General features: G+C 37.3%; 5 protein-coding genes, 4 long non-coding RNA genes, 1 other non-coding gene and 8 pseudogenes across 31 annotated transcripts; 9 read left to right on the top strand and 9 right to left on the bottom strand.

Annotated features, from left to right (window-relative positions):
* Window positions 1-31,574: 31,574 nt before the first annotated feature.
* Window positions 31,575-32,361, bottom strand: LOC100390510 (small ribosomal subunit protein eS4, X isoform-like; annotated as a pseudogene).
* A 70,318-nt stretch (window positions 32,362-102,679) lies between these two features.
* Window positions 102,680-128,016, bottom strand: LOC103793816 (uncharacterized). Its single transcript, XR_004744703.3, has 3 exons — window positions 127,920-128,016; window positions 115,877-115,984; window positions 102,680-103,516 (listed from the first exon to the last, which is right to left on the bottom strand). It is a non-coding gene; the product is annotated as an uncharacterized LOC103793816 (long non-coding RNA).
* On the top strand, window positions 112,578-113,518 carry LOC100406596 (RNA-binding protein with multiple splicing 2 pseudogene; annotated as a pseudogene).
* LOC144576806 (small integral membrane protein 13 pseudogene) lies at window positions 120,630-122,516 on the bottom strand (annotated as a pseudogene). Its single transcript, XR_013519352.1, has one exon. The product of XR_013519352.1 is annotated as a small integral membrane protein 13 pseudogene (transcript).
* LOC100389795 (fibrous sheath-interacting protein 2-like) lies at window positions 126,946-170,470 on the top strand (annotated as a pseudogene). The gene is made up of 13 exons (XR_013519351.1): window positions 126,946-127,008; window positions 130,649-130,810; window positions 131,875-131,964; window positions 132,943-133,082; window positions 137,283-137,400; window positions 137,901-138,011; window positions 146,706-146,833; window positions 149,158-149,244; window positions 153,429-153,541; window positions 154,361-154,406; window positions 155,531-155,637; window positions 156,820-156,880; window positions 170,270-170,470. The product of XR_013519351.1 is annotated as a fibrous sheath-interacting protein 2-like (transcript).
* LOC100406227 (programmed cell death protein 7 pseudogene) lies at window positions 139,602-141,969 on the bottom strand (annotated as a pseudogene). The gene has a single exon (XR_013519350.1). The product of XR_013519350.1 is annotated as a programmed cell death protein 7 pseudogene (transcript).
* Window positions 170,471-301,023: 130,553 nt separating the features above from the next.
* Window positions 301,024-312,222, bottom strand: LOC144576668 (uncharacterized). 2 transcript variants are annotated; one of them, XR_013518962.1, is made up of 3 exons: window positions 312,097-312,222; window positions 304,397-307,967; window positions 301,024-301,446 (listed from the first exon to the last, which is right to left on the bottom strand). It is a non-coding gene; the product is annotated as an uncharacterized LOC144576668 (long non-coding RNA). The 2 variants fall into 2 exon arrangements; XR_013518963.1 differs by lacking the exon at window positions 304,397-307,967 and having other exon boundaries at window positions 311,945-312,222.
* Window positions 312,223-328,635: 16,413 nt separating this feature from the next.
* LOC144576667 (uncharacterized) lies at window positions 328,636-335,485 on the bottom strand. The gene is made up of 3 exons (XR_013518961.1): window positions 334,446-335,485; window positions 330,838-330,929; window positions 328,636-329,351 (listed from the first exon to the last, which is right to left on the bottom strand). It is a non-coding gene; the product is annotated as an uncharacterized LOC144576667 (long non-coding RNA).
* Window positions 335,486-354,466: 18,981 nt separating this feature from the next.
* On the top strand, window positions 354,467-401,352 carry HNMT (histamine N-methyltransferase). Of its 2 annotated transcripts, none has more exons than XM_002749473.7 (7): window positions 354,467-354,515; window positions 354,769-354,915; window positions 360,750-360,802; window positions 390,194-390,301; window positions 391,355-391,485; window positions 394,100-394,193; window positions 400,348-401,352. In XM_002749473.7, the coding sequence occupies exons 2-7, from the start codon at window positions 354,779-354,781 to the stop codon at window positions 400,701-400,703; spliced, it is 879 nt and encodes a 292-aa protein (XP_002749519.1). In that variant the 5' UTR covers window positions 354,467-354,515; window positions 354,769-354,778; the 3' UTR covers window positions 400,704-401,352. The 2 variants fall into 2 exon arrangements, with proteins under 2 accessions (XP_002749519.1, XP_035160906.1); XM_035305015.3 differs by having other exon boundaries at window positions 354,467-354,610.
* On the bottom strand, window positions 394,663-884,276 carry LOC144576666 (uncharacterized). Of its 10 annotated transcripts, XR_013518956.1 has the most exons (17): window positions 884,225-884,276; window positions 882,498-882,621; window positions 859,229-859,305; window positions 852,844-852,982; window positions 722,845-722,976; window positions 718,640-718,812; window positions 674,966-675,011; window positions 669,463-669,569; window positions 602,201-602,325; window positions 548,879-548,986; window positions 471,060-471,293; window positions 467,948-470,863; window positions 465,792-465,850; window positions 446,750-446,879; window positions 444,520-444,648; window positions 411,164-411,280; window positions 394,663-409,185 (listed from the first exon to the last, which is right to left on the bottom strand). XR_013518956.1 is itself a non-coding variant. In XM_078327891.1 (13 exons), exon 13 carries the CDS (start codon window positions 420,053-420,055, stop codon window positions 419,639-419,641), a length of 417 nt encoding a protein of 138 aa, XP_078184017.1. In that variant the 5' UTR covers window positions 420,056-420,089; window positions 425,825-426,049; window positions 444,520-444,648; window positions 446,750-446,879; window positions 465,792-470,863; window positions 471,060-471,293; window positions 548,879-548,986; window positions 602,201-602,325; window positions 669,463-669,569; window positions 674,966-675,011; window positions 718,640-718,812; window positions 882,498-882,621; window positions 883,190-883,405; the 3' UTR covers window positions 419,041-419,638. The 10 variants fall into 10 exon arrangements, 5 of the variants coding, with proteins under 5 accessions (XP_078184017.1, XP_078184018.1, XP_078184021.1 ...); XR_013518957.1 differs by lacking the exon at window positions 859,229-859,305; XR_013518958.1 differs by lacking the exons at window positions 722,845-722,976; window positions 852,844-852,982; window positions 859,229-859,305.
* LOC118154602 (uncharacterized) lies at window positions 621,565-642,978 on the top strand. The gene is made up of 3 exons (XR_004744701.3): window positions 621,565-621,780; window positions 621,985-622,115; window positions 642,860-642,978. It is a non-coding gene; the product is annotated as an uncharacterized LOC118154602 (long non-coding RNA).
* On the bottom strand, window positions 645,186-646,324 carry LOC100405490 (ADP/ATP translocase 2 pseudogene; annotated as a pseudogene).
* LOC118154600 (large ribosomal subunit protein eL15 pseudogene) lies at window positions 654,386-655,695 on the top strand (annotated as a pseudogene).
* On the top strand, window positions 680,802-681,484 carry LOC118154601 (isopentenyl-diphosphate Delta-isomerase 1 pseudogene; annotated as a pseudogene).
* On the top strand, window positions 877,971-950,253 carry SPOPL (speckle type BTB/POZ protein like). 8 transcript variants are annotated; one of them, XM_078327889.1, is made up of 12 exons: window positions 877,971-878,233; window positions 926,811-926,948; window positions 927,140-927,261; window positions 927,568-927,719; window positions 929,548-929,675; window positions 931,451-931,547; window positions 936,334-936,511; window positions 936,593-936,648; window positions 938,083-938,205; window positions 942,154-942,296; window positions 942,386-942,439; window positions 945,971-950,253. In XM_078327889.1, the coding sequence occupies exons 4-12, from the start codon at window positions 927,690-927,692 to the stop codon at window positions 946,113-946,115; spliced, it is 954 nt and encodes a 317-aa protein (XP_078184015.1). In that variant the 5' UTR covers window positions 877,971-878,233; window positions 926,811-926,948; window positions 927,140-927,261; window positions 927,568-927,689; the 3' UTR covers window positions 946,116-950,253. The 8 variants fall into 8 exon arrangements, with proteins under 8 accessions (XP_078184015.1, XP_078184014.1, XP_078184013.1 ...); XM_078327888.1 differs by having other exon boundaries at window positions 877,971-878,237; XM_078327887.1 differs by lacking the exon at window positions 931,451-931,547 and having other exon boundaries at window positions 877,971-878,047.
* On the top strand, window positions 879,345-898,535 carry LOC144582940 (uncharacterized). The gene is made up of 4 exons (XM_078375633.1): window positions 879,345-879,392; window positions 882,837-883,193; window positions 883,288-883,862; window positions 883,983-898,535. The coding sequence occupies exons 1-4, from the start codon at window positions 879,345-879,347 to the stop codon at window positions 884,125-884,127; spliced, it is 1,125 nt and encodes a 374-aa protein (XP_078231759.1). The 3' UTR covers window positions 884,128-898,535.
* On the top strand, window positions 918,136-918,242 carry LOC118154907 (U6 spliceosomal RNA). The gene has a single exon (XR_004745160.1). It is a non-coding gene; the product is annotated as a U6 spliceosomal RNA (small nuclear RNA).
* Window positions 950,254-1,042,738: 92,485 nt separating the features above from the next.
* NXPH2 (neurexophilin 2) lies at window positions 1,042,739-1,149,209 on the bottom strand. The gene is made up of 2 exons (XM_002749469.6): window positions 1,148,521-1,149,209; window positions 1,042,739-1,045,242 (listed from the first exon to the last, which is right to left on the bottom strand). Exons 1-2 carry the CDS (start codon window positions 1,148,569-1,148,571, stop codon window positions 1,044,499-1,044,501), a joined length of 795 nt encoding a protein of 264 aa, XP_002749515.1. The 5' UTR covers window positions 1,148,572-1,149,209; the 3' UTR covers window positions 1,042,739-1,044,498.
* Window positions 1,149,210-1,153,433: the final 4,224 nt, after the last annotated feature.

Here is a 1,153,433-nt window from a genome sequence, read left to right as displayed (position 1 = left end):
CCTGTAATTTCAGTACTTTGGGAGGCTGAGGTGGGCAGATCACCTGAGGTCAGGAGTTCAAGACCAGCCTGACAAACATGGTGAAACCTCATCTCTACTAAAAATGCAAAAATTAGCTGGGCATAGTAGTACATGCCTGTAATCTCAGCTACTCGGGAGGCTGAGGCAGGAGAATCACTTCAACCCAGGAGATGGAGGTTGCAGCGAGCTGAGATGGTGCCACTCCAGCCTGGGTAACCAGCGCTAGACTCTATCTCAAAAACAAACAAATAGAAAATTGTTAACATTAATTAGATGTTTACTGTATGCCAGGTAGTGTTCTGAGTTTTATGTTTGTTGACTTGTTGAATCCTCACACAATGCTGAGAATAGTATTTGCAAGACAGACAGTATTATCCACATTTTGTAGATGAGATCATTGAGGCCAGGAGACATTTAATGCCATGCCCAGGTCACACAGCTGTAAGTGCCCACTAGATTGAAAACAAGGCTATCCAGCTTCAGAAACCACCACTCAGCTCAAAGTAGTGTATCTATTTAGAGAAAGTCTTTGAACTTAAGTCTTTTTTTCCCTCAAAGCCCATTTTCTTAGTTACACTGTTTCAATCTTCTTTCCAATTACCTTACAAAAGGTTATTAACCCTTAGCTAGAACCCCTGAATTACTGAGGTGATTGGCTGCTTCTGCTTCTGAAGAAAGTTCATTCTATTTTAGGACAGCTCTCTTAGAAAATTCCTCCTTATACTGCACTAAAATGTTCCTCCCCATTACCTGTGTGAAGGGAGCAGGTTGACAGAAAATGTCACTAGATGTGAGGCTCCACAGGAAGGTAAAGGCTGGCGTGTGCAGTGCCTTGAGGCCATGCCAGCCTCTGAAGCTGCTGTGGAGAGTGACCCCTGAAATAAGTCCTGTGTTAGCACACATCTTCCCATGCTGCACCTGGACGGCAGGTTTCCACCTTTGGAGTGGGAATCTACTTTCATCCCTGCTGCATTTAACAGTGTCGGGTTCTGCACCTCATTCCAACGTAAACATGTTTTGTCTCCCGACTCTGACTTTCAGTATATTACCCACCTTTTTCAGCTTTCTACATTCATCAGTATTTTTATTCAAGCTACTGATAAGCTTGATATCAAGCTTGATACCAAGAAAGATGTTACTGCATGCTGCCTGAAACATAGACTTGAAATTCTCGATCACCATTAAGTCGTCGCATTCTTGCCTTGTAATACATTGCCAGAGATTTTCTTCTGTTTTCTCACCAGGCAGTGTCCAGGTGCTTCACCAACTAAGAGATAACTGGGTGAGAAATAGTAAACATCATAAAACTTGAACTTTTCTAGCCAGGGAGGATGTTTAAGGGTGTTACACAGGAAATAAAATGCTATTTATGTTTCTGCTTAATGGAGAATCAATATGTAGCCGTGACCTAATTGGAAAGTTCTTTGAATGACAAAGGGGGAAAAAAACTATGGATCATCAAAGTCTACTCACTGCCACAGCTTTGAGAAGAGCACAAAGGTGACTGGGCAGAACACGAGCAAATACACGAGGCCAAGACAGGACAAAGGTACTGACCCAAGAAAGCAGAGTGAAGTGCCTTTGTGGGCACATTCATGTCATAACCAGCGGGATGGGTGCTCGCAGGCTGCAGTAGAAAAAGAGCCTTTTCTTAGAAATACCTGGTAAGGACTTTATTAATTAATGTCTAAACTTTCAGTTGCTATGCTATAGAGAGGGAAATTTCTCTGTAATTACAACGAAGAGCATGATACCAGAAAGCAATCTTCCCAGCCACCTGAAAAGGGCCCAGAGAAGTATTCATCTCATAAGCACATTAACAAGTTCTGTTCAGAGGAAGAAATAAGACATTCTGAGCTAAAGTGAAACAAGAACATTTTTAGCTGGCCTAGATATTAGTAAAGACAGAATGAAATTTAATACAGAGTGTGCCATTTAATACCTCTTAGTTTATTATGCAGTAATTCTCACATGACTGTTTTAATAAACTGCATATAATTTTCATTTTGAAATGGTTCATATGTTTTTCGCAAAGTATTCTATTAGGAAAAATTAATAATAACTCTCCATGTACCATGTCAGAGAGATGACTAGTCTGAGCCAGCCCAAACTAAAAATCACAAGTAAGATTCACATTTATAGCTCTCTAGCCCTAGCCAAAGTGGGCAGAGCAGACAAGCAGTCTTTTTCAGAATGTTCAAAACAGCTTATTCCCAACTAGTTGTGCTCCATATTACATTTCTAGCCATAAGTAGGTATATGGCCATACAAAACTCAATTTGGGAGAGCAGAGCTTGCCTCTCTAATTGAGACACCTGATGCTTTTTCGCAAGATGTCCTTTTCAATGTTGTGTCTCATCTCAAGACTCACCCTACCCAGTCCCAGCAATTCCATGTGATACATTGTCAATAGCTGTAAGGAGAATAGTTACAATTTATGCTGCACTTAGTATCTAAAGTATGTGTCCTTGCTTAAAGTAATGACTTTGATTTACTGCTTTCTGGATTCTCATAATAATTCTTTGACATATATTTAATCATCCTGATTTTGTATTTTAAGAAATTTTAGTTCAAGATTTTAAACATCTTTTCTAAAGTCGAATAGCCAAGAGATGGGGGATGTGGTATCTGCTGTCTATGATGTAGTCATTTCCGAGCTTGGTGTGATGCTTGGGTTTTACTACCAATTCCTTTTCTAAGTTGTTTTGTTTTGTTTTCCTTGTAGGCACATCTAGCACTGGGATTCTGCTTTCATGTCCTGCCTTTTATGGACTGCCGTTCACACATACTCCAGCTTTGCAGTGCTCCTATAGCCTTGTCTATCTCAGAGGCAGGGCCACCCTGTGTTTGGCTGCTCCCAAGGAAAGGATGCAAATGTAAGACCCACATTCCATTTGTCTAAATATTTTAATTTATGAGCCAAGTTACCTAATTGTTTAATAAAATATGTTCAATCCCCCTACCTTGACAAATAAGAACAGAGGCCACATTTGAGTTCAGAATGATCTAATTCCTCAGCCAGAACCTGGTGGTGCCAGAATAGAAGGGTCCTGGAGCCTAGCAAGTCACCTGTCTCTACCTCTACCTCCATTCTGTGCTGCAAAGGGCCTCACATACTTACCACTCCAAGCTTAGGGGTGTGCATAGTGATAGTGCTATCCACCCCAGAGAGGGCAGATCTAGAGAAAAAGCCTGCAGGGGCCTTGGGGAAGGACTTAAGGGCCATGTGAAGAATTCTGGGATCTGGATACAATCTGCATCACAGACTGGGAGGAGAAGATGCTAATTTTGGGGACACATTTCTCTAGCCCCGTGGGCACATCATCCATGGCAAGGGGCCTCCAGAAATTAGTCCAGAGGGGGGTCTTAGGTGGGTCGAAAGGCAGTGCTGCTTGGGGTTTCTCCAAACTTTGGCTTCTTTCATTGAAGATCATTGAAGTAATGAAGAACCTCTGGGTCAAACTCCAGACAAGTTGCCTTGCAGCCAGGCAAGCTGGTCTGCTAGAGCTAGTGCCCTACAACCCTGTAGAATTGTTTCCTTTCAAGTATCCAGTGCTTTTCTGTAGATATGAGCCACCCATTCACAGAGGCTGTGGTGTGAACATTCATTCTCTAAAATAGGACACCTTTCCCAAGACCTCTTTTATTTTAAAAGAATCTGCAATTTAAACCAAAGGAGTAAATTTGCTAATCATGGAATTTCTAGCACACTGGAAAAATACATGGGGGCAGGAATGTTCTTGATATAAACCTATAGTAGTTTCCTAGAGCTACCATTTCAAAACACCACAAATTTGGTAGCTTAGCATGCTAAGAATTGATCATATTCACTCAAAGTCGTGGAGTACAGGATTCCGAAAGTACCACGCACCTCCAAAGGCTCTAGGGAGGAATCTGTCTGTCTCTTCGGGCCTCTGGGGGCTCAGGTGTTCCTTGGTTTGTGGCCATATCACTGCAATCTCTGCCCCGTCTTCATATGGCCAAATCCTCTCTGTCATGAATCCCCTTATGCCTTTCTAAGGACACCTGCTGTTGCATTTAGGCCCTGGATAATACAGGATAAGCTCATCTCAGGATTGTTAACTTCATTACATCTTCAAAGACGTTTTTTTTCCAAATAAGGTGACATTCACAGGTTCTGGGTAGACATATTTTGGGAGGGCTTCCATTAACTCACTATGAAATTCTCATGCATTCACAAACTAAAGGCAAATGTAGGAAGAGGCAAATGCTGAGCACTGGAGTCCCTGCTGTGACCTCCTGCCTGTGCCAAGGCCGTGAATGTCAGTGCAGCATTGCAGTAACCTCTGGAAAGTTGTCAAGGCTCCTCAAAGGAGAGGAACTTCATGTGTCAAGGAGAGATGGAGTGGGGAGCAACTGCATTTGGGAACATGATGAAAAAGTTATGGTAACACTTTGGGGGGAAGCTTTAGCAACATTGAAGCAGAGTAAAGAATAAATCATCTCTCTTACTTTCAAGACCCATTATTTCCTCACAACCATTCCTGGAGATTAGATTAGTTTAGGACCTAAAATCTAAATTCTGTTATTTTTTCCCTACCCAAAGAAGACACAGAGCTATTAATAATTGACTGCTTATTAACTCTTAAGTGTTTTAATAATATTACTCCATTTTACTTCGTTTTTCTTTTCATTATATAACGGGTGTGAAAGATAACATTCACACCCATTATATAAATGTGAACACTGAGGCCTTGAGATGTTAAGCAGTTTGCCAGGATCTCATAGCTGGGAACTACAGGAGCTGAGACACATAGTCCATGCTCTTTCTGACCCTGGAGTCAGTCTAGAGCAGTCCTGGACCTCTAAGTTGACTGCCTTAATATAACCGAATTTCCTTCTTTTCTCCTGTGATGAAACATCCTTTACCAACAGCCAGAAGCTTGGGGCTGAGGGAATAGATTTTCTTTTTGCTTACACCATACTGCCATCTAATGGATATATAATTAATTACAGATGATAGCGTTTCTGGTATCTTCATTCTTTTGGGGGGTGGTAATTGGTAATTAATTGACATTTAAATGTTGCTTTTAAAGATTGCGATTCTACATAAATCCACATCAGCTTCATGCCTTTTCTTCCATATATGTATGCACAGCCTCTCCTGTACACCTCTCCTACATAATGTGTACCCCCTTGGTCAGATTTTGTGTAGCAGAAAAGTGAGTTAGGCCTATCTTCAGTGCTCAGAATATGACTTGAAACATTTAAAAATTAAAATCATATGCTCATATGCAAACACACATGCTTGCCCTTCTCCCTCCTCATGGAACTGTGCTCTTTTGGCATGATCTAAATAAAGCTTCTCCAACCCACGGCCCACAGGTCATATGCGGCTTAGGACAGCTTTGAATGTGGCCAAATTTATAAAGATTTTTTAAAAACATTATAAGTATTTTTGAGTTTTTTTTTTTTAAGCTCATCAGTTATCATTAATGTTAGTGTATTTTATGTGTGGCCCAAGATAATTCTTCAAATGTGGCCCAAGGAAGCCAAAAGATTGGACAACCCTAGTAAATTGACAAAAATGTTAGGAATACTTTAGACAAAAGTGACCTATTGACTTGATTTTGATCATGTTTTTATATCCGAATACACAATTTTTGTTCTATCAAAGATGACATATACACTAAGCCATGGCAGAACTGCCTCTGGTACTGACTGCCCAGTGCACATGACAGAGTGAGATCACCCATTCAGGGGTGCGCTCTGTCTCTGTGTGCATGTTGAGTGGAAGGAGGTCTCACAGCCCCATTACAAAATACACGTTCTGAGGCTGCAAGACACCACCTAGTGCTAGTATTAATCTCCTACTGTGGCTGTTGTAACAAATTACCACAAATTTAGTGGCTTAAAACAACACACTTTTATTATCTTAGGGTTTTGGAGGTCAGAAATGTAAAATGGGTTTCACTGGGTGAAAACCAAGGTGTTAGCACGCTGGCGTCTTCTGGAGGCTCTAGGGGAGCATCTGTCCCCTCACCCCTTCTGGCCTCTGAAGATTGTCTGCATTCTTTGGCTTGGGGCCCCTTCTTCCGTCTTCAAAACCAGCAACATGGCTCCAGTCCTACCCATGCTGCTATCTTTCTGGTTTGTTCTCTTTTGTCTTTCTCTTCTCCACTGAAAAACACTTGCTGGTTATCTTGAGATCACTACAGTAATCCAGAATAATATCCCATCTCCCTATTTTAAGGGTAGCTGATTAACAACCTTAGTTCCATCTGTGACCTTAATTCCCGTTTGCCATGGATCATAACATATTCACAGGTCTCAGGGGTTGAGACTTGGACATCTTTGGTAGCGTGGGTGGGGCATTATTCTGCATACTCAACACACAAAAGGAGGGAAATCTGGACTGAAGTGTTTCTTGCAGGGCCATGGTAGTGTTGAGAGAGGCAGATTCCACCCAGAGATCATCCTTTCCCTTCTCGCTGCCTCTCCACCTTCACAGACAGCAGAGAGCCTTGTAAGAATGAGGGCACACCCACCCTTAGATTTTGCCTGCACTTTTTGGAAGCCACACGGAATAGTAGACAGGAGAATCAATTTAGACAGATTTCAGTTTAAATCCCAGATTCATTCCTAAATGTAAGAACTTGAGTATTAGCTCAGTTTCTTCGTTCTTAAAATGGGTATAATATCTTCCCCTTGCTATTGTTGCAAGGCTTAAATAAAAGAGTCTCCAAAGAGCACTTAGCAGAGGATGTGACAAATATTAGGATCTCATAAAGAACAGTTTCTGAAAATGAAGGTTTTTTTATTCAATCTTTAAGGGGAAATTAACTAAACACCCAACTAAACACTTTGCTGGGTGCTTGGGGAACAAGGAAAGGACAGTGTCTGTCATCACTAAGTTAACTCCAAGTGGATGAAATAAGATTTCATGTGTGAAATTCGAGACCAAGTTATAGCCTATGATACGTAGAGAACTTGCCCAATCATATACCTTTAGGTCCAGGTGCATTTGTAGAGAACGTTAAAGAGAAAGATATAGCTGTTAAAAGGAATGAAGCAATGACCTTTGCAGCAACTTGGATGGAGTCAGAGGCTATATTCTAAGTGAAGCAATTCAGCAATACAAAACTAAATACTGTATGTTCTCACTTATAATTGGGAGCTAAGCTATGAGGATGCGAAGGCATAAGGATGATATAATGGACTACTGGGTCTTGTGGGGGATGGATGGGCAGGTGTACACCGCTCGGTGACATGTGCACCCCACAATCTCAGAAATCACCACTAAAGACCTTATCCATGTAATCAAAAACCACCAGTTTCCCAAAAGCTATCGAATCAAAAAGTAAAATAAAATAATATAAATTACAAAAGGAAGAAGACAATCTTTCCTTAATTCTTTCCACTCCTCATTTTCTAGAACAAGTGTACCCTTTACCTACCTACATGATGATTTTCATACTGTATAAGAATAATACATGGAAATATGGTCATTTTGACCTGTTTCCTAATGGTAGCTGGGGACATGTATTGCTACCACACACACACACACACACACACATGTGCGTGCACACACACACACATGGGGGCACCATCAAGTTATATCAAGTCCTATTTTAGCCTTAAAAAGAAATAAACAATTGGCAATAAAATAAAAATGTCTTTTAAAGCATCTTATTGTACTAAACTTTATTGTCAAATGGAAGTTCTGAAATAATGAGTTAAAAAGTTCATCGGTTGATAGACTGGATAAAGAAAATGTGGCACATATACACCATGGAATACTATGCAGCCATAAAAAAGGATGAGTTTATGTTCTTTGCAGGGACATGGATGGAGCTAGAAACTATCATTCTCAGCAAACTAACATAGGAACAGAAAACCAAACACTGCATATTCTCACTCTTAAGTGGGGTTGAACAATGAGAATACATGGACACAGGGAGAGAAACATCACACACCAGGGCCTGTTGGGTGTCAGGGGGTAGGGAAGGGATAGCACTAGGAGAAACACCTAATATAGGTGATGGGTTGATGGGTGCAGCAAACCACCATGGCATGTGTATACCTATGTAACAAAACTGCATGTGCTGTGCATGTACCCCAGAACTTAAAGTGTAATAATAATAACAAAAAGTTCATTGGTTATGAGCTACCCAAAAACAATGTACTGATTTTTTTTTTAAATCTATTGCTTTTAGTGACTATATCTATGTGTTCCCTATAGTCTGGTTTCAATAATTTATTTATGAATATGTTCATTAGAGAAGATAATTTTTACAACTATTGAAAATTTTTTTGAATTTGTAACATCTAACAATGTGGTCTGGCTGTGTCCCCACCCAAATCTCATCTCGTGTTTCCACATGTTTTGGGTTGGACCCACTTGGAGGTAATTGAATCATGGGGACAAGACTTTCCCATGCTATTCTCATGATAGTAAATAAGTCTCATAAGATCTGACAATTTTAAAAAGAGGCATTCCCCTACAAAGGCTCGGTCATTTTCTGCCTGCTGCCATCCACACAAGATGTGACTTGCTCCTCCTTGCCTTCCACCATGATTGTGAGGCTTCCCCAGCCATCTGGAATTGTAAGTCCAATTAAACCTCTTTCTTTTGTAAATTGCTTAGTCTTGGGTACGCCTTTATCAGCAGTGTGAAAATGGACTTATACATATAATATATTTGAATGCATATTTTATTTTAGGATTTTATGTAACATTCATGGTTATAATGCATGAATTCCTTGAATATAGAAACTAAACAGTAAAATGCTATTTTGCACATTAAAAATATTAAAAAGACACTGAACCCCAAGTTTTACTTTAGCCCTCATGGTCTTTTTAATTGCCTCAATAGAATCAGAAAACAGAACCCTGTCTCTCAGGTCTATCAGAACTTCTTGGAACAAAGAGAGAACGTCTGGCCATAACCAGTTCTGCTTGGGTCTCTGCCAACTCTCACATTTACATGCGAGCATTGAGAACGGTCACTAGGTTTTTATTGTGGCCTCAGTTCTACTTCCGATCACTGAAAATCTCAGGAGATGGAGGATTAGATAAGGACTGGAAAACCTAGTATCAGCAACAAGATCACAGCTCTCTGGTTTCCATTAGCTTAAGGTTCATTACATGCCAAGGACTTTGGCATGAAGATATTAAAAGCAGATTGACAAGCCCAACCTCTGTCCTGAGTTTACATGACTGAGACTGAGACTGATTTCGTTGAGAGGTGATCATAGCTTGGGTAATGAGGCCTTCACAGACTGCATGTGCAACTGTACTTCGGAAAGAGCATTCCGAGGCATTATTTTGCATATACCCGGTACCTCCTCAGGGAAAGCCATGGAGTTTTATATTTAGGAATTGTTCAACCCTCAGCTCAATGTACATGCCAAGTCCAGCACGCTAATTCAGTGTGACAAGACTGTCAACCAATCCACTTAGGCAGTGGCTAAAGCCACATTCCGGAATAACCTGAGTGATCCCTGCCAGAGGAAGGCTTGAAAGGATACACTCAGAAACCCATCATATTTTGTTCCTCTGTGCCTCATTGGAAACTTTTTAGAAACTGCAACTGTCCCGCATTTAGTTTTTAGAAAGTAATGGCTAGTTCTTTTCAGTATTTGATAGATAAATTGGACTAGTTGGTTACATTTGTTTGGTACCTAATATATGGCAAGCACTCTACTAAGAAACATATAAGCATTATTTATGTAAAGTACTCAATCACACTATTAGGTGAGTAGAATTAGTAATTGATGAATCTGAGGCCTGAAGAAGTTAAATGACTTATCCAAGTTCGCATAGGGAATAAAGAATAGTATTGGTGTTCCCCTCACAGCTCTAACCCCTTTGAGTTCCACTGTTACTTAAGAACACAGAAGCTAAATATAGATAAACAAATAAGCAAATAAATCTTAAGCAAACTTAGCTAGCTTTCTATTTTTTATTCAACAGATTGGTTTTTCTCAGACATAGTCTTTGTTCCTCTCCCAACATTGTCACCTCCATATCCTCTATGCTAGGAGGTGCAATATTGTGACTCTGAGAGGGGTCCCATTTGAAGTGCTCATGTGATGGATTATTTTTTTTTTTTTTTTTTTTTTTTTTTCCAAGACGGAGTTTGGCTCTTGTTACCCAGGCTGGAGTGCAATGGTGCGATCTCGGCTCACCGCAACCTCCGCCTCCTGGGTTCAGGCAATTCTCCTGCCTCAGCCTCTTGAGTAGCTGGGATTACAGGCACGCGCCACCATGCCCAGCTAATTTTTTGTATTTTTAGTAGAGACGGGGTTTCACCATTTTGACCAGGATGGTCTCGATCTCTTGACCTCGTGATCCACCCGCCTTGGCCTCCCAAAGTGCTGGGATTACAGGCTTGAGCCACCGTGCCCGGCCATGATGGATTCTTATTAAGAACATTCATTTAAAAAAGAGTATCCATAAAGCATCAGGAGCTATCATTTATCCTTTGTTCTGGATTAGATCATCCAGGAGATAACAGGTTTATTAAACAAAATAATAAATGGACAGATGAGCAAATGTGGGCAACAATTGTTAAAAGGAATGAATGGAAGAGATTGGGGGTCAATAGACTCTTTTATACTATCCATGAGATCATAAAAGGGTGATGGCGTGATCAATTTTACTACATGTTATATACCAGTTCTGACCAAACCTCTTAGTTTCCTCCATCAACTCTTTGAATTAAAATTCTTTCCACTCTATGATTATTTATTTCTACAATCCACAGAAGGAATAAATGAATCTTTGTGTCAAACCTCTGAGAATAAATTCAGTAAATTAAAAAGATTGTTTTAAAGAGGATTCTTAATGATTTTTCCTTCATTGGCCTAGATTGGAGGTGAAACTCAATTGACCTATTTAGATGAACTTCTCTCTCCAATAATGAGGAGGTGATGATTAGGAGAAATACATTAACACACAACAAGATCAAATATGTACCATAAAGTATTAGCTAATGCTTTCCCTTTCCTGATGACAGAGTTTTGGAGGGTTTCTCATCTATTTAAGAAACATGCTACATTAGTCTTCAGGTCATGTGACTCAACATTTTATCATTTACATGGATTCAGTTCTAAGCTGAGGTGTTTGTTGCTGCCAAAGCTATTACTTTTTTTTGTTGACTAAAAACAAGAACTAAGGATTAACAATAATTAAATATCTCTTAGAAAAGGTCAGTGTTACAAAGGAATGGTTAATTACAGTGAGAGGATAATAAGAAGGAAGTTGAAGAAAATGTATTTTTTTTAACAACAAGCCTGAGTAAAAGCTATTCAAGCAGTGAGATTCACTGATTCATAGCTACTAAGTAGTTAATTAGAAGTCTGTAATTATCTTTTCCACTTAATTAAGAACTCTGTACAGATTTCTCAATATAACTTGTTGGAAACTCTACGTATCTTGGTTATTGGATTTCATGAGGAAACTGCTTTCAGTGTGTTAGATTGTCTCATTAAAACTTTGCTCAGTCATCCGTGGAAGCATGAGTTGGTTCCTAAGAGTCTAATAGTTGTGAGTTTGCTGGAGAAGTGTGACTGAAAGGGCACACAAATAACTTTCTAATACTCTATTACTAAGGTATATATTAACCCACTATGCACAGCTATGGCCTTATTGCTTACTTATGCTGGTATTGATTCTTATTGACTGTGAGCATCCATATTGTTTAGTGCCCAGGCTGTACTAGATCATTGTACAGCTCACCTGTTTTGCACATGGGTGACTACTTGGATGGAAAAATAGAACCCACAACAAGATACTGACTCCACTACTTTGACAATGATAAGCGAGCTCAAACTTACTTCCATCTGTAACAGCTGAAACGCATGAAGACAGGGGTCTCCAGGAAAAGTCAAAATGCAAAATGGCAGCAGAGTCATGGTGACCCTACTTCTCTGTATTTTCTTAATAGACAGATCCTGTGATTATTATGAACATTGTCAATAATCCTTCTTAGAGTGCTTGCAAATGTAGTGGCTATAGTGCTGTAAATAGATGAATAGCAAAATAGTAGAAATTCCAATGTCCTCAGGTAAGAAAGAATGAAGCTAATGGGTATGTGTAGCCACTTAATGCAATCTGGAATAAAGTACACTCTCAGTAAATGGTAAGAAATATAAGAAGAAGTATTTCTTCATGTTTTTCACACTGATTATTTCCTAATTTTTATTAATATATATTCCTTCACCAAATGAACAAATTGCAATGTTTTTAACCACCTTATTATAGTTGGACATTTAGGTTATTTAAAAATGTTTACAATTGAAAACAATAACAATCTCCTCATGGACATCTGTATGTTTCACGAACATTGTTTTTGAATATTGGATTATTCCTCATTCTATTTCAAGTGGATTGGCTGGGGCTAGTATGCCAATTTGTTAAAGAGTCCATTGCAATTGGTTCTACTCTCCTTATTTATTGTCTACTTACTGATAGTGGTGAACTACATATGGTACCTAATTAAGCTTGGAGATCTGTCATGTTTGTAATAAAAATTAATGAAATTACAAAATATTATGTCATATATGTTGGGGAAAGCAATGAAGTAGAAACTAGGGGCCACTGATTTTTAGACTTTAAGTAGAGATTGAAGCTGGAATTGAGAATTCAAGGAGTAATTTATATCATTTAATCAGAAAAAGGACAGGGACAGGATATATAACTGTGGACTCACAGACAACAAAAGATGAATTTTGCTGACACAGTTTATTCTTAGACAGAAATAATAGGGCAGCAATGGAGAATCAAGAGTAGGTAGAAGCCAGAGAGGAAAGCACTCTTGACGTAATTTAAGGCATTTTGACTTTGTTATTCAGCCAATAGGAAGAAATATAATTTCTTATTATGAGATTGACATGCAAAAAGACATTACAGGAATTTATACTTTTAAGGGTGTGAATTACAAATGGTTAAAAATAGCGAGTTTTTTTTTTTTTTTCATTTACTTGTTGGCTATTTGTATGTCTTCTCTTGAGAAAAGTTTATTCGTGTCCTTTGCCCATTTAAAAAATTGAATTACTTGTTTTCTTGAAATTGAGTTGAATTCCTTACAGATTTTGGATATGAATACCTTATATGATATATGGTTTGTGAACTTTTTTCTCTTAATCTGTAGATTGTCTCTTCACTCTGTTAACATTGCTTCCTTTGTTTTACAGAAGTTTTTTAGTGTGAAGCAATTTCATTTGTTTATTTTTTCTTTTATTGGCTAAGCTTTTGGAATCAAATCTAAAATATCATTGTCCAGACCAATAGTGTTTATGTTTCCCTTATGTTTTATTCTAGTGGTTTTACAGTGGCTTTACAGTTTCCATTATTATGTCTAGGTCTTTTATCTATTTTGAGTTTATTTGTGTATGTGGTGTAAAATAAAGTTCCAAATTTATCCTTCTGCATGAGGATATCCAGTTTTCCAAGCACCACTTATTGAATTGAAGAGACTGACCTGTTTCTATTGTGTGTTCACCACTTTTGACAAAAAGCAATTGACTGTAAATATATAGGTTTATTTTGAGCTTTCTCTCCTGTTTATTGTGTGTCTGTTTTTATGCCAATACCACACTCTTTTAATCACTATAACTTTGTAACATGTTTTAAAATTAGGTAGTTTGATGCCTCCAGCTTTGTCCTCAAAATTGCCTTGGCTATTCAGGATAATTTGCAGTTCCGTATAAATTTTAGAATTTTGTTTCTATTTCTGTGAAAAATGACTTGGAATTTTGATAGAAATTGAATTGAATCTATAGATTTTGGGGGGTGGTATAGAGATTTTGACAATATTAATTATTCCCAGCTATGAACAAAGAATTTTCTTCCATTGATTTGTGTTATCTTCAATTTGTTTCATCAAAGGTTTACAGACCTTTCACTTTCTTGGCTAAATTTAGTCCTAAGTACTTTTTTTCCCCATAGCTATTGTCAATGAAATTTTTTTTCTTGATCTCTTTTTTGGATAGTTAATTGTTATTGTATAGAAACACTACTAATTTTTGTACATTGAGTTTTGCATCATGCAACTTTGCTGAATTTATGTATTAATCCTAACAGTTTTTGGTAGAGTCTTTAGAGACTTTTTATATAGAATATCACTAATCACCAGGAAAACACAAATTAAAACCACAATGAGATATCACTTTACTCCTTTTAGAAGAGCTACTATTAAAAAGATGAAAGGTGAGTGTTAGTGAGGATGTGCAGAAAACGGAAACTCTTGTACAGTGTTGGTGGTAATATCAGTAGTTATTAGGGAAAACTAAAAGTTCTCAAGAAACTAAAAAATAGGACGACCATATGACTCAGCAATCTCATTTCTAGATATATATGCAAAGAATCTGAAATCAGTATGTCAAAGAGGTGGCTACACTTCCACATTCATTGCAGCATTATTCACAATATTGAAGATAGGGAATCAATAGATCAATGGATAAATAAAATGTGGTGTATACACACATACACATGAATAGTATTTAGCCTTTTAAAAACGTGCAAAATCGTATCATTTGCAACAACATAGATGAAACTGGAGGATTCTGTGCAAAGTAAAATAACCAGGCACAAAATGACAAATATTACATGATTTCACTTACATGTTGAAATAAAAAAGTCAGACTCAAAATGAAGTAGTCATTATCAGAGGCTGGGTGTGGGGAGAAAAGAATGGAAAGGTGTTATACAAAGTTCCAGTTAGACTGGAGTTACAAATCGATTGCATAACATGGTAATTATGCAGTTGATAACAACATATTGCATATTTCAAAACTACTAAGAAAGTAAATTTCGAATGTTCTCATTATGAAAAATGGTAAGTATGTGAGGTGATGGATATGTTCATTTAACTTGAATTAATCATTGCACATTGTATGCATACATCAAAAGATCACATTTTACCCTGTAACTATATACAATTACAATTTGTCTTTTTAAAAAATTGAAAATGTAGACAGTAAAATGCTAGCAGCCACAGATTTGTCATTAAGAATCTAAAGTGGCTTCTTGCTATATAAAAGAGACATACTTGATATAAATAAGTAGAGCTTTTATTTTATGTGTTAAGAATGTTGGATTAAACATAATACCTAAAAACTGACAGGTAATACAATTTAAAAATAGTAATAGTTAACATTTTTTACTATTTAGGACCTACTATGTGGTAGGTACAATATGAAGCATTTTACATTCCTTTTCTTATTTAAAATTCCTCCAAACCACATATGGTAGGAACTATGATTATCTTAACTTTACAAAAGAAATAATAACTTAAAAAGGAAAAGTAAGTTCTTTATTTAATGTAGATATTTATGGGCAAAGCCAGGATTTGAACTTGGTTCTACCTGGCACCAGAGTATTTGGACTATCTTCCTTCAAGCATGGATACACTCATGACAAACATGATTCATTTATTAAAATAACGTTACAGAAGTCCAGGAAAAGGGTGGCTCCAGGGCAAATGGAAAAGAGGAAAAGACACTAAGATAAATTACCAAATAGAATACAAGAGGAGAGATGAGGACCTGATAATAACTTCAACTGTTTAAACATGAGATAGAAGGAAAGCAGTAGTACCACTAAAGGAAATATTAAAAACTAGAGAATAAGGTTGTTTCCAGTAATAAAGTGTTTTGGCTCGACAATGGTAAAAACAGTATGGGTTCATTTTAGACCAAAGTCCAAGTTTTATAATTGTATCCCTTGAGTCCAGCAATTCCCAAAATAATGTCATTTAGGATGAGGTGTTTCCAGGGGGCAGCTTCACCACAGTGCCTGTCTTCTCTTCTTCCTGAGATCATCATACACAGCAATAACTTAACACACTATTTGGTGACCTAGCTCAAGTACTGTGGGCATTAATATCCTGTATCAAGGGTATTCAGTTTAAATCACATAGAATTTCCCTGACTAATGAGATTACATCTCTTTAGTTATTCCTATTATCAATCCTCCTTAATGTAAACCAAAGTCTCCCTCAAGTTTCAAATGCCTTGTTCTTAAATACGAATTTTAAAAAACAAAGAAGCTACATGTGCACAAGAAAATTAACAGTATAAATGCCAAAGAAAAAGTAAGTTATAAAATAGGAAGAAAGAAAGGAAGGAAGAAAATAAAAAGAGGAAGGAAGGAAGGAAGTGTAGGTAGGTAGGTCAGAGAAACTGGAGAGTTAAAAGAATAGAAAATAGTTTAAAATAATAAGAGAAAATATTGATTACTGTTCTCAGAGACAGTCTTGAAGATATTTAATTTATAAAACCGGTGATATGGTCCTTAGAAATCATTACATCTAATGTCTTTTGTTGATAATGTTTATCAGAAAGAAAAGTACTTGGATGAATGCTCATTGCTTAAGGGCTTTTGCTTGAAAATTGCAATATTAATTGTCAGTACTTTCATGGAAAATATTGAATGACTATATCTGTAACACAAAGATGAAGGGAATAGTGACACAAAGATAAAGGAAATAGTTTTAACTTAAAGCATTTTCTTCATCACAAATTACATATCTAGCAGAATTTCACAGCCCTTCAAATAAGGTTTGCAATTACAGGAAACTTAACTCTACAACCTTCTTGAGAAGCCCTGGATTGGATCCCATGGTTCCAGCAGGTATCTCTTAGAGGCATCACCTCTTGCAGGACCCACTAAAGCTCTTTCTAGGTAATCCATGAAATAACAGTGAACTTCATTTTTATTTTTATTTGTTTATTATACTTTAAGTTCTGGGGTACATGTGCAGATCATTTAGGTTTGTTACATAGGTATATGCGTGCCCTGGTGGTGGTTTGCTGCATCCATCGCCCCGTCATCTCATTAGGTATTTCTCCTAATGTTATTCCTCCCCAATCCTTCCACCCCCTGCTAGTCCTCCCCTAGACCCCCACCCCCCAGGCCCCAGTGTGTGATGTTCCCCTCCCTGCATCCATGTGTTCTCATTGCTCAACACCCACTTATGAGTGAGAACATGTGGCGTTTGGTTTTCTGTTCTTGTGTCAGTTTGCTGAGAATGATGGTTTCCAGTTTCATCCATGTCCTTGCAAAAGACGTGAACTCATCCTTTTTATGACTACATAGTATCCCATGGTGTATATGTGCCACATTTTCTCTATCCAATAATCCCATTACGGGGTATATACCTAAAGGATAATAAATCCTTCTATTATAAAGACACATGCACACATATATTTATTGCAGCACCATTCACAATAAGAAAGACTTGAAATAAACCCAAATGCCCATCAATGATAGACTGGATAAAGAAGTACAATAAATTTTAAGTAATATCCTCACAAAACCGTCACAGTGCACTGGAAGTCACTATTATTGGCAACTAATCTACAAAGTATAATTTTTTATGTCCTCCAAACTCTGCAGCTGTGCTACAAAAATCTAGGTATGGAATTGGGAAATGAGCATTAAAATTACAGCTGTTCACCATTTGATTTTTTGGGTTTTTTTTTTGAAAAACATTTTAAAATCTTTTATACAAGGAACATCATATACCATTTTGATTTTAAATAAGTCAAGTAACATTCTGAGTTCTGGTTTCTATGTAAACCATGAATATAGTAATACCATTGTACCATGAATTGCTAAAAGAGTAAATAAATTTAAAATGTTTAAAGTGCTATCATGATAATTAGCATATAGAAACTCTGTTATATGAAAGATCATTTGAATAAACCTATTATTTTATCCACCCCAAACAGATCTAGTTTTATTTTTAAAAAATCGATGTATACTCCAAACCCTCCCTCTTCTATTAGAGAGATAGACATTAATTTTGAGCAGATAACCCCTACTCAAACAAAAACAAATACAGAACATGAAATACATGGGTTTAATGATAAAATATGAGGTTTCAACAATATAAAAACCCAAGATTAATCCCCAGTTCTGTCATATTTGGAAGCTAATAGCTTTATCTCTTTAAATTTAAGATAGAGACATTTGAAGTGATGATTTATAAGATCTATAACACTTTGCACTTCAGCTCTAAATATTTATAATAATCATCCAACCTGGCCATAACTGAATAAAATTGGTCCAGAACGTATTTAGTTTTTTCTACATTTCTCTTTATAAATTTGTAATATTTTTATAATAGTAAATTTACCTTTTAAGAAAAATTATAATATGTCTCAATCATGTAGAGAAAATATTTTTGATCTTCATAAAACTTTCCTTCCCTTATAAACGCCATGATACTACAGAAAATGTCACCAATATGATTACAGCTAATTTTTTGTTGAATATGCTTGGCAAAGTTCCTCAAAATGTTAAACATTACAACTACTAAATAACCCAACAATTTCATCCTATACATCCTAAAGAAGTGAATATATATATTCACACAGAAACTTGTACATAAGTGGTTACAGCAGCATTATTCGTAATAGTCAAGAAGTAGAAACTGTTCAAATATCCATGAACTGATGAACAGTTAAACAACATGTGGCATATTCATACAATGAAATATCACTTTGGAATAAAAAAGAATGCAGCACTGACACATGCTACAATGTCACGAACCTTGAAAATATTAGGCTAAGTGAAAGAAGCTGGTTACAAAAGACCAGATATTGTATGATTCCACCCATATGAAATGTCCTGACTAGACAAATCTATAGAGACAGAAAGTAGATTAGCAATTATCTAGGGATGGGGGTGAAAGTGTGTGTGAGGAGGTGGGATGGATGGGGAGTGGCCGCTAATGGGTATGGCAATTTGGCAGTATCTACCCACATTTTTAAAGAGCCTATATTTTTTATCAGCAATCCAATCTCAGAATCCTGTTCCAAAGAAAAATACGATTAAATTTGTATGTAAAAGCTGTTTATTATAGTACTATTTGCAACAGTGAGAAAATGTATTAATTCTGTGGAATATTATGCAGCATTGGCAAATTATAAGAATATGTACAGGCTTTGAAAACGTCCTAGTGCATTTATAGATAGATTACACAGACAGATAAATATATACCTTTTATATGATAACTTGTATATGACATGCAATGTATGAAGACGTGCCTTTATGTTAACATATATAACATGTCATATATGTAACATGTATGCCATACAATTATACATGTAATATGATTTCATTAGTGTTAAAACAAAAATAAGATATGCACAGAATGTAAGTGGATGGATACGCACAACAGGGAATAGGCAGAGACTGAAAGAGGCCTAGTCAATTGTCAAAGTGCAGTTGTTCCTGGGACTGAAGTGGTATTGGAAGGTAATGAAGAGGGCCTTTTAGCATTCTGCACTGTATGCTTTACATCATTTGAATCTTATGAAACAATAATATATTCCTATACTACTCATGTCATTGGAAAGGGATACTTATGTTTTAAGTAACTATAGCTGCCTATTCTGAAGGATAGTTTTTAAGTAAATAGATGATCCCAGTATGCTCAAGAATCCAAGCGAGCAGACAAGCTGCCTGGTTTCTCTCAACAAATATCAGATTCCACCAAGACTGAGGAGAAAAGAGGGAGAGAGATATAGACTGAGGAGAAAAGAGGGAGAGAGATATAGACTGAGGAGAAAAGAGGGAGAGAGATATAGACTGAGGCTTGGCCAAACCATGGTCAGCCCCCCAGCTCTCAGAAGAACATGAAGGACATGTCTACTGAAGAAAGAAAGGGCGAATGAGTTGAATCTCACCTTTATGATGTGAAATGACTGGTCAGTTGGAAAACTATCATTGACTGTCATCCTGACCATTTTTATTTTAAAAGTTTTGTAGGACACAGCACATGGTAGATGATATTATAAGCCATGGTATTAGTCATGGTCCTGAATAGCAAATAAATGGCATTGTCACAGGGTAATGCAATGAGTTTAATGAAAGGACTAGTTAGAAAGCTGGAGGCAGGTTTAAGGGAACCAAGAGAAGGTGAAACACGAGGAGTAGGATGGTAGGAAGCCTGACCAATTCAAGGCCTGGGGAAAGGAGGGTAGGTGGTAAAACCTGTGAGATCTGCCCCTGTGAGAGAGCGGCCACCTCATGGGAGCTGTGGCTACTGATGAAGAATCATTGCTGCTGTTAATGATTCTTCTGCTATCCAGCCAGAGAAGCAACCCGAGGAGTACAGAACTTTCTCTCCTCTTGCACTCTACTGCCAATCAATGCCCTCTTCTAGCCAAATCTAAAGGGTACATGACACAAGAGCAGAATGAAGAAGGGCTGAGAGGAACTAATTAATCACCATGACTATTGCCTATTTTAATTACAAGATAGCTTGTGCCTTTAAAATGAACTGATATTTGGGACATCACTACATTATTCTGGCTGTGTCTTACTTTGCCATTGTCATGTAAATATCATGGGAAATAAAATGCAAAATGAGGTATACTTAACTATTCAAACATATTGGAAATGTGTTTAAAAGATGCAGGCAGAGTCTGCAAAAATGAACATATTTCAGAAGAATTCACATGTCTGCCGTAGCTCGTATAATTAGAAACCATAAAGTGATTCTCCCATCTTTGTCATCAGGCTGAAACAATTTTCAGCTGTCCCATTATTCCCTGTGATAAAGAAGATAATACGTAAAGTTTAGTGTTATTTTGCAAGGGTCTTTTTTTTGTAGTAAGACATAACCAGATTTGAAATTCAAATGATTCAAATGATCAGAATAAGCCAATTGGCACTCTTCAGGAATCCTAAATATCAACCGGGACAATCCTATATGGATGTAATTTCCTTTGGATATGAGAAAAACAAAATTTTGAAAAACAGTTTATCTTATTTAAAAAAAAAGACCCATCTCATTCTATTATAAATTCAATTATCATCCTACATGATTTTAAAAACCATGTAAAATTTAATATTAAATAATAAGAGATTCATCAAATCTTCTCTGAACTACATAGCTATACCAATATGTGTAACCAACAACCTATTGATATTTTTGTTTTTTTCTAGACTTTTTTTTACAGGTGTGCCTGTGCATTTCTACTGAGATATCTATAGTTCAAATTTGTAAAAGGAGAATTGCTGGACTTCAGGGTACACATGATAAGTACTTAGATAGTGACAGATTATCCTTCAAAAGATTGTTCCAATTTTCCATGTTTATTGTTAAAATCTTCATTGATAGTAAGAATGAATCACCTTGTTGTTATAAACCACTGTGCGAGATAAAGAAATACACACAAATCTTGAAGTAGGAAGAATAACTTTTCCAGTCATACCACATGCTTAGCCAGAAGTGAAGAAAATGACACTTTGTCATTCGTTAGCTTTCTCAGGAACAGATTTCAGTTTAGGAATTTACTAAACCTGCCCTATAATTTTCCATACAATCAGCAAAATTTTTACTTTTGAATATTAAGGGTATCAAATGCAAACAACATAACTGAATTTCTTCAATGCTTAGAGTTTGAAATAGACTTGATGTAATGTCCTTTATAGCCGAGTGTCAATATACTCAAACTTCATTAAGCTCACTGAACCGAGATGTGACTGACCTCTAATATTTTTTAGGTTTAGGGAAAATTTGAATATAGATTTTAAATACCTTTCTTTTTAATAGGTGTTACGTACCTGCAAATTTTGGGTTACTGCCTTCTTTCAGGCAAAATATTTAAAATTAATAGTACATGTCCATGTAAAGACAAAGGGAAATTACATGACCACTTTCATTGGATACTCCAATCTCCAAGGAAAATGGCAAGACATTATAATTGATGAATTCATTCTTTGGCTATATTTCTTAAATCTGAGATATTTAATTTTTGTTGAAAGTATTGTATTAAATCTTAATTATCTTAATGCCATGATGACCTTGGAGCAATAGCTAAAGAGTTGCTAGCCAATATTTCAAGATATGAGCACCTTGTAAAATTATATTGAAGGGTAGACTAAGAAGGATAAAGCATATAATAAATTATCCATTCAACCAAATAGGTTGAAGTTATATAAAATGGCAATTCAACTACAAAATCAGAAAATCATTGCAAAGTGGGAATGTTTTCCTGACTAGCCCGGCTTACATTTTCTTCTTTTTGTTTTCTCTGACAAGCTGTAAAGTGCTGTTTAACACAACCTAAAGGGTCATATCAAGTCAGCTCAAAGAGCATATTATCAACTCTACTGGCTTTACGTGAAGTTTGCTCAAATCATAATAATAGTATCAGATTCCAGCCTCTTAATATCTTTCTAACAGTATTTTTGAAAAATCTTAAAGTATTGTATATTATCAGTACTTTAAATATAACACTCTGTATATTATCTTTTTATCATTATTATCATTGTTACTATTAGACTAACTTTTATTTAATTTCTGCCAATTCAGAAATTACCCCAATTAACATAGAACAAACTGAAATAATTTTCTTGTTAATTTGGAAACTTCATATGAAGAAAAATTATGCAAAGATGATAGCTTCCTAACTTTGAATCTTACCATGTCATCAAAATAAAAAAAAAAAACAATTAACAATGAAAATAAATAAAATCTCCCAGAATGCATACCCACAGATAACTAAAAGACTGATAATATTACAAACTTTAAGTTACATCTAAGTAAGCACATAAATAGGCGAGAACATTAGAGTTATATAGAGAGTTTATGCATTTGTTGCTGATCATGTGTGGGTTGCATAGAAAAGAGGAGATACATGAGAGTCCCATGGGAAAATACGGATTACATCAACTGAGATTGACCCTTTTAAGTAAAGAGATCCACTGAGATGGGCAAAGAATATATTTAAAACAGTACTCAGTCCTCTGATATGCCAAGTTTCAAACATATTCTTTACAACACAATATGGAGAATATGTTAGAAATGTGGTATATCAGAGGACTCACTACCAGGAATAACAATAAAAAAAAAGTTTGGAATATGTGAATTACCAGAGGAGGCAGCCCTCGGAAATAACTTTTTCTGAGATTAAGTAATGAGGTAGCTGATGTCCAAATAAGGTTTCCTTAGAATCAAATGATTTTGAAATTGTAAAAAGCAGCTGGTAAATAATAAATAAATAAATAAAATCATCTGAGAAGAAAAGAAGTTACAAGGAGCTCAAAAGAAAATAGACATTACTGAAAGTTCAATAGGAGAAAAGATGATAAGAATAAAAAGAGCTAACAAAAAGGAGATAAAGAAAGAAAGAAGAAAGAAACCAAAATAAATTAAAAACATAAAAAGAGTCCATTGAAAGGGATAAATAGGCAAAGAGCCATTTCCTTTACTTCTGGCTAAGCATGTGGCATGATTGGAAAAGTTATTCTTCCTACTTTAAGATTTTTCTGTATTTATCTCATCCAGTGATTTATAACCACAAGGTCATTCTTACCATCAATGAAGATTTTAACAATAAACATAGAAAGTTGAAACAATCTTTTGGAGAACAATCTGTTGCTGTCTATCATCTATCTATCTATCTATCTATCTATCTATCTATCTATCTATCTATCATGTATACTCTGACATCCAGCAATTCTACTTTTACCAATTTGTACTAGAGATATTCAAGTAGTAATGCACAGGCATACCTGTAGAAAAATATCTAGAAAAAAACATAAATATCAATAGAATGTTTATTAAACACATACTGGTATAGATACATAATAAAACATGCAGCTTTTTGAAAGAAATAGAAAAAATAGGATAAAAAGTTTTTCAATTTGTTATGTGATTAAAACAAGTTGCAAAGGAATATATATACCGTAATATCACTTAAAATATATATATATAACTATATACACACACTTATAAGCATATAGGCACATATATGTAAGACTACATATATATGCATAAAATATATGGACTATACAAAAATTATTAGTAAAATAATAGGGGATATATTGTTTATATTTTTGTTATCAGTATATTATTATATTTTGACAGCTTAAAAAGCCTTTCTGGTTGGGGACAGGCCGCCCTCCTGGACTAGCTATTTCTTAGAGATAACAAACGGCTCAGTAAGGAGCATTTCTTTGATAAGCAAAACAACCAAACACCTCCATCTCGCCCTGTTTTTTAAGCCAAACATTCTGTGGCATTTTGTTGTAGGAGCCTGAGCTTTTCACCACCCTCATTCATTTTCTGAGCACCTACTACTTGGTGGGAACTGTGCTAGCCCTGGGAATCCAAATGTTGGTCAAAAACAGATGTAAACATGCACACACAAAGTGTATTACTCAGTTTACAATGAAGCAACAAACCAACTTCAAAACATCAATGACATACCGCAAGAAGCAGTTTCAACAATCTACTGGGAGCCAGAGTAAAAAGGCAGCAGCTGTCTGAGTTCTGCTCTACTCATGACAGATATTAGACGGGCAAGAAAAAACAGGCAGAAAGAGGCCAGGCTTCTTGAAGCCTCTGCTGCTTTTCACCTAGAATAAAAACCAAAGTCCTGCCTTTGGCTTACAGGATCCTGTATGATGTGTTCAGCTACCCACCTACATTTTTATGTGTGTATCTCCCCTTGCTCCCTTGGCTGCAGCCATGCTGGCCTTTTGCTGTTCTTCAAACACAGCAAGCATGCCCACGTTTCTATGACTCTCAAATGCCTGACTGTTTCTTCTTCTTGGGGGCATTCATTTATTATTTGCAAAGGAAACTCGAGTTGAGAGAAGATTCGATGAATCTCTTATTATTCAATATTAAGTTTTACAAAGTTTAAAAAGGGACAAAATGAGTAGTGGCAAGGCAAAAAATCATTGAAACAGAGAAGTTATAAAAAATCATAGGAAAGTACAAAAAAAGTATATTTCTTATTTGTAACACTTTTTTCTCCTATCTGATATAAAAGACAAACACAATATAAAAGTGTTTATTATAAATGTGACTGGATAGACATACAATGTGTAAGGATGCAAATCATATGACAATAATAGCACAAAGGTGAAAGAGGAAAGGTTGCTATATAGAAGCAATTTTCGTGTAGTATTGAAATTAAGTTGATATTAATCCAAACTATGATTAGAAATTAAGATGTTAATCCTCAGGGCCAGAACTAAGAAAATAAATTTTATTATTTTTATTATATTTATATTTTTTTCTGTCTTTGTAATTTGTATAAACATATGGAGTATAAGTTCAATTTTATTATATGCATAGATTGCCTAGCAGCCTAGTAGGGCTTTTAGGATATCCATCATTCTAATAATGTACACTGTACCCATTAAGTGGTTTGTCATATCTACCCCCACTGCCACGCCCCCTCACTCTTCTGAGTCTTCTCTGTCTATTGTTCCACTATCTATGTCTATATAAACACATATTTTAGCTCCTACTTGTGGGTGAGAATACAATATTTGTCTTTTTGTTTCTGACTTGTTTTACTTAAGATAATGACTCCAGCTCCATTCATATTTCTGTAAAAGATATGATTTCATTTTTCATGGCTGAATATATTCCTTGTGTATGTATACTGCATTTTCTTTATCCAATCAGCCACCAGTGGACACAGGTTGATTTGGTATCTGCTGTTGTGACCAGTGCTGTTATAAACATGAGTGCAAATATCATTTTGATATACTGATTTTTTTTTTCATTTAGGTAGATACCCAGTAGGGTAATTGCCAAATTGAATGGTAGTTCCATTTTTAGTTCTTTGAGAAACCTCCATACTGCTTGGGGTTGCATTCCCACCAATACTGTATTAGTTCTCTTTTCTCTGTATCCTTGCCAGCATCTGTTAATTTTTTACTTTTTTAATAGTAGCCATTCTGACTGGTATAAGATGATATCTCATTGTGGTTTAAATTTGCATTTATTTAATGATTAGTAATGAACATTTCTTCATATACTTGTTGACCCTTTGTATGTTTTCTTTGAAAAAATACCTATTCATATCTTTTGCTCATTTTGATGGGATTATTTTTTGTTGTTTTTGGTGTTATTGCTGCTGTTGAGTTGTTTTGAGTTCCTTGTGTATTCTGGATATAAGTCCTCTGCTGGAAGCATAGTTAGCAATTTTTTTACTCATTCTGCAGGTTGGTTGGTCACCCTACTGATTTATTTTGCTGTTCAGAAACTTTTTAATTTAATTAAGTACCATTTGTCTGTTTTTGTTTGTGTTGCCTGTGCTTTTAAGGTCTTAGTCATAAATTATTTGCTGAAAGGGATGTCCAGAAGAGTTTTTGCCAGGTTTTTTTTTTTTTTTTTTTTGAGTGCTTTTACTTTTGGGTCTTATGTTTAGGTCTTTAATCCATCTTGAGTTGATTTTTTGTATATTGTGAGAAACAGGGGTTTAATTTCATTATTCTGCATATGGCATTTCAATATTCCCAGCACCATTCATTGAGGTATCCTTTATCTGATGTATGTTCGTGTCAACTTTGCCAAAGGTGAGCTGGCTATTTCTGTCTTCTCTATTCTGTTCCATTGATCTATGTGGCCATTTTTATACCAGCACCATGCTGTTCAGCATGGTTTATCAGTTCATCAAGTGGTTACACAAATATGTATCATATGACCCAGAGCTTTCATAATTAAGTATACATTCAAGGGAAATGACAACATGTAACTACACAAAAACTTGTGCATGAATGCTCATGGCATCATTATAGCCAAAAGGTGAAAACAACCCAAATTCATCTGTCAGTTAATTAATATAATGTGATATATCCAGACAAAGCAATACTATTTTGTAATAAGAAATAATAAATCGTTGACATCTGTTATAAAATAGGTGAACCTTGAAAACATGCTAAGGGAAAGAAGCCAGTCACAAAAGACATATGATTTTGTAATACGATATGTTTAGAATAGGCAAATTTATAGAGAAAAAAAAGTACATGAAAAGTTGTGTAGTACTAGTGGGGAGGAGTAAGAGAGATGAAGTATTGTGGGATTAGGGCTAAGAAGAGCAGTGTTTCTTCTGGGGACAATGAAAATGCTCTGAGGTTTATTTTGGTGGTAGATAGTCAACTTTGTGATTATAGTAAACACCATTGAATTTTACACTTTAAATGTGTGAATTGTCTAGTATGTGAATTGTATCTCTGTATAGCAGTTAAAAGTTGAGGGAGGGAGTACTCATACACACTGCAGTGTGGATGAATCTTGAAATATTATGCTAAATGAAAGAAGTCAGATGCAAAAAAACCACACGTTGTATGATTCAATTTATATGAAATGTCCTAAATAGGCAAATCAATAGAGGCTGAAAGTAGATTAGCACTTGCAAAGGACTGGGGAAGGAAGGCATGGAGAGTGACTTTTTTTAAACTTTTAAGTTCAAGGATACATGTCCAGGTTTGTTACATGGGTAATCTTCGGTCATGGGGGTTTGTCATACAGATTATCTCATCACACAGGTATTAAGCCTACCTGAAAGTGACTGTGAATGGGCATCAAGTTTGTTTCAGGGAAGATGTAAATATTCTGAAGTTAATGATTGTTGCAGAACCCTATGATGGTTGCAGAACTAAAAAGCAGTGAATGTACATCTTTAAAAAAAATAAATAACAATCTTTTAATGAAATAAATTGTCTCTTTTCAGTTTTTACCGCTGAAGTTAATGGTAAATGTAACTATCTGACTATATTTACTTTTAGTGTCCTAAAGATATTTCAAGTTGTTTCTGAACCAATTAGGTGCTTCTTTCCAACTAAAGTGCATTAGGTTCTAAAGTAAATATTTAATGATTAACATTTATAGTTTAAAAAGTACTTTCTTAATGAAAAGAATGTAGGATTCATGTAACACTACCACTCAGTCACACTGTAATGTTTTTGCCAAAGTGTATTAGCTCCAGATTTAAATGCAGAACCTGATTGAGTCATGAATGGGCATTTATGGTGTCTGACTGAATCCAGTCAAGCCATTAGGAACTTAATCAGATAAGAGCAATTCTGTACAAAGATAAGAGCAATTCTGTACAAAGAATAATCAATTTACCTCTGTTTAGATAATAAATCTGATGACAAGATTTCAACAGCCATGATCATGATTATATTAATTTTAACTGCTATCTGGAAATGCAGATTATATTGACACACTCAGAGTTGTTTCACATAAAATCTCCTAAAGAACAATGTAGGTGAATTTAATCAAATAATCGATATATTTTCTTAATCAAGGTCATTAAAAAACGATTTGAATTTTTAATGTTTTCAGGAATTTGTTTTGACATAGTAGACAATGGACATTTACAAGCAGAATCAAAGACAGGAAGATTGATTAAAGTGGCACTTAAGAATGTTTGAAAATATAAAAAGTTCACTGAAGAAGTAATACGAGTCAAAATTGTGGAATTTCTGTTTTAGGTTCTTGGCCACAATACTGAAAAGGACAGGATTTCTTTTTCTATTGAGCTTATACTTTAGAGAGGGAGTTAAAATATAAATAAACTCAAACAAACTAATGAATGAATGAACAAATAACTGATATAGCCTAATATATTTGAGGTGAGAAACTGTATAGAAAAAATGAACATGGTAAGTAGAAAGAAATGTGCAAGAGAAGGGATGTGTATATGCTGCAGTGTGAAATAATGTGATCAGAATGGGCTTCATTTTGAGTTGGGAATTGTATGGATATTTCTCCAAAAATTAAAAATAGAACTACAGTATAATGCAGCAATCCTACTACTGGATATACAACCAAAGGAAATAAAATCAGTGTTCCTATGTTCATTGCAACATTATTCATAAAAGCCGAGATATGAAAGTTGCCTAAGTGCCATAAGTGGATAAATGAATAAAGAAAATCTGGTATATACTATATATATACAATGAATTATTGTTCATTCTTAAAAGAAGGAAATTCTATCATTTGTGACAACATGGATGAACCTAGAGGATGTTATGCTAAGTGATATAAGCCGGGCATAGAAGGACAAGTCAGTACTGCAGTATCTCACATATATGTGGAACCTAAAAATGACCAACTCATAGAAGTAGAAGGTAAATGGTGGTTACCAGGGGTTGGCAAAAAGATGGAGGGTGGGGGGATTGGGAAGTATCAGTTGGATAGAAGAACTTATTTATTAAGTTCAAAAGATCTGTTGTACAGCATGATGACTAGAGTTAGTAACAATATATTGCCCACTTGAAAATGGGTTAGAAAGTAGATTTTAAGCGTTTTCATCACAAATAAATCATAAGTACATGATGTAATGCATGTTAATTAGCTTTATTTAGTCATTCCCCAATATACACATATATAAAAATATCATAAATATATATTAGGTTAATGCAAAAGTAATCATGGTTTTTGCTAATATAATTTTTGTCAATTAAAAAAATAAATTTAAAAGACTAATGTCTATCCATGGGTGGCTAATAAACAGTTAAAATGAAAAAGCAAAGACAAAATGAAAGTTCAACAAAGTATTCAAAGTGGTAGTAGGAAAATAGTTCTGAAACAGCTACCAGCAGGAGTGAAATCCCTAGTGTGCAATGGTGTAGGGAAACTGGCTTATAACTGTTCACAAAAGCTCACTGTTAAATTATCAGGAGTTGTCTGAACTAGTTGTTAAATATGGTCATTATTAAATATTATATTATGTGTACTTAAAAATAAATAAAATACATTAGAAACGAAGGTATTCATTACTTCTTAATCATTTTACTACATTTTATTGATGATCTTGAAGTTATTTACTCCTTTCTATATTGTAAATACAATATAATGATGTACTTCTGTGCATTTCTTCCCAATTCTGTGTTCAAAGATGTCACAATTGTCATTTGAGATCTCTAAGGAAAAAAGTACTTACATCACAAATCAGGGCTTTATTTCATGTTTTTTTTAAATTTTTTAAATTTTTTTTTTTTTTTTTTTTTTTGAGACGGAGTTTCGCTCTTGCTACCCAGGTTGGAGTGCAATAGCGCGATCTCAGCTCACTGCAACCTCCGCCTCCTGGGTTCAGGCAATTCTCCTGCCTCAGCCTCCTGAGGAGCTGGGATTACAGGCACGCACCACCTTGCCCAGCTAATTTTTTGTATTTTTAGTAGAGATGGGGTTTCACCATGTTGACCAAGATGGTCTTGATCTCTTGACCTCGTGATCCACCCGCCTCGGCCTCCCAAAGTGCTGGGATTACAGGCTTGAGCCACCGCATGTTTTATTGATTATCCAGACACAAGAAAGAGATAGAATGTTTAGTAATGCATATTGAACTTAAAAATGTGTTGTATCCTATTATTTCAAGATCTTAGTCCGCTTCATATATAAAGAAAGCCATACTTCTGCATTCATTTTTCTAGGAAATTGCTGTGGTTTCTTCTTCTTTTGTATATGTGAATGTCTCAGTCAGTTTTGCATTGCTATAAAAGAATACCCAAGACTGAGTAAATTATTATATAAAAATTTTTATTTAGCTCTTCATTCTGCAGGCTGTTCAAGAAGCATGACAACAGCATCTGCTTTTGGTGAGAACTTCTGACTACTTCCAATCAGGATGAAGGCAAAGAAGAGCCAGTGTGAGCAGAGATCACATGATGAGAGAGGAAGCAAGAAAGAGAGGAGGAAGGTACCAGGCTCTTTTTAACAACTAGCTCTTGCAGAAACTAATAGAGTGAGAACTCACTCATTCCTGGAAGGGTGGCACCAAACCTTTCATGACCATGCCCTACCTCCAACATTAAAATGTCAGCATGAGCTTTGTGAGGGCCAGACATCCAAACTATAGCTGTGAGTCTCACTTGACTAAGCAGTTTTTCCTATGCACTGAAGAAAGATCAGAGAGGCTAAACGTATATAAAATGCTTAACTTTAGGATGAGAGGATGGAGCTAGAACTATAAGCTGAGTGGAATGCACATGCCAGAAAGATTAGAGTACCAACATCTATCCCATGAATCATAATTCCAAAACAGGTAATTTCATCTCTTTCAAAAAGATCCCTCCCTGTTATTTTTTCCTGGGAGTAAATGCTGCATTGCAAGCATTTGGAAAGGGGGTGTGGAGAAGAAACTGGGGTATTTGACCTAAAAGTAGACTTGCAATTAATTTCCTTGCTTTGATTTCCCTTTGATGGGTTGGGCTGTGTCCCCACCCAAATCTCATGTCGAATTATAATCTCTATAATCCCCATGCATTGAGAGAGGGATCAGGTGGGAGGTGATTGGATCATGGGGTGTTTCTCCGTGCTGTTCTTATGATATTGAATGAGTTCTCATGAGAGCTTATGATTTTATAAGGCAGTTTTCCCTGCTCTTGCTGGCTCTCTCTTTCCTGCTACCATTTGAAGTTCTTTGCTTTCCCTTGGCTTCCACCATGATTGTAAGTTTTCTGAGGCCTCCTTAGCAATGTAGAATTGTGAGTCAACCTCTATGTAAGAAAAGGTGCCCATATAAATCTACACCAAATGGTTAATAGGAGTTCTTTCTGTGCAGTAGTACTAAGTAACTTAACTTTTTTTCTTTTCTATATTTCCTAATTTTGAAAATAAACATATTTACTTACTTAATACAAAATTTTTTAAGGACATGTTACTTCTGACTTTAAGTTTGCAACTGGTAACATTACTGTTGCCTTCACCAGTTGTCTAGAACTGGTTGATTGGTTATTTTATTTATTTATTTGCTATTAATCATGCCACATTATTTTTAATTACATACAAAGATCTAACAACATGTTACCCAGGGACCATTTCACCCACTGCTCTGTTTGGCTACCAGTCTTTTGTCTCTCTCTTCAGCAACAATGAGGCAGATACCCTTTAATCGAGGAAGAGAAATTCATGTTTTTTTGCCCATGCCCAAAACAAAAATGTTGGAAAGTCGAGTGGCAAAGCTGTTGCCTTCGGCATCTTTCACATGAACCACATCAAAAGATCCTGGGTGCCTCTCTCCGTTGGTGGTCACATCAGTTCTTCTCAGGTTAGCTCCTCCAGTCACCATACACAAGTTACCAGTGTCAAACTTGATGAAATCAGTAATCTTGCCAGCTGAATGGTATCATTCATCTTGATGAGGGGATCAGGGTAGCGGATGGTGAGAACATCATGAGTCACCAGATGAGGGATTCCTTGTATGCCCACAAAGATGTTTCTCCCTTTGTACGACTTGTACTTGGCCTCCTCAGGTGTAGTACTATGTACAGCAAAGTTACCCTTGGTGTCATTGATCAGATGGAAATTCTCTCCCGTCTTGTCAATGCTGATGACATCTACAAATCCAGCAGAGTAGGTTATCTCAGTTCGGACCTTGCCATCCATCTTCATGAACCACTGAATGCAAATCTTTACTTCATCTCTGTTCCTTAGGAAAATGATGAGAGAGAGAGAGAGAGAGAGAGAGAGAGAGAGAGACACTCTCTCAACTTGTGGGGACTGGTGGATGGATGAGGAGCAAACACACCAGCCAATTTATCCAGCATCCAGTGCTTTGGAGCTGCTACCTGCTTCAGATGCTTCTTGGGACCATGAGCCATGCTGCATTAGGCAAGGAAATTGCTGATACATTATTTTTAACAATAATATTAACCAATACTGTCTCAGAAGATTAATTTGTCTTTCAGAATTGGAATAATTTTTTTTTTTTGTTCATGGTACTCCCCCTACAATCAATGAAAGGGAGTTTTTACAAAGAAAATCAGAGCATAGAAAAGCTTTCGCAGGATATACTTAATTTTTGCTTTCATTTTTTTTCTCAATGGTACCTTAAATGGCAGCATGCAGATGAATGAAGATCTGTAATGTCAGCATTGATTTTATAATCCTTCAGTACAAACTCAAATGGGATCTGATGTCTGCCATGGCTTTTTATTTTTATGGCATGAGCATGGTTTAAGAAACGATGGCTTCATTGTTCGTAAGGCAAATGTTCCCAACTTTGGGGCATTTCTTGACACTGCCTTAAGGAAGAATATATGACTTACTTTTTGCCTAAAAAATTTGTTTGCTAGATTTTTTAATGCAGGTATATATACATATCTATTTATAAATTGCATATTTCTATATAGCCCAAATAATTAAAAATAAATGGTCATATACAACATTATTCTGCAATTCCTTCTGGGGGAGATAAGAGGAGTTAGAACAGCAATCTCACTTCTTTGGAGGAGCGATAACCTGGTTATACCAATAGCTTGGCTATAGGGTGTAAGAAAGTAATGTGTTCCAAACTAGGAAATACATAACTGCCTTTGTGACATTGCAATTAGCTCTCAAGTTGGAGACATCTGATTGTGTGGGGTGTAGGAGAGAGCAGAGATGTCTTTTCTAGTTTATTCATAAAATTTTGCCTTCAGGGGTCTCAACTAACAACAATTTGTTGATGTCTATATGTATTGTTAGATAAATTTGGGTGTATGGGAGTAACTGCCTCAGTCTCAAAGTGAATCACATTAAAGCAAAATACTGAATAAATGTATTTTGAACTATCTGTATCAAATAGATAATATGTCCTCCTTAGACTTCTTCAAAAGTCATTCTTTAAATATGTATTCAGCGAAGTTGTCAGTCCCACACATTTGTGGCCAGTGAAGAGCGAGAAAAGTATAAAAAGGCTACCAGAGTCCATAGCATATCACTAACATGACAATGGAGCTGCTGCTAGGGATACAGATATTAACGGAAAATTCAAGAACCTGAGGTTGAGGGCAAAATTGCATTTGCCAAAATCATCCTTAAAACTTAAATGAGGTTACAGAGCATTGGACTGGGAGAGAGAATGCAAAGCCAAATTCCAGGTGAAAAGCATGAAGGTGTAGGGATTATAAGAAAGACTGTGTGAAAATTATTATGGTAGTGTTCTCATTTCAAGCTCAAACTGATAAGCACCATACTAGACTCCCAGATTCTAAACCAGTCACATCAACTAATCGAGCCATTGTTGAGAAGACTTAAATGAGATTACTTAGTGGAGAACTCTCTGGAGCAGTGGGCTGGCAAGGAAATATGTGTAGATATAACAGTTAATCAAACACAAAGTATTACTATTTTATGTTAAATTTGGAATCTGTATATATGATTTAAAATACTTGTAATAAAAAGAATTTGATATATTAGCTTTGTGGTTTTTAGCTGTGAGAAAATAAAATGTTTTATAAACTGAATTGGAATATTTATGGGAACTCAGTTTCTGGCTTGTATTCATTTATTTATTAGATTAATAACATTTCATATCATGTTTAAAAATATATTTATTTAACTTATAAATTTAGTTAAGTATGCTTAAGAGAATATGCTTCACTAAGTTTGTAAACAAGAACTACTGGTTAGGAAACATTAAGTGCTTAACTTGGATTAAACATTAATTTTAAATAAAATGAAATATGCTCTTTTTATTTTTATCTAAATATTACTTATAAGTTAATAAAACATAGATGAGCTAACAGGTCTAAGGAAAACTAATCTTTTAGTAAAATTGAATATTAATTTGAAACTCTCAAATATTAAAACTCATGTCAGCATGCCACAATTGATAGCATAAATTAGTATGTGATACAGTTGATAATGGCCTTCTATTCCTCATCAAGTGTCAGAGAAGTTCATAGTTCTAGGTATTTATGGAGGTGGAAAAGAGTGGACAGAGGGTTCACAGAAATGAAGTCAGGAAGGGAAACATCGAGGGTCGAGGTCTACCCATCCACAAGACCCCAAATCATCCCCATCAGTATTTAACTCAAAGTGGGAAAGAGCCACCAGGTGGTGCCAAACTACAGTCCAAACCAGTTAATGGTTTTAGCTCACACAGCCAAACCACTGGGCCTCATTCTAACAAAATGCATGGACTTGAACCAATTAATTCATTAACCTCACATTAATTGAATTGCACATTTTCATGAAATTAAATTTCTGCCCTTCAATCACAGGGTAACGTTGGGATTTTACTGTGACTATAAGTAGTCATTTTTGATTATGAAGATTTTACCTAACACATTTAAAAAATTTGCATTCATAGGCATGGTTGCCTTAGAGAAGTTAAAAATTATACAGTGCTCCCAACTGTTCTCTGTCTGAAGTTATTTGAACTCAGTACAATTTATCTGGTGTTATTAAGAATGTTAACCTGGTCTACATAATCAATTGCACCTAGACAATATTCCATAAAAGTATTTTGTAATCTAACTGTTTATAAAGTCAGTAAAATCATTTGTTAATACTTCACCCCAAATATTAAATATACTATATATTGTTACATATTTATATGAAGACAAATATGTTTAAGAAATTATGTATGATATTTACAAGTAACTAATGAAATTGAAACTCTAAGTAATATTTGGTGTCAGTCCATTTGTAGTGTAGTATGATGATGAGAGTAAATAGGCAAAAGTTTTTACAGTCTTCCTCTTCTTGGACATCAGGCATTGTCATATGTTAACGTACAGTAAATGAGTTGTCTCCTGGAAGTAAAGCTGATAAGCAAATTGTAAGAAGTTCCTTTATCTCTATATAGTTATTCAGTGTTAAGATCTGTGCATGTCTATGTACTCTAAATACACATAATCAACTTAATTTTTATGTTTTGATATTATCTTTATTTTACTAATTGATTGGTGCTAATCTATGAATTACAGAAATACACACTTTCTTATATGCCATGAAATGCCTGCAAATGTGTGTATCTGTGCTATAGCTACGAGAAAGGCTTATCACCTAGGCTAAACATGAGTTTCTCCTCTGAGTTTGTTTTCAATATCTTTTAAACAATGACCTGTCTTCAAAAGAATCTCTTGCTCTTGGAGCTGAGACTAATCTGACTGACTGAACTAAAACTTCACTATGAAGAGATTTTATCTTCTTTTCATGCTAATTGCAGTAGCTCTGTGAAAAACTACCCTGAAAATAGGTCCAACAGAAGCATGAAACTATGAAATTCATGTCACTGTATGTCAAACTGTACAATACTAGTTCATCCAACTACCCAACACTCTCAAAAAGGACCCCTTCATATATTAGAATATAGACTGGCTCACAATTAAAACTTGTCATTTCTTTTTAAAAAATAGATTTTTCAATTTTTTTGGCTTAATTTTATTTGTTAATTGACAAATAATAATGGCCATATTCATACATATTCATGGAGTTCATAGTAATGTTTGGATACCTATAATGTATAGTGATTAGATGAGGGTAATTAGCATATCTATTATCTCAAAGCTTTATCATTTATATGTGTTGGGAACATTCAATGTCCTCCTCCTAGCTATTTGAAGCTCTATGATACACTATGGTTAACTATAGTCATCCTACAGTGGCATAGATTTCATTATGATACAAATTTAGTTGGTGGCAGCCTACGAGGAACATAGGCCAGAGGGGAGATAATCCCTTAATCAATTATATGACCCAGAGAGCAGACTGTGATTATTGAAACAAATTTATACGATAAGCATAAACCTGACCTTGGAGGCCCTTGTTTGAACATATCTTTACAATCATTTCAATGGCATGCCTCCAAAAAATTCAGCAATATCCAGTTGGTTTTCTTCCCAGAAGCTAAGAGTAGTAAGCAGTTAGTATTTAAGATAACTGAGAGGATCATGAAGAAGCTTCATGGAATTTTAATAATAAAATTTGAGTTGAGGGGATGCACATTTTAAAGCACTTGTATTTCTTTCTATGCGACAGTAATTCAAACTATTGTTTTTGTAAAATTTACAAAGCTAAAGTGTTAACATATAACATCGAGTATATTAGCAAAATGAATCAAATTTTAGAGTCATGAAAGCAATATTAGCCAAGCAGAAAGTAAAAGCATTTCTACACAAGGTGTATAAATTCCTGAATTAGAAAATAGACCCTGACTTTTTTGAGGGGTGGTCCATTTGTCAAGTTATAAGTAGTCAATAACTGTGCATCTCTTGAAAACACAGAGAATAGCTAATGTCTAAATTATATCCCAAGTATCTAATATTGTCCTATGACCTTTTAAATCTTCAATAAAATCTAGTTATTGACAATGAAAATAGGTCATACTTTTCACAGACTCAGTATCAAGAGCTTTTAGTTTACTAGGTTTGTTTGGCTTCCTTCCTGTCAAGTTTGCACATAACAAAGTGGGATGAGAGAAACAGATCTCTTTTGATCTTTAAAAGTCTGATAAATAATCAATTATCAGCCACTTTCGGGATATATAAGTATGTATTTTAACAAAGTGAATGTTTTAACTAAATGGCATAACAATGAAGAAGACACAGTCCCTACCTTCAAGGCACTATAGTCCCTAGGGGAGACAGGTTCCTAGTTGGGTAACAGAGGAACAGACATCCACTTGGCCATACATAAGTTATAGAAATAAGGTAACACTTTGAAGGGCTTTGAAAGGTTAAACCTATTGTTATTTGTAGGGGGAATTGACTTAAACTGAAGGTAAATAAATTGAAAATCATTTTAATTTTTCTTATACTATATTCCACATTTCTAATGAATTGCATATTGTACATCCTTCTCGATATTTCTGGATCTATACGACTTTATTCCAATTGTCTTTCTCTCTATCCAGATTCACTGAGCAGAAAAAATGAAACTTGTTTTTTCAGAATGATGGAGTCCAACAGAAATTTACTGTAACATTGGTTAGAAAAACAATCTACCTGTATTCAAGATGGTCAGCTGATACTCTCTGAAACCCAGGTAAATCTCAATTCATGTGTTTAATTTGATCAATAGTATGCTGCAGTTTCAATAAATACATAATTTTATTCATCCTCAACAATGTGAGTAGAATCAAAGTCCTAGCTTAAACGAATCTATTGATTAATTGGAAAGTTCTCTCTGAACTCCGTGGTGGCATTCATTCATTGGCTTCTGTAATGTGCTTTTATTGAATCCTTACAATGCAACAGGCATTGTACCAGGTGGAGGGTATACAGACATCAAGCAAACAGATAAAAGTTTATCAAATGCTTTCCACTGTGAGAGGAACCACAAACATGATAAATATATGATATATACAGTATTAAGTGCTACAAACAAATAAATCAATAAAGAGCATTGGGAAAGTTTTGGTGCGAGGATGTTTGCTAAGCATTTAGACAGCTTAGCCATAGAAGGTCTCACTGAGAAAGTGATGTTTTATTAAAGACCTGGAGGGGGGAAATTATATAAACAGATAGAATAATGTCATAATCCAACCAGTATATGTGCTAGAAATATAATCAATTATAAAACCTTTTCTGTTCAGTAAAGTAAGATTATGAATTCAAATTGTTTTTCCTCTGAATTGGAAGTCTATGGGGTGTTTTTAGCAGGTAGTTACTGTGTGGCTTTTTGTTCAAAAAAGATTGAGAATCAACAGTTACGGTAGGCACTGTGGGTTTGCAAATCCAACATTTATTCTCAGTTCCTCTCTCTTTTGCTCACCTCTGCATTTAGATGCCAGAAAATCTCAATACCTTTTTGCTAGATAAAGTAGCCATACAGGACACTGGCAGTTAAAATAAAAACACATCTGATTTCCTGAAAGATAGCACGCTTCCTGTCCGGGTCCCCTGTCCTTTTGTCATTGCTTTGAATGCAGATAAGATAACTGGATGTGGGTAGATATCCTGGACCACAGGGTAGTGAGGATGAAGGAAAGGCCCAAGGAATCTCAGAGACATTATCCCTACTTTCAAGCTGTTAAACCAACACTAAAGCTGCTTTACTCAAGACTAAAAAAAAAGCTATTTGAGAAAAATACACCCAGATTCATTTGAACTTCTATAACTCAGGTTTTCATTTATTTGTGGCTAAAATCTTTTCTAACGTTTACAGGCAGAAAGAGCTAAACCCATGCACTTGTGAGATTAAGCAAAAGCCTATTCCTGTGCCTCAGACTGACCAACGCTCCATGAGTTCTTGAATTCATTTACTTCTTTGGGTTTTCTTAATTGTTGCTGTTTTGTTTCTGTTTTTTTTTTTTTTTTTGGTGTGTGTGTGTGTGTGTGTGACTTATCTCACAGATAATGAGACCTTAAAAACAAGTGTAAAAAAAGGTTCACATTGAAATGATAGACACATTTGATGTAATAAAACCTTGTTAACTTGATAAACACATCACTTTCATTATGCCTTTTATTTAGTAACTGTTTTTCATTTTAAAAAACACTCTAATTTTAGAGATAATTTTGATCTCACAAAGGAGGAAGAAACTTAGAAATTCAGGAACTTGTAACCAAATTCTGATATTAGGAGTTAGAAGACTTGCCTTGATATAAGTTGTTCTTTTAGCCACAAAAAAAGGGGTTCTATGTTTTGAGAAAGTGATACTGATCAAAGTCCAGTGACACCAAATAAATATGTCATTATAGAATAAAAATGCCATTTCCATGTGGATGTTGGTCTTTTGTTGCCAACAGGAGTGTTAATTGTCATTCAGCAGCAAAGTGAAATTTAATAGTTCACGCATAAAGAAAACAAATCATAACCATAGGATATTTGCTGACTCTTGCTGGGAAAAATAATAAGGCTTATTCTTTTGGTAAAAGTAAACCATGCATATGAACCATGTATGAGATAGTGTGACTTGCACTATGTGTCCTATGATAGGACAATTATATCAAGTATTCTCACTTTCTTTTATTATTTGTTTATGAGGGCTCAGAAGTCCTTTGTTCTCCCACCAAAACAAGTTCCACCTTCCTTCGCTACCCAGTTTTATAGGCAGAAATACAGGAGTAGATATAATTAGATAAATTTTATTTAATATTTGTTTTAATCACTGACTGATACTACTGCTCTCAAGTTTTCTAAAATTGCTTTACTTATAACACTTATGTCAATTTTATAGTCATCTGTAAATTGAAATGTACATGAAAACGTAAACTTTAAAGAATCAATGTAGCCATGGACATGTTAAAGAAGTTCTATGATTTGTTTCTCACTATTGGAATTAGTAAGTCTTTTAAAAACTGTGTGTGCGTGCGCACATGCACACATGGATTTGTATTTTATAAATTTAATAAAATTGAAGTTAACTAGAAATAACAATAATTAAGCCTTCAAAATTAAATATGAATTCTGCCTGTTGTTATTAAGCCCTATTTAAGAAAGAAAAGCTTAAATGCCTTAATTTCTGAGGTTCTAAGCAGATGTTTCCACAACAGGAGAGCAGCCTATGTAACTATATAACATTTTTAAAAATCTTATTGATGAATTATATTCATTATAGCAAAAGTTTGATGGAGAGCTCTGCATAGATGAATGCCCCAGGTCTCAGAGACTTACTTCTGCCTCTCCTGTCATTGATGAACAAAGTTTCAGGATGGTGTATATTTACTAGATATAACTCTCTCTCAAAATGAGTCAATATAACATTCTGAGACTATGAAGCCTAACGTGCTCTGATGTTTCCTGGTATTTACTTTACAGCTGTCTTTGTAGTTTATTTACAGTAAGCTCAACTGACTGGGTGAAGCCTGAAGTCCACTGGAACAGTAAAGATAGAAATCCTCAATACTTCTTCCCAGGGCTATTCATAAAAGTGTCTTTGTTTCTTACAAACATATTTGAAATTGTTCAGATCTAAAATTGGAGGGCTGTGTTTCTAACCATCATATCACTATTATTTGAGCATCAACTAAAATCGGTTTTCTATGATAATTTATCTTTCAAATATGCAAATAGAGAAAGTCCTTTCTAAATGTCTACTCCATTGTTGGAGCTGCTTGCCATTTGTGCTGTTTGTTATCACTTTATGGGATTGATTCAAAGGTAGGGAACACCTTTTCTCCCTGCCAAACCAAAAATTCCTTTCCTCTGGCTAATACTCAGCAGAGAGCTAAGGACTGAAGAGCTGGGTCTTAGTTCTAAGTCTTCCACTTACTAATTCTATGACTTTGAATAAGTCACTTGGACAAATCTCAGCCTCTTCATACTTAAAAATGAGATCAAGGCAGTAATATACATTGGCATACTATTAACATGGCATGCTTATTATAAACCGGGTTTATAACTGTTACTCTATTAAGCACTGCATAGTTGCAATGATATACATTTTAAATACTGTAAAAATATAAAATGAAAACGATTAATTTGAGGCATGGGAAAAGTTGAACATACATAAGGTTATTAGATGCAAAGTTAATCTCCAAATCTTGTATTCAAAGATGGAAACATTGACTATATACTGGAATGGACAGCTCATTTGTCCATGGTATTCCTTCCCAGTAAATTCTCTGAGGGCTGCCACCATATTTATACCAATCACTATTTCATTCTAGTAACTAGCATGGTGCCTAATATGTAGTGTGCATTAAACACATACACACCTATACTTTATATATACAATAATCAACTTGTTGGGTGACTACATGAATGAAAAAAAGAGGAATATATTTCATTTCTCTATGCAGGTAAAGGGATGAACAATGAGGTTGTGAATGAGGATATGTGTGAGAAATTAGGACAAATTGGTAGAACCAAGAGGACATTAGTAAACCTAACCTTTAAAAGAGTTGTTCAAAAAGAGAAACACCTATGTTGGTAATAGGCCTTTCTTTGTAACAAGATATGTTCAACTGAGGCCAGATTGTTCCTGGACCAAACCCGGGGTTGGGCTGCTTATTCTCCTGGCCCAATAACAAGATGCAGATGAACTGGGAAAGAAGGGAGTTTACTTCTGTAACCGAGTACAGGGATAAGGCCTGGAAATTATCCCCAGACCAACTCAAAATTACAAAGTTTTCAAGAGCTTGTGTACCTTCTAAGCTACATTTCTACATGTAAGTGTTCATTCACCTAAAGACATAAGTAATTAGCTTCTTCTAATCTATAACTAAAATCTGAATTTTGAACACCTTCCTCTGGAGCCTTCGTAAGTTTACTTGATCTAAATGGGTCCAGGTGCTGTGATGATTACCCTTATCTTGTCTTTTGCTAAATCATGGACATTTGGGGAGTTCCTTCAGACCTCTAATAAACTATCTGTAGGGTTCTGGGGAGTTTCTTCAGACTCCCAGTAAAACTTGTTTAATCCTAAATGGGTTCTGTTAAGAATTCCTTCAATATCTTGTTACACTTCGAGGCCCAGGAAAAACCTAGACGAAACTCTTGCTGGGCTTTTGTTATATTCCAGTGTTTGTATAAGGGCACTGTCTCTATCAACTTTTAATATTTAACTTAACCACTCAGTAAGTGCTGAAACAGTTGTTACGGAGGCCTGTGTTGGTGAGACCTGGCCTGTCGCAAGATGACCCCTTATACTGGATATTATAGGATTCACTACCCTGGTCTAGCGGATGTTCAAGGTAACACCTGTGATCTCTTTTAGTCAAATGTATTTCAAACCACAATAAAAACAACAAACTTCTTGGATACCAGATTACTAAGACATTTGAATAAATTAGCTGCTCAATTTAATTAATATAATTGATTCCATCATCTTGAAAACAAATCCAAGGAGTGTTTTAAGCCTCTGAGAATTTTGAATGACTTGTAATGGCATGAAGCAATGAATGAACTAATAACTGTTGAGAAAGTGTTAGTACTACGAAGATGGTTTGACTCTCTGTCACCACCCAAGTCTCACTTTGAATTGAAATAATCCCCATGTGTGGTGGGAGAACCTGGTAGGAGGTAGTTGAATCATGGGGGTGCATTTTTCTAGTGCTGTTCTCGTGATAGTGAATGAGATCTGATGGTTTTATAAAGGGAGTTTCCCCACACAAGCTCTCTTGCCTGCCACCATAAAAGACATGACTTTTCTCCTCATTCACCTCTGCCATGATTGTGAGGCTTCCCTAGCCATCTAGAACTGTGAGTCAATTAAACCTCTTTCCTTTACAAATTACCCAGTCTCGGGTATGTCTTTATAAGCAGCATGAGGACAGACTAATACAACTACCTCCCTTTTAAAAAAAGGCAGTGTAAAAGGGAGGTAGTTGTTTGATGTTTCCTTAGTGCAAATAGAGCTTTCCAAAAAGCATTTTCCTTCTTCTCAGATGGAATTTGACTAAGTTTTTTAAAAGAATTAACAGGGACAAAGGACTTTATGAATGTAACCTGTCTTGATCTTTAATATCTTGTAAAAGATCTCAAAAGATGCCCCTTGCAATTGTCTGTGTTCTGGAAGTAAAAGTGGGAGCTGGCTGGCAACGGGCACAGAGTAACAGTCATTATTTCTAAATGCCGAGTAGTGGAGCATGACATTTTTCATCAAGAGCATCAAGGAGAAATGGTCCTTAAAATATCTACACCATCAAGTACTGCAAATGGACAATTACCATGTGATAGATAAGTAAACCAGGTGCACATAGGTTGTTTGTTATTACTGCAGTTCTCTCAGAGTCCGGAGGGAATGACACTCCCTTTTTATTTAGGAACAGTTTTATACGTGAGGGTTAACTCCTCAAACAGCAGTGTAATACAGTCCTAGTGAACAGCTTCAGTTAATTGCACTGTTAAAAACCACAGTGAGGAAATCAGAGAAGTGACAAACACTTTAGAAATCAACCCTTTTTATCTCAGATTTCATGTGAGAAACTTGAAACCCAGATTAAGTGTTTTGTATAAGGTCATGTAGAAAGTTATTAATAGGTCTGCTTGTCTTTATCTCGGCAATACACCTCCAATAACTACACTGCCAATTCATTGAGAGGTTAATATGGTTAAACAGTCTAAATTAGCTAAATGACATATTTCAATATAATAGGGGAAACTGAGCTTGCACATTTAACTTCTTTCCTCACTATCTTTTCAACTCCATGAAATCAACAGCAAAATATTTATACCACATTGGAAATTGAGGATGAGTACTGGTCACTTGCCAGAAGTTTTATGGAATCTTTGCAAGATACAGTATAAGTTTGATCAGAATGAAAGGTGGGCTGACCAACAGCTAAGACATCAAGAACAGAGTCAAAGTCTGATAAATATCTGGCAGGATCCAGCACCATTGTCAAGTTCAGAAGGAAGGTGTCAGGCACAAGGAGAGTAGATGAGAAGTAAACATTAATCTTTCCAGTTCTTAGAGTAGTATTAATGTGCTAGTACACACAGTGTCATCCAGGGTACTCATTTTTAGCTTGCACTTACTGTGGGATAAAGGATTCTGTGTGTATATATTTGGTGGGAAGCAGAGGGTCAGCCACTGCTATCCAAAGTCTTACAGAAATAAAGCAGCACTCCAGCTAATCTGATTTTTAACAACCAACACAAATAATATAACTTTGGCACAGTGCATAATACTTCCCTAAATACATTTTTGCTTTTTTCTCCCCTTTCTTCCTGTTGAATGTCTATTCACACTTCAAAATGTTAGCTTCATCATCACTCACAGCTGTAACTTTTTCCTCCTCTTCCAATATATAGCTCATTATATATCATCTTACTATAGAATTTATTATGAGAGAATGTTTGGTGAAGATGACCATGATGATGATGATGACTTACATTTCTCAATGTTTCCCCTAGGAGTGTTGGACTTTTAAACTTGTTCCAGTACAAGCAGAGAAACAAAATTCACATTCGTGTGTGTGTGTGTGTGTGTGTTGCATATGTGTGCATATATACACATCTACAACACACACACATGTTGTATATGTGTATATATACATGTGTGTTGTATATGTGTGTACACATATGCTGTGTATGTGTGTATATATACATGTGTGTTGTATGTGTGTACACACATGTATGTTGTATGTGTGTACACACATGTATGTGTGTATACATATGTGTGTTGTATATGTGTGTATACACATATACAACACACACACACACATTGTTTACTTGGCATCATAACAATGTAATTGATCTAAATGTTTCCATTCTTTATTTTCTGGGATGCAAGTGTTTGAATAAAGATTGAGAACGATCTGTTAGAAACCATGTTATAACCATAAAAACAAGAAGTTTGTGTCATTCAAAATAAGAAACTTGCATTATGTATAGCTATAATCTGTTTTAGAATAATTATAAAGTCATAATTATTAGGTTAGTGGAAAAGTAATTGTGGTTTTGCCATTACTTTCGGTGGCAAAAGCACAATTACTTTTGTACCGATCTAATAAAATAAATCTAAAGAAAAGCCTGTATTTCCAGAGAAAGAACATAAATGACACAGTTGGAGCAAGTGTGAAAGCAGCCATGGCTAATGGAAGTGGAACCAAGCCTTGTAATTCAGGCCATTAGTTCTCATCAAGAATAAGACTTTGCAGTGTATCTCAAGTGTCTATTTTGTATGGGATCATAAACTTATAGCATGTTATTGATGTGACTTAAACCTTTAACATGATAAAAGAGAAAATTAAATACACAGTATTAAAAAAAGAGAACTTCAGCCAGAAGGCCTAGAACATTAAATATTCTTTCTTTTGAAGTCATTCGATACAAAACTTATGTTGTCTCTCTTAACAGAATACTGTTAAGTGTCTTTTCATCCAATTAACTAATTTTACTTGATTCTTTATTCACAATGAAACTTCTCAGTGTAGTATAGCAATGCCTGGAGGAGAAAAATAGCCCACATACATCCATGCAAGTGTTTCATTTTACATATTATTTAAAGCAATTCATTGATCCTCTGATATTCTGGGCTGGTGCAGTATGGGTACCTACACGCATTAATAGAACAAAGGAGCAATGATATTAATGTATGATGAAGAGAACTTAAGACCACACAATGAATTGGATATGAAGTTTTTCATGGACAATTGAATTGTTTGTAAACACTTAGCCATATAATAACAGCGTTGCAATACGTGAAACAAAATAAAATTTTTAGGAAATGATTTTAACATATATTCTTAAGTCATTTGCAAACAATTTAAACCAAAGGAAAACATGAATATAGCATATTTAAATAATATAATCAATAGCATTCATCTTATGAAAAATCTTATAAAAGATGTACAAATATTTTTTTCTAATGGAGCTTTGATAGAAATTGACATACTAAACCATACAGAAAACTCTGTCATAAAATTTTAGTGCCAACGTTCCCAGGCCACTTTGAAATAAACTGAGAGATAGATAACAACACATAGAAAAAAACAAATCGAAAGTATTTTAGCTCCAAAATATTTTAGTGAAATATTTTTAAAAATTTTAATGCATCAAGTAAGAAATAAGGGATGCAATGGCATATTACTCTAAAAGTTAAAATGGTCACAGAATTATTTTTCCCAAAATTTGTAAATAGCCAAATTTTACTCAGAACAATATAACTTTAAATGTCTGTTATTTGAAGAAAGTCACACAAAAAAAATCTCTCTGAGCTTCACAAGACCCAGAATGCTCTACCAAAAGTACATTTAAACATTTAAGCAACATACAATGCATAGTCCAGAATTCTAAATGTACAGCTAGATGACTTTTTACTTTCCTCTACCCGTCTGTAAACCCTAGCCAGAACTTCTCAGGAAAAAACTGTCCTGACTTCTATCATCTTAGATTGATAACTGTTTTTGAACTCTCCCTAAACGGAATTATGCATTATGAAATCTTTTGTGTCTGGCTTCCTTCTCCCTACATCATGTCTGTGAGCTTCATGCTGGGGGTCGTGCGGTCAGCAGTGTGTTGTTACAGCTGTCTAGATTTCCGTGGTGGGACTGTATCACCACTGCGTTATCCATTCCACTAGTGATGGATGGGTTGTTTTCAGGCCTTTTTTTTTTTTTTTTTTAGACGGAGTTTCGCTCTTGTTACCCAGGCTGGAGTGCAATGGTGCGATCTCCATTCACCACAACCTCTGCCTCCTGGGTTCAGGCAATTCTCCTGCCTCAGCCTCCCGAGTAGCTGGGATTACAGGCACACACCACTGTGCCCAACTAATTTTTTTTTTTTTTTTTTTGAGACGGAGTTTCACTCTTGTTACCCAGGCTTGAGTGCAATGGCGCAATCTTGGCTCACGCAACCTCCGCATCCTGGGAACAGGCAATTCTCCTGCCTCAGCCTCCTGAATAGCTGGGATTACAGGCACGCACCACCATGCCCAGCTAATTTTTTTGTATTTTTAGTAGAGACGAGGTTTCACCATGCTGACCAACATGGTCTCGATCTCTTGACCTCGTGATCCACCCGCCTCGGCCTCCCAAAGTGCTGGGATTACAGGCGTGAGCCACCTCGCCCGGCCCGTTTTCAGGCTTTGACTCTTAGGGATTAAACTACTACGAACATATTTGTACGTGTGTTTCTCACAGGCAAAGTGCATGGGAGTGGATTTGCTGGTGTCAGGAGATCACATTGAACATTGGTAATGTAGGGAAAGGCAGTCTCATATCCACCCCCCACTCACCTACAGAAGAATGGGCTTGGGCCTGGAATACTTCCTTACCAAGAGATGGAGTCCTCACAGCCTGAGCTGGGCTTGTCACCTTGTGTGGGACTGTCTTTCCCTGCTTCAGACTCAGTGTGTGCGCGCCTTTGTTCTGATTAAGTGGATGTACCCATGGTTCTCCCCAGCTATTCATATTTCAGATCCCACAGCTTGGGGAGGGAATGAGAAAGGTGGATATTGAGAAGGTCTTCTACAGCAGCATAAAATGGGATGCCTGCAGCCATACTGCCCACCTTGGCTTTTGAGTGGATCTGCTGCCTATGGGGGACTGGAATTTATATACACTCTCTCTCTCATTTTGGTGTAAGTAGATACTGTACCACTTGAGCCTGCTGGTCATGTTGTCTGCTCTGTCACCTCAAATCATGCACTAGTCTCTCCTAGTGGCGCTTCTTTGCCTGTTAACTTTAATCACATTCACGTGATAGTCTGTACTGCAGCACAGCCTGACCACCCAGTGAACACTGAAGCAAGTAGATCCTGCTAAACAATTTTCCTAAGTGTACGCAAAACTTTACACTGTGGTCAGCAGAGTATGAGGGTTCCAGTTGCTCCACTTTCTCACTTATTAAATTTTATATTGAATAGTCTTTTTAAGTTTGAGTCACTGTGTACTGGTGTCTTATTGCATTTCCCTAATAGGTAATTAGTATTAGTAATTAGGATGTTTTCATATTTGTATTGTTCTAGTCTTGTGAACATTTTACTGAGTTGCTTCTTTTTATATATTCAGAATATGAATCTTTAGTTATGTATATATAGTAATTTTCCCCTATGTGTCGCTGGGCTTTTCACTCTCTAAATGGTGTCTTTTGATAACAGAAATGGTTAATTTTATGAAAGTTTGTTTTGTCAATTATGTTTAGTTATATTTGTGTACAGTTTGAAAAATCGTTGCCTATCCCAACATTATAAAAATAATGTCCTATGTTCTAAGAGCCTGCATTATTTTACATTACTCACCAAGGTCTCAAGACCATTGATGTGATTTAGCAAATCACAAACTAGCTTTTGTATAGGATATGAGGAGGGGTCAAAATAAATTTTTCCTCATAGATATCCAATTGATCCAGCACCTTTTGTTGAAAAGGCCATTCTACACATTAAATTGCAATAGTGCTTTTGTAAAAAATCAGGTGACCATATATAGGAAGGTCTGTTTTCTGTTTTATTATTCTATTTGTCCATACTTGTTCTGATGCCTTACTGATTGATTTACTTTAGCTTTATAGTTAGTTTTGATATTTAATCATTTAAATCCTCAAACTTTGTTCTTTTTCAAAGTTATCTTGGCTATTAATTTCTTGGTACTTACAAATATAGTTTTAAAATGGTGTCAGATAATGCTTTTTCATTACTAAAGATGAGACACTCAGTACCTGAACATAATGGCAAATTATATCATCTTCTGAAACTAACCTTTGAATGTGGGAATTTGAAAGTTAGTGGATAAAATGAGTAGCTGTTTTTTCTGCTTACATCTCACTAAATCTAGTTTATTTAATAATCAGATTGAAATAACATAATAAATTCTATAGTCAGATTATATATAATTAGCTATATATTGGAAGAGGAGGAAAAAGTTACAGCTGTGAGTGCTGATGAAGCTAACATTTTACCTACATTTTGAAGTATGAATAAACATTCAACAGGAAGAAAGGGGAGAAAAAAGCAAAAATGTATTTACTTCATGGAATACGATATAAGAGATATGAAAGAAAAATATGACTAATGTAATCAGTAATGCTTTAAAAAAATAGGGAGGCCATTAATGTACTGTGGCTGTTACACTGATGTTCAAAATGAGAACTAAAGCCATATTCAACTGCAGCTTTCCACACTTCCATCATACGTTTCTTCTGTCTGTACTTTCTAACAGATCAGCACAACTAGCATTTCTAACAAATGCCGCAAAGCTTAAAGACAATTGCGTTCAGCATAAGCTAACAATTTACAGAGCATAAAAGCCTATTTTAGATAAAATATGAAAAGCATAGTGTTAAAATTCAACATATATTTTTAGAACCTACCGTATGCCAAGCTCTTTAAAAAAATGTTTTGAATACAAGGATGAGCAAAATAGGCAAAATCTCTGCCCCGGGCAGTGTCCATACGAATGAAGAAAACAGGAAGCAAGTTAAGAAGCAAATGCGTAATATAGTGTTAGCTTGTGATAAGGACTAGGTGGAAAAATAAAGCATGTTTCAATATAGAATAACACAATGTGTGTGTAGAGAGTATTGTCAGAGAGAAGGCTCAGAAGTGAAAGAAGTGGTGAAAGAACCACACCAATATCTGGGGCAAGAGGGAATAGCCAATCAGAAGCCTTAAGGCAGCAAGAGATGGGAGATTTAATAAACAGCAAGAAAAATAGTGCAAAAGTGGTATAGACTGGTAGAGGGAAAAGTTGTATGTAACAGACACGAAAGATAATCAGGGCATAGATTCCCTGTGAGCTGGGAGATAATGGTGAAGACTTACGGATTTGTTTCATGTGATGAAAATCTGTTGTAGAATCTGAGCAGGAAATGATGTGACCTGATCTACGATTTTGAAAGAATCATTCTGACTTCTTTTTGGAAAATAGCCTGGGATTGATTGGGATGGTGAAAAAAATAGTAATGGAAGTAGGGGGAGCAGTCAGAAGTGACTGCAGTAATTTAGAAGGGAGATAATGGAAGCATGGCCTGGGGTAGTAGCTACAAAAAAGGTGAGAACTTGATTTAGAATGCATTGTGAAGATAAAGCTGACAGGCTTTGCCAATGGAATGGACGTGGAGTGTGTGAGAAATAGGGAATCCAGGCTGATTTTTAAATTGAGGGCCTGAGCCGCTGGGTAGTTAGAGATGATATTTCCATTAAGATTGGAAGTGAGGGGAAGCATCATATTTGGTCAGGGAGGAATCAGAGTTTCTATTTGGAGTGGTTAAATTCAGAATGCTTCTCAGCTATCCCAGGAGAGGTGTTAATTTGTCATCAGGTATCTGAATCTGGACACAGAGGGGAGGTCAAGGCTGGATGTGTTAGTTTAGAAATAACCAGCATTTGGGTAAAATTTAAACCTATGAAACAGGATAAAATTATCTAGAGAGAGCATTTACTCAGAGAACTCTCAATATTTAAGAACACAAATCTAACCAGACTGGTTCAGGATAAATAAAGTTTTATGTAGAAGATGAATAGGTGTCCACGTAGAACCAAAGAAAAGGCACAAATAAATACAAGTCCATCCTCTCTCTTGGTTACATGAAACACATGAGGCAATAAAGGATAAGGATTAACCTCTCAAAATGTGAATGTCTTGAATTCAAATGTCAAACAGAACTGAATTTGAGTCTGTTTCTCACCAGCCAAATGAATATTTGGTGAAGATGACCACGATGATGATGATGACTTACATTTCTCGGTGTTTTCCCTATGTGTGTTGGACTTTTAAACGTGTTCCAGTACAGGCAGGGAAAGAAAATTCACATTTTTCTGTGTGTGTTATATGTGTATGTATATACACATATATATACACTCATTTATGTATGTTTACTGCACACACACACACATACACACACACATATACACACAGAGAGAGGGGAGGGGGAAATAGGGGTCCAGGCTAGTCTCAAACTCCTCAACTCCTGCCTAGGCCTCCCAAAATACTGGGATTACAGGCATGATCCACTGTGCCCTGCCCTAAATATATTTTATATATAGCAGATAATAAAACAAGAACATAAGGATTACAAATTTTAGTCACAGAGGGAAAGATTTTGTGAGAATAGCATAATTTCATATTCAGACAGCAAGTCTGGCTAATTCTTTAATTAAAGCAGTGACAAAACCATTTTGGAAAAAAAATGTTTTGTGGCACCTTTACCTGTGAAGTTTTGAAAGATCTGCACTTGGTAAATTTAGCATCATTTAATTTTTCTTTCCCCTACGTAATTACAAAGTTCTGGAGGGAGGATAAAATGTAATATTCTCCAGGAATGAGAAGGGAAGATAGTACTTTGAGCTATACTATGCATAATGATTTTTGTACATGCACTTTCAGAAGAGGTCCCATGCCGTGGACTGAAGTTGAAATGAAATACAGTAATTGTCTCTGGCATTAAATGCCCACAGGCATATTTTTACAGGAACATACATTAGTATATTCATGCTAGATACACAACAATGTGTGAGTACATTTTAAGAGAATCTTAATGTGACTAACAAATAGCAATCAAACTGTTTGCAATTTCAGGCTCAAAATTGAAAAGAAGAGGAAAATTTTTTACTAAAAAATTATGTACACAGAGACAGTGATGCAAAGTTGGGCACTAATGCAAATTAGGATGAAATGTGAGAAGTAATCAGTCCCAACCATCTACCTAGCTTCTCCCCACTTCTGCCCTTCCCTAGCAGGGCTGAGCTAAAGTTTTGCCTCCTGGGGAGGTGGGAAATGACAGAGAGTGAGAGGCCAATGAGAAAGTTGCAGGCACCTCCTTATCTAAAAGCAGGAGGCTGTGGGCGAGTAGTGCGATTTTGTTTTTCTAATTTGGTCTTGAGGTTTCTCTCTGGAAAATGGCTAAGAATTCTAACCCTCCTGTGATAGGGCTCCAGTTGTCTGGTCATGGATGTCTACAGTGACTTCTTTATCCTACTGGATGGCCTAATGTGAATGCCTAAGTGTTGCCTAATGACTAAGCATCCAACCCATGACCAGGTGTCCCACTCACCAGAAACATGCATATACCAGCAGGTACCCTTGTGGCTCTTCTCTGACCTGTGTCCAGTTTATTTCTACCAAGATATTCATTGCCTAGGAGAGTTTTCCCTTGAAAAGAAGTTAGATTCAGACGTGTCAGTCAAGTGAGATGAAGAGAAGGCAATGCAACAAAAACCATACAATAACATAAGGAGTTTATTTCTTACAGAGTAGAGAAAAGGGCAGCATGCTTTGCAGGGCCAATGAGAAGTGGGAACCATCCAGACTTACAAGCCAACCAGAATCAGAAAGTGGAGAGCAAAAGAGAGAGTGAGGGACCTGTGTGCTAAACTTTTTATTGCAGTCTAAGGTATTATCTATCTAGGTGGGTTTCCATGCGAGTTTAAAGCAAGCTGGTGCAAATTCTATGTGGCCACACTGTTACTGAGAGGTTGTCGCTGCAGTTTATCTGTGCTGTCTATGGGGGATGGAGGAGTCAGTGGGGTAAGCCAATAGGTGATATCTAGCTGTCCCAAAAGGAAGGTGATCAACAGAAAGCAATTGTATAAGGCAGATATCTGGATTGACCACATTAAAGAAGTGGAATGAAATAGAGAACTGGAAATTGTGCCAAGAGCGACTAAGCCTTGTTTCTTATATGAGAAAGTCCAACTTATATTCAAAACAAATCCCAAGGCAATATAAAATCACAGGAATTCCATACCATGCATCCCCATGCTCTTGAATTTTCAAGTCCAAACTAGCTGATAATATGGGTGTCAATTAATCTGAAAATAGGAACACTTTTACACTGTTGGTAGGAGTGTAAAATTAATTTAACAATGTGGAAGACAGTGTGGCAATTCCTTAAGGATCTAGACATAGAAATACAATTTTATCCAGCAATCCCATTACTGGTTATACACCCAAAGGATTATAAATCATTCTATTTTAAAGATACATGCACATGTATGTTTATTGCTGCACTGTTCACAATAGCAAAGACTTAGAAGCAACTCAAATGCCGATCAATGATAGACTGGATAAAGAAAATGTGGCACATACACACCATGGAATATTATGCAGCCACAAACAAGGATGTGTTCATGTCCTTTGCAGGGACATGGATGAAACTGGAAACCATCATTCTCAGCAAACTGACACAAGAACAGAAAACCAAACACTGCGTGTTCTCACTCATAAGTGGGTATTGAACAATGAGAACACATGGACACAGGGAGGGGAACATCATACACTGGGGCTTGGGAGTTGGGGGGCTAGGGGAAGCATAGTAGGGGGTATGGGGAGTGGGGAGGGATAGCATTTGGAGAAATACATAATGTAGATGACGGGGCAATGGATGCAGCAAACCATCACAATGGCACATGTACACCTATGTAACGAACCTGCACAATCTGCACATGTACCCCAGAACGTAAAATATAATAAATAAATTTTTAAAAGAAAAAAGAATATTATAATGCTGAGACTTTAATGACTACAAATCTTCACTGCAACCCATTTCATCACAAGCCAGAAGGCCTAGGAGGAAAAAAGTGTTTTTTGAGCCAGGCCCAAGGACTTGCTGCTTTGTACAATTTCAGGATTTGATCCCCTGCATTCCAGCTACTCCAGCCTTGTCTAAAGAGGCCAAAGTACAGCTTGGATCTTGGCTTCAGAGGGTGCAAGCTCCAGGTTTTGGCATCTTCCACGTGGTGTTGAGCCTACAGGTGCCTATAATTCAATAATCAAGGTTTAGGAACCTCTGCCTAGATTTCGGAGAATGTATGGAGACACTCAAAAGTCCAGACAGAAGTTTTCTGAAGGGGAAAACCTCTGCTAGGGCAATGCAGAAAAAAATGTGGGGTTGGAGCTCCCACAGAGAGTCTCCACTGGGGCACTGCCTAGTGAAGCTATGAAAAGAGGGCCACTGTTCCCCAGACCAAGAATGGTAGATCCACTGATGACAGCTTTCACTGTGTGCCTGGAAATGCCACAGAAAACGCCAGCCTATGAAAGCAGCCAGGAGGGGAGCTGTACCTTACAAAACCAAGGGGATGGAGCTGCCCAAGACCTCTTGCCTCAGCATGACCTGGATGTGAGACACAGAGTCAAGAGACTGTTTTTGAACATTAGGGTTTAGTGCCTGGCCTATTGGATTTCAGACTTGGCATGGGGCCTATACCCCATTTGTTTTAGCCAATTGCTTCCATTTGGAATGGGTTTATTTACCCAATGCCTGTACCCTCATTGTATCTATAAAGTAACTAGTTTGCTTTTGTTTTTTACAGGCTCATAGGCAGAAGGTACTTGAGTTGTCTCAGAGAAGACTTTGGACATGAACTTTTTGGTTTATGCTAGAATGAGTTAAGACTTTAGGCAACTGTTGGAAGGACATGACTGATTGTCTTTTGAAATGGGAGGACATGAGATTTGGTAGGGGCCTGGGGCAGAATAATGTGGTTTTGTCCTGTGGCCTCATTCAAATCTCAGCTTGAATTGCAGTTCCCATAATCCCCACAGGTCATGGAAGAGACCCAGTGGGAAGTAATTTAATCATGGGGGCAGTGAGTGAGTGTGTGAATTCTTACAATATCTGATGGTTTTATAAGGGGCTTTCCCTGCTTTGCTTGGCATTTCTCCTTCCTACCATCATGTGAAGAATGATTTCCCTTCCACCATGATTCTAAGTTTTTCCAGCCATTCTGTCAATTAAACCTATTTCCTTTATAAATTACCCAGTCTCAGGTATGTCTCTACTGGCAGTATGAGAATGGACTAACACAGTTGTCTGTCTCTCACATACTGAACATACAATGATGAGACAGGCACAAGAAAGCCACCGTGGACATTCTTACTCAAAGGGTGGGAACATAGATAGCACACAATGGCTATTGGTACATAGCAATTCTGAAGTTTATCCAGGCAAATTTTGGAGGCTTCTTGATTGGAATAACTGATTGGAAATGACTCTCCATGTCTTTTTCATCTGTCCACAAGTTTCTTGCTTCTATACTCCAAGTAATCTTTTCTATTTTATGAAAGGTAGCACATGTTTTCAGCTGAGTTTTTCACAGTCTGATTGCTCCTTATAAAAGTGAGAAGGCCTGAAGTCTTTTCTTTCATTTGATACTGTCTCTGTCCCTTACAATCCAAGATAGCAGTGTTTCCACTGATATAATTTTATTTAAAAATGTGAGAATCTTCTGTAAAAGTTACTATAATCCACTCTGTTGTATAAAAGGCACACACAAATATCTTGGAAATAAATTCTTTTTTTCTTTGCACTTCTGCTGATATAGCTGAGAGATGATGCCACTAATGTACCTCAAATTCCTATTGTATGATGGACAGAATCTGCTAAGAATGCCCTCAATTTCTTAACAGACCTTTTGTATGACTGAGGTTTTAATGAATAATTTTACAACCATACATTTGACTTCATCTGTAGACAGTGCTTTCTAAAAGTGCCTGCCCTAGATTGAATTTTTGCTTGGATACCATATTTTAATTCTAGTTTTACTGACCATTTTCAAAAGCTTTTAATCTTCGAAAGATGGCTTCTTTTTGTTCAGCCATCTTTCCTTTAGTGTGTCTTCATTTTCTCACATTTTCCTATGATCAGCAAGAAGAAATCACATGACCCTTTGAACACTCCAGTTGGAAATATTCTTAACTAGATCACCTACTTCATTAAGCACATTTTCCACCTTGTAAATTATTATAGGCAACTATATTTGACAAACTTTCTGTAACTATACCACATGGATCTTCTTTATTTCAATATCCATTATAATATTTCTTATTTTTCTTTAAGTCCCCACCAGCAGCTTCCTCAGAGTTCAGCCTTCTGTGAATAGCGTGTTCAAACCACGTAACATTTTAATTAACACTCTTCTTTAAATCCTTACAGCTTTTCCCAATTCCACTGATTATCTGGTTGCAAATAATCCCCACATTTTAGGTTTTTATCATGACAGCATTCTGCTTGTGGTATCAAAATATTTTTATTATTTGTTGGTGTGTAACAAATTACCTCCAAATTCAGCAAATTGAATCAACAAATATTTCTTACATCACATAACGTCTGGAGTGCAAATATCGAGGAGCAGCCTTCATGAGTTGCTCTGGCTCTTTTTCTCTCATGAGGTTGTGGTTGAGCTGTCAGCCATAAATATGCTCTCTGAAGATAAGATTGGGACTGTAGGACCCAATATAAGCACTCTCACGTGTGTCTTGGCAGGAAGTTTTTTTCCCTCACTCTGTGGGTCACCCCATAAGACTGCTCATGACCTGGCTTCTTCTAGATAAGTAGAGAGAGAAAGAAAGCCACTGGGAGGAAAGTAATATCTTTCATGATTTGATCTTATAAGTGACATATCACTACTCTGTGTTTTATGGGTCACACAGAACATCCCTGGTACAATTTGAGCAGGGGTTACACAAGGATGTGTAAGGCCAATAGGTGGAATTATTCAGGGTCATATTTGAGTGCTAACTAGCTCAGTAAAATATACGAGTTCCCATGAAGACAGAAGAGTAGATATTGTTGTGTAAAAAAGTTGTTTATCTTTTTTCTGCTCTATAAAGCAGAGTCATCAGCTGAGATTGAGAAAGACAAGACACTCATTAGAATTTTGTGGCAAGGGATGAATGTTTGTAAAGCTTCTTAGAAACTGGGAAGAAAATAAAGATGTGTGGTAGGATTGTCAAGATATGATGAATGACCACTCGTTCTTGGTCATAAATTAAAGTGCGACCAGTCACCATACTGTGTTTTTCTCCAACCGTGTTTTGTTGCTTGTTGGTAGGCTCAGTAAAAGTGAACTACTGAATTTAAACAAGACAGAGGTTTTGCAATGAAAATGCAAAGGGAAAAAAGTTTTAAGGAAACCAAGAGTATTTGCCAATAAACTATTAAATACAATCAAATAATCTGTGTCGTGGATAAATGCTAGGGAGTAGAGCTCAAAAAACAGAATAATGATCAGAGAGTGAGCTACTTGAAAGAATAGATTTGTAAGCCTCCAGGAATGTATCAGTACTTTACTCAAAGGAAGCATTGCTGATATATGGCCCATTAAAAGGTATTTGCTATTAATCATTGAGGAATTGTTTTCTTAATTAAGATAAAAATTAATTTTAATAAAACTTTAGTTTGAAACGTTATGACCAAGAAAGCTACTAGGTGCTATAATAATTTCACACAAAATTGGATTAATATATTCTTCATGCTATATATACACACCGACCACAATAGACTATATTCTACTTGTCATATAACTGATAAATCATAAACAATACAGATTTTATTATTTCAATTTAATCTACTGTTAATATGTCCATCACAAATTCAAAAGACTTACCTTACTTAATTTCCTATAAGTTTACCATTGACGTTGACAAATGTATATTAATTGGGAATGAAAAATTATGCCACACTAAGCTTATAAATTTTGGTATAATAAAATTATACTTTCATCACTTAGTAAATTAAGTAGTTTAACCAAGGTTGAGAATATCTCTGAGAAAAGATAGATTTTTATATTATCATATTTCATGTGTGAATGAGGAAGAGACTTTTTCACTTGTCTTCATAATGATAAAAATTTCTTTCCTTGACTGACTTCAACACAGAATAAGAAGCAGAATTGCTGGATTCTAGGAAATGCACATATTTAGTATTAGTAGATACTGCCAAATCATTTTGTCTTTTACTAATTTTACTAATGAATATGGAAACATTAAGTGGTACATAAAAGAAAGTCTTGAGTTCTAATCTGGATTTCCCTGCTTGCATTACGTAGCAGAGACCTAACTTCTCCTTGAATGTTTGTCTCAATCACTCCAGTTTATTTAATCACCCCTTACTTTTTGATTCAGTGACATGAGAGCCCCAAACAGCCAGAGAGCCATATACCTTCAAGTCAACCATGGTAATGTTTCCTGATAAGAGCATTCATCCCTTGCAAAATAACACTATTAATCAAGCTTCAAGAAAGAGAAGGAAATTGTTCAAGTGGTTTATAAGTGAAATAGTAAAAGGAATCACTCCCACTTTCAACCCTTGATTCCAGACCCATATATTCTGACAAGATTTATCTAGTCAGTCAAATTCTAATACTACAACCTGTAGGACAGAAGCCCAACTTTGCAGGATGCTGTCTCTGAATGGCATTATAAGTATCTTCAGTTGGCCATTCTTATGTTATGCAATGCCAGCTGCTTTTAAGTGACAGAGTATAGGGCAGGACCAGTGAACTCCATTAGCATAAGCTCATTATTTCGTGCAATTTGCTATAGAATAATAACTATGAAAAGAAGCAAAGCTGTATGAGGCAACATTGTAGTGAATAAATATTTTATAAGTTATCAAGTAGTGCTGCTGGAAGAAGCATGGTACCCAAAAAAGGCAACACCTTATCTAGGCCAAGAGTCTATTTCATTGAAATAAATAACAACTCCTTTCAAATTAAGATGATTTCAATTACATTTAAATTTTATAAGTAGAAGTAAAGTTTTGGATATAATATTCCACTGTAACAGAGCTTTTGTTATCTGCCTATGCCTTACCTTTATAAGACTGGCTACAATTTAAATACCTGACCTATTCATATTTCTTGTATACATTATTTAAGACAGTCAGAGTATGGCGATTGCTGAATGTCATGGAGGTTCCATAGGAAGTCAGTGAGTGGCAGAAGGTAATTAATTACTTATGTAGGACAGAGTGTGAAAGCTCCTGACCTCTGTAGTATCACAGAAAAAGATCTGATATCCAATGCTGCATCTTCTTAGAATCTTCCCCCATCCCTCCTCTCCTGGCTACCACAGAAATAAGGGAATGAAGTCACAAATTAATGAATCCATGGGAGTGCTAGACTTTCCAAAGGAGGTAAGGAATTATATATGAGAGGAACTAAAAATCCAGCCAAAGTGTAGCAGAAGAAGCTGGCAGAGCATGTGTGAAACTGGATCCTGAAAGTGCTGAATCAAGAATAGAACACAAAGCTCAAAAAGCCCGATAAGAGAGAGTCTATTGACGTGGAAGCACTCTTCCATGATACAAAAGTAAACACACAGAAAAGTGCTAGCACACTGCTAAGATGGATCTTGGAAGGCTGGACAAAGTGGTGGTCCACAAGTGAATTGGAAATGCCAGTCAATCATAAGAGATGGTAGAAGAATGCATGACAAGACTCAGGGAACAGGATAAACTACATAAGACTGGAAACCTGATCAGATGGTTATATTCTTCAAGATAATTAGAAATTCAAGAAAAAACTTGCTTATCAAAGTAATAAAGAATGTGTAGGTGAGCAAGTCATCAGTACTGTCAAGAAGGTCAGTGGTGCATTCTTGCGATGAGGGATGACTCTCAAAGATGCTGTTATCAGACTAGCCTACCTGAAAGCAATGGAAGGAAAAGAATCCTGAAATAATAGAAATCAGGTGGAAGTACCTAAAATTCAGAAACAAGTTGGGCATAATTACCATAATAGCACCAAAGTGTAAATGGCAACAAGGGGACCTTATTGGTACAGTGCTATGGAGACGGTTAATAGAATATAACATCTGTAGAGAAAAATCAACAGGTGTAATTTTCACTGTATACAACCAAAATCAATGCAGAATGAAAGATCAAAGGCTTCGGGTAGCCACCACAACAGAAGTCATGCTTCCTTCCCTTATTTCTGCACCTGAGCTACTTTTCAATTCCCAAAGTAGGAAGAATCTTACAAAACCATTAAAATGCGTATTTAATAAATATTTCCCCAGTCTTCCCCAAAGGGTAAATGTACTGAGAGGAAATGGTAGTATCTAAAGATCTTAAGGACTATTGGAGTCCAAGTCAACATTAATACCTAGAACACAAATTTCAGTTACAATGGAAACTTATGGTGAGCAAGTACTAAAGGTAATCCTGAGCCAGAATCAGTACAGAATGTATCCACCTGGTCTTAGGACTCACCCAGTGGACATATAATCAATTTACAAATGTGTAATTGAAATAGACGTACTTGGTGCTTGGCAGAATCTCCACATTGTTACCTGGCTTATGGGGTAAGTTCTCTCATAGTGCAGAAGACCAATCTGCAGCTTCGAAAGTGCCTGCCTGTCAAGTCGGTAAATCAAAAACAATATTACTTCCTGGTGAAAACAGCAGATATTAATGCAGCTCTTAAAGATGTAAAATGGTGCAGTGGTAATAGCCCCCATTTTCGTCCCCAATGAATTCATGAATTTCTCTTCAACGAAAGCCAGAAAGATCCTGAAGGATAACTGTGGATTATCATAAATTCATTCAAGAATCATTCTCAGTTGCAGATTCTATACAGAATTACAGATCTTGCTAGAGTCTGTAACACAACACAAATACATGGTAGCTCAAAGCTTTTAAGGATAAGGGCATGTATTACCCTGCCAGATCAGGCAAGTACCCCAGGGGAGGTGTTAGCATATGGAAGGTAGAAGTGAAAGAAGATAGTAAGTGTAGTCATGGCCCAGAAACCACATGGCAGTGACAAGGTTGTAGTCACTCCCACTAATATTATTTCTGTACATTTCTCTAAGAATGATAAAGGAGATATTTCCAGAGAGAGTGAAGATAATATACAGATCTGAGCAGCACAAAGAGGGATTGGAAATGTTTATTGCTGAGGTAGTATGCTGCTTGGTATCTTTTAGAATCAAGGCACTAATTTCCCCTGCTGCTAGAAGAATTGCTTTCCAATGGCTCCCACCTAACTGCATCCCCAAATAATTGTCCTTGCCCAAAGATTGCTGCTTTGCTCAAGGATATGCCCCTTCTGCAGAGGCATCTCTCATCCATTGGACTTGCTAATGAGTGAGTACAAACCTGGCTCCAGCTTCAGAGCTTGCTGTGAAATTGGCAGAGGGCTTTTAGGAACAGCATGGCAGTTAAACTTCTTCCTCTGCCTAATCTTACCTTCCTTACTTTCTAACAGAGGTCATTCCCTGGGGAAGTACTCAGTAAAGTCATACACACAAATTTCCATTTTGGAGTATCTTATCTCAGAAACCCACCCAGAAATAAAGTCTGAGAAAACACCACGATATTTGGCAGATGTGAGTATACGGTGACAATCAACGGAGGACTCATGTGCTTCTGCTTCCCACAAAGAAAACCAGAGTTCGTTACATTTTTCAAGTTTACCCATTAATATAGTCATAAAACTGGATGAATAAATAAGAAAATAAAATACAGGGATAGGTATTTTTTCTCTCTAGATTAGAAAATATTTCCAAATTCACAGAAATTTAAAATATCTATCATATCTACTAAGATAAAGTACTTTATTGTCTCTATTTAGAAAGCGGCAACTTTTAAAAAATCAAACTGATAAATGATGTAACTTGTAATTAATCAGTTGATCCCCAAAAGAACAGTTGTTAGAAATTTCTATAGTTAACTCAGAAACTTTATAACTGATTACTTAGCAACGCAATTACAATACAAAAAATAAATGCACTTCAGTCTATTCCATTAATATTCACATATCTTTTCTTTATAAATATGACTTACTGATCCTGAATTTGTCACTATCAAAACAATCCTATCTATATGTATTATATAAAATTGTTATTATATTGCAAAGGCAAAATACTATGTTAAGGACTAAAGTGGTTTTGAAACAGCATATAAATCACATATTTCAGTTTCATTGAGATAATCAATGTTTACAATCGAAAGACTAGAAGGAGAAAGTACAGGGTTTTTTCATCCTTAAATTACTTTATGAAAACAGATAAATTAAAATATAATATAATCCATGAGGCTTTACATCCTTTGAAGTCATTTGTCTAACAAAAAAAAAAAAAGTACATTGCTACATATTACGTTCTACTGATAGTAGAATCATCCTAAAACCTCATCATCTTTGATAACATATAAGTTAGTTCTTATTGCAAGATTTCTAGCTAAGGTGTTTTGCTTCAAGAAAAGAACAACACATTTAAGAGGACTCAGGAAAACAGTTTAACTGAAAGAACACACTCATCTGCTGCAAAACAAAGCAAAACAACTCGGAAAATTTGATACCCAGTGCACAGCAGGATCAAGGACTGCTGAATTTCCTGGCAGCTACCCTCTCTCATCTTATTTGTTCTGTTTCCACCTCTGAGTATTGTCCCTTTCTTTTTCTTTTGCAATTGGTCTGCTCTCTGCTTATTAATCAGCCAGATAGCTCATAATGCCTGTGCAAGATGCCACCACCATTGAAACGTTTCTTTGTGCTTCATAAGATTCCAAATAAATCCAATTTTCCCAAATCATGGGTGCTTAGTCAGACTAAGATTGGTCCAAACATATATAGAAAAGGTTTGGGATCATGTAGTACTAACATCTCACTAGAAGCTCTGAGTGGGAGCATTTTTCCTTAAAAGATTATAAACAAAAATATAAGTATTCTTAAGACTAGCCTTTTATATGTCCTTGCCACATTTTTCTCATTATACTTTAAGTTCTGAGGTACATGTGCAGAACATGCAGACTTGTTACATAGGTATACATGTGCCATGCTGGTTTGCTGCATCCATCATCCTATCATCTACATTTGGTATTTCTCCTAATGCTATCCCTCCCCTATCCCCTCCCCACCCCCTGCTATACTTCCCCTAGCATGATAGAATCTCAGTTTGATGTGGGTGCAGCCAAGAATACAAGGCTCTCTCACCCCCCACTGCCCAACAGGCCCCAGTGTGTGATGTTTCCCTCCTTGTGTCCATGTGTTCTCATTGTTCAACAGCCACTTATGAGTAAGAAAATGCGGTGTTTGGTTCTTTGTTCTTGTGTCAATTTGCTGAGAATGATGGTCTCCAGCTTTATGCATGTTCCTGTAAAGGACATGAACTCATCCTTGTTTATGGCTGCATAGTATTTCATGATGTAATCTTACATGTCTGTTAACTCCAGGCATTGGTAAGAGTTAAGAATGCAGGAGCCGCAGTGGCTCCTGCCAGTTGTCCTGGCACTTGAGGAGGCGAGGCTATGAGTTCAAGGCCAACCTGAGCAACATAACAAGCTCTCATTGATTAACAATAAAAAAAAAAATGTTAGTAGGAAGAAGTACTAAGTGGCAAAAAACTGTCAAAAAAGCCTAGAAAAATCAAAATTCTCAAGAGTCTAGGCAATCCAATTCCCATGATCCTATGAAGACAATTATATAAGAAATGAAGAGGGAGTCTGTTTCTGGAATGGCAATATTAAAATTTCCATGGACATATTCTCCAACAAAACAAGCATAGCCAGTGAAGACACTAATTAACTAGCTAATGTTTATGAAAATTGTCCTAAAGGCATAAAATAAACATTTTATTTAAGACAATTTAAAATTCAATAAGAACAATCAATGTCTATGGTATTTGAACTATGAGCCACTTCCTTCCTCTCCCTCTCTGATTAGCATGATCGAATCTCAATTTGAGGCGCACAAAGCCAAGAAGACAAGACTGTCTCTCCTCCAGTTCCCAGTTGAATGCCATAGTATCTTCCTGGAGGGACAGGCTGTCAGGATTTCTCATCCCCTCCTGATGGGACTTGCAGAACAAAACACCAGATGAGCATGGCCAAGCTATCAGCAGCTCTCTTATTCCACCTCGTTTCCACTCATGAGGTGGAAGTTCAATCTCAGATATGACATGACAGAAAAACTTTGATCCCAATCTAACTTCATCACAGCTCATTTATAAAGTGGAGGTTCCATACCAGCAAGCACAGGCTAAGAAGACCAGAGGCTAGAACCCAAGCCCAGTGCCCTACCCTTAAAAACAGAGGTGTCATTCAGAGACATGTAGGATACTGCCCCCCAAGTCATGGCTCAGAAATTGGCCAGAGGAGAAGCAGGCCTTAGGAACACGGTTGTGAATTTTTCCCAGTGAAATTGACTTTGTTTGAAATAGAGTGTGAGGAACTTCAAAGATAATGGTGTTCTCAAAAACAGTGAAGGTTTTTGTCTTAAGCAATTAGGTGGAAGCTAGTAGCTTCATAATTTAGCCCTAGTTTATCAGGGAAAACAAGGCATAGGACAACTTAGAAGAGCTTTCCTAGAGTCAGAGCAAACCTCAAGCACTGGCCTGAATGTAATTGGTTTAGACTATGGAGCAATTTATATCCAGGGCACTGCCAAAAGCAATAGAGCAACCAAGCAGCAATTAGTGGAATTCAACAGTGGGTTTAGTAAGGAAAAAGCCTACTAAAAGGAAAAAGCCTTACTAAAAACACTGTTGTCTCAGGGTGAAGGTGTGTTTAAAGACTGCACCTTTTGAGGAACATAAGAGGCATCACACTGCAGGGGAAATAAATGTCACTCATACAGTCCAGCCAGTCACTAACTAGACAAGCAAACAACACTAAGCCCAAGGGAGGGTGGGGCCAGAGACTCAGTATCCAGAGCTGCTGCAATATATTATCTAAAATGTCCACTTCTCAATAAACAAATTGTAGCACATACAAATAAACAGCATAGTTTGACTCAGAAAAGCACCTAAACAATTTTGAGAAAATAACAAATTTGGCAGATTTGCACTTTCCACTATCAAGACTTACTACCAAGTTATAGTTATTAGGATTGTGTGGTATTTGCATAAGGATAAACAAATCAATGGAAAAGAATTGAGATATTGGAAAAAAACTTCATATTATTGGTCACTTGGTACCAAGAAGGGTGCCAACACCATTGACTTCAAAACAATGGGCTCTGTCACAATTGCATATCCACATGCAAAAGAATGAAGATGGTCTCCTACTCCACTCCATATACAAAAACTAAATCAAAATCGATCAGAGGCTAAATTTAAGTGCAAAAACTATTTAAAAAATCATTTAAAAAAGCAGAAGATAAATTTCATAACTTTAGATTCAACAATGGTGTGTCCTTCTTAGAAACAACACAGAAAAAGACAAGCTACAAAAGAAAAAGATATGTAAACTGAACTTTTCCAAAATTAAAATGTTTTGGACTTTAAAGTATACCATCATGAAAGGGCAAAAATAACCACTAAAAGGGAGAAAGTATTTGCTCTATTAAAACTAAAGAAACTTTGTAAACATTTTTAAAAGAATGTGAAACATATAAAAAGACTGAAAGGTAACAGTTTTTTCACAGAAATACAGTATAGGTTCATTGAAAATATGGACATAAAAATGGCAAGGTTTCTATTATGTTTCAGCAGAGAGAACCTAGAAAAAGTAAGAAAAAAATTTGTAGAAGGCTTTAGTGAAAATTAGTTGCCTTAAAATTAAAACCCTGTAATCTTAACCAACTTCATTGTGACATTTTGATTTTAAGGGAATTTTTTTTAAACAGAAATTACACACATAGCAGAGTGATAGAAAGATTGACTTTAATCCATCTCAGCATAAAAAGAAAATTGAAAGCATGTCAAAGTTAAAGACATTGGAGAGCATCTAATGAGGAAAATGTTCTCTGATCCTTTTTAAGAAATCAGAAGTACTTCATATCCTTGTAGGTAGAAATGTTCTATTTCTGAAAAGCTGATATGAGTGCATAATCTCATGAAGTAGTATGAAGTATAAATTATGTCCTGAGAAAATACTATTTAAAATGACATTTTGAAAATGTAATGAATTATTAGCATATGCTATGACAGAATATTGCTAAACTACAGGTATTATCTTATATCTAGCTAAAGAACTCTGTGACTAATGCACCAAGGAGAAAATTCTGGCAAGGTAATATTTTCGAATCTTCTGTTTGCAATTTCTCCATTTAAATCTAGGCTTGATTGGATACTTGATGTTAAATTCTTTACAAATTATAAATGTTTACAAATGTTATAGCATTATCTAACCTTTGTTATTGTGTCTCTTGGTTTACAGAAAGTAGCAACAAAAATAACTCAATTTTCTACCTCCAATGTATCTATTTTGTGAAATTTCCAATGATCTTTAAAAATTCAAGTGTCTGAATTCATAAATTATAATATACTAACTGAATTAAAATCATTTATACAGGAAAATTATTCCAGATCAAGAAGACTATAGGTTGAAATATTGCAAAGGAAATAAAAAGGATAAGAATCTAAAATATTGTTTGAATACACAAAACCAAGACATTCACACTTACGATGTAACTGTATTACAATGTGAGGTCCAAAATATGCTCCAGAAATTACAGAAATACATGGAATATCATGTGGTTCCTTATAAACTCTAACTTCAATAGCAGGACTAAGATAACCAATTTACACACAGTGGAATGAGCATGAGCCTCACTTGGCTTTCTCTCTCTCTCTCTCTCTCTCTCTCTCTCTCTCTCTCTCTCTCCCTATAAAATGGCACATCTTCAAACCAGGACACCTCATCTTATAATGCTTTACTTTATTGCATTTCACAGATATTGCAGTTTTTATAAATTGGCAGATTGTAGCCACCTTGCTCAATGCATTGAGCAAGTCTGTTGCACCATTTTTCCAATAGTATGTGCTCATTTCATGTCTCTGTGTCACAATATGAAAATTCTCACAATTTTTTCATACATTTTCACTATTGTTATATGTATTATGGAGATCTGTGATAATGATATTTGACGTTACAATGGTAGTTGTTTTGGAATGCCACACAATGCTAATATAAGATAGCATAATTAATTGATTAACATTTTTTTGTGTTTTGACTGCTCCACCAGCCAGTCATTCCCATGTCTCTCTTCATCTTTTGGGCCCTCCCTATTCCCTGTGACACAACCATATTTAAATTAGGGTAATTAATTACCTTACAATATCCTCTAAGTGATCAAGTAAAAGGCAGAGTCTCACATCCTTCACTTTAAATCAAAAGCTAGAAATAGATTAAGCTTCATCATTTCTAGCTTTTGAAAGCTAGTTTTTCTAGCTCTAAAAAGGTATATCAAAGCCAAGATAGGCTGAAAGTTAGGACTTTTGTGGCAAAAAGTTAGGCAAATTGTGAAGGGAAAGGAAAATTTACTGAAGGAAAATAAAAGAGGTACTCCAGTGAACACATGAATGATAAAAAAGTAAAACAGCCGTATTGCTGATATGAAGAAAGTTTCAGTGGTATGAACAGATTATCAAACCAGCCACAATATTCGCATAAGCCAAAGCCTAATCCAGAGCAATAGGATTCTCCAATTGAAGAATTCTAAGTTTTCGATTCTATGAAGGCTGAGGAAGCTTCAGAAGAAAAGTTTGAAGCTAGCAGAGGTTGGTTCATTAGGTTTAAGTAAAGACGCTTTCTCCATAACACAAGTGTTAAGCAAAGAAGTAACTGCTGACGCAGAAGCTGCAGCAAGTTATTGAGAAGATCCAGCTAAGATCATTGATAACATTGGCTACACTCAACAACAAATTTGCCATGTAGACAAAACAGCCTTCTATTAGAAGATGCCAGTTAGGACTTTAATTGGTAGAGAGAAGTCAATGCCTGGCTTTAAAGTTTCAAAGGACAGGCTGACTCTTGTTAGGTACCAATGCAGTTGGTGATTTTAAGTTTAATCCAATGTTCATTTACTACTCCAAAAATTCTAGAGTTCGTAAGAATTATGCTAAATCCACCCAGCCTGTGCTCTACAAATGGAACTACAAAGGCTGGGGAGAGCACATCTGTTTACAGCATGGTTTAACAAATATCTTAAGTCTCTTGAGACCAACCACTCAGGAAAAAAAAAATCCTTTTAAAATATTACTACTTATTGCTCATGCACCTAGTCCCTCAAGAGCTTTGATGGAGATGTACAAGAAGATTATTGTTGTTTTTATGCTTGCTAACTCATTTATTCTGCATAGATGAAGGAGGAATTTCAAATTTCAGTCTTATTATTTAAGAATAAAATCTGTCTTGGTGTTTTCAACATGTGTCAGTTGAATAATTTTTCCTTAATATTGGCTACATTCAGAATAGAAGGAAATGGGTCAAGGGTAGAAGACAGACTAATTAAGGAGAATCTTCTACAACAGTTTGATTTGATGCCTTTAGACCAACGTGATAGCACTGGAAGTAATGAGAAGAAATTTCATTTTAGCAATATTGTGAAAGTAGAGCTAAAGGTAAATTTTTCCTATGGAGTTGAGGTATGAGAAGAAAAGAGGAGTAAAAAATGCCCAAAAATTGGGTATGAGCAACTGTCACCTGAATTGGAGAAGGATATGGGAGAAATAAGTTTGGGTGAGAGAGGATAAATATCACCAGCTTAGTGTGAAAAATGAGAAGCCATATTTGACTTTTTGATACTCAAAGATCATAAGCCACATTTAACATTCAAGGTATGAATTCTGAGCTAGCAACATAAATTTGGTTAGAATCAGCATAGATATAATCCTAAGACTGAATGAGTTCACATAGAGAGTGAAAATAGATAGAAAGACTAAATTTGAAGCAAAGCTCTGAACACTCCAGAAGTAATAGATAAGGAAGATGAAAGCAAGAATAACAAGTAAAGGAGACACAGAATAGTTGACTGAAAAAAAAAAAGTAGGAAAATTAGGTCGGTATTATCAAAGCCAAGGAAAGAATTACCAATTGTGTCAAGAGCTCCTGAAAGTTCCAGTAATAGGAGGACTGGGAATTTTCTATGGGAATTGTCAATATAGGAGCTATTGGCATCCATAACAAGAGTAATCTGATAGAGACATGCAGGTCATTTCCTAAGTGTATTCAAGAGATTAGCGAGAATGAGGAAGAAATAAAACTCTGTAATTAGGCAAAATTATTTCAAAAAATTTTTCTGTAATGGGCAAGAGGGAAATTGAACTATAATTGGAGGCAAAGTAAAGTTCTTAAGAAGGAAGAAATATCATTCCATTTATATGTTTATTGGAATGACTTGAAATAAAAGGAAACATTAATGATGTAGAAGGGAAAGAGAAGAAAATTCTTGAGGTAATGACCTTGAGTAGGCAAGACAGGATTAGATTCGATACACAAGTGGAGTGCTTCACTTTAAACTGTAGATAGGAACAGGAAAAGTTCACCTCCTGTAAGATCAGGAATACAGAGGTAATGACCTTGAGTAGACAAGACAGGATTAGATCCAGTACACAAGTGGAGTGTTTCACTTTAAATTGTAGATAGGAACAGGAAAAATTCATCTCTGGTAAGACCAGGAATACAGATGGGAGGTTTTGCTGCCAGCAGCTTATAGGAGATATTTTCTGATTCCTGCTTTTTATTTTCCTCCTCTTAATTCTCTTCCTTTTCCTCCTCCTTCTAGGTAGGAAGAATGATCATTAGCAGACAGCAAGGATGGGGGAGATAGTGTTGGAAGTTTGAGAAGGTAAAAGTGAGAAGTAGACCTCTTAAGAGAGTAGTAGAATTAATAATCTAGGAAATTATAGTCTGGTTTCCACGTAGCATTAGAAGTTCACCTGAAATTTGTGGTCATGAATTATAGAACCAGACAGGATGCCTGTGTGTTCCTTCCATGTTGAAGAAGGACAATGAATTGGGAACTATTATTTTCAAGAAATTATTGGGAGTGCCTTGGGATTTACAACAAGTACGATTTTTTAGGTGTAATTTGATGACATGAGATTTAAAGCTGAACATTTCAGGAAGATGAAAAAATGTTATGGAAGTAACAATAAAGAGCAAAGTTACCTACCATATGTGTAGACCCAGTGGCAGAAGGATTATGGGAGAAAAATATTCACCACTTGAGAGAGCTGCAGGACAAACAATGACATCATGGAGATGCTGCTTGTCAGAGAGCATATTTTTTTAAGTACTGTTCTAAAGTGATTGGTGATATAGGAGGTGTTGCTGATGACTTATCTTCAGTTTCAGATGGCAGAGTGAAAGAGAGTTAAAAACTGATCAGAAGACAGTATGGATCAGAAAAGATTATATACAAGAGCCATATGGGAATGAGTGCCTAAGTTTCAGGAGCAACTTGGGAGTTTAGTGGCAAGCTGGAGTCAGCTCATAAAAGGCTCATACTCTATCAGCTCACAAGAGCCAAGAGTGAAATTTTCCGGAATCTCATGAACCAGTTACTACATGTGGTCATTATTCAGTATTAACTTATGTAAACTTATAAATAAATAAACCATGTTAAGAAGGGAAAGAATAATCAAAATTAATCACTTTTCAAAAATTTTACTGTATTTTACTGTTATCTATGCTATTGAGGGTTATTTACATCTATTTTATCTGTATGATAGGAATATTATACAGTGGTGAGCTACTGCATACTTCTTCCCAACTCTCTGTTCAATACATACATACATATATATACACACTTTATTTCAGAGAGCTTATATATATATATATATATATATATCAGAGTTTATATATATAAATACATATATATATCAGAGTTCATAAAATTTTTACTGACAAGAAAGAGGCACAATATACAATTTAAAAATAATTATAAAAAGAACTTTTCATTTTAAGTTCACATACTCAACTGATTTTCATAGAATACTTTTGTCAATTATGCCAAATGCTTTCATACTTAGCCTCTCTATTTGAAATTCAAACATGATTTCACAAATTGAATTGCTTCCTAATTCTTTAACTCATTATTCAATGAATTTATTTTCTTTATATTTCCTATGTGATATACTGCTAAACTAATTCTTACCCTCAAAAATCTTATGTTGATTAAACTGAAAGCTCTTTCACTTCAGCACTAGATAAGACACCTATATTAAATTTTACTCCATTATTCTTATAAGTCTAGAAAATCAACAAAAAATGAATAAAGCCTTATCCATTGCATTTATCAATTTCTTGCTATTGTCTGTTTTACTCAACCAAAATGACAGTGTGCCAATTCCTCAAAGACCTAGAACCAGAAATACCATTTGACCCAGCAATCCCATTATTGGGTATTTGCCCAAGGGAATATAAATCATTCGCTTATAAAGATACATGCATGCATATGTTCATTGCAGGACTATTACAATAGCAAAGGCATGGATTCAACCCAAATGTCCATCAGTGATAGACTGGATAAAGAAAATGTGGTACATATACACCATGGAGTACTATGCAGCCATAAAAAGGCACAGGATCATGTTCATTGCAGGGACATGAATGGAGCTGGAAGCCATTATCCTCAGCAAACTAAAACAGAAACAGAAAACCAGACACTGCATGTTCTCACTTATAAGTGGGAGCTGAACCATGAGAACACATGACACAGGGAGGGGAACAATATACACTGGGCCCTGTTAGGGGTGTGAAGGGAGGAAGAGCATCAGGAAGAGCATCAGGATAAATAACTAATGCACGTGGGGCTTAATACCTAGGTAATGGGTTGATAGGTGCAGCAAACCATCATGGTACACATTTACCTATATAACAAAATTGCACATCCTTCACACGTATTCCAGAACTTAAAATAAGATAATTTTTTTAAAAAAGCAATGTATTGAAAAACATAAAAATATATTTACAAGTGTCCCATGCCAATAAAAAATACATTATAATGATAAGCATGTTTATTATGTCTTACTAAGTTGGTTAGAATGAACATTCTTATATTTACATAATTTGATATAAAATAGCAATAGGATACATATTATTAATTTTGAAATTCTAGTTTTAAAATGTATGATCTTTTTAAAGTACTACATTTTATTCTTGAAGTCTGGAATCTAATTTAGTTGATAATGTCTTTTTGAATTTTCTGAGCACCATGAGCCTACATAGCTTATTCTGCTGCCTCTAATGGAGTTGCTGTTGTTTTGAATATGGAATGAGTGCAGTGAGTGGATTTCTTCAACCATTTACTACTGTAGAACCTCTAAATATTTCTACCAAATAAATAGTAGGGAACAAAATAAAATCATAAATCAAATGTATTTTTACAGCTACTTTCACTTTTATTAGATGCAATATTTCATAGAAAGTTTATAAAAGAGCTTCATAATCCTCACATTTGTCACAACACACAGTCTAAACAGGAAATATCTGTTCACTCTAACATTACATCTAAGGAATAATGTAAAGGATATTGCAGGCATGTACACACACACACATACACACACACACACTCACATCTCACTCCAAGTTAGAGTTCACAAATAGAGGTTTACCTTTTAGGTAGTTAGAGAGAACCAGCAAAGAAGTCACACACTTTCAGCCAAATCAGTAATTAGTTCAAATCCAATAGACATGACATTTGAAATTGGACTCTTAGAAACAAGATTCTACTAAAAGATAACTTTGGAATACACCAAAAATCAACTTTTTGATTTAGAAATGTTTTTTCACTAATGATCCAGTCATTAATTACACATTGTATTTCTTAACGTCTATATCTGGGAAAACCTTTGTAGAGACAGGTAAAATTTAATGTGGAAATTGTCACTCTACCTTGGTTTAATAAATGTATTCTATTGTTTTAATGACATATAAAGTGTTGTGGTTTTTAATAGATTACACAGTCTTGACAATAGGGAATTCATGTATATACTTAGCAAAATGAGGTACAGATGATGATGATGTGAAACCAATAATTTAAAAAATTTTCAGTGGTATTGACAAAGGTTTGTGGATTCTTAGAATTTATGTCTCTAAACATAGCTTTGGGATGTGATCAACCAAAATGTAGAAAAGAACCTCATATCACCATAAGAACAAGTAAGAAGATGAGACATTAGGAATGCTGAAGAATTTAGCAGTATATAAAACCTCATCCTTTCTTTTCTCTCCCACCCTCGCCCACTTTTATTCCTTCTCTATTTGCCTTTTTCTCCCCCCGACCACCATACCCATACACACACAATGTACATTCTTTCTGTTGTCATCATCTGTTCCTCACTGGCAGTAAAATAAAGAGGACAAAATTACTAGATTCTTACAGAGAACACAGCCTTTGAAAATATCCCTTCTCAACATCTGGTTTCACTAGTTCTTCAGTCACTCAATCTATAAGTGAACACAATTTACTGAAAAGTCATCAAGAATCAAACAGAATATTTTGAGCATCTTGCAACTGGAACCACATGTATCCTGCTTAGTTTTGTATTCCCTGCCCAATGGGACACCTGCTATGAGCTCAATAAATGTTTGCTGTTTAAACAAATTATCCAGCGATTCTGAATCCTAGACATGCCTTTATAGTGGACATTGTAGATTGGTCTTCCCAGCTTCTTCACACCAATCCAACCCCTTTACCCTCATACCACCCATGGTAGGAGCAGTAATTGTAAAATATGGTCATGAATTAAGATTTAAAACCTGACTCAAACTCAACAGTCAGGACCAAAGGATTCAGGCTGGGCGCAATGGCTCACACCTGTAATCCCCACACTCTGGGAGGCCGAGGTGGGCAGATCACTTGAGATCAGGAGTTCAAAACCAGCCTGGCCAACAAGGTGAAACCCCGTGTCTACTGCAAATACAAAAATTAGCTGGGCATGGTGGTGGACTCCTGTAATCCCAGCTACTCGGCAAGCTGAGGTAAGGGAATCACCTGAACTCAGGAAGCGGAGGTTGCAATGAGCCAAGACAATGCCACTGCACTCCAGCCTGGGCAACAGAGGGAGACTCCATCTCAAAAAAAAAAAAAACTAAACTAAACTAAAGAGTAAGTCTGACTGCTTTCTTGAAATTAAAACATGTAAACCCAGAATCTGGGAAACAGAGGATGCTTACATGTAAAAGTAGAGAAGAATGAAGCTGGCTTGCAAAGACAAAAAGGGACCAAAAAGGAGACTGCCAGTGAAACTCCTATGGAGCATCTTCAGTGGGATCTGGCCACATCTCTACTGTATCTGTAAGAGAACTTTGTATGCTTAAAATAAGTTCCCTTTTTACAAGGTAGCGCAAGATAAGGTTTTTTTTATTATTATTTATAACCTAAAGAGTGTTAATTCAGTCCCACTATCATCTGTGAAGATTTTTCAAAATGAAAATGAGAGGCCACCCAAGGAGAGTCAGACTCAGTTTGAAACTCAGTATGACTGGGTAAGGATGCTGGCCTCTCTTCACCATATGTTTTAAAGCCTCATAGATCATTGAGATGGTTAACCAGGGAAGAAAACCACTGAACTATATTATGCATGTAGGAAAATACAAAGAAAACGAAGATAGTTTAGTGCTCCAGAGATTTTGGATTTCATTAATTGTATTGGACATGCATGTGTAAACAACACTTTAGTATGTTTTAAAAGAATGCATCAAATCTTTGAACAAGCTATGTTTAAAAGTATTGAATAAAGAGGGAGGAAACAGGATATTGGAATCAGAGCAAACTTTCTATTGGAAAAGTGTGTTTATCTCATTTTAAAGATATCTTTCAGCACAATATTTTAGAAAATTTTAACCTCTTAAAAACATAAAAATAATGTCCATTTAGGTTAAGTGACATAATCTAAGGTTAAATGAATGGTTCAAAACGTTTAAATCATGAAAATAAATTCTAAGTAAGTTAAGATTAGCTTCTTGAAACATTAAGATTATAAAACTGAATATGTCTTTTGATTTATTAACAGATGAATTCATCCTATGTTAATTCTGTACATCTGCTCCAGGCCATTTTTCTATGAATTATATGCTATTCATTATCCTGACATTAGTAAATGGCATAAACTTCTAATAATAAAAATAATGCATTTTAAATGTTATTGGTGATATTCTCAATATATTTCTATGTACATCAGAAGAGAGTCCTAAAAATTCTGAATATGTAAGTGATATATTAGCCAACAAACATTTGATCTCAGAGACAAAAATATTAATTATTTTTCCATTACAGTAACTTACGTATTCCTCATAACAGATCTTTCTATGAGAAAACATGAATAAAAATGTTATTGACACACCTAGAACTATAGTGTGCTCTCAACTCTAGGTCACCAATTTTCATTTATGCATGTATTTAAACATTCATCTTTATGTATTGAAAAACCTACACATTCCTTCTAGTTGATAAGAAAAAAGGCATTCTTTTGCTTTTCTTTAATTCCACTTTATAGCCCTGAATTCCTGTAATATTTGTTATGCTTTCATGACTATTCAATAATTTTTAAACTACGATCACTCAAAAACTTTCTCTTTCAAAAAGATATTATTACAGTTTATAAATTTCAATCAAGCTATAAAACCTGAATATAAACCTAATTAACTACTCTTAGTTTGGGAAACAGAAGGTAGAAGTGTACCTTCCAAATGAGGAGGAGTTACCAATTTTCAGGACTTGGTCCTCACCTTTACAGTACAGAAATTCAATGTTCATTTGCTGAGTATTTTTTTAATTTACCAGATAGATAGATTACTATTTTTCTGAACTGCCCATTCAGGTTTTTTGTTGTCTCATTTTTCTATAGCAGTGGTCACCATTTTTTATTGATGTATAATAATATTGTATCATAAATCTTCATAAAACGTGCTGCCAAAGTTTTTTCTCATTTTTCACTATTCTTGGATTTGGTATTTAATTTTTAGTTGTCAAGTTTTAATATTTATATGATCAAAGGTATCAGGTTATTAAAGTTGACTTCTTATTTAGACATACTATGAATTTTTATTTTAGGTAACATAAATATGTATCTTTTAAAAAAACAAAGCATAGCAAAGCTGGCTATATCCAGTGGCAACTGGATCAGTCACCTTTTTTAGTTCTTGACAGTGTGTACATGTACCTTCATTCATAAAGTTCTCTCTTTAGCTTCTGGGATATCTTCTGGATTTCTTCTTTCCTTTTTTGCCCCTCCTTTTCTATTTGCTTCATAGGCCCATCATAAATTACTTGCATATTTGTTGTAATCCTTCAAGATTTAGTGATAAGACCTCTTCTTCTTTTACTCTCAACCTTGGACACCTCATTCATGCTAATAAGTTTAACTGCTCTCTATGGTCCATGGGTTGCTCACATTTTTATATCCCCAACTTGTATCTCTCCTCTGATCTCCCTATATGTTCAGCTGCCTATTTGACACATGTACTTGTAATCCACCAAGTTATCTCAAACTCAATATGTGCAAAACCAAGTGCCTTATTCCCTCTTGCCCTGCATGATGCTCTTCCAACATTAACTAATACAATGATAACTATCAATATGTCATCTTTGACATCACGCTTTCCTTTATGTCTATATCCAATGCATTATGAAGTGGCACATATCAAACACAAATGGTATGATTCTACCTCTTCAGTTCACCTATTTTCCTTATTGTTGTAAATTGACAATTTACAGTTATATAAATTTATGGGGCACAAAGTGATGTCATGAGACACATAGACTGAGAAATAATTAAATCAAGCTAGTTAACAGATCCATCACTTCAAATAGTTAATATTTTCTGGGATGAGAATGTTAAAAATTTACTCTCTTAGCAATTTTGAAATGTACCATACTGTATTATTAACTGTATTCACCATGTGTGCAATAGAACTCAAGAAGAAAAATATATCTCTTCTGTCTCTGAGATTCTGTGCCCTTTGACGATTATTTCTCCATTTCTCCCATGTCCACGCTTTTGTAATCACCATTCTTCTTTCTGCTTCTATGAGTTTGTTGCAAATTCTACATATAACTGAGATTATGTGATATTTTCTTTTTGCCTGGCTTATTTCATTTACTATAATGCTCTTCAATTCTTTTCACATTGTCATGTATAAAAGAATCTTCTTTTTAAGCCTGAATAGTATTTTATTGTGTATATATACATTTTCTTTATTCATTCATCTGTTGATGGACATGTAGATTGATTCCATTTCTTGGCTATAGTGAATAATGCTACAGTGAACATAGAGTGCAGACATCTCCATCTCTTTTACAACTAATTTTAAAACTTGTGAGTAAATACCCAAAAGTAGGATTGCTGGATTATATGTCAATTCTATTTTTAGTTTTTTGAGAAACCTCCATACATAGTTCTCCATAAGACCTGCACTAATTTACATTGTCACCAAGTGTATGAGGCTTCTTTTTTCCCCACATCTTGCTAACACTTATTTTTCATCTTTTTTGTGAATAACCATTCTGAGAAATGTGAGATGCTATCTCATTGTGGTTTTAATTTGCATTTGTCTAGTGATTAGTGATGTTGAACATTTTTAATGTATCTGTTGACCATTTGTATGTCTTCTTTTGAGAAATGCCTATTTGAGTCTTTTGCAACTTTCTTCTTTTTTTTCTTGTAAATTTTTTAAAATTATACTTTAAGTCCTGGGGTATATGTGCAGATCTTTCAGGATTGTTACATAGGTATACACATGCCATGGTGGTTTGCTACCTCCATCCCCCCCGTCACCTACATTAGGTATGTCTCCCAATATTATCCCTCTCCAATCTCCCCATCCCCTGCTATCCCTCCCCTATTCTCCCCACCCCTTTGCCCCTTTCTTAAGTGGGTTTTTTTTCTTGCTTTTGAGTTCAGTTACTCACTTTTCTTTTGCACATTAACCCCTTATCATATGAATGCCTTGCATATATTTTCTCACAATCCATAAGAAATCTCTGCATGCTGTTGTTTCCTTTCTTTGCAGAAATTTTAGTTTGATATAATCCTATTTGTCTATTTATCCTTTTGTTGCCTGCATGTTTTGAGTGATATCCAAAAATAACTGCATGGCCCAAAGTTATGTGAATTTTCACCTATGTTTTCCTCTATCAGCTTTAAAATTTCTGGTCCCATGTTTAAGTGTTTAATCCATTTTGATTTTTTTATATAGTGTGAGATAAGGCTCTAACTTTATTCTTCTGCATGTGAATATTCAGTGTTCCCAGAACCATTTATTGAAGAGACTGTTTTTTTGTTTTTTTCTCTTTGCATATTCTTGGCATCTTTGTCAAAAAATTAATTGACTGTACATACATGGGTTTATTTCTGGGGTTTCTGTTTTGTTCAGTTGGTTAATATGCCTATGTTTTTTGCCAATACCATGCTGTTTTAATTATTATAGCTTTGTAATATAGTTTGAAATCAGATAGTGTAATGCCTTCAGCTTTGTTCTTTTTGCTTATAATTGCCTTCTTTATTCAGAGATTTTTAGTTCCATGTGAATTTTAGTGTTGTTTTTTCTATAGCTATGAAAAATTATGTTGGAATTGGATAAGGACTATACTGAATCTGTAGATCTCTTTGGATAGCGTGGATATTTAATTAGAATAATATGGTAGTTCTTCCAGTCCATGAACATGAGATATCTTTCTGTTTATTTGCTTCTTATTGAATATCCTTTATTGATATTTTATTGTTCAGTCTACAAATCTTTCACATTTTTGTTACATTTATTCTTAACTATTTTATTTCTTTGTAGTTATTTTATAACTGGAACTGACGATTTTTTTCAGAAAATTTGCCATTAGTTTGGAGAAACATAGCTGAATTTTGTATGTTGACTTTCTATTCTGCAACTTTACAATATTAATTTAGTTCTAATGGGTTTGAGCTAAAACCTGTAGGGTTTTCTAGGTTTTCTATACATAAGATAATGTCCTCAGCAAACTGAAAATTGTGATAGATGATTAAGCCATGTGTCTAAGCTCAGGGACTTCCTGTTGACAGAGATGATGCTCCCTGGAGCACCCTGCTCCAATCCCTCACCCTTCAACTTGTCCCAGTGTATCATATTCATCCCAGACCAAGGCAAGCCTCATTCAGGTCATCAGCCCTGCCCAGGCCAACAGCCTAGAAAAGATCCCTGTCAGCTCCCGCAAAGATCAGGATGACTCCATTCACCCACATGGTGTAGGCCAGCCACCTGCCTTGCACTCTCTCCAAACCTGGGCCAGGGTGCACACTACACAGCCAGGGCCCCGTGCTTAGAAGGGTTCCTAACACTTGCTTGAATGCTCTACTGCTTGAATCTGTTTTTTTTTTTTTCTTTTTTGAGACATAATCTCATACTGTGGCCCAGGCTGGAGTGCAGTGGTGAAATCTTGGCTCACTGCAACCTCCACCTCCTGGGTTCAAGTGATTCTCTTGCCTCAGCCTCCCAAGTAGCTGAGATTACAGGTGCCCACTACCATGCCCAGCTAACTTTTTTTAGTAGAGATGGGGTTTCACCATGTTTCCCAGGCTGGTCTTGAACTCCTGACCTCATGATCTGCCCACCTCGGCCTCTGAAAGTCCTGGGATTCCAGGCATGAACTGCCCCACTTGAATCTCAATTTTTGAAAATTATTGATTTTCATTTTGTGCTGATCCCTGTAAAAGAAGTTCCTACTTCAGAGCCACTTAATGAAGGTTCTTGGGTGGCTGGAGTAGGCTGGGGTTTAAAGTAAGGGGCTCACCAGGCACAGAGCCCCTCCAACAGGGAGACCTTTCCCTTGCTCTAAAGTAACCCTCTCAGAGCCATTTCATAACAGAGCCTGAAACAGCCTGGTGACCTGCCCTCAACTCTTTCAATCACTGGCTGTCCCCTCTTCAACAGCGGGTGCATTTCACATAAGTGCATAATTAATACTAACAAGGGGTCTGTGCCCATGGGCTGGAGTCCTGTCATGGGCATTCTGTGTTTGGAGTCCCTGGGAGGCACAGGACCCAGATCTGTCCTTACAGTATGACTATAGGTCATTCTAAAGTTCCCTCTCCTTGCAGGACAAGACCCAGCAACCCTTTTGGTCAATGCTGGAACATCTCACAGGCATGAGCAATGGTGGCATTTGCGGGATGGTTGGCAGCAGGCCAGCTGTGCCTCAGTGGCTCTGGCAGTTCAAAGCCACAACCCAGACAACTCACCCTGGGCTCCAACCAGCCTGGCTAACTGGGGACAGCTGTTCCCAGCTGCACTCAGGCATCTGAAAGACCCTTCCTTTCCTGTGAAGCCTCTTTCAGGGTTTCAGGAAGGAAATGGAAACTGTAAGGGGAAGCCACAAACCCATATAACTCTAATAGTATCACCTCCTGGTCCATGGGAGTGGGGGGAAGGTGCTTCCCATGTTGAATTTCATCCTGAAGCCAACCTGGTGGGAGTAGGATCAATGCCACTCACTCCATCTCACAAACAACATTGCATCAAACCCCCGGAGAGACAAAGCCAGGGACTGAGACTGGCTAGCAAAGCCAGGACCAGGACCGACAGGGCCTCTCTAATTTGGGAGCCTTAAAGCAGACTGTTGGTGTCTGCATATCCTGGCCTAGTGCAGCCTGTGTGATCAGCCGGGGCTGAGGTTCCTCTGCCGTCAGAGCTTTCCCTCTTAAGGACACTGGTGGGGCCGTGGGCCCGTCAGATCATCTGTCCCTGGGAACACTCTTTTCCAGGGAACTCCAATGAGGAAGAGAATGTAGAGACCACTGACTTCCATGTCTCTGAAAATAACTTTGTGAAAGTACTTAAGGACTGAACACTGTGCTTATAATCAGACAGTTCGGGACCCTCCGCTCTGAGAGCATTAACATTGGCCATCTCCTTCTCCTGTTTGAGTCTCAAACTCTGCCTCTGGAACCTTGTTTTGAAGGCTGACTTTCCAGTCAGAACAAGTGCCCACGCTCTGCTCTCCCAACCCCATGCTCCAGCCATCACCAGGAAGGCTGAGGACAGACGGGGTCTTCGCTCCCCTAATCAGAGCTGGCCGTGGTTGAAGGACCCTCAGAGACAGGCAGAGCCCTTTGCCCTTTTTTGTCACTGTGGTGACCACCTTGGGAGCTGATTATGCTCCTTAAAACTCCTGGAAACACTTAAGGCCCCCAGCACTGCAAAAAGGATTAAGTCAACTGAGACAAGACACGTTTTTCCAATTAGTTATAAACCACCCATGCTGGAGATTTTGCCAAGCTTGCCAGTTGCTTTTTCATTACCCCAAATTCCTCATTCTTTCTTTCTGCATAAATAATTTCACAAGGTTTTCAAGTAAACTTGGTACCAAAGGCCCATGAACATGGAATACACAGGACGCTCACAGTGAAATGCTAAAGCCAAAATCTCCTCTTCCATGTGCCATGCTATAAGATAGGAGATGGAAAGTAACTTCCACCTTCCAAACTTCCCGACCTCAGGCTTCTTAAAACACACATCAACAAGTGTAATGACATTTGTGTTGGGATATGCATTTTACTATATACATGCATCTTTAAAAAGATTTTTCTGGGCCGGGTGCAGTGACTCAGGCCTGTAATTCCAGCACTTTGGGAGGCTGAGGTGGGCAGATCACAAGGTCAAGAAGTCAATGCCATCCTGACCAACATGGTGAAGCCCCACCTCTACTAAAAAATACAAAAATTAGGCCAGGCGCTGTGGCTCATGCCTATAATCCCAGCACTTTGGGAGGCCGAGGCGGGTGGATCATGAGGTCAAGAGATCGAGACCATCCTGGTCAACAAGGTGAAACCTTGTTTCTACTAAAAATACAAAAATTAGCTGGGCATGGTGGCGCGTGCCTATAGTCCCAGCTACTCGGGAGGCTGAGGCAGAAGAATTGCCTGAACCCAGGAGGCGGAGGTTGCAGTGAGCCGGGATTGTGCCACTGCACTCCAGCCTGGCAACAGAGCGAGACTCCATCTCAAAAAAAAAAAAAAGATTTTTTTCCCACTGACATTTATTTCTCATGCCAAGTCGGGGCTTGCCAGCAAACCGGGGAGGCCAAGATCCCAGAGACAATGCGCTTACTCTCCTTGAAGGATGGTGACACCTGTCAGAGAGGCGGAGAATGTCGTAAAGGCAGAGAAAACACGATCTCACACTTAAGAAGATGGAAGAGGTCTTGCAATGGGCACGGCAGCCCTGAGAGCAGGTGACTCCTAATAGCAGGAATAAATATTACAGCAAGTGCATCAACACGCAAGAGGAATTTAACAAGGCTGCTTTTTCAAATTTTTTTTTTTTTTTTTTTTTTTTGTGATGGAGTCCTGCTTTGTCACCCAGGCTGAAGGGCAGTGGTGCAATCTCGGCTTACTGCAACCTCTGCCTCCTAGGTTCAAGTGATTCTCCTTCCTCAGCCTCCTAAGTAGTGGGGATTACAGGCATGCACCACCATGCCTGGCTAATTTTTTGTATTTTTAATAAAGACAGGATTTCCCCATGTTGGTCAGGCTGGTCTTGAACTCCCAACCTCAGGTAATCCACCTGCCTTGGCCTCCCAAAGCGCTGGGATTACAGTCATGGGCCACTGTGAGCAGCCAATACATTTGTTTTTTTAAGCTCCTAAATTTGTGGCAATTCATTACACAGCATCAGCTCTGATCAGAGGTCTCAAGCACCAACCCCGGCTGTCATACCTATGGAAAATGCCAAGTCCTCACATGCCTCTCCAGTCCTCCAAGAGTCCTCCTGTGGTCCCATCAAGCTCCTGAAGGCCTGTGAGGGCAGTTAGAAGAGGAGTGACTATGGAATTTGAAGCTTCTAAATCCTTGTCCCCCAGGGCCTCAGGTGTCTTAACCAGGTGTGCAATTAATGTGGTATATCACTTGGCATTAACCTTGACTGGCTGTCTGGGCAGTTTGTCAGGTTTTACTACTGTACAGTTACTCTTTTATCCCCCTCTCTATTCTGGAAGGAAGTCACTGTGCAGCTCTACTCTAGAACATCAAGGAAAAGTAAGTACCCACACATCAGTCACTCAGGTACCACTGTACTATTGTTTATGTAATAGTTTTTTTTTAAAAGGGCTCTTTTTTTTTTTTTTTTTTGAGATGGAATCTAGCTCTGTCACCCATGCTGGAGTGCAATGGCGTGATCTCAGCTCACTGCAACCTCTGCCTCCTGGGTTCAAATGACTCTCCTGCCTCAGCCTCCCAAGTAGCTGTGATTATAGGTGCACACCACCACGCCCAGCTAAATTTTGTGTTTTTAGTAGAGATTAAGTTTAACCATGTTCGTCAGGCTAGTCTCAAACACCTGACCTCAGGTGATCTGCCCGCTTTGGCTTCCCAAAATGCTGAGATTACAGGTGTGAGCCACTGCACCCAGTCACAGGGCTTTTTAAAAAGGGAACTTGACATCACTACCTTGCAACGGCCCACTATCAAGGATGGCCCTGGACATCCAAGAGGTCAAGCAGCTCTATTCCTCCACATGGTCCTTTTCCAGCCTTCCCTTCTTCTCCTCAGAAGCCTGGGGCATGCAGGGACCCCTTGGTCCTGGTCCTCTGGGTTCCAGGGTCCCCACTCAAAGAAGCCTTTACCAGTTCACAACCAGCATCATGCGCAGTTCTGACCCCTCCTGTGCCCCAGGTGTCTCTGGGCCAGAAAGCTGTAGATCTGTGGCTGCCAAACCTGGTAGATAATGAGACTCACCAGAGAGCTTTCTAGAAATTAGACTTTCTTGAGCCCCAGCATGTGGATTATAATTAACAATATGGGTAGGGACCAGGTTAAAAACAGCCCAGGTGGAGTTGATAATTAGCTACATGCAGGAGTCTTACATGCAGGACAATTAGGCTTAGCTGTGCTCTGGGAAAATTATCACCTGCAAGTAAGGCATAGCTGTCCGATGGAAGAACCCAGGGCAGGCCCTGATCCTGACTGTCTTTCTTTTATCTTGAGAGACAGAGTCTCACTCTGTACTTCCAGAAAATGAGCCAGGGGCTAGGCTGACTGCTGGAAACCACCATTCTCTCAGGAATGCATTAAAAATTCAGCAGCTGTGTGTTCTCTTTGGAGAATGGACAGAAGTGTGCTTCTCATGGAAAAGCAAGAAGAGGAAACTTTTCCCCTAAAGGAATACAGCAGAAGGACCAAATGAGAGCCATTGTATGCAGAAAAATCCCTTGTCAAGAGAAATGCACAGATGAGGAGGTAATCGGAATCTCCCTGATTTTGAATAAAAACACAGCTTCTCATCGTTGGAGGGGAGAAAAACCATAATTATTCCTGTGGTAAAAGGGCTGTGGGGGCAATGCAGGTTTTCCTGAGTCAGTGTGAACACCTGCTGAACAGTTTACCCTGGCCAGGAACCAGAGAGCCGGAATCAAAACCAACTGTTGCCAAAGAGCCAAAGGAATGACAACCAAGGAATAGGATTCTTGACATAGGACTTGCAAGGCAATAATGCAAAGAAGAACAGTGTCAAAAAGCAGATTTCCTTTTCTTCCCATCATCTGTGATTTATGAATCTATGGATTAAATAATATAAAATATATCCAGAATATTAATCACCACACTCCTGATGCTGATATCTACACAGCCCAAAAAAACACATTTTACCAATTAACAAGAGCCAATGAGACCCATTATTTCCTGAGGCAAATGTTTTTCAGGAAAGAAGATGGTTTTCCCTTGGTTCTGTGAAAGCTATCTCTGAGTAGCATTCTTCCTCCTGAAAAGTAAATGATATCCACCATAGAAAGTCCAAGAAAAGTAGCGTTGGCCAGTTGAACTCCAATGGGATGAGGAGCTCACCTTTGAGCTTGCATCCCAGATTGCCAGGTGAGAGGGAATTGCATTTGTTTTTAATCTCTTGAGGCTTTAGCATCACAAGACTAGAGAGTAGAAAACCTCAGTGATCCTCAAGGCAAAGTGGGCCAGGGGGTTCAGAACGCTTACTCACCAGGTCCGAAAAGCATGCAGACAGATCATAATGTTTTGACTCCCGATACAACCTTTTGGGGTGTTGTACTTTTACATGTCCTAAGGAATAAGAAATCTACATAGAATTTTAAATAAAACCTCTCTCTGAATTACTGAGGATTCTTAGAAAAACACTACATTGGTTAACCATGGTAACAACAAGTAAAGTGTTGCCTTGAGCTCTGCAAGCCACTCTTAACAAATTAATCAAATCCCTGCGGGGAGTCTTGGGAGCCCCAATTTGTAGCCTGTGTATCAGAAGTTCTGGCAGTTCAGTCTTATAACTGGCCTCTGAAGTGGGGGACAGTCTTATAGGACTAAGCCCTTATCCTGTGGGATCTGACACTATCTCTAGATAGCTATTGTCAGAATTGAGTTGAATTAGAGGATACCCAGCTGGCATGCACTGCAGAATCTGCAGAGAAATGGCTTGATTGCTGGGCATGTGAGGAGTAGTGTGTGGTGAGTGAGGGTAGAAGAAACACTTTGCTTTGTTTTTGCACTCTATTGTTGTATCGGACCGAGCACAGAAAGTCAACACCAAGACAAAAGTATGACAAATTTCAGGGTTTATTGCTGGCGACCACGGAGGACTCATGTCTCTCCAACCCGTGGCAGAGAAAGAAGGGTGACAAGACCTTTTTATACCCGCAAAACCACCTTGGGAGTGGGGGTGAAGAGTGGAGATAGGAATGAAAGTTGTCAATCACCTCCTAGGCTGAGATGAGGGTGAGGGGGCTCTGTACATTCCAAGGGCCAGGGGACTTTTGTCATTCCAATTGCCACTTAAGTGGTTTACAGAAGTTAAGATAAACATTAGTTTGTACATTATTTGGACAGGTGTGGGGTCCACAGATTTTTCAGTTGCTTGGTGCCAGGACTGAATTATCTGGGGGTGCTTACTCTGGTCAGTACCGGTAAACAGAGGCCAGCAATTCTGGCAGTTACAGATGAGAGAAGGTATGCAGCTTTACCTCTCTTTGCATTTTGCAAAGTAAACTTAGCAGTTTACAGAGGCCATGGCTAGCAGTCATTGTGAGGAGAATGGAAACAGTTTTGTTCTTTATAAAATGGCAGTGTACAGGTTCTAACTCTAGGCTAGCTATATCACACTATCTCCTATATCATGTAGGAGGGCATATATGTCTACCAATTCAAATCATCAGCCCCATAAAAATATTAGCCCTCTCATTGAGCTAGTTTTCCTACTTCCACCTTTTAAAGTGGTCGTGCTAAGGTACAGCACATTTGACTAGCACAGAGTTTCAGGTAAGGATTCTCCAGGCATTTCAAACACTGCACGTAAAGCTGGAAGGGGATGAAAAGTGACAGGAATCTTTCCCACTCTCTGCCTAGGTACCAACACCTCAGCTCATCTGCACCATCCACTTATTAACGTGCATTTAACATGTGTACTTGGACTCTTCCCTATTCCACAGCTGTCCTCTCTGACCACTTTCTAGATTGAAGAACGGGCTCCAAGGGATGGCCCTGCCATCTAGGGGTTTCTCAATGTTGGCAGATTGCTCCTCGCTTTCTTTCTTTCTTTCTTTTTTTTTTTTTTTTTTTGAGACAGAGTTTCACTCTTGTTACCCAGGATGGAGTACAATGGCACAATCTCAGCTCATCGCAAACTCCACCTCCTCGGTTCAGGCAATTCTCCTGCCTCAGCCTCCTGAGTAGCTGGGATTACAGGCACGCACCACCATGCCCAGCTAATTTTTTGTATTTTCAGTAGTGACGAGGTTTCACCATGTTGACCAGGATGGTCTTGATCTCTTGACCTCGTGATCCACCCGCCTCAGCCTCCCAAAGTGCTGGGATTACAGGCATGAGCCACTGCGCTCGGCCCCGCTCCTCGCTTCCTAAACTTCTGCCCCATGAAAATTTCCCAGACAGTCTATGAAAAACCTGTTTTCAGGGCCATCTCAAAACCTGTATCAGACTCTAAACCCAATCTTTTAACAAGATCTCAAAGTGACTGTTAGGGTTGAGGCCTGACCATTTTTTTTTAAAGCAGTACAGTGAAATACTAAATGAGAAACTACCAGGAAAGTGACTTGATATCTCACAGAACGTTGCAAAAATACACAAAGGAAGTCAATCTATTAATTTGTTGATTGTGATAACATATTTTCATCTCCAAAATGGCTGGAAGTCCTTCATCTTTCTAATCTGGATGTGGCTCCAGGAAAGCTAATCCAGCAGCGTGGGCACTGGATGAATTTCAATGGGGGAGGCCAGGGAAAATGAGAATTCCATCAGAGGGAAGGAGCAGAAGAGGGTGGTCAAATCGGTTATTGTCTGATTACTGGCAGTCACCACTTGTGCTTTTTGAAATGGTTCAATTATGATCATATTGAACTCAGTCATCTGTCAAGGTATAAGAACCATCAATTAGAAAAAGTGGTATGAAATTTGTGAGAACATGCATAACTCTAGGGTCTTGGCAATCTTTCTAAATTTCAAATATAAATTTGAGGCCAGGCGCAGTGACTCACACCTGTAATCCCAGCACTTTGGGAGGCTAAGGTGGGCAGATTACTTGAGGTCAAGAGTTTGAGACCAGCCTGGGCAATGTGGTGAAATGTGTCTGTAATAAAATTACAAAAAAAAATTAGCCATGCATGGTAGTGGCACCTGTAATCCCAGCTACTTGGGAGGCTGAGGCAGGAGAATTGCTTGAACCCAGGAGACAGAGGCTGCAGTGAGCCGAGATCATGCCATTGCACTGCAGCCTAGGCAATAAGAGTGAAACTCTGTCTCAAAAAAAAAACTATAATTCAAAAAATTAGCTGGGCACAGTGGCACGTGCCTGTAATCCCAGCTACTCAGGAGGCTGAGGCAGGAGAATTGCCTGAACCCAGGAGGCGGAGGTTGCGGTGAGCCGAGATCATGCCATTGCACTCTAGCCTGGGTAACAAGAGCGAAACTCCGTCTCAAAACAAACAAACAAACAGAAAAAAAAAACTATAATTACTGTAAATAACACACTGCTATCACTGGTATATGGGGAAGGAAGTCATTAAAAAACATTTTGAGTACCAAAAAAGTAATTAGAAAAAATAAATAAGACCAACTATTTCATAGCACAACAGGATGACTATAGTCAATGATAACTTAATGGTACATGTTAAACTCACTTGAGTGTGATTGGATTGTTTGTAACTCAATGGGTATATACATCCATTCTCCATGATGTGCTTATTTCACATTGCGTTCCTGAATTATAACATCTCATGTATCACCTAAATATATACATCTACTATGAACCAAAAAATTTAAATATTAATTAAACACTTTTGGCCAGGCACGGTGGCTCACACCTGTAATTCTAACACTTTGGGAGGTTGAAGTGGATGGATCACAAGGTCAGAAGTTTGAGACCATCCTGGCTAACACAGTGAAACCCCATCTCTACTAAAAGTACAAAAAATTAGCTGGGTGTGGTGGTGGGCGCCTATAATCCCAGCTAATTGGGAGGCGAAGGCAGGAGAATCACTTGAACGCAGAAGGCCTGAGGTTGCAGTGAGCTGAGATCATGCTACTGCACTCCAGCCTGGGCAACAGAGCCAGACTCCATCTAAAAAAACAACAAAAAAACCCTTTTTATTTTAAATGTATTCATAGAAATTCCAGCAAAACAAACAAACAAACAAAAACTACAATATCACTCAGCACTTTGGAAAACGCAGCACTGCAAAAGTTCCTTCTGGACACTTACTTACTTCATTGTGATCCAACACTACCTTCCTTGTTTGAAATTTAGCCCCCTTTCTGACAGGTGTCTGCATCTCAGCAGTGCTCCCGCAGTGCCCTTCAGTGAAGATGCCTTCCTAGTGATGTGTTGTCTCAATTAGCTATTGCCCTAGGCCTGACAATGGAGCAGAGACCAGAAGCATGTTACAGTGCAGATATTATTAAAATGGATTCTAAACAAGTAAACCAGAAGTATTATAAAGTAGATTTTTACACAGCCAGGAAAATCAGTGTAGAAGAACATCTGTTATTCTGGTTGCTACTGGTTAAATATCTGTATTACTGTATCATTTGCAGTGATGAAAAAGTAACATCTTTCAGGATCATTTATTTGAACATAGCAATGAATGCCATGAAAAACAACCCAATTCCTGACATACAGAGTCCAAACTTGCTCTTTATGGGGCTGTAATTTTTTTTTTTTTTTGAATGTTTTGTTTCTGGCAAAAATGAATGGGATCCTGGATTCCATTTCTGAGGAATTGAGAGCCATAAAATGTATAATACAATGAATTCATTATTGAGTTTATTTACTTTTTTTTTTTAGAGGGAAAAAGAGAAAAAGAAGGGGAAAAAAAAGAAAAAGAGGGAAAAAGGGATATTACTTCATTCCTAAAATGGGTATCAATAATGGCCGATCAATATTTTGAGTGTTTAAAGTGGTTAATGCATATTTTATGCGTTTAAAATGGAGACCTCTATTGTGTTTATTTGTTCTGGCTCTGAGTTCAAGTCCTGGATATCATTATCAATTTTTTGTCTCATTGAATATAAATCTCATTATGTGTCTTATGTATCTGGGTGTTAAGATCTCTTATTGTTACATTAATCCTTTTACCCTTGCATCCTTGTAGCTTTGAGATCTATTTTATTAAGTGTGAGAATTGCAACTCCTGCTTTTTATTTATTTATTTTTGCTCTCCATTTAGTTGGTGAGTTGTTTTCCATCCCCTTGTTTTGAGTCTTTGTATATCTTTAGATATATCGTTAGATTTTGTGGATAATGTGTATTTTGTGTGTTTAAAATGGCGAGCTCTATTGAGTTTGTTTTGGATCTTAGTTCCAGTCCCGGATATCGTTATCAATTTTCTGTCTCGTTGAATCTAAATCTCATTATGGGTCTTATGTATCTGGGTGTTAAGATCTCTTATGATTACATTAATCCTTTTACCCTTGTATCCTTGTAGCTTTGAAATCTATTTTGTCAAATATGAAAATTGCAACTCCTGCTTTTTATTTATTTATTTTTGCTCTCCATTTGGTTGGTACGTTTTTTTTTTTTCCAACCCTTTATTTTGAGTCTATGTATATCTTTGGATATACCGTTAGATTTTGTCTGTATCTTTTGATTGGGAGATTTGGTCGATTTAAATTTAGGGTTGCTGCCATTTGATATTAACTGGCTATTTTGTCCTTTCGTTGATGAAAATTCTTCTTTATGTTAATGCTCTTTACTTTTTGGTGTATTTTTAGAAAGGGTCATACTGGTTGTTCCTTTCTGTGTATAATGCTTCTTTTAGAAGTTCTTGTAAAGCAGGCCTGGTGGTAATAAAATCTCTAAGTACTTGCTTGTTCCTAAAAGATTTTATTTTTCCTTCAAATGTAAAGGTTAAATTGGCAGGATATGAAATTCTGGGCTGAAAGTTCTGTTGATTAAGTATATTGAATATTGGCCCCCACTCTCTTCTAGCTTGTAGGGTTTCCGTTGAGAGATCTGCTGTAAGCCTAATAGGCTTACCTTTATGGGTAACTTGATCTTTCTCTCTGGCTGCCCTTAATATTTTCTCCTTCATTTCGATCTTGGTGAATCTAACGATTATGTGCCTTGGGGTTGGTCTTCTTGAGGAATATCTTTGTGGTGTTCTCTGTATTGCCTGGGGTTGAATAGTGTCCTGCTTTGCTAAATTAGGAAAATTTTCCTGGATAATGTCCTGGAGAGTATTTTCCAGCTTGAATTCATTCTCTCCGTCACATTCAGGTACACCAATCAAGCGTATATTAGGTCTTTTCACATAGTCCCATATTGCTTGGAGACTTTGCTCATTCCTTTTCATCCTTTTTTCTCTATTCTTGTCTTGTCATTTTGTTTCATTAAGTTGGTCTTCGACCTCTGATATCCTTTCTTCTGTTTGATCCATTCGGCTGCTTAAGCTTGTACATATTTCACTAAACTTCTCGTGTTGTATTTTTCAACTCCATAAGTTCATTTATATTCCTCTTTATATTGTCTATTCTTTTCAACATTTCATCGAACCTTTTTTCCAAGTTCTTAGTTTCTTTACATTGGGTTAGAACAAGTTCCTTTAACTCCCAGAAGTTTCTTATCATCCACCTTTTAAAGCCAACTTCAGATAATGGAACACAGTCCTTTTCCATCAGGGCTTGTTCCGTTACTGATGAGTCCTTTTCCATCAGGGCTTGTTCGGTTGCTGATGAGTCCTTTTCCATCAGGGCTTGTCCCGTTGCAGATGGGTTCTGATTTTGAGTATACTCAGCCTTCTTAGGCTGTTTTTTTTCCTTCATTGTAGATGAACCGCCTTTCTAATTAGGTTTCTGAGTCGGCGTCCGACTTATTGATTCCCAGTGCTGGGATCCGAGCAACCCACTGTGGCGGCCTAAATAGCAGCGATAAGACTGATGGTGCTCTTCTGCCCGGGAATCTCTGGTCTGGCTTCCCTCTTGAGTCCGCAACAAGCGGCTCTGATTTCCCAGAGCTCCAAACTCCGATCAGTAGGGGAAGCAGTCCCGTTGGCTCTGCATGAAGAGCTGCTGCGCCGAGACGCCAGCAAAACTGCTGCGGCGGCCACAAGAGTCGCGCTGGTGACCCGTGGGGCTCCTCCACTGGGAATCGGCTGATTGGTGAGTGACGAAAATTCGTCTAAAGATGTGGCATCGTCTCGTTCTCTGAGCTTTCACTGGGAGCTACAATCCCGAGGGGTTAGTGGTCGGCCGTCTTGGATCCTTCCTCTATGGGGCTGTAATTTTAGGTTTCAATGAAGAGGCCTGTTTTAAAGTGGCTAATTGAATGGGGATAAATCTAGAGTAAAAATCAGCCACATCAATAGGAGAGACTTATGCTTAAACTGACTGAAAATTCCAAACATGACTGAGTTCCAAATTTGTTTTGAGAGATAAAGATGTGATAGGAGACAGACATCAATGGATGTCCTGTGCACAGCACTCATTCTGTGTCATTATTGGTTGTTACCATCTACATACAACCTGATGGATATAATAGAAACAAGTTGAAAAACAATTCAAAAGTTATTTAAATGTTAAGGAGATCTACAGAATACTTGACAGATCCATGATATCCTGATGTCATTTATGTCATTTACATAAATGTAAAGTTATGGAGTGAAATAAAAATTCTACAGGACAGAAGAAATAGAATTTCTTGTAGGCAACATATAGTTTTTAAGAGAGAGAAGAAATAAAAGAGTGGGTTAAAACTTCTTTAATGTCCAACTAGTAAAATCATTTACATGCCTTTTTTTTTTAAGACAGGGTCTTACTCTGTGATTCAGGCTGGAGTGCACTGGCACCATCATGGCTCACTACAGCCTTGACCTCCCAGGCTCAAGCTATCCTCCCATCTCAGCCTCCAAAGTAGCTGAGACCACAGGCACATGCCACCATGCCTGGATAATTTTTAAATATTTTTATAGAAATGGAGTCTCATGGCCAGGGACAGTGGCTCATGCCTATAATCCCACCATTTTGGGGGGGTGTAAGTGGGTAGATCACAAGGTCAGGAGTTCTATACCAGCCTAACCAATATGGTGAAACCCCATCTCTACTAGAACAAAAAGTAGCCAGACGTGGTGGTGGGTGCCTGTAGTTTCAGCTACTTGGGAGGCTGAAGCAAGAGAATCGCTTGAACCTGGGAGGCAGAGGTTGCAGTGAGATGAGATGGTGCCACTGCACTCCAGCCTGGGTGACAGGGCGAGATTCCGTCTCAAAAAATAAAAATAAAAATAAATGGGGTTTCACTTTGTTGCCCAGGCTGGTGTCAAACTCCTGGCCCCAAAGATCCACCCACCTCTGCCTCCAAAAGCATTGTGATTATAGACATGGCCACTATGCCCAGCCTGTGTGCTTTTGAGAATATCGCAGTCAACACTGAATTGTGTGTGATACTGAGAAAGAGGTGAAGTGTCATAACTGAAAACGCAAATGATGCAGAAATAATACCTACTGCAAACGTGTATCAATGGCAGGAGAAACCTCAATGCCATTTGATGATGACACTATGGCCCTGAGCTCCCACATGGAGCCAGTGAATTTCAGGGCTGGAACTGGACCCATGTGGCCTCACTTCCATCCCATTACTACTGCCCCTCTTGAGGTTCAAAAATATGTTTACTATACATGTGTCTGCTGTTCTAAAAAGCATCCTTCAGATAGAATAAGAAATTAAACTCAACAGCTGCAATAGATGGAGGGGTATCTGGTGTTTCTATCTCCTTTCTCCCAGAGGAGGCCCCCATGACCTGTATCTCTCCAGCTTCTCCCAGGAGAGAGGAGGAGATTAAAGGCGTGGTTGCAAGAGGGCTTCCCAGCACCACTATTCAACAGAGGAAATGCAGTCCCATGCCTAGGCTGTAACCATTCATAGCAGGCGCAACCCAGTGAAGACCAAGCAGGCAGGGTTTGGCAAAGTAGCTGGGCCATCAGGCAGAGTGCAGATCCACCCCCAGGACACAGGAGATACCCTGTCACAAGACCTCACATTCACAATAAGACAGCTAAGATTGGCCGGGTGTGGTGACTCCCACCTGTAATCCCAGCACTTTGGGAGGCCAAGGCGGGGGGATCAGGAAGTCAGAAGTTTGAGACCAGCCTGGCTAACACAGTGAAACTAATATATCCAAGTTGTTAATCACCACATTCATGGTTTGGGGTGGCTAATTTAATTGGTGAGATGGCTTTGTTTGTCCATAGAGTAGCCGTATCTATATGGACCAACAAAACATTTTCACCAATTAACAAAAGCCAATGTGGCCCATTGTTCTCTGTGGTGAGTCTCCCTTAAGAAGTGGCTTGTACCTGTACTCCTAGCTGCTTGGGAGGCTTGAGGATCCTTGAGCCCAGGAGTTCCAGGGCACAGTGAGGTATAATTTGCCACTGTGCTGCAAACTGGAGGACAAAAATCCTGACTCTACTGAAAAAAAAAAAAGAAGAAGAAAAGGAAGTTTAAGCTACTTCTGAGTGGCACTTGTCCCCCACCCCAAGAGTAAATGATTCCATGGTGAAAGACAAGAACAGAACTTCTCCAATGGGATGAGACGACCCTTGAGCTCGCATACCAACAATGCCAGGTGGCTGAGAATTGCATTCATTTCCAATCTCTTGAGGCTTCAGCATCCCAAGACTAGATGGTAGAAAACCTCAGTAGCTCTCCAGACAAAGCCTTCTGGGGAGTTCAGAGTGCTCGCCCGCTATGTCTGAAAAACATCCAGAGAGGCAGGATGATCCCTTGATCCTGTTGGCGGGACCCTGGGACCCAGGCGCCCTTTCTCCTCCGAGGATCCCCGTCCAGGAGGCTGTGCTCAGCTGCTCTGGGGTGGGGCGGGTGGGGAAGGGGGCTCTTAGCTCTGTCACTACAGGCTGGTGCTTGCACTGGGAATAGCCACTGGAGGGTCTCACGTGCCCAACGCTGCACCACGAGGCTACCAACCGCTGACAGAGGGGGCGACTGGATCAACTGGGAGACTCCGTGCTCTTATGTAGCCGCTGTTGGGAGCAGCCTGGGTTCCCTGAACCAAAGCTCGCAGGCAGCCATCCTGCCCCTGTGCACCGACCGGCCAGCGCGCAGCCTGGTGAGCGCACCTGTGTGCCTTGGGATCAACTGGGCTGCTTATTGGCACTCTGCCTGGGGGAATCGGCTGGGTGACAACAGCGCCAGAGCTTCTCTTAAGTCAAAGGGTGCTACGCTTTGAATGGGTCTCCCTAAAAACAACTCAATATGTATTAGAGGTGTAGTCTTCAGGTGGTAAGGGCTCAGCACTTGTCAATGTCTCAGTGTTCTTGTAAAAGGGCTTGAGAGAGGGATTTTGGTCTCTTGTGCGTCTGTAAGAAACACATTCCTGGGTTTTTCGTTGTTGTTTTGTTTTTTACAAATTACCCAGTCTTGGGTATTTTGTTATTACAGCACATAAAGATTGACACAAAGGGCCAGCACCATTCTGGACAAGACAGAGAGCTCCTGTCACCCTGATTGGAGGTGGACACTCTTGCAGCTGGACTTTTTTCACTTGGGGACCAGAAGACCCACAGGCATTCCCTTATCCTCTTCTTGGGATTTGTAAATGTCCTGAAATACTGTGCTATGTTTTACATCCAAATGCAAGTGACTGGAATGAGGGACCACAGCTTTTATCCAATTCAACATCTGTTACACCCCCCACTGCCCACTCCCCCCCGCAACCCGCCCCTCCAGCCCCCACCAAACCTGCAAAAATGATGGATTAAACCAGTAGTACCCAAACTTGGCTGCATATTAATCACCTAGGGAGTTTTGTTTTCTTTTTTTTTTTCAGATGGAGTCTTGCTCTGTCGCCCAGGCTGGAGTGCAGTGTCGTGATCTCTGCTCACTGCAACTCCTACCTCCCAGGTTGGAGCGATTCTCCTGCCTTAGCCTCCTGAGTAGCGGGGATTACAGGTGCACGCCACCACACCCAACTGATATTTGTATTTTTAGTAGAGACAGGGTTTTGCCGTGTTGGTCAGGCTGGTCTCCAACACTTCATGATACACTCTCCTCAGCCTCCCAAAGTGCTGGGATTTACAGGTGTGAGCCACTGTGCCTGGCCAGTCCAGGGAGTTTTTAAAAGCTGGAAGCCCCAAGTGGAAGCCCAGGTTCTTAACTCAGTGGGATGGGACCCCAGCATTAGTGTTTTGAAAGATTCACAGGTGATTCCAGTGTATAGCAAAGTGTGAGCACCACTGCCGTCACTGAACACTACATGCTTTTACACAGGCAGAGCACAGGATAGGGCATGTAACTTGCAGGCCCCTCTTTGCTGTGTCCAAAATTCTCCCTGGGCTGAAATACCACTGACCTCATGGAAATGGCTTCATGTAATGTCTGAAGCCAAGGAGGAAAATGAGTCATTACTCCCCAATGGGACATCTATCTTTTAGCCTCTCCAGAATGCACCTACCTGTGTCACCATGGCTCAGAGGTCTGGGATGGCATTTGGGCATGCACCATGAGAGTCATAACCCCTGTGGTTTCAACACCTGTGAGTCCAGCACTGGGATGAATACCTTACATTCTGAAACAGATCTGTCCTGGTGCTATCCTGGGCCATGTTCTCTTGTTGAACATGACAATGAACAATTTTCCACAACACTGTTAGACAAGACTCCTCTGTGACCAGGATGGATTTGGACCAGAATAGGACCACTCCAGCATCACATCTGAAAACAGACAAAGCATAAACATTGTTCAAGCCACAAATAGAGCAGTTGTTTTGACTGATAGAACTGGCTGCTGCTTCATTGCCAATTGCAGCTTTTATTTTGAGACAGAATCTCACTCTGTCACCCAGACTGGAGTACAGTGGCACAATGACTTCCTGCAACCTTGGCCCCCTGGGCTCAAGCAATCCCCCTTCTGAGTATCTGGGATCATAGCACATACCACAATACCTGGCTGATTTTTTAAAAACATTTTTGTGTTGGCTGGGCATGGTGGCTCACGCCTGTAATTCCAACAATTTGAGAGGCTGAGGAGGGTGGATCACAAGTTCTGGAGATCAAGATCAGCCTGTCCAACATGGTGCAACCCAGTCTCTACTTAAAATACTAAAAATTAGCTGGGCATGGTGGTGCATGCCTGTAATCCCAGCTACTCCAGAGGCTGAGGCAGGAGAATCGCTTGAATCTGGGAGGCGGAGGTTGTAGTGAGTCAAGATCGTGCCACTGCACTCCAGCCTGGGCAACAAGAGCAAAACTCCATCTTAAAATTTTTTTTTTTGTGTGTGTGATGGCTGGGTGCAGTGGCTTATGCCTGAAATCCCAGCACTTTGGGAGGCCATGCGGGGGCAGATCATGAGGTCAGGAAGTCAAGATCATCCTGGCTAACACAGTGAAACCCTGTCTCTGCTAAAAATACAAAAAATTAGCCAGGCGTGGTGGCATGCACCTGTAATCCCAGCTACTCAGAGGCCAAGGCAGCAGAATCGCTTGAACCTGAAAGGCAGAGATTGCAGTGGGACGAGATTGCACCACTGCACTCCAGCCTGGGAAACAGAGTGAGATTCCATCTCAAAAATGAAAATTTTTTTCTGGAGACAGGGTCTTGCTACATTGCCCAGGCTGGTCTCAAACTCCCGGGCTCAAGCAATTCTCCCACCTCAGCCTCCTGAAGTGCTGGGATTATAGGCATGGGGCCACCACACCCAGCCTAATTACAGCTGTAGACTTGGTATAGTCTGCTTGCCCTGTGGTAAGATTTATGAGGATATACATTCATGGAATTACCAGTTTCCTGACCTTATTCAACTCAGAAAAAAGCTCTGCTTTCTTAAACTTTTCCCAAGGAAGCTTAAAAAAACCCAAATCCTTTAAAAACATTTTCTAGCATCCTCTCACTGAGACACCCCCAGGCTTTCCCATTGTTTGCATTTTCCCTCTTTTCAATGAGAATCAAAATCAACTTTCTTAACTATAGGTGCGTTCCTAGTGGTTTCTGGCTGGAGAGCATTGACTATCTTATTCACACATCCCAACAACAGTGCAGGAAAATATTACACCCCCTTCCCACATGAGCTAACTGAGCTTCTTTTAGATTACACAGCTCACACAGGGCTGCTGGGCTTTAAGGGAAGAGCTAGGGTTCATTCTCACAGAGTTTTGTTGGAAGAAAAGCTAACATGTTGCTTACTTATATTAACTTTAGCTGCCAGACCAGCGGAGTTCCAACCCAGCACTGCCCTTTTCTGGCTGTAAGAACTTGAGGAAGTCATGTAACATTTCTCAACTTCCTTACCTAAAAAAAGTATTACTGTTGTATGTGAGCGAGTCAAGGAATCCGCCACACTCTGAGATTGAATTATGAGTCCTTTATTAGGCTGGGAACTGAGAGGTGGCTAACGCCCAAAATTCTCTCAGCCCCTAAGAAAAAGTTAGGTTGTCTTTTATACTCTAGTATTAAAAAGGAGGGGGAACCTAGCTGAAGCAAATTTTTCACAAAAGCAGAGTAAGCAAAAAGTTAAAAGGTAAACTAGCACATGAGAAACAAAACAGTGCCAGGTGCGAGGGGTAAAGCTGTCATGAAAGACATACAAAGGATTATGTTGGTTAGTTAGTATTGGCATTGGCATTGTATTCTTTTATAATGGAAGAAGATTGTAAAACTCTTGGTTTTTTTCTGTATTCTTGCAAGAACTTTATATAAATTATGTGAAGAATTACTATAGATTTATTCTGAGAATCTAGAGCAGTAGATAAATTATGTGCAGAATGAAAAGGTGGGCAGGTTCTAAGGAGACTAGCCAGGCTTCTATTTAAGATATGTAATTAGGGAGATGTTTAAGACTCTTAAAATCTCTCTAACAATACCCTGGGATTGGCAGATTAAGTGTAAATGGCATACTTTCATATGGAATGGCACTAAATACTTACTTAGATCTTATGGGTTCTGTTAATCATATATATATATGAACCAACTCAGTTTCATTCATTTTTTGTATGGATTTTGCATCTCAACCTCACCAAGTTCCTCTCTAATTTTAGTTATTTCTTTTCTTCTGCTAGCTTTGGGGCTTCTTGATGAAGGCAATTAGTTCTATAAACTCTCCTCTTAGCATGGCTTTAACTGCATCCCAGAGATTTTGGTAGGTTGTGTACCAACTCTCATTAATTTCAAATAATTTTTAAATTTCTGCCTTATTTTTGATGTTTGCTCAGAAGTTGTTCATCAGCAAGTTGTTTAATATTCATAAATGTGTGTAGTTTTGAAAGATAATCTTGATATTGGTCGCTATTTTTGCTGCACTGTTGTCCAAGAGTGTGCTTGGTACAATTTTAATTTGTATTAATTGACTGAGACTTGCTTTATGACCAAGCACATGGTCAATCTTAGAATATCTCTATGTAGAAATTTTTAAAAAGTACATTTTGTGGTTGTTGCATGGAGTGATCTGTTGATGTCTATTAGGTCTATTTGGTCAAGTGTCAAGTTTAATTCTGAAATTTAATTAGTTTTCTACCTCAGTGATCTGGCTAACACTATCAGTGAGTTGTTAAATTTTTCCACAATTATTGTGATTCTCTCAGCCTTTTTCTTAGACCTAGATGTTATTTTGTGAATATGGTGCACCAATGTTGGATGTGTATATATTTAGTATAGTTATGACCTCTTGTTGGAGTGTCCCTTTTATCATTATGTAATGTCCGTTTTTGTCCTTCTTAATTTTCAGTGACATAAAATCTGTTTTATATGGTGTAAGAACAGTGACTTCTGCTCTTCTTTGTTTCTCATTTGCATGGTAAGTCTTACTGTGTATCCCTTTACTTTGAGCCTTAGTTGTTGTTATATGCATGATGGTCTCTCGAAGACAGCAGATATTGAATACTGTTTTTCTTTTATTCAGCATGGTATTGTATGTCTTTTAAGTGGTGTGTTTAGCTTATTTACATTCTGAATTAATTTTGATATGTGAGATTTTGATCCTGACATTGTGTTGTTAGGTGGTTATTATGTAGGCTTGATTATACGATTACTTTATAGTACCTTGGGCTATGTGCTTAAGTGCGTTTTGTGGTAACAGGTGTCAATCTATCAGTTCCATGTTTAACACTCTCAAAAAACCTCTTGCAAATCTGGTCTAGTTTAAATATATTCCCACAATCTTTACTTGTCTGATAATTTTATTTCTTCTTCCCTTATGAAGCTCATATTGATGGAATATAAAATTGTTGGTTGAAATTTCTTTTCTTTTTTTAGATTATACTTTGAGTTCTGGGGTACATGTGCAGAATGTGAAGATTTGTTACATAGGTATATACACGCCATGGTGGCTTGCTGCATCCATCACCCTGTCATCTACATTAGATATTTCTCCTAATGCTATCTCTCTCCTAGCCCCTCACCCCCTGACAGGCCCCAGTGTGTGATGTTCTCCTCCCTGTGTCCATGTGTTCTCATTGTTCAACATCCACTTATGAGTGAGAACATGGGGTGTTTGGTTTTCTGTTCTTGTGTTAGTTTGCTGAGAATGGTGGTTTCCAGCTTTATCCATGTCCCTGCAAAGGATATGAACTCATCCTTTTTATATGGCTGCAATTGTATTCCATGTTGTTTATCGGATGCATTTTCTTTGTCCAGTCTATCATCGATGGGCATTTGGGTTGGTTCCAAGTCAACTGTGAACAGTGCCACAATAAGCATACATGTGTTTGTGTCTTTATAATAGAATGATTTACAATCCTTTGTGTACGTACCCGGTAATGTGATTGTTGGGTCAAATGGAATTTCTAGTTCTGGATCCCTGAAGAATCAGAATTTCTTTTCTTTAATGACACTGAAAATTTGCCCCCAATCTCTTCTGGTATATAGATTTTTGCTGAGAGGTCTCTTGTTTCCCTGATGAGATTTCTTCTGTATATGGCTTGACTCATTTCTCTAGCTGCCTTCAAGAGTTTCCTTTTGTCTTGATTCTTGATCTTCTTTAGTATGATTATTATGCGCCCTGGGGTGGTTTTGCTGTATAGTACCTCACCATGGTTTTCCCCAGAAGCAGACTTCTAGGAATATTTTCAGTATCTTCATCAACAACTGTGATGAAATGGCCACAGTAGCTGCAGAAGAGGCAGAGTAGGTGAATACTAAATTGCTGGGACTAAAAAAGAAGGGATACATTGCAGATTAGGAATGGAATTAGAGTTTGCTGTATGTCATAAGATTCCTTCTATAATTTCTTTCTCTACTCTTCAGTACAATCACAATAGCTTATGCTTTCCAAACTTTACAAAACAATCAGTTTCATAAAGACACTGTTCTCTTGGAAAAACTTTTTGAAAGTTTACCCAAATGTGTCTGTCTTCTACCTGAGAACATGAGAACATATGTAAAATCAGTCCTAAAACACTCTCCTTCCTCAAGCAATCTAAAGTTGACATGAAATCTGAATCCAGATAAACTGATTTCCCAGGTTCTTTTTCTCCTTTAGACATATCACATTCTATCTATTCCAGAGCCTTTCCTCACAGATCTGAACTGTACAATCCCCTTATATGTATTTGCAACTTTTAAAATCCATTGGTCTGCTACATTATGAGAACTTAGAAAGCCATAATATGCTTTCTACATAGACTTTTCTAGTACCGTAAAAGTTGTGCCAAATTTTAAGTGCCTCGTGATCTATTTTAGGAAATTATTCAAATTGTGTAATACTTGGTTATTATTTGATTGCTATTCATTATTCTCCACCAATCTGAAAACTTTACTCTGACATAGCAAACTTCATTAAACTAAACTTTTGAATTAAATGGTTATACATTTTCCTGTCTATAATTTTTCTTTCTTTGGCTACTTGACCATGATTTTTATTTTAGCCAGCTTTACCATTAACTTATTTTATAATTTCCTGTAAATGCAAATATCAGTACATAAGCCTGTGAATATGGTTATATAGGGAGAGTTTAATATTTGTTCAAGTTTTTTGTTTTGTTGGTTAATATATTTATCACATATAATAAAATGCACAAATCCTAGGTGTACACTGGCTGAGTTTTGATGAATAAATATTTCTAATTCAAGTCTTATCAAGATAGAGAAAATTATCATCACCTCAGACATTTCCTTAATCTCACCTCCCACTCAATTCTTATCCCCACCCCCTCAAAGGCAATAATTATTATGACTTTTGTCCCAAAAGCATTAGTTTCATTTGTTCTACAAATTCATATAAATGAAATTGTTCAAAATGCACTCTGGACAAGGCTTATTTCACGAATAAAGTGTTTTTAAATATTTGTACATGGCTATTTTGTGTATCACTAATTTGTTCATTTTCATTGCTGAGTAGGATTCCATTGTATGAATTATCACATTTGTTTAATAATTCTCCTTTTGGAGGACACCTGGGCTGTTCACTTTTTTGGCTATTATTAAATAAAGTGGCTATGAATATTTGTTGCACTTCTCTTTTGAAAATAAGTTTTCAAAGGCTGGGCGCTGTGGCTCAAGCCTGTAATCCCAGCACTTTGGAAGGCCAAGGCGGGTGGATCCCGAGGTCAAGAGATCGAGACCATCCTGGTCAACATGGTGAAACCCCGTCTCTACTAAAAATACAAAAAATTTGCTGTGCATGGTGGTGCGTGCCTGTAATCCCAGCTACTCAGGAGAATTGCCTGAACCCAGGAGGCGGAGGTTGCGGTGAGCTGAGATCGCACCATTGCGCTCCAGCCTAGGTAACAAGAGAGAAACTCCATCTCAAAAAAAAAATAAAGAAAAGAATTTTTTATTTATTTCTAATAAATGCTGAGGATGAGAAGGCTATGTCACAGATTGTATATTTTTACTTAACAAAGGGGAAAACAACTTCCAGATTTTCTTCTAAAGTGGTTTTAACACTTTATCCTCAAACATATGTGATAGGTCTGGTTATTCCATGTTTCTGTTAACATTTAAAATTGACAGGCATTTACACTGCAGCCATCCTGATGGATGTAATTTACTGTAGTAATGTAGTAGTAATTTATTGTAGTTTTGTGCTTCCCTGATGACTAATGAGGTTTAACTGTGCTGCCTAGTCTTGGCCTCAAGTTTACATGGTTTCTGAGTCAGCCAGAGATTTTAGCAGAATTTAAACATTGAATTTGCAGCTCCTCATCCCTATTTTTTAATCTAACATTTCCATTAAAATTGTGTTCATATTTTCTCTCAACTAGTATGAAATGTATTCAGGGCATTTGTCTTGTATCTGCTATAGGCGGCTATTCCATTAGTACAACTAGTCCAATAGTCCCATTCATTTCTGCAACTCTTATACCTATCAGTCAAATAAGAAATTTTAAAGGAGGATATCTGACTCTGATTGGGGGACTGAGAAAAACAGTATAGTGTGTTTCCATTTTACTAAATGTTTGTTAGAGAAATGAACTCCAAACACTGGTTCTGCCTAAGCTTACCACAGCTACTGAACCCATCCACATGGCTAGGATTAGTGAAAGCTTATATTTTCAGTGCTCAACTATGACTTAAACTAGTATAAGTAAAAAAAATTTAAAAAAATATTTACTACATGTTTAGAAAATTTTTAAATGTACACGTTAATTTAATATTTTAGATCAAAGTAAGTGGAAATTTTAATTTTAATTTTAATTTAATTTTAAAATTCAGAATTTAAATAATTCTGGACAGAGAATGGGAAACAAGATGGGTACACATAAAATAAGTACAATATGCAAAATGAAAAGATTTCAGGAGATACAATATTTTGTATTTGTACATATACAGCAACAAGAATAAACACGTCTTAAATTTTTATTCAGGTTAATATTTTATGAGTCTTTGTTTAGCCTATGATTAAAATCCATTTCAAAATCGTATTTCTTGTTTCCATTTGTATATAAAATGGGCTTTATATCTTATAAATTAATGTTGGCACAGCTAATCCAGGTTTTAGAAATAATATACATTATTTAACTTAAATAATAAATAAATGTTAAACTGTGATGATTTTACTGGTATATTGATTTTGTTATATGTGATTATTTTAAAAGTATATCATTTTGATTATATATTTTATGAAAGATTAAATGAAAAGAATACAACTATCTTTTCAACTTACTCTATGAGTATTTTAATACACTGAAAATCATATTAAACATAATACCACACTGGAAAAAGTTCTTTCTGTGTAACAAAACACAATTTTCTTTACAGTACAAACTAATTTCATAAAGCTTTTCCCATGTAGTCATCTCTTCTGATGATTTCATAGCATGTCATTCACTGAGAATTAATTATATGTCATCTTGTGATCTCAGTTTTATTTGTAGTATTATTTTCTGTTTTTCATGTAAATATGTTGTGTTCCCCTAAATAAACTTAATATTCTCAGGGAGCTTACATAGTAATTCAAACTTTTCCCACATAGAAACATACAAGAGACATACACATGTGATCTGTTGACTGCATACAAAAATGAGATCTATGTCTGTTTATAAATGTATCTATTCTAATATCATTTTTAGTTCTTAAATTTTCAGCATTTAAACTTAAATTAATCATTGAAATTAAATAAAGTTGAGTGTAAAAATTTCCATTTTTAAATTGACAAACAAAAAAATATGTTTTGTCAATATAAAAGTTGAATTGATAGTAGGCTAAAAACAAAGGTTTGGTATGAAAGCCAGCCAATGGCAGATTAGGCATGTCACAGGGAAGAGGGCCAATATGTCATATCTGGGAGAAGAGACTCAAGGAAAGCAAGAACCATATTTTAAACCCTGAGATAGATGCTAGTCCTGTTCCAAAGTATTACAGAAAGCTCAAGTCCCACTAAATATTTTCCTAAAATAGAATAGAGTATAAGGTGATTTTAAGGCATTTGCCTTTTGAATATCTTACATCCTCAATTATTACTATTATTATTTTTCAAATGGGTCTTGCCATGTTGCCAGGCTGAACTCCTGGACTCAAAGGATCCTCCTGCCTCAGCCTCCTGAGTAGTTGGGACTATAGCATGTGCCACGATGTCCAGTCGAACTCAATTTTTATTTTCTGTTTCAGTGTTTAACACAAAACTTAATGGTAATTCACAGCAAGAGGTACATAAAATTATACACAGTCATGCAACACATGATGATGTTTAGGCTGATAATAAACTACGTATATGATGGTAACCCTATAAGATTATAATGAAGCTAAAAAAATCCTATCACTTAGTGATGTTGTAGCCATCATAAGTCATATCGCAACCCAATACTCAAGTGTTTTTGGTGATGGTGGTATAAATGAACCTATTGCATTACCAGTCAAATGAAAGTATAGTATATACAATTATGTACAGTACATAATACTTGACAATGGTAATAAATAACTATGTTAGTGGTTTCTGTATTTATTATACTATAATTTTATCATTATTTAAAGTGTAATCCTTGAACTTATAAAAGAAAGGCATTAACTGCAAAACATTCTCAGACAGTTATTTCATGAGGTGTTCTAAAAGAAGTCATTATTATACTAGGAGATGACAGCTTCATGTGCATGATTGCCTTTGAAGACATTCCAGTGGGACGAGATATGGAGGTGGAAGACAGTGATATTGATGATCCTGACCCTGATCAGGCCTCGGCTAACATGTGTGTTAGTGTCTTTGTTTTCAACACAAAAGTTTTACAAGATAAAAAATAAAAATGCTACATATAGAAAAAAGCTTATAGAATAAGGGCATAAAGCAAATATTTTTATATAGCTGTACAATGTGTTTGGGTTTTGAGCTGTTATTACAAAATTCAAGAAGTCAAAAAACTAAAAATTTTATAAAGTAAAAAATTTATTGTAAGCTGAGGTTAACTTCTTATTAAAGAAAAAATATGAATTTAATATGGGCTAAGTGTATAGTGTTTATAAAGTCTATAGTAGTGTACAAAAACATCCTAGGCCTTCATATTTCCTCTCCACTTATTCAGACTCACCAAGAGCAACTTCCAATCCTGCATGCTACATTCATAGTAAGTGACCCATACAAATGTACCACATTTTATATCTTATACCGCATTTTCACTGTACCTTTTCTATGTATACATTTGCTTAGGAACACAAAGACATATCTTATGTATTATAATTGCCTTTAGTGTTTAGTGAAGTAATAGGCTATACAGATTTGTAGCTAAGGAGCAATAGGCTATACCATATAGCCTAGGTGTGTAGTAAGCTATCCTTTCTAGGTGTGTGTAAATACAGTCTATGATGTTTGTACAATGATGAAATTGTCTGATGATGTATTTTTCAGAATGTATCCCCATCAATAATGTGTATATGACTATACATTATAAACCAGGTACTACTTTTTTTGAAATATGACTATTTTGTTTAATAAAATATGATGTATGTCTAAAGAATTGCTGAATCCATAAGTCTGGTATCCATAATCTGTTCCTTCAATTAGCTGAACCTAAAAATTCAATCTTCAAAGTCTCTGAGACATTTTTATATGAAAAAAGGTCCTGTACTTAAAATATTTGACAACCAATTTTGTTTTTCTTTTTTCCAAATGACTGATTATTCTTTATGTTATTTGGTTAACGATAAAAATTTAGCACTAAAAATAAAATTTAGAGATCTTGTGGGCATCTCAGAAAATTCACCTCTAAAAGCAAAATAAAACAAAACATGATGCTTTAGATGTAAAGGCTCTATCTGCTACTAGCCTGAGGATTAAAAAAATTTGTTCTCTAAAAGTCCCTAGATCCATTTTGAGGGAAATGTTTTATTATTTTGCTATTGAACAATTTGTCTCCTAAAATCTTTTTATATCATATAACAAGGGCCACATGTAAAAATCAGGTCTCTACATCAGGTTCTATAGAAAAGTGAAAATGATGAATATAAGTGGTGAGATCTAAACATAATTTTTCAGGTGTGTAATTAGATTCCAAATATTTTCAGTGGGTATGTGTGTGTTTCTGTGTGTGGTGTGTATGTGTGTATTCTCTCAGGTTAAAGCAGCATTTTTGTTTAGAGAACATGAAAATGAGCATTTGCTTTGATCTAATTTTTTTAGAAGTGTAAAACATATTTCAAAAAATTTATTTCCTCTTAAGATAACTATTTGTTGTGTTTGCTTTACTAACTGGTTAAATTCTATAATAAAAATTTAATGCATATGTTACAAAAAACAAGATTAGCCCTTATATTTATTCCATTTCAAATTATGCCATATGTACATTCAAACATAATTATATATGTGGAGAGCTATGCTTTTCCACCCACAGTAAAATCTTGTTGATTCTCTAGAATATGTAAAAATAGCATATTAAATTCTGAATTATAAATATATTTAGTGCTAAGTATATATAGGTTGCTTGTGTTTGAAAGTGCTGAGATATTTAAATTTAGATATTATAAAATAGAAATGTGTTATAAAAACACTCACAGACGATATGGTTTATTAAAAATATTAAAATCTTTCTTTATTATTGCTCATATCTTCTCATCCTCTCAAATATGTGAGAGGAATCCCAGCATCCCTGAAGAGCTCTGTAGTCATTCTTTTCTTTATGTCAGAAATTACAATAGTAACTGCTGCAATAAAACAGGAATCTCGGCCAGACATGGTGGCTCACGCCTGTAATCCCAGCATTTTGTCAGGCCGAGGTGGGTGAATCACAAGGTCAGGAGTTCAAGGCCAGACTGGCCAACGTGGTGAACCTCATCTCTACTAAAAAATACAAAAATTATCTGGTCAGGGTGGCTCGTGCCTGTAATCCCAGCTACTTGGGAGGCTGAAGTAAGAGAATTGCTTGAACTGGGACCAGGGAGGCAGAGGTTGCAGTGAGCCGAGATAGAGTCATTGCACTCCAGCCAAGCGAGACTCCATCTCAAATAAAAAAATAAAATAAAATAAAATAAAGAAAAAAACCCAGAAATCTCTCAATGCGACAGGGATAAGAGGATCCTAAGTGGCATAGTCCACGTGGTGGCACTTAATTACTACACAAGCCAAGCATGGTTACTGTAACAGAGAGGAGATGCAAAGCTGTGATCAGAATACATTGACTCACAGAGATCTATGGTGTTGGCTAATCGACCATAGATTTCCTAGAAAAAAAAAATGTGATGGCAGTCTCTTACATTCTTTCTTGATCTGTGTGAGTAGTTCTAGATCTACTGAACAGAAATATAACTTGCCACCAAGACAGACTCATGGACCCTTAATTGTTTCCATTCTTGAGTAGTTTACGTACTAAGAATCTCTTGAATAAAGGAGAGGCTGGGTCCCCTTGAGGCTGGGTCATATTGAGGAAGGACATAATTTCTTTTTTTTTTTTGAGACGGAGTTTCGCTCTTGTTACCCAGGCTGGAGTGCAATGGCGCGATCTCAGCTCACCGCAACCTCTGCCTCCTGGGTTCAGGCAATTCTCCTGCCTCAGCCTCCTGAGTAGCTGGGATTACAGGCACGCGCCACCATGCCCAGCTAAGTTTTTGTATCTTTAGTAGAGACGGGGTTTCACCATGTTGACCAGGATGGTCTCGATCTCTTGACCTCGTGATCCACCCGCCTCGGCCTCCCAAAGTGCTGGGATTACAGGCTTGAGCCACCGCGCCTGGCTGACATAATTTCAATACATATATTTTGATTTCAATAGCTTTTGAGGTACAAGTAGGTCTTGGTTACATGGTTGAATTGTACAGTGATTAAGTCTAAGATTTTAGTGCAGTTATAGTGTAGTTTTTTCCAAAACTCCCACCCTCCCCCTTTCTAAATCTCCAATATCCATTGTACCACTCCACATGCCTTTGCATACCAAAAGCTTAGCTCCCATTTATAAGTTAGAACATATATTATTTGGTTTTCCATTTCTGAGTGACTCCGCTTAGGATAATGGCCTCTAGCTAGATACAAATTGTGCAATAGACGTTGTTTTTTTCTTTTTTTATGGTTGAGTAGTACCCCTTATTATATATGTGTACAGGTTTCTTTCTATATCAGAAAGATAATTTTTTCTTTGGGTAGATGATATAATGATGACTTTTCCTTTGGGTAGATACCTAGTAGTAGGATTGTTGAATTGAATAGTAGATCTACTTTAATTTATTGAGAAATCTTCATACTGTTTTTCATAGAGGTTGTACTACTTTACATTCCCAGCAGTGTCTAAGCAGTCCCTTTTAACCACATCCATGCCAACATCTATTGCTTTTTTTGTTTTTGACCTTTTAATCATCGCCATTTTGGCTGTATTAAGGTGATATCTCACTGTGGTTTTAAGTTGCACTGAGGAAGGACGTAATTGAGTGAAGAAGATGCTAGATCCCTCAAAGAAGGGCTAATTATTTTCACATAATTATGTCCCTGCAAAAATAATGGTTATAATGATTATCAAGGTTATGCAAAGCAGAACATGGCAAATTTAAAATGAAAGCAAATCTAAAAGATGTTTGCAACATTTAGACCTTTTGGAGAATAATAAGATCATATTTGAAATGAGGCACCTATGTAAATCAGGACACATGAAATAATTTAATTCATGAATTACAAACATTATCTGAATTTTCTCACTTAAATAAAACATATTTTTGTATCTTCAAAATCACAGTGAGAAACAATAGTTCTGATGGTCTTTTAAATTTGACTAGAATTTTGAAAAATTACTCTGTTTTCAGTATGTTCTTCCTGGGCCAAAATGAAAATACTATGCGCACCTTCTATGAGTCATTAGTTGAAAATAACTTCACTACTTTTTGTATAAAGAAATTTATTTCTTCCAAATTTATTATTTCTTCCAAAATAAATTTGGAAGAAATATTTATAAGTCAACTAAGACCCTTAACATGATTAACCAAGAGAAGGAGATACACACCTAGAGAAACTTAGTAAATATGACATAAAAGAATTACACTAAGTAACATAAAGTATTTATGTTAAGTGAAAATAGGTTAATTTATTACATTTTAAAAAAGATTTCAAAGTGGCTACAAAACAAACCCCAACAGTTTTCTGTATGTAGGAAATACATCTAAAGCAAAGTGATTGAGAAAGATTTAAAAGAGAGAAATAGAAAATAATTTGACAAACATGTGCAAATATTAATATAATAGAAGTCAGCTTTTCTGTATAGAAAGTCTCCAAAGGTCTTTATTATTCCCACCTTCATTACTTTTGAAGCTACATTAAAGATAAAGCTTTTCTCAGACTGTTCACTAATTAGCTAAAAAAAAAAAAATTCAACCAAACAACAACAAAAACCCATAACTTGATAAGCAGCTTCCTAAAGTAACACTGTGATCCCCTGAAATGTTAATATGAACAACCAGCTGGCAGAAGATGATAAGGATGCAGTAATATTTTTAATTGGTGCTTGTTCTGAACACATATTAGAATAGTTACAATACCAACTACATGAACAATTATTCCAATGTTAACAAAAAACAAATTTCTCTTAATTCATTATAACAAGGATAAAAAGTAAAGAAATTATGTAACCACAATTAGAGGCATCCTATTTAAATGAATATTTATTCTTTAAAATGGGAGAACAGTTACATTTTTTTGTGGTGATGGCACTTAATATAATAAATATGTTTGCTTATGAAAATAATTTTAATGCCAGTTTCAGTTTAATAAATAGAACAGATCCAAAGTTACATGCTTGGACAGTTAGCATGTTTTCTTAGCCTCTGTGATTTAGTGGAAAACTGATAGGAGACTTGAGTTGTAAAGTTAAATTTCCCACTAATCTAAATTATAATTTTAGAAGATAATTTCATTTTTGCAGAGCCCTTATTTTATTATTTATAAAATAAAAAATGTTCAACTAAATAATGTTCAATAGCAATGTTTGTTCTAACATTTTGAGGGGTTTTCACAATTCAGAATGTTTTATTGAAACATAATCAGTCATCTTGCATCACTTTCAGACCTTCCCTCCTTAAACTCGCAATACACACATCACAGGTCATAGATTTATATAAGCAAAGTATGTAAATTATACATCTATAACTAAAACAAATTTGCATAAATTAATATTCTTATTAAATCTGGAAGACACTATCCTGCTCATCTCTCATTTGCTTTAGTTTAAAGCATGTTACTCTTGACATCAGTTTCTCTTCTGCTGATCCTGCCCATAACCTCCTCACAAAGTATTTTTCTATTTTCTCTAATAATGTCTTTATCTAAAAAAAAAAAATTACACTTGACCCATTCAGTTAATATCACAAGTTACTAACAGTTTGAGATCCTCCATTTAACAAAATAAGTTTATCTTCATGCAGATCCATAATCCTTTTATAATAATTAATTTGTGGATACTTGCAGGTTTTATAAGCATCTGTGCATAAAGGTTGAACAATCACAAAATCTTCTTCTGTAGTTAAAGTATTTAACAAAGTTATTACTACAACTTTGTGATATACATATTATTAAGTAGATAAATAAATGGGAGAAATAGATCATAGCAAGCCTTAACATATTTTTTACTATTCCATAGCTCAGGTTCTTAATATTGAACAAGAAAGCAACAATTTAGAAGCTAAAAATATGGATGCTATCTAAAAGAGGGCAGTGTCAATTAGAAGAATCAGTGTTCAGGAATGAATGTCCTCCTTTCCCCACAAATAAAGGAAGAAAGAAAGAAAAGGAAACTGGAGATACCCTAGTGTAAACATCTTGAGAATGTCCATTTAAACAGTGACCCCCAATTAAATAAATAATGTATTTACTCATTTGCTGAGGTGGTATTCATTGAATACCTACTACTGAGTTCTTTCTACTTAATATTAATTAATGGGCACGGTTCTAGTCACTGAAGAATGCACTGAACAAGGAAGATGAAAATCTTCTCTAAAGATTTTTCATATTGTTATGATGAGCCAGGTAAAACAAGACAGAGAATTACAAGAATACACCAAATTTCATCTTCAGTTAAGAGGGGGACTGAATGTCTACCAACGATTCAAATATGCAGTATTTCACCTAAATAAAAAGAGCATTTGTTAGTCAAATAATAAAAGACTCTAAGTTTCAAAACTATTGAAATATTATATTGGTTGGGTCAGTGCTTCTGGAATCTCCAATACCACCCAGAACTCTGGTGATTCCTAGGACACATTGAACTCCATATAAAGTTGTGCTCACTTATAAGATTTATTACAGTGTAAGTATATGCAACAGGATCAGCAAAGGAAGAGTCCAGAGAAAACCATTCACAGTCCTATGATGCCCTCTCCCTCCTCTTAGAGGACCAGCTAGCATGCTCCGTTCATTGGCAGTGAAAAGTGCAGTAATGGGTCTGCCACAGCCCATTAGACACTCAGAGTCTGTGTCAGTTTGCTAGAGTTGCTATAACAAACTGCTGCACGGTGAATGGTTTGCATCAAAAATTTATTTTCTCACAATTTGGGAGGCTATAAATTTGAAATTAAGGTGTTGGTTTTCCCTATGTGTACATCTGTCCTAATTTCCCCTTGTAACACTAGTCGTATTGAATCAGAGCCCACCTTAATGACCTCATTTTAACTTTGTTGCCATTTAAAAGACCCCATCTACAAATACTGTCACATCCTGAGGTACTTTGAATTATAATTTCAACATATAAGGTTTGGGGGACATAATTCATCACATAACAGAGTCCTGGGTTTTTATGAGGGCTGATCATGTACACACCTGCTCTTAGCACATATCAAAATTCCAAACTCTTAGAAAGAAGACAGGCATTTAGCATAAACTGCATTATTTTCACAAACTGTACAGGCACAGTAAACTAGTCTTATCAGTTTGTGAATGGTTTGACTGCCGAATTCCCTGGCGCCAGCCAAGGGTGAACTTTGCAAGCAGGTTTTTCATTGTTTTTTAAAAATTACTATTATTATACTTTAATTTCTGGGATACTTGTGCAGTGTGCAGTTTTGTTACATAGGTATACATGTGCCATGGTGGTTTGTTGCATCCATCAACCTCTCATCTAGCTTTGAAGCCCCACATGTATTAGGTATTTGTCCTAATGCTCTCCCTCCCCTTGCCCCCCACCTCCTGACAGGTCCTGGTGTGTGATGTTCCCCTCCCTGTGTCCATGTGTTCTCATTGTTCAACTCCCACTTTTGAGTGAGAATGCGGTGTCTGGTTTTCTATTCCTGTGTTAGTTTGCTGAGACACATGCACATGTATGTTTATTGCAGCACTACTTACAATAGCAAAGACTTAGAACCAACCCAAATGCCCATCAGTGACAGACTGGATAAAGAAAATGTGGCACATATACACCATGGAATATTGTTCAGCCATAAAAAATGAGTTAATGTCCTTTGCAGGGACATGGATAAAGCAAGTGGGTTTTTCTAAAAAATTGCAGTATTGGGTCTACTGGGTTAAATTTTTGTGCATAGTTCAGCTGAAAAGTACAAAGCTGTATTAAATTTGTGGTATATTTTTATGCTAAATGTTGTATATAACTTATACAATGTGTACTGTAATTTTTAAACTTTGTTTTGATTTATAAAAAATACAAAAACTAAAATTTTATAGTTGAGTCCTTAAGTACCTTGGTCCATTTTACTCACTACTTTTGGTCTTTTTACTCATAATCTAAACATATTTTTTAAAATAACTGAAAATTATCTATGGGCTTTGCTTATAGTTGACAAAATACAAGTTTCTTTAATGAAAAACAGAGAGTAGTCCCACTGCTTCCCCCTCCGCACCCCCTCCCTACCTCCCGCACCCGCCAAACTTGATGTGACCCCGGCCCGACGCGGCGGCTGCCCCTCTCACCTTCCCGCGGGCCTCCCGCCACCCGCCCTGCACCCGCACCCACGAGCGCACCGCTCACTGCTCCCCTTTCCACTCTCCGCGGGGCGGGCGCGGCGCTCGCCCTAGGTTCCTTCCCGCCGCCCCCTCCCCTGCACCATGAGCAACCCCAAGCTGGACAGCGAACACGCGGAGGCACCGGCACCGGCTCCGGAGCGGGCTCCGGAGGAGCCCTGGAGGAGGAGGTCCGGACACTGTTTGTCAGCGGCCTCCCTGTGGACATTAAACCCAGAGAACTGTACTTGCTCTTCCTCCGTTCAAGGGGTATGAAGGCTCCCTGATAAAGATCACCGCGAGACAGCCTGTTGGTTTTGTGATCTTTGACAGCCGGGCAGGAGCAGAAGCAGCCGAGAACGCGTTGAACGGTATTCGCTTCGATCCTGAGAAACCACAGACACTGAGGCTAGAGTTTGCCAAAGCCAACACCAAGATGGCCAAAAGCAAGCTGATGGCGACTCCAAATCCCAGCAACATGCACCCCGCCCTAGGAGCACACTTGATTGCACAGGACCCCTATGACCTGATGGGGGCTGCTCTGATCCTTGCATCCCCAGAGGCCTGGGCCCCCTACCCTTTGTACACCACAGAGCTGACCCCAGCCATCTCCCATGCTGCGTTCACCTACCCAGCTGCCACTGCCGCCGCCGCCGCCCTCCATGCTCAGGTGCGCTGGTACCCTTCCTCTGACACCACCCAGCAAGGATGGAAGTACCGTCAGTTCTGTTAGTTCTTCAGTCTGGTCACCGGGGAGTTCGTTTTGGGAATCTATGGTGGTGCCGGAACAGGCGCCCTGAGCTCCCACCTTCCCCGGGCGGCCTGTACAGAGCTGCTGCTGCCCTCCAGAGACTGTGAATCCTAAACCTGACTCAGTGGACTGCTTCCTGTTCCCCTCCCTCCTCTTCCTCAGCCCTGTTCTGCACCCTCAAGCCTTTCTCCAATGCCTCCCAGGAGGATTTAGGGACCTTCTTGCTGGGGCATCCAGGTCCCGCTCAGAGGCCTCACAGGGACCCGGCAAGGCCTGACCTCCCGCCCAAACCTGATTCTGCAGCTCCCCCTCGAGAAAGCAAGGCGTTCGATTTTGCATGTTTTCTGGCATGAATGAAGACACTTACACTTGTGTATATGTGAATGTACAGTTTGTTCTCACACTGTCACCATAGCGACAGGTCCTGGCCCCCCGTGGTTCATCCTGTCTGGCCCCTCCTCACCCTGCCCCTGCACCCACCCCGCTTCAGGGAGGCCCCGAGCCCTGTGGCCCCATGCGCTTCCAGGCTTAGCTCCCACCTCCACCCAACAGATAGATGGGGTTTGCTTTTCGTTTCACACTGGGCTCCTCTGTTGCTGTCTTCTTGGGCCAGCCCCCTGCCCATCCTGTTCACCTCTCCACAGCGCACCCCGCCCGCCGCTACTCCGCGTTTCTTCCAAACCTCGAAACCAACCAGACCGTGAAAAGTATTTTTGTACCCTGTGTAACAAAATATTTATGCATCATAAAGGATTTTTCATGTGTGTACCATTAACTATTAAAGAGACCTCGTTCGCCCTGTCAGATAAGTTTAATGTTTAGTTTGAGGCATGAAGAAGAAAAGGGTTTTCGTTCTTCAGCAGTGAGCCTTTGTGTCAGGCATTTGTTTAAGAAAATGAAATGAAGGAAACATTGTGCAATGTTTTTTGTTTTGAGCATATAAGTGCTTTACTGTCAGCCGCAGCTGTGACTGTCTGGCTATTTCAGAGTCGGGAGCCGAGGTGGCTGTTGTCATTGCTGACCCTGTGAGAATGTGAAACTGGATAATATATGAAATGCAAAATAAAACAAAATCAAGATTAAAAAAAAAAAAAGAAAAACAGAGTAAAAATTTGGGAAAGGGGAGAGGAATCTCTGTTATCTCTGAAACAAAATAAAATTACATACAGAAAAAATCGTTTTATCCATTACCTGGAACACAATCTATGAAAAGGCTCTATCTGCTACAGAAAGAGAACACTAATTGCAGGTGCATAGCTTCTCAGATCTCCATTTTAGGGAGGATAAATTAGTGTAACTGCTTTGAGGAAAGCATGGCAATATCCCTAAGGAAAAAAGTCTGGAGAAGTGGGTATACTTTTTAATCCAGCAATCTATGAAGATGATGCTTATTGTAAAATGTTTGTAAAGTAAAACATTGAACATTCACAAAGAGAAGACTAGCTGAATAAATATGGTAGTTACAGAATTAAATATCACATCCATATGGTTAAAAACTAAAACAAATCCTAGTGTGCTTATATGAAATGATCTTCAAAATATATTACTCAGTTAAAAATGCACCAAGTGGAACTCTGAACACTTAATATTTTATAAGATATTTTTGCAAGTGTATGATAATACACAAACTACTGCTGTTTGCTTATGAGTTGACAGTGTTAGAACCTAGAATTAAAGAGTGAATTATTTTTCTATTTACTGTATAGAATTTTGCCTACACTTGTATTACTTTACCAATATAGAAGGTGACTTTTGTGGCTGGGCGCAGTGGCTCAAGCCTGTAATCCCAGCACTTTGGGAGGCTGAGGCGGGTGGATCATGAGATCAAGAGATCGAGATCATCCCGGTCAACATGATGAAACCCCGTCTCTACTAAAAATACAAAAAATTAGCTGGGCATGGTGGCGCATGCCTGTAATCCCAGTTACTCAGGAGGCTGAGGCAGGAGAATTGCCTGAACCCAGGAGGTGGAGGTTGCGGTGAGCCGAGATCGCGCCATTGCACTCCAGCCTGGGTAACAAGAGCTAAACTCCATCTCAAAAAAAAAAAAAAAAAGGTGACTTTTGTGCCCCTAAGGGCTATCAAATTGATTAAACCAACTGATAGAAGGATGAAGTTTAAGAAAAGCTATCATAGAAATAAATACATCTTGGAATTTAAAATAACAGAAAGGATCAGGTTTATCATTCAGACTCATGGACTCAGAGAACTTATCCAGTATCAAACTTTACTAACCATTTCAAGTCACTTGGAATCATGAGGCACAGGTAAGGAAAGGTGAGATCAGAATGTCTGTGTTGATTTCAGCTCACTAAGTCCAATCATACAACATCAAAGGCATTTCTGGCCCAAGTGAACAGATGAGCCTTCTATGAGGTATGCAGGTACCTCACTTTCATGAAAGAAGACAGATTATAAAACATTTATGTTTTCTGCAGAGTTACATATATAACATTTTCCAAGGAGCCATTATGCATAAATGCATATATTTCTGTTTGCTTACCATAAATAATTCCAGACAACTAAGCACATTCTGCTAAAAGCTCATCATAGGAAAAGACTCTTTTGTTAGAAAAAACACCTCTTATTGTTATTGTTGTTTTATTGGTAGATTTATCATTAGTATGTTTATAAGAGGATTAGTTCAACAAACTTGACTTCTTTATTTTCCAGGAGCATCCCCAGGAAAGGGAGAATGTATTGCAAAAATGCAACTTAACTTTTTCCTTTCCAGATGGCATAGATGAGTTTCACAGACATGCTAATCAAATATATTTACACTAGATCTTATACTAGATAAGAAATTAGTATTTAATACATAATGTAGTTGACATATTATTCTTTGTTCATCACAGATTACTAAAATAGATGAAAGTAAAGATAAATTTTGATAATAAAATGGCAAATTGAATCAGTGGATTGTTGAAGTGTATAAAATAGTTTAATGATTATATCTTTAACATGTGATATAGAATCAAGAAAACAAATTGTTATATCAGTCTTTTCATAACTTGCCTCTCACGCCTCTGCCAGGTTTTGTCAGGATCATGGTGCAGAGTATGGATGATGAAGCTCTATCCATGTGGTGGTTTTAATGTTGGTTTTCTAATTTTGTTCTAATTATATACTGGTGAAATCCAACATGAGAAGCAAACATATACATAGTTTTCAAGACTTAAGATGTAAGATATAATTTTACTTCAAAAAGTATATAAAAATGAGGAGAAAAAACAAGTGTTTGTTGGTTAGGAATAATCCCTTGTAACAGAGCCCATTTCAAAGCTTTATGATTACAGTCAAATTATTTAATTTCTTCAATCTCAGTGTTCCTCTTTGAAAAATAGAGATTATAATAACTGTCTCATAGTGTTAATGAAAGGGTTTCATACTTTGTCAGCTGACTACAGCAATGAATGATAGATTGTAACCACAGTTGTTCATTGCTATAAAATAAATTGTTTTAAAACCTAGCCACTCAAACCACAAACATTTAGCATCTCACAGTTTTTGCATCTTAGGAGTCTAGACACAGCCCAGCTGTGTGCATCTGGCTCAAAGTGAGTTACAAGACTGTGAGCAAACTGTTGGTCAGAGCTGAGGTCTCATCTGAAGGCTGAACTAAGAGACAATTTGATTCCTAGCCCCATCGAATGGGTGTAGGCAGAATTCAGTTCCTCAATGGCTACTGAATGAAACGCTCATGTTTGTCCTGGTTGTAGGCTAGAGGCCTCTCCCAGTTCCTTGCCATATGGACTTCTCCATAGATAGCTTACAACCTGGCAGCTGGCTTCATTCATAGTAAGTAAATGAGGGAGTAGAATAAGATGGGAAAGATGAAAGGGACATTTTGAAAGCCATCACTTTTACCACATAAAATTTGTTAAAAGCAAGTCACTAAGCCAAGTTCACTTTTAAGTGTTGGAGGTTACATAAGAGTATAAATATCACAAAGCAGGAATAATTTGGAACCATTATGAGGGCTGACTAACTACAATAGAATTACTGAGGAATAAGTGGGAGATACTATTATTTGTATTAACATAGTTCTACTGAAGATTGATTATATAACAGTAAATTGTTTACCCTTCACTTATATATAAAGTTAATAGACAGAAAGACTTGTTTTTATAATCTTTTTGGTAATATGACAAACTTTAAAAACAAACTACAGCCATTTGATTAATAAAACAAAAATACACATTTTGCTGGTTACTATTTTCCAGCTATTTTTCAAACCCTTTCCCCCTAAACACCCAACATTTATAACAGTGACTGGGATTGTAAGAGCAATTTACTTCAATAATTATAGTGTAAAAAGCAACAACAACAACAAAAAAAAAAAAAACCAAAAAACAGAAAATCCAGCTCCTCAATATCTTTCTGTGATTTAAAGCTGGATAACATGGTACAATGATCAAGACTACACAGAGATGGGTAGACTGATCACTATTAATCGTTGTCCCTATTGAGGCTACCCCATCAATGATACTATAAAATATGATAATTTTAGAGATGAGAAAACAAGTCATGAGTTGAAATAAATAGGATTTAAACACAGGCAATCTTACACCTGAGTCTGTACTATTAAAATTGTACCATATAATCCTAATGTCTCTTACTACCAAGAAATTTTCTCCACTTATGATATGTTATATGTCTAGCTACCTTACATTTAAAGCTTAAACTTAAAATGCATTTAACATTACTTTTTATTTTATATTTCACTTGAATTGTGTGTGTGTATGCATGCGTGTGCACGTGTGTTCACAGACAGAAAGATAGAGTATATATGAATAAGTTGGCCAACGAATATTTAATTTTGGCCCTTTATTTAAGGTCTGAACTATTCAACAAGTCAGAAGTCTGCCTTTGGTATCAGTTTTTCAATACCACTAAGATATATATATTACAAAGCAATGCAAACTATAATGCAGAGTATTTTAAAGAGTGAGATATTGGCAAAGATATATACCTATTTGTTTATCAGGCACTTTTTTAGACTTCACATTGTAATCATTACCATACATTTCTGGAAAAAAAATGCTTGAAAACCTTTGAAACTTTCTGTCATTTTAAAATGTTAATGTCAATTCCTCAAGTTTCTTAGTTTCACTCTATTACAAGTAATTCTATTACATTACAATATACTAGCTACTTTTACTAGCAATTTTAGATATGTTTTATGTGCAGACTGCCTTTTTGACTGTTAAATGAATTATGATCACTGCAATGTAATATCAAGAACATTTTATTATGTCTATTTTCTGATGAATTCATTAATATTAATGATTTTAAACTGTCAGGTTAAATTATTAAACTTTGACAATATAAGATTAAGAAGACAAGACAAGTAATTTTAAACAATTTTAAACAAAATTTTGCTTTTTATTTTTAATTTAAAAATAACTTGCTTAAAAAAAGAGATAAGGTTATTGTGAGATATCAGTCAACCAAATATTAATTAAAGGTGGCATTATTAAGAATATATGTCAAATATCAGATGAAAGCAAAAATAATCAAATTAATCGCTAAGTATTTAAGAAACTAAGAAAGTATACATAACTAATACAAATTAAAATAAATAGAATAAGAAAAGATTATGGCTAGATTGAATCCACATAAGAGTTCATTAATAAATATTGTGTTTAAAAAGTATAACTTAAATTGGAATGTTTTTTTTTAAATTAAAACCATCATTTCTATTTTTAGATTCAGAAATTAATTCAGCTTAATGGAATAGACAAAAATGGGGATCTGTGATGTTTAATACTACATATCATTGTGACTGAGATCCAGCACCCAGATATTTGGTCTAACATTCAGAATGTTTCTATGAGGGTGTTTTCTGGATGAAATTAACATTTAAAACAGTGGACACTGAGTCAAGTAGATTGCCCTCCATAATATGAGTGGGTCTTATCCAGTCAGTTGTAGGCCTTAATGAAACAAGTACCAATTTCCCCCAAGCAAGAAGAAATTCTGCCAACAGACTGCCTTTGGATTCAAACAGCAACTCTTTCTCAGCTTGCTGGGCAACTGGTATATGTAGAGACCTCTCTATATATATAGAGAGAGGAAGAGACACACACACACACACACACACACACACACACACACATCCCTTGTTGGTTCTGTTTTATTGAAAATCTTGACCAACACAGGATCCTAAAGATCTTATGTTTTGTTTCTCAATAAAATATTGAGAATAGACATAGGAGGTAGTAAAACTCAAACATTTAAATCTTTGGCTTATATACTTACATTAAGAAATAATAAACAAAAACGAAGCAAAGCTGGGAGTAAAGTGGTTATTATATATAAGCCAGGGCTTTGGGTTATAAATAATAGGAAACAATCCTGGCTAACCTAGACAGAAAAGATTTGGGAAAGCTCAGAGAATATATAAGAAGGTTTGATATCCAATTTGAGGAAAATGGAACAGAAACAAGGAGAGGAAACACAGTATCAAGCCACAGATGTAGTTGGATTAAAATGTTGTTGCTTGTGCTGTGACCAGACATGAAGCCTGACTTCATGGTCCTTAACTGTACAAGAAACTTTTAATTAATTCCTTTTCAGAATACAAAGTCACATGCCCATGACCTTGTTCCATGGTGTGACAAATGAAAATACGGTAACAAATGATATTGAACACCTATCAACATTTATATATGTGGAATTTTCTCCAAATAAAGTGATTAGCTAAAGAATTAAAAACGCTACAAGGATTATCACAAGTAAAACTGAGTTTTATTTCCTCTCAAGACAAGATAACAGGGAGAAGATATGCCCTGAAAATGTAAAAATCAAACAAAATATATGAAGCAAAAATTTTCAAGGCAGTCGGAAGAATAGATGATCTCTGTAAAACAATAAACAAAACAGGCGAGGCAGACTGATAAAACTTGAAAGAACTTTCAAACCATGGCATAGGGAGGGAGGATCCAGATGGAGCTCATCTGACTCCCTGAGTTCAGGAAACAGAACTCAGAGCCCAGAAAGGCAGATGTGGCTAGAGTATGGGAAAGAAAAGTAGAGAGAGGAGAGCTGCATAGAACATGAACTTAAGAACTCTCGAGATGTGCAGAGAATTATCTTTGAGTGTTTCCTGCCTATTTGTCAGAACTCTGAGAAAACTACCATATGCCATGGAAAAAATCACTCAAAAGGGATAGTGCTGAGCTTTCACAAACAACTGTAATCATTACATGTTCCCACCAGATAAGCTGGGAAAACTTCTGATAGATGAGTCATTGGGTGTGCAGAATAAAGCAATAATTAATCCTATACTGAGGTCTCTTCTGGTCTTCTCTAACAGATCTCAAAAGACCCCAAAGGAGCAAATTTTTTCCTAATAACTTTTTTTTTATCACAGAAAATGTTTTTTATATTTATTGAAACAGCACTTTGAGTTAAACAGATTTTTATTGTATCGATCTTGCACATATGTAAAAAAAATGTGTGAAACAAATTGGTTAAGTATTAATTATAACTTCATATTCTGAATCCAACTCTTCTGAATCACTTTTCAAACCACAGTCATTGAAGTCTCCATTTTTTCCCATAACGTCACCTGAGGCTTGTCAAGAGTACTGGTTATACAGCACTTCTTCAAAGAGTGCTCCAACACTGTCTTCTGTTTAATAGCAGCAGGGAGCTTGGGGCAAAACGATGTTTGATGCCTTAACGACAGTCCTGCTCGATGCATGAATCGGTCACACAAGCCTCTTGTGGCTCTGAATTTTGTTTCATCAATTCCCAGGGTTTTGCCAATTTCTCCTGCCTTCAATTGCATTGCTTGGTTTGCATGTGTCTCACTAATAAAATGTAGTACATCTTCGTCTACTTGTGGGTATCTACTTTTCTTAGGTCCTGTAAAACATTTTGTTGTTGCTTTGCAGGAAGATATGGAATTTCGATCATTTCTCCAATGATGAATATTTGCGTCACTGATAACAAATGTATGCCCCGCTGCTCTGTTTCCATGCTTTTCTGCATACACAATAACTTTTCATTGCTGAATCATAGTGTAATCTTTTTGAAGACATTTTAAAATGTCTATTAAATCTGACACATTTGATTCCAACAATACACATGTTGGTTAAAGGGATTACACGTTGACAAGCTGTAAATTTGCACATGTACAAGGTAGGAGAATTACATGACTATCACCTGGTTGACAGTAATGAGAAGCATCCCAATTTCTGACAAGTTAAACTGGGGAGAAAAATGAACATTTTAGGGCTAATAAAATATGGTTTTTCAAGCCTTTAATGTTTACCAGATCTGCACCAGTGTGAGAAAATAAGCCCAAAAGCCAAGGAATAAGTGTCTAAGTAGAAAGCTAGTGAAACAAAAGATTATCCTTAAGATGAAATTTATAATAGTCCAATTTGGTTTTAATTCCCTTTATTTTTATATGGCTTACATTTTATATGGCATACTTAAAATCCATTAGAAATGTTCTTCAGTCATTAGTAAATTTCAAAGTCAAGTCACTAAGAGACAGAAGCTAGCAACTGCCTTTCATCCTTCACGAGTACAGAACTATGTCTGGGGTGAGTGGCCTTCGTCAGCAGGTGCCCTCCTTTGGCGAGTAGCTCTGATTCTGTATGGAGGGGAGGAAGTGTCTTCTTCAGTTTCAGACCCTGAAGGTTCATGATCTCCCGCTTGGGATCCTGTGTCTCCCACCAGTTCCCGGAGAAACTTGAATTTTGATAAAAAAAGATGCCATACAAAATACCAACCGCACACCATCAGCAGCAGGACGATCAGCAGCGTGGCCACGAACACAAGTAGGGTCAGCCCGACGCTGTGCCACATCTTGGGGGCAGGAGGACGGTCGGCTCAAGTCGACGGGCGCGGACGGCGGTGGGCGCAAGCGGCGGTGCGTCCTGAGCTTCAGTGGAGGGCGCCGGGCGCGGCTGGGCGCCAGGGCGGCATGGGCGGCTGGCGCCCTCTCGGCAGCGCCCCCACGGGGCGGGGCGGCGCAAAGGCGGGCACCGCGGGACCGCCCGCCAGCCTGCCGGATCCCCTAACCTCCTGGCTAGCCAGAGCGCCCGAGGCAGGCGGGACGCCAGGCGCCTCTAGTCTTTCATCGCCCTGGGAAGCCGAGACCGCGGCTCCCGGAGACCCTGGCTGCGGCCGGATGCGCTTCCATGGCGGACTCTGCACGCCTGTGGGGAGAACGGAAGGTGAACTCGGGGACACACCGCGGCCTCAAGGCCCCTCGTCGCTGTCCACCCAAGGGTCCCTGAGCCTCTAGGGATGCCAGCTGTCAGCGTCTCCCAGACAGTACTGTAGCTACTTCTCGGCCCTAGGTCCCCTCCTGCTGCGGCAGCTCATCAGAGAGCTTATCTCCTCCGTGGCGCGGGGGCGGCTCTCCTAATAACGTTAGAAGGCACTGATTCCAGCTATTAGTCTTCAAGTTGGCCAGCTGAAGTTCCAAATATCATAGAACAGAGATCAACTGTCTCCTTTGTGCCTCAACTGAATCTCCAAACCCAGTGAGAAACCACTAGATACAATAAGCAATTAATGTTGTTTTAATCCTAAAGTTCTGGAGAAATTGATTTTTCACCTATAGATTATTAACCCAACTTGTTTTTTAGTTCATAGGTCTTTGAATTGGTACAGGCAGTATCCAAATAGCTGTCCATGGACATAATGGCAGAATACGAAACACCATATTTTAAGCCTAATCACATTACTGAATGAGGCTTTTGGTTCTCTTAGGAGAGGTAAGTGTGTTTTCAATATAGGAGCGTTGTAAATCATTGGAATCAGAAAGTGATCTTTGGTAGATTTTTGAGGCAATGAGCCCTATGGATGGGAGCCTTAGTGTATACATACCCTTATGTAGTTTCCTTCCACGTTAGACAATAGCAAATGTTATGCTACCAAATACTTGAGAAGCACATAAGCACATTAATATCTACTCCCTCTTGATGCTGGGAGTCTTGAGACTAAAATGTAAAACCATATTGCCTAATCTTCTGGAGAATGAACACATGTAGACGGTGGTCCTGCATCTCAATCATTCCACTGGTTTTGTTGTTGTTCTGAGAGCCCAGATGTGAGTGAGGCCATCCTAGATGACCCAGCCCTACTTAAGCAAGAGCAAACCTAAACAACACCAGGGAACCCAGAGAACTGTGAGAAATAACAAATAATTGTTTAAAGTCACTAAATTTGGGAAATGATTATGTAGACAAAGACAGTAAAGTCTCTGAAAAGACCCCAAGGTTCATAAAACCTCAGACACATATTCTTCTAACTTTTCCAAGAATATAACAAATTCTGCTTTACATATAAATATCATAGATATGTTATCTACACCATAGACTTTTTCTTTTCCATTTGCTTTCTTTATAAATAGAACTCACCTATTTGATGTGGATTTTTCTTTCTTTTTCTTTTTTAAGAATTCATTTTTCTGGCTTACCTGTTTTCTCTGGAAATTCAAGCTTGTCATCCACCATTGTCAGGTTCTCACAGCAATGATTCCCTCCAACTCTGTTCTTTTAAAAGTAGGCAAGATGAGGAAGAGCTCAAAGGTTTGAAAGTTTTCTTCTTTAACGTTTCTCAAATCCACTCTCTGCATGTCTAAAAATCATGAAGTCTCCCAGACCTTTACTTTCATTCCCACAAATCTGCCTTCCAAATTGTTGCCAGAGTGTTCTTCTAGAATAAGAATTTGCTTAAAATTTTTCAGTGGGTCCTCACTCATGTCTGACTGGGTCAGGAAACAAAATTTAACTTAGCGCTCACTAAGTGCTTGCTCAGCACTATGTTAGGTGCTGTGCATACAAGCCAACACTTGCACTAAAGGAATTTACATTCTAGTAGAGAGAGACTGACAAGTAAACAGATATTCTTACTGTAATGTGATAATGTTAAGATGGAGAGAAGCACAGAGGGAGAGAATTTGTCAAAAGCTTCTAACACTTGAATTGTTTTAAAGGCTGATTAGAATTAGCCAAGCAGTGAAGTGCAAGGGCCTGTCAGGCAGAAGGGACGGCACAAAGACACAGAATCATGCATGAATAAGCAGGCCCTATGTAGACAGCTAACCACAAACAGTTATGTGTCATTTGAGGTTCAATTCTGAAAGGCGGTATTGGGGAGTTATGTCTCAGAAACAGAAAAAGGGGCTGTGAGAAGTAGTATAATAGTATCCCAAAGACATCTATGTCCTTGTTTCCAAGACTCGTGAGTATGTGAATATCAAGGAGGAATTAAGATTGCTGATGGAATTAAGGTTGCTAATCAGCTGATCTTAAGATAGATAAATTAGCTTGGATAACCCAGATCGACCCAATGTAATCACAAAGATTCTTTAATTGTAGAAGGGAAGGAGGCAGAGGCCTGAGTCAGAGAGATTCGAAGATGCTACATTGCTAGATTTCAAGGGTGAGGAAGAGGGAACTTCTATAAACTGGAAAGGGGAAGAACATAGGTTGTGACCCAGAGCTTACAGACAGAACACAGCACTTCCCATACACTGGTTTCAGCTCAGTGAGATTCTCTTTGGACCACTAACCTCCATCACTGTTAAGATAATAGATTTGTGGTAATTTATGGTAAGTCACTACATATGTGATAATTTGTTAGCAATAAGAAACTGATTCAGAAATCAAGTAACAGAGGCTATTACACACTTTGCACTGAGGGCAGTTGGGAGTTTAAAATGAGGAAGAAAAAAAATGGTCAGTTTGCCACCCAAGGTCAAATAGATAAAAGATGGATCATTAGGGTAGATGATGGCAGGGAGATGTTATAAGCCTGTGGCAATGGTGCACACAAGCAAAATATGATTAGCTGCTTAACCAGGGGAGTAGAGTAGGAATAGGTAGAATGGGATCAATTAATTTTAGTGATAAAATTACTGGTACTTAGGGACCAACGGAACATGGGAGATAAGAGGAAAAAGAAGTATCTAGAAGCATTCCTCAGTTTCTGGCTTGGGTAGATGGTGGTATTGTCAATGAGATGGGAAATGCAAGAAGAAGCCTTTGTTTTTTCCTGTTTTGATGAAGGATGTGTGTGTTTTGAGATTTCAGTAGATTGAATTTGAGTAGATTGTGGGACATCTATATGGAAGCTGGGAATAGATTATATACCAAGCTTTCAAATTTGAAATTTAAGAGTACTAAGCACATGTGTGGAATTAAAACAGAGCTGAGTGTACTAAGAAAACAGCCGCAAAAACCACCATTTAATAGCAATTGTTATTCTTCCTCAATCTTTGAAAAATCAAGGGTAATCAGTGATAAGACTATTACAATAAATAAATATTTAAAGGGTGTTAAGCATAGTATCTGGAGGTTAGTACATTCTCAAGAAATAGTGTTATTACTAGTCGGGCCAGAAATAAAGATGAAATTTCAGCTGTGGTCCTCTCAGATCAGGCCTCTAGGACCAAGCATTCATAGAAAGAATATATGAAGTTAGTCTAAACACCAAGTGGGTCTAGTTCGCTTCTTACAGGCCGGGGCCATATTTCACTCACGGCTGTGTCCTATCCAGTGCCTAGCTCAATGACTGGCCCAAAGGGTCGAGCACTTTATGCATTTCAGCTGGAGGGTTGGAGAGACAGAGGGAAATAGGATCGAGCAGCAGGAGCAGAGAGGAGGCAGTGGGAGAGCGGTAAAGAGCGCTAGAAAGGAGAAGGAAGCCTAGGGGACAGAGGAGGCAGGAGGAAGACAATGAGCCCCTTAGGGAGCCAACCCCTCTGCCTTGTGGACCTGATGTGGGAAGAAGCTGTGGGAGCCTGGGCATGGGGTGTGGTCTCTATGAGGGAAGATGTAGAATGGGCAAAAACAGTCACTCGGGAATTTGTATAGAACGGAACAGTGCTCCTTGGAGGCCAGGAGAAATTAGCCAGCTACCGACCAAAATAGCTTATACGTTTTCGTTAGGATTGGCTGAGGGGTGATGGTTTCAGAGAGGGAAGAAGTTTCCACTGTGGTCCTCTCAGATCAGGCCTCTAGGGTCGATTTCTCCAACTCTGCGGGAGCTCTCGGGCCCAGCGCGAGCCACGCCCCTCCCCCTCAGGAGGCCACCGCCCTTCTGGAACCGCTGCCGTTAGGATTCTGGAACGCTGCGGGTAGAGGCTGCGGTCGTGAGGCCCTGGCCTTTCCTGGTCGAGTCCGGACAGAGGGGCAACCACATGCAAGGGAAGGAGAGCGGAGGGGCCCGTGCCGACCATGGAGCTGTACCTCAGCGCTGCTCCAAGCCTGACCATGTCCCGTCACCAAGACGGTCGCCAGCGTCCTGGCCGCAGACAGAGAGCAGTGCGGAGACGTGAGTGGCCTCAAGCCGGGTGGCGTCTTCCTCTGGCGGCCGCAGGCATGGTGGGGAGCGGGGCAGGGATCGCCACTCACGCAAGGGTCGCGAGGCTCCCAACTGTCCCGCTTCAGGAGGCCGCCCTCTTGGGGCGCCCGGGGGCGGTGGCGGTGACTCGGACTGTACCCGCCTCAACTGGTAAGCGCGGGACGCCTGGGGAGCTGGTGACCCGGGAAGCGGGAGGATTTCAGGAGGCCTTGAACCCTGCCTGACTGTGTGATTCCTCGGTATCTTTGGTTGGAGTGGAAGTAGATTGGTCTAAACGAGAGGAATACTGCCTAAGAGGAAATAACAAAACTCTCCAATTGTGTCTGACAGGGTGTGCACAACACCCACTTTGTTGGAGCTGCTCAGCTACTGGATCTACCGCTCGGGGTCAAGCTGCCTGTGATCCCCGGAAGCAATGCTGTGTACTATACTACAAATATCGGTGAAAAGGTGAACGAGTTTTTATCGTTTTCTTTCCTTTAGCCTTTACTACTTTCTGTTCAATTCAGAGGCTGCATCATACAACATCCATTCAAGGAATTTGCCTCAACAGTCACAGGAAAAAAAAAAAATCTGACCGAAGGTATTGTTTAGAATGCATATGAAGCATTTTCATCTAATATGATTTGGACATAATCATAGGCCAGAAAGTTTAAATTCTTAGTCCTTAATTTACAATTCATGGTACCATATTAATCTTCCTTATAATAAAACTTCATATATACTTACATAGTAAGTTTTGATGTACCTAGAAATATGTTTGGGACGTGAAAGGCTATTAGTGCTAGCTGCCATTTAATTATGTGTATTACTTTAACTGACCATCTTGGACGAAACTCTCTTCACAGGACACATTATTTTGTTTTGAGTTGAATACTGTTTTAAACAAATAAATTAAAAAAAAAAAAGAACTAAAACAGTGGGAGTTAAAATGAGTTAGTATGTTAGTACTTTAACCTCATTTCAATGAAAGAAAGGCCTGCCTCGATGAGGAAGAGACTCCATAATGTGCCCCAGCCTTTTCATCCAGTATTGTCTCCAACCAGAGGCTCAGTTCTTTAAGTGATGTCTTTTACACCTACCCATGAATACGAGGCTAATACTTCTGTATTTTGTCAACTTTGCCCCCAAACCTGGCATACTCTGTCTTCTTCTCCCCAGTCTATGAGTCTGAGATATCTTTTAAGAAACCCTGAACTGTTATAGCCACTCGCCCCCACCCAATTAATTGATCTTTGCTTAGGATTCATGTTGACCTGGATTTGTACGATCTCTTATACAAACCATGCTTAATTGTACTGGATTATAGTGTGTACGTCCCTTAAGCCTTTTCATGTTTTAGTCCTCAACTCCAAACCTACCCCCATACCTCCTCAGCCTTTGACTAAGTAGTCAATGTTGAAGGAGGTTTAGTACATTCTTATTGACTTGTTGCTTTTATCAATTTTGCAGAAAGTTATACAAGATAGAATTCTAAGTGACCCACTTACCCTTCTAATGTCTATGATGTCATCAGAAATGAGTAGAACCCCTTGGTATTTGATACTTGCCTAATGCCTTATACAGTTCAGGCTGTTATAACAATGTACCATAGATTGGTGGCTTAGAAATAACATAAACGTATTTATCATTGTTCTGGAGTTGGAAGTCCAAGACCAGGACACCAGCATGGTCAGATTCTGGTGAGGGCCCTTTGCAGTCTTTTCATTACCTCCCAGCATGGTAGAAAGAAGGCTAGAGCATTCCCTGTGGTCTTTATAGGAACATTACCCTCTTGGTGAGGACTCCACCATCATGACTTAATTATCCCCCAAGGCCCCAGCTCCTAATGCCATCACATTGAAGGTTCAGATTGCATATGAATTTTAGGGGCATACAGTCAATCTAACATACTAAATAAACATGATTTCTTAAAGCAAGTTTTCTTTCTGGAAAAAGTATAATTGCCCTTTTAAAAAACTGATCTGTTCTATTACATTAGAGCAAGTGAACTACAAATACATCATCTTCAAACAATTTGAGTCACATCCACACAAACTTTGCAAAAACATGCTTGAAACTTATTCCATTATAGGAGATATAATTCCTCTTTAGTGTATAAACTTAGAACTCCATCTTTGGTCTCCTCCCTCAAATATATTCTTTTTACTCTATTGCCATCTTCTCTGTCTACCATTAAGTCACTTGTCTACTACTTTTCAAAAAGATGTTCGATTTTTATTACATTATTTATCCCCAAATTTGTTCCGTGATAATTAGGCACCATACTAGTTTTTCTGAAGACTTTTCTCTTTCAGAGTACCCTTCTTCATGAAGTCACGCTTTATATTTACATTTTAAGAGAGACCAGATATATTAATTGGCAATAGAAAGGTTACTCTGGCTCAGATGGGTGGATCTGTTTAAAGGTGTTCTTAGTTTACAGGTCAGTAGCACTTCAGGTTTGGTATTGAGACACATATGCCTGTCACAGCTAAAAGTTAACATTTTTAAAAAGTTTACAGCTAAATGTCAATATCTGAAATAAATATTCAGTACACTTCTTGACTTACTGTTATTGATTATTTCCCTTCCAGAAAAAATCTGGGCTTCATTTGTGAACTCACTGAATTCAAGGCTTTCTCCTATGGGAGTCCTTTCTTTACCTTCTCAGGAAAGCATTGGTAATCAGGGAATCCAGCTTTCTGGTTATGCTCCTTGGCAGGGATTAAAGTTTAGTGTTACACAAGAGGTCAGAAACTTAAAGAAGCTTTTAAATGCAAAGGAAGAGCTAGTATCCTATTAACGTTTCTCTCATCTACCTTTTACCTGTATACAAAGCATCCTCCTACCTATCTTTCTGGAGTTCTTTTAAGGGTCCAACCTAGCCAGGCTCCATAGTGTTTAGGATCTGGACTGCAACTGTGGCTACAGCCAAACTGAAACAGAAAACAGAGGTCACAAATTGGTGCCTCTACACATGTCTGGATTGGTGCTTAGTGTTGCTGTGGTAGTATAAATTGAACTTTGTACCTGCAAGGGCAGGTGCTCTCTGGTTTGCCATATTACCAACATACTCCAATTATCTGTCCCCTGAGTCATTTCCTGATTTGACATTATTTTGAACTATTATAAAACATATGTTGTTCTGGCCCAGCAAACTTAAAACAGAAAGAAAGGATGTAAAAAACAACATTAGCACAGCTTCCTACTCTCATTCTCTACTTTTTCCATTTCAGAAGTCCCCCAATAAGCCATTATCAGCATCCTGCTATTGAAAAACTGAGAACTCACACCAAAAAAACTCACTTTGCTAATGTTTTAATTTGTGGTGAGATTGAATAACTCAGCTTCTTTCTCTAATGCAGCAGATATAGAAACATAACTAATAACTGATTATCTTTTCCTCCTTATATATTTCAATGACTATTGCCTAAAATTGTATTTGGTCTTCACACAAATGAATAAACTTCAGTTTTAAAATTAGTTCTTCAATATGTTGAACTGCATAATATAGACCTCAGGTATTTGTCTTATTCTAGCACTCAGAGACTGTTCATTTCATGCATTAAAAACCCCAAGTTGCAATGACTCTTTAACTCAAAATCTTTAATATCCAACTTTTACTTTTACGATTTGTTAATTTTCGTAAATTTTGATGAACATTTTCTGTTATTTTTGTTCATTTTAAGATGATTGAAATCAAATTATAATTACTATTATCCCTTTATCTTTTGAATATAATGTTCTGATTTGAGAGAGGGAGGAGGAAAAGAAAGAATCCTAGCATTGGCTTTATACCTTAATATAAACTATAATCTATTCCCTTTCTTTTCCTCTTCTTTTTTCTTATTTGACTGAGAGCCAGGGTCTGGAGATGATTAGAGGAGAAACTGATTGAGGGAAGGTGAGTCTTTGGGATAACTTATGCAGGTGAGGAAAGAGGAAAGGAAATGCAGGAAAGCACACCCAACCTCAATTTTTCTGTAGCTGTTTTTCTCCACTTCAGATTTTTGTTTCACATTATTTTCAATGAACATTCTAATTATTGTGATAGATTTTTTTAAGTAAAAATGCATTAATTTTACAATTTTTGACTCTGTGTTTGCAGCTTTTTCGCTCTTCTTATGGTTTTAACCTGACTGATCCTTACTGTCGACTTTTGGAAAACCAATATAACAGCCTCCATGATCCACATTTAAAAGCATACTATAAGCGCCCAGATATTCTGAAGAGATTAAAGGAAGATGGCTATGTCACCAGCAATAATAAAGTGGTTGAAGATTACTTCTTTTTTTAATCAATGAAACCCTTTAAAACTTGATATAAACTTGTTTCTATACCTCAGTTGGTGGGGGGGGCCTGTGTCATGAGACAATACTTAATAGGCAGTTCTATAAATTTCTCAGTATTTGGATCAAGAGAAATAAGACAACAGTTGTTGCTAAATAAAACTACTCTTCCTTCACCTTTTTTCTTTGTAATATGAAAAATTATTGACAAATAATTTGAGAATACAAAGACATATTAATTTTCCCATGTGTATTATAGCCTTCTTTGTCTTTAATGGCATTATATAGTGTATGTAATTATATAATTATACAACATATAATTGTCAAGGATTCTGTTCCACATACTTTTAAAACTTGAGATGAAATAGAAACCTACAAATTTCAGTCTGTTAGAACCTTGATAGAGTATTTTCTAATTGGAGTCTTACAATGTTATTACATTCAAAATTATAATCCAGTTACAGCTAATTTAAATTATTACTGTGATAACTCTAAATGTGTTGACTAAACTTCTTTTATGGTATTAGTCATATTAATAAAGTGATATGTATACTTTTTTTAGAGACAGGTTCTCACTTTGTTACCTACACAGGAGTGCAATGGCGTAATCATGGCTCATGGCAGCTTTGACCTCCTGGGCTCAAGCTGTGTTCCTGCCTCAGCCTCCTAAGCAGCTGGCACAGGCACATACCCTCCCAGCTGGTTTTATTTTTTATTTTTTTTAAGAGATGGGGTCTTGCTATGTTATCCAGGCTTATCTCAAACTCCTGGCCTCAAGAAATCCTCTTGCCTCAGCCTAAGTTATATTTTTGGATAGAAATTTCTTGCTGATTAACAAATGCAGAAAGATACTACTCTACAACATTGTTAGCAGTTTATTACTCTTTAGGCCAAAATGTCATTAAATTGTAGGTCACTGCTATTTTTTTTTGGAAAGTGATTTTTAAATCATTAAAATAATTTAAATATATATTTAAAATATTTATATAATGTTAATATATTTAATATTTTTTAAATATTGATGTGTTTTCCTTTTTGTTTGTAGGTTGTATGTACTTTGAGAGAATTGAATGAGTACAGGCAATACCTTATCAGTTTAAAATTAGACTTTGAAAGAAACTATAGAAGAGAACAAGTGAGTTAAACACTTAAATTTGGTTTGTTTACATAGAGTTTGGGAGAAATCCTTACTTATGTGTACAGTGTTTTTTTAATCATATTTGACCCTTAATTATTAATAAAGTAATTGCATATTTTTTCAATTGAAAATTTAGAGTAGGAATAAACATTATTTGGATGCTGCTATGTTTGGCCAAGAATGGAAAAGGGACTGGGTCATCCATCAACACATTAATAGTAGCTGGCATAATTTAGTAATTTAATCACTAGTCAGATGTGTTTTTCCCCTGAGCTAAGGCCAATAAGAAACATCTCTTGTGGCAGAAAGATTCTTAAGTGAAACCTAAAACAGTTTGAGCCATAGGAAAATAACAATAAATACCTGTAATGTTTTATGGTGATTCAAGAACATGTACATTCTGTGTTTGAACTCATACAGCTGCACCTGTATTCATCCAGTAAAAATGTTCTTAAATGTGAAGTGGAATGATTGGGTGTAGTGAGCTGTTATGGAGAGTGACTTCCTTTTGATTTTTGACTCAAAGATGTATATGTGTGTCTGTGTGTGTGTATTCAGATTTTAGGGTCAAGAGGTTTGGATCAAAATGACAAAGATGTGTGTATATGTGTGTTTGCGAAGGTATGTTCTAAAAATAGGAGGACTGAATAAAAATGAGAAGGACTTCTGTATACTTCTAAGTATTCTATATTTTCCCCACTTCTTTTGGTGCCCAGTGTTTCTTCTCTACTTTCTGCATATTTTTATTTAACTTACTTAGAATATGTTGAAAAATAAACGGAAATTTTACCTTTTATTTTTAGAGAGATGAATCTTAATTTTGTTTTACTTGTCTATGTCTTTAATGGATTCAAAGTAAATGTAAATGCAATTAAACAGAACTAAGCATTTATAAAATGTAGGAATTTATATGATTCTATTTCTGGGAAATGTAAAAAACATTATATATATGTAGTATACACATTTCTTAAATAGAAAATACTTGTGAAACAACTACATAACGTACCAGAAAACAATCAAATCCCTCAATATTCTGATGTTGCCCAAGTCCAGAACTGGTTGTTAAAGGAGGGCACTGAATCTGTCAAGGACCAGGAGCGGTTAATGAGGCATAGGTAAGATAAAACTTGATGGATATTTTATGTGTATGTTGTGGACCCAAATAAGTTGGAAAATACTAGAAAGAATTGAACAATTTATTGTAAGACCTAGACACCATTCTCCTGGATTTTTCAGAGTGCAGAAGGAAGCAAAACCAAGAGGTGGAAGAATTTACTAACAGAGGAGTTAGGGTTGCTGAAAGCCCCAGGGATAAGGCAAACTGATCATTGAAGGAAAAATTAGATCCAAAATTTTTCTATAGTAGAATAGGGAGAGAAAGAATCTTTAGCACATGCCTCAAACAATAACAGCTTTTTATGATTCATCTTTAAGGATTGACAGCATTGTTTGAGGAAGTTAGTGCAAAGTCAAAAACAGATTTGGTATAACTGATGCCAATATAAATATGTGTTGTCTATAAAAAAAGAGCATAAACTCATTTAGATATGACTCAGTCATAGTCAATTATGGCCATTCCATGAACAAGCCCATTTCTTAGGAAGTAAGGATTTTATAGTTCTTTCTCCTGCCCTAGGGATGGAGTAAGGAATTTGGCTACATTACCTGACTTCTATATACATTCCATGGTTTCATTACATGGTATTGTTGCCATAATACATATTGATGTACCAGAGATGCAGACTACAGATGGGAGGTTTGTTAAAGGACTTATAAAGTATAAGGAACCCAATGCCCACTTTTTCTTAGAGAATTCATTTTCTTTTTCCACTTTTGAAGTTACTGTTTCAGCTATTTCAGCCATATTTGCAAGCACATCTTCTTAAACCTGCTGATTTATGAATGCTTACTGTGAAATATGGTTTGAATAACTTCAGTCCACTTTTTATCATTATATTTGCCATCATATCAGATAACTGGGTATTGGGAAGACCTTATAATGAGTAAAACATGCTGAGTTGGTGGGTTAGGCCGGTTTTTTTTTGAAGTCAATAAATCTTTTATATATATATATATATATATATATATATATATATATATATATGTATGTATTTTTTATTGCACTTTAGGTTCTGGGGTACATGTGCAGAACATGCAGGATTGTTGCATAGCTACCTACATAGCAATGTGGTTTGCGCTTCCATCCCCCGTCACCTGTATCTGGCATTTCTCCCCATGTTATACCTCCCTAACCTCCCCACCCCCTGCTGTCCCTCCCCAGTCCCCCCAACACACCCCAGTTTGTGATGCTCCTTTCCCTGTGTCTATGTTTTCTCATTGTTCAACACCCACCTATGAGTGAGAACATGCGGTGTTTGATTTTCTATTCTTGTGTCAGTTTGCTGAGAATGATGGTTTCCAGATTCATCCATGTCCCCACAAAGGACATGAACTCATCGTTTTTTATGACTACATAGTATTCCATGGTATATATGTGTCACATTTTCTTTGTCCAGTCTATCATCAGTGGGCATTCGGGTTGGTACCAGGTCTTTGCTGTTGTAAACAGTACTGCAATGAACATACATATGCATGTGTCTTTACAATAGAATGAATTATAATCCTTTGGCTATATGTGCAGTAATGGGATTGCTGGGTCAAATGGAATTTCTGTTTCTAGGTCCTTGAGGAATTGCCACACTGTCTTCCACAATGGTTGAACTAATTTACACTCTCAAGAACAGTGTAAAAGTGTTCCTATTTCTCCACATCCTCTCCAGCATCTGTTGTCTCCAGTTTTTTTAATGATTGCAAAAATTTTTTCCCATTCTGTTGGTTGCCAGTTCACTCTAATGATTGTTTCTTTTGCTGCACAGAAGCTCTGGAGTTTAATTAGACTCTATTTAAAGTCTATTTTGGCTTTTGTTCCCAATGCTTTTGGTGTTTTAGTCATGGAGTCCTTGCTTTTGCCTATGTCCTGAATGGTTTTGCGTTGGTTTTCTTCTAGAGTTTTTATGGTATTAGGCCTTATGTTGGAGTCTGTAATCTATCTGGAGTTAATTTTAGTGTAAGGTGTCAGGAATGGGTCCAGTTTCTGCTTTCTGCACATAGCTAGCCAGTTTTCCCAACACCATTTATTAAACAGGGAATCCTTTTACCATTGTTTGTTTTTGTCAGCTTTGTCAAAGATCAGATGGTTATAGATGTCTGGCATTGTCTCCAAGGCCTCTGATCTGTTCCATTGGTCTATATCTCTGTTTTGGTATCAGTACTATGCTGTTTTGATTAATGTATCCTTTGTAGTATAGTATGAAGTCAGATAGTGTGATGTCTCCCACTTTGTTCTATTTGCTTAGGATTATTTTGGCTATGCGGGCTCTCTTTTGCTTCCATATGAAGTTTAAAGTGGTTTCTTTCCAGTTCTGTGAAGAGGGTCATAGTAGCTTGATGGGGATAGTGTTGAATCTATAAATTACTTTGGGCAGTATGGCCACTTTCACAATATTGATTCTTCCTAACCATGAGCATGGAATGTTTTTCCATCTGTTTGTTTCCTCTCTTATTTCCTTGAGCAGTGGTTTGTAGTTCTCCTTGAAGAGGTCCTTTACATCCTTTGTTAGTTGCATTCCTAGGTATTTTATTCTCTTTGTAGCAATTGTGAATGGCAGTTCACTCTTGATTTAGCTTTCTTTAAGTCTGTTATTGGTGTATAGAAATGCTTGTGATTTTTGTACATTGATTTTGTATCCTGAGACTTTGCTGAAGTTGCTTATCAGTTTCAGGAGATTTTGGGCTGAGATGATGGGGTCTTCTAAATATACAATCATGTTGTCTGCAAATAGAGACAATTTGACTTCCTCCTTTCCTAATTGAATACACTTTATTTCTTTTTATATTGAAAAGGAGTGGTGTTGAGGGAGGGCATCCTTATCTAGTGCCAGATTTCAAAGGGAATGCTTCCAGTTTTTGCCCATTCAGTATGTTATTGGCTGTGGGTTTGTCATATATAGCTTTTATTATTTTGAGGTACATTCCATCAATACCTCATTTATTGAGAGTTTTTAGCATAAAGTGCTGTTGAATTTTGTTGAGGCCTTCTTTGGATCGATTGAGATAATCATGTGGTTTTTGTCTTTGGTTCTGTTTATGTGGTGGGTTACCTTTATAGACTTGCATATGTTGAACCAGCCTTGCATCCCTGGGATGAAGCCTACTTGATCATGAGGGATAAGCTTTTTGATGTGCTGTTGCAATCAGTTTTCCAGTATTTTATTGAAGATTTTTGCATTGATATTCTTCATGGATATTGGCTGAAGTTTTCTTTTTTTGTTGAGTCTCTGCTGGGTTTTGGTATCAGGATGATGTTGGTCTCATAAAACGATTTTGGAAGAATTCCCTCTTTTTGGATTATTTGGAATAGTTTCAGAACCAGTGGTACCAGCTCCTCTTTGTATTTCTGGTGGAATTTCGTTGTGAATCCATCTAGACCTAGACTCTTTTTGGTTGGTAGGCTATTAATTGCTGCCTCTACTTCAGCCCTTGTTATTGGTCTATTCAGGGTTTCAACTTCTTCCTGGTTTAGGCTTGGGAGTGTGCAAGTGTCCAGGAATTTATCCATTTCTTTCAGGTTCACTGGTTTATGTGCATAGAGTTATTGGTAGTAATCTCTGATAGTAGTTTGTATTTCTGTGGAATCGGTGGTGATATCCCCTTTATTGTATTTTATTGCGTCGATTTGATTCTTCTATCTTTTCTTTTTTATTAATCTGGCCAGTGGTCTTCTATTTTGTTGATCTTTTCAAAAACCGACTCCTAGAAATATTGATTTTTTGAAGGGTTTTTTGTGCCTCTATCTCCTTCAGTTCTGCTCTGATCTTAATTATTCTGTCTTCTGCTAGCTTTGAATTTTTTTGATCTTGCTCCTCTAGCTCTTTTAATTTTGATGATAGAGTGTCAATTTTAGATATTTCCTTGCTTCTCATGTGGGAATTTATTGCTATAAATTTTCCTTTAGACACTGCTTTAAATATGTCCCAGAGATTCTGGTACATTGTGTCTTTATTCTCCTTGGTTTCAAAGAATATCTTTATTTCTGCCTTAATTTCATTGTTTATCCAGTGGACATTCAAGGCTGTTTTAAAGGTTTATAAACAGGACTGTTAGAAAAACAGTAAAATTCCTGTAGCTCAAGAAATGAAAGGTAAGCAAGGAAGTGGTTTGGAAATGGCATAACAGGTGATGCCATCATAAACGAAACAGCTAATTCACCTTCAGTAATATTTGCACTCTTATTCATATTTGGATATGATAAGTAGAAAACTAGAACAACTTGAACGCACAGCAGAAGAACGTCTATACCTGATGGATAGAGAAAAAAGACGACAGTGGGAACACACAAGAAGAAAACTTGCTCTTCATAGAAAAGGCGAAGAGGTGAGAGATAACAACTTTAAAATATTAAGAGATAAATTGTGTACCATTGTTTTACTTGTAAATAATTTTAACTGTACATTGTACTGCCTGAAGTCATTTCAGTTCAAAATAATTTGTTTCCATTAAATATTCTTCATAGCTGTAATACACAAGTTGTTACATAAAATTGTGAGGTGGATACCAGGAAGTGTGTATATGAGCCAGTTTCTACTCTAAAAGAACAGTTAGAAAGTTACCAGACACTACTGAACTCTCTTAAAGCCTTTATTGTGGAGAGGAATTTTTTTTTAATTTAGCTTTAGTAAAAAATAATCATATCTACATTCCTAATAAGAATGAAGAAGAAAAGTCTACTCTAAATGCAATGTATGACTTCTGTTTTGCTTAACCTGATTTCTATTAGGCTCTGACTTCTTTAATATACTTTTTGGTGGGACAAAATACAAAGATATTGTTATGAAGGGAACACATGCCAAGTGCAGTAACGTTGTAATTTCTAGGAAAGGAAGACAGAAGAGATATTACTTCTGACAAAGATGGCAGAAGATGTTAAAAGAGAAGAGAGGATAGAAGAACAACGGCATAAAAACAGAAAAGAGAGTATCAGAAAGGTAGGGTGAGCTTTGACCTTTAACTTGATCTGTTTGAAGAGAAGATTTTGTTTTGGTTTTTTGAAGTACAAATCACTTTGTGAGATGACTGATGATCAGTTACTCCAAATATGCATGATATAAAACTGAAAGTTAGGGACAATTTTACTACATTTTGACTATACTATAAAATGTACTATTATGTGATATAACTATTTTATGCTTTATTTTTACACCATAAACTGAACTTGTAATTACTATGAAAAAATTAAATGACTGAATTAGTTTTTTTAGAAACAGTGATTCTTGGCAGGATTTCTTATTTTTTCTTTTACCCGTTAATTAATTTTACTTAGCTTACCTGTTTTTATCTCTAATAATATATAAGATTTTGTGATTTAGAGTGTAAATTAATATAAAGAAAGAGAAAAATCCTACCACCACAACCCTATCAACTTTTTAGTTCACACATATACACATACACCCCACCAGAATGTTTCAAAAAATATTTGTTTATCCCAATTAATAATTGAATACATGATATTATACCTCACAAGCTGTGTGTAGACTGTTTTTTCATTCCATAAAATCATTATCAACTTAGCATGTTGATAAACATTGATCTAAATTTCTAAATAGCAATTTTAAATAGGTTATTAAGAAACCTAGATGTGAATGTAAGATTTAAACAATTTGATTTGTATTGACATATACTGTTATATAGCAATTTTGTAAAAATATTGGAAGTTTAAATATGTATGCTTATCTCTCGTTCTCTTTCTTACCTGTATCTTTCAGTACCATCAGACACTCACTGTTCATATTGCAGGCTCAGCTTATTCCAATTTACCATGATTATTATTTTTCTTTTTTTTTTTTGTTTTTCCTCCTCCTCCTTCTTCTTCCTCTTTCTCTTTTTCTTCCTCCTTCTTCTTTTCCTTCTCCTTCTTCTTCCTCCTCCTCTTCTTCTCTTCTTTTCTGTAGAGATGAGTTTTCACTACATTGCCCATACTGGTCTCGAACTCCTGAGCTCAAATGATTCTCCCACCTTGGCCCCCTGAAGGGCTGGGATTACAGTTGTCAGCCACCATGCCCAGCCATAATTATTATTAATATTTTTACTATTCAGTTTTTCACTATTTTTCAATGAGAAGTCTCACCAACTTGTTCTCTTCTGTTTGTTCTGAAACTACACATCTCTGAAAGTATCATTTTCCAGAAGCAATTGAATGCACTAGATTTTTCTCCATTTGCCTAATGTCAATTACTACTCAAGGAGTTATGGTCAGTTTTAGTGCAGACTAATAATGCAACTGAACAGAATCGGAGGAGTGCTCATTAGATGTGGTCACTGACTGTAAGCCTGATAACACCACAGGCTGCCTAAGCCATGCTAATGGCAGAGCCATTTGAACACTGGTATTTCCAATGAGGTTATTTTACAATTGTCTTTTGTGAATCTTGTTTTATTATGAGATTTTGAATTCCTTTGTGTTTCTTAATATTTTTTAAATAAAAAATGATTTTTATTTAGTTTTTTGAAAATATAAATAACAAAATTGGCAAAAAACCAAAGCAGAACAAAAAAAACGATGTTTATATGAGTGATCATCTCCAAGCACAACAGCATTTATTAATGAATATAAAAAATAAGTTTTATTATTTTTATTTGCTTTCCCCCCGGATTTGACTACATGGATAGTTTTAGAAGCTTCAGTTCCTAAGATAATTCCATAGCTACACTGACTCCTACAATGTGACAGAGTGAGGTTGAGATCCCACTCCCATCAGGGAAATATCCTTGGTGATTCTGAACTAGACCCTTAGAAATGTAAAAAAACAGGTGCTTTCATTAGGATCCTTCTAACATGGAAAAATACAGCCATCGTCCATTAAAACACAATCCAATTTGCGTACTCTTAAGGTTTTCTAAGTTCTCCACATGAAAATAAAACTAGGCCACTGTCTTTTCTGGCAACTCAGCCTACAGCCATTGCCATCTTCCTAAATAGCAGCCTCCCAAGCTGCACACAAACTGGGATTAACAAAACCAAAGATAACAAGTTTTTGACTTTCTTCCTAGAAGTCAAAGTGCTCTTCAGGTAGAAAAGGTCAGGAGGTTTTGCATCAAGCTTGCCTTCACATACTCACTATTGGTGGCAGGGTTGTGCAATCAACCTATCGCACACCTGTACTGAGTGTTTGAGTGTACTTACCCATCACACACAAGGAAGCTCGAGTAAATTAAGTCACTCTGGACCAAGCCCCTCAAAATAGAGGCAAATCTGGTGAACCAAAGTCATTCACTGCCTGTGGTAATAACCTCAGTTCACCTAAGTCCTTTCCTGAAGAACCACATCAATCTCCTGATTCAAGAGGCACCTCTGGCCAGCACAGAGCACAGAAGGAAAGCATAACTTCAGGGTAGGGGAACACCACATGGAATTTAGAAGTTGCAGTTTAGTCTACAGCAAAAGATGGCAGCATCACTAATATTTAGAGCTGGAAAGAGCGTTGGCTGGACCACACTTCGGGAGCATCTTTACTAATGCAGTTTAACAGCAGTTGCCCAGATGTCGTTGCTGGGGAGCGGGGGAAGGACCCATCCTTGGGGAATGAAGTTGCCTTTGGGATGATCAGATGGCACCAGGCAGTGATCCCAATCATGCCTGATCTGGATGAGCGCTGGCAGGGAGTGCTCAGCTTGGAGGTAATACTGTCGGAAAGGCTCCAAAAGATGAGCAAGTGGGAACTCGTCTGGATCCCCAAACAACTTGGACTCAATTTCACGTTTCTGAAGTAAAATTTTCGCTTTTTCTTTTGTTTCTTTTCTAATTCTCTTTTCCTCTCTTCCTCTTGTTCTCCTTCCAGCATATAACCCTGAGGGCTCTCTCTTCAGCTTCTTATAGTTAGAGCGCTTTTTAATGAGTTTTCGCAGTCGCTGAAGATGATGCTCAAAAGTTTCATCTGCTGAGGCTGGAGGACAGACCCCTTTCCTTGCTGCAGTCTCTTTCCTCAGTTTCCTCAACTTCTCCAAAGCCCGAAGAATGTCCACCATTCTTTTAGTATCTGCTTGTTTTTTCCTCACTTCAGACAGTAGGCCATCAGCAGCTGCTTTGAGTTCCTGCTCCCGCTTCTTCTCCTCTACCTCCTGCACACACTTGACCCTCCAGCGGTCAATCTCCTGCTCGCGTTCCACCGCTCCCGCGGCCTCTGCCTCCCGCTCGCCCTCGCGTTCCCAGCCCTCTAGCGAAGCCGCAGCCGGGCCTCGCCCACATAGGCAGCCTGAGTCAACAGCTGTAGCTGGTCGGCCAGTTCTGCGCGAAATGGCGCGGCCTGGGCATGCAGCAGGGCCCAGGCGGCGTCGTCTGCTTCGGCCTCGCGCAAGGCCTGGCTGAGGCCGCGCAGCCTCCGCACCAGGCGCAGAGCCCCGCGCAATCGCGCGCTCACTTCGCCAAGACTGGGCCCGGCATGCGTGCGCTGGGGAACCGGACAGCCCGCCCCGCGGGGTCCCGAACACCGCCTCCAGCCACTGCCGGTCGCGCAGGCGCTGGAGGGCCGCATCCCCAAGCATGTCGTCCGGCGGCGGCGTCTCAGGCCAGCGCGGGCTCCAGGGCGGCCCCGGGCCGGGAGGCGGCAGCCGGCATCTCGCCGGCGTCGGTCCCCGGGAAGGGCCGGCACTGGGGCGGCGGCGGAGGCAGCGGCGGTGGTGGCACCGGGTAGAAGGCGCCGCCGCCGCCGCCGCCGCCCCCTTCCGCGGAGGCTCGGAGCTGCAGAGCCCGCGGAGGCTGAAGAAAGGGGGCGGAGGCTCCGGAAAAAGGGCTGGGCCGCTGGGGGAGAGGCGGCGGGAAAGCCTGGGAGGGCAGCGGCTGTGGTGGACAGGCGGAGGGAGCCGGAGGCGGCGGCTGCGGGGGCAGTGGGCCTGGGCGACCCTGGCCGAAAAAGGGTGGCAGAGCCATGTTCGCGACGGAGATGCTTTGAGAAATGACAGGAATCTGAGTCGTGTTTCTTAATATTTTTATGTCTTATGATTTTCAGATTTGACATAATGTTTTCACTGCAAATTATGTCTTATAGTTCAGATTTTGCTCATAATGTCTTCATCAAAAGTTATTTGTATGGCCCTATTTTTGGACTCTCCTCTATTCTTTGACCTATTTGTTTGATTATTGTACCTTTAATAATTCTTTCAGTGTGTAGTGCTAGCCTTACACATTTGTTTTTCTTATTTCAGTTGTTTTAGTTAATCTCAAGTCCTTTGTATTTCCATACTAATTTTAGCATCAGCTTATTAATTTCTAACAAAATGTCTTGCTGAGATTTATTTTATCGGATTTGCATTAACTCTGTAGGTCAGTTTGGGCACAATTTACCTCTTAATAATATCGAGTCTTGCAACTCAAAAACCACGTCTCTTCATTTATTTAGGTCTACTTAATCTCTCTTAACAGTGCTATGTAGTTTGCACTGTACTGTTCTTATAGATCTTTTCATAGATTCATCCCTAGGTATTTCATACAGTTTATGCTATTGTAACATATTTTTTACATTTCAAATTTTGAATACTTAATGCTAATATATAGAAAAACATCTGATGTACGTATATCCCTCCTGTATCCTGCGTTGTTAAAATCATAGTCAGTTCTAGTAGTACTGTTTTCTACATGCCAATTAATAGTCTACATAGATGATCATTTCTGTGAATAAAGGGAGTTTTATTTCTTCCCATGTGAGTATCTTTCATTTATTTTTTCTTGCTTGATCTCACTGCCTACAACTTCAGTATAGAAGCAGACATACGAGCTGTTTTTGATTGGTGATTTGTTTGATAGTGCTCTCTTTGTTCTTGATCTCAAGAGGAAAGTATTAACTCTGTCACTATTAATTATAGGGTTAGCTGTGGGTTTTCTACAGATGTCATTCATCAGGTTGAGGAAATTTTCTTATATTTCTAGTTTGCTGAACATTTCTCTCAGAAATGAATATAAGATTTTGTCAAACATTTTCTTCTGTGGTTTTATTAAATTCACATGTAAGTTTTCTTTTGTGGCTCATTGCATAGTAAATAACATAAACTGATTTTTAAATGTTAAATGAATCCTGAACAAACGGTCATGAAACCAATACACTTGGTACGATTGTATTATCATTTTTACATATTGTTTTATTATATTTGCCAAAATTTTGTTTAGACTTTTGTACTAGAGATGTTAGTGCAAAATGTAGTTTTCTTACACTACCCTTTCCTGATTGTGGTATCAGGGCAATGCTAGGCTCATATCATATTTTAGAATTGGTACTGTTTATTTTTTATATCATCTGAATTGTGGGATTTATTGACAAAGTTGTTTATAACATTCCTTTGTTATCCTTTGAGTATCTCTAGACCCTGGTGATGTCACCCGCTCACCTTACTGATATGGTAACTTCTTTTCTCCTTGTTAGTCCCAACTAGAGTTGCTTTTTCCTTTTCTTCTTATTTATCATTTTCTGATTTTCTCAAACTGTAAGCTTTTAGTTTTAATAAATTTGTCTCTTTTCTTTCTATTTTTTCAATTTCTCTTCTGATCTTTGTTATATACTTATTTTTTGTTAAATAGCTTTCTCTCTTTAGGTGGAAGTCATTAATTGAAGACCTTTCTTCTTTCCTAGTATAGAAATTGAGTATTGTCTAAATTTTCCTAACACTAGTCTATCAAGAGTCCCCATTTTGAAATGCTATGTTTTTATACTTATTTAATTCAAAATACTTTATCTTTTAATTTTATCTTTGAATCATTGGTTATTTAGAATTGTGTCATTTAGCTTCTAAATATTTGGAATGTATCCAAGATTTTCTGCTATTGATTTCAAATTTACTTTTATTTTGGTCAAATAACACAGTTTTAGTTCCCAAATCTTTTAAAATATATTTAGATTTATTTTATCATTACGAATTACATTTTTGGGTAAATCACAAATGTATACTTGAAAAATATTTAATTTCTATTGTAGTTGGGTGAAGTATTTTATAACTGTTCTCTAGATATCAAGTTCATTGACAGAGTTGTTCAAATCTAAATCCTAGCTCAATTTCTGTCTACTTGTTCTCTCAATTATTGAGATAAAGAGTTATTGAAATCTCTGACTATATTTTTGGATTTGGCTAGTATTTCAGTTTTTGTTTTATTTATTTGAAGCTCAGTATCATGTGAAAATTATTGGAATTGTTATGTCTATTGGTGATTTGATTGTTTTTATTATTATGAAAATATTTTCTGGTATCAATTTTTGCTCTAATATTTTATGTAATATTAATATTGCCACTTCAGCTTTATTTTGATTACTGTTAGCAAGGCATATCGTTTTCTTGTGTTGTACTTTTAAGACCAAATATAGGTCTTTATTTCTCTCTATCTTTCTCTCTCTCTCTTTCTTTGTGTATGTGTGTGTGTGTGTGTGTGTGTGTGTGTGTGGTTACTACTCATATAGATAGGCTTTGTTTTCATATGAAATCCAAAAACTGCATGTAATCTAGGTGTTTGTAGCATTTACACTTAGTATGATTATTAACATGAGACTTTACTAACTGCCATCTCATTCTTTGTTTTCCATTTGTCTCATCTGTGTTCTTTTCTGCATTTTCTGCCTTTTTCTTTGGATTTTTAATGATCCTTTTGTATGTATTTTATATATTGTTTCCTTGTTTAAAATTTACCATTTGGTTTAAGGATTATAGTATAGATCTTTAACTTATTAGACTAGATTGTAAAGAGTGATTATACTATATTATACTATTTCACATATAAGAACATTGTAATATTATGCTTTATTTTTTTCCATTTGGCCTTTATGCTATTCTGGTCATTTATTTTATTTATAATCATATATGTAATAAATCCCACACTACATTGTCAAGTTTATTTAAATAATTATCTTTTATCATGATGTAAATAAATCACATATTATATTTGGCCATATACTTAAATTTTTTATGCTCTTTATTCTTTTTTTTTGTATACCCATATTTTCATCTGCTATCATTTTTTTCTTCTATCTGAAGGGCTTTCTTTAACATTGCTCCTGCTGCAACTTACTTTTTTATGTCTGCAAAAGACTTTACCCTTATTTTTGAAAACTTTTCTTTGAGTATATATTGGTTATGTCAACTAGGTATAGAATTCACCATTGACTATTTTTTTATTTTAGTACTTTAAAGATGGTGTTTCACTTTCTTCTCTACACTGGTTCCAAGGAAAATCTACTGTCTTTAAACTTTATTTTTCTCTGTGTAACATAATTTGCTTTTCTAGGAAATTTAAAAATTTTCTTTTTATTAGTAATTTTGAGAAATTTGATTGTTATGCCTTGGAGAAATTTTTCTTGTTTCCTATGCGTTGGTATTTTGGGCTTCTTCGACTTGTGTGTTTATGGTTTTCATCAAATTTAAAACATTTTAGGTCATTATTATCAAATATTAATTTTTTCTCTCTCCTCTCTTCAGGTATATATTAGGCTGCTTGAAGTTGTCCCATATTTCACTGAATTTTTTTCATTTATTCACCCTTCTGTGTTTTCTTTTGGATGGTTTCTGTTGCTGAATTCACATTATCTAATCTTTTGGAATGTCTACTCCACCATTAATACATCCATTGTATTGCTCGTCTCACATATTTGAAACTGCCTTTGGACCTTTTTATATCTTCCATATCTCTTCTTCACTTTGTTTACATACAAATTGCAATTATATTGACTGTATTGTTTCATTTGTGTCATTTTTGAGTCAATTCAGTTGATTGATCTACTTATTTTATAAGTCATATTCCCCTGTTTCTTTATGCCTAGTGTTCTTTGATTGGGTGCCAGACATAAATTTTACTTTGTTTACGGAATATTTTTATGTTCTTATAAATATTATTTAGAATTTTTGGATGTAGATAATGTATTTGGAAACAATTTGATTGTGCAGGTCTTGCCTTTTATGATTTGCTGGTGGGGCCAGAGCCATGTTTAATCTGGGGCTAGTTATTCCCTGCTACTGAGTTAAGAGCCATCTTAGTTCTCTACTCAAAGCCTTATGACTCATGACGTTTTCCCAGTGTAGCTTTACAGTGAAATATTTCTAGTGGGAATAGGCATGTTTTCTTCACCTAGGTAGGTTCCAGTGACTGTTTTCCCCAGTCCTTTAGGAAGGTCTTTACTGTAGTCTTGGGTAGTTGTCTTACATGTGCTCATCCATTTCTTGCTAAATATTGCAAGAACCCTCTGAGAATCTCTGGGGTTTTTTTTTTCTATATGCATTTGTCTTCTTTCTAGTACATTCAACAGTAGCCCAGATACTCACAAAGGGAAATCACATTTTATGTACTATATTATGTTTATGTCTGGTAGACCTGAGTGATATTTGGGTAAGCCCTCAGGAATCTTCCAATTAACGATCATTGAGAAATTACTTTAACTTACCAGGGCAGCCATGGATACGATACTGTGTCTGATCAAAAACTGGATTAGTCCTCTGATGATGTGTAGAGAGGTAAATTGCATGTGTATTAAATGTATTCTTTGTGTTTGGTCACAATGGAAATTTACCCTTTATTATTCTCTTATTTTTGTAACGTTACCAGTCAAGACAAGACTGATAATCCATTTTTAACATATTGTCACATTTCAAATAAATTGTTTTACATTTCTAATGACAAGTTAATATTAACCAATATATTTTCTTTAATATTGTAGAAACAAGAACTTCTAGAGAAAAAAAATGGCTTATCATTTACAAAAAATTCAAGATACTGATGTTAAAGAAGATATGGGGAAAAATACATTGAAGTACAAAGGCCAAGATGGAACAACACATGGTGAATGTGAGAACATTAAAAGATGATGTAGCTAAGTAGGAAATGCTTATCTACCTAAATATCCTTTTGTAATACTCTGTGTATTTACACTTGTTACTCCCTTTGTGCCAGACACTGTTCTAGGCATTTCTATATTACAGTTCAAGTTGAAAAGTAGGCATATATGTAACAATTATAACAAATTATAAAAATCTTATCAATTGGCTCAGGAGAGGCTTGTCTGTACTGTAGTTCTAACCAACCTCCCTGTATTTAAAATAACTACTGAAATGATACAAACTTGTAAGATAACTGCTCTTATATAGCAACATGGTGTTCTATTATACTGCCAACCAGTAAGAAAGGGTGAAGGTAGAGAATTAGGGAAAAAAGAATGAACAAATAAATGAAGAAAGAACCAATTAAGTAAGGAGAAATGGCTTTGCTATGCCCAGTCTCTAACAGCTTCCTTTATTTATAACATTATGAAATTAAATGGGTTTTTCTCTTCTAATATTAGCTACAATTTTATGGCCAGAATGCAGAACTGTAGACTTGATTTAACTATCTTTGATTGTGTAGTATAGGGAAAGAAACTGATTATTTTCCATGCAGCTTCATCAGAATATCCCATGAATCCCATTTTGAGGTCAGAGCTTTCCTGTGTCACTGCAGTAGATTACCAACTAGCCTCTGTTGACTTTTTTTTTACCTGCCTCAGATCCATTTTGTACTGTTGCTTGTTACACTTAAAACTCTGTTCTGATGGTTTCTTCCTCCACTGTTAAAACTATTACCTATTAAATGAAGCTCTGACTGTTTCAGCAAGCATTTATCAGCATCCAAAGTTCAGTACTTACCTAACTTTTAACTTTGTTTTACACTACATCCTTGAAGATGGCAGCTATAATCTAGTAGTGATATGAAAAGACTCCGGTGCTTGACTATAGAAGTCCAATCCTGTTTTATCATTTTTGATCAATGTAATGGCTTGGGCAAATTACTTAAACTCCCTAAGCCAGTTTCATTATCTGAAAACAAAGATAATACTCCTAAATAATTCCTATAAAGAGTGTAAAAATTCTAGCATATAGTAAGAACTTAATTTATTTTGTTATTTAGTCAAATTAGACTACTGGTCATTCGTAAAACACATGTTATCTTTCCTGCTTTTCTGCCTCTCTGTATTCAATTTTCTCAATTTAGAATGACCTGATTACTGTATCCACTTATCAAAATCCTACATTTTGTTAAGCCCTACTGTAAATTACATGCCAAAAAGTCAATTTTGATACCCTAACTGGAAAGCCCCTCTTCTATGAATCTCTGAAGTAGTATTTACCACTTTTAATTTATATATTACATACTTCCCACTGTCTTAATCATTTATAATAGTAAACTCCCACGTTTGTATTTAACAGAACACCATGAAAAGCATATACACTAAGTACATGTTTGCTAAATGGATTAACTAACTAAATCTATTTACTTCATTGAGGCAATGACAGCAATATCATGCCTCAGATATGAAACCCCTTTAGTAACTATACAATTTATTACATCTTCATTAACTTTCTCATATAGTGGGAAGAATTTAAAATAGCTTAAACACTTGTTATTTAAATACACTGTTGTTGAAGAGGTAGTATATAAATGAGTTTAGTTTATTTTATCAAAGTGACAGAATAGAAAGAATATCCATGGCATAAATTAAATTAAAATATACTACTATAGTAATGTTGTTACCTTCCAACAAATAGACAACTTTTAGTGGGACCGAGAAAGTAAAAGAAAGAAAATATCAGAAGAATCTGCTCAGTGATCTGTGAATGTGGAAACAGATCACTCTTACATTTAACATCTCTCGTAACAGCCCCCTGAACACACATGCAGTGTGTTTTTTTTGCCACTTTAATAGTTAGGAAAGCAAAATTGTAATTGTCTTTATCACAAAGAAGGGAATATACATGTGTATTTGCTCTGTCAGGCATCAAGGCATATCCAAGAATTACATTAGTCACTGTGGACTGCTGAGTTTTCAGTCCAGTCACATGTTGGTATGTACCCAGATGGAAAATGACAAGTTCCAGTTGAGCCCTGGTGCAGATTTCCCTTTCTGCCAAAGAAAAAATCTATCCCTCCAGGGGTATCTTTTAATATGAAGGGATAATATTTCAAGAATTGTCTTTCCTCCCATTTCACATCTCTCTATCTTCTCCAATTTCTCTCACAATCCCACATACAGATTAGCATATAGTTCAGCTCTTCTTGGGCATAAAAGGAAAAGTAGTCTATCTTGGGTAATTCTGTCATCATTATTAAAAATAAATGTTTTATTATATTTCTTTAAGCTTCTCCAAAGAATAAAAGGAAGACTTCTGAAGATATCATATTAGTTTATCCTGCTGGAGATGAGAATACATATGAAAAAATATCTGGTAATTTAATATTGTGACAAGAAACATGAGATACTAAACAATAATTTGGGGAAAGATAGTTTTGTAACAGCTTCTTTCACTTAAATGTAGATAAATCCTCTGTTTTCTTTTGTCAAATGACTGATTTTGAGTGACGCTTATCAACAGCTATGTGGCCTTCATTGCTTTTAGAATTTGATAAATAGATAATTGACTTATTGTTTTGAACCTGACATTATATTATTATTTTATAAAAATAAATGAAGTTTCTATTATGATTAAATATATAATGTAGCATGTCTAACAATTTGTAAAAACATATTTATGCTTAAAATAATTTCAGAAAACTCTGAAATGTGTTAGAAATTAAGTACATTAACTCCAGATTCACTGTGGCCCTTACTGAAACATCGCTTTATGATTTTAACTTATGCTGTGTCTCTTCATGCTGCTCACCCCGAAACCTAAAATGCAATGAAAAAAAGAACTCAATAAAGAACAAAAGCCCAAGTTACAATATAAAAATCCTCAAAAAAAATCATCAAAGTATGACTGTTCAAAAGTCCAACAGTATAACTTATCTCCCATTATTAAATTTCAAAGAAAAAATTAAAGTTAAATTTCTTGGCCTTATTGGTTAAAAAATAAAGGAAATACTGTTTAAAATCTTTTCTTCCCAATATGCAATTTGCTTAGTCTCATCAAGAATCAGAAATGTTGGGAGAGATAGGGTTGCCTTAGCCACGGATATCTTCCTGCCTCAGAATCACTGAGGTTCAGTTAATTTAACTCTGAAATTCATAGGTCCCATTTTTAAAGTTCAGTTTTTACGATATACCAAAAGGTTATTTATAACTGGCAAATTTATGGCAATACCAGCTCTACATCTTACACTAAATGTAGACAATAAAACTAAATTATCAATTTCTAAAGCACTTATCTCAAGAAAACTGATTCTGTAAAAATCTGGTGTTTAATGCATCCTAGTCTGATCTTCCTGTTGTCAGAATCTCAGTGACATTTTAGGAAAGGATGGTCAATGAAAAATATTATTTTTAGCTCCTCTGCGATACCAGTTTATTGTGACCCATAAATTTAATTAAGCATGGTTGGGAGAAATATCCTATTGAAAGATGAAATGTAAACTAATGTGATTCATATCAGCCTTGGCTGTGAGCAGTTATGTATAGCTACTCTCCAGTCTCAGTGAAGGGTATATGCATCATTGTGGTCTTCTTGTGAATTTCAGAAATACACAATAGTGACATCACAAGTCATAAGTTTTTAGAGGTGCCTCTCTTTCCCATGCACCATAATCAGGTCTTTCTGGTTTCCACTTCATCATAGCGTCATGAGTATGAACTCAGAACAGTGTTACATCCTCTATACTCTTATGAGAAATTTGCCCCACACAGTTTTGCAGCTGGTGATTCTCCAGGCAGCGTTCGAAGTCAATTTCCTGTTCCAGCTCCTTATCTTGTCTGTATTTTTTCATTCTCAGAAAATGTCTTAAGGCATTTATTTTGTTTTTTTAAATCATCCTAAAGCAAAATGGAATATCTTGTACAATTACATGTACGATCATATGTATAGATTTGTGTAACCTCGATCACAGTCACATGTAGAACAGTCTAACATTCCAGAAATCTCCCTCATTCTGTTTATTTGCAGTCACACCCTCCTCCCAACTAATAATCCCAAATTACCTCTGGGATTATTACTTATGTTACCTCTGGGATTATCATCAAATAGTGGTATGTTCTCATATAGTTATTTTTCTGTTGAAGAATGTTATGTAAATGGAATCATACATTATATGACTTCTTGAAAAAGGCTTCTTTTACTCAGCATAATACCCCTGAAATTCATCCAAGTTATTGCATGTGTCAATAGTTTGTTCCTTTCCCCCATCAGAGTTTATTTATTCATTCTTGAACTGAAAGAAATTTGAAATTTGGCATTGTTTCCATGTTTTGGTGATTATGTATAGAACGACCAGAAGTACAGTTGTCATTTGAACATGAAGGGCTGAGAGTTGGAGCACTGACTTCCAGCACAGTAAAAAATTTACATTTAACTTTGGCTGCCCAGAAACTTACTAACAGCTCACCTTTGACCTTACTGATAAGATAAACTGTGGAGTAACACATGTTACGTGTGTTATATATATTAAATAATCGTACAATATAGTAAACTAGAGAAAAAAATGTTATAAAATTGAAAAAGTCACAAGGAAGAGAAAATGTATTTACTATTTATTAAGTAAAAGTGGATCATCGTTAAGGTCTTCTCATTGTCTTGACGTCGTAACATCTCTGGCCAAGGGAAGCTCCTTCATTATAGCTCTAGCGGTGTTTCTGGCATGATCCTAGTGGTGTTTGATAGCACTTCTTGCTACCTGGGAAAACAGGAGGATTCTAACTTATCTTGTACAAATCTAGTTGCTTTGGCAACTTTGAAAATATAAAGTGATCACAGATTGATGCATTTATCTGTATTTATGCAAATACCTCATTTTCTTTATTATTGTGGCTTTAAAATAAGTTTCAAAATTCAGTGGTTTGAGTTATCCAAACATTTGTTGTTATGCCAGGTTGACTTCGTTATTCTAGAGCCTTTGCTTTCTATACAAATTTTAAAAACTTGTCCATTTCTACAAAATAGCTTGCTGCTATTTAGTTAGGATTCCCTTTTCATTTATTTCTCTCTGTCTAGGACCTTCAGTACAATGTTGAACAGCAGTGGTGATTGTGTACTCTTAATATTGTTCCAAAACATAAGGAAATGTGATACATATGTACTAGGATACTATATTATATTTATTATATTATTTTTAATTATATTATGATTACTATGTTATTTATGTAATTGTCAGTATATTACATATTATACATGATATTTATAATTTGTTTTGTTTATTATTCTTGCATGTTTGTTCATGGGGGAATTGAAAAGAATTTTAATTTATTATAATATCTGTAATGGTATTTTGTATCAAAGTGATTCTGATCTAAAAGTGTGAGATAGAAAATGTTCACTCTTTTTTAATTTTTTGGAAGTGTTGTGTAGAATTAGCATAATTTCTTGCTTACATATTTAGGACAATGCAGAGGCGAAGTCTCTATAGTCCGTAGCTTTTTTGTGGAAAAGTTTAAACTTCCTACTTAATTTCTTTGCTACAGGGCTCTTCATATTATCTACTTGTGATAAAATGCAGTCATTGGGATTTTTCAGGGAATTTGTTTCTTGTATATATTTTCAAATTTATTGGCAAACATTTTTCATGTATTTATTTATTATTTCATTTAGTAATTATCTGTAGCTTCTATTTTACTGATTTGTGATCTTATTTGTTTTTGACTTACTACTTACTAAACATCTTAAAGAGCCAGTTTTTTATTTCATTCTTTCTCTCTCTTTTTACTTTTAAAAAATTTTTACTTTGATCTTTATTTTTCTTCTGTTTACTAAGTATTGGCAAGGATGTGGAAGAACTGCAACCCTGATGCACTGCTCATTGATATGTAAAATGGTACAACCACATTGAAAAACTGGTTTGGCATTTTATTTTTTAAGTTAAACCTACCACGTGACCATTCATTCAGCTACTAGGTATTTACCCAATAAAAATGAAAAAAAAAATGTGTCCACATAGGACCTATACATGAAAGTTTATAGAAATTTTTATTTATAAATTTTATTTAGAGTAAAATAAAAATTATATTTATTTTTAATAAAATAATATAAACAAAATAGATAAATATTTATTTATAAAAACTGGAAACAAAATGTCCATAAATAGATATGTGTATACAAAATTATGAAATAGCCATATAATAGAATTCTTCTCAGAAATACAAAATAAAAAATATACCATTGATATATGTGACAATGTTGTGATGAGTGAAAAAAGCCAGGGAAATATGAAATTCTGGAAAGCGCAAACTAATCTTGAGTTAGAGGTGCAGATCAGCATTGTTGGATTATGAGGACAGATAGATAGATAGATTACAAAGTTGCATGAGAAAACTTCAGGGGTTAATAGAAATGTTATCTTGTATACAGTGATGATTTCACAGTTTGATTCATATTTCAAAATCAACTAAATAATTAAATAGGTACAATTTATTGTACTTTTATTGTAGATTCCTAAAGCTGTTGAAAAAAAAAATACTAGAGTTTCTCTCTGTTTTGTTTACTTTTAGGAAATACAGCAACTGCTGGTCATCAGAATCAAAATAGTTCAGAGAATTTTATTAAAAAAACCTCAACTTCTGATGTTCAGGAAAATGTGCAGTATAATGGTGTAAATCAAAAGGTACAAAATTATGCTTTAAAGTTTACTGTTGTGTTTATTAATTTATCTACTTTTATTTCCATGAGCTCTCGCCTTCAGCAGCATAGTACTGATTGGTTAGGGAAATTTTTGTTCATGAAACCTGATCCATTTTCCTGGCAGAGAAAGTAGTGAGTTAGCTTTGTGCCAAGCGCACTATGAATTTTAGCAGAAAATAATCCAAACAAACATTTGGCGGTAATAATAATAATGATAGCTTGTGTTTATTGAGCATATACTATGGACCAGGTGTTGTACTAAGCTAGAATAATGGAGAACAAGGAAATTGGGTAATATAAGATAAAAATAATAATACATAATTGCTCCTCTTAAAAACTCATTGTCCAGTGAGGCGACAGACACGGAAAAATATTGTTCCAATAAAATGATCCTGAAATGATGAATTTTACTTTGGTTCTAAACAGTGTTTTCAACAAGGATTATACTGGATTGGACTGGGTCTGAATGAATTAGATTGTATTTCTCTGAGACAAACTGAATGAGTCTAAACTTTTTAGAACTAACCATAGCATGTATGTATTACCATGCCTTTAGGCAAAATAGGGAAGACTGGAGAAGTAAGTTTATACATTGCTACATATTGATCTGAGTTTTTAACTAGTTAAATTTGAGATTATATGGAAAGGAGGGTAATAATATGTATTATACTTAAACAGTTTTTATGAGTTACAGGATAAAAGAAGAAAAACATCTGTATTCATTGGTTAATTGATAAAAAGCAGAACCTCTTTTAGAAGCACAGTTACTAATGTACTTTTTCTTTAATGTGGCACCATGTAGAGAGATGGGATGATATCTAAAAACTCAAGTATTGTCAATGATAGAGGTAAGAAAATGAACAATATTCATAATTTTTCTTTTAAGTATACAACTATAGTTATATATTTTTAGTTGTTTTATCTTATTATAAAAATATGCTTTTTTTAAAAAGGATGATATAATTTTCTATGAATATAGATATTATAATTAGCCCATATATTTGAGTGAGTGCTGGATGAATGTCCTTTCAAAATTTGCAAAGTGTGGAAAAGATAGGGTCTTGCTGTGGCTGTTTGTAGTTATAGATAAAGATGCTGACATACTAGCTCCAGCAGATTGGAACACAGAGAATTATACCCAAGATTGTTTACGTAGTTCAACAAATGGTACATTTCGTTTCCCATTTCTCTTTAAATGAAATACACATTACCCAAGATTTATGTGCCTTGTTATGTTTATGCAAGTTACTAAATATACTCACATGCATGTCTGAAATATGCGTCAGAAAATACAAGAGAGCTTCTTCCAGTAGCTAAAGATCACTTCAAATTTAATACAAAACTAAATTCATCATCAGCTTCCTGACCCTTTTATTTTCACCCAGGCACAAAACCTGAGTTGTCTTGGACTCTTCCTCCTAAGTTTTGCATCTAAAAGTTCACACTTTCTGTCTAATCTACTTTCTTGATTTATCTTGACCTTCACTCTTTTCCATTCTCATTGCTTCTACCCTTGTTTCTCTCCATTCTTCTCTATTGCAGTACCCTTCCTCTATTTTACTCACTATATATGTGTTTATGTAAACAATATTCCTAAAACATGGCTTTGTTTATTTCACTATTCAAATAGTTTTTCGTTGTCTACTTAATGAAATGCAAACATTTAGTTCTAGCAGTGGGCTGTGGTTACAGCAAAAAATTGAGCTGGCATAAAAACATTAAATAAATTAGGATTTCAGACTTGTCTTTGAAGGCAATGGGAACCATTGGAAATTTGTAGGCAGTAAACATCAAAAAGGTCATCTTATTTTTGAATATATTTCCTTGACTCAAATAAATCCCTGATTGTGGCAACTCTAGTCACTGTGGCAGCTGAGCAGGGAGAAGGTTGGGGTAATGCTGTAAACTAGTATTAACCCTTGTCCCAGCAACATCAGCTTCTCATATTTAAAGTTATCTCTTCTTTCTCTAGGAGATACTAACATTTCAGGCCAAGATTCAATTATTTCAGCTCAGGCATCACCCACAAGAAATTTATCCAGACTTTCACAGGCATTTTTGGATCCTTCAAAAGAAGAGGTATGTAAGAGTTCTTTTACTCCAAATACAAACACAATAAAAGGGATACAATCTTATGGTCATATTGATATACAAAAATGTCATTATTTATGTAATCACACAAAATAACTCTATTCTCTGAAGTTAGTCACACCATAATAACATTTTAATAGCCCTAGAACGGTCTGTTTAAATGTAAGATACAAGATGTTAGTTCATGGTATGTATCTGCAGCTTTCAGAGGAAGTATAAAGTTGAGCTTTTTTGATTGGGCTTGTACTAGAAATGATTTAGTAGTTTTTGACCAGTGATTAGTTACCTGCTGTTGAAAAGATACCACCAAAGATTCAGGGTATAACTTTTGGACATGAAATAGATTTTCTCTGTCAGCAGCTAACTTGTTACAGGAATCAAATATGCCTCGTTGGTTTCATGATTGATATAGTATTAACTAGCTCAACTGTCCTGGGGAGTTAATGTGGTTTGAAATAGATTTCAATAAACTAGAAATTTATTAAATCATTTCCAAAAGAATTCTTCATGACTAGGGTCGAAAGTGGCATTATTTTCCATGTCCTATAATGTATAATAATTGAGACAGTAAATTATGTATAACTCCTAAATGTAGTATATTTATTACAATTGCTTTTCTATAGAGCAGTTTTAGAATGAACATTTGACAAATATACATTGGGCTTAGTTCCCTGTTCTACTATTGCCACATTAAATATGCTAAGAGTCAAAAAAAGAAAATTTTAACAGCTTTCACATTTGACGTCATATTGGCCAACATATTATAAAGGCTATGTCCTCAACTTAAAAATAATCCTTTAAAAACAGTGTCTAAATTTTATTACTGACCTTTTTGGGGTAATGTGTGCAGTATCTGACATTGCCATACATATTAAATCTTAGATGTGTTAGATGGGAGTACAAATATATGCTGAATCCCAAAGTCTTAGCAAATCATCAAATGTGTAGGTAGTTTTACGTACAACTTTTGATACAACTGTGAACTTGGAATTCTATAAATAACACATGTAATGTAAACATAATAAAATGTGCATTTCTTATAAATTGACACTAATGATAAATTTTTAAAATCTTAAATTTCTGAATTTTAAATATAGAAATAATAGTTGATGTTTGAATACTAAAATTTATTTTATGGATCTATTTGTTTTGTTTTCGTGAATTATGTAGGAGACAAATACTAATCATAATGGAAAACCAACCAAGAGATCAAGCTATCTCTACAAATCAGGTAAGTATCAGCAGCAATTATTGAGTAAATCTTGCATTTTATTTATTTTTTCAACTAACATTTATTGAGTTTTTGCTTCATGCTAGATATGGTGCTAAGTTTTAAACATTCAAGGAAAAATGGCACAATTTTTACTCAGGGCTCTTGCAGAATACTGGGAGAGATAGTCATGGCCAAATATGATAAAGAGCAATCAAGGAAGTGGGTATGTATAAAAGTTGGAAAAGTTATGGGAAAGAGAATTCCTCTATCTATCTAGGGTCATCACAAAAGCCTTTACAATTTAGGAAGAGACTGCATTGAGTCAGGAAGGATGAGAAGGAATTTCCTATTCTTTTTTTGTTATTTTTATTGTTTGTACTAATGTTGACAACCAAAATTGGAAAAGCAAATTAAATTCTTTGTACACACATCCTTATTCTTACTGTTTCTTCCTTTAATATCAGCTTCTCCCCCACAACACAACTTTAGTAAGGTATAGTTGACAATTTAAAATTGTACATATTGAAGGTACAGATGGTCCCTGACTTGCAATGGTTCTATTTAGGATTTTTCAACTTCACTGTAGGTTTATTGAAGTATGAAATGCATTCTCGGCTTACAATATTTTTGACTCACAATTGGTTAATTAACATGTAACCTCATCCTAAGACAAAGAACATCGTATACAACTTGATATATGTATATACTATAAAATATTCACCACAACCAAGCTAATTAACATATTCTTAACTTCACATAACTATTTGTGTGTGGTGGGGAAAGAACACTTAAGATCTACTTTCTTAGAAGTTTTTAATGATACAATATTATTAACTATAGTCACATGGTGGTACATTAAATCTTGCAAACTTATTTATCTTATTTAACTTCCTCGCCATAACTCCTGGTAACCACCATTCTATTCTCTATTCCTATGAGCTTGACATTTTTATATTACACAAATAAATCATGCAGTTTTTGTCTTTCTGCATTTGGCTTATTCCACTTAACATGATGTTCTCCAAGTTCTTTGATGTTGTCACAAACAGCAGGATTTCCTTCATTTGAAAGGCTAAATAGTATTCTATTGTATCTCTCTGTTTGTGTACCTGTATTTACCTATACATCTACTTAGACAGATAGATCTATCTCTTGGTTTATACCAGATTTTCTGTATCCCCTCATCTGTTGGTGTACATTTGTTTCCATGTATTAGCTATTGTGAATAATGCTGCAGTAAACATGGAATGCAGATATCTCTTCAACATACTGATTTCATTTCCTTTGCATATGTACCCAAACGTCGAATTGCTAGATCATAAGGCCATTGTTGAGGAAACTTCATATTGTTTTCCATAATGTCTGTACAAATTTACATTTCTACCAACAATGTGCAAGGTTTTCCTTTTCTTCACAATCTTGTCAGCATTTGTTGTCTTCTACTTTTTTGATAGTAGGTATTCTAAGAGGTGTGAAATGGTATTTTATTGTGGTTTTGATTGTATTTCCCTGAGATTAGTCATGTTGAGCATTTTTCTATATACTTTTTTTTATTTACATGACTTTGATAAATGTATTTAGGTCTGTTCATGTATTTTGCTCATTATTTGTAATTTTTTTAACCATTGAATTGTTTCAGTTTCTTAGATACTTTGCATAACAAAACCTTATCAGACATATGGTTTATAAATATTTTACACAATTCTGTAGGTTGCTTTCTCACTCTGTTGATTGTTTTACAGCAATGCAAAAACTTTTTAATATAATCTCATTTTTCTATTTTTGCTTTTATTGCCTGTGCTTTTAGTGCCATATCCAAACATACTGCCTAGATCAACATCAAGAAGATCTGTATGTTTTCTCTTACAGTTTTATGCCTCAAGGCCTTACATTTATATCTTTAATTCATTTTTTGTTGCTTTTTTATATAAGATGTGAAGTAAGGATCTGATTTAATTCTTCTGCCTGTGGACATACTGTTTTCCCAACAACATTTAAGGAAAAAATTATCTTTCCCTATTATTTCTTTTTGTGTTATTATTAATTGGAAAATAGTTATTTTCTGTATTTATATTGTTTTATTTTATTTTTAATTGGCAAATAGTTATTTTCTTTAAGAAATTTTTATTTTATTTTAGGTTCAGTGACACATGTGCAAGTTTGTTTAACAGATAAACTTGTGTCTTGAGGGTCTGTATTTCATCACCCTGGTAGTAAGCCTAGTATTAGTACCCAATCATTATTTTTTCTGATCCTCTCCCTCCTCCTACCCTCTACCCCCAGGTAAGCCTCAGTGTTGTTGTTCCCCTCTTTGTGTCCATGGTGTTCTCATCAGTTAGCTCCCACTTATAAGTGAGAATATGAGGGTTGGGTTTTCTGTTCCTGTGTTAGTTTGCTAAGGACAATGGCCTCCAGCTCCATCCATGTTCATGCAAAGGACATGATCTAATTCTTTTCCATGGCTGCATAGTATTCCATGCATATGCATATGCACCATATTTTTAAAAACCTAGTCTACCGTTTGTGGCCATTTAGGTTGATTCCATGCCTTTGCTATTGTCAGTAATGTGCTGCAATGAACATACACATGCATGTGTCTTTATGATAGAATGATGTATGTTCCTTTGGTTATATAGTTAGTAATGGGATTGCTGGGTCAAATGGTGGTTCTGTTTTCAGCTCTTTGAGGAATCATCACATTACATTCCACAGTGGTTGATCTAATTTACACTCCCACCACAATGTATAAATGCTCCCTTTTCTCTGAGAACTTGCTAGCATCTATTATTTTTTCTTTTTAATACTAACAATCCTGACTGGTACAAGATGGTATCTCATTGTGGTTTTGATTTGAATTTATCTAACAATCAGTAATATTGGGCTTTTAAAAAATATGCTGCTAACTGCATGTTTATCTTCTTTTGACAAATGTCTGTTCATATCCTTTGCCCTCTTTTTAATGGGGTTGTTTGTGGGTTTTTTTCCTTGTAAATTTGTTTAGGTTACTTACAGATGCCGGATATTAAACTCTTGTCAGATGCATAGTTTGCAAATATTTTTCCGATTTTGTAGGTTGTCTATTTACTCTGTTACGAGTTTCTTTTGCTGTGAAGAAGCTCTTTAACTAGATCCCATTTGTTAATTTTCGCCCTTGTTACAATTGCTTTTGACATCTTCATCATGAAATCTTTGCCAGTTCCTATGTGCAGAATGTTATTATGTATGTTGTCTTCCAAGGTTTTTATAGTTTGGGTTTTACATTTAAGTTTTTAATCCATCTTGTGTTGATTTTTATATATGGTATAAGGAGGGATCCAGTTTCAGTCTTCTGCATATAGCTAGCCAGTTATTCCACAACCATTTATTGAATAGGGTATCCTTTCCCCATTGCTTGTTTTTTTGTCAAAGATCAGATGATTGTAGGCATGTGTGTCTGTTTTTATACTAGTACCATGCTATTTTGGTTACCTTAGACCTATAGTGTAGTTTGAAGTCAGGTAGCTTGATGCCTCTTGCTTTGTTCTTTTTGTTTAGGATTGCCTTGGCTATTCAGGTTCTTTTTTTTTTTTTTTTTTGGTTCCATATAAAATTTAAAATAATGTTTCCTTGTTCTGTGAAGAGTGTTGTTGGTGGTTTGATAGGAATGGCATTTTATCTATAAATTGCTCTGGGCAGCATAGTCATTTTAACAGTATTGATTCATCCTATCTATGATCATACAATCTTTTTCTATTTGTTTATGTCATCTCTGATTTCTTTAAGCAGTGTTTTGTAATTCTCACTGCACAGATCTTGCATCTCCCTGTTTAGTGGCATTTCTTAAGTATTTCATTCATTTTGTGACTGTTGTGAATGACATTGCATTCCTGATTTGGCTCCCAGCTTGACTGTTTTTGGTGTTAAGAATGCTAGTGATTTTTGTATGTTGATTTTGTATCCTAAAATTTCCTGAAGTTGTTTATTAGCATAAGTAGATTTGAGGCTGAGACTGTGGGATTTTCTAGATATAGAATCGTATCATCTGCAAACAGGAATAGTTTGACTTCCTCTTTTCCTATTTGGATGCCATTTATTTATTTATTTATTTGTTTGTTTGTTTGTTTATTTTTGATTGCTTGATTGCTCTGGCCAGGAATTCAAATACTATATTCAATAGGAGTGGTAAGAGAGGCCCAGCCTAAACCAAGAAGAATGCTTCTAGCTTTTGCCTATTCAGTATGATAATGGCTGTGGTTTATTATAAATGGCTCTTATTATTTTGATGTATAGTCCTTTGATACCTAGTTTGTTGGGAGTTTTTAACATGAAGGGATGTTGAATTTTACCAAAAGTCTTTTCTGCATCTATTGAGATGATTATGTGTTTTTTTGTCTTTAGTTCTGTTTATGTGATGAATAACGTTGATTGATTTGTATATGCTAAACCAATCTTGCGTCACAGGAATAACACCTACTTGATTGTGGGGGATTAGTTTTTTGATATGCTGCTGGATTTGGTTTACTAAAAAGTGTTATTTGCTGGCCGGATAGTGGCTCCTGCCTGTAATCCTAGCACTTGAGAGGCTAATATGGGCAGATCACTTGAAATCAAGAGTTTGAGACCAGCCTGGCCAACATGGTAAAACCCCATCTTTACTAAAAAGACAAAAAATCAGTGAGGCATGGTGGTGTACACTTGTAATCCCAGCTACTCAAAAAGCTAAGGCAGGAGAATTGCTTGAATTCAGGAGGTTACAGTGAGCCAATATCACACCACTGCACTTCAGCTTGGGTAACAGAGCAAGACTCGATCTCAAAAAAAAAGAAAGAAAGAAATTGTTACTTTCTATATTTATATGGTATAATGTAATGTTTCATTGCATGTATACATTGTGGAATGATCAAATAAGGCTAATTAGCATCTATATATCTATATCTATATCTCACCTCAAATATTTATTTATTTTTTGTAGAGAGAACATTTGAAACAATTTATTTTAAAATACCCACTGGGTTTCTTTGACATCCTTTTCAAAGATCTGTTAACCACAGATATGTAAATTTATTTCTGGGCTTTATATTCTATTTTGTGGGACTATAGGTCTGTTTTTATGTCAGTATCATACTGTTTTAGTCATTGTGGTTTTGTAGTATACAATATTTTAAATCAGAAAACGTTATGCCTAATCACATACCTTTGTTCTTGCTCATGATTGTTTTGCCTTTTCAGGATGTTTTGTGGTTCCATATAAATTTTAGGATTTAAAAAATATTTTTGTAAAGAATGTTATCAAGAATATTATAAGGATTGCAATGAATTTGTAGGTCATTCTGTGTAGCATAAAAATTTTAACAATGTAATTTTTCTAATTCATGAACCTGAGATGTTTTTTCCATTTATCTGTCTTTTAAAACTTCCGTCATCAATGTGTTCTAATTTTTGCTGTACAAGTCTTGTATCTCTTTGATTAAGTTTATTTCTAAGTATTTCATTGTTTTTGTAAGTGGGCTGATATTGCTTTCTTAGTTTTGTCTTTGAGTAGTTTGGTCACTGAAAATCAATTGATTTTTTAGTGGTGATTTTGTATCCTGCAACTTTACTAAATTCATTCATTCTGACATTTATTTTAACTGAGTATTTAGGGTTTTCTATGTATGTGATTATGTCATCTGCAAATAGAAATAATTTTACTTCTGGACACCCAAATTGACCTAATAGGCATGCACAGAACTTAGCACCTGACAGAAGAATACCACACATTCTGCTCAAACATACACGGAACACTCTGTGAAATAGATCATATGCTGGGTTACAAAACAAATCCTATAAAATTTAAGATCAAAAGCATTACATTTATATTTTCCAACCACAATGGAACTAAACTTGAAATCAATAACAGAAGAAAACCAGAAAAGTCACCAATACATGGAAACTAAACAGCACATTCTTTAGAAACCATTGGGTCAAAGAGGACACCAAAGGGAATTTTAAAATTGTCTCCAGACCAAAAAAAAAAAACCCACAACATACCCAAATCTATGGAATGCCACAAAGACAGATGTATAAGAGTAGTTTATAGCAATAAACACATAGCATTAAATAAGAAGATCTCAAGTGATCTAACTTTAAACCTCAAGGAACTAGAAAAAGAAGAAAGTAAGTCTGAAGTCATAAGAAGAAAATAAATAAATATTAAGTCATAAATAAAATAGAAAACTTAGAAAGCAATAAGAAAAATAACAAAACTAAGAATTGATTGAAAAAAAGAAAACGGGCAAACCCTTGGCTAGACTAAGAAAAAAAGATAAATCAGAAACAAAAAGGTACATATTAATGTATCTTTCAAAAATAAGAAGAATAATAAAGAACTGTTATAAACAATTATATACTAACAAATTGGATAAACTAAAAGAATTGAATGGATTACTGGAATCATGAAACCTACCAAAACTGAGTCAAGAAAGAACCTCTGAACAGTTTAATAATGAAAAAGGAGACTGAATCCGTAATCAAAACGTTTTCAACAACAACAACAACAAAAAATTTCCAAGGACCAGAGGACTTCACAAGTAAATTCTATTAAAACATTTAAAAGCATTGTGGAAGACAGTGTGGTGATTCCTCAAGGATCTAGAACCAGAAATACCATTTTACCCAGACCATTTGTAAACTATATTTTCCAAAATTGTGGAATTTTTGTGTTTTGTTTCTGTGGGTTTTTAGTAAGTTAGTTAGTTTGTTTGTTTGTTTGAGATGGAAGTCTCATTCTGTCACCTAGGCTAGAGTACAGTGGTGAGATCTCAGCTCACTGCAACCTCCTGGGCTCAAGCGATTCTCCTGCCTCAGCCTCCTGAGTAGCTGGGATTACAGGTGTGTGCCACCACACCCAGCTAATATTTGTATTTTTAGTAGAGATAGGGTTTTGCCATGTTCACCAGGTTGGTCTTGAACTCCTGACCTCAGGTGATCTGCCTGCCTCAGCCTCTCAAAGACCTGGGATTACAGGTGTGAGCCACCTAACCTTGCTGGGTTATGGTTTTATTTAAAAATTATATTGTGCTGGCTGCAGTGGTTCATGCCTGCAAACCTAGAACTTTGGGAGGCCAACACAGGTGCATTGCTTGAGCTCAGCAGTTTGAAACCAACCTGGGCAAAATGATAAAAACCCGTCTCTACCAAAAATACAAAAACTTAACCAGGCATGGTGGCACACATCCATGGTCCCAGCTGCTTGAAAGGCTGAGATGGGAAAATCACTTGAACTTGGGAGGCAGAGGTTGCAGTGAGCCATGATCAGGTCAGGGCGCTCCAGCCTGGGTGACAGAGTAAGACTCTCCCTCAAAAATTAAATAAGAAAATATAAAAAATTATTTTAAAATAATAACAGTATTCATGCTCTATATTTTACTCTGAATGTACAATTCAACACTGAACATTTTGATGTTTGTTGTCCTGCTTTTCATTGGTTTTTATGTATTTTTCACTTTCCCTCTTAAAATCCCTGTTAATGTTTTCTTCCAGGGTTTTTACGGTGTTAGGTCTTATGTTTAAATCCATCCTGGATTTAGGCATGGGCAAGGACTTCATGTGACTAAAACACCAAAAGCAATGGCAACAAAAGCCAAAATACACAAATGGGATCTAATTAAACTTAACAGCTTCTGCACAGCAAAAGAAACAATCCTTAGAGTAAACTGGCAACCAACAGAATGGGAAAAAATTTTTGCAATCTACCCATCTGACAAAGAGCCAATATCCAGAATCTACAAAGAACTTAAACAAATTTACAAGAAAAAGCCCCATCAAAAAGTGGGTGAAGGATATGAACAGACATTTCTCAAAAGAAGACATTTATGTAGCCAACAAACATATGAAAAAATGCTTATTATCTCTGGTCGTTAGAGAAATGCAAATCAAAATCACATTGAGATACCATCTCATGCCAGCTGGAATGGCCATTATTAAAAAATATGGAGACAACAGATGCTAGAATGTGGAGAAATAGGAACACTTTTACACTGTTGGTGGGAGTGTAAATTAGTTCAACTATTGTGGAAGAGAGTGTGACAATTCCTCAAGGATCTAGAACTAGAAATACCATTTGACCCAGCAATCCCATTACTGGGTATATACCCAAAAGATTATAAATCAGTCTATCATAAAGACACATGCACACGTATGTTCATTGCAGCACTGTTTACAATAGTGAAGACTTGGAACCAACCCAAATGCCCATCAGTGAGACTGGATAAAGAAAATGTGGCGCATATACACCATGGAATACTATGGATAAGTTCATGTCCTTTGCAGGGACATGGATGAAGCTGGAAACCATCATTCTCAGCAAACTGACACAGAAACAGAAAACCAAACACTGCATGTTCTCACTCATAAGTGGGTGCTGAACAATGAGAACACATGGACACCAGGAGGGGAACATCACACACTGGGGCCTACTGGGGGGACTTGGGGGTACTACGGGGAGGGACAGCAGGTGGTTGGGGGATTGGGGAAGGATAACATTAGGAGAAATACCTAACATAGGTGACAGGGGATGAATGCAGCAAACCACCATGGCATATGTATACCTATGTAACAGTCCTGCAAGATCTGCACATGTACCCCAGAACTTAAAGTATAATTTTTTAAAAAAATCCTTTCAATGTAATAGTTACATTGGTACATATTTCTTGTATTTCTAACTTTGATAACAGTTTTATTTTTAATTTATTTGAATTAGTATCAGAAAATTAAATCTCTATTCATTGATATTGTTGATTTTGATAACATTTATATTATTTATTTTTAATTTATTTGAATTAGTGTCAAAAAGCCTAGGCTTTAAATCTCTTTTCATTGATGTTGTTAAATTTTCTTTATAGCTAAGTATGTGATATGATATATGACATTTTTAAGTGTTTTATGGATATACCCAAAAAAACAGTCTATTTTCTGTCTGAGGGATTCAAGTTTTTTGTTTGTTTTTTGTTTTTTTGAGACACAGCCTCACTCTGTCACACAGGCTGGAGTGCAATGGCACGATCTCAGCTCCTCAGCTCATTGCAACCTCTGCCTTCCAGGTTGAAGCAATTCTACTACCTCAGCCTCTTGAGTAATTGGGATTACAGGCACGCACCACTATGCCCGGCTAATTATTGTATTTTTAGTAGAGACAGGTTTTCGCCATGTGGCTCAGGCTGATCTCGAACTCCTGACCTCTGGTGATCTCCCACCTCAGCCTCCCAAAGTGCAGGGATTACAGGCACTAGCCACTGTGCCCTGCCTTTCTTCTTTCTTAATGAAAAATATGTTTAAGTAATTTCTCATTTCATATGATAGGTACTGCGATCTTTTGGTAGATAATAATGTCAGGTTAAAAAAGCATCTTTCTATTTCTAACATGCAAAACTTTCTTATTAGTGATGAAAGCTGACTTTTAAAAATATATTTTATGTGTTTGTTAAGAATATGATATTTTATTGTTAAAACAACCACACACCCTTGATTAAATCAATTTTATCTATCATGTGTTTTTCTTCTTATACATGTGCAGATTAAATTTACTAGCAATTTATTTAGGATTTTAGCATCTAGGTTCTTGAGAGAGGTTGGGTTGTAATTTACGTTTCTCATAATATCTTGGTTTTTGTGCCAAGATTACACTAGCCCCATGAGTTTATTGTATTGCCTGTTTTTATTATTTTATAGTCATTTGCAAAGTTGAAATTATATATTCTTTGTTTGGTAGTAGTCACTGTTAAAATAAATAACCTAGTCTTTGTTCTTTTAGTGAGAAAAACCTAAATTATGAATTCAGTTGCTTTAGTGATTCAGAACTATTGTTTCTTTTTTTTTTTTTTTGAGTCTTTTTAGCAGGTAACTATATTACATAAATTTATTTAATTCATCTAAATTTCAAATATATTTGCATAAACTCATAATATACCCTTTTTATTTAGATGAGGTTATTGAAAGGCAATATGACATAGTTGCTAAGAGAATGTACTCAGGTAGCTAGTTTTAATCCACACTCCAGTACTCAAAATGCATGCTAGTTTGGCCAAGTTATTTAATGTCTCTGTTCTTTAGTTTTTCCAACTATAAAATAAGAATAATAGTAGAGATTCATATAGTTTTCATGGAAATTCAATGAGTTTAGTATTTTAAAGTTTTTAGAACAGTGTGTGAAACTTAGCTGGTGATATGTAACTATGAAAATTTAAAATGTATCAAAAACCTTTTCATATTTCATTTTTTTCTGAATTATGTTTAATTTTCAATTTTGTTTGTTAGTTTGTACTTATGAGTTAGTTGTTAAATTTTGTACTCCTGGGTTAGTTATTCTAATTTTTACTTCATTGTTGTTGGTGGTCATTTACAATTTAATTGCATTGTAGACTGACAGTATGATCTTTATGATACCAACTTTAAAGAAGAAGTAGACAATGCCTTATGGCTTAGCAAACATGATTAATATTTAATAGGTTCTGTATGGTTGAAAACAATGAATATTCAGTTTGGGATGTAATGTTTAAATATGTCCATTCAATCAATATGGTAAATTGTGTATTTCAAATATATAACTTATTGTATATTCAAATCCACATATATAATTATTTTTTACTCCTTGTTCAAAACATTATTGAAAATTAATGATAGTGAGTTTGAAACTCCTTAATGTAGCTCAGCCCATTTTAAAAAATATTTTTTGATCTGATGATTAGACATATTCATATTTTAGAATCATGATATCTTCCAGGTGAATTGAATATTTTATCATCATGCAGTGACCTTTACCATGTTATGTTTTTTCCTTAAATTAAATGTGTCTAATATTAATATAGATATATCAGCTTCTAATCTTAGTGTCTTTATTTGTTTAGATGACTCTTGAAGACAATGTGCAGCTGGATTTTGTTTTACTTTTATTGTCTTAGAATTTATTACTTTTAACGGAACCCAATCAATTTGTATTTATGTAAGTTACAAATCTTTGGAAGTTTTTTATTGCTTTGTGGTTTCTCTTTGTCCTACTTTTTAATATTTTTTATTTATTTATTACATTCTCTTAAGAGTGCTAAATTTAGTTTTTATCTAGTATTTTTTACTGTTTTATAAATTGCACAGTATATGTATATTTCTTTTGGCAATCACCCTAACTTTTTTGTTTAAATTTGTGTGGATACATAAAAGTCAGACATATTTCTGGGGAACATGTATTTTGATATGAACATACAATGTATAGTAATAAGTCTGGTTAATTGGGAGATCCTTCACTCAAATATTTGTTATTTCTTTGTGTTGAACATTGTAAATTTACTCTTTGAGTTATGTTGAAGTATATTTAAAATAAAAGCTAAAGTAAGATAATTTACTTCTAATCACAACTTCATATTAACTTATTATTGTTCAATAATTTATTTTTTGACATTTTAAAGTTTTTGTCAGCCAAATTACTTTCTTATTACTGTTTTATACAGATTTAATTTATATTTATCCTCTTGTTTACCAACTTATTTTGCTTTTCACTCATTCCTTCTTGTATTTAGTACTTCTTGGGATCATTGCCATTTGTCCTAAAGTACTGCATTCTTTAGGAAGATCTTTAGGGAATGTATTTTGGGAGTAAATTCTCAGATTTTATTTGAGAAAATGTTCTTCATCCTTGTATTAGAATGTCATTATGTCCAAGTGTACAAATAAAGTTTAGGGGACAGTTATTTTTTCTTGGCACTTTAAAGATATTGTTTGATTTAGACTGAGGCAGAGATTTCAGTGAGCCAAGAATGTGCCACTGCACTCCAGCCTGGGTGACAGAGTGACACTCCATCTCAGAAAAAGAAAAAAAAATTTTTTTTTAATTTTACTTTTATTCTAAGTAATTATTCCTGTGTAAGTGATTTTTCCATCCCCCAAGTCAGGCTGTTTTTAAGATGTTTTCTTTGTTTTTCTTTAGTGTTATTATAATGAGCCATTCTGTACAATCATTTTCTCTTTCTGTATTTCCTCTCTTCATTTCCATTATCTTCTTCTGGCTATTAGACTACATTTTTGTCTTATATCATTTAACAACGTATTTTCCACTTATCTCTGATAATCACAATGGTAAGTTTATTGTGATGTCAACCCCACTTTAATTCAAGAAGCATCTGTATATTTTTAGGAGCTCTTAGTTTTAATTCCCCATCTTTTGGGGGCCCAATGTCTTGTTTTAAATGCTCTGACCAGACACTACATTTCCAGATGTGGCCAATGTCCCTAGAGCAGGTATCAGCTTCAGCATTTCCTTACCACTATAGATTTGTGTTCTCATAATTGTTTTACCTTCAGAAAGTTCTACTATCTCTTTGAAAGTTTAGCTATTTTTAACAGTATGACTTTGATACTCTATACTGAATTCTAGGCAAAATGAAAGACACTTGTTTAGCATATTGCTGGAAACCATAGAAGAGCTTTTTTGTATTAAAAATAGTTTTATCTTCACATTTAACTTTCAGATATGTGCATTCTTAATCTCAGTTCATTTCTCTCTAAAATTGATGAGTTCATGTCCTTTGTAGGGACATGGATGAAACCAGAAACCATCATTCTCAGCAAACTGACACAAGAACAGAAAACCAAACGTTGCATGTTCTCACACATAAGTGGGTGTTGAACAATGAGGACACATAGACACAGGAAGAGGAACATCACACACCAGGGTCTCGGGAGTAACAAACCTGCACAATCTGCACATGTACCCCAGAACTTAAAGAAAATTTAAAAAATAAAATAAAATAAAATTGACCACACATCAATTATTTTATTTTATGTAATAATTAGGTGTACATAAGAACTAACATAATTAATGCACAGCATGATGAGTTTTATAATATAAACATGTTTAGAGTGCTTTGAGAGCATTAGGAAAGGTATTTATTCAGGTAGCTTTCAAGGAAGGCTTTCAAGAGTTGCCAAAGATGATTATATTCTTTCAAGCCTCATGCTGAATAAATGGTGCAAAAAAAAATCCAAATAGAAACTCTTTTATTACCTAAATAGTCCTATCTTATATGACGTAAAGAACCATTTGGGGTCAGTCAATGGAAAATTTACTCAAAGTAGATGAGAATTTACAGTATTTTTATGTACTTCTATCTTCTTTTGAGCATTCTGAAATAGGTGTCCACACTGAATAGAGCTGAAAGTTATGTTCCCATTTAACTCATTAGACATTTTCAAAGAGTGTTCTGCTGGGAAAAGAGAAGTGGACTTTGCATACCTGACTAAAGAAGTCTCGCAGGACAGTAGGCATAATGATGCCATGAGTGTCAGAAAGCCTGGACTCTATTCCCAGCTGGGTCACCGTTTACCCATATAAACTTAAGCAAGGTATTTGACATCAGCATCCAGAAATAAAGCTATTCTTATTGTTTACTTTGTCCACAGAAACTCCCAAGCCCAGTGTCTCCAAACAAGGATCTAAAATGCTGGCAAAAAGTCTTCAGCTATGTCAAAGATGTTTTCTCGATATGATACCAACATTTCCAGAAATTCTTCACCAACTCACCATGATGAGCACTAAAGCTTTTGTACCTGCTATAAGCATGCTTACTTCTCTTAGAAAATAAAATGATTTTTAAAGCATAGTACAGTGTCTTATAAGATGATTCCTGTACTACTGAAAATAAAAGCAAAAAGTGTAAAAGGGACCAGGTAAAAGAAAGGTTTAATGTGGGTAACCCCCCATCTAGGCACCAAGGAAGGACAGCTGAGCAGATTCCCAGCACAATTAGTGCCTGAAGAATATTTTAGTTTATAGTGTTACTACTCAGTTATTTCCTTTTGTATTATCATTGATATATAATCATATATTAGTTTATAGAATGAATGCCTGAAGAATATCTTACTACCCAATTATTTTCATATAATACATATGTGTGTGTGTGTGTGTGTGTGTATGTGTATATATATATATAATTATATCTTAGTTCATAGTCAGAGAACTGCCTAGAGTAGACACGGTACAGAGCATGAATTAAGGAATAAGCAGCTTATAGTCGGAGGAATTTCTGGATCAGACATGATGCAGAGCATGATTTAAGGGAAAAACAGTTATACCAGGACAGGAATCCATGGCCCAGGTGGCGGCGTTCAGTATTGTAAAGATACCTGCTGTATGGCAGGCTTGGGGCAAGAGCCACTCCTCCTGATAAAGGATTTGTAGTACCTTGTGTGGAGTTGTAGTACCTTGTGTCCAGTTCTTGTGGAAGGCTGCCCTCAGACTGGCAATCCCATGAGCAACCGAGGGCTTAAAACCCCTCCAGTGTACTCGTGCCTTGGTGACGGTGAACTTTAATCAGCTCTTGTCACTGTGCTAGCTCAAAAGCATCCTCCTATAGAAATCACTGGAAGCTGCCAGCAGGTAGTGGTATACCCTGTCAGCATCGTCTGATAGATATTCTTAGAAGTAGCGTGACCATAAATAAGAGATATCGCAGACTGCACCCTCTTCACTGAGCATGGCCCACCTCCTTGCCTCAGTGACCTAATAGGAGTGGATTCCTTGCTGTGCACTGCCTACCTCCTAGCCTACCTAGGTGACCTGATGGGAGTGGACCCCTTGTTTATTGCTCAGGACCCTATCACTACCGTTAAAGATGACCTCACTCACCACCCTGCCCCCTAACCTATACCCAGTAAATACAGATACTTCTGGATGTTTGGGGCCTCGCCTGTCTCCACTTATAGGTGGTGTGGCCCCCCTGGGCCCAGCAGAACTTTCTTTGTCCTTCTGTGCCCTATCTCTTTATTTCTCAGATCCTGTGCCTCAGCACAGTGATAGAGGACACCCCACAACCCTGTGGGACTGTGGCCCTACAGTTAAACAAATGCTTTGGATATGCATTTTGGTATAAGAAATGTTAATAATTAGTATTACCCACGTGCCATGAGAGTAACTGACTAAATGTATAATTAGTAAACTAGACAATGCACAATACCCATCAGGAAATGCACATTGATTTCTCCTATTAAATTTTAGAGGATGTTGTTACCAGGATAGTTATTAAATTGAAATGAAAACCAAGCTGAAAATGAAACTATGTAACTGATCAGCTTACTGTTAAAGGCATATTTAGATACTCAAATAAAATAACTTATACCAGATAAATTTTTCCCATCTGCAAGGAAAGTTTAGTTGGTGTCTCCCAGGCAAAATGATCAAACTCTAAATAAAGCACCATTTGAAAGTAAGTGATAACTGTATATAATTCCATATATGCATAAAATGGCCCCTGTGATTAAAAAAAAGATAAATCACAGCAAGTAAGGTACCTCTTGTGGATAAATATGAATCAAGAAATCATTGGTCAATAAAGTTATTAAACCATTCTCAGAAATATTAGATAGGAATAGAAATCAAGATCCATTTGTAAAACAAAAAGTAATGGGAAAAATTTAGTAAGATGGCTAGCTAGTGCAGTGATAAAAGAATTTTTTTTAATTAGCTGAACTTGCCACTTAGTGACAAAGTTCCAACTTCAGCATGTTCGCCTCTGGAATGCAAAGATGTTTTTAAAAAGATGCAACAGATGGACCAAGCAGCCAATACAGAATGTCAAATATCATAACCCAAAAAGGATGATTCATGGATTTTTAGAGAATGTGTCTTCTTTTTTATCTACACGTTCTTGACAATTGCCAGTAATAAAGCAGAAACATCTGAGAAAAATTTGTTTCAAAACACCAAATTCCCTTTAATGAAGTTGATCAGTGCAGTAATGACAGGAAATAAAAAAGTGATTACCTAGTCAAATTTTTACATTTAAATGATAGTAAATTTATTTAACTGGTGGTTTAGTCTACTTATAATAATCTCTCAAAAACAGATTAATCCCAAAAATCATACAAAATTGTCTAAATGTGGATGCAGACCTTTTAAAAAATGACGGTTGGTGTGAAATAGCTGGAAATTCAGTTCAGAATTATTTTCAAAAGAGCTGACCCTATGTTAATGTGCGTTAGTTGACAGTGTTGTTGAAAGCATTCTTACAGATATCATCATCCAAACCAATGATGTTTCCCAAACTTCGGTTTCACGTGCATTTAAGCTGTCTTTTAACATAAGATTTCACTATAAAAATTTAAAGCACTCTGAGTCACATACTTGTGGATTGAAAAATGTAATATAAATGTAAGATATTCTCTTATTTAAGAGGGTTTTTAATTGTGAAGGAAGTTTCCAGTTTTCTCTGACTCAAGTAGTGGAAGGAACATCAAGTTCAGAATTAGTTCTTGAAGTTGATAAAAGTTTAGTAAGAAATGGTTAATATTGAGAAATTTAAGCCCCAGGCAAAACCATCCAGAAATACTTTTGTATTAGATATCAAGTGTGTGAAACATTGTCTTTATTTGCAACTAAACTAATAGAGTAAATATGCTAAAAGTATCAAAGACCAAATTGAAAAAAAAATGTATGTTATTACCTGATAAAACCTATATTGGCTGAAATTTCTAAAAGTTAATATTAGTCTTCTAGCTTATGACTAATGCTAAAACAAAGAAAGCTTTGAAGATTCCTAAAGTATCAAACTTATTTCTTATGTTGTTGATTCTTTCTATGTCTTACTAAAATGGACTGGAAAACATTTTATGTGAAAGACTAGAAGGTAGATATTTGAGGTTTGTTGAGTCTCTGTCAAATATACTCCATTATGCTATTGTAGCGTAAAACCACAATATATAACACATAAACAAATAATGCAGATGTGATTAAATAAAACTTTATGGACACTGAAATTTGAATTTCATTTAATGTTACATGTCATAACAGTATTTTTCTTTTTATTTTTTCAATAATTTAAAAATATAAAAATTATTCCTTGGTTGATTAAAGACAAGTGACTGGACAGATTTAGCCTGTGCTGATTTCTGTGCCATAAAAATTGGAACCCATGAATAAGTTTCATATTATGTGAAGGGTACAGATTACTGCCTTAAAATAATACTAGTAAAGGTTCAAATTCCATTACAAAAAAATAGTTTGTATAGTTCAAATGTTGATTTCCTTATTGAATATATTGCTGAAAAGGCATATGAGCATGCTGCTAAAATATACTTTGAATCAGAAAAAGAAGAGGTAAGGCTGGCCATGGTGGCTCACGCCTATAATCCCAGCACTTTGGGAAGCCAAGAAGAGTGGATTACTTGAAGTCAGTAGTTCAAGACCAGTTTGGCCAACATGGTGAAGCCCCATTTCTACTAAAAACATTAAAAAAAAAAAAGCTGTGCATGTTGGTGGGTGCCTGTAATCCCAGCTTCTTGGGAGGCTGAGGCAGGAGAATCACTTGAACCCAGTAGGCAAAGGTTGCAGTGGGCCGAGATCATGCCACTGCCCTCTAGGCTGGGGACTTCATCTCAAAAAAAGAAAAAGAGAAAGAAGAAAAAGGAAAAGAGAAGAAAAGAAGGAAGGAAGGAAAAAGGAAAGGCTAAAGTAGACTTAGATCAAGATTTAGTTTGAAGGTAAATGTCTAGCTCAAAATTCTTTCTTACTTTGACAGTAGCCAATCAAAATGGATGCAGACATGAAATCAGAAGACTTGGTAGTCATTTTTGTAAAGAAATAAGCAAATTAAAACACCAGTTAATATTGCAGCAAAATGGTAGAGCACGCAGTTCCAAGCTCTTACTATGCAACAGAAATGTTGACAAATAAGTTTTTTAAAATGTCAGCAGCAAGTTTTTTAGAACTCTGAAAAACAGTCAGAAGTTTGCAGCAATTAGTCAAACATTGAATCCAGAAAAATAGGAAAGATTTGTGGTATATTTACTTGCCTTTGCCCAAATCCTTTTCTCAACCCAGTAGCAGTCTTGAGCAAAGGGGTCTACATTCCAGCACAGGACCTTTTCGAAAGAGCATAGCAGACCTCATTCTAAACCGACTGTGTATGTCTGCTTTATTTGCCACATGCACAGCTGAAGCAAGAGAGTTGTCTCTGTTTTATCTAACTGGGAACTCAGACCGGAAAATTAGTAGACATTGCTCAAAAACACTGCCAACCAAATAATAACCTGCAGATGCTTGAGGCAAAAAATAACCAAAGAACCAGGAAAAGAACCTGGGAAGAAAATCTTCTAAGAAATTAAGATGCCCATAGTTCCTATGTGGGGGAACTTAGAAAGCCAAGCAGATGTATAGGTGAAGACCTACATTCCAAAAATAACAAAAATAACCTAAGACATTACCTCAGGTTTTTCCTTTGGCACTGTGCAAGCCTAGCTAAGAATTGAAGGAGTTCTGAGCAAAGATCCAATAAGCATAGACTGAGAGACGTATTTTTAGTTGTATTCTTGTTTGCTTGTTTTCTTTCTGTTCTTTAACAAATTCAAGGAAATCTCTGTGAAAACTCTAACCAAATACCAGGAATGGATACTTCAGTGATCGCACAAGGAAGAGTCTTTACAAAATCATACTGTCAAATACACTGTCAAGACACCAAACAAATAGACCACTAAAGCCTTCAGCAACTGAAAAACATCTCCAGGAAAAGGGTGATAGCTGATATTCATAGTTAGCACATAATATTCTTAAGCCCAGTTTTCAGCAACTACAAAAATCACAAGGAATACAAAGAAGCAGGAAAGTATGACTCATTTAAAGAAACAAAATAAATGAATAGAAGCCATGCCTAAAAGTTTATACTTTGGATTAATTGTACAAAGACTATAAAACAACTGTTTAAAAAATAAAGAGCTAAAGGAATAAGTAGACAAATAATAAATCAAGAAAATAATATAAATATTAATAAAGAGATAAAAGTATAAAGAGAAAGTAAACATCCACTCTTGAAAAGTTTGGAGGTTTCTTAAAAAAAAATTAAACATGGAATGACCACATGATCTATTATTTCATCTTCTCAATATACACCCAAATAATCAAATGCAAGGATTTAAATGTATGACCAATGTTTAGAGCAACATTATTCACAAAGCCAAATGTGGAAGCAACCCAAATTTTTATCAGTAGATGAATGGATAAGCAAAATATGGTGCCGTGTGAGTGTGTGTGTGTGTGTGTGTCTGTGTGTGTAAAGACTCAATGGAGTCTTAAATTCAGTCTTAATGAAATTCCAATACATGCTACAACAAGGAAGAAGATGGAAAATATTATGCTAAGTGAAAAGGAGAAACAAAAGAGAAAATGTTGTTCCACTTCTGAGGGGTACATAGAGTAGACAAATTCATAGAAAAAAAGTGGAAAAAAGTAGAATGTAGAGCTAGAGAGAGGGAGGAATGGGAAGCTGTTGTATAATGAGCACAGTGTTTCCGTTTGGAATGATAAATAAGTTCTGGTAATGAATAGAAATGATAATTACAAAACAGTGTGAATGTACTTAATGCTAGGGAACTATACACTTAAAATCATTCAAATGATAAAAATGGAAAATTTTATGTAATGTATATGTTACCATAATAGTAAAAAGGAAACCACAAAGAAATTCTGAGGCTGAAAAAGATCATAACTAAAAAAATGGCTAGAGGGATTCAATAGCAGATTTTAAACACATAGAAGACATAATCAGTGAACTTGAAGCCAGAACAATTGAAGTTATTTATTCTGAGGAACAGAAAGAAAAAATAATGAAGAAAAGTAAACAGAGCCTAAAGGACCTATGAAAAACCATCAGGAGACCAAAGAATGCAATACAGAAATTTTAGAAGAGTAAGGTGAAAAAAGAATACTTGAAGAAATAATCTTAAAAACTGAAAAATTTGACGAAAGACATAAATCTATACATCCAAAAAGCTCAAAAAACTCAAAGTAGAATAAACTCAAAGATATCCACACCAAGATACCCTACAATCAAAATGTCAAAGGCCAAAGACAGGATTCCAGGAAGACCGTAGAGTAGAAAGCATAAGAAGCCTCTCACCTCACCGAGACAATTTTACTGACAGAATATGGCTGATGTAACTATTTTGGAATTCTGGCGTTGACTGAAAGTTGACAGATTTTAGTCTCAGAAAAGACCCGAGAAGAGCTTAAGTTTACATCTTAGGCAAATCCTTGGCATAGAGAAAGCCTACAACAATAAAAAATAAAAATAACTAAAAAGAGCAAACCAGGCAGGGCATAATGTGATTTCCATAAGTAGCACATTTCTTAGATTCAAATGTCCAATTCCAATGAAAACTCACAAGGCACACAAAGAAAGGGACTATTGAGAAGCAATGCAATATGAGGGACATGGGATTTCGAAGGGTCTAGGGGCAGTATAATATAGTTTGGATATTTGTCCCTGTCAGAATTTCATACTGAAACGTAATCTGCAATGATGGAGGTCGGGAGGTGTTTGGATCATGGGGATAGATATCTCATGAGTAGCTTGGACCCTCCCCTTGGTGATAAGTGAGCTCTTTCTCTGCATTCACATGATATCTGCTTGTTTAAAGTGTCTGGCACTTCTCTCTCCCTCTCTCTCTCTCTCCCCTAATTTCACCATGTAATGTACAGGTTCCCAATTCACCTTTTGCTATGGGTCAAAGATCCCTGACATCTCCTCAGAAGCCAAGTAATGTGGGCACATACAAAATCACCAATCAATTAAACCTCTTTTCTTTACAAATTACCCAGTCTCAGTTATTTATTTTTAGCAATGCAAGAATAGCCTAACACACCAGGGATAAATTTCACTTGTTCATAGTATGTAACACTTTCAATGTTCTACTGAATTTGGTTTGCTAGTATTTAATTGAGGATTTTTACATCTATGTTTATTAGAGATATTGGCCTGTAATTTCTAAGCATCTTTTCTGATCACAATGAAATAAAACTAGAATGGTAACAGTGAGAAATTGAGTAAACTCATAAACACATAGAAACTAAACAAAACAATCAATAGGGCCCAAGAGAAAGTCAAAAGGGAATTTCAAAATATCTTGAGACAAATGAAAAAAAAAAACAACCCAATATCCCACAACTAATGGAACACCGGAAAAGTATCTCTTAAACTTGGAGGGAAGTATATAAACATAAATGCCTACATTAAAAATGAAAGAAGGTCTTTTTTTCCTTAGCCTCCTCCCTATAGGAAAAGTCTTAAATAAACAACCTGACTCTATGCCTTACTCTCTAATTCCTTACACATCAAGAAATTAGAAAAAAATCAACAAACTAAACCCAATGTTAGCAGAAAGAATAAACTAATTAAGATCAGAGTAGAAATAAACCAAATAAAAAATAGAAAAACTGTAAAAGAACATTATAAAACTAAAAGAAAGTTTTTGAAAAAAATAAACACAACAAATTCTTACCTATACTAAGAAAAAAGATTCAAATAAACAAAATCAGAGATAAAACAAGCAACATTACAACAGATGCCAAAGAAACAAAAATAATCATAAGGAACTATTAGGAACACTTATATTCAAACAAATTAGATAACCTATAAAAAATGAATAAATTCCCAGAAATATACAACCTACCAAAACTGAATTAAGGTGAAATAGAAAGCCAAAACAGATAATAACAAATGAATTCTAATTATTAATTAAAAACCTCCCATCGACAACAAAAAAGAGCCCAGGACCTATGGCTTCATGGATGAATCCTGTGAAACACTCAAAGAATAATTAACAGCAATCTTTCTTCAACTCTTTTTAAACTAAAAGAAGAACAAACACATCCAAGCTCATTTTATAAGTAAGGCAGTATCACCCTGCTAGCCAAAGAGAAAGTTGTCTTTTAAAAATTGTGTCCTAATGTTTACATTGAAATATGATAATAGTGTTTAATTGTGTCAAAGTCACTAATCTCTTCAAACTTCATAGAGGACTTCTTATCATTTTAATAATTTCTGAGTCTTTACTTGCAACAAACTAAATTGGTCATATGAAGTTTTTCTACATAAAGTATAATTTTTTTTTTTTTTTTTTTTTTTTTTAAGACGGAGTTTCGCTCCTTACCCAGGCTGAAGTGCAATGGCGCAATCTCGGCTCACCGCAACCTCCGCCTCCTGGGCTCAGGCAATTCTCCTGCCTCAGCCTCCTGAGTAGCTGGGATTACCCGCACGCGCCACCATGCCCAGCTAATTTTTTGTATTTTTAGTAGAGACGGGGTTTCACCATGTTGACCAGGATGGTCTCGATCTCTTGACCTTGTGATCCACCCGCCTCGGCCTCCCAAAGTGCTGGGATTAGAGGCGTGAGCCACCACACCGGGCCCATAAATTATAAATTTGTTAATGACATGTTTCTATGCTGTTGCTTTTAGAATAATGCTAAGCAAGCCTCCAAAAGTTCAAAATTACAGTGGAATCTATTTTTTTTTTCAAAATTATAGTGAAATCTATGAGGGAGATTATTTTATGATAATATATAAGTTAACAATTGCCTTTACTTTGGTGAAATAAAATCACCACATTTGCAATTTCTAAGAGACATCTTATTTTCATAGTTTTACTGTAATTTTAAGAAAGTTATGACAGAGAGGTAATTTGGGGAGGATGTAAGAGGTACACTGATTAAATGATTTATCATATATAAACCATTTAGGAAAACCTGGTACAAAGTAATTTTAAGATTGATCAAATAAAAGTGTGATCTAAATTTCCATGCAACTTCGCATTTCTCACTTCTCCTCTGGAGAACTAAAATAACCCATAATGTCATGTTGAAAAAATACGAGCATTCCTGAGGGTTTATCTAAGACACCCAGTTGTCTTTGAATCAATAGGAGAATTAACAGATATGCAATTTTATGTTCAAAGGCACTTAATGACAGCTAAGGGAACTACTGAAGGGAAGTCTTATGATCTTTTCACGTGAGGTAAAACCCCAGATTTGGAGGCTTATAAGAGTTCTGGCGATAAAAATAAATAAATATACTTACAGAGGGGTCATATCAGTTACACTTTGTTAATCATTTATGTCAGTTTATTCTTTGCTAGAGGATTTAACCAGTTCTTTTTACTCCAGAAAATATAGAAAAGGGTTATGTTGGTGGGATGAATTACTCCTAGTGGACGCAGTGGGTAGCTTTAAGAATACTACCGATTGTACCTAGAAAGGTCAGAGATGAGAGACGAGAGGGTGGTAATGATTTATTAGTCCAGTACATAAGAACTACAGGTGCTAAAAACAAAGTTAAAAACCAGATTTGTGACGTAAAAACTAAGTAAAAAACTAAATAGAACCGCATGTAGGATTTTGGACTTATAATGTTATTTAATGTGCTGAAGGAGATTGTGACAAATATTTGCTGATCTTCTACTATGTCTCAGGCACCATGCACAGTGAGGTGATACAAGAGTAAGTAGAACACTTGTAGCCTTTGGCTCACTATAATACACAAGAAAGATACACAGACTGATAATCACAATACTTTGTAAAAAGTGATATGACTAATGTAAGCGATGCATCATAGAAAGGTACATTAAAAGCATATCTAAATATACCAAATTACATAATTTTTAAATGTAAACCAGTTCTGTAGAAATTACAATAAATCATCAGAAAATTAAAATATAAATGTTATATCTTTTATAATAAAAATAAGGCTAAATACTAATGAAAATCAGAATATAAATGACTATTATATCAACATTGTGGAAAAGAATCAGGAGGCCACATGTCAAAATATATAAAGAAACATTTATAAATATGCATGAAGTCTGAAATGAATTATGGGGAATCGAAACAGTTATGTTCGCCCTGAGTATCACATTTTTTTCTTTTGTAAAGTATTTCTAATTTTAAAATTAATAAATAAAATTAAATTTTTGGTAGAATAAAAATTATCATTCCTTATTTATCATTTATTTTCATATGATTTTTAATGTTAAATAATATCTTATGTTTTAATGCCAAAACTGTAAAACATCATTAACCACAGAAATGCTTGAAATTATGGTAAATTTACCAATTTTACTAAAAGAATTATGTCTCACTTCTCCTCTGGAGAAGTTATAATTGCTTTAGTAAAAACAATTTCTATTTCCAAGTCACGTTTCTCTCAATACAGGAAATGCATCTGGGTAGGTACATTCTGAAGCAGGAATTTCATTTGTAGTTTAGCTTCCACGGCTTAGCTTCTGCGTTGCGATACCCCTCCAACAATAGGTTACACAACTGCGTGAAGTAGGACAAATTTAGGAGCTTTCTCTATACATTTCTGGATATAAGTCAGGATTTTTAAAATACATTTTTCTAAGCGAAATAAACATCACAAAGAAAAATGAACAACAAAAAATTTAATTTTTCTGATAATTTTTTGATAATTTTTTGGATAGTCCTGGTATGCTTCATTACATTGTCACATTCTATACTGATGTGTGAATTGCTAAAGGTTATGCTTATATGCTGTGTTTTGAATAAGCTGGAAGTTAATCTTTAATTATTAAGACAGCATATTAGGTGATAAGTTCATTGCTCTGATGTTTACTATAGCACAATAATCAATATGGTTAACTCATTTACACAAACTAATTAAAATTTCATTGCATTTCGCTGAAAGTTAGATTATTAATATTTAAACTAAAAATTTTACATAAGAACAAAAAGAAAATGTTAATAATTTATCCCTTTTCAAGAATTTCATTGGTGCAAATCATGCTTCAAAACTCTCTTCTAATGAATTTTTAATAAATATGCAAAGCCAACACATTTTAAAACCCTGTGACAAGTTAGAGTCTAATAAAAAGAGAGATACATCAGAAACATATTCTCCTTCAAGTTAGTCCATAAACATTACATGAGGTAAGGACTCAATTAATAAAGGATACGTTATGTTACTGTTACCATATGATAGCTGTTACAATTTAAGTTATATCAAGCTAAAAACAGGTTAATATAAATGAAAATAGGTTGTTGTATGACTAGTAGAACATTTTACAATTAGTATTTATGAAAACTTTTTATAATACTGGATATGAAACATTAGGCAAAGATGTTAAGGAAGATTTGAAAATTTTCTGAATAATTTATTATTCAATAAGAGAGTATATACCAAATCTAGAAAAGAAGGCAGTTTTGTCTAACTTGAATAGAGCTGTGAGTGAGAGAAAGAAACATTTACCACTCCCACACTGTTTTGGAAATGTTTATAGCAAAGATGAAATAAAAGAATACAAACACAAGGCTGCCTACATCAGTTGATTTGGGGAGAATATTTTTTGGGGACAGGAATTAGTTACTACGTTATTACTCTGTGGTGATGGGAAGAAAAAAAACTCATAAAATTGGAGGTCCTTTATTTGGAACTACATTTGCCACCACATAATTCAATACACTACATAGTTCAATACATTTCATAGTTCAATAGCTCATAGTTTGAATATCATAGGCTTTCAATCCCTGAGCAGTTTGCATCCTGGTGTCAGCACAGTTAAATAGTAGTCAGATATTTAATTAAGCCCACAGACATGTTGACATAATTAGCTAGTCATATATAGAAAACACATAAATTGATACCACAAAACTTACTCTTCCATACTGAACACCAACTCTTATCTTACATAATATATAAAACTTTACTCAAAATGGATCATAGCTCTGAATGTAAAAGCTAAACCTAGACAATTTCTAGAAAAATATTAGAAATATTCTTTGTCATCTAGTGCAAAAGAAGTTTTTTTAGAAGTAGGAAAAATATTTTAACAGACACTTTGCAAATAAAAGATTGATGAGTGGCCAATAAGCATATAATAAAATGTTTAGCAGGAAAATGGGTTTCGATTTATGGTATGTCTGTGTGATGATATACAATACAATAAGTAAAAGGAAATGAATTACTATTGATAAATACAACACGGATGAATCTCTGAATCATTTTCTTGTGTGAAATGAAATAAACAAAAGTAGTGGATACTTCATGACTTCATTTACATAAAAATCCAGAAAATTTAAAAAAATCCAGAAAATTAAAATAATATATAGTGACAAAAGTCTTGTCTGCAGCCAGGAGCACATAAAGAGATAGATCGAAAAGGTGTATAAGGAATCTTTGGCATGATAGAGATGCTTGTCATAATTGTGGTAATGGTCCCATAGGTATATTAGCAATCAGATTTCATAGTATCTTATCTTGTCCATGGATTAAGTTTATTTTACATAAGTTACACCTCTAAACATTTTTTTAAATTGTACTTTAGGTTCTGGGGTACATGTGCAGATCATGCAGGATTGTTGCATAAGTACACACATGGCAATGTGGTTGCTGCCTCCATACCTCCGTCACCTACATCTGGCATTTCTCCCCATGTTATACCTCTCCTACCTCCCCAGCACCCCCGCTGCTGTCTCTCCCTTGGCCCCCACAACACACCTCAGTGTGTGATGCTCCCCTGTGTCCCTGTGTTCTCATTGTTCAACATCCACCTATGAGTGAGAACATGCAGTGTTTGATTTTTTGTTCTTGTGTCTGTTTGCTGAGAATGATAGTTTCCAGATTCATCCATGTCCCTACAAAGGACATGAACTCATTGTTTTTTATTGCTGCATAGTATTCCACAGTGTTTATGTGCCACAGTTTCCTTGTCCAGTCTATCATCACTGGGCATTTGGGTTGGTTCCAGGTCTTTGCTATTGTTAATAGTGCTGCAATGAACATATGTGTGCATGTGTCTTTACAACAGAATGATTTATAATCCTTTGGATATATACCCAGTAATGGGATTGCTGGGTCAAATGGAATTTCTATTTTTAGGTCCTTCAGGAAGCATCACACTGTCTTCCACAATGGTTGAACTAATTTACACTCCCACCAACAGTGTAAAAATGTTCCTATTTCTCCACATCCTCTCCAGCATCTGTTGTCTCCAAATTTTCTCACTCTGTTGCCAAGGCTGGAGTGCAGTGGCATGATCTTGGTTCACTGCAACCTCTGTCCCCCAGGTCCAAGAAAATCTCTTACCTCAGCCTCTCAAGTAGTAGAGATTATAAATGTAGGCCCCCACAGCCAGATAGTTATTTTTTTAAAAGATGGGGTTCCACCATGATGGCCAGGCTGGTCTTGAACTCCTGACCTCAGGTGATCCACCCATCTTGGTCTCCCAAAGTGCTAGGATTACAGGCATCAGCCACTGCACCTGGCCAAAATGTTTTTTGTCCCCTTTTTTTTTTTTTAATTTTTTGTATTTTTAGCAGAGAGGGGGTTTCACCATATTAGCCAGGCTGGTCTAGAACTCCTCACTTCAAGTGATCTACCTGCCTTGGCCTCCCATAGTGCTAGGATTACAGGCATGAGCCACTGCACCCAGCCAAATTCTATATATATTAAAATATATAACACATAGTTAACATTTTGACTTTGAACAGTTATCTTTAAAAGATATTTTTAAAATATGTATTTATTGCTATATTTAACATTTCTCATGCTCTTTATTATTTTGTGTAGATGCAAATGTCCTTTGCTATTATTTCCCTGCTGAGGACAAAATGTCCTTTGACACTTCTTGCAGTATAGGTCTGCAAACCAGCTTTTGTTTAAGAAATATTTAATTCACCTTTATTTTTCAAAAAATATTTTGATGAATCTAGAATTAATAACTATATTCTCAATAACTGTATTTTTTATTTTAAAAGTTATTTTTCTCAATAACTTTAAGATACTTTTTTTTTTTTTTTTTTTTTGAGACGGAGTTTCGCTCTTGTTACCCAGGCTGGAGTGCAATGGCGCATTCTCGGCTCACGGCAACCTCCACCTCCTGGGTTCAAATGATTCTCCTGTCTCAGCCTCCCAAGTAGCTGGGATCACAGGCATGCACCACCATGCCCGGCTAAATTATTTTGTATTTAGTAGAGACGGGGTTTCACTATGTTGTCCAGGATAGTCTCGATCTCTTGACCTCGTGATCCACACGCCTCAGCCTCCCAAAGTGCTGGGATTACAGGCATGAGCCCCCGCGCCCAGCCAAGATACATTTTTATGAATTATTTTTAACAAGAAGCCTGCTGCTCGTTTTTTTTTTTTTTTTTGTTCATAGTGTATTATTTTTCTCTGGCTCTCTTAGGGATTTTTTTACTTACGATTGGCCCAGGAATTTGATTATGATGTATCTTTTGTGATTTTTCTTTGTTTGGAATTCATTAAGGTCCTTTCTCATATTGGGAGTTTATCATTTTAAAATATATATATGAGTTTAGCTTTTTAATGACTTGGGAAGTGAGGTTTAGAAAATCACTTTTTGATGTTCCTAAATGGTTCATCACATAATCAACAACAATCATATTTTGTGTTTTCATGTTTTCTATTGCTACTAAGTTCCAGGCTTGATACAAGTATGTATACTTAAGTAAATTTTACATCAGATAATCTTTTGTAGATGACTACAAAAAAAGTTCCAAACTTGACAATCTTCAATTTTCTTTAAAAGTCTGAAATATGAGTATTTTGTTTGTCCTTAACCAAAATAACAAAAGTTTCAAAATAATATAACACAATTAGGATAATAAATCATAATCAGCATATCTTGATTTACATTATATTTTAATTTCATGAAAATTATATATTTCTAACTTGCTGACAGCCAATTTTAAACACTTGATAAACTATTTATTCTCTAATGTATTTCTCCTATGATTTATCTTTGATTGTAATATAAGAAAAAAAACCAGCGGCATTCTCCAGCTGTGAAAAAGTGTTTCAATAAATGAGACAAGCAACATCAGTAATAAAGCAATTTACTTCTTAAAAAAATGACTATCTCCATTTAAAATTAAAACTGTAGCTATTGATAGAGCCTAGCAGCTGGTATGGCTAAAGTGAAACTCCTTGGGAAATTGGGTTGCCACTGTATTAGCATATTGAGAAGGGCATACTAAATATTATATTGAGAAGGGCATACTAAAATTTCTGTGGAAAATATTTAAGAGCTTTCCTTTTGAATTCACTATTAAGAAACTATCTCATTTCACTTAGGTCACTGATACCAGGTGAGTGACAGAATGTAGTCCATTTCTGCTACTGCAGACAATTAATTTCTACTTCTCAATGTAGGCAGAGATTCCAGAGTATTCTTTAATCATAGAGAAAGAAATGTAATAAATCCATACCGTTGATACAAAAAAATGATATTGTGTATTTTGAGGTTATGTTTTTGGTAGTCAGGGGCTGTGGAAATAGATAAAGCACGTTCCAATAAGACGCTCACAACCCCCCTCACCCAAACTTCTTTTGTTGTTAACTATCACAAGTTAGACTACTACAAAAATTTTCCAAAGTGTCTTCAGAGCTAACTGAACTTTTTAGCATCCATTAAATCTATAAGATTCTATCATTAAACGTTGTTTAATGCCGTACACTGGAGAAACTAAACAATTATTCAACAGTGATATGCTGACTACAAACCTAGAATCATATTATTTCACTAATATTTTGATATTAAAAATCAAGGCATTATTTATTTATGAATTGAGGAATGTATCTTAAATTTACATATACCAATGCCTGAGTAGTATTGTGTTAGTATTTTGTTGAAATACTTATAGCTTATATTTGTGTACCATTCAACAGTTTATACTATATATAAATGTTATATTATTATACATATCACTATATTTAATAACTATGTAAGATACATAAGAAAGAAAATAGTATTCTATGAGATGTGACACCATTAATTTCAGAAGGAGAATAGTCTAATACTATATATATAATCAATTGCAGTCTTTCTGTTTGCTAGACTGTGAAAAAGGGTACATTTTACAGAATAACTGTCAGAATAAAGTCATTATCATTACCATAATACACCATATTTGGGAAGCAAGTTTACAAAAGGAGGAGGAAAAAGAATAAAAAGAAAAGCTTATAAACAGAATTAATAGAGAAAGAAGACGATTACATAGGACTTTCCAAAGAACTTACATGTTCTCATCAATATTGCATTCATTATCTTTTTATAATATAAACTAAAATTGATTTCTGTTCATTTAAACATGTTTACTATCTTATATTTGGAGAAATTCTGTATTATGGGTGTGTCAGCATTCTTGTCAACTTGTCTGAGCTGCTAAATGCTCAGCAGATACATATTTGTCACAAGTTTTATATCCCCAGAGATTTGAGACTTCAGAACAAATTAAGGAATGTTTCCAAAATTGCCAAGTGGTACAATAAATAATTGTAACAACATAAAACTTAAGCTTAATTTAAATTTAAAATAACTTATCTTAAAAGGCAACTTAAAAGACTCCTTGATTTTATAAACCCGACAAAATGTTAGTTAGGCTACAACTATGAGTCTAATGCCTGATGATCTGATTATCTGAGGTGGAACAGTTTCATCCAGAAACCATCCACCCCTATTTATCCACATCCATGAAAAAAAAAAAAAATTCTTCCATGAATTTGAAACCAATCCTTGGTGCAAAAAATGTTGGGGATCACTGAACTAAGCTATACAATATAACAACTACTTACATAGCATTTACATTGTATCATCTAGAGATGATTTAAAGCATCTGTAGATTTCTTTTTTTTTTTTTTTTTTTTTTTGAGACGGAGTTTCGCTCTTGTTACCCAAGCTGGAGTGCAATGGCGCGATCTCGGCTCACCGCTACCTCCGCCTCCTGGGCTCAGGCAATTCTCCTGCCTCAGCCTCCCAAGTAGCTGGGATTACAGGGACGCGCCACCATGCCCAGCTAATTTTTTGTATTTTTAGTAGAGACGGGGTTTCACCATGTTGACCAGGATGGTCTCGATCTGTTGACCTTGTGATCCACCCGCCTCGGCCTCCCAAAGTGCTGGGATTACAGGCTTGAGCCACCGCGCCCGGCCTAGCATCTGTAGATTTCAAAGGGGCCCTGGAACCATTCCTAGACGGATACCAAGGGATGACTGTATTAGCAATGGACATGTGAAACTGAGATTAAAAATTACCACCACTAGTTAAAAGGATAATATACCATGACCATGTAGAGTTTATCTCTGGAATAAAAGATCAGCTTAATATTCAAAATTAATTTAATTAACAAATTAACAGATTTGATTAACAATATTAATTAAATAATATTGGTATTATATATTGTTATAATAATGAAATAATAAAGAATATTAATTTAATAAACAATATTAATGAAATAAATGATAAAAATATTTGTTCATTTAGATAAATATATACATAAAATTTGAGAAAAAAGGCAACACTCATTTACAACACACACTCAACAAATTAGCAATAATAGGGACCTTCTTCCTCAACCTGATAAAAAGAATCTGAGAAACACCTACAGACTTTGCTTTTTAAGTGAGAAAAACCTGACTCATTTCCTCCTGAAATCAGGAATATGGTAATAATGCCTACTTTTACCACTTCTATTCAAAATTTTTCTGGGGTGGTGGTTGTAATTTTTATAATAAGGTACAAAATAAAGACAGAAACAGGAAAGGAAGAAGTAAACCTTTCACGGATGGCGTAATTATTTAGGTAGAAAAATTCTACTTTGGGAGGCCGAGGTGGGCGGATCATGAGGTCAAGTGATCAAGACCATCCTGGCCAACATGGCGAAACCCCGTCCCTACTAAAAATACAAAAAAATTATCTGGGCATACTGGCGTGCGCCTGTAGTCCCAGGTACTTGGGAGGCTGAGTCAGGAGAATTGCTTGAACCCGGGAGGTCGAGGTTGCAGTGAGCCGAGGTCACACCACTGCACTCCAGCCTGGCGCCTGGTGATGGACTGAGACTCTGTCTCAAAAGGAAAAAAAAGAAAAGAAAAAGAAAAATTCTATGGAATCTAAAACAAACACATAAAAAACTACTAGAACTTATAAAGGAATATGTCGAAGTCTAAGGACAGAATGTCAAATACAGAGAGTTGTATTTTTATTGGCTAGTGTCAAACTATCATAAAGTATTTAAAAGTTTATTTACCGTTTCAACACAAAATATAAAATAGGAAGAAGTCTAATAAAAAATGTATAAGATCTCTTCAATGCAAACTACAAATCATAAATGAGAGAAAAAAGATGACCTAAATGGAAAAATATAGACTATTCATGGACTAAATCACTCAATGTGTTAAAATAACCAACACAATGAACTATATAGTAAATGTAATTCTACTTATACAAATTGATTAATTGATTCCAAAAAGTGATACTAAATAAGATGAGAAAGTTGACTTATTCTGCCTTCAAGAATAAAGCTACAAAAATTAAAACTATTATTAGTGAAAAGACAGATGTGTAGATCAATGTAATAGAATGAAGCATACAGAAATAGGCCTCCTCATGTACAGTTAATTTATTTTTGACAAAGGTGCCAAAGTTATTTCATTTAATTTGTGTGGATAAAGACTGAGAGCTGGGCACAGTGACTCATGCCTGTAATCCCAGCACTTTGGGAGGCTGAGGCAAGCAGATCGATTGAGCCCAAGAGTTCAAGACTAGCCTGGGAAGCAGGGTGAAACCCTGTCTCTACAAAACATACACATATTAGCTGGGCATGATGGTGTCCACTTGTAGTCTTACCTACATGGAAGGCTGGGATGGGAGGATCACCTGAGCCTGGGAGGTTGAGGCTGCAGTAAGCCATGTGGCACCACTGAACACAAGTGAGATCCTGTCCAAAAAAAGAAAGAAAGAAAGATTGAGCATTCTCCCCATCTCACATCATGCACAAATTTAACTTTTAAAATGAAAAACTTTTAAAGAAGAAGAAAAGAAAAATTTGTGATCTTGCAAAAAAAAATTTTTACATAGGCTAAATAAAACAATAAAAGTAAAAACATAAATTATGACTCCATTAAAAAAATGCTCTTCCCAAGAAACCATTTATACAATTAAGACAAAAGGAATTTAGCTATCAGGTATTGAGGTGGTAATTGGGGCGAGCCAAACCAAAAAACACAATCAAATCTTTATTCATTTACCACGTGTATTTATTTGCTTGAGCAGTCATAGTCATAACAAAGCACCACAGACTGAGTGGCTTAAACAACAGAAATTTAATTTTTCACAGTTACCCAAGCTGTGTCTCTGAGATTAATGTGTTGGCAGGATTGTTTCTTCTGAGGGCTGCCTCCTTGGCTTGTAGATGGTCATCTTTTCCCCATGTCTTTCATGCTCCTCCCTCTATGGGTGTCTTTGCCCTAATTTCCTCTTCCTATAGAAATACCAATCATATTAGATTAGGATCCATCCAAAAGACCTCATTTATTTTTAATTACCTTTTTAAAGACCTTATCTCTAAAGACAGTCATATTCTGAGCTACTGGTGGTTAGGACTTCAACATATAAACTGGTGAGGGAGGAAACACGATTCAGCCCATAGCACTTCAACAGTGAAGGTGAGAGGCAAAGAGAAAAAAAAAAAGTGCAGGCTCCCAGTGTTCCATTATCCTCCACAAAATGGTTCTGGGCAAGGGTCAGTCAGATGCCATGCAGAGCAAGGGGAATAATCTCATGGCTGATAATCCTGAAAACAATGAAAACTTTTTATACACCCAGGTAGTGAGGAGGAAGGTGAAGGGAATGTGCCAGGAGTGGAAACTATTAAGGCAGAGTAGAGAAAACATCTTAGTCAAGGCTTCCTGATAAGGTTTCAGTGGAAGCACCTATAATATATCCATCCTTAGTTCTCTCATAATGAGGCCTCTGCATGGAGGCACCTGTGCTAGGAATGCCCAAAAAGCACATGAGCATGGCTGGCCCAGGACTGAGGGGCTGCATCTTTGACAGCACTTCCTCTATATTTAAACTATCAAACATACAATGTATAAATGAAAGTCCACATTCTTAATTCATTCTGGATGTATCATCTAAAAGTAACTAAAATTAAATTGCCAGGGTACTAATAAAGGAATTGTAGAAAGAAACAAAATCCACCTAAATGAGAACAAGCAAGGGCTATTGATTCAGAGCTTCCCATATAGCAATGGAGGGAGACACCATTCCTTGTGTTTGGCATGGACTCAAAGGCAGGCACACAAGTGGCTAAGTTTTATATGGAATAAAAGGAAGACAGCAAATATACTCTGATTGGAGGCTGATGTCATGGGAAAGCTATAGGCAGGCTAGCTACAATCAAGGGCATGCTCTGTTATTGGATACGGAAGCATATTTGACTTTCTCTCATTGGTCCTAAGTTGGAAATAGGGGCAAAAATTAGAGAAGCTGTCACTTATTGATCATGTCTTGGCTGCTTTGGGCCAATGGCTACTGGGAATGTTGTTCTACTTCTTGAACTGGTTGCTACAGGATGAGGGTCAGAGTTCTCTTTTTATATATGGTATGACTATTGTCTGTTTGTATATACAGTCTCTCAGAGAAAGTGGTAAAATACTAGCTCAGAACGTTATGACCAAATTATACTGTCAGTTTCTGAATAAATCCCAACTAATGAATGTTATTTTGCATTTTCTTCCCAGAAACTAGAGTTTATACATGCCTTATAAATTAGAATTAAAATTACACTGTAAAGTAGAAAAATGTTCAGAAAGCACAAAATTAAGTGCAATATGCATCAATACACCATACAAATACTAAAGAAGAAAAATCTGAGCCTGGAATTTCACAGAGTATAGTGAATAGCAATGCAAATTATAAATAATGAAAAATAAAAGGTTGACCGATCTGAAATCCTAATAAGTTATAATTTTTAATTAATCATGCTGCTTTCAGAAAAAAATATGTGTAATAGCAACTTTTAGCATGTTGGAGAAGGCATATATTCCAAGGTATTGATAAAATTAGCAACCAAAGAACAAACAAAACTTTCAGCTGTCTCTCAGCCAGGGTAAAAGTAAATGTAAATTGCATTGCTCTCGTTAATGCCAAAACCTCTGAGAAGAGATAGTAAAGTTTTACTTTAAACACTAAAGCACATTTCTCATGCTTTGATAGTTTGGTATGATGATTAATTAAACAGTCTCTGAAATCAGACTACCCAACGTCAAATCCTATCTTTGCCACTTAGAAGCTAGCAGTTTCTCTTTATGACATGGGATTCTTGTCATGATTATGTAACACACATCTGAGACATTTAACATGAAACCTATCACCTGGGTTGTTAATACTTCTTCAATGTTTTCTATAAATGTGTTCTTTACATGAGAAATAGGTACTGAGTGCCTAATGGTTTACAATCACAATTTAAAATGGGGATACAATAGTAAACCAAATAAACAGAGTCCTTGGTTTTATTGAGGCTGCATTCTGGAACCTGTATCTCATCTTAAATTGTAATCCCCATCATCCTCACATGTGGAGGGAGGGACCTGATGGGAGGTGATTGAATCTAGGGGGCAGATTTTTCCATGCTGCTCTCCTGATAATGAGTAGGTTCTCATGAGGGTTGATGTTTTTTAAAAAGGCTTTTTCCCCTTCACTCATTTGCTCTCTCTTGCCTGCCACCATGTAAGACCTGCCTTTTCTTCTCACCTTACACCATGATGGTAAGTTTCCTCAGGCCTCCCCAGCCATGCAGAACTGTGAGTCAATTAAACCTCTTTCCTTTATAAATTACTCTGCCTTGGATATGTCTTTATAACCATGTAAGAACAGACTGATACATCTATATCATATGTTTTCTATGCAATTTGAATAAATTAATACAGGCAAATTGCTTAGAACAGTATCTGGTATAATGACTACATAATGAATGTTGCTATTATTTTCCTGTAACATTTTATGTCTGCTTGGTCTAATAGTTTCTGAGAGAAGTGTGTTAAAATATCCAACTATTTATGTTGATGTATACATTTCTCCATGTAATTCCGTAAGTTATCACTTTGTATATTTGGGGGCATGTTTTCAGATGAATATATGATATTCAATAATCATAATTATACAACATTAAAGTTAATCAATGGCACATTAGAACAAGTGAGAAGGTTCAGCCAAATTCTTAAATCTGTGAAGAATGAATAGCATTACTCTATATGAGTAATTTACTAGAAATTATTAGTAATAGCATGCTATGCTAGTGACAGCAAATATAATGGAAAATAAGATACCATGCACAATTACAACAGTATCTAATAATCAATCTTACAAAGAAAGCAAGAGGTTTTTTACAGAGAAAAAAGTTAAGGTATATTAAATTATATAAAATGAGTTTTTTTAATGAAACTATATACAACTTTGAAGTAGGGTAAATCCATGAGTTTCACTCTTCTTTGTTGAAATTATTTTGGCTTTTCTAGGTCTTTCACATTTTTTTATTAATTTTTGAATCAGCTTGCCAACTTCTGAGGAAAGCTTCTGCTGATGTTTTGATTGGAATCTCATATTTGTAAGTTTTGCAAACAGTTGTTTACAAAATATTAATAGTGTATATAAGAAAATAGCTTTCATAGATGTTTAACCTAGGAAAATATAAATTATTCATTAGATAAAATATGGAGAAACATTTGGCCAATTGTTTTTTAATCAATAATTTTCTTCATTAAAATATATAAACCCAGCAGTAATTATTCCTAAATATAAGAAATACAGTATTGTCTAATTCCTTTTCTATATCCATCTAAAATTATATTAAAATATCTTTCTCACTAGATTACAGGTGAAAAAATGTTGGTCCAAATTAACAAGACTTACTATAATAAGCATAGCATAGATCCTTCTTAATGTTCTTAATTTTCATTAGTGATGACAAATTTTATTTACATATCATTTTCATCATAAAAGTAATAGCACTCATTCTTCTCAGATGTACAATTTAATGAGGGTGATCACACAATTCTCAAGAAAGAATAATATATGATTCTGCATGATTAAACTCTTTTAACAGTCTATAGCTGTAACAAACTAAAAAATGCACTTAATTCTTATAAACATATTTAAATTCTGCTTAAATTATAAAATGCCAATTTAAAAATATATTTTAAAATTTAATATAACTTTTTTTTAGGTTTAAGTAAACAGGGACAAATATTAAAAGTCACAATTCACTCGTTGTCTTTTTTTTTTTATTTTTTTTTGAGATGGAGTTTCGCTCTTGTTACCCAGGCTGGAGTGCAATGGCACGGTCTCGACTCACTGCAACCTGCACCTCCTGGATTCAGGCAATTCTCCTGCCTCAGCCTCCCAAGTAGCTGGGATTACAGGCACGCGCCACTGTGCCCAGCTAATTTTTTGTATTTATAGTAGAGATGAGGTTTCACCATGTTTACCAGGATGGTCTGGATCTCTTGACCTCGTGATCCACCCACCTTGGCCTCCCAAAGTGCTGGGATTACAGGCATGAGCCACTGCACCCGGCCTTGTCGTCTCTTTTCATCCACATTTATCACTACATAGCCTTAATACACGTCTTAGTCTATTTTGCTTTAGTATGAAGGAACACCTGAGGCTAGGTAATTTATAAAGAAAATAAATTTATTTGACTCATAGTTCTGCAGGCTGTATAAGAAGCATAGTGCCAGAATACACTTCTGGTGAACCTCGGGAAGTTTTCAATCATGGTGAAAAGGGAAGGGGAGTAGGCATTACATGTGGTGAGAGGAAGGAATCAAGAGAGAGTAGGGTACCAGGCTCTTTGAAACAACCAGCTCTCATGTGAATTATTAGAGTAAAATCTCACTCATTACCATGGGAAAATGCCAAACCATTCATGAGGTGTCTGCCTCTATGACCCAAACACCTCCCACCAGATGCCATCTCCAACACTGGGGACCAAATTTCAACATGAGACTTAGAAGATACAGATATACAAACTATATCTATGTATTTAATTGATGGACATTTGCACCATTGTTAGCTGGAGTAACAACAGGAAATTATGTAGAGTAGAACCTTAAAGAAATATATTTAAGTATTCTGTCTTCTGAGGAGCAAGATCTGTGAAATAGCTCAGTCTAGCACCACTCCTACTGAATGAGCTAAAAAGCACAAGCAAAAGTCCCCTGGGAATGGAAGCGTTCATTCAATGTTTACAGATATGTCAGGTTATCTTTTGGTCTTTCCAGATGGTCTGTGATATGGTTTAGCTCTGTGTCCCCAATGAAATCTCATGTCTAATTGTAATAATCCCCACATGTTGTGGGAGGTACTTGGTGGGAGGTAATGGAATCATGGGGGTGGGTTCTTCCCATGCTGTCCGCATGATAGTGAATAGGTCCCACAAGATCTGATGGTTTTATAAAGAGGAGTTTTCCTGCATACCCTCTCTTGCCTGCCACCATGTAAGACGTGTTTTTGTTCCTCCTTCACCTTCCACCATGATTGTGAGGCTTCCTCAACCATGTGGAACTGTGAGTCCAATAAACCTCTTTTTCTTCATAAATTACCCAGTCTCAGGTATGCCTTTATTAGCAGTGTGAGAACAGATGACTATAATCAGTCTGGGCTAGCTAACTGGCTAATTATCTTATGTAGTTGAAGTGTGTCTAGACTGACTCGTATATCCAAAACTGCAACCATTTCTTACTGTATCCACTACAATGGACCTTTATTGCCATCATTTCTTAGGTACATTATCATAATACATTTCTAAATGGATTTTCCTTGCATTTCTACCGTTCATTCTGTATGAAAAAAAAAAGTGAGCCTTTAAAATCACTATTCAGATCATCTCATTCTACTGTTCAAAACCATTCAATGGTTTTGAACCATCCGAATCTTAGCACTTTGGGAGGCCTAAGCGGGCAGATTATTTGAGGCCAGGCATTCAAGACCAGCCTGGCCAACATGGCGAAACCCCATCTTTACTAAAAATACAAAAATTAACCATGTGTGGTGGCTCACACCTGTTATCCCAGCTACTTAGGTGGCTGAGGCACAAGAATTGCTCGAACCCTGGAGGCAGAGGTTGCAGTGAACCAAGATTGTGCCACTGCACTTCAGCCTGGAAGACAGAGCAAGAGTCAGTCTCAAAAAAATATAATAAAATCTTCAGTGGCATTCCATATCAATCAAAGCAAATGCCAAAAGTTCTCATAATGGCCTGCGTTACTCCCTAACATCTATAATTCCTGGTAATGCTGTGTCCTTGTTTCTTCTAAGAGAGCATTAAAGGCCATAAAAATGGGCCAACACAACTATGCAGCCTGACACTTTCCTACTTCGTTCTTGAAACCTCCAACCCCTATAGGTCATACTTAAATCCTGTGAGAAATAATACCCTGCTTTCAAGGACCAGAATAAGCTGAGGTATTGCAAATAATATCAATGCATCTCAAACTAGTTCTAATAAAAAAAAATGTAGTGCTTATCAGAAAAGAATCTGAAGAGGGGACGTAAATTCAGGGCTGTTGCCTTTCCTTTTGACTTAATGCTTCTTCCTACTGTGTGAAGCTCCTTTTATGAGCTTTACACGTGAGCTTCCAACATTCAAACAGCTGAGAGGATCCAACATCATGTCCTCACAATTTTGACATTTAGAGGTTTTGGGTTTCCCCCCTTTTCCTTATTTCTTAAAATCAATAAAAGAGAGTATACATCATTGACACTGTTTAGTTTATATGCCCAATTTTTGACAGACACTGTTGAAGATGGAAAGAAAAACAATAATTTTCCTGATCTGAATCATTGTTCTGAAACTTCGAAGTCTGAGCTCTTGGAGTGCCTTACCAGGGTGGCTCAGTGTGTAAAAGTGACTCCTCAAAGGGAGAGATGCTGCAAACCACAGCCAAGTGTGGCTGAAAAGAGGAAAACTATCTGATTTTCTTGCTGTTATGTAGTATGTCTGCACTGCAGAGATAAGACACGAAAGAAAGTAACATTTGTCACCTGGAAAATTCTGCCTCTTTAACTGTAAAAAAGTTTTCATTCTGTACAAGAATGTGACATTTTCATAGAGAAGATTAGCAACAGACTCAGAATTGATGTTTTGCTCTCAAGAAGCTTGGGTAACCCATATCAATGAGAAACACAGAGGTTACTGTTGTATGTCTGGAAATATGGTAATATGATAAGCCATACATGGGTAAGGCTTCAAAAAGCTTAAATGCTATCAAAAAAGTGGATTAAAAAAACTGATGTAATATAAGTAGAAAGAGGAACATTTATTTGTTGGATCTAGGAACATGTACATTAATGCTAGTTTTCAACATAAAAAACAACCAATTATAACGTAGTAGCAAGAACTACCACAAAAATATATGAATTCACCTAACAAAAATATGTAAGTACTTTACAAATAATTTTGAAACATATTATAAAAGAATACTTATATAAATATAGCCATATATAATGTTTATAGAGTGATAAAAAAAAGCAATATTGTAAAGATGCTCCTCTCCACATAACAAACAGGTTTAAATCAAAACAAATCAAAATGTAAATTTAAATATAAAGGTCCAAAAATGTAAATAGAAAAATAGGTTCCTACAATGAGCAAAACAAATTAAAAAGAACACACATGAGAGAAGCCAAGGTAAAGTTTACTCTATCAGATTTTAGGCTATCTGAAGCCACTACAATCAAAATAATATGGAACTTGCAAAGACAAATAGACTTAATAGAGTCCAAAAATCAGTGTGAATTTATGTAGAGATATCATCAAAAATAAAAGTGAAAATAATATAATAAATGACTTCGGAAAATTGACTCATATTAAAAAATAGAGTTTTTTATCATTATCACAAACTCACATCACGTATGAAAATAAGCCCCAGATGGATTAAATATCTAGATATAAGAAGCAAAATTTCAAAGCTACAGAAGATATTATGGAAGAGAAAAAAAATTGTTATACAGATCCTCAAAAACACAAACTCTAAAATAAAATGTGCTGAATTAACTACAAAATATAATGATAAACACACCATTCATTTAGCTACTCTAACTTGTTCTAAACAATCTTCATATTCAATATAAATTTACCAGTAATTATCAAGCAATAAGTTAAAATCTAAAAAGTATTACTGAAAGTGAAAAATGTAAATAAGACAAAAATCCCTGATTTCAAGAAGTTGACATGCATGTTAAAAATAATTACAATTCCAATTAGAATATGATAACATATTTCAAATTAACTGCAAATCACTGGCCATTTTTTCCACATTTTTTTAAAGTATAACTTTCTGTATATATGTTACCTTGTCCTAATTTCAGAAAAGCATAAAAGATACATTCAATGATTTTCTGTGTTTTCATTTATGATCCTATCAAGCAAGATTGCTAATGTATTTTCAAAAATGCAATTTGTGCACATGTACCCCAGAGCCCAAAATACAATTAAAAAAAGAATAATTTAAACATTTAAAAAATGCTTTAAATCATCTATTCATTTCAAGTTAGCTTTAATCTAGATAGGAAAATGTATTAAATGTTGCTAATAGCCTGTTGACTGACAAATCTGTTGCTTTAGACATCATTGATGAAAATGTATAGGCTTTCCTCACACCATGATTATATTTTGCAAAGTTCTACATAAGCCATGTACCATATGGGTCACACCAGAGGAAATTCATTTAACATGTTACAAAAAAACTATTCTCTTTCCTTTAAGACTCAAATGCCAACAAATTAAATCACATTAATCACCACATCCTAAGTTGGCCACAAAAATTATTAACATTATTAATAATTTTTAACCTAGTAAAGATATTCACTCCTTTTATCCTTACCATTTTTATCCTAGTAAAGATATTCACTCTTTTCCCATGTCTAGTTAATGTTTAAAAGCTAATAAATTAGAATAAGATTTATAAATTTTTTTGAGACAGGGTTTTGCTCTGTCACTCAGACTGGAGTACAATTATGTGATCACAGCTCACTGCAGCCTAGACCTCCTGGGCTCAATCAGTCCTCCCATTTCAACCTCCTAAGTTGCTGGGACTACAGGTGCGCACCACCACGCCTGGCTAATTTTTGTATTGTGTATAGAAATGGGGTTTTTCCATATTGCCAAGGCTGGTCTCGAACCCCTGAGCTCAAGAAATCTACTGACCTCAGCCTCCCAAAATGCTAGAATTACATGATCATACCTGGCAAGATATATAAGTTTTATATTCACAAAAATGACATGTTTTGAATATGCACTTTAACTTATTTGGAAATAACCTAAAAATAATGTCAAGATCTAACTAGATAATATTGTTGCAGAACACACACATATGAATTACAGTAAAACAAATGCAAAATAAAACATTAAATAACAATCTGAGAAAATATAAAACATAACACAACACATAACCCTGCACAATGTATCATATTCAGTAAATGTTTTAAAATATCTGCTCATTTTCTGTTGTCCTTTCTCCTAAGACAAAGACAACATATACTCATGTGGAATATTATAATATTATCTTAATTGTAACATCTGCCACCATCTTCTCTCCTTTGAATTTTTCTAGTATAGTGTTGCTTGCTAGTCTTTCAAAAGCGCTATCAAATGATTTCTGTGTTCAAGAGTCATCAATTCTCCACTGCCTCTCAGGAAAAATGTCTATATTTATTACCTGACTTAATGTCTTCCACACTCTTGCCCAGACAGATTTGCAACTATATTTTCTATTAATATCTTACAGGCAATTTGCATTTCAAGATTAAGAACTTACTTGCTGTTATATAACAGTTGTCATTCACTCAAATTATTGAATACCTACTATGTGTCAGGTATCATTTTAGCACCTTTGTTTATCTAGTGCATTTCATATGGCATCCCCCGGTGATTCTAGTTCTTAAAAGTCTATGGTCTTTCATGTCTCAGAACAGACCCCATCTGTACCATAACATGTTTCATAGCCATCTCTACTAACACTAATAATGCATACCGTCTGAAACACCTATATAACATATTCCTTTGTGTTATGTTTTACATTTTCTCATATTATTTAATGTTTTATTTTACATTTGTTTGCTTTACTGTAATTCATAAGTGTGTGCTCTGCAACAAAAGATATTCCCTTCTGCACAAAGACAAAATATGGAAATATGAATGTTATTGTTCCTGCTTTCCAAAGCCTATAAAATCAAAATAGCAGACAATCACTCAAATACCCTCTTCTACTACATGCCTCAATAGGCATCCAGTCTATCAATCAATCTAGCTAGCTAGCATCTACTTATCTATTTATCTATCTGCATACACATAATTTATAAAGTTCTCCTTAATTTATTTACATTTTCCTCTTTCATTCACTCTCCAACTGTCTTCAACTACTTTCTTATTCTTTGTTTTCTTTTAAAACCTCTAGTGTCTTTTTTTTCCTTACTCACTCTCTGCTGATTATGTTAGTTCCTATTTCACTGATTAAAATACACACCCACACCACCACCACCTCGTCTACTAATAGACTCAGATGTGTTCCTATATACTCTGCCTTTCCTTCTTTTACGATGGTTAACCAATATGGGGTCCTATCCAAGGCCAAACACTCCACATGTGCCCTGTATCTAAGATTATTATACATTCTCAATTTTTCAAGTATAGTCCTGATTTACAGGTGTACATTTTGTGTAATTACCATAAAAATCTTTCACTAGTGTGATTATTTATGCAAAGTTCAATAAAAAAATTTCACTGTCAATATTTCTTTTCAGGCTATTATCAGCATTTGGATTTTATTTTCATGGTAATAACTAAAAATTATTTTTGTTGTATAGAGGAGAGAAACATCAAGAAATAATCTGCTCACAGGGCGCGGTGGCTCACGCCTGTAATCCTAGCACTTTGGGAGGCTGAGGTGGGTGAATCACCTGAGGTCAGGAGTTCAAGACCAGCCTAGCCATCATGGTGAAACCCCATCTTTAAAAAAAATAAAAAGAAAGAAAGAATCTGCTCTTGGTGTCAAATTCATCATACCACTGTCTTCATGTAGACAAATCCCGTGATCAATATCCTCTTTTCTATCTATCAGCATGATTGAATGTGGTCGATGTCTTCCTCCTTTTTGCACATTCTTTCCCTCAGAGCCTCATTCCTATCACCAACCTATTCTGCCCTATCACCAACCACTGCTGTTTAGTTCATTTTTCTGATGCCCTTTCCTCAATCTGACCCCTAACTGCTAAAACATTTATTTCAGATCTTATCTTCTTTATGTTAACATTGATTCCCAAAGTTATCTCAAGCAGAATCATAACTCTTATTAAGGTATAACTTTTAAAATGTTAAATTTATGACTGAATACATTATTAAAATAGACAAACTTCTAGTCAGACTGATCAGGGAGGAAAGGGACTAGACACAAATAACAATGTTATCAATACAAAGAATAGTTAATAGAATCTTACTATAGATACTTACAGAAATTAAAAAATAATTAAATATTATGAAGAAATGATGCCAGTAAATTTAATAATGTAAATGAAATGGACAGATTACTTAAAATATACAAACTATCGAAGGTCTGGGAAGGAATGGAATACTTCGTACTTGCCCCAGGTAGCTCCTCTTGTATTCCAGCACTAAGCACTGAGCAAGGCTCTCTTTTAAGAGCCTTCAATGATAATACTGAAAAGAATGTGCCAAGTGATTATGAACTTCTCCTGTGTCTGGAGCCCTAGTCATTCTAAAATACTAACCCACACATAACATTCAAAAATCTGTTAAAATTACAAACTCAAGACTGAACTCTGACTTTTTTGTTTTTCTCTTGCCCAAATTCCTATCTCAGGGGCCTGGGAGTCACACCCTACAAATCATAAAATCTCATTAGACAGATTTCCATTAACCTTATACGATGTGTCTTATTTTCCAGCCTCACTCTCATATATTATCACATGACAGATAGCAGACCCTAAAGGAAATAAAAATAATTTCCCCCCAAAATATTTTTGACTTATTTTTAAATGGCTGCCGCGGGGCCTACATATTGAAATGGTCCTGCAAAGCTCTCTTTTGTTGGGGGAATTTGCAGCTGTAGTAGCCAGGTCTTTTCTCTTCCAGGCCTTTCCTGGATCTAGGAGGGATTAACTGAGAGCCTCATACCTTCAAAGTGTTAAAAGAAACATTTACCACCTCTTCTTTCTGAGGGCTGCGACCTATGAAGTCTCATCTACATAACAAGAACTTTGATCTCCAAAATTCCCTTATTTTAACTCAGGCAATTTTTCTTTTCTTTCCTTTTTTTTGAGACAGGGTCTTGCTCTGTTGCCCAGGCTGGAGTCCAGTAGCATAATCATGGCTAACTGCAGCTTCAACCTCTCAGGCCCAAGTAATTCTCCCAAGTAGCTAGAACCACAGGCATGTACCACCATGCCTAATTTTTTTTTAATTTTCTGTAGCAATAGGGTCTCTCTATGTTGCCCAGGCTGGTCTCAAACTCTTGGGCTCAAGTGGTCCTCCCACCTTGGCCTCCCAAAGTGCTGGGATTACAGGCATGTAACACCATGTCCAGCCTCAGGCATTTTTTTCTACTGATTTCTTCTCTAGACAGTAACATAACTCTCAACCAACTGTCAACTAAAGAATTCCCAAAACCCACATTTGACTTGTAAACCCCCACTTCGAGTTGTCCCACCTTTTCAGACCAAACCAATGTATACTTTTCATGTATTGATTTATGATTTTACTTTCAATTCCTATTTCCATGAAATGTATAAAACCAAACTATAACACATACACCTCAGACACACTTTCTAAGGACCTCTTGAGATTATGTAAGCCAGGACTCAGTGAGTCATATTGATTCATAATAAACCTCTTTAAATATATTTTGACATAATTTGGTTTTGCCATCATCAAAAGAATTTTTCTTACCTGTTTTTATGACAGCCCAGTCTTTTTCACCTGTTCTAACAAAGTTGAAATAATAGGTTTGTCTTGTCTTTCTTTGAAGGGGCCTGCTATTCTACGATTACCTAGTGACATCAGATCTGTGATGGTTTTTATAAACAAAACAGAAACAGGGTCTCACTCTGTCACTCAGGTTGGAGTGCAGTGGTATGATCACAACTCACTGCAGCCTCAACCTTCCAGGCCCAAGGGATGGTCACCTCAGCCTCCTAAGCAGCCGGGACTGTAGATGTGTGCCACCATACCCGACTATTTTTTTGTTTGTTTGTGTTTTGTAGAAATGGGGTTTAACAGTATAATTTTTTACATTGTCTAGATTTTTTTTCTCTTTGTTTAGAATGACAATGATGTTCTCTCACAGTTTTCTGTTATTGGAGCTCAGAGGCTGATACCCCAAAATAGGGTGTTTTAACATACTGAACTGCAGAAGCCTCAAGGTCCTCCTGAAGTTCTCTCACCCAAGTCTTTCCCAAAGCGTAGGTTAAAGTTCTCAGAAGTTATTTTATATGCCTAAAATACAGAGTCACCAAGAAAAACATTTTTTTTCTTCCCCTTTCTGTTAACTCATTATCTTTTTCAGAAAAAAAAAAAAAAAAAGAATGTAACCACACCTTAACAGACCCTCTTACAAGATAATGCCTGTCTCTCATATTCACTCAAATTCCAAAATAATTATTTCTCAGTTAATCTCTGTTCCCCGACTCAGTCATTCTTCCAAGTAATCATTTATTGCCACCAACAGAATTCCTCTTCTGCCCCTTTCCATAACCTATTAGCCAGGATGGCATATGAGCTTCTGAACCCCTTTGTGGAAGTCAGTAATCATTCTGTGATTCTTCCCCTGTGAGCACATTAAATAAATTAGCATGCCTTTTCTCCTATTAACCAATCTGCCTCCTGTCAGTGATTTTCAAACCTTCTGGGAACTAAGTGTCTTGGTCCCTACACTACTTAAGCTCAAGTCAAAATCCTTCCAGAGACTTTTTAAAATTCTATAAATTTTTTAAATGCTTGAATTGCTCAACATTTACATTTGCTGTTGTTTTTAAATTTTATTCTTTTTTCTTAAAGAATTTTCAAATAACAATAGCAATATAAATTTGGTAGTCTCAAGTCATTTCACTCTCTTGCATAAAACCTTTAAAATACAAACTTCTCAACGTATGTGCTGTCCATGCACTTCCTATTGCTCTGTTGTTTCCCTCAAGACTCAGTAGATGCTGTTTCCTATACCTAAGTTAATTTTTTAAATTCTTTTTTTCCTTTTCAACTTTTATTTTAGATTGCCAAGGCACATTTTCAGGATCGTTACAGAGGTATGTCGAATGATCCTGAGGTTTGGACTACAATTAAATGCACCACCCAGGAAGTGAGCATAGTACCCAATACGTAGTTTTCAACCCTTCATCCCCTCCCTCATGCCCACTTCTTGTACTCCCCAGCATCCATGTTCCACATGTTCATGTGTACTCAATGTTTAGCTCCCATTTATAAGTAAAAACACACCATATCTGATTTTCTGTTTCTTTGTTAGTTCACTTAGGATAATGGCCTCCAGCTGCAACAATGTTGCTGCAAATGACATGATTTCATTCTTTTTTATGGTTGTATAGTATTCCATGGTGTATATAGACCACACTTTCTTTACCCAGTCCAGCATTGGTGGACACCTGGGTTGATTCTGTGTCTTTGCTATTGTGAATAGTAATTCAACGAACACATGTGTAATTTTGGCAGAATAATTTATTTCCTTTTTGGTATATACCCAGTAATGGGATTGGTGGGTTAAACAGTAGTTCGACTTTTAGTTCTTTGAGAACTTCGAACTGCTCTCCATGGTGGCAGAACTAATTTACCTTCCTACCAATAGCGTGGAAACATTCTCTTTTCTCTGCAGCTCTCCCAATGTCTGTTACTTTTTGACTTTCTAACTACATCCATTCTGACTCATGTGAGATGGTATCTAATTGCTGTTTTGATCTGCATTTCTCTGAGGATTAGTAATGATGAGCATTTTTTTTTTTTCATGTTTGTTGACTACTTGCATGGCTTCTTGTGAGAAGTATCTATTCATGTCCTTTGCCCACTTTTTAATAGGGTTATTTGATTTTTGCTTGTTGATTTGTTTAAGTCTTTTATAGATTTCTGGGTATTAGGCCTTTCATAGATACATAGTTTGCAAGCATACCTCAGATTAATTCTAATTAATTTAGGGTGCTTTCTCTGGCTATACCATCAAAATTATCACCCTACTCCCATTTCTGCTACTCATTCTCTAAATATCTCCACTCTTTGATAAAAGCACCTATATAATTTTCTTCTCCCTGAAGAATTTCTTTTATTGTATATACCAGTGATGGATTCCTTCAGTTTTTGTTTATTTAAGAAATTCTTTATTTTACCTTTCCCTCTGAACAATTATTTCATTCAACATGGAATCCTAGACAGGCATAATTTTTTCTTGTAACACTTTGTTTCACTTTCTTCATGTTTGCATGGTTTCTGATGAGAAATCTGCTGTAATGCTTACCCTTATTCTTCTGTATATAAGGCATTCTTTTACAAAAAGATTAATTTTTAATTTTTGTGGGTACATAGTAGGTATATATATTTATGAAATATATGGGGTATTTTGAAATAGGCATAAAATGTGTAATGATCACATCAGGGTAAATGAGGTATCTATTACTTCAAGCATTTATCTTTTGTGTTATAAACAATACTGGGCTTCTTTGAAAAGCTTGTCTTGTGTTTTCCACATTATGAGTATGCTCTACCTAGGTACAGAATTTCTGGTATTTATTCTGCTTAATTTACTTTGGGCTTCATGGACCTGTGCTTTGTCATAAGTTCTGGAAAATTTTCAGCCATTATTATTTCAAAGTTTCTTCTTCTCTATTGGCTCTTTCTCCTTTTGCTATTTCCATAATACATATATTATACCTTTTGTTATTTTCCACAGTTCTCAGAAGTTCTGGCTTTTGTTTATTTTCATTCTTTTTTTTTTTTTCTTTTTACTTATCAGTTCAGGAAGTTTCTGTTGACCTATACTCAAGATAACTGACTCTTTTCTCATCCATGTTTAGTCTAATAATGAGTTTGTTAAAGGCATTTTTAAATTTCTGCTACACTGTTCTTGAGTTCCAGCATTGTCTTTTTCTTTTCTTACAATTTTCACCTCACCTCTTACAATAATGATGTTTTCTACTTTTCCCATTTTAGCCTTTAACATATTAAATATAGTTATTTTAAAGTCCATGTCTACTAATTCCAACATCTGTGTCATAGCTGAACTCAGTTCTTACATCTACTTTATATTTTCACATTATATTTTTTCTTGCCTTTAATGTGCCTCACAAATTTTTAGTCACGATACATTTGAGCAATAGCAAGTACAGTAACACATGTTTAGTATGAGATTTTCTGTTGATCTGCGAGTTTGGCTTTGTTTAATGTTTGCTATAGTTATAATTTCAACTTCCTCTACTGTGCTTGATTTTGTTTTCTTCCTTGACTTTGGGCTTCCCTAAGTATTTCTCTGAGACAGCCTGTGTTGCATCTCTTTCAGCTGAAATCCAATGTTGTATGTAATACTGGAGCTCCGTTGGTGTGGTAGCAAGGTATGTGGGAGGAGATGTGTTCCATAACCTTATAAATAACTTTCAATTTTTTAGTGGGTCCTTGAATCTAATTTGTGCATCCCCCCCACCGAAATGTTTGTTACCTTCTCCACTTTGTGGCAATGGGAAGGCTATAAAGGGCTGAGTGGGAGAAATGCCCGGTAAGAAAAGACCCTCGTAAGATCTCTATCCCGGTGAGTAGGTATTTGCTATGGAGAATGCTCCAGGCACATTTCTCAGTTGTTAATCTTCCCTAACCTCTGTAAGAGTCGAGGAGAAATCTTTCCTGACTCTTGGGTGTAAAAATCTAGTGCAGTAGGAGAAGCCACACAAAAGTGTGGATCACCCTGGAGACTATGGCTTCCAGGAGCTTCTCATTTTCACAGTAATTCACACTAAGTAATTCACACTAAGACTCTAGAAGTTTGTCAAAATTACCACTTAAATGTTCCTACCAACTTATGGCTCCAGCAGCTTCTTCCCCAGGTAAGGAGATCTCACTTGCGACTCACTAGATTTGCCCAAGTCTCCAGATTATGGGGTGGCAGTTCACCATGAAATTTCAGTTCTCTCAGGGGCCTTAGAAAAGCATTGGTATTCAGTTTGTTTGTCTTGTTTCTTGTTATAAGGATAAGAGTAACAACTTCCAAACTTTTTACATGTTAGAGTTGAAACCATTAGTCCTTATTATTTATTTCTGCATTTATCATTTCTATATTTTCCCCTCCCCAAATTATAAATTTTGTGGCCACAAATATTATTTGTCTTCATATTGATCCTAAGTACTAGCACAGTTTCTGAAATATGGTAGATAATTAATATTTTTTAATTAATAAAAATTTACTTTTGTATTTTAAAAAAAGCAGTTCAGGAAGATAGTATTTTCTCTATTGTTATTATAACTTTGTAAAAAAATTAATATTTGGTCAAAATGGCACATTGATTTTTTAAAAACCCTAATTTCTTTCGCTACTGCCACAGTCTTTCTTTATATGTGTGTGCAGTCAACAACCTTGTAATTTGGTATTATAAAGTAAAATTTAAAACGTTAGAAAAAGACATTATCTTATAAAAGTATCAATATTTGAAAATTGACAATTAATATCCAAGGAAGTTAAAAATTAAATTGTTAATCTGCTCCTTCAAAACTCGGAGTAAGCAACTATTATGGAAAAAACTCTCATATTCTTTAATTGTCTCTCATAGGATATTAAATGAAACAATTAAAAAGGCTTTATTATAATATAAATTATAAATGATTTCAAAATGAACCAAAACTGAAAGTTACAGGATTTTCCATATAAATCAAGGTCTTTTTATTTCTGGAATAAATGGCTGGATGCACTCTAAATTTCAAACTATGTTTAATTCTACTTCATAAAATTACTACCTGCTTTTGAGAGAAAGTAAACCTCTACTTGTGGAATAAATTTTTAAGTGTACATTCTAATTTCTTACCTGATGTTCTCTTCAGTTTATTGATTTACACAGATATTCTAATGTCTTGAAGCTAAATTTTCTGAGTACAGTGAAATAAAATTCTACCCATCATTAATGCCTTATAAGCACTGCACTTCTGCATTTTGTTTTCAATGGAAAAAGATATTAAAGGGTTTATGTTTATGACACAAATGCAAAGAAAAATAAAGTACTATAAACTTAAATTACAAAATCAATTTTAAAATAAATCTCCCTTTTAAAAAAGTTAAATACACATATGTACCTTAATATTTTGAAAATTCATGGTTGTGATATAAGCCATCTAAGTAAAGTCTATAGTCCTCGACAATTCTCTCATATCTCTGAAGAGTGCTGCTGGCAAGTATGCTATGTGGGAGCCAATAATGCCTTAGTAGATATTATAATAGGTTATCTGAATATGATCTCAGTCATAATGCTGACTCCAGTGTACCATTCTTTAGTACTTCAGTAAGGTACGGCACTAAAGGTATCAGCATAGCCTATGAACTTGTTAGAAAGGTAAATGCTCTAGCCCCACTAAGACTTACTGAGTTAAAAATTCTTGTATGTGTTTTAATAAGTAAGCCCTCCATGCCTGTAATTCCAGCACTTTGGAAGGCCAAGGCGGGCAGATTGCCCACGCCCAGGTGTTTGAGACCAACCTGGAAACACGGTAAAACCTCATCTCTACAAAAAATATAAAATTTCGCTGGGCATGGTAACACACATCTGTAGTCCCAGCTACTTGAGAGGCTGAAGTGGGAAGATCTCTTGAGCCTGGGTGGAGTTGAGGCTGCAGTGAGCTGTGCTCATGCCTCTGCACTTCCAGACTGGGTGACAGAGTGAATAAATAAAATAAAATAGAACAAAATAAAATAAAAATAAGCAAGCCCTCCATGTATGTCTGAAAAATGCTAACCTATGAGAACCACTACTCTAGACATCTGGCTTTTCCCATTAGCTGATTACCTCACCTAAAAGGATGAGAATCCTCTACCTTCAAAGCCAGCAACAGCAGGCCCCATCTTCTCATGCTTTAAGTCTGCCCTCTTCCCTCTCTCTGTTCTGTCTCTAGCCATACCCTGAAAAGATTTTTCACTTCAGAAGACTCATGTGATCAGATGAGTCCTACCTAAATACTCCAGAATGATCTCCCCATCTCAAGATCTTTAACCTTAAGCCTATCTACAAGATGTCTTTAGTCGTGTGAGGTAACATAGTCACAGGTTCTAGGGATCAGAAGGTGAACATCTTTGGGTACAGAGGGCATTATTCTGCCTATCACAGCTCTGAACCCTATATCTCAAGAATCAGGATAGTTTTTTCAAGAGGACTGTATAATCATAGGCTTCATAAAGTCAAATTTTTAAATAACTGAAGTTTCCAATTATGCCCTGGTAACAAGGAATATAGATTCTTACTGAACCTTTGCAAATAATTACAAGGTAGGACATGAGAATAAGAAAAGACAGCTTTCAAAATCTAGAGAAGCCAAGCAGAGAAAATAAGATATATTAAAATATTTTATTTCTTTTTACAAAAGCACAGAGCATTAGTGTTATGAGTTATAAATATCTTGAGGAAAAATGTATTCCCTGTACATGCAAAAAATAGAACATTCAAACCTCAGCAATATTCCAAATATAAAAACCAAAGTCATCCCTCATCAGCTCATTTATTTTATGTAATGAATTCTTTTTTGGCTCTATTTTTAATTCAGTGGTCTCAGGAACCCATCTACTTCTTGGCTAGAATTCTGGAATTTGTGACTCAGTTTAAATGTAGAGTCTCAGATTTATTTAAGTGATACTATCAGAAGCTGGTGCCCCAAAATACCTGACATAGTCCTTTTCCACTAAACTCTGAGACAGTCCTTTGTTTAAGATGAAGCACCATAGCCTGTAGCTGATGGCAACTGCTTTCAGGGAAACAGAGTAAAACAAAAGCTACTGGTAGATTACAAAAGACAAAATGGCTGTTGTTAATTTATAACTAAAAGTTTCAAAAGTGAAATAACTGATAAGAGTTCACATGAAGAATAGTGCGACTTAAAATCTGATTGTTCCTATTGCAGCAAAAAAGATACTAAAATCAATCCCAAAGTATTTTATTCAAAATTTTACATTGTTTATATATCTATAAAATAATGATAAATGCATTTTTAAAGAAAAGTATATATTACATCTAATTTATAAAAATGGATGAACATAATTATTATAGAGAAACATTTTCAGATATAAGACATAATATTCCTGAGACATAATATGCCATGAATATACCACACATATAGTTAGAATATACCAAGAACACATCAAGTATGTCAGTTAACAAGGTTCAGTAAATCTGGAGTAAGTGGTAAATATCTATATATGAATAAACCTAAAAAGGTAAGTGGCATAAATTGGAGAATTGTGGAACACTGACCAATAAGATACAAAATTCAAATTAAGACGTAAAGTAGCATCTACATTAACATTAAAATAAACAACTAAAAGCTGTCCAGGATATTTAGGCACTGTTCATATAGAAATATTTGAATAGTGCCTAATATTTAGACACTATTCATATAGAAATTTTTAGAAATATTCATATAGAAATATTTTGGCACTATTCATATAGAAAACAGTTTCTAAAATATTTATATTAGCAACATTATACCCATATAAATTTAACATAAAGGATGTTAACCATGTCCTTTGAGGTGATACTTCTTTCTTTGCAACTCTTCAATAGTAACATATCAAATACACTTAATTATTTTCAGCACCTCCTTTTTTGTAAGATGAAAGCATACATATTTGTGATCTCTGGGGCATCTCAAAGATAGTTTTTTGTGTAAACTGTATTCTGAAAGTTGTATATCATTTTGCATTTAGGATTTAATTTCAGAAAGAAAGGTGGATGCAGGAAGAAATAGTCATATGCCTAGGGAGAAAATCATATTACATGATTGAAATTTATTTTATTTTAGTTAACATTTAGAAAGAAACTGATTTTCACAGTTAAAGAGAAATTTCAAATCTTTATATTTACTTTCTCTGTCTTCTGACATATTCTGATTAGAAAAAACATTAAAAAACAAAATGGAACAAAACACTATAAATGCTCAAAAACCATAAGCACTTTGTGCCCACTTAAAAGGTAAATAAGAAAATGAATTAGGAATCATAAGTTTGATCTCCACGTATAATTGAGTCACATGAGGAAAGTAAGATGGCAACCAGGAAATAAACTCTTTGGGGGAATAATCATATGTAGTCCAGGAATAAAAATTATGATGATTATTCAAGTGAAAAAACTCAATTATGATTATTATTTTATAAATGTTTTATAAAATTATAATATTGTATTTAAAAACTCAATTATGATGATGATTCAAGTGAAAAAATACTCAGAAATTGCATTTTGGCTGACAAATTTGTCTGTAGCACTATATTTCCAGTACTTAACATGGCTGCACTGTTTTTTATTGGCAAATATGGGGTTAATGAGGAGACCAGGTGCATACCATTTCCTTCTTGACATAGTTAAGGATTCGGAAACACTGAAGAAGAGTTAAAAGCAGTATACATTGAGACCTATGGGACTTTTTTGGTCCCAATTTCCAACAAATGTGAAGATGCTGGCAGTGCTGTTCAAACATAAAAGGGTCCAGCCAGTATTAACATTAGGTCTTTAATAATTCACATTTCCATCCCAGCAGGAAGGTGGAAGTTGAGAATCTATGAGTTTATTGCTTTCATTTAAGGGTGTATTAGTCTGTTTCACACTGCTGATGAAGACATACCCGAGACTGCACAGTCTACAAAAGAAAAAGGCTTAATGGAGAACTCACAGTTCCACATGGCTGGAAAGGCCCCACAATCATGGCAGAAGGCAAGAAGGAAAAAGTCATGTCTTATATAGATGGCAACAGGCAAAGAGAGAGAGAGGGCCTGTTCAAGAAAACTTCCCTTATTAAAACCATCAGATCTCATGAGACCCATTTACTATCTAGAGAACAGCTAGGGAAAGATCTGCCTCCATTATTCAGTTATCTCCCACCAGGTTCCTCCTACAACACGTGGGAATTACAGGAGCCACAAGATGAAATTTGGGTGAGGACATAGAGCCAAACCGTATCAAAGAGAATGTGAAACTCAGTGTTGGGAAGTCATGCTTTCACTTAGGAGCAAGAAATAGAGCCCACAGGTATTCTGAGAGCAATTGTCACCTCCTGCTATCCTGTCTCAAAACCACTGTCTTCATGGATATATACTGAATACATATCAGCTTGAAAATAACAAACATCATGTAATGGGGGTAGAGGGGAGCTGTGTGGAGAGAGAGAGCTTAAAGTTGGAAAATTTGCAGTTTTAGACAAATAATAGATATAAATTTAGTACTCTCAGGAAACAATGTGGGCTTCTAGAAAGCTACTACAGTCATTTTCAAAAATCTTGATTTTTACAAAAAAAAGGTAGAATTATATTTTTGATAGTTTGGGAGAAAAGCAGAAAATTTAAAAGACATTTGTCTGAATTATTTTACAACAGTTTCAAAGGGATTTAAATATTACTAAAGGATTTAAACATGTAAAGTAGAAAACTACACAATTACTATTTTAGAATTTGTCAGTTAAACTCTCTATTTTACAATGAGGGAACGTAAATTCAGAGTTTCAGTAAAATACCCAAAGTTATATAGACTGGAACAAAGTCAAACAGAAATGTAACCTCAGTTCTCATATCCCTAAGAAAGATTTCTTTCAGTCTACATTACCACACTTTGAATTTCATTCAATGAATTTAATTTTGTTTCAATTATTCATCATAAAACTGATAACATTTTTAAGCATCTACCAACCACTAGGTTAAATACAAATAGTGAAGATCAAAATCGATGTGTCTCCTGCCTCGTGACCCTTGTATTTTAGTGTGATCAGAAAGGAGTAATAGTTGAGCACACGTTAGGTCCTGTAGTGCTTACAATAAACTTTGGAGGTGAGAACTGATGATTAAATGCTAATGGTTAGTGCATATTAAAAAGGATACTCAGTAGGAGTCATAATTCTTTAAGACAGTATCACAGATAGTCTTTATATTTTATACTTAACAAGAATGGAGAAAGCATTTCTGGCTAAAATGGTAACATGAACAAAGAAAAGAGCAACTGGGTGAAAAATATCTTACATTGCTTTATGCTTAAAATATTTCACATACCCACATAATTGAGTTTCTAGAAATCTCTGTAATTTAGTTCTTATTTTTCAATTTTCTATCTAGGATAGGTAATATATAAAAAGGTAACCGATGTTTTCAAGTTGAGTTAAGCTAAAAAGTGCCTGAACTAGGACTAAACTATACGTTTTTATTTTTAGTCCAGTGCTTTTATGCCATAATGTATAAATTACCACTCAGTTACCATTTTATGTAGCAAATAATCACAGTGGATGCTATGCATAGTGTGTACAACATAAATAAGATTTGGTAATAAGAATAGCAATTCACAATTTTTCAAAATGCATGCTAAATTAGTTTAGAAAATTGGTTGATTGCTTTTTTCCCCAAATTTTCCACAATATTGTACTTTTACCTCTTTACATTGACCATTTGCTGTAATAAACATTTTGAAAATTTTCAACATATTTGTTATTATTATTTTCTTTTTACTTAAAAAAAATAGAGATGAGGCCTCTCTATGTTGCCCTGTCTCATCTCGAACTCCTGGGCTCAAGTGATCTTCCTGTCTCAGTCTGGGATTTCAGGCATAGGTCATGATGCCAAGCCTCAAACTATGTAGCTCGGCATAATATGAGAAATCATGATTATTTTTCATAATTATTATGAGAAATAATCATAATATAGAGGATAAAAATTAGACTGTTATTATATTGATTACCCTACACTGTTTAGTTTCTGTATTTAAGAGAAAAAGGAACAGATCATATCATCTAATAAAAAATAAATGTATAAATAGGCAATATGGACACAAATGCTAGTGCTATAAAATGAATTATAGAATTAATCCATTTTCCCTTTTCATACTTATATGTATATACATTTAAGTATCCATATTTCTATTTACAGACTATCCATACTTAAGACATACCAGTACTTAAAAGCAAAAAAACAGTCACTCTTTTCCTCTACTGAAAAATGTGTAATGTTTTAATATATACCAGTGGCTAGTGAGTAGATTATCAAAAAGAGAGAGAGGTGGAAGCAAGAAAGGAAGGGAGGAAGGGAGGGAGGTGGGTGGGCAAACATCATCACAATTAATTATCTTTAATTGTGAATTGGCCTTGTAGCCTTTTAAGTTTGAACTCTTTGATATAAAGTTATTAAGTTCTCAGAATGTGCAAATGCAGAAAGCAGCAGAAATATAGGGTTATTATTACATAATTAACATTCAGAATCTTATATTTTTCAAGTTCTTATGTAAAGAGCATTTGTATGTAATTAGTGCATGTACAAAGCAAGAAATAGTTGCTAATTTTTGTCCGTTTTTATTATCAAGCTAATGGAGTACTTTATTGAAGTATTATTGAAGCAAAACTAACATTTTTACTGCTGTATACTTATAATGTAATATTAGAACTTATAATTTATGTTTCTAGAGTACATTTTTATCATATGGACAGGTCGACTAGAAGATAAACATTTACAGTTCTGTTTTATAGATGAAATGAAGGTTTCAGTGGTTAAATGATTTTCCAAAGACCTCTCAACTAATAAATGGTAAAGTCTAGATTTAACCATGTCTTATGAATGTAAAGGCTAAGAACTTTGTGTTGCTAAATAATCCCTCTTGTAATGAGTTTTCATTATCTAGTGGTCATAATCCAGGCACATGCTCATTAACTGTTAACTTCATGAATAGAAGTCAGAGCAGCCAGATGACCATTGAATTAGCTCCTTTTTCTTTTGTGCTAAAGATAATAACTTGAACATGCTTCGAAATTTTTAAACTTTCATCTTATTCTAGATGTTAAAACACCACCTACAAGATAAATAGCTCTGCCTCTGTAAAATTTTGCTTCTCATATCAATTAGAATTCAAATTTGGTGCTATGGTGCATAAGGAGTTTATGTCCCCTGATAATTTATGTGTTGAAATTCTTAACTCCAAAGTTACATGTAAGAAGGTGGAGCCTTTATAAAGTGATTATGTCATGGGGGCATTTGTCTCCTGAAGAGGATTAGTGCCCTTATAAAAGACATCCAAGAGGATCTCCTGTTCCTTTCTGCCATGTGAGGTGGCAGTTAAAAGAGGGTGATTTATGAAGAAGCAGGTCCTCAACAGATAACAAATCTATTGATGCCTTTATCTCTGACTTCAAATCTTCCAGAACTGTGAGGAATAAATTTCTGGTTTTATAAGCTACCCAGTCTATAGCATTTTGTTATAGCATCTCAAACAGACTAAAATACCTAATGAAGAGAAGAAGCACTTGCCATTTATATTTCTCATTGAAAATTTCTATTTTTCCCAAAGAGGTAAAACCCTAAGTGGAATGTTCCCTGAAATGACCCTTAGATTCCAATGAGACGTGATGTACCACAGATGCCTGGCAAAGGTCTCAGACCCATTTGTTTTCACAAAGTGTGCCTTCTAATCTTAAGTCTGTACTACTTCATCACAAATTATGTCCCACTCCTGGTAGAATGAGTTTCCTTCCAGGTGTCCTAAATCCCTAACCCACTCTTGAAAATAATTACTTTTTCTCCAAGTGCTAAATAAATATCTCACATGAATATAAAATACTTTTGGCCCAAATAAATAAAATATAAGCCTCTTACTGAGGTCCTCAAGTCCTCTTCCGCATGTACCCACTGGGCCATCAATTTCCCAATGATCTAAACCACTTTGTAATTCAAATTGTTACATTTTCACCCTTCCCCAAGCATTCTCAGGTATCTAAGTCTCAGAGGCTTGTGGATATTTGTTACAGAAAGCTTACAGGAGTTAACTAAAGTAATTTCCTCTAGGCCATACCTTGACCTATCACAACTGTGAGAAAAATATTTCCAAGTTTAAACATTTATTTATCTTTATAGCCAACATGTCAAAAGAAGCCTTGAAAAATTATTATGTCAGACATAGACATTGGCATCAGTTTATGGATCATTTTTTTCTTATTAATTTGATCTTTTATTGACTATGTAAAATATGCTAAATAAGATACTGCGAATATAATGCTGTGAAAAATAAAACATGGCTCATTTATTCATGAATTTTAAGGTCTAGTGTGATTGACAGACAACCAATTACACAAATAAAAATAACCAAGCATTATAATTGCTATGAAATAGTGATCTAAGAAAAGACTAGCCCATAAAACAGGAGAACTCCCAAAGGAATTTTCCTTAAGGATGTGATATTGAGTTGACTTTTGAAGAATAAGATTAAAAGAATGATAAAAATGCTCTGGGCAGAGAAAACAATATAGACAGGGGCCCTCTGACCAAAAAATATGATACATTCAAAAGAATTTTTAAAAGTCAGCCAGACGTGGTGGCTCACACCTGTAATCCCAGCACTTTGGGAGGCCGAGGCGGGTGGATCACAAGGTCAGGAGTTCAAGACCAGCCTGGCCAAGATGTTGAAATCCTGTCTCTACTAAAAATACAAAAAAATTAGCTGGGTGCAATGGCACGCGCCTGTAATCCCAGCTACTCAGGAGGCTGAGGCAGGAGAATCACTTGAACCTGGGAGGTGGAGGTTGCAGTGAGCCAAGATCGCACCATTGCATTCCAGCCTGGGTGACAGAGTGAGACTCCATCTCAAAAAAAAAAAAAAAAAAAGAATTAAAAAAATTCTGCATGACTGGCACAGAACGGGAGATCGTGATGTATGTTCCGATAAACTTTTGACAGTTCTTCTCAGTTCAGTTTCTCTGTCGCCTATCATCTGCATTTTGTGGCTTTTCTTTTTTATATTTTTAAATTTTCTTTCTCCTTTTCTGCTATCCCAGTCCTTTTTGTCTCATTATTTTCTATACAAAATAGTTAATGCTTATAACCCATCATCAGATAATAGGTAAATTTACTAGACTTTCAAGAAATGTAATAGCAAGTAAAAACTATATCTACTTTTTTAATGTACACTATACCTCAGGAAATTTGATTTTTAAAACTGAATACAACCCAAATGCCCATTAATAAATTAATACGTAAAACATTTAAAATATGGCCTGGCACATTTGCTCACACCTGTAATCCCAGCCCTTTGAGTGGCTGAGGGAAGATTACTTGAGGCCAGGAATTCAAGACCAGCCTGGACAATATGGAAAACCCCATCTCTACTAAAAATACAAAAGCTAGTCAATCGAGGCGGTGTGTGCCTATAGTCCCAGCTACTCAGGAGGCTGAGGCAGAAGAATCACCTGAGCCCAGGAGGAGGCGGAGGTTACAGTGAGCTGAGACAGCCCACTGTCCTCCAACCTGGGCACCAGAGTGAGACTCTGTTTCAGAAACAGACAAACAAAAACAAAGAAAACAAAATTGAAGTATATTCATATAACATAATATGTACTGGATATAAAAATAAATAAATAAACCATTGATCCAAGTGACAACCTGGATAAATCTGAAAAGCACTGTGTTAAGTAAAATTAGAACACATACTATATAAATACATTTGCATGAATTTCTAAAAACAGCAAAACTAAGCTAAGCTGCTAAAAGTCAGAATCCTGATGGCTTTGGATGAGGTCGAGGGATTGAGTGGAAAGAAAAACAACAAGGATTTCTGAGATGATGGGAATGTGACAGCTCACAAAATGTACAATTAAAATTATGTTAATTTTCTTGGATGTTACTTATACCTCAATAATTAAAGATCATATAGATATATATATGGGTGTACGTCTTTGAAAAAAATTCTGTGACTATTTCATTTTTTAAATATGTTCTAATATTTGAGATAGTATTAAATGCCTAACATATGGAATAAAATATGAAAAAATCAAACTATGTTTTTGCTAGTCCCAGTATGTAACTACTAGGTACACTAACTGATATCTCAAAAATGAATTTCACATTCTCTGAAAATAAATCCAAAATTGGAGCAAGCAAAGAGGAAAATCCTGTTACTCAGAAAAAAAAAGAGTCATGATTCTAATTTGGGGATGGAAGTATAGAAATAATTTAAAAATAAAACACCACCTTTCCTCATGATAACTGCATATACTGGTTTACAATTCTAGGAAAATAAAAACAAAGAAATATCAATGCACAGTATTTGCTCAATGTTTTCAGAGTCTTCTTCAAAAAGACAACCTCCAGTCCTATATATCAAGATCTAATCATGCAGCTCAGTGGCCTGCATCTACACCTTCACTGCTTGAGAGTGAATTTTGCTCACAACTGTAACCAAAGGCCAACTTGGAGCACAAGTCAATCCATCATCTGTTTAAATCTTTTTCACTCATGATGACATAAATATTACTAGGTAGATAATGTCTAACTCCTCTAAGACACCTATATTAATTCCCCTTCATCCTAATCAAACATTTTTCTGATTTCTCTAAATTTTATATTATGTTCACATTTTAGGGAGAAAGGCAGAAATAGACTTCAATATAAATCGGAAAAATGTTGCTTGTCTCCCAAAAAGTGTGCACTAAACCAAGTCTGGATATGAGTCCTGTCTCTCCTTTGTGTTCCTCATCAATTATGTTACACAATTTTAGACTCTTAGTTTTTACCCAGTCTCCTTTCAATACTCTAGTTTGTTCCAGCACCCACTCCAGTGTTCATGTAATCTAACTAACATCCAGAAACTTAACAATGTCTATTTGTAGTTGCAACACCAAGACATAATTCACTAAATCTGTGATTCTTAATAATTTTTAGGCTCACAAATGCCTTTGAAAATATAATAAAAGTATGAATAGACTCTCCTGAGGAAGTGCACACACATGTATATTTATATGTATGTTACATAGAAGCATATTTGCAAATTATCACATATGTATGTATGTGATATACACATATATGTGTGTACATATGTACAAGTAGAGGGACCTTCAGTGGATCATATGTGTTTTTCTGGACACTAGATTGAGAGATCTTTCTACAAGCAGACCTCCACATTTGATTTTACCTACTTTGAATGCTAGTGTTTTCCCAGGTTCAGATATTGCCATATATCATAACCTGAAATAGACTTCTGTGCAAATTTTATAAGATTGGCAGGATTTTAAAATTTATTTTAATTAGACACAATAATTGTACATATTTGTGAGGTACAATGTAATTCTTAAAAATCTGAATACAATTTGTAATAATCAAACGAGAGTAATTAGCATAGCTATTACTTTAGACAGCTGTTATTTTTTGTAGTAAGAAGAGTCAAAATCATTTTTTCCAATTATTTTGAAATGTACAGCACAGTATTGTTAACTATGGTCAACCTGCCGTGCAATGGAACACTGGAACTTATCCTATCTAACTATAACTCTGTAACTTTGTATACTTTGACCACCTTTGTACTTCTCCCCTTCCTCCCTAACCTTCCCAGCCTCTGGTAACTGTCATTTTTCTCTCTGTTTATATCATATCAACTTTTTAAGATTTCATATATGAGTGAGAACATGCAATATTTGTCTTTCTGTTCCCGGCTTATTTAACTTGATATGGTGTCCTCTGGGGCCATCCATGTGACTGCCAATGATAGAATTTTATTCCTTTTTATGGACAAACAATATTCTGTTGTGTAAATATACCATATTTTTTTCTCCATTCACCCATTGGTGGATACTTAGTTTGACTCCATATCGTGGTTATTGCAAATAATGCTGCAATAAACACAGAAGTGCAGATATCTATATGAAATACTGATTTTATTTCCTTTGGATATATACTCCGTAATGAAATTCCTGAATTGTATTGTGGTTCTATTTTTAATTTGTTTAATTATACTTTTAAGTTCAGGGGTACAGTGCAGAACGTGGAGGTTTGTTACACAGGTATACACGTGCCATGCTGGTTTGCTGCATTTATCACCTTATCATCTACATTACGTATTTCTCCAAATGCTATCCCTCCCCTACCCCCGCTACCCTCTGCTATCCCTCCCCTAGCCCTCCTATGCCCCAACAGGCCTCCGTGTGTTATGTTTCTCTCCCAGTGTCCATGTGTTCTCATTGTTCAACACCCACTTACAAGTGAGAACATGCGGTGTTTGGTTTTCTGTTCTTGTGTCAGTTTGCTAAGAATGATGGTTTCCAGCTTTGTCCATGTCCTTGCAAAGGACATGAACTTAGGAACTTACACAGTTTTTGATAGTGGCTGTACTCACTTGTATCCCAACAAACAGTGTATAAGAGTAAACCTGTCTCCACATCTTCAAAAGTTTCTATTATTTTTTGCCTTTTATACAATAGCCATTCCAATTAGGGTTTGATAATATCTCAGTGTGGTTTTGATTTGCATTTCCCTGATTAGTGATGTTGAGCATTTTTTTTAATTGGATTTTAGGTTTTGGGGTACATGAGCAGAGCATGCAAGACAGTTGCGTAGGTACACGCATGGCAGTGTGCTTTGCTTCCCTTCTCCCCTTCACCCACATTTGGCATTTCTCCCCAGGCTATCCCTCCCCACCTCCCCCTCCCACTGGCCCTCCCCTTTTCCCCCCAATAGACCCCAGTGTTTAGTACTCCCCTTTCTGTGTCCATGTGTTCTCGTTTTTCATCACCCGCCTATGAGTGAGAATATTCGGTGTTTCATTTTCTGTTCTTGTGTCAGTTTGCTGAGGATGATGTTCTCCAGATTCATCCATGTCCCTACAAACGACACAAACTCATCATTTCTGATTGCTGCATAATATTCCATGGTGTATATGTGCCACATTTTTCCAATCCAGTCTATTATCAATGGGCATTTGGGTTGATTCCAGGTCTTTGCTATTGTAAACAGTGCTGCAATGAACATTCGTGTACATGTGTCCTTATAGTAGAATGATTTAGTCTTTTGGATATATACCCAGTAATGGGATTGCTGGGTCAAATGGAATTTCTATTTCTAAGGCCTTGAGGAATTGCCACACTGTCTTCCACAATGGTTGAACTAATTTACACTCCCACCAACAGTGTAAAAGTGTTCCTTTTTCTCCACATCCTCTCCAGCATCTGTTGTCTCCAGATTTTTTAATGATCGCCACTCTAACTGGCGTGAGATGGTATCTCAATGTGGTTTTGATTTGCATCTCCCTGATGACCAGTGATGATGAGCATTTTTTCATATGATTGTGGGCCTCATATATGTTTTCTTTCGTAAAGTGTCTGTTCATATCCTTTGCCCACTTTTGAATGGGCTTGTTTGTTTTTTTCCTGTAAATCTGTTTGAGTTCTTTGTAAATTCTGGATATCAGCCCTTTGTCAGATGGGTAGACTGCAAAAATTTTTTCCCATTCTGTTGGTTGCCGATCCACTCTAGTGACTGTTTCTTTAGCCGTGCAGAAGCTGTGGAGTTTCATTAGGTCCCATTTGTCTATTTTGGCTTTTGTTGCCAATGCTTTTGGTGTTTTGTTCATGAAGTCTTTGCCTACTCCTATGTCCTGGATAGCTTTGCCTAGATTTCCTTCTAGGGTTTTTATGGTGCCAGGTCTTATGTTTAAGTCTTTAATCCATCTGGAGTTAATTTTAGTGTAAGGTGTCAGGAAGGGGTCCAGTTTCTGCTTTCTGCACATGGCTAGCCAGTTTTCCCAACACCATTTGTTAAACAGGGAATCCTTTCCCCATTGCTTGTTTTTGTCAGGTTTATCAAAGATTATATAGTTATAGATATGTTGTGTTGCCTCCGGTGCCTCTGTTTTGTTCCATTGGTCTATATCTCTGTTTTGGTACCAGTACCATGCTGTTTTGATTACTGTAGCCTTGTAGTATAGTTTGAAATCCGGTAGTGTGATGCCCCTGCTGTGTTCTTTTTGCTTAGAATTGACTTGGCTATGTGGGCTCTCTTTTGGTTCCATATGAAGTTCATGGTGGTTTTTTCCAGTTCTGTGAAGAAAGTCAATGGTAGCTTGATGGGGATAGTGTTGATTCTGTAAATTACTTTAGGCAGTATAGCCATTTTCACGATATCAATTCTTCCTAATCATGAACATGGAATGTTTCTCCAACTGTTTGTGTCCTCTCTGGTTTCGTTGAGCAGTGGTTTGTAGTTCTCCTTGAAGAGGTCCCTTACGTTCCTTGTGAGTTGTATTCCAAGGTATTTTATTCTTTTTGTAGCAACTGTGAATGGCAGTTCGTTCTCTATTTGGCTTTCTTTAAGTCTGTTATTGGTGTAGACGAATGCTTCTAATTTTTGCATATTGATTTTATATCCTGAGACTTTGCTGAAGTTGCTTATCAGTTTCAGGAGTTTTTGGGCTGAGGCGATGGGGTCTTCTAGGTATACTATCATGTCGTCTGCAAATAGAGACAATTTGGCTTCCACCTTTCCTATTTGAATACCCTTTATTTCTTTTTCTTGCCTGATTGCTCTGGCTAGAACTTCCAGTACTATATTGAATAGGAGTGGTGAAAGAGGGCATCCTTGTCTAGTGCCAGATTTCAAAGGGAATGCTTCCAGTTTTTGCCCATTCAGTATGATATTGGCTGTTGGTTTGTCATAAATAGCTTTTATTACTTTGAGATATGTTCCATCGATACCGAGTTTATTGAGGGTTTTTAGCATAAAGGGCTGTTGAATTTTGTCAAATGCCTTCTCTGCGTCAATTGAGATAATCATGTGGTTTTTGTTTTTGGTTCTGTTTATGTGGTGAATTACATTGATAGACTTGCGTATGTTGAACCAGCCTTGCATCCCCGGGATGAATCCTACTTGATCATGATGAATAAGTTTTTTGATTTGCTGTTGCAGTCGGCTTGCCAATATTTTATTGAAGATTTTTGCATCTATGTTCATCATGGATATTGGCCTGAAGTTTTCTTTTCTCGTTGGGTCTCTGCCAGGTTTTGGTATAAGGATGATGTTGGTCTCGTAAAATGATAGGGGAAGGATTCCCTGTTTTTGGATTGTTTGGAATAGTTTTAGAAGGAATGGTACCAGCTCCTCTTTGTGTGTCTGGTAGAATTCGGCTGTGAACCCGTCTGGACCTGGGGTTTTTTGTGTGGTAGGCTCTTAATTGCTGCCTCGACTTCTGACCTTGTTATTAGTGTATTCATAGTTTCAGCTTCCTCCTGGTTTAGGCTTGGGAGGACACAGGAGTCCAGGAATTTATCCATTTCTTCCAGGTTTACTAGTTTATGTGCATAGAGTTGTTTGTAATATTCTCTGATGATGGTTTGAATTTCTGTGGAATCTGTGGTGATTTCCCCTTTATTATTTTTTATTGCATCTATTTGGTTGTTCTCTCTTTTATTTTTAATCAATATGGCTAGTGGTCTGTCTATTTTGTTGATCTTTTCAAACAACCAGCTCTTGGATTTATTGATTTTTTGAAGGGTTTTTCATGTCTCAATCTCCTTCAGTTCAGCTCTGATCTTAGTTATTTCTTGTCTTCTGCTGGGTTTTGAGTTTTGTTGATCTTGCTCCTCTAGCTCTTTCAATTTTGACGATAGGGTGTCATTTTTGGATCTCTCCATTCTCCTCATATGGGCACTTATTGCTATATACTTTCCTCTAGAGACTGCTTTATAAGTGTCCCAGAGGTTCTGGCATGTTGTGTTTTTGTTCTCATTGGTTTCGAAGAACTTCTTTATTTCTGTCTTCATTTCATTGTTTACCCAGTCAACATTCAAGAGCCAGTTGTTCAGTTTCCATGAAGCTGTGCGGTTCTGGGTTGGTTTCTGTATTCTGAGTTCTAACTTGATTGCACTATGGTCAGAGAGGCTGTTTGTTATGATTTCAGTTGTTTTGCATTTGTTGAGCGGTGCTTTACTTCCAACTATGTGGTCAATTTTAGAGTAGCTGTGATGTGGTGCTGAGAAAAATATGTATTCTGTGGATTTGGGGTGGAGAGTTCTGTAAATGTCTGTCAGGTTTGCTTGCTCCAGGTCTGAGTTCAAGCCCTGGATATCCTTGTTGATTTTCTGTCTGGTTGATTTGTCTAATATTGACAGTGGAGTGTTAAAGTCTCCCACTATTATTGTGTGGGAGTCTAAGTCTCTTTGTAAGTCATTAAGAACTTGCCTTATGCATCTGGGTGCTCCTGCATTGGGTCCATATATGTTCAGGATCGTTAGCTCTTCTTGTTGTATCGATCCTTTTACCATTATGTAATGGCCTTCTTTGTCTCTTTTGATCTTTGTTGCTTTAAAGTCTATTTTATCAGAGATAAGAATTGCAACTCCTGCTTTTTTTTGCTCTCCATTTGCTTGGTAAATCTTCCTCCATCCCTTTCTTTTGAGCCTTTGTGTATCCTTGCATGTGAGATGGGTTTCCTGGATATAGCACACTAATGGGTTTTGGATTTTTATCCAATTTGCCAGTCTGTGTCTTTTGATTGGTGCATTTAGTCCATTTATATTTAGGGTTAATATTGTTATGTGTGAATTTGATACTGCCATTTTGATGCTAAGTGGCTGTTTTGCCTGTTAGTTGTTGTTGATTCTTCATTATGTTGATGCTCTTTAGCATTTAGTGTGATTTTGGAATGGCTGGTACTGGTTGTTCCTTTCTACGTGTAGTTCCTCTTTCAGGAGCTCTTGTAAAGCAGGCCTAGTGGTGACAAAATCTCTGAGTACTTGCTTGTTCGCAAAGGATTTTATTTTTCCTTCACTTCTGAAGCTCAGTTTGGCTGGATATGAAATTCTGGGTTGAAAGTTTTTTTCTTTAAGAATGTTGAATATTTGCCCCCACTCTCTTCTGGCTTGTAGTGTTTCTGCTGAGAGATCTGCTGTGAGTCTGATGGGCTTTCCTTTGTGGGTGACCCGACCTTTCTCTCTGGCTGCCCTTAGTATTTTCTCCTTTATTTCAACCTTGTTGAATCTGACGATTATGTGCCTTGGGGTTGCTCTTCTTTCGGAATATCTTTGTGGTGGTCTCTGTATTTCCTGCATTTGAGTGTTGGCCTGTTTTGCTAGGTGGGGGAAATTTTTGTGGATGATGTCCTGAAGAGTATTTTCCAGCTTGGATTCATTCTCTTCATCCCCTTCTGGTACACCTATCAAACGTAGGTTAGGTCTTTTCACATAGTCCCACATTTCTTGGAGACTTTGTTCATTCCTTTTTGTACTTTTTTCTCTAATCTTGGTTTCTTGTTTTATTTCATTGAGTTGGTCTTCGACTTCAGATATTCTTTCTTCTGCTTGGTCAATTTGGCTATTGAAACTTGTGCATGCTTCGCGAAGTTCTCGTATTGTGTTTTTCAGCTTCTTTAATTCATTCATATTCCTCTCTAAGTTATCCATTCTTGTTATCATTTTCTCAAATCTTTTTTCATATCTTTTTTCAAGTTCCTTAGTTTCTTTGCATTGATTTAATACATGTTCTTTTAGCTCACAAAAGTTTCTTATTATCCACCTTCTGAAGTCTAATTCCGTCATTTCGTCACACTCATTCTCCGTCCAGCTTTGTTCCCTTGCTGGTGAGGAGTTTTGGTCCTTTCTAGGAGGTGAGGTGTTCTGGTTTCGGGTGTTTTCCTCCTTTTTGCACTGGTGTCTTCCCATCTTTGTGGATTTATCCACTTGTCGTCTTTGTAGTTGCTGACTTTTCGATTGCGTCTCTGAGTGGACACCCAGATTGTTGATGATGAAGTATTTCTGTTACTTGGTTTTCCTTCTACCAGTCTAGCCCCTTCGCTGTATGACTGCTGAGGTCCACTCCAGGCCCTGCTTGTCTGGGGTGCACCTATAGCAGCTGTGGCACAGTGAGGGATGCTACCAGTTTCTTTTTCTGCTATCTTTGTCCCAGGATGATGCCTGCCAAATGCCAGTCTTTTGGATATAGAGGGGTCAGGGAGCTGCTTGAGGAGACAGTCTGTACTTTATAGGAGCTCAATTGCTGAGCTGTGAGCTCTGTTGTTCATTCAGGGCTGTTAGGCTGCTATGTTTGATTAAGCTGCAACAGAGCTCATTAAAAAACCCTTTTTTTCTCAAATGCTCTGTGTTGGGGTGTTTGGGCTTTATTTTTGGATGTCCGTTGAGGTGTCCTGCCCAGCTAGGAGGCAGACTAGCCACTGTTTGCCTGCCGAGGCTCAGCCCTGCTGTTGTGTGGTTCGTCCTGTTGCTGCAGGCTCTGCTGTTCTGCTGCAGTCTCCGCCACCTGCTACGCCCTGCGGCGGAGTCTCTCTGTTGTAGCGGGTTGCCTCGGCAATGGCAGGCTGCATCAGCAGTGGCCGTGTATCTCAGTAGGGATGGGTTGCCTCGGCAATGGCTGGCTGCGTCAGCAGTGGGCGTGTATCTCAGTTGGGGTGGGTTGCCTCGGTAATGTTGGACGCCCCTCCCCCACAGAGCATCTCAGACTGTCTGCATGGGGAGCGTTTGAAATCACGGTTTTGTTCGTCCCACTGGGCTACCCCAAATGCTCTGTCCCTGCAATCCCCTGGGCGGGCCCACTGTCCAAGTCTCGTTCAGTCTCCAGTCCAGCCCTCTCAAGTCTCAGGTTGCTGGTTCAACAGGGCACCCGGACAAGCGCGCCCTGTGGGGAGCGCTGGTTAGGGCCGGCCGCCACCACCCCGGCTGCCGGCTTCGCCAGGCAGAGGTACTGCCTGGCATCCCATGTCTCCTTTATACTTGGGAATTTCCCCGTTCTGTAGGCAACAAAGATCAGTCTGGAAATGCAGCTCCAACTCACCTCTCCACGGATTCAACAAGAGCTCCAATCCTGGGTTGTTCTCACAGCACCATCTTGAGTCCTCCCCGAGCATTTTTATATACCTGTTTGCTATTTGCATGTCTTCTTTTAAAAAGTGTCTATTCAGACCTTTTGTCAATTTTTAATCAAATTATTTGTGGGTTTTTTTTTTTTTTTTTGCTATTGAGTTGTTTGAGTTCATCACATATTGTAGATATTAACTCCTTGTCAGATGCATAGTTTGAAAATATTTTCGGCCATTATGTAGATTGTATTTTCACTCTGTTTATTATTTTCTTTGCTGTGGATAAGCTTTTTAGTTTGATATAATCTCATTATCTATTTTTGCTTTTTTTACTTGTACTTTTAAGGACTTATTAAAAGAAAATCCTTACCCAAACCTACATTATGATGCATTTCCCCTAAATTTTCTTCTAGTACTTTCATAGTTTTGGGTCTTAATTTTAACTCTTAAATACATTTCCAGTTAATTTTTTAAGTAGTAAAGGGCAGGAGTCTAGTCTCATTTTTATGTATATGGTTATCAAGTTTTTCCAGTACCACTTGTTTCCTTTACTGATACATAATATTCTTATGTATTTATAGGGTACATACAAGTACTTTTTATATGAATAGAATATATAATGATCAAGTCAGGGTATTTGGGGCATACACTGCCTTGAGTATTTAGCAATTCTACATTGGTAGCATTTTAAGTTATTCTTCTTACCACATTGAGGTATACAATACATTGTCACTAACTATAGTCACTTCATTTTACTAGTGAACATGAGAGCTTATTTCCAGATTACTGTAAGTTTATGCTGATTTCCCAACCTCTCTTCATCTCCCCTCCCATCTGCACGCTCTTCCCAGTCTCTAGTATCTATCATTCTATTCACTACCTCCCTGGGACCAAGGTTTTTAGCTCTCAAATATGAGTGAAAACATGCAGAATTTTTTTCTGTGCCTGGATTATTTCACCTAAAATAGTAATCTCCAGTTGCATACATTTTGTTGCAAATGACATGATTTCATTATTGTCATTGTCAAATACTATTATTTTATATACATATACACCACATTTTCTCAACCATTTATTTCTTGGTGGACACTTAGGCTGATTCCATACCTTTGCTATTGTGAATAGTACTGTGATAGATGTGTGAGTGCAAGTATTCTTTGATATACTGATTTCTTTTCCTTTGGATAGACACCTAGGAGTGTAATAGCTAGACCATATGGAAGTTCTATTTTTACTCTGTTTTGGAAATCTCCATGCTATTTTCATTTCTATTTCCATTTCCCATATTGGTTATATTGACTTACATTTCCATAGGCAATGTATTTATGCAACTCTCAACATTTATCAACTTGAATTTCAGGAACTATATGGACCAGTGACTCACTTGAGCTTCCTAGTTTTAGGGTTTTTAATAAAAGTGTCTACAGTGGATATCCTCTGTCTATCCCACCATTGTATGGCAGGTGTGTGGCAGGGGAACAGACAGTTTATATCTTCAGTTTCACAGGTCAAAACAAATTGTGTTCAAATAGTTGTACTTAAGATATTACACCTGAGAAGGCTTATCAACACCTGGATCTCATTTAAAGAATAAGATTCTGGAATTTGTCCTGATGTTATAGTAAAATGAGACTTTGAGTGGTCTTGGAAGTGAGAGAGTATATCTCACATGTAACAGGGATGTGAATCATTGGGGGTCAAAGAAGAAACTGCAGAAGGTAACCTCTGAGATGAGCCCCAATCATCTCTACTCTTGATATCCCGGCCTGTATATAATCCCATTGTCTTGTGTGTGGGCTGGATTCAGTGACTCATTTCCAATAAAAACAGGAAGTATTAATGAAGATGTAAGGCAATTGTAATTCATTAGACATTATTAGTTGTACTGTAAACTAACTTAGATAACATAGAAAATGGTATAGAAGCTTTCGGAAAAAATTAAAAATAGAACTACCTTATGATCCAAAAATCCACTTCTGATTGTATATATATGAAATAATTGAAATCAAGATCTTGGAGAGCTATCTGCATCCCCATGTTAACTGCAGCATCATTCGCAATAGCCAACATATGGAACCAATTCAAATGTTCATTGAAAAACGAAGAAAGAGAATGCTGTATATACATGCAATGGAATGTTATTCAGCCTTAAAAAATTAAATTCTGCTATTTGGGACAACATGAACGAACCTAGATGATATAACACCAAGTTAAATAAGCAAGTCACAGAAAGGCAAACACTGCATAATCCCACTTATATGAGGTATCTAAGGTAGTCAAATTCATATAAGCAGAAAATAGAATAGTGGTTCTTAGCAGACGGGGAGGAAAAACTGGAAAATTGTTGCTAAATGGGCATAAAGTTTCAGTTATGCAAGACAAATAAGTTATAGAAATATGTTGTATGACATGGCAACTATAATTAACAATACAGTATTGTGTACTTTAAAATATGTTAGGGGATAGATCTCATGTTAAAGTGTTCTTACACACACACACATATATATATGCACACACACAGACATACACAAGAAAACACAACAGAACACAAAGAAATTTCTGAAAGTAATTGGTATGTTTAATACCTTGACTGTGGTGATAATATCATGGGTGTATACGTATGCTGAAACTCATCAAAATGTATACGTTAAATATTTGTAAATTTTATATGTCATTTCAATAAAGTGTTCTTAAGAAATATATCAGAAGTAATATTACTTCTGAGATTAGGTTTATATGTCTTAGGTGTACTCTTCCTCAATCTGTCTTGGGGCATTTTCTCTGGGTAAAGCCAGCTACCATCTTGTGAGGTGTCTTACAGAAAGGTCTATGGAGCCAACTGCCAACAGTGAGTTGACATCCTCAGTCCAACAGCCCACACAAAACTGATGTCTGCCAAAAATTTCGCAAGTGACTTTGAAAGCAAATTTTCCCCTAACCAAGCCTTTAAGGAGAATTCAGGCCCAGCTCATAGCTTCACTGCACAGTTTCGAGCCCTTCAGCCAATACCAGCCATCTAAGCTACTCCCAAACTTTTGATCTACAGGATTTCTAAGACAATGAATGTCTGCAGTTTTAAGCTGCTAAATATTGGAGTAATTTGTAACATAATGCATAACTTAGTACTTCTAAAATGAATAAACAAAATTATAAGAGATACACACTATGTTTCTGATGACAGTATCCCAAATTTCCTTAGAAAGCAACTGAAAACTTCAGTAGACTTTCCATATAAATGGGTTTTGTATCCATGGATTTAAACAACCATATATTAATAATATTTAAAATTGTGTTTATACTGACCACATGCAAACTTCTTTCCTATTGCCTAAAAATCACAACTATTTACACAGCATTTACATTGTATTAGGTATTATAAGTAATCTAGAGATCGTTTAAAGTATATGGGAGGATGTGTATAGGTTACATGCAAACACCCAAACATTTTATATTAGGAACTTGAGCATCCATGAACTTAGACATCTGTAGGAGGTCCTGAAATTACTTCCCCGCAGATACCAAGATTTGCTACTACAAGTCTAGCAAACTTTTCAAGGGATGGGTATATTTTCTGGGCTGGTTTCCATTTCTTTCTTTTTTTTTTTATTTTTAGAAAACTTCTTTATTCTTTTATTCAGCAAATATTTATTAAGCTGTTATTCCACTGAGGGCACTGTGTTTTTTTTCCTTGGTATGTAGCAATCCATCTCCTTCCATTTCATACCTTTTTCATTATTGCAGATTCTATTTTGAGGCTCCAACATTCCTTTATTTCTTTGTATTCTAGATACTAGAATTCGACTTCATTGTTTCAAAGTCTTTACTATGAAGTTCTTAGCCTTTGTGTATCCAATGCTGTCAGTACATCTTAACCATTGAATAAAGATTCAATTCAGGATCTTTTTCAATTCAGGATCTTCTAAAATGTTCTACAAAGTGCCAGCTCTCTGCTTAGTTGTGGCCCTTGAGAATGTTTATGTGTTTATTTGGCTCTACTGGTCCTTTTGTAACTAATCAGGCTGCCTTGAATTCTTATTTTTCAGTTACATGTCACCTCTGCATACTGAGTCAAATGTGTGGGTGTTTATTTTAAAATTCTTACTCTTATTACAAGGAGTGGTAGAAGGTATTCAGTCATATAGAGATATGGACTAGTTCTTTTACCAAAAATGTATTTGTGGTGAGTCTACCTCCAAGTTATTGTTCCAATTTATACCTGCTGTCTAAACATAATGTTAGCACGTTTTTTCACTCTGGGAAGTATTCAAAGATAAATATTACAGTTTTGACAATTCTATTTATAACCAAAATTGTCCAATCAGGAGAAACTGTATTGAAGTGAAATAAAGAATGTGGCCTTTGTGAAACTGGGATTGAAATCCTATCACTACCTTATTCAACTTTTTGTTCTTGGTCAACTTACCTGATCTTTACCTTTAAAATAGATGAGAAAAAATAATAAGAATTCATAGGCTTGTTATGAGTATTCAATAAATTAGTCTACATAAAGTCCTGAGAAAAGTTCCTGTCATACAGTGATCACTCAATATATAGGAATATTGCAATGGGTACTTTTATAAGTAAACTGGACTGACCATGAAGCACCTAGATATTTGTTCAAACATTATTCTGGGTATTTTTTGTGGGTGTGTTTTTGGATAGCATTACCATTTAAATTGGCATACTGAATAAAACACATTGTCCTTCCCAATATAAGTGAGTCTCATCCAATCAGTTGAAGGCCTGAATAGTGCAAAAAGGCTGATGTGTGTATATATATGTATATATACATATATATGTGCATATATGTATATGCATGTATACATATCGGCCTTTTTGCACTATTCACATATATGTGTATATATGCATGTGTGTGTGTGTGTGTGTTAACCACTATTCTATTTTCTGCTTATAGATATATATTATCAGATAGGTTATACATATATCTGATTAATATATATAATCTATCTGATAAAAGTGAAGCTTTCTCCAAATTGCCAACATTCTTGCTTAGGCCTGATGGACAAGAACTATCATAAGACCATCCCTAATTTTAAGGGAACCTGATAATCACATCCAGTTGGTGCCATCACTGTCCCAACAAAACTGTTTCTGCTATTAAGAAAAAGCTGATTGAAATTAGATAGTTTATCAATCTCTATTTCATTAACCATTTATGGATTTTTTTTGTAAATTGACTTTTTATTTTTTGGTCCATTTTTCTGTTCACCTGCTCTATTTTTTTCTCTTTACATTATTATAGTTTGGTACAACAATATGCTGGTAAATGTTTAACAACTAGCTATCATCACAAAATTAAATAGCCTAATTTGTAGCATTTTTAATATTTATGGCAAAAATGCTCTTACTGTTGCCAATCTCAAACTCCCAAAGTAATGTCATTAAATGTGGAGTTAGAAAGAGATTAGCGGTAATACACCAGTATCTAGTAATTCCACCCCAAAGATACAATAAACATAAGTTTGAAAGCATAGATAATAGTAAAACACAATAAACTAATTAGAAAGTTATGTTTTTTCCATTTTTATTACCTTCATTTTAAAATTATTTATTTAATTTTATGTTTATATAATTTTTGTAATAATGACTGTATTTAACAACTGACACAAAAGTAACAGAACAGTTGGCTTTTACAAGCTATGAGCCGGCTCCAGCACAGAAGTGGTTTGACATGCATGTCTCTGTCTGTATGTAAGAGAGCATGTTTATGCTTTAACAGTCTTATTAATTATATTTTATGCTTATATACTGATAATTTATATTTATGTTTTTAATTTTGCCAGAGGCATGTTAAAATCTCTTCATTGCTATTTTATTTCTGTATAATTCTGGTATTACATTATAATTAAAGGAAATTTTCTCTTGCATCATCAATGAGCATTAGATTTTCTTGTAACTTTTTAATTTGTTTATTTATTTACAAACTTCACAAGCTAAGTGTAGTTTTAGGTACTGGAAATACAGAAGTGATGTCTTTGCAAGTATGTGCTCTGAAAAAGTGGGTTTGTGTTGGGATATGGGAAGTGTCTGGCGTAGGAGGAAAAGGGTTAGTAGCTGCCTACAGCTTATCATGATTCCCATGAGGACACACTTGCAGTCAGAAAAAGAAAAATGTTCAGGTCAAGTCATCTTAACAACATGTTATTAGACCTTCTGATGGTATTTGCCAGAAGGAAATGGAGTCTTTATCTATGGGATGCTTTTTTCAGGACCTGCTTATACAATAGAAATCTGGAATTGATGGATTTATGGAGCAAAGTATGCTAGAAAATATTATATATCATGTAATAATTGGGTATAAAATGGATATGTTTTATGACCAATAGTTACTTTTATATAAATAATGCTTCACATGCCTTGCTTTAGACTTTGTATGTTAAATCCCAATCCAAGGTACCCAATAAAAGAAGACATAGGAAGATAGGCTGATGGTTTTATGCTGTTTTAGACGTGCTCTTCCTTGGTCATGCGTTTGCCAGGATCCATTGAATTTCTAGTTACCTTTCTTATTGGTCAGATCTCTGTGATCTTAGTGAGTCTGACCTGGTTTCTGTTTTTTTTTTTTTATTTTGTTTTTAATTTGAGGGACAGTAAATAATAATAACAACAGTAAATAAAATACCTGATAATAACTACTATGCAGATAATTAAAATGCTTTGAGTTTGAAGAAATTTAAAATGTGACTGATTTAGCTCTTGTGGTCAGAGAAAGACTATTTGAGAAGACAATGTTTTTAATATTGAACTGAAAGGTGAGTGATGCAACACTCCAGAAGAGCATTCCAGGCAGAGACTTGGCAAAAGAGCCAAAGATGAAAATGAGTTACATTTATGTAGAAAAAGTGAAGAGATTCTAGGCATCAAAGATGTCATGAGATTGAATGGGAAAGGCAGAACGTAAGTCCCGAAAGATGAAGAGATATCAAGTAATTCAAGCCTCATGGCCATAGGTGAAAAGTTTAACACTATTTTAAGTCCCCAGTGAAGCCACTGAAAAGTAACAAAATATATTTATATTACTGCTGTGGGAAGAATGAATCGTAAAAAGCCATGATTGGAAACAAAGAGAAATTACTATAATGGTACACACAAGAGAAGACAATGACTTTGAGCAGGGAGTTAGGAATGGAATGGAAAAGAAGGGGAAGGATTCAAAATAAAGAGGCAGGGTCTAATGCAGTCATCTCAAATTGGTTTATTTTGTGCCCAGAGAACATCTGGCAATTTATGGAGACATTTTCTATTGTCACAACTGGGGATGGAAGTGGGCACAACTGACATCTAAATGATAGATGCCAGGAGTGATATTAGGCATCCTACAAAGTACAAGACAACCCCTGATACAAAGAATTATTCAGCCCAAAATTCCGGTAATGCTGCAGTTGAGAAACCCTGGTTTTAACCAAATTGTCACTAGATTAGGTATGTAGGTGGGACAGAAAGGGGTGCCAAAGGTTGACTTCTAGATTTTTAAGTCTGAGACATTATTGATGTTCTTTTCCTTGTATACATTTTTTCATTGATTTAATTTTCTTAAATGTTAATAATTTAATATTTATTTGTTTTGTGTGACTTGCTTGTTTTTTGTTTGTTTTGTTTGTTTGTTTGTTTGTTTGTTTGTTTGTTTGTTTGTGATGGAGTCTGGCTCTGTCATCAGGCCGGAGTACAGTGGTGCAATCTTGGCTCACTGCAGCCTCTGCCTCCTGGGTTCAAGCAATTCCCGTGCTTCAGCTTCCCAAGTAGCTGGGATTACAGGCACATACCACCACACCAAGCCAATTTTTGTATTTTTAGTATAGACGGTGTTTCACCACATTGCCCAGGCTGGTCTCCAACTCCTGACCTTGTGATCTGCCTGCCTCAGCCTCCCAAAGTGCTAGAATTACAGGCATGAGCCACCACACCTGGCCTGTTTTGTGTACGTTTTATAAATTTTTGTGTACTCTTACATTTGACTCATTGGAACTTTTAATTTCTAACTTAATTGTATTATGGTTGTAAAACATGGTCTAAATTAAAACATTAAGTCTTTACAATTTATTGAAATTTTCTTTGTGAAATGCATCCTCACATACTCCTTGCCCATATACCCCCTGCTCAATGATGTTTAATTGAAATGTTTAAATATCTGGAAAACAAAGAGAAGATAAAATAATCTTCTTTTGATTTTTTGCAAAATAATAATTAAAAACATAGAAAATACTTATTGTTTATAAGTATGTATAAAAAAGTGTTCCAATAAGTTCACTGTATTTAAATTTCCATGGTTTAATTATAAGCAAATTTTCATTTCTTTTTTAATTTTTTGAAGTATAAGAAATAGAGAAATCATATGTACATGATTTGATGACTGCTTACCAGTTAAATTCCCCCATGTAATCACCACCTAGATCAGAAAGCAGAACACTGACAGCACTCCGGAAGTCCCTTTAATGCACTCTTTTATTCATTGCTGCCTGAAGGGTAATCACTATTCTACTTTTAATGCCATATACTCAATTAGATTTTTAAAAAACATTTTATCCTCAGAACCATACAAATAAAGATTGGATCTTATTGATTCAACTGTATGTTTTGAGACACATTCATAATGTTGTTTGTCATTGTAGTTCATTCACTTTCATTGCTCTACAGTATTCTAATTGATAAACAGTTGAAAATTTATTCCGACATTTTACCTATGGTAGTTGCCAGTATTTTGCCTTTATTACTGAGGCTCTTGCTTATATTCCTGTTTATGTCATTTGAACATGTATATGCATTTCTGTTAGGCATATACTGAGAAGTTAAATGGCTGGTTATGGATATGCTCTCCTCTAGTAAACACTGCCAAATGACAGCATAAATTACCATACAACCAGCAGTGTGTGGATTTTTAGTTGCTCCATATGTCTGCCTTTTTTCCTTTTCTCTTTTTTGCATTTTAACAATTGTGAGTATGCAGCAGAATTGTAATGTGATTTGAATTTGCACTTACTTGATAAATAATAAAGTTGATTATCTTTTCTTATGTTTATTGCCTATTTTGATATTCCCTTGTAAAGGCCTTTTAAAGTGTCTTATCTAAACATACGTATTTTTCAGTTTGTTTGTTTATAGTTCAGAGGTCTTTTATTTATTTATTTATTTTACACCTATTATTCCATGATTCATAGAAATCAGGCTCCAGCAGCTCAGGCTTTGCACTGGTTCTCAAAAAGTATAGTTCTTAAGGGTGGAGTAGGCTAGTACTTCAGTTGAACTCACATGCCTTTCACTTTTGCTTCCTTCTTTTTCTGATCATTTTCCTTCCTGCATTTGAAGAAGTTATCTAGGCTGCTGGAGTGCTTCATATGCTCGATATGCACATTAATTATCTTGGCAATATTCTTGCTCTTAACCTGTTTGTTTATAACAATGCCAATAGCATGCTGGGTAACACTGTAGACTATTGCAATTTTGCCATGGTGACATTTATGGGCGTTCCTTTTTGAACAGTATGCGTTCCTTTCATGACTGCAGCATCACCATTTTTACAGGTTCACATGTATATGGCCAAAGGAACGCCTCCATGTTTTCTAAAAACCCTAGAGAACCTATATTGAATACTTCTCCTCCTCTTTCCCTTTGTGTTTATCACTTTGGTGGATTACTGGAAGAAGGTTCTAGCTGAAAGGCTAAATTTATAGTTTTAAATATTACACAGTATTTTGTAACACATTTCTTCAGCAATAATTTCTGCCATATGTTCTTGTGTATTCTTTCAGTGATAACCTATGCAAATATAAAGTTTTTCACAATTTTATATTTATATAAATATAGTTTTATATCAATATAGAGTTATAACAAAAGGAAAGTTTTTTATAACTTTATATGGATGCATATCAATGTACTATGTATGTAAAACATATTTAAAAAGCAAATGGGAGGACTTGCACTTCTGGAGGATAGAGCAGAAGTACTTGTTTCTGTTCCTCTCATTAAGTACAACTAAACCCTTTGGGCATTATATAGAAAATAAATGTGGGGATATTTGGAGAAATAGAGAGAAGAAGGCAAATTACATAGGTAACTTGAGTCACAAGCAATGACATGGAGGAAATTTTACTGGGGTTTCTTTTTGTCTCATATGCTCTAGACTGGGTACTGTAGAAACCAGGAAAAAGCAGAAATGCCAACAGAAGCAGACAAAAATGTCCCCAAGAAAAGCCTACGCTCTCTAGTTAGAGAACCTAGAATGGAGCAATTTTGCAAGATAGAAAACTTTTAGACAAGCACTGTACTCCAGCTAAACAGTGCAGAAAAATACATGTACCCAACAACTTAAAGTATAATAAATAAATAAATAGAACAGCAGTGCTTACTAGCCAACAAAATCCACAGCATATCAGGATAACCCACTATAATCAAGTGGGTTTCATACAAGGGAGGAGGGAATGGTTTAACACATACAGGTCAAAAAACGTCATACACCACATAAACACAATTTTTAAATCTCATAATCATCTCAATAGATGCAGGAAGAGCATTTGACAAAATATATCATCTCTTTACAATTAAAACCTTTAGCAAATTGGCATATAAGTGACATACCTTAAAGTAATAAAAGTCGTCTATGACAAGCCCGCAGCCAACATTTACTGAATTGGGAATGGTTGAACGCATTCCCCCTGAGAACTGGCACAAGACAGCGATGACCACTTTCACCACTTCTATGCAACACAGCACTGGAAGTCCTAGTCAAAGCAATCAGACATGAGAAAGAATAAAGGGCATTCAAATTAGTAAAGGGGAAGTCAAACTGTCGCTGTTTGTTGGTAATATGATTATGCACCTAGAAAACCCTAAAAACTCATCCAGAAAGCTCCAAGAACTGGTAAATGAATTCTGCAAAGTTTCAAGATACAAAATTAAGGAGGTGAAAGACTGCTACAACCAAAACTATAAAACACTGCTGCAAGAAATCCTAGGTGACATAAACAAATGGAGACTCATCCCATGCTCATGAATGAGTAGAATTAACATTGTGAAAATGACCGTACTGCAAAAGCAATCTATAAATTCAATGCAGTTTCCATCAAAATACCACCATCATTCTTCATATAACTAGAAAAAAACAGTCCTAAAATTCATATGTAATCAAAAGAGAGCCTGCATAGTCAAAGACTAAGCAAAAAGAACAAATGTTGAAGCATCACATTATCTGACTTCAAATTACACTTCAAGGCCACAGTCAAGGAAACAGAATGGTATTGTTATAAAATAATTTCAAATAAGTTCTACTAGAGTCTTATAATATAATATATAACCAGTCCTGGATTTAATAGAAAAGTATTCATTATGCTAAGAACCAAAAAATCTAAAATCAACTGGGAAAATATGATAAAAAACATCAACATTAAGATGGCACAAATATTAGAAATATGTGATAAGGATTTTATAGCAATCATCATAAAAATGTTTTAATCAATAAATAAAAAACAAATACAAAATAGAAAGCCACAGCAAAAAAAAAAAAAACCCAGAAAATATAAAAAATACCAAATGGAAATTTTGAAACTAAAAATGTTATAACCAAAATAAAATATAAGTGGTTCAATAACAGAATGGAAAGCACAGAGAATGAAATGATGAACTTGGAGACAGAACAGTAGAAATTGCCCATTATGAACAGCAGAGAAAAAGTAAATGGGGGAAAAAAAAACCCAGAGCCTCGGGAATATGTAGTACTATAATATAACAAAATATTAAGAATTGGGGTAATCAGTGTCTAAAAGGGAAAGAAAAAAGACTGAGGTTAAAAATTTTTGAAGAAATAATGGCAGAATATTTTCCAAATCTCACAAAACACACAGAGAGAGAGAGAGAGAGAGAGAGACTCACAATTTCAAGAATCTGATAGAATCTTAAATAAGATAAACTGAAAGAAATCCATGACAAAACACATCATAGTTAATGATCTGAAACTTAAAAACAAAGAATATTTTAGAAAGCAGAGAAATTGATGCATTACCTTTAAGGGAAAAATGATTCCAATGACAGTACATTTCTCATGAGAAATCAAAGAAGGTTGAAAGGAAATGACACAGCCTAATTCAAGTACTGAAAAATAATCTACCAACCTAGAATTTTATAGGCAGAAAAAATATCATTGAGAACTGAAAGGGAAATCAAAACATTTTAAGATGAATAAAAATCAAGATAATTTGATGTCAGTAGACTTACCCTAAAAGAATCAAGGGAGTTAATTAAACAGAAATTGGATGATGCTAGGAGAAAATATAAAACAACAGAAAATTTTTTAAATAGCAAAAGAAAATTGTGGAAAATAAAATAGATTTTCTCTTCTTGATTTATGTTTGATGATTAAAGCAAAACATATAACACTAAGATGGTTCTCAATATACATAGAGGAAATATTTTAGATAACTATATTATAAGTTTAGAAGGAATGTAATGGACAGTAGGGATTCTATACTTCAACAGGAAAAATGTCAATACCAGTAGATTTTAATTAGTTATCTATGTATATATTATTATACCTAGAGCAACCACTAAAGATTCTATACAAAAATACATGCTCAAAAACACTATAGATCAATCAAAATAAAACTCTACAAAATGTTCATGTAACAGGAAGGCAAGAAAAAAGTAAAACACAGGAACAAACAACAGCGAGAGTGAACAACAGTGAGAAAACAAAAAATAAAGCTACAGACTTAGGCAGAATTGCATGCATACATACATACTTAATTACATTAAGTATTAATGGTACAAATACAATTAAATGACAGATTGGAAGACTGAACAAAAACCAGCCAATCAACCAAAATAAATATAACCCAACAATATGTTGTCAAAAGGAAACTACTTTGAACATAATGATATAGTTAGGTTGAAAGTAAAAGGATGAAAAAAGACACACCATGTGTGTTAAACCATTCTTGCATTGCTCCAAAGAAATACCAGAGATTGGGTAATTTATCATGAAAAAGGTTTAATTGACTTCCAGTTCTATAGTCTATACAGGAAGCACAGTTCTGACATCAGCTTCTGGGAAGGCTTCAGGAAGATTAAAATTATAGTGGAAGGCAAGGGGGAGCAAGCACAGCATATGGTGAAAGCAGAAGCAAAAAAGAGTTGTAGGAAAGGTGTCACACAGCCTTAAACAACCAGATCTCATGAGAACTCATTCATTATTTCAAGGAAAGCACCATGGTGGTGATGTTGAACTATTTATGAGAAATCCACCCCCATGATTCAATCATCTCCCACCAGGCCACACCTCCAACATTGGGAATTACAATTTACATGAGATTTGGGCAGGGACAAACATCTAAAATGATTCACTCTGCCCCACCCCACCCAGTTCTCATGACCTTATATTGTAAAATACAATCATCCTTTCTCAATTGTCCCCACAAAGTCTTAACTCATTCCAGCATTATCTCAGAAGTCTTAAGTCTCACATCCAAATTCTTATCTGAAAATGAGTTTCCTCCACCTATTGAAGTGACTTTGTTGTCTGAGGAAATACCCAAAGTTCATCATCTTGCACCAAGAAGATTAAGGAAACAGACGCGCATGGGTGGGTTAAGGAGCAGAAAGTTTAATAGGCAGAAAAGAAGAGAGCAGCTCCCCCTTGCAGAGGGAGGAAGAGTTCAAATGCATTTCCCTGTTCATGGCAGGATATGGTTGGTTATACAAAGGTGCTTCAGAAGGCAGTGTAAGGAAGTGTCTGATTTTCATAGGGCCCACAGGATTGGTTTGACCAGGTGTGTCACTTACATAGCCCACAAAGAAATTGAACATCCCACTTAATTTTTTATTATGCAGATGGGATTCTTTTTTTTTTTTTTTTTTTTTTTGAGACGGATTTTTGCTCTCATTACCCAGGCTGGAGTGCAATGGCATAATCTCGGCTCACCACAATCTCTGCCTCCTGGATTCAGGCAATTCTCCTGCCTCAGCCTCCCCAGTAGCTGGGATTACAGGCAAGCACCACCATGTCCAGCTAATTTTTTGTATTTTTAGTAGAGATGGGGTTTCACCATGTTGACCAGGATGGTCTCGATCTGACCTCGTGATCCACCCGCCTCGGCCGCCCAAAGTGCTGGGATTACAGGTGTGAGCCACCGCGCCTGGCCGCAGATGGGGTTCTTTACCTGGTTTGCACCATGACATTTGCACATGTGGCTCCAAAGAGAAGGGAGAGGAGAACTGCCATGTTGGATGCACCTGGCTTTTTGGTACAGCTGTCAGCATTTATGCAAGCTTCCAGCTTGCTTATCTGCGCTTGCAGCCTGACTTGTCAGGCTGCTTTCTTCTAGAAAAGAAGCGGTTCTGGGGCTGCTTTTTCTTAAAAGAAAAGCCTTACCAAAGACTCCGGTACTCTTGCTATCTGCCTAAATAATTACTTTTTGGCTCCTGTATCCCCCTTTAGGAGCTGTAACTCCAAATGCTGTTAGGGGGTCTTGGACAACGACTCTTTCTGGATACTTCCTGCTGAAAAGCAGTGTTGAGTGAAGTGAAGCAATTAGAGTTCCTCCTGGGGTTGTTCTAAGAGTCCTCGAAAGAATGGTGTGTCCATGCGTGGTTCTATTTGTAGCACCATTTGGAGTTTGATTGCTTATAGACAAGAAGAAACAATTCAAGTTATAGCATTAAGAATACAAGGTTCAAACATTAATATAAGACCTATAAGCAAGAAGAGGCTTCATACAGGGGTTAATCAATTCTATAAAGAAGAATAGATGTGGAGAAATAGGAACGCTTTTACACTGTTGGTGTGAGTGTAAATTAATTCAACCATTGTGGAAGACAGTGTGGCAACTCCTCAAAGATCTAGAAATAGAAATACCATTTGATCCAGCAATCTCATTACTGGGTATATACCCAAAGGATTCTAAATCATTCTACTATAAAGACACATGCACATATATGTTTATTGTGACACTGTTCACGATAGCAAAGACTTGGAACCAACCCAAATGTCCATCAATGATAGACTGGATAAAGAAAATGTGGCACACATACACCATGGAATACTATTCAGACATAAAAAAAGGATGAGTTCATGTTCTTTGCAGGGACATGGATGAAACTGGAAACTATCATTCTCAGCAAACTGACACAAGAACAGAAAACAAACCACTTGTTCTCACTCATAAGTGGGTGTTGAACAATGAGAACACACAGAAACAGGGAGGGGAACATCACACACTGGGGTCTGGGGGTGGCTGGGGCTAGGGGATGGATAGCATGGGGTAGAGGGATTGGGGAGGGATAGCATTAGGATAAATACCTAATATAGATGATGGGGCAATGGATGCAGCAATCCACCACCATGGCACATGTATACCTATGTAACAAACTTGCACATTCTTCACATGTACACCAGAACTTAAAGTATAATAAATAAAAAAATAATAATTTTTTTAAAGACTGGAATTTATTAAAGAGAGAGTGTAGCCACCTGGGGCTTGAGCCCATATTTTTTCTTAACATGTCAATGATTTTAATCTAATCTTTAAGTACCTGTAGGTTTTCTTCTACTTGACTAGAAGTGTTGATCCAGAATCATAGCATGTTTCATTTAAAAGTTCATAGGTACTCCCGACTTCTGCTGTAAGGACATCTAAGGCCTGTCTATTTTGTGCCACTATTAAAGCTCAAGAGTTTATAGAATGTTGTGCTTCTGTGGCTTTTACTGTTGCTTTCCAACCTCATTGCATCATAATAGAAAAACTAAGTGCTGATCTTATGAGGAAATGGATACCAGCAAACAAGAATAGACCTCTGGCAAAGAAGCCCCCACCCATGGTTTTTCTAAGATGAGATTGTCATGTGAATGCCCTCCCCACACTTCCCTTTCAGTTAAAACTCCATATGAGAGCATGAAAATGATAGATCTTTTTTTGCATATCCAAGATAGTGCAGTTTTTAGAGAGGAGCCCGAATTAGGTACGCCCTCATATGAAGAGCTGCCTTGCCAGTGGAATTTAAAAATAATCGGTCAGGAACCACTGCTACTGCAGTACAAGTTCTCTTCCAATGTCTAGGGAGGATTAAGTGTAACCAGGAGCCACAAAGGAAATATAGCCCTGTTCCAGATTTTTTTTTCGTATCTTAAAAGTTTTTCCCTCTTACATATAATGGAAGCATCATTGGGATACAGATATCTGTATTTGGGATAGTCATTTATGATGCCATTTGCAATTTTACATGCTAAGTGAGAAGGGTCTACCTGACAAAGTTATGAAAAATTAGGGACACAATATGTCCTGACCAACATACTAGATAATCCTCATGACCAGGGCTGTCAGTCCTGACGTCCCCAGTTTGTCCACAAATTTGCAGGCCATCACTATTGGTGGGCCTCATTTAGGGGTCTGGAATTCCATGAGGGGGCATGTTTGAAAAGGCCCACGTGTTATTTTTCACATTGTGTCAAAGGCGCTACCTGGAACCTGCCATTCCCATTGGGACTTTCAACCAGGAGAGGGCAGACTTTGAAAGCCTCCCACAGGGCTTCTAATTTTCTTACATCCTCTTTAGTGCATTTTTTCCTCCAAATATCTGAGTCTTCAGTGATTACAAGTGTGGTGTTATAATATTTGAGATCTCTCAGGTATGGTCCCTTTCTCCTGCTTATAAAGCAAGGAGAGGCATTTGCTATTACCCAGTCAACTTTCCCAGCCTGAGAATTGTGAATCTTATCTTCAGGGAAGATGTCTTCTGGCACCTTCTGGCACTGCAAGAGAAAGTGTTTTCCTGTGAGGAGTTAGTTACCCACTTGAAAGTGCTCCCATACCATGTCCCATTTGTGCCTGATGAGTCTCCAATGGTTAAAGGTAAGGCCAAAAAAGGGAATTCTAAGACAGTAAGTACCAGGTCATGGAGAGGTTGCTTAGTGTTGGTGAACTGAGCAAACCACTCAGGACAGGCCCAGAAATTAGTCTTGTTGTACAACTGGGCCATGACTGATACTGCAGTAACTAAAGAGTGTGATGTATTACCAAATCCAATAAAAAGTCCTAGCAGACTTAGTGAGAGTAAAACACATTCATTTTTACTTCCTGTCAGTAACTCTTATCTCTGCTCTAAGAATAATATTTAAGCAAAATACTACAGTAATTGAGACTCTCACCCTTGAGGTGTTACAGTATACAGTCCTACTGCAAATAGTAGAGTGAGTATAACAATTCCTGCAGGGTAAGGTAGTAGATAATTTCCATCTAAAATTGTTATTCACCAAGATAAAGAATTTCTCCTTGGGGGTCCATGAAGTTTCAAATATAATTCCATGAATAATTAAAAATCTCCTTGCCTGACGTGGTGGCTCATGCCTGTCATCCCAGTACTTTGGGAGGCAGAGGGGGAGCAGATCACAAGGTCTGGAGTTCGAGATCATCCTGGCCAACATGGTGAAACCTCCTCTCTATTGAAAATAAAACAAAATTAGCTGGGTGTGGTCACGGTCAAGTTGGGAGGCTGAGGCAGGAGAATCCCTTGAACCTGGGATGTGGAGGTTGCACTGAGCCGAGATCTCACCACTGTACTTCAGCTTGAGTGACAGAGCAACATTCTGTCTCAAAAACAAACAAACAAAAAAACTTCTTCCAAATGTGTGTCAAAAAGACGTTTTATTATCTGGAGGCAAATTTCAAGAGGAAAGGTAGAAATGACAAAAAGTATTTGGTGACCTAGGGGTGGAACTTTCAGGCATGAAGTGCAGGTTCCCCAGTGCAGCTGAGGGTTGAGCAATGTGTCGGGTTAGAGTTCTTCCTGAGATGCCCCTTATGGCCGTGCTATGGGAAGAGGGAAGGCCTTAATTAGAGGGGAGAAGCAAGAGACTGGCTCCAGTGTCCAGAAGAAGCTCTACATTCCTCCCTTCAATTTCCAGAATTACCCAGGGCTCCTGTGCTGTAACGGCAGTTTGAGCCACTGGTGCTGAAGGTTTGAGCCCTGGGACCCATCAGTTTTGTTGGACCATCTGTAAGACTGGTTTTGAACCCAGTGACCTCTGTCTCCACGGGCAGTCTACAGGCTAGACAGGGTCCAGGTGGCTTCCTCTTGCTTTTTCTGCTCTCCTGCTTAAAGTGCCCTGACTTGCCACATCGTTAGCAGCCAGCAGATGCACCTCAGGGATTTTGGACTTTGCAAGCTTGCAGCGTGGCTACTAGAGCATCTTTCCTTGTTTTCCTCTCTTTCTCTTGGGATACCTCCTGGCCCCTATTATAAAAATTGAAGAGGCTACTTTCAGGAAGTTCTCTAAGGTGCTATCTGGCCCTGTAGCTTACTTCTGTAGTTTTCTTCCAAAATCAGGAGCTGCCTGTGAAATAAATTTGTCCTTTAGGATGAGGTGTCCCTTGACTGAATGAAGGGTTATGGAGGTGTTTTTGTTGTTGTTGTTGTTGTTGTTTAAAGACAGGGTTTCACCATGGTGGCCAGGCTGGTCTTGAACTCTTGACTTCAGGTGATCTGCCTGCCTCAGCCTCCCAAAGTGCTGAGATTACAGGCATGAGCCACCACGCCTAGCCAAGGAGGTGTGTTTTATTAGTGCCTCTCTCAGCCTTTCCACAAAAGTTGTGACTTTTGGTCCATCATAGGCATAGTAATTAAGCAGTTTGGCCCTACTTCTTCATAGGCCTTATAATATGCACACTAAAAAGTGTTTCCTTTTCCATTCAAATTCTCTCCTCTCTCCTTTTATCCTCTTTGTTCTACTATAGGAGATACATTGCTCATCTTTGTATTTCCCTACTGCCTGCAGAGCTTCCTGCTTTTTGGCTACAGTGAGGGTCTGGCTTAGGAGCAGCATAACATTCCTTCATGTGAGTTCAAACACCTGAGTTAAATTTTAGAAAGCTTCTATATACTTATCAAAGTCATCAGAAAATTGGCATAATTCTACCTTTATTTGCTTAAGCTCCTTTAATGGGAAGGTAAAATAAACCCTAATGGATCCACTTCTATCAGGTATTTCCTGCAGGGGAAGAGTGAAGCAGAGGAAGTGGGTGGTTTTGGAGATGGTGGGGCTGGAGGAGCTGATGGTATGGTTGGAGGTGGCTCTAGATAAGGGAGACTGGTAGGCTTGATACATTCAATAGCTGTCTCAGATCGTTGCCTTGGAATCTGCTTTAGCTTTGGGTCATAATTTCCTATAGGCTTGCCTGACATGGCTGCTAAAAGAAATGGGTCAACTGAGGAGCTTTTTTTTCAAAGTCTCAAGGTCAAAGGATTACCAGTGCTCCAGAATGCACTCAGGAAGAGTGCAGACTGAATGAAGATGGTCTGTTACCCATCTAGAAAGAGAAGGTGAGAGAAAAGGCATCCTGTTAGTCTTCTTCCTTTCAGTATGACTCAGGGTGGAAAGGAAGACAGTGAGAGTGTCCCCCTTACCATTTTCCCTCCTTAGTTCCTGGATCCCAGCACCTTGTTAAATATGCAGCCATGGAACCAGAGAAACTAGATAATGGGATTAGTCATGTGTACCCATGCAGTGCTAGTTCTCTACTTGTGAGTTCTCCTTTGACTTCCTAGACTTGTTTGATCTGTGTGCCTCCCTGATAAATGGATCTTGGGAAAGACTATATAATAGTTGCCTTTGGCTAAGGCTCCCTTAATGAAGGGAATGTGCTAGACTGAACTCTGTGTCCTTCTATTATGGGTCATGCTAAAGCATTTACCCTTTGAAAATGGTTCTGGTCAACTTCTGGATTTAAAATCCTCTTACAAATAAAGCACTGTTTTAACTGGAAACAGAATAGGTGTCTTAAAGGAATGTAGGGACCTAATGGCAATTTCCCTGCTGATGGGACAGTATTGGAAGTAAAATTTGGCTCCGGAGGACATTTTACTCATAATTGTTGAAGGCAGACCTTCCCTGTTCACAGATGGGGCTCAGAGCCTGATTTCTAGTATAATGTGAGAAAAGGGGGAATTGGGAAGCTACAGTGTTACTTACGGTAAAGGACCAAAAATGTGCCTCATTGAGAGGAATTGTCCACTAGGTGGCGCTGTTTATCTAAAAATACCAAGTGCTCACCAGAAACAGGGTAGAGAAAGACGCATGTTTCTTGGGCATGTTCTTGCTCATCTTTCCTAACGGAACTGTTTCCCTGCACTGTAAAAATTCCCACACATTCCATACACAGAGAGAATAGCAGGCATGGTAACTGCGGATAGGAAAGCAGGAACTTTTGCAACAGGATAGCGTGAGATCATTTTTGCCAACACTTAGTCAAGCAGTTGGAGGCTGGGATTAGCCCCAAAGCCTTTGGATAACACCAGGGTTTTGCCCTGACCAGAAAACCTCAGTTGCTCCCAGTCCCATGTGATGGCTAGGTCCTTCGTGAAATGAAACACGTTCAAATAATGGCCAACACGCCCAATGTCCTGTGGATATTGGGGGGTTGTTCATGTTCTTCCAAGCAAGCTTCACATCCAAGTCTTAATGTACAGCAGCCATGCAAATTGTATTTAAATGGCTGAAGGATGCCCATTATTGGTTTGGTCTGAATTTTAAATGGAGGCTGAGAACCTCGAAATTAAAGGACAAATTTGAAGTTTGCTCCCATACTCACTTCTCTGATGATTTATATCTTCCTTTTAGGTTCCAATCTCAGACCAGCCCTCACATGAAGTGGATACATTAACTGGGGAAATACCTGAGGTTCGTCATCTCACATCAAGAAGATTAAGGACACACACACATGTGGGTGGGTCAAGGGGCAAAAAAGTTTAATAGGCAGAAAATAAGAGAATAGTTCCCCAGTGAAGAGGGAGGAGGTCTCCGAATGGATTTTTTATTTTGTGGTAGGGAGTGATTGGGTATATAGAAGGGTTTGAAGAGGTGGTATCTGATTTACATGGGGCTTATGGGACTAGTTTGACAAGGTATGCCACTTATATAGCCTGCAAAGAAACTGGTCACCCCATCTTAATCTTTTATTATGCAGATGAGGTTCTTTACCTGGCTTGGACCATGACACTTGCACACATGGCAAAAGGAGAAGGGAGAGGAGAGCTGCCATGTTCGATGCACCTGGCTTTTAGGTGCAGATGCCAGCATGTGTGCAAGCTTCCAGCTTGCTTATCTGTGCTTGCAGCCTGTCTGCTAGAAAAGAAATGGTTCTGAGGCTACTTTTTATTAAAATAAAAGCCTTAGGCCTCCTGTTTCCTCACTATCTGCTTAAATAATTACTTTTTAACTCCTATGTTAATTACTATGAGTCTATAAAATCAAAACAAATTGTTTACTTCCAAGACACAATAGGCATTGGGTAAACATTCCCATTCCAGAAAGGAGAAATTAGCCAACAGAAAAAGGCAAAATGCTTCATGCAAGTTCAAAACACAGGGAGCAGTCATTAAATCTTAAAGCTACAAAATAATCTCCTTTGACTCCATGTCCCATATCCTGTGCACACTGCTAAAATGGCACTGGACAGCTCTGCCCCTGTGGCTTTGCAGAGTGTAGCCTCCATGGCTGCTCTCATGGTTGGAGTCAAGTGCTTGTGGCTTCCCCAAGAACAGATGTAACTTGCTAATGGTTATACCACCCACAGGTCTACAGGATGGTGGCCCCCTTCTCACAGCTCCAATAGGAAGTGTCCTAGTGGGAACTCTGGGTGGGGGCTCCCACCTGACTTTCCCTTTAGTATTGCCATAAGAGGTGCTTTGTAAGGGCTCTGCCTATGCAGCACACCTCTGCCTATGCAGGAGTCCTCCACCTGGAAACCCAGGTTTTTCCACACATGCTGTGAAATACAGGACCTGGAAACCCAGGTTTTTCCACACATGCTGTGAAATATAGGTGGAGACTTCTAAGCCTTCTTCACTTTTGTATTCTGTGCACCTACAGGCTTGACACCACACAAAGCTGCCAAGGCTTACCGCTTGCACCATACGAAACATCAGCCCGAGCTGCATCTGGGCCCCTCTGAGCTGAGACTGAAGCTGGAGCAGGTGGGATCCAGGGAGCAGTGTCTTGTGGCTACTCAGGGAAATTTTTCAAAACCGTTGAATTGGTCTTTTAGAAGTTTCCAGCATTCCCTCGGCTTCCTGTCTTCAAAGCCCTCCAAACTCTCCTAACCTCTGCCCATTACCCAATTTCAAAGCTGCTTCCACATTTTCAGACATCTTCATAGCCATGTCCCACTCTTCAGTACCAATTTTCTGTATCAAGCCATTCTTGCATTGCTATGAAGATACATCTGAGACTGGGTAATTTATAAGAGAAGAGGTGTGCAGGCTGTGCAAGAAGCATAGCTCTGGCATCAGGTTCTGGAAAGGACTCAGGAAGCTTACAATTATCATGGAAGGCACGTCACATGGTGAAAGCAAGAGCAAAAGAGAGTGGCAGGGGAGGGCCCACACACTTTAAACAACAAGATCTCACAAGAACTCACTCACTATGGCAAGGACAGAACCAAGGAAATGGTGCTAAACTATTCATGGGAAATTCATCCCCATGATTCAAAGACCTCCCACCAGGCCCAATTGTAATTGGGGATTACAATTCAACATGTGATATGGTTGGGGACAAATATCCAAAGTATATCAGCAAGCAAACATTAATCAAAATAAGTCAGAAATAGCTTCATTAATATCAGATAAAGTAGGCTTCAGAGAAAAGAACATTCTCAGAAAAAAGTGACCATTTACCACAATAAAAAGGCCAATCTAACACAGATATGAAAATCCTAAATGTGTATGTAACAAATAACAGAGCTGCAAAATACGGGAATCGAAATCTGGTAGATCTGAAGGGAGAAATAGACAAATGGACAGTTATAACTGGAGAATTTATCTTAACACCCTTTTCTCAACAGTTGAAAGAACAAATAGAAAATCAGCAAGGATACAGAAAAACTCAACACTGAAGCAACAGTATCTAATCAATATTCATACCCCTAACAACAGAATATACACTTCCCCCTATTCTAGCATAAGCCTGAATTCTTTTTATAGAATTTAGCAATGTGAAAAATAACTGTACATGATTAGCAAAGAGTATTTATTTCCAGGTATGCAAGACTGATTCAGTATTCAAAAATCAATGTAATCCACTATATGAACAAACGAAAAAATAAATCATATGGTCATCTCAATCATGTAGGAAAAGGTTTTGGCATGGTTCACCTTCATTCATAAAAAAATCTTTCAGAAACTAGAAGTGGAGGAAAAGTTCGTCTACTTGAGAAAGAAAATCTACAAAAATCTATAGTCTAAATTATATTAAAAGGTGAAATATTGAATGCTTATCGCCTAAGATTAGAAACAACGTAAGAATGCCAATCCTCGCGACTACTAGTCCACACAATACTAACATTTCTAGCCAGCATAGTAGGACAATAAAATGAGATTTAAAAACAGCATACAGCTTGGAGTGAATTAATTAAAACTGCTTCTATTTTAAGATGACATGATGTTCCACAAAGAAAATCACAAAGAACCTGAAATGAATAAGAGGGCTCAACAAGGTGGCTATCCATAGATAACACATGAAATTATATTTCTGTATACTAGCAATGAAAACTTAAAAACAAATTTAAAAAAGACGTTTATATACATTCACAAATAATCAAATGGAAGGGTTTTAATCTAATAAAAAATGCTGTACACTGTAAAACTCTGTTGAAAAAATCAAATAAATTCTAAATAAGTGGAGAAATATTCTGTATTCATGGATTGGAAGATTCAACATAGCAAGAATGTCAATTTTCTCTAAAATACCATATATTTGATATTGAAAGGCAAAGGAACTAAAATAGCTAAAACAATTCTGCGGGGTGGGGGGAAGCAGTAGGAACCATCTTACCTGACCTCATCACCATAGTAATCAAGACTCTAAGGTATTGACAAGGGGAGAGAAAATACATCAATAAAATAGAATAGAGAATTCAGAAATAGTGCCACACAAGTACAGCCAACAGATTTGTGACAAACCTACAAAATCGATTTAAAAGATAGAAACTGGCCCAATTGTCCCATAGGACTGATGTTTATAATTTCTTATGAATAAACATAGAAATAGACCCTCCCAGTCTAAAAAACTGAAAAAGTTAAATTTGTCTTAGCTGAGTTCCTTTCTCAGAAGAATCAACCATCAGGACTTCCATCTAGGAGTGTCAAGGAACTGAAACTTACATATTTCTTTCCAGATCACTGGATCTGGACCATAAGATGCCAGAGTCCTCACCTATCATGATTGCCTAACCAGCCACCTGCTTCCTGTTGACCAGCTCTTCTCCTTACCCCTCTCTAATTTATGTTTCCCACTCATGGTTACATTTCTTCCCTGCTATTTAATAAGCCAATCTTACTCAGTCAGGTAGATGGATTTGAGACTGGACTCTCATCTTCTCAGCTGCAGCATTGTCTTGGGAGTAGGCTTCTGTCAGACAGTCAGTAGGATCTAGATCAAACCCCTAATTTTTTGGTAACAGAATCAAGGATAGTCTTTTCAACAAATGGTGCTGGAGCAATTGAATAGTGATAGGCAACAAAACAAAACTAACTAACAAAAAAATCCAAATCTTGATTTAGTTCTCACACTTTGTACAAATATAGACTCAAAACAGATCATAGTCTTAAATGTAAAACAAAACTAAAACAATGTTATAAGATGACATAAAAAATCTTTGAGACATAGGGCTTGGGGAGGAGTGCTCTAAAACAATATTAAAGCAGGGCTGGGCACGGTGGCTCACACCTGCAATCCCAGCACTTTGGGAGAGTGGGGTGGGTGGATCTGAGGTCAAGAGTTTGATCTCAGCCTGGCCAATATGGTGAAACCCTGTCTCTACCAAAAATACAAAAATTACCTGGGAGTGGTGACAGGCACCTGTAGTCCCAGCTACTCGGGAGGCTGAGGCAAGAGAATCCCTTGAACCAGGAGGTAGAGGTTGCAGTGAGCCAAGATCGTGCCACTGACTCTAGCCTGGGTGACAGAGAGCAAGACTCCATCTCAATAATAATAATAACAATAATAATAATAATATCAAAGTACAATTCTTTAAAAATATTGCAAAATTGAACTTAATTGATATTAAAACTTTTGCTTCATGAAAAACCTTGTTAAAAGACAACCAACAGATTTGGAGCAAGTATTTTTAAAACTATATATCTAACAAAAAATTCATACAAGAACATATAAATAATTCTCAAAACTCAACTGTAAAACCAAGCTATTTAATTCTAAAATGTGTAAAGGATATAAAAAGACATTTCAGAAGTGAATATGTAGATTGAAAACAAGCATAAGAAAAGATGTTCAACATTACTAGCCATTAAGACGAGAATGAAATATCACTACATACTTTCTAGAACAGCTAAAATGAAAGTGATGTTTAAATATTATAAATATAGTACTTTAATTCAAATATATTTAATAAATTTATTTTATTAAATTATAGTAACTATAAAAATAGTAATAACCAAAGGATGCTAAGAATGGGTCCCTCACACATTGCTAGGTGTTTTTTACATTGCTAGAAATGTAAAACGGTACAGCCTCTGTGAAAAACTACTTTGGTAATTTCTTCTAAAAAAAACTAAACACACTTATCTGTATACAACACCTTGGGCATTCATGGCAGAGAAATGAAAATGTGTGCCATCATAAAAATATTCCCATAATTTCTTATAGCAGTTTTGGGGAAACTTTTCTTTGGAAATTGTAGCCTAGAATGGAAATAATGAAAATGTCCCTTAATGAATGAATGGTTAAACAAATTGCAGTACATTCACATTGTAAAATACAACTCAATAATACAAAGAGACTTGGTACATTCAGCACCTTGGATATATCTCCGGTATGACTGCTGAGTTAAAAAACAACAAAAAAAGTTAATCTCAGAAAGTCACATACAGTATGATTTTAAGTCACTCTTGAAATGTCAATATTATAGAATTAGAAAACATGTGATTGGTTTTCAGGGGTTAGGTACAGTGGGAAGGGGTGTGACTGTAAAGGTGTAGCATGATGGAGATCATTTGGGTGATAAAGTGATTTTCTCTGTATGACTGTGATGGTTACAAAAGTCTACCTATGTGAAAGAATGGCATAGAACTATATATATACAGTGTACCAGTGTCAAGTTCCTGGTTTTGATATTATTATACTATAGTTATGTAGGATATAACCATTATGGAAGACTCAGTGAAGAATACGTGGGGCCTTTCTCTGTACTATCTTTGCATCATTTTTGTGTCTATAATTTTATTAAAATTAAAATATTTATTAAAAATAAAATGGTAGCATAATGTATACATTTATTTTCACCTGGAAAAAATTAACAATTTGTCCTGGGGATTACCATACAACTGTTTCTTTTTATGGCTGTGTATTATATCGATTTTTATTTGGTCCAGAATCCTTTGGTATTTTTGTTTTTTTTCCGACTTTTTGGTATAACAAACATTGTTGCAATAAATATAGTTTACAGAACGGATATTGGCAAGTGCTTATCACAGTACATTCATAATAGGTGGCTACAGTGGTCATCTATTCCAAAAGATTGGGCATACAATTTGATGAATCAGTTCCATTACAGTACTGGCTAGAAAGGTTGTATATGTTGTACTTTTCTGTATGATAAATTTCTAAGAGTGAAATTACTGGATAAATCTATTTTTATTATAGAAAACTTTAAATTAGTTTTAATACTTAATATAAATAGTATTTCATTATTTTATTTTTATAAAATTTCTTAGGAGTATTCATTATTTTAATGTAAATTTTAGAGTAAATTTTGCTAACTATAAGTTCACATGACATATTAGATATATGTTAAAATTATAGATTAAAATAGGGATAAAGAGTATCTGATATCGAGCTATCTCAAGATCACACTGTGAGTATAATTATTTAGGTCTTCTTAGTTACTTCTTAATTTTTCATATGGATTTAAAACATTTCTAGTTAAATTATTTTTATTTTTGAGGCTTTTGTAAACTGGATTGGTTTTTCAAACACATTCACTAATTGTACTAAAATTTTTAAATAAGAAATGTATTACTTGTGTATTTTTAAAGTTCTCTGCAGAACATGGCTTGATTTACTATGTTTCTACAAATTTTTTGGTTTTCTTGAATATACAAAAAACACCACTCAGGCACAGTGACGTGTGTGTGTGTGTGTGTGCATGTGTGTGTGTGTGTGTGTGTGTGTACATTCTTTCTCTTCCAGCCCAGTGTGGAGACTCTAACAAAGGACTCTAAATCCAAAGGGTTAGCAGAGCCCAATTGTGGGCAGAAACTTCATCCCTAAACCATCATTGGAAAGGCCATAAGGAAAGGTCAACTGTCAACATCAGTGCTTAACGTAGAAGAGAAATACTAGCCATGGTGATTTTTCTTAAAGGAGTCAATTTGTCTTGACTAAAATTTTTATTAAGTAGAAATGGGTTTTCCAAAGTTATTATCACTTCATTTATAAATAATAAAAGTTCTAATTCCTTTACTTATAGTTATTAGTCTTCCTTGTTACTTAACTGTATTAGTTAGTACATCACAAATATCTGGAGGTGACAGAGGGCATCTCCCAGTCCTGTACGTACTTTTGATTACAATTATTTTAATGTTAGCTGTAAGCATCATTCTAGCTTTTCACCATATATATATATATATATATACACACACACACACACACACACATTCTAGCTTTTGGTCATATATATACACACACTGTTCCTATTTTATATTAAAAGGAGAGTGAATTTTGCCAAATTTCTTTTCAACATGCACAGATTACTGATAACAAAGCAAATTATACTAATAGTGTGTGAATATGGAATCATTCTTTCATTCCTGGTACATATCCAACTTGTTATGATATATCAATATGTGATATGCTAATTGATTAAATTCACAAATTTTTAAAAAATTTTTGTGATGAGACATTACTTTTTAATGTGTAATTAGTCAGTTATGTTCCCAAATTAAACTGTATTTTTGAGGCTTTGATATGAATAATATAGGCTTCATAAAATAAATTTGGAAGCTTCATTTACTCTATAGTCTTGTATTGGTAAAGGTCCTTCAGAGAAACAGAACCAACAGAACACGTGTGTGTTTTTGTGTGTGTTTGTGTATATGTGTGTGTGTGTATATACACATATATGAGATTTATTATATGCAAATGGTTTACAGGATTGTGAAGGCTCAGAAGTCCCATGGTATACGCCTGCATGCAAGCTGGAGACCCAGGAAAGCCAGTGGTATAATTTCAGTCTAAGTCCTAAGGACTGAGAACCAAGGTAACCAATAGTGTAAAACCCAGTTCAAAGGTAGAAGTGTGATATTCCAGCTCAGCTATGCAGGCAGGAAGCAAAAAGAAGTTAGTTCCTCCTTCTACATTTTGGTTCTGTTCAAACTTTCCATAGATTGGATGATTGATTTCCCACCCTCATTGGGAAGGGCAGTCTAATTCATTGAACCCACCAATTCAACTGTTAATTTCATTTGAGCACATTCCATCAGAGGCAACCAGAGATAATGTTTATATACACATTCCATAGAGTGGTAAAATTAACACAAAAAAATTACTGTAGTTCTGGGGAGTACAAATGGCAATGAATAATTTGTATCCTGCAGGTATTGTGAATCCTCCCTAATTTTATCTGAGCTAACACTTTAAAAGAGATAAGTTATTTACAAACTTCTTACCTTTTTACTAATATTAAGCATGTATAATTTTTTATATATTGAAGTGTTTAGAAATTCAAATTTCATAAAAATATCAACATATCCAATTTTTAAACTAACATTTTTGAAAGTTATTAGTTATAACGTTTTAAATGCTTGAGGAGAATTTAGAGACACAGAGAGAAATTCACTAATTTCAAGACACTTATTTATTCATTAATAAAGAAAATGTGTCCTGTATTCTGTTTTGATGACTCAATAATACATCAAAAATGAGTAATAATTTATTTTAAAACAGATTTCAGTATAAAAACCAAACAAGTTCAGCGTGAGAACTTCTGGTTACTATTTACCCAGTTTATCCATGATATCAACTGAACTTATCAATTATTCTTGGATGAAAGCAGATATAAATTATTTTCTTTTCCCTAGATCCAACAAAGATATAAAAGAAAAGTTCAATAGGTAATTTCACAAATTACTTATGTTTCAAGTTAACCAACCCTAGATTTCAGGTATTTTTTAAAATAATCTTCAAGGTGATACAAAATTTGAATATTGATATGGTTTGGCTCAGAATCCCCAATCAACTCTCATATCAAATTGTAATTCCCAATATTGGGGGAGGAGCCTGGTGAGAAGTGATTGCATCATGGGGGTGAGTTTCCACCCTTACTATTGTGATAGTGAGTGATTTCTCATGAGATCTCTTTGTTTAAAAGTATGTAGCTCTTCCCTATTTGCTCCATTTTCCTCCTGCTTCAGTCACATAGGACATGCTGGCTTCCCCTTTACCTTCTGCCACAGTTGTACATTTCATGAGGTCTCCCCCAGCCACACTTCCTGTACAGCCCGTGGAACTATAAGCCAATTAAACCTCTTTTCTTTATAAATTACCCAGTCTCAAGGAGTTCTTAAAAGCAATGTGAGAATGAACTAATACTGACAATTGGTGCCAGAAGAGTGGGGCATTGCTATAAGGATTCCTCAAAATGTAAAAGAAGGTTTGGAATTGGGTAATGGGCAGAGGTTGGAACAGTTTGGAGGGCTCAGAGGAAGACAGGAAGATTACCACTAGTTTGAAACATCCTAGATACTTATAGGATAGTTGTAGCCAAAATGCTGATAGTGATATTGTCAGTGAAGTCCAGGCTGAGTTGGTCTCAGATGGAGATGAAGAACTTACTGAAAACTGGAGTAAAAGTTACTCTTGCTGTGCTTCAGCAAAGAGGTTGGTGGCATTGTGCCCTTGCTCTAGAGATTTACGGAACTTTGAACTTCAGAGAAATTATTTAGGGTATCTGGTTGTGGAAAAAATTTCTAAGCAGCAAAGCATTTAAGATGCCAGCCTTGCTGCTTCTAACAGCATAGGCTCATATGCTGGTACCAATTGTCCATATTAGTTCATTCTCACAATTGCTTTTAAGACTTCAAAAATAAATGGTCTGAAATTGGAACTTATATTTTAAAAGTAATCAGAGCATAGAAGTTTGCTAAATTTGCAGGCCAACCTTATGGTAGAAAAGAAAACCCCATTTTTTCTGGTAAGAAATTCAAGGCTGCAGAAATTTTGCATAAATAAAGAAAAGCCACATGTTAATCACCAAGACTATAGGGAAAAATGCCCCCAAGGCATTTCAGAGACTTCATGGCAGCCCCTCTCAACACGGGCCTGGAGGGCCTGGGGGAAATCTGGTTCTGTGGGACAGGCTGAGGGTCCTGCTGCTCTGCACAGCTTTGGGACATGGCACTCTGCATCCCAGCTGCTCCAGCTCCAACCATGGATAGAAAGGCCTCAGATACGTCTCACCAGAGGCTTCAGGTCATAAGAAGCCTTGATGTCTTCCATGTGGTTTTAAGTATGTGGGTGCACAGAGAGCAAGAGTTGAGGCTTGGGAGCCTCCACCCAGATTTCAGAGGATGTATGGAAATACCTGGCTGTCCAGGCAGAAGTCTGCTGCATGGGTGAAGCCCTAATGGAGAACCTCTACTAAGGCAGTGCAAAGGGGAAATGTGAGGTTGAAACCCCTTCCAGAGTCCCCAGTGGGGGACTGCCTAGTAGAACTTTGAGAAGAGGAACAACTACCAGACCCCAGAATGGTAGATCCACTGGCAGCTGGCACCCTAACCTGAAAAACCCATAGGCACTCCAGCCAACATGTGAATGAAGCTGAGGGGGCTGTAGCCATCAGAGTCACAGGGGCAGAAAAAGCCCAAGCTCTTGGGAGCCCACCCCTTGCATCAGTGTGACTTGGATATGAGACATGGAGTCTGAGGAGATTATTTTTTTTGGAGATTTAAGATTGAATAGCTGTCCCACTCGATTTCAGATTTGCATGCCTGTGGACCCTTTGTTTTGGCCAATTTCTCCCATTTGAAATAAAAGCATTTACTCAATGTCTATATTCCTATGTTATCTTGAAAGTAACTAACTTGTTTTTGATTTTTCCTCATTGGTGGAAGGGACTTATCTTTTCTCCAATGAGACTTTGAACTTGGACTTCTGAGTTAATGCTGGAATGAGTTAAGACTTTGGGGGAATGTTGGAAAGGCATATTTGCGTTTTGAAATGTGAGAATGACATAAAAATTTGGCAGGGGCTGGGGAAAAATGATATGGTTTTGTTCTGTGTCCTCATTAAAATCTTATCCCAAATGGTAATTACCAAAGTTGGAGGAGGGTTCTGATGGGAGGTGACTGGATCATGGTGGTAGATTTCTCCTTTTCTGTTTTGTGATTTTGAGTGAGTTCTTATGAGGCCTGTTTGTTTAAATGTGTGTAGTATTTCCCCCTTCATATTCTCTCTCTCCTCCCCCTACATGAAGATGCCCTTGCTTCTCCTTTGCCCTTCTTCCATAATTATAAGTTTTCTAAGACCTCCCCACCCATGCTTCCTCTATAGAATGTGGAACTGTGAGTGAATAAAACCTCTTTTCTTTATAAATTACCCAGTCTCAGGTAGTTCTTTATAACAGTGTGATAATGAACTAATATAAATATATACTTCTAATACCTCTAGGCATAATTCTAAGTAAAACTGTTTTGAAAACTTTGTAAAAAATGTTTTCAGTTTTTCTTTTCTATTGGAACTGGTGATGTCAAAATTTACTACATTTCTAGGAAATATTACATATCATTTAAATTATTCTCTAATTTGAAACATTTAAGAATTGTGAAAAAGGTGAGAAAATTACTCTTCTGAAAGGTAGACATTTCTGACACTTCTCAAATCATTTAAGAAACTGACTTAGATAAGATTGGTTCTAAAGAAATGAAAGAAATGCTATACTGGATTTATTATTTAAGGTATTTAGAGCCCTGTGAACTTGAAAACATCAAAACATACGTAAAAATAATCGTAGGTTATATTAGTGACCCTAATTGTTTATTCAAAGAAAGAAGTTACTAGAAAATGTGTTTTGAACATTAGAGTAGTTCTGCCATACCTAAACTTTTACTTTGGTCTCAATTATAAGAAGTGTATAGGAGTCAATTATTTATTAAATTATTGCAGTTTTCATATATCCTATTATATGTATAGTTATACAAATATTTCTGTTTCAAACTAAGTTCTAGAATTTTTGAAAAGTCTCTTGAGTACATACATTTTCTCATGACCTCCCTCGATTATTACAGATTTTATATTGACTTTTAAAATTGTGACAATTAGGGCTGAGAGAAGTGTAAAAAACATAGCTAGTATTTAAAATTATAATCTCCTGTGTCATGAACTGAAACTCTTTTAATATAAGTGTGCCAAACATTCCTCTGTGTGTTTGTGTGTACAACAATTTTACTATCCTTCAATTGCTATGGGCTGCAAAAATATATTTTTACAAATATCAAAAGACTTAAACATTTACCTATGTTGTTTTTCATTTGAATTCAGAAGATTGTCAATATTTTAAATAAAATTATACATATGGTTTCAGAGACATCCAAAATTAAATTTTAAAACACATACAATATACAAAAAAGCACCATGGCTGAATGTGATAATGTGATTGTTAAAATTATGTATCAATTTGACTAAACTAAGGGATGCCCAGATAGCTGGTGTATTTTCCATTCCAACACTGCTATAAAGAACTAATTGAGACTGGGCAATTTATGAAGAAAAGTGGTTTAATTGACTAACAGTTCCACAGGCTTTACAGAAAGTATGTCTGGAAGGCCTCAGACAACTTCCTATCATGGCAGAAGATGAAGGGAAAGCAAGCACATCTTACTGAGGTGAACCAGGAGAGAGAGAGACAAGGGAGAAGTCCTACATACTTTCAAACAACCAGATCTCATGAGAACTCCATTGTGAGCACAAGTGGAAGTCTATCCTCATGATTCATCATTTCCACTAGGCCCTCCTTCAACACTTGGGGATTACAATACAATATCATCAGATTTGGGGGTGAACACAGAGCCAAACCATATCAGCTGGTAAAACATAAAACACCATTTCTGAGTGTATCCATGGGGGTGATTTTAGAAATTATTAACATTTGAATCAATAGATTGAATAAAAAAGATTGCCTTGATTAGTCTGAACAGGCATCAATCTGTTGAAGGCATAAAATAGAATAAAATGGTGGAAGAAGGGTGAATTGACTTTCTCTATTTGAGTAAGGGCATCCATCTTCTCCAGCCCAGACTTGAACTAGGACATACACCATTGGCTTCTTTGATTCTCAAGCCTTTGAACTTTAACTGGAATTATATCACTGACTTCTCTGGGCCTCCAGGTTATAGATAACAGATGAAGGGACTTCTTGGCCTCCAGCATTGATTGGGAGCAAAGTGTATAATTGGTGTTAAATAATCTTTCCTTTTCTGTTTTTCATTTGTCTTAAAATATGTGGGTTTTGCTTTTCAAAGTATTTAGAAGTATTAACTGATTCATAAGAAATATTTGTAACATTTTATTAGTTTAATACTTTAAAGTCCTTGTTTGGAGTTAATGTAATTATTTAGTTTTGTGTGTGTGTGTGTGTCTGAGAGAAAGAGAAAAGACAAATACAAAAAGAAAGAGAGATTCTATGTGCCTCTAACTTTGTTTTTAGTTTTCTTTTGCTATATTCTAGCTTTGTTATGTTATAGTCATAGAATAGTGTCTATGCTGTCTATGATTTATCATAATTTTGGAGTGTCTAAAAATCAGATAATTTTTAAAGTGTCTTACTCACATAAGTTCAAAGAAAGGAAAACACAGAAGTTATAGAGAATGTTATAAAAACGGGATACAACTAAACCACTGCAGAAAAAATTGTTTTCAATATTTTCATTTCTAAAAACAAAACATGAACACAAAATAATTACATATTTAATTCAAGAAAATAGTTAAAAAAAAACAACAAAATGAGCCTAAGAAAATTTGATGAAAGTAATTAATAAAGAGACATACATAAAAATTAGTAAATAAAAGAGTATACAAATAATAAATAAAACCAATTGTTGACTGTTGGCAATAAAAATAAACCATAAGATTTAAAAAAGAAATTTGTTTAATCAAAAAAACACAAAAAGTAAAAATATGATGCAAAATGAAAGGAAGCAACATTTTAAATTGATAGGAAAAGAACATTCTTAAATGTACTCATCTTTCAGGGTGAAGATGAGATGACAGTCTACTGAAAAGAAACACAATATTCTGTAATTATCCAGAATACTAAATAACCATAAGGTATCGTCTAAAACTCAGTCACATCAGATGTCTCACATGTTCTGCAATGCTTATTTGTATTCATGGCTTAAGGCAATATATAAAGTTTAGACCACAGAGAGAGTCCTGGGAAATATAATATGGTGTGGGTCACAGAATGCTAAAGTAAAACAGTATTAATTTTCCTAAATGTGTAAGAGTCAACTGGGCTATATCAAGGAAACAATGAACTTAATTATAGGCAGCACTAATCTCCTCACACTTTATCTAGATAAGCTCAGTCCTGGAAGCTCTCTGATGTCTTGAATTTATAATTGCCACGAATAGGCAAAAATAGATTCATTTAATTAAAAAAAAATAAAAGGTGGGAAAACGCCACTCTATGACTAAGAATAGGGCTTAGACTGATCTTAACCTGTGTTCCAGAAACTTCCTACTTTCGGAAGTGAAGTGTTGGGGTGTTGTCAGTGCTTCTGTGAATACGACATTGCTGTGAATACTATGGCATTAAATACTCCAAACCAGTTGCTCAAGCCATCTAGAAGTCAATATAAGGTGAACAAATTTAGATTGATACTAAGATATTGTTCTTTACACTGTGTCTATGATGAAGAGACCACAAATTCCATTTTGTTGAGTCCCTCCCATGAGGCTGAGGCCATGTCAGCAAATATCTGGACTTAAAAATAACATTAAAAATAGGTAAACGCTGAGAAAAACTGATAAAAAATTATAATGCTGACAAAAAATAGCATTAAATGCTTATTTTTTAAAAATAATTTAATGCTGATAAATTAAATACTGATTAAAAATGATAATTGCTTATCAGCAAAGAATGACTGCCCTCCAGTCAACACAGAACTGTGCTAGACACATACACACCCACACACCGAGCTAATTAAGAGTAACAGCTTTCAGAACGTTTTAGCTGTTGTTCTATTAAATACAGGATACAGCCAAGCATGAGTGCAGAGCATCTCTTACTTCTGTAGTTGTGTAATCACCTGATGGGTTCTTCCTACTCACTGCACAGAAAAAAATCAATCCACTGAGACCACAGCATTGCAGTAAAAAAGGGGTTTAATTGATGTGAGGCTGGCCCACATGACAGAACAACTGAAGTTATCATTCATGTCATAGCTAGGGAATGGGTGCTGTGGACTAACTGAGGATGAAATCATAGGGGTGTGGAAAATGGTACTCATATGCTGAGTCCATTTCTGGGTGGGGCTACAGGATCAGTTGAGTCATGAGTCATGAGTCATGAGTCTGGGTGGGAACAGCCTGAAAAGTATCTCAAAAAACCATTCCTAAGTTCTACAATAGTGATGTTATCTATAGGAGTAATTGGCCAAGTCACAAATCTTGTGACCTCAAGCCACATAACTCCTGAGCAGTAAAGGATTATAGACACTATGCCTACATCTTAGTAGAGTTCAGCCTCCTCCCATAATCCTATTCTTTTGACTTTTCATTAGTTTCACAAGGGTGGTTTTGGGTCTCTGGGCCAGGAGAAGGATAGTTTTAAGGAGGGATTATTATTGTTGTTGTTTTCAAGTTAAACTGTACTAAATTCATCCCAAACTTAGCTTCTTGGCCTGTTTCCAAAAATGACCAAGAACATAATGGGGGTCAGAAGCAAGATGGAGTCAACTATGTCAGATATCTCTCAGTAGTAAGTTACCAAAGCAAGTTCACTGGAGTGTGAACCTAGGAGAAATATTCCACATGTTGCAAAAATTTCACATGTGGAGAAATATTCTGGATGTTCTCCTGCCACACCTACTTCCACCCTCGGCTGCACACCCAGTTACAGGACAGGTTGCAAAAGAAGTGTTTCAAGTCAAAGCTGAGATAAATAGTCAAAGAAATAAGTTTATGAAGTTACCTAGATGAAGTCATGAAGCAGAATCAATATAGGCACCCAAAAAAAAAAAAACCAGGTAATACAAAACCTGGAAGAATACCACCAAGGAACTTCCGCCGAGGTGCTTCTGGTAATATTCGTATGTTCGAGGTGCTAATGTGTTTATGTTGTTTGACTATTTTCAGTAAGCTGCAGCTAAAGAAATTATTTCTACTCTTGATGGCATGTTGGATCTTTAAAAAAAATATTAGTACTGGGTATGAAATCAACACTTTCTGATTTAACTTATCTCCTTGTAGCCTGAGAATCACATTTTTAAAATTGATTTTTTAAAAGTTTCCCAGAGATTTCTAACATGCAGCAAATGTTGAAATTCACTGAGTAAGGAAAGCACACTTAGAATAAACATACATTCCTTCTCATTCCATCCCCCAAGGAATACAGCTTCTCATCTGTTGCTATACCAAACCAAGTAATAGGATGATAAAAATGGGATTCCTTTTTTCATTTTAATTATGCTCTAGAAAAGAGATTGGCCTACCTGGATTTGTAAATAAAAATTTTATTGGAACATAACTATGGTATTAATGTTTTTACCTACTGTACTTCTATGTTGAAGTTGACTAACTACAGCAAAGACTATATGTCGGCAAAACTGATTGGTGCTTTATAGAAAGTTTGCTGAACACTGACTGGTGAGAGTAACTGGGCCACTCTTGCTCCTTGCCTATTTTTTATTTATTAACTTCTCAGTAAGCTACAGGAGGGGTAAGAAAAGTAAGATGTCCAGAGAAAGCACATGCTACAATTTTGAAGGAATTTCATGATTTTTAAGTTTTATACTTGAATGGACATAAAAATTACTAAACTGAGATTGTTTGAGATTAAAGAGGAATAAAACTTTTTATTTACCGATGGTTATAAACTGATTGTTTGTGTCTCTACAAATTCATATGTTGAAGCTGTACCCCTCAATGTGGTTGAATTTGGAGATATTGCCTGTAAGAAAGTAATTAAGGTTAAATGAAGTCATAGGAGTATGGCCTTAATCTGATAGGATTAGTGTTTTTATAAGAAAAGACACCAGAGAAAGCATTCCTTTTCTGTTTTAAAAATCTTTCTCTTTCACTGCCACACCTACTTCCACCTTCAGCTACACACCCACTTGTTACAGCACTGCCAATTTTCTATGCCCAATGTACAGCAACAGACCAATACACTGACAGCAGGGTTGCAACAGAGAAAGGGTTTAGTAATCACAAGTCACCCAAAGAGGAAATGGGAAGAATGCTTAAGCCTCAAATCCATTTTGTCAAGGGACTCTAGGCAAAGATTTTCAAGGGGATTTGTTGAAAGTGAGGGGCTGGAAAATTGGAGGTCATTGATTGGTCAGGATAAGGGATATGAAATCATCAGAATGTGGGAAGTGTAATTGTATTCCTTCATGAGTCAGCTTCTTTCTGGGCCCTTCAGACCAGGGGCATCTGTAGTTTTCTTAGTATAAAGAACTTAAGGAAGAAGCTCCAATAGAAAGCTTATCATCTCATAATGTCTTAAACTTTATAGAATAGAAAATGAACAGTCTTGGGACAAGGACCACATTACCAGGGGTAGTGACTCTACAATAAGTGAGCCAAAAGGCAAGTTGGCATAATGACTGCTACTGTGATTAGCTGGATTATTTTTCCTAATCCATTTTATAAAATCCTGAAGTATGGTGATTTCATACTGAGATCAGAACATGTGAGGATAAATGAGAAGAAAGCCAACCATAAGCCAAGAAATGAGCCCTCTCCAGAAACCAAATTGATTTGATCTTGGACTTTCAGCCTCCCAAACTGTGGAAAAATACAATTTCTGTTGTTTACACCACTCAGTCTTTGTTATTTTGTTATGGAAAACTGAGTAGACAAAGACACAAGTGAAAAGTTATGAGATAAGCTACAGGCTTCTCAAATTTAAACCCAGAGAAAAAGGAAAAATTAGCCTCTGCACCGTTTTGAAAGGCCAATTTTGGTGGAGGTAGAATAAAGTGGTTTTCTAGTTGGAAATCATCATGGATTATATTTTGGATATTTGTACAAAGCATTCTCATCAGTGTGACAGAATTTAAAAGTAATTTTGAACACAAGATAAATGTTTCCTCTGATGATTACCTGGTTTTGTTTCTTCTGCCCTTTTTTTCTTTTAGTTTTTGATGTCATTGTACTTTGCTTCTATACTTGGGAAAAATGCCTTAATTTACTTCTCACTGTAAGTTTGTGACTTGTGTATAAACATGTTGTAAAATTTACTACTGATTCACATTATCTTTGTTCAGTGTTATAATAAAAACTTACTCCTCTTATGAAAGACTTCTCTTTTCTCTAATTCCCCTACCCCATCCACATCACAAATCATTAGTGGTATCTTACAGAAATAGTAGAACAAAATATAACACACACACACACACACACACATATGTATATATATAATTCTGAAAAGAAATTGCCAAAGTTAATCTTCCCTAAAATTATTATTCAAAGTTATATGCCTTGAAAAAATTAAAACAACATGACAAGAAAAAATTTTCTTTATTATATTTGACTTCCAACTAAGAGAAAGTCTTGATTTTTTTTTAACAAATATACTTGCTTATGGGAGATGCTTCTTTTCACCCTTATTATTCTCTTGACTCTAATTAAAAGAAAATTTTACTTTAGCCCTTTGGGAAGTCTGGCTAGCTACATTAAGAAACTCACATCTACTTATAAATGACTTCTGTCATTTTTTTACTTTTTAAAATTCAAATATGTTACATATATTTTATCATGGAAATATTTTAAGTAGTTTGGAAATGAACTGTCACATGGAATCCAAAACAAAGAAGCTTCTGTTGCCTTTTTTTTTTTAAGTACTGTAACCACATGTTCTCCGAGTACCATTTTTTTTTTCTGTTCGCCAACAGACCAGTATGAGAAATTGTGGTACCAACATCCTTGGTCCCTCCAGAACGAAAGGTAAGCATGCTTACTGGCCGCTATGAAAGATTCAGGTTTCCTAAGCTCAGAGTGCTCATGTGACACAACTAGTGTTTGCATAGGCATTACTTGGTACACTCCACAGGGAGATTGGAGTTCAGGAAGTCAATAGAAGAAGATGATATTCTAGCTACTGCTAGTTCTGTAAAAAATAAAATTCTTTATCTCTGACCTAGAAGTCATGTCTCTGCTTTCAGCAACCATGAAATTGTGGCAAATGTACTTACTAGATTTCAAGTAAGATAAAATTTCAGACCTTACACAATTTTTCACAATTTTTACCCTCTAATAAACTAGATTAACTGTGACAGACAGACTCTTAATGTGGCCTGCATTACTGCTACCTCCTTTTGTTCATGCCCTTGTGGAATACCTCCCCATTCCATTCAGTATGGGTTGGACTTGTGACTTGCTTTAAACTGATAGAATATGGCAAAAGTACATGATTACATATATAATACATAACATAAAATTGCAATAGTCATCTTTTGAGTCTCTTCTTGGCTGGCTATAAAGTAACAAACAGCCAGATTAAGGAGCCAAGAAAACAAGAAATGGCAGTCACCTTCTGAGAGTGAAGCACTGAATTTCTCCAACAACCTGAATGAGCCTTGAAGAACATCTTTACCCAATCAAACCTCAGATGAGGCTGCAGCCCTAGCCAACCTTTTGATTGCAGTCTTGTGAGATTCTAATCAGAGAACTGAGCTAAGCTGGGCCTGGACTCCTGAATCTCAAAAACTGATAAAACGAATGTGTGTTGCTTTACGCTGCTAAGCTTGTGTTACTATTGCCATGTAGCAATAGATAAATAATATACTATCTTACCTACAGCATGGCCTCAAGGAGACATTCCAAGGGCTTGAAAGTGATGAAAGCTGCATAATCTCTTAAGGTCTGGACTCGGAAATCAAATAACTTCCTGCAATTGGTCAAAGCAAGTCAGAATGCCAGCTTATATGCAAGGAGTGAGGAAATAAATTTCAGCTCTTAATGAAAGAAACAGAAAATTACAGCTCAGAGGACAGTGGGAGGAACCATTTTAAACATCTTTAAAAACTAACTACCACAGTCTTCTCTGTGATCTCAATAATTCATATCCTTATGACATGCAAAATAAACTAATTCTCCCCGCTCAAGACAAGTCTTGCCAGAAATGGCTTCAGGCTCGAAGTTCATCCTTGAGACTCCTCAAATACTATCATTTAAAAAAAGGTTAAAACTAGGAATTCTGTTTTGTTTTATTCCACTTCTGTAGTTAAAAAAAAAAATAGTGCAAAAGGAAATGTTCCCTGTTGATATAACTAGTTAAATACAATCTAAATGACAAAACATAGATGAGAGCCCACCCCTAAGTGTGGAAAAACATTATCTTCTATTTAATCTTTATTCTTTCCCCTTATTCTCCAAAACTCTCAATTGCAATTTACTGTGTCTTAAACTTTTCTTCTCCCTGTATAAGGGACTTTCATTTCAATGTATAACCCGTTCACTCTCTACTTGTCCTTTAGCCAATGAGTGTTTAATCCATCTTTCTTCAAAGTGGCAGCAGTGACGTTAGCAGCAAGAAAATGTAACAGGAGCATATTAGAGCAGAAAGGGATTATATGTCATCATTCTCATTTGGGAGTATTAACTAACAAAGCATAGATGATTGAAGTCTTTGTTGATATTGTTTTTCTTTGTTTCTTTCTCCTTTTCTTTAAGTGATATAACTAACATTTTAGGCAGTGGAATTTGAACATGTTTTAAATAATGGGCAGGCCTTCCTTATTAAGGTATGCCTCCTTTCCACTTGCCAGCTCCCGTTTGCACCCACTGATTTTTCCTGTTGGGAAGAAAGGAAAAAATTGAAGATTAAGGTTAAATAAGTCTGTTAAGTTACTCTAAAGCAGGGGTTGGCAAACTTTTTCTGTAAAGAGCCAGACAGTAAATAGTTTAGACTTCGTGGGCCAAATGTTGTCCACTGCAATTACATAACTCTACCACTGCAGCATGAAAGCAGCTATGAATGATATGGTAACAAATGGTAGGTTGTTTTATAGAAATCATACGCAGGCTGGAATTGATCTGCACACTGTAGTTTACAGACCCCTGACTTAGAGCAACACTGTCCCCTACAAGTATAATGTGAACCTGCATATCTAACTTTATATTTTATAGTGGCCTTATTTAAAAACTAAACAAAAATAGGTAAAATTAATTTTGAGGCTATTTTTTTAACTCACTATATCTAAAATATTAACTTTTCAACATGAAATCAATTTATAAAATTGTTATTTTATTTTATAGTAATTTTCCTATAAGGGAAAGCATCTTTTACATGCTTTAAAAATATTTTAAACAGTATCTTTGAAAAAAGCTTTACATTTGTTTTTCTTTCTTTTGTACTAATTCAAAACTTAGTAGTAATTTTATACTTACAGTACATCTCAATTTGGATCAGCCATACTTTACATACTTAATTACCACATGTGTCTGCTGGCTGTCTTGTCGAACGGAACAACCTTAGGATATTAATTAAATGAAAAAAGGTGAAATATAACACAAAACCTATGTCATCTTCTTTTGCCAGTTTAATTTCTTCTATGCCTAAATTAGAAGGTTAAAGTAAACACTTCGACATTCAACAATAACATGGTTTTTTTCAAAAGCATCATCACTGATCTACAAGGTCACATATAGAGAGAATATATTAGTTAAATGAGTGTCTCAACTTACTGGTTGGGTATTTTAATCAGATATCCAAGTTATATGGTCACAAACCATAATCTGGATTTCTTGTTGAACATGTAGATTTTTTTCTAGAGATTATACTAATAGAACTAAATTTTGGCCTAAAATTTTATAATGAATAAGTATTTCATGGTGTTTCCGGAACCTAGACTAGTTTATACAAAGTTGTCTACTGAAGATAATATGGATATGTATATAAACTAATTTATGTAATAACTCGGAAACAAAAACTATTAACATTAACACAAACAAAAATGAATAAGGAAAAAGCAGTCCCTGGGAATAGAAGATTTTAGAAATTTCCATCATTTCTCACTCAACAAGCAATTCTCATTTATTTTCCATTTTATCTAATTTATTTTCTCATTTATTTTTTCTTGGTTTAATTTTTCCTTTCATTTTTCCATTATTTCTTACAAGCTGAACTCTTTTCTTTATATGACCTCACCATCCTCAGGATTTTATTCTCAACTTTTACTCCCACCATATCTTAGTAATAGATTCAGTCTCTCTCTTTTATCCTTACTCTTATTTCCACACATGGTTCTTGTTCTCTTAGTGCCACTGTATTCCTTATAACATCCCTCCATTTATCCCTAACAATGTCCATGACATAAACCATCACTTCAATAGCCACTTTCAGTTTATCCAGTTCAAAATTCTTCAATAAGACTGACTGAAAAAGACCATGAGATCTCATCAATTTGCCATAAGCTATTAAAAATGAAACAGACCTTAAAAATATTTCCTGCCCTTACAGATCCCTGATACAGCACAAATAATTTTTCACTTAGGTGATACATTCCAGAATGTTTCCCGCGGATGGGTGACTTGCTGTTTTTTATGTCACTCTTCAGCTGTTTTAGTGATTTGGTGCAATATAAAGCCAAGTGACAAATGTGAAACACCATGGACATTTTAATTGAAAAGCAGAAAGGGATAGCAGTAGAGAAAGAAAGAGAGAAAAGTAAAGATACAGAGACAAGACCTGTGAGAGGCAAAGAGGAACAGAGACATGAACAAAGAAGCAGATAAAGGAAAATGAGAGAAAAGATACTCAGGTAAAGAAAAAGAGAAAAAATACTGAGAGGAAATACATTAAAATAATATGGTTATCTTTGGATGACATGAATATAGGATAATTTCATATTCTGGTTTTTATGTTTTGTGTTTTCTACGAATAAGTCTCCACTACTTTTACAACTAGTTTAGATACAGTTCTGTAGGCAATTTTGCGCTATAATCAGAAAAATCATATGTAATTTAAAATATAATTTAATATTAATACAAAATAATTTTACCATTCTTATATAAAAATATGACATTTATTGACATTCTTGGTCTGAATATATAGGTTTTGGAATCAAGTGTTTCAATACAAATACGAGTTTTAATCTCAAACCTACTTCAATGAAGTCATAATTAAGCTTTTGCAATTGAATCTGGGCTCTCAAATTTCTAAATGGTCTTATTTTCTAAAAATGTTACTTTTCATATCATGTCTCTAATAAGTGAAGTTATAAGAGGCTCTAGGTGGCTTATGCCTGTAGCCTGTAATCCTAGCATTTAGGGAGGCCAAGGCAGGCGGATCACGAGATCAGGTGATCAAGACCATTCTAGCCAACATGGTAAAACTCCCTCTATGCTAAAAATACAAAAATTAGCTGGGTGTGGTGGCATGCACCTGTAGTCCCAGCTACCAGGGAGGCTGAGGCAGGAGAATCGCGTGAACCCAGGAGGCAGAGGTTGCAGTGAGCCCAGATAAGGCCACTGCACTCTAGCCTGGGGACAGAGTGAGACTCTGTCTCGAAAAAAAAGAGGCTCTAAATCTTGCAAGTGATGATCAAAATCAAACTTTAAATCTATTCTTCTGGAAAACTTTTAATTATTATTAAAATAAAAACAAACTAGAAATTCTTGAAGCGAATTAACAGAATCAGAAGGTTAACACTGAACTGCGTGAGGAATATATGAACTCTCAATGTTGTATCAGTCACATTTTACTTCCAACATGCTCCCGCTGGCTTTCCTGACTTCTCAGGCAGTCTTTTTCAGGGCTGTCTTCTTCTAAACAATTGAATTTCCTACATCAACCATTTGCCGTGAAGACTAATCTAGAACATTTGGTTTTCTGAGCTAAAATGATTTTTCTAATGAGAAGAAAAGAACAGTAAAAGTATGCAATCAATTCCTCTGCCCCACATCCCATAGGAAGAAAGAAAGACTAAACAGAAATAATTTGTGTTTGACATTAGCTGCTTAATGCAATCAGCAATATCAAGTTTTAGAAAACAGTGTTTGATTACAAACAAGTACAATATAGTGTTGTTTTATTACCAAGAGGTATGTTCCTATGTTGCATTATAAAATCATTGCCCATTGGTTAAACGAGTGTTTAAATGAGAGTCTTTGGAACTACCTACTTAGGTTCAAATCCTAGTTCTGACATTTATAGCTGGGCATAAATATTGAGAAACCCTGCCCTGGATCTGTAAGCCTGTATTCTCAGTTACCTGAGATAATATTTTGCCATTATATAAGATAAATCACCAATTTTTCAGTTTTTATTTTACCAAATAAACAACTGTCACATCAAGGATTTTGTTAGTGCTGCACTTAGTTTTGGAACCAATTTCTGTTTGCTTTACATTTTTTATTTCCATAGGTTTTTGGTGAACAGGTGGTATTTGGTTAGTAGTGATTTGTGAGATTTTGATGCACCCATCACCCAAGCAGTGATACACTGAACCCAATTTATAGTCTTCTATCCCTCACCTCCTTCACACCCCTTCCTTCTGAGTCCTCAAAGTTCATCGTATCATTCTTACGCCTTTGTATCCCCATAGCTTAGCACCCATTATGAGCTTGTTAGTACTAGCATATATTTAAATAATGAGGAGCCATAAAATAATTTTTAAAAGTTTGTTTTCCAGTCTATTACATGTCCATTTTAATATGGATAGGAGACACTCCTCCTCAACACAGGACAAACCTACTAAATGATCATGATGACAGGAAGGAAAAAGAAAGCTGAAGGTCTTACACCAGCTGTATAATACTGCAATCCAAAGCTACCTTCTTCTACAGTTTTTGACAAGAACTAACCCTGTGGTGGCCACAAAACTATGAGAAGAGAAAGGAACCATAACTATGCAATGTTTCTGGAAGTAAATAATAATCATATAGGATTGAACATACATCATTTTTTAGTTTTAACAATATTTTTTCTATAATTGTATATAATATTTTACCTATTTCACAATATTATCACAGTCTTCATAATCAGTGTTTTTAGTATCATAATATTCGATGGAATAGACTAACACCACCTTAAAAGCTATTCTCTAGTTGAGGTGTTTAGATTTTTTTCTGTTTTCAGTTGACTTACATGTTGCTTACATCAGCAAGAATCAGTGTTATACTTCAGTAACAATATCCTAATGTCAGTAACTTAAGGTAACAAAAATATATTTTTTTTTCATATCGTGTACATTATCAACATGGTTAGGCTGTGGACTCTGCTCCACATCCCTCTCCCTCTGGGATTCAGGCCAATTGAGAAAATCTGACTGCAACGTTGATGACTGACATGGAAAAATGAGAGGTAAAAGAAACTCTGAAAGATTTAATGCTAGTACTACGGCCGTACCACCCTGAACATGCTTGATGTTGTCTGAAAGATTTAATGCCAGTAATGAAAATCTCAAAACAATAAATGACATAACATACATCATTTATGTTTATAACTCATTGGTCAGATTTAATTACTTGATACTATGCAAACAAAAGAGGACTGGAATACAGTCTTACTATGAACTTAGAATATTACAATGCTTTTTGATGTGCTGTTGGATTCAGTTTGTCATTATTTTATTGAAAATTTTTGCATCAATGTTCATTATGGATATTGGCCTGAAATTCTTTTTTTTATTTTTTTAGTTACAACTCTGCCAGGTTTTGGTATCAGGATGATGTTGGACTCATAAAATGAGTTAGGGAGGATTCCCTCTTTTTGTATTGTTTGGAATAGTTTCAGAAGTAATGGTACCAGCTCTTCTTTGTACTTCTGGTAGAATTTGGCTGTGAACCCATCTGGTCCTGGACTTTTTGTTGGTTGGTAGGCTATTAATTGCTTCCTCACCTTCAGACCTTGTTATTGGTCTATTCAGGAATTCAACTTCTTCCTGATTTAGTCTTGGGAGGGTGTAAGTGTCCAGGAATGTATTCATTTCTTTTAGATTTACTGGTTTATTTGCAGAGAGGTGTTTGTCATAATCTCTGATGGTAGTCTGTATTTCTGTGGGATCTGTGGTGATATCCCCTTTATCATTTTTTATTGCATCTATTTGAATCTTCTCTCTTTTCTATTAGTCTGGCTAGCAGTCTATTTTGTTGATCTTTTCAAAAATCCAGCTCTTGGATTCATTGATATTTTGAAGGATTTTTTGTATCTCCATCTCCTTCATTTCTGCTTTAATCTTAGTTATTTCTTGCCTTCTGCTAGCCTTTGAATTTGTTTGATCTTGTTCCTCTAGTTCTTTTTACTGTGATGCTAGGCTGTCGATTTTATATCTTTCCTTGCTTTTCTTGTGGGCATTTAGTGCTATCAATTTCCCTCTAGACACTGTTTTGTCTCTTTTGATCTTTGTTGGTTTAAAGTCTGTTTTATCAGGGACAAGGATTGCAAACCCTGCTTTTTTTTAATCTCTCCATTTGCCTGGTAAATCTTCCTCCATCCCTTTATTTTGAGCCTATGTGTGTCTTTGCATGTGAGACAGATCTCCTGAATACAGCACACTGATGAGTCTTGACTTTTTATCCAATTTGCCAGTCCATGTCTTTTGATTGGAGCATTAGCCAATTTATATTTAAGATTAATATTGCTATGTGTAAATTTGATCCTGCCATTTTGATACTAGCTAGTTGTTTTGCCTGTTAGTTGATGCAGTTTTTTCATAGTATCACAGTCTTCACAGTTTGGTATATTTTGGCAGTGGCTTGTACTCGTTCCTCCTTTCCATGTTTAGTGCTTTCTTCAGGAGCTCTTAATAGGGCAAGCCTGGTGGTGATGAAATCGCTCACCAGTTGCTTGTCCATAAAGGACTTTATTTCTCCTTTACTTATGAAGCTTTGTTTGGGTGGATATGACATTCTGGGTTGAAAATTTTTTTCTTTTACGATGTTGAATATTGCTCCCCACTCTCTTCTGGCATGTAGGGTTTCTGCCAAGAGATACACTATGAGTCTGATGGGCTTCCCTTTGTGGAATAGAACCTTTCTCTCTGGCTGCCCTTAGGATTCTTTTCTTCATTTCAACCCTAGTGAATCTGATGATTATATGCCTTAGGCTTGCTCTTGAAGAATACCTTTGTGGTGTTCTATGCATTTCCTATATTGGAATGTTGGCCTGCCTTGCTAGGTTGAAAAAAGTTCTCCTGGATAATATCCTGAAGTGTGTTTTCCAGCTTGGTTTTGTTCTCCCTGTCACGTTCAGGTACACCAATTAAATGTAACCATCACAATCAGCTCAGCTTCCTCCCAGCTTCAATATCTGCAAATCTATGAATGTAATCCATCACATAAACAGAACCAAATACAAACACCACATGATTATTTCAATAGATGCAGAGAAGGCCTTTGACAAAATTCAACAACCTTTATGCTAAAAGCTCTCAATAAACTAGGTATCAATGGAACATATCCCAAAATAATAAGAGCTATTTACGACAAACCCACAGCCAATATCATACTGAATGGGCAAAAACTGGAAGCATTCCCTTTGAAAACTGGGACAAGACAAGGATGCCCTCTCTCACCACTCCTATTTAAGATAGTATGAAAATTCTTGCCAGGGCCATTAGGCAAGAGAAACAAATAAAGGGTATTCAAATAGGAAGAGAGGACATCAAATTGTCTCTGCTTGTGGATGACATGATTCTATATTTAGAAGACCCCATGGTCTCAGCCCAAAATCTCCTTAAGCTGATAAGCAATTTCAGCAAAGTTTCAGGATACAAAATCAATTTGCAAAAATCATAAGCATTCCTATACACCAATAACAGACAAACAGTCAAAATTATGAGTGAACTTCCATTCACAATTCCTACAAACAGAATACGATACCTAGGAATATAACTAACACAGGGTGTGAAGGACCTCTTTACAGAGAACTACAAACCACTGCTCAAGGAAACAAGAGAGGACACAAACAGAGGGAAAAACATTCCATGCTCATGGTTAGGAAGAATCAATATTGTGAAAATGGCCATACTGCCCAAAGTAATTTGTAGATACAGTGCTATCTCCATCAAGCTACCAATGACTTTCTTTACAGAATTGGAAAAAAACACCTTTAACTTCAAAGAGCCCGCATAGTCAGGACAATCCTAAGCAAAAAAAAAAAACAAACAAACAAAAAAACTGGAGACGTCATGCTACCTGACTTCAAACTATATTACAAGGATACTGTACTCAAAACAGCATGGTATTGGTACCAAAACAGAGATATATACCAAAGGAACAGAACAGAGGCCTCAGAAAGAATGCCACGCAACTACAATCATCTGATCTTTGACAAACCAGGTAAGAACAAGCAATGGGGAAAGGATTCCCTACTTAATAAATGGTGTTGGAAAAACTGACTAGCCATATGCAGAAAGATGAAATCCAATCCCTTCCTTATACCTTATACAAAAATTAACTCTAGATGGATTAAATATTTAAACAAGAGGCCTAACACCATAAAAACTCTGGAAGAAAACCTAGGCAATACCACTCAGGACATAGGCATGGGCAACAATTCATGACTAAAACATGAAAAGCAATGGCAACAAGAGCCAAAATAGACAAATGGGATCTAATCAAACTTAAAAGCTTCTGCACAGCAAAAGAAACTATCAATAGAGTGAACTGGCAACCAACAGAATGGGAGAAAATTTTTGCAGTCTACCCATCTAACAAAGGGCTAATATCCAGACTCTACAGAGAACATAAACAAATTTACAAGAAAAAAACAACCCCATCAAAAAGTGGGCCGAGGATAAGAACAGACACTTTTCAAAAGAAGACATTTATGCAACCAACAAATATATGAAAAAAAGCTCATTATTACTGTCATTAGAGAAATGCAAATCAAAACCACATTGAGATACCATCTCATGCCAGTTAGAATGGTGATCATTAAAAAATCAGGAGACATTGCTTCTTGGCCTTTTGGCTAAGATCAAGTGTAGTAAAAAATCAGGAGACAACAGATACTGGAGAGATGTGGAGAAATTCCTGCTGCTAATTGGAAGTCCCAACCCATTTCATTCAAAGTAATCTGTCTTTGGGTCCAAAGTCAGCATTTTATGACACGTAGGTGCTCTCATCAAAAGTGCATATATGAAATGGCTTAAGGAGAAAATAGACACAAAACAGCCTGCCTTCACCCTATAGATCTCTCCGGTAGGTCCAGCTGAACCTGGGGCTTAGAGTGATTTCAGATACTCTGATGCCTCTGGTTCCCAAACTGCTGTGAGCTTGCTGGTGGACAAAAACATGCCTTGATATCCTTACTGTGAATTATACATATGATTGGCTAACTGAATGCAAAACCAAACTAGAACATGACTGCAGACAGGTATATATTCTCCAGGAGGTCTGTGTTTCGATGGGGCAAACACATATCACCAGGTGAACGGCCTCAATAGCTGCAGGCAGCACGAATTCTAGACTCTTGGATACTTGGATAATTCCTTAGGAAGAACAACAGACAGAATTGAAGCTAGTCTTTAAGAATATTCCCTACAAGCCAGCACAGACAAAAATCTTTCAGGTATAAAATTCTCTTTTTTCTTACTGTAATGTGTGTTTGGCAACAGGGGTACACAGATCAGGGAAAACTTAAGAATGTAAGTTACATCTTAGTAGCTCCATTTGCTTCCAGGGGTAAGGTGGAAAATATATGTGTCCAGAGAGCTTTTTTAATTGGACGTGGGACGTGGGCTTACCCTGATCTACTTTTGTCCAGATTCCTTTTTACTAAGGTTTTTTTTTTTTTTTTTTTGAGACCGAGTTTCACTCTTGTTACCCAGGCTGGAGTGCAATGGCACGATCTCGGCTCACCACAACCTCCGCCTCCTGCGTTCAGGCAATTCTCCTGCCTCAGCCTCCTGAGTAGCTGGGATTACAGGCACGCGCCACCATGCCCAGCTAATTTTTTGTATCTTTAGTAGAGACGGGGTTTCACCATGTTGATCAGGATGGTCTCAATCTCTTGACCTCATGATCCACCCGCCTCGGCCTCCCAAAGTGCTGGGATTACAGGCTTGAGCCACTGCGCCCGGCCTTTACTAAGCTTTTCATTGTTGCAGCATAGCCTCTAAATATAATTCACTTATGATGATAATTAATCAACATTACTGAAGAATGCTATAAATATAAGGTAATAATATAAAATATTTGTATGTCATATATTACATAGTAAATAAAATGCATACTAAATCAAAAATAATATAATAAAATAAAAATAAGTATTGTAGGCTAAAATATATATGTACACATAAACCTTTGGTGTAAATGTTTACATAAAAGAAGAAAAAGGAAATACATCAAAATGATAATACTGTAGATAGGTAGGGGAATTGTGGTGGTTTAAATTTTCACATATTCCAAAATCTTCAATTACTATTTTATAACTTACATAAACTGTAGATTAACTTCTCTCATTTAGTAACAGCATAGAGGGGAGTAAAACTGGCAGAAGTGGCTATGTTTGATCAATGCTGATCCTTCAAACTACAGTGATGTATTTCTGAGGACGAGGAGCTCAAATTTAATGAGGGAGTAAGACAGGCTCTTAGAGAGCGTGAGATTCAGCTTCTCCTGTCATGAAGCGGGGTCAGGCTCTGGGCCAAGAAAGCAATGGCCAGCTTTGGAAGCCATATCTCAGGTCATATTCAAAAGCAAACATTTCCAAGTCTTTCCCCAGTGCTGCTTTTGTCACATTAGAATGAAATTTGTCCTCTGAGTTGAAATGTTCTATAAAAAACACAATCTTGCTCAAGTTAAAATTTAAAGTTAGCTTCTCTGACAGCTGGGTTGTGAAGAGACAGTGAAAAGATTCCGACTTTTGGCATTGTCAGCAGTTTCCCGAGAGTGCAGCCCTGTCTTCCTGCAGCCTGCAGCTCTGCTCCCGGGCTGTGACTGAGCCAGCAGGATCGTTGGCCAGGAGAGGGCGGCCTCACCCAGTGAGACATAAATCCAGAAGTGCCCTAAGAAGGCACTAGGAAGGCGAAACGCAATTATCACCCACGCTTGCTCTGCTTTCTGCGGTTTCAGCATTCCACCTGAGAGCATGTCAGGCTTAACTTTGGAGATAAGTTAAATTTCCACGTGTCCATGACACACTACAAGTACCATTTCAGCAGCCTGGAGAAATCCCAAACACAAATCAGGAAGTTACCTATCTCTGTCAGAGGCTTGCTGCTTCACCCCTGCATGGGTCTCAGAGAAAGCTTCCTTTCTGTAAAACACATTTCAGTCATCACACTGGGGCTGAAAGGCCAAATTTAGGAATGACATTTGTCCAGATATAGCAAAGCCAATGTTGGTTTGCCTGGGCAATTTAATAAATGATGAGTGTGTGCAGGTGTTGGCTTAATATATCGTAGACTACATATTAAGATAACTTATGAGGTCTGCTGGAGAGAATGAGAAAGTGGAAATGTGTGGATGTTTGGCATAGCTTGGGGTTGTGGCTATGAGAACCTGAGTCTAGGATTTGTCATGGAATATTCTGTGAGCAAAAAAGACATCTACTTCCCAGTTACAATTCTTATTAGGATTTTTATAACTGTTTTTTAAAGCTGTGAAATCCACAGCTGCATAACTCAAAAAAATCAATTAGCCTGTCTGAACCTAGGTTTCCTCAAATATATTCAGTCTTCACTCCCAAAACCTCACTTTAAGAGATACCTGTATTTCTTGGGCACAAGCATTTGGATGGGTGTTATTTCCTTCCTGCACACCTGCTGTGCTCCAAAGAGAGAACTTAGGTAACCTTTTCCCTCAAGTATCCCTGCTTTGAAATCTATACATTTCTACCTTTCTCTGCCCCTTTCTGATTTCTTTTATTATTGTTTTCAGCTTAATCGATTCCTTCAAACTACTTTCCACCCACTAAATATTTCTAATGAGCTCTGTAAATTTTTCTGTACCACTGTGAAGAAATAATTGTTAAGAACAAAATAATTTTTGTTTTTAACAAAGGATTGCCACACCCATCCAGCATTAAAAGGAAAAGGAAAAAGGTGACACATTAAAAACAATAAGCATTGATTTCTCTGCTCTACCTACAGACCTGTTCCTGTGAGGCCTTTCATCCATCTTCACTGCTGATTCTCTTGCATTGTCTTTAAAGTTTCAGGGGACTCCCACAAGCAGGGTCTTACTCAGGGCCTCCTGCTGCTGCTCTGCAGCATTGTTGAGCCCTTGGGGCTGGTTCCTGTGGCTCCTCATGGCCAGTCATCCACTGCAGGGGCTACTCATCCAAGAAATACCTCTGCTGGGCACTTCCCTCCCACACAATGGCATCCTGCTTCCAGGACATGGTGAGTTCTACCTCAAGGCATTCATGGTCTTCCCTCAATGTTCCAGAGTAATATTGTTTTATCTAAAACATTCCTGTGTTGAAGCTCAGTGACTGTCAGCACAAGTGGGCAGAAGTGTATTGCTTTGGGTAGTGAACTCTCTCCATGCTCTCCCCGGATCCCTTCCTATCCACTTCACCAGTGATGTTCATGCATCCTGCAGCTTCTCTGTGCTTTTTCCAGATGGCCTGCTCCTGCAGCCTTCTTCAGACGCTGACCTTGGGCCAGTCCAACCCAGAAAGACCCTGGAAAGCCTGGTAGCTTAGAACTGTTTAGGGAAGCCAATAGCCAAAAACTGTGCAAGATTCTGAAAGCCTGACTCCCTTTCCTCAAAATGGGGCAAATTCTGACATAATTTATGATCTAGACCTCCCCAAAAGATCAGGCTAAGGTCAGGGAGTTGCCTAAAATTGTGCCTTTCTCTGTTCTTCATTACCTTTTCTCTTGAATTCTTCTCCTGGCCCTTAATAAATACCTGGTTCATGATCTGTATCTCAGAGTCGGCTTCTGGAAGTCCAGCCTTGGATATTTGGTCAGGTGTGCAGAGGTGATTTTTGGAGGCAGATTCTGAGGATAGGATTCTAGAGTTGCCAACAGCTAACTGGCAAGAAATACCCCATCACAGGGGATGTATGGAGCCCAGAGGGCCCCTGACACACTAGAGCATTGCAATTGCTAACACTTTCACCTGGAGTGAATTAAGATAACGTTATGGGTTGAATTATGCAACCCCAAAATATGTTGAAGTTCACCCCAGTACCTGAGAATGTGATATTACTTGGAAATAAGATATTTGCAGATGATCAAATTAAAATGAGATCACTAGAGTGGGCCCTAATCTAGTATCACTGTCGCCCTTATAAAAGAGTGAAGTTTGAACGCAGAGACACACATGCTTAGAGGAAAGATGGTGTGAAGACACAGGGCATCTACAAGAACAATCAAGGCCAACAGGGAGGTCATGGAACAGATTCTTCCCTACGGTCATCAGAACCAACCTTCCAACACCTTGATTTTAGACTTCTCAGCTCCAGAACTGCAGGACAAAAAATTCCTAGTGTTCTATGTCACCCAATTTACTGTATTTTATTATAGAAGCTCTAGGAAACTAATACAGATGGGATTCTGACAGGAGGAGTGTGCTAGATCATGCAGTTTCATTTGGTTTTTGAAGGTATAAGGTAAATGTTCATTACAAAGGCTGTGGATGGGTTCCACGATAAATGGAAAGGGGAAAAGGACAGACTCCAGTTAGATAGCATAAGGCAAAGTGAGAAAGTCAGAAAGCCCCTTGGCAGCTCTTAAACAAACCCTCTTTTTCTACAGCCAAGGGAGACCATGCTGAAAACCAGGCCAGGGCCAACGATAAGAAAAGTGAGCCTTAAGGGAAACCCCGTTTATGCCCTCAGCAGTCTTCCATGCCACAGCCGGGACCTTGCTAAGGAAGAAATGGCATCTTGAAACTTGGAATCAGAAAACATGAATAGATGCCATTGAGAAATGTGAACCTGCAGGTGTCCCTGCATCCTCTGGGTCTGAAGAGGGGCCCACATCTTCCTTCTAGAGGGCAGAGCTCTCTTGCTTGAAGATTGCAAACAAGTGTACGAATATAAGCAGAGAAGCCTAACAAGAGATTAATTTTATGGCTTATATCCTTTATTAGGCCTTAGGTCCAATATGTTTATTAGAACTTACAGTTCCATCTTTGAGAGGAAAGAGGGATATGTTAAAGTCCTCACTTTACAAGATTTGTAACTATAGGCAACCTACTTAATGGATTTGAGTCTCAATGTTCTTGTCTGACAAAAAGTGGTTAATGACACCATAATGAAAGCAATGTAAAATGACTTCTCAAAGAGGGTGCTTGGCAATTATAATCTATTAAATTCTTCCTGGCTTCAAATGTCCCTGATTCTAATAATGGATAATATGTCTACTACCTAGTAAAGAGCCCTGCTGAAAGGTAGCCAGGCAGGGGATATGGAGGGGAGCTTTTCTTTTTATCTTTTTCTTTTTATCCATTGAGAGGGAGATGAAGTCAACAGCTGTTGAAACAAACAAGCTCACTTAGTGAGTTGAATAATGTCAAACTATCGCTCAAATGAAAAGAGCAGCTGGCTTTTTACCAAGGCAACATTGTCAAACACACCCTCACGTCTGAGATCATTAGAAATTTACATGGGGTGAATAGCCTTGGAAAACTATATTTACTTTTTCATAAATCACCAGAAAAATGCTAGCATACTTTCAGTGAGATAAGAGATGAAAAAAGAAACACACACACACACACACGCACACACACATGCACAGTAGCAGCGGTGGCAGCAGATGTGTATTTTTCGTGTGAATGTGAAGAAAACTGCTGGAGATACATTTAAGCTTTCCTAAGACAAAGAAGTGGCAGACATTCAAAGGAAGATAGATGCTTGAAGGAAAATGGAGAAGTGAAGCAGAGAAAAATGTCATCTATTTAAAGGCATAAATTAGTTCTAATATTTTAGATAGAACTAATTATTCCTAGGCCTGCTAAGAAGTATGACCTCGGGATGTTAGCATTTCAGACCTAAGAGTATCTAAATGTTTGCCTTCAAATTGTACTAAGTTTACTTTTGCCTGATTGTAAAAATTCAGTACAGAATGCACATAGGATACAAATAACAAGAAAAATTCATAATCTAGTGAAAATTAAATGACAGTTATAAGTGTAATAATTCATTTTTGTATTTTCTATACATTTTGATATAGTGTTTATCAAATAGTACATTAATTTTTAAACCCTGCCTTTGTTATTTGATATCTTATGAGGTTTTCAGTGTCATACAAAACAATTCATAGATGTTATTTTTAATGACTGCACCATGTCCCCTGGCAGGAATGTTCACAGTCACTAAATTCCCTAAAATTGGACATTTTGTTTTAAGGGTACAGTATTATAAGCGTAAAGTTTTGTAGTAACCAAAATTTAATTTACTTTTTTTTTTTTTTTTTTTGAGATGGAGTTTCACACGCACCACCATGCCCAGCCAATTTTTTGTATTTTTTTTAGTAGATACAGGGTTTCACCAGGATGGTCTCGATCTCTTGACCTCGTGATCCACCCACCTCAGCCTCCCAAAGTGCTGGGATTACAGGCGTGAGCCACCAATTTAATTTACTTTTTTAGATTATAAAACTAATATATATTATGGAAAATTTGGAGAATAAAGAAAATTATAGTAAATCAAAAAAAATTTATCTCCATTTCTTAACTTCCTAAGTTAATCACTTGTAACACTTTAGTTTATCTTTTCCAGGTTCCAGAAATCTTTCTGCCATCATTGGCTCTTTGCAGATCTGTCTTCCCCGTGCTTCATTGCCTCAGTTCTCCTAGACAAAACTGCATCTGAAATTCAATAAATTTCTATAATTATATTTCAGGCTTTGCATAAAACCTGTAAAGGATATACTTGATGGCACTGTGTTCCAAATTTATACATAAAACAGATTTCTGCGATTGCATTCCAAATTCAAAAGTAAAACAGATTTCTAACTTCTTTCACCTGTTGGGCTGGTCCCATGTCACATACTCAATATGCAGTACTCACTTCTGTGGACCTCAGTAACGTGTGAGTAGAAATGGGATCATTGTCATAAATCTACTTGCATTAATTTATGTTCCTTGTCTCATAACAGCCATTTCTCCCCGACCTTACTTGAATATTTCTTATGGGTAACTAAAGAACATTGGATTGCTGTTGGTTTGAGATGAAATCTGTGCAGAGTCTGTGCCATGAAGGGCTCTGCCTATATTTTGGTTACAAAAGTTATCTTATTTTGGCAGGGTGCAGTGGCTCATGCTTGTAATCCCAGCACTTTGAGAGGCAGAGGTGGGAGGATTGCTTTAGCCGAAGAGTTTGAGACCAGCCTGGGTAACATATTGAGATCCCATCTCTACAAAAAAAAAAAAGAATAATTTTTAAAATTTTATTGTGAAGCTCTTTGTTTTGTGTCATGTTCTTCTCAAGAAGCCCCTGAGATTGTCTTGTGTCATGTTCTCCTCAAGAAGCCCCCAAGATGAGGAGTCATATGGGGGTAATTTATTGAGAAGGTGATCTCAAAGGAAGACAGAGGAGGAGAGGGGAAAGAAAGATATGGAATAGAGAGAAGCCAAGAAAGTATGTGATTTTGTCAAAGTCCAGCCTCAGCCTCATCCAACTTGAGGCCAGGGAGTCAGACTTTCAGACACTTGCACCAATGAGTCATTGCCTAAGAACCGCTCAGAGGGTTTAAACTCCCCATTCTCCCAGCTCCCTGAAGACATCCTCAAAGACAGTCCCAGTTGCAGGCCTTTGGAAGCAAAGCACAAAGCAGCTCGAAAAGGCTTACAGAAAGAGCAAAAGGGATGCAGGGTATCTGTGTGTGGTGTCAACAGTGCTCACTATTGCTGTGAACAGAACGTCTGTGTCCTCCCAAAATTCATTTTACTGAAGGCTAACCCCCAAAGTGATGATATTTGGAGGTGGGGCCTTGGGAAGGTGATTAGGTCATGAGTGTGGAGCCCTCATAGATGGGATCCTGCCCTTATAACAAAAGATCTTTCTCTTTCTCTCCATCATCTGAAGATACAAGAAGACAGCTGTCTGTACACCAGGAATCAGGTCTTCACCAGTCACAGAGTCTGCTGACACCCTGACCCTGTACTTCCTAGGCTCCAGAACTCCAGAAATAAAAATCTGTTGTTCGAATCATTCAGTCTATGGTATCTTGTTAGACCAGCCCAAATTGACTTAGACAATTATCTGTAAAAATCCTTTCTAATCTGTGGATCTGATTAGATCCTTGTGATTTTGCATGTCTCACAGCCAGCAGAGGATTTTATTATTAATGGTAATGCATGTCGAATTTAATACTATAAGAATTCAGAAATGCCAGATATAGGTGATGGGGAGGAAGGCAGCAAACCACATTGCCATGTATGTACCTATGCAACAATCCTGCAGGTCTCCACGTGTACCCCAAAATCTAAAATGCAATAAAATATTTATATTTTAAAAATAAATTTTTCGTTAAATCAATTTGTTTTTAACCATTTGACTATCAAACTAGTTGTGATTTGAAATCCAAGACAATTAAATTTTTGTTAAACTTGAGTCTTTTTGTAAGATGACTTTAACCACAGAGAAAATGTAATATTTTAAAAAGTGTAAATAAGACATGTTGTTAGCACCGAGATTAGTACATGAGGTCTTATGTCATCCATGTGTAAGATAATTATCAGTGTTAAATTTCATTAGAAAGATAGCTTTTAGAAAACAACTAGCCAGCATCACAATGGCGGCAATTCTATAGTTTGTTGAGATTTTGGAATAGCAGTGAGCTACATATCTTTTCTTTTATGTTCTAACATGTAGAAAACAAACTAAGTCTTCGTATATTGCTAACTCAGCAGAATAGTTGGTGGGAGATTATACTGATCTTGAATACACAGTGTACATATATTGGACATTGATGTATAATTTGGGTCTAATTTCTTCTCATGTCTAAATATCTGTAAACATTAGAATGGTTTAAATATTCAGGCTCAGAGTTACTTTAATAGGCACTTTAAAATTTATACTTATTCATTTAAATAAGTGCTGCCCCTCCAAAGAAACCCATGGCATTGTTGTTTGTAATATTATGTTTCTTGCTGATCCCTCAGAATTTTCTTTAGAGCCTGAGACAGGCCTACTTGTTGGTTCTCTATCTTAAGATAGTCTGGAGGAGAAGAATAAAAGTCCCTCAACTCAAGCTCTAGCTTATCTAACTCACAGCCAATCAGCAATAAAAGTCCCAGGAAGCTGTTTAGTACAAATTTCTATTTCAGGGGCCTAGAGGCTTACCCAGAGTCCTACATGCACAGTCAGATTTAAATTCCAACCTAAAGTTGCCTTTTCCTCATTTTAATATTAATGTTCATGCCCAGGGTTGGAGATTTCAAATGCTAATGCTACCTGCAATGCATGAAGAAACATGTTGAGCCATTATGCAGGTGCTAGCAAAACTCCCCCTTTACATGTCATGATGTAACCCTTCCCTGTGGAAAGACCCTACACCGAACCGAACTACACACTATCCTTGGGGAGCAGCCCACTCCTTTTTCCTCTTTCAGGGCTGGCTACCTGAGAGGTAATAAACCCTCCTTCATTGCTGCATCTGGTGATCTCTCTTGATTTCTATCCTGAGAGATCATCAGATCCCAGGGCACTGGTAACAAGCTTTTCACAGATTCTTTGAATTTCTTCAATGGTTCCGAAACAAGAGTTCCCTTGACCTCTCTGCGGGACTTGGAAAGTGGGTGGCTTGTTTGTTTGGTCACCATGCTCAATCCCTTATAGAAGAAAGCACATGAGTGGATGGGTGTGGGAACCAGAGCAAATAAATGCTGGAACTGACCAGTTGCTCCTCTTTGGCTGGAGCAGACTTTGGGTGGGTTCTGCAGCAGTGTCAAAGTGAGTTACAATGCCCTTTCAGCTCTGCTGTCTGGGAGGGGCTGTCTGTGACCCCCAGAGCCCCAGAGGGCATGTGTTGCAATCAGTGCTCCTCTAACATTTGTTGTCTGTGGCTGGCTAAGTGTTAACCAGCTCAGTGGAGAGTCAGGGTGACAGCCTTTTACACTCTGCCCTCTTAGTACCTGAGTTCTTGTCCAGCATCCAGAAAGAATCGGGTCACATAAATGATTTGAAGGGTGGTGAATGTAGAGCACTTTACTGAGTGGTAAAAGTGGCCCTCAGTGGGAAGGGGAGTGAAAAAGGGGAGGAGTGGGAAGATAATCTTCCCCTGGAGCCCAAATGTCTCCAGCTGAACTCCTTTCTGACCACAGTCCCCGACATCCAGCTGCTTTTTCTCATCTCAACATCCAGACACTTCTCTCTTCCGTGTGTGTGCCCACCAAGTCCGGGGCTTGGGGTTAAGGGCACAGGATAGGGAGTGGGGGAGGGTGGATCAAAAGACAACATTGAGGCAGGAAAACAGGGGCAGTTCTCACTTTGGGCCTTGGGTCCAGGCTTGAGGGTGGAACCCTTGCCAGAGACCCCACCCTCTTCTTTCTACCCAGTATTTCTCTGCCTTCTGTTCGTATCAGTTCAAGATAGTTTGCGCGATTTGGAAGCAGCCAAATCTAAACAGTAAAATCTGGATAGTCAGGCAGAATAAGGTTGGGGAAAAAATACATAGTTACATAGAATAAAGCTGAAAAAATTCCCTGAGTAGTACTCTGTGTGTGAACTTACACGCACATATAACAAAGTGAAAAATTCTACTTCCTTAGGTGTCTCAAAATGTATCTTGAACATATGACAATATTTAATGTTTTCTGGGTGACTACATTGAAGCCCATCACTCACTTGGGACACAAATGTCATCTTTTGATGTGTAATTATACTTGCTATCTTATGGTCACAACTTTTAAATACTGCATGGAAGCATTAATATTTTATTTTTTCTTTTAGATCCTTCACTGAAATCTACCCAATCTGCTCAAAAATTCGCCAAGGGTATTGCCATCTCCAATTTTAGGATACGTTTTCCATCACCAACACCCAGGTCAATGGACACTCCTCAACCCTTTGTCAGTCCTTGTGCAGCATTGCCTTTGACACTAAACTCTGGACGGCCCTTCCATGTTCTTTCTCTTTTCTGTACAAAGGAGACTTTTCACCTCTGACAGCACTTGCCTCAGAGATAGCAAAGTTAAATGTTGTGTTTCATCACAATCAGTCCTAACTATCGAAAAGTAATTAAACACTAGAGATTTTGAGTAACCCACCTACCCTCACGAGACCCTTTCTGGATCTAACTGAAGATGTTCATGATCAGGAAACAAAAGGCTGTTCCAGTTGTCATGTGCAAATCTCAGCCGTGTATGAAAGCTAGTTCAGTGCTTAATTAGCACCAGCAGCATGGCCCTTCACTTCCCAGCATTTAAAACCTTGAGTTTTGCCCTTAGGCCCACATTTGCCATTGTTCCCTAATAAGCTCAGCTCAGCTCCCGGCCACCCCTGGCTCTGCTGTCTATGGTTTTGGTACTATTCTTTGTCATCTCTAATTAGCCTCTTCTGCCTCACTACTTAATCATTTATCCTTTGCAGAACTTCTGGAGTGTATTATACTATATTTTAGTTTTAAAATATGTTGCCAGTGTTCTTAGTTTTTCACTTGCATGACGTTTTCTGTGATAAAGTACATCCCTAATACAAAGCCTTAAGTAATCTAATTAGGGACAGATTGCTGATATCTAATTTCTTTTCCCATTCCTAGATGCAGTGGTCTTCTAAGTGTGGCCTCCAGACAGCAAAATTAATATGATTTGGGATTCTGCTAAAAATGCAAATTCTCAAGCCCCAGCTCAAACTCAATGAATCAGAAAGTCTGGGTGTGGAGTCCAGCAGTCCTGGTGTTTCTGACCACATATTCAAATTTGACAATCAATTATTCAGGGTATTTCCCTGGTAGTGTCCTAATAAACACCTGTTAGGTTGACCCTGATAATCCTTTCTCTCAAGCTGTCTTAAAAAGAAGGGATCTAAAAATTCCAGAAAGAAATGGGGGGAAAAGTTACAAAGAATGAAGTAGAGATTTTAGGTTTATGAGCAATTAGAGGGAACTGAGTCTTCACAAAGACTCAGTTGATTTTCTATCTCATGCTTGATTTTCCTACATTGTCTCACCTCAGCTGTGTGATTCCATGTATCTCGCTAACCCTCCTGGTTGCCTTCTGCAGGGTTACATGTGGATTCTGAGAATTTTTTTTTCAGCTTTCTATCTTATTCCCTTTTCAGTCTGTGTCTTCACAGAAAATTGTCACTGTAAAGCTGAGCAGTTTCTGGAGAATCTTGGCTTATTCTCAGAATTCTTCAGCAAGGCCTGGTTCCCTTTGCATATCTTCACTAAACTTGGAGTTTTTTGATGACTCTCATTTTCTATTACCACCATAGTCTTCAGATGTCCAGTGGAGAAGGGAACCATCGGGTTCCCTGCACAGGTTGCTTGGGGCAAAGATGGGAGTTGGTGGTAGGAAAAGTGTGAAGTTGGAACTGGATGCTGGATGCTGAAGCAGGAGAGTGTTCAATGTCTCTATGGTTTTCTTTGTGCTGGGCCTTCCCAGATCTTGTGAGCACCTGATAAATGTTCGTTTGATTTTGTTGGGTTCTTTGGAGCAGTGGCTCTCAACCTTGATTAGGATGTCAGAATGCTTTGGAAGAATTTTTTAAAAATCTATGAGCATGGAAACCAGCCATCAGTATTTTTTTAAATTTTCCAGGTGATTTCAATGAGTAGCTAAGGTTGAGAACCATGGTTTTGGATTTCCTAATTGAAGACTGTAAACCATGACATCCCTTTGCCTGTTTTTCTAAATATTCCTCTTTCTACAGAAAGTCAACTTTCAAAAGTCAAACTACAACTAGATCGAAGGATTGCACAAGAAAAGGGAAACTGAGCCATCCTTCAGTAACTCCAGGAAAAAACTGAGGTACCAACAATGATGAGGTAGTAAATGCTAATATTACTTAATATTTAATATTATTAATGCATCTATCTCTTTCCCTTGTATTATCCCTGTTTTTTTTCTTCCCCTTTCCACTCTGGCTTCCTATTCTGCAACTGTGGCAAAATATCCACTATCCTTGAAGAAAGCTAACCAGAAACCTGCTAATATTAAGGCTCGGTGACCCAAAAGATAACTACACTTTGATGGACATTTGCATTTCCGAAGAAATTATCTGAAGACAAAAATGTCTAACTCAATGGGCCAAAATGCAAATTGATATATTTCAGGATAGAAAGATATTTAACCCAATGAACTCCTTTATGCTCTGTGAGACAGTGTGCTCCTTCATGGAAAGCTGTTGTAGATGTCCAACTCAACGTTGCAAAAAGGGGGATCGAAGCATTGGCTTGGAATTGAGAAATAGTATTAGGTTGGTGCAAAAGTAATTGCAGTTTTGCCATTGAAAGTGATGGTTAAAACTGCAGCGACTTTTGTATCAACCTATAGATTAGTAACTGATACACAGAGACATGACACATGAGAATACCAAGTGCACTGCTTGGCACATAGTAGACGTTCAACAAATGCTTCTCACTGACAGCTTTTGCTTCCCTTCTCAATCATCCACTTTTTAGAATCCTTGAAAATATTTTACAAATTTTTCAATATTAAGGAAACTTAAAATTAACATTTGATTTAGAGAAGAAATATTGACTGTAGCCAATTTTTAGACCTATACATTATTTAAATTATTTGATAGAAGTCTCTTCATTTTTTAGAGCAACATGGATGCATATCAATTACAAATCTTACTACATCATCCTTTCTATCTCTGAGGCAGTAAAATTTATTATCCCAGCTGGTTTGAGGATATACTTAACTCAGAAATACCATCAGCAAGTATAGATTGAGACATTTGTATCTAAACTTAGACAATTTAAATGAAATATTAAATAATCCAAAAATTGTTCAATGCTTTTCAAAATTGTTCAAAAATGTTCACACATTAATATTTGATTATCAACTTTCTTTTAAAGAATAAGTAAGTAGAAAAGAGTAAAAGAGGCCTTTCTTTCACAGTTTGTCAAGACATACATCACTTACTTAAAATCAAACAAAACGCTGTTTGAAAACAAGAAGGAAGGTAAGAGTGAAGTTCCTTCATGCAAGATACCTCTGACTACTCTCTAAAGTTGGGTATCATGGCATGGTCATAGAATTACTGCAGGAAAAATCTGTCCACTGAGGCTGCTTCCTCTAGTGGTGAGGTCCAAATTATGTTAACTTGTTGTGGGTCAACAGCTCAAAAAGAGGTGTTTGGCTGACAATTTAAGTGTAAAATTAGATTTCCAGCATAATCAGTCATCTGATAGCACATACAAATGTATTCTGCATTTGCACATTTAATTAGTTATGTCTTAATTGAAAACATTTTGCTCATAATGATCAGTTCTAATTTTATTTCAAATTAAATTAGTAGGGAAGAAATTTAGTTTGAGAATTCATTTATTTATATACATTAAAGAAAAAGTAAAACCAATGGATTTATTTTCTTCTTAAAAGAAAATGTCTTTCTGCTCATTTAAGGCTGCAAAGAAAAACATTTAAAACATTCCAGATAAATAAATTGCACTTCACCAGAATGAACATCTAACTTAGGAGATGGCAAGAACATTCTTTTGTATTGTTGTAGATATGCCTATTATAATATTGGTATAATTACTTTTTCAGCTACAACTCAGATTCCTGGGTCAGTGCAAAAGACCTTGTTTATTTAGAAGAAGTGAGTCTCTGAGAAAGTGGCTCATTAGTCTTAGAAGCTAGGAATACACAGTCTGGTCTACAAATTAAAATAGCTATTTAAATTCCCTTTATGAAAATTGTGCCTGAAAGGGCACTTTCACATGCAGTGAGTTTTGTATCTGCACATCAAGAGTGTCCAGGAAATCAGAGAAGGTGGGTTTTGTGTCTTTAGATATGTTACAGTTGATAAATCCTAAGATTCAGATATTAACTATTAGATAAACTCTTGCATTTCCCATAACTAGCTTTGAAGCCTTCCATTACCTTAATACTAAGGAAAGAATGTCAGAAAATCCAGAGAGAGAAAATTCTTAGTTATGATTTTCGGACATAATGGGAAAGAAGTCAGATTTGGCTTTTACAATTAATGCCACATAATGTCGCACAAAGTATTTTCCACAGTATGCTCAAAGAGGTCAATTTGTGATTTACTTGAGAGTCATAGTCCTAAAATTACTGACTTGTGTGTGTAACAATTTAACTTTAACTTGGATATTTAATTTAGTATTCATCATAGCTCCTCTTCCATACTGATCCTTGCCCTGAAAAAGATATCATTTCATAAACCCAATTAAACATGGTACTTACTGTGGTTTAAATACCAAGACAGATTAAATGTGTTGTCCAATTTCACAGATCAGCAATGCTTTTCTTCCTGTATCACTAGCCCATGATAGTAACATAAGGGACCAGTCTGTGCCAGTAGACAAGCCAGAACTAAAAGAGGATATATATTGCTATCCTCCCTAAAAGATAACTGGGCACCCAAGATGTCAGAGTTGTCTGATATACTGTGAAATGAATGCCCCACATATATAAATTTCAGCCTTTTTCAAATATGGCAGAATTGTTTCTGAAAAATTAAAAACTCTTCTTTCCATATTATTGAATTAAAATTTTTAGTCAATAAATAAATCACTGATATTTTCATCAATATTGGAGTTGTTTTTTCAAGATTATGCATTTTCTCAATTAGAAATAAAGTCTAATTTGTTTAAATAGTGAGACGTCAACATTGAACTGTTTCTACTCAATAGCAACAATTTCTAATTTCTTTTTTACAATGATCATAGATACTTTTTTTTTTTTGAGACAGTGTTTTGCTCTTGTCACCCAGGCTGGAGTGTAATGGCATGATCTCGGCTCACCGCAACCTCCGCCTCCTGGGTTCCGGCAATTCTCCTGCCTCAGCCTCCTGAGTAGCTGGGATTACAGGCACGCTCCACAATGCCCAGCTCATTTTTTGTATCTTTAGTAGAGACGAAGTTTCACCATTTTGACCCGGATGGTCTCGATCATTTGACCTCGTGATTCACCTGCCTCGGCCTCCCAAAGTGCTGGGTTTACAGGCTTGAGCCACCGCGCCCGGCCCCATAGATTCTTTCTGTTTGTATCGTTGCAACAAGTTCACAGAACATGGATTCTTCTCCCAATCTGAGAAGATGAGCCATGATTGGACTAGGCCACAAATATTGTGGTAGATTGTATTGTATGTTCATAATTCTTCGTTCCCTGGCCAGGTGCAGTGTCTCACGCCTCTAATCCTAGCACTTCAGGAGACTGAGGCGGGCAAATTGCCTCAGCACAGGAGTTCAAGACCAGCCTGGGCAACATGGTGAAATCCCTCTCTACTAAAAATACAAAAAATTAGCTGGATGTGGTGGTGCACACCTGTAATTCCAGTCGCTTGGGAGGCTGAGGCATGAGAATCGCTTGAACTCAGAAGATGAAGGATACAGTGAGCCGAGATCGTGCTACTGCACTCCAGCCTGGATCTGGGTGATAGAGTGAGACCCTGTCTCAGAAAAGGAAAAAAATTTTAAAAAGATAATTCTTGCTCCCTCCCCATCCTTACCATGCTTTAATGAGGAAAAAGAATATTTCTCTGTATTATTGACGTTGGGCTTGGTCATATGATTGCTTTACCCAGAATGTGAGTAGGGCAATAGTAATAGAAGGAACTAAGCAGAACTATAAAGAAGCTTCTCCTCTTCAACTCTTGCTCAGCATTATAAAAATCAAATGCCCTAAGTAGTCTCCATCCTTCAACATGGGTCCAGGAATGAGAGACTCCTCGAGCACACCTGAATCTCTTCTGTAGTCTAATGCAGAACTGCTGCAACTAATTCACAGAACCCATGAGTAAGGAGTAAATGCTTGCTGTCATAGGTCATTAACTTCTTGTCATGTTTCTTAAGCATTATTGGAGCAAAAGCTAACTAATACAAACATTAATGTAATTCCCTTTGCTTACGATTGATTTAGGGATGAACATTTGTCCTGTTTCCAGATAATAGAATGTACTTAGGAAGAATGCCAAAGGAGGGAGTTTATTTAGGATTTTGACCTCTAATGAAAATGATGTCCAAATATATGAGCTTTTTTCTTTATTTGGTTTTATTGTTTAAAGACATAATTATTTAAGTTGTGTTAGTTGTGTGTGATCTTATAACTGTGAGGAATTATATTGAGTGAAAATGGAGTGTTTTGAGGTAGCAGAACAGAAAGAAGTTGGGTGATTGATGCTGTTGAGCTGCTGCAGGAAACCTGGTAGTTTCCATTTCCAGAGGTCTTGTTATGTAGAAAAATTAAATAATTTTATTGCTTAAGTCACAGTAAGAATGTCTTCTGTTACTTGCAACCCAATGCATCCAACTACTAGAATGTATCTAGAAGTATGTTTCTAGAAATACACTTGCCTGCACTCTTTTTAAGACACACAGATCACATACACACAGAGATATTTTTAAAGGCTTCATATTATATAAATTGCACTATTGGAATAATATAATATTTTTTACATTATAGCACCTGTATATTACAAAACTGAAATCTGTCTTATTTTTTTAAAGTAACTGCCTAGTACTCTGTGCATGAATATTCTATGCCTTCAAATTAAATTAGTAATCCAGAAGATCCACCTTAGTTAGATATTTTCATAAAATAAATTTAAAAATATATAAAAAGATAAAAAATGTGAGGGAAACATTGAGATGGAACTTGAATCCATAAGTTATGATATCCACCTAAAAAGTCACCAAGAGATAAAACATAAAAAGAAGAAAAATAAATACAAAAGCAATAGAAGAAAACATTAAAAGGTAGAATAAAGAATCACATGTTATAATTTCACTACCCACTTAGTGCTAAGTTAAATGAATTTGTAGAGAAGACTCTGAAAGCAGGTATAAATTTTGAGTCTGTGTGTGCACATGTGTGTGTGTATGTGTGCACCACTATATAAAATGTTTTAAAAAAGCACTTTTATTGAAATATTTCATATGCACATCTAAGAACAAATTTTAAGCTTGATGAATTTTTACATTGTTAATGCAGCTATTTAACTACCAGCCAAGACAGGAAATAAAATATAACCAGCAACTCTGACTTTGTTTCATGTTCACTATCAATCCTTACTCTTTTTATTTATTTGAGACAGAGTCTCACTCTGTGCTCAGGCTGGAGTGCAGTGGTATGATCATAGCTCACTGTAACCTCCAAACCTTGGATTCAAGCAATTCTCATGCCTCAGCCTCCCAAGTAGCTAGGATTACAGGCACCTACCACCATCACCAGCTAATTTTTGTAATTTTAGTAGAGACAGGCTTTTGCCATGTTGGCCAGGCTGGTCTCGAACTCCTGGCCTCAAGTAAGCCACCTGCCTCAGCCTCCTAAAGTGCTGGGATTATAGGCATGAGTTACCATGCCTAGCCCATTGCTCTTTTTTTTAATATCCCAAAGGCAACTAATATTCTAATTTCTCACACAAGAGATTGGTTTTGCCTGGATGTTGAACTTTATATAAAGGAACGATCACTACATTATTTGCCATATTGATCTATGTTGTTTTATGTAATAATAATGCACATTTATTCATTTTTCCATAATATTCCATATACAAATAGATCACAGTTTATTTGTCATTTCTTCTCCTAATGGATATATTTGGGTTGGTTTCAGTTATTGTTACTATAAATATGATGCTTTAAATATTCTTGGTTTTATTTAAGTAAAAATATGTGCCGATTTATAGCTGGACAGAAATAGTTCTGTCTCTTAACCTGGATATCTGAATTTTTTAGTCTAAGTGACGATAACTGCAACGAGATTTATAATGTACGATTTAAAGTCAAGATGCCTCCTGGTGACCTGCAGGGTCAGTTTTTTACAATGGGTTACAACTGGCCTATTGGTTTGACCAACCTAGCTTGATTACATGGTCATGGAGACACAAAAGGTTTGCTGAGAATTTTTCCTCCAGGTCCTTCTGACAGCAAGATTCCCAGGACAGAATCTTGGTGGTTCAAGCTGGAGACAGAATGCACATTCTGTGTCTGTGAATACTTGAAGCCCCGGGTAGCTTTCAACATGGGATGTCTTTCAGACCCCCAGTCTTTGCCTGCACTCTCTTTCACTTGCTGCACCATATCCTTTACTTTAAATAAAAGCCCCATGTAAATATATTCTGTGGTGGTTTGTTTCAAATATCCATACAGGAAACTTTTCAGTATGTGTACATTTCTACTGAGAATATACCTAAGAATGAATTTGCTGGTTCATAAAAATGTATGTATTTATATATTGAGCTTTAGACAAAACTTGCAAGTAAAATACAAAAAAAAAAATTCTTGAGCCATTAGAGAATAAGTTACTGACCTGATTCCCAATTACCACCAAATATTTTGGGGTTTATTCCTTATAAACGGGATTTCTTCTACATGTTCACCCTTCTAGATGCCACCCCGGACTCTGATCTACTCCCTAGATTACCACCCATTTCACATAGATACTCTTCTCATCCTTCCTGGGCTAACCCCACATGGGTGCTCACCCTACTCTGCTCAGTCAGGCTCTGACACTCCAGCCACGCTACATCACTGTGGTGATGCCCTTTTCACCTTGCTTGGGTTCTGCCACCACTTCTGCATGGACTCCTTCTCCTGTTCTTTGGCTTCGATACCTGGCATCTTGGAATCCTCTTATACAAATGCCCCTTTCATTCCACTTAGACAAGAAAATCCCACAATAACCTGCCTCTTCTACATGCAAATCCTTTTTATTCTATTCGGTACCACTGCCTTACATGAGTGTTCTCTTCCCACTAGCCTGTTGGGTTTAGACACTAGTTAATGAATACTATTTTATCTCGATGCTCCCTCACCTCTCACCTTGTTTTGATTCTGATAACCCATGTGGGTCACCTACATGCATTGAAGCCCTTACTCAGTTGTGGCTTCAATCCACATGAGATAGTCTTCCTCTTTATACAGGAATTAACCATTTTTCCTTTTCTAAAAATTAATCATTTCCCCAAAGAGCATGAGTTTCCTTCATGGAGCAATAGTGTTTGGATACAAAGGTCCAGAGGCTAGGTATTCTACTGGGTGTCATTGCTTCTGGGTTCTCTCACTTCACAAAGCTAAGAAATACATATGCTGGTGGCTCATGCCTGTAATCCAAGCACTTTGGAGACCAAGGCGGGTGGATCACCTGAGGTCAGGAGTTCAAGAAATACATATGCATACACCAACCAATTCATACCACAACGGTAAAATGATAACTTTTTTGAGTTTGGAGGTTGCTGTCTCTCTTTTTTTTGAAACATTGCTAGGTCCAAATAACAGGTTTACCCTTTTAATTTTGCAATGGAAGAATGGGGGCTTTCTGTCCATTGGAATTGTAAACAAATACCTCCAAAACTTACTTGGGAGTTTTTCACAAGGAGACTATCTTAGGTTGCAGCCTTTTGTCTCTTGAGGAGAGGAGAAGTTATTCTTTCTTCGGCTTTGCTAAAAAATTAGTGAAAATCTGTCTCGACCTTTTAGTCACTTTTGTGGTATTTATGTGCATAAAAACATGACCATGTTCACATTGTAATAAACTGTGTTCTCTTTTCTGTTGTTTTAGAGTGTCTTTGTTTGTGGTGTTATTTTGTTTCCAACAAACACACATCCTATATTTCTGTTTAATTACTTTCTAGAGATGGATAACTTCGGATGGTCAAACATTAATGGAAAGGCACTAGTGAAAACTAATTCAGAAAAAAAAAGATTTGGTAGCAGGAAATGAAATATTTCATGTTGAGCTGCAATTATCTCTGAAAAGTAGAAGGGAAGTTATTAGTTTAGAGTATACATGGAATTAGATGTGGAAGCTTTGAGAAAAGTAGAGGTTTATAAAATTAAAATAGTTGTTGTCAATAACGTGAAATAGAACTGATTAAAGAACAAAGCAGACATGATTGCCGAGGAGTCTCTCAGATGAGTTCACATTAATCCCTGTAGTCTGTTGTTTCATAATAACTCATTCTAAAGCAATCTGCATATTGGATTCACATGGGGTCCTTTAAGACACATCAAGTCCTGGGTCCCACCTGCAGAGATTCTGTTGTAATCACTCAGGAGTCTGACATCAGCATCCAGATTTCAAAAGTTACCCAAGTGGTTCTCAAGTATCCTGAAACTCAAGAACTATCAACCAAGATAGAATGTTCATCACCTTTATTGTGTTCCACAAAAACTTACCCATGTAAAGCATTTGTGAGGATAGAAAAGTTTATTGAAAATTAAAAATTGAGACTTGAATCGGCAAACAAATTGAGTCAAATTAAATTCTGAGTTTTAAAACTTTCCTATGGCCACCCCAAGGGCTTGGAACTTTCCCTTGGCCTTTACCCCATTGTCTCCAAACTCAAATAATTTCACTAACTCCTCTCCACCTCTGCAGTCTATGCTTTCTGCATGTCTCTTCCTAGTCTACCTGACTCTGGGAACTATAGGTTGCTGCAAAAGTAATTGCAGTTTTTGCCATTAAAAGTGATGTCAAGAACTGCAAATTACATTTGCACCAACCTGATAAAGCTTCTGAATCCATTACACAGAGTGATTCTACTCTCACTAACAACCTGGTGTTCCATCTTCCTTCAGCATGTATTATAGCTATTCATCATTTTTGGGAATTTTTAAGAGGCAACATTCTCGCATATAATCTGGTTTATAGAACCAGGATAAAAGGTCAGTGCTGACTCCAAAGTTTCCCAGGCCCAGGAGCTCCTCAGAAATATGTGGCAGATACAGACTTGCAGGATAAAGACAAGATATTTATTCTTTTCTCATTCACTCCAAAGATAGCTAGTAAAGACCTACCATCTCTTAGTCCGATTAAGGAAAAAAGATGAACAACAAACAGATACAATAGAGTGTAGTCCATATAATGGCTTAGGATACATAGGAATTACACAAGTACAATAACATCTGGACAAACTTGAGGAGGTGAGAAGAAGGGAATTGAGAGAGACAGCATTACAAGAAGTGAAGAACCCAGGGTTTGAGCTAGCCTCCTGAATCCACATGTATAGAGTTGTAGAATTGGAGTACTGCAATTGGATGTTAGAGATCATCCAATCTAAGCACGCTTTTTTACAGATTAGAAAATAGAAGTCTCATAGTCTAGGAGTTTAACTGAACTGCGGAAAGTCTCATAACAAGTCAGGTGCAGTGCCAGGATTAAATTGGAATCTGGGTTAATTGATGACTGACCCAGTGATACTCCCTCCACAGGTGAGCTTCTAAGGTTCTATGAGCACTGCTGCAGGAGGAAGTAGGCCAGCAATAGGGTCACTGTGGCAGCAGAGGCCTGAACCTTCATGGCTTACCTCTCTGTCTGCAAAGTGACTGACTCATTTCAGCCCTATCTGTGTACTCTGCAGTGCCTCTGCTCAGAGGGTACCAATGGGGGAAAAGCTAAATAGATAATTTGGCTTGAACATGGAGTATAAAGGAAGGGCACATACTGAAAATAGGAAGGAGAATGAGAAACCTGAAACAGGAACCAGCCTAACAAATATTGAATGATAAAGCAGGTGTATTGTATGGCTTTAGAAAATTATAAGATAACAAAGAAGAGCAAATAAGACTAGAAAACAATGACTTTGGGACCTTGTGTCTGAAATAAGTGGAGAGACACTTTGGGGAGTGGCAGGCAACGAAAACACATCTACCATCAGAGGAGGTGACTCAGAGAAATTCAAAACGCCATTAAAAAAAAAGTCTACCTCAAATACATTCAAGTGGGGAAGGGTAGATCATTCACTCTCATTAAAAGCTGGCTGAATTGTATGAAAACAGTTTTGAATGGGGCAGCTCTACTGACAGCTATTCTCTCTTTTCCTTTTTACTTACCCAGTACTATACACTACCATAGTGACATTCTCCACATTCAATTAGTTAGTTTTACAATTCCCAGTTTCCACATTTGTAATTATAATCGTGGAAACTTCTTTGTTTGGAGAAAGATGTCCTTATATGAAAACAAAACGTTTCCCAAGCATCCACTAGTTCATCCAGTAAGCAATTTCTTCATTATACACCAGAGGTCAGTATTGGATTATTAATTCACACAAGCTATTAATTTTTATTTTTCTAGTAAAAAAATGAGGAACAAAATACCACAGATTGTTATTATGTTAGAACTTTGGTGTTAGTTCCTTAAGCAACTATCATCTGTGCGGATATGCATAGATCATGAGTGACTTAACAAAAATGCAAAAGGAAAAGAAAAAAGCATCACAATAAGGTAGGCTTTGTTCTTCAGAAGACATTCAAAACTCAGTCCAGGCAACTTAATTACACAACGTTTACATAAAAGTTACTCTTATATGTGAGAAATGTTCACAATAGCAATATTAACGGACATGCTGGCAGTGAATTGAGAAGATAATGATACGTTTTTAAAGCTTCATTCAAACCTGCATATCTACAATAGCATATCAATTTGGGGTGGCCAAAGTTAAAGATAATTTTGACAAAAAAAAAAGAGGGGCCCAGCAGTAAAATAATGACTGTATTTCCCGAGGCTTTAAGATTCAATGGAAAGAAGAAAAGCCTAAAGGCAGATCATACTATCATGCTGACTACAGACATATTAAAGCCTTTCCACAGAAAGAGAAGAGATTAGTCTTGTTTTACTCTAGTCAACAAAGGGCAGAATTATAGAAATGGAGATTGCAGCTGCATATAAGATAGAATTTTAAGGCTCATAGCTATTCCAGCATCTTTGCTTAGGGTGCCCTAGAGAGTGCCAACATCGAGTATCAGAACAAACTAGACGAATGCCAAAATCTCTTATATTCTAAGGTTATATGAGAAGGTGATTATGATACCAAAGAGCAAATATTCCACAAATTCCAAGCATCTTTCCAGGAATATATATTCAGGTGCCATCTGCTTTAAGAAGTCTCCCTTAATCTGCCAGAACACAGTTTGCTCGTGCTTCTAGCACTTTGGCTATATACTGTCTTTTGTCATCTTTTGAGCCATATTGTACATTTATATATTATTTAGCTTTGTGTTATTATGTCTTCTCTAAAACCAAGATTCTTCTTTTAGGAATACATGTTATTTTATCCTCTGTGACACCTAGCACAGTACAATGGAGTTAGTAGATACTCAGATAATATTTGTAGTCTGAACCTATTTTCTTATCTAAAAAGTAATGAATAAAAACATCCACTTTACCTGCCTCACTGAGCTGTTTTGAAGATCGAATGAAATAATATGCCTGAAAGCACTTTGAAAAGTATAAAGTGTTTACAAATGTAAGGCATTATTATTTCAGAGGGGGGTTCTCTCAGTTTTAACCTTCATGTCATAAAGGAATATTTTTTAAAACTTAACCTGAAAAAAAACCCTGTCCCTTCTGGGCACAAATTATAAAACTCCCCCCCAAAATGTGTATATTTTTGTTTGTTTGTTTCTAAATAGTATAATGAGCTGTGGTCTTTCAGGGAAAATGCTGCTCTGATAGAAGTAATCCACAATGTAGAAAATTGCCCTTGTGTACTTTCAGGAAAGAATTGCAAACAAATGAGCTATTTTGTCTTCTCAAGCAAAGGGACTTCCCAAGCATGGGTGGCAGCTGTTCACGTCCATCTGGTCAAGAATTCAGTAAGATCATAATGTTAAAGTTGCTCAAATGCAGACTTGCACGACAGCCTGCAAATGTTCCTTTAGAGACAAAATGGTTTCTCAGGCCAATAATCTGCATATTTAAAAGTCTCTAAATACAGGTTTATAGAATAATTCATAACAGCTTTAAGGAACTATCATGGTACACTGGGAAAGTCATCCATATTGCAGGATAGATTTCCTTTGTTGGCTAGAGAGCATTTGTGTATAATCTCCCTTAACTGTACAACGATTTTATAAGTAGTTCTTTTATTTTTTTAAAGCAACATTTTGGGGCAAAATATTGTGAACAAATAAGGAGGAGGACTATATCTTTGAAATCCCTTGTTAACTTCCAAGTGAAATTTTAAACATTGACTAAGACATGTATGTTCATAAATGAGGGAAAAGAAATAATTAACTCAATATTCATTAGAGCGTCTCAGAAAATAAGAAAGAGAAAAGTGATAGAACTATAATCTACAATCTACCCTAATCGTATATTTCCATCGCTTCTTAAAATTTGTTTAGTATTTTAATGTGCTGTTTCTTATTATATGTGAAGAATGCTGTGAGGTAACATGTCTATGTTTTGCAGATGAATAAACTGATGTTAAAAGAGGTTAAGTGACTGATTTTTGTGCTTCCATTAACTCAAAAGCACAACTAAAACTGCACTTAGGATTGCCACTCCTGTCTGGGGCCATGACCTCAGTCCTATTTTCTGCACGTCTCTGGCTGACCTCTGTCCACCCAGGGCCTCTGAGTGCTCCCCTCACCTTGGCCTTCCTCCCTTGTTTTAGTCTAACACCTGTCACCTCTCTTCAGAATCCTCATGAAACTTCAGGAAAATTGACTGGGTATGACTTGTTTCAGAATTATCCTCCATTGTGCTAGGGCTGATTTAGAATTCAGAGAAAGAAGCAAAAGTACTTGTCAAAGTGTTTATTCTAGAGGTAAGCTTAGAGGCACCATGGCAATCCACACATTTCCCTAGGATGTCTTTAGAAGTACCTGATACTGCTATCTCAGGCCCAGATATTAACCATCAGCTGAAGGCAATGGGCAGCCTTCACATCTCAGAGTAAAGACTGTTTTAGAAGTCCGTGGGCAATCACTAGTCATGCAGGGAGTTCCAGGGACCTGCCAGTTGTTCATTTCATGAGTTAGGAGGCAGTACGGACATCACGGTGATCTTTTCCACTGGAACCACAAATTTAAGTCCACTCTGCTACTCAGCAATTAATGCTGACTTTTGAAAATTATAAAGTGTTTATCATCATGGTCTCCTTCCAGGTCTATCAGTGCAGTCAGCTCAGAACACTTTCATTCCTTCAGTATATCCAGCTCCAGCTAATCAGGAAGGGAACAAAGAAAACAGGTCAACATTTGATTCAGAGGTTTTGGAAAGAAAGTAGACCTAGCAACAAAGTGACCTAATGTCATCAGGGTCCAGGGTAGACCATCTGGGGCTACAGGGGAGAGAAGCCAGTTTCAGAAGCTGTCTATTATAAGCAGCTCCAATTAACATCTTAGGACCACAAGACAAATTATTATTGGTATTTGGAGGCAAAAGGTCTTATATGCTCTGGGCCTGGGTGAATGTCTGGGTCTAAATCACAGTTCTCAGAAAGGCCCTCTGGGTCCATTCCCAATGTATTAACAAAATGCCTGAAACACAGTGGGGTTTGAACAAATGAGAGTTGAATGAATGTTTATGGAAGGACAATTGTCTCCTCTTCTACTATATCCTATTGAGAAAGGTTCTCGGAATTCCTGGTTAAAGTATTGCACAGGTTGAGCATTCCTAATCCAAAAATCTGAAATTCACATTTTTTGAATGCTGACATGATGCTCAAAGGTCATGCTCTAAAGGAAATGCTCATTAAAGCTTTTCAGATTTCAGATTTTTGAATTTGGAATGTCAACCAGTAAGTTTAATGCAAATGTAAATTTTTTTTAAAATCCAAAGTCCAAAACACATCTCATCCCAAGAATTTTGGATAAGGGATACTCAAGCTTGTTTGTTCTGTCATCAAAAATGAGCCAGGTGTGGTGGCTCATGCCTGTAATCCCAGCACTTTGGGAGGCTGAGGCAGGTGGATCACTTGAGGTCAGGAGTTGGAGAGCTGCCTGGCCAACATGAAAAAACTCTGTCACTACTAAAAATAAAAATTAAAAAAGTAGTCTGGCATGGTGGCGGGCTAATTTTGTAATCCAAGCTACTCAGGAGACTGAGGCAGGAGAATAGCTTGAGCCCAGGTGGCAGAAATTGCAGTGAGCTGAGATTATGTCACTGCACTCCAGCCTGGGTGAGAGAGTGAGACTCTGAAAAAAAAAAAAAAAAAAGAATGAGCTTCTTCAAGAGAGAATTAATTGTACCTTGTTCATGTCCATCACTCCCATGGATAATATGAAAACTCAGCCCTTATGAAACTCCAAAACTGAGTAAGGACTCAGTTTTTTTAGAATGAATAGACCAAGTAAGACCAATTACTTATTGCCCTGTAGCTCAGGTGAGAAAGGGCTGGAATTTGAGAAAAGGCCTTATTACTGAATAGGATCTGGGTGGATGGATTCCATCACAGATGTAAAGCAAGACTACAGTAGCCTCTCCACCAGGATTAAGTAACAGCAAGTTGTAGTGCAGGTAAGTGTATATCTACAAAGAGTTGCAAATGAAGTGTTGGCCTATCCAAACAGATGGATGCAATATGAGACTATTCATCCTTTTAAGAAGGATAGCAAATCGCAATTAGGAATATCAAAGAAGGGTCCAAGACAATGGTCCAGGATCCAGGACTGGCATACTCCTTCCTGAGGACGATGACAGGTAACAAAAAAGGATCAAGCTGAAGCTCAGGAATAAGACTTGGGTGCCTGGAGAGCAGGAGACTAAGGAACAGACAGAGATCCACTTACCAGAACCAGGGTATTGCCTCTACATGAGTTCAGAGACAAAGAAAAAATGATGAAACCACAGAATGTAGACATGTAGCCATGTTAATCTGCTTAGCATAATTTCGGGATTCATGCTGAAAGTCAGGGCAATGGTAAGGCTGCAGGAGGGCTTTAGGTGACCACAGCTCAGGAAGGAAGGGCCCTTCAGAGACTAGAAACTAGGCCTGAGCTAAAACATTTGCAATCTTGGATTCACTTGGGGATGTTCATTCTACTAACAAACAAATACCAATTTAATTTCCTGATGTTTACTTCAGAAGGTTTACAAGAACTAATTTCCTGGGAAGTTATTTTTTTAAACACCCATTATAGAAAATTACTTTTCTCACTTGTGAACACCTCTAAAAAAGGAGTATTATTTATAAAAGTTGGTACCTGTTGAACTATTAGAGAGTTGCGGGGAAAAGCCTTCACAGGGTTCACAAGAAAAAGCCTTCTCCAACTATGCCTTACAGATGCATTCCTAAAATAATGACTTGACATATTTATATGTACATCTTTAGTTTAATATCTTACCTAATTGTCCAACAAACTAATTCAATGTTGTTTGCAATGCATTAAATGAACAAAAGATAAACCGGGTAATAGAGAATCCAGAGAGCCTAGTGGCCCATGAAATCACTGGATTTGCAAAGTGGTTTTCTCTTCAGCGCTGTGCACTATCTGAGAACAAAATCTGTTGGCAAAGCACTTTAGTGGCAACCAATGGATTAGTATATAGAGACATTAGGAATGCCACATGGGGTCCAACCAATGTTCCATCCAGGCCAGCCTAGTGCAAAGGCAACCTGAGAGGATTTTGGAGAGTGAGGTTGTCTGATGTGACAATCGGTTTATAATGTTGGAATTGTTTAACATATCTTCCCGAAATCACTTTGTGAACATGTAACTCTGATCTATCATTTTGTACAAATCCCTTGGCCTTTTCCCTCAGCTCTCCCTCTTTGTGTTAGAATACCATAAATGTAATGCCCAGTATGTGAAGAGAAAATTAACATTCCCCTTTTTTTACTTGCAGACTTCCAAACATTTCCAACATTTCCTGAAACCTTAAACTCTTACTGATTCTTTAAACTATTCCCATTCCACTTCTCTCTGCAGCAAGTAGCTCTCAATGTGTAGTCCTCAGGTGGGCAGCATCAGCTGGAAAAGTGCTAGAAATACACATTCTCAGGCCTCACCCAAGACCTGCTGAATCAGAAGCTCTGAGGTGGTACCTCACAACCTGCATTTTAACAAGCCCTCCAGATGACTGTGAAGCATGCTCAAGACTGAGAACTACTGCTTTATGCTCCATTTACCCACCCACCCTCTGGCAAAAATAACGACTAATTGCATTTACCTTTTAGTTTGATGACTACTTATCTTAGTATCTTTTAATTCACCTGATGTTTCCATTGGTAACAAAGCCAACAAAAAGTTGTACATTTAGTACACTGGAATACAAAATAAGAGTGAAGGAGAGAACATTGGTAGTGAAATCAACAACTATAAAGCAGTTTGGGGCAATTCAGTTTAGGGATAGGCATTATACATCACAAACCCAATGAGCATCCCATCATAAAAGCATAGCTCCAAAGCTGATAATGTCAAGTGAAGACCCTTAAGTCACAAAAAGAGGATTAGTTCACATTTATTATTTCCAAATTTCCCTTACCAAAGCACAGATTATTAAGGCATTTTGAGACATTTCTAACAAAATAAAAATAAGTGTGTTTCACAAAGAGTGGAGCAAACTGAAATATATGAAATATTTGCTTGTTTGAATATCTGAAGATACTAGAAATGTGTTTTTAATTTACTCTATTTGTCTTATATGAAATGTGAAACAATACTATAGATTAGCTTTTAAACATGTTCCAACTGATGCATGTTGCGACTGCTCTAGCCCCGTTGCATAGGACAAGTCTGAAGAAGCTTGTGATTTTCAATCAAATTTTATAAGGACACAATTTAATGTATTTAATCATCATGGTGGCCACTCTTTATAAATGACTTTTTAACAACTTAAATGCAAACTTCACAACCTTTGCCTCATAGCGAATTGTACCTCACTACCAGTAGAAGTCTGATTTTCTGTTTGATGAGTGCTGAAAGAGAATATGTGTGCCTGTGTTCTGCTGGGCATTGCTGATCCTAGGTTACCTGTGTCGCAGGCTGGCACGATGGCAGAATGAATATCTCTGAGAATTTACATCCTGGCAGAGGCAAATTTTTCAGTCAACTAAGGAGTAAAACATTGTTAGATTCAATTTGAAAAAAGTTAAAATGTTCTCAAATTCTTTGTCATCTAATATTTGATATGTTTTTATCCATTCAGTCACTCTTCTCTGGTTTCAAATAGAATTTTTAATAATAAATATGTACCCATTCTTTCATCAAGCTGTTTATGTTCTTTACATTTCTGTTCTTGATAATTATATGCTAGTCTTTGAATATGAAGATAATGCTTCTGACCCAAGATTCACAATGCATGTGCCTCAAGTTGTATTTTACAAGAGAAATAAGTTTATATTGATCCAATGCATTCTCTTTCCCAGTCCTCATGTGACCAGTAGCACCAACTGCAAGACTGCCTGTCATCTGAGTGTGGCTTTCAACCAAGCACATGTGGGAATTCAGTGATGGCCCCTGCCGTGGCCTCATTATCAACAGGAACCAGCCAAAGACAGTGGTCACTCTTTATCCATGTAAACAGACATTGTAATTTATTTTCAAAAACTCCAAAGGACAGCATTTAAAACCATCATTAATTCCAGAAATCTGTGCTGTGGGATGATGACAGCTGATAAACCTGGGAGGTTTACAATGGTTAGATTGTCAGAAGGGATTAAATGCATGTTCTAATAATAAAAGAACAAGAAAAAAGAATGCCTTGGTGATGGGTGAATTTAAAATACAGTGGTACATGTTAGGAAAAACAAGAATCAATCTGTGAACTCTGAAACAAAGGGGGATATGGTTCTGAGAGAACTAGAGGAACTGGACTTGAGACCCAAGTTTAAAATTTACTCAATTTATTTTTGTATAGCTACTTTAAGTATGGAAAATTTAATTTTATTGTTATAGATAGTAAGGCATAATACAGAATATAAAGTCCCTTAAATTAAGGTGAGCATCGATCCTAGTTTTCTTGGCACTCTTATATCATGCTAAAAGTTCCTGTGTGAATATTAACATTTCTCCCTTCATTTTATAATTTTATAAATGTCTTGCAGTGTGTGTAGCTTTTGTTTCTATCCTTGTTTGTTTTACAAAAATGAAATGATAGCAAACATGTGATCCTGAAATTTTTTTCACTGAATGTGTATATTAGAATCTTAATTTTTCTTATTATTGAAAATAATTTATTTTTTAACCTACTTCCTACTTCTCATTAAATATAGTTATTTAATCATCTATTAAAACCATTTGCATTGTTTTAAATTTTGTGCTACCTCAAGTAATTTCACCACATTCTTTTAACCTGTAACCGCACATATATTTTAGTATTTCTGTAGGTTAAATTTTTGGAAACGGTATCAGACCAAAAAAATTAACATTAAAATTATAATCAACATTCCTCAATATAGACACGTTTTTGAATCTTCAGTTTAATCACTATCATAAAATTTCAACTTTCCTTAATAATACTTCTAATTTAAACTAAGGGCCGTGAAGATTTCAATATGAGGGAGGACAAAGTGTGAAATATTTTGTTTTGTAATTTATTTGTTGCAAAAACATCACTGCTGTTTGGAAATTGAGAGATTGTCCTAACAAGATCACCATGGACAACAAATGTCATGAACGGCCTGCCCACACTGAAGTTTGAGAGCCTTGGGAGACTTGAGACATCTTCTAAGACAGTTAAAGGAAGTTTATTTGTCTTTTTTTTTTTTTTTTGAGATGGAGTTTCGTTCTTGTATGGAGGGCAATGGCGCGATCTCGGCTCACCGCAACCTCCGCCCCTGGGTTCAGGCAATTCTCCTGCCTCAGCTTCCTGAGTAGCTGGGATTACAGGCATGCGCCACCGTGCCCAGCTAATTTTTTGTATTTTCAGTAGAGACGGGGTTTCACCATGTTGACCAGGATGGTCTCGATCTCTTGACCTCATGATCCACCCACCTCGGCCTCCCAAAGTGCTGGGATTACAGGCGTGAGCTACCGCGCCCAGCCCTATTTGTCTTTTTATACAATGTAGCAAAGCAATATGTTAAATTACATAAGAACACCAAGTTTTCTTACATATAAAACTAGAATAACCTATGGAACAAAGCTGTTCCATGTAACTAAGAATTCATTAATCTTGAGCTTCCAGGACTTTATGAAATCGGTGAAACAGCAGGTTATACTCTCTCATGTGCAACTAGGGCTGCTGATGAAAAAAAAATACAATATTTCAGATTCACCAGCAATGTGGCTTCACTGCTGGGTGTGAGAAACACACCAGCTCTGACTCAGAGATGCCTTCTCTTGCTTGTCTTCTTGTTGTTCTGGTGCTGAAGCCTGTGTCCACCCATAGCTACCTATGACAGAGGGCGTGGGCACAAACGCCTTCCCTTTCTCCCTTTATTCATCCCTCTATCCTTCTTCCTCCACTCCCCCCACAACCCCAGCTCTTTCCATATCACCCACAAATGGCAAGTACAGGCCCTGAGGAAGATACAGATGACTAAGACGGAGCTTCTGCCTTTGACAAGCCCATGATCTATTCTGGGAGACTGATATATAATCAGAGGATCAGACAGCCTGATGAGCACCATGATTCTTTATTCTTAGAATAAAGAAAATGTGGCAACTCATGTGTTGCTAGGAGGAATCAGGACAGCTTGCAGAGCACCCGGCATTTGTGATGTGTCTGGAAGTTCATTGTCTTTGAGTGTAGGAGAACACTCTTGGGGCGCTTAGACTGGACCCAGGAACCCCGGACCCTGCATCAAAAATAGGCTGCTGAATGGAAGGCAGGTGACATTGTCGCTGCCCTCAGTCACAGCCCTGGCTTGCCCAGAAAGCAAGAAATTATTGCTATGGGTGGTGTGTACTTGTACCTAAAGATGTCACTGCTAGCTGAAGGAAATAAGCTCCTGAAAATTCTAAATAAATCCTGTGAAACTATCCTTTATAATACTGTAATGGGAAATACATGACATAATGCATTTAGCAAAGCCTGTAGAACCATGCAACACAGGGACTAAACCCTAATATAAACTCCGGATGTTAGTTAATAATAATGCATAAATATTGGTTCATCAATTGTAACAAATGTACCACACCAACACAGAATGTTAATAGGAAAAGTGCATAGGCTAGTGGGGGGAGAGTATACAGGAACCCCATATATTTTGCTCACATTTTCTGTAAACCTAAAACTGGTCTAAAAATAAAAATATATTAATTTTTTTAAACACCCTGAAACAGTATGTCTACCTTCTCTTAGCTTCCTGCCTTTGTGAAAATAAGAGCAGGATTTTGGTTTTCCTTCTTTAGGACAATAATATTAAAAAAAAAAAAACTCCTCCATTACTGTTTATATATCTAATTATTTATTTAATAACTGGATCTATTAATGAAGGTAGAGCGGATATCCTGGCAAATTGGAAGTAAGAATGAGAGAGAGAGAGAGAAACAGAAGCATAAAGGATGCTGCTGAAGTTTTGGCTTGAGCAAGAAGAAGCAGGGCTGGTACTAGGATGAGCCAAGTGAAATGCTGAGAGGATAAAATTTAAGGAGGCCCTTGAAGAGCCATGCAAAAGCAAGGTCAGCCCTTTCTTGATACTCTGAATGCCTTAAATGTTGTGTCCAAGTGGCTGGCTTGCTTCACACTTGTCCTAGTTCTGATTGAAACAATGGGGTCACCATCCTTTGAGTTAGGGCAGGCTGAGCAGAATCATGTTTGGGGAAGTTGGATTGAATACAGAAGTCTGGTTCTGGACATGTTGGGTTTGAGATGGATGTTGAATGTTCAAGTGGAGACATCAGGTAGTCAGCTGGATCTCTGAGTCTATGTCTCAGGAAAGAGGCTGAGTCTAAAGTTATATATTTAGAAGTTACCACAAGACTAGAAGAATTCATGAAGAAAGGGAGTGTGGATGGATGGATGAATGGATAGATGATAGATAGATAGATAGATAGATAGATAGATAGATAGATAGATAGATAGATAGTCAAGGGAAGAGTTTCAAGGACTGAACCATGAAATACTGCTATTTGTCAGAAAGGAAAAGAGGAACCAGCAAGGAATCTCAAAAAAGAGCAGAAAGTAAGAGAAGGAACACTGGCAGTGTAGATTCCTGGAAGACAAGACAATGCTGCAAGGAGCAGAGAGTACTAAATCGTGTTTCATGCTGCTATAGTTGAGTTAGACAAAGCTTGAGACTAGAACTTCAGTGTTAGTAGCATTGAGGTCATTGACAATATTGACTAAAACATTTTAAGTGAATGGATGACATCAAAAGCTGAACAAAGTTCACTGAAGACAGAAGAAGAGAGGAGAGAAATTTGATTCTGCAAATACATAAAATTCTTTCAAAGGCTTGTTCTAGAAAGAGGAAGGGAGATAGAAAAGAGAGACAGAGTGAGAGAGATGAGAGAAGAGCCAGAGGGGGAAGAGAGGTCCAGAATTTAGTACTTTCCCAGTTTCTCCTACTTGCATCCCAACCCCTTATCTCTGGGTTTAGCAATGGGTACTTTGAGATTCTAGTATTTCTCTCCTCAGAAGGTGAGATGCAAAAGGGGATAACAACAACTTTGTTCTGATGGGTGGGAAAGATTCTATATGAGAGTTGTTGTTGTTGTTGTTGTTGTTGTTGTTGTTGTTGTTGTTTTTGAGATGGAGTTTCGCTCTTGTATCCAGGCTGGAGTGCAATGGCGCAATCTCGGCTCACCGCAACTTCCGCCTCCTGGGTTCAGGCAATTCTCTTGTCTCAGCCTCCTGAGTAGCTGGGATTGCAGGCACCTGCCACCGTGCCCAGCTAATTTTTTGTATTTTTAGTAGAGATGGGGTTTCACCATGTTGACCAGGATGGTCTCAATCTCTTGACCTTGTGATCCACCCGCCTCGGCCTCCCAAAGTGCTGGGATTACAGGTGTGAGCCACCGTGCCCGGCCCAAGAGTTTTTACCAAGACATATGTGAAAGGAAGTGGCAACATGTGGCAATTCATCTAAGATCAGCAACTTTTTTCTCTGTTTGAATTTGTTGATTTGGAAATTATTTGTCTGGCTCTGCAACTGAATCATCATTTGCTCTACCAGTTTTTTTTAAAATTTCACATGCTGATGCTAGTTAAGAAAGAATACATTTTAGTCTGTCAACTTTTGCTTACCAATGAGGATCTAAAAGTGTGTTCAAAGGTAATTTGAGCAGACTCTTTCAAGATAGTGCATCTTTTAGTAGATCCGCAGAACAGTAAATATAACTTAATAATCATGCCAAACATTTCTTTGCATTGTAAAATTGAATTGGCAGCTTTGCATAATAAAGGGCTAAAATTATGAACCACACAAGATTTGCCTGAAACTTGATTGTTCAGGCTCAAAATTCTCTACTGAATACTCTTGTGCTTGCTTTTGTATTTATCCATTTTCATGTAACTGCTTACAGCAGACATTTCTTTTTTTAACCTTTTTTCATAAAAATAAATTTTAATAAATATGCCAAAGCCACTCCAACAGCATCCATCACATCATATGTATTATATAAGTGCATATTTTACCATTATAATTGACAAATCAGCATTTATGAACTTGGTTCTTTATGGATGCATTAGGAGCAGTGTTTCTTCATAGAACATAATATTTCATAATTTCTTATTCTTTATTGCTTTCTGTGCTTCACAAACGTTTATAAAATGGGTTGCTTTTGAGGTGTGAAATGAATAATCATCAGAGGAAGTGTATTACAGACAAGAAAGTGGAGTGAGGATAATGAAGCATTTGCATTTTTTTCTCAAGGTAGTGGGTAAATTTCAGCTCCATGGAAAATCTTAAGAAAGAATCCAGCAAGAATGAGATCATGAAATGTTAGCTTTCCCAAGTAGAAATTCCATAATAGAACTATTAAATTGCTGCTTACAAATTTTATCTTCCAATTTCTACTTGAAATTAGGAAATTGAAAGGGCCAGAAGGACCTTGGAATTCATCTAGTCTGAACTCATTGGGCATAAGGAAAGGTAGGCTGAGCCATTCTGCAAGGCATGCTAATATGACAAAGAAAATAGTAGAACCTAAGGTTCTGCATTACTGTTTCAGGTGTTCATCTGCTACAACAAATGTTCATCAAGCACCTCGTAGGCATAAGAGATCATTTAAACCCACTCCAAAGGGTACATGGTTGAGGAAAACACTCTTTGCCTTTGCAGAAATCACAATCTAATATCAAAGGATATGCTAGAAATTTCAGTACCTAAAACACAAGATCTAATTTGTTGAGTATCATGAGAATGATATAAGAGTTTACGAATGGAGAGATACAATGAAGTTTGAGCAAGCCAGTATACTTCTTGAAGGAATAGCACTTAATTTGTGATGCACAGGTAAAATCTCAGTAAAGAAAAATGAGGAAGAAGATGGTAAGCCTGGCAGAAGGAATATATTAGCAAGTGCAGGAAAATATGCTCCAATAAAAAAGAGCAAGTAGCCTAAGCAAGTAGCCTAAGGATTCCAATTTAACTTTATATGTTTCTATCATGTTATTCCATGACCATAAATTATGGCAATAGTCTAAACGAACTTGAATATCACACCAAATTGCCTTGTCTTATGTATTAATTCACTCAAGTCTCTAAGAAGAAAATAACCTGACCCCATTCTCTGAGATTTGAGGGGGAAAAAAAAGTTGTGTATCCTTCGCTAAAGTTTTTTATGGATTTTGGAAGGAAAGAGGAAAAGAGGACGAATGTGTCCTCACCGTGTGTGTTAATTGCTCTGAAAGCCATACCCTGCCCCTTTTCCTGCTCTGCTCTGAATATTAGTCTCACAATTAGGTTTAGCTAAGTGAAGGTAGAGGAGCAGGCATCCAAAGGGTGGAAGTGAAGGAGAAGTCAGACGATTTCTTCTCACTCTCTGCACTTGGGGTCGCATCTCTTCTCTGGTTTTGGTTTCTGTTGCGCAATCTTTGCCATGGTTCCAGCTTAGCAGCCTCGGCATTTCCTAAGAAGTTCCTTCTCCATGATTCCAGGTCCTACTGAGGCCCCGACTCAGAGAATTCCATAGTGCTGCCGCCTCCCTTTGAACTCCCTTTCTGGTATCATAGAGACGTTCTACTGTTGCTAACCTCTGGGTGCTTCACATTTCCTCATTAACCCTTTCAAGTATTCCAATATAGGATATTAAAGAATCATATTACTGAAATGTTAAAAAACATAACTGCCTTAAGATGCAATTAAACAAAGGGACCTAAACAAAGTCACCATGGATCTGCCCCTTTGTCCCCATTCCTGGACTCTTTTATGCTCTTTTTGGATTGTCTTTGCTCTCAGACCAGTTCTTTCTATATAGTTGGAAAGATGACTGTTGTTTAGCCCAAGTCTACATCCTTATGGCTCATAATCCAGGTGAAAAAGAGATTATCTGTTTTCCAGAAACCGTGTATTAAATCTCAAAGTTGAATTTGATTGATTTGCTAGAAGGTAGGGTGGTGAAGTTCTCTGGTCCGGGTCATTGTTGGGGGAATGAACTGAAATAACATGTCATTTCAGTCTAATTCAAGTTTTATGGAGGGAGGCATCGTGTTTACTCAAAAGAGGGATACTGGGCAAACAACAACTATCTAATACAGAAAGATGCTGAAAATTCTCCATTTGATCCTCCATTTGATCCACTCTTCACCCTTTTCTAACATGATTTTGTGCAAAGAAAGCTCACCTCCTTGGCCACTGTTTTCTTTTGCCCTCTAACTTTATGTCAGGTGCAGCCAATGGAGCACACTGCCATGGGACTGGAATCCCCTCGTTAACATTTGCAACTTCATGGCTGACTCCAGTTTGCTTTTTGATAATGTACACACTCCATTTCTTATAGTCTGTGAGTAATTGGGCCCTTCATAAGCCAATCCAAAGGGTAACTTAAAATTTTCATTCTGTTACCTCTCCTTGTACTTTTATTAAAGTGAATTGCTAGTTAATGACTGAGAGAGTAAAATTCCTGATCCAATTTTTTAACAAAATATATAGTTTTATGTGGAGGCAAATAGGAGTCTAGAGGGTACTTGGTCTCAATGAACTTTACTCCTCTGGGAAAGGTTAGCAATGGGGATAGGACTCAACAGAGGTACCCTCATTAGTCACCAGCTCAGATTGTAAACAGTGGGATAACCAGTTATAATTCTTTACCATAGAACTTTCTTTGGCACCAGATTCATGTAAGGATAATTCAGAAATGTAAATGGATAATAGCTTATTATCCAAGTCTCCCAGGGACCAAAAAAGAAGATGCAAAAATAAATGCTTAAAAGTAGCCAAGTAACTCTGATCTGGAGTGCTGAAGTTTATTCCCTTTCTACATCACTTCCATAATATCTCCATGCCCAAATGATATCCCAAAATACACTAGGAATTAGGAAGTCTAAGAAGTTAAATGGAAAATAATCAGAGGGATAAAGCACAATTAATCCTATAGACAGGAAAGGCAAATACACTGATTTAGCTGAGATTTGACACAACGTGGCAAAGCAAGAAGGGACATTGGAAAAGCTATACCTTGCTAAGAGAGAAAGTAGCTTTCTGCTCTGAAGAATCTATATATGTGCAGTCATAGAAGGCCCAATCCACAAGAGAAATGAACAGTGCAGTTCATGGGAAGAATCTAATGCAAGAAAGCATTTAATGCAGCTAAAGCACTGATCCTGAGGGGTGAAGGAAGAGAGATCTCTTATTTAATGGCAAGGTAACAAAAACAGAAATAATACTTTTTAAATTATTTTTAAAATCTTACTTGTGATGCATACTAATGTCCCAGAGTTGTATAGGCTTTTCTCCAGAAGTACCAATTCACAAAGGGTTATTATTATTACTTTTTATCATACTTTAAGTTGTGCAAAACATGTACAGAACCTGCTGGTTTGTTACATAGGTATACACATATACATGTGCCATCATGGTTTGCTGCACCCATCAATCCACCATCTACATTAGGCATTTCTCCTAATGTTTTCCCTCCCCTAGCCCTGCGCCCACCAGCAGACCCCGGTGTGTGATGTTCCCCTCCCTGTATCCATGTGCTCTCATGTTCAACTCCCACTTATGAGTGAGAACATGCGGTGTTTGGTTTTCTGTTCCTGTGTTAGTTTGCTGAGAATGACGGTTTCCAGTTTCATCCATGGTTATTTGAGAAAAGCTTAGAGTAAAATGAAGGAGAGACAAAAGCCCTCTGTGTTCAGTTTGTGTTTTGAGAGGGGTCCCTTTCTCCATGGTGCAAGGCAGTCACAGTGACGCATAGACAAAATAGCCATAATCTCCTTGTGTTCCTCAACAAAGTTCCAATTACTCCCAGCATCTTCACAACGAGAGAGAATGGACCTCTGCTAAGTGCAACATGCTTCATGGTTTGTGTTTATTTGCTTTTTTTTGCTGCAAGGTTGCAGCTTCCTTTATGGTCTACAAACACTTTGAGAACAGGGATGGTATTTACTCATCATTGTTCTCATTCCTTAGCTCAAGGCCTGTACACATAGCAGGTATTTAATAAAATGAGTTCTGTTAACCTAATATTTAAATGTTAATTTTTTTTCCCAGAAGAAAGACTTATTTAGGTCACACACATACACACACACACATACACCACATACATTCACACTCCAGAAACCTAAATCCAACACCACATGGACACACACACAAAGAACAATTGATGTAAAAATAACAATGGTAAATTGAAGGCAATAAAATGTTTATTTTTATACTGAAATTAAAAAATAAGTTATAAAGAAAGAAAAGTAGAGAAGATTGACATATGCAGAAGCTACAGGAAAATAGACCCACAAAGCATTATTTCATCTCTCCATGTACTGACTTTTTTTTCTAACATGGAGAATGAGGTAGGATTTATATTGTCCCCACTTTCTGATGGCTGCCGATGGCTACTTTTTCTGAGAATCTCACATATTGACCATAGATGTTGTTGTCACTAAATAAGCCACATTAATCAAACAAGAATTAGTGAAAAGAGGAAAAAGGTATAGTGGGTTGAATAACTGTCCCCTAACTTTATGTGCATCTGTGTCTTAGTTCATTTGAGCTGCTATAACAAAAGTGCCATAGACTAGGTAATTTATAAACAAAAAAAACTTAATCGCTCATAATTCTGGAGGCTGAGAAGTGCAAGATCAAGATGACTTTCTATTCAGTGTTTGCGGGGGTTTACTCACTGCTTCATACATGGTGCCTTCTTGCTGTGTCCTCACATGCAGAAAGTTGACCGAGGTCCCTGAAGCCTCTTTTACAAGGCATTAGTCCCATTCATGAGGAATCTGTCCTCAGGATTTCCATCCTTCCAAAAAAGCTGCATCTCTTAATACTTTCATATTGGGGATTAAGTTTGAACATATGGGCCAGGTATGTTGGCTTATGCCTGTAATCCCAGCACTTTGGGAGGCTGAGGCAGGCAGATCACCTGAGGTCAGGAGTTTGAGACCAGCCTGGACAACATGACAAAACCCCATCTCTACGAAAAATACAAAAATTAGCTGGGCATGGTGGCATGCACCTGTAATCCCAGCTGCTATGTAGGCTGATGCAGGAGAACCAATGGAACCTGAGAGACAGAGGTTTCAGTGAGCCAAGATCATGCCACTGCACTCCAGCCTGAGTAACAAAGCAGGACTCTGTCTCAAAAAAAAAAAAAAAAAAGAAGTTTGAACTTACGAATTTTGGGGTACACAAGCATTCAGACCATTGCAACCTGGAGCATCAGAATGTGACCTTATTTGCAAATAGAATCTTTGAGATATATTTGGGATATAAAAAGGATTCTGGTTTAAAATCACCCTGGATTTTCAGTGCATATGACTGCTGTCTGTATGAGAAGAGGGAAAAATACAGAGACACAGGGAATAAGGTCATTTGTAAACTCAAGCAGAGATTGGAGTTATGCTGCCACAGACCAAGAAATGCAAGGACCCACCAGAAGCTGAAAAAGGCAAGAAAGGCTTGCAGCCTTCCAAGGAAGGGTGTCCCGGCTAACACCTTGATTTTGAACTTCTGAGCTTCACAACAGTGGCAAAATACATTCTTGTTGTTTAAGACACCCAGTTTGTGGTACTTTGTTATGGTGGCCTCAGGAAATTAATACAGGAAGTTTTTTTGTTTAGCATTTTACAGGATATTGACTTGAGTAGGAACTCAGATTCCACAGACAGCTAGTTGGATGAGGTCTATGTATTAACACCACATTGAATATAAACTCTGTAAGTGGGAAGTCATTGTTCCCAGGAAGAGCAAATACTAATTCCAACTGTATTTATGGTGGTTGAGTTAGGGCCCTCTTAGGCTATGAAATTCCTGTGAAAACTACCTTATCAGCAGCTGTCTGACTGAGAGCAAGAATAACCTTTCGTCTCTTTTATGTACAGATTTTATGTAGTTAATTAAATGTTAATTTCAATTTTAAAAATCATACTAAAGCCATTTCTAAAAATATTTTTATTAGCCAGTTTTTTTAGGTCTTCAATAGAATAATGAAATCCATGAAAAATTCTCAGGTCTTCAGGATTTCATCTTGATATCTTATTTTTTTGTCAACCTGTAGGCTGAGGGAGAAACATTCTGCAGTTTCCCTTAGAAGAACTGCTTTGGATCCACCTTTCCACAGAGGCATTTTTGAGGATTTCTGTGTCTAGATTTCTCCCTGGGAAAACCAGGGATAAAACCATCAGTCACATTAATTGCAGCCCAGAGAATGTTCAGCTGGCATACATGACTAGACCAGTGGTAGAAGGCATACAGGACTTAGGATCTTACACTTCTTTACATTTGACCTTTACATTTCTTGTTACAGACTTGGTTTACTAATGTCATCATTTTACACAGGAAACAAAATGAAAATCAGGATAGTTAAGTGAATTGCTGAAGATTACACAGCTAGTAAATGGCAGACTGAAGTCCTGAGCCCAGAATAGCCCCCCTAGGGCTACAGGCCATGTTGCTTTTTTCAAAATGTGCTTAAGCCTATTTGCTTGATCACTCTCCTTCTTGAGCTCTAGAAGGGCAAACACCATCTGTCTGTTGAAAACAAAATGAGAGTGCCTATTTTTTGCCAGACACTGTGAGAGTAAACAGTGGTTTATAATCCAAGCTCAAACAGTGTACTGGGTGCCTAAAATTTAATAATTCTTTTTTTTTTTTTTTTTTTTTTGAGACGGAATTTTGCTCTTGTTGCCCAGGCTGGAGTGCAAGGGCGTCATCTCGGCTCACTGCAATCTCCTCCTCCCAGGTTCAAGCAATTCTCCTGCCTTAGCCTCCCAGGTAGCTAGGATTATAGTCATGAGCCACCAAGCCTGGTTAATCAGTAAAGACAGGGTTTCTCCATATCGGCCAGGCTCGTCTCAAACTCCCGACCTCAGGTGATCTACCTGTTTTGGCCTCTCAAAGTGCTGGGATGATAGGCATAAATTTAATAATTCTTTTACTTCATTTAGGTGGTCTGGTTGGATGAATGACAGTAATTTGCATATGTTTTTCACTCTTTTGAGAAACCGGCTAGCCCTGGGAGATGGGATGGAGTGAGAAGGAAGAACAGGCAGCATAGATTTTATAAATATTATCAAGGTCTTTTGGACATACCTTTGCAATAGCTTCCCTGGAAGTGATTTAAGTGTTCTGTGTTTCCACATGCCCGTGTTTTAGTAATTTTTCCATGGGAAAACAAACCCATGACTCAATAAAATTTGACAATGTGAATCACCTTAAATGTCACAACAAACCTCCCCTCAAATGGTGGTGGGAAGCCACGGTCAGAAATAAATTTGGCTTACTATTTTTCAACTAATTTTTAAAACTGGTAAAATACACATAACTTAAAATTTACCATCTTAGCCATTTTTAAGTGTGCAGTTCAATAGTGTTGAATGTATTTACATTATTGTGTAATCAATGTCCAGAACTTTTCCATCTATCACAACAGAAACTCAATCTCCATAAAACGACTCCTCATTTTCCCCTCTCTTCAGTTCCTGACAACCATAATTCTACTTTCCATTTCAATAAATTTTATTACTTTAGGCACTTTATATAAGTGGACTCATAGTATTTGTCTATTTGTGATTTGTTTATTTCACTTAGCGTGTCTGCAAGATATATCCATGTTGTAGTCTTGTGTCAGAGTTTCATTCCCATTTAAGGCTGAATAATATTCCATTTATATATATACAAATTTTCTTTTTTCATTCATCCATAGATGAACACTTGGGTAGTTTCTGATCTTGACTATTGTAAGTAATGCTGCCGCAAACATAGGTGTACACTCTGCCTACTACTTTAATCACAATTTAAGCCCTTCCATTCTGAGAAAAGTTCAGATTAACAGAATATGTTTTATTTAGAAATTTAATCATCTTTTTTTTTCTCGGATATAATGAGAACAACGCAAAGAAATCATTTTTTCTTTGAAGTACACAAAGTGCCATTGCATCATTTATTTTGACATAAAAATACTTTCTGGCTTGAGCAAGGTGGCTCATACTTATAGTCTCAACACTTGGGGAGGCTGAGGTGGGAAGATCACTTGAGGCCAAGAATCCAAAACTAACCCCAGAAAGATAGTGAGACCCTGTCTCTGCAAAAGCTTTAAAAAATTAACTAGGCATGGTGGTGCATGTCTGTAGACCCAGCTATTCAGGAGATAGAGGCGCAAGCATAGTTTGAAACCAGGAGTTCAAGGATGCAGTGAGTTATAATCATGCCACTGCACTCCACAGCCTGGGCAACAGAATAAGACCCTGTCTCAAGAAGAAGAAAAAAAGAAGGAAGGAAGGAAAGAAGGAAGGAAGGAAGGAAGGAAGGAAGGAAGGAAGGAAGGAAGGAAGGAAGGAAGGAAGGAGGGAAGGAGGGAGGGAGGGAGGGAGGGAGGGAGGGAGGGAGGGGGGGAAGGAGGGAGGGAGGAGAGGAGCGGGAGCGAGGAGAGAAGGAGGAGAAAGGGAGGGGAAAGGAGGGAGGGTGGGGGAGGGGGAAGAGGGAGGGAGGGAAGGAAGAGAGAGAAAGAAAAAGAGAAGAAAGAAGTGAAAGAGAAAGAAAGAAAGAAAAGGAGAGTGTTCGATGAAATTACAGAGTACATTGCTGCTTTGAATTGAGTTGTGCATTGGAAGCATCAGTCTCCCAGGGAGGGGCAGACAGCTAATAAGGTAGCATGCATTCTCCCAAATCTGTCCTACCCAGAGAATAACGTTCTGGATTTTTCTGACATGCTTCTGGAGAGTGATAATGCTAAAAGTCCCCCAGGGAATCATTTCCCATTACTAAATTTACCTACTTTATTACATCTTAGGAATGAAATTTTTCAATTAAGTCTTCTCCTTATTTTTGTTGGGTTGTAACTACTTTAGGATGACTGCCCTACTTAGGGATGGTCTCTTAGTCCATTTGGGCTGTTACAAAAATGCTATAAACTGGGTAGCTTATAAATAACAGGTATTTATTTATCACAGTACTAGAGGCTTGGAAAGCTGGACTTAAGTCACTAACAGCATTGGGATCTGGTGAAGATCAGTTTCCTGGTTCACAAACAACAGCTGTCTTCTCGCTGTGTCCTCTCTTGCAATGGATTTCTCTTGCAATGGATCTCTCTTGCATCTCTTCAATAAGAGCACTAATCTCATTCACTGATTCACAAATCACTGATCACTTGAAAGGTCACATCTCCTAATACCATCATATTGGGAATTAAAATTTCAACATGGTAATTTTGGGGGAATATTAGTCTATCATTTGATAGTTTGACAATCTAATTCTCATGGTGGTTTTAACCCATGCTCCTTTGTTTGTTTGTTTTCTGAGATGAAGTTTTGCTCTTCTTGCCCAGGCTGGAGTGGAGTGGTACAATCTTGGCTCACTGCAACCTCCGCCTCCAGGTTCAAATGATTCTCCTGCCTCAGCCTCTGAATAGGTGGGATTACAGGAGCTTGCCACCACACCCAGCTAATTTTTGTATTTTTAGTAGAGATGGGGTTTCACCATTTTGGCCAGGTTGGTCTCAAACTCCTGACCTTGTGATTCACCTGCCTTGGCCTCCCAAAGTGCTAGGATTACAGGTGTGAGCCACTGTGCTTGGCCTCATGCTCCCTTTTAATAAACATAAAATTTTGCAAAATTATGTATTTTTTCTGATAGAGAGCTTCCTCCCCCATACTTTAACCTCTTTAAAATCACTGATATACTTAGAAGGTAGTTTATTTTCCAAACATTTCTGCAAACTGGTTGAGCTTTTATTTTTCTTTGGCCAAATATATTTATTTTGAAATATATGCATTCCACTTTAATTCTCCTAATTCTGATCCTCCCTCCACTATCCCTCAAAAACCTTTTAAGGATCATGTCATTTTAATTAGGAAGTTCTTTGGCCACATTCAAAATATGATTTTTCCTTATAAATATTGGACTAATAACTTCAATTTTTGCAGACCACATCTGAAAAATGTTACAAACATGTGTGAACTCTGCAAGCCTTCCAGCCCAGCTTTTATTTCTTCATTTTCATCTCTCCCAATTCAGTCTTGTGTTGGAAGCTTCTTGTGTTGATCTTCATGTTCATATGGGGACCTAAATATTGATATGGTGTTTATGTACTTTTTTTTCTTTGAGACGGAGTTTCGCTCGTTACCCAGGCTGGAGTGCAATGGCAGGATTTCGGCTCCACAACCTCCGCCTCCTGGGTTCAAGCAATTCTCCTGCTTCAGCCTCCCGTGTAGCTGGGACTACAGGCACGCGCCACCATGCCCAGCTAATTTTTTGTATTTTTAGTAGAGATGGGGTTTCATCTCGTTGACCAGGATGGTCTCGATCTCTTGACCTCGTGATCCACCCTCCTCAGCCTCCCAAAGTGCTGGGATTATAGGCGTGAGCCACCATGCCCAGCCATTTGTGTACTTTAAAATATTCACACATATGTTAACCTTGTGGTGATTCTCTGAGGTTTGACAGATACTGTTTTCCTTGTTTCATAGAAGAGGAAACTTGAATTATGGAGCGGTAAAGTGATGGCCCTGAAGGCTTCCTCAGCCAGCAAGTTCAGGATAGGCTGAACTGACGCCGGTTACCTGGCTTCCAGTCTGGTATTCTCCCTGCTATTCCATGTTGTGTTCTCTTATTGAAAAATAATAAGTCTTTGATATTTCTCAGCTTGGTCAACTTTGTTTAAAGATCACTTTTGTCTGAGTCCATATGAACCAAGTGATCCTTTAATCTGGCTTACTGAGTAAATGCACCCTTCCTGAAATAAGCGAGTGCCCTAGGGAGTTAGGTGCCAAGCTGAGCTGCAGTCCTGGGTTATTTATGGACAATGTGACATCACCAACACTCCCTTCTAAGGGTTTCCCTGTCTTTCAGAGAAGTTGGGAGCTATATTTACAGAATGCCCTTCCCCATATGCTTACAGGTTGGTTTACCCAGAAGTCCCTCGCTGAAGATTTAGAAGGCTGAAAGGAATGGCAGGCTATCGTTTGCCTAGAGGTGATTATAGGCAAAAGTCTGGACATCCATGAGATTCTAAGAGGCTCTACTGGAGAGCCACTCTCTTCATCAGTGCAGACTGCGATAGATGAAGAGAAAGTCTAGAAGTTCAAGGATAATGGACAATGAACAGGGAACTGTTCTGTTGGGAGCTGAGGCTGAGGTTGTCCACTGTGACTTCATTGGCCTCAGCTTCTTCCAGTCTTCCAATGGTTGTGTAGGCTTCTTGACATCTGCATTAAACCTTTTTAATTTGGATTATCTATAGCAAAAAATTTTTCTTGACCAAACCCTGGCTGATATAATCATTCCTATGTGAAGTGTTAACATTTTTATTATAACTTTTATTCCTATTGCTAAAGTATAATTTCAAAGTATATAATTAGGATACTGATGCAAATATAATATGAATCCATGTCAAAGATTTTGTTCAACTCATTAATTAGGTAGGGAAACAATTAGATATTTAGACCAGTTCAAAGAATATTTGAGGAGCTAGGTATTTATAGACCATTTAATTTTTAAATGTTAGGATAAGATATTTGGGTTATATATAAAACTTGTTAATATCTTATAGAGTGATACATAATAACTTTTGGGGTTATATTTTCCACCAAATTATATGCCTTTCCATGGGACAAAAATCAACATGTTAAAATAAGATTTCTGGGACCTTTATTTAATAGATATTTTTTAAGTTAGCATCGCCATCATATCAACATGCTATACACTTGATAGGTTATAGACACTACAGTAATCTGTTCTCAAACATGTAACTGTCCTTTCAACAATTCTGTGAGTTAGATTTTGTCACCTTCATTTTAGAGATTTGGAAACTGAGCCCAGTGAACCTACCTGACCTCCTCAAGGTCATGGGCTGAGTTAGAGCTAGGATTTAAATCCAGATTTGTCTCACCCTGAGACCTGTGATTTTTCCTAGTTCAGTATCACTCATTTAATTCAAACACTCCTGACCCTCTCTGCATTAATTAATAAAAACAGCTTGGAGTAAAACAAAGTTGAAAACTAAGCAAAAGAACATAACTGAATACAAAATGTCATTTTAAAAGATTAGCTGTATTGAAAAGTAAAAGCGGTATAAACTAAGCCATGTAAACCTTAGGGGGATAAGAGTTTTAGATTATTCAAAAGATAAATATATTTGGAAAAATTTTATCAACTGGGATTAACAATTCAAAATTGCCAATAACTTCACCAGATTATTTTTTCATGGTCTGTGATGTGCCAAGTATAAAGCTTAGGAGTAGCATAAATGCAGGCTCATGCCTGTGAGCAGGCCCCAACCAAGCAGAGTCTCTCAAACTTGAATAGAGCATGGAACTTACTTAACAGAGAGAGTGAGGGAGAGAGATGTCTTAGACTCTGAGTCCATGCCCTCTCAGCTCAAGGTCTAAAGAGCACAGTTTGAGAGATTCGTGGTCAAAATAGGCCTGATCATTTCTGGTGCTAGAATAAGATAAATTGTGTCTTTCAATTAACATTTTTCTATTTGCAAAATTCTTACCTCATCCTCAGCCAGTGTAAAATCAAAGTCGTATTGTAGGTGAAAGAAAATAAATGAAAACATGGACAAAAAAGATAAATGAATTAATATAGGTAGTGGTTAAGAGCAAAGACTCTGCAGTCAGAATGTCTGTGTTCAAATCTTGACTCTACCATGTCCTGTGAAACTTTGGGTTGCTGACTCAGCCCCTCTGTGCCTCTGTTGTAAACACCCAAAAGGTTTACCTTGCCCACTGCTTAGACAGAGCCAATTAATCAAGACAGGGGAATTGCAATAGAGAAAGAGTAAATTCACACAGAGCCAGCTGTGCAGGAGACTGGAGTCTTATTATGACTCAAATCCATCTCCCAGAGCATTTAGAGTTTTCAAGGATAGTTTGGTGGGTTGAGGAAGGCCAGGGAGTCTGGAGTGCTGAATTTTAGGTCAGGGAATCATAGGGAATTGAAGCTGTCCTCTTTCACTGAGTCAGTTCCTGGGTGGGGGCCACAAGATCAGATGAGCCAGTTGATCGATCTGACTGTTCCGATAAACTGGGTGCCAGCTGATCCATCAAGTGCAGAGTCTGCAAAATATCTCAAGCACTGATCCTAGGAGCAGTTTAGGGAGGGTCAGGATCTTGTAGTCTCCAGCCTCATGACTCCTAAACTCTAATTTCTAGTCTTGTGACTAATCTGTTAGTCTTAAAAAGGCAGTCTAGTCCCCAGGCAAGAAGGAGGTTTGTTTTGGGAAAGGGGTGTTAACATCTTCATTTTACACTATAAAGTAAGTTCCTCCCAAAGTTAGTTCACCCTACACCCAGGAATGAACAAGGACAGCTTGGAGGTTAGAAGCAAGATGAAGTTGGTTAGGTCAGATCTCTTTCTCAGTTATAATCTTGCAATAGCTGTTTCAGTGTCTTCATCTATAAAACAGGTATAACAAGATGGATGAAGCTGGAAACCATCATTCTCAGCAAACTGACACAAGAACAGAAAGCCAAACACTGCATGTTCTCACTTACAAGTGGGTGTTGAACAATGAGAACACATGGACACAGGGAGGGGAACATCACACTTTGGGGCCTGCCAAGGAGTGGGGGTGGGGCTAAGGGAGGGATAGCAGCGGGTAGGGGCTAAGGAAGGGATAGCATTAGGAGAAATACCTAATGTAGATGATGGGTTGATGGGTGCAGCAAACCACCATGGCAAGTGCATACCTGTGTAACAACCTGAACATTCTGCACATGTACCCCAGAACTTAAAGTATAGTAATAATAATGATAACGAAGAATTCTACCTCATAGATTTCTATGAGAATGAAATGAGCTAAGAGTCATAAAATGTTTGAAAAATTAGCTGGCTTAAATAAATACTCATTTTTAAAGTATCGGTTAATGAAGTGTTAGTTAGCTTTTTTCTTTCTTTCTTTTTGTTTTTGGTAGTAATCTTGGATGTTGACCCTAAGGAATCTTTTGCACTAAGGTGAAGTTTGCATAAAAAATCAAGCCTGTACATTTTGAGAAAAGGGATATCACACTCTTGATTAGCTCTGTGCGGTCTTTGTATTAGAAATGTAAACACAAGCTGTTGTAAGTGATAAAGCCTGACATCTCAGTGGCTTAACAAAAAAGACGTTTATTTTACATCATGTAAAATTCAATCTGCCGCAAGGGTTGGGGCAAGAGTGGGATCTATGATTGTATTAGTCTGCTCAGGCTGCCATAACAAAATACCACAGACTGTTTGGCTTAAATAACAAAACATTTTAAAATCACAGTCCTGGAGGCTAGAAATCCAAGATTGAGATGCTGTCAGGGTAGGTGTCTAGTGAGGGCTCCTTTCTTCACTCAAAGATGGCCTCCTTCTCATTATGTTCTCACATCTTCTTTCCTCTGTGTTCTCAATGATGAGCAGCGGGAGAGAGAGCATGCTCTGGTCTCTCTTCTACTTATAAGAAGAAGAGGAGGGAAGGGTCTACACAGTCTTTCAGAGATCCAGGCTGAAAGAGGATCTACCATCTTCAGCATGGAGCTTCTGGGATCTCCCTAAGTGTCAATATGCAGCAGCAAGTGAAGAGAAAGAATTATACACAGGAGGGTAAATGGCCAAGGTCAGTAATCACATCTTCCAAAGTCCCACTGGCTGAATGCAGTTGCATGCCACCTACCTGCAAGGGAGATTGGGAAACACTGTCTCTAGTATGGAAGGAAATAAGTTTCGTGAATAACTAGCTATTGAATAGTCCTACTGAATCGTTCTCACAGTCCTTGGACCGCCTAGACATAAGGGGAAAAGAAGTGTACCTTTTCTTGGCTCTTCCAGAGTGTTCTCTAGTTCATGCTACTTTCATATTTGCCTGTGGGGTTATGTGACTAGGGAAGTTCATAAGCAATGTGTTCCTGTAAAGAAGGAGTGTAGGGCCACCTACAGCTTATGTTTAGCTCAAGAGGATGAGGGAAGAGCCAATGTGTATCAGTTTGAGGATGGATGTACAGTGAGTAGTGAAGGGACTTTTCCACCTTGAATGCAGGAGAGCTCTTGAGGCTTTCCCACTGCATATTCAGAGTCACCAGATTTGTGCATGATATCTCTGCATATACAAGGAAAGGGTTCCTGTGATTGCTTCCTATTTCTGTCATGGTAAGAATGAAGAGCAAGAGAGCTAGGATAAGGCCCTAGAAAAAGGCAATGACAAAGCAGATATGTGCCTTTCATCCCTGCCACTATCTTTCCAGAAAACCCCACGTAAACCTTGAGCACACTGAAAAGTAGCGGGTTGGACAGGTTTCTCTCTCCAGCAAGAAAGCCCCATGCCACTCTGCCAGTTCACTGGGGCCCTCGCAGGCACCATTCTCAGTATGAGCTATTGGTTGGGTCAGTATGTAGGAGACCTGCCAGTGCCACTGAAGTCATGTGACAATTATGGGCTTCTGGCCAGGAAGCAGCCCATCTAGCTTGGGGACAGGGCAGGCAGGATGTGCCATTGATTCCTTTGTGAGAAATTCCTAAGAACCTAATCTTCATCTGTAGTTCATTCTCCCAGGAGAATTAAGGAATTTTTTTTTTTTTTGCTCTTTCCACTAAAGGGAATAAACGAAAGCCCAATTATTTTTCCAGCAATCTGAGTTTAAGAGTCTACAAATTATAATTTTTTGTTTGCTGGAAACAGTACAATTCCACTGCCATTTGTTTTCTTCGATTACAGTCCCCTTACTGCACTTTCAAAGTAGGCTTTTCTCATAGCCCTGAAAAGCCTTCTTCTTTAGGTTGTCAGTAAAAACAAGTTGGCCTTTTTGACTCAGCTTGTTGAGATATGAGTGCACTGAAATGTGTCCAACAGGTCATTGCCAAAGTTGTGGTTTCAATTTATGTTGAGATGAAAGAGTCCAAGGAGAATTCCACTTGTGTAGGCTGGTTAAGAGCTGACAAACAAAGCTGAACTGGATAAGAGTATAAAGAAAATAAGAGAAGCAAATGTGTGATGGAGGCCACAGATACTGCCGTCGAGAGCGAGATGGTGACAAGGTGAAAAGGGGCTGCAAATTTATTAACTGGCTCAGTCCTCACCGAGAGCTCTGCACCATATCTCCTCTACACAGGTGCAGATTTTGCTTTTAGTTTTACAAAGATTACAGCAAGAAAGAAGCTGCTTTTGAAACAAGAAAAAAAATCAGTTTCACTGCACCGTCTTGTATAATATTATACCCTATTGTACTGTGTCGTGGTTTAGGTATCACCATATTTTCTCATCGTGTCATGTATATATTAAGAGCTAAATAAATTTCTGTTTCATTGAATAGTTCAGCTCTGCTCTCACCTCTCCTAATTAAACCAACACCACATGCCACTTGCCAACTCCTGAACAATTATTATTTTTGTGTTTCTTCATTTCTCCAACAAACAGCTCCAAAGGTGTAACATTCAGCTCTAACATTAACCCTGTTGCTTCTAGAGGCTCTGCACCCATCCCCCTGTTATGCCACACTGACATTTAGACCTACAAGAAGACAACTCTTTTTCCTTTATGTCTCCTTACAGATCCTAATAAGAGTCCCTAAAGACAAAAGGCACATTGCATACCCAACATAAATTACATTTATCTTCCTTCATACACAAAGCATCATATGTTTCCACATTCAAGAAACAAAGAAACTCATGAGTCATCATGGGAAGACCATGACTTTTGCATTCAGACTGATCTATATTCAAATGTGGAACTGATTCCACATTACATGTCTAGCTGTAAAATTGGGAGTAAAATATATGACCTTTATGGATCAGGGTTTTTTTCATAGATATAACAGCAATACTTACCTTGCAGGTTTGTTCTAGGAATTCAGTGAGATGACACACGTGCAGTGTGGTTGCATATGAACTCATGTTAGAGTCAAATGTAGGAAAAACAGGGCCTTTTACTGTTCTCTATGTAGACTAGTCTTTGTAAACTTGCACCCCCATTAATAGTGGAGGCAACTGTGTGATGTTGGTCTGATCTAGTAATTGACATGTCATTCAGTTAACACAATCTGCTTTAGATGCTTTTCAGACTTTCACATTCTCTCTCCTACCCCTGAACTTCCCTGGAATGACACCAAGGTGTATGAGGGGTTTTCTCTGTCCTTGTGATAATGGGGAGAAAAACCTTCAGATGATGCGGAGTCCTCAGATGCCCTCTATGCCCAGCTGTGGACAGGCTGGTCCACCTCTTCTTGTCTGAGGATTGCTGGGCTATGGCTAGCTCTGCCTATCCTTTTGGAAAGAAGCTTTGGCTTCCTGGAGTCCGAGGTTTCAGGCATTTGTGTGTATTTAAGTCCACCATCACTTTATCCTATCCACTCTGACCCCAAGCCTCTGACAGGCTGCTCACTCCTTTCTATACACTTCCACATCCCTTCTGGAGCATTTCATATCCCTTCTGGAGCATTTGGGAAATCTTAGATCTCTGTCATAACAAGTGCAGACAATGGAGAGCCAGAGCTTCATTGTGGACTCATCACCTGAACCCATTCTGCATCTTCCCTCAGAATTGCTGTGGAGCCACAGCGGATCTGACTTCCAGCTGAAGGCATGAGTTGTTCTAGGGGCCTGCAGCCTCTGCCTTGGAAAATAATCTACTCCTTTTATATTTGTGTACTGCCCCATACTTAACTTCCATGTTCCTGAAAGACTTTTGCATTTGATGCTTGATTCTTAGGTGGGACACTGGAAATAAGAACCTTTTCACTCTGCTTTCTTTTCTTTTTTCTGCCTCCATTATCTGTCAGGATGGGAAAGGGTAAGCTTTTCTTTTACTTTTCCTTCCTGCCTGAATGCAACTGTCCTATAACATTTGCTCCTCATTCCTTTAATATTTTAGTCTCAAAATTCAGCCCAAATGATGAAATTGGCTCTATCTTAGTTTATCCAGGCTACTACAACAAAATAGCATAGACTGGGTAGCTTATACAAAAACAGAAATTTATTTCTCACAGTTCTCACATCTGAGAATTCCAAGATCAAGGCACCAGCAAATTCCATGTCTGCTGAGGGACTGTTTCCTGGTTCACAGATGATGCCTTCTTACTGTGCTCTCATGCGGCAGAAGAGGCGAGGGCTTTCTCCTGAGTGTCTTATAAGGGCCCTAATCCCATTCATGCAGATCTGCCGCCATGACCTAGTCACCTCCCTAAGTCTTCACCTTCTGATACCATCACCTTAGGATTTAAAATTTCAACATACAAATTCTGAGGAGGAAGAAACATTCAGACCCTAGCAGGATGCAAGGAACAAAATCAGTCCAACCATAAGAAAACTTAGTGAGAAAATACCTCTAAAACTTTATCCCTGTTGAAGATGGAAAACACTTAGTGCAGAGCCTGGAATCTCCTATGAACTTGGATAGGTGAATAACACTGTACTACACAGTGATTTCTGTGAAAGATCCACGTGTTACACTTAGAACTGACATATTCAAAACATTTTACAAGACAAGCATCGGGCTCATTCTGTCTATTCCACAGTCTATAGGCTGAACCCTGCTAAACCCGTCTGATTGAATAAAGACACCTGTAAAAGTCTCTATGATGGTCACACAACAAAGCTCTTTAAGTAACCAACCCCAGTGTTGGCCAGCAATGAGTCTTGAAGGAAGTTCTTCACATTGACCTGGATTCCAAATACCTAATGAAAAATAGCAAGTGTCGAACTCAGAGTGTGTGCATCTCTCTTCCTGTTTATTTGTGAGTGGCTTTTAGTGATTAGGAAAAGAATCAAAACCATAAATGCAGCTTGTCAACCACAACAATGTGCCTTTTCAACTTTTGGCTGATCAAGGCATGAAAAGGTTATAATTTCACTACTCTTTATATAAACATAACTGCATATTTTCACAGCTTTGCTATAAGACTTAAGCTCCTCCAGCTGATAGTAAATTGCCAGGAAATGTCTGCCCAGTCTATCACAGTGTCTTAATTAAGCAAAGGCATAGAAATTATATGGGGGCCTCGGCCCATGGGGCTCACCAGGTGTAATGAATTCCGAAGAAGCGGTAGTCTGTAGATTTCCGACGGTGTGCTAACAATAAATACTAGTTGAAGGAAAATAGAAATAAAAAAGTTTTTTTCTCCTTTCTACCAACTTTTTCCTTTTAAGAAAGATAGCAACTATGAGATCTTTAAGCCTCAATTTTGATGTCATTTCTTTCCAGAGAATGTCTTGGTTTCTCCTTGCCACACTCCATTATACGCTGTGCTAAGGGACCCTCCTCTGCACTCCTATTGGTAAACAACATTAGTATTGCACTATTTAAACCTGCTATAACTGTTTTGTTATATGTTTGTCTCCCCCAATAAGTCTGTGGCCTTGTTTGCAGATGTTTTATTCATCAAAATATCACTGGAATTATAGAAACCGTGTGATCCTTGGTTATTTCTCAAAAAAAAAAAAAAACTGGTCAAATAAAACATACAAAAATTACCTTTTTATGCTCCCAGAGCACTTTAGTAACCATAGAAGCAGAGAAGTTCCTTATTTTTTATTTTCACTTTTGGCTATGAAGGAGTCTTCAGTGAGTAAACCTTCAGTTAGTTCACTATCTGTTTGCACCAAACTGGGAACTAAAACATTTACATTGTATTCTCTGTGGATGCTTGTGTTTCCAGTAATTCACTCCTCAGAGGGCTTTCCCAGGGGGTTGGGGGTGGAGAGGGGCCCACTGATAAACAGCAGATGCCCAGCAGGCCTGAGGCATGTCTGACACATGGTTGACGAAGGAGATGGGAAAAAAGGAGCAGCAGCTCCTGGGATGACATATTTAAGAGCCTGAGGAGGTGCATTGCTTTAAAATTACTGATCATAAGAAATAGTTCCTGCAAATGGTGTGGGGGTGTGGGGTCTGCACCCTTCTGTCCATGCCAATTCAGTTGGTAAACACACAGAAACAGAATTCTCCTTGGATACTTGAAGCTCATAGAAATGTCAAAAGTAAAAGGAATGGTGCAGTTGGAATTCCTGTGCAATCTGAAGCTCTCACTTGAAAATGAGAGAGGAGCAAGGAGCCAGGAGTGAACAGACCAGGGCATCAAGCAGAAATAATATATGGTTCAATACTTGTCTAAAGTTAAGAGAGATGAAATATTCACTGCCTTAGAAAAAGTAAAGTGCTCACCTTTCTAAGGTCATGGCCTTCCAAGAAGAGATATTTTAGTTGCAATAAATGAGTTCTTTCTACACAAGGCTGAGGGTTCAGCTTCCTTAATCCTGAAAAAAAAAAAAAAAAAAAAAAAAAAAAAAAGAAAAGAAAAAGAGAGAGAGAGAGAAATAAAATGCACCCACTAATGTTCAAAGAGAAAAGTGCAAAAGGCTGAACTTGCCATATCAATGACTAACTACAGAGTTATTCATTGGAATAAGATACATGGGATTTGCATCCCAAGAGAGGGCACTCACCCTGTTTGAAAAAGATCATTTGGTTAAGAATTAATTTCCTTCCTTTTAAAATCTGTAACAACAAAACCTATTAAGCAAAAAGTGATAAGGGAGCACAAGATGCAAAAGACTTTCTCTGTCCCAAAGGACCTTATAGACCTTTTGAGAAGATTGTGTGAATAGGTAAAAGTCACCAAATAATGGCATATGTGCTTGGCATAGAGTGGGCAATTGGTTAATATCTGTATAGATTGCTGCTTAGCTAGTGAAGTCTGTGGTGTATTTACTAGCCTTTAGTACATAATGTTGACTAAACTATGCTTGGCCAGACAGACAATGAGGGCTGCTCTTGGCCTATACAATGAGTCCCTGAGCTTGCTGTCCTCAGGAGCCACTGCCCTTTGGTCTCATGAGGCCTTTCAGACCACAATGCTTCTGCCCTAACCTTCTCACTTAATTGTTGCAATTTTAGTTTATTTGCCAAAGGAAACTAACCTGTGTGATTGTGAAAGTAAGAAATAATATGAAGTAATACAAACAAATGGGATAAAGTATGATGATTTTGTATTTAGATGAGAAGTTGATCAGCTCAAACACAGAGGGAAGGAGTCAGAAGTATAAATTGGTGATCCAGGTCTGCCTCTTCTAAGTGTGCACCCTCGGGCAACTCACCAATGCACAAAACCCACATTTCCTCATGTTTGCCGAGAGGGGATCTCAACAGTAGCACAGGTTCTGTTGGGTCAGTTGGGGGATCCCAGCTGGAGTGGACAGCCTTGAGTCCATTTTGCATGAACAATGGCTTGTTTGAATAGAAATGCCTGTAGATTCTTCACTGGTGGTGGGAGAGGGCAATAACAAGTAGAATGTAGGTTATAGTCAATCGATTATTTCAACTCATTGGTGACAGTCATTTGAAAATGCTGGTTACGTACAACAGGGAGGTATTGCAATTTTCCTTGTAAGGTTATTATGAGGATTAACCACCAACCACAGTATCCAACAGGGGCTAATGATTTTGCCTGTACATTATTTGAATCTTCTATTTTGCAAATAAAATTAAGGAAAACTTTTGTTTTTTGTTCTACTTCTTTTTTCTTTCTGCCTCCATTATCTGTCAGGATGGGAAGAAGTGAGCTTTTCTTTTACTTTCCCATCCTGTCCGAATGCAACTGTTGTATATCATTTGCTCCTCATTTCTTTAAGATTTCAGTCTCAAAGTTCAGTTAAAATGATGAAATTGGTTGTATCTTATTAAGAAACATATGTATATTATTAAAGAAAAACTTTTGTTTTTCCTTAATAATTTTAGTTGCAAAATAGTAAAAATACAAGGCTTAGAGGGAAGCAAAATACAAGACTTAGAGGGAAGTAAAAATACAAGTAAAAGTAGTAAAATATAAGGGTTAGAGGGAAGAGAAGTAATTTGGAGTTTGTATTCTTAATTCCATAACGGTGGCTGGACATGCTACATTCCTCTAGAGGTCACCCTAGCTGCTAGCTTCCAGCACCTTGAGGCATAGACTCCATCCTATTTATCTATATGTACTCCACAGAATCTAATAATGTGGCTTATTGCAGTAGAAACTCAATATGGATATGCCAAATGAAAAATGAACGAAATTATAATTGGAAGTACGTACCAGAAAGGAGCAGCAGTACTGTGTTCACTGAGGTCTTATTTAGTAGCTCACAGTTTGGAAATGCTATGCTCATGGGGTGCAACATTAATTAATGAGCAGCCATGTGCTGAGTTCAGGAACAGCAGAAGACAATTATACCTCTGATGCTGGTGCAGCACCTCTTTCATTGATGTGTGAGCCCAGCATAAAGCCTTGGAAATTTCCATTCTAATAAAAACAAACTGGAGGATCATAGGAGGCAGGAGACTCTGCTCTTTATCCTTGACAGAGTGGTTGTCTCCTAAAATTAGGTTTTGCTAGCCTGATGCAAAATCCTTGTTGCAAGTTTTGTCTGCATTTACGGGCTACTTCCTAGTGCTCAGTAAACGAGATCAGACAAGAGGTTGGGATATTAAACTCCCACCAAGCCTCCTTTCATGCTGATCTGAGTATAATTTGATTTTAGTCTTAGGTCAGAGGAAAATGGGTAATTGGGGCAAATTGGTATTGATCTAGGCACTTTGTTATATGACTTAGATTCTGAAAGCCGATGAACTTGACCTTGCCCGAAGATTCCCTGCCTCTTCCAGATGTCTCATATCCCTCCTGTTGTCTCCCCCATTACTAACAGCTCTGAGCACTCAGAAGACCAGTCTGGGATCCCTTAGTCATTACTTACTTCTTGATAAATCCACTTAGCCTTTTCCCTTTAAACAACTCGCTGAAGATCCCAATTTTCAGCAGTTTTTGCATCCCTTTGCAAATCTCAAAGAAAGGATCCTTACTTAATAATTATTTGTGGATTGGCAGGAACTGAACTCCAGTACTATAGTCTTTGTGACTGACATCAAGGATTTAGCCAGAGATGAGCTGGCTAATTGATAACATTTTTTGTTGTTATTATTTAAAATCTGCACAAAAAGTTGAATCAAGATAATTAAGATTCATGTGTTAAAAAGTCACAGATGTGCATTGAGGCCCAAGGGGGGCAGGGTGGGAGGAAGACATAGTACAGACCCTCTTTGCCCATATAATAATGTCAAAGAAGCTCCTGGGGGTTGGGGAGTGTAAATGTTCTTGTCAATGCTGTTTTTATTAGAGGCTAACGGTGGGGCAACTCCCACCCTACGGATAACCAGAGTCTGAGATAACTCAATGACACTCTGGCATCCAGAGAATCAGGAGCCAGCAAGGAGTTATGACTGGTTTAACTACAGTGAGCAGAGGTGACTGGGTGCAGAACAGAGACTATGGGAAGGACAGACTCCTGGGAATCAGGGATTAAGGAAGAAGGATGCAGGACTAGAGTAAATGTCCTGAAACCACCACTGAAGGTGATAAGTGACAAATGCAATATAGTCCTTTTTAGTTTTCTGTGGCTGCTCTAATAAATTACTAGAAACTTAGGAATGTAAAACAACCTAACTTTATAATCTCACAGTTCTAGGATCAGAAGTCTAAAACGCACCTCATTAGGCTAACATCAAGGTGTTGGCAGGGCTACGTTTCTTTCTGGAAGCTCTAGAAGAGAATCTATTTTCTGATTCTAAATCCATCTTCTGCTTTTTTTTTTTTTTTTAATTTTGGCTTTTGTTGGGGGGCTGTATTTTTAAGAGATATCTTTAATTTTTTCTCCTAACCCTTTTACTGAATCTATTTTGGCTATTGTGTTTTATATTTGCTTTTTCATAGCACTCTTGTCCTCCAGATATCAACCTTTTCTTACCAATTTGAGGTTGCTCTCGGTAGTGTTATTTTGCTTTTCAGTCTTTACTTCTTGGACTGCCTCTGTTTCCTCCATGTTCTGAATACTTAACCTCAGGCTTCTTGGACATCCTCTTTTAGCTTGTGTCTAGAACATGCACAGGTGGTCGGGAGCCAAATCCCTGGTAAAGATGGAGGCGTTCTCTGTAGAGAAAAGGAAGAGCCCCAGAAACTATGCCTACATGCTGTCAGTGAATGGATTTTCAACAGAAGAGCCAAGCCCTTTGTTATCCTTCATGATGAAACTGAGTTGTTAGGTTTCTGAGCTTTACCACCACCTATGTTTTCTGAGCCCTAAGAAACTGATTAAAAGTTCAGGGTTCATGAATGTTACAAGTATGCAAACTCTTACAGAAACTCTGCATTCACCTCCCACCCCTCATAAGATCATATGTTTTCAAGGCCTGTCACATGCTTATTCAATTTCTCCCTAGAACGGTCATCCTGGAGGGTGGAAGAGAGGGATTGTCTGTTCTAGTAACCATCAACAAAAAGAGTATCTGGAATACAGATTTGAAAGACACAGTGTTTGATCCTATGAAGGCTAAAGTGCAGTTATACTGTTACACATTTAAGCAGATGTTGTACATGCTGTGATTTGAATGTTTGTAATAGGAGGTCTATGATTAGACCTAGACCTCCTAATATTATCACCACCCTAGCCCCAAGGTGTTAATATTAGGAGGTCATGGCCTTTAAGAGATGATTAGATCACATGGGAGGAACCTCATGAATGAGATTAGTGTTCTTATAAAAGCAACCTTCCTTGCCCCTTCCACCATGTGAAGACGTATATAAACGGCTCCATCTATGAAGTAGCAAATCCTCACCAGACACTGAACCTGCCAATATCCTGATCTTGGACTCCCCACCTTTAGAATTATAAGAAAACTGACACAAGAACAGAAAATGAAACACCGCATATTCTTACTCATAGGCGGGTGATGAAAAATGAGAACACATGGACACAGGGAGGGGAGTACTAAACACTGGGGTCTATTGGGGGGAAAAGGGGAGGGCCAGTGGGAGGGGGAGGTGGGGAGGGATAACCTGGGGAGAAATGCCAAATGTGGGTGAAGGGGAGAAAGGAAGCAAAACACACTGCCATGTGTGTACCTACGCAACTGTCTTGCATGCTCTGCTCATGTACCCCCAAACCTAAAATGCAATAAAAAATTAAAAGACAAAAAAAAAAAAGGAATAAATTTCTGTTGTTTATAAGATACCTAGTTTATAGTATTTTATTACAGGGGCCCAGATAGACTAAGGCAATACATATTGTTTAGGCAGGAGTATAATGAGGATTTAGTAAGATTACAGTGAGGTAAAAACCAAATGCAATCAATTGTGGAACAGGGGAGAAATGTTGCCTGTGCTTGGAGAGACTGTTCGAGGGCTTTACAGCAGGGGTAACCTTTGAACTAGGAGTTGCTGAAAGAAATGAGTACAGGGTAGAATTTCCAAGCAACAGGACGCATTAAGAAAAGCATCAAGAAGTCTTAAAATAGGTTGTTCTTGGCAAATGATATAAAGTTATAGGTGAGGGAACGTGGGTCGTGAGAGGAAGTCTAGTTCTCAGAATCAAAATCAGTAACAGCTATGAACTCATCTCACAATGTTCTTTTAGAAAAAGACAATTGTAAACTTATTCCTTGAACTATTGCAGCCTGCTGGATTTCTCACTGTGACTGTCTGCCCACCTAGCACTTCCTCTTTCCTTAGCTACTGTGCTTGCCATGTCTTCTATTACTCAGTAACTCAGGAGAGAGAGATGGGCTTAAATTACCAAGGCCCAGTAGGGAGGGAGACATGAGGCTGTTGAATCAAAAAAAAAGAGGAGTAATCCAACGTACATGATGGGATTTGAAGATTTTAATTCATATCAGAATTCTTTCTGGAGTCCAGCTTCGGTGCAAATTTCCTAAGAAATCATTAAAGTATAGGTATTTATTGCTAGAAGATATCGAAGGACAAGAATATTATGGTCCTTATCCCCTGTGCTCCAGAAATGTGGATCCCTGGTGTTCCAGGCCAGTGTTCTTTCTATTCCGCTTTATCTGCTTAGGTATGCAAAATCAAAAATAAAGAAGTTTCTTCTTTCAGTGGAAACAGGGTCACAAGCCACCAGGTGGCAGTGGTCGTTAGAAGTGGATGTAAGTTACAGGACAATAATATTCTGTACTCCTTTCTCTTTTCATTCTGGCCATATTGGAAAAGTTTTTCATGTTCTAGAATTTCATGGAACATCTCCAGCTGGATCCTACTTTTCTATGGGCAATGCCATTCTTTCAAATTCTGAAATTTATGTATTTTTTACCTTTCTAATTACTTATTTGTTTAATCCAATTACTCTGCTTCTTACTAACACATTGTTCTTATCACATGAATTTTCTCAAATACTTGCAATGGCCTCTTAGCAAGTACTTTGCTCTTATGAAGTTGCTGTGAAGCTGTTAACAATTACTTTGTAGCTAAATAGTTTTCAAGCTCTTCAGGCTAATAACCAAAACTCATACAACTTAGACCAATCCACCTTTACATAAAATAAACATAGAATCACGTGGTGTTGTATATTGAAAGTACTTAGTAAAATCTGTAGAAATTATGAATTTACAAATTTGTAGTAAAATAATACACATAAAATAATAAAATACATAAATATTATTCAAATCTATCAAAATATATATTTAAAATACAAATCATGGAAATGGCATGTAATTGATATTTGTATATAATTATAAATATACAAATTTATACAAATGAAAATGTAAGGGTTTTGGCCCTTATGAGTTTTATCACTATTGGATCTCTCCCTGTACAGCATACTAAAAGCTAGTAAGTCATTTAAAGCTGTCGACTGAAAAGTGAAATAACAGGCACTAAAACTTAGAGAAATTATTGTTAGGTTTATTTTGAGCCAAGTTTGAGGTTTTAAACCTGGAAGCACAGACTTGCTGCAGACTGAGAATGTGTATCCAAAGCAGGTTTCAGGAGGCGCAGTATATAATTTCCTAATAGAGGGATGCAGATGGTACAGAGCAGGGAGAGGCAGGGCCATGAAGCAGCAGTTCCGCTCCTGTGATTCTGACTGGTGCTCAGTGACACCATCCACAGGTGATATGCATACATAAGTTGGATACGCAGTTGAGTGGATAGGGAGTAATGTTAGGCATCTGAGGGTCTGGTAGAGGATGACTAATTTCATCCTGTCTTTGTTCCACATCTGATACATGTTTGTAACCTGTACCTGTCAGTGAAATACTTAACAAACTCCAGTTACAACAAGAGGTCAAATTTAGTTTATAGGCCTCAGTTTTATTACCCATGTGCCTGACTGCAACCATTGTGGCCCCTGTGAAAATTTTCTTTTGATTTTTTTGTTTTGTTTTCTGACAAAGCCTATAGGCCCTTGATGTTTAAAGATTACATGTTATAAAATTTCAGCCAGGTGCAGTGGCTCATGCCTGTAATCCCAGACTTTGGGAGGCTGAGGTGGAAGGATGGTGGGAGGCCAGGAGTTCAAGACTAGCCTGGGCAACATAGAGAGACCCCATGTCTAAGAAAATACAAGAAAATAAAATGTTAGTGTCATATCAGAATTTGACCACAGAGCTGTGGTATAAAACAATGCATCCTCCTGTGACAAGGTAGCTGCTTTTACATAGGATAAACTTGCTTAATTCATTCACATCCAGGAAACAAAATCACCCACTGATTTAAGATTTTATGCTGACTCTAATAGTTGTAATAGTTTCATCTTGTATGTATAGAATAATTTATAAAGGCATAAGGTAGGATCCTCACAGGTATCATATGAAGTTGACAGAAGAGTATTATCCATGTTCTATTTCACAGAGAGGGCAATTTATGTTCAGTAGAAGAAATGTATTTGTCCAAGATGAGATGGCTAAGAAATAGCAGAAATCAGATCTACACTGGGTTTCCAGGTAACAGATAGAAGCAGGACCAGCTTTGGCTGCTGAGGAGATAGCAGGCAGCTGCTAAGACTATTTACTACTAGATCTTCCATGTCAACCTAGAAGACTCAGGTTTGGAAGGCTCTATCTTGGTATCCAGATAAAGTCTAGAAAATTTCAAGAAATTTGGTAAAGATAAAATAACTTCTTTCCTGCCACACACATGTAGTTTCCAAACTTTTTCTGACACAACATAAATCCTTTTTCATGAGAAAACTTTAGGCTGAGCTGCTCTGGTTGAAGGAGAATCCAGGGAACTGCTGGCTTGGGTTACTCTACCCTCTCCACATGGCTTCTGAGAGACCCACAGGATGCAAAGTTTCCAAGAAATACAGTCAGAAAAATTTTCTTAAGAAACACTTGTAGTATTCAGGACTCCTCTTTATAAGCAATAGAAACAGATGTTAGCCCACCTAGGCAGGGAAGACATTTATCTGAATCCTCTGAATGCTTTGTTTCACTCACAGCATCATGGGGAGGCCTGGAGTAGTGGACCTGGTGGCTGCTTGCCAAACAGAAGCCTGAAGCAGCACCCGGAATAGGTATGGTGAGGTATATCTGCTTCATGTCTTGTGCTCTATTGGGCCTTGGTGCTTTCAGCCCATCCATATCTCTCCCCTTAGTTACTGAAAAAGAGAAGACATGGCAAGCACAGTAGCTAAGAAAAGAGGAAGTGTGAGAAAGACAGGAAAAATGAGCAGCGTGAAATATTCAAGGAATAACTTAACAGTTGTATTTTTCTGAAGCAACATAGGTACATAGTGGCTATTGACTTTGATTCTGAGAATAAACGTTCCTCTCACAGTCAGTATTCCATAATCTATAACTGCTTATCACTTCCCAAGAACAACAGGCCATTTTGAGATTTTTTTTTTCCCTTTCTTTCCTCTTTCCTTTCTTTCCTTTTCCTTCCCTTCCTTCCTTTTCTTCCCTCTTCTCTTTCTTCCCTTCTTCCTTCCTTTTTTCCTTCCTTTCTTCTCTTTCTTTCTTTTTCTTTTTCTTTCTTTCTTTCTCTCTCTCTTTCTTTCTTTCTGACAGAGTCTTGCTGTATTGCCCAGGCTGGAGGGCAGTGGTGCAATCTCAGCTTACTGAAATCTCCGCCTCCTAGGTTCAAGCGATTCTCCTGCCTCAGCCTCTCGGGTACCTGAGATTAAAGGTGCATGTCACCTCACCTGGCTAATCTTTGTATTTTCAGTAGAGACAGGGTTTCACCACATTGGCCAGGCTGGTCTTGAACTTCTGACCTCAAGTGATCCACCTGCCTTGGCCTCCCAAAGTGCTGGGATTACAGGAGGGAGCCACTGCATCCGGTGTAAGATTTCTTGATGTCTTTATTTTTTAAATGTTTTTAACATTTCAATAGCTTTTGGGACACAAATGGTTTTTGGTTACATGGATGAATTGTATCATGGTGAAGTCTGAGATTCTAGTGTACCTCTCACCCAAGTTTTTTAAAATTTTAATAATGGCCATTCTTGTAAGAGTAAGAGGTATCTCTTGAAGCCTTCCTTAATGCCTCCTGCTGCTTGGAAATGCAACCCTGCCACCTACATAGGTGTTTCTTTCAGAAACTCAGCTCAGAGATTACCCATGGAGGAAAGCATGATTCATATCTCAAGTCAAACGTTCACATCCTAGTCCTGCGACCATTCACAATTCACTCTTCTCGGCCATGATCTCTTAATCTGGAAAATGTGAGCAATGCAGGCTGATGGAGCATTAAAGAAGTTTATTGAAGATGACTATAAACTATAACACAGTTTCCAAATATATAGTATGATTATCATATATCCTTCCCTTCTTCCCCCTCTTTAGAATCACAGGGTTCTTGCAAACAATAAAAGCAAATACAAATAAAAGAGTGAAAGCATGCCCCTCTCCACCCACAAGCACTTTCTCTATGACTCTTTTCCATCAGCGCATTCTCCTGACTTTTGGGACATTCCTTCTCAGGTATGAATTTTTTAATCACCATGATTAAAGTTTTGTTTTGGTTTTGGTTTTGGTGTGTGTGTGCAAAGGAAGAGAAATCAAGAAATCCTACTGAAATGTAAGGAAGTGGAAAACTGAGGAGAGGTGGGAAGGAAGGCAGCTTTGAAGAAGTAATTAGGGAGGTGGAGAGGAGAGGTTACACATCAAGTCTACTGATGAACTTGTCTAACCTAAAGCAAAACTGACACACTTTTTCCAAGTTTCCAAGTTGACAAAGTTAATTTTTTTTTAATTTGCATGCCATGAAATCCATTCTTTTTGGTGTACAGTTCTAGGCGTTTTAGCAAACGCCATCACCACGTTGGGAATGTAGAATGGTGCCACCTCTCCATACAGACTCCCTCTAGCTGCTCCTGTGTACCTCACCCTCCCACAGCCTTAAACCTGAAAGCCACTGATCTGCTCTGATTCTATCTTGGAATTTAAAAATTGGAAATGAAAAATTTTCATCTGAGCAGCAGATATGGCTTGCCTCTTTCCTTGGTATTGCCTGTGGTCTAAATTTTTGTCATACTGTACTTAGAGTAATAAAGTTTAGAGAAGAGCCATCATCTTCAGAGCATTCCTATCATTGTTTTGGCAAACGCTCTCCTGTCTGGGTGCTAAAGGAAGGTCCTGAGGGCAGGGAGGATATATTGTGTTTGTAAAAATGAACACCATCTCATAGAAAGGCCATTTTCAGCACAGAATTGCAACCCTGGTCTAAAATTAAAATTGCTTCTCCATGAGAAACAGCCTTTATTAAAGTAAGTACAAAATCTTTCAGGAGAATCCCAGGTTTGATATAATTTTTAATTAAGTTTCTCAAAAGCTGGAGCTCATTTATTCTTCCCTCTGTCTGCCACCTAGCAGCAAGGTGCAACACCCTCTATTCATGGAGATCTTGCTTTGAATTCTAATTCCAGGTTGAGTTTCGATACATAATTTTGGCTCATTCTGGGGGCTTTTCTGAAATTATTTTCTTGAATATCATCGATATCTACTTTTGGCCGCATTTTCACTCTAGAAGTCTCCCTGGATATGCCTATTAAGAAGTTTGAGCTGTATCTCCTTTCAACACTGGATTGCAGTTAATATTTTAAAACAAGTTAAACAAAATGAATTCCCCAAACAAATTAAATTCCAATATGCATTAATTTCCTATCCTGACTAGAGATAAAAAGGTGATACAAATGAAAGTTAAAAAAGTGATTCTAGCAGCAGTATTATGAAAAACTTGAGCTTTTCACTGTTTATCTGACAAGTAAAAGACCAAATATATACTGTGAAAAGTTTAATCAACTTTGACATTTTGTTCCCGGACCAAACTGAGGGTCGGGCTGTTATTTCTTGTGGGCCAATAACGCGATGCAGATGAACTGGGGAGAAAGAGTTTTTATTTCTGTAACCAGTCACAGGGAGAAGGCCTGGACCACCAGACAAATGCAAAATTACAGTTCTCCAGAGCTTATATACCTTTTAATCTGTATGTCTACATGTAAGTGTGCATTCATCTAAAGACAGAAGTGATTAACTTCTTTTAATCTATAACTAAGGTCCGACTCCTGAAGACCTTCCTCTGGAGCCTCAGTAAATTTACTTCATGTAAATGGTCCAGATGCTGAGATGATCATCCTTATCTTGTCTCCTGCTAAATCACGGAGGTTTGGGGACTTCCTTCAGACCCCCAATAATCTTGTTTGGGAAGTCCTGGGGAATTTCTTCAGACCCAAAATAAAACTTGTTTAAGGCTGGGTGTGGTGCCTCACGCCTGTAATTCCAACAGTTTGGGAGGCTGCAGCCGGTGGATCATGAGGTCAGGAGTTCAAGACCAGCCTGGCCAACATGGTGAAACCCCGTCTCTCCTAAAAATACAAAAATTAACCTGGCATGGTGGGGCACGCATGCTTATAATCCCAGCTACTTGGGAAGTTGAGGCAGGAGAATTGCTTGAACCAGGACCTGGGAGATGGAGGTTGCAGTGAGCCGAGATTGTACCACTGCACTCCAGCCTGGGTGACAGAGCAAGACTCCACTTAAAAAAAAAAAAGTAATGTGTTTACTCTTGAATAAGTTCTGTTAATAGTTCCTTTGTTATTTTGTCATGCTTTAAGGCCCAGGAAAGGCCTAAGCAAAACTCTTGGTGGGCTTCTGTTACATTCCAGCCTTTGCATAAGGATGCTGGCTTTTAATATTTAACTTTACCACTCAGTCAGTACTGAAACAGTTGTTATGGAGGCCTGCGTTAGTGAGACCTGGCCTGCCACAATTTCAACCAACATTTCATTAGGAACCATAACTAAAAAACACAGTATAAAACAGAGCATACATTCTGAGAGGCACAAATCACCGTACTTTTAAAAATTGCGTTAAAAAAAATTTTTTTTTTTGTTTTAGTAGTGTGAAGTTTCGGAGACAAGATAATCTACAAGTCAATTCAGAATTACCAAACAGCAAATTTTCAAAAATTATTGAGTTCCTCGCCATAGACCTTCACCATCTTTGACTCAATTTTCATTTCATTGCTGCTAGAACTGTACCAGTGGAAGTATTAATTTGGAATTGTAGAGCAGAGAGGATTTACATACACTTTTGGGAACATTATGCCTCTGTTTTTAACCATGTGTTTATTAACTGCAAATTTCACTTGATGGCACAAAAATGTGAGTAGAATTAATGACTCTGAAATGAAACAGCAATTGTGTTTGCCAGAGATCATCTTCGAGCCACTTGAACTGACTGACACCCCATGACCCCATGCATAATGTCTGATTATAGAACATCCTGGGAAAGGGGCTACTTCTTATATAGGCATTGACTATATTTAAAAACAACTGCTCTGCTTTGGGAGGCTGATGCAGGAGGATTGCTTGAGGACAGGAGTTCAAGACCAGCCTGTGCAACACAGTGAGACTTCTCAACTCTACAACAACGACAACAACAACAACAAAATTTAAAGTAGACAGACATGACAGCATGTGCCTGTAGTCCTAGCTACTTTGGAGGTTAGGCAAGGGGATTGCTTGAGCCCAGGAGATTGCTTGAGGCTGCAGTGTGTGGTGATTGTTGAGGCTGCAGCCTGGGTGACTGAATGAGACCCTATCTCTAAAAACAACAACAACAGCTCTTAGAGTCCTATGTAGGAAATAATAAAATAAACAATGAATACATACGCCTTTTGTTCTTAATTTGCCATATCAATAAACAGACTTTAATTATTTTCTACTGCCTGAGAACATATGGGTAATTACTTTGATCCCCTTATGTTTTCCAAATTGTTAGTGCACCACAATGGCATAATCTATGCTTAGAAATGGAAAGTAGCTTTGAATTTGTATTAGGGAAGGAGGAGCACCAAAGAGTCAGAGAATGAGACACATCGAGTGCCAAATGTCTGATAAATGGCGTCCTAATTCTAGCCTGAAATATGACCCATGTCTCTGATTAACAGTAGTAAACTCAAGTAGTCTTAGAATTTCAGAACGGGAAGCAAATGATGGCAGCTAGTTATCTACATCTGAAGAAATTCAAGCCAATTGAATTAAGTAGTTGCTCAAAGTCACACAGGGAGTTAATAAGTAGAGTAACAAGGAGAAGCAGGAGTGGGAGTCACCCATTCCTCCACCTCCTGATCCCCTGTGAATGCAGGAGGAGAAAGGGACAGACAGCTCTGAAATTCTCAGATCAGAAAGGAACTCTCATAATCATAGGACTCCTAATGACCTCCCATCATCGGGTGCCCACTGATGAGTTTCCCAAAACCCTGATAGATTCCCAAGAAATAGTTTTCAGCCAAATACCCTCATCAAACAAAGTCAATCTTAAAGAGTTCATGAGTACCAATCCTCATTGACCTGTAGCTATCATAATAGCCACCTTTTATTGTCACTATTTTATCTGGCTTTCAGTGAGTACTTAATACATTCAAGGTATTTTGCTTTATGCTTTCTTTTTTCTTTTTCCACTGCCACAACAAATTAATTTAATATAGGAATTTATTAAATTTAATCAATAACTAGGAACTTGTTCTAGTTATTTCCTGTTTAATGGTAGATACATTTCTGGTCCTTCCCATCCTCTACTGAGTACTTCAAAAAGTTGAATCCTGCAAGTTATATCACCCACACTTTCTTGCCAACTAATTACAGTGAAGTGGGAAAATTGGTAGAGATGAGGGGTCGGGAAGAGGAGCGACACTGGGTACTTCTGCCCATGTCCTTGTGTTTCAGGCAGCTTCCTCAAGAGTGCCCATGTCCCCTCCATTGTTCTACCTCCCACTAGGCAGCTCAGGCTCCAGAGCTTTAGTAACACCTGATCCTACAGGTGGTACAGGTAGCAAGAGGATCCTGTCCCGAGGGCTTGCTCACCCTCCCTGTTTGCTTTTCAGTTCTTCCAACACTTTTATAGTGAGCTACCTGTATTAAAAATTATCTCTGGAACCCTGGACAGAGATTTTGCCATTTGTATTGAAACCCGACTAATATACTATTATTGTGCTCATCCCATAAATGAAGGAACTGAAAGTTAGAGAAGTCAACCTCACACCAAAGAGTTTATTGTACGTCAGGCACTAGGCTGAAAACTTGCTACACATTATTTCTTTTAATCCTCACACATTTTTATGAGGTAGGAATTATTATCTCTATTTCACAGGTAAGAAAATAAGGCTCAGGGAACATAAATAACCTGCTCAGTGCCGTACTAGTAACTGGTAGACCTAGGCACAATGATAGCTCCACCTCTAGATCATAGCAAGGGTACAACGAATTACTTAAGAGATGCTGAAAGATGGCACCACCCCTCTGGTGGTTCCTACATACATTCATTAGTCACACTCCTCAGGAATTTCTTGCTAGATTCTAGTAAAAGGTGGCCTCTATGGCATTACCACAACTCCACCAGCTTAGAAGAAGGTTCAAGTTCACCAAAGCTGCTTTGCAAATAATCACAGGACTGAAAGCAAAAGTGCACTGCTAATTGTTTAACAATCTGCTCTCCAAGGAGATTTAATTAAAAAAAACACCTGATTCATAGGGTTTTCCAATCTTCATGGTGTAAATGTAACTGGGCAGTTTAATGTCAAAACGCATGTTAACTTTTTTTGCCTTTCTCTTGGGTTTTAAAGTATAAGCTTGCAGCAAACTGCAGAAGCCTTTTTCCTTAGTCTTAAAATAGATTTTATGTCCCTCGTTTTCTCACCACATACTCCCTTCACATTTATGTAACTGTATGCTAGTATCTAATTGTGTGCCTTCTTAGAAGTCCCAGGGGCTAATTTTGAGACTGACAAACCAAGTCTGAAGACCTAACTGCAAAATTCTAGAGATATGTCAAGGCCACTAGTTAATAACTAGCCATTGTTGAGAACACACCAGCCAGAGATCAAGGTGGACTGGAACTCCAGATAGCCACCGGAACAAGACACACAGACACCGTACTCAGCCCAGTTCTTGCCTGCCTTCCTAAGTAAGTTTTCCTTCTTTAAAGCCCTGCCTTCCCACAAAAATCAAAGTGGTTGCTTTGTATGGGAATCTGGCCACTTCCACTTTACTCATTTTGGTTAATAAAGTCTGTGTTTCTTTCTACCAGATGTTGCTTTTGTTACTTGGACTCTGCAAGCAGTGAGCACCCAAACGTGTGTTGAGTTACATAAATACTCCCACCATGGCTCATTTCAAGCTACTCATGTGATGTCAACCAGCTCACAAAATTCCTGAAATTCTAACAGTCAGTTCCACCATACCATTGGTTAAAGGTCTAAAAGGCAGTCAGTATTTGTTGACTAACATGTGGACACTGCTACATACCCCCAGAAGGGATAAAGCAAATGTGCCTGGCAATACAAAGAATGCCCTGTGACATAGCAGTTTTACTCATGATAATAAAAATGAGTGAAAGACAGGTGCAGGAATGCTTCTGCCAACTTTATTCCTAATAGCCCAAACTGGAAGAAAGAGCCCAAATGTCCAATTAAGTAAAAGAAAATGATTTTTAAAATTATAGAATATTTATACAATAGAATAATGTGTGTTGACAAAACAGAATGAACTGCTGATGCACAAAAAGGTGGGTAAATTTCAAAAATACTATGTTGAGCTAAAGAAGGCAGACACAAAAGACTACAGTATGTATAGCACTCTGTAAGACCATTTCATATGATGTTCAAGGCAAGCAAAATGTATCCAGGGAAGTTAAAGTCCAAATGGTGTTTATCTGGGGGTGGAGAGTATTGGTGATTGCAGCTATAAGTTAATCATCTAGGAGGCTAGAAATATTATATATCTCAATCTGGGCAATGGTTACATGGATATATACATGTATAAAATTTCCTCCACCTGTATGCTTGGATTTGTATAGTTTATCACATGTGAATTATGCCTCAGTTTTTTTAGAAATCTTTGGGCCCCATGGGCATAAGTTCTCAGATTATGCCCAAGCAAGGTGTATTAGTCCCTTTTCATGCTGCTGATAAAGACATACCTGAGACTGGAAAAAGAAAGTGGTTTAATTGGGCTTATAGTTCCACCTTGCTAGGGAGGCCTCACAATCACGGCAGAAGGCAAGGAGGAGCAAGTTACATCTTTTGTGATGGCAGTAGGCAGAAAGAGAGTTTGTGAAGGGCAACTCCTATTTTTAAAACCATCAGATTTCCTGTCATCCATTCACTACTATGAGAAGAGCATGGGAAAGACCTGCTCCCATAATTCAGTCACCTCCCACTGGGTTCCTCCCATGATATGTGGAATAGTGGGAGTTACAATCAAAGATGAGCTTTGGTTGGGGACTCAGTTAAACCGTATACAAGACAACTCAGATAGGAGAATGTTCTAGCCCAGGAGAATGTTCCAGTCCTGGGGTTTGACAGACTATATCTTTTGGTATATTGAGCATTTACTTCTTCACCAAATGCCAGAGGAGTTTGCTTGCCAGTACACTTCTATTTATAAATCCCTTTTACCTGGAGCTTTTCCCTTCACCAGATCCCCACCTCCACACTAGTGCTACCCCTTACCGTAGTCACTGAAGTTTGCATCATCTGTAACATGGACAGTAAGGCAAAACCTTGTTTCATGAATTGCATTATTGTATTTCTGTTTGCTTTTTTGTTTGGATAGCTGTCCAGTTCTTGCTAATTTTCCAGGTTCTAAATACTTACTCTCCTTTGAGAGGAGATCTAATACTTCCTAGGTGACTTAAAAAGTTTTTAATTATTAAATAGAAAGTTAGTTCACAGACTATTTCTTTTTTATCTTGCGTTTTTCTTTGTTCTCATCCTTACATATTTCATGTAAGCTTTATATCTCTATAATTTCACTGATTACTCTTTGTCTTTTAACAGGATTTGTCCGTCCATCCCCTCTCTTCCTTCCCAACTAATTATCCTCCAAGTATGTCATCTGCATCAGAAGATGGTTTGGTTTGTCCCTGACTGAGTATTTTGGGCCTTTCCTTTCCTGTTTTAATTAAAACAAAACTATTATAAACTACACATTAATAAAGTATAATTAAAACAACTAAGTCATTAAAAGTAACAAGATATATGGCATATTATCAAGTGTGTGACCTTAAGCAACTCACACTGGTAAATTTGCCCAATACCATAAAGTTGAGGGGCTACTGACCCAGAGACTATCTTTAGGTTTTCATTTATGATTTATTGGCAATCTTTAGATACAGTGGCTGTACTAGCTATTACTATATATACAACTACTTTTAGTTTCACAAGCCCAGAAAAGTTTATATTTTTAAAAGATGGAAGGCATTTAACTAGAACTTCAGGAAAACTTAAAGATCATCTCATCTTCCATCTTTGCACATTTTTATATATATGAAAAATAAACAGTTTTGAGCAGATTTACTAATAGAAGGCTAAGCTTGTATAGCATTTTGTTTTCTTGCTTCTTAACTTATTTCTATATTTATGAGAAATTTACTCAAGTCTCCCGGGAAATCTAAGATTCCTAATGCAGATTATATCTGCCTGAAATTACCAGTCTAATCAACCTCTAAAATTTTATGTGCTATAATTTCAACCCTTCCTTTGAGACTACAGTTGGGTCAAGCTTCCTGAAAAATTTCAAATAAGTTAGCAGAGCAAGTAAATCAGTCAATTTGTATAAAATACCATCTTCCTCCAGTCTTGTCAAGTGAGGAGAAAATGGGATTCTTTGTCCCATTTGACTAAGATATTTCAACAATATTGCTATTAACATATACCTATGTATTATGCTACTGAGATGATGGGCATAAGAATAAGAAGCTAGACCAGTGAGCATGGTGTTCAGGAGACTAAAGACCGGGATGAGCAGAAATATCTGAAGAATGCTGATTACAAGAAAATGCGTCCTGAAGATTTTGCTATTGCTTTTTCTTCTCTTTTGTTCACTTATTTTTCGGTATACCACACACAGAGCAAGAAGAACAAACAAGGGAAAGCCTTTGTTTTTTAACCTAGAACAGATAACATTCTATTAAATGGTGACAGAAAGAACACAGAATTACTCCACTATTTCTTTGTTCTTATCTTCTGTAACATGGAAAATAATCTTCAGAGAGGAAAGACACAGAGTGGTGAGAGGTAGTATGCTGCATTTTTTTTTTAATGAGCCTTGGAATCAAACATTAATTTGGATCCAGGCCCTTCTCTTAGGAGTTATGTGATCTGAGTCTCCCTTGATGGTATCAATAGTTCCATCTCAGAAGGTTAGAAATATATAAGGCACTTTGGCACAGCAGCAGCTTCATAACTGGTAGATAATAGGGATGGAAGCCCAAAATAGGCAAGAAAATAAATAAGAATTTTGAATTAGACAATAATTTAAGGTCTAAAAAAATTACATGTCAATGTGCTGAAAGAGTTTATCAAAGCAATGCTGATGTCATTGCTGGTAGCTTTGGAAAAGCATGGCATGATAGATGCATTAGATTGTTGCTTCAATTTTCCAAAAAAAGGAAAAACAAATTTCAAGATTCAGTAATTCCAACGAGCCAGCTAGAAGGAAATTCCAGATGCAGTATGGATTATGAAACAGATATTCTATATGCAATTTTAAAAGGAAGTTGTGATTGCTGAAACCAACATTTAATCAAACACAAATCATGCTGAAAGCAACAAGATTTCTTCTTTTATTTTTCTTTTGAGGAGGCTGCAAGACTAATCAGAGAAATGCCATTCCCATGATATATTTGCATCTGAAAGGATATGTGACAAAGGTTTTATGAATTTTTTTTTTTGTTATTGTTGTTGTTGTTGTTTTGAAACAGAGTCTCACTCTGTCACCCAGGCTGCAGTGCAGTGGTGAAATCTCAACTTACCATGACCTCTGCCTCCTGGGTTCAAAAGATTCTCCTGCCTGAGCCTCCCAAGTAGTGGGATTACAGGCACTTGCCACCATGCCCTGCTAATTTTTGTATTTTTAGTAGAGGCAGGGTTTCACCATGTTACAGGTCAGGCTGGTCTCGAACTCCTGACTTCAGGTGTTCCATTCGTCTTGGCCTCCCCAAGTTCTAGGATTACAGACATGAGCCACCATGTCTGGCTGGTTTTATGAATCTTTAATACACTAATGTCCATTATGAATATCCAGAGGAAACTACTGAATTCAGCAGTTTTTAAATTATTTGACCATGGAACCCATTTTTTGCAGTGTAAAATCTGAAAGAAGTTGGGTTGGGCAGAATATTGGGAAACACTAGTGTATGTCTGGAAAATAAATCTACACTTTTAAGTAGCATTGAGGATATTGCATTTATTTTCAAACATCACCTTTTCAAGGAACCCAGAAAACTAGAATCTTTCCAATGGAGGGGACAGAGTAATGAATTGTATAATGCTATATTGTAGAATACATAATTAGGAACTATGAAAAAGACACCTGGGGGAGTAAGGTTGTCCTAACAGTTGATTTCAAGTTTGATTTAACGGTTGTTATATGGAGAAAGAACTGGATTATTTCTTTTTAGTTTGAGCCACCAGAAATAGGAGTACTATCTAAGAATTACAGAGCAGCAGGTTTTGGCTGACTATAAAGATTTTTGTGAGATTGGGAGTTTGACAGTCCTGGGGTTTGACAGGCGCGATTCCTGCAATTTTTTGGCCAGGTGGTTTAATCTCTCAGACACCTAGGTTTTCTCATCTGTTATAGGGGGAAGCTGATAGAGGTACCGCCAAAAGTAAACCCTACATTAAATTTGAAAAGATCCACACAATTCTTGGCACAAGAGAACATCTCAATAGTGGAAATGTTCAAGCATATTCTTAATTATTTAAAAAAGAACTAAAAGCCTACTTTGGGTAACACATCAGGGAAAGCAGCTGTGACTCAGTTCCTGTCGTTATGAGCTAAGTCACGTGGGGATAAGCAGGGGAGCTAAGGCAAATATATTAAACAACAATAACACAAGGATGAATGCTTGCAAGAATCTCAGAAATTATGAGCATGAATGGTGATTATTTTGAGGGAAATATGGAAGGCTATATGAAAGTGGTAGCATATGAAGAATGGAAACAATTTCAATGGGTGAGGTAAGGAAGGAAGCAGAATGTTACAGAAGGGACGATTGTGAGGACAGACTATAGGCAAAAAAGCATAGGAACATATCCAGAGAAGCAGCACAATTTGAAGGGAATATAAAGGCAAAACTAGAGATAAGTGTGACACAATTTCAATTATTCAGGGGCTGCAGAATGGACCTTTTACTTAACTTGGGGTCAGTCTAAACATTATGAGGGAAAGAAAAGAGTGTCTTTATATAAATTTACTTTTTAAAAAAGCATGAAGTTTCAAGAGTTAGAGACCAGCCTGATCAACATGGCGAAACCCTGTCTCTACTAAAAAAATAAAAATAAAAACATTAGCTGGGCATGGTGGTCGGCACCTGTAATCCCAGCTACTTGGGAAGCTGAGGCAAGAGAATTGCTTGAACCCAGGAGGCAGAAGTTGCAGTGAGCCGAGATTGTGCCATTGTACTCTAGCCTGGGCAATGAGCAAAACTCCCTCTCAAAACACAATAAAACAAAAAACATGAAGTTGAAGTTGACAGTGGCAATAAAATTGGTTAGGATCTGTGTGATTCCTAAAGCAGGAAAGCCAAAAAAAAAAAAAAAAAAAAAAAGCACAACATAGGATAACTGCCAAATGCAGAATATTGAAACTGGACTTCTTCCTTGCACCTTATACAAAAACTAACTCAAGATGGACTAAAGACTTAAATATAAAGCCCAAAACTATAAAAACTCTGGAAGACAGCCTAGGCAGTACCATGGTACCATATAGGACATACACAAGGGCAAAGACTTTATGATGAAGACACCAAAAGCAATTGCAACAAAAGCAAAAATTGACGAATGAGATCTGATTATACTAAAGAGCCTCTGCACAGCAAAATAAACTATGAAGAGAGTAAACAGACAACCCACAGAATGAAAGAAAACTTTTGCAAACTATTCATATGACGAAGGTTTAGTATCCATCATCTATAAGGAACGTAAACAAATTTATAAGAAAAAAACATTAAAAAGTAGACAAAGGACATGAATACGTACTTATCAAAAGAACACATACATGCAGCCAACAATCATATAAAAAAACCCTCAACATTACTGATTATTAGAGAAATGCAAATCAAAACCACAATGAGATATTATCTCACACCAGTCAAAGTGGCTATTACGAAAAAGTAAAAAAAGTATTGTGCTGGCAAGGTTGTGGAGAAAAGGAAACACTTACACCCTGTTGGTGGGAGTGTAAATTAGTTGAACCATTATAGAAGAAAGTGTGGCAATTCCTCAAAGACCTAAAGACAGAAATACCATTCAACCCACTAATCCCATTACTGGGTATATACCCAAAGGAATATAAATTGTTCTATTATAAAGACACATGCACAGGAATGTTTATTGCAGCACTATTCACAATAGCAAAGACATGGAATCCACCTAAATGGTCATCAATAACAGGCTAGACAAAGAATGTTTTGTATGTATACCATGGAATACTCTGCAGCCATAAAAAAGAATGAGATCATGCACTTTGTGGGGACATGGATGGAACTGGAAGCCATTATCCTTGGCAAACTAATGCAGAAACAGAAAACCAAATACTGCATGTTCTCACTTATAAGTGGAAGCTAAATAATGAGAAAATTTGGAAGCATAGATAGGAACAACACACACTGGGGCCTACAGGAGGTAGAGGGTGGGAAGAGGGAAAGGATCAGGAAAAATAATCGGTGCCAGGCTTAATACCTGGATGGTGAAATAATCTGTGGAACAAGCCTCCATGACACATGTTTACCTGTGTAACAAATCTGCACATGTGCACTTGAACTGAAAAGGTTTTTGTTTTTTTTTTAAAATAGCACAATAAGTGAAAAGTAAAGAGAATCTCAAGTAGGATGGAAACAGTGGGAAGGGAAAGGAAGTCCTCAATGGAATCCACATGAACAGGCTCTGTTGGAGAAGATTTGACGGCAAGCGAGGGAAGTGATGGTCTCAGAAGACCAAATTCCAGTTAAGGGAAGTCTTGGCAACAGCTTTCCAAAAGAAAGTCATGCCAGGAGTACTCCTCAGCAGAATAGCAAAGAGGAACTCATACTAAACATTTATTCAAATGACGAATACATTATTGGCCATTTCTGGTTTGGGTTAAAACGAAACAAAAAAGATAGATGAACACATGAATGAATGAGTGATTTGGATTGAGTTCTAAAGAGAAATGGAAGATGATAATAGAAGCATAAGTTTGTGAAAGCCAATTTGAGGAAAGGGAAGGCTGGTTGGATAGAGATGGGAGTAGGGAACTAGCCAAGACCTTATCCAAGGATGAGTGAAGGCCAGAGGAGCTAAATCAGGGCTTGGCCAAATAGGGCCTGTGGACAAACCCAGCTCTAACCACCTGTTTTTGTGCAGCCCATGAGCCAACAATAACTTTTACATTTTTAAACGGTTGAAGTAAATTCAAAGAAGGGTAATATTTCATGACATGTAAAAATGATATGAAACTCAAATTTCAATGTTAATGAAGCAACAACTATTTTTGTCTTTTTTTTTTTTGCAGAAGGGACTGGCTTGTACTTTTTAAACATTAGTTATATTATTCTCACTACAACCCTATGAGATAAAATTCATTGTCCCCATTTTACTGATGAGCAAACTGCAGTTTATGTTTCAGCCAGAGTCACAGTTTGTTAAGGGCAGAGTCATCCATGGCAATCTGCCTGTCTTGATGGTCCATTTTCCCCTAGGGTAAACACACTGGCTCTAAGAATAGTGAAAACAAAGCATAATAATAAAAGGGAGTTGGGGAGTGTTTTGAATGCTTAGAGGGCAGTTTGGGAACTCAATGAGAAGAAGGGGATGGTTTAAGCAGACATATTTCTAAGAGACTTTTATGAGTTAACTCATTTGATCCTCACAACTCCTCCACGAGTTGGATGCTGTTATTAACAATCCAATATTGGATAAAGGATGGCCTTCTTAAAGACCACTTCCTGGGAAAAAGACTATGTGGGTACTCTCAAACTGTGGGTCTTCTGGTGGGTGACACCACCGGGTTTCCAAAGGCTCATCCAGACAAGTGAAGTATCTACGACCTTGTGTTCAGAGCATTTCGGAATGGATTCTATGGGCTGGGCTTTTACCCTGGTGTCCTGCATTCTTGCTCCAAGACTTTTCTCTCACCACTCTCTCCCCAAATGCGGCTTTCTGACACCTTCTAGCTATTAGTTCTTGGTCTCCTCCTTGGTGACTTCCTCTTAAGATACTTTCTGAGTTACAGCAAATCAGCATTTGAAGAAATACAGCAGATAAGTTTAAAATTCTAGTGCTAAGGGAGGTGAAGGCTCCAAACAATCCTGTAGAAAGCACAGAGGCAGATGACAGTCTTTGGTCAATGATTTCACCGCTGTGGATTTCTGAGACTGCTGTGTAGCTGTCCTCTTTATCCTGGCATTTGCCACTTTAAGCAGTCACTTTCCCACTTGGAGCTTACTTGTGGCTTTGCTGACAAAACAGGAAGTGATTCGAATACAGTCTGTTTTTATGACTTTTGAACACCAGGAGTTTGGAAACAAGTTTTAGCAGTGTATTTACTGCCTTGCTTTAGTACTTCTATTTCTTAGAAAACAATCGTGTAGGGGTTAAAATATCAGTGCAAAGTCCTGTGCAAATACTGACGCAGTAATGAGCTCTGCACGACAGCCTTTGTTGCATGTTAAATTCAAAACAAGCTTAGCATTTTTTTTTTAATAGAAACTGGTGGGGGTGGGGAAAGAAAGAGGGAACTGGGAAGAGAAGGAAGGGAAGTTAAACCCTGCTTCCCACTCTGTCTTTTTCAGAAAACCAAATATGGCATCTTCCATGAGGAGCTTGTTTTCTGACCACGGGAGATATGTTGAATCCTTTCGGAGGTTTCTCAACCATTCCACGGAACACCAGTGCATGCTGGAATTCATGGACAAGAAGCTGCCAGGCATAATAGCAAGGTAACAAAAGGGACATTGTTGTCAAAGGGACAAGCCTCAGACTCGCTGTGCGTCAGTGATAGATGGGTCTTGCTCAGCCTCACAGGCTGGGCACCGGGATAAGGGCGAGTTACTGATAGCAGCTTCCCCTCGTCCCCTCCGGGCTGCCCTGCCCTCCCTTTCTCCTGCAGTGCTTTGGTTCCACGTTTGCTTTAAACACTCGAAGGCTCCGATTTGTGCTGTATTTCCAGCTGCAGAGATAAGCGTTAACCATTTGAAGGCACAAATCCATGTTCATTTGGGAAAAGATAAGATGCTAATCTTTGAACTCAGATTTTTCAGCCCTCCTCCAAATTTTACATCCCAAAAAAGTCCCAGAGGGAGTCTGGTTTTCATTAGAATCAAATATAAATAATTGCCAAATACGATTTGCCCCTGAGGATTGAACGCCTCAGTTCTCATAATATCCATTTAAATTCATCTTCCTTATCCATTGTTACAGTTCTCTCTTCCCCAAAATTGTCTTTTTCTTTCAACTTAATATTAGCAATGTGTTCCTTAAAAAAAGAACATTTTTCCATTATCAGTGAAACTCACTGTTTCCTATCCTTCTTACAGATTTCTTTTTTTTTTTTTTGAGTGATTAATGTGTTCAATTTGTGCCAGAGCTGATAAGCATTATGAGAGTAATAGATTCCACATGCTAAAGATAATCAAATCACCTATCTGGGGGTGATTTGCTGTAACTCACTCTGCTTCAGGAAATAATAATGGGAAACTGGGAAGAAATGACTATGGATCCAATTTGCAAACAGCAAAAGAAACTGGTATTTAGCTTTTGCTGAATTTCTCTATTGTAGGCCTGAAATTCTTTCACCAGGGCAGTACCTCTGTCTGACTAGAGCAGGCATTTGTTAGATGTATATAAAATTTTATTTCTCTTTCTATTTAATATGATTCAGATTTTAAATGTTAGCTTCCAAAAAATAGAACATTATCTATTAAAAATTAATATGTAATAGGATAAGGATGCAAGCCTCAAAGCAAAGAGCAAATACAGACAACTTCTCACCTAGGAACTAATTGTGGTTAACCTCTTTGGGTTTCTTGAATCATATCTGAAGTTAGAGGTAATGAGTTAATTTCTCAATTCTTTTCCAGTACAAAAATTATTTGCTCAAAGTCTGTAGCTTACCAGATCCTTGGTTTTCTTCAGCCATACACAATTTGATTTGAAGAGGTACCGCAGATGGATATAATATAATAAATGATGAATGACCCCTTCCTTATCTTCAGAGTTTAAATCTAACTGGAAATATTATAAAATCTGTGAAAGACTGAAAAATTCGTAAGGGCATACTGTTTGTCTTATAACAGTAGTATATAGTTAGGAATGATCTGACTCAGTGTCATTTATTTACTAAGTAATTTTTTCCTGAAGGTAGTGTTTGAAATAAGGTATAGCTGAAGGAGCTTTAAAATTGTTGCTTAAAGCTGTCTGTGAGTTACAAAGTACCAAGAAGTGATTAGGATCTGCTTTGTGTATGTAAGGGCAAGGTTTGTTGAGTTCGTGGGTTACTGTGCTAATTGAGTGTGGACTGAGCCTATTTAATTTTTTATTACAGCAAGACATGCTCATATTTTAAATATCAAATGGTTCTAAATACCATCAAATGGTTCTAAAGTGGGTGGGGCCTATAATAAACCTCACCCACTCCATTCTTGATTCCCACTCTCCAGAAACAACCTCTTTCAGGACTTTGAAATCTTTTTATTATTTATGGAATTTTCTTTTATAATTTAAAATAGCATGCTATTGTTCTATTTCTTCATTTTGCTGTATTAAAATAACTAAGTAAGCACGCACATTTCCCCCCCATCATATCACTATACTTAGTCAAAATTTTGGTTAAATAATTTGAGTGTTTTATATCATTTTGCCTATGTACACATATTATTAATAATTCAATATATTAGACTATCATTACATTTCCTTTTATGTACAACTTTTTGTTTTCCCTAGAGTTTACTATTGCCTTGATTTTAGTTTATTTTCTTAGTTCTCTATGTACCTAGTACTATTTTGATCTCCAGGCAGTTATATTAATCTCCTCTCAATATATGCAAACATATCAAGGAATCTGTTTGTTTTACCTCAAGGGAACAACTTTTCTGGAGCTAAGCCCTCTGTTCCTTTTTTCAGTTTAGGAAGATCTGCTTTGGTCTGTTATACAACTATTGAGGAGGGAGTTTATTTCACTTTCTTTCTTTCACCAATATTTGATTTCCTGATTCTGTATCTCATATCTTTCTTTTGTTTCCTCAGTCCTTTGTTTCCTGAACTAATTTTTAAGAGTTTTAAGAGTGAATGAGAGGTAAACTTTTTGAGACTTTGTATGTTTAAAAATCCTTTGTTCTACGCTCATTGTTAGACAATTTGATTGGTTATAGAACTCTATACTGAAAATGATTTTGTATCATAGATCTAAAGGTACTTTTCCATTGTCTTTTAAATACCAGAACTGCTGTTAACAAATCAAGTACTGACCAGGTATGTTGGCTCATGCCTGTAATCCCAGAACTTTGGGAGGCTCAGGCTGGAGCATTACTTGAGCCTAGGGGTTTGAGACAAGCCTGGGCAACATAGCAGGATTCCATCTCTACAAAATATAAAAAAATTAGATGGGCAAGTTGGCATGCACCTATAGTACCAGCTACACCAGAGGCTGAAGAGAGAAGATCATTTAAGTCCCAGAGATCAAGGCTTCAGTGAGCCATGACTGGGACACTGCACTCAGCCTGGATGACAGAGTGAGACCCTGTCTCAAAAAAGAGAAAAAAAGAAATCAAATGCTACTCGAAATTCTCATCTTTGACATGTGGAATAATCTTTACATTGTTATGTGTTGTTTTGTTTACTCTACTTTGAAGTTTTTAGAATCTTCTTATCTCTACAATTCTGATATTTTAAAATAGTGAGCTGTGAAATGATTTCTTTTTACCCATTTTGTTGGTACTCTCCTCGGCTATTTCAACTGACATTCAGATCCTTCATTACAAGGAACCATGGTAATCATTCCTTTCCTCTGTTTTATTTTTCTGGAACTTCTATTCATCAAATACCTCCTGGATTGATTACCTAATTTTCTTGCATTTCCAGTTTTCTATAACGTTCTCTTTCAACCCATCTATTAACTTTTTACTATTATATTTTTAATTTCCAATAATGTTTTTATAGCATTCGTTTCATCATTCCCAGATGTAAAATCTTATTTATTACAAAATGTTCCTCCGCTCTCTCTGTCTCTTTCAGTATCTGTTTCCTTATGTTAAGCAGCTCCCCAGCCACCTGATGAGCCTTGGATTTCTATTCAATCAAATAATGAGGCACTAAAAAGTAGTCAGATTCTTTTTGTATAAGTCAGGGCAGGGTCTGTTGAGTGAATAGCTCACTGAATAATTGAGTGTGGACTCAGCTCTTTCCTGGGAGATCCTCAGATGTAAAATCATGTTAACTTTATCACTGAGATGATTTGTTTCCCTATAGAGGAATTCTTCAATCCCCTTTTTGGGGATAGATGGTGGGGCAGAGAGGTTGGGGGCAAGAAAAGTTATAGCATATAGCTATAAATTATAAAGTTGGTTATTGTTGTTACATATGAAACATTTAAATCCTTGACTGGAAAATAGTAAGTCTTCAGTAATTATTTGATGTCATTATAATATGTGAAATGGGATGAATAATAGTATCTAACTCAGAGGAGTTTTGATTCAAAGAGTTAATTCACAGAAATCACTTACTTATGTGTGCCTAGAATTATAATAATTGCTAATACATGTGGAGTGCTTGTCATGTGCTAATACATTTCTAAGAGACTTACATGAATTAAATCATTGAATTCTCACAGCTTCTCCATGAGTTAGAAACAGTTATTAATAATCCTACAAGAGGCCAGGCTCAGTGGCTCATGCCTGTGATCCCAGCACTTTGGGAGGCCTAGGTGGGCAGATCACGAGATCAGGAGACAGAGACCATCCGCTACTAAAAATACAAAAAATTAGCTGGACCCAATGGCTCCTGCCTGTAATTCCAGCTACTTGGGAGGCTGAGGCCAGAGAATCACTTGTACCCAGGAGGCGGAGGGTGCAGTGAGCCGAGATTGCGCCACTGCACTTCAGCCTTGTGACAGTCATCATCATCATCGTCATCTTATACGATAGGTGGTATTATTCACTTATTTCACAGAGATGCAAATTTAACTTGCTCAAGGTAACATATCTGTAACCTGGGATTTCAACTTGGGTGCTCTGCTTCATAGCCTCCCTAAGGTGTCATAGATGCAAGCATTTTAAAGAATAAACAAAAGGTTTAGATAGAAATGGGTATGTTAGGACTCAGGATTATGAGTTAGAAGACAATTAGAACTGAAGAAGGCAATTGATTTATAGGTGTTATCGACCGTAGACTTTGCAAAATTCCTTCAGAACCTTATTCCAACCTTTATCCCTATCCTGTGACTGTGCAGGCTCTTGTACTGTAGACAAAACACAGATTTGTTTACCATCCTACAGTCCAAAGAAAGAGCATCTTTTCCTCTTCATGTTTCACCTATATAGCTGTCATCTCTTTTTCTTCTCTCTTTCATCTGTTTCAACAGACTCTAAATCTGCCTCTTCATTTTTGAGCTCACCCTTAATCCCATTGCCATCTGACTTCAGTCCTCACTCTTTTTTTCAAAACTGCTATTATTAAAGGCACTCATACTACCAAATTCGATAGAGATTTTTCCTTTTCTAAGTAGTATACTCTGCTGCTTTTGCCATGACAAAAGGCTTCCTCTGCCTCCAATTATCCCGGTACCTCTCTGTTCTTTATTTCTTTTCTTCTCTGTCTCCTTTGTGTATTCTTTACAATCCAGCGATCTTTAGAAGCTGGTATTGCATCACCATCCACCACCAATCTAACTTTGCCGCATCTTTGGATGACGGAATCTGCTCTTCTAGCATTGACCATTACTTTATGATAATAATTTTCCAGAATACGTCGTTGACCCTGATTTCTCTCCTCCCAGCTTAAATCTTGCAAATCCAAATGTCTGCTGAATTCATATTTATTTTTTTAAAGCCCTGAGAAAACATAAACTTACTGCCAAACTATATTCTTCAGCTTCCTTTTTGGCATCACCCTTTGCCCAGTCATCCAAGCCTGAAACAGGGAAGTCACTGTGCACTCGTATTTTTTTCTGACCTCTTCACATCAATCTAACAGCAAGTCCTACTGGCTTATTGCCCAATATGTCTACTTCACTCTGTTTCTAGTACCTGAGCCACAATTCAGGGCTTTATTATCACCCATTTCATTTTGAGAGCAAAATGATAACTACTTTTTAAATTCCTAGGACAGAATACACATAATACATGTTTAATAAACTTCTGTTCATTAAAAGGAAGGTTAATAAATAAAAAGACGAAAGAAGGTAGACATTACAGAGACAGTGGGAACCAACTGAGCCTTTCCTTTATCTACAATGAGTGGCTTATCATATGACCAGACTCAAAACTTCACATTTTCTATTCTTGTTCTCCAAACAAATGGCATTTTGCACCCCTGAGATGTTCATACTGCCATTTCCAAGTCTCCTAGCTCAAGATTGTTAAAATAAATAAAACCTATATTTTGAAATATACTCTAAAGATTGCAATATAACTGCTGATACAATTGGGACATTTCATGTTGGCCTAGTTTTCATTCATTGTATTTTTAGTCTGTCTGTTCTCTGCAACTAGACTAGATAATACAATTTCACAAAGAATCTAACACATTTTTCTAAAACTACATAATTTTTTTCTTTCAGGATTGGAGACACAAAATCAGAAATTAAGATTCTAAGCATAGGTGGAGGTGCAGGTATGAATAATATATTTTTAAAGTTTGTGTTTCACTTCAAACATCATGCTGTGTGATGGCAATATTGTTCATTTTTTTAGGAAAGCTCTTTTTTTTTTTTTTGCTTTTGGAAGAGAGCAGCTTATTAAAACTAGAAATATTACTTCAACTAAGTTAATGCCCTCATAGGTTTAGAAGGGTTAGGACATTCACCTTCATTACTATCTCTATTGCGAATAAAGGATGTGACTTATTCTTTTGATAAATGAAAAATCAAATAGGATAACTTTAAGGATAACTCTTATTCAAAATGACTTAAATATTCACAGAAAATGAAAATCCCATAAGAAGTTTCTTAAGCTTGTGTCACTTTAAAGCCTTGTTCATGGGTTGGTTACTGGTTTCAACTTGTTTTTGGTCCATGTGAAATTAGAAATGTGCACTGGAGTATAAACTGTTGCCCAGCTTTTTTCATTGAGAGATTCTCACCATGGGGAAAAAATATGCTCAATGACATAGTTAATTTACATTCCTGAGGCCCCATTCTTTGAGTGGCACTGGCCTAAACTGTTCCCTTCATCTTACTCAGTTCCAAAGCTGAAGCTTAGAATTACCTCTAGCATTCAGAACACTCCTAAGCACCCTTTCATAGGGTGCTTAGTTACCTTTGTCTTGTTATGAGCCACACAATTCAACTCATTCACTAGAATACTTAAGAGATCCAAGGGATTACCACTTGGCATTAAGTTACAAGTGACAATAGTGTCCACTCGATACCAAGTTGTAGCTATTACTGAACTATCACTCAGACAAAAGAAAGATTAATAAAACACCCTTTTATAATCTCATTACTTTTAGATCCAGCACTTTTATTCTAGGGGAAAATTGAAAGTCTGGAAAAGTAGATGGGCACAGGTAACTCTGCCTCCAATGAACTGTATCATCTTGGTTGAAGCATCAGTAAAATGGAAACAATGAATTTTATCTCATAAGGTTGTAGTGAGAGTGATATAGGTAACATTTTCAAAGTGCTTAGGACATTCTTATTGCTCCTGGAGGATGAAGGCTATTCCCTTCTGCAAAAGTGAAATAGAAAGTTTCATCTCAAGACTTTTCCTTGTATCAACTCCTGAACAGTGTTTGCTTTATTTTTAAGTGGCTAGTCATCTGGAAGTTTGGGTTAATGCATTAATATACAAACTATGTAGACATATTATTTATATATTTATCTTTAGTTATGTTCTTTTGTCTGAGTGATAATTCAGTAATGGATAAACTTGGTATCAAGTGGACACTATTGTTTTATGTAACTTAATGCAAAGTGGTAATCCCTTGAATCTCTTAAGTGTAAGTGTTCTAGTGCCCCATGAATGAATTGAGTTGTGGCTCATATTAACACAAAGTTAACTAAGAGCCCTCTAATGAAATGAGATCACTGAGTTTTTTTGTTTTGTTTTGTTTTGATTTGAGACAGTCTTGCTCTGTCACCCAGGCTAGAGTGCAGTGGAACAATCTTGGCTCACTGCAACCTCTGCCTGAGTTCAAGCAATTCTCCCTGCCTCAGCCTCCTGAGTAGCTGCCATTACAGGTGCCCGCCACTACGCCTGGCTAATTTTGGTATTTTTTGGTAGAGACGAGGTTTCACCATGTTGGCCAGGCTGATCTCAAACTCCTGACCTCAGGTGATTAGGCCGCCCAAAGTGCTGGGATTACAGGCACAAACCACCACGTCCGGCCAAGATCAATGATTTTTAACGTCATTATTTGTTCATTTTTCAATAAATACACTGTCATATAGTGTAGTAAGAACTAATCCTTAAAATCATTTTACTTTATTATCATATTTCACAAAGAAAATAGAAACTAACAAAGACAGATAATGAAGGGGATTATCATGAACAATATCATAGAGAGTGTTTAAGCTAAAATACTGTATTATTGCTTATGGACACTTTAAGTCCCCCAAATTATAATAGTGATGAATTGCCCAAAGAACATCTTATTAATTCATTTAACCAAGACAGTTATTTCCTGTGTGTTTTGCATATGAGTTTCAGGCAACCAATGGGCAATGAGACTATCATTTGATAGTGTCACTTGAGCTTGGACAAGAATAGAAGCCCTACAAGAAAAAGTAATTAAAAACAATCTCTATCATGGCCAAGTTAATTGACCTTTTAATGTAAAGTTAATTGAATTTCTAATGCAAATTTATCCAGATGCTTATAAGCTATCTAGAGAAAAGAACATTTGGCTTGCACAGTGATTCCTTACATAAAGGTGCACATAGAAGCTAATACAGAGAACTTAACAAAATAAAGGGAGCAACTCTTGGAGTTCTTCTGACAGAACCCTAACATCATAGTAATAACAAGCTCTGCCTTGGGGAGAAAGAGAGTGCCCTTTAAGGTCACTTTCCATAAGAACTCAATCAGAAATGTAAGGAAAAACTCTAAGAAAAATTCAAGCTATAGATACTGAGCTTTCACTACCCAAGTAAGTTATATGAAATCAAAAGCAATGCATTTAAAATCCCTAGGTCTAGGTGTCCATTGATTGAAAGAGCAGTGTTTTGAGGGGAGAGGACATGCTACTTCAGTTAGTTTGAGTGCTTATGTCTCAACTGGGAGATGGTTATCTAATCACCTATTATGGCCTGACTGCAAGCATTATGCAGAGCAATACATTACTCTACAGCAAGAAACTTTCTATTCTTATTTTAGAGAAATGGTGTCCCCACATATTCCATAATCTACAGGGTGCCTGAGAGTTTTATACCATCCCATGGCTTGAGTATCCTTCCAAATCAGTCATTAACTCCAGTCCCTAGCAAATGAGGCCATAGATCTTGTTCAGTCCCTTGTTCTCAGCTCCTGTAATGCATCAGCTCCTGTAATAGGGTCCTATTTCTGTCTTAGTTTACGGGTTTTACTACCTCGACTTTCTTTTCTTGGTTGCATATGCAGATACAAGCATGGCTTTGATGCGAATGTTCTCTCAGCCTTCATAATGGTGCTACTGCTTCTCCCACCATGCTTCAAAAACATACGAAAGCAAACCAGCTAAAACCCTCCCTAGATGAAACTGCTACTTTTATACCACTTAATTCTCATGTTTTTTGGGGAGTGGGAGTTATATGATTTTTTTTTCCCCAGAAACATAAGCAGGGAGGGGGGTGCAGATAGGTCCTATCGATTAACCTCTCCTCTTGAATCTGGTGTTTGTGTGGAAAGAGTTTTCATAGTTTAAGAAAGAATGTAAGGTTTTTGCAAAAGGTGCTTGGCACTTCAGTTGAGAAGCCAAGCAATTATTAGGGGTCTGAGCAATTCAAAAGAAAGGAAACAAATGGCAAATTCTTTAAGTCATCTACCATATCAATAGACTATAACTGGTAAATAACATTGTTATCCATAGATTATACATTCTAATATTTGGAAAATGAAATAAATATTATGTGAATCCAATAGGAAGAAAGAGGAAAACAAACCATGAACAGAAAAACAGACTACATAGCTTTTACAGAGACCAAACTGGGAAGTATAAAGTTATGCATGTATGTTTATGTATATGAGTTTGTGTGCTTTAATGAGGCACAATGAATGGCCAGAATTACTTTATTCAGGGTCTTGAAGTATTCATGTTGTTAATTTCTGCAACTGTGTTTAGGTTTTGAGAGTAATGCATACATTCCGAATCTCATAGAATATGCTTTTGGGTCCATCAGCATTAATGAAATGAAACTTCCTTAAATGAAACCACTTGACGGGGCTTCATTATTCTTCAACTTCTAACAAGTGTTGTCTTCATGCTAGATGGTACATGGGAAAAAAGAAACCCATATTCTTTTTGGTAAGAGAGAATTCTATTAATTTACAGTGCATATATTTATACCTAAAAAAAGTGTTCTGGAAAGCAGTCATGGGCAATGTGTTCTCTCTGCTCTGGGCTCTGCTTACAGGATAATCATTTTATCTGCCCTGCTGTTTGGTTCTTATGTTCAAATGCCAGAAAGTTTTTTAAGAGTTAGACAGAACTATAACTCAAATAATCACATTTAATCCAGTTCCTACTTCTATTTTCATTAACCTTTGTATACTAACTCAACCATGATACCATTGCTATAACAATAATTGCATATGTTTATAGATAATTTTTTAATTCACTCAAGCAAATCACATATGAAATACAGGTGTTATCAACCCTCATAATATTTTTTGTAATAGTTTTTCTGACATATGTTGAGAGCAGTTTGATGGTTCTTTTGTTCTGCAACATATAGATGCCAGCATTTCTAGAGAGATTAAAAACTAGAAGAAAATTTAGAGACCATCAACACTATCACTTCACAAACAGGAAACCTGGGGACCATCATGGCAGAACAAAACCTAGGTCTCCTTAGCAGTCCAACAAATTGTACTAAACAGATTTAATAGTTAATTCTTAACATGGTAAAGGAGAAAGTGTCTGGGACAGCTCTTAAGGAATTTAGAGGTTTATTTCGCCAAGGTTTAGGATGCAACTGAGAAAAAGAGATACAGGTTGTAGTAGCATCTGTGATCTGTGCTTGTTCCAAAGAGGTGTTTGAGGACTTCAATATTTTAAGAGGGAAGAGCAGCAGGAGGAGAAGGAGGAAAAAAAAATAAGCAGGGTAGGTAGTAAGGTAAGTGGTCACTTTCTTGTGAGGCTTTGATTAGCACTTACTGATTCCACATCTATATATAAAAGGAGGGGGGCCCCTTGGAGAATGGTCTTCTATCATTGCACCTATCTGTTTAGGTACAAAAGGGAAGGCAGTTTTTGCATGACCCAGTTCTCGATTGTAACTTTTCCTTTTAACATAGTGAGTTTGAGGTCAAGATTTTATTTTCCTTTCACAGGAGAGATTAGGTACTTAGCAATGACAGGCTATTTTAAAATCTAACCTTAACATATTGCTAATCTTGTCTCCTTTCATAAATTACATGTTAAGGTAACATAGAAGCCTAATACATTAAGCTGATTGGACAGTAGTAGAATGAATATAATTCAAGTAGGAACCAGATGATCCAGTGTGTCAGGTTTAGAAACTAGGAGGTGGCAGGAAGCAAATGTTAATGTTTACCAGTGATCCATAGTAAGCCAACAACACAGATCAACAGATTTAAAATGCTTGAAAAAATACAGAGAATTGAGTTTTTTTTGTTTTTGTTTTTGTTTTTTTTTTGCCGGGAGAAAAGAATTTGGCTGTGCTTATTGCCATTTTCATATATTTTCTGATGGGCAAAAAATAGAATACTTGCCTTCAAAGGCCAGTGGTTGAAAGCTTCAGAAAGTGATTTCTTGGCTCAGTATAAAAGCATGTTAATGATCAAACCTGTCCATAAGTAGGAAGTAACTTTCATTCCGTGGCAGATAAGGAGTTATCTGTTGTTCTAGTCATATCAGCATAGGTTGGAAACATACTTTTCAGATATGTTATGGAAGGGACTCAGGCACTGATTTCTTGTGTCTTTGGGCCATTAAACATGCATTTAATATTGAAATCTTGTTTATAAATCACCTTCTAGAAAGGTGGTAGGAATTCTTTTCAGAGTGGTGTGGCTATTACCATGTTTATTGTATTGAGAAAGTGAAATTCTAATGGGGTTTCTAGACCCGCAGGTAATTTTTGGAATGGATTTTAATTGCTTATAACTAATGAGTAAAAACTAGTGTACTTACATGCAGCATAATAGCAGTTACTCCTTTATCAGAAGGATATAGATTATACACTAATCTACAGGATTTAGAACTACTTTAGATAAACACAGTTATTGTTTGGGGCATCATTTTATTAAAGGCATTTATAAATATGTGATTAAAACATAATCCATTCTTTGAACATAACTTTACCAAAATAGTTTACCCCATTATATTGCGTTGTATTTAAATCTTTCAGTGAACATAGAGGTATCATTAAAGACAGATACATTACAGATTTGAGAGAATGGAACATAGTGTTAGAACACTGGAGTCATTGTCACTAAAAGCAGAGCAAACAGGATTGTTTTGGCTAATTCAATAAGGTTTGAAACAGCAAAATAAGGAATAATAAACAGAGTGAAGACAAAGCTATCATTGTAAATTAAATGACTATGTACTTAAAAAAGCAAATAAACTTAGTTAAGCCTTAGAATTAATAACAACTCAGCAATGGATTTGTACAGGTAAAATTAATAAAAGGCAATGTTGTAGGTCCTCATTCTGTTTTGTTGTTGTTAACGTTAGAGTGTTTTCCATTCCCAGTTTGATTATTTGCAATCTATATAAAAGTCTGTGGCATGTGTTTATCTGTAACTTTGCTAAAGGACAAATTTGTATCTTGCCAGTTTTTGTGCCATTTTTTTGGTCTGTCGTCTCTTTAATTAGTCAATAAGTTTCCTCTGGACAGTCACACTGAATACAATTTTGCAATTTAATAGACACCATCATGCAACTCTGGTGTAGGCAACCTGTTGTTATCTTCATTTTATAGATGGTGAACCTAGTAATATATGACTGAAAGGGACTGAGGGATGACAGGGATTGAGATAAATTGCCTGAGTCTCCTTCTGCTGAATCTCTATTAATAACGATCTGAGAAAAATAACAAAAAAAATTTTTTAATTAGCTATATTATTCAAAATATAAAAATGTACTTAAAGAAAAATTAAAATTTTTACTAAGATAATTCAAAAAGATTTAAAACGCCAATAACATGTAATACTGATGAGGTTACAGTGATATGAAAGCTTTCATGTGCCAAAGGTAAGGACATGAAATTAAAATTTCCCTGAAAGTAATTTGGCATTATATAGCAAGAACAGTTCTGATTTTCATCTCATACTCACTGGCCTGGCCCTGCTGTAGTTACAAATATTGAAATTCTTGTTAAACATCTACTCTTCTTCCATACGACCCTAGCCCCAGATATTGCTTCAGTGCTTTCACCTGGACATCCCACCTTGTCTCCCCACCCCCTGTCTCCAGGACTCCAGCAATTGGACTGGTCTTGCCTCACCAGGAGGGCTGCTAGGACTGTGCTACAGTTCCCCAGCCTGCATCCTTTCTGATCATCTGCCACTGTTGTACTTGAGCTTTTTGTTGTTGTTTATCACTGTTTTTAAAAATATCATCACAGATCAATAGTCTTATTCCAATCATTAATTCCCAGTACGGGAATTAACTTAAAAAGATTAAGATTTCTGCATCAAAATTTATGGTTCATTTTTAGTCTCCTCACAATAGCAAAGCATCTAAAACTACATATGAGACTGACTATAGTTAATTTTATATTTATGTGTGTATATTAACTGTACCATAGTTATATAGTACAGGGATTTATATGTGTATATGTTAACTATACTATATTATAGAATTCTATATAGTATTATATAATTCTATAGTATAAGCTATACTATATATTACATAATTATATAATGTATAGTATACTATGCTATAGTATAGTATAGTTTTAAGTATATACACTATGTATATACTTAATACTATATATTATATAATAGGTAATATGTTTATAACAGGTAATATTTTATATATTATTTAACATATAATTGGCAATACATTGTATAATATACTTATATAGTATACTATATAAGCATGCTATATTATATAATATAGTATATTGTATAATATATAGTATACTTTATATGTTATATAGTATAGTTAATATATATAGTATATATTTAATTATATATTATCCTATATAATATATAAAGTACAGTTTATGTATATATGAGACAAACTATATGTAAAATTATATTTTCTTATATAAACATATATCTGTGTATATTCACATATGTAAAGTATATATAAATACAAATATAAATGTATTTTACATAAATGCATACTTTTATTTTATTTGTATTATATTTGAAAGGTTAATAATTAAATGAATTATTTCACATGTTTATTTGTGAGAATGTGGTATAGCCACAACAAATAACACGTTAAAATAAGTGTTGATATTTTCATAGTTTAACTCTCAAGTGAGAAAGGCAAAATAATTTAGGTACATAATAATCTCATCTAGATAGACTAAGAAAAAATTTGATTTGATCAATGTAGAAAAATAAACGTTTAGGAAGAAATACAATAAAATGTTCACTTTTACTTTATTGAGCAGTGAGGTATTTCTTTTCTATTTTATACCTTTCTCTATGTCTCAAGTTTTCTGCAATATGAATTTTTAGCCAAAGAGAGAAAAAACAAAACTATAATTTTATATATGAGAGATGATGGTAAGGACTAGATCCCCTGGCCTCTCTTTTATCTCCTTCAGTTAAGTAGCTAAAGCCCAAAGCACTGCCCAAACACATGTGTTTTCCTGAAAGTTTTTCTTCAGAGGATTTTAATTCAACTGTAACAGTTTACACCTGTGCAATACTTAAAGCGCAATCCCAGCTATGCTGCAGATTAGCAGAGCTTTTCCTTGGAGCCCACAGATTCTCAGTAACTAGCACTGAGTACACTTTAGCTATGAGGACGGTGAGGATGATGCTGATCAAGAGAATGGTGGCTATCCTTTGTTTCTTGAGGTATTTGACATATCTTTTCTGAGTTTTCCATCAAATATCTGTACATATCCGTCTACAGCACCCTTTGAAGCATTTTCTCTAAGTTTGTTTTACAGAACCTTTTGGTTGCATGACTTTTCTTAGACTTCCTGTAGTTGCAAAGCACTTAGGCAGTAGGTTTCCTGGACCAAGGGCCAGAAGACACATGAAAACAAATGGTAACGCCCTTTGGACTAAATTTGTATTTATAATACCCTTCTTGAAACTCTGCAGTTATTTTAATATTTTATACTCATATTTTCATACAGACAGAACCACTTCAATACTGAGGTACTCGGGGGGTTGGAGGGAGCTAAAGAGAGAAAGAGAGAAGTAAAGAAAAAACAGGATCTTGTCAGGAATCCTCTATCTTTCACACTGCGATTTATAATCAGGTTGTTCTTACTCTGGCTGCAAACCCATAGCTGAAATTATTTTTCATCTCCAAGCACAGAGTTATATGAGCAATCGCTCTTCCTAGAAACAATTTTTTTTCTGCCTGATATTCTAGTAGAGTGAACAAAGATGATAATAATCTTAATGCAACATGTAATAGAATTAATTTTTCTTTACTGATAATATATATTTTGATATGAGAAATAAAGCAGGAATAGACTGAAGTCAAATGGCAGGAGATATGGCCACAGTCTTGAATCTCCTATTTTCTTGACCTGCAGATTTTCTCGTTCAGGGAAGCTCCAGGGTTCTCAAGTGGAATTCGTGTTTCATTTTGTGTAGGATCCCTCAGAAAGACAAGCCAGGCATGAAGATACATGATGAGCGCTCTTCTGAGTTGCCATTTGGAGCTGCCTGTTTGGAGCTGCCCGTTTAGAAAGGCAAATCTTCATTTCCCTCATTTCTAATTTCCTGCAGCCTCTTTAAGTGTCACCTTTTCCATGAAGTTTACTTGACCAGACAGTTAAAAATTGCAAAGCCTTCACACCGCAGCTTCCCCTCTTTCTTTGTTGCTTTGGTTTTCTCTGTGGGACTTCTTACCATTCATAAAAGTTAGGTGTTTTTGCCTGTTTTATTCATTGCTATGTCTCTAATAGTTAGAACCTGACATTTAGTAGGTGCTAAAAATATTTGTTGAATAAATGTATAATAGCTTCACTTTCTTGAGTAATTACTATATATCATAAACTGTGGTAAATTATCTCCATATAATACCTATAATCTTTATAATGCCTCTAACCCTGTAACATAAGCCATGTTAGACACATTTTGCACATATGCAATTTAAAGGACAGAGAGACCCACACATTTGCATAGGATAATTCTGGTGAATAAGAAATTTGAGTCGTTTTGTCTCTCTATAGGCTTATTATTATTATTATTATTATTACCCTTTTGAGACAGAGTCTTTCTCTGTCACCCAAGTTGGAGTGCAGTCGTGTGATCTAGGCTCACTGAAACCTCTGTCTTACAAGTTCAAGTGATTCTCGTGCCTCAGCCACCCAAGTAGCTGGGATTACAGGCTCACGCCACCATACCCAGATAATTTTTGTATTTTCAGTAGAGACTGAATTTCACCATGTTGTCCAGGCTGGTCTCAAACTCCTGGCCTCAAGTGATCCACCATCCGTGGCCTCCCAAAGTGCTGGGATTACAGGCATGAACCACCGCACCCGGCCTTTATTTTTTTCACAATTTTTTTCCATTTTTAATTAAATGTGTTTGGATTTTTCAAAATGCTACATTCCTCTGCTATCTTATTAAACGTATTCTTGAAGTTAAGAGAGTGGAGAATAGTTGTCTGGAAAATGAGACACTTCCTTTTCTTTGTTTTTGAACTTATAAGTTCCACATTCACATATCTCAATTATATGCCCTTCATTGAATGTAAGTATGATGCATTTAAAATATGGCTTGTGTGAAAGCAGGATACTATAACCACAAAAATATCTGACTTTAAAATTAAGTAAAATAGTCAACATAGCCCAGAATGGAGGCATGGAAATTAATTATATGGTTGTGGCAGATTTGAGGCACAGGGTGGTACCAAAAATTAAGATTTGCAGAGAAGGAGATTTTTAATAATTCAGTTTTCATTAACTTCCCAAGTCAAAAATTCAGCATATTCTGTTTGGTAGAAAATTACACAAGAGTGGGAAAAAGAATCAGCAAAAAACCAAAACAGAAAAAAATCCACAATTCAGCAGATTAAAAAACAAGTTTTCATTAAAGTAAAATTTATTAAATTTTGAAGAAATTTATAGCCAGCTAGCTTCCAAAAAATTTCTTATCAATATTTGTTAACAAAAATTGTTTTATTTCCCTTCATTTGCTATAATAACATAAACTGCCTAAGTACTATCTATTTTAGAAGCAGAATCATAGAGGGACTAAGTGTTATTGAAGTCTTACTATTTTTTAGGCACTTTACTAGCCACTTGACATATGTAATCACATTTTAATCTCATAGAAACTCTGTGGGGATTTCCTTTAAAAAGGAAGGAGCTAGCGTTCAGATATTTCGAGGCTCAGATGGTGTAAGACGCATTTTATCAAGTAGTGGACAGTGGAACTAATCTCCAAGCCCAGGTCGGATTTTTCCTGAAGTGTGTGATTTTTTCCTATGACCACAAAACTTCATTCATAAATATTGTGCAGAACCTGTGTAGTTGCTCATAATTACTATAGAGAAAGTTCTAGAGTCTAAAGTAGTCTAATGTATGTGACCCAAAATCAGGAAGAGAGCTAACAGTAGAATACACAAACTAGCTCAAGGGTTATATCTTCCACATCCTCCACAAAGTGTTTCCTGTTCTTCTCCCTGGGCTCAGCCTCCCCTGTCCTCACTACAGTCACTAACGCTGCCTTTGTATATTCACTATTTACTCTGAAGAATTCCACAATAATATTGTAATAATTTATGGCACTTAATGTTTCTTATTACCAATCTGTATATGTCTACTCTCCTATGGTTTATTTTGTATACAATATACATGTATTGCATACAATGTATATTGTAGGGAAGGAAAAAATTTCCTCCTCAACCCTCATGAATTCTTAGTTGGGATGTGCCTCTGTAACAAAAGATTAATAAGAGGTAAACAATCATGTTTATTAACGTGCAGCACTCATCTTATGGGATAAACCCCAAGGAAAAGTAACTCGAAGTAGTGGTTTGGAACTCTGGCTTATAGAGCACCTTTAACAATAAACAATACATTTGTGGGGAAATGACAGGACAAAGGAAAATGCATTTAGGCTTCCAAGGATGGGAAACTATGGGACGGTAAATATACGGGTGGAAAATATGAGTAAGATTTGTTTGCAGATTCCTCTGGTGTAAACTCTGGGCCAGTAAGAATCTAGAGTTGCCTCCAGTACAGGAGAATTTATATCCTGCCTTTAGGCAAAAAAGCAGGAGGATTGGGAAATCTTTCCCTCTATTTGCTGCTGCTTAATTGCCTTTAGCTCAAAAATAATTTTCTTGTCAAAGAGGCAGATGTCGAGGTGCCCTATTCTGGTTTCCCTCGATATAATACTCTTATGCACTGTCACTGAGTACCATACCCTGAAGATAACCTGTGTTGCTAAGTATTGGCCTGATCTATGGTTTCTGACTGTTACAGAATGCTGAGTGTTGTGCATCCACCACAGTTTTTCTGCCTTATGGCCTTCCATCCAACCCCTGTCTAGCCCCGGCAATGCTGTAGTGAATATGCTTCAATATCTCTTTATATACCTATGTAAGAATTTCTTTGGATTATGCATTTTTATTACATTCTAAATTCAGAACTTCTGAGTCATAGGTTATGCATATGTTTAATTTGAATAAATGTTACCAAAATAGTCTCCATAGTGGCTGCACCGATCTATATTCTCAGTGGCCTGGATGAAATTTCCTCTATCTGACTATCCCTGACATGACTTAGCATTCCTTAGCTTTCTGATGTTTTGCAAGTCCAACAATCATAAGATGATACTGTATTGCCATTTTAATTTTCAGCTCTTTGATTACTAATGAGTTTGAGCAATGTCAATGTGCCTATTAACTTTTTAAGAAATTATCTCTACAAGCCTTTGGCGAGCATTTCCTGGTATATAATGGATTCTTAGGAATGTATGATTGAAAGAAAGGCATTCATTGTAGCATGCGAAATTCCCAAACTAGTCTCAGGCTTTGATTTTTGGTATTTGTTGGTTATCTCGAAATCTGAAGAATAAGTAAATATTGGAATTAAGTTTTTGAGGTAATTAACTATACTTAGCAGTTTGCCTGATTTTACAGTTGAAGATTGTTTATAAGTTTGACATATGGAAATTAAACTTAACAAATTCATAAAAATAACACTTTTTAAAGGTCACCATATGATGTAAGGAGCAACTGTGAGTTGTATTTTCCCATTTTGTAGATAAGCAAATGAGCTCAGGAGAGATTTAAATACCCTAGAAAAGTATGCAGAATTCTGGCAGCAATATAAGGATAAATAAAAAAAGATTGGACAATCCATTTTCAATTTAGAGAACTGATAGTACAGTATATCTGAGTTCCACGCTGGGTGAAGCCCAGGAAGATAGCAAACTTTATGGAAAAGTCTTTCTGTCATCACGGGCAGCTACTACAGAGTAAAACTGTCATTTCTAATATTGTGTAGCCAAGCCTGAATGGGAAGGAAGGAGCAACAGAGGACACTACACACCAAGATGGCTAGGGCTGGCATGAGTTAATTATAATCATTATGTGATTAATAAAACATTTGATATACCAGCAATCACCTCATGAAGTTCTATTCTCTGTCTGTGAATAGTAGCAAACTAGGATTATAGTTTTATAATGACCGATCAGTTTAAGAAAGAAGAGACATGACATGTAAGACTCAACTTCTCACTATCTGCCTAAAATGTTCATGGGCAAAATTGGTGTGTGCAAAGGCAGTGCCACAGGAATAATTAAGAAAAACTAAAAAAGGATTAAGAATGCATAAAACCACTACAACTCCATCCCTTGACTGCCTTGGGATCTCAAATAGCAAAAATGTATGTCCATCGATGATGCAAGTAGAAGTTTATGTTCAATTTAAAGCCATGTTCTAAGAACAGGATTTCACACAATGTGCTAAAGAGTAGAGGGTTGGTAGAGCTTTTGTTAGGGATTTCCTTCCAGCCTATCTTCATATCCTACCTTTTAAATGTGCTTTTTAAAATGTCACGGCAGAGCACCTAGAAAACCTATTTTTCCAAGTTGTGACTTCCCTCTTTCCTACATACTTTTATTCTTCTAGTCATCCAAGTAACTATCTTACTAGTAGCAGTCTGTGAGTCTGTCTGTGCATTCATACATCCACCTAACCAGCGGTCTACCTACTTATCCACATTTTTAAGCAATAAAAATTTCATTTAATAGCCTCTTTTACTAGTGCACTCACCCAGAACAGAAAGTCTCCCATTCAGAAGAACAGTTCTTTGAGTCACCGGATAAAGTTCACATATAATCTAAAGTATAGTCACATCTTTAGTACACTAACATTTACTATAACACAACCATGACTTATAAAATCAAATACACATGATTTTATAAAGCCAAATGTAAGTCTCCAGTATGTGAGAGAACAACTCACATTATAAAGTGCCCCTTCTTTAAAGATATTTAAATAGATACTTATTGGTAAATTTGGTACAAGTGTTAGTGGTAAATATGGTAATTAGCCTAGAGAGGTTAAATGACTACAGTAAGCTAAAGATCAAATTGTTGCTAATGTGAGTTGCTTCATACTTATTAGTAAATTCCTTGGGATAATTATTTGCATATAAAGTAACAACAGAATAAATTCAGACCTGTAGTAATTAGTCAGGGTTCTCTAGAGAAACAGAACCAATAAGATTATATGTGTACATATATAATTATATATATATATACTTTTATATGTAAAGTAAAAAATTCTCTCACGTGATTGTAAAGGCTGACAAGTCCCAAGATCTGCAGTGGGTAGGCTGGAGACCCAGGAGAGTCCAACTACTACTAAGTTGTAGTCTCAAAGCCAGCAGGCTCGAAGGCTTGACACTCAACAAGAGCTGATATTTCAGTCTGAGTCTGAAGGCCAGAATTGACCAATTCCAGTTCAAGCTGTTCTCTTCTGGTCTTGGATTGATTGGATGAGGGAGGGTAGTCTGCTTTACTCAGTCTACCGATTCAAACATTAATCTAATCCAGAAACACACTCATAGACACACCCAGAACCATGTGGAACCTAATATCCGAGCACCCCATGACCCAGTGGGGATGACGAGTAAAAGTAACCATTGAAAGTTTTTCTAATTGGGAGATGAACACTTCGAAAATCATTAATTTGAATAAATTTTTGTAGATATATTTCAAATTATAGATTTTAAAAAGTTAAAATCATATAAATACATGTATCAAATTAAAATTAGGGGTTATCTAAAGGTGATAGAATCTAAAAAAGATAGAATTTTCACGTTTAGATAACCCCAGATTTTAATTTGGTGCATATCTTTATAAACATTATTTATTGAAATGAAGTGCTCTGTATCCCATTGATTTATGCTGATACATATTTGTATTTGTTCAACTTTGCTAAAATTAAATACATGGATCAACTGAGAAAATCAGTTACATCATCATCACAAGCACAGATTGAAAAATCATTAATTTACCTTGCTACTCACAAAAGGGGAGAAAAGAATAAAGAAAGAAAATATATATGCTATGTTTGAATCGAGGTTTAATTATCAAAATTACTTTGATGACAAATTATTTCTCTATTTATCACAGGAAATGCTGTAGACTTTGTTTCTTTGGAAAGAAACACTTAATGTCATTTCTTAATAGGGCTTTCCTTAACCCAGACAGCTGTTGATGTGTATGTATCTAAAGGCCTTATGAGGTCAGAAATAAGTAGTCCTCAACTGTCAGAGTTATGACCAAACAATGGTCATGAAGAGTCACATGTGGGAAGAGACTGACTATAAACTGAGCATGTATTGTCCTACTCCCCATAAATGCCATTTTCTGGATCTCAAAGTTAAGATTCCCAGAAAGTTTTGCAATGTACAATAAAAGTAGAATGTTGCCTTCCATATTTCTTTCACTTATCCCTGAATTTATTGTGACTTTCTGAATTATTTGAACTCATGTCTAGTTTACTTTCTGCCATTATTTTGGCACACTTGTTTGGCTTGTGTTCTTTCTGAAAGCATTTGTAGAGTAATTCATACATGTTACTAAAACATATTCATAACACCGTGTCTCCTTCTCAGAAGAATTCAGTTAGAAAGGACAAATGGCCACCTGCCTTTTATTTTTTCTTTGATCTCTTATACTGATGACTTATGGTTCTATAGGGTATAATAGCCCCTCATATGCTTGCAATGATTAATGATCAAACCAGCTCAGTCATTCAATCCAACATTTAAGAGTCCTTAATTCTTTTTAACAAACTTGTTGGAACCATGCCTTTGCTAATACATCATATAAATGAAGAAAAGGAACAATTTAGATCAGAAAAGATAAGTGTATTTTATCTGTGTTGGCAACTTGAGTCAATTGATGGGTAGTGTCTGGAGGATTCTCATGCTGCTTCTGGGCTCTATGGGAAAGACCAGTAAGACCACTGGTTATGAGTTTTAGATGTATAGGACTTAGCCAGTTGAAGTGAAGAAGTGAGGGAGAGCTTTTTAGGCAGAGGAGAAAGCATGGGAGAGGATGGTATATAAAGGAAAGAGGGTAGAATGCAAGCAATTCAGGACTCCCGGAGACAAACATTTCAGAATATAAAACTGTGAGAAATTAGAATAGGGACCCATGCCAGATATTTAGTGGAGCAGCTGACCTTGGTCCAATTTATAGTCACTAGAAAATTCTTAAGCAGAAAAGTGATGGGTTTGCTTAGCAAGATTTAAAATGGTTGTCATGGTAAGAGCTTTGAGGAAGACAAGACCAGAAGTAGGCTAACCTACATTATTGCAGAATTCCAAAAGATGAATAGTTTTGGCCTGAATAAATGCATTGCTAGTAGGGATAGAATAGAGAAAGTAAACTTCTTGATGACCAGGAAAAGAAGATAAAAAGAAAAGAAACTTTGAATGGTGATGGATAGCAAACAGCATCGGTGAATGTTTCAAGAAAAGATAATACTTAAAATTAAATGTTAAATGGTTAAACTGGACTATAATGTGATAAAGCTGAACTATTGACCGCCCATGTTTCTTTTTTTTTTTTTTTGTAAGGAAAAGGTTTATATAAATCTTTTTGTTGACTGGGTGTGGTCGTTCACACCTGTAATCCCAGCACTTTAGGAGGCTGAGTTGGGCAGATCACCTGAGGTCAATAGCTCAAGATCAGTTTGGCCAACATGGTGAAACTCCATCTCTACTAAAAATACAAAAATTAGCTGGACATGGTGACACATGTCTATAATCCCAGCTACTTTGGAGGCTGAGGCAGGAGAATCACTGGAACCTGAGAGGCAGAAGTTGCAGTGAGCCAAAATTGTGCCACTTTGTAGACTTTGTGCCAGCCTGAGCAACAGGCTGGGCAACAGAGCAAGACTCTGTCTCCAAAAAAAAAAAAATCTTTTTTGTACTCCAGCCTGGGCAACAGAGCAAGACTCTGTCTCCAAAAAAAAAAAAAAAAAAAAAAAAATCTTTTTTGTCATCATTGTTCTATTTTAAAGAAAGATTTTTTTTTAGAGCAGTTTTGGGTTTGCAGGTAAATTGATAGCAAGGTACAGAGATTTCCCATACAACCCCTGCTCTCACACATGCATGGTCTCCCCATTATATATATTCCCTACCAGAATTACAATTTGCTACAATTGATAAATATACATTGATACATCAGAATTACTAGAAGCTCATAGTTTACTTTAGGGTTTACTTTTGTTGTTATGTTCTATGGGTTTAAACAAATGTATAATGACATCTATTCACCATTGTAGTATTACACAGTGTAGTTTCACCAGCCACAAAATCATCTATGCTCCAACCCTTCACCTCCACCCCTCAGTCCCTGGCAACCACTGATCTTTTCATTGTATCCATGATTTTGTCTTTTCCAGAATGTCATCTAGTTGGAATCATACAGCATGTAGCCTTTTCAGACTCCCTTCACTTAGTAATATGAATTTAAATTTCTTCCATATCTTTTCATGGCTTAGTAACTCATTTCTTTCTAGCACTGAATGATTGTCTATTGGCTGCATGTACCACAGGTTTTTTGTTGTCGTTGTTGTTTATTCTTGTACTTATCAGTTTATATGCTGAAGGACACATCTTGGTTACTTCTAAGCTTTGGCACTTGTGGGTAAAGCTAATAAACACCCATGTGCAGACTTTTTTGTGACTATAAGTTTTCAACTCCTTTGGGTAGAAACCAAGGAGCTTGATTACTCAATCATATGGTAAGATTATGCATAGTTTTTAAAGAAACTGCCAAACTGTACTCCAAAGTGGCCCAAATTCAGCCTTCCTACCAGCAGTGAATGAGAGTTCTTGTTGCTCCACATCTTTGCCAGCATTTGTTGTCATTAGTATTCTGGGTTTTGGCCCTTCCAGGTGTGTGGTGGTGTTTTGTTAATGTTTTAATTTGGATTTCATTGATGGTATATGATATGAAACATCTTTTCATATATTTATTTGTCATCTGTATGTCTTCTTTGGTGAGGTGTTTAGATCTTTGGCCCAATTGCTAATTGGGTTAGTTGTTTTCTTATTGTTGAGTTTTAAGAGTTCTTTGTATAATCTGGATAATAGTTATTTGTCAGATATGTTCTTTTCCATCATTTTCTTTTCAGGCTGTCATCTCATTCTCTTGATATTGTCTTTTGTGTAGCAGAAGCTTTGAATATTAATAAATTTAAGCATATGAATTATTTCATAGATTATGCCTTTGGTTTCTATTTGAAAAGTCATCGCCATTCCCAAGGTAATCTAGGTATTCCTCTATGTTATATTTTAGTAATTTTCTAGTTTCCTGATTTACACATAGTTCTATGATTGAGTTAATTTTTGTGAAGGACGTAAGGTTCGTGTTTAAATTTATTTTTTTCCAGGTGGGTATCCAATTGTTCCAGAACTATTTGTTGAAAAGACTATCTTTGCTCCATTGTATTGCCTTTGCTCCTTTGTCAAAGATCAGTTGACTATATCTATGTAGGTTTATTTCTGGTCCCTGTATTTTTTTCCACTGATCTATTTATCTATTCTTTTGCCAATATTAGGCTAGTTTGATTAATATAGCTTTACAGTAAGTCTTGAAGTCAGGTAGTGTCAATTCTCCAACTTTGTTCTTCTCTTTCAGTATTATGTTGGAGATTATGGGTATAAATCACTTTTTAGAAAGTAAGTGTCTCCTATTTCTGAGGGATACTGAAAATCAAATCATGTAGAACATAATGCCAAGGAATATTTTATTTTATGATTGTATATCTTATGGATATATCTACATACACACATATGTTTGTATGTATGTACATATATACATATTCTGAGGGAAAAGCTCAAATTTTTCCTCTGCTCTCACACCACAACCATCAACATGGAAGACTTCTGTGACCAAATGTATGAGTTTTTTTTTTTCTCACAACACAAAGCAACAGATACCACTAGGTGTCTTCTAGTTCAATTCAATTCTGACACTATTTCCCTGAAAATAATGTCAGATCCCACAGGTTGAGATCCCTCAATTCCTCAGGCTGTCAGATCCCTCAGTTTCTCAGGTTGCCCCCTTTACAGACACCAGTTACAAGTTTGGGCCTCTAGAACTTCTGAGCAGTCAGCTTCAAGTCGAAGTTTCCACCCCCCCCCCCACCTTTGGGTTTGATTAATTTGCTAAAGTGGTTCACAGAACTCAGGGAAACTGACTCACATTTGCTGGTTTACTATAAAGGATATTACAAAGGCTACAGATGAAGATGGGCATAGAGCGAGATATGAGAGAAGGAAACCAGAGCTTTCATGCTCTGCTTAGATATGCCCCCCACCTGGAACCTACACATGTTCACTATCTGGAAGCTCTTCAAACCCTATTCTCTTGGGCCTTTTATGAAACTTCATTGGGTAGGCATGACTGAAACATGGACAGCCATGTAGTAATGTGATTGGACAAACAAAAAGGTTGTAATCTAATGCTGATAGACTGAGTGGGGAGACCCAGTGAGGCCTGTCTGTTCAGATTCCTCTTAACCTTTCTGTGCAGCATTAATTCCTCTAGGACATGGGACAAGACCTCCTCTGAAATGAGGTCTTATGACCCTTAATCAGACAGGTGGGAAAATGTTATAGCCCTGGCTTGGGTAGGTAAAAGGTTTTCTGAAGAGTGCTCCTGAGGTCAAAAGCACTATAACGTTATAACAAAAGACTATTAACCAGGGCTATGGGAATCATAAGCCAGGAGCCATAGATTAAAACTAATATATATATTAAAAATAATATACCATATCGATATATGCATATACATGCATATCTATAAATATACCCATATGTATGTAGAGATAAGTATTTATATAGCTAGATGTAGATAATTGTACTATTTCTTACATATATATCACAATAAGAAATACTAATACCTATTACAAAAATAACACAGGGAGGGGTCAAGATGGCCAACTAGAAACAGCAGCATTCAGAGTCTCCCATTGAAGAAACCATAACAAGCTTGTGAATCCTTCACCAGCAACCAAGGTATCCAGATTCTCTCATCAAAACTGACTAGGAGGCTGGCATGAACCATGGAGAGAAAGAAGAACTGTGTGGTGGTGCGGCAGCCCATCTGACAGCCACATGGAGTGGGGGAGCCCCTCCCCGCCAGCCATGGAGGCAGTGAGTGAGCATGCTACCCAGCCAGGGAAATGAGCTTTCTCCATGGAACTGTGCAACCCACAGATTGGAAGATACCACTCCCGAACCCACACCACCAGGGACTAGCACCCCAACCCAGGAATGCACAGACTCTAAGACTCTCAATCTGAAGGAATCTGCTTAAGCCTACAAAACTCCTCAGGGGAGGGGTTGCAAGCACTGGCTGTAGGGCTGCCTGCTGTCTAAGCCATTTGAGCTCCTTGTGGGAGGGGCAGCAGCCAGCACTCAACTTGCATTTACCAAACGTGGGTTAAGCTCTCTGGGCAGGGGAGGGGCAGCATCCATCTCTATAGCCTCAGGCTGTGCTTTTTCTTTGTTGGAGCCAAGGAAACTGGACGGCTTGGTCACAAGACTCATCCCCCACAGTCCAATACACAAGCTGTGGCAGTCTGTGACCAGAGTGCTTCTTCAGGCCTGACTCTGACCCATCCATCCTTCCTCATTGGGTGAGGCTACCCCACAGGAACTCCAGTAACTCCAACCAGAGGCTCAGGGACAGAACCCAGCTCTCCCTGGACCTGAGACCCTACAGGGAGGGATGGTCTCAGTATCTGTGGACCAGCAGACTTAGCCTTTCCTTCTGGTAGTTCTGAGGAATCCAGGCAGCCCAGACAAGTGGATTCTCCCTCACTGAGGCACAACCCCTCCATCAAGGGACAAAGTGTTTGTTAAACAGTCCTGTCTCCCATACCACCCAGCTGGGTGAGACCTTCCAACAGGGGTTCTCAGACATCCTGTACAGCATTCCTACTGGCATCTGGCTGGTGCCCCTCAAGGTCAGAGGTCCTAGAAGAAAAAGCAGGCACACATCTTTGCCGTTCTCCAGCCTCCTTGAGGGACAGTTCCAGGAGCAGGAGTGAATCAGATGAATAGGTAGGTACTGAAATGAACCCCTAGCAAACTGCAGCAGCCATACAGAAAAGTAATCTAAACATTCACAGAAAAACAAACAAGCAGAAAGCAACAACAATAGCATCCTCATCAACAACAACAACAAATAGCCTCCACAAAACCCATCCAAGGGTCATCAGCCTCAAAGACAACAACTAGACAAACTCATGAAGTTGTGAGAGAATCAATGAAACAATGCTGGAAACCCAAAAAGCCAGAGTGCCTCTTCTCCTCCAAATGATTGCAATGTCTCTCTATCAAGATCACAGAACTGGAGGGAGGATCAGATGGACAAATTGCGCAGAAGTAGGCTTAGAAGATGGTTAATTAAAAAACTACACTGAGCTAAAGAAGCATGTTCAAACACAATGCAAAGAAGCTAAGAACCTTGGTTAGAGAAATTGCTAACTAGAATAACAAGTTTAGAGAGGAACATAAACGGCATGATGGAGCTGAAAAACACAACACAAGAACTTCCTGAAATATACGCAAGTATCAACTACTGAATTGACAAAGCAGAAGAAAGGATATCAAAGTCTGAAGACCACCTTATTGGAATAAGGTATGCAGACAAGAGTAGAGGAAAAGAAAAAGAATAAAAAGGAATGAACAAAACCTCCAAGAAAGATGGGACTTCATAAAAAGATCAAACCTATAATTGATTGGAGTACAAGGAGCTGGAGAGAATGAAAACAAACTTTAGGATATTTTTCAGGAGAACTTTCTCAACCTAACAAGACTACCAACATTGCAGATTCAGGAAATACAGAGATCATCATTAACATACTCCACAAGAAAATCAACCCCAAGACACATAATCATCAGATTCTCTGAGATCAATATGAAGGAAAAACTGATAAAGACAGTCAGAGAGAAAGGCCAGGTCACCTAAAAAGGGAAGCCCATCAGACTAAGAGCAGACCTCCAGCAGAAACTCTACAAGCCAGAAGAGATTGGGAGCCAATATTCAACATTCTTAAAGAAAAAAAAATCAAACCAGAATATCATATCCAGTCAAAGTAGGTTCATAAGCAAAGAAGAAATAAAATCCTTTCCAGACAAGCAAATGCTGAGGGATTTTATTGTCACTAGGCCTGTGGTACAAGAGCTCCTGAAAGAAGCACTAAATATGGAAAAGAAAAGCCAGTACCAGCCACTGCAAAAACACACCAAAATGTAAAAACCAATGGCACTATGAAAAACTGTGTCAACTAGTGTGCAAAATAACCAAATAGCAACATGATGACAAGATCAAATTCACATATAACAATACTAACCTTAAATGTAAATGAGCTAAATATCACAATTAAAAGACACAGACTGGCAAATTCGATAAAGAGTCAAGACCCATCAGTGTGCTGTACTCAGGAGACCCATCTCATGTGCAAAGATACACATAAGCTCAAAATAAAGGGATGGAGGAAAATTTATGAAGCAAATGGAAAGCCAAAAATAAGCAGGGTTTGCAATCTTAGTCTCTAACAAAACAGACGTTAAACCAACAAAGACCAAAAAGGACAGAGATGGGCATCAAATAATGGTAAAGGGAAAAATTCAATAAGAAGAGCTAACTATTCTAAATATATATGCAGCCAATACACAAGCACCCAGATTCATAAAACAAGTTCTTAGAGACCTACAAAGAGACTTAGACTCCAAAACAATAACAGTGGGAGACTTTAACACCCCACTGTCAGTAATAGATCAATGAGACAGAAAATTAACAGGGATATTCAGCACTTGAACTCAGCTTTGGATCAAGTGGACTTATTAGATACCTTTAAAACTCTCTACCTCAGATCTACAGAATATACATTCTTCACAGTGCCACATGGTACTTAGTCTAAAATCAACCACATAATTGGAAGAAAAACACTGAGCAAATGCAAAAGAACTGAAATCATAATGAACAGTCTCTCAGACCACAGTGCAATCAAATTAGAACTCAGGATTAAGAAACTCACTCAAAACCATGCAATTACTTGGAAATTGAACAACCTGCTTCTGAATGACTTCTTGGTAAATAATGAAATTCAGGCAGAAATCAAGAAATTCTTTGAAAGCAATGCGAACAAAGAGACAATGTACTAGTACCTCTGGGACACAACTAAAGCAGTGTTAAGAGGGAAATTTATAGCACTATGTGTCCTCATCAGAAAGCTTGAAGATCTCAAATCAACATCCTAACATTACAATTGAAGCAGTTAGAGAGACAAGAACAAACTAATCCAAAAGCTAACAGACGACTAGAAATAACTAAGATCAGAGAAGAACTGAAGGAGATAGAGACACAAAAAAACCCTCCAAAAAAATCAATGAGACCAGAAGCTGGTTTTTTGAAAAAAAATCAACAAAATACACAGACTGCTAACTAGAATTATAAAGAAGAAAAGAGAGAAGAATCAAATAGACACAATAAAAAATGATAAAGGGGTATCACACTGACCCCACAGAAATGCAAACTACCATCGTAAAATACTATAAATACTTCTACAAAAATAAACTAGAAACTCTAGAAAAAAGGATAAATTCTTGAATACATACACCCTACCAAGACTAGACCAAGAAGATGTCAAATCACTGAATAGACCAATAACAAGTTCTGAAATTGAGACAGTAATTAATAGCCTACCAACCAAAAAAAGTCCAGGACCAGATGGATGCACAGCTGAATCCTACCAGAAATACAAAGAGTAGCTGATACCATTCCTTTGGATACTATTGTAAACAATTGAAAACGAGGGACTCCTCCCTAACACATTTTATGAAGCCAGCATCATCCTGATACTAAAATTGGGCAGAGACACAACAAAAAGAGGAAACTTCAGGCCAATATCACTAATGAACATTGATGGGAAAATCCTCAATAAAATACTGGCAAGCCGAATTCAACAGCATATCAAAAAACTTACCACAATAAGTCAGCTACATCCCTAGGATGCAAGAATGCCTCAACATACACAAATCAATAAACATAATCTATCACACAAACAGAATGAAAGACAAAAACCACATGATTATCTCAATAGATGCAGAAAAGACCTTGATAAAATTCAACATCTCTTCATGTTAAAAACTCTCAATAATCTAGGTATTGATGAAACACATCTCAAAATAACAAAAGCTATTTATGACAAACTACTCAGCCAATATCATATTAAAGGGGCAAAAGCCAGAAGTACTCCTGTTGAAAACCAGTACAAGATAAAGATGCCCCCTCTCACCCCTCCTATTCAACATAGTATTGGAAGTTCTGGCCAGGGCAATCAGGGAAGAGAAAGAAATAAAAGATATTCAAATAGGAAGAGAGGAAGTCAAATTGTCTCTGTTTGCAGACAATATGACTTTATATTTAGAAAACTCCATCATTTCAGCCTAAAAACTTCTCAAACTGATAAGCAACTTCAGCAAAGTCTCACAATACAAAACCAATGTGAAAAAATCACAATCATTCCTTTACACCAACAACAGACAAACATAGAGCCAAATCCTGAATGAACTCCCATTCACAATTGCTACAAAGATCATAAAATATCTAGGAATACAGCTAACAAGGGGTGCAGCTAACAAAGGACAGCTAACAAAGGACCTCTTCAAGGATGACTGCAAAGCATTGCTCAAGGAAATAAGAGAGGATGAAATCAAATGGAAAACCATTCCACCCTCTTGGATAAGAAGAATCAATATCTTGAAAATTGCCCTACTGTCCAAATTAATTTATAGAATCAATGCTATATTCCCATCAAACTACCATTGACATTCTTCACAGAATTAGAAAAAAAAACTATTTTAAATTTCATATGTAATCAAGGAAGACCCCCATATAGCCAAGACAATCCTAAGCAAAAAGAACAAAGCTGGAGGTGTCATGCTACCTGGCTTTAAACTGTACTACAAGTATACAGTAACCAAAACAGATGGTGCTGGTATCAAAACAGATATATAGATCAATGGAATGGAACAGAGACCTCAAAAATAACACCCTACATTAATAACCATCTTATCTTCAACAAACCTGACAAAAACAAGAAATTGAGAAAGGCCCTCCTATTCAGTAGATGGTGCTGGGAAAACTGGCTAGCCATATGCAGAAAACTGAAAACTGGACCCCTTCCTTACACATCATACAAAAATTAACTCAAGATGGATTAAAGACGTAAATTTAAAACCTAAAATTATCAAAACCCCAGAAGAAAATCTAGGCAATACCATTCAGGACATAGGCAAGGGCAAAGACTTCATGACAAAAATGCCAAAAGCAATTGCAACAAAAGCCAAAATTGACAAATGGGATCTAATTACACTAAAAAGCTTCTGCACAGCAAAAGAAACTATCATCAGAGTGAACAGGCAAGGTACAGAATGGGATAAAATCAATCTACCCGTCTGACAAAGGTCTAATATCCAGAATCTACAAGTAACTTAAACAAATTTATATGAAAAAAAAAAAACCATCAAAAAGTGGGCAAAGGATATGAACAGACACTTCTCAAAAGAAGACATTTATGTGGCCAAAAAACATATGAAAAAAACCCCTCAATATCACTGATCATCAGAGAATTGCAAATCAAAACCACAGTAAGATACCATCTCACACCAGTCAGAATGGCAGTTATTAAAACATCAGGAAAAAATAGATGCTGAAGAGGCTGTGGAGAAATAGGAACACTGTAACACTGTTGGTGGGAATATAAAGTAATTCAACCATTGTGGAAGACAGTATGGATATTCTTCAAGAATTTAGAATCAGAAATACCATTTGACCCAGCACTCCCATTTCTGGGTATATACCCAAAGGAATGTAATTCATTCTACTATAAAGACACATGCACATGTATGTTTATTGTAGCACTATTTACAGTATCAAAGACATGGAAACAACCCAAATGCCCATCAGTGATAAACTGGATAAAGAAAATGTGGTACATACACACCGTGGTATACTATGCAGCCATACAAAGGAATGAGATAACGTCCTTTGCAAGGACATGGATGAAGCTGGAAGCCATCATCCCCAGCAAACTAACAGGAACAGAAAACCAAATACCACATCTTCACACTCATAAGTGGGAGGTTAACGAGAGCACGTGGATACAGAGAGGGGAACAACACACACAAGGGCCTGTTGCGGGGTGGGTGGTGATAGCAGGGTCAATAGGTGCAGCAAACCACCATAACACACATTACCTGTGTAACAAACCTGCGTATTCTGCACATGTATCCCATTCTATTTTTAGAAGAAATTTTTTTAAAAAGCACAGAATATGAGTGCCTTATGAGCACAGTGGTATTATTTATTGTCCAATGTAGGATACTTTTGAGAATGAGTTGGAGAGATTCGGTAAAACAATGAAAATTGCAATTTTTGAAATTTGTACATATTGAACAAGTTTCTCATATTAGTAAATTTATGAAATAGTTCTTTTCTAAAAACTACTTTCAGAAGTAAAATTCTAATGATATTTGATTAAAAATGAACAAGTTAGGACCAAAAAACAAAAGCAGATGGACACTAAGGTAACAGGTATAAAATGAAAATGTCCCTGACGAACGAGTATGGTCACCCTACATATGAGGTCAGAAATAGATTTTATGTTCTAATTGACTCTTAAGCAAATAGTTGCATTATTGCCTCTTCTTAAACTTAATTCATTTTTGCTAGGAATCCAGCACACATGGGCATACGTGCTAGAGGCTGTTATGTGATTGTAGCATTATGTCCTCTATCAGTGCCCCAGGAGGCGGGACTGCCTGGCTCTGAACATGTCCCAGACTGTGCTAGATACATTTTGCCAGCCAGGCTGACCTGAAATGTCAAGGTCCATCTTTGGAGGAGAGCTCATAAAGCCCTGAGGGGATATAATTGCATTTCAGTTATCTTTTTCAAAATGTTGAATTTGAGATCCACATAATTGATAATTTTTTCATTTGAAATGTATAGCTAGGCTAATAGGAGGCAAGAACAGAAACTTTTGGTCTCTGGTTTTTCGGGGCGAGCTGGAATCTATTTCCCATTAGCCCACAGCTATTCTTATCAGCCTTTTGTCTTAGTTATCTTTTTTCCCTTCAAAATAGTTGCTGAACAGAAGAATAAAAGGCTTTTCATGTCTTTTTAGTATTTGTTACCTTTCTACTTCTTAGTTGAAGTGGTTAGAAGAACAAACATTTTAGATTTAGACAAATGTGCCTTAAACTTCAGGTATATCAATATCCTTTCAATGTCAACATACTCAAATCAACTAATCAGGTTGGGATATTAATAATATCATGGAACTTGCTCTCAGGATTCATAAGATGGTCCAAGTAAATAGACTGGTGTGGTGTTTGGCAAATAGTAGGTGGCCAAAATAAATGGCAGCTGTAGTTATCAGTGACAAAATACATGATTTCATGTAGGTAGGGCTGGATTTGGAGAAAGTTGTCACATAAGTGACATACTCTATTTCAGCTTCCTTCCCACTCTGCTTCTTCCCTCTGCACATACCATGCACGCCATCTCCTATTGCCAGTACTTGGGGCTCTCATATGACCTGGACTTCTCTCTTTTTTTAGTTTAGCATCTTCTGTCCCTGGTTTATCTCCCTCATCTTCTTCCTTCCAGACCTCCCAGTCTTATGACTTCTGCTTTTGCTGCGTGCCATGTGCAACCTTGGAAAGGCTCTGTTAATGTTATTTATGCCAAATGTTAAAGACTGACATCATTTTCCTATGCTAATCTTGCCAGGAGGTATTTCAATTTTAATGAAGGTCAACATCGTAACCTAATTGAATTAAAAGTACAAAACTTAAGTTGGAGGCATCAACAATAGGGAGAGAAGAGATATTCAAAGAGATGGACTCAAGATAACAATAAAAATAATGAACAGCTAACATTTAATCAGTGCTAACTTTATTTTGCACTATACATTATATGTATTACTTCATTTAACCCTCACAATTAATAAATTACTATGATTATTTTTATTTTTCTAATAAAAAGAAATGAAGCTTAGAGAGGTAAAGCAATTTGCCCAAAGTCATGTATACCTAGTAAGTGAAGAAGACAGGTTTAAAACTCAAGTCAATCTGACTTACTGTCATCTTTCTTACACTATCCCTTACAGGCTGCATTTTCATTGGGGAAGGGATCTACCTGCTCTTCTTAGAATCATTATACTCATTCCATAGTGCCTAGTGCAGTGCCTGAAACATAGTAAATAGTCAATTAACAGTTGGCGAATTAATGAATAAATAAATATCTGCCTTGCTCAGAGTCACCTCTGCTTACCTTTCTGGAATCACCTCTTGCTTAGAGGTCCTGCCTTGCTTAATATTCTAAGAAATCCAGACTGCTAGTAGTTCCAAATATACTCTTCTATTTTTGGTCTGTGTGTCTGTCATCTTGTCCCCAATATCTGAGAATCTTCACTTTCCCACAATTTCTGGGCTAACTCCCACTTACCCTGGAAGAGACAGAGCTCACAAGTGATCTTCCCTGATAAAGCATCATCACTCTGGCCTCATCTCTTATTCTCTCTCCTCTTGTTCTATTCCCTCTTCCTACCTTGATTGAATTGAGCCAGGGATGTTTCGGTGCCTGTGTCACAGATAATAGTGTTTATGAGGGCACGTTCTGACATGTTTTTCTTCTTTATTTTACCTGATATATGCTCGTACCCTTTTTTAAATCTGACATTTTATTTTGTATTCTTCCAGCTTAGCCTACTCTACCAATTCTAACATGCATTTTTTTCATATTTTAATACCTCTGACATTATTATGTTCTTCAGTTGATAAAATCTTAAAATTATAATTGAAAGTTTCTTTTCCTAACTTGGTGAAAGAAAAATAAGGGTTAATTTCCTTCTACAATCAATGACATCTTTGATTTGATGAAATATAGTAATAGATATTAAAGATCATATGAATGAATGAATGGCACTCACAGCTGCCCTCCTTAGTCACATGACTATGCCTACTTGGAACCTAACTGTTCCACATTAAAGACCTCATGGCAGGGAAGCAGTTGGACAATTCTTTACTTATGCTAGGTAAAAGTAGGGCAGATAATAAATCAGGTAGAATTGTTTTTGATCATTTCTTCCTGGAGTGATGTGACCTGTCCCATATGTTTATCTTCTAGGTGAAATTGATCTTCAAATTCTCTCCAAAGTTCAGGCTCAATACCCAGGAGTTTGTATCAACAATGAAGTTGTTGAGCCAAGTGCTGAGCAAATTGCCAAGTATAAAGGTATCTGTAACTCCTGGTGCTCTGTACCAGATCCTATCCCAAAAGCCTTTCAACTCAAATGACAAATCAACTTAAATGATCAATAATAGAGTTACTGTGGTATGCTCTTCACAAGCTTATTGGGAGAAGAACTAAATTAGCTCTTGGCAGGCATGACTAAACATCTGAAAATATGAACAGTGAATAATTAAACTCCTCTTTTCTACTGAGGTTTTATCCATTCCCCAGTTGTCATCAACAATAACTTTTTGATCTTTATGCTTAGGTATAGATTCATTCATTGATTCAGAATTATTTAAATCAATTATTAAGAGTTTATATTTAGTGGGTTACAGTAAAAGTTGGCAAACATTTCCTGGCAAAGACTAAATAGTAAATATTTTAGACTCAGAAGGTCAATCCAGTCTCTGTCACAATTAATCAACCTGTCATGTTGATTAGTTGGCAGCAAAAAAAAAAAAAAAAGAAAAGGTAAACTAATGAGCATATATGTGTTTCAATAAAATCTTAATTGTAAACACTAAAATTTCAATTTTATATCTTTTCACATATGATATAGCATCCTTCTTTTGTTTTTATAAACATTCAAAAATATAATGACACGAAATATGAATGGCAGTGACACAAAATCAGGAAGTAGAACAATATATGTTTTTAGTTTGCAGTTCATACAAAAATAAGTAACAGGCTACATATAGTTCCTAGACTGTGGTTTGCCTACTCCTGAATTATACAAACATATCATCTGTTTCATATTCACTTTCCATTGATAAAATTCACCACCTGATTATTCGTTAATACTAAGACAATATAACCTATGTCTGCCCAGGGTTCTTGTAATTATTTCTTACTGACTCTTTTTTTCACCTCTAATTTCATTAAATACTAGGAAAAAAAGCAGTATGAACTCTCTGGTCTCTCAGACATAAAAAAGAAAAATGTGCTTTATATCTGTTATGTATATAACATTGATTGCATTAAAATTCTAAATGGAAATGGGTTCCACATTTGCAATTAAAATTGCTGGTGTGTCACCTCTTCTCTGTATTTTAGAGCTTGTAGCCAAGACATCAAACCTCAAGAACATAAAGTTTGCTTGGCATAAGGAGACATCATCTGAATATCAAAGTAGAATACTGGAGAAAAAGGAGCTTCAAAAGTGGGACTTTATTCATATGATTCAGGTAAGAAATATGTATTATAATTTATACGCAGAAAGAAGACTTTTCAGATATATGTATAATGAATGCCTACTATTCTAACTTTTAATAGAAAAATGAAAATCTTCTGATGTCTATTTTTACAAGTGACCATGATCTGTCCAAATAAAGAATAAATATAATACTAAGATTCTCTTTAACATTCAAAAAACCAGTTTTCTCTAATACCTCTACAGTTATTCATTTTTAAAAATGCTGGCTTAATTCTTATTTCCTTTCTGGAGATAGGGGTCTCACTATGTCACCCAGGCTGGAGTGTGGTGGCATGATCATAGCTCACTGTAGCCTCAACCGCTTGAGCTTAAGCAATCCTCCCACTCCAGCTTCCTGGTTAGTTGGGATCACAGGTGTGCACCACCACACCCAACTAATTTTTTATTTTTTGTAGAGATAGGGTCTTACTCTGTTGCCCAGGCTGATCTTGAAATCCTAGGCTCAAGTGATCTTCCCACCTCAACCTCCAAAAGTGTTGGAATTACAGGTGTGAACCACTGCACGCAGTCTTTATTTTTATATCATTGAATGTTTATATATAGATTTGAGAATGATAGCATCATAACACATTCTCTCATGGTTTGGGTGGACCAATGTCCCAGAGTGTTTCTGTAGTGGACATATGGTCACAGGGGCAGATTAAGTATGCCTCAATTTAACAAATTTTTACTTCTATCATCTAGATCCAACAAACTGCCTCATACATGTCATAGAAAGGGAGTGACTACTGAGTGTAGATAGTGTGGGGCTGGATTTCCAGAGATAATTAATATTTCTGAATAGCCTAAGAGATGTATATATGGGTTTTGGAAGTTGGCTATCATCAGGAGATGCGCCTATTTTGGAAACACCACTTGATTAACAACAAAACACTATTTTTCTTCCTGGTCTACAATGATAGTCACCCCAAAGGAATAAACTTACAAGAAGTCAAAGGAAGAAATACTCCAATTTCATCATATGCAGGCAATTTTATGTCTCTGCTCCTTTCACTGATAAAATCTTTTGTCAGGTAGTACTTCTCACTGTCCGGCAAGCCACAATCTTTCCCTGCTAGACTTGCTTTTGTTCTCACTTCCTCTCATAACTATTTCATAACTCCTCTCTCTCCTTACTACTCCTGCAATCTCTCCCAGACCGAACCAATGACCTCACTTCCTAATGTATAGAGAAAACAGAAATTATCCGATGGAAGCTTGTTTTTCACCCACTAACCTTGCAAACATAACTGCGCTTCTGCCATCATCTCCTTCCTCCATCTTACTGCAAAAACCTCCTCTTATCAAAAACCACTCTCTCTGTTTATCACTGGATCCCTTTCTTTTCTCTGTTATAAATTTGATTTCAGGAATCAGCTTCTCTTTCCTATTTCTCTCAAAACCTCTATGCTTGTTCCTTCTTTCTTACAGCAACTCTGTTTCCCTCTGCATCACTATCCTGTTCCTCTCTCTTCATCTCTGTCTATGCCCCATTTTTCTGTGCAGCATCTCTGCCTCTCCATTATTCATTACAGTCCTCATACTCTCATGATATCTTTACAACCTCACTGTCAATTTGGAAAATTTCACTGTCTTCGAGAAAAATGTAAGGCACCTTCTATAGCTTACCTCTGCATTTCTAGCCAGGTCACATCGTAGGTTGTTAGCCATCATATTGATTCGCTATATTTGGGTACCTGCCTATAGTCCCTCTAGTGGAAAATGTGGAGTGTGGCCCCTAAGGCACCATGAGCCATGTACAAGTCAGGTCCATTTTATTTCACTCATTCTTATGAAAGAGGCATAGCTAAAGTACTTTATGCAATGAGTTCTGTAAGGACAGGCTATATGGAATATTGAATTCTTGTCCAACTAAGATGAAGATGAGATACAAGAAGTGTCTATGGGGGTGAGGTCCAAAGATGCAAGCCATGGAGGACAATTTCCCCTGCCAATGCATAAGTCTGAGCTCTGTGTGTTGGGTGAAAAGGCCTGTACTTCACTAGGGATTGGTTCAGAATCATTAAAAATGGGGAGGCTGACCCCTAAACACCCTGGGTCCAAGAAGATAACCTCATGTTTTATTTCGTCCAGCTTCCTAGAGAATCTGTCATCATCAGAGCCTGTCACATTTTCTGTGATTTTAAAAAAGCATCTGTGAGCATATGGAGAAGCTAGTGCAAAGGGCTTAATTGTAAAGCAATATTCCATGAAATGGGGTCTGTTTTTATGGTGCTGGAACCATTTTCTCCCAGAAGAACTGCAATTCACGAATTATAGAATAGACATAGGATTCACGTCCCCATGTGGAATGGTGACTAAGTGTCTTCAGCTATAAATGTCTGTGTTATGGAAGCCAGAAAGAGTAAATTTAAAATCATTTGACTCTAGTCGAACAAATACCATATTTTTCCCTTTCCCCAAATATTTTCTCACATTATTGTTCTATGTCTCCATGCAATGTCTTTGATCTTTAAATTTCTTATGTGTTTTGTTCGGTAAAAATTCGCTCAACTAGAAAATCAAATTTTCTAGGAGTATCTAGCCCAAGCAGTAAAGACTTCAACATAGAGAAGTATCTCATTTCTCTTTTTCCTCCTTTCGAGATGCTGTATTATGTAAAAGATGTCCCAGCTACCCTGAAATTCTTCCATAGTCTCTTAGGTACCAGTGCTAAGATGCTCATTATTCTTGTGTCAGGTAAGTTATTTTCATTCACCCTGAATTTTAAAACAGCAATAGTACACATATGCATGGATTCCTGTGTTTGAAGGAAGCTTATATATTTTGTCTTCATTATGAAATTCTTGCCTTGGCCTCTAATCATTGCCAGTTAATTTTCATAGTATTAGGGAAGTCATTCACAACAGTTCTCAATTTAGAATTAAGTAAATATTCTTTCTTTTGGGAAAATATGTCTTTGTCTTCTATATATGAATTCCTTTTTATAGCTTAGAACAAATTCAACTGACACAAGACTTTAAATGAGACTGAAAATAGTAAATATTTATTTTACTTTGTGTCATTTGAATGCCTCTTTTCCCTCTGTGATGTTTATTAATTAAAAAAGGTTTAAATAGTTCAGATGTCATCATATTTGATAAATTTGCATTCTTAGAGTCATGATAACTGCTCACCATAGGTTTTTTCAAATACCTATCATAATTCATTTGTTTTGTTTTGTTTTGTGTTTTGTGTTGGTGTTTTATTTTCCCAAGGAGGCATGTGAGCATGTCCAGTAGCTTACAGGGATATAGTAAGTATCACACAGATAACACAAGTGAACATTTTTAGATGATGAAACATTGACATTGTTGAGGTCAGTATTTATTATCTCTTGCATTCAACAATCTTTACATCCAGTATTTGGTTTTCTGTTTCTGGGTTAGTTTTCTAAAGCCAATAGCTTCTGGCTCTATCCATGTTCCCACAAAAGACATGATCTCACTCTTTGTGGTGGCTTCATAGTATTCCATGGTGTATAGGTATCACATTTTCTTTATCCAGTCTGTCATTGATGGGTATTTAGGTTGATTCCATGTCTTTGATATTGTGAATAATCCTGCAATGAACACTATGTGCATGTGTCTTTATGGTAGAATAATTATAGGCAAGTACAATAACCAAAGAGCATGGTACTGTGCAAAAACAGGCACACAGACCAATGGAACAGAATAGAGAGCCTAGAAATAAGGCCACACACCTATGACCATCTGATCTTTGACAAAGCTGACAAAAACAAGCAATGGGGAAAAGACTCCTATTTAATAAATGGTGCAGGGATAACCGACTAGCTATATGCAAAAGATTGAAGCGGGACTACTGTTCTATGTACAAAAATTAACTCAAGATGGGTTAAGGACTACCCCAAACTATAAAAACCCTGGAAGACAAGCTAGGCAATACCATCCTGCACACAGGAACAGGCAAAGATTTCATGACAAAGACACCAAAAGCAATGATAACATTGGCAAATGGGATCTAATTAAACTCACTAGCTTCTGCACAGCAAAAGAAACTATCAACTCAGTAAACAGACAGCCTAGAGAATGGGAGAAAATATTTGCAAACTATGCATTTGACAAATCATCTACAAGGATGTCAAACAAACAAGCAAACAAAAAACACCATTAAAAAGTGGGCAAAAGACATGAATAAACATTTCTCAAAAGAAGACATACATGTGACCAACAAGCATTTGAAAAAAAGCTCAATATCTCTGATCATTAGAGAAATGCAAATCAAAACCACAATGAGATACCATGTCATGCCACTCAGAATGACGATTATTAAATCGTCAAAAAAATAACACATGCTGATGAGGTTGCAGAGAAAAAGGAACACTAGTGCATTCTTGGTGAGAGTATAAAGTGGCTTAACCATTGTGGAAAGTGGTATGGCAATTTCTCAGAGAGCTAAAAGCAGAATTACCAGTTGATCTAGCAACCCTCTTATAAAGCAGTTTAATTCCCTTTTGTTCTGTTTCTGTCATCTAGATAAACCTGTGCACCCATGAACCTGTCTTAACAACAACACCTTTCCCTGAGATAAATTGTTTTGCCCCCTTGGTGTATGAAGGTGACTGTAGATTCCTATTTTTAAAAATAGCAGTAATTGCTTGGTTATATTAACATACACAATACAAATATGTTAGTCTGCTTTTGGAAAAATGGATCAAGTCTAGTTTCCAACATTGGGAACAAATTTGATCACAAGAAATTTCCAATTAGGCTTTTTCATATCAATATCAGTGAAGGTAAATAGGAATGATCCACATAATTACTGGTCACTGTTTTCTTTCAATGATGTAGCTTCAAATCCCTGTCTGCTAGACTAGTCTGTGAACAGAAAACAAGTTTGAGAAACCTCATCAGCTGAGGTGTTCCATCTACATTCATCCTCAACCCTGTTTAGGAACCATTGCCTATCTTGCCTTCTCTGCTAGAAGTATAATTCTTGAAACCCCATTTTTCATTTGCTCAACAGATTGAAACATTTCCTAAAGTTGAATATTGTCCTAGAAATTGGAATACCTACACCACATTCATTCACGCTAGTTTCTGCTTTTATCAAGATTCTTTGGGTCACTTTCCAAATTGAATTTGCCTCATGATTATCTAAAAGGGAAGTAAAGTACCCTGCACGTTTGTTTCAGGGTAATATAGTCCTCCGTAACTGCTCTGCAGTGCAGAAAACTGAGTACTCATGGTATATAGGAAGGCATACAGGGAGATTCAGAAGAGTTTGTTTAGAGCAGTGTCTCTCATCTCTGTTCCTAGATCTTTGTAAAGACTTTGGCACAAAGACAAAATTCGGTAAATATGTTTTAATTAAGCTGAATAATTGTTTATTATTTCTGCCTTATGATATCAGAACTACAATAAGCTCTGAACATACATGCAAAAAAAGAGAATATATTTCAGCTAAAACTGACTTGATGAAATCAGAGAACACAGAAAGTTCTGGATATTTGCAGATGGAGTTTAATAAATAGGAATAAAAGGCTCAATAAAAAAGGTGCACACACGCAGACACACACACACACACACACACACACACACACACTGCAAATGGAAGCAGCCAGACAAAAGCAATGAAGAACAAACGAGTAAAACTTATTAGGGAAAAAAAAGAAATTGAAATCAGAATTAAATGATATTTACTGGTCGTCCTATTGAAATACATGTTGCTTGACAGAAATCAACCTTTCCTCTGTGTTCCTAAACATCCATTACAGAACTACCCCAAGTCAAGAGATAGTCATTTAGTGATAACTAGCAGAAGTTCCTGATAATGGAGATAAAAGAAATTTGATTTGGGGATAAAAAAGAAGAGACATAAGAAGAAAAGAGTAGGATTTCTTAAAAAAAAAAAGTGGTATATCCCACACTGAAATGATGTCAAAGAAATGTTTTCTTCTGCATATGTTGTAGCCTAGCATCAACTGGGAGCATTGCTATTTACAAGGTGGCCTGTCTGGTTAAGGGAGATGAGCCAGAAGGAGATCACTGAAGCTTTCTGTCTGTCCTCTCCTTACCTGACTAAGGAAGGAGGCAAATCATTGTGTGTTATTTTTAATGCAGTGAGAAAAAAAAGAATCTGGTTTATATATGTTGAAAATAAAAGTAACACCATATGTTGTGCCCACCGAGAGCCATTATGATAATGCATCAGTCAGGGAGTGTGTAATTGCTCAGCTCAGAAATGGCATCGAGTCACAGCACTGACACCAGCAAATTTTCTGCAATTAGTGTTTGGTTCTTTTTTCTCTGCCAGGTTAAAAATAATAATGATGATGATAACAGAGCCTCTCTTCAACCACTGAAATGCTCATTTTCTTGTAATGTCTTGTTTGCTGGCAAACTGTTATTTAGGAAGACTGTCTTTGGAATGAAAGATATTTTTAATAAATACAACCCTCATTTACTTTCATTGAATGGACGTTTTATTCTTTCTGCTTCATTCTAATTCTACCTTCTCCTAGAGCATATCCTGCAGTTAGCTCTCCCTCTTCTGATATATTAGTAGAACATCAATTATCTTAGGCTATTTATTATTTAGCCTATAACTTGTCTTAGATAATCTCTTGGGTTGAATTAATCTGGGAACTTTAGCTTAATCTGTGGATGAAAGCCAAGGGTCTTCGAGCATTCTATAATCATATTCAGAACTGTGTGGGTATGTATTGTTATGTATTTTTCTGGAGAGTCAGTTACTCTCACTAGACCATAAAGGGGACTTGGGAACCAAAAAAAGCTCAAGACATTTAATTCTAGAAGCACATAGAAAGTATAGGTTGTCTCTTATATTGCTTTCGCCAAGTCCAGTTTAACACTTGAGCAACGTTAACTAATGTATCATGGTTCTAAGGACCTTTACTTTATTAACTCAGTTAATCTTTGTAGCAGTCTATGAATTGATTATTTTATCATTTCTGTTTTACAGATGGTAAAACTAAGACATGGGTTCATAAAGTTGGTAAGAGGGAAAGCCAGGCTTCATACTCAGGCAGTTGGGTTTTAAAGGCCATGCTCTTTATTACCTCCCTGTACTCACTGTGTATATAATATGCATATATTATTAGAAGGCCCATAAGTATAAACTCATTATTATTATATATTTTTGAACAGCAGGTTTGCTCTTTTAGTCTCAAGATTACAATCAGTGGAAATACACTGGCAAACTAATTCATTTATCTTATAAGCACTTACTACACATCTTTCACGTGCTTACCATTATGCAACAATTCACTTAAATCATCTCATGTAATGCTTGTGGTTGCATTCAAGGTAAGTTTGATAATCCCCATTTTACAGATGAGGGAATTGAAGTTCTGAGAGGCTAGATAACAAGTCTCATCTCATTCATAAAGCAGCAGAAGAAGAGTTCAGCTCATGTCTGTCTCCCTCAGATAAGGTTTTTCTTAGCTTCTCTGCAGGGCTAGATTTTCAATTAAATACTACAAACACTGCTAAAAGGTCTTCTAAACTTGGGGACAAGATTTATAGAAATCTACCTAGTTATTGTCAGCCCAAGGCAGCATCTTGTTTTATATAGGGATAAGAGTAAAAAATTATTGCTTTGAATAAATAATCATTTACTGTGCTCTTTCTTTCCATTTTAATTTTTACTCTTAAAGACTCTTGTCTGAATTCCAGACTAGCAACTACCTTCCTCATATTACCACCTGAATGTCCAGTAGGTATCTCAAATCTATATTCCTGAAACCAGAGGCCTGATGATGCAAAACTGCTCGTCCCTCATTCTTTTCCTCTTCAATAATGGCAATTCTGATTTCTCAGGTGCCCAGGCAGAAATCACTGCAATCATCACTCTGACTCCTTCCTTTTGCCCATAACCTACATCCAAATTGTTGGCAAGCCCTGTTGGATCTAAGAGTATATTACATAAAAACTCCCACCACTTCTCTTTACCTCCCAGCTCACTGGTCTATCATAACCCTCACCCTGCCCCCACCTATCCCCTAGGTGATTCCAGTAGCCTTCGGGCAGTTCTCCCCACATCTTCCCTTATGCTCCAGTACTCTCTTCTCATCTGTATGGCCCTGGTGACCTTATTAAATGTGTATTGAGTCAACCTAATGTGCTATTCCATACAGAAATCACATTTTGGTAGTGAAATTGAAACTGAAATTAATTAAAATGGAATGAAACTTACAATTTAGGTCTTCAGTCACACTGGAAACTCAGGTCCTAAGCCATCTTTCAAGTGCTCCATAGCAAGTGGTGAGTGACAATCCCGCTGGACAATGCAGATGTAGAATGTGTCCATTGGTTCAGAAAGTTCTATAAGACAGCACTACAGGGGTTTTCCATTGGGCTTCACATGATCTGGCACCTCATCCACTCCCCACCTCTGACCCCTCCAACCTCATCTCCTTCCCCTCTGCCCTCACTCATTGAGCTCCAATTTCACTGGCTTCCTGGTTAGTTCTTGATTGGCCAAGCATCTTCCTGCTTCAGGTCGTTTGCAGCTGCTCGTCTCTCTCCTGGAGTCATCTTCCCCCTGATATCTACACTGCTTGAAGTTAGGTCTCTGCTGAAATGTCAAGTTACTAGAGAGACTCTGTGATCACCCTAGTTAAAGCAGCAGCCTATCGAAGTCTTTAACCGTCTTAGCACTTATTCAGATGAGTTTCTCATTCAGCACTTATCACCATATATTTACTTACTTAATTTTCTCTTTACTCCCGTACTCCTTGAAATGTGAGCTCCACAAAGAACAAGATTATTATGTTGTTTGCCATTCTATCCTAAGAATCTAGTGTACTTTCTGGCAGAATGCAAATGAAAGAAAGAATAATTGAAAGTATGAATTTTGTTCTATTGCACAGGAAGCAGTGGCTGGGCCAAGCTGTGGGAAAAGTACGGGTCACGCTTACCCAGGGATGACCTCTGCCTGTATATCACATCGTCTCACCTCACTCAGATGCTGGAAAACCTAGGGCTTAAGTATAAGTGCTATGACCTTTTGTCCACCATGGACATATCTGACTGCTTTATCGATGGTAATGAAAATGGAGACCTGCTTTGGGATTTTTTGACTGAAACCTGTAACTTTAATGCCACAGCACCACCTGATCTCAAAGCAGAGATTGCAAAAGATCTACAAGAGCCTGAATTTAGTGCTAAGAAAGAGGGGAAGGTTCTTTTTAATAATAGTCTGAGTTTCATAGTGATTGAGGCATAACTATCAATCACAAAAGTATATTTAAAAATTATATTTTGAACAACTCCAATCATTCATTTATTTCCATATGAAATTACAAATACATTCATTAATGTAAATAAAGCACTGTTTCCATATGAGATGTAGAGAATTCCAAGACATTATTGGACTTCCATGTGGGATACTGCTGTTCTTATCCTGTCCCTCCTCCAGGTAGAAAGATCACATGCAGGCTCAATATAACATAAGCTAGAAAAATAAGACAACTGAATTTCTATGGCTTGTTGATGACAAAATTCATTCCATTTGCTGATTGTCTGAATTTTTCTAGAATACTAATAAAATATATACTATAGATTCTTTGTTAGTGAAGTATCCACTTAGTACTTTGAACACAAAGCCTGTGTTGCAACTGAATTTCCATGACTTACTGACAATAAAATTCATTCCATTTGCTGATTGTCTGAATTTTTCTAGAATAACTAATAAAATATATACTATGGATTCTTTATTAGTGAAATACGTACTTGTCAATACTTTGAACACAAAGCCCATGATTTGGCCCTTTTGTGAAGAAGTGTTTGTCTTTATACATTCTTCTATTGTACTTTCTATCTTATTAATTTTTAAGAGTAAGCACCTTTACAATATTAAAAAATTAATTCTTTATCATGTGTTGTCATTTCTTTCCATTTTATCCATGAATAACATTTTTGTTTGTCTTTTTGATATACTGAAGTTTTTCTATTATATTTAGCCAAATTTGTTTGTTTGTTTTTTAAGTCTGGTCTGACAAATTTTAAAAGACCTTCTAAAACCAAGATTTTAGAACACTAACATATTTTATTAAAATAAAATTATAGTTTTGCTTTTTTTTTTAAAAAAAGAAATCTTTAATATGTTTGAAATTAGGTAAGTATAAACAGTGAGAGCAAATTGTTTCCCCTCAAAATAATAGCCAGATGTATAAACAAAGTTTATTGAAGATCAAAAACCACAAAAGTAAAAGGTTTACTAGTTTGAAATGTACCTTTTACCAGATTTCTAGGAGTTTGGTAACTGCAAGGTTCTAGAAAACTTTCAATGCATTTTGATACTTCATAGTCTCTTATGTCACTCTTAAGACCTCCTATAAGACTAAGAGTTATCTTTGGACTGTAGGATTTCAGGGTTTTTTTGAAAACATATTTGATTTTTTCTTTCATTTCTAATGACAACACTCTGCTATTTTAGACATAAACAGTACATATCTTTAGATAAGTAAATAACTAATTTAATAATGAATACATAAATATTTTAAGTATGTAAATAATTACTACTCCCTGTCAGAAACAAAACAAGAGTAGGTTTTACTAAACAGCTCATGGTCCTCATTCTGCCAGTGAGGAAGCCGGCAACCCAGTGTGATACTCACTCTTTGATGTAATGGCTACCACTTAATGCTGCAGTATAATCACTTTAAAAAGTTAAATGACCCCTCTCAATCACCTAGTTATCCCCAGGGAATACACTGGCAGAGAGAGCCTATTTGCACTAATAAATTACCAAGCTTTGTTGTTCATAATAAGTAAAACTTGCATTGCTCTCTTTGTTTGGACAACTTCATCAATGCTTTTTGAATTATAAATTCCAATGAATGAAATGACAGTTATCCAGTCAGATTCCTGAATATGAACACTGAACCATTAATCATACTGATATGTACTACCGACAAAGGAAATCTGTGAGGCACACATGATCGATAGGTATGGGGTCATGAAGATCTTGAACAACCTCACCAGAAGGATAGCAATCCAGACTTTACAGAGTCTTTTGTAAAAAGCACACATGCAAAAACAAAAATAGAACTAACAATGCTATTTAAAGATACAAAAGAATTGCAGTCCATAGATTGGTGTTTGTAAATGTGGCATTTTTCTCATCCTTATTAAACCCTTAGTATACAGGATAAATAAATTCTCACCTGTTTAATTTTAATGCAATTGAAACACACACTTTTTTGAAGAGAGAAATTCCCATGTAAACCTACTAGTTAGCAATGGGAAGCTATATAAGTTCAAGGGATGGACTTATCCCTGGTTTCTTCTTGCACTGTATGATATTGCCAAAATTTGGGGCAGTCACATATTGACTTTCCAGGTTTATTCTTGTGTTTCAGTAAAAAGTGTTCAGTGTGAATTTGAAATGTTGTTTTATGTATCATTGTGGATCTCTCAGTGTTTAACACGGTGTCTTGTGTATGGTAAATGCTAAGTAAAGGGGAATCAATGAATTCTTTCCTTCTCAAACATTTATCTTATACCTTGTGCATTCATATTATCATTATAAAGAGATCTCAAGAACCCAACAACATTATGTGTTGCCATTAGTATGGGTGTAAAGCTTAACTTACTGAGGACTCTTTCAGCCTTTTTTTGCACTTATTGTTAGGGCATATCATCAAAGTCCAAAGAGAAAGCATGATGTGGAGCACAGCATTTTAGGGCTGGATATTTGCTTATTATAAAAATTGGTGACTTTCTTAATTAAAAACGCTACCACTGTGGGCCATAAAAATTAAGTAATTTCTAATGCACATCTATAAAAAGAGATGCAACTGCTATAGGGAATACTAGATCTTAAGTCTGTGAAACTGCACAGACCTGAATGTATATTTAATGTATTTTAAATGTTTGTTTAATGAGGATAGCTTGAATATGATACTTTAGTATTGAAATCATATTTATATGTGTCACATCATCAGAAGGTTCCTTCTAAGAAAATGCGAGCTTCTTGCAAAGTCCCACAGTGGAGCGAGTGGATTAAAATCACCTTGTTAAATAAAGCTGTAGAGCCAGACTTACTGGGTACAAATTCTGGCTCTATTATTTACTCACCAAGTGACCTGAAGAAACTTATTTTCTCTCAATTCTCATATTTCTTCATCTGCAAAATGAAGTGAATCATAGTATCTACCTTAGAATATGGTTATGAGAAGCCCAGGAATTAAGTAAGCTTCGTAAATATGCTCATAAAGTGTTGGACTCATTAGGAATACTCAAAAATATGAACTACCACTGTTACTAGTTACTCATGGGAACTCAATATAAAATGCAGAGGAAATAAAAAGTTTAAGAAAAATTACAACTAAGGCCAGAGAGCTAGTACTTGTAGGAACTGACCTAGTTTTGACCTTGAGATTCTTAGCCACAGGAAGTTGGCCGCTGTGTCTTTCAGAGCTAAGCTGGTCGTCCAAGAGACTCAAGGTGCCATCAGGATTGCGCCATCCAAGCCCTACCTTAAGGTATCTGCCTCCCTTAGTGCCTCATGCTCTAAGTGCCTGTGCTCAGTACTATAGGAAATGGCCCCATCTCAACTCCACCTGATTAGACTAGGTGGTGTGCAGCTGACACATGGATATAAACTTACTTATAAGCTAGCAGAAATTGATGAAACAGTCTTTCTGAAAATTATAAAATGCATCCATTAAAAATTATCTTAAAAATTCAGAATTACAGGCTGGGCACGGTGCCTCAAGCCTGTAATCCCAGCACTTTGGGAGACCGAGGCGGGTGGATCATGAGGTCAAGAGATCGAGACCATCCTGGTTGGCATGGTGAAACCCCATCTCTACTAAAAACACAAAAAAAAATTAGCTGGGCGTGGTGGCACGTGCCTGTAATCCCAGCTACTCAGGAGGCTGAGGCAGGAGAATTGCCTGAACTCAGGAGGCGGAAGTTGCGGTGAGCCGAGATCGCGCCATTGCACTACAGCCTGGGTAACAAGAGCAAAACTCCGTCTCAAAAAAAAAAAAAAAAAATTCAGAATTACAAACCTTGGCAAATGAGACATTCATTCACTTATTCACAATATATACAATTCATCAATATTTATGTAGTACCTCTTAGGTGTGAGGGAGTTTTTTAAGCAAAGGATATATCACAGTAAAGCAAAAACAACAAAATTCCAGACCTCATTGACCTGATTTCTAGCGAATGAAATAGACAAAAAATAAACATATGTCAGAGAATAATAGGTAATACTAAGAAAATAAAAGTAAATAAGGGGAAAAGAGTACCAGATGGTGTAATATTAAGTGGAGTGATCAGGGAAACTCTTTAAAATAATGAGATTTGAACAGAGATTGAAATGCAGTGAAGGAGGTAACCAGGCAGAGTTGGGAGCAGGACATTTGAAGAAGTGCAAATGCAAAGGCCCTGATGTGGAAATGAGCATGACATATCTAAAGAACAGTAAAGAGGCAAGGTAGCTTTCCATAGTAGCTGAGCTGAAAGATCCCAAGATAGATTCAAGCCTAGAGTGGCCACGGTGAGCCACATGTGGGAGGACCTCACTGGGATGCCACGGTTTGAAGGAGAGGCATGGAACCAACTTGCAGAGAGAATGAGAGATGCCAGGAGTGTAGAATCACATGGCCTTTGAAAGGGAGATGAGCTTTGGCTGTCTCAAGGAAGGGTCTTTGCAATTTCTATTCCTGTCTATGTCTAACCTGAAAACAAATACCCTTTTACTCCGGGTATCCTTGTGGCTGTCTGCCTCTTGCCTTCCAAATGTCTTAGGTAGAGCAACATATAAGATCTTATTCGGTTCTTACCTCATGAGTTAGAAAGATTAGTTATTATTATCCTATTTAATAGGTGAGGAAATGGAGCTACTAACACATTGAATAATTTAACCCAGCTCCCAAAGCAAGTTGATAACGAGAAGTTAGCCAAACTCTGTATCTACTGATTCACACTGTATGTCTACATATTGGCCAAGTTAAATTTGTGATCTTCATTCATCTTAGATGCAGAGTATGACTTCATAGAACTAAATCACCATTGTGCCTAAATATCCACTTGTAAATTGAAGGGGATCTGATTGTCAAAGAGAAGACGCAATCAGAAGAACAAAGAGTAGTATGAAAAAAATCACCTCCTTGAATAATGAGATAGCACTCTTTCTAAATACTACACTTCGCTAACAAGTTCATTTTAAGCTTGTCATAAATATCTGACTTTTCCATCCCATTGCTTTGACTTCTGCCTGTATTTCTCTTCCTCTACTCCTACCAGGTCCCAAACATCACCAATTTCGTGTTTAAATTATCTGTCATCCATATTCTCGCTCCCCTATGATTCATAAACTGTGCAATACACATCCATAGTACGCGATCAACTAATGCAAGATAGTTAAAGCTAAGGTTCATGTAATCCACTTCTGAATGTGATATACGCCATAAAAAGGCGACTGCAGTAAAAGGGGGTTGATTTAAGAGGCTCCTTGGGTAACGACAGTCACAATTTCTAAACATGCCAAAAATTAATTAGGGCTCTGAGTCAGATTACAGTAATCTCTGTAGCAATGGATTAATAAATACAACCAGACACTGTTCTGGAGGCTTCACTGACACACGGAGATATTCTACAGAAGTGCCTTTCCGTGATCATATTCTTCCCTTGAAGAATTAGCTGTGTTTCCTGATTTGTCTTAATGATACTTGAAGGACTTTGCAAACAACCTGCCTACGATAGAAAATGTTGAAATAAATCACAGGAGCCAGCAGGTACAGTCCAAGCTTGCTGAGTTCTCCAAAGACATTTGCTATAGAAGATGCAGAAAAATGTCAGTACCTTTATTTATGTTCTATAGCTAACTAATTTCATGATAATTTCATTTCTATACTGTGATTTTTTTTCCACATGTGTTGATATATGAGTTTCATGAGTTATTCTCTGGTTTTCAATGCAGGCAGACTGGACATAAATCCCAGGGTTTGTAGAAGAGGCAGTTGTTCCATGCTACTTGTTATCAGCACAAGCACATTGCAGCCTTAGCTTATTTAGCAAGATATTGCCACTATTCTACCCCACAATAGCCTTTAATGGAAGGTGCATTACCATCCTTGTGGTTTGTTTATAATTATTTTTACTAGGTTTTTTTATTTCTCCAGGACTGATTGTGAGAAGAGTTTGGACTTACTCCTCATTGTGTAAGTTACCCAGGCAAGGAAACTAGCCGGGGCTTACTGCTCCAGAAGAAGCCTCATGGGATGGATTTGCTTAGGCAAGGCTGGCAACTCACAAGTTCCCATCTGTGTGTCCTAGGAATGGTGGTGCAAACACTGGCTCCTCAGCTTGACTGCCCCCCTCTGTTTTCTTTGGCCCCTCTAATTCATAGTTTCCAGCTTGAAAAAGAGTTAATCATGGAGGAAGATTCTTTGATAAATAAAACAGACCATGGGGATTCAAAAGACTCCATTTTAATAATAGTTAACATTTATTGAGGGCTTACTATGTGTCGTGGTTGTGTTAAGTGTTTGTAGGCATTATGCAATCTAATCCTCATAACAAGCTTATGAGTGAATCAGTTACAATTTCTATTCCAATTTCACAAAGAAGAAAACTGAGGTTTAAATTGTTTATTAAATTATATAATGTCTGCCTCATTCTCATATCTGGTGCAGCCAGAATTCTAACCCACATGAATTAACCCCAGGGACCATATTCACAACCATTACATCTAGCTTTAATGTTGACCTTCATTGACTCTCTGTCCCTTTTCCTCTTCTTTAAGTTTCATATAGGAATTATCTCCTAGCTTCTTAATTTTCATTCTATTTCCCAGGGATGTATCTCACTTGGTGACTCTAGTATGAAGATAGTACCTGTTTGACTTGATCACCTTTGGCCCCAAATATGTTATCTTTAAGTGGTAAAATACATTATCTTCAAGAGGCAGTTCCTATATGACTATGGCTTGGTCTCTTGGGCAAGAGAGGACAATCCCAGTGAACTGATCCATTATTTTGACCATGTGTAAACATATCCTCAGTTACTGAGTATCTGATGACAAGAGCATTTTTAACAGTAAATATTGAGGCCAGTGTAGCTCCAGCTGGACAGGGTCGTGAGGTGAGGTGCAGAGACTAGCCCTTCTCCCTTCCTTCTATGGTAATAGAATGTCTAATTTTTAACTAGGAATAAGCCTGCCCAGATAAAGACTACATTTCTTATACACCCTTGGAGTTTGATATAGCCATATGACTAAGTTCTAGGGAACAGAATGTAGTAAAAAACAACACAATTTGTGGAACATAATGACAAAGGAAGAGATATATTCTCCTCTTCTATATTTCACCTTCTGGACAGCTGTAATGTGGCTGTGGTAGTCAGCTATGCCAGACCATGCAGACAACGACAGCGACACCCTAGGAAATGTGGAGAAACAAGGTCAAAGGAGCCGCATCCCTGGACCTGATGGAGCAGAGTTGCCATTTTGGGGTGGACTACCCACCCTCTGAGTGTTATCTGAGAGAGAAAGAGAGTTCTACCTTGTACATACAATGTTAACTTTCTTAGAGTAATGAATGTTATAATATATAATGTTACAATAAATGTTTCTTTATGCAATGTTACATTGTAACATTGCATCATTCAGTGTTACAATGTACAATGTTAACTTTCTCAGAGCAGCTGAAAACAGGCCCAAACTACCATAGGTAGCTTAATTTGACCCACATATTTCCCGTCTGTTTCAGAATCTTTTTTTTTTTTAATTGGCAAAAAAAGCCAAAAGAAACATTATGAAAATGGAAAAAAAAAAAACATGGAAAATACAACATAAGTTATACCGACAGTAGGAAAGTGCATGTCTGTGTTGGAGAAAAAACACAGACATGTTTCAAATGGGACCAAAATACCAAGATGAGAAGGGAACCCATCTTATCAGTCATTTAATTTGAATTATGTCAAACACCCAGAAGATGAGTAGATGACTTAGTCATTCATCATGGTATTTAGTTATATTTCAATAAAACATAAAAACATGAACATTAACAGATTCTGTGAAAGGTGCCCATGAACTGCTTTTAAAATTTCTTTGGACTGAAAGAAATGACCTGGGAGGCTTTTTAGGCATGTAAATTTCTTAGTTCCATCCCAAATCTGAACCATGTGTGCAGTTTAGGAATGTCTTTATGAACTGACCAGGTGATTTTCTGGCTCACTAGAGCACCTAAACTTGCAATATATTGAGGTTTGGAAAGAATATTACAACTATGAAAAATAGTAATAATTACAGAAACATTAAAATCATACACTTACCTATCTCGATCAGTATTTATCTAATTGCTGCAATTAATAATAATAGTATCTGCAGTGAATTGAGTACTTATATTTACCAAGGACTGTGTAAAATTCTGGACATATTATTTTATTTTGTTTTCACAATAAAAAGTCAGTCTTTAAGATTATCATTTTTCAGATGAAGACTCTGAGGTTTGATAGGTTTAGCCTTGCCCATAATCTAAGCTAAAAAGCGATAGCATGGAGTCTTTTCTGGATTTTCCCCTCCATAGTCCAGGTGTTTAACTCTTAGACAGGAAGGTCTTTCATGGAATCTCAGAGCTGTTTTCATTCAGAGAAAAAAATCACGGCTCAAGATTATTTAAGTAAGCAGTAGTGAGCGCATGGGTGTTCAGTAAGTCTGTATCTGCCATTTGGACTATATCATATAGGATCTGTGAAAAGACATGAGTTCAGGGATTAGAAGAAAAGAGAGAACATAAAACACATTTTCTGGACCGGGCATGATGGCTCACACCTGTAATCCCAGAACTTTGGGTGGCCAAGGTGGGTGGATCACAAGGTCAGGAGTTTGAGACCAGCCTGGACAAATGGTAAAACCCTGTCTCTACCAAGAATATAAAAATTAACTGGACTTGGTGACGGGCATCTGTAATCCCAGCTACTCAGGAGGCTGAGGCAGGAGAATCGTTTGAACTCCAGAGGCGGGGGTTGCAGTGAGCTGAGATCATACCATTGAACTCCAGCTTGGGAGACAGGGTGAAACTCCGTCTCATGCAAAACAAAACAAAACAAAACAACAACAACAAAACACATTTTTTTGTTTTATACAAAGGCCAAGATTTGTATAAATCATTTTAGCAATTTTAAACACATACACACACACACACACACACACACACACACACACACACAATTTTAGAGATGTAAAAATGCTTTCAGTGGCTTCCTAAGATGTGACTGCTCTGGTTTCAGAATTTTAAATTCACAATGATTTAACAAAATCTTGTTGTGAATTGTTTTAATTTTATAGTTTACTTTTGTTGATTTTTTTGTCTGCATCTGGCTAAGTTATGGTTAGCATTTTTCAATTTTTGTTTGTTTGTTTGTTTTTTGAGATAGAGTCTAGATCTATAGCCCAGGCTGGACTGAAGAAGTACAATCTCAGCTCACTGCAACCTTTGCCTCCTGGGTTCAAGGATTCTTGTGTTTCAGCCTCTCCAGTAGCTGAGACTACGGGCACATACCACCACTCCCAGCTGATATTTTTGCAATTTTGGTAGAGATGGGGTTTTCTCATGTTGGCCAGGCCACTTTTGAACCCTTGACCTTGAGTGATCAGTCTGCCTTAGCCTCCCAAAGTACTAGGAGTGATCAGTCTGCCTTAGCCTCCCAAAGTACTGGGATTACAGATGTAAGCCACCATACCTCACCTACACGTGTGTGTGTGTGTGTGTGTGTGATTTACACCCAGGCATAAAGATGCACACACACAAATTATTTATATATACCCTTCCACATTTATATCCCAGCTGTCTGTCGATCTCTATGGAGAGAGAAAGCATGATGTGGATTACAAATTCATCTTAATTTAACATGAATACTTGTGGATTTTCTTAATTTAAAATAATACTTGCACAAGCAAGACACAAGTATATATCAAATTTTAATGGGGTTCTTAATTACAGAAGGAAGTTAAACAAAGAAATTAACATACAAGATGCTACATTTAATTCAAAGACATCAATGTATTTCATGCTTTTGTTTTATAGTAAAAAATTTTAACAGTACTACTCTGTAGAGAAAAACAGGTCTTTATTTTCAATAAAAATAAAAATGCTAGAATTAAATAGATTAATATCTAATTTTATATCTTCGTTTATATTATGTGCAAAATTATCTTAAATATTTGTTATGGTGAAGTGGCTTTCTACCAAATTGGGCCTTTTCATAGTAGAAAATGTTAACACAAATTGTAGCATAAATCATTGCCTCATAGAATTCCAGAAGGCGCATATAAAAACCCATATCTTTACTGCACATATTTCCCATTAACCATAATCTATTAGTAATTGAAGTTCATTACAAATTCTTGTAGACTTTATTGCTATCATGCAGCATGACATACCGGACCTGGCTTGCATAACAAGAAGTCCTTGCTGGGAAATATCCTATTAACAATGACAGTGCATTTGTCATTTTGATAATAAACCCAAGAGCTGTCTGTAGACTATAAATTATCAAGGCGCCATTTGTGCTGCCCTGGCTTGAAGATTTGTCAGTGTTTCCATTTTAAACCCCTGATTTTCAGTGAGTTGTAACTCAACTATCGGAATCTGCAGTGAGCTGCAACTTCACATCCAAGGACTCAGCTCGTGACATTTTTTGAAACAATTCTTAAATATGACTTACATTTTCCAGTCAGGAAGAACAGAGGTCTGCTGGCTTAAGCACAATAATATCAAAGAGATCCGTAAAACATAATCACTTCTTGCCCAGAGAAATATGTTTAGATCTGGTCCAGAATACCTAGGCATATTTAAAGTCCAAGTTTGTAAAGGTTCCTTTTATATGTCTTAAAAAGACATTATTTATTTTTAGAAGGGTGACAACTAAAAGCAAACGTCAGGCATTCAAGGTAACTACATATGTCAGGGGATTTTTCCTTTCATACAAGAGCTTCCATTTCCATCCCCTTCAGATTAATACTTTGAAAAATAGAAGAATTTACATGGAGCAGTGAGGCACAGTACTGTCAAGGGGGAGGACAATTTGAGAAGCAGATGTATATTTGAAACAGAAATAGTCATGACTTTGCAGATACATGTGCCATTGGCTTGGAGGTGAGCTTTACCACTCTGTGACATCTCTCAGCCAAATAGCTGGAAGCCAGCAGAACCAGAAAATGCTTTCTGGATACATGATGGACTGGTTCCACAATCTACAATCTTTTTCTTACTTCAAATTGGGGTGGCAGATAATTATAATTACTTGAAAAATTTCCCTAATTCCCAAATTAAGGTCATTCACTTCTATAGATACAGACAGAAACCAAAACTCTCAAGTCTCAAGGTTCTATAGAGGGTGATTAATTATCTGAGCCTTTGGACAGCAGTTGCATATCAGCGTGCAAGCTGGGTACCATGGGAAAGGTGAAAGTGAAGGAAATGACTGGTTTCAGCTCTCAGAGAGTTTGCTAATTCCTAGGGAAGACTAATAAGTAAGAACATAAATATTATACAAGAAAGAGTGAGATGTAAATACAAAATAGAGCTATCAAAACTACTTGAGGAAAGCTAAAGCAATTAATTTTTACCAGAGGCTTAAACAAACAGACTTTATGAATAAGAGACATTAAAGCAGAATCTTTAAGAATTTCATCTTTTTGGAGACCACCATATTCCCCACTTCAACCCCTTGCATCACCATGTAACACAATGCTCTTTTCTGGGATGCATTACAATATGAGGAGAATAACAAATGTCCACTATAGGAATGACCATTAGCTTGGTTGGGGTGGACTAACATATACTTGCCCAACTTCTAACAATTAGAAATGCAAACTCATGTTAGAGTATACCAATTGCTTAGAGTGATTGGGAACAACTGAAGTGTAGCCAGCTAGAATAAACCTCATTTTATTTTAGGGACATCATAATGTCTGGGTCCTTCTAGCCCCCTGTTAATGACACACTGGGCTTTCACTTTTACTCAATCATTAAGTGAGGGAAAACAGAGAAAATATTCATTATATTGAATTTTATTATGAAACATTTTAAAGAAATATCAAATAATTCAGACAATATTAAATCAATGCTTTGGGTAGATAATTTACTGAGACTACATATAAAATTCCAAATCTGTGTCTGAGACACTATGCTAAATGATTGCTAGTCATGAAATAGGTTTTAGTATTTCCATTTTATAGAATAGGGAACTGATACTTAGGCAAATTGTGAGATCTGAGACAGGTTAAGATTTGCCTGATATGAAACTACTATCTGGAGGTACCACAGAAATTTGAACTTTGGCTTGCTGACTGCATGGCTATACCGTGATCTCTAGCCTCCATATACTTCCATTGTTGCCTTTTAATCTCAAATAATAAATCAGAGAGAACATTAAGAATGCTAATTCTCACCCTCCAAAACTTAGTTCCTATTACCACTTAACTATATTTCAATTTTTTCCTTTTCTTTCTGATATAATTTGATTAATGCTCTTCAGATACATGTCATTCTGCTTCAATTTCATCTTAAAGAGCTATTTCAAAACAGTGATTTCATGTGTAAATAAAAGCAAATAGGCCAGATGCTGTGGTTCACGCCTGTAATCTCAGCACTTTGGAAGGCAGGCAGATCACGAAGTCAAGAGTTTGAGACCACCTGACCGACATGGTAAAACCCATCTTTACTAAAATTACAAAAATCAGCTGGGTGTGGTGGCATGCACCTGTAATCCCAGCTACTCAGGAGGCTGAGGCAGGAGAATATTTTGAACTCGGGAGGCAGAGGTTGCAGTGAGCCAAGATCATGCCATTGCATTCCAGCCTTGGCAACAGAGTCCATCTCAAAAAAAAAAAAAAAAAGTAAAATGTTATTTTCTCGTAAAGATTATTGATTCTATCAAAATTATATAATATTCTCTTTGACTTATTTAGAACAAAATTCATAATTCAGAATCTAACTCTCATTTGAAAACAGCTCTGGTCTTTGGGACAATCATGCATATAAAGTTTGCTCACACCTAGATAAAAGTTCTGCCACTTTAATTTCAAATTCCACAATGTTCTTAGACTCTGTTCTTCCCATGTTAGCATCTTTGCCATTTGGATATGGCTATCTGTTAATTCACTTGCTTTCTTTTCAGGCTCCTTCCTAGTGCTCCAATAAATCACATTTTTTCTATCAAGTTTAATGTCCTTTCATAGTGGTGAACATGACTTGCAGAGTACACAAGGCACTAAAAGATTCTCAGCAAACAGAGTGTGGTCATTTTGATTCCAAATGTTTGCCCAGGCAATACTTTGCCATTTGGAACCAACCTGAAAGCCAGCAAAAGTATGATGGGCCATCTGCTCATTCTCTCTTTCTCATTCTCAAGAATTTTAAACAGTTATTTCCATTCATATGGTTTTTTCTTTCAAAGCAATTACCAATTGCTGTGCATATAATTTAATTTATCAACTTAAACTTTCCTCTAAAATAAAAATAGATAATTCAGGAGAAAGTGAAAATCTACCATGTGTCTTATCCAGGAGTATCACCAGTTTTTTTTCTCTCTCTCATGGGGAACAAAAGAACAGGGGCATCAAATGCCCCTCAGGGATAAAGCACACAATTTTAGTAAGTAATGTTTTGCTCTCCCTGCCCTGGCCAAGTTCCTATGCCATATTCCAATTATTCTTCTCCTTATTCTGAGTTTGAACCATGAGCTAATGATGGTTCAAACTCAGAATAAGGAGGAGAGTACTTGGAAAAACAGGAATGTTAAGTGTAAGAGAAAACTTTTGCTTGTTGTTGAGTGTCGGGGAGAGAACATATGCTCAACTTTATGACAAATATGTGCAGTAACACAAAAATCCATTTTCAATTTAAAGATCTGATAGCACAGGATATCTGGGTTCCATGCTGGGTGAAACCCAGGAAGATAGCAAACTTCATGGAAAAATCTTTCTGTCATCATGGGCAGCTACTACAGTGTGAAACTGTCACTTCTAATATTGCATAGTCAAACCAAGCCTGAATGGGAAGGAAGGGGCAACAGAGGACACTACACTCCAAGGCGTGTGTTCCTACAGGCTCAAATGTGTCTGAGTTAGCATTCCAAAGATTTTTCCCTCTATACCTACTGCCACCCAAATGGGTGCTGTGAAAGGTCTGAGAGGCCACTGGTCCTCAATGGATCTCATGTTTATGATGAAGAGATGCAGCCCAAGAGGGCAGGACTGCTAGGGTACTCTAAACCCTCTAAAGTCCTTTCCTTTCTAAATCTCTTCCACTGTGAATTTTAGAAGTTATTGGCCGTTATTATTAAGGACATGGGTATTCTCAATCCCCGATGTTCCAGAAACTGGCCCTGTCTTGAGGATCCCATTTTCCCCATATCCCTTTCAAATGATAACTCTTAGCCCACTGCATTCTCATATGCTGGGATTGAAGGAACGGTGGTGTCCTCTTATCTCCTCATTTTCACTTCCTTCCTATCTTCTTTCTCCATGAAAACAATCGACTTTGAATCTCAGGTCATCAGGCTATTCCAAACACCAGTCCTTCTTGTTACTGTTATTAACTGATACTTGGAGACCATTTTCTCTTAATTTTTGAGGATTTTTGATCCTAGCTCATTGTCACTCTTTTTTATACCACTTCTGCTTTTTGGTGATTTCAATTTCCTTCTAAGCGAATGTTACCCTTCTAATATCCTGGCTTCTAAGCCACCAACCTTTTCTCTTCCTGTGTTCCTCTCATCTTTGTTTCTCAGACATTTGCTTACATTTGCTCTCTTGTCTTACCCTAACCATATGCCCTCCATATTTTCCATTTCCAGCATCACATTCTGCTATGTTTCCAGCCCACTCCCTCCAGGACCTCCTCTCCAACCTCCCTTTGACTCCATCAGAATCTACACTTTCTCAGTGATGTCAATGTCACAATTTTCTTGGTCTGCCTTCATTTAAAACCTTTTTAAATCCAGCTTAAATAATTATAATCCCTCCCTTGCATGTATCCATGGATTTTTTTTGTCACTCTCTTGCTTCTTCATAGGCAAAAACACAGCCCTACATAAATCTAACTCTTTGTCTACTTCATGCCTACAACTGTGCAATTGAACACGACTGAAGAAAAGCATAAAACCATGATGGATGGCCCCACTTTAAATTCATGACCACAAATCTCAAGTGGGCTCTTAATGTTAACTGGAAAATATATTTCCATAACCATTTATCTCCCACTTTACCAGTGGAGTATTTCATATCTGTAGTTCTTTCCTTAAACCTTTGATACCTCTTTGAAGCCCCAAACTTTTTAGTCGATGATTTGGATCCTTCTCAGCAACATATTTTACTGATAAAACAAAAGCAACCAGAAAAAGAACTTCTGCAAACTCCAACCATATCTACTTGCTTGCCTGCACCTGTGCCTGTATATGCTACTTTCCCTCCTGGTACTGATATGGCTCCAATGACTGGAGAAACACCAGGGTTCTTAGTCTTGTGCTGATTTTGATAAAATGACATGGACATACATGGAGTGGTTTTAAGGAGCAGAGAGTTAAAAAGATAAGAAGGAAGGAAAAAAACTCCCCCATACAGAGACAGAGGAAGGGGAGCTCCGAGGCTGAGAGAGGAAACCCTAGGTGCCACAGAAAAGTGGTCGCTTATATGAGGAGGCTAGAGGAGGTGGCATCTGATTTGCACAGGGCTCAGAGTATTGGTTTGACCAAACGTGTCATTCACATAGCCTGCAAAAATGCTGGCTCTCCCACCCTAGCCTTTTAATACACAAATGCAGGACATCATGATGTTCTACACACATGGGGGATGAGTGGGGGCAGCCATGTTGCCAGTCACATGTTGGAGCAAGGGCAAGAAGAAGACGGAGGAATTACCATGTTGGGATGGACCCAGTTTCTAATGGCCAGGCATGGCCCATTCAAGAGCCAGGGCGCTACTGCTAGACAAGAAGTATTCTGGAGCTGCTTTAAAAGAAGCAAAACCTTTTCAAGGAACCCTTTTCCTTTCTATCTGCCTAAAATAATTTCTTGATGACTCCTACCATAGATACACTGTCCATGCTTCCAGCTGATGGGAGTGCCTCTACTTGTGCTCCAAGTGCCTCTGCTCTGCCTGAAGACATCATGGTAGCAATTATCCACTCGTTTTCCCAAACCATAATTTTTCTCTTCTCTATTAGGTCTTTCTCACCAACATAATAACTTGCTCTTTATTCTTCTACCTTAAAAAATTCTTTTTAGCTCTACTTTATTCTCTAGCCACTATTTATTTCTGCTTTTCCCTTTTCAGAAGCTTTCCTGGAACATGTTTTCTATACTTGCTGGCATTCATTTTCTTTCTTAATTCTTCCTTGATCCCATCGCATGCTTTCTCCACACCATTCCATTCACGTTGCTCTTGTCAGCCTCATCAATGACCTCAGATCCAGTGGTAAACCCTTGGTGCTCACCTTATTCTATCGACTAACAATATTTTACATGTTCTACATGTTCTATCTTGAAACACATCCTTCAGCTGACTTTCAAGACACCTCCCACCCCTGATGTTTTGCCTCACACATCATTTGCCACCACCTCTAAAGCTTCTTTTCGAGTTTCTCCTCATCTCTGTGACCTCCGAATGGTGAAATACCAAGGAGTTCATTTTGGATCTTTTATCCTGTTTATGTTCATTTTCATTCTTTGGGGCTTTGTATACTACTTAAGTACCCTTGATATGTTGACAATTCTAATCTCTCTCTCTCTCTCTCTCTCTCTGAGTTCTAATCATAGAAGCAACTACCCATGTCACATCTCTGTTAAATGTCTAATAGGTTTACCAAGTTTAACACGTCTGAATGTTAAGTTTCTAATCTTCCCGAGCCCAACCCCAAGCAAATATCCTTTATCTCATCTTTACCTCATTTCAATTAATACCCTCCTTTCAGAGGCTTTGGCCAGAAACCTTGAATTCTTCCTGGAGTCCTTTCTATTTCTCACATCCTATCCCAAGGTGATGCTAAACCTTTTCCACCTCTTTGCCTGAATATCCTTTACCCCAGAAAAACTCATGACTCTCTTCTTCACCTCTGTTGGATCTTTACTTAAATGCCACTCTAAGGCCCTCGTTGACTTGCTGGCATTCATTTTATAAATGTTATGAAATTTTAAATTCTATTTAAAATTTCAACCCCCTGTTCTCAACACTTACTATTCACTCTCCTACATTATTTTTCTCTGTAGCATATATCAGAATTTTAACAGATGTTATTTATATATATATATTTTTTTTCTTTTTTTTTGAGAGAAGGAAAGAAAAAAAATAAGTAAAGGAGAGGAAGAAAGAGGAAGAGAAAGAGGGAGAGTAAATGGAAATATTGCTTTATTTTGAAAAAAATTGAGTATTAATAATGGCCAATCAATGTTTCATTTAAACTTATGGGTAGGTGTGATGTCGTATTGACAAGAATGTATATTTTGTGTATTTGAAGTGGAGAGCTCTATGAATATTTATTAAGTTTACTTGTTCCGGATCTGAGTTCGAGTCCTTGATATCCTTATTAATTTTCTGTCTCATTGAATCTAAGTCTCCTATCTGGGTGTTAGGATCATTAGCTCTTGTTGTTGCATTGATCCTTTTACCACTATATCTTTGTTGCTTTAAAATCTACTTTCTCCGATACGAGAATTGCAACTCCTGCTTTTTATTTATTTATTATTTATTTTTGCTCTCCATTTGGTTGGTAAATCTTTCTCCATCCCTTTGTTTTGAGTCTGTGTATCCTTGCATGTGAAACAGGTCTGGATGTAACATGCCATTGGGTTTTGGCTGTGTCTTTTGATTGGGGGATTTAGTCAATTTAAATTTAAGGTTACTGCCATTTGATGTTGACTGGCTGTTTTATCCATTCGTTGGTGTAAATTCTTCTTTATGTTGGTGCTCTTTACTTTTTGGTGTATTTTTAGAAAGGCTAATACTGGTTGTTTCTTTCTGTGTGTAATGCTTCTTTCAGAAGCTCTTGTAAAGCAGGCCTGGTGGTAATAAAATCTCTGAGTTCTTGCTTGTTCATAAAAGATTTTATTTTTCCTTCAGTTGTGAAGCTTAGTTTGGCTGGATATGAAATTCTGGGCTGAAGGTTCTGTTCTTTGAGAATGTTGAATATTGGCCCCCACTCTCTTCTGGCTTGTAGAGTTTCTGCTGAGAGATCTGCTGTAAGTCTGATAAGCTTGCCTTTGTGGGTAACATGACCTTTCTCTCTGGCTGCCCTTAGTATTTTCTCCTTCGTTTCAACCCTGGTGAATCTAACGATTATGTGCCTTGGGGTTGCTCTTCTTGAGGAATATCTTTGTGGTGTTCTCTGTATTTCCTGGGGTTGCATTTTGACCTGCTTTGCTAGTTTAGGAAAATTTTCCTGAATAATATCCTGAAGGGTATTTTCCAGCTTGGATTCATTCTCTCTGTCGCATTCAGGTACGCCTATCAAACGTAAATTTGGTCTTTTCACATAGTCCCACATTTCTTGGAGACTTTGCTCATTCCTTTTTGTCCTTTTTTCTCTAATCTTTTCTTCACATTTTATTTCATTCAGTTGGACTTTGACCTCTGATATCCCTTCTTCTGCTTGAACAATTCCAGTGTTTAAACCTGTGCATACTTCTCAGAGTTCCCGTATTGTATTCTTTAGTTACATTAATTCACTCATACTCCGCTCTAAGTTGTCTATTCTCAATAGGATTTCATCAAACCTTTTTTCAAAGTTCCTAGTTTCTTTACGTTGGGCTACAACATGGTCTTTTAACTCACCGAAGTTTCTTATTATCCATTCCTTGAAGAGTGATTCTGTCATTGGGATGTGCTTGTTCTCCATCAAGCCTTGTTCCATTGTTGATGTGGAACTGTGATCATCTTTAGAGGGAGAGGCGTTCTGATTTTGAGTATTCTCAGCTTTTTTACGCTGGTTTCTTCCCGTCATTGTAAATTTATCCTCCTGTCTCTTTGAAATTACCAACTTTCAGACTAGGTCTCTTGAGTGGGCGTCCAGGTTGTTAGTTCCCAGGTCCAGAGCAGCGGCCTTAAAACTGATGGTGCTTTTCTGCCCAGGATTCTCCTGTTGGGCTTCCTTCCTGTGTCGGTAGTAGGCGACTCTGCCTTCCCGGGGCTCCAAACCTCGGTCAGAAGGGAAACTGGTCCTGTTTACTCTGCGCCGAGTGCTCTGGCGCCGAGGTGCCATCACAGCGGCTGCGCCGGGCTCTGGTGTCCTGCTGCGGACCCATGCAGGTCCTCCGAACCTGTTTACATTGCTCCGAGAGCTGCCGCGCCGACGTGCTGGTGGAACCGCTGCACCGACCACAAGAGTAGTGCTGGCCACCCGTGTGTTTCCTCCACTGGGGGATCTCCTGCTCTGTGAGCGACCAGAATTTGTCTGAAAGTGTGGCGTCCTCTAGTTCTCTGCGCCTTCCCTGAGAGCTGCAATCCCGGGATGTTAGCGATCGGCCATCTTGGATCATCTCGTTATTTATATTTTTATTGTCTGTTTGTCTCTCCCATCTCTCCACTGCCATACTGTACACTCTTTGAAGACAGGGCATTTTTTAAATTTGGTCACTGCTCTATCCCCAGTACCTAAAACAACACAACACATGGTAGGCACTCACTAGTAGTTATAGAATGTATTAGGAATACCTCTTTTGAGTAACTATTTTGAAGTTTGCATCCCCATCACCCACCCTGAATATCACAAGGTCTCTTGTCTGCTCCCTGAGTGACAGGATCCCTTTGCTTTCCTGCTGAGAGTGAAGCAGTTCCTGGAAGGGAAGCCCAGTAATGTACTCTTGCATGAAAGAAAGCCTATAGTTTTGATGTGTTAAGGCCTTGGATATGATGGTTTTCCAGCATGAAGGTGGTAGTGAATAATTCCGTTCCTTCCTGCAATGCAGCATTTTTGGAGGTAACAACATCTCATTTTCAGTCTGAATTATTCCCCTGACCTGTTCATTTATCACAGCATGCTCATTCTTTTGCATAGTATAGTCACAGGTTTTTGTTCTTCTCTGCACTGCCCTGCTCTGCCTCACCCACCCGCCTTTTCTAAAACCCAGCCTCAATCAGCCAGGGTCCCACTAGAACAGAACCCACTTTGAGGAGTTAAAACAAACAAAGAGAATTGTTTCCACAGCTATGTAGAATGCAGGGAGGGCACTGAGAAAGCATCCAGTACAGAGGGAGGCAAACCAGAAATAAGTGATGGTAGGAAGCTCCTACCCTAAGTCTGGAGGGACAATAGGGGAGTGTTGCTACCGGAGCAGTGGGGTGACAGTCATATGGTGAAAAATGGAGTCAGACCAGGTCATCACAGGTTTCTCTGGAGAACCAGAGGAGAAACAGCAGCTCCTGGGAATCACACCCTAGATGTAGAAGTGGGAATTTGTCCTTTATCCCCACCAACCTCCAATCTTCCATTAGTACTTTTCTTGGCCAAACCCAATCATAAGCTTGTGACTGTACACATAGCACAGGATCCTGGAAAACGCAGTCCGCAGGGGTCAGCTAGCCTTTTCCCTTCATGCTTCCCCACCCTTTGTGATACATAGCAGAGCAAAGGGAAACCCAAGAAACATGTCTGAAGACAAACAGGTCCATGAACAGGTACACAAGTTGGGATTTTGGTCATTTCTAGTGGTCAGAAGTTAATTGCCCTGTAAGATCTAAAGATGCTTGTAAGAATCCTCAGGATATGAAGTACAATCAAGCTTACTCTTAACAGCTTGAGGTAAGGTTAGGAGGTTTTACTGTGGGGTTGGGGCTGACAGAAACATAGGATAGGGCAGAAGGGAAGTGAGAGAAGGGCCTCCAGCTTTTTTCTTTATTTATTTTTTTTTTCGAGACGGAGTTTCACTCTTGTTACCCAGGCTGGAGTGCAATGGCGCGATCTCGGCTCACTGCAACCTCTGCCTCCTGGGTTCAAGCAATTCTCCTGCCTCAGCATCCTTAGTAGCTGGGACTACAGGCATGCACCGCCATGCCCAGCTAATTTTTTGTATTTTCAGTAGAGACGGGGTTTCTCCATGTTGACCAGGATGGTCTCAATCTCTTGACCTCGTGATCCACCCACCTCGGCCTCCCAAAGTGCTGGGATTACAGGCGTGAGCCACTGCACCCGGCTCCAGGCCTCCAGCTTTGAGGCTGTTTCAGTTCCCACAAAGCGTCATCCCTCTCTCACTGAGGGGCCCAGTAGGTGGGAGGTCGGGTCTGGAACTTGGGTGCCAACACCCAGTTTCCCACCCACTTTCAGTGTTCACAGTTGTTGGCAGACTTCCTTCCCTTTAGTGGGTCTCTAATTTTCAAGAATCCAGAAATTCTCCAAAGGGCTGTTATATTAAGCATAGTTCTAAAGGATCACATTGTGAAAGTTATAATTGCCTACAGTAGGTCCCAAACAGAAAAGTAAATATGGGACTGTCTTCTACAAGAAGTTAAATGATGGGTAGAACTGTAAACTGAGCAGAATCCCATGATTTTCCAGCTGGAACTGTTCATATATTTTCAACTACCTGCAAAAATAGCATGTAGGCCCATTACATCCCCCCTGATAACAGATTATTTCACAGCTACTTTTCATTTAGTTAAATCTCAGTATTGACAGCTGGGTACAGCCAGGAGAGGAACACAAGCTTTAGGGGAATCCTAAAGAAGGTGGTCATGACCTACTTGTTCACTGTCATTTTACCAGCCCAAGGCAAGTCCAAACTGGGGAAGATAAAAAGCTTTAAATAGCATTAAGTCAAAGATATTAAAAGTGTGAATGTTTCACTGGATTGGAATTTTAATATCTGAGAGAAACTAGAGACGCAATGGTATTATCCAGTGTAAAAGATAAGTCAAGAGATCGAGGTTAATAGAAAATTGTTTTCTGCTTTTATACACCAAATCTAACTCATTCAAAGTTAGGTTTTCAGAGAACAAATAACCTTGTTGATTATGATTACTGCTGTGAACAAGCTGAGATCAGAAGAGGTCTCGTTCAGACAATTGTCCTTGAACCTGAGACCTGAGTGATGAGAACAAACAAAACAGAGACTTAGAAAAACCATTCTCAGCCAGATGTGGTGGCTCATGCATGTAATTCCAGAACTTTGGGAGGCCGAGGCAGGTGGGTCACCTGAGGTCAGTAGTTCGAGACCAGCGTGGCCAACATGGCAAAACCTTGTCTCTACTAAAATTACCAAAATTAGCTTGGCATGGTGGCATACACCTGTGATCCCAGCTACTCAAGAAGCTGAGGCAGGAGAACTACTTGAACCCAGGAGGCAGGGCTTGCAGTGAGCTGAGATCACACCACTGCACTTCAGCATGGGTGACAGAGTGATATTCCATCTCAAAAAAAAAAAAAAAAAGAATATAAGAGTATTCTTATCTCATCAGTGGAAATAACATAAATGAAGATCGCCAGGCAGAAGCTTCTGGTGATATAGGAATGGACCAAAGCACCAGAAGCATCAGATGCATTGTATATCAGAGGGAGAGGTCACTAGAGAGCACATTGGAGTCAGGGGTCTGATGCCACAGTGGCTCTGAGATCTTGGTCTTGGTTTTTAAATTAGTTGTAAAGGCAGTAAGAAGACATTAAATAATTTGGAGCCACCATATTTGTGTTTAAAAAATAGTAATTCTGGCTTTTCTGAGGTCAATGTATTGCTGGTGAGTAAGGTAGACATATGTGCCTATGTTGAAAGCATTTTACTAGTTGAAATAAGACGTGGTAGTTGCTTGGTCAAGTGATAGCAGCAGGAGGAAGATAGGGGCAGGTTCCCAGTGAAATCCTACCTTCAAGTTGAGACAGTTTAAAGCCTGAAAGCCAAGCTACAAGTCAAATCCATGGACTGGAGTGAGAACCTCTCTTCCCATTTGGTGGCTTTCCTCTGATCCTCACTTTTCACCTACTTTATATATCCCTACCCTTCTTTAATTGGTTTTCTACACTGTCATGCCCACCTTTGAGTGGTGCCTTTTTAAAAAACATTTTTGCATACTCACAAACCAATCAGCACATACTTCCCATTCTGAGTTCATGAAAACACTGGACCAGCCCTTCCAGTTGGGAGGGAGACCACCCAACTTTGGGTAGGGGACCACCCTTGCATCCCTTCTCCACTGAGAGCTGTCCCATCAGTCAATAAAATTCTTCTCTGACCTCCTCACCCTTTGATTGTCAACATAACCTAATTCTTCTTGGATGCAGGACAAGAACTTGGGAACCGCCAAACATGGGTACGAGCTGTAACACAAGCAGACGGGGGCATGCCCAGCCCAACTGCAGGCTAAGCCCAGAACCTGTGGTGAGTCTGGGATCCAAGCCAGTGTGCAAGTCAGGTACAGCCCAGCAGGCCAAGTGGATGGGGTACCTCCTGCAGCAGGCCCAGGACTGAGCAAGGCCCAGGCAGGAACGTCGTTGGCTGCACAGGTCCCTGGCTGGGAAAGTGACTGCATCACTAGGTTATTGGGAGAAGAGATAGAGAGATAGTGGATATCAGGGAAAAGTCGGTAGGTAGAACTTTGACCACATAGTGTGGGCTTAATTAAGAAACTATAGTGGATATTATTGGTGCCCTGTTCTTGCCTTCTCTCTTAGCAGATTTGCCCATTTCTAAGCTGCTGTGAGTATTGCATGCTAGTTGCTCACAGCTGCCACCTACTCTGGAGCTTTTCCCCAGTAAAATAGTAGCTGCAGTATTGGGGAAGTTAGGTCCTACACCTCACACTCCTGAGGAAGCTGGAAACCTGACATGTGGTAACAAAAGGCCAGTCTCCTTGCCTCAAGGTGGGAGCAGCTGAGTGAACAATTTGCATTCCAGAACTTCCCTAAGGGATCATGTTGAAGCTAGACTCACTTATATCTTTTGCTCAGGCTTCTCCTGTTTTTCTAACACCCCTTCTGAGAGCACTAATTAAATAAGTCACTTGACTATCACTAAATCAATTTCAATATCATAAATTACTTGAGAATTCTTGTCTGAACCTCTGCTTTTAGGGATCCCAACATTAAAGAGAATTTAATTTTGAGCAGGTTACTTTTGACATGACTACAAAATATCCAAGTAGTGACATTAAATAGGTATATTGATATAGGACTCAACCTTAGAGAGATAGAGTATTCAGCATGTGAATACTATTCACAGTAGTAGCATGTGAATAGTAAAAACAGCCAAAGGAATGGATGGAATTTCCAAGGAGGTATGCAACTAGATAAGAGGGCTTAGGGCTGAGTCATGAGATCTCTGACATTTAGCGGTAGGAGCTAAGGATTGCAGTATAGTGTCTTGGAACCTAAAGAAACTCTACATCTAGATTTTGAGGTTGTAATAGGGCTATATCAAATGAAATGATATTAATTATTAGGCTTCCTAGTGATCACTGTCTTCCTTAATATGCAATATGCAGAAAATTCAAGAAATGTGATATTCTGTTAAAGAATCTTTTAGTCATGGATACCTACAAACTGATACTTTCAGAGTCTTTATAATTCTAGGTAAGGTTATTTTATGTTAACTGCACAATTAACTCATGTCATCAATGGAGGTTTTTTCATTTGAATTAAGTCCCCAGTCCCTATAAAATGAGAATTTTCCTCATTTGCTGAAGTCTTCCAATTACTTTCTAAGTTGAATTAGTAGTGCACTAAACTTTTATTTCCAGAGAAATGAGTTCAAGTAGAGGTCATCCATGCAAATGAGTTGATCTCAAACCAGCATATAAGGGTGTCAGAAAGTTCTATCCATATTGGTTTATTTTGTAAAGGCAAAGGAAATATTAAAATATGAATTTGATGTATTGATTTAAAGTAAGATTTGAAAATAAGTGTACTTTTGTCTAAATCCCAGCACCCATCCAGTTACTTATCAGGGAGCAAAGATCATGACAGGCCTCATCATCCCAAAATGATGCAGATACAAGCCAAAGGAGTGAGGCGAGTATCAGAGGTCCCCTGAGGAGTTAGAGATGCTATAGACAGTGAGCCTATAAATTACCAAAATTTGTACTAAGATAGGAGGTTCTTACTACAACAACATTCTGAATTCTTGTTTAATTTCTGCAATATTTTAAGTTAGAGGATATCTCTTTCAGCTTAATAGTGGTGCAAATGTTTTTTTAAAAAACTAAGCAACTGAAAGAAATTATCTCGCAAAAGTTGGCTCGTGGTAGTTTCACAATATACTAGTGTGGTGAACTCAATGGCGCTCCTCAAAACGATATATTCATGTCTTAATCTCCAGAACCTGTAAATGTGCCCTTATTTGGAAAAAGAAGCTTTGAGGATGTCATTAAGTAAAGAATTTCAAGATGACATCAGGCTGAGTTACCTGGATGTGCCTTAAATCCAATGACCAGTGTCCTTAGACAAAACAGGAGAAGACAAACAGAAGAAAGCCATGTGAAGACAAAGACCGAGATTAGAGTTCTGCAGCCACAAGCTGAGGAGTGTATCGAGCGACCAGAAGCTGGACGAAGCAAGAAAAGGCTCTAGTGGGTCTTCAGAGGGAGTATGACCTGCCAACATCTTAATCTCAGACCTCTGGCCTCCAGAGCTACGAGAAAAAAATTTTTGTTACCGTAAGCCACCAAGTTTGTGGTGATTTGTCACAGCAGTCACAGAAAACAAATACAACTAACAGTATTTCAACCGTATGATAACTATAACACAAATCATAGTAAAACATGGAACACATACTCTGTGAAAGAGGTTACTGAACACCTACTCACATTCTACCAGCACTCCATGCTCAGAACTAGAGGTTCTCTTTTCAGCTCAAGCTTGTAAAACACTAGGCAAGATTATCCCCATTTTACAGCTCATGAAACTGGGTCTCAAAAAGGTTAAAATATTTTCTAGGAGGCCACTGCAAATAAGTGTAACGCAATGGGGATTTGTGTCCAAGTCGTCTAACCTCAAAACCTTTGCTCTTTCTAATACCCCATTCACTTTCTTCCACCTGGGGCTCATTTATTTTAGGCCATTTTTAAATTACAGTAAACTGGTCTTGCAGCCAGAATAGTCTAATACAAGTATTGGCTGCCAGACAGAGATTTAGTGTCATTAAACTCACTATAGTCATCTTTCTGCATGAAAACATTTTTTCTGACATCTTCATTCTCTTTGTAGAAAAAGGTTACAAGTTAACTATTGCTGAGTCAGACTTGCATCTTCCTTTGCTTAACATTGTCAGAAAGAGTTTTAGAAAACTGAAAACAATTAATGAGACTGACAAGTCAACCATAAGTAGTCATCAAAAAAATAGGTAAAAGTTATATTTGTTTGGTGTGGATTCCTAGTGTAACCTGTTAGACTAAGTTTGGCAAAGTCTAACCTAAACCCTCAGCACATTTTGGGAAGGATTGAAAAAGTTTCCCCTTTTATCATCGTCAGAAGAAGGTCATTCCTTGAAGATGAACCATAAAAATACCCTCCTCAAATGATAACTTTAAGAAAAATAAGATAGTGTTTGTAACCAACCCTCAAAAGCCCTTCCTAAATTGTTAATGCACTCCTGGTTTTCCTCAAACAAAGTGAGCAAACTGCTGAGACGGTGAACATTTGTTATTGTCGTAGCAGAAGGTAAACTATTTTCATAAATATGCAAATATCTCCTACTGGGCTTCTATAATACTTCCAGCAGCTCTGCTGCAGCGTATGTCTATTTCAAATCTGATGATATTAAAAAGGAGGAGAAAGTGCAGAGCACGCAGCGTGGAATTCTTTCTGCCCAGGGAAGCTGGCAATTAGAGCTGGGATAGGCAAGCAGGCCTGGGATAATGGACAGTACCAAGATAACCTGCTTAATTTGATCTTCCTCTGAGCCTGAGATGTTGCAAAATAAGGAGCTTTGTTTAAAAAACAGTGAAACAATAAAAATCTTTTTATTTCACTGCTGATGTACTGAGAGGTTTGCAGTCTGTAGAAGAGCAGCACTATGGAGATCCAAGACAAGAGGCTCTTATCATTACTGAATTGTATTTGCCTATTTATTTATTTTTATTTTTTTGCTGTATTGGGGCCTTTCTCTTTACCATTCTGTGAGCTTATGGAAGTCAGAAATCTTTGAAGGGTATTCCTTCAGGATGTCCACATGCCCAGCCACACTGTGGAAACAGTAAGGAGAAGGCTCTACTAAGTGTCCTAAGTGTAGGTTAAATGAAAGAATGAATGAGAGAATAAAGGAAGGATACAGATATAATGGCAACAGTAATTTTATCATTATATTACAAATTACTGGAGTTAAGTCTGGGATTCAGTCCTGGGGTTCAGTCCTGGCTCCACCATTCACCACCTACACAAACCTTGGACAAGCGACAAACTCTGTGCCTCAACTTCCTCACCTATGAAAATGTCTGTAACTCACCTGGCACTGGGCCTGGCTTATGTCAAACATTGAATTCATCGAAGCTGCTACTCATTTCTCAAGATGGTGAGCTGACTGACCTTGGAAGAGTACCCCTAGCAAGAAATTTATTTTTTTGGTTGAAAAGAAAGTTTTGAGCACCTCTGCTGTGACAGCTGCTGCATTCTGGCTCTTGAGAGACACAGAAGGACCCCACTCTACCTAGTAGAGAGGTGTGGCCCAAAATAGATAATAATAAACATAAAATGTATTATCTATTCTACAAACTATTCTTAGTATTAAATAATGTGATAAATATAACAAAATCATGCGTAAGAATCAATGGTAACACAAAAAAAGAATATCAAGGAAGACAGGAATAGTTTTATAAGGAAATGGATGGTTGCAGTTACAACACAATAATAGGAATTTTTGGAAGTAGTCTGAGTTAAGGTTGTGGAGCATTCAGGAATTATAACTATGACTAACCATTGCAAAGATGCAGAAGCAGTTCCCAGTGTTCCTAGGATGGCTGAAAAATCAGCTTGCCCCCAAATCTTTCCCCTGCAGATGATTTATCTTCTGTTGAACACAGTTTTCTCCACTGAAAATCTTCCTAGGAAGTTAGAACACCAAATCTCTGAGGCTCAGAGTATACAGGTATAATAGACACACTTCTCTTTGGAATGAACTGAGCTTCCCCAGGGAATGGTAGCTGAGCATGCAGCAAGGAGAGTGTCAGTTTCCATAACACATGCAGTTTTTCATACATTTTCCATGAAGTAGCCCTACTAAATTCCCCATGTTTGAGGGGAATATATTAATGACTAGCTTCCTACACCATTTCTAGACATTGAAGCTTCTGATCCTGAGCTCCTCAATGAGTTGCTGCCTCTTCCCTACCTATATCCATTTGGATTTGGAGGATGGCTGGGACAGGCCCCGAGATTTCCCAAGGCAGATCTCTATTGCTATGCATTCCCCAACCCCACTTCCCCCTTCTGATTCTGCAAATATTCAAAAGGCCCCTTTTTACATAGAGAGTGGGAACCTCTCACCCTAAAATCAAACTTCGGGAATTACAGAAAATTTGAGTAGAAATGGTGGAGTAGAAAAATTGAGTAGAAAATGTCTTCTTGTGATGAGGATTCAAAAATTGGAAAAACATTGATCTAGAGCAGTGTTTCTCAAACTTCAGCAGGCATTAGAGTCAACTGAAGAACTTATTAGAACACAGATTGCTAGTCCAGAGATTCTGACTCAGTAGGTCTTGGATGAGGGTTTGAGAGTTTGCATTTCTAGCAAGTTCCAAATGATGCTGATGCTGCTGGTCTGGTGATCGGACTTCGAGAATCAATGATCTAGCAGATTACGGTAAAGGAAACAAAACTGGCTGGCGAGGAGGAGATTCCAGATTCTTAGCTTAAAGATGTCACTAATTAGTGGTAAAAATTCTACTCTCTCACTCTTGGCTTCAAGCTTTACAATTGTAAAACTGGTGAGATTGGGAGCCATATTTTTCCAGATGCTTATGACAGAAAACGGATTCCTATTTGCTTAAAAACAAAATGAAGCTGATTGGGTCATGAACTGGAAAAGTCCATGTGTAGACGTTTGACTTCATGTGTGCCTGGACTCAGTTCTCAAACAATGTCACTGGACTTGTTTACCCTTTCGATCCCTCAGCTGGACTTCATTCTCAGGCAAGTTCTCATCTTGCCTGAGAGTGGTGCTGAGAGGACCAGTAAGAGAATGTATCCTACCAGCTCAGCAGCTACAGAGAGGATCTCTCTCTCTCTCTCTCTCTCTCTCTCAGTAGCTCTAGACAAAAGTATCGGGGCTTGTGATCTTGGAATGGGTGTTGTGAAGCAATCTGGGACCTATTGCCCAGGGGCATGTGCCAACTCATGAAACTAAAGGGTTGGATAAATACAGCTTAGGTCACATGAACCAAATGTGGGGGAGAGCTAATTCCACAGTAGCACCAAGATGTTGCTATCAGAAGAAAGAGGAATGGAGAGGCTATGCAGAAGATTGTAACTTGGGGATGGATAAATCAGATCAATTAGCTTTCAACTTTTTTTTTAATCTGTGGAATATCAGCCACAAAGATGACTTTAAAAGGGTTCATTCTTTGAAAGTCATTGTAAGTTTTTTTCTCCTCTTTTGTGATATAAAATTATGTTGACTACTTTACTTTATTTTATTGACTATTTTAATTTTATTTACTTACTTTATTTTATTGACTATTGACTAATTTGTTTACTTTATTGATTATTTACTTTATTTATGCTTTTGAAATACGACCCCCTACCTGGAGATGTGATTCCCTGGATGGGATCAGGGCAGATACTGTTGCCAGTGAGGGAGCGGGGATTTTGGAGCTTGTCAGACCTGAGTTTAAATCCCAGCAACACCACTGACTGTGTAACCCTGTGCAAATAGCCTTGTCCTTTCAGTTTCTGTAGAATGGGATATCAATACCTATCTTCCGGGGTGGTGGTCAGAAACAAATTAGGTGATGTCTGTAAAGCACATGTCTCAGTACAAAGACTCAACAGATGAAAACTACTTTTGTTATTATTGCTAAACTGAATGAGGTCCATCTGTGAAAATAGTCTTGATTCCAGCTAGAAGTTGAGGATTATTTCAGTCTATGGACACCCAGACACCCGGACACCCAGACACCCAGAGCCAACTGGAATAAAGTCAGCAATTTGGCAGACTTGGGTTTATTTTCTTCTCCTCCCAACTCACAGTGAGTACTGATATCTTTTTAATAAGAAACCTGGAGCATTTCTGGGAGTTTACAAAACAAGGTACAAAGTAGCCTGGGTGAGACGAACATAAAAAATAGAGGGAACACAAAGGGAACCTGGAAGCAGTGGGAAACTTCATTTTCTTTAATTAGCATATTTAAGTGAAGCTTAGAAGCTGCTCCTTCCCTGAAACATTGCATTTTATTAAAAGCTGTTTAGAGCTCATAACCATTCTGCTGATTTTCTCAAAACACGTTCTCCTTATAGGCCGGTGCTAAACTGTGCATATGAAATGAGCTCAGCTTAATGTTGTGTTAAAAGAATTTGGTCTCCAGAGCTGTCTCTCTTCTTAATAATATGTAATCATACTCCATCTATTTAGTTTTCATTTAACTTGCCCCATGCAGGCAATGAATCCAGTTTAATTAAATGTGCCTTTAAATAGTCGAACGGCAGTCATTTGCACCTAGCAAGCCTCCCTTTCATCCTATTAAGACCCCCTCAAGACATAAAAACCCAATAAAGAGGCCTTGTAAGATGTGTGTCTGATAATGTGAGGGAAGTCTGACATTTGCTCCATAATTTAGTGAAACCTGCAGCAGCTTTTGGGCACATTGTCACAGTTGAATGGAGCCAGTGTGGGGCCTCTTGGGTTCTGGAGAGCTGTATCTGGATGAATCCTCACAAATAGCACATTTGGAGATGAGCTAGTGATCCTCTGGGTTGGAGCCAGCAGCAAAGGAAGTGAGGCCACTGAGACGGCAGACAGATGCCCAGGGAAGCTCTCAGAGGGTCTTTAAAAAGGGCCTGGCCTATGCCTCTTGTTATATTCTCTGGGGACAATGCATGGATGGGCTGCAGCTTTCCCTATTATAAGATGTGGAAAGAGGGAAGGGAAACTCATCCTGAAAACTGGGAGCAAAAAATTAGGCAGTATTTTGCAGTCAAGAGATGTAACAGTAGAATACATAATTGTTGCAGTGACTATCCTAATCTCTGAGTCCTCCAGTTAAGGACTGGACTCAGTTCAACCTATTGGTTCATGATTCATGCAGGTAACACATTATTTCTTCAGCAATTGCCAAGTGCTAGCCCCTGTTACAGACCAGAGACACAACAAGCAGATGACAAGCAGATAAATAGATGGTGTTAGGTGGTGAGAAGAAAGATAATACATCAGGTTTAAGGATATAGAGGTTAATGGAGTGGGCAGTTGTAGAAGTGGGGTGGACATATTGCCAGTGGAGACCTCATTTGTTACGTACTATTTGGTACATAACTCTTGTGGGTTATGTGCTCAGGGTTAAGTTCTAGGGGCTTTTACCTTGTATGTCAGAGACTGTCTACAATGTGTAACTCCATTGGTTGACTTAGTTGATAGTGTTGATTGTTTGGGGCCCCCTTTATTTAGGTCCTTCCTCAAGCATGCAAAAGAGGACTTTTTCCAGTTGTTCTCTCATGGATTTTTAAATGCCATGTTATATTGTTCTCTATGAGTTCTAATGTATGTAAGCCCTGCCTGCCTAGTGAAAAAAATAAGCTCTTTCATGTTGAGAACTCAACCTTTTAGTTGTCTATTTCCCACCCAGCAAGAATGCCTCTATAATACAGGGTAACACAAACTTCAAACTGTAATATGAGTTTAGAATTTATATTTTGGTACTTTAAGTTTTGAAAAATTGGCCTATGTATCATCTCAATAACCTGTATGGTGAACAGAATCTGCAATGTCCAGCTATGTGGTCTTGGGCAAATTCATTCATTAATTTATTCGTTCATTTAACAAATATGATTTCAATTCCATGATTAATTTCCTTGGAATTCAGTTTTCTCATTTAAAATTTAGGGACATTAATCCTCATTTTGCATAATTTGAAAATGATACAGTAAATAGGTTAAATAACTACCACAATGTACATAGCAGTTGCTCAATAAATAAGAGTTATTTATGATTTCAAACATGTTTAGGGTGATGAGTGGGAGCAGGAGATGTGAGATGTCATGCAAAAGAAACAGCTAGAGGCCAGATAATGATGGAATTAAAAACCTAATTGCAGTGAGGGTCATTTGAAGTGTTTTAAGCAAGAATGTAGCATGATCATATGATCATACTGGTGACTTCATAGAGAACAGATTAAAAGAAGACAAAAGTAGTAGCAGAAACACCATTTAGATGGGTATTGCAGTGATCCAGGCAGGAAATGATGGTGGTTTGGGTGTGATGAAGAAGATGAAGAGAGGGCAGCACACACAAGATACAGTTCAACAGTGGAATGGACAGGACTTGCTAGTGAGTTGAATATGGAAAGTAAGGAAAAGGGAAGAGACTCCCAACTTTCCAAGTTAAGCAATCAAATGTATTCTGAGGGAAGTAACACTCAAGGACAAGTAGGTATGGCACTTAGTTACCACACATCACACCTAGATTCCTAATGACAGCATCGGCCTAAAGCTCAGAAGATAATGCTGGGCCAGAAAATAAGTTTCCTGACTTTAACATCCCATGGTATTTAAAGGCATGGGAGACCATGAGATTACCTGGAGAGAAACTGAAGTGTGAGAAGAGAGGAGGACTCTGGTGAGATCTCTGAAGAACTGCACAGCTTCAGGGCTGCATAAAGGAGGAGGAAATGAGGAGACTAAGGGGTGGCCTATGGCCACCGTTCACAGAAGCTGGGAAGAGAGAATGATTCAATAGGGGGGTAGTTTTTATTCTGTCAAAGCCATCTGAGAGGTAAAGTTGGTTGAAGGTTTAGCAAAACAGAGATCACTGAATACCCTGATAAGAGAAAATTCAGAAGACAAGAGGAAAAACGAATTTGAAATAAATATGAGAATAAAGGAGAAATAACAAAGTAGAACTATTTTTTGAAAAAGAGTTATTGAGACCTACTACATTCCAGGCACTGCTACCAATGCTGGAACTGAGCAGTTACTTCTGTTATAGAGGGAAGACAGACAATATACATACACAAAAATACACAATATGTGAGCTAGAAAGAATAATGTGTAACATTAAGCAAGACTTAAAGGGACTTAAAGGATTGCTAAGTGGATATGGTTGTTATCTTATCTAGGGAGGTCAGAGAAGTCCTCTCTTGTGAGGAGGAGTTGGAGCACGGACCTATAGATAATGAGAGAGAGAGAGAGAGAAAGAGAGCATGCACCACGAAAATAGCAGTGAATACTACATTCCAGGCAGAAGAAGCAGTACATATTAAAAATCTGAAGCAGCTGCATGAATAGCATTGATAAGAAACAGCAATGAACACTCAGCGTAGCTTGAGTGTAATGCATGAAGTAAAAAGAAGTAGTAGGTGAAGTCAGGATAGTGAAGGGGTGGTAGGGTAGATCATGTCAGGATTTGGAAATCTTTTTCCAAATACAGTCTTTTCCTCTGAGATGCAAGGTAATTGGGAGGTTTTTATCAGAAGCTGCTGCAGGGTGGACAGGGCAACAGGGAGAGCCACTGGTGGCTATTGTTGTGGTCCGGGTAAGAGATCAGCTGGGCGCGGTGGCTCAAGCCTGTAATCCCAGCACTTTGGGAGGCCGAGGCAGGTGGATCACAAGGTCGAGAGATCGAGACCCAACCCGGTCAACATGGTGAAACCCCATCTCTACTAAAAATACAAAAAATTAGCTGGGCATGGTGGCACGTGCCTGTAATCCCCGCTACTCAGGAGGCTGAGGCAGGAGAATTGCCTGAATCCAGGAGGCAGAGGTTGCAGTGAGCCGAGATCGCGCCATTGCACTCCAGCCTGGGTAATAAGAGCAAAACTCCGTCTCAAAAAAAAAAAGAGAGATAATAGAAACTTGAACCATGGTAGTGGCCAAATGGTTAAAAAGAAAAACATTCTGGAACTATTTTAAAGCTAAAGCTGATATAATTTACTAATAAATTGGGTGTTAAGAATGAGTGATGGAAAAACATCAAGGATGACTACATAAATGATTTACAAATTTGACTGTGAAGAAGGGTTCAGACAATGGCTGGAAGGGACAGAGAACTAGGTGAGCGGTTTAAGAATGTGTTTGCTTGATAATGAGAGGAATCCTGTATTAGCTAGGACTGCTGTAACATAATACAGTAATACCCCAGACAGGGTAGTTTAAGAACAGAAATTTATTTTCTAACAGTTCTGGAGGCTGCAAGTTCAAGATCAAGATGACAACAGGGTGGGTTTCATCTGAGGCCCCTCTCCCTGGCATCCAGATGGCTGTCCTCTTGCTGCCTTTTCACATGGTCGTCCGTCTGTGCGTGCACATCCTGGCGTGTCTGTGTGCTGAATCTCCTTTTCTTCTAAAAGCACCAGTCCTATTGGAATAAGGCACACCCAAATGCTCTCATTTTAATTTACCTCTTTAAAGGCCCTATATCCAAATGTAGTCACATTCTGACTTACTCTGGGTTAGAGCTTGAGCACATGAATTTGGGGAAAAACACTGTAAAATGTGTAGCCTTGTTATTTTGGCTTAGTAGCCGTAGAAGAAGATGAGGAACGACATGTAAGTGAACTGCTCTCCCTCTTTTCAGACCGAAATATCTAAGATCAGGATTTGTAATGACCCACGTGGCAGCTGAGGGAGAGGGTGCCTTGCAGCAAGGCTTTTGGATTGTTCTTGGGCTTAAAGGGTGAGTTACATAAAGAGAAGTTTTTGGAAACATTTGCAGGATTGGTATGGAAGCCACATGTCCTTTTTTGGAATTAGGTTCTAGAAATGGAAACCTACAGATTTTGAACTCGTCACCTGTACCACACACATTTTTCTAAACCTAGTTTCAGATTGAGAAAGAGAGACAGAAAAAGAGATTGGAAAATAAAAATAACAAAAAGTGAATGAAACTGCAATTTTGACCTAAGGACCTTAAGCAGAACAGCTGGTTACTCAGATACTCCTTATTTATATAATGAAAATGAAATGAGAGCAAGCAGACGGTAAGTAGACAGTTATTATTATGACAATTATCACAGCTGTCATTCCCTCACGGATGCCTCATTAAGATGAGTTTTAGCAGATCACAATCTAATATACTACTATATTGAAGAAACTTTTGTTGTTGTTGTTTACTGAAAGGATATATTTCACCACCCATCATATCGCTGTCACTTCATGTGAAACAGCATAGAGCCAATTCTGTAAAATGAAGACACTTTTTTTAGAAAGTGGAAATAAATCAATAAAAGGTTAAAAGATTACTGATGAAATCATAGGATGGATTACTAAGAGTGTAATATTCAGATTATGTTCCTGAGCTGGGCATTTTAAAAAATGTTGTTTTTACCTGTATTCATTTTTCTAGGGTGTCAGTTCTGGCTTTAATCTGTTAAGATTCAAATCCTCACTTGAACACTTACCATGTGACTCTGACAAGTTATTAACCTAAATTCCAATTACCTGACCTGTAAAAGAGAAACAATGAGAACACTGATCCTAGAGAGCCACCATGGTGATTCCATGACTGATGTGGGTTAAGCGCTAGGTATGGCGTTTGGTACAGAGTAGTGCTAGATAAATAGTTTTAGATAACTACCAGTGAAGCAGAGCAAAAGGGAATCTGAGTCATTGAGGTAATGTGTGAGTAGGATGCAAGCCACGACAGAGGTTACAGGGCCATATGTGCATACAAATGGCAATGCTGAAGTAGGGACTCTGTGATATATGCCTCATTCTTACTCAGGACAGTGATGAAAATGGGAGAGCCTTATTCAAAGAGCTGGACAACAGTGCCATTACAGAGGAAAGCATTTACCTCTTTTCCATATGTATCCTTTGTTCAATCACATGCTTCAAGGTTGCATATTCAGAACATACATTCAAAGATTACAGCTTTCAGAGTTTCAAGACAGCAACAGAAGAGCATTCAATCATGTGGAGGCCCTTCATAGGCCCTGTTCTCCCTGTTCCACTGTAATTCATAAGTGGTTGGAAATGCAGAGCACTGAAGAGTATTAATTAGGACTTTTCAGATATAATGGGAACAAGTCAAGGAGTCTAAGTTTCTTTTCTGCTGGACGGATCATCCAGTGGGAGTCTTCTATCTTCTATTTAGTTGAGCAAAGCTCAACTTTTACTAACAGTTTCACTCTCTCTTGTGGTATGTAAACCCTGCACACACTCAGGGGCACCCAGAGAAAACTACATTCTGGGTTATTAGTAAATTTTTTCCAAGTGAAGCTGCCAAACACAGCAGCTTGAAACTAGATATAGCTTCTCAGGAAGCAGCCCAAGTCCAGGCTCTGCCACTGAGATTGGATTAACAGGAGCTCACAGGGCTCTCTTGGATAAGCCATATGGACCCATGGTTGTTAATTTGGGAACTTTATTAAATAGTGGATTAGGATTGAAAGGACATGCCTCAAAATGTAAGAAGCCCTAGTTTGTTGAACTGAGAAAATTGATACTGAATGAGGTCATATCTTGAATCTGGGCAGACTTGTTTTGGCTATCCCACTGCTCAACTCCTAATTAGTAGGGCAGAGAAAACAAGTCCACATAGGCTAAATGGCCAAGAACAGATGAAAATAAAGCTAATAATATAGTAATTAGGAATGAAGCCAAAGCAGGACCTGCAGATGCCCAAAGTTAAAGAGATGCAAAGAAAAGTGTTGCTATTTGAAAAAAAAAAATGGACTGGTCAGAACAAGTTTTTCAACAGCATATATTTTCAGACTAACATTGAGGAAGAAGGTAACAGGAAAGTAATTAGCCCCATAGTTAGGATTAGTTACATATAGAAAATATTTGCAAAGCTTCCCTTCTCCTTTCATATAATGAACACTGAAATTGTGTTGTTTTCCAACATAGCTGCTAATATTTGCAAAGTAGTAATTCTGCAAAGGAGACAGCTTAAAATAAAGTATGCCTGATGCTTAGGAAGAAAGCAAAGAATTCTGTCTTTGAGTAGTTACTCTAAGTAGCTTTTGATCAGGACCGAGTGGCTCAGAAACAGATCTGATTCCAGTCTCACTGGTGCTGCATACTCCATGTGATCATTTCAGGTCTCACTTCTGCATTGGCTTCAAGGTACCTCTATATCATGTGAAAGTGTTATACAATTTCCAAGTTCCCTCTAACTCAAACATTCTGATACCTTCCCTCAAAAAGATCCTTAAAGACAATGGAAGACTAAATAGTAACTAGAACTTTTTCCGAAATAAGGCTGACATTATCTGCAAATAGGTTAAATCACTATGCTTATGTTTGATACTGCTATATATGTTCCCACTGCAGCTTCACAGTCTTCCCCAGACCTTATCTGTGTATATAGAAACACCTGCTTTACTGCCTTCACAGTAAAGCATTGTCAAAAATGTGAAAGTTCAGGATATAAGTTTGATGACACACTTTATTTCTCCAAATTAAAATAAAACTAGATCAATACCTTAGAGGAAGTTTGGAAAAGTGTTAGCTATCCCCTTCCCATGATTTCCCTGTCAAAAGATGGAGAAGCTGCCTTTCTAATCCTTTTGTTGCAGCTTCTATGGCCAATTGGTTTTTATAACCAAAAATTGTCGCTGAAGAATCTGGCTGATAATGTCCAGGACTGCAGTTTTTCATTAGAGCAATAATATGGTTTGGCTGTGTCCTCACCCAAATCTCATCCTGACTTATAACTCCCATAATACACACATGTCCTGGGAGGGACCTGGTGGGAGGCAACTGAATCATGGGGCAGGTTTTTCCTCATGCTGTTCTCATGATGATGAATAAGTCTCAAGAGATCTGATGGTTTTATAAAGGGAGTTCCCCTACACAAAGCTCTCTTGCCTGCCCCCATGTAAGACATGACTTTGCTCCTCACTCATCTTCAGCTATGATTGTGAGGCCTCCCCACCCATGTGGAAATGTGAGTCAATTAAACCTCTTTCCTTTTTAAATTACCCAGTCTCCAGTATGTCTTTATTAGCAGTTTGAGAACAGATTAATACAACCAGCATCCCTCAGCAATCTTTCAAGAGATTGAAAACGACTGCTTTTGGTGCTGCATTCAACTCAAGTGTAGCATATACCTAAGAAGTTTGCAATGTGGTTCCAGAAAACTTTTACAAAAATAAATAAGTTATATAATGGAATAACTCCCTATTTTACTAAAATCCTTTCACCTCTCTCTTTTTAATTAACAAAGGGAAGGAGCGTGAGACAAAATAAGAATCACCATTTAGCTCAAACCAACAAATATTTGCTGAAATTCTGCTCCATATAAGCAACGTATTTTTGTGTGGGAAACACACAGATGAAACCAACTCTGATTTCTAGAAAGAAGGTCACAACGGAGGTGATGGCAGTGTGAACAGTGAATATATGACTATAATGCAACACAGTCTGTGAAACTGTACTGGTGCAATAAGTGGAAAACAAAGCATCATGGTATTGAGGGTGGAAGGTTTAGTGGGAAGTTTATTTTTTGTGAGCATTTGTATTTCATTTTGACTTGGAGGTTAAGTAGAACTTCAACAGTGAGAGAAGTAAAGGAAAAGGCAAAGATAATAACAATGGCTAATATTTTCTGTGTAATTACTTGATAATATTACTGTTTTTATTTTAGGGAAGACAGCTTGACCAATATATCTTATCTATGACATTGCACAGCCAGGACTTGAAAGCATATTTGGTATTAAGAACTGAATTTATAAAACTGAGAGGAACAAATAGAATAATATATTTGGGCAAAGCCTGTAATGTCCAGTGTGGTTGTGGCATCTGGTGAGAAAGAAAATGTAGCAGAAGATGAAGTGGTAATTTAGTCCAGATTTTAGAAGGCTTTGACTATCAAACAATATTTGACACCATTTATTGAATAAGAGTCCTTGATATTGTCCATTCCGGAAAAGGAGGGAGCCTTTACTGTGGCACATAGTTAAATGTTAATACCAAGGGTGCTACCCAAGTACACTAATAACTAGATGCATCTTCAAACTAATCTGCTTTGTGGGCTGGGCATGGTGGTTCACACATGTAATTTCAGCACTTTGGGAGGCTGAGGCAGGCAGATCACTTGAGTTGGACATCAGCCTGGCAAACATGGCAAAATCCCATCTCTACTAAAATACAAAAATTATTCAAGTTTGTTGGTGCGGGCCTACAGTCCCAACTACAAGGGAGGCTGAGGCAGGGGAATTGAACCCAGGAGGAAGAGGCTGCAATGAGCCAAGATGGTGCCACTGTACTCCACCCTGGGTGACAAAGCAAGACTCCGTATCGAAGAAAAAAAAAAAAGAAAAGAAAAAGAAATTGCTTTTCATATATATTCAGCACTGAAAAGAGAAGCAGAGCTCTGTTTGGGGAATAAAGGAATCTCATAGTGGACTTGCATGTTTTTTCTGAGTTCTGGCTCCAAACTTTCATGTAAAATAAAAAAGAAAAACTGTTTTATGTCTTAGTTCATTGGAACTGCTATAACAAAAGGTCAGAAACTGGGTGTCTTATGAAAAACAAAAATGTATTTCTCACAGTTCTGGAGACTGGGAAGTCCAAGATCAAGGAGCCAGCAGATGCAGTGTCTGGTGAGGGTTTGCTTTCTGGTTTATAGATGGCACCTTCTTTCTGTGTTCTCACATGGTGAAAGGGGTAAGGGTGCTCTCTGGAGCCTCTTGTATAGGAGCATTAAGCCCATCGCCTAATCTAATCACCTTCCAAGGGCTTCACCTCCTAATATATCATGTTGGTGATTAGGTTTCAGTATAGGAATTTTTGGGGAACACAAACATTCAGATCATAGCAAAACCTCTCTGTTAATCTGAAACATAAGATATTTTGTGATATTAATAACGATAACTAATGTTATCATCAGTATATAGACATTTGTCATGTTTTCTGATTGTACCTTATAAGATATTTTGTGATATCAATTATTATTTAGTCAAGTTTTTAAAGAGTTTCAGTCCTCCTCCAATGTTATCATTAGTATATAGACACTTGCCATGTTTCCTGATTGCCTGAGGCTTTCCCAGCACCACTTCAAGAAAGAAGCCATAGAAATGGCTTTGCCAGCTTCCTTGCAGCTTGAATTCAGGCATGTTACCTAGACTCCACAAAGTGAATGCATTTTGCAAAATATGATAGAAAGCAAGCTGTGTGAGGAAGAAAGAATTGCACATAATCTATTTTGTTTTTGTTGCCAAGATTATCAAAGTATTCAGCATTTGAAGGCTGCAGTAGCTGCAGAAGTTGAAAAGGTGCTTTCTTATGTCAAAGGGGCATTGTGAAGGAAGCAATAGTGCCTTCAGAAGCAGTGAGTTCTTGATGCACAAGTGATGGTGGTACAGATTGTATTATCTAGTGAGCATGCAGTTTTCTTAGCAGACCAGTTTCACAGTGTGGTTTAAAGGCAATGCTCTGAACACTTAGCCTCCAAGTTTCTTTTGACTGTTCTGTGATTTGCTAAATATGTGTAAGAAATTTCTTTTCTGTTTAATTGTCCTGAGCTAGTTTCTCTTCCCTGAATCTTGAAATCTCATCTAGTATACAAGGTCCTTTCCTTTCTGAAAACTTAATTTTTCTCCTCCTTTTTCTGTATCCAGTGATGTTTTCAATCCTCAGCTGATGGTGCGGCAGCTCATATGGATGGGTGATTCAGGCAGCTGTTGTGCCAATCTGCTATTGAATATGGAACTAAATATTGGAAGAAACAACTCTAGGAGGGCAGCCATCAGAGAGTGACAGGACATGGGTCATTATGTGGCAGACAAATGGTGGGGAGCAGTAATAGGAAGATTCAGCTGTAGGGCTCAAAAATATTGGGCTCAGATTCACAGTTTGTCTTGGACTAGTCTTCTGCACAGCTACAGTCACATTTGAATTGTCAGCTGCTCCCATCTCCAAGTTTCCACAGCATATAACATTTTGTTATAATATATCACATCATGTACTACAATTATCAGTTTACTCATCTGCCTCCACCATTAGACTGAAGCCAGAATCATAACACTGTTGTGTGTCCATAACTAGTACTGATTGTTGGAGTTCATGGAAGACCCCAATAACTTCTCTCATCACCACTCCCCAAATTTTGAACAAATCGATAGATAAAAGACTAATGGAAAAGTTTGATATAGTATTTTTCTAGGCATTTTACATTAACTTATTCAATCTATAACAATCTTGTAAAAGTAGGTACCTGTATTACCTACTTATTTCTCAGCACATTGCCAAATATAAATCAACAAGAAACTAAAAATTAACACAACAATAAAATTCCAAATAGTTGACTATAAACTTCTTTCCAGGGCCAAATTCCTTGGGAGAAAATAAGGTCCACAGATTAGATCCCCTTGAAAATTCAGGTTTAGATACATCAAAATTCAAAGTAATTGAAGTCCAAAATAAAATATTTTGGACTATGTAAAGCCAAGGACAGTGAAGTCCTTTTAGTGTTCTACTCCATCTTTGCTTAAGATATCTTCAATTCCTGGCTTCCTGTAAAAACTACAGCCAGTGTTATCCATCATTAGATTACAGGCCATTTCTCTGAACCTCAGGAACTGAATTAGTTCAACACAAAATCTGTCTGTGCCTCACTTTTTAATGCGTCCAAAGATTTTTTTTTATTGCATTTTAGGTTTTGGAGTACATGTGCAGAACATGCAAGATAGTTGCATAGGTACACACGTGGCAGTGTGATTTGCTGCCGTCCTCCCCTTCACCAACATCTGGCATTTTTTTTAAAACACAAAAGATTATTCTAGTGTTGCTGCAAACCTTCTTAAACATGCAGAAACAAAGGGAATTCCCACTCCTCCAGACCTCATCTCAGATAAAGAGACTCAGAACTTAGAGCTTTCAAAGACTATAGCAAAGATTTGAAGGTATCTGAAAAAATGTGGGTAGATGAAGACAATTCTGATTTCTGTTCCAAATGTACCAATCAGGCCATCTCTGTTTAAAAAGATGATCAACTGTAAATTTAAACTCAGTTAGGAGATTTTTTTTAACAAAAGTTAAATTGGGCAATGTACATTTATCTTATCTGAGAGGAAATTTCACTTAGGGATTCTGTCTCCCATTCTAGAAAAGGGCTGTTTGACATTACATTGCGTCTTCTAGAGTTTACAAATATGCAGGGGTGGTAGTCCAATCATCAGGTCTTTCTTGAAGTAGCATTCTTTTCCATTAAGTGCATTTAAACCTCCCTAATTTCCACTTTTCCTTTGATCCCTGTGATCTTGTCACCTGTCCTGTATTGAGCATGGGTGTTTCTGGAAGCATATGTGCTCACTCACATGCCGGCTGGCATTCTTACTCCTATGCCTCCTCTGTGTCTATTAACAAAGCCCCTTGCCATGGAATTGATTAGGACTAAAATAGCTGCCTCCTAGAGGAAGTTTCTCCCTTCCCATACCTGACTTTCAGTTGAACCAGTATCTGTGAACAGAAATGGGTTTTGCGTTTCTGAAACTTGCAATGGGGGCCCTGAGGACCAAAATTTCTAACTTGTGCTCTTCAAATACAATAAAATACAGAAAAAGTTTCAAAATCAATGTGTGTGTGTGTGTGTGTTTGTGTGTGTGTGTATGTGTGTGTAGGAGAAGGGTGATTCTTGAGGCATTTAATAAGCCCCAGGACTAGGGAGTTTTTTCCACATTCCCAAATGTTGAATTGAATTTGGAGTAACAGAGCCAATACAATCCAATACATTTTAATACTAAAACCTTACCAGAGTTCTATGTATAGATCCAAGCCACCTTAAAGCTTAAAAGTGACAAATATTCTATCTGCTATATCTAAAATGATCTTCTGATACCCGTTCAAGCTGAATTTGAGTAAAGATTTATCCATGCAGTTGGTACCAGAAGTATCCTCCATTGGGCTAAAAACATTGGCAATATCCACTATATATTTTTTGGGGGTTACTGAATAATGGAAATGTGGCCTACATCAAGTCAGAGGCCCTATGTGACTGTGTGACTGCACTGCTCCTACACCCATGACAAGGGTCCTGCAATGTGATAGCCCATATGCTGTTTGTAGACCTAGCACCCCTCTGCCTGACTTCAAACCACTTCCTTACCAATATAACTGATAGGAAACTTCACATAGATGTGAGACAAACTGGGTTTCATAATGTGGAGCCTTCATGTTAGACGGATTGACTGTTCTGATCACAAACAGTGATGAGAAATCACACACTGACCCCCATTAGAACAGAAAATTTACTGCTCAGCTTAACACATGACCAAGAGCTGAACAGGTAGGTTCCAAAAAGAAGGAAATGAACAAGGGGAAGAGTTATGCCAAATTTATATTTGAAACTTACGCATGGTAAGTCACTGACACCTCCACTCCCAGCCTGGGAAGATGTGAGTGTGGAGGCCAAGTGTGATATATTTACTGATATTCCCCTTCCTGTAGAAACAGTGAGACAGGGAAGGGACGTACCCACCCTAGTGCCCCATATCCCTAGACAACATTGATAGTAATGCCTAGCATGCTATAGGGATTTAATAAATATTTTCTTAAAAAATAAATGTCCCAATGCTAGTACACATAATTTATCCATGACCCTTTGGAATATGAAGAATTATCTTGTCATAAATCATCATACTAAATCATCTCTCTCTTTTGTTTAATAGAAAACATTTTTAATATGCCTATGAGGATCTACTTTAAATATTCAGCCTAATATAGAATGCCTGTACGCACATATCTTTTGTTAGGATTTCAGGTAGACCTCTTTATTCTCCACAGAATCAAATAATTAACCTCCTAGCAGCACAGTATTAGGCAACATCATTCACTATATATGTCATGAATTTCTTCCTCTCATCCTTTTCCTGTCTTGGTTTGCTGGACAACAGTTGCTTCTAAACCCCGCTTTTCATCACTGTGCGGAATAGAGTACTGGACAGAGAAGCCAGAAAATTCAGTTTGAGTCTAGGTTTTGCCTGTTTTGCCTAGACAAATTTAAGACAACCTACTCACCTCTTAGCTTAGCTTCCTAGTTCAATGTGAAGAGGTCAAATCATAAACAAAGCTTTCAACATTTCACACTGCCCAGCCATCTCTCAATCTAAAGCCCAGGATCTCCAAGGCAAAAGAAGCTCACTTCATCTGCAAAAGATATGTGTATACAGACATTCTATATTAGGTTGAATATTTAAAGTAGAACCTCATGGGCATATTAAAGATGTCTGCCATTAAACAGAAGAGAGAGATGATTTACTGTGATAATATACAACAAGATAATTCTTCATATTCCAAAAGGTCATGGATAAATTATTCAGTGGTAAGTAATGTTTTTAATATATAGTGCATCATATTTCATGGAGGTTGACTGAAAACTAGTTTTTTTGTAATTGTTATGAAATCCCACCCATGCCCATAGGCAACCTCTGCATCCTGACAGCAGCCACTCACTCCACTGGTGGGGAGTCTGTGAATCGGGTAATGATGGTGCTATGCATCTATAGTCCTGACTAGTGGAGCTATGATGGAGACAGAGCCACCACCACACTGCTCTTAGGACTTTTCCATAGACTCAGGGTTGGCTCAGGGAAAAATTGTGAAATAGATGAGTTTTTATCTTTGGAACCATGTCACATGTCCCGTGAGCAATTCTGCTTGACCACAGCCCCATATCAGTATAAGGGACTGAGAGTACCGTCACTACAACAGCATGGCACACTCCAGTGCATGATTTATAGCAAGGAACAGGAAGGCGAACGTAGCATGTTCTCTGGTTTTTACATCTTACAGTATGTCCTGTGAAATTTGCCTGCTTTTTACTTTGTAAAACCTGTGGAACAGAAAGGAGAGAGCCTACCTCTTACACTCAAATGAGAAATAAAATGATGTATAGTTACTATTTCTGCTAATAGTCTTGAGTATAACAGAGAATGAGTCCCCTCAAGAAGGAAGAGGCATAAGCAACAGCTTAACAACAGAAAAATATTTTTTGTTTCCTTCTTCTAAAAAAGAACAGATTTTGAATCTATACACCAATATTAAATAAATAACTAAATAAATAAGGCTCAAAAGACTCACTCACAGCAAGTTGAGAAATCAGTGTGGGTCATGCCTGATTATTAATGTCATTTTGAGTAGAAAATAAAAGTACTTTAATGAAAACCTGTCTAAAATTTCTCTTAAATTTTCTGAATTATTCCCATTGTTTTAAAGAATGAATGAATAAATTTAAACTCAGAGAAAGAATGAGAAGCTTCCATAATATCTTGATAACAACTCCCCTAAAACAAATACATATCCCCATCTCTGTCTGGAGTGTTGCTGTTATTGGACTTATCTCCCACCATCCCACCACTCCCATATCAGGGCCACACAATAAGCCAAGAGTTTTGATGTCCTGAACACCAGACTTGCTAGATGTGGCTACATTAATCATGTTCTTTTACATCAGTTGGTGGGAGCAAAGGTACATTCCAGGTAGCTAGATTCAAGCACTATATGCTCCTCTCTTCAATGCCTCTTTCCCTGTCGCCAGGCTATGCCCTGCCCTCTGGTTACAAATGCCACTCCTTCATTTTCTTCTTCCTCATCTCAACTTAGGCATTGAGCCAGCCAGCCTTCCTTCCTTCCTTCCTTCCTTGGCTTTCTTTTTTCTTCATTTCTTTCTTTCCTTCCTTTCTTCTTTCCCTTTTCTTTCTTCCTTTCTTCTCTACCTCTTTTTTCTTTCCTTCCTTCTGACTCTCTTTCTTCCCTTCTTTCCTTCCTTTTATCTTTTTCCTTTTTTTTTTTGAGACAGAGTCACCCTTTGTGGCCCAGGCTGGAGTGCAGTGGCGTGATCTCAGCTCATTGCAGCTTCCCTCTCCTGGGTTCCAATGATTTTCCTGCCTCAGCTTCCCAGGTAGCTGGGAACACAGGCACGCACCACCACTCCTGGCTAATTTTTTTTTTGTATTTTTAGTAGAGACGGGGTTTCAACATGGTGGCCAGACTAGTCCCAAACTCCTAACCTCAGATGATCCACCCACCTTGGCCTCCCAAAATGCTAAGATTACAGGCGTGAGCCACTGCGCCTAGCCTCTTCTCTCTTTCTCTTGCTTTCCTTTTCTTTCTCTCTCTCTTTCATTGGTACTCCTGACTAAAAACTTCCTTGATTCTCAGCCCTGGCTGTCTTGATCTGCTGAATGGATTGGCAATTTCAGCACAGAAAAAGAGTGAAAATTCTTTGTCTTTGTTTCTTGATGCCTACCTGGAGCATGTTTTGAGGCAGGAAAAAAATGCATTGTCTGATTGCGTCTGTTTGCATGATCCACAGAAAGACATGTGACTTATTCTTGTGAGGTATAGGTGATCTTCAGGTAATAACTCCAAACTTCATGCTGAAAGTGAAGAAGGAGTGCATTAAAAAAAAACAGAGAATGAGTAAATTTATAATCAGGATAAAATGCGCAACAATGTAGACTACACACATGGGTATACAGGTGGTGACTACAAAAAACAGCCTGGGAAACAGTCATATATAATACAGGCCTAGGAAACACTCATAGTTAATTTTTATTTATTTATTTATTTATATTGTACTTTAGGTTCTGGGGTACGTGTGTAGATTATGCAGAATTGTTGCATAGGTACATACATGGCAATGTGGTTTGCTGCCTCTATCTCCCCAGTTATATTGCAAGGGAATGATGACTAATCTTTCAAAAGACTGTTGTAGACTTCTGTCGTTCTGTTTCACCCCCTCTGTGACTAGCCCTTAACTTCTCTCCCTGAGCCTATAGCTACTTGAAAGTGTGCACAACTCCATTGTTTCTATCTTCTTGTCCACACTGTCACCAAAAGGTTGTTGATAAACCACAAATGGGGTGCTCTGCTGCTGAACTTCCTCAATAGCCTGCTCTTATCTATAGGATTAAGCCCAAAGTCCTTAGGAAGGGCTTGGCTTACTCCATTTCCCAGAAATGTCCAACACTTGGACTTATCAATGTATCTGCCATATGTACACTGCATTATCTTAAACCAACATGTCCTTTTTCCTTTTTTTTTTTTTTTTGAGCCAATCTTAGGCTTACGGAAAAGTTGAAGACATGTTATAGAGATTTTCTATATATTCCTCACTCCTCTTCCCGTCCCATCTTACATAACAATAGTTCATTTATCAAGTAAAGAAATTTACGTGAGGAAATACTATTAACTAAAGACCTTGTTCAAATTCCATCCTTTTTTCCACTAGCTTTTTTCTGGTTCTGTATCATATCCAGAATCCCACCTTGCATTTTAGTTATTTCCTCCTAGTCTCCCCCAAGTCTGTAAAAGTTCCTTAGTTTTTCCTTCTCTTCCCTGACCTTGACACTCTTGAAGAGTAATGATCAGTTGTTATGCTAAATGTTCCTCAGGTGTGATGTGTCTCATGTTTTCTTGGGATTAAAGTAACGTTATGCTTAAACACCACAAAATGATGTTGTGGCTTTTTCCGTGCATCATGTCACAAAGCTCATAATGTTGAAATGTCTTATTACTGGCAATGCTAATTTCCATCCATGAGAAGGTTGTGTCTGCCAGATTTTACTTCCGTAAAATCGTCTTTGCCTTTGTAGTCAATCACACCTTGGAGGAGATACTTCGAGGATATGTAAATTTTGTTTTTTTTAAGCTTTTACCCAATGAATTTAAGACTCATCAGTGATTTTTACCTGCAATAATTATTACTGATGCATGATCAGTTTCTCATTTTTTTCTCTTTTTCTTTAATGCCTATCTCCATTTTTTTTCTCCTACCTAATTCCTACTCATATTGCTTATCCCAGCTAAAGATTGTTTCTTCTCGGGGAAATCTTTTCACATTGTCCCAGGCAGACCAAGACTTCATCTCTCCATTCCTTCTTAGCAGCTTTGCACATGGCCCCACAATAATCACCACCATGGTATTGGTCGTTTTTATTTCCCTGGGAGTCGTTCTGTGTGCCTGGAAACTCCTTGAGGGAGACAACACTGTCTTGGCACTTTTTCTACTAATACCTAGCATGAGATCTGGTCTATAAGAGACTATCAATATGTCCTTAGAGAATAAATGAATGCATCTATCACATTATTTGCAAAATTCATTTTTAGGTTAAAAAATTTAGAATTTTTTTTTGTTTGTTTTAGTTGCAAGAATAATAATTGAGTTCTAAAACTGGGATTCTGATTTCCTGCCAACATTTTCCCCCTTTGGGAAACTTACTTTATGTTGTTTCTGGAATCAACCCTATTTAATTCTCCAAAAACCAAGTTAAAATCTTGTTTTGTACTTTTTTCCCCTACCTTTCCTCTTCATACAATGGTCTACTCTTTCCCCTCCACTCATGATTCTGTTTGTATGCACATTTCCAGGAGCAAATGTAAATAAACTACTCTTTCATTCTTTTTGCTAAGCTTCTGGGTGTCTTCTACCCTGGTCCTGACATGAGCTTTTTTAATCCTTGGTGATAAATTTCCGTGTATTTGCTTTATTTTATAGATTTAAGGGAGGTTTTATAAAACTGCCTTTAATCCCCTGAAGATACAAAACAAACTGGAAATTGACTCTTTGCTTAACAGTTATCATCATTATTATTACATAATCAGTGGTTTGAGTTATTAATGCAGGAAACTAGGCATGAATGTGGATGAATGGCCTGCCTGGCCACTTGTCCACAGACAGGTCAGCAGTAGCTGATAAAACTATAAATGCTAAAAGGAACTTGTCCTCCTTCATCATCATCATCATTATCATAATCATCTCATCACCAGTGTCTTCATCATGAAAACCCATATCACATGGTGTGTGGTCTGCACAAAACCATGACTAATACCAAACATGCCCAATCCTTTAACATCACTCTTTTGAACCCTCTTAGCATGGTGAACCCTCTTACACCTGATTTCGACAGTTCCCTTAGACTGCATTGTAGCCATTTGGTGCTGCAATCTTGTCCTTCTCTCTACCTTTACTAGACCAGGAATTTCATAAAGGCTGAGGTAAAAGGTTATACTCCTCTTTATCATCAGTATTTATTGCTATATGAGAACACAATAGAAGTTCAATAACTGTTGTGGAATTAAAATGTTTGTCTTCCACGTAAAGCAGAAAAGTGCTTTACATGGGGGAAGGCATGTAAGAAATTAATAATTCCAGAATCAAAACTTACCTTTGTCATTGATAAATGTTATTGATAAGTATATTTTGTGTGCAGACAGGCTTCTAGAAGTTCTGAGAAGTTGGAAACATAGATTCTAGAATGAGACCTGGAAATATCAAAGATTCATCTGGACTTGATTTATGTAACACTTTTTTGATAGTGGGAGACAGTCAACAAAAGGAATAGTCTAAATGTTATTCCTTTTTCATCCACAACAGTATTAATTTTAAGACTACCACTTCTTAATTCCTATTTACAGTGTCTTAGTTCTGATCTTCATTATTTTTCACCTGGATAATTGCAATACCTTTGAATGATTTTCCAGCTTCTAATTTCTTCTCCCTACAATTGGTAAGAGATGACTCCCCATTGATCATAAGACCAAATTCAATTCCTTCTTATAGCATATTCAATTTCAGCCACCAGTCTGTTTTATTGGACTTCTCTGTAATCATGTTCCTTCTAAGAGCTGTACCCCAGCTACCTAGAACTTCATGAATCTCCAGGAGAAAGTGCACCATGCATTGATTATTCCATGCATTTCTTCATACTGTTTCTATAACCCAAAAGGTGAATCACTTTGATTTGATCTTTCAGGATCCACATAAAAATATGATCCTCTCAGTGAGATAGATATTCTACAAGTTTGTAAGACAGAATTGTTCTGCCTCCATCATTTGCCATAGAACTCCATCTGTAGCTTTATAACATTTGTCATATTGTGTTAGAATTACAGTTTACCCTTACACAACACAGATTTGGACAGCACAGGTCACTTACATATGGATTTATTTTCAATAAAATTTACACTGTGTTCCTGACTCTTCTGCCTCACCTTCTACCTCCTTGATCAAGCCTGCCTCTGCTACCCCCAAATCAGCAAGACCAATCTCTCCTCTTTCTCTCCTCAGCCCACTCAATGTGAAAATGATACGGATGAAGATCTTTATAATGATCTACTTCCACTTAATAGGTAGTAAACGTATTTTCTCTTCCTTGTAATTTTCTTAATAAAATTATATTTTCTCTACATATGTTATTGCAAGAATACAGTATATACTACACATAGCATAAAAATTATGTATTAATTGACTGTTCATGTTATCAGTAAAGGTTCTGGTTGACATTAGGCTACTAGTTGTTAAGTTTTTGGAGAGTCAAGATATATACTCAGATTTTTGACTGTTCAGGGACCAGCACCACTAAGCCTCTCATTGTTCAAGGATCAACTGCATTTGTTTATCAAACTGAAGTTTCCCAGGCTAATAGCTGTTCCTCTCTACACCAAAACCTAGAGAAAAATGTAGGAGGCTGAAGTGCTCTAACAAACCCTGAGACCTCTGTTGTCTACCACAATGAGAACTTAATGTTCACTCATTTAAAATCATTGTGATAGCAGGAGGTGGGTGTGGGAGTGGGATGAAATTTTCTGTTTCACACAGTCACTCAGGGACCCAGACTTCTTATATATTATGACAACTCCATGTTCAGTATGTAGACTCCAAATGTTTCACAGGAGCAGTAAGTGGAAGGTTTCATGTGGAAGATTTTTGTGGGTGAGATCTAGAAATGGTATATAATTCTCCATCACATTCCATTGCCATAATAGATGCAATCTAACTTAAAGCGTCCTGGGAAATGTAGTTTAGCTGCATGCCCAGAGAACAAGAGAGACATGGATATTGGAGAGCACAGTATCCTCTGCCATCCTGCTCAGAAAATGTGTACAGAATGAATACAATGGAAGGCTCTTTTTAATTTAAAGCCATTTGGTGAATGGAAGGAACAAAGAAAAAAACATTTTTTTTGAATCCAAAAATCTTGGTTTCAGACTACAGCAATGCAAGCCAATTTGTACCTCTGTGACCGTGGCAAGTACCTAAAACTCTCTAAACCTCAAGTTCTTCATCTGCAAATGAAGTTGGTGTGGGGTTAACTGAGAAATACATGAAAAGCATCTGGCACATAGGAGGAGCTATTTAATAATTATCCTCATTTCATTCAAATCAATATTTTTAAGAATCTGCAGTGTGCTAGAGCAGTGCGCTAAGCATTAGAAATAGAAAGACCTATTAAAAGCATTACTCACCTTTAGGTAAATCAGAGACCAATTGTTAGGGCATAATTGTAGGTAAGAAAATGAACATTTAAAACACACTGTGATAAACAGGCTTTTCATTATAGAGGGTAGAAAAATGCCCAATAAACATGAAAAAAGACTCAAATCATGAATCATCTTTACACATGTATGGGAACCCATCATGGTTTTAATTTAGGTAAAATTAAAAATATGAACAATAAAGTGCTGGCAAGTATATGTAGCAACTGTGACTTTCTTGCCTAGCTAGAGGAGTGCAAATTGGTCCAACCGCAATGAAAAAATATTTTAAAGTACTTACTAAATCTTAACATACACATATCCTACAACCTAGCAATCACACTCCTAGACATATGCCCAACAGAAATGAGTGCTTATGTTCACCACAATATACAAAAACAGCCTCTATACGCATAGAAGCTCTAAACTGGAAAGAAACCAAATTATCTGGGAAGAAGCCTGAATGAATTTTCTGGGTGATCAACATGTTCCATGTCTTCATTTGAATGCTAGTTACAGCTAAACAGTTAAGATCTGTACATTTTAATGTATATAAATGATGGTTTAATAATAACAGTAATAACAATAATATCAAAAATATTGAAAAATACATTTAAAATGGGTGCATCCAAATTTGCAGTTACAAGGGTCTCTTATCACATTTCAGTTGTAGTTTTTGATAATGATTCCTATATCCTAGAATAAGCCACATCTCCCCCTGCATCCAAAGAAAGTTTACCAATGACACAGCCCATTTCAATATTTCTCTCTACATTATTAGAATTATTTGTTTTTTAAAAATCACCCTCAGTTTTGGCATTAAGGCAATCTAGCTATTTCATGGCTGTTCTGCATACTAACCAAGTTACAGTTTAAGACAGATCATCCAAACATACCCTCCATTTCGGACAAGAACCCAGACAGCTATATTGTTTCTCTGCTTGCCAAATAAAATCCACTATATAAATTAACTTTCTTCATTAAAAAAAATGGATAATCTTCACATCAATGATAAAACATACCAAGTAGGGAAGAAAATATTGCAAATCTGACTTAAAATAAGAAGTAACAAAACCAATTTCTTCTAAGTCCTCTAAAGCACTGTCTTTTAAAGACTATACCTTGTTCCCTAATTATATGATAATTCATGAATATATTAAAAATATTTGAAAATATAAAATAGAAAGACTATATATAACTTGCATAAATTATACATTCTCTTTTAAAAGCTATTTAGACTAAAAAATTACAAAGTAAAGAATAAAAATTGGAAAAATATCAAAATCACTCACAATTTCTCCATGTGAATAAAGTAAGCATTGTAAACATAATGCCATAGAAGAATTGCTTATTTCTGGGCCAGGTGTGATGACTTATGCCTGTAATCCCAGTACTTTGGGAGGCTGAGGCAGGTGGATCACCTGAGGTCTGAAGTTCAAGATCATCCTGGCCAATATGGTGAAACCCTGTATCTACTCAAAATACAAAGATTAGCTGGGCATGGTGACACATGCCTGTAATTCCAGTTGCTTGGGAGGCTGAGGCAGGAGAATCACTTGAACCAGGAAGTCAGAAATTGTGGTTAGCTGAGATTGGACCACTGCACTCCAGCCTGGTGACAGAGCCAGACTCCCTCTCAAAAAAAAAAAAAAAAAAAAGAATTGCTTATTGCTTTGGTTGTCCAGGTTTTAGGTCTCTGCATCTGTGAATAGAAATGGAATAGGGAGTGTCTTCCCCATCTGGCTCCATTTGCAATATAAATACTATAATTTTTCTTTGATTACATTATTTTCCAATTTTAGTTTATCCTAAATTTACATATTTTGCTATTTCTATATCTTAATTTACATACACTTACAATTGTATTTTAATGAGAATTGGAAGAGGCTACTCACCCCTTTAAATCAGAAATCTATTATTTTTAGGATGGGGAATACCAATGAATTGATAGTGAGTAAGATCTACTGCCAAACAGTGTAAGGGTTTCCGTAAAGCATGGGTTGTTAAGGACACTAGATGCAATTTTTGGCAGAAAAAGCCAAAGTAAACATTTTCTAAAAGCAAAGAAAAACATGGAGAAAATTGTTCCAAAATCATTACATAATAACAGATTCCTCTGCTGGCCACCTCATAGATTCCTGTGTGAAGAGAGGTGGTAGAGCTGGCCTGCTCACTTAGTCTCACTGGAACACTCCTCTTTTCCACCTGGTGACATTTGCTTCAGATCACTAGCAACCAGGAAAGCAGTATGTAAGCGAGTAATTGAAGTGGACACTCTGGTGTGATGTTTCCTACTAAAGATCAAGATTCAGATACTCAGGGATGTAGAACAGACAAAGAAAGCAGTCAACTATGGAAAAATATCATGTGAACTTTATCCCAATAGCGTAATCTTATTTGCTATAGAAATCATTTTTTTCATCTCCAAGAGGGAAGTTTGAATATCATTTACCTGACTTCTATGGCTCTTGGTGATAGTTTCTCATGGAGACACTTGTATGTTGGTCTCCGCCAAATTTGCTACTTTCATAGAATCATAAGTGGTGCTTTTCTTGAAGAAGAGGACTAATTTAATCAGAAATGGAGTTCTAAACCTCTTAGTATTCTGAAGCATTCTTATAAAGTTTGACACTGTAAGTGTGAAATAGTTCACAGAAAATTTTAAACAAATACTTAGGATTTCAGATAAGAAATGCAATATCTTTATACATGGGAGAGGAAGAAATCTAGCAGTAAAGCATTGGACAAAATGCGCTCCCTGTCTCCTGCACATGTCGTCTAACTGGTTAAATCAAAGTCTCTGCCTACTCTACACCTGCTTCCTAGCAAGGTGAGCAGTTGAACTTCCTAAGCAGTTGAACATGGCTAGAGGAAAAACACACAGCCCTATTAACTGGCATCATTTCATTTTTAGGACTCTCAATGTGACGTTGTCCCACTGTTAGGCTATCCTCGTGATATCAGCTGACACTTCAAAGTACAAGGCTCTGTTTTGAACTCCCAAGCAACTCTGTGGTCCAAGCACAATTATTATCTCAGTTTTACACATCAGAAAACTAAGGCACTTAGCGGGTAAGTACGTTTCTTGAGGCCATAATCATAAGTGACCCAGCCAAGACTGGATCGCAGTCTGGCTCCATGGTTCATGACTAGGAACTAGCACGCTATACTGCCTCTGCCATCTTCTCTCATTTTTCTGGTAAACTTGGTTCTCCACTGTTAGAGAACAATATTTATACACATATCTTCTCTTAAAACCTACAAGAATCATTCCCTTTTCTTCATTCTTAATTCATGACCTTGGTTTTATTTCCCTGAGAAAATAAATTATTCAGAAAAGGACACATTAATCTTTCCATTGCCCAGGCTCCATGAATTTGCATCCATATACCCCACTCTCTTTCCTGACACAGTGGGTAAAACATCCTTATTCAGATAAGGCTGCTAAAAACTGTTCCTCCAAAGTGTACGGATTTCCATTCCCTCTGGCCTGCTCTGGAATTTGGCTCTTACATCAAATTTATTCTTCTTATTGGATAACCCCTATCAGCTTATGTAGTAGAAGCAGTGATGACACAATAGATTTTCTTTGCTTTCCTACATTTCCTATGACCTTTGCAGTTAGGCAGGTCATGTGATTAGTTTTGACCAATTAGATGTGCATCATGTGATTGGTTTTGGCCATTTAGATGTGCATCACTTGCAGGCTGAGAGTGAAAATCCCATTCATTCTTTTCTAGTGTTTCTCTTCTGCTGCAACAAAGGGGTGGCCCCATATTTGAGATGGGAAGCAGATATACAACAGATATAAAACAACAGAGCATCAGACTGTGACCCTGAGAAACTAGGGAGCATAGCCTTTAGCCAACCCTCCTTGAACATGTCGCATAAGTGAAAAATAAACCTTTGTTGTAGACCACTAAGATTTAGGGTCCAGTTTGTTACTACAGCAAAATTTAGCCTATCCTGACCACTAAAGCAAGTAAACACATTGTGGGAAAAAAAAAATCTTGACCCAACACCTCCTTCCAGCTATCTTCAATTTTTTCTGCTGTTTAGAAAAAAAAGATGAGTGTATTATCTACATTCAGTCATCACTTTCTCACCTTCCATTGTCTTTTAACTCTATAACCAGGCTTTTTTCCTCACTCATCACTCTTATCAGTGTCGCCAATGCTTTTATTGCAGTAAATTCATCAGTCAGTTCCATGTCCTTGTGTTACTCAAACATTCAGCAAGCTCTGAATACTCTCTTCACTTTAGTCTCTGTGAAGTTTATTTTTTCACAGGTGGCTCCTCTTCAGTTCTATTTGCTGGTTTCTTTTTTCTACATCCTTCTCTGAATATTGTCCTGCCCTCATTCTTGGTCCTTCACCCTGTTATCCCTCTGCCTCCCTCAGCAATCTGCCATTTCAGTGATCTTATATAGGATCTACATGTTGATAATGTCCCAATTTGTATTCCCCATCCAGACCTCTTCCAGGCTCCAGACTCATCACTAACTTAGTAGTACTAGCAATAGTTCACATGTACTTAAAGCATAACTTGTTCATATCCACATTTTTTTCCACCTCAAATCCCCAAAAGGCCTGCTCCCTCACTATCTTCTTCATCTCAGCCACCAATATTCTTCTACTTGCTGAAGCTCAATCAGGGCCTGTGCTTAGAGAAAGGTAGTACACTGCTCCAGTGTAGATGCCTAGATATTGAAATGATTCCTTCCATAATCTCAGATCTTTCTCTCATGTCAAGCAGCCCCATATCCAAGCCACCAGAAAGCCCTATTGGATTTGCTCTTAAAATGTATCCAAGTCCCGTTATTTCTTTTCTCTTCTTCAAATATCACACTTCTCTGAAATACGGTCTCCTTCACAGACTTTAGATATTATCTCAGAAATGGCTATGTTGCTTCTACTCTTGCCACACTACAATTTATTCTCCACCCAGTCACCAGAGAGCACCTTCAAACTGCACCTCAGGTTCTGCCCTTCCCTTGCAACACACTCCACAGCTCCTTATCACGTGGGAAAGGACAGCCCAGCTCCTTGCCATGGGCTCCCTTGGTCTCTGCGGCTCTCCAACCTAACTCCTGCTTTGCTCCTCCTCACCCCCTCCACTTCAACCACACTAACCCCCTTAAGTTTTTACAACACCATGAGCTCATTTTCTGCTCCTAGACCCTTATACCTGCCATTCCTTCACTTTTGAATACTACTTTGTCAGAACTTTATACAGCTCGTTCTTTCAAATTTTCAGTTCTCTGCTCAAATATCACGTCTCCAGGAATGCCTCTCCTGACATCTATTCTAAAGTAGTCTTATCGCTTCCTATACTTCACCTCCTTTAATTTCTTGGTAACACCATGATATGAAAGTATATTTTGAGGGTGTTTTGGAGACAAAGTTTTACTTTGTTGCCCAAGCTTGAGTACAGTGGTACAATCTCGGCTCACTACAACCTCTATCTCCTGGGTTCAAGCGATTCTCTCACCTCAGCCTCCTAAGTAGCGGGGATTACAGGTGTGTGCCACCACACCCAACTAATTTTTGTATTTTTAGTAGAGATGGGGTTCTGCCATCTCTACTTAAGATGGCCATTTTGGCCAGGCTGATGTTGAATCTCTGACCTCAAGTGGTCTGCCCACCTTAGCGTCACAAAGTGCTGGGATTACAGGCATGAGCCACCAAACCCAGCCTAAAAGTATATTTTCACGTATCCTTCTTTGCCTAACTATTCACTTTCTGTCTTCCCTGCAGGAACTTAAAAGTAAGAAGTGGTTTTGTCACTGGATTTACAGTGCTCTGAGCAGAACCTAGCATCTAGTAGGTGTCCCATGCCTCTTTGTGGTATTAGTGAATGAATTGATCAGCCACACATCTAACTTTGTATATACTTCCTTTGAAATTGTGTCATTTTTCTTTAGATTTTAATTTCCAAAGAAAGGGATAGATTCAATGAAGCAAAAAATCTCCCTGATACAGAAAAGATCAGGAGTGATCCCTATCTGAGCAGAGACCAAGTGTACAAATAGTTGACAAATTGTCTGGGTTTTGGTCAATTCGTTTCTTCAAATTATAGTTTAAGTTCTGAGATACATGTGCAGAATGTGCAGGTTTGTTATATAAGTATACATGTGCCATGATGGTTGGCTGCACCCATCAACCCGTTATCTACATTGGGTATTTCTCCTAATGCTATCCCTCCCCTAGTCACCACTCCCTGACAGGCCCTGATGTGTGGTGTCCCCTCCGTGTGACCAGTGGGGTGGTCCACTATTATTGTGTGGGAATCTAAGTCTCATTGTAAGTCTCTAAGAGCTTACTTGATGAGTCTGGGTGCTCCCCTATTGGGTGCATATATATTTAGGATACTTAGCTCTGCTTGTTGTGTTGATCCCTTTACCCTTATGTAATGTCCTTCTTTGTCTCTGTTGATCTTTGTTGGATTAAAGTCTGTTTTATTGGAGACTAGGGTTGTAACCCCTGTTTTTGTTCTTTCCATTTGCTTAATATTCCCCCATCCCTTTAGTTTGAGCTTATGTGTGTCTATGCATGTGAGATGGGTCTTCTGAAGACAACACACTGATGGATCTTGACTCTTTATCCAATTTGTCAGTCTGTGTCTTTAATTGAAGCATTTAGTTCATCAACATTTAAGATGAATATATATATAACATATAAAATATATACATATATATATTATTGCATGTTCTGCATATGTACCCCAAAACCTAAGGTGCAATAATATATATACAATATATAATACATTATATTTATATATAATATATACATAATATATAATATATAATATATATTATATAACATAATAAAATACAATATATACAATATACAACATAATATATGCAATATATATGATATATATAATATATAATAAATATATATAATATATAAATATAAATAACATATATATACACAGTCTGACCTCATGGCTCATGACTAGTAACTAGCAGACTCTACTGCCTCTGCCATCTCTCAATTTCTCTCATTTATTATATATTGTATATTATATTTATATTATATATTATATTACAATTATATAGTATTATGTTATATATTATATATTTATTAATATATATTAATATATTATCTATAATATAATAAATAATATAATAATATCATATAAATATATATAATATATAATATTATAGATAATATAATATATTATTATATTACATATTATATATTATATTATAGATAATATACTTTTTAAAAAATTGTATAAATTTTTATAAATTATGTAATTTATATAAATTCTATGTATAGTTCTTATATATTTAATTTTATTATATATAACATATAATAATATATAATATATATAAGAATGTATGTATAATTATATATATGTTTATTTATTATATATATAATTTATTATAAATCATATATAATATGTAATATCATATATTTGTATATATTATATATAGTATATATTATATATCATATTAATACATAATATAATATTATATTCTGCACATGTGCCCCCAGAACCTAAAGTTCGGTAATATTTATACTATAAAGTGTATATAATATATACTATATTATATATAATAGTATTTATTATATGTTTAATTTTATTATATATAAATCATAATGATATATAATATATATATGAATATATATAATAATAGATATATAACATTTATTTATAATATACATATATATAGTACATATTTATATTTATACAATATTTATATAATATATATTATATAATAAATAAAACATAATATAACATATATAATATATAATATATAATCAATATATAATATAATACATATATAACATATATAATAAATATATATTATAAACATTATATATCTATTATTATATATTTTCATATATATATTATATATCATTATGATTTATATATAATAAAATTAAATATATAATAAATACTATTATATATAATATAAATATATACTATATTTATTATAATATATAATATATACTATATTTAGTATATATAATATATAATATATAGTATAGTATATATAATATATACTATATTTATTATAATATATATAATATATACTATATTTATTATAATATATTATATATATAGTATATAATATATATAATATAGTATATATAATTTTATTTATTGTATATTTAATTTTATTATAGATAACATATAATATATAATATATAAAATGTATGTATAATCATATATATAATGTTTATTTATTATATATAATTTATTATAAATCATATATAATATAGAATATAACAATATAATATGTTTGTATATATTATATAAAGTATATAAAATATATTAATATATTATATCATATTAACATATAATATATTATAATGTATATTACTTATATTATAGTATATTAATATATAATATTATATTCTGCCTATGGTCCCAGAACCTAAAGTTCAGTAATATATATATACTATAAAGTGCAATAATATATATATTATTTATAATATAAATATTATATATAGTACATATTTTATATGTGTAAAATATATATAGTATAAATTGCAATCATGCATATATATTTCTATATTCTGCACATGTTCCCCAGAACCTAAAGTGCAATAATATATAATATGTAATATACAATATATTTTTATTTACATAATATAAAATATATATTATATATTATAATATATATTTTATTTAATATATAATATACTCTCTTATAGTGTTATATTATTGAATATTGTACATATTGTATTATATACAATATATAATAGTATATAATATTATATTATATAATATTATATTATATATTATATACAATATATAATAGTATATAATATATTATTATATTCTGCACATGTGCCCCAGAACCTAAAGTGCAATAATATATTGCACTTTAGGTTCTGGGGCACATTTGCAGAACATTCAGGATTGGTGCATAGGTGCCTACACGGCAATGTGGTTTGCTGCCTCCATCCCCCCATCACCTATATCTGGCATTTCTCCCCATGTTATCCCTCCTCAACCTCCCTAGCCCCCCACTGTCCCTCCCCTATTCCCTCCAAACAGAACCCAGTATGCGATGCTCCCCTCCCTATGTCTATGTGTTCTCATTGTTCAGCACCTGCCTGTGATTGAGAACAAGGGTTAATATTTTTATGTGTGGATTTGATCCTGCTTTTATGATGCTAGCTGGTTATTTTGCTCACTAGTTGATGCAGTTTCTTCATAGTGTCGATGATCTTTACAATTTGATATGTTTTTGCAATGGCTGGTACTTGTTTTTTCTTTCCATATTTAGTGCTTCCTCCTGATGATGACAAAATCTCTCAGCTTGTCCGTAAAGGATTTTATTTCTTCTTCTCTTATGAAGCTTAGTTTGGCTGGATATGAAATTCTGGTTGAAAATTCTTTTTTTTTAAAGAATGTTGAATATTGGCCCTCAATCTCTTCTGACTTGTCGGGTTTCTGCCAAGAGATCCACTGTTAGTCTGATGGGCTTCTCTTTGTGGGTAACCTGTCCTTTCTCTCAGGCTGCCCTTAACATTTTTCCTCCATTTCAACTTTAGTGAATCTGACAATTATTCCAGTTGTCCCAAGGAGATGGAAGTCTTGGGCTGCTCTTCTCAAGAAGTATCTTTGTGGTGTTCTCTGTATTTCCTGAATTTGAATGTTGGCCTGTCTTGCTATGTTGAGGAAGTCCTCCTAGATAATAACCTGAAGAGTGTTTTCCAACTTGGTTCCATTCTCCCCATCACTTTTAGGCACACCAATCAAACATAGGTAGGTTTGGTGTTTTCACATAGTGCCATATTTCTTGGAGGTTTTTTGTTCTATTTTCTCTAATTTTGTCTTCAAGCTTTATTTCATTAAGTTGATCTTTAATTTCTGCTATCTTTCTTCTGCTTGATTGATTCAGCTATTGATACTTGTTTATGTGTATCATAAACAAGAACCTAAAGTTCTTGTGCTGTGTTTTTTAGCTCAATCAGGTCATTTATGTTCTTCTCTAAACTGGTTATTCTATTTAGCAATTCCTTTAACCTTTTTTCAAGGCTCTTAGCTTCCTTGCATTGGGTTAGAATATGCTCCTTTAGCTCAGAGGAGTTTGTTATTACCCACCTTCTGAAGCCTACTTCTGTCGATTTGTCAAACTCATTCTCCACTCAGTTTTGTTCCCTTTTTGGCAAAGAGTTGTGATCCTTTGGAGGAGAAGATGCCTTCTGGTGTTGGGAATTTTCAGCCTTTTTGCACTGTTTTGTCCTCATCTTTGCGGATTTATTTACCTTTGGTCTTTGCTGTTGGTGACCTTCATATAGGGTTTTGGTGTGGACATCCTTTTTATTGATGTTGATGCTATTCCTTTCTGTTTGTTAGTTTTCTTCTAATAGTCAAGCCCCTCTCCTGCAGGTCTGCTGGAGTTTGCTGTTGGTCCACTCCAGACCCTGTGGCCTGGGTATCACCAGCACAGGCTGCAAAACAGCAAAGATTTCCACCTATTTCTTCCTCTGGAGGCTTCATCCCAGAGGGGCACCAACCAAATACCAGCTGGACCTCTCCTTCATGAGGTGTCTATCGACCCCTGCTGGGAGATGCCTCCTAGTCAGGAGGCATGGGGGTCAGGGATCCACCTGAGAAGGCAGTCTGCCCATTAACAGAGCTTGAACAGTGTGCTGGGAGATCCACTTCTCTCTTCAGAATCAGCAGGCAGGAATGTTTAAGTCTGCTGAAGCTGTGCCCATAGCCACCTCTTCCCCCAGTTGCTCTTTCCCAGGGAGATGGGAGTTTTATCTATAAGCCCCTGACTGCAGCTGCTTCCCTTCTTTCAGATACACCCTGCCCAGAGGAGGAATCTAGAGAGGCAGTCTGGCTACAGCAGATTTGTGATGTTGCTGGATTCTACCCAGTTTGAAATTCCTGGATGTTTTGTTTACACTGTAAGGGGAAAACTGCCTACTCAAGCCTCATTAGTGGTGGATGCCCCTCCCTGCAATCAGCTCAAGCATCCCAGGTCGACTTCAGACTGCTGTGCTGGCAGCAAGAATTTCAAGCAAGTGGATCTTAGCTTCCTGGGCTTCATGGGCATGGGATCCACTGAGCTAGACCACTTGGCTCCCTGACTTCAGCCCCTTTTCCAGGGGAGTGAATGGTTCTGTCTCACTGGCATTCCAGGCACCATTGGGGTATGAAAAAATACTCCTGCAGCTAGCTTGGTGTCTGCCCAAATGGCTGCCCAGTTTTGTGCTTGAAATCCTGGACCCCGGTGGTGTAGGCACCCAAGGGAATCTCTTGGTCGGCAGATTGCAAAGACCACAGGAAAAGCATATTATCTGGGCTGGAATGCACCGTCCCTCATAAAACTGTCCTTCATGGCTTCTCTTGCTAGGGGAGGGAGTTCCTCAACCCTGTTCCCTGACCTCTTGTGCTTCCGGGATGAGGTGATGCCCCACCCTTCTTTGGCCTGTGCTTTGTGGGCTACACCCACTGTCTAACCAGTGAAATGAGCCAGGTACCTCAGCTGGAAATGCATAAATAACTCACCTTCTGCATTGATCTCACTGAGAGCTGCAGCTCGGAGCTGTTCCTTTTTGGCCATCTTGCCAGCTACACCATCAATTCATTTTTTAAAAATCACCTCCTGAGTGTATAGGTTTTTGCAGTCACTGGATCAGCCATGCAGTCAATCCAATTCAGTCTCAGAAGGGGTTTAGATTAAGTGTTTTTGAACTTTTTTTTTACCTTCCCAACATGGGCAGTCTTTGAACAATTTCCAACACAGAAATGACATTTGTGAAAAGCTTTGCAGGCATTAACCTTGTTGCATCCCCTTTCTTGCTGTATGATTTCCTTTTCACCTTTAAGTACTTAAAAAGCACATTTGCCCTTGTTACTAGAAAAACTAATGTTGGGCAATTGATTAGAATCTTTACTAATCTTCATGTTTCCTGATTCATATTAACAAAAGAGTGAAAAACCAATGGCCTCATTTGAGGTCATTCCAAATAAAGCCTTATCTTCATCTTCCCATTTGAGCACTCAGTTTAAGAGCAAAACTCATCACAGAGCAGAAAAAAGGGCAAGTTTTAGCTGTTAAGCTTCAGGCTGACTTGATCCGAAATAAATGCTTTGTAATCTCTCTTTAAACAAAAGCTTTAGCTTCTGTAATCCTCTTCTTTATCTATTCCTATGAAGCCTCCTGAGGCTGAAGCTGCTGTTCACGTCATTTTTATAAACAGCCTTGATCTCTGCCCACAAATTGCTTTCCAAGGGTGATGGCAGTGGTGTCAACTTAGCTCAAGTGTCATGAGTCATTTTTCCCTCCCTTTGGAGACGCCTGTCCAAGCAAATCCCCAGCATCCTCTGCTTGTTTTCTCATTGCACAGACATCCTGTTACTGAGCATCCATTCAGCCAAGAGCTCTGGCTCATTAAAGTGTGACTAAGAGACTATTGTGTCTGCCTGCGCCTTCTGTTCTTGAAAAGCCTTCCATTTGTTGTGTAAATACTCCCTGTTCCACATTATATCCAGGGTTCCTTCCAAAGTCTGGTGCCTTTGACAGGGTCCTTCAGTGCCTGTAAATTTCCACTGCCTTTCCTAAAGGAAACTTAGGGTCCATGACACACCAAATGAATGGTTTTAGTAATGATTATCTAACCAGAATTGAAATGGCTTACACTGGCTCAGTCACCATGGACTTTCAAATAAGTATCTGAAGATACATGTTGATAAAATCCTTCATAGGGAGGCAATGAAAAGTTATACTTCAAATAAATGGCAAAAAAATAAAAATAAAAACATAGCTCTGTGGATAAATATTAGAGAGACCATCCACCATTTGCTGCATTTTTTATAGCAGAGCCACGTGGTCTCCTGCATGAGTGTAACACACATACACACAAGGACTCTTTCCTAACAGCTACCCTTCTACCTTCTCACCAGCCCAAGTTCTAGTTATTGTATGAGAAAAACAATCTCTGGATAAATTCTCATAAGACTGACTTGAACTTAGAACTCAGGTCAGACTCATTGTTAAAACAGAAGCCACAGCTGGGAATAAAGAGATTTGGATTCTCAAGTAGTACCTAGTTAATCAAAAGGCTATTGAATTAAAAGACCTTGATTTAAATCCCCCCATATGTTATTTATTAATTGTGTCATAAGCAAGTACCTTAAACTTTGAGTCCCACTTTCCTCTTATATATAAGGCTTCCTGAAAGCATTAACAGTGATGGATTTGAAGTGGCCAATACAAAGTAAGACCTCAAGAAATGGTAGGCACCTTCTTTTATGTGCCAGCTCTTATCCTTATTGGACAAGGCATCCAATCTCTTCAGGCCCCACTCTCTTTCTCAAAGAATCAATTCTGAGGCCGGTCGCGGTGGCTCACACCTGTAATCCCAGCACTTTGGGAGGCTGAGGCGGTGGATCACGAGGTCAAGAGATCGAGACCATCCTGGTCAACATGGTGAAACCCCGTCTCTGCTGGGAATACAAAAAATTAACTGGGCACGGTGGCGCGTGCCTGTAATCCCAGCTACTCAGGAAGCTGAGGCAGGAGAGTTGCCTGAACCCAGGAGGCGGCGGTTGCGGTGAGCTGAGATCGCGCCATTGCACTCCAGCCTGGGTAACAAGAGCGAAACTCCGTCACAAAAAAAAAAAAAAGAATCAATTCTGGTATTCAAAGATTCAGAACTTAGTGATCACACTTTCAGGAGGAGGACTGATATAAAGAATCAGGATTTTCTGGATAAGTTGATGAATCTCCTTCCCCTCTTTGGTGTTCCTGAATGACTGTCAGGTGGATAAAAGTCTGGTGTCCACATATGCACAAATGCTAATAAAATGAGGTGGGATGATGGTACCTTAAAGTAGAAAGTATAAAATCTCCACTCTTGTTTTGGCTTTCTCTCTTTCCCTTGCTTTATCTTTCTCTCTTTTACCCACTTTATCTTCTTCTCTCGCTCCCTTTCTCCAAATGTCAAATGTAATATCATACTTAAATTTCATAAAATTATTAACACTCTTGTAAAATGACATACAAACATAAGTTATTACTGTTAATTATGTAATCATTGTTGCAGACATACTTTTAAGTCAGCGTCTCCAATCTTCCTTGGCTGTAAACCACATTCAACTTCGTATTTTCCTAAAAAGCAGTAAATTGAAGAAAAGTTAATGCTCTTAGAGGGCTTGATACAGCAAAGACAGGGTAAAGAAATCATGACTTTTTGCATTTGGGAAGTTTTCTGAAAGTTCTCTTTTCCACACCCATACTTGATTTGTATTAAGCAATTTCATCTCTTACTCAGAAGAAAGGCAGGGTTTTCACACTCTGCCCTAACGTAAAAATTTTTAAAAAGCCTTAAAAAATGAGAATGATTTTGTGAAGATTTTCTTGAATGCTATTAGAAAAATTAACTTCCTACAAGGGAAAAAAATTCAGCTGTAACCAAAATGGTATCATTTTTAAAACTGTGCATATACAGGGACTCTCTTGATACTTTATTAAAGGTAAAGGATAAAAGAATTGAAATAGGATTAATCAGTTTGTATATGTGTATTCTGTTCTGAGTTTATTCACTGGCATTTTTTTTTTTTTTGAGGTGGAGTCTTGCCCTGGTGCCCAGGCTGGAGTGCAATGGCGCAATCTTGGCTCACTGCAACCTTTGCCTCCAGGGTTCAAGCGATTCTCCTGCCTCAGACTCCCAAGTAGCTGGGATTACAGGCATGTGTCATCATGCCCAGCTAATTCTTTGTATCTTTAGTAGAGACGAGGTTTCACCATGTTGGCCAGGCTGGTCTCGAACTCCCAACCTCATGATCCACCCACCCTGGCCTCCCAAAGTGCTGGAATTATAGGTCTAAGCCACTGCGCCCAGCCCTCACTGGCATTTTTCACTTTCTTTTTTAAGGTGATCAGTCTATCCTAAAATTGCCTTTAAAAGACATGAATTCATCTGGCTCAAACACTGGAATTTTCATTCTCTCTCCTACTGATTTTTGTAACTACTGTAACAAACTGATATCCAAGACTGCCTGCAATAACAAACTGATGTCCTAGGCTGCCTGCAGTTCCTCATCTTATGGATATTCCCAAAAAGGGTGCTAACTTGAGTTAGCAAGGTGCATCTCTAAAGCAAGTCTGATAGCAAGTAATCATGGAGTAATATCCATTAATATTCCATTATTGGTTAGAAGCAAGTCCCAGGTACCACTCATGCCAGGAGGCAGGGGATATAAGGGTGGACTCCACCTTAGAATCTGTCCACCACAATTAGTATAGAAGGCAAAATCTTGGAAGGGGTTAAGGACCCTTCAGAAGCAATCAATACCCTTCAGGAAGGTAAGATTTGAGGTGGTGATAGAGATAATAATGTGGCCAGCCCAGAGATGCTAACACTTGGCACATTATTAAACCCATCTTTAAAAATATTTGTTCCTTCTTTATTTAGAGAAGAAATGAAGACATTTAAGGGGAGAAAAGAAGAAAAAAAAGAATGCTGAAGACAATAGTCTAGTTTGGACATTCACTTATTTGAATAAATCCTTGCATTTAACTTCCACCTTCTAAAGAAAGTGGTCTAGTGATCATCTGTTGTTACTCAGCTATGTTCTCTGTGGCCTCACCATCCCAACCCAGAAGCTGACTATAACATTATTCCTTTTAACTACAAATAATACTATTCTAAGAGAAATTTTGGTAAATTTAATTTTCTCTCTTTCCATTTCCAGTGATATTATAACAGTGTCTAATGTATTAGTTTTTAAGTAAAAGACTATATCCTTAATTGGGCTGTGCTTTTATATTCATATATCAGTCTTTAAACTCAGCAATGTGAAGGAATTAAGTTGGATAGTAGCTTTAAATATTATTAGGTTTTTTTTTTCTTTTTCACCACCTAGGACAGCTTTTAGCTCCATAGGTGTAGGCTATTTCAGTGACCCAGAAATCATACCTAAAGAGTATTAGCTTCATTGTTAATATCTTCATCATATTCTTCTACTCGTCTCAAATTTAAAACTATTAAGAATTTCCTTTGGTTACAGAAGAAATATCCCCTAATCTAATCGATATGCATAATATTGTAAAATTATAGCGTGAAGATGATCAACTTGTCTCTTGGAAATTTATGCCAACCACTTTTCATGGCTCTTTCCTGGGGTTCCCACACAGACTCTCGTTCCTGGGTCATTTCTCTCCTCCCATATAACTACCATTCTGTAAAGAGGAGATTATACTCACCCCTCCTTTGACTCCTTATCCTACTGCTTTATGGTATCAGCTTTAGACATTGTTGAAAAATGTTATGACTTCAATCCCACTGTTGTGATAATGACAATTTTATTAGTCTGCTATGACATCCAGAACAATACACCAAGACTGGGTAGCTCAAACAATAGAAATATATTTCTCATAGTTCTGGAGGCTGGAAGTCCAGGGTCAAGGTAGTAACAAGTTCGGTTTCTCCTGAGGCCACTCTCCTTGGCGAGCAGATGGCCACCATCTTGCTGTGTCCTCACATCGTCTTTCACCTGTATGAGTGCACCTCTAATGTCTTTCTCTCTTCTTATGAGAACACCAGTCCCACTGGATCAGGGCCCCATCCTTATAATCTCATTTAATTTCATCGCCTCTTTAAAGATTCTATCTCCAAATAGAGTCATATTGGGCTTCAATGTATAAATATGGTGGAAGGGGCACAGTTCAGCCCATAACAAATTTGATGACAACTATTCAGGGTTTACTTGAATAATGCATTTTATTTCAGACTCTTGACAATTCCCTTCCTAAAAAAAACTTTTTATCCCCCTCAGTTTCTATAACACTACACTTCTCTGGTTCTGCTTATTTTCTTGGCCACTCCTACTCATTTTCCATCCAAATTTCTCTTCTCACATCCTCACCTAATTGTTGTTCATTTCTGTGTTCAGTCCCAAGCCCTGTTCTTATCTCATTTAAAATGATTTCCCCGCGGCATATTAATCATGCCACAGCTTCAAACATGGTCCACTTGCTACAGACACAACTAGTGTAGACCTCTCTTGTTACTAAAATTATATGATTCACTTTGTGTTGAACATCCTGGGACACTCTAGGCATGCAATCTATATTGGTTAAATTTATTCACTCATCTATTCTTTCCAAAATTATTCACTGATCACCTTCTAAATAGAAGGCACTGTTTTAAGTGCTTGCATACGTCATTAAACAGAAGTCCCTAAAATTCTTGTTCATAAGGAGGTTCCCATCCTAGAAGAGGGCAAGCAGTGGTCAATAAATATCCTGATTAAGTGAATTATACAACATGACAGAAGGTGTAAAGTGCTATAATTAAAGAAAAAGTAGAGTAAAAAAAGGAGGACTAAACACTGGTCTGGGGGAAATTGAAGCATTAAATTAGATGTTCAGGGGAAGCTCAATGAAAAGGGAATGTTTGAACGATGATATAAAGGAAGTGAGTGAGTAAATACAATTGTAATATAGGCATTTCCCATATAATAGGTCTAAAACCTCCTTTCAACTCATCTCTTCCCTGAGGTTCCCAATGTGATCGCCATTCATTCTTTTACTAAAGTGACCATATAAGTTTGTCTGCCAAACTGAACACACTGGAAAATAAAAGGATGGTACGACAGTCAAACCCGCCCAGCTTCTGGCAAGCTTGAAGATATAGATGCATGGGGACTAGTTGTCACCCAAGGCAGAAACTTGCTAGCCATCCTTGCTTTTTCTTTCTCCCTCATCCTTCTTTTTTCCCCAATTTGTGCCTGTAGATCACCAAATGTTTTGATATGATTGCTATAATATCTCTTCTCCATTCCTACTACTGCTGTCTTATTCCAGGATCTTATGATCTCTGACTAGGACAGACACATGGCCTCAAAAATGCCCCGCTGTCTCTCAGTCTGTTCCCTCTGAAATCACTATCTTACATGTCACACAGAATCTTCTTAAACACTCATATCATATCTAATCTTGATAAACACTCATATCTAATCTTGACATTCTCATTTAAATCTTCTAGAGAAAGAGGGGAGGGGAGGGTTTGGATAGAGAACATTTGCGGAGGCTGAGAAGAGCAGGCCTTGGCAGCTCCAGGCACCTTCCCTGCTCTGCTGACGCAGAGGCCAACACAGCCTGTGGGTTCCTGCAATCTAGACGCTGAATACCTTCCCCAAAAGGTAAGAACACAGGGGGAATCAGCCACTTATCTCCAAAATCCACAATATCTGAAGTTTCAAGTCTAAAGCTCAGTGTCTCACTAAGATTAAATGCCCATTATTATTCTTAAGATGTGGGAAATTAAAAATATATCAGATCTCTCTATATTTCCTATTTCAGCCCAAATGAATCCAATTAGATTTCACTGCAAACTATAAAATACTCTAGGCCTATTTCCTCTTTAAATTGATTATAAATTTTGATGCTCTTAAGTATAAGTGCAAATTAATCTAGGGAATTCCATGAAATTTTATTTCTTAATTAAGCAATTTAAACTAAATTACTTAACTGAAATGACTACTCTGGCTCCTAAGATTGTTCAAGGTCAGACAAATGTAATCAAATGTAACATAGTGATTTTTCACTTGCCGTAACCCTTTTCATCAAACTCATTTCACTGCTTTGGACTTGATAGAAAGGAGAATTTGCACTCTTGAGCTCTCAAGAGACTGGGATCAAGATTACGGGAGACAAGACAAGGTGACAGCATTCAGACCAATTGGAGAAATTTCTGAAAAACAGAAATGTGGTCTCTATTACACTGAAAAAGGAGCCAGGGTGTTAGACTGCCCAGAAATTAAACTTTCTGCTGGTATACATGTGGCATTGCTCCAGTGAGCACAATCCATTTGGCCAGCCAGATGGACCAGTCCTGGCAGCTTTTCAGTCTCATGCACAAAACACTTCAGCCTGAGAAAGAAAAAAATCCGTAAACAAAAATACAAATAGAGAAGATTCAGCATTGTGGCAAAACAATGGGGAAGACTCATGGTCTTACAAATGAGGTTTCTACAACATTGTCTGTGCATTTCACGCATTCTGTTTCTTTTTTTCTTAATTTTTAATAGCTTATTTATCATAGGTGAAGGATGAGATTACTTATCTGAGGCTCCATGCTTTTGGCAGAAAACCTTTATAATGCTCAGTTACTCTCACCTGGAGGAAAGAAGGGAATTTTTAGCCTCTTTCTGTGAAATATACTAAATAAAAGCAACCAAGAACATTGATAATCATCTAAACTGAAAAAGATCATTTGAAGATGCAAACTTTTATACTGTCAAATATCATAGAGACTCAGGCTAAAAGGATTAACTCACCAAAGACATTATTTTTTCTCATTTAGAAGACTTACCATTTTCTCACTTTCTAACACCATTGAGTTCAAGTTCTCCATTAGCTTGAATAATAATAATCTTCTGTCAATCAAGCTCTGCATCTGAGTTGAAGTCCATTGATCGTCCTTCAGCTGAACTGCCATGCCTACTCAATAATCATGGACAGTTTCTATTTCTTAAGTCAAATGCTTAGATGGGAGAATGGCATCACTGTAGTCTAACCATGTTCTTCCTTTCTCACCCAGAGTTTTCTGAGGAAAGGAGAGAGAGAAAGGAATTTATTTTAAACAGTCATCTCAATTTATACTTTTCATAATTATGGACTTTTGAAACTAATCTAAATGTATATATTAACTTACTAATCAATGGTTTACTAGAGAGAAGGTTAGATGGTATGAAGTGATGAAATGTCAGCGTTTTCTACTTATTGAACATTTTAATCAAACACATTTTATTTAATTTTTTGCCTTTAGGTATATAAATTCATCCAAAGCTTAAAATATGGTCACCTCATTCCTGCTTTTTCTTCCTTCCTTTCTTCTTTTTGTGTTCCCTTTCTTCTTGCAAAGATTTATTTAGCTCCTATTTTATGCCAGCTACATACTGGGGAATCTGTGTCACTTATCAATAAAATAAAGCATTTTGGTGAATTTCAGGTATTATGCACAAGCTGCCTATATTGCTATTAGCCAATCTTCAAGTTTCTTCATATTTGCATATTGATGAGATATCAAGTTTCAGATTAAACATCACAAATAAAATCACCTATGTGAAATAATTTTGAATTTTAGATTTTGTTTTGTTTTTAGTTATGGTTAGACCATATTTAGTCTGGCTTGTTTGGAGGACTAGATTCCTTAACCCAATCTCAACAATTCATTCAGAAATATTGGAATTTTTCTTATTTATTTCAGATGAAGAATAATATAATTTTCTGTCTGTAATAATGTAAAATATATATTTGGCATTCAATCATCTTTCCTGGCATACAACTTCTAAAATCCTTAGAAACTCCAAAGTAATGTCTTTTATTATGCTATTGATTGGCAGACTGATGACTGGCAGCCCCTAGCAGCTTCCAAATAGGACTGATCACAGGAAAGACCAAAGCAGGATTAAAGGATTGGAACTTTTAGCCCCACCATCAACCACTGGGGAGGAAAGTGGGGTTGAAGGTTAAGTTGATCACCAATGGCCAACAGTTTAATCAATTATGCCTAATAAAGCTTCCATAAAAACTCAAAAGGACGAGCTTCAGAGAGCTCCTGGATAGCTAAACACATAGATGCTAGCAGGAAGGTGAGCAAGAGCTCAAACATGTGCTGAGAGGATGGCACACCTTAACTCCACAGGGACAGAAGCTTCTGTGCTTGGGACACTTCCAGACTTTGCCATATAAATCTCTTCATATGGCTATTTATTTGTATCCTTTAAAATATCCTTTGTAATAAGCTAGTAAATGAGAGTAAATGTTTCCCTGAGGTTTGTGAGCTACTCCAGTAAAGGTAATCATATCCAAGGAGACGGTTGTGAATTAATAGATGGTCAGTCAGAAGCACAGGAAAAATAACCTGGCTTGCGGTTGGCACTGGAAGTGCGAGCAGTCTTGGGAACTGAGCCCCCACCTTGTGGGATCTGATGCTAGCTCCAGGGTAGATAGTGTTGAAAATTAATTAAGGGCACCCAGCTGGTGTCTGCTGCAGATTAATTGCTTGCTTGTTGATGGGGAGAATTCTCTACACATTTGGTCACAGAAGTCTTCTGTGTTGATTATTGTTGTAGTGTGAGAGCAGAGGAAAGACAGTGTGAGTTTTCCCCCCATAACTGTCCTTTTGTACCAACTGCCTTTTCAGAAGCCACCCATTCATTCATGTTTTTCTGTCACTTCTGCAACCAGTCCTTTGCCACCATGGGTTCAAGTTCTTGATAAAATCCTCAGAATCCGGGCCAGGCACGGTGACTCAAGCCTGTAATCCCAGCACTTTGGGAGGCCGAGGCGGGTGGATTACGAGGTCAAGAGATCGAGACCATCCTGGTCAACATGGTGAAACCCCGTCTCTACTAAAAACACAAAAAAAAATTAGCTGGGCATGGTGGTGCGTGCCTGTAGTCCCAGCTACTTGGGAGGCTGAGGCAGGAGAATTGTTTGAACTCAGGAAGTGGAGGTTTTGGTGAGCAGAGATCGTGCCATTGCACTCCAGCCTGGGTAACAAGAGCGAAACTCTGTCTCAAAAAAAAAAAAAAAAAAAAAAAAAAAATCCTCAGAATCCAGTGGCATGTTAAAGTCTCTTGAAAGGGTCATTTCTTTAAATATGTTTTCCACCATAGTATGAGCTCTATGTTTCTCATGTTGCTCTCTTGCCATACCTCTGAAACAAATCTGGAGTATAAGACTAGAATTCTTCTGGCTTAGTCCTTGACACACTTATTTCTTGGCAGATAGTTTTTAGAGACATAGAAAGTCTTGTCATTAGACCTTCAGCATGTTTGCAAAGTGAACATAGTTTTACCATATTCCTTTATCTGGTACCTTCCTTTCCCAAGTGCCATTTGGTGGCCAAAGCTTGCCACTTTGATAATTGCTAGATTATTTTAAGAATTGCATGCCTCAAATGATCTCTCCCCAGGTCTCTAGTAACCATTATTATTATTTCTTAACAATAATAATTACCATTAATCAAAAACAACCATTAAAGAAGCTGATCTCAGCTTTGCAGGAAGAATACAATCTCAGAGTAACTTATTTTTAAGTTAGTAATGACTGCTAAACATAATAAATACAAGTTCTTATTGAGTTATATTAAGGTAATCGTAGCTTTACATGAAGTCATAAGGAATAATACAGAGAGAGCTCGTGTACCATATACCCAGTCTTACCCTTACATTTTGTAATAGCACAATCCACAATCAGAATATTGATAGTGATATAACTCACCAGTCTCATTCAGAGTTCTCTCGTTTTACGTGTACACATGTGTATGTGTGTGTATTTACTTCTATACGGTTTTATCACACAGGCAGTACGTGTATACAGATTGGAAAAAGACAATCCCACAGGTTACTCACTGTATAATTCCATTCATATCCCATTCATTAACATTTTTGAAATGACAAGATTATAGAAATGGAGAACAGACAGTGGTTGCTGGGGTTTACAGATGGGAAAGGGGAAATGAGGAGGTGTGGCTATCCTTGTGTATCCCTTTTCCAATCTATATACATTTTTTTTTTTTTTTGAGATTTGGCCAAGTTGTTTATGTCAGTGGTTCAGTGGTTTTTTTTCCTTTCTGTTTTCTGACTAGTATTCCATAGTATGGTTATACCACAGTTTGCTTAACCCCTTACCCATTGAAAACCATCTGGGTGGACTCCAGGTTTTGGCTATTACAAATAAAGTTCCTGTGAACATTTGTATACAGGTTTTTGTGTAAACAGATGTTCTCATTTCTCTGGAATAAATGCCCAGGAATGCAGATGGTGGGTCATATAGTAATTGCATATTTCATTTTATAAGAAACTGCCTCTTATCCATAATGGCTGTGCCATTTCATATCTATACCAGCAATGTATAAGCAATTTAGTTTACCTGCATCCTGGTCAGTATGTGGTATCATCACTATTTCTTTTTTTTTTTTTTTGAGACAGAGTTTCGCTCTTGTTACCCAGTCTGGAGTGCAATGGCGCGATCTTGGCTCACCGCAGTCTCCGCCTCCTGGGTTCAGGCAATTCTCCTGCCTCAGCCTCCTGAGCAGCTGGGATTACAGGCACGTGCCACCGTGCCCAGCTAATTTTTTGTGATTTTAGTAGAGACGGGGTTTCACCATGTTGACCAAGATGGTCTCCATCTGTTGACCTCGTGATCCACCCGCCTCGGCCTCCCAAAGTGCTGGGATTACAGGCTTGAGCCACCGCGCCCGGCCATCACTATTTCTTATTTTAGCCATTCTTATAAGTGGATAATAATATTTCACTGTGGTTTTAATTTGCATTTCCCTAATGACTAATGATGTTGAACATCTTTGTGTGTGCTTATTTGCTGTGTCTATAGCTTCTTCCCTGAAGTCTCTTCATGTTTCTTACTCATTTTCTAATTGGATTTGTTGGATTTTACTGTTGTGTTTTCGTGGCTTTTTATATATTCTAAAAACTAGTCCTTTGTCATAATGGATTTTGCAATGGTTTTCCTTAGTCTGTAGCTTGTCTTTTTTGTCTCTTCATATGAGTTTTCACAAAGCAAAAGATAATTTTGGTGTTGTTCAATAATTTATCAATTATAATTTACCATTTATAAAAAATAATTATCAATTTTTCCTTTCACTAATTCTGCTTTCTATGTCAAGGTACAAATACTTTAAAGAAGGTTTCATTAGTCAAAAGCAACTTTAGGAATTGATAAATTATAGCATATTCACACTATGGAATATTACAATTGAGCAATGAGAACAATTATTTTCACAACAGGCAAAAGTATGAATGAGTCTCATAAATACAATGTCAATCAGAGAAACCATCACAAAAGAGTACATACTATACAATTCCATTTACGTAACATCTTAAAAGTATCAAAATATGGTGCCAACCCTTAGAAGAGAGGTTACCCTTTTGAGGAGAATAATGGGTGCAAAGTAGCATGCGAGGTTGTCTGGATTCTCTATTTTCAACCTGGTTGAAAATTACATGGGTGTGATCAGTATATGAAAATTTATCAAGCTATACACTAATGATATGTAAACTGTATACAGATTGAACTTCGATTAAAAAAAAATAAAACCACACAGAAAATATCTTTTATAAGTAAGGGCAACACCATCTCCTACAATTCAAGAAGAGTGAGTTCCCACACATGACAAACCTTCTGAAATTTTGTCTGCATCACTATTTGTTGAGGAGAATCTCTAGCAATTATGAAACTATTCTACCTAGGCACAAAGAGTTTTAGCTCTAATTTGTGATGAGATTAGGATAAATCTTAAGGTGGCCTAGCTGGAAGTCCAATACTCTGCAGACACATGCATTGTATCTTTTTCAAAGCTCTTTGGCCCTTCAAGAGCTAATTTAAACAATCAATTTGATTGATGTATAATTTGCATCTAATTAAATGCATCCATCCATTTGAAGTATATGGTTCAATGCACTTTGACAAATGTACACAATTGTGTAATCACCACCACCACAATCAAGATACAGAACATTTTCATTATTCTTCCATTACTCTTCAGAAGCTCCTTGTGCCTCTTGAAGTCAATCTGCCATCCACTTTCCCTCCTGACCTCAAGCAACCATTGATATGCTTTCTGTTGCTATGAATTAGTTTCAATACAGAACTATAGCTCTAGAATATCACACAAATTAAATCATGCACTGTGTCTTTTTATCTCTGGCTTCTTTCAGTCATCATCTATGTTTTAAACATTCATCCATGTTTGTGCTTTTTTTCTTTTTATTCTATTAAATTTCATTTTATTTACATACCACAATTTTGTATGCATTCACTTGTTGAGAGATACATTACTTTTTTCTATTTTTTTGTTTTATTATTTAAGTAAATCTGTTATGAGCTAATATGTACAAATCTTTATGTGGATACATCAGGGTTCTTTGGCAAGAAGAAATAGAAAAGGAATATTCCAGGACCATAATTTCAGATGCCAAAGGGCAGGTAACACAAATAAGTGAAACAGATTCGGTATAAGATAAAAGGTATGATTAGGACTATAGCAACTTGCCTCACATCCAGTTTTTAACTCTTAACTTGTGGAAATAATGTTAAGAAAGCTGAAGTGATTACACACAACCACCTCAAAATAAAAAGTACTATTGGTCAACCAATTCTTTGGATCAGATAACAAGCAACTCTTTTCATATAACTTCTACTTCCCACAGGCTAGTGCATCATTAAGAAAAAATAATATAAGGAAATAGGACAGGTGAGGTGGCTCCTACATATAATCCTAATAATGTGGGAGGCTGAAGCAGGAGGATCACTTAAGGAGGCTGAGACAAGAGGATCACTCGAGACCAGGAGTTTGAGACTAGCCTGGGCAACATAGAGAGACCCTGCCTCTACAAAAATAAGATATCCAAGTGTGTTGATGCATATCTGTAGTACCAGCTACTCCAGCTACTCAGTAGTCTGAGGTGAGAGGATTGCTTAAGCCCAGGAATTAGAGGTTGCAGTGAGCCACAATCACACAACTGCACTCTGGCCTGGACAACCATAAGCCTTATCTCAAAAAACAAACAAAAAAAGAAAGAAAGAAAGAAAGTAAAAGAAATTTGATTTTAGGCAGCTTCAGCTTTGAATTCACAATCTATACCTACTAACTGTGTAAGCATGTTTCTTCACCTTTCTGAACCTTTTTTCCTTAACAAAGGAGGAATAATAATATTATTCACTTCATATAGCACACAGGTAAAAGCAGCATGTCTGGAATTAATCTCAACATTCTAAAGTTGTAACATAAATTACAATTTTATTGCTCATCTTCCACATGCTAGGGCCTGAGTGAAGACTCTTTATTCTCCTTATCTCATTCTAATAAATCCTTACCCCATTTTCTACACAAGAAACTGAGACCAAGAGAGAGTGAGAGCCCTGTGATGGGAGCAGAAAACAAGAAGCACTTGCTCTGGCTGGATTTTTTCAGGCTTCCTCAAAATATATGAGCCAACAGCATAATAATTTTTTTCTTCAACTTTTTTTTAAGTTTATGGACACATGTGCAGGATGTGCAGGTTTGTTACATAGGTAAACGTGTGCCACAGTGGTTTGCTGCACAGATCATCCCAGCATCTAGGTATTAATCCCAGCATCCATTAGTTATTTTTCCTGATGATCTCCCTTCCTGCATCTCTACCTACAGGCCCCAGTGTGTGTTGTTCCCCGCCATGTGTCCATATGTTCTCATCGTTCAGCCACTACTTATAAGTGAGAACATGTGGTGTTTGGTTTTCTGTTCCCACCATTAGTTTGCTAAGGATAATGGCTTCCAGCTCCAACCATTTCCCTGCAAAGGACATAAACTTGTTATTTTTTATGGCTGCATAGTATTCTTTGGTGTATATGTACCGTATTTTCTTTATCTAGTCTATCATTGGTGGCCATTTAGGTTGATTCTGTGTCTTTGCTATTGTGAACAGTGCTGCAATGAACATGTGTGCATGCATCTTTATAACAGAATGATTTATATTCCTTCGGTATATACTCAGTAATGGCATTGCTGGGTCAAATGGTATTTCTACCTCTAGGTCTTTGAGGAATTGCCACACCGTCCTCCACAATGGTTGAACTAATTTATATTCCCACCAACAGTGTAAAATCATTCCTTTTTCTCTGCAACCTCACTAGCATCTGTTGTTTTTTGACTTTTTAATAATATCCATTCTGACTGGCACAAGATGGTATCTCATTGTGGCTTTGATTTGCATTTCTCTAATGATCAGTAATGTTGAGCTTTTTTTCATGTGTTTGTTGGCCACATAAACATCTTCTTTGAGAGTGTCTGTTCATATCTTTGGTCCACTTTTTAATTGGGCTGTTTGTTTTTTCTTATAAATTTGTTTAAGTTCCCTGTAGACTGAATATTAGACCTTCGTCAGATGGATAGATTGCAAAAATATTCTCCCATTTTATAGGCTGTTTGTTTACTCTGATCATGAGGTTTGTTTTGTTTTGCTTTTTCTTTTGCTATACAGAAGCTCTTTCGTTTAATTATACCCCACTTCTCAATTTTAAGCATAATAATTTTTATTGACCTTAGACATATCTCTACATTTGTCAAGGGCTCGGCACATTTGCCAGCAAGCCCACTTCTTTGCAGCCATTTCAGTTTCTGTCACTTGGCTGATATGCCGTAAAATGCTTCAGCAGGCAGAGCTTTTCTGAAAACTTCTCTTTGGCCAAGCTCCTGGGGAAATAGCTTATGGTCCAGTAAAGGAGATTCTATATGGTCAAAAGTGATTGTCCTTCACTGGGCCATAAGCTATTTCCCCAGGAGCTTGTACAGTACATGATATATAGTAGGAAGACATCATTTAGGTGAAGTACAATTTGAACATAGTTCTCCTCACATTGAATTCAGCAACCAGAATCCTTAGATAAAGAGAATTTTTCTCTTCTTAATTTCATTTTGTATATTCCTATAATCTTTTTAGTATCTTCAGTAGCTGAAACAACCACTTGGGTGGTTTTAGATGACTTTGTAACATCAACTCACTTATTTTTAAAATGGTATTACTATCCCTCATTAGATCTCTGTTAATTATTTGTTTATAAAATGAGGATGTAGAGATCCTTTGCATCTTAAATTCTCTATAATTTGAATAGTACCCACTGTTTTCTCTCCCAGCTCCAATAATTCTGGAGTAACCTGGCACTTTCTTATGCAGTTTCCCTTAGAGCAATGGACCAGCAACATTAACAACAACCAGAGATTTGTAAGAAGTACAAATTCTCATAATTCACTCCATCCCCACAACCTATTCTAAGGAATATTAAGTTTGAGAACTGGCCCCTGCTTCAAGAGATGACATCGTCCCTCCTGCTTCAGTCAGAGTTTTTTTCAAACACCAGCACTGGCTCCAACCCTGCAGCAGCTTCCAGAAAACACCTCCCTGTGTTCTTCAGAGAGGAGAGTACCTGGAGACTTTTTAAAATTCTACTTACCTGCCTGTATGATCCAACACAATGTCTTTGTCAGCCTCATTAAAGAATGATGAGGTTAATTTTACTTCCCCCCAAATATAAGACCTCTTTACAAAATGGAGCGTCAGTTGATAAGCAAAGGCTACTGAATTGAATGGCTTCGGCCTGGCTAAAGAAAAAACAGAGAAGGTGCTCATTTATGTGTATGTGGTAAAGGATCAAATCAGAGACTAAAAGTCAAGCAAAGCTACTGTCCAAACATCATATTCACCAAGAAGCTTAAATTTAGAACTTTGACATAATTTTTGTTTTTTAGATGGAGTCTCACTCTGTCTCCAGGCTGGAGTGCAATGGTGTGATCTTGGCTCGCTGCAACCTCTGCCTCCCAGGTTCAAGTGATTCTCCTGCCTCAGCCTCATGAGTAGCTGGAACTAGAGGTGCGGGCCACCATGCCCAGCTAATTTTTGTATTTTTAGTAGAGATGGGTTTTCACCATGTGGCCAGGATGGTCTCAATCTCTTGACCTTGTGATCTGCCTGCCTTGGCCTACCAAAGTGCTGGGCTTACAGGTGTGAGCCACTGTGCCCAGCCTGACGATGTTTTTAAATTACTTTGTGTAAACTCACAGAAGTACACTGTCAAAATTGAAAGATGGTCATCATTTCTCTTGTGTCCCATACTGGATCACACTACCTGTGGTGTACTGTAAATTATTTTAAAAATTAAAACTTACCTCATAGACTAAATAATTGTATTGCAGTGGGTTTTCATAAAGGTGTTTAATTTGTTAGTCTACTAAATTCTTGGGGTCCATTTTTGCAATTATTCATGGCAATTGACCTGGAGCCTCAATATATTGACTTGCCCTGTCCACTCTGAGGGGTTCTGGGTAGACACTTATGATGCTTTATGTGTAGGTGCGCAAGCATAAGGGCTCAACATTAGACCCCAAATGGATACAAATCAACCTATGCTAATAACTCCCCCCTTCAAACTAGAGTCCGTGAAGCATTCAAGGTAATTCCTAATTTTGTGTCTTGTCTAATTCACATCAAAAGTCAACAAACATTCCTGAAATTCTTACAGTTGCTAGACCATGTATTAATGCTGAGGAAATGAAAATGACAGACAGAATTTTCAAAATGTTCACAAACTGCCAGGGAAAAAGACTTGACCAGTAGGCAGAGTTAATTATAGTAAATACTGGAAGGGTAGTATGTACACAACACAGAAATTCACTTTAATTAGAGGAAGAGAAAGTTTGCTGAAAAAGACACCCCCCCCCAATAATGGTCTGGGTTTGCCATTACATTTTGCAGCACAGAGACAGTTCTGGCAGAGGCCAGGGTGTCTGAAATCAGAGAGCTATTGTAAAGAGCCACAACAAGCAGCTGGGTTTTGCTTCGGGCTAAAGGGGTGAAGGGGGAGTGGGAGCCCACCCCTACCTCACGGGTTTCTTAAATCTCTAAACTGCTCATTCACTCCAACACCTATTCTACATTTTTTGAGAGCTTTATGGCTAAGAAAGTCCAGAATACTGAACACAGGGACTTTTTGAGCTCCACCCTGCAGATCTGCAGGGGAGCCCAGAAGCTGGCATCTAGGCTACTCAACAGAGGGGCAGCTGCGGGCTGACACCAGGCTCCCAGTTCTCCCCCTTGGAAGGTATAGAATACTTGAAAAATATTTTAAAAAAAATATTGTTCTGTGTTACTGCAAACATCCGTATATCAGCAGAGAGTTATCAAGGTTAATGAGAAAAATTATCTCATCAGAACAACCCCCGGTTGGAGGCACAGGCACGGAGCTGCAGCCTCTCTAATCTGGGAGCGCGGGGTCTCCTGTGCAAAGCGATCCATCAGAGTCACTTGCGGCCTTCCCGCCTTCCCTAGGAGCATGGCACCCTTCCTCTGGCTGGGAAGGAAAGCAGGCAGCAGTGGGAGGAAGGATCCCTGCAGCGTTAGGAGGGATCCCTGCAGTGGTCAGCAGAGCACAAGGGGACACCAGGTGCACAGAGAAGCAGAAAAGGAAACAGGAGCCGCACCCTAAACCTCCTTCTGCCTGTGAAGGAGCCAAGAACTGAGGATGCCCAAGCAGGTGCCAGAGGTGGGAGAAAAATGTGCACCTTACACACACACACACACACACTCTACAGCACACCACACATGCACGCAACGTGGGCATATACTGCACACTCATCCTCCACCCCACACGCACAAACTCTACAGCACACCATGACATGAGCATACACACACCATGAGCAATACTGTACACCCACACACAGGTGCACGCAGGACACACATATGCACACGGAGTCATGCTCTGCGTCCTGCTGTCATTTGTTATTCATCTTTCATCCTTTATGGGATAATACACATTTTCATAAACACTTGTCCTTATGGTTCCTTTAGCAAGAGCATGGAATCTCCACCTGCTGCCCAACCTGTAAGAAGAGAATTTTGTTGTTCGGTGGTGTTGGTTTAGTTTTGCTTTGCTCTGGGGAAGGCAGGAGGCAACAAAAAAAGAGCGGGGAAGTCATAGATGTTGCAGAACTATCAAACATGCAGCACAGTGTACCAGACCCGGCCGTTCACGGTTCCCATCTTCCTCACCGCCAACCCAGGTTCGCGCCCTTGCATTACCTCCTTCTGGGAACCGCAAGCCTATCACTGGGAGGGGCCAAGCTCCCTCTCCCCGCAATCCTGACCCCTTCTAGCCAAGCCTCCTGGATTCCAAGTCTCTTCCACTCTTTCTCAAGCCCCACCTCCTGGAGAAAGCTTTTAGCCTTCACTGATCTTCCCCTACTTGGGCGTTGTGTACTTAAGTTGCAGTAACTTTACTACTCTCCCATAAAACACAGGTTAGCCCATAATTTATATCGACTTGGATTCTCACTAGATTTAAAGAATGTCAGGCTTGACGTGTTAAGCCAGTTTGTAAGCAACTGCAGGGTATGATCTGCGTTCCAATGCATTGTGGCATGCTCTTTCAGCTCCTGGTGGAATGGGGAGGCGGTTGGGATTTTAATCTTAAAGCATGGCCAGTAGATTTTATTATATATATAAACATATATGTATTTTTTGACAGAGGCTTCATTTAAGAAGCCACCTGTTTTTCTATCTATTCTGTTTCCATGCATTTGCTAAGAACTTTTGAAGATGGTTTAGACTTACAAATTGTTCTGCAAGCACAGAACATAGTTGTCATAATACTCAGTGGTGAAGCCATTAGGAATGGGAGACTAAAAAAGTCGAGAAAGGATGATCCTTCTACCTGAAGCTGAGAGACAAGCATCCTCTTCTCATGGTTTCTAGGTGAGTTGGCAAAATTAAACAACTCCGAAAATTCCTAGGCAAATTAGCTGTCCAGTATGATTAAAACATAGTGCAATTTGTCCATTCTTCAGGTATTATGGATTGCTTGTTACCTATGTTTAGGATGCTAGATTAGGCACTGGACATATAAGTCTGAACAAGACAATTATGGGACTTGCCCTCTAGAATTACAACGCTGATCAACATCATGAAGGGATCTCAGCATTGATATGACAAGGGGGAGGTGAGTGGGGAATGGGGAAGGTGTGGTGAGGACTCATTTAGACAGTGACTAAAGAAGGTGAGGACGTTCAAAGTAAGACCTAAAGAACGAGAAGCAGACTGACCTCAGAGAGTAGGGAAAGGCTGTTTGTCAAGTGAAGAGTTGTTTTTTTCAGGTCTTTAGCCACTTGTTCAGGGCAGTGCCTAAGCAATAAGAGTCCTGGGTCACAATAATAACAGCAAGGTAGCACGTTTTATTCATCTGCAAAATTCCATCCTTACAATATCACTCTAGGCAAGCTTATCACACATGAGGAAATGGAGACTCCTAGAGGTAAAGGGAGGGAGTGCAGATTCAGCCTGGGCCTAAAGGCCTCCAGAGTGTATGCTTCTTGCTTCTTGCTAATCATGCATAGGTAAGTGAGCATGGCTCAGATCCACCTAACTCCAGACTCTGCAACACTGTTCAGTGGGTATGTCTTACTGATGCCATGTCTGCAAATCAGATCTTAAACACATCTCAACCATTCTACTTGTAAAAACCAGAGATTGCAACTATTCTACTGATAAAAACCAGAGATATATAGAAAGTAACTTTAGGAGTAGGAAAGGGTCAAAGAATTAAGCGAATAATCCAAGAAGTCCAGAATGGCTGCCTTGGAGCTTTCTGCTATGTATTATCATTAATGTTTCCTGGAACCTATCTGGATAAACACTAGACAGTCATTACTGGTTCTTATCTTTTCTTTCTTCACTTCACAGACATTTTTTTGAGACCCTGTTGTATGCCAGACACCATGGTAGGAGCTCAGGATGCAGCTAAATACCATGTTGGCATACTAGAATTTACCAACATTATTTTGTTAAACAAAGAGAAGATGCAATTATCATGTGGTGTAAGAAAGACTGAGATAGAAATCACTGAAGGATTCTGTAGGGCATCCAGGGCAATCTGGGGGGAGGAAGTGTTAGGGAGGGTGTCAATGAAGGCTCCTTAGAGCAGGTGATGTCTGAGCCGAATCTCAGAAGCATCAGTACAAATTAATTAGGTGAGAGCTAGAGGTGAGGAGGACAGTCCGGAAAGAAATAGCATGGAATATTACGGCAGTTGCTAGGTGGCCAATATGACTGCCCCTGTAGTTTGGGGCATGAGGATAAACACAACAGCTACAGTTTGAAACCTAACCAAAGACCAGGCCATGAAAAGCTATCTGTCCTGCTGTAATACATTTGAACTATGCTGAGGACTAAGGAAAATCACTGCAACTAGATAAGCATTGGTTTTGCAGGACTCCCTCTGACAGCTGTGTGAAGAATGAATTTGAGGGAGGCCAGGTTAGAGGCAGCATAGGGATGAGGTGCCTGCCATGTGCCAACAGCTTTCCTAGCCACAGAACTCCCAATATGAACAAGACCAAGATGGGGCACACCAGCTACTTAGAGAGGCAGTTTCCCTGACAGATCACCTTTTATCTTTCTGACCAGGAATGGGCTCTCTGTGCTGCCCAGCAATCAGGCTGCATGAACATTCACTTCTCCACCTCCCAGGTATTGATCACTCCTCTTCTTCCCTCAAACTGCCTCTTCCTCCCCAACCTCATACTTAGTGGTTGAGCTTGTTTCCTACTTTACTGAGGAAATGGAAGCAACCAGAGGGAAACTCCACAGACTCTCAGCACCACATCTACCCACTTTCAGGGCCTGCATGTTCTGGACCCCCTACCTGACATCAGCAGTGAGCTTGCTGTGCACCTGCCAAAAGCCAGTCTCTCCATCTGGGCACTGGATGACATTCCCTCTCGCCCCCTCCAAGCAATTCTCCCTGCCTCTTACAAGACATTTTTTTCCCCAGGATCATTCCCATCAGCATACAAATATGCTGTCATTCTTCCCACCCTAAAAAATTTTTCTCTCGACTAATTTTCCCCACCAGCTACTGCCATGTTTTTCTGTTTCCCTTTGGTGCAAATCTCACAAGAGTTGCCCACACTCACTGCCGCGATTTGTCTTCTCCCATTACTTTCATCATGCTTTAGGCCCCACGGTTCCACAGAAATTATTCATCTAAATTTAGTAGACAATTCTTAGTCCTCGTTTTAAGTGACCTATTTATTATCAAAAGTAATGCAGTTGCACAAATCTTCTTCTTACATCTTGATCTTGCTTCCAAGGCACACATTTTCTTGGTTTTCTCTCTATCTTACTGGCCACTGACTTTTTGTTTTAAGGGGTTTTGGGGGAATTTTACATTTTTTCCACAACTACCCTTCTATTGGCAACCTTCAACTGTGTTGAAGCTCCCTGGTGGTCTAGTGGTTAGGATTCAGCACTCTCTCACAACTGTCTGTGTTAGAAAGTCTTCAGGTACCATCCTTGATTCTCTTCTCTCTATATAGTTATAATGTCTATATGTCAACACTTCAAATGTGTGTGTGTGTGTGTATAAATTAAAATCTCACCCATTCTGCCAGATTCATTTCACATGTGCAACTGCCTCCTTAATGCCACTTCCACTAGGACATCTAATAGAAACCTCAAACTTCACAGGTTCAAAAGTGAGCTCCTGGTCTTACTTTACAAAACCTGTTCTATTGGCAGCCTCGTTCATCTCAAGGAATAGCAACTTCACTGTTTTTAGTTGTTCAGGCCAAACTCTTGGGGACCACCTTAGCCTACCTCTATCTTTTGTGCCCCACATTCAACCCTTAAGCAAATCCTATTCTACTGTCATAAGGTAGCTAAACTTCTTCTACTTCTGGCCGCCTTCACTGCTGTTACTTGACCAAAGAGCCATCATCACCTATTTCAAAACCTCCTAACAGGTCCCTCTACTTTCATTCTTACTCCCTAAAAATCTGTACTCAGCACTAGAACAATGCTCTTGAGACATGAATATCACTCTTTGCTTTAAAAAAACTCTGAGTAACAGCAAAGGTACCTGAAATACCTGCCTTGCCTCCCTCATCACTGTTTGAACCTCAATCTCCTTTCTCTCCTTTGCTCAATCTCGTTCAGCCATTCTGGCCTTCTTATTGGTCGGTGGGTCTTAAAACCCTTCAGGTTTATTTACTTTCTCCTTAAGTCTTTCTACTGAGTGTTTCTGTTATTCCTCTAGATTTCTCCTTTCTATATTCCCTCACCTCACTTAAGTCTTTGCCCAAATGTCACCTTTTATGGGGAAGGCCTTCCTTGAGCATCCTATCTTAAACGACCCCACCAACTTTCTTGGTTCCCCTTACCCTGTTCTATTCCATAGCACTTGCCACATTTTAATCTACAATATAATAAGGTACTCGTTTATTGTATTTTATGTTTGTTATTGCTCTCTCGCAACTAGAATGTAGGCTTCTCAAGAGTAGAGATCTGTGTACATTTTGTTCCCCTATGTGTCTCATCTACCTATAACAGAGTCTGCCATATAATAGCATTTCATGAATATTTGCTGCCTGGACAAATTTTAAGCGACCAGTCTTAAGAAGAAACTGGAGAACATGGGCTAAATATAAGACAGTGTCAACGGAGAAAAGATATGAGATATAAGAGATTTAAGAAGATAAAATTAAAAGTTCTGTTTCAGTGGATTCAGTGACAGAAGACAGGAATAAAGGGTCATTCTAGGGAAGTGGGTTTACTTAGGTCTAGATAAGCAGGCAGGTAACATGGTTTAAGGAAGATGTGGGGAAAACGTAGATGAGACCAAGAACCCCTTTGATACTGGGGTTTGGGGTGCAGCAAGGATGGGAGGCTGCAAAGATAATTTGGTAAGTGTTAAGAACAGAGTGGGTAGAGATATTAAAAAAAAAACAAAAACTTTGAGGAAACCCTTAGGAAGGCATGTGTTTTCTATGGCAAAAGAAGAAATGCATTAAAAGGCAATCATTGGATGTGAAGCTGAAGGATGGGCAGAGAGGGGTCTTGAGGAAATTAATAAAGGCATGGGGAAAGACAAGATGCTGATGGAAAGTTCAGGCTTATGTACAGCATCAGGCACTGAGCAGAGGTTGAGGTCTGGGAGAGAAAGCGAGAAAGCAAATAGTTGAGCTCTTCCTGCATTGGATTTCTGTAAGGAGAGGACTTCAGAAGGTTAAGGGGCAAAAGAGGTGAAAAGGAGTGGGATGCTTGAATGTGGGTCATGATATGCTGGTTGAATAGGAAAGAACTTATCCTAAACTTTTTAAAGCTATTTTTCTTCTTCTTGTAGTCAGTTAAACTTTAGCATATAAACAGCAGTAAGCAAAACACAACAAAGACACAACAGAGAGCTTGGCTTCCTTTTTCTGTAGGCATTCAACTTTACCTATCTCAAAATACATAAATAAAAAGTATTTTAGATGTTTTCTTAACACTGAACTATGAATAGTTATAAAATGTCATAAATATTCGTTTACATTTCAATCTGTTCACAAAAAAAAGATGAGTTTAGTTGCAGTAAAATTAAATCGACCAAGCACTGAAATCTAACAGGAATCTTTTGTTCATTTATGTTGCATTGCTAAAGATTCAGGCTCCTATTTACTCTTTCACAATAAATATTCCTTTTTTCTTAAATTTATGATCTGTCGAGTTGCATTTATTATTGGCCTTACGTGACTGATAAGACTGGGCAGTATTGTTTATTTGCCTTTTATTGTTAAACTTTCTATTGTTAATTTTAATAACTTGTACAAAGCGTGAACAATTTTTGATATTTCTGATTTATGTGGGGTGCCAATCTTCTGGAACTGTTCCTGAGTTCCTCATTCCATTCAATATAAGGTAGTACGATAAAGGAAAAACTAAGATTCTAAAACTGAGCTTCACAGTGATTATACCTGAACTTCCTTAAAATGTTAGATAAAACAGAGGTGTTATTGGCAAAAGTTAGCCTCCCTCCCTATATAATGAATGGAGTAACTGAAGGAACAAATGTGTGTTTGTATCACACAGTTACCTTATAAATCTGCCTTATATCATGATCTTGCTTTAGTTGATGCTGTGGTCTTCCTTGCCATTCTGGCCACATAAATACTACTTATTTGAGCAACTCGTCAGTTTAAGTTCCACTTCCTCTGATTGCCTTCCAGTAAAATATACACTAATCACATATTATGAGCTGTTTTAGACCCACACAGCTCTGAATGATCTAAACCCAGCATTCTTCAATTTCATCTCACACTATTCTCTGCCTTACACACCATGGTCCAATCTCACTGGCTTTCTTATTAGCCCTTTCTTGCTTCAGGGCCTTCTTACACCCTCTTTCCTTTGATAGAAACTCTCTTTCTCAGATCTTCCCATGGCTACCTTCTTGTCACTGAAAACTCAGGTCAAGTGTCACCTCCTGGATGTCTTCCCTTACTACTCCAATAAAGCTCCTGCTCCTGTCACCCCACGAACGCTGATTCTCTAACAAGCCACTTTATTTTCTTCTTAGCACTTACCAGGTCTGAAATTATATTGCTTATTTTTGTATTTGCTTTGGTCTATCTTCCTTGGTCCTTAGTGTAATATTCCAAAAGAAGCAAAACCTCTCATTCTTCACCAGAGTATTCTTGTGCCCAGAGAAGACCCTTCCACATATTAGCTACTCGAAAGTGCATTGCCTTATATTTAATGGTATGAGGAACTCAGGAACAGTTCCAGAAGATTGACATACCCCAAAATTATTTTATGTAGCTCTTTGTGCATGGCACTAAACTTAGGGAAAAGTTAGAGGCTAGGATGAGAAAATGTCAGCTTTGAATCCATTTCTTTATCAACTGAAAAGACAAGTAAGTAATGCTTCCCCTTCCTACCAAATAAGGATTAAATGAGTAATGAATGAGGAAGTGCCAGAATATGCCAACTGTGATTAAATATGATCATTTGGTGGGTAAACTCTTATTAAGACTTGCTATTCCAGTCTTTATTTCCATTTGAGACTTTATGAGCACTTTTACATATTATTAAACATTCTTTGCAAACTTGATTTAGTGACTATGTAAAATGTTTTAATTGTATGGATGTATAATTTTAAATCTTCCATAATATAATAAATTGAGCATTTATCTAATTGTTGTTTCAGCATGGATCTCCAACAATTAACACATAAAAGGATAAATTCTATGGTATTCCAAATAAAATGGCAGCCTGGTAACATCTTCCCAGTATTGAATGATAATTTTTTTCCCTTAGCACTCTTAAGGGTGGGAAATAATTTTCTATTATTGTTTAATGTGCATTTCTTGGATTATAGATAAAACTGAGCATTTTTATGTAGTTATTGAACATTTGTGTTTCTTTTTCAAAGAATTGCTTTCTATGACATTTTAACCATTTTTCTCTTGGGTTTAAGGACTTTTTTCATTTAATCAATCTGTATGAGCATATTATAGATTGGTAACTCCTATCATTTGTCATGAATGTTCCAAATACTTTCCTAATGCGTCATTTATCTTTAAATGTTATATATGACACAGAACTTTTCATTTTTAAGCATATTTATTGATGGTTTTTCTGGCTGCGAGTCTCTTTGTTGTTGTTATACTTAGTCCTTTCTTATTTTTAGATCAAATAATTATTGATATTCTTTTTTTTCCCAATTCTGATAGGATTTTACTAACTTCTAATTTTCCCAAATAGTTTTTGGGAGGTAAAGGAGAAATTTTACTTGTTCCCCACTCCGCTATCTAACTAAACACTGTGTGCTCATGTTTGCTTTCATCCCCTATGTACTAAACGTTCCACAGGCCGTGCTTCTTGTTCTATTCTGATTTATTGGTTGAATCTTGTGCTAACACCATTCTGTTCAAGATTATTAGATAAATTACTACATGGTTTGTCATGAAAATGAGATCCCCATTTTTAAGTGAGCTCTTTTTCTTTTTAAAAACAGCATTGGCTAACCCTACATGTTTACTCATTCGAATAAAATTTAGATTATTTAAGTTATAAAAAGTTAACAATTTTTTATTGAAATTACTCATATTCAATAACCTATAAATTTATTTGGTAGAATTTTTTACTTTTACAATTTCAGCTTTATGTTACAAAGCAAGAATGTATCCTTCTCTATTTCAAAAAACAGAGAAAAATGCACACTATTATTATCATCTAGAATCAGATCTTTAAATATTTTAATAGAGAAAGGAACAAGGAATAGACATTCTGTTGATTTAAGCTACGGTATATTAAAAAATCCATTGTAACAGTACACACTAACATTGTTGTCTAATATTATATCGTCTAATATTATATCGTTAAATATTTTAGTAGGTAAAGAATCAAAGAGTTGATAATGAATGAGCAAGATCAGAGCAATAATAATGCAGGTTTGTTAGAGGACAGGGCTCAGGCAAATCTTAACAAACATTATTTCTGTGCTAACCATGGTTCTGAGGTGATGTGGGTCTAAAACATACTAAGCCAAACAGTTGCCAGAAATAGAGGCTAGGATCCCAGTCAAAGCCAGAAATATAGTTATTAGTCACTGGACAGAATTGTTGAGCAGAAGCATTACCCAATAAAAAAATGAAAGACTCAAGACAAGATATGGCAATTTCAAAAGAATTCAAGAGAGAGAAAGAAGGCAATAAGGTAGCCTAGAAGTTAAGCTTCGATGCTTAACCAGTCAAAACAATTCTAAAAAAGAAAGTGCCATAATGGAAATAACAAAATAGTCTCAGAAAGGAGAATACTACTCGGGGTCCATGAAATCCTAGCCAAACATCGTGAATTTTTCTATTCACTAAATCCAGGCTCAAAGATTAGCCTTTGGCTGCCTAACTCACCCTCTTCCTCTCACCATTCTGAATACCATGAAAACAGAGCAGGATTATGATTAGTGCTGTGGTCCTGGACAGTCAGAGAATATTATGAAGACACTGGGAATCACATCATAAGCACCAAGAGAGAAGAGAGTGGCAAAAACATGAGTTTGAGAGAGTCTACCTATCACAGATTTCACACAGCTTGCAAATTTGTGAATGGTGTTTGAGTGAAATGAGAGATACCATGTAACATTCTACTAAAACACTTCATATTTTAATTGTATTTTATAGTCACAGAGTGTATCCAAAACCACAAAACCTGATATCCTTAATCCCCTGCAGAATTCTGAGGGTTAATCTAGGAAGTAATAATTAACTCCATTTTCTCACTAACAAAAACAAGGCAGTAAGCGGATTAATGACTTATCCAAAGGAGCGAAGCTAGTGAGGTGAAGAGATCCTGAATCCAGTTTTCTGCACCGTATATCTAATTCCATCTCCATGGTGTCTCCATTTTTGTTGCTTTTTTGGCCAAAACCATGGTTCTCAAACTTGTCTACACCTTGAAATCACCTGGAGAGTTTTAATGCTGATGCCCTAAATCTACTTCTAGAGACTCAGATTTAAGTGACATGACATGCAACCTAGATTGGATTTTCTGAAAGCTGCAAGATGATTCTAATGGAGCCAAGTTTGACAACCGCAGTCACCAAACAAATGTTTCCTTCAGAAAGGTAACTGGGGATTTAGTAATTGCCATACCAATCCACATAAGCCATTCCAAATCACCTGGTGGGGTTGGCAAGGGTGATTGATCTGACTTAGAAAGATAACTTTGTTAAGCAAGGATAGGGTTAGTAAGAGTTAACTGGTAGGTAAAAGCAGATTTATAGAGATTGAGTGTTCAGAGTAAGAGCTAAAACAATGGAGAGATAAACCAGTAGAAACATATGGATGTGTGGTATGTAGATAGGGCAAGGTACTACCCGGGGAAGGGCATTATATAAACTTCCATGTGCCCTCAAAGCCAGTCAGATTAAGTGAACCAGCTGTGCATGGACAAGGACAGAACCAGAGAAAAACGTCTAAAGCATTGGTGAGATGTCTTTAGCCAAAGGCAGAACTGGCATTTCCAGGCACTCACATACAGAGGGAAGACTGACCTCTCTGTGAACAGGGAGCCTTCTGCCCTTCTCCCTATTTCTAGCCCTTCTCACTTTTAAAGTGAATCAGTATCAGGGAAATCAGATATTTGAATGGATGCATTTGGAAAAGTGATTTTTAGTACTAGATTGGAGCCTGAAATACATTTTTCCCCACATTACAAAAAAAGAATAATATAAACACAGTGCTAGTGAAATAATTGTTGAAATAGCCTTATAAAAATATGTCTCAATTTGATGGATAAAGGAAATGTGGTACATATACACATGGAATACTATGCAGCCACAAAAAGGAACAAGATCATGTCCTTTGCAGGGACATTGATGGAGCTGGAAGCCATTGTCCTCAGCAAACTAATTCAGGAACAGAAAATCAAACACTGTATATTCTCACTTATAAGTGAGAGCTGAATGATGAAAACACATGGACACCTGGTGGGGAATGATACACACTGGGACCTAACAGTGTAGGGGAGGGAGAACAACAGGAAGAATAGCTAATGGATGCTGGGCTTAATACCTAGGTGATGGGGCTGGGCATGGTGGCTCATGCCTGTAATCCCAGCACTTTGGGAGGCCAAGGCAGGTGGATTACTTGAGGTCAGGAGTTTGAGACCAGTCTGACCAACATGTCAAAACCCTGTCTCTACTAAGAATACAACAATTAGCTGGGTGTGGTGGTGCACAACTGTAATCCCAGCTATTCAAGAGACTGAGGAAGGATAATCACTTGAACCCAGGAGGCGGAGGTTGCAGTGAGCTGAGATCGTGCCACTGCACTCCAGACTGGGCAACTGAGTGAGATGTCATCTCAAAAAAAAAAAAAAAAAGGAAGAAAGAAAAGAAAAAAAATACCTAGGTGATGGGATATCTGTGCAGCAAACCCCCATGGCAAACGTTTACTTGTGTAACAAACCTGCATATCCTGCACATGTACTTCAGAACTTAAAATGAAAGTTGAAGATAAAGGAAGAAAATCAAAGAAATACATCTTAGTTTGATAGAGCTGCTTTATCAAAATATAAGCTGAATAGGTGGTCCATAAACAACAGAAAATTATTCTCATAGTTCTGGTGGCTGGGAAGTCCAAGATCAAGGCATCAGCAGATTTGATGTCTGGTGAGGTCCCACTTCCTGATCTATAAAAACAGCACTTTCTAGCTGTGTCCTTCCTTTCATAATAGAAGGGGCCTGGTAGTTCTGTGGAATCCCTTTATTAGGGTATTAATCCTATTCACGAGGGCTCTACCCTCATGACCTAACCACCTCCCAAAGGCCCCACCTCCTACCACCATCACCCTGAAGATTAGAATTTTAACATTAATTTGAGGGTACACAAACATTTAGACTATAGCAGAATTTTGTTTCAGGAACAAAGGAATTGTGAACTGAAAGCCAAATGCCATATTTAACACTAACTCTATGCAGACAGCATTATAAGTTTCAAACTGACTTCCAAATAAACTTTAGGTTTCATTGCAGTGACTTTCTTAAGAATAGGGTCTGTGTCTTACTCATCATTGCATCACTTGAGCTTGACAAAGAGCACACTTTATGTTGGATTGTTCGAAGATGAACTTGTTTGTAATTTGTAACTGCCTCTTCTTAACACAGGAATAAGTAATGTCCCTCTCAAATATTTTCATACACCTTTTCCCCCCTCTCTTACTTTGCAATGAGATAAATTGAAGACTAAGTGTTTTATTTACCAAATATAAATTCTAGGACTGGAAGGCAAGTCTAAAGACCTCTTGCTTTCCTGACATTATAATTTCTAGATAGAAGGAGGTTTTCAACCATCTTCAATCCAAGGCAACCACAGGCAATATTCTGAGGCTCCCCCTTCTATTTAACGTATTGGTTCTTGTACTGGTTTTATCTAGGACATAGTGCCCTTCATCCAATTTCTCTCTTTCCTTTTTCCTCACCCTGTTTTATCAAGGTGCAGCCCTTTATATCTGCTCACAAAAGGGAACTCCTAAGTGCTGGTTCGTGATCAAGAAGCAGCAAAGCTGTCATCTCTCTAAATATATTTTTATATTTTGCTTGGGGTTGTCACTATAAATATGAAAAAGTATTGCTGATAGGGTTTTTCATGTGTGTACTCTCTTTCTCTCTCCATTCTCATTCACTTCATCATCCATAGGCCACTAGAACTATGTCACCACCCTGAAACAAATGGGGAAAGCAACCAATTACATTAAAATGCAATATAAATAGAGGGAACAAGCAATTTGTAATGTGGATTTCCAGAACAACTGGTCACATTCTGGGGGCTGGTCAAGCAAAAGGAACAGATAAGGAAGCCATTGGCTGTCATTTCGCTTGAACTATTGTGAGGATCTCAGGGCCTAAGGCGAGAATCCTCCCAAGTCTTCTTTCTTTCAAAACAGTTTCATTTTTGCCCCTGTCATTCATTTGCAAGAATAAAGAGACTGATGTAAGGCGTCTCTGGAATAGTCCTAGGAAAATGATTCTGGGAGTAGGACCAGTGAAGAGGGTTGTGAAAATGAACATGGAGACTTGAATTCCTTATGCCTTCTGGAAATAGAAGGACAAAAAATAAAGCAATAGTCCTATGCAAAAATTGTCATACACATGCCAACCTCTTAAAGCAGACAATGCCACCAAGTGTCAAGGTGACCTTAGAGCCTAAGAATGTGGAAAGAAGTCACACATTTGGCAGGCTACCCATGTGGAGAAGAGGCGGCAAAACTGTCACAGTTTGCAATCTCCCTTGTCAAGTCCATGGTAGAAATTGTTAATGAATCACAATCTTCTCTCCTCAACAGCCCAAATTTAGCTTTAAAATCTATTTCAACACAGTATGCCAGATACATTGTCTATCAAATGCCACCAGCCTTTTATCAGCTATCCATGATCAAAGCTATTGCAAAACTTCTGCCTACTAATTCAGGTCAGAGGAAGTGTGATCTAGGCTTGATTCAAGTCAGCAAGCTACCTGCCTTCTGAATCTGAGTCTTCTGCTCCTGCTCTAAGTAGTCACATTCCTTACCATGATGGCCCATTTTGGTTCTTTTCCTTCTCTCACTATCACATCCTTTTAACTTGCTTTCCACTCTACCGTTACTTTATGCCTCCACAGCATCCAGACAAGATTCAGCGGGGGATGCTTTGTTGAGAAAGGGAATGGAATGGATTTGAAGATGATGTTGAGGGAGAGGTACAGGTTTTCTCTTTTTCTCTCACTACACCCAAGCGTGCAGGGTGCCTTTAAATGTTCCATTCTCCGAATGGACATATGCAAGAAGGTCCTCAGATACCCTAATTACCATTCTGCTCAGCTGCTATGATATCTGTTTCTCATTTTTAGGTTATCTGTGGAAATCACAAATCTAATAATAGTCATTCTAATGACGTCTACAAATACTTTTCCCACAAATAATAAACTGCTAGGCACTACAAAGATAAAAATTGAGTGTCACCATTTCTAGACAAAGCCTGCAAATCTGCCTTGATATTCATTATAACCATAATGCTGACTTATACATATATTTTAGATATGCCTTATGGTGTATTCTACCTCCTCTAGTTCAAAGAGCTTCATAAAAGTTTGACCACTTTTTATAGAAATTTCCATAAATAGTGTCTGAAATCTGATCTCTGAAGGCTAGGTCCAATCAAATTATACTTGTGCACACTAATGCAAATAAATTTTAGCATCAGTCATTTAAAATACTTTTAATTATGATAAAAATCTCTCTGGGATATACTTATTTTCATAGTGGATCTTGTATTTATTCAACTACTAAAATAAGTTTATTACCCCAATACCCATCCAGACACTGAGGGACAAAGAATGTTAGCAGTTCACAAGTGCTTGAGAGATGTTTTCTAAAATTTTCGACTTTCATAAGATTCTTTCAAATGTGATTTTTAAAATAAAGATAATTGAGAGTAGGAGAAATAGAAGAAAGTGGTTCAATATCCAGATCAGGCATATGACTCAGGGTAAGTGGGGTTGGCAACTATTTTCAGCTGGTAGGAGTTCTGAAATTCTTGCCTATTTCAAACCTGCCTCTCAAATTTCCCACTCACTTAGGACAAATCTCTTCTCGGGGAGGAGGCACTCATCAAACAGTCATGTTTCATTATGTCTTGATGAATGGCGAGGTTAGAGGGAATGGGACTTCTGTCAGGTAAGCCTTGATAAGGGGAAGTATGAGATACTTGGGCTATGGCTGCTCCTTTCATCAGCTTTCAATATACTTTAGGGACATCTTGAAGTAATGGAAACCACATTTTTACTTGCCAAATTTTATGCTGCCAGAACATTTTCACAAGCCAGATTTCTAGCTTAGCCATGTCCTCTGTGGAAGTTCAGCTCCTCACCTCATCACTTCCCCACTAACATCCTCCCCCATTCACTAAGTGCTAAGCTAGATCCTATAGTCTCTACCACTGCCTAGTTTTACTTGAAGCTACCTTCAGCCGTCTCCTTTTTCCTTATGGTCTTCAACAGGCAGCTGGTCTTTCCCTACTTCATAACTCCTAATCCCTGCTGCGATGCTCACTACATTCCCATCTCCAGTAAAAGAACATCCTCTCAGCATTCTCCAAGCAATGGTTACTGAAGCCACTTGGTGGCAATGACATGAAGCCCATCAGATTCCAAAATTTTTTATAAAGAAAAAATTTGGTTTCTACTAGCCTGTAGGAAAGCATTAACAATATTGTTGTGCCTTGAGCTATATGCAACAGGGCAGAGACTTCTAGCAGACTAAACTGACTTACAAACACAAATGAAAAACATTTTGAAAGTTCCAGAAACACTGGTCGCATGAAGGGAGTGCAAGAACCTGAAGATAATATGTTGAGGTTCTGAAGTGTGCAGCTAGGCCTTAATGAACTAGGTAAGGCTTAATGTTCATTTGACCTCACTGGCACTGGGTTACTATAACTAGGAATCTTGGGCTTACCACAACTACGTGACTTCCCTGGGTATAGAATCAACTTTTCTTGTTGAAAAATATGGGAATCCTCAGGAGCTCCTGAAATCACTTTAATTTCTACAGTTGTCCACAAGAAAAGAATATTGACAAAAGGCCTTCTAGGTTTATTTTAGTAAGTGAACCAATTCAATAATTAGTCTCTGAGAACCTCTGTGAGCCTAAATCCTGTTCTGTTTGGCTTCATAAAAGATAGGTAGATTTCTACATCTGCTTCTGGCCTCAATCTGTTGTAGGTTATTTTACAGAAATATGTGAAGGAAATGTGGTCTCAGACAAATATGTAGATAGAAAAGTAAGAAGAATTCTAATAGCCTTTTCAGATGATTGTAGATATTCTTTTCTGATAGTGCACCAAAACTCAACAAGTAGTAGTGTCTTAAAGGTTAGTTGTTTGTGGAGTCTGAAATCATATCAATAAGCCCTTCTTACTCTGTCACATTACAATCCATTAGGCGATTTTGCACTCTGAATGTATCTTTTAACCAAGCATGATTCCATAACATCATGGTGTCTTAGAAAATATTGGTTCACTGAATTATGCAGGGTTTTTGAATATTGACATATTTCATTTTATAGTATCAAAAATCACATTTATTATTAATACCACCAATTTAATTAGAAAACACTTTAAATATTAGGAAGCTCACAAGCTTCTGGTGATGAAAACAAGTTTTCCAAAATTCAAATTTTTTCTTGAAAATTTGGATTTTACCACTGCAACAAATACCATCAGTCATTTTCCTAGAAATGAAAGACTGATGCTGTTCATTTTCATGGCATCTCCTAAAAGCTTAACTCTTAATTTCTATTTCTGTAGTTTGTCTCTCTTTCGTACTTTCAAATAAAAATGGCATTTCATAAAATAAATGAGTAGTTCTGCCTGAAATTCAAATAATTGCACAAGTATATTTTTTTCAATATCAGCATCATACTTAGTTATGGAACAGAAATACAGTTCTTCCTGCTTCCTTCTCATCTTGTCACTCAGAATATTTGTAACAGTTAATTATATGTGTTTACTTGGAGGGTGTTTTTGGATGACTCTACTCTCCCTCATCTCTTCTGGAAAAAAAAAAAAGGAAGCAGAAATTTCTATAAACCAAGAACTAAATAAATGAAGTTAAAATTATGCCCTAAGGCAAGCCTTCCCCTCCATGCTTAGAGCTAGCTCAAGGGATGTGAATGCCTCTCCAGGTCCAGTCTCTTGGTGTCAGAGAAGGGTCAGCACTGACTCTTACCCTGCTCAATTTGCTTCAACCCGTGGGACCTTGTTAAAAAAAAGCAAGTATGTATGCCATTCCAGACCTTATTTCATGCATAGTTGTCAGGGCATAAGAAACTTTATCAGATTCCAAAATGTATTTTAAAAGGTTGATGAGGCTGTGGTCCTTTATGATTGTTATGATCCACATCAGAAAGAAACCCTTTAAGGAGAAGAATATGATATTTTCATTTGCATAAAAACAATAAAACTCAGCAGCAATTTCCCCTATATAAAAAGTGAGAACACAGCACCTTGGTGACACAGACATCTGTTACTTAAACAGATGCCACCTTCTAAACTCACTCAAGCAACCCTCTGCTCAACCAGAGACCCCTAAACCAAAATTCAATGCCTGGATAGAGCAGTATGTGCAAAGGGTGCTTTGAATAATGATTGGTTTTACCTCCAAGCATCATTATGAATTTGCTTGACTTTTGTGTGTTGTTACTTTAGCAAAATCTCCTCCATTATTTCTCTCAGTAATGTCTTTCTTCTAACTTAACTTCCACAATCTGCAAAATCAAATGATTCCTTCTAAGATTCATTGCTGATTAGAATTAGCCCTTCAAAGTACAAACAATGGCTTTTGTTTGTTTGTTTCTTTCTTTCTTTCTTTTTGCAGATGCACTTTAATGATTTCACTGGACAGGGCTCTAACACTATCTAGGAGAGAAATGGAAGTTAGTTCCTTTTTATTTCCTTCTAAGTAGCACAAAGGGTCCCTGCTGATGTTTTCCAGCGAAGCAATACTTCCCCAGCCTGAGACTGATAAGCACCTTCAGAAGTTAGGCTTACACTTCTAAATCAGTTCATGAAAGGCATTACGAAAAACTATTATACTGCTATAATGGATGACAGCACAGTTGTATATGTTACACCTTGAAGTAAGCAGTAGAATTTTCCATCACTTGATAACCTTGAAACTGCTAAGGTATCAAATTGCTATCATGAATATTGTGCAGGAGCCGAAATAACTCAGGAAGCTGCCTTTGTGAATAATAATCAGAGAGCTGCAACATTTTTACTGAGAAAATGGATTTGAGGCACTGGTGTATTGACAAGCTTTCTAACAGGAAACTAAGGTAGACATTACAAGTACATTTGCATTGAGCTATGCATCAATCCATCAGCCAGCATTAGATTCATAAGTTCTAATTAGTTAAAAATATTATTAGCAAAGGATTATGTAGAATGTTAAATTTTTCAGGATAAAGGGTAAGGAGAGCCCATATGTTATTTAGCAGTTGAAAACAATAAATTTGTTTACTGTTTCAACTTCTCAATGTACTCTGAAATCTAACTCATTCCAGCAGAGTATAGAGGAGATGAGATTTGGGAAGTGAGAATTTGCTTAATAGCCATTTAAATCAATTGCAGCATGAAGAAATGGTAGAAACAGAGATAATACATGTTTATTACATCTCTCTTTTGTAAAAAAAAAATACAGTTGTTTAATTTTGTAAAATCCTGGCTTTGTTCATGAACAGAGCACCTAGTATTGGTCTGTAGCATTTTCAGACGACAAAGTCTACTGAGAACCCTCGACAGCTATGTGAAAACTCAATGTCTGGAGTGATTCATCATTATGTCAGACTGGCCAGCACTTTGTCACAGTGACTGACAATGGGAGAAACTTGGAAATAATACAAAGATTCTCTGTTCACTGATAGTGTCTGCACTGTGATTAGAGAAGAAAGCTTTGAGACTGTGAGGAGAATCTTAATTTTCACAAAAAATTAATTTTGATATTTTACCCTTTGTTTGACAAATCCCACCTAACTTTTTTCATTGTCTTACTCAAAAGTGGCCATTTTCATTTAAAATAGTGTCTGGAGCCTGATTATTGAACATCAATGCACATTCAACAGCTTAGTAGGTGGGGTGAACAATTTTTCAATAGTGTAAGACCAGCTACACTGGCTTTATACTGGGCTACTCTATCCAGCTGAAAAAGGTAAATGCCCTCCTGTTAATGGTTGCCTGGATGTGACTGATGGTGGTGCCAATACGACCTAAATTAATTCATGCCTAATCCTTTTCTTGGAATCTGGAATCATTTTATACTATTTAATCTGGCAAAATCCTAAAAGGGTAATAATATTAATTCCTTACTTCAGGTAAGCTCTTGCTATATAAAGTAATGCAATGCATCGGCATTATTGTTGGAGGTGCTGGGAAGCAAAGGTAAATGGCTCGATGGAAACCCATCCCCTCCATAGGAAATAAAAAAAAAATAACATCTATAGATAATAGATCAATCGTATCACCTTCTTATTAAACAATTTTTAAAGCTAAAATGGATCCCATCCAGAAAAATGTGATTACAAGAGGAGTAAATTATCAGAGGGGATAATAACAAAACCTAATGTTTGTTGACATTGTGTGCCGGAAATTACACACATAATATCGCATATATTCCCAAGAAACTCTATGAGAGAAGAATTACCATCACCACTGTACAATTCAGAAAATGGAGAATCAGAGAACAAGTATACAATTGGTGAATGGTAGAACTCGAATTTAAGTCCAGATATGCCTGCTTCCAAAGACAATAATCACCAGAGAAAACAGAACATTTAAAGTGAGATAAATGAAAGATAAAGTCAAGGACTATAAAAAGACATGCAGTCAAATGTCTATCACAGTGATGGTCTCAAGATGCACATCACTTCCCTTCATTACTCTCTCATCTTCCTCTAAGTCTCGTTGCTTTTATGTTAAAGCAAAAAGTCCTCACCATGACCAGGGAAGCAATGTGTGATCCAGGTCCGACCTGCTTCCCAAGCCTCATTTTCCAGCACCTTGTCCTTCTTTCCATTGCAGCCTCACTGGCTTATTGGTGGTGCTTTTTATCTGTCATGCCTTTTTCTGACTTTTGCTGCTTCTAATTACTAAAATTCTCTTCTCTATTCTCTTTACCTGGTTAAATCCTTTCCATCCTCATAGCTCAGGTCCCATAGCTCAGTTAAACAACATCATCAGGAAGTTGGATTCCCCTTCTCATATGAACCACATACCTTTCTTCTACTGCCTTTGTCAGAATTGTAACTTACATTTGTTAGAATGATTATTTCATTTATGCCTGAACAATTCACTTGACTAGTATCTCCAGTGATGAGCTCTCCCTGTCACATAAATAGAGGCTCATTAACTCTGAGAGAATGAATGAGTAAATGGATAAATAGTTTTTATCTGTATTCCTTCTTATAGTTTGTATTTAGAGTTTTATTTGATTTTTATTGCACCTGAAGGACAAAACAAATTAGGTATTGCTTTCTCATTTTACTGAAGAAGAAATTAATGCTCAGGGAAGATTAATACTTATCTAAATGTACATGAGTAGTAGCAGAGACTGCTAAAATCTGAGCCTTCTGAATCTCAGATCAATGTTAATTATATGAAAGCCTTACTGTGTCATCAGTGGAAATGCAAATTTCTGCTATCTACTCATAATAAAACATGGAAAATGCAGAAAAAAAATACACAAAAGGACAAATGAGCACCCCACTGATCATGGACAAAGCACGAATTAGGAAATGCATCTTGAAAACAGCAGCATTGTTTTCCCCTGTGGTCTTCCTGGGCCAGCTCAGGTCCTGGTGTAAGCTCAGACTCTGATTCAGGTCCTGGAGGAAGGATCTAAGACTTGAGTAAGGAGTGATGTCTCTCAAGTCAAGGAGCTGATTGTAAACTCCAGATGAGTGGTGATAAATGGCCAAGGTTCAAAAACATGGAACATGCTTCTGGCCAAGGCTTTGTGGACAGGAAGGTAATATATTCCACAAAATATTAAAATGTCCTCTTTTTGAGCACAGCAGCCTTCCATGTCAGGTGGCTGTGACAGGTGCTTTTGAGCCCAAACACACCAAAGGCCCACTGAGAGTTTATTGTTTTCTGAAAACACACAGTTCAGGCCCAATAATAACTCATGCCATTAACTTGTGGGCTCAGCCGACCCAATTTCTGATCCAGTTCGGACCAATGTGGATAGCATATTGGTAGCTGTAGATACAACATTAAGACAAGTCTGGAATGAGTGGTCCAGGAGCAAGCAAGTCGCAGAGCCCAGGGTTTCTCTAACCACAGCTGTTGATGCTCAGCCTAAATGATTGCACTTGAGCTTAGTTTCCCTGTTGACTTCTCTTAAGAAGACAATGTTGCTATTAACTGTAATGTACTTGGTTGGTTTCCTCTGTCCTATTTTCCCAGGAGTTGGATCCTTTCCCAGTTCTCTCAGATATGGGTTATGATCTACTTAAATTGAATAGACCCCTTCACCACACAGAACTATGAACCAATTACCCATCTGATACGGAGAATCACCATTACTTTGATTCTCTCAATTACCATGACCTGCGAGGATGCCTGGGTTTGTTCTGCCTCCTGAGCTCTTTTCAGTAACATCTAGTTGTCTTGTGGTCATAATCTCAGGACTGGGTCTAACCCCTAGTTCCAACCTTGTCTTTCACAAAGGCAAATCTGAGAAAACTTAGATTATCTTTCAGTGGAGCATTTTCGAATTCTGGTGAATTCCACCTTAGATTTCTTCATGACAGATTTTGCCTAGGGAATAAAAAGATTGCCCATTGTGACTGCTCAAGACAGCGCCAGTGCTCTGTCCTTACCCAGCAAAGAGGAAACTTCTTGTGCAAGTCTAAGAGTTATAAGAAAAGCATCAACCAAGGAGAAGGTCTAGTATACTAATAGCATATGTACCCAGACTGGTCACTCTGTTTAATCTGTGCTCACCTATTGACCCTGAACTTCTGTACCAGATTCCAGAATTTATCCCCAAACGTATTGACCTCACTGTGGTTTTCCTACTCTTGTTGGAACATCCAGAACTTACATGGAATGTCATGATCCTGGCTACTTTGTTACTGATTGTTTCTTGCCTGTCCTAGCCAATTTCTTTTCTTTTTCTTTTCTTTCTTTTTTTTTTGAGACGGAGTTTCGCTCATGTCACCCAGGCTGGAGTGCAATGGCGCGATCTCGGCTCACCGCAAGCTCCGCCTCCTGGGTTCAGGCAATTCTCGTGCCTCAGCCTCCCGAGTAGCTGGGACTACAGGCACACGCCACCATGCCCAGCTAATTTTTTGTATTTTTAGTAGAGACGGGGTTTCACCATGTTGACCAGGATGGTCTCGATCTCTTGACCTCGTGATCCACCGGCCTCAGCATCCCAAAGTGCTGGGGTTACAGGCGTGAGCCACCGTGCCCGGCCAATTTCTTAACTCTAGAGTCTACCACGGCCTTTCTAAATGTGGCTAGAGATTCAAAAAATTGGTAGCACTAGTGAGTACCTTATTGCCATATAACTGGTATGGTGTGGGTAATTATACAAGTGATTCCGTTGTGTAGTAAAAGTTAGGAGCTACTGTTTTATGTTCTTAGAATTCAGCTGAAACTGAATTTCAGAGAGAATGGCCATTGTGAGGGAGTGGATTCATGAGGCAGAGGGAATAAGCAAGTGGGAAAGTGATTTTTACGAAGGGGTTGTGCCAGTGTGGTGGGGAGGAGATGAAATAAAAAAGAGAAGCATATGTCTTGGAAGCTGTGTCCAGCGACAACAGAAGAAATGTGCTCAGCTGTACACAGAGGAGTGAATCCAAGCTAGATTCTTAGGTGAAAACCACTGGCATAGGCAGCACATACTGGACACAGTGAACTCACACTTAGTCAATTTATCTGACTAAAACACCAGTGAGTGCTAGGCTTATACGCAACCTTTGAGTATAAGGTTTCTTATACTCTATGCAGAAAGATACACAGTCTTTCTTTCTCTGCATGGCATCTCTGATCATCAGGAATTACTGCTTAGTCCTAACAACCCACCAGCTGACAAAATCCAGTCTCATATTGATTATCATTTTCTTGGAAATCCTGTGAAGCAGACAGGACAATTATTATTACTTTTATCTCCATTATATTGATAAGAATAGTAAAACCCAGAGTGGGAAAACGACTTGTCCAAGGTCACATAGCAGCCAAATTCAAGGCAAGACTGAGATTGGAGTTTAAATCTTCCCGTTCCAAATTCACAGCTCCTTTATTTCACCATTCTGCCTGAAAAGATTGAGAATTATCTCAAAACAGATACCAGTTTACATTATGATATCTGTGTTTTGTAGGCTCTTCATGGGTTCTTCAGTAGGTAGGGAAGGATATCAAGACCACTGTGTCTGTTTCCTCAACAGTTTCATCAGTGATCAACTGATTAAGGAATATGATACTATCCTTTTGGATGCCTTTGGAAATTTACAGGGAGAGAGTTTTTTATTGTCACAATTATGAGGAGTCATTATTGGCATTTAGTGAATTGTGACCAGGGAGAGTGGTAAAGCCACGGTGCATATTACATTTTCACACAGTAAAACATTCTAGCTTCATTCATGATGCTGAGTGCTCACTGTACATCATGCAGATGTACACTTTTTTTTTTACACTGTTAGAAAAAAGAATCTTTTTACAATTACCTAATTGAATCTAACTCAATTTTACATGTAAGTACAAAGTACTTTTGGATGGCTTTAATAGTTACTGAATTTTCAGGAATGCGACTCCCAAGTAGATCTAGGAAAATTTTATATTTTTGTCAAAAAATCAGGAAGTTATTCACCACCTTAGAAAACTGCAATGCATGGGATTTTACCTTACTTTGCTGGCTGAGTTTATAATCTTGCCCAAGAGTTGTGGATTAAGGGAGGTTTACTGTATAGCTGCCAGAAATCAACTCTCACTCTTCTTTAACTTGATAATTTTGGATGACTGAGAAACCAAGGCATGATTGAACTTCATTCTGAAAAGGCAAATAGTTTAATGGCATTGTGCTTTATTAATAAAAAGTCTTGGTTTTGTCTGAAATGATTGGAGGATGAGTTTGCTTTTCACTGAATTATCCAGAAACTCAGGTGACAAGTTTGAATTTGAAATGGAAATACCTTAATTGGAAAACATTTCACAAAGTCAGCGTGTTTTTCTATCCTTTCTCCAAGAAAAGATGGGAAGTTGCGTCTGGATGAAACATTCTGTCACAGATTCATCTTAGCTTCATGTCATAGCTTGTGTATTATTTAGAGGTAATTTAAGATTCCTAGATATGGTAACATATATTGAAACTTTCATTTCACCTACTGCACTCTCTCCCTGCACTTTCCAATTCCAGTCTTTATTTTGGAAAGAAACTATTAAACTGCAGTATAAAGTTAAACACACTTGACAGGGAAAGGTGTGTGAGTCAGCAGTTTGTAGCTGCCAAGAAAGGAATGAGAGGGCTTTCAAATTCACGTTATTGATGTGAATTATTTTGAAGAATGTACAGTTGGCAGTTTCAGTAAATTTTGGCAGGAATCAGCAATTTACTGATGATGACAATAAACTAACAAACAACACTACATTCTCTAACCAGGCAGCAAAACTGATCATTTGATGATCAAAAGTAATGGAGATAGAGCTATAGGTGATCATTTCAGAGTGACCCATAGAGAGGACCCTGAAGTCAGCTCATTATCTCAAATGGGCAGATATCATCTTCACAGTGAATCACAAGTCTGCCAAATATCACATCTGGGTTACAATTTCTTAGAATCTTTAGTTCTTTAGTGACAACTGCTTTGGAAAATTTTCTAAGTATTACATTCACAATAATTGTGGGAAGAACCAGAGCACCATTCTAGAACATCTTATCCTGAGCTCTTTTGCATTCAATTGCATTAAAATATTCTGGAAAGATTTAAAGAGAAAAATAAATAAAAAGGTGATTCCGAGGCCTAAATCCCGGCACTCAGGATTTAGTAGCTTTGAGGTAAGGCCTGGGAATATTTATATTAAAAAAATGTCCTGGTAATGTCTAAGGGGCCAACAGATGTGGTATCTACTGCTTTGATAACTTGTTTATTAGGTGACAGAATAAAAAGAACAACGTAGAATTTCTCTGGGTTCATTTCAATAATCTGTAGTAAATTCTAATTCTCCTCAATAATTTTACATAATTTATAAAATTATAAAACATTTAATACTGAGGATGTTAAAAATAAAAGTAGTTTATTTATGTGGAGAAGAACACAAAGAAAGAGATAGAAAGAGTGTTCATAGTGTACATTTTATGGCCCAGGGTGGAATAATGTATGAACTTCTGGGAACACTTCCTCAAGGCATAGATGTACCTTAACAGTGGCACAATGTTAATAGCTACTCCTGGACTGTGGCTTAGCTCTTAATGGGCACAATATTTCAGTCATAGGGAAACCTAATGAAGGAAGACTTGGTTTCAGAGCATCAAAGGAGATGGTTGTGACACCACTGTCCAGATAGTTTCAGGCTCAGATAAAATATGGAGCCACCAATTATTCAGCCTATCAGACCAGGAAGAACCATTTTATTCAGTGGTCCCTGATAGAGCCAGTGCATTGTCATCTTGGACAAACACTGCCGTTTTGAGTTCCCCTTGATTAAAAACTGCCTAAATCCAGTCCAAAAAACATCAGCCTCATGGCTAATGTCAGCATGACCATAAACCACAAGTGAAACCTCCAACCAGAAACATTCCAACCCTGAAATAAACCCCCTCTGACCAGAATCATGCCAACCCTGAGATAACCTCCCCTCCAACCAGAAACTTGTCAACCCCAAGATAACCTCCCCTCCAACCAGACATTCCAACCCTGTAATAAAAACTCTCCTCCACACAGAAACATTCCAAGCCTGTGATAGGCTCTCCCTTCCTAAACCCTTAAATACCCTAATTTTGTAAGAGAGAAGGCTCCTGACAGAAATTGGCCAGAAGCCCCTCTCAGGTTTATTCTCCAAAATAAACCAGTCTTTGCTTGTTCAGGTACTTTTCATGTTTTTCTTCCTTCTTTAACCTTTACATTTCCTTCTCTCTTCTTAAAAAGCAGAAGCCTATAATTCAGTGAGCTTTGGTTAAAATACTACACTATTCACCCAAGAGAGGCAAGGTTAATAATTTAGCATCCTAGCACAAAATTATTTGTTAATTATACTCATTGAGGCAGTGCATACTCTCACAGCTCTGGCTTCAGTCTCTGCTTTTCCAAAGGAAGAAAAACTTTGTGCAGTAGTAAATTCTAAAACCTCAGTGAAATCTGCTTTATCCATTTTATTCCAACATCCAAGTTTTAAAGACCACAAACAAGTTTTAAAGATTGCAAACATCATTTATAATTATAGAATCATAAAATATTGAGAAGAAATCTCATATATGATCTCATATATGGTCCACCTCTAACTGAGACTCATTTCTGACCCCTCTCTTTCTATTACACATTCCAGATTTATCAAACAAAGAGTTCATCAGCAATTCTCTTGCCTCTACCATAGAAATATATCCAAAATAAGAACATTTCTCATAACATCCACTGCAGTGATCTTAGCCAGAGAAACCATCAAGTGTCACTTTCATTACAGCAACTCCTAACTTGTGTTCCTCCTTCTATCTTTGCCCACTAAGGACTTGCCATATCACATCATAGCAGAAATATACTTTCAAAATAGAGACCACATCATGTCATTCTTCTGGGCAAAAAGCCAGTCCTTACAATGACTTAGGATTCTACATGATTTGTTTCTAGTTATTTCTTCAATCTCATCTCCGAACTTTTCTCTCCACTGAAGACATACTGGCCTCCCAGCTGTTTGCTGAGCATCTCAAGTATTCTTCAAACTCAAGTTCAAGGTCCTGGTGTTTCTCCTGCTTGGAACAGTTCTCTAGACAGTTTCTTCCACTCCTTTAAGTCTTTGCTCAGAGGATACTTTCCTAGTGAGGCCTACCCCGATTACTCAAGTTAAAATTCCAACTCAACTCCCTCTCTGCACTCTATGCTGAAACTCCTTATCCATTTTTCTATTGCTTGTTGAAGGTTTCCATTGGTTGACTGTCATCTCACGCTTATCATCACAAGTGGAATTCTTTACCATTCCTCAAACTTATTACTTTATTTAATGGCATCCCTTCTATAATTAAATCCTGAAAGTAAAATTAGGCACATTCCATGTCAGAAGCTTTATGCATTATGTCACTCAATCATTTCTCTAGTCCTGTAAATACAATGTACTTATTCCAATTTAAAGCAAGACCATGAAGAGTATATAGTGAATGGTAGAGCTGGTATTCAAAGTCAGGTCCCAGTGATAGCATATACTATTGTCTTCCATCTATAGCAGGGGTCAGCAAATATTGATCATAAGCCAAATAGAGCTCATCATCTGCTTTTGTACATAGAGTGTTGTTGTGACACAGTTATGCCCATTTATTTGTGTATTATTATGGCTGTTTTTATGCTATAATCACAGAATTGAGTAGTTACCAACAGAAACTATATGACATGCAAAGCCTAAAATACTTATGATGTGGCAAACTCCTGATATCTACCATGCTGCCTTTCATATAAAATGGAAGATTTTTGATCTAGAAATTTCCTGATACATAAATATACAAGAAATATTTCATACACAGGAACAACTACTAAGAAAAAAACTTGTTTGAAGAATAATATTCAAAAGTTTTTAAAGTTGTAGATCTCCAAATCTAGGTTTTTCTAAGCTTTTGTTTTTAGTTCAGTTTACTATACTTAATATTTTTCTGCAGATACATCAACTATTAATAATTATTGTTGAGGATGCCTTTGATTATTTTTGGTATAGATATAGTTGGACTCATTTAAAACACTTTTAAACAACATTTGTGAGTTTCATTTTTCAGTTTCACTTTTAATTACTTTACCTCTCTGAGATATACTCATAAAATTTTTATATAGCAAATAAATTAAACTTACAGTAACATTTAGATCCCCAAGATGTCACAATACTGTTTACATATTGAGAAAGGCTTTAATCTAAAATGCTAAGTCTAAATCTGTTATTCCAATATACATTTTATATTAATTTTGCAAGTTTCACTTGTTATTGGGGAGAACAAATTCTCCTAAACATAAGCATATACAATTCTAATGTACTCTTACTAGTTAGCTAAAAGAAATACAATAGGTTTGAGTCTTTGAATATCTCTTACTTGATTCTAAACGTTTTTGAGTTCAATAGGAAAACATTTGTATCATGCCAATCAATTTTGGAAATAACTTCTCAACTAATTGAGATTGCAAAATGATAAGGTGTTTGGCTCACAAAATTAACACATTAGCGTATATTAATTGCAAACAACATATAATCAGAACATGTAATCAATATAATCTTATTACAGACTTTGTAGGGACAGTCTAAGCATTATTGTCATTACTATTGTTTTTTGAGACAGAGTTTTGCTCTGTCACCTAGGCTAGAGTGCAGCAGCACCATCTTGGCTCACTGCAACCTCTGTCTTCTGGGTCTAAGCAGTTCTCAACCTCCCGAGTTGCTGGGACTGCAGGTGCACACTACCACACCAAGCTAATTTTGTATTTTTTTAATAGAGATGGGATTTCACCACATTAGCCAGGTTGGTCTTGAACTCCTAACTTCAAGTGATCTGCCTGTCTTGGTGTCTCAAAGTGCTGCGATTACAGGCGTGATCCACTGCGCCTGGACATAAGCATAATTTATAGTCTATAATGGCAAATTATAGACTAAATTTAGCACTTAAAGCAAGTTAGGCTCTTAATATGTATACCTGTCTACTTAATGTCTGCAACCCTGCCTAGTAAGTTCACTTGAATGGATTTTTGCATTTCTTTGCATCCTTTGGCTCTCCAATGTGCTTTTTGAATTTCATGCTAAAGCCTTTTTAATAAACTAGTTTGATGTCTTTTTTTCAGAGTCTATTTCTTAGTATCACATAATTCTTGTGGACATTAAAATGCAAATAGACTTCTAGTTCTTTCTGATGGCTTTGTATGACTATTAGGTAAACCTCTAGGCTCCGGTTCCATGCTGGATGGACCTAGACCAATAGATTCTGAGAGGTGGAGGAAAGAGAAAAGGTAGAGAGGCTGCCACACTGGTCTTAATACCTGGTCATGTTGCAAAATATCAAGCCTTTATTGCTCTCTGGATTGACAGCTATGTACCTATGTTTTGTACATTATTATTATTTTAAAATAGTGTCTATTCCCCTCTGTTATCCTAACCAAGATTTGAAATGTAAGAAAAGTTAATAATAATAATAATAATTCAGTGACAGATAAATAAATAATCCACATTTCATCATGCTACCAAATGCTGGATTTGTTAGTCTGTCTCTCACCTACTTGAGCATGACTGAGGAAAAAGAGGTTTTCCATTCAGGCTTCTTAATGCAGTGGCCACTTCCTAATTTCACTGTAATTTCTCAAGGCAGTCCTCCTCCCAGTTCTTCCAGACCTGCATTGTCCAATGTGGGGCCACTAGCCACATATAGTTACTCAACTCTTGAGATGTGGCTGGTATGACCGAGAAAGTAAATTTTAAAATTATATTTAATCTTTGTTAATTGAAATTTACCTTTAACTACTGACAACTGACTCAGCTATTTTAAAAATTGTAAGACTATTTGGAGCAAATTAGGTATGTAAATCTTCTTTTTGAACTGTAAATTTTATTAGATCTAAGTAAAGGTTCAAATTTAGATCTAAATCTAGATCCAAAGAATGAAAATTTACCCTCTGCATTGACATGTGTTATAAATGTAAAATACACACTGGATTTTTAACATTTACTGTGAAAAAGAATATAAACTGTTTTATAAATAATAAATTGATTGCATGTTAAAATAATATTTTGGATTTATGGGGTTACATGAAATATAATATGGAAGTCATGTTCACCTCTTTTTAGACTTTTTAGTGACTACTAGAAACTTTCAAATTGGGTGTGTAGCTTGCATTATACTGTGAGACTGTGACTGCTCCAGGTGTACCTGCTTCCATACAGCACACGTGGAACTACCCAGCCTTCTTAACCTTTCTGAACACTTACTGCCCTACAAAAGGAAGATGGAACTATTTCCTTTCACTGAAGTCTCCATGATTTCCCCTTTTTCCTTATCAGGTATTTCTTATCTTAAAACTTTCTTCATCAAACAAATTTCTATACACACTTTTTATGAAATGTTAACCATGAGCTTTCTGTTTAAAATTACATAATCTTCAACTATAAGCTTTCTATTTGCAATTTAGTGCTGAGTTACAGTTTATCAGACCCTTTTCTGAAAGCAGGTTGTGAATGGAAAACTGAGTGAGAGGATCCACGTATGTTGGAAGGAGTTTACAAGAATAACAAGATATTGTCTAGCCTTGGCATTGTCAGAACACCTCTGATCCTCAGGTTTATCTTCTACACTGATACATTACACTACAAATAACTTGTGCTTCACTACAAATAGTAATACTTGCTTCACAGATTAGATGTGAAAATGAATAGACATATAAACTAAGTAAGTGCCTAGCATAGTGTCTGTGGTCAGAGCGTTTTGGTTTATTTGCTTTTTAAAAAATTCATATATTTTTCAAGTAAAATATTCAGAGAGATGCATAAATCATGAAGGCACAGTTTATGAGCCAGCACAAAGTGATGCCCCTGCCTTTCCACTCCCCGAGTTAAGAAAAAGGTAACCAGCACCTCAGAAGCTCTCTTCAGACACCTCTCAACCACTACTCACAGGATATGTCTGGCCTGCTTTCAAACGTTGTATCTATAAAATCATATAGTATACATTATTTTGTGTTTTGCTTTTCTATTCCACGTTATATTTGTGAGCTATATAAATGTGATTGCGGGCAATAGTAGTTTGTCCTTTTTTCATTGTTGTATATAATACTTCATACTATGCCTATACCATGATTTATCTATTCTTCTCTTGATTAACATAACTTATTTTCAGTTTGGGAACGGTATAAATTATGTTGCTATAAAATATTTTTACATTTTTACATGGCTTCTGGCACTAATAAGTACTTATTCTTTGTTGACTTTGTAACATGGATTTTAATTGCTGGATCACAGGGTGTGTGTATGTTTAACTTTAGTTAGTACGGTCAATTCCTTTTCAAAAGTGGTTGTACAGGTACCTTTATTCTCCCAGCAGCCATTTATGCAGATTTCAGTTGCTTTATGTCTCTGCCAACACTTGGTATCTCATCATTTCCTTGTCCCTAATCACTAATGAAATTGAGCTCTTTTTAATATCGACGCTGCTTTGACAGAATTGACCTTTGGTATCACTGATTTATCTTGACCTAGAACTGCTCTTCATGGTAGGCAACTGATTAGTTGACGCCCTTAAAATTTTTCCTTAGAGAGTACAGATTTCTAATCTAAAAATTAGCAAGGATGTTACATGGACATTTTCTTTGTGTAACAACAGCACAGGTAAAAAGGAATAACTTTTTAAATATTAATACCACTTTTAAAAGCCATTCTGAAATTCTTTATCTTTATAAGTATTTGGTGAAAGGTGAGCAAACAAAATGAATTCCAACTGTAATACTGAGATACTTTTTGCATGAAAAGTAACCTGGCATGGCAAATGCTATAGTATCTCATATTTTAGGGCATTAAAAATCATTGCCATTTCCACCCACCTCATCACTGAAGAAGGGCAGCAACAGATTCAGCTACATAAAGGTGACAAATGTACAAAGGACAGACAGCCTGTGAGAAGGAAGGGGTTTAGATTTTTGGCTTCATTCTCAGGATTCATATTTTCTAATTTGAATTACTATTGAGTTTGATAACCTTTTTATGTTCTGACTGGGCAGATTAAATATATCTATAAAGAATTTTCCAGATACATGATATTACATAAGATCATAATAAAATTATTTGAAGACACAACATGTTTGATTTTTTTTTTTTTAAGGTTCTGTGTGTCTCCAAGAGAATCTTTGTTTATATCACTTTACTAGCATGTCAAAGAGTCCCTGGTGAGGATTGTAAATTGAAATCCAGAAACAATGTTGACGTTATTGCTATATCTGGACCATTTAATCTTGTCTATTAAAGCTCTGTATCTATTCTCACCAGTCTCCTTTAGAAGAATATTTGTGATGGCTTGGATTATTGTTCAGTAAATACTAATTCACCTACAACTCCAACTGTGGGCTGAGAAAATTTTGCCTTGTTGATATTGGGCTTGGAAAGTTAGCAAATGTAACACAGGCAGAGGCCTTAAACATGTCTGGGCTGGGCGCGGTGGCTCACGCCTGTAATTCCAGCACTTTGGGAGGCCAAGGCGGGTGAATCACGAGGTCAAAATATCGAGACCATCCTGATCAACATGGTGAAACCCCGTCTCTACTAAAGATACAAAAAATTAGCTGGGCATGGTGGCGCATGCCTGTAATCCCAGCAACTCAGGAGGCTGAGACAGGAGAATTGCCTGAACCCAGGAGGCGGAGGTTGCGGTGAGCCGAGATCGCGCCATTGCACTCCAGCCTGGGTAACAAGAGCGAAACTCCGTCACAAAAAAAAAAAAAAAAAAAAAAAAAACGTCTGTTGGTTTGGCTTGGCTTTGGGACTCCTGGTATTCATCTTGAGAATAAAATGATGGCCACTGATTTGAGATGGCCAGTGATTCAAAGAGTATGAAAATTATGTGTAGCACATCAGATCCCGGAACCCAGAGCCTGGAGTTAAGCCAGTCTGAACTGCGATCAATCTATAAACCTGTGAATGAGAAATAAGATCTTGGTGTTTTAAGCCACTACATCTTGTTGTGTTTCATGCAGTATTATTGTGGCAAAAGCTGACTGGGATGGCTTCTGAGTCTGTTGGTTAAAAATATTGACATTAAAGTTCTCAAATATGAAATGTATTTAGTAAATCAGTCAACAGTACACTCAGTCAAAAGACAGGTTTTGAACACTTATAATGTGCCAGTCACTGTGCCATATACTAGAGATGGATGGTAAACAAAATAGATATGGGGTAACTTCACAAAGTAATCAAAATACAATGTGGCCTGTTCTGATAAGGACAAGCACCAATTATGGGATGATTTAGAAGGGCAACTAGAACTAGTCTTGACAAGGAATTTTTGTCAGAGATGAAGCATGAATAGAGATTATTTACATTACTGTAGGAAGAAGCAACAACATCCTCTAAACCTCAGGAATAAAAAGAGAGTAATTCAGTGGACCACAAGAAACAATGCATGACTTGGAATGAGTGGAATACATGAAAGAATGGATGTGTGTACTGGAAAATAGTTTCAAGGGGGCAGAGCAGGTAGGAGGTGTGTCTGGGGCTTCTGGCAGCCATCCCATACACTCAATGTTAAGAAAGATAAAGCTCAGATGATGTCTATGGTTGCTATGATTCAGCTATTCACGAAACCAAAAGATAAAGGCTCTGGGTAACACCTACATGTACTACATTTAGAAAGAGGCAGTAGATTCGTTAGCAGATATTTGTTAAGCATTACAAATGTGATACTAAATGAAAATAATATTTTCCTCAGAAAGGTTACGATCTGTGTAAATACAGAGAAGTAAAGAGGTAAATATAACACATAAAAAAATGTTGTGATATGATATGGAAAACAGGACAATATGGGAAGAGAGTCAGGAAACTTCCAAAGAGAAAGTAATGCCTAAGCTGAGAACCTAAAGGAGAAAAAGTATTTACTCAATCCAGGCACAGTGGCTTACACCTGCAATCCCAGCAATTTGGGAGGCTGAAGTAGGAGGATTACTTGAGCCCAGAAGTTCTAGACCAGCCTAGGTAACGTGATGGGACTCAGTCTCTGTAAACACATTTAAAAACTAGCTAGACACAGTGGTGTGCACCTATGGTCCCAGATACTTAGGAGGCTGAGACAGGACAATTGCTTGAACCTAAGGTGATGAGGCTACAGTGAGCCATGTTCATGTCACTGCACTCCAGCCTCGGTGACAGAGTGAGAACTTTTCTCAAAAAAGAAAAGAAAGACGATTTACTCAGGTCAAGAATAAGAAAATACCATTCTATACATAGTAAATGGGAATTTTAAGATTTTCCAGGATGAAAAGAAAGATAGTCCATATAGGGGGTGGTTTCCTTTAAGAGATAAAATAGGAGAGGCAAATAGAACCAGATCATATGTCATGTTATGAAGTTTGGACATGAATTTGAGAACAAGGGAAAAACCACTAAGGGATTTTAAGGATAATTGAGAAATGCATAGCAGGGAGAATTGGCAGGACTTGACAACTGACTGCATGGCTGTGTTAAAGGAAAGGGAAGACAAAGAGGACACTGAGCAAACTGACTTGGGCAAATCAGTAAAGAGTGATGTCCACATCCTCTCCAGCATCTGTTGTCTGCAGATTTTTTTCATGATTGCCATTCTAACTGGCATGAGATGGTATCAAACTGTTGGTGGGAGTGTAAATTAGTTCAATCATTATGGAAGACAGTGTGGCGATTCCTCAAGGATCTAGAAATAGAAATTCCATTTGACCCAGCAATCCCATTACTGGGTATATATCCAAAGGATTATAGATTGTTCTACTATAAGGACACATGCACACAAATGTTCACTACAGCACTGTTTACAGTAGCAAAGACCTGGAACCAACCCAAATGCTCATCAATGATAGACTGGACAAAAAAAATGTGGTACATATACACCATGGAGTACTATGCAGCCATAAAAAATGATGAGCTCATGTCCTTTGTAGAGACATGAACCTAGAAACAGTCATTCTCAGCAAACTGACACAAGAAGAGAAAACCAAACACTGCATGTTTTCATTCGTAGGCGGGTGATGAACGACGAGAACACTTGAGCATAGGGAATGGAACAACACTCACGGGGGTAGGTTGAGGGGTGGAGGGGAGGAGAGGGGAGGGGAGGGACAGCAAGGGAGAGGCAGGGAGGATGGGAAGGGATAACACCGGGAGAAATGCCTGATTTAAGTGATGCAGGGAGGTGGGGGATGGAGACAGCAAACCACCATAGCATGTATGTACCTATGCAACAATCCTGCAGGATGCAGTACATGTACCACAGAGCCCAAATAAAATTAGAAAACAAATAAAATAAAATAAAAAAGCAATGTCATTGGAAGCACAGATGTGGCACAGGATGGTGAAACAGCTATTTGGGCAAAGTAAGAGAATCAGTGTAATACTAAGTCCCTAATCTAGGAGAAGACTTATTACTAAGAAAAAGGAGCTGTTTGTCAGTGCCAACGTGGCAAATTTGAGAATACCAGTAAGAAAACATATTCCTTTGGATATTAGGAGTTTGGGAATGACTTTTGAGAAAGTAGCACTTTCAGCCCTGTAATCTGGTGTGGAGACAAGATTATAAAAGCCGTAGGGATGAGTGAATGAATGGTGAAGAAATGGGAGAGAAAGCAGAATAGTGGAATGGCAGCCCAAAAATTAGCCGTGTGGAGAGAAGGGAGAGTTAGGGAAGAAGCCAAGACGTATGTGTGCTGAGAGACACGGGAGAGAAAGAGATTTAAGATGCAAGTGTGTGTGTGTGGTGGGTTGAAGGAATTCTAGATCAATATTCCAGAGGAAGCAGAAGGCTTGAGGTTAACCTCAAGGCTGGAAAACTCATCTCAGATACGGGGCAGGGACACTTCATTGTCAGGGACAGAGAACAGAAAGCAGGCTAGTGAAAATGATAAGAAATTCTGAGGTGATGGAAAGGAAGACGAAAAAGCTGTTGTTCATTAACTTCTCCTCTTAAAGGAAGCAGTTTGGGTATCTGAGTTTGAAAAAAACAAACATTTATAGTCATGTTTGTAAGGGAACTGGTAAGGAGATGGTTCTTAGCTGCAATTATAGACTGTACCTAATTAAGTTTGTTTGGTAGAGATCAAATGTATTAAGGATATTGAGTAGCTGACAGTATTATCAGGAGGTCCAAAGAGCCACAGAGAGTCATTGGACGATGCTGAATGCATGAAAATGACCCATAAAAAACCACTGCTGTCAACATGTGTCACCTATATCTGAGCTTATTGAAATCTCACAGCCTAAGTTCGGACATTAAATGTCTCTGAAGAGCCAAGTGCTTGGAAGCGCTTGGAACCACTAATTGCTGAAAGATTCAATGAGTGTCTATGACATCACATTGCTCTCTTATGCAGGAAAGATGGCTGTTTACATAAAACACACATTCACTCCATCTCTCATTGTAATAAAACATTTAGTTGGTCACATGGCCAGCTGCTCAGAGTAAAAACTACATTTTCTAGCCTCTTTTTAATCAAATTGTGGCCATGTGATTCAGTTTAGGCCAATGGAAAATAGGACTATTTTGTGTTAGCTTTTAGGATAGTGAAGATGAGTCACATTCCCTAGGGCTGTGAAATAATCACTTGAAAAGAGGCTGCGTCTCTATGGACTTCTGAGAGTAAAGCTTGATATCAGCCTAGGATGATAGATCTTTACTTTTCCATAAGAGCAAGTAAACTTCTATCTTATTTTCCTAACTCAAAAAATCTTTTTATGGGTATGTCTGACAGGTGGCCCAGTTCCCTTGTCTGCACCCAGACAGCCAGGGAGAGTGAGGGAATGAATTCAGCTCCCACCTCTGGAAGCCGGGTTCATAATGTTGAGAATGTCTCCCAAATGGAAGAGCTATTCAAAAGATGTTAGGCAAACACTAACAAAACTGTTGTTTGTTTATAATGGTGGGGGTGGGGGGAAGGAAAGGAGAAGGAAGGAAGGGAGAGGGGAAGAAGAAAATAATAATGAGTAGTAAAAGGCCACAAGAGAGCATGAATTAATCTAGGTCTGATTTTATGTTGGTTTTTGTTTGTTTGTTTTTAAATTCTTAATACCCTAGAATGGGAACATAAACTAGTCTTTGCCTAGTGAAAGTGCTATTGAATCACCAAACTGTAAAATTCAGATTTGATATAGAAACTGAGATGGAAAGGAAGGAAAGGCAGGGCTTTTCTTATACTTCTTCAGCCCCAGTAGGAAGATAAGTACGAGCAGGAGTATTGTGGACTGAGAGGTGCTAAAAGCAGGCAGAGGTTTGAAGTCAGATGTGGATGTGACCCTAACTCTGCCTCACATACTAACTTTAATTGCAAGTTAATTGCCTCTTTGAGCTAATTCTTCATCAGTAAAATGGAAATAATTGCCCTACCAGCCAATAAAAATATAGTACCAGGAACAGAAGTTGCTCAGCTATCAGCTCAGTGCCTACCGCATTATGTAAACCTTCAAATTCTTAGTAAACAGTTTTTAATAAAGCTCAAGTCCTTCTCTCACTCTTCTACTCTCATCTCATGCTATAGGTTTAGGCAAACAAAAATATCTTCTCCTATCTGGAACTGGAAACTGCCTTGCATAATTCAAGCGATTCTCAGAAGCAGTGTTTGGATAAAGGGGAAAAAAAGTTATGAGTCACAATTAGAGGATGAAATTCTCAGGAAAAACCAACATTAGCATCTAAACAAGAAAATTAGATTATTGACATTGAAAAATGTTGCTACATTTTCAATTTCATTAAAGTCTCCAATAGACAAACACATTTATTTCTGTGCTATATGTCTGATAGCAAGAAGGGGCAAAAACATCAGTCTACAAGCTCTGGGACTCTAGACTGTGACAGCACTGATGAAATATATGTTTCCTGAGAAGACGTACAATCCTGACTATCTGTGACCATTGAAATATTAAGAAAATTACTTATAAAACAGATAAAAATCCATTAATAGAGCATAGCCTAGAAACTGCAGAGGAGGATGGGAAGGACTAATTTCCAATCCTCCTTGAAAATAAAAAAAAGAATTTTTCTCCTTGTTATTATCCTCATGAAATTAAATTTCATTGTGCAGTTCTCATCTTCATAATTACCAGGTTGCTTAGAGAATTAGATATAAAAAGCCACCTCATATACAGGTAGCAGCTGATTTTTCTAAATATTATATTTTTTAAATGATAAAAGCGGAAGGAATAACATTTCAAATGATCATTATAATCACCATGCTTGTTCTGTGTCAGCCCACCCACCTGACTCAATGCATTCATTTATAGGCATTGAGGTAGGACACCTACAAGGATGCCCCCCAGACCCTAAAACCATCTGGATCCACACAGGAATACAATCCCCATAAATATGTACTTGAGTCTTAGAAGTCCAGAGTTTGGGAACCTGGAAACCTATAGGTCTTGAGAGGTATACTAAGCTGAATAATTTCAGCCTACTGAACCTGTAAGTATGTTGCCTTATGTGACAAAAGGGATTCGGCCTGGGTTATCCAGGTGGGTCCAATCTAATAATGTGAGTGCCTAAAAGCAAAGGCCCTTTCTGCCTCTGCTTAATCAGAGAGAGAAAGATGATAACAATGATGGAAGAGAACCAAAGAGATGGCAGTATGAGAAGGATTCAACCTGATGTTGGTGTTGAGGGCAGAAGGGACATGAGCATAGGAATGCAGACAGCCTCTAGAAAAAAATGAAGATATTCTTTCCTAGAGACTGTGTGGTCTGCCTGCAGCTTGATTTTAACTGAGTGGGAACTGTGTAACACTTCCGGCCTACAGAACTGTAAGATATTAAATTTATGTTGTTTCTGCCACTAAGGTTGTGGTAACTTGTTACAGCAGCATAAAGAACAAATATAGTGATTCTCGTAACCAGTGCTTGTGAGAATCCATTAACTAACCTGACATTTTTCTCCTAATTCTTACTTCATTTGTCTAATCTTACTACACTCTGCTTTTCCTGTCTATCTGCTCCACTTGCAGTGTGCACACAGGCCCTGGAGCTCTGCTTCTGTCCCATCTCTTTAGACCAGGTCCCAACAATATGCCTGCCTCTTACTATCTTTTATTTAGAAACTAGATTCTCTCAGTGAAAGCAGTAGCCAGCTGGTGTACTGCTCCAGGTGAAATGAATCACGTTGCTGCATCCAATCGTGAAGATTCTTGCAGCTCCTCGTCGTTTTCACGTGTTTATAAGACGCATTTGAACATCAATCAAGCATGTCCAGGACCTAGTCTTACTCATAAAGCTCTTCTTCCTTCTGTCTTCCTCCCTCCCTCCCTCAGTTCCTTCCTCTTTTCCTTCTTTCCTTCCCTTTCTCTTTCCTTTCCAACTTGCTTGTTTTCTTTCATACCAGTGATGATGCTCTTTACACAAACATCTTAACAAGTACTGCATATATATATAGATACACAAACACACACACACATATATATTAGTGGAAGTGTGACATGCGACATTAAAATCATCCAAAAATGGTGGTTTTAATTTCCATTACATTTCATTGAATTATCGAATTGTAGATTAACACTGAATGAACTTTAATATAGGCAAATTACACTTCAATGAAGCATTTTTTACAAAAAGATTTGTTCTAAAGCTTTAACTTATCATCATCACTATCAATTATACACATGTACACGGGAGAAGAAAAGGAAATAGTAAACAGAGCATAAAATGAAAACTATATTTACCTGCCTTATCACCAGTCTTATGCTCAAGATACTAGTGCTTTTATCAAACTCTTGCTTTTTTATGTATATAATTTTTAAATTTTGGGATATATTTACAGAAGAGTTGCAGATAGTATCAAGAGTTCTCATACAACCTTCACTGAGTCTCTCCTAATATTAAGATCTTACAAAACCACCTCACACTTGTTAAAAAAAAAATCTGCTCTTAATTCTTCTGGCTATTTATTCCACATTTCTAAACATGCTTATATCTCTATTAACCAATTTATCAAATATAAACATAACCATTATCCCTGTCACTGTGAAGATAAGGAAATAGCTCACGTATTCCATTGGAGAAGATAACACCCCTTATCTTAATGCTCGCAGTGAAACTTAGTTTTACTATGTGTTTAGTATTTGATTGGTTTACTTTTTACTTTAAATAACACATATAAGAAAAGGTTTTATTTTTAGTCATTATTATACCCTTCCTAAAATTCTACTTGTACGTTTAAGAAATTGGCATCCTTCCATTTCCCTCTTTTCTACTCCCTGTTTGAACAACTCAACTTCCATTCATTTATTAAATTGATACTTGCTGAGTATGTGCTATACTCCAGGATTCTTTTAGGCTCTGAGGAGATGCTCATAAAGACATGACCAAATGACTTCCCTGCTCTCACAAGGCTTGCATTCAAGAATTGGAGTAAGACCAAAAAAAGACAACAAAAGCATGTAAAAGTAAGAGTCATGCAGATAAACAGACCTCAAGTGATGGAGTAGTTAGTGATCTTTAGACCAAATGGTCAGGAAAGACCTCTCAGGAGATGACTTTTCACTTCAGAGAGAATGGTTAGTGCAATGGCCCTGAGGTGGGAGTGAGAAACAAAGGGACAGGCAAGCAGAGAAGAGAGAGTGGCAAGAGATGAAATCAGTTTGGTGGCAGGAGTCAAACAATGATTTTTAAGCACGGCAAGGAGTCTGAGTTTTATTCTATGGGTAATGGGAAGTCTTTGCAGAGGATTAAACATGATGTGCACATGTAGGGACATGGTCTGATTTACCTTCCTGAAGTTTACTTTAGCTGATGCGTGGAGAATGGATGTGGGGGCAGGTTTGCAGCAGAGGAGCAACTTGGGGAGTTACTGCCACAATTCAAGTGAAAGATGGGGATTATTGGACTAATTTGGGATATGTTTTTAATGGTAAAGTTCACAAAACGTACAGATGAATTAGATGCTGGATGTGAGTAAATTAATAAAAATAGTACTAGAAGCTAGACAGTGAATAATACTGTTTACTGAGATGGGGAAGGCCCAGGGAAGCCAGTTTCGGTCAAAGTGTTGAGGTAATTAATGGTTCTGTGGTGTCCACATTAAATTGGAGATGCCCAAAAGGTATCTAAGTGGAGATGTTAAACAGACAGTAGGTTATTCTCATTAGGGATTTCAGTAGGGGTCAGACTGGAGATGCATATTTATAAGTTGTTTCTAATACTTTATATTTATTTATTTACTTTTCATTATACTTGAAGTTCTGGAATACATGTGCAAAATATGCAGGTTTGTTACATACGTATACATGTGCCACGGTGGTTTGCTACACCCATCAACCTGTCAACTACATTAGGTATTTCTTCTAATGCTATCCTTCTCCTGGCCCCTAGTCCCCCAACAGACCCTGATGTGTGATGTTCCCCTTCCTGTGTTCATGTGCTCTCATTGTTCAACTCCCACTTATGAGTGAGAACACACGGTGTTTGATTTTCTGTTCCTGTGTTAGTTTGCTGAGAATGATGGTTTCCAGCTGCATCCATGTCCCTGCAAAGGACACGAACTCATCCTTTTTTATAGCTGCATAGTATTACCTAGTGCATATGTCCCACATTTTCTTTATCCAGAAATGGGGATTTGGGTCAGTCCTAAGTCTTTGCTATTGTGAATAGTGCTGCAATAAACATACATGTGCCTGTGTCTTTATAGTAGAATAATTTATAATCCTTTTGGTATGTATCCAGAAATGGGACCTCTGGGTCAAATGGTATTTCTGGTTCTAGATCCTTGAGGAATTGCCACACTGTCTTCCATAATGGTTGAACTAATTTATACTCCCACCAACAGTGTAAAAGCATTCCTATTGCTCTACAAACACTCCAGCATCTGTTGTTTCCAGAGTTTTTCATAATCACTATTTATTTTAACCGGCATGAGATGGTATCTCATTGTGGTTTTGATTTGCATTTCTTTAATGACTAGTGATGATGAGGTTTTTATTTCATATGTTTGTTGGCCATATAAATGTCTTCTTTTGAGAAGTGTCTATTCATGTCCTTCACCCACTTTTTGAAGGGGTTGTCTTTTTCTTGTAAATTTATTTAAATTCCTTGTAGATTCTGGATATTAGCTCTATGTCAGATGGATAGATTGCAAAAATGTTCTCCCATTATGTAGGTTTCCTGTTCACTCTGATGATAGTTTCTTTTGCTGTGCAGAAGCTCTTTAGGTTTAATTAGATCCTATTTCTCAGTTTTGGCTTTTGGTGTTTTAGTCATGAAGTCTTTGCCCATGCCTATGTTCTGAATGGTATTGCCTACGTTTTCTTCTAGAGTTTTTATGGTTTTAGGTCTTACATTTAAGTGTTTAATCCATCTTGAGTTAATTGTTGTATAAGGTGTGAGAAAGGGGTCCAGTTTCAGTTTTCTGCATACAGCTAGCTAGTTTTCCCAACACCACTTATTAAATAGGCAATTATTTCCCTATTGCTTTTTTTCATCGGGTTTGTCAAAGATCAGATGGTTTTAGATGTGTGGTGTTATTTCTGAGGACTCTGTTCTGTTTCATTGGTCTATATATCTATATATCTATATACCCGTGCCATACTATTCTGGTTACTGTAGACTTAAAGCAATGAGACTGGATGAGGTTATCTAGGGAAGAGGTGGGTAGGTAGAGAAGAAAAATAGCTAAGAAGGAGCCCTGAAGCATTCTTACATTTAGATGTCAAGCAGAAGAGAAGCCAGCAACAGATTCTGAGAAGTGGCCAATAAAAAGAAAGTAAATCTACTTGCTGGGCGACAAGTGGTTAAAATTAGTCCTAGTTGGTGGGCGACAAGTGGTTAAAATTAGTCCTAGTTGCAGTAAGTTATTTCAGTAGGTATAGGTAAGACTGGTTTCAGGTAACAACAGGTGTTTTCAACAGCCTAATTAGCGGAGAATAACATTTCTAGGTCAATGTTATATGCCCTGAGTGCTTTTTCCCCTGACACCTTGACTGTTTTAGTTTGGTGTCTGATTTAGTTCATTTGGTAAGGTCATGTTTTCCTGGATGGAGGTGATGCTAGTAGTTCTTTGGTGTCTGGGCATTGAAGAATTAAGTATTTATTGTAGTCTTCAGTGTCTAGGCTTGTTTGTACCTGTTCTTCTTGGGAAATCTTTCCAGATATTCAAAAGGGTATGGGTGATTCTGATCAAAGCTGTATCCGCTTTAGGGGGCACCCCAAGCCCAGTAACTCTGTGGTTCTTGCAGGCTCAGAGGTGCTACCAACTGCTGGTTGCGAGTGGGATGAAAGTAGCATCAATGATTCAAGACTACTTTTTCTACCCCTCGGTACCTATTTCAGTAATACAAAGTTGAAATCAGGGCTATGAGTGCTTACTTGATCTTTGGTTCTTATGAAGATTTTTTGTTTTTGTTTTTGTTTTTTTGAGATGGAGTTTCACTCTTGTTACAAAGGCTGGAGTGCAATGACGCGATCTCGGCTCACCGCAATCTCAGCCTCCTGGGTTCAGGCAATTCTCCTGCCTCAGTCTCCTGAGTAGCTGGGATTACAGGCACACGCCACCATGCCCAGCTAACTTTTTGTATTTTTAGTAGAGATGGGGTTTCACCATGTTGACTAGGATGGTCTCGATCTCTTGACCTCGTGATCCACCTGCCTCGGCCTCCCAAAGGGCTGGGATTACAGGCGTGAGCCACCACGCCCAGCCAGTTCTTATGAAGATTTATTGTGTGTGTGTGTGTATAGATAGTTGTTAAATTAGCACCCTTGCAGTGGGGGAATTATTGGTAGAACTTCTAGTCCACCATCTTGCTCCATCTATTTGCTATCTTCCTATAGCAGCCTTTTCTCCTTTTAAATCCATCTCAATTTGCTAGTTTGAAGTTATTGAAAGTTACCTTTTATTCTTCAAATTATATCTACTTCTTCTGGAGTCAATATGAAGCCTTTTAGTTTGCACTATCAGTTTTCTTCAAATGTCTGCTGAACCTTGGCCGTTTAAATATTATTAATGATAATAGTTAAATTATTAATTTAAATAATAAAATGATATTATTATTGGAAACAGGTCTAAATTGCCTTTACCATTGATTGTAAATTGTTCATAATCATTGAGTATTGTTTTGAAGAGGCTGTCACTCTGAATGGGAAGGGTTACCTAGAGCTCTGGTTACTTGGAAACAACATGGTGTTTGACAGAATTCTCTCTAGAGTATGTAGGCTGCGGAAATGGCAGGTCACATTTCCCTATTCGTACTAGGTTTCTATTGCTACAGAACAAATTACTACAGAGGTAAAAGCTTAAAACAAAACTAATTTATTATCTCAGTTTCTGAGGATCAGGACTCAGTCATGACATGGCTGATTTCTCTGCTCCAGTCCTTACAGGCTGAAATCAAGGAGTCAGCCAGACTGAGTTCTTGTGTGGATGCTCTGAAGAAGAATCTACTTTCAAACTTCCTAGGTTGTTGGCTGAACTCAGTTTTTTTGTGGTTGTATGACTGAAGTCCCTGTCTCCTTACACGATGTTAGCAGACAGTCACTAAAGTCTGACTGTATCTTTGATATATGTACTCTTCCAGCAATGGAGAATCTTCCTTGTGTCAAATGCCTTTCATACTTTGAACCTCTCTGACTCTTGGCTCTGACTTTTAAATCCATAATTAAACAGCTCAAGGAGTCCCAGCTACTTGGAAGGCTTGAGGCAGGAGACTGAATTGAGCCTAAGAATTTGAGGCTACCGTGAGCTGCTACAGTCCAATCTGGGCAACACTGTTATAATCCCTAGTTTACTCTAAAAATAATAATAACAATAATGGTAATAAAATTCAAGCCCACCTAAATAATCTCTTTTTATTAACTCAGAATCAACTAATTAGTGGCCTTAGTTGCATCTGCAAAATATTTTTCCATATAATGTAACCTAATTATGGCACAACACTAGGGGGAAGAAGTCATGGGGACAGTCTTAGAATTCTGCTTAAGTCTTCCAAAAGAGGCTAGAATATGGGGATCTTATTCTAGGGCACCAATATTCCCATTAGAAACTCTAATTACTATTATCATTATTGTTATTATTGTTATTTTTAGAGTAAACTGGGGATTATAACAGTGTTGCCCAGACTGGAGTGCAGTGGTGCAATCACAGCTCACTGTAGCCTCAAATTCTTGGGCTCGATTCAGTCTCCTGCCTCAGCCTTCCAAGTAGCTGGAACTACAGGCATGCATCTATTTCTTAATTGAATCCTTTTTTATTTAAATCTCAATATAATTTTCGTGTATCTTTTAAAATGTAAAAATATGTTAGTATAAAATGTGTATAATGTATATGCAAGTTTAATATATATGTTAACTTTTACTTTCTGTTTTACAACTGCTACAGTGAATCATTAAAAAATGCTTGGAGATAACTTGTTCCATAAAATTCTGAAGCATGAGTTGGGATAACTTTCTAAATAATGACAATACTACTAATAATGACAATTATTATAATTTATTGAACACCTATGTGCATCACTCTGTTATTGAGAATTAACATAATTATAAATCTTTCTTATAACAGTCCTGTGAGTAGTTTTGTATTATTGTTTATTATGAATGAAGGAAACAATGCCTATAGAGTTTAATTGATTTGACTAAGATTGTCTTAAATAAGTTGCTCTTTCAGTGGAAAGAGTCAGGGCTCTTTTCATCCTCTCACTGGGGAGCAGAATGGGAGAAATAAGTTTAGCTAACCGTGGATTGATGCTTCATGCTGCTGAACCCCCTGAGTGTCCCATTTAAACCAGTTTGTTTATTTAAAGCCACCCGTGAACCATGATTGCTATAAGAAATGGAACTTAAAATCACAGACTTGAAGCTAATGACTCTCAATTTCTGGCATTTATGACACTCATTTTTCCTCTCTTGGTTCCATTTCAGTTTGAGGAACTCTTAAAAGTCGTGAGGAGATCTGCTCTGCTTACCTACCTCCCAGTATAAGTGAATGAATACAGTACTTCAGTTTAATCCACAAACATGGATAGAAGAGAAATTAATATGAAATAACAATCTTATGGATTTTATAGACACACCTGTGCTCTTGCTTCAATTCTCTGTAAAACATCTAAGTATTTAGTATTTAGAACTTGGTTTACTCCTCTAAGAAGCCTTTCTGACCTCCCAAGGCGAAGTTGAATTAGTTTGTCCTCTTTTGTGCTCCCATTCCTCCACACGCTCTGTTCACCAGAGCCCATACAGCACTGTTATAATCCCTAGTTTATTTGTCTGTTATCATCACTAAACTGTTGTTGAATGCAGGGACAGGCTTCTGGCTACATCCTCAAAGTTTTTATACTAGGAGGTTGCAATTGGTAGCAACATAATAAATTCACAAAATATTACAAATAAACACATAGATAAACAAAAAATAAATGCAATTTGTTAAATTGACCAACAGATTAAAAGCAGGCAGATTCAACATGGTATAGAAAATCAGAAAATTTGGGCCATCAAATATGTAAGAACAACTTTGCTGCAGTGACCTCCTCCAGACTTTTATACCCAGGAAAATATTGAAAGAAACTACGCAATTTTAGCATACATGTAAGTGAGTAGTGGAATAATTTGGTACTGATGACTGCACAGAAAAGCTTTGTTAGTGCCCTGAAAAGACAACTGCATGAAGAACTAAGCTCTTCTAATTTCACATAAACCATACTGTGATTTTGGTTCACACAATACTCCATCCTCGTGTTGCGTGTGTTTAATTCAAACACCAAGACCCCAAGACAGGCTAAGGAAAAACAATCAGTTTTTGACACCTTTATCCTTGAAATTATAAATCATCCACGGTTCAATGGACACTCCAGTCACAGTTATACCTTGTCCTTCCTTCTCTCTAATCCCTGAAAGGTTAAAGCCATCGCTCCCAATCTGAAAGATTTTACCAGAACTTTTCAAATCTCTTCCAACTTCAGAATGACTAAGTATAGCTCAAGCACTTGTAGAAAAGCTAAAGAGGTAGTATCCCAAATTGCTGTATAGCCTCACCTGGCAGGAGTTGATGAAGACTAGTAGTGAGAAAACAATGAAATATTTTTTAAACACTCTCATTCTATTCATCTAATAATTGAGCACAAATATCATAGTTTTACAAATCTGCTTTTCATTTGTTTGTGTTAGAATCCTATACCCTCCTAGGTTATTTTAACAATTGTTTTTAAGAAGCTGGACAAAAATTGTTTTAAATGAAAAAAGTCAGGTTTCTTGACCCAGTAATCCCACTACTGGGTATATATCCAAAGGATTATAAATCATTCCACTATAAGGACACATGCACATAAATATTCATTGCAGCACTGTTCACAATAGCAAAGACCTTGAACCAACCCAAATGCCCATCTATGATAGACTGGACAGGGAAAAAGTGGCACATATACACAATGGAATACTATGCAGCCATAAAAAACGATGAGCTCGTGTCCTTCGTAGGGACATGGATGAACCTGGAAACCATCATTCTCAGCAAACTGATACAAGAACAGAAAATCAAACACTGCATGTTCTCACTCATAAGTGGGTGTTGAACAATGAGAATGCATGGACACAGGGAGGGGAGCATCACACACTGGGGTCTGTAGTGGGGAAATGGGGAGGGACAGTGGGGGTTGAGGAGCTGGAGAGATAGCATGGAGAAATGCCAGATATAGGTGATGGGGAGGAAGGTAGCACATCACACTGCCATGTGTGTACCTTTGCAACAATCTTGCATGTTCTTCACATGTACCCCAAAACCTAAAATGCAATTTAAAAAAAATTGAAGAAAGAAAAAAAAAAGTCAGGTTTCATTGTACTCTAATTGGCCACTATTAGCATGGCCCTCAATAGGGTTTTCACTGCTAGCCATTGACAATCATATGTATTAGGCTGCTTTTCAAAAAGTGCAATGATTTCTGTGTGGTTAAAAGCTCTGGAGATCCTCTAGTGACTGATAGAGAAGTCATAATAAGGTAGACTGATGTACGCACTTATCGACAATTGAGCCAAGGTAATGAGAGGCCATCTGAAAGGCTGGTTGAAAGTAGTGTAGGAACACAGCAGAGCAACTCTACTAAATAGAGTGCTAGAGGAGGTTAGAAAGGTAGTTAGTTTGGGCGTTGCCCCAGTGAGATTTCCTAACTTGGAGTCCTTGTATGTTTGCAAAGGTTATTGAAATAATTTTACACTTTTTTCAGTTTTCAAATTCTGTTGCCCAAGTGAAGTATATTATTTGGCTGGGTTCTGGAGAATAGCATGCTCTTTAGTAAAAGGAATAATTGAGAATAATCAACAACAATAATAATAATTCATTACTGACTGAGAACATTCTTGTGTGCAAAACCTCTATAGGTACTACAGGTTTATGCTCTTGTTAACTTGCAAAACATCCCAATGACGAATGTACCACAGGGCTAGACAACCTTCTTGGGAATTAGGTCCTAAGGTAACCCCTTAACTATCTGCTAAATATTATTATGATAACTAGAAAAAACGCTAGAGACAAATGTAAGATAACTGAATAATTCCAGAGTCCCTGCATTTCTAGAGTTTACTTCCTTCTGTCTTAGTATTTAGAATCAGTAAACTTAATACATGTAATGTAAACTAATTACCTGGTAAAATCCCAGAGGAAGAATTAAAATACTTAGTGGAACCCCAGGGAAAGTTGTATTATAGAAGGAACACACCCATTAAGTACATCACAAGATGCAACCTCCCCTGTATTTTATATTAGAGAAAATTCAAGCTTAAGATAAGTACATTTTCCAAGGTCAAGAATGGATCAAGTGGTAGAATTGGGATTTAAGCCACGGCCCATTTGAATCATCACGGTGTAATTCACAATACTAGTGGACATAGCATTGTGTACACATGTCAAATAGATAGAAGCAATTAATTTTGTTAGCCAAGAGTCTGGAAACAGAATGTTTGTAAAGCAGATAGTTATTTAACATATTTAAGAAAAAACAGAAATACAGAAAAGATTATGAGTAAAAGTAAGGAAGGAATGTTGAAAAATTTATTAGTTCTTTGGAAGGATAATTTTGTGGACTTAAATAAAAGCCCATGCTTTGATGAATAAATAAAAGTAGTAACTAATGTCTATGTGCCAAGTTTTTAAAATGCCAAATTTGTGATGTAATTGTGAAAAAGATGATTCAATGACAAATTTCAATAAAGCCTCAAGAAATTGGTATATGAGACACTGAAGTGTAATTTTCCAATTGTTCTTTTCTACTAGTCACACACACTCCCAGTCAAATCAAAGCATTTTTCCACTCTAAATGAAAATTGGTTTTCAGCTTTCTGAAAAATTGAGAGTGGAGTCAACAGCATAAGTCAGCAAGTCTTTGGGTAACTTGACCAAGTTGAATTGCAAATTTCCCCAGAACTGGGACAGGCTCACCTTCCTGCTAGGCCTTTTTTGCATGTGAACTTCATATGCAAGTCATTTTTGTTGATACAACCCACAACTATTTTATTTCCAGAGAGTCCGTAGGGTGAATTTTAGGATCCCAGCTGTAGTCTTTGCCTTGATTCCCAATTAAGCCCTGTAAGAAGTTCTCCAGGATTGGGTGTACCAGGTGGCTGGAAGTGATCTGTACATGTTTAGCTTTTTTTTTTGTTTTAGCTTTCTTTGTAATAAGTAATGAAATAAGTCTTAAGCATGGACACATATATGTTTGATTTTAAAAGTTAATTATAATTCATTTTTGATTTAGGCTTTTCAAAATTAATTCCTAATTATCATGGCTGTCAACATTTCCGCTTTTAAGTTTTTCATAGGTAGTTAAAAAAAATAATAAATTCTGGCTGGGCATGGTGGCTCACGCCTGTAATCCCAGCACTCTGGGAGGCCAAGGCAGGCAGATCATAAGGTCAGGAGATGGAGACCATCCTGACCAACACGGTGAAACCCCATCTCTACTAAAAATACAGAAATTAGCTGGCCATGGTGGCACGTGCCTCCAATCCCAGATACTCGGGACAGTGAGGCAAGATAGTCGCTTGAACCAAGGAGTCAGAGGTTATAGTGAGCTAAGATGGCACCACTGCACTCAAGCGTGGTGACAGTGAGAGACTCCGTCTCAAAAAAAAAAAAAAAGAGTAAACTCTGAATCAATAAAAGCAAGAAAATGCTTCCTTTCTGTTTTAAAGATCAAATGTTTCAGCTTGTCTCAAAGATCATCCATCTACTTGTCTTGGGTACATTATGGTGATTTGCCAGGACTTTGCTCCTGACATTATGCACTATGTGTCCCTCTCAATCACTTGTATCATTTTCATCAACTTACAAACAAATTCTATCACCCATCTTTGAAAAATCCTTTCTTGACACCAAATTTCTCTACTAGTCCTTCCCCACTTCTCAACCTCCAAGTCACAGAATTGGAAAAGTTCTTGTCAATACTGTCTTCTTCTTTGCCTGTTCTTATTAATTTACCATCTACTATTCTCTTTTTAATTTATTTTGAAGTAAATTTAAACTAAGAGAACATTGTTCATGTCCTTCCCAGGAACCTGGGTCAATTGGAAACCATCATTCTCAGTAAACTAACAAGAAAACAGAAAACCAACCACCACATGTTCTCACTTATAAGTGGAGTTGAACAATGAGAACACATGGACACAGGGAGGGGAACATCACACACTGGGACTTGTCAGGGGGTGAGGGGCTAGGGGAGGGATATCATTAGGAAAAATACCTAACGTAGGTGATGGATCGGTGGGTGCAGCAAACCACCATGGGACGTGTATACCTATGTAACAAACCTGCACATTCTGCACATGTACCCCAGAACTTGAAGTATAATTAAAAAATAAAATGAAATAAAATAAAATAAGAACATTGCAAGAACAACACAAAGACCTCCTGGATCTCCTTCACCTAGCTTCCCCAACTGTTTATATTTCACCACATTTTCTCCATGTCTCGTTCCTTGTAAATACATACAACACATGATTATCATTCTTATTTTTCTGAGTAACTATGGGCAACATGACCCTTTCCTCCTTAAATCTACAGTGTTTACTTTCCACAAACAAGGACAGTTTCCAACGTGACTTCCATGCAATCATCCCAAACAGGAAATCTACGCTGATGCATCAAATAACCCAAACCTGAAATCCAGTCACATTTTTTCAATGATCTTGATTAGATCTCTTCTCCCTTTCTGGTCAAAGATGCCATTGAAAATCAAGTTTTGCATTTGGTTCTGATGTTGCTTTAGCCTCCTTCAGTCTGGAAAAGTTCTGCAGCTTTTTCCTTCCTTTTGTGTCCTTGATGGTTTTAAAGAGTAGAAATCTTTCGTTCTGTAGGATGTCTCTCAGGTGGCATCCTGAGGTTTCCTCAGGACCAGAAAAATGATGCATTCTTGGCAGTAGTACCACAGAACTGAAGCTGTAACCTTCTCGGGGCATCAGAACACCCACAGGGTGATTCTTCCCACAAGAGGTGCTGTAAACATCAGATTGGTGTCTGCCAGGTTTTTCACCCTAAAGCCACCATTTTCTCCTTTGTATTTCATAAGTATTTAGTGGGAAGATACACGACATCTAAAACAATGGTGGCATATGGTGCTTAGTCATGTGTTAACGTGGCTAGGCTGAACTATGTTTCCCAGAATGTTTCAAGTTAGTTTGGACTACTAAGACCTTCCTGTTGGCAATTAAGTGGGTGGAAGTAAAGCAGCAGCCATTCTGCAACTCTCACGTTGTCACTCACCCACTGGCTTAGCTCATTGGTGTGCAGGAGCCACAGTGCAACTGCTCACCTTCTCCTGATTTCCTTTTCAGTTTCTCTGACCTCTGAGCCAGGTAGGAGGGTCCTGACTTCTGCAGGATGTCCATACCATCACAGGCAGAAGCAACAAGAACTGACACAGGTTTCAGTCCATCTTCTGATCTGCAGCTTATGCTTATGGATTTCAGCTTGTTCTGTTTGCCACTCAATTTATACCTATTTCCCTTTTCCTACAGCCTATACTTCGGACTTTATATCGCCAGCATCCCAGAGACAACAGCTTGCTTAAGCTGCTTAACTGACTTGCATAATTCCAGAAGGCTAAGTGCCTGTCAAAAATCATATATATGTCTATGTTTTTATACACAAATATTTTCTATATGTAATCTTTTTGCAGTTCTGTTTTCCTGCTTGGACCATGACTGATTTACTACTTTCTATCAAGTCTCCTCCCCAGAATCTTAGCATCCATTCATACCTCCCATCTGAACCAATTATGACGATGATAGTTATCAAAGGGTGAGTTTTCCACATTCATAACCCCTTCAAAATATATTGGTATTCTTTTGGAAGAAAGAACCATCACTTCTCCTTAATTTACTTGTCTCTTCATTCATTTATATAAAATAGACTTATGAATTGATATTTAATGGGTCATAAACCATTATTCATTATTGGTCCCCTCCAATCTGGTCCAATGACTCTTTGGATATATCCCCTCATTTTTTGAATACTTCCCTCCTTTGTAACACAAAAATATGTTTATGGATCTTTTTGTTAATTCCCTGATTTAGCCCCAGAATTGGCTATTTTTTCAAGGGACACTCTTCCTTTTAGCGGAGGATGGTATTTAGAAACCAAGCCAGGAATCTTAAACTTCCTGCTTTATCCCTATCTTTGATCTTCTCTGTTACAAAGCATGTACTCGTTTTCAATTGCCACACAACACACTACTATAAAATTAGCAATTCAAAATAATGCAAATTTATTATCTCTCAGTTTCCACAGATCAGGAGTCAGGGCACTGGTTGGTGCTCAGGGTGTCACAGGCTGCCATCAAAGTGCCCAGTGGGCTGCAATCTCAACTGAGGCTTGGGGCCCTCCTCCAAACTCCTTCAGATTGCTGGTAGAATTTGGATCTTTGTGGCTGTAGAGCTAAGGTCCCTGCCAGCTAGGGTTACTCTCAGTACCTACAGGACATCCACGCTCAGGTCCTGGCCACATGGCCCTGCTACAACATGGCCAGCAGAAAAATTTCTCTTCAGTGTGTGATGAGGAAGTCTTATACAATAAATATACTGTAGTCATGGGAATGAGTATCCCATCATAGTCACAGGTCCTGTTCACACTCCAGGGTAGGAGTATACAAGGCATGCATACCTCCTCAGAGCCAGGAATTTTAGACCCGACTGTAGAATTGTGTCTAGCACAAACCGTCAGCAATTTCTGGGGGTTCTATATCTGATACATGCCCAAATCCAGACCCTTCTCTGCATTTCCAGCCTGCACTACTTCATCTCTCTTCTTTAATCCAATAGTTTCCCTCTCTCCCTCCTTCCACTTTTGCCTCACTATGCCATTATCTAAAACTAACTAGAATGATCTTTTAAAACCTTACCTAAGATGATGTGTTTAACCTTCTTATAATCTTCCACAATGTCCTATTGAATTCAAAACCAAATCCACAATTTCCACAGCCTCAACATTTTCAGCCCCTAACTGCCTCTTATATCAACTTTTTTTTGCTCCCTGGGCAACAGCCACCATAGCCTATGCATTTTCCTATTTCTCAAACGTGCCAAAGTTGTTCCTTCCCTATACCTTTGTACATCCTCTGAAATACTTGGTCCTTGCACCGAACAGATTTAGTTGGCTATTTGAATCTCAATTCACATGTCACTTCTCTAGAAAGAGTCTTTCTGATAGTGTAAAGTAACAACATTCACTTAGTCACGCTGAATCATATCAGCGTATTTATTTCCTTCATAGCATTTATCAGAAAGTATCTTCTTTATCTGTTTACTTCTATGTTATTTGCCTGCCCCAAGTAGAATGTTTGCTCCATGAGGCCAAAGACCATGTCTATTTTATTCACTGGTGCATTGCCAGTACCAAGTACAGCACTGTTTCATGCTAAGCAGATGCTTAATAGATAGTGATAGTGAATGGGTCTCACGAGATTTACGTACTCCGCAGAAAAATTAAAATTAGGAAAGATGTTACTTACAAGGACTCAAACTCTGAGGTCATTTTGTAAGTGGAAAATTATACACACATACATATGTTTATACACACATACTTTCTCTAAATTATTTGTCTGAAAGTAGAGTATTTAAAAATAATATTAAATTATCTCACTTGATAATATTAAAATCCCCCTTGGACTCTAGATGGAAGGCATCAATACAGAAAGAAATTTTGTCACCTCTTTTCCTATTGGTGGCCTGACATTTTTACAATGAACATCTGGCAATCATTTTCTACATTGAATTAATGTTCTGCTTCAGAAATTTAGTTATCACTATTAGCAACAATAATAAAAATCCTAGCCAGGTGATAGTCACGTGCCTGTAATCCCAGCTACTCAGGAGGCTCAGGGGGAAGGATCACTTAAGCCCAGGAGGTCGAGGCTGTAGTGAGCCATAATTACTCCAGTCTAGTTGACACAGTGAGAATCATCGCAAAAAAACTATCAGTAATTGTTCTTTTAGTCTATATTCCAGAGACTCTATAGGTGGAAGTCTCTTAACAGCTTTGAATTATTTTGCCACCAACCGCAAACAAATCGACCCCTTCAGAAGGGATCTCTCTCTATCTTATTGGGAACGTCTCAGTAGGGGGGATACAGTGGGCTTGGCTGCTAGCTCCAGTGTGAGGTTACAGTCACAAGGCCCCTGCACCAAGAGGAGGGCATGTGGTTAATTCACCTTGAATATGATCTTTGAGAGTTGTACCTGGGGTGGCTTCTCATGATCCAAATAATTCTACTATCCCCCAGGTATTTCCTTGCAATCCTTCAGAACCTGACTGAAAACAATATTCATGATGACATTTTCTGTGCCCCGTTTGCCAACTTAAACTACTATATACAGCTTAAGAAATTTTAGAGCCTCTGGCTAAAAGACTAAAATATAACGGGAATGCTTAGAAACCGTTTGTATGCTTGATTTGTTTTACAGTGTTTTTGGTCTTTAGTTTTGATTGGATTGTTTTACTGAAACATGAAGGGCATTTAGAAGGCAAGAAAGTGAATAGGATACATTTGCAACAATATGCCCTAAAGCAACATCTTAATGTCAGAAGTAAATTATAACAACTTACATTACTGATGACATACATTATAATTCAAAGCCAGAGGAACTATATCAAGGTTGTTCTCACTATGATATAAAAAGGGTTTTCTTTGTATCATTTGCAGCCAAAGACCTTTATTGATGAAAATGGTATCAACAAAAGGTAATAGAAGAAAATACATATCTTCTGTAATGCATGAAGCAGTTTTTTCTGTAGCTTCCCAATGTCTTTGCATCAATTTCACTGAAAAGTGTTTTTTATCTCATAGGCAGTTTGGAATGGGTTTCTTCCAATTTTATATTTGTTCCTCCCAAGATGTCAAGAGGAAGTATATCTAGAGTTTGACTTGGTCCATTTCTGATGTAAGTATTCAGTTGATAATAGCACAAGCAGTGATGACGGAGAATAATACTTGTGACTATTCCAACTATTAGAAGACTACGGTTATCTAGATATATTTGTTTACATAGTCTTTAGCTCCTTAAATAAAAAATAAAAAATTGCATATTCTTTCTGGTCATCTTTTTTGTTCATTTGAAGAAAGTAATGCCTGTGTTGATATTTGAATTTTTAAATATCTAATTCAAAGTCTGAGTTAGCTTTCAAAGTATTAACAAAGTAGTTAGAAAATTTATAAAACTTTGTTATTACCATAAGCATACAGCATGTCGTGAGGCCACATGTGCAGACAAAAAACCCTGGAGACATTACAGAATTATTGTTCGATGAAAACAGTAGATCATATATTTTTTGGTTATAGAGTATAGCGAGTCTAACAATCATAACTTTGATAGGTATAAGAACCCAATGAGATATCCTACATGATTAAATATATTTGGTAATTGCTAAATCTCTGTTACTGAGGGTACATATTTTTCATCTGTGTGTGCATTTGTGTATGTGCATGCATGTTCATGATGCAGCTGAGTGATGCCAGGGTGTCTGGCACACCCAAATTGCTGAGGGTTCATTGAAGCATTTTAGCCAGGACAGATTCAGCCATCCTCGTGCAGCCTTGGCTTTGACTAAACACTATGACTTGAAAGCTTAAGGAAAATCCATCACTGTCTTTTAATTTGGTTGTGCTAGCCCAACTGTCTCATCACTTTGCCAACTCCTGCTGTCATTCCCAGGACCCAACACAGAACCCTGGATTTCAGACCAGAAAGTAATCTGAAAATCATCTAGAACATTGGTGGTAGCTACGGTGGTGCAGCTTCAGGAATGAACCAGCTAATAATAACTATCTACTCAAATATGAATACATGTAATAATGACTGGATTATGCCTGTAGCTGTGCTGGTATCACTGGTTTTCTGGAAAACCCAGAAGAGAGAATATACTTTTTCTTTTCTTTTTTTTTTCCTGCTAATCTAAGGACAGCATTATTTAAAGACTTCTTACTCTCACAGCGAGGGGATAGGAGAGATGAAGATTGTTTACATCTGTGATGATATGCCTTTTACCTTAAGTGGACTCAGATCCATGGAGGGAAAGGAGGCAGCAATGACATGACTGTTGGAAAGAAAATGTGTTGGTTGGGGCTTGTAGCTCATCTCATGAAATATCAGGATGAAGTAGCCTCTGAGTGCTTTGAATGATATTAAGCCAGACAGCATTGTCTAAAGGAAAAGGCCAGCTTAGTCAGGAGGATGGGGTCTAGCCAAAAGTGTATTAAGACCACCTAATATTTGTGGAACATCATTACCTTCACATATGAACATATAAGATAGTAAGAGCAGGTATTATTAAGCCGTCTTTCTAATAAGGAGCCTAAAGCCCATGTTTACTGACTTATGATAATATAGTCAATGAAAATTAACCTTTTTACTTTGTGCGTAGCCTTGCATGTTCTGCAGAAAACACGTACTTCCTAAGCTGGAGACACTTGTGATGTAAGGCAGGGCACAATACTGTCTGTTTGTAAGGGACTATAAAATGATCTGGGCCAGTGTGTCCAGGTGATTTATTAATCTACACATAGACATGAGATTTCAGGTTGTTGCAATGTTGTTCTTTACATTGAGTCACAATTGGGTTTGACGTGAACATGCAGTTTGAGTATTAGTGTACAGTTGAGCAGTCTTATGCAATGACCAGGGGCCCAGGCCTGTCTGTCAAAAGGTTTGGTCATAATTACTCCTTCTTCCTTAAAAGCTGTGCTATAGGCAACTACAGTCGTCACTGTGATAAAACTTGCCATACTTGATTGTGTAAGTATTTTGCTATGGTTTGAATATGTCCCCTAAATTACAAGTGTTGAAAACTCATCTTCAATGTGACATTATAAAAAGGTGGGACCTCTAAGAGTTGATTGGATAATGAGGGCTCTGTCTCATGAATGGATTAGTAGGTTAGTGAATTAATAGGTTATCCTGGAAATGAAACTGATGGATTTATAAGAAAAGAAAGACTTGAGCAAGCATGCAAGCACACTCGGCCCTCTCACCATTGATGGTCTTGCTACCTTGGGACTCTATAGAGAAACTGCATCAGAAAGAAGGCCCTCACCAGATTCCAATCCATGCCCTTGGATTTCCCAGCCTCCAGAATGTAAGAAATATAATTATTTTCTTTATTAATTGCTTAGTTTCAGGTATTATGTAATATGCAACACAAAATGACTGTTATAAGAATGGTGTTAAATGAACTCATGGAATTGAAAGTGCTTTATTAGTTCTAGTATTCTAGATGGATATTTGTAATTATTGTAATTAATTTAAATGGAAGTCATCAAGAAAAAAAGATAATAATGAAACTCCAGACTAGAATGTTTGGATATTTTAACATTTCTCAGTCTTGTAATTCCCTGTAATCAATAACGGAAGTGAGGTTGGTCTCTTCATCAGTATTTATGATGAAATTCTGAAAATCCATGTGGAAATACTGAATGTGTATTAAATAAGAAGAAATACCTATTATTTTTATGTGACATAATATTTTCTATTTGACCTGTTTTTCTCTGTTCATTAAAAGTTTGTCTTACTGCCATTAAAATCTGCCAAACCCAGACCAAAAGGATGAAAATAAAATTTTTAAATTATTTTACCTATAACACTGAATTTCTTCACAATCATTCAAAGAAACTAATCAGATTGGGTTTTATTCAGAATATTGTTATAAACAATTAAATGGCAGTAAAGGAAATTTGCTTTTCTACAGTAACTAATACAGGATCTAATTACAGGATCTTATTACACTTTAGGTTAAAAAGTTTTCAGGCTGATTCTATAATTCAGCTTTTTTTCAGTCTTACCCAAGAACGAAAAATTATGTATGTTGTTTGCATAACACCTTATAAAGTGTGATGCAGTTTTATGTGTTATTTGAACTCTGCATAATAACACTGGGAAGGTGAAGGACAGGCATAGAAGTAGATGTTTCAGCTACAAAAGCTCAAGAGATTTTCCCCAGGCTGCACTCTTTTCAAGCAAGTAGCAGGGCTTCTACTTAAGCCAAGCACTTCTGACCTCTAAGTCTATGTTCTTCGTCTCATAGCATGATCAGTGCTTCTCACACATCATGTTCCTGCCATTGTACCTGTGATTTTCCTTGTTTGGAAGACTTCATCTGGGAATTGGGGTTTTATTACACTGTTTTGAATATACTGTAGGTTGCTTGTTCTCTCTATAACTTCATTGACTCAAATTGTAAAATGTCCGATGCCTCAGTGGCTTTAGAGATAACAGTAGCTGTTATTACTAAAAATGAGTGAAATAAAAGGATTTTTCTGTTTCAAACACATAAAAAGCAAAGGACAGTCTTCTTGCTGAAGAATTGTTGGCTACATGTAATCTAATCATAAAATAACTGTACTTTGAATTTAATGAATAACAAATTTTTTCATTCTTCTGATTTTTGTTTGTAAATGTTAAAACGTAGTGGATGATTATTTATTTTCTGTTAAGCTATTAAGGACTTGGAACTTCTGTTTTCTTTCTATGCTAATATAGACCAACATATTATAATTGATGTCCTTAGCCAGTCATCCGGAAAAGTCATATTTTCATAAATTCATCTCTAAGTCTTTGACTTCCTTTGCTAGAACCTGCATGCCTTCCTGCCTCCTCAAACCAAAACACCAAACAAAACATAAAAACAAAAACAAGAAAACACAAAGCAAGCCAGTGAACATTCAGGTATATTCCGTTTATGAAGTTTTGTGTTTTCCCTTCCTGTCTCTCATCATTAACTTTTATACCAGTAATAATCAAGTATATTTGTATTCTGGAAACTATTTCTGCATATATGCAACAAATTCTGTTGAGAATGAACGAGAATTAAGTTTAGCAATAAAGTATCTTATAAAGTGCTTTATTTCCATATATCTGGGCATAGCTGCATCTGTTTGTGATGGTTGGGGAGATAGGTAAAAGTGAAGGTTTTTTAAAAAGATCTGATAGAGAATGTGAAGTTGATTCATTTCGCCAGATTAGAGTCCACCCGTAGCTTTCATCAACTTTCTGGTAGACATCTCTATGTTCATAGTTCTCATTTTTTGTCCTAGTTTCTTTTTTTTAAGAACAGTGTAAGTCCATTAATCCTAAGCAAAGAACCAATGTATTCTGAAGAATGGTTATGGATAATGAAATATGAAGTTGTATAGGTTTGTACTAATTGGAGGGATGGGCACGATTTCCTACTCATATTCCAATGACTTTGAAAGGAGCAGAGTCTGTTTCCATATAGCAATAAAGTCATCATGTCCAAGTGGTTGATTCTCTATTTTATTTTAAATACTCTTTCTAGGTCTTTCACATGAAGAAAGCTCATTTGATGGAAATACTTAACAAGTTATTTACATTTTTAACAAGTTGCTGATAAATTTTATTATCAAAATCAGACACAGAAACAATGCTGCAATCATCAAGATTATGACCAATTTTTATTTAAAGGTACTATAAAGTATATTATTCTGAACATTTGTCACTACATTCCTACAAAGTATATTATTCTGAACATTTATCACTACATTCCATGGCACAAAGTATAATTAATTAATTGCTATATGTATTGTTTACAAAAAACTTCCTTATACATGTTTCAATTAATAGTCATAAGAAGCCAAGAAAACTTGTGGCACAAAGTTGAATGAGCAGTGTGATGGGAATATCACCTGAATCCATATTAGCTGCGCTTAGCTGTCCTTATTTACGTGCTTTTGTCAGCTACTGTGTTATTATAGATCAGATATTGATCCTAGTATGTTTACTCATATATTTATTCATTTTAAGTGAATATTCATTATGAAAACAAGATTTTTCCCTCTGAAATATCTAGTTTGATCCAACACATGTAATGTGATTATGTGGATCTACTCAGGATATAGTGATATTCAAAACCAGTGAAATATAAGGAGCCAAATCATCAGGTGTATTCAAGGCGACCCTCTTTCACTATAGGAAGACCCTAATCTCTGGGGACTGGCATTGGAAAAATAAAACACTAAAGCTTCCAAATTTTGGAAAGCTGGTCAAGATTGGAAAAATATACCTGTAAGTTGTGTAAGCTGTATTTGCCCAATTCTACCAAACCACTCTCCCTTAGACCATACCAGTTACAGCACTCTGGAATTTGCAGTTGAGTGACAAAAAAAGTCTTACAAGACAAGTAAATGTTTCTTCCTCATCAACCTCTACTTTCAGTTGACTTAAAGTGAGCTCTTCTCATTCATTTTTGATTAGGTTGGTGCAAAAGTATTTGCAGTTTTTATCTTTACTTTTAATTACTAATTCCTTATTGAGCCACAAGGGCCAGACACAAAAGTCAACCTTTGAAATACACATTTTTGTCTACTTTGGGGAAACCATGAGTACATATCAGTGTATATAGTATCTGTGTACATGTATTTATTAAAAAAACCTAAAAATGTATTAAATTTTATGAAAGAAATGCATGATATAATATTCTAAAGGAATTGTATTCTTAGGCTTACATTACGAGCGAGAAGTATCTTCTTTTTCCCAGTCCTGCTCCCCAAAGACTGCCATTTTCCACTCTAGTTGTATTTTCTGCTCTTTATATGATTCTGCTAAAATATAATTGTTAAACTGAAATTCCTTATTTTTTTAATTTTAGACTCTATTTTTGCAGTTTTATTTATTTATTTGAGACAGAATCTCTCTCTCTCTCTCTCTCTCTCTCTCTTTGTTGCACAAGACGGAGTGCAGAAGCACGACCTCAGCTCACTGCAACCTCCACCTCTGGGTTCAAGTAATTCTCATGCCTCAGCCTCTAGAGTAACTGGGATTGGAGGCATGAGTTACCACGCCTGGCTAATTTTTTTTTTTTTTTTGTATTTTAGTATAAATGGGGTTTTGCCATGTTTGCCAGGCTGGTCTCAAACTCCTGGCTTCGAGTGATCCACCCACCTCGGCCTCCCACAGTGCTGATATTATAGGCATAAGGCACCATAGCAGGCCTATTTTTGCAGCTTTATTAAGGTTTAATTAATATATGATAAGTCACACATATTTAAAGATTACAATTTAATACATGTTGACATATATATACATAAACACACCCATAAAATAATCACCTCAATCAAAATAATGAACATTCCCATCATCCCCAAAGGCTTTTTCACACCTCTTTGAAACCCAGTCTTTCTCCCATACCTCCCTTATTCCCAGACCCATGTAACCATTGGGTCTGCTTTCTATCACTAAACATTAGTTTATTCTTCCTGGAGATTTATATAAATTGAATCATATTGTATGTAAGTTTGTTTAATCTTTTTTCATTCAATATAATCATTTTGATATCCATGTATGCTGAGCATGAATCAACAATTTATTTTTATGACTATTATTCTATTATAAGGCTATATCACAATTTAATTTAACCATTCAACTATTTGTTGATGGGCATTTCCACAACTTAACTATTTATAAGTAAGCTAGGGCCAGGTGCAGTGGCTCATGCCTGCAATCCTGACACTTTGGGAAGCTAAGCCAGGAAGATGGCTTGAGGCCAAGAGTTTGAGACCAGTCTGGGTAAGAAAGTGAGATCCTGTCTCTACCAAAAAAATAAAAAGAAAAAAAGAAAAAGAAAAAATAGCTGGGTATGGGGACATGCACCTGTGGTAGCTGCTCAACAGACTGAGGATCACTTGAGCCCAGGATTTTGAGGCTGTAGTGATCTATGGTCAGGCCACTGCACTCCAGCCTGAGTAACAGAGCAAGACCCTATCTCAAAAACAAAACAAAATAAAACAAAAAACAAAAACAAAAGAGTAAGCTGCTATGAGCATAGGTTCGATATTATATTTTGACTTCTTACTTGGTAGCTAAGGCTTTAACTCTCTTGCACAGTTATCCTTGCTCATTGTTTTTTCTCCTTAACGAAGTTCAATTATATTTCACATTTTGGAGTTATATGAATATTCAGTATTTATATTATTTTTACAAAGCAGTATTGTTTATTGCTGAGCTGAATAGTGGAAAATATTAATTTTACTTTCTCATATACCTTTTTTTAATAAGTTGCCTCACTTTTCTCCATGTTTTTATTCTTATATTGACCTATTATTACTTTTGACCATCCATCAGCCACTCAATACCATGTTGCAAATGGGAGAATGTAAGAATAATCTGTTATTTCTATTTCGTTAATGAGTGCACCCTTCTGGGAGCTTTGACTCCCCTGTCTACAGTGAACACTTGCTCTCCTGGGCAGCTGTACAGCTGCATTCTCGTTGCTCTTGCTCAGGGAATTTCCTTCATTTCCCTCCTGGGTCTTTCTCTTTGGTTTTACTTTAGTGAGACACATCTCCCAGCATTATTCTTGAGATAGTGCATGGGGAAGATGGTAAAAAGAAATACATGCATACATATGTCTGTGTGTGTGCATATATATGTCTGTATGCCCATATGCATATATGCACACACATATGTATATAGTACATATCTGAAAATTCTTTTATCCAATTTGACTGAGGGAAAAGTGCTGATTGAAAATTATTTTTGCTCAGCATTGTAAGAGTATCGTCTATTGTTTCCTAGTTTCCAGTGTTGGTGAGATGACTGACACCACTTCATATTCTTTATTTTGTGTGTGACCAATTTTTTTCCATCTGGAGTATTTTTACACAAAGAATAAGGAATTATTCTTCATGTTACAAAATTTTGCAATAATTTACATTGCTAGACTCATCTTTCTGAGCATCCCTTTATTCAACAGAATTATATTCTTTCTGCCTAGAAAATTATCTGGTATTATTTCTTCGGTAATTGCTCTGCCCACTCCCCACCCTCAAACTCCCCTGGAAAAAAAAACTGCTCTTTTTCTCTCTTTTGGAACTTCTATTAACAGTATATTAGGTCATTTAATGACCTTTTTAAATTACTCCTATTTCATCATTTGATCTACAAAAATGGTAGTTTCATATGACCCAATCTAATATATTGGATCATAAATATTTATATCATAATAAATATTTACATATTTATGGCTATATTTATGATCCAACCTAATATATTGGATCAAATATATATATATGGCTATGTTTATGGATATGGATATATGATCTATATCCATAAACAGAGCCATATATGTATTTTTTTCTTCTCTGCATTGTCCCTGTTTTCACTAAGGTTTCTCTTAGCATTTATTAAGTTTCAGCTCTACCTTTGATCCTAGAGTCTCTCCTAAATGACTGATGATCTTAGATTAAATGTCTATATTAAATAACGAAGCACCTACAAACTAAGTGTATACTCTCTGTGCTTAGGAGTGAGCCGTGAATGAGTTAGCTTCCATGTAGGGAGTTGGTATGTGAATGCAGCTATTTCATTGGTAAAATTATAAATTTTAGTGTAAGCTAACATTTTCTCTGACACTGTACAAAGGATCTTTTAGTTTTTGCCCTCGATTTATAGGCCTGGCTGCTGGTCCTCTGAAAAAGAGGGTGAGATCTTGACATTTTCATGCACACTTTTGCTCAAGTTCCCTGTTTTAAATCTAGCTCTTTTCTTTGTTTTCCATTGTGTCCATTGTTCCTAAATCCAAAGGCTGATTTGTTCAATGTATGCAAAGAGGCAACCCCTAGTCTCCCAGCAAAGGTGGACACTGGGCCATCTGGAGTAGAACTACGATCCTGAAGGCCCAACTGTCCCCTTTGTGGGTTTTCACCCCGAGGTAAGCCATGTCTAGGTCTGTTGTAGGTGTTTACTAAACTCAAAAGAGTATCTTGGCAAGCATTTCTTCCTAGGATCCTAGACAAATCTCCCCATGATAACACGGTAATAGAGATCTTCTGCTTTGTGGATTTCTTGCACATGAAGCTCTTTTCCAATGTACCTGTGTGGGAGAAATGCAGAGACTCTGACAGTGGGGTACTCCCTTGTATCTCTGTTTTGAAATTCTCTTGGGAATGATTTGCTAGAACCAATGGGAAAAAAACAATCTTGAACCAAGTCTGAGTTGTCATTCTCACAAATCTTCAAGACAGGCTGACCCTTCTTTGGTCTGATTCTTGATCACTCCATTTTCAGCTCCATACTTCAGTAACTCCATTTTGGAGTACTAGAAACAATTTCTGAGACCTTCTATCATTGTCATTTTCCGAGGGCCTGTGGTTGACTACTTACTGGTATCCATCTCTGCAGGTATGTAGGATTTAGGTTCTTCTCTTCACTTTTAGTCATTCTAAATTTTATTAGCATCTCTCCTTAATTAATTATTTTCTCCACTTCTGGTCACTTTACTGCTATAGATTTATAACTTTTTCTTTTCTTTACATTTATTTTGGTAGGATTTGAAGTGGAGGCAAATATAAATGCATGTACACTCTGCCTTGTTTATCTAGTGGTGGTCTTAGATCTTACATTTTAAAAATGTTTTAAATTAAAGTGTTATATACATACAATAAAATTCACCCATCCTAAGTGCACATTTTAATAACATCTTTGATGTTAGTTAGACCTTTGGTGTTTCAAATATTTTACTCAGTAGTCAAATGCAGACCTGTCATAATTACACATGTCTTTTTCTGCCTTAATCTCACACAGATAAATATTCTTATTGGTGAGAGTGGCAGAGGAGTTACATGCCCTTAAAACTCAAGAGAAATCAATTGTAGATATTTTGGGGGCACAGATCTGAATGAAAATATGTGGGATACCAGTGTACTTGACAATATAGTTAAGTACGTTGGCCCATATCAGAGCTATTTTTTGTGGATAACCAACAACGGCAAGAAACAGAATAACACACTATGACATACTACTCAGTAACTTTTAATTGGCTCCTATCCTTTTTCAAAAAGTAAGAAACAAAAGGAAAATAAATCTATTCGTTTTCCTGAAGTAAGAGAAGAAAATGAGAAAATTGAGATTTGACCAAGTGATTTCTGCTCAGTGGTACAAAGGACTATGCAAAAACATCAGGGGGGCTAAATATTTGTAGCAGATGCTCTTTTAATGGCTGCTGATAAAGCATGACAATCACTTTGAGAGCATCTGATACATTTCTCACAAGTAGCCCACTGTTCTCTTTATAAATATTGGGGGAGGAAAGTATGCAACTTATCTTTCCAAATATCTAGGTGTATTTTAATATTCTTAATTTTCAGGCATATGGAAATACAAATACCTTGTATTTATCTTCAGTGAACAAGTCTTTATCTCCTAGTTGGAACTACAAACTCAAATTCCTAAAGAAGCCAGGCTGGTGTATAAACATGGATGTAGGAAAATAGGGAGTGTTGAACTATAGAATGGCATAGCCTCCTAAAGGCACTCAAATTTAAAATATGTTTAAGGTATATAAATAAAAGCAAAAATAAATAAGTCCAAAAAGATAAAATTAAATTAAGTAAATCCAAGTTTTAGGTCCTTGTAGACTACAGGTCACAAGTTTAACTTCTAGTTTAGGAAATGGTGGGTGAGTTCTCAGATGTTCTCAGCTCCAAGGAGCAGCAGATTATGTCCTCCACCTAGTTCTCAACTAAACATTTACTTAACTTTATTATTTAGACAGGGTGCAGTGGCTTGTACCTGTAATTCCAGCACTTTGGGAGGCTGAGGTGGGAGAATTGCTTGAGACCAGAAATTTGAGACTAGCCTAGGCAACATAATGAGACTGCCATCTCTACAAAAAAAAATTTTTACAAAAAAGTATCCAAGCATAGTGGCACATGCCTGTCATCACAACTGCTCAGGAGGCTGAGGCAGGAGGGTCACTTGCTCCCAGGAGTTCAAGGCTCCAGCGAACTAGGATTGTAGCTCTGTACTCCAGCCAAGGTGACAGATCGAGGCTCTGCCTCTTAAAAACAAAACAAACAAAAATCTTCCCATTCAGTCCTAGTCCTGCTTTGATTCCTTGCTCAGAATATGTTTTTTCCCTTTCCTGCTTCTCTGGTGTTCACTCTTATTTCCTTTTTCTCTCTTCTTCCCCTTTACCTTGCCCCTCTTCAAATGAACAGAGTGTGAATGGAATAAAGAGTTTTGTGCATACCTATTTCTACAAGGGTTCCATCAAGTTGAATACCCCTAATGGCCTCATCTCCCTAGCTAAAACCTGTGTAGGGTTCTCCTTATCTGTAGCTCAGCCCACAGCTCAAGCCCTTCCACTGAACCCAGCTTGCTCTGCCAGTCTTTTCTCCTAGGACAGCAGTTCTTCCAATGTCCCAGATCCACAAGGCCACCCGCAGCCAGCCAGCATACCATGCAGACTGCTTACTCTCCACCAGCCATCCGTGTTCCTTCACTTTGCCTGGAATGTGTCTTGAATATTGTAGCTACCTAATAAGTATGAGGTGAATTTCAATTTTGTTATCAATTTGAAAGCAAATAAATTGAATTATTATCATTTCTCAATTTACTATCTTAAAGCCAGTTAAATTAAATCACATTTTGCTTATGGTTTATTTTTTTTCCTCCTTAACAATATCAAAACAAAGACTTTAAGTATGAAAGGCAGCCTTGTCCGCATTTCCATGTCCTGTTGCTTTATCAGTCTCATTAGACAGATGAAACACCTAGATGGCACTAGGTGTTTGAGTCTGGCATGCGGTTGATGGGCGTGGATAAGGAACAAGAAGTGAGATAGACTTCCAACTTTAGATATTGCTGACTAGTAGACCATCGTTCACTTTCACTGCTAAGAGCATTTTCTGCCAATGTTTTAATCCTCTGGGTTCTTCACCATTACATGAATTTGCTATATAAATTTTTATTTTTTCATTCACATAGTACACCCTTTCTTTGCCCAGTTCTCTGAGTAGAATCTTGCAAAAACAGTAAACAGTCATTTCTTAGCAATTTACAAAGGGCTTTTATTTTGCCCAAGAAGTCCACAATTTAGACACTAATGAAATATGAAATATGTCACATTATACTTCGAAAATGACTTGAGTCAATGTCAAATGTGGCATATGAGTGTTCAGGGAATTTCAAGGTTCTTATCCAAATTTTATGTCTACTTTATAGAATCTCTTCCTGCACTTATATGTCCTGATGTTTTTATAGACATTAATATCCAAAGAACAATTTAGATTGTTTAAAAAAATATATAAAGTCTGATTTATCTTTGAGACATACTTCACAACACAAACCAATTTTGCTATAGTAATATCATGTCAATATTTTTTGACAGAAGACAAATGTTGTTATTATTTCACCATTTCTTACCTTTGTAAAAGTTTAGAATTTTACAAAATGACTCTTCTTTACATGTCAAAATAGTAAGTTTATGAAAATAAAAAAAGTTGCAACTTTTGTATCTGGTGGCAATGATGGATAATCTAAGTGTGTTGGGTTGTAAATGGGGCACGAACCATATTGACATTTTTTAAAAATAAATACAATTTTAATGGAGAAATGTATCTTTTCACCAAAATCACAGATAATATTGTTTTCAAAAAAGCTTACTTTGACTTGTTTCACTTCTAATTTGATTGGATATTCTCCATGACAGAAGATTGAAATTAGGACTCTCTTAAAGGCATCAGTATCCATCCAGTAGTAGTAGTTCACTGTCTGTAATACAAAATAAACAGCAAGGGAATTAGTGCTCAGAAAAATTGTGAAAGGGATAAGACTGTGCTTCAGGCTGTCTACCTTTCCTTTACTAAGCTCTTTTCTACACCTCCATTCCTATTACCTACCCCCAAACCCTCACACAGAGTTACTCAGTGTTCTTATACTGTTTTAGCCCTTTCATAGAGGAAATCTGATACATTTGTTCAGGACAGGTACTTTAAAACTTTATGTGCTACAATGATCAGGAGATTAGAACTTAATAAAAGGGCCTAAGAGGAAAGACAATGAAGACAATGCATAACTCAGTAATTGTAGAATTCCAATATATAATTTGGGGAGAATCTTCCCAGCACTTTATTCTTGTAATATAAATGACAGGTCTTTCATGGAGGCAGTGTTTGTGAACTTTATCAGGAAACAATAGAATTGGGTTTATATTTTATGTATGATCTGGAGCTTGGGATCAGAAAATGTGGCCCAGCTTTGGTGTTCTGAGTCTTTTTATCAGAGTGCTCATAGTATTTATTCCCTTTATCCAGAAGGATATTATGCCTAGGTCATGAGTTTGGAGCTCTCTGAGAGAGACCCCATAGAGCTAGTTAGCATCTACTACCATGAGGACACAGCAGGAAGGCACCATCTATGAACCAGAAATCAGGCCCTCTTCAGACATCCAATCTTGGACTTCCCAACTCCAGAACTGAAAGAGTAAATTTCTGTTGTTTATAATGCCAAGTCTATGCTATTTTGTTATAACAGCTTAAAGTAATTTAACCATCTACTACTTCAAATACTTAACTTCTTTTGTTTGATTGTTTTCACATTTCTTTTCCAACTAAAATATAAGCTCCATGGGCACGAAACATATTTCTTATGCCTAGAAGAAAGCCTAAAATATTTATAATATTCAATAGATGTTTATTGAATCATGATCTCAAATTTTTTCCACCTTATTAACCTACACTGCCCTTGTTTTCTCTCCCACTTGTCTTTTAGTTCTGACAGGAGTCCTCAGATTCCTCTATGGTAAATAAAGACAGTCAGAATTAAAGGCTTTATCCCTCCCCAAGATTATGATTTTGTTATTTACTTCACAAATAACACGGTTAAAACTTCAGACAAATTAAATTTAGCCGAGTTCAATTGAGCGAGAAAAAGCAATGAAAAAATGATTCATGAATTAGTCTCCAGAATCATGGTAGAATCAGAGAGACTCCAAGGATGCTTCATGTTCAAAACAAATTTATAGGCAAAAAGTGGAAAATGGCATACAGAAGTCGAAGTGAGGTACAGAAACAGTGGAATTGGTTACAGGTTGGTGTTTGCCTTATCTGAACACAGTGTGAACATTCAGCGGTGTTACAAGTGATTGAAGTATGACTTCCGGGATTCACCAAGCCTCAGAGATTGTTACAGATGCATATTCCTAAGTTTTTGATCTTGTCTACCTATTAGGTTACTGTTGGTCCACAAGGACTCAAATATAGAAGTATTGAGTCTTCTATATTCTCAGGCTATGTTTAGTTTGCTTTAATAACACTCTGCATGGGGTTAAAAATTATTTTGAGGATCCTTGAATGGAAGGTAATGAAAGGATAGATATAAATATACAACCTCTGCATTAGGCCAAGTTTCCAGAAGCAGATGCTTAAACAAGGATTTGTATTCAAATGATTTATTTGAAGAATGCTGCTGGGAGAAATAGGTAAGGGAGTGGGAGACATTGGATCGGGAGAAGTGCTGCCCTAGACTCAGCCTGATCTCATGGGAACTCTAGAGATTAAAGACTACAGAGGGCTTCCCCTTCCTCCTTCCCACCAGGGCAAGGAATCAGATTTTTGCACCCTGTCTTCTGTTAGTCATTAGCTACAGACCTCTCAGGTGCTACGTAAATTCTAAGATGCTTCAAGGAAAGTGGTACCTAAGAGTCCAAGTCCAAGTCCTCTCAAGAATGTTGCTGGAGTAAGCTGTAACAGCTAACACATAGAGGCTGCTGTATGGACACACAAAACCAGCAAGAGGGATCCAGAGGAGCTGGCAAAAGCATTAATACCTCTTAATGCCAAAAGCTATACCGAACAAAAGACTCATTTGTTACCTTCTGGTCCAGTGAAGACAGATATACAGCCATACAGCATTCTTCAGGATTCCACCTAACCCTTTCGTTCCTGTGTGGGGTTCTGCTGGTTACTCACACTTACCAAATGCTTTCACTTTTAGCTCTGCCTCTACCGTCTGTTTTATTGTTAGATCACTACCATTATAGGGAAGAATAGTCCATTGATTACTCTACACTTCTCTTCGCTTAGGCTAGGGACATTTTTAATGTTTCTAAAATAAGTCCCAGGTGGTTAGGTGTGAAAATTAAAATGACCCATTAACAACTGTAATGTGCTATAAGATTTGGATTCCCACTAATTACTGTAATCTATCTCACAGCTTCAATGAATACGTAAATGAGAAAAATTATAACTTTTATGTTACTGAAACTGTGACTATTCTCTAACATCGAATATGCAGTTTGAGATGGATTTCTAAAAAATGACATAGGAAGGATGCCAATCTTAGCATAACCATACTAACATCTGTCCTACTTGTCTTTAATTATTTTGACATTCTTATTGCTATTTATAAAAAAGTAATGTTTTTCTTCAGAAATGAAACTTCGTTTAGTTTTATCTTTCACTTAGAAGCAGCAATGGTCATATAATTATCACCTGTTTATACATAATAATATGCATCTATTATATATAATACACATAGATAAATAGATATGCCTAGAGGTCAGTTTTGTTAGCAAATAATCAAAACACAAAGATGCTTTACAAAGAAAAATTGTTTTAAACATCATGCTCTACAATGAAAAAAGTCACAAAGCTCATATGCCTTTATTATTCTATTGTCTTTGTATTATAAAATCAAAATCACTTAATTCAATAATCTTAATTACCTTTTTATTAGAAAACTAATATTATGGACCAAATCCAGAGAGATTGTTAACAAATAGGGGATGAAGAGGAGTTTCCAGACACTGACACAGTTACAGACAATAGGTAGGCAACAGAAACACCGACTGAATAGGCTTACAGTCATGTGGTCTTGTATATGCAAATATTTTTAAATGCTCATAATAAATTAACTATAACATTAGATTCATGGTACTGTTTATTAAAAGTATAATTTTAGTAGATTTCCATCAAAATAGTTAAATATTTTGAGTCTTTGATAAATATGTTATTTGTAAATTTCACTCATGTAAAGTATTTTATTCCTGAAAATAGTGGAAAAATTAAATACTGTCATCTGTCTTGAAGTAGCATGAGGTTATGTTTGCATTAATATACACACATACCTCAAATAACTAGGATTTTTTTATACTTAGATGAATTTTCAACCAACAGGGTAAAGATATAGCATGCATAAAAAAGTTTTCAGTTCTGCTAAGCTCCAAATTACTGAATTCAAACAAAAAGTGAAGGAATCAAGGTAACTACTGGAGTGAACCCCGTAGGTAAAAGCATTCACTTTGTACCTTTCAAAGTGGACATGTTACCAAAGTGGTCATGTATATAACATGCTTCAGAATATTTCAAAACATGGGTTGTATGATGAGAGAGTAACTTAGGATTATCTCAGGCCAGATGCTCTCCTTAATATGTTTATTAAAGTAGTTAATTCAAATGAAAACGCCTGAGGAGGACCTTCACCCTCCTCATATACTGTGCAGTATTTACCTTTAATATTGGTTCACTAATGAAATACACACCTCAGGGAGAGAGGAAAGTAAGTTATAAACCTGCTGCAGATTCCCCAGTGAAGAAATTTCTCTCCTAAGTAGTCCCAGTTAGACTCCTACCTTGATGCAAATTCATGATGGTATGGTTTCTAAGTTAGTGTGATTCTGCTAGACTATGAGTTCCAAAAGAACAAGACCTTGACTTCATGTTCACTGCATTTATTTAACATTTGAATAAAGGCTGGGAGATACCCATCTTATGATAACACTGGATGAATGAACAAATTATCTGGTGTCACCCTGAGCACATACATCCCTTTCCATGAAATAAGTAAATAGTACTGAATTCAACTCTTAGACAATGGGCCCAAGAATAAACAGGAATGATGATCCATGAAACTGAAAAATACAGAAAAGCTGGGAGCAGAGGATGTGTATGCTGCAGTATGAAGACTACAAGAACCACTACATACAAAAGAATCTTAATACTCAGACTTGATGGTACCTGCTTTATTGGTACCTACTTGATGGTACCTACTTTTTCAGTATCTAATTCATTACACATCAGAAAGACTAGCCTCTGTCTTTCTGATGTGTAATGAATTCGATACTGAAAATGTAAATTTACCACTCAATTTGAATTTATTGTGGTAGCATACATAATCCCTGAAAAGTTCCATAGAACACAAATAAGCAACTACAAAGAAATATTAGAACTTCGATAAGTGGGCAACATTAGAAGACTGATGAGCTCATCTCTAACATTCCTATGGCAAATTAGGATTTGAACTTTCATGAAAATTTCTAATGTGTTGGAAAGAACATCATAGCAATTCCCTGACTTCTTTTTAGAAACAGATTTCAATCTCCTCTTCATAACCAGGACAGATAACACTCATTTCTAGGGCACATTGTAAAAGGTGTGTCTGTGCTTATTCAAAGCATAATGCCATATATAACTGTGTCTAATTCTCTAACACTCAAAATCCACATTAAAATTAAAAAAATATAAATGTGACCTTATTTTATGGAAAAGTTTTAATCTATCTTGTTTTTCTTATAATAATAAACTACAAGGAATTCTGTTTTCCACCATGATGGAATAAAATACATGTTACTAGAGTCACTCTGTTATTGTGAGTTGCCATACAATTGGATAAAATACATAAGGCAACTGTTTTTAGGTATTTATTAAGTAACCAGCAGAGCAGGACTGTGATTCTTGAGAGAAAGCAAACATATGAGGTTTGCCCCACATTCATTCATGCTTTCTGCCACAATCGAGAAGGCAGAAGCCAAGCAGAATAGTGGAGTAACTAAACTGAGAATGCAGAGATGAGACATCAATGCTGAGGTATCTGGAATTTGTAGGGCATTTCACCACAGAAGAGGAAGCTTGGGAAGGTGAGGGGTAGGAGTGCAAAAATTGTGTGGACATTCAGTGCCATTCTCAATGAAGGGCTGACAAGTGCATGCACAAAGCAAGACTGTAGGATTGCAACGCCTGCTTTTTTGTGCTCTCCATTTGCTTGGTAAATCTTCCTCCATTCCTTTATTTTGAGCCTATGTGTGTCTTTGCACATGAAATGGGTTTCCTGAATACACAAATTGGATCTAACTAAACTTAAGAGTTTCTGTACAGCAAAAGAAACTATCAATAGAGTGAACCAGCATCCAACAGAATGGGAGAAAACTTTTGCAATTTACCCTTCTGACAAAGGGCTAATATCCAGAATCTACAGAGAACTTACACAAATTTACAAGAAAAACAAACAAACAACTCCATCAAAAAGTGGGCAAAGGATATAAACAGACACTTTTCAAAAGAAGACATTTATGAGGCCAACAAACATATGAAAAAAACCTCATCATCACTAGTCATTAGACAAATGCAAATCAAAACCACATTGAGATACCACCTCATGCCAGTTAGAATGGTGATCAATAGAAAATCAGGAGACAACAGATGCTGGAGAGGATGTGGAGAAAAAGGAACACTTTTACACTGTTGGTGGGTGTGTAAATTAACTCAACAATTGTGGAAGACAGTGTGGCAATTCCTCAAGGATCTAAAAAGGGAAATACCATTTGACCCACCAATCCCATTACTGGCTATATACCCAAAGGATTATAAATCATTCTATTATAAAGACACATGTACAAGTATGTTTATTGTTGCACTAGCCATAATAGCAAAGACTTGGAGCCAACCCAAATGCCATCAATGATAGACTGGATAAAGAAAATGTGGCACATATCCACCACAGAATACTATGCAGCCATAAAAAAAGGATGAGTTCATGTCCTTTGCAGGGACATGGGTGAAACTGGAAACCATCATTCTCAGCAAACTGACATAGGAACAGGGAACTAAACACTGCATGTTCTCACCCATAAGTGAGTGTTGAACAGTGAGAACACATGGACACAGGGAGGGAAACATCACACACTGAGGCCTGCGGGGAGGGGGCTAGAGAAGGAATAGCAGGGGTTGGGGGAATTGGGGAGGGATAGCATTAGGAGAAATACCTAATGTGGATATGGGACAAAGGATGATGTAAACCACCACCTTGGCATGTGTATGCCTACATAACAAACCTGCATGATCTGCACATGTACCCCAGAACTTAAAGTATGGTTAACAACAACAACAAAAAAGCAAGACTCTACAATGCTAAGCACCATAGGACTAACGGCAAAAGTGAAACAGCCCCAGCCTACCAACAGATAGAAATACAGTTCTACAGAAAAAAAAAAAAAAAAAAGCACAGGAAAAGATAAAACATGCATAATATAAAAGACTGCATTTTAATTTCTTCTATTAATTTCATTTTATGTAAAGTATTAACTCTAAGCCGACTATAATATATTGTGAAACACAATGAACAAAAGCTTAAAAAAAAGAAATGAAAATTGAAAACTAAAATACTCATTAAACAAAATATAAGTGAGAAAGGGAAAAACAGAGAAATAAAACCAGGTAGGAAAAAAGAGAATAACAAAATGACAGACATAAGCAGTTACATGAGAATTTTTTGAATATCTATAGACTGAGTACCCCAATTATAAAGCAAGTAAAACAAAATGTAAATATTTGCTATCTACATGATATCATCTTAAATATAAAGATACAGAGAAGAAGAAAATAAAAAGATGGGAGAAAAAGACACACCATGCAAATAGTAAATAAACATAATAAAGCTAGTAGGAATACGTTGATATAAGACAAAGCAGACATTTAAGACTAGAAATACCTTACTATTGAAATGAAAGATTGAAAAACTAGAAATATAAGCATAAATAAGAAAGAATATTTCATAATGTGAAAAGGACTAATTAATCAAGAATGTGTGACAATCATAAATATGTAGAGACATAGTAATCGAGTTCCAAAATGCATTAAACAAAAACTGACAAAACTAATGATAAAAATAGACAAATTTATCATTGTAGTTAGAGATGTCAGTACCTTTCTTTTAATATTAATTGAAATAGGAATACAGAAGATTTGAACAACTCTGCCAACCAACTTGACCTAATTGACATCTATAAAATAATGCATCTAAGAAGTATAGAATAGACCTTCTTTTCATGTCTGCATGGAACAGTATTGAGAAAGACAACATACTGGGCTGTAAACCAGTCTCAATGCCTTTTAAAGGATTGAAATTTGAGAGCTCTGACTATAGCTTAATTAAAGTAGAAGTCAGTTACAAAAAAACATGAAAAATCCTCAAATATTTGGAGATTAAACAATTCTCTTAAGTAATTAATGGGTCAAAGAAGAATCACAGAAAACTAAGAATTTTAAACTGAATTTTAAGAAAAATGAAATATGTCAGTATCTACCAGATGTCATTAAAATAGTGCTTAAAGGAAAATATGTAGTTTTACATAATTATGTAAAAGGAGGAAAATGGTTTGAAATTAATGCTTTAATTTTCAACCTTATAAGCCCATAAAAAGTAACTTAAAAATTAAAGTAAGTAGGTAAAAAGAAAAGTAAATGTAAAAGCAGAAAACAACAGGAAAACAATAAATACAAATAATAAAGCAAAAGTGTCTTTTTTTTTTTTTTGAGTCAATGTCTTGCTCTGTCACCTAGGCTGGAGTGCAGTGGCACCATCTCAGCTCACTGCAACCTCTGCCTCCCAAGTTAAAGTCATTCTTCAGTCTCAGCCTCCCCAGTAGCTGGGATTACAGGTGCCCACCATCATGCCCGGATAGCAAAAGTGTCCTTTGAAAAGTTTAGTAAAATATAAATTTTTAAAAATAACTCAATTTTAAAATAGAAATCTTCCACCAAGAAAAGCCAGCACAGATACTTTTATAGGTGAATTCTGTCATATTTAAAGGACATATAACCAGTCTTAGACCGGGTGCTGTGGGTCATGCCTGTAATCCCAGCACTTTGGGAGAATGAGGCATGTGGATCGCTCTGAGCTCAGGCATTCAAAACCAGCCTTAGCAAACAAACAAACAAACAAACAAAAAACCTTGTGTCTATAAAAATACAAAAGTTAGCTGAGCATGGTGGAAAAGGAAAGGGATAGAAAAATCATACTGATATTTTAGGGAAAGAAAAGGGGGGAAAATCCTACTTGCATGAAAATAATTACAAATACTAGAAATGTCTGCATCTCCAGATGAGAAGGAACCAGCAAAGGACTTCTGGTACCATGAAAAATCTGAATGTAATGACACCACCAAAGGAGTACACTAGCTCCTCAGCAATGGTACCTAACCAAAATGACAGATAACCAGAAATGCCAGATAAAGAATTCAAGCAAGGATTGCAAGGAAGTTCAATAAAACCCAAGACACACAAAAACTTCTAAAGCAATCCAGAAAATAAAAGAAGAAATAAACAACTTAAAAAGAAATCAATCAGAGCTTCTAGAATTGAAAAACACACTTAAAATACAATTGAAAGCTTTGCCAACAGAATGAATCAACCAGAAAAGAGAATTTCAGATCTTGAAGACTGGTCTCTCCAACTAACCCAGTCAAACAAAAATAAAGAAAAATAAATTTAAAAAATGAATAAAATCTTTAAGAAATAATGAAATTATGTGAAGCAACCAAATCTATAAATTATTAGCGTTCCTGAGAGAGAAGGAGAAAAAGCCAACAACCTGGAAAATATATTCAAGGGAAATTCAAGAAAATTTCCCCAATCTCACTAGAGGGATAGACATCTAAATACAAGAAATTCAGAGAACACCTGTGAGATACTATCCGAAATGAGCATAACCAAAGCATATAGTCATCATAGTGTCCAAGGTGAACATTAAAGAAAACATCTTAAAGGCAGCTGAAGAAAAAAGTCAAATTACATACAAAGAAAATCCTTTCAGGCTAACAGCTGACTTCTTAGCAGAAACTTCACAAGCCAGAAGAGAATGGGGGCCTATTTTCAGCATTCTTAAAGGAAAGAAATTCCAGCCAAGAATTTTATATTGTATACCCTGCCAAACTAAGCTTCATAAGTGAAGAAGAAAACATATTTTTCAGATAAACAAGTGCTAAGGGAATTTGTTACAACTAGACCAGAATTACAAGAGATTCTTCAGGTAGTTTTGAACATGAAAATGAAAGAACAATACCTCCTTCCACAAAAGCACACTTAAGTACATAGCCCACAGACCCTACAAAACAACCACATAGTAGGAACTAGAAAGCGAAAAGCTGACAACTTTACAATAGGATCAAAACATCACATATCAATATTAACCTCAAAATTATCACCTTGAATGGTCTAAACACCCTACTTAAAAGACATAGAGTGACAAGTTGAATTTTAAAAAGACCCATTCAAAAGACTCACCTCACAGTAACTACACCCATGGGTTCTATGTAAAGAATTGGAGAAAGATCTATCACACAAATGAAAACAAAGAAAAAAAAAGCAAGAATCGCTATTCTTATATCAGATAAAAACATATTTTAAACCAACAACAGTAAAAGAGTATCACATAACGATAAAGGGTTCAATTTAACAAGAAGACCTAGCTATCCTAAATATATATACACCCACCACAGGAGCTCCCATATTCATAAAACAAGTACAAGTACTTCTAGATCTACGAAAAGACTTAAACAGCCACAAAATAATAGTGGGGAACTACAACACTCCACTGACTGCATTAGACAGATAATTGAGGAAGAAAACTGACAAAGAAATTATGGACTTAAATCACACATTTGACGAATTGGAAATGCCTTATAGGGAAAACTGCAAAGTCCAGGGCAAAAACATGCTGACAGAAGTGCATAGAGCCTTAGAAGCAAACCCAAAAGACCCCACCCAGAATTTTCTACAGTCACAACCCCTGGGAAGGAGTGGAATAGGAAAGGGATAGAAAAAACCATAATAATATTCTAAGGAAAGTAAATGGGAAAAAAATCCTACATGCATGAAAATAACTACAAATATTAGAAGTGTCTGCATCTCCAGATTTATGTGGTTTGGATCTGTGTCCCCACCAAATCTTATGTCAAATTATAATCATCATTTTTGGAGGTGGGGCCTGCTGGGTGGTAACTGGATCATTGTGGGGGCTGATTTCCCCACGTGGTGCTGTTCTAATGATAGTGAGTGAGTTCTCATGAAATCTGGTTGGTTAAAAGTGTGTGGCATCTCCCTGCCTCCTTTTCTGCTGCTCTTGCCATGTGAAATGCTGATTTCCTCTTTGCCTTCCACCATGATTGTTAAGTTTCCTGAGGCCCTCTCAGAAGCTGAGCAGATGGCAGCACCATGCTTCCTGTACAGCCTATGAAACCGTGAGCCAATTAAACCTCTTTTCTTTATAAATCAGCCAGCCTCAAGTATTCATTTGTAGAAGTGAGAATAAGCTATCACTGTTCTAGGCTTGAGATCCAATTGTAATTCCCCTAACATTATGACACTTAACACTGTTGTTGGAAAGACAAATATCTACCAAATAATCACAAAAATATGTGTGCTAATATGTATGCATACTAATATGCAGTAATTAGTACTAAAGGTATTAATATGAAAAGAGAAATGAAGGAAAGGTACACAGGACCATACGAGCTTATAACAATGATAGAAATTCCTTATGTTTATTTCTTACAACAACACTACAAAATAAGAGTGATCATTATTCTTGCCACATAATAGCTGAAGAATTTATGGCAATGGGAGTATTAACAACTTACTGAAGGTTACAGAGCTAGGGGATGGCTATGACAGTGTTTTCATTTAGCCCTTTTATCTCTAGATTCTATTGCCTTAACCACAATGATACCATTGCATATCTACCCGGTCTGGAGATTCAGGAAGATGTTTCTGAAAAATAAACCTATTTAAGCTGGGATGTGAAGGATGGGTAACAGTTATGTACAAGGAAAAGAAGAGAGTATGTGTGCAAATCCCCCTGGCATGGCTTGAGCATGAAGTACTTGATGGATGAGAAAGCTGTGTATATCTGTTAATTTGATGAGAATCAGAGAAGATTCTAAAGATGATTTAACCTTTAAAATTTCATTAGTTTGTATCCTTCTAAATATTTTTAAAAGACCTTCTATATTAACAGTTAAACCCACATTTTCCATGAGCAGCTGAATCTTGTTGGCGTTCCATCCTCAGGGAGGATGAAGAATGGACCATCTTTCACTATTTAAGGACTCTTTCAAACTTAGATGCCAGCACTTTTCACTGATTATTAGGCACTGTGATTGCAGTATCAATGAAATCTGTAGCCCAATTCTTTGTTCTAATCCAGTTGAGGAAAGTTCTTTTCCCAACAACTGTAGCTCCTTGCTCCACAAAGACTCTTCTTTAGGAAACATGAAGCAGTTAATTACCCCTGCCAAACAGCAGGAAGGTAATACTTTTTTCAAATATCAAATCAGTCCAATTTCATTTAGACTTAAATGATTTTTCTGGCCCCTCTTCATGTAGACACCTCCGCAGTCAATTAGCATTGTCACTTTTAATCTTCTGTAGTCAGATCCTGGTCATTTCCCATTAGAGTTCTATTAAATAGATTCTTATGGCCTGGATGAACTGACTGCAGTGCAGTATCTACAGAAAGCATGCCAGCCATCATTATGCAGCTGGCATTTACTAAAGGTTAGATATTACTGAGAAGCTTAATCAGGAATTATGCTACATTGACTGAAAATTCACTCCTGGCTTTCCTTGACACCAAACTCAAATGCTCCTAGTATACTCAGGCTATGCCTGGATGGAAAGGCACCTTGAATTATGCATCTGAACTCAAACCATTTTAAACTCCAAGGCCTTTGAGTCAAGATCCAAAGATCATGTAACTGTCAGGGGCAGAAGAGTCTGCATCTAACTGCAATGCCAGGGGTACTCTAACTAAAAAGGAGAGAGAGAACAATGTCCTCAGGAAAAGAGAGCCCTATCTTACTGTGGCTTAGTTAAGTCTTGCAAATAAATGTAACAACAATGCAACCACAGAAAACAAAAGAACTGATAAAACATATAGAAAATTTACATTTTCTAAGTGGAAATACAGGGTAAATTAACAGCAACTCAAAACATATGGCAGCCATGAAAAAGCATCCTCTAACAGAAAAAACAACAAGCCAGGTGTCAGACAACATGGCTTCCAAATACCCAGTGCTAATTGCTGGTGTGATCTTCAGAAAAATCACCTGATTCCACTAAGCCTTTTGCTCTGGAAGTCCCTGGTTCAACATAAATAGGGTACTGAGAACTGACTGTAGCCAATTAGCACATCTTCTCTTAGCAGCAGAGTAGGGACCTGGAAAATGAAACAGAACAGAAGACAGAGGAGACCAGCATGAATGGTCCAACACTTGATAGCTGACAGGTGCTCACTGTGAGTGGATGAGGGCAAACAGGTCTTACTAAGTCCTAGGAACAGAGAGGCAGGGAAGGCAGCACTGAAAGACAGCTATGTCTACTACAAGTTTTTGTTGGCAGCCCGTCCTAGGGGATAGAAACCCTCAAACAGACAGCAGTACAAGCTGTCTCGTGGACTGTTTTCTCCTTTCTTCATCCATTCTAAGGCCAATTCAATAACTTTCTAAAGCACTTATTAGATACTGTCTCTGCCCTTTAAGGGCTTACTCTTAATAAGAAACAAACAAACAAACAAACCTGACTTTGGACAGATGATCCCAGAGAAAATGATTCAACTCACATCATTAACTTTCTTTTAGACCAAAGTTTTTGATCTCAACATAGACGCTATTCTAAACTGGATTCCCTCAACTTACCTCTTACAAAACTCCATCAATTTCCTTTTCAGCTGCCTCAAAGAAATGTTCCAGACATAAATTATAGCAAATGAGACTTGTTGGTAGATAAAAAGATTCGAAATGCTACTAAATATTTCTAAAGAAATGGAGTGGCAGAGAAGATTCAACATGGCACTGTAGGAGCAGCTCAGGATTGCAGCTCCCAGTGAAAGCACAGAGGGTGAGTGGACACTGCATTTCCATACGGATCTTCATTGCCCACAGACTAGGAGATTCCCAGGCGAAGAAGCCCCACGAATTGACAGCACAGCTGTTTCGGCCGGCACAGTTGTTTTGGCCAGCATGGCTGTTGCAGCCAACATGGCTGTTTTGGCCGGTGCTGCAGCACAGCAGCTCTCCGTACAAAATGCACTGGTCTGGTTGCCCTGTTAAACTGGCATTTGGAGATTGGGGAAGGCACATTAGCCCATTCATCTGATTAAACAGGACTGAAACATAGAATCAGGCCAGGAGATTCCTGGGCAGTGACGTTGTTTCAGCAGGCACAGTGGGTGGCCGCACGGGAAATCACACAGATCCTGGTGCCCTTTCAGCAGGCGACTGGAACACCTAGGAGAGAGTCAACGTTCAACTTAAAAAAAAAAGGGGGCTCTGAGGCAGGGAGCCAGGTGATCAGGCTTGGTGGGTCCCATGCCCACAAAAACAAACAAACAAACAAACAAACAAAAACGCTTGGGGTTGAGAGTTTCACGGCAAGCACAGCTAAACCCGGGACAGTCCAGCTTTGTGGGGGAGGGGTGTCCGCCATTACCAAGGCACTCCACCCCTATGGAGGTAGTCTGCCATTGCTGATGCAGCTTGTCGTTGCCGAGGCAACCCACCATAACAGAGAGAGTCTGCCATCACAGAGGCAGGCCACAATTGCCGAGGCAGTTTTAACCATGCCCATATAAACAAGACTGCAGGGAAATACATACAGCAGCAGGGCAGAGCCCACAGCAGCAGGGTGGACCCCACAGCAGATCAGCAAAGCCTCTGCAGGCAGACAGTGACTAGGATACATCCTTGCTGGGCAGGACAGCCCTGAAAAAAAAAGGCAGCAGCACAGTGGATACTCATAAATAAAGCCCTAACTCTCTGGGACAGAGCACCTGGGAGGGAAAAAAAGATGGGTTTATGAGTTCTGCTACAGCAGACTTAAACATATCTGCCTAGCAGCTCTGAATGAACAATGGAGTTCACAGCTCAGCACTTGAGCTCCTATAGAGAACAGTCTGTATCCTCAAGCAGCTCCCTGACCCTGTATATCCAAAGAGTCACCTCACAAAGAACTGATCAGACTGACACTGGGCAGGCATCATTCTGGGACAAAGATAGCAGAAGAAGAAACTGGTAGCAACCCTTACTGTTCTGCAGCTGCTGCAGGTGATCCCCAGGCAAGCAGGGCCTGGAGTGGACCTCAGCAGTCCTACAGCAGAGGGGCCAGACTGTTAGAAGGAAAACTAAGAAACAGAAATAACTTCATCATCAACAATCTGGATGTCCACTCAGAGACCCAATCTGAAAATCAGCAACTACACAGATGACAGGTGGATAAATCCACAAAGCTGGGAATAAACCAGTGCAAAAAGGAGTAAAACACCCGAAACAAGAACACTTCGCCTCCTACAAGGGATCACAACTCCTCACCAGAAAGGGAACAAAGCTGGACAGAGAATGAGTGTGATGAAATGACAGAATCAGACTTCAGAAGGTGGGTAATGAGAAACATCTGTGAGCTAAAAGAACAGGTTCTAATTCAATGCAAATAAATTAAGAACCTTGAAAAAAGATTTGATGAAATGATACCAAGAATGGACAACTTAGAGAGGAATATGAGTGAATTGATGGAGCTGAAAAACACAACGCAAGAACTTCACAAAGGACCCAATACAGGAGCACCCAGATATATAAAGCAAGTTCTTAATGATTTACAAAGAGACTTAGACTCCCACACAATAATGTTGGGAGACTTTAACATTCCACTGTCAATATTAGACAGATCAACCAGACAGAAAAGTAACAAGGATATCCAGGACTTGAACTCAGACCTGGAACAAGCAAACCTGATAGACATTTACAGAACTTTCCACCCCAAATCCACAGAATATACATTATTTTAAGCACCACATCACACCTACTCTAAAATTGACCACATAATTGGAATTAAAGCACTCCTCAGCAAATGCAAAACAACTGAAATCATAACAAACAGTCTCTCTGACCACAGTGCAATCAAGTTAGAACTCAGAATTCAGAAACTAACTCAAATGTGCACAGCTTCATGGAAACTGAACAACTGGCTTTTAATGTTGACTGGATAAACAATGAAATGAAGGTGGAAATAAAGAAGTTCTTCGAAACCAATGAGAATGAAGACACAACATACCAGAATCTCTGGGACATATTTAAAGCAGTCTCTGGATGAAAATATATAGCAATAAGTGCCCACATGAGAAGAGTGGAGAGATCCAAAATTGACACCCTATTGTCAAAATTTAAAGAGCTAGAGGAGCAAGATAAAAAAAACTCAAAACCTAGCAGAAGACAAGACATAACTAAGATCAGAGCAGAACTGAAGGAGATAGAGACACAAAAAACCCTTCAAAAAAATCAATAAATCCAAGAGCTGGTTTTTGAAAAGATCAACAAAAGAGACCACTAGCCAGATTCATAAAAAAAAAAGAGAGAATAACCAAATAGATGCAATAAAAAACGATAAAGGGAAATCACCAAAGATTCCACAGAAATTGAAACAATCATCAGAGAATATTACAAACAACTCTATGCACATAAACTACTAAACCTGGAAGAAATGGACAAATTCCTGGACACTTGTGTCCTCCCAAGCCTAAACCAGGAGGAAGCCAAATCTATGAATAGACCAATAACAAGGTCTGAAGTTGAGGCAGCAATTAAGAGCCTACCACACACAAAAAAAGCCCAGGTCTAGATGGGTTCAGAGCCGAATGCTAACAGACACACAAAGAGGAACTGTTACCATTCCTTCTGAAACTATTCCAAATAATCCAAAAAGAGGGAATCCTTCCCAAATCATTTTATGAGACCAACATCATCCTGATACCAAAACCAGCAGAGACTAAACAAGAAAAGAAAACTTCAGGCCAATATCCATGAAGAACATAGATGCAAAAATCCTCTATAAAATACTGGCAAGCCAATTGCAACAGCACATCAAAAAGCTTATCCACCACGATCAAGTAGGATTCATCCTGGGGATGCAAGCCTGGTTCAACATATGCAAGTCTATAAATGTAATTCACCACATAAACAGAACCAAAAAAAAACCCACATGATTATCTCAATTGACGCAGAGAAGGCCTTTGACTAAATTCAACAGCCCTTTATGCTAAAAACCCTCAATAAACTCGGTATTGATGGAATGTATCTCAAAATAATAAAAGCTATTCATGACAAACCAACAGCCAACATCATACTGAATGGGAAAAAACTCCAAGCATTCCCTTTGAAATCTGGCACTAGACAAGGATGCCCTGTCTCACCATTCCTATTCAATATAGTACTGGAAGTTCTAGCCAGAGAAATCAGGCAAGAAAAAGAAATAAAGGGTATTCAAATAGGAAAGGAGGAAGTCAAATAAATAGACTCTATTGGCAGACGACATGATAGTATATCTAGAAGACCCCATCATCTCAGCCCAAAAACTCCTGAAACTGACAAGCAACTTCAGCAAAGTCTCAGGATACAAAATCAATGTGCAAAAATCACAAGCATTCCTATACACCAATAACAGACTTAAAGAGAGCCAATCAAGAACAAACTGCCATTCACAATTGCTACAAAGAGAATAAAATACCTAGGAATACCACTAACAAAAAACGTAAAGGACCTCTTCAAGGAGAACTACAAACCACTGCTCAACAAAATAGAGAGGACACAAACAGATGGAGAAATATTCCATGTTCATGGTTAGGAAGAATCAATATCGTGAAAATGGCCATACTGCCCAAAGTAATTTACAGATTCAATGCTACTCCATCAAGCTACCAATGACCTTCTTCACAGAACTGGAAAAAACTGCCTTAAACTTCATATGGAACCAAAAGAGAGACCGCATAGCCAAGTCAATTCTAAGTAAAAAGAACAGAGCGGGAGGCATCACACTACCGGACTTCAAACTATGCTACAAGGCTACAGTAATCAAAACAGCATGGTACTGGTACCAAAACAGAGATATAGACCAATGGAACAGAAAAGAGGCATTGGAGGCAACACAACATATCTATAACCATACAATCTTTGAAAACCTTACAAAAACAAGCAATGGGGAAAACATTCCCTGTTTAATAAACGGTCTTGGGAAAACTGGCTAACCATGTGCAGAAAGCAGAAACTAGACCCCTTCCTGACACCTTACACTAAAATTAACTCCAGATGGATTAAAGACTTAAACATAAGACCTGGCACGATAAAAACCCTAGAAGAAAATCTAGGCAAAACCATTCAGGACATAGGAGTAGGCAAGGACTTCATGACCAAAACACCAAAAGCATTGGCAACAAAAGCCAAAATAGATAAATGGGACCTAATCAAACTCCACAGCTTCTGCACGACAAGAGAAACAGTCATTAGAGTGAATCAGCAACCAACAGAATGGGAAAAAATTTTTGCAGTTTACCCATCTGACAAAGGGCTGATATCCAGAATTTACAAAGAACCAAAACAGATTTACAAGAAAAAACAAGCCCATTAAAAAATGGGCAAAGGATATGAACAAACACTTTACAAAAGAAGACATACATGAGGCCAACAAACATATGAACAAATGCTCATCATCACTGGTCATTAGAGCAATGCAAATCAAAACTACATTTAGATACCATCTCATGCCAGTTAGAATGGCAATCATTAAAAAATCTGGAGACAGCAGATGCTGGAGAGGATGTGGAGAAATAGGAACACTTTTACACTGCTTCTGGGAGTGTAAATTAGTTCAACCATTGTGGAAGACAGTGTGGCAATTCCTCAAGGACCTAGAAACAGAAATTGATTGCTGGGTATATATCCAAAGGACTATAAATCGTTCTACTATAAGGACACATGCACACAAATGTTCATTGCAGCCCTGTTTACAATAGCAAAGACATGGAACCAACCCAAATGCCCATTGATGATAGACTGGACTGGGAAAATGTGGCACATATACACCATGGAATATTATGCAGCAATCAAAAATGATGAGTTCGTGCCCTTTGTAGGGACATGGATGAACCTGGAGAACATCATTCTCAGCAAACTAACACAAGAACAGAAAACGAAATACCGCATGTTCTCACTCATAGGCGGGTGATGAACAATGAGAACACATGGACACACGGAGGGGAGCACTACACACTGGGGTCTATTGGGAGGAATAGGGGAGGGACAATGGGAGTGGGGAGTTGGGAAGAGACAGCATGGGGAGAAATGCCAGATATAGGTGAAGGAAAGGAAGGCAGCAACTCACACTGCCACGTGTGTCCTATGCAACTATCTTGCATGTTCTTCACATGTACCCCCAAACCTAAAATGCAACAAAAAAATAAACAAAATATTGCACACCCTGAAAAAAAAAAAAAGAAATGGAGTGGTTTGGGTTTAGCATATCAGCAACTCACAAAAGACCATAAAAATGGTCCCTGGGAGAGGGCCTGCTAGAACTATTTTAATAAGGGGCTTAGGACAATTTGTAATTATCCTAGTAGTTGATGTTTGCTAAAGGGCTTGAGAACTATTTTCTTAAACATGATTGAGAACAATTTCTGAAAATAGCTCTATCCTATGATCTTTGCATCAACTTAATTTTTTTTCATGCAGCCCACATAAATCAGTTGTGATCACTTTAATGTACTAAGGCAGATGGAAGGGTGAAAAACTAGTGTTTTTGGAATTGTCAGAGAAAGTTTCCTAAAGGACACCAAAGTTGGGTGTTAAAGGGTAGAGAAGAGTCAAATTAAATGAAAAAAAGAGAGAAAAATTATTACCAGGAGGCAGGACCCACTTTAATGACATTGGCTAGAGGTGTGCTGTTTTGCCTGCTTTACACAAAGTCCAATGCAGAGACAATAAAAGATCTTTGGTACAACAATTTGAAAACATCTGCCTTGAGTAACAGGGTTATAAAGTCTATTCTTACACAATAGTCAATAGAACAATCTAAATACATAAAAACAAGTGGCATTGTTTTTAGCTACAATATCAACATCCCAATATGCATATTTTGCATACTTGCAACTTTCTTATATTTTATCCTTGTGTTGTCTTGGGTCCATTGAGAAGCAGATGACAAAATGTGATAAGATGTGCAAGAAATTTATTAGGGCAAATGCCTGAGAGAGAAGATAAAAGTAGCTAAGAAAGGGAGGGAGAGCTGTCAGGCTGTGACACAAACTTAACTCTGAGTGAAGGGGAGAGAGAAAGGAAAGAAGGTTGGGTGGAAGTTTCACAGACTGCCTGCAATTCTAAGGAAAGATTGTCAAGGCCATCAAAGATTCCTCAAGATTAGGCCAGCCTTCAGAGAAATCCCGTATCTCCCTGGCATGGGCCTGATTTAGTATCCCCTCTGCCCAATCGTTGTCTGGGAGCAGCACACAGAAAGCATGGCCTCTGTGGAAACGCAGCATCAGGCTTCAGGGAACAGTAGCTGAGGCCGTTGTTAAATCATCATACTCCCTGCAGTTAAAAACCTAAGAGGCACCTTCTCATGTTCACTAAATCCTGAAATTAGACTTTGGACCATACCACAAATCCTGGGTCACATGTAACTTACCCTGAATTCTAATAATTTTGACCCAAAGGGTACATAACACTGGTAAGGTGCTTTGTATACTCATAACATCACCATGAAGAAAATATTGCCATGCTTATTTTATAGAGAAACAAACCTTGTTGACATGCCTTGTAGGATAAGAACAGAGAAACATCAACCCAGGTCTTTTGGCTCCACACCCCATCTGCTTTACACGGCACATTAACGTGAGCAGTATACCATAGCCCATTTTCTGGGATAATGAGTACTAAGAATAGTGCACGATTAAAGTAACAATATAAATTATCAAAAAATTTGAGATTTTTATGAAAGAGAAAGGAGCACTATTAATAATTCTAACTGGGCAGCAATGCTTTCTTCACTGACATTTTTCTCACTTCAGTCTATAATCCCACAACTTCCTTTGTGGACAGGTATTTAATATCAATCCTATCCAAATTGCAAACAGGCTTAGGTCATCCCTTACCAGAAGAATCGTCTTGGGGCTCAGGGAAGAACTGTCTACAACTCCCTTTTCATTCTTGCTTCTTTTCCCAGGAAACAATTCAGATACTCTGGACCAATCCTCCAGGTCCAGCAAAGCACCTGGAATCTCTGACTCTGTACTTAGAAGATTTGTTTTAGATCATAATTACAGATTAAATTTTACATTTATTTAGCATCTTTCCCATTAACCGTACATTTCATTTGCAAATAGATATTTGCCTACAGTATCTTATTTATTTAATTGATTGCCTGTCTCAGTTTTCAGAGTAATTGTTTATCTCAAGTGGCATAACAGCATGCTCTGTTCCTATGCTCTACTCTGGAAGACAGTGCTGGCTGCTTGGAATAATTCAATGTCTCATTAAAGTAAAGAGACTGAAACTTAGCTCCAAAAGCGCTCAGCCAAGGTACATGTTCTTGACAGTTTTGCAGATTTCACTTTTCCGGATGAACTTGAACACAGGAAGAATGTTTGCTCAAGTCTAAGTCAATCAAATGTTCAGAGAAAACACGGACTTCACAATTCTGTCTCCCAATCTGCTTAGCATCTTTCTTTTTCCTCACACATTATGATTTTTATCTCTTGCTGATAATGATTTCACAAAGCCTAGGAGTTTCTGATGTATGGCTGCAGGGCATACGGGTCCCTTTAAATGCAACCATAGATGCATTCTGGCTTCCGTATTATGCTTCTGAATTGGCAGTTGGCTGACCTGAGCCAGTAATTTTAAGTATTCACTACATTGACGGCACCAACCAAATCTATGGTCTTTTTAATTATAATTGCAGGCTTATTGCTTCAAAAGTTGAGACAATGTATAAGTCAGCACCACCTCTTCTACGTCTATGCCTTTCCAATTCACCATAGCCAAGGATCTTAGAGAAACTGATGCTACAGTCTATCGAGGGTTATCAACACTGCGTTTCCCACCAATAATAGTCTCCTTTAGGCCATGTCGGCATCAAATAAGCCCATTTTAGAATCCTGTCCTGAAAATCTTCTTGTTATTAATAGAAAATCTGGTCTAAAAACTTCTGGTATAAATTCTTCTATTTTGGATGGTCTCAGAAAAATCTGAGTGCAAATAGAAGTGCAGAGACCACCACTAAGGGGGTGGAAAATGCCACAGGGAAGGAAAAGGCAGCCAAAAAGGAGGGTGTTATCAAGCTTGCTATCACACATGGGATATAGAACCTTAGCCTATAGGAAAACTTGGGGAAAGTACAAAACACACCTCAGGATATTGCATGAGTGGCAAGGAACCTGGGACATTTTTATACCAACTTCCAAGAATCATTGAGGGCTCTTCTAAGGGATATTAATTTCTGGTGCTTGTGGTTTGCCATACATAAGGGCAGCATGGCCTTCTGCACTTCCACATGTGGGTACCAGCAATTGCAAATCACCCAGAGCATCTTGAAATGGTAGAGTTTAAGGCATATAGATGGGATATTGACAATATCCACTGTGTTCACACTTTGAAGGATAAAAAGGTTAAACAACTTTGATTTAAACTAAATATTATGACTTAGCCCTGACTCAAATTCTGTTGCCTTCTCTGAGTAGTAACATTATACACAGCCAGGATTTTCCATAAGTGATTTCTTAGACTGCTGTTTTATTTAAATCTGCACTAAATTGTAATGATGAGAAAGAGTCTAGGTTTGGAATCACTCAGGCTGAACTTTGAATAGAAGCTCTCCTGCCTTTTCCTTGTGGTCTTGAACAAATTTTTGCGAGCAAAACATCTCAGTTTTTGTGCTTTGGGCTTTTTTGTTTGGTTTTGGTTTTGCCTATAAAATAGGAATAACAGCATCTTCCTCGTAGCAATTATTGTGATGAAGACATGGTATATTTAGAGTTTGAAACAGCAAGCCTTCATTAAATAGCAGTCCAAAGGAATTCAGTGGTAATTTAGAATTTGCATTGGTGTAAGCCTCATTGATTTCCCTAACTTTGATTGGCCTTTCTGACAATTCACAGATACACCTATCTATTTGCCTAACTAGCTATCTTCTGTTTACCAGTCTAGATTCACTCTTTGTCTTTCTTCACCCTTCTCTGCACCCCTGGAAGCTGACCTGTGTCTCCTACTTCTGTGGGTTCTCATGCCCCCAGTTTTCTATAGGGCTAGCTAATAGGATACAAGGGGAGGAAATTAGAGAACAAGAGGAAATGAGGTCAGGACCTCTATTCACCCCATAACCACCCCTTTGGGTCAGAGTATATTGGCTGCACACCTCTATTAAAGGTCAAAGCTGTTGACAGGTGACTCTCTCCATATAGCCTCTATCTGAATTCCTGTATTTCAGTAACCTCTCAGTTCCCGTGTGTTTTCAAACTTGTGTGTGATAATGGCTTCTCAGTGTTACTATGCCCTATGGAACTGCACTATACACTCTTCGTTTCCTAACCATATCTTCATAAATAATCTTTCTCCAATTATTTCCAATTTGAGTACAGCATCTTTTTTCCACCAGGATCTTAACAAATGAGCAGATTTTCTCATATAAGCCTCATAGATATGATAACAGGTCTGCCAGCAGGGAAAAGGACAGAAGCACATGCATTATGTAGATGTAAATATAGACCAAGACAGCTATCATTAATTCCAGGGTTTCTCAAGATACCATATTTAGTGCATTAGGTACACACATGCACACACACACACACACACACACACGCACACCCAGAATCACGCTGGGAATGAAAAAAGTGTATAAGAAGATGTCAAGATTAGCAGCTCTCAACTTTTTACTGCTAAGGGATAGTCGAGTCTCCCATGAGTAATTCACTTTCACTATGTTCATGATTTTCAAAAGTGGAGTAGTAGTGTTTCAGAATTAATGGATCTTAAAGAAAGATGTTCAAAATTTTCCAGGAGATTCTCACATGGCGCTTATTCCAGGAACAGAATAAAAGAAAATGAAAAATAGTACAAATATTTGGGGCTTTGGGGTCTTACATAACTGAATATAAATCCTGCGTGAGCCACCTTTTATAGCACTGTTCAGAGTGTTTTTCATCTGTAAAGTCAGAGTCTGGAAGCATTATTATAAGAATAAAGATATTTATGGGCCTTATTTATTTTACACATGTATTAACATACTACATTTAAAATGGGATTTCCTAAATGCTCTCTATATCACTGAAAGGCAGCTCTGAACATTATCAGGATGTAGAAGCAGCATATGTGCAGCAGCGGAGGGTAGGGGGCTCCCTTTCATTCCATTCCAAGAAGCCTGGAATATGGGGAAATTTGAAGTGAGAGTATGAGAATGAAAACACAGAGGAGAAGGTCTGACATGAAGCAACAGATGTGATCCTTCCAAACATTGAAAATCTGTTATCAGGGACTTCTGATCCATTATCATTTTCTGCCTTTCTTAAATCAGTATTCCCTTTAGACAGTTCTTTTCAGTCACCTCTATTCCTCAACAGCTCCTGGTGATGCCGCTTATCCTGTGTAACCTTTGTGACCTGTTATTGAGTGCCACACAGAAAAATCAAGGCGAGATCTTGCTGCTAACAGTGCCAATAAGTTGAGCAGTCCTATAATTCAGAGCTAAATCTCAGAAGAGGAAATGGGATGCTAAGATGATTTCTACTGAGAAACTGAATTCAAACACTTCCCACATTCCTGTATCAAATGCAATCTGTAGCTCCATTGCTCAAAAAAAAAAATTGACTTTATGGATTTTACAAATATATAATTTCATAAAAATAGAAAAACCTTCCAGCTTCAGTATTCTACAACTCTATTTAATTAGTTCTTACCCTTCATAGGGCACAAAATGTTTAGAAATATTTAGCATCAAACTCACCCTAATTTGCAGCCCATCGCCTAACAGGCTTAAATTATCTGAATATTTTCAATCTGTTAGCACACCAATTAAAAAAACTAATTGCTGAGGGCACTTCACTAGATACCTTTAATGTAGCAAATCAACCTCAGACCTAGCCACTGCTACTCATATCTAATTGAGGCATGACCTGCCATGTGTCAAGACATAGTTAGCAATGCACATGTGGTTATACACATCCAGATGAAGGAAGTAGCAGAAGGAAAAGTAAAAACCTAGTCTCTGACAGTCACTTTTGATATATTACTTTATTATACCCTCATCACAACTTTTGAGGCAGATGTTATCATCCCTGCTTTACAGTAGTAAACCGAGGCTAAACAGAGGTAGCATATGACAAATCAGAGAATTCAATTCCAGATATCTTAGATTGTAAAGCCTTTGTACTTTTAATCAGGCCACACTACATCTTCCGTTAATAAGAGAACAGTTCCTAAAGGAGAGAATCAAGGCCCTAAAGAATAAAGAGAGTGTGCAGACAAATAAAGCGTAGCTGTATAAAGTGGAAAGAAGAACTAACAAGTAAAAAATAGCCCCACTCCCGTCAAGGTCAAACACATCTCAAGAAAGGAACTGTGTTCACAATTAAGCAAGCACCAGAGTATATGGGAGGTGGAGTTGGTGGTAGTCTAGCACTGCAGACTGGCTGATTCAGAGTCTTCTAAGAGGGGGGTGATGACAAACATACACCTGTTCCAAAGAATGTCATCAGCAAACAAAAACCCTACAGGTTGGTTTAACATGAAGGTGGAATTCTATTAGTGACCAAATGACAAGAATTCTTACAGAGATCCTGGAACAAAAGAGACTTCCAACATTTACCTTGCATTTCAGATTTCTTTTTTCAGAGAGCTCCAGGAAAAAAAAAAAAAAAATGTTTAAATTAAGTTTGTTGCAGCTGCTCTGTCAGGAACTTACCAAGCGCTACAGCCATCGGAGCAATTAAAAAAAATTGCACAGAAGGTAATTAAAAGCCTTACTGGTTCTTGCGATTAGACTGACATTTTAAATGCCTCTGGATGTTTTATTGTGCCAATAACCTATTTCCCTCGTCTCCAAGAGAAATACAACTGACATCAGTAATTTACCCAAATTCTCTACAGGTAACATGTGCCAAATACAAACCTGCACTAAATTAGGGCGAGAATTCTCCTCTGTGCATTCTGCATGATACATCTTAATGGGAAAGCTGCTATTTGCAAAATCCTTCTAAATGTTTATGTTTTTTGGTCTTCACTGTCCTCTTTGCTTGGCTCTGTGAACATAGTCTAAAGATGGTTCCTGGCTGGAATATACCAGACCTATGAGCAGGGCAATCATTTCCAATTTCCACATGGTTATTCAAGAACAGAGGTGGGAGGACAGGGCCTTATTTTGTCATCATTCTTGACTGGTGATGATTATTGTCAAATGTGAATCCTTTAATAGGCTACTCCTGCCAAAGAAATTCTGCCCTCCTCCAGCCTCAGACCTCAATTCAGGATTAGAATGAGTTTTTTTTATTTTTGTAATAATCTAATTAATATTTTGCCCTATGATTGAATTTAAAAAGGTACCCTGGCTCAGAGGCTAGGAACTTGAAAACACATTGTAATAGGAAGCTTAGTTCCTCTCAACTTTCTGTTCTTTTTTTGGTGGAAGAATTCCCAGGAGAGTTGTTGGGTCTACTGCATCAGGACAAACACACAGATTGATTTTTCCTGAGAAATGCATAAACAAAAGACAGACAAACAAATAAAAACAGAAAAGGAGATGGATGTAATTGAAAGTGGCTAGATGGTTTCCTCACAATAAAATGTTATGAGAAAATAAGAATTCAAGTCCCCTCAAAGCTTCAAAACTGCTCCAGTTTCTTTTTGGGAGATACTGAAGACTAAGGGTGAAGTAATTTGTAAGCAATTATCTTCTGACTTTCTAGGAAAAACATTTTAATTTGCTCTCTTAATTTATCCCGGTGTAATTTATTTTTTCTAGAATGGTGAGTAATCTGTAACCACTGTAAGTTCTCAGTTCTCCTGAGAACCATTGAAGCAGCCTTTTATACTGGCATGTAGTCATGCAATCTAGCTATTCTCAGTTCCTTCCACAGTCCTATCTCCCTCTGTGTGTGAATGACAGGCACAGCCCATCACATCTTCAATCCTTAGGACTCACAGACCATGAGGCAACAAGACTAAAGGTTGTTGAACTTCAAATAAGACTTTGTATAAGAAAGAAATAGATTTCTTAACAGTGTTAAGTAGATTAAATAGCTTCAATTTTTTTTTTTTTTTTTTTTTTTTTTTTTTTTTTTTTGAGACAGAGTCTTGCTCTCTTTCCCAGGCTGGAGTGCAATGGCACGATCTCGGCTCACTGTAACCCCACCTCCTGGGTTCAAACAATTCTCATCCCTCAGCCTCCTAAGTAGCTGGAATTACAGGCACCTGCCAATATGTATTGCATTTTTAGTAGAGATGAGGTTTTTCCATGTTGGCCTGGATGGTCTAGAACTCTTGACCTCAAGTGCTCCTTCTGCCTTTAGGCCTCCTAAAATACTGGGATCATAGGCATGAGCCACCACACCCAGCCAGATTTTTTTTTTTTTTTTTTTTTGAGACAGAGTTTCGCTCTTGTTACCCAGGCTGGAGTGCAATGGCCCGATCTTGGCTCACCGCAACCTCTGCCTCCTGGGTTCAGGCAATTCTCCTAACTCAGCCTCCCAAGTAGCTGGGATTACAGGCACGCGCCACCATGCCCAGCTAATTTTTTGTGTTTTTAGTAGAGACGGGGTTTCACCATGGTGACCAGGATGGCCCCGATCTCTTGACCTCGTGATCCACCCGCCTCCGCCTCCCAAAGTGCTGGGATTACAGGCTTGAGCCAGCCAGATTTTTTTTAAGGTTAAAATAAGATGATCAGATTTAATGAATTTTCTTTCATACAAAGAAGGCATCGAGAAGGGCAAAGTAAAAGATGCTCCAATCTATCAAGCAGGAATGTAGAGGACACAATGTGAGGAAGTCACGGTGGAGAAAAAGATGCAATGGGCAACAGGTACAAATTACTTTGCGCTGTTAAATGGAGTTACTCCACAGAGCTATCAACTTCCCAGCACTAGGGGGACAGCAACTCTGGCCTTTGAGCCCACAATGCCAACAATGATCAAAGTGAGGGGTCCATGGGTCTATTGAGCAACTTCTGTGCCACATACTTGAGTTTTTATTTATATATTATTTTTAACATATTCTTCCAACGGTTCTGGAGATTCTGGCCACTTACCTGCTTGCCCACCCAGTATATATCACTAGTAACACCTAAAGACCTTCTGAAGGCTCTGGTGAAACAAAGGTCACTTCCCCACAGCTCACTTCCCAGGTACTCATGCATCTGCAGGCCCAAGCACTAGTCTACTCACAGACATCTTGAAATAGATTGAGCGTTTATGAGTTCTTCATACGGAAGTTAGCAACAAGGAAAGGTCATAAAATCTACTCCTCTAGAAAATTTTCAAAAGAGGATAAATTCTAATGGACCTGAGACAGAGAGATGAGAGACCTTTCCCTAAATAGAGTGGAAAAAAGAATAAAAATGAGTTTAATTCAGTGAAATATTCTTTGGGAGAAACAATAAGCCATTATGTTATTATTTTTTTAAAGTTGACTTCAGTGAAATTTTATTTTTTATTTGCTTAATTTAGTGTTGTAAAAATATGACAGTCATCTGAGCATTATGCAAGAACAAACTGATTTCTCAAGATACTGGGTGGCTCAAAAGTAACATAATGACTCAAAAAATGTTAACTGAGCATATTTTATTATGCAGGTCAATAAGAGAAACTGGTAGTACTTTCCTTATGTCATCTTACATTTAAATTAGTTTATTAAATCCTTTGTGTCAGGTGTGAAAACAGTCTCATGTAGAACATGTTTTACGTGAAAAAGTAAACTTCACAAACGATAATTTACATCAAAACGTCTAAAAGATTTGATTTGCATTATGTATATGGGGATATTAAAAATGTGGTTGATTCCTTTAAATCCACTATAATAACGATGTCCAGTATTACATTTTCAAGTATCCAATTTCAGGCATGTAAATTACCTATACATGCAAGCCTACAAAGCAATAAGCAATTCAATTTTTTCAAAAAATTATTTTTAAAACAACTGATAATAAGTTTTAACAATGGGTAGGTTATACATGCATAAAATGTAGAAAGTGCTACAACTAGGAATGGATAGAATTCAGTCACACCGAGAAGACATGTTCTTTTTGCACCCAACCATCTGTATTTCTGAATTGAATTTGAAACTACCAAATAAATAAATGTATCTGTATGAGTCAGGGTTCTCCAGAGAAACAGAACCAATAGAGTGTGTGTATGTGTGTGAGTTTAATAAAAGGATTTATTATAAGGAATTGGTTTATGTGATATGGAGGCTGACAAGTCCCAGGATCTGCAGTCAGCAAGCTGGAGAACCAGGAGATCCCTAATGAGGTAGTTTCAGTCCAAATGCCAGTAGGCTCAAGACTAAGAAAAAAAACAATCTTTCAGTTTGAGTTCAAAGGCTGGAAAAAAAACAGTGTCCCAGTTCAATTCATTTAAGCAAGAGGACTTGCCCTTATGAGTGAGGGATAGGGATGGCCTTTTTGTTTTATTTAGGTCTTCATCTAATTGGATGAGGCTAACCCATATGAAGGAGGGCAATCTGCTTCATTCAGATTGCTGCCAATTCAAACATTAATCTCATCTAAAAGCTATTACAGACACACCCAGAATAAAGTTTGCTCAAATATCTGGGCACCCATGGCCCAGTAAAGTTGACAGATAAAATTAATAATTTCACTACACTGAGAAAACAGTAAGACATTTTAAAATAAGAGCTATATGTACACACATTTGGAATACTTCCTCACACAATTTAATTATACTGAACTACTTGCCACAGAATATAGGAATAGTAAAATACTCAACAGTTAAATACAAGATAGAGTGTGCTGTATTCATTAGGAATCACATTTTTCAAGATCATTTTAAATGTCATAAACACTTCTTAATATAATATTGAGAAAAGTGGGACATTAAATTTTTAAATGATTTCAAATGTTAAAAATTACCTACCTGTAAACTAAAATATTACCAACAGTTTATCTCCCAGTAATAGGGTTATGAGTGGTGGGTTTTTTTTTTTTTTTTTTCTTTTGCGACAGTATCTAACCTCTGTGGCTCAAGCTGAGTGCTGTGGCACAGTCACAATTTACTATATCCTCGATGTCCTGGGCTCAAGCAATTCTCCTGCCTCAGCCTCCCAAGTGGCTAGGACTACAGCACGCACCACCACACCCAGCTAATTTTTGATTATTTGTAGAGGCAGGCTCTTACTATGTTGCCCAGGCTGGTCATAAACTCCTAGACTCAAGTGATCCTCCCCCCTCAGCCTCCCAAAATGCTGGAATTGTAGGCATGAGCCACTACACCCAGCCACATGAGGGGTTTTTCTGTTTATTTTAGTACTTCTTCATATATTTCAACTTCTCTATGAACATTTTCCTTTTTCTAACAACAAAAAAGTGTGATTCAAGTATTTTCAATCACATAATCTTTTTTTTTTTTTGAGACAGAGTCTTACTCTGTCCTCCAGGCTGGAGAACAGTAGCATGATCCCAGCTCCCTCCAGCTCCACCTCCTGGGTTCGATCAATTCTCCTGCCTCAGCCTCCTGAGTAGCTGGGACTACAGGTACATGCCACCACGCCCAGGTAATTTTTTTTTTTTTTTTTTTTTTTTAGTAGAAATGGGGTTTCACCATGTTGGCCATGATGGTCTTGATCTCCCGACCTCGTGATCTGCCCACCTAGGCCTCCCAAAGTGCTGGGATTACAGGCATGAGCCACCAAGCCCGGCGAATTACATATATCTTAATAGCCATGTTCCCGTTGGTAACTTCCAGGCTAGCCACTTAGATCACTCCATTCCTGGATGCACTTGCTTCCAGAGCATCTTTGAATGCATACCTCCTCTCTGCTTCCATTTCCAAACAGCTAAGTTCTACTGATGCTCAGTGTCTCAGGAACCTTCTCCTCCATCACCTCTGCCGCTACCTTAGTTCATGCCCTCATTATTTTTCTCTGCTTTTCCTGGGCTCTATCCCCACAATGCTCAAATTCTTCCTTCATTCAGCTGCACAGTGATCAGCCTAAAACACTACTGCCCAAAAGCTCCAACATGTTCTCATCACGAAGTGGGACTGCTTCATAAGACAGAAAGCCCTTTGTAACCATGCTTCTGCCTGCCTCAGTTCCTGCCATTTATTCCTACAGCCTTGCACTTTATAGTAGAACCATTCTGAACTCTGTAATTTCCTCTCATGGTGGCTTTTTTTCTCCTTGGCACCTTTGCAAGTTCTGTTCCTTCTGTCTGGAATGTCCTCATTTTCCACACCTCTATCTTGTCTGCCTCACTAAATTCTAGCTTATTAGCCGCCTCCTTGTGAGCCTATCTCAGCCACCCCAAAGAGAGGATTAGGTGTGTGTTTCCCCATAATACTTCCCAATCTATACCTAATTTTATCAGTGCAGAGGACAAAATAGATTGCATCCATTGATTTACAGGTCTTTGTCTCCAAAGAGATGTACATTCTCAGAGAACAGTGACTATGCCTATCCAACAGAATTCATTGTATGCTGACATGCAGTATATAGCTATTATATTACACATAGCAATAGATGTGATATTTTGTAGATCTTCAAAATAATTCCATCAAATTTGACATGAACATATTCTGTGACATTTAGTTAAAAAGTGACTATTTAAATATGACAACTTTTTCTTGTTTTCTACTTCCAAATAGTTGTTTTTTACAGATTTTTTCCTCACTACAATATTGCAATATAAGAAGTAGATAGTTGGTCTTTGTCCCTGGTTCCTTATAATTTCCTGTGATGGGAGTAAGAAGAGCATCTTTTGTTATTCATAATAAGACCCTTTAAACAGATCTGAGTTCATGCTAATGAGCTGACTCTTTGTGGGCTCCCAGATAGCTTCAGGATTGGAGCTGTTTGCTAAAGAAACCAACCACATGATTAGACAGTTAGTCCTTTCAGCCCCACTTACCTCCAACCTCCAGAGGGGGGTAAGGAGAGAGGAATTGGAGGTTGGGTTAATCACGGATGGGCAATTATTTAATCAATACTGCCTATGTAATGAAACCTCCATAAAACCACTAAATAACCAAGTTTGGAGAGTTTCTGGATTAATAACCACATCAAAGTATGTGGAGTGTGGTGTACCCAGGGAGGGCATGAAAGCTCTGCACCTCACAGCCCACTGCCTTGCCATATGCATATCTTCCACCTGCCTGTCCCTGGGTTGTATCTTCTGTAAAAAAAAAAAACAGTAATAGTAAAAACAAAAAAAAAATTTTCCTGAGTTCTGTGAGCCATTCTCGCAAATTATTGAATCTGAGACAGTAAGAGGAACCCCAATTTATAGCTGGTCAGTCAGAAGTACAATTGGTCCAAACTTGTATCTGAACTGGGGGAAATCTTGTCGGACTGAGCTCTTAACCTGTGGGGTCTGTGCAAACTCTAGGTAATTAGTGTCTGAATTGAATTGCATCATTGCATAACCAGTTAGTGCCCAGAGAGTTGGAGAACTGGTTGGTATGAGAAGAAATCCCACATACTATGTGAGAAAGCACAAATCATAACACTACCTACTGAGTAAATTATTAATTTGACTAGAGATGCTAATTTTGTCTAGTTGATTTAGTTAATTCAATGAAGAAAAAGAAATCCAGTGAATTTGTGGTTTCCAGTGAATTACTTGCCAGTCTATTCCAAATAGTTTTACATATAGATGTCCATAGGCCAACTAATCTACCTTACCAACCCAATCTTGGAAATCTTGGTTCTTTTACTACTGTCCTGTTACTACAATAAAACTTTTAGTCCTAATTTGCCCACATTCAAGAAGTAACATAAACCAAGTCCAAGATTAAGTAGCCTCATCCTTGAAATCTTAGCTTGCTTTTTCTACTAATCAATGATGCCTATGTAGACAACTCTTTGACCTAATCTCTGCCTTTTCTAGCCCCTTCCTGCTTTATTCAACTTGCTCGTACTTAATGTCTTGTCTTTTGGTTCGTTTGTTTTAGTGAGATGTTTTGTTAATCTGGACTCTGGTTCTAGTCTTATTTTCCTAGCCTACCCTGGTTACACCCAGTTGCCACATAACGGAGGACATAAGAATAGTGTAGAGCAAGGGAGGAGGGAGTTCTTCACAAGATTGTTTTTTCCATAATTATTCACTTATCAATTGGTAGTGGTGTTTTATAATATGCTGAAAGGGATTCTGAAACTATGCTCAGTGGAAATTATTGATTAGTAATGTTCAAAATGGGTGCAGGGAGAGGAAGATGGGGAGAAGTTCTTTTTAATATAATGGAAAGAATTCAGGGCACCAGAAAGAGACAGACAAGTATGAGCCTGCATTTATAACAACTTGTATGACCCAAACAAGTTCTTTCACCTCTTTTTATAAGACATTGTTTTTTCAAGGAACTTTTAATGAAATAAGGATGAAGAGGTCATACTATAGGCTTGTTTTTAGATTCAATGAAATACAGTATAGAAAGTGTTTTTCAAAGAACACATAATAGGTGTTCCATGAATGAAGGGAAGATGCTGACAATGATGACAACGGACTCCTTTCAAAACTAGTCTGCATCTTTTGCTCTCTTTTTAGAATTATCTACTCGGGTTAAATGAACCTTTCTGTTGAGTTTTCAAGTGTTGACAACAAAAAAGGTGATCATTTTCTCTCCAAGGCAATCGCCTACACTAGATGCCTCTTTTTTGTTGTGTTTTTGTTCTTTTTTCTTTTTTTTTTTATTACTTTTTTCTTTTACTAGATGTTTCTTGAGGCTGTCTGAGGCTACCTCATGTTCTGAAAAAATATGCCTTGGTTATATTTGGGTTTCTTGAACATATCCCAGATGGTAAGCACCCGGTTTCCATTTTGAAACCTCTTATTAACTCCTGCTTTCCCTCCTGTGATATTTCACTTGGACTTCTGTTCCATTCCTAGTGTCCTCCTGAGAAGATTCTTCCTTCAGGTGCTCTGACTTGCCCTACTGTGGACTTCTATTCAGAAAACTTACTCCACGTCCACACACTGGAGCCCTGGTTTCTTTCTCTACCTCCTGCTGGCTCCAAATTTCTGTTTCACTCTAGTCCAGCCTAAGTTTTGGAGAGAACTCAATAATCATGCCCTAAATCTTAAACTTTTCTTAAAATAATTAACTTCCCAGTTCAAAGTATCATGATCATCTTCTACTTGGCACCAAGATATAGCCCCAGAAGTTAAGATTGCACTTGGCTCAGATGATGTAGCCTTGAAGAATTAAGGTGAGTCACAGATTAGCCATAGGTGACTTTATAACACACAGAAAGGGACAAGATATTTCTGTGAGTTTGACTCACATCCGAGATGTTTTTCCCAGCATTTGGGGATGGTGTTAAATGAATATCACCTGGGTCTTTTTATCTTCCCTCACTTCTAAATCCATTTCTCACCCTTCTCATTCAAAAATGAAAGTCCTGAGGGCCTGTCATGATAACAGATGTTTCATTCCTTTACATTTTAAAATTAACATAGCACTTGAGTCATAGCCTCTGAGGGCTTTAGGAAAGAAACATGAGCTTAGTACCCATGAAAATAATAAAACTAGATAAAAAATTTAAAAAAACACACAACAAATTCATCTGTTGCTGTATAAACAAAATAATTACCACCCCCAGCCAGACCTATCTGTGAAAAGTAGCAGATAGTGTTTAATGGGTGAAATGGTTGCTCTCTATGATATTACATCCATAAAGTCAGAGGAAATAGTAATACTTTCGTAGAAAGATTAACTGAACTGAGTGAAGGTAAACCTAGATTTTAGATGTAATCTACTTACTTCCAAGATGAGCTTCATTTGGCCATTATTGTTTTCCAAAGTGTATGCAATGAAGAATTAGCCCTTTTGATATTTCCTTTTAATAAAGGAATCCTGGCCAGGTGCGGTGGCTCACACCTATAATCCCAGCACTTTGGGAGTCCGAGGCAGGTGGATCACGAGGTCAAGAGATCGAGACCATCCTGGTCAACATGGTGAAACCCCATCTCTACTAAAAATACAACAATTAGCTGGGCATGGTGGCACGCACCTGTAGTCCCAGCTACTCGGGAGGCTGAAGCAGGAGAATTGCTTGAACCCAGGAGGCGGAGGTTGCAGTGAGCTGAGATCGCGCCATTGCACTCCAGTCTGGGTAACAAGAGCAAAATTCCGTCTCAAAATAAACAAACAAACAAATAAAATAAAGGAATCCTAAAGACATTTGTATTTGAGAAATAATATATACTATAACTTTCAGCTTAGAGAGTCGTAATTGTTAAAAACATATTTGAAAGAGAGCTGAGTGATTTGTTTAACTCAGTGTTGTTTCCAAAATAGTTTTGAGAATGTGGTATTTTTATTTAGTAGTATTTGATTTATTCCCAGACCTCTATTATTTCTAAGGTCTATTTCCTAACCATTTCATCTTGTTTGATTAGTCCAATAGCATAAATATATTTATCATTTTTAAAAATCAAAGTCACTGTTAATTTAGCTGAATTTTGTTCATTACTCATTGTATTCAGTATTATTATTTTTGTTTTACCTAAATGTACCATTTACAAGGTAATCAATGCCTCTACTGTTCCAGGATTTCACAAACATAAACTTGTTTGCTTTATTCATGACATGTGTTATTATGATGATGCTTAGATAAAAAAGACTTCACTTATTTAATATTCATCATTATCAATGATGTTCTCATAGCTACCATTTATTAAGCACCCAGTATGTGTCAAAGAGCATGCTAAGTATATTTTGTGTATTTCCCACTACTTATAACCATTATGGTAGGTATGTATTATGATTCCCATTTAATGTGAAAAACCTAAGACACTGAAAGGCTAGGCAGCTTGCTTAAGAAGGTGATAAGTGGCAGAACTGAGAATGTACTTATGTCTCTCTTTGGTTTCAAAGCCTAAAATTTTTTTTAAACTATACTGTTGTCCATGCATGTGACTTAAAGATTTTAATGGGTCTCCACATGGAAGCAAGGAAGCCTACTGGGCCCCATTTTACCGTTCACACAACAAAGGAGGTAAATACCTTCACAACAAACAAATAGGAAAAGCTTCATATCAGCATCTCAAGAGGTTCCTCTTTAGCCCAACACACTAAGACACAAGGGCTTGTGCATCTTTGTGTGTCTTGATTTTATTCCAGAGACATGGTGTAACATTCCGTCCACCCCTGATTAGGCTCTGGAATTTAATTTTGTGTTCTGGCATCTTAATTTCCATGCTCAGCTTTGATTTGATGGTCCTTACATTTGGCCTGTCTTCTGGCATCAGCTTTCCATTCTCCACAAATGGGTCCTTCAGTTTCATCTCTGATTTTATTGAATGGTCTCCAGGATTTTCTTTTGAACCCAGATCCAGCTTTGTCACCTGAACTATTCCCTTCCCCTCCTTACCTTATGGGGATTTTCCAGTGTGGGCTGATCCTGCCAATTCCTGATTGCCAGTGCTGGCTGGGTTCAACTCTGTGCATCCTAACTGGACTAATCTTGGGCCTGAGAAGATCCTCCAAACCCCCTTGCCCATTTTTCAGTCTCTTCTTTCAATAGTCTCCAGCTTCATTATGCTTTTATTGAGTGGTGAAAACCACATACACTGTCCCACTGCAGGAACACCAACCATGGTTGTAAGGCAGATAAGGTGGGGAGGTTTTCTCTTTCTTCTAAGGTGCCCCTTCACAATATCCCACTGCTTTGTTTACCACTTGAGGTATCCTAACAAATTCAGCTAATGTTATCAAGGGATCACTCTCCACGAAGTTCTCTAAATATTTACTTATCAGATTATAAATCAAAACACAATTATCTTTCTGGCTTCCTTTGAGACCTTGCACTAGTAATGAAAATATCTGGGCCCCATTTTTCCTCATCTGTGAAATTAGAGGAGGCCACATTAGTTGTCTTCAAGGGAGTTCCAAAAGTCCCCATGTTCTGCAGTGCACATGGGAGAGACATTAAGCAGGGGGAAAGGTGAGTATTGTGAAGCAAACACAGGCAAAAAAGGTCTGCTCTAATCTGTCTTGTAAGTTAGGTTTCTGGACAGCATTTTGCTTAGGAAAAAGAATAAAAATTTAAAAATAAGACTGAACCTAGCATTGCATTTCCTACCTCTTTCCCTTCATGGAAAACTGCCCCTTTCTCTCCTGGCCTTTAAGTTGGAGATCAAATGTCACCTACTTGGAGAAGCCGAACTTTGTTCCCTCAGGCTCCATTTTCTGTGTTCCCAGAGCTCTTGATTATTGTTCTTGAAAACACTTGTCACGTGATATTGCAAGTTAAATGGCTTTGTCTCTCCCTGGTAGGGCAGCAACTGATGCAGGATTTTTTGCTCCTTAGTTCAGCTAAATCTGGGTTCTTGTCTCATGACCAGAAAAAATTAGGCACACGGACACATTGAAAGGTAAGGAAGGCAGAATGTATTCAGCAAAAGGAAAGCTCTCCACAAAAAGAGGGGTCTTGCACGCAAGTTTCCACCTCACAAACAGTACCAGGCCACCACACATGAGCTGAAGAGGTGAGGCTCCTCCTCAGCATAAGGGTGAATTCCTGGTGGCTCCACCCTCTCCTTTCATGGGCCCTTAGTCTGAGTCACTCCACATTGATTTATTTCCCTTACTGTGCATGTGTTTAGGAATGAAATTTTTCACTGTGGACATGTTTAAACAGTGCACAATGACCTGGCTGGATCAGAGGTTCTCCAGGGACTCTTCTTTATCTGCCTAGGCATTTGGCTGTCTCCTGCCTCCTACACAACTATGTCCTATGCGTCTTACCATCCCCAGTGCCCTGCACTGTGCTGTGGGCATAGTATGTGCTCAGCAAGTTTTTACATAAAGAATGAATGACTCACCCAATGCATAAAGTTCCCATTATTTTCCCAAAATCTAACACACTGCCTTACACTTTCTAAAACTGAAACTTGGTTACTATTTTTCAGCTTACTCCCACAGTCTCTCAAGATGTCCCTGCAATTTATTCATGTCACCCTGGCATTTCACTATCAGGAAAAACCAGTGTCATCAGCAAATTTGAAGATGTCACTGTGCACTCCATCTTCTAGATCACATTTAAAAATGTTCTCTGAAACTAATCCTCAAAGGACTTCTCAGTTTACACTTCCTGTATCTAGACCCGTTTAATCTTACTCATGGTTTCACGGATGGAAATTTAGTCCATAGGGATGCATGACAATATTTTTTTCCAAGTCTGATGATCATTTAATTTTAGAAACAGCTGTTGGACTTGATCAAAAGTTTTTGAAGGTCAAATAATTTGCATTCTCTCTGCTCCAAAACATGAAGAGTAGTGAACACATTTCAAGCTTTACTATTAGATATGGACCTAGATGTTTCTGTGTTGAGTCAAAAACACCAGGTTATTTTGGGAGGTAATGAAGTGATGAATAATTATAGGTGGATATTAATATGATCTTCCTGGAGGTCTTATCTGGCTATATGATCACAGGCCAAACTACCCATTTCCCCACTTAGATGTGTATTCAAAACAAAATGTAAAATTGTATATAGCTCAGTGGATATCTTCTAATAGCTACTATTTTATTTACCAGTTTACTGATAATTTTTACATTATAATCGTATTGTGCAACATATCAGCTTGAATTAGAATTCATTGTATTTTTTATCTATTCACCAACACACACGCACACATGCACACATACACACATGCACAGACATAATGATGATAATTTGGGCTTCAGTCACCATACCTGTTTTCTAATAAGATAAATTAACCCAGGCCGGGAGCAGTGGCTCACGCCTATAATCACAACACTTTGGGAGGCCGAGAAGGGTGGATCATCTGAGGTCAGGAGTTCGAGACAAGCCAGGCCTACATGGCAAAACCTTGTCTGTACTAAAAGTACAAAAAAAAATTAGCTGAGTGTGGCAGCAGACACCTGTAATCCCAGCTACTCAGGAAGCTAAGACAGGAGAATCACTTGAACCCAGGAGGCAGTGGTTGCAGAGAGCCAAGATCTAACCACAGCACTCCAGCCTGGGCGACAAGAGCAAAACTCCATCTCAAAAAAAAAAAGAAAAATTAACCCTTATTTCATATTCATCTTTTTGAAATTTATACCTGTATTTGAAAATTGACATATCTTCAAAGCAATCTTATTATTTAGCCTACAGCCAGTATAGATTGCCAAATGTCAAAATATGAAATGAGAGGCAACAACGTCCCTCGTCTGGAACCATAGAATATAGTTTCTGGCTTAAGATTTTTTATTTTTTTAAATTACCATTGTACTTTGAATAAAGACCTCTAATAATTCTCAAATTGGCATTGATTGTCTCAGGAATAGCTTTCTTTTTTCATTTAGCTTTTATTTTAGGTATTAATCCTAGTGCTCATTATTGCTGATTTACCTGGGTGAAATTGAATTTACTATTGATTACCTCAATTTAAATCCCCTAAATAGCAACTTCATTGTTTATTTGGGGAAGTATATAATACTATATGCACATCTGTTTCTTTTCTAACATTTTCAAAACTGCCATAAAGACAAGTTACAGCTAAATTTTTAATGTACTTTTCATAGACACAGCTTGCTAACTTCAGGAGGAAACATTGCAAATAATTTTCAGGACTATCAATTCGAATTCTCTTTGCACTGTCAACTCAATTAATTCAATAGCTTCATATTTTGAGAGTCCAAGTCTATATATACACAATTTCTACTTCCTTATTAAAGTTAGTAAACTATCTAGATGAAATTGTGGCCTCTACTACAGAACTTTCTCTAGGGAAAATTTTTGAAAGCTCATATACCTAGTGCACTTATTTCAGACAATTGTAATATAAAATTATTGAACAACAAAATGTGACAACTCAGAGTTTTCATAGACGAATTGGTATATATACTTTACATATTCATTTCAGACTACATAATAATTTACAAATATTATTTAACTTTACAGTAAATATTAGACATAAAACACAATCACCTTTACAATAATTACTAGCCCTAAGCTTTTCCAAAATTAATCCATCTTGACTTGTTTTATAGTTTTTATAGTTCCCCCTGCAAAGTAATTGAACATTACATCCATGTTTTGTTTGAACTTGGGAACAAGTCTTCTGTTTTCTCTCCTGCACCATCTACTTTTCTGTTTATTCATCTCCACCATGTACTTATTTGGTTTAGATTAAATTAATGGAGTCACATTGTAAATTCCATGCTAAAATATGCACTCAACAATCACTAGTCATGCTTCACTTACAAGCTTGCACTCACTAGTTGCCAAATACCATCCTTTTCTTTTGGTTTGTAATTTCCACAAAATAAATTAAGTGTACTCTTTAAAACAGATTATCCTTTTCTGTATAGGTTAAGAACGAATGGTTCTACAATGTTGTTCTTATATATATATATATGTATATATACACACATATATGTGTATATGTGTATATATGTGTGTGTATATATATACACACATATATATGTGTATACGTATATATATACACACACATATATACACATATACACATATATGTGTGTATATATATAATTACACTTTAGGTTCTGGTGTACATGTGCAGAACATGCAGGATTATTGCATAGGTACCTATGTGGCAATGTGCCTCCATCCCCCCGTCACCTATATCTGGCATTTCTCCCCATGTCATCCCTCCCTGACCTCCCTACCCCCCAATATCCCTCCCCTATTCCCCCCCAACAGACCCCAGTGTGTGATGCTCCCCCCCTGTGTCCATGTGTTCTCAATGTTCAATACCCGCCTGTGAGTGAGAACATGTGGTGTTTGATTTTCTGTTCTTGTGTCAGTTTGCTGAGAATGATGGTTTCCAGGTTCATCCATGTCCCTACAAAGGACACAACTCATCAAGGTACTAAAAAAATTACCAAGAGAACCAAAATTCATCACAAGGCATAAGTCTTCAGAGACAATGAAAAACATCTTAAAATGAACAATATTCAATCTATTAGGTGGATTTATATCAATTTCACCAAATTTTAGCTATACAAATAAAATGTCTTTACATAAAAAATAGCAAGATTAATTAATTCTCACTTGTGAGTCCTGCAAAACTTTTTTCTTTGTTATAACGCCCAGAATCTAAATAATGTGATCAACTTAACAAAAGGTTAACAAAGCCTTTTGCAATACAGTTGGTAATTAGCTTCTGGTTATTTACATTTAACAAAATTGAAGAACCTGAGACCTAATATATCATTAAAAATTATTGATTATAAATGTATCATTTTTGGTATATGACTCAAAATGACTTGAAATAATGTAAACATATTGATATAATAAAACATCAATTCTGCTGTATTTATTTGTATAAAAGTTTTATTTATTTATTTGTATAGTTCACCTACATCTATTAAAATGAAAAATAAGAATAAAATGAATATCAAATTCTGTTCAGTTCTGGCAATAAGTAATACTTACTGATGAATATATTAACTAATTAAAAATAATACTGAACATTTACACTGAGATGCACTTCAAGTAAAACTTTGCTTTTTATGCTAAATAAATCTTTTTTTTTGAGATGAAGTCTCACTCTGTCACCCAGACTGGAGTGCAATGTCACAATCTCGGTCACTGCCACCTCTGCTTTCCAAGTTCAAGCAGTTTCCTGCCTCAGCCTCATAAATAGCTGGGATTATTACAAGCATGCACCACCACTCCTGGCTTATTTTTTTATTTTTAGTACAGATGGGATTCACCATGTTGGCCAGTGTGGTCTTGAACTCCTAACCTCAGGTGATCCATCCACCTCAGCTCCCCAAAGTGCTGTGATTGATTACAGGTGTGAGCCACAGCACCTGGCCTTGCTAAGTAATTCTTTATAAAATTATAAATATACTTATTATTTTGATTAACTATGTATCTGTTACAATTGTTATGGTAATTCAATACAGATTGTAAACACTTAATCCAAAACACTCAGGAAACTATCTTAAATTGTAATAATTCTAAATTGTTTAAATCTCAGAGGATTATAAGAGGCTAATCAATAAACAATGTTCAAGCATAAAATATAATGCATTCAGAATAAATTATGTAAGGAAAGTTGATCAAAAATATAAATTAACACAATAGCAAAGACTTGGAACCAACTCAAATGCCCATCAATGATAGACTGGATAGAGAAAATGTTGCACATATATCCATAGAATACTATGCGCCACAAAAAAGAATGAATTCATGTCCTTTGCAGGGACATGGATGAAGCTGGAAACCATCATTCTCAGCAAACTAACACAGGAACAGAAAATCAAACACCACATGTTCTCACTCATAAGTGGGAATTGAACAATGAGAACACATGGACACAGGGAAGGGAACATCACACATCAGAGCTTGTTGGAGGGTGGAGGAGGCAAAGGAAAGAATAGCATTAAGAAAAATACCTAATGTAGATGATAGGCTGATGGGTGCAGCAAACCACCATGGCACATGAAAAGCTATGTAACAAACCTGCACATTCTGCACATGTATCCCAGAACCTAAAGTGTTATTTGTGTGTGTGTATGTATGTGTAGAAGGAAAAAAGGAACAATGTTAACATTTCTGCTGTTATAATAGTGTTTATCTGTTTCAACAGATGATTTGGATATCAAATCACTATTATATTTACACATTTTTAAAATAAGAGTCTTACTTGCATGCATGTATTCATTGCCACAGTATTCACAATAAAAAAAGGCATGGGGCCAGGCACGGTGGCTCACGCCTGTAATCCCAGCACTTTGGGAAGCCGAGGTGGCTGGATCATGAGGTCAAGAGATCGAGACCATCCTGGTCAACATGGTGAAACCCCGTCTCTACTAAAAATACAAAAAAAAATTAGCTGGGCATGGTGGCATATGGCTGTAATCCCAGCTACTCGGGAGACTGAGGCAGGAGAATTGCCTGAATGCAAGAGGCGGAGGTTGCTGTGAGCCAAGATCATGCCATTGCACTCCAGCCTGGGTAACAAGAGCGAAACTCCGTCTCAAAAAAAAAAAAAAAAAAAGACATGGAATCAAACCAGGTGCGTATAAACAATGAACTGGATCAAGAAAATGTGATACATATATATCATGGAATACTACAAAGCCATAAAAAGGAATGTAATCATGTTCATTGCAGCAACATAGGTGCACCTGAAGGCTATTATCTTAAGCAAACTAATTGAAAAACAGAAAACCAAGCATTACACGTTCTCAGTTATAAGTGGTAGCTAAACACTGGGTATACATAAACACAAAGATGGGAACAATACACACTGAAGAACACAAGATGGGAGAGGAAAAGGTGTAGGCAAAGGTTGAAAAACTACCTATTAGGTGTTATACTCACTACCTGGATGACTGGTTCAATCATATTCCAAACCTCAGTATCATGCAATATAACTTTGTAACAAACCTGCACACCCTCTGAATCTAAAATATAAGCTGAAAAAGAAAAATTTAAACTGAGGCATCATTAAATATGTAAGCAAATAAACTAAAAATAAAAATAAGAGTCTTAAAGTAAAAATTTTGCTTTTAAATTTTATTTTATTATATGTAATAGTACCCCAAAATACATTAAAGCCAGAAATAAAAATTTTAAATATTAATTATCTTTAAAATATGCAACGGTAGCATATGTTTTTTCTAATTCTTTTTGGAAAGACATGAGGAGCAATTTGAAAACAGTAACAGAAGATGGGGATAATAACATGATGCCTATCTTCTTCAAATGGCTTCACCAGTGGCATATCATGTGAAATGAAAGATACTATGTGAGATATTATGATGACTACAATATCTCATATTGAGTTTTTTGTTTTAATTTGCATTATACCTTTTATGATATAGAGCAATACTATCTACAGGAAGTAACGAATTTATTGTGGGTGGCAATAACTAAAACTTGACTCAAATAATGTCTGTATTTGAGCTGGTTCTAAACCAGATCTTACTGGAATCAAATTGCCTTCATTTCAAGAAATATTTCATTTATAGCATTTTTCTTAGGAAAACGTGGGTTTAAAATACCCTACATTTTTTTCTCCTATACACCAAATTGATGTATCTAGAATTGGTTTTATGTATTAAAAATAGAGGTATTGGACTACATGAAATTTAAAATCAGATTTACTGTCTTCTGAATCAAGAAATATAAACTTTAAAGTAATTTTAAATAAAATGAGAAAAGATAGGAGAGAGAAAAACCTCATTTTGAATGAAAATGCAATTTCTCCAAGTCCTAGCTTAGTCATTCTCTTCGACAGATTCTTTAAATGAATAAATATTTTTTTGTGCACCAAAATGTATGCCACATGACAGCAGGTAGCATATTAGGCATGACAATTAGACCTTGGATATATGAGGAAAATATTATCAAACTTTTAAACACCATTTGATTTTTTATTTACACCCATTCTGTTAAATCTTTCATGTCACAAATTGGGTCTTAATTTTTATTCTTTGACAATACAGACAGCCATATGTTCATTTGCTTCGATTGTAATAAATTAATACTGAATGACTATAATTCTACCATTACCATCTTTTCAAGACTACAAGATCTCAATCACTGCTATGTTATGTTCTCCTCAATTTCAATTCCAATTTTAAAATGCAGTCAACACGACTGCACCTTTAGGATATGTGTGGAGTAGTATTGGGTTTCAATCCCCTTCTTTAACAAACTATAAAATGAAATAGTACAGCATTATTCCTGCAAACATGTATTCTTCCTTAGTCATTCTGCAGTTCTCAATCTAGTCAATGTCAGAGTATTTAATATGACCCATTTTTCATAGAGAATAGTAGTCCCATTTACACTGTTGAGATTGATAGCACAGTATGCTATCAATCCCAAAAGCTCTGATGCAGGCCATGGACCTCTACCAAAAGATTCCTTTCTGCGCTATCAATCTCACTGCTTCCCACTGTCTCTGAGCCCTAAATCAGACTACTTGATATCTCTGCAGTTTTGTATTCCTGCATCAGCAGTCTGCCTAAGCACAGCCATCACTCACTAGCACTGTTAACTGCACTTGTTACAAACACCAAACCACTTTCCTCATCCTAAGTCCAAGTGTGAAATTCCTGCTACATTACATCACTTATGAATCTCTCAACAAGAAGAAAGAACTCATTTTGTCTCCTGGATTTTGAATAATTGGAAATTAATAGGATTATTATTTTATTATTTATTTTGGTCATGGGACTTTTGAACATAACAGGTAGCCCAAGAATGATGCAAGTCTCGTTCAAAAAGTAAAATTAAAAAAGATTAATCAGTAAATATGTACTTTGCTCTCTATCTAGAAGTAGCAGTATTTCACTCTATAACTCTAAGTGTTCTATTGAATGAAACTTTTAAGTCTAATTTAATCATTCTCTTTATAGTAGAAGCCAATGCATTTCCACCAAGTGTCAGCTTTAGGTGAGACAACATCAGAGATAGAGTGGCTAAAAAAGAAAGGCAAGATCTGGCTGTAATGGCTGAAGCATGTTTAATACCATTTTTTTTTCTATCTTCCCAAATCAATTTTGCCTCAGTTCACTTGAGAGTCACTTTTGCTCATGCTTTGTTGGGCAAAGCAAGTCCTATGGTCATGTATCGCTTCAAACTGCAATCCACTTAAGTACATGAAAGACAAAGGGAACTGGAACCCAAAAATTATCACATAGGTTATTTTGAAAATTTTCTTGAATAAATGTAAAGCAACTAGTACTACTTCGTTATGTAAGAATTGGTCACCCTGTCTCTACAAAAATTTTAACAATTAGCTGGGTCCAGTGGCTCATCCTTGTAGTCCCAGCTAGTCAGGAGGCTGAGGGTGGAGGATCGCTTGCGCCTGGGAGATCGAGCCAGTGGTAAAACGTGATCATGCCACTGCATTCCAGCCTGGGCTACAGAGCAAGACCCCATTTCTTCAAGAAGCATGAGACTCCTATATTATGGGGCCGATTGTTTAAGGTATTTATATTAAGGTAATTATATTAAGGTAATTATAACTCATATCATTGTCAGATGCACATATATAAAATCTTCACCATATTCTAACCTAAAAATGTCTAGCCTTTTGCTTTTTATGGTAGAAGGTAAATCAGAAGAGGTGTAGCATAAGCTGATTCATGCTAACAGGAATTATTCTTGCATTTACCCCAATGACTAATATGTGTGAAATGGGATATAAAGTTCAATTACACATATCCTTATTTTGTTAACAATACCCCATGTACACACACATATAATAATGGCCTATAACCTCTAGCACCTTGAAAATCACCCAAGTGGCCACATTTTTTTTAATTGTTAATCTCAACTCTTCTTTTTCACATACTCTTTATTTCAAATAAAATGATAGCTAACACTCTTTGTAGTATTTTCCTCTTTCCCACCACCTGTCCTAGATTCCATGTTTAGGACTTCATCTAGGACTTTTTGCTCTGCCTGAAAACTAGGTACTCAACCCATATCAATATTATTACTCTCCTTAGTTATCATATATTTGTCTTTGTCAGGGGTATTGTGGAAAAGAGCTCCGTAATACAGAGACATGCATGTGTGGACTGTGTGCTTAACCAGAATTAGGCATATTTCCCTTATTCATAATGCTTGGGATGAGAAGTCGGATTTCCTTTTTTCAGTTTTCTAATTTTAGAACATTTGCCTATTGTATTAGTCTGTTTTCATGCTGTTGATAAAGACATACCCAAGACCGGGCAACTTACAAAACAAAGACGTTTATTGAGTTCCACTTGGCTGGGGAGGCCTCATAATCATGGCAGAAGGTGAAAGGCACATCTCACATGGTGGCAGACAAGAGAAGAGAGCTTGTGCAGAAAAACTCCCTTTTTTAAAACCATCAAATCTATAGACTTATTCACTATTATGAGAACAGAACAGGAAAGACCCACCCCCACAATTCAATCATCTCCTACTGGGTTCCTCCTGTAACGTGGGAATTGTGTGAGTTATAATTCAAGATGAGATTTGGGTGAGGGCATAGCCAAACCATATTATTCTGCCCCAGCCCCTCCTAAATCTCATGTCCTCACATTTCAAAACAAACCATGCCTTTCCAACAGTCCCCCAAAGTCTTAATTCACTTCAGCATTAACTCAAAAGTCCATAGTCCAATGTTTTATCCGAGACAAGACAAGTCCTTTCCACCTATGCGCCTGTAAAATCAAAAGCAAGTTAGTTACTTCCTAGATACAATGGAGGTACAGGCATTGAGTAAATATGTCTGTTCCAAATGGCAGAAATTGGCCAAAATGAAGGTCTACAGGCCCCATGGAAGTCCAAAATCCAGCAGGGCAGTCAAATCTTAAAGCTCCAAAATGATCTCCTTTGACTCCATGTCTCACATCTGGGTCATCCACAGCCTCAGAGCTGCTGAGGCTGTGAGTGGGCTCCCACAGCCTCAGGCAGCTCTCTCCTTCCTGGCTACTTTTACAAGCTGGCATTGAGTATCTGCAGCTTTTACAGGTGCATGGTACAAGCTGTCAGTGGATCTACCATTCTGAGGTCTGGAGGATGGTGGCCCTCCTCTCATAGCTCTAGTAGGTGGTGCCTCAGTAGGTACTCTGTGTGGGAGTTTCAACCTCACATTTACCTTTCATGCTGCCCTAGCAGAGGTTCTCCATGAGGGCCTCACTCCTGCAGTAAACTTCTGCCTGGGCATTTCCATAAATCCTCTGAAATCTAGGCAGAAGTTCCCAAACCTCAATTCTTGACTTCGGTGCACTCACAGGTTCAACACCATGTAGAAGTTACCAAAGGTTGGGTCTTCCACCCTCCGAAGCAAAAGCCTGCATTTACCTTGCTCCTTTCAGTCACTGCTGGAGTGGCTGGGACACAGGGCAGGAAGACCCCAGACTGCATACAGCAGAGGGACCCTGGGCCTGGCCCACCAAACCATTTTTTCCTCTGAGAGCTCTGGGCCTGTGATGGGAGGGCCTGCCACAAAGGTCTCGAACATGCCCTGAAGACATTTTCCCCATTGTCTTGGAGATTAACATTCAGCTCCTTTTTACTTATGCAAATTTCTGCAGCCAGCTTGAATTTCTTCTCAGAAAATGAGATTTTCTTTTTTATCACATTGTCAGGATGCAAATTTTCCAAACTTTATGCTCTGTTTCTCTTTTAATACTGAATGTCTTTAACAGCACCCAAGTCATCTCTTGAATGCTTTGTTCCTTAGAAATTTCTTTCACCAGATACCCTAAATCATCTCTCTCTAGCTCAAAGTTCCTCAAATCTCTAGGGAAGGGGCAAAATGCCACCAGTCTCTTTGCTAAAATGTAACAAGAGTCCCCTTTGCTCCAGTTCCCAACAAGTTCCTAATCTCCATCTGAGACCATGTCAGCCTAAACCTTATTACCCATATAACAGTCAGCATTTTGGACAAAGTCATTCAACAAGTCTCTAGGAAGCTCCAAACTTTCCCACATTTTCCTGTCTTATTCTGAGCCCTCCAAATTATTCCAACTGCTGCCTGTTACTATAAAGGCCTCCTTACTTCCAACCCAGAAAATATTATATGTCACTTCCTAGGCCTCACATAATGACTATATGGCTTCACCATTGTACTTAAAACCTTGTTATTCCTTGTTTTATATTTGCATGTTTATGTATGTAAATGTAATGGAATTCCCACCACCCCACTACAGTGTAAACTCCAGGAGACACAAGTCCATACCTAATTCTTCTTTGAGATGCTTAAAAACAATTAGGCACTAAGTAAATAAATGTAGAATATACAAATAAATGAGAGAATGAGTAAAGTAGTTGTTTTTGCCAAAATTCCTTTTAACTCAAAATTCATATTATATTATCCAAAATAATCCTAATGAGAGACATAGATATTGGAAGAATTTGCTGTGCTGCAAATCACTACAACTTGGAAGCTACACCCAACCCCTTCAGCTCTAATTGCTGTTCTCTTCTTGCTCCAAGTTGCTATAAAATCAACTGGAGTCTTTGCTATTGTACACAGGGCTGCAATGAACATACACATGCAGTGGGGAGGGTGGGGAGAGATAACATGGGGAGAAATGACAGATATAGTATGCACTTAAAGTAAAATAAAATATATATATATATATATATATATATATATATATTTTTTTTTTAAATCAACTGGGGTTTTGGTGAAGCATATGGCTCCTCTCTTTCTCATCCACTCTCCGTAGTATTTGAGCAAGGACTCTGCTCACTTTCCTCAATCAGAGAATGTTTCTGCTCATCAGTTAAGCAGACACAAAAGCTGAGAGTTAGACTGACTGGGAGAATGGGTCTAGTGGTTATGGGAGAATTCCATTAGGAATCTAATTATTTTATTGTTGCTATCTCAGATAGATATGAGAGAAAAGAGTGTGGGAGGCACATAGTGACTCCCCCATCAAGAACGCATTCATCTTCTATTCATAAAATGTTTTTATCTAGGCAAACTTATTGATCTTTCATTGCCTATACTTCATTTTCTTATCTCTCATGATCATTCCTCTACCTATTTACTTATTTTAGCTTCACTTTTCTTCATAGCAGGAATCCGGTTTCTCTCAGATCTACCATAGATCACTCCAGCAACCATGATGCTACCCTATTCTGAACTCAACCTATTTACTCATTCATTTGATACCTAACCCTGTCTTATGTTGTTATGTAGCTTTGCAGGTGTTTAAACCTAATCTCTTTAAACAATACTATACCTTTTTAGAGAGAAGTCACTGTGTCTTGTACCTATTTAAATCACCCTAACAAGACACTTAGTAACTGTTAAATGGTTAATGGTAGATCAATTATTTCAGCCACTAGCATAAGGAAAACCATCTTATTTTTACAATGATCCAAATTTATAAAGTTATATATCCTATATCAATAGCATATATTAAAATCTTTTGAAAACTTTCACATTTATAAGCTAATCTTATTCACATAACCTTTCTCTGAGTTAGACAGCATATAGAAATTATCACCTTTCGAATGAAGAATTCGCCCTCTAAAAATTAAGATTCTAGCCCTCATGAGAAGGCCCAGGCTGGAATTAGTCTCCAGACTACTAGTATTCCATTGCTCTTTCCAGAATAACAGATCAAATTTAGGTTCCCAATATATAGTTCCTTGCACACACTTCTACCACATAAAAATGGACTGTTAGCCTGGAATATAAAATAATTCTATAATTTCATAAGCTTTTCTCAGCCAGAGTACTAAAAGTCAGAAATTGCCCTCTGAAGGAAAAAAAAATGAGTACTAATTCTGCAACCCTTCTCTTAGATTGTCAGTTGGGTTATAGGAGGCCTATGACACTGTTTAGTATATTTTGCTATTTGCTCAGAAGCACTGGAAAAAAAATCATATAAGCTCCAGAGTACATAGTCTTATATTTGGCTCTGGAATATAAATACCAGATTAGAAACTATAAATTCAATTTCATCTCTACCTCTGAAAGATTAAAACAGAAAAGAAATCCAAATCCAAAAGATTTTTTTCAATACAACAGAGGCTTCTTAACTGCCTGATCCATATAGATTGAATTTATTTAGCGAATACACGAATTCATCTATCAGAAATGTAATCATTCATTTATTCAGACAGATATTGTTATTCATGCAAAATAAACTGATTCTACTTTAATTGTCTACCAGCAGTGACTATAAAGCAAACTACATGAGCCTTACAATTGAATCTTTACCACAGCCAGAAGCGACAATATAAACCTCTAAAATACAGTTCACTGGGGTCATCGTTTAAGAGCTCATATCCTGTCCAATACTTCAGAATAAATTACATTATGCTTATGATGCTATTAATCACCCCATAACTTCTGCACATCCAAAAGAAAAATCATTTCTCTTTATCTCTATCTATAATCCTTACTCAATGAAAATTGCTCAATTATTCTCTGTACTGAAAGTAAATTAAAGAAGGAAGTTCATTGCTTACCTACATGATATTTCATTTCTGAAGCCAAAACATTAACATATGCAACAACAATTAAAGAGAAGAACAGTAAATTACATAAATAAAAGCATGTTTCTGTGTATGGGCTATAAAACAAAGTCTGACTTTTAAAACTGTTAATATGTATACATTAAAGTATAGAAAGTTTTGAAAAATTGAAAAAAAAACAGTTCTTAGAAGGAAAATAAAACCAAGAATCTTCATCACATTCACGATGGTTGCATGTCATTTATCACAAGGCATTTTTTAAAATGTAGTGAGTTTAAAACTTGAAATTCAGCCAAAGAGCTTATGTAAAGTTGATGCTAAATTAACAGAGCCAGTAATCTCTACTTTCAGAAGTATTTAGGTAAAGTTTTTGTTTACATTGATTATTAAGATCTGAAATTCATATTTATACACATTTATATGAGACTTTTTCATTTCCTGGCAAGTGAATGGGCCAAAATTGAACTTGGGAAGATAGAGCTTACATAATTTTTCTGCTTTTATTTTTAGAGAACAAAGTGTCTCAAATGTTTTAAAGTAACTCCTGTATATTATCTGGCTTTCTGTTATTAAATATTAACATTTTGAAGAATTTAAATGTAACTAAATCTCACTGTACCAACTCTTATTCTCATGGTATATGTGTGCATGTAGCCTCAGTTTCCTAAAGAAGATGATCATCATAGAGAAACGCTGAATTTATGGATCCAAACGTCTATACTTTGGTTTGGTTCTCTAACACATCAAACTTTGTACTGGGAAAAATCAATCAATTATAGTTTCTCATTTATGAAATGAGAACAATAATAGCTTCCCTATTTAACTCAGAAATTGTGAGAATCAAATAAATTGAATAACAAATGATATAAGTGTAAGAGATTATCTTTTACAAAATGTAAAATCCATTTATCTATTATTTTGAAATGTCCTTATTAATAATTTACAATGAATGAACTAACAAAAATAGTTCCTGTCTACAAAAAAGATAAATGGCAGGGTCTGGAAAAATCTCTCCATATCTGGACACAGATAGGCTATCAGCATCCATCTCCTACCACATCCCTGAGCTAAACTTACTGTAACATTTCTGTGTGTTTCTCTCTTTTCTATGGGTCATTTCAGTTTATAAGACTTTGAAGGTGATGACAATAACCTCTCTGCCCCACAGCAGCCATTGGACACAGATTAGGAGCACACTCTTGTTTGCTTGGTGACTGTGAGTGACTGAGAGACACTTGTGAAATGTGTCCAGATGGGTGGAAGTGCACTCTGTTCTCGGCCTGTCCTCATGCATATTTGATATGCAAATCAAATAATGAGTGTTGCCTCGTCCCTTGGCCACCTGATTGGCTGTGGGACAAACAAATGAATCTGATTTAACATCCATAGAGAATCACAAAGTCCTGCTATTAATAAAATGTCGTGTTTCCAGGTGACCGCCATTGAACATGTCCTGAGGATCCCCTGCTGTTCTCATAAAAAAGGGTGCCAAAATGTATTTTTAAATTCTGTAATGTAGTGACACAACAGATGAAAATGAGTCACATTCTCTGGAAAACACATCTTGATATTCCAGAAATAGTTTCATTCTTTGGTATCCAAAAGGTTTCCAATCATTTCATAGAATAAATTATTGATTCCAGGACTGTGATTTAAAAGGTTAGAGGTATATATGGGCAGAAGTGAGTTATCAAGGGTATGGGTACAGGCATCCTCTGACAAGTAACCACTGGAATTGAATCCCAGTAACATGTGACTAGCTAAGTGTTGGCAGCAGAACAAGAGGCAGAAGCAGAATTGGGGGAGGAGGAAAATATAAAAGCTAAAAGGGGACAAGATTTGGATATAATAGAACAAAAGAAAGAGGTACAAACAGAAAAAAAGAAGGAAGGATAGATAGCTGGAAGAGAAAAAAAAAGGAAGAAAAATAGTAAAAGAAGCCACCAACAAGTACCTCAATAATGCTTTCCCTTGGCATTATTGAGAAAAATAATTGTCCATCATTCTGATTGGTTTCTGCCTGAATCTACCTTCTCACAAAGAGTCATCCATCTTTTCTGCAAAATGAAAAAACTGTCTATAAAGGTACCTTCCAAAGTTGCTTCCTTTTATTAGACTTAATTTTTTTCCTTGTGCTTTAGGAGATACAATGCAATTAATCACTTCTCTCTACATCAAAAAGCAGTTTCTAGCACCACAAGCGCATGCACGGAATTGACTATGCTTCTCTGGGGGGCCATCTCCATGGCTTTGGAATGCTGCTGGCTCAGGTGCAGACCCCCTTTATTCCACTGGAGGAGGGCATAAGAGGAACTTAGTTGGATTGCAGTGGGATTATAGTATGGACACCTGTAATGATCTTCAATTTATTTTTGCCCTGCCAGCCTTTGATGTCTTCCAACAGGACTATGAATACTTCTTTCTGATCACATAAATGCCTAGAGGAGAGTGAGGGAAGTGGGGACTTTGGACTTCCTGGAAATCACTGTGCACTTCCATATATCATGTAATTTATCCAATGAGAAGTGTCTAATTACTAAAGAGAAATGTGAGCCATGGCAAAAATTATACTTAATGTTGTTTGACAAGGTTATATTTTTAAGATGTTAGCTCAAGTTAGTTTTTCTCCTTTCCTACAGGTGGTTAAAAGGAGAAAGAAAAAAGAAGAATACAGCCTAGTAATCCCTGCTTTTGCTTTCAAAAGAATATGCGAGTTAAAAGGAGTATGATTATCAGACCTGAGATTTAAAGTTGAGGGAGAGCTTGTTGGGTGAGGAACATGTGGAGGGAGAGATGAATGCATTTCATGTGATGAATGAGAAATGTCAGTAGGAATGTAAAAGAAGAGGAAAGATAAATAGGTGGTTGGCTAGCTCCTTGAAAGAGGTTGTATGCATGAGGGCCATGAGGACAAGAATGAGAAACAACTCAATAAAAAGGCAATGCAGAAGGTATTCTTTCAGCCAACTGAAGCCGACTTACCATGCACAGCAGGCCCAATTTTCATGCAGGTGAATGCCTTCCTTGGTCTGCACTCAGGAGCTGCACTAGCTGTCCTTCCCATTGACCTTCAGGGCAGAGCTTTTTTCTTAGCCCCAAGTAGCCACCTAAGACAAGAGGTAACCACAATGACCATAATTTATGGCAATTAGTACCCAAGACTCTCAGAGTTCCATCTGACTTCTTGTAGGCTGCCTCCCTCCAACACCCATATACACATCTACACAAAAACAATATTCCATTTGAGCCATGAGTATAATAAAGCCAAGGGCTGTTAATTGGTTGTTTGGGAGGAAAGTCCCTACACACCTGAATTTAGGAATAGGCAGTTGTTAAATGAAAAACTGTAGACAAATTAAACTGAACAGAGTTTAACTGAGCAAAGAACAATTTGCAAATCAGTCAGACCCCAAACCAGAATACTCCAGTGCTACTGCATGGTGGAAGAAGATTTATAGTTGGAAAAAAGAAGGTAACATACAGGAAACAAAATGAGGTACAGAAACAGCTAGACTGATGACAGTTTTGTGTTTGCCTTATTTGAACAAGATTTGAACAGTTTACTGCTGTTGATTGGTCAAAGTTTGATGATTGGTACAAAAGTTGGTTACAGTCTGTTTACATATCCACTTTGATTACAGTTCACAATGCATGGAGAAACCTTTAGGTTAAATTTACAATACGTAAGGAGGTAACTTTCGGCTAAATATAACACAGTGAATCAAACCAGTTCTCAACTCCCCATTTCCAATTTGGAACACTGATTACACACTTGCCCAGGATACTATGACCTTTGGACTAAGTTTTTCTCATCTGCCTCACGTATTTAACAGCTGAGTTACAAGTAAATTCAGGTGAATGGAAGATAGAAGGGACATGGAGACCCTAGAGGCTTATGTAATATTCTTTAAATATGTGTAGTGATTTTTGCATTTTCATTTATATACAGTTGGGACACACATATATACCCACACTCACACTCATACCACACTGGCCTAGGTAGCCATTCCTTGCAGGCATTCTTTGCATTCCATGCAGGTCCTCGTTACATTGAGGGGCTATGCCCCATTCAAGACTGTAGGGTCAAACTAATGACTAGAAGAAGAAAGATGTGGTCTTTGTACAATCATTTAATTAATTCAATTAGTATTTCATGAGTAAGGAAAGTATGAGACCCTATCCTGGCTTTGGGGACAGACAAACTGACGTATTAGATGTGACCTTTGTTTTTAAGAAGGTTAAAATCTAGTAGAAGCGTGAAGTAAGTGCAGCACTGGACCTGACATAATGGTGATTTGCATGCATGAATGAGCACAGGCAGCATGGAAACATAAACAAAAATATAACAGGATTAGTTACTGAAACATACATAAAAACTGTGAAAGGAAAATTATTTTAAAAATAGCTGTCCCTAGCCATACAGAGGGAAAAGAGAGCACTATTTATGCTATTCTTAATCCTCATCTTCTTGGGAGAAATAAATAGCTTTCTAAGTTCATTTCTGTTCAGGGAAGAATTGGGCCGAATAATCTCAAAGGTGGATGGGTGGAGCCAAAAGCTTTGAGGAAAAGGAGTCAAAAGATGTGGAAAGAGGTATATGCATTAAAGGTCCCTAAGCATGAAAAAAACAAAAAACAGAACCATATTTGAATAGTTTCTGTAACTGGAGAATCCCCTCTATGGGTGATTTCTTCAACACACCTGTAGAGGCTGTCAGTGAGCATAAAGGTCTTGATAGTAATGACTGAAGGCTCCTGGAATGAGTATGTGGTTAGAGACTGGAACTCTTCAGGAGTTTCCTTAGGTCTGCTCCAAATAGTACAAACAATGGATGATGAAGGATCCATGTTAATGCAGTGAATCCACAGATAATAAAGAGAACTCACCATTGAGGTGAGAATGCCTCAACCATGATCTAAAGACCTGGCCACTTCCTGATTTTCTGTAGTGTAAATCACCCTGAATTCTCAATTATCCCAATGATATGGTAAGTTTTCGGAGTTAAGGAATATCTTTCCAACACAAATACACTGTGGAAGAGATCCCTCCTTTTATCTCTGGGTAGACTTCATAAAGATCCCTTCTATGCCACTGAAGTGAAGTAGAATATGCCAAACTCAACCGAGGTTGAATTTCTCACCAAGCAAATAGTTGAGGGCTCAGAGACTTACATGATGTAATGAAATTTTTAAATGTGATAGATATTATTCACATTGAGTTTGAAACTAAGTTCTGCAACTAAAAGATAAGGCATTTGTGACAAGGGCTATAAATATAATTCAAAATATAAGGATAATTTAGACTTGATAATAAAAATAAAGAGTAAAGGATTCTTTATATTCTCCATAGACTGAATATCTGATAAAAGTTAAACTAAGTCAGTGATATAGGGTTATTCCTATCAAAACTAACTATTATTATTCACTATTCTACCTAAAGCCAATTCAAGTCTCTTCTCTGTGATGAATAAAACCAATGAAAAGAAGATAGAATCTCACAATAAGAAGTCTCTAAGCTACAATTTAACACCAATTTAGCAATTCCATTAGAGAGCACATTCAGTTCATTAAAAATAGCAAGCTAACCTGTCTATAAATTGCCTTACCATAATCAAATATTGGCAAAATAAGTAGATAGGAAATACAGTGCCTGTCTGAAATATTAGCAATTAATCATAAAGTAGCCAGTTGTTTGAAAATGTCATGCATTTTACTATATAATAATATTGCTTAAATTAAACTGGAAAAAGTTTTTTTTATTTTTTTTAACATATAAGCTCTTCAATCAGTTTTTCAAAAAAATACATTCAAGAGTTAGCTATTTCTACACATGTAGATTCAATCCATATCGAAACTGAATTTATCAGTTAAGCAGAGTCCTTCTAACAAATTTGGATATATAGCTGGACAACTTTTTAGGTATCAAACAGAGCCCTAGATGATTATTTCCTTCTGTAAACCCAAGCCAGGGGGGGACCTTGATGCAGGCAGCCCAGAAACCAATGTAGGAACCTCTTTCACAGTATCTCTGATTTGGCAAAGTGTTCCTGAACTCAGGAAATGGCCTATTTCATTGCTAAGCACACATTGCATGATGTTAAAAAGCTCTTTGTTAATTGATTTAAAACCTAGATTTGTATCAGTTCCACACATTTGTCCTAGTTTTGCCTTTCAGCCAAACAAAACTCTGCCTCCTCTATCCCAGAACAGTACGAACTTGTGAAACCTGCCCCATACCTTTTATAAATCCTCTTGCCTCCAGTTCCTTTATCTACTTTCCACCATGACATGGTTTGTAAATACCTTCACCCTTCACTGACAGTGAAAGATTGCAGAGGTATGACTATGGGTAAAATGAAAGCATTTTATAGTTTATATATTAATATTAAAGGAAAAATCAAGGTTATGGAATCCTTATGGCTATGTTCAAATGTTGCTGCTGACTTGACTATTTTGGGAAAAGTCTCCTTTTTTGAAGTGGAAGGTAGGTCCATTTACTGGAAAGATTAAAAATGTACTAATAGGGTCAAGCTTTTATACATGCAGGAAGTAATTAACAAACTATTTTCTTGTAATTCAGAATTATCTATGTAAACAAATATTTTCACTCTAAATTTTTAATGAATTAACAGATTTACCTGAACTTCTTTAAATTCATTCAACAGGTATTGACTGTAAACCAGGCATTATGTTAGATGATGTGACAATGAGCAAGAACAGCCTCAGACTTTGACCTTAGACTTGACTGATGAAGGACCCATTGAGTAGCCATGCACAATATTAATTGTAATAGGTCTTATGAAGAAAATTCTTAAGAAGCTACAAGAGGCACATTTAGTCCAATCTGGTGGCTCAAGAAAGGCTTCTCCAAAGAGGTGGCAATGAAGATGCAACATAGTGGAAATTAACCAAGCAAAAGCATAGAAGAGAATATTGTGTCTGGGAAGCAACCATGGGTTGAGGCTCTGAAGTAAAAGGAAGCAAGGTTTGATTCAGGAGTTAATTTGAACCCATTACGTCTGGGACACTGAGTTGGGACAAGGGGAGGTACTTGTACAATACGAATTAGAAGAGTTTGGAAGAGGCCAAACCATGCAGGGCCTTGTCTTCCTTATCCTTAGAATAATAAGAAGTTTCTAATGGATTTTTTTTTTCATCAGATAAGTCTTAGCATTGAAAAGGTCACTCTGGAAGCACTATGGAGAATGAACCAGAGCAGGGTTCCAGGATATCAGAATAACCCAAGTGAGACATGAGGGTGAGGGTGCAACCGTGGGGTCTGCAGAGATGAGCAGGGGTGGACAGATTCGAGAGACATTTAGGGGGTTAAATGGAAGGAACTGATGGATGGGATGAAGGGGCTAAAGGAAAGCAACTTGTCAAGGATGATCCCTTGAGTTCTACCTTGTGCAATTGATTGGACAGTGGTGTCCTTGACTGTGAATTGAACACAGAGGGAGGAGTAAGTATAGGAAGAAAGCAAAGGGGTTTGGTTCAGGACATGCTGAGTTTAAATGACATCAAAACATCCTAGTACACAGGCCTGGGTTTAAGAATGTTGGGCATGTCGATAATAATTGAAATTAAAACTTCCCCTTTTCTATCCCTTGCAGAGGGCATCACAAAGGTTGGTAAAATGTGTAAATTTGTAGTATATAGCCATCCACTGCCCTCCACACACATATACCATTACCAGTGAGACTAAAGACTCATTAAACTCTATGGACATTTGGAATATTTATGCATCTGTTCATTCCAAGCAGAGGTACACCGCATAGTAGACCACATTGAATGTGGACGTTTCTTCAGCCAACCAGAAAGTACTTAAGGACATTTCCCTATGCAGTTATCTTAAGGTAAATTACCCTTGGCAAGCTGTTCCTTGCAGACTGGAATGTGAATTCACTACTTGCCTTCCCCACTCTTGAAATACCACTTCCCAGGATGTTCCTTGTAAGAAATGACTCTAGCTATTTCGTTTGCTATCTCAGATTGGGAACTAAGAGGCAAAAGAACAATTGAAATGAAATGGGTCTTTGAGGTTGTGTGTATTTCACAAGTGAAGAAACAGAGGCTCAAAGAAAGACGTATTTACACAATGCTAGAAGTTTCCTCCGTTTCGTTTTTTTCTTAATATTTCTAAAATAAGAACAGAATGCAAGGATAGCATTGATAGCATGCTATCCACATTCCAGATCTCAAAAGAATACTCTAGTGTACTGAAGTAGAAGAAATTGTGTTCTTTGCCTCTCTGCCTTCTGACAGTGCTGCCTGGCAATTAGTAATAAAATTCTACTCAAGATAGTGTGTTAAGTATTCACTGAAAGTGTCAGGCTCTTCACAATGGTGGCTTTCCTAGATTAGTGAGTTGGTTAAGTTGCTGATCCTTTTAAAGAACATCTATTTATTTCCAAATCGTAAATAAATCTAAATAGTGTCTTGGTTAAACCTCCAACTCAATGGATTATTCTTAGACCATAATTCTCAGGAAGGTCTTTATTCTTATTGTGAACCTAGGCTTAGCAAGGTCTTTGTCATAATTACTATATTACCCAATGGTAAGTAATGAAATATTATTAGTTAAAACAAACTAGTAGTTTGGTTCTGCTTATTCTTTAGGGTTTTACATCAAAATTAACGTGGCTTTATAAAGTAAACCCCAGGTAGTGTTTAAAATGCTGAATGTGCATGAATCCTTATGCATGTGTACAAGGCCCACAGCCTCAGGTGTATTGCTAGTAAATCAAATTCCACAAATATAAATCTGTTTCAATCACTTATCTGAGGTGCCCCATGCAACACAATATTAAACGATGGCTAGGAAAACTGCTGTTCCCACTGAGAGATGTTGGTACGTGTAGGAGTTGAAGGTGGTTGGTACGTGTAGGAGTTGATAATGCTATTAATAAAAGCTAAAGTAATGATGATTGAGAGCTCTTCTAAGTCATTTAATAATTTGGCCCTATGCTTTTATGCCAACAATATGCAAGTTCTCACTTTGGGCCTCACAAATGGAGAAGACTGGATTCTTTCCCTCTAATAAATCACGATCTCCTGGTAATTCACATGCCTAATTACAATGCAAAACAAACAGGGAGTAGTGGGAGAGGTCAGATGCTCTACTCAAATAGGTTTGTTTTATTTTCTTTCAAAGTCCCAGAGAAAATGTTTGTGATGAGGTTGCTAGGATATGTGGTGTCTTACAAATTTATTTGTTTGAGGACTTGCATAACCATTATACAACAATCAATTAACCAGAATTCATTTATCACTGAACTTAAAGACTAACAGTTCATCTAGTCCAAACCAGTCTTTTCAAAGTTGTGAAAACCAAGGCTGAAAGAGTTTGTCATGGGATAATTTTTCATGTTATTAATCCCAAATATATATGTGCACATATATATTCATGCATATTTATATATATACTGTAGGATATATAATACATACAAATACTATATATCATATATATTAGAATCCTATATAATAGTGCAAATTTATAGATCATTTAACATATATGTATATATATATATATGCATGTGCATTATATATGTAAATGATAGCAAATTATTTCAGAACCATCAGTCAATACTATTATATTACAACCAACTACTTTTGGATTTAAGCCAATCATTTGCCAAAAGAGCTACTTAATTTACTTTCACATTTGTTCTTCCTTGAACCCCATGAGTGAAATGAATTCTCTTAAGAAGTCTGGGTAAGAATAGTGATGAATAATAGCACTTCCATGGTCCTCGAAAGGTAGCTTCACCTAGGCTAAGCAATATTTATTACAGAGCCATTGCTTCCTCTGGAACAACTATCAAAGTAATTAGCCTAAGAGACTGAGCTTTCCTTAATGCAGAGAATGGGCTGATAGAGAGCCTTCATCTTTTATCTCATTTTAAATAGACTCCAAAGAAACAGTGACAAAGGGAAATTTAATTTGTAACTGAGGAAGCAAGATATTAGACAGTTTTGGTGGAATGAGCTTTGAGACTTGCTGGAACTTAAATATGAGTCTTTTATAGCAGGGGTTTATTAAACTCAACCATCTCTGTGGACTATCTCTTTGCCAAGATCAATCCCCATTCTGATATTTCCCCAAGGGCTACGCAAATGATAATAGAAAAAGCTTTGGTTCTGTCACTGTAAAAACTGTAGGCATGTTTCATATTTTTTTTGTATAGTAAGCTATCCCAGGGGAGACATGAGGCTGTGGGAAAAGACAAAGAATCAAATCGATTTCTTAGACTGGCAACAAGGAGGCCACTTTCAGAGGCATCACAAGGTGAGAACAAAGCACTGACTTGTTCTCATGAAAAACCATGAGGATGATGGATCCAAAGGAAGCTTGTACATATAGAGCAGGAAGTATAAGGAGAATAAGTCTTTCTTAGAGAGTAGATATTAATTACACATTAGGTTCTATTTAACAAATTATTTCTTCCCAAAGCCTCAAAACATTCTCTTTCTTTCCTCTCATTTTATCAACACTGAATTTTTCTGAGGTAAAAACAGACAAATAAGAGATTTCTTTTTTTATAGATAGGGTAAGAAAAACCAGAAGAAGTGATACGATGTTGCTAAGAAATAAGCCATTGTCTGAACTCTGAGAGTGATCCACAGCTGGCCAATCGTGAAGTCACATTCTTGGAACCTTCAGCTCAAACTCTGATCTCCCGTCTCCTCTCTCTCTTATACCTCTACTCAGACAACTTCCTTTCTTCAAGAGGCAGCTATTTGAATTTCTGATTATCATCCTCTCTCACAACCACCCAGAAACATCTGAACCAAATTACATTATATATACTGACCAATTGGCTTCAGCTAATCAAGTGACTATGCTTGTCATATTAATGCATGTGGTAGAATTTTCTGGTAAATAATACATGGCATGTGTCAAAAGTAATTTTGTGCCAAATCTACCACACTTCTTCCCCCTTAACACAGTACTCAGAGTTGTGTAAATTATGCTTTATTCATACCGATTAAAAGAACCACTTTAAATTTTCAGAGCTATGATGTTTCTTGTGCTTTTGGTTAATATCCATTTCACTTGAGATCCTGCTCTTTTGAATTCAACTCAAGAAAACAAGTTGTTTACTATGACACTTTCTGTAAGTAAGGTTTCAGATTGCATTCATCACAGAATCAAAAAAAATTTGTCTAGGCATCTTGTTGGTATTCTTTTAGATTTAAGCTCAAAGAAGCTTAAAATCAAGCAAAAGAATAGTTATGGAACTCTAATTTTCTGTGGGACAAAATATCATTGCTGAGAATATGTATATATTCATTACATAGATCTACATCTATCTATATGTATATAGGCATGTACACACACAGGCACACACATATACATCTATTCAGATGTGATTACTCACAAATTTTAACGTAGCAAGCAATAAAATTCATCCTCAGTTTACCTTCCAAATACATCTACTGCATTGGGATTTAGTTTCTAATTTATTTCATGTAGTGCTTCATCTAACCAACTATGGGATAGGTCTTATTCCCTTACTTACAGGTAGCATACCTTTAAGAAATAAGCTTGTTATCATCACTTTCTTGAAGATAGTCTATTTTGTCTGTCTCTCTAAGCACCAAAATCTGGTCACACTCGTTGGTTATGTCCATTCTTTTCAAAAAATAGTTATTAGAACAATGGTGAGCAACCCATGATTACTTCCAAATTAGCACTGTTCTTAGGGCTTTCATTTAATTTTGATGAAATTAAAGGCCCATTTAATTTTGATGACAACTCTAAAAGATGCTATTATTAGCCCCATTGTATTTTTAAGGAAACCATGACAAAAACAAGGTAACTGGCACTGAGGCAGGCACATCCAGGTCCTTGCCCTTGGACTCTGAGCTCTATTGCCTTTACCTATTGTTTCTCTGTTGCATCATCAGGCTTGGGTGGCAAGGAACTTAATTCTTTAGAAATAGCGCAGCAGGTGCAGTGGCTCACTCCTGTAATCCCAGCACTTTGGGAGACTGAAGCAGTGGATCATGAGGTCAGGAGTTCGAGACCAGCCTGACCAACATGGTGAAACCCTGCCTCAAAAATACAAAAATTAGCCAGGCATCATGGCGTGTGCCTGTAATCCCAGCTACTCAGGATGCTGAAGCAGGAGAATTGCTTGAACCTGGGAGGTGGAGATTTCAGTGAGCTGAGATCGTGTCACTGCATTCCCGCATAGATGACAGAGCAAGACTCTGTCTCCAAAAAAGAAATAAAGAAAGAAAGAAAATAAAATAAAAAGAAATAGCCCAAAAGGATTTATTGAGAATGTGTATATAAACCCACCCCCAATAAAATTGTATCAATTCATTCCACAGGTATTCTAAACGTTAATGTATATGTGAAATGCAAATATTATTATATAGTAGGAAGTACCTTGTCTTTAAAGTTACCAACTCCTCTTCCTAAACATTAATTCCCAGCCCTAGGTGCAGTCTGTGTCTACTCTACCCATGGCCTTCTCACCTGGCCCTTCCACCCCATCATGAGAAGCCCATAATGGTAATAGTCTCCATACCTTGAACCTGCCCCATAACTACCCTAACATGTAGCTATTCCACCTGTTGCTTCATGATTTTCTCTGGCTGCCTTTCTCATTCCACCTTCATATCTCCACATTGTATAACTGCTTGTGATTACCCCTCTCACTTTGCCAACCTTTCAGCCCTTTCCTCTGGCCTATGAACCTTGACATCCATCATCACCTTGCAACTGTGCCCATTCTATAAATCTGAGAAATCTTTGTAGCTTTGAGAGACTTCATTAGACTTACTCTTTTAGAACTGCTGAACTCACATCCTGTGCCATCTTCCCTGCCACAGAGGGTGTCCTTGCAGTAGGCTGAAGTCGGTAGCCTATGGTCTGATGGTAACTAGCACATGTTTCTGTAACTTCTCCATAAAAATCATGTTTGTCTTCTACTAGGCTGCACAATCTGAGTAGAGGAGCCATCTCCATTTAAGCCACCTGTGCTTAACACAGTACCTGGCATGCTTCTGGTGTGTGGTGATATGCTCTCTGAACTGAAATCTGTTTTTCTGCAAACTGAGAAAGGGAGAAGATAGTTTAGGGTAGATGAGGACCCAAGAATGAGACTCAGGAATAAACCAAGCAACACATTAAAATGCAAGACTGGAAATTCAGGAAGAATACAGATGGAGGAAGTTCATTATCAGAGATAAGGGAATATTTTAAAACCATAATGACACAGTGTTAGTAGAGGACAAACTAATGTTTAGTAGTACAGCTTAACTAAGGGGAACAAAAACCATAGGACCATGATCAAAGACATTTGATGCTGATAACAATGTGTAATTAATTATGCATCATTTCCTAAGCACCTACTATAGTTATAGCAGTATGCTATTCACAGAAAACACTGTATATGTATTTTTAAAAAGTACCCCATAGAAGATTAAAACCCTCCTTGGGAAGATGAAATCGATGCATGAAAAACCATTAGAAAGCCATGAAAAACAGGGCCGGGTACGGTGGCTTACACCTGGCCCTGCACTTTGAGAGGCCAAGCACTCTGGGAGGCCAAGGTGGGCAGCACTTTGGGAGGCCAAGGTGGGCAGATCAGTAGGTCAGGAGATCAAGACCATCCTTGCTAACACAGTGAAACCCCATCTCTACTAAAAATACAAAAAATTAGCCAGGTGTGGTGTCAAGTGCCTGTAGTCCCAGCTACTAGGGAGGCTGAGGCAGGAGAATTGCTTGTACCTGGGATGTGGAGTTTGCAGTGAGCCAAGATTGCGCCACTGCACTCCAGCCTGGGCGACAGAGCAAGACTACATCTCCAAAAAAAAAGAAAAGAGAAAAAGAAAGCCATGAAAAACAGTATTCAATTCACTATTAAAATATATAGTATGAATTAACTGCTTCATTTATTTATTCATTCAAAAATATCAAGAGAATGCTATGTGTATTTTCCTGAATCAGGTACTCACAAAGAAAAAAAAAGATTTAGCAAACTCAGGATGAGGGTATAAAGCATTCTCATTTTGATAGTGTTAATACCTGTAAGCTTATTAAAAGGGAACCATAACATGACTACCAAGAAAAAGTCAGACATTAGGTCCAGATGCATTTTGCTGGGTACATGCTAGTATCTGAAGAGTTGAGAAATTGTAAAATATTGAGATTTGATTTTTCTTTGCATCAAGGTTGTCCTAAACAATTTTATTGATCCTATGTATTCATAATAGCTCACAAACTGATAACTCAGCCTCAAAGCAATATTGTAAATCAGTCAATTGTCTTAGAAACCCTGATACCAAACTGTGGCATACAGGATGTTCTTTATAAGGATAATTTGAGATCTGGGCATCAATCTCAATTCAAGAGATTTACTCAGTTCATTTCTGAACTGATTTTCCCTGATGTTTCATTCGGGAAAACTACATATAAATTGTTGTGCTGTGATGAATCTAAATGTATGATCTAATCCAGCTCCAGGGCTGTTTTAAGTCACTGCTCAGCAGGACACTGCACCTGTGTGGAATGCCAATATGATGAAACACAGGCAATAGAACATAAATTTTAAAGGCTCTACATTTCTAAATCAGGAGGAGCCACTTTTACTGCTCCGAATGTTCTTCCAGATCACAATCTATGGGATTCCAGAAATGAAATGACAAACAACTCCACTTTGGAATTCTATATATTGAATTATGATTTACAGAATGGTCCATCTCTTTTAAGAGAAGAGAGTAAATTTAGCTTTGTATTTTATTGCCACAAACTTTTTCTCTCACAGTAATGTAATTGTTGTTTGGTGGAAATCAAGGAGCAAAGGAATAAATTAAATAGGGTCTAGCCATTTATTTTCCCACTGGTTTTATTACCAAAAGTAGGTAAGATTGTTTTGATGTCTACCCCCATTGCCCCAACCCAGCCCACCCATGTCCAGAATAGATTTGCTTTGAATCTTCCTAATTCTCCTCTCTAACTCCTTGTCAAAGATGCCAGATAGAGGAATTTAGAATTTTTTTTTTTTTTTTAAGATAGGGTTCTCACTATGTTGCCCTGGCTGGTCTCAAACTCCGGTCCTCAAGCAAACCTCCTGCCTCAGTCTCCCAAAGCACTGGGATTACAGGCATGAGCTACCACACCCAGCCAAGAGCATTTTCTTGAGACCTGTGTGCAGAGGATTTGTAAAGCCAACAGTATTTCCAGATTAAGTTCAACTATTCATTAAAATTTGTTCAACAAAAGAACTATTAAAACATGATTAGAAAGACCTCATAAGTCCTGCCACGACAGTTTTTTAAAATGTCTCAATGATTCAACCAAAGAACTTTGCTACAATCCAAAGCCAGCTAATAGAATGTGAAACAAAAAGCAAACTACTGTTAGTTAAATAAAATAAAATTACTCACCAAAAATATTTGAGCCTTATGTTAGCTCTAAGATGGTACTTAAAGCTGATTTTTCTGTTGCACAGGTCTGAGCTCCCTATGAGTCAGAAGAACAGCAGGAAAAAAAACTTACATTCCAACTTTACATACTGACAGAACACAAATGTCCTTTTTAAAAATTTTTTGCTTTTTAATTAAGGTATAGTTCACATACAATAAATGCACAGATTTAATGTGTATAAACCATAAATTTCAGTTTTTACATTTTGACAATTTTTACACTTATATAACTATCACCCAAATCAAAATATATGACATTTATATCAGTCTAGAAAAGTCCATCATGCCTCTTTTTATGTAATCCTACCCCAAGGCAATCAAGAGTGCATGCGTGTCTGTTTTTATAGGTGTGTGTGTGTGTGTATCTATATATCCATATATACACACACACACAAACGTATACATATGGATATATATCTGAATGCTTCCTAGGTACTATTTAGAAAATCTTTACCTACCACAAGGTCATGAACACCACTTCCTATGTTTTCTTCTAAATATCTTATAGTTTTGTTTTATTTATTTATTTATTTATTTATTTATTTATTTTTCAGATGCAGTCTTGCTCTGTTTCCCAGGCTGGAGTGCAGTGGTGGGATCTCGGCTCACTGCAACCTCTGACTCCAAAGTTCAAGTGATTCTCCTGCGTCAGCCTCCTGAGTAGCTGGGATTACAGGCATGCCACCATGCCTGACTAATTTTTTTTAAATTTTTAATAGAGATGGGGTTTCACCATACTGGCCAGGATGGTCTCAAATAAATCTCCTGACCTCAGGTGATCTGCCTCTGCCACCTCCCAAAATGCTGGGATTACCATTACACTGTTTTATTTGCTTCTTAATAGCACATATTTTAGACCAACACTGAAGTGATATATTTTTAAATTTGTTATTTTTTTCCAGTAGAATGCCCCCATTAAATACGACGTTTCCTATCACATTTTCTTGTCTTCATCCATTTAAGCAGTCACAAATAAAGAGGTATCCAAGAGATGCAACATGTGTTTAACAAAGAATGTTCCTAGAAGAGGAAACATCAAATGCAAAGGTCCAAAGGTGGAAACATGCCTGTTGTGCTTGAAGGACAGTGTGAGCCAGGGAGAATAGAAATGCAGGAGAAGGTTGGGGGAATCGAGGACCACATCTCACGCCAGGGCTGGTGCTGGGTATTCAGAGTCATCAGAGTCCATGTCATCACCACTGAGCTCCACACTCATACTAATCCTACAACACAGTGAGCTCTCAAAGTTAACTATTCTGGAAAAGCAATCTGATTTCAAAGATCTATGGTGAGAAAGCATATCAAATATGCAAAATAGTTCAAGGAAACTGATAGAAACGAAAGTACATAGCATGAAAAGAACAAAAACCTAGCCTAGAATAAAGTAGTCAAAGATACAGAAGAAATTCTTCATATAAACTTTAATCTACAGATCCTCTCAATATGAATACTGATATACTTAAAGAGCATGAGATTACTAAGGGGGATTACAGCTGGAAAGAACAAGCATTGATATTGAAATAATACAAGCACTGATATTGAAATAACAAGCATTGATATTGAAATATTGAATAATTAACGAGAAATATGAACAAAATTGATGGAGACAAAACTCCAAGCAATGAAGAGAGAAGATGAGAAATAATCAGAGCAAATGCAGAGAGAAGAAAAAATAGAGGAGAGGGGGAAAAGAAGCCAACAGAGGGAAGGCAATGGACAGGGAAAGATGAGCCAACAAGTGTCCTTGAAGAAGACAATTTTACAAATGGAACAGGAAAACAGAAACCATTTCCAAAACTTTGAACAGAAATTTTTCATTAAATGTGGAAAGAACAGATTTAGCAAATCAAGAAACTATACTAAGTTACAGGACATTGTGAAAAGTTACTCAATGTTGAGGTATGCACTGATGAAGTTTTTTAGCATCAGCAATGAAGAAAAAACACTAACTAACAAAAGATCTTGATGCAATGGAAAACATTCAGGCTAACATGAGCCTTGTGCTCAGAAACATTTAAGGCAGAAAATAATAGAATTATACCTCGAAAGTTGTGAAACCATGTCTCAATGTTCTGAGAACCAGTCTGAGATATGACCAGTTGCATATATCTTTTCCCTAAAGTTACTATATATAAAATGCTTTGTGGAGGGTGGACAGGGAGGGATTCACTGTAGCTCAGCCACCAGAGATATGCTTCAGTTCATAAGTCTGTAGTAAATGCTTCTTTCTGAGAAATTGGAGTCAGCCTCTTTCTTCAGCCTCTCAGCTCCCTTGGCCTTTGGGGGTATATTTGCATTTACCTATTCACCTTGGAATATTCCTCTTTTCCTAGACATATATTCTCACATATTATTTATTTATTTATTTATTTTTGGAGATGGGGGTCTCACTCTTACCCAGGCTGGAGTACAGTGGCAAGATCTCCTCTCACTGCAAACTCTACCACCTGGGTTCAAGTGATTCTCCTGCCTCAGACTCTTAAGTAGCTGGGATTACAGGTACCTGCCACTGTGTCCGGCTAATTTTTGTAGTTTTTAGTAGAGGCGGGGTTTCATCATCTTGGCCAGGCTGGTCTTGAACTCCTGGCCTTGTGATCCACCTGCCTTAGCCTCCCAAAGTGCTGGGATTACTGGCGTGAGCCACCAAGCCCAGCCATACCCTCACTTATATGTGAAATCTTAGAAGTGGAACTCATAAAAGTAGACTAGAATGGTAGTTACTAGAAGTGGGGAATAGGACATAGAGAGAAGTTAGCTAAAGGATACAAATCACTCAAGTAGGAGAAATAAATTTAAAAGGTCCATTGTACAACCTGGAAATAATGGTTGGTAGCAATTTATTGTATTTTGAAAATACCTAAGAATGTGAATTTTAACTGTTGTCACCTCAAGAAAAAAATAATTAGTATATGAGATAATGCCCATGTTACTTAGCTTGATTTAGCCATTTCACAATTTATACATATTTCAAAATGTCAGGTATATGACAAATATGTATATAATTTTATTTATCATTTGATCTTATCCAAAAGGCCAAGAAGCAATTATAATTTTTTTATCAATTTAAATAAATAAATAAAAGAGCTATTACAACTCTTTAGGTGGTAGGTATGACAGGCATTTTAAATCATTTCCTGTGATCATAACAGCAACTTTATCTGATAGGAATTATTGTCTCTATTTTATGAGTATACTGAAGCTCAGGAAGTTAAATAACTGGCTTTCATTTAGTTGACACAATAGCACTTAACCAGTAAGCTGGGTCAACTATCTCAAAGGATGGTCCCTATTGAGGCAGGCACAAACCTTCAGTTGCTGGGCTGTGGGAATGCCTAAGAGTTGGTACCATAAATCGCGGAGTAGTCTTGGGTTTCAGACAACACAAATGTGCCTATATGTTAATCTCTGCAAGTCATACATTTTTGTCTCGTTATTCCACCTCAAGCACAAGTGCAAAAATTTTTCTATGTCAAGACTGACATTTTGTACCATGACATTTTGTATATCACTGCTATAAAATACAGATTCTTATCCATAATAGAGAACCAAAAAATATTTGCCAACTAATTGTTAGATATGAGAAATATTTACTTACCTCCATAGTATTTATTTCATATATGCATTACCCTTATGTTTGAGAAAACTGGAATTTCCTCATATTGTCTATGTGGTTTGAAATAACTGACTTGTATTATCTCTTTTGTTTTTACACTAATTTCTACAAAAACAATTAACCTTTAAAGGTATGGAAAGTTTTTATTTCTTGATGTTTTCTCTAACCGTTTTTGGCTTTTAGCTTTGGAACTGTCCCAATGGAAATATTTGTAACCAATTAAGATGTGGTAACCCAGTATCTTTTTTTACATGATGATTAGTTATGTGAACAAAGATTAGTGATACAAATATGCTTAAGAGAATAAGAGCCGATTTGTCAATTCATTAAGTTGAATTCAATATCAGTGATATCTGGTGTGATGGCATCTCATTAATAGGAATGAGTGTTTATAATAAAATCAGTGACTATGAACTTTTATTTTACAAAATAAAAAGTCACTAACAATACCCAGTTAAGTTGTCATGCTAGCCTATGACCATTGGTTAAGTTATTCTTTATTTTAGAGATGAGTAATAAAAAGTCTCTCTCACACAAAAAGATGTTCCAGACTTAACACTTTCCTAGCTTTTCATTGTCCCAAGGATTTTTTTATTAAAAATCCTTTTTAATTTTTTAAATAGGATTTACAATGCCCTTTGTGATAAGATGTAATGTGTCAACTTGACTAGACCACAGGGTGCCCAGATATTTGGCTAAACATTATTTCTGGGTGTGTCTGCAAGGGTGTTTTTGGATGAGATTAGCATTTGAATTAGAAGGCTCAGTAAAGCAGATTGCTTTCCTCAGTGTAGGCTGTAATCATCCAATCCTTTGAAGGCCTAAATCAAACGAAATGCAGAGGAAAGGAGAATTCACCTTTTTTGCCTTACTGCTTGTGCCAGAAACCTGGTCTTCTCCTGCTGTCAGGCTGAGACTCATGCCATTGGCTATCCTGGGTCTCCAGCTTGCAGACAGCAGATCATTGGAGTTTTCAGCATCTGTAGATGCATGAGCTTAATTCCTCCTAATAAATCTTCCTCCATCTTACCCCTTAGTTTCTTGACCATCAAAAAACTAAAGTGAAAAATTTAAAAACATAAAAAATAAAGGTCATTTCCTTTCTACTTTATTCAAAAGAAAATTATGAAATTGCTACTCTATACCAGGCACTACTCAGGAATGTGGAGATACTACATTGGTAAACACTACTCAGGAATGTGGAGATACTACATTGGTAACCTCATGGAGCTTATATTCTAGATGGAAGAGAAAAACTTCAGTAACAAGTAAATATTGATATATAATACATTAAAGGCTAACCTGTGACAAGAAAAGAAAACACAGCAAAATAAGAAAGATCAGAAGTGTGGGGGCAAGGGAAGGCTCAGTTTTAGATAAAGTGGCCAGCGTAGGTGCTGCTGAGATGATATTTTGAGCGAAGACTTGAAGGAGATTGGGAGAGAGCCACGGAAATTTTTGAGAGCAGGGAGGACTTATCCATTAGGCACAGCAGGCACAGTGCTTAGGGCCCAGGGTACTTTTAGCAACATATATTTTACCCTTTTTTCTAGTCAGAAGGGTAAAAATGAACTCTTAGGGTTGGAGATAATATTTAACTGTTTACCCTGGATAGATTTTAGTCTTTCTTCTACCAAAACAACCCTTAAATATACATTTTATATATGTTAAATATGTATTGATTATATATTTTTACACACACGTGTGTGTGTGTGTGTGTAACATTCATTTGTTTTTTGATAAAGCACAGGGCTAATAGGGCAAGGACCTAAGGCCCAGGAAAGTCATAAAGCAGCCCTATTTGAAAACAGGGTTTCTAGTCAACAGTTGCCATTATCATCAGAATGAAATATATTAATGAGACATAATTGGTATATCAACTAGAAACAGCCTGGAGAAGAATTTGTAGGGCTTTCAGAGACTTACAGAACTAAAACCACTTTATCGTTTAAATCCTAATATTATACCTTAAATCCACAGTTATCTAATTAGACCTCAGTTGATGAGTTATAATGGTTAAACATCATTTTTTTTAGTCGATAGTCCACAAATTCAATATTATTTCTTGTCAGTTTCCCCAGTATCTCTGATGACAGTTCCTTTTGTGGAAAGCCCTTTGTATATTTTACACAGTTAGTACAGACAGGCTTTAAAGAATAAAAACCCACTCTAATAATAAAAGTAGAAGAGAAGTGATGGTAATTTATTTCAATGAGCAAATCATGAAATGGTGATGAAGAGTTAAATTTACCTTATTCAGAATACCCCAAAGTCCAAGAAAAAGTGTATTTAGTTTCCATGGAGAAAAGAAAGAAAGCAAAAAAGAAAGATGAGAAATTAAAATACTTGGATGGCAAAAGCAAGCAAGGAAAGATAAAGAGCTAGGTAAACACACAAAATATCACCAACTGAATTCAATAAATGGGCATTGTAAAGTGAGAGGTCTGTCATTTTTATGGAGGTTTTGGGGAAATTTAAAATTCCATTCCAATTCTATCTTTTTTTTTTTTCATTCTCACTTCATTTTCAGTCCCTATATTCCTCGGGCTCTAAAATATAAGTTTCTTATCACTTAGTAATTAAATTTAAATTTTAGAATTAACTTATAAAGAAAACTTTTATTATCAGTTTTTAATAAATGTACTGAGTTAATCTATGTGTGGGGCTGGAGGTATTGTGGTGCTGGTGGTGAATGCAAGGTGGGTGCTGGGGATTAAGACTGACTTGCTGACTGATTGACTGATTAGTTCAGGACATAACGAAGAAGAGGACCATGGGTAAGTCCTGAAGCACAATCATGAAGCATAGAAATAGGTGGGCTTCCTTTCATATAATTTCTGACATACATTTTTTTAACTACTCTTCAATCTCCTTTATTACCGTGTCCTCCATTAATCTCTCCGTAGGTTCCAGCCTCTGTTCTGTCACAGGTTTACAGATACAGAACAGTATCATAAGTATATAACAGCAAGTTTATCATCTTTAATGCTTGTTTAATAAATCAGAGGGTAGCAATAGGACAAGTGGTGGCTTAGAAGAAATGGAGGAATCAAGAAAAATAATATGTATTATATAGAACTGTCTTGAGGATTCAAAGTAGTATATATCTACATCTACATAACTATAACAAACCTTGAAATAAGTTAGTGGCTACTTGACATGTTTTTCTTCTTTCATCCTTATTTTGATATCAGAAAAACTTTCAATTAAAAGAATAAGCCAAATGTGCAGGTATTTAGTGGTGGCTGCCCATAGCTACCACCAAATAGAATATGGAACATGAAGAAGCTATTCAGAACCCTTTCTTTCCAGTCTCCCCTCCTCTATTCTCTCATGTACATTGCCTAAACCTCTCAGAGTTTCATCATAACAATGACAGCATTGCCTCCATCATGACCACAAGTATTTTAATCTTCCCTCTTAATTCTATCTATTTAAAGTCCCCTTCTTATTTACTTTTGTGGACTGCTTGGTTCCAAAACAGTGCCTAGAAAAAGTAAAGGTGCATAGTGAGTATTTGGTTACTTGAATTAAAGTTGAAGAAATTGATTTATTCCTTTCATATGTTATACTTCAGAGCCTAGGAAATTTATTTCATGGTTATAAGGTATAGCATACATAATTTTATTAAGTGGCGACTCGGAGATAATGAAACATTTCTTAATATATTTACAATTTACTAATTCTTGGAAAATGTATTATTTGTCACACAGAAGCTCAGGAGGAAAAGTTGGTGAAGAGACTTCAAGGAGAAAAGTGTACAGAACTAAAATTGTGGATACTATTGGCATATGGATTTGCACCTCTTCACTGAACTCAAAGGACACTCCATTCTCCTGGAGAGGTATTTGTAACTCTGGATGGCCAGATAATTGCCTGTTAAATAGTGAATGAAAATTGTCGGGGGGTGAGAGAAAATGCAAGTCATTTACATTCCTCAGGAGAATTTGCAAACTAGTTCTACACCTCAAAGCAGTTTAAAGGAAAGTAGGTTGAAGGGTCATTGAAAAGAGATACAACTGATAAAGGTTGATTAGAATTTCTTGTCATATTAGCCAGTTAATGATGTATTTAAATTATCCTGTAGGCTCTTTCATTATACCTTAATGTTCAGAATTTAACTCTTTTAGTTTGAAAGTCCTGGATGAATTTTTTACATTTGAAGATGAATAATTCAAATATAGGACAGAGAGTACTGCTTAGAGCTACATACAAGATAAAGAGCAAAGGGTGATGTGTTGATGACAAGCTGAAGAAGTTAGCAAAGGTAGGTCCTTCCTCCCAACGGCATTTGAGTTCTGCAGTGGTACAGTTTTTATGATCACTTTTGGCACTGTCTTTGGAAAACAAGCATCTATATACCCTTTTGACACCGTGCTTCTACCTAGAAATCTATTATTAAAAATGCTTAACATGCTCAAAGATAAAAGTACAGGTATTTTTATTACCATATTGTCTATAACAGCAAAATACTGAAAACAAAATAGATTCCTAGCAATATAGGGCAAAGTTAAATTGATTATGGTATAGTCCAAGCAACTAATAGTGTTATATCAAACTCAGCACAGAACAAAAGTATGCCAAATTACAGGGTTTATTGCCTGCGACCACGGAGGACTCACGTCTCTCCAACCCGTGGCCCCGAAAGAAGAGAGACAAGACCTTTTTATATCCGCAAAACCACCTTGGGAGTGGGGATGGAGATGGGAATGAAAGCTGTCAATCACCTCCCAGGCTAAGATGAGGGTGAGGGGATTCAGACATTCCGAGGACCAGTGGATTCAAATCACCTCTGGGAGGAGAGGAGGGTGAGGGGGTTCTGGACATTTCGAGGGCCAGGGGACTATTTGACATTATGATTGTTATTTAAGGGGTTCACAGATGCTAAGATTAGCATTCATTTACATATCGTCTGGGTAGGGGTGGGATCCATAGATTTTCAGTTGCTTGGCGCCAGGATGGAATTATCTGGGGGTGCTTACTCTGGGAAACAAAGGCCAGCAATTCTGTCAGATAAGAGAAGATATGCAGCTTTACCTCTCTTTGCATCCTGCAAATGATCTAGCAGTTTACAGAAACCAAGGTTAGCAGTCCTTGTGAGGAGAATGGTAACATTTTTGTCTTTCATAAGATGGCAGTATACAGGTTCCAACTTACGTTAGCTATATCAATAGTATACAACATACAGAAAAAAACAAGGTGAAAAACTATGCATAAAATATTAAGTGAATAAAATAAGTCACAGAGTAATATATTTTACATATGTTTTAAAACTCCTTTATATGTACATTAAAAAGGTATAAAATTGGCAGTCATGGTGGCTCACGCCAGGGGTCCCAGCTACTTAGAAGGCTGATACGGTTTGGCTGTGTCCCCACCCATAATCTCATCCTGACTTGTAGCTTCCACAATTCCTAGTGTTATGGGAGAGACCCAGTGGGAGATAATTGAATTGTGGGGGCAGTTCCCCCATGCAGTCTGTGATAGTGAATAAGTCTCATGAGATCTGATGGTTTTATAAAGGGAAATCCCTTTCACTTGGTTCTCATTCTCTCTTGCCTGCTGCAATATAAGATGTGCTTCTCGCCTTCTGCTATGATTATGGACTCCCAGCCATGTGGAACTATGAGTCCATTAAAACTCTTTTTCTTTATACCAGTCTCAGGTATGTCTTTATTAGCAGTGTGAAAACAGACTAATACAGAGGCTGAAGTGGGAGGATCACTTGATCCCAGAAGGTCTAGGCTGCGTTGAGCTGAGATCACACCACTGCACTCCAGCCTAGGGACAGAGCGAGTCCTAGTCTCAAAATAAGTGTAGAAGTCATATTCTTTCTTTTTAAATTTAAGTTGTATTTTAAATTCAGGGGTACACATGGAAGTTTGTTACATAGGTAAACTTGTGTCATGGGAGTTTTTTGGTACAGATTACTTCATCACCCAAGTATTAAGCCTAGTACCCATTAGTTATTTTTCCTGATTCTCTCCTTCCGCCTGTTAGAGTAAGCAACTAAACAGACATGGACAGGGCAGGAGAGCCCCCGACACCACCAGGAATGTCAGGTAACCTTTAGGTGATGGTCGGGGGATGGTTAAATGTCTCTCAAAAATAATAATTGGTTGCAGCTGGTACCAGAGAAAGACAGTAGAAGAAACCGGAAACTGCTCATGCCTGTAATCCCAGAACTTTGGGATGCTTGAGGCAGGCAGGTCACAAGGTTGGGAGTTTGAGACTAGCATGTCCAACATGGTGCAACCCTGTCTCTACTACAAAAAATTAGCCGGGCGTGGTGGCGCATGCCTGCAATCCCAGCTACTCGGGAGGTTGAGGCAGGAGAATCGCTTGAACCTGGGAGGTGGAGGTTGCAGTGAGCCGAGATAGTGCCGTTTTACTCCGGCCTGGGTGACAGGGAGAGACTTCATCTCAAAAAAGAGAGAAAAAAACGTAACACTGGTGATTAGTAGCTTCGTAAGATCTCAGGACTTGGGCAAGTGAGCTCGAGTATGCTCGCACTAAGAGGCAAAATGGCAGAGTTTAACTGGTATATGACCTTCCTCTACAAACACTGGACTGGTAAGGGAAGAATGCCTCAAGTGAGCACGTGCACAACTTCAGTGAACACACTGCACATGCAGCTCCTCGCTGGTGCTGGCAGGCTACTGTTCATGCAGATAGCACATCCCAAGGGAAGAATCAGGGAAGAAGGGACATGACCCCCTGGAAGCATGCCAACATGTAAAACACCAATTCAAAGGTGAGACTGTGAACTTGTCTTTCAAGTTGCTTGCTTGGCCTTCTTCCAACTGTATTTCCTTCCTTTTGTTTCTACTCGAGAGCTTTTTAATAAATGTTCACTCCTGCTCTAAAACTTGCCTTGGTCTCTCCTTCTCCCTTATGCCCCTCAGTTGAATTTTTTCTTCTGAGAAGGCAAGAACTGTGGTTACTGCAGACCCATACACATTTGCTGCCGCTAACACTCCCACTATCCACTTTCTGATAGGCCCCAGTGTGTGATGTCCTCTCTGTGTCCATGTGTTCTCATCATTTAGCTCTCACTTATAAGTGAGAACATGTGATATTTGGTTTTCTGTTCCTGCTTTAGTTTGCTAAGAATAATGGCCTCCAGCTCCATTCATGTTCCTGCAAAAGACATGATCTTGTTCTTTTTATGGCTGCATACTTTAAAAGAAAAATGTGTTATCTTATAATAAAAGTTTCAAAAATAGTTTGTTGATGTTTGTCGTTACTTAGTAATCTTGGGTTTAAAGTTGTAACCCATAAAATTTATGGGTACGTTTTCCAAAAATTTAACCCTGAGATTGCCCTACAAAATATAGAGTAAATTCAGATAAGTATTTTTGTTCAACATTCCACGAATATTCAAATGTATACTTCCCATTCTTTATTAATATAATCAGTTATTTAAGAGTCAAGAACATAAGTCACCAATTTATTTAAAATTATGTTTTAGGGCAACTTTGATATAACCTTTGTTATTTTTCTCATTAATCCCTATTTCTGCATTCATAGCGTACTATTTATAATCAAAAATATCATCCGGTACTTTTTGCATTACATTATTACCAGTTACTCAGCTTTTGATGAGCTATAATAGGCAATATCTCTAAAAAATTGTATCCGTGACGTGACTATCAAGTTTTTCAAGATGCCACTTTTACACGTCCCCAGAGATTTTCTCTTTCACAGAGATGTTCTTTCCTTCCTTGAAGTAAATTGGAAGAGGTAGCAAGGTCTCTACATTAGGAAGTATACAGTGTGGTTTCTGCATCAGCATCACTTGGGAACATGTCAGCAGCATCAGTCCTCAGGCCCCACCCAGACCTGCTGGATCCGAAACCTGGAGCGGCAGGACCTAAGGGCCTAGGACTCAGCACTTCATGCTAACAGGCTTTTTAGGTGATTCTGAGCCACAGTCAAGTTTCAGAACCTCTTAGATATAGACCATGATGAGATTTTTTTTTTTTTTTTTTTTGTAAAGGAGATGGTGCTTTCCTATTTGGCTTCCTATTCTGTCAACTAATTATTTCAAAACCTAGAGCTACATGTAAAACTATACTCCTTAAATTGACTCTCCTGTCATCTTCAGCCCCTAAGTACCTCTGTTTTAGAACCTTCAGACTTGTTTTCTTGAATAGCCTCTATCTCCTAATGAGAATCAGAACATTTTGCAAAGTATGAAAACAAAAGATTTATTTAAAAGACATTTAAGCAGATTTTATTATAATTGCATGGTTAACAGTAATATCTTATTTTCTATACTAAGTAGAAATTAAATTTGTGAGGCTTCACACTCACACAAAAATACTAAGAGGGAAAACACTCCATCTTACTTACGTTACTTAAATAAAATTTTGGAACCAAAATATTTACTCTAGATTTAAAAACTTAAAATTAATCCATTATTCTCTCTAAATCCAGAGATGCTGAATAAAACCAAATTAAATCTAAATTTCAAAAAGCATGATCAAACAAGATTTTTATAAATATTACATTAGAAATAAGTTTTTACTACTACCTGCTCACAGAGTCAGTTTGTAATTGTTTCAAATTTAATGAGTGGCTGGAGGCAATCACTATATTTAATTTTCAAGTAACACATCACCAGAAAATGCCTCTGGAAATATCACTTGGTTGGAAGAAATGTTTTTTCTTTAGGAGCACAGTGGAAAGTCAGCACCTACTGAGTGGGAAATACTAATCACTGAATATTTTGTTGTTTTCCTCTCCAATTAGAAACAGTCTAAATAACTTTCTACTTCTTTAGTGTACTATTTGGAAAGAAAATAGAGATTACAAGAAAACTATAAACTTTTGAGAATAATTTCAGCATCAGAGTCTAAAACGGCAGCAAGACACAAAATTCCTCACTTGAATTCTTGGGTTTCACATAAATAAGACTTCAACATTGGACAATATTAAAATTCGGATTCCAAGTCCTACCTCCCATTTGTGTTCTCAGTAATTCCAGTTTAGCAGACCTGAATCAGCGCCCAGTAATTTAACTATGTAATTTAAAAATCTGCATTTTTAGCTAATATACTGAGATGATTCTGATAAGATGGTAAAAAGTCCACGCTTTGAAAAAACTGGCCATTACCTGATGTCTACTTAGCTCACAAGAATTAGAAGCTGTAAGTGTAAGTAGTAGTTGGTAGACTTGAAATGCTAAGATAGGATTTTCAAAACAAATTCTTTTTTGGAACATTAGTTCTGGAATGTTCCAGGATTCATGTGCCAAAAAGTTCTGGGTCAAAAATGTTAAGAAAATGCTTCATTCCAAATATTCCCTTTGGGAATTTGATTCACAAAGTCCACTAACAAATGAAAGGCCCTTGAAGAGTACCTCAATTTTTAAAAGATTTTATATTTTGCGTAACACTTAAATTTCTCTGCAAGAAAAGGTTATTTTTGTCTATAAATTTAGTGACATTTCCCCAGAAGAGTTTTCTTTTTTTTAATATTATTTATTTGTAACAGGTTAGGCTAATCTGTAAAATTCAATCCTGTTGCCCATAGAAAGAAAACATGTATTAAGTAGATGGGTAAAAAAAAATGGTTTTGGGTGTGGACCCAAATCAGGAAGTTTCTATATCTCCCCATTAAAAAAAAAAAAAAAGCAGAACTGGCCAGACGCAGTGGCTCACCCCTGTAATCTCAGCACTTTGGGAGGCCCAGGAGGGCAGATTACCTGATGTCGAGAGTTTGAGATGAGCCTGACCAACATGGAGAAACTCTGTCTCTATTAAAAATATAAAATTAGCTGGATGTGGTGGTGCATGCCTGTAATCCCAGCTACTACGGAGGTATGAGAATCGCTTGAACCCAATAGGTGGAGGGTGCAGTGAGCTGAGATTGCACCACTGCACTCAGCCTGAGCAACAAGAGCAAAACCCCATCTCAAAAAAAATAAATAAATAAGCAGAATTTATATTCTCTTCACTCCATCTCTGCACACCAGAGAATGCAAAGCAGAGCACTCTGGTGAGAGAAGAGCTGCAGCATCAAGAAATTTGTAGATTAAGGGCAGTTAGCACTAATAACTAGTACTTTAGACAAACACAACTCAGTGTGTTATCAAAACATTTTACGTTGACTTCCACAGAATTTATGCAGTTGGGCAAGATTTATCCCCTGCAACTGGAAAACTCCGAAAGCCTGTTCCATTTCTGATCACTCTTTAATGATAGAAGCATTTTGGACTTGGTCTTAATTCAGGAATTTAAAATGTCCAGTCCAGTATATTAACAATTTTTATTATACAATATACATTTATGCTACTGTATATTATATACTATATAATAGCATATATAGAATAAAATTATCATTGTAATAACAGCTTGATCTTCATTCAAAATAAGACTTCACCACAAGCCTGCCTCACCTCCTCATCTATGACTCTTGTCAATGGGAAAAACTGTGTGGAAGCTTCCTTTTTTCTCATTTACCTTATCCTTCAGCTGCTCCTGTGGAGCCTTCAGAGGTTGAAGCACCAAGAAGGAGAGAGGGAAAAAAACAAAAAGAAACATACTTTCTTATTTGAGTAATGCACTGTATCTTACCATCACACGCTGAGCCAGGTGGATGCTTGAAAATCCCTCCTTGTGTTATGGGCATTCCTCTCAATTTCTTGGAGGTGCCTGTGCTATTCCCTCTGACTGAGACTTTCAGGCACTGGGCAATAAACTCTCTCACTCTGGTCTTGCTCCTCTTTCGTGCAGATTTTCAGGTGATCTGTTCCCCTAAGCCTCACTAACTGGAGTCCCATTGGCCTCCTATACGACCATCTTGGATAAAAATCAAAATGGTTCTGGTCTTGCTTGTTTTATTTGGCCTGAATCAGGTTTATAGACTCACCATCTTCTACCTTGGTAAGTCCTGAGAATGGAGACAGATTTCAAAATGATAACATATTTGCTTCTAAAGTAGCTTGCTGGCCTTTCTTGCCCTCTAGATTTTGTGAGCAGATATCAGAACAGTCCACTGTGTCTGCCATCCACCTAACAAGTTCTCCATTTGCCTATGGGAGAGCCTCTTTTAAATTTGAAATCAAGCAGGCAGCCTCCCACATCCTTGGGTGGGTAGGTGGCAGAACTTAAAGCACAGGGCATGCTCTATCCCAAGGAAGATTGCCAAATTAACTTCAGGATATCCAGTTACTTTAGAATTTCAGGTAAACAAATTATTTTTTTAAACCTAAGTATGCCCCGTGCAGTATTTAGAACATAATTATACCAAAAAATAATTTGTTGTTTATCTGTGGAGTGTTTTATCTGACATCAACCAATTCTCCAACCCTCCAGATACCAACAAGGTGTGGCACAATTCAGTTCTTACTGTAAAGTTAGTGCAGACCCCACAGTGAAGTGGTGTCATTGTCTAGGGTAAATACCTGGGGTTTGTCGTCTCACATCAAGATTAAGGACACAGACACACACAAGGAGTAGAGGCTCAATAGGCAAAAAAAAAAAAAAAAGAGAGAGAGAGAAAAAAAAAGAGAATAGTTTTCTCCCTTGTGAGAGAAGGGTTTCCCAAAGCAAAATCCAGCGAGCAGTGGACTGTATTAGATTTATAGGCAGTGTCTGATTTACATAGGGCCCACAGATTGGGCCATCTTGTCTGCTCCTTACTGTACAGGTAGCTTGGCGAAGAGAAGGAAAGATGGAGCCGCCATTTTGAACATGCCTACTCCCAGGTAGTCTTTTCCTTTTGTCACAACTGCAGCATTCACCCATGCAAGCTTCCAGCTTCCTTATCTGTCTGCAGCTCAATTTTACAGGCTGCCCTTTATTAGATAAGAAAATAATATGGGGGCTGCTTTCTATTACAAGGAAAACCTTACCAAGAACTTCCTCACTTGCTGCCTAATAATTTCTCTTTAACTCCTATGTCATCAGCATAAGGTCTCAGGACGACGACGAGACTGCCCCCCACTTCAGATATTAGCCACAAGTCCCAGATTTTCTGTTCTTCTGACTGAATGACTATAAACAGGAGGTTCCTATGGCTACCTCCTCAGGTTCAACAATTTGCAAGAAAGAACTCAGGAAAACAGTCGACTTATGTTAAAGAAAAGCCTTAGACAAATTAAATTTAACAGTGTTTAACAGAGCAAAGAACAATTTGCAAATCAAGCAGCCTTTGACTCAGAATAGGTTCAAACAGACTGCTGCTGTTGCATGACAGGAGAGGATTTATGGACGGAAAAAAATAAAGTGACATACAGAAAACAAAAGTGAGATACAGAAACAGCTAGATTGGTTCGAGCCTAGTTTGAAGAGTCAGACTCTCTTGACTGGCTGAAGCTCAGTGATTGTCACAGAAGTAGTTACAGAATGTTTACGTATCAGGTTACAGTTCACAGCACATGGAGAAAACTTTGGGTCAAACTTAAAATATGCAAGGAATCAGTTTTAGGCTAACCTTGATTTAATTCTTACTTTTACTAGCTTTTATAAAGAATACATCTCTGGAACCGTGAAATGAAAGAGAGGCATGGGGCAAGGTACTGAGTGAGCTCGGAGGTGCAGAGAGCTTCCATACTTTTTGGGTTTGCAATCCTCAGAGCATCTGGATGTGTTCACCAACCCCAAGGCTAATATCAACTCAAAAGTTTTTGTAGCATTTAATCATCCTTCTCCTACCACTTCTAGGAGGTCCAGGGGTGGGATTCAAAGTTTCAGTCTTCTAATCACTTTATCTTCCTGGTGACCAGCCCCATCTTGAGGCTAATAGAGACCCCACCTTCATTACTTCTTTAGACAAACTCAAGATGTGATCAGAAGAGACTTTATTGGAATACCAAAAAACATTCCAATCACTCAGGAAAATTCAAGAGTTTCAGGACCTCTGTGCCAGAAACCAGGGACAAACACTAAATATACTTCTCTCTACCAAAATCTGAAATTCAAATGTAACTGTGTAATCACCCAAGAGGTTCTTCTTGCCTGATGAATGGATAAAACCAATACACTGAAACATGGCAATATGGCAGTAGAGAAAGTGTTTAATTAATACAGGGTTAGGCAAGTAGATTTATTTATTACTCCCTGAGAATTCAGGGAGTAAAATTAGCCTCCCTGAGAATTCAGAGGCTAGGGTTTTAGTGATAATTTGGGGAAGAGGGGGCTAGGGAATGGGTACTGCTGATCATTTGGGGATGAAATCATAGGGATGTAAAAAATGGTCCTCATGTGCTGAGTCAGCCTCTGGGTGGGGGCACAGGATCAGTTGAGTCTAGAGTCACAGGTCCAAGTGGAGATAGTCAGTTGCCTGAATGCAGAAGTCTGAAAAATATCTCAGAGGACTAATCTTATGTTCTACCTAAGATGGTAGGACCTCCTATAGATAAGTGGTGTTATATATAGGAGCAACTGGCAAAGACACAAATCATGTGACCTCAGGTCACATGACTCCTGAGAAGTAGGGGATTATAGAAAAGCAAGCTAGGAAAGAGTGGCTGGTGATCATATAACTATGATCTTAGCACCATTCAGGCCTCTCTGATAAGCCTAGTCTTACAAAGGCAGTTTCATTCTCAGAACAAGGAAGGGGTCAGTTTTAAGGAGGAACTATTATTATCCTTGCTTCAAAGTTAAATTATGAACTAAATTCTTCCTATACTTAGCTTAGCCTATACCCAGGAATGAGCAAGGACAGCCAGACTGTGAGGCTAGAAGCGAAGTTGAGTCAGCCATGCTAGATTTCTCTCACTCTCATATTTTTTGCAAAGGAGGTTTCATCCAGACATCCTGTATTTTTATTTGCTAAGTCCAACAACCTTTACAACAGATAAATCTATTCTCAAATATTTTCCTTCCATAGCCACTATCCAAATATTTTATCCTCTGAAAGTGGCTGATGGTTACAAGAGATGTGAAACCATTTATCTGATTTCTTAGTTCACTCTGCTTGAGCACCTTACTTTGGAGTTTCTAATCTATTGTGTCCTGGCACATACTGGAAACATAATTTAGCAACCTGTCATGCTAACTATTAGCAGTAGGCACTTTGCAGAACACTGGAGATGGCAAATCTTTATAAGAATAGTCTAGTTTTAAGTGAACTTTCAACATTCACACATAGAGGCTGTTTGAAATAGTCATAAGGGCTCTAACACAAAGAATTAGTGTCCAAGCAACAAACAGTCTAGTATGAGGACAGCATAGTACACAAAGAAGTGAATCAGCAGATACTAAAATTTTAAAAAATGGAAATTATAGAGCACACAGAAGCAGTTAGCTAACTCTGTTAGCTATAGCTACAGTTTTCTGTCACTTCCTTAAAGATAAGAAAATTAAAATTAGTATGAGAAGAAACATTGAACCTTTACAATTTTTGCATGTTCATGAAGGTAAGTTTATTTTATCTTAATTGTGAATTGTCTGCCATTTCTAATGAATCTTTTTGTTTGTTTGTTTTCATAAAGAACCAAGTTTTAAAACTCCTGCAGGTATTATTACAGGTATATATCTAGAACCATACATAGCAGTGTAAACCTGCACCCTTTATTATTATCTGGGCTAATTTTAGTTGATGAGTTTTTGAAACAGTTTAAGGACCTCAGGTACCAAGTTGAGGTAATACAGTTAAGATAAACTCTCAGAAAAGATCTAAGAATTCTACCTGTTAGAAAACAGGATTCTCTCGGGGATTATGAAAAGATAATGACCTATACACAGGTTACTTCATATCTTTGCCAAACTTCTTTGGGGATGGTTTTTTAGAAGTGTAACTGCTAGATCCAAGAGTAAGTGCATGTGAATTTTTACTATTGTCAAATTCTACTCCATAGCTGTAGAAATGTATGAGTGTCTGTTTACTCAGTCTTATAATAGACCATATAATAAAACTTGGATTTTTGTTAATCTGATAGGTGAGAAATAGTATCACAGGAGAGTACCAATTTGTGTTTCTCTCATTATATGTGAATTTAAGCATCTTCATATGTATTTAAGGGCAATTTACATTTTTTTCCTTTTATCTAGCTTTGAATCAGGCATAGGCTTTTCTCAATTGTTAGGAGGATTTCTTATATTAGGGTATTAATACTTTGTTTATAAGTAGAAATATTTGCTAGTTTGTCATTTGTCAACAATATTGGATATTTTGAGTTACATGTAAAAAATTTTTGTTACTTCTGATTTTAAAGAAAATTATCCATATGTGTATATAGTTTTCTTGTTTAAACCAAGGACTCTGATCCTTAGAAATTATCCTGGTCTCTGATGTGAAGAATTGGTTGAATCTTTCCCAGTCTTATACCACTGATTTCTACTGAATTAAGATATCTTTTCTTAATTGTTTTCTACTGATGTAAGGTATTTTCTTGATCATACAACAATTTTCATATATACCTGGGTCTCTTTCTGGAATTTTCTATTTGGTTCTGATAAGTATTGGTCTGATAAATGGCATTCATACTCCAATACCACAATGCTTTAATTATAGTGATATTATAAAATGTTATAGCATATTAGGGTCAGTAACTCCTCCCCAGAAACACCCCCCACACTTCTGCCACATTGATTTTGTCATTACCAGAATTTAATAGCTAGTTATTTATGTTTATTTCTTCTTGTAAACTATATAATCAACCACTCTAGTTACAGAAAAAAAATTTTTTTTAATGTAATAGCAAAAACACCTTGAAATAAATTAGGAAAATGGAATTTCTTTAAAATGACGTTTTGTACTAAAAATATATGGCACACCTTTTTCTTTGTTCAAGTCTATTTTTGAAAAAAAGCCAGGGTTTATTTACCTGGTAAATAACAAACAACTCTTCATGAGAACAGGTGTCAACCAGTAAGAGTTCTATTTCTTGACCCAAGTAAGGAGGACACTGGGAGTATTCACCAAAGCATTGTCCTTATTAGGGAAAGTGACAAGAGGGTATCGTGGGGTAACAGATGCGGAGAGGGTGCATCATCGAATATAGAGGACAGGCCCCAGTTGTGCAGATGCAGTGAGTTATCATGCCAGCACATAAGTCGTATGTTGTGCTAATGAAGCCACATCTCTTCCCAGGTAGAAACTTTACGATGGTAATGAGGGAAGTTTACACAGGCTCATCTTTAAGTTGCTAGGCCTGTCAGGAGCTGGTTCCAGCCAACAAAGTGACCACATATTCTATCAGGTAGGGGAAGAACAGGCTGCAGAGAAGGAGGCATAAAATAGGCTGATGGCTCAAACTGATAAAATTTTGATAATCCCAGGAGACTCTCCCTGTCTGCTTGTGCTTTTGTATATTTATGCTGAAAAAATTGTTATCCTTTCCTATTTTAAATAGAATCTTCTCTGCTCTTATATCCTTTAACTAGCTTTTACATATATGAAATTTTTAATTTTGTGTGCGCTTCTGGATAGTAAAGGAAATAACCAACAAAATGAAGAGATAACCCACAGAATGGGAGAGGAAATTTGCAAGCCATCTATCTGATAATGGACTAAGAAGCAGAATATGTAAAAGATCTAAAAATAGGATTTAAAAATGGGCAAAGGATCTGAATAGACATTTCTTAAAAGAAGACAAATGGTGGGGGGAGGATCCAAGATGGCCAAATAGGACTAGCTCTGGAATGCAGTTCCAGAATGAGCCTGTGGCAGCTCAGCAACGCCTCTGCTGGCTGACTGTGACTAGAGTACTCCATGCAGGGCAGGGCATCTATGAAAAAAGGCAGCAGCACAACAGGAACTTATAAATAAAGCCAACCTTCCTAGGACAGAGCACCTGGGAAAACAGGCAGTTATGAGTTCTGCTGCAGCAAACTTAAAACTACCTGCCCAGCATCTCTGCGTGAACAACGGAGCTCCCAGTACAGCACTTGAGATCCTATAAGGGACAGACTGCTTCCTCAAGCAGCTCCCCAAACCCAGTATACCCAAAGAGATACCTCATAAAGGAGAGCTCAGGCCAACATCTGGCAGGTACCATTCTGGGACGAAGATAGCAGAAAAAGAAACTGGCAGCAACCCTCACTGTTCTGCAGCCCCTGCAGGTGATCCCAAGGCAAGCAGGGTCTGGAGTGGACCTCCAGGAGCCCTGCAGCAGAGGGACCTGACTGTTAGAAGGAAAACTAAGAAACGGAAAGAAATAACTTCATCGTCAACAAAAAAGATGTCCACTCAGAGACTCCATTGGAAAATCACCAACTACAAAGACCACAGATAGGTCAAGCCACTAAGATGGGAAGAAACCAGTGCAAAAAGGATGAAAACACCAAAAACCAGAATGCCTTTCCTCCTCCAAGGGATCATAACTCCTCACCAGCTAGGGATCAAAGATGGAGAATGAATCTATGAATTGACCGAAACTGGCTTAAGATGGTGGGTAATAGCAAATTTCTCAGAGCTAAAAGAACATATGCTAACCCAATGCAAACAAACTAGAAACACAGAAAAAAGGTTAGATGAGACACTAACAAGAATAAACAGTTTAGAGAAGAATATAAATGACCTAATGGAGCTGAAAAACACAGCACAAGAACTTCGCGAAGCATACACAAGTTTCAATAGCTGAATTGACGAAGCAGAAGAAAGGATATCAGAGATTGAAGATCAATTCAATGAAATAAAACAAGAAGGTAAGAAAAGAGAAAAAAGAGTGAAAAGGAATGAACAAACCCTCCAGGAAATATGGCATTATGTGAAAAGACCTAATCTACGTTTGATAGGTGTACCTGAATGTAACGGAGGTAATGAATCCAAGCTGGAAAACAGTCTTCAGGATATTATCCAGGAGAACTCCCCTAACCTAGCAAGGCAGGCCAACATTCAAGTCCAGGAAATACAGAGAACACCACAAAGATATTCCTCAAGAAGAGCAACCCTCAGGCACATGATCATTAGATTCACCAGGGTTGAAATGAAGGAAAAAATGCTAAGGGCAGCCAGAGAGAAAGGTCCGGATATCCACAAAGGAAAGCCCATCAGACTCACAGTGGACCTCTTGGCAGAAACCCTACAAGCCAGAGGAGAATGGGGTGGCAATATTCAACATCCTTAAAGAATAGAACTTTCAACCTAGAATTTCATATCTAGTCAATCTAAGCTTCATAAGCAAAGGAGAAAGAAAATTCTTTGCAAACAAGCAATTGCTGAGAGATTTTGTCACCATCAGGCCTGCCTTACAAGAGCTCCTGAAAGAAGCACTAAACAAGGAAAGGAACAACAAGTACCAGCCACTCCAAAAACGTACCAAATGGTAAAGACCATCAACACAATGATAAAACTGTGTCAACTAAGGGCACAACATCCAGCTACCATCAAAATGGCAGGATCAAATTCACACATAACAATATTAACCTTAAATGTAAATGAACTAAATGCCCCAATCAAAAGATACAGGCTGGCAAATTGGACAAAAAGCCAAGACCCAACCGGGTGCTGTTTTCAGGAAACCCATCTCATGTGCAAGGACACAAATAGGCTCAAATAAAGAGATGGTGGAAGATTTATCAAGTAAATGGAGAGCAAAAAAAAAAGCGGGAGTTGCAATCCTCGTCTGTAATAAAATGGACTTTAAACCAACAAAGATCAAAAGAGACAAAGAAGGGCATTACATAACGGTAAAAGAATCAATGCATCAAGAAGAACTAATGATCCTAAATACATATGCACCCAATAAAGGAGGACCTAGGTACATTAAGCAAGTTCTCAATGAAGTACAAAGAGACTTAGACTCCCACACAATAATAATGGGAGACTTTAACACTCCACTGTCAGTATTAGACAGATCAATGAGACAGAAAATTAACCATGATACCCAGGACTTGAACTCAGATCTGGACCAAGGAAATCTAATAGACATCTACAGAAATATCCACCCCCAAATCCACAGAATATACATTCTTCTCAGCACCACATTATACCTACTCTACAATTGACCATATAATTGAAAGTAAATCACTAAGCAAATGCAAAAGAATGGAAATAATAACAAATAGTCTCTCAGACCACAGGGCAATAAAATTGGAACCCAGAATTAAGAAACTAACTCAAAACCACACACTTCATCAATGTCACCTTGATAAACAATGAAATGAAGGCAGAAATAAAGATGTTCTTCGAAACCAACGAGAACGAATACACAACATACCAGAATCTCTGGGACACATTTAAAGCAGTGTCTAGAGGGAAATTTATAGCAATAAATGCCGACCAGAGAAGCAAGGAAAGATTTAAAATTGATACCCTATCATCAAAATTGAAAGAGCTAGAGGAGCAAGATAAAAAAAACTCAAAAGCTGCAGAAGACAAGAGATAACTAAGATGAGAGCCGAACTGAAGGAGATAAAGACACAAAAAACCTTCAAAAAAATTTGTAAATCCAGGAGCTGGTTTTGTGAAAAGATAAACAAAATATACCACTAGACAGATTAATAAAAAAGAAAAGGAAGAAGAATCAAATAAATGCAATAAAAAATGATAAAGGGGATTTCACCACTAACTCCACAGAAATACAGTTACAATCAGAGATTACTACAAATAACTCTAGGCACATAAACCAGTAAACCTGGAAGAAATGGATACATTCCTAGACACTTGCACCCCCCACCCCAAGCCTAAACTAGGAAGAAGTTGAAACCCTGAATAGACTAATAACAAGGGCTGAAGTTAAGGCAGCAATTAATAGCCTACCAACCAAAAAAGTCCAGGTCCAGACAGGTTCATAGCTGAATTCTACCAGACGTACAAAGAGGAACTGGTACCATTCCTTCTGAGACTATTCCAAACTATACAAAAAGAGGGAATCCTTCCCAAATCATTTTATGAGACCAAGATCATCCTGATACCAAAACCCAGCAGAGACTCAACAAAAAAAGAAAACTTCAGGCCACTATCCAGGATGAACATAGATGCAAAAATCTTCAATAAAATACTGGCTAACTGACTGCAACAGCACATCAAAAACTTACCCATCACTATTAAGTAGGCTTCATTACTGGGGTGCAAGGCTGGTTTAACATATGCAAATCTACAAACACAATCCACCACATAAACAGAACCAAAGACAAAAACCACATGATTATCTCAATAGATGCAGAGAAGGCCTTTGGCAAAATTCAACAGCCCTTTATGCTAAAAACTCTCAATAAACTAGGTATCAAAGGAACATATCTCAAGACAATAAAAGCTATTTACGACAAACCCACAGCCAATATCATACTGAATGAGCAAAAACTGGAAGCATTCCCTTTGAAATCTGGCACTAGACAAAGATGCCCTCTCTCACCACTCCTATTCAATATAGTATTGGAAGTTCTAGCCAGAGCAATCAGGCAAGAAAAAAAATTAAGGGTATTCAATTAGCAAAAGAGGAAGTCAAACTGTCTCTATTTGCAGATGACATGATTGAATATTTGGAAGACCCTATCATCTCAGCCCAAAATCTCCTTAAACTGATAAGCAACTTCAGCAAAGTCTCAGGACACAAAATCAATGTGCAGAAATCACAAGCGTTTCTATACACCAATAACAGACTAACAGAGAGCCAAATCATGAGCAAACTCCCATTCACAGTTGCTACAAAAATAATAAAATACCTAGGAATACAAGTAACAAAGGTTGTAAAGGACCTCTTCAAGGAGAACTATAAACCAATGCTCAAGGAAATAATAAAGGACATAAACAGATGGAGAAACATACCATACTCATGGTTAGGAAGAATCAGTATCTTGAAAATGGCCATACTGCCCAAAGTAATTTATAGATTCAACACAATCCCAATCAAACTACCAATGACTTTCTTCACAGAAATGGAAAAAAACACCTTAAACTTCATATGGAACCAAAAGAGTGCCAGCATAGTCAAGACAATCCTAAGCAAAAAGAACAAAGACAGAGGCATCACACTACCTGATTTCAAACTATACTACAAGCCTGCAGTAATCAACATAGCAGGGTACTGGTACCAAAATAGAGATATAGATTAATGGAACAGAGCAGAGGCTCTGGAGGTAGTGCCACACATGTACAACTATCTGATCTTTGATAAACCTGACAAAAACAATCAATGGGGAAAGGATTCCCTGTTTAATCAATGGTGTTGGGAAACTGGCTATCAGTGTGCAGAAAGCAGAAATTGGACCCCTTCCTGACACCTTACACTAAAATTAACTCCAGATGGATTAAAGACTTAAATGTAAGACCTAACACCATAAAAAACTCTAGAAGAAAACCTAGGCAAAACCATTCAGGACTTAGGCATAGGCAAGGACTTCATGATTAACACACCAAAAGCATTGGCAACAAAAGCTAAAATAGACAAATCAGACCTAATTAAACTCCAGAGCTTCTGTACAGCTAAAGAATCAGTGATTTGAGTGATTCAGCAACCAACAGAATGGGAAAAAATTTTTTGCAATCTACCCATCTGACAAAGGGCTAATATTCAGAATCTACAAAGAACTAAAACAGGTTTACAAGAAAAAAAAAACAAACAAACCCATCCAAAAGTGGGTGAAGGATATGAACAAACACTTTCAAAAGAAGACATATATGAGGCCAACAAACGTAAGAAAAAATTCTTATCATCATGGGTCATTAGAGAAATGCAAATGAAAACTACATTGAGATACCATCTCACGCCAGTTCGAATGGTGATCATTAAAAAATCCAGAGACAACAGATGCTAGAGAGGATGTGGAGAAATAGGAACATTTTTACACTGTTGGTGGGAGTGTCAACTAGTTAAAAAACTAGTTCAACCATTGTGGAAGACAGTGTGGCGCTTTCTCAAAGACCTAGAAACAGAAATTCCATTTGACCCAGCAATCCCATTACTGGGTATATACCCAAAGGATTATAAATTATTCTATTATAAAGACACATGCACGTGTATGTGCATAGCAGCACTGTTTACAATCGCAAAGACCTAAAACCAACCCAAATGCTCATCGATGATAGACTGAACAAGGAAAATGTGGCACATATACATCATGGAATACTATGCAGCCATAAAAAATGATGAGTTTGTGTCCTTTGTAGGGACATGGATGAATCTGGAAACTAATTCTCAGCAAACTGACATAAGAACAGAAAATCAAACACCAAATGTTCTCACTTATAAGCGAGTGATGAACAATGAGAACACATGGACACAGGGAGGAGAGTATCACAGATGGGGGTCTGTTTAGGGGAGCCAAGAGAGGGACAGCAGTCGGGTGGGGAGGTCGGGGAGGGATAACATGAGGAGAAATGCCAGATGTAGGTGATGAGGGAATGGGGGCAGCGAACAACATTGCCAGGTGCGTACCTATGCAACAATCCTGCATGTACGCCCATGTAACCCAGATTCTAAAGTACAATAAAGAAAAAAAAAGAAGACAAACGACAAGCAAGTTTATGAAAAGGTACTCAACATCACTGATCATCAGAGAAATGCAAATCAAAACCACAATGAGGTCTCATCATACTTCAGTTAAAATGGCTTTTATTAAAAAGACAGGCAATAACAAATGTCAGTGAGTATACAGAGAAAAGGGAACTCATACACTGTTGGTGAGAACATACATATAGTACAACCATTATGGAGAATGCTTTGGAGATTCTTCAAAACACTAAAAATAGAGCTACCATATGATCCCCAATCCCACTGCTAGGTATGTACCCCAATAAAAGGAAATTGGTATGTCAAGGAGATATCTGCACTCCCACGTTTGTTGCAGCACTGTAAACAACAGCCAAGATTGGGAAGCAACCTAAGTGTCCTCCACTTAGGTATATATACACAGTGGATTACTATTCAGCCATAGTAATATGGTTATATTACAAATGGTATATATACACAATGGATTATTATTCAGCCATAAAAAAAGAATGAGATCCTCTCATTTGCAGCAACATGGCTGGAATTGAAGGACATCATGTAAAGTAAAATAAGTCAGGAACAGAAAGACAAACTTTGCATGTTCTCACTTATTTCTGGGAGTTAAAAATTAAAACAATTGACCTCTTGGAGATAGAGAGTAGAACAGTTACCCGAGGCTGAGAGGGTAGTGGGATGGGGGGAAGTGGGGATGGTTAATGAGTACAAAAATATAGTTAGAATGAATAAGAACTAGTATTTGATAGCACAATAGGGAGACTACAGTCAACAGTAATTTATTGCATATTTTAAAATAACTAAAAGCGTGTAATTGGATTGTTTGTAACACAAAGAAAGGATAAATGTTTGAGGATAAATGTTTGATGGATTCGCTATTTACTCTGATTGATTATTACACATTGTATGCTTTTATCAAAATATCTCATGTATTCCATAAATATATACGCCTACTATGTATCCAAAATTAAAAAAAATAATAATAAACTGGCCGAATAGGCCTGGCGTGGTGGCTCATGCCTGTAATCCCAGCACTTTGGGAGGCCGAGGCGGGCAGATCACAAGGTCAGGAAATCGAGACCATTCTGGCCAACACGGTGAAACCCCGTCTCTGCTAAAAATACAAAAAATTAGCTGGACGTGGTGGTGTGTGCCTGTAATTCCAGCTACTCGGGAGGCTGAGGCAGGAGAATCGCTTGAACCAGGGAGTTGCAGGTTGCAGTGAGCTGAGATTGCATCACTGCATTCCAGCCTGTTGACAGAGTGAGACTCCATCTCAAAATAAACAGACAAACAAACTGGTATTTGACCAAACAATTAGATACCATAGCCTAGCCAAGTTTACACACAATTAGTCTGCAGACTTGGATTAAGACATTTTGCTCTAGAGATACTACATTTGCTTCTGACAGTCTCTTGGGGACATTACACTAATCAGAGACCTACTCAAACCCAACTCAATTCTTAAGATTGTCTAGACTATGCATGATATTAAACTTCAGGTTGCAATTCCATGACATGCCTTGTGTAATTCTTGTTGACCCTCACTCAGAGCTTGTAGTTCTTTAAAATTCCAGCTAACTGGGCATATAGTTGTCTCTTAAACCTCTTACTTCTGCTAATCCTGGGCTTTGATTTTTTTTCCCACTTGCCTTCCTAAATTATCAAACTCAATTTAGAGGAAACACAAATGCAGGTCAAAAGTAGCTTTGGTGTTTCTTAAATTCTCTTCAATGTTTTAAAATAATATATTATTGAGATTTTTTTTGTAAAGTTTTTGAGGGAGAAATTATTAAAATAATCTAGGGGACATTGCTTCTAGAAGCTAAACCTAAAATTTTCCACTTTTCCGATGCAGCATGGAAGTTCAAACAAAACTTCCTCCTTATCAAAATATAATTAAAATATTAAAAACTGATGGAAGATTCTCCTTAAATACAGAATAACAACATCTGCACAGTGAAATTAAAAAAGGAAAAGAGTAGTTTGTGGTCAAGTAAATTTGGGAAATGTTGCAACAAACTTTTTTTTTTTTCAGATTTCTCTTAACTTTGTATAATATTTCTGCCTATGTAGAGGAGAAGTGCGTACTTTGCTGCGCTTTTTGAACTTATTTTACCATGAAATTCCTTTTTTACATGAAGCATCTCCAAGGACATGGAGCATCTGCAAGGTGTTACATACCATATACTTAAAGTTGCTTGAAAATAATAGTAATAGCTGTATTTTTCTCTTGTCCTAAGGTGGAGGTGCCTGCTCTTACCAGCTGAGTTCTGCTCTATCCGCAATGGTGGCTAGAGTGCCATATTCAAGAAGGTAAGAAGCACAGAAGAGCTAGCAGGAGGGCTGCTCTGCACGTGCATAGGAGGAACAGGAGCAGGTTCACACCTAGGTGAAGAACTTCCCCAGGTCCTTGTGCTTCTCTGTCCTACTAGACATCTGGGGCCTTGTGATTCTTGTCAAAATCTGTGAGAGTTTGCTCACACAGGCCCTGCACACTCTCCTCTGTGAGGAGGGTCTCACACCTACACCGAGGGTCAGGTAAAAAGACTGTCTAGGAGCCCCACTTCCAGTGAGCCCAGCTAGATAGCTCACTTTCACAGAACCAAACTTTTCACTGTTGGGTAGTTAAGTGAGTTTCTTCAAAGAGCCTCTACATTGCTATTTCGGAAACTGCTTAATTTTAAGTAATTCAGTTCCTAAATTTCATTTAATAGAGAACATATTTCATGCTCGAATCTAAATTGCATATCAATAAGTCATAGTCTGTTTCCTGCCCACCCCAGGATTTCATTATCTATAAGTTTTATCACTGGGACCATTTCCAAACACGAACCAAAGAGTTTTTATTATTAGTAGGGCTGAGCATCATTTTGTGTTTGCTGGTTTTCTTTTTAGTCATTGTGATTCTAAAGGCCATTTTAATCAATTTCTAAAACCCACTTAACCTGGTTCTAATTGATTAACGCATTTCCTCTCCATGTTTTAAGCATTTTCTTTACTCTTGCTTTTCAGAAAAATAAATGTGTGTGCATGTATGTGTCTATATACCTTTTAATCATTAATGTTACTTGGAAAATGTTAAATTAACTAAAGTGAATGTGTAAAATTAATTGGGTGAAAATGTAACTTGATTGCAATATTGAGATTTTCTTCTTTTTTTTTTTGAGACAGAGTCTCACTCTGTCACCCAGGCTGGAGTACAGGGCACAATCTTGGCTCACTGCAACCTGTGCCTCCCAGGATCAAGCAATTCTCCTGCCTCAGCCTCCTAAGTAGCTGGGATTATAGGTGCATGCCAACACATCTGGATAATTTTTGTATTTTTAGTAGAGACAGGGTTTCACCAGGAGTTCAGGCTGGTCTCGAACTCCTTACCTTGTGATCGGCCCGCCTCAGCATCCCAAAGTGCTGGAATTACAGGCATGAGACACCGCACCCGGCCAATTATTGAGATTTTCTCTAGGGATGAACAGGTCCCTCTGTTCAAGTCTTTAATTCCCCTTTTTACACTTTCGTGGTCCCATGCAACTGCTACACATGGCTTAATTATACTCAGTCTTTTGAACTTCCTGGAGTGATGCTACATTTAGTTGCCAATATTATTTCTGCTTTCTGTTCTCATGGTTTCTCAGTCAGGCAATCAAATCATCTGAAAATGCCACTTGGCCTTTGTTTCTGTATTTTACAATTTTGTCTAAAGGTATTGCTTATTTTTCTCTATCAGTCATAAATATTAGTGGGAACAGTGGCTTCCTTGTCTTTTATCTAATGGCAGTGAGAAAAGAGTATGCCAGTGCAAGCTGAGGTTCTCCTTTCTCTGAGATCTATCTGATAAATAATGTTACAGAGTTACACAAATGCTACCCGTTTTTATAAGTCTTGAATCAATATAAAATGCTGAATTTTAGAAAATATCTTTTTTTGCATCTTTTCAGATGAGCATGTATTTTTTCCTCTGACATTCTAAATATTACCTCTTTATATTCTTGTAAAATACCACACTCAAGTCATGACCTAGCAAACCATCTCAGTTTTAGGCTCCTTCTTTAGGAGACTTGATCAACAGAACCCAGTAGCATTTTAAGAATAACTTAGTTCCTAAATTAAAATTGTGGAATTTAGAAATGATAGGGTCAACTTCCCAGTGGTATTTCTTCACTGAGTATGAGGTTTTGATAGGTAATGATATATGGCCTTATCAGTGCAAGAAAGTGTTCTTCTATTTGTATGTTGCTGTATTCTTTTAAAAATAATGATTGAATGTTGGATTATGTCAAATACTTTTCTGTATTTATTAAGATGAGCATTATTATTGTCTTTTTTCTATTAATATGATGTTTTACAATAATTTATTCTTGGATGTTAAATAATCACTGCATTTGTAAAATAATTCCACAAGGTTGCCGTGTATAATTCATTTTATATGTTACTTTATTCAGTTTTCTAGTGTTTTTAGAGAACGTCTCTGTCTGCACCCATCAGGAGATAATTGGTGGTTGTCTTAATTTCTTCTTTTTTTTTTTTTAGATATTTTTATTTCTCCAAATTTGATATTTATCAGGAGTGACTGAAATAAAAAATATATTTGAGTCCCATCATCATCATGGAAATGGCTTTAAGAGAAAACTGGTCAGATGAATATTATTGCTTCCCATTTTCAACCAGTAAATAGTTGCCACAGATAAATTGACAGCCAGGAGTCTGTCAAGAATGCTCAAGATATGTTATATAATACAACATGCCTGTTCACGGGGGGAACATTCCCAGGAAATAACTTATGTGTACTTCTTGATTTCATCATACAAGACAAGTACAAAAGCACCACCCATGCCTTGGAGAACATTGGACCATGCACCCTTGAAGAGAGCTTTGCCTCCTTCATCACGAGCAATCTTCCTCCAGCAGTCAAGTGTGCCTGTGTACATGATGTCAGTTCCTTTGTGCCCCGACTGCATCATCATGCTGCGGCGAACAGTGTCAAATGGATAGGAAGTCAACCCAGCAACAGCAGTGACAGTTTGTGCGATCATCCAGCTGATAACGATGTGAGTGTTCTTGGGATCTGGAAGCATTCCCTTTGCAGTGTCATAGATACCGAAGTAGGCAGCTCGGTAGATGATAATACCCTGCACAGACACATTAAAGCCTTGGTACAGGCCCTTAATCCCATCAGATTTGTAGATCTTAACCAGGCAGTCGCGGAGGCCTTGGAATTCCCTTTCAGCTCCAGCTTTACCCACATCTGCTGCTAGACGGGTACGGGCAAAATCAAGAGGGTACACAAAACACAACGATGTGGCCCCAGCAGCACCGCCTGATGCCAGATTCCCTGCAAAGTAGCGCCAAAACTGGGTCCTCTTGTCCACACCACCCAGGAAGATCTGCTTGTATTTATCTTTGAAGGCGAAGTTAAGGGCCTGGGTGGGGAAGTATCTGATGACATTAGCCAGGTTACCGCGCCAGAAGGACAGGACTCCCTGCTCCTTGGGAATACGGACCACGCAGTCTATAATACCCTTGTATTGCTTATCTGCAGTGATCTGCTTGCTGGCATGCTGTACCTGCAGCAGCAGCTTGACCCGCTCGATGGGCGCTACCGCCATCTTGGAGATGGCTGCGGCCACTCCACCTGCCAGGAAGTCCTTGGCGAAGGACACAGCGGCATCTGTCATGTTGAAAGGAAAGAGGAGGCAGGCTTGCTGCAGGACGGGACCAGGCCAGGAACCGGCTTTGACTCCGGGGCTGCGGGGTGTCTTAATTTCTTAAGACACTTTTGTCTGGATATCTTATCATGCTAATACTGGCCTCATGGAATAAACTGGGAAATATTCTCTCTTAATAGTGAAAAACTGAATCGTTAGTGAAGGATTGGTATTAGTTATTCATTAAATACTTGCTCAAATTCACAAGTTTTTAAAAATTAATAAGCACTAATTTTGGAGGACATGACTGTAAAAGTTTGTGATAATTTATTTTCCTAATTTTGTATGCATCTAATTTTGTCAACTTTTAGCTGTTAAATACCTTTTGCTCTTTTTATATGATCATCAATTGTTATCTTTTTATAAATTAAAAAATACTACTTATTAAAAGATTAAAAGGCTATTAATAACACTATTTGTGCATCATTGATGCTAAACTGATTTTTTTCTCTTTTCAGACTGATCTTTAAAGACCCTAAGAAGTCTTGATTAGATCGGATTTTAAGGAAAATGTTGGCTCACAACATCTCTTAGTGGTCTTCTATGAAGTCCCTACAGATTCTATCAGGACTCCTATTTTGATATTCACTACTCTCCAAGGTAGTAGTAACACACAAATATGAACTCTGGGTGGGAAAAGTCTGAGGTAGCTTAGTTTAGATAAGGTAAATGTGGGGAGACAAAAATTCAATGAGAGTTTTTGCAAGTTGAATTCTAAGTAAACTTTGTGAATCATTTGAATTGAAATGTGGCCTTACTTCACTCTGTAGTTACCAGAATTAGCCCTAAAACAGCTCGTTAGCACTACTTGACACTTTGTTAAATATTCAGTATAAATTCCTACTTTAATAGACAGGGTTTTCATTCTAATTAGTTTCCACTAGTGTAGCATTCTTTCCAGAAGGAATGTCATTGTGGTTGGGATTATGGATTGATTTATCAAGTAATGAAGGTTACTAACAAAAGACCATCCCAGTTTACATAATCTCTCTCCATACTTCCAATTCAGAACATCAAATAAGTTTACCTTCTCCATCTTATTTGCAATTATTTTCTCAAATTGCATTTTGTCCAAAAAAAAAAAAAAAAAACCACTATGTTATTCATACTTCTCTTACCTAACCCTGGATTATATTTCAGAATGATGATAATCAGCAGGCTTTAGAAAACAGTATATTTATAGCAACATGGTACCCAACTCAATTAGGTAATATCAAAGATGAATTGAAATATCTATGTTCTTTCTCTTGATCCAGACAATTTTCTTCATGATCTGATTTACAGATGGAATTACAGAAAGAATTACATGGCTTGATGACTTTTTAAAATGATTATTGAGCTCTTCAGATATTTATTGGTTTCTCTGGATCAATTATCCACATTTATAAAGTGCTATATCTAATTAACCAATCTATTTCACTTACACTTTTTAAATTGCCCCATTGTTGGTCAAATTATGTTTGATAGCACCAGACTCCATTAAACAAAATAATTTTATTTCTAAGTAGGTTTCCTTAAAGCTGTTTCTCTGATTATATATGACAACTTCAACAGACTAAAGCCACTGTACAGACTGGAGCTGCCATAGTCATTTTCTATATTATGGAATCAGTCTCTATTCTTTATAAATATGGATCATAGCAAAAGTTAAGACTTGCTTTGCTACAGCATGGTAAACTCAAGTGAGTAGCAAAACAATAATATTGAGAGTTGAATACATGATGAAAACCTTGAAAATCCAGATTATTTAATAATAGAATCTTAGAATTAAATGAGATAATTTATGTTAGAATTAAATTAGATAATCACATTAGTGAATCATGCCGCAGCCTTGACCTCCTGGGCTCGAGCAATCCTTCCACCTCAGTTTCTGGAGTAGCTGGTATTACAGCTGGCCAGTTTTTCTATTTTTTATAGAGACAGGGTCTCAGTGTGTTGCCTGGGTTGTTCTCAAACCCCTGGCTTCAAGCTATTCTTCCACCTTGACCTCCCAAAATGCTGGGATTACAGGTGGGAGCCACCACACCTGGACCCATTTTTCATTTAAACAAGTTTGATAATATAAAAAATCACTTGCTTATAGGGAATCCCATAATATTTCAAAGCATCAGAGAGGTATCACATCCTCACAGGTGAGCTGGAGACTTCAGAGCCTGACTTCGTAGGTTCAAATTCCATCTCTACTCTTTCCTGACGGGAAAGAAGGGCACATTTCATAACATACGGGTAATTCAATTTTGTGATGTATAAAGTGGATTTCTGTAAACATTAAATTAGTGAGAAGTTATTATTAAAACATTATTTTAGGCAGATAGAGAGGAAAAGGGGCCCTTGGAAAGTTTTTGTTTCTTTTTAAAGCAGCTCCAGAAATGTTTTTTGTCTTAAAAAAAGGGCAGGCTCCTAGGGGTGGCAACCTTTGATATGCAAATGCAAACCATTAGAAACTGGGTCCACCCAACATGACGATTCCACCATTGTCCTCTTGCCCTTGCCCAAACATGTGCCTGGTAACATGGCTACCCCCACGTATCCCCACGTGTGTAGAACACCAAGGAGCCCTGCATCTGCATATTAAAAGACTAGGGTGGGAGGGCCAGTTTTTTCCAAGGCTGTGCCAGTAACATGCCTGGTCAAACCAATCCCCTGAGCCCTACGCAAATGAGACACTGCCTCCTTCAGACTCCTAATACAACTGGCTGGTATCCTTGGCACAAGGTTTCTCCTCTCTTGGTTTTGGAGTCCCCCCTCCCTCTGTCTCTGTACAAGGAATCTTCTTTCTTCTTTCTTCTCCCTTCCTTCTTACCTATTAAACTCTCCACTCCTTAAAACGACTCCAAGTGTGTTCATGCCATTTTTATCTAATTAGACTCCAGATGAAAAACCCTGGTGTTCCTCCACTCATCGGAGCAGTATCATTAGTAAATATGAATAAAGACACAGTTAATATTATGTAAACACACAGAATACTCTCATGAATACAATGTTATGTTAGACAATTATTATTATCATATATAATTTTGAGACGAAGTCTTGCTCTGTCACCAGGCTGGAGTTCAGTGGTGCAATCTGAGCTCACTGCAGCCTCCACCTCCCAGGTTTAAGCAATTCTCTTGCCTCAGCCTGCCGGAGCAGCTGGAACTACAGGCACGTGCCACCACCCCGGGTTAACTTTTTGGATTTTAGTAGAGACAAAGTTTCACCATGTTGGCCAGGATGGCCTCGATGTCTTGATCTTGTGATCCACCCACCTCAGCCTCCCAAAATACTGAGATTACAGGTGTGAGCCACCATGAGCAGCCAGAAAATTATTTTATATGTAAACCCAAGTCTGTCTCTCTGTACCTTCCACTCATTCCTTCTAGCTCTGACTCTAAAACCTACTATGCAAAACATATCCCTCTTCTGTATTTCCAGGCTAAGCCTTCTGGGCCGTCTTTAGGCAGAGTGTTACCAAAGGCTAATATACATGAATATTGCCTTAAAGTCAGTGGAGTCCTAGGCTAAGATTCACATGTTTCTTAGCTTTTTGATGATTCACTGCACTCTACATTTTTTTTTTCTTTTAAGTTTTACAGATCTTCAGCACATATCGTATTTCTTCACAAACTTTATGTCTTTATTTTAATAAAAGTTTAACCACAAGTTTTTGGGTAAGAAATGTATGCCACATATACAATACATATGCATACACGAACACACACACATACACATTGTTGCCTGCGTATCCCATACATAGAGTACACACTTCTGGAGCACCTTTTCACTAGAGCAGCTTCCTATCCCTTAGAAAGAGCAACTAAATCAAAATGAATAGTAAGCAACTTATTATCACTTCACTTTCAGAAAACAGGGTTGTGTGCATTTTTTCAGTACTTCAACGAAGACTTCAAGAGGCAAGAGACACTGATCAGGCAGGAAAATACACAGAGGGAAAATAACATACATAAATCCTAAGCATGTAGACTGTATAGCTTTCAATTTGAAGGATGAAACCTGCTCTCTGTGTCTACAGGTCTTTAGTTTATGGATACAACCTGCTGTAATGTGGCCTTTTTCCATTTGTTTATGGAAGTTAATTCAGATAATCTTGTGTGACTACACATTTGCTTAGAGTCTTTATTACTACTCTCCTATTAGCTGTAAGACTGTAAGTACCACCTTTGCAAAAATTGTGACAGTGAAAGAAATGTGACCTAACTCCATCTTGCTTCTGACTTCCAAGCTGCCTTTGCTCATTCTTGAGTGCAGGCCAAGCTAGCTATGGGAGGAATTTAGTTTATCAAATAACTTCCAAACAAAGATAATAGCCCCTTCCCAAAAATAACCCCTTCTTGCTTGGAATCAGACTTCCTTTGAAACAACAATTAGCCACAGGATTAGTAATTATGGCTCAGGAGTCATGCAGCCAGAGACCACAAGATTCCTCACCTCCCCAATTGCTCCCATAGGTATCATTTCTATTGTAAAACCTAGGAATGGTGTTTGAGGTATTTTTTCAGAGCCCATATTGTGATGGACCAGCTGGCACCACCCAGGCTGGTAACCTGGTTTATTTGGTCTTTTGGCTTCCAGCCAGGAACTGACTCAGTACAAGAAGACAAGCTCTGTAACTGCCCAAGAGGTTCACCTTGCCTGCTGCCTAGACAGAGCCAATTTATCAAGATATGGGAACTGCAATAGAAAAAGAGTAATTCATGCAGAGCCAGCTGTGCAGGAGACCAGAGTTTTACTATTACTCAAATCAATCTCCTTGAGCATTCAGGGAGCAGAGTTTTTAAAGACAACTTAGTGGGTGGAGGAAACCCAGTGAGCCAGGAGTGCTGATTGGTCAGGGATGAAATCATAGGGAGTCAAAGCTGTTGTCTTGCACTGAGTCAGTTCCTGGGTGGGGGCCACAAAATCAGATGACCCAGTTTATCAATCTGGGTGATGCCAGCTGATCCACCATGTGCAAAATATCTCAAGCACTGATCTTAGGAGCAGTTTAGGGAAGGTCAGAATCTTGTAGCATCCAGGTGAATGATTCCTGAACCATAATTTCTAATCTTGTGGCTAATTTTAGTTCTACAAAGGCAATCTAGTCCCTAGGCAAGAAGGAGATCTGCCCTGGGAAAGTGCTGTTACTGTCTTTGTCTTAAACTACAAGCTATAAACCAAGTTTCTCCTAAAGTAAGTTCAGCCTATACCTGGGTACGAACAAGAATAGCTTGGAGGTTAGAAGCAGGATGGAGTCGATTAAGTTAGATCTATTTCTCTCTCAGTCATAATTTTGCAAATGCGGTTTCAGCTCTACCTCCCTGTGATTTCATTCCCAACCCAACTAATCAGCATTCCCATTCCCTAGCCCCCTGCACATCAAACACCTAAAAAAAACCTAGCCTCCAAATTTTTAGGGAGTCTAATTTAAGCACTAATAAAATGCCCGTCCTTCCACTTAGCTGGTTCTGATCTTATTAAATTCTTTCTCTATTACAAAAAGCTGTTCTCAGTACATCAGATTTTCTGGAAAGCAGGCAAGATGAACCTATCAGGTGATTATATGCACAAGTCATTTAACTTCTTGCTGCCACTTCTGACAAATTGTGTTTAGAAACAAGCCTTTTTACCTCACAGAACTTAGGTTATTACATGGCAAAAAAACCTTTGAAATTTTAAAATTGTAAGTGGACAGGGAAGGTCTCCAGGGATTACAGGAATTTAATCAACTTTAGCAATTACCCTATTCTACAGCCTTCTGCCCTGCAGTCGGTTTTTTTCCAAATCCAATGTGGAATGCAGTTACCTTATTGGTTGGAACCAGCTTCTGACAGACTCCAGCAACTTATAGATGAGCCTGAGTGAACTTCCCTCATTACCATGCTAAAAAGTCTCAACCTGGGAGGAGCTACAGCTTTATTACCATAACATGCGACCTGTGAACTGGCATAATCACTCATTGCGTCTGCACAACTGGAACCCCTCTTCTACGTGTGATGACGCACTCTCTCCCTATATATTGTCCTATATAATCCTCTTGTCACTTTCCCTCAAAGAGACAGTGCTTTGGAGAATACTCTCAGTGTTCTTCTTACTTGGGCCAAGTAATAAAACTATTGACCAAAACCTGAATTCTTGTGAAGTCATTGGTTACCAGGCAAATAAATCCTGTTTTTTGAGGAAGTAACAAAATTACTCAAAAACTATAAAGTAAAAAATACAATAAAAAAATTGTCAAGACAATAGCTGCTAGCAATTCTAAGAAGATTTGGGAGATTCAGAGGTTTTTGAACATTTCTTATTATCTAGAATATTTGGATATACCTAGTAGTTTCTTTGCACAGCAGTCAAACACAGGATCTGGGTAAGTAACTTGTATCAGATTTGTTAGATTTTCTATAGCTCTCAGGGTGCAAGAACTAAGCCTTCTCATCAGGGAACCTCCACAAAAGTAAATATTTGATCATGATAAGTAAATGTGTAACTCAACAGTCAAAAAACAGTGAATCATCAGCCTAATAGCTCTGCGCTGCTCCTATGTCTAGTCTGAGAAAATCCACGTTGAAATATGAGTGTGAATACATATTAAGAATTTTTAATTACAAAAAGACTAATATTAAACTTTGTAAGAGCAAAAGGAATTTCCTTCCTTCCCTTTTCTGAAGGTTTGATAACTTGATTCTATAAAACAAACTTAAAATGGATTAACAGGAGAAAGGCATACAAATGTATATGAGATCCAAAGGACAGAACAGATGGCTGAAGTATTTACACCATCCTGAAGTGACAGAAAGATGAGGAGCTTGGGGCATCTGGAGGAGGGAGAAAGTGGAATTCCCAGAGAATGATAGGAGGAAAGCATGGTGTCAAAATAAGTAATTCAGAAGCTTAGCTGTTGGAACTTTCAGATATTTTGAGCCTTAAGGGAATGTGATAATGGGACCTGAGTCATGTGACAGACAGTTGTAACCCAGGCTGCTGCAATCTTTGTTCTTTTGGTAATCAGTTAGCCTCTTCTTTACCTACAGTGTTTTATAAAATGTTGTAAAGGACTGAAGGGTGCCAGAGAAGACTCCTTCCCTATTCACTATTGATCTTCATTACAGATTAACTTTCCTCTTTCCTCTCTTACACAAAGACTTCATTACTATCACATTGTCTAAGATGGAATATTAAATACACTTTTAAATTGGAAAGGAAATGAAAACAAGCTGTAAAAAAACCAGTTGGTTTAAGTCATAAACGAGGCTTATACAGAAACTATTATAATCCTACTAAATGTCCTTGTTTTCTGCTACTAAGGAAGAACTTAACTTTTCAGAGCACTGACTCCATTTCTTAAGAGTCCATGTTTCTTGGATAGCGATTCCCAGCTTTTCACTTAAATAAACTTTTAAAAATTGGGTTCTGATCCTGACAATTATTTCAGGTTGACAAGAGCAAGCAAAGTTTGTCTTATTATGCAGATGAAAGCTCTTGGGTAGCAGCTCCGGATAGATAGGAGCCTGAGGTAAAAGTTTCTCTGTCAGAACTCTAAAAGTATCAGAGTTTTAGTCTCCTTTGTGAGTTAATCTTTTCTAGATCTGGATCAGGTATTGAGGGGTGGGAAGGAGGGTCTCAGAGAAAGTCTGTTTGCATTCACTGTTTACTTAACTTTACTTATGTAGATTTCCTCTACAGATGTAAATCTTCCTCACAAAAGGACAGCTTGTAAAAGCTCTTCCTATGGTCTGCAACCTCTCGGAATAGCCAAATCAAAATATATTAAAGACATATATTTGGAAGTGGCATATTTTGGTTTCCTTCAGAATCAAAATATATTCATATTTTTAGGATATAAGAGAATGCCATTATGGAGTAATCCCTATAGTACTTTGACAATGATAGGAATCTTATTGCCTGTGATGCTACCCGTTACTCTTGGTCTCTTTATCTTATGGCACTTGGTGAGCTTTCAGAAGCTTTAGATGAAAAACTGAAAGCAGATGGCCCTTTAAAAGAGACTTTATATATTAAATAAATAAATTTATTTATTTAAAATAGACTATTGCTTCTGCTATTTCAAGCTGACTTGAAGGGAAGCCTGAACAGTCGATCAACCAGTTGATGGAATGCCAATTTCATTATCATAAATTAGTGGCTCAGGAAAAAATAATCAGAACTTTCGTGAAAATGCCCCAGATACTCTAGTGTCTACAGTAGCAGAGATCCCTAAACCAGTGTTACTTGTTGTGGGTCACTGGCAAGCATTATCCTTAATGAGCTGGGTGAAGGTTTCCAAAGTTCTGTTTTCACTATGAATGAGAAAGGGTTTCGCTATCACTTTTTTATCCAATAGAGATTAGTTCATGCCATGAACATATTAGGTACAGATGACAGAATGGTGGATACATAGGTACAATTTCTCCTCCGGTGAAGTTCATGAAACAATAAAGTGTCAGTTCCTAAAGCTGGAGTTCTGGACCAATAAGTGAGAATCTCCTGATAATCTGTTTGAAATGAAATTTCTCAGGCCCGACTCCAGACCTACTGAATCAGAAACTCTAAGGATGGTGCCCAGCAGTCTTTTTTAAAAAGCTTCGAGGTGTGAAGTAAGGCTTTTTCCTTTCCATCTGGCGGTAGCCATCAGGTGAGCCATTATGGGTGCAAACAAGTACATCCAGGAGCTATGGAGGAATAAGCAGTATGAGGTCTTGTGCTTTCTTTTGAGGGCCCACTGCTGGAAGTACTGCCAGATCTCTGCTCTCCACAGGGCTCTCCACCCCACCCAGCCTGATAAAGCATCCCTACTGGGCTACAAGGCCAAGCAAGGTTACATTATACAAAGGACTTGTGTTCGCTGTGGTGGCCGAAAATGCCCAGTTCCTAAGGGTGCAACTTATGGCAAGCCTGTCCATCATGGTGTTAACCAGGTGAAGTTTCCTCGAATCTTCAATCCATTGCAGAGGAGTGAGCTGGACACCACTGTAGGGCTCTAAGAGTCCTGAATTCTTACTGGGTTGGTGAAGATTTCACATACAAATTTTTTGAGGTTATCCTAATTAATCCACTCCATAAAGCTATCAGAAGAAATCCTGACAACCAGTGGATGACCAAACCAGTCCACAAGCACAGGAAGATGCGTGGGCTGACATCTGCAGGCCCAAAGAGCTGTGGCCTTGGAAAGGTTCGTATGTTCCACCAAACTATTGGTGGTTATTGTAGGGCAGCTTGGAAAAGGTGCAATACTCTCCAGCTCCACTTTTACCGGTAATATAAGTAAAGTTTGTAAAATTCATACCTAACAAACAATTCAGGACAGTCATGTCTGCTTACTGGTGTTATTTGTCTGTTAAAACTAGTCAGCAGATTGTTTCATGAATGCTTTGCCAAATTATGGAAGTTAAAGTGTGATAATGTTTAAAGACTATAACTGATGGTGTATCTTGTTTCTAAAAAAGATAAACTTTTTTGTTTTTGCTTTATCTTTATTAGGGAGTTATATATTAGTGTTTAAAGCAGTCTGTGTGTTATGATAGGTTTAAAATAAATTATTTAAAAGAGGAGTACAAAAAAAATCTTCCAGGTGATCTAAGACAGGTGCCACTGAAACAGCGAAACCAGATATTGAACAAAAAAATTATAATGTTGTGAATGTAATTAGCAAAAAGAGAAACCCCTACATCTAAAACACTGGTTTTCAACCATGGTTCTACACAGAGAGATCACTCAGGAAGCTTTAAAAGAATACCTAAGCTGAGACTTCAACCCCAGGGTTTCACCTGGTCCGAGAAAGAACTCAAGCATCATTATTTTTAAATAGATCTCCAGGTGAATCTCCTGTGTGTCCAGGCCTGAAAAGCACTCAGCTTTGTAACTCCAACTGTGGTCCACGGTCCAGATGCTTCATGTCACCAGAAAGCTTGTTAGAATGGCAGAATCTCAGGCTCCATCCCAGACCTACTGAACCAGAATTAGCATTTTTAATAAGACCCCCAGGTGATTGCTATATGCATTAAGGCATGAAACACTGGTTTAAAGAGTTTGTGATTAATTCCACTCTTCTGAGGCATTGGTGCCCCTAATATGAAGTTACAGCACACACATTATCTATCACAGCCTGAGTGTGGTGTGATGTACCCAGGGTATCTGTGGCTTGTCATGAAACATTTTTTGTGGTTAATGCCTGAGAAGAGTTCTTTGGGCATATAAAAAATATTCATAAAGATGTTTCTTTGATCTAGAGGCATAGAGTAATATGGTCCCATAACCACTTGGGGGTGATTTTAAATAAAAAATTAGACGATTTCTTTACAAGCTTTCCATGCAACTTATAAGTCAAGAAGTGCGTCTGGTATTTATCTATATCTGATAGTAGACTCTTGTGTACTACCCAAGTATCAAGGTACTAAGTAAGGCTAAGTTGTTGATTTCACTAGCTCTTATAGTCATGCTTATTTTTATAATAATTATGCAAAATATTATTATGCTAATTTTTTGTAAGAAAACTGAGGTCCAGAGGAGTACATTGCCGAAAGTCATTCAACTAATAGATGGCTAAGCAAAAATTAATTCAAACTAAGCCACAGAGACACCAAAGATCAACATTTTTTCACTACTACAACTTGATTGCTTTATTCTGAAAGTTTTAGTGAAGCATCACATATATCCTCTTCTTTATACATCCTTTAGAATGTACAAAACATTCCCTCTCTTACTGTGAATAAATGATAATTCATTGTAACTTTTCCAAATTGTCTCTTGTCATCTGCTGACATGCCAAGTACCCTGCACTTGGTCTCAAGGTATCATTCATCTAATTAAAATGCTTATTTTTGGAATAGTCATTTTTGAGTGCTAATATACTATAGACAAATTTGATGAGATATGGTATATTTTGGAAGTAGATAAAGAACACTTATATGCCATTTCTGGTTCTTTCCTTAGCTCTACGAAATTAATTCCATTATGAGCCTTGTCTGGCTACAGAATATTAAACGCTGGTTGTCCGTGTCAGTTTATAAATTGAAAGTGTGACTTTAGAGTTTGCACATTATTCTGGAGTTGATGTATATATGAAGAAAGCAGCAAAATTAAAGTAATAAAGCCTGTCTTAAAAAGGCATTTAGTCACTGTAGTTCTCTTTGGTGGAAAATGACCTTGGCTGCCTCTTTCATGCATCCTTGCATTTGGCTTAGGATGCATAATTCATACAGCAATCTATTAGCTGACTCTAGAGCCTGCAACAAGAGGGAATATTTCAAATAAATCATTGCTGGCTAAATTGCTGAGACAATTAATAAAGTAGAAAATCTGTGGACATTTATTTGTAGGCAGCACAGGTTCATCAAAAGCAAATCAGTTTCTTACACATCTTGGAAAGAAATTGCTCACAAAGAAAACACCAGATATTATTTAGTCACCATTTATTAGGATGGGTATGATCAAGATAATATCATTTGTTGTTTTTATGAATGTGAACAAGCGCCTAACATAAGTGGCTCATTATGTTAGGTGGCTCATATATTTACTTGGCTTAGGGCACTCAATGAACAATGCCTTTCTAGGAATTCAAGTACAGCAATCAAATAAGTGTTACTGCTTGTGAGCATCTGTAATCTAGCACAGGGATCCTGAAAGTTAAATCTCTTGTAGGCCATGAGGGTTCACAGTATAGCCAATACACTTCTCCAAAATGTAAATAATCTCAGCATGCATTATTTGAACTTCTAATGCTATTTTCATCAATTATTTCTAAGTGAATTCCATGTAATATCAACAGCTTCAATTTGCCTGTTTTACAGAAAGAAGTTTGCTTTTGATACATATACTGTCCTTTTTTATTTTTAAGATATATTGTTCAAACATATTTTCAAATCACATTAAGAACACAACATCTTTTTAAATGACTGATTGCTCAGAGATGTCACACAGTTGTTATTTTATTTAATGAGAGACAAATGTAGTGGGCTTCATATATAGGTAAATGGTTATAATTTGGCTGCACATCTTCCAGAGTCACTGGAAGAACTTTTAAAACTTAGCTATGCCTGAGCCCCATCTCCTGGGGCTATTCATTCAATTAGTCTAGTCTAAGGCCCAGCAGTATTTTTTTAAACTTCTAAGTTGAGTTGAATGTGCAGGTGAGTTTAGGCGACACATGTATGGATTGTATGATATTGTATAGTGCAAAGTGTCTCAAATTTGAAGCTGCGTACAAGTCACCTGCAAAGTCTTGTTTACTTTCAGGTTTTTATTCAGTAGGCTCAGGGTTAGAACTGAGAATTCATAAGCTCACAGGTCATTCTAATTTTGCAGTAGGTGCTCCTTCTACTACCAGGCCATGCCATACCTGTCTGAGGCCACTCTGAAAGGCCTGGTGACTGCCTCCTTTCGTTTGGCTCCCTTGTCTTTCATCCCAACGATATGCTCCTCTCACCCACAGGGTTTCTCTATTTCCCCTAAGTCAGTGGTTGCTGAGGCTGCCAGCACTGGCCCTCATTCACACTGTCTCCTCCCTACCCCAGAAGAGGGCTGGAAGTTTGTTTTTTTCTTTAAACAGAAGGCCGCTGGGCTTGGGTAACCATACACACTAAAGTACAATTACTGAAAATGAAGATTAAATGATTCACTTGTACTGAAGGCTGATATTCCCCCCAGCATTCCTCTTCCTTCATCAGCTCCTCAAATACTGGCACCCAAGTATTTATCCTGCAGGCAGGATAGTGGATGCATCTTCTCTGGGGACTGCAGCAGCACAAGAGAGAAGACCTAAGGAGATGAATATAAGGGGCTTCCGCAGAAAAAACTAACCCAGATTTTCCTGCAGTGAATCCACAGTCTACCAGTCCCAGAGCTTTTCCCATTACTCTTAAATCACAGGATACAGAATGATGGAGGGAGTCCTCTGATAGAAAGGTAAAGACTAAAATTTTAAAAACTAAAGTAAAAAAAATAACTTGGAAGCAATAGACCATGCAAAGAGGAAAGAAAATTAAACAAAATTAAACTATCATCAATATTTGCAGAGATGGATATGACATCAAAAGCACAGGAAACAAAAGCAAAAATGGACAAATGGGACTAGATAAAAAAATAATTTTTGTAGCAAAAGAAACAATCAAAGTTAAAAGGCAACCTAGAGAAAATGGAAAAATATTTACAAACTTTATCTGATAAGCAGTTAACATGTAAAACATATAAAGAACTCCTACAGTCCAATAGCATGAAGAACAAAAACACAACTTTCAAAATGGGCAACAGACTAACAGACTTGCAGAGTCATTTATTCTAAGAAGACATACAAATGGCCAACAAGTCTCTGAAAAGATGCTCAACATCACTAATCATCAGGGAAATATAAATCAAAACCAGTGAGACATCATCTCATACCTACTAGGGCAGCTATTATCAGAAAAACAAACTAGCAAATATTGGCAGGGATGTGGTGTAATTAGAATCCTTGTGAACTATTTGCATGAATGTCAAATGGTACAGCCACTGTGAAAAACAATAAAGAATTTCCTCAAAAATTTAAAAATAGAGTAGTCCTATGATCCAGCAATCCCACTTCTGGTATACATCCAAATCAACTGAAAACAGGATCTCAAAGAGATATTTCCATTCCCATGTTCTTTGTAGCATTATTCACAGTAGCCAATGGGTAGAAACAACCTAAATGTCCACTGATGGATGAGTGGATAAAGAAAATATGATACATACATACAACAAATTATTATTCAGCCTTAACAGTAAAGGAAGTTCTGTTATAGGCTACAACATGGATGATCCTAGAAGACATAATGCTAAGTGAAATGAGCCAGTAGCAGAAGGACAAATACAGCATGATTCTACTTACACGAAGTCTAAAGTATTCAAACTCCTAGAAAAGAAGTCAAATGGTGGTTGCCAGAGGCTGGGAAGAGGGAAAAATGAGGAGTTTCCATTTGTAATGGATGATTTTATGTGTCAGCTTGAGTGGGCTACAGAGTGATCAGATATGTTGGACAAACATGATTGTGTGTGTGTGTGTGTGTGTGTGTGTGTGTGTGTGTGTGTGTGATCTTTCTGGATGAGATTAATATTTAAATGAGTGAACTCGGTAAAGCAGATTGTTCTTCCTAATGTGAGAGGCCTTCATACAATCAGTTGAAAGCCTAAATAAAACTAAAAGGCTGATCCTCCCACGAGTAAGAGGAAACTTCCCTTGCCTATTTGAGTGGGGATACTCATCTTTTCCTGCCTTGGGCTTGAACTGAAACATCAGCTCTCTTGGATCTTGAGCCTGGCCACTGCCACACTATAATTTACAACCTCAGTATTCCTGGCTCTCAAGCTTGTGGACTGCAGATCTTGAGATTTGTCAGCCTCCATAATCATATGAGCCAATTTATTCTAATAGATCTTTTTATGCATATCTGTCCTCTGGTGCTGTTTCTCTGGAGAATACCAACTAATACTCTGTTTAATGCATAGAGAGTTTCAGTTATGCAAGATGAAACAATTTCAGAGATCTAGAATGTGCATACAGTTAACACTACTGTATACTTAAAACTTTGTTAAGAGAGTAGATTCCATGTTATGTGATTTTTCCACAGGAAAAAAATCTCAGAAAGATACAAAAAGATGTAGTAAAAATGAAATAAGGTAGGTTTTATTTTTTAATGCAATACAGAAGTTGGAAAATAAAACCAAGGACATTTCTCAGGAAATATAGCAAAATATAAAGAGGACAAAATAGAAAGGATAAACAAATTAGAGGATCAGCTAGATAAGTCTAATATCTCATTAACTGTCATTCCAGAAGAGAAAACAACTAAAGAAATGACACTATCTAGAAAATAGAAAAAATTTCCAGAACTAACTAACATATGTTTCTAAATTGAAAATATACCCCAAGTGCCCCACTCCTGGTATAAAGAATGAAAATAGGCTCTTGCCAAGAGACACATGATGAAATTTCAGAACACTGGGCAAAGAGGAGACTCCAAACTTGCAGGGGATGGTGCAAAGGGGAAAATGATATATAAATGTTCAGGGCTGGTCACAATGGCTCACACCTGTAATCCCAGCACTTTGGGAGGCCAAGGCAGGTAGATCACCTGAGGTCAAGAATTTTAGACCAGCCTGGGCAACAGGGGGAAACTCTGTCTCTACTAAAAATACAAACATTAGCTGGTTGTGGTCGCACGTGCCTGTAGTCCCAGCTACTCAGGGGGTTGAGGCAAGAGAATCACTTGAATCCAGAAGGTGGGGGTCGCAGTGAGCTGAGAGCATGCCACTGCACACTAGCTTGGGCAACAGAGGGAGACGCTATCTCAGAAAAAAATGAAATGAATTTCAACTTGAATCAAGAAAGTAGTCATTTCCCTTCCTTCTTACTAATAAACACACAACTTTTCTATCAAATGATTTTGGATTTCTAAACAGTTCCATTATAAGCAAGACAATGAAAGAAAAATGATACAAAAAATTTCAAAGAAAAATGTTTTCCAGTTGTATTAGCTTCCTGTGGCTGCTGCAACAGGAAGTATGCTCAACAAGTTGAGTTTCCCCAATCTAAAAATCTAAAATCCAACATGCTCCAAAATTTGAAACATTTTGAGCACTGATATGATGCTCAAAGGAAATTTTCACTGAAGTGTTTTAGGTTTTTTATTTTCAGAATAGGAATATTCAACCAGTATGCGTATTCAATTATACCAAAATTTGAAAAAAATCCCAAATCCAAAACACTCCTGATCTTAGGGATTTCAAATAAGAGATACTCAACCTATACTACAAACTGGGTGGCTTAAAACACCAGAAATTTATTCTTTCATAGTTCTGGAGCCCAGAGGTCTGAAATAAATTGCAGGGCTATGCTCCCACTGGGAAAATCTGTTTCTTGCTACTTTCAGCTCCTGGTGGTTGCCCACATTCCTTGGTTTGTGGCTACATCCATCCAATGTCTGCTCTGTGACCACATTGTTTTCTCCTCTTCCGTCTGCATCAAATGTTCCCCTGCCTCTCTCTTATATGGATTTATGTGATTCCATTTAGGGACCATCATGATAATCCAAGATAATCTCCCCATCCCAAGAACCTTAATATAATCACATCTACAAAGACCATTCCTTTATAAGGCAATATCTTCATCTTCTAGGGATTACAGTCTGGTATATTTGGGTGGTCACTCATCAGTCTACAACATCAGCCAAGCTCTCAGTGGTACAGATGGGAATATTTCTAATCGGCCAGTCTCAAAAATATTTGCCTCCTAATCACTCTCCTCAGGAAACTTCTCAAGGATGAGTTCCATTTAGCAAGAAAGAGAAACACAAGGGATACAGAAACAGAAAATGCAACACAAGAGAAAGGTGGTAGGATTTCCAGTAGACAGTAAGAGTGAGGGCCAGAATAAGTTTTGTGTATCAGCTAGGAAAACCAGTCCAGACTTGTACTCTGGAGAAGGCATCTAAACAAGTTGGAGCTAATAGAAAACAGGAGATTGATGACTAGCAGAGAGTTTGGGGTCTAATCCATATATATATCCAAGTAAAATAACTAATATAAATCGCTATTATACATAAGCATTGGCAAAAATGAATGAAAATTTTCCTACCACAATCCTAAGTAAACATTCAAAATAAAGCCTAACTCGCCCCCAGCATACTGTATGTTGTTCTTAGTGAAATTTGTAACACTGGTCTATCAGAAGTAAACACTGAAATTATCAGCTCCTTCTCCTAGAAATAATACAAGATGCATAACTGAGAAAAATAATATGTAAAAAGTTAATAATCATAGTCTCAGGGTCTTTCTCATTAATAAAACCAGTAAAAATGTAGAGTAAATTGATATTTCTGGCTTTTTACAACGTTTGAATATTCTAAGATAGGAAGGTAGACGAAGAAGACAAAAATTTAGATGAACACACAGATAAAGCACAGAAGTCTCTCCTAGTTTGCCACATGTAGGAAACAAGTATTTCTATTTCTTTCTGACCCTTGCCTTGTTATGCTCTTCCAAGACTTTCCATAAGGAGCAATGCTTCTTTGGCAATGGTGGGTGATGAAAGACGTGAAATGGTTAAAGAAAAACTGCCAGTACTCCTGCTGACCCACTCTGCAAAATCCCTGAATTCAGAAAGTGCATTCAATCCAGGCCACAATAGCTCATTTCTAATATTTCACTCTCCCTTGACAGAAATATGTATCAAAAGAAAATGAATCTAGCATTTTGACTAAAGCTGCCTTCACTGACACTGAGAGTTTGAACTGCCTCTCTTTTAGTGCCCCCGAGATTTCAATATCTGATGCAGCATTCCACATTAAGAATCAGAATGAATGAGAGGAACACCTTCTTTTATTTGTTTTGTTTTGCTTGTAAAGCAAAAGAAGAGTGATTGTGAAAATGGAAATGGAGAGGAGAAACAGAGGGATGACTCACCTGCAGACGTGCTCCTGAGGCAAGTCATCTGTAGAAAAAATTTGTATGGGTACTGTGGGTCTGGAAATGGACTTGTTTAAACTCTCCATGTGCATGGTACACCTTCTTGCACATCCAAGGACACATGTACCTCAATTGGAAGCCTGATGGTTTGGAGAAAGTTCCTGATTCAACAAAAGTTGGGAAGGGGAGAGGTTTCAAGACCTGTAAGTGGAATCTAGACTACAGGGAGCCAGGAGACAGTAGAAAGAGAGGAAGCTGAGAGTAGACAGTTGCAGAACTATTGCAGTACTCTTAGGCCGTACTAAGAATGCTGGTCTTTATCCTAAATCAGTGGGAATCACTTGAAGTAAACAGAGGTAGAACAAGATCAGATTGACTTTTTTTTGCGGGGAGGACAGAGTCTCACTCTGTCACCAAGCTGGAGTGCAGTGGGGCAATCTCAGCTTACTGCAACCTCTGCCTCCCAGGTTGAAGCCATTTTCCTGCCTCAGCTTCCCAAGTAGCTGGACTACAGGTGAGTGCCACCATGCCCAGCTAATTTTTGTATTTTTAGTACAGACAGGGTTTCATCATGTTGACCAGAATGGTCTAGATTTCTTGACCTTGTGATCCACCCAACTCAGCCTCTCAAAGTGCTGGGATTACTGGAGTAAGACTGACATCTTCAAACACAACAAAATATGAATTTAATGAGGAAGTATAGGTGGGAATAATTAAGAGGCTTTTTATTATGGGAGTCAGTTCAGGGAAGGATAGTGGAAGTGGTAATGGAGAGAATCAGATAGGTTTAACAAATATTTAGAGAATATAATTGATAGAAATGGATGAATTATTAGATATTGGAAAGATGAAGACAAAGGTGTACAAAAAGGATTTCTGGGTTTCTAGTTTGCAGATCTAGAGAATTTTTCATAATATTCTTTTTCTTTTTTTTCTGAAAAACCTATAATTGATATGATGAGAAATAAAAAATAAATGTTTAAAAAGAATGAATAAAAATCTTCAAAAATAATGTCTGTAATTTAATATCATTTGACAATGTGATCATAGATAAGAAGATTAAATAATTTTTAAATGAGAAGACTGATATTTGATAACCTGCAAAATGTATTTTTAAAAACCAGGTGTTGCAATTTAAGTATCTTGCTTTTGAAATACAACATTGGCAGCCGGGTGTGGTGGCTCACGCCTGTAATCCCAGTACTTTGGGAAGCTGAGGTGGGTGGATCATTTGAGGTCAAGAGTTCAAGACCAGCCTGGCCAACATGGTGAAACACCGTCTCTACTAAAAAACAAAAATTAGCTGGTCATGGTGGCAAATGCCAGCTACCCAGGAGGATGAGGCAGAAGAATCACTTGAATGCAGGAGATGGAGGTTGCAGTGAGCCGAGATCGCATCACTGCACTCCAGCCTGGGTGACAGAGTAAGACTTCATCTCAAAAAGTAAAATAAAAATAAAAATAAATATAAATATAATATTGGCTATATCTCCAATGGAACCAATGCCATTATCCTTCCACTGCAACCTTCAAAGCAAGACAATTTCTTCAGTGAATAGTGGGCCTCCCAGCATAAGAAATCAGTTCTGAATGCATAGAGAAAGTAACTGAATTCAACATCAGTGTTACTTTTTGACCTATGCATCTTTCGCCGTATAAAACTGAAAATAATATGTACTATCAAGTTCTCTACTTTCTTACATAGTTCATCTGATCAAAAGAATCAAATACCACACTGCTGAAAACACACCATCAATTCTTATGTGGTTATTTTACAAATCAGTTTCTTTTTATCTGCTTTTATATAACACATAAAATTTTCATATAGTTGAAATGAACTGTGCAGAGGAAAAGGTAAATGCCAGCAGGCATCTAAATATTGTAGCATCTGTTATATTTTACACTCTGTAATCACACATTTTATAAAGCTTCATTGCATTTGAGGCTGGATTCTTCACAAATTATTGAAGATTGATAGCTGTAGTAATTGTCTTTACTCTTATAGTTTATTATATTGAATTATGTAAACTTTCTTCTACCTTTTTTGTGGTAATATTTTTCTAGATAACAATTCATAATGTCTGCTTTATATTTTCTTGTAAATGTGTAAAATTTCTATAATTCAAAATTAGCATCTGCCAATTAGGTATCCCAAATTTAGAGGGTGTGTGTGTGTGTGTGTGTGTATGCACACGTGCTAGTATATGTGCGCCCAGTTTCAAAACATGTGCGTGCATGAGTGCATATGTGTATCATTGCTAATTATGAAGAAGCCTTTTCTAAATAATTTTAAAAAACAATCTTTCTTTTAAGTTTTAGACCTCTATGTTAACATAATCTTTTTTTCTCTCTCTTTTTTTCTTTTCCTTTTTTTTTTTTTTTTGAGACAGAGTCTCAGTCTGTCACACCGGCTGGCATGCAGTGGCATGATAACAGCCTACTGCAACCTCCACCTCCCGGGTTAAAGCAATTCTCCAGCCTCAGCTTCCCCAGCAGGTGGGATTACAGGCTCCTGCCACTATACCCAGCTATTTTTTTGTATTTTTACTAGAGACAGGGTTTTACCATGTTGGCCAGGCTAGTCTCGATCTCCTGACCGCGTGATTCGCCTACCTCAGCCTCCCAAAGTTCTGGGATTCCAGGTGTAAGCCACCACACCCAGCTTTTTCCCTCTTTTTAATCCCTTAATAGAGTTCATCTCATCTGCCTACTTTCAAGGCTGACAGTTATTAAGCACCGCTTTGCACTTGGTATTGTTATGGAAATAAATCCTTGTAAAACCTCATTTAACATACAAAAACCCATAAATAATAGGTAAAATTCACTTCATTTTATAGACAAGGAGACGTCTCAGAGAACTAATAACTTTGCCCAATGCTATTTAATCAGGTCTCTCACATTGGTCTACCTCGGGGCCACTACATATAATCACCCATGTTGTATACTGCACAACTCCAGGAATGCCACTCACAGAGCCTATTATATAAACAGAACCCCTGGGAGCTGTCCAGTGCTACAACCCTATATCTGTCTTGAAAATCTAATATATTTTACTGCACTATTTTGCCACCTCACTAACTCATTCATATTAAAGTAGGAGGAGTAGACTGTAGTTGGGTAAAGAAAATAACAAGAGTCAAGTTTTACACTGCACTTCTTGAAAATACCACTAATGTTTCTCCATAGTTATTTTACATTATCCAATCCTTAAAGCAACAAATCTGTCATATTTTCATTCTTATACAAAAAAGTAATTTATGATCATGTGTAAATAACCTAAGTGCAAGCTAAACTATCATGGACTGCCTTCATACACTATGTACTGTGAAATATTTTTATTGTCATGACATGAACAAACTAGCCTGAAATAATCTTTTGACAATCAGAATTAATCATATATTGATATGCAGGCTGGCACTTATTTAATGTATGTCCCCTAAGCATTTTAATCTACTTATAAACTTCTACCTTAATTCAAAATTGTACATCTCTGAATGATTATACTGTACATAGAGTATGCTTCCAAAGAAGAGACATATTAAAATAGTGAACATCTGCAGAGACATGGTTAAATAAGCAGAGACAATTTGAAAGCATTTGCTGTCCTAATTCCTAGCAAGTTGACAGACAATGCCCTAAAACTCTCTATCAGATCCAGAATAAACTAATAAGCTAATCAGAGCATAACAAGCCTTTGCTAAGTGACTTCATAAGAGAACTGTAAGTATGTTTAAGCTGCACTCATGGGCATTTCTCACTAAACATGCAAATTCATTCTGAGAAATATTGTTAAATATTGGTTAATACATGGAGTATACTATACTCTCTAGTGATTAGGGCTCTAGGGTACAGAGTAAAATGAAGAGATTGATAATTTCCCCCTGTGAACTCACAGATAATGAAGTGGTTACTAAGTGTTTGCTCAAAACTTCTGATCTTTAAGCTGTAGCATTGAGGTTCCATTTACCTAGTTATTAATAAGACTTCAGGGACTTCTTATAAGCATGAACAATTTGGTCATGGTTCTCTTAAAATGTTAAAAGTTCTTTTCTCAGGAAAAATCCTTTAGTTAAAGAATCCGTTGAATATCAAGTTTATGAGGCAAATCTAGAAAATTCTGTAGGAACACTGCAATTTGCTAACCCAAGTTATTATGTCATGCCTAAGGAGGCTGTAATTCATGAAGCTGTCAGGATTAATAGCAATTAGTAAACAGAAAATTATTCTGTAATATAAATAAATATTAATAATTAGGAAAAAAAGTGGTTTTTACAATATCTAGTGACTGCACAAAGATTTGAGTTACTTTCATCTCCTCTGAGTGTTTTATTTCTCTTACAGGAATTATTAGCTATATCAATATCATGCCCAAATATAATAAAACCTTCTAGATCAAATTAACAATAGCAGATATAGTCTATTTCTGTATAGACAAAATAAGAATCACAGTAGAACAATTCTAAGTAAAGTTTGGCTCTCTGAGTTCTCTAAATTAATAAAAAGAAAATCTTTTAAAAATTTAGAAAAATCTATCAAGATATTCCTCTCCCCCTCCTCCTCTTGCTTCTTTCAATTTAGTTTTAAATTCAAGTTACAATCTCAGAAGAAATATGCATTAGTCTGTTTTCATGCTGCTGAAAAAGACATAGTTTAGGCTGGGCAATTTACAAAAGAAAGACGCTTATGGGAACTTAGAGTTCCACATGCCTGGGGAGGCCTCACAATCATGGCGGAAGGCAGGGAGGGGCAAGTTACATCTATGTGGATGGTAGCAGGCAAAGAGAAAACTTGTGTAGGAAAAGTCCTCCTTATAATAATCATCAGATCTCATGAGACTTACTCATTATCATGAGACCAGCACAGGAAAGACCTGCCCCCATGATTCAATTACCTCCCACCAGGTCCCTCTCACACACATGGGAATTTAAGATGAGATTTGGGTGGGGACACAGCCAATGCTTATCAAAACATCAATATTTTTCCCTCTACAATTATATATAACTTAACTTCATAGCTTTTTTAACATTTTAATTATTTAAAACTCAGAATGGTAAAAAGGTATTAAGACTTTTTTTGCTATTAATAAATTAGTGAATATTATAGTTTTCAAACTTTTTCTTTATGTTTATTCTTCCTTATTTAAGGAAAGAGGAAAAAATAGATCATATCATGTAAAAAAAAAAAAAAAACAACAACAAACCAAAAAACCAAACCTCTCCCCAAACATGAAAGTTTTCTTTAAAAGATAGAAAACTCTCTTAGAAGTATATTCAAGCAGCCACAGTCAGAGTTGTGTCCACTTGTAACCACTGGTATGTCTTTCTGAATTCTCTAAAATGATTCTAATTTTATTATTTCTCAATGTTCTACCTTTGAATCATCACAGAGGCTTTTCATCTAAACTATTTTATGACTGCAAATATTTAGAGAGTTAATTCATTTCAAGCCCACGGATATCAGTTTTCATGCTGAAAATCATCCAAGGCATGTCCGAGTTAATTTATTTTCCTGTTTTTTGACACAAGGTGCCCATCTCTATGTGGAAACCTGGCTAATGACCAATTTACAGAGTTTATGCTGTGAATTGCTCATACTGCTTTTATACTTTGTGTCTTTCCAAAGGATGGAAGAATCTAAAAAAATAACCTATCGTAGAGACAAGCACATTTTTATAGAAGAGAGATACACTTCACTGGTATTAAAAATCATGTCTAAAACCTGTAACTTTGTTTCATCTGGTGAAACAACCGTACCTTCTTCTCCACAGGCCAGAAATCACTTTGCTGCAAGCTCAGGAGGATATTTCTCAGGAATGTGATAAACTTTCTCTTCACTATTGACTCTCCTCTCTCTCCCTTATCTGAAAAGACACAGAGAGGCTTCCTTAACCCATACATATGCATAAATGAACATGCACACATGTTGCAGAGAGAACTAGGTAATTTAGATACATCTGAAATCCAGACAAATTCAGCATGTCCAATATTCATTCCAATAACATCATATTCTCATCATTGCACCAACTTCCCTTCACAAAAAAACTTTTTCTGGTATCAGTGTTACTATCTTATCAACCAGAGAGTGAGCACCACAGGAAGGAGGTAGCATGTTTACTGTGATCACCACTGGAATCCCAGAACTCAGCACAGAACCCCGTTGCCTTATACAGATGACCCTCACAAAGTATTGAATAGCAGACCAATTTTCTTAGTTACTCAGACTTAAAACATAGCAGTTCCCAGTTAGATAGCAAGACTATTGACCCTACTGTCAAAAGGCCTCATTTCTATTTTACAGTCTATCGTTATATAAATGTGTGACTTCAGGCAAACTGCCTACCCTCAATAGAGCTGAAAATTTGAGGCATAGAAGAATGGAGGCCATCAAGCAACTAAATCCTTCATCAGGAGAATTAATTCACGGAAATAATAAAATATTCATTGACTCTAAGATTTATTCTCTTCTGAAATGCTCCATATATCTAGGCAATAAGTCAATATAGTTTGCCTTCAAAATGTTATTTGTAACTATCTGTTTTTCCCTGTTCCTGTTGCTTATTTCCTGAGAGTTGGCTTGTGCCATCTCAGGTGTGAATTAACAAGTTTTCCATAGCACAGCAGAACAGTCTTCCTTAAGCTTCCTTAGCCATGATGATTTTACAATGCTAGCATGCACAATAAACTAGAATGCTTGTTATAAAGATCCATTCCCGAGACATAGCTCAGAAAACTTTGATGTGGCATGCCCAAGATACTCCAGCTGCAGCAGATGGTCTGCAGAGGACATCCTGATAAACTTTTTTTTTTTTTTTTTTTTTTTGAGACAGAATCTCGCTCTGTTGCCCAGGCCAGAATGCAGTGGCATGATCTCAGCTCACTGCAACCTCTGCCTCCTGGGTTCAAGTAATTCTGCCTCATCTCCTGAATAGCTGGGATTAGAGGTATGTGCCCCCATGCCCAGCTAGTTTTTGTATTTTTAGTAGAGACAGGCTTTCGCTGTGTTGGCCAGGCTGGTCTCAAACTCCTGATCCCAGGTGATCCACCCGCCTCGGCCTCCCAAAGTGTTGGGATTACAGGCGTGAGCCAACACACTGGGCCCTGAGAAGTTCTTGACTGCAGTGAATAGTAAATATGCTTAATAAGGCATCCTCAAAATATGAATATTTATAATCGAATTATGTGTATTTGCATATGTGTAATGTACATTATGCGATGAAGCCTCTGTTACAAATTCCTAAACTACTAAATTGGAAGAGCTTCCATGTTGGTAAACACATCTCCATGCTGGGATGCACACATTCCAGTGGGCACTGCAACTCCACAGGGACAGAAGCTCCTGAACTTGAGACTCTTCCAGACCTCACACCATGTGTCTCTTCACCTGACTGCTCATCTGTACCCTTTCTCATTTCCTTTATAAAAACTAGTAAGCATTAGCAAATGTTAAGTTTTGTGAGTCATTTCAATCAATCAATTAATTGAACTTTGAGCTTTGATGGGGGGAAGGTTGTGGGAATTCTTCTTTGTGGTCAAGTTGGACACAAGTGTGGATACGTAGGAATTTATTATTTGTTATTCGGGTCTGAAGGGCCTTACAGGACTGAGCCCTTAAACTGGTAGTTAATGTCAGAATTCAATTAAATTACAGAACATCAAATTGACATCCAGAGAGTTGGAAAATAGTTACTGTAGGGGGGAGAATCCCTATACGTTTGGTGTGAGAGGTGTTGCGAATAGAGAAACAGTTTTCCTTTAATTATATTGCCCCCTACTTCTAAAATAAGTGCTTCTAGAACATATTCTATGTGAAAGAATAGAAATAAAACATCCAGGCCGGGCGTGGTGGCTCAAGCCTGTAATCCCAGCACTTTGGGAGACCGAGGCGGGTGGATCACGAGGTCAAGAGATCAAGACCATCCTGGTCAACATGGTGAAACCCCATCTCTACTAAAAATACAAAAAATTATCTGGGCATGGTGGCGCGTGCCTGTAATCCCAGCTACTCAGGAGGCTGAGGTGGGAGAATTGCCTGAACCCAGGAGGCAGAGGTTGGGGTGAGCCGAGATCGCGCCATTGCACTCCAGCCTGGGTAACAAGAGCGAAACTTCGTCTCAAAAAAAAAACAAAAACAAAAAACAAAAAACAAAAAAACATCCAGAACATGTTGGAAAAGTGGGAGTCAGCATGTGACAAGGAGAGGAAAGAGGTCTTATGAGAGAAATAATCCACAAGCAATTATTTCTCATGTTCCAAATGACACCCGAAACTCTTGTGAGAAAATCTGTTAGGACCTAAAGTGTGTCACTATGCAACAAAGCTGCAGTTAACACGTAGCACAGGAAATATCCTCTCACAAGCAAAATGCTAAATAAGCTGACAACAGGATGTAAGCTTGTAAGAATACATATTTGATAAGGATCACAGCGGCTACAGCAATTTGAATACTTTTTAAAAATCACTTAAAGATATTTTAAGGAGCCATATCCTATAGAATCACACCTTTTCAGTTATAATAATCAAAGGAGCAAAATACTATTGGGTGCCTCCGTAGTATCTGCAATGTGATGGGTCAGGCAGGCACCATGGAGGAAGAAAAAGCAAACAATCTGCTTTGCAGGAGTTTACTATCTAAGGAAAAATTTAGAGCAGTCAGAATGTTTAAAAAATCTAACAGCACACTTAATGTAAGCAGTATATAAACACACAGCACTGTATAGTGACATACAAAAGCATCCGATTGACTGAAGGATGGATTGAAGTGATTCTTGGTCATTAGCTCACTCTCTTCTCTTCCCACATGAACTCTTGGATACTGATTCATTGTGTTTTACTTGATTAATTTGTAAAATGTAGAGTAGGTAAGATTACTCATGCTTTTCAGTTCATCATACTTTCATCATCAATATGTAAGAACTGTTTTATCTCATTTTATCTTTATTTTATTATATTGTGCCTTTTAGAGTTCTCCCTCCTTTTCATGCTTTCAACCTTCCATCTAAGTGGTTATTTAAATGCATTGGTTCCTTGGAAACTAGAGTATATTTTATATGTGCTTTTAAGTTGCATAAATGATAGTGCTAGTATCCTGTTTCTTGATATTTTCATTCACCACTGTTTTTGAGATTAGAGTATTCCATGCTGTCATATGTAAATCTAGCTCATTGTTGCTAATGGATTATAGTATTCCAACATCCTGACATATACGTACACCTCCTTTTACTTGGCCATTCCCTTAGGTTGTTCACAATTTCTTGCTATCACAAGCAACACTGCTATGAAAATCCTCCACAAGTCCTGTGTTTTTTCATGAGCTGAGTTGTATCATCGAGACATGCTTATTTTACTAGGTCATTTCAGCTTCTCTCCAGCATCAGTGTAGAATTTTAGATGACTGCTAGCTGTGTTTGTGGATCCCCTTTTCTCTCGACATGTTTACCTGCCTTCTAACTTCTGCTAATTTGGTGATTATAAAATAATATTTTATTATTTTAATTTTTATGTATGTACTTAGCAGTGGGTTTGAGATTCAGTCTACATATGTATTACCATTCACATGAATTTCATTTGTTTCACATTCACATTCCATTCAAATGTTGTACTCATTTTTATAAATTTTCAGTTCTTTTATTTGCTGAATAGTACATGTTTTAAAATATTAAACAGTTCTCACTATTGTAAATTACACATTAAAGTTTCCTATAATATATTTTGTTGGATATAAAACTCTTCTTTCAATTGCAGTCAAATTCCCTAATCAAGCTTCTGTTTATTTTTGTTATATTCTTTCTTTATTGTTATTTTTATGCCTGTGCTTTTTAAAGATATTCTTTTCTAGCTCAAGATAGAACATGGCATTCCCCTACATTCCTTTCCTCTTCTTCTTTAATACCCAGATTTGTCAAATGTCTGTTTTGCCAAGAAAAGCAACTAAAAATTCAGCTTCATCACTGACTGTCATCGTTACATAAAATAAATGAATATTTTAACACCAAATTACAAGGAGAAAATATCATAATAATGATAGTCACTTACATGTGAATAAATTTTATTCTTTGAAAAACTTCCCATATCTATTTTTTTTCTCCTCAGTTCATAGCACACTCACTTATGAACCAACAATTGGGACCTACTGAATTAGGACATCCTCCACCTTAGAGCAGAGATGTGGGTGAAGGGCCCCTGCCTAAGAAAGAAAAAATGTCATATAGCTTGGATCAAGCACATCTCTAGTGCTCTGCCGTACCTCCAGGAATTGGCTCAACGTAAGTTCTAGGTAGCCACTGACTGATGTGCTTTCTAACACTACAAATTAGATCTGTCACTTCTTGGGTTATACATACATGGAATCATAGTCTATTTACTCTGTGGTGTCTGGCTTTTTCTGTACAGAATAATTTTGAGTCATCTGTACTTCTAGCATATCAGTAATTTATTGTTTTCATTGCTGAGTAGTATACCACTGAATGAATACACCACACATAATTTATCCATTCACCTGTTGACGAACATTTGAGCTGCTTCCACTTTTGGGGTCATTATAAACAAAGCTACTGTGAGCGGTTTGTACAAGTCTTTGTATAGACTTAGGTTTTCATTTCTCTTGGGTAAAGAGAAGCTGACTTTCTCAGTTGTATCATAAGGGTATATTTTACCTTTTCTTTTCTTGTGCCTTCTTTGTTGAGTCAGACTAAATATTCATGGTTCCTGTTATTTTTTGAAATGTTTTGTTAATCATTATTTTTCATTGTTAGTGATTTTGATTTTATAAGTTGATTTTGTATCAGCAAATGGACAGACTATTTCATTTGTTATAATAATTTGTCTGCAAGTTTGATTTTGTATCATGCCTAGGAGTTATAACATAGACTATTAGCACCATGTGGTGCAGATATAATTGGGGGGAAATCTTATTTGTAGAAAAGTAGTAGGACACTCACAATCTTGTGAATTCCCATTATTCCCTATCTTAGGCAGTGCAAATTTGGACTGCCTGGGCCATGACCAGTGTTTCAATAGAAAAAGACCTTACTCCCTGCAATACTCCACACCTTGATAAAGACAAAGTGCTAGAAACCATTATATCATTGTATTTAAAAGGAAGTTCTGATGGATGCTCTCATGTTTTTAGAAAGGGAGACCTCTGAAAATCAGCAACTGGCTCAGTCTTTTCTTGTATTGAGCTGAATCAGACCTGTTCAGGCAACTCTCAAAAGATCAGCTATGCAAACTGCCTCCACAGAGAAAAGTAAATACATACCCCAAGACATCCAGATGTGTACTCTCCAGTTCACTATGAAGGTAATCTGGAAATAACAGTAATTTTGATTATTTCTCTCTGTTCTTTCATATCTACTACTTGTTATTCTAGTCTTATGTTTGCCAGTTCCAAAAGCATTATATGAAACATAGCGGTGCTATCATATTTATACAATATTATTTCTAAACTTAAGAAAAAATGCATATAAATATACCACATTATATATTTATTCCACCTTTTTTGGTAATATTTTCTGATATCAGACTAGGAAAGTTTCCTACGAATCCTACCTTACTAAGAATGTTTTCTAGTATATTTATTGAAATAATTATGAGATTCTTTTTCTACAGGATCATGAATTATCTTGTGCATGTGTCAAAATATTCTTTGATTCTTGGTACAAACCCTACTTGATCATGGCATAGGTTAAGCAATTAAATACATAAAAAAGGAAGCAAATAAGGAAAAATAAAGTCTTAGATTTGTTAAGCTGAACACTTTTAAAAAATTCTCACAGCCAGGTGCAGAGGCTCACACCTGTGTCCCAGCATTTTGGGAGGCCCAGGCGGGCAGATCATGAGGTCAGGCATTTAAGACCAGCCTGGGTAACACAGTGAAACCCCATCTCTACTAAAAATACAAAAATTAGCCAGGCATGGTGGCGGGTGCCTGTAGTCCCAGCTACTTGGGAGGCTGAGGCAGGAGAATCACTTGAACCTGAGAGGTGGAGGTTGCAGTGAGCCAAGACAGCACCATTGTACTCCAGCCTGGGTGACACAGCAAGACTCTGTCTCAAAAAAAAAATTCTGACATTTTTTGTTTACATGTGAAATCAGCCTATATTTCTGTACACTTGAACTACATTTTCTGGTTTAAAGACCAGGGTTAGTAAAGGATTAAGTAAAATATAACTATTGTCTCACTGCTGTTTTAAAACAGGTAGACATGTATATAAAAAAATCTACCTAAAAGGCTTTTCTGAAATAGAATCAAATTGGAGGACAGTGAAGAACAGGTTAGCTTAACATGGCAACTCTTATTACAAAAAAGACAGAGAAAATCTAGCTTTTATACAAGTTCAATTTAAATAACAATAATTATAGTAATAATACAATGCTTCTACACTCTTGGAAGAAAACTAACTATTACAAAACGTATCTCAAAGAAAGGACTGCTCAGGCACAAAGAGAGCCCAGGCTACCTAACTTATTCCCACATTACAGTGACCTGATAATAGGAAGACTCGGAAGTATTGGCCTAATATGTTCCCAAGGTTGTTGGAGCATTCCAAAGCAGGTTCTTAAAGAAAAACTTGATAGAATAAAAAGAGAGAATAATGTAAACAGGTTTATTTTAAATTTTATATAAAATTTAAATATTAACTGACATATTTTAAAGCACCTTAAGTATTATACTGTATGATAGTTGATCCCTCCACCAACTCTAATCAGTCAGTGAAGGATAATAACCAGGTAATTGCATAGTGTTGCCTTAGCTGTTCCACCAACTAATTGGCCTCCCTGCATGGAAAAGAAAATAGAGTCTGTGAAGTGAGTTGTGATGAAAGAATTCCAGACAACCTGAAGCATAAGCTGTTCCTTCTGCTATTTTTTATGACCCAGGAAGGTGGGCCCGACCTAGATGCAGTAGGAAAAGAAGTCAAAACTTATACCAGTTTCACCATGAGTTGTCCAGTTTTCCTTTCTACTTTGTGTTTTGCATTAACTTATTTATGATAGGAAGTTTCTGTGTCTTGAAAATTTCACAATATTCGCTTTTAAACTGCTGATCCATTGTCTTTTTGTGGAAAAGAAGATAAATGAAGAAGCAGGTTTTTAGCAAACATTTTAATTTTCTTTAGTAGTAGTTCGAATATTCAAGTATTGTCATTATTTTCATGCAAAATGTATGCTTTCACAAAGAAATCCCTCAAGATTTTCAAGTTATTTAAGGGAAAGTTAGTGATTATAGCCTTATGATTCTTACTCTTCATTAAACCTGTGCTAAATCCTCTTTCTATATGCATTTTGTATTATTTACATCTTCTGTTTTTTTCTCTTGATCAGATGTACTAGAAGCTCCATGTCTTATATTCAAAGAACTGAGTTTTGGTTAAGCCTCTTAATGTATTTGTGTTATTCTCTATTTTTGAAATTTGTACCTATGTAATTACTATTTCTGTCCTTATATATTTGGCTTTACTCTGATGAACTTTTTTTTACCTTCTTGATTTGAATATTAATCCCACTTATTTTTTGTTCTGCTTGTTTTGTGCTGTATTTAAATCTATACAGATCTCTTAAAGTAAAACTGGAGGTTCATCCTGCAAATATTGGCCAGTAGTAAAGCAGTATGTACATTAGCTCTAAGAATTCTGTAATTTCTCTAACGATTTTTAAATAAAAGTCAATTAGCAAAATGTTACTTAGTATTTAGCCATATGGGATGGTTTTAGCTTCTCCTTGGATTTATTTCTAATTGTATTGCATTTTAATATGAGTCTACATGGTACTAAAGAATTAGATTATACCGAGGCCTTCCTCTGTGGCCAGTATCTGGTCCATTGGTGCAACTGTTCTTTGTTTGTAAAAAGAATGTCTATATTCTGTTTCAGTCTACAAACTTCTATGTACCTATTCATTTAAGCTCAATAATTGTGTATATTTTTGATCTACTTGATTTAATAGTTTCTGAAGTTTATGGGTTAAATTTCCCAATTAGAACCGTTGATTTATCTATTTTCCTCCATAGAGCTACTGTTTATCTGTTCTATGGTTATTACATGTTATTAGGTATGTAAATGTTCATGATTATTATGCGTACTATTTCCATTACAAGTGCTCTCGTTGTCCTTTATATTTTTTCCCCTTAAATTCAATTTTAGAACCATTAATCTGATTGTTTTGGGGAAAAGGTTGCATTTACCTACTATATCTTAAGCCATGTTTTCATTATGACTCTACTTATATTCCGTTGTTTTAAATATCATTTTTAGATAAATATTGCTGTTTTTAATCATATTCAGAGTTATCTCTTAATTTTTGAGATAATCTTGAGTTAACAAACATTTATTATAACATTAATATCTACATACATATATCTGCATTTTATTTTATATTTACTACTTACTCTTTTTTCTCATTTCAACGTGTCTCTGATCTTTTCCTTCTCCCTCCCACCATTCATCTCTCTCAGGTTAGTACCATTCTGTAATTTTATGTGTGGATGGTTCTTTATTTGTGTAGTAGTCATTTCTTATTTCGAAAATAAACCTTACCAAATTATATGTTCCTACCTTCTGTGTTCACCTCTTTTCTTGCTGGATTGCCATATTAGTTTAAAATGGTCTGTGTGGAGATACCATAAAACCAATTAATAATGACTTACATTTATTTTTCTCATCTAAAAAGATGCCTTGAGTTAAGAGGCTGCTGGCAATAGCTCATCAGTTTAACAATATCAGGGTCAATATTTATGCTATTTTCTTTTTGCTTCCTCTTTGTTACCAAGTGGCTTCCATGCTTCTTGACATCACTTCCACGTTCAATTCTTCCACTTTTACCATTTTAAGGTTGAAGCTTACATTTTCCAAGAAGCTCCACAGCAGGAATATGCTTATATCCCATTAGTTAGGGGTCCCTTGTATGTCCCCCTCTAGCAGCAAGAGAAGTTAGTAAAATGAGTATTAGCTTTGCCAAATTCTATAATGTATATAATTTACTGTTAACAAGAGGGAGGAAAAGATACATTTAGCCCACCAAATTGTCTTACACAGGTGCTTCCTCCAATGTCTCACTACCATATGCTTACATTTGGGTTTGCTCGGTGGCTCTCAATGAGCCCTTTCAATAAGCTCTTAAACCTTTTTGTAATATATGGAAATGTTAAGGCATTATTTCTCTCCTTTCATCTACTTTTTCTTCATCTGTGGCTTTTTAAGGCAGATACTGACACATTAATTTCACTCTCCATATCTTTTACATTTTCTCTCATTTTTCCAAGTTCTTCCGTGTTACTCTTGTCTTCCAGGAGAGTCCCCTAACAAGATATTCTCATTTGCTGCAACACATTTCAGCTGTATTAATTCTGTGATTCAATTTATCCACTGACTTATGGTGATAAATACAGGTTTTACACCCATTATCTTCTAAGAGTTCTTCTTCATGAATTCTTGTTACTGTTTCCTTTTACCATTAGCCTCAGTTATTTCTCTGAGAGTATCTTGGGTTTTTGTTGTTGTTGTTGTTGTTATTGTTGTGACTTTATCTCTTTAAAGCAGTTTTAGGTTTCTAAGAAATTAAGAGGAAGGTGTAAAGACTTCCCATGTGCTCCTTCTCCCTACACACACACTATTCCTCACCAGGGTAATATACATGTTAAATGATGACTTATATGGATAAATTATTAACCAGGGTTCAGAGTTTACATGAGAGTCCACCCTTGGTGTTGTAGATACTTTGGGTCTGGACAGATATATATTGACGTGTATTCACCATGATAGTATCATACAGAGTAATTTCATTTCTCTAAAATTCTTCTGTGTGTTACCTATTCGACCCTCCCTCTAGTCCCTGGGAACCATGATATTTTTACTGTTTCTATAGTTTTCCCTTTTTTAGAAGTTTTACCTTTTCCACACAGTGGAATCATTCAGTGTGTAGTCTTTTGAGACTGGTGCTTCCACTTAGCATTAAAGGTTTCCTTATGTCTTTTTATGACTTAATGGCTCCTTTTCTTGGTGGGGTGAATAATATTCCATTGTCTGGATGTGCCACAGTTTATCTATTAACCTACCGAAGGACAACTTGTTGCTTCCAAGTTTTGGCAATTATAAATAATAAAGCTGCTATAAACATCTGTGTGCAAGTTTTGTGTGAATATAGTTTCAAGTCGTTTGGATAAATACCAAGAAATGTCAATGATAGATTGTACAGTAAGAGTAGTTTCACTTTATAAGAAACCGTCAGACTGTATTTCAAAGCAAGTGTACCATTTTGTATTCCCATCAGGAATAAATGAGATTTTCTGTTGTTCCACATTCTTGCCAGCATTTGGTGTTGCCAGTGTTCTGGATTTTGGCTGTTCTAATAGATATGTAGTGGTATCTCGTTGTTGCTTCAGTTTGCATTTCTTTGATGACATATGATGTGAAGCATCTTTTTACATGCTTATTGTAATCTGTATATCTTCTTTGGTGAGGTGTCTGTTAAGGTCTTTTGCCCATTTTTAAAAGTAAATGTGACCGTACTGCCTCTAATCTTGATTCCTTTACTCTCAACTGGTGATGTTGGTCTCTTTTCTTACCCTAGTTTCCTTATCTATACAAATGTCACTATGCTACCTCTTTTTTGATATTGTGAGGCTGAAAGATAATATGTGCATAAGCATCTGCTACAAAGAAGGAAATTGATACTAGTTTCCCTTTCTTCCATCCAATCAAAATCCTGCCCCAATCAAATATTATTTATTCATTGAAGGCTTTTTCTATCATTGGAATCTTTACTCTCCTCTAATTAGGATCTCTTAGCTATCTCAGAACTCATTTTTATCTAATAAAAATGTGTCACAACTTTAAAGGATCTTAGAAATCTTTTAGACTTCACTTATTTTAGTAACATGCATGATCACTGACAAGGTCAAAAGCAGAATAGAAATAGAATCAAAGTATTAACTCAGTCAACCACACTATGCATAATTCAATAATAAATTTCATTCTCTTTTCAAAAGACTGCTGCTGCTTAACGTTATTTGTGTTGCTTCCACAACCAGGCTGTAAATTCATCAGGATAAGGTGTCTGTGGCCAGAGGCCACTCAGAACAGATCAGACATTTTGTAATGATGCCTGAAATAAACACTGACCACCCCGACGAAGAACAGGTTCAACTCCTGGGAGGGATGTGTAACCTTATTAATGAAAATGACAATAAAATTGGGGCTGAGACCAAGAAGAACTGTCATTTGAATGAGAATATCGAGAAAGGATTATTGCATCGAGCTTTTAGTGTCTTCTTATTCAACACTGAAAATAAGCTTCTGCTACAAGATCAGATGCTAAGATTACCTTTCCAGGTTGTTTTACTAATACTTGTTGTAATCATACATTAAGTAATCAGGTGAGCTAGAGGAAAATGGTGCCCTTGGAGTGAGACAAGCAGCACAGAGGTGGCTGAAAGCTGAGCTAGGAATTCCCTTGGCAGAGGTTACTCCAGAAGAAACTAATTATTTAACACGAATTCACTACAAAGCTCAGCAGGATAGTATCTGGGGTGAACAGGAAATTGATTATATTTTATTTGTGAAGAAGAATATAACTTTGAATCCAGATCCCAATGAGATTAAAATATATTGTTAGGTGTCAAAGGAAGAACCAAAAGAACTTTGGGAAAAAAGCAGCTAATGGTGAAATTAAGATAATGCCATGGTTTCAAATTATTGCAGAGACTTTTCTCTTTAAATGGTGGGATAACTTAAATCATTTGAATCAGTTTGTTGACCATGAGAAAATATACAGAATGTGAATGTGTAGGTGAATGATCACTGAAAAATTTATCTTCTTAACAAACTTAGAATGACTTTTTTAGTTTAAATTTAGTTCAGTATCATCAACGTATTATATACACTGATACTTTACAACTCAAGTTAGTTAGTGGAAAAAACTAACTTACAATTTTGTATCATATACCCTGGATATGTGTACTCTTTGTAAACGACATTTGTGAGAGATTATTGTAAAATGAGAAAGAGCAAATAAAACTTAATTTAAGCTGTACAGACACATGCTTATGGCAAATATGAACAAATGAGCGAAACTGTGTTTTTAGTAAGTGTGAGAAACATTTCTGGAGCACTTGCAGAGCACTTGCTATTTCCCAGGTGCTCTATGTATCATTAAATTTTTATCATAGTTCAGAAAAATGTGCAAAGGAAACTATTGCTTAGCTCCTTCAAAACGGTCCTAATAGGCCGGGCGCGGTGGCTCAAGCCTGTAATCCCAGCACTTTGGGAGGCTGAGGCGGGTGGATCACGAGGTCAAGAGATCGAGATCATCCTGGTCAACATGGTGAAACCCCGTCTCTACTAAAAATACAAAAAATCAGCTGGGCACGGTGGTGCATGCCTGTAATCCCAGCTGCTCAGGAGGCTGAGGCAGGTGAATTGCCTGAACCCAGGAGGCGGAGGTTGCGGTGAGCCGAGATAGCACCATTGCATTTCAGCCTGGATAACAAGAGTGAAACTTCGTCTCAAAAAAAAAAAAAAAAAAGTCCTAATTAACTTTCATATTAACAGATTAAACGAGCAGAGCAGGTTCAAGGAAAATTAAATGATGTGGAACCTAATTTGTATCATTCTGAGTTGGTTGTATGGTTTATTCATTCTGGAAATATGTTGATACTTAAAGTCAGCCATTGCTTTTGATAAGTGATATTGATTAGGTTAAATCTTCTTTTAAATAGTATTTGCCAGTTAGCAAAGTCTGTGTTTCCAGGATTACAGTGAGCACAGAGGTGTTCATAAAATGGGCATTGAGTCCCACTTGACAAGAGTTGCTTAACCTTGACACTATTGACATTTGGGCTGGATAAAATCCTTGCAGTGGGGGTCCGTCCTGTGCATTATAGGATGGTGAGCAGCATCCCTGGACTGCACACTGGATGCTGTTAGCATCTCTCTCCCATGACAACCACAATTATATCAGATGTTGCCAGATGCCCCTGTGGGACAGAGTAAACCCCCAACTGAGAACCACCATCCTACGGAGTCAGGCAATATTATAGGGACAAAAAAATAGCAATGACTAAGGCCAGTGTTCATGTTAAATATATTAAGATTAAGGAATGTGTATATTAATGTTAAAAATTGTACCTTGATCAATGTACTTTTGTAAAACTTGCCATAGATATCTTAAATTTGAAATCTCAAAACAGCTTTATTATTCTTAAATGCTATATGGTAGTGAAGAAAAAATGAAAACTTATTTCTTATAAAGTTAAAAAATTCATCAGGATACTCATTCATTCATTCATTCATTGACTAATTTATCTATCAATTAATTATTGATTATGAATATAAACCAGGCATTACTCTGAATGAATATAAAAGAATGAAAAACAAATGAAGCAGGTATCAAGTTTTATATATATCAATTGTAGCATGAATTAATACTGAGCACATTATTACTCAATGCATGTTTGAACGACCTTTATAGACAATTGCATATAGTGATAACTAAATAAGCAGTAATTTATTATTTGGATTTCAATGTGAAAAAGACAATCAGTTTTTTCCTCCAATGTCTAGTGCTTTTGTCTCTGAATTCAGCTACTTGTTTTTTTTATTTTTTTGTTTTCTTTTTATTTTATTGTTTTTTCAGGGTAATTTCTCTCCCAGGAGGTATCTTCAAGATTTAAGCAAATTCATTGATAATTTCTCCTCAACAAGACATGTTCAGACATCTGAATCCCAGAAATTATATAGCTTGAAGTGAAGCTTGGAATCCTTGATAAATATGAAAAAACAGAAAAGGTCACTTAAAGGGGCAAGAATATGTAAAATGTTTCCATATCTCATATCATATAACAAATGTCCTGAAAATGATCAATATTGTTCACTAAAAATGATTATAATTCAAAATGCTATTAAGGAAACAGACTTAATTGTATTTGTCTTAGACAAATTAGTTTTGGTTAAATAAATTTCTGGTGGATTGGACCAGGAGAGGTAGTAGGAATCTTCTTTATTGTAAAGACCTCAATGAACTTCAAATATTTGAAAAATTGAGGTGGCAGAAAAATCTGGTATTTGTGTCCTGCGCAGGTGAAGAATGCTTGGTAAAAGAAGTACCTATGTACTTTCTAAGAGCAAAGAACAAGGTGGGTAAAGAGAAGAATAGTCTCTATTTATGTGTTAGCCTATGCATACGTTACAAATACACACACACACACACACACACACGCGCGCACACACACACACACACACACACACACAGTAGACACCAAGGGCCTGGCATGTGGCTCTGCATATTTTCAATTTTGATCATCCTCCCTGACACTGGTTCTTATTTCAACTCTCCCCTACTCTCATGTGCTCAGTGGCAGGACAATCTGCTGAATCATGAGAACCCTAAAGACAATTTTTTTCTTTTTTAATCCTGAGGGGGTAAAAAGGGAGACAGAGTTGTACAATAGAAAGATTCTAAGACTGAAAACATATAGGCACAGGTGTGCACCCATTGTGTAGTATGTATGTCCATAGACTATCTATCTAAATTCTGGTACTTAATGTCTGGTACTTAATGTCTTCACCTGTAAACTGTGGTGTCTAGTTCGTCATAGAAGCTCAGTACTTCTGGTACTTAATGTCCTCACCTGTAAACTGTGGTGTCTAGTTCGTCATAGAAGCTCAGTAGCCATAGCTACTACTATCATCACATCATCTTTACCACCACCAAATAACAAGATGAAAGAGAGTAAAGTGAAGCTATTTAGAATAGTGGCTACATGATTAAAAGTTGTCTTGCACAGGTGAAGAGGTATGTATCATTACTTGCCTAAGAGTTTAAGTTATCAATTATCAAAGCCAGAATTCTCAAAGTCCAAGGTCCGTAAACTGGATGCACTGCTGTGGGTCTTTTCCCGGAGCGCACAGGATAGGAGTTTTGCCAACATGTTGGCAAGGGCCTCTGACATTACAGCATCCCACAGTGACATACTGCAGACCAGGCATTTCACTACTTTATGAGCAGAATCTGCTTCAATACAGCAGCAGCTGAATTTGCAATTGTTCACAAAGACGACTGGAACAAAGATAGCCGGCAATGTTTATTTTATGTTTATATTATTTACCAAGAGGAACCATGCTCAGTTGTCCCAAAATAAGATGACATTGACAAGTTCTTACATTCAGCATTTAATGAGTAAATCCATATCTATGTGAATCCCATTGTCTTGAAAGTGAGGGAAATAAAACCACCGAGGGCCTCATTGACTTCAGAATTATGAGAAGTCCCTGACTATATTACAAACTATTTATCCAAATAAATTTCTGATTATTCCACAATATGTCAATTCCAAGTACCTACACACACACTTCAGTTGCTCCTTGGGGACCATTTTTCCACATAGAACATATTCCTAGAAAATAGAGAACGTAATGAGAGAGCCTTGCCAAGCTGAGCAAGATGTGTGTGTGGGCAGCTATTCTTTAGTCATTCAGGAAATTCTGAACATAGAGTCTGAGCCACTTAAAAACTGTAGACCAATAATGCATGTGTGGCTGTCAGTGGAGGCCTGGTATGATAGAATTAAGCAGTAGCACTAAAGAAACAGCAAATGAAATCTGAGCATCTTCATTTGGGCATTTTTGGAAGCACCTTAGACTGAGTTAAATGGTGATTATTGCTTTGCTAGGAAATAATATGAATTGAGCAGCCATATTTTCATTTAACAATGTTTTTATCATAAAGTTTATATGAGTTTATTGTATAAAAACAAATATAAACAAAAAAGTTTAAAAATAAACTAAAGCTGCTATGATCATTTTGACATATGCATATCCAGATGTTTTTTATTTATTCATTTAATCTTATTTAAATATTACCCATAGGCCAGGTATATCTCTAAGTACTAGAAATGCAGGGAAAAGGATATTTTTATCCATAGGTGATATGTATACATATTTTTTTACAAAAATTGCAATCATAGAACACATACATTTTCATCTTACTTTTTGTCAGTCAACAATATCATATAAATTCATGTAAATACATAAACTTAAAAAATGTAATTTCAGTGGCCATGCAATAGCTTATTTACATAAATTGAATGGCCATGCAATAGCTTATTTAACTTATATTTCTCTTTCTGCATTAGAGCTAGTTTCTAATTTTTCCCTATTAAAAATATCGTGGTAAAAATGTTTATAAAAACTGTCCACATTGCATTGGATAAATAATTAAGTGTAGGATTTATGGATCAAGAGAATGGGTCAAAAGCATGGCAGTCATGTTTTTAAGGTTTCAGACAGTTTCCAAATGTCCTCCAAAGATATTTGTCTAAGTTGTATAACTCCTAAAAGGATATCCAAGTGCCTATTTCCTCACAACCTTGACAATCTTAATAATTTAATAAAAATTATTTTTTATGAAAAGAAAGTATTCTATTTAGTTGTATTTTCCCTCTCTTTGTTTACAAATTGAACAGTTTTTTATAAGCATATTGCCTATTTTTATTTATTATTTTTCTATTTTCCAATGATTTTTAAAGATTTTCTAATATAACTTATTAACAGTCTTTGTGTGTTTGAGATAATTTATGCTTGTTTTCTTTAAGAAATTAATACTTGAGATTGGAAAATAAAATCACTGAAGAATTTAAGAAACAAGCAGACAAAGTAAAGAATCTTCATACCCAAGTTAATATTGTAAAATGTCCAGGACATTAATAAGTTGAGGCTGAATTGAAGTGCATAGAAGTCTGTGGGGCGTGGCTTCCCAAGTTTGTGAGAAGAAGGGGCTGGGCCACTTGATACAGGAAACATCCTGGGACTGGTTGTCCAGCAACCCAGCTCCCCTAGGTTCCAGGCTTCTTAGCAGAGGTGGCCAATGAAGGTCTCTGGAACTCCATTCTCTCATTTGTAACACAAAGTTAGATAAGATGATGCTTTTCCCTCTAAAATTGTAGGTCGCCAGATACAGAAGAGGTGACAAAGAGAATAGAAAAAAAAAGATGCAGCATCAGAGTTGGAGAAACATAGATAACATCAAGAGGGGCATTCCAGATAGAAATGCAGTGCACCATCATGTAGAAATGTGGAAGAGTGTCAGACACAGCAAAGAGTTGGGCGTGAGCTGAAAGGATCAGGCGATAAGACTGGAGAAAGGCAGCACCCGATGATGAAGGACCACGGAAGAAAGATGGGAAGATATGGCTTCAAACTTCATTCTGTAGTTAAGAAGGGAATTACTGAAGACTTTTAAGTGAACAAGTAATAGAAACAGATTTAAGGGCTTTATAAAAGAACAAAAGCAAAACACTAACTAAAAAACAAAACAAACTTTGGCAATTATATGAGATCTCATTAGAAGCCTGGAGGAAGGGATCCCAAGTCAAACACTGTCTATTGCAAAGTCAGTAGAGAGGCAATGTCAGCTTGAACTAAAGCAGTGGCACAAACTGCAAATTATGCTCAAGACTAAAAATTCCCTCTAAAATGAAAGATTTTCTAGAAAGATAATGCTAATAAGAATAATAGGGAAAAAAGAAATAAAGGAATAATAGGGCAAAATTTTAATAGCGATATTAATTCCTTAATATTGCCGTTGATCAAAATTGACAGAGTGTGCGCTCTCATTTCATATAAGTTATATGCTCAACCAATTATCTTTAAGCTAACCATAGCTGAGATTATCAGTATTTTTAACAGCCATATGCTGAGGGCATTTTCACAGTGCATAAAGTGCTAACGGGAGTGCTATAAAACCACTAACTACTGTGAAGTTCTTCTAGCCAAGATCACTGTCTCTGCTTCAGGAAAGAACTGAGTAGTCGGGGAAGATGATTATGACAGGAAGGATCTGAGCATTCTTTTAGCCCAAGATCCAAACCCACTGAAATCTTGAGAGAACCATTTACTGGGCCCACCTCCTGCTAACAGATATGGTTCCCTAGAGGGACTGGTGGGTGGCAACTCTTTCTTTACACAGATCTCAGGCAAATTCATATCTTTGGGTCCAGAGGGTCAACTCTGCTATGACTAGTTTTCTCTGGCCTATTTCCAAAAAGAAGGCCTACTGAGAATCATTCCTGGTGCTGATTTAGAACTGGCTCAAATCTTCCTCCCTTAATTCTCCACTTCATACCTGCACTCCTGACCAAACTTTCTGCTTAGAATATGCCTACAGAGATATTACTTTAATCCTAGCTTCTTTTTTTTTTTTTTTTTTGAGACAGAGTCTCACTCTGTTGCCAGGCGCCAGGCTGGAGTGCAGTGGCACAATCTCAGCTCACTGTAACCTCTGCCTCCCAGGTTCAAGCAATTCTTCAGCCTCAGCCTCCCGAGTAGCTGGGACTACAGGCACACGCTACCACACCCAGCTAATTTTTTTTTGTATTTTTAGTAGAGACAGGGTTTCACCATGTTGGCCCAGATAGTCTCGATCTCTTGACCTGGTGATCAAGAGTGCTGGGATTTAATGCTAGTTTCTTAATCAGGGCATTAAAGAAAAAGGTCCCAAACAATCTCAATAAGAATAAGCTGTTTATGGCTGGGCGTGGTGGCTCAAGCCTGTAATCCCAGCACTTTGGGAGGCCAAGGTGGGTGGATCACGAGATCAAGAGTTCGAGACCATCCTGGTCAACATGGTGAAACCCCGTCTCTACTAAAACTACAAAAAAGTAGCTGGCACAGTGGTGCGTGCTTGTAATCCCAGCTACTCAGGAGGCTGAGGCAGGAGAATTGTCTGAACCCAGGAGGCAGAGGTGGCTGTGAGCCGAGATTGCGCCATTGCACTCCAGCCTGGGTAACAAGAGTGAAACTCCATCTCAAAAAAAAAAAAAAAGAATAAGTTGTTTATGTGGTTGAATTTATTTAGTTATCACTACTACCTATGAAGTAGGTCCAAATATTATCCTGATTTTACAGATGGGAAACTGAGGTCTAAAGAAGCTAGTGAGATTGATCAAGGTATCATGTCTAGTAAACAGTAAAAACTAGGAGGTTTACCCAGGTTGGGCTCCAGGGTGGTGGTGGCACTTCCACACTGTGGAACAGAGATGTTGCTCTTTTTTAAATCGTCACCAGACCTAGGGTTCAACTGATAATTTAAAAGCAGGAATTTGCCTAGATGAATTATAATCCTATTTTAGAAGTGGTCACTTTCAACGTCTCAGAATCCTCATGATCCAGGGGTCCTCAGGTGCTCAACATATTATAGAGACCTTTTATGAGTCAAATAGAATTCAGGGTCACTGGCTTTCAAGAAATAGAGCAACACTTATCTTTCTAAGGAGATTTTAAATTCAAATATACATGAGATTTTATTCTAAACAGGATAATTGCATAATGTCCTAAGATATCAGATTATTTTATTGGTTTAAGAAGGAATTAAATATTTAGGTGACAGTTATTTATTGAGTGCTTTTCAGATGAAAGTCTGTTGCTATTGACATTTCTTTCTAAACATTAATGCAATAGAGCCACAAAATGAGAATTCACAAAAGAGTTGTGGGTGGGACACATATTTGGGTAAAGGATCTTTATGATAGGAGGAAGGAAAGCTTATGTACATACACATGTGCTCCTAAGGACATTTTGGTGAAACATAGTGATCTATCACACACAACAGCTAAGATACACATATATACACATATGTGCACATACACATTGCTACTAGAATAATGGATTAGTCTGTTTTCACACTGCTAATAAAAGCAAACCTGAGACTGGAAATAAAAAGAGGTTTAATTGGACTTACAGTTCAAGTGGCTGGGGAAGGTCTCACAATCATGGCAGAGGGCTAAAGGTACTTCTTTTGTGGTGACAGCAAGAGAGAATGAGAAAGAAGCAAAAAGTGGAAACCCCTGATAAACCCAGCAGATCTTGTGAGACTTAATTCACTATCACAAGAATAGCACGGGAAAGATCTGCCCCCATGATTCAATTACCTCCACTGGTTCCTTCCCACAATGTGTGGGAATTCTGGGAGATACAATTCAAGTTGAGATTTGGATGCGGCCAGAGTCAAACCGTATCATTCTTCCCCAAACAATATCATTATGCCCCTGGCCTCTCCAAATCTCATATCCTCACATTTCAAAACCAATCATGCCTCCCAAACTGTTCCCTAAAGTCTTAACTCATTTTAGCATTAACCCAAAACTCCATAGTCCAAAGTCTCATCTGAGACAAGGCAAGTCCCTTCTGCCTATGAGCTGATGAAAAATCAAAAGTAAGCTACTTACTTCCTAGAAACAATGGCGGGTACAGGTATTGGGCAAATACATCCATTCCAAATGAGAGAAATTGGCCAAACAAAGGGGCTACAGGCCCCATGAAAGTCCAAAATCCAGTAAGGGAGCCAAATTTTAAAGCTACAAAATGATTTCCTTTGACTCCAGGTCTCACATCCAGGTCATGCTGATGCAAAAGGTGGGTTCCCATGGTCTTGGGCAGATCTGCCCCTCTGGCTTTGCAGGGTACAGCCTCCCTTGTGGCTGCTTTTCATAGGCTGGCATTGAGTTTCTGTGACTTTTCCAGGCATATGATAAAAGCTGTCAGTGGAGCTACAATTCTGGGGACTGGAGGACGCTGGCCCTCTTCTCACAGCTCCATTAGGCAGTAGCCCAGTAGGGACTCTGGGTGGTGGCTCCAACCCCATATTTCCCTTCCACATCACTTAGCAGAGTTCTCTATGAGGGCTCTGCCCCTGCAGCAAACTTTTGCCTGGGCAGCCGGGCATTTCCATACATCTTCTGAAATTCAGGCAGAGGTTCCCAAACCTCAGTTGTTGATGTCTGTGCACCCACAGACTCCACATCACATGGAAGCTGCCAAGGCTTGGGGCTTCCACCTTCTGAAGCCACTGTCAAAACTCTATGTTGCCCCTTTCAGCCACAGCTGGAGTGCCTGGGACACAGAGCACCAAATCCCTAGGCTACACATAGCACAAGGACCCAGAGCCTGACCCACAAAACCACTTCTTCCTCTTGGGCCTCCAGGCCTGTGATGGGAGGGGCCACCATGAAGGTGTCTGACATGGTCTGGAGACATTTTCTCCATAGTCTTTAATGGGAATTAACATTAGGTTTCTTGCTACTTTTGCAAATTTCTGTAGCCGTCTTGAATTTCTCCTCAGAAAATGGGTTTTTCTTTTCTTTTCTTTTCTTTTTTTTTAGAAGGGGAAAAAAAGAAAAAGAGGGAAAAAGGAATATTACTTCATTCCTAAAATGGGTTTCAATAATGGCCGATCAATATTTTGAGTGTTTAAAGTGGTTAATGCATATTTTATGTGTTTAAAATGGAGACCTCTATTGTGTTTATTTGTTCTGGCTCTGAGTTCAAGTCCTGGATATCATTATCAATTTGTTGTCTCATTGAATCTAAATCTCATTATGTGTCTTATGTATCTGGGTGTTGAGATCTCTTATTGTTACATTGATCCTTTTACCCTTGCATCCTTGTAGCTTTGAAATCTATTTTATTAAGTGTGAGAATTGCAACTCCTGCTTTTTATTTATTTATTTTTGCTCTCCATTTAGTTGGTGAGTTGTTTTCCATCCCCTTGTTTTGAGTCTTTGTATATCTTTAGATATATCGTTAGATTTTGTGGATAATGTGTATTTTGTGTGTTTAAAATGGAGAGCTCTATTGAGTTTATTTGTTCTGGATCTTAGTTCCAGTCCTGGATATCGTTATCAATTTTCTGTCTCGTTGAATCTAAATCTCATTATGGGTCTTATGTATCTGGGTGTTAAGATCTCTTATTATTACATTAATCCTTTTACCCTTGTATCCTTGTAGCTTTAAAATCTATTTTGTCAAATGTGAAAATTGCAACTCCTGCTTTTTATTTATTTTTGCTCTCCATTTGGTTGGTACTTTTTTTTTTCCAACCCTTTATTTTGAGTCTATGTATATCTTTGGATATACCGTTAGATTTTGTCTGTATCTTTTGATTGGGAGATTTGGTCGACTTAAATTTAGGGTTGCTGCCATTTGATATTAACTGGCTATTCTGTCCTTTCGTTGATAAAAATTCTTCTTTATGTTAATGCTCTTTACTTTTTGGTGTATTTTTAGAAAGGGTCATACTGGTTGTTCCTTTCTGTGTATAATGCTTCTTTTAGAAGTTCTTGTAAAGCAGGCCTGGTGGTAATAAAATCACTGAGTACTTGCTTGTTCCTAAAAGATTTTATTTTTGCTTCGAATGTAAAGCTTAAATTGGCAGGATATTAAATTCTGGGCTGAAAGTTCTGTTGATTAAGTATATTGAATATTGGCCCCCACTCTCTTCTAGCTTGTAGGGTTTCCATTGAGAGATCTGCTGTAAGCCTAATAGGCTTACCTTTATGGGTAACTTGATCTTTCTCTCTGGCTGTCCTTAATATTTTCTCCTTCGTTTCGATCTTGGTGAATCTAACGATTATGTGCCTTGGGGTTGGTCTTCTTGAGGAATATCTTTGTGGTGTTCTCTGTATTGCCTGGGGTTGAATAGTGTCCTGCTTTGCTAAATTAGGAAATTTTTCCTGGATAATGTCCTGGAGAGTATTTTCCAGCTTGAATTCATTCTCTCCGTCACATTCAGGTACACCAATCAAGCGTATATTAGGTCTTTTCACATAGTCCCATATTGCTTGGAGACTTTGCTCATTCCTTTTTATCCTTTTTTCTCTATTCTTGTCTTGTCGTTTTGTTTCATTAAGTTGGTCTTCGACCTCTGATACCCTTTCTTCTGCTTGATCCATTCGGCTGTTTAAGCTTGTACATATTTCACTAAGTTCTCATGTTGTATTTTTCAACTCCATAAGTTCATTTGTATTCCTCTCTATATTGTCTATTCTTTTCAACATTTCATCTAACCTTTTTTCCAAGTTCTTAGTTTCTTTGCATTGGGTTAGAACAAGTTCCTTTAACTCCCAGAAGTTTCTTATCATCCACCTTTTAAAGCCTACTTCAGATAATGGAATACAGTCCTTTTCCATCAGGGCTTGTTCCGTTACTGATGAGTCCTTTTCCATCAGGGCTTGTTCGGTTGCTGATGAGTCCTTTTCCATCAGGGCTTGTTCCATTGCTGATGGGTTCTGATTTTGAGTATACTCGGCCTTCTTAGGCTGTTTTTTTCCCTTCATTGTAGATGAACCGCCTTTCTAATTAGGTTTCTGAGTCGATGTCTGACTTACTGATTCCCAGTGCTGGGATCCGAGCAACCCACTGTGGCGGCCTAAACAGCAGCGATAAGACTGATGGTGCTCTTCTGCCCGGGAATCTCTGGTCTGGCTTCCCTCTTGAATCCGCAACAAGCGGCTCTAACTTCCCGGAGCTCCAAACTCTGGTCAGTAGGGGAAGTAGTCCCGTTGGCTCTGCATGAAGAGCTGCTGCACTGAGATGCCGGCAAAACCGCTGCGGCGGCCACAAGAGTTGCGCTGGTGACCCGTGGGGCTCCTCCACTGGGAATCGGCTAATCGGTGAGTGACGAAAATTTGTCTAAAGATGTGGCGTCGTCTCGTTCTCTGAGCTTTCACTGGGAGCTACAATTCTGAGCTGTTAGTGGTCGGCCATCTTGGATCGATCCTCGGGTTTTTCTTTTCTACTGCATTTTCAGGTTATTCATTTCCTGAACTTTTATGCTCAGTTTCCCTTTTAAAACTGAATGCTTTTAACAACATCCAAGTCACCTTTTGAATGCTTTGCTGCTTAGAAATTTCTTCTGCCAGATACCTAAATTATCTCTCTCAAGTTCAAAGTTCCATAAATCTTTAGGGCAGGGGCAAAATGCCACCAGTTTCTTTGCTAAAACATAACAAGAGTCACCTTTGCTCCAGTTTCCAAGTTCCTCATCTCCATCTGAGACCACCTCAGCCTGGACCTTATTGTTCTATAACTATCAGCATTTTTGTCAAAGCCAATCAGTAAGTCTCTAGGAGGTTCCAACCTTTTCCACATTTTCTTGTCTTCTTCTGAGCCCTCTAAATTGTTCCAACCTCTGCCTGTTACCCAGTTCCAAAGTTGCTTCCACATTTTTGGGTATCTTTTCAGCAATGTCCCACTCTACTGGTACCAATTTACTGTATTAGTGGTACCAATTTACCGTATTAGTCTGTTTTCATGCTGCTGATAAAGATATACCTGAGACTGGGAAGAAAAAGAAGTTTAATTGGACTTACAGTTCTACATGGATAGGGAGGTCTCACAATCATGGCAAGAGGCAAAAGGCATGTCTTACACAGCAGTAGCAAGATAAAATGAGGAAGAAGCAAAAGCAGAACCCCCTGATAAACCCATCATATCTCATAAGACTTATTCACTGTCATGAGAATAGCATGGGAAAAATCGGCCCCCATAATTCAATTACCTCCCCATGGGTCCCTCCAACAACATGTGGGAATTCTGGGAGATAAATTTCAAGTTGAGATTTGGGTGGGGACACAGCCAAACCATGTCAAATGACAACCTATTTGCCCATCACCTTAAAGGAAATTTAAAGTTTTTACTCTAGTTTATTGTGATAACATAGATCTAAAAAATATCCCCAAATACAAAACCTTACATAACATATGGGTTCAATGATTACTGATTTAAATATTTGCTTTGAATTTGAATAAGACTTGGAATCTTTAAAAAATAAAACCACTGAGATTTTAAGAATTATGCTATATGGGATATTTAAAAAAACAAAATCATTATTTTGATGAACCCTTTCTAGCATACATATACTTTATATCAAAAAGAACTGTTTTCTCAGAAAGTGATAATTTCCATTTTAAATGAATCTGAGATTTCAACTATTTTTAGTGGTACAAAATTTTTACAACCTTTGACTCAGTACCTCCTACTAAATGCATCCTTTCAAAAGCACGAAATGTTGAAGGTCTGTCTATATTATTCAACCCAGCAATTAGATCCAGATGTTACTGCACTTTATATTTAGATACCACATTTCAATATCTAAAAAAGAAAGAATGCTCATGAAGGACAGAGAGAATAATTTATAAATGCAATTAAAGCATATTGTTTAGACTCCTTCTCACTAATTTACCTGATTGCAAAGTAAAATTAAAAGAATTCATATTTAAATTCAAAATTGGGCCAATGAGTAATGAAATTTTTCATACTGTGTGTATCAGGAAAAGAACACAAAGTGTACAGTGGTGTGTCACATACAGTCTATCGATTTTATAATTTTGCTATAACATCTTCCATCTTTTTTAGAAGGCAGTCAAATTCTAGATAGTATGATGGATACATTCATATTAATTTTAAAGAAAATATATGGAATGGCTATGAGAGAGCAACTTGAAACTAACTACATGCTGTATACAGTAGCAGAGCTGCTAACAGAGATCTATAAATATTGCTGATATCATATGCTTTCTCTGGTTTGGAATGTTCTTAATTTAGGGAAATGATAGATTGGAAATGCTATGTCCCAGCTAATGCTACTTGAAAACACAGTGTATATATATGAAAAATGGATATAGTTATATCATAAAAAATATAATTCAAGTTTGTATGTCTAAGAAAGAAATAGAATGGCTAGGTACCTCTCCCCCTGAAGTATCAAATCATCTAAGTACTTGTTTAAATTAAGACAATATATTATGGAATTTTTGTGGCTGTGGGTATTCTTAATTACAGCTTTTGCTTTGGCTAATAGTAAGTGGATTGACCTTTTGTAAGGGTATGTCAATGGCTGGTGGCACAGAGGTAGTCTGTCTTACTTTCCACTAGTAGAGGTGCCTGCAATGAGTTAATAACTGGATCCCATGAGAGCTGCACAGCGTTGAGAACTGGAACTAACAATCAAGTGAGAAGTTGCTAAACTAGTGAGTAGCACCTGATCATTGATTCTTGCAGCTCTGTGCCAGAAAGACACCATTGTATCCAGATAATTGTCAGAACAGAAGGCTAATAATCTTCTCTGTTCTCTAACTGATTTGTTCATGATTCAAGTGATTAACATATGCTACAATATTCTTTAATGTTACCATTCAGTTTATTACAGCACACAAACTTAAGGGTAAACAGGAATAATTCACTCATTCATTCACAATATTAGGTATCCACTTTGTACTGGTCACTAATACATGTGCTGAAGGTTTTATATTAATTAGAATTAGTTTCCTCTGTGATCTCAAAAATATGAAAATAATTATAGCTTAAGTGATAATAGCTTTTATTTAAATAGGGCTTATGACATGCCAGATACTATCCTAAGGATTTTACATAGATTTTCTCATTTAATTCTCACAGCAACTTCATGAGTCGGGCATTATTATTAGCCCATTTTGTAACTGAGTATATAGAGGCACAACTTGTTACTTTGCTCAAGGTCACACAGAGAGTAATAAACAGAGCTGAGACTCAATCAAACTCAGTCTGGTTTCAGAGTTCATTCTTTAGCATAGTACATATTCTGTCCCATGTATAGTTCCAGGTAAGCAGGGTAGGCCAAGCTGATATTGTGAAAACACCAGCCACCAAAGCCAAAGTTTTCATTATGTTGCCATTATGCTATTTCTATATCCTCAAATTTCTAAAATGCAAATTTCTACATCATGTTCCAAAATGGCTATGTTAACAGCAACCATTATCTTTATTCTCTTTTCAGAATGTTTCTATTATTGCCCCTAGTATATTTTTCTTTCTACATCAGATTCTTTTTGAATCCAGATGCCTTTGCGGTGATTCTGTTGGCTCTTTTCATGTGATATCTGATAAGCAGACAGCACCTGCCTCTAAGACATGTTAGCAAACTGGAAAACAGTTACGCTCCTCACACTGCAGATCACCATTAGTTCCCTCTATCTTCTTGGGAAAAAACTGATTAAGTTTTTTCATTAGGATAAAGTACCTCTATTTATCAGATTGGGAAAAAGAGTTTGTATTATTACAATTATTATATTTGTATACATGTTAATTCTAGGACATTTGCAAAAACCAAAACAAGAAAAAAATTATTGCTTAAGAATGCAGAAAGACAAGGCACAATGACTAACTTCTGTCATCCCAGCAGTTTGGGAGGCTGAGGCAGGAGTATCCCTTAAGCCCGGCAGTTCAAGAACAGTCTGGGAAACATAGTGAGACCTTGTATCTACAAAAAAAATTTAAAAGTTATCCAGGCATGGTGGTGTGCACCCATAGTCCCCGCTACTCGGAAGGCTGAGGTGGGAGGATTGCTTGAGCTTAGGAGGTCCAGGCTACAGTAAGCCATGATTGCACCACTATATTCCAGCTTAGGCAACTGAGTGAGGCCCTGTCTCAAAAAAACAAAAATTCAGAAAGAATATATAGGTAAGGATATTTATCAGAGGCATAGTAAAAGTATCCATGACACCATATCTACACATAAAGGAAATGCTATTAGTTTGGAATGTTATAAAGATTTAGGGTCCTTCCTCCTCCCAAAATGTATTGTCTTCAGTGCTCTGGAGTGCCTTTTCATCAGTCATACCAGGGAGATACCCACTAGTCAATATAATTCCTATTTCATACATTGTGGAACAATTAAGGAAAAGTTCTTGTAATAGGTGCTGTTCTCTTGTTCACAGCATGTGGTTTGCTCATTAGTTAATGACTGCTCTTTGCACAGAAGACTTATTTTTTCTCTTTTCTGAAGTTTCTAATTATATTCTTTGGAAGTTGGAAAAAAAACAAAGAAGTTGAAAGGTGATGAGTGGGAGTTGTTGATAACATAAAATAGGATACCAAAGTCCCATAATTCCATGTTTCTGGAAATAGTTTAAATTAATAGCAGGAAGCACTATTCCCTCTCCTGTCCAAGAATATCAAAAAAAAGGTGTTATCCTCAAAGGAGCCAGGGAATAGAATATGTGGATTAATTTGTAACCACCAGATGCTGACCTAGGGACAATACTAAGTTTAGGATATTTATGAAATGGACTGTTTATTTTATGATACCCTTCTCTTGAATTTCTGAACTCTTCCATCTTCTGCTATCTTCTGCCTTCATATTCTCTCAGAAGGTCTCTTATGTATACACACTCCTGTTAAAAGAAGTGTTTAATTTTGTTTAATTTTGCTAAAGGAAGGCCATTAGGAAAGCAGTTCTCAAAGAGAATGATCCAAATGAGTGCCTGTTCCAAAGGAAGCTTTTAGAGTTCTAGCACTTACATAGGCCAGGTGTGGTAGCTTATGCCTGTAATCCCAGTACTTTGGGAGGCCAAGGGGGAAGGATTGCTTGAGGCCAGGAGTTTGAGAATTCTAGCACTTAGAAATAGAGGGAATTCTGAGCGACTGTGCACTCCTGGTATCATCTTCAATTTCTTCATGAGCTAAGTGCTCCCATACTTGGCTTCCATGAGAATCACCTGGCTACACAACCAGATTTGAAAACACTGACAGTCTAGCACATATCCCATGAAAGATATGTCTGACCTTGCTTATAAAATGAGTAGAGTTGACAGATGATTCCGATATTCTTTGAACCTACAAAAGAACATGGCACCAAATTTTTTCATATGAAACTATATGTGTTAAGTTTCCTATTATTAATTATCCAAAGAACAAGAACACTAAAATGAATAGACTTCCTTTGTTCAATATTGTATAATTACGATTGAGGTTCATAATAATAATCTTAAGGTACTATAAGACAGCAGTCCTCAATCTTTTTGGTAGCAGGGTCTAGTTGTATGGAAGACAACTTTTCCACAGACCAGTTTTGGGGGTTTGGTTTCAGGATGATTCAAGTGCATTATGTTTATTGTGCACTTGATTTCTATTGTTATTACCTTGTAATATATAATGAAATAATTATACAATTTACCATATTGTAGAATCAGTGGGACCCCTGAGCTTGTTTTTCTGCAACTAGACAGTCCCATCTGGGGGCAGTGGGAGATGGTGACGAATCATCAGGTATTAGATTCTCATAAGGAGTATGCAACCTAGATCCTTCACATGAACAGTTCACCATGGCATTTGTGCTCCTATGAGAATCTAATGCTGCCACTGATCTGACAGGAGGTGGAGTTTAGGCAGTAACATGAGCCATGGGGAGCAGCTGTGAATACAGATGAAGCTTTGCTTTCTCACCTGCCACTCACCTCCTGTTGGGCGGCCCAGTTGCTAATAGGCCACAGACTGATACTAGTAATTTTTCATTCAGTAATATTTTATATAGGTCTTTTAAGTGTTCTAGTTCTTTGGAAGTTGGCATTTTACATGTACTGTGGTGACTTCATTTATCAGAATAATAACCTGAATAACTCAGCACCCAATTATGCCAAATAAAGGCAAGTGTGCTGGTTAGGGTAATACAAATGGCCTGAAAATGTTGAGCTATACAAAAATTGAAAAGACCACCAAGCACAATAGGAAAGGGTATGGGCTTTGAAATCAGCAGACATGGGTGCAAATCTGTATTCACCAACTCATTAGCCATGCGAAAACAAGCTAGCCTCTTTCAATCTGACTCCTGTCTGCAGAACATAAATCACCTTTCTCTCAGGGATGGCTGGCAAATTCAATGAGATAATGTTTGCAGAGTGCCTGATACAGAGTCAACATTTAATACATGGTAAACATTACTATTTGTGAGGGACTTAGTGAGAACATCAGAACCTGCAAGATACACCTTAGAGACCTAAAAATGGAGGTCATCACTGGGTTTATTAATGCCAAGTCTTGGTCTCAGCGTGACAACTCCGAAGGAGATGGGACCTAAAAGCTGAGTATTTAGCAAGCATTTCAGGTGTTTTTGATGGACTTAAGTCAGCAAACATCACTGAAATTCTCACCACTTGAGGACTTTGAGCCCAATAGCTAGAGGGCAGCTTTATCGGTTTCCCTTATCCTTCACCTAAACATTCCCCTTTGTGAAGAATGTCTTCTCTACCTCTTAGCAATTAAGCACCACTACATGTCCTGTGCTTAATCAGAATACCATTGGAAGTTAGTTCAAAGGGCAATTTGTTCCACGTTAAGCCAAGGAGAAAAAGTGTGAGCAGACCTATTTTATTTTGAAATATAATTTCCCTCTTGCACATCTTAACCAATTCTGAGGGACCAAATAATGAAGGTATTAATACTTCACAGGAGCCTCAGTTTCCCCATTCATCCAATAAACTTTATAATCCCTACCTGAGAAGACATAAACTTCCAGCATGCATCACTCACTCTAAGTGAGACTGAGAAAAAGAAGGATGGGGTCAGAAAATGAAGGAGTCCGTCCGGGCGCGGTGGCTCAAGCCTGTAGTCCCAGCACTTTGGGAGGCCAAGGCAGGTGGATCACGAGGTCAAGAGATTGAGACCATCCTGGTCAACATGGTGAAACCCCGTCTCTACTAAAAATACAAAAAATTAGTTGGGCATGGTGGCGCATGCCTGTAGTCCCAGCTACTCAGGAGGCACTCCAGCCTGGGTAACAAGAGCGAAACTCCGTCTCAAAAAAAAAAAGAAAATGAAGGAGTCATGGAAAATGTATATGTAGTTAAATAATTTGTAACAAGATGGTAAATATTACCTCTAAAATGTTAAGTCACATTTCCTACCCAACACAAGACACAACCATGACTATGAATGAAAAGAAAAGATCCCCATCTTGCAAATCAAGAAATCAAGGCCAGCTGACATAAATGAACCAGGGAAAAGTTCAGTTCCTCATGGCAGAAGCACCTTGATAAAAATGAAACTGCCCATAGTTCTACAAGTGTTTCCTTTAGCACCTCATATGCAGGGCTGGCCTCCAATATACACAGATATAAAGGCTAATGCAGAGATAATAATGAAGGACTTTTATCCAAAATATGCAAAGAACTATTAAAACTCAATAGCAGAAAAAAAAAAGTTTAAAAAACGGGCAAAATATATGAAAAGAATCCCCCCCCCCCAGAAAATGAAAAGATGTTCCACATCATACATTATCAGGAAAATACTAATCAAAACAAAAATGGCTAAAATGCAAAACACACAGGTTAACCAGGAGCAACAGGAACTCTCATTCTCTGTTGGGGTGAGTGCGAAACAGTACAGCCACTTTGAAAGACAGTTTGACAATGTCTTACAAAATTAAATATACTCTTTCACAAAATCCAGTGATAGCATTCCTTAATATTTACCTTAATCAGTTGAAAATGTATGTCCACATAAAAAGCTGTATGTGAATGGTTATAGTAGCCTTATTCATAATTGGCAAAACCTGGAAGCCACCAACATATCATTCAGTAGGTGAATGAGAAAATGAATTATGGGTACAGCCACACAATAGAATATAATTCAACACTAAAAAACACAAACAACAACAAAAGAGGTATCAAGCCTTTTAAAGCATGGCCGAACCTTATTTGCATATTGCTGAGTGAAGGAAGCCAATCTTAAAAGGTACATACTGTATGATTCTAAATGTATGACATTCTGGTATGGAGACAGCAAAAAGATCAATATTTCCAGAGGTTGGGTAGGAGGAGTCATGAATAGCTGTAGCACAGAGGGGTTTTAGACTAGTGAAACTACTCTGTATGATACTATAATGATGGATTCATGTTATTTCACCGTTGTCAGACCCGTGTAATGTACAACACCAAGAGTGAACCCTAATGTAAACATGTACTCTGTTTGATAATGATGTGTCAATAGTCAATACTGATTGTAACAAATGTACCACTCTGGTGCCCCAAGTTGATGGTGGGGAAGATTGGGGTGGGGGATGAAATGTAAAAACTCTCTTTCCTTACCTTTCAGTTTTTCTGTAAACCTAAAGGTCCTATATAAAAAAAAAAGATGATTAATTTTAAAATACATAAATAAAGCAAAGAAAAAGAAGATGAGAGTAGACAGGAGATTTATGGTTTTGTCCATAAAGTCAAATGGAGAGTTAAAGAGGAAAAACTGAAACTGGGAAGAAATCCAGCAGTCATGAGCATGAGAAGCAAAAAAGAGACTAAAGAGAGAGCGATTTCAGATAAGGTCAAGCAGTTAGCACAGGTCATTCCTGCAGAAAGCTCCGTGGCACTGCTGCCCACCTCAAGAATGGCAGAGAAGACCTCTGACCTCTGGGAAGAAAACCAGAGTGAGTAGCAATTGAAAATAAGCTTATATAAATAAGAAGGTATTTATCTGAGCCAATTTGTAGTATTCTCTTAAAAATTCCTTTTCAATATGTAAATGTAGGTAATTAGTGGTTAATATGTACCTAGTTGTGATTAATTTAATAGTTGTGATTAAATGATTTTATTAAAGATACTATAATTTCCTTTCTCATGAGGACTGGTTATCTTAACCCTCTGTTTAATCTCTTGGACTTATGCTAACCTTACAAAGGCCATTTGGGAGAATATTATCAAAATTGCAGGTAAGATTTTGTTTGAGGTGCCTGAACTAGTTTCTTGGAACTAGCCCTAGCATATTTTAATTAAGATTTATTTATTCTATCATTTATCCAACAAAGAAACATTGTGTACCCAGTTTTCTAAGCTCTGAGCTTCACCAGCTATTCTTCTGCCTGTCCTGCCTGCGGCTAACCCTCTCTAGCTTGCCATCTAATGGTAACTTCATTACATTTAAGAAAACCCTGAGATTGGAAATGATGGCTAGCTGAAAGAAGATTTAACTGTTTATCTGAATAATAATAAGCAAACCTGACATTGAATCCATCTCCTGACTTGCTTAAATAATAAGATAATAGGTTCTGATGCTGGCAGTATAAGGGTCTCAATTAAATCTATTCACATTCTGTGGTGCTGGCATATGTGTGCATGCTTGTGTGTGTGTGTGCATGAGTTTTCTTTTATTTCCTACAATGAGCACACAAATAGATCAGTCCCTACTGATCTTTATCACAGGCCTGGGAAAGTAAGAAACCAGCCAAATTCTGGTAGGGTAAGTTTGGGTGGTGAAAGCTTCAGAGTGAATCAGGAGTCTTGGTTCCAAAGATCTGGCTAAAAGCTATAATGTGAATGAGAATGACTAAAAAGAGAGGGAGGGAAGGGGGGAGTGTGAAAATTTAGCACATATAGGAAAAAGAATTAGGAGACAACAGTGTCTAGTTTCATCCAAAATCTCTATGGGATCACAGATCCTATAAAATCTCTCAAAGTAATCAGTAGGAAGTAACACAATATCAGGAGAATACTGGCAGTAAAATGTTACATGCGGAGGGAAGATACCATGTAGGAATCCAAGCAGATTAGCAAAGAATACTGGCAGATGCCCCACGTCAGGGTGGAGGGCTTGCAGGGAAGTATTTGGGGGGACCATCCATAGGAGCATTCAGAAGGTGGTGCAAAGTCTTTAAGGAAAACTGGAATTCTTGGTCTGCTGTCGAACATTAAATCTGACTTAAAAGAGGTGCTAAAGAAGCTTCTTTGAATGCAAACCTTAGGACAGCCTTTTCAGATCAAAGCTTATGTTTATATAAGGCAATAATGAATGCTCTTTTTTTTTTAAAAAAAAAAAGTTTCTGTAGACGTATGTTTTTATTTCTTCTGCATAAATAGCTAGAAGAGGAAATAATGGATTGCATTGTAAGTGCATATTTAATTATGCAACAATGCCAAGCAGTCGGCTTCAGAAGCAGCAGCATTTTACACATTTATTAAAAGAGCACAAGGGTTCCAGTTGCTCCATATCCGCACCAAAACCTGCCACTGACAGTCTTTCCAATTTTAGCCATTCTAGTGGGTGTGAAGAGGCATCTCATTATAGTTTCAATTTGGATTTCCCTAATGACTAATGATGTTGAGCACCTTTCCCTGTGCTTATTGGCCAGTTGCATTGGGATTCCTCTAATTATAGGAATACCCACCCATTAGAGATATACACTCATGTAGGGGGTGAAAACCTACTTATTTTCTTTCCTTTTTTAAACTTAGAATTTTCTTTTATTTTTATTTTTCAATTAAATTTTTTTTTTATTTCCATAGCTTATTGGGGAACAGGTGGTGTTTGGTTACATAAGTTCTTTAGTGGTGATTTGTGAGATTTTGGTGCACCCATCACTCAAGCAGTACACACTCCACACAATTTTTAGTCTTTTATCCCTGGCCCCCTTTACCCCTGAGTTCCCAAAGTTCACTGTGTGCCTTTGCATTCTCATAGCTTAGCTCCCACTTATGAGTGAGAACAAACAATGTTTGGTTTTCCATTCCTGAGTTATTTCACTTAAATAACAGTCTCCAGTCTCATCCAAGTCACTGTGAATGCAATTAGTTCATTCCTTTTTATGGCTGAGTAGTATTCCATCATATATATATATATATATATATATATATATATGTATGTATGTATGTTTTTCTATCCACTCGTTGATTGATGGGCATTTGGGCTGGTTCCACATTTTTGCAATTGTGAATTGTGCTGCTATAAACATGCATGTTAAAGTATATTTTTTGTATAATGACTTTTTTTCTTTCAGATAGAAACCCAGTAGTGAAATTAATGGATCAAATGGTAGTCCTACTTTTAGTTCTTTAAGGAAAATCTATGCTGTTTTCCATAGTGATTGCACTAGTTTATATTCCCATCAGTAGTACAGCAGTGTTTACTGTTCACCACATCCACACCAACATCTATTTTTTTTGATTATTTATTTATTTTTTGATTATGGCCATGCTTGCAGGAGTAAGGTGGTATTGTATTGTGGTTTTGATTTGCATTTCCCTAATCATTAGTGATGTTGAGCTAATACTCTACATCCAAGTATAGGAATCCAACTATACGAAAGGCCACCTATGTCTCATCAACAGGTACAATACCTTTTGCTTTCTGTATCTCTGCTTTATCTAAAGTCTAAACCCAGGAAGCATCAGAATTAATTAAAAGCCCAACTATATAAAGAACACTATTTTGACAATTAGCAAGATTTGAATAAGGTTTATAGATTAGATAATAATATCTAGTATCAAAGTTAATTTTCCAACTTTAATAATTGCACTGTGGTTACATAAGAGAAAATCTTTGTTTTAAGATATATGCACCAAAGTATTTAGGGGTAAAGAGGTACCACATTTGGAACTTTCAAATGTTTATTAAAAGTATATGAGGTGGGAGAGACAGAGAAAAGGAGAATGATGAAACAAATGTGGCAAAATATTAACAGTCAAGGCACCTAGGCAGAGGTTATCAGAAGTTCCCGTTTCTTGCAAACTACACTAAGTTTTAGGTAATTTCAAAACATAAAGTTATTATAAAAAGGCTTGTCAACAACAAAAAATATATAAATTAGAGCTATTCTTATTTGTAGAATGGAGGCTTCTTAAGCTTTAGAAGCAAAGCGATGTTGAAAAGGTGGCATGCTCACTGCAAAATACACCCTACCTCCCACCTAGCATCCTTAATAGTATGGCTATCATTTCTAGAGGTTATTACTTTTTTTTTTTTCAGAAATCTCTGCGAAAAGATGAAAATGTCTTAGTTGGAAGGGCACTGCTTTAATTTCTGCTCATTATCTAAGTGAAAGAAAGCAGGACTCTAAGAAATTTTTTCTCTCTGGCGTTTGTGAGAATAACCAAACCAAAGCCTTGCCCCTCTATTTCATGAATGTAGATTTTGTTTTCATTAGTTGTGTAAAATTACATTAAACTCCCTCTGGGAGAACAGTAACATTTAATGTCAAAATAATTTCTTTTGATTGATATATCACGTTTCTAGAATAAGGCTCAAAAGTCTTGTTTGTGCTTCTTACAGTCAGCAGACAGTAATAGTTATGGTCTGGTGTATTAGTTACAATAATTTTTTGTGCTAAGTCCAGCAGGGATTCGCTATTAGATTCCTACTTAAGTGAAAATCATGATGCTGATTTTTTGGAATCATTTGCTCTATGTTTCACATTTTAAGGTAACACATTTATTGAGACTTTATCCAATGGTAAAACATTCATAGATCAAAAATATTACACATATGGTATAGGTGCTTGCAGAAAGACCCTTTCATTTTCACTCCAGCATTCCAGTCTGACTGGAAAATAAAAACCTCTATCACTTCATAATTTCTACCCACTCTTGAAAGGATGATTGACAGTTCATTGGTAGACCTGAAAAACAGTTGAGCCTACTCAACTCAGGGCCTTTCTCCTTTCTCTGTTTGGATTAACTAGGATAGGTGCATTCTTCTCTGTTCCTGTTTCAGGGAGCAACCCCCCATAGGTCAGGACTTAGATTCACTTGCTAGAGGCAGTTGTGAAAGTCCATCTCATTCCCTGTCTGAAGACTGTGAGATATAAAGCAACAGTCCTCAGTGGTTATATCTGCTCTGGAGAGACAACTATAGCTTTTCCAATAATAAAAACAATATTCTATTAACTGCCTTTCTGATTCTTTTTTCTATTTACATGAATTCGGTCCAGAGAGGAAGAGTGGCTATTTATTGGCCCCTTAAAATCACAGCATTCTTATAGCTTAGTTTTTCCACTTTCATATTTGTGGTCTTTCTTTTTTGTGAATTGTCATTGCACTGACTGAGGTTTAAAGGCAACTTAGATTTCTACTAGGAATAGGTAATTAATAAAACTTCTATTTACATTTCAAAACAAAGTGGGTATTCATTGTCTGATGAGTATGTGTTTATTACCAGGCATTAGTGACCTTTCATTTCATAAGGCTCCGTTTGAACTTCACAAGTCATAGTACAAACTCCGTCAATACCTTCATCTTTCTGATGAAGTCAGTAAGTAGAGAAACTGGACTGGGACAGGACCTAGCCTGGCTTGGAAGGCTGGATGGAAAGTGGAGCAGCCTGGGTCTGGAAGAGACTCAATTACTGCAGAGAGAAGAGCCAGAGGAGCTGACCCAGCAACCCAGACTGTCTCTTTTCAGGAGACTACTGGCAATTAGGAGAGTTAATTCTTTCTTCTTTCGACATTTGTACTATGATAAAGTGAGATGAAGTCTGAGAATGTTCCAATATAAAGAAAACAAAATAAATAAACAAGAAGGAAATCCAGTGAACTGAATTCTGGTAACACCATTAGACTTCTAAATCAAGCTGTGATCCTTGGTCTTTACGTTAGGAGAGCCATTAAATACACTATCTTAAGGAAGTCGTGGTAGGCTTTCTCCAGTCTATGCTTGAATAAATATTAGCTAATTGAGAGAATCTACTTATATTTTTCAATTTTCTTTATTTTAGGCATATAGTAAATGCTGTAATAGTATATCCTTCAGTGTGAAATAGTAAAATAAAAATTACACTAAGTATTTAAACCAGAGGAAACTTAATACAGGGAATCAGTCCTGCCCACAATGCAAGAGCTGAAAGATGCCCAGGGCAGTGGTAAGGCAACCTACAGATTAGCAGCAGCAGGCGACCTGGAGGAGGCAGGTCACTGAAGTCCAAAGGCCAGGATTGTCTGACAGAATTTGAAAGACAGTGGCTCCATCTATTAAGAACTACAGCCATGGAAGAGACCCAGACACCGGGAGAGATGCTGTCTGAGTCACACAGATGGGGGAAAGACCCTGGCTCTTCCCCTCACACTCCCTCTGATCTTCTGTCTGTGCCTTTCTTTGGCTAAACCCATGCAAAAATCAGCTGATACAGGGGTGGGGGGCAAAAACTTAGCCTGAAAGGATTGCTCTTCCTGCAAGCCCTCATCCAGTGATACTAAGTAAAGCAAGAAGGTATCTGAAAAAAAAGCCAAACGAACCAAAACTCTGCACAAGCAGTGTTTGTAAATTAGCAAATACACCATCTCCTAAGTATTCGATGTTTATTCCAATGCTTTCTAAACAGAACAATGGAGAACACAAGAGGTACTTGCTCACCACGACCATTCTGTTCCCCATTTCTTCCTCCTAAACCATAAGGAATAAAAAAAATGGCTGGTTTTTTTTTAAAGATTTCCAAATAATTCAGATTACATTTTTTATCATTCCTCATTCCTTCATCTCCCTTACCTGGAAACACAGTTCTACCTCAAGTCAAAATTCAAAATGGTATGCTTAAATTATGATATTTTTAATAATTTTTCTTTCCTTTTTACTTTAAAGTTGAGAGGAAAAAATGACTCTAGCAAATGAACAAACCACAAAAATTATTTTCTATTCTAGGAATTCCAAGATCACTAAACCAACATTAATTCTTAATTACGTCTTCAAATAAGAGAATTTATAAAACTAAAAGGAGATAAAATTTAGAGAAAACACAGTGGCCGCATGTGACACATCAAAACAAAATCTTTTTAAGTGTGAATTTTAGGATGATTTAAATTGATTTCTGTTTTAGAAGGCAAAAATGACACTCTGCCTGACCTCTCAGTCCATAATAGGATTCCTCGGCACCATCTATAATGATTTTATACCAATTCTACATATAATACTATAAAGTGGAGGCAGCAGAACCTAGGTCTAAAACTAGGGAGTAATTAGTTTCATCCATGAGTGGAAATTTTATGAGTTCAGTAAATGAGGGATGTCTGGTTGAGCACTTACGAAGAAAAGGGGAACTTGGTGTAGTAAAGGCATAATATACTACTTATTGGGAACCTTCTCAGGAATCTAAAGGTCATCTGCCTTCCAGTCCCCAAGAAATACAGCCCTGCAGAAACCTCCCTGGCCCTTTACAACCTGCCTGGTTAAGCTTTCCCTCAGGGCCTGAAGGACTGCCCCATCTGCCAGCTCAGGCAGCCAGATTATCCTGAGGCCTTTTCTAAACCCTGATATATGGTCTCGCATGTCCTGTACAGAATATAAGGATAAGATATTATCAGAGAATGTGCCCAAGCTGCAGCAGTCAGATTTAACCCCTGTTCTGGGAGGTGATATTTGGGAAGGTAATTAAGGACTGAGTAATAGGCTTCCTCATATGACCATGAGAGTCACCTGTGTGAGAATTTAGAAAACTAAAGTCCAGTGTGATGAGTCACAATCAGAGATAGGAGAGAATTTCAGATATTAAGTGGCTCTGACAAAGTTTTCCAACAACCGCTTCCCTATCAACCCAGAAAGTATTCACGGAGATGCCTAAATCTGATGTCAGCTATTTCCTGGGGACGTCGGGATGATCTCAGGATGCACTGAGGAATGCGTAGTGAGCAACTAAAAAACCCTGAAGTTCCTTATTTCTTTCTTACAATGGTGTTATCAATCTATTTATTCATTTATTCTTTTGGCACTGCCTTCCCTTTCTCTCCACCCTTCCCTTTCTGTACAAATAGATTTGAACCACAAATGAACAAAATTGAAAGGTACTTTCCAGGTTAACAAAATTCTCTCCCCGTAGAATTTTATACCTTGATGTGCTGCCCTCTGTCAGATGTTTGGCGATTTTCCATAATGATGAAGTCATTTTGCCAAGCAAATTCATTTGATAATCTAGTCAATTGTCTTAATTGACTTTTTAAAAATGTTTAAACTTTTTTGTTTTTATGTTTTAGTCAACAGTTGATCGATTAATAATCCCCACCTTGTTCCACAATTGATTTAACGTGCTTTATAAGGATATGTATATTTTAAGATATAAATTAAACATGTGTGAGAAAAAAAGAAAGCAAAACAAGAATAAGATGTAAAATTGAGCAAGAATTAAAGTGAATACACACACACACACACACACACACAAATAAAGAAACATTGAGATAAAAAAAAATCACATTCCAATAGGTGGCTTAGCAGTTTATCTGTAAGCTTTAGACAACATAAAATTGCAGACATGGTCAGTTGTACCATTAAAAAATGTACATGGTCCATTAGACAAATGCAACCAATAAAACCTAAAATAAAATCCCCTCATGTAATGTAATGAAAACTTTATCAATAACTAGCTTACAAAAAACATAATTATAATATTTTAGGAACATTTTCTATAATATTTGTAAATACAAACCAATGTTAATCATGACAAAGTCCAATTCTACCAGAGAGATATGGCAGGGTCACAGTTACAGGAATTAGCTCTGTGGGGGACTAAATTAATTAAGCAGGATTTCAGAGCATGTGGTGGGAAAAATGTACTGCTTAAGTACAGTTAAGCAAATAACAAAACTTTACGGCGTGCTTCTCTCAGCTAGGCTTTGACAGCTGTAAGGAGTAAATGGTTTACTTTATGGTCTCTCGACTACTACTCTTTTGTAATTTCAGTTTAAAACCAGCCTTCATGCCTTTATATTAAAGCTAGGGTTTTATAAGACAGCACTTCTTATAAAAATTTCACCTTACACAAATATATATTCTCCCTTGGCTCAGAGATTAGCCAAGAATAGGATCAAAGTTTTCTGTACACCCTTATTTATTTGGATCAACTTCAAGATTCAGACTAAAGGAATGGCAAAATTCCAGAGTTCTATTGTGTTTAATTTTGCTCCAACAAGATTGGTGTAGAAAAATGTCAGCACAATTAGAAGTAGATTCATACATTCATTCAATGTCTATTGAGCTCTTGCTATGTTTCAGGCCCTCTCTTAGATGTTAGAGAAAGAGCAGCAAACTAGCAATAAACAGACAAAAATTCTGTCCTCAATGATCTTACATTCTAGTAGATATCTGAGTTAGTTATTAAAAAATTCAATAAAACACTCTTTCAATATCTAAATTTGAGAAAGCCCCTTTCTAAGTGTACTTTCCCCATAATAATGTTTGAAAAACTAAAACGATTAATACATTTCATTTCCCAATGTATATCTCTTCTTAAATTCAATGACATTTTTGCAATAATTTTGTAGGCCATTTAAAAAATCATCTTTATGTTATCTCACAACTTTTGTCATCAATTTTTATAGACACTTCCAACATAAATACAGATTACAAATATAGAAAACGATTTTGCAACATTTCCTAAATGATGGCATTGCATATATTCTTGGGAGAGGAATATTTTACTATTTTCTTGATATTAAAAAATTTAAGGAATTTTTAATTTAGTTTTCAACCTATTCTCAGTCTAGTAAGATATAGTTATCGAATCTGATAGTCTGATAAAGGATATTTTATATTCTATTCTCAGTGTTTAGTCTTTGTAAATTAATGTTAATTTCTGTGTTCTGTATTTCTGGTGTATACTAAGTGCTTATACATCAAATACTAGATTCTGTTTAGTGAAGAACTGACACTAATCATATTGTCAAAAAAGTGAAAAAGTAGATCACAATTATATTTCACTCAGTTTTTTAGAAATATCCCTAATTTAAAGAATTACAGTGGGTTATATAATGCAACAATATACAGTCCAGATTTATGAGTTAAATTACACTACTCCTTCAAAGAGAGTTATAAATACTCCAGTTTGCCTACTATTTGGGTCAAGACTATGTCATAATCAATTATATGGCTCAAACATCTTGGAAATTATATATTTTTAATGAAATATTTCATATAATAAGTAGTCATGATTGGAAATATGTTATTTTAATGAAATGTTCTTTAGGAAAAAGAGGGGTTTTCAGTCATGAATATGAATAAAAACAGAAAGACATACTCATGGGATGCAGAACAATACCCCAACTCCAAATTCTGTAAATTTTATTATTTTTTATTTCCTATACTTATTTGTAATAGTAAATCTTTAAATATGTATATTTCTAAACACATAATTAGTTTAAAATAAGATAAAATTAACAGATATTGAATGGATTTAAAATGCTCAAGGAGGTTTTATTTTAGGCACTGGTGAATTTATTTTAGGTGAATTATAAGTAAGAGAACTGGCCCTGTTTTAAGGTAGAATTTTTCCAAAAGCAAAACATAGAGACAAAAAAGAAGCAATTATTCACTACAGCAATTAATAAATTGAACACATATATTTTAAAACAAAAAGTTCTTTAACAAGTGAAATTAGAAGAAAAATATCAATAGCTAACATGCACTGATATACTGAACACTTGATCTCTGTTCCAGTCATTTTATATGTAATCATTTAGTCTTCACAACAACCCTCCCGGATCCGTATTTTTCTATCCCCATTTTGTAGGCAAGTAAACCGAGTCACAAAGACTCAGAAAAACTTGCTCAAGGTCACCCAACTAGTAAGCTGTGAAACTGGGGCTTTACTCAGGTGCTCTGGCTTCAGAACCCCTATGATATCACTAATATTATAACAAGTATAAAAACAATACTTAAAATAAAACTATGAGGACAGGTGTGATGGCTCACTCCTGTTATCCCAGCACTTTGGGAGGCCAAAACAGATAGATCACTGGGTCAGGAGTTAGAGACCAGCCTGTGCAACATGGCCAAAACCTGTCTCTACAAAAAAAATCAAAAATTAGCTGGGTGTGGTGGTGCATGCCTACAGTCCCAGCTACTCAGGAGACTGATGTAGGAGGATTGACTGAGCCTGAGAGGTCAAGGGTGCAGTGAGCTCATAAAATAAAATGAAAAACTACAGATACATTAAGTAAATTCATTAAAAGAAAATCATGTCTATTATATCATTTGCAAATGAGAAAAGGAAGGAAGGAGGATAAAGAGAAAAAATAAAGAAAGATAAGAGAAATATTTGAAATAGAGGAAAAATTATATGCTTGTCTACCTAGGAAAACCTTTGGTGTGCAGGTAACCTCAGTAACTGACAATCATTTTAAAATTTCTGATTATACCAGGGTGCCTACACATAGGCAAGAATATATCTTCTAGATGTAATATATTACATATGCATATACATATTTTATATGAAATACATTATACACACATATGTGTATATCATATCCATGTCATTACATGTGTATATTCATATTATTTATGCATATATGCACACTTGTGTAATAAATGTTCAATAAACATTTGTTGAAAAATTAATGCATATATACATATATACTTTTTGCAAGCTACACATGCACTATTCAAAATGATTATCTTCAATAAGGCCTTTTACTTTTCACTTTACATCTTGTAGTATTTTTTGCATTTTCCATCCGTTTTTACAGTGGGTTATACAATGCAATAATATACAGTCCAGATTAAAACACCTTCCTAAGATTTAAACACCACAAAAATTTAACTCGCAGTCATCTCTTTTCTACAGCAAACTGCCCTACTTGCAATTCCCAGTCTCAGCTACTAAAGCCAGACATCTGACAATCATCCTTCACAAGCTGACTTCTTATTTTTTCATGTCAACTGTAATTATCCAGAAAACAGAATTGCGGGGCTTTTTTGCTCTGTACTTACTACATTAAAATATACATAAATATTAAGAAACGTAATATTTATTGACTACTTTAAAAATAATGTTAGGAATCTAAGGGAAAACACACATGCATTGAAATTTACCTGAATTGCTTAAGAGCAGTACAATAAATAGGTTACCCTAAAGAATGGGGTTGTTTTCTTTTTGGTCAAAAGTCTCAGCTCATGAATTTCCAACTCACCAATTTTAAAATAAATGAATGTAAAAGCAAAGGTGAGAACATCACCACAGTTAGATGATAAATGCAAGTATCTATATCTCTTACTTGTAAACCTGTGTTATATTCCATTAAATCGCTTTCATTTATTCTGTAGATCTGTCCTGCTAGCCATGTAGCCATAATTTAAATATTAAAACTAAAATCCTCTTAGAAGTAATCTTACTTCCTACTTTTCTTTTTGCCTTTCAGTAATTATTGTACCTGTGGGCAGGTGGTATAGAGGCTATGAAGTATTTTAATAGATTTTTCAGTTTCATGATTATCTGACACAAAACTGAAGTGTTACCCTTCTTAAATGTAATCAAGTAAAAATTATAGTTTTGATTAGCCATTGAATAAGTCCAGAAACATAATCAGATACTTGCCCATTTTATCAACCTCTGATTTAGAGTCTTTATTGCAATCTAATGGCCTTATTCTACTAACAAATAAGATATTTGATTTAAGTAGGCAAGGAAAAAATAATTTTTTTCCATGAAAAGTTTCCTTTTCTCTTATGCAAAGTGATAGACTAAAATATTCCTAATGGTCTATTAAAACTATTAGGATTTGTTATAGAAGGTAAGATGACTTTCAGTAATCTGATGTAAGTTAGAATTTTTATTTTATCACCCTCTTCTCAAATTGATCAAAAAGATTTCTTGAACTCTTGGAATATAAGACACCAGGAAAAAGAATCATGATCTCTACCCAGAAATGTTCATCTCACTTAATAAATAAGTTACAAATAAAAAAAAATAAAAAGTTAAGCTTTCTACTAAAGTATAAAATTGTGCCATACAGACAATAAATCATCACTTTCTCTCTTTTTGGGGGGATCATTCTTAAGGTTTTTAAAATCAGTTCCTCTGCTTTCTAATGTTGAATGTTTTTGGAGCTCATTTTTCCACACTCTTCCCTACACCCTCCTTCAGTAATCTCATCCTTTCCCATAGCTACGAAACAGTACCACTTCTGGTGCTTCCCAAATGTATAGTTTTAATACAGACCTCAGACATGAGAGCCTGCTGTTACTCGGTGAATCTTCTTGGATATCTTCAATCTTCCTAAGATGTAAACACCAAAAAAATTTAACTCTTGATCATCTCTTTTCTACAGCAAACTGCTCCACCTGCAGACTCTCCAGCCTCAGCTACTAAAGTCAGAAATCTGACAATCATCCTTCACAAGCTGACATTTCTCCTTTACCCCTATATCTAATCCAACATAAAGGCCTATCATCTTCCAAAATATTACTGACCCCATCCACTTCTCTCTTTGCACTTGTTGCTTACCAAAGCTTCTAACATTTCCTTTTTTTGACCCTACTTTCTCCTCCATTCCACTCTCCATGTAGCAGCTGAAATGACAGATTTAAAGTAAAAATCTCTCAGGTGACTCTCTTAAAAGGCTTCAAAGGCATCTCATTACAATTAAGATAAAATATGAGTACTATTTGATTCATATTCCTTGTGATGTTTATGTCTCAAAATCATTTTTTTCACAAAACTGATTATAATTTGTTAATGCATTTTATATGAGTGGTCTTTATTTTTGGTTTAATTTTTCACTTTTCTGTTTATTTAATCATCCCCTAGTAGACTTTAAGCTCCATGTTTAAGAGAGCATGGCTCTTTCTACACATAATCTCATTTAATACTCAAAACAACCCTGATGTGGTTTGGATCTGTGTCTCCTCCCAAATCTCATGTTCAGTGGTAATTCCCAATGTTGGAGGTGGGGCCTAATGGGATGTGACTGGATCATGGTTGGGGAGATCCTACATAAATGGTTTAGCATCATCCCTTTGGTGCTGTTCTTGTGACAGATTTCTTATGAGATCTGGTTGTTTAAAAGTGTGTGGCATCTCCCTCCCTTTCATCTCCTTCCTTTCTGCTCCAGATGTGTGAAGTGCTGGCTCCCACTTTGCTTTCCACCCTGATTGTATGTTTCTTGAGGCTTCCACAAAAGCTGAACAGATGCAAGCATCATGTTTCCCGTACAGCCTGTAGAACCATGAACCAATTAAACCCCTATTCTTTATAAATTACCCGGTTTCAAGTATTCCTTTATAGCAATGTGAGAATGAACTAATACAAATCCTATTTTATTTACTATCCAAGTTTTACAGATAAGGAAAGTATGACTCAGAAGATGACTGAGTTTCCTGAGGACACACATCTAATATAATGAAAAACCAGATTTAAAAAGACCGTTTGGAAGCGGAGAGTTATATGGTTATTTGTGATGTTGTATCATCCCCTCCTCATTGGCAATGTTCAGAATCCCAGTTATACCAGGGAAGTCCCTCTCGTAAATTATTAACAAGCTAAAATCAACAAAAAGAAAAGTCTTAAAAATGTAAAGTGTCAAACAAATTTTTAATAGCATGATTATGAGGGAGGTAGGATAAGAAACTGGTTGCTCCACTTTTTTAGGGGATATATTTTCATACACAGAAAATTTAAGTGCTAAGAGCTTTCAAGAAAGACAGACTCAAATCCCAGTTCCTCCATTTCAGGTTCCTAATATGTAAATGGCTTTAGAATTTAGGAATTAAATTGGGTAATATGTATGAAGCATTTTGCATAGTCTTACACTAAAATATAACATTGTTATATTACTTAGTCTTTTTTTTCAGCACACTGAGCAATCATCTATTAGGAGAAGAGAAGTAGCACAATAAAATATGTTCTCTGTTTTAAGTCAGGGGGTGCTTATGTTTTAAGTCAGGTAGCAGTGAACATGGTATAACTGCAGTTATGCAAGATGGAACCTCCCAAGGGATCTGGGATGACCCTCCAATTCCCTGTACTTGAGAATTCCCTCCATAATCCATGGGGAACTTTACAAATGAGTTTACTTCATAGATTTTTCAAGCCCTGACCTGATCACAATTGTAATTATAGACATCCTTTCTATTCTATTCAATATGCTTGATTCTCTAGTGTCTTTCAAGGACTGTTTCATGCCTTGCTTTCTCCAGCCCCCCTCATGGACTGTTGTTCTGATACCTAGGTCTTTGATCCTCTTTTGTGGAGGCTGTTCTCCAGAGCTACCTGCCTGGGCTGAGACATATCATCTGAGGGAATACAGTGTTTGGTTCCCTGTTGCTCTACTCTGGTCCTGCTGAGAAAGTCTCCTCCAGTGTAGTGACGATGTTAACAATCAGCAGTTGTCAGAAATCATGTTTTTGGAAACTGTGCTTTGCTAATTATGCTCCATGCCACTTCCCACTTCTCTAACCATAAAACAGGAGGTAGGTCCTGATGTCCACCTGTGTACCATATATGGATGTTGTGATAAGATCCTGTTCAATCCCTTTATTCCATAATACAATGTCATTAACTTCTTTGCTAATTAACCCTCATTAAAGGGTTAAAATTCAGAAGACCCAAGGCATACACAATGGATACTTACAGAAAAAAAAAATGCTTGGGGCAAGGAGAACTTCTAATATCCCTCCAGAATATAGCGAACATATTCAAAAGTAGTTAATTAATGCCAGAGGGTTTTTTTTAACCACAGGGAACCTGTCATTTCTTTAGAACTGATGTTAAGATTAACTAATTAGGAACTGTAGTTATTAAAAATACTTTGGGAAATAATTTTTAAATGCTCATTTGTGTTACTGGCTGTGGGGGAAAACCAAGAAAGGGAATCAGACTCGGGAGCCCTCTCAATTTCTCTCCAGTTGGTATTTTCACATTTCTGGTGACACTGGTCTCATTCCCAAATGCCAACCCTTTGCTTTGTGATGCATAATCACCACCTAACAGGGATACTTCTCCAACCTGTTGTCTGTATTCATTATGCTTTACTGTCCCCTGTCACATATCTATCCTCCCCTGGTCAGACCACCTCTTGCAGACCACTCTTGCCTACTCCTTTGCACTAATTCTTCTAGAGTCCTTTTTTTTTTTTTTTTTTTTTTGAGAGAAGAAAAGAAAAAAAAAGGAGTGAAGGAGAGGAAGAAAAAGAGGGAGAGAGAACGGAAATGTTGCTTTATTCTAAGAAAATGTGTATTAATAATGGCCAATCAATATTTCATTTAAACCTATGAGTAGGTGTGATGTGGTATTGACAAGAATGTATATTTTGTGTATTTAAAGTGGAGAGCTCTATAAATATTTATTAAGTTTACTTGTTCCAGATCTGAGTTCGAGTCCTGGATATCCTTATTAATTTTCTGCCTCATTGCGTCTAAGTCTCTATGTATCTGGGTGTTAGGATCGTTAGCTCTTATTGTTGCATTGATACTTTTACCACTATATCTTTGTTGCTTTAAAATCTGTTTTATCAGATATGAGAATTGCAACTCCTGCTTTTTACTTATGTATTTATTTTTGCTCTCCATTTGGTGGTAAATCTTTCTCCATCCCTTTGTTTTGAGTCTTTGTGTATCTTTGCATGTGAAATGGGTCTGGATGTAGCATGCCGTTGGGTTTTGGCTGAGTCCTCTTTCTATATCTAGTGTCACAGGACACAGAATGGGCCCTGGGCTTAGAGACTCCTCACTCATGAACTTCCACCACGTCCTTTTCCAACATACCCGTACACATTCATTTCAAAGGTAGATGCTGCCAGGTTAGCAACTTGCTTTCTTCTTTGTAACTATTTGTGAAAACAAGTGAGTAAGTGACAAATAAGACTTATGGAGAAAGGAGGATGGAATCTGTAAGTCCATTATCCCTCTCTCTTGATGTTCAAATATATTAAAGCAAGTCAATGAACTGGCAAGGGTATAGTCAAAGCAAGAGTATAACTAAGAACAATAGGTCCCCTGAGAGATCACTTAATTATTAGGGTAGAAAGAGTTTGGAAGCATGAGTATATATTTTTATCAGCAATGGGTAATCTGAGAGTACTGGTCTCACTCACACGCTTGAAAATTATATTATTACTAGCATAATTAAATTTGTTAATGAAATTACAACAGGGTGGGGGCTCTGAATTCTACCACTCATCAAGCTATTGTTGCTAGGGCAATTCAACCAAGATCCATGACTAGAAGGAATATGGAGCCATCAATGGTAAATGTCTTGATCCATTGATGATGGCAAATGGGGACTCAGAAAGAGTGGTCATGAAGGTGTTCACCTTTAGAGGGGACATCAATTTCTGTTCCCCCAGGGGGAAGCGGCTGAGAGCAATGGTGAGACATGGTTCATGAACATGTATACACTCTCCTGGGGTGTGTCAGAGACATTTAAGAGAGAAACTCCTGGAAATATTAAAAACTTTTTCTAGTAAGTTTTTATAATTTATGATAATAATGTAAACTTTGTGTGTGTGTGTGTGTGTGTGTGTGTGTGTGTGTGTGTGTACGTTTGTAATGTATGAGCTGGTAAAATTTCCTTATACCTTTATTCTTTTCTCAAACTCAAACTCCTGACCTCAGGTGTGCCTCAGGCTCCCAAAGTGCTAGGATTACAGGTGTGAGACATCACACCTTACTCTCTTCTAAGAACACTTGATACTATTGCCCTGGTATTGGAGAAACCATTGGTTGCTGATCATGTTTAACAATAATTAAATTTTTATTGAGTATATGGTTTCCCCAAATAGGTATTACATTTTTCAGTCTTCCTTTCACGTATATATAGCCATCTAATTAACTTCTGACCAAATGAGATATAACCAGAATTTTTATGTAGGAAACTACCAAAAGTTTTCAGGAACCTACCCTGAGACAGCTGACATATGCCCTTGTTTCTTCTTCTCTATGCCTTCCTCCATCCTCCTGCCAGAAACATCATGCCACTATCTCAGACAATGAGGATGAGGGTCATACGTGGAGTCAGTAGAGCACTGAGGCAAGAAGGCTGTGTTTATGGAGCAGAAAGTCATCATACCAGCCTGGAAAACAAGAGATGACAGTTTCAGATATTTTCATATGTCTATCACCTGGACTGGCATGGGTAGAAAAACTGGGTGCTGAATGGGCATCGCTTTGTGATCTTTTCATGGAAGGCAGCTTAGCCAAATTTTCTTCTGGCTTTTCTTTTCTATCCTGCTAATTACTCCTTCTGCATCATCTTAAAAGGACCACTTTCCTCAGCTTTCTGGCCACGCCCCAAGGATGCCCTTTTGATCCTATGCATTTGACTTCTTCCTCTACTCTCTCCCCAGGTAAATTATCTCCGAAGTCTGTAAAGTGACCAAGCTCTGCCTAGAATTACATTAAACACTTTGGCAACATAATTCCAAGCTTTTCTTCCTCCTCTCTCCCCAGAAATCCAACAACACTTTGGAATAAAAATATACATTGAAACTCCCCAGCTTTACTTAGGCTCCACTCTCTGAAAAAACCTGTTTCTCCTTTCAGTCACATTGACCAGGTGTGCCCAGTGTTCAACACAATCAGTCCTTAGTGAATATTAGTTTCAAGACAGAAATGAAATTCTTGTCTTTTTGTCTTTGTGAGACTATTCAGTATTCCCAGAAAGAACTAAGCAGCACCTCTTCCTGCCTTCATAGCTGTTCCCGGTACTTGAATTTACTATAACACATATAACATTGGATTAGACTTGGTTGCCTGACAGTCTGTCCCTTGCCCCTTGTCCTTTGAGCAAAGATTAAAAATAGCCATCCTAGGGATCAAATCATGCTGCTGACTGGTTTGGTGATCACAATATCACCAAACATTAAATTGGAAGAATCTGACTAGTCTTACTTTTCATATATTCACAAATAAATTCCTGCCCCAACTTCTGCTTCCCAGACCCTTAGAGAACAAAGACCAGTCCTTAGTAATCACAGTCCCTATAAATGGGCATTCAATAAGTGCCAAGGGGAAATGAGATAAAATCTTTTTTGCTGTTTCTATCCTATCTAGAGCCTAAGCTAAAAAAAAAAAAAAGAAAGAAAAGAAAAGAAAAAAGAAAGAATAAAAGGAAGAAAAGAAAAAAAGGGGAGAGTGATGTAGTGTTCCTGAAGTGTTTGCATTTTAACAGGAGATTTCAACACTGCAAAACCTTCGATACTTCCTCAACATAAGTATTTAAGAATAGAGTTCTTTTATGATACACCATAACTAGATACAGGTTGAGTATCCCTCATCCAAAATGCTAGGGACCAGAAATGTTTTGGATTTTGGATTTTTTTCAGATTTTGGAATATTAGCAAATACATAATATTTTATATACACCTTACACACACAGCTTTGAAGGTAGTTTTAAACATTTTAATAGTTGTGTGCATGAAACAACGTTTGTGTACAGTGAACCATCAAAAAGCAAAGGTGTCACTATTTCCCACCCATGTGAACCATCTGTGGTTGTTTGTCATCACCATCTTTCCTAACTCTGAATTTATATGCTACCAATAAGCAATCATTTTCTTATGCTTACCCATACACCTGTATTTAACAGTAAAAAATATGACACACCACTAATACACTTAGTTGTTAGAGTTCAGGACAACTAAGCAGCACCATAGCATCACTACAATACCTGCATCAGCTGCTAGGTAACAGCAACAATAAACTGAAGGCGTTCAGTTTCCACCCATGATGCTGTGTTTCAATTTAAAGGGTTATTGTACATTTTTAATTTTTATTATTTTTTAGGTGAGAAGAAACATCAGAGGCAATTGGGGGACCAAGAGGTGAGTCTTTTAATTTTTATTAGTTTTTTAGGTGAAAAGAAACATCAGAGGCAGTTGAGGGACCAGGAGGTGAGTCTTCTAAGGATGAGGAGGTGTTCTGCTGGATGGCTTTTTTAAATGTTTTAATATGTGTTCTCCAGAGGCATCTGTTTCATTTGCAATGATTTTTGTCTTAGAAGTCTCTCTTTGATTTTATGAACTGGCATGATTTCTGGTTCTTTTACAAATTCATTCTGTTCTAGTCCTTCAATAAGACCATCACACATTTGCACCATGTCATCTGTAGGCACTTTTTTTGCAGTGAAAATATCTTATCAGTATCATGATTACCTTGATTTAGAACCATTTCAGCTATGTCACCATCGGTCAATAAAAAAACAACTGGACCCTCCTTATCCATGTTAAAAACATTTTTGATATCCATTTCTTCCCGCTTACTGAGAGACTCTGAAGGCATATTTTTTGTATATGTAAGGAGATCTGACTTTTTTTACTTGACATATGAAATCCTTCAAAGTCATCACCTTATTCATCAACCTCACAGAATATAGTTCACAGGCCAGAGGTTGTGCCAGGCATGCACAACTGTGTTTTCAGTCACCGTGTTCCGAGCATTAGCAATAGCATAAACAGCATCCTTCATGCTAAATTCCTTGTGAAAATCTACACACACACTTCTGCTCACAGCTGTTAGCATGCTGTTCCAGAAAGTATTTTCAGGCTGGGATCCCACCTGTGATCCCAGCACTTTGGAAGGCCGAGCTGGGTGGATCACCTGAGGTCAGGAGTTTTGAGACCAGCCTGGCCAACATGGTGAAACCTTGTCTTTACCAAAAATACAAAAAATTAGCCAGACATGGTGGCATGTGCCTGTAGTCCCTGCTACTTGAGAGGCTGAGGCAGGAGAACTGCTTGAACCCAGAAGGTGGAGGTTACAGTGAGCCAAGATCGCACCATTGCACTCTAGCCTGGGTGACAAGAACAGAACTCTGTCTCAAAAAAAAGAAAAGAAGTATTTTTATATTTACTCTTCATTGATCTAAGGATGCCCTGGCAATAGGGCTAAACCAACAAAGTAACATTTGGGTGAAAGTATGTGGTATGAATATTATTTTTGATGAGAATTTCAGCTGGATCATGGTACACAGTTGTCAAAGAATAACAAAATCTTACAGCCATCATCTAGTCCAGCTTCCTTGAAGTGAGCACAAGCTACTGTTATAAAATATTTGTGAAACCAATCAGAAAAGATATCCTATGACCTGCCTTTTTGTTAGCATAACAATGGACTGGTATTTCCTTTTTGGAAAACAGTGAGGACACCAGCTTTTGCCTGTCACAGCAAGTTTACACTTGTGTGTGCCTGCTGCATTAGCACATCCCAGCACAGTTATTCTGTCCTTGGCATCCTTAACTCCTTTAGGGGCTGTCTCACCTGCTACAGTCCATGTCTTTTCTGGGATGATCATGCCAAAACTGTGACGAACTGAAAATTGAAGGGAACTATGTATTATAGAATGTTAAAGGAATGAGTCAGTATTAAGACTTGTTCCAGTGTCAGATTTTCATCAGCAATGACCTTGGCAAACTCATCAGTGAACTTCTCTTCTGCTATGTGATCAGCAGATGCTTTATTATCACAAATATTTAAAAAGGTAATGGCGTGTCTTTAGCTAAGTTTCTGCAACCAGCCTGTTGAATATTCACAGTTCCCTCCAATTTTCAGTGCCTCATGATAGATCTTCACTTGTTTCATGATAATCATACCATTAAGCTGCGTGTGTTCACTGCTATGCTGATGTATCTCTATACATTAGAGATCTTCATTTTTAACATTATGCAGTGTATTTCTATTTTTCATTAACTTCTCTTTCACTTGTGGCATCATATCTTCACTCAAAAAGTTTTAAATTTTGGAGCATTTCAGATTTCAGATTTTCAAATTAGGTATGCACAAACCAATCAGGTGTACTCAACCTGTACTGAAATAGTCCCAGTGCTTCCCTGAGATTTTCATTGCACCTTGAGAATACCAGAACAGAACGTGAGAGAACAGGGAGCAGGATTTGATTCTGTCCAGTTTTGTAGAAAGAATAACAATTCCTACTGTATGCCCAGTAAGCAATGGAAACTCTTATTCAAATCATCAACTTCATCTTTCTTTTATTCTTTAAAATGGTCTCAGTGGTGCTCAGAGGTGTCTCAAAACACAAAATTACTTTTGCTCGCCTTTTTTTTTTCTGTCTTCACAATCTGTTCCCATGCTAGCCTTTGTAACATTACCATAGAAGATGAGCTTCCTTCCAGCATACATTTGAAAGTGGGGAATTTCGGGGTCCAAAGTGGCTCCGGCAGGAGGTCATGGTGCTCGCGAAGGCGAGGTCATCAGTTCAAGGCTAACCTCATAAGCTCAAACTGATTGGCAAAAAAAAAAAAAAAGAAAGTGGGGAATTTTAGGTAACCCAAATAAACTTGGTGTATCTCATTATATTTAAAAAAGGAGAAAAAAAGAAAGACATACCATCTAGGAATATAAATACATTTTTACAATTGCTTTGAGATTCAGAGTGTGCATTTTTAAATACTTAATATCTTAAGTTGTTTCTTCATTTCCACAGAAATAACTCTGCAAGTTCAGAGTTTATTTTTTAAACCACTTTTATTGTAAATCAGTGGGATAAAATTACCATATCCTTCGACAATATAAAAGAGTTTCATAGTTTAGCCCTCAAAAAACAACTCCCATCAATCACTAGCAGTAACTGAGGCACTTTATATACCAAACAACTTAAGCTGAAATTGAAACACCATTGATTGGTGACAGAACAATTTTTGCCTGGTTAGTTTCTGGCATGTCTTCTCATCAATAGATGTTAAGTCTACAGTAAAGTCCATCTTTGGCCCTATTTAAAATATTTCTAGGGCCTAAGAGGTAGGTGATGAAAAAATCCTGTACGCTTATTAAAAACCTATAACTGTGGCTGGGCACAGTGACTCATGCCTGTAATTCCAGCACTTTGGGAGGCCAAGACAGGTGGATCACTTGACCCAGGAGTTTGAGATCATGGTGAAACTCTGTCTTTATGAAAACAACAAAAATTAGCTGGGCATGGTGGCATGCGCCTGTAGTCCTACCTACTCAGGAGGCTGAGGCAAAAGGATCACTTAGCCCAGGAGGTGGAGGCTGCAGTGAGTCATGATCACGCCACTGCACTCCAGCCTGGATGACATACTAAAAAAAAAGTATAACTGTAAATGTTTTCCTGCAAATACTGCCTGAGAAAAACTCTTTAAGATCATTATGATCTTTCTATCACTTTCACAAGAACTATTTAGTGATTTTATTAAATATAAGTTGAATCTGCTAAGTAATAAAAGCACATGTTGAAAGGAATACAGTTGCTTATTCCTGGCAATTTGGCGCTATATTAACATCCAACCCAGTTATCCTTGAACCCCCAAAAGAGAAAAGTCTTCTATAATTGCATTCTACTTTCTGCCAAAGTGTTTGTTTCTGTACAGCAGTTAGGAACAAAGTTATCTTTGTGGGAATGTTGCTGAGACAGTTTTCTAGAACTTTATTGTCAGCAGATACCAATCTTTAGTATAATAAAAACTGAACTCTATGAACAAATTTAATTTTTAATCCATATATGTATATATGTATTATTAATACGTATTTGAAAAGAATGAAAGAAATCATATTTTAAGTACTTTTCTCAAGTGAGTAAATACATTTGTTTTCATTTCTTCAAATGGGGGAACAGCCAAGTTTACAGTCAACATCACCAGAGGAAAACCAAGAAAGAGAAAGAAGAGGGCTAAACAGAAGATTTGCTGTTAGTTTATTCACTCAATCAACAGATATTTATTAAGCATCTTCTCTGTGCCAGGAAATGTGCTGGTTGTGGACACATGGTGGTGTCTAAAACTTACAGTCTAAGGAATCATTTGTGATTCCGGGAAGCTAAATAGTAACTTAAGAAGGGCATTCCCTACATCTCCTCCAAGGTCTGAAGAGAACAATTCTCAGACACATGAAATAAGTCCCACTTTCTCTCTCTTTGCAAATTATTTTTTATTATATATTTGCCCATACTTTTCCAACAAAAAAAAGTGAATCACAGGTGTACATTACATTGAAACCACGGTCAAAGTGAAGCATTTCTTGTTTGTAGTATTTTTTTTACTAGATTTTGTAATAAATTATAGGGGTGGTATTAAAGATTGAACAGTTTATTAATGTGAACCCCCATTAGTATATATTAAATATTATTTATTAGAATGTTAATAATTTATTAATGCTTAAATTAATCATCAAATAACTTTACACAATTAAGTCTAATTAATGCAGAGAAATTTCAGAGGGAGGACGTTCTAAAATCCTCTTTTTTTTTAAATTAAGGAAACAGCATGAGTCCAGATTGTTACACTGCCCTTAAGCACAGCTCAATTATTGGGCAGAGAGGGAGTTTTGTATAAAAGCATTTTCAGTGTTTGGGCACAAGCTTGCTGAGGCACAGGAAACAAAGTGCTTTCAGGGCAATCATGTGGTAAGATGACAAACTGAAGGGTTCCTTGAGTTCAGGAGAAGCCATCACAAGCACTTCCTTTCTCTGTACCCAAGACTTAAAAACTGATACACTAAACTTCAAACTCCTTGAGGACAGGAATGGTTTCTCATTCATATCTGCATGTTGGTGGCCATAAACTATATCTGACAGCATGATTAACTGTCAGATAGACAAATAATTTCTTCAAAAATCCCAGGCTTTCTCATTTATTAAGACATTTTTTGAGTGCCCACTGGGTATCAGATACTCTGACAGTTAAAGTGTTATAAAATGAAAGACAGCTGCAATTATCTGTTTCTGCAACTAAAAAATGGGAACTCTATGAATACCTTCTAGGGCTATGAGGAATACATGAGATAAAGATACCATAGTGTAGTGCCTACATATAGGAACCACTCTAAAATTTTAGTTATCATGATGTCTCAGGGTGTTGTATCACAGATGATTTTTTCTCTTTCTGATGACAGAGATGGGAGAAATGTTACTTACTTCATCTGCCATTTTTCTAGGTATTTCCTTTGGATTATCTTGCGGAGTAGGGCTGGGACTAGGAGAATGCAAGAAGAGAATGAGGACCGCAAAAGTAAGGAAGAACCCATTCTTAAGGTTCTATAAGTGTAACTCTGCACCTCTATGATATGGAGAAGGAGCACCTGCTTAAATTTTATACTCTAGGTGCCTCCTTGACTTCCAACCCTACTGGAGAATCTTCCTTATGTGGATGAGTCACCTTACTCTACTGAGAGTACACTTCTTCAGGAGTGTGGGAAACTATCCCCGATGTGTGAAAGAAGTGTAATAAGACCCTTTGTGTTTTGAGCATTTAGGAGAAAACTGCTTATAATGGATTGAAGAGTGGCCCCTCAGTATCTGGGTCACCTGAAATTTGTAAATGTGGCTTTATTTGGAAATAAGGTCTTTGCAGATGTAATTAAATTAAGATGAAGTCAACATGGATTAGGGTGGGCTCTAAATCTTATATGATTAGAGAGAAAATTTGGGCACAGAGACAGACACACAGGGAAAAGGCCATGTGAAGACAGGGGTAGAGATTGGAGTAATGCATCTGCAAGGCAATGAACACCGAAATAGCCAACAATCACCGAAGGCTGGAAGAAGCAAGAAAGAATTCTTTCCTAGAGCCTGTAAAGGGAACATGGCCCTGCTGACACTTTAATTTCAGATTTCCAACCTCCAAAACTGTGAAATAATAAATTTCTATTGTTCTAAGCTACCTATTTTGTGCTATGTTATTATGGTAACCCTGGGAAATGAACACACTCTTTAACCACTAGATATGAATCCCCAGTAAGAGAAGAGAGTGGTCTGGATCTGTGAAGTGTAGGACAGAAACAACAACTTAGTGTTTGTGGGGCCTTATATTTCCCTGGGAGAAAGCTATGCATGCAAATGAAAAGATGAATACTAAGATCTGAAACCCCGGGAGCCAAGAGTAAGATAGCTGTGATGGAACTTAGCACTGATCTGGCTAAGTTCAGTCCAAAGACGCATGAATTCCCTGGTAGAATCTTGTCATCAATGTCAAGAGCATGAAAGAGCATCTTCCGATAGCTCAAAATGGCCTGTTGTTCATCAGAAACAAGTACCATCAAGGACCTATGGAAACAGCAAGTGTCTTCCTATATGATTATGAAGCTGGACTGACCACTCTCCCTTCCTTGGGCTAACTACTCTTGGAGGATCTGGACAGTTTGAAGATGGATCCTAATTGTACTTTGGTTCTAGTCTCCAAGACAGACTTGAAGTATGAAAAGGAGGAAGCACAGAAGGCTTTATAGAGAGATGAAACCCACATTGAAATAGGAGTTAGCCAAAGGATGAATGGCTGGAGAAGCATTTCAGGAGGAGGTACTGACAAAAGTGAGGGCCTAAACTTGGAAGAAAGAAGGCACATTGGACTTCTAAAAAGAATTGAGAAAAACCAGAGCATAGACTGAAGTGTAGGAGTTTCAAAATATATGAGATGTAAATGGCCTGTGTGGCCAGCTGGGGAAGTGGGGAGTTGGTAGAGATGAAACAAAAATATTGAATCCTAAAACAAGGGCCACAATGGAGGTAACTGAAACTCCAAACACATTACCAAATCTAAATGGTTTTTGCTTCATTAGTACTATTGTACCACCCTCCAATTGCATTGTGAATTAAATGGGTGTTATTGGGCTAGCCTAGGAATTTATAATACATATATTATATATTTTTAGTAATGTTTCTGTAGATTATGATCCTCATGAATTCCAAACAACCAACTTGCAAAGAAGTTCTATCTATTTTTTAAAGGTGAGATAGTTATGCTAGTTACCTGCCACATCCTGAGATGGCCTTGAACCTAGAGAGGGGTTGCAATTAGGTATAAATTATCCTCTGCTACCTTTGCATTCTGAATTGCTGAGGAACAAATTCATCACTTTTCTTTAATATTCACATGCTCTTTTTCATTAAGATAATCAGAAATGCCACGATCAATCCTGATAAAACTGATCTGGAGGCCAGAACCAAAATACAATTAGAAACACTCCCTTACCCTCACCCCATCACAAAGCTGTAATAGTGCTGGGCAGGAACTAGATAGACAACCCCTTGCAACTCCTTGACCATGAATTAATGATCCTTGGAAAACTCCAGAGACAACTATTTTTCATAGGAAAACCCACCCTTTCAGTTTTAATATAAGGAAACTACAAGCCTGTATGACTAGATTCACCAGTAAAAAGCAATGGAAATGGAATAAAGATGACAGTGGCATTCCTTGAATTCTCTCCCTGTCCATGAACTAAATCCTCATAGAGGTGAGACTCTCATCACCACACAGCCCCAGGAAAGAACATGACTGATTGAGTTCATATTATAATACCTGAGACTTCTCCTGCCTCTGGGAAAGAAACATAAAATAAAGATGCCTGTACCATGAAATACTCAAATATGTTCTTCAGAATTCAAGGACTTAAATTATTCATTGACTGGGGCATTTCTTTTCCTGATGGAGAATAAAAGGGAAAAAAATATCCCAGTCTTTCTGTCACAAAATAAAATATCAGCCCTAATGTTCAAATTTACCTGCAGAACACAGTATAATCCCATATTATAACCAATTTTGTAAAAATTGAAAGTATATGCAAAATAAGATAAACAAAAGGAAAGGAAAGCAACTGAGTGCAAGAAAATAGCTCACAGCAAATGACATTTAGAATAAAAGACAGAAAACCCACACTATTTTGTTCTATGCTTAAATAGACCAAGAGCAGAAATGCATCAGAGACATTTGATAATCAATATAACATTTCCCCAAGGGCACCATATACAACTATGGGTTTAGAAACAAAACTCAAGGAAATGGAACATTTAAATTAGAATAATTTTAAACAGGAAAATGACCAAAAAAATGGTTTAATGTTCTTTTATATCAGGGAATTCTTAAGGATTATTTTTCACAGCCAGCTTTTGCCAAGCAATGAGAGAACAGAAAAAAAATATCTTAGGTCTTTCCTGTCACTGTAGCCTTCATAACTACCACAATTCAACATGACACCATAACTTGTAAGAAATTCTCCCCGGCATCCATTTAAGTGAACACTAATTGGAAAGTTCAGTGAACAAAAAAAGGCTGTGAACAATATGTATTTCAACATGCTGTGCCTGATCCTGACCTTAAATGACAAGGAGGAAAAAATTAGTTCAACACAGCCTCTGCATTCAGTCCTGTATTGTGAAATCATGATGTGAATTAGCTCCAGGAAAAATTCCAGGCTCATGGTGAAACCTCAATAAAACCTGGAAACTCCATGTGAATCAATCTGCTCCACACACACGGTTTTATAAAACAGCATTTGGATCTCCTGCACTGAAATCAAGAACTCCACAGGTGAGAGGCAAGGGTAAGACATTGCTGAAAACATGAGCTCTGAAGCCAGACAAACAAGGGGTTCAACCTTTGCTCTATTGTATTCTTGGGCAAAGAGTTTCACCTCTCAAATTTGCTATCTGTAAAATGCGGATGGTGATAACAATGTCATGAGCTATTGTAAGAAACAACCTTGATGTAAATATAGCACAGCCCCTGCCACATAGTAAGTTCTGCCTTATTGATAGCTAGCATGTACTGAGGGATTATAGCATGTCACTGTAAAATTTTGTCTCTGACATGAGCTAAATATTATGATTATCCCCATTTTATGGAGGAAAAGACTGAGGCACAGAAAAGATTAAGTAACTTGCCTAAGGTCACACAGCTGTTAGGTGGTAAACTGGCACTTAAACCAAATATTCTGGTTCCATTTTGCATATACTACTTCTCATGTAGTTTTATTGGATACATAATAGAATGAATAAATCATAGTTATTACTTTTTTATTCCTGAAAAGTTGATAATCCAATCAGTAAATGATAGGCAGAAACACTATACTCATAAAATAAGATAGAATATAATTCATAGCTACCTTCAAATCTAAGCATCAAGCCATACAAACAAGTGAAGACAGAAAGGGTCGTAAAATGCATTAGGAGAGTCTCTGGTCATCATTTATCTATGGCACTGTTCCCTGCACTGGAATATCAACTCTATGGGAGCAGAAATCTGATGTGCACCTCATAAGAAGTGGTGACAAAGTCAGACAGATGGACGGGTGAGTCAGGCATTGTCAGGGTCCAAGACTCCAGAGCTGTTTCCAGAGAGGTGCTCCATGAAGACATACCAGCTCCAAAGCTGGTGACGTACGAGAAAGCCCACTGGGACTCTATGTGGACATAGCCATTCTAGGACTCACAGAGGCAAAACCCCGTCCCATTGAGTGGGAAGATAGTGAGCAGGGATTTTTCCAGCCACTAGGCAGCCTCAGGTAGACATTTACTGAATAGGCAAGAGGTCTTCATGAATGGGATTCTACACATAGAACCAGAAACAATCTAGAGTCTCTTAGAGGTTTGTGCAAAAAGCTATATGACAATACAAGAGGTATCGGGATCACCCAGCTTTAAAGCACCATGCAGTTCAAACTTGCCCTTCTAGAACACATACCACATGCAAACTGCAGACTTCAGAAGTGAAGAACTACTGAGCAGAAAGTATCTTTCCCCTGCTGTGATGTAGCCTTAAGACGATAAGATGTGGGAAAGACCTCATATGTTGGGCAGTGAAAAATAGAAATGAGTTATAGGTTCCTTGGTAGAAAAGAAGAAAGAAGTGAATGAATAACCCCAGAGATTTATTTTCCAAAACTATTTTTTGTGTCACTAATATTCTCAAGAAAAAATAATTTAATTGAGATTGTATGTGTCTGTTTGTGGTTTAATTAGTTAGGTGTTGCATGACACTCCTTTTGAGGAGGAGAATGGGAAAGGTATAAATTCAAACAAATCACAATAGGACATTGGTCCTTTTGAAGGGGTTACTATAAAAGAAAACAAATTTATTTCATGTTTGAATGTTTAAAAACCTAGATTTTCCACAAATATTCATTGAAATTGCCTCATAAGACATCTTGCAGGGCTCCTCCATGGGATTTGAAATTATGGAAGATGAAATCTCCTTGCACAGACCCCATCCTCCAGGTGTTTTGCCCCCAAAGGAAAGAAAATAAAAATGAACACTTAAGGTGTCCATATGTTGCCAGTCACTGTGTAATGCATTATCTTATTTAACCATGAGGAACCATGAGAAAGGCCATAGTATGACACCTGTTTTAGAGAGAAGCTAGGAAACTTGCTAAAGTCCACACAGCTAGGAACAGGGCAGAACTGGGCTTTAAAATAATCCTTACTTTTACCCATTAATTATTTTCCATGCTAGGCTGCCTAGGAAGGGATGTTTGGCAATATTACAAACTAAAGGAAGAGCCAAAGAAAGCATAACCTAATTTTATCAAATGTAGCAATCCATACTGTTTGAAGGATAGGTGTGACTCAAAGGCGACCAGGCTGTTAAGGCTCCTGTGCTTATCTTATAAATGAACCCCATGTCAGCATAAGGGGGAATAAGCCTCCCCTCCCCACGAAACTCACAAATGCTTCGTGAGTCTTCTAGACTTCACAGGTGGTATTTTGGGGGAGAAGAAAGGGTTTCATTACACCCATCACATGTCAGAAGTCTCCAAAATCCAGTTTGAGCATTTCTGTTTCCCAAGAAAAAAATTTCTTTCCAGAATGTGCATGTCTGTACTCCCTATCTTCTACCTTTCAGCCCCAGCCCAGAACCCTAGTTTCCTGTTCCACATGCCTCTTAATATTCCCTTATCTAAACAAAACACTGCTTGCTGGCTGAGCAGAGGAGACTCAATGAGGAAAAAAAAACAAAAAAACAAACAAAAAAAAACTGAAAACAAAACAAACAAACAAAATGCCAAAACAACCAGGGGAAAGAGGAGAGCCTTTGATCATCCTTTCAAACAGCAGTGATGAAATGTAATATTTGTAAGCATGCAGTGTGTGCTGGATGTTGCTCTTGGCCTTCAGGATACAACCATGAACAAGACAGCCTGCAGCTGATAGTCTAGTGGGGAAGATCCAGACACCAAATAAAAAAGCAAATTAATCAACCCCATCATTACAAGTGTTGGTAAGTGGCAGGAGGGACAACAATATAATGCTATGATAACGAGGACTAGAACCAGTTGGGGAGAGTTAGTTTATATTTCTGGCCAGCAAAGACTTCTTTGAGCAGGGAAATTTTGATCTGAGTCCAAATAGGAAGGTCACAACCATGCAAAGATGGGCATTCAAAATAGAGAAATTAGCAAGCACAAAAGCCAAGCATCTTCCTAAGAAAGAAAGGGAAGCAGAGGTGAAGAAAAGAGAATCAGAATGTGCAGGCAGGACCCCATGGTCCAGAAGTCTGAATTTCATTCTGAAGAGACTGGGAGGCCCCTGTTGAATTTGAGCAGGAGTATGTAGCATTTTTTTTTTTTCATTTTTCTTTTAATTTTTAACTTGAATACAGACATCATTGAAAGAGACTGAAGAGCATTTTCTAAAGGCTACTCTGACCATTGGTTGTGGAATGACTGTGGAGGACTGTGGGGGAAGCGGGGGGATGGATGCTCCCACACCCTCACACTCAGGCTGTTTGGCATTGGCTTTCATTTTGCTTAGGTGCCACAGGACTTAGAGTGATCTACTTCCATGAAAAAGTGGATACATTTGTAATATATGCTCAAAGTAAGGCAACCACATCTGCTGTGAGGGGCTAGGACAGGGGTGACGATGACTCACAGGGTTTGAGGTGGATTAGTACTGGGAGAGGATTAGTTGGTAGGTAAGGAGAAGAGTGAGAGAGGGGAGTTGAGACCAAAGTTTTAAAAACCCTATTTTCACTACAGAATTTGGAGTTTATATCAAAAGATATTTATTCGTTCTCATAGTTTTTAATAAACTTTTTCTGAAGTAGTATTAACAGGAAGGGCTTGTTTTAAGAAATGTTCCTACTCAGAAGGTCATGTGCTTACTTTATTGCTTTGCTGCTGTCTTCTTGAAATTCTTAATCATTTTACCATTGACATTTGTTTTGTAAGTGAAGTACAACAGAACAATGAAATACGAGGAAGAGCAGAGAACACTAACAAAACGTGTGTGTCCACATTTCTTGCCATCCACTTATATATAGCATTCATGATGCCCTGTGAGCTTGAAATTTCAGTGGACCCAGGATGCATGGGAATTCAGGGTGTTGCAAGATGAGTACTAGGTAAGTGTGTGTAAAAACCAAGATTCCAAAGACTGTTTGTAGTATGTATGCATTTCAAAATATGAAATAAAATTTATTTATTATGCTCCTATTGATGAACATTGAGATAGCTTCCAGTTTGGGACTATTATTAATAGTGTCACTATGAATATCCTTGTACATATTGTTTAATGCACATATTTAACCATTTCTTTTGGGTATTTATTTACAAATAAAATTGCTAGGTCATATAGTCCACTTTAGTTGATAATACCCAAGTAGTTGTTCAGTGAATTATAAAAATTATGCATTTCTGCCAGGGATTATCCTTGTCTCTGCCAGCACCAATATTGTTCAGGTTTTAAAATGTTAGCCATCCTGGTGGGGTGCAGTGGTATTTCATTGAGGTTTTAGTGTGTACCTTATTAGTCTCTAAAATAATTTAGCACTTTTTCAGATATTTATTGGCCACATGTAGATCCTCTTTTATAAAGTGTCCATTATCCATGTTTTTCCACATGGATATCCAATTTTATTAATTACTTACTTTTTTTTTTTTTCTTGAGCCAGAGTTTCACGCTTGTGCTCTTATTGCCCAGGCTGCAGTGCAGTGGCACAATCTCTGCTCACTGCAACCTCTGCTCCTGGGTTCAAGTGATTCTCTTGCCTCAGCCTCTTAAGTAGCTGGGATTACAGGGGCACCTTCACGCAGAGCTAATTTTTTGTATTTTTAGTAGAGATGGGATTTCACTATGTTGGCCAGGCTGATCTTGAACTTCTGATCTCAGGTGATCCGCCGCCTTGGCCTCCCAAAGTGCTGGGATTACAGACATGAGCCACCACATCCCACCAATTACTTGCTATTTCTAACTATTTTGTAGGTGTTCTTTATATATTCTACTCTTCTTTTGTCAGAAAAAAATGTATTGCACACATCTTCCTCAGTATAGATTGAATTTTCACTTAAGTGTCTTAATTTTATTTATTCATACTTTTTGGTTAATTTATTTATACTTTTTGGTTAATAATTTTTCTGTGTGTTCCTTTGGTTGTTCTTTCACATTTATCTTCATGCTCTATATAGAACTGATTCTTTAAATAGTTCATGGTAGAGGGAGCACCATTTCATCTTTTCCACATGGATATCCAATTGGCCTAGCACCACCTGTTGAAAAGACCATTCTTCCCCACTGCACCACAGCACTATCTTTCTCCTAAATCAAGGGGCTAAATACCTGGAATCTCTGTATATCTATACCTGTTGAAAGAGTTGTTTTTATCATGCCAAATTCTTATTGTGTTAGCAATTTTGCCAATGATTCCATGTCTATTTATATCCTTTTCAGGTAACACATTGTCTGGATTATATTTGACATCTCAAACTGTACATTATTTATAAAACATCATTTATAAAACATTTTGATGTTTTATAAATAAAGCTATTTCTTTCATTTACTATTTATAAAACATAGATATCTAGTATGGTATATGGTATATGATGGATATTATATAATACATGATTTATGATATATTACATATTATATGATATATGTCAACATGTATTATTCATAAAATATATTGATATCTAGCATGGACTCAACTGTATTTTTCTTCTCTGATTGGCTTGCCTATCTCTGATCCTCATCAAAGTTTTTTGATAAGCAGAATAAATGACTATTGTGGCATCTGAGCAATTTTTAGTATCATAAATATCTTGGCAATGGTCTGAAGGATAAATTGGTAATGACCAGAACACTAAGAAGAGTGATGATAAAAGTTTACTAGGATCTTGATATTAGAAGTAAAAATTAAAGGATGCAACAAAATAGAATCAAGACGACACATGCATGATTGAATTCAGGAGGAGAGGGAAAGGGAGAAGTAAAGATTACTGTAAGAGCTGAGGCCCAGATTGCTGAAGGATTGGTGAAAACGTTCACTGAAATAGGAAAAAGAAGACCAATAGTTGCTTTGAGGAATGGGGAAAAAGACACCTTTAACAGACAAGTGGAGTCTAAAGGATTTAAAGAATCACAGCTGCAAGTGTCCAGCAGGCAGTTGGAATGGTGAATTGGCGGTTCAGAGATCAGGGCTACACATAAAGAACTGGGATTATGTGCAATTGTATGTTGTATATTAAATGTGAATTCAAAGGGTGAATACATGGAGAGAGGATAATGGAAGAAGGGATAGAACACAGAGATTGATAAAGAGACCAAAAGTAGAAAGATGAACAGCTGACAGAAGAAAGAGGGAAAGAGCAAGGAGAGAGGAAGAGAAATAAAAAAATATTTAAATTTGAGTTAATAGAGAAGGGGCTACCATGTCTTTATTACAATGTCAAATCCATGTACTGATTCAAGTATTCCACTAGAAAGTTATTTTAATGGGACATTCATGTGGCAGAGCCTCTGAAACTCTGCCCCCCTTGTGCTGTGCTCTTCTGTGCCTGACTGCCACCTCCTTCCCAGCAGAAGAGCCGTGAGCTGATGGTAGATTATGTTTTGGGCCCCTGTATTTTCTGTCAATGTGTATGCATTTGAAATAACAGCAGATGGGTGAGTACTAATTCCTAACATTATTACAGTGTTCTTCTGAAGAGGAATTAATGTTTAAATAGATGGACTTGAGGATCAGGGTAAAGTATGTCACACATTGCGGTAAATCATTTTTAAAAAAATGCCCTGCTTCCTAATTGCTTTAAAAATTTTTATGCAGTTGCTTATTTTTTTTTTTATTACATGTAGTCAAATTCTGTAATGTTGATGATTCACAAATAAAAAACATTAAATGTTCCTGATGGCCTGTAAACAAGGTTAATTTACACCCTGGAAGCCAGATGAGGTGTTAACTATATTCAGGTTGCACTTCAGTGGTTTGAAAGGTAATTGTTTTACATTCCCACAGCTAAAAAGGGACTTCCAAAAATAGAGTAGACTATCAAACACAAAGAGACAATAAAACACTTGAATTTTTGTTGTCTTAACATTTCTTTCTATTCCGTGATATATCTAGAACTAGTCAAAGTACTTTTCACCAAATAGTAGTGAAAGGTAGTATTTTGGATAAAATTTCATCATGATTGGTTAGCATTTTGTAGCAACAATTTTCTTGAGTCAACAAAATTTAGAAAAAAATTACTTTTCTATTTTAGAAAACCCTAGTTATAAATTTAAAGATCTGAACCAGATTCAGCAAATCATGCCCATTCTTCTATGGTCTGTCAGATCCTTTGGGTTCAGGACATGCTACCCCAAAATATGACATCTTGACATTTGAGAAAACAGCAGAAGCAGGAAAGTCACTCTCATCTTCCCCTCATCCCTTCTGCCCTGAAGCAGGCTATGAAACTTTGCTGATTTTCCCCGAGTGTAGGTCATAAAACCTTCATTCCAAAGGTACCCACCACATACTTGGAGGAAAAAAAATACTGTCATCACTGAAGACACAGAAACACAAAGAAGAATCTGAACATATAGGCCTTGCTAAGTCCCCTCCAGTTTATTACCACTGAATCATGCTCCCTTCTGCTGTTCATACTTCTGCATGACTATCCTTCTTCATCAAGCTTACCATAAAACCATGCAAGTTTCTCTTTCTTTGTGTCTCATTTCTTAAAGCTCCTAAGTCATGTAAAACTTCTATTAAATAAATTCGTATGCATTTCTTTTATTAATTTGTCTTTATTACAGGGGTCTTAGCCATGAACCTGTGATGGGTGAAGAAAAAAACTGCTTCTCCTCTATAGGAAAAACAAGCTGAAGATGAGTAGTGGGAGAGTCTTCTTGAGTGGCTTATGTAAAAAAGGGCATTCCTTAACTTGGACACTGGAGGACAAATTTAAGCCAACAAGTAAGACCCTGACTAGCATTTTGCTCCCCTCCCCTTTTTTCTAAGAATAACCTTGTTAAGAATATAAGTGAGGCTGGATATGGTAGCTCACACCTGTAATCCCAGTGATTTGGGAGTCTGAGGCTAGAGGATAGCTTGAGCCCAAGAGTTTAAGACCAGCCTGGGCAATGTAGCAAGACCCCCTCTCTAAAAAAATACAAAAATTAGCTGTCTGTGTTGGCAAGTACTTGTGGTCCCAACTATTTGAGAGGCTGAAGCAATAGGATCGCTTAAACCCAGGAGGTCCAGGTTGCAGTGAGCTGCGATTGTGCCACCGCCCTCCAGCCTGGGAGACAGAGTGAGACCCTGTCTCCAAAAATAACAATAATAATAAAAACTTAATAATTGAACATACCACATTAACTTTCTGTGACACACACACATTATACTTGTCCATAGATGCTGTAGTATGACTGGTAGCTTGATTACTAGAGCAATTGTCTCATGAGTCAATTATTATGACATCTACTAGCCAAGGTATTTCTACATGGTTTAATAGTTTTCAAGGCCAAAAAATTTGAGGATAGCAATAAAAATTACATTAAAAAAGCAAAAAAAAAAATAATAATTTGGCTGAAGAATAAACCCAGGATTAGTTTTGCACTAAAATGTTTATCATTCCCTTAAGAGAGGTTTTTCACTTATAAAACCTCAAATAACATGTTGTTATCTTTGTGCTTTTGAAACAATAAAAGTGGTAAAAGTTAGGTACACATAGTCTTTACTTGCTTTCACAAAGTTATTTTAAAATATATGTATGAAGGGGAGTGGTACTATGATATGTGCTTAATTTATTTTTCTGTAGTCACCTTGGTTAATAAAAGTCAAATATATTCAAGTGATTCTTCCAGACTTCAATATTAATTTGTTTTAAAAAATAAGAATTAAATTTTAATAGAGGTGCTTGAACACAATCTAAGAGAAACTTTGGAAAAGTATCTCAAAATGTTGTTTTTCTAACCAGAATATTAATGCTGAAAAAAATTCATAGCCCAATTAGCATCGCTCGTGACTTCATAAAATCTTTCTTCTATGTTTTTAGGAATGCAACAGCTTGAGTTAGATGAAGATTAAAATTCTGGGGTTGAATTTAGCTGTGTACTTGAACACTGTGTAAATTCACTGAGCTCAGGCACACATTTGTTTACTTGAGAACTTTTCAATAAAGTCCTTATAATATGTTTATGGCTCCAAATAAGCTGTGAAAATCACAAATTCTAAAACTATGAATATCGTTTTCTGAAGTGGTACACTGAAATTAACAGTATACTTTTTGAATAGAAGGCCAAGGTAGAAATTTCTCCAATTTTCTTGGGTAAGGAAACACAGCTGAAGCTTTGTTTATCATGTTGCTGGGTAACAATTTCTTCTTATTTTTTTTTTTTATAACACTAAGTAGAAGTATATATACACATTTTGTTCCTTCTTACTATTATCTTTTTCTTTTTTTTTTGAAAGAAAAAAAAGAGTGAAGGAGGGGAAGAAAAAGGAAGAAAAAGAGGTAGAGAGAACGGGAATGTAGCTTTATTCTAAAAATGGGTATTAATAATGGCAGATCAATATTTTGTGTATTTAAGGTTGAGAATGTATATTTTGTGTATTTAAGGTGGAGAATGTATATTTTGTGTATTTAAGGTGGAGAATGTATATTATGTGCCTTGGGGTTGCCTTGGAGAGCTCTATAAATATTTATTGAGTTTACTTGTTCCAGATCTGAGTTTAAGTCCTGGATATCCTTATTAATTTTCTGCCTCGTTAAGTCTAAATCTCTTTACGAGTCTTATGTATCTGGGTGTTAGGATCATTAGCTCTTATTGTTGCATTGATCCTTTTACCACTATATCTTTGTTGCTTTGAAATCTATTTTATCAGATGCGAGAATTGCAACTCCTACTTTTTATTTATTTATTTATTTTTGCTCTCCATTTGGTTGGTAAATCTTTCTCCATCCCTTTGATTTAAGTCTTTGTGTATCTTTGGATGTGAAATGGATCTGGATGTAGCATACTGTTATGTTTTGGCTGTATCTTTTGATTGGGGGATTTAGTCGATTTAAATTTAGGGTTACTGCCATTTGATGTTAACTGGCTATTTTATCCATTGGTTGATGTAAATTCTTCTTTATATTGGTGCTCTTTACTTTTTGGTCTGTTTTTAGAAAGGCTAATACTGGTTGTTCCTTTCTATGTATAATGCTTCTTTCAGAAGCTCTTGTAAAGCAGGCCTCGTGGTAATAAAATCTCTGAGTACTTGCTTGTTCATAAAAGATTTTATTTTTCCTTCAGTTGTGAAGCTTAGTTTGGCAGGATATGAAATTCTGGGCTGAAAGTTCTGTTCTTTAAGGATGCTGAATATTGGCCCCCACTCTATTCTGGCTTGTAGGGTTTCTGCTGAGAGATCTACTGTAAGTCTGATAGGCTTCCCTTTGTGGGTAACCTGACCTTTCTCTCTGGCTGCCTTAGTACTTTTTCCTTCGTTTCAACCCTGGTGAATCTAATGATTATGTGCCTTGGGGTTGCTCTTCTTGAGGAATATCTTTGTGGTGTTCTCTGTATTACCTGGGGTTGAATATTGTCCTGCTTTGCTAGATTGGGAAAGTTTTCCTGAATAATATCCTGAAGAGTATTTTCCAGCTTGGATTCATTCTCTTCGTCATATTCAGGTACACCTATCAAATGTAAATTAGGTATTTTCACATAATCCCATATTTCTTGGAGACTTTGCTCATTCCTTTTTATCCTTTTTTCTCTATTCTTGTCTTCTCATTTTATTTCATTAAGTAGGTCTTCGACCTCTGATATCCTTTCTTCTGCTTGATCAATTCATCTATTCAAACTTGTGCATATTTCACTAAGTTTTGGTGTTGTGTTTTTCAACTCCATGAGTTCATTTATATTCCTCTCTATATTGTCTATTCTTGTTAGCATTTCTTCAAACCTTTTTTCAAAGTTCTTAGTTTCTTTACATTGGGTTAGAACAAGTTCTTTTAACTCCCAGATGTTTCTTATCATTCCACCTTCTGAAGCCTACTTCTGTTAATGGCACACAGTCCTTTTCCATCAGGGCTTATTCCATTGCTGATGAAGAACTATAATCCCCTGTAGAGGGAGAGGGGTTCTGATTTTGGGTATTCTCAGCCTTTTTAGGCTGGTTTCTTCCCTTTGTTATAAATTTATCCATCTATTGTCTTTATGGTACCGCCTTCCTAGTTGGGTTTCTGAGTGGACAGCCCAGTTTATTGATTCCCAGCACTGGAATCTGAGCAACCCGCTGTGCCGACCAAAACAGCAGCGATAAGACTGATGGTGCTCTTCTGCTCAGGAATCTCCTCCCGTTTACTCTGCATGAAGAACTGCTGCACCAAGGCACTGGCAAAACCACTGTGCCTGCCACAAGAGTTGTGCTGGCAACCCGTGGGGCCCCTCCACTGGGAATCTTCTGGTCTGTGAGTGACGAAAATTTGTCTGAAAGTGTGGTGTCCTCTCGTTCTCTGCGCTTTCACTGGGAGCTACAATCCCGAGCTGTTAGCAATCAGCCATCTTGGATCCTTGCAATTTCTTAAGGTAGCAAAAGAGTAACTTCCAGTGAAAGGGAAAGTCATTCTATGTTGAGCATGCTGGGAAAAGTCTTCCACTTCATTCTTCCCTTGACTTGAGAAACACCTGGCATTTTCCTAATATTTTCTATCAGACTTGACCTGCTCTCCCAGAGAACACAAACTACATTTTATTTTCAAATGGAGTATATCCCACTTGAGCTGTTTCCCACCCCATTAGTCTTGTAGAGAGCAGATATGAAAATGAAAGACCTCTGTTATTTAATGATGATCATAATGACTACCATGCATTAAACAATTACTTTATGTCAAGCACAGCAGTAGCACTTATGCCTATATTATTTCATTTAATCCTCACACAATGTAAGAAGTTGATTTCATATTTCATCATCTCTAGGAGGTCATCAGTGCATTATAATTTTTTAAAATACACAAATGAAAAAAGGGGGAAATGCCATAAACTATGATGTAATCTTTTCTTGTCACTTCAAATTTGTATTCTATACTTGTTGAAAGAGTTCTTGTATCATACCATTCTCTCCTTGCTTTGCAATTTTTCTCATTTACCTCAAGGGAGTTGCAATTTCTCCTGCCTTTGGTTGTATGGCTTGCTGTGATAAGCAATCCTTCTGCTGTGCCTTAGTAAAAAAACATATAATCCAATTTCAGCTGCTTGTGGGTATGTTTCTTTCTTAGATGTCATAAAACACTTGTTTTTTTCTTTACAAGACAATCTGGCATAATGATCATTTTTCTAATGACGAATATTTGCTTCACGAATATGAAATCTAAACACCACTCCTCTGTTTTTGCATATATATTAACTTTTTGTCTAAAGCCAAATGTTTTATTGAATTTATCTGAAGCCAATTTAAATGGCAAACTAATTCAGCATGTGCAGTAATGCCAATGCTCATAACTCAGGTGAGATAACACTGACCAGTGATGACCAAAAGTGTGTGTGTGATCAGGCAAAGCCAACTACATTTCCAGTATCATATGTGCAATAGTGACCACAAATCACCACTGACTGTATGAGATATGAAAATGTGTAATTTTCTTGGCATTTATGCAATACGGTATATTCAAAACATTATACAATTGTTAAGAAGCTGAATCAGAAATGTTATACAAGAAATCTGACACTCAATTGCACTCTCTAAATTGCTACATTTACACTAGATTTAGGAAAATAAAGATGATAGATCCATTCCCTTATCTTTAACTTTACTATAATGAACTAAAGTTGAAACTCAATAAAACTTTTACTTTAGGTCCATGGATTTAACTTCAAACCTTTGCTACTGCAGCTTCTTGTGCTTTTATTAAATAATGACATCAGTCTTGGTTCTGTGCATAAAGAGGTAATGGTTTCAGGCTGGAGAGTTTATGATCTAAATTAGACAGGATAAAACCAGGAAAAGAAATGACAAGAGATTGTGAGGAGCTGGTATTGGTTTCAATTTATTTCATTTTCACAGTGTCAATTTTGTTAATGCGTCCTCAATTCACACTTCCCATCTTTTTTCTCCCAATAATTTCTGAAATGTGCCAAGCAGGTAGTATGTTCCCTTTATTACAAGTAAAGAAATCTGAGAAGTCTACCCATATTCACACAGGTAGGAAGAGATACATAGTTCTAGCTCTTAGATTATTCCTGTATTCAGGACTATGTTCAAGGAAATGTAATCTTGTTGTTGTGTTTAATAAAGGGATGAATACAATGTATCTGACAACACAAAAAGTCTCCAGCGAGAGAAGAATTTGACCACACACCAGATTCCAAACATTAACCTTGAATTTAGTGAAAATGCAGCAAGATGGGAGAGTTAAGAGCATGTGCTCTGGAGTCAGCCTGTCTTGGACCATATGCTGGCTGTGTCACTAACCAGCTTCAAAAGTTTGATCGTTATTTATCATCAGTGTGCCTCTATTTTATTATCTGTAAAGTGGAGATAATAATAGCAACACATAAGAGAAAACAAATAAGATTGTGTGTAGACTCAAAAGAATGTTCTTTAAAATAGATAAATTCTGAGAACTATGTAGTTAAGAAAAAAAGAAAACAAAATAGAAACTTAGAAATGATGAGTAAAACAATCTGGGGGAAAAGAGAAGGTGTTCTTTATTGTGATTTTAAACTTGAACTGACTACCAGTTCACCTTCAGTTTTTACATAAGTTATTATTCACCTATATATCTCTAATCTTTCTAGTAGGCCCTCAAAGGGTTATCACTTCCCAGACACCTTCTTTCGCTCTCTGAATAATTCTTCTGTTTAAATTTCTGGAAACATATCCACATATCATTTCCATAGTCCCAGTACTATTTGTTTATGTGCCTTAGCAAGTACATCTGATAAACACACTATTTTTTTCCCCCAAACCAGACTGACTTCTTGATATTTGTGAAAACACTCAGGAGACATAGTGATAAATAAATGCCCTTTGAATTTCTAGTCTTTTAGTAATGGAGATAGTTACTACTTTTTTTCAGGACTTTTAAAAGCGTGTCCACATGAAAGTAGCATATGGAAAAGTAATATCTCATTTGTGATAGTGTTAGAGTACTCCAAAAGGGTAGTGGTAAAGAATAATTGCACAGCTGGGGTGAAATATTTTAATTCAGCAAGTAGTTTGTTTTCCCAATAGGAAAATCTAGGCTTGTTTTATATCACATAGGCATATAACTACAGCTACTGCATAACACACTCTTCACAGTAATGCAGGGTGGAAGGGTAGTGAATAATCTCGAGCATTAGGAAATAATAATGCTTTAATTTGTGGCAGACCATGGTAGAACTAGCTTGTCTTTCATATTTCCTTTCTTTGATTAACAGAACCTCTTTTCTACTCCACATGATTGAAGGGACTTTTAGTCAGGTATCCCCTCCCCTCAGCCACCATCTACACAATCACAGGGGCAGCACATGACCCAGGATCATCCAATCAGAGGGCCCCATCCTCCAGTCTGCAGCAGTTCAGGAATAGGCACAGGTCCAGGTCAGGCCAAGCAGAGTCCTTCTTGGGAAATTTTGACTTGAGTTAAAGGAAAGATTTTATTTTCTTTCTGTTATGGTGTTAGAAGGATACAAGCTGAAGCTCCTTTTGGCCATATTAAAGGAGGAAACCAATCTGGTGTAGAAGAAACTAAGGTACAAAGAGAAGCAAAGTCAAGCAAGATGAGAACATGTGACATCTTTGAAGGACACCAATAACCTTGTACTCTACCTTGCATTCTTGGCATGCTTTTCCCCCTTGAATACCACATGGACAGTGCTTCCTGGGATAGTCTTAGAGAAGAGGAAAAAAGCATCCAGGTCATTTTGAATACCTAGTTCCAGCCTTTTATAAGCACATTTCTTTAGCTTGTCCTTCAGTCCTATATAATACCCAATATCCTGTCACGTTTCATCAGCCAATTAATTCCATTTACCTTTTTAACTATTTGAATTGAACTTCTTTCACTTGCAACTGAAAGGGCACTGAATAATGCAAATATCTATAACTTTACAAAGTGCTCTCATACAGATAACTTCATTTCACACACACAGTTATGGTGCCTGTTTTATGGATGAGAAAACAAAGAGGTTAAGGATTTGTCTGCCAGTACAGTGGTGCAGAATTTTTTTAATAGAAAGAAAAAGAGGGAACAAGGTGAGACTTACATCTAGGATATTTTCCATGTAGGTTCAATGAGTTTTCTTCCACGGTATACTATGCCACATCTTTTGTCTCCAAATTCAGGTCGGGTTTAGGAAAACATTCCTGGATCCTCACTAACTCACTGCTGATTCAAGCTAAGTGCTCTTCATTCCTCCTGACCACACTCTAGCCTGAAGAGAAGCTTACTACTGAACCCCAACTGTATTTACCAATGCTTTTTAATAGTTAAGATTTATTGGCTGGGTGCGGTGGCTCAAGCCTGTAGTCCCAGCTACTCGGGAGGCTGAGGCAGGAGAATTGCTTGAACCCAGGAGGCAGAGGTTGCAGTGAGCTCAGATCGCACCATTGCACTCCAGCCTGGGTAACAAGAGCGAAACTCCGTCTCAAAAAAAAAAAAAAAAAAAAAGATTTATTAAACACTTACTATCTTCCAGGCACTGCTTTAAGCACTGAATTTGTATTAACTTATTTAATCCTCAATAAATATTTGTAAGATAGGTATGATAATTATTTCTACTCAATGCATCAGGAAAAAGAGGCACAGAGAGATTTTGTAACTTGCCTAGATCACAATACTAGGTAAGTGGAACATGGATTGAATGCAAAAAATGACACCTCAGTGAGTGTGCCTTAGCCCATATAGTCATCACATTTTGTTCGGATGGTCTGCTTTAGACTCTTGAATGTATTTTATATCACTTGCACACCTGGGTACCGTTTCTAATTCCCACTCTCATATTTTGGATATTTCCTATCACATAATTTTTGTAGCCAGAGTACATATGGGAGCTGTTTGTTCCTCCTCTTTTTTCTTCCTTGGCTCAGTGTTCCTCAGTATATGACTAAAAGTAAATGAATGCTCATTGCATATGCCCAGATATTTGCAGCACTTGGTTCTACAAGCTGACAATAGGAGAAGAGTGGGCCAAATCTGAGCTGACTATGTACTGAACTAACATTGCCTAACAGAGACTAACCAGGGCACCCATAAGTAAAAAACTATTTCTAATATTTACTGCTCCTTTCTTCCTGTTGGCCTTAGATCATATGAAGTACTACCCAAGATAAACTATTCTCTTTCTAAAAATTGTGAGGCTAGTTATCTCATTTTGCTCACTGTATTTGGTAAGTTGCATGATATATGAAAATAGTTTAAATATCAAAGACAAATTTAGGTAAACTTAAAAAACTAATTTACTTGAATGATAGAAGATACTGACAGAATAAAGGGGAAACTGGAAAAGTAGTCTTTAAAACAGAATGGGAAGGATCACAAACCAAGAGAACTTCATGATCCAACCGTCTGCTGAATCCAAATGCTATAATTAATAAGTTCCAAATATTTTGTTTTGTAATTCAGTCAGCCCAAGATTCTAGGTGAGGCCAGGTGCAGTGGCTCACACCTGTAATCTCAGCACTTTGGGAGGCCGAGGCAAGCGGATTGCCTGAAGTCAGGAGTTCAAGACCAATCTGGTCAACACGGTGAAACCCCATCTCTATTAAAAATGCAAAAAAGAATTAGCCAGGTGTGGTGGTGTGCATTTGTGGTATCCAGCTACTAGGGAGGCTGAGGCAGGAGAATTGCTTGAACCTGGGAGGTGGAGGTTGCACTCCAGCCTGGGTGACACAGTGAGACTCCATCTCAAGAACAAAAAAGATCCTAGGCAAGTCCAGTCTACTTACTTGAGTTCTGTACCTGGCTTTTACCCTAAGGCAGGGCAGGACAAATAGCTGACTTTAAAATTGCTCACAAATGAACAAATTCCCCCAAAGCATCAGTAAAATTCAAAATGGCTGATAGCTGTTAGGTGGCCAAACAATCACAGTAATGCTTACTCTACAGTACTGACACTAGCACCACAACCTTAACCATAATTATCAAGTTAGTTATTCTCAGTTTCAGCATTTACATTAAATGGTACTTACAGGGGGTGCTTTTATTCAGAACCTTATGAAGATGACAAAGGATTTACTGAGATCAAATAACTCAATACTTGTTAATGTTACCAAGATACATGTTAGAATACAATGAAATGGAATGGATAAGTAGGAAGTTCTGCCAACCAGAACTTTGTCTCTCTTAGAACTTATGATAAGCCTGGAACAAAGAGGTTAAGGGACTGGCCCAGAACAGGACCAGCTTTTCCATGCTAGAATACCTATTTCTGTCTTATGGGCCTCTATCTTTGATCTTGTACTTATTTAAAATATCCACTTTTATCCATTAATCATTGTCAAGGTTTGTCTTCTGACAAATACTTTGCTGCACTTTGGCTTTGTAACATGGCAGCTCTCTACCTCTCCAATGTGAACTCTCTAAATCTGTGGCTGTTTTACTTAATGGCTACCTTTTCTTCACAGGTTCAGCAATCTCCATGCTGCAGAGGTATCTTTGAAAAAGGGAGTTACTTCTTGTTTGGTGTAACAACTGGATACTGATTCTCCTTGGCAAGAAAACATGGACGTCATGATAATTTCTAAATGACAATTCAAAATCATCAATTTTTGTTTCCTCTAATACCTTGCAGTGACACCTCAGGGGTAGGGTACAAACATTATTATTATTATTATTATTATGCTTTAAGTTCTGGGGTACATGTGCAGAACATGCAGGTTTGTTACATAGGTATACATGTGCCATGGTGGTTTGCTGCACCCATCGACCCATCATCTACATTAGATATTTCTCCTAATGTTATCCTTCCCCAATTGCCCCACCCCTTGCTATCCTTCCCCTAGTCCCCCAGCCCCCAACAGGCCAAGGTATGTGTTGTTCCCCTCCCTGTGTCCATGTGTTCTCATTGTTCAATACCCACTTATGAGTGAGAATATGCAGTGACAAACATTAATTTTAAGTAACTTATGGGTTACACTTCCTTTCTGGAAATGATTCTACTAATAAAATCAATGAAACAAATCAAAATTGGCCTTTGGTAATTTATGGTTAACATGGCCTCCCTGGATGTTCAGAACAGCATTTACTTCTCATACCAAATTGTTAGGTCCAATTTGAAAACTCAACTTCTTTTGATTTTCCAGAATTAAAGCTTTCTGGAGTCTTTGCGCTATACTTATCTGTTCAATCCCAAACTTTAGACTTTTCTCTCTTCCTGAAAACTACCCTTGGGCTTTAGAAATGCAACTGCCTCCACTCATCATCTCTGCCTTCCCCTCACATACTCTTCTCTCTCATGTTCACAGTGTCATGCCCTCCTCCACATTCACAACCTCTCAACTAATACGCTCATCAACTGCTTAGTTACCTTGACTGCTGCCACCTTCTTCTCTTCCAGGTTTTCCTTCGTCACCTACCCATCTATTTAAAATCCCTCTGCCAAGATATTCTATTCATGTAGCTATTATCAAGACACCTGTATCTCCCCAGCCATCTGTAGCTTCTCTTTCCTCCCTGACTTTTAATTTCTGGCTACTTTCAATCCATCAATCAACAAAAATTTACTAGCTTGCTTGCAGGATTCTATAAACTGTGCTAGCAACTCTATTCAAAAGAAAAGAAGACTTGTATGTGGTTTCCATCATCAAATGCACTGCAAATGTATTTAGGGTGAAAATATAAATGGAAATGAAACAAATTAATTATAATTTTAGTCACTACCCTGTGGTGGTACATGTCTATCATGGGAGTTCAGTAGACAGAGACAGAGGGTTGAGCTTGAGAATTTAGAAGGCATATAATCTAGAGGTTTCCAAATATAACTATTAGAATAATCTAAGGAGACTTAAAAGAAGCAAACACCTTAATTTACTGAATCAGCTTCTCTGTATCCATATTACATATATTTTTATTATTATTAAATTATATATTAATATATTTTATAATAAAATTATAAATGTAGTTCTATAGAAGATATAATTAACATATATAATATAAAACCATATATTATATTACATATAATTAATATACATATTATATATTATATTGATATAGTTTGGATATTTTCCCCTCCAAATCTCATGTTGAAATGTGATCGCCAGCAATGAAGGTGGAGCCTAGCAGGAGGTGCTGGGGTCCTGGGGCAGATCCCTTATGCATGTCTTGGTGCCATCCTAGCAGCAATGTCTGAGTTCTCACTGTATTATTTCTCACAAGAACTGATGGTTAAAAAGAGCCTAGCACCTCCTTTTCTCTCCCTTGCTTGCTTCCTCTCACTTTACACCATGTGATCTCTACACAGCAGCTCCCCTCTGCCTTTTGCTGTAATTGGAAGCTTCCTGGGACCCTCCCCAGAAGCAGATGCTGGTACCATGCTTCTTGTACAGCCTCCAGAACAGTGCACCAACTAAACTGCTTTTCTTTATAAATTACCTAGCCTTAGGTATTTTAAACATACTTGTCTTAGTCAATTTTCATTGCTATGCCTTTAAATTGCTATACCTTTTCTTTGCTAAACCTATAAAGGTATAGCAATGAAAATTGAAAATTGACTAAGACAAATACATATATATATATATATATATATATATATATATAGTATGTTTGTGCATATATATAGATATATATACACAAATACACATATACATATACATAAAAATAAACACCTCCCAAGTGATTTCCATGATTACTGTTATTTATGATCCAAAGTCGATTCCATTTTTATATTTTTTAAATCAAAGTACAAAATGAATTGAAGAAAGGTTTAAGTGCCTTAGCCAAATCACTTCACCAGCTACTGACAAACAGGCTTCTTGCCTCACTGCCCCGGAACTGCTCCCATACTAGGAGGATGGTGAGAAGATTTGAAACTTCAGTTGAACCTTGGATTATGGATAAGTTTTATAGACATGAGGAAAGGGTAGGCTATTTCAAGTGATGTTTTTTCCCACCTCTGCTCTTGTTCATATAGGAACTATTAATGCATATTTATAAAGAAGCTAATATATACAAGGCATCTACCTGAACACACTGGGAGATATGATAATGAGCAAGCTACCTTCCTTAAGGAAATTTACCTTTGAAAAGGCCCCTTGTAGCATGGGGATCGCCTGCTAAAAGTTTCTGGGGAACTTTCTGAACATGCAAATTCTTTTTGTCTACCTCAGACTACAGAGTCACAATTTCTGGAGGTGAGACACAAAAATATGTATCATTAACATGCTTCTCAGTTGATTCTTATGCACAGTGAATTCTGAGAAATGTAGTAGTGAGAAATAAAGACCAAAAAAGGAACAGATGATGCTTAAAATTAATATCAGAGTTTTTCAGCTCAGACATGTTGCTCCTACCTTATTACAAGAACAAAGCTATATGCACAAAGTGCAAATTAATGCATTTCTTCAACCTACTAAAGAAATGATGTTTCAGAGTCACCAAATAACCTGAAGATTGAGAAGACATAGTGCCCTCAGGAAGATACATGACCTGGGCACTTGCTTACCTGAGGCAGAAAACATCAGATACCATATTAGCTGGTTGAAAAATATGGGTAGTCCCAGATACTGGGAAGGCTGAGGCAGAAGAATCCCTTGAGCCCAGGAGTTTAAATCCAGCCTGAACAGTACAGTAAGATTCCATCTACCAAAAAAAAAAAATAGCTAAAAAATTTTAGTGAGTTTTTACATAGAGGATGATGGTGAGCAAGCATGAGAATGCCAAGCCCCAAAGAACTGCAAGTGTAGGAGTATGCTCTTGTAGACTTTGTCTGCATGAATCATGAACCACGCCAGGCACTCACAGGGAAGACCAGGGGAAATCCTGATAGCCATGGTTTAAAGGTATGTATTCATCCAATTCACGTGTTGGAACTTAAGCCCCAAAGTGATGGTATTAAGAGGTGGGGTCCTTCAGGGGTAATTAGGCTATAAGGGTTCCACCCTCATGAATGGGATGAATGTCGTTATAAAAGTGGCTTCAGATAACTACCTCCTCCTTCTGCTCTTCTACCACGTGGGAACACAGCATTAATTCCATCAAGATGATATAGAAATGGTGTGCCCTCTTGGAAGCAGAGGGTAAGCCTCTTCAAGATGCCAAATCTGCCAATGCCTTGACCTTAGACTTTCCAGCCTCCAGAACTAGGAGAAATAAATTACTATTATTTATAAATTATCCAGTATATAATGATTTATAGCAAAAGGAATGGACTAAGACACTGACAAAAATTATCTTAAGGTGTTAGCTGAAGAAGAAAATAGTAGTTGCTTCCAAGACTCTGGCTCAACGCATTACCTCTATTTCCCCTACGGAACAAAAGTCTTAATCTGCAGAAGAAAAAGCAGCAAAAACTGTGATCTTAGGGCACTGGTGTAAATCCATTGTGGCTGGAGGACAGAACAGAAAACAAAAGCAAGTAATACCAATGGGAGAGAAGCGGGAACATATACCAGGGACCCAGGGACCCAGTGCCTAAGTCTGATGCTTAACCATAATGGAGACAAAATGACTAATTACACTGTAGTAACCTGGATTGAATCCTTGAACAACAATAATAAAAATTACATTAGTAGGAAAACAGGAAATGAAAGTAAACAATAATTTAGGTAATACTATTGACAAATGTTAATTACTTAATGTTGCCCATGTGATTATGTGTATGTAGCATGTTAACTTTAGGGGAAGCAAGATGAAGTGTATATGGGAAACCTTCAAACAATCTCTGCAACTTTTGTAAACTTAAAATTATTTCAAAATTAAAAGTTAAAAATTATCAAGATAGGATAAAGTATGTGCCATAAGAAAAACATGAGATGTTCTGGCAGAAGACAACTTGGAGAATTTCCTGGAAAATAGTCACATCTGAGATGGTCAAGGTTTTGGAGATGCGATTGCAGAAAGAACATTTCTAAAGCATTTTCATTCTATCGACAAACACATCTCTTTTCTCTCCCATCTGTTCTGTCTTTCTTCTTGCTCTCTTTAGTCTCTTTCCCAATTGTTTCAGATCAGAAAATTCTGTCTTCCTTGTATTGAGTTTATGCCACCAGGTTAAAAAATCACAAAAGACCTAGAAACAGAAATTCCATTTGACCCAGCAATCCCATTACTGGGTATATATCCAAAGGATTATAAATCGTTCTACTATAAGGACACATGCACACGAATGTTCATTGCAGCACTGTTTACAATAGCAAAGACCTGGAACCAACCCAAATGCCCATCAATGATAGACTGGACAGGGAAAATGTGACACATATACACCATGGAATATTATGCAGCAATCAAAAACGATGAGTTTGTGTCCTTTGTAGGGACATGGATGAACCTGGAGAACATCATTCTCAGCAAACTGACACAAGAACAGAAAATGAAATATCACATGTTCTCACTCATAGGCGGGTGTTGAACAATGAGAACACATGGACACATGGAGGGGAGCACTACACACTGGGGTCTGTTGGGGGGAATAGGGGAGGGACAGCAGGGGGTGGGGAGTTGGGGAGAGATAGCATGGGGAGAAATGCCAGATATAGGTGAAGGGTAGGAAGGCAGCAAAACACACTGCCACGTGTGTACCTATGCAACTATCTTGCATGTTCTTCACATGTACCCCAAAACCTTGAATGCAACATAAAAAAAGAGAGAGAAAAAAAAATCACAAAAGATTTCTGGGAAGAGGTAAACCTCAAAAGAATGTACCTATCTACATGACTGAATACTCAGACCACTTTACACTATGAAGATAAAACTTTTGATAACATCTACTGTGATAACCATGAAGGTAATTGGATATGATATTATTTCTGATAATGTACATATATGTGGCAATGCCATTTCTTTTTAGGTAGAAGACAAAAATCCCTCTGGTGATTTTTTCAAATAATGGAAGTTGTATGTCTTGAATATGTATTTCTAGAAAACTAAGGATCTACTTTTGGATGTAAATTCTCAAGAGAGCATAGTGACTTTTTTGTGAAGTCACAAAAAATCAAGTTTTTTTATTTTTAAGAAAGAGAAAGGGGGAGAGAGAACAGGAATCTTGTTCTATTGCCCAGGCTGGAATGCAATCTAAAAATAGGTTTTAAAAACCTCTTTTATGCCAATAATTGTGCTTAAGAGCGGAGACAGGAAGGAATAAGGGAAGAAAATAACAAACAAACAGCCAACCAAAATTTCATTTAAGTCTGTGAAATGCTATTCAAATGCTGAAGAGTGATTTACTTCCAATTATGTGGTCACTTTCAAAATAGGTATAATGTGATACTGAGAAAAATGTATGTTCTGTAGACCTGGGGTGAAGAATTCTATAAATATTACCTGAGTTTACTTGTTCCAGGTCTGAGTTCAAATCATAGATGTCCCTGTTAATTTTCTATCTCGTTGATCCATCGAATATTAACAATGTGGTGTCAAAGTCTCCCACCATTATTGTGCGGGAGTCCATGTCTCTTTATAAGTCATTAAGAACTTGTCTTATGTATCTGCATGCTCCTATATTGGGTGCATATATATTTATGATCATTGACTCCTGTTGATGCATTGATCCTTTTTCCATTATGTAATGTCCTTCCTTTGTTTCTTTCGGTCTTTGTTACTATTAAAGTCTATTTTATCAGAGACAGAAGTTACAACTATTTTTTTTTTCTCTCCATTTGATTGGTGAGTCTTCCACCAACGCTTTGTTTGGAGTCTTTGTGTGTCCTTGCTTATGAGATGGATCTGGATACAGCATACCAATGGGTTTTGACTTTTTATTCAATTTGCCTGTCTGTGTCTTTGATTGGGGCATTTAATCCATTTAAATTTAGGATTAATATTGATATTTGTGAGTTTAATATTGTCATTCAAGGCTAGCTGGCTATTTTGTCCATTAGTTGATATAGATTCTTCATTATGGAGATACTCTTTACCTTTTGGTAAGTTTTTGGGATGACTGATACTGGTTGTTCCTTTCTGTGTATAGTACTTCTTTCAGAAGCTCTTGTAAAGCAGGCCTGGTGGTGATGAAATCTCTGAGTGCTTGCTTGTTCGTGAAAAATTTTAATTTTCCTTTATTTATGAAGCTTACTTTGGCTGGATATGAGATTCTGGGTTGAAAATTCTTTTATTTGAGGATATTGAATATTGACCCCCACTCTCTTCTAGTTTGTAGGGTTTCTGATGAGAGATCTGCTGTGAGTCTGATGGGCTTCCCTTTGTGGGTAACCTGACTGACTTTTCTCTCTAGCTGCCCTTAGAATTTTCTCCTTTATTTCAACCCTGGTGAATCTAACAATTATGTGTCTTGGGGTTGCTCTACTTGAGGAATATCTTTTGTGGTGTTCTCTGTATTACCTGGAGATGAGTATTGTCCTGCCTTACTAGGTTAGAAAAGTTTTCCCGAATAAATCCTGAAGAATATTTTCCAGCTTGGATTCATTCTCTCCATGACATTCAGGTACACCTATCAAACGTAAATTAGGTCTTTTCACATAGTCCCATATTTCTTGGAGACATTGCTCATTCCTTTTTACTCTTTCTTCTCTAATCTTGTCTTCTTGTTTCATTTCATTAAGTTGGTCTTGGACCTCTATCCTTTCTTCTGCTTGATCAACTGTTAAAACCTGTGCATACTTCACAGAGTTCTTGTATCATATTCTTCAGCTCCATTAATTCACTTATATTCCTCTTTAAATTATCCATTCTTGTTAGGATTTCATCAAACCTTTTTTCAATGTTCTTAGTTTCTTTACATTGGGCTAGAACATGTTCTTTTAACTCACAGAAGTTTCTTATTATTCACCTTCTGAAGCCTAATTCTGTTAATGGAATGCACTCATTCTCCATCAGGCCTTCTTCCCTTGATGAGGAACTGTGATCCCTGTAGAGGGAGAGGCATTCTGATTTTGGGTATTCTCAGCCTTTTTACGCTGATTTCTTCCCATCATTATAAATTTATCCACCTGTCGCCTTTGGAATTACTGACTTTCAAATTAGGTCTCTGAGTGAACGTCCAACTTGTTGATTCCCAGTGCCAGAATCTGAGCAACCCACTACACCAGCTAAAACAATGACATTAAGTTTCATGGTGCTTTTCTGTCTGGGAATCTCCAGTCTGGCTTCCTTCTTGAGTCCCTTTTTCAACCAGCTGAATAGGTCTCTGCCTTCCCAGAGCTCCAAACGTCAACCAAAAGGGGACCCAGTCCCGTTTAGTCTGCACCAAGAACCACCGCACTGGGGTGCACCGCGCTGGCCACAAGAGTGGCGCTGGCGACCCATGGGGCTCCTCCGTGGGGAATCTCCTGGTCCGTGAGCAACAAAAATTCATCTGAAAGTGTGGCGTCCTCTTGTTCTCTGCACTTTCACTGGGAGCTACAATCCTGAGCTGCTAGTAATCAGTTATCTTTGATCTCTCCAAAAGTTTTTAAATTCCGTGTCCCAATCAATGTTCATTTAGTACTCATTTAATTAGTCATTCAATGTTCTTTGAGAATGTGTTGTATGCCAGATCAGGAGATACAAATGTGATTATCCTGACTGTCCCTGAAGCCATTAGTCTAATAGAGTTCAAAGACATAGTTCAGAATTAAGATAATTTACTGATCTATCTGTCTCAACTTTTATAATGGCTGCTTAAAAGGATTATTGCAAATTATCTTATGTAATCATACAATCCATGACAATTTTAAAAATATTTAATTGTTGGAAGTAGAATGCAGAAGTAGTAGGGTCAAAGGCTATGTATTATCTTGAGTAAAATTGCAATCACCACATCTAACATAAAACCAGAACAGATGTATTTTGTTCTATTCCCAAATCAAATTTTAATAACCTCAGATGTTTCATTTGTGTTTGATACATTTTGAGTTTTTGTCCATCCCTGGTAAGAGTAATATGGTTGTTGAAAGATCTAGGTGCCTATTTGTGGCCTGTAAAAGGCATCATCATATCCATTTACTTTACTTTTTTAATATCCAAATGTTTATGCACAAAGTTGAATGAATTGAAAGTTAATGTGGATAACTTTCTTCTGATCCAAAATTTAGTTCTGAATATGAGATGAGTTACCTAATCTAACAACTTCAGAGAAATTTTGGGCACAGACATAAATGATATATTATCCCAGACATTCTATTGAACCCACTAGTAAAATTTCTTGGATTATTTCTTCTTAATACATGAAATTTTCTGAATGGCATAACCGTGTACTTCCCTCAACTAAGACTTGTCTAATGATCTCAAGGAAACTATTGCCTAGACTCTTGCTTTATATTTAGATCTATTTCCACTGGTAAACCTTCTTGATCTTCTAAACAAGGGTACTTAATAGTTTTAAATTATCTTCCACTAACTGAAAAAACTAACTTCTAAAAGAGATTATTGTGCATTACTAAAGAAATATGTTCATTTTCCAAGAATCCATTTGCAAGCAGATGTTTTTTATTTTAAAAGACAAATTGTACATGCCAGATACAGTGACTATAAAGCTCACTGATTTACAGTTAATGACCTTCCTCTGCAATTTACCATCTCTGAGCTCTTAAACCTGTCCTAAGTATAATTAAATGAGTAATGTATGCAGAAGCACCATAACTTTAAAACATTATATAAAATGATAATTTTGTATTATTAATACACATATTATTAGCATTCATTCATTCAACAAACATTTTATTTAAAACTCTTATTTAGAAACTAGGCATTATTTTCTTCAAATGGCTTTTCCTAACCTTTTCCGGCCTACCTCCCCAGACTGAATCTGGTTCATCTATATAATGCCATTATTTAGCTCATGATCTGAAATATTGTAAATATTCAATAAATATTTATTAAATAATTTCAAGCATTCTTAGCCTCTACTCTACTTCTGATAGTATTTTCTAAATTAGGTTGTGTTAAAGTTACCTGGTAGCTGCCAGTTTTATTCCATATGACCTGTAGTCTTGAACATTTTCATTTTGAATAAGTTTAAACTTGGCAGCATTATTAAGGTAATTAATGCACATTTATACTTTCAGTTTTATATCTTCATTCAAACTCCATCTATTTAAAAAAATTTAATTATAAAAGGCCCACCATATGTTTAAGAGTCATCATGATTGTTTAGATAGGGAGAGACTGGTGCTCCCTCTGCTGGTTCTGAAGAGATAGAAGATAGCTGGAAACCCTTGCAGAGTTAGACTGACATTCTGGCCAAGGCTTGCCCATCAAAGGATGATTTTAGAACTCTTGAGATGCTTTACATAACCTGAACTAAACTAAAATAGCACCCTAACACCTATGCTTGTCTAAATTCAAAGTTAGACAAGCTTTTATTGAAAATAAAGCTATACTCTAAAAGCCCTACTTTGATTATACAATTTATGCATGCAACAAAATTGTACTTGTACCCTGTAAATTTCTATAAATAAAAAATAAATAAACGAAGAAGAAGAAAACAGTAAAAAGCACAAAATAAAACTTGACAGATGGTCTTAAAATGATGAGTGTATAAAATAACAATGACAATTTTTTCTAGGTATGAATAGCTGTTAACTTTGCAACTCTAGCATATTATGTGTGTAGGGTATTTTACAGTTGTGACATAGATTAATGAGTATTATCCCAATTTACCCACACAAATAAATGCTTGAAGTTAATAGGCCAATAATATTTCACTGTTGTCCCCTCCATTTTAAAGAGAGAAATACCACCAATGATGTATAGCTCTTCTACTGGACTGGCAAAACAATCCCATGACCACTTCAGATATTAATGATAGCTAAACTCTAATAAATGTTTACTATAGTCAGACACTGTAACAAGGAGTTTATAAGCAATGCCTTCTTTAATTCTCCCAACAACCCTATAAACGAGGTATGATTATCATTTCCATTTTACAGATAAGTAAATCAAGCCACAGTCACTTTCCAGGCCAAAATTCAGGATGATGTCCCGACATCCAAGATAAATTATGTGAAAACTCACAGAAGTCAACTCAAACACGGGTGAAAAGTTGCATGGAAATCACATACACTGGAGTACCATGAAATATTGATATACTAGAGCCTATTTTATAGACTAGAAACAAAATTTTTAGTGATGAGTATTACTAGAAAATATGTATATGTGTACCAAGGTATATTTGTATTGCATATGTTTAAATATAAAAGTAATATATACATAGACTCCAGATTTGAAGGAGGATCTTACGTTTCAGAATGTCTAGCTCTAATAAACAGACACCATATGCCTTGCAAAATTAATATTCACTTATTAAATTTTACAAAAGCTAAGAATTCTTCAGATTCTTTTTCAACTCTTTTCAAATCAGTCCTGGAAGTCTCCCCATCTCCTTTTACAAGATTAAATTTGGCATGAATTAAAATCTATTGAAACCTCCCCTCAGCATTGGGTACAAGCTTTGTATTTAGGCTCAACATGTTTTCTCTTTAGGTCTTCAAATAGACTTTCCTGATATCTTGGCTTTTCAAATGACTTGAAATATCATGAGCCATGACAGTAAAAATTTACATGGTAGCAGAAACAACATGAGACTAAAATCAAAGACCTCTTTCTGATCTTAATTTTGCACCACATCATCCCTTTTGCTTTGTAGGATTTATCCATAAGACTCCTCAGAGTTTCTGTAGGAAATGCTAATTATTTTGGCATCTCTAAAATGATACAGATTTCTACATTTTCAGAATACACATAAATTTTCAGGAAAGGATATTTTACAAAATTAAAACTATCTAACATGAACCCAATTACCTTACAAGGTGGTGAAAGTGCTTCACTAGCTATCCAGTTTGCCATTTTTGTGCTCATTCTTTATCTAGCTGCATACACCACTGAGCAAACAATCAGCAGCAGTTATCAAACTATTAAAATAATAGCAAATTATGAGGGAAAAACTTCAAATTCAGAAAATTCTACCCATTAACTTAATATTTTCTGAGCTTTTGGGAAGATATCAACTTGGTTAAACTTTTTAGCAATACCCCAGTGTTCTAGGGGAGGCTCATTTGAAAATCATGTCTCATGGGATTCAGACTTTGATTCTCCACCATCATGTTTGCTTCCATTGCTTCTCCAAAATAGAAACAGGAATTGTCATTACAAGAAAAAAAAATACCACATTGAAAAAAATACCACATTGAATTGCTTTTAATTTTATGTTATATTTGAAGGAAATTGTATTAAATCAAGCACCATGGATTGGCTTATAGACAGCAGAGCATGGGAGAGAAAGGCACACTGGTTGCCACAGAGTTGGCTGAGAAGAAACCAGCTGAACCTTAAAGAACTGATGGAGGTTGAGTGTAGGTGGGTGTGACAGTGTAGAATCCCTGGCTACCACAGACACAGGAGGAGTCGCTGCTCCCTCCCAGGCTCATCTCCATGCACCTCCATGAGGTGCTCATAAGAAAGATAGGGGCATAGTGGGTAAGTGGGGAGAGTCCGTCTTAGATGATACAGGCCAGGAGAAGGGGAACAGCAGCCACTATGGGGAAAGCATGAACCCCAGTCACCCTGCCCAGACCATCCTCTCAGAAAGAACAAAAGTCTCAAGCCTCTGTGACAGGCAGAAAACCTTGTCACTGAGAGTCACAGGTTAAAAACCTATTGTTGATGACAGAATAAAAAAGAAAAATTACCTACCCCTGGAGAAGGACCAGCAAACAGTCTTGGGCCGAGCCTCAGGATCTTACATTCATACCATTAGAGGTGTGCTGTCACCACTGGGGAAGGCCAAGAAACTCTCTCCTACACAAGGACATCAGAGAATGCACTCCTCCCCTTCCACTACCACCCCACAACCATACTACCAACATACAATTATCATACAAGACAGCAATTTTATTCCTATGTATTTACCCAAGATGAAGGAAAATGTAAGTGCCCACTAAACATGTACACAATTGTTTAGAGCAGCTTTATTTATAATTGCTGAAAAGAACCTAAATGGAAACAACCTAAACTTCCATGAGCTGGTGAATGGATGACAAACTGTGTTTTGGCCATTTGGTAGAATACTACTCACCAGAAAAAGAAATGAACTATTGTTATAAGTAACAATGTGGAGGAATCTCAAGTGCTTTATGTTAAGTGAAAGAAGGCAGATACAAAAGACAATTTCATATAGTTTCTCTTCTTACAATATTCTAGAAAGGCAATACTATAATGACAAAGAATTCAATGGTGCTGGGAGGTGGAAGAGAAAGAAATTGACTATAAAGAGGTACAAAATAACTTTTGGAGAGGATGTGAATATTTTATATCCTAATTGTGGCAGTGGTTACATGCCTGTGTACAATTGTCAAGTCCATAAACAAGGTGAATTTAATATTTATTTATTTATTTTGAGACAAGGTGTCACTGATGTCTAGGATGGAGTTTGGTGTCATGACCGTGGGTCACTACAGCTTGACCTCCTGGGCTCAAGCTATCTTCTCACCTCAGCCATCTAAGTAGGTAGGACTACAGGCACACACCACCATGTCTGGCTAAGTTTTTAATTTATTTTTTGTAGAGATGAGGTCTCACTATGTTGCCCAGGCTGATCTCAAATTCCTGGGCCCCAGCAATCCTCCTGCTTCAGGCTCCCCAAAATACTGGAATGAGCCACCACTCTTGGCCTAATTTTATTGTTATTTAAATTTTCTCTCAATAAATCTGACTAAAAATATCAAGAGATATACATCTATCCTCATTTGTGTCATAGTCTGAGTGATGTTGAAAAAAGCTTAGTTCATTTCAACAAGCTTTTTACAATTATTATTAAGTTCTGGGATACATGTGCAGAATGTGCAGGTTTGTTACATAGGTATACATGTGCCATGGTGGTTTGCTGCACCTATCAGCCCATCATCTTGGTTTTAAGCCCTGTATGCATTAGGCATTTGTCCTAATGCTCTCCCTTTGCTTGTCCTCCACCTCCCAACAAGCCTGATTGTGATGTTCTTCTCCCTGTGTCCATGTGTTCCCTTTGTTCAACTCCCACTTATGCATGAGAACATGTGGCGTTTGTTTTTCTGTTCCTGTGTTAGTTTGCTGAGAATGATGGTTTCAGGAAGTACCTACTATATGCCATGACAGGTTATTTCAAAGAGATAAGCTAGCTGTGTCCCTCTAGGAACAGAGAGTAATAAAATAATTCTTAAAATATTGTCAGCAATTTACAGATTAAACATGAAATCCTATTCAAAATAAAAATATCTAGCATTACATAAAAATGAATTACATCATTTGAGAACTTGTGAGCTGTAACTCAAAAGACTTTCAGAGGAAAATTTATAACCTAAAAGGCATTTATTGAAAAACAATAAAGATTGAAAATATATGTAAGAAATGCTTAAGAAGCAAAATGAAAAGAAACAAAAAAAGAACCCTCACATAAATAAAAGGAAAGATCTGAGCACAGCAAAAGAAACTATGCATTAAATTACACTTAATGAATTAACTTTATAGATTGCTTTATGCACAAATATCCTAGAGTCTTTAGTATATAACATACATTGTTATAGTATTCATCCTTTTCTAAACTAATTTAACGACTAAACTGTGTGTGTGTGTGTGTGTGTGTGTGTGTATGACAGAGAGAGAGAGAGTAAAATACCTTCCTTATACCTACTGATTTGTAGATGAAAATTCAGAAAACATTGGTCTAATGGCTAAATTAAATCATGTAACTTTCCCAAGCTCCAATTTACTGCTCTAGAAAAAAAAAAAAATATCAAGAGGGAAATCCAAGATGGCCGAATAGGAACAGCTCCAGAGTGCAGTTCCCAGTGAGAACAATGCAGAGGGTGAGTGATCACCGCACCTCCAACCAGTTTCTACTGCCCACAGACCAAGAAATTCTTGGGCGGAAAAGTGCCACGAGTTGGCAGCACAGCTGTTTCAGCCAGTGCTGCAGGTCTCCACACAAAAACACAAATCCAGGCAGCCATTTCAACAGGCACCTGGAATGCCTGGGATACAGAGAAAAAATGAAGGCTGAAACAGGGAGCCAGGAGATCTGGCTCAGCAGGTTCCACCCCACACAAAGATCAGCAATCTGAAACACTCTAGATTAAGAGTTTCACAGCAAGCACAGCTGGACCCAGGACAATACAGCTCAGTGCAGGGAAGGGCATTAACCATTACCAAGGCAGTTCATCACTACCAAGGCAGTCCACCATTACCGAGGCAGTCCACCATTACTGAGGCAGTTCTAACTGTACGTCTGTAAACAAAACTGCAAGGAAGTTCACACAGCAGCTGAGCAGAGCTCACAGCAGCTCAGTAATGCCTCTGATGGCAGACTGTGATTAGACTACCTCCTTGCTGGGCAAGGCATCTCTGAAAAAAAGGCAGCAGCATGTCAGGAACTTATAAATAAAGCCCACCTTCCCAGGACAAAACACCTGGGGAAAAAAGGCGGTTATGAGTTCCACTGCAGCAGACTTAAATGTACCTGCCCAGAATCTCCAAACAGAACAACAGAGCTCCCAGCTCAGCACCTGAGCTCCTATAAGGGACATACTGTCTCCTCAAGCAGCTTCCTGACCCCTATATATCCTAAGAGACACTTCATAAAAGAGAGCTCAGACTAACATCTGGCAGATACTGTTTTGGGATGAAGATAAAAAAAGAAGAAACCAGCAGCAATCCTTACTGTTCTGCAGTTGCCGCAGGTGATCCCTAGGCAAGCAGGGTCTGGAGTGGACTTCCAGCAGTCCTACAGCAGAGGGGCCTGACTGTTAGAAGGAAAACTAAAAAGAGAAAGAAATAACTTCAACATCAACAAAAAGGATGTCCACTCAGAGACTTCACCCAAAAGTCACCAACTACAAAGACCACAAGTAGATAAATCCACAAAGATGGGAAGAAACCAGTGTAAAAAGGATGAAAATGCCAAAAACCATAATGTCTCTCCTCCTCCAAGGGATCACAATTCCTCACAAGCAAAGGACCAAAGTTGGATGGAGAATGAGTCTGATGAATTGACAGAAACTGGCTTCAGAAGGGGGGCAATAACAAACTTCTCAGAGCTAAAAGCACATGTGCTAACCCAATGCGAAGAAACTAAGAACCTTGAAGAAAGGTTAGATGAAAAGCAAACAAGAATAAACAGCTTAGAGAAGAAAAAAAATGACTTGAAGGAGCTGAAAAACACAGCCTGAGAACTTCGCAAAGCATACACAAGTTTCAATTGTTGAATCTACCAAGCAGAAGAAAGGATATCAGAGATTGAAGATTAACTCAATGAAATAAAATGAGAAGGCAAGAATAGAGAAAAAAGTGAAAAGAAATGAACAAAGCCTCCAAGAAATATGGGATTAGATGAAAAGACCTAATCTATATTTGATAGGTATACCTGAATGTGATGGAGAAAATGAATCGAAGCTGGAAAACAGTCTTCAGGATATTATCCAGGAGAATTTCCCTAACCTAGCAAGGCAGGCCAACATTCAAGTCCAGGAAATACAGAGAACACCACAAAGATATTCCTCAAGAAGAGCAACCCCAAGGCACATAATAGTCAGATTCACCAGGGTTGAAATGAAGGAAAAATTGCTAAGGGCAGCAAGAGAGAAAGGTCAGGTTACCCACAAAGGGAAGGCCATTAGACTCATAGTAGATCTATCAGCAGAAACCCTACAAGCCAAAAGACAGTGGGGGCCAATATTCAATATCCTTAAAGAAAAGAACTTTCAACTTAGAATTTAATATCCAGCCAAACTAAGCTTCATAAGCAAAGGAGAAAGAAAATCCTTTACAAACAAGCAATTGCTGAGAAATTTGGTCACCACCAGGCCTGCCTTACAAGAGCTCCTGAAAGAAGCACCAAACATAGAAAGGAACAACCAGTACCAGCCACTCCAAAAACGTACAAAATGGGAAAGACCATCTACACAATGAAGAAACTGCCTCAACTAATGGTCTAAACAACCAGCTAGAATCAACTTGGCAGGATCAACTTCACACATAACAATATTAACCTTAAATGTAAATGGGGTAAATGCCCCAATCAAAAGACACAGACTGGCAAATTGGATAAAAGGTCAAAGACCCATCAGTATGCTGTATTCAGATAACCCATCTCACATGCAAAAAACATGTAGGCTCAAAATAAAAGGGATGGAGGAAGATTTACCAAGCAAATTACAAGGGAAAAAAGAAGCAGGAGTTACAATCCTAGCCTCTGATAAAATAGACTTTAAACCAACACAGATCAAAAGAGACAAAGAAAGACATTACATAATGGTAACAGGATCAATTCAATAAGAAGAGCTAATGATCCTAAATATATATGCATCCAACACTGGAGCACCCAGATACATAAAGTAAGTTCTTAAGACCAACAAAGAGACTTAGACTCCCACACAATAATAGTGGGAGACTTTAACACTCGACTGTCAATATTAGACAGATCAATGAGATAGAAAATTAACAAGGATATCTAGGACTTGAACTCAGATCTGGATCAAGCAAACTTAATTGACATCTACAGAAATCTCCACCCCAAATCCACAGAATATCCATTCTTCTCAGCACTACATTGCACCTTCTCTAAAATTGACCACATAATTGGAAGTAAATCACTCCTCAGCAAATGCAAAAGAACGGAAATCATAACAAACAGTCACTCAGACCTCAGTGCAATGAAATTGGAACTCAGGATTAAGAAACTAAGAACTGCACAACTTTATGGAAACTGAACAAGCTCTTGAATGTTGACTGGATAAACAATGAAATGAGGGCAGAAATAAAGATGTTCTTTGAAATCAATAAGAATAAATATACAACATACCAGAATCTCTGGGACACATTTAAAGCAGTGTCTAGAGGGAAATTTATAGCAATAAATGCCCACAAGAGAAGCAAGGCAAGATTTAAAATTGACACCCTATCATCAAAATTGAAAGCGCTAGAGGAGCAAGACCAAACAAACTCAAATGCTGGCAGAAGACAAGAAATAACTAAGATCAGAGCAGAACTGAAGGAGATTGAGATTAAAAAAAAAAAACCTTTCATAAAACAATAAATCCAGGAGCTAGTTTTTTGAAAAGATCAATAAAATAGACAGACAACTAGCCAGATTAATAAAAAAGAAGAGAGAAGAATCAAATAGATGCAATATAAAATGATAAAGGGAATATCACCACCAATTCCACAGAAATACAAACTACCATCAGAGATTACCACAAACAGCTCTATGCACATAAGCTAGTAAACCTGGAAGAAATGAATAAATTCCTGGACACTTGCATCCTCCCAAGCCTAAACCAGGAAGAACTTGAAACCATGAATAGACCAATAACAAGGGCTAAAGTTGAGGCAGCAATTAATAGCCTACCAACAAATAAAGCCCAAGTCCAGAGGGGTTCATAGCCAAATTCTACCAGACATACAAAGAGGAGCTGGTACCACTCCTTCTGAAACTATTCCAAACAATCCAAAAAGAGGGAAACTTCCCAAATCATTTTATGAGACCAAGATCATCCTGATACCAAAACCTGGCAGAGACTCAACAAAAAAAGAAAACTTAAGGCCAATATCCATAATAAACATAGATGTAAAAATCTTCAATAAAATACTGGCAAATAGATTACAACAGCACATCAAAAAGTTTATCCATCATGATCAAGTAGGCTTCATCCTGGGGATGAAAGGCTGTTCAACATATGCAAGTCTATAAACGTAATCCACCCACATAAACAGAACCAAAGACGATGGATCCAAGATGGCCCCTTTAGGAGCAGCTCAGGATTGCAGCTCCCAGTGAAAGCGCAGAGGGTGAGTGGATGCCGCATTTCCAGACGGATCTTTATTGCCCACAGACCAGGAGATTCCTAGGCAGAGGAGTCATACGGGTCACCAGCGTGGCAGTTTTGGCCGGTGTGGCTATTTTAGCCAGTGCTACAGTGCAGTGGCTCTCCGTACAAAATACAATGGTCTGGTTGCCCTTTTAAGTTGGCCCAGAGATTCCTGGGCAGCACCATTTTTTTAGCCGGTGCACTGGGTCGCCGTATGGGAAATCACACAGATCCCGGTGCCCTTTCAGCAGGCGTCTGGAACACCTAGGAGAGATTCAACCATTCAACTTAAAAAAAAAAAAAAAGGCTCTGAGGCAGGGAGCCAGGTGATCAGGCTCAGTGGGTCCCACCCCCACAAAAACAAACAAAAATACCCAGCAATTGGAAATGCTCAGGGTTGAGAGTTTCACAGCAAGCACAGATAACCCAGGGTGGTTCAGCTCGGTGCGGGAGCAGCGTCCACCATTACAGAGGCACTCCACCCCTATGGAGGTAGTTGGCCATTGCTGAGGTAGCTTGCCGTTGCGAAGGCAACCCACCATTGCCAAGGCAACCAGCCACAACAGAGAAAGTCCACCATTAGAGAGGCGGACCAGCATTGCCGGGGCAGTTCTAACCACACCCATATAAACAGGACTACAGGGAAGCTCAACGGCAGCTGGGCGGAGCTCAGCAAAGCCTCTGAAGACAGAAAGTGACTAGGCTGCCTCCTTGCTGGGCAGGGCAGCCCTGGAAAAAAAAAAGGCAGCAGCCAATGGACACTCATAAATAAAGCCCTAACTCCCTGGGACAGAGCACCTGGGGAAAAAAAAAGGTGGTTTATGAGTTCTGCTGCAGCAGACTTAAACGTACCTGCCTAGCAGCTCTGAATGAACAATGGAGTTCTCAGCTCAACAGTTGAGCTCCTATAAAGAACAGACTGTCTCCTCAAGCAGCTCCCTGACCCCTGTATACCCAAAAAGTCACCTCACAAAAGACTGATCAGACTGACATTTGGCGGGCATCATTCTGGGACAAAGATAGCAGAAGAAGAAACTGGTAGCAACCCTTACTGTTCTGCAGCTGCTGCAGTGATCCCCAGGCAAGCAGGGCCTGGAGTGGACCTCAGCAGTCCTACAGCAGAGGGGCCAGACTGTTGGAAGGAAAACTAAGAAACAGAAATAATTTCATCATCAACAACCTGGACATCCACTCAGAGACCCAATCTGAAAATCAGCAACTCCACAGACGACAGGTGGATAAATCCACAAAGATGGGAAAAAACCAGTGCAAAAGGAGGAAAACACCTGAAACCAGAACACCTCTCCTCCTACAAGGGATCACAACTCCTCACCAGCAAAAACAAAACTGGATGGACAAGGAGTGTGATGAAATCACAGAATCAGAATTCAGAAGGTGGGTAATGAGAAACTTCTGTGAACTAAAAGAACATGTTCTAACTCGATGCAAAGAAACTAAGAACCTTGAAAAAAGATTTGAGGAAATAATAACAAGAATGAACAACTTAGAGAGGAATATGAGTGAATTGATGGAGCTGAAAAACACAACACGAGAACTTTGCGAAGCATGCACAAGTTTCAACAGCTGAATTGACCAAGCAGAAGAAAGGATATCAGAGGTCGAAGATCAACTTAATGAAATAAAACGAGAAGGCAAGAATAGAAAAAAAAAGAGCAAAAAGGAATGAACAAAATCTCCAAGAAATGTGGGACGATGTGAAGAGACCTAACCTATGTTTGATAGGTGTACCAGAATGTGATGAAGAGAATGAATCCAAGCTGGAAAATACTCTTCAGGATACTATCCAGGAAAACTTCTCCAACCTAGCAAGGCAGGCCAATATTCAAGTCCAGGAAATACAGAGAACAGCACAAAGATATTCCACAAGAAGAGCAACCCCAAGGCACATGACTGTCAGATTCACCAGGGTTGAAATGAAGGAGAAAATGCTAAGGGAGCGAGAGAGAAAGGTCGGGTTACCCACAAAGGGAAGCCCATCAGACTCACAGCAGATCTCTTGGCAGAAACCCTACAAGCCAGAAGAGAGTGGGAACCAATATTCAACATCTTTAAAGAAAACAATTTTCAACCCAGAATTTCATATCCAGCCAAACTGAGCTTCATAACTGAAGGAAAAATAAAATTCTTTGTGAACAAGCAAGTACTGAGAGATTTTGTCACCACCAGGCCTGCTTTACAAGAGCTCCTGAAAGAGGCACTACACGTAGAAAGGAACAACCAGTACCAGCCACTCCAAAAACATACCAAATACTAAAGAGCATCAACAAAATGAAGAATCTGCATCAACTAATGGGCAAAACACCCAGCTAGCATCAAAATGGCAGTATCAAATTCACACATCACAATATTAACCCTAAATGTAAATGGGCTAAATGCACCAATCAAAAGACACAGACTGGCAAATTGGATAAAAAGCCAAAACCCATTGGTGTGCTGTATCCAGAAAACCCATGTCACATGCAAGGATACACAAAGGCTCAAAATAAAGGAATGGAGGAAGATTTACCAAGCAAATGGAGAGCAAAAAAAAAGCCGGAGTTGCAATTCTCAATTCTGATAAAATAGACTTTAAAGCCACAAAGATCAAGAGGGACAAAGAAGGACATTACATAATGGTAAAAGGATCGATACAATAAGAAGAGCTAACGATCCTAAATATACATGGACCCAATACAGGACCAGCCAGATACATAAGCCAATTTCTTAATGACTTACAAAGAGACTTAGACTCCCACACAATAATAGTGGGAGACTTTAATACTCCACTGTCAATATTAGACAGATCAACCAGACAGAAAATTAACAAGGATATCCAGGACCTGAACCCAGACCTGGAACAAGCAAACCTGATAGACATTTACAGAACTCTCCACCCCAAATCCATAGAATATGCATTCTTCTCAACACCACATCACACCTACTCTAAAATTGACCACATAATTGGAAGTAAATCACTCCTCAGCAAATGCAAAAGAACAGAAATTATAACAAACAGTCTCTCAGACCACAGTGCAATCAAATTAGAACTCAGAATTCAGAAACTAACTCAGAACCGCACAGCTTCATAAAAACTGAACAACTGGCTCTTGAATGTTGACTGGATAAACAATGAAATGAAGGCAGAAATAAACAAGTTCTTCGAAACCAATGAGAATGAACACAACATATCAGAATCTCTGGGACACATTTAAAGCAGTCTCTAGAGGAAAATATATAGCAATAAGTGCCCACATGAGAAGAATGGAGAGATCCAAAATTGACACCCTATCATTGAAATTGAAAAAGCTACAGGAGCAAGATCAAAAAAAAAAACTCAAATCCTAGCAGAAGACAAGAAATAACTAAGATCAGAGCAGAACGGAAGGGGATAGAGACACAAAAAACCCTTCAAAAAATCAATAAATCCAGGAGCTGGTTTTTCGAAAAGATCAACAAAATAGACAGAACACTAGCCAGATTAATTAAAGAAAAAAGAGAGAATAACCAAATAGATACAATAAAAAATGATAAAGGGGAAATCACAACAGATCCCACAGAAATTCAAACCATCATCAGAGAATATTACAAACAACTCTATGCACATAAACTAGTAAACCTGGAGGAAATGGAAAAATTTCTGGACACTTGCATCCTCCCAAGCCTAAACCAGGAAGAAGTCAACATCATGAATAGACCAATAACAAGATCTGAAGCTGAGGCAGCGATTAAGAGCCTACCACACAAAAAAAGCCCAAGTCCAGATAGGTTCACAGTCGAATTCTACCAGACACACAAAGAGGAACTGTTACCATACCTCCTAAAACTATTCCAAATAACCCAAAAAGAGGGAATCCTTCCCAAATCATTTTATGAGATCAACATCATTCTGATACCAAAACCCGGCAGAGATTCAACAAGAAAAGAAAATTTCAGAGTTTCATATCCATGATGAACATAGATGGAAAAATCTTCAATAAAATACTGGCAAGCCAATTGCAACAGCACATCAAAAAGCTTATCTGCCATGATCAAGTAGGATTCATCCAGGGGATGCAATGCTGGTTCATACACAAGTCCATAAACATAACTCACCACATAAACTGAACCAAAAACAAAAACTACATGATTATCTCAATTGATACAGAGAAGGCCTTTGACAAAATTCAACAGCCCTTTATGCTAAAAACCCTTGATACTCGGTATTGATGGAATGTATCTCAAAATAATAAAAGCTATTTACGACAAACCAACAGCCAATATCATACTGAATGGGAAAAACTGGAAGCATTCCCTTTGAAATCTGGCATTAGGCCAGGCGTGGTGGCTCATGCCTGTAATCCCAGCACTTTGGGAGGCCAAGGCGGGTGGATCACAAGGTCAAGAGATCGAGACCATCCTGGTCAACATGGTGAAACCCTGTCTCTACTAAAAATACAAAAAAATTGGCTGGGCATGGAGGCACGTGCTTGTAATCCCAGCTACTCAGGAGGCCGAGGCAGGAGAATTGCCTGAACCCAGGAGGCGGAGGTTGAGAAGAGCCGAGATCGTGCCATTGCACTCAAGCCTGGGTAACAAGAGCGAAACTCTGTCTCACAAAAAGAAATAAAGAAAGAAATATGGCACTAGACAAGGATGCCCTCTCTCACCACTCCTATTCAATATAATACTGGAAGTTCTAGCCAGAGCAATCAGGCAAGAAAAAGAAATAAAGGGTATTCAAATAGGAAAGGAGGAAGCCAAATTGTCTCTATTTGCAGACGACATGATAGTATATCTAGAAGACCCTATCGTCGCAGCCCAAAATCTCCTAAAATTGATAAGCAACTTCAGCAAAGTCTCAGTATACAAAATCAATGTGCAAAAATCACAAGCATTCCTATACACCAATAACAGACTTAAAGAGAGCCAAATCAAGAATGAACTGCCATTCACAATTGCTACAAAGAGAATAAAATACCTAGGAATACAACTAACAAGGAATGTAAAGGACCTCTTCAAGGAGAACTACAAACCACTGCTCAACGAAATAAGAGAGGACACAAACAGATGGAGAAATATTCCATGTTCATGGTTAGGAAGAATCAATATCGTGAAAATGGCCATACTGCCCAAAGTAATTTACAGATTCAATGCTACTCCATCAAGCTACCAATGATCTTATTCACAGAACTGGAAAAAGCTACCTTAAACTTCATATGGAACCAAAAGAGAGCCTGCATAGCCAAGTCAATTCTTAGTAAAAAGAACACAGTGGGAGGCATCACACTACCAGACTTCAAACTATACTACAAGGATACAGTAATCAAAAAAGCATGGTACTGGTACCAAAACAGAGATCTAGACCAATGGAACAGAAAAGAGGCATTGGAGGCAACACAACATACCTACAACCATACAATCTTTGATAAACCTGACAAAAACAAGCAATGGGGAAAGGATTCCCTGTTTAATAAATGGTGTTGGGAAAACTGGCTAGCCATGTGCAGAAAGCAGAAACTGGACCCCTTCCTGACACCTTACACTAAAATTAACTCCAGATGTATTAAAGACTTAATCATAAGACCTGGCACCATCAAAACCTTAGAAGAAAGTCTAGGCAAAACCATCCAGGACATAGGAGTAGGCAAGGACTTCATGACCAAAACACCAAAAGCATTGGCAACAAAAGCCAAAATAGACAAATGGAACCTAATCAAACTCCACAGCTTCTGCACGACAAGAGAAACAGTCATTAGAGTGAATCAGAAACCAATAGAATGGGAAAAAATTTTTGCAATTTACCCATCTGACAAAGGGCTGATATCCAGAATTTACAAAGAACTAAAACAGATTTACAAGAAAAAAAAACAAACAAGCCCATTCAAAAGTGGGCAAAGGATATGAACAGACACTTTACAAAAGAAGACATATATGAGGCCAACAATCATATGAAAAAATGCTCATCATCATTGGCCATAAGAGAAATGCAAATCAAAACTACATTTAGATACCATCTCACACCAGTTAGAATGGCGATCATTAAAAAATCTGGAGACAACAGATGCTGGAGAGGATGTGGAGAAATAGGAACACTTTTACACTGCTTCTGGGAGTGTAAATTAGTTCAACCATTGTGGAAGACAGTGTGGCAATTTCTCAAGGACCTAGAAATAGAAATTCCATTTGACCCAGCAATCCCATTACTGGGTATATATCCAAAGGATTATAAATCATTCTACTATAAGGACACATGCACACGAATGTTCATTGCAGCACTGTTTACAATAGCAAAGACCTGGAATCAACCCAAATGCCCATTGATGATAGACTGGACAGGGAAAATGTGGCATGTATACACCATGGAATATTATGCAGCAATCAAAAACGATGAGTTCGTGTCCTTTGTAGGGACATGGATGAACCTGGAGAACATCATTCTCAGCAAACTGACACAAGAACAGAAAATGAAATACTGCATGTTCTCACTCATAGGCGGGTGTTGAACAATGAGAACACATGGACACAGGGAGGGGAGCACTACACACTGGGGTCTGTTGGGGGGAATAAGGGAGGGACAGTGGGGGGTGGGGACTTGGGGAGAGAGAGCATGGGAAGAAATGCCAGATATAGGTGAAGGGGAGGAAGGCAGCAAATCACGCTGCTACGTGTGTACCTATGCATCTATCTTGCATGTTCTTCACATGTACCCCAAAACCTAAAATGCAATAAAAAAAAAACAAGTGGGTAATGGTGATAAGGGGAATAAACATTAAAGGGTAAAACAAGGGGCCATTGCAAAGAAAAATAAAAACAGAGAGTCATGAATTGAGGAGTATAATTAACTCAACCCTCTGCACCTGACATTAAAAAAAGACCTGCAGAGAAGGAATCATTCGGTAGCTAGTTTAGATAAAATAATCAGGAAAGTCTCAGTAAAGATCAAAGGTAAAGACCAAGTCTGAGCCAGGCGCAGTGGCTTATGCCTATAATCCCAGCACTTTGGGAGGCCGAGGTGGCAGATCACTTGAGTCCAGGAGTCCTGGCCAACATGTCAACACCCCATCTCTAATAAAAATACAAAAATTAAAAAAAAAAAAACAGAACCAATACAAAAACCACATATCTACCTGTGGTCTTTGTAGTTGGTGGCTTTCGAATGGGGTCTCTGAGTAGACGTCCTTTTAGTTGATGTTGAATCTATTTCTTTCTGCTTCTTGGTTTTACTTCTAACAGTCAGGTCTCTCTGCTGTAGGACCACTGGAGGTCCACCTCAGACCCCACTCACCTGGGGATTGCCTGCTGGGGCTGCAGAACAGCAAGGTTTGCCGCCAGTTTCTTCCTTTGCTATCCTTGTCCCAGAAGGGTACCCACCAGAGGTCAGCCTCAGCTCTCCTTTATGAGGTGTCTCTTTGGGTATATAGGGGTCAGGGAGTTGCTTGAGGAAACAGTCTGTCTCTTTTAGGAGCTCAAGTGCTGTGCTGGGAGCTCCATTGTTCCTTGCAGAGCTGCTGGACAGGTACCTTTAAGTCTACTGCAGCTGAACTCATAACTGCCTCTTTTCCCAGGTGCTCTGTCCTAGGAAGGTCAGCTTTATTTATAAGTTCCTGTCATGCTGTTGCCTGTTTTCATAGATGCCCTGCCCCGTATGGAGTAGTCTATTCACACTGCACAGTCTGCCAGCAGAGGTGTTGTTGAGCTGCCACAGGCTCTGCCCAGCTGCTGTGTGAACTGCCTCGGTAGTGGGAGATGCCCTTCCCCCTCCTGAGCTGGACAGTCCTGGGTCCAGCTGCACTTGCTGCGAAACTCTCAATCTAGAGCATTTCAGATTGCTTTTTTGTGAGGGTGGTACCCGCCAAGCCAGATCGCCTGGCTCCCTGTCTCAACCCCATTCCTTTCAGTTGAATGGGTGGCTATGTCTCCCAGGCATTCCAGGCGCCAGTCAAAAAGGCCACCCAGACTTGTGTGAGTTTCTGTGCACCCACGCGGCACCGGCTGAAACTGAACTGAAAACTCATGGGCTTTTCAGCCAGGGAATCTCCTGGTCCGTGGGCAGTGACAATTTGTTTGGAAATGCAGTGAGCACTCACCCTCTGTGCTATTCTCACTGGGAACTGCAGTCTGGAGTTATTCCTATTTGGCCATCTTGGATCTCCCCACATTTATTTATTTTTTTTAAAGGAGAGAAAGGCAGTGCTGCTAAATTCCAATTTACTCAAATCAGAAACCCTTATTAAGCACCTAAGAACAAGTACATGTCAAATGGGCTAAATTTGGTCTGTTTCCCTAATCACAACTTTACCAATTTGTGAATCAACTTTATTGTTGCAGTCCCTCAACAATAAGGGTCAAGCTACCATTATTGTTATTTTAAACATGTTTTTTTTCTCATACTTTTGTTAGTAAGACATCAGGTGAATTGAGCAGTGCCATTTTAACTAAACTAGTTCTACATATTTAGGAAATTAACCTAAAAATCAATTTTTAACCCAACACTAATTGAAATATTTAATGGACGCTGCTGCCTCCAAGGAAAAAATAATTCATAGTTAGGTAATAAAGTCATATTTAATGTGACTCTGATATGTGCTAAAAAAGAAAAACTATTCACTCTCTAATGAAAATGGCTTCATAAAACTAAAAAGATTTGGTAATATTGAGCAACAGTCCATGAGAAACTGGTTATTATCAGCAGTCAGTGTCTAGTTTGCTAGTTAATGAGGTGAGAAAAAAACCAAGAGTGGTTAATAATCCCACAAACTGATCATAATCAAATCATTACAATGTTAATTATGAAAGTAAGAGGATTGTACCATGAAAATAAGAATAAATATACAAATCACTGCTTTTGTCCTACATGTGTTATAATAAAGCTGATTTTGCTCAACTAGATGGGGCTCAAAAAATGGCACTTTCTTCTGTAGAGTTTTATTTAAGAAAAAAAAATCAGGTTGAGTGAGTTTATTGATAGTACTTAAAAATATTTCCTTAGTTTTCTACCTAAGAAATAAATTTTTGAACAATTTTTGAGATACTTTGTTTCCTAGACATTATATATATATTCACAGGGAAAGTCATTAGTAAAGCAAACTATTCTCCAATTATGTTGGAAAATTAATTTTCTTTATTGGATTTATGAGTTACTTCTTATTCTCTGACTTATATTTTCAACAGATAAATCAAATGATTTCATTCTACAATGTTGATAGAGATATTCTTGTTTGTTCATATGGCCCCTATGGATTTGTCTAATTACACATTTTAATAATAACCTAATCTCAGAACAATTACCTTTTTTGTCAATCTTCAGAGCATTTTTTTTTTTTTTTGGTGAACAGATTATGCTACTAAGACTTAAATAAAGGTAATATATTTCCCACTATGCCCTGAGAAGATTAAAAATTCCACCAAATTTTAAGTTCAAATTTACTTTTTTCTGAACATGTCAATTCATTCTTGTTTGAAAAATGTAAAAAGCCCCCAAAAGTATAGAGACTATAAAAAGGATGATTATCATGGTCCCACAAATCAGAGGCAGCTACTATTAACCTGTATTTCTTCCCATTCTTTATATTTATCTTCTTTAAATAGCTAAAATTATAGAAATATTTTAACTTGTTTTTACAATTTTTATTTAAAATTATTTAAGAGCAAGCATTTTCTGTACCATCTCTAGCTGGTATTATATGAAATATATTCACATATTTTTAATAGTAAAAAAAACTATAGTTTATTTCACTATTACATTAACAGATTTTAAAAGTATTTCTAAATTTTTCTTTTCTTTTCTTCCTTTTTTTTTTTTTTTTTTTTGAGATGGGGTTTCACTTTTGTCACCCAGGCTGGAATGCAATGGCACAATCTTGGCTCACTGTAGCCTCCCCATCCCAGGTTCAAGCAATTCTCCTGCCACAGCCTCCTGAGTAGCAGGGATTACAGGCATGCATGACGACACCCAGCTAATTTTTGTATTTTTAGTACAGATGGGGTTTCACCACGTTGGCCATGCTGGTCTCAAAACTGCTGACCTCACAGTGCTGGGATTACAGGCATTAAACACCATGCATGGCCAATTTTCACTATTACATTATGTAAGATATCTTGAGTGGAATAAAATTGTAACAAAGAACCCAGGCAGAATCTGAAACAGATTCAAATCTTCACTCAGCCACTTAGAAATTTTGTTGAGAAGTGAAAGTAAGGTAAATAAGTGTGCCATGTGCTAGACAATAAATGAATTAAGGCTACTGTTACAATGAAGCGTTTATAAATTTTATAATATTTTGCTATCATAGATGACCTGAAATTGAATTTCTAAGTTTACTAATATAAGCATTTTTAAGAATTTTCCTACATATTGCAAAATGGCCTTTCAAAATGCCATCCACTTTAAACTCTCACCAGTATTACATGAGATGTGCATGAAGCCTGAGCCTTAGCAACATTGGGCTATTCTCTTATTTTCTAATTCAATAGGTGTAAATCCTATCTCATTTCAGGTTTTATCTTTTTGAGCTCTTAATAATATATGCTTTTGGGCATGATGACATCCAGAAGTCTTCAGCTCATAGTACCAGTGGCCCCTGACACTTCAAATCCCATTTCCTCATGCCTTGCTTGACATTTCTGACTTATGCATTCCTACTGATTTCTTACTCATCTTTTTCTTCCTCTCTGCCAGCATTTTCCCCTCTATTTTGTATGCTGATGGAAATGTCCTTTACATTGTCATTTGGTGGAGATGAAACTCATGAATTCCTTGTCAGAGTGGGTGTGTGTGTGTGTACACATGTAAATGTTATATATAAGACTGGACATATGGACTCTTGTTGTAATCCACATAATATAATGGATCCATCTTATATGAGGTGGGTACAATTCTCAGTCCAAAACTTATGTTTTGCAAGAATTGTAACATATGTCTTTTTCCAGGACTCAGCTTAATTTCTATTTTGAGTTCCCATTCTGCTGCAGTGGTAGAAACTCAATATTAACCAGTTTGTTTCCACACCTTTCTCTTTCTCTGGGATTATGCCAAAGTTGTAGAGGGTGGTACAGTGCCAAGAAATTAGGAGTGAGGCTCTTCAAAATCTTCCATTTTTCTACTCCAGGTCCATACAAGATCCCTCCACACCAGTCCCTGCTCTGGAGTCTGAACTAAATAGATCACATCCATGGGGTTCCCTTCCCTGTGGCTGCCAGATAGATTCAGCCTTATCTACCTTATTATTTCTTTTTCTAATTTCCAGAATCACACCCTCCTCTCCTCATTTCAGGCCTAGCAGTGGCAACAGCTCTGCTGCTACAAGCCCCAGGTTCCTGAACTCTACACTCTTGCCTACACCTGGTAATCAGTCCCCTTTGTAAATAACTTCTCAAATTATCCAGCTATGAGGGCACCACCTATTTCCTGCTGGGACCTTGACTGACTGAATTCTAGATGTTCATTGTCCACATAGATTCATAGATATATTTTATTCTGTCTGGTACCTGGTTGTCAGACCTCAAGATTTACAACATCCCTTGTGTTTGTCTACTTCCCCATGCAGGTCTTGTAAATCCCCTGCTACTATGTCCATGCTATACTTCAAATCAGAAATATCTGTTGGGTTGTCAAGGCTCTGTCTGCCTGGACCTGTGTTACTCTCTCCCTCTCTACATCCAAGATTGCAAAATACAGGGAGCCCCTGTCTCTAGGAGCAATCCATGTTGGCCCACTTCCTACTCCTGCCCTGTCTACCTTATGCAACCCATACTAGGGAACAGGTTGGACTGGTGGGAGATGGGGAGAGAAATGAGGTGCATAAAATACTGGGAGAGGATATATATATATGTCATAACATACAGAACTTGTTAATATAGGTATTTACATCACCACCTTGTAACAAATCCATGATACCGAACATTTACCTAGCCACTAGGACCACCCAGCTTGTGGGTTCTGAGAATAAGAACTTACAACAGTTCTTCTGCCAAATGCCAGGCTTTTCATTCATATAGCAAATCATACTTTGAAAAGCACATTGCAAATAAAAACTTATTGAATCCTCAGACAACCCTAAGAGGGCTATAAAGTATACTTCATTCTATAGATTAGAAACGGAAGTTTAGAGGGTTAAATGGCCTGCCAAAAACTCACAGTTTTACAGTAAATTATTTACAGCGAGTTATTACAATTGTTATCCCAATACTCAAAGTCAAACTGCTTCCCACCCTATATTACAGCTCTCATGAGATGACTGCAAGTGCTCTGAAGCTGCACAATATTATTGTCATATGAGAATATTCATGAGAATATGTGTATAAACTTCTTCAAAGTCAAGCAATGCATCTGTGGGCTTAGGCCACCAGGTTGTGGCTGCCTCCAGGCTGTTTCCAGACTCCCCACTTCCCTCCCTCCCTCCACTCCATCTGCTGCTTTTCTACCCCGTTCACACTCACTGTCAATTTCCTGAATCACAGGTCCATTCAGAATACTGTACAAAGAGGGAAAGAGGTGAGGGAGGGACCATCAAGCAGCAAGTGAACTGCACTGAAATACTATGAGGAACATAAAGGAAAGGACACTACTGCAGGCTTTGAATTCCCAAAATGGAGCCAGGCTGAAGAAAACAACGGGACAGCAAAAACAAAAGGAATTTCAATATAATTCTGAGTCTAAGAAGCACAGGAACTTGAGCTTGCGGACTGCAATAGGGTGGATGGGCTAGGTGGAAATAAGAAGCCCTGGGTTTATTAGGCTCCTTATAAAAAGGCTAAATCCATCTGGGAGCAACAGGGAAGGGAACCCCATGGATGTGATGTGATTTATTAGGCTTCATACAAGAAGTCTAGGACTGGCGCAGTGGCTAACACCTGTAATCCCAGCACTTTGGAAGGCTGAGGTGGGTGGATCACGAGGTCAAGAGATCGAGACCATCCTGGTCAACATGGTGAAACCCCGTCTCTACTAAAGATACAAAAAACTAGCTGGGCATGGTGGCACATGTCTGTAATCCCAGCTACTCAGGAGGCTGAGGAAGGAGAATTGCCTGAACCCAGGAGGCAAAGGTTGCAGTGAGCCGAGATTGCGCCATTGCACTCAGCCTGGGTAACAAGAGCGAAACTCCATCTCGAAAAAAAAAAAAAAAGAAGTCTAATAAATTAAATCTGTTGCTTGCTTATAAGGAGCTTTGGGCAAATTAATTGTTGGGCCTAAATTTCCTTAGCAGTGAATGACTAGGTTATATTTGAGGTTTCTTCTAATTCCAATATGTGGTAAGATGTTTACCTGACACTGTAATTTTGTGTTTTTCATTGAAGCATAAAATTGCATCATATGGTTCAGCTGCCATTTGAACTTCAATGCCAAGTTTTGATGCTCTTGGGAGCATCTACTCTTGGGAGTAGGTTTTTTAAAAATAGTAACAATATTAAGTGTAAAGGTATTACTTTGAAGTTAGTCTTACTCCAATTTCAATACAAGAGGAAAAAATTGACTTATTTAATTGTAGTTACAACAAATATTTCATTAATTTCCTCATTCATTTAGCCAACATTGAAGGAACACTTACTGTGGGCCAGTCCTCACTGGGCTTATCCTTAGGCAATCAGTATTTTTAGTTGGGAGACAAGAGACAATACAGAGTGGATAAGGCTGTGGGTCATTTTAGAATACAGGTAAACCCAGAATGGCATGGCAGATATAAAAGAGCAAAAAGGGCAACCAACCCAACTTTCCCATGAAGAATGAATAGGAACCCATCTGAGACAAATGGAATAATTTGTACCATGTCCCAGGGAGGATTGGATATAGTCAAGGAATCAAAGGGAAATAGGAACAGTCTATCAAAAAGGCTGAATATTTTGATTACTAAATCATGAAAGTCTCTCATCCACTGCCTGTAATTGAGCTTAAACAATTCCTTTACTATTTGTTACCCTTGTGAAGTTTCCAAATGATGTGAATCTTATGGCAGTGCCTAGTACTTATTATATCCTGACTTGTTCTTAGAAGCAAAGATGCGTAAAGTCACAGAAAATTAGATATGAAAAGGCCCTAATAAATCAACTATTCCAACCCATTCACTCAGACAGATAAACAAGTTGCTACTAGACTTCACAGCAACAGAGCCAAATCTAGTTTCCAAATATCTGGGCTCCTATTTCAGTGATTTTGTATTTTTTCTACTGAACCTCTCTGCACTTCCTGTCAGCCTTTATATAGAAATTCTAGGGAAGGAAGCAAATATTCTTCGTCATTCTGTGAATCAGCTACCAATCACTTAGGAAGTATGCCAGACCATAGAATCAATCATGACTATATTTCAGTTGTGCTGCCATATACAAAGTTATGTGCCATATAATTGATATTTTGGTTAATGATGGAAACATGTGCAATGGCAGTCCCACAGGATAAAAACGGAGCTGAAAAATTCCCATTGCCCAATGACATCATAGCACAATGCATTGCTCATGTGTTTGTGGTGATGCTGGTGTAAACAATCACACTGTGATGCAAATCGTGTAAAAGTATAGCACATACAATAACATATAGTACATTAATACTTAATAAATCATATGTTACTGGCTTATGTATTTACTATACTATACTTTTTCATCATTTTTTTAGAGTATACTCCTCCTTCTACTTATAAAAAATGTTAACTGTAAAACAGTCACAGGTAGGTCTCTCAGGTGGTATTCCAGAAGAAGGCATTGCTATCATAGGAGATGGCAGCTCTATGCATGTTTCTGCCCCTGAAGACCTTCTAGTGAGACAAGTTAAGGAGGTAAAAAACAGTGATACTAATGTTCCTGACCCTATGTGGGCCTAGGCCAAAGTGTGTGTTTGTGACTTTTTAACAAAAGTTTTAAAAGTTAAAAATAGAAAACAACTTATAGAATAAGGATATGAAGAAATAATATTTTGAACAGTTGTAACAATAGGCTCATATTTTAAGCTAAGTGCTATTACAAAAGAGTTAGAAGTTTAAAAAAATTAAAAGTTTGTTAAATAAAAAGGTTACATTAAGCTAAAGTTATTATTTAAGAAAAAATTATTTTTATAAATTTGGTGTAGCCTAAGTGTGCAATGTTTATAATAAAGTCTACAGCAGTGCACAGTAATGTCCTAGGCCTTCACATTCATTCACACTTGCTCACTGACACCCAGAGCAACTTCTAGTCCTGCAAGTTCCATTCATGGTAACTGCCCTATACAGGTGTACCATTTTTATACTCTATTTCAATACTATATTTTTACTGTGCTTTTTCTGTGATGTTAGATATACAAATACTTACCATTGTGTTACAGTTGCCTACAGTATTCAGTACAGTCACATGCTATACAGGTTTGTAGCCTAAAAGCAATAGGCTATGCCATATAGCTTAGGTATGAAGTAGGCTATACCATCTAGGTTTGTGTAAGAACACTTATGTTTGCACAGTGATGAAATCACCTAATGAGGTACATCTCAGACCATATCTCCACCATTACATGACTGTATTTATATGTTTAATATTTTGAATTTTTTTCTTTTAAAAGTCTTAGTTGGAAAGACTTATAAATGGAGACAGTGAATGAATATTTTGTTGAAATTTTCTCAGAGCTGACTAAAAACGTAAAGTGGCAGATGACACTGAACTCAGATTCCCTGTTCATTTGGCAAACATTTAATGAACACCTAATATGTGCCAGGCACTATTCTAAGAAGTGAGAAGCACCAGTGGAAAAAATGGAGCAACTGTAATAAGGCAGTTTCCTGAGCCACATGGTGCTTATCTACTGAGTGAGACAAAGCATAAGCAATGAAATACACATTATTATAAGGTTGAACAATAAGAATATGACAAAGATTCAAAATACAGAAAGTGAAGAATATTTTCTTCAGATTCTAAAGGAACAAAAAGTTCAATAAGAAGAAACTGTATTGACTCTTACTTCCAGAAAAGACACTTGAATACATTGAAGGCTTTCATATTCACCTTCCTCTGTCACAAAGTTATTCTTAGAAACATAGTGGGAAGAGGTAGGAGGTACTTTCAAATTTCTTCTGCAGTGTCAAGAACCACCCTCCTATCTCTTATCAGATTGCTTTTCAGAGACATCAAGCCTCATCACTTTCTCCTCTAAATACAAGGGAGACCTTGTGTTTATATAATTTGGGCAATGGTTCTTCTTTGCAATACCTGTACTACAGTTTCTTCAGGAACAGGAAACAGAAGAGAACAGTCTAGCTGTTTTATTGGATATATTTATGGGATCCTGAAACTTTTAAGTGCATTGAGGTCAATGACTGCACATGGGCTCCCTTCTTTTCCCAAAACACCCAGATTACAAAATGTTGCATTAAATTTTAGGAAGCTCATTGAAGACCATCAGTAATCATCTTCCTGCAGACTCCTTCAAAATGATCATGTTTCTCTGTATTATGGAGAATGAGTTTGTTTTTTGTTTTTGTTTTGAAACAGAGTCTTGTTCTATCGCCTAGGCTGGAGTGCAGTGGTATGATCTCGGCTCACTGCAACCTCTGCCTCCCAGATTCAAGTGATTCTCCTGCCTCAGCCTCCTGAGTAGCTGGGACTACAGGTGCATGCCACCATGCTTGGCTAATTTTTTGTATTTTTAGTAGAGACAGGGTTTTGCTGTGTTAGCCAGGATGGTCTCGATTTCCTGACATCATGATCTACCCATCCTTAGCCTCCCAAAGTACTGGGATTACAGGCATGAGCCACCATGTTCGGCCAAGAATGAATACTAACTGACTCAGGAAGGCACAAGCATAGGCAACTAAAGCATAAAGGACAAATAGGATCACAGCAAGTTAAAAAGCTTCTACATAGCAAAGGAAACAATCAACAAGGTGAAGTGATAACCCACAGAATGTGAGAAAATATTTTCAAACTACCATCTGATAAGAGATTAATAACCAGATGATATAAGAAGTTGAAACAACTTTATAGGAAAAAATCTTGTACTTGGATTTTAAAAATAGGCAGAATATCTGAGTAGACATTTATCAAAAGAAGATACACAAATGGCAGATATAAAAATGTGCTCAACATCATTGATCATCAGAGAAATGCAAATTAAAACAGATATTATCCCACTTAATGTACACTTTCTGTACATTGTGGCAAAGTACAGAAAGAGACTGTATTTCCCCAATGACTTTTAACCAAAAAATCATGCAATAAAAAATGCTAACAAGAATGTAGAGAAAAGGAAACCCTCCTACTCTGGTGGTGGGAATGTAAACAAGTAAAGTCACTATAGCTGAAGTTTACTCAAAATAATGAAAAACAGAGCTACCATGTGATTCATCAATCCTATTGCTAGGTACTCAAAATAAAGGAAATGAGTATATCAAAGAGATATCTGCATCTCCATGTTTATTGCAGCACTATTCCCAACCACCAAGATTTGGAAGCAATCTAACTGTCCATCAACCAGTGAATGGACAACGAAAATATGGTACATATACACAGTGGATGATTATATACACATTTCAGCCATAAAAAGAATGAGATCCTGCCATTTACAACAACATGGATGGAACTGGAAGTCATTATGTCAAGTGAAATAAGCCAGGCACAGAAAGACAAACTTCACATGTTCTCACTCATTTTGGAAACTAAATTTAAAACAACTGGACCAATGGAGGTAGAGATAAGAATAATGGTTATCAGGGGATAGGAAGGGAAGTGAGAGTGGGGGCAAGTGGAAATGGTTAATGGTCATAATAAACAGAGAGAACGAATAAGATCTAGTATCTGGTAGCACAACAGGGTAACTATAGTCAATAATAATTTAATTGTACATTTAAAAATAACTCAAAGAGTATAACTGGTTTGTTTGTAACACAAAGGACAAATGCTTGATATGATGAATACCTCAATTACCCTGATGTAATTATTATACATTGCATACCTGTATCAAAGTATCTCATGTACCCCATAAACATATATACCTACTGTGCACTCACAAAAATTAAAAATTAAAAAAATCTGCTCTGTTATCCACATTGTCAGTAGACTAAAAATAGAAACCTAAAACCAAGAGGAAGTATTTGCAAATGACATATCTCATGAAAGACTTATCCAAAACATCTAAAGAACACATAAAAGTCAACAATAAGAAAATAAATATTTAAAATGAGCCAAAGACCTTAACAGACACAACACAAATGAAGATATACAGCGAGCAAATAAGCAATGTCATCATCAAGGAAATGTATTAAAACAAATAAGATAACACTACACACCTATTAGAATGGCCAAAATCCAGAACACTGAACACCACCAAATGCTGGAGAGGATGTAGAGCCATGGGAACTCTCATTCATTGTTGGTGGCAATGCAAAATAATACAGTCACTTTAGAAGACAGTTTGGCAGTTTCCTACAAGCTAAATAAACTCTTACTATGTAATCCAGCAACTGCCCTCCTTGGTATCTATTCAAAAGAGCTGAAAACTTACTTCCACACAAAAACCTATACATGGATGTTTATTGCAGCTTTATTCATATTTGTGAAAACTTGGAAGCAACTAAGATGTCCTTCAGTAGGTGAATGGATAAATGATGGTACATCCAGACACAATGAAATGCTATTTAATGTCAAAAAGAAATAAATTATCAGGCCAGGAAAAGACATGGAGGAAATACAAACACATATTACTAAGTGAAAGAAGCCAACCTGAAAAATCTACATACTGTATGTTTCCAGCAATATGACATTCTGGAAAAATCAAAACTATGAAGATAGTAAAAAGATCAGTGGTTTCCAGGAGTCATGGGGTAGTATAGTGTCATACTATAGTATCATACTCTGTATGGTGAGTATGTATGATTACAAATTTGTCCAAGCTCATAGGATGAACATAGGACATAGGACAACATGAAGAGTAAACCCTAATTTAAACTGCAGACTTTGGTTGATGATGATGTGTCAGTGCAACCTCATCAATTGCAGCAAATGTACCACTCAGTGGAGGATATTGGTAATGGAAAAGGCCACACAAGTGCAGGTTTAGGAGACATATGAAATATCTCTCTATACCTTCTGCTCAGTTTTGCTGTGAATCTAAAACTGCTCTAAAAAATAGTCAATTTCTTAAAAAGAAAATAAGTACTAATGCTATAATGTATATGAATCTTGAAATATTATGCCAAGTAAAAAGCTAATCACAAAAGACCACATATTATGTGATTTCATTTATTCAAAATGTCCTGAAATGGCAAATCTATAGAGACATATCTAAATTAGTGGTTGCCATAGCCTGGGATTAACGAGTAAGGAAAAGAGAAAGCTAATAACTATGGGGTTTGGTGAGGAGGGAAGATTAAAATGGCCAGAAATTAGTGTTGGTGGTTGCAAAGCACTGTGAATATACTAAGAAGCACTTAACTGTACAGTCTAAAAGGGTAGGTTTTATAAGATGTAAGCTGTATCTCAATGAAGCTGTATTTTTATTTATTTATTTATTTATTTAAGATGGAGTTTCACTCTTACTACCCAGGCTAGAGTGCAATGGCGTGATCTCGGCTCACCACAACCTCTGCCTCCTGGGTTCAAGCAGTTCTCCTGCCTCAGCCTCCTGAGTAGCTGAGATTACAAGCACGCACCACCATGCCCAGCTAATTTTTGTATTTTTAGTAAAGACGGGGTTTCACCATGTTGACCAAGATGGTCTCGATCTCTTGACCTTGTGATCCACCCGCCTTGGCCTCCCAAAATGCTGGGATTACATGTGTGAGCCACCGCGCCTGGCCAAGCTGTATTTTTAAAAAGATAAGCTCTAAAAATATCTTCAGCAAGGATAGTTCTATTAAGTGTATAGTCAACAATAAGCAACACTTAAGTATGACATTTAGGTAACTTTTTCAATCCATGGGCTGCACCCATTTCTTTTTTAAACCACTTTATTGGGGATTATTAGTATACAAGAAATTGTACATAATTAATGTACACTTGATGAGTTTAGAAATAAGTGTATAACCATGAAACCATCATCACAACCAAGGCTATAAACTTATCACTTCTTAACATTTCTCCAGCCATCTTTATTATTTTTATTTTTATTCATTTATAAGCTATTTCTTTTGTGGTAAGAGGACTTAACAAAAGATCTACTCTCTTAACAAATTTTTAAGTGTACTATACATTATTGTTAACTATGGGGCCTGTGTTGTCGTACAGTAGAACTCCAAAACTTACTTATATTGCATAACTAAAATTTTGTACTCTTTGAATGACATCTCTTCCTTTCCCCTCCCCTCAGCCTCAGATGACCATTATTCTACTGCCTGGTTCTATGAGTTTGACTATTTTAGATTCCTCATAAAGGTGGTTTTATTTAATATTTGCCCTCCTGTGCCTGCTTATTTTGCTTAGGATAATGTCTTTTAGATCCATTCATGTTATCACAATGGCAAAATTTCCTTCTTGTATAAGGTTAATCATGTTCCATTATATGGATATACCATATTTTCTTTATCCATCCATTTGCCTATAGGATATTTCCATATCTTGGCTATTGTGAGTAATGCTGCAATGAACGTGACAGTGCAGATATATTTTTGAGATCCAGATTTCAATTTCTTTGAATAAATACTCAGAAGTGGGAATGCTGAATCATGAGAATTATATTTTTAATTTATTAGGAAACTTCATAGTGTTTTTGATAGTGGCTGTACCAATTTATTACATTAATAATACATTACTACATTCCCACCAACAGTGTACAGGGTTCCCTTTTCCCCACATTCTTGACAAAACTTGCTATCTTTTGAGGTTTTTTTAAATAAGAACGTTTTTAACTGCTTTGAGGTGATACGTTATTGTTTTGATTTGTATTTCTCTGATGATTAGTGATGTTGAGTAACTTTGCATATACTTGTTGGCTATTTATAGGTCTTTTTTGGTAAAATGTCCACTTGAGTACTTTGTCCATTTTCCAATCAAGTTATTTGTTTGTTTGTTTTCTATTGAGTTGTATGTTTTTCTTACATATTTTCGATATTAGCCTTTTATCAAATGGATGGTTTGCATATACTTTCTCCCATTCAGTAAGTTGTCTTTTCTTTCAATTGAGCGTTTTCTTTGCTGTGAACAAGCTTCTTAGTTTGATATAATCCCACTTGTCTATGTTTGCTTTTGCTACCTATGCTTTTGATGTCATATCCAAGAAATCATTGTTAACTTTAATGTCTGGAAGCTTTTACTTTGTTTTCCTCTAAGAGTTTTGCTTCAGGTTTTGCACTTAAGCCTTTAAATCATTTTGAGTTGATTTTAGTATATGGCATTATGTAAGAATTCAAAGCCCTTCTTTTTCCTGTGTGTATCCAGTTTTTCTCAATACCATTTTTGAAGAGACTGTCTTTTCCCCATTATGTATTCTTGATACCATCATTAAAGATTAGTTGACTTTACGTGTATGGTTTTGTTTCTGGGCCTCTATTCTGTTTCATTTGTCTATATGGCTGCATTTAAATAAATATCATAGTGTATTTAATTTTGTAGCTTATTATATATTATGAAATCAGAGAGTATGAACAGCTTTGTTCTTCATTCTCAAAATTACATTGGCTACTCAGGGTCTTTTGTGGTTCCAAATAAACTTTAGAATTGTTTTTTTCTATGCCTGCAAAAATTGCCATCATGATTTTAATAAAGATTACAATGAATGTGTAGATTATTTTGAATAGTATAAACATTTTAACAATATTAACTCTTCCAATGAATGAACAAAAAAATCCTTCTCTTAATTCATGTTTTTAATTTTTTTCAACAATGTTTTATAATTTTCTGTGTAAAAGTCTTTCACCTCCTGGGTTAAGTTTATTCCTGAGTATTTAAATTTTTTTATTCTATTGTAAGTAGAATTTTTTTCTTAATTTACTTTTCAGAAAATTCATTTTGGTATATCAAAAGTGCAACTGATTTTTACATGTTGATTTTGTTTCCTGAAACTTTACTGAATCTATTTATTTATTCTAATAGTATTTTGTAACATCTTTATGATTTCGACTAATAAGATGATGTCATTTGCAATCAGGACAGTTTTACTTCTTTTTTTGTCATTTGGATGTCTTTTACTTCTTTGTCTTGCCTATTTGCTCTGGCTAGGACTTCCAGTATTATGGTGAATAGGAGAGGCAAGAGTGGCATCCTTACCATGTTTTGGATGTTAGAGGGAAAGCTTTCAGCTTTTCTTTATTACTTTTTTTTGCCATATTAGTTTATTACAAATTTTCACTAAGTTTAAAAAACAAAATTTAAAATTTTGAGTTTGAAATGTTATACATTTTAACCTTTTTTTTTTTTTTTGAGACAGAGTCTCACTCTGTCACCCAGGCTGGAGTACAGTGGCACAATCCTTGCTCACTATAACCTCCGTCTCCCAGATTCAAGCAATTCTCATACCTCAGCCTCCCGACGAACTGGGATTACAGGTGCGTGCCACCATGCCTGGCTAATTATTGTATTTTTAGTAGAAACGGGTTTTTGCCATGTTGGCCAGGCTGGTCAACTCCTGTCCTCAAGTGATCTGTCCACCTGTGCCTCCCAAAGTTCTGGGATTACAGGTGTGAGCCACTGTGCCCAGCCTAATACTATATTTTAATTTTAAATTTTATCAATTGAATCTATGTTTCAAAATAGAAGTAAATCAGTTCTTTTCCACTTTCTTTTTCTATTATTTTATTAGTTGCCTGGATTTCATCTTCAGGTCCTTCCTCCCTTCCTCTCCCTTTCTCCCTTCCCTCCCTCCTTTCATTTTTCTTTTCTTTCCTTCTTTTTTTTAAAAATTATACTTTAAGTTCTAGGATACATGTGCAGAACATGTAAGTTTGTTAAATTATACATGTGCCATGGTGGTTTGCTGCACCTATCAACCCATCATCTACATTAGGTATTTCTCCTAATACTAACCCTCCCTTTGCCCCCCACTTCCTGAAAGGCCCTAGTGTGTGTTGTTTCCTTCCCTGTGCTGATATGTTTCCACTGTTCAACTTTACTTATGAATGAGAATGTGCAGTGTTTGGTTTTCTGTCCCTGTGTTAGTTTGCTGAGAATGATGGTTTCCAGCTTTATTCCTGAAAAGACATGAACTCATTCTTTTTTATGGCTATAAAGTATTCTACGGTGTATATGTGCCATATTTTTTTATCCAGCCTAACATTGATGGGCATTTGGGTTGGTTCCAAGTCTTTGCTATTGTGAATAGTGTTGCAATAAATATACATGTGTTTGTGTCTTCATAGTAGAATGATTTATAATCCTTTGGCTATATACCCAGTAATTGGATTGCTGGGTCAAGGTATTTCTAGACCTCTCCAAGGAGAAGTACAAACCAGTGCTCAAGGAAATAAGAGAGGACACAAACAAATGGAAAACCATTCTATGCTCATGGATAGAAAGAATCAATATTGTGAAATTGGCCATACTGCCCAAAGTAATTTATAGATTCAATGCTATTCCCATCAAGCTGCCATTGACTTTCAGAATTAGAAAAAACTACTTTAAATTTCATATGGAACCAAATCCCTGAAATTCGTCTTGGCTGTATAGCTAAGATAATGCTAAGCAAAAAGAATAAAGCTGGAGGCATCATGCTACCTGACTTCAAACCATACTACAAGGCTATAGTAACCAAAACAGCATAGTACTGGTACTAAAACAGTTATATAGACCAATGGAACAGAACAGAGGCCTCAGAAATAACACCATACATGTACAACCATCTGATCTTTGACAAACCTGACAAAAACTAGCAATGGGGAAAGGATTCCCTATTTAATAAATGGTGTTGGGAAAACTAGCTAGCCATATGCAGGAAACCAGAACTGGATCCCTTTCTTACATCTTACACAAAAATTAACTCAAGATGGATTAATGACTTAAAAGTGCAACCTAAAACCACAAAAACCCTAGAAGACAACCTAGGCAATATCATTCAGGATGTAGACATGGGCAAAGACTTCATGATAAAAACAACAAAAGCAATGGGAAAAAAAAAAAGCCAAAATTGACAAATGGGATCTAATTAAACCAGAGAGCTTCTGCACAGCAAAAGAAACTATCACCAGAGTGAACAGGCAATTTACAGAATGGGAGAAAATTTTTGCAATCTATCCATCTGAAAAAGGGCTAATATCTAGAATCTAAAAAGAACTTAAACAAATTTAAAAGAAAAAAACAAGCAACCTCATCCAAAAGTGGGCAAAGGATATGAACAGAAACTTCTAAAAATAAGACAGTAATGTGACCAAGAAACATATGCAAAAAAAAGCTCATCATCACTGGTCATTAGAGAAGTGCAAATCAAAACCACAATGAGATACCATCTCATGCCAGTTGGAATGATCATTAAAAAGTCAGTAAACAGATGCTGGAGAGGATGTGAAAAAATAGGAAAGTTTTTACACTATTGGTGGAAGCGTAAATTATTTTAACCATTGTGGAAGACAGTGTGGTGATTTTGCAAGCTTTCAGCTTTCACCATGGTAGGATGTTAGCTGTGGGCTTGCCACAAATGGCCTTTATTGTATTGAACTCAGTTCCTTCTATACTTAAAATAATATGTTGAGTTTTCATTATGGAAGAGTGTTGAATTCTATCAAATGCTTTTCTTAAATCTATTGAGATTATAATGTAATGTTTACCCTTCATTCTGTTAATGTAAACTATCCTTGCATGCCAGGAATAAATCCTACTTTGTCATAGTGTATGATTATTTTAAATGTACTGTTGAATTTGGTTGGCTAGTATTTTGTAAAGATTTTTGCATCCATTTTAATGAAGATATTAGCTGAAAATTTCCTTTTCTTGTGGTGCCTTTGGTATCAGAATGATACCTCAAAAGCTGAATTTGGAAATGTGTCTTGCTCTTCTATTTTTTTTAAGGTTTAAGACAAACTGGTATGTCTTATTCTTTAAATATCTGGTAAAATTATCCCTGAAGCCATCTGTTCTGGGTTTTTACTTATTGACCTTTTTTTTAATTACTGCTTCAATGTCCTTATTTGTTATTGGTCTGTTCAGAAGTTCTATTTCTTCTTTATTCTGTGTTGGTAGGTTACATGTTTCTAGGAATTATCCATTTTTTTCTAGTTTGTCCAATCTGTTGGTATATAATTGTTGGTCAGAGTCCCTATGATCCTTTTGATTTCTGTGACATCAATTGTAATAACTCTACTTTCATTTCTTATTTTATTTGAATCTTCTCATTTTCCTTAGTTACTCTAAGTTTGTTAATCTTTATCTTTTCAAAGAACAAAGTAATAGTGTCATTGATTCTTTTTCTATTGTTTTCCTATTCTGTATTTCATTTATTCCTACTCTTTTATTTTCTTCTGATGATCTGGGGATTCTATTTATTCTTTTTCTAGTTTCTTGAGGTACAAAGTTATCTTGTTAATTTGCGATCTTTCTTTTTTAATATAGATGTTTATTTCTATAAACTTCCTTTTTAGTACTGCTTTGCCTATATCCCAGAAGTTTGAGTATGTTTTGTTTTTGTTTCAAAATATTTCCTAATTTCCTTATTATTTTTATTTGACCCAATAGTTATTTAAGAATGTGTTCTTTAATTTCCACATTTTTGTGGATTTTCAGTCTCTATTATTGATTTCTAGTTTCATTTCATTTTGATCAAATAAAATACTTTACATGATTTTTATTTTCTTGAATTTGTTGATAATTGTTTTGTGACCTAGCATGGACTCTATGCTGGAGAATGTTTATGTGTATTTGGGAAGAATGAGTATTGTGCTGATATTGAGTAGAATGTTCTATATATGTGTGTTATGTCCATTTGGCCTATAGGATTCTTCAGTTCTGCTGTTTTATTGATTTTCTATCTAGATGATCTATCCTTTATTGAGAGTGGGGTATTAAAGTTATTTACTAGTATTATGTTGCTATTTCTTCTTTAGATTTCTGAATGTTTGCTTTATATAATTAGGGGTTTTGATATTGGGTGAATATATATTTATAATTATTTTATTGTAAAATTGGCCCTTTATCATCATTTAACAACCTTATTTGCCTCCTGTGACATGATTTGATTTAAAATGTATTTTGTCTGATATAAATGTTGCCACTCCTGCTCTCTTTTGGTTACCATTTATCGTTCTCCACCCCTTCACTTCCAGCCTACGTGTGTCCTTAAACTCAAATTGAGTCTCTTGTACACAGTGTATTATCTGTTTTTTTTAAATCCATTCAGCCATTTATGTCTTTTGATTGGGGAGTTTAGTCCTTTGAATTTAAAGTAATTAGTGATAGGGAAGAACATTACAATTAACTTGACATTTTGTTAGTCGTTTTCTGCCTCTTTTGTAGTTCTCTTCCTTTCTTCCTCTCTTATTACCTTTATTGTGTTTTGATGGCTTTTGTAGTGATATGCTTTGATTCTATTCTCTTTATCTTTAGCGTATCTACTGGAGCTTTTTTCTTATGGTTACAACGAGGCTTGTATTGAACATTTCATAATTGTGACAGTCTATTTGAAGATGACAACATCTTAACCTCATTTGCATGCAGAAATTTACACTTTACTCCACCAAAACTTTATGTTATTGATGCCTGATATTACTTCTTTTTATATTATGTTTCCATTCACAAATTTCTGTTGTTAAAGAAATTTTTAATAATGTTGTCTTTTAACTCATTATAGTGTTAAAAATAATTTATATGTCACCATTATAATATTACAATATTCTGTGCTTATGTTTATATTGATCTTTACAGTGAGATTGATAATTTCATATGTATTGGTGTTGCTGTTTAGCCTTTTTTTTTTTCATTTCCCTGTTAACACCTCTTATAAGTTTTATCTAGTGGTGACAAACTCCTTTATCTTTTGTTAGTTTGGGAAAGTCTTTATCTCTCCATCAGTTTTAAAGGACAGTTTAGTTGGGTATAATGCAGATACACAGCATCAGCAATATAATGCAGATTTCTGTTTCCCTTTCAGTATGCTGAATATATCATCCCTTTCTTTCCTGGACTGTAACTTTTTTTTTCTTTTTTAATAAGATGATTTTTAAATTTACTTTTATTTTTAAGATTAAGCATCCTCTTGACAATCCAGAAACATAGTCTTTGCTCACTCCTTGGACACACATACCTAAAACAGTTAAAAGTGATTCCTCAATTTTCAATGACAAAAAAGGAATATGTTTTTAAGCTGCAGTTCGATCTTTCTGTCCTCTTTTCCAAAGTCTTATTTTGCTATCAAGCCACTCATTAAACTATAAGGAAAGACAATTTTTCAAAAAGCCAAGAAAACTCAGAAAAAGGAATAGGTTTCATTCCAAAATTATCACCCAAAACACTGCCATTGCAATTAAAAAAGTATAGGAAGCCAAATTCCCATACCTTGTTAGAGAAGATATTTAAAAAGAATTCAGAAAGTTAGGATGGGATCTACAGTGGTATAGACAAGTTATACTGTCACTATAGACATATACAATGCTAAATGTGGAAAATTCAAGAATATTCAACTTGGAAATATATTAGGATTTCTCCTATTCTAGTAGATGAAATAAAAACATGTGTTGCTGGAATTAATATTAAAATGTTCTATATATGTCCGCTAGGTCCATTTGGCCTATAGTATTATTCAGTTCTGCTGTTTTATTGATTTTCTATCTAGATGATCTATCCTTTATCGAGAGTGGGGTATTAAAGTTACTTACTAGTATTATGCTGCTATTTCTTCTTTAGATTTCTAAATGATTGCTTTATATACTTTATATACAGATGAGTAGGGCAAAGGCAAAGAGCGGGGATGTGGAAAAAAAGTACCAAAGACAAGTCACTTTGAACCTAGGCTCTAATGCCCAGGAAAGTTGAATAGAACTTAAATTATTCTGAGCAAGTATCACTAAATTCTAGATTTAGCCTGAAACCAGTAGACCATACACTACTAATAAATATCAAGTGTCCCACAGTATTTGTGGTATTAAAAATATTTTAAAATAATTATAAATTTCCATTCTGAAAAGCGGTAGATCAAAATAACACTGGACCATCCAGTCAGTTACAGAGTAAAGGGCTCCCCACAAAGCAAAGTGACTTGGCCAAAATTTAGGTTGGAAAGAACGTGAGAAAATGGAGTAAATTAGATCAAACTTTTAATATAATTTTCTTAAGTCTTCTACCCACCGCTGTTGTAAGGAGTAGTACTGAGGGAGCTCCAACAGAATGGCTTAGAGGGATGCTTCTCAGAGACAAAGGGGGGTCTCTAAGTTTAATTTTTGACCCCTCTTCTCTTACTTTCAAGCTTTGGGAAGAATATAAATATTTTAATTTTTAACTATTCAGAGCTCTGTGCACATTATATTTATTTATTATTTATTTATTTGCTTATGGTTTTTTTAAGATGGACTCTCACTCTGTCACCAGGCTGGAGTATAGTGGCGCAATCTTGCCTCACTGCAATGTCCACCTCCCAGGTTCAAGCAATTCTCCTGCCTCGGCCTCCTGAATAGCTAAGACTATACGCAGGTACTACTACACCTAGCTAATTTTAGTAGAGACAGGGTTTCACCATGCTGGCCAGGATGGTCTCGATCTCCTGACCTCATGATCAGCCCCTCTCGGCCTCCCAAAATTTTGGGATTACAGGAGTGAGCCATTGCACCTGGCCATTATATTTAATATTCTATTGCTCCATTTTCTGAACCTTTGGCTTGTAATCTTTCTCAACTTACATTACATTTAAAAAAATGTATAAATGCACCTTCATCAATAGTACCACATGAAAATACAAACCTTGTTCTTCCATATCTTCTATACAGGAAGAGTGAATGAATAGTGCCATAAATATCCTGCAAGGTTATTTTGTGGACTTGACAAAAGATTAGAGAAAACCAATCCACTTCCATATCTTGAGCAGTCATTAACTAGTCTTTAATCTAATCTTCCCAAATAGCTTCATTAACATGCACAGCATGAAAAACCAGTTAAAACATGGTAAAGTAGGATCATTGGAATATTTGTAAGAGTCTGTTCTAGAGAGAGAACCCATACAAATCCAACAGAAATACTGGATACAGCCAGTACATGTCATTTGTTACATCCATCTAATTTCTCTATGTGAGTTCCACAATATGGGCAGCTCCTTGAGTTCTTATCAATCCTCTCCTTACTTTCCATATCTTCCAGTGCCTTCTGAATCAACCTCTTATGATACCTCCAACCTTTTATTGGCCTCATATGCTTTCAGGGATTTATTTCATAAAGAGATCTGGAATCCAAAGGGCAAAAAGATCTCTGGCACGCTGTTCTTCCTTTCCTATATTCTTCTTTAAATCAAAGAATTCAAAGATGTCTAAATGCCAAGGCTCCAGATAAATAGCAAATGCTCCAGGACACTTGATCCAGAGATCAAGCTGTGTTGTTATATACTCTCAGCATCAGTACAAGGCCACTGGAGTTGCCATTAGTCCCAGCAATGTAGCTGCCAGTCGCCCAAATACAACTCACAGCAACACCAATTCCTCCAGCAGATTTAGAAATCAATGCACATTGCTTTAGAGTGTCATAAATACCTTCAATGCAGTCATCTTTCATACTCAGAAGAAAGCAGCTAGAAAGTTTTGGGCAGTTGATACCAACATTGAAGAGAGTTGGTGAAGCATGAGTAAACAACCTCTCAGGAAGAAGACTGTCTGCTGTTTCAATCGCTACATCAATGTCTTCTTTGTGGATCCCAACAGATACTCTCATCAACATATGCTGCGGTATTTCAGCCACTTTTCCATTGATCTTCAACTCTAATAAGACCACTCTAGCATCTTAAAACCAAAGTAATTGTAAGAGAAATTTTGGTCACAGATAATGGCAGAATTCAAGTGACCTTTATTGGCCAAAACAATATCCAGTGCTGACTTGGCCACCATGGGAGAGTGTTTGTCATTATGTGGACTTACGCAGTTATAGAGGTCTTCCATCACATCACTGAACACTTCATTTGTTTCTTTGTGCAAGTTAGAGACAGTAGTCCTAGCTGCCAGGATAGCATAGACAGAGTGCTTAGTAGTCAAGATTGCAGCCAAAGTATCTAGTTCCATCATAGTGACCCCATTGTACAAGCACTGGATTACTTTCATGGTGATCTGAGCAGGATCAACAAAATCCATAATGAGTCCATAACAAAGCTTCTGGATTCGAGATTTAATTTTGTCAAATATGACTCACTTTTGGTGGCCATCTTGCTTGATCACATGCATCTTAGCTAGTGGCTGAGGCTCTGAAGGAACCGAGATGGGGCTGTAGCTCTAAAGCAGTAGATCAAGAAGGTTACAGAGTGGGAAAGGTTGGGTTCCAGATGCTGCACAGGCACAGGAACTGGAGTTGGGACCAGAGAGCACTTTCTTCAGCAGAGCAGAGGCGTGACAATCCAAATAAAAAAAATTTTTTTAAGTAAAGTTTTCTCACACATACTTCTAAAAATATATTGGAGAATATCTTTATTGCCCTGGGTTTGGCAAATATTTCCTAAACAGAACACAAAAAATAACTAATAAAAGTGAATACACTACATTATATTAAAATTAAGAATTTCTGTTTGCCAAAAAATATAATCTAAATAGGCCATTAAGATGGGAGAAAATATTTGTAATATACATAAAATGACTAAAACCCAGATATTTTAAAATGTACAAATCAATTTGTTTTAAAAAAGAACACATTCTAATAGAAAAATGCACAAAGACGTGAGCAAGTACTTCACAGAAGGGATATCCAGATGGCCATTAAACTTATGAAAATGTGTGTAACATCTGTAGTCATCAGAGAAATCATGCCTATTAAAACCACAATGAAATACCACTTCATGCCTGCCAGAAGAGCTGAAATGAAAAAGATGGAAAAAAACAAGTGTTGGCAAAGTGGGTTAGGAAGTAAACCAGGAGGCATTGCTACTATGAATATTAGCTGACAGAATTATTTTAGAAACTAGTTCAGCATGATGAACTAAAGCTGAACACAGGCATAATTTATGACCCAGTAGCTCACACCAATGGATGGATACATGTGTATATCAATAGACATGTATAAGAATGTTCATAGCACCATTATTCATAATAGCCAGAACCTGGAAGCAAATGTCCATCAACAGAAAAATGGATACAAACACTATGGCATATTCATACAGAGGCACATTAAATAGCAAAGAGAATTAACAAATTATTGCTAAACTCAAAAAATATGGATGATATATGATGATATGATAAACATAATATTGATTGTTTGGTTTTTTAAAGCAGGAACAAAGATTTTTCTACTGTGGGATTCAACTTATGTAAAGTTCAATATTACGCAAAACTAATCAATGATGTTAGAAGTCAGATTGTGGTTATCTTTTTTCAGGTGCTAGTGACTGGGGTGCTGGTATATTCTATTTCTTAGTCCAGAGACTGACTATACAGGTGTATTCACTTTGCAAATAACCAGCAAGTTGTAAACTTATAATTTGTACACATTTATTTATGATAGTTATGCCTCAATAAAATACTTTTTATTAAAAGGTTTTTAGACATTATTTGCAGCAACAATTTCACTGCCTTAGGCACCATGCCAAAGAGTTGTGTATGTATGAATTACATTTCCTTTTAGAGGCACAAAAACTATTAAAATCAATATTTTTATATTACACCTTAAAGAAGAGGTAAAATTACACAGTGATTTATTCATCAGTACAAATAGAAACAATAATTAGTATTTATTGATTTTGAAATTATGGAGGCCTGAAAATTTAAATCAGTTTCAGTATGCTGAAGCAATTCATTTGTTCAAATCACCTTGGTATTTACGGTTAGCTGGAATTTGATTAATCAGGGGTATATGTCATCATCTTGCAGTGTGAAAGTATCTCCCAAGTCTCTTTTCTTTTCCTTTGGTGTATTTGACCTGGGGTGTTCTGGGACTGGCCTTAACATTATAAGCTCACTTGGAAAGGCAGATAATACTTAATCTAGCCAAGTGGATTATGGCTCCATTAAAACTATCAGAAGCATAAGCAGAATTAAGTAATAAGAATCTATCTAGGCCAAGAAACAAAATCCACTGTATGCTGTGGAAATCTTCTCCAGAAGAAAGGTGCTTCCTTCCCACCTCCAATCCACAATGAACTTAATTCCTAGGACTTCAAGGTCTAGTACAAAAATATTTTGTTAGGTTTCCTGGGTTTCAGTGATTTTACTCAATAATTAGATTTAAGTTCAAATAGACATTGGTATGCCTGGAAGAATCAAAGAAGGCACTACAGGGCATAAAGCAACATGGAACTGTATGCCTCAGAGTAGGGGTGGTTGTTAGTTAAGGAAAAAAAACGAGGAGCCCTTGGAATTGTATAAATGTTTTGATACTCAAAGATGTAAGTGATGGTTCAGGACAGTTAACCCTGACATGCTAAACATCTGCTAGTCCAACTCACCAACTTGTTCCTTCAAAATGGGCACTAATGTTATCAACAACCTTGCTATTTCACATACAGCCTCAAAGAGTTCAAGCTTATTCCTGGGTTTCATACTTTAGAGGGCTTCACAAGTTCATCTCTCTCTCTCTCTCTCTCTCTCTCTCTCTCTCTCTCTCACACACACACACACACATACACACACACACACACACACCCCTATTAAAAAGCACACACGTGCCTCTACCACTCAAGACCGTGTCCTTGACACTGATATCATGTCACTAGAACTCTGTACTCTTCAGTTCCTAGGAAACTGATATTCCACACCTCTTGACCTACAAACTCAACTGTGCCCTTATGTAGTGAATGTATGAGGACTCTGCTAATTCCAGTATCAGAGTCCGAAGCTGCCTCCCAGTTGCTGTAGGTTGAATGTGTTCCTCCAAAGTTCATGTATTGGAAACAATCCCCAAAGCAAAAGTGTTGGGAAATAGGGCCCTTTGGAATGTGAATTGATTAGTGCCACTATAAAAAGGACTTGAAGAAGTGAGTTCACTTTCTTCTGCTCATCTGCCATGTGGGGACACAGCAAGAAAGCCCTAACAAGATGCTAACACGTTGATCTTAGACTTCCCAGGCTCCAGAACTGTGAGAGTATAAATTTCTGTTCTTCATTAAATAAATTACCCTGTCTATAATATTCTGTTGTAGCATCACAAAACAAAGACACCAATGCAGTCAGGAATTGAGTGGTAGAAATACTTAGATAACAGAAAAATTAATTTACTTGCTAAAATATTTATTTTAGAGTATTTAAATATACTTAGAGTATTTAAGTATAAATACAATAGATTCCTGCACAAAACATTATTTCCCAGTAATTTCTTCTTCCTGTTCATTTCATGAATCTAGTGGTGCTCACAGTTTGCATAAAAATTTATAAAAATCATGCACTGCAGATGAGGAACATGTTGAAATAATAAATAGTTGATATTAATTTTGAATATATATATGTTGGTCAAGATACAACTTTATATCGGCAATTAAATAACATTGAGTGTTATATTTGCAAATAATTTTATTTTTATAAAATTTTTAGTAAGATATAAATTTTCAAAAATTAATCATCAATCTTAATTTTAGTTGATATTTTGATTTCCTTACTTTTAATTTACCTTCTGCGTTTTAGTTTTAGTACATATCCTGAATATTTTAAAAGTTTTGAAAACATGAGAATAATTTTATTTCTTATTTTTATATTTAACTTAATATACATTTTCAAACAAAAACATATTTAAATTTCATATTATTTAATTATTTTATTTTTTTGTTCCTTTAGGCCACAATATGATATCCTTGATTATGCAAAAATTTCATCATGACAACATATTTTGTTGAAATGGAGAAAATAAAACATAAGTTTTATGAGAGAAATATATAAGATTTATGTATATCTGCATTTTATTACTTTTTAAACCAAAACAAGATTCAGATGTTTTGATAATTAAAATCATATGTCTTTGTTACTTTATCAATTTTTAGTTATGTAAAAACCATAGATGTAATTTACATATCTTTAAGTTTATATATGCTATAAAAGTTATATTAGAAACAATTGGAAGATAAAATATATGTTATGTAACAGCTTTTAGGATGATTTATCACATTTAAATAATAGACATATGGTATGTAGGCCTCCATTTTTCATCTTGCCGCAGACTTCACCAATGTAAAAAGCAGGTCTGCAATAAGTCAGGTAAAACTCTATCACCTCTTTAATACCATTTCTAGTTTTTCGTCTTCATATACATTCTCTGATGTCAAGGTTATTTTTTTTAAAGTAAAAACAAATTAAAAGAATTATTAGGAGTTTCAGCACCACAGCCTAATGTAATATTATACTAGTAACTTTTTTATCTTCCTAAGTCTTTTAATAATCAGAGGTGGTTTTTTCTGTTTTCAACTGTTAGAATCTGATTATCTTTTAATCAAACATTAGTTTATTCATAATCATCTGCATTTTTATTTTTTATTTACAAGATACTTTATGTGCATAATATTTCCCAAATCTGCCTAATCCTATAAAGTCGCATGGGCCACTTCCTAACACACACAAATTTCTACACCCCAACCCATATCCATATTTCCTGTATCAAAATATCTAGGAGGGAGAATTTTGTGTATCATTTTTTCCCCTTTTATACCCTCTTCTCCCTTCACCTTTTAAACAAACACCTGAAAGAATTCTCATCAAATAAGTCTGAGTAACACTGCCTTCTAAGGAAGCATTTTTTCAGTGACAGATCACAGATTATTATTTCAACCTCTCCCAGCTGTTTAGACCAAATGACAAATGTAAGCCATCTCTTTTATGACCTAGAGTTGGGTCGTATAATCTCTCTCTCTCTCTTGCTTTTACTTTCTCTCTCTCTCTCTCTCTCACCCTCCTTTAAACTGATTATCTTTTAATAATATCTTACAGTTATTCAAAGCACTTTCACATCTTTAATTTTGTCTTCATTTATTCTCAAAACCAGGCTATGATAAAGGTGTTATTATCCTCAAGTAGTAGATTGAGAGACTGGACACAGAAAGGCTGAGAATCCTGTTGACATCATCAGGCATCTGGTAAGTAGGCAGAGATGGGACTAAACTAGGTCTCCAGTTCCAGTATCAGTTAGTTCTTCCAATATGACACACAACTACAAAAACTCAGTGTCATTCAACAAAGAGCATATATTTTGGGTTCAAGTGCCTGAGACTGGGCTTGGTGGGTCCTTTTGTGCATCTCATACTAGAACTCATGCTAGAGGCAGCTGGGGCATAATCTCCTGGAACTGCAGAAGCACAGTGCAGAGGGAAGTAAGCCAAATCACTCATAAAAAATTTCAAGCCTCTGCTTACATCATATTTACTAATTTCCCTTTGGCTAAAGAAAGACATGTGGCCAAACCCAAGTCAAGGAGGCAGGAAGCACACTCTGGCTAAAATGAGGCCATAGCAAAGGAATGAACAGATTATTTTACCAGAGCTAAGGAAAACTTGGCATCAGTTACTCAATCTACTTCACTCAAAGGCACAGTTCTTTCTACTAGATCATACTACTTTGACCTTGAAACTTTGACAGAGGCTTATTTTCATGGCTTGCCCTGGTTATTTTAAAATTTGCTACTTAGGAAAAGACTAATTTTCCAAACAATGTATAAATAAAAGCTTATCACAAATTTGAATGTTACCTTATACAAAAATTATAAATACCAAACAAATGTTTCAGTAGATAAGAGAATAAATACATTAATAGTTCAGCTTGCTGAGTCTACCATAAAGTAATATTTCATGCTAAAAGTTGTCTGTTGTTGACTAAACACTAAAGAGCTTCCTTTTAAGCAAATCCACAAGTAATAGTAGAATAGCTAAGAATTTGTACAATTATGAAATATAAGCTTAGAGAAGGAAGAAAATATTTTTAAATGTGAAATTTCTAAGCCCGCATCTTCAGGCAATTTCAAATTTTGAATAGAAATTTTCTATTTCAAATACATACTAGGAAATTTGATTTAAAAAATCAGTTTCCTGTTATATTCTGTAGATAAATATTTTTTGAAAAAAATTAATAGTAACATTTTAAATTAATCACTAAGCAGGGGTTACTGGTAATGGAATTCCTTGAATGAACTTATTTTCAAAAGACACACACATATATTTATTTTTTCAATTTAATTCACATTTAATCATAGGAAGCATTTTTTAATTGGACAAAAGATAGACTCTGGCATCATGGAATTTGGGTTCCAGTAGGTCATTTAAAATATAGGTAGAGCACAGGCATAAAACTGACTCTGATACCAAGTTGCTTGTGAAACATGTTAAAATAAAATTGATCATATTAATAGTCAAAATATTATCTGCCCCTACATTTAAGAAGTAATGCTTTCACCTTATGAAGTAGCAGGCATAGTTATTTGACCAGTAGTGACCTCCCTTTAGATGCATTATACAACCCTGCTCTGCTGACTTCAGACATATATATCTTGAGGTATGCCTCCCTGCAGGGGGATCGTGTGTCCCTGTTTTGGTGAACCCCGCACTTTTTTAACCAATCAAATATACTTGGAAATGACCTGGGCCATGGCAAGAAGAAGATTTAGGTATAACTGTATGATTATGTCATGTTCTGTTCTCTCTCTATCATGAGGCTATACACATTTCCCATTGATACTGCTTCCTCTGCCTTGATCGCAAGCAGAGATGTAGAACAAAGTTTCAGCTGACCTTTGATAAGCCATTTCTCACTAACTGTAATGTGAGTGAGAAATGAATTCTTGTCTTTCTAAGCAACTAAGATTTGGCTTAACATAGCCAAACGATTACACTATACAGCCTAAACTCACTGGTATGGAAACTGATCCCCAAAGTGTGTGTTATCATAACACAAAACCTGAAACACATGGTATTAGCTTCACTGCTGGACAGTGGATGACCAGGAAACTTGTTTATAGTGGAAAGACATAACCCTTACCATGTAGTGGCAAATTGAAATAGCCAGGAAGAAAGATAATGTACCAAATGAGCTTGTGGCTTTAAGTGGAGAGGTTGGGAAACATAATGTTAGGATCATGTTTTGGTTGCTACTGGCTGCATTTGGGGTACTGTAAAGAAATGAACTCAGAAAAGAACTGATGGCTTATAAACAAGAGTCAAAGGAAATAAGGAGAGAACAGAAATTTGTGAAGCTTTCAGTTTTGAAGGATGCAATGTTTCTCATTTCCAACTGGTAAAACTTTAATCTAAAAGAGAAAACTTTGGGTGACAAAGGCCAATTTGAAAAGAAGTTTCATGGGAAAGACAAAATCAAGTATATGATCATAAAACCCATTGTGAAACTTCTGAATCAATTAAGAAATCAAAAATCCTTTCAGTTACACAAGTGGCAGAGAGAGAACATATTAAGGATGTGCCTTCTGTGAATACCTCATCAGCTTACAATGTCCAGAAGCAATATCAGGAAAAGGAGCACTTAATTAAGAAAAATTGTTGATGTAGGTATTGGTACAGGAACTAAATAAAATAAAGTAGACAAAAGAAAAGTTTTTGAGACAGTTGTACTCTAAAGATCATCCAGTCTGGACTAAACAAGAATGACTGAGACATAAAGTAAGTCTTGGTCCTGAATTTTCTGTGAGCAGTATATCAGTTGAAGTTAAGTCAGGAAACCAGAGCCACTATATGTATTACAAGGAATGAAGAATGCATCCATTGAAGTAAAGAGAAACAACAACAACAAAAAGAAAATAAGAGAAATAGGGAATTTAACATGAGAATTAGAGTTCATACAAATGTGAGTGGAGCTGGGAAAGTAAAGGGATTGTACATAGAAGTTGAGAAATTGTCACTAATGATTTTATCTTGACACACTAACATGGGAGCACTTGCAGGAAAATACAAGTAAGCTGTGTGTGTCACTGCCAAAGAGAAACTGGAGAACCTGGCAAAGAAGGAACTCAGAAAGAGTCTTGTGTAACCCTCTGTAGGTCCGGTGGGCTTGAGGCAGCTGTTGGTCAGCATGGCCAGCCATCAATATGAGCTGGAGCAGTAGAGTGATAACCAGAGACTCACCAGGCACCTCTGCAGATGACGTCTGATGACCATAACCTCCCAAGAATGATGTCCTCTACTCTTATCTGCCTTCCGATCTCACAAAATTTCTTTTAATAGACCAACTGCATCTCATAACCATATAGAGAAGATTCTGAAAAATGTAGTTCCTACCTTCGACAGGAGCCCAGGTGCTAAGTCAACAATAGACAATTCAGCACAGAAAAGAAGTAGGCTCAGAAACTACTGGGGGTGAGGGGAGGGCAAGGAGAGCATTTTCAGATGTGGCCAAATATGAGCATGAAAAATGTAGGAACTCCCAGAAGATGGGACTAAAAGCCATAGGTTACAAAATCTGCTTACATGAACAGAGACTACACTGTGAACATGGAACAATTCCCATTCCTGAGTAGAAGAAACGTGTTTAATAGGATTTCAGAATTTCTATGGACCAGTAACAGCTCTGTGCATCTCATTGTTCTCTTTTTCCAAATAGAAGAGTTCACTCTCATAATCCTGTCCCTGTTTTTCCATCTAATCAATATTCAACTCATCTTACATACTTTTTAAATACAGTTTGACAGGTATCTGTACACTGTAACCTTCGGGACAAATCTGAACGTCGCCCATTTTTGTTAAGTACAGATGTCTTGGCATGAAGTTCTTTCAGCTATCTATATTATGCATGGTTGTTTTTGAATTACAAGGGCACAGATGAGTAGTCCTGACAGAAACTGTAGGGCCAACCCACAAAGCCTAAAATATTTACCAAACTGGCTCTTTGCAGAAAAAAGTTTGTCAACTCACAAGTAAGATCAATACAATGCAATGGGTGGCTATGTCTCTCAAGTCTCTCCTTTAATCTATTAGTTCCAGAGATGATGTCATAGTAGTATATACTAATCTTCCTAACTTCTCTTTACCACTACATATTACCCCATTATGTGGATGTGACATAGCATTCAACCAGTCCTCTTATGATGGACATTTGGGATTTTCCCAACCTTTTGCTGCAATGAGCAGCCTGTGCAAATGTCATCTTGCATTTTCCCTCCATTTTATTCAAAATAGGTTCCTAAAAGTAAGATTTCTATGCCAATTAATAGGTATTGCCCATGCACCCTCTGCTTCAAACTGTAGATTTCTTCATTCCAACCAACAATGTATGAGCATGCCTCATCCAGCTAGCAAGGATGCTGTCAAGCTTTTGGATTTTGGCCAATCTCCTGAGTGGGAAAAGGGATCTCAGTGTAGCATTTACCAATGATGCTGAACACCTTTGAAAATAGTTAAGGGCCATTTTTATTTCTTTTCCTATCTTTATTTAAATCTCTTGCCATTTTTCTATAGGATTTTTAGAATGTTCTTCTTTTCTATTGTTATAAACTCTTTGTATATTCATACTCTTAAAGTTTGTCTTTGATATAAATTGCAAACACTTTCCTCATTTTGTCATTTTCACTTTCCTCATGGTAGTTTTCCTTTGTTTCCTTGTTTTTTGTCATGAAAAGGTTTTGATGTTATTATTTTGCATTTTTATAATGTCAAATTATTAATAGTTTTCCTTACTGCTTTTGCATTTTTGAGTTATAGTTACGAGAGCTGCTCTTATGCATAGGATATAGGGTTTCACCTAGGATTTGCTTCAGTACTTGTATTATTTAACTCTCTGCCACATTTGGAATTTGTCCTGGTATACAGTAAGGAGAATGAGACCCATTTTCTCTCTCTCTATTGCCATCCACTTATGCCAACACTAATTTATTTAAATATGTTCTTCCCCCACTAAGATTATTTTACACTATATTTGCATATGTATTTGCATCTATTTTTTTCTTTCAACTCTTGCTATAATGCTATACTATTTTAATCTGAGGTTTTCTAATATGCTTTAATATATTTCAGCATTAGTCTAGTCTTTCTGCTTTTTTTTAAAAGGTTCTTTTGTCTATTCTTGCTTTTTTTTTTCTCCAAATCAACTTTATAGACAACTTTCTAGTGCTGGGGGAGGTGGGGGCGGAAAAAAAAACTAGTGTCATTTTATTGGGATTGTATTAAATTTATTAATTAACTTAGATATAACTGATATCTATATTATGTCAAATTTTACTGTTCAAAACATATCTTTTCTGGTTGTTCAACTTTACCTTTGAATCTTTCAATAGTGCATTATAGTTTTCTTTACAAAGGCTGTAGATATTTCATGTTGAGCTTATGTATAGGTGTGTCTGTGTGTTTGTTTTTAAGCATAATTTGGGTCCTCAATTTTATTATTATTTCAAATAATCTCTCTCTATATATATATATGTTTTTTAAATTTTGTATGTGAGTTTTCACTCTGCAATTTTATTACACTATTGATTACAGTAATTTTTACATAGATTATTGATTTTGTAGTCACATAATCATGCCATCTGGAAATAGAGATAATTTAACTTAATGCTTTAACTTATTCTTTAAATTATCAACTCTAAATTATCAATTTTTAAATTACATTACCCAGAAATGAAGAGATCTGTTGTTACCTTTCAAAAAAACTACATAAAAATCTGAGATGACATATTGGCCTTCTTTACTTCCTTTGTTGCATTAATTAAATAATTCAAATGCTAATTGAGTGGCAATATATAAAACAATTTTATAGTGAAATCTGTAAAATATTTTCAAAGGGACCAAGTTTAAAAAAAAATGTGTAACCTCAAGTGTGCAGGTTTTATCTATTACTTAAATAGGAAAGTTACAAATACAAAACAGGTTTGGCTCTAGGCATAACTATCAAATGGTTCAAGTTTAAAGTTTTCTCTCACAATTTGTGACCCTTTCTTAAATCTCTACTTCCCCCAAGGATGTTTGGTTATCATATTTTCCCCTTATACCCTAAGAACACTTAAAAAGAAAGCCACCCAATCTTGGATATCCTCTTTATTCCTGTCCTTCCTGGCTCCCATCTAATGTAGCAGAGGCTGATCTGGTGTCAAAGGAAGAACTTTACCTAAGTACTACAAGCATAACCTGACTCTGTTTCATCTCGCATGTAAATATGGTTCCCAAAAGGAACCAAAAAACACACAAACCAAAGCAAATGATTTGGTTTGGCTCTTGTGTCCCTACCCAAATCTCATCTCCAATTGTGATCTCCACGTGTAGTGGGAGGTAATTGGATCATGAAGATGATTTTCCCCATGCTGTTCTTGTGATAGTGAATGAGTTCTCACAAGATCTGATGGTTTTATTAGACAATTTTCCCTACTCTTGCTGGCTCTCTCTTACCTGCCACCATGTAAGACATGCTGGCTTTCTCTTCCACCATAAGCATCTTTCCTGAGGCCCCCCTGGTCATTTAGAACTCAATTAAAACTCTTTGCTTTATAATTTACCCACTCCTGGGGATGTCTTTATAGTAGTGTGAAAACAGACAAATACAGCAAACAAACAAAAGCTAATGTGAATGAAGCACTGATGACTAAGTAAACTCAGAATGACTTTTCAGAATTTCAACAAAAATCATATTTCTTTTTCTTTAGCTAGCACTCTTTTAACCAGTCATAATAAGGGTCATAGAGTTTCAGGTATAAAAAATATCCTAGCCTCATTTGACTCACCTCCACTCCTTTCTGTTTACAGGCTTAAATTTTCCAACCAACAGCCCAACAACTGACAACAAAAATGATTGCTGGACTTAGGACAGAAGATGTGTTCTGTGACTTCTTCCTATCTCCTTAGTTCTAAGTGACAATTTGAAAATGAGAACCTTTCAGTTTAAATGGGACCCAGCTAGAACATGTGCAAAAACTGGTACAAAACCAATCTTGTGACTTCTGAAACATAGCAGATATTATGTGTTATCTACTGCATGAACTTGTTGATATGTTTATGTCAACAATATCATGTTTGACTATGAAAGATACTATATTTTATTAAATATCCAGAGATTACCAAGGGGACTTTATAATGAATGTCAAACTCTACAGTAAGCTTTGTACATTCATTTTCTCTGGTATGCAGATATAGTTACAAGTAAAGGTTTTCTCCAACTTTGGGTAGAATCACTTTAAAAATTCAGAGTCAATAAATAAACTTAGAGAGTCTCTTTGTATTATCAGCAAATGTTTTGAGAATCAGTAAATGTTTTGATGAGTTGGAATTTCTAGAACCCAAGAAATGAAAATGGAAGTGTAAAACAGCACTTATAAGGGAAAACATCAAACAAATTTCTCTTTGCCATGTATTTTAGCAAGTTATAGATTTCAATTAGGGTCTGACTTTGGATTAAAGTTAGAAGTCATAGTTTCAATGACTGAATCTCAAATTCCCTCTGAATTATAGTGAACGGCCCACCAAATTATGAAAGCACTTTCAATCACAAGGAAATCTTCCTTTAGGTTTCCTTCTCCGAACACTCCTTAATGTCCAGCAAATATACATGGTATTAGTGCTGATAGTGTATAATATTTAAATATGTGTTGGTTAATGTACTCTTAGTTCTTTAACTTCAGAGTCTGTTGTACTTCCCTTGTGCTGTCCGCTAAGAGAGAACAATGTGATGTTCAATGTATGTAATGATAGATTTAGATCAGTAAGTCTTGCAAAATATTCAAATTCTAGATGACCCAGAATGTAATCTAGAAACAGAGATTCAAAGGATTTTTAATAGACTTTCTTGAGGCTAGGAATTATATTTTTCTTATCCCTCCATGGTATTGTAGGAGTTCATAGCACAAGGACTTATTTAAAGACACAGTAAACATATGTGAAATAAATTAATTAATGAGTTAATCTGGTTCTCAACTTCGTGTTTAGAAAATACTGAAAATAAGGAGAGACCTTCATGAATGTTATGCCAAATGGGAAGAAGGTCGTCTTCAGACATTTTCTTCTGTGCTGCATAAGCACAGGTCTCTGGTCCTGTTCTTGCTCTTTCTCAGACACCTGTAACATTTGCAAGTTAACTCAACACATCTGGTAGCTGATACATTTTAACTGACACTTTCTAGAAATGCTTGAATCACTAATGTCCCTTTAAAAATCCAAATGGAGGGTTTAAATAGTGGACTTTAAGCACTAAATGAATGCATGGTTCTAGTGTGTGGTGTACACACACAGGTGAGAATGTCAGCTTGAGGTTCTGTCTCTAAAACTTACAACAGCCTAATGAGGTAGATACTATTCTCCCCTTTTAAAGATGAAAACACTGAGACTCTGAATGGTGTTTCCCAAAGTGTGGCCCTGGATTGATAGCATTAGCATTACCTGGAAACTTGTCAGGCAGATGCTTGGGCCCATTTCAGACCTATTGATCAGAGACTCTGAGGTGGAGCCCAGCATATCGTGTTTCAGCAAGAAGCCTGGGTGATTCTGGTGCATACTAAAGTGTTAGAATCACTGCATTAGATAGCTTAAATGATTTGATTTTCCCAGGATCCTACACAGATGGAAAAGACAGAGCTGGTAACTGAATCTAGGCATCTAATGTCAATATATCACTCTATTTCAGCCCATTTCCTCATGTTGGAAATCACCCTCCACTCTCTCAAAAGGCCAATCCTGTGCTAGAGCTGAAATTCAACAAGGAAAAAGATGAAGCCAGTTCCTAGGAGACCCTCACAACTTCAGAATGTTAAAGACTCTTAAAAATCAGTTTACATATAAAATCCAAATAAGTCAGTATATAATCTTCCTGATTAAAATAGAACACATATAATGGATTTTGCTATGAAAAATAAAGAGATCAGGAAGGACTTTCTAAGTAGAGCCATATCACTCTTTTCAGTCGGTGCTTTTCTAAAGTTCTTTATAGATCTTAAAAATGACTTTCTTCTCTTTATCTGATCTGATCCTGACAATGAGTAGATGTTTAAAAGAGGTAAAGTAGTTCATAGTGGGATACATGTAATTTGTGTCTTAATAGTCATTTTTCCTTTCTTTACCTGAACTGACCTATGAAATTCTCTAATTTTAGAGACCAAAAAAAAGTCTGAAATGACTTTGTTGGAAGTAGCATAGTACATTGATTAAGAATCTAGGTTTTGGGCTGGGCACGGTGGCTCATGCCTGTAAGTCCAGCACTTTGAAAGGTGGGTAGATCCCCTAAGGTCAGGAGTATAAGACCAGCCAGGTCAACATGGTGAAACTCCATCTCTACTAAAATATAATAATTAGCTGGGCATTGTGGCGAGCGCCTGTAATCCAAGCTACTTGGGAGGCTGAGGCAGGAGAATTGCTTGAACTCAGGAGGTGGAGGTTGAAATGAGTGGAGATCATGCCACTGCACTCCACTCCAGCCTGGGTAACAGAGCGAGCCTCTGTCTCAAAAAAAAAAAAAAAAAAATTAAAATTAAAATTAGGTTTTTGAATTAGAATCACCTGTATTTGATCCAATTCTGACAACTTACTATGTCAAATGGTTTATTTAGATTTCTCATGCCTCAGTTTTACCACCTAAAATGAAGATAAAAACCATACCTACTTCATAGAGTAGTTACAAGAATTTTATGAATACAATAAAGCACTTAGCACAGTTTTGGCACAGAATAGATGCTTAATAAATGCTGGCCTATTGCTATTAGTGTTATTACTCTCATTAGCCATGTAAAAATGCTACAGCTGAGCTCCAGGTTTGCCATTTGTGCATATAGTTATTCATTCAACACATTTCTCCCCTTTATGTCATTCCTCAAGATGTTTTGTAGGGCCCCTTTAATTTTCAGTAGGTATTTCTTCTGCCTGTGTTTCGTCTACTCCAGGACACAAACCCACACATTCACACACTCACTTATTCTCATGACTCAAGTTGTCACACTCACAGCCCAGAGTCTGGGCCTTTCTATCAAAGCTGATTATAGGAGTGAAGATAACTGCAGAAGGTTTTTTCCCTGTTAGTGTCCTTGCCATCAATCATTGCTGCCTGCCATTTTTAGTGATTCTTTGGTGTTAAGATAAAATATTTCCTCACCACTTATTCCCTTTTAAACAAAAATGCTACTGAAAATGGGTAACTTACTAAATCATCAGTGTAAATAAATTATCAGATTGAATGAAAGGAAAATGTAGATCTTGAGTGTGTTAGAAAAGGAGAGGAAGTAAAAGTTCTCCAGTGAGTGACTGGAGGTGTCAAACGCAAACCTGTGCATTAGACATTAGTCTGTAGAAGCTGACAAAGGCTTTTGCCTTTGAAATCAATACAAAGTTGCAGAAATGTCTTTCTATATACACATTTTCATCTGAAAAAAATATTAGCTCTGTGATCTACCTAGGATCGGAAAACATTGAGCACAAATATCTATAATCATATGCACAGCAGTGTCATATGGGAAACCTGTAACGAGCCTAAGCAAACCAGATAAATTGGATAATAAAAGAAAGAGAGAGAATATATAATTTCACATACATGTACCTCCATGAAATCTTTAAACAGAACCAAATACACAAAGACTCCAACACTTTATATAAAGACAGTGACAATCTTTCCACCTACACATATTAACACAGAAACATTGGTCTAATTCATACAATAAAAGTACCCAATCTAGGTAAGTTCAATGCTAACATTAAAGAAACAAACAATGGTGGTGGTTAATTTCATGAGAGTCTCTTGACAATAAGGAGTTTGGGTCCTCATTAAATTAGCTGACTTGAGATTCCCAAAGTTGCAAAATTAGCATCTCCACCCTCCCAAAGCCATCACCATGTAGCATGGCCAATTACACTCAACAAGCATCAGCATGTTTGGGCTTTAAAAGCTGCAGTCAGTTGCTGTAGATGAGTTGGGCATGTTTCCAATGCCTTCCTAAGTATGAAAATAAACATATATTCAATAATGACCTAATGGGAAATATTCAGTGTTCAGTTCAGACTGGCACCTTTATCCCTTTCAGTTTCATCTGTCCCTCCCCGAGTCAGTCAAATGACTAGGTATCAGTAGTGTTTTGGTGGGGTGGGGGTTGGTGGGCTTTGCAGAAGTCCAGGTGATTTGCCTAAACATTGGTTACGACAATGGTATCCAACAGTGGTAGGCATTCTATCTGCAAAAGCCTGATAACTTTATCAGACTCTGCTCGACCAAGCGACTCCAGAGGCCCCCTTTTCATCTTCAGCTTGAGGCAGATCTCAATAGTCTGAGGAGTATGAGAAACCAAGATAAAGTGCAGGCTACAATTACAGAGATATGTTTGTGCTGCTGCAATTAGAGTTGTGTCAGCGCTTCTATTAACCTTTGCATTGCCAGCATTTTCCCCTTTGGAATTCCAAGTGAGTAATAGCATTTAAACTAAGAAGGAACACAAGCCACTGCCTGAGTTACAGACCCATGAAAGAGGTGAAAATGGACAGCAGCGATAGGACAGCATCTATTGGGCTGCTAAACAAGCTGAGCAGGGATTGGGAAAGTTTATGAGAGTGGCTCCCACACCACTGTTCTTTTGTACTGTGATGTTGAAACAACTTCTGGGAATAGGGTGGACTATTACTGTGTCACTGAGAGAAGCTGGGCACTGGTAGGGCCTCAATAGTTTTTTAGGCCTTTCCCTTGCCTGAATTAGATTCCCTAACCAAATACTCCTTTTAAACAGTTTAGAATAATGATTTTCAGATCATTTTGAAATGAAGTATACAGAATTTGCGATTATCTAATGAGTTTAATAACTCTTTGTATTTATGCCTATTATGGCATTCAAGCCTCACAATAATCCCTATGATACATGGAATATCTGTTATGTCCCATTGATTGTTTGCTAAGAATAGTGTCAAGGAAAACCTAGCCGCCCCCACCTCCCACAAGTGGAAAACTGCTTGGGGCATTCTAAAGTAGCAAAACAGTGTATGTATAGCATACACCGGTTAAAACAATTCTTTAAGCATGGGAAATGTGACCCTGCCCCCATGGCTCCCTCGTGGAGAATACTTTCTAATCTGTCCTTGATCAGTGATAAGCAGGCACCAGCTACCTACCTAGTTTATCTTGGTTCTATGAGAAAACACAGAACACCTGTTAATAATAATCACCTGTTCAGAGATAATAAATACATGGGTCAGAATCTGCTGGATGCCCGCAGCTTGGAATGCTGTCAGCCCACTGAGGATCTCAGCCTGGAAGGCTGTTGGCACCCAGATAGTCCCAATTTGCTGTTCTATCTAGCTGTCTGCTTCTTAATTCCTTCAGTGCCGCCTGGGTGGGAGTCTCTACCGCCAAGCTGGTCTCGGTAGATTACATTAATTTTCATTGCTAAGGACTAGAAAGCTAACGTATCTTTTCTTCTCTGTACCACAAACCAGCCTTCGGCTGCTTCATTCAAAAAAAAAAGGAAGGAAAGAAAAAGAAAAGCTCTGGTTTCAATAAAAGTTTATCATAATCTCCATTAAGAAATATTTATCAATTATTTTATACATGACAAAGGATTTTTTTACTATCCTTCTCAAGCACCTAAATTCTTTTTCACTAAAATTCTTTCACCCCTCTGTTACTCAGTTCTTAAATCTGTTAAAATTGAAAACAAGACAATGATCTTCTCCTAGAAACCAGATTCCATTTATCCTCCATATTTGATTTGCTTCAAGTATTCAAGCATAAAATTAAAATGAATGATACTGCTACTGTCTTTTTACTTACCCCATCAGATTCTCTTGCCTCAAAAGCTTGGTCTTAGGAATGTAGAAATGGAACAAATTTGAGTTTGGTTGTTTTTTTATTTTTTTATTAATAGGATTAAATGTTAATTATGTTAAATTGTGTTTACAAATCTAGTTTGGAGTGCTGTTTTCTCATCAAAAGTTAAGGGCAATTTCAAGTTCATCTGGCCCAGCGATCTCACTGACATTTCCAGCTGTGTGTCAAAGCAGTTGGGATTGTGCAGGCATAAGTTGATTATCAAGAAATCTAAGGCTAAATTTCAAATAGCTTTGGGCTAACTTAGTGATTCCCAAACTTGCTAATGATAAAAATAACCTGGAGCTATTGTTAAAAATATAGATTCCCAGACTTTTCTGGAATCTACAGTTTTAAGATATGGCCCTGGTGATTACTTCTCTCAGCTATATTTGGGAAACATTGTGTTGAATGTTCATTTTAAGTGGAAACCAAAAATAAAGCAGGGACTTTCATTGGCTTTTAAAAGTTCTTAGAGGCTCCTCTTAAATTAAGAAATTCAAATGTTTGTGAAGAAAACGGGAAAATAAAAACATTATCAAACATGGTTATCACCTACTACATACATATTTCAAGAAGTTTTTGTTACAATTTTTCTGTAGGCATCCATTCTTTCTAAAATTTGTATCACCAGCAGTTAAGCCAGGTTTACACACTGAACTTAATAAATACTTCAGTAAAGAATAAAAAAATGACTCAAGTTCCCACTTCTTCAAGAAGTTCACACACATCTTTCCAACCACCTGTGATATCTTACCTCTCTCTCTCATATGCATGTTATAAATATAGCCTACGTCACCCCGCAAGGCACTTGATCCCACTGTATTCAATTGTTCTAAGACAGCATATTGTGGTAACAAGAAATATGACTTCTGGTTCAGGCACCCATGGAGAAATTTTTAAATCTTTTATCAACATATGAATATGATAACTATTTTACAGGGTTGGTGAGAGGATTCAATGAGTAATGTCCACCAAGTATAATGTATAACCTCTTTAAAACTACCTAAGTCTTTTCATACTTAATACAATGCCAAGGTGACTGCAAGAGCTTGTTTTATTCTATTCCTTCCATCCTTCCTTCCTTAAATAACCTACAAATCCTTTAAGATCAGCGACAAAATCTGACACTTCTTTATATTCCTTTGCCTTTATCCTTTGTCAGTTATTCTGAGCATATATGTTCAAATAATTGTGAATTTAGAAAGATTAAAAAGAAATGGCAAAGGAAAACTAGAGAAATAAAGAGAGAGTACTAAAAGAAAAAAATACTTAAAAAAAGTAAATGCTGGAATGAGTTGTCTTTTCAATAATTATCCCAGGCACCATGGAACTAGTCCTCAGTGCAGAATTAGGGTTGACATCCTAAGACTGCCCAGCAGGAATTGTTTCTCACAGCAATAATTGTTTGCAGTTTTGTTCACTTCCAGTAACTTAGATTTCAGAACCAAGAGTAAATGTTTGATTTTTACCTACGCTACACAGTATTCTCTCTGCAACACAGTGTTTATTTGCTGAGGCTTTTCTGCTTATCTGCAAAGCTCAAGGTTTCTTTCAAATATAATTCATGTAATTTTTAATCTTTAAAGTCAAATGGAAAGGAAAAGTGGTACTATATGCTATGTGTAGCCCAGAATTCTCCACATTCCTAGCTCCAAATAAAAACTAAAAACAAATGGGTAGACAGGTTTTTGATAAACTTTTAAATTTTTTTGAGACAGGGTCTCACTCTGTCACCCAGGATGGAGTGTAGTAATGTAATCATGGCTCACTGTAGCCTCGATCTCCTGGGATCAATTGATCCTCCTGCCTCAGCCTCCTGAGTAGCTGGGACCACAGGCATGTACCAACATGCCTGGAAATGGAAAAATCGTTTCTCAGGTTGCTTTCATTAATTAATTCAAGTCATTTAGGCTAAAATCCCACCAGGAGTAATTGACAGTGGCCTCATCTTTTTACAGATGAGTTCCAAACTGAGATCTAAGGAAGGTGAATGAACCACCTAAGAACAAATCAATCACAATTCCAACCAGGATGAATAATTAATATTTAAAGAAATTTATAAAATCATTACATTTTAGATCTACAAGTGATCTTAGAAACACCCAAGTCTAAAATATCACTCCCAAATAGAAATACCCAATACAACACTCCTGATGGTGCCGACTGAATATTACCTCTGAGAGTTAATCACTTGTCACAATTAGAAAGCCCATTAAACTTAGGAAATATTTTATTTTCATATCTAGCCATAATATCTTTTCTTCTATTCTTCATTCCTGGTTCTGATAGTTGAGAAATTGATTAATTCTGCTTCCATTTCTCTTTAATCTTTTCACATTTCTTTTAGGCATTATACTCCAGATATTTTTAATAGTTAAATAATTGTATTTCAATATTTTTTGACTTATTTTAAGTTCAGGGGTACATGTGCAGGTTTGTTACATAGGTAAACTTGTGTCATGGGGATTTGTTTTACAGATTATTTCATCACCCAGGTATTAAGCCTAATACTCATTAGTTATTTTTCCTGATCCTCTACCTGCTCCCACCTTCCACCCTCCAACAGGGCCCAGTGTGTGTTATTCCCCGCCATGTGTTCATGTGCTCTCATCTTTTAGCTCTCACTTATAATTGAGAACATGCAATATTTGGTTTTCTGTTTCTACATTAGTTTGCTAAAGATAATAGACTCCAGCTCCATTCATGTCCCTGAAAAGAACATGATCTTGTTCTTTTTTATGGCTACACAGTATTCCATAGTATGTATGTACCACATTTTCTTTATCCAGTATGTCACTGATGGGCATTTGATTGATTTCATATCTTTGCTATTGTGAATAGTGTTGCAGTCAACATAAATGTGCATGTGTCTTCATTATAGAATGATTTATATTCCTTTGGGTATATACACAGTAATGGCGTCCCTGGGTTCAATGATATTTCTACCTTTCAGTCTTTAAGGAATTGCCACACTGTCTTTCACAATGGTTGAACTAATTTACACTCCCACCAATAGTGTATAAACATTTCTTTTTCTCTGCAACCTTGCCAGAATCTGTTATTTACTTTGATAATTGCCATTCTGACTGGTGTGAGATAGTATCTCACTGCGGTTTTGATTTGCATTTCTCTCATGATCAGTGATTTTACTACAAATTTTTAAATATCTCATGATCTTGGTCCCCTCTCAATATTCTGTAATTAGTATTGATGAAGATAAAAATAGAGAAAAAATAATCATGAGAACAACCTGTACTTAATGAGTGTTTTCTGTGATCAGGCATTGTGAAAAATTATTAGCATTTACTACTGTTTTGTCCAGTGCTCTATTCACAGCACCTAAAACACTGCCTGGAATACATTAGGCATATAATGAATGTTGGTTGATTGAAGCCACCTTCATCAAACTCTTCAAAGAAGGAATAATTACTCCTATCAAATACCCAATAGATATCACAGTTAGAATTTGAAGATAAGGCATTTTGACTACATATCTTGATACATGCAATTAACTATTGTACTTTAGGCTTACAAATGTTCTTTTCTCAAATTAATTCCATTTATTAGCTATTACAGTAAGTCCTCACTTTACATTGTCAGTAGGTTCTTGGAAACTGTAGGTTTAAACAATGCCATCTTCAACAAAACCAATTTTCTGATAGGCTAATTGATACAAATAAGAGTTAAGATCCTGTAGCATAATTCTGGTCACAAAAACATCACCAAACTTTTAATGAAGATCCACTTCTAATATTAAACATTGAAATAAATGTGATCTCCATGTACATTTCAGAAAGATTAACAAAAACAAGTAAGATAATGACTTATCTAATTTTTAGGGAATCAGTGAGTCACAGCAGTTGTAGCAGTGGTGGGTTCAATCAAGAAATAAACATTTGCAAAGTGAAAGTTGTAATGAGCACCTCCAACCACCACACAGTCCAAAAAACCACAAATACGGTGGGATCACTGAGTGCTTTCATGCCAAATTGTCCTGCATTTGTATGATTATACAAATTTTTGTTTTACCATCATTTCTATTCATTCTTCATTTTCTAACCTGATTATTCCAGTTCAGGGTCTCAGGTGGCTAGGGCCTTTCCTGGCATCTCAGGGCTCCAGGAGGGGGACGAGCTTTGGACAGGACACTGTTCCACTGTGGGGCACACACATGCACACACATATACACTCTCTCTGACTGGCATCATTTAGACATACCTGTTAACACGCACAGTTTTGGGATACAGGAGGAAGTAGAATTACTTGAGAAAAAATCCATGCAGACATAAGAAGAACATGCAAACTCCACACAGTGACCCTGTCCCAGAATTTTTTTTATCATTGATGGCATAATGACTTCACACAAAATGATGTTATTTGAGGATATGCTGTATAAGTAAAAGCTCTGAATGCAAAAGTGGACTGTATAGTATTCTAGAATTCTGTTCATGGTAGTTGATACCTGTAGTATACAAATAAGTTGTTATTTCTTGATCCCTGACCAGTGCATGCTACTACTCTATTTCCTTTATTCCCTCTTCAGAAAAGTCCTTTAGAGTTATCTGCCTTGCTGTCTCCAATTCCTCTTCTTGTTACTTTGTGAAACCACTTTATTTACTTTCTCCCCAAATCCTCTATCAAAATTGCTTGTTAGGATCTTCAATGACTTCCACTGTACTAAATCCAGTAGTCCTAATTATACTTCACTTATCCACCATGTTAAATGCAGTTCATCCCCCATTTCTCTCCAATAACTTTGTTCTTTTGCCATCCAGGACAACTTTCTTGGTCTCCTCCCACCTCACTGAGCACTCTTTGTCAGTCTCAATCCTCTTTTTAACCCAGAGCTCTTGGTGTTAGCGTGCCCCAGGGCACAGTCCTCTTTATCTACACTAACTCCCTTGTTGATCTCATTCTTTCTCCTGGCTTTAAACACAATTTCAGTGCACAGACTCTCAACTGTCACATTCCTGCCTATAGTTCTCTCTCCACTGTCTTATTTTGATGTCCAACAGAAAACCAAAAGACAATTCCTGCTCCCTCTCATTGCAAACCCACTCCACCCATAGCCTTGCCTGTCACAGTTGATGGAAACTATCCTTGCTGAAGGCCAACACTCTTGGAATCAACATTGACACTTCTCTTTCTCTAACACATAATCTTTCAGAAAATCTTAAACCTCAATTGTTTTCTTTTTTAAAAATCCAATCAGAGGAGGATCCAAGATGGCCAAATGGGAACAGCTCTGGAGTGCAGTTCCCTGTGAGAACAGTGCAGAGGGTGAGTGCTCACCACATTTCCCAACAAGTTTTCACTGCCCGCAGATTAGGAGATTCCTGAGCCAAAGAGTGGCACGAGTTTTCAGCATGGCGATTTCAGCCAGTGCAGTTCAGTGCACAGACTCACACAAGTCTGGGTGGCCTTTTCAACTGGCACCTGGAACACCTGGGAGACAGAGCTGCCCATTCAACTGAAAGGGAGGGGGCTGAGACGGGGAGCCAGGCGATCTGGCTTGGCAGGTACTACCCCCACAAAATAAGCAATCTGAAACACTCTAGATTGAGAGTTTTGCAGGAAGCGCAATTGGACCCAGGATGGTCCAGCTCAGCGGGGGGAAGGGCATCCCCCACTACAGAGGCAGTCTGCCACTACCAAGGCAGTTCACACAGCAGCTGGGCAGAGCCTGTGGCAGCTCAGCAACACCTCTGCTGGTAGACTGTGACTAGACTACTCCATATGGGGCAGGATATCTATGAAAAAAGGCAGCAGCACAACATGAACTTATAAACAAAGCTTACCTTCATAGGACAGAGAACCTGGGAAAAGAGGCAGTTATGAGTTCAGCTGCAGCAGACTTAAAGGTACCCACCTAGCAACTCTGCATGGAACAATGGAGCACCCAGCACAGCACGTGAGCTCCTATAAGGGAAAGACTGTCTCCTCAAGCAACTTGCCAATCCCCATATACCCAAAGAGACAGCTCATAAAGGAGAGCTCAGGCCAACATCTGGTAGGTACCCTTCTGGGACCAGGAGAGAAGAGGAAGAAACTGGCAGCAACCTTTGCTGTTCTGGAGCTCCTTGGGTGATCCCCAGGTGAAAGTGGTCTGGAGTAGATTTCCAGTGGTCCTCCAGCAAAGGGGCCTGACTGTTAGAAGAAAAACTAAGAAGCAGAAAGAAATAGCTTCAACATCAACAAAAAGGATGTCGACACAGACATCCCATTTGAAAGTCACCAACTGCAAAGACCACAGGTAGATAAAGCCACTAAGATGGGAAGAAATGAGCACAAAAAAGATGAAAACACCAAAAACCAGAACACCTCTCCTCCTCCAAGAGATCACAACTCACCAGCTAGGGATCAAAGATGGATGGAGAATGAATCTATGAATTGACAGAAACAGGCTTCAGAAGGTGTGTAATAATAAACTTCTCAGAGCTAAAAGAACATGTGCTAACCCAATGCAAAGAAACTAAGAACACAGAAAAAAAGGTTAGATGAGATGCTAATTAGAATAAACAGCTTAAGAGAGGAATATAAGTGACCTGATGGAGCTGAAAAACACAGCACGAGAACTTTGCAAAGCATGCATACGTTTCAATAGCCAAATTGACCAGGTAGAAGAAAGGATATCAGAGATTGAATATCAACTCAATGAAATAAAACGAGAAGGCAAGAATAGAGAAAAAAGAGTGAAAAGAAATGAACAAAGCCTCCAAGAAATGTGGGATTATGTGAAGATACCTAATCTATATTTGATAGGTGTACCTGAATGTGATGTAGAGAATAAATCTAAGCTGGAAAACACTCGTCAGATATTATCCAGGAGAACTTCTCCAACCTAGCAAGATAGGCCAACATTCAATTCCAGGAAGTACAGAGAACACCACAAAGATATTCCTCAAGAAGAGCAACCCCAAGGCACATGACTGTCAGATTCACCAGGGTTGAAATGAAGGAAAAAATGCTAAGGGCAGCAAGAGAGAAAGGTCGGCTTACCCACAAAGAGAAGCCCATAAATACTCAGAGCAGATCTCTCTGCAGAAACCCTACAAGCTAGAAAACAGTGTGGGCCAATTTTCAACATCTTAAAGAAAAGAATTTTCAACCCAGAATTTCATATCCAGCCAAACAAAGCTTCATAAGTGAAGGATAAAGAAAATCCTTTATGGACAAGCAATTGCTGAGAGATTTGGTCACCACCAAGACTGCCTAACAGGAGCACCTAAAAGAAGCATTAAACAAGGAAAGGAACGATCAGTACCAGCCACTCCAAATACGCACCAAATGGTAAAGACCATCAACACAATGAAGAAAATGTGTCAACTAACAGGCAAAACATCCAGGTAGCATCAAAATGGCAGGATCAAAATCCCACATAACAATATTAACCTTAAATATAAATTGACTAAATGCCCCAATCAAAAGACACAGACGGGTAAATTGGATAAAAAGTCAAAACCCATCAGTGTGCTGTATTCAGGAAATCCATCTCACATGCAAGGACACACATAGGCTCAAAATAAAGGGATGGAGGAAGATTTATCAAGCAAATGGAGAGCAAAAAAAAGCAGGAGTTGCAATCCTAGTCTCTGATAAAATGGACTTTAAACCAACAAAGATCAAAAGAGACAAAGAAGGTTATTATATAATAGTAAAAGGATCAATGCATTGAGAAGAACTAACAATCCTAAATATATATGCACCCAATACAGGAGCACCTGAGTACATAAAGCAAGTTCTTAATGACCTACCAAGAGACTTAGACTCCCATATAATAATAGTGGGAAACTTTAACACTCCACTGTCAATATTAGACAGACCAATATGACCGAAAATTAAGAAGGGTATCCAGGACTTGAACCAAGTGGACCTAAAAGACATCTACAGAAATCTCAACCCTAAATCCACAGAATATACATTATTCTCAGCACCACATGGCACCTACTCTAAAATTGACCACATAATTGGAAGTAAATCACTCCTCAGCAAATGCAAAAGAACGGAAATCATAACAGTCTCTCAGACCACAGTGCAATCAAATTAGAACTCAGAATTAAGAAACTAACTCAGAACTGCACAACATCATGGAAACTGAACAACTGGCTCCTTAATGTCAACTGGATAAACAATGAAATGAAGGCAGAAATAAAGATGTTCTTTGAAACCAATGAGAACAAAGATACAACATCCCAGAATCTCTGGGACACATTTAAAACAATGTCTAGAGGGAAATTTGTAGGAATAAATGTCCACCAGAGAAGCAAGGAAAGATCTAAAATCAACACCCTATCATCAAACTTGAAAGAGCTAGAGGAGCAAGATAAAAAAAAAAACCTCAAAAGCTAGCAGAAGACAAGAAATAACTAAGATCACAGCAGAACTAAAGGAGACAGAGACACAAAAAAATCCTTCAAAAAATCAATAAAACCAGGAACTGGTTTTTTGAAAAGATCAACAAAATAGACAGACCACTAGCCAGATTAATAAAAAGGAAAAGGGAAAGGAATCAAATAGATGCAATAAAAAATGATAAAGGGGATATCTCCACTGACTCCACAGACATACAAACTACAATCAGAGATTACTAAATCAACTCTATGCACATAAACCAGTAAACTTGGAGGAAACGGATGAATTCCTGCACACTTGCACCCTCCCAAGCCTAAACCAGGAAGAAGTTGAAACGTAAACAGATGAATAACAAGGGCTGAAGTTGAGGCAGCAATTAGTAGCCTACAAAAAAAGTCCAGGTTCAGACGGGTTCACAGCTGAATTCTACCAGATGTACAAAGCAGAGCCAGTATCACTCCTTCTGAAACTACTCCAAATAATCCAAAAAGAGGGAATCCTTCCCAAATCATTTTATGAGACCAACATCATCCTGATACCCAAACCAGCCAGAGACTCAGCAAAAAAGAAAACTTCAGGCCAATATCCATGAGGAATATAGGTGCAAAAATCTTTAATAAAATACTGGCAAACTGATCGCAACAGCATATCAAAAAGCTTATCCATCACGATCAAGTAGGCTTCATTCTGGGGATGGAAGACTGCTTCAACATACACAAGTCTATAAATGTAATCTACCACATAAACAGAACCAAAGACAAAAACCACATGATTATCTCAATAGATGAAGAGAAGGCCTTCGACAAAATTCAACAGCTAAAAACTCTCAATAAACCAGGTATCAAAGGAACATATCTCAAAATAATAAAAGCTATTTATGACAAACCTACAGCCAATATCATACTGAATGGGCAAAAACTGGAAGCATTCCCTTTGAAATCCGGCACTAGACAAGGATGCCCTATGTCACCACTCCTATTCAATATAGTATTGGAAGTTCTAGCCAGAGGAATTAGGCAAGAAAAAAATAAAGGGTATTCAGTTAGGAAAAAAAGAAGACAAACTGTCTCTATTTGCAGATGACATAATTGTATATTTAGAAGACCCTATCATCTCAGCCCAAAATCTCCTTAAACTGATAAGCAACTTCAGCAAAGTTTCAGGATAGAAAATCAATGTGCAGAAATCACAAGTGTTTCTATACACCAATAACAGACTAACAGAGAGCCAAATCATGAGCAAACTCCCATTCACAATTGCTACAAAAAGAATAAAATACCTAGGAATACAAGTAAAAAAGGATGTAAAGGACCTCTTCAAGGAGAACTACAAACCACTGCTCAAGGAAATAAGAGAGGACACAAACAAATGGAGAAACATTCCATGCTTATGGTTAGGAAGAATAGGTATCATGAAAATGGCCATACTGCCCAAAGTAATTTATAAATTCAACACAATCCCCATCAAGCTACCAATGACCTTCTTCACAGAACTGGAAAAAAGCACCTTAAACTTCATATGGAACCAAGAGAGCCCGCATAGCGAGGACAATCCTAAGCAAAAAGAACAAAGCTGGAGGCATCACACTACCTGATTTGAAACCATACAACAAAGCTACAGTAATCAAAACAGCATGGTACTGGTACCAAAACAGAGATATAGATCAATGGAACAGAATAGGGGCCTTAGGGGCAACGCCATGCATCTACAACCATCTGATCTTTGACAAACTTGACAAAAACAAGCAACGGGAAAGGATTCCCTGTTTAATAAATGATGTTGGGAAAACTGGCTAGCAGTGTACAGAAAGCAGAAACTGGACCCCTTCCTAACACTTTACACTAAAATTAATTCCAGATGGGTTAAAACTTAAACAAAAGACCTAACACCATAAAAACTCTAGAAGAAAATCTAGGCAAAACCATTCAGGACATAGGCATAGGCAAGGACTTCATGACTAAAATACCAAAAGTGTTGGCAACAAAAGCCAAAATAGACAAATGGAATCAAATTAAACTCCAGAGCTTCCATATAGCAAAAGAAACAATCATTAGAGTGAACTAGCAACCAATAGAATGGGAAAAGATTTTTGTAATCTACCCACCTGACAAAGGGCTAATATCCAGAATCGACAAAGGGCTAATATCCATAATCTACAAAGAACTAAAACAGATTTACAAGAAACAAACAAACCCAACCAAAAGTGGGAGAAGGAAATGAACAGACATTTTTCAAAAGAAGACATATATGAGGCCAACAAACATAAGAAAAAATGCTCACCATCATTGATTATTAGAGAAACGCAAATAAAAACCACATTGAGATACCACCTCACACCAGTTAAAATGGCAATCATTAAAAAAACTAGAGACAACAGATGCTAGAGAGGATGTGGAGAAATAGGAACACTTTTACACTGTTGGTGGGAGTGTAAACTAGTTCAACCATTGTGGAAGACAGTGTGGCACTTCCTCAAGGATCTATAAATAGAAATTCCATTTGACCCAGCAATCCTGTTACTGCGTATATACCCAAAGGATTATAAATCGTTCTATTATAAAGACACGTGCACACGTATGTTCATAACAGCACTGTTTACAATAGCAAAAACCTGGAACCAACCCAAATGCCCATCAACGATAGACTGGACAAGGAAAATGTGGCACATATACACCATGGAATACTATGCAGCCATAAAAAATGATGAATTTGTGTCTTTTGTAGGGACATGGATGAATCTGGAAACCATCATTCTCAGAAAACTGACACAAGAACAGAAAATCAAACACTACATATTCTCACTCATAGGTGGCTATTGAACAATGAGAACACATGGACAGAGGGAGGGGAACATCACACACTGGGATCTGTTGGGGGGTACAAGGGAGGGACAACTGGGGGGTGTGAAGGTCAGATGTAGGTGACGGAGGGGATGGAGGCAGCAAACCACATTGCCATGTGTGTACCTACGCAACAATCCTGCATGATCTGCACATGTACCCCAGAACCTAAAGTACAATAAAAAAAGAAAATTAAATTAAAATTTAAAAAAAATCTGATCATGACACCTTTCCCCTCAAAACCTTGCAATGGATCTCCACTTCACTTAGAATTAAGAGCCAAGTCCTTAACTGGCTTTTCATGTTCTGCCTGATCCATTTCTCTGTAGCATTAAACATCAATCTCATAAGCTCACTTAATCTTTGCAAAAACCTTATGACAGTTTGTTATGTCTATGTTGTAGATAAGGAAGAGTGAGGCTCAAAAAGTGTTTTTTTTTTTTTTTTTTTTTTTGAGACAAAATCTCACTCTCTTGCTCAGGCTGTATTTCAGTGGCGTGACTGTGGCTACCAGGAGTTGTTCGGATCTCTGCAACCTCCTCCTGCCAAGTTCAAGCGATTCTCCTATCACACACTCCCAAGTAGCTGGGATTACAGGAACATGCTACCATGCCAACCTAATTTTTGTATTTTTAGTATAGATGGGGTTTTGCCATGTTGTCCAGGCTGGTCTCAAACTCCTAGCCTCAAGATTCACCTACATTTTCCCAAAGTGATGGGATTACAGGCATGAGTCACTGGGCTGGCCAGAAGTTATTAGATCTAAGATTAAAAGACTAGTGAATGATATAACCAATATGTGAACCCCAAGGAGGCACAGAAACAAGTGGTACCTGGTATCCCTAAAAATGAGAAGTCAATCTTGACTGAAAACAGATAGAATCATTGAACATCTGATTAAAATTCCAATCTTCACTTTGCATAGACAGGCAATGGATTCCCCCACAACCTTGGAAGAGGAATTGAGGCTTACATGATGGTAAGGGAGGGCCAGAGAGATGCAGGAATGGAGAATACTGGACAAAAAGAACCAAATCATTCCCTAGTCTAAAACAAAAAAATATTTTTCCCTGTATTTCCCATAACTTTTTCCATGAACATTTCAGAAACAATTTTTAGAACATTAGCATGGAGCAGTATAGACCTGGCTAAACAGCTTAGTCCAAAATTAATGAAAATGACAAGTCTGCATTCAAAGACAAACTACTTAATGAGTAATTTTTTTAATTGGTTCTGGGCTGAGACCTTTGTATAACAAGTTTCAGCCTAGAGAAAAATTTTTATGCTGCTGTTATGAACTGCTGATAATAGAAGATTTAATGGAATTTCAAATAGGCCATTAATTGTAACATGCCAATATAATAACAGGAAGATTAAAATATGACTAAACTAAACAAGTTCAATACAGCTTAAGGACTTTGTTTGAAATTAAACTTTCCCAAGTATATATTTTGATATCAAATCTTGAAAAGTTAAATACTGAAACAGATAGCAAAAGGTTTTTGCAGCAGATTTCCATAAAATGTTCCTGAATAGCTTACTCTAACAACTTGGCAACCATATGAATTAGAAATTAGATCAAGCATAAAATAAATTGGAACAAGACAGTTGTGGTGGTGTATGTGTGTATTTATACTTTCTTATCCTTTTGGAAAGAAAATTTTGTGAAATGTGATTCTTCAGGGTAAATTTTGAGATGTTTGTGGTTTTTAATTTATTTCCCACAATATGGGATTACAAAACAGTAAAAAAGGATTGGATGGAGTATTGTTGTTGAGTATATTGGGTGTAAACCTTTGAAAAGACCGATGATGTATAGGGAGATTTCATTCTATTTGGGAAGAACAAAGAAAAAGAGATGGATGGTAATAGCTACTGTGTTGTTTTTCTTAAGATGGTGCAGTGTTGGAGAGAATTATATAGATTCCAGCTGTATTTTGTATTACCATGTGTATATCAAAATGACTTGCTGGCAGGGTGGATGTGGGAGGTAAAGAGAGGAAAAGATTTAAAATGATGAACAAGGCCAAGCACGGTGGCTTAACCTTATAATTCTAGAACTTTGGGAGGCTGAGGCAGGCAGATGACCTGAGGTCAGGAGTTAAAAACCAGCCTGGCCAACAGGGTGAAACCCTGTCTCTACTAAAATTACAAACTTAGTTGGGCATGGTGGTGTGCACCTCTAGTCCCAGCTACTCAGGAGGCTGAGGCAGGAGAATTGCTTAAACACAGGAAGAGGAGGTTGCAGTGAGCTAAGATCGCACCCTTGTACTCCAGCCTGGGTGACAAGACTGACACGCCATCTTAAAAAAAAAATTGATTAACAAGTTTCTGGCATGAGCCACTAACAAAGTGATGATGTCATTTACTGAAAGAAGATGAGAGTAGGGCAAACAAGTTCGTGGGGTGTGGAATCACAGGTTCTGTTTGGGACTTCTAAAGTTAGTGATGCTCATGAGTCATTCAACAGGTGAAATCAAGTAGGGTGCTGGATATCCAAGTCTGGAGTCATCTCCACTAAACTAAGGACATCAGCAACAGTGAACACAGAGCTGATCAGATTCAATATTATATAAGCACATGGTAGGTGGTCACCTTGAAAATGCTATGCCATAGTAGCAAAAGTCTAGCAGGAAAGTGAGGAAATCTAGATTCTTTTTTTCTCCTCCATCCACTAACTAGCTGTGGGATTCATTCTAACTTTCTAGAAATCACAATGGTACAATTATTTATAATATACACTCCCAGTTCAGAAAACTGGGGCCAAATTCTAGCTATGTCTCTTACAAGCTGCATAACTTCAGAAAAGATAAAGTATTTGTGCCTCAGTTTCCTCATCTATCAAAGGGGGATATCATTATCCCCCTTTTCATAAGGTTGTCTTAAGAATTAAATTACCATGTGTATTTATGCCCGCATAGACACACAACATAACTTAAGGTTATTTCTGAAACATAATAAGTGCTAACTGTTTGTTATAATTATTATTATAAAATAGATTATAATAATATCTTTTAGACTTTATTAATAAGATTCTTTCTTCTAAACAATATTATGTAGAAACTCAATATATAAATATATATAAGAAATAAAGAGAGAATGGCTATGGCTGGAATGTAGAACCCATATCCCACCAGCTTAATAGTTTCTCCTCCCTTTTCCCTGTCAGTAGCCTCAGAGGAAGATCTAGGAAACTTCTGAGACTCTTTTCTGAAAACCACCAGATTAGATAATTTTTCCAAAGTCAAAGAGAAATCAAGATGTTTTCAGACACACAAGCCATAAAGAGTCTAAAAAGAGATCCTCACTAAAAGAACTCAGAGCATTGGCAATAACAGTAGTGAAGCTGGAGGTTCAGTCCGTCTTACTGGAAGGATGCTTCTTCTCTACTCCTATGTTCCCTTCCATATGGCAGGTCTTCCACTTGCATCACAGTCCCGGCCTTCTTCTCCCCACGACACCCCCAACTCACTAGTACTCCTCTGAGAAAAGTATGTTAATATGATGGGAAATTTTGAAAGGAGAGACTGGGTGTAAGCAGAGCAGCCACTTCCTCTCTCCTTCTGCTTGGAAGCCAGTTGTCTATAAGGAAGAACCTTATGCTGTGCTGCTTCCATATGGTACTATCTGGGTACACTGGCACCTACTGTCAGGGGGCTTTTGCCATCATCCAGAACTGCCTATGACTTAGGTTGTATAACCATCTAATTCTGGGGACTGGTATTAGGAAGCCCACTTGTCCACCAGTAGGCAATTTTTCTAATATCAGCTCTATCGGTAAAAAATATCACATTTGGGTTCCCATATGCCTTAAAATTTTGTCTTATTTTTAATGGATTCAGAACTTGGATGACAAGATGTATGTTATTTAGAAGATCCCCTTGACCTCCAACAGTGTGGGGCAAAAACAAAAAGAAACAAAAAACAGTGAACTCACAAATAGATCAAGTATGTTGACAAATTCTGGAGATAAGAAGGTTCCAGATCACAAAAACAAAATTTGTTTATCAGGCTAAAGAGGTAGGAGTTTATCCTGTAAGAAGTGAGAAAGAGGTCATAAGAACACTTTAAAGAAAAAATAAATAGACAGACTGGTATGTTTGATTATTTTCTTAGACAGGGTCAGCACAGAAAGAAGACTGTACTGAAAACTGGCTAGCTTCAGGTAAAAAGAAAAAGCAGCATTTTTTGAAGGCCAAATTCACCAGCTTTATAACTTTGTCTAAGGCTGTTTCGAATGATGATGTCATGTTTTCCCAACCTACTATCTAATTTTACACAGCCGGCCAGCCTGCTCCATAGATTTCATTAAGTCAAGCAATCAGATAAGGAAATCTTGAACTGCATTGGGATCTTTATCATGGTGTTTCAAAGATGCTTTACAACTTTCCATTTAAAAAAAGAATGAAGTAATGTTGTTTCTCTTCTGACTTCCAAAGTTCACATTTTCATGGCATATACGTGATACATTATTGTTTAGAATTTTATTGTGTAATTTAAAAAGGCAAAATACTGATAATCACAGATTGATAGCTTAAGAACTAAAATTTGTAGCTATAAAATAGATCATTTGTCACTTACAAAATTAGCACAATTTAAAAATTTTGATGCAAAACAGATGTATACTACATTGCAGCACTTGTTTTCTCCCTGCAGATAATTTGTTTTTAGTAATTGTGAGAATATGTCAAATATCTAATAGTACCTCAACCATAAGTTGATACTTGGTTCCATGCCTTTCTGAGTCCTCTCCTTTTGTGCCATTCTTTGAGAAAGATACTTCCAGCAGAACTGATTTTGACACAGAAGTAAAGTTAATAGTTTCTGCTACAAACATTTATTAAGTTCCACGGTTGACTAACACTGTTCCGGCACTGTGATGAACAAGCAAGAAAGGTCACAGTCCATGGTTCCCACAATCCTTCAGTTTCCTGGTAAGCTCAAAGGCACATACAAGGGAAAGCAGTAGTAGTAACACCCCATCCTCAATTCCTAAGGGTTCTTCAATTCCGACTTCCCATCAGGAAATACCCTGATGTGTACTCTACCTGATGAGGAACTTTGTTGAGGAAACACAAGAAAGGGAGGGAGAGGATACTTTCCTGGCTAGGCAAATCAGCCAAATCACCTGCGAGGACAAACATCATAATCACAGATTGCCCTACTTTTAGGAGGTGCCACTTGGTGACTTAAACAACTGTTTTGTTGTTATTCCTTGTTTTACTGTTTTCTTTAACACAGCTGCTAAGTACTCCCTTTCTTAGCAGGGAAAAAAAGTGCAGGCCTAGCTATTCCTAAACTCCAGCCACTAGTTCCCTAGGAAACAAAATATATTAATACGAGAACTCTTTTGGTAACAAAAAGCCTACCCAAACTACTTGGAAGAAACAGACTTGTCTGGCTTTCTAGCTGGGAAGTTCAATCAATGAACTTCAGGTATAGCTAGATCATGGTGTACAAATTATGTCTTAAAGATTTGACTTTCCCATTCTACCTCTGTTTTTCTCTGGGCAGATTATTCCCTCATAGAGGCAAAGATGGCCACCAGCAGCTTTAGGCTTCCATCACCTTTACATACAATAAGCCTATTCCTCACCCGCCCCCACGCCCCATACCAGCAAATTGTCTCTTTCCTCACAGTTTCAGCAAAATTCCAGGGATTGTCCTCAAGAGAAATGCTGGAAAGAAAAAATATGTATATCCACTTTACTCAAAACCCTGTAACAGTTTTAAAGACTTTTTTTTTTTTTTTTGAGACGGAGTTTCGCTCTTGTTACCCAGGCTGGAGTGCAATGGCGTGATCTCGGCTCACCACAACCTCTGCCTCCTGGGTTCAGGCAATTCTCCTGCCTCAGCCTCCTGAGTAGCTGGGATTACAGGCATGCGCCACCATGCCCAGCTAATTTTTTGTATTTTTAGTAGAGACGGGGTTTCACCATGTTGACCAGGATGGTCTCAATCTCTTGACCTCGTGATCCACCCACCTCGGCCTCCCAAAGTGCTGGGATTACAGGCTTGAGCCACCACGCCCGGCCTAGATTGATGCTTTTTTATAGACCTCCCTCTGGAGTTTATGGTAATGACAATGTAATTAAGACAGCTATATCTTAGCTCTTTTCACTAACTCATTTCGTGTTGTACTCTTTAGAACCATCTCTGCCTCATTTTTTTGTTTAGGTTTTTGTTTCAAAGATGATGCTCATAGGTTTTCTCAACTTCTTGGTTGCCATCCTCTCTTTCTAATTTTATAGGCAACAATGAAATTATATAGCTACTAGTTATAGATAATAGATCCAAAGAAAGCCAAGCGAGACTTGTATCTTCTCAGAAAACTATACACTTTCTAGATCTAATGTGTTCTGGCTTCACATAGAAAAGTCAATTTACTTAATTCTTTGATGCTTGACCTATGCTTTGCTCCAATATTTTTTAACAATGAATGTCAAGCACGAAGGTGGAAATTTGTTTCTATGGCACTGGAACATAGAAAGCTGGTGCCAGGCTTTGAGAAACCGTCACAAAAGAAGACAGAGACCAGGCACTCTAAGGAAGATGAAGATCGCACACATCCTCTCCAGCTGAGCGGGCCTCTTGCCCTTGCCATTCTCTCAGGCTGTAGAAAAGTGGAAATAATGAAAAGTAGTCAGCCCACTACCTGTAGCTAACAGGAAAACAAATTCTTCTCTTATGGTAGGAAGAATGCACTAGTACTGTATCAATGGAGAATTACCTGGAAATGATCAAAATGAAAATAAATCTCATGGCAAAAACAAATAAATATTTAATGCAAAGTAAAAGGACCCAACTTAGAAGAAATTATAGCTTAAGAATGAGATGGAAATACGTCACAATTGCTTTAAGCTATGGATGAATTGAATAGGAATATAAATTCAAGGGTTTTTAAAAATGAGCTGAAAATGAGTTGATCAAACATGTTTGAGATCAAAAGGAGTTTTTCAGTCTGAGAAAAAACAATTAAGGATGGATAACATTGTTCTCTGGCCATAAAATTATTTGGCTCTTCTCTCTTCTTTCAAATAAAATAGGGCTTATGAACACAGGAAATAGAGCAGACTCATTGTTTGAAGAGATTCCCTAAGATCCCACCTGTTTCCTGCTTTAAAATTAATACACCTTCTCTTCAAATTAGGAAAGGTCAAGACTTCATGAAGACATTGGCAGAAACTTGGCAAATGCACATGTGTGCATGCACACACACTCACCAGTGAAAAGGAGTAAATGTTTGAGACCTACTAAGAGTTAAAGTCTTCGTGTTCTTTCAGAAACATAACATAAAATGACAAGTATGTGCTGATCATTCTCACTTGTCAACCCTTCATTATCATTACCACCACTACCATTCTCTGACCTTCTCTGATATGCTGTGGTCCAGGGAAAGCTGAACCCTGAGGACTCATCACCCTTGGTCCTTTGTCCTTGGGTTTCCAGTTGGGCAGGATATCAAAAGGTAGGAAGAGGGAGAGGCCAAGGCGTTTTTTCTCCAATTTTTCCCTGCTGCTTTGTAGGTCTCTGGCAGTAGTTATAACACTCCACACCCCACTGGCATAAGAGGGGATCCTCCTCTCTGTGTCCATTGTCAGTTGACTCCAGGAATGCTACTCCCTCCCCTTGCACCTGTAGCAGCTGCAAGCAGTTATTAGTCTCTGGAATCTCACTATTGCTTATCTTTTTCTCTTAACTTCATTCCAACCACAGCAGTACTTCTTTTCCTAATATGTCTAAATTTTAAGCAAATAGGGTAAACTCTGTTTCCTCACAGGATCCAAACTGAGTTGCAAACACAGAAACTGACTTTGGCCAAATTGAGAAAAATGAATAATTTCCAAGGAGCAAAGGAAATAAAAAAAGTTCTGCTAAATATAGAATTGTTCTCATACAGAAATGGCTAAAGATAATAATAGTGAATATAAAAAAGAAAAGAAGAAGGAAGAGAAGGAGGAAAGATCTAAGAGATTGGGGGAGACTAATAAGAGAGTTAGATAAAAAGGATATAATGTAAAGGCACTGGGTTATAAAAAACCAAATACAAAAAGCCATTTGAAAATATGAAACAAGAATAATTTTCCTGAAGCAAAGCAAGTGCTGCAGACTGAAAGAACACACTGAGTTTGAAATAAACTTGACACAGAGCAGTCAATGCCAATTCATATTCTAGTTCAGTTATTCTCCGTATGCTAGTTGTGCTATCAAGCATTAAGGAAAAGAATGCAAACAAAAAAGACCAGAAAAGCCAATCACTACCACTGGGGAAGAAATCACACTGGCCTCAGATTCCTTGACAATGGAGATTGGTTGTACCAACGGGTCTGGGGAAAAATCAGTTATAGTACATTGCAATAGTCATATTTTGTTAAAAATAATGTTTAATAAAACCTGGAAGGTAGATAGAGTGAGATGACAGAATGCAGACTACTGTTAACATCCTCATCATTTATAGTAGGGAAACACTATTAAAACTGGGACCTTAAATTTAAAAACAAAAAACCCAAACTCCAATCTCTTAACATTTCTGTTTTTTCAAAATTTCTTTCACAATCTTAGAAGAATCTTTTACATTAAAAGAAAAAAAAATTATTTGAAGCTCACAATTCCATCAGGGTGTTTGAGAATTTTTGTTTGATGTGTATGTATGCATGTGTGTGTGTGTGCTTGGGTCATAAAGAAATTTTTTTGTTTCTTTTTCATGCCTGTAATCCCAGCACTTTGGGAGGCTGAGGCAGGCCTCCCTTGATGGAGGATCACCTGAAGTCAAGAGTTCGACACCAGCCTGGCTAACAGGGTGAAACCCCATCTCTACTAAAAATACAAAAATTAGCAGGGCAGGGTGGCATGCATCTGTAGTCCCAGCTACTCAGGAGGCTGAGGCAGGAGAACAGCTTGAACCTGGAAGGCAGAAGTTGCAGTGAGCCGAGATCGTGCCACTGCACTCCAGCCTAGGTGACTGAGCACGACTCTGTCTCAAAAAACAAACCAACAAAAACATCTATAATAAGCCAGGCACGGTAGCTCATGCTTGTAATCCTAGCACTTTGATAGGCCAAGGCAGGTGAATTGCTTGCATTCCAGGAGTTCAAGACCAGCATGGGCAACATAACTAAACTCCATCTCTATAAAATATTTAAAAAGTTGCCTGGGCATAATAACATGAACCTGTAGTTCCAGCTACTCCAGAGGCTGAGTCCAGAGGTCCCTTGAGCCCAGGAGTTCAAGGCGATAGTAATCTATGATCATGGCACTGCACCTCAGCCTGAGCTACAAAGTGAGACACTAACTCTTTAAAAAAAAAATCATCTATAATATAATCATATTTAAAAGCATTTTCTTCCTGTCTACCTGTCTGTCTTTTAAAGAAACATGCCTGGATAAAGTTCATCTAATATTAACCAAGTTTCTTCCTATGTGGTAAGATTTAACTGATTTTTAAATCACCATGTTTGTACTTTTTGCAGTGTTTGAATTCTTTCTTATAAATACACTTAGTATTTACAAGATAGAATAATTTATTTTATCAAAAATAAGAATGGAAACAAGCCAAAATGTTAACCATCAACTATTAATCTGGTATAAAGGGATATGAATCATTTTAGTGTTCTCTTACTTTTTTCATTGACAAAAATAATTCTATATATTTATGGATTAGAATGTGATTTTTCAATACATGTATACATTGTGAGATGATCAAATCAGGGTAATTAGCATATCAGTCACCCCAAAGGCTTATCATTTTTTTTTGTGCTGAGAACATTTAAAAACTTCTCTTTTAGTTATTTTGAAATATCTAAGACATTAACTATAGTTACCTTGCTGTGCAATAGAGCAGCCAGAACTTATTCCTCCTAACTGTAACTTTGTGCCTGCTGACAAATGACTCTCCTTTTGTCCATCAACATCCCCCAACCCAAGCCCCTGGTAACCATCATTCTGCTCCCTACATCTATGTTTTTTTTTCTTTTTTGTTGTTTCCTTTTTTTAATTTTAGTATCAGAATTACTTGCAAATCTGCTCTATTTATATGAGTTTGTCTTCTTTAGATTTCACATATACATGAGATCACATGGCGTTTTTCTCACTGTGCCTGACTTATTTAACACAATATCCTGTAGGTTCATCCATATTGTTGAAAATGACACAATTTTGATTTTTTTGAAGAATGAATAGTATTCCATTATGTATATATACCACAATTTAAAAATCCATTCATCCCTTGATGGAAAGTTAGTTTGTTTCCATTTTATCTTGGCTATTGTGAATAATGTGGCAATGAACACAAAAGTGCAGTCTCTTTGGCATACTGATTTTAATTCCTGTGAATATATACACAGTAGTGAGATTGCTGGATATATGGTAATTCTATTTTTACTTTTTTAAGAAATCTTCATACTATTTTCAAAATTACTACTAATTTATAATACCACCAACAGTGTAAAGGGTTGTCTTTTCTCTACATCCTCACCAACACTTAACTATCTTTTGTTTTTGATAATAGTCAATCTACAATTGTGAGATGATATCTCACTGTGGTTTGAATTTGCATTTCTCTGGTAATTAAAGATGTTGAGCATTTTTTTCATTTATCTGTTGGCCATTTGTATATCTTCTTTGAAGAAGTGTCTATTCAAGTCTTTTGAACATTTTTAAATAGAGTTGTTTTCTTGTTATTGAGTAGTCTGGGTTATTTGTATATTTTGGATATTAGCTCCTTGTCCCATATGTGATTTGCAAATATTTTCTCCAAATCTATGGATTATCTCTTATCTCTATTAAGTGTCTTTTACTTTTTAATAAAAGTTTGTTGTTACAAGTCTTTGCAAAACAATCTTTTAGACTTCATTTGAGAATACACAGGAAAGCTCAATAATTTGAGACAGCATATTGCAGGGAAAGGAGTACTCAAGCTTTAGAATGAACCTAAGTTAAATATCAATTATCTATTGTTATGTAGTAAATCACTCCAAACGTAGGTGCCATAAAATGACTACTATTTTATATACTCATGACTTTGTGGGTCAAGTAGTTAGGCAATGGAGAAACTCATTTCTGTTCTCTGATGTCTGGGACCTCACCTGAGGTTACTTAAATATCCAGGAACTGACTGGAATGGCTCAGTGCAGGCTGTATATATGGAGTCTTGGTTCTGACTTTTAGCTTGGGCTTCTCATATCATGATAGTCTCAGCCTTCCAAGAGGAAGCATTACAAAGAAGATAAACTCCCTAAGTCCAAGTGCTTAGTAAGCCTCTGTTAATGTCATGCTTGCTAATGTCCCATTGGCAAAAGCAAGTCACAAAGTCAAACCTAGACTCAATGTTGGAAGGGCATATACAAGAAATCTGGATCTTGGCTCTATCATTTTTTACCTTGACAAGTAATTTTATTTCTCTGAGTCTCAAGAGTTTTTGCTTTTGCAAAATGAAAATAACAATACCTAATTTACTTGGTTTAAGGGATTAAATGAGACAAAAGTATAGTTAACAGAGAACCTAAGAAATAGTACATGTTTAATAGATATTAATTTCCATAATACATATACAAATATAAAGGGTACTTTTGTTTAAAAATGGTTGCACACCTCATAAACTTGTCTTTTGAATAAGTTTTATACAGTTTTGATTAGCACTGTTTTAAATCTGTTTTTCAGTGTTTTTATTTATTTTGGGTCCCCCACACAAATTCTATAAGTCCTTCTATGCAATGGTTACATTATTTTCTATTTCCTTTGTTTCTCATCTTAGCTTTTATTTTTATAAGCGTCTAATCAAAAGTACATTTTCCATTAAACTACTTGGGGGACATCCTGTTTGATCTTCAAACAACCTTATGATATAGATAAAGAACTTACCATCTTCACAGTTGGGAAAATTATGGCTGAGAAGGGTTAAATTAATATCTAAGGTCATTCATTAGCAATGGCAAGACTATGTCCAAAGTCTCAGTCTTCCCAGGCTTCAAAACTGTAGATCATAATATATCTTTCTGAATTCTCATGAGCCTCTTCAGAAATCTATGTGGACATTCCAGAAATGTTATTATTGCAATGATTCTACAGTCTTTTCATATGTTGACTTATTGTCTAATAACAGAAACAGAATTCACCATAGTTAAGAGAACTTAACTTACTTTCTCGAGATATCAAATGCAAACCTGATATGGGATTATTATGTATTTAACATTGTAAGAATATGTAGAAAATTTCTGGCTATAAAAGGGCTCTTTTCTTTTTATTCAAATAAAACAAGGCTTACAAACTCTTTTTATAAAAGTTATTGCTTTTTTATATAAGTTTGTTACCTGAAAGCTGACCCCTGAGGACTCATGATCCTTGGTCCTTTGTCCTTGGGTTTCCAGCTGGGCAGAATATCAAAAGGTAGGAGGAGGGAGAGGCCTAAACTGGAGAGTGTTGAAGGGAGACTCCTTAGAATATACCTGTTTCTATTTTGTTTCCTTTAATTACAAAAGATCAAGGTCTCATAAAGATGACAGTGGAGGCTGGACGCCGTAGCTCACACTTGTAATCACAGCACTGTGGGAGGCCAAGGCAGGTGGATCGCCTGAGGTCAGGAGTTTGAGACCAGCCTGGCTAATACGGTGAAATCCTGTCTCTACTAAAAATACGAAAATTAGCTGAGCATGGTGGTGCACAACTGTAATCCCAGCTACTTGGTTGGGAAGCAGAGGTTGAAATGAGCTATTTCACCATTGTACTTCATCCTGGTTTATGAGAAATTCTGTCTCAAAAAATAAAGAGGCCAGTGGAAACTTGATGTTTGCAAATGAGTCTCATATACCAACACACATTCATTCATACAAGCATGTACACACACATACACATCAGCAGAAAGGGGTAAATGTCTGATCTGTATACTGATATAAAATGTTAAATTCTGTAAAATCTTTTACAAAGGTAACACAAAGATTGGGGAGGAGTACAAGATTTTGTGTACCAGTTAGAGATCTTCAATTGCAACAAAAAAGGCCAGCACTGGAAAACTTGAAAAATAAAAAAGGACTTACAGGAAGGATATGGGAGGCTCACAGAAGCAAAGTAATAAATGCTGAAATGTCCTCAGCAAAGAACCCAGGGATGCAGGTAGCAAGAGCCAAGTGGCAGAAACTACTCTGTGGTTTTATTAGGTCACCTAAAATGAAAATTAATCCTAATATGTAAGGATGAATTAGCTCTATCTTTCTTATCTTTATATCACTCTTCTTAAAAGTTAAATCTTGAGCAAGAATGTTTGGTTGGTCCTTGTACTCACCCCTTGGCCAGGTGAGGACAGGGGACTTTGACTGACAGTTAACAAGACTGCAAACATTGGACAAAAGGTAACTCAAGAAAGGAAATCATGGTATTATCTCAAAAAGAAAGAAAAGAATGCTGGACCACTAAAAATTAAATTACAGACCAATATGTCTGGTTCAGATTTAATACATTTTATATAAGGCGATATTTGCCTCAGATAAACCCACTAACTGATTTAAGATTATCCTATTTTACTCTCTGAACAGGTGACTTAAAAAAAAAAAAAAGATTATCCCATTTAATCATTAAAGAGACTTGCTTTAGAAAGTTCTCAGTACATCAGGTTAATTTTATATTATTCTTTTAGTATGTTACTTACAGCTATCTGTTTTATTGTTATTAAACCTGTCATTTAAAAACATAAGCAGCACAATATAGTTCATTCCAAACTACACTTTCTTTCATCACATAATTACATTAGAAATCACAAAGCCTTCTGCTACAATGAGATAATACAGTTCCTAGGTATTCAAAGACACATGGCAAACAATGCCTAAAAAGCAATGTTATCTTACAGTTAAATATGCCTACCTCTGAGGGTTTTGTTTTACCACTGCTAATGTGCTTTTAGAATTCTGAAAGAGATGTACTATAAGAATGTCATTGATTGGCAAATCATTACATACCAAATACCTAGAGAAAATTGATAGCAAGAATTCAAAACAAGATAGTGAGCATATAAAAATGAATTTTGAAAAACATACATGGAAATTAAAGGCTTTATTGTAAACTGCCATAACTATTTTCCTTGATTAAAATGAGACATTGGCAGAATTAAGTATCTGATATCTATAAATCATTTATAAGATGAAAAAATGGTGGATAGAAGGCAGGACTAACTTGCAGCTGTACCTCCGATGGACAGAACAGCATATGGAGACTCATTTTCTAAATTTTGCTCTTAAAAACTACCATAGGAACATACCAGAAAAAAAACAAAAGAATACAAGAGACCCTTTAAAAGAAGCGGGTTGCTGCTGCAAACTCCATGAGAGCCAAAAAACTATGAGTGCCCAAAATGCAAGAGGGGGAAAGTCTACCTTCTAACACACACCCTCACTGGGGAACCTGTCAATCCAGATCGCAGGAGAAACATCTAACCTTACCTAGATCTAAAACAAATTTAGAGAACCAAGAGAAATACAAAAGTAGAAGAAGCAGTAGGAAGAGCCCTTTAGGCACTGCCAGTGCTCAGGAAAGCCATTTCTGATTTTATCTCACAGGGGTCTTCAAGGAGGGCTGTCAGTGGAAATGGGGGAGGGATCACGGGGAGAAGGAAACTTCAGCAGATTTTTTTCATAATTTTGACTGAACACAAATTTTCCTGGACACAGTTCGGGGCAGGGGAAAGGGAATTGCAGATATGAGCACAAAAGCTGTGGCCAGTGGGTAGGGGTGGGACCAGAAAGCCCTGCTTACTTTCTCAGTAGGAAGGCTTATAGCCCTGCTCATAGGCTGTCTATATATAAACTCAGTGCTGTTGATGGGGCACAATGGGAGTGAGACTGGCCTTGCTGGCTGCAAGGGAGTTGGGTGATGCCTGTCACTGCTGGCTTTCCCCTACTTCTCTGGTGATCTGCATGAAACAGAAGAGACAGTCATAATCACCCTGAGAATATAACTCCATTGGTCTGACAAACACACCCCCATGCCCCATAGCAGCTGCAGCAAGCCCTATGCAAGAAGAATCTGAGCTCACATTACCTAAACCTGCCCCTACCTGATGGTCTTTCTCCACCAGTCCTGGTAGCCAAAGACAAAAGATATAATCTCTTGGGAACTCTATGGCCCCACTCATCGCCTGAGAAACCCGAATACTTATACAGGCAACCTTAGGGCAAGCTTGTATCAGCTGATGCTCTCTTGAAAGCACTGCCTCCTGGCTGGAGACCAACCAACTGCTAGCAAAACTAGCATTCAAGAAAACCAGGGCACTAAACACAACAATAACCAAGGACCCTCATAGAGCCCAGGACACTCCCCTACTGCCTCCACTAGAGCAGGTGTTGATATCCATGGCTGAAAGACCTGAAAACCAATCACATCACAACTCTTTGCAGATACTCCCTAGTATTAGCCCAAAGTATGGTAGCCCTACTGGGTGGTTAGTCCCAGAAGAGCAATAACAATCACTGCAGTTCAGCTCTCAGGAAGCCCCATCTCTAGGGGAAGAGGGAGAATAGCACATCAAAGGATCACCTCATAGAACAAAAGAATCTTAGCAGCCCTTGAGCCCCAGATCTTTCCTCTGACATAGTCTACCAAAATGAGAAGGAACTAGAAAGACAATTCTGGTAATATGACAAAGCAAGGTTCTTTAACACCTTCAAAAGATCATACTAGCTCACCAGCAATGGATCCACACCAAGAAGAAATCTTAGAAATATAAGTAAAAGAATTGAGAAGGTTGATTATTAAGCTACTTAAAGAGGCACCAGAGAATAGTGAAAACCAAGTTAAAGAAATTTTTAAAAATACAAAACATGAATGAAAAAATATCCAGAGTATAAATAAAAAACAACTACAACTTCTGTAAATTAAAGACATACTTAGAGAAATGCAAAATACACTGGAAAATCTCAACAATAGAATTGAACAAGTAGAAGAAAAAACTTCAGAGTTTGAAGACCAGGCATTTGAATTAACCCAATCCAACAAAGACAAAGAAAAAAGGATAAACAACAACAATAAAACAGAGCAAAGCCTCTGAGAAGTTTGGGACTATGTTAAATGATCAAACCTAAAAATAATTAGGGTTCCTGAGGAAGATGAGAAGTCTAAAAGTTTGGAAAACATATTTGAGGGAATAATCAAGGAAAATTTCCCTGGCCTTGCTAGAGAACTAGAAATTCAAATTCAAGAAGCTCAAAGAACACCAGGTAAATTCATCACAGAAAGATCATCACCTAGGCACACAGTCAGCAGGTTATCTAAAGTCAAGATGAGAGCAAGAATCTCAAGAGCTGTGAGGCAAAAGCATCAGGTAACCTGTAAAGGAAAACCTATCAAATTAACAGCAGATTTATCAGCAGAAACCCTACAAGCTAGAAGGGACTGGGGCCCTATTTAGCTTCCTTAAACAAAACAATTTTCAGCCAAGAATTTTACATCCAGTAAAACTAAGCTTCATAAAGAAAAGAAAGATAAAATATTTTCAGATAAACAAATGCTGAGAGACCTCACCACTACCAGTGCCAGCTCACAGACTATACTATAAGAGCTGCTAAAAGGAGATCTACATCTTAAAACAAAACTTCAAGATACAAAAAACAGAACTTCCTTAAAATACAAATCTCACAGGGTCTATAATACAATAAACAATAAAACAAAAAGGTATTTAGGCAACAACTAGCATGATGAATAGAACAGTACCTCACATCTCAATACTAACATTGAATGTACAGGGCCTAACTGCTCAATTTAAAAGATACAGAATGGCAGAGTGAATAAGAATTCACCAATGATGTATTTGTTGTCTTCAAGAGACTCATCTGATATAAAGGCCTCAGATAAACTTAAGGTAAAGGGGTGGAAAAAGATATTCCATGCAAAAAAGAATGATCCAAGATGGCTGATCGCTAACGCCTCGCGATTGCAGCTCCCAGTAAAAGCACAGAGAATGAGAGGACACCACACTTTCAGACAAATTTTTGTCTCTCACAGACCAGAAGACTCCCAATGGAGGAGCCCCATGGGTCGCCAGTGCGACTCTTGTGGCTGGCACAGCGGTTTTGCTGGCACCTCAGCGTGGCAGCTCTTGGTGCAGAGTAAATGGGACTGGTTCCCCTTCTGACCAACGTTTGGAGCTCCGGGAAGACAGAGTCCCCTATTATGGACTCAAGAAGGAAGCCAGACTGGAGAGTCTCAGGCAGAAAAGCACCATCAGTCTTAACGCTGCTGTTTTGGCTGGCGCAGTGTGTTGCTCAAATTTCGGCCCTGGGAATTAACAACTTGGACGTCCACTCAGAGACCTAATTTGAAAGTTGGTAATTACAAAGATGACAGGTGGATAAATTTACAATGATGAGAAGAAACCAGCATAAAAAGGCTGAGAATACTCAAAATCAGAATGCCTCTCCCTCTAAAGAGGATCACAGTTCCTCATTAATAAGGGAACAAGGCTTGATGGAGAACAAGCGCATTCCAATAACAGAATCAGGCTTCAGAAGGAGGATAATAAGAAACTTCTGTGAGTTAAAAGAATATGTTGTAGCCCAATGTAAAGAAACTAAGAACTTTGAAAAAAGGTTTGACAAAATCCTAATGAGAATAGACAACTTAGAGAGGAATATAAGTGAATTAATGGAACTGAAGAATACAATATGGGAACTCCAAGAAGTATACAAAGGTTTAAACACTCGAACTGATCAAGCAGAAGAAAGGATATCAGAGGTCGAAGACCAACTTAACGAAATAAAACGAGAAGACAAGAATAGAGAAAAAAGGATAAAAAGGAATGAGGAAAGTCTCCAAGAAATATGGGACTATGTGAAAAGACCTAATTTACATTTGATAGGTGTACCTGAATGCGACAGAGAGAATGAATCCAAGTTGAAAAATATTCTTCAGGATATTATTCAGGAAAACTTTCCCAATCTAGCAAAGGAGGACAACCCCAGGTAATACAGAGAACACCACAAAGATATTCCCAAAGAAGAGTAACCCCAAGGAACATAATCATTAGATTCACCAGGGTTGAAATGAAGGAGAAATTACTAAGGGCAGCCAAAGAGAAAGGTCAGGTTACCCACAAAGGGAAGCCTATCAGACTTACAACAGATCTCTCAGCAGAAATCCTACAAGCCAGAAGAGAGTGGGGGCCAATATTCAACATCCTTAAAGAACAGAACTTTCAGCCCAGAATTTCATATCCAGCCAAACTAAGCTTCACAACTGAAGGAAAAATAAAATCTTTTATGAACAAGCAAGTACTCAGAGATTTTATTACCACGAGGCCTGCTTTACAAGAGCTTCTGAAAGCAGCATTATACATAGAAAGAAACAACCAGTATCAGCCTTTCTAAAAATATACCAAAAAGAAAAGATCATCAATATAAAGAAGAATTTACATCAACGAATGGTTAAAACAGCCAGTTAACATCAAATGGCAGTAATCCTAAATTTAAATCAACTAAATCCCCTAATCAAAAGATACAGCCAAAACCCAACGGTATGCTATATCCAGACCCATTTCACATGAAAGGGTACACAAAGACTCGAAACAAAGGGATGGAGAAAGATTTACCAACCAAATGGAGAACAAAAATAAATAAAAAGTAGGAGTTGCAATTCTCGCATCTGATAAAATAGATTTTAAAGCAACAAAGATATAGTGGTAAAAGGATCAATGCAACAATAAGAGCTAACGATCCTAACGCCCAGATACATAAGACCTATAAAGAGACTTAGACTCAACGAGACAGAAAATTAATAAGGATATCCAGGACTTGAACTCAGATTCGGAACAAGTAAACTCAATAAATATTTATAGAGCTCTCCATTTTTAAATACACAAAATATACATTCTCAACCTTAAATACACAAAATATTGATTGGCCACTATTAATACCCATTTTTAGAATAAAGAAACATTTCCGTTCTCTCTCTCTCCTTTTCTTCCTCTTTCTTCCTCTCCTTCACTCCCTTTTTTTTCTTTCCCAAAAAAAGAAAAAAAAGGAATCAGGGACATGGGCCTGTGTTCCAAACACAGATGGGAACAATGGCAGAGAGTAAGACACAAAAAGGCAATGTTCAAAGGAAACAGGAAAGCCGAGAACCAGTAGGCAGACAACAGAGTGCCTGGGTTTCAGTAGGAAAATCCCTTTCAGCCATGTAGCATCAAGTCACGTAAAAAAATAAAGAAAAGAAAAAAGATATTCCATGCAAATGGACACCAAAAGTGAGCAGGAGTAGCTATTTTCATATTAGACAAAACACCCTTTAAAGCATCAACAGTTAAAAAAGACAAAGAGGGACTTATATAATGATAGAAGAACTAGACCAACAAGAAAATATCACAATCCTAAATATATATGCACCTAACACTGGAGCTCCCAAATTTATAAAACAATTACTACTAGATCTAAGAAATGAGGTAGATAGTCACAAAATAATAGTGGGGGACTGCAATACTCCACTGACTGCAGTAGACACATCATCAAGACAAAAAGTCAAGAAAGTAACAATGGACTTAAATATATCCTAGAACAAATTGAGTTAACAAATATTTACAAAACATTCTACCCAACAACTGCAGAATATACATTTATCAACACATGGAACGTTCTCCAAGATAGACCAAGGTCTATCTTGTATCAGCTGATGCTCTCTTGAAAGCTCTGCCTCTTGGCTGGACATACCTTGTTTTGTGACCTAGTACCAAATAGGCCACAAAACTAGACTCAATAAAATTAAGAAAATCAAAATTATATCAAGTGCTCTCTCAAACCACTGGAATAAGATTGGACATCAACTCCAAAAGGATCCCTCAAATTCATCCAAATAAATGGAAATTAAATAATCAGATGCTCCTGAATGATTGTTGGGTCAACAATGAAATCAAGATGGAAATTTAAAAATTATTTTCACTGACCAATAATAGTGACATAACCTATCAAAACCTCTGGGATACAGCAAAAGCAGTGCTAAGAAGAAACCTCATAGCATTAAATGCCTACATCAAAAAGTCTAAAAGAGCATAAATAGACAATCTAAGGTTATACCTCAAGGAACTAGGGAAACAAAAACAAACCAAACCCAAACGTAGAAGAACAAGAAGAAAAAAATAACAAGGATCAGAGCAGAACTAAATGAAATTGAATCAAAAAAATCCATAAGACAAATAAAACAAAAAAACTTTCTTTCTCTTTGGTTTGAGACGGAGTCTCACTCTGTCACCCAGGCTGGAGTGTGGTGGCATGATCTCGACCCACTACAATCTCTGCCTCCTGGGCTCAGGCAATCATTCCTGCCTCAGCTTCCTGAATAGCTGGGATTACTGGCACCTTCCACCATATCTGGCTAATTTATGTATTTTTTTTTTTTTTAGTAGAAATGGAGATTCGCCATGTTGGCCAAGCTGGTCTCAAACTTCTCACCTCAGATGATCTGCCTGCCTTAGCCTCCCAAAGTGCTGGGATTACAAGTGTGAGCTACCATGCCCAGATAATAAAACTGGTTTTCTGAAAAGATAAACAAAATTGATAGACCATTAGTGTGATTAACCAAGAAAAGAAAACAGAAGATCTAAATAAGCTAAATTAGAAACTAAATGGGAGATACTGCAACTAATACCACAGAAATACAAAAGATTATTCAAGTCTACTATGACTGCCTGTACACACACAAACTAGGAAACCTAGAGGAGGTGGATACATTACTAGAAAGACTCGATTTTCCTAAACCAGGAAGAAATAGAAACTCTGAACAAACCAATAACAAGCAGCAAGATAGAAATGGTAATTTTAAAAATCACCAACAAAAAAAAGGCCAGAATCAATGGATTCATAGCTAAATTCTATGAGATATTCAAAGAATAATAAGTACCAATCTTATTGACACTATCCCAAAAGCTAAACAGGGAAATCCTCCATAAATCATTCTATGAACCCCATATCACCCTAATACCAAAACCAGGAAAGGACATAACAAGAAAAGAAAACTACATACCAATATCCCTGATGAATACAGATGCAAAATTCCTCAACAAATTATTAGCTGAGCAAATATAACAGCATATCAAAAAGATAACCCATCATAATAAAGTGGCTTTTTATACCTGGGATGCAGGTATAATTTAACATACACAAGTCAATAAATGCGATATACCACATGAACATAATTAAAAACAAAAATCACATGATCATCTCAATAGATGCAGAAAAATCATTTGAAAAAATCCAGCATCCATTTATGATTAAAACTCTCAGCAAAATTGGCATAGAAGAGACATTCCTTAAGGTAATCAAAGCCATCTATGACAAACCCACAGCCAACATTATACTGAATGAGGAAAAATTGAAAGCATTCCCCCTGAGAACTGGAACAAGACAAAGATGCCCAGTTTTACCATTTCTATCCAACACAGTACTGGAAATCCTAGCCAGAGCAGTGAGAGAAAAGAAAGAAAAGGCATTCAAATCAGTAAAGAGGAAGTAAAACCATTGAGGTTCACTGATGAGATTAACTGTATACTTGGAAAACCATAAAGATATGTCCAAAAAGCTCCTAGATCTGATAAATGAATTCAGTAAAGTTTCACAATACAAAATAAATGTACACAAATCAGTAGCACTGCTATATACCAACAGTGGCCAAACTGAGAATTAAGTCAAGAACTCAATGCCTTTTACAATAGATGCAAAAAACAAACAAACAAAAAACCCAATACCTGTATTGGTCCATTTTCATACTGCTATAAAGAACGGTCCAAGACTGGGTAATTTGTAAAGGAGAAAAGGTTTAATTGACTCACAGCTCAGTATGGCTGAGGAGACCTCAGGAAACTTACAATCATGGCAGAAAGTGACAAGGAAACAAAGCACTTTCTTCACACAGTGGCAGAAGAAGTGCTGAATGAAGAGGGGAAGGAGACCTTTATAAAACCATCACTTCTTGTAAGAACTCACTATCATGAGGTCAGCATGGGAGAACTGTCCCCATGATTAAATTATCTCCATCTGGTCTCTCCCTTGACATGTGGGTATTATGAGGATTACAATTCAATATGAGATGTTGGTGGGGGCACAAAACCTAACCATATCATTCTGCCCCTGACCTCTTCCAAACCTCATGTCTTTTTACATTTCAACACAAATCATGCCTTCCCAATCGTCCCCCAAAGTATTATATATACATGTACACACTTTAAGTTCTGGGATACATGTGCAGAATGTGCAGGTTTGTTACACAGCTATACACATGCCATGGTGGTTTGCTGCACCCATCAACCCGTCATCTACATTAGGTATTTCTTCTAATGCTATCCCTCCCCTAGCCTCCCATGCCCCCACAGGCCCCAGTGTGTGATGTTCCTCTCCCTGTGTCCATGTGTTCTCATTTTTCATGTTTTTTGGCCACATCAGTGTCTTCTTTTGAGAAGTGCCTGTTCATATCCTTTGACCACTTTTTGATGTGGTTGTTTTTTTCTTGTAAATTTCTTAGTTATTTGTAGATTCTGGATAGTAGCCCTTTGTTAGATGGATAGATTGCAATAATTTTCTCCCATTCCATAGGTTGCCTGTTCACTCTAATGATAGTTTCTTTTGCTGTGCAGAAGCTTCATTCCAGCACTAACCCAAAAGTCCAAGCAAAAGTCTCATCTGAGACAAGGCAAGTCTCTCCCACCTATGAGCCTGTAAGATCAAAAGCAAGTTAGTTACTTCCTAGATACAATGGGAGTAAAGCCATTGGGTAAATGAACCTGTTCCAAATGGGAGAAATTGGAGAAGTTGGCCAAAATGAAGGGGCTACAAGTCCATGCTAGTCTAAAATCCAGTGGGGCAATCAAATCTTAAAGCTCTGAAATGATCTCCTTTGCCTCTATGTCTCACATCTAGGTCATGCTGATGCAAGAGGTGGGCTCCAGTGGCCTTAGGCAATACCTAACCAGGAAGTTGAAAGATCTCTACTATAAAAACTATAAAACATTGCTGAAAGAAATCATAGATGACACAAACAAATAAAAACACATCCCATGCTCAGGGATGGGTAGAACCTATAATATCAAAATGACCATACTGCCAAAGCAATCTACAAATTTAATGCAATTCCCATGAAAATGCTATTATAATTCTTCATACAACTAGAAAAAAAAAATACTAAAATTCATATGGAACAACAACAAAAAAAGAACCTGCATAGCCAAAGCAAGACTAAGCAGCAAAAGAACAAATCAGAAGGCATCACATAGGCTATAATCACCAAAACAACATGGTACTAATATAAAATAGATGCAGACCAAAGGAACAGAGTAGAGACCCCAGAAATAAAGCCAATGCTTAAAGCCAACTGTCTTCAACAAAGCAAACAAAAACAAAGTGGAGAAAGTACACCCTATTTAACAAATGGTGATGAGATAATTGGCAAGCCACATGTAGGAGAATGAAAATAGATCCTCGTCTCTCACCTTACACGACAGTTAATTCAAGATGGATCAAAGATTTAAATCTGAGACCTGAAACCATAAAAATTCTAGAAGGCAACATCAAAAAAAAACCCTTCTAAACATTGGCTTAGACAAAGACTTCATGACCAAGAACCCAAAAGCAAATATAATAACAACAAAAATTTAAAAAGTAGAACTTAATTAAACTAAAACGTTTCTACACAGCAAAATAAATAATCAGCAAACAGATGACCCTCACAGTGGGAGAAAATCTTTACAAACTAAGCATTCAACAAAGGAATAATATCCAGAATCTACAAGGCAATCAAACAAATCACAAGAAAAAAACAAACACAAAAATCCCATTAAAAAGTGGGCTAAGGCCATGAATAGATCTATTCTCAAAAGAAGATATACACATGGCCAAGAAACATATTTTTAAATGCTCAATATAACTAATTATCAGGGATATGCAAATAAAAACTATAATGCAATACTACCTTACTTCTACAAGAATGGTCATAATTTAAAAACCAAAATATAACAGATGTTGGCATGGCTATGGTGAAAAGGGAAGACTTTTACACTCCTAGCGGGAATGTAAACTAGTACAACCACTATGGGAAACAACATGGAGATTCCCTCAATAAATAAAAGTAGACCTGCCATTTGATCTAGCAATCCCACTACTGGATATCTATCCTGAGGAAAGGAAGTCATAATATAAAAAAGACACTTGCACACACATGTTTATAGCAGTACAATTCACAATTGTAAAAATACAGAACCAGCCCAAATACCCATCAATCAAGGAGTGAATAAAGAAAATGTGGTATATATACATACACCAGGAAATATACTGAGCCATAAAAGAGAATTAAAATAATTGAATTTGAAGCAACCTGGATGGACCTGAAGACATTATTCTAAGTGAAATAACACAGGAATGGAAAACGTTCATTGTATGTTCTCACTCATAAGAGGGAGCTAGGCTCTAAGGATGCAAGGACATAAAAATACTACAACAGACTTTGGGGATTCAGCGGGAAGGGTGGAGGGGAGTGAGGGATAAAAGACTATACATTGGATACAGTGTACAGTACTTGGATGATGGGTGTACCAAAATCTCAGAAATCACCACTAAAGAACTTATCCATGTAACCTAACACCACCTGTTCCCCCCAAACCTACTGAAATTAAAAAAAAAAAATCATTTAAAACATGAAATAAGGAGCCGAGGTTATTAGAGTCATCTCTCTACCTCATTCCCTGAAGTCAGGGAATGAGGTAGAGAGAGAAGATTCTGTGAGTTCTCTGGCAGTTTTTTATAAGGGTAGATAAAAGCTCATGTGAACCCACAGACTTTTAGAACTTAGAGAAGTTCTACTTACTTCCACAGTAGAGTGGAAACTTTTACCAAAATATTTGGAAACAGTTTTAAATTGTTTTTCTCTACCAGAATGTCTCCACGTTGAAGAAAGTAAGCAAAAACAATAATAAAAATATAAGCCAGTCCTTTGTCTTTTGAATGTTTTAAAAATACTCAAAGAATCTGTGAGCTGGTTGGAACCCAAGAGGCTATTTCTTTATACATTCTTTGTTTTGTTCTAAAAAATAATTTATGGAAGCTTTAGAAGTCAACTAGTAAAACCTTATTTCCCACAGAGGAATGAATCTCCTGTGTGACATCTTAAATTGATATTTTCTTTTTTTTTTTTTTTTTGAGACGGAGCTTCACTCTTGTTACCCAGGCTGGAGTGCAATGGCGTGATCTCGGCTCACCGCAACCTCCGCCTCCTGGGTTCAGGCAATTCTCCTGCCTCAGCCTCCTGAGTAGCTGGGATTACAGGCACGCATCACCATGCCCAGCTAATTTTTTGTATTTTTAGTAGAGATGGGGTTTCACCATGTTGACCAGGATGGTCTCGATCTCTTGACCTCGTGATCCACCCGCCTCGGCCTCCCAAAGTGCTGGGATTACAGGCTTGAGCCACCGTGCCCGGCCCGATATTTTCTTCTATTCTTCAAAGACGAAACACATTCACAAGTAGCTTTCCCTTGATAAAGCTGATTATTAGAAGAAGAAAAAATCTCCCCTATATGGACTTACACACTCTTTCCTAGAATGTACACTTTATTTAATACAGTAAACTTTTAGGACTTCTTTTAAGATCATAATCTGTCCACAATCTTCCAAGAAATCCTAGAAATTTTTCTTCCTCTATCAAAGAAATTGCATAACAGAATCATTTGTCCATTGTCAAAAGTAAGTTGCCTCTTCTGATTCTGAATCAGCATCAGAATCACTTGCTGTACCAATTCATAGGCTCCACTCCAGATCTAAAGAATCTGTATCTCTAAAAATAAGACTGGAGAATCTACAATTATTACATATCAATAAAAAAGTTAAAAACAGAAATTTTTTTAAATTACACTTTAAAAAGATCAGAAAATCTGCATTTTTGTTTCTTGCACTCACTTAAATCCTTGAACTAGTGCCTAAATGATAGGGTTAAAACTCTAATATGGATTCGACCATCTTAAAACTACCTCCTAGAAAAATGTTCTCATTCTACAAGGAAAAAAAGAACATCATTATCTGAAAGTTCCATAGTCCCCAAAATGATACATTGACATAGCTGTAGAAATCCAGTGCTTGGCTAATACTTACTCTGTTGGGGACAAATTGTCCAAGTGGTTGCAGTCTTCACAGAGAAAGTACACAGAAACAATGAAGAAAAATCTAGCACCAGACCCAAAAGGTTGGGGGTGAGGGCAATCCTATGAAACGCTGCTCTCATTTTACTCCATAAATATGAAAAATACTTCAACATACTTGACATTTAAGAAAAGCTTGTTTTATAATAAATTTTGGATTCTTGAGAGGCTTTTATAAAATTTTGTCTTTAGTAGCACAAAGTAGAGTTAATCCAATTCTATGAGCCTTAAGCCAATATTCTAGTACGCACTTTGTTAGAAACCTATGATTGAGTTCTAGACTAAATGCCAAATGTATCCCAGGGTTTAATCTTTAGATGGTTCTTCTTTTCTCTATTTACATTCTCTTTTGGTATTCTCATGGCTTTCAATATCACCGGTATTCTGATGACAGCTAAATTCTCTAGTTCAATTCTATTACCCGAACTCTAAATTCATACTCAATTGACTATTTGACATTACTGATTGGATATCCAATACACATCTCAAACTAAATATTTCTAAAACTGAATGGGTCATCTCTTTCCAAACCTGGTCCTTTTGAAAGCTGTGCCATCTTAGTTAACTGCAAATATATCTTTTCAATTACTATAAACATCAAACATAATTTCTCCCTTTCTTTTTCACCCCAAATTTGATCTTTCAACAAATCTTCTTGGCTCCTCCTTCAAAACACATCTAGAATCTGACTTCTCACCATTTCATCCTCTAGTACTTGATCTGAGCCACCATCTTCTCTTGCCTGGATTATCGTAATAGATTTTTATCTAGTTTCCCTAGTTCTATACTGTCCTTATTCTAATCCATGCTTGACCCCCAAACCCAGAATAATCCATTGAAAACTAAGCTCAAGAATATCATTCCAATGCTCAAAATTCTTCAGTTTCCTCATCCCACTCACTCAGGTTAAAAACTAACATCTTTACTATGACCTATAAGACCCTACATAAATCTGGCTCCTCATGACCTCTAAGATTTCATATCAAACTATTCTGCATCTGGCTCATGCTGCCCCAGTATTCCTAGCTCTGGTCTCCCAATGATGTCATCATGTTCCTGCCTTAGGGGCTTTGCACAGGCTTTCTTCAGTTATTCTCATTGCTTACTTCTTCCCCTGTTTAAATTATTGCTCAAAAATATCACTTTCTCAGTCGATAACTCCCTGACTACCCTGTTAAAATGTACTTAGTGCCCAAAACTACTTGCCCTTTTTTTCTGCTTTTTCTTTCAAGTAATGTCACCTTTTAATATACTCTATAATTGACCTTTTTTTTTTTTTGAGACAACATCTTGCCCTGTTGCCCAGGATGGAGTGCAGTGGCACAATCTCAGCCCACTGCAACCTCTACCTCCCAGGCTCAAGCCATCCTCCCACCTTACCATTTTCTTTTTCACTTTTATTTATTATCTACCTTATTTCAGTGAAATATATACACTCCATCAAAGCAATCATTTTTGTTTTCTTTTTTTCCCTCTGTCTCCACTGTTGTATTTCCAGTACCCAGTATAGTTCCTAGAACAAAATAAGTTTTTAAATAAATGTTTTTTGAGTGACTCAGTTAAGAAATAAAGAAGTTTAACTGGCTCTGTGTCCCTGATAGAACAGGTCACTTAACCTTAAAACCTGTGTATCCTCATTTGTAAAATGTGATTCATGATCCTTATTAAGGTTTTTTCCACACTATGAAATTAAAGTGATGCTCACAGGTCCATAGTTATAGAAGGAAACCCAGTGAAGTTCTGGGGCACAGCCTGGCTATTTGAAGACTATTGTAAACCACACTGTCGTGGCCATAAGAAATGCACCCAGTGGTTCCTGCAATAAAGACTGAGTTTCAAAACAACTTGGTGTCAAGGAGAATCTAAGGTTGCACTACCCTCTCTAAAATATCATATATACAATCTGTCTGATGGTTTCATCTTTATATCTTTTTTCCGCTTTGGGCAACCCAAGCAGTGTTCACTGCTTGTACTCAGCATGATTTTGTAAATGCTAGCCACACTACAGAGTTTAAAGGTATGAAATATCCAATTAAAATGACACTTCCGGTGGGAATAACTTTCAAAGAGTAGTAATATGACTAGACAATATTTAACAAAAAAAAAGACTGAGTCTAGGAGTCAAGGGAACTGGATCCTAAATCTGGTTCTATCACTGTGACTTCAGAGAAGTCACTTAGCCTTTATGCCTCAGTTTTCTTTGTCAAATTGGGATTTGCCATCCCTCAGAGGATAATTGTAGGGATTGCATAAAATAACAGATATAAAAGTACTTTTAAAGTTTATAAATGCCCTACACGTTTCATTCTTTTAAAGCACTAACAATGTGTTAGGTTCTGAAAATGACAGAGAATTAAATGTGATCTTTGCTCATAAAACTAGGAGATATAGTCCTTCCTATAGGTTCACAATTTACCTAACAGGATATGACATGATCACTGGGAGATACTCCACAGAAGAGGCTGTTGACAGAGTGGAAAGTCAGGCATATGCAATTACAATGTTGAATCCAATCATTGTCATGAGCTCAGGGTAGATATTTATAGATCATCACGGGGACCAGGAGGAACCTGACATTCTGAGTGGGTGGTAGGAGAAGATTTTCTCTGGAAAGGCAAAGTTGTCAAAGACAAAGTCACTTCCAACTTAAGAACTGGGTATTTTACAAGCTGTACAGTTCATCTATTTAACAGGCCCTAGCATTTGCTGCATACAGAAATTAAGTTTGGTTGCCATGAGAGCATAACAGATATTCTGAGTGCCACATTTGGTACCATCACAGCTGTAATCAGGACAGATTGTAATCAGAATACTTTTTTCTGGCTCCATAGATACTGACAAAATCCATGTTTTCTTTTTTCAGGACCTAGCTCAGACATCAAGGCTGATCAAATAAAGCACACATTCCCTTTGGCACTAAATTTGACTCGGCAGCATCTGTACAGAGATCCTGGCAAGTAAGAGAATCATTTTTCTAAGCCACGGCCAGTCCCTGGAAGCAAATCTAATCATAGTATGGTGTTCCAAGAGGGGAAGTGAGAAATTTTCAGAGATGGGCAGAAGGGAAGATACAGGAATAATCATAACAAGATCCTTACCAAGGAAAGCCATATCTAATTAAACTTTAGATGATCTACAGCAGCTTTGCAGTGCCCAAATAAGTGCGTGTAAAAATCTAAATACATGTGTTAATTAATGAAAGAATGAAACCTAGTCAGGTTCAGCTAAGTATCTATAATTGTATTTATTTGGTTGCAGAACCAGAACATTCAGCCTTTAGAATCACTGGGGATTGGCTCACCACTATGTAGAAGCACAACTGTTATTTCCGAATGCCATCCATGTAGCTCAGCCACTGAGATGAAGCACCATTTAGAAGCAGCAAATGTGTGTTCAATATTTCACCCAGTCTAATTTGGCCAAGATCACACAGATAGGTTCTACAAAAAAAAAGCATTATTGCCATTATCATTGAAATACAAACCTACTTTTGGAAGACAAGTGCCTTATAAATACACCAATTGAAAAATAAGCAAAGTATGCAAGTATGAAGAGATTTTTTTAACAGAAATGCCCTCTTCCTTCTGTGCCAAATCTTCTCTCTACCTTTAAAGTTCTCAAAACCTTTTTGTTTCATGTCCTTGAATCTGGTCCCATTAATGACTTTAGCTACACTTTAGTACTTATATAGAGAAACATCTCTTACGTGATACTGTCAGGGAATGCAATATCCAAGCTCTACAATATTCTGGCTACTGGAAAGACATGCTTTTCACATACCATATAACATTTCCAACAGGTTTCCAACAATAGTAATACATGATATTATATTACATCATATTATATTAAATCATATTATAATCATATATGGGTAGTTCTGGTGAATGTAGTATAATCTCCTCCTGGTGACTCATAAAGTACTATAGAATTGTGGTTTGTCTCAGTTTTATTGATGCTCACAAAAGCAAAACAACTATGCAAAAGTGCTGCTGAGTGAAGCACTATATTTAATAGATTGCTGCTAAACACAAGAATATCCTTGCCCTGAAACTGTCTGGTCTCTAGATAGTTTTTGGTGACCCTAGGCACTTGCTATCAACATAACAAGATCAGTCCTAGTTTCCCAGATCAAACAAGATAGTTGTATTTAGTGTATTTTTAATGTCTTCCTGTGATTATATTCATTTATGTTTCAAGTTTTTTTTTTTTTTTTTTTTTTTTTTCGTAACAAGACTCCTTCTTTTGTTTTCATTTCAGATTGTCTCCAGGCTACAAGATTTTATTTTTCCATAGCAATTTCTTCCCCTCAGTGTCTACTTTAATGCTATGTACAATGAGTTCTTCAAAAACTAGCCACTAACTGGTACTTACTGGTTACGTTTTGTAAAACAAAAATTATGGGAGGCCGTTGTTTTAGGACTGAGCTCCTGCACTAGTCCCTAACAAATCAGACCAAATCAAAATGAGGTCACCCATGCTAAATGGCACATAATCAAACTAAAGCTTTAAGGAATCAGACAGATCCCAAATGGACCAACTTTTCATGAAAATAGGAGAATCCAGTCTACCTGACTCAGAGTAACAAGGAAGTCCTCTCTGCTTGAACCTGCACAAAAAGTACCTGATGCTACATTATCAGTTATTTTTATTATTTTATTTTAGATGGGGTCTCACTCTGTCACCCAAGCTGGGGTACAGAGGTGCAATCATGGCTCACTGCAGCCTAGAAATACTAGGTTCAAGAGATCCTCTCCTCTCACCCTCCCGAGTAGCTGGGACTAACTACAGGCACAGATTAAGATGCCCAGCTAATTTTTTATTTTATTTTTTGTAGAGATGAGGTCTTGCTTTGTTACCCAGGCTGCTCTCAAACGCTAGACATTAAGCAATTCTGCCTCATCCTCCTAAGGTGCCAGATTTATAGGTATGAGCTGCTGGGCCTAGTCCCAACTCAGTTATTTTTCTATTGCTCTTTGCCTTGTCCCCACTTTACAAAATCCACTGTTCTGCCATTGCCCAGTGGGAGCTTTAGTCTGTTTTGAAGAATGGAAGCTGCTCCAATTCATGAGTCACAGATAAAAGCCAATTCCATCTATAACTAAATGTGTTGTAATTTTGTATTTTGACAATTTTATATGGTGAAAATAGTCACTGTTAAGTGAATAACCAAAATGTTCTTGTAAATAACTTAGATTTATGGTTTTCTAGTATGTTCTGCAGATCTGTGGGATTCTCTAGATGTGGTTCACTGACTATTGTGCTATAAAGAGGAGGCTAAATTCATGACTCTCTGTGTATCCCATATCCCTCAAGCTGAGCAACTCCGTCCTTATCGTTTTTATTTATTTATTGAGACAGGGTGTCACTCTTATCATCCAGACAGAATGCTCCATCATGGCTCACTACAGCCTCAATCTCCTGGGATCAAACAATCCTCCTGCCTTAGCCTCCTGAGTAGCTGGAACTATAGGTGTATGTCACCACATCCAGGTAATTTTTGTATATTTTTAGAGGTGGGGTCTCCCTATGTTGTCCAGGCTAGTCTCAAACTTCTAATTTCAAGTACTCCACCTGCCTCAGCATCCCAAAGTGCTGGGATTAGGGGCAAGAGCCATTGTACCTGGTCCTTGTCTGTTTTATATAGTGGGCTTCTATACAAGACAGTGTATAAATATGTTTTATAGCATAAAAATAGTTTGACAATAAGTAATGTTGACCCAACTGCTAATTGACAATAAATATTTCCCTTTGGTGACTCTACTTGCTTGTTGACAAAGCTACTGTTGATTAGTGGCAGTAATATTGTCAAGTCCTTTTTTTTTTTTGGTGTACAAATACTCTTAAATGCTTACCAATGGTTCAATACTGAATAAAGCCTATGTACTCCTAATGATTACTGTCCAAAGTAGCAATATGCAGAGCACTTAACTGACCTTCCACCCTATGATTCTAAAAGCTAAGCAAAAATGCTTGTTGCTATTTTGAAGATATGGGTTATAATTATTGGAGAAGCACATTCACATGCAGTTTGACTCTTCTCCGCATTGGAGTAATTATCCTGCATTGTAGCTGGAATCAGGGGATTTTGAATGTAGTAATGAATTGCTGCAAACCTTCCAAGAAATACAGAACCATATGTCTCGGGAAATGGGTTGGAGGCTGCAGCTATAGATAAGAATGTGGGAAGGGAATGCTAGTACTTCTAAAGCCAACTATGTAAGGTTATGAATTGAAATTCATTGCTAATGTGGATGAAGCTGGAATGTATTTTTTCCATGCTGTTTAGCATGGAATTTGTCATAGTAGCAGGAAATTGGATGCTAAACTTTTTAAGTTGCTTTCCAGTAATTAAAGAACAGAATGTCCAGATTCTTAGAATCTTCATACTAGAAGTTCAAATTTATATGTAGTTTATATTATCTGGATGGCTACAATTAGAAACTCTTAGAAGCTTTGGCCAGATAGTAAAAAGGCCAAAATATGAGAATGAAACCACTGAGAATTGAAATACAGAAGCTGAAAGTTGCCAACTGTAGAAGTTTCATATTCAAGAGATGTTTTCTTTTTCCTAAGGATATATTTTCTTTTTCCTGAGGAGATAATTTGTTTTTCCTGAGTAGATCTAAATCCCATCAAATAATCAAATGTAAATAAGAAAAATATAACTTAATCAAATCCATCTATAGAAAGAATAAGTTGTATTTATAGAAGCCCAGTAATTCAAACTGAGGCTAGAAAAAGTGGTATCAAAAATAAGTATTTATAAAAATTTACGCTATCCGAGAAGAAGAGAGACTATATCTAGGTCACCTGAGGTAAATTCTATCAATAAATAAGGGTGGCTCACCAATCTTACAGCCTTGTGAGACAATATTCTAGATCTCAAGCTTTCTTTCAGACTGGAGACAATCTTTTAGATTTCAAGAAAGAAAGAATAGATAAAATAGACATCTACAATCAGTTGACTTTAAGTAAAAGAGATAATCCTAGATAATCTGAGTAGCCCTAATTTCAATCACTTGAAAAGCTTTAGAGCAGAATGAGGTTTCCCAGAAAAAGAAATTCTATCAGGTTCAGCTTGTGTCTGAGAGTTCCAGCTGCCCTATAAATTTTGGACTTGTCTAACCAGCTCCCATAACTGCAGCCTGGGTGACAGAGTGAGACCCTGTCTCAAAGAAAAAAAAAATCCTTACTATATATTACCTATTGGTTCTGTTTTTCTGGTTGAACTCTGACTGAAATTCTCCATTTTGCCTGACAAAGTCAAAGACTTCATCAGAAACAAAGTAAATAAAGAAAGAGGCAAACTAGTGTCAAGCAAACAGAGGATAAAGAGGGATAAAGGTAATCCTCAATGATGGTAACTGACTAAAAATCCCTGGGACAACACTCGTGAACTGTATTCAATAGGATGTGTAACATCCATAAGGGAAACAGAAAGGGATACTTACAAGGTGAAGTTTACTCACACATGACAGATTAGTGGAAGTTAGTAGCTTGAGAGAAAGAAAAAGGTCAGAAAGATTTAAAAACAATATTGACAATAATTTTTTTTTTTGAGACGGAGTCTCACTCAGTTGCCTAGACTGGAGTGCTGTGGCGCGATCACTGCCACCTCCACCTCCTGGGTACAAGTGATTCTCCTACCTCAGCCTCCCAGTAGCTGGGATTATAGGAGCCTGCCACCATGCCCAGCTAATTGTTTTTGAATTTTTAGTAGAGACAGAATTTCATCATGTTGGACAAGCTAGTCTCAAACCCCTGACCTTAAATGATTTGCCCACCTCAGCCTCCCAAAGTGCTGGGATTACAGGCATGAGCCACCACGTCTGGCCTATTGACAGTAATTCTTAGTGACTAAGACAAAAGTTGTCCAGCAGTTTATTGGTGGAGCTATATAATTCTGCATGGAGTTCACTGTAAGCCCAGGAAGCAGGGACATCAGCGAAACTGTTTTGGAGCCTTGCATGAGCCACAATTATGCTTTTGCCTGAGATTACTATTAATATAAACTTCAAGTTCCAAAGAATAATCTAATTTCCATTGCAAAAGCTAAGGTAAAGAAAGTCTGAGCAAGGAATGCTTCACCATGGTTTGTTGTATTGGAGAAAATGAAGGTTTCTGAATAGGATTTAAAAAATGATCAAGGAAATGTGCCAGGAAGGAAAAGGTTTCCAGGAGGCAAAGGGGAATTAAAACATGTGTTGATAGAAAAATGCATTTAGTTGATGGAAAAAAATTCAGAACTATCAAGCTTGTGCTGTTGGGAATAAAGCTTTAGTACCAGAGTGACAACTTTGATATCTCTCAACTACCAGAATCTATAAAATAAAATCAAGTTATTTAGATATCAGCATGATTTATTTAGATATCAGCATGATGCTTTTTGCTCAACTTAGTCAAAGACTAAATTTAATGGAATTTTAGATATAAATTAGATTGCTAGGGAAAGGAATGCCTTCTGAAGTTCTGGATAGTCCAGAAACCATCAAGTAAGGAAATTAAGCAAGGAATTACAAGCAGTGCATTCTATCAGACCTCAGGTAAGTTTATGAAATTTCATTCAGGCAAATCATAGATCCAGAAGTGCATGAACAAGTTATAGATAGTAGTTACGGTTCTCAATGATCAAACAAGCAGTGGCTTCAGGGCCTCAAATGATGATCTGAGGTTTCTAAGGAAAGTTAGAGATACAATGCCCTATTCTTTAGTATATTTCATCTTCCAGTAATAAAAACAAGTGCATTTATATGTGTATATAGGGATAAGCACCATAGTATTACAAATTAGGCAGACTGACGCATGAGGCATGGTGGTACCTTGTTGATACAAATTGCTAAGGTACACCTTAGCAATTTTTATCAGTGAGAAAGGAGAAGCTGGTACTTTAAAGAACATAAGACCAGCCAATCTTGAACAGGTAGCTTCTGGGGGACTAGCCAGGAAATCCAATGCCCAAAAGTAAAAATATATGAAAAGCCCAAGGCTGAGTAACTAAGAGTCCCCAACAGTCAGGTAGGGAAAGCATCAGAAATCCATCTGATGTTGATTATAACTCATATCATAGCGGCCGGGCGCGGTGGCTCAAGCCTGTAATCCCAGCACTTTGGGAGGCCGAGGCGGGTGGATCACAAGGTCAAGAGATCGAGACCATCCTGGTGAACATGGTGAAATCCCATCTCTACTAAAAATACAAAAAATTAGCTGGGCATGGCAGCGCGTGCCTGTAATCCCAGCTACTCAGGAGGCTGAGGCAGAAGAACTGCCTGAACCCAGGAGGCGGAGGTTGCAGTGAGCCGAGATCATGCCATTGCACTCCAGCCTGGGTAACAAGAGCGAAACTCTGTCTCAAAAAAACAAAAACAAAAAGCAACACTCTTGTCATAGCAAGCTTTGTGCCAGGAGCCAGGATCCACAAGAGAGAGGATTGGTACAAGCCATATAGGAAGTTGGAATCACAGCCAAGGGTGTTGCAGCTTGAGGAGTATCTCAAGCCCAGCAAGGAAAGTGTAGCAAATTGATGATCTGAATTAATATGGTGGGTAACAGGGGAGAAACAAAAACCCTACAACAAAAAGTTCATATGCTCTAGAAGCTTGGCAGGGCCATGCCAATTACAAATCAGGAAGAAGAGTTATAGACTCTATCTATAGGTGGTGCTAAGAAAACTGCTTTTACCACCTGACCTGGTTAGGCTCCACTAGGAAACTGGAATCACTGGGGGCAGCCTGAGTGGTGCATTTTTGACTTCAGCGAGGTGGACCTGAACAATACAAAAGTAAAGAAAATGAGATCATCAAGGACAACAAGTACATATCTGCAACTACATAAAAAGAAGTGACTCGAGTCCTATTTCAAAGCTATTATATATGCTGAGTCCAAGGAACCCTTGAATCAGAGTTTTTAATGAATAGGGTTATGGGAGTTCTATGCTATACATTTCCAGGAACTGTACTCCTGAGCAGGTAAATGAAAAGAAACTTCTACACATTTACTCAGGTAGATATTTGTTCAGCATGGTAACAGTAATTGTTATGTTTTGAACTCAGTAACAGTTCATGAAGCCTACTCGATAGTCATGGAAGTGATCAAAGCAAGGATATAAATAATCTATACTCTTTACCGTAGCATGTAAAAACAATCTTTTATGCCCGCCTTTCATTAGCCTTTGAAAAAACTTGGGAAATAAAAGCAAATATTTGAAGAAGTCATCGGGAAAAGCAACTAGTCAAAAAGAGATTTTTAAACAGATACATCTTAACAAACTGGCTGAAGGTGTTTTTGTTGTTTTGTTTTTTTCCTGTTTCATCCCAAATGATCCCACAGTGATGGTGACAGGATGCTGAATGACAGGATATCAATCAGCACTTTTCCAAATCTGAGTGGGCTGGCATTCTACTTTCTTTGGTAAGAAAAGACTTAAAATGGATGGAAGCATGCCTTGGCCTACCAAAACAGCTTTATTCAGCAACCCAATCCAACTACTTTCCCCTTAGTCCACAGATACAGCAAACCTGGCCCTGGAAAACTTGGAATACATCTTCATCTGTCCATCTGTTACACTTGCAAGGGAAAAATTATGAAGTCATCCCGTATAAAGGCTGTCCTGATTCACAAAACATTCATTCAGTGGCTTTTCTTTATTTCATTTCTCAGAGTTCTACTTTATTTATTTATTTATTTTTTTGAGACGGAGTTTTGCTCTTGTTACCCAGGCTGGAGTGCAATGGCGCAATTTCAGCTCACCGCAACCTCCGCCTCCTGGGTTCAGGCAATTCTCCTGCCTCAGCCTCCTGAGTAGCTGGGATTACAGGCATGCGCCACCATGCCCAGCTAATTTTTTGTATTTTTAGTAGAGACGGGGTTTCACCATGTTGACCAGGATGGTCTCGATCTCTTGACCTTGTGATCCACCCGCCTCAGCCTCCCAAAGTGCAGGGATTACAGGCGTGAGCCACCATGCCCGGCCAGAGTTCTACTATTTAACAGCAAAAATTAAAATTCAAATATCCTTTAGTAGTTGGGATACTTTTTTTTTTAAGAGGATAGATAACTTTTTCTATCTAGTTAACGGTTTGGGGATAGTTAGGCACATCATTTCTGGATAAATAGATCTCCTCCAAAGAACCAAGTAATTTCTGCAACATTCGATTTCCAATTTAACCCTAATATAACAGTCAATGCTTTTAGTGTTATAAGAGGTCTGAAAAGATTACCTTGCCCTATCCCATATATTCTAACTAACACAAGATAAGTAGAAACATGCCTTCATTTTATGGAGTTCAATGCTATTCTCAGGTTTCACAGCAAATAAGAGAGTAGAGAATCCAGGACATCTATACCTCTTGTGGAGAGCCTTGATCTAACACACCATGCTGCTTCTCTTCTAGAACTGCAGCTGATTTAAGCTATGTTATTATAAACCAGGCCATAGACATTAACTCAGTAATTGAGTTCTATGAAATTTCCAAGCTAGATGAAGATGATTAAAGAGTGTCTTTTCAAAAACAACTTTATTATTAAAATTTAAATAGGCCTTGCAGAGTAAGTGTAGGTAATAATACACATTTTTCTTCTTAATAAAGCAGTAAATAATAATAGGAGTCATTGTTTATAATTTCTAATAGTCTCATACCAATGTGTCTAATTATACAGTTCTTTCATATCACAGTGAATATATTCTGTTTGGGGATAAAATTCAAGACCGTAATCAAAGAAACAAAAAACTGAAATCACTATACAGAAACATATGGGAGCACATGCTAGTGAAGTGTGGTAAAAAATTTGCATGTGTTCCCTGTGCCTTTTGGTGGATGAGATTAGAAGACATGATAAAGAATAATACAGGAAATTAAAATGGGATATTTCCAAATTGGAATAATAGGCTTTACACTATGCTACCCTTATTCCAGAGAAAGCCATCATTCTTCACCAAGCATAGCTAACCCAAAATCCTGTTTTTCTGAGGTAGCAGATTACCACTCAGTATACACTAAGAAGTGAGAAATGGTGCTTTTGCAGATAGCCTCAAGAAGATTGAGCGGTAACTCAAGCCAGCCTTTGAGAAATTCTTATTTCCAATGGGAAAAAAAAAATGGGGATATAGAAAATACAGTTTATTATAAAAAATACATTGTTATAGGCTGGGCGTGGTGGCTCATACCTGCAATAGAATACTTTGGGAGGCCAAGGTGGGTGAATCACTTGAGGTCAGGAGTTTGAGACCAGCCTGGCCAGTATGGTGAAACACCATCTCTACTAAAAATACAAAAATTAGCCAGGCATGGTGGCATGTGCCTGTAGTCCTAGCTACTTGGGAGGCTGAGGCACAAGAATCACTGGGACCTAGGAAGCAGAGGTTGCAATGAGCCAAGAGCACCCCACTGTACTCCAAACTGGGCAACACAGTGAGACTCTGTCTCAAACAAATAAACAAAATACATCTTGTTATGTTATTAAAGTTATTGAAGCATATATTTCTATGACATGTTCATGAAACTAGAGATTTGATTCTTTATGTTAACAGTGTAGACAAAGACCTCCATCCAGTAAATTATCATTTCTAATTCCAAGTGCATGTGACCATGGATATTCTTGTGTTAGTTTAGAAGGAAATTTTTTGGGTTTTATACTTCTTGTAAAAATGCAGATAATTTAAAACAAGCGCTATAAATTGTTTAAACACTGTGGTAACAATATTTAAAGGCAATACAAACTTTAATGACTGATAATACTTAGAAATATTTTGCCGGGCGCCGTGGCTCACACCTGTAATCCCAGCATTTAGGGAGGCCGAGGAGGGTGGATCACGAGGTCAAGAGATCAAGACCATCCTGGTCAACATGGTGAAACCCCGTCTCTACTAAAAATACAAAAAATTAGCTGGGCATGGTGGCATATGCCTGTAATCCCAGCTACTCAGGAGGCTGAGGCAGGAGAATTGCCTGAATCCTGGAGGCGGAGGTTGCCGTGAGTCAAGATCACGCCACTGCACTCCAGCCTGGGTAACAAGAGCAAAACTCCATTTCAAAAAAAAAAAAAAGAAATATTTTTATTTTTCAAAATTTGTCATTTTTAAAATTTTACATTTACAGGTAAGAATATTTCTGGAGTGCATGTCCAGACTGGAGCACATGTCCAGATTTATCACATAAATAGTGCTTATAGTGCTATTTTATACACTGGTTTGTTCCTAAAAGAAAGGGACATTACAAAGATACAAACTGTATGCATTTATGTTCAGATGACTAGGTTAATTCAAAGAAATACTGTATACAGTTGTATTTGTCAGTATAGGCTAAGTTATACTTGGTTTGAAAAACATATCTTAGTAAATTAATAAAACTAATTCTGTACCTTGTTTACAGTAAGTCTGTTGTAGGACAAGATGACTTTTCAGGCTAATACCCTTCATCCAAACTCAAGAAACTGAAGCTGCATTTATCATCTGCCAGTGGGTTTCAGAGCATACCATTTTTTAGTCTTGTCAAAATTGTTTTAAAGAATTATTTAAGTGTGTATACGATGCTCTCAGTTCTAATTTTATTCCAAGTAGCAAGAATCTATTGAAATAATGTTAGGATAAATTTGTTGGTTTGTTTTCTGTTTTTGTGTTTTAGGGAAGATGATGCCTATATATATTTACATATTGAAATTGTTTCTAGAACAACAAATAAGTTCACATAAATGCTTACTAAAATTTTTGTGTGTAATTTTTTAAGCCACTTTATTGAAGTATGATTGACATATGAAAGGTCATAAATATTAAATGTACACAACATGATGGGTTTGGAAGTAAGCATACACCCATGTAACAATCACCATAATCTATGCCATTAATCTACATATCACCTCCAAAGTTTTCTCCTGCCCTTGTTATTACTGTGTGTGTGCATATGTGTGTGTATGTGATAAGAATATGTAACAAAATGTCTACCTTATACATTATAGTACTGTTAACTATAGGCATTATACTGTACAGTAGATCTCAAGAATTTATTCATTTTTTATAATTGAAACTTTGTATGCTCTGATGAATACTTCTCCGACTCTGATGAATACTTCTCCGATAATGCCTCTCCGCCCCCAGCCCCTGGCAACCATCATTCCACTCTCTGCTTCTATAAATTTGACTATTTTAGATTCATCATATAATTGAGATAATGCAGTACATGTCTTTCAATGTCTGGTTTATTTCACTTAGAATAATATCTTTTAGGTCATCCATGCTGTTGAAAATGGCAGGATTTCTTTAAGGCTGAATAATATTTCGTTGTAAGTATATACTACATTTTCTTTATCTACTCATCCATCAATAGTTGCTTCCCTTTCTTGGCTATTGTCATGAACCTGGGAATACAGATATCTCTTCAAGATCCTAACATTATTCCTTTTGATAAATACTGAGAAGTAGGATTATTGGATCATATGTTGGGGTTATTTATAATTTTTGAGGAATCTCCTTATTGTTTTCCATAGCAGCTGCACCAATTTACACTCTCACCACAACAGTATACACGTGCTCCCTTTTTTCCACATCCTGCCCAATACTTGTTAACTTTTTTTTATTATTAACAGTCCTCCTAATATGTATGAGGAAATTTCATTGTGGTTTTGATTTGCATTTCCATGATGATCAGTGATGCTGAACACTTTTGATATAAGTGTTGGGCATTTGCATGTCTTCCATAGAGAAATATCTATTGTGATCCTTTGCTCATTTTTTTTTTTTTTAAAGAGAAAAAGAAGGGAAAAAAAGAAAAAGAGGGAAAAAGGAATATTACTTCATTCCTAAAATGGGTTTCAATAATGGCCGATCAATATTTTGAGTGTTTAAAGTGGTTAATGCATATTTTATGTGTTTAAAATGGAGATCTCTATTGTGTTTATTTGTTCTGGCTCTGAGTTCAAGTCCTGGATATCGTTATCAATTTTTTGTCTCGTTGAATCTGAGTCTCATTATGGGTCTTATGTATCTGGGTGTTAAGATCTCTTATTGTTGCATTAATCCTTTTACCCTTGCATCCTTGTAGCTTTGAAATCTATTTTATTAAGTGTGAGAATTGCACTTTATTTATTTATTTTTGCTCTTCATTTGGTTGGTGAGTTTTTTTCCATCCCCTTGTTTTGAGTCTTTGTATATCTATAGATATATCGTTAGATTTTGTGGATAATGTATATTTTGTGTGTTTAAAATGGAGAGCTCTATTGAGTTTATTTGTTCTGGATCTTAGTTCCAGTCCCAGATTGCAATTCTGATCGATCCAAGATGGCCGACCACTAACAGCTCAGGATTGTAGCTCCCAGTGAAAGCTCAGAGAACGAGACGACGCCACACTTTTAGACGAATTTTCGTCACTCACCGATCAGCCGATTCCCAGTAGAGGAGCCCCACGGGTCGCCAGCGCGACTCTGTGGCCGCCACAGCGGTTTTGCCGGCATCTCGGCGCAGCAGCTCTTCATGCAGAGCCAACGGGACTGCTTCCCCTACTGACCGGAGTTTGGAGCTCCAGGAAGTCAGAGCCACTTGTTGCGGACTCAAGAGGGAAGCCAGACCAGAGATTCCCGGGCAGAAGAGCACCATCAGTCTTACCGCTGCTATTTAGGCTGCCACAGTGCGTTGCTCGGATCCCAACACTGGGAATCAGTAAGTCAGACGTTGACTCAGAAAACTAATTAGAAAGGCGGTTCATCTACAATGAAGGGAAAAAAACAGCCTAAGAAGGCCGAGTATACTCAAAATCAGAACCCATCAGCAACGGAACAAGCCCTGACGGAAAAGGACTCATCAGCAACCGAACAAGCCCTGATGGAAAAGGACTCATCAGCAACCAAACAAGCCCTGATGGAAAAGGACTCATCAGTAACGGAACAAGCCCTGATGGAAAAGGACTGTGTTCCATTATCTGAAGTAGGCTTTAAAAGGTGGATGATAAGAAACTTCTGGGAGTTAAAGGAACTTGTTCTAACCCAATGTAAAGAAACTAAGAAATTGGAAAAAAGGTTGGATGAAATGTTGAAAAGAATAGACAATATAGAGAGGAATACAAATGAACTTATTTAGTTGAAAAATACAACAGAGAACTTAGTGAAATATGTACAAGCTTAAACAGCCAAATGGATCAAGCAGAAGAAAGGGTATCAGAGGTCGAAGACCAACTTAATGAAACAAAACAACAAGACAAGAATAGAGAAAAAAGGATAAAAAGGAATGAGCAAAGTCTCCAAGCAATATGGGACTATGTGAAAAGACCTAATATACGCTTGATTGGTGTACCTGAATGTGACGGAGAGAATGAATTCAAGCTGGAAAATACTCTCCAGGACATTATCCAGGAAAATTTTCCTAATTTAGCAAAGCAGGACACTATTCAACCCCAGGCAGTACAGAGAACACCACAAAGATATTCCTCAAGAAGACCAACCCCAAGGCACATAATCGTTAGATTCACCAAGATCGAAATGAAGGAGAAAATATTAAGGGCAGCCAGAGAGAAAGATCAAGTTACCCATAAAGGTAAGCCTATTAGGCTTACAGCAGATCTCTCAACGGAAACCCTACAAGCTAGAAGAGAGTGGGGGCCAATATTCAATATACTTAATCAACAGAACTTTCAGCCCAGAATTTCATATCCTGCCAATTTAAGCTTTACATTTGAAGGAAAAATAAAATCTTTTAGGAACAAGCAAGTACTCAGAGACTTTATTACCACCAGGCCTGCTTTATAAGAACTTCTAAAAGAAGCCTTATACACAGAAAGGAACAACCAGTATGACCCTCTCTAAAAATACACCAAAAAGTAAAGAGCATTAACATAAAGAAGAATTTTTATCAACAAAAGGACAAAATAGCCAGTTAATATCAAACGGCAGCAACCCTAAATTTAAATCGACCAAATCTCCCAATCAAAAGATACAGACAAAATCTAACGCTATATCCAAAGATATACATAGACTCAAAATAAAAGGTTGGAAAAAAAAAAAACGTACCAACCAAATGGAGAGCAAAAATAAATAAATAAAAAGCAGGAGTTGCAATTTTCACATTTGACAAAATAGATTTCAAAGCTACAAGGATACAAGGGTAAAAGGATTAATGTAATAATAAGAGATCTTAACACCCAGATACATAAGACCCATAATGAGATTTAGATTCAACGAGACGGAAAATTGATAACGATATCCTTTGCTCATTTTTAACCAGATTATTTGTTGTTGCACTTTTGAGGGGTTTTTTGGTATGGAGCTGTAAGAGTTCTTCATACATTTTGGATACTTTCTTTATACAGATATGTGGCTTGCAAATATTTTCTCCTATTTTGTATTTTGCAGGAAAGGTTTGTCACTTGATTTGTTTTCATTCATAGTATCTTCACAATATTTATACTTGCCACATTGCTAAATGATACTTGAAAAGCATGTTTACATGGTATTCTTGCAATTGTAAAATCCTACCAGAAAAACTGAATCTTTCATATTATTATGCCTTATTTTCCCCCTTTAAACCAGTTCTATAAGCATTTAAAACCGCTGACCTTGATAGGGATTTAAAGTGATACCATCTCACACCAGTCAGAATGGCGATTATTAAAAAGTCCAGAAACAATAGATGCTGGGGAGGCTGCAGAAGAAAAGGAACACTTTTACACTGTTAGTGGGAGTGTAAATTAGTTCAACAAATTAATAAATTAATTCAATTGAAATTGGTTCAATTGTGGTAGACAGTGTTGCTTAACATATACGTTAAGCTGCTTTATCTCATTCCTAATAAGATAAATGAAAATGAAAATTACATTGAAATGTATGTTTACTATAAGATTAGCAAAAAGAAGAGAGTTTAATAGAATATAAACTTGGAGAAGGTAAAAAGAAATACTCATACATTTCTGGGGTGAATGTAAATTAGTATACTCTCTGTGATGGAGAATTTAGATATCTATCAAAATCACACATATACTTATTCTTAAACCCAGAAGATTCTTCTCACTGTAATTTATCCTAGAGATAAATCTTTATTCTGCATCCTTGTAACAGTTGCTGTTGGTGCCCTGCTCACGTTCATCAGATCTACATCCTTCTATCAATGACTCTCAGAAGTTGGTGTGTACTCACTTCAGCTCTCTCACTCTTGAAGTTAAATAATTGTGAGGAGTGCGTTTTTCTTCTTTCTCAGATTTCCTCATTTGAGCTTCCCATAAGGTTAAACTCCAGTTGCCCATGCAATACCTGGCTCAATATCGCACCATTGAATGACTGTCTTCTTTTCTCTGGATCACTTTCCTCTTCCTTTACTGGTTTTCCCAGTACTTCGAAATAAATTACTTACAAACAAGATTTGTTTCTGGAGAAATTCAACTAAGACAATCAATCTCAACCTCTTCTCTGAATGTTCTTTCTACTTTTAGATTCCTAACAGGGATGCTACTGGCATTTGGATAGCATATATCTATGTCATACAGCCCTGCCACTACCTTTCAGGATGTTTAGCTTGTCTCTTCTTTGGACACCAAATTCCACTAGTTATTGTGACAACCAAAAACTTAATACATGCATCTCCATATTTCCACCTGTCTTTCTGTTTCCCCTGGAAACACAGCTTTTCCTGTAGCCCTCTAAAGTAGTGGCAATATCTTCTCTCCGATGCTACATACCACTAGGCCACTGGTGGGCTCTTCACTGCTTCCAGATCATCTTCTCTTCTTCTTCCTCTAAAACTCCGGCTTTTAATATCACATCTTCCTACCATAATATTGCTATGATTCACCGTGTGTCCCCTGACCACTCCACCTTATTCCTTAAAGATTTACTTTAGCTGATTGACATTTTATCAAATGCTATTCTATAATAATTCTTGGTGATTGAAATATTCATGTGGATGATTTCTTTCAACACCATGGCCTCTCAGTTCCTTGACTTTCTCTCTTCTCTTCTTCAATGATCTTATCTGTCTTTCATAAAACAATCTCCAGAATCTCCTACCAAATACCTACCTATCTCTCTGCATCTGTGGCCACCTAATGCCTTCCTTCTGTTACTATAAATGAACACCCTGTGCCTATCCAGACCAACATGTCTTTTAGTGTTTTAATGCCATACTTCCCTGCCCACTGAAGGACATAATTCTAGCAATTCATCTTGTTCTACTTGTATCGCAAAATTTTCCTCCCCATAGCAGTCAAATATGCTGCAATTTTGCCCATCTGAAAATGATAATATGCTCAACTGGTTTTTATTCTACATCACTGGCTACTTTGTCACAACCTACTTTGCTAGTTTTCCCTCATCTCTGATTCTAACTATTGGAGGGCACCCAGGGCTGAGCCCATGAACTTTGCTCTATCTATGCTGCTTACATTGTGATTTTGTTAATTTCTGTAGCTTTCAATGTCACATACAAACTGAAAACTCTAGAATTTATTTATCCAGCTTGATCTCACCTCTGAATTCCAGACTTGTATATTCACTATTCTTTTTGATAGCTCTATTTGGTAACTGATAAAATAGTTCTAACTAGAAATTTTAAAAACCAAATTTATATCCTCCTATCCAAACACGCTCACTCAACGATCTTCTACTTAGGAAATGGCATACTCATCATTCCATTTGCTCAGACCAAAGTTCTGGCATCATTTAATTTTTCTTACTTCACACTTCACATCTACTTTACCAGCAAATCTTTTTGGCTCTATATTAAAAGTATAAATAAAACTCAATCATCACATACAACTCCATTGCCCCCAGCATTCTAGTCCAAACCATAATCCTTTTTTAAACTTCAATAGTCTCCTGATTGGGTTCCCTATTTTCATTTTCCCCCCTGCAGTCTAATTTCACTACAGAAGTCAGAGTGATCCTTTTAAGACTTAAGTCAGATCATGCTATTACTTTGATAAAAACCCTGTATCTCATTTGGAATAAAGATGAATGTACATACAATGGCTCACAAGACCAGACAGAATCTAATCCCTTAGGCACCATTCCACTTCTCCTCTTTACCCTCTGAATAAATAACTGGAGAAGGGAGACAGGTTCCACATAGAGTTCTGGAGGTAGAACTATTAAGACCTGCCAGTGGGTTCAATGAGATAGGATTAGGGAAAGTGAGCAATCGAACATGGTAAACAACTCCATAGTTTTTGGCTTGAGCATCTAAGTAAATGTGTTAACTCTCATGGGAAAGATTAAGGGAAGAGTAGGTATGGGCCTACGTAATGTGTATTTGTAGCATGTGGTTATAGCAAGTAGATAAAAATTCTGTCATATACTTGTTAGGTTTTTGGTACCTAATGGACATTTAAGTGAAGACTATGAGTATATAGCCGACTATAAAGTCTGGTAAGAGAAAACTAAGAAAGCGTATTTCATGAAATCTGTAGGAGATGATGCTGTACTAAAAAGATGCAATGGTGAGAGATTTTGATGCTGCTGAAAGATTGAGGAAAAACTGAGCAGAGATTGACAATGAATTAGATACATTCAAGTCATTGGTGACCTTGTGAAACCATATTATTGGAAAGGCAGATGGGTTAGAGACAGAATGGGAGGAATGAAATGGAAGAGAGTTTATACAACTAATATGGTAGAAGAAAGATAACTGATTTTATCTATTTCTAACCATCTTTATTGTGATATAATTAAAGAAAGATAACTGATTTTATCTATTTTTAACCATCTTTATTGTGATGTAATTAACATACCATAAATTTACTGATGTAAATTATACAATTCAGTGGTATTAGTTATATTCAAAAGATTGTACAACCATCACCACTATCTAATTCCAGAACATTTTCAATACTTCCCAAAGAAACTTCACATTTATTAGCAGTCATTTTCCAATCTCCCAATCCCTGCCAACCACTATCTTCTATCTCTATGAATTTGTCTATTCTGGACAGTTCATGCAAGTGAAATCATACAATACATGGCCCTTTGTGTCTTGTTCTTGCACTTCGCATATTTGCAAGATTCATCCATGTTGTAGTGTGTGTCTATGCTTTATTCCTTTCTATGGCTAAATATATTCAATTATTTTATAGATATACCATATTTTGTTTATCTGTTCATCAGATGATAGACATTTGGATTGTTTCCATCTTTTGGCTATTAAAAATAAGGCTGCTATAAACATTCACGTATGAGTTTTTGTGTGAAAATATTTTCATTACTCTTGGGTATATCCTAGGAGTAGAATTGCTATGTCATGTAGTAACTATATGTTTAGCAATTTGAGGAACTGCCAGAATTTCCTAGAGTGGCTGCACCATTTTATGTTTTATGTTCCCACCAGAAATTCCAACCAGATTTGCATCTTTTAAAAATATATTCCATCTCTACTTAGCTTTTGAACATTTGGAATATAGTCACAATAATTGTTTTAGTATCTGTCTCTGCTAATTATATCATCTGTACCAATTTTGGGTCCATTTTGATTGATTGGTTGCTCTCCCCATTATGAGTGATGTTTTTCTGTTTCTTTGTATGCCTGGTAATCTTTGATTGCATGCATACTTTGTGAATTTTACTTTGTTGGGTGCTGGATACTTTTAAATTCTCATAAATTTGAGCTTTGTTTTGAGAATGATGTTAAGTTACTTGGAAACAGTTTGGTCTTTTCAAATATTGCTTTTATGATTCATTTGGCAGGTTGAGAGCAGTTCTCAGGCTAGGGCTAATTATTTCCCACCACTGAGGCAAGACCTTCTTGAGTACTTTATCCAAACGCCTATGAATTATGAGTTTTTCTGATCTGGCAGTTAATGGGAACAGATACTATTTCTGGCCCTCCTAGCCTTATGTATTTTATGGGCACAGATTCTCTCTATTTCCTCCAGATGGTCCTTTTCTAGGCCTCATGTAGTTTCTTCATAGTCAAGATCAAAATTTAGCCAGGCACAATGGCAATTACATGCCTGGAATCCCAGCACTTTGGGAGGCCGAGGCAGGAAGATCACCTGAGACTGGGAGTTCAAGACTAGCCTGACCAACATGGAGAAACCCTATCTTGACTAAAAATACAAAATTAGCTGAGCATGATGGCACATGCCTGTAATACCGGCTACTCGGGAGGCTGAGACAGGAGAATTGCTTCAACACAGGAGGCAGAAGTTGTGGTGAGCCAAGGGCGCCACTGTACTCCAGCCTGGGCAACAAGAGTGAAACTCCATCTCCAAAAACAAAACAAAACAAAAGAAAACTCTTCTGAATATTTGACAGAGATCCCTCTGCAGACCCCAGCTTCACTCTGCGTATCTCTCTCTCCTCTTTGCTCTCTCTCCTAAGAAATCTCACTGCCTTAATCTTCCTGGACTCTCAGCAATGTTGCCTCAATTCAGAATCATAACTGGGCTCTACCTCTGTTTCCCTACATGTCATGACATGAAAATTTTCTTAAGTTAGTAAGCTTGGGCAACAGTAAGCCTCATCTTTTTTATTTCCTGTCTTTCAAGAATCACCGTCCTCCATTGCTTGCTACCTAGTGTCATGAAAACCATTGTTTCATATATTTTGTCTGTTTTTGTTGTTTAACTGTTACAGGTAAGGGGGTAAATCTAGTCCTATTACTCCATCTTGACCATATATTTTTTTCTAAATCATAGAGAGCAGGAAGGACTCTGAAATGGGCCATTGTCAATGCCTTTCCTTTCTTATTTATGATGAGAATGAGGGCTTTGACTAAAATCATTTATATGTACATTTACATAGTTGTTTCTCAGATCTTACAAAAACAGATGGGGCAAGCATTGATACCTGAAATAGATTTCTTTTTTGGAAACAAAATATTCCACTGGGGAATAGTCATTTATAGTATGGGATGCTAGCCGGAGCTTTGTCCTGGCAGAGTTTACAGATCCAAATGTCTGCACAGAGGCTTGATAGATGTGAAGTGTAGGCCAGATGTAATACGTGATGAACTGAGAACTTGACAGTAAACTGTAGAGGCAGGCCTGGTCCAAGTCCTTCATAATCAAAACCATGATATCAAATAAAAGTGTCCTAACTTTCTGACCGAACTTAATCCCACTGTCTGCATTCAAAAATCTGACCACCTGCCTCAGTTATAAGATAGTTTTTATTTATTTTTCACCGACAACAATAAGCAGCACTGAATAAGATTGTTATTAAAATATCTTGTACAAAAATATCTTTAAAAGAACAATACATATTATTAATTTTTGCATAGTGATATTATTAATGCCCATAAGTCCTTCAAAGGAGACTCATTATCCCCAAAAAGAGGATTAACTGGAATAATGCAAAATCATAGATGAGAAAATAAGTGTAATTTTCCTAAAGCAGTAAGTATTTTACCAATCTCAGAATCTGTGTCCACAACGCTTAGCAATATAGTCATGTCAAGGACAGTAGTTACATCTCTTTTATCTTCCCAGCAAAAAGTAACTCTTTTACTACAACCGGTTTCACCTGTTTTGCAACTTGCTTTGGTCAATATTTTCTTAAGCTGGGAAGAAAGCTAACTGACACAGTGGAGATAGAAAACTGGTCTCAGAAACCTATTGATATAAGCTAGAAGAGACATATTTGTAGAGTGGGAATCAATATTTTAATACAATCATTTCTAGACTATAAATAGTTACACTTTGGTCTCTAGTTTTCTAGAAATTCAATGGTAGCTAAGAATAACATATTATGAATTGAAATAATGTAAATGATTCTACAGATTATGACTTAGCTGTGATGCTCATAAAATTCTAAGTCCTGCAGCTACTCCAGGTAGTCCATATAAGTACAGACCCAGTATATCTGAGTCATGTTATGAGTGATATATATGTTCCTACTAATATTCAATCTGAGTTACCTTGACTTTTAAAGAACATCAAAGGATTTCAACATACAATAGTCAGATATAAAGTGTTAGTGTGGGTTTTTTTAATACCTAATAAACATAACAATGGTGTTGATTGTACGAAGAAGAAAGGCCATCTTGGTTAGGTAGTCCAACCACAATAATTAACAGGAAGATGAAGAAGAAAGGCCATCTTGGTTAGGTAGTCCAACCACAATAATTAACAGGAAGATTAGCTTCTCCAACATAAATACTTAGTAACACACAGTACTGCTGTGATAATAACCACTGACTTTCACGGTTTATGGATCTTTAAGGTTATATTTCATGATTGAACTGCATTTTTAAGTCTTCTCCCAAATCATCTATGAAAAGTCAGACTTCTTTTAATTATTAACAACTTAAAAAGAAGAAATATTTTTCCAAGTAGGTTTTGTTAGAGCAATGGTTTTCAATTTAGGGTGCTTTAGTCTCTTTTTTTTTTTCCACGGGACAGTTGGCAATGTTGAGAGATGTTTTGATTGTTATAACTAGAGAGGTGGGTCTACTGGTAAGGATGCCACTAAACATCTTAAAATGCACAAGACAGCTCTCAACAATAAAGAATTAACCAACCTCGAATGTCAATAGAACTGAGATTGAGAAGTCATGTGTTAGATGAAGACTTTGTGATGTTGTTAAGCTTCTGTATAAATTCTAGTTGAGAAATACCTTGTGGTAACTTTCAAAATTACAATTGTTTCAAGAAAAACAACTAATTTAGGCTTATTTACTATTTCAAAATTATAATTTATTTGCTTAGCATTTTATCTTAAAAAAAAAAAAAACCACTTTTTTTAAATAGAGCGTGGCCTCCTTATGCTGCCAAGGCTAGTCTTGAACTCCTGGGCTCAAGTGATCCTCTTGCGTTGGGCCCCCATAGTGCTGGGATTACAGGCATGAACCACCATACCTGGCCTTTTCTTTTTCTTTTCTTTTAGTCTTTTATCTTTTGCACAATGCTTTCATAAGTTTCCTCTCATTTTCTCCTCATAGGTCTGTCATGAAGTTATCTTTTTTCCTATTCTGCTATCAAGGGCACTACTGTGCAGGAAGAGGCTATGGGATTCAAACAAGCCACACTGATTCACACTCTGAATGAAAAACCCAGTCCTTTTTTGCCATCCTATCCTATAAAGTGACATTCTTGTTAAAGACAGTATATCAAAATAAATTTTAAAATAAACAAAAACAAATCATTGTATACCTCTGTGGATGTGACCCCAGAAAATAGATGTCATAAGCTGTAAGAATGGAGAAAGCAGGAGAGACATGGGTCTGGTATGAGAGGTGAGAAGCAAGTATGGGGAGTAAGAGGCAGAGAAAACAATGTCATTAGCAAAGCCATCTGGAGAAGCACAGACAGATTCCTAAATTCAATGTGACTGCCTTCCTGTGAAAATCATTCCTTCTCCTATAAGCAGGGTAAGACCCTTATGAAAACACAAAATGGATAAATCTGCTGAAATCAACTAGAAAAACACAAACCACACTTATTTCTTCAAACAAAGAATGTGATACAAGGAATCTGTTGCACAGGTGATGGAAAAACTGAGAAGAATCCAGGAGAAATTTTTCCCTGCAGAAGCAAACACAGGAAACGATTACAGTTTTAAGTGGCAGGAAGATGTGGCATTGTCAGATCTCAGGGCTGTTGTCATGGTAGGACTGTCCAGCAAGAGATGGAGCCTCTAGGGAGACAGCTGCTGCAGAAGATGGTGCCTAAGGCAGAAAAAGATGGGGAGATACACTGGTTTCTCCCACCTTCCAGTCACCTGACAGTGCTTCCTGTTAGCCTAACCCAGTAGGAAGCCAGCTGACACAGGGGTCTGAGAAACAGCCTGCAAAAGTCAGCTGAGATAAAGAGGAGAGAAGGGCAGGGGAGGAGTATCTTCCAAGACTAGCAGGCTAGTAATCACATGTGTGGAGGAAGAATGCCAATGGAGGAACACAGTGGATTGGTTCGAGGTATTAAGTAAATATTCCAGGACTTTATTCATGTTTTCTTTCAAAATAAGATGTTTTAAGTCTATCCTGGACCAAACAAATAACTAAAACAAAAATCAAACTAAGAAGAAAAAGAGAGGTTGACAAATGAAGCATGGTAATTTTTTGTATAAACATCCAGTCTTTTAGGGTTAAGTGATTACAACCGAGATAATTTTTTTTAAATGAGATAAAAAAGAAAACAACTCCAATAGGTAGGATTTTTGTCACAACCGTTTTGCACACAGTAGGTTCCACAGTCAAAATAGAGGTAAATTTTTGCTGAGCTTTTGACAACACGAAAATAAAGCCATTCATCACCTTCTCTCTCAAAATTGCAGACTGCAGCAGAATACCATTTTTAAAAGGCTAGTCAAATTTCCTAAGGAAAAAAATGAGAAATGAGACTAAAGAGACAAAAATATATACTTACAGACTCTCCCTCTTAACTGGATCACTGTGTACACAAAATATGCGTATACAAAGTTCAAGTTTAAGAAATATATTGAAATTGCAAAATCACTAGTACCTCAGAAATCCTGGAACATAAAAGCCAAACTATCAATGGCTGTTTCAACTGAGTAATGGTTAACATTTAGAAAAGATGTAATCTGGGGTAACTGCTGAGAATATTTTGGCTTTCCAGTACAGGCTCTTAATCTGCATAAATGAATGATCAGAAAAGCTGCACAGAAGTGTAGCAGGATGCCATATGTAACTGAGTCATAAAAGGCTCCTTTAGAGAAGGAGACAAAGCACAGGGAACTGTGAGCAGGCACCTTAAGTAGGAAAATTTGAAGTGTGATTTCTGGTAGCCATCCTGCTTGGGACACAAGTGGCCCTTGCTGGTCAGTCCCAGCAGGCAGGGCAAGACTGAAGCACCCAATATGCAGTCCCAAACCAAGCCCTTGAAGGGGCTGGGGCTCCAGGAGCCAGATGAAGCTGCAGCCTTAAGCGAGTCTAGTCATCATTTCTACAGAGTCAAACAAACAAATGCTATAGTCGAAAGGGGCAGTCACCTGGGGGCAGGGTCCTCAGAGATGGAATAAGAGCTTGAAAAGGAATCTAGGGGCTGGTAAAATTCTTGCAATCCAGGCAGGCCAGCTAGCTTTGGGAATAAGGGGAGTGTTTGTTTGAGAGCTGCTGGCAGAAGGTAAGCAGTAGCCAAGTCAGGGGATCAGGCAAAGAAGCCCATTAGGATATAGAAACTGAGCAAGATAGATATTTAAGTGATGATGGGGGTGAGAGGCCTGAACTGCACCATAGAGTTATGTGTAAGTGTTTGCTTCCCTCCCAGAGGCATTTTTCTAATCCTTTAAGTCTCAAGTTCTCTCTATAGGTGCAGTGCCCAGAGCTCAAGCACTTCTCAGTCTTATCAACTTGTTTAAGAGCTGGACAAGAAAATGTCCTGGCTCTAAAATAAAAAGCAAACTGTAAAATGAAATTGATAAATATTTCAAGAGGAAAATTATATAAATTTGTTTAATTTTTCCATAACAAAACACTGTGCTTTTCCTGTGGGATAGGGCTACATTTTCTAGTCTTTTGATAGCATATGGGATGAGGCCTCTAAAAGATAATCAAGGGTTTATGTAACCCTTGAACTGGCCCTTCTTCTGCTTGACATAGTTCAGGCAGGAAAGATCCAGTGTGTTAAGACTTCACCAAAATCGGCAGGCAGAGTGGAAGGCAAAAGCCCAAGTCACCACAGCCAAAAATGTGGCGGAAGGGAAGAGAAGAGACTGGAGGGAAGGGTGTCTGCAACAGTTGCAGAGACTGGCTTGACTAAGTGCTGAGAGATGCAGGCACAGAGCCCCTGGAGATGGTGCAGACTGGTTTCTAATTTTGGAAGTGGTCATACCAGGGTTTTCAATTCAGCAGGCAGGCTAGCAGTGAAACACTAAAATGTAGGAGAACCATCTGGAGGCCGGTGGCCATTCAGTGTTGTGTAGGGGGATGAATACAGAATTGACAAAAGCAAGACAGCAGGGTTTAGTTTCTAAAGTGTGGAGGCAACAGGGAAGTGAGTACAGAACAGGAGAATCTGGTTCTTCTGACGCACCAGAGCAGTGGAAAATGAGTGAGTCAAGGAACACTGAGGCCCAAAGGTTCCAAGCCTCCTGGGTTTACCTAGTATCTGATTGGCCACAAGGCAATTTCAGGAACACCACAGAAGGTCAACCAATGAGAATGGACTTCTAGATTGCTTGCCTGGGAGCAGAGCCTAATTCTACATGGATCCTCCTTGGGAGGAGGAGGACCTGAGTCTAAGTGAACCAGGGGGTGATCCAATCTAAGATTAATCTGGAGATAGGACCCCTTTGTGTGTCCAGAGAAATAGACATGGAATTGCCATTTCTTGAGTCAGGTTCCAAGGTGAGTGGGGTGAAGTGGCTCCAATTTAGGAGAAGGGCACCAAGACAGGAAAACACCCAGTGTGTACTGCAGGGGCAGATGTTTAGACAAAATCCTCTAGCAAGGTATTGCCCTGATAGGGAGGAGGGTGTGTCTCTCTGAGATCACAGACCCTGACCTGGAGACATTGTGATGACAATGCGCAGAGGAAAAAGAGGAGGAGACTGAACAGTTGTACCTCTAGAGCCAATTAGAGCTGGTGCAGAGGCTGGTGACCTCTGGCTCAAGAACAGAGTGGAGAGCTTTAGACTTTCCCAGGGTCTGTATCCAGGGTCCGGGACAAACCAAAACTTCTCTGGTTACCTGAGAGCAGAAAAGGAGCAGGGCCAGGGCACCAGCAGGAGAGAGCTTAGCCAGTCAAGCTGAAGAGAGAGGTCATTAGGGACTAGATCAGGGTAGCAGTGACCGCCTGGATTCTGGCAAGAGTAAAAGAATTCCAGCAACAGTAAGTAAGTGACTTTGGATATGTGCCCTCAGCTGATGCCTGGAAGGATGATGTAGGGGCTTTGGATAATCTTGTAGAAGAGATCATTTTTCTTTTCTTTTTTTTTTTTTGAGACGGAGTTTCGCTTTTGTTACCCAGGCTGGAGTGCAATGGTGCGATCTCGGCTCACCGCAACCTCTGCCTCCTGGATTCAGGCAATTCTCCTGCCTCAGCCTCCTGAGTAGCTGGGATTACAGGCACGTGCCACCATGCCCAGCTAATTTTTTGTATCTTTAGTAGAGAAAGGGTTTCACCATGTTGACCAGGATGGTCTCGATCTCTTGACTTCGTGATCCACCAGCCTCGGCCTCCCAAAGTGCTGGGATTACAGGCTTGAGCCACCGTGCATTTTTCTTTTATTATACTATGAATAGAGGACCTGCAGTTAGGGTGGTCAAGACTTTTCCCAGATGATATATTCTCCAGCAGAAATACTGCTATTTCTAATGCATGAGGCACTTAATGATACAGAATATATGGATTACTAGCATTTCAAGAGCCTCAACCACGTTTTAAACCTAGTTAAAATGAATATATGAAGCAGTATACCAACTATTCAAATTATTCTTCACATTTTTCATAAGAAAAACAACAAAAATTATCTCTCCTATAGTAGACCTGACAGATTATCCAAAGAACCAAAGCAGTAAATATATGACTATGTATTTAATTTGAAACAAAGAGGCATTCTGAAATATTTGACATAATGTGACTGGGGACATTAAGGTAAGGGTGTCAGCTGGGCACTGTGGCTCATGCCTATAATCTTAGCACTTTGAGAGGCCAAGTCAGAAAGATCACTTGAAGCTAGGAGTTCCAGACCAGCCTAGGCAACATGGTGAAACCCTGTCTTTACAAAAAATAAAATGAGAGAAAAAAAAGAATAGCTAGACTTGATAGTGCATGCCTATAGTCCTAGCTACTCAGGAGGCTGAGATGGGAGGATCGCTTGGGCCCAGGAGGTTAAGACTGCACTGAGCTGTATTGCATCGCCCTCCAGCCTGGGTAATAGGGGAAGACACTGTCTCAGAAAAAAAATAAATAAATAAAGTAAGAGAAAGGAAGGGCGTCAATGAAGGAATTAAAGGACTTAAAAATGGTCCTGTTCTCAGAACTCAGGGTAGGCCCTGTTCTGAGTTTCCCGAGAATTCTCTGGGAATGATTTTTGAGTGATAAGTTCATAAAATGTACAGGTTCTTTTTTGTCATAGGCATCGCTAGACAAGGGTTACTGGTGTAATTGCTTAAGCTCTGAAGTATTTTGTATCCTTAAGAAGCCAGTATCATATGATATAAAAGTACTACGAAACCAGGAATTCACAAGCAAGGTGAAAAGCCAGAGGCAGAAAAAGAAATGGAGATGTTGGAAGAGAGAATGAAATTACATGTACAATAATTTATAAGTTATTAATATTAAACAAGGGTTTTGGTGTTTCCTTATAGATAAAAGGCCTAATATTTATTACAGTGAAAAATAATTGGCAAATAAGCTGTCTTTTCTTTCCACAATGATTCCAGAAGCTAAATGTCATTTTAATTGTATAAGTGTTAGCTTATGGAAGTTAGGACTGAGTTTGGTTTCCTTGAAGAAAATTTAGGAAACGAGGGGATAATGATTAGAAAAATATGGCCAGGCGCGGTGGCTCAAGCCTGTAATCCCAGCACTTTGGGAGGCCGAGGCGGGTGGATCACGAGGTCAACAGATCGAGACCATCCTGGTCAACATGGTGAAACCCCGTCTCTACTAAAAATAAAAAAAATTAGCTGGGCATGGTGGCGCATGCCTGTAATCCCAGCTACTCAGGAGGCTGAGGCAGGAGAATTGCCTGAACCCAGGAGGTGGAGGTTGTGGTGAGCCGAGATCGCACCATTGCACTCCAGCCTGGGTAACAAGAGCGAAACTCCGTCTCAAAAAAAAAAAAGGAAAATATGTGGGATGCCAGGCATGGTGGTACATATCTGTAGTCCCAGCTACTCAGGGGGCTGAGACAGGAAGACTGCTTAAGTCCAGGAGTCTAAAGCTGTAGTGAGCCATCATCATGCCTGTGAATAACCACTGTGCTCCAGCCTGAGCAACAAAGGGAGACCCTGCCTGTTAAAAAAGAAAAAAGAAAGAAAAAGAAAAAATTTTTAAAGGTGGAAACCAGGTTACTAGCAAAGAGCTTGACGGACTGCATTAAAACGTGCAGGGGCATTAGCAAAATGTCCAGAAGCAGCAAGCCCAAAAAGTTTTTTCACTGAGGATTCATAAAGTATTGCATGTTTGCTAACAAGAATATTCCTTGCTTTTTTTTTTTTCATCTCTACGTGGAAGATAATAAAGGATTGTGAGTTTTGCATAGCTTAGTTTTTGACAACCAGAATTGGAAAATTATTGTATAAACCAGGTAGTGATACAGAAGGCAGTGGTGAGTCCATTGTGCCTACCCAGCCATGAAATGGGAGTATCTAAGGTGTTTAATTTAGAAGAATAAGATGCCACAGTCACTAAAATATCAAAGTGGGAAGCTTGATTGGTTCTTCAGGCAGAGCCTCATAGGGTTCACAGAGATCCAGAGGCTGAGGCTCATCTGTGTTTATTAAACTCAGAGAACGGCTGTTCTAATCTTCATCTTCACTAACTGCTGACATAATTACAGGAAGTAGAACTTCCAAGTTGACTATATACACTGAGGAGCATACATAGTTTCCTATAGAAAATCAATGATAAGTAGCAAAATAAATATGCAAAAGTTATATGACATTTAAGGAGTTGGGTCATCCTAACAGTTAATGCCGTAAATGAAGCAAGCCCAATACTGGCTTAGCAGAGGCACACTATGCTCTACACTAATGATAAAGCTGTTACATTTCTATTTTTAAAAATGTACTTATGGCAGCAATAAATAAAAGCCTATCATAATTCTCCAGTTTTGCAGTAGGTATGCAGTAATTAGGAAATCAAATTAAGAAGGTAGTTCTTTAGCAGATTGGATGAAAACTTTAATAAGCTTTCATCACTCTTAACTTCCAATTGGAAATGTACTTGATGCACTTATAATTTAATTCTTTGAGTATATTACATTTATTCAGTGTCTTACAATTTTTAATTAGTGGAAGACAGGAGGTGATATACTAGGGAGGGGTTGAAAGAGCTAAAAGGCTTAGTCAAAAATTACATGTAATTTTTGCTATATGTCACATACCAAAAAGTTAACACGGGTGCACAGTGAGATTAGCAAATAGTTTTAACTGTTCTTTGCTGGTTTTTGAAGATGGTGAAATGTTTGTACTAATATTTCCTCTCTCCACCAACTCTTCCCCCACTCCCTAGGCTCACTTTCAGTTCTGTTTTTTAACTTTTGGAGATCATTGATCTGCATACACATTCTACCAACTCAGCCAAAGACAACTTTGAATTTAATGGTTACGCTAATTTTATCTTTATCTGAAAACGTTTGGCACAAATTGTATCCCAAGCACGTTTTGTCTTAAATAAGTCAATAAGATTGCTAAATGTAAGGCCAGGTGCAGTGGCTCACACCTGTAATCCCAGCACTTTGGGAGGCAGAGGTGGGTGGATCACTTGAGGCCAGGAGTTTGAGTCCAGCTTGGGCAACATGGTGAGACTCCATCTCTACTAAAAATGCAAAAATTAGCTGGGCTCACGCGTGTGGTCCCAGCTACTCAGTGGCTGAGGCGTAGAACTGCTTGAATCTGGGAGGTGGAGGTTGCAGTAAGCCAAGATGTCGCCACTGCACCCCAGCCTGGGCTACTAAGTGAGACCGTCTCAAACAAATAAAAAGAAAAAAGAAAGAAAAAAGATTGCTAATGTAGTATTAATTTGAAATGAGGGGGCTCTGCCTGTCCAATATTCGTAATCCCAGTAATTACTGGATGAATTACTTGCCCTTTCTAGTACTTCTTAAGGTGGGAATAATTTCTACCTTGAAATTTTAGAGAGGTTGTTGGGAGAATAAAGAGAGATGATACAAGTCTATGCTTAGAATACTCAGCACATAGCAAAATAATAAATATTTTTCCTCCCCGCTCTCTCTTTTCTTGGAAAGCCAGGTAAGTAATGAGTTGATTTATGGCAGGGTGTGGTGATTCACGCTTGTAAATCCCAGCTCTATGGGGGCCAAGGTGGGAGGATCCCTTGAGCGCAGGAGTTCAAGATCTGCTTGGGCAACATTGCAGGACCTTGTCTCTATAAAAGATTAAGATTACCCGGGCGTGGCGCATACCTGTAGTCCCAGCTACTTGGAAGGCTGAGTGGGAAGATCACTTGAGCCCAGGAGGTCGAGAGGTTGAGGTGGCAGTGAACTGTGATGGCACCACTGCACTCTAGCCTGGATGACCGAGAGAGCCCTGTCTCAAAAAAAAAAAAAAAAAATTAAAAAAAAAATGCTGTCATGTGCACAAAGTAAAAAGAGCTGGGATCCTTGAATGACATTTGCGCCTGCCCTGTCAAAGCCTGAACTGTTGGTCCCGCAAACTTCTTTAAAGAAGTTTACTCCTATTAGCTCGATTAAGTATCTTTGTCCCATGGTTGTGAGGAATAAAGAGTTTTCACCCCTTTTTAGACTAAATGTCTGAAGAGACAAGGTAGTCCCCTCCTCTCTTCACACACTGGTGCAGTTCCAGGAGACCACCTGTTCTCTTGGAAGTGCACTCACTTCCTAGGCTTCCCTGGCAGCCCTACGGGAGGCTCTCAAGACCTGAGACCTCCAGCTGAGCCTCATCCCCCTCAACCAGAAAACTGCTCCAGGGGGCACTTTATCTACCTGGAAAGTTCTCGATTTCCAGTTGGAGCCTGTATACTGCTGGTTGTATCTGAGCTGTTTTTACAGATCTGGGCTCACAACCAGAGGTTAGCAAAAGTTCTACCTGGCTTCCGAGACTGCTACAGCCCCAAGAAAACCCTGTGCGCACATACGGCTGTCGCCTTTGGCTCCTTCCGCGGATTAGACCAGTTAGGACGTCTCAGCGGGCTTTTAGGCAGGACAAGTTTTATGCTTGGCTCAATCATAAAAGGGTCAGGCCAAGCAAAGCGCCTCCGTGCCCCTAGCCCGAGCGGTGCGGGCTGCGGAGCCTACCCAGCCGGGAGCCCAGTGCCAGGCGGCAGCAGCTTCCCAAGTGCGGCAGCAGATCCGGGCCCGCCCGGAAGTGCCCAGCGCTGGAGGAGGGAGCAAGGGCCCGCGAGTCACCGTCGCCGTCGCCGCCGCCGCCGCAGCCGCCGTCGCCGCGCGCACGCGCCCTCGCGGGCTGGGGGACGGGACTGGAGTCGTAACTCGGAAGCCGGAGCCCAGACTGGCCCGCGGCGGGGGGTGGGGGGGGTGGGGGCTGCGCGGGGGCGGGAGCGGCGGAGGTGGCCGCCCATGGCGGCGGGTTTGTTTATCCCGGGCAAGAAGTTTGGAAGCGGGAGATAGGGAAGGAGGGCGGGCCGGGGAGGAGGGATGCGGTTCGGCGGAGGCGGCCGCCACAGGGACTTGCCGCCATCACCCCTGCCGCCGCCACCGCAGCCTTGGGCTCCCAGGGTCGACTCCGCCGCCGCCTCAGCGGGAGAGGAGCCTCCGCCGGGACTGCCCGCTGCGGCCCTGCACGTCCAGGTAGGCTCCCCTCCCCCTCCCCCGGTCCCCGAGGCAGCCTCGGGCTCTCGCTCCCCTCCTCAGGCTCGCCGGAGCCCGGCGGCCTCCTGCTCGAGCCTCACTGCTCCCTCTTCCCTCTAGGTTCCGGACCCCCGTTCGAACGGAGCATTCCGGCCTGCTTTGGGGGCTACCTCTGCGCCCCCGGACCTCCCTTCCCTCGCGCGGCGGCGCCGCTTCCCCTGGGGATGCCCCCAACCCCCTTGATTTCCAACCCTCCACCTTTTAGGATCCCCTGTAGTTTTACCACCGGGCCTCACCCCTTCTTTTCCTCTGGCCTCCCTCCTCCCCTATACCTGTATGCCTCCATGCCTGCCCCTTTTCACCTGAGTGCTGCCCAAAGCTAGAAGCTGCCTCTTCTTCCACCACGCAGCGTCCAAGTTCATACCTCCTCCTCATCCCAAATACAGACAACTTGAAACTCTCATGCCTGTTAGCCCATTTTAGGCAGGGTTCTCAGCTCTGCAGACCGCTCAGTACCTCCACTCCGGTGGTCATGTCCTTCACCTCCCCACCTGCAAGCACACACTTGTTTTCTCATACATTTTTGCTCACTTATACCAGAGTACAGCAAGCTAACCGCGCGGTTCAGAGTCCCAAGTCTTGAAAAGCCCACTTTTATTCCTGCTGCTCTTCTTTTTCCTAATTCTTCTTGAGTCGATATATTTGTATACTGATTCAACATAAAAGAAAAGGGATGGTAGCATTTTCTCTCTCAAAGCAGTCAGTCACAGAACCCAGTAGAAATAAGATTCACCATCTGCTTATCCTGACTTTTACTTCTTTCCTGTCTGAACTCTGTCATTCAGTGAATCTTTCCAGACTTCTGATGCTTTGTCTGTATTTGAATAATATTGGGCCTAGTTTGACCCATTGTAGTACTCACTTTCCCACTTGAATCCACTGTTTCTGGGACTGGAAACTGACGAGGTAAAAGGTTCATACCTTGGAAAATTACATTTCTCCTACCACAATGGGATTGGTGGAATATTTCAAATTACCATTTCTTCATTCTTGTGAGAAATGTTGCCTAGTGGTTAAGAACTCTTCTCTAAGCTCAGGCTAGTGTAGTTGCCAGGGTGTAAACCCTTGCTCTGCCATCTACCAGCATTGGCTTTGGGCAAGTTGATATCTCTGGGCCTCAGTAGTCTCACAGCTATAAATTGGGGTTATAATATTACCACATAGGCTCGTGCTGGTGATTGCACAAGTAAATGCAAGTAAAGCACTTGTAACAGTGCCTGGCACGGGGCAAATATCTGATAAATGTTCTCTATCATCAGTTCTTGATTTGACTTGATCTGGCTTGTGAGTAGGTTAATTCGAAGAGAGGAAGGTGGGAATGGAAAGCTGCCCTCTTCTTCTTTGGTATTTAACATCCTTTTTGATGTAAATAGCATTTATAATTTGTTGTATAAATTAATTCCTTCTGATTTGAAACCTACAGGGTTTTAGCCCACTATTTTCAAGTCAGCTAACTACCAAGCTGCAGATAGGTCAGTCCTTCTTTCAGATGTCTATTTGGAACTTCTACAATTTACCTTTGTTTTGAGAATAAACAAAGTGAAAGTACTGTGTATCACAGATTCATCATAATGGAAAATGAGGTTTTACAGATAAAAATTGTAGTACTGTAAGTTAAATACTCAAAACTGGTGTTATTATTCATACTCATCTGACCTTTATCTTGAATCACTACTCGAGGTAGAGCTTTGGTTTGGCTTGGCTTCATTCAGAAGATTGGTGTCCGTTTTCTCTTAATATGTTATGTTCATTCATATTCACATGTCTTCTTTGCTTGTTTACTGAATTTTACTCACTTTTAAAAATGCTGACAGTTTTTGCTCTACTTGCTTACCTCTTGTGCACTATTGCTTACTTAATACATTTTTAAAGGACTCACATTAAAAGGCCTGAACAGGTATTACTTTAGTGTTGTTTTAAATAGTAAAAATTTGAAATCACTATTTGCTGTCCTAATTACATGTAAAAATATGTAGATATGTAACTATCAAAATAAAAATGTTTCTCCTTTTATAGTCTAAAATAATTCTTGTGCCACCATGGCACATGTTTCATACTTTGGGTGACACTGCTTTTGGTAATGCTGTTCCCTGACCTAGAATAACCTTTACTCTTTCTCCTGCATATCCAGATTCTACCTGTATTCCACCTCTCACTGCTTCCACATAGTTCCTTCCAAAATTTAGTTTCTTGGTTTTCCTAATGTCTATATCTGCATTTTTAGCCATGAATTTGTATAAGCACTGAGGGTTGAAGAAAAATAACTTCCCTAGAATCAGACTTTTAAAGCTTATAGAAACTTTGAAAGGCTGGGATAAAATTGACGTTTAGCATCTACTCTATGCCAGCACTGTATCTTTGGTTTTATAAATAGTCTTTCCAAAAATATTTGATGAGCATCTACCATGTGCGAGGCACTGGGTATACATGAGAGTGGCCCTTCTCAACCATGTTTCTAGTGAAAATCAAACCCTAATGCTCTGAGGCATCTAAAGTATGTAATGAAGTACCTCATCTCCTGTGCACCTAGGATGGTACTAGCTATGTATCATTCTTGAGAGAACTGAGGAAGTAGTTACTCCAGTCATTTTTTGTAGGGCTTGATTTCCGCAGAACCCTACCTGTACAGAGAAGAGTAATATGCAGTCTCTGTTTTTTTGTAATTTATATTCTAATGTGGCACTGACAGGCAGTTTATATATATTAACTTACTTAAACCCCATAGTAATTCTTTAAGAAGGCTTTTGTATCCCCATTTTACAAATGGGGAACTTAAGAAACATATTACTTCTGCAAAATCAGACAGTTGAGAAAGTATTGCAGCCAGGCAATATAGTCCTAATCTATTACTCTTTTGCCTCTCACACCTTTCACTTCCTTGTTGATTTACTTTAGAGAAGACTCATTTCCTTGTTGATTAAATTCTCTGCCTTTCTGAATATCTTATTTATTAATTTTTATAAATTTAAGCTTGACAGCAGAGTTTTCTTCTCTTTTTAATGTTGTTTAGTAAAGAAAGTAGGCTCAAGCCTGTAATCCCAGCACTTTGGGAGGCCGAGGCGGGTGGATCACGAGGTAAAGGGATCGAGACCATCCTGTTCAGCATGGTGAGACCCCGTCTCTACTAAAAATACAAAAAAAATTAGCTGGGCATAGTGGCGCTTGTGCCTGTAATCCCAGCTGCCTCAAGAGGCTGAGGCAGGAGAATTGCCTGAACCCAGGAGGCGGAGGTTGCAGTGAGCCGAGATCGCGCTTTTGCACTACAGCCTGTGTAACAAGAGCGAAACTCCGCCTTAAAAAAAAAAAAAAAAGTAAAGGTGATTAAACTCTTGTATAGAACCTGGTCAGAAGTCTTAGGTTAAGCCTTATATATGACTAGATATTGAAGCCATTTACATTTGGTGGTTATGCTCACTATTTTGTTTTCTTACATGAATTTGTTGGCTTAACAAAAGTTTATTAACAACTCATCTGTGCCAGGCACTGTCTCTGGTTACACGTGGTAATGGAGAGAGATTACTTTTACTCATGGAGGCAGAAGTCTGTTTGGGGAATAAAGAAACTAAAGAAAAAAATGATAGGCTGGGTTCCATGGCTCATGCCTGTAACCTCAGCACTTTGGGAGGCCGAGGCAGGCTTATCACGTAAGATCACGAGTTCAGGAGTTTGAGACGAGCCTGGCCAACATGATGAAACCCTTCTCTACTAAAAAAAAAAAAAAAAAAAACAGTTAGCTGGGTGTGGTGGCACATGCCTGTAGTCCCAGTTACTTGGGAGGCTTAGGCAGGAGAATCACTTAAACCCCGGAGACAGAGGTTGCAGTGATCTGAGATCCAGCCTGAGCAACAGAGTGACATGCCATCTAAAAAAAAGAAAGAAAAAATTATAAAAAATAGTTACTGTAACTGCTACAAAGAAAAATCATTATGTAGAATGAAGGCACACCACTCCATCAGGGAATACTTCTCTGAAGAAATGACTTGTAGGCAGAAACCTAAAGGATGAACTGCAGTGACCCAAGTGATGTTGGCAATTTCAGCTTTCTAGAACTGAAAGGTCTAGTAAGAACTGGACCTTAGCACATGAGGTTGGTTGATGGAGAATAGACTGGAGCAGATCACAATGGCTAAATCCATGCTAAGCATTTTGAACTTAATCCTAAGAGCAATAGGAAGCCACCAGAGAATGTTAAACCGCTGAGTAAGTTATCCAAATTTTTGCTTAAAAAAAATCACTTGGCTGCTCTGTAGAGGACAGGTTGAAAAGAGGCAAATGTAAATAGAGGGAGACTAGTTAAGTCATTGCTTCTCAAACTTAGCTGTGTTGACAGTCCAATTTTGTTTTAATTTTCAGTTCATACTGGTATTTAGTAACACACAATAAAATACATGTTGTGGCAGTGTCAAATTGTTGTAAAAGTTCCTAAAATTGCTGTAAAAGTTCCAAAAGAACTGCTTTCTCTCAGTTTCTGTATTTATTTTATTTGAGACCAATAACCAAAGTCTATGGACCAATGCTGGTGCACAAAGATCATACTTTGAATAGCATTGAGATTAGCTGTTAGAGTAATGTAGTCAAGAGTTAATGGAACCTTGGTTCAGGATGGCAGTGATAGAGAGAAATTTGACAAATATTTAGAGGTAAAATTGTTAGGATTTAGAGGTGAATGAGATTTGGAGGTTCTAGGGAGAGCAAAAGGCTTACTTTCAGGACCAGTACTTCTTGCCTAAGGTGGGAGTACTGGAGGAAGAGCAGTTTTTTATTTTGTAGTTTCAGGAACAAGGAGGTATTGATCATTTTTCAGTTTGAGACTTACTAAACTTGAGACTGAGACATACAAGTAGAGGTGTCTAGTAGCAGTTGGGTAGGTCTGGAGCTCAGCAAAGAGGTTTGGACTGGAAATAAGTTTTGGAATATCATAGAGTTCATAATTCATGTCTTGGAGTGCGGGATGAGATTGCTTAAGGAGAGATTATAGAGAAGATAAAAGGGCTTACGAGTAAGCCCTGTGAATCTTTCGCATTTGAACTTTGGTAGAAAGAAATAGAAGAAAAGAGCCTGAGAAGGAAGAAGCTAGAGGTTGGAGGAAAATTTTGTTGGTATCACTGAAGCCAAGGCAATAAACTGAAGAATGGAGTGGCCAGTTGAGTATCTTGAATACAACTGGGAAATCAATCAAGTGGCAAACTAAAGAGCATACACTGAATTCAGCAACATGAAGAAAATTCAGCAACATGAAGAAAATTTTATATTTCTGGTAGTAAATCCACCCATAAACTGTTTGATGATGAATTTTGTATTAATCTGCCAAAGTTACAATCCTAAATTAAAATAAAATTATTAAATCTGTAACATGAGCCATATCTGTCTTCCTGAGTTCAGACATGTTTTATCACCTGGCTGTTCTATAAGTATCTAAAACTTGTCACAGCTTATTAATTCATAGTATATATTTTTAAATACTATTTATCGGACACTAAATACTAGACTTCTAGGTATGGGATTAGAATTCAGAGACTAGAACCATGGATGATTAAACAATATTTGTTTTTCTTACGTGATTAGTGCTGTCTTAGCAGTTTATTCAGGTTGCCTTGGAAGCACAAAGCAGGGGCATTAGGAAGCTTTCTAGGGAAATGACCCTTGAGCAGAGTGTTGCTGAAAGTCAGGTTACATAGGTGGAGAGGGTGAGTTAAACAAGGGTGGTAGAGGAGTTTGAAGAAATGATACTTTAAGTAATTTGAAAGCCTGCAAAGGTGGAAATTGGGGCTAGAGTACATGGATAGTAGGTTGGAGAGGTTGGCAATGCCATTTAAGCGTTTCTCACTTGAACTTGTATCTTTTTGGGATTTTTTTTTTGATTAATATTCTTACCAGCCATATGGTCACTAAATGTGGAGGTATCCTTTTAGTATCTTTAAAAAGTAAAAATTTCTGTGTTTTAGTATTTATTGCCTAAGGTAGTGTTTTATTTTTGCTAGTCAGCTTTACATTATATATAGTAAACCTATACTTACAAACTTATTCAGTAACTGATAGCGTACTGAAATATTTTAGTTACATTCCAGTGACTTACTATGGAAGAAATTTTTTACATGTAACTTTTTCTCAACTTTAAGAGTTTAAATGTTATTTTAACTGATTGTATTACATCAAAGAGTCTACAAATCCCTGGACTTTTCTCTTGGAGCATGGGTAGAATACAATTTATCTATAGACATGGATAAACTTTTTGAAGAATATTGTAGTTGGCAGAACCTTAATTGGGAAGGACAAAGTCTCAGAAAATAATGGGATAGAAAGGAATATTATATTAAAATGAATTTTAGGTTTTATTTTATTTTATTTTGAGACAATCTTGCTCTATTACCCAGGCTGGAGTGCAGCTATCTTGGCTTACTGCAGCCTCTGTCTCCCGGGTTCAAACGATTCTCCTGCCTCCACCTCCTGAGTGGCTGGGACTGTAGTCACAGCCACCATGCCCAGCTAACTTTTGTATTTTTAGTGGAGATGGCATTTCAGCATGTTGACCAAGCTGGTCTTGAACTCCTGACCTCAAGTAATCCACCCACCTCGGCCTCCCACCTTGACTCATGCCTATAATCCCAGCACTTTGGATTTTAGGATTATAGGCTCATGCCTGCAAAGGTTCATGCCTATAATCCTATAATCCAAAGTGCTGGGATTATAGGCATGACCCACCACACCTGGCCAAAATGAATTTTATAAACACAGTAAATGAAGAGTTCTAGAAAACATCTATTTTATTTTATTTTATTTTTTGGCAGGGACAGGGGCTCACTATCTTGCCTAGGCTTGTCTCCAACTCCTGGCCTCAAACGATCCTCCCACCTTGGCTTCCCAAAGTGCTGGATTACAGGTGTGAGCTACCCAACCCAGCCATAGAAGGAATATACTTTAAAACAGGGTCAATTCTATTAAAACTTGTTTCTGAAATAACTTCTTAAGTTATTGTAGAAACATCATTGTGTTACTTTGATCCGCTAAGGTGGTCTTCCTGAAATTTTATGTTAGGAAAATTGTAACTTTAAAAATTTCTTCTTACTAGTTCTTACTGGCATTAAAATCTTTTCCTCTTAGCTTCTTCTTGATTTTAAGTTTTGTATGTCTTGTGTAACAACTGTATGCTTTTCAAGTATTTATTATGGCTCGTAGAGGTACCCTTTTAGAGGCCTTTTATCTTTATGTTGAACATTACTATAGCTCCTGTTTGGTATTCTTTATACCTGCTTGTATGTTCTAAAGGAGGTCAGAATAATTATTAGCATTATTTTCTGAATTGTGTAATATATGAGACTAAACTTTACATAGGTAAAAGCTAGCAGATTAAAATAATTTTTTATCCTAAAGTATAAAACCATGGTTGGGACAGGTTAGGAGAGAGATAGATAGATATAGATATAGATATAGATATAGATATAGATATAGATATAGATATAGATATAGTTATATCTTAAGTGAAAGTATGATGAAAATATTCATCTCTGTGATAGGAATATATTTAGAAAATACTCCCCTTCCCTTAACACATGCACTTCTTTGGAGTTGGTTTGTTTGCTTTCGTTGTATATTAGCTAGATGAATAAAAATATTTAGGGTTAACAATTGAAAATAAAGAGATGTTTTTATTTTCTTTATAACTAATGCAGATCTGAAGGTTAATAGTATACCAAAAAAGTAGTATCATGCTTTTGAAATATTATTTTATAGGTATAAGCTGAGAACAAATTTAAAAAACAAAAATAACAATATGTTATATTTATTGACAAAATACTATTGTTTTCTGCTTGGGTATGTTTTCTGAAGCAAATTTAACAATGTTTTTCTTGTGTAAACTGCATTTGTAATTACACTCCCTGAGTCATCACTCAAGTAGTTGAGTGATTTTTTTAGAATAGATTTTATTTTTTTGATGTTTTTTTAGGTTCACTGAAGAAGTTGAGCAGAATCTACAAAGATTTTCCATATACCCCCTGCATCCATACAGACATAGCCTCCTCCTTATCACCATCCCCCACCACAGTGGCCCATTTTTCAAACTGATGAATATACATTGACCCATCATTATCACCCAGAGTGCATTATTTACATTAGATTCATGGTTGGTATTGTATAGTAGTTTCTGTGGATTTGAACAATTTTTATGACATGTATCTGCCATTATGATGTCTTTTACAGGGTACTTTCACAGCCCTAAAAATCCTCTGACCTAGGCCTATTCAGTCTTCCTCCCTGCAGCCCCTGACAAACATTGATCTTTTTACTCTTTTGCCATTTCCAAAGTGTGTAGCCTTTTCACATTAGTTTCTTTCACTTAGTATTATCCATTTTAAGTTTCCTCTGTGTCTTTTCATGGCTCAATACCTCATTTCTTTTTAATGCTGAATAATATTTTATTGTCTGAATGTACTACAGTTTATCCATTGACCTACTAAAGGATATCTTTGTTATTTACAAGTTTTGCAGATTACAAATAAAGCTGTTATGAAAAACTTTGTGCAGGTTTTTGTGTAGACATAAGTTTTCAGCTCTTCTTGGTAAATACCAAGGACCATGATTGATGGATAGCATGGTAAGAATATATTTAGTTATGTAGGAAACCACCAACTGTCTTTCCAAGTGACCATACCATATTGCATTCACACCAGCAATGAGTGAGAGTTGCTGTTGTTTCACATCCTTGTCAGTATTTGGTATTATGCTGCTGTTGGTTGAAGTAGTCTATAGATGTCCATTATGTCCAGTTGATTAATAGTGTTTTTGAGTTCAGATTTGTCCTTACTGATTTTCTGCCTGCTGGATCTGCCCATTTCTTTTAGAGGGTGTTGAAGTGTCCGACTATAATAGTGGATTCATCTATTTCTCCTTGCAAGTCAGATATTGCCTTACATTTTTTGACACTCTGTTGTTAGATACATACAAATTATGAAGACTTTACCTCTTTATCTCTTTATAATGACCCTCTTTATTCCTGATAACTTTCCTCACATTAAAGTATTAATTAAGTGATTTTTAAGGTAAAGATTGCAATAGTCTCAAGGTATTTTTTCAGCTGTCATTTATATATATTTTTTAATGTTTTAATGGGAAAGTCCTCTGTATATAGTTTTTTTAATATAAGACCAAAAAATGAAATAAAATAACAGTGAGTATAAATTTGTTCTGAGATTGCCAAGGCAAGTACAAATACAGGAAGCTACCAAATACCTAAATGAATTGAATTTCATTTAATTATTATTATTATTATTATTTTTTTTTTGGTGGCAGCACTTCAGATCAGTTTAAATCTTTATTAACTATTTAGGAATTAAGTCCGGTTTTGGTAGAAAAGCTCAAGTGGGGCATGGGCACACACTAAGCAGATTTGGACATTTCTGATTGTATTTAAGGTGCATCTTTATTCTGCATGTATAATTTAAAAATTAAAAAAGTACATCTTTTAAAACAAAAATACTCTTTCCTGTAAGCATTTTATCAATGGTGTTTGAGAACTGGCTTGAATTGTGGAGTATTTTGGTTTATGCTTTAACATTGTTGATGATTTTATTTTTCCCAGGTGTCTGATTTATTTTTACTGTTGGCTGTCTGCCTCTCCCTACCCCAAGTCTTTTATAAACAAAAATTTCATCTTTAAGTTGTATAATGAAACGTGTATTTTTTTCTTTGAGAGTATAACAGGTGTGTTCACACATGGGCCTGAGAAACTGACAGCCTTCTACAGTGTAAAGATAACCTTTACACCAAATTTCCTCATAGATTTTTTTAGTTAAAATAGAAGTATGCTTTGTAAAGCACTTTTGCCAGACAGACACTGTGTCATACTTTAGACATTTTAGCTCATTTACTTCTTATCACTAACCCATGAGTTATAGATAATACCATAATTTTTTGAATCACAGTTGCTGTCAATTACCAGATGCATTATTGTTTTATGTACCCCAGAGAGAAAGCAGTGCAGATTATAATTGTAAGATGCTGTCAATTTCAGAAATGTTCAAATGTGACAAAAATAGCTGTCTTAGAATTAGTGAAAGGTAGAATTAGTGCTACCTTGTTTTGTGGTTGTCACTCAGGGTTCTCAAGACAACTCATCTCCCAAAATGAAATGAAGTCAGGACAAATATAAGTCTGCTTTATTTCAGAGCTCTTCAGGCATCATAGCATGGAGACTAAGAGCATACATCCACCCTGCCATTTAATAGCTGTATTACTTTAGGGAAGTTACTAAAAGTCTCAGTTTTCTTTTCGGTAAAATGGAAGTAGGAATGATAACGGTACCACCATATAGTTGTTATAAGAACCAAATGAGTTGTATATACATTTATAATGTGCTTTCCATAAGGTTAAATGCTTTGTATATATATTGGTTAATTAAAACAGTATTACTGTTTCTCATCTAAGTAAATCCTTGCTTAAAGGGAAGGGGAAAAGAGGCTTATCAAATGGTTCATTGATATTTTGTGCACACAATAAATATTAAAGTATTTTATTGATTTGTCTTTTAAAACTAATATAAGATTGTAGTCTCGACAATTTTGACATCAAAATTACATTTTGATTTTCATAAAAATAATATTATGTAAAGGTTTAGCTGAAATCTGCTTTCCTTTCATCTCTGTTATGACATATTTAGTCAGAATATTGATGTGCTATGATGGATATCTTGAAAATAGCCTGCAGTGTAGTTGGGATTTCTGTCAACCTCATAAGGAACTGATTCCAAAATTCTTTTAAGGGTTTCGGTATTGTTGACACGTTTTAATTTCAGTTAAAATATACTGCTTTTTCATTGCACAATATATAGAGGAAAGATAATACTGAGACAGTTTTTATTGTAGTGGCTTTATATGTACATGATTTTGTTGATTCACATTGAGATTTAAAATCTTGTCATCTTTCTGAACCACAGTTCTATAAAAATAAAATAAAATCTTGTCATATACCCTGATAACAAAAATGGATTAAGACCTTCCTTTGAACTTCTTGCTTTTTCCCACTTTTGCTTTGTTTTCATTGTTTGTTTGTTTTTTAATTTTGTACTCAAATCATTCATTTACTTCACAAATAATTATTGACTGACTTAAATACCAGGTTCTGTGTTTACAGTGATGAATTGAAAATAGCCCTTGACCTGGCAGAACTTACTCTTTGGGGTTTATTAAGTGTCTAGTCATTGAGTACTTAGGCATGATGCCAAGGACTTTATATATGCATCTTTTGATTTAGTCGTCATAACTACACTGCAAAGGTAGGTTAGTGCTTCTCAAATGTTTCTATTAAATAGATGGCAGGGAAGAGGGAACTCTTGGGGATTGAAAGGGAGATAACAATCTGAGTATGGTAAGGGTGGTGGTGAAGGGGAAGAGCTTTGATGTTAAAATTATTTTTGGCCGGGGGCGGTGGCTCACACCTGTAATCCCAGCACCTTGGGAGTTTGAGGCGGGCGGATCACAAGGTCAAGAGATCGAGACCATCCTGGCCAGCATGGTAAAACCACCTCTCTACTAAAAAATACAAAAATTAGCTGGATTTGGTGGTGCGCACCTGTAGTCCCAGCTACTCAGGAGACTGAGACAGGAGAATTGCTTGAATCTCGGAGGTGGAGGTTGCAGTGAGCCGAGATCGTGCCACTGCATTCCAGCCTGGCACCTGGTGACAGAGCAAGACTCAGTCTCAAAAAATAAATAATTTTCAAGTTAGTGTTTTCTCTTAAAAATGATTCAAGGACATGGTGGCTCACACCTGTAATCCCAACACTTTGGGAGGCCAAGGCAGAAGGATTGCTTGAGGACAGGAGTTCTTGACTAGCCTGGACAACTTAGCAAGACATTGTCTCTATAAAAAATTTAAAAATTAGGCCATGCACAGTGGCTCCTCAGCACTTTGGGAGGCCGAGGTGGGTGGATCACCTGAGGTCAGGAGTTCGAGACCAGCCTGGCCAACATGGTGAAACCCCATTTCTACTAAAAATACAAAAATCAGCTGACTGTGGTGCCATGCACCTATAATCCCAGCTGCTGGGGAGGCTGAGGCAGGAGAATTGCTGAATCTGGGAGGCAGAGGTTGCAGTGAGCCAAAATTGTGCCACTGCACTGCAGCCTGGGCAACAGAATGAGACTCCATCTCAAAAAAAAAAAAAATTAAAAACTTAGTCACATGTTGGTGATGGTGGTGTACACACCTGTGGTCCCAGCTACTCAGGAAGGATGCAGTGAGCTAGTAGGAAGGATGCCTACTTCCTACTAGGCGGGAAGATCACTTGAGTCCAGGAGTTTGAGGATGCAGTGAGCTATGGCCTTGTCACTGCACTCCAGCCTAGGAAGATAGAGCTAGACCCTATCTCAAAAAAGAAAAAAAAAAATTGGCTTTTGCATTCTGTTAACATACCTTTCTTAGTTTTTATATAAACATTTTTAATGTAAAAATGTTTAGTTAGCATGAAAGAAGGTTAAAAAAGTGTCCTGTCCCAATTTTAGGGTGTAGGAAATATGTTACTAGGAGCAGGATTTTATAAACTTCAGGGCATCAAGGCTGCTTACTTATTTGTTAGTGTTGGTTTTTGGTTTTTTTTTTTGCTTTTTTATTTTAAGTAAACTTTTGAAGTGTAGCATGCAAAGACATACACATATTATCATACAGCATGTATGGTCTTTTATCTGGCTTCTTACCCTAAACATACATATATGATTATGTGGTATGTGAACACTGAATATCTGAGACAGGTCTCAGTTAATTTAGGAAGTTTATTTTGCCAAGGTTGAGGACCCCTGTGGGGGTAAAGAGCCTCAGGAGGTCCTGACAACATGTGCCCAAGGCAGTCAGAGCATGATTTGGTTTTATAAATTTTAAGGAGACATGAGACATCAATCAACATATGTAAGATAAACGTTGGTTTGGTCCAGAAAGGCAGGCCAACTCAGAGCTGGGAGAGGTCTTCCAGGTCAGAGGTAGATAGAGACAGATGGTTGCATTCCTTTGAGTTTCTGATTAGCTTCTCCAAAGGAGGCAATCAGATATGCATTTATCTCAGTGACCAGAGGGGTGACTGAAGAGATTGGGAAGCAGGTTTGCCCTGAGCAGTTCCAGCTTGACTTTTCTCTTTAGTTTTTCCCTTTGGGTCCCCAAAGTTTTTTTCTTTTCACAAATCCAATTATGTTGTCTGTACCAGTACTTTATTCTCACTGCTTCATAGTATTCCACTGTATGACTCTGATCATGATTTATTTGTTTTACTGTTAATAGTCCGGGGAATGTAGCTCGTAATATAATCATTGGGTCATATGTGTGCTTTGTTTAGTTTTAGTATTAATCCAGTGATTTCCAAAGTGGTTGTGCCAAAGTATAACCTCATCAGTAGTAGATGAGAGTTCTAGTTGTCTCACATACTCTGCAACATTGGCTTAATATTCTGTCTCATATATTTAGCCATTCTGGTGGGCGTAACATGGTGTTACGTAGTGGGTAGGCTATTTTCTTAAAATAAACATGAATTCTTTACCTGCTCCTACCATTGGTCCCCTTCTTTGTGCACATCAGGACCATGAAAGTGGAACAGAGGTATTTTCATAAAACCCATCACATGATTCTGGTTGCCTTGCCAATTGGTAAGATACAGAGTATACAACAACACATTTAAGTATAATTTAAGGAAAATGAGACTGTCATGAAAATTACAGCTCCACAATGTAGTTTATTGACTTTCTGACAAAATTGCACTTCTAAGTTGCTAAACATGGATGAGTTTTACAATATTGCAAGCTGTGTAGGCTTTTTTATTTTTATTGAGTGAGTCTGCAACATTGGCCCAAAGCTACAATTACACAATGCTGGAATGTGCTTGTTTTCACTTGACCATCTACCCAGATTGCAAGTTGTGTTCATTCATTATTCTGTGGGATTTTGCTACAGTTTAAAGAAGGGAAATACTATATAAGCAGATCTTTCTCAATTTTCAGAACTTGAAAAAAGTTGAGAAAATAAATTTTACCATTTCCTCACAGCATGATGTGTGTTGTTTTGAATTTAATTTCCTGTTATTTGTGGAGTTTTTCTTTTAGGTTTCCCAGAAGTGTTGCTAAGCTATATGTTTTGTCATTTTGTGGTGAAAACCCAAGAGTGCAAAAAATATTTTTCCCTTGGATCCTTTTCATTGTTAGGATTGTAGTTTTTCTCATTCCTTAATTATTGTAGATTATATTGGAATTATATGTAGAGAAGTGTCATTCCTGTACCTTTTGGGGATAATATTTGTTGATTTCTTCTGTTAAGATATGCACATAGGCTGGGCGTGGTGGCTCAAGCCTGTAATCCCACCACTTTGGGAGGCTGAGGTGGGTGGATCACGAGGTCAAGAGATCAAGACCATCCTGATCAACATGGTGAAACCCCGTCTCTACTAAAAATACAAAAATTAGCTGGGCATGGTGGCGCACGCCTGTAATCCCAGCTACTCAGGAGGCTAAGGCAGGAGAATTGCCTGAACCCAGAAGGCGGAGGTTGCGGTGAGCCGAGATCGCGCCATTGCACTCCAGCCTGGGTAACAGCAGCGAAACTCTGTCTCAAAAAAAAAAAAAAAAAAAAAAGATATGCACATAGACTCTTCACTCCAGATAAGCCCATAGTTTTCCCTTTTTAACATTTTTTACAGCTGTTATTTTTATGTCTGACTTCATTTCTTACTACTGCAAAGTACTGTTTTAAAGTAGAGCAGCCATTTGATAAATAATTGTGCTCTACATACTCAAAAGTATTTACTGATTATTGCTAGTCACAGGAATCTTGGAATTATTAGTTCATCATTAGAAGAGATAAGATGTCATTATTTGTAGGACTTTTATTTTGAAATAAACTTGTTTGACAGCAATTAGCTAAGAAACCAAAGTACATGTTTAATGAAGGCATACACTTATGAAGCTGCTATTCTGCTTCTTTTTAAGATTTTCTACAGCATTGTTCATCAGCTCAAAAAAGCAGACAGTGGGTGGTTAGATTGATATGGGTTTACAGGATGATTGTGGTAAAGAACAAAGTGAAATGTTAAGCATGTTTGCTGGACGGTGTTTGAAGTGATGCATTGTAGGCTTGAGGTTTGATAAGGGAGGAAGTGAAGCCATAAATGAGAATAATGACTCTAAAAAATGGGAAGGGGCTAAGGAAGTATTGGTAATAAGAGATATTGAGGGATTAAATTACTGACAGAACAGAAATAAGGTCTGTTGTAAAAGATATACTGAGGTTTGTTTTCAGAGTTGGTCAGGCTATTTATTCTAGGTAAAAAGTTTGTTTGGAAAAGATTGCTATAATGTTATGTGGGTCAGATCATTTAGGAACGTCAAGGAATTTGATCCTGGTAGGTTAAAAGTCCACAGGGTGCACTCATCCGAGGTGATGATAGAAATAGTGAAGAAAACTATGGAGGGAGACAAGTGCTGAAGTCCTCAATAAGGGAACCTAACTATTAACAGAAAAGGTGAACCCATGATAGCCAGGGAAAAGTGGGGAAGATGGTATAGCATTTGACTTACGGAGTTGCCAAACAGTTTTGGAAGAAGGCTGGAAAAGTGGTCTGGAAAAAACATCAGGGAGTTAAAAGAACTTTAATTGCTCCTTACTCCTTTTTTCTAGATCCTTCACTGGTGTAAGAAAAGAGTATTATTTGTGCAGTTCTGGTTTATCTACTTTAATTAGGTATTTACCTCTTTGACCTTATCTTCATAATCTTTATTTCACTAATGCCTAACCTATTTAGGTACTTAATAAATGTTTGTTCAGTAAATGCTAGACAAATGTAAAATTGTTCCAGTGTCCTGGAAATCTAGAACAAAGAGCATTAGTTAGACATTTTAAACAGTGATGTGAAAACTAGTGAAGGGAACCATTACTTTAACACAATTGTATTTTTACAGTATGGAATTAAGTACCCCAACTATAATGAGGCATATTTGTGTTTACAGGCATAATACAGAAAATAAATTACATAATTTTTTTACATAAATAGGTGGATGACGGTTTCTTGATGGATTTTAAAGGGTAGTTGGGATGTTTGGGAGAACATACTTGATTTTTAGAGGTTGGCAGGAGGTTATTGTGGAATTGATGCATATCTTTTAGAGCTTTCAGCAATTATTACACTCTGATCTCTGACTGCTGGTTACTTTTTTGTTTCCTTTCATTGGTGTATTAGGCTTTTGAGGAATGAATTGTAGCAGATTAATTTTGGGGCAAGATGTGTAAAGAAATCTTCTTAATTTTTTTTTTTTTTTGAGATGGAGTCTCACCTTGTCACCCAGGCTGGAGTGCAATGGCGCAATCTTGGCTCACTGTAACTTCCATCTCCTAGGTTCAAGTGATTCTGCCTCAGCCCCCTGAGTTGCTGGGACTACAAGTGTTCACTACCACACCCAGCTAATTTTTTATATCTTTAGTAGAGATGGGGTTTCACCATGTTCGTCAAGCTGTTCTGGAACTCCTGACCTTGTGATCTGCCCACCTCAGCCTACCAAAGTACTAGGATTACAGGCATGAACCACTGCTCTGGCCATCTTCAGTAATTTAAAAGTTAAAAATTTCTGACCTAGGCTGGGCGCGGTGGCTCACATCAGTAATCCCAGCACTTTGGCAGGCCAAGGCTGGCAGATCACCTGAGGTTAGGAGCTCAAGACCAGCCTGGCCATCATGGTGAAACCCTTCTCTACTAAAAATACAAAAATTAGCTGGACCTGGTGGCACATGCCTGTAATCCCAGCTACTTGGAGGGCTGAGGTAGGAGAATCACTTGAACCTGGGAGATGGAGGTTGCAGTGAGCCAAGATCATGCCACTACACTCCAGCTAGGGCAATAAGAACAAAACTTGGTTTAAAAAAAAAAAAAAACTCTTTGACTTGAAGGGAGAGGGAGAGAACCTCTCTTTTATTATAGATAAATGTTTTAGAACTCAAGTAAATTTGAAAAATGCCTAGGGTTAACATTAGTAGATCCAGAATTAACTAACTGTGCAGGAACTACCCTACACACTTTATAGACCTTGTCTCCTATAATACTCTATGACCTTTCTGTGAGTGAAGAATTATTCCCTTTCTGAAAATGAGAAAGCTAAGGGCCAGAAAAGGAAAGTAACTTGTTCAAGAATATAAAACCTCAGTTTCTTTAATTTACAAAGTTTTATATACAGACTTTACAGATACATTTCATTGAGTTTCGAAGGAAGTATTCACCAGTGTAACAACAGCCAAATCGAGATATAGATCATTTCCATTACTCCGGAAAGTTCCCTCAAAGGTTACACAATTCCTAAGAGACATGTTAGACATCAGTCTTTTTCCAACTGCATCTCCATATTGCTTGTATTGGAAGGCAGTTGGGAGCTGCTAGAGATAAGCAGTGTGAGAAGGCTGGTGTATACCTGATGGAGAGTCAAGCAATAAAAGTTTAAAAAGCAAGAATAAAACCGAAAAAACTATTTTGGACAAATTTAACTTTCATAGTTCCCAAGACTATTACTATTCTGTAAACAAGTTCTATCTTTGAGTTTCATATTGATACTCATACAAATAATTTATCAAGTGCTTTCTATCTACCAGACACTGTACTAAGTGTCTTCTGTACCTCACCATTCAATATACCAGCCATTTGAGACGATTACCATTTATTATTCCCATATTATAGACAAGAAAACTGAGACCCAGAGATGTTACGCTGCTTTCATATTGAACCCAAGTCTGATATCAGAAACTAAACTCTTAACTGTGGTTGTGTTCTCTGAATCATTCTGTAATATTAAATTATTTTTGGCGCTTTGTTTTAGAAGGCATTAAATTATGTACTGTTTTATAAACATGTAATTCTTTACTAGTGGTTGACTTCTTATTCATATCTTTGCTTACGCTCTGTTGCATTCTATACTGGGCAGTAGGGTTATATAAAGATGGAAATATAGTAATCTCAAGGATCTTAACATATTTGATGAATTGGAAAAATCATAGTGTTTTCACTTAAAAATTCTGGATTCGGCCGGGCGCGGTGGCTCAAGCCTGTAATCCCAGCACTTTGGGAGGCCGAGGCGGGTGGATCACGAGAGATCGAGACCATCCTGGTCAACATGGTGAAACCACGTCTCTACTAAAAATACAAAAAATTAGCTGGGCACGGTGGTGCGTGCCTGTAATCCCAGCTACTCAGGAGGCTGAGGCAGGAGAATTGCCTGAACCCAGGAGGCAGAGGTTGTGGTGAGCCGAGATCGCGCCATTGCACTCCAGCCTGGGTAACAAGAGCGAAACTCTGTCTCAAAAAAAAAAAAAAAAATTCTGGATTCAATTTCTGATTTGTTTGGCTTAAAAAAACAAACAAAACTCTGTGACCTTTAATAGAGTTGCTTTTCTGTGTTTCAGTTTCTCTATGTGTAGAATAGAAGTAAATACTTAAAAGGTTTGTTTAGAGGATCAAATGAAATAATATGTGTGAAGAGTAGAGTTTAGGTGGGAGCATCACTCGAGCCCAGGATTTCAAGATTAGCCTGGGCAGCATAGCGTAACCACGTCTGAAAAAAAGATATAAAATTACACAGGTGTGGCATACCCCTGTAGTCCCAGCTGCTTGGGAGGCTGAGGTGAGAGGATTACTTGCCTGGGAGATCAAGGCTGAAGTGAGCCATGATCATACCAGCCTGAGTAACAGAGTGAGAAGAAAGAAAAATAAAAAATAAAATTTTTAAAAAGTTTTAATATATAAAGCAAACTCTAACAGATTGTACTGGTAACTACAATACATTTAATTAATTCTGTGTGGATGGCATTTTTTGTGAAAGTCCCAGGTAGTTAGGGAGTAAATTTTACCTAAGAAAATGGTATAGAGACAAAAGGATGGTTAGTAAAAGTTTATAGAAAAGGTGACATTTAAGATTAAAATGAATTGTTGGTGCTTAAAGAAGAGATAAGGTTAAATTATCTATCATTTTTTCATTGAGATAACTCCTCTGTGAGCTGAATAAAAGAAGTGTGCTACTATAGTTTATAAACTAGAACTTGGATTAAATGATGTTATAACAAAGATGTATATTTTGTATTCCATAATGTTTTTATAAAAAACTGACTATGAATAGGTAATTTCTGATTCCTTCTGTCTTTTCATAGCTTTTTTTTTTTTTTTGAGATGGAGTTTCGCTCTTGTTACCCAGGCTGGAGTGCAGTGGCATGATCTCAGCTCACCGCAACCTCCGCCTCCCGGGTTCAAGCAATTCTTCTGCCTCAGCATCCTGAGTAGCTGGGACTACAGGCACGCACCACCATGCCCAGCTAATTTTTTGTATTTTTAGTAGAGACAGGGTTTCACCATGTTGACCTGGATGGTCTCGATCTCTTGACCTCGTGATCCACCCGCCTCAACCTCCCAAAGTGCTGGGATTGCTGAAATTTGCAAAACTTTGAAGGTCAGTGCTCAAGTAAATTTGTTTTTAGAGACTATAGTGAACTGGAAGGTACTGCTTTGGCATTAAGAGTAAGGATGATCCTGTCCCTTTTATCACATTTGTGCTGCTTAAAAATACATACATACATACATACATACATACATACATGTACACAGATACACATTTGAGTCACAACATTTGGTTTCAGCTGTTAGTAATTTTTACCAAAAAAGGTATAGTCAGGTTTTGCTGATTTTGTTTATTCTGTTTAGCACATTTGAAGTTGTAGAAGATTTTATCCAGAGGACCTCTGAGAGCTAGTTCAAATTATGAGATCAGGAGCTGTCTTTGTGATGTCCTTCCTTGTTTCCACAGGACCTGCATTAGTGTAGGTCCCCCCAAAATACTCAAATGAGTCAGTGAATAAGAGAGAAAGAGAGATGAATGAATGAATGATGAGAAACAGATGAATGAATGATGTTTTAACAAAGAAGAGGCCATGTAACTTTTCATTGTGAGTAGTCATCTGACTGCTAGTCTGGCCCATTGTAGTTTATTACCCTGTTTATGTATTACTATAATTTAAAATCTTACCTCATGAGGTTTAATAACTGTAGTTGTAAACTATGATGCTAATTGAATAAAGCTGATTTTTTAAAATCCTAATACAGTATAAGGCTATTAACACAGGTACACTGGGCTTCCTCTTTTCTTATATGCCTTGTTTATACATTATTAATACATAATATAAAAAATTGGACTTGTCACAACTAGCATGCCATATAAATGTAGTTGTTTGCAAATGATGATTTTAAGAAGTGGTTTCCAGAGATCCAGAATATTTTTAATATGTTATGCTATAGGAAAAGTAATCAGGTTCTGCAATGGCCTGTAGTTTATTTTTTAAAAGAGGGTAATTGCAGTGTGAGGAAGTTATTGGTGATGTTGAGTAAATTTTACACTACAGTTTATGAATCTGTATTAACTTATGGTAGAACTGGACTGAACTTAGTCTTGCTTCCAGTTCTGTCCATAATCAGAAGGTCAGTGATGTGCCAAAGAGTACATAGGCTGAAACATGAAATGGCTAGAAATAGAATCTGGGTATCTCAGCACATGGACCCAGAGCTTCCCCCCCCCGCCCCCATTTTACTATTGCTGTGGAAAATGACATCATGCCTATATCTAGAAATATTGTTAGATGTTTTCTTTTAATCTTTTCTTTGAAAATACATTAAAGTAACAGAAATGCAGTGTATTTGCAGGGTTATATCATAGTATACAGGGTTTCCCTCTTAGTTTAATTTTCAGTTGTTTATTTTTTGAGGGAGACCCTGGCAGTAAGTGACAAGGCAGCAGTAAATAGAGGCTTTAAATCTCTGCTTTTATAAAAGACACCCCCCCAAAAAAGAAGTTGAAAGTAGTTCAATTCCTCGGGATAGTACCCAAGTAAAATGGAAGACTTATTCAGAGATGGAGGACAAATGAAGAACAGCTGGGGCATGATGATAAGTTTTTTTGTTAGTGATGTTGATAGCTTCCTGGTTCAGCCTTCAGTCTAGAGCAGAAGTTCTTAGTGTGAGATCCCAGGACCACCTGAGACTTCATTAGAAATGCAGATTTGGGAACCTGACCCAGACCCACTGAATCCTTAACTCTAGGATTGAAGCCCAGTATTTTGTTTAAACAAGCCCTCCAAGGTGATTCTAATGCATACTTAACTATGAGATTTACTGCCCTAGAAAAACATAAAACCTTAAGGTCTACCATTGTAATCACTTAAGAGGGTGAAACTGTTGGTTTAGGACCACACGAAATTACCAGTATTATGCTTTTGACCTATAAAAATGTCAGTATCATGTAATTCAACCTGATAAAATTCATTGAACAAAACCTGTCAGACTTTATTGGCGTGAAAACAGCCCAATATACACCCCCAATAACCTACTTCATTTATTGTCTTTTCTATATAGTTGCCTTTTGCTTCAGGCAGAGAGCTCACACTATAGAATAGCTCTTTTATTTTTTTTGTTTGTTTTTTATTCTTAGAATAGCTATTTTATTTATGCTTCAAGGACCCAGGTAAGTAGACTAAAGTAAATGAAGGTATTTGTTCACCCCCGCCATTTTTTTAAAACTGGGGCTCTGTACCAGTGACTTCAGTGTACCCATCTTCCCCCAGCTCTGTTGGCTTTCCCCTTAAATAGAAATATATATAACTAAGAAGAAGGAATATTTTGTAGCTGTCCTTAGCCAATTTTTTTTTTCTTGAGGGTTCAGCTGTTGCCATTGCTGCATCTTTTACCACCCCCTCTTCTTGCCCCTCCAACATTCTTTTCAATAGTGGTGGTGTCCCATTCTATCACTTAGTCTAATCAGTCCACTGAAAGACACAGCTGTTTCTATTTCAGAGAGGAGCCTTTCCATTTAGTACACAGTTTAGTCATCTTTAAGTAAACTGGTTTTGAGTAATTAAAACTATAAGATGGACTTACTGTTTTCATGTGTAGGTCAAAATTAGCTATTCCATTAATTCCCTCAAAACAAAACTAGTCCCTTTTTCATTTTATTTTTAAACAAACACTGAGTGTTGTGCCAGGCTTTGACTTATAGAAATGAATAAAATAGAGATTATATTTAGGTAATACCACAGTCATGCAAATAAACTATATAGTAAAAGACAATAAATGAAGTAGGTTATTGGGAGTGTATGTTAGGCTGTTTACACGCCGATAAAGACATACCCAAGACTGGGCAATTTACAAAAGAAATATTTAATTAGACTTAGAATTCCATGTGTCTGGGGAAGCCTCACAGTTATGGCAGAAGGTACATCTCACAGCAGACAAGAGCTATTATGCAGGGAAATTCCTATTTTTAAAACCATCAGATCTCGTGAGACTTACTGTCATAAGAACAGCACAAGAAACACCCTCCCCCATGATTCAGTCATCTCCCACCAGGTCCTTTCCACAACACGTGGGAATTATGGGCTCTACAAGATGAGATTTGTGTGTGGAAACAGAGCCAAACCATATTATTCCATCCCTGGCCCCTCCCAAATCTCATATCTTCACATTTCAAAACTAATCGTGCTTTTCCAACAGTCCACCAGAGTCTCAACTCAAAAGTCCGCAGTCCAAAGTCTCATCTGAGACAATTTCCTTCTGCCTCTGAGCCTGTAAAATCAAAAGCACGTTAGTTACCTCCCATTAGATACAATGGGGGTACAAGCATCGGGTAAATATAGCTGTTCCAAATGCGGGAAATTGGCTAAAACAAAGGGGCTACAGGCCCCCATGCAAGTCTAAAATCCAGCAGGGTAGTCAAATCTTAAAGCTTCAAAATGATCTCCTCTGACTCCATGTCTTGCATCTGGGTCACGCTGATGCAACAGGTAGGTTCCTATTGTCTCGAGTAGCTCCGTCCCTGTGGCTTTGCAGGACACAGCCTCATTCCCGGCTGCTTTCACAGGCTAGTGTTGAGTGTCTGCGGCTTTTCCAGGCACACACTACAAGCCGTCAGTGGATCTACCATGCTGGGGTCTGGAGGATTGTGGCCCTCTTCTCATAGCTCCACTAGGAGGTGCCCCAGTAGGATTCTGGGGGAGGGGGGGCTCTGACCCCACATTTCCCTTCCACACTACCCTAGCAGAGGTTCTTCATGAGAGCCCCGCCCAGCAGCAAACTTTTTTTGCCTGGGCATTCAAGCTTTTCTATACATCTGAAATCTAGGCAGAGGTTCCCAAACCAATTCTTGACTTCTGTGCACCTGCAGGCTCAACACCATGTGAAAGCTGTCAAGACTTGGGGCTTCCACCCTCTGAAGCAAAAGCCCAAACTGTACCTTGACCCCCTTTAGTCACAGCTGGAGCAGCTGAGATGCAGTGCACCAAGTCCGTAGACTGCACACAGCGGAGGGACCCTAGCCCAGTCCATGAAACCATTTTTTTCCTTCTAAACCTCTAGACCCACGATAGGAGGGCCTGCCACAAAGGTCTCTGACATGCCCTGGAGACATTTTCCCCATTGTTTTGGAATTCACATTTGACTCCTCACTACTTTTGCAAATTACTGCAGCTGGTTTGAACTTCTCTTCAGAAAATGGGATTTTCTTTTCTATAACATTGTTAGGCTGCAAATTTTCAAAACATTTATGCTGTTTCCCTTATGAAACTGAATGCCTTTAACATCACCCAGGTCACTTCTTGAATGCTTTGCTGCTTAGAAATTTCTTTTGCCAGATACCCTAAATCATCTATCTCAACTTCAAAGTTCCACAAATCTCTAGGACAGGGACAAAATGCCACCAGTCTCTTTGCTAAAACATAACAAGAGCCACCTTTGCTCTAGTTTCTAACAAGTTCCTCATCTCCCTCTGAGACCACCTCAGTCTGGATTTCAATGTCCATATTATTATTAGCATTTTGGTTAAGCCATTCAGCAAGTCTCTCCGAAGTTCCAAACTTTCCCATATTTTCCTGTCTTCTTCTTAGCCCTCCAGACTGTTCCAGTCTCTGCCTGTTACCCAGTTCCAAAGTCGCTTCTACATTTTTTGGTTATCTTTTCAGCATCACCACAGTCTACTGGTACCAATTTACTGTATTAGTCCATTTTCACGCTGCTGGTAAAGACATACCTGAGACTGGGCAATTTACAAAATAAAGGTTTAATTGGACTTACAGTTCCATGTGGCTGGGGAATCCTCGCAGTCATGGCAGAAGGTGAAACGCATGTTTCATATGGTGGCAGACAAGAGAGCTTGTGCAGGGAAATTCGTGTTTCTAAAACCATCAGTTTTCATGAGAACAGCATGGGAAAGACCCACCCCCATCACTCAATCATCTCCCCCCATGTTCCTTCCATAACACACAGAAATTTTGGGAGCTACAAGATGAGATTCGGGTGGAGACACAGAGCCAAATCTTATCAGGGTGGTAGAAATGTTTCACGTGAGCTGACTATGGCAGTCAGTAACTGATTTCAGTTTTCCAGATAATTGACATACTGTATTATATACTGCTTTTTTTCCTACTTTACAGTGCTTTTTAAAAATAGAAGTTTTGGCAGGGCATAGGGGCTCAGCCTGTAATTTCAACACTTTGTGAGGCAGGATGATTGCTCAGGGCCAGGACTTTGAAACCAGCCTGAGTAACAGCAAGACCTGCATCAGTACAAACATTTTAAAGAAAGCAATTAGCAAAGCATGGTGGCACATGCCCATAGTCCCAGCTACTCAGGAGGCTAAGGCAAGAGGATCGCTTGATCCTGGGAGGTTGAGGCTGCAGTGACCCTTGATTGTGTCACTGCACTCCAGCCTAAGTTAAAATGAGAACCTGTCTGAAAAAAAAAAAAGTTGTATAAATTTTTGCATTACGTAAGAGTAAAGAGAATAGGAAATGACCCATTCTCAGCTTCATTCCCAGTTTTATTGTGCTTGCTTTCACTTTTGTTAGTGAAATGGTTATATAATATTTCTATAATGTTATATAAGTTCTTTATTAGCGCTAGATAGTACCATGTTTCTGAATCATAGTCTTGTTCCTTTCCTTACTCCTTCAATCTCCCAATTTTAATTAGTTGTTAATTTTGCATCATCAAGATATTTGCATTTTATTTTGACTATAACTTTTTTTACTTTTTTAGTCAATTCTAACGATTTTTAATCTAGAAATAGGTGATTATATGTATACTTACTCTAGAACAAAGTGGAATGGCCGAACACAAGGTAATCCTATGTACATGAAAATTTTCCAAGTGAAAAATTCTAGTAGATTCTCATTTGATAGTTGTTATTGTTTCCTACTCTTCCTCTGAGGTTATTCAGCTCTGTTTTATCTTTACGTCTATGTTTTCTTTTTCATTTGGTTAGAGCTGTAGTCTTTAAAATGAAACATTCATGTGAAAGGAGGCACACAAAATAATTTGGGGAAATATCAATTTATTAGAGACTAAATTATGTGTTAATTTTTATCTGTAATTTTTACATATTAATGTAGTAGTGTATATATTTTATAACATCATACTGGAGTATATTCAGATTTTTTTTTTACTCATAAGCATGTGCCATACAAAAAAATTTAGATGTTAATTGGATTCAGAATACATTTTCAATGTGGGATGTCAGATTTTTAAGTATGTATTGCCTGAAACTATCCTTTATTTGGTCCTCATTCTGAATAAATTTCAGTATGGAATTTTTTTTTTTTTTTTTTTTGAGATGGAGTCTAGCTCTGTCACCCAGGCTGGAGTGCAGTGGTGCAGTCTTAGCTCACTGCAACCTCAGCTTCCTGGATTCAAGCAATTCTTGTGTCTCAGCCTCCCAGGTAGCTGGGACTATAGCACCTGCCACCACACCAAAAATTAGTACAAAAATACTGATTTTTGTATTTTTAGTAGAGGCAGCATTTCACCATGTTGGCCAGGCTGATTTTCAACTCCTAAACTTAAGTGATCAGCCTGCCATGATTTCCCAAAGTGCAGGGATTACAGGCGGCAGCCACTGAGTCCAGCCTGAGTATGGTATTCTAAGTTCAACTTTTTTTTTCTTAATAGCATTTATCACTTGCCTTAATACAGCATTCAGATTTTAGTCTGACTTGTTCCTTTGTAAATAACATAGAAGTTTTAGGATTTTCTTTTTTAAATGGAATTTTGAAGTTTAATCTGGATTTGTGTAGGTATAGATCTTTTTTCAGTAATCATTCTTGGCAGTTTGTGAGGCCTGTCTATGAACTTGTGTCTCCCTTCAGATTATGGAAATAATCTTGTTTTTTTCTCTGTATGTATCTCTGTTGTTGCTAGTCTTACCTTCTCTAAGAGTACCTGTTAGATCAGTCTTGGATCTCCTTAATCTGACTTGCAGGTCCCTGATTCTCATATTTCCTATATTTATGTTTTTAGTCTGTCTCCTCAAAAGTCATCTGTCTTTTATTTTCTACTCATGCTTCAGTATGATATTATTATCTTGCACATTTAACTTATTTTGTCATTTACTTTTAATCAAGAAGTCTTTTTTGTTTCTGACCACTTTTTCAAAGCAGTTTGTTCTTATTTTATTCAACTGTACTTTATGAAACATTTTTTTTTTTTTGAGGCGGAGTTTTGCTGTTGTTACCCTGACTGGAGTGCAATGGCACAATCTCGGCTCACCGCAACCTCCGTCTCCTGGGTTCAAGCAATTCTCCTGCCTCAGCCTCCCGAGTAGCTGGGACTACAGGCGCGCACCACCATGCCCAGCTAATTTTTGTATTTTTAGTAGAGATGGGGTTTCACCATGTTGACGAGGATGGTCTCGATCTCTTGACTTCGTGATCCACCCGCCTCGGCCTCCCAAAGTGCTGGGATTACAGGCTTGAGCCACTGCGCCCAGCCGAAACATTTTTTTCAAGTATACCATTCTGTCCCCTGAACTGTCTCTATTTCTATGACAGCTCTTTGTTAATTTTTTCTTGCCATTTTGGACCTTCTCTTTTACCTGTTAGTTTTCCCTAAATGTCTGTTGTCCTTGGCTTTCCGTTCATATGTTATAATGAGGGACTGTGTTGCTAAGATATGATTTCTGGCTGTCATGGTCTTCAGTGCAGTTGTGTAGATGTATTTCCCTAGCATTCCTTGAATGGGAAGGTTATGGACACATTCAGTATAAGTGGGCAGGGTGTCTCAACATGATGACTTCCCTGACGTTGCATGCGTAAGTTGGGAACCACCACACATGTCAAAGTAGGAGGGCTTTATTTTGTGTGGGAGAGTGCTGTAATACTATTTAATTTCTGTTAAAAGTTATCTTTTCTCTTTTTTCTTCCCATCTCATTCCTAATGTCTGCTGTGATATTCAGTTAGTCCGATCTGCATCCTGTTTGTCTCCCAGGAATTGGCACTCTCACAAGAAACATACCCAGACAGGTGGCCCTCTTCCTTTAGAGGGCAATTGTTGGGCTTTGGCATGATGGTAGAAGCTATAACTACCACCCTTGGGAAAGGGTAGAGCCCCAGCTGTCTCATCTAGCCTAAATACTGTTTCAAAAATAATTACCCTGAGACTTGCCACTTGGCTATTTCCTGCTCTTTGTATTTGATGAAAGTTTAATTTTTCTTTAGGCGTCCTTGAACAACCATGGATACTTACAGTACCCTGGATTATGATTTATTTCCCTTTATGTCGCTGCTAATTTATTGCCATCCATCTGCCTTGAATTTTTAAAAATGTCTGATCTACCAGTATCACACTCTTCCTATTTTCTAGCCTTGTTACCACTTTATTTTTTTGTAAAAATTTGTTGTCATCTCATTGGGTGTGTTGGGAAATAAAAGAGATTGATAAATGTGTTCATTTCACTGCCTTGAACCATATTCATTTTTCCAATGTTCCATCATGGATGCAATATATGACTCAGGTATGTAGAAATCAGAAAATTGATAGAAAACGATATACTTTTGTCACATATGAATTGACAAGACAGTATGACTCCCTTTTGCTCTGAGTTTTTTAAACCAAGCATTGTCTGTTACTTAAATGCTGGAAAGGACATGTCTTAAAGAATTCAGTGTAAGCTTGGACTTAAATCCAGTCAAGTGCTGCCAAATTTTAGTGCTGTCTCTTTGGGTAGGTTACTTTGATTTTTTGCAACTTAGTTTACTCATCTACAATATTGGCAGAGACGGTTATTATCTTCCTCTTAGAGTTAATTCGAAAATCAATTAGATAAATACTTAAGCCTGGCATATTGAAAACCTTTAAAAAAAAATGTGTTCTCATTGTTTTTAAATTGCCTCTCTTCAGGAAAATGTTATTTATACATTTTAGATAGCCCCTTCCTTACAGGATAGATAAGTTTAGCAAAGTTGGCTATGAAGCAAATTATTATAAAATATCAAAGTAGTTCTCTTTGTGATATTTTCAGAGAAAAATTATGAGTTGAAAACTCTTGGTGAAGAAGTTTGTTAGTGACTTGCTGGAATCAGTAGCAAGTATACTTGCAGAGAGAGCAGTTAGCTACTAGAAATGGTTGTCCCTCTTAGAAGGCACCTGCTGGAGTAGTAGAGGTCTTTGCAGTTGAGCTCATAGGAAGCCAGTAAGTAATATCCCATCTCATTGTATCATTTTTCTGTGTGTACTTCTATAAAGCTATAAAGAATGTGATGTATATCTTTATGGCTCTTTTAAATATGTTTTTGAACCTACCCCCTTTCCAGACTGTACTTCATTGTTACCTTTGTCATAAATGAACTGTGTGTGTAGGTGTGTGTGTGTGTGCCTGTGCCTCAGTATGTGTGTGTGTATGTGTGTATGTGTGTTTCTGGACTCTTTTTTATTAGTCAGCTTCTCTATTTTTATACCAGTACCACTCCGTCTTAATTACAGCTGCTATATTTTAGGTTTATGTTTTCTACTTCTACGTTCTTCAGCTTTTTTGTTGTTCATGATTGCTTTCGTATGCTTGACCCATTTGCATTTCCATGTAAGTTTTAGAATCAACTTATCAGTTTCCACCAAAAGCAGCACTGAGATTTTTATTGTCATTACATTGAGTTTATATGTCACTCTGAAAATAATGCACTTTTTTTTAACTTTTAAGTTCAGAGGTACATGTGCAGGTTTTTTATACAGGTAAACTCCCATCATGAGCGTTTGTTGTACAGATTATTTCGTTACCCAGGTATTAAACCAACCTAGTACCCATTAGTTATTTTTACTAATCCTCTCATTCCTCCCACCCTCTAACCTGTAGTAGGCCCTAATGTATGTTGTTCCCCGCTATGTGTCCATGTGTTCCATCTTTTAGCTCCCACTTGTAACTGAGAACCTGTGGTATTTGGTTTTCTGTTCCTGCGTTAGTTTGCTAAGGATAATGGCCTCCAGCTCCATGCATGTTCCTGCAAAGGATATTATCTCGTTCTTTTATATGGCTGCATAGTATTCTGTTTCGTATATGTACCACATTTTTTAAATCCAGTTTACAACTGAAGGCATTTGGGTTGATTCTATGTCTTTATTGTGAATAGTGCTGCAGTGAACATATGTATACATGTGTCTTTATGATAGAATGATTAATATTCTTTTGGCTGTATATCCAGCAATGGGATTGCTGTGTCAAATGGTAGTTCTCTTTTTAGGTCTTTGAGGAATCACCATACTGTTTTCCATAATGGCTGAAGTCAGTCTGAGTATATTAAAATTGATGTCTTTACAATAATGAATTTTCCAATTCATGAACACTGTATATCCCTTCATTAATTTAGCTTATCTGTACTTTCTCTTAATATCGTTTTGTAGTTTTTAGTGTAAAGATTTAATCCTTCATTAGATTTATTTTTAGGAAGTAGACTTTTAAATTATACTTTGATATCTTTTAAAATTTTTGTTTACTGATTATTGCTAACATAAAAATACAATGGGTTTTTAATATGCTGACTGCATATACAGAAACCTTGACAAACTTCATTAATGGTTATTCCTGGTTAGTTTGTCTGACTCAGTCATGTTACCTGTGAATGGTGACCATTTTCTTTATTCTTTTCCAGTTCTTATACTTTTCATTTATTTATTTTTGCCTTAAGGTAAAATTAGACCTTCAGTACATGTTGAATGGAAGTAATAATAGTGGCCTTCTTGTCTCATTCCCATTTCTCAGGGAAATGTGTGTGTGTGTGTGTGTGTGTGTGTGTGTGTGTGTGTATGTGTGTGTTAAGGCACTAAGAATTTATTCCCAGTTCATAGCGTTTTTATCCTGAATGGGTATTGAATTTTATCAAATACTTTTTTTGCAACTATCAGAGTGATCTTTCCCTCTTTTTTCTGTTAATGGGATAAATTGCATTAATAAATTCTGATTCTAACGTCTTAACAATTGGAGTATTTTGGCTGTTTGCATATAAATGTAATTATAAATAATATACAATCTTTTCTTTTTTCTCTTTTTTAAAATCTGTATGTTTTTAATTATGCTGTCCTTTCTAGTAGTGGTTACTCTAGAGATTACAGTATACTTCATGGAGTTACTTTAGCTACTACCAATCATTATTCCTCGCTTCCCCAAGGATGCTAAAACCTTAGAACATCTTTTTCCATGAAGAACACTTTTTACTCCATTTGTCCCTCATGCTTTTTACATTACTGTTGTCATGCATTTTAATTCTACTTATATTTAAGCCCCAATAAATTACAATTTTTTTGTCGGCCAGTTTTGGAAAATTCTTATTTATCTCTTCAAATATTGCTTCTTTCTTTTTCTTCTGTGACTCCACTAAATAGGTGTTAGACTCTTGCACTGTGTCTCACATTTGCCTTAGGCTCTTTGTAATATCTATATTTTTTCCCTGCTTTAGTGAAAATATCTTTCATTGACCTTTTAAAAAGTTTTCTAGTCTTATCTTTAACTGTTTAGTCTGTTCAACTTACATTAAGTGGTTAATTTCAGTTATTTTCCAGTTCTAGAATTTCCATTTGATTATTTTTAAATTATTGGTAAAACTCTGTTGCCTTTTTTTTTTTTTTTTTTTTAATCCTAGCTTTTATTCATAAGCTTCTGTTTTTTGGCAGCCTGATAGTTTTTGATTGAATAACAATCATTGTAAAAATTGTGAAGGCTCCAGATGATAATCTTCTTTTAGACAGGATTTATTCTTTTCTTTTCTTAGACATGTTAGTGTGGGAGCTGATAACTTTTATCCAGTCAGGGACCAAAGTGAATCAAAACTTTTTTTTTTTTTTTTTTTGAGATAGAGCTTCGCTCGTTACCCAGGCTGGAGTGCAATGGCGCGATCTTGGCAACCTCCGCCTCCTGGGTTCAGGCAATTCTCCTGCCTCAGCCTCTTGAGTAGCTGGGATTACAGGCACACGCCACCATGCCCAGCTAATTTTTTGTATTTTTAGTAGAGATGAGGTTTCACCATGTTGACCAGGATGGTCTCGATCTCTTGACCTCGTGATCCACCCTCCTCGGCCTCCCAAAGTGCTGGGATTACAGGCTTGAGCCACCGCGCCCGGCCCTCAAAATTGTTTTAAGGCTATTTGTACATTTGATTTGTCTTCATACAGTCTAGCTTTCAAGGTCTTTCAATTTAGAGTCTTAAATTCTTGGGTCCCTCTTTGGCAAATTCTGAACTCAAATCCTTGTCTCGTTCGCAGTACAAGATGTCTGAAAAGGTTGCTTCTTGGCTTTCTGCTGCATGCAAAGTCAGCATTTGGCAGAAGTCTTAAAGAGCACCTCACTAGGATCTTAGCCCCTTGGGTATCCTCTTTTATCTCCAGCCCCATGAAGCCAGCAGAATCTTTGCTGATAGTTTTACCCCATGGCAGTGATTCTTTCTGGGTAAAGTATGATTCTTGCTCTTGTGTTATGGTTAGAAGCCACACATATTCTTTGGGAGAAAAGTGGCTGTAGTATGTCAGCCCAATTTATTTATTTTTCTTTGCTTTATTATTTTTACTTCCGTAATGACTTGCAATGTCAGCCTACCTTTAGATTGTTCTCCCTTCTCTGGAATCTTGTGACCTTTTGTCCTGATTGTTTGTGCAGCTCTAGATATCTTTAAACATAATTTTTATTCAAGTTTTTCTACTTCTCAGCAGAATTTAGTTTATTTGCCAGTTATTCCATTATCCCTATAAGCAGAACATCCCATGATAGCCTGTAAGTACTTTTTATATATGTTAGTTGTTTTGATCACTACCAGCCTTATCTTCCCTGCCCATCTTTACCATCAGTTGTCACCAGTAAAGTTTTATTTGCTATGTCTATTCCAGTACTCACTTTATGCTAACAAGGTGTATATGTATAAAATTTCATATTATCCACTCAGCAGCCATAGGGCAATGAGGTGTTATAATAATTTAAAAACAAAGGAAAGGTCCAGTATCTATACGATCACAGAATTAATGGCAAAGCACTGATTCACATTGGTCTCTGCATATAACCCTTGCTGTTAAAATCTATGCTGTTTTTTGTGTGTGGTCGTCCTATAATCCTGTTTGCTTCCTATAGAATACAGCTCAGGGAATATCTTCAGGACATTCTTTCTGTCCTGAAAGTGCTTCATTATCACTCTGTACAGTCCTCTCTCATATTGTCATATTCAAAATATCTCAGTGTCTGTATCCTCTACTGTGTTAAAGTTTTTGCCAAGAGTAGAGAATGTGTTTTATTTATATTTGTACCCCAGGATTCATTAGAGTGCATGGTATATCTAAGCATATAATAAACGTGCTTAGATGTGTAGGGGAAATACAATACTTAATTTGAATAGATTTAAGAAATTTATATGTGTATTACAGTTTTTATCATCTTTATATTAGAATCTAATTATTCTCCCTGGTACTGTCTTAGCAAAACTGTTGAACATTATATGTTAAGTTACATTTAATTCTTTTTCATCGTATATGTAAAATTTTTTTGACCTCAAGCAGTATATTGTTATAATATCCTGAAGCAGTTCAGAGACCTTTTAGCATATGGTAGTATTTCACAATTATAAAATAATTTATAATTTGTTAGTAGTAGAATTAATAAACAAAAATTATATATGTATAATTAAATCACGATTGATTAAGCTATCTCCTAGAAGATGAACTGATTGCAGATGACAAGTAAAGACATAGCTCATAAACAGAAGTCTCATAACTGGATAAAATTTTGATAATACCCTCTAGAAAGCATGATTTTTTTAAACCTTACTTTGCTGGGTAATTTATATATTTTATTGATCTAGAAGCTTGATAGCTAACACACTAGATATACTGCACAATTGAAGACGTTTGTTAAAGAAACTTAGTAGTTTTTCCTTTGGGTAATTAAAAATAACGATTAGCACTTTATTCTCTAATAGTGGCTAATTTGGACTCAGTAGTTATTGGAGACATTTGATAGAGTTGACCCTCTGTATTTATGGATTCCACATCTGAGGATTCAACTGTGGATCAAAAGTATTTGGGAAAAAAAATTAACAACACAACAATTAAAAAAATACAAGTAAAACAGCACAGTATAGCAACTATTTACATAGCATTTACATTTTATTAGGTGTTAAGTAATCTAGAGATGATTTAAAGATACCAGAGGATATGTATACATCATATGCAAATATGCCATTTTATATAAGGAAATTTGAACATCTGTGAATTTTGGTATCCAGGGGAGTCCTGAAATCAATTTCCCATGGAAACAAAGGGACAACTTTGTTTTCCTTTTATTTTACTTTTTAATCATGAAATAAATGTGTATATATGTGAATATGGTCATGTATGTGCAGGTACTTTATAAAAATCAGGTAGTTCATATAACATAGAATATATCATTTTTACTTTTTAAAAAATTACACTTCAGTAATGGCTTAGTACATCAACACTGTTGTGCAACTGGCACCTCTGTCTAGTTCCAGAACACTTTTATCAGTCCCAGAGGAAACTCCATAACCAATTACTTGCTATTTCCCCCTCCCCACAGACCCTGGGGTCTACAAAAGCTAATCTGCTTTTGTATGGATGGATCTGCCAAATATTTAATATAAGTGAAGTGATACAACATGGCCCTTTGTGTCTATCTTCTTTCACTTAGCATATTATTTTCAAGGTTCATTCCTGTTATAGCGTGCATTGATACTTTCTTTTTATGACTACATATTATTTCATTGTGTGACCAGGCTTAATGGCTCACACCTGTGTCACTTGGGAGACGAAGGTGGGAGGATTGCTTGAGCCCAGGAGGTCAAGGCTGCAATGAGCTGTGATTGTGTTACTGTATTTCAGCCTGAGTGGCAGAGCAAGACCCTGTTTAAAAAAGGAAATTTCATGCTCACTTCAGCAGTACACACACACTAAAATTGGAATGATATAGAGAAGATTAGCATGGCCCCTGCATAGAGATGACACGCAAATTCGTGAAGCGTCCCATATTTTTATTCTGTGTCAAATAAAGTCCAGTTGGATTCCAAAAAAAAAAAGGAAATGTCACTGGGCACGGTGGCTCATGCCTGTAATCCCAACACTTTGGGAAGCTGAGGTGAGCAGATCACTTAAGGTCAGGAGTTCAAGACCAGCCTGGCCAACATGGTAAAACGTTGTCTCTACTAAAAATACGAAAGTTAGTCAGGCATGGTGGCATATGCCTATAATCCCAGCTACTCAGGAGGCTAAGGCAGGATAATCACATGAACCCAGGAGGTAGAGGTTGCAGTGAGCCAAGATCACACCTTGGCACTCCAGCCTAGGTGACAGAGTGAGACTCTGCCTCAAAAAAATAAAAAGGAAAATTAATTGTGCACATGTACCACATTTTCAAAATTCATTTATTCCTTGTTGGATGTTTGTATTGTCCATCAGTGGATGGATTATTAGCTAGTAACCTTTGGCTATTGTGAATAATGCTGCAATGAACATTTGTGTCTCAGTCATTTGAACACTCGTTTCCAGTTCTTTTGGATACATGCCTAGGGGTAGAATTGCTGGAACATCTGGTAATTCTATGTTTAATTTTTTGAGGAACACTTAAACTATTTTTACAGCAGTTAAACCATTATACATCTCTACCAGCAATGTCCAGGGATTCCAGTTTCTCTAAATCCTTGTCAGTGCTGGTAATTCCTTTCTCCTTTTTTTTTTTTTTTTTTTTTTAATTATAGCCATTCTGGTGGCTTTTTTTTTTTGTCTTTTTCAACATTTTTACTGTGATCCATGTTTGTGGATTTCTTTACATTTAACCTACTTGGAGTTCATTGAAATCCTTAAACGTATGTCATTGCTTTTCAATAAACTTGGGAAGTTTTCAGCCATTATTTCTTTAGTTATTTTTTTCTACTTCTTTTGTCTTTCCTCTCTTTCTGGTACTCCCAGTACATATATGTCACTGTGCTTAAAATAATGTCCTACAGTTCTCTGAAGCTGTTCATTTTTCTTTATATTTTTCTATCTGGATTATATAGTCTCTATTGATTTGTCTGTAAGCTCACTAATTCTTCTATTAGTTCATATCAACTGTTGACCTCCTCTAGTGAATTTTCATTTCAGTTATATTGTTCAGCACCAGAATTTTTTTTAACTCCAGAATTTTTATTTAGTTCTTTATTTAAAAAATAAATTTTACCTTTTTATTGATATTCTTTTTCTTTTTTTTTTTTTTGACATTGTCATCATACCTTCCTCTACCTTAATTCCTTTAGTTTTTAAACATACTTATTAATGGCTATTTTGAAGGTTTTGTCTGTTAGAGCCAACATGTAAGTGTTGTTTCTGTTACCTGCTTTTTTTCCCCCAGTATATGGATCATACTTGCTGTTTTTTGATGCCTTGTAATTTTCTATTAAAAGCTGGAAATTTTATGTAGTATACTGAGAAATTCTTGGAGCTGGTTTCTTCTTTCCAGTGCAAACTGTTGCTTCTTGCTTATTTTGTTTATGGACTATTTTAGTGGAGTCTATTTAGTGCCCACCCACAGCCGCCTCAACTTGTCTCCCCCCCTCCACACACACACATAGTGTGGAGCCTCTAATGTTGCACCTTAGAGGAAGCCACCTTGGGTATTTCCACAGTTACCCTGGGTGACAGTGGTTGGGCAGGGCTCTCTTTTTGCCTGTTCACACATATATCTGTTGAAGTCCGTTAATCTAGTGCTAATTGCGCTTTTGTTTTCAACAGTGCCCTGGGGCATATGTTGTTCTACAGCCTAATCAAATTTGTTCTATAGACTAATCAAACTTGGTTTCCTTTGAAGAAATAGTTCCCTAAGTCAGTGCTTGAAATTTCTTCTGACGCCAGGTGGGCTCCTCCCAGCTGTCTCCTTCCCTGGTTTTTTGTAGAAAACCAGCTGTCCTGTAGTTTAGCCTTTATATCCATTGATTCCTCCAATCTCTTCTCATTTGCCTCTCACAGCTTCTACAATTTTTCAGATCATGCTTGCCTATTTCTTTACAAATGAACTTGGTTTCTCTGGGAAGAAATTAAAAGCATTCTGCTTTATGGTTAACTTCTCTCCACAGGAAAAAAATCTCCAAGCTCAGGCTCTGGAGTCAAGAGTAAGGGAAAATGGTGCATTTCTTACACAGTGACATCTCTACTTTAGGAGTTGAGCTGGAGGGAGGCAGTAACCTCAGTTCTACTTATCTTCAAACTCCCAGTGTGGAACCCACAGCTTACGAGCCAAGACAACAGTGATTGGTACTCCCAACAGCATCATGCCCAAAGTAGAGCCTCCACCCTTACAGCAGGGACTTTCCTTTTGGCTACATTCACTCGGAATATCAGCATTAGGTAGCTAGAGGCAGGATTAGAAATGTTGACCCCCTTCCCATTCCAGGAAGACTGACTGGACCTGTTGGAAGAGGGAACCCACTGCTTGTGGCTACACCAGTCTAGAATGGAGTTTTTGACTCCTTGAGTTGGAACAGAGCAGGTCCTTATTCAGAGACCACAGATTCTTACATTTCTTACAGTCTCTAATAAATTTTCTTGAATAAATGTTTCTTCATTTGTTCTGTGCTTCCAGCACCGTTTTTATATTTTTCACTAAGTTTGCTGGGGACTTTGTCCATGGAGCTCTTAAAGTTGTCATGATGAAAGTTTTTTTCATTAGCGGTTCAGTCTCTACTGGTTATGGAACTGTTCATGTTTTCTGTTTCTTCTTGAGTCAGTTTTGGTAGTTCCACATTTTGAATTTTTTAAATGTTTTCTTCTGTTTCTGATTTATAATTTCATTCCACTGCAATCAGAGAAGATACTTTGTGTAATTTAAAATATGTTGAGACTTGTTTTGTGGCCTAGATAGCATATAGTCTATCCTTGAGAATGTTCCATATGCACTTGAAAAGAAGGTGTGTTCTACTGTTGATGGGTAAAATGGCTATTAGGTCTAGTTGTTTATACTGCTGTACAAGTCTTCTGTCTCTTTCTTCATCTTCCTGGTTCTTGTATGCATTATTGAATGTTGGGTATAGCTGTCTCCAACTAGTATTGTAGAATTATTTATTCTCTCTTCAATTCTGTTATTTTGCTTGACATAGTTTGGGGCTCTATTATTTGCTGTATATATATTTGTAGTTGTCATACCTTCTTGATGAATTGAACCTTTTGTCAATATATAATATCCTTTATCTCTCATAACAATTTTTCACTTAAAATCTGTTTTGTCTTATGGTAGCATAGCTACCCAGCTCTCTTCTGCATGGAATATCTTTCTTCATCCTTTTACTTTTTTTTTTCTTTTCCTTTTTTCCACCACCTGTCAGGAGGAACATCCTTTTACTTTCAACCTATTTTTGATTTTCATAAGAACCCTTAAAAATGCTCCTCCAGTCCTTGCAGATTGCCTGTTTATTGGATCACTTCTTCAGTGTTTAGCCAGTCCATTTACAACTCTGCCTTAGTCTTCACTTCCTGTTGGCTCAGTGCTGTCAGCCTTCTTAGGACCCTCTTACCTCTTTGCAAGCATGTGTTTGCCCCTGGGCATACACTTGGCTTTTTAGATTTCCTGGTATATGTGGGAGCTTTTCAAAGCTTTTATTCCCCAGCTTCTTCCTTCCCACGCTTTTTTGCCTGGCTGTTGCTTGTGCCAATTCTCCTTGCTCTTGGTGGCTGTAACATATTTGCCTCTTAATGCTCTTGGTAAATGCCAGACCCCAGAATGCTATCCCCTACCTTGGGAAAGCTCCAAGGCAGGTGAAACTGGCCCTTAATTCAGTCATTCAGGGAATTGCCAGACTGGTCAGAGTACATACATAATGGCAATATTTTTCAGAATAAGGTCCATATTGCTCCCTTTGGTACCAGCACCCTATACCAGGAATAAGGTCAGCTGACTTTATACCAGCATCCTGTATCAGGAATGAGGGCTGATGACTTGAGTGGACCACCAAACTCGGGGAGGGGGCCATAGTAAGCAGGCGTATTAAAATGCCATAGCCCTTTCTCACTGAAATTCAGTAGCCTCTTTCTTCATCAAGCATTCCCTTACCTGTTAAGTTTTTTATGCAGTTCCAGAGTTTCAAACAAGTTGATTCTGATTGTTTCACCAGCTATTAATTGCTTTTGTAGAGGGCTGGAGTTTTGGAGCTCTCTACTATTTTGTGACATCAGTATGTATATACGTTATTACATATCTGTAAGTTTTTATCTATATATTTTAGGGATTCATAGATACTTTTAAAAATGTCAAGAAATACATTGGTATGCTAATCAGCAATTCAGGATATAGGTTACTTCTGGTAAAGAGAGGAAACATGGTGGTGGTAGGGAAGCACCAGGATGGTGGGTACATGATTGTTTGATGTGTGATTCTTTTTATTTATGAATATTTGAAATTTTTATATAAAGTTAGGTAGTTGTATGTATCTATATGACATATATATAACATTGTTATATATATGTCTGAAGCATTTTGTTGAAGTAGAAGGTCTTGTATATGTTTATTCCAATAATAGATCTTGCTTTCCCTTTAATAAGTAGGAAATATCACATTTGAAATCTTAAGACAAGTTTATAAAATAGAATAAGGAAGAATCTTTTACTTATTTCTTGATGTATATAGATTGATTGTCTTGTGTTATTCTCTGGATCTTACTTTTGTTGTACCCTGTCTGCAAGCTTGCAAGCTTTTTCTGTAATAACAAGAATTGGAAGACCTGAATGTTAGTAGGTAGTTGATAGTCTATTGTTTTTATTTGTATTTTTCTTTTTATGAAGAGGAGGAAATTAATAGAATCCTGGAAATAGCACTGAAGTGAACTTTGGGAGATCTTTGTCTTTGTTCTAATATTCATCTAACAGTGTAAATTCAGACAGTTCTTATTTTCTGTGCTAGTTAATTTCTTTATCTTGGTCCTCATCCATAAAATAAGAATTGGACCAGATAGGTAAGGCCTATTTCAGCTTTGTAAAATCTGGAAGGACATCATGAGCTATGGAAAGAGAATTGACTTTGGAGCCAGGCAAATTTGTGTTCAACCACTTTCTAATTACTTAAAGTCTAAAGTCAGCTTTTCAAACTCTTTTCTCATCATTAAGATGGGGTATTACCACCCAGCTAACAGAGTACTGAAGAATAAACAACGTATGTAATATCTTGTAAAGTGCTCACGTATATAGTCTGTTCACTCCGATTCTCCATACCCCCCTTGTAACTACATCCTTTGATGGAGTAACTGAAGAGAAAACAAAAAGCAATTCTTGTAACCTTTTATGTGACTTTTTTTTTTTTGAGACTAAGTCTCACTCTGTCGCCCAGGCTGGAGTGTAGTGGTGCAATCTTCTTGGCTCCTTGCAAACCTCCCAGGTTCAAACGATTCTCCTGCCTCAGCCTCTCAAGTAGCTGGGATTATAGGCACCCACCCCAATGCCCGGCTCATTTTTGTATTTTTGGTAGAGACGGGGTTTCACCATGTTTGCCAGGCTGATCTGAACTCCTGGGCTCAAGTGATCCACCCACTTCGGCCTCCCAAAGTGTTGGGATTACAGGCGTGAGCCACCGTACCTGGCTGTAGTTTGGCTTTTATATATGAATTATATTTGAGGTATATATGACGTACATACTTCAAAGATTATAACTCTTCTAGAGATATTGAAGAACTTTGTCTTTACCCTCCAGGGTTTTTAAAACTTTTTTATTTGTGTATTATGTTAGTATTAAATTATAATAGTATCTTTTTATAAAAGCTTAAAGATTCAGGTTAATGTTTTCTTTGACTTACTCTCTCTTTTTACCTTTTACCCTAGTATCTATTTCTTAAATAGTAACATACATACAAGATATTACATATTTTCTGTGGTCCATATGAGTTTGAAAATAACCATGTTTTCCAATACTTTTTAAAATAATTATTTATATTTCTATATTAATTAAAATATAATACATTTATAAAATATAAATAAATAAAAATAAGAAAAAAACACATCACCCAGAGATAGCCTTTTTTGTTTTTTTAGGTTTTGGGGTACATGTGAAGAACATGCAAGATAGTTGCATAGGTACACATGTGGCAGTGTGATTTGCTGCCTTCCTCCCCTTCACCTATATCTGGCATTTCTCCCCCTGCAGAGATAGCCTTTTAATATTTAGATGTATTTAACATTTTCACTGAAATGCCAAAGTGCAACTTAGTGCGTCCACCTGCCAGACTGTTTTTCTCTACGCACCAGTACCTCTATATACTATTTATATTTATAAAAGCAATGTCCTGTTAGGCATACTGTTTGATTTCTTTTAGATATACAGCATATCCTCAACACTTCTCCCTGTCATTAAGAAAATTTAATGCAATCTTAATAGCTGCACATTTTCCATGTATAAATATTACAAAAATATACTGTGCTCAAAAATTATCTTTTTCACAGTTGTAATCATTTTCCTAGTATGTATTTATAGGATGAATCTAACAGAATTTCTTTTGATATTAATTATAAAATTGATCTGTAGCAAAGCCTTATCTCCAGTATAGTGATGTCTGCTTTTCTGCAATTTGGCTGGCTGTAGGCTTTGACAGTTTAAAATTATCTTTGACAATGCAATAGGTAGAAAATATTATGGGTTCTTTTTGTATTTCATTGTTTATAAGTGAGGGTAAACTTTTTGAGGGGAGTAATTCTTGTGTGAAATGCTGCTTCATCTCATCATATTTTTTTTTTTTTTTTGTGAATGTTTCTGAAATCACTGCAAGTTGCCAGAAACCATATAAATGCTTTCATGGACATCAAGTAACACCATCGGCATTTTGTGCTTTTAGAAATTGGTAGCTTATATTTTAGTATCATTTTCTTCTTGCCAGAAATCTCACCATGAAATAATAAGGGAGATTATTATACTATTTATATTCCCACAAGAAATGTATGAGAGTGCCTCTCTTTACCTTCTCACTCATCTTTTGGATTGTTCCTAGTTTGAAAGGTAAAAAGTGGTGTTTTAATTTAGTTTAAATTTTTATTTTTTTAATTATACGTTTCTTTCCTGTGAGTTATTTGCTTAATTTTTTCTTATTTGTAGAAATTTTATATATATTAGTGAAATTAGTTTTATGTGCTTTATGCATTTCAGATATTGTTCTTGATTTATGGTTTTTGAAATTGGTCATAATGGTTTATCAGGGTTCTTTATAGTCAATGGCAAAAGTATTGACGAGAACATAGCCCTCTCATATAGTACTAGAGATTTTTCTAACAGATAAGTCAGTAACATTACTCTTTCAGTATATTTATTTAATTAACTATGAATTTGCCTAAAATAAATACTCAACTTTTATTTTTACTCCTGTTTCTATTCCCAGCTCTGTAGAAAACAAAGGTGGTATGTCTTGGAGAATGTTCCACATGTACTTGAAAAGAATGTTGTGTTCTACTGTTGATGGGTGAAATGACTAGTAGGTCTAGTTGTTTTATACTGCTGTTCAAGTCTTCTATTTCTTTTTTGATCTTCCTATTCTATGCATTATTGAATGTTGGGTATTGCTGCCTCCAACTGTTATAGAATTGTCTATTCTCTCTTCAATTCTGTTAATTTTTGCTTGATATAGTTTGGGGCTCAATTATTTGGTGTATACATGTTTGTAGTTGTCATACCTTCTTGATGAATTGACCCTTTTATCAATATATAATATCCTTTGTCTCTTACAACAATTTTTGACTTAAAGTCTGTTTTGTCTGTGGTAGCATAGAATTCTCCAGACTTCAGTACATATATCGTCATGTAATCTTGAAACCCTCTTGCACCTCCAGAGTGCACTACTTATGTAGCTTATTCTGATTGTTCTTCTTTCTTTTAGTAAGTTACAAAGCAGCAGCATCTGGTCATTAATATCCTGGTTAGATTATGAAGAGGTAATTATGCATCCTGTTGGATATAGTACAAGAACAGCTAACAGGGAGGAAATTCTGTGATGTAGTTATCTCTCAGTAAGAAGCACTCTGTTAGGGATGAAGTTTTATCAGAAAACCTGCTCATCTGAGATAGACATCGACTTTTGTTGAAAGTCTGTATTTCTTCTTACAGAGCACTGCCTGTTATATCTCATTCTGTGTTTTACTTGATGAAAACTTGTGGAGTCTGACAGATGAGTAATTAGCATTTATAGTTCTAACTTTGCAGACCTTTTGGTTTTCATGAATATGTCAAAGAAAAGATGAAGGAAGGTGAACCAGATATGAACTGATATCATTGTGTTTCCATAATATTTTGTGATTATATGTGTACTTAGTCATAAACTATGTCATTTTAAAATTTGTGATTTCTTGATTTTTTTAGAGAATATGTCTTCACAAAATAATCTTATCTATAAATATTAAGTTTGTTTAGATTTCAAGTGTTATCTGTTACAAAGACTTAAGCTTATATTTGTTAAAAATTATTAAATTTGTTTAAAATTCTCACATGTTCCTTCATAACCTAGTTTGGGATAGTAATTGTTTCATGAAGTTTTTATGTCTTATTTGTCTTCCCTCTTGATTCTGTCATCTAAACTTTTTAATCAGTACATCAAACTTTTCTTCGTAGATAAGGTACTCAACTGTGTGGGGCACTACATAAATCCTAAAAGACTACAATAAAGTGGCAATGTCTCGGGAACCCACCCCACCTCTACATGGAGATATGTCTACTGGTCCCATAGCAGAAAGCTGGTGTTACACACAGGTACATGCTCTAAAAATCCCTCACTCTATGTCATTTATAAATTTTACAGTATTTTGAGAATATTATTGTAAAATGCTTTGCCATGGTTATTAGGAGTGTTAGAAGACTGGATCATAGGATGTTAAATATGTAGCAAATTAAAAATATTTTATAATGTCATTATTATAAAAGTGGTTTTCTGAATCTCTTAGGTTAAAGTGGTAAAATTTTCCTACATGTGGACCATTAATAACTTCAGTTTTTGTCGAGAGGAAATGGGTGACGCGTTAAAAAGTTCAACATTTTCATCTGGCCCAAGTGACAAAATGAAATGGTAAGATTTTTGTTTGCTTTGGATGTTTGTTTGTTTTTGATGTAATCATCAGCTGGTCATGATTTTGTTGTTGTTCCTGAATAAGTATGAATGTAATTTCATATTAGATCGGTAACATGTTCCTAATATTGTGGAGAATTATAAAGAACTGTGAGGATGTTGACAGGAGTGCTGTTTTTGACATTAATAAATGATTTCAGTATTATCCTCCCTCCCTCCCTCCCTCCCTCTCTCTCTCTCTTTCTCTCTCTCTCAATGCTTTTCAAGTATTATATTCCTCCATGTGAGCTTATTGTTTTATTTTAGGTGCCTGAGGGTAAACCCAAAGGGATTAGATGATGAAAGTAAAGACTACTTGTCCTTATATTTGCTTTTAGTCTACTGCACCAAAAATGAAGTTCGAGCAAAATTCAAATTTTCCCTTCTGAATGCTAAAAGGGAAGAAACAAAAGCAATGGGTAAGTGATTTGCAAACTGATTGAAGACATTTTTGTATAACTACATATTATGACTTCTTCTGCACCTTTACCTAGAAAAGTTTCAGACTTTTTCCACTAAAATCTGCTTAACCTGAAACTTTTAATTTGACCATTATTTAAATCCAGCATAGAGCTATAATTATTTTACTGAGTCTTAAACTTCATGAAATATGTAAAAATAGTTGATAATATTAAAATTTAACTTCTTCGTGTCCTAAAATGACATCCACTTGTCACTTAGTAAAATAGCGGCTGTTAGGGCAAGGTGTCTGGTTCTTCAATGCTTGGCATATATAATAGGTACTCAGGAAACATTTCTCTCTTGCCTTTTTTGCCAGGTAATAAAATCTGAAGAACAATGAGAAAGAGATAGAGTGTCCTGATATTTTGTCACTAGAATTTTTTGAGCAGTAGACTGAACACTGACTGAAAGAACCGTTTTTCTTAGTTTCAGGACCAAATTTCAGTCCAAAATTCACATATATAGTCAGCTGAAATGCAGTAGCCTTGAGCTTCATAATAGAAGAGTGATGTAGGAAATGTACATTGTGTATGGTAGGAGAATGTCTTATGAACTACCACATTAGATTTTAAATATTTTCTAGAAACGAATCATAAAATCAAGTAACTTTATTATGAAAAATTGCCATTCATATGCATTTTTAAATAATGTATTGCTAAAATAATATATATTTTCACATTGTCTCACTTTAAGATAGAGTGTTTCAGGTAGATTGATTACTGATTTTCCACTTTCATTTTATTATTTGTGTAATAAATGATGAATTCTTTCTGCAGAGAATCTTGTTTACTTCCTAGTATATAGTTGTTACAGAGTACCTTAGGTATTTGAAATACTTACTTCAGATATTTATTAAATCTATTACAAATCACATGAAAAGTATCTTTTGGACTATTATGAAAAATTCCTTTTAGAGGAGAGGAGGTTATGTCTATAGACTTAGGAATGATAAAGGACTTTATTTAGCTTTTTCACAGGTTCATGGATTTTTCTGTGGTTGAGTAAAACGTATCAGCTGGATGAGTGTGCCAGGAAAGCTTAAACATGCCTTGATATTTAGAACATTTTATTTTTGACGTGGAGGCTTACTCTATTGCCCAGGCTGGAGTGCAAAACAATGACATGCTCTCAGCTAACTGCAACCTCCACCTCCTGGGTTCAAATGATTCTCCTGCCTCAGCATTCCAAGTAGCTGAGATTACAGACACCCACCACCACGCCCAGCTAATTTTTGTATTTTTTTAGTAGAGATGGGTTTTCATCATGTTGGCCAGGCTAGTCTCAAACTCCTGACCTTATGATTCACCCACCTCGGCTTCCCAAAGTGCTGGTATTACAGGTGTGAGCCACCACGCCCAGCCTACAACATCCACTTTTAAAGGGAGAAGCAAGAAATAAGATGTATGTTCCTTACCAGATTCTGTTATTAGCTGATGACTAGTATGCCTATACCAACATATTTTGGTCCTATTTCATTGTCTTTTAGGGCCTAGATTGTTAAAAAGATCTCTTCCTTCTTCACAAGATTTGATCTAACTTCTCTATATGAGATCCAGAAGTCTGAAATTGTGCTCATTGACAATGGCCAAAATTGAGTAGCCACATAGAGTGATCTGTTTCTACCTGATTTAAATCTCTTATGACGTTTGATTTATAAACACAGATATCTATAATTTTTGTGATGGATGTATTGGCAAGTCCTGTTTTCATACATTTAACTGTTATTATTTTTTAAAAGTCTCTTGGATGTTTGTTTTATTCAAATTCTATTTTGTTTTCCACCAGAAAGCCAAAGAGCATATCGATTTGAGCAAGGGAAGGACTGGGGTTTTAAAAAATTCATTAGAAGAGACTTTTTGCTTGATGAAGCTAATGGTCTTTTACCAGATGACAAGCTTACATTATTTTGTGAGGTGGGTACATTTTTTATTCTAAGGAACCCCATGGTTTATTTAGTGATATGGCAAAAGTATAAACTGGATTAATACTTAAAATATTAAGTAATTGGTATAGTTCATCAAGTTTCATTTGTAACTTCTTAGCTAGAAAAAGCTGTAGAAAATTCTTAACTACAAATCAACGTAATGACCCAGTCTGGAAACATTTTGTCATACTTCTAGCTATAATTTGTGTGTGTACTCATGCAACATACTACATTCTTCTTCTTGAAAAGACTGTGCATGTGAATATGTGAACATTACTAAATATTTCTTCATTCTGAATAACTGACATAGATTGTCAATTTTTTAAAAAATTTCAGATTGATTGTATTAAACATTATTACTGAGAGTTTTTCAGTTTGAACCCAGTCGTACCTGGAAAACAATGGGAAACTTTCTGTTTGTTCAGGCAGTTGGATTAATCTAATCAAATAGCATTCTAAGAAATAGTTTTATGTCCAAGTCTATTGATAAACTCACCAAGTATAACTATGTACATAGAATGGCATATTTTGAAAGTTACTAGGATTGCCTCTGCCAATAATGTACATTTATGATTTGTCCTAATTTGAGGTTTGGATTTGCTTTGGTCCTGTTATCATTAGGTAGTTTTATCTGTATGAATTTTTGAGATTCATCTTTGGGCTGAATTCAAAGATTATGTTGTTAACCAGTATAATTTATAGAGGACATCCATGAATAGCAATTTTATCAAAATGTTTAAGGCAGTTGATAGTTTTCATAAGAAAGCTAGTTGAAAAGATTTTTATCAAATACTCAAGATTAACTATATTTCAACAGATTATCATGGTCAGATAAGTGTTTAGGAGCATAATAACTTCTTTAACTGTAACTTAAGTTAGTGATAATCTTTTTATTAGTAAATGTGTAAGATTTCTTGGCAAGTTTACAAACTAATTGTATGACATTATATTATGTCAGATGAGTAATTGAAATATGGCCCCAGAGACTATATAAGTGCATCTTATTTTTTTACGTAGACAAGCTAAATGAACTGTATGATATATTTGTTATAAATACAATTATTTGGTTGACAAAGCACACAGCACAAGTCTTACCATTAAATAATTGGGAAGAAAACAAGTGTTTGTTGCTAATCAGCAGGTATTCTACGTAGTATTCTAAATAAATATAGGTTATGCTATATAAAACTTTTAGCGCCCTTAATGTGGAATCTTCCAGAATTTTAGCATTTATTTTTTTACAAATTTTACAAATTTTAACATGTACATTTTTAAAACATTAGTTTAGAACAGAAAGGGTCTTAAAGCCTATTTATTCCTATGTTAACAAAAACAAAAAAATGGCCAGTTAAATCATTTTGGGAATGAACCTTTTTAGAGGATAGCTTTTTTTTTTCAGAAATGAAATAGTGTTTACAGATATTTTCCTCAGTACACTGTACTAGAACCTAGACAACTAAGAAATTCAGAAATAAGGCTGAAATTAAGTTTAATAATTTTTTTGTATGTTTGGTATGCATATGCATATGCTACATTTTACATGCTAGTAACCTAAAGAAATAAGACCCAACATGACATGTATTTTGAAGTTGGCATTGATCAGGTTCGTTTTTGGATCCTGAAATATACATCTTTTTGCTGTTTTAGACATTTATACCCTGGGCACCGTATTTAGCATGGGGGGCAAAAGATACTTTTAACTAACATTCTTCATGCCCTCCATTGTTTCTTTCACCCCGCTCACGGATGCCCTTCCTTCTACAGAATCTCCAGCACTGCTTGCAGAAGAGGAGGAAGCATTGCACTACCCTTCCTAAAGAACTGCCTCCTCCCCCTCCCCTGCAAGTGGTGCTGTAGACAGGTAAGGCAGTTGGGTGCTACCTTTTTGTGTAAAACATAACTTAATCTTACAAGTTCCCTGCAGTGGTTAAAGTGGCCAGAGATAAAGACTGGTAGCAGTGTAAGCAGCTCTGCCCTCTTTCCCAAAGTGACACAGAAAACAGGAATTGAGAAATAAGTAGGAAAACTAAAAAACTGGTTAGTTCAATTTATCTTTTGAAGTCCAACAGATTTTAAATACTCTAACAGACCTGTGCTATTTCATGATATATAGGAAAAATATATATACAGATAAAAAATATATAATGAGTATTTCATGAGGTTTAACTAGCTCATTTTTAAGGAGACATCTTTTTTCCCACCCTGTTTATCTTTTGCTAAGAAGGTATCTTAGTCCATTTTGTGTTGCCATTAACAGAATACCTGAGACTAGGTAGTTTCAAAAGAGCAAAATTTTTATTGGCTCATGGTTCTGGAGGCTGGGAAGTCCAACATTGAGGCTACTTCTGGTGGAGTCCTTTTTCTCACATCATAACGTGGTGGAAGTCATCACATGTTGAGAAAGAGAAGAGGTGAGGGGAAGAGTGAGGGTAGTTGGAAGGTAGGAGGAAGTGTGTGCATGTAAGAGCATGCTGGACTCACTTTAATAAACCCACACTCTCAATAAACACATTAATCCATTCATGAGGTTCGAGTCCTTATGACCTAGTTACCTCTGAAATATCTCACCTCTCAACATGGTTGCATTGGGTATTAAATTTCCGATATGAACTTTGTGGAATACATTCAAATCATAGCAGATAGCCTTTCTGTTTTAAAATAATTTTGATAGTGGGTGGAGAAGTTGGGCTTTGTTTTCTAAAAAGCCCTTTCTTGGCAAAATGAGAAGCTGACTACCCTATTTCTGTTATCAGATTTTTTTTTAAATTACACCAGTCTATGAAAGTCAAAGAGTCTAAAACCCACTATTCTGTAAGATATTCATGCGAAATTCAACTGTTAAAAGTTTCCCACTTTGGAGCTGGTGTGGTGGGTGGTTGGCTAGTTGATTAAAATGGCAAAATTGTAGTACTGTGCAGTATTGGAAATTCCTGGCTTTTAAAATTAGTTGGAAAATTCAGGTTTCAAAAACTGGAACCAATAGTTACTTAGTTCCGCACTAGAAGAGACCCAGATTTTTCAGGATAGTTGCAGATTAGATCCCTCAAATGTTCTTGTCAGTCTAAATTATATTCTCTGGGTAGAGCCAAAAGCAAATTTGAAAAAGCACTATCAAATGAGTTTGAGGTTTTGCTTTGCAATATTTAACAATTTTGAGATTGCACATTTGCTTCTTTTTAAAAACATTTTGAAAGAAGCATAAATTTGACCTCAGGAGAGAATCTCAGCCTTTTTCCTGAATTTTTTATTCTAGGTTCCATTCAGTAAGAGTATTCATTATCTGCATTTGAGTATGTAATAGATAAAAGTAAATTTTTATCATTTTCTTAATTAGGTATCAAGAAAATCATCAGAATCCATTGAATAGGTCAATTTTAATTAGATCATTAATTTCTCCTTTATAAATAATCTCTTGAATACTCTAGAGTTCAAAATGTTAATTGTGTGTCTTAGTTAAACTTTGTGGTTGCTGTGATAATACTATGTAGATAGGTATGTCAATAATACAAGTCTTCCGAATTGTTTTTGCTTGTACAGAATACAAATATAATATCAATATCTGTGTCCGATAATATTGTCTTTATTTTTTGATCCTTTTATTACTTGATTTTTTTGCTATATTTTTATATTAAATACATTATTTTGAATTAAGTTAAGATACAGTAAGTAGAATTATTTCTGAAATTAAGTACATCATCACATTTTGTAACTCCACTGTATATATCATTGCAAGTCATTAAACTGATCCAATTTTTTTCTGTCTAGTAATTTCAAGAGCAGTACTTGATATGAACAAATAAATACTATTAGGGTCTAAGGAGCTGATCCATTATTAAACCTTGACTATTAATACCAACATTTTTTGTCTATATCAGGTTATAATGTGTAGTGGAACAACGCAATTGGATAAGGATTAGTAAAACTTTTTTTCTGTTTTATAGGTATTAAAATTTTAGGCATAATTTGAGTGATTAAAAACTTGGTAATATAGGAGAACCTTTATTGGTAGATATATTTGTTTACACAGTATCTTGATGGCTCCCATACTTAGAGAAACATCTCACAAGATTGTTGTAATGTAATAAATTATGTTAGTTGGAATAAATGTAATAAAACACAATTTTATCATAATTGTGTTAATATTACTAATTTTAAAATATATTTTAAAAAATATGTACAAAGAGCTGTAAAGAAAGGAGTCTAGAGATTTAGGTCTAGTCTTCCTCTAGTATTAGCCAGCACAATGTATTTTGGAACATTTTGTTTACTTTGTCTTTTTCTTGTTATCTCAGTTTGAAATCCCTTTATAAAATAAGGTGAATAAATTAGATGATTTCTATGATACATATGATTTCAAAAGGTTAATATGTAAGTTGAAGGGAAAAAGTGGTTACTAAAAATATCCTCGGCCGGGCGTGGTGGCTCAAGCCTGTAATCCCAAAACTTTGGGAGGCCGAGGCGGGTGGATCACAAGGTCGAGAGATCGAGACCATCCTGGTCAACATGGTGAAACCCCGTCTCTACTAAAAATACAAAAAATTAGCTGGGCATGGCGGCGCGTGCCTGTAATCCCAGCTACTCAGGAGGCTGAGGCAGGAGAATTGCCTGAACCCAGGAGGCAGAGGTTGTGGTGAGCCGAGATCGCGCCATTGCACTCCAGCCTGAGTAACAAGAGCAAAACTTCGTTTCAAAAAAAAAAAAAAAAATTCCTCGGAAAAATAAAGATTTTCTAATTTTTCTTGGCAGTGTGTATTCATTCACCTAAGATATATGTTTATACGTCTGGATGTATTGGAACTTCTGAGACTTAATCTTTTCCAAACAATTCACATTGGACCATTATTAAATTTTATGTGTTTGTTAACATCTTGGTAGTTTAGTAAATGTATTTATTTCTGATTCTGTTTTCTGCATAGTTTACTGTATGTAGGTGTGTCCTTATTTATACTTTTATTTAATAAAAGCCTTATGAAATATTGTTAAATGAATGCAGCTATCTATTGCTGCATAACAAATGATTTCAAATCTTAGCAGTTGAAAACAGCGATAGACAAGTAATGTAGCACTTTTTGTTTAAAATAAAAAGTCATTTACTCTGAAATATTTACTTTACTATTAAGGTAGTATTTTCTTTAAATGTATTTTTTACCTGTATTAAATGTAATGTAAAAATTTTAACGGTGTAGTAGAATCCATTTTTTTTTTTTTTTTTTTTTTTTTTTTTGAGACGAAGTCTTACTCTGTTGCCCAGGCTGGAGTGCAATGGCATGATCTTGGCTCACTGCAACCTCCACCTCCCAGGTTCAGGCAATTCTGCCTCAGCCTCCTGAGTAACTGGGATTATAGGCATGTGCCACCATGCCCAGCTAATTTTTGTATTTTTAGTAGAGATGAGGTTTCACCATGTTGGTCAAGCTGGTCTCGAATTCCTGACCTCATGATCCACTCACCTCAGCCTCCCAAAGTGCTGGGATTACAGGCGCGAGCAACCGTGCCTGGCCAAATCTATTATTTTTTTAAAGTGGTATGTGGCCAGGTGTGGTGGCTCATGCCTGTAATCCCAACACTTTTGGAGGTCAAGGCATATGGATCACTGGCTCAGGAGTTCCAAGACCAGCTTGGCCAACATGGTAAAACCCCTTCTCTACTAAAAATACAAATATTAGCCAAGTGTGATGGTTCATGCCTGTAATCCCAGCTACTCAGGAGGCTGAGGCAAGAGAATCACTTGAAACCAGGAGGCAGAATTTGCAGTGAGCTGAGATCACACTGCTGCACTCCAGCCTGGGCGACAGAGCCAGACTTTGTCTCAAAAATCAAAAATAAATAAAAAATAAAAAGTGGTGTGCAAGACTTAGTCAATAGTGTTTTCGGATATTGTTCAGTATGTAGTCATGTTTGATGGGAAATAACCCATGTTATATTGGAAATAATACTGTAATCATACCTATTTTTATTTCATAAGTAATAAAAGGAATGCAAATCAAACTAAATTATATTGCTCTAGCTGTTGATCTTCCATAAAAGATTTCCATGAACTTTAATAATTACAGTTGCTTTTGTGGAAGTTTTTGTACTCTAAAATTTAAATCAGTTTAATATGTATTTAAATTAGTTTTACTCAAAGTGAAACATTAGGAATAAAACTTTTAAAAACTTCTCAATTTGCATATCATGGACTAATTTTATCACCTTTTTTATACTGTAAAAAGTCATTTTGACTTTTATGCAAAATGCTATGTTTATTGTACATATAGTAAAATTTAAATGTAAGGTAGGTTTGAAGTGTGAGGAAATAAGAAAATTTCTCCACCTTACAAAGATGTATTCTTGTTTGAGTTTGTATCATATTGTGGCTTTTCTATTGAGAAATATTTTTGTAATTACTTTAATAATCAAGCAGTCTAACCAGTCGATAAGCCATTTATTAACATAAAATATATTGAAAAAGATCTATATTATTTTTTATTTTTTTATTTCTCTTCTTTTAATTGTGCTTTTAATTTCAGTTTCTGGTTATTAGAATTTTTGATGGAATACATTGAATTATCCAAATGATCTTAAACATAAAAAGTTGAAGTATAGACTTAAACTAATTATTGATATGATTTTGTGAATATGTTTTACTTGCTGCTCTTTTTTATTAGGTGAGTGTGGTACAAGATTCAGTAAACATATCAGGACATACTAATACAAATACTTTGAAGGTGCCTGAGTGTCGACTAGCAGAAGATTTAGGTAATCTCTGGGAAAACACAAGATTTACAGACTGCAGTTTTTTTGTGAGAGGACAAGAATTTAAAGCTCATAAATCTGTGCTTGCAGGTACTTTTACTTATGGGGTAATATAGTACCTTTAAAAAATGCATTTATGCATAAAAATAATCATGTGTAATCTTGTTACAGCTCGATCCCCAGTTTTTAATGCCATGTTTGAACATGAAATGGAAGAAAGCAGAAAGGTATTCATGGCTTAAAGGCTAATATTTTATTTATGTAAATGTAAAGTAGTTGGGCATATGTTTTAAAAGTAATAGTGCATGTTCTCATTGTCATACTGTGATAAGTAGGGAAAATTTTTAGAAACAACTCGGAAAAAAATGTGTTTTGTAATAAAACAATAGATGTAGCTCCAAGTGGATGTGCCGTGATTATTCCAAGGAACAGCTATTTTTTATGCCCATCTAGTAAGTAAATTGGATAGTTGTTATCCTAAAGGGTCATAGCTATTTGAGAAGTCTCTGTTCAAGGTATAAATATTCTCCCCTTGTACTTTATGGATTGAATTTTGGAATCTGTTTTCTAGCAACAAAAATAACGTAGATTATACCAGTATTACTGTACACCAACTATAATCAAGGTGTTACCTACTTCACTCCCCAGATATTTCTCTTTCATTTGTCATCATGAAATGTAGTTATGTTAGAGATCAGAGGTTGATTCTTTGCTGTTTGCATAACATGTGAACCATAGGGTTCCAACTGGACAACTCCAGAGTTTATTCATGTGGCTCAGTTTTATTCTTTCTGCAGAACTAGACACTGCAATAAAATAACTGCTTTCTCTCTCCAAATTTTGGTTTGGGAGATACTATGTTCAGCCTTCTGATCGCTTCTAAGTTGGAAGACATCAATGATATCATATACTGTTGACATCAAGGGGTCAGAAAAGTTTGCTGTCATTAAGAGTTAGATATTTAGCTTTATTGAGCTCAGCAAAGAAACTAAATACAAAAACATAGCAGTATAAAAGCACTAGTCCTCTTTGGACTTGGCTATTTTTCAGGTAAGCAAGGAAGTGCCAGTATGATAATGCATGTCATTTTTGCAGATGGGAGAATTCTGATGTAGTGAGCTTTATTGTCACCTCTGATACCTTGCCCTACTTTTGCTTAATTCTGGGAATAGAACTGTTTGTTATAGGGTCTTAGGTGTTATGTTAGGACCTAGGGAGTCAACAAAGAAAGGGTTAATAGCTAGTATCTTTTAGAATAGTTGTCAGAAACTTAACACAGATATATTTTATTTGAATTATAGTTTTCATTTTGTTTGCTTTTTTTTAACCTATTTTTAATTGAAAAATTGGGAATCTTTTTTTTTATATGGTGGTTCTTGGCTTGGTCTGAGTATCAGGGTCTGGGCTCTCCAGCTGTTCATGATTCCCTCCTCTCCCACAGTGTATGCTCTTCCTCTTGGACTTGTCCTCTTCGTGGCCTAAGTACTTAATGAAGATTTACCTTCCTCAATTTTAAAGTAGAATTTAGAAATATCTGTATATGTGTATTTGAGTTATACATTATTTTAGTGTAGATTTAGGGCTTTTAAGTTACTGTCAAAGATTCACTTTGGTTCGTGTTTGCATGTTTTTTTCTTTTTTGTGTTGTTTTTCGATATCAGAATCGAGTGGAAATAAGTGATTTAGATCCTGAAGTTTTTAAAGAAATGATGAGATTCATTTACACAGGGAGAGCACCAAACCTTGACAAAATGGCTGACAACTTGTTGGCAGCTGCAGACAAAGTAAGTAATTAGGTCTTAAGGAACCAAAATATATCCTTAAGCTTGATTTATATAGAAAGCAATCATCAAATGAAAACTCCAAATAACTTGTATTATTTGTAGACAGCTCTTGAGAGCTTTTTGAAATAGCATACAGTGGGATAATCTGGAAATGAAACTTTTTTAAAAAGTCATGATGTAAAAATATCTTGAGCCAGAAGGAAGTTGTTTTTTTCACGGGAGAGTAACCTGTAAATGTGATTGTTTTGAGTGTATATGGATGTCCTTTTAAAAGAGCACACACAATGGCATATATAATTATAATTTTCAGATATTCTTAGTCTTGAGATATAGTGTATGACCCTTTTTTAAAAAAAGGAGAAAATATTGGATAGTATGTATAACTTAATTCTCTACAGGTATAGATTGGTTTTTTAATATGACAGCATAGAAAGAGAAAAACCAATATTAAAAATGTTATAATGCTCTTGTAATGATGATTTAAGTTTCAGATATTCTTAGTCTTGAGATATAGTGTATGACCTTTTTTTAAAAAAGGAGAAAATATTGGATATTATATATAACTTAATTCTCTACATGTATAGATTGTTTTTTTAATATGACAGCATAGAAAGAGAAAAACCAATATTAAAAATTTTATAATGCTCTTGTAATGATGATTTCTTGAAGGTAGAGAAACTGCAAAAACATTAGAAAAATCTGTAAGCCAGTGGTTCTCATAGCACATTCAGTATACAAGTGCACATATGCATAAATGTATGAATATGTGTATATTTGCATATGCATGTGTTGATGGATGGTATGTATGTATATATACACATCATTTGAAAAATGTTACCATTGGGTAAACTGGACCAAGTGTATATGGAATCTGTTTTTTTCTGACAACTGCACATAAATTGACTATCTCAATAAAAACTTAAAAATACCATTTACAATAGCAGCATCATCAGTATTAAATACACAGATATACATCTGAAAAAAGATGTTTAAAGCCTGCATGTAGAAAATTACAAAAGTATATTGCGTGATGCTGAAGTCTGGGGTATGATTGATCCCATCATTCAGGTAATGATCATAGTACCCAATAGGTGAGTTTTCAGCCCTTGCCCCCCTCCCTGTCCACCCCATCTAGGAGTCCTCGGTGTCTGTTTTTCCCATCCTTATGTCCATGGCATCACAAAGTATACCTTCATAACAAACCTGCACATGTATCTCCCTGAGTCTAAAACAAATATTGAGAAAAAAAAAAGAAACTTACAAAATAATGCTAAAAGAAACTCAGGAAGACTTAAATTTAAGTATATAACTCCTGTCCATGGACTGAGTCTCAATATTGTTAAAATACCAGTTGTCTTTAAAATTGGTAGTATAGTCAAGATCCTAGCAGTCTTTTTTCTTTTTTCTTTTTTTTTTTTTTTTTACAAGTTGACAAACATTTAAAATTTTATGTGTAATAACTTGGGAGGGGGGAGAGAATAAAGTAGAGGACTAATACTGCTTGATATCATGACTTACTATAAAGCTTTAGAAGTTAAGACAGTGTTTGTATCCGTGTCAAGATGGACAGATAATGGAACAGAATAAAGAATATGAAAATAGACCACATTATGAGTATTTAATTTTTGACAAAAGTACAAAGACAGTTTGGTAGAAAAAGGATACTCTTTAAACAAGTGGTGCAACAGCAATCAAATACCCACATGTGTACCTCAAACCATATATAAAAAGTAATACAGGCCTCACACTGTGGCTCACACCTGTAATCCCAACACTTTGAAGGCCAACAGGAACAGATCACTTGAGGTCAGGAGTTCGTGACTAGCCTGGCCAACATGGTGAAACCCTGCCTCTACTAAAAATACAAAAAGTGATACCCTGCCTCTACTAAAGATACAAAAATTAGCTGGGCATGGTGGTGGGTACCTGTAATCCCAATTTTTTGGGAGGCTGAGGCAGGACAGTTGCTTGGGAGGCAGAGATTGCTATAGGCTGAGATTATGCCACTGCACACCAGCCTGGGCAATAGAGCAATCAGAAAATAAAGTAATTCAAAATGGATCATAATCCTACAAATCTAAAACTTCTAAAGAAAACATAGGAGAAAGTCTTTGTGATGTTAGGTTAGGCAGAGATTTCTTAGGTGTGATATCAGAAAATCCATAAAAGAACAAAATGATAAAATAGACTTCAATAAAATTTTAACTTCTTTTCATCAAAAGACAGAATAAAAAGATTAGCTACAAACTGTGAGAAAATATTTGCACAGCAGGTATCTGATGAACAATATATTCAGAATATATCTGACTTTTGTATTCAGACTATATAAAGAATTCCCAAAACTCAGTTATAAGAAAACATTGTTATTTCTAAAAGTAGACAAAATGTTTGAGCAGACATTTTCTGAAATAATGTCTGAAATATATTAAAAGATACTCATGCCAGTCATGGTGGCTAACACCTATAATCCCAACACTTTAGGTGGCCTAGTCTGAAGGATCACATGAGCCCAGGAGTTTGAAACCAGCCTATGTGACATAGTAAGGCACCATCTCTATAACAATTTTTTTTTTAAGTTAGCCTGGCATGGTGGCATGTGCTGGTAGTCCCAGCTACTTAGGAGGCTGAGATGGGAGGATTGCTTGAGCCCAGGAGGCTGAGGCTACAGTGAGCCCTGATTGTGCTACTGCACTCCAACCTGGGCAACAGAGCAAGACCCTGTCTCAAAAATAAAAGATACTCAACATCATTAGATCATTAGGGAAATGTAAATTCAAACCATCATGAGATACCCCTATATATGATTATAATGGCTAAAAGTACAAAGACCATGCTAAGTGTTGTCAAGAGGTGGAAAAATAGCATTCTCATTTGTTAAAAACATGGAAGGATTAGGGCTGTCATGCTGCTGATGGAAATGTAAAATGATACAACCACCTGGAAAAGTGTTTGATAGTTTCTCAGAAAGTTAAACATAAACTTACACTGAGATCCAGTAAGTCCAATTTTAGGTTTTTACCTGAGAGGAAAGAAAGCATATGCCCATACAGACACTTGTATATGACTGACAGCTTCATTTATAACAGCCAAGAACTGGTAACAACCCAAATATTCATCAACAGGTAAATGTGTAAAACAAATTGTTGTATATCTATATATGATGGAGTAAAAAGGATTGAACTGTTGATACACAGGCAGTAACAGTCATGATTCTCAAAATAATTATACTGAATGAAGGAGTCAGACAAAAGTGAATATGTATTATATGATTTTATTTATAAAGAACTCCAGAAAATGCAAACTACTTTATAGTGATAGAAGGCATATTAGAGATATTACCTAGGGTGGGGCGAGAGAGAAAGATTACAAAGAGGTAGGGAGAAACTTCGGGGGATGATTGATATATTTACTATAGAGTTAATGATGGTTTTATGGCTGTATAAACTTAGAGTGTGAACACTATGTGTACTTTATTGTGTGTCAGTTATACCATAGTAAACCTGCTTAGCATGTTATATAATACACACTAATAACTGCAAGAATTTTTAGTGGTTATAAATATGATTTATTTAACGTTATAATGAATTCATTCCTCAGGACTGAGTGGTGGCAACATGCAGTATACTTGGTGATACACTTTAGTGTTTGAAGTAGTAGAGAACTATGTTTATAAGAATATTTGGTAATAAGGTAGCTTTAACCTTATTTTAGGATAAACCCTACTTTCAAAATATACTTATGCAAATTGCAACTTCCTAAAGAAAATTAGTCTTTCTTCTGAGTGCATTCCTTTATATTTTGTTCACATTAGGTTGAAACAGTAACTTAAAGAATTTTAAAATAACTGTAAATGATAATGTAACTTTATTTTCCAATTTACAAATGTATTATGTATTCAGGAACTTAGTTGGAGCAAATGTTTAATGGTTATGTTTTCATTTTGGATAGTATGCACTGGAACGGCTGAAGGTCATGTGTGAAGCAGCTTTGTGTAGTAACCTCTCAGTAGAGAATGTTGCAGATACCCTTGTCCTTGCAGATTTGCACAGTGCAGAACAGTTGAAAGCACAAGCCATAGACTTTATTAATAGGTAAGCTATGCTTGTATTTCAGTGGGCATGACACCTTCAATATTTTTTCACCGGACTTTTTTTTAAGTATGTTTAAATCTTCAATGCAGGTGCAGTGTACTTCGACAGCTTGGGTGTAAAGATGGGGAAAACTGGAACAGCAAGTAAGATGACATCAGTTTCTGACTTAAAGTTGGTCTCCATAAGTGAAATTAAGTGTTTGCATAGCCTTTTGTTCAGCTACAATAAGTATGAATCCAGATGTTATATGATGCAAACTGCCAGTTATTAAAAACAAACAAAGAATACTTAGTGGATTCCTGAGGCTATGCTCCCTTGTAGATCAGCTTCTAGTGCAACCTGGGATGGATGCTGTAATTTCTTAAGTACATAATGCTGTGTGGTATATACCTAAGTCCAAGTATTGCTAGAGATCTGATCCCTGCCCCTCCAGAAAACATTTCAAAAAGTGTGGGAAATAATTCACTTACTCCTATGAGGAATGTTACCCTACAGATTTGCTTAGAAAGCCTTTAAAAGTACCTTGAGTAATATGCTACGTTAGGCTACCTTCTTAATATTCCAAAAATGTTAGTAATATTCTCTTTTCCTAGTGAACATAAAGGGTTGGACAGTTGCTATACTTTCTAAAACTGGATCTTGTAAATATGAGCATACTATTCTACTTTTTTCCCTTCTCTTATTTTTCATGACTTCTATTCTTTGTAACTATTTGAAATCAAAATGGGGAAAGGTCAGCAGGTTGAAGTTTTTTGCATCTGCTCTTGATTAGTTTTGCCTATAAACTCTTAAATTTCATTTCTTCAAATTATCCAAAGTTGATGTAAGAAAGTGGGCAAAAAGGAAATTTTCAAAGGATGAAATGAATTAATGTGTTGACTTAATTATTTCCCATTGCTTCAATCTGTTTTGATTTATGTGAAGTTGTTTAACTGAGTCCATCCTATTAGTTTGTGGACTGTGTTTTCTGAAAGTAAAAAGTAGTGACTACTTTAAAATTATTGGTTGTCTTGTATAATATGTTGACCAGTGTATGCTATTATGATATCATCATAATATTTAATCTTAGAGAAAACTTGTTTTGAATTTAAAGCATACTATATAGCATCAAGTGGCAATTTATGATCCTTTGCTTTTCAAGCTCTAGTTTTACTCTAAGGAAATACTTTACATTTTATAACTTATTCAGTGTCAAAAATTAGCTTGTTTTGTACCTTTTAGAGACACTATATTATATTCATATTCATCGAATTTATTTATTGAATTAATAAATGAAAAAGTCAGGTATAATAGTTATGTGATTCTAAACAACTAATTGAAATTGTAAGCACAATGACACAGTGGTATTAGGCTGATGGAAAAGTAATTGTGGTTTTTGCCATTATGGATTTTGCTATTACTTTTAATGGCAAAAAAAAAAATCAATTACTTTTGCACCACCCTAATTTTTTGATGTTTGCAAACTTAAAAAATTGTTTCATTGGTATCAGCTGCTATTTAGTTCAGCAAACATTATTCTAGCATCTTCTGTGTTTCAAGCACAATACTAGGGTGCTGCATATAAAAAGAATTTCAAGGGAAAATTCTTGGTCTTGAGAAAGTTATCTAACAGATATATAAATACATCATTTCATTATAGTGTGTTAAGTAATATAATAGAAGAGGATATGTACAAGCTCTTGACTAACCCTGGAAATTTAGAAATGGCTTCCTGGAGATAACTGAGTCTTAAAACACAAATAGGAGTTAGCAGAACTAAAAAGGAAGTAACAGGCACTGCAGGCAGAAAGGACAGCATGAACCGAAGTATGGAAGTGTGAAGTAATAGTTGATCATTCATTTGACAGATACTTATCCTTTATTATCCAGTAAATTCCCAAGGCACGGTACTTAGTATAGAGAATACAGTGGTGAGCATGACATATATTTTCCCTGCCTTCATGGAGTTTATGGTCTAGGAGCAGATTGATTAAACTGGTCATTGCAGAATATGTAGCATACCTATAGGAGCATATAACAATTATAACCTAATTGTTATAAAACTAAATACTTGAAATATTGGTGAAGAAGAGGGAAGAGAGGAAGTAAAGTACACCCCAGAAAAAGGAAATGAGATGCACAAAGTTTTAATGATGACAGAGAGCAGTATAGAGTGTGTGTGTCTGTGTGTTGTGGTTAGGGAGGTAGGTAATGAGAAGAAGCTGGAGAAAATAGGCAGAGATCAGATCCTGAAAGGCCATGTAAAGTAACATTAGAATTTTTAGATATTATTCAGAGTCGTGGGTATCTAGTAAAGGGTTTTCACACAGGGTGGGACCTGATTAGTTTTTGCATTTTTAACAATCTCTGCATGCAGGGTGGAGAATGGATTGTGGGGAGATTAGGAAGGTGATAGTAGTTGAGGAACCAGGTTGAATACAGGTAGACCAGTTGTAAAGTTACTGGAGTAGTTCAGGCAAGAGATGAACGGCGGAAATTAGACTTTATTCGTGACAGTGGAGCTAGAGAGAAAAGAAAGTAAGAAATATTTTGAAGGGTGAATCTATAATATTTAGATATTATTTAGATGGTGGTTGGGATAAAGGAGAGGCAGGAGGCAAGGAAGGGTAACTAGATTTGTTGCTTGAGCATTTGCTGTTATTTTTTGGTGAGAGCATGGGGTACATAGAGTATACAATAAGCAGTTCAATATCAGAGTATAAAATGGCAGATCATGGAAGTGGGAAGTAGGAAGTGGGGAGTAATACAGAAAACCAAACATTGTATAATGCCATATTTCTCTAAAGAACTTGGATATGGGCAGTGGGAAACAATGAAGAGGGCCTTATATAGTCATATTTGTGTTACCAAGGTAACATTTTGAAAGCTTGGTTTGAGAGGAAGGAGCAGGAGGCTAGAAGACCACTTACGAGTCTGTTGTCATAATCCAAATGTGAGATGATATGGGCCTTAAACTGGGATTCAAGACATCGTTGAAGCCTTTCAAACCTAAAAAAAAGGTTTTGATGATTGGAGAGGAGAGTCTAGATGCAAGTCCAGATTTCTGGCTTGCATCACTGGATGATGGTACAAGGGTTAGCTGACTAGAAAGGTAGAAGGAAGAATTTGGGGCTTCAGGAGAGGTATGATGAGTTCTCATCTGACAGTCCTGAATTTATGGGTCTTGAGGCACATCCAAGTGAAAAAAGCAAGTGGTTGGGGATGAACCTTGTATGGAGCCCTAGAATTTAGCATATTGTTAGTTAACATCATTGAATTTCATAGTTAAAATTGTGAAGAGTGGATGAGATAAAATGAATAATGCCTGTTAAGGGAGAAGAATAGAGTGCAGTATTTGTAACTTGAGAGAAAATCTGCCTTACAAGAGGCATGTAAAAGAATAGAAAGGGGCTCTTGAAAAAGCTTGTACAGAAATGGTAACAATGAGAGTTGAAGCATGAAGACCCGTGTCACATACTTTAAGGGAGTAGAAGCTCCAGAAAAATTTAATAGTTTCAGTTGCCACAGAAAATACCAGTAAGTTAAAGATATTTTAATAAAAGCAGTTGATTTGAATACATAGGTAAAAAGTGTTCAAATATTTTGAAATTTGCAAGTTTTTAAAAAATTGACAGTGCAACAGTGCATTTTGAAAAGTATTCTTTAGTAAACATCTTTTAATTCAATTTTTTCAGCCAAGCAACCAACATAATGGAAACATCGGGATGGAAATCCATGATTCAGTCTCACCCTCATTTAGTAGCAGAAGCCTTTCGAGCACTAGCATCTGCACAGTGTCCACAGTTTGGCATTGCATGCAAACGGCTAAAACAGTCCTGAAATCTTTCATGAACAGTTGAAAAATGGAATTGACTTACTCCTCCAGGTCCAGAAGGATTCTAATACACAAACCATACGCAAGAATTGTTTCTGTTATTTTGTCCACAGAACAGAAGCTGAAAAAGCATATGGCTTGCATTTCAGGTGGATAATTTATGGTTTATTCTTCAGCTTTAAATTAGACTGATTAATTCACTTCAAGGCCTTAAATTATCTTCAATGACTTCTCTTGTTCATATACTTTAATTTTTTTTTTATTGTGCCTTGTCATTTTGACCAAGGCTATGCAGGATTGCACTAGCTCCATAATGCAGTAATATTGATAACTGAAGATACTAAGTTTCAAAAGGATCTTCCATTATTTTGCAAAAAGAAAGTGAATTTTATAGGTTTTGTCCTATGCTATCTCAAAGTTTAAAACTAAGTTCTCTGTAAAAGCACTTGTATTGGAGATTACCAGTAATGGCTCCAATCTAAGTTCTATAAATATGGGAGAACCCACTTACCTTCAAGGTAAGTTATGGCAATACACTGCTTCAATTCTAATTTATTTTTCATTTCAGGGGGCAAATATGCAATGAGTTGGCCCAGATTTATAGTAACATTTGTGATGTTTGTCTTGTATGTTAACTGTCCAACAGCTGTGGGTTTATTCTAAGTTTACAATGATTGAGAACTGATTGAGGTTAAGATTTCATGAAGAAAGCATGTATTGTGTGGAAGTAATTTTTTTATACTGACCTACATTTATGTGAAGAGTTCTGTACATGTTAAAAGTAAGAATGACCAAATGTAAATTTAATGAGTGGGCCAATTAAGACAGACATATATGCACTTTTACTGTGTAACTTTTGTATGCTGAATGGTACATGTTTTTTTTTTGTTTGTTTTTTTTTTTTTTTTTTTTTTTGCTTTTGAGGAAATTAATAAGGTATAATTAATTGTGTCTTAACTTTTCAAAGAAATTTTTAGATGGAGGCAACTGGGATGTTTATGATAATAGATAAGAAAGATATTCTTGATTGTAGTTAAATTGGTTTGGATTACAGATATTCGTTATTGAATTGACTTCTGTTTTCTCACACTTTGGGAAAGACACCTGAACAATAAATTAATCCTGGATAGTCTACTCTCCTTCAAACAGTGGATTGATACTTGCCTGTGGGAGATGCATACAAAAGGAGAAAACCCTTAGACTATGTCAGGTCACACTATGAACCTCCCCCCGCTCCCCATTTTTCTTCATTGTGTTTCAGTTACTGTACTAACATTGTGGATGATACTGAAATTCTGCATAATGTGAAGAGGATAAACTATTTATAAACTGATTTTTATGGGCCAGTTCTTTATTATAAGTGAATTTTAGCTTTAAATACATATAAACATTCAGTGTTTGATAGTTGTGTTCCTAAGGGAGGTTTGTTCTGGTGCCTTGTCCTGGAGAAGCGGAAGCAGTCAGTGTCAGGGCACCACATCTCACTTACTGTGGTGGTGACAATGTGCTTCTTAGGCAAGATTTATATTTGACCACAAGGGAAAAAGTGTGTCACTGGAAAAAAAAATGCATATACCTATGTTTGCAAACATAACTTTATTCTTCAGATGAAAATTTGTATAATTTGTTTATTTAATGTTTGAATTCAGGACAAAAGAAAAAACGAAGCTTGAGGTTTTTAAATAGACTTTATTTTTGCTATCTCTTTGTTAGGTGTTAACTGAAGCAATTCTAATATATACAGATTCATATTTACATTGAAAAAACTCAAATAAGCATTTGTTATCGTCAACAACCTGGAGTTTAAAAAGATTGTATTTTCACCTTTCTTCATGACTTTCTATATAATTTCATTATTTGTCATGGTAACTTAAATTTGAAATTGGAAGAATCTCTTGGGATAGAAGAAAGATTCTTAAACTGGTTGATGGACTTCATCCTGTGTAAGGATATTATGGGAAGTAGAAATTTATTTCCTTAAATCCATCATAAGATTGAGCCTGTTAAGTTTGCAATATACAATTTTAAAAATACACGTACACACATACATATGTATACATTTTCAATTTAAGATTTTGCCAGGTTCTTATGCGAAAATTCCCTCAGGCTATAGAGTTATGTTGTCATATATCAGAAAAGTACTGATGTATCTATTTATATCCAATGCACACCACACCGGCACATTGTGAATTAATTCACCGCTTGAATCTATATTTCTAACCACAGTGACTTCAGTAAAACTACCATATAATAAACATTTCAGCTTGTTCTTACTTACTTGAGAGTTTATTGCAAATCTTAAGGATTTTATTATGAAGTTTTTTTTTTAGTTTGGTAGCACATTTTGTACCAAAAATGTCAAACACTGTGCTGTAAGAATATCCATGTTTGTAGAGATGTCCACTTTTCAGATAATATAATGCCTACCATTATACTAACAGAATCATATGGTAGTTGATTTATTTTTTTATTTATTATGTATATTTTTGGTATTGTGGGTCCTTGAGGCAATGATAAAAACACTTAACGTATTCTGACATGAGTAGTCTAATAGCCTGCTTCCCCTCATTTTTAAACTGCATACATTACTTTCAAAATAGGCATAGATATTCTCTCCAGCCTTTTGAACTATTAGCCTGTTCCTGTTTTCCTTTGTCACCTAAACAGGGCTTTTTCTGAGAAAGTAGGGAATGGTTTGAAATGTTATATACTATAAAACTAATCATTGGGTAGCTTTTGTTTAGACCAACACTTGGAAATGCTATATTTGTGCCTTTTTCATTTTTTAATTTTAATGTATGTTTATATTTGGAGCACAAATAATGAAGGTGCCATAATATGGCTTGCCAATGTTACCTCCTTGAATAGTCATGTGTCATTGTCTTGAAATGATAATTGGAGAAATTTGCATGAAATATGTGATCGCGTGTGTGTGTGTGTGTATGCGTGTGTCTGTATGTGTGTACATACCTGTATTTGCTTGGGCCTTGTGTGTGGTATGTTAAAATGAGTGAATTTCTCGAAATAGAAATCAGTTAAATGTTGAAAGTTCAGGTTAGCTGAAATATTTCATTTAAATGTGCTTTATTTTGGAGGACAATTGATTAACAAAAGATAATTTTCAAAAATGTGATCAATTTACTGCATGGTGAAATGTGAAAACAGTGCCTTTTTAGGACATCAATTAAAATAAAATTGTTTTAAAATATTAACATAGATCTCAAAAAGTTGTCGTGAACATTATTTGTTTATTTTTAAACTGGATCTAAGTAAGAGCTTGGATGGCCAAAAGTAGAATTAATAATGTATTTACCTGTTTAAATTTTGTGCATAAGTTTAAAATCTTAATCAGAATTCTTTATTAAATGTGGATCATAGCTATGACCCAGTGTTACTAAAATAGAACAGGGATTGTGAAAATCCAATTCAACATACTTAAGTATATTTGACTTAGTAAGCCAAGTATACTTGAAGAGGTGAATTATTCTGACTTGGACATGCATGCTCTTTCATGGGTAAAATAAAAATATTCAGTGTATTCTTAAAAAAGAAGATGGGTAGGTGAGTAGGTTTGTTTTAGTGTTCTCAGATTATAAAGACAGCACTTTCCGCACACATAAGTATATTTTACAAACCTTTTTTATACAAATTAATGAGAGCTCTCCTTTATTTAACTGTTCATGGAATGATGTAAATTTTAGGTCCAGTGGAACAAATATTGAGTGCCTACCATATGCAAGACTTCCTCCTTACTAGGAGTGAAATCACACAGTGTCTTCTGTTTGCAGTATGTGAACTTTATGTTTGAAAAGAAATTCTTATATTTAAATTTTTCTGTTGTCAGAGTTTATCATTGTATACTGTAACCCAGTAAATTTTGCATTGTTTTAAAATATGAAGATACAACTTACATGAGTCTCATTTTTGAAAATGAAGTTCTGCAAAAATTATTTAAAAATTAGTTCTTGGGGAAATTGATTTTCAAAATTCAAATGTATAAAAACTTATATTGAACTTTGCAGCCTCATTTTTAATTAGCTGATGTTAATAATGAGATACATAATACTTGTATCTTGTTGCTGAAAATATTTTTTGCATTTCAATACATTGAGTTAAAATAAAGTTGTTACTACTTATTCAGAATTAATTGGCTTATCTTGTGTTTATTTGAAAAATACATGTTCTTTTTTTAAGATTGGTGTAATGCTTTGCAAAAGAGTCCTATATTTTATATGATGAATCATGCATAGTAATTGTCTTTGCTACATTGGGATGCTCTTATTTTTTGGGACCTACTAAATACATTCTTAACTGTGAAATGTTAATATGCATTTATTTTAATATGCATGAACTATCAATATTGAATGACTTATTCTAATGCTACATGCCATCAGTGTAGCACTTAGAGATCACCTTTTCCCTGTCATTCCTATCCGTCCTAATTTCAGTTATTCCAGACTATTTAATCATTTGATGGTATCAAAAAGCAGATTGGGGCAGGATATTCTTGAACCAGTTTAATAACAGTAACACAATTAGTCCTTGAAAATTATGACCAATGTGGTAGTAGAAAGGCACAGTGAAAAACTTTCCATGTACCCCAGACATACATATATGCACTAAATTTGCCTTAATAGAATAAAAGAGGGTTGAAATATTTAGAATATTGTCTATGCAAGTATAGTAAAATAGGATAGGTGATTAATAATATTCTAAATTTTACTAGTGAACTCTATATAGCCTTTTGCTTCCTACGTTGCTGCGGGCAGCCCCCTTAATACTTTGAGAACATTGGGGTGTGATGTCTTCGTCTGTCACCTCAGAATTATTTGCTCCTACGATAATGCCAAAAGTGGCATTTGTTTGATCACTGTTTTTAAATAGAAGACACATTGGTAGAAATCTTTCACATAATTTGTTGTTGCTTTTGGGGAGTACCAGAGAGGTCGGCATGCATCTGCAATGTACAATGGCAAACAAAAGGTTTGTCATTCCTGTTGTGCTTCCCTTCCACCTCTCCCTCGCTGTTTCCCAACCCCCTTGTTCATTTTGTAAAGGGTGCAGGTGTGCCAGACTGTGACATAACAGCTGAACAGTTCCTATGATATCCTACCCATTTGCTCATATTCATACCTGGCCTTAATAAATAACCAAAGAGAAAAAAATGTGAGATCTGTAAATAACAATTGCAACAACAAAAAATGCACCGAGGACTCTACTTTTCACTTTTGTCTAAAATAGATATATTGTCATAAGCAGAGGTTTTTAAACTGTTTTATAAAGTCCTAAAAAATTGTGATGGTCATTATGAAAACTGAACAGGCAAAGATGAAAAATGAGAATGGAATGCAATTGAAAAAGGGTAGTAAAGTTAGATGCACTAAATTTGATAAACACCAGAAATGATAAAGCAAACATTTGAATCAGTAAAAGACAAGGTTGACAAATGTTCCCAGATTATAAGGACAAGAATAGAGAGATGAAGAAAAAGACAGTTCAGTTTATATTAGCAGTTAATTAAATGGAGTGCCTGGCACTGTGTGGAGCTATTTACAGTGATAAAGTAGAAATAGTCTTGTGTCTTCATATTTTCTTGAAGAAAAGGCAATTATATAATAGCATGTGATAATTGTGATAGGAATACAAGAAGAGTCCCTAGACAGGTGAGGGTGGAAGTCCCAGATAGCCTTTCTGAGGAAGCGATATCTAAATTGAGATTCAATGGGAATTAAGCAGCTTAGCGAGGGTGTCATCCAGCCAACTATTTGAAGTCTTAGAGGCTGACCAAGGTTCATGTACAACATTTATAGAAATGAAAATCAACATGGCTATATCCTACTGAGTAAAGGGAAGAAAAACCCATAAGGCAGGGTTACAGTTTATCATAGGATTTATTAAAGGAAAGTGACTTAACCTGGGGGGACTGAAAGATTTCAAATGGGGGTATGTCGTGTTCATCAACAGTCTTATCAATGTTTACATAATTTGGAGGGGGCTTTTTCCATTAGGGGGAAGGAGAAAGAGGACCTAAGAGTGGCTTCCAGGTTCTAGGTTTTGCATTTGGATAACTGAGTAGAGGGTAGTTCTGTTTACTGATAGAGTAATGGGAAATGGATTTAGAAGAAAAATTCCATTTGGAGGCTGTTGAACTTAAGGTTCCTATGGTGCATTCTGGTTGGATGTGTGAATCATAAGAGTGATCTCAGTTACAAAAGAAGTAATCATCAATACACAATTGATAATCTGCGTATGTAGTCTGAAGAGACGGTAGCTCAGGGCAGAAACAGATAAAATTGTGTCATTGTGCCAAAGAGTAGGCATAATAAGATTAAATCCGGAAAATGTCCCTCCAGGAAGTTAGAGGAGAATGTTTCAAGAGAAGAAATGGCTAACAGTGTCACGTACTGCTGAGTGGTCAAATAGGAAGTTAAAGTATAAATGAGATTTTTCAAAGAGGAAATGAAAGGAATCTTTGAGAAAAGAAGTAGAATCAAAATGAATGAGAAGATGGATGTTCCAAATATTGGAAAAAGTAGGCCTATATTTGGAAACTATATACAATTGTCTTCCTAGGAGACTCAAATCAAATTTAGAATTTCATGCCGGCTTGGTAAAATGACTTGCAAAATCTAGAGATAATCACAAGATATGTACTGATGGAAGCCATCAACGGGAAATAAAATCCTAGTCACAGTGGCAGAAAATAAAATGGAAAACGTCTAGGAATTATCTTGAGACTTATGGACTCTACAAGGAAGAAAATACCCTGCAAAGGTTTACTGAAGGATAAGGAAAAAGTTGAATACTACATAAAGTAGAAAAATGACAAGCTATACTACTATGTACCAATATTTTTCCAGATGACATGATTGTATATTTACATCATCTCAGCCCAAAATCTCCTTAAGCTGATAAGCAACTTCAGCAAAGTCTCAGGATACCAAATCAATGTGCAAAAATCACAGACATTCCAACAGAGAGCCAAATCATGAGTGAACTCCCATTCACAATTGCTACAAAGAGAATAAAATACCTAGGAATACAATTTACTAGAGATGTGAAGGACCTCTTCAAGGAGAACTACAAACCACTGCTCAAGGAAATAAAAGAGGACACAAACAAATGGAAAAACATTCCATGCTCATGGATAGGAAGAATCAATATCATAAAAATGGCCATACTGCCCAAAGTAATTTATAGATTTAATGCTATCTCCATCAAGCTACCATTGACTTTCTTCACAGAATTGGGAAAAACTACGTTAAATTTAATATGGAACCACAAGAGAGCCTATATAGCCAAGACAATCCTAAGCAAAAAGAAAAAAGCTGGAGGCATCACATTACCTAACTTCAAACTATACTACAAGGCTACAGTAACCAAAACAGAATGGTACTGGTACCAAAACAGAGATGTAGACCAATGGAACAGAACAGAGGCCTCCTAAATAATGCCACACATTTCCTACCATCTGACCTTTGACAAACCTGACAAAAATAAGCAATGAGGAAAGGATTCCCTATTTAATAAATGGTATTGGGAATACTGGCTAGCCATATGCAGAAAACTGAAACTGGACCCTTTCCTTACACCTTATACAAAAATTAACACAAGATGGATTAAAGATTTAAATGGGAGACCTAAAACCATAAAAATCCTAAAAGAAACCTAGGATTTTTCAGGACATAGGCATGGGTAAAGACTTCATGACTAAAACACCAAAAGCAATGGCAACAAAAGCCAACATTGGTCAATGGGATCTAGTTAAACTAAAGAGCTTCTGCACAGCAAAAGAAACTATCATCAGAGTGAATAGGCAAACTACAGAATCGGAGAAAAATTTTGGGGTCCATCCATCTGACAAAGGGCTAATACCCAGAAACTGCAAGTAACTTAAACAAATTTACAAGAAAAAAAACATCAAAAAGTGGACAAAGGATATGAACAGTTACTTCTCAAAAGAAGACATATATGCCACCAACAAATATAAAAAAAAACCTCATCATCACTAGTCAGTAGAGAAATGCAAATCAAAACCGCAATGAGGTACCATCTCATGCCAGTTAGCATGAAAAAGTCAGGAAATAACAGATGCTGGAGAGGATGTGGAGAAATAGGAATGCTTTTACATGGTTGGTGGGAGTGTAAATTAGTTCAACCATTGTGGAAGATGGTGTGGTAATTCCTCACGGATCTAGAACTTAATTCTCTGGCAGCCAGAGGATATATTCTAGCCATTAATATTTACTGATGCTTGTTTCAGTACTCAGCATGTAGTTTAACTTGGTAAATGTTTCAAATACATTGAAAATAATGTAACTCTCAGTTGTCTTCTGTAGCACTCCGCAAATGTCTATTTAGGTCCAATTGATTGGTAATGCTATTCAAATCTTCTATACTTTACTAATATTTGTATGCTGTTTTCTATCAATTACTGAGAGAGGGACGTTGAGCTCACCAACTATATAGTTGTTGAATTGTCTATTTCTCTTTTCAGTCTGTCAATTTTATTTCTTATATTTCAAACTCTTTATTACACACACATGCATGTAGGATATTTATGTTTTCCTAATGAATTGATCTGTTATTACTAAATAATATTCTTCTGTATCTCTGATGACACTCTTCATCTTGAAGTCAACTTTATCAATATTAATATAAACTACCTTTTTTAGGCTTACATTCTCATGGTACACATTTTCCCACACTTTTGCCTTTCATTATCAATCACTCGATGTTTTTATGTCTACAGTGAGTCTTTTGTGGAAAACACATATGTGGTTCTTATCTTTTTACCAGTCTAATAAATTCTGCCTTTTGATTGGTATGTGTAAACTATAAATATGTTACATAACTGTTATTGTGTAATTACTGATACATCTGAATTTGCTTCCACTATCTTAGTATTTTTTATATTTCCCTTTTGTTTTTCATTCTTGTCTCCTCTTTTATGTGTTTTTTAAAAAGTTTTCAATATCCTAATTTATTTATTCTTTTTCGTTTTTAACTATACCTTTTTTTCATTTTTAGTGGTTATTCTAGACTTTCAATATGTATCCTTAATGAAAAAGATTAGTCTACTTGTGGTTAATGTTGCATCACTTCATGTAAGTGATAAAAAATATATAACTTTAACTTTATTGCTTCCCCATCCCTTGCACCACTGTTGTCATATACTTTTTCTAGATCTATTATAAGCCCTACAATATCTTGTTATAGTTATTTTAAATAGTCAATATATTTTTTTAAATAAGAGAATAAAAATAAAAATATATATTTTCTATTTATCCACATATTTACTATTTCAATGCTCTTTACTTATTCCTCCAGATCTAAGTCTCCATTCATTATTTTTGCATGTATTTATAGAGTGCTGGCAGGGAGTTTGTGAATAATTTAATGTTTGATAAATAGAAAACTAAAGCAAATATACAAACAAAAATATAAAATCAAGAAATAGACATATCAATGAGCTTGGAGTTTGGTAGGAGGAAGGTAAGTTCCAGAGTTCAGAGTTCAGAGTAGCAGGGTTTGTCCCCAAGAAGCAGGAAGTCATAAAGCATGGGGCTGCTTTCTCAAAATAAGTTTTATTTCACTGTTTGACTCTACATTTTGTACAGGTACTACTCTGATAACAAACAAAAATTGTTAAGCTAATGGGAATATCTAAGTGAGAGGGAGGGAATGAACATACAGGAAACAGGCTAATGGATTGTTTATAATTTCAGGCACATTATGATAGTATTCAATAAAGGAAGAGGCCTTAAATAGGAGAAAGGATAAACTCTTGTTTATTTAACAAGAGGGAATGAAAGCAGGCTCAAAGCAGGTTACGGTAAGTTTTGATAGAGGTGGCGAATATTCAGATTACCATCGGTGAATCCGTGCAGGTCTGCAGCAACCTCAATTCTTGCCTCCTCAGAAAAAAGATACTACTTATGGGCAGAAGGTAGAAAAAGAGACCGAGGAAAGTTTCAGAGCAGAAATAAAAAGTTTTAGAGCAGGAAAGAAAAGAAAGTACACTTGGAAGAGATCAAAGCGGGCACTGTGAGGTTCAAGTGCAGCATTTGACCTTTTGACTTGGTTTTATATGTTGGCACATTTCCAGGGTCTTGCATCCCTTTTCCCATGATTCTTCCTTTAGGGTGTGTCACCCACATGATGGCCTGCTAACACTTCAGAGGTAAGCATGTGCAGTGTGTTTACTGGAGTTGTACGCATGCTTGTCTAAAGCATTCCTCCCTTTTCCAGAGGAATGCCCCTGGAAGGTAATACTCCACCATTTTGCTCCTTAATGCACATGCTTGTGCCCATTGATCCAATTCCTGAATGTTTTATTGGAAACAATATCAAGCATTTTTATCTACTGGGAAATTGCCTCTCCCTGGCACTGGCTGTGACCAATTATGATTTTAGTGTGACAACTGCAAGACCATCAGGTAACTGCCTCCCCTGGCACTGGCTACAACCAATTATTATTTTAGAAAGCCAGGGTGATAACTGCCAGAGCATCTTCTGATGGTCACCCCTGACATTACTAATAGTGGGGTGGGGTTGGCGGGGTAGGGTAGTTGGTGGGGAGCCCTATCCTGTCACACTCCTGCCTGCCTAGCTACCTACTGTAACAGTTTTACATATATGCTGGTAGGAAACAGGTCTGGATCTGTTTTCTCTATGAAGAAATCAGCATGATAGTGAAATGAAAACACCGAATCGAAATGCTTTTTACCTCAGGACTAACAGTGATAAGATTTATTTTTCGTTTTCAAAATTTTCACTTTCTTTTAGTTATTTTGTTGTCATGTTCATCCTTATAGCCTGATATGTTACTTCTTTATTTTATCTGTATTTCCTTTTAGAGTTTCTCCTTTTCTTCCACTTAGTCTCAGGTTTATTTTCTGAAAACACATTTGTAGGCTTTCAAAGCTATGTTCTTTTTCTGTTCGCTGAATAACCAAAATCGGCTTTATTTATGACTGAGAGCTGGTAGCAAGTGAAGAAAAATCCTAATTGTCCATGTCATCTCTATAATTTCTGAACCCCTTCTGAGCTTTGGAAGGTATGTGGTCAAGATTTTAAACAAGCTTAAAATCTAATAGGGAGTATAGAACAAAATCACCTCCTGTGTGTAACTTCCTGTCTTAATGAGCCAGATAGATACGCATTGTGCCTTGAGGAAGGATTGGTAAATCTGATAGTAGTGACTAGAGAGAGCGCATAGATATTGAAGGGATGCTCAATCTAAGCCGAACGATTAGGACTTGGGTCAGTCAATCGGCTCTATTTCCCTGCTTTCAGCAATACTGGTTTAATCAAAGCTATTAGGAGTCAAGGTCTGCAATTGAATCCTTCACTGCTTACTGTTTGGTCTTTGGTCAAATTACTTGCCTTCTGAGTTTATTGCCTCATCTTTAAAAATGTTAATAACGGGCGGGCACGGTGGCTCAAGCCTGTAATCCCAGCACTTTGGGAGGCCGAGGCGGGTGGATCACAAGGTCAAGGGATCAAGACCATCCTGGTCAACATGGTGAAACCCTGTCTCTACTAAAAATACAAAAAAAAAAAAAAATTAGCTGGGCGTGGTGGCGCGTGCCTGTAGTCCCAGCTCCTCGGGAGGCTGAGGCAGGAGAATTGCCTGAACCCAGGAGGCGGAGATTGCGGTAAGCTGAGATCGCGCTATTACACTCCAGCCTGGGTAACAAGAGTGAAACTCCGTCTCAAAAAAAAAAAAAAAGTTATTATTATTTTTTTTAACATTAGTTAAAAAAAACTACACTGCACAACACTAGTGCAGTGGCTCATACCTGTAATCCCAGCACTTTGGGAGGCTTAGGTGGGCAGATCACCTGTAGGTCAGGAGTTGGAGACCAGACTGGCCAACTTGGTGAAACCCTGTCTTTACTAAAACACAAAAATTAGCCAGGCATGCACTTGTAATCCCAGATACTGAGGAGGCTGAGACAGAAGAATTGCTTGAACCAGGGAGGTGGAGGTTGCAGTGAGCCGAGTTCATGCCACTGTACTCCATTCAGCCTGGGTGACAGAGTGAGACTCCATCACCAAAATAAATAAATAATAAATAAAAATGTTGATAACTTTAGTATCTCATAGAAATGTTGTGAGGATTGAGTGACAGAATAGATGTGAATGCAGCTATCCTTTTTTTTTTTTTTGAGATGGCGTTTTACTCTTGTCCCCCAGACTCGAGTGCAATGGTGTGTGATCTCAGCCCACTGCAACCTCTGTCTCCCAGATTGAAGGGATTCTCCTGCCCCAGCCTTCCAAGTAGCTGGGATTACAGGCACGTGCCACCATGCCCAGCTAATTTTCTTATTTTTAGTAGAGATGAGTTTCACCATGTTGGCCAGGCTGGTCTTGAACTCCTAACCTCAAGCAATCTGTCCATCTTGACCTTCCAAAATGCCAGCATTACAGGCATGAGCCACCATGCCCGGCCTTTGAATGCACCTATCAACACTGGCAAACATATAAGCACGTTCTGGCTACTAGAGAAAACAGCTCTCAGCCGCCCTCCACCACCAACGTATCAGTCCATAGTTAACATAAAGAATAGCCTGGCCAACATGGCAAAACCTGGTCTCTACTAAAAACAAAAATTAGCCAGACATGGTGGCACTCACCTGTAGTCGCAGCTACTCAGGTGGCTGCGGCACGAGAATAGCTTGAACCCAGGAGGTGGAGGTTGCGGTGAGCCGAGATCCAGCCCGGGTGAGAGAGCGAGACTCTGACTCTAAATAAATAAATAAACAAATAAATGAATTGTTCTTCAGAGAGTCAAGAGTTTTCGCCTTTCATTGCGACCACTGGCAATCAGTTTGACATTCTAATGTGGGAAGTGTGAAGACAAAATGAAGATGATGCTAGCATAGGGTAAAGGGAAAGAGGCTGAGATTGGGAATAGGAAGAGTATAAAGCAATTGCAGGTCAACAGGTACTGAGGTCCCTTCTCAAGTCCATGGCCATGAGGATGGAGGGTAGGGGCAGACCCAATATGACCCAACTGTGCCGATGTGGGTAGCACAAAAATGTAGGTTTAGAGTGAAACTAACCAAACTTCAGCTTCAAGGCCCATCACTGTACCCATGAGCTCCTTTAAAGGCTCTGGGAGGGAATCTAGTAATGCAATCACATATTCATATGTTTTCATAAGATTTACAAAATAAAATATTTTGACTGCAACTGGTTACAACTTCTGCTTCTATTCACTTTTCAACTTTCTGTCATTCTTCCCCTAGTGTTGGGGAGGTAATGGAGCGGCCACAGGCATTATGAGGTTCCAACTAAGAAAACTGAGTTGGAAATGTATTTCTGCTGTGTTTTGTGGGATCTGTGCATGTGGGGCACAGAACATGTTCCAGGAATAATTCTGCCCACCATACTAACTCTCTGAAACCATGTGAAAAAGGTGAAAAGCCACATGATATAAACATGTCCTATTGCACCTGGCATTGAAGTATATGGGTAATAATAGAGAAACAATGTTTGAAATGTATGGAGCCAATGGTCTGTGAAAAAGCCTTCCAACACTCAGATATGTAACATTTCAAGAGGTAAATTCAGTTCTCATTAATACCTAGGCAAAATGGAAGTTGTGTCCTGTAAGAATACATGCAGAAATTCCTATATATCATTACCCATGCATAATCATATTTTTCTTTTTTGATGGAATTTGTGTGAAATTTATCATAATTTCTATGTATGTAGGGCACAAAACCTGTACGAGTACTCCTAACAGCTGTACAGCTTGATGACATGTGAAGTCATGTTTTATGCATTCTAACATACTGCATCTAATTACCAGTAACAAGTTGTGAAGGCAAAGTTTTTTTTAAAAAAACAGCCCTATAATGAAAATTTCATCAGCCATGTTTCAGACTAAATTTTGTTTTCATTACCTTTTTAGAGATATTAGAAAATTGTCAATACGAGGAAGTGTTGAAAGGTTTTATGCAGCCAAACAAATTGTGGGGGGAAAAAGTATAATGTATATCAGATAATTAGTAAAACATTGTGTTGTTTATATTGATTGTGTGATGTCTGTGTCAGCTTTTCAATGTTTGTAATATAATTTCTTTTCTCATTTGAAATTGTCACTTTTCTAACAAAATTTTATAGTAATTTTTTTTTAATAGAGGCCCCCTAAAAATGTATAAACTTCAAACCTCACAATGCCTGTAATGGCCCCTGGCACAGAAAATCCAAGATAGGACAGGTTTTCTGGAAAGGGACATTAGTTCACTCCTAACACTGCTGAGAGCATCCAGTTTATTACTAAACTGGAGTGAATCATTCCACAGATGGGACTACTCTCAGAAATTGACTTCTTTGCTTTTAGTACCTAGCTATGCACTCTTTATTTCTGCATAATGGATCAGCTGCATTCTAGAGCAGATGTTGTCCAAAGCCTTTGGGTGTCTTTCTGCTTAATGACTTTCTCTTTCAAATGAGCATGAGACCTCTCAAGCCTTCCTGTTTCCTTCTAGCTATATAGGGCAATCAGGAAACAGGACCTTGAGACACCAAAATAAAAGTTTGTGATAGTCTCTCTGATATTGCTCCATGGAAACTAACCTTAATTCCTTTTCTCTTTGTTTGTTAAAAAATTAGGGTAAACTGAGGAAATCCCACTTATGTTTTACTAATCAGAAGTCGGGCTTAAATTGTTTCTGAAACAGAACCAGGTGCAGTGTTTCTCTGATTACAAATGCAATATTAATATTGCAAATATTCAAAAGGTAATATTTCAAATGCAAACTCCTATTAAGAATGTGTTCATTTGATTCTGTTACTAGCCTTCAAGAATCTCTGTAAATGTCTATAGATCTTGTCATTAATTACACATTGAAAATAGTAAGGTGTAAACTAGGTTTCCACTGTGATTTTTTTTTTTCTCATGGAATTCTAAAGAGCAAGCCAACCCAATAGATTGATTGAACATAGGATTAATTCTCATGGAAGGGACAGTTGTCATACTGCATTGGGTAGTTCCCTCTGATCTTTTTTTCAGAGTTTTGCACTTATCAATCTCTTACTTTCTAAGGCCAAGTCGCTTGATATTTCCCTAGGAAAAAAATGGCTGTCAATACATAGATAGTAAAGAAAAAGGTGGAAAATTTCAAATCAATTTAAAGAAGACCTAATTATTTCAAATTTGACTTGCATCATTTTATTTCATTTTTTTTCTTGTGGTTGAAACAAACTGTTTTTTAATAAGACAACCTATGTTCTGTTTCTCAACTCTCAAAGAATCATGTCAAACCAACTTCCTGAACCAGAGAATGAAAAGCCAGCAGAACAAATCAATGAGCTGCAGCATCTTGCTGATCTGTATTAAATGTTCGTCACAGCATCTCTATGCCTTCTGCCTGGGTCATGTATCTTGCTCGTTTGTTTGTTCCAATCTCATTTCATCCCTTTCTCTCCAAAATTTTTCTTCATTTTATTTTTTGTAGAAAGGCCTTTACATGATGGCTATATATATTTTTTGCTGTTATTGGTATAATAAAACATTTACCTCCATATATCATCTATGTTTAAGTTTAGTGATATTCTATCTTCTTGGTCAATGCTTGTACCTCTTAGGGTTCTGAGTCTGTTCTTTGAAAAAGATGCTCAGAACCTCTCCTAAAATTGTCCTGGGTTAAGTGACCTTATATTTACAGTGTCCAAACCTACTTTTTTTTTCCCCACCTGATTCTTACTTTATTCCCCTCAATTCCCTTATCCTTTTTCTTTTCCCTGGCTACACCTCTCCTGCATTTTGTTGTCATTCACGAAAATCAAGAGAGAGAAAAAATCACCTGGTAAGTCTTATCCTCTCTACTGGGATCCTAAAACAACTCATTCTACCTTGACAAGATGACTACTGATTACATCAAACAAGAGGACAGCTTCTGCCTAGAGACCACTGGGATCTGACACTGGGTTGCACCCATTGGTGAAATCAGAACGTCAATTTACTAAGGAGAGAAGACTTGGCGAGCCACTTATTTCAGACCAATATAAGTAAATTATCATGAACTTAGAGCAAGAGGCAAGTATTTTTCAAGTTTCTCTTGTAGTGAACTGGAGTTTCTCTCTCTGCTTTTGGGAGAGGTACCAGTGTAATCCTGCTTGAAATGTCATTTTGAGAAAATATTCACTCATGGTGCAGAAAACTTTGAAAACCCTTGGATGAGATCATATATCTCTCTAGCCACCTGAAATTGAGGTTTAATCTGTATTTTTATTTGTGTTTAATACACATTCTTCACTTTGTCCCCAGGGTTCTCTTTAATAGTTTATTTCCTGAGTCTTCCTGCACTTACTATAACCACCAAGGATATATCTTCAAAGATCTGAATGACAACAAAATGTTTTGTATATCTTGACTCTTTGATAACACACTCAGTGTCCTTCTGTTCCTCTTATGTAACTGTCTGAATTCAAGCCTTAATTTATCAAATTACCTCTCACTACTACTTAGATCCTTCATTTTCTTACTTAGGGAAGATCGCCAGCTTGCCAACTACAATTATTTTTATACCACACCTTTTACAAATAAACTTTATAATACTATAGGAACTTTAAAAATTAAGACAAAAAAGCAAGAGAAAATGTAACAATTATTAAATAAGACATGTTTGAGATTCCAGTTAGCCAAGGCAAAAAGAGAAAGCTAATTAGTTAACATTATCCAATGTTAATGGATAGTATCCATTACCAAAGGTATCAATTCCTCAAATAGAATTTTTCTAAATTTAGATTTCTTAAGTGTAATTGGTAGATTATAACATTTCAATAAATCTAGCATCTCCCATATTCTCCAATACTCTCACATATCTTGAAAATCTATAAAATGATAATAATGTAGTAGTCTCAATTTATTCAAGAGGTATATGTTCAAGATGCCCTGTAGATGCTTGAAACCACAGATAGTATTGGACTCTATATATTCTGTTTTTTTTTCTATACATACACATCCATGATAAAGTTTAATTTATAAATTAGGCACAGTAAGTTTGCTGAGGATAACTAACACAGGACAGAAAAACAAACACTACATGTTCTCACTTGTAAGAGGAAGCTGAACAATGAGAACACATGGACACAGGGAGGGGCACAACACACACTGGGCCCTGTCAGGGGGTAGGAGAGGTGGAGAGGGAGAGCATCAGGATAAATAGTTCATGCATGTGGGGCTTAATACCTAGGTGATGGGTTGATAGGTGCAGCAAACCACCACGGCACACATGTACCTATGTAACAAACCTGCATATCCATGCATCTCAGAACTTCAAATAAAATGAAATACATTCTTTAAAAAAAACTAGGCACAGTAAGAGACGAACAGTAACAACTAATGATAAAATAGGACAATTATAACAATATGCCAGCACCACTACTGCTGCCATTATTAAGTAAAATAGGTTTATTTGAACATAAGAACTGGGACAGCAGACCTGATAACTGAAATGGGTTCTAAGTGATTAATGGGTGGGAGAATCTACAGCACAGACACACTAAACAAAGAGAAGATTCACATCCCAGCTGGGCTGGAGTGGGATACTGCACGATTTCATCAAGCTACCCAGAATGGTGTGCAATTTAAAACTTATGAATTATTTATTTCTGGAATGTTCCATTTAATACTTTTGGACTGAGGTTGACCACAGGTAACTGAAATCACAGAAAGCAAAACCGCAGATAAGGGAGCTGAAGGTGGGGGACTACTGTAATAGTAACTATTAAAAATGGACAGTTTTATAGGTCAGAAATAAATATTGCCAATCTCTTGTATGTTAACCCCATGTCTCAGATTAGTTCTATAGAGAAAAGTTTCTGCCACCTTATCTCCTTCTAAACCTAATGCTCCTTTCAATGGTTTATTGCATCTTCTTCCAGAATATCTTTATATCAGTGTAAGCAAATAAAAATATCTATCCTTTATTTTTTTTCCTTTTCTCAGAGAGAGTACACCATATTCACCATTATAGGCCTTGCTGACAAAAACAATGTATCTTATATATCAGAAGCTTTCTGTCACCTTCCCTCCTCTTTTCTTTTTCAATAATGTAAGTATTCCATTGTAAGAATGTAACATGAGATACTTTACCAGCCTTGACCGATGAATTTTCAGGTTTATGATATTTTTATAAGATGACTGCTGATATCATCAGACAAATGGTTTGCTATTATAAATGTTACAGTGAACAGCATTGACATTATGTCTATGTATGCAGATTGTATGATTAAGATAAATTCTCAGAAACAGAGTTGCTGAATCAAATGATAAATAATTTGCAATTTTGGTAGCTGCTGCCACATTGCCTCCATACAGCCAGTTTGTGCTCCTATTGAGCATTTCTCCACAGCATCATCAACAAAGTGTATTGCAAAATGGTTGAGCTTTTTGCCAGTATGATAAAGGAAAACTAGTATTTTAGTATGGTTTTAGTTTGTATTTCTGTTATTATGAATAAAGTTTAGTATTTTTTCTTTAAATATCATTTGTATGTTTTCCCCTAAAAAGTTTATTTATCTTTTTTCTCCCTTTGGCATTATATTATGGATCTTAGTCATCATTTTCTGGGAGTTCTCTGTATAATAGGAAAATTAGCACTATGTTTCTAACATATAACTATTTTCCCCAGTTATTTACCTATATTTTTACTCTGCTTATGTTGTTTTACCAAATGCAAGATTTTATGAGTGTGAATATATATATATATAAAATCTGTGTTTTCTTAATAAAGTTTAGATTTTGAGTCATAGACCTTACTCCAAGGTTATAAAAGATTTTGCTAAGTTTTCTTCTAGTATCTTTATTTTTTAAGAAGACATCCAATTATTTGACTCATATAAAAATTTTCATATTATAGAATGTAAGATTTGGATCAACATTATTTCTTTCTTAATGTGGCTAATGTTTCATGATCATTTATTGAAAAGTTCAGCTTGTCAGCCTTGTCAGGTGGCATTTTAGAAGCCACCTTAATCTAGGTCTGTCTCTGAGTACTTATTTTGTGCATTGCTTACTCTGCCTAATCTTGCACCTATAATGCACTGTTTTCAAAATGGAGAATTTATCAACTGTTTTAATATCTGATTGTCCTAGGCCCTTTCCAATGCTCTTCCTTTTCAGAGTTTTAGAATCACCTTTTTTTAGTTATTTAAAAAGTATCCTGTTAGTACTTTTGGTATTACATTTCTAAATTAATTTAGGGAGAAGTAATATTTTTGTGATGAGTCTTTCATTCAAGAATACCTTTTCATTTGCTTAAGTCTTCTGACCTTCTGAAATGCTTGCCTCACATAGGATTTATATAGTTCTTGTTATTTTCATCCCTAAATATTAGATCTTTTTAAAATTGCAATTAGAAATGAGATTTTTGTCCTCTATGACATTTCCTGACTTGTACATTTTCTGATTTCATGGTATACATGAAATGTATTGATTTCTATATATTAATTTTATATTCTGTTACCTTATTGCATTCTCTTACTGCTCATAGTAGTTTACTACTTGATTTTCTAACTCCCAAAATATTAAAATCACATAATCAGAAAGCAGTGGCAGTTTTATCTCCTTTTTTTTTCATTTCATATAAGCAATATATGAATATATTATCATTATATAAAAGGGTCAAACAACAAAGAAATATTTTGAATAATAAACAAGAATTTTTCCTAATTTCCCCAATCAGCTCTCTCCCAAATGTAACCACTCTTTGTCTAAAGCTCTACAAACTTACCTCTATTTCCTTTATCTGTGTAAAACAATACATAATTTTGTTTTCTGTTTTCATATTTGGAAAATACTTTATATCTCATACCTTTACATAGTTGTCTTTTAAAATATGTTTTTTGAAACAACCATAAACCTACAGAGAAGTTGCAAGCACAAAACAAAGAACTTATCTTACTAACCACTTGAAAGTAAGCTACTCACCCGATCCTCCATAACTCTGAATACTTTGGTGTGAATTTCTAACATACAAGGATGTTATGCAATAGAATCATCAAAATCAGGTAATCAACATCAATGCATCAAGAGTGTATATATTAGTTAGGTCAAGAACAGAACCAATAGGTTATGTGCATGTATATAAAGAGATTTATTATAAAGTATGGGCTCCCATGACCTTGAAGGCTAAGTCCCACAATCTTCTGTCTGCAAGCTGGAACAGTTTGAAGACCTGAGAACCGGAGAGTTGATGATGTGGATTCTAGTCTGAGTCTGAAGGCCTGAGAACCAGGAGCATCAGGTGTAGGAGAAGATCAATGTCCCAGCTCAAGCAGTCAAGTAGAGAAAGATTTCAACCTTCCTTTACATTTTGTTTCATTCAGGCCCTCAGTAAACTGGATGGTACCCATCCATATTGGGGAGGTCCATGTGCTTTATTTACTCAGTCCACCAATTCAATTGGTAATCTCTTCCAGAAACACCCTTAAATAACATTTTACAGGATATCTGGGCATCCTGTGGCCCAGTCTAGTTGACACGTAAAGTTGACCATCACACCATTCACATTTCGACAACTGTCTCAATGTTCTTTGTGGCAAAAGAAGCCAGTTCAGCGTCATATGTTGCATTTAGTTATGACGTCTGTTTACCTTCCTTCAGTCTTTCCTTGAGTTTCATGACATTGACATTAAATGTTTTTATTTTATTGTATTATTATATGATTATTAATTTTTATTATTAATTTGTAGTTCTTTGTATATTCCATACATAAATTCTTTGCCAAATATATCATTTAAGAAAATCTCAAGTCTGTAATGTGTCTCCTCATTTTCTTAATGGTAACTTTTGAGGAGCAGGAAGTTTTACATTTTGATAAAATATAATTTTTCTATTTTAAAATATGGTTAGTAATTTTTGTGTCCTATCTAAAACAATTTTTGTCTACCCTACAATCTTTTTCTGTTTTCCTTTAATGTATCCAAATTCTAGATTATACATATGGCTTTATGACTCATTTTGAATTGATTGTTGTGAATGGCATTGGGTAAAGTTTCAAGATTCTTTTATTCTTTTTAAATTTAGAATGGATATCCTGTTGTATTGGTTCTAGTGCCATTTTGTTGACAAGACTCTTCTGTAGCCCCACAAATTGCTTGATATCTATCTGCTGACTTTGTTGGGGTAAAATTCACATCATAAAATTAACCATTTAAAAGTGTGCAGTCCAGTGGCAGTTAATACCTGCATGATGTTCTTGCAAACATCGCCCACATCTAGTCCATATCCTTTTTGTTGCTCCCAAAAGAGACCCCATATCCATTAAGCCATCGTCCTCCATTCCATCTTTCCTTATACTTTTTTTTTGAAAATCAGTGAGCTGACCAATATGTTCAGGTCTTGATTTTGTTCAATTAAATCTTATATTTATTCATATACCAGCAAACCAAGCTTTTGATCAGTGTAGCTTTTCTTTCTTTTTTTTTTTTTTTTTTCCTCTTTTTGAGACAGAGTCTTGCTCTGTCACCCAGACTGGAGTGTGATGGCATGGTTTTGGCTCACTGCAACCTCCGTCTCCTGGGTTCAAGTGATTCTCCTGCTTCAGCCTCCCTAGTAGCTGGGATTACAGGTGCCCGGCAACATGCCAGGCTAATTTTCGTATTTTTAATAGAAATGGGGTTTCACCATGTTGGCCAGGCTGGTCTCGAACTCCTGACCTCAAGTGATCCACCCACCTTGGCCTCCCAAAGTGCTGGGATTACAGGCGTGAGCCACCACATCTGGCTGATCACTGTAGCTTTATAGCTAGTCTTCAAATCATGTTGTAAAAGTTTTCCAACTTTATTATTTTTCAAGATTATCCTGACTACTCAAAGTCCTTTGTATTTCTCTGTAAATCTTAAAATTAGATTTTTAATATTTACATTAAGAAATACATTTTCTGTTAAAATAAAGCCTGGTAATATTTTGATTTGGAAGGCATTGAATCAAATTCAAACTCTGAGAACTATGGACATCTTAATGACATTGAGCCTCTGAATCTATGAATATATTTACACACTTGTTTAAGGCTTCTTTTTCTTTTCTCCAGGAGTTTTTAGTTTTCAGTTAATGAAGTCATTTAATACTGCAGTTTTCTTTGTGATACTGTTCTAGTTACACACGATTTTAAAAATAAATCTAATGTTATTCAAATTTTCAATTTCTCCAGTACATTTTGGTAAGTTGTGTTTTTTAAACACTTTTCTCCAGCTCATGCGTTATTCAATAGCTGGTATTATGTTGTTCTTAACATCCTCTTTTTATCTCTACAGTGTTTGTAAGGTGTGTCATAACATTCCCTCTTTATTCTTAAAATTGGTAGCTTGTTTTTTTATCTCTTTTCTTCTTGATCCAGTTTTGCTAAAGGTTTATCAATTGTATTGATATTTTCTAAAAGTGAACTTGTTTTGTTAACTTTTCATATTGTTTGTTTGCTATTTCCCTAGCTTTCATTTATCTTTATTATCGTCTTTCTTTTACTTACGTTAGGTTTGACTCTCTTCTTTTTGTAGCTTCTTAATCAATTGAGCCTTATTTTGTGGCCTTGCCTAAAACGTTTCATCTTGGTGAATGTTTTATGTACATTCTGCAGTTGTTGGGTGTAGATTTCTATGTTCGGTATAGAAACAAACCTACATGTCAAGTTGGTCTATTCCTTAGATACTTAATACATATACAATTTATTGCTATAGTTGGTAAGAGGTGGGGATCTAATTTTTTTCAAATGTATACGCCTTGTTTTAAGACCTGTCACAGTTGATTTGAAATGCCACCTTTTTCATATCATTACTATCCTGGGCTTCTATATTACCTCTTGTGAGTCACACACACACAATTCCTAACATAAGATCTGCCATAAACAACCAGTCCTACCAATAATTTACTGGAAAGATATTTTATAAATAGATGTTAATTCATGAACACCATTAGTTTCTCTTTGCTTCTCTATGGTATTCTAACCCACACACACACACACACACACACACACACACACGCACACATAATGTAAACATATATATGTGTTTAAATATATGCATATTCTATATATTCTACCTTATATATATTTTAACTACAAAATTACCAGATATGTTTAGGGCAATGCTAAAAGCCACAGCAACCCAACTATGTAACAGATCACTGAGAAATCACTGACAGGGGCAGTGCACTTTTAGAGAAACCATGATTATGCTAAATAAATGCTCAACCTATAAGAAGTAATCTGAATTGACTTGAATTGCTGACATCTTTTCTTAACTCCTGGAGATAATACTAGTCAGGGTGTTGGAGTCTTCCTATGATTGAACTGTGAATGAGTTTACAACATGTTCCCTTGGAAGAACTTATTCTTTTTAACTTGGTGCATCCATTTGAGCTTAGCTAGCAGTGAGTAGAAAGCACTATTCCTGTGAAAGAGATGGTGTGAGTAGACTACGTTGGGCATGTGTTAATGAGCTAACAAATACCTTCTCTGGTCTCTGGGCTTTTTATCTTTTCCTCAGCCACCTTGGACGGGATTAATTATTTTCTATTAGAATGCCTAGAACTTATCTCTTAAGATGTTGATTACATACTGGTTTGTCCTACTATTTGAAGACATGACCTACTCTACCTACCAAAATGTTCCTTTGGAGGCCAGAGGCCATGTCTTTATCATAATTGTAGGCTTCTTGGAGCCTTGCCCTCTGCTTTAGCACTAGGGAGGTGTAAAGATTTAGCCCTCCAGATCACCAGAAGGCAGAGTCAGAGACTGTGTTAGGGCTGTCAAGCTCCAATGCTGCTTTCCTCCCTTGGAGAAGGGTGTGGCCTATATGATGATGCATTTGATTCCAGAACCAGCTCAGTCTGAACCTTTTAAACAAGAATGCCAGGATTGTCAGAGTTCTTGTGGACTGGGCAATGGAAGTCTCAAGTTTAAAAGGCAGTGGAAAGGCAAGTATTCAAGGTGTTGTCTGTTCAGGATTTCTAACCAGGCCAGAGAGGGTCCCCAGCAGCTGTGCACCATTTGTGAGTCAAGGCTTCAGGAGAACCTCTTCTAGAAGGGGTGTATCTGCTCCTGCGCCATACTGCTGCCTGGCTTCCTTTAATAACATGCTCCTTGGCTAAATAAATTAGAAATTTGAGGTCTATATATGCAGTCTTTTCCCACCAACCTCTAATCTGCATGAAATGCCAGAAAGAAAATTGAAAGCACTATGGTAAAGGAGAAGAGAGAACCTGTAAAACAATCAAGTGCGCCAAATGTGACTATAGGGAGATTCAGTTGGATGTCTAGACAGGATGTGTACTTTCTCTACTTATCTTACTAGATGAAACAGTGACGGTGGTTGTTGGTGGGGTTGCGGGGAGATTGTAAATTAGGGGGGAATATTGAACCAAATAGCAACTTTGCATTCAGCATGCAGTAAAAAATATACTCGGAGAAACCCTCAGTTTTAAGAACCAATTGATCAAGGCTGGTTTCAGTTGTGAGTGAAGAGTCACATGTGACCAAAGCTGGGTGCAACAGCAAAGCAGAGCAAACAGTGGCTGCCAAGACTTCTGATTATGCCATCACAAACCTCATGTCAATGGGTAAGTAACTCAAACTCTACCGCACCTGTTTTCCACTCTACCAAGGGAAAGCTTTAACTAGGCTCTTCTACTTCATTTATTGTCTCCTAAATGTCAAACACAGTGCAAAGACATGAGCAGACTATGATGAGCAAAGCACAAGAGTCCCTGCTCTTGAGGTCACATTCCAGCCTGGAGAAAGTTCAGTTTCTACCTATATACACAGCCAAATCCAATACAACTTTGTCAGATTATTTTTATATTTTAAAATCCTATGACTTTATGGAGGATACGAGATTTATACAAGTAGTTTGAAAATTAAAAGCACAGTACTAATGCAGGCTTTATCATCATCACCCCAAAACCTGAAAAATCCCAATTTACATTGAATTTGCAATTGAGTCATGCTTTTGTTTTTCATGAGGAAGAAAAAGTTATAGACAGTACGCTGTAGCAAAGATTTATGCAGAGAGAGGTGTACCACTGTTTATGGACAAATGGTTTATTGTTCATTTATCTACTCATTGCTGGAGGTTTTAAACAGATTTGTATAAACTTTTGGCACCATTTAGATATAGTTAGAGGTGGCTTAGCTATGGTGTTCCAAATATACCCCCTTAAATAAAATTATCTCACATGGCAGAAAAAGCTATGTATGTTCTTGGTGTGAGTATAAATTAGTAGTATTGGAAGGCAATTTGGTAGATGCTACCAAAATTTCTACCAAAATGTTGAAAATGAATATACTTTGTAAACTAGCAATTCAAATTCTATTCAAAATCAATGTACACACCAAGGCATATATATAAGCCTGTTTGGTGCAGTACTTTGTAAAAGCAAAAAGTAGAAATGGTCTAAATTCCAGACCTAGAGTAATAGTTAAAAATGCTGGGTCACTGAAACCGATAAAATACTTCTAGAGGTCCGGGCGTGGTGGCTCAGGCCTGTAATCCCAGCACTTTGGGAGGCCGAGGCGGGTGGATCACGAAGTCAAGAGATCGAGACCATCCTGGTCAACATGGTGAAACCCCGTCTCTACTAAAAATACAAAAAATTAGCTGGGCATGGTGGCGCGTGCCTGTAATCCCAGATACTCAGGAGGCTGAGGCAGAATTGCCTGAACCCAGGAGGCAGAGGTTGCAGTGAGCCGAGATCACGCCATTGCACTCCAGCCTGGGTAACAAGAGCGAAACTCTGTCTCAAAAAAAAAAAAGAAAAAAGAAAAAATACATCTAGAGATACAAATGTAGAAAAATCTCATGGCACATTACTACATTAAAAAAAAGCAAGCCACAGGATAATATATACTTTTTTACTTTATTTATGTAAAGGAAGCTATACACATGTCTATACACCCTAAGCTACATCTAGTGGTTACCTGGAAAAGAGAAAAGAATTCTGATGAAAGGTAAAAGAAGACCTGGGTTTTTTTGCCTTCTATAGTTTTGTGTTTCTTGAATATTTTAACATGAGAATATTGTCTTTTATTACTTGTGACTTTCATTTTAGTAATTAAAATATAGAGAAAAATAGAGTAAAAATTCATGTTGCCTTGTTCTGTAGAATTAAATGCTACACAATAATACAGTGGTTAAGAATATGAACTTTATATAGTCAGACTATCCTGTGATCCAAATCTGCTCCTAATACTTATCAGCTATGTGACTTTGGATAAGTCATGTAACTTATTTGGGTCTCTGTGTCTTCATCTGTATAATAAGGATAATACATGTAAATGAAATAATTTGCATATAGTACAATGTTTGGTACATAGGAATTATTTGAAAAGCAGTAACTGCCTTTCTTCCCCTTTTCTTTTTAAAAAATATTATTTATATCACCATCATTATCCCAAAATAGGTACACACATGGACTTGTGAAACTCACTTTACCACTATAGGTATTTGTATGGATACTTACATGCTGTGGAGAGGTCCTATTTCATTCAAATGTTTAGAATGACCACTTTTTCCCAGTAAGTTCCTATGGTACTGAACCAGTGAGCCATGAGCCATACTGAATAGAGTCCCAGGGAATTGATTTTTGCAGCATTGCCCTAAGCCCTGGGTAAGACAGGTTTCTGCCTTGGGCTCTGTATGCTAGAGGACCCACATCATCAATTTCCTGAGATGCCAAATTTTATACCCTATATCCTTGAAAGAAGAGTCACCTGTGAACATTTGTGGGTTTAGTCACTGCCAACTTTGAAGACAGACACTAGTTTGGAGTTTTAGGAGGATTTGGGTGGCAGGAGCACTTGATAAGAGAAAAGGCAACTTAATTAATTTATCCAGTCTTTCCTCTCTGATATATGAATGCTCTAGATTTTTGTCTAACACACTATCTTTCATAGTGGTGTCCAGGATCCATTTTCTTATTTTTCTTAGTGTTCTAATTTGTGATTCATGAATTAATGCTGTACCTGCTATAGTGCACATGGTGACTGAGGAACATTTTGTACTACATAATAACCCAATAAGTGTATAAATACACACATATAAATATATAATATGTACATCATATACATTATTATATGATAATATACATACTATAATGCCAGAAATTTGATATCTCCTCTTTATATTGACAACCAGAAGGACATTGAAAGCTAGAATTCTTAAGTTTTAATCTTATAAAAACAATAATAAAAATCAATAAAACACAAAGATTAAAAACAACTTTTCTTTGCTTTTTAAATGTTATTTTTTTAATGGACAAATAATAATTGTACATATTTCTGGGGTATGTGGTGATGTTTCAATACATGTAGAACAATCAGAACAGGATTAATTAATTAGCATATGCATCATCTCAAACATTTATCATTTCTTTATGTTGGGAATGTTTAATATTTTCCTTCTAGCTATTTGAAACTATTATTTTTAACTGTAGTCATCCTACAGTACTGTAGAATACTTGAACTTATTTCTCCTATCTGGCTATAATTTTGTATCCTTTAACAGATCACTCTTTCAAAATAGAAGTTAATGACAAGCATTTGATAATGGTGCTAACATGGCAGACAGGTGCACAAACCAAAAATCTGCTCCAAATCTATTCTTGCATTTGGCACTCTTTTGTATAATTCTTGTGTGCTATTACTAGTAGGCATGGGCTTTACTGTGCCCTTATCCATGACATTATTGGGAACAATATCTAGATTATACATAATCTCTTCTGGTTCTTTTAAAATATGAAATGTTTTTGTTAAAACCTTAGAGCATCTCTTGGACACATAAAGAAATATAAGTTGCAGTGAGAGAGTTAAGCAAAAGATGCTCAAAGAGCAAACTGTGGTCATCACAGAAAATCAAACTAATTTATAATTAGTATAATTTATGCCCAGTTATTTGGGATAAATGGATGGATGCTATTAATAATGCTAGAAAAAGTTTACAAAACCCTAAACAAATCTAGTCTTGCTTTATTTTTAAAAGATTTAACACATACATATTATATGTATATAACATATCATAGTAGTTTAATTATAAAATGTATTTTTATAAGTAATAGAAACTACCTGTGAGTTACCCAACAAAAATGACATGTCAATAAAATATAAGAAAATTAGACGTTGGAAACAAAAATGACCCTAAGGAGAAACAAATAATATGGGCAAATAATCCTGAAACTCATTTTTAAGAAGCCAGTTTTTCTAGCTTGCATAGATTAAGATATAGTCCTGATTAAAAAGAGATTTAAGCAAATCTTATAACATACTACTATTTCAGTTTTTTTAGGAATCATCCCAGTATTGAAATATTTGAAATAAGAACTTTAAAAAGGTGGAATGGCTTTTTATACCCCTTTATATAATGTTAAAACTGTGACATAAGTGACAGCAATTTTTATGATGAAATTAAATGTATTACAGCTCTTTCTGTGATAATGATAAATTTTCACATATATATGAATTATAATGTTTTAACATCATCTATAAAACTCATCATTCGTATGTGAATCTAGTTATTGCTTTAAGCATTTTGATGAAAATACCAGTTACTTTTGCCTCAGCAAAGCAAAATATCTCAAGATTAAAGTTTGTAAAAACTACCTAAGAACAAAAGGCATTCAAATAATTTGGTCTAATTGGACAACACTGTCAATAAAATACAAATTATGTGAAAAGCTTGATAACAGCATTTTTTTTTTTAGACAGAGTTTTGCTCTTGTTGCCCAGGCTGGAGTGCAATGGGGCAATCTTAGCTCACTACAACCTCCACCTCCCGGGTTCAAATTATTCTCTTGCCTCAACCTCCCAAGTAGCTGAAACTACAGGTGTATGCCACCATGCCCAGCTAACTTTTTGTATTTTTAGTAGAGATGGGGTTTCACCATGTTGGCCAGGCTGGTCTTGAACTCCTGACCTCAGGTGATCTACCTGCCTCGGCCTCCCAAAGTTCTGGGATTACATGTGTGAGCCACTGCACCAAGCAAAAACAACATAATTAGTACATTTTCTGAAATAAAGGCAAGACAGTAAATACTGTGAAATAAATATATAGTTTATGAATTTTGTCTTTGTTTTATTACTCATTGTAATATCACCAGCCCTTCAACAGACTACCCAGACAGATCATCTGATATTTTGCCGACTTTCAGTTAAATCAAAACCATAGCTTTCCAATTTCCATAAAAATTTTGTAGTAATGAGGGTGTCTTTGTCAAAATAGGAAAACAGAACATATTTTGCTTAACAATTCGTGGCATGAAATATAACTTGTAAATAATTAGACATATGTTACGTGGGTCTCCATTTTTGTTCTTATCCTGAGCCCTGCAAATTTTAGGGGTGGGTTGATGTGTTACAGTTACACTAGTGACCCCTCTACCCATACAATGAGCAAATAATCCTAAGTGTTGCTGGTCTTCCCACAGGGGAAGTAAGGCATCCTGTGCAGTAAGGAGTGAGGTGGAGAACCCAGACAATGGCATTGCTGGTTTTCTATAGAAGTACCAGGTGTTTCCAGTCCTTGGGCTTGATTCATGACATTCTTTCCGTCTAAGTAAATACAGAGGAGGAAAATGCCCTTTCCCCTACCTTCATCTAGACACTTCCTATTCCTTCTTCACGTGCCAGTGCTGTGGTGTAAATTGTGTCCCCTAAAATGATGTCGTAAAGTCCTAACTCCTCGTGCCAGTAAATGTGACCATATTTGGAGATAAAAACTTTGCAGACCTTATCAAGTTAAGATGAGGTCATACTGGAGTGGGGTGGTTCCAAAATACAATAACTGGTGGCATCATAAAGACTATGAGAAACACACAGAGACCCAGGGAAGAGGCCATGTAATGAAGATGGAGGCAGAGACTGAATTTAGGCTCCCACAAACCAAGGAATGCCAGAAACCACCAGAAGGTGGAAGAGGCAAAGGAGGATTCTTGCTTACAGACTTCAGGGAGCATGGCCCTGAAAACACATTGATTTCACACTTTCAGCCTCCAGAACCATGGGAGAAAAAAATGTCTGTTGTTTTAAGTCACAGCAGCCATAAGAAACCAGTGCAAGTATCATAGTGTTTTAAGCCTGTGGGCCTGACTCATGAGCGACTATCAGAAATGCCCTCTCCTCTGTATTCACTTAGATGTTTCATATTTCTCATTTGTGTGCCATTCATGACTTCCAGGGAGACTTTGTTGGTGGCCCAGGGCAGGTCCAGCTTTATGCTATCAGAGGGAGTGGGCTATACGTAGAATGATACCAGGCTGATGGTGATGCTGCTTTTCTAGCCTGGCATCATATTGGGTTTCCTCTGCAGTTGAGAAGAGTCATGTGAAAGCCTGTAGCAGCAGCAAGTCCTTCTAATACATTCCGGGTGTCAAACTAACTCATTAGACTGTGGTAGCCGTGGTTGACTCCTGGTTTCTCCCAGCTCCACCCTTCTGGCAGGCAGCAACCCTGGCCAGCAGCTGCTTGTGCTCTAGGAAGGACAGTTGTCTTAACACTCATTCATCTGTAGAGAGCAGCCTTTTGGCTCAATGGATGGCTCCACCAGATGCTCAGCTTCTTTTGAATTCTGGAGTCTCAAATCTCCAGTGCCATCTACCTGGCATCTATCTCAGGTGCAGCGTTTTCAAAAGGACCATGATGTCAGCAGCTGCTTGTGTGGGTAACACTAGGTATAATCATCCACTTATGTGCTCAGATTAACAGTTGATTAGACCAATTGAATCCAGATCATTTTCCCTGATGAACAATGGCAGCTGCATGGGACATTTTTCAAAAATTTAGTCCAAAATACATGAAAAATATTCTGTTTTCCTTTCTCTTGGAAATGGGAAAATAGATTTGGACTTAGTTCCTGAATTACATTTTCTCTCTGCCTGGGTTTCAATAGCAAGCCTAATGTAAAGTGTGTAAAAAGAACTATTTTAATCTGGAGGGAAGGAGTTTGCCCTCACAACAAAGCAATATTCTTTTCTCCATAAAACACTTGAGCTTGAATATGCAAATGATCCTCATGTAGGCATAATAATTAGTCATTCTTTCACAATGAAATAATTGATGAACATTGTGGTATATGACAGACAGCATTAAGATTCATCAAGGTTCTTTTGGATCTCTCAGCTTGTCAAAAAGCAGATGTTGATTTTGTGGCCTTGCTGGTGAAACATTGGACTCTTTCTCTTGGTGCACAATTTAGTCACCTCCTATAATTTGCTTTGAAATGAACACGATCTGGCATAATATATCTTCTATTTAATGAGCAATATTACAAACAAGATTAAAAGAAAGGGCTATGAAGCTATTGTCTTTGCAAATTGAATTTGGCAAGAGACTACTACAGACAAGTAATGAACTTACTAAATACATCACGGGGACAGATCATCAAACTCCGGAATGGCACAGTTTTCTTTACAAACTTTAGTAAATGTATGGGAGAGCTTGTCATTCAAATACTAACAATTACAGAAATTCTAGGATGAATTCCAATAAGCTCATGTGGTTTAATTTTAGATGCAAATAGAAATCATTATTCACATAATTTTTGTTGTTAACTAACCTTTTGGAGTAAAGTTGACATAGAGTTGGAAAATCTGTACATTTCGAAAGTGTTACTGTTTATGGTTTCTGCATTAGTCTGTTTGTACTGCTATAATAAAGATATCCTGGACGGGGTGGCTTTAACAGCAAACATTTTTTTTTCACAGTTCTGGAGGCTGGGAGGTCCAAGATCAGGGTGCCTGCAGATTCTATGTATGCTGAGTGCCTTCTTTCTAGTTCTGTCTTACTGTATTGTCACAGTGGTGAAGGTCGAGGGGCCTCTGGAGAGTCTCTTTGTATAAACTGTGTTAATCCCATTTATGAGGGCCCCACCTTCATGACCTAATCACTCCAAAAGCCCTACCTCTAAATACCATCACATTGGGGATTAGGTTTCAACATATCAATTTTGGGGGGCCATAGAGATTCAGTACATAACAATTACTAATGTTAATAATAGCAGTTACCATTTACTGAGTGGTTACAAATGGTAGCCACTGTATTTAGGGCTTTCCATTTAATCCTCACTGCCACAGAAAAGAGATAAGTAACATTGTTATTCCCATTTTCAAATGAGCAATGTGAGCGTTTTAAGTATAAACTTGTCCAAGATTAACAGAAAAGAGAAGAGTCAGAATTCTACCTGTGCCCCATGACTTGATAGGCTGTACTTTTATTCTCAGGGTGAAACATCTCACAGCAAAAGAGTATTCTGTGTTGAGAATTTCCACTAATGAAGCCAACTGAGTGGCCTGATTCCCTTGGACCAGCAATCTAGATTTAGGGAAGACACAACCCAGAGGAAGAGGCACAACAGGCACTTGGCTCTCTCCTCTTGGGTTTCTGCTTTCTCTGAGCAAATGGAAGTTTGAGGAAGCACTGCATCCTCTCCAAAGGAAGGTGATAGGTGTATTCATTAATATGATTTTAATTCAAAACTTCCTGAGGTAGATAATTCTAAGTGATTATCCCCAAAATATTTGCGACACCCTTCTTTTTGCCACCAACTGACTTCCAAATACTCAATTTTCCCATCTCCCTTAAGCTGAGTGTGGCCCTGTGAGTTACTTCCAGCCATGAAAAACAAGTGCAAATCTGTTAGGATTATGTTCTGGGGAAACTGTTGCTCTCCTGATGAAGACAAAGAGACTGCTGATCCACTGAACCCACCCAAGTAATCACATACTTTATTCTTGTCCTAAGAGAAAAATAAACCCAACTATTAAAGTTACTGTAAGTTGATTACTTTGTTTCTATCACCAAATATATTCAACTGCTGCAGCTTTCAATATTTAATTATATATTAAAATTTTCTTGTTCAGATTAATTAGGTCAACAGGTAAGGTAAAGAGCATAATGTTATCACCATTTTAAAGGCAGGAAGAGGGGGCAGGCATGGTGGCTCACATCTGTAAATCCCAGCAACTCCAGAACCTGAGGTGAGAGGATTGTTAGAGACCAAGAGTTCAAGACCAGCCTAGGCAACAAAGGAAGACCCCCATCTTTACCAAAAAATTTAAAATTGTGCCTCTATTCCTAGCTACTTGTGAGACTGAGGCAGGAAAATCACTTGAGCCTAGGAGTTGGAGGCTGCAGTGATCACGCAGTGAGCTAGGATCACACCACTGCCCTCCAGCATGAGACCCCCATCTCCAAACAAAACAAACCAAGAAGATAAGGAGAATAGAGTCTAGGGTGACATAGCCACCAAGTGTAAGAGCTGAAGCTGGAATTCAAGCCTTCCAGCTCTTGCCTGGGTGCTCTTTAAAACACTTAGTGAAGAGGCCCGAGTGGCAACCATCAGAGATGTGGATGCTGTGGGTTTTTCCCTGATATTTTCCATTAGGTCCACGTAGAACTCAAATGTCACTGCAGATTGATTTCAAACAGAAAAGTGAAAAAATTCATTCAATATCCCCTGAAAGATGAAGGGAATTATTTACAGAATAGAGAGAGTCAGATTACCAGGTGTAATGGATATGAGAGAGAACTCTTCAAACACACAGAACAGAGAAATGGAGAAAAATGATTATAAACTTCTATTATGGCAGTGAATTGACTAAGGAATTAGCATAGGGGAAGGGGAAAAGGAAATCAGCTAAATATTTCAATGTGCTCATTTTATTCAAACCTAAGCAAAGAGAGCTTAATGAATGCAGCCTGAGTGGAGAGAGAGAAATAAAGAGGGAAAGAAAAAATAATAAGTAGAGAGGAAGAAAAAGGATGAGAATTTGAGATAACTCTAAACTGGAGCAACCATGTGGGTTCTTAATTGGAGGAACCAGGAATCAACATACATAATATAGATTTCCACCTTTTCTTTTTCCTATCAAGAAGTCTAAATGGAGGCTGCAAAAGGTTCCTGTTTTGGGAGGGGAACAACACACACTGGGGCCTGTCAGGGTGGTATGGGGGGAGGGAGAGCATTAGGAAAAATAGCTAATGCATACTGGGCTTAATACCTAGATGATGGGTTGATAGGTGCAGCAAACCACCATGGCACACGTTTACCTCTGTAACAAACCTGCCCATCCTGCACATGTACCCCAGAACTTAAAATAAAAATAAGAATTAACAGAAAAGATCTTGTTTCAAGTCCTCTCATTGACATTTGGAGAAAGTTGAATGTGTTCTACAATGATGGTTACAGGCAGCCACCTTTGTGATACAAACAAAGGCTTTCTTTGGCAAAGAGGTTAACTCCACATAGCCTGATATCTAGTTAGCTTTGGCCCAAGGGCATTGACATTTACATTTAAATAGCGAATGTTTGAGAGGCAGATGCCATTGCCATTCAAAGACACACCAAATCAGAAATGCGCCATAGATGCCTAAGTCAAAAGATAGGCAGAGGACAAAAAGTTTGGGTGTGTAGGCGGTGACACAAGTTTGGAGCCTGAAGCTCTGATTAGCAGGCCCAACTGCAATGCTGTGGAAGAGAGGGTTAAAGGTATTCAGATGAGATGCACTACCTGGCTCAGAGGACGGAGGCATGGTCAAAGAAAAGTTTGTCCAGACTTATCCAAAGTGGATTTGTTTTTAAATCATGTAATGTTGTGCTCTCAGAGGTCTCATCTACGACGCAAATTGTAGTTACCATTTTCATATCAATGACTCACAGAAGTATGTCTTGTAAGGCCCGTTGCCTCACCGGGAGGCAGGACACACCCACCTCTGCACACAGCACCTGACTCTGCATGCGGCACCAGGCTCTGCACTTGGCACCTAGCTCTGCCGCATGGCTTCCCCGGAAGGCTCCTCGGGCGAATGCAATCCTGGCCGGCTCTGCACCAGAAAACCCGCCCAACAACCCGCCAACCAATGGCGGCCCGCCCCGTCCCAATACCGCTCCCCTGCAGTCAATCAGAGCACCCAGCTGTTGCTCCTTAGTCATAGCCATAAACTGCCACCACCACCACCACCACCACCACCACCACCACCACCCCGGCCCCAGGAAGTCAGCGCGACTTCTCTGGCCCCCTTTCCCCGGACCATAGAACCTCGCCCAGGAGCTGAATAAATTGGCATTTAATTTTTTTATACTGGCCTCAGTTTCCTCATTTTAAACTTGGCAATAACCCTTACACGTCACTTGTCTGGTCCTTTCATTTGCACTAGATTCCTTAGTTTCTGCTACATAACAAATAACTTCAGAAGTTTAGTGGTTTATGACAATGCTCATAGGTCTGCAGATCAGCTAGGCAAGGCACTGCTCAGCTGGATTTGGCCACGCCGAAGCTCTGGGTTGTGTTTGGGTCAACACCATGTCGTAATTCTAAGGGATAGGCTAGAGGGGCAGTGGCTTGCTAAAGCATGGTCTCCTGAAGGGTCATAAAAGAACTAGCCAAACATGAGAGCATGTTAAAAGTCTCTATTTGTATCTTGGCCACTAATCTTCTACTGACCAAAGTAAGTTTCAGGGCCAAATTTAAAATCAATGAGTGGGGAAATACACTCCTCCCACTAGTAAGAGGCACTGCAAAGTTACATGGCAAAGAGTGTGAGTGTGAAATTCTATTGCAAGTGAGTGAAGAATCGGAAACAAAAATCCAACCTGCCACGGAGCTGCAGCCCCATCTATCTAGGCGCCTAGAAGAGATAAATGCACTTGGGCATCTCTAAGTCACTTTAAATTCAACATGAGTAAAACTAAACTTATGATCCATCTCCTCCTCACTCCATACATGCACACACAGCCCATTCCTCCTTCAGCTTCTCCTGTCTTGGTGGATGGCACCACCATCTATCCACTTACCTGGATACACCAAACCCTAGAGTCATCCTTGACATCCCTCTCTCCATCATCCTTTCTGGACTAATCAATCGCCAAGCCTTACTGATTTATTTCCTAAATATCCCTTGAGTCCATCCATCTTTCTCCATTTCTAATACCACTATCCTTTGCTCAGGTTTTTGTCTGCCTTTGCCTGGATTCCTGCAGTACCTCTGGTCCAGTTTCTTTACATCCATTCACACCCACCCGTATCACAGCCTTTGCCCTGTAGACAGTGATCGTTTTAACAATGCACATCTATCATATCATTCTTCTGTTTAAAGTTGTCTAGTTGCTACCCATCCTCCTCATGAGAGCTACCAGTCTTAAACACAGCCTATAGGACCTGCATGATCCAGCCTCTTCCTAACTGCCACCCCATTCCATAACCCACTCTCTCCTTGCCCCCGGCACCCTGGTAACACTACTCTTATTTCAGTTCCTACTTGGCTCTAAGCTTTTCTGACACAAGGCCTTTGCCTGCACTGTTCTCTCTTCTAGGAAGCTTTAACCACATTCTTTACCTATGTGACTTTGATTTATTCCTCCTATCTGAGCTCAAATGCCTCTTTCTCAGAGAAGCTTTGTTCGCCATAGACTGTGACAGATCTCTGATTGTCCTCTCTTCACAACATACTTTTCCTTTTTGGCCCTCAACACAGGTTTTATTGTTATGTGATTGGCCAGGAAGGAAAACCATGATGGAATTGGCTATAGAGGTGCTGGGCATGTGGGAAACACCTTATGGAAGCCCCTGGCATCCCTGGCACTGGAAGGGACAAAGGGAGACATGGTTCATCAGCGCCCAAGAGCTGGAGAAAGCCTGGCAGGTGACGGGAGGAGAAGTAGTGATAGGAAAAACATCCCTTGGCTTTTCTCTTCCTCCTTCCTTCCAATCTCCTGCCAGGGTCTTCTGTTGACTGAACCTACCAGAAAGACAGAAGGCAAAGGAAATACAGCAGAGCAGGGGAAGAGCAGAAAATAGCTCTGAGAACTAACAGCATAGGCCCATGACGGCAGGTTACATATTTGTTTGTGTGGTTATTTGTACACTATCTGTCTCCCATGCTAGACTGCACCAGGGTTGTGTTAATGTTACTGGCCATTGATTCCTCACTGCTTTTTACAGGGATTAACATTGGTCCCTAATATTTGTTGAATGAATGAGTGAATGGCAGATCTCTAAGAATGAAAAAATATATACCTATTAAAATTCTGGTGGGCACTATCTTGAGAACGAACCTACCTTCTCCCTCTACCTCTATTTGTCTCTATCCCCTTTCTTTTCCAGAGGTTTCCAGTTAGGACTTACCATCCACAGTTTTGTTGTTGGTGAAATGACAAAAGTAATGAAATTGTGATGCTAGTTGTCCATATTCACACGCACACACACACACCCAGAGTTTCCTTCTCTTCTCTTAACCACAAAGGCAGGGCCCTACAGATGGTTTTTTGTAGTTTGCAGAACCTGTTTGTGACACCGAAGAATCTGTGGGAAACCACATGCCAGGCTCTTGTTTTCCAAGGGGAATATTAAATAGTGGCTATCAGTCTCTCCTCTGACTTTGAACACATTTTTAAATAAATTGAAGTGTTTATAACCATGTCACCAAATGATCAAACCAGGTTATTTGCAAATGTGTGTATTTATTTATTTATTTTTGAGATGGTGTCTGGCTCTGTTGCCCAGGCCAGAGTGCAGTGTTGTGATCTCTGCTCACTGCAACCTCTGCCTCCTTGGTTCAAGCGATTCTCCTGCTTCAGCCTCTTGGATAGCTGGGACGATAGGCGTGCACCACCACATCTAGCTACTTTTTAATACTTTTTAGTAGAGATGGAGTTTCACCATGTTGGCCAGGCTGATCTCAAACTCCTGACCTCAAGTGATACCCCCACCGTAGCCTCCCAAAGTGATGGGATTACAGGAGTGAGTCACTGCGCCTGGCCCAAAAGTATTTTGGCCCTGTTTTAAGAATCTGTTATGAAAGCCTTTTAGACTGTTTTGGGGAAGCATTGATATTTGGGGTAAGCTGTCATTTGGAGATTACAACTTAAACGAGAGATTATTATAACCATAGCCACAGATGTGGTGGCAGGTGGTAGCCAGAATCTGAGAGATAATGAGACAAGCCTCCAGGTGTTATTGCCAATTGATTCTACCTGCTATGTAAAACTGTGTAAGAAACTCCCAGGATCCCTGTCTTGGTGTTGGTAGGAGAATAAGGCAGACAAAAATGAGGCTCACGGACCCATGAACACTTCTTTGCTTTTAGTGACTAATGTGGGAAAGGCAGTGGTGTTCCTCAAACATTCCAGTTGCTTCCTCACATTTTTCAGCACCTGCACAGGTAGGCAGGGTTACAAGACTGATTCTGGCTCAAGGACTCTGACTGGAGATGATATGTGTCATTTCTAGTCCAAGGCTAAGACAAGCCACCATGACACCTGAAGTGGACTTGTTCTAATATGCACAGCTTGCATGGCTGAGTAATACTGGAGGTACGTTGTTCTAGAGAGTTATTTGGACCCACAGCAGACTTTGTATGAGCAAAAAACCTTGTCAGAATACTGAGATTTTGAGAGTATTTGTTACCATGGCATAAGCTGGCCTGTTCTTACCTATTCTGACCAATAATGTGTGGATAAAGTAAAAGAAGGAAAACTTCTAAAGCTTTTGTCTGGTCGTTCTGCCTTTTCTTCTGTCTATTCTCTTTCCTTTGAGAGTGTAAGGAGTACATTGGGGTGTGTGACATGTTATTATATACATATATAGATATTAGTTTCCATGCTCCCTGGCTGATAACTCCCATAGCCCTTGTTACAGGCTTTTCTTATAAAGCTGGGGTAATTTGAGCCTCAGAAAATAGAAGCTTTCTTTCTGACCTTCTGCTTTTGTTTTACCTGCTCCTTTGTTTTCCTCCAAAGCAGGACTCTAATCTTCCCTCACCTTTCCAAAAAGAGATTTTCTGACTTAGCTTGTCTGATTGTAGATCATAAGACCCCCATTTCAGAAGGAACCCAGCTCCATACCTGGGAAAAAAGAATGCTTCATAGAAAGGTCAAGAAGAATCTGAACAGACAGGCCTTCCTGGGTTCCTCCCTCAGCCTATTAGTATACTTAATAATTAGTATACTTAATACTAATAGGCTGAGTGAGGAACCCAGCAAGGCCTGTTAGTATGCCCTTTTTATCAGATCTCATTTTTGCACTGTTGTCAATCATGCCTATCCAATGAAGTCTCCATAAAAGGCCCAAGAAGACAGGGAGCTTTCAGATAGCTGAGCACATGGAGGTTCCTGGAGGGTGGTAAGCCCTGGAATTTCCACATCTGTCCCCATACCTTGCCCTGTGCAACTCTTCAGCTGTATCTTTTCTAATATCCTTTATAATAAACCAGTAAGTGTGTTTCCCTGAGTTCTGTGAGCTGTTCTCACAAATTATTCAAATCCAAGTCAGGGGGATCATGAGATCTCTAATTCATAGCCAGTCAGTCAGAAGCACAACTGTAACAACCTGGGGCTAGCAATTGGCGTCAGAAGCGGGGGTTGGGGGGTAGTCTTAGGGACCGAGCCCTCACTCTATGGGATCTGACACTATTTTCATGTAGGTAGTGTCAGAAGTTAATTGAATTAGATGGCACCCAGTGGTGTCTGCTGTAGAATTGATTGCTTGCCTTTTGGTGGGGAAAACCCCCGACATATTTGGTCGCAGAAATCTTCTGTGTTGATTTATTGTTATTGTGGTTGAGAGCAGAAGAAAATCAGTTTTAGTTTTTCCACTCAAAGGGTGAAAAATAAGTCTCAAAATTGAGTTAATTTGGAGTTTGGTTGTGACAATCTTTATTTCCAATATATTGAATCTGGGTCTATTAATAAAAAATAGAACTCTTGCTAAAAGTGGACAGGCCAAATTCTTTCAAAGCCATTGAACTTCTATAGAATGCCTCCAATAGAACATTCCTGGGGAGAATCTCCAGGCATCATGTTCTTATGCTTCAAATAACATCCCACCATTGCTCAAGAAGATGCATTTGTTGGACAAATAATATTTTGTCTCTGTTAACACTCAACACTTAAATGAGTACTTAGGAACACATTGAAGATGCAAAAATGAAAAACCCTCTTGAGGCCCTAAGGGAGTTCACAGGGTATTACTCCTTTTTTTTTTTTTTTTTACCCACAAGGTCTCACTTCTATCACCCAGGCTGGAGTGCAGTGGCGTGATCTCGGCTCACTGCAGCCTAAACCTCCCAAGCTCAGGTGACCCTCCCACCTCAACCTCCAAAATAGCTGGAACTATAGGAGTATGCCACTATGCCTACTCTATTTTTTTTTTTTTTTTTTTTTGTATTTTTAGAAGAAATGAGATTTTGCCATGTTGCCCAGGTTGGTTTCCAACTCCTGGGCTCATAATTGGCCCTCCTCAGCCTCCCAAAGTGCCAAGATTACAGGCGTGAGCCATCATGCCCGGCTGGTAATGTTCTTAGAGTCATAGTAAGACATTAAAACCAGCGTCAGTCATGAATAAATAAATCAGGGTTAGATTTTCAGGCTAATCTGAATCTATTTAATTTTGCTGTTTTATTTCTCTTGTATCCTTTATCACAATCTGAACTTTTAAAAAATTAGCTAACCAGCCTATTATCTGTTCCCGCCATCGGAGTGTGGCATCACAAGAGCTAGGAGTTGCCTGTTCATCACTATATTCCACAGCATAAGAGGGTGCCTGGCACAAAGTAGATGCTTGATAATGTATTGAATAAATGAATTAATAAGTGAATAAATGAAATAAATGAATGACAAGATGGAAGTGCTACTATCTGCACACATGGACTCACTCTCTGGGGAAGTCGAGGCTGGATGGAGATCAAGCTTGCCCACAGAGCAGGATGAGAATTGAATTTTGGGAGTCCAGGGGCCTGGCTGATGGGGAAGTTGAAAGAACGGTTCTAAAAAAAAATTGAGAGTGGAAAAGGAAAGGCCACCTTCATACTTTTGCCTTACAACCAGTGCTAGAAGTTTGGCTTGGTTACATGATTAACCCTAAAGACATACCTAGACCCACCTCCTTAGCACTGTCTGCAAGGTCACATCTTCCACTGAGGGCTAAAGAGTATCAAGCAGGGAAAATTTGCTTTTTTAGGGATGACAGGAAAAGTATTCCATGACGCTCTGTAATATTTCTGGATATTCTGACAGTATGCACTTTTTTGAATGTCTTATGTACATAGACCACATAGGAATTTCTAGGTGAGTCATTTTGATAAACTGCCCAGTGACTATCTTATGAATAATAATAGAGAAATATAAATACATATGGGCTACATCTTGGCAAAGTAAAGTAATCCTAAATTGAATTCTGAGGATGCTTTGAACTGACGCCTCTTAAGCACCACAAAATGTCCTCATGGCTTTGCCTCCCACTGGGTCCTTTTGGCTTTTGTTTGGCCCCAGTGGCTACTACAGTGGCTCAGTGCAGAATTCCGTCTGAATTCACACAGGAGCAACATGATGGTGCTCAGTCTGGCGGAAGTGTCCTTGCTAAAGAGTTGAGAGATGCTTGGACTATTCAGATAAATGCCAACTGGAAGTACAGGGCAGTCAGCACAAACCAGGGAGGCAAACATTCGGCCAGTGAGACGTGGGAAAGGAGAAGAAATATACTCTTCTTTCTCCCCTAGAAAGTGGACCAGCCTGAGCCTCAGTCACCTGGAAAGCCCCTTGGACAAGTGTCTGTCGAGATCCAGCACATGGCAGCCAGCGTGCTGGTGGTTGCTTCCTGCCTCACTCACTCTTCCTTATGTCTGCCTCAGTAGAACTATATTCTCTAATCAATATTAGCACATACATATTGCCTCAGACTGCACCTCCTGGGAACCCAGGATAAAGCACTCTATAAACATTTTGTCTTCAAAATTGTAATAAACATCAAAAGAAAATACAACTTGAAAGTTAAATATTTATTGTGTGCACTTTTTTTTTCACGTTTACACCAAATTATGTAAAGAAAGGTCAGCTACTTTCAGGACTCTGTGAAGGTTCCATTGAAATAAAGTCCACATTCCTGCCATCAGAAATGTTCCAACAGCTGTATGTGGTGGCTCACACCTCTAATCCCAACATTCTGGGAGGTTGAGATGGGCAGATGGCTTGAGCCTAGGAGTTCGAAACCAGCCTGGGCAACATGGGGAAACCCTGTCTCTACTAAAAATACAAAAAATTAGCCAGGCATGGTGGTGGGCACCTGTAGTCACAGCTATCAAGAAGCTGAGGTGAGAGGCTCACTTGGGATCAGGAGATGGAAGTTGCAGTGAGCCTAGACAGCACTACTGCACTCTAGCTTGGGTGACAGAGTGAGAGCCCATCAAAAGAAAGAAAGAAAGAGAGAGAGAGGGAGAGAAAGAGAGAGAAAGAAAGAAAGAAAGAGAAAGAGAGAGAGAGAGAAAGAAGGAAAGAAAGAGAAAGAAAGAAAGAAAGGGAAGGAGTAAGGAAGGAAGGAAAGAAGTATTCCCATGGACTGTAGCAAGCAGTAAGAGACCAGAGGAAGAGAGTCAGAATCTTTCATTTTCATTAGCAAGCACTTAACAATGTTGATGCTCTTTCACCTTACATCATATTTTTCTTATACCATTATAATAAAATACTTTTACATAAAGGGAAATTAAAAATAGGAGGTTTAACTGATGTGTTCAATGTTAAACATTAAAAAGGCATCAGAATGGGGTCTAAAGTCCACGCTTTCTGATCCTCAATCAAAGTGTCTTACCTCATACTTCCCTGTTTGATTCTCCAGATCTCACCCTGTTGAAAAGCACATGAGGAGACGCACATGAGTACTTGGGGGGAAAAGCAAGCACATTTGCTGAAATGGTAAAAAAGCTCAATTTTTTTTTTTTTTTTTTTTTTTGAGACAGAGTTTCGCTCTTGTTACCCAGGCTGGAGTGCAATGGCGCGATCTCGGCTCACCGCAACCTCCGCCTCCTGGGTTCAGGCAATTCTCCTGCCTCAGCCTCCCAAGTAGCTGGGATTACAGGCATGCGCCACCATGCCCAGCTAAGCTCAAATATTTTTTAACTTAATAATTTTAGTTTGAATAAACCTCAAATTTCAGATATGATGGAAAGCTGCTGACTGGAAGATGACTTCAATGTTCATTTGAACTGTTTTGTTCTGGATGCTGTGTCTCACGACTCAATGTTAATAGTTTGGCTTGAAACCGAGAGGTATCACATAGGAGGTCATGTATTTTGTGACAAAGTACTGAATGAAAAGTGTTCTCATACGTTGAGAATCAAGAAAAAGAACACTAACTTAGAATAGTAAGAGAAGGAAGAACTAGTAAAGAAATCTCAAGTTCTTTCAGGATGAGGAGTCAGGACTCTACAACTTTATTTTGCCATTTAAAATGTTCAGAGCCAGATGCAGTGGCTCATGCATGTAATCCCCACACTTTGGGAGGCTGAGGCTGGTGGATTTCTTGAGCCTGGGAGTTTGAGACCAGCCTGGGTGACATAGTGAGACCTCATTTCTACAAAATAATAATAATAAGAAGAAAATTTGCCGGGCATGGTAGCATACACCTGTGATTCCAGGTACTTGGGAGGCTGAGGCAGGAGAGTCACTTAAGCCTGGGAGGCAGAGATTGAAGTGAGCCTTTATTATGCCACTGCACTCCAGCCTGGGCAACAGAGTGATACCTTGTTTACAAATAAATAAATAAAGTTGTTCAAAAGATCACCTTTTCAAGTACATTCCTTTATGGAGGTGTTTCGCTGACATTCACTGTGAAAGAGAAGGGTGGATTAGGGATTTTTGGGGATAGAGTGGATGAGCTGTGCTGAAGGATGCCTCTTGGGGCACTGAAGATCTGAACTCATAGTCCTTGTCATGTCCTTAGATAGAGAGGACAAGATGGAGACATAGAGGAAGTTTATTGACTACTTTCCTGATGTGAAATAAAAGGGCCTCAGGGCCCATCACTGGACAGGATTAGAGATAGGGGATCGTCCCACCAAAAAAAGCCAAGCTGCCACTAGCCCAAGTAGAGTGAGCCTTTGCACAAATTAAAAAATGGCCTAACCCCTCCCATGGACCGCTGTTGCTTCTTCCCTCAGGGGATGGCTAATCTGCCGGCCACATCTGTTCTCTGATTGGGACTGCTGTTAAAATCCCATAAGCTTTAGGGAGACAAACTGCGCTCTTGGTAACACTCCCAGCACAACTGAGATGCACCATGATGTGACTTTTAAATGGACCTGACTATAAACTTGGGGAGAGCAGAAGTACAACACAGACTGAAACTTACAACTGCTACCAAGAGGACCAATCTCACTCAGACTAACTGCAATGTCTTTTGAGAAGGCTCTTATCATCGAGGTCCTGACCTATAGCCATGTGATAGGGATGACTCAAAATGCCTGCCTTTCTTGGACTTTCCCAGGCTGTTCATTCAGCTGTGCAGCAGCTCACATGGAAACCACAAATCCCATCCCCAGAGCAAGGTGCCAAAGAGCAGTGTAGAGGTCTGCTGGGGCAGAGAACAGGTGGAGAGAATTCATTTGCATCTCTCAATCACCACCCACAATTTTCAAGCACAGGACAAGCTTACCCTGTTTTAGGATGAAGACATACTTGTCTGAAATATTCAACTTACTTTGCTACATAGTTTCCCGAATTTTTGAGTCTTAAGTGGTTTTATTTGCTGCATGCAAATCTTCCCTAAGAGCAGCATTTGGGTTCTTACCTGACATGTAAATGACTGAAAAGGGCTCTTTCCGGAACATGGAGATGTTAGAGCACAAAGAAAAATTAGAGGTTCTGGACCAGAACACCAGAAACTGCATAGAGCCATAATATCAGATGCCCAACTTTAGTCAATCTGAGCCCTCAGTCCCTTCTAGGAGTAACCCAGATTCATTCTAATGAGGACAGTGGGGAAAGCCATCATCAAAGGTGGCTTGATGGGATTTTTCCCTTTCCAATCTGTCAGACCACAGTTCTGGCTCTACATTTGATGATTCTATTTGGTACCCAAACTGGGTTATATTTTATACTTTCATGCATGCAAGTATTTACTTCCTTATAACAGGACTAGTCTGCTATATGTAGAGAATATCTGTCAAGCTCTGACACTAAGTACAGAGTATGTATCAATTCTGTATCCCTTCCTACTTATGGCTGCTCCTCTTAGCTACAGCAAGATCCATGCAATTATAAAACATAAAGAGATTTACTCTCTTCTAATCCATACTCAGTAAAAGGTCTGATCCAGCTGCCTGTTACTGGATGAGTTTTGGAAAGAGAGTAACTTCCAAATTGAGCATCACCTGAAAAATGGCCCCCAGTCTCATAAAGCAGCAATCCACCAAGCTATTCCCTAATTTGTACAATTGGATATTTTTCTCTGGTTGCAAAACTTCAGAATTGGCAATTTGACCATTTTAAGCAAAGCTATGCATGGATACAGTCTTTCCTACTTCATGTCAATACAAAGTCTACAAAGCCATGGTTCCCTGTATTCCTATTTCTCACTTTTGTTTCCTGGGTTTCAAACTGGTTTTGCCAAAATTTATCTGGTTGCCTCAAAAGTATTTCAAAAACATTTTCACTATCTTCCTTTGTAAATAGGCTTCTTCTGAATAACTTATATTAGGTAAAGGTTAGTTAAACTAGTCACTCATTTGCCAAGTTTCCAAACTCAGCTTAGAAATCTGTCTCTCACTATTCTCTTCTATTCTGTAATCAAGCCCAGGCATTTCTCCTTGCTAACTATTAATATCTCTTGACACTCTTTCCTCTGCAATGCTGTGCCACAGTCTTTGCCATGCCTCCTGAGGACTGTTCAGCTTAGTGATGATTTACCATGAAGATTTAGTACATGAAGCTTAGGAGTCACACCGCCCGGGTTCAGATCTGACCTGCCACATTCTGTCTGGTCTTGGTCAAACTATTTTATGTCTCTAAGCCTCAGTTTATGAAGCTATAAACTAGAGTTCACATTAGTACAATGGTTAAATGAGATGATGCATGTAAATGTATTTAGAATAGTGTGTGCTACATAATAAGTATTATCCTAAAATTCCATAAAGCCAAAGGGCTTGTTTGCTTTACTCACCACTCCTTCCCTGGTGCTGAACACAACAGAATGTATAATATATAGCAAATGCTCAGTATTGTGGAATGAATGAATAAGACTTCATGATACCCCTCCAATCTATTTTCCACAACCTTTCCAGAGTATGGCAAACTGCATTGTTCAAAACTGTTTCTGCTCACCCTTCTGGGGGGATATTCTACTCTGCTCTAGTGTCAGGTTTGGCTGTGTGAGTTGCTTTGGTCAATGTAATGGGAATGGTGTGTCCTGGGACATATTTAAACAAAAGCTATAAGCACATGCATGTAGTCTTCTAGGTTCTCTTTCCCCTCTGCCATGAGACTGGCAATATTTCAAAAAGAAGTTGCTCTATCAGTAGGTCCTGGAGTAAAGTCAAGTGAAACTGAGCCAAGATCTAATAGTATCAGACATGCAGAATGAGCAAGAAATAACCTATCACCGTTATAAACCACTAAGATTCTGGGCTTGTTCCCTCTTCCTAACTTATCCTGGCTGATCATTCAGAAACACACTTAGGAATGTGTTCTCTCTAGTTGCTACAAAGTAAGAGTGTAATATGTTCAGTGTGACACACACGATCCTTTGTCATTTGTCCACAGATAATCTCCTCAATCAATTCTTACCTGTCTGTTCTGAGACACTGTGTTCCAACCACATATATATATATATATATATATATTTTAAGATAGGGTCTTGCTCTGTTGCCAAGGCTGGAGTACATTGGCACGATCACAGCTCACTGCAGCCTTGACGTCCCAAGCTCAAGCCATCCCTCTCACCTCAGCCTCCCAAGTAGCTTGGGTTATAGGCACGAGCCACCACGCCTGGCTAATTTTTAAATTTTTGATAGAGATGGCCTCTCCTTGTATTGCACAGGCTGGTTTTGAACTTCTTGACTCAAGCAATCCTCCTACTTCTGCATCCCAAAGTGCTGGGATTACAGGCATGAGCCACCATGCCTGGCCTAACACAGAAGGTTTTTTTTTTAATTGCATTTTAGGCTTTGGGGTACATGTGAAGAACACAGAAGTTTTTAACATCTCCTAAACATTGGTCTGAAGACATGTTTCCACCTCTTTCTGAAATCATCTCTCTCTTTGATGCTTGCACTTAAGAAAAACAGAACAGTTTTTACCTCTAGTTAGCTTAAGGTAGGCTATGTAGCAGAATATGAAACAATTAACAGAATCATTTGAAAGACTAAGGGAACTTAGGCTATGTAGCAGAATATGAAACAATTAACAGAATCATTTGAAAGACTAAGGGAACTAACTGTATGCTGAGCTTCCAGTAATGATTCCCAACACTCTACCAAGAGCCAGGCTGACAAGGGAGCTGCTGCTTCAACCATAATCACAAAACTGCCTTCTTAGTCTAGAGGCTGCCTCCACTGCTGCCAGCTGCTGAACTGTGCCACTTCTGTTATGATTGGCACCAGCAAAACTAGTCAATTAATCCAATTTTATACTCAACTCTCTCATAAATGTGTATAATTGGCAAAATCCAAGTAACACCCAGACCGCCAAGTTGCAAGGTTGAGAAATGTTTTTAACTTTCTAGGCTCTGCAGTACAGAAAGTCATCCTCGAAAGAAGCTGTAATAAATGCTAAGCAGATTGCTCCATACTCTCCAACACACAGTTTCTTAATTTTTATAGTGCTCTACCCTCAAAGAACTCTCATGAACCTCGTCTCATGAAGACCCCTTAAGATTTGTAGAACAAAGATTATCGTTCCCATCTCTAAAATTAGAAATCTGAGACTCAGAAAAGTAGCATGGTGAAGCCAAGACTAGATTTAGTTTCCCTAAATTCTATTCCAGTGCGCCTCCCAAGACACTCAGGAATCTAAGTTTCACTAAATCCCTAGGCTCTGAGCACTCGAACTTTCAGAGTGTCAGCTGCTGCCCTTTTGCTGCTCAAGGAGGCATCCTCAGCAATGCAGGAGAGCTCCCAGAGGAAAACCTGCCTCCGATGGGGTGGGGAGAGTCAGCTCCAGGGAAAATAATTAATCCTTCAGTCCTCTGATTCCTATTAGGATAGCATCTCTCTCATTTGTTATCTTTAAATGCAGTAAAGTGGGCGCTATCAGAAACGTGGTGCTTCCTCCTTGACTTGTGAAGCCTGTGGGCAGGGGGAGCAAAAATATTTTCCACATTTTTATTTTCACTGGAAACTTTCACTGCAGAGATAAGGTCTTTGTGGGTCAATCATACTCCTAGTAAATCCCGTTTGCTGTTATAAAAAAATCTGACTAGAAAACAGAATTATTGATTTCCCTGAGAAATAATGAAAAGCCATTAATGCATGCTTGCCTGCATGCATTAAGGGTTCCTGTGTGAGAACATTATAATAATATTTTAGATGGGCACTTGTAGAAAGAGATTCAGTCCCAGGCCAAAGAAGAAATAAATTTTAAAATTCAAGGGTCTGGGATAATAATTTTATAGCTCCAAATCTAGAAATTATTGAATCCTACATAAGAGGGTTTCAGCTAGAGGAAATCTCCAAAATTATCTGTCTGGTGGATTCTGACCAAATTTAGAGCAAGAAAACCCTTATTTCAAATAAGACGTTATCGAAAAACCTCAACCAGAAAAACAAAATTGTTCTGAATGAAGAGGCAAGAGGGCCAAACCTTACATAAGTCACTTTCTTACAATGATCCTACCCACCAGATCTCCAAGGAAGCAAGCCTTCAAAAACAGTTCAAAAGCCACAAAAATTGTCCAACTGAAGGCCAATTCAATGCAATGGAAATTGCTATGAGGTAAAAAGCGTTTTCCTAGACAAGGCTTTATTGAAGCTTATGCCCTGGAATAACCAAGGCAGCACAAGAGAGAGAATTTTCTGGCTGACTCCCTGAAAAGATCCAGTAGAAATTTTTGTATTAGGCAAAGTGTGGGAATTGATATTGTAAACCAAAAATAAAACTCTAAGTTCCCCAAACCATCTGAATGGGTCCCTCCTCTTGCCAAGAGCATTCCAAAATTAATCTAAAAAACTAGTTGCAGGTCATGATGGGAAGGGGGAGCCGGACATGCCTCATTAAACTCTCCTCCCTTTTGGAATGACTAATAGAACGGACTCTTTCAGTCCGATAAGAAGCATTTACAAGCTATTCTCTCAGAAGCCTGCTACCTGGAGGCTTCATCTGCCTAATAAAACCTTGGTCTCCCCAATCTCTTATTATAACCCAGCTATTCCTTTCTATTAATAATAACTCTTTCAACCAATTGCCAATCAGAAAAATCTTTGAATCTGCTTCTTCCAGTTGTCCTCCTTTTGGGACCAAACCAATGAACATATTACATGTATCAATTAATGTCTCATGTCTCCATAAAATGTATAAAACCAAGCTATACTCTGATCACCTTAGGCACATGTCCTCAGGATCTCCTGAGGGCAATGTCATGAGCCATTGGTCACTCATATTTGGCTCAGAATAAATATCTCCCAATATTTTACAGACTTTGACTCTTTATGTCAACAGTATCAGGGATACGGTATGCAGGGTGGGCTGAGCAAAGCCTCTGAGGGGTAGGGCATGAAGTGGTATGGCCAGCAGCAACAAGACGGTAAATTAATTGTTTAGCATTCCTGCCCAAGGTTGAACACTCTACAGACTTGGTTCACAACTGCGGTTCCATCTTGATCTTCTACGGCCAGTTTCTGAATTCCTTAAGTGACAAACACGGTTACACATTACAAGAGCACAGAAGAACACAGCCTGGCTATTTTCTTTTTATGACCATTGAGGAGTGTATTAGTTTGTTCCCACCCTGCTATAAAGAACTACTTGCTCTGGGTAATTTATAAAGAAAAGAGATTTAATTGACTCACAGTCCCACAAGCTATACAGGAAACATGGTTAAGAGGCCTCAGGAAACTTATAATCATGGCGGAAACATGAAGGGGACGCAAGCATCTCTTTCCATGGTGGAGCGGGAGAGTGAAGAGGTAAGCATCACACTTTTTTGTTGGTTTGTTTCTTTTTGAGATGGAGTCTCACTCTGTCGCCCAGTCTGGAGTACAGTGGTGTGATCTTGGCTCACTGAAACCGTCATCTCCCTGATTCAAGTGATTCTCCTGCCTCAGCTTCCTGAATAGCTGGGACTGCAGTTGAATGCCACCATGTCTGGCTAATTTCTGTTTTTAGTAGAGTTGGGTTTTCACCATGTTGGCCAGGCTGGTCTCAAACTCCTGACTGCAGGTAATCCATCTACCTTGACCTCCCAAAATGCTGGGATTACAGGCCTGAGCCAGCATGCCTGGCCGGTGTTACACACTTTTAAACCAATCAGATCTTGTGAGAAGTCACTATCATAAGCAAGGGGAAAATCTGCCCCCCATGATTCAATCACCTTCTACCAGGTCCCTCCCCCAACATGGGAATCACAATTCAGCACAAGATTTGGGTGGGAACACAGAGTCAAACCATATCAACGGGTATGGCATCAGTGAGGAAGTGGCGTGGGTTTGTGACCAGTGGGAATGCCTGAAAAAATGCTAAAATGGGGGTGAGCTGAAGCCATCCCTACCCCTACTCTGTCTCATTACCAGCATTAGGATTTGAACCCAGGTCTTCTTATTGCCACTGTTTTCCCTTGAAAAATTCCTTAGACAAAGTTCTTGTTGGTGACTTCTGCATCTCTCTATTTGTGGCATCCCAGAACTCACACTTGCTTCTCACAGCAGCTTAAGGGTCAGCTGGGATTATTTTGTTCATGTGGGTCTTGCCTCCAGGCTCAGCCACCTTGCTAGGCACTAGGGATGCACTGAAGACAGTATGTTATCTGTCTTTTTAACAACGAACAAGTGGGTTGTTAAATAAATGTTAAATCAAGTTTAGCCTAAAGCTGCCTCCTTACATATTTTAAGTTTGGCCTAAAAGTTTCTACGAACATCGTGAACTATAACGTCAATGGAATTGTTTAAGACTATAGCTTACTCTTGCGCCAATCACTGACTTTTGGCCAAAGGTGGTCAACTGTTCAAACTTTGTTCAAAAATGGCAGACGCCAAGCTATAACCAATCTAGCTGTTTCTGTGCCTCACTCCCTTTGTATGTTACTTTCCTTTTTCTGTCCATAAATCTTCTTCCACCACGACTGCGGAGTCTTTGAGCCTACTCTGACTCAGGAGGCTGCCTGATTTGCAAATCTGTCTTTGCTCAGTTAAACTCTATTAAATTTAATTCAGCTAAAGTTTTTATTTTAACAAGGGAAGACCACAGATAGCAAGGGAAATGAAAAGATAAAGAGATGGATTTTACAGCAAATTCTAATTAATCTGTTATGTTGTTTGGGTCACAAATTTTGTACCCTGCTTCCAGGGTCTGGATATTTAGAGGGACAGAGCCAGGACAAGCTATCTTTTTTCTATTCTGCCCCTCTCTGTTTACACTCAACAACAGCTTTGAATCTCTCAAGGCAGTGCTTCTCAAACTAGTTCCAAAGTTAAATTCTAACAGTGGCAGTCATTTACATAAAAATTAAGTTAATTTATAGAATTTTCACAAACTGAAGTTTACCTCCCAAAGTGTTTTTTAACCTTTGATGTCTACCATTGCTTGTCTGTCACTGAGAGCTAACAGATGGCAAACATAATGAATATATAGCAAAGGAATATTTATGCAAAACTTAGAAGCAACTGATCCTATTCAAGTTTGCGGCTTGTTTCTTTGTGGCCCTGTGGGCTCACAGCCTTGTGCTGCATCCTTCCAGTGCAGGCTGTTATAATTCATGTAATAATAAAAAGAATAGCAATGGTTATGCTTATATGTATTTAGAATATCTCTGAATTATTGCTAAGAAGCTTGTAGTGTCTGGGAAAGATAAAATGTCTTGGAGGCTGGGTGTGGTGGCTCAAGCCTGCAATCCCAGCACTTTGGGAGGCCGAGGTGGGTGGATCACAAGGTCAAGAGATCGAGACCATCCTGGTCAACATGGTGAAACCCCGTCTCTACTAAAAATACAAAAAATTAGCTGGGCATGGTGGTGCATGCCTGTAATCCCAGCTACTCAGGAGGCTGAGGCAGGAGAATTGCCTGAACCCAGGAGGCGGAGGTTGCGGTGAGCCGAGATCACGCCATTGCACTCCAGCCTGGGTAACAAGAGCGAAACTCTGTCTCGAAAAAAAAGTCTTGGAGTAAGAAGTGGGAGAGAAACTAACTTTTTATTGCATATCTGTGTTTCTGTGCTGACATTTTTATCATATGCATCTTTTCAGTTTTCAAAGAAATTAAAATTGAAATACATGTGCTTTAAACATCTCTGTACTAGTATCTTACTCCGCAGATTCTGATTTAATTGGTCTGGGTGTGAGCTGGGGATTGGGGTTTTAAACAACTCTTTAAACATGCAGTAGCTCATGCCTGTAATCCCAACATTTTGGGAGGCTGAGGCAGAGGGATCACTTGAGCTCAGGAGTTTGAGACCAGTCTGGGCAAAAAATACCCATCTCTACAAAAAATACAAAAATTAGCCAAGTGTGTTGATGTGTGCCTACAGTCTCAGCTACTTGGGGGCTAAGGTAGGAAAATTGCTTGAGCACTGGAGGTGGAAGTGGCAGTGAGCTGAGATCACACCACTACACTCCAGCCTGGGCAGCAGAGTGAGACCCTGTCTTAAAACAAACAAAACAACTTTTTAGGAAATTAGAATGTTCAGCCAAGACTAAGAATCATTGCTCCAAGCTATAATCAGAAAGTTTTCATTCTTATAGATTGATAATTGTAAATTGTTTATGGCAGGCATTCCTAGCTTTTTTGACAAGGGCCTCTTAAATGTCAAAAACATTAACAGTACTTTACACCAAAGCTGACACATATTTGGTGTGTGTTGATTGAGAAAATATCAAATGTCAGAAAGTTACTATGAATTAATCTCAACAAAATTAATACATGTTTGGAAAATCATTGCATGTATACACATATAGGTGGGAAGCAATACCAATGCTCTCTATAGGTAATTCTTATTCTTCTTGTATAAGATTTGAACAAGGGTTTCTTGTAGAATCTTTGGTTTCCTAGAAGTTCACAGCCCAAAAGGTAGGAACCACTGAATTTAAGAATTGCTTTTCCTGGACAAGACTGTAGAGAGTGTTATAGTGAACCCCAAGTTTCTCTTCAAAGAATCAGTATGTCAGTATGCTCAGCTCTCTTAGTTTTTAAATCTCTAAAGTTTAACTTCCTCGTAATTCTGGTAAACAATCTCCACTGGTTCATCAGTAGTTCACATCTGCTGCCTGCCCTCTCATCCTGACTCATCCTAGTCACATGATCATCCCTGGCTACCTGCTCTGACAGGCCCCTAACCCTCCTTTCACCCAAAACACCCAACCTGCCACTCCAGCTCGAACCTCTGCTCTTTTTAAAACAGCCAGTCGGGATTAGTCTAGCTTGTGCAGTCTAACCCTAGCCAATAGGGGATGACACAGCACAGGGACGACCCCCCCCATCAGGCATAAGTACCCCCTTCCCCTCTTGTCCAAGCCAGCGGCGACCATCATTGCTCTGTCGTGCACCCCTTACCCTTCTGTAGATGTAAACTGCCTTGCTGAGAGGACATATTTTCCAGTGCTATTTCTTTTGCGGCATCGAAATTTTACCTATAACAAGAGACATTTTGACCTTCTGGGCAGTAGACAGCAAATGGTAAGCATCTTCCTAGTGTAGACTTAAGATCTGCTTGTTTTTATTTTTTTTGTTGTTATTATTTTGTTTCCATTTCTACTAATGTACCAATATTCCCCAGAACACAAACCCTACCACTTACCAATCTTATTGCAAGACATGACTGAATATGCAGCAGGCTTTTCTCTCTTGGTGACTTTGCTGGGACTATTGGCTTTGTTTAGAATCATAGCAGAGAATATTCTGACCTAAGTCTCCCACATCATGATGACACCCTATTCAAACTAGTTTTAGTGGAAATCTTCTTTTCACCCTTTGTTCACATTGAGAGGTAACTAACCCCTTAAGTATTAGAAGCCAGCCTGACTTTTCTCTTTGAAGGTAAAGATCAGGAAGTCTCTCGGTTCCCTGGTGTTGGAGGTCAGTGGATAGGTATTTAGTGGAGAGGTACTATGGGGAGCTTTTGAACTTCTTTTGTAAAATAGCAGTATGAACATTGGACTCTCCTCAGCAGCTCATTAAAGACAGGAAAATTGCCAATCTTGAATGATCCAAGTTTTGGCATCCCAAATTTTTTGCAGTCATGAATTACATTTACTATATTTTTTTCTTTTTAACCTCCAAATGATCAAGTTCCACTCAACCGAAGTCTAAGGAGAACTATTAAGTATACTGTATTTGGCTTAGATATATCACCGTGCCGTGGTACTTGGCATGGTCTTTACTAAGCTATACACATTTTTCTGTCAGTTCTGAACACTATGGATTTTTGTCCTCCCTTGTGAATACCTGACTCTACCTTAAAGTGAAAAACAACTAAGAAACAGAAAAGCGTTTCACTCTCTGAATATGTAATAAATACAGAGTTCAAGTTCTACCCATTTTGTAAGCAAGTAAGATTCCAGCCATCAATCGACTTTTAGTAACTTTTATTTAATTGTATTTTAAAGGTATATAAGAGGATGATAGTAGCAGAAGAAAAGCTGGTCTCATCTAAATAGCCACATCACAGTTACTAATAATGCCAAAAGATTCATCAGAATTTGCTTCTAAGTCCTCAAGAAAGATGACTTGATCTTTCATCAAATTTCTTCTTTGGTTGTTTCTTAGTCATCCCTGTGAAATTCTGTGTCTATATAATAATGTTTCTCTGATTTATTTTTATATTTTTTAAAACCATGATCGTAAAAGTAATATATGGTTTTTACAGAGCATTTTGGAAGAAAAATATATATTAAAATACCTTAAATTCACCTACACAACTCAGAGAAAACCACTCAACATTTGGTTGAATTTCCCTTCCTCTTTTCTCTATGTAAAGTATGTGTGTATTTACACAAATATGTACATGAATTTATAAACAAAATAGGAACATACTGTATACATACACATTTTTGAATTGTGCCTTTTTCTCTTAACATCTATTATCAGCACTTGTTTCCCCATTCCACATGCCCCTCTCCTCCGTTGTTACATTCAGTGCCCCAATTTCAGATCTCATTTCCTCTTTTCTGGCTTATTACAGCAGCCTCCTTACTGGTAGTTTTTTCAATCCTCACTGAGAAATCCATGGTCAATGGCTGCCGTCAGAAGCATGATTCTACAATATGGCACTGATCACATCACTCTCCTATTTTAAAAGCCTTTGACATGTTGCCTCTTCCCACAAAGTAAATTCAAGTTCCCCTGTGTTTCCTCATGACCTCCCCATGCTTACTCCAGTCACTCTGTCACATCCAGTTGTGCTCTTCTCCCTCCACGTATTTTATGCTATTGCAGTGTTTCTCAAAGTGTGGCTCACACCTGCTTCAGAACCACAGGAGAACTTTGAACAATGCAGTCTTAGGTCACATGCCAGGCACCCTTAATCAAAAACTCTAGGCATGGTTCCCAGACTCTGTATTTTCTTTTCTTTTGAGACAGAGTCTCGCTCTGTCACCCAGGCTGGAGTGCAGTGGTGTCATCCCGGCTCACCACAACCTCTGCCTCCCAGGTTCAACCAATTCTCCTGCCTCAGCCTCCTGAGTAGCTGGGACCACAAGCCAGTACTAGCATGTCTGGCTAATTTTTGTATTTTTAATAGAGATGGGATTTCACCATGTTGGCCAGGTTGGTCTCAAGCTCCTGACCTCAAGTGAGCCACTCACCTCGGCTTCCCAAAGAGGGAGATTATAGGCATGAGCCACGGTGCCTGGCCAACTCTGTTCTTAAAAAGCTCTCCAAGCACTTTTTGAATCCCCTAAAGCATGGAAACTTCTTTTCTAAGGCTATCTAATAGAAAACACTAAAATTGACAGTTTAAAGGCATTTCCCATCAAAAATTATATACTTCTTTCATCCTCCCAGTATTGCTCTGATGTTGGTTGTGTCATTATTCTACTCATTAAACAGATGAAAAAACATGCAGATGATCAAAAGACAGTAAGAGATTTGTCCCATCCACGCAACCAGTAAGGTCTGGAGATAAGATTCAAGTCTGCTTCTTCCAAATCCGAATTCTATGAGCTTTCACTTCCACAGTAACTAGCTTCCCACTTTGCTCTGTAAAGAGAGTGCTATGTGCCCTCTGGAAACATTTGATCATCCTTTAAGGTAGACATCACAGGTGCTCTTACCATACATATTTCCCCACCACGCACCTTTCCGGTGCATGTGGTTTGTGAACTTAACCTGAGGTGCTTAACCTAAGATTGTCTGCCTCACATCTTTCTCTGGCCTGAGCAAGGAGTAGACCAGAGGTTCCAAGGAGTTGGTGACTGGAGCCAATGACAAATAGGAGCTGGGGGATGAGTACTCTAGCCTCCTTGCCTAGTGTGGAGTGAGAGGGCTCTGAGATTTGTACTACATTGTCTCCCTAAGTTCCCAGAAGAGTTCACAGTGAGGTATTGCTTGATAAAACTTCCATTTATCTTCTTCCTTCTTCCCTGTCTCATATTCCCACTTTCCTCCCAAACTTCCTGGGATCACCTTCCAGGTAAACCACTTGAACTTATCCTAAACCCAAGGTCTGCCTCAGGGAGCTCAGTTTAAAACCAAGACCCAGCTTAAGCAAGGATTTTGAATTTCGAGGGATAGAACCACAAATCACAATGATAACAACAACAACTATTAGTGCTCCCAGAGGTGAGAAGCCCAGGTATAGGCTTGGCTTCTGGTAGGGTCAGCTGCGTGCATAGGAAGAATATCGACTTCTCTCTCTCTCTCTCTCTCTCTCTCTCTCTCTCTCTCTCTCTCTCTCTCTGTCTTTGTCTCTATCTCTTCTTCCACTGAGAGGCTCTTGCTCTCTCTCTTACTGCCCTTCCTTCTTCTCTCTTTTGTTTTTCTTTGTATAGATTTATTCTCAGAAACTGATATTATGCTAAGCCTTGCTGGAGCCCGAAGCAAAAGGAAAAATGATTCCCCATATACACCTTTTTATACATTTTTAACGGTTACATTTTTCTAGGACTAGATTTTTAAAACATTATTCATGAGCTTACTTTAGTTAATATTGAATGATAATAAATTCTGTTTTTAGTATAAAATATTTATACTTAAAATATTACTGCAAGTTTTAAAACACTTTTATGGTTTTTTAACATTTTTACAACTGCTTTAATATTCTGAAAAACTAATCATTGAGAAATATAGAAAAGCATGTATACAGAAGGTTAATTTTTCCTTTAGCCTCAAGCTCCAGTGTGGCTTAGTGTGACATTGTTTTTATTTAAAATTTCAATATTTTGTTCATTATAGGTTATTTTCACTACTTTTTAAAATGCCAATTTAAGCTAATGTCTATATTTAGTTGAGGATTTTTATTTTTCACTTGGTACACTCTTAAGTTTTGTGCCCAAGGCCAAGGCCTCCCTTGCCTCACCTTATTCCCAAGCTATGTGTCGGGTTAGAACTGAGGGTGGGACCCTTCTCCAGCACTCGTTTACTATTGCTGTTGTTAAATATCATGGAGGGACTCTGGCTCTGCTTGGGTTCCATTTCTTGTCTTTCACCCAATAACTGTTTTCAAACAGATGAAACACCATGATTTGCTGGTACCTGATGTGGAGAAGATGCCATGATTGACAATCTCTCTGTCACCACAAGGAATGATGATGTAGCAGTTTTGTAAAGAAATAGAAAAATCATATGCTCACCGCATGAAACCTTTCCAAATGATCCTTCTCATTTGGCTTCCAGTAAAATTTTGTGCATTCTTAATTACTGTTCCATTACATTGTATTATATTTAGTTGTTTATTTTTCCCTCTGCATTGATAGGCTGTGAACTCCTCAAGGGTCACATTTGAGGGGATGTGTTCAGAAGACTAAATCAAATAAGGTGAGCAGAGTGCTTAGCAGACTACCTGACACGGAATGTATGCTTAATAAACAGGAGCACTGTTATTACTCTTTAATTCTTGGCCCTTTGGCATTATTTGTTGAATAAACAAATTGTTTTCATACAATATGTTTTTATCTGTGCAAGTTACAAGTCCCAGACCTGATGGTACATTTAAAAAAAATTACGTAAGTACTGCTTGCTCATTACTGGTTCAACAGAACCACCCACATCCCTCTGTTGGCAACATCTCTCCTAATTACCCCTTTCTCACACTGCTGTAAAGAACTTCCTGAGACTGAGTAATTTATAGAGAAAAGGTTTAATTGACTCACAGGTTTGCATAGCTGGAGAGGCCTCATAAAACTTACAATCATGGTGCAGGGGAAGCAGGCACATTTTACATAGCAGCAGGTGAGAGAGTGTGTGAAGGAGAAACTGTTAAACACTTATAAAACCATCAGATCTCATGAAAACTCACTATCGCAAAACAGCATTGGAGAAAGTGCCCCCATGATATAATCACCTCCCACTAGATCTCTCCCTCCTCAAGTGGGGATTACAATTTGAGATGAGATTTGGGTAGGGACATAGAGCCAAATCATATCACTCTCCAGTGGTTGGGTTCTATTGCTAGCTTGGCCACTGTCTGTCTATCATTGGTTGGCAGCTTAGTCCTCTGCTGATGAGGCTGTTGTGTCCTCCTTGTAAGACTGCTGCTCTCAAAGTCTCCTTCATGATATTTGGACACCCACAGCTTAATTGGCGTTAGGTAACCAAGGAGCTGAGCTCTCTCCCTGTCAAATGATGTTTGAATCTTTTTGCATAGAGCTGGTTATTCCAATAAAAATATTTTATCCCAGGAGTCACTCCTTTTTTGGGGGGCGGGGACAGGGTCTTATTCTGTCACCCAGGCTGGAGTGCAATGGTGCAATCTCTGCTCACCTGCAACCTCTGCCTTCCAGGTTTAAACCATCCTCCTGCCTCAATCCCTAAGTAGCTGGGACTACAGACATGTGCCATCATGCCTGGCTAATTTTTTTGTGTGTGCGTGCATATGTATTTTTTTTTTTTTTTTTTTGTAAAAATAGGGTTTTACTATGTTCCCCAGGCTGGTCTCATACTCCTGGACTCAAACCATCCACCCACTTCAGCCTCCCAAAGTGCTGGGATTACAGGTGTGAACCACCACATCTGGCTGGATTCACTTCTCTTGAGGTGCAGACTTACTTACATGGGGACCAGAATTATTCAAATGGTAATGTCCCCTCATGATCTGGGAGTCCATTTATTCTCTTCCTTTTGAACACTGCATTTAGCCCAAGAAACCTCGGAATACTCAGCAGTGGATCCATTAACAGAGATGATGACTAGCACATTGCCCTAAGCCAATTTTCCTGGTGGAATTAGGCATGCTTTATCCATGGGATTACTCCCTACACATCCAGGGCCACCAGTCAATCCAGTACCTGAGGCTACTTTCCTAGGGCACAAGTGAGATGAAGACAGTCTGAGTTTGCCTTTGAGAAAGGCAGGTTGCATGCCATGACAAGGTCTGCTAACCGTCTTCTCCCTCAAAGACAGCTGTACTTTCTAGAATTTGCCATCCCTGGGAAACTCCCTTTAGTTTTCTTAGATGTATGATAACTAAGGATCTTTTAAAAATAATTTGTACTTCCATATGCTAAAAGCCAACAATTAAAGCTTGAATTAAAAAAATAATACTGCTTAATGTATAATAAAATGGGAAAATATAAAATCTTTAGGTATACCTCAGATTAATGATGGATGATAACAATATATTGAAAATTAAACATCACTAAGAAAATGAAAAGTAGACATAAATACGTGGAGATGTGTGCTGTATTTACGGATCAGAAGAGTCATTATTGAGAAGTCACTTCTCGCCAAATTGATCTATAGATTCAACACAATACCTTTCAAAATTCCAGCAAGCTCGTGTATAGACATTTAAAAGCTGATTCTAAAGTTCACATTGAAAGGCAACAGACCTAGAATCGCTGAAAGAATTTTGAGTTCTCAAACTCTGCAATTACAAAAGTTATTATAAAGCTACAGTAATTGAGACAGTATGTGGTATTGGCACGATGATAGACAAATTAATCAATGGAACAAAATAGTAAAGGAATATATCTACACACATATGATCAACTGGATTTCAATAAATGTCAAAGGCAATTAAGTGAGAAAAGATATTCTATTCAACAAAGGGTGTTGAAACAGTAAGATATTATATGCAAAAAGAAAAACCCTTGCGTTTCTCATGCTACATATAAAAATTAGCTTACAATGGATCACAGACCAAAATGTAGAACCTACAACTATAATGTATCTAGAAGAAGACACAGGTGATAATCTTTGTGAACTTGAATTGGAAAATATTTCTTAGATTTACTACTAAAGAAATGATCCATAAGTAAAAAATAATAAGGTAAACTTCATCAAAATTAAAAACTTTCAATCTTTGGAAGACACCATTAAGAGAACAAAAAGCTAAATCACACACTGGAAGAAAAGAGTTGCATTTGAAAAGCATATAACTGGCTGGGTGCGATGGTTCATGCCTGTAATCCTAGCACTTTGGTAGGCCAAGGTGGGTTAATCCCTGGAGCCCAGGAGTTCAAGACCAGCCTGGGTGACATGGTGAAACCTCATCTGTACAAAAAAAGCAAAAATTAGCCATGCCACAGTGGTGCATGCCTGTAGTCCCAGCTACTCAAGAGGCTGAGGTAAGAGGATCATTTGATTCTGGGAGGCAGAAGTTGCAGTGAGCCGAGATGGTGCCACTATACTCCAGCCTGGGTGATAGAGTGAAATCCTGTCAAGAAAAAAAAATAATAACTAATAAAGAACTTGAGTCCAGATATTCTCTATACTGCTGGTTCTTATTATTTGTGGTAGTTACGTTCTATAAAGTCACCCTAAACACTGAATTAATGAATAAAGAAACATTGCTGCTAGGAGAAATAGATGACATGATTAGGTTCCTGAGACCCTCTGGTCACAATTTTCATCACTGAATCAAAACATAACTTTGTTTTATATGTGTTTTTGTTTAAATAAATATTCTATTTAATACATATTGCTGATTCATTAACACTAAGCTCACTGCTAACATCACTGTAACTCATGCCTGAATGAAGCTTATGGAAAACATGTATTTTCTCCGTAAGGCACACCACAGCCTTCTTGTGCTTAGGTACACTAGAAAGGACTTCAACACTAGGGTTGGAGGCCATTTAAAACAGTGACAACACACACAGAAACCGCAAAAATGCAAAAGACATGGTGCAAGACAGTCTGTAAAAAGGACACTTACTTAGAGCGTACATGAGCACTGCCTTGTTCAACCTCAGCTGGGAGAGGACATGTGCCCAGGCCACTTAAATTCTTTACCAGTCTATGCACGTCCATGAAGGACTATTACTGTGCTATAAGTACTGATTTTGAATTTACAAATACATCTTAGCATGTAGGAAAATATGCAGATATAGAATCCATGCATAAGAAACATGTATTTATATTTAATATAAGAAAATAACCAAGTTTAAAAAAAGATGGCAAAATGTTTGAACAGACACTTCATTAAAGAAGATATATGGATGGCAAATAAGCACATGGTTATATAACATAAGTCATTAGAAAAATATAAATTGAAACCAAAACTTTATACCACTACATGTGCATTAGAAGAGTTAAAAGGATTAACAATCTCATCAAGAAAGTGAAAAGACAACCTACAGAATAGGAGAAAAACTAACAAATTGTATGCCTGAGAGAGCCCAGCATCTAGAATATATAAAATCGATTAAAAGTAAACCACAGAAAGATTTTAAAAGCCAAACTAAAAATGAGTAATGACTTGAATAGATATTTCTCCAAAGAAGATACACAGATGGTTAACAAGCAGATGAGAAGATAGATGTTCAACATCATTATCCATTAGAAACATGCAAATCAAAATCACAATGATATATGACTTCACATTGACAGAATGACTATATTTTTTAATGAAAAATAAGTGTTGGCAAGAATGATGAGAAGTTGGAATCTTTGTGTATTGCTAGTGGGAGTGGAAAATGGTTCAGCCTCTGTGGAAAACCATTTGACAGCTCCTAAAAAGTCAAACAAAATTACCACATGACCCAATAATTCTACTTACCAAAAAATATACCAAAAAAAGATTGAAAACAACCATTCAAACAAATACTTGTACATGAATCATTTATAGTAGCACGATTTCACAATAGCCAAATGTTCACTAATGGATGAATGGATAAACAAAGTGTGGTATATCCATATAATGGAATATTTACTAAGCTGTAAAAAGGAATGAAGGACTAATCCATGTACAGTATGGATGAACCTTAAAAATATTATGCTAGGTGATAGAAACCAGACACAAAAAGTCGCATATTATATGATTATGTTTCCATCAAACAATTAAAACAGGTAAATCCCTAGAGTGACTTCCTCATGGTCATCGTGTTCCCTTTGCAGGTGATAAAAATGTTTTGGAACCTAATAGGGTTGGTAGTTGTATAACATTGTGAATGTACTGAATGGTACTGAACTGTTCACTTTAAAATATTTATGTTACTTTATGGGAATTTTATTTGAAGTAAAAAAGAAGAGATTGATCACACCCAGTATTAGTGAGAACATGGAATAAGTGGAATTCGAACAAAGCTAGTAGAAATGTAAAATGGTTCAACCACTTTGGAAATTTTGGCATTTTTTGAAAAAGTTAAATATTCATCTACCACATTATCCACTGGTTTCACTTCCAGATTTTTACTCAAGAGAAAATAAAGCATATGCTCATACAAAGGCTTATACCTAAATGTTCATGATGGGTTTACTTTAAATAGCCCCAAACTGGAAGCAACCGAAGTATCCATCATCAATTGAATGGATAATCAAACTGGGGTTTTTTTTGAGACAGAGTTTCTCTCTTGTTACCCAGGCTGGAGTGCAATGGCATGATCTCGGCTCACGGCAACCTCCGCCTCCTGGGTTCAGACAATTCTCCTGCCTCAGCCTCCTGAGTAGCTGAGATTACAGGCATGTGCCACCATGCCCAGCTATGTTTTTTTTTTTTTTTGTATTTTTAGTAGAGACACAGGGTTTCACCATGTTAACCAGGATGGTCTCGATCTCTTGACCTCGTGATCCACCTGCCTCGGCCTCCCAAAGTGCTGGGATTACAGGCGTGAGCCACCGCACCCGGCCAACAAACTGTTTTATATCCATACGATGGAATATTACTCATTATTCAAAAGGCACGAACTGTCAAAATATGCAATAACGTGGATAAATCTCAAAATAGTTATATTGAATGAAAGAAGCCAGATAAAAAAGAGAATTTTTTTAATTCCAATTTTTTAAGTGTCTAGAAAATGCGTATCAATCTATAGTATTGAAAACAGAAACCATGGTTATGGGTTTGAGAGATGGAGATGGAAGACAGGAAATAGAGGGAGGAAAGATTAAAGGAGGAATAAGGAAAATTTGGGGGATGAAGAGTGTGTTCATTTCTCCTCCCTAATCCGACACCCACTCATTTAGCAACATTTACTGGGTGCATATACATACAACATGGTATAAACTATATTAGATACAAGAAATATAATTTTAAATGTATATAATATCATTAAAACAAACTCAATGATTTGGAATTTCCCTTATGTCAAACATTGTTGTTGGCACTTTATATGCAATATGCCATATAATTCTCGCAATAACCTTATGAGGGAAGTACAATTATTCTACTCATCTTACAGATTTAAAAAGTGAGGATAGTGGAAATTAAGTATTTTGCCTCTAAATGTACACACTCAAAAGTGGTAAGGCAGGAATATGGACCTCTATGTCCTAGAGCCTATGGTCTGTGCTTTTGGTATGCTCATTATTTGATTGTGGAGATGGTTTCACCAGTGTATGCGTATGTTAAAAATCATATTATGTGCTTTAAACATATGCAGTTTATTTTATGCCAAGTTAACCTCAACAAAACTTTTTAACCAACAAACAATAAAACACACAGCATCTATCTTAGGATATTATAAACCACACTTCTCTCTGATTTGTAAAGGTTTTGATATTTCATATATACTATTCACATACTAATAAATTCACTCAGTTCCTTCCCCTTCCATTTATAGCATGGCTCAACACAAACTGTGTTATTCCTGAGTATGTGTCCCAGGAGATCTCAGAGAGGAAACTAACTTGAAACTGGGAATCACTGTCATTCTTCCTTGAATCGTAATAAAAGCCAAGTGCCACCGCTGCCCCCTTCTCTCTCTCTCTCTCTGTTTTTTTTTTTTTTTGAGATGAAGTCTTGCTCTATTGCCCAACCTGAAGGCAGTGACGCGATCTCGGCTCACTGCCACCTCTGCCTCCTGGGTTCAAGCGATTCTCCTGTCTCAGCCTCCATGCCCGACTAATTGTGTATTTTTAGTAGAGACAGGGTTTTTCCATTTTGGTCAGGCTGGTCTTGAACTCTCGACCTCAGGTGATCTGCCCACCTCAGCCTTACAAAGTGTTGGCATTACAGGTGTGAGCCACCACACCTGGCTGTCTCCTTCTCTAAGAAGTAGCATTTTATATTGATAGAGTGCTTTTCATTTTTTCTTCAAATTCTTTAAAAACATATTAAATTCACTGGTCCTCATAACTCTGAGGAAGTCTAAAGCAGTACTGCTTAAGTGTGGTCTGCAGACGTTTACCAATCCACAAGGTAGGTATAAAAAATGAGCATGAGGGTACAGAAACTGTTAGAGCAATCAGAAAGAGCCATTTTAAATCTATTAAATTTAATAATAAAAATTGGTGCTTCATTTGATATGTTATTTTAATTTTACTTTTTCTACTCTTTTCTCAAGTTATAAATTATTCTAATGAGGAGTATATTACCTTCTATTTTGCAGGATAATTGAATTGAATATTCACACAGAAAAACATGTATTGCTCCAAAATGAAAATATTCTCTCTCTTTCTCTCCTCTCTCTTTTCAGCATACAAACCTTCTGAACTCCATAAAGAAAAGATATTTACTGACCCAGAAAGGAGTCGTTGCAGTTTAATATGAAAGGTCCGCAGTGCTGCCTCTGACATCTGGCTATTGTGGTTTAATTCCTGCCTCTCCTACTTGCTAACTGTGATTTTGCTGAACTATCTACTTTGGGCTTTTTTTAAAAAAATTAACTGTTTAATAACAATAAAATCTTCATCACACCTCTCTAATAGGATTTCCATGAGTATATAAAAATTGCCTGCAAGAGGATCTCACACATAGTAGGTACTCAACAATAATTACTAATTTTAAAAACAATTAGTCAAATCAGGAGTGCAATAAAACAAACTACATTTTCTTACATTAAAATGTTCCATGTATTTATGATTCTTAGTTTGAAAATGATCTTCTCAACAGCAGGGCTGTGTCGTCTCTCAATGGTGGGACTTTGCTCTTTCACCCTTTGCAACCCTTGAATCTACACTAGTACCTGGCATGTTGTTAGCACTTGATAAATATGCCTTCCCCAGGACCTGGCATGCCTGGCTGTTCTCACTGCCCAGCCATCCAGTCTCAACTTTCAAAGTCCTGGCCTCAGAAACACATTCAGGTACCACCCAGTTAAAAAGCAGCTCATCGGCCGGGCATGGTGGCTCATGCCTGTAATCCCAGCACTTTGGAAGGCCGAGGTGGGTAGATCACGAGGTCAGGAGTTTGAGATCAGCCTGGTCAACATGGTGAAACTCCATCTCTACTAAAAATACAAAAATTAGCTGGGCATGATGGTGAGCAACTGTAATCCCAGCTACTCAGGAGGCTGAGGCAGGAGAATCGTTTGAACCCGGGAGGCGGAGGTTGCAGTGAGCTGAGATCGTGCTACTGTACCCCAGCCTCAGCAACAGGTGAGACTCCATCTCAAAAAAAAAAAAAAAAAAAAAATCAACTCATCATTCTTTGTCACTGTCTGGCTCATTTCCTTATTTATTTTCCTCACATCTCTCATTGCTACCTCAAATTATCTTTTCCATTATTTGTTTACTTATTTGCTGATTTTTTCCTTCTTGCTAAAATGTAAGGGTCACAGACTCAGAAAATCTGCTTGTGTATTTATTTGTCAGATCATCACCTCAGGGCCCAGTATAGTGTCAGGACATAGTCCTGTAGTTTTTGTTTATTTTTAATTGTAATTTAAGAAAGTCTCAATTCACAATTTAAAATTGAAATTTTGAAAGAATAAACACAAAAGTGGTCCTTCAATATGGATAGTTTGACAGATGCTGGTTTAATGGGCTTATTCACTATTTCCACACATATATAAACTGAGCTGCAGGGACATTCAGAAACATACCCAATGGCTGACAGAGGTTAACATCATAGAACCTGAATAAAACCCAGGGCCATGGACTCCTGGGCTACTGTTCTGTGCTCTTCTCCTGCTGCTAAATCCCTTGCCTTTAGCAGGATAATACATTGAGCCTCTCAGATTGTATAATATGTGAGTTATTAAAATTTTTTATTGCAGGTGATCAGCAATGCGCCCTATTCTGAATGTTTCCTGATACCAGCTGACACCCGCGAAGTTGCGCTGAAACAGTGGGGGTTCTATCCCTGACTCTCTTGAACCAGGTCAGGATTTTCATTAGTACTGGATTTGCCTTGCTAAGTAAACATGCTTATTTGGTTTTAATAAATTAGGCTTTGCTATTCAGAACTAGATTAAATTGTCAATCATCTCCCCCATATTTCATATTGTTTCCTCTGGGCAGGGGCATGTGTGATGTTACACATGTCTTGCCAATAAAACAGCCCACTGGATTGAAATCTGTTCAGGACATATAGCAAGATGTCAAATTAATTGTACCGAAATAATGAGTTAGCACCAAATGCTAATTAAATATTGATGAAAGTCATACTTTCAATTATCTTCATTATGGCCCCATGGCTTATGTTGGCATTAAGTGCTTGCAGTATGGGTATGTCTGGTAATTAGTCGTGCACTATAAAAAAACAACAACCCAAGTTATTGCCCTCCATATTAAAAGCACTTAGAAACCACTTGGAAATGGAAACTCTGAAGAGAGGCAGTACTTTTTTTCTGAAATTGTTTGAAATTCTATGAAGTCAGTATTTCCTATTTGTACTGGGTACACATTTCCTAAAGTACTAAATATTTTTATTTATTTATTTGTTTATTTTAATTGGGTGCATTAGAAGTCAGAGGGCCACGGAGGTTCTGGGATGAACTCTGATGATTCATGTTTTTTTTCTACTCAGGTTAACTCTTGACATTTTCTTAAACTCTTGTACTGCCTTTTACTTTTCTCCTGCCTGTAGACCAAATGGCTGCTTCTGGCATATATGATCATTATTATCATCGAGTGAGTTGTGACTATTAAGCTTCTCACAGCACAGTTCCTGCACCACCAGCATTAGAATAATCAGAATTACTACTTAATATGCAGATTCCTGGGCCCCCACTGGTGAACCAACAAAGGAGAAATCCAGGGATGTGGACAATAACGTTTGACTAGCAATTTATAACTCAGGGTCTTTAATTCTGGCTGAATTAAAGAGGGAAATGGGGATTTTTTGTTTAATGGGTACAGAGTTGCAGTTTTATAAGAGGATTTGTGAATATCAATGGGAGGTGATGGTTGTGCGATATTGTGAATGTATTTAACACCACTGAACTGTACATTAAAAATGATTAAGATGACACATTTTATGCATTGTGTATTATGCAAACATAAAAGAAATTGGGAAAAATGAAAACAAAAACAGTATGTGCACTCTGCTATGCTGTCTGCTTGGAAGGAGGTTCTTCCTTGAGAAAGGCACATGGCTTATCCCTTCAGCTCCTTCAGATCTCAGCTCGAACGAAACCATCTCAGAGAGGCCTTCCCTGACCTCCCTATAGAAAATGGCACACCCTCCACCTGACTCTGGGACTCCTTATGCTTCTTCCATGTTATAGATTTCTTCTTAGTTGTTATGACCACCTCAACTGTGCCTAAAATAAACCCTGTTACATAACAAGAACAAAATAACTATTTCTTGAATGAATAAATAAATCATTTCATTTCACAATAGTTCTGCAAGGTATGTATTATTATCATTACTATATAAAGAACCTCAAAACATTTAACTACAATCATGTAGTAGAGTGTGTGGACTTAAACTCAAGTGTGTGTCTGGCTCCAAATCTATGCTTTTTTTTTACTCATAATGCTCCTTCTGTGGTCTTCTAATTGCATCTTCCTTTGGCTGACATCCAGATTCCCAGAGAAAGAGAGTTAGCTGACCAACCATGTGGTACAGTTTGAGGGATCCCTAAAGGTACATATGACCACCACCAACTCTTTCACCTGTGTGCCTTCAATGTTCAAATGCTTTTCACTTCAAATAGGCACAGATACCTTCTATTACAAGAGCAAAGCTATGGAAATGAACTAGATTTGCAGAATTTGGCATATAGAGATGAGAAATGAGGCAGGATTTGCTATCAGTGAGAACTGTTGACTGAAGAGCAAGGTAATGTCAACTCTTCTGAGGGTTATTCATTTAGATTGAGTTATGACTGAGAGCAGGGAATGGACGGGAAGATTTCTGCCATGAAACTTTAAGATGGCTGCATGTGTGGCTGTGAGTTGATTTTCAGTACATGCTAAAGGAAGGTGCTCGCTTTACAGCGTCCAAGTTTCTCCAATGTTGGGAATTTGTATCAGGATGCACAAACAAATGGATCTGGATGTGAAAAACTGTTTCATTAAGAATACTTCAGCTGAGGCAGGTGGATCATAAGTCAGGAGTTTGAGACTAGCCTAGCCAACATGGCGAAATCCCATCTGTACTAAAAATATAAAAAATTAGCCAGGCATGGTGGTGCACACCTGTAATCCCAGCTACTCAGTGGGGCTGAGGCAGGAGAATTGCTTGAACCTGAGTGATGGAGGTTGCAGTGAGCTGAGATCACACCACTGCACTCCAGCCTGGGAGACAGAGCAAGACTCCATCTTAAGAAAAAAAAAATACTTCTCCAAATAAGCCACCTAGAGAGGAATGTGATCAGCAATTATGCTGCAGAAAGGTGAGTTGTGGACCAGTTCAAAAGTCTGGGAAATCAGGCCAGTGAACAAGAAGTCTTTGCAGTTCAAGGGTCCAAATTTCTTCTACCCTTTAGCATTGTGAGGTAGACACTCCACTCTGGGTGTTTGCTCTTCTAGGTTAAGTGTCACTCTCAAAGTCTCCACTTTAAAACTATATGCCTGTGGGATGGCAGGAACACTATGGGATGATGAAAAGGGTGTCAGACTGGAGTGAGAATAGCTGAGTGACCTTTAAAAAGGTATTTAGGAGTTTTATGTGTGCTTCGGTTTATTTATTCATAAAAATGAAAACCAAAACATTTGAATGATGTAGGTTAGGGATGGTGTACAAAAAGTGGCTGGCACACCAGACATGTGGTTGATGTACATTTGCCAGTAGCTGTTTCTGTCATTGTTATATCAAGAGATGTCAGGGTATTTGGAGTTAGGAGGATAAAAATAAGGACAAAGTGTCATGCAGGGAAATTGAGACTCATGGAATTTTTCTCCATTGAAGTGATGTATGCTGGTAAATGATTGCTGCGTGGAAAATTAGACCTCTTGGAGGTGTGTCATGCAATTCTAAAAAGCAACCCTCAGCTGGTCCAGCACACAGGTGGTGACTCATGCAATGTGAAAAATTCCTGCCAGAAGAGTTCTCTGCCCTCAAACCCCACCCCTCTATTCATTGTTAGTGGTGAACTTTATTTTTCTGAGTGGCAGTTAACATGCATCCTTTTAAAAAATGTGAATACACTTATGTGCTGGGCATTTCCCTGCTTGTTTTCAATTGCATTCCTTTCAACATAAAACAAGTTCAGAGGAGAATCAGGTACTGTTGGGACAACTTGGCCTGGTGTCATGGAACAATATGGACTCAGAGTCTGGAAGTCCTGGGCACATATGGTGAATCCTGACTATCAGTTATTGGCTGTGTGACTTAACTTCTCTGAACCTCAGTTTCCTCATGTGTAAAATGGAGGTAATGAAATCCCCTTCCTAGGTTGCCACAAGCACTAAATAAAATAACATATGAACACACTAATACTGGCTGGTCTCCAGCAAAGGCTCATGTAAGGAGGCTGCTATTAGAATCACTTGCAGCATGTGAAAGGGCCTGGCAGAGACTCACAGTAAATGTTCCATAAATCTTATTAAAAAATTAATTTGATTCTATAGCTGTTTTATATTTATTCATTGAGTTGAAACAGAAATAGGAGAAAAAGAGAGCATTAGAGAGAGTTGGTTCTGTCAATGAAGACTTCTGGCTTCAGACATAGACAAAAACATTCTGTATTTTGGTTATGGCTCTTGTTACTCCTGGGCTCAAACCTTGAGTGGCTTCTCTTACTCAGAGGTAAGCCAAAGTCCTCACCTTGGTCTTCAAGTCCATGCATTATTTAGCCCAGGTCATTTCCTTAGCATCAACTCTTGCCACATTCTCCTTGCTCAATGTATTCCAGCCACATCAGCCTTTGTGCTATTCCTAGAACAGACCAAGCAATTGCACCTTAGGTTCTTTACAATATTCAGTTCTCTCTGTCTGGACTACTGTTCTTCATCCTCATCTTTATGGCTAGATTCCTCACTTCACTTGGGTGTGTACTAAAACATCACCTCCACAGAGAGCCCTTCCTTGACCACTATACATAAAACAGCACTCTCTTTGCAGCACTCTCTCATCTCTCCCTGCTCAATTTATCCTCCTAGGCTTTAGCTACAGCATATGTCTGCTTATTTTATTATCTGTCTACTCTTATTAGAAAGTCAACTCCATGAGAGCAGGGACTTTATGAGTTCACTCACATATTTAGAAGAGTACCAATACTTAGGAAACGATCCTTTAATATGTATTAGGTGAATTAATGAATAAGGACAAGGGGTGAGAATGGAAGGGGGACTGACATTGTTGAGCTCTTTCCTTTGCTGGGTGATGCACCAGGCTTCTGAACCACTCTGTAGGATAGTCATGTTCTCACCGTTACACACATGGGACCAAGACTCAGAAAATAAGTAGCTACCATGGAAAAGTCAGAATGTCCAACATCATAGTCATGATCTTCCCTTCAACCTGTCTTGCTTCCAGTGTTGCCTGACTCAGTGAATGGCAGTGTCTTCTAACTGGTCGCTCAAATCAGAAACCTAGGCATCTTCCCCTGTGCACTGCCCTCCCTCATTGCCTATAGCGAATCCATCATGAAGTCTTACTGACTTTGCCGCCTAAATACCTCTCAAGTCCATCTGCTTCTTTTCTTGTTTATGGCTAACTCTCTAAGTCAAGGAATCATTATTTTTCACTTGGATCTTGCAACAGCTTTTTAATTGACTACTTTTTGCCATGATTGCCCCTCTAATACTTTATTCTTTTCATAGAAACCTGAGATGTCATTACAAAATGCAGAACTGATTACACCCTGCTCTCCTCTCTTGCTTAGATATTTCAATGATTTCCCATGTTCTTAGTGTAACACCAATGTCTTAGATTTGGTCCATCAGGCTCTGAACCATCTTCCTTTGCCCCCTTTCTACCAATTTCCACTCTGCTCACTAGGTACTAGCCATGCTGGTCCTATGATGTGTTTTAATTTAGTTTAATTTTTAATTTTAATTTTTAGTAGAGACAGTCTTACTATGTTGCCTAGGCTGGTGTGGAGCTCCTGGCCTCAAGTGTTCCTCCAATCTCAGCCTCCGAAAGCATTGGGATTACAGATGTGAGCCATCTAGCCTGGCCCTTGTGCCATGTTTCTAAATATTCCAGGCACCTCCTCAGTTCACCCAGCACATTTGTATCGCCCTCAATTCTTGTCCAGCTTTGGTGAGTTAATTTCTCATCCTTTAGGTTTCAGATCAATTATATGTTGTGTTTCCTGATCCCACAGTCTAGACTGATGTGAACCATCATGGAACAAGTGGCTTCTCCTTCAGGAAGTTTATCACAATCGTAACCAAGGAATTGTGAAATTTTGTCTGTCTTTCCTTCTACACTATAAGCTCCTTGCAATAGTGTCTTCTGCCTCTATCTTCAGGCTGTTTTTCCAGCACTTAGTGTAGTGTTGCACAAGGAAAGTCCTTGATAAATAGTGTTGAATTAATGAATGTGGTCCCATTTTGAATAATGGACCCAATGAGGCTAGACCCTGGCTTTGAACCTAAGGCTACCTGACTCCTTGCTAAACCAGGATTCTTTGCAAAGGTACTGAGGTGAAAGGGCTGCCAAGGGATGATAGCACAGTGGAGGAGGGAAGTCCCAGCAGCCTGCAAAATTCTGCCTGAAAGCAGGGTCCAGGATGCACCTACATGTCGATCTAGTCCCAGACCAGGTGAATGCAGATGCTGTGTTATCTCCTCATCACCTGGCTCCTCAGCTGGTTTAGATTCTAAATCTAAACCATTACTGGAGTTCACTTTTGTTTTTTAACTTCTCTCTAGTTTTTCAGGCTTGACAGAATATCACCTTTTAGGAGATGTGCTGCCTCATTTGGAGTTGCTAAGATAAGAGATGTGAAAGCTTAATTGAAGGGGAGTGAGGAGATAGGTGCTGCTGTACATCTGAAAATGAGGTGTGTGAGAGGAAATTGGATTTGTGGTGTTGGCAACAGCTGAAACAGGGCCAGGCTGTTCAAGGACAGCTAGAATTCATTCATTCATTCATTCAAGTGTTGATAGAGCTCCTACTGTGTCACTAGGCACTGATCTAACATGAAGTGTACAAGTAAAAAAAAGAAAGAAACATGTCATTGTTTTCATCTTGTATGTTAGTGTGAGAGAGACAATAAACAAATAATAATTAAATGCATAATAACATTAGGTGATGGTAAACACTTCGAAGAAAATAGATGAGAGTGATTGAAGAAGAGCTAGGTTCTTCTGGATGAGTCATCTGAAAAGGCCTCTTGAGGAGATGACATTTAAGTAAAGATTTCATGAAATAGGCGATATGAATACAGAAAGATTTCAAGCAGAGGAAATAAGTGACATGGAAAGGAGTTTGGTTCATGCTTTAGTTAGAGGAGGCTAAATGCTTTAACAAATACCACCCACCCCACCACCAAAACTCAGCAGCTTGATACAAAAGGAGTTTGTCCCTTGCTCACGGCAGGGCCTAGTGTGGCTTAGTGGGTGTGTCTCCATGTAGTCCTCCAAACGTCCAGATCGCCCTACAACCCTCTAGGGAGCTCCCAAGTCCTCTGCCAGATCTTGTGCATCTCACTGGCTGATGAGGGAAATGGATCATGTGGTGGTTTCTACCTATTAGGTCTGGAAATGTTTTGTGTCACTTATGTTCTTAATCCATTGGCCAGAACTCAGTCACATGCTACCCCTAATGACAAGGAATGCTAGGATATGCAACCTGGCTGTGTGTTCAGGAGAAAGAGGATCCAGACTTGGTAAACACCTACTCAATCTCCCCAAGAAATATGAAAAATATTCAAAAGGCAAAAGTAACTAACTGTTGCTGAGTGAATAAAAGATGAATTCGAGAGATGGATAAGTGCTAGGGAAGGGAAGTTCTTGAGGTCATGCTAGGGACTCTGTATTGTTTCCCTAAGTAAATTGGGATGCTACTGGAGGACTTTAACGTAGTGTGCTTAGAGTTAAATATTTTTAAAACACCTGAAATCTCTTTGGAGACTATCTAGAGGGAGTAAGAAAGCCTATGGCAATTGTTCATAGGAGAAATGACAGCCCTGAACAGATCATGGCTGTGGTGAAGTACTGAGAAATTGTCTGAATTGGAAGATATTTTTGAGGGAAAAACCAACACAAGTTCTGTCAAACTAAATGTGAAGAGTGAAAGAAAGAATCAATGAAGTGTGATGTTTGTTGTAGAACCTAGGTAAATGGTTGTGTCATTTACAGAGATGAGGAAGAACAGACAGGGTATGGAGACAGACATGAAGGAGTCTCTTCTAGACCTTGAGTCTGTGAAGCCTATGAAATAGCCAGCTGAAGATATCAAGTGGGCAATTGGAGATGGGGAGCTCCTGGTGGGAGAAAGAGAGACTGGGACTGGAGCTATAAAGTGTGCAGTTATCCGTGTGTTGGATATGAAACCAATACTACGTGACCACTGTCGCTGGAGAAGAGAAGAATTTTGAGGACCATGCCCAGGAGTATTCCAACATTTAAAGCTCAAATCATAGACTCATGGACTCAGAAATAAAAAGACTCTAAGAGGTTATTAGGTCTAACCCCTCTTTTTTTTTTTTTTTTTTTTCAGTGAAGAAATGAAAGCCTGAATGGTTACACTGCTCATACAAGGTCAATTTGTGCTGCAGAATCAGGCAATAATCCAGACCCCTGGGCTACATGCGTATTGCTTCTTAGTCTATCTCATAATCAAAATAATTCCTGGGATGAAGGGTAAGAGAGGGAGGGGATCAATGGGATAAAAGAAAAAGAGAGGAAAACAAACTGCTGGAACATGTGTTTGCCCTTCATCCTTGTAATAGGTGCAGAACACATACCATGTGAAGCTCAGGGTTTTAGATGACTTTTGTATTATTTCAGCTATGAGGGGGAAGGAAGAGTACTAAACAGAGCCAATACTGCAAGAATATTGCAGAAAACACATTTCAGATTAAACGGGGGAGAATAAGATGAGCTCCTGAAAGACAAAGGAAGCTCTCCATTGCCTTCATATTATAAAGCAGAAAGTACTCTGTGTCTGTGCTTGTCTGAGGGCTCTGCATTTAGGGTATAGTTGGGGATGAGGGGGTGAGGGCATGGCAAGAACATAAAGGAAGCCATAAAGGAAGTGAAAATAGGGAGTATTGCTTTGAGGGTGGGTCCCACCTAACCAAACTGGGAGGAGGTTAAATTTGGAGACTAAAAAATAACTACAGAGAGTGATAAGATCAACAGTAGTGCTAGGAAAATGTTCAGGATGATAAATAAAGTGCATGTATTGAAGAGAAAAATGAACTTCACCAGGGAGGAGAGGGAGAATATTCCTATCTGCTGCCTCTGATTATTGCAGTGGGTGAACCAGGCAATGGCAAATAATTTAACTCCAGCATTCTTTCTGGATTTGTGAATTGGCAATCTACTGCAGGGTGGAGCTTTCTCTTCCCCTTCATTTTAAAAATTCATTTATATCGGCATGTACTTAAGGGTTCTTATTTTGCTCGAGGGGTTACAATATGTTACAGTCATAATTTAACACTCCAGTTGCCCTGGACTTTGCCAAGGGGAGCCTCTTTAAGCTGTTCCTGTACCCCTTTGATCTCCCCATTATTAATCTCTGGCACAAAATGTTTTCATTTCATTATGAATTTTTCTTGCCCTAACCCTGGAGAGACCCATTTCTTCAAGAAGCCTTGGTTTCTTTTAATGGAGAAAGATAAAAAAACAAGATGTGCCCTCTAGTGTTGTTGCTTCTGGAGTCTCTCATAGGGCAGTGCTAGGAAATCTATGTAAGTATGTGCATATATACGCCTTTATCTCTATCTATCATCTATCATCTATATCTATCTGAAGCCAATTTATCTATTACAAGCCTATTTGGTCCAGTGCTATAAGGTTTATTAGCATTCTGTTTTTCTTAATTGTAATTCCCAGATCTGACAATGAAAAACTGGATTCCCATTATTCTCAAAATATTTATTCATTTGTCAAATCTCCTGGCCACAGCAGCTGAAAATAGGGTCATGGATATGCTGGGTGCCTCCCATCACAATTTCAGCCCCACTGATTACAGGTCCACTGAGTATACGTTGAACCCAACGGAGGGGAAGGAGAAAGAGGAAGCCCCTCATTATTTGGGGGGAGTGTCATTGAAGGAGTTTCTCACATGTGCTCCCAGCTATAGCCTCCTTGCTTATCCTTTCTGGTTTTTCCTCTAGTGTCCACTCCCATGGCTTGCAAGGACATTTGTTGAGACCTCACTGTTGCAATTGCCACAGGGTGAACACAGCTTTGCTCCCAGGAGCCAGTGTTTCTCAGCAACCCTGTAGCCCCGTGACACAGCGCTCCATGCTCACGGCTCTGCCCTCTTTTCACCTCTCACCCCAAGGCCACTCATCCTAAGCTCAGAAGGGTCAGGATCCATCAGCTTCTGGCTCTCACCTTGCCCCTGATGTCTTTCCATTACTTTCATTAAATAACAAGGAAACACACCAACAAAAACAATTTTATTTGTTTCTCTGTCTTGTCTTATAATTGTAACTGTAATAGGTTCATTGTCCGATGCACACAGCAAGTCAATATGCGCAGACACTGGGTTGCAGTAAAGAGATTTACTCATAGGGCCACTGCATGAGGAGGGTGGAGGAAACCTCAAATCCATCTCCCTCAGGAATTTTGGGTTAGGAATTTAAGGGCTTTGGAGAGGACCCAGCGAGGAGGTCCTTGATAATTTGAAGAGTGCAAGGAGAAGTCCTGGGACAGGGAGATGGAGCAGCTGCATTCTCATGCTGATCCCTTCCCCTGGCGGAGTCTTCAAACTGGTTGCTGGAATTTAGGGCCTGAAAAAACATCTTAAACCATCCTTTATTAAAAACCCTTCTGATTCTAACCAGAGATCCTGTCTATAGGAACAATGGCGATGCAAATGGTCTTGTTTTTCAAATCCTCCCCAAACTCCTCCCCCTCAGCACTACACTTGACTAATTTTTGGTAGTTTTGATAGAGACAGGATTTCACCATGTTGCTTAGGCTGGTCTCAAACTCCTGAGCTTAAAAAATTCGCCCTCCTGGGCCTCTCAAAGTGCTGGGATTACAGGTGTGAGCTGCCGTGCCTGGTCACTATCTGACTTTTAGCAACAAGGAGGTGGGCCAGGTGCAGCCTGATTAGTGCTTCATTATAACCATATTTCTGTCCAGAACCTGGCATGCAATTCTTGTCAGCCCTGTGGGGACATTTTCACAATTCTAGTCATGAAAAATCAAGCCTAGTCTATTCACTGAGTAGGCAGGGAGGTCTGTCTGCTCTTAGTTCTTAGCTCCCCACTCAGGGCTTCCTCATTCACTCCCACTCCTCTCTGATAGCATCCTCCTCCCCTCCACTCCCCTTCCCTCTCCTCTCAATAACAAAGCACATGCCAAGCAAACTAATGAATATAAACAGACCCTGGAGGAAAGACTTGTCTCTAGCCAAGCCCAAGTCCCTATCTCTCTGATCTGATGTTGTTTTGCTACTTTTAGCAACACTGGAAGAATAGGTTGGGTAACATTCCATAGCCAGCAATGCCTCATGGTTCTCTGGAGAAAAGCACTCACTCTGCTCAAGCTGGGCCAGACACCAAGTGATTCATGCAGAGCCAGGCTGAATGGAGCGACAAAGCTGTGGACTCAGGGGACTTCTTGGATCGTACCATGAAGTGCTGAGCTTCCATATCTCTTTAATTTATAGCACAGTTCTGAGTAATTCTTGTGTTTCAGACACAGTGCCAAATAGCAAGATTGTAGGATGAATAGTAATAATCTTAATATTAGCAATAATAATAAATAGTCTATTTCCTTAATTTACTACCTAGTGTAAGATACAGACAAATGAACAAATGATTGCAATGTATTATATTTTGGAGGATGCCAGAGTTATGATGGAAATATGGAATAAAGGGAGCCTGGCAGAGACGGCGAGGTAATGCTTTCAAGACAAGGTCATGGACATTGGAAGGGGAGTAGAAATTAGCCAGGCTGAGTATATAACAGAAACAAAGGCATACAGGGGACAAAAACTCAACACTTGAAGGGGTGGCTTGTGTCAATTAGCAAAATGTCGAGAAACCAGCAGAATCGTGCACTGAGGGTCGGCCTGTACAGTACAAATTGGTACAATCTTTCTCGAGGACAATTTACATGTCAATAGTCTTGGTCTTTGACCCGTTAATTCTACCTTTACAAATTTATGCTGAGGCAATAGTCAGAGAGGTAGAAAAAAACTTATGCACAAAAACTGTTTATCTCAGTATTATTTATAATAGCAACACATTAGGAATAACTTCTTGCCTAAGAAAATTAGGGTGGCATAATCATGGAGTGGAACACTACATGTAGACTTTAAATGTTTTAGCTCATGATTCCATTAGATGGAAAGTGTTCACACTTTGTTCTTGTACACAGTTGGTTGCTTTCCCAGCATTCAAGTCTCTGCTCCTTCTGCCAAAGTGGCCTCATCTTCCATTTCAGAAATGCAGTCCTTCCCTTGGTGAGGCAGCCATGGAATCTGGGAATAAGAGACTCTGCTTCTCCCATTCCTCAGCTGCCAACTCTAGGGTAAGCTCTGCTGGGTTTAAGCTCACTAGTTCTCCCACTTCCTCACTGAGAGAAGCACTTCTCCTAAGTGAGCCCATGAGAATGAAACTGAGGGCTTCTGTTTCATGATTTAGGGAGGTATTCTCTTGATTCTCTTCTGGATGAGTGGCATATAGATACTAAATATATATATATTTATAGATATACATAGAAATATATATAGTCTGTAGCTAAACTAAATGGATATAAAGTATAAATTAGGTTTAGCCTAAAGCTGGTCCTTACATATTTTAAGTTTGGCCTAAAGGTTTCTCTGTGCATAGTGAATTGTGACCTGTCAATCTCCAAGTTTCAGCCAATCAAAAAAGGCCAACTGTTCAAACTGTGTTCTAATTAAGCAAACATCAACTGTAATCAAGTTGGGCTGTTTCTATACCTCACTTCGTTTTCTGTACCTCACTTCCCTTTCATTTTCTGTTCTTAAATCTTCTTTGACCATGTGGTTGCGCTGGAGCTTCTCTGACCTATTCCGATCTGGGGTGACCTGATTCTCTAATCGTTCTTTGCTCAATTAAACTCTGTTAAATTTAATTTGTCTAAGGCTTTTCTTTTAACACTGACAAGACTATTTTTTGCTTCTACAAATAATGAAGTGAGCCTGAGAATGAAGCCAACCCATGGGAAGGGCAAAGGTGACAGAATTGCAAAAAAATTTAGCTGGATTCTTAAAACAGCCCTATTTCTGGGATTTTGTATTACATGAATTAAGAGATTTATTTGATGGTTTAAGTCAGTCTGATTTGGAATTTGGGTTACTTACAGATGAGAACATCTTAGGTCATACAGTTAAGTGAAAATAGCAGTAAATTGCAGTAAATAAAACTGCTAGCACACATAGATAATCCCCTACTTTTGTACACAATTTATTCCTCCAAATATTTTTAGAAGTCAAATAATAGAGGGAGGTGACACTTAGGTTGAAGTGGGAAGGTTTACTGTGAGTTGATGAAGGAATGTGCAGAGGGCAGTGTGAGGACAGAGGCAGGAAGGAGCTTGATGAGTACAAGAAACTCAAAGACAACCTAGGGTGACAGAAGGGACTGAAGGTGGGGAGTTGGGGCCAAGTGACCCTGAGAAAGTTGGGAGGAGCAGACCAGGAACACATTGTCTTTTAAGTTAATTAAAGAGAGGTGTCTTCTTTCTAAGAGCAATGGCAAGTAAATAAAGGTTTTAAATAAGGAGTTGGGGGACCCAAACTGGGACAGTATGAGGAGAGGATCAGGTTTACATTTTGAAAGAGAAAGATCATTAGAGCTGCAGAGTAGAGAATGAATTCAAGGTGGGGGGTCAAGTGGGAATGAGGCAGGCACATAAGCTTTTGTCTCTGCACACAGGATGGGTAATGGCCGGAGCACATGTGGTTAGTGGAGAGGGAGAGGTGTGGGTGACTGGAAAGCAAAATCAATAAGACTGCCTGATGGACAAGACATAGGGAATGAGGGAGACTCCTCCCTCTGGGGTCTATAAGATTTAGAACTTATTATCAATACAGAGAAAAGATATAAAATTTTATATGGTGGGATATTTTGACAAAATTCACATCGAAATCATAGACCACAGTGATACTGCAGTGGGCAGGTGGTGTGGGACGTGGTATAGGCCACAATGACCAGAGGAAATTCAGGGAGGAGTGGGGCCTTGAAGGACTGGTGGAGTTTAGACAGGTGATGAAATTACATGAATAAAATATTGTAGTGGACTTTTTGCTGTCTTAAGGTAAGCAGAAACTATTTGTTATCTGAGAGTGACTGGAAAAGCCCAAGTTTCCTCCAAAAGAGAAAAAAGAAGACATGGTTCATAGATCAGACAGGAGGGCAGTGACAGCAAGAATTGAATTGGTTTCTGCTTGCATCCTATTGAGTCCATTTCACTGAAAAATGGATTGCAGCGCAGTGGCTTAGACCTATAATACAACGTGTTGGGATGCTGAGTTGGGTGGATCACTTGAGCCCGGGAATTTGAGACCAGCATGGCAAAACCCCATCTCGACAAAAAATACAAAAATTAGCTGGGCATGGTGATGTGTGCCTATAGTCCCAGCAACTTGGGAGGCTGAGGGGGATCACCGAAGACTGGGAATTGAAGGCTGCAGTGAGCTAAGATTGTGCTATTGCACTCCAGCCTGGGCAACAGAGTAAGACCCCATCTTAAAAAAAAATTGAATTGCACACACATCTTTTGGCAGAGCTAGTTATTTGTGGGAATCTATACTCCAGGATTAGCAGCAAGTGTGTTGGAATTTCATCTAGAGCAGGGGTTGGCAATCGAAGGCCCAAGAGCCAAATCTTCCCCAAAGCCCTCTTTTGTGAATGAGTTTTACTAGACCACAGCTCCATCCACTCTTGAGTATTGCCTAGAGCTGCTTTAGCTACAGTGGTAGACTTGAGTTGTGACAGAGACTCTGGTGTGCAACATGAAAAATATTTACTGTCTTGTCCTTTGAGAGGGAAATTTGCTGATCCTTGACTTAGAGATACTGAGGTACTAGAATTTTGCTTCCTAGTGCAACACAATTTTAGAGAAAGAAACGCTGATTTAAATTTAAAATAAAACCTCAAAAAATTTTATCACATAATATTTGAGGAGTCAAATAACAGGTATAGGAAAAAAGAAAAAAGCAAAACTAATGAATATTTTACCCATACTTCTCCTATGGCATTTAGCTACTATTCATTCAATCTCTCATTCATCCAGTAATTATTTACTGAGTGCATACTATGTGCCAGGCACATGACTAGATGTAGGTGATTAGCTAGGAAGACAAAACAAACCGTTTTCCCCTTGGGGCTTTATTCTTGAGGGTAGGTAAGAGAAGTACGAAAAATGAATGTAAAAATATGCATAATGTAGATGTTGGTACAAGCTATGGGAAAAATAGAAGCAGGAAAGGAGGATAGAGAATGGGGGTGAGGATGATGTATTAGGCCATTCTTACATTGCTATAAAGAAATACCTGAGACTGGGTAATTTATAATGAAAAGAGGTTTAACTGACTCATGGTTCTGCAGGCTGTATAGGAAGCACGGCTTTTCAGGAGGTTTTGGGAAGTTTTACCCATGGTGGAGGGTAAAGCAGGAGCTTGCGTGTTACATGGTAAAAGCAGGAACAAGGGACTGGTGGGGCAGGGGTGAAGGAATGTGCCACAGCCTTTAAATAACCAGATCTCATGAGAAATCACTATTGCAAACAAAGTACTAGTCCATGAGGAATCCACCCCCTTGACCCAAACACCTCGGATTACAATTCAATATGAAATTTGAGCAGGGACAAATATCCGAACTATATCAGATGGCTAGGGGTGGCCCCACGTGATGAGAGAACATTAGAGCAGTAAAGCAGAGAGCCATGTGACTCCGGAGTAGAAGCCTTCCACAGAGAGGACAGGAGGGGAAATATCCCGAGGCAGGGACATTCCTGCTGGGTGTGCAGAATAGGAGGAGGTAAGTGGAGCTGCGGCGGAACTGAAGGAAAAGAGATTAGAGAAGTAGAGGGGTCAGATGGTGCGGGTGACTGCAGGCACTTGGGCTTTTCCTCTAAATGAGAAAGTAGTCTTGTGACATTGTGGACAGTAGAGGGACATGATCTGCCTTACATTCTGAAGGATCACTGCCTGCTGCTTGAGAATGGACTGTCAGAGGCCTAGCTAGAGATGGAGAGCCGGCTAGGAGGCAATCGTCCAGGCTAGAGGCGATGTGGTTTCGAACACAGCAATACAGTGCAAATGGCAGCCCCGAATTGGATATGAGGTGTGAGAAAAAGAGCAGTCGAGTATGAGTCAAAGATTTGGGGGGCTGAGCAAATGGAAAGATGACAGAGGCCGGTATGGGAGTAGACTTTGGGTGGAGGATTAGGAGTTTGAACTTGGACTTGTTCAGGTTGAAAGGCTTACTGTGAATCTACATGGAGATGATGAATAGACAATGGGATGTGTGAGTCTGGAGTTCAGGGGAGAATTCTTCTTTGTATTATCCCTGGACATAGCTGTTCAGGAAATCTGGGGAAACTAGAAGCCTTAGAAGGTTAAGATACAATTGGATAGGATGCACTCAAAGGCCTGCAGACTTAAGGACTACATAAACCTTTAAGCACCTAGAGGCACAGACTTCCTTTCTTTTAATGAAATTGAATTTTGAAAATAGCTTAAAACTAGTTTTACCTAATTAATAAAAATGACTCAACAAATATGACACGGATATTCTATTGCCTGATTTTCTGGGGAAAGCCTTCTAGCTGCCAAGTTACTACAAAACAAAAACAATCAAAACAACAACAAACTATAGCATATAAAAAGTATAGAGGCTATTTGGAATAATACCTGGTGGAGAACATGAATGTGGCAGTTTTTTTTTGTTTGTCTGCTTTGAGGGAGTCTCCCTCTGTCTCCAGACTGGAGGGCAGTGGAGCGATCTTGGCTCACTGCAACCTCTGCCTCCTGGGTTCAAGAGATTCTACTGCCTTATTGAATTGAGGGAAGAGTGAGATGGTTAGCAAAGACACAGCTCTGGTGAGTAAGGTTTAGATAGCCACTCCCCAGTTGACACCTGAGCGGCACATTCTTCCATATCTACAAATCTGGATTTTCTGTTCATTTTTTTTTTCAGTTGAATCCCAATAATGGCGCCTCACACTCTGAATATGCCTCAAGGGAGACTATTTTCTTCCTGCCTGGTTTTCTCCATTTGCTGCTACCTCCCTCGAACCCATCCAAACTCTGTCTGACTTGCCTTGTTTTATGAGAGTCTTTTTTTGAGATGAAGTCTTGCTTTGTTGCCCAGGCTGGAGCACAGTGGCACAATCTTGGCTCACTGCAACCTCCATCTCATGGGTTCAAGCCATTCTCCTGCCTCAGCCTCCCGAGTAGCTGGTATTATAGGTGTATGTGCCACCACACCTGGCTACTTTTTAATTTTTAGTAGAGACAAGGTTTCTCCATGTTGGCCAGGCTGGTCTGGAACTCCTGACCTCAGGTAATCCACCCACCTTTATCTCTCAAAGTACTGGGATTACAGGTGTGAGCCACTGCACCCAGCCTTGTCCTATGAGATTCTGACCTCTACATATTACACCTTGTGGTCTCTGTTGCTTATTGGCTCATGGTTGGGTCGATTAGTGGAAGACACTAACAGATTAGAAGGCAGGAGGAGAGAAAAGTAGAGGCATTTCTTCCTCTCTTTTCTCCTTACTCCAGTTAAGATTCTTGTAGTGCAGGATGTGTTTGAAATCCTTGATGGCTGCAGCTCTTGTCTGTCATCCAGTCTCCCATAGTTTCAGCTCACTGAGTTTTTGTAACACTGTTTCCTTCTCTTCTCCTTTAGGCCTGGGGTGGTGCAGACTTCCTAAGGATGCCTTCCCTGGAAGTCTTAGCCTCTCTTGGTAGTTCTCCCACTCTTAAAATTCCTCTGTATATAGTCCCTTTATTACATTTCCTTCAAAATACCTCTTCAGGGTATCTTCTGTTCCTGCTGGAATACTGATCAGCCCACCAGCTAAGCTTTTAAAGAACCATTTGACAGGTAAACTCATTAATTCTACAACTGTGGCCCTGAATGGATGCATCCAGAATGTAGTGTCTCCACTGAACTAAAGTAAACATATATTATTGAGCAAACCGGGGGGGGGGCACTTTACTTAATGCTAGGGAGAACAATGAACAAAAACAATGAAGGCCTGGCAGCACTGGCTTATGCCTGCGGAGCCAACATTTTGGGAGGTCAAGGTGGGTGGATCACTTGGCATAAGCAGTTCAAGGTCAGCCTGGCCAACATAGTGAAACCCTGTCTCAACTAAAGATATAAAAAATTAGCTGGGCATGGTGGCACATGCTTATAATCCTAGCTACTCAAGAACCTGAGGCAGGAGAATAATTTGAGCCTGGGAGGCAGAGGTTGTAGTGAGCCAAGATCTTGCCACTGCATTCCAGTCTGAGCAACAGAGTAAGACTGTGTCTCTAAATAAATAAATAAAACAAAAACAGTTAAGAAGAGTTCCACAGTCTGAGGAATCTGGCAGTCTAGCTAAAAGCACATCCCTTTGCTTATACAATTTATGTACCCATCATTTATTATTGCATCAACATTGGACAGATATCTTGTAACTAAGGTTGTATCTCAAAGCAACATCTTGTATGTAGCATGTGGTCTTCAGGCCACATAGCTATTATGCCATGCTATATTCATTACCATCTTATAAGAAAGCCAAGTAGGGCCAGGCACGGTGGCTCATGCCTATAATCCTAGCACTTTGGGAGGCCAAGGTGGGTGGATCACCTGAGGTCAGGAGTTCAAGACCAGCCTGGCCATAATGGTGAAATGCCATCTATAAAAAGAAAGCCAAGTAAAAATAATATCCAGTTATAATTATTTTTTGTTTCATTGACATGTCCTTGGACAAAGGTGCTAACACTCAGCGTGGAACCTTCTTTGTTGATACTCAGACAGGATCAGTATGAGAGTCATTCTGAGAAGGTTTGGGGATAAAAGAGTTAAGAATTTCCAAATGGGTCACACCAGGATGTGTTTTGAAATGTTTCCCTTCACTTGTTTCTTACATAATAATGTTATTTGTGAGTAAGTTAATAGCCTGATCTCCCTCCATCCCTCACTACTGTGAACAGGAAGATAACCATTTTGTATTTGCAGTTGATAGGGTTTTATTATATTGAATTAGAAAAGACCTGAAGAAACACCACCTTCCTGATTTTTGCCAAAAAGAAAGACTGCCGTTTATTTCTTAACTACAGTTGTTATTTTTGGTAAATGTCCTCAATGAATAATCATGCTTTATTGCAAAATAACTTTATTTATTTCCCTTGGCATACATTCTGGAAATACTTCCTTTTGTGGAATACATCAGAAAATAGCCTTGTTGAAAGCTGGACGATAGATGTGTTCTTTGCGGACAGTTTGTTTGGGGAAGGGTAGCTGTCTAGTTTCTTCTGCCTTAGGATGATTTTCAAGTCCAAACTGTTCCAACTATCTTTGTGCAATAAAATTTTGAGGACCCCAGTGCTCATTATTCTATGTGTTGGAGTGAATTAAATGTTACTCACCTACCTCTGATAGACTCGTCTCAACAGAATTTGCTTTCACGTCTTCATTTTATATGACTGTGCAAAATTCTGTTGCATACAAGTGCCTCGATATTTTTAGCAATTCTCCTATCTGAAAACTTCAGTTGTTTCTAATATATCTGTGTTAATACTGATGCTCCGGTGAGTATCCTCATCACTTAATCTTTACCCTTATCTGTAACTGGCTTCTTAGCAGTGCAGCAGGTGGGTAATAAGCAAAGCCTGTAAGGGTTTTGAAAATATTGCCAAATTGTCTTTGAGAAAGCAGACTATGAGAAAGTTTACTTTCCTCCATGCCTTTCAACCTGGTCAATATTTTTTTTAATTTTCAATTTGTTAGGTGGAAAAACCTTCATTTGCATTAATTTGACAATAGTGAGGGTAAAAACTTTTCATATATTTACTAAACACTTTTCTTTCTCACCCTTCCTTCCATCCTCCCTCTCGAGCTCTCTCCCTTCCTACTCCAGCCATCCTAAAATTTCTCCCTCCTTCCCTTCCTCTCCCCATCCATTCCTTCTTTCCTTGCTTCTTCCTTTGAATGACAGGCTCATGCTTGTGGCTCAACTGTAACTTGTTTCCCTGATATCCATTCCCCACCACTTTTTGTAGTGAAAATACTTCAATTTATTTAGGGCTGTCATCTGTCAAATTACATGACAAAACAACTGAATTTCTCAGCCTACCTTGCAGCTAGGATTGGCCATATGGCACAGTTCTGGCTAATGAGAACTGGAAGTGGCTAAGAGGAACTCTGAGGAAAGCCCTTTAAAATGAGCATGGATAGGCCAGCTTATTTAATTTTGCTTTTGCCCCGTGTATCTTTCTACTGCCTGATACAAGACTGCATTTTTGCTGCAGGTTGTCACCATCGAGTGAGAAGGGCATAAAAGCCACTTGCTAAGGATGGCACAGAAGGAAAAGCCTAGTCCCTATCAGCAAGATTACATCATGATGCTTCCATAACAGCTCCGGACAGCTTACCTCCGGATTTACTTGACACGTAAAAAACAAAAACTTTGTTAGTTTAAATCATCCTAAGTTGGGTTTTCTATTAGGTACAGCTGATATAATGCTCTCTGTCTATATTATTGTGGAGAATATATTTTGGTTATTGGTCTGGAAGAGGTCTTTAGACTTAAAGGGTATTAACATTTTATTTAATGAGTGTTGCCAAACACTTTCCAGTTTTTCTTTTCTGTTTATCTTTTGCTTTTGGCCAGTTCTGATATTTGAAAAATTTAGTTGTCAAATTTATCAGTCTTTTGTTTTATGGCTGCTTTTGTAGTGATGTATCTGGAAACACCCCCTCCCTTTTTTTTTGAGATGGAGTCCTGCTCTGTCACCCAGGCTGGAGTTTAGTGGCGCTATTTTTGTTCCCTGCAACCTCTACCTCCTGGGTTGAAGCAATTCGCCTGCCTCAGTCTCCCAAAGTGCTGCGATTACAGGCACCCACCACCACACTGGGCTAATTTTTCTATTTTTAGTAGAGACAGGGTTTCACCATGTTGGTCAAGCTGGTCTCAAACTCCTGACCTAGTGATCAGTCCACCTCGGCCTCCCAAAGTGCTGGGATTACAGACGTGAATCACCATGCTCAGCTGGAAAGATCTTTTATAAATTTACATAATTATTCATTTTTACTTTCACATGATTATATTAATAATTTAGTTATCAAATATACCTGTCTTTTGTTTTATGGCTCCCACAAATAAATTTACATGATTATTCACTTACATTTTCCTTAAAAATTTGGTTTTGTTTTTTACATGTACTAAACTAGAATGGCATGTGCCACTGTCTCCCCCTTCCACACTCGCGGCAGACTCTGCTAATCGATTATGCCACTCATTCTTCGTGAGCATCCATGTAGGCTACAAATCTATTTTTATAAGCCACTTAAAGTACTTTCCTAGACAAGATGGAATGTAAGTAAATAAGCAGATATAGACCAATCTACTGTTACCTTCAATAATATTGGTAAAGAACCACTGGGGGCAAACAACCTACTAATATTTCACAGACTGGAAAAGAAGCTGAAAGGAAACCTTTTATTTTTTCTTTAATTGTGTAGCTTCCAGTCTAAATAGAAAGTCAGCACAATTCAAATGATGATATCCTTCAAATGACAAAATTACTGATAGACCTAAAGGAATCAGCAACAATTATGTAGACAGACACATATGCTTTTTTTTGACCTCTTACTTTGATAATATAGGATGGTGTTGGGTACTCTTAAGTGTTTGTGGAGGATTGCTGTTTGCAGTGTTTAATTTAATTGGAAGAGCTTAGGGAAGAGATGATCTTCTTTGCAAAACAGCTCAGAAATCGGAAGTAGTTATTCACGAGTTAAAAACAATAAAGTATTCAGGTAACAAAATGTTCTTCACAAGGATGTGAGGAGCTAAAAAGAGTAGAACCCGGAAATAAAGTATCAAGGGCATGGCATTTCGGAGTGATGCATATTTTTCCTTGACTCAATTTGGCCCATTCCCTTCGTTCTCCCTCTTGTAACCTGCTGGCCTTCTATTTAACATACTGTATGCTGATGCCTATTATGACTTTTCCTCTCAGTCTTCATTTAAAATGGCAAACAAAGGGGCACTGTAGGCATAGCTGCACATACAATTTAAAGGAAATAATTTTTAAAAATATGTATTCCATAGTTGCTTCCAAGGCTTAATTTATATTATTGGGCCCTGAAAGGAAATGCTCAGGCAACCTCTAAAAGCTTCCTTCTAGTCTGCCACTTTGCTACTAACTGAAGATGAGTAGCTGGCTGCTCTGATGTTATCGATGGTGATACCGCAGCATAAAGTAGGAAGAAATAAATGGGACTGGGCTTCACTGGTTTAACCTCCAGAAGAATCATGGAGCTAAGAAGAGAGGCTGTGGGAGGGGATCAATAGTTGACAAATGAAAAGAATCTCAGTCAGTTGGAAAGGGCATTTGTTTTCCCGTGACGTAGCAGAATAAATCACTTGTAGAATCCAACAACTCAGGATTGCCTTTTGCAAAATAACACTCTTGGTTTTACGTTACCTAAAATCTTTGAGAACTATAGTGCAAAGTATTTTTTTACATTATATGACTGGGAAAGTAAAAGTGCAACTATCCAAATTGATGCTAAAATAGATGGAAATCTCATATCAGCGTCATTATCCTGATCAAGAACTTATTGTAACACTTAAAATTCATGAAACAATGCTAAGTAACATGGAATCTCTAGTAAAATATGATTCCTGTTCTAATTGGGGGGACTCATTTAAGTAAAGAAACTTTTAGCTTACTGGTAACATATGATCTCTCTGCTCATTTTGAGAAATTTTTCTGAAATGGTTATGTTTCTGTAATTCTTCCTGCAAATTGAATTTATCTTTGGCATTAGGAGGACTCTTGATTGGCCGCATGTAACATAAGCCAACCTGAACCGTTTTTTGGATTATTCTACATTTTCCCTTCTTCCCCGAGTTTCTATCCATTCTCTGCTATGTGGGCTAGTGGTTGGTGTGTGGTGTGTGTCTGCCACTCTGTTGCTCTTTGTTCTGGGATGCTGAGCCCTGTGGACTCAGTCTCTTGGGTCATCATGTTGGTTAATTTCTGGATAGGCTTGGCAATGGGAGGAACTGTCAAAGTTGAGAGTAAGAGGAAAGAGAGAACTGGACATTTCCTTCTATGCTCTTATTTAAACGGTAGCTATACTCCTTGATCGTAGCTCCTACCAGGATAGAAAGCCTTTTTTACTTGTTATTTTATTCTTTTTGTTTTTTAAGACAGAGTTTCACCATATTGGTCAGGCTGGTCTTGAACTGCCGACCTCAGGTGATCCGCCCACCTTGGCCTCCAAAGTGCTTGGATTACAGGCGTGAGCCACCACACCTGGCCAGAAAGCCTTTTTTTCACACTCAGGTCTCACTGGCTCTCAGACTACATTTTCTTCTATTCTCTTTGGTCTAACAATGGTAATGGTCTCCAGCTGTTGCCAATCTATGGGCCCTTGACTGTATTTTTCAGCTGTTATTGTGGCAACAAACAACTCCAACATTTTGGTAGTTTAAAATAATAGGCATTAGTATTTTTCTCATGAAACATGAGAATTTTGTAACACACAAAATGGATTTGGCTGTGGCCCAGGTTCAAGTGTCTTCTCATTCTGGATCCCAGGCTGAAAGGTTATGAGGTTCTCTTGTAAAGGCAAAAACACAAGATAGAGCTGAACCTAAACACTGCAGTCGCATGTAAACCTTCTACCAGGATAGGGAAAATGTCAAGCTTACTTACATACAAGTGGCCAAAGCATGTACTATGGTCAAGTCCAAAGTCAAACAAGTGAGGATGTATACTTCTCCCACAAGAGTATTAGATCATTTGAGTGACCTTTGTTTTCTGCTGGGACTCTGACTAATACAGTAATCTATAGAAAAAATATTTTTAAGGAAAGCTTATTACAATAATACATAGAGCTACCTTGCTGGACCCAAAGACAGACATTGCAGCCAGCCTTCAGGAATGAACCGGAATGAGGCTGGAGTACTTCCAGGACTTGCCTTTTCTCCTCTCTGCTCCTTTCTGACTGCTTCTATTTTTCCCTTTTTGCAGGACTGTTTCACTTGCTTCTCTTACTACATTTTGGAAAGCATTATGGCCAATGTCTCCTAAGTGTAGTGTTCCAAGATGAACTGTCTGTTGGTCTTACCTCTAAATTCACAGAGAAGGCTTCTGCCTGGCCCAGTGTGGGTCAGATGCTTGTTCCTGGTGCTACAGTCAAGGCACAATGGGCAAGGCCATACTGTACAAAGTAGCTGCTGGGACCCTGCAGAGTAACATTGATTGTGCTGATATAAAATTAACAGTAAAGAGCAACATTGTTGACCAGGTGCCGACCACATCCAGACCTCTTTTTTTGCCGTAAGTTTTCCTTTGGTGACGGCTGTTTTGTTAATCGGCATCTACTAAGTAAAATTGGTGGTTTTTGTTTTGCTTTTTTGTTTAGTGCAATATTTATTTTCTACTTAAAAGAAATATGGACTTTGTAATATGAAGTCCCTTGTTTTTTAAATCTTTGATATTTCTCTGTGCAATACATTAGGTCTAAATTTTCAATTTTTTTCAAATACAGATAGAAAGAAAACATCTTAAGTAGACATCTCTCTGAAGACAAGTGAGAAGTCTACCTGCAAATATGGATTTGAGCCTAGTAATGAAGATATTTGCAATGATATATTAGGTAATTTTGGAGGGAGAGATTTTGAATAAAAATAATGACGTCTAATTATTTACACCGACCTTGATATGTCTATACAATATAAAAGTAATTGGTAGCAAAAAAGGAAAAATACTAGGAGTATTGTACTTTAAAGTTCTTATCCTCCCCTACTGCTCATAATCTGTGTGATATAAACAACACTGTGAGACAGGTATTGTAACTTCATTTTGCAGATAAGTAAACCGAAACTCAAAGAGGGTGAGTAACTGGCTTAACTTCATTGTGCTATTAAATGGCAGATTCAAGACATAAATCCAGGTTGGACTAACTCCAAAGTCTGTGCTTATTTGTAAATTACCTAGGATGGTGGCAGACCAGGGTATAGGCATCAATAAATACTAGCTTCTTTACTCTGTAAAGGTTCTTTCATTTATATAATGCTGTAATTTGCATGGTTTCTTTATAAAGTGAGTGGAGGGGGATTATGATAATGATAGGTTCCATTTGCCACAATGGATGTCACAGGGGTTCTGAGAATGAGTTGACTTCCCAGATTCTACTGGGAGTGGAATCTGAGCATAATCCTCTTAAAATGGATTTGTAATTGAAATTTTCTTTTTTCAGTTTTCTTAGAGAAAGGGTCTTGCCTTGTCACTCAGGCTGGGGTGCAGTGGTGAATCAGAACTCACTGCAGCCTTGAACTCCTGGGTTCAAGTGATCTTCCCATCTTGCCTCCTGAGTAGCTAGGACTACAGGTATGCACCACCATACCCAGCTAATTTGTTAATTTTTTTTTTTTTTTTTTTTTTTTTGTAGAGGTCTCACTGTGTTGCTCAGGCTGGGCTGGAACTCCTAGCTTCCAGTAATCCTTTTCCCTTGGTCTCCCAAAGTGGTGGGATTACAGGCATAAACAACTGCCCCCAGCTTGTAGTTTCTGTTTTGACCCACCAAGTTTGGCAAAATTATGTTTCAGGTACTGGAATAATTATATTGGACTTCTCTTTGTCTGAGGGTGGGTAACAAGAAAGAAGGTAGAGGGCATTCCATTACTCACATAATCCTGGGGGTATTCCATTCATGACTTCATACCTAGCCATGTACTATTTTCCATATGGTTTTCTCAGGAAGTGTTCTTAGTGTCTGTTATTCAGTCAAAAGTTTTGTATATCACATATAATGGTATATTTATTATGTTGTCACATGGTACATGATTGCAACTCCATAAAAACTCATATTTATATATACACACACACAAAACTACACAGATATATACACACATATATACAGACAAACACATCTGTATATATAGATAAAAGTGAGAAGAAAAACATAGAACAAATATATTTAATTTGTTAGTAATGAGATTATAGGTAGTATTTTTAAATAAAAATTTTTTTTAACATTTAGAAGTGATTTATTTAAAGGAAACAATAATGAATTAGTGCGTCACGATACTTCAACTAACCAGAATACACACAAAATTGAGCATCGCAGACAATGGAAGGAAACATTCATAATCATTTAAAATACTTCAAAAACCCACGCCTGTAATCCCAGCTACTTGGGAGGCCGAGGCAGGAGAATCGCTTGAACCTGGGAGACAGAGGTTACAGTGAGGGGAAACTACACCACTGCACTCCAGCCTGAGTGATAGAGTGAGACTTCATCTCAAAATCAATCAATCAATCAATAAAAATAAAATACTTCACAAACCTACTAATTTAAAAAATACATTTTTTATTGATACCTGATTTCTGTACATATTTATGGGGTACGTGTGATATTTTGTTACGTGGATAGAATATATTACAATCAAGTCAGGGTATTTAGGGTATCCATCACCTCAAATATTTACCATTTCTTTGTGTTGGGAACATTTCAAGTCCTCTCTTCTAGCTATTCTGAAATACGTAACACACCGTTATTAACTATAGTCACCCTATCCTGCTTTAGAACATTTAAACTTATTTCTTCTCTGTAACTGTATGTGCTCAGTAACCAACCCCTCTCACCACCCCCAACACCTTTTCCAGCCTGATACTATCAGACTACCTTTCTACTTCCATAAATTTTTATCAACTTTTTTTGTTTTTAGTTCCCACTTATGAGCAAGAACAAAAAGCAAATTAATTTTGTCTCTGCCAGGATAGATAAGAAATGTACCCTCTGGCCTGTCTCTGGAGAAAGGCACAAGGTAGCTATGGGGAAGAAGTAGGAGGGAGATCTTCCATTCTATACCATTTTGGTACCTTTTGTATTAGAAATTCATGTAGCTCATTGCCAACAAAAAGAAACATAGAAAAAAATGTATACTCATCTTCCTTGCCTCCGTACGGGAAGTAGGATTACCATGATTCTTGAATTTTTGTTTCCTTATTTTAAAAATTCTCCACCTCTATTTTATATGGATCATTTGCAAAACACAGGTATGTAAGTAAACAACTTCCCTAAATTATCTTTCAATGCAGTTTAATACCATATATTTGACAATTTTTAAGATAACAGCTTTATCTGGGCATTGTGAAACGTTCGAGAAAGTGTAAAATACGGAGAACCTATACTTTTTTAGATGATGGAAAACATAAAGAAGTATGTAGTAGGGCAAACTCAAAGTTGTGCACATGAAATTATTACTGCAATGCCTAGCATAGACACAAATAAATAATTCAACTAGACAAGATCAAAGTGTGCTAGAATATAAAGATAGAGAAGATTTTATGCAATGTTGTTATTAGTTAGGTCATATCAAGCTGCAGTAACATATTCATCCTAATGTTTTTAATGATTAAACAACAATGTACTTGCTTATCTCTCATATAGCAGTCCAGGTTTGGTTTGGGGTTAGTTGAGTGACCCTTTTCCATAATTGGAAAGAATTCAGACTGGAGGTTGCTTTGTCTCTATCAATGTGACCTCAGGGCATCTAACCCAGTCAGCCGAGGGGAAAAGAGCACATAGAAGCATGGGAACACTCTTGTGTGAGTCCATTCCTAAAAGTGCACACACCCTTTCCTCTCACACTCCACTAGCTGTGGCTCAGCAACAAGACCCCACCACACTACATGAGATGCAGGGCTAGCCACACAGTTGACCCTTCCTTGCAATGGAGAAATAGAAGATTTTGATGGACAGCTGGGAGTTTCTATCACAGTTATGAAGCATCAATTACTGGGAGGAATAAAGAGGTCCAGAAATGGCTTTGCCCAAGCAGGAAAAGCAGTCAGTATAACCAGGCTGTTAAACCTAGTTAGGCCTCCATTTCTTCAGCTGATAAACAAAACTTATTCTAGATGTTTCCTAAAATTGTTTCTAGCTTCTAAGTTTCTGTGCTTCTGAGAGCTAACATTCTGTGTGTATTATGTTCAGCTGAAGCAAAGTGCTCATGTTTGAATGATGCACGATAACTCTTATGATATAGGTAGAGTGGGTCTTGAATAATCACAGTATTGCACTGGAGATTTTTTAAAAAATCAAGCAACACATATTGATCAAGTACCTAGTTGTGCTGGTTAATTTTAAGTGTTAACTTGACTGGGTGAAAGGATATCCATCTAGCTGGTAAAATGTTATTTTTAGGGGTGTGAGGGTGTTTCTGGAAGAGATTAGCATTTAAATCAGTAGACTGAGTAAAGAAGATCCATCCTTAGCAATATGGGTAGGGACCATCCTATCTAGTGAGGGCCTGGATAGAACACAAAGGTGAAGGAACAGTGAGTCTGCTCTTACTCTCTTTCTGAGCTGGGACACCCACATTCTCCTGACGTTGGACATTGGAACTCCTAGTCTTGGGCCTTTGACCTTGAACCATGAGCTTCCCTGATTCTCCAGCTCACAGAGGGCATATGATGGGACTTCTTAGCCTCCATAATTGTGTGGGCCAATTTTCTCCACGTATAATACATCTTTTTGTACATTTTTCTACATATCATATTGGTTCCATTTCTCTGGAGAACTCTGACTAACGTACTATTACATACCATACACTTTACCAGGCACTGTGGAGGACGCAAAAGAGTTAATCCATTATTTTAGAGAATAGATTAAGTACTACTGATGCACCTCAATTTATGACAGGGTTAGGTCCTGATAAACCCATTTTAAGTTGAAAATCCTAAACTGAAAATGCATTTAATACACCTAATCTACCAATCATCATAGCTCAGCCTAGCCTACTTTTAATGTGCTCAGACACTTAAATTAAGACTATAATTGGGTAAAATAATCTAACTCAAGGCCTATTTTATAATAAGTGGTGAAAGTTTTGTGTAATTTATTGAATACTTTTCTGAAAGTGAAAAACAGAATGGTTGTACGGGCACTCAAAATGCTGTTTCCACTGAATGCTTGTGACTTTTGCACCATTGCAAAGTTGAAAAATCTTAAGTTGAACCATTGTATATCAGGGACTATCTGTATTTATGGGACAGTTGAGTTGAATGAAGAAAAGGGAGGTTTAAAAATGAAGCAGAATTGGATGTGTTCCCAGGGTTCAGACCTCACAATATGGTGTAGGAGATTGGGGTGAATATGAAATGATCTTTGAGTATCATCTACAAAACTTTTCTGAAAAAAAAAAAGAATCTCTAATATGAACTTGTTTTCCTGATTTGTCTCTTGCAATTGGCAACATTAAAGTAGCATTCACTGAGAGTTCTGATTAATCAACATTGAGTTAACTTTAGTTTCACTGCAAGTAAGAATGCACAACTCCATCCTCTATATTTTACAGGCCAGTTTGTTAATTTAAAATTCTTTATGAGGTGAAATCAAACCTTTAGACAATCAAGGTATTCTCCAAAACATCCCAATTTCTATGAAAATATATTCTCAGGTGCCGTAATCACCTGAAAACTGCCCAATGTAGTGTTCTACTGCTGTTAATTATTAGCCAGTCATATTGTTAACATATTCCAGGGCTCTTATCTTTGGGATATAAGGATTTAACCTGACTTACTTTGGGTTTGTCTTGACTTACTTTTCTGTAGTTTCAGTTTTTGAAAATGTTGTGACATAGAGAAATTACTATCCTAAATATTTTAGGGGGGGGCAGTATTTTCACCATTTTCAGGTTTAGCTTTGGCTACTGGGTCCTCTCTTGTTATCAACTAATTGTAACTATTTTTGTTTTCTTGAATACCTGCTGCAATTTACATTTCTTATGTAACACAGGACCTGGGACTAAGAGTCAGGAAAAATGCATTTCAGTTGGGTTTGCCGTTTACTAGTGGGCACATCATTACCCTCATGGGGACTTGGATTTACATGTCTGTCAAATAAGGGGATTAAGTAGATATTATAGGTTGCACTCTTTTTGAAATATTACTCTTTCATATGTTAATATGACTATATGTTTAAATGTTCCATTGCTTTAATTTTTAAACAGTTTGTGACTGGGCACAAAATTAGCTTTCATGAATGTCCCTTTCCTCAACAGCAGTACTGAAAGGCAAAAAATGGTTTTGTGGAAAATGTGTTTGTATGCTTAAGTGGGCTCTGATTTATATTGTGACAAGTCCCATTACTGACAATTGTGTATACTTTGAAATGAAATTATAACTTAGGAATATATGTGGCATATATTCTACTCATTGTGTATACTTTGAAATGAAATTATAACTTAGGAATATATGTGGCATATATTCTACTCCAATTTTAAAAAACAGTTTATGGTAAACTTTAAAAAATTCCACAAACCCTGCTAACATCTAAGAATTGTATAAATTGATGTACAGGTTCTTTTTTTCTAGCATAGAAATAATGTTCACATCTCTTAACTTTTGAACATCAGATAGTTTCAAATCTCATTATTTCCTGTGAAAACAATACTAGTCATAATGGCAGCTCTCAAGTATAGAGTTCTTTCTTACTAGATGCCATGCTATGTACAAAATGTTTTATGTGAGTTATCCTTTCACCCTACTTTCAAATCTCCACAGCCAAGCTGCTTATTTAATATATAAGAGAAACCTTCATGTTCAATTGGGATCACACACACACACACACACACACACACACATGCACAAAACAAGCCCTTATGAGGAAAAGAAACAAGGAGAACAGAGTCTTTAAAAAATAACCACCCAGGAGTCATGTGACAGATCTAGCAAATTCTTTTTATTTACATAGAAATGTGTACACATACTTTTTCTGTACACAGAAAATTCTAAGTATATATATATACATATATGGTTCCCACATATTTTACAATAAATAATATTTTACTCTTGTTTCTAGGTGAAAATAAAAAGATATCTCAAAATATTACTCACCAACCACAAAATTACAAAAACACTTGGTGAACTCAGAGCAAGAATTTCAAGCCTGCACTACCACACACTAAGCCTAGTACAATTTTTACAAAAGACAAAAATTGAACACTGAAGATATTGCCAGTAAAAGGAAAGGAATGAAGATGTAAAATAGAGAACAGAGCTCTTGGTTTTTTGAACAGTGTGGTAAGACTATTTTTTGTTGTTTAGGGCTTATCTTCCTTTAGTCCTCAATTTAGTGTTTTACTTTAATTAATATTTTACAGATAAGAAGGGAGAAAGAAGTTAACATCTATTGCATAAAGAGTGACAATTCCATGTGTGTCCTGAGTTCTGGAAGTCTTTTTCCTGGCCAACCAGACCCTCTTTCTGTTTTAATTTAATGATTATCCAGTTCTACTATATAGGATTGCCATTCGCTCCCTCAGAGAAGATGAGAAGGGCACCGATTGTGAAGTGACATTATTTTGGAAGTCATTTCAAAAGTCTGATAAGCCAGGTACCTTGGTTGTCAGCACTTAATAATTAGAAATGCTTAAATATAACGCAGTATTTCCACATAGAGTTTGATCCCTCATTCAAATATTAACTAAATGCAAGGAGAATTAATCTGGCAGGCTAGAAATAATGAATACATAATCCAGGAATTTCCTTCCTCCACTTAACACTCTTTTTGCTATTCTAGTCTAGGAAACAAGCACTTTCAACTTCAGAGTTGTTCCACCCATGTGTAAACAATCACACTATCAAATGAATTGAATAAGGCTCTAAGCTATAGGATACATACAAATTGTGTTAGTTTTTGATTAATGCCACAGCATTTGAATTTATTAGAAGAGTCTAAAAGCATCATGCTCTTTGTTATTGTTGAACCGACTTATTCTCAGATTTGCTTTCCCAATACATCAGTATTCAGACTCAGAGGGGAATCATACCAATGGTGACCAACACAGGGCTAGGTGTAAACCACATTCCACGCAACTCTAGCTCAGATGATAATGAACTCGGTTCCACTGTGGCACTGTAACTTCACACACGAGTTTTGAAACAAATTTTATCCCTTTATCTCTCATATCAATAACAGCACAGATGGGTAGGGGAAAGACAGAAATAAAAAAAAAAGTTCCAATGTCAGAAAGACAATTCATCTATCAAATACAATCTTTTCCTTTACTGCATCTGCTATTTTTGTGGTAACCTTCCAAAACATATTTCAAAGGCAGGCTCATTTCAAGAGCAATGTTTATCACATGCATAATTTGGTTCCTTCTTGTCACACATTCCTGCCACTGATGTTTCTTTCAGAGAAACAATAAGATTTCTAGAACTTAGTCATCTTGCATGAAAGGGATGGTTTCATAAACAATTTAACTTTTTAGATAAAAGTACTTACAATAGAAACAAACAAATTTCACATTTAAAGATATCTTTTTTTCTTTTTTTAAATTTGAAAACCTGATAGGGAACTACTGCTCACTGCCAGAAACAAATAGGGATCCTTTACCATAAAAAGCTGGGCTTGTTTCTTGGTCATTCTAATTAAATATATATATATGTCCCTCATTTCCACCACTGCAGGAAGATCAGCCAGAAGATAAGTATGGGGTCTCACTATGGTAATTGTAGTCAGGGCACACCTTTTGCACGAGTTTATAATCAACACTGTAAAAGGCAATGTAAATGCAAATGACCTTGAAGGGCTTGGAGCACAACCAAGACACATGGCTCTGAGTCTGCTCCTGGTAGCAGATCTTGGATGGGTCAAAGTTGCACAGGGCGGTCTTTTTCGCCCGATCTGTTTTTTCATACTCAATGCGACAATTGAAAGATTTGGATTCCTTGGTCTCCAAGGTAGACTGGGGGGAGACTTCAAATTCCACCACCTTGGAGGGTGGTACCAAGCTCACTGAAACATTGCCCAGGCCTGTTGAATTATGTCGGAAATACACACTGAAGGTTCCATTTCCATGGTCAACAATTTTCCCTGTGATGAGGAGATTGAGTTTGACAGTTTTAATGTTGGAATGAAAGTCACCCCATCCAAACATTTTCTTAAATTTTCCTGTTTTAACTATTGGCCTCCGTTTAGTTCTTGCCAATGGCTCCTGAACCTCCGTGATGTTGGCCAGCCAATCCCAAAAGTTTTCCATGCTGTCTGCATACGCCATGGGGCCGGGCTTGGGCACGGGAGACTGTTTAACAAACAGGCGCAGGGGACTGATGATCCTCGAGTGCACCACGTTGCCGACCAACGTCCCTGGAGCATCTTTGTCTTCCCAATCCAGCCCCTCCGTGGCATGCACCACTTCCTTACTGTCACAAAATAGCTGTTTGAAAAGAAGAAAGAGAAATGAACTAGGTTAGAGCCGTGACTGCGCACGCAAACTGAAGTCAAAGCACAAGGGAAATTCTTTCAATATTATGTAGATTCTTGCTCAACAGCATTTCACACACACAGCCCGGCTCAACAGTGTAACAAGATGAGCATTTAATTCAAGAAATATAAACTCGTGAGCATGAGAATTAACATGGCGAGGTTAAGAACAAAGTAATTCATTTTAATGGGTTAACGTGGTTTTAGTCTCTGTTTCCTGATATTCACAATTCTGTTTTTTTCCATATTGGAGGAAGTAGTATATTTTGGCCTCTTATTTGATATAATCATTAAATTTGTCAACTCTTTTTTTTTTTTTTTGGAGACGGAGTTTCGCTCATTACCCAGGCTGGAGTGGAATGGCGCGATCTCGGCTCACTGCAACCTCCGCCTCCTGGGTTCAGGCAATTTTCCTGCCTCAGCCTCCTGAGTAGCTGGGATTACAGGCATGCGCCACCATGCCCAGCTAATTTTTTGTATCTTTAGTAGAGATGGGGTTTCACTATGTTGGCCAGGATGGTCTCGATCGCTTGACCTCGTGATCCACCCGCCTCGGCCTCCCAAAGTGCTGGGATTACAGGCTTGAGCCACCGTGCCCGGCCCTGTCAACTCTTTTCTTTCAGGTAGAAGACAAAAATAGAATGCTGAAGGTATCTATCAAGGAGCTAGAAACTGTCTATGATATATATGTCTTTTAAGTATATTTGGAAATATTAAGGGGAGTATTACATTCAAAGGTTTATGCCATGTAATTTTATAGCTTTTTATATAATTCCATCTCAAACTCTGAAACAAAAAAGGCCTGTGATGAGGATTAGAAAGTTCTACAAAAAGTTTTAGCTGAAAAAATGTAAGTTAAAATTTAGTTGCCTTAATAAAAACAGAAAGTAAGGTAGAGAGATATATTTTGAATTAATAGGTCGTATATGAGTTAATGCATTTTATTACAACTGAATTATATCCTAAAACAATTGCTAAGAAAATGTCATAGGCATGTGTTTTACGAGTTCCTCAGTATTTTGGTTCAAATCATAGCCACTGAAACGTAAGACTTTATTTGCATTTGATTTTCCTTTTTGTTCTTTGTGTAGTACAAGAGTTCCCATGTTTACCAAAAATAATTTAGTTAAGTAGATATGGATTTTGAGGAACAGAATCATTATATATGATGCTGTTGCATGACGTGAATATTTATGGATGATTTATAAAAAGTCTGGGAAATAGAGGTTTCTAGTGGAAGTACAGCCTCTTATCTCTAATGGCACAAACCACTCTTGTAATGATTATACAGAAAACTGTCAGCATGATGAAATGGATGTGGAAAGCAGTGGGCTGCGTTTATGTACTTTCTCTAGCCCTTTCAAACTTGGCCAAGCACTTGGTAACAATGGTTTCAGATTATTCCCAAAATCATTGCTTTCAATCCAATTTTGAAAATAAATGAAAGACATAGCTGGCTTATAAATGCTGCACTTAAGTAGATGGTGTTGGGTGATAACACGAGGCTATCTTTTGTATATTCATAAAAGTTTAGAAGCTCAAATCCTGACAGGAATTTGTGAAAAGCATTTTTACCTATGTCTTGCCCTAAAATGACTTTAGGAATCCAAGGACTCAGCATGTATAGATAGGTTGCTTTAAAATTATTTTTTGCTTTGGTAAGGATGGGAGGGTGCTACCAAATATACTCCTCTCTTTGATTAATTTCCCGAAAGCTTTTTTTCCTCATTTCTGAAGTTTAAAAAAATCCAGAACAAATTGGTATGATACATGTTCATACATTTTGAGAACCTAAATCCATATGGCCTCTTCTTAGGAGCTTATATACCCTGAATTGATACTCCTTTCTCTCTCCTGGTGTTGAAAGGCTGGCATACTCCCCAGGGAAAAAGGGACCATTACTCTGGATTTCTGGCTTAAAGTATTTCTGATACTGTAACTACAGTTTTCTGATTTCGAACACTTTTTTCTCTTTTGTTGATATATAATATTTTACATATTTGTGGGGGTACATGTGAGTATTTGATACATGCATAAAATGTGCAATGATTAAGTCAGAGTATTTAGGGTATACGTTATCTCGGGTATTTACCACTACTATATATTGGGAACATTTCAAGTGTTCCCTTCTAGCTACTTTAAAATATACAATATATTGTTGCTAATTATAGTATAGTCACCCTAGACTGCTGTTGAACACCAGAACTTGTTTTATTTTATTTTTAAAAATTGTATTAATTATTATTTTTTTTTTGGTAGAGATGGGGTCTCAGTTTGATGCCCAGGCTGGTCTCAAGCTGCTGGACCCAAGTGATTCTCCTGCATCGACCTCCCTAAGTGCTGGGATTACAGATGTGAGCCACTGTGGCTGGCCTATAACTTATTTCTTCTATCTAACTGTGTTTGTACTCATTCATCAACCTCTCTTCATTTCTCCCACCCTACCCTCAAATGCTTCCCAGCCTCTGGTACTATAATTCTATTCTCCCTTTCTATAAGATCAAGTTTTTAGCTCCTACATAAGGGTGAGAATATGTGCCTGGCTTATTTTACTTAACACAATGGCTTCCAGTTCTTTTAATACTATTTATTTATTTAATTTTTTTTTTAATTTATTGAGACAGGGACTCACTCTGTCACCTAGGCTGGAGTACAGTGGCATAGCTCACTGCAACCTCAAACTCCTGGGCTCAAGTGATCCTCCCTTCTCAACCTCTAGAATAGCTAGAAACACAGGTGCACACCAGTATGCCTGTTTAATTTTTTTTTTTTTTTAAGACAGTCTCGCTCTATCACCCAGGCTTAAGTGGAGTGGTGCAATCTCGGCTTACAACAACCTCCACCCACCTCCCAAGTTTAAGCATTCTTGCGCATCAACCTCCTAAGTAGCTGGGATGACAGGCATGCACCATCATGCGTGGCTGGTTTTGTATTTTTAATAGGGAAAGGATCTCACCATGTTGGCAAGTCTGGTATCAAACTCCTGGCCTCAAGTGATCTGCCTGACTCAGCCTCCCAAAGTGTCGGGATTACAGGTGTGAGTCACTGAACTCGGCTTAAGTTTTTATTTTTATAGAGATGAAGTCTTGCTATGTTGCTCAGGCTGGTCTTGAACTCCAGCCTCAAGCGATCTTCCTACCTTGGTCTCTCAAAGTGTTGGGATTACAGGAGTGAACCACCATGTCCAGTCTTTTGAACACTGTAACTCTTGATGGGCACAAACCTCATTTCAGTTGTTTGCTAGTAGCGTGTGGAGCTCAACATCCTGAGTCTGCTTCTGACTTGAGTTTCCTGAGAATGGAGATAGCCTCTCTCCATAGGGAGGGCCAAGGACACATGGGTAGATAAGAAGCTCTTGTTGATCAGGGTCTCTTCTGTGATCATGATTCTTGCTGCCCATAGTTTATTACCTATTTTTCACCTGTTTCCAGTATTTCATGAGACTTACCCTGCTTGGTAAATGCTTACAGACATACCTACCATTTGCTGAACACCTGGTTTACAAGAAGAGCTCCCTTACTTCCTAATCTCTACTCCCTGATTCGGTACAGCTTCTGAACTTCTTCCCCTTATTCCCACCTTTCTTCCTCTATTTCATGGGACAGATCCCTTTTGATATTTTCCCCTTTAAGCTTGCTTTTTAAAATATGTCTTGATTTTTATCTTTATATATAATAATATCAATTACTTTATTACTTATACCGTGATACTTTATTAGCAGAACTAAAATACATTTTCCATTCAAAAATATTTTTTTCAACCACAAGTATAAAAATGCTCTTTTATCAGCAGCAACATGCCCTTTTTTTTTCCTTTAAATTACTTGTTTTATGTTACATGTTTCCCTAAGTTTTTTTCTGCCTGGATCATTTTTCTTGATTTAGTGCTTTGCCCAGTTTCCTCCTCACTTTTCCATTACTGAAAAGCCCATAAGAATTGAGCCCATCATTCAACAACCAGGATGTTTTGCAGTCATTTAGTCTTAGCTGATCTTCGTGCACTTTCAAATACATGATAGACACCAATATCTTAAGAGATCCTTCTCTTATCTCTACGACTTCCATTGTGATGGTTCTGAGATTGCTCAGTAATAATAACAACAATAATAATTGTAATAATAATAACAATAGGCCATTACGGAGACATTTTTAAAGATCTGAAGATTTTCCTGGTAGTAGTTTGTGTTGTAAGAGAACTTGACCCAAATATATGTGACTCTCTTAAAAAAAAAAGTAAAAAACATTCTAAGCTTATGAAACAGATAAACCGAGTATCATTATTTGCTTTTACAAAGGCTGTTTTATTCTTTGGAAAAGGTTCTTTATATGGGAATTTGAAATGAAATTAGATTTCTAAAAAAAATGATTCTAACACACTGCTGTTCAGATCCAAACCTCCTCAAAGATCCCTTGATTTTAAGATTAGTCTGTATAATAAAAAATAATAGAAGTTAGCTAATAGCAAAATATATATTGTTTTTCTCTTCCAGGGACAGCATTCATTGGCAGTTTCTTGATTAAAATATATATATTTATAAAATATATATATATGCACTAATTCTTTTTAAATTTGGCTTTCCTTAGCACATCATATTTCTAGCTTGTTTTGACAGCAACATTAGCCAAGTTGGAAAAACTGTGTACAACCTCATCTGTTTATTACTTTGAAATACATGGACAGTTCTCACAAGTGCTGACTTCCAAATCTAAACCCAAATCTCAAAAAGCTATCTGATAGTGATTTACTGGTAGAAGAATACAATTTAAAGGACAAATATATTTCTATATGTCTTTAAAAGCTGACAATTTTATCTCCCTTCCCAATTTTCAGCCTTGGTATAACTTGTTCATCCTTCCTCTTGTTATAAATCATCACTTTAGAATATCACTGTTGAGAGATCAGGCACCCTTTTCTACACCAGGTTTACGTAGATGGTTATATGACCTAAGTCCCTAGTGCACATGCTCAACATGAAGACGTCGGGGGCTGATGAGCTACAACCCTGCCCAGCTCCCCACTGCTTGACTCACATATTCTCAATAGGGAAGCAGCCTGATATGATGGAAGAGCATAGATTTATTGCCATTATCATTCCTTGCTCAAGTGCATGACCTGAGCCCATTTTCTCACCTCTATCTCCTTTGCTCGTTGGCTGTAAGGACTAAAAGAATGGATGGAAATTACTGGGCCTATTCCTTGGCAAGAGGCATTCAATGACTGATGGCTCTTCCATGGTCCAATGGAATCTTGTGCCTCCTACTTAAGAAGTGTCTCCAAAGGTTTCTATGAATTCTTGAGCCTCCAGGAAACTGATTAATGGTTAATTGAGCAACTTGTTCAGTGCCATGTGATAAATTAATGACCAAGTAGAAATCAACCCTCTCAACCCCAGAGCATCAATCAAATGTATCCCTATGTTTCCAGTCTTACAGTCATCTGAGTCATAGCCAAATCCCAGGTGAGCTCTCTTTGCCAACAAAATGTGTTTGTGGATCTTTGATTCCAACCTACCACATGAGTCAGCAAAGGGAGCTGAGAATACAAAGTGTCTGACAGGTGCCCTCATTCCTGAACAGACAATTTCTGTGATACATACAACATGCTGGGAGAAGACTGTAGGTGGTTCTGAATCTGTTGGCAAGCCACTCTGTCCAAGGCAAGATTGTCAGATATCATCTACAAAACACATAGCTGCATACTCCTGGTTACTTTGGTATTTGCTGGGGCTCTTCGTGCTAATTTCAGTATCCCTGCTATCTTTTTTCCTATCATATTGTAATAATAATGCAAAAACATTTAACCTCAGGCATAAAATGGAGTTTTAAAAGAGGAAAAAGGAAAAATTGCTGTGCTTTATCTGTTTGAACATTCGTTGATTTCAACGCATTTATCAAAGCTTAAGTAATTTGTGTCTTGGCAGGGTGTATCAATTTCACAAAGCACACACATTAGCTAGATACAACGATATCATATTAGCTTTTCCTGCATCTTACAGAAGAGCTCAAAAAGATTAATAAATACTCAAGCCTTCATCAATTAAATGAAGCAGGTGGAAGGAAGGGAGTAGAGGAATAAGACTGTATTTCATTTTGGTTCTTTTGTTTTTAGGAGGGAAAAGCTGACAGGTTCAAATCATTCATCATAACAAGCTAAAGTTGAATTTCACTGATAATTAAATGCATTTTTTCCCAAGAGGCAGAGAAGCTGCAATGAATTTTATAGTAGCAGATGTGAGAACTGTCACAAATTATGGAAATAATTTATAAAGTAAAAAAACTTCCCCTGTAAACATTACATCAGAACAGACTTTTTCAACTGTATTCACTATGTATTTTTTAATAAACATTTTTATTTTGGAATAATTTTAGTTTACAGAAAAGCTGAATAATAGAGTTCCCACAGATTCTGCACCCAGGCACAGCACTCTGTAGGCCCTATCATTAACATCTAACACTATAGTATATTTGCCACTACTATTGAACCAATATTGATACATTATTACTAACTAAAGTCCATACTTTAATTGGCTCTCTTCAGTTTTTCTTTAATGTCTTTTATTTGTTCCAGCATCCCATGCAGGATCCCATATTAAATTCGGACATCATCAATCCTTAGGTTACAAAGATTCTCGATTTGTCTTGGTTACAAGTTTCTCAGACTTTCCCTGTTTTCTGAACTTAAATGTCTTCTGAAGTACTCGGCAGATATTTTGTAGAATACCCATCCATTTGGCTTTATTCTATATTTTTCTCATGATTACACTAGGGTTAAGGGTTTTGGGGAGGAAATACACAGAGGTAAAATGCCACTTTCATCACTTCCTTTCAAGGGTGCATGCTAAGCAACTTGTCACTGTGATGCTAATCTTGATCTGGCTGAGGTAGAGAAACCGTATTTTTTTAAAGTTTTGCTTTCAGAATTCTCATAGACCTTGCAGATTGTTGTTATAAACTTAGTCGAATTTACCTTTAATTCAGTAGCACTTGGTTTAGGATTTTTTTTTTTTAAGTCAAAAATTCAAACATTTCGATTTATAACTCTTTAGAGTACAACTGAATTATCTAAAATAACCTCAGAGTTGTTTAGGAATTTAGACTATTTCTAAATTATTCTGGCAATTTTACATGCTACTAATGTGTCTGTCTTCACCATTCATATTGCTATATTTTAATTAATTAATTAATTAATTAATTAATTTTTGAGATGGAGTCTCACTCTGTTGCCCAGGCTAGAGTGCAGTGGCACCATCTTGGTTCACTGCAATCTCCACCTCCCGGGTTCAAGAGATTCTCCTGCCCCAGCCTCCTGAGTAGCTGGGACTACAGGTGCACATCACTACACCTATTTTTTTTTATTTTTAGTAGAGATGGGGTTTCACCATGTTGATCAGGCTGGTCTCAAACTCCTGAACGATCTGCCCTCCTTGACCTCCCAAAGTGCTGGGATTACAGGTGTGAGTCACTGCACCTGGCTTTTTATTTTTATTTAATATTAATTCCTTAAAAATTGTACCCACTTTGATAGTCGATAGCTCTATTAAAAAGAGCTTATTCTATGAATATCTTACATAGAATTAGAATTACTTGCTAACTATATTAGAATCAAATGTCCCTTCTGAGTTTAGGAGCCTGCCCATTTTACTTTGTTCTGCATGTCCAGTGAGAAAGGATCAGTCTTTAGGTGCAGCTTTCTTTTTGGTTCAACTTGTTTACCAAAGGGAAGGGAGCTAATGAAAGAAACCATCACAAAGGATGTTTCTATATGTGGTGCTCTGGGTGGTGTAGGGACACAAATACTACATTTATAGGATAACCCTTTCCTACAGTTTCATTACCGTGATAGCTTTGCTTCGTCTCTGGAACTATATGTTGCGCTGAATCCTGAATTTCAAGAGGAAAAGATTTCTCCATACCCAGTGAATGATAAAAGCTAAACAAAAAACATCTAAAACTTTGAGCTTCTTGGATTCAAATTCCATTTAATATAAATCATGCCTTTATCAGAACAGTCTAATAGGTGATACTTTTCTTACTTACAGAGAAACCAAGGGAAGAAATATTGCCACCATCCTAGCTGTCCTAGGCCAGGGTTTAACAAGTCTGAATGACATGTTTATTAGCACATATTGACTCTTTACTTACGTGTCACCAGGGAAGTAGGAGAGGCCTGAATTTTCAAAGTAATTCAGATCTAGCCCTTTAAGCCCACTGCCTCTAAATATGCCCTTTCTGACTCAGCAAAAAGAGACTAGGTGACATTAACACACCCTATTTAAGAAAATGGAAAGCATAAATCAATTTAGAATTATTTCCACAAAAATACTATTTTATTTTTGCAGGATTAAGTTTATTGCTTCACTGACTTTTGCCTATACCTGCAGTCACATTGCTACTACATTGGACTGATAGAAAAAAGTGGAGTGTCCCAATCAAATCTGTGCCTTGCAGAAGAAAATCTGTCATTGCATCCTTCAGTGGCTGAATTTGCCTAGTTGTCCCAAGTGCAAAGGAATGAATGAAAAAAGGCGGGGCAATGAAGTCAATCAGAACAAGCAGGGAAGAGCAAGACAGGAAAAGGAGTGCTTTGATTTATTAGAAGGACTTGGTGTCAGGAACATAAAAATGGATATTGGATGCTGTAACTTAACTATCCCAGCACACTCTGCAAGCCACATTCCCTCTTGAGCTTGGTATTCTTAACAGTAAAATGGTGAAAAGCACAAGATAGGGTTGCAATTCAAAGAGAAGAAGGAGGCTGCAAAGTGGAAAGTGAATTTGAGTGAGGCTGGTCAGTAGGCAGGAATACTTGTAAGGAGGTGAATACTGCATCACGAAGTGAGGAGACCCTCAATCAGGTTCACAAATGCATGCGTTCATTTTTAAACACTTATTTGACACATACTTTTCAAATATATTTCAGGAGCCCATGTTTGTGCTGTAGGCACTGAGAGTACACTGCTGAGCTGAACAGACACAGGTCCTGTCTTCACACAATTTGCAGATCACAGGGAGGTAATTACTTCACCTATTCATAGTTGTTATAAGGTCCCATCTTTCTTTCTCTTTCTTTCTTTCTTTCTTTTTCTTTCTTTCTTTCTTTCTTTCTTTCTTTCTTTCTTTCTTTCTTTCTTTCTCTTTCTTCTCTCTCTCTCTCTCTCTCTCTCTCTCTATATATATATATATATATATATATATATATATATATGTATCTCACTATATCAGAAGGTGGAAATGCTTATTCTAATTAAGGGAACAGGGTAAGCAACAGGGCAGGGAGTAAACAGAATTAAGCAATTAATGTCTTTATTTGGATAAGTGAAATGAAATCCAGGATTTACTGGTTGATAGTTGGTAAAGAATGAATTTGTGACAAGAAAACAAATTGATCTTGGTATTTATGCTCCTTTATCTCTGGTCCAAATTGTATATTGATTTGTTTATAATTACCAATGAGAGTGTGATAACATTGTAAGACAATAGTTATATTTTTCTAATGAAAGGCTAACTTGATGACTTTCTCCACGACCTTAAACAGGCTCCGATGTTCAGTCAATGCTGAATTCCTCACTTGCAGCTACCAACTACAGAGCTTGAATGTGATGACCTCAGCAGGCCTGACCTTTCACCCTTTCACCTCCAAAGAGTTTTTGAAGGTGTATAAGACATAGTCTTGGGTTCTGAAACAGTCAGCCCTTTGTCATGACTATGTTATACCCCTCTTCTATATAATCAATATAATATATGTTAGTGCTACTTGATAATTAGGTAAGTAGGCTCTGGATTAAAAAGAATATACTGAAACAATATAGATTTGTCTTTATGTTTATAGGTGTGTTAGATGCTAACAGAAAGTAAATGTAGGTAACATTCATGGTTTTCACAGAGATTACTGATTGTTCTAAATGAATGGCAAAGCAAAACAATGTAATTTCCCCCCATAATCATAAAATTGAAAAGGCATCTATACTTCCAGAGGATGTTTTCAGATTTCTGTGTTTATACTCAACATAAAATCCTTATGTCCATACTGATCTACTGTGAAACACTTGCTATAACATATATAATACATAATGCATAGATTGCATAGATCACCTACCACTAAGAAGGAATGCTGTAACTATTTTATAGTAAACCAAAAACACATGGTTCTCTACTTATCAAAGAAGAAAATTTTGACTTTCCAGGACTAAGCTGAATGAGCTGAAGACTCCAAATGTGTGGATTTGCAACAAGCCGGGAGAGCTGCCTTCTCCTTGATACCAGGACTGGCATATGCTACAAGGGAAAATTTGATACAGATCTGTACAAATATTTTCTAAAGGCAGCTGATCGGTCCTGGATACCCTGTAAGTATTTATCATTGTTGTTTCAGAAGGATGACCATTGCTAAGTGCAAGTTTGGTAGAGTAAATGGTTTTCTTAATGGATTTGTTCATAGTGTTGTTAACGATGTGCTCTATATAGATGGTCATTAATGATTTCACTGGGGTTATCAGTGTAAGCCAAGAACCCCAAAGCGGCCACTGTTATACAATCTAGAGGTGGCTTACAGATCCCTTTACAGCTGAAGAATTATAGAACCAATAATAAAAGGTGGTTCAAAGCCTCATTTGGGTTGCTTACATATAGCGTATGCAGTTAGATTACTTTGACAATTCTGTCCTATATCTTGCAGCTAAAACTGAAATGACAAGCTGCTCAACAGAAAAAAAGAACAACAAAGGATCTCAAACCTGTCATGATCAATTTCATCAGCATCTCATTTCAATATGAAAAAGAACATATATAATTAATGATAAAATTCAGCATACCATTAAATGTATTGCTCGTAAACAAATCTTGGAAAGCATTTCTCTGGGTAGAAATTTTGCAGAATATCATCCCTGCTGACAAAACAGGAACATGCATCTGCTGGACAGCATACAATGCTGTATTGATGATTACTAGTATGGCTTGCCCTAGAGTCATATTTCTGGTGCTCCATTACAGAACTGTCAGAGTAGATTAAAAGAAGAATGACAAAAAAAGGAATGAAAAATGATAGAATCAAACATATATCAATGTACTAATTGTACCTATTAATATGTTGTGACATAATGTGGCATTGTTCCAAAATTCATTTTGCAAGTTGAAAAACAAATGATTGCTTATGAGAAGAAAGCTAAACAGTGGACATCCTTTCTGCTGAGAGTGGCAAATTCATTTTACCTTCCAGATATCTTTTAATAGCTACCCTTTACATTTTTCTAAATTGATACAGGAACTAACAGGAAACATAAATGTGAAGACAGAAATCTTAGCAGTAAGAGCCAAAAAAACTAGATTGCAATGCTTGGCAGTAGTTTTATTGCTAAGGTTAAATATGGCAATTCTTATTTTATCTTGATGACAGTAATCTGAAAAATCAATGACACAAGCCTCTGCAAAATTTCAGTACACACACACACACACACACACACACGTGCACACATGCACCCACAGTAGACACAGAAATATCATGGGCATGTGCATTCCATAGTTCTCGGTAAACATTTAGGAAGATAGTATCAAAAAAACTTAGATTTTATTTTATATTAGAAAGCTGATTTAAAAGAACTCTTTAACAAATTATGAACAGGCTGGACACAAATGTTAAAGATGCTTTGTTGGAAGGGGCTGCTAAATATGATATGGCGGTGTTTCTGGGTTAAAAAGGGCCAGATCACAGTCTCAATACAAGTTTTGCAAAGTCAAACAAGGTATTCTTTTGATAATCTAGTAGACTGAAGCACTCCTTTTGTTGATAAGGAGTAAGTAACTCAGCATGGCAAGTGGCACTGTCCACTTTCATCATTCAAATTTTCAATGAGAGAGATGAGGTTCACGTGATGGGAACACGTAAATACTTCTGAAATATAATGGCCTGGGAGAGATCACATGCATCTGTGTCTTGACCGCTGAAAGTTGGCATTTAAAAAGGAAAGTTGCAACAGAGGGAAGAACAGTCAAATGAGGAGTAGTAATGCCGGATTATTCAATTTCCATGCCAGTTTAGGCAGAGTTTCCATGAAAGCTGAGGAGATGTATACAGGGGAGGAAGAAGACACAGGCAGTGGGGGTTGGGGAAAGTGACTTTGTGAATGCTTTGTATTTTACTATCAAATCCGTTTAATATTTCAGTCTTCAGATACCATTAATTTGGCAATTAGTGCATACTCACTGGGATACCCACTTGGCTAGGCTATAGTATCCAGTTAACTGAACGCTAATCTAGGTGTTGCCATGAGGAAATTTTGTAGATGTGATTTATATCTACAATCAGTCCACTTTTTGTTATGTTTGTTCATGGTATTAGCATTTATTGGTTACATTCTTTCACCAAACACAACATTTGTTAATTTAAAATAAGTTTTCAAACTGCCTTAGATACATAGTACAGTATTTCAGTTAAATGTAAACATTCCCAGTGTATTGGAGATTTTTACAAGATCCTACTAAATATGCAACTTCATTATGATCCAATATAAATATGTTTTTTAATTTCAGTGACAGTTTACAAATTATAAAATATGTATCTACTAAAAATATAAATGCCTATTACTTGTGCATGTGAAACTGATAATTGTGTTAAAAGTATTTTTCAATAATCATTCCTGATATTTCTAATGAGAATTACAGAGCCTTCACAAATAACGTCATTTGATTCTTACTCTACTTTGTGAGGTATATAGGGCAGGAAATAGCCCTAGAAAGGTTGAGTGGTTCGTGCAAGCTCCAGGTACTGAGAGGCAGCAATAAATCTAGGAATTGGGACTTTGTGTAGGCCATTGTGCTGTCTATACTAACACTCTAATGGACCCAACACTAAAAACAGAACAAAACAAAATGTCAAACAACAAAAAAGACTAATGAATGTATTTGCCTTATAAATAAAAACCAATTTTTCTCATTATAAAGTAAAAATGTTTATTCTAGAAAATGAAACTAAGAAAACAAAAAAATTAAAGTCTGGTAACAACTGTTAACATTTTAATATTTAATTCATATTTTCTCTCTGTAATGTAAATGATCCATATTTTATATATAATCTTTATTTTTAATGACATACTGTAGTTGCGTAATAGTTCAAATGATCTGAAAAAAAAATCTTGCTATCACTACAAGTAAAATCTAAATCCAAATGAGGGTCAGTTTTATCTAGACTTTCTCCCTAAATCCTGGATGACACTTTCCTATGTCAGCATTTGTCATCAAAGCCCAGATCAGAGGGAACTGGGACTGTTCCAGGCAGGGGCAAGCTCATTGTCCTCTGGGCCTGCTGGGGTGGCTGCCTGCACTCTTAGCCCTTGAGTCCCCTTTACATCCATGGCTCTGCCCTCAGAGTCATGCTTCCTTCATTTATTCCCTTCTCTGTCCCTATCAGTCCAGGCTGGCAATATTACTGGCAGTATAAAACTCTCAAAACATTTTCAGTCTCTTGTGAAATTCATGGGAGTTCAACCCATCAACAAGAGAGCCCTCCACACATCTTTACTGGATACCTGCATCTCTTCCTGGGTTCTGTTGAGATGACAGGTTGCATCGATGCGGCCAAAGCCGCCCAGTCACATCTTTGATGTCTTCTCCAGATCAATCATTTAATTTTAAGTAAAAAAGATTATTCTTGATTGTGGGGGTTGTCCTCATCCAATCAGCTGGAATGCCTTAAAAGCAAAACTAAGGTTTCCCTGAAGATTATGAAATTCTGCCTCAAGATGGCAGCATTAACTTCTGCCAAAGAATTCCCAGCTTGCTGATCTGCCTATGGATTTTGACCTTTCCAGCCCCCATAACCATGTGAGCCAATTCCTTGAAATACAGCTTTTTAGATATCTACCTCTCTATCTTACTGGTTCTGTATCTCTGGAGAGCATATTTGATTTTAATAGTTATGCTCGTGTGTACATAACTTATTTTCATAACTCAATTATGCCTCTTGATTTCTTGTATCCTCCACAGAACCTAGTTATAGATTGCCCTTGACTTACCATGCAGTTATGTCCCAATAAACCCAATTTAAGTTTAAACTATCATAAAATGAAAATGCATTTAATACACCCAACCTACTTATCATCATAGCTTAGCCTAGCCTGTCTTAAATGTGCTTACAACATTTACTTTAGTTGGGCAACTATAGTTGGACAAAATCATCTCACACAAAGCCTATTTTATAATCAAATGTCGAATATCTTATGTAATTTATGTTCTACTGAATGCTTATTGCTTTCACACCACCATAAAGTTGAAAAATCTTACATTGAACCATGGTAAGCTGGGGACAATCTGTATAGGGTTACTCGATGGTGACTTAATCACAGGTTCAGACTTAGGGCCAAATGTCTCTCCATGCTCCCAGGGTAAACCATGAAACCATAGGTCACCATACTTGCCACATTGTTTGTTATCATCTTTTTGGTTTTTGACTTGGTTCTTCCTCTTGTAAACTCCTGATGGCCACACTGGATCTTATTCATCATATGTCTCTAGACCCTTTAACAGTGTTTGATTCACAATAAGTACCTAATAAAAATTAAAAAAAATATATCTGGGTGGCAATGTGTAAATTCCTGGGCCTCTCACAACTTTTTACTTCCTTTGACTTTACCCTTAGACCACTTTGGGAAATATTTTAAATTCTAATTAAAATTTAGTCAATAAAGCAGTCAACCAGGAAAAATAAGGGAAATGAAGGGGCGTTTTTCCTGGCATCTGCCATTATTTGTAAAGGAGATAAAAATCAAAATCTCTTCTACCTCTCTGGTGATCTCTTAGTGGTCTTGTTTCACTTCTCTCTCTCCAGCACCCTCTTCCCATACCTGTCTCAGAAGTCCTAGAGAAGGTTCAACAGGACTGTCCTGGAATTAGGAGATGGTCCAGACCACAGGAAGAGGCACAGCCTCTCTCTTGCCATCATTTACGTTGAGCTACAACCATCGGGAATTGGCCCAGTAAATTTTCTAAAATGCAAATTTAGCCATCATTTTAAAAAGTCTTTACCTAGCTCCCTGTTACCTAGAGCAGTGGTTACATGCTCAGCAGTGGGCCCCTTTCTCCACTAAAGTAAGCTTTTGTGGAATTCCATTATATAAAGATACCAATATCATTTATTAACACATGATCGATGAATTCAGATGTGTAACAATTATCATTAAAAGCTTCGTGAATGACAGCTTATGACAAAAATGAAACTTGAAATCAGAAGTTACAGATGATCATTGCAGTCATATCAGCTTCAAAACAGTTCATGGCAGCATTTCATCCATAAAATGTCTGTTGACAACCTGATAGACTTGGTCACCACCCCGCCCCGGCCACAATTATACTCCTACAGTAGTACCTGAACTGGTTTGTGTCCTTTCACTAGGCTGAACTGCTTAAAGATAGGAACATTTTCTTATTCTTTGTTGTGTTTCCAATGCCTTGTACAATAAATATAAGTTTCTGAAAATGCGTAAGCCTCCCCACTAAGCTCCAATGCCATTTCAATACAAATTTGATTTCTTGGTTAAATTTTCTCCCTGAGATTTCCCTTAAGCTTTTATGAACTGGAAAATTATTATTTGCATGTACCAAATTGGGGATCAAATCCATAAGGTTTAATTGACTATAATTTTGTAGGGAAGCTGAAGAGAAGAGCCATGCTTGAAGAATGAGCAAAGTGAGAAGCTACAAGCCATTCCTGATGGGGTCCTAGTAGCTCTGGCCCTTGGAGACTCAAATGTAATTCCAGGCTGCGGGCCCCATAGGAGGAGGGTGGTTGGGTTTGTTGGAGGGGCGTGGTCAGATTCAAGAAGGGTTCTGGAAAATAGAGGCTGTGGTTTACCCACATCAGCAGGGTAGGGGAAAGAAAGACTACTGGGAGGCGTGTTCTCCAGTGTTCAGGGGACAATTAGCACAGCATCCACTAAATTGCCATGGAGGGAGCAAGCTTTTCCTGCAGTGCCCATGTTGAGGTAAAGTACCAAGGAAGAAGTTATTCAGATCAATCCCAGTATTGTAGGGAGATCTGATTACTTCAGACTACAAGTGTTCTGCACCTAAATCACATAGGTAGGTGCTTCATTTCTCACTGTACTTCATTTGGCTTTTATAGGCAAATTTTGCAGTCTGTTAAATAAGCTGGAATACTTAATATCTAGTGGAACAGTCCCAATGCGTTATTAGGAAGGGAGGAGCAGCAAGTGATTCATGAGGTCTTTAGGTACAGACATATCAAGACATGAACTAGTTGACTTGCTGATTAAACTCAGTTTATGTTGATGCTCTCTGAACAATTATGATGTACAGATCACATGGGTAACAGATCCTCAGAGGTAGAACTTTTAGTGGAAAGAATGGGTTTGTACATGCAGGAAGTAGCTTGAAGGGGTGGCGGAGGGAGGAAGTGGTCAGAAAGTAGAGTTACCTAGAAACTTAGAGACAATCTTGAAATGTAAACTTCCCCTTCACAATGTCTGTCCCTCACTCAATAATAAGGTAATTGGCACTTATCTCCTTTCTGATTTCCCTCCTGCAAACATTTCCTCTTCCCTTGGCACATGCCTCATCCTTCCCACCTAGTGTGTCTCTGTCCCCCTCCCCATTAGCTCAACCCAGACCCTCAAGTACTTTTTGATACCTCCCTTGTTTTCACTTTTGAATTCACCACTAATTTGTATTTTCTCTCTCCAAATCCATTTTATATTTGTCTACCTCTGTTCCTCCATTGTCAACACGACCTCTCTCCTGGGTGCCTTAAAAAATGCTCATGTCCCATCTTGCCCTTTCAAACTGCTTCACATGCAACATTCAGAGTGATTTTTATACACTCAGGCCACGTCCTTCCACAGTTCACACTCCTCAGTGCATTTTATTGTAGTGATAATAGAATTTAGACTCATTAAATGGTTAAGAAGGTGCTTCCAGAGATGGCTCCCTCTGCCTTTCCAATGCGCAATCCACTTACTGCTATGTACTCACTGTGTTTGACTTTCTCTCAACTACCTTTGAAAACCTCAGACAACTTTGCTCATGGCTCTCTTAAGACACATTAATATTTTGCCTTGTTTCACCATCTCTCACTAGACTGCAAGTTACTTACAGTGTCCTATAACATCCATTTCACACATATTTTAGGGGCACCCCCGTTTTCTAGGCACTGTGTTGGGCACTATTAAATAACAGTTCCTACTCTATGGAGTGTAGTGTCTAGAGGAGACCAAAAGAAACCTGGTGAACAAACGCATTCACAAAATAAATAGAAACCGTGGAAAGTGCAGAGAAGAAACCCAGTATGAGATGGACCAGAGAATAGGGTGGGATCCTTTAGATTGGGTGGCCAAAGAAGACCATCTTGAGAAGGTGACATTTCAGCTTACACAGGCAAAGCGAGTAGGAGTTCTCCATCAAAACAGGAGAGGAGTGTTGTGGGTAGAGAGGCAGTAGTGAGGAGCCTTCCAGTCAGGGAAAGTGTGATAAATTCTGAGAATTAGATGAAGGTAGTTAGTGTAGAGAAGGGATATGGGAGATTTTGGAGAAGTGGGCAGAGGTCAGAACATTTGGATATCAAGGTAAGTGTCTCACTTGAAGGAAATAATTAATAGATATTTGCTGGGTTTCCAGGAGGTGATTCTATTCCAACTGCAAAATTCTTCAACTTATAAAATCGAGGCCCTTAAAATTAAAAGAAAGTCTAGAATTGAAGTCACTACATTCCCAGTTGAGTGTTCCTTCTACTATCACTATAGGGTGTTAAGTACAAATGATTCCATAGCATCTGAAAGTGACTGATGACTGGTACATCTTCCATCATGCACAGGTTGAATATGAGGTATATACGTTAATTGACAGTCTTATCAGCAGGTGTGAATGCTTCTGTTAGTTTTCATGAGTCCATCTTCATTCTAAAAGCAAATATTTCTCTGTGCTTGAAAGCAGCCTCTTTCCTAATCTCCTTTTGCCTAATTAGCCCCTTATGTTTTCTGCATCAGGGAAGCTATTCCTCACTATTGGAAGAAAGTTATAATTTTCTGGTACATGTACTCTTAGAACTTGAACAACAAGGTAAGAAGTCTAATCATTTTGCTGGAAAGACACACATGGAGGCCCTAAAATACATGGAGATGGTAACGGGCCGAGATGAGTACAAACTGTCAGCCATCCCTTCCAAGGATCCAGGTATGTGAGCAAAACTATCTTGAGCCCTCCAGATCAGCTCAGCTCTCAGGTGAGAACCACTGAGCAATTCCAGTCAATGCCCTATCCAAAAACAGGAGCAGAAGAACCTGCCAACTAAGCCTTATCCAAAATTCAGACCCATAACCCATAACAGATGTAATAAAGCGGTCGCTGCTTTAAGACATAAAATTTTACGGTTAACAAAATAACCAAAATATGGAGTGTGTGTGCAGCTCTATGAGGTAAGGTGATAGAGTAGTAACCACAATGTACAGGTGCTAAAGAGGTAATCAGAGCTTTTCCCTATAGATGAAGTTGTCTCAATGTGGAATGACCCACAGAATTAGCCTACAGAGTTCAGCTCTGAGTCATTCTGATTTTAAGAGCTAACATAAAGCCTGGAATCTGTCTAAATTCTGCCTCTAAGATTTCATGGTTCCTGTTGAGGCAGATTTTTGAAAAATCCAGACCCAATCCCTGGGCTTTCCTGAACACCATCACACTGTCACTGCTGGTATGAATTCCATAAGACACGAAGGTCATCATGGTTATACCACCAAAACATCAATTCTTGTTTATCATCAGCCACTGCAGTTTTGGTCAATTTGTATATTTCAGCGATATTCACTATGTGTGTAAGGGAAGCTTTAAAACAAGCCCCAAGTGATAAGCAACCATCTCTCTGTTTTGTTTTCCCTAAAAATTCTTATCTGTCTTGGGTCTTCACCAGGTACCTTTTTGCCATGAAGAGAATTCTTGAAGATTAACCCTGAATGTCCACTAAAATGATGAAAATGATAGAGCAAGTATTGTTAACCTGGGCCAAGAAAAAGCAGATGAAATTAATAATTGTTAGTTTTAATTTATATAATAAGTTCACAGCAGGCATCATTTTTATGCATAGTGTATTTGGTATTTAGATATCTCTTCTCATCTGGCTATGACCTAATTTTAAAATGTGTGTGCCTCAAAATACCTGGAGATTTCTAATATTTATAAAGAAATCTCATAAATAGCAGAAGATAGCAGAAGAGAAAGCAGTTAAAAGAGGCCTGGCTGTCCTCAGTCCTCAATTCATCACTAATTCCTATATTCTGTCTCCAAAATACGAGTTCAGTCAGTTATCAGAATCTCAAGAAAGCCTTTCTTTCATATAAATTAAACTTTTTTCATTTCTTTTCACAATGCATGTAAGTTATAGTTCCATTTCATGCGTATTCTTCTTTTAAATGAAGATTCAGACAAGCAATTAATGGCTTTCTAAACTTTAAAAACACCTGCTTTCCTCTTTTCCATATTATTTCTTTCTTAATGCCTTTGCTTGACTTTCCTTCATGGTTTGCTCCATGAATGTGCTATGCTTCTCATGCGTTACCTCTCAAGATAATCAAACACTTAGGAGTGGCCATCTGTTCTAGCCATCATGGTCAATTACAAGAAGGTGAAAGAATGTAACTGCTGATCCTCCATTTTCTTACCCACCACACACTTATAAGAGGGAACTCACTGTTGGAAAAGCGTGGGAGTCCCTCCATCAACTGCCTTTGGTCAGACTGAAAACATAAGACTTATGTCTGGGCGTAGGCTGAGTTGGGTATGGAAAAGATGAACGCACATGCTCTGCCATGTGAGCCACCAGAATTAGTGATTAACTTCTGAGACAGATGATGAGAATCAAAACCAGACATTCACAATCCACGCGTCTGATTGCCTAGCTTCACTGTGTGCATTTCTTCAGTATCCTCCATGAATTACTGGTAAAAGGTTACCATATAAATTATAGATTCTTAATTGTAACCATGTCTTATTATTATTATTTTTTCATCAAAGATGTGACTATCTCAAAGCAGTAAACTATAAGAGAGCTGCAGAGGCCTGTCCCACAGTAGCCAGGTGAGATTCACAGTGGTTCACCCTAGGTCTGAGGATGGAGACAGTAGGCAGGCAAACCGTGGCTTGGGAAAAGGATGAGACTTCTAACCATGAAGACTGCACATCAACAGAGCAACCTGCCCAGCCTGCTCCTCCTATCACAGTGTTATGGGTTAAATTGTGTCCTCAAAAAGATATGTTGAAGTCTATTAAAGCAAAATTAAAATGAAAATGGGTCTTGAAAAATTCCTGGGCAAACAAAACTAGGTAGGCTTTAAATAGCCTTCATCTTAAGCTGCAAACATGAGTGAAACTTGGGTGATTTCTGACAGATGCTTGTGTTTAAGAAAAACAAAACTTAACCTGAAACTTAACCTCAGCCAATCAAAATCAGCCAACTAAAATATCATTATGTGATGGAGGACTTTCCATCAAGGTAAAACAAAAAAGCCTCTTTTTTAAAACTGTAAACAGCCAAATAATTGCTTTGTATTATTTCCATATTCACCTGATAAATATTTTCCTTGAATGCTTCCTCAGTGGAGCACTACACTTCTTTGGTTTGATACCTCCCAAATGAGGAATTGTTGTATGCACAAATTAACTCTAAATTATTATTTTGCCTCAGATTTTTCTTTTAACAAATCCTAACTCTGGGTACCTGTGATTGTGACCTTATTTGGAAACAGGATCTTTGCAGATGTAATCAAAATAAAGTCATTAGGGTCAACCTTAATCCAATTTGACTGGTGTCTTTATAAGAAGAGGAGAGAAGCATAAGGGTAGACACTGTGTGAAGACAAAGACGGTCTCTGAAGATGGAGTCAGAGATTGGAGTTATGCCGCCACAAACCAAGGAACCTTTGGGGCTACCAGAAGCTGGAAGAGGTGAGAAAGAACCCTGCCCTAGAAGCTTCAGAGAGGTCATGGCCCTGCCAACGCCTCGATCAGACTTACAGCTTGCAGCTGGTGAGAGAATTTCTGTTGTTTTAAGCCACCTGGCTTGTGGTTTGTAGCACAGATGGTCTCTGACTTATGATGGTTCAATTTACAATTTTATGATTTTCCGACTTTATGATGATGTGAAAGTGAGACACATTCAATAGAATATCAATAAATTACACAAGCTATTCAACTAGTCAGCCATACAATCACAAAGATAAGCAACAGATATTCTAGAATGCAGTGCTGCCAGATGATTTTGCCCAGTTGTAGGCTAATGCAAGTGTCCTGAGCAGGTGTGAAAATCATAGAGTGTAATACATATACCTAGATGTATCCTCTACTATACACCCAGGCTATATGGTAAGTAGTTACTGTTACTGTACTGAATATGGCAGGCAATTGTAATATAATGGTAAAGATTCATTAATCTAAACATGTCTAAACATAGAAAAGGGATGGTAAAAATATGGTATTATAATCTTATAGGACAACCATCATATATGCAGCCACTGTTGACTAAAATGGTATTATGTGGTACATGACTATATCATTACCTGCAGAGAAAAATAAATTGCATAAATAGGAAATCCAAGAATACCAAGGGAAATGAATTCCAAATCGATATTAGTGACTAGATGAAAGACTCATAAACAAAAACAGTTTTCTAAATTTTAGCAGTGTTAAATGTAGTTTGAAAAAGATACTGCTCATTGTAGCAACATAAATTTTAATGTATGAAGAAATACCCTTAGCAAGAAAACTTAGCATTTCTATGAGTAAATTTGTAAAACTCTGCCTAGAAAAACAGAGGTCTACACTAAATGAAGACACCACGTGCCTGCTTGGGAAGAACAAATAATGTGATGATACTACTTCTGCCCAAATAAATGTTTATTTTTCATGTATTTTGATTCAAAAACCCTAAACATTTTTGAGAAGTGTAAAAATGATTTTTTTAAGAAATAAAAATAATATTAAATATCTCTTGAAATCAGGAAGCTGACTAGTCAAGTTAAAATGCAAACAATAAACTGATAAACTATTTGATATAAACACAGTAGAAAAAAGATTCATTCCCTTATCAGATAAAGAGACTTTACATATCATCAAGAAAAGATGCAAAAATCAAAATGGAAACATTGACAAAGGAAAAAAAAAACACAGTCCACAGAAAAGATATACAAATAGCCAATGAATACTGTGGTAAGCAGGTAAGTATCCATTTAAAAATAATGACAAGGCCAGACATACTGGCTCACACTTATAGTCCTCCATTTTGAGAAGTCGAGGTAGGAGGATCCCTTGAGGATTGGAGGTCAAGGCTGTAGTGAGCTATGATTGCACCAAGGATTGGAGGTCAAGGCTGCAGTGAGCTATGATTGCACCACTGCACTCCAGCTTGAGCAACAGAGCAAGCCCCTATCTCTAAAAATAAATGAATAAATACATAAATATTTTCTGACCAATTGGTGTAGATTTTATTTTTTAAAAGTAAAACAGTCAGTGTTGAAGGTTGGGAAAGTGCCTGGAAGAATAAAGAAGCACAATCTTCCCAGAGAAAAATTAGGCACATGAACCAGTATCTTTAAAAAGTATGATACCCTTGAACCCACTATACCATGTCTAGGAATTTACACTAAGGGAACAATGATGCCTAAAGGTTTTGGTATATGGAAAGGCATGTAACTCAATGGAATAGAATAGAGAATCCAGAAATAAACCCACATATCTCAATAATTCTTTTAAATCTGACAAAAGTCTTATATCTAAAATATAATAAAGAACTTATCAAACTCAATAATAAGAAGACAAACAATCCAGTGTCAAAAAATATAGAAAATAATTGAGCCAAAGAAGATACATTTCACCAAAAATATACACATGGCCCATATGCTCATTATAAAGTGCTCCATCTCATTAGTCATCAGGGAAATGAGACTTCAAACCACATGAGCTAGCACTCCATACCCACTAGAAGGGCTGAAATTAAAAAGACTGGCAGTATCAAATGGTGGTAAAGACACAGATTAACTAAAATTCCTGTACATTGTTAGTGGGAAAATAAAATGTAAAAAGCAACTTTGGAAAACAATCTGGCACTTTTGTATAAAGTTAAAACTGTACCTCTACTAAGACCTAGCAATTTTACTTCTAGGTATTTACCCAAGAGAAATAAGTATATATGTCTAAACAAAGACTTTTACACAAATATTTATAGCAGCTTTATTTGTAATAGTTCCAAACTGAAACACCCAAATGTCCAAATAATGAACCATCAAACATAGATAATTAAATAATGGACAATTAAATAGAAATTAATGGATAATAAAATTGAAAATAAATGCACTAAAACTATTATATAAAAAAGTAATTATAGAGAAAATATGAATAGGTAATTTCATATAACTAAATAGTACTCAGAATAAAGATTAAAAACTACTGATAACATGCAACAAATTAATTATTCTCAAAAAGATCTCAGAAAATAAGAGTGTATGCTGTATAATTCCATTTGTATGAAACTCTAGAATAGAAAAAACTCAACTATAGGCATATCAATGGTTGCCTTTGGTCAAGGGGTTGGTGGTGTTGACTACAAAGGAACTTAAGAGAACTTCTTGAGGACATGAAAAAGTTCTAAACTTTAATTCAGGTGGCGGTTATACATGTGTATACATTTGTCAAAATTTTTAGAAATGATTTACATAATAAGCCAAAATGGTTTATTATGATATGTAAATTATATCTTTTAGAAGCTTATTAAAAATTTAAAATAAATAATGCCCACAATTTATGTATTAGTCTGTTAATCACAGCATTTATCATAATGGTAAGAATATACATTTAATGGAAGTAACAAAATATAATTTATATGGATATCCATTAAAATAAGTAAACAACGTTTAATAATATGAAAAATAAAATACTGTAAGTGAGGAAAAGTGATATACTTTTGTAAAAAATAATTTATATACAGATTTAAAATTATTGGCAGAAAATATACAGTGCATTAATTGGTTATCTCAGGATAATAAATTTTTGGTATTTCTTATTTTCTTTTTTGTACTTATCTCTATTTCATTTTCTTCATTAAACATACTTTTAAAAAAATTTGGAAGCATAATGCAATATGCTTGAGAAAAACAAAACAGAAATAATAAACTAATAAAGTAATTATCTCTAGAGAAAATATAAATGAATATTAACATTTAACAAAAAGTTCAACATTACTACTAAGCAAAGAAGTACATAAACAACAGATACTTTTGTGATTAAGAAATTAGCAAATACGAAATATATGAAAACAACAAACATTTTTTTCAGAATAATAATAATTACTGCTTGAAAGGCTATTTCATTTTGCTATGACAATATAAATTAGTAAAGCATTTCTGGAAAGCAATTTATAATATGCACAAAACCTTAAAGTTCTTCATTCTTTTGATGTAATAATTGCACTTCTGAGTATCCTTAGGAAATTATTCCTCAATACCAATGGTGACGTATGCACATGATGTTCACTGCAATGTTATTTATACTTTGATAAACTGCAAACAACCAAAATCTCTCAAATTTGAAGAAAAAATTTAAGTGACTTTAATACACTTACTTAGGAACTCATTATCCAGTATTTTTAAATGATATGGGCTTTATAGGCAGAAAACTTGTTTCTATAATGTTAGGTTAAAATAGTTACAAAATTGTATGTAAGGTACTATTTCAGGTATACTGTTTATCAAAATGAATTGAAAAAGTTAGAATGAACATCCTAAAGGTTATGACTGGGCAGAAAGGTCTCTCATAATTTCCCCTTTATTTTTAATGCATTTCTCTATTTTGAAAATAATCAACAATAAGCAGGTATAAATTTAATAACGTCTTCCAGTAAGACTCAGGAACTAAAATATTCCTAGATCATGGTGAACAGATTCAGGTTACTTGCTATTTAATGTAGAATCAGGGCCAGGTGTGGTGACTCAGGCCTGTAATTTCAGCACTTTGGGAGGCCAAGGAGGGAGGATTCTTTGAGCCCAGGAGTTCAAAGTTAGCCTGGCAAAATTCATCTTTACAAAAAATTAACAAATTAGCTGGCTGTGGTTGGTGGGTGCCTGTGGCTCCAGCTACTTGGGAAGTGGAGGCAGGAGGATTGCTTGAGCCCAGGAATTAGAGGGGCAGTAAGCTATGATTACGCCACTGTACTCTAGCCTGAGACAGAGACATCATATCTCTAAAGTAAATAAAGAAAGAAAGTAGAATTATTTAGTTTTCTAGTTTCTGGTGAAATTGAAAAGGGTAATGAATTTTAGGACTCAAAGTACTTTGATGCCTGGACAGTAAATAATTAGGCATTTAACAAATTTATCTTTGTATATCGGATGCCTCGAATACCTGGCACATGATGGTTAATAAATGCTCATTACACTAAATAGAAATGAAAAAATTATTGAAAATGTATATAAATGTATGTATGCACATAAACATATATAAAAACATACACAATATAAAGCAATCTCCCCACTTGATCTATAATATAATATGTAACAAAGTTTCAACTATATATGTAGAGAAAATTGCAATAAATATGAACCCATTTTGCAGTTGTCAATAAAGTACAAATCTTAATCCTTGGGGAGCAGAAGGAATTTAAGTGTCTACAGAAATGAAAGTGCCACCCTATAGCCCAGGGAGAAAAGAGCAAAGAGGAAGGCTTTTTTCCTCCCTTATCCAATCACAGTTGACCCCAGGGTAGAGCTGTAAAATAGGGAAAGTAAAGAAACAATGCAATCTAGATTACCAGTCTATGCCTTGTGAATAATTCATTAAGAATCATCCCTAATAGAGTAGGGGGAGAAGGCAAGACATTTCCCTCTGGCTTCCTGCGCTATTCTCTGCAAAAGCAGCATCCAGTACACAGAATAGTAGAGATGGCCTAGGGGCAGCGGTGAGATCAGATGAATAGGGTTAAAGAAGCAAGTAGATTAATGCAGGTGGCCTAAGGCAGACATGGTAGTGAGGTCAGACCTTGCTGGGCCAGGCCTCGGAGAAGAAGGGATGCTAGCACAATGGGTGCATTTTCTGCAAGGATTAGGCTGAGTTAGAGCTTTGGGTGAGAACTTTCCTACTTGATCCCAGTCAGTTTCCTGCTAGGGTGCAAAGTATCAGCTATGAAAATATGTTCATGCATATTTTCTTGTTAATAGCAATCTTTAATTCAAAAGATCGAAAGTAGATCTATTTTGGCTGCAGGACACCAAAATAGATTAGGATGTAAGTCGAGGCTCGAGTGTTAATATGCTTTCCTCAATGCACATTCAATGTAATAATATAACATTGTTCCATTCAGGTGCTGAATACATCCTTGTGCTGGGCTGTGCTATTTGAGGGAGTCACCAAATTCTGTTTCCCTACTCACCAGTAAGCCATGTAAGGCAAGTGATAATATCCTCATTTTGCAGATAAGAGATCAGGGCACAGAGAGTTTAAGTAACTAGTCCAAGTTCCCTGAGCAAGTGAACCCTGGAAAATAAACAGAGCCCAAGTCCCTTTATTACCCCACAGGGATGCATCGAATAACCCATTTTAATCCAGCATTCAAACCGCTTTTAACATTATCTACAGCTTTTCCTTTAATTGAATAGGCTGTATAATAACCAAGCTTTTAGGAAAATGCGTATTTAGCACTATGAACATTTAGAAAACAAACCTTAACAATTCAACAATCTTTTTACCTATCGACATCTGGTTTTGAAAATTTCTACTGTGCTGAAACAGTTTATGATATTGCTAATAATTACTGCTGGGTATCAGGCCACCTAAATATTTAATGATACCATTAATTTCCAAAAGGAAAAAAGAGAATTTTGACATTAGGCTTAAATGGATATGGAATTTATTTCCCCATATTTTGCACTGATATTTAATTTGAGGTTCTTGAATTGAGGCTTCATGTCTGTGATTGATGAGAATTTGTCATGGCTCTTAAGACCTCTCTGTTCACCTTTAAATATGGGCTTCCCTCCCTCTTGTGCAAGACATAAAAATGGGAATGTCCAACTCTGTCAGACCAGCACCTGCTGATCATCCGTCTGTTGGCCTTCTTCGTTAATGTCCTCCCTCCTGCTTGTTTCTTGGATGCCTGAGAGATTTCACTTTACATTTTCGAAGACTGGTTCATTAAAATACCAATTTTAAACTGTAATTATCTGTTGGTTCATATCAGTGGTTGAACCACAGTGGCACTGATATCTTCAAACTGCAGGAGAATTTCACATCTGTTCTCATCCCCTGGAGTCTTGAGCAAGACGTGGTGCTGGAAAGGAGGCAGTTTGAAAGAGATGTAGAGAACAGCGTTTTAAGAAAAGTGACAAAGGCAGGCAGGAAGAATTATAAATATGGTAAATAGACTCAATTGTAAGACTATTCATGATAATACCTTCTGGGGAAAAAAGCAAAAGCAATCAAATAGAAAGCATGCCAGGTGATAGTGCTGTTGTCAGTTTGGGAGGATCTTAACCCTGCAGTAGCTAATCTAATTCCAGGAGCCTTTGCAATCTGCCAGCCCAAGTGGGTGGGAAGTGGGGTGAGGTGGATTATTCCTTGTTTTATGATAAAGGTCAAGGATGTCTTTAGCCTGGAGTGGTATCAGCCAGCCTAGGGAATGTCCATTGGTAAGGAGAACTGAGTACAATTCTCAGATGTAAGCCATAAATGAGAAGAAAATCAGAAAGCAAACTGAGAAAAATAGAATGGGTTTTAAAAAGGGAATAGGAATAAAAAGATGAATAGGAAGGAAGAAGGAAGCAAGAAAATACACACCTCAGGGAGGAGCAGCCATACTTTTTAAGCAGCAACTGTACACAAGGTACAGTAGAAGGAAGGATAAAAAGAAGGGCCATTCGCTGAAGGTTTATTATATACTTAGTGATTTGCGTCTTTGAGTCAGGTGGTATCATCTGCAGCGTGTAGATGAGGAGATTGCAGCTTGGAGGGATCAGATTCTGAGTTTGAGACCCTGGTTGTCTAATTACTTACTCTATGTCTTTTTCATTATATGATGTTGCTTTTCAATATTTCAGAGAGATACAGAGATGAGTAAGACACATATCCTTCCTTCAAAGAGCTCAAGGTCTTTAGTTCAAATCATAAAGCAGTGTCATCCATATGCTACAGAAACTTGCCTCATTCAACAGGGGCACTGGCCTGCATACAGAACCTGAGTTTTGGTAGTTGGGGAGACTCTCCAGGTAACATTTTACTTCTAGGTGAACTCCACCCTCATAGGAAACTGGCTTTCACAAGGAGCAGGCCCTGCCACTGCCTATCATGGGAGAGGTCTGTTACTCTGGTTTAAGGCAAAGCAAGTGTGGAGGAATATTGGGAGAATTCTCTGCAACACAGAGGGCACTTTATCATTTCCCAGAGATTGTTTCTTTTTATTTCCTTCCCCTTCCTTTCTTAACTTCTTTCCTTCTTTCTTTCTTACAGGGTCTCTCTGTCTCCCAGGTTGGAGTGCAGTGGCACAATCATAGCTCCCTGTAATCTCAAACTCCTGGGTGCAGGCGTGCCTCCTGCCTCAGCCTTCTGAGTAGCTGGGTCTGCAGGAGCATGCCACCACACCTAGCTAAATATTTAAATTTTTTTGTAGAGACAGAGAGTCTTGCTATGTTGCCCAGGATAGTCTTGAATTCTTGGCCTCAAGTGATCCTCTCACCTTGGCCTTCCAAAGTGCTAAAGTGCTGGGATTTCAGACATCAGCAAAACGCACCTGGCCTATTTCTTTATCTGTGAGTGTATTTCATACTTAGGTCATGACTTGAATAAAACTATAATTTGTCCCATAGCCTCCTCTCACCTCATGACTTCCATTCCTACCCATCCACTACCAGAAGAAACCACAAAAGATTCAAAATTTTTCTTGAGTTACCTTCCCAGTCTCCCAACCCCCACAACAAGCTGCGTAAATTAAGTTGAATAGAAAAATAATGATAGAAGCACAGTAACAAATGAAGCCAGAGGACAGACTATTTCTTTAACAGAGAATGTTCAATGCTTCAAACACAGTACAAAATGCTGCTGCCTCTACACTGGATGTGAGAACTCAATTGCCAGGTACTAAGAACAACAGCAACAACAACGAAACTGAAAGATTTTTACATCTTTGAGCAGACAAATAAGCTTTAACAATGTCCACAGCAAAGAGAAGATAGGGAAGTTCAGGAAGGAGGAAGGGCAAAAGAGCTTCTCTGTTCCGAGTGTAGAAGGGGGTAAAGCACATGAATGCTAAATCAAAATTACTGAGAACTAAGTCGAGGGATGTTCTATTGACAAATTAATTTAGAAATCATTTAAGAAAAATTGTGCTTTGGCTTTAATTTATGTCTGATGGAGTGAATGGGCCATGTTCTCTCCCCTGTTTTAAATAGCAAGTATTTAACCCAGGAACTTAAAGTCCATTTTTCTTTTATATTGTCAGGACCCAGTGACTGAACTGTTAATAATTTAGCTAATTGAGTAAAACCTAATGCTTCGAGTGTTGAAGCAGGGAAATAAAAATTCAAGATTTCCTGTAGATATGGGATGCATAATATTTAATGCTTCAGAGATCATCAGTAAAAGAAAATATTAAAGCCGTACATACCCTCTGAGAGTCTAACTAATGAACGTCTCCCAGCTGCTGTTGAAAAATCAGCAGCAGCATCAGTACCAATTTCAAGACAAAGCACAGCTGACAGATGTTTGAAGGGATAAATCAGGCCATACAAGGATTAAAATAACAAGTCTCCAGGGCCTCTGAAGGCAGAGGTGCCACAGTAAACTGTTTCCAGCCACTTGAGTACAAGTGAAAGATGCATCCTGGGGGTCATTATCTAGCAATCCAGAAGGCATTAGAGAGGTTGGTGTATTACTAAAACCTAGCACAGGTTCTAACCACACTGAGCTTTAAGTAAGGACAGCTTTTACATCACTTCTCTATTTAAAGGGAGTTTCAAGGATTTTTTTTTTAACTTTAGGTGTATACTATATCCAGCATTTCTCCCCATGTTATCCCTCCCCACCCTTCCCACCCTCCCTACCCCCCACTGTCCCTCCCCTACCCCCCAACTGCCCCCAGTGTATGATATTCCTCTCCTTCAGTCTATGTGTTCTCATTGCTCAACACCCACCTATGAGTGAGAGCATTCACTGTTTGGTTTTCTGTTCTTGTGTCAGTTTGCTTAGAATAATGGCTTCCAGATTCATCCAAGTCCCTACAAAGGTCATGAACTCATCGTTTTTTATGGCTGCCTAGTATTCCATGGTGTATATATACTACATTTTCTTTGCCCAGTCTATCATTGATGGGCATTTGGGTTGGTTCCAGGTCTTCACTATTGCACACAGGGCTGCAATGAACATATGTGTGCATGTCTCTTTATAGTAGAACATGTGCATGTGTCTTTGGGTATATACCCATTTGGGATTACTGGGTCAAATGGAATTTCTATAGGATTCTAATTCAGTTACAATGTTTGTGACATAATGTGACTAAATGTGAACTTGGTCAATAAAATGAAACATAACAACAGTGATTCTGCACGTACATGCTAACCTGTGCTTAGCACGTGATACAGCTATTACTAAAATGTATGATAAATAACCTTCTATTTGAGAAACATGCACTTATTGAGAACCCATTATGTGTCTACTCCTGTTTATTTTTTAGGGGGGAATCTCATTTAAAACATAAGAGGTTAGTCCTCCTTCCAAACTTACACAACCCCTGTTACACAAACATTCACAGGCCTTTCCTACACCACCACCAGTGACTTTCTTACATCACTTGCTAAATCACATTGTAATGGTTTGAATGCATGTGAGTTGCATTCCCCTGCCCATACCTGAATGTGAATCTGTTGAGGGCAAAACTCAGATCTGAGTCAGCTTTTGTCTCACAGACCCTTGACAATGCCTGGGATACAGGATATTTGATAAAGGTCTAGCCTTTTCCTATGTGCTTTGGGAGCACCCGAACTACAGGCTAGTGTTGCCAATTGAAATGTGTCTTCAGGCTATTAGAGTATAAAATACATGTAGATATGTAAGAAGTTCCACGGAAGGTAATGACTGACAGATAACCCAGGCTCTGTAAGCCAGGGGCTGGTCACTCCAGCTTTGTGATAGAATCACTGCCCCTTAAAGAAGTACAACCTACAAACTGTCAGCAGTTCAAGATAGATCCTTCTGTGTTTGGAAACTTTTATAGCAATTTGATATTAGAACACTATTTAATAATGGATTGTGCATGTTATAAAAGCATCAGATTGGCACCTAAACAACAACAACTGGTTATTTATACAGATAGTTTGAGAAACACAGTCCTAGATAGCTTATGCCATCTCAGATCAACTAAATCAGAAGGAGGGGAACTGGGAGCCTCCACATCTTCAAGGTATTTAGCTCCTTTAGAAGAGTCTACTGTAGTGATATTTTAGGGGTTTCTTTTTTGTTGCTTTCAGAGACAGGGTCTTGCTCTCTCTCTCACCAAGGCTGGAGTGCAGTGGCACAGTCATGTCTCACTGCAGCCTGAACTCCTGGGCTCAAGTGATCTTCCCACTTTAGCTTCTCAGGTAGTTTGGACTACAGGTGTGCACCGCCACACCCAGGTATTTTTTTTCTTCTTTTTGAGATGGAGTCTCACTCTGTTGCCCAGGCTGGAGTGCAGTGGCACGATTTTGGCTCACTGCAAGCCTCACCTCCAGGCTTCAAGCAATTCTCCTGCCTCAGGCTCCCAAGTAGGTGGGACTACAGTAGCCATGCCTGGCTAATTTTTGTATTTTTAGTTGAGATGGGGTTTCACCGTGTTACGCCAGGATGGTCTCAATCTCCTGACCTTGTGATTTGCCTGCTGTGGCCTCCCAAAGTATTGAGATTACAGGCGTGAACCACCGTGCTCCATGTTTTTTTTTTTTTGAGACAGAGTTTCATTATTGTTGCCCCCGCTGGAGTGCAATGGAACAATCTTGAATCGCTGCAATCTCCGCCTCCTGGGTTCAAGCAATTCTCCTGCCTTAGCCTTCCAAGTGGCTGAGATCACAGGTGCCCATCATCACGCCTGAACTAATTTTTATATTTTTTAGTAGCGACAGGGTTTCACCCTGTTGGCTAGGCTGGTCTTGAACTCCTGACTTCAGGTGATCTGCCTGCCTCGGTCTCGCATAGTGCTGGGATAACAGGCGTGAGCCACCGCGCCCAGCCATTAAAAAAAATTTTCTGTAGAGATGGAGTCTCGATATGTTGCTCAGGCTGGCCTCCAAGCAGTCCTGGCCTCAAGCAGTCTTCCCATTTCGGCCTCCCAAAGTGTTGAGACTGGCACGAGCCACTGTGCCTGGCCAATAATATTACTAACAATAACATTTAAAAGATCATTTTTTTCCTTCTTGATTTGAGATAAAGGAATTCTCATGTTAAATATATGTATATTTTAAGTCATGTTTGAGACATTTTGACACACTAAATATTCTTTTAAAAAGGAAGTTTTTACAGTGAAGATGAAATGATAACATGTAGTACTACGCTGATTTTGGCAGTCAAGACCCAGACTGTCTTCTGTCTAATCCCTCTTGGTAGATTTTGCTCAATTACTGATTTTGGTGCTGCCATTACAATTTGAGGAAAGTTCCCATCATCTAATTGAATTCCCAGAAAAACTTGAATTTTTGCTACACCATCACTGCCAAGTTGGTTATCTTGCCTGTCTTTGAACATGATGTGTCAGGGAGCTATCTCCCAATGGAACCTATGCTATCTTTAAATTCTCTATTAAAGTTCTTGCTACTACTGAGCTGAAATCTGTCTGCCTAGAACTTTATTCCGTGGTCCTAGTTCTCTCTTTCTTTCTAGAGTCCTACAGAAGAAGTTCAGTGATTCTTCCATAAAATCAGCATTCACATAGCTGAGGATGTTTGTATCACTGAGTAAGCCCCTCTTCAGACCAAATGCCTCCACTTTTTAATCGAAAACCATCCTTCAATTCTCGTAACCATTCTGGTGACTTCACTCTGTGATCCTGCTCCTTTATATTCCCCATAAAAACATAATGACATCAATTAATTCCAGAAACATTTATTAAAACCTTACAATGAGAGAAGGATATGACGTTGAAAACCAGGATTTCTGCTCTATATGCATTTACAGTTTTATGTATCAGAGTGTTTTAAAGGAAAACAATCTATTCCTGTGGTCTGACCATTACAGAACATACGGAATCTATTAATAAAAAAAATATTTACTGAGAATTTTCTCTGTGCCATAGACCCTGTTATCTCATTTAGACCTCACAACAACCCTGAGAGGCAGGTATTATTCTACTATGCTTACTTTACAGATGAGGGAACTGATACTTAAGGGACTAAGTTAACAGTGTGAGCAAGAAAGTAGCAGAGCTCCTGTAGTTTATATTAAATGACATGCTCTAGAAAAGTTAAGAAGTTGTTTAAGGATGTTAACCAATTGACCAGATTAACCAACGTTCTCCACTGGATCTTGCTGATGCTCACATATCCTGAATGCACACAGCTAGTGGGCTTTTCTCTGGGATCTATCCAATTCTTTTGAATTTTTTGTGTGACAGCTGTTTATTTTCATCCTGTTTATGCCAGTTATATTTGTCATTTTAATTATGTAATTTAATAAAGTATTAGATAAACTGATGAATATGAGTCAGGAAAACTTTGTCATTTATATGAAAAGTAAGGCCAGGTATGGTGATTCACGCCTATAATTCCAGCACTTTTGGAGGCCAAAGCAGGAAGATAGCTTGAAGTCAGGAGTTTTAGACCAGCCTGGGCAATATAGCAAGACTTCATTTATTTTTAAAAAGTTCAAAAATATAGCCAGCTGTGGTAGTGTGCACCTGTAGTCCCAGCTACTCAGGAAGCTGAGGCTGGAGGATCACTCGAGGCCAGATGGTTGAGGTTATAGTGAGCTAATGATTGCACCATTACACTCCAGCTTAGGTGACACAGTGAGACCCTGTCTCTAAAATAAAATAAAGAAAACAAAGTTAAGGTAAATGCTTAGAGAAACCTGTTGCAGATGAGTCTTTAAAGAAAAAAACTCCTGTTCAATAAGTGAGAGCAAGAAAACTATTAAAGGATAAAAGGAAAAATGTAAAAATTCTAGAAAGATTTAGATTAATCGGAGGATGTCTTTAAGTTCTTGCTCCACGATAAAAAAGGACAAGGAGAAGAAGCAACAGCTAGAAATCTTAGATGATTCACTATGGGTGAGGTTTATTTAAATGAAAAACTTCAGTCAGGAGATTCGTATTCTGAAGGATGATTTTCCACGTATCGTTATAACCAATCAGAATACACATCAAACAAATGAGAACAAAGACCAGCCACAAACCACAGATATGACCAGACCAATGTGTACTTGATATACCCTCAAAGAAAAAGGTTTGATCCTACATCAAATGATTTGTGAAAGAATGAACCTTCAGCATTTAAGTTTGAAAGTTTCATGTATGTTGGATATTTTTATGAATCACTTGTGGCCTGATCTGGGGGGAGAAAAGCTTCTACTACACTATGAGTTGGAGCTGGGATCTAAAACTGGGTTGTCTGACCCCAAAGAGCATTTGCTTGACATCTGTGTGTACTGCCTCCAAATGCTTTATGCTATCACTTTCCTCTTACCAAATACCACAGTCTATTAATACAGTCTAGGGTTGCATAAGCATTCTGGGAAGCTTATGCACATTTGGAAAGCTTTTGCCATATTGATGACTCACAACTTTAGTTTATTTTCAACTAAAACTTTTCCATACTTGCTAACCGTATATCCTTTATCCTCTGGTGGTGGTGTTCTTTTTGTATCCAAGTGCCAGGTCTTAAAATTATCCCTTGTGACTTTCTTCTTTGAGGATTTTGCCCATCAATCTAGCCTGCTGAGATCCTTTTGAATCCTGCCTGCTAACAGGTCCCTCTCTCTCTAAGCCTCATGTCATTAGGTAATTTAATAAGTGACTTGTGTCTGCTCTTTTAAAATCTGATCTTGTCAGAAGACTCCCTGGACAGTCAAGCTGATTAGTACAGATACTCCCTCCTTTCTCTGTTCCTGAAATAATCTGTGATGGCAGTCACAAATCTGACTGTCCCAAGATGCCAGGGCTGTCTCCTCTCAAAGAGCCTCGTGTGCGGCACTGTGCTTGTCTTCTCCATAATTGCACTTACCCTACAACACAGGGCATTTAATAAATGTGTTTAAATCACAGAATTCCGTTGTTTTTCTGGCATGGGACAACAGGAAAGCCTATCTGGAAAACATCAATAACAGCAACAAGACAGCTGCTACTTTCCCCAGCCATCATATACGCTACCGAGTTCACGACTATTGCCCCAGCTGTGAACTCGAACTTGAGAGAAGAATGAGCATCAATAAATTCAGATGTTTTAGAAAGTATCTGAACATACATTTAAGCTTGCACTATTTCTTACATCAGGATTTGAATATTGCAAAAGACGGTATCGATTGCCTAAATCTAAAAATAATTTCATTAATGGAAGAAGATGTAATGTGATTTAATATGCAAATTAATGCTGCATTCACTGAAAACTATTAAAGCAGCTCATTTAGCAATCTGAATGAACATTGCTAATACATTTCCAGAGTTTTCTTTTTCCTCTACAATCACACTGAAAACTCTTAAAAGACAACAAATGTCTTTTAGTTTTGAATACTCTGTATAGCAGTCTAGAAATAGGCCAAGCTAATGTGAGGTATAGTGCTTATTATTCTTTGAATGTTGTTCTAAATTAAGGAGACAAGTTGCAGAAAAGTTAACTACTGTGAACTGGAAAACCTCCAATTAAGTAGTTGGATTCCAACCTCTCCTTGACTCACAGGCTGGAGGACATTTACATTTTTCCAAGCATAAGGACATTGGGACTGAAAACAAGGGCTGATTTAGACAACAAAAAACTCTGATTCACTCTCTCCGTGTTGACAAAATATACTCTATACCCTCAAACTTAAGCTGTGTCCATGCACACACAAACCAATCTAAAACAAAAACAAGTGAGCATTTAAATTTAGACCAATTATGACAGCAAAAGCTGTGTTCTTTGGCATTCTACCAAACAAAAAGCTTCAGAAACCAGCACTTCAAATATTCCCCTGGTCCACACATGTATTCTAGCAGCAGGGACTGGCAGTGGAGTTAATTCCAATCAACAAGGAAGCTACTTAGGACCCACAAGACTGACTCTGAGAGTCGCTGGGGGATGCTGGGGTGCTAGCTCCGCTCGAGTTGGTACAACAGCCCCTTCTATCCTCTTAGGGAAACAGGGGCACCTGCCCTGGGGAGGCTCACACTGCACTTTCTCTCTCATCCTAAATCCTATAGCAGGCTTCGCAGTTTCTCTTTTTATAATTTTATTTTATTGTGGTAAAAAAGAGATAACAAAATTTGTCATCGTAACCATCATTAACAGACTTTACTTTTTAGAGAAGTTTTGAGTTCACATCAAAATTAAGCAGCCAAGTACAGACACTTCCCATATATCCCTCTACCACCCCACCCACAACTGCCCCATTACCCCTGTTCCCCCAGCAGTGTGTTACATTTGTTACAATCGATCCTACATTGACACACAACTATCACCCAAAGTCCATGTTTATATTAGGGTTCACTCTTGCTGAACCCTATGGGTTTTGACAAACAGGTAATGACATGTACCCTGTGCTTTGCCTATTCATGCTGCCCTCTACCCAACCCATGATCCTTTTACTGTCTCCCTAGTTTTACTTTGCCCAGAATATCATCAAATTGGAATTGGTAAATAGCCTTTTCAGGTCAGTATCTTAGTATTGCACTTAGTATTATACATTCAAAGTTTCTCCATGTCTTTTCACGGCTTGATAGATCACTTCTTTTACCTGCTGAATAACATTCTATTGCCTGGATTTACCACAGTTTATTTATCCATTCACCTACTGAAGGATATCTTGGTTGCTTCCAAATTTTAACCCTTTTTTATGTGTGCAATTCAGTGGCATTAGTTGCATTCACAATATTGTGCAACCATCACAATTACCTATTGCTCAAACTTGTCCATCGCTCCAAAAAGGAACTCTGTTAACCGTTAAGCAGTAACTCCCATTCCTTCCAGCCCCTGGTGACCTACTTTCTGTCTCTATGAATTTGCTTATTGATATTTAATATTAGTGAAATGATACAATATTTGTCCTTTTGTGTCTGGCTTGTATCACTTACTATAATGCTTTTGGGTTGGTCCATGCTGTGAATGTATCAGAATTTACATCCCTTTTTATGGCTAAATAACATTTAATTGCATGTATGTACCATGTTTTGTTCATCCATTCATCTCTTGATGAATACTTGGGTTGTTCCCACCTTTGGCAATTGTGAATAATGCTGCAATGAAGACTGGTATAAAAGTATTTGCCTGAGTCCCTGTTTTCAGTTCTTTTGGCTATATATCCAGGAGAGGAATTGTTGAGTTATATGGTAGTTCTATGTTTAGCCTTTAGAGAAACTGCCAAACTTTTTTTCAGAAACTCCACTATTTTACATTCCCACCAACAACATACAAGGGTTCCAATTTGCAGCTTCTCTCAAACCCAAGCAGAATAGTTAGATCACATGAGGGTTATCTCGAAGTTACCTGCCTTATTGATTAGCTGGTATCCTTCCTCCACCACAGACTCTATGAGATAAATTTTACTATAAGCTATTATAATTTACCACCCTCAGGCCTACAGTTCTCTATTAGTTTCCCTCATTAAGAATTCTGTTTCTCTTCCCTGGGCCTCATCACTCTCCTAACATAACCTTGATTCACTTGCCCTCTGTTTTCCACACTACTGAAGCAGTCCAACACACCTCTGACTCCCTGACTCATCTAAATCACCCATGCCAAACACTTACCCAATCTGGCTTCCCTGACTTCCTCAGTCTCTGCCTGACCTTCCTTGGGCCACTCAGCATCTGTTGCTGACGTCCTCCCTGCTCCTTGGCTCACAGTCATCTTGCTGCCATCTTCCTGGAGCCAGATCCCCACTTAAAATGAGGTGAGATGCTCCTTTTGACTCTCATATTGCAAAATGTTACAACTGCACAATTCTATTTAAAAATCTTACCCAGAGAAGAAAAGCTGACTAATTAGTGGACACTTTAATGGAATTCACTTCCCTTTTTGTTGCTTCTATAACTTCCTTTCATTTGTCCATTTGCCTCCATTCTACTTGGCTATCTCATGACAACAGCTTGCAAACCTGTGTCTGCTTCTAAATTGTACTTGAATCCATCTTTGGTTGCAATATCATATATAGTGCAGACTCTTTTACTCAATCCTATCAATTGTTCTTTAGTTCCCACTCAATGATTTGAAAGGCTGATTCCAGCAGTTCAGCCCCCCTACAAAAGCCCAGTCCATCTTTTCCATGATATCTCCTTACAGACATCTCCCTTCCAGCTCCTGCCTGCCATGCTGGGCACATCCCTCTGTGTCTGGCTCATGACTTGGCCTTTGTGGTTCCCATTTACATAGGTCTTTGCTTAATGAATTTCTATATTTTGTTCAAGGATAATGTTTCCATCATCATGATAGCTAGAAGTAAAGTGAACCACCCCTGCTGGTTCACTTTGTACCATTTGGCTTATGTTTAGTTTGATCTGAAGACCATCCAGTTAGCTTGAGGTATCACTAGAAGAGGGCAGATGGCGGACTGCCTAATGGTCTCATATCAGGGCACGTTGGGACATTCAACAAGGCCAGTGTCTGATCTTCAGTTGAGTAGGCTGGGGCACTTGATTTGGAACAGCACATCCTGGGCAGAATTGCCTCTTAGAAATAGATACACATCACATTAGCTCATGGAACTAAGGGTGTATGCACATACATTGTAGAATTATTTAATTTACAGTGAATTAATTAATTTACAGTGACAGCTAGAACCTACACGGATGGAAGTCTCTGTGTCACATGAGTAAAAGAGTCCCTCCCCAGTGGATAGGCCTAAACAAGATACCAATTTATAATCAGAATTTTTAGTCAGTGTGGAGTCACAACAAGCTGCTGGCTCAATGAGTCAAAACAGGAATTTCTCTGTCACAGAGGCTGAACTGCTCATAACCTTAGGCCAAAGATCATTTCCTGTTTCTGACTTTGGAGTTCTTTCCTCTCTGGGCTGACCACATTTGTTGACTCAGTTTTACTCAGAATGGCCAACAATACAAATCATCACAACACTGCCCTCCACCTTGAGATACTAAGGAGCCTTCAAGTGCAGTTTTGCTTTCCCCAGATTCTACGGCAGCACAATATCTTTGGTTTATCCCCTGACCAGGTTCAACCGCTGTAAGTATGTCTAAGTATATCCTCTTGATTTAACTCCCAGAAGGCAAGGCTTCCCCTGACTCCCTTCCTCTGTTCTTGGGAGTTACTTCACTGTTTTACCAAGCATTGGCTACCGTGTCTCTGACCACAAACTCCACTGCACTATAAACACTTGGGTTCAGCTCTTATCTCTACGTGTGAAAGGGAAACTCCATGAAGATTAGACCAAGGCCTTATACGATGGTCTATGCCACACATGACCTAGCACACAGCAGGTGTTCAGCCAATATTATTGAGAAAATCAGCAAACAGGGGTTGTATTAGTAAAAAGTTGTGATAAATTCCTTTCAATTCTTCCTTCTCTCAGCTATATCTAACACTGGTGATGGTCTTTACACAATTTTAAGTGTTGGTTATTCAAGAAAATCCTCTGAATGAAGAAACAAACTAAATTAATTATCCAAAGCTTCCAGGTCTTCAGTGATTGACTACAGAGAAACAGTCCTTGCAAAGTCCCAAGGGGCCTCCTTCTGAGAGGCAATTCAGAATCTGCTTCCCCCCTGCCAGTGGCTCTTCTGGCGTGGAGCTTTGACTGGGCTTTTGCCAGCTGCCCTTGGATTTGGGTCTGACCTCCCTTGATTCAAACACTGAGCCTCAGCAGTCACAGGACAGCATGCTCAATTTTCTGGGAGGATTTGTTGTTGACCAAAATGGTCTGAAGAGGGACCTTTGTACATTGGGAGTGACAGATTATTTGTTCCCCTGGCCATCTTTAGCAGCTTCCAAGGGAAGAGAGACAAGATGAAAGACCAGTGAACTTGGCTCACAGCTTTGCTGCATGGTACTGGCTTGTCCAGTGTGCCCAGGATTCATCTCCTGATATCAGTGAGGGAAATAAAATGAATATAGGAAAAGAAAACATGATAAATGTAAAACTCTTTCTTTTTTTTTTTTTGAGATAGAGTCTCTCTTTGTTGCCTAGGCTGGAGCACTGCAACCTCTGCCTCCTGGGTTCAAGATATTCTTCTGCCTCAGACTCCCGAGAGTAGCTGGGACTACAGGCACACGCTACCATGCCTGGCAATTTTTTTTTTTTAAGTAGAAACGAGGTTTCACCATATTGGCCAGGCTGTTTCAAACTCCTGACCTTGTGATCCGCCCGCCTCAACCTCCCAACGTGCTAGGATTACAGACATGAAGCACTGCTCCTGGCCACATAAAACTCTTTTAAAGGTTCGCTTTAATAGCACTTAAAGTCAACTGTAGAAAATGTATGTGTGTGTGTTTTTTTAATTGCAAACTGGTGTGCAAAATCTCCATGTGCTCAAAATCTCCAGAGACTGCATCCGGATGTGTATTCTATGATGAGGCCATTGGACCAGGCAATAGAACTGAGACAGGACAGCAGGGACACAGGGGAGCTTTCTGTTTTGCACCAAGTTGCAAAGCTTCTCCAGCTTTCCGTTTTGCACCAAGTTGCAATGTACTCAGGGGAATCTAATGTATTTCTTAACAAACCTTTCTATTTTCGGTGTAAATTACTGAAGAATTATCCAGATACTGTTTATCTCCTTACTGGATAAATATTAGTTTCTATTGGCACATTCCTATTCAGTGCACCACTTGCAAGGTATGTAAACAAACAAACAAACAAATGAAAAAGCAAAAAAAAAAATTGCTACAACTAATGAAACAAAAAAGGCCAGAAAAATCAGCAAGAAGAGCTTATTTCTTTTTCTTATTGTAATAAAAGTGTAGCAGCTTAAGTATATGTTTTAATTCAGTAAATCACTCATTTGTACTGTTATTATTGATTATTTAAAGTCTCAAAATTCATACTAGAATAAATTAAATTTATTTTCTCTCTTGCTTCTCTCTTGCTGTAGGTATGTGTGTGCATAGGGGCAGAGGGCATGCTAAGTAAAAGTGCAAATAAAACCTCAGCATAAGATCCCTACAAGTAGGTATATTTTTGTATTATTGGCTCCCTATTTAAAAAATATTTATTCATATTTTCATTAATTCCACAATTATTTATTAAGTTCCTGTCCTATATCCCACTTAATGATGGTTATATCTTTTTAAGCTAAATTTTATATCCTGAATATCTTTGAATTACTAGAAATGGGGTAACTTTTCTCATTATTTAGGAGACTTCCCAATTTCCACACCTTAGGGAGAAAAAGTCTTTTTGAAGATTACATACAAGGAGTGACTGCTGGACTGGTCTATCTAACACAGAGTTAGGAAGCAGGCTGCATTCACTTCCCCACAAATTGGAAATAACACACATTTCTGTTACTGGTCTGATGAAAGAAAGAAAAGAAAAGAAAAGAAAGAAAGAAAGAAAGAAAAAGAAAGAAAGAAAGAAAGAAAGAAAGAAAGAAAAGAAAGAAAGAAAGAAAGAAAGAAAGAAAGAAAGGAAGGAAGGAAGGAAGGAAGGAAGGGAAAGGAAGAAAGGAAAGGAAGAAAGGAAGAAGAAAGAAAGGAAAGAAAGAAAGAAAGAAAGAAAGAAAGAAAGAAAGAAAGAAAGAAAGGAAGAAAGGAAGAAAGAAAGAAAGGAGGTACTGAAGATCCGAGTCCACCTTCTGGGATAATGGTGTTAATTCCATTGAATTACTTTGCTCCACTATGTCCTTATACCAAATTATCTAATTTGTTTCAATAGATTCATACAAAAGAACACAAAAACAAAAGTCTAGTGCCTGAAAGAAATTAGACTACATACTTAAACAACTTGACTTCATGTCAAATAATATAACATCTAAAGGCATAATATATGTATGTGTATTTTCCAGAACTGATGAATGACATTAAGGTACAGATCATAATTCAGCAGGAATAACTAAAATAATTTCATGAGTAGACACATTATAGCAAAATTCCTGAACATCAATGGCAAAGAGGAAAAGTAAAACCTAGAAGTGAAATTTATAGCAAAATATGGGTTCATCATCAGTGACGGATGATTAACCATCACTGTCAACTCTAGGTACTCTCATTAAGCATGCTCAAAAGAACTCTATTTCGTTGTAGATTCACTACAGCCACTTTGCTTTTTACTGGAATCCCTGGATATTTACTATAATTGCCTATAAGCTAAATCTCTCTTGACTCAACATTTATTATCTATTAAGTGAGTTTAGAATTTGATTTTTTACTATCATCTCAATATTTAAAAAGCAGAGATTATTATACACTGGACACATACAATTATTTAGTTCAGTTATTTAGGGTAAAGTTTCTCAACCTTGGCTGCAACTTACAATTATTTGCAGGGAATTTTTATAAATTATCGATGCTTAAGTCCTTCCTCAAGAGATTTAATTGGTCATAATGTGGGTCCACACATTATATTTTGAAATGAATGTATTGAATGTAACAAACATCATATTGCCATAGCAGGGTGAATTATAACAAAGTGAACACAACCCTGCTTACCAGGGTAAATAAGCCAGGGTTTGTTTACCAAGGGCTTTCTCCTCTGAATTGGAGGGCAGAACACCTCTGTGTCACTGGTTGAGCATGTGGACAGATGGGTTTCCCAGGAGGGCACACTGACTGCAAGCAGACAGGAAGCTGGGAATCCTTAAAATGGCCAAAGAAGGAGATCCTTATTCTGGAGTTTGAGGGCTTTTCTGTTTCTCATTCTGGACAAGACTGTTTCCCTTATATTTTCCCTCTACAGGTCTAGTGTCACCTAAATCTCCATTTCTTTTCCTTTCCAGGTGCAGTACTGTTACTAGAATCCCTTCCCAGTCTCATCAGCCACCTTTTCAACAGAGAACAGGTCTTGAATTGTATACCCAGGGCAGGAACTCTCCATGCCAGCTACGCAGTAGCCTCTGCGTCCTGGGGTGGGGTGAGGACTAAGGAAATAGCTGGACTGCCTATTCTGAAGTTAGTTCTTACATATCTTGATACTTGCCTGATGATCTACTTTTGTCTTTGTCCTCTTTGACTTTGTACTTGGAGTTTCTTTGTAAGCTTCTTTGGAAGTTGAGAAAAAGTGCTATTATCCCTGGTGTTTCTGGTTTTAGTTTTTCTTATTCTGATTTCTCTCTCCAAAATTTCCTTATACTTCATGGCACACCTAACTCCATTTTTTTTTTTTTTTTGAGACGGAGTTTCACTCTTGTTACCCAGGCTGGAGTGCAATGATGCGCTCTCCGCTTACCGCAACCTCCGCCTTCCAGGTTCCGGCAGTTCTCCTGCCTCAGCCTCCTGAGTAGCTGGGACTACAGGCGCGTGCTACCATGCCCAGCTAATTTTTGTATTTTTAGTAGAGACAGGGTTTCACCATGTTGACCAGGATGGTCTCAATCTCTTGACCTTGTGATCCACCCACCTCGGCCTTCCAAAGTGCTGGGATTATAGGCATGAGCCACCGTGCCCGGCCCTCATTTTTAAAATAGAAACATTATGTTGCATTATTTTTATATGGATGTATCTTTTTATTATTTCAATAAAACCATGATGGATGGGAGGCAGGTAGGTGCTATGGTCTGGATGTTTATATGCCCTAAAATGGATGGTAGTAGGCGATGGGGCCTCAGGGAGATAACTAGGTTTAGATGAGGGCATGAAGGTGGAGTCCTAAGGGTGTAACTAGTGTTCTTATAAAAAGAGAAAGACTAAAGCATCCTCTCTCTGCAATGTGAGGATTCACTGAGAACATGGCCATCTGCAAAGCAGGAAGAAAAGTCTCACCAGACACTGAATCTGCTGGCACCTTGAACTGGAACTTCCCAATCTCCAGAACTGTGAACAATAAATATATGTTGTTTAAGCTGCCCAATGTGTGGTATTGTTGTTACAACAGCCTGAGATGATTAAGGCAACAGGTGTTCTGTCCTTTTCTAGATACCTATCCATGTTATCCTGAACAGCTCCTTATGATCGGTTCCACCAAATGGACTGACATAGCTCTTGCATCTGCTCGTAAAGCACAGTGAAAAGCAGTGTGACCCAGTGAAAAAGTACTAGATTTAAAGTTTTGAGGTGATGGTTCTAGTTCCTACACTGGAATAAACTTTTTAAGAAACTATGATCAAATCACCTGTTTTTCTGGGGCTCTTTCCTCCTGTTTAAAATTGAAGGGCAATTGGTTGATGTTTACCAAAATTAATAACACTCAACTTTTGAGACACCAATTTCTCTCTCAAGAATTTATCTTGCAGGTATAACCTCACATGTTTGAAATGACAGACAGATCAGATTATTCACTACACAATTAAAGGAAAGAATATCTTGGTCTGATGCTTGGAACTCACATGTTTCAAATCAACAGAGAAACAGTGCAATGACAATGATTCATCACACAACAGAGTGCTATGAAGCTGTAAAAAAGAAGGAAGGAGCTTTTTATATACTGATAAGGAAAAATATAGAGGATATGTCATTAAATGACCAAAGACAAAGTGAAGTAGAATGTATATAATCATACACCTACTCTATGACCCAGTAGCAACATTCCTAGGGCTTTATCCCACTTGAGAATCACCTGGAGAACATTTAACAGTATTGACAATATGGCATCTCAAGGCAACTGACTTAGTCCATTTTAGCTATAACAAAATATAAACTGGGTAACTTATAAACAACAGAAACATCTCACAGTTTTGGAAGCTGGGAAATCCATGATCAAAGTGCCAGCTGATTTGGTACCTAGTGAGTGCATGCTTTCCGGTTCACAGATGGAGCTTTCTTGGCTCTGTCCTCACATGGTGGAAAGGGAAAAGGGCCTCTCTTGGGAAAAGGTCACTAAATCCTTTTGTGATGGTTCTAAACACCTCCCCAAACTCCTCCTGCTAATGCAAGGAGTTAACCTTGGGAGTTAGAATTTCAACGTATGAATGTTGGGGAGACAGAAACATTCAGACCACAGCAGCAACCTTATATGATTTACAAATATGAGCAAAAAATCAAGGGAAATTTGAGGAATTAAATGGATCCCAAATAACGCTAAAAATTCTAAATATTATCAACAGAAATGTGAGGAATCGAATGGATCAAAAATAACCCTAAAAATTCTAAATAATATTCTTAGAAAGATTAGGAAGGCTATTGTACCTGAAACAGGTCAAGAAAGAGATTGTTTGAAATTAAAATATGATTGCTGAAATCAGTCAATAGACCTCTCAAACATTACAAAGAGTTGAAAATCAAGTTATTGATCCAGAAGCTCAAGCAAAGAAATTTCCAAAGACCAAAACCAAAAGGTCATAAGAAATAAAAGAGAAAGTAAAAACATAAAGAATGGGTTCGGGAGGTTAAACAATTGACTAAAAGAAGTTCCAAGAGATGAGAACAGATAGGAAAGCGGACAGAGGAGAGGATAGTAATAAAAAAAAATAATGAAATGAAAATATCCTAAGTCTAAGAAAAATTAGATCATTCATATTGAAGTCCTCACCAAGGCTAAGTGAGTTTGGTGGAGAAAAAACTTTAAAAAACTTAATAAAAATACTTAAACTTTACATTCTGTTGAAATTAGTGAGAAGACAATTTAAAAAATTTCTAGTGAGAGAGAAAATAAATGAAGTTACCTATAAAAGAAGGAGAATTAAACAACAGATTTCCCTTCAGCATCGGTGGACACCTAAAACTCAAAGAAGTAAAGATTGCCAAAAATGAAAAACAAAAAACAAACAAACAAAAAACCAATGACCATGAGTTTAGAATTTCATGCTGAAACTACTATTTTATGTAACATTTTAAATCATACAAGTTTCAGAAAGCTTGTTGCCCTCACAAGCTCTCCAAAAACATTACTCAAAAAGGCTCTCCAGCAGAACAAACGAAAAAGAAATATATAAAAAAAGAGTATATGAGTCAGAAAGGCAGCAGCTGAATATGACTTGAAAAGCGAGAAAACTAAGAAGAAATGAAAAGAGAAGCCACTGGACCTTGATGTTTGGGGCATTATCCTTTGCGCAGCTAAAGATAAGTATCTTAACATTATATTTAATTCTTTATAAATCCAACAGCATAACTTGGTTTTGTAGTAAATATTTATAAGAGTATAATCTCATTAATACCTTTAAAGTTGGTTCGAAAGCTTTGAGTTAACCTATAGACTGCACATGGAGTACATAATTATAGTCCCAGAATAAAGCAGATAAAAGGAAGTCAAGGAGATGGGAGACATAATCTCACTAGAGTGTAGAGTTTCGTTTCTAAATCTAGAAGTCAGTAGCTCTAAAGTTGACAGGGAGAGGAGGGGGAAGAAGAAAATGTGGTTTAAATTGTAATGATAACCCTAGAAAAACTACAACACAAAAACACCTTTGTATGTTTATTCCTGGGGAGAGAATTGAAGCTACACTAAGAAAGACAGCTTAACTTTTCATTTTTGATTAACAAGCTCCTTTATTAGTTAAGAATTACTTAAATATTTCAAAGCAGACCTATATAGTGGAATATTGTGTGGTCTTTAGAAAGGATGAGATATGTCTATACATATTTTTGTGGAAAATTATCCACAATTATATATACTTAATGTAAAAAATGGAATTTGCAAAGTAGAGTATCATCCCTAATAAGGTAAGAAAATTCTTTGTATGTCTGTGTGCATGTATATATGTAAATGCATTAAAAAATATCAAAGGAGAAGCTATAGACTGAGGATACAGGGAAAGAAAAGAGTCTTTCAGAATTTACTTTTTAAGCTTCTGAATTGTTTTACTGTTTGTAATAAGTAAATATAAGTAATATGCAAATATTACTTTTAAATAATTTTTATACTTTATAATTACAAAGGTAATTTTCTTAAAAAGTAAAAAAAGCAAGTATGTGGATGTATAGTATTACTTTCTTCATTTAAAACTTTGAACAGGCTGGGTGCTATGGCTCATGCCTGTAATCCTAGCACTTTGGAAGGCTGAAGTTGGAAGATTGCTTGAGCCCAAGAGTTCAAGACCAGTCTGGAGTCTGGGTAATATAGCAAGACCCCATCCCCTCAAAACCCACAAAATTTTAAATGTTTAAATATATTATTAAAATTAGTCTTTATTTTTTGATAGCCAAATAATGCCAGTATTATTTATTAAACTATTTCCCGTGGAATAGACACACTCTCATTTTCATATTGTAACATCCCACATGTACTTACATATGTTTTTGGTTTGACTCTACTGCTCTTTTTGATCTTCCTTGTGCAAATAGCTTTTGCTTTTTTTTTAAAAAAAAAGGATTATTACATTAATGTTAAAGCAAATTTCAATATCTGGTACTACATGTACCACCTCATTATTTGTAATCACTCACACATTCTTGGGAATTCTTGTATTTATTTTTCCATATGAACTTTCAAATCATTCAATGCAGTATAAAAAATAAATCTATTGAAACGTTTTGGGATTAGATGAAACACGCATTTTTATGGTAAAAAAATTTAAAAAATAACAGAGGCCGTATGATTAGATCAGCAGAGGTCAATTGCTGCTATTGGAAGGACAATGCAAAGCAGTTCTCTTACTGATGGTATGAAGAACAAGAGCAACGCCTGGTAGAGAGTCTTGTCTTCCCACATACAATCCTCAGTAACAGAAAACAAGTGTGCTTGTAAACTTTCTCACAGGCAGACCATGACGAAACATGATTATTCACAGACAGCAATGTTCACTGACCAGGGTCATCATAAAGTGAACAAACTTCAGAGAAGTTCAGGCGTTTCTTCAGCAGCTCTGACGGGATGGTGAGAGGCAAGGCCACACAGTCAAGAGTGAGGGCTGACTGCCCCAAGACTGTTGGTGTGAAAAGGTAATTGACAGTCATAAATTAAATCTATTTATGTAACTGCAAAATGGATGACCGGGTCACTGAGGCACTGCAGCCACAAAGAGAGATAAAAGGCTCTGACAGGAGCGTGCAGTTCTTTGGAGGAACTGTAATCCTAGTGCACAGGGGGCTGACTCTACATACGCTGGCGCTGAGGCAAGAAAATAACAATTTAGAGCCCTGTTCTCCCATTTTCTAGTTATAAGATCTTGGGTTCTCGGATCTTCAGTTCCTTTATCTGTAAAACATAGGTAAATGCTTCTGAGTAGAGACGTTGTGAATATTAAATCAGATACAAAGCCCCTTGGACAAAGTTTGACATATTGGAGTCTCTCAAGAGATGCTGGATATTAATGATAGTTTAAAATGCAAAACAGATGGAAATAGGGCAGAGAAGGTAGTATTTAAGAGTGTCCAAAGTACAAGAAAGTGTGTAAATGTGGAACTGAAGGACGCATGCAGGGCATTATTAAACACTTTTGAATTGTGAAATTAAAAGTTGCCAGAGGGGCTGCGTGCCGTGGCTCACCCCTGTAATCCCAGGTCTTTGGGAGGCCGAGGTGGGTGGAACACAAGGTCAGGAGTTTGAGACCATCCTGACCAACATGGTGAAACCCTGTCTAAAAATACAAAAATTAGCTGGGCTTAGTGGCATGTGCCTGTAATCCCAGCTGCTCAGGAGGCTGAGGCAGGAGAATTACTTGAACCCAGGAGGTGGAGGTTGCAGTGAGCCGAGATCACGTCACTGGACTTCAGTCTGGGTGACAGAGCGAGACTCCGTCTCAAAAAAAAAAAAAAGTTGTCAGAGACGGGGAAACCTGAACCAGAAGGCTGAAAGGAGGACAGGAATTCAGTTAGAAAGAGTCTATAAAGAGTCTATATGCCAAATCATGAAATCATGATTTTATATTATAGAAGTTATTTTTAATGGAACAAAATAACAAAATTCATGTCTTATAAAGATCCTCCAGACAACAATATGGAGGATGTACTAGAGGAATTTGGAGGTAGGGCTGTGTGGTAAAATTGTAGGCAGGTGGATCATTTTATTTTTTAAGTCACAATGGAAGAGATATGATGTGTGAGGGGAAAAAAACTAATTTAGAAAAAAGAACATGTTTAATAGCTACAGAGGTGACAGAAACTATGGGAGTTAAAGAATCACCCTTGCTAGGCTCAGCCTCGCTTTCTTACCTTTCTTCTCTCTCGGCAAACCTAAAACTGATAAACCTTTAAACTTTCCCAGGCTGAGTAACCTTGTTAGCAAGTGGGACAATATCTGTAAGTTTGCAGGATTTAGATGCAGCAGGTAGATATGAAAGTGCAGTATGCTTTGAGTATTCTGTCTTTATTGAATTTGCAGCCCTACAATAGCAATGGATGGGGCATGGCTATTTTTGCTTCAAAGTCAGCTGCTTGATTCAGTAGAAAGAGCACAGGCTACAGACAGTCAGACTGGGGGTTGAATGCTAGCTGCTCCACTTATGCTATAGGTAGGTAAATTAATTTCCCTCAGAAAGTCAGTCTCATCTGTTAGTGTCTCATGAAATTTACTAGTAGAAATAGACAAGACTTCAATAAACAAATGCATATTAAAGAATGCTACTGGTAGTTAAGAGCAAAGTGAGCAGGAGGATAGAGAGTAGCTGAGAACTGCTTTTCATTTAAGGTGGTCCAGAAAGGCAGCCACGAGAAGGTCATATTTAAACACACTTGCAGAGAGTGAGAAAATAAGTTTTGAAAACGTTTTGGAAAAAGAGAACTCAATGCCTAGAAAACAGCAAATGCAGATGCCCCGAGACAGAAGAAAGCTGGGCTTGGGGAAAGAAAAATCAAGGAAATATGTATGTTTGGAGTTGAACCTGGGCAGGGCAGCATGAAGACTCACCCAGTAAGCATGGGCACACGTCCAGGCCAGGATCTCCTCTAACTGACCAGAGAAACAGCACGCTGTCCTGGCAGAACAAAGGCACCATCTAATCTGCTTGAGGATGCCCAGGACTGCAGTGTTGAGTACAGACTGCAGGAGAGAGTGGGAGAAGAAATCCTCCAACAGTTAAGGAGTTCCTGCAATGATTCTGGCTGAACAATGAAGAAGGCCTAGTCTAGGCTAGTAGGTGGCAGTGTTCTGCGGTGGTTATATTCTAGATAACGTTTAGAAGGTGGCGCTGATAGCATGTGCTGATGGATTGCCAAGATGTGATCTTTGGCTCAAGAGATTTTGGCTGGTTTTGTAAGAATAAAACAAAGTAAATAAAGTGCCTACAACTACTCAAAAACATCACTTCTTTCCGCCCTCCTTTGATGTTCTTCGGCCTCTGCAGCCCAGGCCTCTGCAAGTGCTCAGCATATGCAGAACCTGGTCAAGAGTGGCATTGGGTGATTTTTCAGCCATTACCTATTGCCTCCTGTGTCCTTGTCTACTTGTTTTCTGGGTGAACAAAAACAAAAAGGTTAAGTACCACATTATTTTATATCTATCGCTAGGGCAAGCAAAGGCAAAACTGCTTGAGACAAGATATTTTCTTTCGCACAAAAAGACCGAGGAGATTTATTGTAGGGTTTCACATTAAAGTGAAGCTAAGCAACACAAACAGACAGGCAAGCAAGCAAGCAAGCAGACAAACAAACCGGGTGCATTTCTCAAAGCTCAAAGCCTCATCCGGGGAACTTTAATGAAGCCTTGAAAAGCAAACAGCAATGGCAGAGGATTTAGTTCCAGGAGGGAGAAATTTAAAAAAAAAATTATTTGAAGATTACACATACTGGAAAATGAGTGAAAAATTAAGTATATTTAAGTATATTTAGCAGCATACTTGGCATTCGAGGGGGAAAAAAAATCAGCTCATTTGACTCAAACCGATCCCTGAAATCTAGTTTTCAGTGATTATGCTGTGAGGCCGCTCTTCTCCGAGTGAGGTCTTCATGTTAAGCCAACTGTGAGGGGAGCAGCCTTGGTTCCTCCTAATGCTCTGCTTTCCCAAGCGCTATCTCCATGAGGAACACTGGCCTTTGTCCTTTCTAGGGTGGGCATCTCACAGCCCTTCTGGCTTTACTTCATAAAGGGAAACTGACATGTTGAGCCCTGCCTCCCGTCAGGACCCTGGTAGTCAGTGGAATTGTCACCATACCACTCTAGGTTTAGTATCATTATTTCTGCTTCTCAGAGGTGGTGCTGGGGAGAAGCTGGGCCACTCGCCCACACCTCACAGCTGTTCTTCATGACGCCAGGGTGCAGCTGAGCTGAGACGGATCCCAGGCTTTTTGGCCTCCCCTAGCCTTCCTCCTAGCACATTCTCCACTGCTGACTGGTATTTTACAGACTCCCCCTGATTATTTCACCATTGCTCCAAAACCATTCATGTCATAATTTTTTTTAACTTTTATTTTAAGTTCAGAGGTACATGTGCAAGTTTGTTACATAGATACACTAGTGTCATGGGGGTTTAATGTACAGATTATTTCATCACCCAAATATTAAGCCTAGTACCCATTAGTTACTTTCGCTGATCCTCTTCTTCCTCCCACCCTCCACTCTCTGAAAGACCCCACTGTGTGTTGTTTCCTTCTATGTGTCCAACATATTCTCAACATTTAGCTTCCACTTATAAGTGAGAGCATGAGGTATTTGGTTTTCTGTTCCTGTGTTAGTTTGCTAAGGATAATGGCCTCCAGCTCTATTCATGTCCCTGCAAAGGCATGTCATAGTTTCTCAATACTTTTATCAGGAACAGTTGTAGGCAGAACATTGTATCGACTTTAGGGAGTGTTGCATCCATTTAGCATGGCTCTGTTTTCTGCCAATCACTATCATGTCTTCAGAGTCTGCAGCATGTGATGAGGCTATAGGTAGTAATGAATTCAGGTCTGACCACCAAACCACTGCTGTTGAACAGGGCGATTGTGTGTATGTGTGCTTACAAACGTTGCAAATAGCCTAATCCCTTTGTGGGGCAGAGCTCAGCAGATCATTGTTCACTGTTGGATGCCTGTTCTTTCCTTCCTAACCATTTTCCCCCGAAACTATTTATTATTTCTTCCTTTAAAAAGTATAGACCCATAGGGTGGTGATGGCACTGAGTAGCTCATAATATATGACTGCTTCAGTGCAAAAGGAGGTGTGGTGAAACAGGGAAACTCTACTACTCATAATTGTGTGTACGTGTGTGTGTTTTCTTGTCCAAATTAGTCTGTAGTAACTCGAGAAGATAAATGTTATTAATCAATTAGTTAATTAAATAAACAGCGATGGAGTGCTTATTCTGCAACATGCTTTATGCTCCATGCTCTCTTTGAAACTAGGCACTCACACACAATAAATAGCATTACGCACAGTTGAAAATCAGTCTGTGGGTGGAAGATGCTATGCCAATGGCAGCATTTGCTGTGTGCTTTGATTGCTGCTATTACTGAGCTCTCCCTTGTTCTGGTGCTCCACAATTATGGACAACTTGGTATTTTCTGCATTAACGAATGGGAACAGTGAGAAAGATGAACCAAAACATAGTATGATTTAAAACAATCTATATTGTTTTAAAATGTGGTCTCAAATATAAACAAAGATGGTTTACTTCATAGAAGAGTTAGGAGGCCAGTTACTGCAATACTTTATCCTCCTACTTTAATCCTCTGTGCATTTTAAAATGTGCAGTTATTGAAGTAATTTACTATAAATATTTACAAAGTGGTTGATGTTTAACTTTTTCAGCTGGTGCTTTATGTTAAATGAACACTGAGCTTGCATTCCAAAATAGATAAGACGAACTCATACACTTACTTACCCTCTGAACCCAGATCTTCCCTTACGTTGCATTTTATTCATATCTATCCCGGTCTGGAATAGACGTGAGCTTCTTGGGGAAGGATTGAAAAATGAAGTGAATCCAGAGAGTTAGGATACCTGATATGAGTGTCGGATTCCGTAAATAATTGTTGGCTTAAAGGCAAGTAATTCATTAACAGAAGCTGAAATCATGATTTTTTGTTTCATGAGCAAAACCATTTTCTTCACAGTTTTAATTCAAAGTTGGGACAAAAAGATGTTGTAGATTTATGTTACATAATATTTCACACTGTAGATATACTGCTTTTTATTCTGAAGTTTATCCCATATTCTACCCACCAAGCTGTGTTCTTTGTATTGCAAAATTGTCTTCTGACAATGAATTGTGTTTTCCAGCTTCAATGATCAGTGGCTTTCTCTGCCAGCCTCTCTGTGCTTTTTCCCCGGCATAAAAATCCCATTTACTGTGTGTAAAGAATTTTCAAATGCACAGGTAAGAAGTATTATCATTGTTTCATTAATGCCATTCACTTTATCTCCATTTATATTCTTGTTTCAGGATGTAAGAATTTGTCTCTGTGCTCCAATTTTTTACCATGTCTGGATATTCTAGGTTTTTGCATATTGACTTTTTCTCTTTAGCATTCCTAACACCTCCCAAAGTGTGGTCAACTTAGAGATTTTTTGTTTTGTTTCGTTTTTGAGACGGAGTCCTGCTTTATTGCCCAGGCTGGAGTGCAGTGGCACAATCTCAGCTCACTGCAACCTCCACCTTCCAGGTTCAAGCAATTTGCCTTCCTTGGCCTCCTGAGTAGCTGGGATTACAGGTGTGTACCAGCATGCCTGACTCATTTTTTTGTGTTTTTAGTGGAGATGGGGTTTCACCACATTGGCCAGGCTGGTCTCGAACTCCTGATCTCAAGTGATCCACCTGCCTTGGCCTCCCAAAATGCTGGGATTACAGGCATGAGCCGCAGTGTCCAGTCTGCCAACTTAGAGTTTAATTAAGATGCAGACATTGTGTTACTATTCTTTCCTTAAGATTACTAGATATTGAAAATATTCAATCTATAGTGGACTAAATTGCTTAATTTGCATATTTTTTTAAAAAAAGAGAAACACATATACACACACAGCACCAAAGGCCACATTTTTATCAGTTGAGTTAATGAGGGGTGTGTGTGTGTGTGTGTGTGTGTGTGTGTGTGTGTGTGTGTTTAAATAGGCTTTATTATATACAGCAGTTTTGAGTTTACAGCAAAATTGAGCAGCAGGCACAGAGGTTTCTCCTACACATTCACAGCCTCCTCATTGTCAGCATTCTGCACCACAATGGTACATTTGTTACACTAGATGACCCTACATTGACGCATTATCATCACCTGAGGTTCACAGTGTTTATTAGAGTGAACATTAGGGTTTACTTCTGGTATTGCCCTTTCTATGAGTTTTAACAAACGTATAGTGACATGTATCTACCATTATAGTATCATACAGAATAGTTTCACTGTCCTAAAAAAAATCCTCTGTCCTCTGTCAGTTCATCCCTCCCTCCCCACTCACTCCTGGCAGCCACTGATCTTTTCACATGCATTTTCTAGATGCCATATAATTGGAATCATATAGTAGAATGTAGCCTTTTCAGATTGGCTCTTTCACTTAGTAATATGCATTTAAGGTTCTTCCAAGTCATTTCATAACTTGATGGTTCATTTTTTTTAAAGCACTGAATAATATTCCATTATCTGGATGTACCACAGTTTATTTATCCACCCACCCACCAAAGGACATCTGGGTTGCTTCTGAGTTTGGGCAATTATGGACAAACTGCATCCATGGTCAGGTTTTTGTGTGCACTTAAGTTGTAAAATCATCTGGCTAAACATCAAGGAGCATGGTTGGGCCAGACCATCCTTAAAGCGGCTATACCATTTTGCATTCCCACCAGCACTGAATGAAAGTTCTTGTTGTTCAACATCCTTGCCAGGATTTGGTGTCAGTATTTTGGATTTTGGCCATTCTAATAGGTGTGTAGTAGTATCTCGCGTTTTTTTTTTTTAATTTGCAATTTCCTAATGACATATGGTGTGGCGCATCTTTTCATATTTATTTACCATCTGCATACCTTCTTGATGAGATGTCTGTTAAGGTGTTTGGCACACTTTAAAATCTGATTGTTTATTTTCCTATTGTTGAAATTTATATATTATTTGTATATTCTGGGTAATAGTCCTTTATCAGGGGAGGGTTTTGCAAACATTTTCTCCCAGTCTGGGGCTTTCTTCTTTTCTTGACACTGAGTTTTACAAAGCATTTTCAATTTAATAAAATCCAGCTTAATGAGACATGTTTTCACATTTTTTGGCCAAAGTAAATATGTGCCCACTTTATTAACTCTAATTTTGTTCGTGTTTGTACTTTGCCAAGCTTTCAGAAGACAAAAGCAGACATTTCTCCATGAATGAAAATATAAAGTAGTTGGAAGGTTGAGGTTCTAGCATCAGGCTGCCAGGGTCCCAATTCTGGCTCCCATATTTCCTCGGTATGTGCATAATATCTCTGCTAGGGACTACATTGTGTTCCTTCCAAATTCATGTTGAAGCCCTAGCCCTCAGTGTGAGTGTGTTTGAAGATAGGGCCCTTAAGGAAGTAATTAAGAGGTTAAATGAGGTCTTAAGGGTGAGGCCCTGAGCCAATAGGACTGGTGTCCTTATAAGAGAAGACATCAGAGTGCGTGCTCTTTCTCTCTCTGTCTCTCTCTCCCTTTTGCCTCTCTTTTCTCTCTCTCTCTTTCTCTCTCTTTTTTTTCTCTCTCTCTCCCTGAGCACGCAGAGGATCATATGAAGACACGGGGAAAAGATGGCCACTTGTGAGCCAAAGAAAGAGGCCTCACCAGAAGTCAACCCTACCAGGACCCTGATTTCAGACTTTCAGTATCCAGAACTGTGAAAAAATCCTTTTTTGTTGTTTAAGCCACTTAGTATATGGGGTTTCTTATGGCAGCCCTAGAAGACTAATATAATCTCTAAAACTGAATTTTCCATCTTCCATGCATAACAGTAATATATATCTAATAAGAACCATTTGGATTAAGAAGAATGGCATTTAAATTACTTGGCATGGGACTTGACATATAGAAAGATCTCGATAAATGTTAGCTATTATTTTCTTAATAAGAGGGTGCTTAATCTACTGGCAGTCAAACGGAAGCCTTTTTACCTAAAACACATTCTTCCTTAAGGCATAAATTATGCTTATAAATGTCCCCTGTAGTTTCTAAAATTTCTATATGAAAATACTGCCAGAACATCAACATAGATACATTTATTCTCTGATGAAAATGTTTGACATTATGTAGACAGCAAGCTATGCGCAATAAATAAAGCAAAAATTATAGATAAAAATGGCACACATCACGAAAACATCCAGATGTGCCCTTACAAAGTATTTTCATGACTTCTGTTTTCATTGTTTAGTCCAAATGTTGGGAATCATGCAAACACAGTCAACGTTTTGCTTATACACTTCCTGGTACACTATCGCCTTACACCTTAGTAAGGTCTGGTAGGAATCAATTAATTTTCTTAGGTCAGTAGACTAGGACTTTTCTTCTATTTCTTTTCATATGTATTAGTCCAATTATTAAACAAATTTTCTGGAGAAAGCCCCAGATTACAATGTATGGTTCCATTCTCCCAAGCTATTCAGAGTTTTCCTGAAGTTTTGCCAATTATTTCATTAGGGAATAAATCATTCTTATTATCTTAAAAATCAAATGTATTTCCTTTTATTAAAAATGAGATTGATATTGAATTCTGCTTATAGTTCTATTCTTTCCTAGAAACATACAGAGTTCTAATATCTCCCCAAGTATTTTCTTGGACAAATTGGATTTACTTGTTCCTTAAAAAATGTGACATTTCTTCTTGTATAAAATGAGATCAATAGTCCAGCAGGTCTATCTTTTCCTTTTTTCATTAGAAGCACAGTTTTCATTTCACCTTTCCATACTAAGTCTATACCTTTAAGTGAGGGGAAAAATAGAGGGCTTAGAAGACTTGGAGGTAAGTTTCTTTTGCCTTTGATGTGTCCAGATAATTCACTTCAACTTCACTTTCCCTAATGGAAAAATGTGAGTAATAATGAAGGGGCCTTTACCACCTCTGGATTAGTATTTGAGGGGAGATTTGCTAAACTCCATTTGAGGAAAGTTCAAAAGTTCTTACCTTTCTAAAAAAAATCTTTTGATCTACATTCCTCTTCCTATCCGAATCTGTATTTTCTTGAGCTTTACTCACCCCAATAAATAAAACCATTAGTTTCTCAAGCCAGAAACCCTGTGGTGACCCTTCTTCATACCTTCAGTTCCCTTCATACTCACATTCAGTTCTTCGTCAAGTCTTGTCAATTTTACCTTCAACCCCTAGTCTGATGCCCACCTATGACTCTATTTTCATTGCCACTGCCTTTAGCCAAGCCAATGGCTTTGTTCACCTGAATTGCTCAGTTAGCCACCCAAGTATCCACTTGACTTCCCACTGGCTCCTTCCCCTGCACAGCTTTAGTGCCTGATATGGTTTGGCTGTGTCCCCACCCAAATCTCATCTTGAATTATAGTTCCCATAATCTCCACATGTCATGGGAGGGACTCGGTAGGAGGTAATTGAATTATGGGGGTGATTTCCTTCATGCTATTCTCATGAGATCTGATGGTTTTATAAGGGGCATCCCCTTTACTAGGCTCTCATTCTTCTCTCTCCTGCCACTTTGTGAAGAAGGATAAGTTTGCTTCCCTTTCAGCCATGATTGTAAATTTCCTGAGGCCTCCCCAGCCCTATGAAACTGTGAGTCAATTAAACCTCTTACCTTTATAAATTACCCAGTCTTAGGTATATCCTAATAGCAACATGAGAATAGGCTAATAAAGTGCTTTAAAAAAATAGAAATCAAAATGTTGCTTTCCTGTTTAAACTTCTAAAATCTTCCTGCTACATTTAGAACACAATCTAAATTTTTTGCTATGGCCAAAATGTTCTCAAATCATGAATCTCTGCCTACCCTCAGCATTTCTTCTTTCCACAGCAGCACACACTTTCCATGGAGGTGCACCAAGCTCCTTCCAACATACTGCAATTTTCAAACATTGCCTTTTGACACTCCTCTCTTGAAAGGCTTATGACTCCCCTGTTTCAATTGGTGTGGGTTTTTGGCTTCTTTGGTCAATAGCATGCTTCTGAAGTGATGTTAGATGGATGTATTTGTCTGCTCAGGCTGCTATAACAAATACCATAGACTGGGAGGCTTTGACAACGGACATTTATTGTCTCACAGTCCTAGAGGTTAAAAGTCCAAGATCAATGTGTCAGTAGGTTTGGTGTCTTCTGAGGCCTCCCTCCTTGGCTTGCAGATGGCTATCATTTGGCCGTGTCCTCAGTAAGGTCATTTCTTGGTCTGTATTGTCTGTGTCATAATTGCTTTCTCTTACAAGAACAGCAGTCATATTGGACTAGGGCCCACCCATGAGACATATGACTTTTTTAACCTAACTTCCCCCCTCCTTTTTTTCTTTAAACAGAGACAAAGTTTTCCTCTGTCATCTAGGCTGGAATGAAGTGGTGCAATCATAGTTCACAGCAGCCTTGAAATCCTGGCCTCAAGTGATCCTCCAGTCACTGCCTCCCAAATCACTGGAATTACAGGTGTGAGCCTTTGCACCTGACCCTAAATTATCTTTATAAAGGCTCTATCTCCAAGTACAGCCAATTTTTGAGGTACTAGAGGTTACGACTTCAACATATGAATTTTGGAGGCACAATTCAGCCCATAGTACTTCTGAGGCAAATTTAAAATAGCCAGGCATCATATCTTGTTTACTCTTGAAGCTCTGTGCTGCTTGGTAAGAAATATAACTACCCTGAGACACCATGCTATGAGGCAGCCCAGGGCAGAGACCATTTGTATAGATGGTCAGGTTGATGGCCCCAACCAAGCCTCGCCTTCAAGTCATGCTAGCACAAGAGCCACACCTGAGCAAAGTTCTAATAACTATAGATGATTTCAGCCCCTTGCCTTCAACGTTACACAGATGTTGAGAGTCTATCTTCTCGGTGGATGCTCTGTACAATGTGAAACAGAGAAAAGCCATTTCTCCTGCATTCTGCCGCAATTCCTGACCACAAAAACCCATGAGCACAACAAACTGGTTGCTGCTTTATGCCACTGGGTCTGGAGTGGTTTGTAATGCAGCGATAGCTGACTCTAACACCATCTGGGGTCTCCACAGAGGCTTTTTTCTCTCCCTGGCATCCTCTTCCCATGCTCTTTGATGTCATTCTTCACATCTCGCCTTAAACATCACCTCCTTAGACAGGTCTCCTCTGAATGCCAATGTAAAGTGTTCCCTTTCATTGTCTTACAGGTCCCTGTTCCTCTCCTACAGAGCTTCCCTAAACATTGATCATTATTTATTTCTTTTTATTTATTCAGTTTTTATCTCCTCCAGTGTGCTGCTTGCTTTTTTAGAGCAAGAACCAATTTTCTTTTGTTCACCCTGCATAGGATACGCTCTACGTGCTCATAATAAAAGGCTGTGGAATATACATTGAATAAAAAGAAGACTATGAATTCAGTATTTCTGTATTCTTGTTGGAAAAAAAAATCACTGAGAGCAAACTGATAGGATTTAGGAAAAGTTGGTCAAATTTAAGCAGTACGCTTTTATTGTGTGCCTGCTCTTGCCAGCTGTAATCTAGTAGCTGACAACGCAATGATGATCAAGGAAACACAAATGTATGAAAAGATATTCTAGAGAAGAACACAATGGCAGCTCACAAATATTCTTCTGTTTGGCATTGTCTCCCCGGGCTTTGACAATTTCAGGTAAGAGTCATGGTTAATATAAACATTGGGCTAAAAACGCTAATCACTTGGTAGATAGGGCTGAGTTTCCAAGTTTACCAGGAAATATACTAGAGAGGATCAATTTTCGAAAACTTGGTAGATCTTCTAAAGAATGGGGAGGTCAACCTGCAGAGAGGACTGGAGGTCCCAAAGACTGGACTGGGGACCCAGGACCAGAGATCAGCATTCATTTACAGAGCAAGTAGGGCCATTGGACCAGCACAAGCAGGAGACAGTAGCATGGCCCTCATCAAGTCCAGCTTCACAATTCCTAAGAGTAACCTTCTTTCAAAATAATACGTTTTTCAGTCCAACAGTTTCGTAGTGGTTTCTAGCAGATTCTGTCATTATTCACAAGATATAAATTGGCTCAACCTTTGATCCATATGCATGTGCCTCTGCCAAAATCTGAAAATTTTCTCTGCATTGGCTTCTATGGGTGGGCAGGTTAGTATGGATAAATGGATTAAGAGGAAACAGAAATAAGAAAACAGTGACTAATGTGGCAATGTAGGTTAAGGAACCAGCTTACTGCTCCAAGATACCTTGATTCAAATCCAGGTATGTCAAGTTGAAAATAGGAAACAATGGACAACATTGCGTTTCAAGTTTGCTGATCTCATACACAATGTGTCAAAAGGAGGGCTCTGTGATTAAGGATGTAATCGTCTTGGGCAATCGAAGATGGTTTTTGAATTGTGTAGGGAAAATTGGCCTATGGAAAGTCATAGAGAAGAGGAGAAGATTGGGAAGCTCTCCTGGTGACTGGTCACACATCCAGCACTGGAAGGGCGTGCAAGATGCAGCTGGGCCTTTTAAAAGGTACTGGCATGGTTAGGCAAGGAGGACAAGTAGAAACACTGATGTGTGAGATTGTGAAGGAGGGGATTCTTTTCAGATGATCTCCTCTTAAATCTGTCAATGTCAGCCTCGGGCTGTGCACTTCTTTCCCAGTGCGGTGAGATTTCAGGATCTCTTAGGCATGTTGGCTGAGGTTTCATTCCTGTGCCTCAAAGCTTTGCTGTGCTGGACCTGCACTTCTCCAACTTGTCACCTTGGCTTTACTGGCCACGCTAAGGTGTTTTTTTTTCTTCTTCTTTTCCTTTCTTGTCTAGGGTCTTTTAAATGTTCCTCCTGCCAGTATTCTGATTCTAATATGTGGCTTTGACCTATTATTCTGAAGTCCTAATAACTGGATCTTAGTAATTCTCAATACTGTGGCTCTTCCTGGTTCATTCCTTATTCTTTTATTCTACTTCTAGAGGGCTGCTGACCAGTGCTGATTAAGCACGTTATGGCATGTTTGACTTAAAGCCAAAACCTCTAGATTAAAAGAAAAAATTCAGAGGCAAATCACAAGTATTTGCCATTCTATAAAACAAACTTCTAAGCAATTGAATATATTTTCCACATTTTCATGTAGCTTCTGTGACTTCTTCCTCTTAAATCATCTCTTGTTCTGTTTGACATGCACAAATCTTTCAAATGCCTTATATGGTTGTTTTATTCTGAACACTTGAGAAAAGTGAGCTTACTGAAGTAATTTGTGTTGTGTTTTTTCTTGTACATCCATCCCATATCTAGGTAGTCTATAATGAAATGGCTTTAAGTAGAAATTCACTTAAAGCTGTTCTTTCTATTGAATTAAAAAGTTTCTGAGATTCCCTAGTACAAGTGATTCAGTGATAAGTGTATTTAAAAAAATCAAGATAAACAAAAGGTCACTTTGTTAATTGGTGGTAACTCAGAAAGAACAGACGCAAAGTTACACATATTGAGAAGAAACATCTGAATTTAAACATGGGCTGAATGAAGATCTCGATATTTTATGTCTGTGTAAACCTAGACGAAAGCCATAAATCAAGTCTTTAAGTGACTCAAAACTGGAAGAGATAGTTAACATTTCAGGTGACATAACCAAGAGTCAAAAGGGTCTTGAAAGGCAAGAAGAAAAGAGTTGTAATAAATGGAGAAACATGTGAAGTCCTGCACTTAAACTTAGAGAAAAATTTCAAAAATTGTCATTTATATGAAAATATATCTGTATGTTGAATTGTCCTCTAGCTACAATTATTAATAACAAGGGATACAACATCTAAGAAAGCTCTCACAATGTTTGCTTGAATTGTAACTACAGACTACATGCAACCCTCAAAGGAGGCTACTATACCCAAGGAGCTCAGACTGCAGCCTGATATTCAGACTTGATTCTAAAGAGACCATCAAGTAATACATTGTTTCCTGAAGATTGTGACCAGCATCAGGAAGTATCCTGAAAACAAAGTCAGGAATAGCGGAAATATTTGCAACTATACATCAGGAAAGGAGAAAACATAGGGAAAAATATGAATGTCTGTTGTAAATACTTGAAGAAACATCAAGCAAAAGAAGAATGAGGCTGGGCACAGTGGGTAACACCTGTAATCCCGGAACTTTGGGAGGCCAAGGAAGATGGATCACCTGAGGTCGGGAGTTTGAGACCAGTCTGGCCAACATGGTGAAATCCTGTCTCTACTAAAAATGCAAAAATTAGCCAGATGTAGTGGTTGGTGCCTGTAATCTCGGCTACTCAGAAGGCCGAGGCAAGAGAACTGTTTGAACCTCGTAGGAGGAGGCTGCAGTGAGCCGAGATCCCACCAGTGTACTCCGGCCTGGGTGACAGAGCAAGACTCTGTCTCAAAAAAAGAAGAATGAGGTGTTCTAGATAGTTGTAAAGGGCAGATCTAGAATGAATGGAAGTCACTGAGAAGCAGAATTTAGGTTGGAGTTATTCAATTCAATGAGTCTGACCATCTGTCATGTTCTGAACATTAGGGATACAAAGATAAATAGGGCTGAATTTCCGTTGTCTCAATCATAATTTAGAGAGGAAGGCAATGAGGTAAACACAGTAACTATTCAATGTGACAGGTGGTAGGAGGAGGAGATGGTCAAACCAGGGAAAGTTTTAGGGCATATTTGAGCTGAATTTTAAAAATGAATACCTCCTTGTAGAAAGATGGAATGTGAAATAGAGAGGGTAATCCTGAAGATGAGAATGCCAGTGACAGCAATAAGCCAGAGGGAGACCACAGTAGTGATGGGAGATTTCGAAGAGGCAGAACAAACAAGATCTAGTGGCTGATGGGGTATGGAAAATGAGGGGAATAAAATATGAAACCAGAATGATTCCAAAAATGTGTGCTTGTGAGCTCAGATGGCTGAGAGAACCATTTGCAAATAGATGCAATATGGTGAGCATGGATAAGAGAAGAGAAAGAATTCAGCATAGGGCAAACTGAGCTTGCAATGGCTCATTCTACATCTTGATAAAGAGGTAGAATGAGGAGATAGAAATCAGAAAACTGGTCAAGGGCCAGGAATGTAGATTTAGGGGCCCTCAATCTACAAGTGGTAATTAAAGTCTTAATCTAGGGTGTGACCAAGCAGGAAGAAAGTGAAGTCAGTAGTTGATGTCAGCCAGAAAGGCAGTTGTATTAAGTAATAAGCATAGATAAACATGGTGCTCTTCTAGCAAGTCGAAGACAATGGATGCACCTGAACTTGGAGATGTTGGTTTTTATGAGTTATGAGATACTCAGCCTCCTATAATTCTATGAATATGAAAGAGCTGAATTGTGAGACTGATTCTTATAGGAGTTTTGTAGTGGGATTCTATGACGGTGTTGTACTAGTCTATTTTCCTTTTGCTGATAAAGACATACCTAAGACTGGGAAGAAAAAGAGATTTAATGGTTCCACAGTTTTACATGGGCTGGGGAGGCCTCACAATCATGGTGGAAGGCAAGGAGGAGCAAATCATATCTTACATGGATGGCAGCAGGCAAAAAGAGAGTGAGAGTCAAGAAAAAGAGGTTTTCCCTTAAAAAACCATGAGAACTCATAAGACTTATTCACGACCATGAGAACAGTATGAAAGAAACTGCTCCCATAATTCAACATGAGAACTCATAAGACTTATTCACGACCATGAGAACAGTATGAAAGAAACTGCTCCCATAATTCAATTATCTCACACTGAGTCCCTCCCACAACACAAGGGAATTATGGAAGCTCCAATGAGAGATGAGATTTGGGTGGGGACACCATCAAACCATATCATTCCTCACCTGGCCCCTCCAAATCTCATGTCTTCATATTTCAAAACCAATCATGCTTTCCCAACAGTCCCCCAAAGTCTGAACTCATTTCAGCATTAACTCAAAAGTCCACAGTCTAAAGTCTCAACCAAGACAAAGAAAGTCCCTTCTGCCTATGAACCTGTAAAATCAAAAGCAACTTAGTTACTTCCTATATACAATGGGGGTGCAGGCATTGGGAAGATACAGCCATTCCAAATGGGAGAAATTGATCAAAACAAAGGGGCTACCAGTCCCATGCAAGTCTGAAATCCAGCCAGGCAATCAAATCTCAAAGTTCCAAATGATCTTCTTTGACTCCATGTCTCATCTCCAGTTCACACTGATGCAAGAAGTAGGTCTCCATTGTCTTGGGCAGTTCTGCCCCTGTGGCTTTGCAGGGTACTGCCTCCCTCCCAGCTGCTTTCATGGACAGGTGTTGAATGTCTGTGGTTTTTCCAGGAGCACAGTGCAAGCTGCCAGTGGATCTATCATTTTGGGGTCTGGAGGAGAGTGGCCCTCTTCTCACAGCTACACTAGGTGGTGCCCCAGTTGGGACTTTATGTGTGGGCTCCAACCCCACACTTCCCTTCTGTACTTCACTAGCAGAGGTTCTCCTTGAGGGCCTCACCCCTGCAGCAAACATCTGCCTGGGCATCCAGGCATTTCCATATATCCTCTGAAATATAGGTCAAGGTTTCCAAACCCCAATTCTTGACTTCTGTGTACTTGTACACTCAACTCCACTTGGAAGCTGCTCAGTCTTGGGGCTTGCACCCTCTGAAGCCATGGTCCATGCTCTACATTTGCCCCTTTCGGCCACAGCTGGAGTGGCTGGAATGCAAGGCATCAAGTTGTTAGGCTGCACACAGCACAAGGTTCCCAGGGCCCGGCCAAGAAAACCTTTTTTTCCTCCAAGGCCTTCAAGCCTGTGATGGTAGGGGCTGACATGAAGACCTCTGACATTCCCTAGAGACATTTTCCCCATTGTCTTGGGAATTAACATTTGGCTCCTGGTTGCTTATGCAAATTTCTACTGCCAGCTTGAATCACTTCTCAGAAAATGGGATTTCTTTTCTATTACATTATCAGGCTGCAAATTTTCCAAACTTTTATGCTCCATTTTCCTTTTAAAATGGAATACCTTTAGCAGCACCCAAGTCACATCTTGAATGCTTTGCTGCTTAGAAATTTCTTCTGCCAGATACCCTAAATCATCTCTCAAGTTCAAATTTCCACAAATCTCTAGGGCAGGGGCAAAGTGCCACCAGCCTCTTCACTAAAACATAACAAAAATTGCCTTTGCTCCAGTTCCCAACGGGTTCCTCATTTCTATCTGAGACCACCTCAGATCACTTTATTGTCCATATCACTATCAGTATTTGGGGCAAAACCATTTGACAAGTCTCTACGAAGTTCTAAACTTTCCCACATTTTCCTGTCTTCTTCTGAGCCCTCCAAACTGTTCCAACCTCTGCTTGTTACCCAGTTCCAAAATTGCTTCCACCTTTTCAGGTATCTTTTTAGCAGCACTCTACACCTGGTACCAACTTACTGTATTAGTTTGTTTTCATGCTGCCAATAAAGACATACCTAAGACTGGAAAGAAAAAGAGGTTTAATAAACTCACAGTTCCACATGGCGGGAGAGGCCTCACAATCATGGTGGAAGGCAAGGAGGAGCCAGTCACATTACATGGATGGCAGCAGGCAAAAAGAGAGTGAGAGTCAAGCAAAAGGGTTTTCCCCTTATAAACCATCAGATCTTATGAGACTTATTCACTACCATGAGAACAGTATGAAAGAAACTGTCCCCATGATTCAATTATCTCCCCCTGGGTCCTTCCTACAACACAAGGGAATTATGGGAGCTACAATTTAAGATGAGATTTGGGTGGGAACACAGCCTAACTATATCAGGTATCCTTGCTTTTCACTTCCCCATGTCTCCAGTATCCACACATTTTAATATTTATTTCAGAGTCAGTGTGTTTCTGGAATGTCTCAGCCTCTCTGGGTCATTCTCTCCCAGGTCAAGAGCAGCATCTTTGGGTTATTCAGAGGTGAGTGTTCCCTACAGTCCTGAAATTGCTGGTATTCTCATCAGTATCTATAAAATACATGCTTTGTAGGCAACTAACAAGTAGAGAGTGTCTTTGAATCACTACATAGCTATTCTTTGGAAGACACTGCCAATCTTAATATGTGGTAAATAACCCAGTGATCAATGTAAAGGAGTTGACTCATTGCCTTGTTAAACAAAACACCTTCATTTTCATATGTAGAGACAGTTCAGTGCAATAGAAAAAAAGCAGAGTTTAGGATTGGCTTCCACATCTCACTTTATTACTTTCTAAAACTTATTTTCTTCATCTGTAAAATGGGAATAATATGTAGTTAATGGAGATGTACTAGCAATGAAATAAAATGATGAAGAAAGAAAACATTTGGAAAAATGCTTAACACTTAGTGGACTCATCCCCCAAATGGAAATTACTATTTATGATTTTATTTTGGAAAACATTTTCATCTCCCCTCACTGTGTGCAAAAATCTTTAGCCTTTAGAGATATACCTATTACATCAATCCACTAGGATGAAAGATTTAAAACAAAGAACACTGGAGTGATTCAAAGGATTTTCATGGCACTGATAAATGGGTCTTTTGTCCTATATAGATTTCCTTAAGCACTTCAATGCTCATTATAGAAGCACCTCTGTTCTATTCTCTCTTTTACAGCTTTGTTCCTACAACAAAGAAAATCAAAGCACCCAAGTTCAATGTGATGCAGTGCAACTCTGATCTAACTACACTTAAACAAAGAATGAGTACCAAGGGGACTGTCTGAATTTGCTCCCCTTGCTTCACCTGGTTAATGCCACGTGCAGAAAATATGTTATCGCTCACACCACATGTGCTGAAGCATCAAAGGGCACAAAATAGGATGAGTGGGAACTTTGTCTCTCATCAGCTTCTTTGGAGGTGGACAGATCTATAAGACCTTGTCTGCATGCAACTCATAAAGACTCAATAGACTGCACAATGGAAGTTAACAAGCCCTGAAAGAAATGTTGGCTCCAATAATTAACTAAGTTCTGGGAAACAGAGTTATTTGTTTTGAGAAGAGAAACTTCTAAACACAAGGGGTTAAAACCCAGCATGGATGTAGGATGGTGAATGAATGTGCATATTATTTCTTCCATGGGCAGTGTTTTACTGCCTGAAGGGCAGAAATTGTAAAGCATTGCATCAATAATGAAAAATAAAATAACAGCCTTCAAAAACACTACAATAATAATAATGATAATATGCTTTCATTCAACCAAGTAATCACATCAGATAAATATGCTAGGAGGTTCTGGGAAGAGAAGCAGAATGAGGGCCCATCCCCAGTGTGAGTGAAACCATTAAACATATACAAACAAATACAGGATTTAAAACCAAAATTATACATGAAAACACACATTCAGAAGAGGGAGAGATAATTATTGCTTGGGATGACCAGGAAAGGCTTCATACGAGAAGCAGCAATGAAATGCAGTGAGGAGCCATTTTGGAAATAGAACATGGAATGAGCTAAGGTGTGGAGGGCTTAGAACAGGATGGGAATGGGGTAGGGAGGAAATATCCCGCACACCTGCCACATGGGTACCCACAGGGGGATTATGGGAGGCAAGTCTGATGGAACATGATGGGGGCAGGTTACTGAGGAACTTGGATGCCAGGCTGAGGACATGTGACTTTCCTCTGTAGTTTAGTTGATGCAAGCCATCTGCTCTCAAGCAAGGAAATAACATCTGATCAATGGGGCTGTGCAAGCTTAACTCAGCAATAGTGAAGCTATATCAGGTTAATTTTTTGGAATGAAGCAAGGTCTGTATGGTTTATTTAATGTGATAAAAAATAAACATAAGCAAGCCACAAGATAGTGGCATTGTACAGAATGAAAGAGAAGAAGGAGAAAAAAAAGAAAACAGAAGCAGGGAGACCTTACAGAAAGTAGGTGGGAGGATACAGTTCTTGACCCTAGTATTGTTTCGATAAATAGGCTTTGAATTGTTTCTATAATAGCTGTGGTAATTTTGCCCTCATCCGTCTATCTCTGCTCTCTATAATCCTCTTGAGCACAATGGTGCCAGTTTTCACAATGGCGTTCCATATCCCCAGAAAAGACACATGTAGACTGGCCCATGCTGGGCTCAAGATTATGTTGAACTGTTAGGGACCAAGGCCACCAATGACCTCGCCACAGGAAATCCTGACTATGATGATGGAATAGAAAAGGGTGAGGCTAGGGTAGAGTTTAGTAACTGGATCTTAGGTAACTTAGGAAGAGAGGGCCGTAGAACTGTTTATGTCTGTACTTTGAAAAGAAGAGTTAACAGCATGAAGTAAAGTATCATTTTTCAACTTTATGGCTGGAGGTGCTCTGCAATAGTGCTCTGTTTTTTCTGTTTCCTCTCTTAATATGCCACACAGGTGTCCGCTGGTTCTTGAACTTTGCTTGTTTGCTTGCACACCTTTTCAGAAGTTTATCAAAATGTGATGAGGGGTTCTAGTCACCCTGAAATGAATCTGCTAATTAAATTAATTTTATCTAGGGTATATTGCTTAGTCCAATTAAATTACTAAGCCAATCACATCAGAATAAATCAACCATATTGTTACATAATTCTTTTTAATAAACAGAGTTATAATTATATGAAGGCAATTCTGAGGATGCCATATGCTACAACACAGGGAACCTAATTTATTTCATTGATTTGGAGAGACAAACTCACTCATGTGTAATAACTTTTATCATCCAAGATTTTAATTCTTATTGTGTTGTAAAGTTTAAAGTCTCCGGCTTGCTTTATAGATCACAGTAAGAATTAGTTTGCAATAGGAGCTTGTGGGGGAAAAGGAGGGTATGTATTAGGTATGAAATGTATGCATGAAGCCATGCTGTAAACTCTGCTGCAGAGATATAGAAAAAAAGTGCCAATTCCTCCTGCACTTTTGAACAGCCAATATAGTAGAGATATGGGGGACGGGGTGGGAAAAATATATCTTGAAATTGATGCTTGAGGTGGAGAACCATACTGGGACAGTCTCCTTGCCTTCCACCTCCCTCCGCATTTTCCTGGCAAGTAATAGGTGCTATATAAACTCCTGGTGAAAATGACTTAAATATAACAGAAATTCCACTTAACAGATCTGAGAAAGGGAATGAAAACACCTTTGTCTGACAACTTGGCCTGATTCTCTACGAATGCTGTTGACTTTTCAGCTTTGTTGAGGATGGGACCAGGGAAGCATGCAGGGGCAGTAGTCCATGGCAGCATAATGTTCAGTTACTGTCTCTGGCCAAGTGATTGCTGGCAGAGCTGTGGGCATCACTGGGCCCAAGAGACTCACACACACTCATTCATTCAGCCACTCAGACAGGAGGAGCTCAGAAATGCTGGTGGAAGAATGTCCTTGATACCTCCTGTGGCTTACCTTCTTTTTGAAGTGATTTTAGAGAATGCTAGAAAAACAGGAAATCATCCTCCACATTTTTCCCCTCATATTTCTTACTAATGAATTCTCAAATTGTTTAGTCCAAAAATCCCAGTGATTTTGGGGAAAGTTGCACAAGCTGATATCTCATTTAGGGATGAAATTTCTTATAATTTCCCAGTCTGCAGAAGTAGTTCTACTCATAAATCCTAATTTGAAGTAACCTAGAGGCAAATACTACTTAAACAAAATAATGTATATTAAAGCAGCAAAAGTAGCAGAAATTGATGTGAAAGCAAGGTACTTAGCAGATTACATACTTTCTGCGGTGGTTATAACTAATTTTATTCTGGGTTGCTGCTTGAAATAACTGGATATCACCTACGTTTGCTTCTATTTCCTTCCTGCCCTTACATAATTAATTAGATGCCAAATTGACAGAAGTAGAGGATCCCCCAAGCAGAGAAATACCTGTATTGCATTCATTTGGTGACATTAATAGGGAAAATGTTATTAATAGCATGGTAAAATGCACTACTGCTAATTGACAGTTACAACTTCCACAAAACTGAGCATATTGCTCTCTATTTAGTGGGCTTGCAAAGTCAATCCCATGCCATCATTACCTCATGATTCTAGCCAACTGTCAGCATTCCAAATGAAAGCGATCAACACAAAATTTGGCCCAGTTTGAACGAATTCAGTACCAGGGTATTAATCCCAGGAATAATGAGTTTTGGGCTCAGATACAGATTGTTTTATTGATCGTCCACAGCTCCAAGTCTGGGATGTCCGACAGCCTCATCATGTGAAACACCTCGGAGCTAATTCTTGACTCTATCTTCAGGGTACTTTACTGTTATGAGGGGCTGGAGCTGCAAAGGAGTGTGGGTTTATTCTGGAATCTACATTGAGCTCAAATACTGAGGAATCCTGGAATAAAGTGAGGGACTTTTAAACAAAAAATATTTGAAAATATGCCCTGGAACTATTTGGAAATAATGGAGCATATTTAGAAAAAATAGGTTGCTTTTGACTAATGAAGAAATGAATTTGGGTCTTATGGGAATGTATCAGAATGTATTTCTGACAGGAATTATCTCACTAATATTTCTGTGAAATGTTCATTTCAAAAACCCTGGTCTGACTGTGGAATCAGAGAAGAGGAGAAGAGTGTCCAGTAACAGCAGTGGATCCCATGATGTATGGAAGTGACAGGTGTAAAGGACACCAGCAGGGCAAAAGAATGAGCAAGCAAGTCTCCTGCTTGGCTGAAACCACATCCACTCCTAGCAAGCAGGCATCTGCACTTGCTGTTGGGCCCAGAGCAAGTCAGCTTCATTTGATGAACCCAAATAAAAAGAAATATTGACCTAATTTAAATCCTAACCGTAGTTTTGCAAAGTCAACAAAGTATTTTTGAAGCTCAGCTTCCAAAGGTATCCAGGAGGTCTAGAGACTGACCTTGAAAACAATGGATTACATCACAATAGAGGTATGGTCGTGATTAAAAATAACAACAAATATTGATTGGTCTCGGATATGGCAACCACAAACAGCAACAACATTTTTATTCTGCATTTTCACTTCTAAATCCATGTGTATCGGTATAATTTAGTGAGATCACTTCACTATTCCTTCTGATAAACAGCTGTAACTCACGTTTCAAAGAAAAAACTAGCCAAAGCAATCACAAATGTATTTCAAGAGAGCTATGCTAGTGTCAAAGTAGTTATTTTGATTGCTTGTAACAAAGGCAGTTAGCCTGCATTAGTTACATACAAGAATAAATGGATTTACATATACCACAAGATATTTCTTGGAAGTCACAGTCACCTGTGAGGGATCCACCTTAGTCAGAAAAGACTGAAATTAATGTCCATTAACTAGCCAATGGATAAGTAAAATGTGGTACATCTGTACAATGAAATGGCATTCAGTTATTTTTAAAATGAAGTACTGATACCTGCTACAATACAAATGAACCTTGAAAACATTATAAGTGAAAGAAAGAAGCTGGTTAATACAACCACATATTGTATCATTCCATTTACATAAAGTGTCCAGAATAGACAAATCCATAAAGAAGTAAATCAGGAGTTGCCTAGGACTGAGGAGACAGCAGAGAGGAGTTGAAGAGGGACTGCTAATGGGCATGAGGTTTCTTTTTGGGAGACGAAATGTTTTAAGACTAGATGGCAGTGATGATGACACACCTGTAAATGTACTGAAATCCACAGAATAAGACACTTTGAAAGACTGAATTTTATGGCTTGTGAATTATATCTTAATGAAACTGTGATAAAAATGACGGAACTGTCCAGGCGCAGTGGCTCATGCCTGTAACCCCAGCACTTTGGAAGTCCAAGGTGGGTGTGTCACCTGAGGTCAGGAGTTCAAGACCAGCGTGGCCAAAATGGTGAAACCTTGTCTCTACTGAAAATATAAAAATTAGCCAGGAGTGGTGGCATGTACCTATAGTCCCAGTTACTTGTGAGGCTGAGGCAGGAGGATTGCTTGAACCCAGAAGGTGCAGGTTGCAGTGAGACAAGATTGCGCCATTGCTCTCCAGCCTGGGTGATAGAGCAAGACTCCATCTCAAAAAAAAAAAAAAAAAGGAAGTTATCTTGTTATTTTCATTAATTTATTATTTTACTTTATCTGAAATTATCTTGCTCTCTTTAAAAACATTACTCCATCCTCATTATTAGTAGAGGGGTGATTTGGCCAGAAAAAATTATATATGTTTTCAGTAGGTATAATATTATATAGATTTGTTGTGTCTATTACATTGTATTTTCCTTTTTAAGAATATTGTCTCCATAAATAAAAGTGGTGACAGTATTTTTTCTCTAACAAGTACAGATAAATAGTCTGCAAAACTGATGATTGGCTTCATAATGGATATATTTTCTGTCAAAATAAATAAAAGTGAAAACAAAAAAGACAAGGCTTTTCCAGAGGGAGAGAATGAGAGAGAATAGTACTCTATTGCTATCTTTGATTCTGGTCTACTTCACAAAAAGACTATAAACTGACAGTTCCATTAGTACCAAAAAAGTACCTTTTGGACCAATATTTTCTTTGATCAGCTCAATGTTTTGACACTGGGTAGGTGTTCATCTGATCCTAGCCTCCCACAGTTACTGATGCATTTAATCTGTTATTTTCCCTATGTCTCCCTCCTTCAGGTGCTCCAAGCCTTCTTCCTCTTCTTCAGCTTCTCTTACTTTATGGACCTGCTTGAACATGCTTCCCACTCACTGTCTCTCGGGCACTAGTCCTTAAGGTCTGGTTTCCCCCACTGTGTGACAAATAGAGCTTTTCCTGGCTCTAGCCCCATTATGTAAGGACTGCAAATCAAGCTCACTTCTTCTCTGCTTGGGCAAAGGATGTCTGAGTGTAGACAGCTGCTTCCAGAGGACTTTTCCCATCTCCAGGCCCACATGCTGTGGAAGACGATGTGGGGAATGTTTCTGGAGAGTGCAGGACTCTTAGCCATTAGCCATGTGGTCTTTAGGTACAAGTGCAGAAATGTGTGCCCAGCTGTCAGCTCTCCATGTGTGGTTGGCAAAGCAAAGGAAACAGCTGCAACTGCTGCAATGATGAATACGTGACCCGATGTCCAGAACTCCCCTGTGACTGCTGGTCTTATGACACCCTCTCAGGCTGCCCTGCTTGTTGTATTGGTTGCAGCTGTAGCTGGGCATGCCAGGCACCCAGTTTACTGGGAAAACTGAATGCATAATGCTTTTTGTCTTATGCTACAAAGGAGAAGTACAGTAAAGGGCCATTCCCTGACACAGGACTAATAGGTTGTAGGGTTTGCACCAGATACTAACAAATTGGTTTCTTAAGTAGTTTTACCAATTTACACTCACCAGCAGTGCATACGAGTGTCAACTTGCCTACCTTCTCCCAAACCTGGCCATGGATATGGAATAGAACCTTTCTGCTAGTGACTATAAGTGAGGTTAAGCAAGCTAATCGTGTTTTGGCCACCTATGTTTCCATTTTGGTGCAATGCCTATGCACATCTTTTTCTTTCTTTTCTTTTTAATTGGGTTGTTTGCATGTTTTTTTTATGGATCTTAGGTCTTATGCAAAGTTAACTGTATAATACTTTCTAATAACAGAAAAAATAGAGGAACATGAAAGAACAACAAGAAAAGAATCATAAACTGTGGCATACTACAGCAATAAAAATGAAAGACATTATGTTTCAAAATGGAAAAATCTTGGAAACATAATGTTGGTTTAAATAGACATTTGCAAATGCCAGGCAAATCTACCCAACAATTTCAAGACAGCTATTATCTTTGGAGTGAGAAAGAGAGGAATTCAATTATTGGGTGAGGGGAAGCAGCAGGAAGTGCTTTAATTGTATCTCTAATGTTTTATTTAGAAAATTTGATATAGTCCATAAGTCCAAAATGATTAGAGTCATAACTTCACTGGGTGACAGCATGGCTGTTGGCCTACTCCACCAAGAAAGGGTTAAAATAGTCATCTATAGACTCTGAAATTCTGGTGGCAGTGCTGATGATAGTCATGGGGGTAGGAGACAAGGAAGGTGGCAGCACATAGGGGGATTTGTCCTCCTGTGTGGTTGTCTGAATGGACAGGTTGGCCCCTTGAGCCCATTCTAGGAAGGTGTTAACGGATGCTATACATTGAGCTTGCCAATAGCATTGAGCAGCCAAACACACCAAATTCTCAATTTTCAATTTTACATAATAGAGATACCCCTGAGTACCTATGGAGACTTCTTCACGGCCCCCACCAATTTCTGTTATCTGCCCGTGCTTGTCCCCCATTGAGACCTCAAGAAAAGACAAGCTATTCAATAGAGGTGAAACTTACGTTCTGTTAAGGGGCAGTTTACATTGCCTCCAGGCACCTAGGGACATGACTCTGCAACTGGGAACCTCCCTTGGGGAAGAATTGGCCAAGGCTTTCCATGCTCCCTCATAGTGCCCAGCTTCTCCAAACTGCCCCAGTGGATGAGGATATTGCCAAATCCTCAGGAAGCTAATATTTTCTTATAAATGAAATGTTGAATTGAGCACATGGGAAGACATCCAAAAGACTACTGCTCTCTGTTGCTCATCACCTACTCATCTTATTCAAAGCTCCAAGATGACACAATCACTGAACAAATTCCTACTATCAATTTCACATTAGAATTCTGCTGTTGGTGTTCTCTACCCAACAAAAGGCCACCATATACTGCCTTTCATTTTCTTTTTCTCAAATAAATTTCCTACAAAGAAAGGGTTTTGAAGCAGAAGACAGCAAAAGACAAGTGACTGTATGATAAACACAGGCCCTGGCCAGATCCTGAAAAGTGGGTACTTTTTTTTTTTTTTTTTGCTAAATCTTGCAAGAACCTTCTTTTTAAATATGTAGATAACAACCCAAATCAAGGTTTCATCAAATACATTATACTTCCCTCCCACCTAAAGTTAAATACTCTACTCTTGGGATAAATCTCAAGCTATTTGAACATTCTCCTACTGATGGACGTTTAGGTCATTCCTAATTATTTGCTATCATACATAGTGCTGTGATGAACATTCATGCACATTTATCATGCATCCTGAGGCTTGACAAGGTTGACAGTTCAGTTCCTATTAAACTTAAAGGAGATCAGGCAGGGAAAGAAAATTGATGCCCTTGCCCAGTGAACCTCACTGGATGTCAGGTGTTCTGGGGCTGGTGGTTGCTGGACACATTGCTTGAGGAGGGGCTGGATATTAGGATAAAAAGTCAGAGAGGTACCTGCCCTCATTCTGGGGCTGCGCTTTGACACTAACTGGATGGACCACTGAAGGTCCAACTGAAAAGTTATCCCAGAGGCTGCAAAGGGCCCAGGGTGGTACACTTGGCTCCTGATTGTGACCTGGCCTCTCCCATGGCTGTGAGACCACCATGGTATTAATGGATGTCTCTGGAAAATGGCACCCTTGCAACACTGGAGGCTCTGCTATGCCGTGACTGGATCTCGGATAAGTGGGTGTCAAAAAGGTGGCCATAAGTCTCACCATGCACACGTGGCAGTGTGCTTTAGGACCTTTTATCTGAACTTAGTCACTCTGGCTGGGCATATCCTTCCGGTTACAAAGGCCTGAGAAGGACTGGGGGAGTCCCCTCTCTTTTTGAGGTCCACTAGCCTGACCACAGAAGATGTTTCCCAAGGACTCATAAAACCCATTGAGGGATGTCAACTGTCTCTCCAGAACTTGCCTACACTGCCTCCCTTCTCTCCAATTTCAGTTTACTGCCTCCATCTATGCTGCCTTGGCTCTATTTTCTTCTCCACACCTCCCCGAGAGGCTCTCACCTTCTGGATCTCTTTGCTCTGATCACTATTTCCGGACTTACTTCTCTAGGATGATTTTAACATCTCCCCTCTGACATGACTTTTGATGCTAGGTGAGTGGGTCTGGAGTTCAGCTATGGGTTTCTTTACCAGCTTTGCCATTTACCAGGATAAATCATTTCATGTATTAATTTATCCAGTGTTTCATGGATGCTGTCATGTGAGAGGCACTGTGCTAGGTGCAAGTAACACTGCCATGTGTGTCACGAAGGAAAAAGGACAATGAGCAATTAAAGTTTGCTTAAGCTCTCTAGCCTCAGTTTCTAATCTGAAACAGGAGAATAAAACAGTTATGATTATCTCAGTGGACTTGGTGAGGACTGCTGTAAGCCTTTCAGTAGTGTTTGAGAAAGAAAGCTCATTAGATGTTCACTCGATATCATCATTTGTATCTTCTGCAGGTCAGCATTGCAATGAGGCATCCTGTTGCCCAACAAGGCCACTTTCTAGGGTTTTCCCCATCACGGTCCAATCTGGGACAATTCTAGGATAAGAATAGAGTAGAAATTAAAAAATGGTGTTCAAAAAATGTGGTAGTGCCTGGAACAACTTATTATTGAAAGGGCTAGAAATAAATTCGAAATAAGGAATGCCTGCATCTGAGATTCTCTCTCTTTCTCCCCCACCCACACACATGCACTTGCACACACACAGTAATATACCATGGAAACTCTACTTATTATTAGAGGAAGAAGACATTTTTATATTTAAATAGTAAAAGAAGAAACTTCTTACTATTGGATTAATTTTAAAAAATCAAAGATGGCACGTTATTGCAAAGCTAAGAATAAGAGTAATAAGTGTACAAAGCAGAGTACCTGAAGTTAGACTAAGAATTGCATTTTTTAAAAAAAGAAAATTATGCACTGTGATCAGCAAGCTTAAGGGATACTCTGATTATATAATAAAAAGAATCAAAGAAAAGCAGTTTTGCATTTTTTCTTTTTCACTACTGCTTTTATCAAAAGAACACAATTTCTTATTACTTTAGTTCATCCAGTCCTAAAGGTTTAGGTTTCATTATGGCTTTTATTTCATTAGTGATATGGTTAGGCAAATCTCATCTTGAATTTTAATCCTCAGGTGTTGAGGGAGGAACCTGGTGGGAGGAGATTCGATCATGGGGGCAGTTTCCCCCATGCTATTATTGTGATATTGAGCGAGTTCTCAGGAGATCTAATGGTTTTGTAAGTGTTTGCCAGATTCCTCCTTCACTCACTCTTCTCTCCCCTGCTACCTTCCTTTCCCTTCCACCATGATTGTAAGTTTCCTGAGGCCCCTGAGCCACGTGGAACTTTCAGTCAATTAAATCTCTTTCCTTTATACATTACCCAGTCTTGGGTAGTATCTTTACAGCAGTGTGAGAATGGACCAATACAACCAGTAAGGTTATTATTAATGATAATATCCTACATTAATGATATATGTTTATGTTTATAAAATTCCTTTTATATACTTTTTATATGCTTCATCTTTGATTATTGGTATGTTTGAAACATTTTCCAATAATGAATCCTGAATATACAAAATGTTCAGTGTAAATTTTATTTAAAAAATAATTTAACACAAGTTCAAGAATTAAGAGGTTTTCTTTATGCTTTATCTTTCATCTGCCTCTTTATCCCAAGCAGAATTATTAGTTTAAATATAAAACAAAAATATTCAAGGTTTTGAAGATAGTTGCAGATAAAGTAATTTTAAATTGCAAATAGTTAATAATACAATTTATAATGTCAGAATAAAATAATAAATTTCACTGACATAAAACATTTATAGAAATACCACAACCTAGATTTTGTTTTTTGTAAGGGATAAAATTTAAATGAGCAAATATTCCTCTACAAACTTAAGACCAATGCAAGCACTTCCTCGTATTAAATAACACAGAGTGTGTTGCTTATAAAAAGGGGCTGTTTTGTTTTTCATTTCAAATGATGCTTAGAAGTCAGATTGAAGCTAGGAACCTAGGGCCACAGCTGTCCAGTCTCAGGACAAAGAAAAAAAGCATAGTAGGCATTTCACTGATTAGAAGACATTTCAATTTAAACATCTTTTTCTTCTCAGTCTTAACAGAAAATGCACAAGAGATACACACACAATAATGTTCAGGGTGACAGGAGCTTCTACAGGATGAAAATAATAATGCCTTTTTTTTAGTTCCAAAAAAGAAGTCTTCTTATTTTATTATTTTCCATGATTGAGATTGAAATGATGCTTCTTTTATAGCCCACCGTATACTATGTTGAAAGAAGCATTTTTGTAAATGTAAAAATTGTATTCTGGGTTTATTATCTTTCATGAAGTAAACAGAGTAAGTAACCTGGAATATATGCAAATAATTTAATTCTAAACATTAATACATAGTCCAAATATATACTGCGGCATAAGCAAATGAAGGATTAAATAATTTTCCGTTGTGGAGTGCTAAAATAAAAAAAACCTCATGAAATTTTAAAACAAGTATTTATCTAGTAAATAGCTACATTATAGAGTTATAAACATCACCAGCAAGTAGAGCTTTAAATGTAAACCAGTGGAATGAAGTCTCATTCATTTGTCTAATCATTCAGTCATTTACTCATTCATTCAGCAAATACTTATTGAGTGCTGCTACAGGCCAGGAACTATGCCTCGGTGTTGGGGACACAAAGGTGAATAAGACCCAGTCGCTACCAGTGAAGGCCTTGCAGGTAAGTGAACAATGACAAATCTGCTGGACAAAAATATCACTTTAAAAATTAAGTTACAAATAAAAAGAGATGTAAACACAGTCTCAGTAACTTCAAGACAACAATAACAACAACCACAAAAATCTAAATATTACAGGCTTGATATGGGTAGGATCTCTGTCCCCACAAAATCTCATATTGAATTGTAATCCTCACTGTTGGAGGTAGGTCCTGGCAGGAGGTAATTGGATCTTTTTCAGATATTCCCATGACTGGCTTCTCCACTTCAATCTGGCCTCAGATCAAATGCCAAGTCAGCTAGGCCTTCTCTTGCCACCCTCTATAAAGCTGTGCTCTCCTGCTCAACTCCATGTCCTTGCCCCTCTGCCACCCCTACCCCCATCTCTTTCCCATTACCGTGTGTTTCCTGCATAGTATCTTTTACTGCCCAACAGTCTCCTGATGACTTACTGCTATTTTTCCTCTCTCTGCTAGAATATATGCTCAGGAGAGCAAGTAACTAGTTGTCAAATGAACCAGAATATCTTGGGAGACAGAAGGTGCTTGGCAAAAATATTTGTTCATGGCATCAGTGAGCAGTACATATCACACATTAGACCATGCACTCTCTGTGATCCAGCTACCCACAGAAACCCAGATAAGAAAGATAATATTTAGGGAAGATAATTTAAAGAACAAGAAAACTGTGTAATTCTCTCAGCTGTCTAACATATCCTCAAAGCAAATTAAAATTTGGAATGTACTCCAAAAATACATGAACTACATTATAACATCATCTCAAATAACTATGTGCATTGAATTGCTTTTTATTATTATGGCTTCAATCTGTTAGTCAGATTTTATGAGAAATAACCATATAAATTTTATTTCCATATTGGCTGTGAAACTATTGTGAACAATTCTTTCCTTTTACCTACTTAAAATATCCTAATAAATTCATTTGGAATTTGTGACAAGGGACAGTTTTGCCTCTCTGAGAAATTGGTATTTCCCTCTTCAAAGGAGACATATAATATAATCATATTTCCTTATTTTTCATGGCCACAAGATAAAATAGTGTCAGCTTTCATGATGAATTGTAATAACTGTATTAACCTTTATGGTTAAAGTATTTGTTTATTCCCTCATAATTCTGTTTAGAATTTTTTAAATTAATTTTATAATTTTTTTCCAGGATGTCTTCAATTCTTATTTGAAAGGTTGTAGGTAATTCTGAATTTAAATTATAATACTAAATCCTAAATATAATACTCGAAGTGCTCAATACTGAACTGAGTAACAGACATTGCTGAAATTGTGGGGAGATAACTCTAGGAATATTTGAGATGCTTAAATTACTTTGAGTTTGGTCTCAAAGATACATTAAACTATGAAATAGAGGCCAAAAAGTATAGGAAATAAATTTTGAGAATAAAGCAATAAAGAATGATTTAATTTTAGCTAACAACATGGTATTAAAGGCCTCATGTATCTTGCATTGCGATAAGGTGACATAAAGAGAAAAAAATCCACATACGATTTCTTCTACACTCAAATCTTATTTACTAGGCACAGGATTCTGACAAATCCCTCATTTTCTCTCAGCTTCAGACTCCTTATCCGTAGATTGAAAGAAAAACACTGTCTCAGTGGGGTCGTGATGGGTACTGAATCAGATAATAAAAGTCAGGCATCCAGTAGAGTTACTGGCACAGAATTAATGGCAGAGATTTCAGGAGAGGGCCTCTTATCTGATGCCTTTAGGTCTGGCACTGGTCCAGTTCAAAAGAGACATCTACATCTGAGACATATACAACCTTATACATCATACACAGTCCTTACATGCTTTAAACATATTTTTAATGTCAGAACAGCTTTAAGTTTGCATAAAATTGTCAAGATAGCAGATTTTCCATATACTCCACACCTAATTTCCCTAGCTTCAACATCGTATGTCAGTATAATACATTTTATTCATTTATTTATTTATCGAGATGGAATTTCACTCTGTCACCAGGGCAGAGTGCAGTGGCACAATCCTGGCTCGCTGCAACCTCTGCCTCCTGGGCTCAAGCAATTCTCCTTCCTCAGCCTCTGGAGTAGCTGGGACTACAGGGTGTGCCACCATGCCCAGCTAAGTTTTGTACTTTTAGTAGAGTCCGGTTTCTCATGATCCACCCTCCTAGGCCTCCCAAAGTGCTGGGATTACAGGCATGAGCCACCACGCATGGCCCATTTGATATTATTAATAAACCACTATTGAGATGCTATTTTGAACTGAAGCCCATACTTTGTTCAGATTTCCTCAGTTCTTTCCTAAGGTCCTTTCCCTGTTCCAGGATCCCATCCAGCTATGCATTCGTTTAGCTGTCATGTCTCCTTGGCTCCACTTGGCTGTGGCAGTTTCTCAGACTTTCTGTTTCCAACGACCTTAGCAGTTTTGAGGAGTACCGGTCAGGTTTTGAAAAATGTTTGTATCATGTTTTTCTCATAATCAGACTAGGATTAGCTGTTTGGGGGAGGAATACTATATGGATAATGTGCTGTTTTCATCCACAATATTAAGGACATATACAATCAATATGGCATCACTGTTAATTTTAACCTTGATCATCTGGATGAGGTATGGCTGTCAGCTTTTTCCATTATAAATTTGTTTCCCCTTTTCATACAGCAATTTGGAAGGAGTTTACTATGCACAGCCCATGCTTAAGTTATGTTTCCCCTCCTTGAGGGTGAAGTATCTATATAAATCACTTGGAATCCTTCTGCATGGGAGATTTGTGCATTCTTCCTCATTTGTTCATTCAATAATTTATATCAGTAAGGACACATGGTTATTAATTTTATACTTTGGGTAACAATCTAATATTTATTTATTCTATTGTTCACATTGCCCCAGATTTGACCACTGAAGGTTCTTCCAGTTGGCTCCTGTGTCCTAGTGACATTAAGGATTTGTTTGCGGTTTGTGTATTTGTTGGTAATTTCGTTTTTGAGCATTTCCTTACTTTTTAGCACTACAAGACTAGACCACGTTGTCTATGACCATGTTGTATATTTTCTGTCCAGGCTCTAGAATCAGTCACTTCTTCAAGAAGCCTCAATGCTTTTCTTGTATGGAAAATGGTATTAGACACCAAAATCTGGTTTCTGAGCATGCTCATTGCTACTGGAGTGTTGTTGTTTTTAGGCCCTCTCCACTGGTAAGATCAAGAAAATATATATGTGTGTACTAACTTGTAAATATACATATATCTATAAATATTTTTATGTGCAACCATGTATATCTATATTAAACTAAATCTGAGTTTCTATTGATATCTCCAACTCTAATTCATCATCAGATAGATCTCTGTAGCCTCCTGCCTTTTATATCTGTAAATTCCAGCTTCATAATGAGAAAACCAGCTCCCACTGTACATTTACTTAATTGATCGATTTCAGTATTCATGTATTGTGATACAAGAATTGTTAACCTATAACACCATGGACAATAACTTTGTCAACTAGAGTACAGTGCTTATATACAGTGTCTTGCCTTTAGTTTTACAGACTCCACTCATCATTCATGTATACAATTACTTAGATCTGGAAACATCACCCCCTCCCTATTGTCTTCAGTGAGATGATTTCAACTTTTTGTTTGTTTGTTTGTTTTGAGATGGGATCTTGCCATGTTGCCAGTCTGGACTCATACTCCTGGGCTCTAGTGTTCCCCTCCCATCCCAGCCTCCCAAATACCTGGAACTACAGTTTAAAATAACTTTAATACAATTAGGCTTTTTGTCATATTTGTATTCCATCCTGAAATACCCCAGCCTCTTTATTGACTTTTTACATTTTACATATGTAAGGATCAGTGGCCATGCTGCAAACATTGTATAGACTTTAACAAATGCATAGGATCACATATCTACCATTAGAGTATCATATAGAATGGTTTCACCAGACTAAACTACATCCTGCCCTTCACTATCAAAACTTCCCCTATCCTCTGAACCTTTGGGAACCACTGATCCAGAAATAACGCTTAGCAAATTTCCACTTGTGGTACCATCAGCCATACCTATCTTATTAATCATTCTGGAATTTTACAAAAGACAAAGTGGATATGGATTGAGATTGTGACAACCAGCTAACAGTGTCTGCCACAGACTCCTATGCCACTCTTTTTCTATAAAGTGTTTAAGAATTATTCTGAATAAGGCTTTACATTCAAAACCTACTTCTAGAATTTTTATTTTAAATAAAAAAACTTATTAAATTTCTTCATTCCTAAAGAAGTGGGAAAATTAACAAACTCAACTCTACATGAGACAAACACCCATATATCTAGGGTGACATAACAGTAAGATAAATAGGCTACCTCCTCCCTAACTACTAATAAGTGATAAGACACTCATCTGCAGACCGTCTCCCTTGTTCCCTGTTGCATACTGAGTCTATCCCCACCTCAATGCTTAACTTTTGAGATCTCTCACTCTGACCCTTTGAAACAAACAAAGAAACAATTCTACATATTAGGAACAAGTTCATAACAGCAAAATTCTGAGAAGATATATATAGAACAGAGAAAACCATACCTCATCCACTGCACAGAAGTCCTTGCTTTGGAGGGAAAATGCTGTCAGGGTCCTGAAGAAATCATCTATTATCAAAAATGATAATGTGTCTATAGGACTTTCTAAAAGTAAGTAGAACTAGCTCCCTTCAGGCTAGTGTTCTCAAAGTGTCATCTCATCTCAAAAACTGCATTAAAAGTCCTTAGATGATGGTTAAAAATTAAAATCAGGTTCCTTAAACCCATGGTTTCTATCTCCCAGGCAGAAACCCAAGAATCTGCATTTTCAGCAACTATCCTATATCATTGCATACTAAAAGTGGTAAACTGCTTTCTTAGATTAAAACACCAGACTATTGGATGGAGTGGACAGACTGGCAGATTTCCCAGTCAAGCCAGGTGTAGACTGTCTGAAGCCAAATGCTGATGGGAGAACAGTAATTTCAACTCCAGACAGAAAGTGAGCTCAGAGAAAGGCGTGAGTTCCTTTGGCTAGGCAAACCACGGCAAGAGCAGGCACCTGATTAAATCCAGGCTCTGCACGTAACCTCTTCTAATAACCCTGCCAGGTAAATATCTATCCTAAATGGATTTTCAGGGTGCCGGAGTTCACTCTACCTGAAGCTAAGTGAGTCATAAATATCCAAAGATTTTGTCCAAACCTATTGCCAGCATCTGCCCCAACCCTCATCTCCATTTGAGCATATCCAGTCTACCTCAAGTCTCCCCTGCCTAGGCTCGGCCTAACTCCAACTAATTCTTTCACCAATATATTCTCTGAAGGATCCCATTGCTAACCCCTACATCAAATGTTTCATCTGATCTGTCATCTGATCTCACGAATCACCAATGGCTGTCAACTACTCTAGCAACGGGGCAAACCTGATGACCATTTCCCTGGCCAGGTCTCCAGTAGTCAGGGGCCAGGACACACTCCTAGGCACATTCATGCATCAGAGCTTTTCAGTGTCATTTGGCTACAATTTCTTTATGGGTTTGACATTCCTTTGACTTACGAATACATCTGCTGTGCCTCGTGTTGGCTTCAAGCAAGAAACTAAAGTATATTCTGTCACACAGAAAGGACTGCTATTCTGAGAGAGGATGTAGAAAATCCAAAGGGGTTTTTCTACACCACTTGAAGTTAAGAAAGAAGGATCCTGGTTTGGGCTTAGTGCCCAAATACATCTTCTCTCACCCCCAAAGTTCACTAAAAAAAGTTGGGAAAGTGGTTTTCTAGCCCCTTGCAGATGTAAGAATATTTAACTTTCAAAGATTCTGGTTGAAGTACATACCTAAAGCAAAATATGTTTTACCTTATTCAGCCAAATGGCAGGTGTCCAAAACTAGCCATTTAAAGTTCTGATCAGTGTTCAGGGAGGATGTCAAGGGACTAATGCTAAACACACAGAAACATCATATTTCAGAGTATAGAGTCACAAAGGAAGGAATCCTAGATTAGGCTGGTTAAAATCAAGTAGCATAAGCATGACTGAAACTTAGATAAGCTTGTGAGTCATTAGAGAAAGAGCTTAGCAGGAATTTCTGTTGGAAAATACACTAAGCAGATTCAGAACTCAATGTGAGTGAGGGAGAAAGGAGCAGGTGGGAGGACAAAAATCAGAGGTTTTGTTTCTATGATGACACTTCCAGCTTGTTTCTGATGTGCTAGAGATGAGAGTTCAGAACATACTTTATTACATGATCAACAATGGTCAACTTGAGGTCATAGAGGTCCACGTTTGTTCTTTCTCCAGATTGTGTCCCTATCCTAGCACATCACTTTCCATGGTTTAGACATTACCCAGAAGCTTCTAGAATCCAAAAATTCTTAATGAAAGTAATCAAAGCTCTCATTAATAGCATTCAAAGATCACAACCTTTGCCGACTGCAGGCACTAATAAAATATTGCTCTTCCATTGCAGGCATTTCTTTTGATAATATCTTGGGTACAGTTGCTTTGGTTCCACCTCAGTTTAATATAAATCCAAAGACCAAATAAAATGTTAAGGAAGGAATTTGCTTAATGATTTGGTCACATGCCCTCATCATATCAATTCTGTCTACTAACTAAAGGTGATAAGAAAGATGAGAAGCGTTTATTATTACACCCTAATGTCTTTCTTGTTCAGAACCCAGAAGTCAAGTTGTTCCTGGATGAAAATGCAAGTCCCTTCTCTGACTGCCCTAAGATGGGATGCTGTGGCTGACAGTCTAAGATGAGACGCCTTCATTAAATGGAGACTGTGGCCTGTGTTTGGCTTAATCCAGAACAGTCTGCAGATGACACTCTTCAACTGAAAGTAGATCTGCCCCCTTTATCTACTGGAAACAAGCTTTCTTAGTATAATGAGAAGAGGAACTATTCCATACAGACCAAGCTTGACTCCTTATGCCAGACCATATCTACGTATTAATATATGCATAATTATGTTGCATTGTATCTATTTTCATATAAAGGAGAGCTTATTGCAAATAAGTTACAATGCTTATTGGTAGGTGAAGTGATGACTGCTAGAATCTTACCTGGTCTTTCAAAGATTTTAAAGTTTAAATCATGAAATAATTACTTTAATTAAGGCTAAAATAAAAATCAGATACATGAAGAATAGAATTTGAAAAGACAGTACATTAAGCTATAAGGACAGTAAATTAAGAAAGTGTCCTTAACATATAAATATTAGTAAATTAAATCTATTACCTCACTAGAAAAATCATGAATCAGTAAAGTAAGGAGATCAATGCAGGAAAGCACTAAAATATCAGAATAAACACAAAATCAGATATTTTGATCATAAATTTTAAATTATTGGCTGCATACATCTTTATTTTCATAATATTTTCCTATTAAATAATTTAATCTAAACTTTAGAAATAGTATTTTCCCTATATTAATTAATGATTCCTCTAATTATAAAAGTACATTAAAATATTGCATAGCATAGTGCATGTAGTAGAAAAAAGTGAATCAATAATAAGTATTATAAAGTCTTATAATGTGGATATTGTGGACTGAATATCAAACTTTTGTGGCTACATGTTTTTACTTCCAAAATGTCAAACAATGGAATCAACTGGTTCTCTGGCTACTGAGAATACCCTTTCTTTGTCCTAGTAGAGAAAACAGTTAAGCTTGAGAAAATAATGTAGAGCAAGTAACAATTTATTTTAGTACAGTGCTTTAACCTAAGTGTAGAAGTCTTGTCCCAAAGGATCTTTATGTCCATATTGTAAGGAAAGGAAATTAACTCAGAGCTCCAAAACAAAGGGGTTTGGGGCATGCTTTGACGGAAATCAGTGACACTGAACCAGCAGACTAAGGGATTAGATGAAATATGCCACCCAATATTTTTCCCTGCAATCTGTTACAGGTAGTTTTCCAGGGGCTCTGAAGCATAACCTGTCAAGGGAGTTACTGAGTGATTTCTCTCAATAGTTCATTCATTAATCCATTCAAGCATTTATCTGATGCTTACTATGAGGTTGGCTGTGATATTGCAGAGACTGACATCCACATTCTCTGTGTTCATAGATTTCACTTGAGCTAAGTGGAATATACAAAGATGTGCACCTGCAATTACAATATCATGAGATAAATGCTACAACAGAGGTATGCACATAGTGTACAACAGACCACAGAGAAGCACTTAACACATCTTTGGGAGAGAGGTCTGCGAATGCTGGAAAATGCTCTCCTGACCTAAGGCATTCCCCTTCCTGAGTCACTGGCAGTCTTTTCCTTTGTGCTGACTTACATTCCACCCACCAAAAGCCAGGGCTCCAAAAGCATAATGAACTCACAAAACCAAAGGATATTTAAGAGGAAATATGGTCCAGGGGTCTCCAAACCTGGATGGGCCCCAGTATCACCGGTTGCTTTGGCTCCATCCCAGAGACACTGATGTAGCATGCCTAAATGTTCTGAAAATGCTTTCTTCTTGTGGCTGTTGTAGCTGACCCATGGACCAGCTACATCTGGGAATCACTGAATCCAATCACCTCAATTTGCAGAAGGAAGAATCAGAGAAAATTAATATTCATACAGTTAAAATGACTTCAGCAAGTTAGTGTTATGGGCATATTAGAACAGCAATGGTGAAACATCTGGCAAGGAATTTTTAGCACAAATATCTTCAATAAACATTTCCAAGGCTTCTAAGCATATAATATGTATCATATGCTGTATATATAAATATATACTATCATATGCTGTATACATATATATAGTATGTATCATATGCTGATATATATACTATATGTATATGTATCCATCAGCATATGATACATACTACATGTATATGTATACAGCATATAATACATGCTACATATATGTATATAGCATATGATATATAGTATGTATTAGCATATGATACATACCATATATATGTATACAGCATATGATACATGCTATATATATGTATCAGCATATGATACATACTATATATATGTATACAGCATACATATCAGCATATGATACATACTATATATACATGTATACAGCATATGTATCAGCATATGATACTATATATATATGTATGCAGCATATATATGTATACATATGTATAGTATATGCTATACTACATATAGTATATGCTATACATATGTATACATATATATGCTGCATACATATATATATAGTATGTATCATGCTGATACATATGATACATCCTGGTAGAGAAAACAGTTAAGCTTGAGAAATCATGTATGTATGTTTATGTATCATACATACATGTGTACACATATATAGATATATGGCACATATGTATCTATATATGTATATATCAGCAAAATGCTGACCCCCTTCCTAACATGATATATGTATCATGATACAGATATATGATAAAAATATGAATGCACGTATTACCAAAAAATGTTTTTCTATGGCTGTTTCTTACATTAATCTTTAACAGAAGCTAAGAATACATTGATAAAGAAGGGATTGATTTATTTAGGGATGTGTATAGAGAATGTACAAAGACTATATAGTGTACAAAGACTATATATATATATAAATATTATATATATATGATGGTCACAAATTATATAATTTGTAAGAATACATCAAGAAAATGAGGTTTAGTAAATGTACTTGTTGCAACTGAGCTACAAAGCAACTTTGTTCTTCCCAGTAGGAAAATTATAAATGAAAACACTGAATTGAAACTCTCAATCTTAAAAATACCTGATTTATCAGAAAGAAATAATTTGCCCCTAGAAATATTTTCTAAGGAAAAGCTTAGCATAGTGCCATGCCTATTGTAGACACTTAAACTACTGTGTGGATGAATAAAAATATGAATACAAGTATTAGCAAAAAATGTGTTTCTATGGCCATTTCCTACATTAATCTTTAATAGAAGCTAAGAATACATTGATAAAGAAGGGCTTGATTTATTTAGAGATGTGTACAGAGAATGGTAGTAGTATAATGAGGTCTATAACTTTCAAGGCAAAGATAAGCAAATGAAAAATACAGCCTTTTGTGTAGTAAGAAAGTTCAGTAAGAGAGTATTATTTGTGTGCCTGCATATGTACATGTATAAAGGCAAGTGCAGGAATGTGCTGGCCTGTGCAGGGTGTCCTGACCCATTCACTGTGAAGGCTATGAAGCCTATGTGCAGATTCATTCTCCATATATACAAAGGGATTGAGCAGCAGCCCAGCTGTGGTCCACTGTGGTTCTCAGACCTCATCACAATGAATAAGGTCAATATTTACGCATAGTGTAAAATTTTGTAAAAATATATTTCAAATTTTGACACCACAAGGGATTCCGTTTACTTTTCTATTATCATGTTTATCTCTGGAGAGGCAACCCTCAGAGGATGTCTTCATATATACATTTTTTTAAAAACTAAGAATTGCCTTAAAGGAAAAATTTAATTAAAAGCATATTCCAATACAGAAGAAAATGATTCATGCCATCTATAAAAATAGAGTAACTCACAGTTTACATTTCAGTAAACTTGAAAATCTCCAATTTTTCAATAAAAAGGAAACATAACCTAGCTCCTGGGAGTGAGGTTATATAATAGCCGTAAGCTGCTTTCTAGCAACTCAAAAACAATGAATCGAATTTTACACTCAGAACCACTGTACTCGTTTTCATACCAAAAATATATTCTGGGTTTGTGATAAACTCTTTGAAGAGAGGATTCCTCTATATTTTAATTGTAACAAATTTGAATGTCAAGTGTTACATGCAAATTTCAAGTTCACGTTTTTATTAACCAACCAATATTTATGATTGCCAATTTCAGTTTTATTTACTGTCTTCTACAAAGTAATTTTTCTCTCATTACTTCATTTTAAAATGTAGGAATTAGAAGCCTCTACTAAAACTTTCAGAGCAAGCCCTAACAACCGGTAGTATCTGTACCGGAGGCAAAATGAAATGTGTGACAGTGTCTAGTATGAAAGGAAATCTTGTTCAGGCAAAAAATATCAGGGGGAACATTTATCATTTATTACTCTCAAAAAGGAAAATTTGTCCAACAGAGATGTGTGCGTTGGGCACAGTGCCCGACAGAGTTGGCACTCAAAGATACTGGTTGAATTGAACCGAACCAAGGGAAATTTGTCTGAATTGGAAAAACTAAAATGTGAAGAAAGAAACTAGGTCTAAGCAAAATGCTGACCCCCTTCCTAACAGTTCAAAGACAAAGCCTTTATTTGAGAGAGGCTGAAGCGGTTGCTTTGTCCAGCTTCTCACATAGCCAGAAATCACCTATGGCAGGTTTCTCAAATGGGGTTGTTTTTGCTCCCCAGGGGACATTTGTCAATGTCTGGAGACTTTTTATGATCGTACAAGTGGGAGAAGTTGCTACTGGCATCTGGGTAGAAGCCAGATGTGTTATTAAACATCCTACAATGCACAGGATGGCTCCCAACAACAAGAAACTATTTGGCTCAAAATTACAACAGTGCTAAGGTTGACACACCCTGCCCTACAGCATGATCTGGCAGATGGCCTCTGCTTTCCCACTTCCAGAAGTCAACTCATGGCTACAGGAGCATGATTTTACCACTGCTGGATGGCTCTCCCTGCTGAAAAAACCACCTTCATTTTGAAATTTATGGAGTAATAAACATTTATCAAAAGCACTACAGAAAAAGAAGCATACTTTGAGGTCAAATACAAAACACAAAATATATATTAAGGCCAAAATGCTTTTTCTACATGCTCATTTTAAATTTATTTTCTAATTTAGTTAAATTACAGAAGAAATGAAAGCACAAAATAAACAAAGATGCATACTGGATTTTTGTTGATTGTATTATTTTTAATTCTTCCAGTATTTGGTAACTTTTAGGACTTTATGTCTATTTCTTAATTTATTAACATTAGACGGATTCTATAACTTCTTACTATGTAAGATAAGGAACATGGCATGCTTGCCCACTTTTACCTCTTATATTCCCTTCACCTCTAAATTTTTATTATTTTAGTTCATCAATATTTATTTTATTGTACTCTGTTCTTAAGCAATATCTAAATCATTCATGCTTTGAATATAAATCCATTTCAAAAACAGCAAACTAATAAATAGCACTTAAAAAACTGATATAACTTCAGTGGAACCCCTTTTAGAGTCACGGTGTGGCATGACCACAGAAGGAAATGGAACCCCACGCTTTCCCAGGGCCAGAGGCTAACTGACACTCAGACTTGGGTGCAATTGAGTGCCTCATCATCCCTTTGTTCTGTCTCTCTCTTGTTTTGAAGCTCCTCTTTGAAGATTTCCCCAAATAGAGAGAGCGGTAACTCCCTTGAGACCCTTGCATGCCTGAAATATCATTTTTAAATTTTTGTTTTGAATTCTGAGATACATGTGCAGAATGTGCAGGTTTGTTTCACAGGTGTACATGTGCCATGGTGGTTGGCTGCACCTAATAATTTTTACCTTCTCTGACTTTTTCCTCTGCTGTCATTCATATTTGACGGACAATTTGGCTATTAATTAAGTATCTCCTATCCTAAGAACTTTAAAGATATTATTTTGTTGTTAATAAGATATAACTTTTTTTTCTAAATAATCTATCTTGTTTTTCTGAAAGCTTTTTAGAATTTTCAGTTTTTTTCATTTCAGTGTAGGAATTTCACCAGTTTTTAAAATTTTTAAGTCAGGCTATTCGACACTGTGTCTTTGACCATGTCCTTCTTCTCATCACCTCTGTCCTCTGTTTCTGGAGCTCTTCATTGGATTTATCCTCTGTGTCTCTTCACACTTCTCTCGTATTTTCCAGTTTGGTCTCCTTGCTCTCTTCCATAAGAAATGTCCATGGCTGTACTTTATACTTCGCCAGCATGGGCTTTATTATCTCTATTCTTTTCAGCTTTCTCCTTAACTTTTTATGTTGTCAGTTAAAGATTTCATCTCTAATCATTATTTTTTGATCCCCAGTTGATCTTTCTTCATAGCAGCCTGTTCTTATTTTCAAGAAACAATGTCATTTTGACTCTCTGAGTACTGATTGGACAGTTTAAAAATTATAATTGGTTCCTTGTATTATTGCTTGCTTCCAATGTAAGTTGTTCTGTTTGCTCTGTCCTTTGTTTTCCTGACAATTTCTTTTATATGTCTGGTGATCTCTGTTTATCTGTGCCTATTTATGAGTAGAGACCATGTGGATTAATATGAATAGCTGGACTGGGTCTTCTCTGTAGTTGTCTGGATCTTTTTCTCTAACAACTCCTTCTTTAGTGAGAGTGCTGATCACAGTTTTCTAAGGGGAACATCTAGTGTGTATTCCCTAAGATACGAAGAACTGTTCATCAAAGTGCCCTGCCCTTCTCAAGCTAAGGTGTATGACCCAAGCCAACCAGACTTTCTCAACCAGGAAGTGACATCTTAAATGAAGTGAAGCAAGGATTGGGGAAATAGGAGAAAAATGGTTGGCATTTATTCATTATCCTGGAGAATTGACAATTTCCTGACACACAAAACCTGGATTCCAAGACATGCCTGGTTCATACCCTTCCTGTAAGCTGCCCCATTTTGATAATTTCTTCTCTGCTTAAATTAGTCAGAATCAGTTTATGTTGCTTGTGCACAAAGACCCTAAGCGGATACAGGTGGAAAGGAAAACTGACATTTCTCAAGCTTATGTTATGGGCCAGGTATTTTATATTTTTGTAAGTAGTCAGCATAACTCTCTGAGATAGCTATAACTAACATCATTTTATAAGGAAAGAAACTGAGATTCAGTAGATTTATTAGCTATCCAAGATGCCAGAGGAAGCACCAGAATCCAAGTCAGTCTGACATCAAAACCTATGCTTTTCCCTCCACCCTGAAATATTCAAGGAGCATTGAAGATACAGGACCTGACACAGTAAATAGTATGTGATAAATATTGAAGGAGAGATTTAAGGTGGGGAAATCCAGGAAGAAGAATTTAGACTCACTGTGTTCAGAAAAAGAATCGCAATCTTACTCTTAATAGTGTAGTGGTATAGTAAATCAAAGGAGAATTTAAGAAAGATGATTCTGTGATATGTGGGATGAATTCAGAAGGCTTATGTTGGAATAAGATACACCAGTGAGGAGGCTGTGGTAGTGATGAAGTGGCTGGGGATGGAGAGGACGAGAGAGTTTACAGTGGGATTTGGAAGGAAATTTCATAGGATTTTGTGACTGAATGGTTATTATAGGGGGATGAGGAAAGATGAGCCCAAAATGACTACAAGATTTCCAGTTGCCATGAAGAAAGCAGAAAGAACGCATGCCTCCCTCCAAAAATCCCAATGAAATGAACTAGAAATGCAAAAACAGGAATAAATGCATAAGGGTTCTACAAAGAGAAAAGGATGCCAAAAGAGTCCATAAAATTAGAATCCCCAGAAGACACAAAGGAGAGCAAATCAAAATGATGGAAAAGCCAAGCATGCTGAGCAGCCTGTAACCAAACAAAGGCAAAGGAGAACCACACCTGGGCAGGGGCAGGAAACTGAGGTTTATCCCCATGTGCACTCAATTCTCGCCACCCAGGTTAGTGCAGCAGGACTTGGGTATGAAGCAGGCACCAAGACAGCTACCAGGAGCCTCCCCTGGTAGGCACAAAGCTGGTGGGGATTTGGATGCTCACTCCTTACCCTGAGGCTCCATTCAGTTTGGACCTCTTAGTAACTTATCTATGAAATTTGCCCCAGAAGTCTTCTATTTATGGTGTTAGACCTATAAAGAAAGTTAAGACACTCCCCTAACTACCATTCTTCCAAAACAATTAATATAATACAAACCTGAGGGCAAAATAAGATGCAAATTCACATTGTGCAGTAAGTTTTTAAAAGTAATAGTATACATAATTTTATGTGAAACAAATTTAAGGATACACAAACATGCATAATTTTACAGTTAATAAAAGGGATTCAATAAGGTTGGTTGAGGAAAAAACCTGAGTGGTAAGTAGTCACAAAGGAAAAGTTTATAAAAGACTGCTTTTCCCAAAACAAAAAGGTCCAAATGGATTAGAATGGTTCCCAACAAACTACCAAAAAAAAAAAAATAAATAAATAAAAATAAATAAAAAAAAGCAATTCTCAAATATTTTAACTTTTCCTAGAAGGGGGAAATATCATTTTTAAATTTAATTATCTTTCTAATTCTAATCCTAGCATAACCTTTATACTAAAATTTGACATGTGTCACTTTAGTTATATTTCATTTATGAATATAGCCAGTGTTTCTGAATAGTATACTAAAAACACATATATAAAATAAAAATAATAAATAATAAACTTCACACTTAGTAAAGTATATGTTAATTTTGGAAACATAAGAAATGCTTAATTTCAGTTTTATTCAACAATATTTTGAAGGTTCTATCCAGTTCACTAGGAGAATAATTTTTAATATGAGACATAATGTTCAATAAAAAGAGTCAAATATAAGATTCTTTGCAGATGATATGATTGTCTAGACATAAAATCCAGGGGAATCAAATAAAAAATATTACGACTAATAATAGAGTTTGTAAATAGAACAGATACAAACATAAATATACAAAAATAAATAGTTTTCCTCACATTCAGGCAAAAACCAATTTTAAAATGTCAGGCATAAAAAAGATATCCATAGCAACCCCATGATGTACAAAATATTCGTGAGTAATAAAGAACAATTGTGTGTGAGCAATATTAAAAAGAAAGTATAACATTTAAAGGCTGTAAAAAACTGAAATATAGGGAATTATTTACAAAGGCAATTCACAAAATAAGAAATAAAAATGGTTATTAAATATGAAGACATGCTTTACATTTTAAATAAATAAAACAGTATGCAACACATGTTAAAAACAATGAAATATTTTCCTTTAATAGGTTGCCAATTTTTTACCGTAATTCAGGTAGCACGATACAGGCATGCACATAGTGTTATACCCTATACTCGTACAGTCATTTAGGAAAACGTGTAATTATCAAAGTTCAATATGTACATTCTCAATATTGAACCAAGATTTTCAAATCGAGGAATTTGTGTTACAGGTGTACTTGCAAATATATTAAAGAATTCAAAACAATTGAAATATTAATTAGGAACTGATTAAATATATTATGGCATATCAATGCCATGAAATACTAGGAATCCTTAAAAATATAAGTTGCTCTGTCAAAGTAGCCAAATATATTATTGCATTAAAAAGCTTGTTACAGAACATGGTACTGTGGATGATATAATTATGATAAAAGCATATGTATCCATAATAACTGGAAGGACATACATTAAACTATTAATAATGCCCTGAGGGTAAGGTATGAGGTAGCAGAAAGCAGCCAGGGGCTAGGAGGGCTACTTAAAAAAATTTTGGGAATTATTTTAAAAAATTACACAGAAATCTTAGGTTGAGTTCCCCAGAAAAACACAATGAAGTAAGTATTTGAAGGCTATTGATTTAAAACAGAAGCACTTCCAGGGAAGCCTGGTAAGGGAGCAGGGCAGCTGGTGAGAGAATGGGAGAACGTCTTGGAAGTGTGTGATCTCAGGCAAAGTCCTGCAGGGAGTAGCTTCAGCCTGCTCATGCAGGGACACCACAAGAGTATTTCTTTCACCCCTGCCACACCTGGGAGCTGTCCAGAGTGGGAGCAAGGGAGCTGAGCTTTCTCATTCTGACATCTGTCAGTTATTAGTCAAGAGTTTTCCAGAGGAAATGGCACCTGTGGCACTTAGTGCATTCTGGCAAAGTGCCTCCCCAAAAGAAATCTGGGTGGAGAACCAACAACATACTACAGTATTACCTTTATAATAAAATATGTATTTTCACTAAAAGAAAGAAAAAGAGAGCAAGAGCCATGTGCTACTAGTAAAGCAAAATCATATATTAATGCTCTCAAATTCTTCACAAGTCTGGGCACCTACTAGACAGGTTCCCACACTCACCTGCTCCTTCTCGTATTTCTATTTGCCCACTAGAAAAACCAGGATTTAGCAACCCATGAACCCACACTTTCTCCTTTTTGTCTTTTCCATCTGGGATGGTATAGGTGAGAGGTTAGAGGAACTCTCAAAACTTCTGCTGATCCTAACTGGAACCACAGTACTCAGCTACCAACTTAATATGAAAACACCATTTAAAGCTGGGACCCTTGGCAACGAGGCTCCATGAGGTTAAATTCTAAATAGAACTCCAGATTAAAGAAATTCTCCATGAATTCATTTATTCTATTCAACTTGTTTGACTTTATGGCAAAGCTTATTTTTAAAATCCCTAAAATGAATGAATTGAGGTTTCTAGCTCAGTAGTTACTGAACAGAATGGGATATTTCCAAGAAATGTCCCTCACGTCCATCATTCTGGGTGTCACTGATGACTACCTAGAAAGATAGCGGTCATCATCAAAGGCGATGATTCAAGTTTGCAATTTGTGCGGTCTACAGCCTGTCTCTGAAACCTGAGGCACTTTAGTTGCTTCACTTGTAAAATGGATGCAATAACTATAGCTCTACTTACTCTTCAGAGCTGATGTAAAGATTAACCATGAAAGAATTTTGCACACCATCTAGTGCTTGACATCATGTCACTTGTCTTAGTACAAAGGTTCCAAACATTAAAAATGGGATGGTGGTGACTTCAAGATCCAAATCCATGAACGTTGGAAGGCTTTGTTCAGGATAGATGTGTGTGGTTTTGCACAGGTTGAGTGTGAGTTGACAGTAAAATATTCAAGTAAAATGGAACAGTAAACTATGGAGACATGGGCTTGGAGCCTGAGCAATAGGGTAGGAACTGAGATACAAATTTGAGAGTCAGCAACAGAGAGGCAACAGGTAAATTCAAGACTATGGAAAACACGCTTTTGAAAACTTCATCTTTCTTTCCATTTCCATAGACATATTTTTCAAGCCAATCCCAATCGTCTCCTGTTTGACCTATTCAAGTGCAAAACTTTATTAATATATATTCCTGTTATCTTTACTGAAAAACGTTAAATGATACTTTATGGTCCCTGTTCATTTATTGTATGCCTTATCTATTGAAAAGTTCATGCAGATTTTCATACTAACCAATCATTTTCAGTAGTTGTCTACACACACAAATGAGAAATGGAATTTGGGAATAGAATTTGGGAGCAGCCATACTACAAATGTGTTCTTTCCCTTTGAATCATATACACTATCTCTTAAATTACTGTTTTGGATGACTAAATATACATGCTATATAACTTAAATTAATGAGATTTAAAAATTATCATTATATATGATGATGCTTGAAAACCATAATCTTGCATATTCTCACATAAAGAGACTTATATAATTTATGTAAATTTTGTTTTTATGACCTTAGAATCACTTTATGTGGCCAAAAACCAGGAATATCTTAAAGTCAAGTTTCATTTGCAGAGACATGTATGGTTCATTTACAGTAGGATTGAATCCCAGGACTAGTTAGTCTTTCTGTTTCACTTGGATTTTCTCCTAAGGTTAGGACCATCAGTGATTTTCTCCATCTTTTGTAGGTCTCACATGCCAGCTTTTTGCTTGTTTTATTTTTAAAATTTTGTAACATTTACATGTGAACTCCTGAAACCACTGGAGTTAGTTAAAAAGTATTTTTGATTTAAAGAGACTGTATTCTACTCAAGCATACAAAAGTCACTTGCTAGTTTTCTGGTTGAAGAACAGTATTAATCTGTAATGTTGTTTATCTTAATAATTAGAATTTAACTGAGAGTCAATTTGCCTTTTATTTAAATTGATGCAATTACTAGATGTTAGGAGTTTACAATTTAAAATGGTATGTGGGAGGAAATCCCTGAATTCACCATTTTAATTTAAATTGTTACTGATTTTGCTGATTATATGTTAAATAAGCGCTCATCAATTCTCTGCCTAGTTTTACTAAATTTTCCTTTTCCATAAGCACAGATATAGTAATCAGTGTTGTGGTGTTTTAAATCTACTTGTAAGTGTATACAATACTTGTTATGTGGTTAACAGCATAGAATATTGTAAAATTTATATTTAAAACAATTATGTTTATATGTAACACATACGTACACTAACTAAAGATGCAAATCATATGAAGAAAAATTCAGAATCCCTTTATAATATATTTAAAAAGGAGAGACGTTAGAAACAATTTTTATCTACTTCATCATTAATGACTTCATTTTATAGATGAAAGGTCTCAAACTATTAAACGAACTGCCCAAGACACAAACACACTCACATGTGTGCACATGCACACATACACATACACACACGCACACTTGGACCTGTTCTATTTTGTTGACTGTTATGTTCTAACTTCTTGCTGTAGCCTCAGTGTAAAGTCTGGATCAAAACAGATAGTGAACAAATATTTGTTGAATGTTCAACTTATTCAGAAATAGACCTCAAGTCTTTTGACATGAAATTCATCGTTCTTTCTAAATCATGAATGAAAACATTTAAAATATCTTTCTCTATCTTCTAGTCTTTCTGGGAGAAAAAATGTGATAAATTACATAAAAGAAACTTAAAATTATGTAAGTGTATGGACACCTAAGTCAGCATTATTATTATTATAGTTTAAGTTTATAAAATGTCTCACTTCTGTTATCATTTAAGAAAGGAAAAATTAACTAGAATGGCAATTTTAGTATACCCTGCTGAAGCACGCACAAGAATGGCGATTTTAAAACCAACTATTTGACCTTTGTGAATTATTTGACTAGGAAAACAAAATATATTTCCTACAGCATTTGGATTTAAATAATGGAAATTTCATTTTTAATGGTAATTCTATAAGGAAAGAGAATTCCTTATTACATACTAATCTTACAGCATAATGAACCAAACACTTGTTTGAGAGTTTTAATCTAGATTTTCATAAATTAAAAAGTAAAATAAAATAGAAGTTTTCAGTCAATCACATCTTAAGATCTTTTTGTAATATGAAAATCTGTACCATAACTTATACTTTAAATTGCTTTAGATCCCTTTTTTATTTAGCAGGATTTTGAAATAAAGAATGGAGTTGTCATCAATACCACTAATCACATCAAAATGAAAAAATTACCTTATTAAATAAAGACATATAAAAGGGTACCTGTTTTGGCATAATTTAAAATACTTATAATGAAATAGTGTTAAACATGTTAACTGAGAAAAGTTTATCTAAAATCATTTAAACGTATCCCAACTTAAATTATAACCATTGTGCAAGTCAAAACCATAGAATTGTGCCTGTTAATTTAGTCACCAAGTAAATAATACAGAAATTAGTTTGTTAAATCACCATCCTGCATACTATAAGGATACCTAGAGAGTAACCTCATATCGGGAGCACTCAAAATCATTTGGACCAATTTTTTCAAGCAGTTTTGAAATAATTTACTCCCAAATCAAGATATTAAATGCCAGCTTCTAACCAGCAATAATGCTTATGGCTAAGATAGAAACGAGATTCTTTACAGAAACGCTGACCCAGCCTTAACTGTAAGCATTTGAGTGTTCGGCTATAATTCTTTTTTCAAATCTTTTCCAGCAAAGCTTCAGGTAAGAGTCCACAGAATATGTAAACAGTAAGAGACAGCCTAGAGCTTTTACAAAATCGCAAACCTGTGACACATTTATATTCATCTTTGATTGCTACCACTAAATGACTAAATCATTCAAGATGCATTGATTAGCTCTTTAATAGGTAAAAAGTGGGCAATGTATTATAAAGACCAACATTTCTTTATACATTTGGTTTGCAATAACTACACAGTTTAAGCTGACAATGTAAATCTCTAAAAGATTTTTCAAAAAGCTGTCTGCCTTATTTAGCATTCCAATTATTAATTTAAAAAATTAAAAAGAACAAATTATGAAAAAATACAGAACACAAATTAAGAAAGCTTTTCTTTTCCATTAGGAAACTAAACAATAAAATAATTTCCCCAGGAGTCAGTTTTTTTGTATGGAAGGCATTTAAAATGAAAAGCATTTAAAACTGGACCAGACAACATATTATCACAATAAGCCAAGGGAATACAACTTTTACTGGGAGGTGGGTAGCTGGAACCGAGGATTTAATTGTCTAATCTTAATTTTTAAAAATTTTCATTTTTTAGTGTCTAAAATAATCATATTTATAACGAGGAGTTAATTTTAATGCCCAGCCAACTCTAAGTCATAACAATGATATAGTGGTGTGTGTTTTTTTTTTCCCCTCCACATTGTCATATAGCCAACAGAGGACTATTGATCCAGCACTGGAAAATACTATTTTGATATTTATTGATTAAGGCTGTATAAGGAAAATTGTGATTTTTGAATGGAAGATAGTAAAACGTTATCAATTCTTATAAATACAGAACAAGAAATAAACAGGATCATCAGACTAAACAAGTATTAAAATTATTAATTTGTTTTAATATAGATTCATGAAGATAAATTACCCTCAATAAATTATGTGACACTATAAGTATTAACCTAAAATTTTACTATTGTTCATCACAAGGATCTGATTTTATAGGATTCTAAAAATTTCCCAACTTACATCGCTTTTAACTGATATTTTATTTTGTAAACTCAGCATTGTATCACAGAAAAACAAGTTGAAATGTGTAAGAAACTGATTATTTAAATCAGCACTAAATTTTTCTCTTAAACACTAGCTAATCATTCACTTAAATTAAAATTTAATCTTTTTATAATCTTCATTTTACTTGAAGGCAAAATATCACACTTATTACCAGTTACAAATCATCACGCAGATCTGTAAACAGTTGACATCTGGTGAAGTCTTTACCTTATATCATGATGAAACAACACTCATTTTGTTATAATATTCACTTCAAATGCTAATTTTTTCTTCATTAGATAGCAGAAAAGAAATATTGTGCTCTTAATATTACTTACAACAGTATATTGCTGAAGAAGAACTAAAAAAAAAGGAATACGTTCAAGATGGATACTTAAATTTTGCAAATGCCTAGTAATCCCATTAATTCACTATAGCAACCTGTCTTTTAAAAACACTATACGCAGGCAGGAAAACTGGGCAAGAATGGGTGACAGACACATGTTCTTCCTAGGCTACCTGCAGTACTTATCGATTCCGCTTATTGTTTTCTTAGAAGTTTTAAATATCCCATAAACAAGTAAAATAGTTCTAGTTATTGTGATTGTATTTTATATATATATATATATGTATATTATATGTGTAATATATGACCATTGTTAGTGAATTATTTGGGGTCAGCTCCCTGTGACTGCTTTAAAAAAACAGGTAATTTTCATATCACTAACTGTTCAATATGCCCATATGAACATTTAAAATATTTAATATTTTTTAAAAGTATTCTCTTCAGGCTGGCAGTGCAGATGGAAAAGTAAAATCCAATTTCAACAATAAGATAACTTCCCTCCTCCCTTACCAAAAAATTTTAAAAGAAAAGCCTTATTTCAGCAAAGTGCAGATTTTTTCAGTAGATATGGTTCCTAGAAAAGTAAAATACTTGTTTCACATCTAGAAACTATTTTGTCCCTTTGTTAAATCCTGTTAGGGTTTAACAAAGAGGTTCAGTATCAACTGAAAAAGGTACAACAAAACCATGAGCCATCCAAAGGAGCAAATTATGATCTGTCCTTTTTGAGACCTACTGGAGTGGAGTATGTAGTGGGATTGGGAATGTTACAATTTACATCTGCTCTGCCACTCTGTTTTCCTTTCACATTCTAACCCCCTTGTGTTATAAGGCTGGCAACTGCTCTAAGAATGTGGAGAATGTAAACAGCCTTTTATTGTCGGAAAGGATGGCAGTGTAAGGAATGTGCTTATCACAGAGCTGCAGCTCCCCACCTCACTGACCACGATAAAGTGCTCCAGGAGAAAAACATTACAACCCAAGCACAATCCCAAAATGGATTAGCATTTGACATAAGCTTTCTTAAAAACTAATCAATCAATCCATGCTGTAATATTAGAATCTAGCTCTTAAGGAGGGCATATAATCCCTTCAAGATGTATTTCCTATTCCTTATTGACTATGGCGGTGCAGAAGAAAAAAAAAATCTAACATTTCCAGTATAGTAGCTGGGAGGAGAACTTTTCCCTGACACATTCCCGAATACATTTTCTCATCTTTGAGAACCTATCATAGTGCTTGCGGAGCAGATACACAGTTGATGATCATCAAATGCAAAATGAATGAACTAAGATTCATGAAGATATTCTGAAGACCCCACATAAATACCTGATTTCCCCAGGCATTTGTTTACAAGCACTATATAAATGCTGCTTTGTTAGATCACCTTTTATTAGAATCCAGACTAAAAAATTTTTAAAGCAAGGGATACTAAAGATTAATGTGGCATATATTTTGGATTAATGCCTAATATGTAAAGTGTATTTTAATATGCAGTATTGTACATAGACAGTATGTGTTAGCTCATTCAAGGACATTTGGGCATATCATTGGATTTTCTTCTTGATGCCATTGAAGAATTTCTGAGTTAACGCTATGCAAGTGAAGCTCATCTCCACCGTAGTAAGCACGGACCACGGGCACCTCAGTGGCCTCTCCACCTTTTAGAGTTTGTTCCTTCCACACTCAGAACTTGCAAAGTACCTCTGCCTTAACAATATCATACATAACATAGAGAAACTTTCCAAGTTACTTCATTTTCCCTCTAATAGGAAAAGAGAGAAAGAGAACGAGAGAGAGAGAGAGAGAGAGAGAGAGAGAGAGAGAGAGAGACTGTCATCTTCTAAGTGCTTGGTTAAAGACTTAAGTATGAGGACCAAAGAAACTGTGGCATCAGGAGAAAGCCCTTTTAATAGCACCCTGTCAAGGCAAGTGCTAAGTGACGAGAAGAAATCCATCACAGAAGCGGATCCAGCCAAAGCACTCCCCTTCTATAATTTTACTTTAAAAGTTTCTTCTCGAAAGTCTTGCTTTGGTTTTCCCTTAAATATGATGAACTGGCCATGCATACAGCATATAAGCATAGGGAGGAGGAGAGCTTGGCGCCTAGCGGAAAGAGTGAAGAGATTGACAACGCGAACCCCAAACAGCATGTTAATACCTTTCTTATTCCTTAGCGCCCCCGAGCCGCCCAGACGGGCCGGGGCGGTCTCCCAGAAAAGACAGCTTAGAGATGCGCGAGAGGGGGGCCCCGGCGCGGAGCGGGGCGTTAAAGTTACATCCTGCGTCCCCAGCTGGCAGAAAACCCCATCCCAGTCCCCAGCGCCAGACGGAATACGCAGAGAAATCCAAGCTGTCCCCAAATCTGTATTTTTCCTAAGTTTTCCCCCAGCAAGGAGCCACTACCTGGCTCTGAGAACGAGGATGCACGAAGCCCTGCTTTGGAAGAAGTGTCTGTGTGCATCGGGCAAGACACCACGTGAAAAATAAACACCACCAAGCCTCTCAAACTGAACTGGAGGAAGGTCTTTCTGCCCCTTCTCATCCTGTCCAACTACCTCCCTTTCTTTCTTTAACCGCTGCACCAACAAACCTCTTCCTTCTCCCGGACCTTCTTCCGGGCCACCTTCGGTCACTTTACCCTGGCGCTCAAGTCCCAACCCGTGCTAAGCTCCTCAGTCGCCTCTAGATACCCTCTATTCCGTTCTTCAATTCTTCCCTTCTTCCCTTGCAAGCTCTAAGGCAACCCAAAACTCCTTGCCCTCCGCGCGCCCCCAGCCCCACTTCCTAAGCAGGCCCAGGCTTGGCTCCGAGTCAGCCTCCCGCGCGGTTTTCCCGCCGAAACGCGTCCCTAGCGCGTGGGGCGGCGGACACTCACCAGCTGCAGCAAGCCGGGGACCACGACTAGGGGCAGCGGCCGCAGGCGCATGGTGCCGGCTGGCGCGGCTTCTCACGAGCTGCGCGCCCTCGCCTGCCTCTCGCGCATCTCCACTTCGCGGGGCAGGACTGAGGACGCCAGGGATACAGCGCGGCGCTTCCCTCTCGGAATTCGAGCGCTGCGCGGAGCCGCACAGCTCCGGCCGGGTGGGCGGGCAGGGAAGGGGGAGGGTGGGCAGACGGGAGGTGCCTCTCTGGGCCCCCGCGCGCCCCTCCTTGGAGGGCGCCGGCAAAAAGCGTGCGGGGCAGCTGGAGCTCTGGCAAGCGGCGGCGGGCGCCGGCCGCGCCCGGGACTCTCCGGCTTGGCCTGGCTCGAGGGGAGCGCTGGGGGCGCCCGCGGGAAGGAGGCGGCGGCTCGGGCGCTTAGGTGATGGGTTCAAGCGCGAGGCTGCTCTCCAGATCCAATCCTGCCCAGCGGATGCCTGGCAGAGCTGAGCACCCCTGACCAGCCGGCACCCCCCGATCCCAGAGAGGACGGGTGCCCCCTCCCAACCCCGCCCAGCAGAAGGCCGGTCCGAGAGGCTCCACTGTGCCAGGCGCCCTGCCCACTGACTGGCTCTCGCTTTGGCTGGGGAGGCTGGGGATGGGGGGAAGGAAAGGTTCTCCTTGGATGGCTGCAAGAAGGAATGCGTCCGCCGGGAGAGCGCCCAGAGAGTTTAGGAGGAGAAAGCAATTGCAGAGTCCTGGGGCGGGGCGTGGGGGCTGCGAACGCGAAAGGCTGGGGCAGGAGGTGGGGCGGGAGCCCGGGACGCCCTGGGAGAGCGCCCTACTCCTCCGCAGCGCCAAGCTCGCAGAGCCGCGGGTAAGGGGTGCAAAGTGTGTCTGGTGCGGCTGGAAGGATTTCTGGGGTTGGGAAGTAATGGGGACCTCGAGGGACTAGCGGCAGAACTGTGAGAAACGGAGCTAGGTGAAATCCGTTTTACTTCGGTTTGGGGATGGTATAGACAAGTGTCCTGAAGACAGAGGGAGTTTCTCCCAGACCTTCTGCCCCGGCGTTGGAGAAGCAGAATAAAGACAGGATACCCCACCGCAGTCTCCGAATTCAGAAATGTTGGAAGGGGGGTATCTTTGAGGCGGGTCGAAGCTGCAAACCTTATGCCAGTGAGCCTCGACCTCCATGTTAACAACTCTCCTTAATCTTTTACTATCTTTGTGCTGGACACTAGAGTGGAAAACTCAAAGGCAATGGGGCTCGCAAACCTGCACTGTTTTACAGTAGATGAGAGTTTTGGCGTCGATCTTCACCCCTTTATTGAACAGGTGGGAAACCAAAGGTCCAGAGAGTTACATTCACTTCTCCAAGGATGAGAGTAGGCAGCTGCTCCAACAAAATACGCAAGGCGAGACTGCTTGTTACATCTAGAAACGCAAAGCTCTTAGAGAAGAAAACCATGCTGAGGCAAAGGAGTAGAATTGCAATTGATTTCTAGGCTTTAAAAAATAAAACACAACAAAAAGCACAGATTGGGTTGTAATTTTTGGTCCAAAAAAAAAACCGTTTCCTTCTCCTCTGCTTATCACCTCCACCCCAAAATAGAAATGAAGGAGGGTTGTTAAATCTTAGCGGTCCAGGATTGCAGTTCCAAGGTCCAGGACCACTAAGACTTAACAACCTGAAGCACAGCAGCCTTCGTCCTAGGTTTCAAAGGCAGAAGGACTGATCTAACTAGGGCAAAGTCCTACTCTTCCTTTCACTGAGTGTGCCAAGATTGTGCAGATGGGGAGGAAGGTTATTCCAGAGTATTCTAGAACCCCAGTGTGAATTTGAGAGTGTGTTGTCCTTGAGGCTGCAGGTAGGCTGTCGTTCCAGTACAATTCCATTTCCTGTAGAGAGAAAGAGTGGCAAGCAAGGGTCATGCATCCTTCCTAACCCCTTGCCAAGCCTGACTGGAGGTTCCACGGCAAAGGATGCAGCAACTCTATCCCATTTCTGCTTGATATCAGACTCTTCTTTAGCCTTGCAACAGACTCAAAAAACAAACCACTGTTTGCATATTCAGAACTATATCTCATCCATTCTGCTCCTCATCCCCACAAAAATTCTCTTTACCAAGACTTAGAGCCCAGTTCTAGAAAAGTATTCTGTCCTAAAAGCATAAATAAGATTTCAAAAATGGGAAGAATCTCTATTGTTTGATCTTGCCCAACTTTGGGTCCCTAGATAGGGCTGCATCTTATTTACATACAACCTTTTTGAAACAAAAAAGGCATAATAGGAAGAGTTTTGCAAAAGCAGAGGAATCTCTTTCTGAAGAGGTACAGCTGGAAGGGGAGAGAGGCTAACTGTTTTGCAAGAGGCAATACCTCATTTACACTTTGTGTCTCTCTCTGGGCTCAGCTGACTCATCTATAGAACCAGAAGGTGGGGTCCTGTCTCCAGTTGGTAGTTTGGTACTTTGCAATTCTGCTATCATAAACTCTCTAAATGAGGAGGGCATGATTTAACACATGACTAAAATAAATAACTAAGTTGTTTAATTACTGTGATAGTTCAATGTTTTCCTTCAATTTGTTCATATTTCTTAGATTATTTCTGTTCTTTTGAGAGACTACATAAAGTTTAAAAGTAGAAACTAAATTCAGACATGTGCCCTAGTAACACTATTTTTACAAAGAAACATGCTGAGGAGTGTTGACTTCCAAATTAAAAGCTAAAAAACACTAGAAAACTTTCATGGCCCAGTGATCAGGCGAGGTAAAAGAGATGTACTAAGAGCCCCACTAACCTAAGTCTGGCATTACTGTGTTTATTTATAAAACAACTACTGCTCTTTCTGGATCCCCCCACCCCCAAATTCTGCTGTACATACTACAGTAAAGAGAACAAACAATAGAAAGAAGAAAGGGAGAGAGGGAGAAGAAAAGGATGAAGACAGGCAGAAAATAGAAGTATTTAAGACGTTGTCCTACAGCAGCATGCAGTCTGAGGAACATGCAATAAACAAAACACAGTAGACGATACAGCAAAATGTAAGTGCTGTCTAGTATAGTTGGAGAAAGGAATGATCCAACTGCTTCTTGGAAGAGGCGGAACATGAGTTTGCTCAGCTTCCCAGAATGGCCAGGATTAGTCTACATAGGAGAAAGTGGAGGAGGTCATTCTCTCTAGGAGAAACAGCATGAACAAAGGCGGAGTGGAGGATTTTTGTAGGACTTAATGAGGGATAAACAACTGGCTGGAGGACATGTGCTGAGGAAAAGTGAGAAGAAAGTTAGGTTACGGTCTGCACTGTAGAGATCCTGGAATGCCATGGTAAACAGTTTAGGTGTAATCTGCAGGAAATTATGGAGTGGTAAACCTTTTTTGGAGTAGACAAGTCATACATGAAGAGGCATGAAGATATATAGGAGGAATGAGGAGATGGTCATGGTAGCTGGAAAGAAAGGAATGGAGAAATGTGGAGATGTGGGTACAAGGCAACAGTGAGCAGCGAACTGCAAACAGGAACTGAACTTGGGCTTTGAATATTTTTAGACTTGTCTGGCATAGCAGAGAAGTCTTTTTTTTTTTTAATCACTGCTTTTTCTCTTTTCCAGTCTATTGAACAACTAGAGAATCAAATAAGTGCTTCTCATTTTGCAAGGTAGTCTTCCCAGTGTGAGGAGAAAGAGAATGTTTCTTTTCCCATATAAACCCATAGCAGAAAGTGGAACCTACCAAGTTTTACTGCCACATGATCCAACTGCAGTCTTTTAAAAGCAAAGAACATATCTAGGGATATGGTCAATGCTTTGAGATCTAATTTGTCAAGCTACAGCTCATCCAGCCCATTAGTTTTTTCTGGTGCTTCTCCTCTGTACTTAACTTTCTTATCCTTTACTGTTCGTTAGTACCATTACCAGAAAGTGGAGAAGGAAATAGTATGCATTTTAGAGTTGCAAGTGGATACTAGATATTATTCAACTTTCTCACTCTACAGTTAAGAAAACAGGCCCCAAAAGTTATGTGACTTGCATGTGACTTGCTTCAAGTCACCTAGAGATGCATGGGCAGATCCATAACTTGATTCAAAGGCCTGAGATTCTCAGTGCACTGCTTGTTCCAATTCATTAATCTGCCTCAGGCATTTTCCAATTGGCCAACAGTTATAAAAGTTTTGATGTAGTCAACAAATGAACCTCTAGCTAATAATAGAGGTGAGAATGATTTATGAATGCTAAAAGACTCAGGGTCTATCTTATGATCAGGAAAAGAGATTTGACTATACGGAGCCTGAAGCATTGATCTGGCAGTAATTTTAAAAGGGTATGAGAGAAGGGAAATTATATGGTGTAAGGCTACTGTGCAGTCCTCAGACTCAGGATTCCAGAACATGGTAGCATTTACCCCAAGGGTAGGGGAAACTCTCAGGAAGCTTTTAGCTTCTTAGACCTCTGCAATAAGAAGCTGGTGGGGGTTTTTGGTAACAATTCTTAACAACTATTATAAAATCCCTCTGAATGGCCACTCTTCTTCAGTAATTGAATATACTTGAGTCACTTATTTAATAAAATATGATGCTGTATTGCATTGAATCTCAACACTGATTGCATAGTAGAATCACATGGAACTTTAAACATCGCTGAGAATGGGCTTGAACAGTGATAGTTTTCACCCAGGACATTTCAACATACAGCCATGGTTGGGCACTGCTACTCTACCAAGAACTTGGGATGCTTTTCTCCCTCTATCTTCCCTTCTTTCCCGCCTCCCTCCCTCCCTCCCTCCCTCCCTCCCTCCCTCCCTCCCTCCCTCCCTCCTTCCCTCCTTCCCTCCTTCCCTCCTTCCCTCCTTCCCTCCTTCCCTCCTTCCCTCCTTCCTTCCTTCCTTCCTTCCTTCCTTCCTTCCTTCCTTCCTTCCTTCCTTCCTTCCTT

The sequence above is a fragment of the Callithrix jacchus genome, chromosome 6 (genome assembly GCF_049354715.1).
Source record: "Callithrix jacchus isolate 240 chromosome 6, calJac240_pri, whole genome shotgun sequence".
In the NCBI taxonomy this organism is placed as follows: domain Eukaryota; kingdom Metazoa; phylum Chordata; class Mammalia; order Primates; family Cebidae; genus Callithrix; species Callithrix jacchus.
This window is presented reverse-complemented; position numbering and strand designations above follow the sequence as displayed.

Coding starts and splice junctions, on each gene's coding strand:
- HNMT (XM_002749473.7), top strand. CDS start 354,779: ATGGCATCTTCCATGAGGAGCTTGTTTTCTGACCACGGGAGATATGTT. Junction 360,803..390,193: donor AAGCATAGGTGGAGGTGCAG/GTATGAATAATA, acceptor TTTATCTTCTAG/GTGAAATTGATCTTCAAATT. Junction 391,486..394,099: donor ACTTTATTCATATGATTCAG/GTAAGAAATATG, acceptor CCTCCTTTCGAG/ATGCTGTATTATGTAAAAGA.
- LOC144576666 (XM_078327891.1), bottom strand. CDS start 420,055: ATGCCCTGTCTTCAAAGAGTGTACAGTATGGCAGTGGAGAGATGGGAG.
- LOC144582940 (XM_078375633.1), top strand. CDS start 879,345: ATGAAGGAATTAAAGGACTTAAAAATGGTCCTGTTCTCAGAACTCAGG. Junction 883,194..883,287: donor CCCTGTGCGCACATACGGCT/GTCGCCTTTGGC, acceptor CAATCATAAAAG/GGTCAGGCCAAGCAAAGCGC. Junction 883,863..883,982: donor CTGCGGCCCTGCACGTCCAG/GTAGGCTCCCCT, acceptor TCTTCCCTCTAG/GTTCCGGACCCCCGTTCGAA.
- SPOPL (XM_078327887.1), top strand. CDS start 926,871: ATGTCTCGGGAACCCACCCCACCTCTACATGGAGATATGTCTACTGGT. Junction 936,512..936,592: donor TCATAAATCTGTGCTTGCAG/GTACTTTTACTT, acceptor ATCTTGTTACAG/CTCGATCCCCAGTTTTTAAT. Junction 942,297..942,385: donor GCCATAGACTTTATTAATAG/GTAAGCTATGCT, acceptor TCTTCAATGCAG/GTGCAGTGTACTTCGACAGC.
- NXPH2 (XM_002749469.6), bottom strand. CDS start 1,148,571: ATGCGCCTGCGGCCGCTGCCCCTAGTCGTGGTCCCCGGCTTGCTGCAG. Junction 1,045,243..1,148,520: donor TCCCCGGCTTGCTGCAGCTG/GTGAGTGTCCGC, acceptor CTTTTCAAACAG/CTATTTTGTGACAGTAAGGA.